The sequence below is a fragment of the Triturus cristatus genome, chromosome 5_1, assembly GCF_964204655.1.
Source record: "Triturus cristatus chromosome 5_1, aTriCri1.1, whole genome shotgun sequence".
NCBI lineage: Eukaryota > Metazoa > Chordata > Amphibia > Caudata > Salamandridae > Triturus > Triturus cristatus.
The window spans coordinates 893832638-894725331 of NC_140587.1; the positions used below are offsets into that span (position 1 = coordinate 893832638).

The 892694-nt window shown below is 44.0% G+C and overlaps 2 protein-coding genes and 1 pseudogene across 3 annotated transcripts; 1 reads left to right on the forward strand and 2 right to left on the reverse strand.

The window, feature by feature from the left end:
• Positions 1 to 125140: 125140 nt before the first annotated feature.
• Positions 125141 to 221910, forward strand: LOC146831576 (uncharacterized). The gene is made up of 7 exons (XM_085605924.1): positions 125141 to 125314; positions 138021 to 138165; positions 164770 to 164883; positions 178229 to 178373; positions 190307 to 190455; positions 205126 to 205265; positions 213188 to 221910. The coding sequence occupies exons 1-7, from the start codon at positions 125212 to 125214 to the stop codon at positions 213388 to 213390; spliced, it is 999 nt and encodes a 332-aa protein (XP_085462050.1). The 5' UTR covers positions 125141 to 125211; the 3' UTR covers positions 213391 to 221910.
• Positions 221911 to 263257: 41347 nt separating this feature from the next.
• LOC146831577 (cytidine monophosphate-N-acetylneuraminic acid hydroxylase-like) lies at positions 263258 to 830804 on the reverse strand. Of its 2 annotated transcripts, XM_085605925.1 has the most exons (15): positions 830721 to 830804; positions 707291 to 707494; positions 645096 to 645187; positions 631422 to 631531; positions 505490 to 505680; positions 501296 to 501443; positions 499217 to 499298; positions 488579 to 488716; positions 456541 to 456676; positions 418975 to 419118; positions 379577 to 379751; positions 363619 to 363735; positions 344120 to 344235; positions 303105 to 303218; positions 263258 to 263434 (listed from the first exon to the last, which is right to left on the reverse strand). In XM_085605925.1, exons 1-14 carry the CDS (start codon positions 830729 to 830731, stop codon positions 303131 to 303133), a joined length of 1752 nt encoding a protein of 583 aa, XP_085462051.1. In that variant the 5' UTR covers positions 830732 to 830804; the 3' UTR covers positions 263258 to 263434; positions 303105 to 303130. The 2 variants fall into 2 exon arrangements, with proteins under 2 accessions (XP_085462051.1, XP_085462052.1); XM_085605926.1 differs by lacking the exon at positions 707291 to 707494.
• LOC146831578 (small ribosomal subunit protein eS1 pseudogene) lies at positions 392425 to 393236 on the reverse strand (annotated as a pseudogene).
• Positions 830805 to 892694: the final 61890 nt, after the last annotated feature.

The following is an 892694-nucleotide window of genomic DNA, read 5'->3' on the forward strand; positions in this document are numbered from 1 at the left end:
CTTTTAGAAATGCAGGGCGTCCGCACCGAAGAGCCGACCTCGGTTCTGAAGGTCGGTGCAGGCGTCATTGGGCCCTTGGAGTCACACACATTGCAGATCAAACTCCTCGCGGTTGACGTCGTGAGCGCTGGCAGGCATCCGAGCTGCGGTGCGAAGTACACCGTGCGGTACCCTCAGGTCGCTGTGCTGGCACCGGCTCGATGACGGTCATCCAGCAGTGTTGGTGAGACCAGAGCTGTGGTGCAAAGTAATGCAGAGCTCATCGTGGTCCTGGCAGGTCACCGTGCAAGCAGCGGCGTTGTCATTGCTGAAGTGCTATTGTTGGCTTACAAATTGGGGTCGATGGTGCTGGCAGACCAAGGCTGCGGTGCGGGATGAGGGTGATGTGTCGTGTAACGTATGAGCAGTGCCCTCGAACCACGATGCAAGCAGTGGTGTCTATCTTGGCGTGGAGCGTCGTCGTTGGGTATACCAGGGCAGTGTCGTGAAGCGAGGTGGTGCGAAGTCTGGTGCCCACAGGTCGCTGTGCAAGTAGTGGCTCGGTGGCATCGGTGAGACTAGGCTTGTGGTGTGAAGTGCGGTGGTGCCCTCTGCGGTGCCTTCAGGACACTGAGTCAGCAGCGGCGTTGGTGATGGCATCAGGTTTCTTTTTCTTCTGTTGCAGCACAAAACACACAGTTCCCAGTGCTGGTAGCAGATGAACTTGAAGTCTCTGCTGTTCCTCAGACTTTTTGAACAGGGGGCAAACTCTACCTCAAGCCCTTGGAGAAACTCAAACAAAGAAGTTGCAGAAAGTTCAGTCCAGCCCAAGAGAGAAGCAGCCACTGCAGGCCAAGACATCAAAGCACACACTGAAGTGTTCCTCCTCACAGCTTATCCAGCTATTCTTCATGGCAGGTTTTTGAGTCCAAAAGAGTTCTAAAGTCCTGGGGTCTGGGCCCGAATATTTACTCCATGTTTCCCTTTGTTCTCCTGTGGCAGAGATTCTCTATGTTTAGTCCAAACCAGTTCTGTTCTCTCTGGACCAGCGTTCTGGCAGGAGGTAGAGACAGCATTGTATAACGCAGAACAGGCCTATTCAGGTGCAAGGAAATCTCCTCCCACTACTCTAAATGCAGCCCAGGTCTATTCAGTCCAGCCCTGACTCATCCAGGAAAGGCAGGACACACCTCAACTCCTCCCAGTGGCTGTCTACAGTGAATGCACAGCCCTGGCTCCTGTCACTCCAAAGCCTGACAGTCAATCCACAACCCAGCAGAGGCACACAGGATGGGTAAGCAAGAAAATGCCTACTTTCTAGAAGTCGAACCAGAACGTGGCAGGGCCACTTGCACAAACCTTTTAAGTCCCCCCCCCCCCACTATAAATATCTATGATCACTGCCTTCAGTGCTCCAAGGGAGAGAGCGACCACTAACGCCCCCACATAATCTGAGAAATCCCAGTCTTATACAGTTAACAGATTGTCCCGAGCAACCAACAAATATATGAATAAGAGTGTGTCCAAGTCTTCTTGTTTTCAGGACAATTTATTTCTCCAATCCACAGCTATCAACGGTCTTCAATTATCTACCATCAACAGTCTTCAATAGCCACAGCCAACACGTGTTTCCTCAGATTATGTGTAGGCATCACTGACTTCATCAGGGCTATAAATTAAATATATACCATAAATCCAAGTTTAAATAAAACCTCATTGCATTGTTCCCATCCCATAAGACACCCAGGTGTTCAGATACACTGGACATTTGCCCAGACTTTACAGTTCCTGATCTTTGTGTCTTCCAATCGGAAGGAGGGAAATACATTTATTTAAGCTCATTAACTGTTATTTTACATCAAATATCGTGTCATATAGTACAACAATCACATTCCCAAAAGGGTCTTTCACATATAATCTCTGATCTACTTAGATGTTTATTTATATAAGAAACCCATGTGTGTGTAATACAGGCATTGTGAGTAGTGATATACGTGTGCAGTGTCTAATACATACCCCTCTCTACATAACCCATGTGTGTAGTTTGGATATCATGTCCAAGAAATTCATAATTGGGCTCAACTCATTGTCCAGTTTCATCACATGTAATCCTTCAAATTGTCGTATCTAGTCAATGTGAAAAATGTATCCGTGTTCCATCTGACATACCACTATTTCTCATTAATCTAGCCCATATATGACCCAATGTAGACGTAAACATTATCTCACCTCAAAGTCCTCTTTTCCTCCTCATCAATATCCACTAGTACTCATGTTGGTTCAATTTCACCTGTAACCAACATGGATGTATTAGAAAAGTACGGACATCCCCGTAGTGTTTCCTAGACCATAAATTTCTATGCCAGTCTTATCAATTATTTTTTTAGCGGAATCTCTACATTCCATAGGTCAGTTGTACTCAGCCCCAACACCCGCACCTCAGCGCTTCCAGAAACAGGCATTAACATTCTCCTCAAAAGCCGGCGTAAAGGGCTAAACCCACTTACCTGTAGTATGGAGAGTAGTCCTCGGACTGGGAAGGCATCTGGGTTGATGCTCCGATTCCGGTCCCTTGGTATGACCACTATTTGGTCTCTTTTAGTTTTACGATCTTCAAGCCTCAGATGGTGATCTTATCAAATATTCCTCAGAGGAAATGGGCCAATTTCTCGGCCTCCAGGTTTAACCAGGCCCTACTGTCAGGAGGGCCCCCAGGAGGGAGTGATGTGGAAATGGCCTGTAGTGCCCTGACTCACCGCATCAATGAGGCGCTTGATAAGGTAGTCCCTTGGGCCTCTTGTGCCCCAAGGAGACAGAGTAAAACTGCCCCCTGGTTCAACGAAGAACTAAAGGTCGCTAGATCCGCATGTAAACGTTTGGAACGTAGTTGGAGAGTGGATTTTTCCAAGGATAGGAAACTATCCTATAAATCTGGTCTCAAGAAAAACCACTCTCTTATAAAAAAGACACAAGCTGCCTACTACAACACTAAGATTGAATCAGCTGAGAATTCCTCTAGGGAACTGTTCCGGATTTTTAAAGAACTGTTAACGCTTGACAGAATGTCACCCCCTAATAGGGACTCAGCTGAGGCTTGTGACAGGATTGCTGAGTTTTTCTCCGAGAAGGTGGAGAAAATGTATTCTACCTTTCCCGAGGCAGCTCGTAATGGGAAATCCACTTCTACAAGTGATGGAAGCTCGACTGTGGTCTCCTGTCTTCCGAGCTTTAGCCTTCCTTCAATGACTGACTTTCATGCTCTTGCTCTAAGCATTAGGTCAGGTTCCCCTAAAGATCCTATGAAACCTAAGAACATGAAGGATAGTATGGTCACGCTGACACCTTATTTTAGATACCTCATCCAACTCTCATTTAACACAGGAGTGGTCCCACGGAAATGGAAACAGGCTGCGGTTGTGCCTATCAAAAATAAACCCGGAATGAAGTCTAGTCAGCTGGAAAATTTGCGGCCAATCTCGCTGTTACCATTTATTGCTAAACTCGCAGAAAAAGTGGTCAACGAGCAATTGGTGAGTCATATTAATCAGAACAATCTGCAGAACCCCACGCAGTCAGGTTTCCGGGCTACCTATTCCCCTGAGTCGGCTCTGCTTTTCTCCACGGAAACCATCCGCAGTCTGGTCGATGCGGGTCAGTCGGTTGCCCTGATTCTACTACACCTCAGTGCTGCTTTCGACACTGTAGCCCACCCCATCTTGCTGCAGCGTCTTAAGGAAGGCGGAGTGGTTAATTTGGCTCTGGAATGGCTAAGCTCCTTCCTTCGAGACAGGAGTTTCCAAGTAGCCCAAGGACCGTTCTACTCTAAGAATGTTAGGCTAGAGCAGGGGGTCCCTCAGGGATCCATTCTGAGCCCTACGCTCTTCAATCTCTATCTTGCTCCCATGACTGAGAGTATCAAAAAGTTTGGTGTTAATATCGTGTCTTATGCAGATGACACACAGTTTGTTGTATCTCTTTCCCAATCCCGTGATGAGGACGCCTCCAACTTTTCACTGTGCCTTCAAGAACTGGCCGGTTGGATGGCAAACAACTGCCTCAAATTGAACGGTGATAAAACCGAGGTACTGATTGTAGGTAGAAACACCAACCTATGGTCTCCCAAGTGGTGGCCTCAGACCCTCGGCCCTACTCCTGTCCCGAGGGAGCAAGTGAAGAACCTGGGTGTTTGGTTGGACCCTAAACTGTCATTTGATCACCAATCCAGGACAGTTGCTGGTAAGTGCTTCGACATAATGAAGGGCCTCCAGAAAGTCTTAGATGTGCTCCCTGTAGCGGCCAGGAAAACTTTAGTCCACGCACTTGTCACCTCACGCTTGGACTATGGGAATGTCCTTTACTTGGCCGCTAACAATAAAAGCACGCAAAGGCTGCAATATATCCAGAACGCTGAGGCCCGACTGGTCCTAATGCTGCCTAGGAGGACCTCAACAAAGTATGCCCTTACCACTCTGCACTGGTTGCCAGTTAAGGAACGAGTTTCCTTTAAGGCCCTTTGCATATGCCATCGAATTCTGCATGGTAGAGCTCCTTCCTATCTCAGTGACTTGCTAACCCCCTACTCTCCCCCCAGGACCTTGCGGTCCTCGGGTACAGGGCGTGTTCTCATTCCTGTCATAAAAAGAGCAAGAATGGGGGGGTCGTTCCTTCCGATACCTTGCGGCTAAACAGTGGAATAATCTTCCTGTGGAACTGCGACTGGAGCAGTCCGAAAGCATATTCCGGAAGAACTTGAAGACTTGGTTTTTCAGGATAGAGTAGTTGGTCTCTTTTCTTTCATGTTAGACTGATAATGACTCCTATGATCGGTCCATTTGTATCGCAGCGCGGGGACATACTAGGTAGTATAACCATGCGCTTTATAAACTCCTTTATTATTATTATTATTATTATTATTATTTTATTATTATCCAACCCGGCGTGGTAAACAGGCGCCATATTGGTTCTCCCATCTTTATAGTATTCCAAGTTATGTCTCAACTCGCTTATTTCCGGCCTCTCCCATTTACAATCTTCGTGGCGCTCGCATAACCAATATTCATATGCTCATCACAGACTATCATAACTTTGCATCTTCGTTCGCCCATATTTCAATACGCCACCACGGTACTTATCAATACCTACTTTCCCAAGATGTACGCCCTCGTCTTCATTGTATGTATTTATCCGATATACTAAGATGGCGTGCGTTATACTGAAACAATAACATATCAATGCCTACTTCCCCAAGATGTCGGCCCCCACCTTCATTGTATGTATTTGTCCGATATACTAAGATGGCGTGCGTTACATTAAAACGTTAACAATAACGTTAACAATAAACAATAATTAACCTTTGGTGTAATTTTAAAACTCATATCCTCCATATTCAGTTAGTCTAGAAAATTAGAATATGTTATTAAATTTAAATCTCATATACCACCAGCCCCCCTTATATAGGAGGACATCCTTGTCGTGACGTGTGAGCCCAATTATCAATCTCCCTTCTGTATCAGAAAGTCCAATTTCAAGAACCCAATTAATTATATACCAAAGTGTTGAGATGTACTCAGAATTTTGCCAAGAGGTATCTCCATATTGTTCCAAATTGTGTTGGTACATACCCCATCATATATATCAAATTTATCTCCTACATATCGTTCAGCAACTGATAAAATCCTGCCTATATACATTCTACACATAGGAGTCCTACGATCATAGTTAGCATTTCAGGTATCACCAGCCTAAGTGCCCAAAAAGTATTGCATTTCTTGATAAATGTTGAGCCCCTTATCCACAGTTTTTAAAGTCATGATCCATCGGGCTTTGCATTTTCTCAATACAAGTTCCTGGTTGCCTCCTCTATGGTTACTTGGTACCATTTGTAATCCATGAAAATCTAAACTGTAGATGTTTACCTTGTGCCCGTTTCTGGAAGCACTGAGGTGCGGGTGTTGGGGCTGACTACAGCTGACCTATGGAATGTTGAGATTCCGCTAATAAAAAGAATTGATAAGACTGGCATGGAAATTTATGGTCTAGGAAACACTACGGGGTTGTCTGTATTTTTCTAATACATCCATGTTGGTTACAGGTGAACTTGAACCAACATGAGTACTAGTGGATATTGATGAGGAGGAAAAGAGGACTTTGAGGTCAGATGATGTTTACGCCTACATTTGGTCATATATGGACTAAATTAATGAGAAATAGTGGTACATCAGATGGAACACAGATACGTTTTTCACATTGACTAGATACGACAATTAGAAGGATGACATGTAACGAAACATGACAATGAGGTGAGCTTGATTATGAATTTCTTAGACATGATATACAAACTACACACATGGATTATGTAGAGAGGGGTGTGTATTAGACACTGCACACGTATATCATTACGCACAATGCCTGCATTACACATGTTTTTTTAAAATATAAATAAACGTCTAAGTATATCAGAGATTACATGCGAAAGACCCTTTTGGGAATGTGATTTTGGTACTAATATGACACGATAATTGATGTAACATAACAGTTAATGAGCTTAAATAGATGTATTTCCCTCCTTCCGATTGGAAGACACATAGATCAGGAATTGTAAAGTCTGGGCAAATATCCAGTGTATCAGAGCACCTGGGTGTCTTAGGTGATGGGAACAATGCAATGAGGTTTTATTGAAACTTGGATTTATGGAATATATTTATCTTATAGCGATGAAGTCAGTGATGCCTACACATCAATCTTACGAAACACCTGTTGGCTGTGGCTATTGAAGACTGTTGATGGTAGATAATTGAAGACTGTTGATGACTGTGGATTGGAGAAATAAATCGACCTGAAAACAAGAAGACTTGGACACAATCTTATTCATATATTTGTTGGTTGCTTAGGACAATCTGTTTACTTTCTAGAAGTGGCATTTTCAAACACATATTTAAAAAACAATCTTTACTAAAGTTATACTTGTAAGATTTTATTTATTTATTTATTTAAGGTTTTATGTGGCGCTGGCCGGACCCGGGGGTATCAAAGCGCTTTACAACAGTTTTTTGCAAGAGTTATATAATAGAGCAGTGTTATACATCATGGTTCGGAAGTCCAAGTGTGTTGTGCAGTACTGAGGTAGTAATGAGTCCTGAGGTAACCTTGTTGATTGCACATTGTCTTCGGTTGAACTTAGGTGGTCTTTATGATACAGAGTCAGAGAGCAACGGAGGCGGGGTTTGCATTAAGGCAGCGGCTATCCCTTTGGGAGGGAGCAGTTTAATTTTGTGAAGGACCAGATAGTTCTGATATCTGCTGGGATGGAGTTCCAGATTTTGGGCACGTTTCCGGCGAAGGACCTTGAAGCGGTTTTTTGTTTGCGTGTTTTCATAGGGATGAGAAGTAGGGTGTTGGAGCTCCAGAGGTTTCTTGTCTGACCAGACCTCTTGAGTTTGGCGGCCAGATACTCCGGTTTTCCTGTGTGTAGGGCTTTGTGCGTGAGGCAGGCATTTCTGAAATTAGCACGCTGTTCAACTGGGAGCCATTTTAGTTCTCTTAGTGCTTGTGAAATGTGATCGTGTTTCCTGATTCCAGTGACCATTCTGGCTGCTGCGTTGAGGGTTTTTTTTAGGGAAGCTAGGTGAGATTTTGTTGTACCAGTGAGGGCTGCGTTCTCATAGTCGAGTCTGGATAGCACCAGTGATTGGGTGGCTTGTTTGAGATCTTTGGTAGGGATGAATGGTTTAATTTTGTTGAGTGGCTTCAGATTGAGAAGGCACTCTGTGGAGTTTTTAATATGATTGGCCATGTCCAGTTTTGGGTCTAGGGTGATTCCTAGTAATTTCACAGAGTTTGCCAGAGTAAGATTACTGTTGAGAGCATCCATCGCTTTGAGCCATTCTGCAATTTGAGGTTCTCTTCTTTGTTGGAGATGAGGAGGATCTCAGTTTTGTCTTGGTTGAGTTTTAGGTGATTTAGATGTTACAAAGTATCTTCCGTTCTATCCTATGGGACAGATAGCCTTTCAAGAGTGAAAAACAAAATACACTGTATTAGGACATGTCACACACACCAATACATGTCCTACCTTTCACATACACTGCACCCTGCCCATGGGGGTAACTTGGTCCTGCCTGAGGGGTGCCTTACATGTACGAAAAGGGAAGATTTGGGGCCTGGCTAGTAGTTGCACTTGCCAGGTCGACATGGCAATAACAACTGCCCACAGACACTGCAGCGACAGGTTTGAGAACCCTTTGAAGGGCTGCTGGGGTGGGTGGCACAACCAGTGCTGCAGGCCCACTAGCAGCATTTGATTTACAGTCCGTGGTACACCTTATGCACTTTACTATATCAAATAAGCCAAACATGGAAACACCAATCTATAACCATAATTTACCACAGGAGAACTTGCACTTTAACACTGATCAGCAGTGAGAAAGTGCGCAGAGACACCAGCAAAAGCCAGGAGGACAGAAGGCAAAAAGACAGGGGAAACACGCCAAACGATTCCAGGTTTAACAGCCCCCCATTTAATATCCATCGCTGAGGTCCTCTATGCACTTTCTTCCTCTCTTCCCCTTAGATATTTTGCACATAACTAATATTAAAATCTCCACAAACTTAATTGAGTAACAGTTACCAATGTTGAAGTCCTTCCTTGATTGCTCAATTTCATTCTGGAGTGCAGCTGTCACCTCCATTTTGACTTTTCCTAGTTGTACTAGATATGCTACAGATCTCCATGACTGCTCTGCAAGCATCTAGCTCCACCAGTCTTACATGCTCATGGTTTTTATTTACAGCCAGATTGGACTTAATGCCGACATGCAAAGCAGTTGAAATCCAAGTTACTAACCTGGCCATTGGCCTATATTACTTATCCTTTAATGTCGTCTGAAATAGGCCACAAAACCTACTAAAAAATCTCATTAAGCTCTATGTCTCCTGAAAACATCCAATATCAAAATCCCTGATAGCCGATACCTGGCCAATCTTAATCATCTATTTTTTCACCTAGACCCACAATATTCCAAAGCCCAATTTTACACCAAGACTCCACCAGTGGACTACTGCTCTTTACCTCTAATGTCTTCTCTTCTTCCTGAGCAGTGTTCTAAGCTTTCTTTATGGTGACGTGCAAGTAATGCCTGCTAGGATCGTTGCTATCTACCACATGTCCCCCATCCCAAAGATCTATTTGGCTAGTAATGCTATGAACTAAGACCACTTTCTCTCCAGTTATAGCGTTCGATTTTACTTGAAAATTGTCAGGGTTGCTCTTAATGATGGCACTGGGTTTCAGCACATTCCTAAAGGCTACCTGCCACTGCAGGGTTATGATATTGATACGTTGTGGCCAAATAGCCCAATCACGTTCTTTCCATAGTGGAACAGTCTCTGCCACATTTACCCCCCCACCACACCCACACACACACACTCATATGGCGTGCCTGCACAGCTCGGAACTAAATTTGTTGTGAAAGGTGATACATAAGTTATCTGGGGAGGGCGCCCCTGATTGTCCATTATTTTATTTACAGATTTCACTGAAAGTATATCTACTGAAATTGAAGGTATGAGGACTGGAGTGGATATCATTGAGGATATCATGGTCCCATCCTGAGCTCTATAGAAGCTTAAAAATCAAAACTCTGTTCTGGTCTTGCTCAGGCTCCTGCTTGTTGTAGACTGTCCCTCCATTTGCAATGCCTCATTGAGTTTCTTCTACATAGGTTGGTGGCCACTGGCCTCAGGTTTTATGGTATACTGAAAATGTCTTATTTCATTATGCGCTGACTTTATCCATTTCAGTGCCTCCTCTACTCCAGTCTTTTTTGCCTGCTTACTCCAGTCTTTTGAGGGGGCTACTGACTAGGAGCACTCACTCTTGATTAAATAAAGGAAGCGGTTGATATTCTGTGGCTTCCGCCCTTAAAACAAAACATGTTCCAACACAGTCTTTGACCAATACATGGTCTTGGCAATTATTACAATGCTCTGTGACACTCTTTTCTTGGCTACTGTTCTATGATAGGGAGTTGTTTTAGTGCTTGCACTCTGCAGTCGATTAGGACTCTATTTATATGCTTATGCAGTTGAATATAGCATCACAGACTAAGCAGCCTCTGTCATTTATAACTTCCAACTGTGCCTGATTAGGGAAATTCACACTTCTCGATTTCATTGTTATTTGCAGAATCATTGTTCCACAAGTCAGTAAGCCACAGAAATCTGGTTTCGTTCACTTTTTCAGTCTTAGTGGTTTCATGCTCATCAGCCTCGTTTTGATAGCTTCAGCAGTTGTGGCTGTTGGCTTAGTGGGTCAGCTGTAGCATCAATATTCACCCTGCAGGTTTACTGCTAGAAGAAACAGGTTGTGAGTACTCCCCATTGGACACGGGGGCAATGGTGGACTGACGATGATCAAATTAAAATTCAGTAAACTTGTGTTGCTTTATGATCACTGAGTACATTACTTCCGGCACATTTGTAAATTTGGTGAAAATAGTAGATTTTTAGTTTTTTTTCTTCTTGGCAGAATTATTTTACCATAGACTCTACTACTACTTCACCCATTGCCTTTATCCTTCTATCAGTAAATGCAATGTAGGCTTGCTATTTTTTTAAATAGTATCTTGCAGATCTGGTTTGAAAAATTGCGAGTTTAGGGCCCCCACAGTAGCTACCAGTGTGCAACATATAGTCTTTATGATGGAGAGTATAAGCTGTACGGGTGGGGTCTCCTACAGCTCGTACCTCATTCTATCCTTGATCGAATTTCTCCCGCCACTTCTACCAGTGTCTTCCTCATCTTGTTCAGCTGGAACATGTGAAAGGCAAGGTTTCCACGAAATGTGTGTTGTTGGAGGTTTTATGTTTCATTAGCCACGATGTCCAAGCGTTTCTACTGGCTAAAAGACCCATTCTGAGTCTGCACATCCCGTGCCACCAACAATGTTCCCCAGGCAGTTTGGCTCTCTGATGAACTTCCTTAGTCTCTGCTTCTATTTTCATGCTTGGGTCTTGACTGGAATTTCCACCTTAATTGTGGATTGTTGACACCGTAGATCTCTCTGCGAGTACACCTTATTGTCTCTAACCGTAAGCGTTACGTTGACTCTTCAACAAAAATAAAATTAAGTAAAAATGAAATAAGATGCAGTGCTGGTGGGCAGACAGATGATGCCAGGGATGCCACAATGGCAGAAAAGAGCCTAGATTATGCAGTCGGGTATTGATTTACGAAAATAAAAAACAAAAACGATAGAGGTTGCCTGCTAATATTTTGTAAAAATTCTAAAACAATGCTTATGATTCCAATGTTATAACTGAATAAAGCATATGGATTGACATTAATTTCAAAACTGTTTTATTATTTACATTGTATGCAAGGGAGCGTGCTGTTAAAAATGTCCTATACCACATTCATTATCAATGAGTCGCAGCATATTAAGTGTAAAATGGGCACTTATTTAAGTGTCAAACAATTGAACAACATTTTGGAAGAAAAGTGAAATAGTGTCATCACCATGCGAGTGATCAACATGAGTAAAATGTTAATTATTCACAGATCATAACATCAATGATATATAGAAGTTTTTTCTTTAAATACACCAGCCCTATGCTTTTATGGACATGTGGGGAATAAGATATTCAAAGATTCATTTGTCCTTTCACCCCACTGTGAATGTCCATCAGTCAAGGGAAAAACCGGTGAGACCTTTTCTGGGGTCAACCTGGTTTAATGTGTTCCGTAGAGTAAACTAATAGCGTGGATAAGTCAAATGATAGCAGGTCTTGCTTGCTTCATTGTCACAAGTTGATTTGTTTTGACCGCTCCTGTCTTGGATCTCCTCAGTGCAAGGGCTGGTGGACTGGGTTTGCTGGATCAGTGGGCTTTGGCTGAAGTGAGATCAGTTTGTCAGTCAAAATTACTTTATTCGGTTCATAGCAAAAACCATAAAAGTATAAAAACTCCATGGACCATACATTTATAAATAACAGTTAAAATAAGCATATGTTAAAACAATATGCATAGCACCTGAGACAAATTCATGAATTAATCATTTTTTATACTATAACCACATGATTTTCTTCCTTAATCTCATTGAAACTGCCAGAAAATTGGCTAAGTTAAATATCTCCCAGGTAGAGCCCAGCAACTGGAGATACAATGGAGCAGGTTTGACTTGCCTAAATCCTTTGTTTTTAATAAGGGGGATGATGAACTTTTTGTGAATAGGGGCCAAATATTTACAGAAAAAGATAAAATGCACAGTATCTTTAATGGAGAAACCGTCACAAGGACAAATCTCCAAATCCCTCTCCTTCAACCACCCCGGGGAATCAGTAAACAGCAAATTAAATTTATTTAATCTGAACCTGGTCAATAAAAAGCGGTGATTCATGTTATTGACAATGACCAAGTATGGATCAATGCTGTTAGAGGTGGTTAATAGCTGATGCGCCCTTACTGTGGGTTTAAGCAGCTCTTTTTCTTCCCTTTCTGAAATTACCCGCTGCTTATAGTTATCCTTCACCCATTGCGCATCCCCCTTAGTTAATTTGTTTGGATGATCAAATAGTTCTGGGCGGCCAATTTCTCTGGTTAAGTTCTTAACATAATTCAACCAGGGAATAGCTTTACCATGCTCAAGCGATGTACAATCCTTAAAAATCTCACGATTCAGCTCCAGTTCGGGGTTCAACCAAATTGATATCCATTTTAATAATGGGGCTAAGGCTATGCGGTCCACTAAATAGTCCATCCCGCATTCCTGATGAACAATATAACCGGGGGTTGACTGAGGAAGAAATAAAATAGATTTTAAAAACTTATCCTCAACCACCTGTAGCTCCTTAACGTTTTTAACCCCCCATAAATCAGCACCATACGTTGCTATGGAGATGCATTTAGCGGCATAAATGTTCAACATGGCCTGCATGGGCTTCACCCCCAGTTTACGTGTAAAATCCAAAACAGCTAAAGTAGACCTAGCAAAGGCATTACGTTTAGCTGCTAATTGTGGGGCCCAGGTAGACTTATCATCAAAAATAACCCCCAGGTAAGGGAATCTGGTGACCCGAGATAGGACATGCCCTTCACAATGCATAGTCTTAACTCTTTTAGGTTTACTACCCATGATCATGACGTGCGATTTGGAGAAATTCACGCTTAAATCTAGTGCTTTCATAAAATTACCAAAATAATCTAAAAGGCATTGTAACCCCACTGCTGTGCGTGCTAACAAGGCAGCATCATCTGCATATAATAATGCCGGGATGGAATACTTGCCCGCCCTAGGGATGTCCTTGCACGCCCTGGTTAAAACAACGCCCAAATCATTAATATAAAGCGTAAAAAGCAGGGGGGCTAAAATACAGCCCTGCCTAACACCATTTACGATTCCGATCTTGCCCGTGCAGTTACCGAGCCGGTCGAATCTGACGGTTGCGCTAAGATCCCTATGGAGATTGGCTAGGAAATACACTATATTTTCATCGATGCCATACTTGAGGAGCAGTTCCCACAGTTTCGACCGATTCACTCGATCGAACGCCGAGGACAGGTCCATAAAAGCTAAATAAAGCGTCCCTTTTTTGGCAGAAGTGTATTTACCTATTAACAAAAGTAGGTTCAGACTTTGGTCAATGGTGCCACAGCCCTTTCTGAACCCATACTGTAAGCATGAGAGGGTGTCAGTATTCTCTAGCCAAGCTGTTAGTTTACCCAGAATTACTCGCCCCAAAACTTTTACTGCTGAGTCTATAAGGGAGATTGGGCGGTAACAGCTAGGATCCCCCCTACACCCCTTCTTAAAAATAGGTATGATTACAGATTCGGACCAAGTGTCCGGGATACCTGCAACACATATCCAGTTAAAAACATTCATTAAAACTATGGACCAGGTCTCAGGATCTGATTTAAAAAGGTCTGCTGGGACACCATCGCGGCCCGGAGCTTTATTGCTCGTCATCTTACCGATTGCCTCAGCCACCTCAACTTCAGTAACCGTTAAAGTATATGAATTTACAGAGAGAAGAGGCAAGAACAGTTCCCTGTTGTTAACCCCTTCATAGACTGACTTAACCCCTTGAGTGCCCCGCCCATTCCCCCTCCTGTGCCGGCCCTTTCATTAGCGGGCGGGGTCCATGACGAGATAGTCTCGTCATGGGCACAGCGCAACCGCGCTCCATGACGAGACTATCTCGTCATGGGCACAGAAGGGGTTAAAATGTGAACATCACAAATCTTCCCCGATACCACAATCTAATTGGTCATTTCAGGGGTCACAAAAGAAAGGTTTATTGACCACAGACCAAAATTTAGCGCTATTTCTGAGGACGTCCACGGAGGATAATTCTTCCCACGCATCCTCCCGGATCTTCTTCTTTCTAGTTTCTAAGGCTTTTTTATATTCTTTTCTTAGCAAGGCCACAGTGGCCCTGTTCACTGGTTTATTGTTCAGAGTGGCCTTAAGCTTTCTATTCGCTAATGAACAGTTCTTATCAAACCCTCCTAACTCAGTGTGATCCTTAGCCTTGACTGAACATCTAAGGTCAGGTGAGATCTGGGAACAAATTGCAGAATACGCCCTTAAAACCTCCTCATTCCCAGCTTCCATGTCCAGACACGTAATCATCTCAGGACCGACGTTACTTTTAAGATTCGTATGAAAGTCGCCTGGAATTACTTTATTCCATCTAATCCTGCGACCCTGGTCTGTGGGACGGATATCAGATTTATCAGTTCTATCCTGGACAGTAGCGGGCTTTATAAAGAGATCCGATATGCTAAGAACCACAGGGTTATGGTCACTATAGTGCGTCCAAATTGCTGTATAACCATGGATCATTTCTCCGAGTGTAGTACTGACAAAAATATAATCAATGACTGAATGTTTGCCATTCCCTTTGAAGGTGGGAACTTCCTCATCCTTCATGGGAGGAAGTATCAGCCCATGGTCTGCCAAAGTCAACTCAAGAAAATCTCCCTGTGCTGAGTGCTCAAAATGAGCCTCTCCCTGCTCTACCGGGCCTAAAGGGTCTATGGACAGGCATTTATCAATACAGCCATGAATATTGAAGTCACCCATGATTATTATAAAACAATGATGTCTATTGGCCTCCTTGTATTCGACCAGGAAACGGGTTAATGCAGCCAGGTGTTCGGTTGTGGTAACTCAATCAAATGAGTTATAAAAATTAACAATTAAAATATCATTTCCCCCTCTCTGGGAGATTCGTACTGCCAAACAGTTCTGAGATCCCGTGTCTAATTGGGCCTGTGTACCAGAAATACTAGCTGAGATTAAAGTTGCCAACCCACCCTTTGCCCTCCCCATGTTGGATGGTACAGCGGGCACAAAAAAGCTCGTATACCCATCAATAGTCAGGGAATTCTCTGTGTCCCAGGTTTCTTAGAGACCTATGATGTCTCCAAACCCAATGAATTCTCTCCATGCTGGGTCTTCTACTTTATTTTTCAGGCCAGCTATACTCCAGGTTACCAATTGTGTTAATAATGGTATTGGGCCCGGCGGCCCATGCCTGACCCCAGCAATATTGATCTCATTATTAGCCAGTGTTACTGTATCAGGAACAGCAACTTGGGTGTCTAGGATAATAATTTCTTCATATGTCCCTAGTCACTCATTTTCATCTAGGTTGGAAAAAACATCATATCTGTTGGAGACTGGGACAACATAATCACAAAGACCACTATTCATGGGACGAACATTAGACACTGACCTAGGGTGAAATGGGGGGTAAAAAAACCCCAAAGGGAGAACGTTAACGTACTCCTTCTGGATTCTAAATGAGCCAGCCTGCCTCAATATATCGTCGACCATCCTAGGTGATCTAAAGCTTATGACGATGCAATCACCCTCTAAACTTTTGTCTATTTTACCCACCCACGGAACCCTTCTGATCATCATAAAATGACTATCAAGGTGTTGTCCCAGTACAATTTTATTAGACAGATAGTGGAGAGCCTTGTTTTTAAGAGAAGTCCAATGTTCCTTTTTACCACTTTCTAATTTTGGAACGTTGGCTAAAATTATTGTATGGGGGCAAGCCTCTGCTGGTAACTGTAACACCTCTCTCTTATGGAATCGTGATAAAGAAGAACCAGACCTCCCCACTATATTCTGTGTACCCATTTCCCCTTGCTGGATTGTTCCTAGGGTTTGTGGCACTGAGGGTTGAGTACTTTGTCCAATCCCCTGATTAGTATTCGGAGGTGGAGGTTGTTGGAGTGGGGTTATTATGGAGTCCAATAGGTTATTAACAGAAGCTGTAACGGCACTTAGCGGATCAGCTGCCAGGGTGCTTAACCCCGTCTTTGGGGCTTTAAGATTGAGATGCAATTCAATTGTATTAATACGATCCTCTATCCTCTTCAGGGTAGCCATTAAGGGCAAAGTAAGCAATCTAAGACGCTCATCTAGAATCGTAATAAAGTTTGACATAGTTTTCTCACTAGTGTTCTCAATGTCTGTGTTAATATGGTCATTTACTCCCTCCCCCATATCCTCTCTAATAGGATGGGGGATACTAGCTTTCGCTTGGACCAACCCAGCTGCGAAATTGCTAGGTCTTGCTAATTTTGCCTGTTTGCGACTACCCTGAGGGTTATTCTTAGCCTTTCTTTTCCCCGGAACAATTTTACCCCCACAGGTCGTCAAGTCGGGTCTGGCCCTCAGCTGTCTAGTACGTACTGCCACAGGTGAAAGGGCAGGACCATCTAAAGGTAAAGAAGTGGGTAAAATCGTAAGGCTATCATCAATACATGAATCATTGGTAATCACACGGGGGAGCACACCATCCAAAAGAGTTACACTCGCGTTGGGATCCTCCCAGGTATCAAGGTGATTGTCTGCCTAAGGGGATCTAAGGATAGTCTTCGTTCAACTTGTGCGATCTCCTTAACTACAGCTGATTCAGCCTGTTTTAAATAGCTATCCAAGGTCCCCATACCTGCTGCCCTTATGCTAGCTTTGGAAGTCCCTTTCGACATATTACTACAGGGAATATGGGTATAGCAGCCCCCTTACAACAAGATCCAAAAATTCCCAACAGCGAATGCCACACCCCCAGTCGGCCCAGACAATAGCACAGCCAACAACAAGCTTACAGATGACAGAGAGTGGTCCCGGCCCAGCCTCAATCGGCCTCTGAGGGCCTAAGAGGGCCCGCCCTTTGCCCGGGCTTAGCCCGGCGCCGCCAGTGCGTGTCCCGTGACACAGAGGAAGCTTGTCCTCTTTTAGCGCCTCTGGACGCGGAAGTCAGTGTAATTGGGGGCGGGGCTGTTGTATTTCATGTATGGGGATCTCTGATGTATTCTTGTTGTCATACAATCCACTGTTTCCCAGCAACGGAGTCTCACTGGGGATTCTAGATTGTTGATTCCTCAGAGAGACTGGAGCTGTGGAGCTGGAAGGATACAGTTGGGGGTCTATACACTTTACCTGAATAAATCTACTTATCAGCTGCCTTGGATGTGTCTTGCAATCTTTAAAAATGGCGACGAGGATGGGATACAGATAATCATCTAACAAAGGAGACACTGCAGATCCAAGTGTGACAATAATAGCTGAAGAAGACCCCCAGTTTGTAGTGAAGCATTCAAACAACTTGGATTACATTTAAGACCTCAATAAGCCAGAATCCAAGGGTGATTATCCTGACTTCACGAAGAAAGAACTATTCTGTGAGTAAAGCCTTGTGATTTTAAGAGAAAGGACTCACGAGTCGATGTTTCGAAGTTAATTGGAGACTGTTGTGGTGAGTTTTTCTGCTCTACAAGACTGCAGGGAAGGAACAGATTCGTATGAGTGAGCAGAGACTTTAAAATGAATTTGAACTGCGCCTAGTACCGTGTGAGAAATGTAACTCTGAGTACTGTGAGACTTTAAACACACCGTCACGTTTTTTTTCTCTTGTGGCTCCGCGTGTGAGATGAAATCGGAGACTTAGGTCTGGACGAGGTGTGCAGAGGCATACATTTTGTCAAGGAAAAAGCCCCATAAGGAAACGTCAAGGATTGAACTGTTACCTGTGTATTTTCAAAGCGCGTGAAGGAACAGCCATGAACACGAGTGCGGGCGGTGCTGCTTTCATTTGAAAACATTCCGCGAGCAAGTGCAGCGCGTACATTCTTGGATTCCTGTCTTCGTTCATGTTGTTTCGTACGGAGACGACGTCCGACGTCAAGTGACAAGCGCAAGGATTGGCCAAAAACTAGCTCACGTCATTAGCGTAAAATGAACGCTACCATTGGTGAAGTCATTGTGTGCGTCTTGTTGCTAGGTGATTGAAATCGACTGAAAGCAACTTTTGTTGTAACAACGCACGATCGCAATGACCTACAGGAACATGAGAGAACTAGCGCAAAGCACGAGAGGGTTTGAATGAAGCTGGATTTCAATTCTTGATAATTTTAAATAAGTAACTGCTTTTTCTAAAAGGGGTGAATTTTGAAATACATACAACATTGATTAATGTTGTGGGGGTGATCATCGCAATATATAGAAGTGGGCTAAATAGGTGAAATCACATTGTGAAACTGTTACGTTTGTCTGTTACGTTTGTATATACCAAACAATGGCCACACAGAATATTCCTCCACCTCCTACCTTTTTGCAAGAGCCAGGGCCCACGTGCATGGAATGGGAGGACTGGAAGGAGGCTTTCGTGACGTATCTGGAAGCTCTAGGCAGTGATGTGTTTTTACCAAAGAGAAAATTTGCCATTCTAAAATTGAGTTTAGGCATTGAAGGCAGGAAAGTCTTAAGCACATTACCAAGTTTCTCTGAAGAGGTAGAGAACAATAATTCTGATTCTGAGGACGACCAATTCGACATATATGAATATGCAATGTCTACATTAGCTGAAAATTTTGGAAAAAAAATGAGTCTTGTTGTAGAGAGACATAAGTTTTTTTCACGGGTGCAAAAACAGGGTGAAAAAATCGAACAGTATGTTTCTGCTTTGCGTAGATTAGCTATCACCTGCAAATTCAAAGATTTAAGAGACGAAATAATTAGGGATCAATTAATTAACAGGACTTATAATTCCAAAATCCAAGAAAAACTTTTAGATTTAAAAGATCCCACTCTAGATAAGTCTTTAGAAATAGCTAAACGCATTGAGAACACTTCTCAATATGTTAAGGATTTAACAGACAACAAGTCAAAAGCCAACTCAGACGTATGCAAAGTATGTGCGGTACATGTTTCTAAAAATAAAAATTACAAAGCTAGCAGTGAGGTCAAAAAGGTACCAGTAGAGAAACACGTCAGTGACAACAAAGGAAAGGTATGCTATAGATGTGGCAGCGACAAGCACACTGCTGAAGCTAACCATTGTCCGGCTCTGAAAACTCGTTGTTATAAATGCAGAAGAATAGGCCATTTCTCTAGGGTTTGTAAAGGAGTGAACTTTCATAATGAAAAAGTCAGTGAACGTGATAAATGATGATACTTCAACTCTTTCGGTGGTTGATAACGCGAGTGACATAGATTCTGAAATTGAAGTGATGGTAGTTGGGGAGGATGCACCAAACTGTAAAACATTTGAAAAGGAAAAGTGTGATAAGTATATGCCTCCCAAGTGCATAATTAGCATAGACAATGTGGATGTGGCTATGTGGGCTGATTCCTGTTCACCGTTCTCTATAATAGATAAACAAAAGTGGAAAGACATGATGGGAAAAGAATTGATGGTGACTGATGTTGAACCGCAGGGTTATTGTGGGACAAAATTACCGGTCATCGGTTATTTTGATGCGTCTGTCTTTCAAGGAAAGGAAAACGGAAGCGAAAGTTTATGTGGTAGAAACTGGGAAGTGTCTGTTAGGATGGATAGAACAGAGAAATTTAGGAATTATCCTTGATCCAAATCATCCGTTACAAGTATTGTTGACAAGTGGGGAGGACAACAAGTGGATAAGAAATTTTCCAAATTTATTCAAAGAGAATTTGGGTTGTCTTAAGAAATTTGAACATCAGATAATTTTAAAAGAAGGGGCCACGCCCAAAGTGCACAAGGTCCGAACAGTACCTCTTGCTTTGAGGGATAAGTTGAAACAAGAGCTGGAAAGGTTGTGTAAGGATGGCATAATTGAAGAGATAGAAGCATCAGAATGGTTAAGTCCCATCGTAATCGCGCACAAACCCAACGGAAATATTCGTATGTGTGTAGACTTGAGAGATCTGAATGGGAGTATATGGGTGGACAGACATCCATTACCACATATTAATGAGATGCTGTCTACAGTCGCTGGGGGAAAATGTTTCACAACATTAGATTTATCCAGCGCTTATCATCAGGCGCGTTTGAAGAAAGAATCAAGACATCTCACTTCTTTCATAACTCCGGAAGGCGCTTATCAATTTCTAAGGATGCCTTTCGGGTTAGCGTCAGCGTCTGCAGTATTCCAAAGAATAATGCAAACTATACTGAAGGGCATTGATAGAGTTTTAGTATTCCAAGATGATGTACTCGTATGGGGAAGTGACAACAGTCAACATGATGCTACCCTGTTAGATGTGCTGTATAAATTGGAATCAGCTGGTTTAACCATTAGTCTACAGAAGTGTAAGTTTGCCCAACCCACTGTGGAATATCTAGGACACACATTATCATGCGAAGGCATTAAACCAAAATTGAGTTTGGTAGCAGATTTAGAAAAAGCTCCGTCTCCTTGTGATAAGGAACAATTGAGGTCATTTCTGGGATTGGCCGAATATTATTCCAAATTTGTGTATCATTTTTCAAATCTGGTACATCCGTTACGCTGTTTAATGAAGAAGGGGCACCTTTTACATGGTCTTTGGAATGCCAGTCTGCATTCGTGAGCATAAAAAAAGCTGTGGCTAAGGCTACTGCGTTAAGTCCTTTCAATCCAAGACATGATACAATGATTGTAACAGATGCCAGCGGGTATGGTTTAGGCGCTGTGTTGATGCAGAAGTACAAAGGGAAGGAGAGAGTGGTAGCATTTGCCTCACGGACTCTTTAAGGCGCTGAGCCATCTTATTCCACCATAGAGAAAGAGGCTCTTGCTTGTTGGTCGGGGGTCCAACATTTTAAAATATATGTATGGGTTACAAAGTTTGAGCTATACACGGATCATAAACCGTTGATGGATGTTTTTACTACGTCAGGTGCTGGAAGAGCCACACCACGAATAGCCAAATTGTTATATCGGCTACAGGAATTTTCTTTTGATATAAAGTACATGCCGGGAGGAAAGAATGTCAATGCAGACTGCTTATCCCGTTTGCCTGTGACCAGAAATTAAGTAGATTCGTATGTGGATGAAGAATGGATGGTAGCGAGTGTTGAAGAAGTGTGCAAAGCTATTACAAAGCAGGAATGGTTGGATGCGATTGTTTCTGATGCAGAAATGGTAGAGGTCGTAAAACAATTACCGATGTCTTTTGGATGGAAGTTAGCGGAATCGGTGAAAAGTTTTAAGGAGGTATGGGAGGAATTGTCTGTGGTTGATGGTATTGTGAGAAGGTGCGATAAATTAGTTGTTCCAGCTGCATTGAGAACACGATTGATTGAACTATTACATGAAGGTCATGGTGGCATGTCAGCGGTGAAAAGGAAGGCCAGGATGGATTTTTGGTGGCCAGGGATGGACAGAGATATTGAGATGTTTGTGAGAGAATGCATATCGTGCACTTGTAGTGATAAATCTCATGTTTTGAGAGAAACTCCTATAACTCCTATCAAGCTACCGGTAAGACCATGGGAGAGATTAGGAATTGATATATGTGGCCCTTTCGATTGTTTCCCACCATCAGATAGATATGCCATTGTCATGATGGATTATTTTTCAAAATGGCCGGAGGTAGCTTTTGTAAGAGAGATTAAAGCCAGTAATGTAATTGCATTCTGTGATGAGGTGTTTAGGAGAGAAGGTTGTCCGGCAGAGGTGTTATCAGACAATGGACCACAATTTACTTCTGAAGAGTTCGGGGGTTTTCTAAGCAGCATGGGCATAAAGCATTTGAAAACTCCGGTATATCATCCCAGGGGAAACGGGTTAGTGGAGCGTTTTAACCGAGTTCTGGGGGATAGTATTCAGATGTGTCTATCTTCTAATAAGAATTGGAAAATTGAGGTAAAAAATTTACTTTGGAATTACAGAACCACTCCCCATTCAGTGACGGGGGAGACCCCGTTCAGATTACTCAAGGGAAGAGTGCCGAGCACCATAGCTGTACCAGCATGGATGGGGAGAAGTGGTAAGAAAGGTGTAAGGATCACTGAGGTGCGTGCCAAAGTTGAGAGACATCAGATGGCTTACCAGAAAAGGCATAATGACAAATTAACCAGGGGTGCAGTGGTCATTAGAAAGGGGGATGTGGTGAGATCTTGTTCTGGAAACACGAGTAAAAAAGGAGGTTCAAGATTTTCTGATCCAAAAGAAGTGATTAATGTGAGAGGAAACTCAGTAGAGCTTTCTGATGGTAAGTGGTGGAATACACGGAGAATCACAAAGTGCAATGAAGCTGAGGTAAAATTGTGGTTGGATAAGACTTCTCATTGTGATCAATCACATGGTGTTCCCTTTAACTCAAATAGAGTTTTAAGTGAGCGTGTCAAACATAAACCCAAGAAATTAGATGACTATGTATGTGATTGAATTAGGCATTTTGACTGTTCTAGTTATTTCTGCCGTGCATAATAAGGTTAATGAAATGTATTGTGTTATATAGGTTTTTATAAATAACAAAAGTAAGATATAGTGTTTGGATTGTTTAAAAGGGGAGATGTGTTGTATTTCATGTATGGGGATCTCTGATGTATTCTTGTTGTCTTACAATCCACTGTTTCCCAGCAACGGAGTCTCACTGGGGATTCTAGATTGTTGAGTCCTCAGAGAGAGGGAGCTGTGGAGCTGGAAGGATACAGTTGGGGGTCTATACACTTTACCTGAATAAATCTACTTATCAGCTGCCTTGGATGTGTCTTGCAATCTTTAAAAGGGGCCACTGGCAGGAATTCTGGGGGCTGTAGTCCGTGAGCTCTGCTCACCGCGCGCTGCAAGCGCCACCACAGCAGCAACGGCGAAGTCCGCAGGCGAGGGCACAGACACTCAGCAACCCCGCTCACAGGTCAGGTATCCAGCGATTAAAGTTACAGACAAGGCTCCCGCTCCACCGAGGGAGCTTGTCCTCTTTTAGCGCATCCGGACGCGGAAGTCAGTGTAGTTGGGGGCGGGGCCACTGGCAGGAATTCTGGGGGCTGTAGTCCGTGAGCTCTGCTCACCGCGCGCGGCAAGCCCCACCACAGCAACAACGGCGAAGTCCGCAGGCGAGGGCACAAACACTCAGCAACCCCGCTCACAGGTCAGGTATCCAGCGATTAAAGTTACAGACAAGGCTCCCTTGATGGAAGGTGTGTATCACTTATTGTGCATTGGCTAACTTTGTCAAGCTTGGTGATGCTTTTCAATCCTGTAGAGTATCCTGCAAGAGTAAAGAGAGCTTGAACTTGTCTCTACAGCAATTCAATGTGTCTATTATTTTAAAGCATACAAGCCCCCTGCGGGAGGTGGGGAGGGGTTACCTCTTGACACATCCTATTCATGTCACATGCAGTCAGGGTTTGGAGATTCTTTTAGGTTCTGTAGGTACAAGAATGAAGCGAGCATAAACATGCTTTATATAAAAAATTTGGCCCGAGTTGAGTGGAAAGTCACCCGCTGGGAGTGACTACTGTTTTTGTTGTTGTTGTTGTTAGGGAAGATCATAATGCCATCCGGTACTATAATGTCTATTTAATCTTTGTAAGTTTTTTTCAGTAAATGTGTATGTTTATTTTTTTAACAGCCAGCCAACAACACCACTGTGCTTAGGCTTTGGCCAAGCCTCTGCTGGTGCCCAAACTACTGCAGTCAACAGAAAATCTGACCTAAAATTAGCTATCGATCAATAAATCAGTCTCCAGTGAAATACTTATCTTCGTAATATAAAGAAAATTTTTAGTTTTAACTCTACACATTCAAAGGCAGGTTACGACATTTATAGAGAGGAACACATCTTGAGGTCGGGGCTCTAGTATTTTTCTGGCAAATCCTGTCTCACCTGCTCCTTGCAATATGGTTGGACTTATTCTCCATTCACTGGTGGCCTCAACCAGTGCATGCTTACCAGTAGGCCTTAACTCAAGAGTCATCTTTGACTATTAGAAAGTAGCCAAATGTGCCTTGGTGCCGCAGCACTCTTATCAGTGAGTGCCCCGGAACCCAGTAGGCCTGTTACCAGTCTTCCGCATAGAGAAAGCATGCAGCAGCTCAGTGGGTGCTCTGTCTGCAGACATTCGCAAGACTCTGGTCCTGCTCAGTGAGTTGGCTGCACGTGAAAGGCACAGCAAAACTCAGCAAGTGCAGGCTGTCCTCTGAGCAGCAATCGGAGGGGTTCCTGTGCTCCTCTTGGATTGGTCCGCGCATTTCCATGGCTATTTTCACAGCAGACCTCTCCTTGCTAACAGGGGTCGCCGACTTGAATCTGCTCATGGGCAACCACCCCATTGGTGCAGCAGCTGTCTCCTCACACCATGCACTGAAAGTCCACTCGACAGGGCTCCCCACCGGATCTCGCTTGCTCCAACGCTCTCCACTTCCTCAGAGGGAACACTAGTCTTGGCAAGCAAGCTGGCACTGGTGCTCCAGATCAGGTGGTCTTGGTTCCCTCTCACCCAGTAGGGAGACATTTCAGGCCTTGGCTCCCAGCCTTGGTTACACAAAATGTCTGGCTGCTTGGCAAATGACAATTTCTGTGGTCTCAACCACCCCTTCTTATAATCCATTCCCAGACACCAAATGTGATCTAGGGTCTGGGTCTTTGAAGTTTTACGTTGGGGTTCTACTTCTTGTAAAGTACATACATCTCGTCTCCCTCTTGAAAGGCTCTCTGTCACAGCAGGAGAGACTCCAAAGCTGATAGTCTCACAACACAGTGCTTGGGAGTGGCTAGAATTCACACCTGGGTGTCACTCCCAGTGATATGTACATAAAAAGGTGAATAGCGGGCTTCCAGTCCTACTCCTTATGATTCCCTTAACAGCCCCATCTCTTTCCTGACATGTGTCCAGACCCCATCTGTGTGATCTCTCACTGAATCGAAGAGCACGCTTTGAAGTGTACAGGGGAGTCACTCTCTCACTCCTCCGGTGTGGCTGACCCAACTCACAGGAATGCAGCAATACACAAATCTGTCTTATTTGTTTTTGGGGTGGGGGGCTCTACCTTCTCATGTCTTTACCAGGCAGGCCTGGGCTTCCAAAAATAGAACCCAGTGCCCTCCATGTAATGTACCATTACAGGCACGCTTTCACTCAGTGTATGCAAAGATCACACACACTATCCAGTCCTTTTACCTCCATGTATTGTACCACCCCAGGCACACACACATTCAGCACATACATTCACTCAGCTCACACCCCTCAATACTGTAGCCTTTCTGCATTGTGCCACTTTCAAGCACACATATAGTCAGCACACGCATTCATCATGTGTGCACTGCGCAACACTACATCCTTCATCTATTGTACTCCTCTCAGGTACACATATCCCAGTACATGCACTCACCATGCTTGCACTTTTTAGCACTGCATTTCTCCGCTACTGTACTCACGCACGTGCACAGACTGCCATTACATGCGTCCACCATACACGTACTACACACTACTCCTAGGCCAAGAGTGAGTTAAGCACACAGCAGCGGAACTTTAAAAAATAAATGAGCTTGTAGGCCTCACCCCAGTGACCGGTTAAAAAGGACCTGTTCACTCCTACTGATCACTACACTGTATGCTGCCACCACCGCGATCGTGCTGCTTAACTCAGAGGTGAAGACTTAGCCTTCCACTACTATGACGGTAGCACTTTGGGTACCCCTCCTGGTCCAAGAAGGCCCCAATTCATGAGACAGGCCTATGTTATGGTTCATCTGTGTTTGCCATTGACAACAAAAGTCAGCATTTGGGATCCAGAAAACAGACCAGTTGAGCACTCAAGGCAGGGGTAAACGTCCTTTAACATGCAGCAGACCTATCAATAGTGTCTGTCTCTTAGTCAAAAAATAATAAAATTAAAGACTGTGAAAATATTTGGAACATTTTATCATGATTGTAAAAAATGAGACTATTGGCAGGCCGTACAGTTTCATGAAGGCAGAAACTACAGTGCAAGGCATGTAGTGTGACCTCCTGTCTAAGATTTCTGTTCATTGACTGATGAGAGGCAGTTCATCTTTAGTGGTTAGGGCATGTCGTAGGATCTTAAGCCTAAACCAGTGGTGGCTCCTCCGCTAAGGGGGAGGAGCGTCGACCCACTGCTTTATGCAGTGTAAAAAAATGAAAACTAACATGTTTTTAACCAGCGTTATTATCGTTTTAATTTTCCGTTTCCTGGTGCAGGGCGGGGCTGGGCTGGGCTGCCAGAGCAGGGGCCAAGAGGAGGAGTGGTTCCTCCACTCTAAAGTGCGCATAACTGTTTGGCCGGCCCTCTTGGCCGACCATAAGTCATGCGCACTTTGTATTTTCTGCACCCAGGCTGCATTACAGCCTAGGTGCAGAACATGCCCAGACCCCCATTCCCCATCTGAGCGCCAAACCATGGCGCTCAGACCAATCAAAACGGTGCTTTGCAGCTTTGTGATTGGCTAGGGTAGTCAGGAGCCTGGGTGCTTACTGGTTCCTGCTTCTGAGGAGCAAGTGTCGGCAGTGAGCGGACTGAGAGGCAGCGGCCGGCCTGAAGGTAAGTGTTTTCTTTTTTTTTGTTTTTTTACTATTTATTATTTTCATTTACAACCCCCTCCTCCCTTGCCCCGCCACCCCGGTCAATAGCATGTGGCACTGGCTTGAAACGCCAGTCCAGAATTCATTTAGGCGTCGTGCAGATTTTTTTAAATTAATTCAATGACGATATCCATTCAACAGTTGTAGGTAGGAGGAAAAACGGTAAACTGAAAAGAAACCAAACAGACTTTGGTTCAATTAATAAAACTATCACAAGCATTAAGGAAAAAAACTTAAATATTTCATCCATTAAAATATATGTAACTTGACAAAGTTCATATAATTTAAACATAATCCGCAAACCGCAGAAGGGTTACACAACAATCACATTTTAATTTATTCCATAGCTGCAATTGTCTATTATGCTTCAAGCTGGTCAATTCAATCTTTTTCTTATGTATATAACACACATACATTTTATTCCACTGTTCCCAAAACAAAAGAGGTCAGCTCTCCTCCTAGTTACCAGCCACTGCAATCCTTACAAGTGAACCGCATAGAACCCTAATTTTCGAAAAGGTTTACCTCCATGTCAGAATTTCACTTTTGCGTCGATCATGTTACGTTAATCAGACATTTAAAGAAAGGAAGTCCAACGTGGTCACAGTCTGACTGGAAAGCCAAACTCCAGGTCCGAGTGCCTCTCCTCCGACTTCGCTACTATACCAGGGTTTGATAAAAACTGTAAACTTCTATAATTTTGCAAGCTAATACGATCAGTTTACACTGTATGTCAGCAGCGGTGTGTAGCATTCCCCTTGCTATGCAGCTAATTTTAAGACCTTTGTTCTACCAGATGAAATTTAAATCCACTCTGCTACATAAATAAGACAGTGTTTAAGAAAATAAAGTGAAAAATTAAGTGGCCCGAAGCCATACAGGATTTTAGAAGGATATTATTTAAATCTATTTGCTGTATGTTAAGCTTGGCATCTCTGGTTTCCCCTGATTTTTTGCCTTCTGACCTCCTGTTTTTGCTTACTTTGTTTTTGCTGCCATAGGAATCTGAGCACTTTACCACTGCTACCAATGCTAAAGTGCAAATGCTCTTTACTTTAAACATGGTAACATTGGTTTTATCCACAACTAGTATATTTGATTTACTTACAAGTCCCTAGCAAAGTGCACTACATGTGCCTCGGGTCTTTAAATCAAATGATACTAGTGGGCTTGCAGCACTGATTGTGCCACCCGCTTAATTAGCCCTCTAAACAGGTTTCAAGTCTGCCACTGCAGAACCTCTGTGTGTGCAGTTTTAAACTGTCATTTCGACCTGGCCAGTTAACATACCTGCCAGGCCCAAACCTTCCTGTTTCTCACGTATAGGTCACCCCTAATATAAGCCCTGGACAGCCTATGGGCAGGGTGCAGTGAATTTAAAACGTGGGACATGTACTTTTAAGTTTTGCATGTCCTGATAGTGAAATACACTTACATTTGTTTTTCACTACTGAAAGGCCTATCTCTGCCATAGGTTAACATTGGGATCTCCTTATTTTATTTTATAAGTGTAATTTCCTATTGGGAAGAGATGAGAAACCCACATTTGGTGTCCCTGGACTCACAATTGAAAAACACAACTGATGGTGAAGTTGCTTTTTAAATTGCAGTTCTGAAAATGCCACTTTTACAAAGTTGCAAAAAGAACAAATGATGGACGGAAAGCTGAATCAATCAGCATTCACCTCCAGTCACAGATCTGGATCAAATCCATAGATTTTTTGCACGCCACACCATTCCAGTTTAGACTCAGCCAGATGCAAATCAGTCTTGACCCTGTTCCCCATGTGAACAGTCCAGCCCGAAGCCAGTTCCTCCCCGGACCAGAAACAAGCATCCAAGGACCGGTTTCAGGGTTTCATCCCTCATCAGCCAGGGTAGCTTGAGCCTGGTGGCCTGGCGAGCACAGGACCCACGGTGGAATACCCTTCCCACTTGGGCGACAAATGCAAAAACAACAGATGATGGACAGAATGCTGAATCTATCTGTCATTCAGAGATCGGATTTAAATCCATTGTTTTTTGCACGCCACACCATTCCAGTTTAGACCCAGACATATGCAAATCAGTCTTGACCCTGTTCCCCATGGGAACAGTCCAGCCTGACGCTAGGCCAGGTCCTCCCTGGACCAGACACAAGCATCCTAGGACTGGTTTTGGAGTTTCACCCCTCATCAGCCAGGATTGCTTATATCTGATAGCGTAGCAAACACGGGACTCCTGCCGGGCATACCCTTCCCACTTAGGGTGACAAACGCAAAAAGAACAGATGATGGATGGAATGCTGGATCAATCAGATATTCAACCCCTAGTCACAGATCTGGGTTAAATCCATCGTTTTTTGCATGCCACACGATTCCAGTTTAGACCTAGCCAGATGCAAATCAGTCTTCACCCTGTTCCCCATGGGAACAGTCCAGCCTGAACTGCCAGGCCAGGTACTGCCTGGACCAGAAACAATCATCCTAGGACTGGTTTTGGGATTTCACCCCTCATCAGCCAGAATAGCTTGAATCTGGTGACTTCCTGCATTCTCTCTTTACAACTACACACCAAGGAAGGGTAGGTGAGACTGAGTCCATCCGTGTTGATGGGTCATCCAGAGCAGGATGGAAGATGGAGGGAGGATCTGACACTCTACACCTGAAAGGGTTGTGTACTATCCCCACACAAAGGATTGAATCTCCTGGATTGAGTCTGGAGCCAGGGCAGAAATGCATCTCTTTGAAGTCTCACTACTTCAAAGCCCAACTGGGTACAAGTACTGGGCCTCTGACACCACCAAATCGGAACACTTCTGGAACTGAAGACATTCTACAAGAAAGGAGGGCTGCTGTGCTGCCAGGAAGGACTGCCACTTTGCTGAACTGCTTTGCTGTGCTGGCCTGCTGCTTCTTGCCTGGAAATGAGAAGGACTGGACCTGCATCTCTATATCCCAGAACCTAAGTGCTCTCCAAGGGCTTGTTGGCTTCCATCCTGATTCTGAAGTCTCAGGGATACCAAATACTTCACCTTCATCTTCAACTCAGCACCTGGACTTTACTTGCTGTAAGTTTTGTTCTGCCAAGTGGTGCCTATCCAGTCCAGGGCCCTTGGAAGTGAGTTTAAAGCGCTGCATCTTCCAGAATCTCAGCATCGTTGCCATTGTGCCAATCGAAACCGATGCATCGCCTGCTTTGAGATCGGGATGAATGCATCACCGCTGTTGCAAAGACCAGGCCGGCACATTGCACTCAGAACCGCCGCAATGCCTCCGGAGCCACTGCTTCAGGAACAACGCATCTCTGCCACTGCATGGAGAAGATAGACGCATTGTCACCTCCAGTGTTGATTGACTTGGCACTTTGCATTCAGAACCGCCGCACTCAGAACTGCCACTTTGGTCAACTGAACCGACGCATCATCACAGTTGCAGGGAGAAATGCGGTGCAACACCCCAACTGCATGGGGATTATCACTGCATCTCGTGCTGCGGCAAGGATTAAGGTACTTTTGCTCAGTGGGCTCTGCATGGGCCCTGTAGCCGACCTGATCTCTTGACTTTGTCCCAGTCCAGTGTGATCAATTTATTATTTGAGTGCTATTTGCTTCTTGCGTTTAAGCTTTAATTATTAATATCTCGACTTCTACTGCTTGGATTTTTGTCATTTCAGTCTTGTTTTTTTTAATAAATATATTCGCTGTTAATATCTATATAACCAGGTACGGTATATTATTGTGTGGTGTTCTCACTGTTTTACTGTTTGAAGGGTTGCACAAATACTTTACACATGGCCTCTTAAGTTAAACCTGACTTCTCTGTGGCAAACTACTGGGGGGGGGGGGGGGGGTGGGGTAAGCACTGGTTAATTTAGGGTATGTTTGTGACTTACCCTGACTAGGGTTGTAAGTCCTGCTTGGACAGGGTACATACGTCTGCCAACCGGAACCCCAATTTCTAACACTGTAGTTTCTCAACAAGCTTATTGCTCTTTATAGAAAGGCACAACCATTGAAAAATAGTTATTCTAAGACCCACATGAGCCAGCACAATCTTTACTTACTATTGTCCATTAACTTTAGTTTCATAGCTCATCATCATTGGTCTCAACTACCATCATAAAGCTTTTATACGTTATTGTTATTTAAATATCATTTTTCATCGCCCTTGCGAGCTCTAAAATACGTTCCATATTGCTGTTTTAAACAGCTACTCTATATGTATCAATTATGTGCTGCTTTATGGACCTTATGAGGTCACATTGTGCTCCAATGTTCAACAGTTACCTTGGCGCCCTCAGCGTGTATAGTTGAAAAGGTGTTGGTTGTAGATTAAGCTATGTAAGATGAAATTGTATGCAATGAGTGGGGTTGTAAGGCAGGGTAGTAGTGGTGAGTAGGGTTTACCAGGACTTGAGAATGGGTATTGTGGACAGTTTTTAAAGAATAGATACAATTGTGCATGCAGGTACTTATTGTTATAAATAGAGGCTGTAAATAATGAAATCTTTATAGTGTCTAGGATATAACAGTATATTTTGTTATGCACAGTTGTGGGAAAGAAAACCAAGGATCCTTCTTTTATGTCTTGACTTCCCGTTGGCCCTATGGGCTTAGTTCACTAAGACACTGAAAACCAATGAGTTGCATTTTAATATGCGAGTGCATGTATGTCGCATACAGGAATACGTGCAGAGAATATAAGAGGTGGATGGGGATTCTTAAACCAAAGAACGCACCACTGTAGATTTGGTATAATGGCAACCTTTTGGAGCCTCTTGAGCGGGCTACATCTATGACCCCCCCCTAATCTGATTTCTCCTTCGTCAGATTAGTGTTTCTCCATATGCAGTCCTGAAGAAGACCCTGATTGATGATCAAGTGTCACATTCCACAGTTGGGTTGAAACATAAATGAAAACATTTTCTGTACCAAATAAGTAAGATGGTATAAAAACTAATATACTTATGAACTGACCAATCCCAACTGATGTTAAAGTTATAGTGGACAGACAAAATAATCAATTGTGATTGATCAACATTGTACTTAATTTTCCACAGGAACTTTTTTGAACGGTGTAGGGAGCGCCTTGTTTTTTTTCAAAACTTTTATTTATTCAGTTTTAAGTTATCAATGACAACCATCCATTCACAGCCTAATGCAAAAGGGCCAAAGTCACTCTAACCATCTGTATAGGCGCTGTCCTCACTTGGAAATATTGGCCTCTATGTGCTGGATTGGAACAGGAATTCATACCAGAAGCTCCCTATGGAAGGGAGCCTTCCTAAGCACTATGTATATCAGCCTATGCCACACGCAAGCGGTCTTTCAAACGCCTGTCCGTAAGTCTCATGATATTCCAGCCCACCTCCTCAACAACGACGGTAGCTCGGCACCATCAATCAATCCCGTCAGTCATTTTTTCCAAATACTGTGGTCTACCATCCAGCTGGCTGCATGCTGCAAGTTGACCCGAGCCAGTTAAACTGCTACTCTTACCCGCTCAAAGGTGTGAGGTCAGTTAGGAATCCAACGGCATAAACACTCTAGAGGGCAAAGGGCACAGGGTGTTCTGAATGGTATACAGACAGCACTGTAGTAGCACCATCTTAGAGACAGCAATACTGCCCATAAGCGATAACGTGTTCCAGAAAGACACCGAAGAACACAGTGAGTTCAGTACCTTCCTGGTATTTTTCTGCAGTTGTTTCTCTTTGGTGTGCGCAACCATCATGCCCAACTAACTAAAATGGTCAAGTTCCCACCTCAGCCCAATTGCTGATGATATCTTAGAGTTCACACCAATGCCACCAGAGGGAACAGCAATGACTTCTTATGGTTAATGTGCAGGCTGGAAATGTCACCAAAACTATCCAGTAGTCATAGCAGCAACCTTAGGGACTCTCTGGATGCCCTGCATTACCCAACACGGGGACTCTCGCATTTAATTAAGTTTTCCCAGTAGAATTTTTTTGACTGGTCTCACTACTGGGTCTAATGTTTCTTTTCCCCGTGGGAAACCGCTTTTTAAATTGGTTACACTATGTGGATGGTAAAGGATGTCCTAGTAGCTTCTCTCTTTGTGAACTAAGACTGGTGATATAATGTTTAGCTAATTGTTGTTATATATCGCTCTTCATGTATTGTTTGTTACATCACATTACTTCATCACAAAATCTGTACATTTTTGTTTTATTTGTTGTATTAATATGTGTAATTGGTTCTTGACTAAAACGTATCTGCACTTACCTGACCTACGATTATATGTGGAGTAAAGTGCATACAATGTAGTAGCAAATAAATGCTTCAAGCCTATATCAATTGAATTGATGGCTTTTAGTCTGTTAAATTGGTTTAGCAGCATTTGAATGTGACGGCTAGGACACCTTTTCTCTTATGCTAAGATAAAACAGAGCATCATGCGCATAGAGCGATAAGATGTGCTGCTTTGCCCCCAGCTCTATGCCCCAGCCGTACAATTGCTGGTGAGCCCAAATCGCCACTGGCTCGATCACCAAGGCAAATAAGAGAGGAGACTGGGCAGCCCTTGCGGGTCCCCCTTTCCATTTCCCAACTGTCTGACCGATGCAACCCCATCTGGACCCTAGCGTTGGGGCCTGTATAAAGTAATCAGAACTACGCCTGAAAGTGCGGCCCGAACACCATGACTCACAAGGCCTTGAGCAGGTCACCCCAATTTAGTGTCCAAAGCCTTCTCCAAGTCAATTGAAACCAATGCCTTTTCCTCACCTCTATCTCATGAAGTACATGTGTCAGTCTCCTCCGATTCATCCCCATACTGTAGCCCGGGATATAACCTGCACTGATCCTCATGCACTAGGTCCCCAGCCACTGGGTTCAGGAGGTTGGTCGAGAGTTTACATAGAACTTTTATGTCTGTGTTAATCAAGCGGGAACGCTGTCTTACCAATGGTTCCTGACCAGACCAAGTAAGTGATTTGGGGCCATTGATTGTACTAAAGTAAAGCTGTCCGACTGCCCAGCATGATTCCCACAGTGCCCCCACTTACCTCATTGGAATGCCCGCTTCAGCTAGAGCAGCCTCCCCTCAGCATGTGAAAGCTGCACGACCCACAGTTTCAAGAAAGATGGCCATGGCTGGTGAAATACAGTGCTGCAGTGCCGCCTAGCTGCCCTTTGTGGTACGGCAACTTAAAGTAAGCAAGTGAGCAAAAGAAAGCCCCAACGATGCAGATGTTTGCACAAAGTACTGTGAACCTTGCGCTTACCTGAGAGCCTGCAGTGCATACCTCATTGCTGCATAGCAAAGAAACCCAACAAGCTCACAGCTGTGACCACCCATAAAAGCTGCCAAGATGACAGCTAAACCCCAGGCAGTGAAGCCATAAGTAGCTAAAAAAAAGTACAGCCATGGCAAGCATAAGCCACCCTTCAATTTAAGCGCTTGCAGTGCCCAGCATACCAAGGTACATATGTAGGAGTGGCCTTAGCAGTTTGACATCACAGAACTCTGCAAGAGGGGGAGGGACTGAAAACCCCCGCAAGGAGCCTCAAGAAACGCAGAGCTAAAAACAAGCAGCAACGCTAAAGACCGCCACCACCAGCAAGGAAAAAAGAGCAACGAGACAGCAAAGTCTCAAGGTAGCAATCCCCACCTTAACCACAAGAAAGGCAGGTGAAGAGCACGCAACCCCCAGTGGCTGTCTGATGCCACCACAAGCGAGAAAATTGCGCAAGAAGAGTGTACCGCATGTCCCCCGTGGTGAACGGACACCACTGTGAGCTAGAAGACGTACATGCAAAATGCCAGAATAGGGCACACACAAAGGAGACCGAGCGCACAAGGTCAGAGGTGTGCAGAAGGCCGCACCAACAAACCTTACAGCACAGGCAGACGCCCAGAAGAGAGAGACCTCTCCACAGATAAGAACCAATGCTGAAGGCAGCAGGAAGAGCCTCTACATCTCCACTGCAAAAGCAAAGCCCTGCACTGGGCCAAGGACAGCACAGAGTGTCCTTCCTCACACCGCCCCAAGACGGAGTCGCCAGTGGCAAGAGGAGAGTCCCACGTGGCAAGCTGCCACAGCAACATGAGCTCCAAAGACATGCACACGTGTCCAGACGCCACATCGCATTGAAAGAAGCACGTCACATGAAGTGTCCGACCCCACCAAGCATACCTGAACGGAGGCAGGAGCGGACGACCCTATGGCGCAGGCTCCAGGAGCAACCACGACGCTCTCGAGTGAAGGTGATCCGTCATCCCAGTAGAAGAGCACTGCGAAGACCCTGTGGATGGGATCAGACCGGCAAGAGGTCAGCTCAAAGAAGAGTGACTATCCCAATCCCGTCACCATAAAGAACTGGACGAACACAGGTGCGCTGAAAAGACCAACAAGAGGAGAAAAACAAGGATGCGTACAGCCACAAGATTAGAGCACACACAGAGACACCAGGCAGCCACCAAGGCGGACCGACGTCCCTGGAGAGAGCTCAATGGAAGACCCAAATATAAGCTGCAGCTAGAGCAAACCGCGTCTCTCTCCAACGCTTCCCAGTACAACCGTCCAGTCCCGAGCATCGGCAGTCTAAGTTGGACGGCATCCCTGCTCCTGACCACAGATGCCACAGGTGAAGAACAACCTCAGCAAGATGTAGATACTTGGCTGCAAATTTCCTCCGTAAATCCCCTCTCCTGGCAAATAGTCACCACCTGTCGTCCTGGTCCAATGGCAACCACATCATCATTGCCATGTGCATGCCACCGCACCCAGTAGGAGATATGGAAGTGTGACCAGCTGGTCCACACTAGGAACCTGACAACCGCACAAGTTCAGGAAGGAAAGTGTGGGAGGCCAGGCATGAAGCTGCAGAAAATTCGAGATGAGGAGGGAGCGCATCCAGACACACAAACAGCAAGCCAATAAGTGACACAACATGAGAATGACCGGGTGACCGCCCAGTGGGAGACTGAGAGTAAGCCACTGGCATGCATGAACAGAGTCTCTGCCTCACACTTCTCCGTGTGTCCCTCACACCACTTTCACTGATGGCTCAGTAGCTCAAGAAATCCAAGCGCAAGGAAGCAGATGGCCCCCCAAAGGAAATGGAAGCACCTGGCCACCCCACTCTCGGTGATCGACTCAAGAACGGAGGCCTGCATCCATCACAGCAAGTCATCACCAACTGTTGTCCAGATTCACCACACGGAGTACTGATGGACTGGAGTCCTACACCATTGACACACCTGCTGACAAGAGGAACCAGAAACTACCCGCTAACCTGGCTTGCATCCGAACTCTGGCAGCATGAGCACGTCTTGACCATCTACCCCTGAGGTTTGTGCAAGTGACTAGGCACTGGCTCCTCTGTGGTCTTGCAGCTGCTCCCATGTCGGCACACATGCAGCCCCAGCACAGCCCACCCTAGTCCCATGGCAACCCAGACAACAGGCCTCTCCAGGCGGGAGAGTTGGACTTGATCTTGCCCCACTGATGGACTACATGATGCAGAGAGGTCGTCTAACAGAGACTTCAGCCGATCAAACAACACCTTCATGAACCTTAACCATGGACTCCAACCATGCTCATGATGCACCTTGGTTTTATGAACTGTTAGAACCCACCATAGACCATCCTCAACGTCAGCGGAGTGGAGCAACTTCAGACCAAAGAACATGTTCCCACTGGTAGGTTGCCAGAGTGCAGCTGACGTCTCCAAGCTAGCATACACGTCCTGAACCACTCAGGTTAAGTTATGAGTGCCAGCGAAGATTTTCCTGCTGCCGTCCGAGTCACCAGCCCCATGTCTACTATCTCCCTGCTGCACGATTCGAGAGGCTGATGGACCCTGTGGTGTTTATTTGATTGTTGTTTATCCCACAAGTTGGACTGGTGTTTGTTTTGTTTTTAAATAAAGTTTAGGAGGAATGTAGTGTCCTGCTAGACACGTTCTAGTGTCTCAGCAGCTACATGTATTCCCAGCCACTCCCTTGAGGGCTGGACACACTTGCACCCCACATCCATCCACCACAGGTGTCACGAGTGATGTGACCCTGCCAACAAAAGGGCCTGGGTGCACGTGCTCGTGGCCAGGTACCCTACTCAATGTGTCTGTGCAGTCATTTATCCAGCATGTGGGCCTAGCACCCCTGACACTACAAGGCCCAGCCACATCCTCCCTCACGCCATAGCAGTGCGTCAGCCTCTGAGGGAGTGGCCGCCCTCACAGCACCATTGTGCAGCCTCCAGCCTCCTCGCAGCTGCCTCAGCACACCCTCAAAGTGCCACAAGCCGGCCAGGCCCCAAAAGACCTCAACAGACCTCAACAGCATGGTCGCCCCTGCATTGCTCTTTGTGCCAGCGGCACAAGTCTCCCTCTGCACAAATATGCCAATTTGCAGGCAGGAAAGCCCAAATTCACAACCTGTGAAAGTCCGCTGACTGTATGCCGCAGGATTATGCAGAATTTAGAAGGTCCGACCTAGAGCCAGTAAAAACGATGTCCTGTTTGACATCTTATCATGCCACACCCTCACAGAGCTCCCTATTGAGTTGTGTTGCATTCTTACTGAATTCAACTATCATAAAACAAAGTATCACTTTTAAATGAAACAATGTTTCCAATGACTGTGTGTCTAACTGTATTTGTTTGAAAATGTTAGTTGGATTTGCGGGAGGATCATGTAACTTGGAGATCCGGTAAGTATCTAAGCACAGAATTGCGTTTATGTACAGACAAGCTCTATTGGGTGGCCAAGCCCCTACTACACACAGCCAACAACTCTTTTCCAACACTCAAGCCTCATATTGAAGGCCTACTATGCTTAGTGTTAGCCTAACTACTTAAAGAAAACCACTCCCTCCAGATACACACGCCCAAAGATGTGGGCAAGCCCATACTACACACACTACTACTGATGCACAATTTTTCACAGGGAGGCCACTATATAAACATCCGTACCCTAATCATGGGCCAAGCCTCTACTAAGCACAGCCATCGTCCTGTGTACAACTCTTCACAGAAAGTGCACTCTCCGCAAACACCTGAGCCTCTTTAAGAGGCCATGCATGCTGCAAATATTTACATTGATTTGTAGGACAAAGCATTTCGAAATTTGATGATGTAGCTTTCAAAATAACTTACAGTGTGTTAGTTGTATAGGAAACTGTTGCACTCACTGGATGATGTAATCAGTGAGGGAAACAGTGTTTACAACGCTGTTGTTACCACGCAGGTAGGTAACAATGCGATCGTTACAACGACCGCATTGTTACCACGCGTGGCTTTACATTGCAAGTCGTTTCTACAACTTGCGCTAGGTGGCGTGCAACACCAGAGAATGTGTTGGATTATAAATCCAACACATTCCCTGCTGTTGCGCTAACTGGAGTAGGAATAGAAATTTATACTATTCCTAAGTCTAGCACGCCATCTAGTGCAAGTCGTAGAAAAAATTTGCGATGTAAAGCCACGCGTGGTAACAACGCGGTCGTTGTAACGACTGCGTTGTTACCTACCGCGTGGTAACACCTCACGTTGTATCGTCATACATTCAATCTGTGATATCCTCAATCAAGCATTTGAGATGCCATCAGTGATGTTATCAATGATGACATCTCCTGTAGGAGGACTTTTACATGTACATAATTAGGACACTGAATTACTCTCAGCTGCTTCCGGGCTTTGAATTAATGACTATAATGAGTCCATGGTCCTCGTCCACACTACCCCCGCAATAGGGCCACGGTGTATATGACTAATGTCCCGAAATTAGCTAACTCGGGGGGATTTGAAAGCAGGGACTCAATACACAATAAAGCTATCCATTGGTTGCGTTATGTAAGGGGGTGCAGATCCATTATTAGAGAAGATATGGTAAGAGTAAGAAGGATCTCCAGGGCAGATGCCCCGCTGGACTGTCTAGAGCTCGAATTTAAGGATCCCTCCCTAGCAGAAAATTTATTTTTGCTAGAGCTTAGGACATCCCCACCGGAGTATTCTTCGATTCAGATCCGTTCCTCTCCCTTTTGGCCACAATTGCAGGGGGGTGACGATTCAGGGCTTAGACAGGTCGACTGACTAGCGAATAATTGTCTAGACAACTCTTTATCTGTCCCTGAACGACAATACCCAGTGGAATATAGCGCACCAGGATATCCCTTGTCTCTGGATTGGGAGCGGGTCTGTGTTGACAATTCTGATCAGACTCAATCAGTTAGAGGAGTCACCCACTTAAATGGGGTGTTGGGTGTAAACAGCGATATCTCCCAAAATAACACAAGGCTAATTCACTTTTTATCATGGAACATTGCGGGTTTGGAACAGAATCTTGCTGACCCTCTTTGGAGTGACTTTATCAATAAATTTGACATTATTTTATTCCAGGAGACATGGAGCCTAGTTCCCCTTTATAGGTCAGGCTATTCCACCTTCCATATTCCAGCGATTAGCTCACCCAGAGGCAGGCCATCAGGGGGGCTCCTTGTCTGGGTTAATATCCACTTAAACTGGTTAGTTAAAAACCATGTAACCCCCTCTCAGGACATTCTCCATATCTCTATAGGTGGGTCAGATTTAAAAGGAGGCTTAGACATTTTTAACATCTATGCCAGAGGGACCCATTATATCGTCCCTGGACTGTGAGCTCACGGCCATCACTTCTGCAGCGGGCATCATTGTCGCAGGAGACTTTAATTGCACTTTTGAGCCCCTTTGTGATGAGGATGTCCAGGGCACTGGGGATTTAGATACTAAGTGGGAAATTCCCCACCTTAGCCTCCCTCCAATAAAGAAGTGGTCCCAAAGAGTCATCCAAATCAATGCTCTGATCTTAGAGCATAATTTGAGGGCAACTAATGGTAGAACAAAATCAGATCCCTTGGGAGCCCCCACTTTTACTAGAACCAGGGTGCCTTCGCGCATCGACTATATTTTGCTGGACGTCGGGTCATGGGTTGATCTCATCGACATGGAAGTTATCTCAAGATGTGAAAGTGATCACAATCCATGCAATTTTTACGCAATTCAGACCTTACACAAACTGAGCCTGTTAGCACCAGGAGGCCCTGTATGAGGGAAATCGTGCCCTCTAACTGTAATCGGCGCCTTAAATGGTCCAAGGTTGCCGAACGAGAATTGTCTCTGGACGGCATTAGGAAGATTATGGATGCCAGTATTGCAATTCTCAACGGTGTTCCCAATACACCCCCTGTACCTGCTCATTCTTCAAAGCTTAAAGAAATATATCTTTTAACTGTGGATAAGGTGGGTGAGTTTTTTCAGGCTAAAGATAAAGGGGGCCGTAAGCGATTTTCCCCAAAGGCCGAAAACCTATGGTACTCTGATGATTGCAGGAAAAGGAGGCAGGACCTATCGAGAGCTTTAAAATCTAAGGTCTAGATAAATATTGTCACCGCAAGGAAATCGTACTATAGGTCCATCGATATAGCAAAACGAGTTTGGGAAGAAACCCACTGGAAAAAACTTAAATCCGCCGCCCAGTTGAAAGATGCAACTCTATTTTGGGACCTCATCAATGTCAGCACGAGGAGGGGGGCTGACCCAATGTCGAATCATTTAGCAGGGCGAGAATGGTAGGACCATTTCCAGAAACTGTACATGGGTGGCGAAGGGCTCGCACCATTAGAGAAAGGGAGTGATCCAGAGCCAATTGTACCCCCACTTGAGGGAGAGCAGTTTGGGCTCAATCAGGTACAAGCAGCCATTTCTCTGATTGTGCCCGGTAAAGCAGCCGGATCTGATGGTCTCCCAGGAGACCTTATGCTCCATGAAAAAGATCTCTGGGCCCAATTTATTTGTAGATCTTTAAATCTTATAGCGAATGGCCACCCTGTACCAGATTCCTGGAAAGGGGCGGAGGTGGTGACTATCTTTAAGAAGGGGGATAGAGAGGACCCTGCCAACTACAGACCGATTAGCTTAATTGATGTCGCCCAAAAAGTGGTTGGCAGGGTCCTCCTAATGAGGATGAAAGAATGGATTGATGAGGAGGGTGTGTTGTCCCATTTCCAAGCAGGGTTTAGATGTGGCGTTGGCACAATGGACCAGGTATTTAGACTTTGCCTGATTTACTGGAAAACTGTAACCATCGAGAAGGGTAGCCTGTACTTGGCATTTATTGATTTAAAACAGCTTTTGACCTGGTCCCCCGCTCCAAGTTATGGCAGTTTTGCTGGACCTTGGAATCCCTCCCCTGATCTTGAATCTTGTTAAACGCCTCCATGAAGATAATTTTGCAAGAGTGAGGTGGGGTGGCCAGGGACAGCTGACTGAGAAAATAGCAGTCCAGAGAGGGGTCCGCCAGGGTTGTGTATTGGCGCCGACCCTCTTTTCTCTATATATAAATGGGGTGGCGGACCATTTGAGAGAGGACATGGCCGATGCCCCAACCCTGTGTGGGTAAAAAACACCGACTTTACTTTTTGCGGATGATACCCTCCTGATCTCAAAAAGCCCCGTGGGCTTGCAGAAACTCCTTGATCGATTCACCAAGTTCTGTGAAGCCAGAGGCCTGGTAATTAATACATCCAAAACCAAGTTAATGGCTCTGGCACCTTCAAAAAGCTTCAGGAACAACATCAAGCTGAATGACTGCTCTTTGGAGCTTGTGGAGGCATTTGACTATCTAGGGGTAAGGGTGAATAACAAAATGAAGTGGTCTCCCCATCTGACAAAAATGCTTTTAAGTCATAAACGGATTTCAGGAGCCATAGCCAGGCATCAGAGACTTTCCTATAGCCGGCCCGTAGCTCCAGCTATTAAAGTATATGAGGGCAAGGCCTTGCCTGCGTGTCTTTATGGGGCGGAACTATGGGGTTTCGAAAACCTTTCTGAGCTAGTAAGATCTGAGAATAAATTCTATAGAGATTTAGTTTCGCTCCCTCTGTCGACCCCCCTAGTTCCGCTCCGCTACGACCTTGGGAGACACCCTATAAATGAAGTGACAAGGCTGCGCCCCCTGCTATACTGGACCCGGCTTAGGAGGTCTTCTGATTTAAGCCATTATGCCTCTGGCCTAACCGAATTGTTACATCTGGGTGCAGGCTATAAAATTGGTTGGGTGTCCAATTTTTAAAAACTGGTGGGTGCAATCGGTTTGGACTCGGCATGGGAGAGCCAGATGCCTCCGCCTAAACATCTAGTAAAAAAGCTGTACTGGGACTGGGTTTCTGCTACTGCTAGTAAGAATCAGAACGGTATTTTGTCTGAGAGATTCCTAGATGTTAAACCTGTCCCCAGATTGGAACCTTTCTTGGACCTCATTGAGTTCCCGGGAGACAGGGTGCTTTACCTAAAATGTAGGTACGGCACACTTCCTCTCCGCGATTTACAAAGAGGCTGGAGTGACCAGAAGGAAAACGATATGGGCTGCCCGGGCTGTGCTTCCCCCACGGAATCCATTGCACACTTTATGTTTGCTTGTAGGGCATATAGTCAAGTGAGGTCAAGGTGGTTAAAACCAGTCTGTATTAATCTGGGTTGTTCATCCTACAGGGTGGCTCTACGTATTTTAACATCCGAGACATTAATCTCCAGCGTAATCTGTGGTACAGCAAAGTTTCTTGGAAACGCATGGAGAATAAGACAAAAGCTTATCAAAATGAAATAATCGATAAAAAAAGTCTGTTGTGAGCTAACCTCATTTTATTTCAGCTGATGTGCCTGGGTTTTAATGTATTGTAATCTGTCCATTGTATTACTTTTATCATGTATGTCATATCTCTCATCAAATGTATAGTATGGCTACATTGGGGAAAGTGGCCACTAGTTCATTATACTGTACAAAGTGTGTAAATATTGAAGAGCCTTTTTAACTTGTTTTATACTTTTATGATGTTTTTCTACATCGAATACAGTTATTCGTATTCGACTATAATGAGTGCAAATTGTTTGACAGGCGACCAATATATTGCTGACTACATCTGTATTTTGAGGAAGTACAATTTGGTTTATGCAAACCACTTAACACGTCTCTAAAGAATATTCCGCTATCCATGCTTTTGGCAATATTACTGCTATTGTCATTGGCAATGGTTCCAATGCTGAGACCTCTGGGTAAAAGCCATTCGTAGATTTTAAAAAAATATTCTTCCAAGATGTTGGCAGCTGAATTCTATTTCTCCATTGCAAACTCTGTAATTGTTCATGCCGCAGAAAGCGCCGAAAAGTAGCATCAGAGGTAGGACCAGCAGTTCACTCCCTTGAAGGAGATCTAATGTGCAGTAATGCACATGTAATCTGTTGCTTGACACTTGGCCCACATGTCAGTTGTGATGTAGACAGACTGATCAGTGCTCTCCTTCATGAACTTCCATTTTGGGTAGAGTGTTTCTACAAATCCAAGAAATCCTAAGGGTGGTGGGGGGTGCAGGCAAACATTTTGAAAATAAATTAAATAATTGATGGTGTTTCACTAGGGCTTATGAGGGCCCAATACGAGGCAGGGACAGGCAAAAATAAAATAAATTACTAAGATGAGTGTTGGCACCCCTTAAGAGCCCAGAAGGACATTGTGAGAGGCAGTGGGCAGCAACAAATTGAATAGATAAATAATTGATGGTGCCCCTCCAGGCTCCATGGTTTCCCTGTGGGAGGTCGGGATGGAGGGCAGGCAATCTTCAAATAAATCAATACAGGTATTGCTGTTGCCCCTGCAGGACCTACAATGACTCTATGGAGTACAGGACAGGCAATAATCAAGTACATTTATCAAAAACAACAACCCTGTAATACAATCCGCCACAAGCACAAATAAATATATGTGAGAGAACAGAAAAATAATATGAATGTCATGAGCTTCTTATATCACTTTTACTAAAAAATTGCTTTTGCAAGTGGTATAAAAGGATTGAAACATACACTTGTTTCACAAAATTGTAGTAGCTAGCTCATTCACCACTTGGCATGTCAAAAGAGAAGACATGGAAAACAAAGACAACATGACCACACCTCTCTCTCTTTACCCCTCCCCTAATAAAATGGTGGTCGCAAAGAAGGAGCCATGGAGAACAATTACAAAATGGCCACCATATACACACACTCTCTACAGAAGAGGGCCACCTCTACATGGCTAACAAAGACGGAGACCTGGAGAATATTGATCTATACTGCCTGGAGCACCACCACTAAAAAAAAGTATTTTAGCACTACAAAGAAAGGATCACACAGGCATCCCCAAAACGTTCCAGGGTACACATATGGGACCAATCTGTACCCACCATCAGTAAAGTCAGAAACGAAAATTAAATCAAGTTTTAAAAATTACCCAAACACAAACACCCCAAGGCAACACTAATTACCCCTCTCTATAATTCTTAATGTTACAGAAAATAGAAAAACACAATATCAATCATGTTGCGCATAAACTTACAAAAAAATGGTGAGTAAGCACAGAGGGAAGAAAGTAGCTAAGAACAAATGAACATACCTTAACTGCATGGACCTGAACTCCAGAGCCATGCCAACCCTAGTCACCAACAGGCACATGCAGACAAAAAATAACCTGCACTTTGCATTCAATACCAGGCCACCCACAATCCTTTAAAATGATTTTAAAAAGCATATAATAAGTAAGAATGTGAAAAAGCATTAAAAATATACCCAAGGCCTACTGCAGCACAGAAAAGACCTTCAAACCGTAAAACAAAAACACAAAAAAAGTATTAACATTTGTACAAAATACAAAAAAACATAAGGAAATGTATAAAATGTATTCATAAGAATAGGCCTCCACCATCCCAAAAATGTGCAAACATTATCCCCTTAAAACAACAACTTACTCCTAACTTCAGGACAACAAGAACACAAAATGTGAAAAAACTCTAAAAAGGCCTAGAAATAGTGTTGCCTATCCTCCCTCAAACAAACTATTTGCAAGACTACTACATTGAACTTACTTGATTTTCTTAAAAAGTAAGAATTCTGTGCTTGGAGATGCATCAGAGATTGCAGACGAACAGGGTATGATGCTTTCTCTCCAAAATCCAAAGCCACATTGACCAAGGGCTGGGCAAGGGAGAGGAAGAGGAAGTTGCTACTATATTTACAGTATCCTTCCAGTCTCTGTGGGACATTCTACCAGTTTAAAAAAAAAATTGAAAAATGTGTTTTGTGCTAATAAAATAACCCGAACGGTCCGTTCGGGTAAAAATGCAACTGGAAAATGTAATTTCGTGTTGATATTCTGGTCGCATTGAAAGAACTGATGTTCACATTCGGTTTTGTAGATTCATGCTTAAAAATTTCCAGAATGGTCTGCTGCTGAGAAAATCTACCTGAAATGTTTGTTGACCCCCCCTGTGTTAAAGGAACTACCACTTGCACTGGGATGATGCTACTCTTGCTAGGTTGGATGCCTACCTCACATCATTTCAAAAGGCATTTTACCTATGCTGGTATTCACTGCTGGTGCGATGCACTTACAACAGGTCCTTCACACCAGTCTGAACACTCAACCCTGCCCTACTAGCCAACTCCATGGTTCCCTTAATCAACTGGTTTATTCTCTAAAGCTGACCATTCGCTAGGGGATTGTAAAGGAAAGTACAAACAATCTTAAATTCAATCTCGCTCAGAAACCTTTATATCTCATTTTAGTTAAGATGCAAACCATTACACTCAACCCTGCCCTACTAGCCAACTCCATGGTTCCCTTAATCAACTGGTTTATTCTCTAAAGCTGACCATTCGCTAGGGGATTGTAAAGGAAAGTACAAACAATCTTAAATTCAATCTCGCTCAGAAACCTTTATATCTCATTTTAGTTAAGATGCAAACCATTATCAGTTAACAGCTTTGCAGGTATGTCTTCCCTCCTGACAATTTCTCCTAACACAGCATTGGTACTTTTTGTGTTTATACATCTCATGAAAGCCACCTCGTACCACTTATATTTGGCATCAACAAGGACTGCTGCATACCTCTCATGCTCTGGTAAGAAAACAAATGGCTCTATGAAATCTAACCATACCTTTTTCCATTTTGCTTCAGACATATGTTGAACACCTTCCAATGCACTCAGACCCACTCAATCTTTTCCCCAAATTCATGTTCACCTCTCACTCCTCAACCCATTTCTTCACCTGAGCGTCCATCACAGGCCTCCAAAAATATTTTTCCTTAAGTATGTTCAGTGTGAGTATCTGACCCAAATAACCTTCATTTGCCACAAATAAGAGTTTATCCCTTGCCGCAATAGGTGGCACAAATCTTTCACACCTCATGATTAGCCAGTTCCCAATCAAAGATAATTCTTCTGCCACTTTGTGAAGAGGTTTTACTGCATTCTGAAAAGTACTCTCCCTTCTTGCACCTCATTTGATCATATCCAGCACTGCTCTGAGGACTAAATCATCTTCCATAGAACACATCCTATCTTCCATGGACACACACCCATGCAAACCTTCTGTGGTGTCCTCCACTCCTAATGCCACTTCCTCTGCATCAAACTCACACTCGTCTGCCATCTTATCCGGCAACCTAGACAATCAATCTGCCATCTTGCTCTGCCATCCCGGTACATATTCCACACAACAATCGTAATACTGAAGTTTAACTTTTAAATTTTGCCGACCGCCCTGAACAATTTCTCGAGTTGATTGGCCCGACACTTTGAGTAAGGGTTTATGATCCGTTCTGAGAATTACCCTGGTGTCTCAGATTAAGGCACAAAAATAATGTGTTGCCCATGCAGCAGCCAAAGCCTCCCACTCAATGACAGAATATTCTGCATTTGTCAACGGATGAGATGCAAAGGCTTGTCTCTGCTTTCCCCATGCATTTGTGAAAGCACTGCTCAAATTCCAATTGCGCTGGCAGCTACAGAGAGAATTCACTTCAAATCCAATTAAAATGGAACCAAAATGCCCACATTGGGAATGTTGTCCTGAATTTGCTTAAAGGCAGTCCATTGAACGTCACCCCACATAAATTTCTTACCCTTTCTCAACAACTCTCTCAGAGGATCGGATTTAAAAGCAAATTCCTTTATTAACTTAGAATAATATTGTAGCAGTTACATAAAGGAACACAGATTGGGGCAGATTTACAAGCCCCTTCTGAAACTTTTACACCGCTCTTGAGTCACTTTTGTGACGCAGTGGCGTCGTAAACAATGTGCCACATTGCAACATATTTACAACTTGATGCATCTAGGGAGATGCGTCCCGTTGTAAAGCCCTGCGCTACATTATACCTGCGTCAGGTATATAATGTATGCAGGGTGGGCGTTCCCACGTAAGAAAGCCTCGTAAAAGTGACACAGTGAAATCTACAAGATTTCACTGAGTCACTTTTACGACGCCACTGCATCAAAACCTTGCGCCTGCTTGAAGCAGGCGTAAGGAGTGACGCAGCACAAGAAGTTTAAGACACCCCTGAGCATTGCTGGAGTTGCGTGGTACTTGCGACACGACTACAGCAATGCATTGCCTTTACACCAATAGATGTGTCACGCATCTATCAATCCTTGCGCCACGGTGCGCCGCATTGTAAATGCGATGCATCCATGGTGGCGCAAGTGGTTTTTTCCGTGATGCAAATTAGCTGGCACATCTCTGCTGATATGCAGAGATGCGCCAGTTCTTTTAAACCTGCCCCTTTGTCATTCAGCACTTCTGCATTGACTATGGCACTGACCAAGCTCAATTTAGGCCTGACTCCCTCTCCCGTGAAGTATTCAACTTCCTGCACCAAGAATTTACATTTCTCTTTACCCAAATTTAACCTAACCTTAGAAATGCGAGTCAGGACTTTTTGTAAGGTGTCATTATGAGCAACAATGCTTCCTCCAAAAACCAATATGTCATCTTGAAAAAATACAACATTTGTGATCCAAGATAACACATTAGAAATTAGTATTTGGAAAACGCTTGCAACAGATGACAAGCCTAATGGCAACCTGGTAAATTGAAAACACCCTCAGTTGTGATAAAGGCAGTTAAATACTTGTAATCTGGATGCAATGTCACTTGCTGATAGGCACTTTTGAGGTCTAGCTTGGAACAGTACTCCTCCCCCCCTCCCCAGGCAACAAACAAATCATTTCAATAATGTTTGGTAGTGGGAAACAATCCATAACCACATTCTGATTAAGGCTGCCAAGTAAACACAGAATCTCAATGAGCCATCTGATTTCTTAGTTATTATTAGGGGAGACAGCCACTGTGTGACCTCAACAGGCTCTATGAGCTTGTCCTGGATCATCTAATCAAGTATACTTTTCACCACTGCCTGTATCACCACAGGCATCTTCTTTGCAACATGCCTCACCGGCACAGCATTCTTCCTCACAACTATTTTATGTTGATAATCCTTGGCTTCTACCAATTTGTTCAAGGATAATTCCTAGCTCCCCATCGTCTACAACCATTACTAGGTTGACAACTTGTGGATTGGCTACTGTATGCCAATCGTATTAGTGTGACCAACTCAAAATTGGTGGACCCTTTTCATCCACATACACTTTCCCATGAGTCTCTCGGTCCATGACCTCAATCTTTGCTTAAATGTAACCCATCACATCAATGTCAGCTCCCTTGTGTCCTTTCAATATCAACTCGGCAGTCCTTAGGTTTCCTTCAGGCCAGGTGACATTGAACAATTGCTTTGGTACGGTAGTGTACAGTGAGCCTAAATCTACCACCAATGCAATAACCTCCCCATCCACCTTGAAATCTGCTTTGGGGGGTGGTGTATTTACCTCTTTACAATATCGCCCCATTAGTTTTAAATACACTATTGTTGACCATAAGTAATTTGTGCTTCGCTGCTCGCTTTGCTTTATTCACTGATGTGACACGTTTGTTCGATGCTTTGCACACTTGTGCAAAATGTTCTCTCTTACCACAGATACAACATTCTCTGCCTATGGCAAAACTGTTCTTTAAATCACCCAAATGGAAATTGCTGCCACACCCGTAGCATGAACAAGTGGAAAGCCTGCTTGAGAATCTGGCCCCTCCCTCAACCTTTGCATTTAACCCCTTTGCCATGGGTACTATTTGTCACAAACAGTTTTTTATTAACGCCATTTATCAGGTCTTAATCATTGTCCACCTGTGCTATGTCAGAGATGTTTCACTTTCGATTTTTTGCATTTTCCTCATGAATTTCTCAGACTCCTCAACCACCTTGGTGATTTGTACAACATTTTTTAGAATAGTTTTGCTGACAGCCCAGAGTCTCCTACCTTTTTACTATTACATTAGACTATTAACTGGTTCCTAATTAATTATTCTGTCATCAGTCCAAATTTGCATTTTGCTGCCATCTCGTTCAGTCTCGCCATGAAGTCGTCAACAGACTCAAATGGTTTTTGCGGTTAGGTGTAACATTTGTGACACTGCATCACAATATTTATAGTCTTGGCAATAAGGTTTTGCAATCACAATTTGGCTTCTTTATACACATCTCCGATCTCATCTCCGTCATCATCATAATCTTGGGGTAGATACACATGTTGACTTTCTGAACCCAAACAACCTATCAAAATTGCTTTCTTTCTAAGTGGAGAAAAATGTGTGCCTTTAAGTGCCACTAGATAGTTTTCAAAAGTTTCCACCCAATTCTCCCGCTCGATTGGTGGGTCACCATGCTGCATGAGAAAATAGGGAGGTGCCACAAAAGACTGATTAATGCTCATTATTTAACATTATTTAATAGGTATGGTGTACACTCCACAAAAGACACAATCCATTAAAGTTAACCTAGTTGGCGCTGAGGTAACCACAATGAGCAAAGGCCATAGAGTTGAAAATGTGTTGATTTATCTTTCCAGACCTCAAGGTGGTGTTGTAGATACCAGTTTGACAGTAAGTGCCAGAGAGCAAGACGAGCTCCACTGCATGAACTGGTGACGAGCTGACCAAAGGTGAGAGCCACTCGTTTAATACATTTTGTTATTTTCTTTTTCCATCTTCCTCTTTAAAAGCTTTTTGCTTCATATCCACTATGTGAGGCGGAGTGGACTGAAGTGCAAGGCTGCACTCACTCTGGATAGTGGATTCTGTGGCAGCACGGGCCCTTTCGTGAGGCCACACTGCGCTACTGGTGCGCGGGCTGTGCGAGTCTGCACGGGTGTTCTGACAATAGTCCTGTGGGAGCGGGGACTGTCTCGCAAGGCTGCGCTCACAATCTAATAAATGTTTTTTTAAGGCCGGGAGTCCCCTGGTCCCACCGAGGGCGGGATCTCTTACTTTAGTGATGGCTGGCACCGCTGGTGGAAAGGACAGCTCAAGACACGGGCACCCAAAAACTTCAGCTGACAATTGGGTAGTGTTGGGGAATGTTGATACAGGATTTTGCTGCTGGTTACGATAGTGTTGACAGGTGTCTGGCCAACCCAGACTTGTCGACAAGATATGTAGTTTTCCCGATGCTGCAGAAATGTGTAGACGCTGTAGAGTTTAATTGCATTAAGTTTATTGGCTGACAAAATCCTGTGCCTGACAAGCCAGACTCCAACAACTTCAGTCCCTCACAAACCGCCCTAGAGTCCCATGAAGTCACAAGGGCTCACATGTGTCACATTCTATGAGACATCACAGGGCTGGGGTAAATAAGAGAGAGTGGTGAGCATAGTGGAGAGGTGTGGCTCACTAGTTAGAGGCGGCAGACCCGTAAGCAGAGAATCGGCCAGGGACCAGGGTTCAATTCCCGACGCGGCAGGGTCGTGGACCAGGGTCAAAACGGACTCGATAATTCTCACCTCGGTACCTACTCTAACCAGGAACACACTCGGCAACTCTGGGCATTAAGCTTGCCTCATCTCTACAACGGCCCCCCACAGACGCCCGGGATGCCTGGTTTCACCTTGGAGATGCCCAGAAAGGGACCATCTCACAGGGATAGCCGGGACGGGTTCCCCAGCGGTCTACAGCGCCGGGACTTTACAAGTCTACAACATTTACATAACATAAGCCCACAATAAGAGTTCCACAGCCAAGTTTCGAAGAAGTACTCCAGGTTACCTCTTTTTACTCCCGCCGGGAGTCAAAAAGCCATAGATTATTCCACTTTCCCCTATCTTCCTTGTGCTGTGCACAGTAGTCAAAGATTTGCATTGTTGTTGCCAATCTGATCACTGTGGTCTATAATTGTGGACCCTGTCTCTAAGGTTGGACATGCAGCTTACTGCCTCCATAACTCTGTCAACAACATTCATGAGGTTGTGTTGGACCAGGGCAATATCAATGCGAACTTCCCTTTTCTACTTTCCAACGCATAAGGGAAGTCTGTATCACCTGCAAGATTGTTGCCTTAGAGGAGGAGGCCCTACTTGCCCATTATCTGGGTCATTTGGCCTAGTCAAAGGTCCCCTGGGTGTGACACCCACTGCATCCTGCTTCTTGTACTTTTCAATACTTTGTCAATACTCTCCTGATGGGAGAATTAGGTTGTCTTGTTCGTAGCCATGGTGGTGTTTGAGGCTTCCACCCAGGTGCCACCGCCCTCTTCTGGCCAGGTAGGATGTCAATCTTATTATACCCCAAAGGAGGCAGAATTGGGCATTCAGTGGGCCAGTCCATGCCAACAGTCTAGAAAGCTGGACCACTCCAAGTGTGAGCCACAAAAAGCGCCACAGCAAGTTTGATGCCTCCTCCATCTCCTACCAACCCAATGAAGTATGTAAGTGCAATCCTCCAACTCTTTCTCTAGCTCAGCATACCCACCACTAGCCCACTATCTTCAGCGTTGTTGCCATATGCCCAGAGGATGGGCTCCATCTCACTACACCCACTCCATTTTGCACCAAGAGACCTACCCGGTGATTGTGCGCTCTATAAATAACCAATAACATAACATCTCTGCTGCAGTCAGGTGGTTTCAGTCTCTTTCTCTACCTCATTGATGAGAGAGTTGGGGGATGAGAGAGAATCAGGGAATGTTCCAATTCCTTTTCCAAGTCTACCTCCCCTCAACCCTCCCCCCCCCCAAGAAGCAGCTCCTTGAGCTTCCTTACATCTGTGGACATACCTATTGGGTACCTGGGCTGAGGTTTGTCTTCCCATCACCTTCAGGTTGTGTAGCTATTGAGGTTCAAGTCTTTATTGTTGGCATTAACACACGCCTTGCCCCAAGCAGCCCGCAGTCCCTCCAGTGGAGAGAACCACGAAACAGTCTGCATGGCGCAGAGTCACTAACATGGCTAAGGGTGAGTTTAAATAAAAAGCTTAGTACTTGATTTCAGAAACTGTCATTGGAGCATAACATCTGTGTTCACTTTTTTTGCGTTCCTGAGGCAGTTTTATATCACTAAAGGGGCTGCAGATTTTTGGCCTGCCCTACTTCTAATAAGCATTACACAGGAAAAAAATGATCACCTGCACAATGAAAAGTGGGAATTTGATCATTTGTTTCCAGGAGTAGCAACATGCAAAAGAGGGAATGCCTTTGGTGGTGAACATGTGCTATATTGTAGATCCACTCGTACAGGCCTGAAAACCCCGGCAAGACAAGCAAAATGTGCCCAACATGTTCCTATGGATGTTCGTTGCCACAGGACTAATGCTGTACCTCACTGATAAGCCGAAGTAGGTCTAAACTCGTCTAGTGTTGCTTGTATTTCCTTCTGGAGGAGACCTGGCTGAGCATTTCAGGATGAACCGTTCCTATTGGAACAAAACCAGGCTGATTTGCACATGGCAGATCTCTCTCTGGTGGGCAAGAAACAGTATTTTGGAATGTGCCCCCGAGCAATCTCCAATGGCTAAGATTAATTCAAGCATTCCTTCCGTCACCTTTTTGTATGTATTATTGATACGGGCATCTAGGCTCAAATATCCCACATGTCAAGTGTGCACACCATGCTCCTATTCGGAGCAATGGTTCTAGAGACCTTCCAGGAACTAACCCCTTTTCCTCATTTCAAGCAGTGGAGGCTGGTGACATTTGAAAGAGGTGAGGCGCAAAAGTCACGGGCAGCCCAATGTGGCGAGCCAGTGTAGCGAGCTAGCTCGACCCAATAAAGGGGGGTGGGGAAGGGTTCTCCCCCCCCCGAGAACATTTTGAAAAAAGAGCGGGCAAATGGTGCATTTACAAGCACATTTCAGAAAGCAAGAATGTTAATAAACCATTCTATATATTCACACATTTCATCTTCTCCCTCATTATCTTTTATTCTTCCCGTAATGACTCTTACTCCTACCCATAACCCTGCACTTAATCCTACTTATGCCAGGGGCGGCTCCTCTATTAGGGCGGGGAAATACCTCCCCACTGCTTTCTCGCAGTGCAAGAAGCAGAAATAAAATGGTATTTTAAATACCATTTTATTTTCTGCTTCTCGCGCTGTGAGAAAGCAGAAGGCAGAGTTATGCCTGGTTGTGGGCGGGTGGGAGGATATGCCTGGTTGGGGGCGGGCAGGTGGGTGAGTCGGGTAGGAGTGGCTTGCACCACTCTTAGTGCCCTGACTGCTTGGTCGGCCCTGGGGCCGACCAAAGCAGTCATGCACACTCTACATTTTCTCCATGTAGGCTGCATGCCTCCCAACAGATGCCTGGCTGGGCGATGTCCGGGACTCCACACCACTCACAACGCTGCCATTGCATTGGCGAGAATTGCGAGTCGCGACTGTTGTTTAGTGTACTTGAAGACAAATGAAATGTGTGCTGAGCTTGGCACTTCAGTCATGCTGTGACAGTGAAAACACATAAACTAACATGCCAATGTTAAGGTTCTACGATTCTGAGTACTCTTTCGGCTTTGGGCTTCATTTGTGTGTTGGGCGAGCTAGTTTCCATGGAAGCTTATGTGGCAACAACATAAAGCCAAAACGTGTGTCTGGGGCAGCCTGTAGAGCTGCCTGTAATCCATGTGCTTATAGGACACCAGGCGTCCTTCCGCCCGGTTGCTGCCGCCACACCATGCTTCCTTTCAGCATGTGCCTGCTACCTTGGAGCGGTGTACACGCCCCAGTTATTGCCATGGATGTGTGCGGTGCCCACCACACCTTCCTTCCTCAGATGTATACTTAGGACCAGCCCTTGATAAGAGGAGCGCTTGCTTTCCGCTCATCCAGTGTCTGAACGTATTTAAAACACACGCATGATGGCCTGCGCCTGCCCGGTTTGCCGTCTCGTGACACGACGCCTTTCCTCCCACCGCAGTGTAGTGATTGCCCTGCTCTCCTGCGGGTCAAACAGTCGCTGTACTGCGCCGCCCCAATGCAAAATATCCATTTCGCCAGTCCACGGCTTAAAATAACTGCTACGCATCTCCACCCCTCCCAATACTCGACCCCCCCTGGGCCTGGCCATGATTAATAAACTCTTTTAAAAGAAGCACAATCACTCTTGCTTCCAAAACGGGATGTAATTTACATCCCGTTTTGGAACCGTTTATTATGCTCACCAAATGTGTTTTTCTAGTAATATGATGCGCAGTGGCAGTGCCTGCCTGCCTTCCTCGCGCATTAAAGTTGGCTTCTGCCTCAGTCGGGTTATTACATCCAGTCCGTACCTATCTAGTGGGACTGTTTACATTTGGTATCATTGCCAGCCATCACCGCCAATACATAATGTAATAATACATAATAATAATACATAATGTAATAGCCTTCAAAAACATATTCACGGCCATATGCAACACGTGCCTATGGCCCATCTTGCCAACACCCAAATGCTTATAAAGGATCAGCAATGGAAACAAAATAACGCAAATAATCCTTACCTTAATCGATGTGACTTTGAACCTACGCAACCCTAGCCATAAACTTTACTAGTCAAGTGCAATACGATGTGCGCTGTACAGGTAAATTCCTCTTGTGACATGTAAGCAGTGCTCTGGGGTGTGTATTTTGCTGTTATCTGCCTTTCTGTCGTTCCTGAAGCTGCTGTTCCAGGAATAGAACCATAAATAGTTTCAAGCACCAGTTTTCTTACACACATAAATTATGCAAGTTATGCAAGTTAATTGTATAATTTTCAGTATTTCGAAGTATAGTTGTTTCATAAGCAGTGGCCTAGTTTGTTTTGGAGGACAAAGTCTCGCGATAAGAACCCGCGGAGCAAAATGTCAAAGATCAGCCCCTAACATTGTGATTCTTACGGACTGTGGAGACCTTAGAAGGAGTATAAAGTGAGAAAAACAGAGATCAATCGAATTTTCAGATTAGTTTGTCACCACAATTTGTTCCCGTGTAGATTATGAGTGGGGTCACGGCTCTACATGTGCTTGAGCTTCTAGCAAGATACCTTTTCACCGGAAGTTCTCAGAATTATAGCAGACACTGGTAAGTTAGATGTAAGGGAAACCCCAGCGCCGTCACTCAAGGCTGCTACAACAGTATTTGCAAGTACTGTTTTCTAACCAACCGCAGCACCTCAGTTAAGTTTGTGAAATGCGACTGCCCGCGGACCTCGCAGGGGGCCACCCTAAGAGGGTGGCCCCTTTAGTAGCATTTGGGCACTTCCCCAACCTCCCCCTACTACTGCGGGACTCTAGGAGGAGTCCCCTTACATGTCGCTCCAAGCGAGTCATTTCCGGCGCGCCATGGGGTGCGGAGGGTATTTAGGCCTTCCCCCTCCATTTTGGGTCCACTTTGGTGCCTGGTGTGGTCGCCGTAGTTTTCACGTCGTCTGTGGTGTTTCCCGTGTGTGAACATAGTTCGAAGCTGGTCGGGTTTCGGGTCGGGGCTTCGGCACTGGGGGTCCGTGCGACTGGGGGGAGGCGGGGCGAGCGCTGCGGGGGTCTTCATTGCAGCAACAATAATGCACATAAGTGCCCCCCCACTGCTCCTGAATGGCACGTGGCACGCTCTAGTGCTCCCGTATGGGGGGCTACATGGGCTCTGCGTCAGGAGGGGCAGCACACTGTTCCACGGTATGGTGCGGGAGTGGCCGGCCGTTGGCAGCGCTGGCCCCCCTAGGCGAGTCCTGGGTATTGCTGCTGGCCCCAGCAGGGAAGGTCGATCGGTGATCTCGCCCCCCCTCTCCCTCTCACAGGGTCATATGCCGGGTGGTGAGCCACCTGATTTGGGGGGGGGGCAACAAAGTAACAGGGCCCTCCCTGGCACGGCGCGCACAGGCAGCCTCTGTCCCAGCTTTGTCACGCTGGGGTGGCACCGTGATGTGCGGGGTTGCATGAAGCTGCAACCCCCGGTCAGCGAGCATGCGGGGGGGTGCCACAAGCACACTTGGGCCCCCCGCAGAGCGACAGAGCCAGGCTGCCTCCACCTCAGCTTTTAGATGCAGGGGCGGTGCCAGGAGGCGTGGGGGGCACCACGACGGCGCCTCCCCATCCACGAACGGCAGGCTGGTCAGGTCGGGGGACAAAGGTGGGGGGACACCCATCCATGCAGGAGCTGTACCACACCCCTCAGTGGGCTAAGCAGGTTTGTAGATATGAGTTGGCTCCGTTTGGGGCTACGTGCGAATTGAGGACTTGAGGAAAGAACATGCGGGGGCCAAGGTGCGATACCTCCGGTGTATGCTGACTGGCATTAAGTAGGTTGTACCCCTCCCCCCCCCCCCCTCCCAATAAGGTGCTTGCCCATGGAGGCCCAGTAGTTGAGGTCGCTTGCTCTCACCTCCCCAAAAGGTTATGTTTCAAACATATTGCTGTGGTGTCACCTTGTTGTAAGTCACTCGGGAGGGAGTCCATGATGCTGCAATGCCTAACAATATATGCTGTCTTTGCCAGCCCCAAAGATTATCGTCATTTGCGCTGACTGGAGGCTCCAGGTGCAGGCTATCAGCCAGAGGCAAAGCAGAAAGCAGGACAGGGCGGCAGACGCACAAAGGTATTTGGGGGGGGCAAGCAAAATGGGGGGGCCGCAGTGGGGGGCACTGAGGTTTGAGGGGATACACGGCGCAGAAGTTCATGCAAGGGTGCGCCATAAAGGGTAGGGGAGCCTTGAGGTGTCAACTCTAAGGGGACATAACCATTGTCAATTTTATCACCAAGGTTCACGGGCAATTCGCCCAAACCCCGATCAGGAGGACGGATGGAGACCGCCGGGCCACGCAAACGTCGGAATCAGTGAGTTGTCGAGGCGGGGCCCAGCTGAGCCTGGGGGAGCAGGGCTGAGGGTTTGGGGTGGTACCAAGCCGCTATGAATGTCCGTGCTAATCGTTGTTCTTTCCAGGAAAGGGGAACTGACGCTAGTTAGACGGTCGCTTCAGGCAGGAGCAAGTCACGGTGGAATTGGTTGAGGTAAACAAGAACACGATACCACCCCCGCCTACCCCCACCGGTCATCACGCCCCTCTCCAATCCCGTTACCTCTGGTAGGGGACCCCGCAAGGCGGCCAAGTGCTTAACCCTGATTTTTTATTTACAGCAAGGAGTGCCCCCCCCCTTCCCTTGCCTGCAAACACGGACACCCGCACCTCCCCACAAGGTCAACCTTTAACAGACGTCCAAAATCAATGTAAACACTTCAGCAGGCTAGGGTGAGCCAGGAAGCAAAGACAGAAGTAAGTACTGGCGAATGCAGGGGGGATAGACTCTGGCCAAGCAGAACGGGCGAGGAGAGCCCGCGGATCAGCGGTAAGGCCCAGCGGGTCAGATATTCATGATCCTTTATCTCTGCAGGACCTGCGCAGAGGTTTCTGCACTACAACCCAGAGGCATGGATAGCCAAGGATCCCCATATTGTAAATAATCTAGGGCAACTTCAGAACAATAAAAATATATCAGAACATGTCAAATGAAAGTAGTGACACTAGTATTTAGAAAAATACAAAAACGATTTATTCAAAATTCATAATTATGTTTAAAATATAAGACATGATGGATATAATCCTACCGAGACCATCATTTATGCAACATCCTAACTACATACATCCATCACACATTCACACGATAATCTAGTACTAATATTGATACATGATCTATTTGATAATAATACAAATCATAGAAAAGTTAAAGAGAATATAATAAATAATCTGATTGAACACATGATTATGAGGGTGGTTTCAAAGTTGTCTCTACGCGCGTTTCGGCAAAACACTGCCTTCCTCAGGAGTTCCACCACTGAATGTTGTGCTCAATGTGGTAAGTGTTTCCACAGATGCAAATATAAAATGGGTAATAGAAAAGGTTCCAGATTCAAACACTGCCGGAAGTTTTATGGCCAAGGTGCACCAATTTTGCAAAAAATGATAGACGCATCAAATGAAGATAAAGCCAGCAGATCATAAGCGATGTATATACTTCTTTCAAACAAACGAAGATATATTTTGTAGGTTTATTATGTTAACAGTGAAGAACTGCAAATTCTTCTCTGTACCAATTAAACCTTCAGACTCTAAAATGATGAATCTGGAAGAGTGGACGAGCTGCTGATCCACCTGGTCTCTCAATGTGTGCGGGGTACGTTCAGTCAAAGGATAGTGCAGACAGCTCAGTCATTGATGCAGGTCACGTAGACTCGGATGCCTAAATAGCCAAGGATCCCCTCCCCTCCGCTCCTTTCCTCCCAAATCACCACAGTGGAAGAGTCCCAGCCCGGCACGTCGCAGGAGGCAATCTGGGCAGACTTTTGGGAAATGGTGAAAGCTAGAGGACTCTCCTGGGCCAAAGGGATGCTTGATGCCCGTGAACAATGCAAACAAAACAGTTGATGGACAGAATGCAGAACAATGTCATACATTCACCCCAGTACAGAGATCTGGGCCTAAATCCATCCTTTTTTTGCTCACCATGCCGTTCCAGTTTGAACCCAGCCATTTGCAAATCAGTCTTGACCCTGTGCCTCATGGGAACAGTCCAGCCCGAACTGCCAAGCCAGGTCCTCCCTGGACAGGAAACAAGCATCCTAGGACCGGTTTCGGGGTTTCACCCCTCTTCAGCCTGGCTAGCTTGATTCCAGTGGCATGGAGAGCAAGGAACCCACGTCTGGGCATACCCTTCCCACTCGGGGTGACAAATGCAAACAAAACAGTTGATGGACAGAATGCAGAACAATGTCATACATTCACCCCAGTACAGAGATCTGGGCCTAAATCCATCGTTTTTTTGCTCACCATGCCGTTCCAGTTTGAACCCAGCCATATGCAAATCAGTCTTGACCCTGTGCCTCATGGGAACAGTCCAGCCCGAACTCCCAAGCCAGGTCCTCCCTGGACAGGAAACAAGCATCCTAGGACCGGTTTCGGGGTTTCACCCCTCTTCAGCCAGGATAGCTTGATTCCAGTGGCATGGAGAGCAAGGGACCCACGTCTGGGCATACCCTTCCCACTCGGGGTGACAAATGCAAACAAAACAGTTGATGGACAGAATGCAGAACAATGTCATACATTCACCCCAGTACAGAGATCTGGGCCTAAATCCATCGATTATTTGCTCACCATGCCGTTCCAGTATGAACCCAGCCATTTGCAAATCAGTCTTGACCCTGTGCCTCATGGGAACAGTCCAGCCCGAACTGCCAAGCCAGGTCCTCCCTGGACAGGAAACAAGCATCCTAGGACCGGTTTCGGGGTTTCACCCCTCTTCAGCCTGGCTAGCTTGATTCCAGTGGCATGGAGAGCAAGGAACCCACGTCTGGGCATACCCTTCCCACTCGGGGTGACAAATGCAAACAAAACAGTTGATGGACAGAATGCAGAACAATGTCATACATTCACCCCAGTACAGAGATCTGGGCCTAAATCCATCGTTTTTTTGCTCACCATGCCGTTCCAGTTTGAACCCAGCCATATGCAAATCAGTCTTGACCCTGTGCCTCATGGGAACAGTCCAGCCCGAACTCCCAAGCCAGGTCCTCCCTGGACAGGAAACAAGCATCCTAGGACCGGTTTCGGGGTTTCACCCCTCTTCAGCCAGGATAGCTTGATTCCAGTGGCATGGAGAGCAAGGGACCCACGTCTGGGCATACCCTTCCCACTCGGGGTGACAAATGCAAACAAAACAGTTGATGGACAGAATGCAGAACAATGTCATACATTCACCCCAGTACAGAGATCTGGGCCTAAATCCATCGATTATTTGCTCACCATGCCGTTCCAGTATGAACCCAGCCATATGCAAATCAGTCTTGACCCTGTGCCTCATGGGAACAGTCCAGCCCGAACTGCCAAGCCATGTCCTCCCTGGACAGGAAACAAGCATCCTAGGACCGGTTTTGGGGTTTCACCCCTCTTCAGCCAGGATAGCTTGATTCCAGTGGCATGGAGAGCAAGGGACCCACGTCTGGGCATACCCTTCCCACTCGGGGTGACAAATGCAAACAAAACAGTTGATGGACAGAATGCAGAACAATGTCATACATTCACCCCAGTACAGAGATCTGGGCCTAAATCCATCGTTTTTTTGCTCACCATGCCGTTCCAGTTTGAACCCAGCCATATGCAAATCAGTCTTGACCCTGTGCCTCATGGGAACAGTCCAGCCCGAACTGCCAAGCCAGGTCCTCCCTGGACAGGAAACAAGCATCCTAGGACCGGTTTCGGGGTTTCACCTCTCTTCAGCCAGGATAGCTTGATTCCAGTGGCATGGAGAGCAAGGGACCCACGTCTGGGCATACCCTTCCCACTCGGGATGACAAATGCAAACAAAACAGTTGATGGACAGAATGCAAAACAATGTCATACATTCACCCCAGTACACAGATCTGGGCCTAAATCCATCGTTTTTTTGCTCACCATGCCGTTCCAGTTTGAACCCAGCCATATGCAAATCAGTCTTGACCCTGTGTCTTATGGGAACAGTCCAGCCCGAACCTAGTTCGGGCTGGACTGTTCCCATGAGGCACAGGGTCAAGACTGATTTGCATATGGCCATGTCTGAACTGGGGTGGTGTAGTGGGCAAAAGAACGATGGATTTAACCCAGATCTCTTGACTGGGGGAGAATGTATGCATTGTCAGCATTCCGTCCATCATTTGTTTGTTGTAACGCTTTTCGCCCTAAGTGGGATGGGTATTCCCATACGTGGGACCCGTGCTCACTACGCCACTGGAGTCAAGCTATCCTGGCTGATGACGGCTGATAGCCAGAAACCGGTCCTAGGATGCTTGATTCCGGTCCAGGGAAGACATGGCTTGGCAGTTCAGGCTGGACTGTTCCCATGAGGCACAGGGTCAAGACTGATTTGCATATGGCCATGTCTGAACTGGGGTGGTGTAGTGGGCAAAAGAACGATGGATTTAACCCAGATCTCTTGACTGGAGGAGAATGTATGCATTGTCAGCATTCCGTCCATCATTTGTTTGTTGTAATGCTTTTCGCCCTAAGTGGGATGGGTATTCCCAGACGTGGGACCCGTGCTCACTACGCCACTGGAGTCAAGCTATCCTGGCTGATGACGGCTGATAGCCAGAAACCGGTCCTAGGATGCTTGATTCCGGTCCAGGGAAGACATGGCTTGGCAGTTCGGGCTGGACTGTTCCCATGAGGCACAGGGTCAAGACTGATTTGCATATGGCCATGTCTGAACTGGGGTGGTGTAGTGGGCAAAAGAACGATGGATTTAACCCAGATCTCTTGACTGGGGGAGAATGTATGCATTGTCAGCATTCCGTCCATCATTTGTTTGTTGTAACGCTTTTCGCCCTAAGTGGGATGGGTATTCCCAGACGTGGGACCCGTGCTCACTACGCCACTGGAGTCAAGCTATCCTGGCTGATGACGGCTGATAGCCAGAAACCGGTCCTAGGATGCTTGATTCCGGTCCAGGGAAGACATGGCTTGGCAGTTCGGGCTGGACTGTTCCCATGAGGCACAGGGTCAAGACTGATTTGCATATGGCCATGTCTGAACTGGGGTGGTGTAGTGGGCAAAAGAACGATGGATTTAACCCAGATCTCTTGACTGGGGGAGAATGTATGCATTGTCAGCATTCCGTCCATCATTTGTTTGTTGTAACGCTTTTCGCCCTAAGTGGGATGGGTGTTCCCAGACGTGGGACCCGTGCTCACTACGCCACTGGAGTCAAGCTATCCTGGCTGATGACGGCTGATAGCCAGAAACCGGTCCTAGGATGCTTGATTCCGGTCCAGGGAAGACATGGCTAGGCAGTTCGGGCTGGACTGTTCCCATGAGGCACAGGGTCAAGACTGATTTGCATATGGCCATGTCTGAACTGGGGTGGTGTAGTGGGCAAAAGAACGATGGATTTAACCCAGATCTCTTGACTGGGGGAGAATGTATGCATTGTCAGCATTCCGTCCATCAGTTGTTTGTTGTAACGCTTTTCGCCCTAAGTGGGATGGGTATTCCCAGACGTGGGACCCGTGCTCACTACGCCACTGGAGTCAAGCTATCCTGGCTGATGACGGCTGATAGCCAGAAACCGGTCCTAGGATGCTTGATTCCGGTCCAGGGAAGACATGGCTTGGCAGTTCGGGCTGGACTGTTCCCATGAGGCACAGGGTCAAGACTGATTTGCATATGGCCATGTCTGAACTGGGGTGGTGTAGTGGGCAAAAGAACGATGGATTTAACCCAGATCTCTTGACTGGGGGAGAATGTATGCATTGTCAGCATTCCGTCCATCATTTGTTTGTTGTAACGCTTTTCGCCCTAAGTGGGATGGGTATTCCCAGACGTGGGACCCATGCTCACTACGCCACTGGAGTCAAGCTATCCTGGCTGATGACGGCTGATAGCCAGAAACCGGTCCTAGGATGCTTGTTTCCGGTCCAGGGAAGACATGGCTTGGCAGTTCGGGCTGGACTGTTCCCATGAGGCACAGGGTCAAGACTGATTTGCATATGGCCATGTCTGAACTGGGGTGGTGTAGTGGGCAAAAGAACGATGGATTTAACCCAGATCTCTTGACTGGGGGAGAATGTATGCATTGTCAGCATTCCGTCCATCATTTGTTTGTTGTAACGCTTGATGCCCGTGAACAAGCAGACTCTGGTGTAGTTGAGGCTGAGCCTGCTGCGGCTACAGCAGTGCCAGTTGAGGCAGCACTCGGAAGGTCGAAACGTGCTCGCTGGCCGATGAACAACGAGTTGCCAGCAGAGCCTCCAGTGCAGAAGGTCAGGGTGACTTCCCCTCCACAAGCAGCGATGCCTGCAGTCATCCCGGCTGGCCCGGTACCCCCATCACAGTTAGTGACACAAACTCTGATAAAATGGATAATATGATAGACTCTATGTTGAGCATCTTGGATGACTTTAAATCACATTTTTGTAATACTTTACAAACACACACGCCTGTGGCCGCTGCAGCTAGGGGGAGGGTCCACCATCCATTATGCAAGTTTGGGGGGAACTGGCTGGCAGCGCGAGTGCACAGATACCCCTGGGCTCAGCAGCCACCGGGGCTATGGCAGGGGCACAGCAGGGACTCCCAGCAAAATCTGCAATAGAACTTAACACTAGGGGTGCCCCGGCCAGAAGAGGCCATACAACTGCCAGCGGGCAATCGCTGGCTGCACCCATCACACAGGTAATTGCAGCAGCCCCCATACCCCAGTCCCAGTACAGCAGACAAGGGTGCCCCCCCTTCCTGCAGCACCCCAGATGCCCACAAACCCGCCACACCAGCAGAGGCAGCCAAGTCGGGCACAGAGGCAGCAACACCGCCGCCGCTCGTCACAGTAGTGCCGCTAGCGTCAGGTCGCTGCTCTCTGGCTTGAGAAGTACCATTGACGGCTAAGGAAGGGATCTGGAGACTGGAACTTGTGGACATCTCTACCTTGCTAATGTATGGGGCTGACGGGCAGGACACTAGAAAGATGGGGGGGAAGGACGATGAGAAAAAGGTAAAATTCCAGACCTGGCCAGAAAAGACTATTAAGAACTGGGGTGATGCTTTTGCTATATTAGCAGCGGTGTGGATGGAGAAATTCCCAGAACAGGGTCCCGCAATCTGGCAGTATTCTCGTCTAATCCATAATGAGGCTGAAAAGACACGGGGCATAGGATGGTATAACTAAGACTGTGACTTCCACAAGAAAATGGCAATGTGTCCAGACCTGGTTTGGGACCAAAAAGAAATCCAGCTCTGGGTAGAGCACATGGGGAAGTTTACTGCAGACACCATAGGGTCCACAAACAGTCAGAAGGGGCAGGGCATTTCCAAAGGACAGAAGCAATCAGGAAAGCGTCCTTTCAATCAGTCCTTTCGGGGAGGCCAGGGAGGCGGCAATCAGGGTAGAGGGGGCAAGCGATTTAACTCTGGCTCTTGCAGATTGTACAACGCAGGGTCCTGCTCATGTAGGGTGACTAGATTCTCAAAACAAAAAACGGGGACAGGTCATAGACATAGAAGTAGGACTACGGTTTGCAGTAACCATCGACATAAAAGTAGGACTATTTGACAGCTGTCATAGACATAGAAAAGGGACTACAATGACAGCTCCCTCCACAGACCGAGTGGGCACTGGCTATGCAGAACCTGTAGGTTGCGAAGGAAACTCACACTGTCACAGGCTGCTTGAGCAGGACCCTGGGTGTACATACATCTGTGAAGGAAGCTTACAGTGCCACTGTTTGTACTGAGCCTGTACTGTATAAGAGAAACGCGCACTGCCACTGCACATGCTGCCAGGCAAGTGTGCGTGTGTGTGACGCTTGCATTGGTGCGGCGTGCATTATACCTGCTCTCTACAAGACAGGTGTTTGCCCTATCACTGCCTGTGCTTTCGCTGGTGTGTGAATGTGGTGTGTTGCAGCCTGAGTGGAATAAATTTAGCGGTGGGGGTATCGGCGCAGTTCTCACGAATGCACCTGAGGTGATGGGGTTTAGTGGATACGTCACCTGTAGGATTAGGAAGACGTGTTGTTATCCTGGCTGTCCTCACTTGACCGGATTGTGAGATCCTACGCATGACTTGCTCTTATGTACTTTTCAAGGAAAGGGCAGGATGTAAGCAGGCACAACGTTTGAATATAAGCATGATGGAAATTATACAAGAAGCAATCTAATTCCTCGCCGCATACTTTGGAAGCAGAAGACTGGCGCTGACAAATGTAACTTAATTTCCTGTTCTGTGCCTAAGTTCACAATGTGGGCTACTCGAGAACATTAATTAATTCAAGAGGTTTACACTGCATGTCACATAGGGAATTCATGGGTGTTCCATATACAGGATATGTAAGAAAGAAAGCCATTTTTTTCTCGGTGTCACAGAATGTGCACTCATCAACTTGCAGGGTGTTCTCCATACAGGTGTATGCCTCGGCTAAAGAGTGTCCCCACCGGTGAATCCCTCATGCATTATTTTAATGTGCAGAAAAATTCCTCAGGTGGTAACCATGTTTAGGTTGAATTCTTAAAGTACGATTTTGGTAAATGTCCAAAGGAAGATGCACAAAACTTTATAAGGAGCATCAGTTTGCAACACTTTTTTTAAAGCGCTTCAAATCATCACTTTATTCAGTTCGACCAGATGAAAGTCATTTGTGGGGCTGCAGAAAACCTCAGCGAACATCCCTGACAAAATGGTCAATTAAGCTGAGCAAGTACACGTTTTAAAGGAGAATATTAGTGTACTCAGTAGCGGCCTGCTGTTTAAAAGACTGTATTCCAAAAAATGCAACACCCACTCGTTCCAGTAAATTAAATCTTACTTTTTTTCCTCCTAAAAACGGACAATGGCTGAGCAGTGTATTTACAGGTTTGACTAGACATTTGTCGATTTCCCCCTTCATCCCCCCCCCCCCAGCTTTCCCTGATCAAACTGATGGACTAAGGTTGCCGTCAGCAGGGTAGCTTCTCCCTTTCATTGACAGAGACTTTTAGATCCCATAACTGCAGAGACTTGTGTTTACACCAGGTACTGAGCCAGTATTAGTAGCCGGTCACAGCAGTTAAAAGGCCCGTGAGGTTCCGCAAGCAGAGCGTGAGGATTTGTTCTAATGTGCACATGAGGCCTGATTAACATCTTTGCAACACGCCTGTGCGGGCATCTCTTGGAAGTCAGCAAAAATACTAGGTGGCGCTGCGTGGATAAAGAGAAGGGAAATCCCGAGAGAAAATGTCTCTCTTCACAGGATTTCCCTTCCTGCTACAGCCCTCAACTCAGTGACGTCACATGCAGTGCAAACAGAGCATGCGCGCAACCGGACCAATGGAAAACCGGGACATTTGTGTGTTTAACGCGGACACTGTTCGAAAACGGGGACATTTCGCTCATTTGGAGAAAAGTGTCGGGACACGGGGACACTTCCCCAAAAACGGGGACTGTCCGGGGAAAACCGGGACGTCTGGTCACCCTATGCTCATGGGGAAAGGCTTGCAAGTTTGGGCACATTTGCAGCAAGTGTGGTCCGGTCACCCGGCAGAGTCATGCAGCACCAAGCGGGAGGGCCCTTCCACAGTTGCCAGCAGGCAAGACAGCTAACATGAGTAAGAGAACGGAACCCCTCCCTCCCACCTGCCCGCCACCAGCCTCCCCACGCTCCAGTGGCCCAGTTCCCCTCCCCTCATCGGCCACTACTCAAGTCAAGGTTTGCTCAGTAAAGGGACCCTCACCGATCATTATTGATAACCTCCTCCCCCTGCTCAGGGTGTACCCCAACACAAAGGACAGCAAGATTTTGGCAGAGGGTTTCATGGAGGGTTTCAAGATCCCATACCAAGGCCCACTAGTTTGCAAGCATGCAGACAACCTGAAGTCAGCTAGAGAGCTCCTGATCATGGTGCAGGAAAGCTAAAGAAGGAGACTGTTCTGTGAAGGGTAGCAGGGCCATTTGACCACCCCCCTGGAAAGTTTTCTGGTATCTCCCCTGGGTGTAGTCCCCCAAAAAGAACCTGGGTCCTTCCGCTTGATACACAACATGTCTTACCCAGAGGGCAATTCAGTCAACCACTGGCTGGAGGACCGAACGTGTTCTGTCTCGTACTGTTAATTCGATATGGCGGTGGATATGGTCAGAAGAGCAGGGAGAGGGGCATGGCTGGCCAAGGCGGACATCGAGTCAGCCTTCCGCCTGCTTCCAGTCCACTCAGAGAGTCACCACCTGTTAGGTTTTAAGTAGCAGAGCAAATTTTTCTTTGATAAATGCATGCTGATGGGTTGCGCAGTGTCCTGCGCTTACTTTGGGGCGTTCAGCAGCTTTTTGCAGTGGGTACTCACCTGGTCATACAACACAGGGGAAGTAACACATCACCTGGACGATTTCCTCTTCATAGGGGAAGCAGGGACATAGGACTGTAGCAGAGCACTGAGTCACTTCCAGGAACTGGAAGGACACTTGGGGGTTCCTTTGGCACCGGGGAAGACCGAGGGTCCAGCGCAGGTCCTCACTTTTCTAGGCATCGAGATGGACACCGTCAATGGGGTGTCCAGGCTCCCGGCTGAGAAGGTGCAGGCATTGCGGATGGATATCCAGGCCGTCCTGGGCAAGGACAAGGTCCCCCTGGGTGTCATTCAGAGCCTCTTGGGGAAGCTGAATTTTGCTGCCAGGGTAATATCAGCGGGCAGAGTCTTCGCAAGAAGACTAGCGAGGCCACAGCCAATGTGCACAAAAAATGTCACATGGTCAGAATAGGGAAGGGTTTGAAGGAGGACCTCCTGATGTGGCATGAGTTTATGCTGAGTTTTAATGGAACGGTCATTTGGAGATCCCCCTGGGCTGGTAGCCCAGAAATCTGTCTATTCACAGATGTGTCAGGCAGGGAGGGTTTTGGCGCTATAATGGACTGCGAATGGTGTGCCCAAAGTGGCCGAATGCTTGGCATGAAAAGATCATAACAGCAAAAATAACGGTACTAGAGCTGTTCCCCATAGTGGTTGCCCTACATTTGTGGCATGAGGTGCTGTCAGCCAGAAGGGTAGTATTCTGGTCTGACAATATGGCGGTGGTACAAGCCATCAAGGGGCAGACAGCCAAATGCCCCCTGGTGCTGTGTCTGTTGAGGGAGCTAATCAGAGCGTGCATGCGCTGCAAGGACAAGTTTAAGGCGAGACACATTGAGGGGGTCAAGAATGTAGCTGCTGACACTCTCTCTCAATTTCAGTGGCTCAGTTTCCGGGAGGCCTGGCCACGATTGAGTGCGGTGATTACCCTCTTCCCAGCGCATCTATTGGAACTTCTGCAATGAAACAGCAACTGTGAGCGATGGGTGAACGTTCTCTTGCACTGGGGACCAGAAAAAGATACAAAACTCAGCTCACCACCTTTCAGAACATTTCAAGGACGCTGGGCCAAGCATCACATCCCTTAGAACAGAGGGTGCAAGGCTTCGTGCTATGGGCAAAAGAGCAGGAGAAGAGTCATTTCTGGGTGCGTGGTCATTTGGCATCAGTAAGCCACAACGCTAAGCTGAGAGAAGAGCAAGATCCGACCAAGGCTTTCTTGATCAGGGCGGTGCTGAAAGGGTGGGCCAGGGAGGAAGTCAGAGTTCCAGATAACAGGGCGCCCATTGAGTTCCGCACACTCCAGGGCATGCTGGAAGAAGTAGACCAGGTCACCCATTCACATTTTGAGGCCCGACTCTTTGCGGCTGAATTCTGCCTCGCGTTGTTTGGGGCACTCAAGATTAGCGAACTGGTGGCTAGGGCCAAAACCGACCAGTCAGGGAACGCCTTAGGCAGCCAAGATATAAGAGTGACGGATAGGTTGGTGATCCATCTCAGGAGGTCCAAAACGGACCAAGCAGGGCAAGGGACTTGCATAGTACTGATGCTGCTGGGGGATCAGAGGTACTGCCCAGTTTCTAGAGTCAAAGAGTACTTGGAGGTTCACCCCAATGTCCCTGGGTACTTTCTTATACACGCAGACCAGGTGCCACTCTCGAAATTCCAAATAGATAAGTAATGTGTGCTTGCCTCGAGCGGGCTGGCCTTGCCCGTCGTGGCAGGAAGTATTCTAGTCACTCATTTCGGATCGGGGCAGCCACTGCAGCGTTTAAGGCAAGCATGGGTCAGGAAAGCATAAAGAAAGTGGGACACTGGGAGTCCCGTTGCTTTGAACGCTACATTCATCCTTGAGAGGGACAGGTAAATGTAAGCTGAGCCCATATCCCCCTGTCAAGTGAAAATGGGCAATTGTATTTGTGTGCAGTGAATTTCAGTGGCATAACGTGTAGTGCATTGTGTGAACACCAAGAATGTTAAAAATAAGTGTGTGAAAATTGCATCCGTTTATTTAGCCAGGATTCCAAGTGTGGGTGATCGGCCACTCGTTTGTCTCCAGACTGGCTCAGTGGGCCGCACGCAGGAAGTGGATGCAAGGGTTCTCACAAACTAAGTTTGTCTGGTGGGGTTTCCCTGGCATGACATGGAACAGCCTGCTGAACAGGCTGGAGCAGGGCCTGGCTGGGCAAAAAGGTTTCCCTAACATCTTAATAATCCACTTGGGGGGTAACGATCTCACTGCCATGGGCAATGAAGACTGACTTGGGGGAAATCAGCAAGTACATGGGGCAATGCGAGCTCTTCTGGTCTGAAATAGTGCTGCGCCTGGCTTGGCAAGGGACCAAGTCACATGAAGCGTTGGAACATTCCCGCAAAAGGATGAATAGTGCAATGCGCACGTTTACAGACCAAAGAGGCTTTGGGTTTATCAGACATGAGCTGATCCAAATGAAGGTGAAGGGCTATTTTGATGCTGATGGGGTTCATTTGTCACAGGTTGGTATGAACCTGTTCCTCTTGGACATGCAAGGGGCCCTGGAGAAAGCAGGTTGCAAGTCAGAAATTGCTGTTTGATGGGGGGCTCTTTAGGCGACGGGGGCCGCCTCCAGAGCTGTGGCGGAGTTGCAGGGTGATCTGGAAGCATTATCGGTACAGAAGAGTACCTCTGCAAGAGCGCAATAGGGGTGCCAGAGCCAAATCCCAGGAGCCTCGTCGGAGGGTCCTGGAACAATTACGTCGGTGCCCCTTTAGTCCTTCGGGCGGTGGTGGGCCTGAACAACCGGGGGCGTGCCTTGCTGTGCTCTGCCCTGAAAGGGGCGTGAGTAATAAGGGACCAATGTGTCATGTGATCCAGTAAGGGGATCACCCCCCATAAGGGTAGTGCTGATTGGGTTCTCCACAGTGCTTGGTTCATCAGGCGGGCATGGAAGCATAGGTTGGTACAGCTGCCTGCCCTTGGATTGTCCGTAAGATAACTCACCATATTTGCATACTTTTGTATGGAATGAACCTGCAGCAATATTTTCACCAAACAAAAGTTGTGTTGTGTATTTATTTATGCATGCCTACTCTGTTGTGGTGTGGGTGGGGTGTGTTGCCAATAATGGGACTATGCGGCTGCCCATGGCCCCCACAGGGGGCCACCCTAAGAGGGCTGCCCCTTTAGTAGCATTTGGGCACTTCCCCAACCTTCCCCTTCTACTGCAGGACTCCAGGAGGAGTCCCCTTACATGTCGCTCCAAGCGCGTCATTTTCGGTGCGCCATGGAGTGGGGAGGGTATTTAGGCCTCCCCCCTCCATTTTAAGGTACTTTTTGGTGCCTGGCACGCCGTCTCGCACCCTACCGCTTACCCGGCGTGGGGTTGGCAGGTGAAGTTCAGGTGAGATTAAATGTATTTAATCGTTTTTTTGTTGTTTTATTAATTATTGTAATATTATAAGATGAGTATATAATTAGTTCAGCCTAATTAATTCAGCGATCACCAGTGACATCTTTGTGTCAGCTTGAAGTTTATAAGTTTGACTCCCAGTATGACTAAATAATTATTTCCGTGGTCAATTTAGAAAATGCCATTAAATTAGTAAATAGTGATACTTAGATGCAGCAAACCTACAACATTAACGGCTATTTAAAAAGAAATTATCATTGGAGACTATTGGCCCTTACTAGAATTTGACGGATTTGGTACTCCACCACAAAAAAACGCCAAACGGATTGTCCACCTGCTCTGTTTAGAGTATGGTGGACTGTCATCTTTCTGCCGGCAATGTACCCACTGGCTATGCCTGCTGGAACCTTATACCAATGGCCCAACAGACTTAAAGCCATTACTATAAGTACGTTAGACCGTTCATCCTCTTTGCAGTCCTGAATAGATTAAAAAAAAAAAGCTTCCAGGGAATTAGGGTCTTTAGTTTTTGTTTTACAGAAAGAAACTCCCTCTTTGGGAATTGGTTTTTGTAAAACGAAAAAGTTTGCTTTTTGTTCGTAAAACAAAAAGGGAACTCCATTATGTCTGTAGATCAGAAAGATGCAGTTAGAGCAGTGTATAACTAGAACTGACAAATAAAGGTCTTACACCAGAATGCAATTGTTGGAAATGGGTTTTCTGGCTGGCTAGGGTATGCACCTAAGCCAGGCAGAATCCAACACTCTAGTCAGGATAAGGGGATTACACGTTTAAAATAACCACTGCTCACCTCCTTGGTAGCTTGGCACGAGCAGTAAGGCTTATCTCAGGGGCAGTGTGTAAAGCATTTGCACATAACAAACAGTAATACAGTGAAAACACTACAAAAGGACACTATTAAAATGCTGGAAATCAATGAAGTCTTAAATACGTTTATTTAACACAGCACAGCAGTATGTCCTTCCAGATGAAAGCTTCCAGTACAACTGAGCTCTCACTGGTACCAACACACCACGTTCCATTACAGAACATAGAATACATAGTGAAACAAAACACAGCGCATGCCACTATAACAAATGGTCAGGTGCATGCACTTAAAGAGACATAGTTCAGATGTAACACATCTCCCTCATCCAAATAAAATAACAGTGAATAAAATACCCCCAAAAAATAAACAAAAGTAAACTGCATCAAAATGAGAAAAAGAAAACTCACCTAAACATAATCATTTAATTTCCTAGGAAAATACTTTACACGGTTAGAAGTTCTAACACCAGGACAACTGGACATATTTATATTCCCTTTACTAGACTCACTAGAAATATCAACATAATCTTCATCAACAAGATCAGTCTCATTAGAAAAATCTGCAGGGACAAAACTTCGTAAATTGGATGGACACTTTGCCACTCTTCTAACATTCCAAACCCTCCCATCTTGGGTGGCAACAGAATTCCTAAAAACTCTCTTAATTTGAATCGGCTTACCAAATTTGTTAGAACCCTTACTGATGATGCCAGGTTTTAAAATCCTGACCCAATCCCCAACCCGAAAAGATGGTACACGAGTTTTCCACTTTTTATCAAACCAAGAACAAGTTTTCTGTTGTTTGATCCCCACTTTAACAGCAATGTCATCAACACATTTTCTACTCATATGTTGCTTGACACACTTCTGACGAAACCACCAAGGGCAAATCTTAGTAGCTGGTTCTCTTCCTTTCAATAATTTGTAAGGACTAACTTCAGTTGTTGAATGAGGAGTAATTCTATAAAGCCATAACCTCTCCCTCACTCTACTAACCAATCTCCCCCGAGCTTCACAGACTCCACTATGTAATCCTTCAAAACTCTGTTGAACCTCTCAACCTGGCCATTCTCATGTGGACCATAAAGAGACGTAAAAACATGTTTTATACCACACTCCTTCACAAAATCTTTCCTATCTGAAGAAGTAAATTGTACTCCATTGTCAGTGACAAGATACGACGGGCAACCTTCACGTGCAAAAATTTCCCTCAAGAAATTTAACACAACCTCTGTTGTAATCTTATTTACAAATTTTACTTCAGGCCACTTTGAATGATAATCTACCAAAACTAATGCAAACTTACATTTTTCTGGAAGCATACTGAAAGGACCTGAAATATCAAACTCTAATTTTTGCCTTGGTTCCTTTGGCCATTCAACCATTCTTAGAGGAGGAGTTTTAGTACCAAGCATTCTTTCACTAGAAACACACAAATCACATTCTCTGACTACTCTGTCAATAAATTTATCAATGCCAGGCCACCCAAAAACATTTCTGATAAGACGTTTCATGGATGAAATCCCGGGATGCGTCTTATGAGCTATTTTAAGAATCACCTCTTGCATTTCTTTAGGAGGAATACATTTATAGTTCTTAAAAAGAAAATCTCCTTCACATCCTAGTTCACCTGCGACCTTGAAAAAAGGTAACAACTCTGGTCTAATTTGATCCTTCTTCGGCCAACCTTCCATAAAGTACTTTTTTATTTCTGACCAATCCTTGTCTTTATCCACGCACTCTTCCCAAAGTGTTTCACTAATCTCTTGAAATTGTGCAGGGATAATATCGCTAATATCAAGAACAAAATCAGTTTCTTTAACAACATTCACTCCACTTTGAACACACGGTAACCTTGAAAGTAAATCAGCTGTTACATTCTTTCTCCCTGGAACGTATACCGTATTAAAATTATACTCTTGAAGTCTAGAAGAAAGTCTAGCAATTCTAGCAGTCGAATTCCACCCTCCACCAGATGAGAGAATATTTACTAAAGGCTTGTGATCTGTTCTTAAAGTGAACTTGCTACCCCATACATATAACTTGAAATGCTCAATGGCCCATACACAAGCGAGTAACTCCCTTTCGATTACAGCATATTTCCTCTCTGTATCATTTAGCGTTCTTGACGCAAAGGCTACATTCCACTCTTCTCTACCATATTTCTGTGATAGTACACCACCAATACCATATAAGCTTGCATCAACTGTGATGATGCAATCTTTTCTAACACAAAACGGTTTCAGAGTGGGAGCACGCACAATCTCTTTTTTTATGTTTTCAAAAGCTTTCTGTTGATTACTGCTCCAAATGTAAATTGTATTTTTTCCAAGTAACTCTCTCAATGGCTCCATCTTGCAAGCAAAATTACTGACAAATTTACTGTAGTGTTCACACATCCCCGCAAAACTTATTAATTGATCCTTGTTTGTGGGAGCTGGGGCATTAATGATGGCATCTACATTAGATTTTTTTGGAACAACACCATCACCCGACAAAGTGTGACCTAAATACTCCACAGATTTCCTGTACAACTTGCATTTATTTTCTTTAAGAGTAAGACCATTCTTTTCTAACCTTCCACAAACTTCCCTGAGATGTACATTGTGTTCTCCCTCATTTTTTGAAAAAATTAAGATGTCGTCTTGAAAGCACTTTACAAAATGATCAACATCTCTAAAAATTCTAAACATAATCCTTTGAAAAACAGCTGCGGCCGATGCCAACCCAAACGGCATCCTTGTATAGCGATAAAGGCCTTGAGGAGTTATAAATGCCGTGAGATTTTTTGACTCTTCAGACAAACTCATCTGGTGGTACGCAGACCTTAAGTCTAAAGTAGAAAATATTTTTGCTCCTTCCAACATAGATAAAACTTCGTTAATATTTGGAAGAGGATGACAATCAATCACAATGTTTGAGTTTAACGCTCCGAGGTCCACACACACTCTCAAATTCTTATCAGACTTCCGTACTAAAACTATAGGTGAAACCAATTCCGACGACTCAATTTCCTCAATAACACCTTCATCAGTGAGTTCTTTCAACTTATCCCTAAGTTCCTCTCTAACATTAATAGGAACACCTCTCAATCTTTGTACAACAGGACGTGCATCATTTTTCAAAACGATTCTATGCTCAAAATCCTTTAATTTACCCAACTTGTCACTGAATACATTACTATATTTACTGACTAAATTCTTCACTCTGTCAGTATGATCTAAAACAGCCACATTTCCTTTAGTAAAATCACCTCCTAAAAAGACTGGTTCTGTAGCACGTGGATTTAAAATAATTCCTAATTTCCAATGGTCACGCCATCCAAGGACATTTACTCCTTTTACTGCAATATACAATTTTATTTCTGCACACCTTCCTTTAAAACACAAAGAAACACAGAAATATCCTTCCATTTCAATTCTTGTACCATCAAAACTCTCTGCAATGGCATCACTAGCATGTAGCTTTTCTTTTTTACAGACTTCTTCCAATTTCTCTTTGAAATACTCTTTTGTAATTATCGTCCATGGTGATCCTGAATCAGCCATAAGTCATAGTTCCACACCTAAAACAACAACCGTACACTTAGGAGACACTAACAAATTCTCCTTGTACTCACTTACAGTCCTACCAACAATAGACACAACAAATCCTCTCTCACAGTCGGAATTTACAACATTCCCTTCCCTTTGAAAATCATCAATGACATTTTCTGTTCCATTCACTGTCGAGATTTGCCTTGCAGAGGCAAAGAACGAATTGCCCCTTCTGTTATCCCTGCAAACATTACTAAAATGGCCAAACCTACCACACTTCCTGCATTGTCTATTAATTGCAGGGCACCCTGTGAATGTCGCTAAATGTGTTTTATTCCCACATCTGAAACACGCACTTTGACCTCCAACATTCACATTACTTCTAAATGCATTTCCACTGCTGTATCTGTTGCTTATAGTCTTCTTTCGACTAACCTCTGGCTTTTTGCTTTGTGCCTGTGTACTATTTCCTAAATTATTCTTTAAAACACACACCTCTTCCACACACTCATTCTTCTTCTTACTTTGTCTAACTGTTTGCATCCAGCTCTCAGATTGTTCTACTGCTTTTGCATTAGCTATTGCTTCCGCCAAACTAGGATTACCCATCACCCATAAATTCTCTTGTACCTTTTTGTTACTCACATGCACAATAATCTGGTCCCTTATCATTTCATCTGCCATCATACCGAATTAACAATGCACACATAATGATCTTAAAGCTGTTAAAAAATCATCAAAAGATTCCTCCTCTTTTTGTGCCCTCGTGTAGAATTTGAATCTGTTCAAAGCAATCCTGGTAGTTGGTTTGAATTGCTTCTCAAGTCTTTGCAAAGCTTCATTATACACGTTCAAATTTTCTTCTCCTAATTCTGTTGTGAATTGCGGTAGAGCTCTGAAAATGTCTTGGCCTTCTGACCCTAAACAATGGAGTAATATGCTCTTTTTCCTTTCTGCTCCCATTCTTTCTCCATCAATAGCCTTCATGTACGTTAAAAATTCTTCCTTACACCTCGTCCATGGCAAAGGTGGATCCCCCTTATTCTGTAAAAAAATTCCTGGTGGGTCAAACTGCATGCTTCTTTAAAATGTTATTTTCCACTTCCAAACCACAAAACAAAACTACACTGTACTTGAAATTCTATTCCAAACTCTGAATATGTTAATCAAACTCAAAGCAAAAAAAAAAAAAATCAACTGCTTCTCTTTTAAATGAAATGTCTCGAAACCAAAACTTATTTTGAATGTATGTCTCACACTATGTTTCCCATTTTGTTCCTCCAAAAATTGATGTATTCCACATTTTTTTATATATATATATTTAAACAGATCCTTCCTTCCAATGCCTTTTCCAAACCGATGTTAGTGATGTCTCCTCTTATATACGAAAGCAAATCCTACTAAATAAATTGCTAGTAAGTCTGACTGTCTTGGTAACCCACCAAAAAATATTTTTTCCCAAACTTTTCAAAGAATTCCTACCAGATTGTGTATATTTATCCTTTTGCTTGACGAACGGTCGCGCAGTGCCGTCCTCCGCACTCGTTTCAAATGACGGTGACTTTAGCAACTCGAAAATGCTTCTCTAAATACACTGCGCGTCACTATGCGTGCTGCGCGCTGACGTTCCTCTCCTAGACACAATTGGTTGCTAAGAAACGGTGATGACGCCTACAGCGTTCCTTTGCGCAGAATACGTCTCTGCGTGACTGGAAATTTAATGACGCTGTCTTCGTTAGATTCGAGAAGACGCACCTTCCTTAACAACGCTCTCCGCAGAGGTGCTAGGATACGGCACACGCTCCCTCTATGCTTCCGATGACTCCGGTACTGGTAGGATTTGTTTACTTCCGAACTTGACCTGGTCTCTTCAGTTTCTCTTGCGTTGCTCCTGCAATTACTCTCGACCACGGTCAGGTCAGGTAAAAAAAAACGTTTCTTCTTTCCTGGCGAAGTGCTACAAAAATAGAATAATCCTTCTTTTCTTCTTCTTTTACAAGTAAAACACGCACACAAAAAAACAAATATATCCTTTTGGGTTTCTTCTCTCTCCGTACCCGTGCTGCAACCGACAGGAGATAATCCCAACTCATCGCCAATATTAAAATGCTGGAAATCAATGAAGTCTTAAATACGTTTATTTAACACAGCACGGCAGTATGTCCTTCCAGATGAAAGCTTCCAGTACAACTGAGCTCTCATTGGTATCAACACACCACGTTCCATTACAGAACATAGAATACATAGTGAAACAAAACACAGCGCATGCCACTATGGTCAGGTGCATGCACTTAAAGAGACATAGTTCAGATGTAACAGACACCCCACCAGTTTTAGAAAATCTTTCAATATTTATCTGTGTAAAACAAGACCTAAACGATAGCAATCCAACATACAGTGATCAAAATGCGAACAATGTAACAATAGACTTTGTAAACAGTTCCCTTAAGTTTATAGCTCCGTCCAGGGTTATCACTGTGTTGTGAACTCCCAAGTCCAGCGGTTCCAGCTGACCGCGGAGCTGTGGGCCAGCTGCTGTGTCAGAAGATCCTCAAAACAGTACCTTTTTATTCCGGCCAACTGCAGCAGTGCGGGCTGGCCCTAGCGGGAGTCGAGGCTGCGGTGTGAAGCGGAGCGGTGCGGTGTGCGGTGTCCCTAGGTTGTGGTGCAGGCAGCGACGCAGTAGCGGTCATATCAGCGACGTCGGTGAGACCACAGCTGTGGTGCAAAGTGGGGCGGTGCTCGCCCTGGTGCTGACTGGTCACGGTGCAAACCACAGTGACACTTGTAATCTAGAGTCGCTGGGGTTGGCGTCGGTGGGCCAAAACTGTGGTGTGGGATGGGGCGGTGTGTCGTGTAACCTACGAGCAGTGCTCCCAAACCACATTGTAGGCAGTGGCGGTGATGCCAGCTTGCAGCGGCTTTGTCGGTCAGACCAGGGCAGCAGAGTAAAGCGAGGTGGTGCAGAGTGTAGTGCCCACCGGGCGCGGTGGAAGCAGCTGCTTTGCGGTGACGGCAGACGTCGTCACTAGTAAGACCAGGTTTGTGGTACGGTGGTGCCTATGCTGTGCCTTCAGGTCACGGGACTGCCGGCGGTCTCTATGATGGCATCGGACTGCAGTTTCACTTTGTGGCCACTGAAACACATGGTCCCATAGGCAGTACCCAGAAGATGTTGACGTCTTTGATTTCCCTGAGACTTCTAAAAGGAGGCAAGCTCTACATCCATCCCTTAGAAATACTTAGGTTGCAGAAAGAACAGTCCAGTTCTTTCCCTGCCCAAGACAGAAGCAGCAATTGCAGGCCAACCCAACAAAGCACGCAGCAAAGTGGTAGTCTGTCCTCACAACTCTTTCAGCAGTTTTTCCTGGCAGGTTCCTTAGTCCAGCAGTAATCTAAAGTTCTGGGGTCAGGGCCCCAATATTTATACCACATTTACTTTTGAAGTTGGTACAAAGTTCCACTGGCATACATAATCCAGTTCTGCCTGGCTCAGGCCAGGCTCACTCCATGGGGTGGAGACAGCATTGTGGAAGACAGACACAGTCCATTCAGGTGCAAGCAACAACTCCTCCCACTTCTCTAAATGCAGCCGGGTCTATTCAGCCTGGGTATGAATCACCCAGGAAAGGCAGTGCACACCTCAACCCCGTCTGGTGTCTTTCTAGTGTGAATGCACAAACCAGCCCGTCAGTCTAAAACCAAGACAGCGAATACACAATACAGGCAGAGGCACATGGATGGTTAGACAAGGAAATACCCACTTTCTAAAAGTGGTATTTCCAAACACACAACATAAAAATCATCTTCACTTAAAGATGTATTTTTAAATTCTGATTTCAGTCATACTAAACTCAATTTCTCTATCTTATCCCTTGTAAAATGTTACAAGGCAGTTCCCATGTTAAGCCTATGGGACAGACAGCTTTTCAATAGTGAAAAACGAAATACACAGTATTTCACTATCAGAACATGCCACGCACACCACTACATGTCCTACCTTTCACATACACTGCACCCTGTCCACGGGGGTACCTTGGGCCTACCTTATGGGTGCCTTATGTGTAAGAGAAGGTAAGGTTAGGGCCTGGCAAGTAGGGGCACTTGCCAGGTCGACATATCACAAAAAACTGTGCTCATACACTGCAGTGGCAGGTCTGAGAACCCTTTGAAAGTCTACTTGGATGGGTGGCAAAACCAGTGCTGCAGGCCCACTAGCAGCATTTGATTTACAGGCCATGGGCACACATGTGTGCATTACAAACAACTTAGTAGTAAATCACATAAGCCAATCATGGAAACACTAATCCATACACACAATTTACATGGATAGTACATGCACTATAGCACTGAATAGCAGTGGTAAAATGCCCAGAGTCCTAAAAACAACCAACACAAGGTCAAAAACAGGAGGCCAAAAAGCACAATGCCTGGCAGAGAGTCTGCTGAAAAAGACAAGTCTAACAGCAATGCACCCTAATTTTTGCTTCTAGGGAACCATGATCTGGTTCTAGTAACTGGCGCATTTTAGGGACTGAACCTGAAGACTGTGGGGGTGATAAACATAACTAAAAGTACATTTTTTACCCAAAGGAATCCTTCTTCCTGAGTTTTGTGAAATCTTTGTCTAGAAGAATGGCCCTGTGTCTAAGAGACATTAGTTGTTTTAGAACACAATTAACAGCTTGCTACACTCCTCAAAACATTAATCAGCATTTTCTTTCATTTAAAATCTCAAGATTTGCATCAGCCCAGGCACCATTGGATCAGCTTACCGAGGCCCAGGGGCTTTGGGTGCAGGTGTACCTTTCCACTTCTGAGTCTTCTAAACAGAGACGGTTGTGGCCAGGCATTTTCGTGGAATCCAGGAGGGGTCAGCCAATGCTGGACTTGAGGTCAGGATCGCTGGGGAACCTGTTCTGGGTCGGTGGTCAACCTGGACACAGGCCAGAGACATCGGGTGGAGAGTTGGCAGAACTTGCGGATCTGCAGGGCACCAGTGTCCTTTGGGTTGGTTTCTTGGTGACAGAACCGCTGTCCTCTAGAGTTCTGATGTTTTTCAAGGTTCAAGCCGTCTTCCTGGGGTTTCTGGAAGTCGCTGCCTGCAGGACAGGCATCGTCTTATTGCAGGGTGTTGGAAGCTGGAGACAGGCCAGTAGGGCTGAGGCAAAGTCAGTTGTCAAGTTCAGGCTTCGCTGCATGGCGTCTTCTTCGTCCTTCTTTTATGGTTCCAGGTAACTAGTTTCCAGGTCTGGGGAGTCCTCTAAATACTAAATTTAGGGGGCATTTTAGGTGAGTAGTAGGTAGTGCCAATGGGCACCTTCCCTGTGGTGACTGCACCCTCTATTATGCCATCCTCCTGTAGGAGGGGTCATAGACCTAGCCCTAATTGGAGGAGTCCCCTCATCTTCAAGGTGGAGGGAACTGAAAAGTGTGCTTAACTTCACCTCCTTCACCTGAGGGATTGGAGTTGGTAAAGGTGGGAAGGTGAACACACCTCCTAGCCTTTCTAAGTTTTCCCACCAGTGTAAACCAGGGGCTGCCATCTGCTGCTAGCAGCAGAGGCTGGGGGGTCACATTAAAAAAGCAGCAACACTTTGAAGCTTCCCCTTTGAGCACTGGGCCCATCCTGGGGGAGGGGGTGTGACACTTCTGTCCAGGATGTGCATTGTTTCTGGTCCCAGAGAGCAGAGGCTCTCCACCCAGGGGTCCAGACACATGTCAGTGTGAGGAACGCTGCCTTAAGCCAGTCAGTGGCCACACCAGGGTGAGTCGGATTTCAGGGGGCACCTCTGAGTACATGTTACAATAAATCCCACACTGGCATCAGTGTGGGCTTATTGTGTGGAGTAGTTTGGTACCAAACACTCCTGTGTTCAGTGAAGCCATCATGGTGCTGTGGAATTTGAGTTGTCGAGTTTCCAGCCCATGTACTTTCTATGGCTTCCCTGGCACTTAGAACATTAAGGAATAGACTCCAATATTGTAGGGGCATATCTGCTAATGCAGATATGGCCACACCTGGGATGTAGTACACCCTTCCTTATGCTGGTAAATGAACTGGGGTGGCGAAGTGAGCTAAAGAACAATGATGGAGTCAACCAAGATCTGTGACAGGGTCTGAAAAGTTTCAGCGCTCCGTCCATCATCTCCTTGTGTTTCCTTAGGGCTGGTAAGGCCTGCTAGAGAGGTGATTTACCTATATCTTAGGCAGTGCTAGCTGGCTTGGCACAGAGGGAGTGTGCCATGTCGACTTTGTCATTTTGTCTGCACCACGCCATGCATGCTGCAGTGGCAGTCTGCATGGCCTAAGTGAGGGGACCCTCTTCCTAGGGACTTACAAGGGGCCTGAAGGTCCAATTGGGGAATAGTTTTAGGGAAGAAGCACTGGCACAGGGGTCCTGATTGGCAGGGACCCTGTGCACTACAATCAAAACCACATCAGTGTCCAGGCAAAAGGTGGGGGCTAACCATGTCAAAAGAGGCACTTTTTCACAATGTGTTCATGACAGACATGTTGCCGGCTGATATTCAGGAGGTAGTGCTTTTCAGTATGTATAAGGAAAAGCAGCTCTTTGTCTCCCTTCATTTACCAAATGTTCTTGCAGATCTTGCATTGGAAATGCCTTCTATCATGATTGTAGAAGCAGTAGGTGACTGAGGATCAGTCAGATTATCAAGTTATGGTCATTGAAGACCTTCCAAATTCATCACCTTTGAACGTTTTAGTGAAGTGTTGTGGGTCAATACTTCTACTTAGCTAAGTTCCTCACATTTGCATTTCCTTTGAAAACTAAGGGCCTTATATTTGAAAAACAAATTTACTGATTCCTAAATTGTGAGTGATACGAATAACAATTTAGAAAATGCTAAAGTTTATTTACATATGTTTTCTCAATGTATTTTTTAAATACCGCATCATGTATTAGCTCCCGCCCTGAGCTAATTAGGACCACACCCAGATCAGAAAGTGTCTTCATGTTGTGCAGAAGAGCCCAGAAAGATTTTGCCTAGCAGTTCTCCTGTGAAGGTGCCAAGCCAGAAGCTACAGGAGGAGATGGGGGAGGAAATGCAAAAGAAAGTTTGGTAATGGTAAGCTGGAAATTCTGTTGGAAGAGTGTGTGGGTCAGCATGACCGTCTATTTGGAAAGGCTCCCATGTCTATTCCTGAGTCTACCAAAAAGCCGATATGGACCAGGATACAGCAAAAAATAAAAAAGTTGTAAGAGTGACCAAATGATTGGTGGATGAAATTTGCAAGAGGTGGTATGGCCTCTGCTTCTGTACGAAGGAGAGGTTTGAAAACATAAAGAAGGCAGCATCAGCTACTGAAGGGCGCAATAGTAAAGTGTCACTACCGACTCCTATGTACAGGATGATTGAATCCATCTTGCAGACAGAAGCCATCTCTGGAGTATCTACTACTGATACTTCTGTCCCTGCATCAGATCATGAAGGTGAGTTGTTTACTGATTTAATTTATAAATATATTGCCCTTTTTTAGGTTATGTCTAAACATTACAAAATATGTATACAAATTATTTAGTTTATTATAATTCTGTTAAATAAATGAACAATATTGGATGTTTTAAATTAATTGTAAACAACATTGTTAGAAAAAGAAATTTCAGATTTTTATAGGGTTGTATATAATGAATATAATGAATTGTGGGTAATGCAGTCCAAAGGGGAAAATGAAAAAGATTCACAAAGCAAATACTCATTTATATTTGTTGGTTTTTGGCATTACAAAAATATTGCTGATTGAAGAAGTAGTTATATATTATTTCTGTAAATTGAAAACAAAAAGCAATTCGTATCAATGCGGAAGCTACTGAAGCTATGTCCATGTATAGATGGTTCTTCTCAAAATCAATAAACAGCAATCTTAATTTCAGTGTTGTGAAAATCCAGCCAACCTTAGAAACAAGCAATGACAGGAATAGTTATTATGAATTCCATTACCATAGGGTGATTTAACACTCTTCTTATAGCCATCCAGTCTCATTCATTGGTGTCCAGATTTAAATAACCGACACATTAAGAATTTTGGTACAAAATCATTGCATCTCTGTACATGAAAAATCCAAGTCCACAATAAGTGAAATGTTAATTTCCTCCAGGCTTTTCAGTTGTACATTATCAGTTTAGAAACAATAGTAATCAGCAGATCCAAAAGAAACTCCTAAATTTCAGAAAGTCTAAGATGTGAAAAATCAGAAAAAACAGCAAGACAAGATCAGTTGCATAGTTTTCATTGAGGTACACTTATCCCAGTGTTTTTACATTGTATAACCTGTTACATCGAGATTCTTGACATCAGTAATTGTTACACCATATGCTGTTACTTCAAATTTTTATGAATATATGCATTAATATATTATGTAACGTGAAGTAATTAAAATAGCAAAAAATAATTAAAAATAACACTGGTAATTAATAATTAACAATATGACAATAAATAACATTACAACTGTTTTGACTATGCAAAATGATTGTTTCTTGAGATAAATGGCATTGGTATTAAAGAAATAATTTTTGAACTTTGCAAGACTTTTGTAAAGAAAGATATATTACTGGTATGTTTTTAAATATTAAAAAGTGATATAACTTTGTTAGCATACACTAACATTTTTAAAATAAAGGCACGCTAGGCATTTTGTAAAATATTTTACAACATAATTTGTATTTTTCTAAGCTGCACTACATTTTTGTTAAAAATAGGCATTTGTTATGAATTTTCATATTTAAAATTGTATTCATTTAACTAACAAAATTAATTTGTACCTTTTTAAAAAGTTATAGAACCCCTGTTAGATAAGTTAAACTATTCCTTACATTTATCAAAAAATATTTACATTCATTTGAATTTTTTTCTAATTTTGAAGATCTTTGTTCAAAAATTAGTATTATTAAATGTAGTTTCTAATCGTTTTTCTTTTCTTTTCTCAGGTTTACTTGAATTCAATGTGAAAAATAGCCTTTTTTTGTTTTTAGCTGCCTTTTTTTTTATTTCTTACATAGACTGTTTTAACTTTTTTCTTCAGTCAATGGATCGGCACGCTCAGGAGAGGATTGGTGCTGCTTTAGAGGTAAGGTGAGACGCATCATTTTTTACATTTTAAACATATTTGTGTTATGTCCATTGCAGAGTAAAGAGGTTTGGGGTTAGTGTAAGGGTTAACATTTAGTGAGGCAGTTGTTCTTTTTTTTGTGATTTTTTTTCAGATTACATGATTTAGGGCAGGATTACGACTTTCGCGGTCTTTGGACCATTGTTGCATTGGTGTAGGATTCACCACTGCCGACTAGGCAGTCTCCCCGTCATATTACAATGTTGACGGTTTGTTGAACGAAAGACCACTGTAGCACCGCTGACATTGCCAGCCATTCACCAACCACCTCAACGGCGATCGGGGAAAAGCAGCTGTCATAGAGCAGTAAAGGAAAGTTCACCACTGTCAGAATTACGAATTGGCTTTCTGACAAGCTGACCATGGTGGGAAGACTACCTGCTTCAAGTCTGCGGTATCGAAGGATCTGGGGTGCATACTCACCCATTTCCTTTTCTTCCTCCAGGTCCCCCCTTCAGAGCAGCAACTTGACCCAGAAGAAAGCGGTGATGTAAGCATCGAAATCCTGGTAAGTAATTTTTGTACTATTGACACATTGACTGGACTTGGCACATATGGTCCAGACTCCAGCACTGGGAAAGTACTGGTAGTAGGTATGTTTTCACATATGTCAGGCATTTGTGTACATTCACACTTGTGCAGTTAAAATATACACACCTGTATTGACCAGGGGCGGCTCCCTCCATTTGAGCGGAGGAACATTACCCCACAAGCCCCAGAGCTGAAAAATTAAATGGCAATAAAGATTATTTATTACAGTTTTCTTTTTCAGCAACCCGTCCCGAACGAAGGAGCTGATTATGATGGCGGGCAGAAAAGCACTCCGACCTCCGTGGTTGCGGGTAAAAACTGTCAGCATGTCCCGCGGCAAAACCAGCAGTCAGATTAGGATGCACTGATCGAAAAATCCGACCGCGGCGGTTGGATTCCACAAAACTCCACCGGGAACGTCCGGAAAATCTGTAAATTCAACCACGGCAGATGGAAATGCCGCGGAAATAACCAATAAGGTCGATCGACCAGCGGAATAACCGTAAGTGAAACTATGATACGATGGCGGAGCCAGCGGACCGATCAGTTGTTCCCCACTGCTGCGGTCGCGTGAAATGATGAATGGTAGAGCCGGTGGAAGAACCATTGCATTCAGAGGAATGGCGGTCGAAAGCAACCACACGGCAAGGCTGCCAAGTGTGGCTGTTTTTTTTACGCAGCATCCAAAAACATCTGACACACCCCAATGACATATCCCCATGGCAAGAAAAAAATACAAATGCCAGGTCAACCCAGATAACACACCTGACATCAATACTTCATTTGGACCCGCCCACATAGCCGAGTATAAAACCAACTCCTTCCCTGCTCAGCATCCTTTGCACAACTCCAGAAGTGAAGGTCCAAACACCACATCACAAAGGAGAGGCAAATCTGCACACATCGCACCATCATAACCACCCACACAACACACACCTCACACATCTCCATCACCACCTTCCCACCTGCACTTTTCACCCATTTGCACATCACACAACATGGCACAGAAAAAAATTCCAAAATTCACAGACAATGAGTTGTTATTCATGATAGCTGAGATAATCCAACAGACACCAGTAGCCAGAAAAAATCAAATGTGGGAAAGGATAGTAAACAAAGACAATGCAGTAGGGACCACCCTGGGCAACCTGCGTGACATCAAGAGGAGGTGGCTTGACCTCAAGAGCAGGGTGAAAGAGCGTGCCAGCAAGAACCATGAGCTGTCTCAGAGGACTGGTGGTGGCCCTCCCATTCCACCACTAACATTCACCGAATGGGAGGAGAAGGTACAACACACTCTTCCCAACACATGTCCCACATATCTAACATTTTCTTCCTCTGAATCACCTCAAAGGTAGCTAGCAATATTTCCAGGGGGGCATGTGTACAGGCAGCCAGCACTAAAACTCCCACCAGGACCCCCTGTACCACAACAGAGCAAGATGGAGCACTCCCCCCCACCCAGAACCATGTGGCAGCTATTTCATTGCTCACTTCAAACTTACTGATAGGTGGCCTTCTCATGCTCTCTTGTCTCACCCCTGAGCAGGATTGTACACTCCCCCACCCAGAACCCTATGGCAGCCATGTCATTGCTCTCCTCAAACTTACAGGTAGGTAGCCTTCTCATGCTCTCTTGATTCACCCCTGAGCAGGATGGAACACTCCCCCTACCCAAGACCCACGTGTAACCTATTCTCTTCCTCTGCTCCACTTCACAGGGAGGTAGCCATCTTAACAGGGAGGGGAGTTTGTGTATAGTCAGCCGGCACTACAACTCTCAACAGGCACCCTTGTCTCACAGCTGAGCAAGATGGAACACTCCCCACACCCAGAACCATGTGGGAGACATTTCGTAGCTCTCATCAAACTTACAGGTAGGTAGACATCTTAACAGGGAGGGGGGTTTCTGGATAGGCAGCCAGCATTACAACTCCCACCAGGCACCCTTGTCTCACAGCTGAGCAGGATGGAGCACTCCCCCCACCCAGAACCATGTGGCAGCCATTTCATTGCTCACCTCAAACGCACTGGTAGGTAGCCTTCTCATGCTCTCTTGTATTACCCCTGAGCAGGATGGAACACTCCCCCCACCCAGAATCATGTGGCAGCAATTTCATTGCTCACCTCAAACTCACTGGTAGGTAGCCTTCTCATGCTCTCTTGTCCCACCCCGGAGCAGGCTGGAGCACTCCCCACACCCAGAACCATGTGGCAGCCATTTCATTGTTCTCATCAAATTTACAGGTAGGTAGCCATCTTAACAGGGAGGGGGTTTGTGGATAGACAACTAGCACTAGAACTCCCACCAGGCAACCTTGTACCACAGCTGAGCAGGATGGAACACTCCCCCTACCCAGAACCACGTGGCAGCCATTTCATGGCTCACCTCAAACTCAGTGGTAGGTAGCCTTCCCATGCCCTCTTGTCTCACCCCTGAGCAGGATGGAACACTCCCCCCACCCAGAACCCTGTGATAGCCATTTCATTACTCACCTCAAACCCACTGGTAGTTAGCCTTTTCGTGCTCTCTTGTCTCAGCCCTGAGCAGGATGGAACACTCCCCACACCCAGAACCCTGTGGCAGCCATTTCATTGCTCTCCTCAAACTTACAGGTAGGTAGCCATCTTAACAGGGAGGGGGGTTTATGGGTAGGAAGCACTACAACTCTCACCAGGCCCCCTTGTCCCACAACAGGGCCAGATGGAGCACTCCCCCCATCCAGAAGCATGTGGCAGCCATTTCCCTCCACTGTGTCACCTAACAGGTAGGTAGTCAGTGCATGCACCCAGCCATCCTTCTCAAAATGCATGAAGCCCTATGACCACACCAGCCCTCACATGTCAGCCAACTTTGCATAGATCCAAAAGTTACATCCAGTATGCAGACAGCTAAGTGCATGTAACTGTCACAGAAATCACACTTTGACTCACCAAGTCACATGTGAAAGAATTTCAGGGCCCAATCATTCTCAGCACAGAATGCAATGTGTAAGTGCCATAGTGTCAGAGCATGAAGGCCCATATGAACACAAAACATGCATGGTAAATGTGACAAACAAGCAAAAGTACATGATATGAAAGAACATTTATAACATTCCAATGGCTAGTTCTTGCTTGGCTGAAACTGATTCCATGAAGAGTAAACAAAATTGACGCATTATCAAAAGTTGATGTGCTGCAAGTTGGTAGATGAAGACATGTCCTTGTAATCACACAATCTGTACGTGGTACATGGTTTCAATTTACATGTCACACTATGGACAAGTAATATATGTACCTCAACATCATGTCATGATGCTCATTATCTTTCAGCCATACCAGGTGATTGCAATGTAAAATGTTTGGTGTATCAAATGTAAGATCCAAAAGTCTAACACCAAGCTTGTGGAGTGCACTTAACTGACAATTTAGCCTCTGTTCAACAGGAGACCCGCAAGCAACTGCAGCTGAAAACACCACCAACCAGCAGAGCCTGTCTCTCCCCCCCCGGAATGTGAACTCTCTGATGCAGATTCCCTATGTTTCTCGGATGAGTAATAACAACCTGTCCCTTCAGGACTTCCAGGGTACACTGCGTCTCAGGGACTCATTGTCCCCACTACCACCACCAACACAGCAACAACAACAGTGCTGACCCCTGCTATAACGACCTGTGCGGCAGCCACCTCCACCCTCACCACTGCTGCCTGCAACACTCTCCCTGCCTCAGTGGTTACCAACACCACCACACAATCTGAGGATGCCAGAGAGCGTATGCGAGTGTGTCGAGTCCAACGCCACAGGTCCGTGTCAGCAGGGCAGGTGGGAGGGCAACAGGGGGACAATCACAGGAGGACACTGAGACAGAAGCACTGGCCACCCTTGCAAGAGTCCTTGGTGCACATGAACAGAACCAGGGACAGATGGGCTAGGTTGTCGAAGAAGTGCATGAGCGCCTCCTGCTGCTGTGGTCCATGGTCACAGGTATGGACCAACTTGTGGATCTCATGGGCCAGCTTGTGGGTGTTCTGAGGGACAGACATGCAGCTCAAATGACGGCTCAACCCCCCTCCAGTGGCCAGCCTGCTGATACTCCCACCACCTCAGCTGCAGCCACAGAGAGGGGTGAGCTGCAAGACTATGACTCCTCAGACACCGCTGAACCGGCAGCAGAGGCCCTCCCTACCAAACTCAATAGGGGATGTCAAAAAAACACCACAGTAGTATCACATGGCAAAGCACCAACCAAAGGCAAGTCGCTGAGCCAGCCATGATGGCACTTGTGTTGCCCTTGACATTGACTTTGTTAATTATCTTAACCCACATTGCCATGTTGATGGCAGGAGTTTGTTGGACTGTGTGATTACATCAATGTGGTGACTACTCTATTTGTCTCATTAACCATCACTGACAACTCATAAAATCACTTTGCACAGTTTTAAAAACAATCACTTATCTTTCACCTGACATTTACTTGTCAGGTGATGCCATTACAGCTAAAACCCACCACTAGTCAACAACGTACAAAACACATAACAATGACCAACACCATCAACATAGACTTCTTTAACAAGCTCCAAGCTCTCAATAATATAAACACTGTTATTGAGTTCAGTCATATTGTCCAATGTCTTTTTATTCAGACATATTTCCCATTCTTATCCAGTTCATAATTTTCATCTGTACATACATTTCTTCATTTCTTCATTTATGAATAAAGAAATGTATGTACAGATGAAAATTATGAACTGGATAAGAATGGGAAATATGTCTGAATAAAAAGACATTGGACAATAACGACTGAACTCAATAACAGTGTTTATATTATTGAGTGCTTGGAGCTTGTTAAAGATTTTGTACAAGGAGAAGACTTTGTTCTACTGTTTTGTTGGAGATCGGGTGGCTCTCCCTCCTCCTGAATCACCAAGATTGTGTGAAATATATGGACAACTATTGACCCAACAGGAGTGTGCGCCGTTGTCCAGCCACTGTGTCTCAATTATCTCTACCATCAACATAGACATGAGGTACGTGGAAAACAATACACTGTGCCACACACATCAGCCGATAGCAGTGAGCCAACAACAGGCAGCAGTAAAAAAGCTCATCTATGCCTTGCCACTACCATCAAAGCCAACAGACAATGTCACTGTTGTACAATGTCACTTACACTCAAGGGAAGTAGTTGTCGAAGAGCTATTGACGCAGGTCAACATCTTCCTCTTCTCCACTATCATTGTCACTGGGCATGTGTGGATTTGCAGCGGGGGCATCTGCTGCTCATCAGTGTCCAGGAGCAGGGGGATCTCCTTGCGCAAGGCCAGATTGTGGAGCATGCAGCATGCAACTATGGTCTGACACACCTTTTGAGGAGAAGTAGAGTAGTGCACCACCGTTCTTGAACAGACACCGGAATCTAGACCTCAGAAGCCCAAAAGTACGCTTCACTGCACAAAGTTTCCTCCCCTGTGCATCAGTGTAGCGGACTTCACCTGGGGTCTTTGGATTCCTCAGTGGGCTCAGCAACCAAGGCCAGTTGGGATACGCAGAGTCACCTTGGTGTGAGATACACAGACCAATGTTGTAATATAAACAGTAGCCAAGAACAGCATGTTACACATACAGCGCACTACGCGCACTCACAGACAAGCCACGCACACTCCAGATACAGATTTGCCATCAATTGTGGGATGATGCTGTTACACAGTATGCAGGAGTCATGTGCTGAACCGGGAAATTTGGCACACACATGGAAGATAATCATATCCGCTTGGCATACCACTTGCACATTAATGGAATGGAAATGCTTCCTGTTCCGGTAGATGTCCTGACATGCTTGTGGTAGAACTAGGCCAACATGTGTGCAGTCAATGACTTCAGCCACATTAGGTATATGTCCAAGATCATAACAATCACCCTTCATATCTGCCAATTCATGCCTCCTTGGAAAATGGATGTAGCGGTCCTTGTAGGTCAACATTGCGGACAGGACATCACGTAGCACCATGCTGAACATAGCTTGAGACATCCCACCGGCGATGGCCACCATGTACTGAAACGAACCAGTGGCAAAGAAATGCAGGGCTGCCATCACCTTAACTGATGGCGTCAAAGCAGTCAAATAGGTTCTGTGAGGCCTCAGATGGGGCTCCAACTGAGGATATAGCTCTTCAAGGGTAGGGTGATTTAAACGGAATGTCCTAATGATGTCCTCATCCTCCATGTTCGCCAGCACTGGGAAAGGCCGATGCACATATGGTTGTTTCCTACATAATATAAAAGAGGGCACATGTAAATTAAATTCACCAAGGAGATGTGTCAAACATCTTACATATTGACTAACACAGCGCCAACATTGACAGGACTGTACCACCAGCTTAATGCACAAGTCACATGCAGAGACACCTTGATCTCATGTAGTTGTACATGTGGTCAGTATGTACATACTGACTACTTCCAAATCAGATTCAGACTATGTGAATGGCAAATGGTGCACTCCTACATCTGGTGTCACCAGCCCTGGGTGTAGGTGACACAGCACATGTGGCAAACAGCAACCCTGCTGACTTCTACGTAGCTGCTGTACCTGAAACACCTACTTGCTTTAGTCTCATAGAGAACAACTTTTTTACACAATGAGCACAGTGTGTGTAAGCTGATCAACTATCAAAATAAATACAGCAATGTACACAGTGAAATAGGCGCATTATGTGGTCAGTCCATCATTACTGTGGGTTGATTAGCCATCTTACACATTGACATGTTCACAAATATGAGACTCCATTACACACCAAATCTGTGTACATGCACACAAATATCATATGTGCCATGTGAGGAAGTACATGCCAATGCATGTAATCATGTGCACTGACATCGCATGTGTGGGCATCAGTGAGTTAAATGACACACTCGCATTTAACTATACACCAGGTGCAAAAAATACATTGTAAAGGTATAGTGTTCAAGGATGAAAATTGGCAAGTGCCAATGCAATAGCACAATGTGTCCATAGGTGCAGTAGGCGTGCACTGCCACTGCGGTCACGGTCATTGGCCACAAGTGAAAGATGCTGGATTGCGGAAGACACCAACTGCCCCCCACGGTGTGACAAGCTTTATGCCAATGCCATTGCATCCAATGGGAACCGCCATCGTGGTAGTGCAATGCAATTTTGAAACTTGGGGTACGCGTGCTCCACTTCTGCGGTCACAGTCATTGGATACCATTGAAAGATGCCGGATTGCGGAAGACACCACCTGGCCCTCGCGGTGTGACACCGCCAATGCCATTGCAGCCAATGGGAACCGCCATCACGGTAGTGCAATCCAATTTTGAAACTCATAGTACGCGTGCTCTGCTACTGCGGTCACGGTCTTTGGATACAATTGAAAGATGCCATATTGCGGAAGACACCACCTGCCCCCAGCGGTGTGACACCCCCTATGCCAATGCCATTGCAGCCAATGGGAACCGCCATTGCGGTAGTGCAATGCAATTTTGAAACTCGTGGTACGCGTGCTCCGCTACTGCGGCCCGGTCATTGGATACAATTGAAAGATGCCGGATTACAAAAGACACCACCTGGCCCCCACGGTGTGACACCGCCTATGCCAATGTCATTGCAGCCAATGGGAACCACCATCGCAATGCAATTTTGAAGCTTGCGATAGGCGTGCACCGCAGGCCCGGTCATTGGATACAATTGAAAGATGCCGGATTGCGGAAGACACCACCTGGCACCCGCGGTGTGACACCGCCTTTGCCAATGTCATTGCAGTCAATGGAACCGCCATCGCGGTAGTGCAATGCAATTTTGAAACTCGTGGTAGGTGTGTATCGCCATGGCGGGCCCGGTCATTGGATACAATTGAAGGATGCAAACCAGGCAGACCAAGTGCAACAGCAGAGTATCACTGAACCAACAGTAGGGGCCTATAAATGTCTGTGAGAGAGCCACACATGTCACTTGCATTCAGACACTGCTGCCTGCTATTACTCACCACCAACTGCTGCTGTATCTGTACTCTGGACCCAGTGATGGTGCGAACACAGAACATCAGGGCCCATCCCTTCACCGCAGAGGAGCTGGAGGTCCTGGTGGACGAGGTCCTTGTACAGTATGGGAGGCTATATGGTGCTCCAGATGTACTGGTAAGTGTCTGTGTAAAAGTTTGAGAGTGCTCAGAATGCTCACATGATGTCACTGTTAGGGGTGGGCGGAATTTGCAAAATTAACTTTCGCAAATTATCGCGAAAATGTTTAAAATTATCGCAAACAAGCGGAAATATCGCGAAGATGCGGAAGTTTTTTTCCGGCATGTTCGTGAGATTTTCTGCATGGTTGCGGGTCGCCAACTTACCCAAGTGGTTGCTTGCGGGCGCGGCCATCTTGTTTTGAGTTGTCTCGCGGTGCATGATCGCGAGAAGAAAGACGTGATCGCGCGACGCATGACGTCACTGCGGGCGCGAACTGTCGCGAGACAACGTAAATGGCTAAAAACAATACAACATCTCATGGAGAACGCGACCGGATCAAGAAAACTTGTCGGCGAACGCAGGGATTCAGGTAAGGCGATCGCGCGCGCGTGAGAATGTATTATTTTACAGCGCGAGCAAGAAACAAATTATCGCCAAGCTGCGGAAACCGGAATTTTTGACATTTTCGCGCTCTCCGCGGAACGTGAAAATGTCAAATTATCGCAATTTCCGCGAACGGAACGACATTTTCACCCAGGCCTAGTCACTGTACAGTAGTATGTGCCTGTGAGTGCAAGCCAATGTACATGCATCAATATTTTGCCAACAGCATGCTCCATACATGACCTAGTACTAATTGCACTTGAGTATGTGGGAAGGATGGCAATATGACACTTGTCCAGCTCTTCTTGAGCCAACATGAACATATGTTGTTCTGAGACTGTGTAATGTAAATGTGTGCGACACTGCCTAGCATGCTGACTTCATGTCAATTGGGTCTGTAGCCTTATTTCCACAGATCCCTGACTACATTTAAGGATGGGAATGACATACTGTGGTCTGGCAGTTACCCAGTTACCCTGCTGGTTTGAGAGACTTGAAGTCTGAACACACATTCCCTGTGCTATGTAATGTCCTAGTCCATTTAGTGTTCAATGCTCATTTGAGACATTACAAATGTATCTTGGCCAGAGGGTACTGAATAATGTATGTACCTTTTTAAAAATGACCCTATGGAGATGTGTCTATTCTGCACAGGAGTACAATGCCTGAGTCTATCACTCTTGGAGGTAATTCACCAATGACACATCAGCTAAATGTGAGTTGGACATGTCATCCTACTTTCATTCCATAATGTGTAGAGTCTTGCATGTGTATGCACTGTTTCTCAATTCATATTGTACATGCATGTGATTTTTCTGATGGGCCACGTTTATGCTCAGTGTGAGGCCATCTGGCCTGCACAGAAACTCCCAAATGTTACAAGGACCCATCACCAAAAGGACTAAGTGAAACATATGTGTTGTCCACAACCCTATTTCTCAATAAGCCATCATAGGCCTGAGGATTGCACAGGATAGGACTCCACCTTGTGAGAAGAGTGTGAGATTGTAAGATCAGGGCCCTAAATGTGACCACCATGACACATGTAGCTAGGTCAGAGACATTAAGGGGCATGTAGTGTAGGACACAGTGAGTCTGACCTCTACACATTATTTCCAGTGTATTGTATGTCATGCTCACTCACATAGTGCATCACAGCTGAGGGAAATTTTTACATTTGTTTCTGTGCTGGCATTCTGCATGTGTATGGGATGGGCATGTAGTGTGTCCATCATCATATATGTAACCAATGCAATGATATGGTTTGCTCTAAGTGTACTATGGGACATGATGTGTGGGCTCTCCATTGATGTGTTAGTGTGCTATGTATTTTCATGCTCCTTTACTGTCACACAGTGGTACACAACATAGTGTTACAGAAACCTCCTCTTCTTGTCTCCCATGCCTGCAGCTTACGGTCCATCAGCGTAAGGCAATATGGAAGGCCATTGCACGCAAGGTGCAGTCTCTGGGTGTCTCCAACCGACATCATACGCACTGCCATAAGAGGTGGGATAACATCTGCCGCCTGAGCAAAAACGTTGCTGAGATGACGCTGGGGGTGCTCCCTAGAAGTGGCAGGTTGGCACGCCGGAGCAGGACACCACTAATGGCCCGCATCTTGGCAGTGACAAAGCCAGAGCTGGATGGACGTTAAGGGCCCATCAGCAGCAAGTTGGGGGTGAGTATTGTGCAAAGTGTGACTTTGCGTATGAGTGACTGCATGAATCCCAGCCTTGAGCCTGTGCGTACCTCTGTGATGTCTCTAATGTGATGCAATGGATTCTAAGTGGCCTCAGTGTTGAGTGCAGCTGTTCTGCATTCGTACGACATTTTGTTTCTCATGTGTTAAAACCCATGACCCTTGTCACATAAAATCAGCTTGGCATTTTTTCATCTCACATTGTATAAATGCTGTCTGAACTGAGACCTTCCTACACAGGATAATCAATTGCGTGAAGTGGGTAGCCCAGTACACTTGTCAGGCTTGTGTGCGCTGTGTGGCTAGCTCAATAGTGTGCTGCTGTGATGATGTGTCAGTGGCTACAGGCATGCACAGATGTGGACTCAGGGAGCAGTGAGTTGTTAAGGGTCACACCTGTCCCATGGGTCCCTGTTTTAACAATTATATAGAGGAGAGCACCATTGTGAAGTATACTAGCCCAATATCAGCAGCATGGCATAACGTGATGTAATTACCTGCCATAGTGACAGCAAGTGCACACAGGTGCTGATAGGATATGGTGATAATTGCAGTGATGCATTGGCTAAATTACCTTTGCCATTTGTGCACATGGCAACATGAATGGGATGGTTAGAAACTGTGACTTAACTGCAATGTAGCTGAACCTGGCTATTGCGATATTGTTTTGGCACTATGGCTTAACATGGTTGGATGTGTTCAGTGGGTATGTCAAATTGTGAAGTGACTGAGGTGTTGTACAGTAATTTTAAGGAATATAATGAGCAAAGGTTACTCAGATTGTCAGTCCTCAGTATGTGTGCATTGTGGAGGGGTGTCCTTCTGCATCAGTGCATGGTGAAGTTGTGGCTAATGCTTGTAATCAGTGTGTGAAGTTTTAGCACATTGATGTGTCCTTAATGTCATCAGTCAGCACAACGTAGGGATGTCATATGCCAGACCCTGGGGATTGTCACACATTAGCTGTCCTAATGGAGTCCACCAACTTCATCATCAACAGAAGACACAATCCTGCCTTGGATCAATGAGGGCCTGTCAGGGACCTGTGGACATGTTGGTATGTGACATGTGACAACCTATGGAGGCCTTGCATTAATTTCCCCTTCTCATGCTATTGTGCATTGTGTTTATGACTGCATTGTTAACTGGTGCACATTGTCACTTCTTTAACAAATAAGATGTGGCCTTGTGACATATGCTGCAGTGTGAGTGTCAGAGACATCAACTGGCAGTTAACAGCAGTGAGCATCATGTTAGTGTGCATTCCTAGATGTGTGCTGTGCACAACAAATAACTTGTAACATCTACACAGCTGCCACCAATGTACAACTGTAGTTGTACTTCAAATCCCTACATGGTGGATATCAGGAGCTGGTTGCCATTGCAAAAGGACATATTAGACTTTGTTTTTGTGGTGTTCCATGGAAAAAACTCCCTATGTGACTGAGACAACATGTTTTGATGTATAGTTATCTTACCTACAGGCACGTCGGTGGCTGTGTCAACGCAACATGGAGCATGACTATCAACTATGCATGTTTTCATGCATCATCTGATGATTGCATAAATGTGGCATAAGCAGAAAGTACATGGACTAGTTAAACATGGTAGACTCATTTTCCTGGTTGTAGTTTTGATTGCATATGATGTTTGTGAGTATGGCACTATACTTTACTCATGTCTCTGTCTCTTGCAACATCTACCAAGGGCACGGAAGGACGGGGGCCCAACAGCGTTGGGGAAACTACTGGCATGACTGGGACAGAGTAGTTCAGTGACACTGAGAGGACCAGCGCCTCTGAGGGGGACAGGAGTGCCCAGGAGGATTCACGGCCGGAAACACCAACCTCCACATTCTCCCAGTCCAGTAGTGACTCCTCGATGTTGGGAGGCACCGGAAGTTCCAGATCTGCCTCTTCTTCCGCCACACCACATCCAGTGCCCACACTCCCGGATGATCCTCCAAGTGCTGTCTGTGCCCGCAGCTCTAAGAAGGGTAGATTCTCCTCAGTCCCTGTCTCCCCTGCTGCCCTCAGTGTGGAGGACGTAGAAATTTTGCGCCAGCTGTGTGTAGGTCAGACTGCTTTCCTGAATGCCCTCCAGGATCATGGCAACAAGTTGTAACAGGTTGTTGCGGTCATGGAAGGCATTCATTCGGACGTGTGTGGCCTACACCGAACTGTCCAGTCTTTGTTGCCCTCCATAGTGAAGGCAGCCATTCAGCAGTCCCAAGCTCCCAGGCCAGCTCCTGTCCCTTCAGCGACCACCCTGCCAATGGCCCCCCCGACAAGCATACACACACGCCACAGCCGTACATACATAACATTAGAAAACGTTTTAGAAGTACCACAAGCTGTAGCCTGGCAGGTAAACCCAATGTCAAATGTATTGTACTTTTGGCATGAAATCAACGTATAAAGTGACTGACCAGGCGGTCTGCAGACTATCACTCACACACACACACACACACACACACACACTCTTTCGGCACCACTACACAAGGCATCAGGTATCAGCCCAGTATGTACAGAACACTCTTCTACACATATGCACTCAGCACCTTAATGCGGTGCTACTGGTACCCAGCAGGTCAATGGATAACACCCTACAGACTCAGTGGCCCCAGCATCCATCCACCCTCTAGTTCACCCCGACTGTCTTTTACCCCCAGATGGAAGATATCCAGCCCCTACACCCGCTTACTAGGCTGCATGCGGGGAAGTCACACTTAGTCTGGGTCCTTGGGAAGCAGGTGTGGATATGTAGCAAGTTTTAATGAAGAGGTAGACTTAAACAAGGGGAGTTTAGCAACCACTTTGGAAGTTCACCCACAGGTCTCAAAACACAATGGAATCACGCTGTTTCTTGACCAACTTCTGAACTGTCTCTGAAGCATTCCTTCAACCCAGTCAATCTCTCTCGCTGCTACCTGGCACCAAGATGTCTTCAGGAGGGGCCTGATGTGGATTGGGGCGTTGGTCCACCACAATGAGGGTCAAAGGGGAACAACCGATGAATGCGGAGTAATGCAGGGGAGCCTCTCGGTAGGAGGAGGTGCCCCATACGATACACATTGATCAGGTTCGTGCCCAGCCTATTCAGTCACGGCATTTGGCGCTCATTGGTATGGGTCACCCCAGACACTTCTGGTCTCAAACACGAAGAGTTGCAGATTCCTTACCTCCTTGGAAATGAAGCACAATGACCAGTGCAGGTTGAGATGGGTTGCACCAGGCAATTCCGGAAACATACTGCGAAGAGTTGCAAATCCCATACCTCCCTGGAAATGAGGCACAAGGTCCGGTGCATGATGATGCAGTCCAGTCACACACACACCACTGGAAAGTTCAGCAGAGCCACATGAGGCAGAATGAGGCACTACAATGGGTACACCCCCACCTCCGAGTGTTGCACCCTGTGAATTGGACACAGCCCACAATGAGCATGCATTCGGCATGTCGCACGAGAGAGATGCGGCAAAATGGACAAAAAGGGCCATGCGGGATCCGGCAACTGGTGAAACTGTTCTCCACCCACTAAACGCTTATGAGTGTTAGGGCCCATGCAGTACATGAACCACACGTCTTAGGTGCTGGCAAGATGTCTGGGGCTCCGCACTAGACAATCTGGTCTCCAGGCGCAAATCTTAGTTCCACACTCACACCACGCTACCAGTTGGGATTCAGTAGCCAATGTGGGCACTTGAGAGGGCAGTGCTCTCCAGATGTCAGGTAGATGGTGTAGGTCCCTTGCTTGAGATCTTTGATGTCCCTGATATCTCCAGGAGAACAGGAGGCCAGCAGACGGGCCCTTCAATAACACACGTCAAGGTACTACACTTCAGCAGGTCTTTGACCCAGGCCAGCCACTATTCAGAAAGGGCATTGGGTCCCCTTCAATGGAAGTAATCCTCCTTGTGCACAACAGAGTCCTCTGGCAGTGTGTACTACGCAGTCCGGGTTCTTCGGTCCCACCTCCCCACAACTGTATCTCACCCTTTGTTAAAGGATGGCACCAGTAGTTATACTGTTGTGTGTCTTTGAAGTTAGGGTTGGTTTAAGGGTTTTCCCTTTGAACCACAGATGTCACCCCTAAATTGTAGGCCTGTCTGGCATGGAGCCATGGAATGTAGATCTTAATTTTTAGTGGGGCTGTGATCCAGCCCCTAGAGGCTAAGGGCCTCATGTAGGAAGCCAAATACCGGTCGGTAACGGACGAAATTCGGTAAATATCCCGTTACCGACCGGTATTTAGGCATTTGCAATGTAGGTGGCTGATTTTCTGGATTCGGTATTTACCGAATCGGAATTTAAGAAATCGGTAAAATACCGATTCGGTAAATACCGAATCCAGAAATGCTATGTAGGGGGCACTCAAGTGAGTGCATCATTGGTGTCAGGATTCGTTATTTACCACCAACTACAAGTTGATGGTAAATGACGAATACCTTTCAAAAAGCATTTTTGTGCCATTTGAAAAGTGCAATGTGGCAGACATACATGCCCTTAGGGCATGTATGTGCGCCACATGTGCACACATGCACGAATCAGGGGTGCAACAGGGTGTCAATGTGACACCCTGCCACCCATGATAATGCCTCCCCTATTACCGATTCGGTATTTACCGAATCGGTAATGGTAACTGGCTTCCCATTCATTCCTATGGGCCTCCAAGCCCATAGGAATGAATGGGAAGAGATGCATTATTACCGATTCGGTAAATACCGATTCTTAAATACCGATATTTACCGATTCGGTAATTGTTTACCTACATTACATTTACCGATTCATAAATACCGAATCGGTAAAATTCGGTATTTAAGAATCGGTAAATATAATTTACCTACATATGGCCCTAAGTGTCAAAACCTCTCTCCAATCTATCCCATTTGGCACTCAAATGGCAGAGGTCTATCGTTTTAGTGGTATGCCCATGGTTTATGGCTCTCACTGGGGAATACACAGATGTGCTTCCATGACCCCTGGTGTCCACTGAAGCCAGGCACCACGGCACACAAGACTCTTAGGGCCTCATGTAGGTAGCCAAATACCGGTCGGTAACGGCCGATTTTCGGTAAATATGCCGTTACCGACCGGTATTCAGACAAGTGAGATGTAGGAGTCCAAAAACCACTTTTCGGTAAATATGAGGCGGTAAATACCGAATCATATTTACCGAATTCCAAAATACCGAATCAGAGTTACCGAATACATAATTAACGAATCGGTAAATATGAAGTGGTAAATATGAAGTGGTAAAAATGAAAATGACATGTAGGAGCACTCGGTAATTAAGAAATCCAAGAAAATCGGTAAATAAGAGTCGGTAATTAACACGGATTGAAAGCAGGTGGTAACCATCAACAGTGCAGATAAGCAATCCCAAAATGCAACAGCGTGGACAACATGCCCGCTATGTACGTCATTGCAAGGCGCCCACATCCACAGGCAGCAGGACTGAGGGTTTGGCGACGGGAGGAACGCATCTACAGACAGCGCATCACACTATTCCAGCTGACTGATGCAGAGATACATGAGAGGTACAGGCTACACCCCGAAAACATCATGGCCTTAATCAGGGACCTGCACCCACTCCTGGACCAGCCAATAAGAAGGGCGCACGCCATACCCCCACATGTGCAGGTGCTCTGCAGCCCACATCTGTTGGCATCCGGCAGTTATCAGGTGGTGACAGCTGCGGTGGGTGGTGTATCCCAGAGTTGCCTGTCCCGTTCCGTCAGGAATTTCCTGGATGCCATGATGCAGAGAATGCACCACTACATCAGCTTCCACAACACACAGGCTGCACTGCAGTAAACAAAAACAGACATTTCTCACATGGCACAGTTCCCCCATTTCATTGGCTGCATTGATGGTACACACATCCCAATCTGTCCACCAGCTGACACAGAGCACATCTACAGGATCAGGAAGTCCACCCACTCCATCAATGTGCATACCGAATTGAATGATTTTGTGAATGGTCCTGTGGGTGGCACAACCAAAAGGTGGGCGTATGCTATTTACAACGAAGTCTGCAAGTTGTCGCACAGTGAGGCGGCTTCCAGCTTGAGAGCTATTGACCAAGCAAACATGGAGAAGGCTTTAGCCGTTATAGATAATAGCTTCAGCACTCTTTCTACTAGGATTCATACATGAGACAATAGGCACATGCAAGTACACGGCGCATGCAATGTACAAGCCCCGAATTTGGCGTGCGTCCCACGAGGTATCCCAGTGCCTGTGATTACACCTCCTTTCACTCTGCTTGCAAACGGTATTTATTTAATGTTGAATAATGAAGCTTGCTGCGGGATGTGAGTGGGAATCCCGTACATAACTGTCTCGCATAAAGTTGTCTGCTGCAATACTGTTCTTCTTCCACCCCCGCATGTGCTGCTGGATGTTTCCATCTGGCCTTCGATTCCAACCTTGAAAGCAGAGTTCAACAAGTTGAGCAGAATAGAGCGCTATTGTCCCACAAAGAGGTGCCTTTGACTTCCTCTCGTGAAACATTTGTCCTTCACGTTGCTAATACGCGCACTGAGGTACAGGCGCCTCTGAATACTGACCTCCCCCTGCATTTCGGCTCTTTGATCCAAACTATTTTCAATGCCTCGTCCACGACCGGCCTGGCTCATTTTTTTACACATGTGGGCTCGGGTCTCGTGACCTCTTTCCAACCTATTTTTGGTGTAATTCCGGCATTTGTTCATTCACTGTTCTCGAGCATCTGTGGAGGTGTCCCGCTGCTCCTGGCGCTAGTGGCAGGTGTGCTGCTTTTCCTCTTCATACTCCGGAATGGCTGCTCCTTCTGTGCCACACGAGCACCTGTCCCGTCTGCATCTTCTTCGTGATAGGATGCTTGACTTTTATGGTACTCTGCCATTGGCGACTTTGAGCCTGGCTTATGGATTATCCTTCAGGTATTCCTACTTCACCTGCGTACAACCTGTATTACACTGCCTGGATTGTCCCTTTGAATGGCCTCTGGATTTGTGCTTGACCAACATGGTGTCTCCGGTGCCGGATTTCGATCGACTGATGAGGCCCTTAGTGTCTCACGAGTTGTCCTGTTCTGGTGTCCGGATCATGGCGTGTGGTGCGGCGCATGGTATCCTGGGTAATTGGGACATCTCAGCGGCAGCCTACGACTTCTTGTCCATGAGCTATTTGGAGGAACATTCCGGGTGCCCTCTGATTGTGCTAGAGGCTCCGTTGGTTGGAGAACACGTATGTTCCTTTTCTTTACTAAATTGGATGGCTGAGACTTTTAGTGGCCCTGCAAACGATTTTTTGTTGGAAGCCGTGGCCACATATGCTGCCTATACATTCATGGATTAACTGGATTGTCGTCCATTGCGCCTGTGCTACTGGACAGCACCCTGGCGCAACATTTATTTCTTTTATTTCTCTTTTTTCTCTTCCTGATGGTCGGCTTGAGTTTTTTACTATACTTGCATAGTGTTATTTGGAATTTTATGCTGCAATTAATTGGACTTTAGGACTTTGGCGCTGCATTGGTTACGCCTTGTTCTGCTCTGACGATCCTGAACTCTGCGTTCTCTCTTTTCTTGCCTATCAAATATTGCTTCGCTCAAGGGGGCGTGTAGTGAGTTCTCCCTGAATACGTACATACATTGTTCAGTTAGCATGACCACGTTGAATGTTATGTAGCCATCTTTTTGTCTTTGCACACGACACTGCGTTTACATGTTCTTTCTTGAATAAACTGCTGACTCGAGACTTCCTTCAGACGAGTGCATTCTGTTGTTCCCATCCCAAGCTCTGCGCAGCGACCTTGGTCTGTACATGCTGTGACACACAGTCTGGAATTTTACACAATGCATGTTTTCCACTCTAGGTTGTTCGACCCACTATTTAGCCATGACACACGCGCAGCTGCAAATACCTGACAGTTGGTGCTTTTCATATCACAGACATCATGTTTATTATTCAGACCGAAGACGAGCCTTCCTGCGAGACGGCTCCTGATGCTCCTGTGATGTGATTTCACTGAGCTGATTTTTGAGGTATGGGGTCCCCTATTCAAGCCTAAGAGACCTTCTATTATGACATAATTATGATATTAGCTACTTAGTTAAGGGGAGGTGGTAGTATCCTCGGTATTTTCCGAATCGCTAAATACCACCTCGGTATTTTCCGAATCGGTAAATACCACCTCGGTATTTACCGATTCGGTGTATTCCGATTCGTGATTACCGAATGTTACCGAATCGGTAACTGTTACCGAATTTTTACCTACATATAACTTACCGATTCTAATTTACCGATTCGGTACGGCTCGGTATTTAAGAACCGGTAAAATTTATTTACCTACATGAGGCCCTTAGTGCATAGAAATGTCCATATTCTATAAGTAGCATTCTAAGCAGGTTATGCCAAAACCCCCTTTACCACTGGAAAGGGTTTGGCCTGGCAAATCCATTGATACGAAATATTATGAGGCTGCTCCTCTACAATCCACTATTGCAGCCAGAAGTGATGTCAACCACTTCCCTATGTTAACCTATGGGAACAGCAAGCCTCATAGGTAGTGACAACACACACAGTTATTCCTCACTACCTGGGTGCACATCCGCACACAGACTTGTGATGGGAGGTTGTAGGTGCGCACATATAGCATCCTGCAATGGTAGGCTGCTCATGAGTTTAATCACAATAGATGCCAGTTTGCACACACCAGTCTGCAATGGCAAACCGTCCCATGTTTCAGAACATCGAGTCCGTGCCTCATCCAAAACATGGATAGGGAGGTGTCAGGATCCATCAGACTACCCACCGCCTTCCACACTCCAGCATTAGTGGGGGAACTATTCATGGTGAACCTCAGGGCGCTAGGTGCATTTCACTCACTTACATCCTACCTAGGAAGAATGCCTGTCGAGTGGGGGCTCCTAGCAGGTTCTCAACACATGCCTCTCGCCCTCGGCTCGTCCCCTCTTTTACTCCCCGTGTTCCCTGAGGAAGAAAAGCTGACATATTTCTTTAATTCTCTGTTCCGGTATGTGGTGGTGTTTTCCTTATCATTGTTTCCCAGACCATGCCAGAGCATGACTCAGCAGAGTCCGTTACTCAACAAGCCTCCATGACTCAGCAGCCTCCATGACTCAGCAGCCTCCATGACTCAGCAACCTCCATGGCTCAACAGCCTACATGACTCATCAGTCTGGCAAAAGGTATTTAACTCTCACCCAAGCTCATCTTCAGTGCTTCGCATTGAGTTTCCTGTTGAAGATCCTGCGGTGTGACGGCTCTTCTCTGCAGGTGCTAGTCGGACGAGTTCTGTTCCATCCTTGCTGCTGCTACTCGCAGATAAGTCTAAATCCTTTTTGGGCTACATTTAACTCTTGTGCTCAGTGGAATTCCATTGTTTTGACCCCCGGCTCATTTCTGGTTATCGGGGAGATCTTGGGTAACTGCACACTAAACTCTTCGCAGTCAGAGACTTCCTGACTTCGTTTCCTATTTCACAGTTCCCTCTTGTTACGGCTCAGCTTACTTTATGCTACTTGCCTGGATTTTGGTCATTTCCTCCTCGTATCATTTATTTAATTTGTGCATAGTTCTTGCTGATAGCAGTGTATATTATTATGCAGTGTTTATTGTTATCCTGTTACGTCTCTGTTTTTTCTCGCTGAAAGAAGGTCTTGGTAACGCTCTCTAGCCTTGGACATACTTCAGCTGAAGGATACAAATTATGTCTTATCTCATTGAAATAAGAAAGTATGGTGTGCTAATGTGTAGTCTTTGTTCGTGTATTTATCTTTGGCGCAATATTGTGTGAGTGTGTATTTATCTTTTGCGCCATATGGTGTGAGTGCAGTTCTGCTTTATCCTAATCATTCTAAAATACCTCTTTTATCGTGACCCCACGCAGAAGTTTATGCATGATTTATGTCATTGATTATTTGTGCTCTTATTGATGTCTTTTACTACTGCTGCAGGAGCTGGTCTCCATACTCATTCCTAGCTTTAGGACAGATGTCCCAGATTGGTCTGTGACCCGGAGTTTGCTTCTCCTCCGGCACGAACGCGCACCAGTTGTTTCTTTCTTAATTTTTGCTTTTTATTTTAACTATTTATTTTAGTTTGTTTGTTCCCAAACCCTCTTCCCTTAAGATTATCGGATGAGCACTGGTGTCTCTGGTTCAGTGTTTGTCGGCTGCTTTCTGGGGATTGTTGGGGTCCAGCTGCCTCTGCGTGTCCAGCAGAGAGAAGAACGCGTTCCAACGTTCCTCTTCCCAGATTGGTTCCTGATAGGAGGGAACGTACAATTTCACACTGTACTGACAGTGGGAAAGTGCCCAGAGTCTGGAAGCCACACAAGAGAATCAGCAAAATCCAGGCAGAAAAAACATAGGGCCCGATTCACAGAATTAACTTAAGACTAAATCCTAAACTTACTACTTTGTGGTATTCACAAAATGCACTTACTACTTTTGGTATTCACAGAATGGATTTACGACTACTAACTTTATGTCCGCACTCGGGCCGGAAATTCCGGCCCGGAGGCGGAGCTTCCGGCCCAGAGGCGGGGCTTCCGGCCCGGAGGCGGGGCTTCCGGCCCGGAGGTGGAGATTTCGGCCATGGCTAAATCTCCGCCACCGGCCGAAATCCCCACCTCTGGCCTGGAAGCTCCGCCTCCGGCCCGGAAGCTCCGCCTCCGGCCCGGAAGCTCCGCCTCCGGCCCGGAAGCTCCGCCTCCGGCCCGGAAGCTCCGCCTCCGGCCCGGAAGCTCCGCCTCCGGGCCAGAAGCCCCACCTCCGGGCCGGAAGCTCCGCCTCAGGGCCGGAATTTCCGGCCCGAGTGCGGACGTAAAGTTAGTAGTCGTAAATCCATTCTGTGAATACCAAAAGTAGTAAGTGCAGTCTGTGAATACCAAAAGTAGTAAGTGCATTCTGTGAATACCACAAAGTAGTAAGTGTAGGATTTAGTCTTAAGTTAATTCTGTGAATCGGGCCCCTAAAGTTTGGGGAAACGCTACCTGACGAGTATCAGGTCCAACATGCGTCCCCCCAGCCAAAAGTGGGGAGGTTCTACCCAGCTTCCTTGTTGTCCTCCTCACTAAGGCGGAAAATTCTAGATAGGCCAACAGTGTTGGAGTGGTCAACCCTGGGTCGGTGCTCCACTCTAAAGTCCATCCCCTATAAGGAAATGGACCAACTCAGCAGTTTGGAATTTTGCCCCTCATCTGCATTAGGCCCCGTTTGGACCAAGAATTGCATGCCAAACAAATGCAGCAGCAACTTCTTCAAGGCCTAAACCATGGTAAAAGCCTCACTCTTTATCGCTCTCCACCTTTGCTTCCGGGAGAGTTACCTCCAGGAGGTGGTCTAGGCCCTCCTCATTCAACTAAGACAATACCGCCCAAATCCATGTTCGGAAGCATCTGTCTGAACAATGAACTCCCAAGAGAAGTCAGGTGCCCGGAGCACAGGAGCTGTGCACATGGCCTGTTTGAGGAATTCAAATGCTGTTTGGCAGGCCTCAGTCCAGATTACATTTTTGGGATGCTTCTTTGAAGTCATTTTCATCAAGGAAGTCACTCACAATGGTGCCATATACCTTGATGAACCTCCGGTAGTACCCGGCAAGGCCCATGAAAGCTTTGACACCCATTTGGGGTTTGGGGGGCCCCAGGCCAGGATGGCTTCCACCTTGGCCTCGAGGGTATGCAGTTTGTTCAGGAAACATCGTTTACAATTAGGGCTCCCGGTTTTCCGTTTAAACGGATTTGTACATATAAATACAGACGGAAAACAATTTTTCATTTGTCTGTATTTATATGTAAAAACGGCAAAAGACGCAAATTTTGCCGCGCCGCCGTGTTCGAATCCTGAGTTATCTTGCCATGCCTCCTTCCTGCTGCTGGAAATTCCTTCTAATCCTTCCAACCAGGGTCTTTTAGTGACAAACAAAGACGAGGCGGGGAGGCGCGGCCCATAATCCCTCGTCGATTTCCCAATACCTGCTTCGTGTGCTTTAGGACTGTATGTGGGACTCCGAGGAAGCTGAGGGCACAACATACCGTAAACATGCTTTGTATGAATCACTCCCTGCTGGTGTAACAGTCATCTCTCCTGTCCCCAAAGAAGCAGACAATAAACAACAAAGTGTACACACGCCCTGTCAAATGGTACACCACGTTTTAAGAGCACAGAAACCCATCTGCCACTGATATTCGAAGTCTTTGGTTACTATGTGCCAACAGCCATATAACCTGTTTGCACGTTATACGGTGACTAGGTAGCAGGCACGCAACGCCCATAGGGCTCAAAGGGCTTTTGCATCCCCCCCCATCGTGTGTGACAGCCCGGGATGAGACAGCTGCCGGGGCACACACAACACAGCTGCACCCGAGTACTTCACAGGTCTTTAAAAGACCATTTTTCTTGCTAACGAGGCTTTGTTGTGTTTTCACCCTTTCTTGGAGCGCCTGCATCTCTCCACTCTGCATATTGCTGGAATAATCAGCCCTCCCACGAAACTTTTAGTAGCCCCCCCCACCCCCGAAATTTGGCTGCAGTTGCGCCTGATACCATCATTCTTATGCGAGGACATTCTGCAACGGGGGTGGCTTCGTAATTCCCCATTGTCCACAAAGGTTCTAACCCGCAATATGAAGGTAACTGTGTTAAAAGGCTATCTGTCTGCTGAAGGGTATTTATTAGCATTCTGTATCTCCCCGGGAAGGTAATAGATCACATTTCGTGCCTAGGAGGATATTTAAGTGAGAGAATGAAAAGCAGGCACCTTTCCTATTTCAGGCATTTTGAGATCAGTAATATGGTTTTGCCCACTTGTCCCTAAAGTTTGAGAATGGAAATGCTCCAGAGACCCGTGCACGAAAGGAGATTTCTGATAAGCAGTTCTTATTAATTTAGCCACTCAAGCATTACAAACTCTAAAATTCCTATTATAAAACAGTGAGCTATTAATTCTCGTCGTAGAACTGCCTATCCACTGCAAAGTATACATTAGAGCATAGCTTAAAGTTGCAAAAGGGGTAATTTGGGTAGAAATCGATTCTTATTATCCAAGAGAACTCCCAACTATGCTGTTTCTTATACAGTTCTGAGTTTTGCTGCTCCACACCCAGCACTCCTACAATGTACTGCCTACGAGTATGGACAACGTGCGACTCCCATGGTCTGGCGTCCGTCTTATGGCACCAACACCCGAGTACTTTGCAGGTCTTTAAAAGACCATTTACTCTTTAACGAGGCTTTATTGTTCTTTCACCCCTTCTTAGAGCCCCTGTATGTTCACTCTGCAGATTGCTGGAAGAATTAGCCCCCCTAGGCGCCCTGGATTCCACGCATCGCAACCAACCTCCACCCCAGGGCTTTAGATGGAAATACAGAAGCGCTGGCACGTTTGCTCCTGATAAGTGCTTGTACTCTATCCTGAAGTGTTTTATAGCAGAACTGAGAAGCACAGGTACTCTCCTTTTCCAATTCTCAGTACCGGACCATTTAAAGCACGGCTAAAGCCACATCAAATCGCTAGTTTAAGTGAGTGCATGTGTGCATTGTCAATTTAAATAAATGTGGAAAAATACTAGCTGTAGCGTCTTCTTCTGCTTGTGGTAAAAATAAATATGGATAAATACAGAAAAAATGCCCAAAAAATAAATATGGATAAATACAGACGGAAATGGCAAAAAAATAAATACCATAAAACCAGGAGCCCTATTTACAATGCATGCGATACATCGCATGCCATTACAATGCAAGTTGTTCCATGATACATTGTTACATCGCATGCCATTACAATGCAAGTCGTTACAACGACTTGCTGTAGGGGGCAGAAGGTGTTAGATTTGTTGGATTTTCAATCCAACACCTTTCCTACTGGTGCACACACTGGAGTTGGAATAGTAAAGTATACTATTCCAAACTTCAGCACCCCCCCTACAGCAAGTTGTTACGTTGTAATGCCATGCATTGTAACAACGCGTCATTGTAACAACTTGCGTTGTAATGCCATGCATAGAAAACTCATGCATTGTAAGGAGTGCTATTCACCTTGTTCCAGTCCACCCAGTGTCCCAAGTACACCATCGATCCTTTCCCCATCTGGCACTGACTGGCCTTGATAGTCAGGCCTGCTTGCTGCACGGCTTGAAGTACTCCCTGGAGGTGAAAGAGATGACCCTCCCAATTGTTACTAAAGATGGCAATGTCATCTTAATATGCAACCGAGAAGGCCTCCGTCCCAGCAAGGACCTCTGGAAGGTGGCGTGGGCATTCTTGAGCCTGAAGGGCATGACCCGGAATTGGTATTGCCCTTTCAGAGTGGAGAAGGCAGTTTTCTCCTTGGCTACGCCATGCCCAATCTATCGATCAACTCATCGGCCCGCGGAATTGGATGGGCATCCATCCAGGTTACCGAGTTCAGCCCCCTATAGTCCACACAGAACCTTAGTTATAGTTTGGTGCCCGTCTGAGTAGCTTTTAGGACCAGCACCACCGGACTGTCCGAAGGGTTGGTTGAGGGCTCTTGTCAGAACCCCACAGTTACTGAGTGAAAAAGAAAGAAAACTTAGGCATAAGAGCTATTTTAGGAGTTTTAGAAAAAACGGTCTGAAACTCAAAGATGGCTGCTGGAAGACCACAGTCCGCTCTACATTCTAGTGTTGACACTCTGAAGACTGGATTGGAATGTTTTGCACGCACTGTCTCAGAGCAGCGCACTTCACGAAAGAATCCTGCTAAGTCTTTTGAAATTCTCATTGCTCCGCAAAGTCTAGTCAACGTAGGGGCGTCGCAGTGAGTAACAACGTTTAGTTTGTCGAGTTGTTGTTAACCATGCTATACCCATTGAATGAGAACCGTAAGCCGAGTGGGGTCGCTTACCTCGACAATTATTATTGCGTTTCTCAATGAGTATGAACGCATTCTCCAAAGTTCAGTCAGACATTTAATAACCTCACTGTTTTCTAATTGTTTTCGCTGGTAGAGTTGAAATTATATTCTGCGGAAAGTCTGAGAAGCCTTTCCAAAACAGCACGAAGGCTAGGCTTTCAGGTTTCCCAATTCCAAAGCTGAACTAAACATTAGAACTCAAAGAAAGAAAAGAAAAAAAAAGCAAGACTCTTTCCTTAAGGATTATGAGAAATTCCAAATCACTTCTTTGATCTACGAGTCTATAAGACACGCAAGCACCCAAGAGAAAAAATACAAAGCTTACAATTATATAGACATTAAAAACTAACAGTCTAAAGTTAAAAGGTCTTCATGTGTTTAGAAGAAAGTACAAGCATATGAACAGAGAAAGTTTAAGACAAGACCAAAAAGAATTGAAAAAGACAGAAAGTTAAGTCAAAAGAAGAGGGGCAACAGTCACAGAAATATTAGGTAATTAACAAGTCAGGATTAAGAATTAGTTAGCAGATAGAATAGTAGTAGAAGATAACATTGTATTGTGTCTGTTTGTATCTCTTAAAAGCAGATTCCTCTCCAGAGAAGAACAGCAGAATAGTACAGGGGACACAGAAGGAAGAAGGCAGAGGTGTTATACTGGAAAGGAATTCAACCAGACTTGACTGTCTATTCTCTCTCCGATTGCCCTTTCCCCCTTTGGGCTGGTCTATCAGTTGGGAGTTTATTTGACTGGCAGTGAAGTTCTGACAGGGGCATTGGGACTAACGTCGTACTGCTCCTGTGCGGATTTGGGTGAGAGCTCTCTGACAGCTCTATGACCCCCAAGAGTAGCATCTTAGACACCTCTGCCTTGATGCTAGCCCTCACTTTATCCAACAATCTGTAAGATTTGCTCTTGTCAGGGAGATTGTCGCCTGTGTCCACGTCATGGGTGCACAGATGGGTTGTCCCTGGGATAAGGGAGAACAGAGAGGGAAACTGTCACAACACTCTGTGACAGTCCCTCTGCTGGTCAGGAGGTAGTGTGAGGAATAGGATTACTACTTCCACTGACCTGTCCATCTCCTTGGAGTCCAGGAGGTCATAGAGATGCTCACTCTCTTCTTCCTCCTCCCTATCGGTCACTATTAGAATGGTAACCTTAAGTGTGGCTTAGGACGATTGATGTGCAGTACCCGGAGGGGCTGCCTTGGGAGTCCTGAGATCCACCAGATAGGTGGTCTCCCCCTTCCTCTTAATCCCCTCATAGGGCCTGGCCCATTAGTCCTGAAGGGCTCCCGGCTCTACAGCGTCCATCACCCACACATTCTGTCCAAGTTTCAATTCCCTTGAACAAACTCAGAGGTCCCCTGACCAGGTGTCCAAACAAGAGTTCCATGGGGCTAAACCCCACTCCCTTCTAAGACACCTCCCGGTAGGCAAACTACAGGCATGGCAGGAGGATATCCCACTTTTTTTCTCAGAGCCACTGGTAGGTCTCGGATCATGCCTTTTAGGGTCTTGTTGAATCTTTCCACAAATCCATTAGTTTATGGGAGACACGGGGTAGAGAACTTATATGCCACTCCACACTCTGTATGCAGACATGAAGTTAATGCCCCTGTCAGACACCACTTCCTTGGGGAAACACACTTGGATAAAAATCTCCATCAGATCCTTTGCCACCACCGGTGCGGCCATGGCCCTCAGAGCGATTGCTTCTGGGTACCGTGTGGCATGATCCACCAACACCAGGATGTATCTATGCCCTGCAGCCATTGGTGGGTCCATAGGCCCTACTATGCCGATGTCCACCTGCTCAAATAGGGTGTCATAGACTGATAAGGGTTTCAGGGGAGCTTTATGCTTCTGCCCTGTTTTGGTACTAGCCTGGCAATTCACACAGGTCCTGTAGAATGCATCCAAGGATATCCTAAGTCTGAGCCAATAAAAGTGAGGAGCAAGTCAAGCAAAAATCTTGTTCTGTCCCAAATGTTATGGCAAGGGGTTGTCATGGGCCAAATCCAATAGGAAGGGCCAATAACACTGAGGGACCACCAGGGCCCTCCAAGTCCCCTGGCCAGGAGCCTTAGGCTCACTGTACAGAAGGTTGTGCTCCCAGTATAGGTGATGCGTCTCGGATTCATCACCGGCTGCTTGGGCATTAGCTTGTCGCCTCAGACACTTGAGGGTGGGGCACTCTCTCTGTGCCCTACAGAACTCTCCCTTAGTAGAGTCTCCTTCCACTTGCCAACCGGCAAGCTCATGTAGGATACCAGGGAAAGTAATGCCCTCTTCGGTGGACTCCAGGGTGGCCTCAGCCAGTTCCACATCCATGTGACCAGAGCTACATTCCGAGGCGGGCTGCCCTGTGCATGTCCTCTCCCCTTCTTAGCAGCGGGGGCTGGGCCATTGTTCCAGACACCAGCCCTTTCTGGCTTCCATCTTGAGTAGCCATTGACCGTGTGGTAGTACAGATACAGTTGGGTAACCCCAACATCTCCACAGGAGCCTGGAGATCCACTTGCTTCCGGATAGTGTGCTCCAGATCATTACCCAACAGACAAGCCAGTGGCATGGCGGAGCATACTGTGACCTTCAACAGGCCTGACACCCCCTCATTCAAATGGCACCTGGGCCATCGGGAAACGATCCTCTCTTTCGTCAGCCACAACTACTTGGTGGGAGGCTTGGGGGATTATCTGCTCATGGAAGGCCAGTTGACTCCTTACCATAGTCATACTGGCCCCTGCATCCCTCAGAGCCTCTACCTCTGCCTATTGATGGTGCCCAGTTGTCTATACGTTGCTGTATTCTCAGGTACTTTCGGGGAACCATCTCATTGTCAACCAGGGACACTAGGGTAACACCACTAACCGTCCCTCCGTTACTCAGTGCCACCTCCTCTCCCAAGGCTACGAGAGCCACCCCTGGAGCCTTTCCTCCAAAGGGTGGGGGCATCCTTTTTGGATACTTGGAATTGCTTTTGTAGTGTCCATACCCATTAACACTCATAGCACCTAGAGGTGTTTGGCGGCGAACTGTGGTCTGGAGAAGTTTTCTTTGGGGGACGGGACTGGGAAATCTGGCCTAACACTTTTTCCGGGAAGTGTTTCTGAGAACGAGCAGAAGGCTCCTCCTTTTCGTCACCCTCCGCCTTCTTTTGGTGGGGACCCCAGCCCCCCCTTTTGGGCATCCCCTCTAGCTATCCTCTTAGATACGCTGGTCCTGGCCCACAGGTCCGCTTCCTCAGCAAACTTCTGACAATCAACCAGCTTGCTGACAACCAGGTGTTGGTGCAGGTCAGTATAAAAGGTCTTGAGGAAGTTCTCCTTCAGTACTAAGTTGTACAATCCCTCATAGTTCTTGACCTTGCTGCCCAGCACACAACCCTTTAGTGCCTTATTCTCATTGTCTAAGAAATCTACCCACTTTGTGTGTTCAGTTTCCGGCTGGCCCTAAACCGTTGGCGGTATTTTGCCAGGGTCAGTAAGAACTTGTTGACTAACACCGTCTTCATGGTAGGGTAGCTAGTCTGGTCACCCACATCCAGTGTTAGGAGGGTGTCCCTCCCCACTGGGGCATGTACCTCCATAAACTACCTTCCCCAACTTTCTTCCGGGACCTGGTGCACCTTCACAGCCACCTCATAGGCTGCCATCCACTTATCAATGTCATCCCCCACCTGGTAATCTTGTACCATATCCTTTGGGATTCAACCTCTATTCTCACTGTTTGACACTGCAGGAACACTGCCACCATTGCTGCATTTGGACCCTAGTTGCAGGGCTCTAAGTTCCAACTCTCTGAGGCTAAGCTCATGGTCCATCTTTTTCTCCTCCAAGGCTAGCCTCTTCTCAGCCAGAGCTTGCTCTTTGTCTAATTTGGCAAAGGCTAGGGCCTGCTCCTTGTACTGCCTCGCAAGTTTTACCTTCAATTTAATTTCTTCCCTCCTATCCTTCAGTTCTTCGGATGACAAACTCCTTGAGGACATACTGCTGCCAGTTCTAGAGTGGTCCCCAGGATTTGGGTGAAGAGGGTCCTCCTCCTCTATAAGTTGTACATTAGTGATCAGCTCTAACTCTTCCTCACACTCAGATTCTCCTCCACTGGTCACCTCCCCCTTAGACTGGGCTTCTACTCAGGCACTCAAGGCTTCCTGCAACTCCACCTTCTTGGATTTACCCTTGCAAGTTACCCTCTTCGCCCGGCAGACCTACTTGAGCTTTGCCATCGTATAGGTTTCCAACTCAGCCAGCTCAAATTCTTCCTCAGATATGCCCTCAGGCTCAGACATGTTGACGAACTAGTAGATGCAGAAAGAGAGATTAATGAAGACACATGTACTCATGCTTCAACCTCACAACCCCCTCCCCCCAGGCTACTCCCTGTCCCTTTTAGGGACACTCTAGGAAACAAAAGGACACTTTTGCCTTCGTGAAGTCGTGGTGCAATTATTCACCGTGCCCTACTGTGCAAATGCAAGTCCTATCCTACCGCTTGACCGCCAAAGGTTGGAACCGGCACTCTCTCGTTGGCTTAAGGGATGCCTGCAGCCAGGCATAACTAGTTAGGACATGAGGGCCTGGTGCATTCCCTTATGAAAGTTGTTAATAGCTTTTAAAAGAACTGTTAATCGGTGCATCCATGTTTTCCTTATTAAGATCATCAAGACAAGTCTAAACATTGCTTAATTTCACAATAGATAGGCCTGAGGATTTATTTTATTTCTGCATCTTCAGTAATTATTCTGTTGTTTTCTTTGTTACTAAATATCTAATCTAGTGATCTTAGCTTTTCTGTAGTTGATCAGGCTTCTGCCCACTTTGTAAGCACTGCAAAGAGCCTCACTTTTTCACCCTCAACAAAGTAGCCAGCACTATGTAGAGTCCTTTTCTATACATATTTACAAGTCCGTTGCTTCTAATAAACAATGGGGTCACAAGATCATATATGTTGTAGCCGAATGTCCTTGTTTTCTATTTGTAGTTTAATAATTATCTTATTATGTTACCTATTTATGTAGGCTGCTGAGCCAATACAAGTACCCCTCACATTACCTTTCAGTGCTTCCCACAGAATCTCTTGATAATGGACACTACCCAAATTCTCGGAAGAATGAAAATGAATTACACCCTGAATTTTGCTAACATGACTTTGGAGCTGATTTTGAATTTGAAGGGTGGAGGTTACTCTGTTGGGATGACAGAGGACATTGCTCCTGCAATCTTGACAAAACCCTGCCAATGAAATCTAGAGCTTTCTACCAGCCAAACAGCTCTAAACATTGACAGAAACCAGTGTGATGGCAGTTCTTGTCAATGTTTTAAAAGTCTGATAGACTCCTCTGTCAAACATGACGGCCCCCATCAATAGTTTACAAAAAATGTTTCACAGCAATCACAAAGAGTAGTGGTGAGAGTGGTAACCTTGGCAGATTCTGCGGCTAATGGTAAACAGTATAACCAACATTTCATTCATGTTTAATTCGGCAATATATTGATTTCACCAATAAGATAAACCTGTGGCCCAGATTCATTTGATTTAATATTGCCAACAGGCATTCCCATTTGATGTAATCAATAGTTTTCTAAAAATCGACCACTAGAGGGAAAGGGTATTGTGAAGTTGTGGGCCATGGCTAGGGCATTAACAATCCTTCGAACATTTAGGCGGATCCCTCTGTGTAGCTGGGTAAAAATGTACTTGTCGCTGTGGCTCAACTCCGACGGGGAGGCTAATCTCACCACTGCTACAGTAACCTGGAGGAGGAATGTTAAGGAAAGCATGAGGTCAAGAAGAAAGACTAAAACAACAAGGCATCAACATAGGAATAGGACAGGAAGAAGAATGTGGGAGAGTAAGGAAGGGCACAGGAGTTCTGAAGGTGCAGGGTTTTCAAAAACAGGTTCCACAAATCAGATATTGTGTTCGAGGAACAAAGGGGAGAGCTGAAGAAATGAGATGACAGGAGGGAGAGGACACCACCAAAGATGTCAGTTTGAGAGGTGGGCCAAAACTGAAGCTGTAAATAGAAACCGGAGTATCCAGGCACAATGTACTCATCTGAGATGAGAAGGCAGGAAAGACGGGCCCACCTCTTTATGTACTGGACCCACCACAACCCAGGGGAGGTCCAAAGCTTCCCAGGTGGGTGTCAGGGGGGTGACGCCTTCACTTTCTGTTTTCCTGCTGCCCTCTTTCCCACCAAGGGCTTCTCTGGGGAGGAGAGAGGGATACAGAATAGACAAGGTAGGGGGATGTGGACCGAAAGTTGACAGGATTGCCAGAAACAAACCCTTACAGGCCACTGATGAGTGTATTTTTTTTAAATGTCTGAATTTAAACACACACACTCCAATTTTTATAGTAATATTTCCCCTTCCATGCCATTTACTTCAGTGTACCAGGTTCTACATTCTCTATTAAGAGAATGGTAACAAAAGGAACACTATAGCAGAGAAAAATGAATACAAGGAAAAGGAAAATCACAACATGGGGTAGATAAGATGAGGATGCTTAAGTATGATATCCAGACCCCTATACTGAAAAGAAGTAAATATAGGGAAAGAAGGGACACACAAACAAGAAACGAGAATCTAAAGAGAAAGACTACAGTAAAGAATCAAAAGTGAAGAAGAACAAGGATGTTTTTTTTTCTTTTGGATTTTTTCTCCTTTCTGCTCATCCCCTCATTATCACTCATGCCTACCGTTTGTTCTCTCATAGCTCTGAGAAGAGGTGGTCTAGTGGAAGTCCAGATACTGAACAACTGGTAAAGAACATATCAAGAGCCAGATTTATGGGCAAGAGGAGACCTATTAGCAAACAAAATCCTATGTGTTAAAGACTTACAACAATTATTGCCCTGGCAACTAAAAATCTTGACTTAACAGAGGAGAAGCATAACAAAAAATAAAAAAATAGATGCAAACCCTTTGTCTGACTATCAGTTCTAAGGCAGCGCTTCACACTCACGTCTCACTGTGCCCAGTTTGAAAGGAAAAGTGCTTGGTGTCTCCTTTCCATGACAAAGCATGTCAACAGGGTTTCTGCTGGAACAATGCTCCTCACCCAAGTTTCCTAGAAGTGTTCTGGCTTCCCTCCTTCCACTCCTGTCACTCCTGTCAGGAAAACCCACAAACCATGGGTTGTTTTTGGCTTACCCAACCTTCTGCATCTCCTGCATGGTATCCCAGGATTGTTATGTCCAAGCTGGACACTTAGGGGCACATGCATCAACATAGACAATAGCGATTCTTTAATTGCGATTATTAAGGAATCGCAATTAAAGAATCGCTATTGCCTATGCATGTAGGAATCGCATAACATTTTGAAATTCCTACAAATTCCTTAATTGCGACTCACAAATTGCGAGTCGGAATTGATTCCCATTCATTCCTATGGGCCCAGGGGCCCATAGGAATGAATAGGAATTGCATGCACACTTTGCGAGTACCCAATAGATACTCGCAAATTGTGCATCCAATTTCAAGGGTGCAAGGGTTCCAAAAGGATACCCAGTTGCGCCCCTGAAATAACAATTTAAACACATGTTGTGCACACACATGCCCCAAGGGCATGTGTGTGTGTAACATGTGACTTTGAAAAATGCACTTTAGTGCATTTTTCAAAGAAATAGAAAATTACCATCACCTTTAGATTGATGGTAATTTGCGATTCATATTAGCGAAATCGAGATTTTTTTTTTAATGCATTGCATTTAAGGATTCACGATTTGCGATTCCTTAAATGCAATCGCAATTTAAGTAATCGCAAATTTAGCGATTCCTTAAATAGCGATTTTTGCATTTGGGATGATGCATCCCAAATGCAAAAATACCAGTCGCAAAGGGGCAGATTCTGTGAATCTGCCCGTTTGCGACCGGTTTTTAGGTTGATGCATGTGGCCCTTAGTTCTGTATTTGTTGACTGTCTTCTAGTTTGGAAATGTGGCTTACTGCCTCTGTAACTCTGTCTACCATATTCTTGAGGTCTTGTTGGAAAAGGGCAATATTGAATACTACCTTCTCTTTTTACTTAGCAGTGCTTCGTAGGAGGTCTGTATTGCCTGCAAGATTGTTGTCATAGAGGAGGATGGCTCCATTTGCCAATCATCATTTGGCCTAGTTGATGTTCCCCTGGGAATGAACCCTGCCAAATCCTGCTTCATGTACTTATCAATACTTTGTCAAATCCCACCAAATGGGGATTTGGCTCGGCTTGTCCTTAGCTATGGTGGCTTTTTAGACTTCCAACTGAGTGTCACTCCACTTTTTTGGCCAAGTATTATGTCCTAAACTGTATCAAATACCTCTGTTTATCTCAATCTTCTTATACTCCAAAGGAGATGGCTACATGTACTCAGGTGGCGCTCTGTGCCAACAATCCAAAAGGCTAATCCACTTAGAGAACAACACACAAGAAGGGTAAAGTCGAGTTTCAGGCATCCTCCACCTCCCACCATACCTATGTGGTATCCCTGTGCAATCCTCCAGTTCTTTCTCTATCATAGCATACTAACTGCTGTGGGCCCCAGTAGGGATCTCACTGGTTCACTATCTCCAACATCTTTGTACTGGTTTGGGTGGCAGCATTCAGTCCCAAAGATTAAACTTTATTCCACCGATCACCCACTGCATTTTCACTGCTCTCAGGTTGGTTTCAGTGCCTTTCTCTGCCACACTGATCAGGGAGCTGCGGAACCAGAGTCAGAACAATTAAATATTTCTGCCAGAGCGTTGCCTCCCCCAACCGGTGTACCCTCGAGCTGCCTCACACCGATCGGCTACCTCTTCGATACCAGTCATGAGGTTGTCTTTCCATACCTTTTGTTCTGTGGCACCAGCCCTTCTCTCCTCAACAGTAAAGAGATGGGGGCAGTCTGGACGGACAGAGCCACCACTATAGCTACAGGTGAGTTTAAATAAACTAACATGCCTAGCACATGATGACAGAAACTGCTGTTTTTGGAGCATAGCATCTGTTTACTCTACTTTTTCATTCCAGGCAGGGCCAGACTGGGAACCCAAAGCAGCCCTCGCAATTTTCTCAGACCAGCCCTTGGGGAAGCACTGCATGGCCCGAGAGGCTGGAAATGCCTGCTTGCTTTTTTATTATTGGGGGCCGATATTGCAGCAATGCTGCAAAACCGGCCCCCATTAACAAACCAGGCCCCCACTGCAGCAAAACCTGCCCCCACACTTCCAGCCTCCCAGCGAAATGCCCAACAATAAGTACAGCCAGTCTGCCTTAATACCAGGCACGGTTTTATATCATAAAAGGGGGGGATGGTTTTTGCCAAGGCCCCCACTCCAATGAACATTACCTGGGAACAAACAGTAGCACTCGCACAATGAAAAGCTGGCCTTTGATTACTTGCTTTCAGGCGTAACCACATGGAAATGAGAGGAAGTCCATGTGTAACTGTGCTATATTATCAATCCAGGTATACAGGCCCAGAAGCCCGAGAGGGATTGGCCAGATGTGCCCTCCATGTTCTCATGGGTGTCTGTTGACTCCGGACTTAAGATATACCTTCCTGAGGAGAACTACCGTGCCATGTTTTGTTTTCAGTTGCCCCAGTTACCAGTGGGCAACTGCAATGATGTGGGGCCAGTGTTATTTAGAGAGCCCCAGCACGGCACAGAGGGCACAGTGGTGCCAGGGCCCTTTCCCTACTCACAGCTGCACCGCACCAGCGCGGGCAGCTGCAACGTTGGCAAATTATTCCAGAAGGCATAGTAGTGTCAGGCCTCATCTTGAGATACCCAGCAAGTAGTGGGCAGCTGCACCGTTTAGGCGCACAGTTTTTTGGGGGCATGTTTTGAGTTAGGAGTGAGCTGCACTCCTTTGCCCCATACTTTCACAGCTGCCCAGCAAGTAGTGGGCAGCTGCAACGTTTAGGTCTGCGCAAAGTGCGCACTTGGATTCCGCTACTACGCAGCTCGCCCTGACTTTCGGGATATAGGGCATCTAGGCCCCTAAGAGATGGCAAGTTGGCCAGGGGAACTGTTAGGATTGTAGGGCGCCAGGCCCTAATGTGATTTTGGGTGCTAGGAAATGTGATTCATGTGGAATGATTTACGCACCCTATGTTGATACCTCTAAATGTGTTCTATGATTATGAGGTTGTTTTGCATATCATGGTTTATGCTAGTGAGATTATGTTCCACTGTGTGATTTATGCCCCTAATGTGAGTTGCACTTAGGAGGTTAGGGTCTAATGTGTTTAGACTTGTGAGAGGATTGCATAATGTGTTTATGCTGGTGAGGTTGGCGCAGAATATAATTCGCGCCTGATGTGATGCTGTGCATAATGTAGTTTATGTTACAGGCTGATGCTAAGTACAGTGATTACTAGTCTTTACTGGTTGTACGTTTATGATCTGTTTTACTTTTACTAAGTTCGCTGTGTGATGGTTCTGACAGTGGTCCATGTGGCCCTGTCATGTGTACATAATCCCTTGTAAATATTGCCCAGTGCCAGTTGGCACAGTGTACATTGTGTGATTACTATTCTAATGTGTTATGAGAATACAAAGGCTATTTTTGATATAACCTTGTGTGAAGTTCCTTTTGTAGTGTGCCTGGGATGTTGTTGCTGTGTGCGTGCGCAAATGCTTTACACATTGCCACTGGGATAAGCCTGACTGCTCGTGCCAAGCTACCAAGGGGGTGAGCAGGGGTTATCTTTGGCATGTAACTCCCTTGCCCTGACTAGAGTGGTGGTTTCTGCCTGGCTTTGGCGCAAGCCTTAGCCAACCAGAAATCCCATTTCTAACAATTGGCCTTTGGGGTGGAGATTCTGAGGGTTATTTCCAGAGACCCTCCAGCAACTAACTACCTTTCCTCCTTATTTTAAGCCTTCAAAAAATATTAGTTGCTGCGTGCAACCAGTGCCCAAGTGCTTTGGGCTCAGCAATAAAAAAAAAAAAGATATATGCATAAATTCTTACCAAATTCTATGTGACTTTGAACCCATGAAACCCTAACCATAGAGTTAACTGGTCAAGTGCAATATGTTTTGTGTTGCACAGATGAAACTCCTCTTATGTTATTTATGTAAACAGTACTCCTCAGTGTTTACAGTGGTGTCTCTAGGAGAGATTTTTAGGATGGGCACAGATTGGACTACAGGTGACTATGCATATACGTGTGTGTTGCTATAAGCATGCTGCTATAGATACACACATTCACAAATATGTAGGCTCATGCAGTGCCACTTGTAGCACTTCAAAGAATAACTGCTTTACCGTGAAAGATAGTTGGACATATTATTGTCTGTTGCAACTGCAAGGCTTAGTGTTTGTGATCCTCTCTGTGTTGCTTCCTTCATGGAGTACCGGACAACAGCTGTGGACATGTGGCACAAAGAGGGCTAGAACAATTGGAACTGTGGCACAGGCCCTATTTAACCCCCTTCTATAGGTTCAAGTGGCATGTGTATGTTGCTCATATCTGTCCTTCCCGAGGCTGTTCTTCCAAGAACTGAACCATATGTGGTTTTAAGCATGGGCTTCAATTCATCATTATGCCAGGGGTAGCGGAAGTAACATCACATACTCTTTGACCCTAATGATATCACAGGAAGTGACATCTATGACCCTTGCCCCAGTATTTTCCAGGAAGGTATTTGACATGACCCTAACATCACAACAATTGACATCGCTGAAGTTCCATAATTACTGCATGATTTGTGTAACAGCATAACACAGACAAATGTCTAATTTAGATACCACGTATATTATGATGCTGACTTGATCTTTGAAAATTCTGGGGCCTACTCCTTGCCCTGAATTGTAGTGAGCAAGCAAGCGACTAATCAGACCTCTTCTAGGGGCATTCTGCCCCCCAAGAAAATTTTGAAAATAATAGGGCCTATTGTAAAGCACACTTGTCACATAGATTTGCTAAAAAGACAAAGGTGCTGAAAGGACATTCATGATATATTTAAATCTTTTGATGGTGTGCCAATCAATGAGGCCCCAAGATTTGATCCCATTTTTTTCAAATGTGATATGGGTGGCCCCATATGTCAAAAATACCTCCATTGTGCCATGGCCTGCCTTTTGTCATGGGTGCCTCTACATTTCATATCGAACATGACATAAGATATGCCAGTGATTATGCAAAAATACAACATATAAAAAATGTTACGTTTCATTCCAATATTTATTGGATGGGAAATTGGTTGTATGATATGTCACATCGAAACAAACAAAAACTTAAACAGTTGGTTGTAACAACATCCAATATTGTTTCAAATGATTATATACAACGTTTCATGAGTTGATCTTCAAAATTACAAAGTTCTTCAACATTCTGTTGTTGGTGATGTTCAATGCATTTCAGGATGGTAAATCACTTCTTCAGGGGCCTCTGGGAATACAAAAGGATAAAACTCTATCGGTAAATGATGCTGTGTAGTATACAGGGATAAGAACATCAACACTGAAACATGTAAATGAAGAAGAAAATGGCTAGGAATGAGATACAAGTTCACTGGAAAATAGTGAGAATTGTAGGGTGACCAGAATGAGTAACGTGAGAATGACAAAGAGCCAACATGGTAACCAAGATCCAGTGAAAAACGTGTGAAAGATACTGAACTACAAAGTGAAAACACCTATCAACCACAAACACCTATCAACCACAAACGCCTAGGGCCACCACGCCACTCAAACATATAGCAAACTGGAAACGCTTACTAAGCACGAACCGCAATTTCCTGTTAACAAGCGTGAGTAATGGTCATGAAGGTCAATGCGCCCAGAGTGTACTTGGGATCTAAACAGTGAAAGGGAAATGCACATACGTTAAGAAATCAATATGAAACCCTGATGATACGGAAACACACATACAAAAAGATGCGAGTACCTGAATTCTCAATATAACAACGGAGCAGTTTATTCCACCACAGCCCAAAGCTTAAACGTGTGAATTGGCAACATTGTGCTAAACACACGGGAAAAAGTGTCAACAAACAATACAACAATGTGGGTCTATTCTATTTCCCCCCAGGATAGGCACCTACCAGTATATCTGGGTGTGTCTACAGCCGCAAAACTTGCACCGTGCTTCTAGTGAAACCACGCAATGTGGACGCTATTATTTAAAACAGCGGCAGAAAATAGAAAATGGACTGGAGAGTGTGGACCTGAGCGTGGTCACCATGTTGGAATGGTCCCTGAAGGAATCACAGTGATAACAACAACAAATCGAATCCTGTATGCTGAAAACCAGGGTCCCAAGGACATTGCAAAAGAAATAACCACTGAACAAAAATACTATGCTGCGACTTAAGAAATTCATAACAAAAAAAACAACAACGGGTGGCGACGCCATGATAGAGACGGGCGAAACTGGTACTGGTAATGCAACTAGACGTAAATGGTCCACCTAAATGAAAGTAACCCTGATATGAAGGAGAATACGATCAGGGGCGACAAATGCAGTATTGAATCTCGGTCTACGGAAAACTAGAAGTTTATATGCTTGTGCCAAAAAACGAATCATGATAGGTGCACCACGTGATGAATATCAAACGTGCTGTGCTGAAGGACAGAAGTATATAAGAAAGGGAACCCCATTCCCAGAATAGAATACGTGAAGTAATGTCTCATGCTACCATTCTATACAATATCAACTTGAAATCACAAGGCTGACATTAAGTGACATCAGATACTAGACAAATTTGTCATATATGTTCACTGTACCTGCACAAATGACACACTTATGCATGATCTCTGTAACACATAACTAAGTTGAAAAACAAGAACAAACTTGCTAACACAATGATCACATTGATTAAAGAAAGTAAATCATATGCATTTTATCATTCAACCCATTTGGGGTCATGGTATTAAACTGTTTTATCCACCAAATTTCACGCTGAGATAACAATTTTGAATTGTCTCTGCCTACGCTAATTTGTAAAGTTTCCAGAATTGAGAATCTCAGTTGTGCTCCATCAATGCAGTGGGTGTTGTGGTGGGCAACTTGCATGTAGCAGCACACATGAAAGTTACAAAATGGCATTTTAGGATTGTTTATGTACAGGAAGGGACACCTTCCTACACATAACAAATCCTCCCCTGCACACAGACACCCTTGCACTGTAGTGCAAGGGTGCCTGCGTTGGCGCTAAGTTGTTCAACTTAGCGCCATCACAGGGGGAAACGCAAGGCTGCACCACATTCTTGTAAATATGGTTCAGCCTTGCGTTTCAGAAGTGGCGGAGCGTGTCGTTAAGCCAAGGAGGCTAACGACACGCTCCGCCACTTCCTAGTACATATTCCCCCAAGTGTCATGCAAAGAACAAGTGTATAAAATGAACTATGCCCATTCAACACTAGAATGGTTATGGTGTAGTTTGTAGCCAGTGCAGCATTTTGGAGCACACTGTCACAAATATATTGCTCAAGCCTGGTGTGGTAGCACACTGTCATTTATGGACAGCCCATTTTCCGTTGAAATGACCCCTACATTTGCACAGACATGCATGTTGAAATTGGGTTTCAGTGAATGTTCATCATCCGAGCATCATAAAGTAAAGTAGATTGATTTGTTTTGATACTAACAAAATCTAATTGTCCATCACACTTCAGACTTACTGAAATGTACTTTACTTGTGATTTCTAATTTATGATATATTTTGAAATATTTGTGCTGTTTATTAATAGAAGTTTCAATGTTATTGTGTATTAAAAATGATACTCTACTGCATATCCTTCCACACTCCCAAGCAAGATTGCCACATAGTTCAGTTTAGAAAAGCCTCCGAATTTACAACCAAAGAAAAGTAAACACCAATCTCCATATCGAAGGAATAGGCAGTGAGTGTTTGTTTTGTCAGAAACCACTGCCTGGTATTCGACCTCTACCTTGAACGCGCAGGAAATGAGCCAAGATAAAAACGCGTCTTTATTGCCCTGTCACCTTTTGAACCTCAGCACGGTTATTTTACTGGTGGTGCAGCACGCCCCCCCCCCTCCCCCACCGCACTGCTACTTCCAGCGCCTACGCCCTTTCCAGTACAAAACCTAGCTTCAGAGAGCGCACGCACCATTGGGTGTGTGCATTGTCTCATCGGTGCCAAAAGTGCACCGGTGCCCAGGGAGAGAAAAAATTTACCATATCTCAGTAGATATGGTGCATTTTTTTGTCTCCCTCTGTTGCAAGGAAGCTCAGCAATTTTGGCGCAGCATTGCCTTGTGCCAAAGAATTGCAAATCTGGGCCTTAATTTTACTCAGTTCTTGTCACTGACTCTCCCTCGCTTTTACCTCTCACACACACACATGCTTACCCAAATAGACACATGCCCACACAAACACACGCCCTCTCTTACCCAAACACGCTCTCACCTCCAAGCATACTTCAAAGCATTTTTACTTACCACAGCTCCCACCAGGGGTCCTGTTCCAGGTAAGAGCGCTCCATTTTTATAACACTAATGATTGCATGTTATTTACTATTAGTATAATGCATAGCGGGCAAAAAAGGGAATGCACCTCGTACCCTTTGTTCTTTGCTCTGATTTTGCCATCTCTGAGGCCAGTGGCCTCAAAATGAAGTGTCAGTGGTCGAAGGGGCGAGCCAAGGGTTGCAGCTACGACCACTAAATTATGGCCATGACAGTTTTCTTTCAAACGTGAATTATGCAACTTGCTTGTATAATCTTCAGTGTTTCGACGTGTGTACCGCTGTGATGCAGTTTCATAAGCAGTCGCCTAGTTCATTGCGGAGGACAAAGTCTCGAGATAAGAACCCACGGGGCTGCCCGACTGCTTAAAAGCGAGCTGCACTAACGCCCTGGGTTAATGCCCTTTTCAGAAGCTCTTGGAGCCTAAAAGATTGCGCTGTTTTTTTTATGCTCAAGGTTACACAATATGGCTGCTGGTAACGTCTTCCTCGTGGCGCTCATTGTTCTCTCGTTCCTCTCCTTCGTTTGCATGGTGTTCTTCAACGCCCTGTCAGCAACCTCTTTCGAAGGTGAGTACAAGGTTTGTTAAATGTGATACAGAGGGTGGGTCCGTTGTGTTGATGTTGAGATGCCTAGACTCACTTGTACGATGAGATAATAGTGCAAAGTTTGCGTCAACATTTGAACATGTTTCATGACATGACAAAGTGATGCAAACGTCATTATTGATCATTTTTAACAAAAAAAATCTAATTTAATCTGGCATTTAACTTCCCTTTTTTGTTGTTAAGCACTTTGGTTATCTTTGGTTATTCTTCTATGCAGGGGCGTAGGAGACACTAAAATTCTGGGGGGGACAGGGACAACCTTGTGCACTTTCCAGTGACCCTATACAAATCACCGCCCGTTAAACAAATACAATTGCATACTTTCGAAGTGAAATATTGAGAAAAGCAGGCATGTAGTCACAGTTTGCATGTATGCTTTATTGTTATTTACATTCATATAGTAATGAGACCAAATGTTTAAAAAAAACATATATATGAATCTTGCATCTTAATGCACAAAGCAAACAAAGGCCGCTGACTTAGGGTGGGGGCGTCGTGTTTGCAAGTGCATTATGGTTTGAAAAGTACCTGCTGCTGCATTCCTGGTCTCCAGCAATTTTCAGGCAACAATAAAAATGTAAAGATAACTTTGGTGATTAATGTTCTTTTTTTGAGAGAGATTGAAGGCTTGCCTAGTGAAAGTTTTAATTCAAAAGGTCAGTGAGTTACTGCTTTTGTCTGAGATATTCTTTTGGTATTTGAAGTTTATAAGTTAAAATCCTAACATTGAACAGTGAGCTATTAACCGTCATCAAAGAGCTGCATTACAACTTCAATGTATAGATTAGAACGTTATGATTTTTCCCCAGTCTTTCCCTATCCTAATGTTGGAAAATGGGTTCATTAGGATAAAAATCAATTCTGATTATTGAAGAGAACCCCGCAACCATGGTGTTATGTTTTACATTCTGAGTTTGTGTTTCTCTAGTGTTGCAAAGCCGCCCTGGGCACTCCCCAACTTTTTGCTGACTGGTACTGGTGGTACCTGACTGACTGACCCTGGCCTCTGCCTAAACAGCCAGTGCTATTCTGAAAGAGGCACTTAAAAATACAGTGAAAACACCTACATACACTAGGGTGCACTATGGGTTAGGGTACCCCTATGATTGGCATGACCTCTCCTATAAGGCCCTAGTACATAATAGGGCAGGGCGGTCTCAAAGAGAACAAAAGAAAATTGGGCCCCACCCCCAGAATAAATCTCCCAATGAGTCAAGAACAATAGTTTTTTGTTTTACAGAAATAAACTTCTACTTTGGGATTTTTTATTTGTTTTGTCTGGAAAGCGAAGGGAACTCCACTATGTCTGTAGATCAGAAAGATTTACTTTAGAGCAGTGTATCGGGGTCAGCACAAAGAGGTGCTTGCACTAGAATGGAATGCACCCTATTTTTAACTTCTAGGGAACCATAACCTGATTCTTGTATCTGGCACATCTTAGTAACAGTGACCAATGAGGGCGTTGGTAAGAAATATAACTAAAAGTCCATTCATTTTTTACCACTTGAAATCCTTTTTCCAGACTGTTGAGAAGTCTTTGACTATAGGAAAGACCCTGTGTCTAAGATACATGAGGTATCACAGAACCTAATGAAGATCTTGCCGCACTCCTCAAACAAGTTTATGATAATTTATTTCATTGAAAAGCTCAAGGATTCCAGTAGTCTGTAAAATATGTGCTAGTTTCAAGAAAAGTGTCATTTTTGTGCTTCAGACCAAGAAACAACTTTTCTCACCAGTATTTAATTGGGAATAGCCTAGTATGTGAATTGGGAAATGTAGGCTAGCATTACAAACTGTGTGCACAATGATGCACTGGGATAGAATTAATCCAGCTGGCAGGCTAAGTGTGAGAGAAGCCAAAGACTTGATTTGTACTTTGGCTAAACGCCCACACATGTGGATGAGAGAACATTATAGAAGCAAAGCCCTTCTTCCCTAAAAGTATCTTGTCAAGGATTCATAAACATTGAAAATAAGCCAAAAAATAAGAGCCAAAATTCATGAAAATTATTCAAGCATTCAGAAAAATACTCGCAATGGTCAACTGTTTGCTAGAAAGTCATTGTTGAAGATGAGAATCTTATAAAAATAATGAAGGATCTGATTTAAATGTTGGCGGAGAGGGAACTTTGTTGCAATGGCATAGGTTTGACAGCAGTGGAAACTAATCTATATTCACCATGGTCACACCCGTCTGACAGAGTAAGGGCTTTTGGAGGTTTGGCTATATGTCCAACCACCTAATATAGATAGGTGGACATACAGCTGATTTTTAATGTTCATCGCCACCAAGAAAAACATGGCGGTAAGCGGCATTGAAAAGTGCTCAATGCCCTATTGGTGCATTATTTTTTTATTTTGAAAAAGAAAATCCCACTTTTGGAATTTCTTTTTGAAAATAATTTTTCTTTGTATGTTTGACATACAGCTCCGCCATGTTGACAGAGCCGTCCATCAAACATACAATATATTTCTAGTAACTACTGTGATGATAATTGCTGAAAATGCAAGATATGAGTGCAGGAGCAGTGGACATCTCTAAATATGGCAGGGAGGGTACCATTGCCATGGCGGGAGTAAAGTACTCCTTCAAGGCAACGGTAATTACTTCTGTCCGCTAATATATAAATCAGCCCCTAGGGTCCCTAGTCATAAATTGTGGAGCCACAAGAAAATGAGGTAATTGCAGATTTTACCTTTGAATTTAGGCTTCAGTAAAGAGAGAAAATCGGCACCATGAGATTAGGCTGCATCTGACAAAACTTCCATGGCTCTTGATGCACGGAGCAGGAGTCCGAGTGATGAGAGAAACATTGAAATCAAAGGTTTACGTTAGCAAAAGATATTTTTGAGGGCCAGCGCAGGGTGCAAGATTGTTGGATCATGCTGATACCTTTCCTAGGATCGTCTCTCTCATTTTAAATTCTTCCTGAAATGGTGAATCTGAGCATAATTCCACAAGGTGGTATTGTGCTAACAGAAGCTCATACTGGGCTTTCAGACTTGAATTACAATTTCCACTCCAATCTACATAACAGTAGGGAAAGTGCTGGATTCTAAAGGGGTTCGATTTACTAATCCTACTCCAACACAGAAAGGAAAGTGTTTGAGGGGTTAGATTTACTATTCCTCTTCCAATCTCAAGAACAGCAGGGAAAGGTTTGGACTTTGAATGGGTTAGATTTGCTATTCCCACTCCAACGTAATCAAAATCAATTGAAGTGTTGGACAAAGGAAGGGTATCAGATACCATTCCAGTCCTTATTCATTTGTAAAAGCAGGCATTTAAATACCCAACCACACAAAATATTAAACCATATTTAAAATATAAAATATATGCATTATAAATAATGAAAATTAAATGTCATTAAAAAAAATATTTGATGCAAAAATAATTTGACAAATATAAAATAAAAAATATAAAACAAATGTACTTGTTTCCATATTACCCCAAATCCTTAATAGTAAAATATAAGTAAAACCTATATTTCATTAAAATGGTAATTAAATAAAACAAATAAATGTAATACAAATATTGATATAACAGTAATTCTAAAAATGTCATTAAGTACACTTATATAAATGAGCTAATTAAAATACAACAACTTACACTAAGAAATAATCAATTTATTAATTTACATAATTAATTACCAAATTCTATGTTTTTTTTGTTTAATCTGAATTATGAGATTACTAACATATCTAACTGTACGTACTAAGATGTTGGCTATGTACAAAGCTTGAGTATGTGGAGGGAGTAGGCTCTCCATGAAAAGCTGCACAGAAAGTGCTGACTGTGTGCCGTAGGGGCTTTCCACCTAATGGGGCTTATGTGTCTGGAGGGAGTGAGTTGTACACACACTGCGTACACAGAGTGAAGACTGTGTGGTAGGGTTTAGTTAGGGAGTGACCTCTTTATATGATGAAGGCTGTGCGTAGTAGGGTTTGGTAAGGGAATGGCCCATCCACAAGACCTCTGTGCAGGGCAAAGGCTATGGTTAGCAGGGTTTGATGTGAGAATGATCTGTCTGCCATACCCTCCCGACAGGGTGAAGGGAGCACTTACTTTTTTCCACCTGCCATGGGCAGGAGTGCTGTTGTGCCCCTAACCTTGACAAGCATAGGCAGGGAATATTTTAAAAATATTTATTGTGCTGTCCTGGCGAGGAGATGTTCTCCATAGGGATATGAAATTTGCATTGGGCCCTGTAGACAGGATCTTCACAGACAACATTTGATTCAGGGGGGAAGCCACGTAGCCCCCCCCCCCCAGTAAAAAAACGTTTGGGCAGTCCTTTGGGACTCCCAATGGACACCGAAATTGATTTTATTTCTAATTTTACCTGTAGGGGGTTTTCTAGGACCCCCTCCACAAGGACTAGGGGTTCACTGTATCCCTATCCTGTCCATTGTAGTGATGTCATGAATAAGAATTATGGTCATGTAGCCATGACCACGTAGAATCTACAGGGATTCTACTTTAGTCAGTTGCTGGAGACTGGGATGCTGGAAGCAAGTGGACTGCTCTGTGTCCATGTAATAAATGTCTCAAAACAAGATTAAGGCTCTGCATCATTACAGATTGGCGCCGCGCGCCGATGCGACCCCACGCCTGTCTCAGCTCTTATAATTGCCGTAAGAGCGCTTGCTGTAAACTGTCATTAATAAATTGAGAAAACGGCGTGATAATCGGAAATCGGAAATATAAAAGAAACTGCCTGCATATGTCTGCCTGTGTAACGTGCGCTGAGTAGAAATCACGCTATAACCTTTTTAAAATAACTTTAAATAAGGAGAACTGCTTACCGGTGCAGTGCGAGGAGCATAATCAATTGCCATGAATGTGAGCATGCGCAAAGCAAATCTCGCATGACTTCGCCTGATATGTTACAATTGGCGGCCATCTTAGATTCAGGCAAAAGAAAATAACATAAGAGTGCAAAAACTCGGCGGCCATCTGGAAGTCAGGCACGTTTTGGGACATTGCACTGAAATACCATATGACTCCATCTTAAGATCAGGCAAAATAATTTTCACTCAGTTTTAAGTAAATAAAACATAATTAAACAACTAAACAACTTAATTACAAACAAATGTAAAAGTATTAAACAACTAAATAACATAATATGGATACTATATTAGTAGAAGAAGGTGAAAATTCAAACAGTGTGTCAACACACAGACACATAGATGAACAAGAAGAGGAAAGTGTGTCCAGCGCAATTTATAGAAGACCATTACCATTTGATGTTACAGATAAGCAAACAATTGCTCAAAGATGGGAAAAGTGGACAAGACGATTTGAACATTTTCTTAAGGCAACATGCAAAAAGTATACCGATGAGCAAGCAAAAGATCTACTACTCAATTTAGTGGGCGATGAAGTGGAAGATGTTATTGTTACATTCCCAGATGCATATAAAAACACGTACGAAGGCATCATGAAACGTTTGAATGAAAGGTTTGACATGTCAACAAGACAACGAAGCAATTGATGAGTTTGTAACCAAATTAAAAAAAAATGTCATGTTCTGTGAATTTGATAAAGTTCAATAACGAAGAAGCTGTCAGGTTAAGAGTCATTCAAGGATGTAATTCACTAGAATTCCGTAAAAAACTTCTTAAAAAAACCTATGATTTGAAAACAATTTTACGTATGGCACGTACTGAGGCTCAACAAAACAAGCATTGGCATAGCCAATAGGTCTTGTCTTTGGGACCTTATAAGTGTTTAGCCATGCAACACTTGATGTTGTTGCACCAAGGATATTGTGCTGGATAATTAAACACTTATAAGGACCCAAAGGCGAGACCTTTGGCTATGCCAATGCTTGTTAAGAAAGGCAACTATAGCGTGGTCAGAGGACGAACTGCATTGTTATGCAGTGGACAAAAGCAGACGGCCAAATTGGAGACGTGGAGTGTAATCCCGGCTCCGGGACGGGACTACAAATTGTGTGACTCTGACCAAATTCCTACTCACTTCTTTGGGTCTTTTTGATACATAAACGCCAGCCATGGCTTCTAAGGCTGCCCAAATTCACCCCCTCTCAGCACATCATTCCTTCTGTTATTGTTACTGAACCCCACTTTACATATATTGATCTACAAGACGTTCGTGCACCAGATAAGGAGTATGTGTTTTATATAGCGCTGCAGCTATTTCTAAGCGCTGTAAATAACAGCAATGTCCGCTGTAATGCTCCCGCTGCTACAAACATATTTTTGCAAAACTATCCGCTGCTCGTTTCCGATAAATAGCACCGTTTGAGGTAACTGAAATAATGCAATGACAAAAAAATGTTAAGCGTGAGATAGTGTAAATCTTAATACTCGTATGGTAGTTAAAGGACCGCAGTTGTACCTTCAAATGCATTGGGCCAACCACCTTTCACCCCCAAAAGCGTTAAGCTTTCATTGAGAAGTGTAGGGCAACTTATTTAGGCCCATCACAGAACTCACAGCGCAGGAGTCGCGGTCCTACACGCTTTTCCTCCAACTAAACATTGTGACCTTGTGCACATCACTCTATTCCTCTATGGCTCATTTACTTAATATACCAAAAAACACAAGCGCCTCGAAACACGTGTTTTGAAGCTGTGCCCTATACAAGACAATCCATCATCTTTTTTATCAAGTCGACATTTACGGGTGACACAAAATATCGTCCTGTTTGTACATATAACTACAACAGGATAAATAATTTTAATTTTAAGATATATGATAAATTACCTATAAACGTTCAGACATTGGAGCTTCATGGCCTATCGGAGATTAAAAGATAGCCTATACTGAAATTCTAACGGGTAACTGTTTCTATATAAAAAAAAAACACGTTTCAACATCTGCTTGGAATGCGTTGTGCACACCAGTGTCCGCCGGTTGAATTTCCTGCACTTCCTTAAAAATATGTTAATTAAGCAGGTCTGTACATTGACAGGCCGGCCCAAGAGTTCTTAATAAAAACAAGGTACTCCAAACCAACTGCCCCCGTTATGTAATACATTTTAAATGCAAAGACTTACAAAGAAGTCATTGCTCGAACGCCGTGCAAACATCCAAATGTCAAAATCTGGGACCAGTCTCACCATGAGACACTCACCCTCCTTGCCGTCCAATGTTTAAAGCTCCGGCAACATTCTGGATCATCGATGACGCGAGTGTGTGCCTCGAAATCAAAAGAGGACTATACTGAAATCCTGTGTTGCAGTTATACGAAAAGGGGTGCAATCTTAGACTCTGTAGGGAAGCCGCCCCTACGGTCACAGTACACCACTGAAACCTCCTCCTTGTACCCAGATCGCGTTGAATAAACAAACGGAAGTAAAAACAAAGTGCCCGAGGAAGGGTGATACGACTAAGATCTCCCCAATATTGACAGCGATTCCAAAATCAAGAACCATGCCGGCGATTATCTAATAAAGAAGTGCACAGTTTTATTCAGACACACGAAAAGCAAATGTGAAAACAAGCAACAAAAAGACACGCGGCCCCGAGATGCGCTCTATGGTGGGGGAGGGGGAGGAGAGTTGAAGCGCAAGACGGAGAGACGGAGCAAGGTGCGCGCGCTTGTGCGTGTAACCGCACGCTCTATGACTCTCAAAAAGCTGTGGTCGTGCTTTTTGAAGCCTACAAACTAAAAGTCTTGCCAGCGCAGCGCATCCGCTGGCACAGGCGAGACCTAAAAACATGCGCATAACATGGAACAAGGAAGAGTTAAAAATTAGAACAAATTCACCATATGACAAAAAAGGACAACAAAAGTGAAGAAAAAGATAAAAAGAAAGATGAAAAAGCTAGTACCAGAGTGGAAAAGTCAACAAACTTTAAAAAAGAAATGGAAAAGCCAACACTTTTTAGAAAAGAAAAAAGGATTTGTTACAGATGTGGACAACCATTTCCACATATGAATAAATGTCCAGCCTTTGGAAAACAGTGCAAAGAGGGTGGAAGGATGAATCACTTTGCTACTGTATGTAGATTCAAAAGAAAGGATGGTGGGAAAATGTGGAAACGTCAAGGAAGTACAAGATATGTCAGAAAAATGGAAAGTGTTAAAGATTCTTCCGCTGATGAATTTGAACAAGAGTGTTTATATCTAATGTCAGAAGGAAGTGAGGGTGAGAAAATCCATTTGTTAAAAAAAGAAGATATTGAAAAAACAGCTTTTGTTGACATATTAGTAGGATCCCAAAAAGTTCTGTTGGTGCTAGATAGCGGAGCAACGTGTAATATCATGTGTACGAATGGAAAATAAACCTCCTCTTGTTTCATCAAATGTAAACATTTTCCAATGGGGTGCACAAGAACCTGTAGCCTGTTTAGGGGAATTTGAAGAAAATCTATCATATGGAAAGAGATCTCTGAAAGAGGAAGTACATGTGTTGAAAGGAGAAACTGCTGGGCCATGTTTGTTAAGCAATGTCACAGCTCAGTTAATGGGACTATTGGCTATGACGTTTCGTATGAAAACAGAACACCATATTTTAAAAGACTTTCTTGTTCTGACGAAAGGTCTCGGAAAGTTGAAAGGGAAGGCTATTTCGTTGCACATAAATGAAAAAGTGAAACCAGTAGCACAAATGCACAGGAGAATTCCAATTCACATGCACAGTAAAGTTGAAGAAGAAATCAATTCTCTACTCAAACAAGACATAATTGAGCCTGCTACAGGTCCAGCACCTTGGGTGTTTCCGATTGTCGTAGTGTCAAAAAAAAAGACACGGACCAAATTAGGATTTGTGTTTATATGAGAATACCGAATACTGCAATAGAGAGAGAGAGAGATATCCTGGGCCCCATTTGAATGACATGATTAGTATTCTGAATGGGGCAACAACTTTCTCCAAATTGGATCTCTGTAAAGGATATCATCAATTGGAAATTGATGAAAAATCAAGATATATTATGACTTTCTCAACACATTTGGGTTTATTTCGTTACAAAAGACTCAATTTTGGTATATGCTCAGCTGCAGAGATTTTTCAAGAAATTATAAAAAATGTTCTCAGACCAGTAAAAAATTCAATGAACTACAGTGATGATATTCTTGTGTTTGGAAAAACAAAAAGTGAACATGATCAAGCACTAAGAGAAGTTTGTCAAGAGCTTATGAAAGCTGGGCTACGACTGAACTCTGAAAAGTGCGAAATTGGTAAATCAGAATTGACGTTCTATGGTCATATATTCTCAAGTAAAGGAATGAGACCAGACCCAAAGAAAGTGTCATCTCTAGTGGCAATGTCTTGTCCAAAAGACATTACAGAATTACGTTCTTTTCTAGGAATGGCCAGTTACTGTTCTCATTATATTAAAGATTATGCTACTACCAGTTCTTCTCTCAAAGAATTAACGAAAAAGAATAAAACATTCCTTTGGAGTAAGGAATGCAACGATGCTTTCAAAATAATAAAGAGTGACATAGCAGCAGCAGCAAATTTGAAATACTTTGATCCAAACTTATGGACAGAAATTGTGGTAGATGCAAGTCCAGTGGGGCAGGGTGCTATTTTGTTTCAACATAAACAAGGAAAAGATGTCCCAAGATTTTTGGTCTCACATGCTAACAGAAGCCTGACGGATATAGAAAAAAAATACTCTCAACCGGAGAAAGAAAGTTTGGCGGTAGTCTGGGCATGTGAGCATTATCATGATTTTTTGTATGGAAAAACATTTGTGATAGTAACAGATCATCAAGCCCTCACAACTATTTTGGGAAATCCGAAAGCGGAGAGACCCCTCAGGATTGAAAGATGGGGCTTGAGGTTAATGGACTATGATTTTAAAATAAATCATAAGCCAGGAAAAGAGTATAATCCTGTTGATTACTTGTCTAGGCATCCAACAGATGAGAATACAATTTAAATGAATGATACAGAAAACCACATACATTTCATTATTAAGTCAACAGTTCCTGAAGTGATATCTGAACAAGAACAAATTCATGAATCTAACAAAGACAATACTTTAGTGGAAGTAAAAAGAATGATAAACCTAAATAGATGGAAGCATGTCAATGTTTCAACGAAGTTATAACCGGGAGTATGCAGAAGAGACATGTTTGCCTTCAAAAATATTCAAGCAGAATTGACAATAGCCAGTTCTGGTATTCTTATAAGAGGAAACAGGATAGTTATTCCAAGCAGTTTGCAGAGACGTGTCATTAACCTTGCACATGAAGGTCATAGAGGAATATCAGCAACAAAAAGTCTTTTGTTAAAAAAAGTGTAGTTTCCGAGACTTGACAGTCAAGTAGAAGAGATTGTTCAGTCTTGTCATTTTTGTCAATGCACCACAAGGGAAAGAACTGTTGAAGAATTACAAATGTCTAAATTGCCAGATGCTGTCTGGTCCAATCTGGCATGTGATTTTTATGGACCTCTGGATTCTGGATGTTATCTTTTTGGTCTGATTGATGAATATTCTAGATTTCCAATCGTAAAAACAATGACCTCTACCTCTGCGATTTTACCTATTCTTGATGACATTTTTTCAGCTTGGGGTATACCTAATGTTTTGAAGACAGACAATGGTCCACCTTTTAATGGGAAAGAATTTACAACATTTCTTGAATATATGGGTGTAAGACATAGGAAGATTACCCCACTCTGGCCACAAGTAAATGCTATAGTGGAAGGACTGATGGCCACATTAAAAATATGTGTGCAGAGGGCAAAGTTAACAGACATTACCGTAAATCAACCTGTGTGTCAAGTATTATGTGACTATAGGAATACACCTCATGGGTCAACTGGAAAGACTCCTGCAGAGTTAACGTTTGGCCAGTCTAGACAAACACACTTGCCACAAATGCCTTTAAGACCTTCTAAAGAACATACACAAATTACAAAGAGAGATGAGAAAATGAAAGAAAAAATGAAGAAGAATGCAGAACAAAGAAAGTATGTTCGCAGAGGAAATTATGAAATAGGGGATCTGGTGTTGGTAAGGCAAAATCAAACAAGAAAGTCTATGAGTAGATTTCACCCATCTCCTTTGGAAGTGACTAAGATGAAAGGTTCAGCTGTCACTGCTCAGAATGAAAATAAAGTGATAGTAAGAAATAAGGCACATTTTAAAAAGTTTGTAAGCCCCTCAAATGAAACCTATAAAGAAGAGGATGGTATCAGTGATTGAGCTCCTCTTAGAAGAACAGAAAGGATACAAAAGAAACCTCAAAGACTGATTGAACAATGTTAATAGTTATTTCTCTTTTTCTATTTTTATAATTTGTCATCTGTTATCTGTAGTTTCTTTTTGTTTGTTCAGTAGGGGGAAGATGTAGTGATGTAATGAATAAGAAATATGGTCGTGTAGCTATGACCACGTAGATTCTACAGGGATTCTACTTTAGTCAGTTGCTGGAGACTGGGATACTGGAAGCAAGTGGACTGCTCTGTGTCCATGTAATAAATGTCTCAAAACAAGATTAAGGCTCCGCATCATTACACCCATGTATGTCCTTTTTAAAAATCTTTTCAGGCCAGGGGTCGAAGTCCCCAAGTTCTGTAATGTCAGCCACTACATTTCTCTTCAGCCAAGCAGAGCACTCTTTCTGAAGAAGCTCACTCAGTTAATCAGAGAGCTTATATTTTTACATTTCTGCCCAACAGTCCATATCTTTAGAAATCTTTTACCTTAAATCCTCAAAAACGACTGAAAGGAATTACACTAAATCACATAAATCACGCTTTATGTGTAAAGATCTAGCTTTCTGCCAAATTTTGTGTAATTCTTTTTAGCTGCTCTCTTTGTAGCACCGTGTAGCATGGTTCCAAAATCCCTATCAATCAGGGATTTGTGAAGTGCCCTGCTCACCCGTGAGGGTCTCAAGGTGCTATGATCAATTGCAATGCAATGCAATGGAAATTGCAAATGGAAATTTTATTTTGGGACCACCCATTTTTCTTGCCACTTCCCCACACACACTTACCAACCCCCCCCCAACCCTTCCAGGAAGGAGCTCAGGTGAGTGATTTTTTTGGGGGGAATTTTTCTCAAAGATTCGGCAAGCTAGGCCAAGTTATTAGCGAAACAAAAAACGCTCTTCCTATGAAAATTCTGACCTAACTATAATGTGGTATTTCGAAGAGACAACCACACGGAAACGTTGAGGTACTGCAGAATTTATTTCATGAATATTTGTAATCCAGAGATGCCCATAACAATACACAGCCTCCGCGTACAACAGCAACCCCCAACTGCCAAACGTCCCCTGTCATAGAACAACCAGCAACACTCTACACTCCTTACTGTCATTCTGGTTCCGCAAAGGAGCTAGCACAGCCAGAATGACAGGAAGGAATATTACATATAACTACACTATGGTGACCGCTATTTTCATCCAACAAGATTGCCCTTCCTTTGCAACATCGTACAAATCATGGGGTCATTGTTAAGAACATTATTTACTTTAGTGGCACATTATTTTCTCCATGATTGAAACCGATATATAATTTTGTCACCTTTGACAGGCAAATATCTGATTTCATGCACATAGCTAAAGCATTTAGTCATTATACCTCCTTAGATTTATGATTTTTTCAGCACGGTAAGTAACGTGGGGGCTGACGTAGCAAACAGCAGGGAAATGTCAGTTTCAATTTCTCATTGCTACATTAAAGTTCACTCTAAAATGGTGACCCCTTTGAATTTATATTTGCAGGTTTGTATCTATCAAGTGCAGCTAATGTGTCGAGCAGATATTATCTAGAGATCACTCCCGCAGGCTGGACTTTTTCAATTTGGTCCGTCATCTACATTTGGAATGGACTCTGGCTCGTTTATGCTCTCACTACACTCTGCAGAAGGTAAGAAAGATTGAGAAGGCAGGTATGAAACACTGAAGCTGCACGTGACCTCATGATTCATGTGGTAATCTGATACATTTTTGTCCAAACAATAATTCTTAGTAAATTATGGTGTCTCTATAAGTGATTTAAAAAAAAGTTTTAGGTGGGCATATAATGGGCTCCAGATGAAACCTGTGCGGTCCATATACAATGGACAATTGTGAAGCATATTTGAGCGCACATGCTTATATCACTTATAAACACACATACATTGAAAGCCATTCTTAAATGTTCTAAGCAAACATGTATGCTTACATATTGACTCAAAGAATTGTTGCTTTGCAGTGAAATGTACTTGGATATATTATTGTGCGTGGTAAGGTGTAGCGCTTGTCTTTTTTTTTAAAGCTCTCATTCAACACAGAGCTTCATTCAACAGCTATGGTGCTGGGGCCTAAGTGGGGGACAAGACAAATGGAGCTGGGGCTCAGGCCCCAACTGGGCCGACACACCAGTGCAGTGGATTGTTAAATGCAATTCATGTGTGTGTGTGTGTGTGTGTGTGTGTGTGCGTGTGGATTTGGTGTTTCAGAGAGAACAATGTTGGTGTATGTTTATGTATATGGTGCATTGAGCCATACATGGTTTGCCCTCTCATCAGTCCGTGAAAAAATGTACAACTGTGTTCCTTCCCACAGTTTGTGTTCATTAAATTCTCAACACGTTGTCTCACCTTTTTTCGCAATGTATTTAGCACGTCAAAGCCCTCTTGAGGTGCCGAAGCCCATTACTGGAGAGATAGCATGCTCCACCATGGGCTTGGTTGTAATAGGGAATTCATGGCTGGAACACATTTTAGTGTCATGAGTAAAGGACTAGAGTTGTGCTCTTGTGATAGCAGAAAAAAGGGGAGGAAGAGGGGATTGGGCTTCATTCGAGACCATTGTTTTCTCACCCACTGTGCCACTCTAGAGAAACACAAGCTATTTGCTAATCAAACGTGGTCCTATTCTTATAGAGACAGTCCAGCAGGAAATCTCAGCCCTGGTCCTATCAAGATAGGAACACATGCAACCTTAAACTTTATCTTAGTTTCCTTTGTCTAGGCCTGTGATGGCAGAAAAATGAGTTGAAGACAGAACCTATGTAACTTACATTACTTTGTTTCTGTTCCTATTTGGCCTGGTCCCTATTGAACACACTCACCAGAAACAATGGAGGACCAGCCCATAACATTCACTAGCCAGAGGCAGTCATGCCCTGAAATAGGCCTTAATAGAGCAATGGTCCTTACATTATTGATGGCAGGTCCTCAAAAAGAAATAGTTTCTTCTAAAACATGAGAACTACAGACTACGTTTTTCAGTGGTAAGAGTTTTAAATTGTGTCTTTACACTTACATTAGGATTAATAGATCCAATGGAAAGTTATTCAGACTACCTCCAACAGTTTTAAGGCTGATTGGTGTGCTTTACAAGCATGAAATGGAAAAATAGAAATATGAGCATAGGGATGTATGTCAGATAAACTCCCACAAACCTATCCACTTACGAAATGTTCAAAAAAAGAATTATTGATATAAACCACCACTCAACAAAGCATAAGAAAGGGGATTTTATCCTTTTCCATATATCAATATAAATGTTAAATAAAATCAAAAAACATTCAAGATACAATAGGAAATCCGCTTTGTGTTTTCACAGTGCAGGCGGCAACCCACCTGCACTTTGAAGGGTTTTAGAGATCCCCTTGCAGGCAGGTGCGGGTGGTGACAGCACCCGCCTGCAAGGGGATGTCAGGGGGGTCCAAAAGAACCCTTTTCTCCCCTCCAGGAGGGTGCTCTCAGGGGGCGCATTGACAGCGCGCCTCATGAGAGCTTCTTTGCCCCTGCACCCGCATCTGTAATACGGCGCGGGCGCAGAAGCAAAGGAATTCCCTTGTTTGCTTGGGACATGCCCCTCATGCAAATGAGAAAATGCCCACTAAATATAGCGCTGCCACTTTATGTGCGCCAGCATTATCCGTATTATGGATGGGGCCATGCAAACGTCTGCAGCCCCTTCTGTAATACCAAAGTAGAATTTGCCTCTCAAAAATTGCAGGATTAATATAGATATTGCCTCGTAAAATATACCTTTGAAGTAGTTTTATGAAAGAGTTCTGTTGAGGTCATTGATGAAAAAAAAGCATAAAAATTAAGTCCATAAGAAAAAAGAGATTAAATAATTACTCAATTAAGCGGAAAAAACAAATTGGCGGCCGCATGCATGAGAGGAACAATGAGCTCAATTTTCAGCTTGAAAACACCATAGAGAGGTATCAAATACCTAAAATGCATGTAAATAGATGGGTAACTGCTTTCTGCCGACGAGTGTCATAAGAAAAGCATCACAAACATTGCTGTGAAAGAATTGGTTGTTCCGACGTGATGTGGAGCTCCTGAGCTCCTGAGCTACGCAGCCATCTTAGGTGGCTTCCAAGCCACGCACCTTCCTCAGCAGACATTTTAAAAACTTGCAAATCTCGTTGATGCTTTTTAGCCTTTAGCCTGTTACCAGTTTGATCCATTTTGAACACCATATTTTGTATAAATGGTTCAAAAACCAAGTTCAAATCACTATTAGCGAAAGTAGACAAGACATTAAAAGAAACAATTTTAAACGGATTCCAATGTAAATGAGTCCTAGACTTTTGTATGTCACCCTGGCCCTGACGCAGATTCCAGATCGAGGTTAGAGGAAGATATAATTTGACTTGCAAAACAGAATGGTCACTGTGAATGTAGACACTTCTGGGTATCCATGCGCTCTATAAATGCCTTTTCATTCATTCATTCATACCTGAGCCTCAGAAATTAAAACGTTTCAAAAGTATAGTTTATGTAATCCATTATGGTAGCACCATTGATTCCTTTGTTGGTGGGCCCAAGTGGGGCCAGGCCCTGCACCCAGCACACTGCGGGTGGCCAGCCCCCACTGTTTATGACCTTCTGCCATTCACAGCAGGGCTGATAGGAAGGCCTGGCCTCCAGGCCTTGTGACCTACCCTCCCGGGTGGTCAACATCAGTTGCATAAGCCGAAAGCCATGCAGTGTGGTGGGTTAGCCTTGAGCCCTGCTCTGTGGGCCCATTTGTGGGCCCTGCTCCCACCCCACCATGTGTAGATAGCTAGGACACTTACTACTTTTTTCACTTTTATATGATCTGTGAATCCTATGCTTTATATTTGAATTCCAAGGCCCAGGAGGGTCCAGATTCACAAATCCCACAATTAAAATAATTTTTCCTACAATAATTTTATTCCAGGGGATGGCTCCCTTTTGGACCATCCCACCTGGTGCTAGGGGTAAGGGGAGGTTCACCCTGCCCCTGATGCCCTCTTTTATTTTATTTGTCCCACAACTGTGCTTGGAACACAGTGTGAGTTAAAGGTAGATGCAACAGAATGTTTTCTGTTACAGCCAGACAATCAGAATAAAGCAGATTCCCAAATCTGTTGCCATATTCACAAATCTGTAGTGGATCATACGAAAAAAAGCTTCCTAGTTCAGTGATTAACCTTTATTTTTTTAATGGAATTTACAAATCCTTCATTTAAGAAAATGTCTCATTTTTCGTGATCACCTCTAAAGTTTTGGATTTATGTTGCTTTCCTGATTTTGAGAGTGCCTGAGGTCTTCTAATCAGACCTCAATGCCATGCTCAGATCCCTAAAAGTATACATTGATTGGCTTATACCAAATTGGTATAATTTGCTAAGTACCTAGTATATAGTAGTTAAAGTGTCCCAGTAGGCTGCAGCACTAATTCTGCCACCATGAAAAGCTATATCCCAGCCTGGCAGTGTAGACTGGCAGAACAGTTTTAAATTGCTAACTCGACTTTGCCATGTAAACTAATGGCAAAGCCCAGGCCTCCCTTTCAAAATATATTTCACTCCTCCAGCAATCCTAACGAGTTCTGAGCAAGGTGCTGTATATTAAAATGTAGGGCATGTATTTTTATATCGTTACAACAAACAATTGATGGACGGAATGCTGACAATGCAGACATTCTCCCCCAGTCAAGAGATCTGGGTTAAATCCATCGTTCTTTTGCCCACTACACCACCCCAGTTTAGACATGGCCATATGCAAATCAGTCTTGACCCTGTGCCTCATGGGAACAGTCCAGCCCGAACTGCCAAGCCATGTCTTCCCTGGACCGGAATCAAGCATCCTAGGACCGGTTTCTGGCTATCAGCCATCATCAGCCAGGATAGCTTGACTCCAGTGGCGTAGTGAGCACGGGTCCCACGTCTGGGAATACCCATCCCACTTAGGGCGAAAAGCGTTACAACAAACAATTGATGGACAGAATGCTGACAATGCAGACATTCTCCCCCAGTCAAGAGATCTGGGTTAAATCCATCGTTCTTTTGCCCACTACACCACCCCAGTTTAGACATGGCCATATGCAAATCAGTCTTGACCCTGTGCCTCATGGGAACAGTCCAGCCTGAACTGCCAAGCCATGTCTTCCCTGGACCGGAATCAAGCATCCTAGGACCGGTTTCTGGCTATCAGCCGTCATCAGCCAGGATAGCTTGACTCCAGTGGTGTGGTGAGAACGGGTCCCACGTCTGGGAATACCCATCCCACTTAGGGCGAAAAGCGTTACAACAAACAATTGATGGACGGAATGCTGACAATGCAGACAATGCAGACATTCTCCCCCAGTCAAGAGATCTGGGTTAAATCCATCGTTCTTTTGCCCACTACACCACCCCAGTTTAGACATGGCCATATGCAAATCAGTCTTGACCCTGTGCCTCATGGGAACAGTCCAGCCCGAACTGCCAAGCCATGTCTTCCCTGGACCGGAATCAAGCATCCTAGGACCGGTTTCTGGCTATCAGCCGTCATCAGCCAGGATAGCTTGACTCCAGTGGCGTAGTGAGCACAGGTCCCACGTCTGGGAATACCCATCCCACTTAGGGCGAAAAGCGTTACAACAAACAATTGATGGACGGAATGCTGACAATGCAGACATTCTCCCCCAGTCAAGAGATCTGGGTTAAATCCATCGTTCTTTTGCCCACTACACCACCCCAGTTTAGACATGGCCATATGCAAATCAGTCTTGACCCTGTGCCTCATGGGAACAGTCCAGCCCGAACTGCCAAGCCATGTCTTCCCTGGACCGGAATCAAGCATCCTAGGACCGGTTTCTGGCTATCAGCCGTCATCAGCCAGGATAGCTTGACTCCAGTGGCGTAGTGAGCACGGGTCCCACGTCTGGGAATACCCATCCCACTTAGGGCGAAAAGCGTTACAACAAACAATTGATGGACGGAATGCTGACAATGCAGACATTCTCCCCCAGTCAAGAGATCTGGGTTAAATCCATCGTTCTTTTGCCCACTACACCACCCCAGTTTAGACATGGCCATATGCAAATCAGTCTTGACCCTGTGCCTCATGGGAACAGTCCAGCCCGAACTGCCAAGCCATGTCTTCCCTGGACCGGAATCAAGCATCCTAGGACCGGTTTCTGGCTATCAGCCGTCATCAGCCAGGATAGCTTGACTCCAGTGGCGTAATGAGCACGGGTCCCACGTCTGGGAATACCCATCCCACTTAGGGCGAAAAGCGTTACAACAAACAATTAATGGACGGAATGCTGACAATGCAGACATTCTCCCCCAGTCAAGAGATCTGGGTTAAATCCATCGTTCTTTTGCCCACTACACCACCCCAGTTTAGACATGGCCATATGCAAATCAGTCTTGACCCTGTGCCTCATGGGAACAGTCCAGCCCGAACTGCCAAGCCATGTCTTCTCTGGACCGGAATCAAGCATCCTAGGACCGGTTTCTGGCTATCAGCCGTCATCAGCCAGGATAGCTTGACTCCAGTGGCGTAGTGAGCAAGGGTCCCACGTCTGGGAATACCCATCCCACTTAGGGCGAAAAGCGTTACAACAAACAATTGATGGACGGAATGCTGACAATGCAGACATTCTCCCCCAGTCAAGAGATATGGGTTAAATCCATCGTTCTTTTGCCCACTACACCACCCCAGTTTAGACATGGCCATATGCAAATCAGTCTTGACCCTGTGCCTCATGGGAACAGTCCAGCCCGAACTGCCAAGCCATGTCTTCCCTGGACCGGAATCAAGCATCCTAGGACCGGTTTCTGGCTATCAGCCTTCATCAGCCAGGATAGCTTGACTCCAGTGGCGTAGTGAGCACGGGTCCCACGTCTGGGAATACCCATCCCACTTAGGGCGAAAAGCGTTACAACAAACAATTGATGGACGGAATGCTGACAATGCAGACATTCTCCCCCAGTCAAGAGATCTGGGTTAAATCCATTGTTCTTTTGCCCACTACACCACCCCAGTTTAGACATGGCCATATGCAAATCAGTCTTGACCCTGTGCCTCATGGGAACAGTCCAGCCCGAACTGCCAAGCCATGTCTTCCCTGGACCGGAATCAAGCATCCTAGGACCGGTTTCTGGCTATCAGCCGTCATCAGCCAGGATAGCTTGACTCCAGTGGCGTAGTGAGCACGGGTCCCACGTCTGGGAATACCCATCCCATTTAGGGCGAAAAGCGTTACAACAACCAATTGATGGACGGAATGCTGACAATGCAGACATTCTCCCCCAGTCAAGAGATCTGGGTTAAATCCATCGTTCTTTTTCCCACTACACCACCCCAGTTTAGACATGGCCATATGCAAATCAGTCTTGACCCTGTGCATCATGGGAACAGTCCAGCCCAAACTGCCAAGCCATGTCTTCCCTGGACCGGAATCAAGCATCCTAGGACCGGTTTCTGGCTATCAGCCAGGATAGCTTGACTCCAGTGGCGTAGTGAGCACGGGTCCCACGTCTGGGAATACCCATCCCACTTAGGGCGAAAAGCGTTACAACAAACAATTGATGGACGGACAGATTTGCATATGGCCATGTCTAAACTGGGGTGGTGTAGTGGGCAAAAGAACGATGGATTTAACCCAGATCTCTTGACTGGGGGAGAATGTCTGCATTGTCAGCATTCCGTCCATCAATTGTTTGTTGTAACGCATGTATTTTTATATGTCCTAACAGTCAAAACCTCAAATTGTAGTTTTTACTGCAGAAAGGCTAGTAGCTCTATCGGCAAATACATAGTTACACACTGACAACTCAGTTGTGCTAACTTCTAAATAGGACTACGAAAATTGGGACATCAAGGTGTCAAAATAATTGAGGTATTAAACCAGACTTAATGTTTGAGTCGAATTTAAAGTAACTTTTGAGTAAATGCAACTTTTAGAAAGTTGCCCAAGTTTTCCAGTGGCCATTCACAGATGCTAGCCACAAGAAAGCCTTCTGCTCTCCTGGATAGAGGTGTGAACAATTCCCAGGAGAGAGATCAACACAGGCCTGCCATTGGAAAGGGTGTTACCTCTTCCTGGCAGAAAGCCATACACGGTCTGAGCCCAAAATGTGAGCTTCACAGGGGAAGCCACCTATCAGGACAAATGGTGGACACACACAAGAGGGGCTGCTCTTTTGTTTAGGTTGGTGAGTTGGCATTGGGGACAGAGAGGGAAGACCAGTTTCAAAACCTGTTTTCCCTTGAGTGTGTAGCCCTCGGGTAGCCACACCTCTAGGGCGGGTTACCAAGCTCCAGATGCCAATGGAGGTGTTCTGCCATCTTGGGTTTGGATACAATAGTGCGCTCTGGGATAGCTAGATGCAGGCCACACATTGCAGGAAGATGTCATCTGGCTGGGAAGAACCTAGTAGCCCAGTGGCTAGTAACCACTAAACTGCCCAAATAGCACTTTGTGAGCATATGTATGGCACCCCTGAAACCCATATCTCATATCACTTCTGGAGTGGAGAGAGGAACAAAGAAGGACTGCCCTGCTGTTCCCTGGACCTAGCAGGAGAGGCTGCACCAACCGCTGGACTGCACCTTCTGATCTTTGACCAAGCAAAGAGAAGACTGTGCCTGTGGTGCCTAGCATGTGGAAAAGTTGCTTCTGGGCCCCTGACAGACGAGGTCAACTCCAAAGGCCACATGTACGAAGCATTTTTGCTGTCGCAAATGGGCTATTAGGCCGTTTCCGACTGCAAAATGCTTTTACATATGTACAGAACACAAATTGCAATTCAGTAACACGTTACCAAAGCACAATTTGTGTTTATGATTCAGTATTTGGAATGGACGTGGTTAGGGTGTCCCTTCCAAATGCAACCTAATTATGGTAGCAAAACTTTATTATTTTACCGACTCCTTGAAGGAAGTGGTAACCCATTCGCAAATGGGAAGTGATCCACAAAGGACCCATCTCCATTTGAGAATGGAAGACAAATACTTTTTAAGAACAGGCAGTGGTGTCAAGGACTACTGCCTACTCTTAAAAACTTAATCTGCAAAGTTTCATTTTTTCTTTTTAAACACATTTGCATTTGAAAAAGGCTGCTTGATTTAAAAGCATTCACAGACATGGTGAACTGCTGACCTGACCTTCATACATTAGGAATGCCGATTTCCGAATTGCGATTGGAGAGAATCGCATTAGGAATGTGGTATTCCTAATATTAGTACATCTGGCCCCAAGAGTTAGTTGGCTGAATTCTTGTTTTATAGCATCCCATGGACCACTGCCTACTCTTAAAGAAAGAAACTGCAAAAATGTATATTTTATTTGTAAACATATCCCGGTTTCCTTTAAGGAAAATGGGTTGCATTTTTTTTAAAAAAAACTTTTTTTATTTAAAAGCAATCACAGACATGTTGGTCTCCGGAACTCTGCAGGCCACCATCCCTGTGATATCATTGATTCCTAATAGGTTGGAAATTGCGACCTACTTCATTATTATGCATGAGGTAGGTCTATTTGCGGCCCACTAGGAATTGCTATTGAAACTCAAAAGAGTTTCAGAAATAAGTGACAAACTCCCTCACGACCTCTATTTCTTTAACTTGTTAGCATAACATCTGGTATGGGCTACACCTTATTATTTGCACAATTCAACACTTTGACAATATAGTTTATTTATCATAATTTTATTGTTCAAAAATGATTCTCAAAATTCATATAATTTCTTTAAACATGTTTTTATTATAAGACCGTAAAAGCATATATTTTCATTTATATGTAGTATTTTTAGGCATGGTTACAAACTCACAACCCATGGTAGACTAAGGATACCATGTGGCTACAGAGCCCTGAAAAAGTAATAAAGGACTATTTTCTTTATATCAATTCACAATCTCACTCAATCACAACCAAACACATTCATACATCATCCAAAAACAACAACCAATATTTGTATCTGGATCATGGGGAGACTTAGAACTAATTGGTCTCCACAGCTCTGTCGTATAAACTAGTACAACAGGGTTTGGCCAGAAAGGTTTCATACATTACGAATACTAATTTCCTAATTGCGATTCAGAGAGAATTACAATTAGGAAATTGGTATTCCTAATGTTAGTACATATGGCCCCAAAAGTCAGTTAGCTGACTTCCTGTTACCGCATCAGGGCCACAGAAGCTGAAGATGCCCATCCTAGTTAGTCAGTAGCAAGAATCACCTGATCACCACTGACCTCCAACTTTCAGCCAGGGAGACCAAGGGTCGGATGTATGATGCTTTTTTTGGGTTGCAAACAGCCCAATTTGCAGAATTGGGCCATTTGAGACTGAAAAAAATACATTTTCCTATGTACCAAACCCTATTTTATGATTTGGTAACCTATTACCGAATCGCAAAATTTGCTCAGCGATCCAGAATTAGGAAGGGGCGTGTTTAGGGCATACCTTCCTAATGGCGACTCGCAGTGGTAAATGTGAATGTTTTGGGACCAAAATGCACTTGCAAAACATTCTCATTTTACCGCCTACTTCAATTAGGTGGTAAACCATTGACAAATGGAAAGGGATCCCCAAGAGAATGGTCATAAAAATGTTTTTAAAGAGCAGGCAGCGGTCTCACGGTCCACTGCCTACTCTTAAAAAAGAAAAAGAAAACCTTTCATTTTTCTTCTTAAAATGCATCCCGTTTTTGTTAAAGGAAAGCGGGCTGCATTTAAAAAAAAACCTTTGCTTTATTTAAAAGCAATCACAGACTTGGTGATCTGCTGGCCCCAGCAGACCACCATCCCAGTGATTTTAGCGATTTCCAATTATTTGCAAATTGCGACCTACCTCATGAATATTAATAAGGTAGGTCAATTTGCGACCCACTGGGAATTGCAGACTGTAAAACACACTATAGTACATAGCTGTTTTCGGATTACCTAATAGGGAATCATTAATTTGCTATTTGGTAACTGCAAGCACAAACCTATGTACATCTGGCCCCAAGTCCCAACACTCAAAAGATGTACCCAAGTCTGCTAGACATGGGAGACTTGTTGGAGTGCAGTTTGCACACCAAGATGGACTCTAGCCTTTACCAAAGGGGACTGCTGGTTTTGCTGTGACCGGATCCCAGCAATCAAGTGTCAACTAGACTTTTGCTGGACCAAAGAGGTCTTTGAGGGACACCGATTCCTGTCACCTCGCAATGAACCAAAGAGTAGCCCCAGAAAGCCCATCGTTAATCCACAGCATTCTCACTGCATTTTACAATATCTTCAGCATCTTTTATCTCTTGCCTCAGAACCACCCCATTAGAGTCCTAAAGACATGCATCACACCATTCAAATATGCAGAACATATTAGGTATAAGTCAGATGACAGACTAGCATAGAGTCTGCACAGTTAGTAAGGTGAAGAAAGTCCTACAAGTCAGAGTCGGACACGTCCCAAAAACATAATATTTTATAGGGTTTTAGACCGAAAAGCCACAGACATTCACTGGTGAGATGTGACATAATAGGGTTAATATTAATGAAGTTGGTGTGCATAGAAAATGAAGAAAATTACATGGGGCCTGAGTTAGATGCAACGACAATGAAGTACCGTTTCTGCCAAACTGAAGGTCCGCCCATCTCATTTAGAGTTGGGCGGACCTTCTGTATTATGCTGTTGAAGACTGTTCTGTCTCTGCTGTCAACATACACCTCCAACAGCCCAAGAGAGTAGTGGCTGCCTCAGGTTATGCCATGTATCTTCCTTTCCTATTTAGAGTGGGTGGACAAATGGCAAGTTTTCATTGTCCATCACCGTCGGGCAAGGGGGTTATTGCTTTTTTATTTTTAAAAACAAATATGTTAAAAGTTTGATGAATGGCTCCATCATGTTGACAGAGCTGTCTGTTAAGCTTTCAATGCATTTCCTGGAACCGCAGTGATGGTGGGTCCTGGAAATATAAGCGATGTCCACTGGGCCAGAGGATATCCTTTAAATTTGACAGGAAATTATATACATCTTCATCTCCTGTTTCAGAATTGTGATTTGATAGCAATGTACCAGGTATAATAGCATAGCATTTTGCAACTTTGATGGAAAATTGTTGTCTAATGGAACCATATCATGTTCACTTTTATGTGCAGCACATTATACATCAGCAGTTTTCTATGGTATTTTTTTCTGAGTTCTATGACAATTCTAATGCATTGACTGCATCCTAAATTCCTAAGCCATTAATTAGTGGGGGGCCAGAGGTTGGGATAACAATTGCCCAGAGTCGTGAACCGTCCCAAAACCATATGGACTATATCAGTGTGGTCTGTAACACTCAATTAATTGACCACACAGCATGCTCTTGTTATGTCAATCAATTCTGCTAATTGTTCTGAAGATACATTACACAAGTATAATTCCTCCATAATGTATGCCAATGTGCAAACTGCATATGATGTTTGAAATATTCCATGATGGTCCCTCAGGCAAGAACCATTCACAAATAAACATCTTGGGAATCTGGTCTTGGTTTGGTACATAGTTCTGCTACATCAATACAATAATTGTCACAATTGTCAATTCCATCATCAGTTTCCTTCTTTCTTTGACATAGGTAGAAGTGTTTTAAAGAATCAAGGTATAACAACATTTTTTTAAAAATGCTCTCAGCCTCCAAAACAATTTCCTCATACTTTGTTAAGCGGCCATATGTGAGGTGCAGAGTGTATGTAAGAGTCAATAATATTTCAACTGAACATGGAACTAACAAAATAGGTGTGCACCCAATCACTTTTGCCTTCCTCAGAGCAGTTGCCGAAGCAGTAGCAGCAATGTTTTTCATGCAACCCATAAAACTGCAGCTATTGGAAGGGTTGCAGAAAAGTATGCAATTGGTCTCTTCGCAGACTCATGCTCAAGGAGTGAGTACACACTCTTCTTTTTTCATGGTAAAATGAATAACAATGTTTCTCATAATTAAGCATTCCTAAAATGGGCTTGGTACACAATAAATGTAGGAGCACCATGAAGGTTTCAATGCATTCATCACTCCAGGGTATCGGATCACTTACCTTTTAGTGCTTTAGCCTCTGTAGAGGCCTAGCAGTCAAGGAAAAGTTTAGAATCCACTGACAATAGGAGCGATATATTCCTGCTAACATCCTCATATCTCTCTGTGTAGTTGGTAGGTTCATTCTCAGAATTTGTGAAATGGGTTATTTGGACACCTTTCTCACTCCCATCTCAATTTCTGTCTCAAATAAGTTATATCTTTTTGGCAGTACTGTATTGTATTAGGGGGCACTTTCTGCCCATTTTCAGCCAAATTATATAATAAAACAATTGTTTCTAACTTACAGACATGTTTTGTTTTAGATGCAATCCTCAAATCATCAATTTACTGCACAAGTACTTAATCACAAGGCAAATTTAAAATTTACAAATCTTTCTTGAGTATTTGTGGAAATATTGAGTGACTCTCTGTTTACCCTTGTGGTATCCTACAAAAAACAAGAATTTTATTTTGTAATCTGAATGCAAAAGGGTACTGACTAACCTCATGAATAGGAACAGAAAAAAATGTTGAATCCAAATCAATCACTGTAAACCATTCTGCCTCTACTAGAATTTGAAATAAAATCACTGCTGGATTCAATATCACGGGGAAAACATGGAATCACTATATCATTTATTTTACGCAGGTCACCATTTGACACTTATCTTCTTCAAGCTACTACAGTTGAATTTCATGAACATCATAAGACTTCCCTCGAAATGCCCTGCTCAATAATTTTTATCAATGACAGGTGCATTCCCCACTTCTTCTTCACAAGTAAGCCTGTATTGAGAAATGTGGGGATACACTGCATTTGGTTTTACAGTAATCTCTACTGTTTCTGCACTTTTAATCAACACAATTTTCTTTCCTGAAAAATCCCACAACTTCTTTTTCACAGTGTGCCTTAAGTCCTCAGTTGTTAGAACTAGGAATAGTCTCACTTTTGTTTCTCATGATTTTAGTTTGACATCCTAATCAGCATCCTTTGTCTGAATGCAAATACCATCCAGTATACAGTAAATTACACACATTAACTTGCAGAAAAGATTGCAACCCAAATAATTCACTCGACTTGTCTCACTAATTATGTACTCATGATTATTAATATTTTAACCAATTCTAACCGGGATATTTGCTGACAACGTATTAGTAACTTGTTTATTCAAAATGCCTCTAACCTAGACTTCTTTTCCTGAGAGGGGTAGGTTTAGAATTTTCACCGGTCTGTCATTGATCGGGCAGCCCACAAATCAATCACAAATGGAACTGGGTGGCAATTAACTTCTACTTCTTCGAAAGAGCCATTTTGGCCCACCTGTAGGCCAGCACCAAACATGCAATCCTCCTCCCCTCTCAGGCACGGTCATTGTGTCTGACTCTGTCCCATAGTAACTCCGAGTCTAGCTGCAAATTGTGAAAAATTATAATTAATTACTGAATGCTTTTTCTGAAATTTAAAATTTGGTTGAAATCCTGGCATAGTCTATATAGTTGGTTGTATGACTGGGGCTGAAAGTATATTCTCATTAAATGGCTTGACATTCTGCATATACTGCACAAAGGCCGCTAGGGCTGGGACCTTTAACTGCGTCATCTCATTTTGCGCCATCTGATTCATATTATGCTGCATTTGAGGTACGATGTGTGGCTCATTTTGAAATAGATTCACATTAACTCTACAATTTCATTTCTAATTGCCTTTATTTACCACAAATGTGACAGTCTCCAGTATTCATTCATTGGTACATTATTATTTGTTGTGAAAAGCATTGTTAGTAAAACTTTGATTTGTACCTGAGGACCCCCATTTTCAATGAGCACAAGTTGCACTCCATCGCCAGGTGTTTGAAAGCTCAGTAGATCACCTTTTTTGAAAGAACTTCTTCTGAGCCTGCATCAACTTCTCCATTGTCATTTTTTTTTCTGTGTATCATAATAATCACTACAATACTTTGCATAGACAAGGATATCGTCTAAAGATTTTGCTTGCCTCCCTCTGCTGAACCATCGACTACACTATGCAGTCTGTAAATCTGGATCAATCTCTGATAATATGCATGTACTAACTCTTCTGATTTTTGCATACCTCCCATAATTGTTGACTACTAACTTGTCTCTGTGATGCCATTCCTTTCAAATGCTCAATTATGTGAGTATACCTCTACATGACAATCGGAGACGGCGTTAAAATTGGTGAATTTCTGTACTATTGTCTTACACTTACCCTACAAGTCTTTAGGTACCACAATCCAAAGCAACACTTCTAGATCTTCCCAAAGTACCTTTGAAATATTCACAGTCCTTTTTTTCTTCAGTTAATCACTTTTCTGAGGTTTGTAAAAGTCTTTGTAAAGGTCTGCAAGTCTGCTGTATCCAGAGTACATGCACACATGCTCCTCCAGGCACTTCTTTCAAATGAAACAACTTTTCAACAATCATTTAAAATTCTGAATCACATGCCTTTTTGATATACTCTTTTTCGACTTGTCAGAAACCTCTGTTCATTCATCTCTGTGCCTTGCTGCCATATTTTCCCAGTATCTGATCACATTAAGTAATTCTTTTAGATTGTCCAGGTATGTTTTCTAGGTAAGTGAGTGTTTTCCTTATTTTTATGGCTAAAGATATAAATGACAAAACTGCAAAACACAAATCCACTGAATGTAATTTAGATACATAGTTAAAAGCATCTTTTTAAAAAAAAAAAACTTTTTATTTTATTAAACTTTCTCGACATTACAGGTACAAAGATTACTGAATCAATTCAGGGTTACAGTGAATTCAAAGTCATTACAGTACAGTCATTCAATTACGTTGGAAGTTACAGGGATGGGGAGTCATCCTCCTCGGCCATTAAGGGGGGGGTACATATCTCGCCCCGGTATAAGTTCCAAGGGGACCAGGTTTTCAACCATTTCCGCGGACATCCACGGGCAATGTATATTCTTTTCCTGCAGCATGCACCAGTCTAAATCTCTCTCCCACGCTGTGACCGGTGGTGGATGAGTGGCACCCCAAAGTTGGGCAATATTTCTCTTGGCAATCATACACTCGAGCGTTACCCAGTTTTTAATATAGGTGGTGTGGTCTGTAGGCTCCCAAATATTTAGGAGGCACCTTGGCGCCTCCGGCTTGATCTCTACCCCTAACACCTCACTCATAATCTTGTGAATCTTGCGCCAGTAGTTTTGTATCTGGTCACAGTGCCAGATTATGTGTATGAACGTGCCTACTTGCGTGCATTCCCTCCTACATGTGTCATCTGTCAGGCTACCCTTGCCGACCATCTGCGGGCCCGTTACATAGATTCTGTGGAGGATCTTTAGTTGTACTAAACAGAGTCGGGCTGAGATAGCTACTGTTTTAGAAGAGGGGATCGCTTCTTGCCAGGTTTCATCGTCAAGCTCTATCCCATCCGCAGTCCACGTGTCTCTCAGTTTTAATAATGGGTCCTCTACATTATTAATGAGTTTACGGTACGTCAGAGAGATGGCTCTGTCGGGAATATGGCCGTCTAGCAACCTATCCTCGAGCGGGGAGGTATCCGATGGGGTCGTACCTTCTGGGATTAATGCTAGCAGTGAATGTCTAATTTGAAGGTATCGATAGTGTTCAGTGTCTGCTAGGGCATATTGCGTTCGGAGAGTGGCAAACGTTTTAACCCTCCCACCACTCCAGAGGTCTTTAACCTGAGAGATACCTATTAAGTCCCATTTATCGAATCCTTTTGTGTTTCCCATATAACCCAACCGTTGCGAGTCCCACAGTGGTGTGGCCAGCGTAATCTTATTTTGCCAGCCTAGTGATTTATTAGCCGAGTGTCAAATGCGGACCTTGTGGTCAGTGGGCCTGGTGAGTGGATACTTAGTGGGCTCGGAATACAGAGTCCTCGAGAAGGCCCCGGAGGGCAGAAGCCAGCGATCCATGAGGTACCCTGGGTTATCCAAGCGGCCATATGTGCAAGGGTTAATGGCAATAAGATGGGCTGCCCAGTAGTATCTTTTTATGTCTGGCAACCCTATCCCTCCATCATACCAGCCGAGTGTCAACTTTTTAAGTGCGATACGAGGTCTACCTCCCCAGAGGAGGGCCCTGAGGAGTCCTTCTACCTCTTTAAAGTAGGAGTTTGGGACTAGGTCGGCAGAATTCTGTAGTGCGTATAAGAACCGGGGCAGTGACATCATTTTAAATAATGCCGCCTTGCCCAAGAGCGATAGTGGGAGTGACTTCCAGTGTGTAATGTCACTCCTGAGCCGTTGCAGTGGGGGGAGCAAATTATGTGAATATCGGGCATGTGGATCAAGAGAAATGAATATCCCCAAGTATCTGAAGCCCTCGGAGACTATGGCAATTGGGCAGCTACTGGGTAGCGCGGGGGACGGCCCCCCAAAGGACGTATATTAGTGATTTCTGCCAGTTGATGCGAAACCCAGAATATCTTCCAAACACATCTAGGATGTCAAAAGCTGCTATTAAGGATCTTCTCGGGGACGTGAGATAGAGGAGAATATCGTCCGCATACAAGGATATGCGGTCCTCCCACTCAGCCGACCACCGGATGCCCGAAATCATCACGTCTTTGCAGATCCATTGCGCGAGTGGTTCAAGGGCCAGGGCAAAGAAAAGGGGAGAGAGGGGGCATCCTTGACGGGTACCCCTGCTCAGTGTAAATGGCTCCAACTTCTTGTTATTTACCACTATCTGCGCCATCGGCGCGCTGTATAACAGTCGCTCCCAGCGGCAAAAGTTCGGCCCAAATCCTAGCTTGGCAAGGACCGCAAAGAGATAGGGCCATTCTAGGGTATCAAAGGCAATGGTGGCGTCCAAGGAGACCACAATGGCATCCTCGCGAATAGTCGGCACTCGTTCCAGGACTCCGTGTAGGCGTCGCAGATTGAGGGCAGTGTTTCGTTTGGGCATAAATCCCGACTGATCTGGATGCACAAGATTACTTATTACTTTTGTCAGTCTAGTGGCTAATACTTTAGCAAGAATCTTGGGTTCCGCATTTAAGAGCGAAATAGATCGGTAAGAGGCGCACTCAGCTTTTGGCTTTCCTGCCTTATGTATAGTGACTATGGTGGCTATTCTCTGGTCGGATGGCAGCATGCCCCGCTCATGACTATCATCGTACATTGCTTTAAGATAGGGGGCCAGTTTATCCGGCCGGAGTTTGTAGAGGCCAATTGGAATACCATTCGGGTCCATTGCTTTCCCGGAGTGCAGCGTCCGTGTGGATGTGGCTATTTGGTCAGCCGTAAGTGCACTATCGAGGAATGTCCGACAGTGTCGGGAGAGGGATGTCCTTTATAAGATCAATGAAGTCTGTCTCAGGGTAGGGTGCCACCAAACTGTATATTTGTTGGAAGTGTGTTGCGAATTGGTTGGCTATATCCTGCGGGTCCGTGACCAAGGATCCCTCGGGTCCCTTAGGCTCCGGCACCAGCCTACTTGCTTGTTCCTTTTTGTCCAACCAGGCGAGCAGCTTACCTGCCTTATCGCCCCAGTCATATATCCGTCCCAGCTTATCTCGAGCTATCTCTTTAGCCCGGTCAGTGACCAAGGCCCTGTACTCATCTTGGCGCAAACAGAGAGAGTACTTCAGGTGCAGGGTCCGAGGTAACTTCCTGCTCTAATCGGTATATTTCCTGTTCTATGTCAGAGATTTCCTTCATCTTCTCCTTCCTAGAACCCGCCACCAGCGAAAGGGCCTGACCTCTGATAACAGCTTTAAAGGCTTCCCATAGTATTTGGGGGGATTCGATTGTGCGGTCGTTCTCAAGGAAATAGTCGTCAATGCCTTTAATGAGGCCTTTACGAATTTTGGCATTTTTAAAATACCAGGGATTCACCGGGGCTATCCGTCCCACCTGAGTTCGGTCAGTCACTATGTGAGCCCAGAGCGGGGAGTGATCAGAGATGCCTCTGGCCAGGTGTCGAACCTCTCGAAGGTCATTGATTTGTGACGCTGGGACTAGTATGTAGTCTAGACGGGACAGGCTATTATGTGCTCCCGAGTGGAATGTATGCTGAATCTTATCTGGGTGGTGTATCTGCCAGCCATCCGTTAGTCCCATTGCTTCTAGGAAGCAGGGAAAGGCTTGCGCCACCTGGTGAGTTATGCGTGGGGGATGTCGGTCTAAAGCATTTGACACTATTGAGTTAAAGTTTCCCCTAGCAGTAGTTGTCCATCAGGGAGTTTGAGGAGTTCCGTACTGAGGTCTGTAAATGTTGTAGCCTGCATCCCCGGCGAAACATATATGGAAAGAAAAGTAAGTGGCCGTCCCTCCCAGGAGCCAGAGATTCCAGCGTATCTGCCCCGGTCATCTATGAGGGAGGAGTCGAGTGAGAAAGGATTTTTTTTTTTTTTTGCATGATACCAACTCCCCTTGAACTAGTTGTAAAGCCTGCATGGGCCACCATCGTGTATCCCCCTCTATGCATCGCTTTGCAAGTATTTCCGATGAGGTGTGTTTTTTGCAGCAACACAATGTCAGGTGACATCTTCCTAATATATTGCATTACTACACTTCGTTTGATCTTATCCCCCAATCCGTTGACGTTCCAACTCAAAATTGTTATTTCTTTCTTACACTGCACCCCCATTGGTGGCAACTCCAGTCCCTTCTATTGGGCCACCCCTGTATATAGTACTGTCGAGATAAAACAAATTCACAACTAAACTAACACAAAACATTCCCACCCAACACCCCCCCCCCCCCCAACCCTGCTCCCCTGCACTCTGGGCACAGAACTGTCCATGTTACTTAAATGCAGAGTGCCTGTCGCCCAACTATTCTACTATACGAAAAACAATCCGGGGGGGGGGTCACAGGGATCCGGTGCCCCCCCGCCTACCAGAGCACTTTATTGTCTGCCTGCAGCACCCATTGTTCAAGTCTATAATAAGGAAAATCGCAGACATGCGGCCTGCTGTGTCGACATCTCAGAACGGCAAACTCCGGCGGCCCCGGAGCCGATCCCAGCAGCAATCGTGCAAGAGCAACAATCCTGGGACAATCCAAACTGTGGAACCCCTCAGCTCAGCCCTCAGCCGAATTCTATCCCGGCAAGGATCCGAGGCCATCTAGCCAGTCTGAGGCCGTCTCCGGGAGATCGAAAAATCGCGTTTTCCCCTCAAGTTCTACTCTAAGGCGCGCTGGAAAGAGCATGGCATATTTAAGTCCCTTGTCCCTCAGTCTGAGCTTAACATCCAGGAAGGATCGCCTCCGCCTCTGTACAGCCTGAGTGAAGTCGGGAAAGAAGGTCATGTTCGAATTTTCGTAGCGGAGCTGAGGCGCCACCCTCGCCACCTGCAAAATGGCGTCTCTATCTCGATAGTTGAGTAGCCGGGCCAGTATCGGACGTGGGGGGGCCCCCGGCCTCGGACGACCCCCTGGCACTCTATGGGCCCTTTCAATAACAAACAGATTAGAAAGGCCTTTTGGTCGCAAGTTTTTAGTGATCAGTTCCTCAACGAACAGGTCAGCAGAGGGACCCTCTGAGTTTTCCGGCATGCCAAGAATGCGCACATTATTGCGGTGTAGGCGTCCTTCGTAATCGTCTAGCTTGGCCTCTGCATATTGGCGGAATGAGTGGAGTTCTCCGATATCCTCCCGGAATTTCGCAGCATCCTCTCCTAGACTGGTGGTAGTAATTTCCAGCTGTTTGACTTTTTCTCTATGTTTCGTTAGATCTGCTCTTATTAGCGTAACCTCTGAGGAGAGAGAGTCAATTGAAGTGCGAATCCCATTAATAGCTGCCATTAAGTCTTTCATTGTTGGTTCAGGAGAGTCTTGCTCTGGGCCACCCTGTAGTTTCTCACTGGCCCCTTTGCGCTCGGTCAGATCAGGCTTAGGGCAGGTATATCGGTCTAATTTGGCCTGTTGAGACCCTTGGGCACCCTTATTCGTGGCCATGTCAGGTTTCTCCCCCTGGTCACCGGCGGTTATCCCAGACCGGCCGAAGGATGGCGTCCCCATGTCCACAGCCACTCAGAAGCTCCGGCCCTCCCCACCAAGCCAGACAGCGACCAAAAAAACGTGCAGCGCCTTGTCACCCCAAAGGCAGCCCTCCAAGGCAAGTAGTAGCGTCTTCGGATCGTCGTCTAGGAGGCGGTCCAGTAAGTGGGCTCCACTCTAGGGTCTCGTCGCTCCCCCAGCACCGGGGAGGCACCAGCCATCACTGCTCAAGGCTAACTGCAAGGTCAGTCATACATAGTCATAGTTCTTGACTGTCTGTTCGAGTGTGGCCACACCATCTTTTATTTCCCTGGTCTCTGCTAGTAGTTTCTTTTCTATATTATCGAGTTTACTGTGGATCCTTTTAAAAAGTAATTCCAGGCCTTTAGGTGGCAGTGATTCTTGGTCTTTAGTCAGACCTGAGGGCAGGGGCCATTTTTTTTAGGGCAGAGGGCCTGTCTGCTTTTATTGGACGGGGGAGGAATGAACACTTTACTAAGTGACAACTCTGTTATCTCAAGGGACTCTGTTAACTCACATAGTATTTGGTGTGTTTCCGAGTATTGCAGTGATTTCTAATATGGAATTCGAACCACTGATTACATTTAGGGACTCATCAATTGCTTCTGTGATTGCATTTCGTAAAGCTCTTTTGGTGGCCACCAGTCTTTCTTTAGCATTAACTATTTCATCGTTAAGATATTTCTCATATTCTTTATGCTTTTACCCGCAGGGTCTTCAGGAATTTCCGCTTACCCATGCTGATAACGGAAACTCATCTATTTAGTCATCAAGGTTAAGCATTAAAAAGATGGTCTTACCAAGTGCCTCAGAAAAACATTAGCCAAAGAGGGTGCCCCGGCCTCGTTCAGCAGTAGATGGGCCTGTCCTTGGCCTGGACTTTGCCTTGGTGCAGCCCGCTTGTGACCTGTGGTGCAGACTTGCTGAAGTGCTTTTCAGTGTGCATCAGAACCGGCCCTGCTCCCTCAAGGACAACACTCTGTCTTAAGTCTGTCCTAAGTTTGTCTTAAGTCTGTCTTAAGTCTGTCCTACTACTTTTGGTATTCACAGAAGGCATTTAGTAGTAGTAAAATTAGGAATTTGTCTTAAGTTTGACTTAAGACAGGCTTAAGACAGACTTAAGACAAACTTAAGACAGACTTAAGACAAACTTAGGACAGACTTAAGACAGACTTAAGACAAAATCCTAACTTTACTACTACTAAATGCCTTTTGTGAATACCAAAAGTAGTAAGTTTAGGATTTTGTCTTAAGTTAGTTCTGTGAATCGGTCCCATCCTACACAAGGTTTCTTCAAAAGGCACACACAATTAGAACAATTTATTAATACAGACACCTTCTATTTTGTTAATTTTCTGAAATGGAAAAGTACACAGAGAAACACATACCTGTGGAAAAGGATGTTCGAATAAAATCTAAATGCACATTTCTCTCGGTAAATATAGATAGATGTCAGTGTATCTAGCTATGGCCTACTAATGCTCACTTAAACTGAAATGAAAGCAGGCATTATTTATAGGTAGGCTTTCCTGTTTTCAGTTTCTATTTTTGAAAAATTCTGGTGTTTTTTTTCCAGTGTTTTCAAGTGATTTTAATACCTTAAAAGAACAGTGGTTATCAGTGGTTACACATTTTCACGCCATTAAAAACTACAGAAACAGTGTTTTTCCGGTGTTTATGGAACATTTCGCTTTTATTATTGCTTGCTTTCCGCACTGATACTGCATGGTATATAGACAGTGTAAGTATAGTGTTTATGAGGTCCAAATAGATTTTTGCAAATTAAACTTATTGTAGTACACCATACAATACTTCTTCAGTGAGTCTTTGGTCATGTAAGCTCGCTCTTTCCGTCCCATGTAAACTTCTGTGAAAAGGCCCTCACATTGGCACTTGAGATGTGCAACGCCAAAACAGCCAGTAGACAATTTGTTAACTCCAGCCATTGACATAGCTTTCATGCCAATACTGGTTCACTTGACGATTGCCATTCTCAGGGCAGGTTCTTCAGCATTTGTGCTGATCTGGGCGCTTATGCCCTCAGAGTTATTGAAGTGGTCAAAAATGAAGCAGCACTTTGGAAACTACTGAGGAAATTCCCTTTTATGGAAGGGATCTAGAACAGAGTACCACAGTGAGGTTTCATTGACTTCAAATGCCATTGATGGTGAAGGGACATTTCTATGCATCATTGCAAGCCATTTCTCATACATTGTAAAATAAAAGTTCTTGAATTGCTCTTCATCATTGCTTTGCTTACGGAGTGCCAAGCACTCTATTATGGAACATGTTGCAGTGCCAAAGTCACTAAAGGTGTCACCCAGCCTATTCTCAAGGAGATGTTTCACATCTACACCAATTATGCTGAACACTTGGCAGACATGGGTGTTTTCAGACTCTAGTTTTTTATTATGTCCACTACGGCAGTTAGGTTTTCCTGTAGAAATCTAAGAATGCAGTAGAGTGAACTTTATTTCACATCACTTTCAATATGTGACCAAAGATCCTCACATTTCTTGCCTTTGGCAACATCACTCGGCAAAAATGCTGTAAACGGTTGCCACATGGATAATATAGCATTCATAGCCCCTTGGACTGAGAACCATCAGCTAAGGGGCACAGTTGGGATGCATCTTTCTTTGATTCCACACAAAGCAGAAAGTAATAAATATTTGCGTTTTAGTTCCTGTGCATAAGAAAACACTGCACCAGAATGGACTAAAAAGTAAATAGCATTAACTCTGAAGATTGTAAAGATGCTTTCAGCTTACCATCTAACAAGTGGCAAGGATCTCTTCCAGGGGAGCACTTCAGCTCAGATATCAATTTTGATAGGTCATCACACAACATTTTCATATACGCAGCTGAATCACTGCAAATACAAACAATATCACTCCAATCTTTGTTGAACTATTAAAGAAAGTTTTAACCACTATCCCAGATGCTTGGTGATAGTGCTCTTTTCCTATATACCTGTCACTATACCTTGCGTTGAATGTTTAAAGCCTGAGGTGTTGGCAATTCGCCTACTATCAATACTGACTCACTAGAAACTGGGGGCTGATGTATTAAGGGTTTTTACCTTTTCTCCGTGGGTAAATATGATGACACATATTAGGAAAGATTCTTATGAAACCAGCCATTTTACCTATCAGTGAAAGAATCAAATATGATTTTGATATTTCCTGATTCTCTACAGTTTATAAAATAATTAAACAAGACCTAAAACATGCTTCTAAACTCTGAATATTTAGACCAAAGACCACAGAACTGAAAAAAACAAAAGGAAGAAGAAACAATATTTTAGTGGCATCCGTAAACAACAAAAGTCAAGCAGAATAATGTTAGCCCATATGTTCTTACTGCTAGCTTGTATAACAAAGGTACATTGTATTGGCCTCTTTAGGAAGAAAAGAATGACTGTTTCTCTCCCTTTTTCCTTTCTTTTAATGGAATTTAGTTTGTGGTTGTGCAGGTGTTTTTTCAGTGTTTATATGTTTTCACTGGTGAAGGCTATTTCTCTTCCAGTGAGGTTTTATCAGTTATTATAGGTTTAAACCTAAAACCTAAAACCGGACAGCCTATTTATAGGCATTATGTTTCTAATTAATGAAACATGCTAATAGCAGCCATGCAACTTCCCTCATGGATCCGCCCAAAAGTATGTTGAGCATCATTCTTTTTTTCGTATCTACATGCAACAATTAAACCATTTATTGCAGCTAAGAGTTTCACTGACAGGGTCATTTGAATGATAAGTGCTCTATTTCAGTGGTTCTTAACATTTTGACTTCTGTGGACCCCCGCTTAATCAGTACTGGTATGTGGCGATCCCCACTGAATCATTATTGGAATTCTGGGACCACCACTGAGACATTCCTGGAAGCCAGGGACCCTGTCTTAAGGTATTGCGATGCTTTAAAACTCAAAACAATACACAAAACTATAGAAACATGCATTCATCAAACAAAAGCACACACAAGTAACTGTTTTATTTAATTCACAAACAAAAATGAAAATCTAAATTTTCATTTTAATGCGAAGTATGGATTTTCTTTTTTATTCTACTGAAGCAACCAATCGTCTTGTTCATGTTGTATTCTGTTGATGCATTTGGTCTTCTTCCACAAATCAATCTGAGGGCACCAACTTAGTTTTTAACCTCTGTGAGACAGACAAGGTCCCGCTCCCTGAACCCAACCCGTTATCTCTAGGAAGCCCTAACCCTACACCCCGAATCAATCCTTACCTACCTCTGTCACTCCAGCACGACGAACAACGCCAGCAACTGCTTTCCTGTGGAAAAAAAGAAGAAAGGGTTAACGTCTTCAGCGAGAAGCTGCTGACGAAAGAAGAGGGCAGGGCTTCGGACACCGAGGACCAATGGCAGAGAAGGGCGGGGAGCCTGTGGAGGACAAATGGATTGGCAGAGGAGAAAAGGGGTAAGCACCCGGAAGACACCAAGAAGAGCAGCATGGAGTCGAATGGTGTTGAGAGAGAGAGAAACCGGACCAGATTGGCAGAGGACAACAAAGGTGCTGAGCGAAGAAAGAAGACCAACCCCCGAAGATGACAACATGCCAGAAGCCTGGAGTAAAGAGTGGTGGTCACCCTGGGAAGCGTGACTCCACGCGGCAACTCAGGAGAGTTGTGGCTTTCCTGGTATGTGCAGGTACAGGGAGGGAAAGACCTAGGGAGCAGTTTGAGGAAAGGAGAAAGAGGATGGGTGGAAAGCGAGGGGCCAGAGTACAGACCTGTTCGCATTGCAAGAATGGGTGGTATCAGGGAAAAGCAAGCGCGCCCAGTAATTATTTTTTTGGCCCACATGTTTGCTTTCCTTGGTTTTTTTCTCTCTCTCTTATTTTACGGGTTCGGCTGAATTTCTTTTTGTTAGTTTGTGTTTGAAAAGGGACTTCAGAATAAAAGAGATGGCCTATAGATAAAGAAACCCAAGATTGAGATAGAAGGTAAGACTATCCTATGAAAAGATAATAAAAGCATTTAAAAGACCATGACAAAGAGGAGTGTAGTTGATTTCAGAACATAAAAAGTTGACTGCAGGGTAAAGCACAAATTCACACGATATTCTTGTGCACTTCCCCTACCTCGCAATCCAGTAGATAATGCGAGAGAACCAGACTAGGACTCTCAAAGGGGGGTGGGGATTTAACAATTCATACTAGAAGGGAGTTTGTTTCCCAACGCCCACAGGTGTAGTGATGGTCTCTATCCCTCACAAATGAAATCTGCCAGACCTTCACTTACCTTGCTCTCCCTATCTTTTTCCTGGACCAACCAGGGACGACGTACAACGAAAGCCTGCACCTAGAGGAAAAAGAAAGAAAAATAGAGAAGAAGTTTACCATGGGAAGAGGAAGAATCCGTAGACCATAACGGCAACCACAAGACTATCTTGCTTTCCTTCTAAGACGTACTTCACTGAATTTTTTTGTTCTGCTAAATAGAAATAAACACCAAAATAGAGAGGCGCCTCAGGCCTCCTAGAGTTGTGTTTTGTCCATTCCTCCCACACCCTCCAATTCAAATTCCTTCATGCTTACGGAACATTTTAAAAAATTTCAATTTAAATTTTGCTTATTTTTTATACTTTTTATTTATCTGTTACCCTTATTTAATTTTCTAAGCAGTCACAGACCCCCCCTGAGTAGGTGTTGTGGCCCTCTAGGGGTACCAAGACCACAGGTTAAGAACTGCTGCTCGAGTTCATGAACAAGTTCTCCTATTAATTAATAACTACGCTGCATTGCAACTTTGTTTCCCAGGGTAACTCCAATGAACCTCTTCCTGCTACAAGCTAGAAAATCATTGTCCATACAGTCTATAAAGTCACACAATGTATGTTGATAATGCAGCTCAGAGTTCACATAGGACATTTTCTACCATGTCTCCTGTGAGTTAAAATCAAACACTCAGCATAAAGAAAACATAAATATATATATGATACATAGAGCTCAATAATTTAGGTGTATGCAATATTATTCTTGCAAAAAAGTGCTGGGCTACTCCAAAGCACGTCTTCCAAAGCCCCAGCTCCCATCATTCTTTAATACTATTACACATTGACCCACAATGCATTTGCTTGCCTGAAGATGTTTGTGACCTGTCTCTATTATGTAAGAAAAATGATTAACTGGGTCACAAAATAATATTAAATCAATAAATCCAAGCTGCCTCAATCGATTTTCCATGTAGTAAATCCCAATATATCTTGTTTTATTTTTAGAAATCAGCTGGATTATGTGTATTTTGCACCAAGAGTTCATCCCCCATCGTTCTTCCTTATTTGGATCTTCAACAACCTGTGCAACATTGGTTGGCTGTTTCTCTGGGACCGAGAGTAAGTACTGTCCATTTTGAGAAACTTTATTCTGTTATGTTCTATAATTTGCCATAACAATTTCACTAAAAACCCTAGATATCCAAACAAATGTTGTAACTACTGTATGAAATAACTGGGTTAATCAGCTGTTTTTTTTTTTAATATTGATCAAATCAAATTCAAACATATGTATGTACAAATCCACCCGCCAGAGTATCAAGAACTAACTAATACGATCAATTAATGCAACAGCACCACTAGATAAGGTTAAGACAACTACAAGCCAATGTCAACCTATGGTTCATTGCAAGAAGACAATGTTATGACAGTACCCAAAATAAGGGGAAGAAAGACACAAGCGAGTGCCCGCAAAGATAGGAGAGAAGATAAACAAAGCAACTAATAACTAAGACACAGAGTATTAATCGGCTAATCATAAACTTCCATAAGGGTCAGCAAGTGTAACTGAATAGTTCCTCTAGGTTCTTTATACAAATTGAAATCCTGTCCAAGAGAACCAGAAGTGACAAGTTATTGATCCAGTTGTCTATAGAGACAGAATCAGAAGATTTCCACTTCTTAAGTAATATGTTTTGCAGCTGTAGTTGACCATTGTTTCTGCATAAATCTTTAGGACCTGGGTGAAGAAAACCTCTCTGTCGAGACATCATAATTAATATTCATAAATAGTGAACAGTCCCGCCCATGTGCAGGACCCCAGTGCACTTTTAAAAGCAGACAGAAAAAAGTAAAATGAAAACACGCCAGTGTACAGGAAATATTTGTATTACATTTTTCATCATTTTAAAAACCAAAAATAGAAAACACATTATAAAACAAACAAGATTTGGCAAAGCCAATAGGGCTGACATCAAATTGCTAATGTATGCAATACAAGTATTTGTGCGCGTCTGTGGTGCATTGGCACATTTAAAGAGAGACCTTTGCTTTGCCATAAAACCAAAGCCATACAAATTTTGTAAGGCCACAGCAAAGAAAATCCATTACTTATTATCCAATATTTATTTCTGTACTGTCTTTTCCTCATTCAGCCGAGCCAGGGAAACCCAGGAGCTGAGCAGAATCTCTCCTTCCTCTTTGCAGTGACGCTGTGAGCTACAGGTGGAGGGAGGGTGGATGGTCCCTATGTGCACTGCTGCACAGACTCTACATTTCGCTTTCCCCTGCCCAATCCATATACTTTATGTTGGTCACTAATGCTCCATTGTCTTTGATGGAGCTCTCAATATTCCAGTGTTCTAATATAACTTATATTACGTAAAACACACTACATGCTACTCACAATTAACATTAATATGCAAACTTTCTCCAGCTATGAAAGCTTACAACTGGTGTAAGTAACACATTAATTTCATTTTGGGCCTGATTCACAAACTGCGCTTTTGTAGTAACTTACACTTTTTAGTAAGGCCAGTACTATACATGGTCAACCATTTGTACTGCAAGCCCTCCTACAGAAAATAATGGAGGTAAGAAATTAACAACCCCTGGGAAACAATGTTAATTTAAATTATTTAGAATATTTACACATATAAATACATTTATATTTGTTTTTTAAAAATATATGAAAATTTTACATGTTTATTATTTAATTATAAAATATTTAGTAACCTAAGTTGAATTTAAAAACGTAATGTCATAATAAATGCTCTTAAAATAAAAACATTTATTGTTACATTATTTTTTAAATACTCATCTCATGTCTCAGCTCCTCCATCTTGTGTTTTTTCCTACCCTGGAGCATGGCCTCATTAGAATGTCATTGATTGGCTGACTTGTATCCTTCCAGTGCAAATCTTTAGAGAACTTTGTTTTATTGTTGGTTACGTACCTCATGAGAGGGCATGTGTTTTCATGCTCTCTTCCTTGTGTGCTTCCCCGTGCTACCCTCCCATGTATGCTGCTCTCTCATGTACTTTTCTCCACCTTCTGCACTCGGTGTTGCTCACTCTCTGTTGGACTTCTCCACCTTTGTTGGCCTCTTATTTGTTTACTTCTCTACATTCTGCTGTGCACTCACTATCTCTTTCTTGTGCTTCCCCAACTCCTGCATTCTTCTCTTAATTAGCGTTGCAGTTTTATAAAGCTCGAACCTGACTCAAAGGTATTGGAGTGCTCACATGAACACCAGTTACATTACACCATTGTGTGCGTCTCACATCCGGTGCTGCTGTCTCCCTCATACACTGCTTTTCCCCTCCTTCCTCTAACCTGTTTTCCCCATAGCTTCTCAATTAATCGCAATCAATCAAGTGCTGCTCACCAGTTTGGATCTGTAAATATGAAACTAAAGGAAATGGCACTAATGTGCATATGCTGTGACAATTGTGCATACATACATTATTAGACCGTGCTGCCCCAGTGGAAAAACGTGGCCACCAGCAGTGCTGAATCTGCACAGCATCAAGAATAAACATTTTTCTTTTACCCTAATGCCGTGCAGTATCGCCAAAAGGCACTGACAAAGCCAATTCTTTCTAAAGGCGAGACCTATTGGCTTTGCCAAGGATTGTTTCCACCTCCCTGCCCTTTTACTACAGACAAAAAGGGGTTTTCTCCACAGATGTGAGATTTTGAAGGAAAAATGTAAAAAAACACATTGCTGGGTTGAGGTCTGTGCCCGTCCAGCAATAGAGTCAGTGTTGTGAGGCAGTCGTTGAGGTGATAAACCCTCATGTAAGCCTTTCTCACCCTTCTTATGATATCTCAGTAAAGGTTCCTTAGAAGGTTATTCCAATGCTTCTCTGAGTGACCTTAGTACCTTAACATTATGGAGAAGCCCTCAATGCTATAGAAGAGGACCTCAATGCCCTGGGGAGATGTCCTCAACACCATAGCTGAAGTCCTCAGAATCATGGAGGATCCCTTGAAGTCATGTACGGTCTCTTGATGTCATGAAAGCATCTCCTGAAGTCCTGGAGAGAGTCTCAATGTCAGAGATGAGCTCTTGACATCAGGAATAGCTCTAACCCACCTGAAGGGCTTTCAAAGGCACTGAGAGCACCTCAAAAGCTTAGAGAGGCCCTCAAACCCATAAAGAGGCATGTAACAATACCAAGTTCCCATCAATGCCATATGGAGGACCTCAGCATCCAAGAGGGTCCAGCAACATTGGTATTTCTGTCCAGGTCTAGGATTCGTTTGCCTTTTAAGGTTTCATAGGATGTAGCTGTATAGGCCAGATGACAACAGTAAAAAAAAACAAATGTGCATGGGCCTTCCTTCCCTTTTTTCCATGTTCTCATGTCATGCATGCAACATGCGGTAGTACAGTGTTCTTTGCTGCTCTCCGCATATTTTTGTTTGTGCATCTTGCCAGCAGTTACCTCAAACATGGGTAAGACTTGCAAGCACTTTTGAACTCTATGACTCATATTTGAAGCTGCTGCAGAAGTATATTCATGGTTGCTGTAAGAAATGTGGGTATTACTATTATTATCACCATTTCTAGAGCGCACAAGCCCAAACTCCATACTGAATGTTGCAAAATGGGTTCTGCCCATTAACATGCCCAGATTTTTTACCTTTTGGATCACCTAGTTTTGGAATTTTTACTGAGGGTAAGTCTCACTACATGCACTCACGCACAGTAATCACATGACAATTGGACTGGACATATTTACCGCCAGGGTCTGGCTTTTATGATAAGGCTGCTGCAACGCAGCAAGGGTGAGGGGCACTTGGCTGGATACACGTGAACACATATGCACATGCATGTGCACATGTGTAAGGGGTGTACGTGTAAGACTACTGTTGTGTGCGGCCCAGTAACTGGGCACAGAAAGCCTGGATTAAGGGGATTCTGCAGGATTAGATATTGACCTGGGGTAGGCCTTATAATGTTAGTGTACTCTCATAGGAAATGTCAGTGTGATTTACTGTCTTGTCTGCAGTGATACTTTATTATACACATAGGGAAAAACTGCCTTAATGTGCAGTTTCGCTTCCCATTGGCCTACAAAGTTCAGTGTCATATAGAAATTAGGTGGAACATGTGCGCCAAAATCAAATTTGCAAGTTCCAAGAAGGTATCTGTACACCTTATGGGTCTTCCAGCATTGTCATATTTCTCTGGCTCAGCTCAGGAAGGTAATTGCATTTCTCCCCAGCAGAGGGAACAAAGGCCACCCCAAACAAAAGGAGTAATTAACAGTGCTTCCCTTGACTCATGGGGAGGAAAGAGTGGGGAAAAAAATCAGCATCTGTTATTTACCTGTCTCACTGTTCCAGGGCTGGGGACAGCCCATGCTCACTGCACCACGGCAGAAGCCCAGACAACTGGAGCTAACACACGAGTGAGGTCTTCCTTGATGTTTTGGTGGACAATGCCCTGGTAGTGATGTCAGCAAGGGGAGGAACTCAGACCTCAAGAGCAGATGTGGTCAGTGACTCATGGATGACACCATCTTGAATTGTCACAGCATGTTGAGCAGGGGTGGAGAGGTGATATGGCACCCTAGGATTGGCCAGAGGTACCAGGCTTCAAGTATCTTTCACCCTCATTTAAAAACTCTTGTACAAGTGAGAGAAATTGCTGTTGTGCTTTTCTGCTGTTTGCTGCTGGACCCTGGGATTATGACAGACATGGGCAACAGGAAGGAGAAACCCCATGATGCTCAAGAGGACCAAGGACTTTACCCCAGTTAACCCCAGGACCAATGGGTCTCTCCAAGACGCAGTGAGGCTGGCCCCTATGCATCCCCTGAGGAACAGTAGGGGAAAGCCCTCGACGACTATGGACTCTGTGTCCAGAGACAAACAGCAGGAGGAGGGCTCAAGCAGGTGGTCTGTGGAACTAACTCCTGTGAGTTTACACCACCTTGGAAGTGAGAAGGTCTGCTCAAACTGTTCCTGGTTGTGAGAGCTCAATATCTAAATTAGCACAATTTCGTCCAAATTGGCCCAACAAGGCCCATGTTATGGCGTTTTCAAGGTTTCCCACCTTTGACCCCTTTTCAAGAAATGGAGTTCATGGTTCTCTGTTGCATCTTCAACAAATATCCCCGGGGTGGACCAGAGCCTCGGGTCAGTGAAAGCTCCTTGAATTATTTATTTGGTAAGAGAGATTGCATGTGGGGCCCTCACCCTCTGGTTGGACTCCTCCCTGGGGACCCCATCTTCCTGGGGCAACACAAACAAGGGACCCGGTATCCCAGCTCTGGGCCCCAGTACACCAAAAGACAACGAGAGAGCACTTTCGATCCACCCAATGGCGGCGGCCTTGCCCTGCTTTCGGTGCCCATGTCTGGTGGAAACAAGCGGCCACCACAGATCAAACTCCATACCTGGGGAGAGCGGGCAGTGGAAAACACAGCTGCTGGCTCCTTTGCCAGTAACAAGGAGTGCCATCTGGGTGGGAAGCTGGCAGGAGCAGCCAGGTGTGGGCTCCTAGAGCTGTCCCCAACATATGGAGGCATGTGGGGTACCCAGATGGGACACCCATCTCCCCAAATAAAGAAAATACAAAAATAAAAGCTGTGTGGCATTCACCACCACAATGGGTGAGCTGCTCATAAAATATTCACTGCTCCAGGCTGGAGCACCTCATACTGCCTTGCGAGGCTGGTTATTGTGCATATTTGTCTTGCCTTGTGCTGGCCCTATCAAACCTTGAAAGCATTGGTAGGGTTATAGGAGTTACAGCAACCCTCCCAAAAGATTTGTTTGTAAAAGTCACCCTAGGTTTTTAAGACCAAGAAATCCATGGCCTTCCATGATTTTCACATAATCATTCTAAACACTCCAAGACTGGAGTTTCTACTGTACAGCTGGGAGTGCAGCACACTTAACAGGCTTGTTCAGTGGCTGTGCTTTATGTGGCTTGAAGGTTGATTAAAAAATAGATGGAGTGTAGTGCTCTCTAGGGGCTGGATCTATGGCTGCATTTTATGTGGCCTGAAAGTGGTGCTCTTTAGGTTCTGTTTTTATAATTGTATTTTATATGGTCTGAAAGTATATAAGAATCACCCAAACATGTTATTATCTTTCTAAAATGTTTTATTTAATATAATAATGTTGACAATGACTACTGATGAAAGTTGATATGCATTCTTGACATTAACAATTGCATTTACATATGGGTATTATTGAATATTGTGCTTATCCACAAAATGATGGTGTTTTTAATATGTGGCCTGTTGGTCTTGAACCCTTGATAGAGCAATGGGCTTCTTTTATCTAAAGTGATACCCCTCTACATTGTGATGTGTTGTCTGGTATAGGCGGGGGCTCTGTGATTTTGAGGATTTTGAGCAGAGTAGTCAGAGGCCTGCTTAGAGAAGGTGATGTGGTCTAGTAATCATAATTCACTGGCATGCAATGATAACACTCAATAAATGATTGTCCAGCAAGTGCAGTATTTAGTAGTGTGTGTATTTAGTAGTGTGTGTGTAATAAAGGTACTGGCTGGACAATTATTATTGTGTGACAGAGAATGGTGATTGCTAGCCCACACCATCCTCCCTGAGTAGGTCTTGGACAACTCTGCTTCGCTACCCTGAGAGTCAAGTGCTACAATGAGGTGCTTGATTCCCTCTAAAGGGACATTGTGGACCTATTACTTGCACAGGTCCCAAAGACTACAGAACGAACAACCCAATTTCTTACACTGCATTACAAGGAATACAGCAGGTCTTAAGCAACTTCATAAAATGACTTACATACAATATCAAACAGAGAGATGTAAGGATGCTATTCCGGATGCAGGAGACCTGTACCATAAACTGTCTGCCTCCTCTGTTTGCTTGAATTTTTACTGCATTAGAATATTAGCTTCTGAAGAGCACAGACATAGAACAGGAAGAGAACGCCGAAACCTATTCTGAAGATAGACAGGGCTGACTTGCTGGACAGCCCTATGGACAATGCACAGAGACTTGAAAAGGATCTTTTTCTATGAAGGAAGCCAATGCAGTTTATTAAGAGTGGCGGGGGCCAAGGAGGATCAAGGAAGGGAGAGAGCCAGACTTTCAGCCTCAGTCTGGATATGATACAAGCACTTGAGAATATAGTCGGGAGCACCAAGAAATAAAGAGCTCACATAGTCTTGTAGTGGCTTGAACAATCAGCGGTCGGTATGTTATGGGAAGTTAAGGTAATATCTTCCAAAGCATTTTTAGAAGTGGGAAGCAGGTGGAGGCTAACATGTTCATTTGGACAGTCAAAGATAAATTGCTATCAAAATGGAACCCTAGGTTTCTGACAGTTAAAGATGCTGAGGATGGAAATTCGGGCTGAGAGGGCCAAACATGAACAGCAAGTGTGTGAGTATTCTGGGTGCAACAGATAACCTCAGTTCTTTCCCTGTTAAACTTGAGAGCGTTTGAAGACAGCCAGGTGGTAATGTTAGGCATACATTGATGGCAATTCTCATATAGAGCAGGCATAGCTGAATCCACTAAAATAATAAGCTGGTTGTTGTGTGCATGATTCATGAGCTGGCTTTGTGGCCTAATCTAGTTGTAGCAAGAGTAGGGCTTAGTGCTGAGCTGTGTGGGACTCCCTGATTGATGGATCTAAACTCCGAGTGGAAGGGCAGAAGATGAATCGCTCGGGCACTGTCACTGAGATAAGAACTGCACCATTTCAATGCTGTGTCCCTGATGCCTTTTTTGGCCAATCTGGATAACAGGATCTCTTGGGAGATGGTGTCAAAGGCGTTCAACAGATTTAATAATAATAGGGCAAAAACTTTGCCCTTGTCAGCTGCCATCATGAGATCATCTCGAACAGAAACCAAAGCAGTTTCGGTTCCATGAGTATGTTGAAAGCCTGAGCTAGGTGCAGCAGATTGTTCCTCTCAAGATAAGTGGAGAGAGTCAAATTCACATGCATTTCCATTATATTTACTGGTAAAAGAGGCAGTGAAATCTGATGAAAATTGCTAAGAATGGTAGTATTGACCGTAGGTTTTTTTCATAGTGGCCCGGCCCCTGAATTTCTTCCACTCAGAGGGTACTGTGTCAAGAAGACAATACAAATAAATCTAACAGATCACAGGCAAGAGGCTGCCATATTCTCAGAGGGATAGGAGCAATGCAAGATCCCAGAGAAATGGAACCTGTGAGTTCCTGAAAACTTTCAGTAGTTATCTAGCCAAAATCCATTAAATTAGGTGAAGGAGGTACCTTCACACTCAATAAATAATTACAATCCTTGTCAGGGTGAACCACTAAAGTCACTAAGCAAACCTGAAATCAACTCTATGGTAGCTACAGCACAGACCAGACAAGATTATCTTGCAGACAATGTGTAAAGTATTTATGCAGGATTAAACAGTAATAAAGTCAAAGCACAACACTTGAAAAAATTCCAAAGCCAATTAAAAAAAAATAGAGTCAGTTTTTAAATATAAAATGACACCAAAGTGACAAGAATCCTACAAAGAGGACTTTAAATATGAATTTTTATAATTTCCAATAAAAATATTGCCAAAAAGTATTAAGCACCAGCATCTGTAGTCAACTGGTTGCTATAGACTGAGACCTCGGCACGGTTGAGTTTGACTGTGTGGGACGCAGGTGGGCTACAGAAATCCAATTCAATCTGGTAGGAAGTTTTACGTTCAAACTTAGCATCTTCAACGGAAGTCCAAAATCTTTAATGGGGCAAGGCAGCAGGCTGTGTCCAAGAAGGGCTCCACAAGATCAGAGAGCCATCAGAAGAGGCACCAGTGAACCTGTTGACTTTGGGCTGGGAAGCTCCAAGCAGGAGAGATTCTAATTTTGCATCCAGGAGAGCTCCCTCACCAGCAGGTTACTTTTGGGGCCACCGCCAGTTGAAGATTTCTATATTCGCACTTAGGCGCTTTTTTAGAGCTCAGATTTCTCCAGTGGGGCAATGGTGCAGGCTGTAACTGAAGAGGGCTCACCAAAGTCAGGTACTTTCTCCACAAAGCCATGCTGAATCAGATTTGCTCTTTGCAGAAAAGGTAACGGCAGGGAAAATTTGAATCTTCAGCCCAGTGAAATGCATGTTCGTCGGACACGCTTGGCCAGTTTTCCCTGGTCTTCTGGAGGTCTTTGGAGCCAAAATGTTTCCAAGTCCCAGGTTCCCAAGATGTAATGATGAGTACACTTTGAAATAACCCTGGATTCTGCAACCTCAAGTAAAAGCACTTGGGGATCAAGACTCACTCCAGCAGATGCCACCAGCAAGGTCTAGGGCAGTCTAGTTGGAACTGGTCATCTGGGTATTTGTTGGAAAGGCCACTTGCAGCTTGTTGTGTCCCTGTAACTTGAATAGGGGGTCAGCCTTAGGACCCTTGCAGTCCACATCTTTGTACTGTGTAAAGAGAGAGAGCAAGTCCATTTCTTCAGGGCTCTTTTCAGATCTCAGGCAGCAGGGTAAGTCCTCTTTGATCTTCCACAGGTCCAGTAGTGTCTTGAGGAGAATTCTGTGGTGCCACATTTATATCTGGCACCAACTTGTGGCTGTGGGTGACTCCTGTCCATTCCTAAACAAAAACATAATAGTTCCCAGGGGGTAGCCCTAACCACTTTTGTAACATTTTCTGCCTGCCTTATTGGAAACAATCCTAACAATGCCCATCTCTGCCTAAATCTGAGATGGAGACTAGCATCATTAAATGTAATATTACATCCCAGTGTTATCCTATAATACACACAGCCTAGGTATAGTTAAAACCGTGTCTTGGTGCTTTTTCACAGTAAGGACATGTTTAACATTACATTTTTACTTGTCCTAATTTTAAACACCATGCACCCTGCAAGGGCCTACTTAGGGGTGACTTTTTTAATATTTAAAAATGAAAGTTTAGTTCTGCTTAAGAGTTTATTTTGACTGGTCAAAGTACGGTTTAAAAGTTGCTTTAGTCAGAATACAATGGTAGACCTGAAGCCATATTTTGCACTGTCATTCTGATGGGTGGCACAAGTGGTGCTGCAGTTCACTAGTGATATTTAACGTACAAGCCCTGGGTACACTTTGTACCATATACTACAGACTTATAGGTAAGTTAAATATGCCACTTAGGGGTACACCAATGTCATCATGTTGAAAAGAGGAGCACAGGCTCTTTACCCCTTTTAAACAAGGACAATGTGTAAAATGTTGTACAGCCAGCAAACAGAGTTAGGGCAAACATCTGGAGCTATGCTACGTAAAAGTTGGCCATTTGCTACAGGTGCCTTCCCAGGTGAACTAGTCATACTCCAGGACTCAATTCTAATGGTTTATTTCAGATCACAGGTACCCACATCAAGCACACCTTGACTGTGTAAAGGGGAGTGAATATAAGTTATGAGAAGATAATACCATCTACCTACAAATCTTCCGGGAGTGCCCTCATTAAACTGGAAGGGCTGATTATTTCTTGAGGATACCCAGAAATAGTGTCTCTGAAAGTGCCACAGTTCCTGTCTGCTCAGCCTTTAATGGACGCTTGAGGCCTAGCTATCAGGTACTTCAAAGAGTGAAACCTGCACTTCTAAATTTCCTTTTAAAGTACAACATCACTCCTTCTAATGGACAATATTCATTATCGAGGAATAATTGTACATCATTATCGTGAAGAATAGCTCATTCGTCATTCTCCAGATTGAACAGTTCAGGATTTCGGATACTCTGCTAAACGTTGTGCAGTATAGAGCTGGCACTTCACAAGGAAAAGTAAAGCCAAAGTTTACAAATCGCCCAGTAGGTGGCGCCATATCACACCAACTGGCAAGAAAAAGGACTTTTTAGCTATGGATGAGGAGTGTCCAGTAGAAGATGTGGTTTTACCGAGCATGCTTGCAGCATAAACGAAGGGTAGGAACTCTTCCTTCGTAAACAGTTTAACTGTGGCTCAAATCTTCCTTTGTGGAGGCATCTGCATATATCCCTAGGAATATTTGTCCCTTGTTATAGTTTGAGTTCTCTTAGTGATATACTGCTATGTTCTTTCTTTGTTCATAAGGTCAAAACCAAGGGTCAAATGTACGACCGATCATTTTCGCAAGTTGCAAATTGCGTCAAATTGCGACTCGCAAAAATGAATGTACAACAGTGTCTCGGACACTGTTTGCAATTCCCAATGGGATCGCAAATTGCATGCCTCTTTAATATTCATGAGGCTGTCACAATATGCAACCCCATTGGGAATCGCTCACACTCACAGGGATGGTGGCCTGCTGGGGTCAGCAGACTACCATGTCTGTGACTGCTTTTTCAATAAAGCATTTTTTTAAATGCAGCCCGTTTTCTTTAAAGGAAAACAGGAAGCATTAAAAAAAAATGAAACTTTTCAGTTTCAGTTTTTAAGGGCAGGCAGTGGTCCCTGGGACCACTGCCTGCTCTTAAAAATATTTTCGCACCCATTCACAAAGGGGAAGGGATCTCCAGGAGACCCCTTCCCGTTTGCGAATGGTTGACCACCCTTTCGAAAAGGGTGGTAATCTGCGAGTGTTTTGTGGCCGCAAATGCGGTCGCAAAACAATGGTACATGCCATTCGCACTCGCTATTAGGAAGAGATGCGCTTGGCAGGCCCCTTCCTAATAGCAAATCGCTAACCATAGTTTGCAAGTCCCTAATAGGTTAGCAACTTGCAAAATAGGGTTAGTACATTGACAGACCTTTTTTTGCTGTCGCATCGGGCAGAATTCCCCTTTCCGACCGCAAAAAACGATCATACATCTGGTCCCAAGTATCTTCTGCTTTCTGTAACCTCAATTAGTAAGAAGGAAGAGGAAGGAGTGGTAAAAATAGTTTCTTAATCAAGCCTTATTGCTCTTGCCATAAATGTATACTGACCCTTCATATGGAATACATGGATAATTCTTACACATTTAATGGGAGTAGTTCACCTTTGCAGTCTCAATACCATGATCTTCCAAACTGAACATAATATCAGATTTAATTCATTTATTCAGTGTTCGAATAGCGCGAACTTGACCCTGTAGGGTATCAGAGCGCTTCACAGTTTAGGACGTGGTAACTTTTCCAGTACAGAGTTCTGCATGACATTTAAAATATTCTAGTCCAGTTCGAAGTTGTCACAGCTACATCTTTTGATAACTTTTGTACATTTGTAGGCTGTAAGACTAGAGGAACCATGTCCTCAAGGGAAGCAAAACCCTGTAAGGACAAATGACAATTAGCTCTTGGTAAAAAGCGCTTATGACCTTGGGCGAGAGTATTTGGGCGAGCCATGTGTGGATGCTCTGTAATGTTTACAGTAGGAATTTACTCATTAAGAAGATCTTAGTTTCTTTCTTGAATCTTGCGTGGTTGGGTAGCCTTCTGATGTCTGGAGGTAGCGAGTTCCATATTCTCGGTGCCAGGTATCTTGGTGACTTGAAGTGTAGAGCTTTGTGTGTTATGCACGCCAGTTTGAGCTGAATTCTGGCTTCATAAGGTAGCCAGTTCAGTGCTTTCAGGTGAGGAGAGATGTGGTCGAATTTTTTTGACCCTGTTGTGAGCCTTGTTGCTGCATTGAGGTAGGCTTTTAGAGGTGCTGTTGCAATTTTGGAAAGCCCAGAAAGTGTTGTGCATCCATATTTGATCCTCGAGATTACTAATGCTTGAACTGCCATTTTGAGGTCCGCCGTTTCGATGAAAGGTTTCAATTTCTTAATGTAGCTCAGGTGAAATCTTGCATTTTAACCAGCGTGTTAATGTGTGACTGCATGTTCAGGCTTTGGTCTAGCGTTAGTCCTAGAGATTTGGTTGAATCTAAGATGATCGGGGTGCAATTGAGTGCAGTGATCAAATTGGTCCATTCTTTTATGTGGTGGGCGGGCTTTTAGTGGGGGAAATTAGGAGGAATTCAGTTTTGTGTTTAGTTTAAGCTGATTGCTTGTTAGCCATTGCATCATTTCCCGTAGAGCCTTGTTCATTGTACTGATCTCCTCTAAGGAGGAGATTTTAATGTAAATCTGTGTCATCGGCGTACTTGTGGAAAAGGATGGTGGCACGGTGGAGTATTTCCGTTAGTGGTTCCACATATAAGTTGAATAGTGATGGGGAGAGGGTTGATCCTTGAGGAACCCCTATATATATATACCCCAGATATACCCACAAATGTTCACACACTGTTGGGTGTCGAATTTTCTTCCTGAATGGGTTATTGGTGGCAAGGCAGATCATTGTGATACCTATACATTATGTATGCTGTGTTGATGATGGACCATCCTAGGGGAGGTAGGTTTATTTCTTTCACAAAACGGAAGAAATCCACTTATAACCTCATTTCATACTTCAGTCAATAGATGCTCTTGCAGCTGATAAAACGCTGTCACAAATGTCTGAACATGTATCTCCAACAGTGGCAAACATAGCATATTTAGAATTATATTCTGAAATTCACAAACATGGTTGTCTCTTTATTTCTGCCCTTTACAGATTCCTTATACCAGCGCTGGTTTTTATAGCGCTAATTCCAATCACTTGTTTCGCAATGATGGGCATATCCTACAACAACTGTTTCAAACATGGCGCCTGGTTGAGCGTGAACTCTCCAGTAGATCTATGGTGCACCAGGATTATGGTGAGTCTAGTATGCGTTTTAAAAGTTGATCAAACAGTGGAGCGCGAGTATGTTTATTATGTTTTGACATCTGATGAGTTGCACTGGTGTACGAAGGGGAGTGTGTGAGGGTGCGGAAATTTCGATCCAAACTTTCTTCTTTATCACGTCCTTCCCCTCTGCAAAATAGTGCTGTCATTGCATCATATCTCAGTGCCTGTTGATGTATAAAAGGCACAGTGATTCTAGTTATGCAAAGTGATGTATAGATCAACATTGAAGTAGTACACAGCGCTATTTACCAAGTTAGCCCAGTGATGCATTTGCTCTGCCCCTTCATGCCTACCACCGGCCAATCAGCCAGTCCTGTTTTTTTAGACAACAGCTCTAAGCATGTTGGGGTCTACAGGCCAATTCTTATGTAGCAAGAGTTGGATGCTTAAATGAAAGCAAGTAAGTGAACAGGAGTTCCTCTTCACTGGCTTCACTGCGAGTGATTGATCCGTCAAGTAGAGGGTGATGTAGGTTGTGAACAGTGGTGTAGCGGGGGGGCAGCCCACTCCGGGTGGCACGAGTTTGGGGCTGTGGCTGTTGCAGGAATCCCCAGCACCCTCCCGCTCTTACATCTGGTGCTGTCGTGGGAATCACCAGCACCACCCCCAATCTTACATGCGGCTGCTGGGCAGCAGATGCCGGGACCGCCACAGGTGGCACCACGCCTAGCTACACCACTGGTTGTGAAGTGGATATGAATAGGGATCAATATAAGTAGCTTTGGGGGAGTTTGCATAGGGTTCCCCGCCCTGATGTTGAACGTACATGACAATTTGCATCATAGAAGAACCACCATGAACCAATGGAGTATTAAAATATGGTGCTTTATTGCCAGTATATCATGGAAGAAAGTTCATGGTAGGTAAACAGATTTAGTCCGATCCTTGAATGCACTTTTGCTTAAATCTCTAAGGCTTGTGCCACACCATTTTGGCCCTTTGTACAGATAGTGGCATTCTCAAAGGCATGACCGGAGTGTTTTTCGCTAGTCATTGATCCATTTGAATGCCACGTTATGCACTGCATCAACTTCCTTATACAGTAACCTCTCACACTATTTTTGGGTCCAATTTGTGTATATTAAATAATCACTAATCACATTTGTTGTTATTCTAAATTATTTGTGCGACATCTTGAATGTTAACCTAGAAGAGAGATCGACCGGAGACTTCACAGCAGTACATGAATGGGCTTATTTGTGAGAGCCCTGCGTCACTTTTGCCCCATGTAAAGTGGCTCATGCGTGACACAGGGCTTTCAATCTGATTTATGATGCCACGCAAAGCCACCCTCCGTGACTTTCAGGGGCCTCATAAATCTTGAGTATGGCAACGTAGCACAAATTGTTGTGTCGCCTTATTCTGTGCCTGGGAGGTGCACCATGGGCTTCGCAGTGGGTTTTCCCACGCAACACCCATGGATTTTGATGCTGCCCCAGATTTACAAAATCATGTAAACCTGGGGAAGTGCCAAATCCATATGCATCCTGAGGTGAGGTGTAACAAGGAGAAATGTGTTGATTTAGCCTTGTTTTTCCTTTTTAATGGTTGCTGCATTCTGCAGCACACATAGAAAGAGGAAAACACCTCTTAGGATTGTTTTTGTTCAGGAAGGTGCCCCTTCCTGCACAAAATCAATCCTGCATGCAACGGAGGCACCCTTGCACCATGGTGCAAGGGTGCCTAGGTTGGCGCTTGTCTGCTGAAACGGTGACAGGGAGAAAGGACAGGAATGCACTGTATTGCATAAATACGGTGCATTCCTACCCTTTCACTTTGGCATAGGGCAGCTTAGCAGGTGCCTTGCTGCACTACTGTGAGAAGTTGGCCTGGTATATGCGGTCCAATAATTAAAGTGAACACCTTGCACCAGTCCAAACCACTTTTATTGTGATTAGGTTAAAGATAACCTTTATAGAAAGCTATCCTAGTGGTAGCTATGGAGAGCAGCCTTCAGGCTAAGTCTTGAAGCAATGTTAAGCAGCTTGTTTTACCAGAATGTAACCTTATAGTATTGGTTAAATGAAAGGGAAAGCACACAGTAGTTATAAAAATATGTATTTATTTTATATAACACTCCCTAGTATCCTCTACATGAGGATAGAACACAAATCAAATAATACAGTTGCAAAGAATCAATCGTAAGTAGCACAATACACAGTGGGTTCCCGGGGGAGACCAAACCATATACTAAATAAGTGGTATAAGAACCATGACTCGAGACTAGACCTAGCCTAGAAGGTGTAGAATCACAGGGACCCCAAGGAACCACCCAAGGTGAGTAAGTAGGGTCCCCACGGAGGACAGGTGCAGAGTGAGAACACGACCCCGTGCTCCGTGCGATTCAATGGGATATTAGTGATTAAGGACCCTTCCCAGCAGATTACGAAGACAACCCTTGGAACGTAAGAGTTTGGAGACCCACCCTACCCGTGGATACCTTTGTACCAGACTTAGCTATTCCAGAGGAGCCGGGTGCATAGGCACGAAGTGACGTCGGAAACCCTTGTCGTTCTCTATGGATGTCGACAAAGAAATGCTGCTGCTGGAAGTAAGAAAAGTGTCCGGTGGAATCCAAACATGGATTCTAGATGAGACGTACCTGAAAGCAGAGGGGACAGAGTCTGGGTCACTTTGGAGTGACCAGGGGCTCGGTAGACGAATGCCCACCAATGTTGGGTGCTTCAGGTGTGATGACGGTGATCTTGACTCTTTAGCTGCGAGGATTAGGAGATGTCTAGGATGCCTAGGAGCCGGAGGTGAGCTGTCCCACAATGGATGTCGAGTGCTGAGTGGTCGGTGTTCGGCGGGAACACCAACAAGTCTTGGCAGCGGCAAGCAATGCAGATGGTCAAATTCGGTGTCGATCTGGCCCAGCAAGGACCAGGAGACTCACCACAGCAAGGGGATTTGGGGCAGGCTTACAGCAACCAGGGGAGTCCAAATAAAGCAAAGTTGACCCTCAAGTGGACCCACAGGCCGAAGTCACAGGAGTCACAAGGAGACCTCAGGCGGTTTCACAGGATACCAGCAAGCAGGGCACAGAGTGCAAGGATGCTGAAGTCCTACTCAGAAAAGATGCGCTGGGGTCAGGGCTACAAATGGCCCAATGCACAGAATTGTTGCAAGACAACAAGCATGTGCAGCTGCAAATGAACGTGGTGCACAGGGGTATGGGTTATGTGGTCCCCACGAGAGATATCTGCCTCAAACTCAGTAAGATGGCAGCTCAACCTGGAAGACCTCCAGAAACTCACCTCTTGTGTTGCTGGATCCTTCAGAGTCTGCAGGAGCGCAGGATCAATGAACTGGTCAGATGCATTACGGTGCCTGCATTTGCAGGGGAGTGACTCCTTCACTCCAAGGGAGATTCTTCTGTTGTGTTGGAGGTCCACAGGGTCCTGCACGGTGCCTGTATGGATCACAGACACTGGCGAGACTGGGGACGGGAAGGGAATACAAAGTCAAGCCCAAGTGAGGTCCAGCAAAGTCCAGCATGTCCAGACGGTTGAAGTGTAGTGGTATCTTCTTGCAGAATCTTGTCCATGTAAAATCTAATGTCCTGTAGCCAGGTGACCTATTTTATACCAACTGGAGAGGGTTGGACAAATTCTAGAGACCCTCCTCTGGGAGGGACAGGACAGGGGGAGGCTGCTTCCATGTCCTTTGTCCAGTTTTGCGCCAGAGCAGGAGCAAATGGCTCCCAGAACTGGTTTGAGCTGGACTATGCACAGTGACACCAAATGTGTCCCTGAGCCAGACTTTCTGGCACTGAGACAGTGCACCCACCCAGCCTCAATACACTAAATCCGGTCTGGGAGGTGGTCACACCACCCTGTGACAAGATGCCTATTGTGCTGCCTTCCCCTGCTCGAGCTTGGCTCAGCAGCAGGAGGGCAGACTCGTGTCTGTGGCTGGCAGCATCCATTTTGTGCTGTAAGGCTCGAGAAAGCTGGTAGCGGTAGACTTAGGTACCCACAGAACCTCAGTTCTGAGAGGAGGAATCCTACCTCCCACACCAGTTACTGGTGTGGAGGTATGATTCCAAGGTGTTTGACACCAAACACGACATACTTCGTTGCAGTCGTTTTCGAGATAGCATTTACTGCGAGGTTATAATGCACCTCTACCTATATGTCTGGTAGTATCACACACTGCCTGGGAGAATGGTGTCCGAAGACTGCAGAGGGGCTCTGCTCATGCAGGAGCACCCTCTCACGTAAAACCAAGCACCCTGCCTTCAGGATTGTTAAGGCCTGCTATAGGGGTGACTTACAAAGTTTTAAGTATAGTGATATATATAGATATAGTGAACCTATATCTAAGGTAAGGGGTGCGAGCACCATCTTACACAGGCTGCAGTAGCAGACCTAGGGTTCCATTTTGCTTGGCCTCTCAGGGGTGGCATAATTCATGCTTCAGCCCATGGGAGGCCTCTGGGGTACCTGTGCCCTGGGTACAGATGTACCATTAACTAGGGACTGATAACGGTACCCCAGGATTCAATCTGGAGTTGTACCAAAGTACATACATATCAATTTAAGGGAGAAAGCCAATAGGCTGGGGTCCTGAATAGCAGGATCTCAGCCAGACTAGTCAAAACAGTGGGTGCAAAAAGCAAAAAGTGGGGGTAACCATAGGAAGCAGATCCTACTTTCCTACAACTACACTACGCCAAAGTTCCAAAAATGAGGGCATAATTTAATATCACAAAGCCCATAGGATTGCAATAGCTTTGAAACCGAAACTATGCAAAAAAAACCAAAAAAAAGCACTCTTTAGAATTTGTACAACATTTCAACAAAGTATTTCCTAGATGTAATTTTCCTAATTGTGGATGACGTTTCAAGGGCCATCACATAAGGAAACTAAAATTGAAGAAATTAAATATAAATGATGTTAAAAAAAAATGGCTAAATCAAGAGAAATTAATAAACCGACTGCGGATATACTAAAGAAATGCAAAATCAAAACATGTTTAAATACAAAAGATATACCATTTTCTACAAATATGGCGAAGTATAAACACGGGCCGAAACTTAAGCTTCAAATTTCCAAGCAAACCATCTAAAGAAACCCTAAGCATTGAAATATATTCATCTGATGAAGGTAGGGGTAAACATTCCTATAGACAGATAGGACCAGTTCGTAAGCACATTGTATGTAAGAGGCACGTTGCAAGGGCAAATAAAAAACACAGCTGAGCCAGAGAAGAGGCTCTTCACAAATATTTTCAAAAAAGACTAGAAAAGAGGGTTTTTACAAATGGGAATTTGGATTGAGCGAACTTACACAACCACACAACTTGAGACAGAAATTGCCTGGGCACTGGAACTCATAAATAAATAGAGAAACAGAAACAGAAAAAAATATAGTTTATGAAATACATTTCAAATTTCATAGCATCTGTAAGTCATGCAATTCTGGATGCATCTGAATCATTACTAATTAATGGAGAGAAACATATGCTCCATGTGACGAGCAGCGATCTACTACAAAATAGCCAATTATTCTAATGCCTGTATGAAAGTTAATGCCATTGAATTTTACAAAGAAGGAGTGAATAATCATTTACCAAATTCAAGGCCACATGTATGACCATTTACTTTCCTTTCGAGTCACAAAAGGAATTATTCTAATGTGTCTTAGACACATTTCGCTATTTCCAAGGGGGTCGCAAATGACCTGCTTCCTCATGAGGCAAGTTGTACTTTGCAACCCGTTGGGAATGGGCCATAACACAGGGATGGTGGCCTTCTGGGGACAGGAGACCCCCATGTCTGTGTATGCTTTTTAAAAAAAGCTACTTTTTTTTTAATGCAGACCATTTTCCTTAAAAGAAAACAGAATGTGTTTCAAAAACAAAAATGAAACGTTTCAGTTTCATTTTTTAAGAGTAGTCAGTGGTCCGTTAAGAGTAGTCAGTCGTCCGTGGGACCACTGCCTGCTCTTATTAAAAAAATTTGCGGCCGATAACAAAGGGGAAGGGGTCCCCTAGGAACTGCTTCCCACTTGCAACTGGCTTACCACCTACTTGAAGTAGGCGGTAAACTGCGATTATTTTACGACCGCAATCTGGTCGCAAAACAATCGTACATTCTTCTGCGACTTTCCATTAGAAAGAGATGCCCTTTGCATGCCACTTTCTAATAGTGACTCACAAACCCAATTTTGCGAGTCAGTAACAGTTTACCAATTCGCAAAATAGGTTTGATACATGCTACAACCCTTTTTAGCAATCGCAAACGGGCCGAATCGTACATGTGGCCTAAAAGCTTTTATTTGCAACTGAGCAGAGGACATTTCCTGGAATTCTATGCAACTTTGAATGAAATGAACATAAAGGTGCTTGATAATGAATGAATTACAGAGAAACTTGAAGATGCCTTAGTCTGGACACTCCCTGTCTGAAAGTCTATATGTTACCTAAAGTTCAAAAGAATCTACATAAGGAGCAATTACGGATTTTCTGAATTGGATTCAATGCACCAAACAGTAGGTAATAATGTAGACCACTTTGAAAATGTTTGAATTAATAACACTATCATATATCAAGAATACAACTGCCTTCTTGCAAAAATTGTAAATTGCGAATATCTCTAAAGAAACACAAATAATCCTTTGTATATGGAATCTAAAACTCATAGATAATTTGAGATTCACTGATTTTTATGTTGAAAACAACAGTAAAGTTATTTATGTCTAAGATTAAAGAGCAAGGCTATTAGCATGAAAGAATAAAGCTTACTCACAACATTGACATTAGAGGAATACATTTTTGGGATGTGAAGATCAGCATATAAATTAACTTAACTTAAGTCACATGGGCCCCTCTCAAAGGCATTTTAGAGAATGCAACTCATACTCCGATTGTACTCTTTTACATACTGGCACATGCCTTCTTGAATTAGCCCCATATAATATACAATGGGAATATTCAAGTAGTAATCATGTACAATTAGTGCAAATAGAATAGACCATTCCCTCTTTGCACTTTTATTAATAAGGAGTTGGAAGTTTCCAGGACAAATCACAAATGCATCTATTTGTACTTAAAAGAGTACTACAGCAATAGATTTTGACATACTCCAAAATGCCTTGGTGCACAGGCCCCAATTTATGCAGAGAAAATAGTGATGGGCGCAATATGTTGCATTACGAAAGTTCCACAAACCACCACCTGCGGCCACCTGCCTTACTCACAGCTTGCATGAATTGTGAACATTATATAGAAGCCCACCAAATATAAACTCCAAGATAAAAGAATGCACACTAAATACAGAAGTTATCGGGGCGAGAATAGTAAAGCAAGACAGAACTATGCTGAAAAATCAAGAAGGCAACTACGAGAGATGGAAAAAGAGAAAGACAATAAAGGAAGCGTGTTTGTTTCTAAGGGCAAGATTATGATGTTTGTCGGATTTGCCTCCGACCAAAATCTGTGCGGTTTCAGAACTGACCGACCTCGGGTCGACAGTCCGAAATCGCATTTACAATGCAAAACTCCCATTTCCCTATGGGAGCTTGTGCGGCGGTCAAAAACCCGCCGTAGCACAAGCTCCCATAGAAAAATGGGAGTTAGTGTATATCTGTTTAAAGGGGGCACCATAGGTGCTCCACAGGCCAACAACGAGAGGCCGCACAGGGAAGGGGGCCCTGCTAGGGGTCCCCAAAGTCACTTTCTGGCTGGCTTTCCATGTTGGACAGCCCGACATGGAAAGCCTGTTGGAAACCGACATCAGAATTCCAACGGCGGAATCGCCGTCTGTAAGGGATAATGTGGTGGTTCCAACTGGCTGACGGGCTCCTTGAGCCCGTTGGAAGCCAGTTGGATTGACCCGCTGGTTTGGACTCCGACTGCCATCATTGTAATACTGACCCATAAAAAGGTTGCGATAAGAGGTAGGAAACCTGGCAGACCTCACAGTGCCACATAATTGTTGGCTATGAAGTCCAGAGCGAAGTGCCTACCTCTTTAATTGTCAAACAAAATATTATCAATACAGCTTCCAGAAGATGCATGTTTTCCATGACCCATTTGCTTGGTGCTGAGGCACAGTCAACTGGTGTCCAAAGTCCAATAGCCACAGAACTTCTAATTGGGATCAGTGGTAGCAAGGGTATCAGTCTACCCCTGATGTCCCTTAAAATGATGGTCAAGTTGAGGGACCTATGTCAGTATCAATAGGTCACTGTCAAGATTCTCTGGTGGTGGGACACCAACAGGTATGGGGACACTCATAACAGGCACAGCAGAAAGGTAGTACCTAGTTGACAATTCTCGTCAGTATGAAGAGGGATGGTTATATAGATAGAGGCTCTAATCCTGGATCTTCCATTTCCTTCTCTCCTACACTGGTTAGCATCCTTGGATGTTGAGTGGAACAATTAAAGCCTGTACTGGGTGCTGCACTCAGTACTTATGATTCCCTGATGGCCAGACCTGGCCAGTCAGGTGATCTTCAATTTTCAGTCTTGAGGGTCCCCTTCAATTCTGGGCAGTCATGGGCTTGACATTAGCTTGCGCACAGGCCCTTCAGCGTGGCTGTCCATCCTGAGTCTGATTTGGTTCTGATAGTTATGTGGAAAATCTCTAGAAGAATGATCACCTGTTGCAGAAATGTTGATCTCAATCAGCAAATGAGGGATATGACCTCTTCACCTTTGCAGGGGAGCAGCAGATACTTCAAAGGGCATGTAGGTTTCCAACCACCACCCACTACGGCAGTTGTTTCGGGTACAGGTTCAAGAGATTGTCTATGGACAGGCTCTGTCGTCCTTCGTGGACCCTGGGCAGCCTTACATTAGCAGTCCACCATCTTGTGGCACACCAGGGATAAAGTTATACACGACACTCACATCCACATGAATATATATGTATTCAAACTCTACTCATATCTCAGAATTGATAAAGGCAAGATACCCTAGTTATGGGGAGCTAGTAGGCCTTCTCTACATAGAGGTAGAGGTGAAAAGTCCTTTCCCCAATTATTGATTATGCTTTTGCCAATACCAGTCCATAAATAGTCTGGGACGAGGTGACGCTAGTCACCCACATCAATATGGATGTACTTAGGATGCTCAGATGTCCAAAAATATTCAATTGCATTAGAGCATCCAGTCACAAGGACCAGCAGGTGTCTATCATCCTAACAAAGCCTTCCACTTGGCTGTCACCCACAATTGCAAGGCAGATGCTGTGCGACCTTTGGTGAAAGGAAACACTATGGCAAGGCAATTCTGTGAATCTTTTGTCAATAGAGAGCTTACCCCTGATAACATATTTATGAGATGGTTGTGCGAAGTTGCAAAGGCTTTCTTCCAAAAAGTTCATAAAGCGATTTTGAAAGCTTCGTAAGGGTCATGAAGGTCAGGAAAAGTTGTGAACATTCAAAACATAAAATAGTGAGAGAGAAAGTCCCAGAACAGCAGTTTTTTTCAGTTGAAAACTCCTGATAGAAATAAATTGAATTTTAACAGTATAATTTTCTGTCAATAATAAAGCTTGTAGGAAAATATATCCAAAAAGTTTTTGTGATTTTTTTCTCAAATGTTGTTTCTCCATTATCAAAAACATCACCACCCTTCGAAACTGCAAAGGTAAACTACATGACCAAACTTTATTCCTAATTATAATTTAATTAAAAGTATAATTGCCCTCTTCTCTAAATCGTGGCACCTTTCAAAGTTTCGTTCTGTGGCCCTAATTGCACCATGGTATGCAGTGCAATATTTATCATACCCGATAAGATTTGACACAGTAAATTTCTGAATTCATTGAGTATGCTAAATAACAGTTATTCAGAATTTTGCCCTGAAAATGGGAAATAGCATCCAGAGATTGGTGCTTTCTGGGTGAAATCTGCTGCATAAGCAAATGATGGACGGAATGCTGAACAAATCAAACATTCACCCCCAGTCACAGATCTGGGTTGAATCCATCATCGTTCTTTAGCTCACTTCGCCACCCCAGTTCAGACCCAGCCATATACAATCAGTCTTGACCATGTGCCTCATCGAAACAGTCCGGCCCAAACTTCCAAGCCAGGTCTTCCCTGGACTGGAAACAAGCATCCTGGGACTGGTTTCAGGGTATCACCGCTCTCATCAGTCAGGCTAGCTTGAATCCAGTGGCACAGCGAGCAAGGGACCCACGTCTGGGCATACCTAGCCCACTAAGGGGATAAATCCTGTGCGAACGAATCGTGGATGGAGGTAAACTTGCAGACAGGGAGTCCACCATACCTGCTTTGATTTCCCCAGGCCTGCACGTTGAGATAACCAATTGTTGATGCTTTACTTAGTGTGTTTTCCATTCTTGTGAATCACTGCTATCTGGAAACTGAGACTCAAGCAGAGAATAGCTTTGTCTATCCTTTGCAGGCCATTTAGAGTTTGCCAGAGCACTGTTCTTAATCGGTGGTACTTTTGACCCGCCAAACTCACAGTTCCCAAGCATAGCTCAGAGTCCAAGGAAGCACAGGGTTTCCAACAGCAGAGCATCTCGTGGCTCTGCTGTCTGAAACCTCTGACCTGATGGCCCATCTGCCACAGGCCTATCAGGCCACAGCGATGGCCATGCAGTTCAAATTAAGGTACGGTGGCTATCACTGGAGTTTCTAGGCAAGGACCACCACACATTACATGGTGGTACTGGGTATTGAATATCATGCAATGGCCCCCAGTTGCACGGAGAAAGCTTCCCGCACAGGCCTCTCATTGTTCGTTTCATTGAAGAAAAAACTTTGCTGAGAGGGCACAATAAACATGGCGCCAGCTCTGTGAAGCTCAGCTAGCCTGGCAGTGATCTCTAAATTTGTCAGGTGGTCCTTCTCCAGGGGTGGAAGGCCATGATCCAAGCTGATTTGGCAGGCGGACCATCCACCGGGGTCTGAATGAATATTTCATATCTTTAGCTTTCTTGTTATTGCATATCCATTCTCCCTGTTTATTTTCTTTGTCCTTCCCTTGGGGGTTCCTGTCCTACATTTGTACACTCCCTCCTGTGCCCTGTTTCCATTTCTTCTGCTTCCTTGATATTTTAGAATGTAGATGTGTGTGACGAGGCTTAACTTCAGAAAGAGCCAGGAGAGCTGAATAAAGACTCACTTTCACCTACCAGTGTACTGTCACCACTTCCTCAGCATACTCTAAATGTAATGTGCCTATGTCTGACAGGTGGAAAAGATGATAATATTGGAAAATCTTCATGACAACAAGAGCAGAAGGAAACATTTGGAATGTAGCGTCTTGTGAAACAGTTGATTGACTGACACTCGCAGGGATGAAATTATGTGCCCACTTACTACTCCGTATGGCAATGGGTAGCTGCCAGGGGAGTTATGACTTCCAAATTCAGCCAAGTTCTTCTACTTCTACGTGACTGTCTATGTGAACTGTGCACATTGAACCAGAATATTTAGTCTTGTTTCTGGCTGCTTTCTGATTCTGAGGCACTATGGGTGATATTGTATAGATATCAATAGATGGGTTGCCAGGGGTAGCACCACCTATGCCTGGTTTGCCCTTAAGTGTCCCTGGCACTTCCCTTGGTAGATTTGGTGTCAGGGGTCATGAAGGCTGAAGCAGGAAGGAAAATAAATGGCTGTTAAAAGCCATGTTTGCTTCCTCAAGTTTCTATCCGTTTCAGGTGCCCTAACGCCCAAACATCATATATGAGGCTGCTGGGAGGGTTTGATTGGGACAGTAGGTGAACCCCGTTGCTCAGAAGGTAAGTGATGGCCCTCCCACTAAGCTGGCATATACGTGAATTCACAACTAAAGGTATTCATTCCTCTGCTGGCTCTCGATAAAAGGCACTTGGATAGAATAACACCAGTTCGGTTGAAGTTTAGTAAACTGGCTGAAATATGATGATCACATGCATATTTTTCTCCTCAGGTGCATAATGGACTGGCAACTTATGCAACGTGGACCTTCATTGCCAGCTTCATTAACTTCGGCCTAGTGCTAAAATATGAAGGCAAAGTGGATGACTTTATTGCAAGCATAATAGTGCTGTGCTCTGTGCTCTTTGGGTTCCTGACATGGTATGGTGTTTTTTCTTTCATAAACCAATGCTTTGCTACTGTACACATTTTGAAAAACTGACAGTTCTGCAGCACTTGTACCAGGACAGTTTATTTATTTACAAATAATTTTCAATAGCTTAACTCAGTAAGAACTTGTGTAAACGTCATTGCTCCGGAAATGATTCTTTCAAAAAGTGTGACTGTTCTAAAATAAAAGGACAGCATCGTATGGACACTAGGCAAAGATTGTTTATCTATACATTCATCTTGCAGGCCATTTGAGATCCTCGCATCAAGCCTATAAGGGAAGTATGCGGTAATAGCAGATTTATTTGTAAGGGGAAATATTTAATTCTTTTAAGCCGTATAAGGACCATCACATTTGTGTATGCATGGCAACTTACTCTGTATTGCAGCTGTTACAGGACGCCAAGACACGACCCTCACCAAACTGTTGATTTTTAGGTTATTTGTTAATAAATGTTTAACAAATACAAATCGGCAAGCTGCAAATGCCCAATCCTCCGCCTGAGCCTTCTTCTGCAGGTAGAGATTTCTTGAGGTCTTCTTCTTGGTCTTTCCTTTGTGATTGATGGCACTCTGGAGTAAACAGAAGGCGAGACTATGAGTATCTGACCTCAGACACTGTAAAACCCTTCACCAAGTTCAAGACAAAGCGTTTGTCACTGCTACCGCTTCACCTGTTGAAGGTGGCTCTGATACGTCTCAAAACTCGCCTCGGTATCACTGGTGGGGAAAGGGGTTTCTCACACCCGCTCCATTCAGAAGTGACTCACATACATCCGGCCTGTGATGCTCATAGCAGTTCCCCTCACTGGTGAGGGTCTTTAAACAACTTTGTGCCCAAAAGCAGGAATGGATTGGGAGTGGAAATCGGCCCGGGCACGGTAAAAAAAAGTGGCCTACATTTGCATATTGCTTTTCTGCAAAACACTGCTTCGGCATTAGCATAGCCAATAAGTCTCGCCTTTGAGACCTTATAAGTATTTAGTCATCCAGCACAATATACTTGGTGCAACAACATAAACTGTTGCATAACTAAGCAAAGATAAGGTCCCAAAGGCGAGACCTATTGGGTATGCCAATGCTTGTTCTTTTTTAGAAGGGGGTGGGGCTTAGTTGGGGAATGATGCAGTTTGCCTCTTAGGTAGCTGGTGTACCAGGCCCACCCCTCCAAGGCCTCACTTCGTTCTCACACTGTGGTTTTGTGTTTGTTAATTGTCAGTTCTAAAGTGAGACATCTGTTTTCTGAAAGCACAACAGTCTAGGGTGAGTGTCTAGCCTGTTGTCCACTACAAAAATAGCACTTTTCAAAATGGCAAATGAAACTGCAACTTATGAGAATGTCCAACTATAAAAAAAAATATTGGCAATGCCAATCAATCTCTATTACCTTTAAATACAAGAGAACCCCACTCTTTTTAGGTGTTGTTTGTGAGATTGGAATAGGAATGACAATGAATCTACTGATGGTAAAATCAAGAAGTTCTTGTTGGTGGGTCAAACACAGAAAAGGGGGAAACAACAAACAGAGATTGACAATAAAGTTATACAATTTTGAGCAAAGGTTGGCTCTGTGGATTATGTTCTATTGGAAATGCAGCCAGTGGCTAAATACGAAACGCTGAGCAATCTACAAATGGAGAGGCGGGATTCCATTGACAGGTTGCAGTTTTCTAGACTGTCACGAGGGGGCAATGTTGATAAGAAAATTCAACTGGAGTTTTCCCATCGCGATTTCTCTCAGAAGCAGCCAGCTAGCACTAATGTTAAAGCATGCCAGCGTTACGCGGCTATTTAACCAGTAACAATAAATATGTCGTTGAAATTTCGTAGAAACGCTCGGCGATACCGGACACGAAAGTAGGGTTCATGTTTAGGAGTGACCGCCCTTACGAAAAGTATCATGAGCCCGAGCTTAAATATGCGTTTATGGAGAAATAGATTAAGTGTCAATTTCCAAAATATTTAATCAGCAGTAAAACACGCATACAGATTATTAATGGAAAAAGATCTTGTGACCTCCCTTCTTACCAATTGCAGTGAGATTTCTAGCCCCGCCCCCTAACCCCGGCTCCCTAAACAAGCACTGAAACACAAGCGCGGCCCCGCGGCCGAGAAAGTTAATTGTTGTGAGAGAGAGGGGGAGCAGGAGGTGAGCCCGCGAGTGGTGCACGCGTGTGCGCGCAGTCTGCTCATTTTCAAGCACTGCACTCTAATTGTGGCGCGCCCCTGCTCGCTCCTGCAAGGTGGATGCCGCCACAAGCACGAGTGTGTGCTTGAAAATGAGCAGAGCGATGGCTAATGGCCCACCTATGCAGCGCATGCACGCTGCGTACGCAAGACCTAAAAAGGGGGGTGGGTGGTGTTAAGCAAAATGCACGGATTAGTTTACGCTGGTGAAACAAACCTGAAAACAAGTGAGGCCACTTCTGCTCAGGCCCCTGCCCCCACTCAGTATGCACACATTAATGGGCCTGCCCAGAGAGAGAAAGAGAGTGACACCTCTGCCGCTGGCGGCTTCGAACAACGCAGAAGCCACCCAAATCGGCCCCCCAGGCTGCTCAAAAAGCAGCCCACAGCTGGAATTAGGATACCGGCCCCTCCGGCATTGCCCGAGTGCCTGTGGTACCAATCCGACCCTGCCCAAAAGACTAAGACTAACAGCGTCAGTTAAAAACACAGAAAATAATATGATCCTGACAGATCTCTCAAACTCGCCTGTAGTGTATGCCAAGAGATTGTTGTACCCACACCAAGTACTACTGTGTATTAAACCACCATGAAAAAGTGCTTTCCCCCTCACGGGTCACTTGCCTGAAGCCGCGAGTCTTTTGCAGAGTCGCAGCTTCCTCGTCCTTCTCCCCTTTCTGGGTCCTTGAAGATATCGTCAGTTCACAAGAATCACTTCTCCCAGCTTCCAACTGATGCAGTGGACCCTTGGGTCCCTGCGAAGCTGGCCACGGTCTCCGACTCTGCTCCCTCTGGTCGCTCTCCTCCTAGGGTGACCAACCGTCCGTAAATTTCATGGATCTTCCGTAATTTGGACCTCACATCTGTTGTCCATGGAGGATCCTTTTTACAGACGCCCTTTGTGCGTAATTTTGGGCCTTGCAGGGAGCAGAGCTGTTCCCCTACGAGAGGCCTCACTCCCTGATGGGGCCACCTCACACACATCCTCGGAGCACAAGAGCAGCCATACCCCGCCCGTTGTCATTCTGTATGTCAACTGATTGCCACATACAGAATGACAATGGAACTGTTTGAACTGTTACAGCATGTAGTGGCCACCTCCTGCCGCGGTCTAGGTCAGGGCATTTTGTTAAGGTTAGATGGAAGAAATGTACACAACAAATGTACAAAAACGCCCATGCTGCTGCTATGTGCCAGTTCATAAAAAGAAGATGGGGAAAGAAGTGGAAAAGAAGAAGTTATAGTTCTTACACAGTCTCATCGTTTCAGAGCTGAAGCATTTTTAATATTATATACAAGGAAGCCATAGTTGCTACTGTTTTATTTATTTTATGCAACAAAACAGCCATTGACAAAGCCAATAGTCATGGTTTGTTGTTGGTCTAATGTTACTGGATGCAATGATAGAAACAGCAAAATATCAGTCGGGAGCCACTTTATGCTCAGCACATATTTTTAGCTTAGGTGTTTTAAGTCACGCCCTTAATTACATAAGACACGCCCCTTGGAGAGACCCCCATTTTTTTCATCCCACTTAAAGCCCTGGAAACAACATCATGTCACAGTCACCGCACGTTCCGGCACTGTGCATCATGCAGGACTCATGACTTCCAAGTTTTCAAATTGCCTAGGTCCACAGGGAGAGTGAACCCTCCCCCACCTCACCCCACCCCTTGTTTAGGAATTACAGCAAGGGTGACGTTATTTATGGTTCTTTTCTGTCTGCAACTCAGTAGACAAAGGCTCAGCTCATAATTATTGTGAAAAGGTGGGTGAGTGAGTAAGTGAAGGAATGGGTAAATGGCTGGATGGATTAGCGAAAGGATGAATGGACGAGTGAAAGGATGAATGGATGGATAATGAGAGAAAGAATGGATGGATGTGTGAGTGGAAGGATGAATGAGGGTACATAGATGGATGTACGGGTAGAAGGGTAGATGGATGGGTAAAAGTGTGGATGGATCGGTAAAAGGATGCTTGGATGTTTGAAAGGGTGGATGATGGGCTAGTGAATGGGAGGATGGATGAGAGTAATGTTGGAAGGATTAATAAATTGATAAGTGAAAGGGGGAATGAATGGATGGATGGATGAGTGAAAGGGTGGATGTCAGGATGGATGAGTGAGTGAAAGGGAGAGTAGATGACAAAAGGATGGATAGATGAGTGAAAGTGTGGATGGATGAGAGAAAGTATGGATGGATGAGTGAAAGGATGGGTGAGTGATAGGGTCAATGGACGGATTCATGAGTGGATGAGTAAATGGATGAGTGGGTGGATGGGTAAAGGGTAGATGGAAGGATGGGTGGCTAAGTGAAAGGAGAATGGAAAGAGAAAGGGAGGATGGATGGATGAGTGAAAGCATGGATGTATAATTGGCAGAATGGATGGGCTAATGGGTGCCTGGATAAGTGAAAAGAAGAATATAAAGAGGGATGAGCGAAAGAATGCATACATGAGTGAAAGGGAGGGTGGAGAGCTATAAGAAAGGATGGATGGACGAGTGAAATGTTGAATGGGTGGACGGATGAGTGACTGGGTGGATGGATGAGTAAGTGAAAGGATGGCTGGATGGTTGAAAGGGTAAAGGGTTAAGTGGATAAGTGAATGGATGGATAGGTGGAAGAGTGGATGGATGAGAGAAAGGATGGATTGGGTGAAAGGGTGGATGGATGAGTGAAAGGGTGGATGGAGATATGGATGAGTGAAATGATGGATGAATGGATAGATGATGGATAGGTTTTCAAATGGTTGAAAAGGGTTGGATATGGATGGGCACACAGATGGAAGGAGAGAATGAATGGTGAAAGACTGAATGATGGCCGGCCACACCCAACCTTTCACAGCAGGCTAGAAAAGAAGCAATATCTGTGGGCACATGAGAGTTGGGACGTGCTGCCTTCAAAATGAAGACATAGTTACCAGCATTGAATTAGCCACTGCACCTGGGCCGACAGTTTCTGATTGGGTTGCAAACTCTCTACCATAGAGAAGGGATAAACTGCCACTGAAAGATGGTGCCTACTAATGCTCTCAGTCTGGGCAGACCCTATCAGAAGATGCTGGCATTAGTGCCCCATTCCGTGGAGCTACATCATACACTACTGAAGTGGTGGTGACAAGCTCGAAGTGGGACAGCACTAATGCGAGTGAGGCTGCACACCCCACTCAGACTACTCTTGCTGCTAGCCAGGTGCATACAGTGCTGAAGTGAGCAATCCTTTCATTGAGACCAGAGCAGGCTGCTCTTTGTGACTGTTTGCAGCAAGGTGAATGTTAGGAAACAAAACACTTTGCAAGCCTCCTTAGTCAAGGAGAGGTAGCTCATGGGAGAACATAGGCATGATCCTCAACTTTCACTTATGCCAGCTCCTTCCGGCCTGTGCAGCTGCTCTTCCTATTGCAACTCAGTGCTTTCCACCACCAGCCATCTTCTCCAGACCTACTCAATAGATAACTAGATAAACAGAAACACCTATCTTGCTATTCCCTGCCCCAGCACCCATCCTGCACTGTGGCAGCTCAAGTAAGAGGCAGTTTCTTGGGGCTGCTCAGAATGCTCCCACTCCACTTCTCTCCTTACCTCTGCATGGCTTCTCTTACCACTAGGGAAGAACTATGACCACTCTTGGACAAGAATCAAGAGTTGAAACACCACATCCAACTCTAAATGTGAGCACGGGCCAATGGATAACGGGGAAGTCAACGCCACCATCCTCTGGTGGCTCCTCACCCACCATGTTTACTGTGTTTTAAAGATGACCTGCCTGTTTTAAAATGCAAGGATGCTTCACTGTCAATGCCTAAAATGTAAGGCAGCATGCTAAAAGATAGAAGAACCACCCCTAGTCACAATTATGCAACCACTGCCAATCAAATGCAAATGGCGAGCCTTCACAAGGAGGCAATACTCCATACATCATTTATTGACACTTCCAACTGGCTGTAGTGTGTGGACTGTTCCAAAATTTGACTGAAAGTTCAAACAAGAACTGGTTGGCCCATTACCCCTCCACCTTCACATTTTTTGTGTGCTGATGACATTATCTCTGTGACTGTGAAAACTCTCTCTAGCCCAACCTAAATATATTCACTGAGCTGTTGTGCCACTCTCTATAGGGCTCCCTATGGAGGGGGTGGTGACATTGTAACAGCACCATCCTGAACAGTTTCATCTTTGGAAAATTCGTGCCAATTCTCTAAAACATTTTCATCACGTTTGTGTTATTTCTGCAGTAAACATGACATCCATAGCGTACAACTCAGTGTGGAGCTTCAACCTGCAATTAAAATGTGTATAAAGCTAAATAAATAATAATAATAAACATTGATATTACAGTAGATTTTTCGAATAGCTGTAATAAAAGCTTACTATTTAGTATGATCAAATCTGATCTAAGGATAAAACATTAGGAAATGATTGAAACTAATGGACACTATTTCTAATTCCCATTGGATTGTAAGGTATTGCTTTGGCTGCCCTCCAGAGCTAAAGTAACCTTTAATAGTCATTGGGGTGGGTGACATTTCAATTGTACCAATTGGTAGCTTCGGTTGCCCTTCAGAGTTAAAGTAACATTTAATGTAAATTTGGGGTGGGTGACGTTGCAAGTTTTCCCCTTCTTAACACTGGTAATTTTTCCTGAAAATTCGACATATTGCTCTAAATACGCTTAGGTGGTGTTCTGGGTGAAAATTGTATGTAAAATATGCCCTGGCCTGCGAAAATCACGTAAAATAACTTCTCAGTGTATTTCCCTTAGGTTTCTACAGTTACATGGTGAACGTGGTTAGATCAGAGCATGTGGCCATAGCACACATCCAATTTCACGGTTCCTGTGACGTATTTTCTGCTCTGACCAGATTCCCATGAATGAAAGTTAAGTGAAAAAGTGTGAATTGGAAGACACAGAAAAAATACATGCAACAGGTAAAATTCAATAAGCAGGATTTATGCGATCGTACATTCCTTTATCATCACACAAACGTTATCTGCAACCAAGGAACGTTTCCTAGCATGTTCCATTTAAATGCCACAGGGAGGCAGCATTGGAGAAGTAATCAAATATGTTCCACCCCAAATATAATGGTTGGTTGTTTGCGAGAAATACAGGAAAAGTTGGCTCACCCTGTGGTATCCTTAGTTAGAGAATTGGACTGGGTCAGAATGGAATATCGTAATGGGACTGAAAGTGCATCCCGCCAACATTATTTAACAACACTCAACGTCGGCTGTATGTCAGCATCAAGCAGGGACATCCAAGAACAATTTTGAGTTTATAATTCAATTTCAGCTCTTTCATACCTCTTTAGCCAGACCACTAACGGTGCACAGGCACTCTGGTCCAATTTCCAAATGTCTTTACATCTAATATTCAGGGTTGTAACACAGCATCAGCTCTCTAATTTTACTCCAAATAATTTCTGTGACATCCTCCCATTTCTCATATGTGAGGTCCTGTTTTTATCTAAAATAAACTTTTTATGGATGTTGCATGAAACATGAACACAAAAATTCTCTGCAAAATGTCTGTGATTGACTCACACATCACCCACAAACTTTATTTAAAACAATACTGTTTAAGAATGATTCAAGGTCACCAGGGCAACGCTCTCTGCCGAAAAGAGCTGGCTCTGTCAGGGGCCCCTGAAAGGCTGGGGCCCTGGGCCAGAGCCCGCTTTGCCCATGTCTTAAAATGTCTCTGGCATCAAGGCTGGTCGGCTGCTTGATTTGTTTAGCCGGAGAGATGAAGACACTAGGTGAGTGGGTGAGCTGATCAAGGACGCAGAGAAAAGATTATACAGGCCGGAGAAAAGATTATTAAGGCGACGGATTGTGCACAACAGTTCCAAGCCTACTCCCACACGTCGGGGTTGCACCAGTCTTATGACGTCTGTGGCCCCACGTAGAGGACCGAAATGCCGGGGTGTCTTGTGAAGGCTCAGTTCAATCTTGACCCACAAGGGAAGTTTGCTGTGTGGTAGAAGGTGATACGCCATCTGAGATAGATGTTGGGCCATATGATAGAACTGAAAGCGGGGAAGTCAGAGTCCTCCAGAGGACGTGGTGACCTCGAGTTTTGTAGGAGCAAGTCTCGGGGGGCAGACAGCCCCAAGCGTATTGTGGACCAGTGAGCCAATCTGCACGAGAAGTCCTGCTGGTACTTGGAAAGGAAGCATGCCAAACAGATAATTGTATCTTGGGCCGTCACCATTTTACCTGCCTGGACTCTGCCCCAGAGAGACAGGTGGAGGGCGGACCACTTGGCAAAGTCCAGTTTCTTCTAGTCCAGTAGCAGGCGAAAATTATTCTGCACAACTGTACGAAAGTCCTTTGTAGGAAGATGCCTAGGTATCGGAGTCCATTGTGGAGCCAGGTCTCTGGCAGTTGAACCAGAGAGTGTTCTGAGGTCTGCAGGGGTCAATGGCATCGCCTTCGTCTTGGCCCAGTGGATTTTATAGCCAGAAAAGTGGGCAAAGGAGTCTACAAAACCTTTAAGAGCTGGAATTGACTTTCCCAGATTGGCCAATGTCAAGAGTATATCATCCTCATACAGCAGGAGTTTTAATTCCCCTGCTCTTGTCTGAATCACCGAAATGCACGCTGAAGATCTGATGGCCACTGCCAAGGGCTCCAGAGCCAGGAGGAAGAGGAACAGTGACAGTGGGCATCTATGTCTGGTGCCTCGTGATGGAGACCCGGTCAGAAAGGATGCTGTTACAATTTATCATTGCCACAGGGGATTGATACAGGCACACACCATTATGATAAACGTGGGCCAATTCTCAATTGAGCCATAGTTCGACCCGGTCAAAGGCCTTTTCTGCATCAAGGGAGAGCAGCAGATTGTCATCCGGGACCGACTTGGATGACCATATTATATGCTCCATCATACGCAGATGATTTCTGGATGATGGTTATGGGACAAAACCCACCTAATTGTCATTTATCAGTAATGTGATCACCCATCCCAATCTGGTAGCCAAGACTTTGGGCAGTATTTTCTCATCACAATTCAGAAGTGAAATGAGGCTGTAATTGACGCAGTGGAGGCGGTCTTTCCCGGTTTTGTAATGAGGACGATATGGGCTCTATTGAATTCAGAATGAAGCCAGCCCATAAATGTAGCTTCCTAAAACATGGCCGTAAGGAGGGAGACGGTCCGGTCACAAGTAGCCCTGTAGATTTCCAGGGGGAAACCCTCCTCCTTGGTTGCTTTGCCTGTGTTCAAGTATATTGTGGACAGCCTACTCAGCTTCCTTCTCTGATATGGGCGAGTCCAGGACCTCCCAGTCGCTCCCAGGGAGGGCGAGAAGTCGGGGAGTCTACATGAAAGCCTGTCACCATGTGGTATCAGCTGAACAGTCTGTTGTATGAAGTGCCTTGTAAAAGGTAGAAAATTCTTGCATGATGTCCAGCAGATGGGTAGGGAGAGTCCCAACATCCGACCAGAGGATTGAGACCTCCCGCTGCCCTTCCGGCTGTCTTAATAGCATCGCCATTGGCACCCTGCTTTCTCACCATGTTTGTACGTGGTCTGTCATATGCGAGACAGTGGGCCCGATTCACAGAACAAACTTAAGACTAAATCCTAAACTTAGTACCATTCTGGTATTCACAGAATGCACCTAGTACTTCTGGTATTCACAGAATGAACTTACTACTTTTGCTATTCACAGAATGAACTTAGTACTTTTGCTATTCACAGAATGGATTTACGACTCCTAAACTTACGTCCGCACTCGGGCCGGAAATTCCGGCCCGGAGGTGGAGCTTCCGGCCCGGAGGCGGAGCTTCCGGGCCGGAGGAGGAGCTTCCGGCCCGGAGGTGGAGATTTCAGCCATAGCTAAATCGACCGAAATCCCCACCTCCGGGCCGGAAGCTCCGCCTCCGGCCCGGAAGCCCCGCCTCCGGCCCGGAAGCTCCGCCTCCGGGCCGGAAGCTCCGCCTCCGGGCCGGAATTTCCGGCCCGGGTGCGGACGTAAGTTTAGGAGTCGTAAATCCATTCTGTGAATAGCAAAAGTACTAAGTTCATTCTGTGAATAGCAAAAGTAGTAAGTTCATTCTGTGAATACCAGAAGTACTAAGTGCATTCTGTGAATACCAGAATGGTACTAAGTTTAGGATTTAGTCTTAAGTTTGTTCTGTGAATCGGGCCCAGTGTATTTTCCGCTGTCAGAGTGTACATGCTATTGAGTTCAAGCTTGTTTGTCATGAGGGTTTGCAGACCCGAGGGAGTGGGGCAGGCTCAGTGCTTCTCCAGAAGGGTTTGAATGTCCTTTTCCAATGTAGTCCTCTTAGCAGAAGCTTTGGTGCGTGCAATACCAGCCTCCTTCATTAACATGCCATGCAGGAACGCCTTCTCCGCCACCCAGAGGAGCTGTTTAGAAATCCCTATCAGCACATTAAGCTTGAGTTAGTCCTGGAGTAAAGTCTGTAAACGTCAATACTCCTCTGACGATATGAGCTGCAGGATATTTAGGCACCAGGTGCGGAACAGAGGCAGCATCAACTGTAGATTCAAATTGAGGACAACGGGGCGTGATCTGAAACAGCTCTAACATCGATATGGCACATGGGGTTAGTGATAAGGCTGCAGGTGTCATCAAGAAAAAGTCTAGCCCCAATTCTGAACCGGGGGCTGGAGAAAGGTAAATATAGGTCCAGATTTAGATATTGGCGGATGGGTTACTGCATCAGAATGGTGACTGATATCCCGTCTGCCGATATATAAATCCCATTATAATCTATGGGATTTATATATCGGAAAATCCGTCATGTTGTGAATGAGTAACCTGTCGGCCAAGATCTAAATCAGGTCCACAGTCTCTGTCTGTGGGATGGAGGAGGCGCCACACGTCATGCAAGGAGTGGTCATCCATTAGGTCATGGAGCACGGCCTGGTCGTTGTCATGTCACGGGTCAAGCATCCCTGACTTATCCAGGAGAGGATCCAGAATCAAATTTTGGTTACCGGCAATGATACATTTGTGGGAGTGAAGTTTCACAAGACTCTTATGAAGATTAGAGAGCCAAGGGTGCTTCACCTCCCATAGGGGCGTATACGGAGCTGACAATCAGGATTTGGTTCCACAATTTTGATTCTTGCAAAAATGTAGCAACTGTGGTCATCTGACCATGATTTCAGGACCTGGACTGGGAGCCGTTCGTGGAACTGGAGAGCAACTCCATTTTTCCTGGTGGGAGACCTGTCGGTGCAAGTTGCAGACTGGTCTTCATTGGATGCTGTGGAGAATAGGTCTGTGCCCACCCAGTGACATTTAAGTTTCGCCCATTCATCTGCCGTACGATGCATTTCCAGCATAAAGACAATATCCAGACGTTTGGAACCTAAGAAGAACAGAGTCTTTTTACGTTTGGTAAAATAGCTCATGCCATTCACATATACCGACCAAAGAGATAGGGGAGCAACATGGTGATGAGGCATGGGGAAACAAACAGTAGAAGGCGAAGAACGAGGACAAAAAGAAAGGTCAACCTGACTTTCGGTGGAGGTGATAGGTCACCACAAGTGGGAAAGAAGGGAAAGAAGGGAAAAGTGTGGGGCGAAGGCCAGATAGATAACCTTCAGTGTTGAGGCAGATACAGGTAAGTGTCATAGCTTGTGAGGGGACCTGGATTTATGGCTATCATGCAACGATCCACCCAGGGATCTATGTCCAAGTCTCTGGCCCTGGTAGCTTCCTCCTTCTCCGACACCTATGATGAAAGAGAAGGAAATGAAGCGGGTGTCGTCGGGTTTCCATATCCTCCATCCAAAGATCCAGTTCCTGGAATTCCTTGAGCTTACAACTAACTATTACCAATGTGAAGGCTGGCTCCAGCAGACAAAATCATAGTTCTAGTTCTGGAGCATCGGCCACAGGGCCAAAAGTTCTTCAGTAAGATGTGAGTCTCGTAGGAGAAGCCCGCTGATCCGTTTGCCATTGCAAAAATATGAGCCATGTGTGCGGGCTTCTGAAAGGACCATCCACACCTGTTGGTGGCAGAGAAAGCAGGCTATAATCAGGTGTGCTCCAGGTGGGAAGAGGTGGAAGAAGAAGCAGTGCGATGAGCCTGTTGAAACTCTAGCTGGAAGTCCATTAGCTGCAGGAGGAAAGACTTGAGGAACAGGGGACATCCTGTGAATCAGCCAAATGAGGGACTCCAAAAATACAAACATTATTTCTACAACTGCTATCCTCCAGGTCAGTCAGCTTATTTTGGGTGTTCAGAGGCCGTTGCTCCAGGTCATGGACTCCGCCACCTGTAAGTCAAAGTCATCAACCATGTGTTCTGTAGTATCCAAGCGGTGTCACAATTGTGTCAAATCACCTTTCAAGAGTTTGAGTTTCACATTTGTTTCCGTAATGGTGGATTCAACCGTGGCAATGGAGACCTGTATAGCCTTCAAGGTGCTCAAGATAGACTCCAGGATGATGTCCAATAAGATCAGGGAAGATGGCTTGGGGGCCGGAGTAGCGTCCGTGAAGGTCAATTGACATGCTGCTTTTCCCGAAGCCATGGGTGCCATGAGATGGCGGCAGGCGAGAGAAGTGCTAGGACGCCAAAGTCCACCGGTATCCTCACCAAGAATCTTCACAGCTGGACATCCATTTGGTGGAAGTGCAGGAAAACCCCAGGAGGCAGCCTTCAGACAACAGGAAAAAATACTGAGAAAAGAGGCTAGGTAAGTCCAGAGAAGAGGGGACCTGAAAGAGACACCCAAGGGTCGGCTTGCCGTTGGTGAACACACTGGCAGCACCAGCACCGAAAATGGACTTCCAATCTGGATTTTCGCTGGTCGCATCCTGAAGGCTGTTGGACACAGCAGGAGAAGGGGCCCCAAGAAACATTAGGGGCTTCAATAATGGCAGTGGCTCAAAGCAGTTGAGGCTCCAAAGATGCGAGGCAGCGGCATACTGGACATCACACCCTGCAGCACCTGCACCGCAGGGGTCTATAAGAGGCCTACATTGGCAGCGCGCCAGGCTCGACCCTCTGGCAGGAGCAGCATCACTGCATTAGAGGAGGCCAGGAGTGGTGATAATGGAAGAGAAGTACCTTGGGCCATGCAGCCTATACAAAAGTCACCAAATGGGCTGCCCCATGGTCGTGAGCACACAGATACAGGCCAAGGTCCTTATCGCCTCTAGAGGTCTCACCCCATCGCTGCAGAAGGAGGCAGAAAGCCGGTGGAAGACACTTAGTGGAGGTGGTTTGTCAGATAGAAAAAACAGCAGCACCAGCATTGCTCCACCGAGGGCTAGGAGGTGATGGGCTATTGCGCCTGATTTGGCGGCTTGCCAGGAGGAGTCATTTGGCAGCACCACTGGGGCCACCAGACAGTGAAAGGCATGGGTAGGAGGTCTGTCACACTGTAGGAGCGCGATGTGGCTTAGGCCCTGTAGGCCACATAGATCCCTCCACATCATGGAGGAGACATCAAGTGGCTTCTGAGATTAGAAGGGCGGGCGAACACACCAGAATTGGGAGGTAGGCAGTGAGACTGTCCCCTGGGCCAAGGTAGGTCACTGTATGGATTGGGAGTCTCTTGAGCATCACATGGGAGCTGCCATCTTTGCTCGCGGTATAGCTCCGCCCCCCAAATGTCCCTTTTTGTTGCATATTAAGCATACTTGTGCCTATTCCTCGACGCTTGGAGTAGATGACTTTTAACCCAACCTTGTTGCCACTAAAAAGAGGTGGAGTCTATTCTGGTGCAAACTATTTATTGCACTGCACCAGAATCTGTACAGTACAGTAAATACTGTATACATTTCCCCTGTTAAATTCCGGCAGGTTTGATCGTCCGAAATTGAATGAAAGGTGAGGTATTCACAAGTAGTGTAATTTGAACCCAATTTAAAATTCCGACCCCTGCACAAGTAAGGGTTTCTGCAGGAATCAGAAAACACCGACCCCCTCGCAATCAGAGACGTGATGTTTGAGAAAGGGATACAGACCATCGCATTGGACCTACAACACATCATGTATAAGAGGCATTTTACACATATTCCTAATGCACTCCTTATCTCAATTTCTATTCTACCCAACAGTATGAGTCTCCTGCTATGTTTCCTTCCTTGCTTACTGCCCCCCCCCCCTTTCCCCATCAAGCTAAAATATTTATGGTCATACTATCAACCATTTTTTAATTGTAAACATTTTTAAATTAGTTTTGTAGAAACGAAAACACAGATGGTGCTGAAAAGTTAACGCTTGATATAAAAGCCACGGAATGTTCATTCAAAACAAGAACAAATGACATCGGTTAAAGAATTATCGTCCCTATAAAGAATGCACGTTTTAAATTGTACTTAGACCTAGTTATGGAAGACATATTGTTTGTGGTGTTTTTATGTAGTATGTGGCTAGAGCCACCCCTTTACTCAATGCAACTTTTCAATTCCTTTGTTTAAGTAACAACGTTATCCCATGAAACAACTGCCTTTTGTCTTTTGTCCTCATCTTAGGTTTATTCTGGAAACATTCATCTTTGAGAAATATGTACGCTACACATTCACTATCTACCCAGTAGGAATTGTTGCTTTATTTGGAGTTTTGACCAGCAAAGACATCTCTCAGGGGCTAAGTACAACTGGAATACTAACAGGTAAGGCCTGTTGATAGCTTTATGCAAGTATTTTACAGTGGTAAGAATTCGCATCCAAAATATTCTTGCATTAGCTGCATTTCTGCCGCTGAACACTTCCTAATACTGTTTGGAAACTCGATGAAACCACAAACATTGCATTGTTCCAGAAAATGTGCCATGCCAGAAGTGGTGTTGTTGCAGTCTTTCACCAGCACAAGGTTAATAATTGTTGCCATCTGTTTATTTGCTTTGTGGATGTCTGCTGACCAAGGACACCCCGGTTTTCTACCTTGTCTGCACATATGCATCAAATTGCTGAGACAGCCAGAAGCATAGCCATTTCCCCACCAACCATCGGCAGGACTGACCCTGCAAAAGAGTGTGTTGTTAACATTCATACATTGTGGGTGGGGCTGTGAGGGACACATCCAAAAGTCTGTGTGATTGCAGGTGTATGCATTAACAAAGGAAGTACACCCAGACTTGATGTGAACCTGACTCCGAATTTGTGCCTGTAAAAGGCAATGATGGTAATCTTGGACAATATCAAACTATTAAGAGCCACCTTCTTGGAACATTCTTTCTGGCACCGTATTACATAGAGTGCCTCTGGGGATGCAACGGGCATTTTCGCCCGCTTTGCCCGCATCTGGCGCACTTTGGTGTTACAGAAGGGGGCGCAGCAGCTTGTGCGGGCCCTTCTGTAATACCAATGGGGCACGAATTCAAGGGGGCATCCCCTCATTTGCATGGGGGCATGCCCCATGCAAATGAGGAAATCCCTTTACCTCTGCGCCCGTGACGTATTACCGACGCAGGTGCAGAGGCAACGAACCCTTCAGGAGGCACACTGTGCACTTCCTGAGAGCAGCCCTCTGCAGGGGGTAAAGGAGGTCCCATGGACGCCCCAGACATCCCCTTGCAGGCGGCTGCAGCCAGTGACTGCACCCACCTACAAGGGGATCTCTATTCCCCTTTAAAAGTGCTGCTCCGTATTTCATGTGAATACACTTCCCCAAGGGCAACACAAGTTCGCGGCTGCCCAGGGGGCAGCGCATTCCCCATAATGTGGCACACTTTCCTTAATTGTGCTGGGCGCACCTTTTTTAAATATGGCGTGCGCGCAGATGCAAAAGGATTCCCTCATTTGCATGGGACACACCCCCATGCAAATGGGGGAATGCCCCCTTGAAGTTAGCGTTGGCGCCATATGAGCAGCAGCGCTATTGGTTATACAGAAGGGGATGCACAAGAGTCTGCAGCATCTTCTGTAATACCAAAGTGCCCTGGCGGCGTGTAAAGCGGGCTGAGGTCCGAGAACACCCTCGGAAGGCCAAAGTTCTTTTCAGGACTGCCTTTCTGTACCTTTCTTTTGTGTTATTCACAAGAGAAAAAACCTGAGGCCCTATTATGTAAAGGGTGCACTTTCCCTGTTTGCACCTGGCGCACCTTAAAACAGGTGCGCCAGGCGCAAACAGGTATAGAGGGCCTTCTTACATAGAATGCGCTGCCCCCAGGGCAGCCATGAACTCATGCTGCCCAGGGGCAGCCCATTCAAGTGAAATACGGAGCAGCTTTAAGGCAGCTCCTCTGTGTTTCACAGTGCAGGCGTCAACCCGCCTGCACTTTTAAAGGAGATTAGAGATGCCCTTGCAAGCGGGTGCAGTCAGTGACTGAACCTGCCTGCAAAGGGATGCCTGGGGGGTTTATGCGATCCCCTTTCCCCCCTCCAGAGGGCTGCTCTCAAGGGGTGCACTGACAGTGCACTATCTTCTAACCTGAGAGCTACTTTGCCTCTGTGCCCGCGTCTGTAATACGGCGTGGGGGAGAGGCAAAGGGATTCCCTCATTTGCATAGGGCCACACCCCAGTGCAAATTAGGGAATGCCCTTTTCAGAAAGCACTGGCACTGTATGTGCGCCAGTGCTTTCAGTATTGCAGAAGGGCAGCAGAAGTGTCTGTGGCCCCTTTTGTAATATCAAGGTGCACTGGAAGCGTGCAGAGTGGGCACAAATGCTTGCGGCCCTGGGGTACCATGGGTATTACGTCCCCTGGAGCAGCTTTTGGAAGAATTTGGGGCATTCTAGATCTAGTGTTTGAGTTGGATAGATTCTCATTGTGGCAGCACAGAAAACACTTGATTCGGCTCCTTCCGTCACTTGGCATGGCATTTAGATTCACATAGCAAACCTAGCTGTGATCGCCAACATGCTGTACATTATGAATAAGAAGACGTTACACCCCCCTGAGTTAGCAAATCCCAGGACAGCACCGACTTTAAGAATCTCCACTAAAGCTGGAAGATTTTACTCTGCAGTTGATGAGCAACAGCAGCCTCCTGGACATAGAGGTCCTCCGCAATGAGCAGTGGGATGAGCTTGAAGCCTTCTTCAATCGTCTCAGCAAAGGAAGGACACTGACACTCATCCTGCACACTCAACTATCTGTGAAAGTTCACATAATCTTTGAAAACTGTATAACTCACCTGTCCCAGAACTCAGTCAATTGATTTTTTCTCTAAAGCAGTTATTTCAAGAAGACAAAGACGTTGATCACAAATTTGACAACTATGAAGGTTTAACGTGCCTGATCAAGGTCGTAGCAGAAGCAGATCAGAACTATCAGAATTACGTTTTGAGAGCTTTGTTTCCCTCAATACACTGTTAACTGCTGTTTGATCACACTCATTGTTTAAGATTGATAAGTGATGGGAAGCTTCAGTGTTTGGCCAAATCGGGGGACCGGAATACCAGCCCCAGATCTGCTTGATGTTTTGAGGTGTAGACAAAATTTCATGCGCCAAGCGTGCACATTAAAATTGCCACAGATTACCGTGGCGTGGTGCATCAGTGTATGGCCCCATCTGGGGTTCAGGCTATCTGCCCCAGATCTCATTGCTGTTTGGAAGTGAAGACACCATTTCCTACACCCATTGGGTGCATTTAAATCACTGAAAATTTCCTTGGCCCAAGATGCGCACAGCCATGTGCCTGGGCACAGACTGGGTCAAGAGCAGACCCATCTGTGCCCATCCGAGCCCGAAGAAGGCAGGGCTGGACCACCCCTCTTAGTTCTGGCATCTTTGTGGCAAGCTATATACAACTGGCTTTCAAACAATGAGTAAGAGGAGCTAAGTTGTACACTCGAATAGTCCAAGAGGTAATTTGTCAAATTCAACTACCACTTTCCTTACAAGTGGCATGGGTGTTATAGATAGGTAGATAAGTAACACAGAGACGATACTGGTAAATACCCATCAAACGATTAAGAGCCTCCCCACTCTCTCTTACACAGAATGTACCACTGAAACATGCTTGGTGGGAGGGGAAATCCTAATACTGCTAAACCAAATCCTTGTGTGTGCAATGATTCCTTAATAATTGGAAGTTTTATTAACAGCTTTTCGGAGTCTAGTCCACTGCCAAAAAGAAATAAGGAAAAAGCAGCCAAAATCACAGATAAAGGTCCAAAGATAATCAGAGTCGGGAGTCCTTAATGTCTTACAAGAACTTTGCAACATGTGCAGTCAGAAGGGATCTTATCTCAGTCGTAAATAGGCATGATCCAGACGCAGGTAGATTGACGGATAATTTAAAGGGAATAGAGGAATTACTTAAAAATGTACTATTTCCTATGTTAATCAGACTACAGGCAGTCAAAGTTATTGCGACCACCTGTCTTGAATTAATGAAGGATGTAAAAAAAACAGCTGGCCATCGGGTGGAAGAGGCTTATATTTCAAAAGATAAGATTAATCTAGGAACTTAGTGTTACCCTCTGTGGACATCCTTACGGATGTGATGAGAAATCCTCTCACAGTTGATGGTCCTAATACAGAACTCTATAGGCATCGTGAAGTAAGAAGAATCACTAATTATAAGTGTAATCTCTCTATCGTTCTACTCCAGGATAAGCAGCAACACACAAGACCTACAGGTCCTCAGCACAATTTAGCTCATCATCTTCAGGCCAAATCTTATGTATTTGTATTAAAGAATGTTCCCCCTTAGTAGCAGGCCGGACAGAAACATGGGAGACTCTTAAAACAAATCTGTTCATTGGACAGGGCAAAAAACAGGTAGAGCACGTTGGGTGGGCAAGAGCCTCAAGAATGATCCTGGAGATTGTATTGTTGTAAATTTTAGGATGCTTAAACTGATAAGGAAAATTGTGAATTGCACACATGTGGTTAATCCTTTGGCCTCCAGGATTGCTGTTGGGCCACTGGGCTATTTCTTTAAGCCTGAAGGAAGTAAAGGAGCAATCCACTTGGTTTTTCAGGGAGGGTGGGAAAGGTTGAATAATGAGTATAACATTCCTGCTATGAATTGTTTCGCCTACTGCAAACAATTGATGAGAATGGTTGACAGCTGGCTTAGGATATTGATGGAAGACCAGTAGTATCATTGCCTATGGGGGAATGTTTTGGGTAATTTGTGTCTTCCTTATATTAATCATTTCACTGCTTTAACAGGTCATTCCTCATTGAATGAGGGAAAAGTATTATTAAATGTATTAAATGGCCAATCTTTTAACTTGAGGCCTTCCGATTTTAGCAATCCTGGAGATGGTCCTTGTAGATGTTTATAAGTATGATATATTTTTTGCGAATGTTGCAGGTATAAAAAGGAAGATTCAGACCCACAGTGATTATCCTTCATGAATAAATTCCAGATTCTGTGTTTTCAGAAAACATGGGTAGCTTATTGTCCTCCTATTAATGCCTATATTACATTTCATACACCGGATATTGCATCTACTGTGGGGTAGCTGCTAAAGGGAGCTTAGCTATGTATGTTTCTACCCTGATTTGAGGGTAAGTGAGTAGGGAGAAGCTGGACTCCCTTATTTACAGGCAGCCCGCCACTATATCAAGGAATGTATGTTTTCATATATTTAATCTTTCTATCAATGCTCCCAGTACAGAGAAAGCTAATCTGAGTGAGTTCGTAGGAAGAGAACTAGATGCCATTGGTCAGGTTGGAGGCATAGAAAAGTATGTGATAGGGGCAGGTCACTTTCATATACACCTCTGCCCATTTCCAGCAAGAGAAGTTTGTGGGTTTGTTGATAATATAGATCAAGATATAACACATTTCAGCCATGATGGGTTTGGAGGAATGATGAACAATGTATTGTTTAAAAATAATCTGGTTACTGCACCAAATGGCCCCTTTGAGCATATGTTTGTATGCAGAGAGACTAGTATGGCGAATGATTTCATATTAGTGAAACCTGGGCCAGCGAATTGGACATTTTACAATCCTAGAGTATTGAAATAAGTTGTTAAAATACTGAGGTAAAAATCACAGGGGTAAAGTATATGTACATTTTAAAGATTGCCTGCATGAAGGGCTTGAGTTTAAAACGGAGCACAATCAACCAAAAGGTTTTTCTTACCAATTGTATTCTCATTAACCTTACCTCAGTAAATATTTTCCTTGATGAGAATGCTGGGGATTCGGAGATTAAGTATACATACACGAGTATTGCCAGCAGAGTTGAAAAGTTGTTGACGAGAAGTTTATTACAATTCAGTTCAAAATGCAGGGGTTGGTTTGACTCCAATTGCAATAAGCCTCTTAAATCTTTGAAGAAGGCTTTAAATAGAACCACAAGAGATAGTAATGAAGTGATTGTCTGTAGGCGCGCACATCAAGTAGCTCTCGCCACCAGGCAGCAGGAAATAAAAGATGAGGCAGGGTCAGCTTTGATTGCCGCCAATTGTTAATAACCCGTATTTTAGGCAATTAATTGATTTCTCATTGGAGATGGCCATTTTACCAGATGATTGGGTCATGCATTTCTCTAAAATGTACTTCTCTCAGAATTCCACTCACAGGAGTGAGGGGATTTTAAACAATGTGCTCTCGTAGAGAATGACCAAGGTAAAGCACATCTTGTCTTTTTCTTAAAAGAGGTAATCACTGCCATTAATAATAGCCTCAGTGGGAAGGACCTGGAACCTGATGGGGCGCTATTAGTTCTTTATAAAAACTAGTACGGATTTATGGAGTCCATTATTGACTAATGTTTTGAGAGGAGTTTCTAGGTCTGGAATGCTTAAGACTTGGTGTATGTCCATAATTGTATCCATATATAAAAAAGGATATCATAAAGATCATAAATGCTACCACCTAATCTTACTTTTGGACTCTCTACTTAAGGTAGCAGATGGAATACTACTAACCAGATTGGATAATTGGGCCGAGGAGAATGAAGTGCTTTTGGAGTTTCAGTTCGGCTTTAAAAAGAGGGTAGGAACAGTTTAACACTCCAGTGCCTCATCTTAAGTCTTTTTTGTATTGGTAAATACACTCTGGCTAAGAAAGGTCCTATTGCATGGCTACAACCAGAACATGTAACTCAATACTAAAATTGCTGCGATTAACATCTTCACAGCAAAATTGGGGAAGAGCCCGCTGAAAGGGAGATACACAGTATATAGAGCGAAGTGTGTTTCTCTTGTCACATACGGAGCAGGCGTCTGGAGCCTCACAAAAAATTCCTACTTGAGGAAATTTATTTCAGTATCACAGTCTGTTTCTACATATGTTGGTCATAAGGAATTGGCTCGCTCCTTTTTAGAAGAACTAATTTGAATTTGCACTTTTTTGCTTTGGCATGGAATATGGCCACAATTGGAGACTGGCTTAAACAGGAAGATTATTTTAGACTGCTTAGTATGCTGACTTTTTGTATTTGATTGGGACTACTTGATTTACTTGATTGGGACAACCTGATCTACCGTGGATATTCTGCAAGGAGTATTCAAAGTTTAACTATAGGAGATCCATGTCATAAAAATGGCTGCAATGTCCTCGGGCACATTGTGTATTACGAAAGGTCTATGGAAGATGAAGAAAGTGAATTCAAAGGTTTCCATGGCACATTTGTAGATATAAAGAAGATGTTATGCATAAAATAATGTAGGTTTCAGTTAAAAAAACTTCTAGACATTTGGTCTATTTTTTTATTGACGATATATCTTTGATCTCTGAAATGTGAAAATGAAATCAACCCATGGATACAGGGCTCTACACAGGGATTTTCAGTTATGATATCAAGAGGATGTCTTAGTAGATTTTGTGTGAGTTGCTAGATTTGATTTAAATGTAATACAATGTATTATACTGATTGCTGCAGACTCAAAGGGATACATGAGAGCTAAGTACATCTATAAATCCTATACATTTGTCAGGTTATTTGGAAGAATGAACATTACAAAATTGAGAATTGAAATTATCCCACATTATCCCTCAAGATGATACTCATTACTTTAACAGTAGTTTGAGAACCAGCTAACTCTTGGCTATGTTAGTCATAGCACTGTTTCTCGCTATAGTTAATGACAGGGTGGGGAGATCAATGTCAGATGCACTTGTTAGGATTAAGTGGAGCCTTTTTTAGCATGTGTTATATTGACTCTGTTGGTCTAAAACTGAAATTATCCTAGACGATATAGGATGAGTCAGGCAAAGGCCAGGCTTTTGGCAACAATTACGCCGTACAGAATTTATGTAATTGTTCTTGTACATCATGGTACTGTGTTTAAAAAGAGCCTACTGAATAGCATGGCATGAACACATACCACAGCCGACTTCCTTGTTTCCGTAGAACACACCTTAGTAAGTTTTATTAAAATAAGCAAAACCCAATAGAGATCAACAAAACACTTACTGACTAAACACAAATTCTACCATTACTAGTTTGTTTCTTATCTACTTTGTATTGATGAAAGATAAATAGACCTACTAGATGAATACAGTAGGAATTCAGTTTAACAAAAGCATTAATTTGATTCTGGGCTGTGTAGACAATATGAAATACAGCACGCCTAGAAGGCCACAAAAGTGATTTTAACATGATTTTGAGAAAAGAGAAAGGAGTACATGTCTTGAACATTAACTAACTACTAGCTTTATGTTGTGTCTCCTGTAGCCTTCCTTTTGAGTTTGACAATTGCCTTCTGCCTGGTTCGTCTGATCCTGATATTCATCTGCCACAAAAGAAGACCTGTGTTTCCCAAGGACAGCTTGATGAGTTTAGACAGTACATTAACCATTTCAGACCAATCTGCTCCAGGATCAAAAGGCCAAATGACAATGATGACAAATGGAAATGACAAACACACACACCTTTGAGGCAAAGTGACTTCTGTATTGAAACTGAGATGGGAACTCCACAGGCTCTCCACTCCCAGTGACCTGTGAGACTATGCCTACAACTGTATCCTGAGCATTTGAGTGGGGGACACCCCTTGTGGCTAATATCAATTTATACCCCCATCACAATTATTGAGTATTGGTGTCATGACATTGTATTGCTCTGTACCTGATGCTTTATGAACAATCTGCATCCCAGTGCCCTTTAATACTACATTGTTCTGGACACTCGTGTGTGAAGTCTCTAACATCTGCCATCATGCTTTCCCCTAACTACTGTGCATGTCATCTGCATATCCTTCCTTAGGATCACTGAACTCTTGATGTTCTCCAGTTGCCCAAATCCAATATGGACACTCTTATGGTAACAGGCTGCTCACTTAGTATTCAAAACCACTCTGTGGTAGTCTCAATTTCCGGGTGCTGTCCTGAGTGCGACACTGTATGTATGCTATTAAACATGCACAGTATGTTCAGAAAGTACCTTTTGACCTGGATTGGGAAAACAATCATTTTTTCCGGAGCATTTACTTCCCTTATATATTCATCTACTACTCCCCCATTCAAAAATAATCATATTTATTAGCAGTTTTAAGAGATACTGACTGTAGGTAAGTTTTCATTCCTTTTTTATTCATGTAATAAAGCACATTACAAGGCAAAGTTGCACTGTTAGATGTCTACACATTTTGTAAATGCACTCTATAGGCAGTTAAGGTCTTAGTGAAAGACAAAAACAAAGTAAAATTAGGAACAATAAAGCACAATAATTGTCAAAATGAGGTGGTTCAGGTCATCTTCTATGGCTACGTTTTTGAGATTGGTCATAATATATTGCAGCTAAAACAAATATTTTGGGCCCCTGCATAAGGTGTTCATTGTCTGGCATGAAGCCCTTCCTCGTCATAGAAAATATTTTAAAACTTGGCTGTGGGGTGGTGGTCAGGCTGCGAATGGAGTGAGACGTGAATCGCTGGGTCTCCGCACCGTAGCAGCCTGCTAAAGCTAACTAGCCAGCTGTCGGGCTTGCCTGCTATCACAGAGCAGTCAGTCTGCTGTCGGGGCACCGGGGGATGCCTCCTACCTGCTGGAGAGGTACTCGGAGATTCTCTGTGCTGGCTAGCTGCTGAGGGGTAGAGCCGTCACAGAGCCTGTCGCCGCCATCTTGGGCCTAGAGCGGTGACTGAAGATCTGCCCCTTTGTCCCGCACCTGGCCCCATCTGACGTCGCCTCTGCCTGGCTGTGCTCATGGGGGCTATTGATCCTCCTGCCTTGCCCCGGGACTACTGCAACCAGATCGGGGGCCCTACTCGCTTGCAGCTGAGTCGGACATGGGACTCGGCTGGTTTCCCGGCGTTGCTGCTCCCTGCGCCTGAGGGGCTATGGCTTGGAAGCCTGGCCTTCCGGGCTGCGGCTGACTGGGGCGACCTTGACGTAATCCCCCTGTGCTTGGGAGAGCCCTCGACATCACCTGTGTGTCTTCAATCCCCTGTCGGGTCATCCGGCTGTGAGATCACCTCGCGACCCGGGTGGACAGAAGGGGGCCTGTGTTGAAAGAGGAGCCTGCCGCGAGTCCAGCTTGCTCTGCGCCACCTGAGGCTGACATTGGGGGCCTATGAGGGAGTTGGGGCCACCCACCATCAAGCTGCGACAAGGGGCAGTGGCCGAGACCAGAGAGACACCTTGAGGAAGACGCGGTACCCTTGCAAAGCCTTCAGCCTTACCAGGGGCTCACACCCCCTGAAGAGGACAAAGATCTGCCTGCCTGGGTAAGAGGTAATGCGCATGCAGCGAGTGGTGGGGGTGCCCCATCCCTCTGAGGTACTGCTGTGGGCTCCCCCCTGACCCTGCCTGGCACCTGGGATGCTACCCACCTCAAACTACTTCAGGCACAGAAATATTTGGACAGGCTCTGGGCCTGAGCCTGCTCTGGCGGATTTTCTAGTGTGGGGGGCCAATAACCCCATCAGCGTGCTTAGCAGACAGTAGATACCTGTGGCGAGGACCACGCAGCAGCTGGGCCACCCCGATACTATCCACCTATTGACTGCCTAACCACTACAGGACATATATAAGTGAGCCCTTAAGACTTTTGGGCCCACCCTGATTGATACACCTGAGGTTGTTCACACGCTGGTCCCACTAGGGTGCACCTGAAGCAAAACTGCAGCCCTTATACTCAGCTGAGGCCCTGGGCTCCCGCTGGACCCTTGGCGTGGAGGCGCATCAAGAACCTGGGATAGGGACCCAGGAGATCTGATAGCCCCCCTGGAATAACCTGTGAATGAGACCTACCTGGAATCCTCTTGCTTTATTAGAGCTCAACCTGAGCCAACTACAATACCTGGGTCTCCCCCTCTCCATGGGTTATATAGGGGAGGCACACTAACCTGCTCTCGGACCCTGGGCACACTCTCAGTCTTCATCCCGCAGCCTACAGCCCTCTCATAGCATGAAACTGAGTGGATTTGGGCACAATTAAACAAGATATATAAATTGCAGCACAGCTCTGTACCGGCACTGCACTCACCCCAGGGTTGTCAGAGCGCTGCCAAAAACATTCGCTAGCCATGCCTAGATCTAAAGCAAACAAAGACCCAGATCCCAATCCGTCTAGAGACAACCCTGTAACCTCTCTATGGATAAAATCCAATCCCCAGACACAGCCTGCATCCCACCCTTCGGGACCTGAGACAGATGAAAGCCTGCCTGGGATCCCGATCACGCAAGCCTTTATGAGTTACTTTCTCCAGGAAACAAGGCAGAAATCGGATCGCTTAAACAAGATTTCAAGACTGGCCTGCAGGACATTCGGAGGGATGTCACAGAAATCGGAGGTCGGGTTGATGATCTTGAGCGCAGGATGGGTGCAAGGATGGAAGATCACGACAGTCTCTGGCGTAGAATGGTGGAGTTTGAAGATCAGCATATTAACCAACAACTCAAACAGGAAGATCTTGCAAATCGAAGTTGGCGGAACAATTTACGCATTAGGGGGTCACTCGCTGGGCAGAAGGCGAATACATCAAGACCTTCATGGCGGAACTCCTCCAGGCGATCCGGGAGGATGACGATGCATTCCTGCCTGCCCTAGACAGAGCCCACCGAGTCCCCTGCCCCAGAGGACACCCAGACTTCATCCCAGACATACTCACACATGTCCATTTCTTTGTTGAAAAGGAAGCCATTTAGAGGAAGACCCAGGGAGCTACAGCCCTGTCCTACAATGGATACTCAATTCAAATCTTTCAAGATATAGCCCCTGTTACCCTCCGCAGATGCAAAGAATGCAAACCAGTTACAGACAAGCTCCGTGAACTTAAAATTAAGTATCAAGCATTACGTTTTTCTCCTGGGAGGGCAAGCGCCAAGTCCTTTGCTCGCTAAGAGAAGCAAAGCAGCTCCTTCATCTTCCGCTGGACTCTGGGGAGGGGAGCCCCCCTTCCCCACACAGTCTTCCTGGAGTGCCTTCCCACTTGGAATGGTCTACTGTTCCACCGCCTAGACCCAAGAGACATCCCAAGGACAAGACATCATTAATCGCATCCGGACCCTGAATGACTCTCCCCCACAGCCTCGCTCTCCTGTACAAAGGGAATGACCTAAAAGGGAATACACATATTCCTAAACTCTAGCGGTTCAACCCGTTCTATTTTTAAATCTGTCAAAAGGGGTCTAAATATACGCAACATAATCAGATACCCTGATGCACTGTCTGGTTATGCCTTTACTACTGTGGAAGCATGGATAAATATATTTGTGAAATGGGACTCCCAGCCTCACCCTCGACTACTTCAACACCTGCCTCTATGTTCTGCCGAGATGTACTGGTGGCTGGCGGCTCCTACTGCATTCTGAGGGGCGGGCTGCGGAAGCAGAGACTTGGATAAATGCTTTCACCTGCCACTTACCCCCACAACTACAGTGTCTTGTAGAAGAGTGACTTCTTCAGAATGGCCCGTTCTGTGAACTATGGGTTATTCCTCGTAGACATTGAACTTTGGTGGCCCTGTTGGCCGTTTGCTGTTGATAATATTATCATTACCCCTCCCTTTCTTCCCCCTCACTATTCTCTAGATGCTTCTTTAGAGTGTGGGACACGGCTGGATTTCTCTAACATAGTATGTATCTTGAGGACCCCCTCTTATTTAAGCTGCATAAGATATACTCTTACACATTTCCCCACAAATCAGGCAGACCCCAAATTTGCACTAGTGCTTGCATATGAGACCTCGCCAAACTTGCCTCGTAGATACCCCAACCAGGATGACAACAATATCTCCCTTTAAGTTTCTTTCACTTAATGTTAAAGGGCTTAACTCCCTTAACAAGAGACGCCAGATTTGGCACTACCAACTCCTACAGGACCCTGACTTATATTCCTCCAGGAAACTCACCTTATCTCTGCAGACACTCACCTTATGAGACACCCTAAATATCCAATGCAATATTGGACCTGTTCCTCTTCTAAAACCGCTGGAGTGGCTACATTACTGAGGCCTGGACTGGGTGGGAAAACCCCCAGGGTGGTACGGAACACTGAGGGTCGCTATCTTAAACTCCAAATACAATGAGGCGCACGGCCTTTGACTCTCCTAAATCTTTACACACCCAATCAAGCCTAGGACATGTTCCTGCGATCCCACGTAAAAGATCTACTAAACCCTTCAGAAGAAGCAACTATTCTAGGGGCGACTTTAATCTGGTTTGAGACCCAGAATGGGACCATAGCATGCAAGCATATCAGGGCACTGGCGCCATGTCGGTGCCCCTCAAGAATGTCATCACTGACTTAGGTCTATTGGATGCATGCAGATACCTACACCCTGACATCAAGGACTACTCCTTCTTCTCCCATATCCATCATTCAAAATTTACAAATTGATTACTGCTTTCCCTCCCTCCCCCGATCCACCTTTTAACAGCTGCTGAGATGTCTGACATCTCAATCTCTGATCATGCCCATGTATCGATTTCTCTTCAGCCTCCCAAACTACAGCGTAGTGCCCACCCTCGATGGTGACTCCGTCCCCATGTCCTGCATGACCCAGTCGATATGGCAGATATGCGTAGGGAGATTGAGGCCTTCCTCATCGCAAATGATACCTCCGAAACCTCCGAATTTATCAGATGGGATGCCTTCAAGGCGACTATCGGGAAAGGTATCTCCTCCATTGCTATAGCCCCCTCCCGGGAGGCTCACCTCCTTGAATCAACTCTTTCTGCTGAAATTAAAGCACTGGAACATAAAGATCATTAACAACCCTCACTACAAAACAAAAAGCATCTTGCTGCGCTGTGGGGCCAGTTGCGCCTACACAGCACCAACAAAGCAGAATGCTCCCTGCTAGCTTTTGAACAAAAATGTTATACGGGAGGGGATCAGAACCACCTCCTACACCTTTTTAATAATTTTACTGACATTACAGGCCTCACCCCCACCATGTCAGAAGCAGAAGTAGTGCTTGTCCCAAAGCCAGGGAAAGACCCCTCTTTCTGCACATCCTTTCGGGCCTACACAGCACCAACAAAGCAGAATGCTCCCTGCTAGCTTTTGAACAAAAATGTTATACGGGAGGGGATCAGAACCACCTCCTACACCTTTTTAATAATTTTACTGACATTACAGGCCTCACCCCCACCATGTCAGAAGCAGAAGTAGTGCTTGTCCCAAAGCCAGGGAAAGACCCCTCTTTCTGCACATCCTTTCGGGCCATTGCCCTCTTAAACACCGAAGCAAAGATTTATACAAAGATCCTTGCGAACCGTCTGGAGCCTTATTTACCTGGTATTATCGACCCGGACCAAGTCGGATTTATTTGCCACCGTCAGGGCACAGACAATATACGCCGCATAGCCCATCTTATAGAAAAAGTACAGCATAGAGATATACCTGTCTGCCTGGTGTCACTAGACGCAGAGAAGGCGTTTGATCGGGTGGCTTGGCGTTTTCTCCGAAAGGTCCTACATCGAATAGGCTTAGGCACTACTATGATCTCCAGATTGATGGCCCCTTACACGTGACTGACTACGCGTATCTGTGTCTATGGCCGTCTCACCCCCCCAAACCTATAATCGGGGGCACTAGGCAAGGGTGTCCGCTATTCCAGCTCCTATTCACCTTGGTGGTGGAACCTTTAGCGATTGCAGTACACCGATTACCCACCATCTCGGGTATCCCTTTTGGGGGGTGCGAGCATAAGATCTCCTTATTTGCGGACAGCCTTCTTCTTTCTCTCCCCACTCTGACCTCATCTCTTCCAGCACTAGCTTCACTTATGCACTCTTTCGAAGAGGCCTCTGGTTTTAAAATCAACTTAGCCAAATCCCATGCCCTGAATCTTAACCTCCCGCCCTCAGAGACTCAAGAATTACAGAATCTGATCCCTTTGAGATGGTCAGAGAGTTCGATAAGATATTTAGGACTTGACCTCCCTATCTTCCTGGACCCACACCAACTGCCCGAATTACAGATGCGTCATACGGGAGGATATTCGTAGATGGAGAAATCTCCCTCTCTACTGGCTTGGGCGAACACAGTTAAGATGTCTCTCCTCCCAGAAGTGCTATATTTATTTCAAACCTTTCCTACCCCAATTCCTCAAGCAGATATTCAATCTCTCCAACGAGATTTAACCACCTTCATATGGGGTAATGGCCGCCCCGCTTTTCCAATAAAGTCCTGATGCTGCCTTGCGGGATTAGTGTGCCCTAATCTTCTTGAATACTATTGGTCCTGTCATCTCTGTTACATCTTGGAATGGGTGGGCTGTGAAAGTGAAAAACACTGGTTCCAAATTGACCGTGCGGTCTCATGTAGGCCCTTATTGGACTTAGCTTGCCTAACCCGAGTAGCCCGCCCCCGTAGTGCATACATAGCCACCCCCACAGAAACGGTCCTGTACATATGGGACAAACTTGAGATATCTCAGAGCCTGACCTCATTCCCATCCCCCAATACACCTATAGCACGCAATCCCATTTTTTCACCTGCATTGTAGCCTCACGCCTTCACGCCCTGGACAGGGGTTGACTGTTGCACAATCCAAGACTTATTTCTTGGGGACACATTCATCACTTTTGAAGAGTGCAAAAAGTAATTTCACGTCACAGACACTTCAAGGATGCAATACTATCAACTTCGGCACTGACTGGTCTCCCCGCATACATGCAGGGAGCGACTAGGTCGCTTACCCCTTTTGAGTCCCTGGTCCGGGCTTTGGAGGGTTCGAGAGGTTTGATCTCTCACACATATAAAGTGCTACAACACTCATAGCAGCTCCAACCTCACACATACCAAAAACAATGGACTATAGATACTGGTGGGGAGGTTCCCCCGGAGAGCTGAGACCGGCTTTGACGAGATATCTATCAAAGCATTCCCCATCGCGAGTCGGCCTACAGACTCATGACGCAGTGGTACTTCACTCCCGCTCGTATCCAGACAATGGTACCGGGCTTCCCTTCAACATGTTGGAGATGTCAGGGAGGATTGGGTGACTTCATTCATATCTGGTGGTCCTGCCTCAACCTGACGCTCTTCTGGAAGGAGGTCCTTAGCCATATTAAAGATAAAGTGGGCTTCCCCATACCCCTCTCTCCAATAGTGACCCTGTTAGGCATTAGACCCTCACAATTAGCAGCCATGACTCACTCAGATTGGCTTCTAATTGCACAGATTCTAGGGGCAGCACAACAGTCCATAGCTCTCAATTGGAAAAAACCTGTGCCTCCACCTATTGCGACATGGTTTTTTCACCAATGGCATGTCCTGGCCCTGGAGTTACTCTCCGCCCACCTCAATCATACAGACACTAAATTTACACCTGGCAGCCACTTATTCAACACCTATCTCAGAAAGAGAACTCTCTCTTTGCTGCCCCGCGCCTTCGAGCTCTGCAGCTCTTTAAGGACTCCCTCTTACCATATTCAAGAGGAACACGCCAACACTGTCCTTCACCACAAGATTCTGATGGGATCTCCTCCCCCTCCTAATATGTTTCTACAATCCCCCCCCATTGACACTCTGAGCGCATCTTCTTCTCCCTGACACCCCTACCTGGGTTTTTATCCCCCCCCTGATATCTGGTTGGGTTGAGCGTTTCTTAACCTCAACTCCCATTAGCGTCATCTTACAATTCCTAACAAATATTTAACTTGCCACACTGGCATGCACAATTTTTTTTACATAACACATGCTCCAGGTCTGCATATATAAGATCCCCATACATTTGGTCCCTCACCTGGGATGAGCTTCTTCTAATAAAGATGTTTAATAGACCTTCACATTTATTTGTACCCTTGTCCCTTCCTGGCTTTTGGTGCAAAGTATAATATTAGCAAGTCCCTACCAGTGTATTAAGTTAATTGTGAAGTATATCGCTATATTTTTGTCATACCCCCATCCTTCCCTGGTTTTTGTTGTAAAGTATAATTTTCGCAAGTCCCCATCAGTGTAATGTGTTACTTGTGATGTATATTGCTTTATTTTCTCTCTGTTAAATTTTATATTCAATAAACAGATTTGAACAACGAAAAACGTGGCTGTGAGGGGCTGTAAATGACAGATCAGAAGAGACTTAGGGCCATTTTAACTGTGTGGGTCTCAGGATACCAGCATGTGGAGTTGCATGCGTATTTAAATTCAGGGTGGTCCGATGTCCTCACCGGCCTGATCTTTCAAAGACTGCACCAGCTCTTCACATTGGTGCTTCATGGGGAGCTTTCCAAGGCCTTTTGCTTCCTCCCTGTGTTCTTCTGTACTCTCTGCCTCAGTCCATTGAAGAGCTGATGACCTGCAGGTCAACAGTATCAGACATGCAGCAGCCCTCCACTTCATAATGATCGTTCTTTTTGCAACAATCGGAGTTAAGTCTAGAAACTTGATTTTTTCCCGATAAGCCCTGGGACTACTGCCAAGACTCTGTATGCAACTCTCCTTGGCGTGTAGCTCAGCCCTTCCCATGATGGCCACCAAGCTATCCATAACCCCTGGCCAGTAGTCAGACAAACAAGCACAATCCCATAGCATATGTTTAATCTTCGGAATTACCATATAGTCACTGGGGCTTTCATGACCACCACTGGGAAATATTTTATTGCATTTACTGTGCATGAGATAGGCTGTGTGAAAGATGGTAAATTGTATATACTTGAACCTAGCATTGTGCGGCACTCTGGGCCTGATTCATAAAGGTAAGATTTGTGGTCGAGACTTTGCACACAGCCTGTCCTATCTTTTTACAGAGTCTCTGCCACGAGCGTGGTTACTTCACAGTCATAAAGATTCTACTTGTACACGCAATTATACACCACCCTCAACCCCTAAGTCTATTGCAGCTTTTTCAAGACTCTGCACCTCCCTTTACACTCTCATTGTGCACAGTGTCTTCAACATCAGCTTAAAGATAGACCCCAATTCGCTCTATTTAAACAGCTGCTAGATGACCATTCAATCAACCACCAGCTCCCTAGAAACTCATTCATTTCACTAGATCTCATCCCTTGTCTCTATCTCTGTAGTCTTGGACCCTTACAATAAAATCCTCTTCCTCAAACCACTCACAAATTCACATATCAGTTCTCATGCACACATATACACACAGACACGTACATATAGTGACTCTTAGACACACTTACAAAAACTCATGTTATAGGTCGTAACAAGTGTGCCCTCATTTATTTACTTACCTACATCCACAATCCACATACCATGCTGCCAATGTCAGACCCATATATATATAGCAGGAGAAAAACTTGACCATTTCCCTCCATATCTTGATACCAACTCAGAGTGTCAAATTCAGACTGTGACTTGACGGGGATTGGGTTCATTGTGAAGACACAGGAAACAAGAGAAGATTAAATAATTGCTCTTCTCAAGCAGCCTTCCCGTAGACCTCCTGGAGAGCATGGGCAGTTCTTCCACCAATATGCAGCACCAATCTGGCCCAGAAGTGCTGAGATTCTATGCTTCTGGCTGATAGAAGGGGAGCACATTACCTGACTCAACTCTCACCCTGACATCTACCTCTGAAGGTATTCCAATAGTCTACACCACAAACCAACATTGCACTCACTTTGACCCTGTCTGCATCATAACATCCGTCCAAATACCGCACATACTGGGGTGAGGGAAAGAGATAAGTATGTTCTCCCTGGTCCTATCTTTACCACGGTAAATAGATATGAAGCATTGAGTGGATTGGATGGGAACGATTGACTGGGGATAGATTTGTCTGAGTCAACTATTGTGGCTAATATTACTGGAGACAAGGGAGAGACTGAAGCAACGAGGGTCCCAGACCCAGTGAATGTCAGTGGGACTGTTATTGCCGTTGGAAATTTTGCTCACCGTGAAGACGAGAACTGTGTCCCTCTGTTGAATGACCAGCCCTGCAGTCACATCCCTTCTGACCCCACGAGCCATCCTTCCCGCCCTAGATCTTGGAGCCAGAGTGCCTGTCTGATCGCTAGCTGGAACATTGCTGGACATTCCTCCAAGACCACTTGCCCAGGATGGGTTGAATTTATTAACAGTTTTAACATTTTATGTTTCCAGGAAACCTGGTGTGTTGATCCAATCAATTACAATGGTTTTGTCTCTTATAACCTACCAGCTGAGGCCTCAACATCGGGTAGAGCCAAGGGTGGCCTATTGGTTATGGTTGCTGTTGATATACCTGTCAAAGTAAAAAAACATGTGTTGGTTGGAACACATTCTCAGATCTTATGGCTTCAACAGGAGCATGACAGGAATATGCTTTTAATTAATTTTTATAATAATGTCTTTGACAATTCAAGGTACCAGGTTGTACTTGCTTTAGAATCCGCTATGGAAAATATAGTGACTAAGTCTGATATTGTTTTTGATATCATTTGGGTGGGAGACTTCAATACAATGGTGTGTCCTTTTGCCACCCAAAAGGTATGTGGTTTTACTGATTGTTGGGGGGATGGGGTTTCCCATTTCCCTCACAACGCATATGGTAACTCTCTGAACAAAATTTTAATGACATATGATATGGAAATACTGGCTAACCAGACTAATAACTTAGGGGAAATTGTCCCCACTTATACGGGAAGGAACGCCAATACAGTGATTGATTTTTTCTGTCTATCATCTGGAATTGCCCCAAGGTGTTCTACCCCTGTGGTTGTAGACAACCTGATTAGCGATCATAATTGTATCACGGCAGAGTTAACACTATGGAAGGAACGACCTGTGTTTGCCCCATGTACTATTACTAATATTGAGCCCCACCGCCCCAATGGCACTCGTATTAGATGGAAAGGCAATAAAGCGGACATTCAGTCTAACGCCATTGTGTCGAGGTGTCTCACAGAAATAGTCACTATTTTAGAACAGGAGGAGGGAAATGCCGAAACCCTGCATACTTTTATTAATCTTAACCGAATTATAAACAGCAACTTCACTGTACCGCATAAGGGTACGAAACACCAGCCCAAGGGATGGTTTGATCACGCCTGTACTATTGCACTAAAAAAACTTAAAACAGCATTGTCAGATAAGAAGAGAGATATGGGAACCATTAGGGAATTACGAGGGATTTATCAGATGGCTACCAAGTCCAGGAAAAATGAACTCAGACTAGAAGCCTGGGAAAAACTAGATTTGGCAGCCTCTACAGCGGATTCCTCTTTATTTTGGGCAACAGTAAACAGCCCTTTTTTAAAGGATGAAAAGCTCCCAGAATTAACAGCCAATGTTAGTTCAGAGAGCTGGGTTACCCATTTCTCACAGATCTTTGACTCGATTAGAACCGGAAATTCCTATGAGGACAGTTGGCCTGTTATACCCTTGAACATCACTATCGCCGAAGTGTGGGATAGTATTAAATCCAGCAAGGGTGGGAAGGCCCAGGGACCTGATGGGGTCCCTATTGACGTATACAAAACTGTACCTGAATTATGGGGCCCACTGCTGACAAAAGTTTTTAATACTGCTGTATGTTATGGGGTCCCACACACCTGGGAAGAATCCATTATCGTACCGATTTTCAAGAAAGGTGACAGGGGGGATGCAAAGAATTACCGCCCAATATCCCTCCTGGACTCCTCGGTGAAAGTCATGAGCCGGGTTCTCATGGTCAGGTTGGAAGAATGGGCCGAGTCCAATAATATCCTTGCGGACTCTCAATACGGTTTCAGGCCAGGCAGAGGAACATTGGAACAATGCCTTAACTTAGATTTAATCATAGGCAAATATACAAAGGCAAAAAAAGGATCGCTCTATCTCTGCTTTGCAGACTTGAGTAGTGCCTTTGACATGGTGGATCATAGTATCCTATGGTCCACGCTATTGGAATTGGGGGCCCCAGAGGCAATTGTCTACTTTTTAGCGAGACTTTATGCCAAACTAAACTCTAGTGTTCGCTACGGCCAGACCGGAGAGTGTACCCCCAAGTTTAGGGTTAGACGGGGAATCAGGCAAGGATGTGTGCTTGCCCCTTTGCTATTTATTCTTTTTATTAATAAGGTGGACTCAGTCTTAAAGGAAATTGTGGCTGACGCTCCAAAAATAAAAGATTTCAGCGTCCCCGTACTTCTTTATGCGGACGACGCTGTTATTTTGTCTAGGACCCCTATTGGCCTACAGCGTTTGATGGATAGGTTCCTGCTGTTTATCAATGACAGGAAACTGTTGATTAACAAAACTAAAACTTTTATAATGGAGTGCGGGGCGGTGTGTAAGAAACCACATGCTTATTTTTTAGAAGGCCATAAGGTGTCTACGGTGGAAACATTTAATTATCTTGGCATTACCTTTTCTAAATCAGGCAGCTGGACTAGTGAGATCAATAATGTCCAGGCTAGGATGGCGAAAAGTTCACATGGAGTGTTCAAATTCGCTACAAACATTGGAGATAAACGGATCAAAGATATGTTGACGATCTTTCAAATGAGATGTCTGTCCGTGGCCCTTTATGGAGCCGGAGTGTGGGGGCATACCAAGGCAGGGAACCTGCAAGTAGAGGAAAACCTCTTCTTAAAAAGGCTGTTGTGTTTACCTAAATCTGCCACAAATGATCTGGTTCATAGAGAACTAGGTATCTCCCACCTCTCAGATTTGTTAGCACTAAGGCCCTTAATGTTGTGGCGTTCTGTATGGTTAAAAGAAGAAACCTCCTTAAGTAGAGCAATTATCGGAGATTGTCTCTCCATTGACAGCCATATGAAAATTCCTTGGATTAAATATGTCATTAATTGCTACTCTGAGATTTATGGTATTAGCCTTATAAATGACTATAACGCCTCCTCCAGTCTGTCTAAAAATGTGATGAAACCAATTTTTATGAATTTTGTCCAAAAACAAAGGGAAAGAACTAGCAGAAATTTAAGTACATGTGTTTTTTATAACAGTTTTTGTGAAGATGAGGGTTTTCAGATATATCTGAGTTTAGTCACCCGGCCCTCCCATAGATATGTTATCACCAGATTAAGGTTTGGGACAGTTCATCATTTGGTGGCTTACCCATATATAAAAAAACAGCCGGTAGGCCCTTGCCCTTGCGATAACGTATCAGATCAAAGCACTATGCACTTTCTTTTATCATGTAACCTTTATGATAATTACCGTCGAGCCTACCTTAAACCCATCTTTTTAAAATATGGAGTGAGGAATAGGAAAGATGCTATGAAATTGCTTTTTAAACCCTATCCTGATGTATGCTTTTTTACCGCAACCTACCTCCTGTTAGCTATTAAAGTAAGGCCTGGTATGCTTTTTTAACTATTTATATTCTTAATTCATGTAACCTGTCTACATTTTAACCATGTAATGTTTGATGTATTTGATATGTATTTTGTTTTGCTTTTATGGACTTGTTTTAAGCTCCGAATAAAGCCTTATGAAACTGAAACTGACCCTGTCTGTTTAAACCATTAAACAGTTAGCCAACTCTTTTTCCCTACCTTACTATGTTCTTTATTCACTCCTTCTCTTGAATGTACCAGGAGTGTTTTAAATATCCTGTTCTCTTTCACATACTGAAAATCCTGCCTTTTTAGTATTTTACTTCTGGAAAACTATTGAAAAGCTAGTGTTAAATCTGCTCACTCATTATCTGTTCTTTTCAAAATACTTAGTCTTCAGCAATTGGATTTCTGTAAGTTCCACTTCTTTATGCGCAACTACTGTGCTGCTATTGACAGGGGGGCCGATTCACAGAACTAATCTGAGATAAAATCCTAAACTTACTACTTTTGGTATTCATAGAAGGCATTTAGTAGTAGTAAAGTTAGGATCCTAACTTTACTACTACTAAACTGAGATAAAATCCTAAACTTACTACGTAAAGTTAGGACTCCTAACTTTACTACTACTAAACTGAGATAAAATCCTAAACTTACTACTTTTGGTATTCACAGAAGGCATTTAGTAGTAGTAAAGTTAAGACTCCTAACTTTACTACTACTAAATACCTTTTGTGAATACCGAAAGTCGTAAAGTTAGGATTTTGTCTCAGTTTAGTAGTAGTAAAGTTAGGAGTCCTAACTTTATTACTATTAAATGCCTTCTGTGACTACCAAAAGTAGTAAGTTTAGGATTTTATCTCAGATTAGTTCTGTGAATCCGCCCCATTGTTATCCACTATATGATGTCTCTTACCCACGCCTCCCTTGCACTTATGTAGAATACCCATGATTGATTCTCCCCTACCTCTTCAACTGCTTATTTTCAGTCTCTTAGTAACCTTCACTATCACCCCCCGCATTCCAACCAGTTGACATCCCCAAGGATCAGTCCTTGATCCTTTTCTCAACTCTCTAAACTACTTTCGGTAATTATATACTTTCCTCCTTGGTTTCACTTATCAATGTGTGAATGATAAACATATTTTCCCTGTTTCATATGCTTCTACAAAGAAAAATGTAGCTGCTTGGTCATTGGCTACTTCTCCATTTGGTTATGTTTAACTTCACTAGGACAAAGATCACCAAATTCCCAAACTCTTACCACTGTATTCACATATCCTATGATTATGGATCGAGTGCAGAATGGACTACAGCATGTGTAAAGATAATTGGTCAAGGTGGGGTAAAAAGAAGCTAGCTAGCACTCCCCTTTATGTTTGCATGTATACTCTGAATATCAACTTCTGTAACAGCAAATTCACATAATGTACCTCTCCCCAAGCACAAGATCAAGCAAATGTATTGTTGGTTTTTCAGATACTTCAGTGGTCACCAGGTCAATGGGTATTTGGGGAGTTGGAAGATTGCTCGATATACGTTAGTTATTATCTTGTCAAGGACTGTTGCATCTTTTCCTTTCAGCGATTCACTCCTGTATGTTATTGTGGGCTGTAGTTTAGCTTGTAGGACCCTCAACAGGTGGTCAAGCATTAGATCCGGCAACAACTTCTTCAGGGGTTTTATGGCTAGGTAAGTCATAACCCCCTTTCTCCGCAGAGATTCCATCTGCAGTTTAAAGGAGTTATTTTGGTCTTGATTTAATCCCAGGGGATGGTTGACTCATCGGGGAGGAACATGGCAGCCGCTGACTAAACAGCCGCGGTCCCGCTCTCCCCCTAGTGTGATATGAGTTCTTGCCGATGGTAATTGGGTGCTCCCCCCTTCCTTTTTCCCCCGATCATAAATATACATACATTTGCGATATGCCTCCGGATGGTCTTTTTTTGGTGGCGGCGGAGCCTTGGGAGCATTGGAGGAAGGCGGGCTGAGGAGAGATCTGGGCAGAGTGCGCGGAGTTGGTGGTGTTGACCGCGGCAGGCTCTGCCGCTGGAAGGAGGCCGCCTGGGGTCACAGGAGACGTGACGCAGCCCTGCTCCTGTTCCGGGTCGCAGGTGGAAGAGCCGGCGGTGGTGTTGTTGACTCGCAACGGAGGAGACAAGGGACCAGCAGTAGAGTGTACGGTTTGGACGCTGGATCTAAGGTAGGGAGTAGGCGTTTCCAGCTTTGTCCTCCTCGGTTGTTTTTTTTTTCTCCGAGGAGGAATGTGAGAGGCGAGAGAGACCAGAGGCAGGTTTCTCACCCCGTATATTTTTTTGATGCTGGTGAATTCAGAGATATAGCTTTACGGGACAGATTTGAGATAGTAAATAACTGTATGGATGTCGGAAAGTGATTAAACCTTGGCAGCCCTGGTCATCTGGTAGGCTCAGAAGTTCCTGGCAGTTTTAAGAATATAACAGCAGATGTAGTGACAAAAGATATCCAGGAGACTAAAATCAATAGATATACTCTAATAAGCAGGGCTCTGAACGATATACCGGCGTATCCCCCTCGTATCTCCCCACCAGTCTCCGAAGTAAAGGCCATCAGCAGACGTGGTAAATTTAAGGATAATAATACGGACGAGGTCAAAGGCAAAAATGGGGACTTTCTTAAGAAGAGGGGCAGGGGAAAGAAGGGGTCTCCCTCCAAAATAAAAATTACTCCATTGGTTAAAACTTTCTATAAAGTAATGTCTACTACTACCACTACTACCACTACTCCCATACCTTCCCCCCAGGCAGCCGCCACTGATGATACTGGGTAATATCGTCGAGCCTCTCAGTGCCTTGACTCGACTGAAAGAGAAAGCTGAGGATATACAGGTGAATACAGTTTCTGCTACTATGCATTCGGCAGTTAGCTTGTCAAATAGATATTTGGTGCTGGCAACTGAGGAATTTGCGATTTTCTCTGAAGATCAATTTAAAGTACCTAGCATAGAACAATCTGACATCATAGCTGGAAATACAATTGCAGCTGCCAAAAGCATGGACACAATCGATACATCAAGCAAAGTAAATATGGCATCGCATACATTGGCGGATATACTTCTTGCAATGAAGGATGAAATCGCAAACAGATTTACGGTGTCCGAAACCAATCAGGCGGAAATGACTAATAGATTTCTAACTTCCGAGGCAAATCAGGCAGCAATTCAAGCCTCCTGTGAATTATAAACCAAAAGATTAGATGAGGTTACAACAAGAACAGAAGCTATCGAGCTGGAAATCCCCCAAATTAAGGATTCCGTACGCTCTACTGAAGTCGAGTTAGCCAAATTATCTGCTCAAAATAAAGATATGAAAAAGGACCTTGAACGTTTAGAGAATCACGCTTGGCGCAACAATCTGAGGCTTTTAAATTTCCCAGAAGCCTTGGAAGGGTCCGACCTCAAGGGATTTGTGATATTTATACTAAAGGGTTCAGTTTTAAAAGATGCACCAGAAGTTGATCTTATACATGAAATACAAAGGGTGCATCGAGACCCTTTTAGAAGAAACCCCGCCAAACAAAAACCAAGAAAGATATTGGTCAATTTCTTAATGTATGCAGTCAAGGAACGGATTTTGTCTTTTGCTTTAAAAGAAGGCTCTATAGCTCATAATTGCCCTAATCCCTTCTCCTTTCAAATAAGATCAGATATTTCCCACACGACTGCGACCAGACAGTGGGAATTGGGGAGAAGGATGGAAGAGTTTAATAACATTGGGGCTAAGGCACAATTGAAGTTCCCTGCATTACTTTGTGTAATGTGGAACAATCATATGTATCAGATAAAATCTGGAGAGCAAGCGGATGCTCTTAATGGGAAGATCAGGGATGAGCGGCAGGGAAGTGAGGGAAGGGGGGTTAGCTATTAATGAGGGAAGTTGCTTTTTTTTGGCAAGAACTCAGGTTAAGTTAGGTTTGTTTTTTTTCCTTGAGGGGGAGAGGGGGGGCCGAATAGCCTCACGCCTTTTGGAAGCGAGGGTTCCTCATGGGAAAAGGGAACACAAGGGGGGTTTGGGGGAGGCGAGGGGGGGGACACGGGTGGGTTGCAATGGGTAAAAAAGGAAAAAAATTAACCTCATCTCATCTAGCTATTTTCAGAATACTTGATCCAGTGGGGGTGGCAGCTTTACAGTTAAATGATAGGTGACTTAGGTCAAGGGAATAGAAAAACCATCTTTGTTCATGGAACGTGAATGGGTTGTGGTATCCAAGGAGGTGTAGGTTGATTTTTAAACATTTGGAACTTTCTTCCGCTAAAGTTTGCTTATTGCAGGAGACACATTTAAGCCTCACTGAAAGCTGTTTAACTTTCTCTAAAACTCCTTGGATACAATGCTATAGTGTGTCACTTCAGACGTCACACAGTAGAGGTGTGGCAATTTTAGTTAAACATGGTGCTCATTGTTCTATAAAAAAATCACAATCAGTTTCCTCCGGAAGGTGGTTAGTAGCTCAATTACTGTTAGAAAGCACAGATTTAGTTTGTGTTTCTTTTTATGGCCCAAATGTAGATGACCCGACTTATATGTGTAAATTACAATCAGTATTGACTCTGGAATCTCCCCCATATGTTATTGGTGGAGATTTTAATGTCTTGTTAGATCCATCTAAAGACAGGTCTAACTTGAGTCACTATATAGGCGCCCCAAAGATACGCCGCGCTTTATTAAACATTATACAAGATCTGGATTTGGTAGATGCATGGAGGGCTAGAAAGGGAGACCAGCAGGGGTTTACATTTTATAGTAAAAAATATAGTCACTCCTCAAGGCTTGACTATATATTTATAGATAGATCATCCCTGAATAGGTTAGATGGGATCTCTGTTATGCCAAGGCATCTCTCAGACCATGCCCCAGTGCAATTTATACCAGGTTAAAGGGGTGCAGCTCCAGCCAAGATGGACTTTAAATAGGGCTCAGTTTTTAGGACCTGCAGTCATAGAGTTTGCGAAGTCTTCCTCTTTTCTCTGAATATGGGTTCCACATCAATAGATTACATCTGGGACGCATATAAGGTCAATTTAAGGGGGAAGCTTCATGGTATTATTAGTTTTAAAAACAGAGCGGAGGCGGGGCTACTTAAAGATATTGAAGGTAAAATAAGTCAGCTAGAGAAAGAGAGAAATGGATTAAGCAATGGAAATAAAGAGCGCTTATTGCAAGTCCAGAGGGATCTAGAAGAAGCATGACAGGAATACAGGGCGAAATTGGATACAAAGTGTAGAGCTCAATGGCACTCCAGAAATATGGAAAACTTTGAATATGGGGAGAAAGCGGGTGCCTTGTTGGTTTGGAAGGCCAGAACCGATCAAGCAAGGAACAATATTAAAGAATTAATAATCAATACCGAAGGGGGAATATCAGGTAGATTTGAGGATATGCAAATCTGTCTCCTCTCTCTTTTTTCAGATCTCTATAAAGAGGATTCGGTACCCTCTTTGAGTTCTATACAATTATGACTGAGCGATAAAATTTTGCCCTCTTTGTCAGAGGAGAGTAGGAATAGGCTAGATGCCCCATTTACTTTGGAGGAAATAACTGAGCAAATTAAAAAATCTAAAAATAAAAAAGCAGCCGGTCCAGATTCACTTCCGAGTGAAGTGTATAAACATCTAGCAGAGGAGCTGATCCCTGTACTGGGCACTAATTTTTAACTCAGTTCATTGCCCTATGGGCCGGGTCCCCGAGTCTTGGAAACAGGCAACAATCATTCTGATCCTGAAACCAGGCAAGGACCCTTTAAAAGCAGACTCATATCGTCCAATCTCCCTGCTGAATGCCGATTATAAGATCTTTATGTGCATATTAGCGGGGAGATTGGCGAAGTTGGTCCCAAACTTGGTCCATACAGATCAGAAGGGCTTTGTTGCAGGAAGGTACATCCAGGAGCAGACGCAGCTGTTAATAGGTAACATCGACTTGGCCATTCAGAGAAGGGATCCTTTGGCTGTAATTGCCTTGGACGCGGCTAAGGCATTTGACAGAGTCTGCTGGGTGTACCTTTGGGAAGTATTGGGGATGATGGGATTTGGACCCGTTTTATCCAAACATTACAGAACTGCTACCAGGGAGCCTCGGCCCAGATTCTTTTAAATGGAATTTTGACTTCAAGTTTTTTTATCCAAAGAGGAACCAGGCAGGGATGCCCGATGTCGTCTCTTTTGTTTAACATTTATATAGAACCACTGGCACAAGCCTTTAGGCTGGATGATTTAATTTACCCCTTTAGGTCTGAACAATACAGTTGCAAGATAGCTTTGTATGCAGACGACCTAATCCTATATACAAGTGATCCCGAGGGGGCTATCCCCCGGGTGGAGGTGCTCTTGACCAGCTTTGGGGCCCTGTCTGGTTACCTAGTCAATAGATCAAAGACAGAAGTAATGTGCTGGAATCTGGACCAATGGTCCGGTACAGTCAGTACGGAGTTTAGATATTTAGGGATCTATATAGTTAAAGCCTTGGAAATGATTCCCCAGGTGAATTTGAATAGAGTTACTAAAGAAATAGATTGCCTTTTTAGTCGATGGAGGAATCTGCCTTTATCCTTTTACGGAAAAATTAATTTAGTAAAGATGGTTATTCTCCCACAGCTCTCCGATTTATTTTCTACTTTACCTCTTACCTTTTCAAACAAGAGTATCAGTAAGGTGCAGAGTAAGATAGGGAGTTTTGTGGTGGGAGATAAGGGGGTTCGGTTAACATGGAAGAAGTTAAGACGTAGACTCATTAAAGGGGGGCTGGCCCTTCCGGATATCAGACTGTATGCGGTATCTTTCCAGTTTAAAAGCATTCGGATACTACTCGTGAAACCAGAGAAGTCAGTCTGGGGTAGGTTACTGGGAGAGATGGTGAGAGTTGACGGAGGTGGAGGGGGCCAGGCCTTTTTATACAAGTTTGGCGCTCCTAAATTCTTTAAGCGAGTTTGCCTGAAGGTATTGTGGGCAGCCTTGGAGCTCTGGTATAAGGTCAGGCTCAAGTGGGGCATAGGATACTACTCTGACTTTGCCCCCATTTGGGATACGCCTGGAACTCCGGACTGCCTTAGAGACAGTCTGGCGCTACCTATTAAGAAGGCTGGTATTAACACCTGGTCTGAGCTGGTATATTCCGAGGGGATTCACCCCTGGGAATATTTGCGAACTAGGATAGGCGCTGGATTTTCCAGATTTAAATATCTGCAGTTAGAGTCTTGGGTTAATGCGGAAAAAGGGGAAGTTGGAGGAAACCCGGAAGTTGAAAGGCTGTGTCAAACTATCCACCCATTGAGGAGGGAGATCTCAGTATGGTATAATTACTTATTGGATGTTGAAGATCAGGAGACTTCTTCCTCAGAGATGGTATGGACTCAAACCCCTCTTGGTCCCTCAATAGTTTCCCTCTTTGAGCCGTCCTTGAAGGTGTTATATAAGCAAGTTAAACCTGCTTGCTTAAAAAAGAACCACTTCTTTGTTATAAATAGACTGTATTATACTCCAGCGAACATCGCCAAATTTGTTTCAGCCCCCCCCCCCCCAAAGTGCCCGAGATGCTTGCTACCTTCGGCTAATGATCTACATGTTTTTTGGTGGGTCCGGAATTGGAAATTATCTTGAAGGAGGTTGGTGATTCACTCTGAGACATTTTTAAGCTTAAAATCGATGTTAATATGTAATTTTTTTTCTTTGGTGACAACGGTATAATATGCCAAACAGTTTCACAGCCACTGAGAGGCCTATTGTTATATATGGTCCTTTTAGCCCAGAGAGAGAGCTGCAAGAGATGGAAAGACCCCCAATCACCAAAAAGAGAAGACTGGCTTAAAGCCTCATTTGCTATGGCCCGTTTGGATTACGAAAGTGCAGAGGATAAGACATCTAACATCTGGTATGCTCTTATGAGTTGGGGCCGTAGTTTGCGATTAATATAACTGGTCCAATGATTACATCAAGCTCCCTTATGAAACAGGGATTGGACGGGGGACCAATGTGAATGCGGAAAGCCTGGAGGCCCACAGATCATTACAATGGCTTTATAAGATCCGCTGAGGTTTGATTGGTGAGATGAGGACAAAAAAAAAAATAGTATTTATCCCAGGTGTTTATAGCTTGCTGCTTGGTCTAAGCGATGACCATCCAGAAACCAATTAAGATCTTTCTTCTTATGGTAATTTACTGCCATAATTTTTCGTGTTAAAATTTATTTTTAAGGCATTCCGTTGTGAAAAGCTGTGAGTCACATCCAGGAGGTGTTGGAGTTGGGCTTATTAAAACTAAATCATTGGCATATAACTAATTTGACAATGACTTATTTCCTAGCTTCGGGGCATGGGCTGTACATCTATCCAGTTCCCCCGGAAGAACCGCTAGGAAAAGGTTAAAAAGCAATGGGGCTAGGACTCACCCTTGTTTCAGCCCTTTTGAGGTTGATATCTTTTTCGATATGTGTGTCCCAGCTCCTAGCTTTATCCTGATCCAGGTGGTAGTATGCAGGTTCCTGAGTTGGTCCAAGAGAGGAGATGGTATCCCCCAACCGTTCAGTTTTTGCCAGAGTTTTATTCGGTCTACGTGGTCGAAGGCACCTGTAAAGTCTATAAAACAGAGGAATAGGGGATATTTTCCCTGCTTCGCTGTGTCCATAAGCAAGGTTAAAGCCATAATGTTTGTTGTTGTACCTTGTCCTTTCTGGAACCCTGTTTGCTTTGTTGGGATTATATGATTCTCGGAAGCCCAAGTGGCTAGATCGTTTGAGATGAGCCCCGCATAATATTTGGCCTCGGTGCATATGAGCACTATCAGGAGGTAGATTCTTGAAGAGGACCTCTTGTCTTGTTTGTAAATTGTGCTTATGATTGAGCCATGGCTCTGTGATTGTGGACGTTCTAAGTGCATGTTTAAAAACTGGTACTAATGCATTGCTCCAAAATTCCGGATCATATTTGTACAGCATTGGCGGAATTCCGTTAGGGCCAGGAGCCAGTCTACCCCTTGCTATTTGTTTTCTTATCTGTGGTGCTACTGGGCTGTGAGCAGCTTTGGCCTAATCTCGGTTCTGTCTCCCATTGCTTTTCAATTGGCACTAGGTAGCCACTTTCCTCTGTAGGGGCAGGGTTTCGATATGTTGCTTCCTTTGCGGGCCTGATGGTGCTTTCATTTCCCAAGTGAGCGGGAGAAGCTGCTTTTTGCTCTGCATCGTTAAAGTGGGTAAAAAGACAATCAACCCATGCCGCTTCGGTAATATTGGAGTTTATGCCAGGATGGTTAGGCCACTGTAGTCTATTAACAGTTTGCCAAAACTTGGCGCTATTATTCTGATTAGCGTCGTGGAGAAGTTTAGCCCATAATTCATTGTTCTTGGTTCTTTTGTTGTCCCATCTCCTTCGCTTTAAAAATGCCTTCAATTTGCCGAGGGAGTGCTGCAAACTCTGGTTTTGCGGTAATTTGTGGAGTTGCCTTAGGGTATGATTTATGGTTTGTTTCAGTTTTTTAGCGACTGGGCTCCTTGCCGTCGTTATTGGGATGACTGCTCTGTTACTCTGTTTCGGACCTGTCTTAGTTGTAAATTTATCACCGAGGGACGGAACAAATTCATCCCGGCAGGATTAAGTTGTCCTTTACTTGATTAAATAAACCTTTTGCAGTAATTGATACTACTTCTATGTTTGTTGAATTACATCTTATTCGTTTGAGGTTTATTGTTTCAGCAGAAACGATGGTTTTGTTGGCCTCCGGTGATAAGATTGGATTTGCTTTAAGTTTCAGTTCTTGTGGCATATGGTCACTAAATTTATTATTACCTTTTTAAAAATGACTATTTAAATAAACATAGATATTTTGGCTGAATGATATGTGGGTGCTGGTGGGTTGTCCCCTTTGAAACGACCATTTACTGCTCTCAGGTTTAGGTGCTAAAGTTCCAGGAGGAGGTACTTCGAGCATCTCAGTGGTTTGGCTTTTTTTGAGGGACCTTGTGCTGGAATTCCCCATGCACCTGTAAAATCGTGTGTAGAGTCATCGCCCTGGTCACGTCCTAGGAGGTGCATATTGAAATTGCCAGCCAAGATAATGTGGTCTGTGTCCTCTTCTTGCATTACTCTTTTGAGTTCCATAATCAGCTCCTTAGCTGCTTATAAAGAACTCATCACCCTCGTTATGCTGAACATGCAGGGCCCGTGCTCAGTTACACAGTGTGGAGGCATACAATATATGACCAGTTATCACATGGCTTAGTGAAAGCTGTGTGGTGATTAGACATGCGATGCAGGCCGCACACTGTTTTTCACAGTTACATCTCTAAACAATGGACAGGCCAGAGAGGAGATGCAAGGATGCTGCCATTCTGTTGCTGGCTGTTGCTGACGGTCCAGGAGTGTACTGAAGAGTTGGTCTGTGAGTCCAATATTTGTATCTGGTGTTGGCCTTGAAGTTGGAGAAACCTCTAGACTTCCGCCTGCATCTGGTTCTAAAATTTCCCTCCTTCCCCTGCCCAGGCGCCAAGGGGTCTGGGATGACAATAGACTGGTGTCAAGTTCTTTGTGAGTGTGCTGGAGACAGCTTTTGAAATGTATGTGGGGCAGGAAACAGCTCTGTCCCTCCCATCCAGCTAGGATGGCCCTCCCTCAGCTAAATCCATGTTCTATCACTGTCTGAGCCAAATATGTATTCTCAATGTGGGGATCAGGCCCAGACAGATGGAAACTTCCAGAAAGCATCAGAACGTTTAGGGTAAGAAAAAGGCCAACTTTCTAAAAGTGGCATGATCAAAATTCTAATCTAAAATCCAACTTTACCATTAAAGAGGATTTTATACTATTCATTTGAGTCCAAATGTGATATTTCCACCTGCTCCCATTCCAAATGCCTTTTATTAAATGTAATGAGGTAACCCAATGTTATCCTTTTGGAGAGGTAGCCCTTACAGTAGTGAAACACAAATGTTCACTACTAGGACATGTTAATATGAAAACCACATCTCCTACTTCTTAAATACAATGTACTCTGTCCTGTGAGCTGTTTAGGGCCTAACTTAGGGGCAACTTATCTGTATTGGAAAGGAATGTTTAGGCCTGGCAAAAAGTTTATTTTGCCAGGTCGAATTGCCAGTTTAAAAGTTTACTTCCGGCTGCAATGGAAGGCTTGGGGAATGTTTTAAAAGGTACTTTTAGTGGGTGACACAATGAGTACTGCGCCCACTAGTAGCATTACATTTATGGACTCTGGGTACTCCTGGTACTAAATATGAGGGACTTAACAGTAAATTAAATATACAAATTAGATGTATGCCAAATGTTCCATGTTTTAGGAGGAGAGTACAAGCATTTTAGCACTGATTAGCAGTGGTAAAGTGCACAGAGGCCTGAAAGCTTACAAAAACACAGGTTTACCCTAGTTCGAGATCTCATACATTATGCATGAGGATTCTTGAAATCACAGCAGGACAACCATCTCCTGTATAATATCTATGTATAAAGTTCATGCCGGAAGCCATCCTTAGGCCGACACAGTAATACAGTGAGGTAGGACCCCTGGGGAGACCTATGGGTATGTATACATCACATTTTGCTAAGATAGACTCTAGGAGACCGAGACTTCCTGGCCGACACACTGACCAGAGACACTGAGGTTCCTGCATGCAACACACACCAGCTCACAGTGGTTTAACATCCCTTGCGGGGTGTCCAACTTGAGACCAGGATGGGGTCCCACAGTCAACCACTTCAGGTAATGGGGTTGACTAAATCCAAGAGGGATTCTTGGCTTAATACCTACACACATGCTAGGTACATTTAGGTACATCTAGATAGGGTAGCATCATAGGAGTACGCAACTTTTATCATGTGTATTGTATACTCTTATATATATATTCATGACTATTGTAAGATGGTTGAGCTATACCATCCGTTTACTTTTATAATAATGCTAATCATTTATATCTCATGCTGCCTATTGGTTGTTGCAGCTCATCTTTTCTACACCAGAATAAAAACTGTTCAATAAATACTTATTGAGAACGCCCAGCCTGTTTATTCTGTGTATCTCTCTGAGAAAAACTAAGTAAGCACGAGTGACTGAGCAAAAGGTGGTATATTGTTTCCACAGTCCTGAGGGATCAGGGTTGTCATGTTCGATGGTTGCCAAGAACTATTCTCTCCTTGGTAAGAGGAGATTCTAGTGGCACTGTGAGCTAGTTGGTACAAAAAAGCCAACATACCCAGTGGGGGTGTCCAGGGTCAGTCAGACACCAATCCTACAGTGTATGTTGCCTAAACGTGCAGATGCTGTATACGTTTTATAGGAGCTACATGACAATACCCCTGTTCAGGTGCTTGACACCAGTAGTAGGTTGAAATATGTGACCCCATTTTACAGACATTGGATGCCCCAGGAGACATATCCCACCCTTTGTGATGATCTTGGGATCATCATTATCACCAACAATCACCTACAGTTTCTGGGGTGTTGCAATGATTCCCTTCAGTTGGTTTTGCATGTTATGGCCTTCTTTGTTGTTGTCATCCCTTCCCCACTCAGAGGTTTCCGTCTTAACTATCACCTAAGGGTGCTTTTTTGTTTCTTGGTCCTCTTCTGTATTGTTCCTTTCCTTCATTAGCATTAGCCATAGCGGGCAACTACCAGCTATCCTCATAGAGTATCCCTAACTCACTCCACAAGGGACCACCCGGCTGGCTGGCGGTGTGTTAAACTCCTCAAGGCTACCTCTCGGAATTGCACTGGGGAGCAGCCATCTTGTATTACTGCTCTGGCTGTGACCCTTGGTTAGTGCGTTCTCTCCCTCCAGGGGGGACATGAGGGCGGGCTGCTCCCCTTGGGTTCCTGCCATACCACAACCACAGGTCTGCAGTTGCAGGCACCAGTATCGGAATGTGCATGCGTCCCCGCCTCCTTTTTTCTCCACTGCTGATGGGTCCAGCTCAATCAGGCTGCATGCTGTAGCCAATCACAATGCCCCAGGCCAAATTCAGGATGCTGGGAATTGTGGTGGTGGGCTTCTGAAGCAGTACCTCCCCATTTTTGGCATATCTGGAGGGTGTCTTGCAAATTTGATGAGTGCTGGCTCAGGATTTCTGTAGGATAAGTAAGGATATTTAGAGCCAGATCTGGAGCTCTGTTATTTTGTGCAGTCCTGGTCTGCTCCCAGCCACAATCACCCTCCATTTTTGGCAATTTAAAAGCTTCTCTTGTGTGAGGGCAACCACAACTTTTCCATGTACATCAGTAGCTTGATTGTTCGCAACCAAAGGAACACATCTTTCCCTTCTGGAATACTCTGTTAAAAACATTCAAGAGAGAAAAACTGCTGAAAAGTTGAGCTTCTGTGAACCTCGGTAAACACCATGAAATGCACATGGCGTTAATGCTTAAATTCAAATTGTATTGATTTTAAGTTGAGTAAAAATAACATAAAGCTACACTGCAGGGCAATGTCTAAATGCAATGAATACCATTTCCTCAACCTATGCTATATGAGCTTGTTTCTGTGGTGATTATATGTGACATCATTTTATCAAACCTTGAGGTCCTGCATTTACCTCATTGTGCCCTCTGAAACTGCCTCTTACAGTTCTTAATCCATTTACACATTTCCCAGTTCTTTATTGAGCAGTGCACTGTTTTATTTGCTAGCCATATAAAATTCTACCTCTACAAAATACAGAAAATGTTCTTTATTTGGAGATTTATGTCTCCTTAGTTTTCAGTGTGGTCTTCTCTTATCTGCTGCTCCTGAACTTGCACTTATGCTCTTTAAATGTATACACATTTCTCTGCAAAATTTCAAGCAGATTCTACAGTTTTTAGCTGTTCTTTTACGTCTCTTCTAAGTACCAGAATATCTTGACAGATCTGTACTCCAGTGACATCAATAACTCAAAAGGCAAACTCTGACCTCTGAAAGACAGTGTACTTCAGGCTAAAAGATAAAGATAAAAGATAACTTAAACATTGTAAGGCTCTACTAGGAAGGATTAATGTTTACCCAAACGGCCTTTCTCAATTTAATGAGGTCAATAATTTCTGACATTAATAGCAAGTGGCATAAAACCTGTTCATAAGAGCCTCCTCCTCCTCACTTCTTGAATTCTGTAAGAAACTAAAGACCAGGCTTTTCGAGTAGTCCCACTAGGCCCTAGGATGGCTAGACTCACACCTGCTCATCGCCAGGATATCCTCATGGGTGACAGCGTGATCTACAAATCTGTACTATCTGACATAACAATCCCATGAACTTTAGGCAACCAAGAGTCCTCTTGAATACCTCATAAAATAAACATTTCTCTGACCTGCCTTCATCTTTTGCACTACAACTCATAACCTTATAACCATTTAGGTCATTATTTTTAATTTAAATATTCATCTCATGTGGTGGCACAATAAATTCCCCTTTCACTGACACACAAACGTCCCTGATCTATATCTTCCTTCTGTGTACTAGCATCAAACATCCTCTTCTATTCAAAAGCCATTCTTTTAATAGCATCATGGTGGATCTGTAAGCAATCAACATTTCTCAACAATGAACACACTATTATTGGTGATCACTGTCACTATCTGCAACATTAGTACAACAAATTGCTCTTCAGTATTAACACAGCCGCAACATAGATCTGGTTCAGAGATGGCCACAATTTCCATGCATGCCCTAGGCCCGCCCACCCTGACTTCTAGAAATGTGCATCGTTTGTCCACTCTTCAGTTTTGTTATGTCCAGAAATAAATTTAGTAACACAAGAGTATCAGTGTATGTCCCCTCTGTGCTAAATGTGCTTCTTCATGGTTCCCACTCTATTTCTGTTTACAAACACACTCCCTCCACAGGACAGCCTAGTATCTGGAGGATGTAACTGTAACATCACACTCCAATCTGCTAGATTTTCTCCCAATTTTTCATCGATTCTCGCTGATTTCATCTGTCCTTCCTCGACTATTGCCCATTCAGTCATATCTCTTATCAAAGCCTGTGTCTGCAGCCCCTAAGGTCATAACCAACAAATCACTACAGATCATCTACCCGAGTCACTTCCTTTGCTACATATTTATGATTTCATGTTTCTCCTCTTGGGTTATGGCACCATCCAGAGCAAATACTGTGAGCATAGTTATGATATCCATTGTAGGCTGGAATCTAGCATTCACCCACATCCAGAAACCTTAAGCTGTTGACAAGAACAGACCATATGGGGAAAGCCTGTCTCCACAGCCCCATATCCTAGGCATAATTAAAGTCTCCTTGTAAAAATGTTGCTAATATTTATAGGGTTAGATAGGTCCTATGCAATTAATCAATTGATTAATTAATTTAAAAAAATAAACTGCAACAATTTGAACCTAATACTGCATGAGATTTTAAGGTCTGGCATACAGAAAGCTTTAGCTATTTCCCTAGTGTTTTCTAAATAATTGATAATGAAAAATATAAATTTACATATACATACAGGGGCATTCAGTAAGTTCTCTTTATCCATTGGTGTGTTCAAACACATTTACATTTAGCTTCCACCTACCACAGATGACTGAATTAGGATAAGGACTTGATGCACTGTAAGTGGCTGCATTTGGCTTGTGTGCATGTGCACATCTACCTAAAATGTAGCCCCTTCTGTGTCTAGAATGTTGGATAAAGATGAACAGGAGCTCGCAAAAAGAGCACATGCCTGAACGGTTATTTATAGTTATTCGCAGTTAAAAAAAGCAAAGTACCTGTGATGGAGCCTAGATTTCACCTAGGTTGAAGTATTGCTCTGTTTTGTGTTTTAGACAAACTTATTTTTTTTTAAAAAAAGGTACGCAGAATTTGGGTGCAAAGTGAAAACACATGACACATGAATGAGGCCTGGTCAAATGCTTTCAGTCTAAAGTGCTTTCATGTAAAACCATGCTCAATTAATTAATCATGGTTGTTCAATTGTGATTATTCTAGATTTAACCTCACTATAGAATGTACATTTAATTTAGAAATGTGTTTTGAACTTTCAAAGTAGCATATATTTGTGCTGAATTAACACGCATTTTGCAGTTTAGAGAAGCTCGTGACTTCAGTTTGCTTTGGGAGGCTTCGGCCTTGAAGATAAGAATGGAATGCTTTCCTCCCTGCTCACTGTTTCCTCCCGTCTCCCATCTTCATGAAAGACAATTGTTATAATTTAAGCCTCCTCTCTTCTCATGAAAGACCTTCGCTTCAAGCATACTTTTTTCAGTTTACAGTTTGTTTAAACAAAGCTTACTTCACTTTATAAAGTGGAGTGAAAAGTGCAAAGCACACATTTTTCTTATAATATGTTTCCACATATTTAATACTTTTTTTTTGCAGAAAATGTAATTGTTTTCAGGATGTGAAGTCAACTAGTGCAAGACTCAAGCACTCGCCTGATTGATGACGTGTCCAGTCACCCCATAGGGAGTCGATGTGTTCTGAAGCACTTATTGGACAAGCTACGAAACCCATCACGTGTATTCTTTTTTTTTTAAACAGATTTTATTTGCCAAATAACAAAGATATTGCAGAGCACTGCCACCCAGCAACTCATGCACAGAAAATGTACATAGAAATTACTTTGACACTCTCTGGAGCAAAATAGGACAAATTGAGAGCAATACATTTGCAATATTAAACAAAGAAATAGAAAGAAACAAACCCCCTAACCCCCCCATCACACTCACGCCTACCCAAAAGCAGCAACAGAGGAAACATTCACAACTGTCTAGACACAGTACCCCTACAGCCACAGGGCAATGTTACATATCCCCTATAACGGGAGGGACGCCAAGTCCGTGGACCTGGCTACTGAAACGGGTTCCAGCTCCAGGCCTCGATACTCTGTCCATCGCCGCCAAATTTTATAATGCTTAAGTGTGCACCCCTGGCCACAAAGATAGGGATTTCTAGCCCCATACAGAAATCCATGCCATTTTTCCAAACGGATACCGAGGGCGCCCTCAGAGCCTTCCACACTTTAGCAATGTCCCGCTTAGCCAAGGTGACCCCCAGCAGCATAAGATGGCGCTTGTATATGTTCCCTCCTACATTGTTCACCACATGCAGCAGGACCAGCTTTGGGGAGCTGGGGAAGTCCCATCCCAGCAACTCAGAGAGGCACGACAAAACTCCCCGCCAAAATCGTGCTAGGGCAGTGCAGCGCCAGATAGTATGCAGCAAAGTGCCCTCCTCATGCTGGCATCGGAGACACACCGAGGAGGCCACCAATCCCACCCTCCAGAGCCTGACCCTCATGAAATAGACCCGATGGAGATACTTAAACTGAATAAGGTGAAGACTCACGGCTATGGATGCCCCAGGGCCTCCACCCAGTCCTCTTCCTCCAGCGGGCCTATGTCCTCCTCCCAGACCTCCCTGAGACGCTGTAATGTGGGGGAGCAATGCGTGACCAAGGACTGGTAGATCTTTGAGATTTTGCGGTCATGAAGGTCCCCCATAAATATCTTAGCCTCTATGGGACTAAACTCAGCCAAGGACCCCAACCCCTTGATATATGGGGTGATAGCATGTCGGAACTGTAGGTATCTGAAAAATTGGGTTTTAGGCATTTGAAAGTCCTTTTGGAAATCCTGAAAGGACTTCAGAACCAAGCCCCGCATGACATCCCCAAGAGTAGAAATGCCAATATGGTCCCAGCCTCGAAAACATGACAATGTAGCCAGTTGCGGCAGTCGCCCATTGTGCCAAAGGGGAGTCTCCCGAGTTAGCCTGTTCCACCACCCGGTCCTCCGCAGTGCCTGTTGCCAGATTTGAAAGACAAGTTTCGTAGCCGGGGGCAAGGAGCTGCGTAACGACGCCGAGCAAAGTATAGCATGTAGGGTGTGGTCCCCCATACAACATCACTCGACATCGTAGGCTGGATCCACCCTATCCCCATACCACCACTCATTGAGGACTAATAGGTGGGAGGCCATATAATAGGACAAGATATCAGAGGTTGCCAAACCCCCACAATACGTGGACCGAAAGCACGTCCTCAGGGCCACTCTTGCCATTCCACCCGCCCACAAAAACTGACCCAGGGCCACATTAACCCGTCAGAACCATCCGGGAGAGATCGGATATGGATGGTTTTGCAATTGGTAAAGGAGGCGGGGAAGTGACACCATCTTAAAGATGGCCGACCGGCCATATATTGATAGGGGCATGTGGGACCAGACTTTAAGATCCTCACGCATGCAATCTCATACAGGGGCTAGATTCCTTTCCCATGAGACTAGTGGTGAGTCCGATATGAACACTCCTAAGTACTGCAATCCCCCAGAGGCCACCTGAACGAAGGAGGCCCAGGAACCAGGGCCCGCTCCTCCCCCAATGACCCGTAGAGTAGATTTGCGAGGGTTCCGATATAGGCCCGAGGTCTCCCCAAAGATTTGCAGAAGGCGCTGTCCCGTCCTAGCGATATCCGTAAGAAAGAAGAGGACGTCGTCTGCATATAAAGCAATGCAATCCGACAGGACCGTCGCCCACTCCAGACCTTTCACTTGGGCATCAATCCGTACCCAGGACGCTAAGGGTTCCATCGGCTAGAGCGAACAAATAGGGGGACAGCGGACAACCCTGCCTAGTGCCCCGTCTGATAGAGAATGTGAAGGAGACAGAACCCGCCACCCATACAGACGCAAGCAGGTCTGTATATAGGAGAGTTATATAGGACAGGAAGCGTGGTCCAAAATTTAACCTACGGATGAGAGCGAATAAATACACCCAGCTGAGGGAATCAAAGGACCTATCCAATAGCAAGCAATAGCACGGCCTGCTACCCCAACCCCTGGGCGGTTGCCACCACCACGTGGGCGCGGCGAATATTGTGACGGTTCGCCTGCTGAGGCATAAACCCGGCCTGATCGGGATGAACCAAAGATGTAATATGCTCACAAAGGCGATTGGCCAGAGCCTTGGCCAGCACCTTGGCCTCCACATTGAGAAGAGATATGGGGCGATACGACCATGTTGATCCGGAGGTCTTCCGGGCTTATGAAACACTACGATCTCTGCGTGTCTCCAATCACGAGGCAGGCATCCCCACTCCCTGGCCTCCTCCACCACTCCACAGAAATGTGGTCCCAATTGTAGAAAGTAGCGTTTAAAGAATTCACATGGGAAGCCATTGTGCCCGGGAGCCTTCCCGGGCTGCATTTCGCCCAATGCCGCACCCAGCTCCTCTTCCGTGAGTGGGAGATCCAGCTCCTCGCGCACATCGTCGGAGATGGTCCTGGGCGGCAAATCATCACGAAAGCGACCGACTACTGCTGCCGGGAGGCATTCCCTAAGTGCATAAAGATCTGCATAATACGCAGCAAAGCTGTCTGCTATCACGGAGGGGTCCGATAGGGTGGACCCATCTGGGCCCAGAATGCCCAGGAGCGACTGAGAATATAGCAACCGCTGACATAACCTATGCAATAATTTTCTGGGCTTATCGCCCGACTGGTAGATCCTACTGCGGGTCGCCAGCCACGCCTGTCGGGCCTCATCTAGCAGAGTGTGGGAATATTCTTGCTGTGTCAACAGAAGTTGGCAGCGAGCTTGTCGATCGGAGCTATCTCTGCTGCTAGATTCCAATTCCAATAGCTATGCCTCCACCTGAATGAGGGACTCCCTACGCAATCTCAGGGCCGCTGCACAATATGAGATATCCACACCCCAAAGCGTGGGCTTCATCGCCTCCCAGAGGCAGTCCGCCCCCTCTACTGTCCCAACATTAGATGACAAGAATTGGTTGATGGCTCCCGATATATATTCTCTATAATCGTCTCTCTGAAGGTTCCACGCCGGTAGACGCCACCGAAATGGCTGCGGCGCTCTACCCACGCGCAGTGTAAGAGTGATTGGTGAGTGGTCTGACAGACCACGTGGAAGACTATCTGCAGCGACCACCCTGCAATCCATGGCACGGGGAACGAAGATAAATCAAGGCAGGAGAAGGAGCCATGCACAGCCGACAAGTATGTATAGCCTTGCTCTGTAGTCCCACCTGCGTCCGGCGGGCCCCCAGGCTGCCAGCGGTCCCCAGCCATGTCTAACACATCATTCCAGTCTCCACCCACAGCAGTTAGCCCATCAGGCATGTCTGTCCAAAGGGTCATAAGCTTTTCCACCAAGCTCCAAGAAAGGGGGGAGGGGCGTACACATATCCTAAAACTATAGACTCTGTCCCTATCTGCCCCTGTAGGAAGAGATATCTACCCTGCGTATCCCTCCAGGTCTTTATGTGCGTGTATGGGACCTGTCTATGGATCAGTATCGCAACCCCCCGGGAACCCCTCACAAACCCGGAGTGAAATACATGCATGAACCCAAATCGTTGAAAACATAACGCCTTAGACCCCATGAGATGTGTCTCCTGCAGCAGGAGAACATCTGCCTGCGCTCGCTTCGCCTGCTTCAAAATTGCGCCCCGCTTAATTTTATCCAACGCCCTCCTGACATTCCAACTCATTAGTTTAAAGGTCCCACAGGAGCCCACGCATCGCTAAGGGGCCCAGCCATAAAAAAAGTTGAGGAATGGATGCGTACCGGGCACAAATACGTGGTCCGAATTCAATGCCTCTGGTGCAGCGTAGGCCAGTGCGATTAAACAACAGAGCCCCCCTCCCCCCAAACAGCCCAACAACACACTCCCCCCCACCCTATACCTAAAAAACGATGAAGTATCAGTCGCGGCGAGTGGGAGACCCCAACAGGAGGTCCCTCCCCCCGCCCGCCAATGGATCCCCAACATACAGCCCATTGTCAGCTGGCCCTTTTCCTGCCAACTAACGTGTTGCAGGGATATCGGCTCTCAATTGTGCTACCCCGGTCACGGAAAACAGATCAAGGAACTATGGAAGTACAAGAACCTCCCCCCCCAAGTTAGTCTGATGTAGTAGGCAGACGCTGGGCCGATGCAGCTCGGGATGAAGTACTACATGACTGGGACCTGCACCCGGATCTGGATCGTCGCTGTCCCTTCACCTTTGGTATCGGTTGTTTCCGGACCATCTCACTCGCGGAGGAGTCAGAGTCTTTCCGGGGAGGCGTGTGTGGGCGAAGGCGCACCGTCTCGTCTGTCCAGTGGAAGACCTCTCCGGAGAATCAAACAAATAGGTGCGAGAGCGATAGACTACCCGCAGTCGGGCCGGGTATAATAGGGCATATGAGAGTTGGAGCTCTCGGAGTCGAGCCTTTGCTGCCATAAAAGACTGCCTGCATTGTTGGACCATCTTAGTATAGTCTGGGAATATGAGGATGCGGGCATTGTCAAATAGCAGTGGTTCCTTGGCCCTAGCTTGTTTCAGGATAATGTCACGGTCGTGGTACTTTAGTATTTTCGCAATGACAGGTCTCGGGCGAGCACCGGCGGGGGCTTCTGAGTCAGCGCCCTGTGAGCGCGCTCTACCACAAAACACTTGGACAATGACCCTGGGGGGAGCCAACTCACTGGGTGAGGAACCGCTCCATACCATCCTTCTCGCATCCCTCTAGAAATCCAACAAACCAAAGATTATTGCGGCGGTTCCTCCCCTCCGCATCATCCACTCGGGACACCAGCCCATGTTGAATTGTTTCCAGGGAGGCCACTCGCTTCTGCAGAGTCTCTACTACATCTTTCACCCCAGAGACCCGCGTCTCAGTCTCTGTGATCCGTGCTACTGCATTGCATAGATCTTGACGCAGCAGCATGACGTCTGAGCCCACTGCCCCAATCTTGGCATCTTGGGCGTCTCGCAACTGGGTGATGGCTGCAAGGAGGGCGGCATTATCGGGCACATCACCGGGTGTCCCCCCAGACGCCACGGCAGAGGCCCTGGGGCCCGTGAATTTGTCCATTGTTCTGTGCTTGGAGGACCCACCACCTGGCCGATCCCTCGTCATGTTCAGTCCAAGGCCTCCCTGTAGGTTGGGGGTGTTGTGCCTGTCCCCGGTATGGCAAACTCCAGATAGTATGGGGCCCCAAGAAGCCCTCGGATGGAGGTAGTATGCCACAGCCACAAGTTCAGCGCCTATCAAGGGGCCCCCTCCTGCTGGCCCGGCTTGGCTGCCGATCCCAGGATAGGCTTGAAAACAAGATGAAGGGGGGGGAGCCCCGAAACTCCAAACACCAAGGGCCCCAAAGGAGCCGCTCACCACTCCCAAGCACTGTGTACAGTCAAATAAACTGCCCTAGGCACCACGTCCAGCCAAGAGCACCGAGGAGGGGCACACCCAGTCGCGCCCCGGCTCCTCAGGGACCCACAGACAGCGTAGAAATGGCGGCTCTGTAGTCTTCAACTGGACCCTGGTGGCTAGCCCACGTGGCTCGATCGACCGCCGGGGTGAGCCCACCCATCCACCAGTGGGAGGAGAGATCTGCCGCTTTCACTCACCCACCAGGAAGCTCAAAACTGCTCCCGACTCCAGATTCACCAGTAGATCAGCAAGGGCGACTTCGCAATGGAGGTGGCACCAAGCGTCTGGCCTCCCAAATAACAATGCACAGGCAGGACACCTAGGTCCCCCACCAGGCACCTGCAGATCCCAGGAGTTGCGCTCCAAGCAGAGGAGACCGAGCACGCCCACCCCCCACACGGCCCGACACAGCCAGTGGTCCGGTACAGACAGTTCACCGGGGGGGCAGTTGCGGCCACCAGGGGCGCTGTACCGACCCTCTAGGAGAGCCCACACGGCCCGGTATGACAGCTGATGCGGGCCCCTCCCGCCACGGGGAGAATACACAGTAAGCAGGGCATCAAGTTCAGGGGAGCCTTCCGAGCTGGTTCGATGCAGATAAGGATGGCAGCGGAAGGTCCCCGGTATGGCTGCGCACACCCACAACACCCCCTCGGCTCTCTCCCACGCAGCCCGATGTGGCCGCCGCACCGTGGCACTCACCGCACTTCCACCGGCGGGGGGCGCAGTCCGTACTCAGCAGGCCTCCGATGTCCGTCACTGCGCAAGCAGCTCCGGGGCTCCGAGGCACCGGAAGGGCCAGCGACACACAGGCATGTCGTCTGCTATCGGCTGCGGCAGGGCCAGTGCCCGCTGACTTTGCGGCCTCCGTCTTCGGATGCCCGTTCCTCCCTGATTGCGGCCCCCACCGACAACAGCCGCCCGGGCCTCCAAACTCAGCAAAGTCGATAGTCCTTGGTCTGCAGCGCCTGCCAGGTACGATTTAGGTGTAGCTCTCCTAGCACACATCCGCCATGATGGCTCGCTTGGCCACCCATCACGTGTATTTTTGATAGAACTATTGGTTAGTTAGCTGAGAGGTAGGTAGGCTGCTCATTTTTTATTTAGCAGGACGCGTGGCAGGTGGCACAGTTTTTTTTAAGGCTTTGCGAAGCACAGAGAGGAAGGGGGTGGGCATGCCCAGCTCCTGACACAGACAGGCAGAGATGCACAGCACGGAGCCAGAGAGCGACCAGCAAAGAACAGGACAGGTTTTAGATTCTTAAACTTTAAGTTTCATGCTTTGACTAACTGGCCTTGCAAAGACTTATTTGTCATATTTATTTATTTCTCTTTATGGGAGATTTTTTGCTTATTATTAATTGTTGATTAGCCTTGCAAAACTCACTCTTGAAATATATTTTCTTAAAACTCTTCAAGCTTTTCTGACTGACATAAAAATAAGTTTTTCCCCCTTCCTTTATGGAGTGCCTTGTATGCAATCTATAATATGTGCTGTATTAATTCTATGTTTTCCTATTTTTCAATTCTGTAACCTGATTGATATTTGACTAATAAATAAAGAGTCAAGGAACCTTAACTTTTGACTAGAAAATAAAACCTTTTAAAAACTACTAACAACTCTCCTTATTGCCTTAAATATTTAATTACATTTGATTTTCATGTTTATGTAAAGTCTCCGGATGGTGATAAACGGTGGCAAAGGTCCATCACCTTTAAGCGGTAAACAAGAAGAAAAAATGATGTTTTGAAATGAGAAATTACCGTGAAATTACCACTGGATCACCTGGCTTGTACTTACCCTCTCCACTTGAAACTAAAACTGCTGCAGCGTGTTTTGGGCCGTCCACCCTCACTAGCAAAAAATCCAGCATGGCTGCATACTGGTGACACAGGTTGTCGCTTATGTGGCTCAAGTACATAAAATCTTTTGTGTCTTACCTGTATTTGTCCTGAAATGGCTACAGACCAGAGGTGCCTTCTCAAGCCCTATTAAAAAGCAAAGGGATCCACACATGCCGGCAGGCTGCCATATCCTGTCTGGAGTCCGACGACCCTATACTGAACTGTTGCTTTGTAACATTTCGAAATAAATTTGAACAAAAAATAAATAAACAAGTAAATGAGTGCTGTGAGGTACAGTGACAACCAGGTAAAAAGAAAAAAACTATCCTAGTCCTCTATACCGGGCTGCTAGCTGGGAAATGGACACTTACATCAAAGCTCTGGGCTGTCGTGGTACCCTGGGACTCTCTGCTTTTGTTTATGCCATGTTCTATTTTGTATGCCTGCTATTTAAATCAGCCCTGAGAATTCATGATTTTACGAGATTGTATGATAAATTTGTCGGCTATGTTTATGCTGTAGCTAATCCGTATATCTGCACTTTAAAATACGTTTTTAATCTACCTGGGGTGACTCTATGACCGTATGAGCCCATGTGACAAAGTCATGTGCATATGCTGATGCTGCTTGAATCTTGTACACCTGCACATTTAAACAACCTTGTGACTTTGAGTTTGCCTAATAAAGTTGTGCTCCATGTTTACACTGCTTTTAACCTGAATATCTTTAAAACTTTAAAACACCTATTAATTTACCCTGGGTCTATACCCATTCAATGGTACAATTGCTTGGTGTTTCTCTTTCCTTGGTTTGTTTTAGAAACTACAATTATTATTTTCTCTTTCTTGCAAGAATTTTAAGTAATTGATGGAAATGTACTTACTTACTTGCCTGATTAATCTAGCCACCCTAGTTATCTTCCTCTTTCTAAAATATTGCCTACGGCTGAAAATCTCAGCTGTAGGGCTTCTAAAACTGTAATATAGAGGGAGGTAAGTGAACACTCAAATACCTACCTCCTCAACAGTATCTGCTATGTGCACAGTAGTCTCAACTCAACAAGTTGTTGGACACATGCAAAGCAATCGGTAGTACAGTGCACATACGATCCTGGGCAGAAAAGTTGCAAAAAGGACATTGTTTGCCTAAAACTTAAAGGATTTCAGTTACTTGTCACAAGCCAACTTTTATATTCGACCTGCTTTTTACCCACTTCTTAGCTGTACATGCGAATGAATTTGAAGCATTCAATAAGATCCAAGTTTATAAGAGTCCGGTTTCTCCCAGATCCACTTGCAACAGTCAGATATGGACTGAGTATGATAAGCAACAAAACGGGTAAATGTTGATGAAGTCGAACATACTATTACGGATCACTGGTGCAAGCATATGCCAACCTCCTTAGGCAACGCTTGAGATCATGTTTTATCAGACTAGGTATATGTACAGTTGAAAATGCAATAACCTCAACTTTACAAGGTCCTGCTTGATAACCTATCTACAATCTGGTAAAATACATGGACCCAGAATTTAAGGAATTTGATAAAAGTGACAGTAAATTGCACTCTGATGACAAATCCCCTGGTTCAGATTATCACCTATTATAAACCTACTCCATACCTACCACACCTCATAATTAAAAATGGGTATAAGGCACCTAAACTCCCTTCTTCCTATCTAGGGTCCATTCTGCAGAAGCCACAGTCTCGTGTATGCCCTTAGCGTGGTGCAAAGTTACTAAAGACTTGGATAAACCACTGATTTATACTCCACTCATGCCCTTGTCTTACCACCCATCCTTCCCAGTTACACACGAAACAGCGTGCAGACAGACGTTACAGAAATACAGGATCAGCACATGAGGTGGCCTCTGTCGAGAAGGTACTTTTGTTACCCAGGAGTGGTTTTTTGAAGGGAAAGCCCATACTCCTTTAGAAACGTTTCTATGCACACACAAGACATAATGTAAAGCCGCCATGCCAGACTTTCCACTAGAACCCCCTCTATAGATACACTTCATATGTTATTGAAAGCTCCGAGTCCCAAACACTTCGTATCTATATTATATCACACTGTGCATCAAGAGGCTCCAACTGTGAAGGAGCGAGCCAATTCCCACAGGGAGCTAGGACTGGAAACCTCCATTACGGATGAACAGTGGCCCTATTGTTGTATACAGGCAGGATGGATTACCCCTAGTAGCAGACTGCCTATAATGCATTATACATTTTTACACTGGCTCTTCTATACACCTGCAAGATTACACCATTTTCATTTATGAGCTGATGATTGTTGTGTGAGATGCGGTGTGTTGGGGCTGACTTCCTAAATCTTTCTTGGTCCTGTGCACCAATCCAAGCCTATTGAAAGGAAATGGAAAAGAACCTCTCTGTTATGATAGGGCAGACCACTACCCTGACCCTGCTCATAGCTCTCCTGGGTCATGTTGCAGGGGTAGGACAAGGCAACTGAAAATATGTGGCACTGAGCCTATTATTAGCTAAACAAAATTTAACTTGTAGATGGGGATGAGGCAGGGTACCTAAATTGAAAGACTGGATGAATGATCTAGTTTATTGTCAGGACCAAATGACCACATATGCTGAACTGTTACCCCCGATATCATGCCCCAGAGACATATAAGACCCCCTACAGACCTACCTACTAGCTCAAATATGAGATACTACAGATGAGGATGAGAATACACGATCACAACATACTACGCTGCCCAGTTAATCACCATTATCACCGATCCTGGCCTTGCGCACATTAACGCTTGACTCCCTGGGAAACTCTGAGACTGTGAGCTGAGGATTATAGATGAATGTACGCATCTCCATTCATATAAAGCTATAGAGTGATGTGGGATAGGACATTTGTACCTGCATATCCCTCCACTTATATGAGTTTAATTATATATGATTTTATATTACAACCAACTGCCAATAGATGGAAAGGGATGCTGGCATGATATGCCGCATATTGCTACCAACCAGATAGTGCACAGTTGAGTATATTTGCTTTGTTTCTTATTGTTACATGTATGTCTTTATATATGAAGATCTCTCTAAAGTAATGTAACAAAAAAAGGTCATTACCTATTACCCTCTGATATGGAGTGCCCACCTTTAAGAGGGATGCAAATCAGGGGTATGCTACCTCTGCATAATGTGAACATTTTTAACTTAGCAATCATTTCTTTTAATTTTTTCAATAAATGAACAATGTGCTTTAATAAGTATATAATGAGTATTATAGGGTGTATATTTCTTTTTGTTTTTAATGACACAGACATGCAGCAGCGCAGAATGAAATGTTGTAATGATTTTTATTAATCAAAGAAAATAGAGACAAGTCTATTAGCACATTTTTTAATGCCTTTTTTTTGCCAACATGTGCATGTCACCTTTAGCTGGTGTGTTATAAATAGTTATTACTTTTAAACTTGTTATGCCATATTCCATATTGGATTAAAACAGTTTTAAAGCTGCTCTTTCTGAAGATCAATTTATTGCTGTACTATTGAAACAGTTACAAGTAACGTTCGATGAATCATCAATTATCAGTGTAGTAAACAAACCAGTAGCATACAAAAGACTAGTGATTATAAGCTAGCTAAGAGTTGCGCTGAGATCCATCTTAAGTGGCCCGACGCTCTTGTCAATCTGGTAAATTTAGCCCATATCAGATTATCATGGGCTTATCCATACTACTCACTTCTAACCTTCCTTTCTCTGCTGATGATCTTATGAGTGGTATTTGAATGATCAAATAGTTCTGCAATACTACATACAACTTTTTCGCTGACTATACAGTTTCCTTTGCCATGTCCGAGCAGTCCTGCTTGACTAAAACCTGCTCACCACAAACACCCTTGTGAAGTGTTGTAGGATTCCTGCCTGAATCAATTCCTCACACTGTAAATCAAAAACTGATCCTCCAAACTCTAGCTTCTCCGCATCTACTATGCACACTGTTGCTGCCCTTTTCCACTCTTCTGCCTGCTCTACTGAATCAACACGAACAAGAAGGGCTGAAGCTGCGGTGCCTCCACAAACTCATCCATTACAGGATGCTTCCCCTCCATCTTGCTGTTTCCAGCTCATTCGGTGATAGTTGGCAGACCTCCCCCTATTGGATCCCTCACTGGTGTTCTGCTGCATTGAGGTCAAATGTACTTTGGGTGCCCTAACATTATTCACACTGAGCAGACTACAAACCAACGAAGACAAATGTTTGTTTACAAGGAGAATGCTTTCTTGCACTTGGTGGAGTTATTCTGCCAACATACTAACCTTTTGTTTTGCAGGATTTGCAATGATCTACTCGCTGACATCCAAAGGAGTGTGCCTTTGATTGTTGTGCCATTTGACAAAGAGGAGTAATCTGAGATATTCACAAAGATTGCTTACAATTGTGAGTAATTTACACATGTAATTTACTCTAACACTTTTAAGTAACTTTACTACTTTTGGTTATTCACAACATCCGAGTGTAAAGTTACTCAAAAGTATAGACTTACACATCTTGTGGATGGAAAAAAGGGGTTGGAATCCAATTTATGAGTGTCAGTTACAACTGACACAGAGGAAACAGTAGTAAGTCCAGCACCACACACGACCAACCACTAATACTGCACCACCCTCCATGGAAAATAATGGAGGTAGGGACTTAAAATAAAATGCTATACAAAATAATGTTAATTTAAACTAAATTATTTACGATAGTTACAAATGTAAACAAATATAATGTAATTTAAAAAATATCTAAAAAAGGAACACATTTATTATTTAATTCTAAAATATTTTAATAATCTTTTTTAATTTGACTAAAAGTAACATTATTTTGTTTTAAAATATAATGCAACTACTTGTAATCATTGTGACAGATTACTTTAAATAATTATTTATGCATAAGAAAAATATGTTTTAATAAAGGTGGGACTTTTTTATTTAAACTGCAGAAAAATAATTTTTATATATTTAAAGTTATAGAATGAATTCAATATTTAATTAAAATGAAAAATAATAGTACTGTAACCTTCTTATTGTGTTCTGCGTTTAAAATAAATATTCATATGAATATTTAACATACAATATTTTTACTGTCTTTTTCCAAGTTGGATATTTTACTTTACCCCATATTACACCACCATACAGAGATCTCCCTTGAGTCTCTCCTTGGTAAAGTAAAGAGAAAAGTTTATTTAACTAACAAAAATGGTACACATATTGTGGGTGGGGGTGATTGGTAGCTCTGAGGCCCATTGCTCGGAGTGTTAAAGGCCCTTTAAAAGAATTCAATAAAATATTTGTTTCACAATTATTTGAATTCATTGCAAAAATATATCAATACAATCACTACATAACTAAGCTATATGTCAAGAATTACTTAATCTTGTTGAAAACAGCTATTAGCTGTTCAATGAGACTCAGATAAATTAATCATACTTAAAACAATGTCCAAAAATTAAAAAACAACCAGTAAGTTGAGTAGCAGCTCCACTTAGGCATGACTTTTACTGCTTCAGTACTATTCCTGAGGTTTAATTTAAAAAAGGACAAACTGATTTTTTTGTGCCTCAGAACAACCAATTTATTTCAGATACAAATATTGTGGATTATTAGAAGAGGTCCTCCTTTTATTTTAGATTCTCATCACTATCAGTGTGTCTGATAATAGCCAGATGCAAAATGCTCACACCTCTTTGTGCATCTGTTGTTGTGAGTGCTCCCACGCTATCTGACCCTGTGAAGAGCATCACTCAAGAAAGGTTGACAGCCTGAGAAGGATATATAAAAAGGGATCAAACCCTACTCGGTCCTCAACGTGCAAAGAGAGAATACACATCTCCAGTCTGCTCTACCTGGATGCCAGTGAAATATGCTGACACACATGTTCCATTTCCAAGTTCTCTCTGGCCAAGGAGAGGGTACTCCACAGAGTACCAAGAAGATTACTGCGCTACCACGGCTAGTGTCTGCCTGACAGCCAGCTTCGCAGAGGTGAGGTGACATCACATAGAGTCTGATCTGGTGGAAGAACTGCGTCCCTGTCCTGGAATGCCTTGAAATACCCTCTCTGGAGGAAGAAGGAAGAAGTCAACCAACCCTGTAGTAAGAGTGACGATCAGTGTGGGTAAGGCCAGATTACCAAAAAAGGTGTCCCTCCTGATTGAGAAGAAAGATAGACGTAAACTCTTTGTAGGACTGGGAATTTTCTTCTTTTAAATAAGCCTCACCCACCAGGGTTGCCCCATGGTGGCATGCTTCATCATAGGGTTCATCCCTGCCCTTCTACAGACAGGGACGTGCTGCTACCTGCGAAGACACGGAGCACTTTGTAAATGGATGCTCCTATACACCTATGCAGGTTCGAATTATGGAGTGGGTTTCGTATATGAAAAGGATTAAAAATATCAAACTAGTGGGGAAAAAATAACTTTATTCACTAATCGATATGCAAAAACCTGATCAACTAGTTTCAAGCCCTACCCCTAAGCTTTTCTTCAGGACCGAAAAAGAGAAAATGCTCCCACTCCTAAAGTTATATTAACTCATAATTAACAATAATGAACAAAAAGTGTGAAAAATAAAAGTTTTTACAGCACCTGATTGGTCTGCTTACATTTCAAAAATCTTAAAGAGGTTTGGAGAGAAATAAATAAAATAGTTTAAAAATGCACGGCCCTCGGGCCTTCTCAATGTTAAAAATCATTATTGATTGCAACTTTGTGGGAATAGTGTTAAAAATAGTCAAAATATGTGAGCACACTGCGATTAGTATTGTGATGTATAAAACATAAAGCAAACAAACATGAAGTGACAGACAAACACAAAATAATATAAAACCAGCACTATGTTGTTACATACATATTAGAGACAAAGGGCCCGATTCACAGAACTAACTTAAGACAAAATCCTAAACTTACTACCATTTTGGTATTCACAGAAGGCACTTACTCATTTTGGTATTCTTAGAAGGCACTTACTCATTTCGGTATTCACAGAAGTTAGGAGTCCTAACTTTAGGACTCCTAAATGCCTTCTGTGAATACCGAAAGTCTCAAAGTTATGATTTTTCTCAGTTTAGGAGTAGTAAAGTTAGGACTCCTAACTTTAGGACTCCTAAACTGAGAAAAATCCTAACTTTAAGACTTTCGGTATTCACAGAAGACATTTAGGAGTCCTAAAGTTAGGAGTCCTAACTTTACTACTCCTAAACTGAGAAAAACCCTAACTTTAAGACTTTTGGTATTCACAGAAGGCATTTAGGAGTCCTAAAGTTAGGAGTCCTAACTTTACTACTCCTAACCTGAGAAAAATCCTAACTTTAAGTCTTTTGGTATTCACAGATGGCATTTAGGAGTCCTAAAGATAGGACTCCTAACTTCTGTGAATACCAAAATGAGTAAGTGCCTTCTGTGAATACCAATATGGTAGTAAGTTTAGGAGTTTGTCTTTAGTTAGTTCTGTGAATCGGGCCCCATGAATGGGCCTCTTGAGTCAAGCGGGTAAGGAGGGACTTCTGTAGTTAAACCTTGTGGGTTGTGAGAAGAGAAACCCCAGGGAAGTTAAATGCAGCTCCAAAAGGCAGAATACGCTCCCATGTGTTGTGCGAGTGCGAGAGTGCATTCACTTACTTCTTCAAGCCTACTCCCACGAAGTAAACCTGACTCGTTTGGTTTAGTTTGATTTGGTTTTAAGATATTAGTGTGTAGTCGGTGGCGGTCTCATTTCTCCAAGAATACTCACTAATAGTTATGACATGCCCTGCACCTGATAGTAAGATCTCCAATATTTGCCAGCTTGCTTACAACTAATCCCACACCCATACACTGCATTGGCCAATTTCAAGGCTATGCTAGGAGGTAATTTGCAGTATTACCGTGCTGCAAGGCTTACAAAAGGCACTCCAGTCCCATCAAGCAGGATCCAAAAGAATTGTATCATACACATTTTGCAGAAGGCTCAGCAGCTGACCATTTATGTTATTGTGAATGCTTGTTTTTCAGTCCTCCTGTCTGCAGTGTATAGGCTGAAAAGCTGGGGTGCCAAACCTATTTCAAGACGCTGTTAGAATAAAACTTCATGGTGACATGGGAATTGTGATAATACCTTGATTCTAACTCATGCATTAGTATGCAGTACAATACATTTCAAGAGATAGTCAGGGATTCGCCAATTCTTGATCTTAGATCAAAGAAGAGACCTGTTTTCTCTGACAAAGGCCTTCCAAACTTCTATGAAGCAAGCATAAACCTTGTGCTTCTTAACGCAAATTGCAGGAATAATCATTAACTCTAAGGCCAAGCCATTGCTCATTGTGTCACAGTTAGGTCTGAAACATGTCTGTTGTAAAATAATTCGATTTTAGTCAATAGTCCAATTTTCGTGATGTGCAATAGAAGCCTGGCAAAAAGTGTGATTATGAGGTGGTTTGCTGTAGCCTCAGCCTCAACCTTTTTAAATGCCGGCAGCAGTATAGAGCCCTGCGAGAGGTTGGCAAGGTTTGCCATGCAAAGTTTTGAATAAGGACTATAGTGGAGCAACCTTAAATGTGGGGTCATCTTTAGAAAGGCCATTAAATATGCCATTTGGAAAAGTGGATCCATCTGCATGTATTATTTTATTCAAGCCAGCCAAATCCTCCCCATGAAAAGTGCATGTCCTTGTGCCTTAACTGAGTGGAGCAACATTTGATCCCTGAGATGCTTAATCTAATCTGTCAACTGTGTGGAATTGCCAATGTGTGCCACTTTTAGGTTATCCCAAAAATGTTTAACATTCCAACATTTCCTGACGTTACCAGTTTTACATAAAGTAAATGTCGGCCCATGGATTTTCAACATAACCCCTTTCTGGGCTCAAAGGGACATTTTGTGATATTGCTTGAGTGCGTTAAGCATTGACCCTCCAGTAGCAAAGTTTTCCTTAATTCTCTACTTGCTAATTTAATTATTTATTTGATTTCTAGCTTTACGCTGTAATGAAGATTGTATATTATTAAATGAGAGACCTTTTAATTGTCCTTTTTCCCAAAAGAACAATCGTTTTTTAAGGAAACATAACCTCATTAATGATATTTGCCTCCATGTATTTTTGTGCCACATGCATCAAAGTAAGGAATTGCGATTCCTAAATTGCGATTTTTAAGGAATCACAATTTAGGAATCGCAATTCCTTATGCATGTAGGAACCGCAAAAAAATTGTGATTCCTACACATTTCTTAATTGCGACTTCCAAATTGCGAATCGCAATTAAGGAATAGCTTCTAATTCATTCTAATGGGCCTATAGGCCCATAGGAATGAATGGGAATTGCATGCGCAATTTGCACGTACCAAATAGGTACTCCCAAATTGCGCATGCAATTTCAAGGGTGCACCCCTGAAATTGCTATGTGACTACATGTTGTGCACACACATGCCCCAAGGGCATGTGTGTGTGCAACATGGAACTTTGAAAAATGCACTTTAGTGTATTTTTCAAAGTTTTTCAAAGTTTTCAAAGTTTTTCAAAGTTTCTAAAGCAATTTGCGATTCCCTAAATGCATTTGCAATATAAGTAATCGCATATTTTGCGATTACTGAAATTGCGAATTTACAATTGGGTTGATGCATTCCAAATGCAAAATTACTGATCGCAAAGTGTCAGATTCTGCAAATCTGCCACTTTGTGACCGGTATTTAGAATGATGCATGTGCCCCTAAGTTCTTTAGTAAATGTCATTTTCACAGCACAATTCACTCTTTTTGTTTTGCCAGTTTTTAGTTTCTTGGGCAGTGTGATCATGCAGTAGATTTTCTGTAACCCCTGCATCACCCTGTTTGAATTCAAGCTTATAGAGCCAGTAGCAGCTCGTGGAGGGAGTGCCGCGGGGCGGTGGGGCGGGGGAGCAGCAGGGTGGGGGGTGATAAACTCCGGGTCACGGCCTACCAGAGTAATGTAAATAAATAAATAAAACAAATTTCATTGCGTGCGCTGGAACTCATTTGGTGTTTCAGCTTGCGCAATGAAATTTGTTTTATTTATTTACTTACATTACTCTGGTCGGCCGTGAGCCGGAGTTTACTACCCCCCACCCTGCCCCTCCCCCGCGGCACTGCCTTCACGAGATGCTACTGTATAGAGCCCTGAGAGGGGCTGGCAAGGTTTGAGTAGCCCAAAATGTGAAATCCTCTTTAAAAGGCCATTGAACACGGCAATTGGGCCAGCGACTCCATCTGCACAAGCTATATTAATCAAGCCAGCCACATCCTCCCCATGAAAAGTACATGTCCCTGCGCCTTGAATGATGTGATATTTTAACAAGAGTCCTTTGGCAACATATCTCTTTAATATGCTCAATTCAGTTTATGTAAGAATCTGTCTGTTCTTTAGAGATCAATGCTATGTTACTTATTCATTGTAGGTTTTAGTTGCTTTGGGATGATTGATGTTTTATGTTTTTTTAAGTATTCCTTGATTTTATTTACGTTTTCACTGTGCTCCTGCCCCAGCCACTCCAGAGCATTTGGCCGAGACTGAATTTTTTTTCTTTTTTTATTTGCACTCTAGAGAGGTATTTTTATGATTTAGATGGGACATGTATTTTAGTACATTTATAATACTTCAGTATAATATTTTGATATTAGTTCTTACATAGTCATATATGAATACTCATTCATAACAGCATCAGCTTTCCCAGTGAGCATCTTTAGGTGCACGAACTTCCAGAAAAAACATTGAATTCCTGTAAGACAGGATTTCAATCGTTCTACAGGTTGCAAGATTGTAGCAAAAAAACTACATAATACACTAAAATTATAGTCTAATTTAAGCCAAACCTGATTAATTTGCAAATTCCCGTTTCTTGTTTGTACTGCTTAGCTTTTTTAATATCTAAAGATGTGAGCTGCAGCCAACTTTAATTATGAAACGTAACTTAAATATAATATACAGTCCATAAATATTTTCTTATTTTGTGCCAGGCCATTCTACATTTTATCGTGTGATTGTTAATCACGCCTCCCCTTTTATGCCCTTCGTACTTTTAATGTGCTTCATTTTTTCGTTTTCTTTTAAAGATGTCTGAAAATTTTTGGAATCGATTTTTAAAAGTTTAATGATACCAAGGAACAGTCACTAAATTAATCTTCCTAAATTTCTAAATGCAGTAGAACATTTCCCTCCCAATCGCAGATGTAGTTTCCACAGGTAGCTAAATATCTACTTATAATTTATCACCTTAAATATCTATTTTTATTATCAATTAATCCTTTATATGTACACCTTCCCAGTAGTACCTATGCCATTTATTACATTCAAATACGTAGTGCTAAAAGTGACATATTAAAAAATTCCCACGCACAAGTGGACCCATCAACTTACCAATACATTAAATTACCAATATGCTTAATATTAATTAGCCCTTCACGTGTACACCTTCCCAAAAATACCTACGTTCTTCTATTACATCAAATTCTTAGTTTAAAAGTGAAATATAGATAACAAAAACTTCCCTGCACAAGGAGATCCGTTATGTAAATTGCTCAAGGACTAATTTGTGCACACGCATGCACCTATACATTAACTGTGCACTGAAACTCAAAATAAAAGCAATCCTTCGCTATGCAATAACAAATATTTATGTATATCTGCGTGACAGAGCCTGCAGCACTTTGTAATGGCAGCATAGGAAAGTGGCATTTGCTAATTTCCAACGGGAATGCCACCATAAAAATGATGGTGCACCCCTTCTGAATGTATGGACGCTGTAACAATGCCTTTGCACTGAGTGTTACAGGAATGGCCTTTCAGACCATCCTGTAATATCAATGTGTGCCCTGTACAGTGTAATTCATTGATGTTCATTATGCAAACCAGCTCTAAACATACAAATAATGTCACAGTTGTTGATGTGTAATCCCATTTTCACAGTCATCACTAGAAGTTCTTAGTGTGGCTGCTTAAGAGAAAGAATGTAAACCACCACTGGTGAGGAGCGATGAGTAGTGTAATAGCAGTGGAGTTTTACATAATTTATATCAAGGGAAAAGGAATATAATACGGTGAGGCATAGCGACATGGTAAAATTCATCAGCGAAAGTGCTTGTTCAAGAATTTGGTCTGCTAATTACATTTTTACTTTAAAGCTAATGCATGGTATTGCTTCAGTAATTGGCTATCACATTCGTTATTGTAGATGTCCTTTGGAACTTCTGAAGCTGTTGTCGAAAGCAGTGTTGCAGCAACATAATTCTTTCATTGTCTTTCTTCCCATGTTGCTGTCAGACATTCCTGTAAAAAATGCATTAAATAGAAAGTTGTGTGAATATCTTTGGAAGATCAGTTTTATGGAGAATCAATACATTGATAATTTCAAAACATTAGATTCATAGTTACTAGTTTTTGGACTGTAAAAACTACAATTAATTAGGAATTACTCCGATACCTTTACACTATGCCACAAATTCTGGGCGCTATAGATCAGTATACCTGGTTAACACATTCACCAGTGTTCCATTCTAACAGCCGGATTCACAGAGGGTTTGTACGAAAAGTTGAACATTTGCTTTCCGATTTCCAGGAGTTCAGACAAGCATATCATTTGCGCTTGCAGAATTTCCAACAGATAGAAATTCTGCATTTGTAAATTTAACTCAAATGTATATTCAAACATTTGGGGGCAGATTTACAAGTCACTTGCGTCACTTTTGGCCGCCGTTGTGTCACTTTTTGTGACACAGCGGGCGGCGTAAACAATGTGCCACATTGGGCCACATTTACAACATGACGCATCTAAGGGGATGCATCATGTTGTCAAGCCCTGCGTCATATTATACGACGCATCTAAGGAGATGCTTCATGTTGTAAAGCCCTGCGTCATATTATACGTGCATCAGGTATAATGCATGCAGAGTGGGCGTTCCCACGCAGGAAAGCCTCATAAAAGTGACACAGTAAAATCTACAAGATTTCACGGTGCCACTTCGAGGACGCCAGTGCAACAAAACCTTACGCCTGCTTGAAGAAGGCGTAAGGAGTGACGCAGTACAATAAGTATAGGCCTCAACATGCATTGCTAGAGCTGCGTTGTACTTGCGACACGACTTCAGCAATGCGTTGCTTTTGAGCCAACAGATGCGTCAGAATTTCTGACGCATCTGTCAATCCGTGCACCATGGTGTGCCGTATTGTAAATACGGCGCATCCATGGGGGTGCAAGGGTATCACAGGCTGGTGCAGGGTAACTGACGCATCTCTACAGATGAGTCAGTTTCTTGTAAATCTGCCCTTGATTTTTTCTCCTCTCTTGGGATTTTTCATTTCTAATGGAGGAGCTACTTTATCTTCATTGCCTTCCCCCATTGAATATGGGGGTATTTTCTTTCCTATTCGTGCTGGAAATCACATTTACTGGAGTACATTTATAAGCATTTCAAGAAGGAATACATCCTACAAGTTGACCTTGAATTGCAGATTGATCCACCCTAGAAAATCCATAATCCGCCTTTAACCTTAAATTTTGAATTGAGGAAATTCTATGACTCTTATGGAATTTCTATATTTGCAAATGTTATTTTGTAAGGTTCAGACACATACAGGCTAAAGAATGATCATGTGACCAATCTTAGTAATTCTATTTGCTATGTGTTACAGTTATGCCTTGACCAAGCATATATACGGTAAACAAACCCCACTAAGAGCTCTGGTGGCACCCGCTCTCCCAGGTACAACAAACAAACTAAGAGCCCAGAATCCAGCACACATGTATGAAACATCCAAAGCATCGTACATCAGGGGGCCCCTGCAGACTCACAGAAAGACAGAAAAATGGCACATAGGCAAAGCACATGCCTATATGCAACACATTAGAAAAAGTTCTGTTCCACCAATTCTGGTTCTCTGTGTCAGGATTGGAGATTCACACCCTCAAAATATTTTTGTGTACGTTTAAGGCGAACATAGGGACGCAACAAGCTTTCCGAATATAAATGTCTTACCGTCCTTTAGCTCCATCTGGCAGGCAACCCGAATAAAAGAGGTAGAGGGCGATGCTGGAAATGTTACTCAAATAACTACCTAAATAAGTAGGAATGCTAATAGGTATCAGACTTTTCAAAAGGTCTGAGGCCGGTTCAGAGGATATACAAGTCAAAAAGCTTGCATTAAGTAGATATTTTGCAGCATTTTGCATCAAGGTTCTGTTACTGGGCTGGATCAACGCAAGCATCCTTAGGTTTTGATTCAAAACCTGATCTACTAAGATAGCTAGAATGGACTTTACATCAAAAGGTAATACCTACTTGACGTAGGTGCAAACCTGTGTTAATTTCTCAAGAAACAATACTCTGCATGTGTGCTGCAGTTCACACCACACATCCAATGTGTGGGAACATTCTCAGTTTGTCTCTGCAAAGGCATTTGTACTGGAAGGGTATGCCTCCTGTACAAGTCCTATACAAGCAGCGCACACTGAACGCTGCGCCACCGAGTGAGGCTGTGCGTCATGCAGCGCAGTATGCTTGTGTACCAGTGCAACTAATGACACAAGCAGCAGACTGCACTTTGTTGTGTTTTCTCAGCTGAACAACACAGTGCAGCAAATTTGAATGCTCTCCTGGGGTAAATAAAAAATGTAGTAATTCTTGGCCCCAGTGTTTTCCTCCTGAAGATTTCACCTGCTCCAAGTGTGGAATGGGAGAAAATGAGGGATTATTGTAGGAATAAGATGTGCAATCGATGTTTTTGAGTAATTCCTTTTTTCTGGGGGATCTTCCAAGTTCCACTTGTAACATCTGGTAGCTCCACCCACCTGAGCTGCCAATAGCCTTGATCTTGATAACTACGGGGATCAAATGTATCGGGCATTTCTCCAGGGCACTCTTAATGTGCCTTTTGATGATCAGATGTGATTATCTGCTTTGAAGATAACAAAGTAAATGCTCATTATGTTTCCAGCTACAGACATGATACTTGCAGAAGAGTCATATATAGTGGCAACAGCATTGTGAACAACCTCAAAGGTCTACAACTCTCACTTCAGTTGACGCTCTGGCAATCTGGTATGTGTACATGATTAATTAACATAACTTGCATTTCGTATTATTGCATTGACTGAACTGTCATGTTTTTACACAAATAACAAACGTCACTATTGCTATGGTCAGAGAGGTTGTTCTGTTGGCGACCAAGCTTGTTGGCTTTGCTTGGGTAGATAACAGCTCCATGTGAGTTGTCTTGTCTGTCAGCCGTAAGATTTACAAGGACCAGGCGATAACACCTGTGCCTCTGTGGTTCTTTGCTTAAGTGATTTAAGGCGTAACTGTTCCTCTATAACCACAAGCGACTCAATAAGAACTATATATGTGCACTGCTGAGACATTTTTAATCACAGACTAGCATCACATGTGTGTGTGGACTATAGGATTGGAATAGCAGTTTTTGTTTTTACATAGCGTATGCTACAATGCCTTCAGTGGTTTCTCGTTTTATCCACTTTAGAATCACAAATGGCTGCGTCCATCCTCCTAGGATTCAAACCGTGGCTCTGCAGGTTACATGCACAGATCTCAGCAGTCTCTTTTTAATTCACTGTGATATCATACCCAGATGAGTGTGGAAAAAGAAAGGAAAGAACATGAGACGGAGGAGGGGAACCAAGTTTGTATGAAAAGGCCGGAACCAGCAACAGAAGAACAAGAGCCCAAGCTTACCACAGGAGTGAACCTAGGCATGAATTTGAGGGCTCTCGCCAAAGGAATTCTTTAAAATGTTTGTCACAAATGGAATAGTTTAAATCACTTGGGGCCAAGAGCATCACTCAAAACATGAAGAGGTATAAAAGCAATTTTGCAAAGGTTTGTGGGGGATGTCCCCAAAGGATTTATTGACAATATGAATGCCAAACGAGGACACCCTGAACTACGCAGATGGCTACAAATTAATAGAACTTAATTACAATGTTATAAGGTGCAAAGGGTGTACTACTCAAACATTAAAAAACTTTTGGGGGAAGGACTAATTTCCCCAAATCACTGTGTGGGTAACATCGCTCAAGTCTGGAAAGTGTTTAAAATGTGTGTTTGGGATTTGACCTAAGGAGCTTGGGGAAGAATTACAGGTCACTAGTTCCTTTAAATTGGATTGAATTGATAATTGTATATGATTCCAAGATAATTTTTCACTAGAAATTGAAAACTAAGATCATATAAAATAGTATAACGCAGGACTCTCCAACCTTTTCTGTAGTGAGAACTACTTCTGATCAGTGAAAATCATTGTGAGCTACTGAAGGCCAAGCCATTCGTGCAATGTTACCAGACACTCCCATACCCACTTGAATTGAATTTAAGCCTGATGTCCACAGAGCCCGATAGTATGGTTTGAAGAACATACTTTGACTAGGGGCACTATGACAGGGCTGCCATGTGTGTCAGTGAGAGCATGGGCTTTGGGGATGTATGAACATGTGTGCGTATGGATGGGATATATGTGTATTGGTGAACAAGAGCCTGTGTTGTATGTACTTGTTTTGTTTTTTTAAACGTTTTATTTGCATTTTCTGTATTTACGTACATTACAGCAGTAATGATGGAATTGTTATACACAAAAAAAAAATCTCGCATACTCTACATCTTGGCATGAGATCAGATAAAATCATGGTCTACAATCTCTCGCGTAGCCTCAGTGTCGATGATGGGTTTAAGGGACAAGTGGTGGGGTAGTGTCAGCACCCATACAAGGCAGTCTTTGTTGTATGCTGAGATGTAAGGTGTGCTCTCCCTGCTAGCACGATGTCATAGGGATGGTGGTATGCCTGCAATAATAAAAACTTATACACGCCTGGGGTATAGAACTGAGGTGCACTGTGTCTTTCTATTGCTACAGTTTGGGGGTGGTCGACTGATTAATGCTTTGTGACAGGGTGGCTAGTTATGCATGCGCAGGTGGGAGGAGGGGGGAGGGAAAGTGCCGGAGATCACCCCTATGAAGATGTAGTTATGGTCCGCTCACGGTTGTCAGTTGCGACCTGCCGGGTGACCCGGCCCTCTGCATGTCATCCTGGGCAGCCGCAGATGCCACAAGTGCCCCCGGGGAACCGGTAGGTTGGGACTCCGGCATCGTCAGTGTTTCTTGTGTGAAGGAGTGGAGTAACATGGCCCATGGCATAGAAATGAGATGTTTACGAAGTCTCTTAACCTCTTCTGTGCGGAGTATTCCCTCTTCAGCTGCGCTCCACTTTTTAACGGCACCCACCCATGCCACTAGAGGAGGGCCCCCGGTGTTTTCCAATGCATAGTGATGCATCGCTTAGCAAGGAGGAGCAACAAGGACGCAAAGCGCATTTCCACCTTCATGTTTTTGCGGCGTTTGCAGATTCCAAGGGCGCTAGCTTCCAATGTGTATAGGTCTGGGAGTCCCGTGACCGTCCTAAGTGTGGTGTGGACTGTGTCCCAGTAGCTGTGGAGCATTGGGCAATCCCATAGCATGTGCTGGAATGAGGCATTAGGCTCCGGGCATCTGGGACAGGGGACGGAACCTCTGGGAAAGTACTTTTGTAACTTTTCGGGGGTAAGATATGCCCGGTGTAATATATGCAGCTGTATGTTTTTAAAACGATAGTTCCGGGACACATTTTTAGTGAATTCTAATGCTCGAGTCCATTCCATATCGTAAAGCGGCCTACGGAAGTCTGTTTCCCATTTCTCCCGGAGGGGTGCAAGGGTGGGTTGCTTAAGGGACCGTATGGCTTTATATATCCATGTAACTAAGTGTCGCCCGGGACCCATCTGTAATACTGCATTAATTACTGGGTGAGTAGGGGGTTTTGTTTCTACTTGTTGCCACTGTTTGCGGCAGTCTTCCATGAGCTGCCTATATAGGAGAAACTGTCCCCTAGGGAGGTCAAAGTCTTCTATGAGCGCCTCAAAGGTTTGAAGTTGTTCGTTCAGGTATAGTGAGCCTACGTCCATCAATGAGTGTACCGACCATGTGCGCAGCATCCGCTCCGTGTAGTGTACTCGACCCTTAGGAAACCCCACCAGCGGCAGAAGGGGGGAGTATGGGGGCACCGCACGGTAATTCTATGGATGCGTGACAAACAGGCATGTGCTCTCATCACCTGGAGTGGCTTGGTCGGAGGCGGCGCATCCCCTGGTAGTAGCATTCGGTTGATGGTTGGGATCTGGACTGGAGGGAAAAACTAGGGTGGTGAAAAAACAGCCCCAATACAGGGGACCTATCGTCAACGGCGATACGTCCAAACTAGCTCTTGATTGGTGTGAGAGCATGAACCTTTTGCGGGGGTGGCAGTACGTGCCCACGAGATATCTCAGCGCTTGGGCTATATATGCTATTTATGGTCGCCTGTTGACCTGTGTGAGTCTGTGAGGGCAAATGTAGTGCCAGGATTACGCATGGGCCCTAGTGTAAAGTGAAAGACGCGTTCCACTGAGGAGGAGAAACAACCCCCCGTTACCTCCAGAATACATCATAATTTCAGTTAGATAAGATCATCAGCAGAACGCGGGGTGACCACTGGGAGGGCCACCGAACCCACACCGGATTGTCACTGTCCTCTTCCTCCTCCAAAGAAAAAAGGTGTGGAGCTCGTTCTATGTCCGTTGCATGGGAGGTGGGCCGGAGGCTTGCCGCTGTCTTCAGAGCTCTGTGTCACCCCAGAATAATTTGCTCAAGGTTGGGTGATTCCAGAGTGCATGTGAGTGATTTGGTACCTCCCTGCCAGCTGCGACTCTGTGATCGGCGCACTCTGGGACCTGATGCCTTCGTATGTTGGTCCTGGGCGTTCCCAGCATCGCGACCTGTGGTACAGTTCTGGTCTGTCCAGTTGTGCGCCTCCTCCGCAGACAAAAAATGTGAGTGGTGCCATTGTGGATGACTTTAAGGCGGGCAGGGGACAACAGAGAGTATTGAAAACTGTTTGTTCGCAGACGTCGCTTCACCGCCAGCAAGGATGATCTTTGTCTTTGGACGGCCCGAGAGTAGTCTGGGAAAAGCATAATGACTTTGTTTTCAATGTGAAGTGGTCCAGCCTGACGGGCCGCTCTCAGAACTGCATCCTGGTCTCGGAAGTGAAGAAATGTTGCCAGCACTGGACGCCGCGGAGCACCTGTCAAGGGCCGTCGCGCAGGAACACGGTGGGCCTTTTCTATGGAGAAAAACTCTGTCCGTTCTGCATTAGGGGTAAAGGATTTGGTCCAAGCCTCCATGTATCCCACTGCATCGGTCCCTTCGATTTCTTCGGGTAGGCCAAGAACGCGTATGTTACAGCGTCTCGACTGTCCCTTCAGGTCGTCAATGCGCTCTTCCATGGTGGATACGCGGCCAATCAGAGTTCGTAGCGAGTCCTGGTGCGCCTGCACTTCGGGTTGCATGGCGGAGACCATTTTCTTATTGTCAGACACCTTTTCAGCTAGTTTACGGTGGTCATCGCGAAGGAGGCTGATATCCGTCGTCAGAGTGCTCAACTGTTGCTCCATGGACACCCTAGAGGGTTCTATGGCCGCCAGCACTCTGTCCAGCTTGTCTGAGAGGGATTGGTCCGTCGCCGCTTTGGTGTCTTTGGAGGTGGTGGTGTAATTACTAGTGGGGGCGTCTGAGGTGGCCCCCTGGGACACTGCCGGTGCCCTGGGTTTCCCCATGTCAGCTGTGGTGCCCTGGTGGCACTGGGCAAGCGCTATTGTCTCTGTGGGCGTCGTGCCTCCACATGGTGTGGTCGGGCGTTATCTTGTGCCCCCTAAAAGAGAGAGTGGATGGGGCAAGGAGGCTGAGTCCCAGGCAGGAGAAGTCTTCAGGCGTTGCTGGGGGATCCCATTGGGCAGACCATGTGTAGCCTCGCTGGGGGACCGCTGCACCTATTCTGGGTAGTCCTGCCCAGTATCTTCCACGGTCCCCGCACCTACTACGCTGCCGTATTGTTACTGCCCCCTGTTGTAGGCACGTTCCCTTTGTCAGTGCAGGGGGGGCCTTCTCCACCCCGGTAGCAGACCAGGCCCTTGAGGGTCCCCTTCGCGTTCAAGGCAACCTCTGCTGCAGGGCGCCACCCAGTGTGTACCTTGGTCGTCTTTTAGAAGCATGTGCTGCGGGCGCCATGTTGAGGTCAGGCAGGCCTCATGAGCAGTCCTGGCGGGCTCCGGGTGATGTTGCGGGCTCCTTCAGTGCTGTGCTGCAGAGATGGGGCCAAATCTAGCGGTCGGCGAGCAGGTAGGGGGAGTCCTGGCCACGAGTACTGGGGATCAGTCACTCGTCGTATCACTGGGGCTCAGGAGCAGCACATAGGTGCCATCTTGGGGTCAGGCCAGCTGTTCTTGTCTTCCCCCCTCTTCTCGAGGACTCAGGCACAGGCAAGGTCCTTCCTGCACTGATGAGTGCAGCGGGGGAAGTCCGCTAGGCCTCACCTGTCAATGCGTGTCGTTGGTGGTATCTTCTTGCCGCAACTGCAGATGTTGCGCCGTCTGGTTCCGGCCCCCAGGGAGACTCGCGAGGCCAGTTGCGTGGTCGCCGACTCGTCCTGGTGACTCCCGCCTACTGGACCATCACCTGTGCCTTTGGGTGTGATTGCGGCAATAGCGGGGGCTCCATTGGGGGTCTGGTAGGTATTCACGGTTTGTCGTCAGGGCCTCTGCGCTGGGGGCGGGGTGGGGGGGAGGGGCCAGTCCCCTCGATGCGTGTCCCCAGGCCCCGGAGCCACAGCACTTTCAAACTGGGGCTGCGTTCCTCCGACCTGTCAGGTTCTGGGATAACAGAGAGTGCCACTAACCTGGAAGCTGGGTACAGCAGGAACGATGCTAGCTTATCCCTACCCCTAAGAGGTATCCTCTGAGCGTAATATATATCACACGTCACAGGTGGCACCTCTACCGGCGAAAGAGAAAAAAGGGACAAAGGAAACAAAGGAAACAAAAACAGTATTGTCTCCAGCCGAAGGAAATGAAAGAAGCTGGTGGTGGTGATACGTCTCTCCTGCTCTCTACTCTCATATACCCTGTCAAGGGGATACAATAAACAAAATTAACATAGTAATGAATGCACCTTCCCACCCCCTCACTATTCTGCTGTACAGGTACACTCACATGTATTGGAGCGAATCACTAGTGTCGCTAATAGGCAGTTCATACACAGAGATGCGAGGCAGAAATAACCCGCCGGTACAAGCAGTCTAGAAGATAATCAGGAAATGATACTTATCAAGTTTGTCGTATCTTCTTCTAGCCCCGATGGTTCTGGAGACACTTGAAAAGAAAAGACATTCTGGAAACGCTCGCCCTGTTCTTTCTCTCACGTCTTATTTGCTGCGTGGGTAGCGTATTTCGAGAAACAGTTTAAGGTTGGTGTTTTGATGGACAAGCAGATCTTTTGTCCTTCAGGTGTTGAAAACACTATAGAATTCTCCCCTGGTGAAGTCAAGTTAGTGTTAAGATCGATTAAGAGTGGTAAAGCCCCGGGACCAGACTGCATCCCTGCCGATTTATTTATTCAGGAGCAAGATGTATGGATCCCATACCTGACTTTGCTGGCTAACGCCCTTGCGGGTGGTGCTGCTGTCCCTGATTCGTGGCTCGGGGCAGAGATATTGCCGATCTACAAGAAAGGCGATCGCTCTGCCCCGGGCAACTATAGACCTATTAGTTTAATTGACGCAGTACAAAAAATTATAGCCCGCCTCGTTCTGGGTCGTATCCAAATTTGGATGTCCGACTTTGATGTGTTGTCCCCTCTTCAGGCAGGGTTTCGATCACATTCTGGGACCCTGGACCAAGTATTTAGGGTAGTACTTCTTTATTGGAAGGTTGTTTTTCTGGGGGGCGGTAAGTTGTATGCGGCATTCGTGGACCTAAGGTCTGCGTTTGACCTTGTGCCGAGGGACAAGTTATGGAAAGTACTCTTGGATATGGGCATGCCAAAAGATCTGGTTTCCTTTTTGGTCACCTTTCATGAAAATACATATGCCCGTGTCCGCTGGGGTAAACCCGGGGAGCTGACGGATAGATTTAAAGTGTCCAAAGGTGTTCGACAAGGGTGTGTGCTCGCTCCCACCTTGTTTTCATTATTCATCAATGGGGTTGTAAATTATTTCTCAAACAGCCCTACTGATGCACCTACCTTGGCCGGAATGAAGATTCCCCTACTCATGTTCGCGGATGACACCCTCCTGATCTCGAAGACGAGACAGGGTTTGCAGTCGGCCCTGTCTCACTTCGAGATCTTCTGCCGCGAGCATGAGTTGGAGATAAATGTTGGGAAGACCAAGTTTATGGTTTTTCGTGGCCCCCGGCGCATTAAGGCGGAGGTGTGTCTGGGTGGTGTCAACTTATCCCAAACGGCAGTGTTTACTTATCTTGGAGTCACCTTTAGCGAGACATGCAGCTGGTCCCATCAGCTGGATCTCCTCGCTCTCAAGCATGCCCAATTGGGAGGAGCCTTGCTGAAAGAGCACAAACACTCTTTAACAAAACCAATAGCTCCACTCATGAAGATCTATGGCTCCAAGATTTTACCTGCCATCTTATATGGAGCCGAGATCTGGGGTTTTAATAACTTGTCTAAGTTGATGACCGCCCAGAATAAATTCCTCCGGTCAGCTATCGGGCTCCCCCAATCCACTCCACGCATCCCCCTATTGTACGATCTGGGAATCCAGCCTATAGAGGACTGGGCAGGGTACAGACCCCTGGCGTTTTGGCGTCGTTTGTGGACTACACCAGAACTAACTATCTATGCAAAAGCCCTTTTGGAGATGAAAGGGTTGGAGGGGTCGCACAGGATTCCTTGGCTGTCCAGCATTAAAACCCTGTTGATCGATCTCGGGATGCGTGACCTATGGGCTAACCCTGATACAGAGGTCTTCCCGGCAAAAAAGGTCCTCAAGGATGCGTACTGGAGTTATATTAAGAACAGGAGATGTGCTTCCCTTACAGGTTCCACGATGACTGTCACTTTCCTAGTTTTTAAGGACGAGTCTGTTTATGAAAGCTACTGGGATGCCATCTTGAAGACTTTTGATCGTAAACTATATCACCAGTTTAGAGTGGGCGCCCTAACACTGCGAGGACTCACCAAAAGTTGGAGTCCTCTTGGTAGTGACAAATGCCCCTTTTGTGCAGACAAGATTGAAACCATGGATCATTTCCTTTTTTGTTGCCCAATCTACCAACTCCCTAGACGTGTTTGGCTTCGACCGGTCTGCAGACTAATGAGTACTCATTCTGCACAGGTTGCTAGTAGAATTTTGAAAACAGATACATCAAAACCTGTAGTAATCGGTGTTGCCAAATTTATTAGCTGGGCCTGGATCCTTAGGGCTAGGAAACTTAAGTCGTGATCTGTGTTGTTAGCTGTCATTAACTAGCATCTTATTTTGGTCCCTGGGTTAAATGACGTGTCCCTATTTGCACTTTATTGTATTTTTATCATGTTGCGACCATTTTTAATCTACCATTTTATATAATATTTTAAAGGTTTTATAAGTCTGATTTTGTACTGTAAAATGAATTGCATTGTAGTTGAATTGTTTTAATATGTGTAGTATGTCTTTTATGATGCGAATTGAATAAAGACTTTTTGACTGACCGACTATTTGCTGCGTAGAGATGAGGACCAGCGTATGGCAAAACCCCAAGACGTAAATGAAGTTTCCAAGCGCTTTCAATAGCGCGTAATCCAAGAACGGACTCACATAACCAAGGTAAATTCCAAGTGCTTCCAATAGCACGTAATTCTGGAGCATTTCAGGGTAAAGGCTCTATTCACACAAGAAAATTCCAAGCGTTGTCTGCTCGGAAAACCCCGGAACTAATCCAGTCCAGAGGGGCTCAGGAAACGCCTTGGTGTCATCACTGAGGCTCTAGAAACGAGGTCTGGCTTCTGTCGGTAATTCAACGTGAAATACAGGGTATTGAAACAAGGGTGACGGCTTCTCCGGTCCATAAGCTGGCAGTTGGCGTTGTGCCGTGTGGTTCCACCAAGGCAGCTCAATAGCAGTGAAGCGCTCGGGAACCTTGGGGGTGTCCTTTCTCCCTTCAACATTTGTGTGCTTCGTGTACGCAGCTGCGTAACCCGGGCAAGACCCGCGCTTCTTGTGGAAGAGAAAGCGAGCCCTCGAAGCAGCTCACGATAGGAGACGTAAGATTAAGGCAGTCTTCAGCAGTGTTCTAGGGCGGTACTCGTAACAGGTGTTCAATATCCGTGGACGAGTTCGGGAACGGCTCGTAACCTCTGGAAACTTTGATGAAAAACTCAAGTGACAAGCACAGTGCAATCTGGGGGCAGGGCTTATATGCCGCGTGTGCTTCTTCCGCTGCCTTATGGGATTTGTAGTATCTAAGCCTTCAGTCGTTCTCCTCCTCTATCGTATTGCTCTCTTGCGCCCTCTCTGGTGGGTCATGACAGAACCCCCTTTCAATGTCCGCTGGCTTGGCGGACCCCCAGGTTTACAGGGGTGTAGTGAATGAAATTGTCTTAATAAGTCTGGACAGTGCAGATTTCTTTTTGGTTCCCATGACCTATCTTCCGGCCCATACCCCTTCCAATCTATAAGATAGTATATACTGCCTCTTTGTACCTTTGAATCTAGGATAGCCTGTACCTCATATTCTTCGTCCCCTTCCACATCTATTGCTGGGGGCCTACTAGGGAGGCGTGTGCTGGGCCTACAGGGCTTCAGAAGCGACACATGAAATATTGGGTGAATATGCCAGTTGACTGGCAGCAAGAGTTTCATGGCCACAGGGTTGATAATTTTGTTTATCTGATAAGGGCCTAGGTATTTAGGTTGTAGCCTAGTGTTGCCTTTGAGTTTCAGGTTTTTTGTACTCAACCAAACCTTATCCCCAACACAATATGCAGGCTCGGGGGAGCGTTTTTTGTCTACCTGTTTCTTATCTCTTGCTCTTGTTTCTTCTAGGTGCTTTTTTACTGTGTCTAAGACAGAGCGGATATGTGAATGGTGTTCTTGTATTGTAGGAAGTTTGGAGGTAATAGGGTGCTCAAACGGCAGCATATTTGGATGGAACCCATGGAGACAAAAAAAAGGAGAGCACCCCAATGAGGAATGGTCAGCATTGTTGTAAGCGAACTCAGCAGTCCACAGGAGTGTACTCCATTCATTGGTGTGCATTAGCATGAAGCACCTGAGATGCTGTTCAAAAGATTGGTTAAGTCTTTCAGTTTTGCCGTCCGTTTGAGGATGATAACTGGTGGATAATCTCGCATCCACCTTCATGATCTCACAAAGTTCTTTCCAGAATCTGGAGGTAAATTGGGTCCCTCGATCAGTGATAATGACAGCTGGTACTCCATGTAGCCGTATGACTTGCTGCAAAAATATCAGTGCGACTTCCGAAGAGCTGGGTAATTTAGGGAGAGCAATGAAGTGGCCCATTTTGGTTAGATGGTCTATGATGACCAGAATAGTGTTGTTCCCTTGGCTAGGCGGCATTTCTACTATAAAATCCATAGAAATGGTGTGCCAGGGAGCCGGGGGTGTAGGAATCGGCCTTAAGAGTCCACTGGGAGGTTGATGTATTGTCTTTGCCTGAGTAAAGATAGCGCAATCAGAGACATAAGTGGCGGTGTCCTGTCGAAGGCTTTCCCACCAGAAATAACGAGACAGCGCTTGTTCGGTTTTCCGATTCCCTAAATGACCAGCCAAGGGGGAGTCATGGATCCAGTGTAATGCCTGTTGTTGCAAAGGTTCGCTAGGTAGGTAGAGTTTGTTGGCATGGAACAACAGTCCTTCTTCCAGCTTTCTCTGCTGCGGTTCTTTCTGAATCCAGGAGTTTGTTTCTATGTTGTTTGTCTGTTGTTTCACTTCGGAAAGGAAGAGTTGAGACGATACCGATGCCGTTGTTTTTGTAGGAAAGACCGCATTTTTCAAGATGATGGGTGGTTTTTCTTCCTTCTCGGAGTCTGAGGGGCGCGATGGTACAGGTCGGGATAGAGCATCTGCCTTTCCATTTTGCGGTCCTGGACGGAATTTAATGATAAAATCGTAATCCGCAAAGAACAGAGACCATCGCAACTGTCGAGGCGTTAGAGCTCGAGCGCTCTTTAAGAACAAAAGGTTACGATGGTCAGTGTAGATCTCCACGGTGTGTCTCGCCCCGAGTAGATGATGCCTCCACTCCTCACAAGCTCGCTTAATGGCCAGCAATTCTTTGTCCGTAGTGCTATAGTTGATCTCACAGTTGGTTAGTTTCTTCGAGAAGAAGGCAACAGGGTGGAGTTGCCCTGTATCTGGGTGTCGCTGCGATACAATTCCTCCCAGTGCATAATAGGAAGCGTCTGTTTCAAGCAGGAATGGCAGGGAAGCATCCGGGTGTCTCAGAATTGGAGCTCTGGTAAAGCACTTCTTTAGGGCGCAAAAGGCGTCCTTGGCTTCCGCTGACCATTTAAATGTTGCACCTTTCTTTAAGAGATAGGTTAATGGTTGGATTAGAGAGGAGAAGTTTTTTTATAAATCTTCTAAAAAAGTTGGCAAAGCCTAAGAAACTCTGCAAGGCCTTAATGCTTGTAGGTGTCTTCCACTCTTGGATGGCCTGTGTTTTCTTGGTGTCCATGCACACCCCTTCAGGGCCAATGACATATCCGAGGAATTCCACTTCGTTCGTGTGAAAAAAGCATTTTTCCAGTTTGGCATAGAGGGAGTTTCTCTGTAGCCGATCTAATACTGCCGCCACATGTTGAATGTGTTCTCCCACGGATGATGAGTACACCAGGATGTCATCGATGTATACGATGCAGGAGACGTCCAGAAGGCCCCTTAATACCTCATCCATGAAGTATTGGAAGGCGGCGGGGGCATTACAAAGACCAAAAGGCATTACTTGGTATTCATATAAGCCAAACTTGGTTCTAAAAGCCGTCTTCCATTCATCCCCCCGCCGCACCCTAACCAGGTGATAAGCTCCCCGGAGATCCAATTTCGTGAAGACCTTGGCTCCCTTCAGCTGATCTAGTAGTACTGGTATGAGAGGGAGGGGATACCGATTCTTTTTGGTAATACGGTTCAATGCGCGGTAGTCAATGCACGCCTTCAAGCCGCCCTCACGTTTCGGTATGAAAAATAGAGGAGAAGACGCAGGAGAAGATGAATGCCGAATAAAACCATTGGCCAAGAGCGAGCTGAGGTATTGCTGTAAGTAGGTCGTCTCTGCTTCGGTAAGGGCATAGATGCGGCTGCAGGGAATACTGGCTCCGGGTTCTATGTCTATAACGCAATCATATGCCCTATGAGGCGGTAGTTTATTTGCTTCTTGCTCATTAAATACGTCTCTATATTTCTGATATTCCAGGGGCAACGTGGAAGTACAGCCAACGGTTGTGAGACCACCTCCTCTAGCCAGGAATCCAGCCAAACTTTCTGTTTTCGCACGTCCAGCCATCCGTTCCAGAGTACAATGTTCAGAACAATAAGGGGAATTTAAAGTGACTGTTCTGGCGGCCCACTGTATATGAGGGTCATGGAGGGTCAGCCAGGGCATTCCCAATATCAAGGTGAATTGAGGAGCGTCTATTAGATCAAACTGGATGGATTCCCAGTATTTTTCCCCCACCATCATCTGTAATAGTTGGGTGTGATATTCCACGGGTCCTGACGTTAAGTCCATGCCCTCTACAGCCTTCACCATCTCAGGAACTTCCTTCTTTACACACTGTATGCCTACTTCCCTGGCATATGTACGATCCATGAAGTTGCCGGTCGCACCGGAGTCCAGCAAGGCGTGGACGGACACTAACCCAATGTCAAATACGGTTAACTTAACGCATACGTTCATATGTGCTACCGCGCTTTGTAGGGTATTGATGATGGCTGGACAGACCTCTTCCTCCTGAAGCCGCAAACAAGTGGTCTGTTTCTTGCTTGGGCGTTCTAGTTTTCCGACGCCTCTGACAAATATTCCGTGGCGTTCACCTTCTGAGGTTCTTTCGTATCTCGGTAGGGGGCCTTGGTCCTAGCCTTCCATTCTTTTATGAAGTGCCCTGATTTCCCGCAATACATGCACAAACGTTGTTTTCTTCTTCTTTCTCTTTCTTCGGGATTCAAAGGGCCTCGGATTCCACTGATTTGCATAGGTTCGACCCCTTCTACCACAGGGGATGGAATGGTACTGACAGGGCGTGCCCACGGTGTTGCATAGCGAGTTTCCATCCGCGTTCTGTCCCCACGTCTTTCTTGTAGACGGTGATCCAATTGGACAGTGAGGTCAATGAGTTCATCACAAGTGGTTGGGAGATGCACCACCTGGGCCAGGACGTCCTTCAACTCACTCCGTAATCCTTGGTAGTATAATGAAGTACGTTTTTCTATGAGCCAATCTGTTTCTGACACCAGTCTGTTAAATGTGGTAATGTATGTTAGTAGTTCTTGGTTACCTTGTTTCAAGGTGATGAGCTCCCGATCTAAAGAGAGCAAATGAGCCTTCCTGTCAAATAACTTGCGCATTTCCTCTCAGAAAGTATCGAAATAGGACATTACGAATGCAGTTTTGGTTTGGTCATCAGGAAACACAGCTGGTTTGCACAGGAAATGCAATTTGCACTGTCCCAGAAAGATACCAAACTTCTTCGGATCCCCATAAAACCACTCAGGTGGGGCTAAAGGCAAGTTTGCTGGTTGAAGAACTTGTATCGTAGATGGCCCTATACTGCCTCCGCCCCCCTGGGTAGTCTGTCCTGTACTCACACTACTAGTGTTTGGAGGGGGTAGTGTCCATTGTCGAATATATTGCGCGCCTCTCTGCTCGCTGGTACTAGGGCGAGATAGTCCCACTACCTCACGTCTCATAGTGCTCATTGCGTTACGTAACTCTAGATTATCTCCTCTAACTGCTTCTACTTCCATGCGTAATGCTGTCAGGGTTTCTAACACTGAGGTCAGGACGGTGTGTGTATCCATCATTCAGGCTGTATATAACCGTGGGCTTGTCACTCTGTCAGGTTCTGGGATAACAGAGAGTGCCACTAACCTGGAAGCCGGGTACAGCAGGAACGATGCTAGCTTATCCCTACCCCTAAGAGGTATCCCCTGAGCGTAATATATATCACACGTCACAGGTGGCACCTCTACCGGGGAAAGGGAAAAAAGGGACAAAGGAAACAAAAACAGTATTGTCTCCAGCCGAAGGAAATGAAAGAAGCTGGTGGTGGTGACACGTCTCTCCTGCTCTCTACTCTCATATACCCTGTAAAGGAGATACAATAAACAAAATCAACATAGTAATGAATGCACCTTCCCACCCCCTCACTATTCTGCTGTACAGGTACACTCACATGTATTGGAGCGAATCACTAGTGTCGCTAATAGGCAGTTCATACACAGAGATGCGAGGCAGAAATAACCAGCCGGTACAAGCAGTCTAGAAGATAATCAGGAAATGATACTTATCAAGTTTGTCGTATCTTCTTCTAGCCCCGATGGTTCTGGAGACACTTGAAAAGAAAAGACATTCTGGAAACGCTCGCCCTGTTCTTTCTCTCACGTCTTATTTGCTGCATAGAGATGAGGACCAGCGTATGGCAAAACCCCAAGACGTAAATGAAGTTTCCAAGCGCTTTCAATAGCGCGTAATCCAAGAACGGACTCACATAACCAAGGTAAATTCCAAGTGCTTCCAATAGCACGTAATTCTGGAGCATTTCAGGGTAAAGGCTCTATTCACACAAGAAGATTCCAAGCGTTGTCTGCTCGGAAAACCCCGGAACTAATCCAGTCCAGAGGGGCTCAGGAAACGCCTTGGTGTCATCACCGAGGCTCTAGAAACGAGGTCTGGGATTCCGTCGGTAATTCAATGTGAAATGCAGGGTATTAAAACAAGCGTGACGGCTTCTCCGGTCTCCGGTTCATAAGCTGGCAGCTGGCGTTGTGCCGTGTGGTTCCACCGAGGCAGCTCGATAGCAGTGGAGCGCTCGGGAACCTTGGGGGTGTCGCTTCTCCCTTCAACGTTTGTGTGCTTCGTGTACGCAGCTGCTTAACCCGGGCAAGACCCGCGCTTCTCGTGGAAGAGAAAGCGAGCCCTCGAAGCAGCTCACGATAGGAGACGTAAGATTAAGGCAGTCTTCAGCAGTGTTCTAGGGCGGTACTCGTAACAGGTGTTCAATATCCGTGGACGAGTTCGGGAACGGCTCGTAACCTCTGGAAACTTTGATGAAAAACTCAAGTGACAAGCACAGTGCAATCTGGGGGCAGAGCTTATATGCCGCGTGTGCTTCTCCCGCTGCCTTATGGGATTTGTAGTATCTAAGCCTTCAGTCGTTCTCCTCCTCTATCGTATTGCTCTCTTGCGCCCTCTCTGGTGGGTCATGACACGACCTCATGTTCGGGGGAACTGCTGGGCGCCTAGAGTTCGCCAGCAAGGGTTTCAGGGCTACGACAAAATCAAGCGGTGAGGCGGGAGCCCGCAGGGGGACTGAGCACCATCTTGCCTTTTGTGCCGCTTCACTGCTCTGCAAGACTGCTTTCTGACTCTGCGGGTCCATGATTCCAATGTCGGGGCCCGCACCGAATGCCCCTCACATTCCGGTGTCGATTGGTGCGTGCAAGTGCCAACTGGGCGACGCATAAATGGGCGAGGTGACAGCCCGTACACGGAGCCTCAGCAGAGCGCGTCCGCCATGGTAGCCATCTTGGCCACGCCCCCTCATGTTGTATGTACTTGTTGCAGAGGACATACCATTCACCATATGTGGCACCGTTACATGTATAACACTAACATACTACCATTTATTTTAATAGGCGAAATTTAAAGTGCAGAAAAATTTTCTGAAAAAAAGGGTCATAATATGGGACATATTTCTCCACTTTAAATTTCTGCCACTTTAAAAAATGCTTAATTTTTGTGTTATAAATATGGTGCAGAGTCTACAGACCAGTGGGTGCAAGATGCCTCCTGTGTGTAAATGGTCTAACTTTATATACATTCCATAAAACTCATCATTTAATTTTTCTCCCATTTCAATGTGTTGCATTTACAAGCAGCAGCCATCTTGCACCTGTAGACACTGTGCTATATTTATAACTGAAAATACAGCCATGTGTTTAAATAGGAGGAATTTAAAGTTAAGAATCATGCTTTATAAAATATTAAGACACAATTGGCTTAATTGAAATTGGAGAAAAATATTGACACAATATTTCATAGACATATTTTTATCCACTTTATATTTCTTCCATTTGAAAGAAATGACAGTATTTTTCCTTTATAAGTATGGCACAGTGTGTACTGGCCTGCAGTTTGTAAATTGAAAACTTTGAAATCGCAACAAATTAAAAGGAAGAGTTAGCCTAATTATTAAGTTAACTCAATCATCATCATCAAAGATAGCTTTATTCGGTATTTGACAAACACCATATAAGCAAATATTACAAAAATACGATTAAAACAACGTTATTTAAACATTTACATACTAAAAGGTGATTACTAAGAAGAAATACATATTCATTACCCTAGTCATTCAATTAATCTAATATTAAAAACCCTTTAAAAAATTTTTTTTTTTCTTTCTAGAAAGCGATTGATATATGTATCGTTACATTTGCATGATAGAAGGGTCGAGGTAAATATGACATATTTATGTATATATGGCGTTATTAGGCACAGAATAATACTTCTACAAACCCTCAACCTACTAATCGCTTCTCATAGACCCTCTACATTTTATAATAAACGACAGGAATTTTATCATCACTCCAATAGTACATTCGTCTTGAAGCAGATACAATCTGTGGAGGGCTGCTTTACAGCTTCTCAGGCCCCACAGTTTTAACAGAGGCAATAGATGTTTTTTCCTACCCCATTGATAGTACTTGCAGAACAGTATGCAATGTATGTTAGACTGAGTGGCTATTCCGTCACACGGGCAATTAATCATTTTCACTGACCAATCATTCGGTGTAGGGAACGTTATTAACCTGAAGAAACAGTCTGTCCTCAGACGAGCCAACAGCATTCTATGGTAAGGGGAGATATTTGGCGCCAGATAAGGATGTAAACCATGTTCATGCAAAATCTGGCGGTGGGCTATAATGGTGGACTTATTCCCATCTAAATAATATCTCCTCTCCTCCAATAGGCCAAGACACGTCTCTTTTAGTGCTTTTTTGGGGATATGGGCGCATGATATTGGGTCTGAAAAGAATTCTGGATTGCCGATGGAGTTCAGGAATTTTTTAACGTAGGCTAGCCAAGGTTGTTTAGCGCCATTTCCTTGCTGCAGGCAATCCTGAATTACCTCCCTATTGAAGGTTGTGTCCTCGCATGTCCAGATCTTATGCCACAACATAACTGGCGCTATCTTTATAATGTCACTAATGTGCGATCTATCCAGTTCGTTGTGGCAGATAGTAGTAGATGTGGAACGCGGGACTCCTAAGAGGTACCTCAGGAAAGCATTCTCCACCCTTTGAATTTCGGAACTATCTGCAAGTCCCCAAATCCCCGCCCCATAAACAGCTGTGGACACACATTTAGCTGCATAGATCTTAAGTAGTGTGTCTACCGGTTCCCCGCCCAGTTTTTTAGCAAATTGCTTAACCGCCCCTATTGCGCGGGCAAAAGCCAGGTTTCGAGAGGTAACCGCTGCAGACCATGTCCCCCTATTATTAAAAATGATACCCAAGTAGGAAAAAGTTTTCGACATCGCTATCTTTGAATTATTAACAAAGGTTTTGCAGTCTGGTACTTTTTTTCTCGTTGTGCATGACATCGTGAAAGTTTTCCCCACATTTATTAAAAGGCCTCTAGAGCTCATGAAGGTTGCAAAGCCTGTTAGTGCCTTTTGGAGTCCCCGCTGAGTGCGGGCCATAATCACCGCATCATCAGCGTATAACAATAACGGGACTGCAAGTCCGTTTATCTTGGGGTAATCCACCTCCAGGTCATTCATCGAGTCTGCTACCTCGTTTATATACAAATTAAATAAAAACGGTGCAAGGATGCAACCCTGGCGAACGCCCTTTGCAATTGGGAATTTTCTGGTTTGCTCGCCGTTTTTGCCATATCTCACCGTAGCTCCTGCATCTCTGTAAAGTTCCTGGATAAAAGTTAGGATGTTTTTATCTTTCCCCATATTAGTCAGGGTTTTCCACAGGGTTCCATGATCCAGACAATCGAAAGCCGAAGTTAAATCGACAAATGTCAGGAACAAGTTCCCTTTTTTTGATCCAATATATTTGTTTATTATAAGGGACAGGTTTAAACCCTGCTCTATGGTTCCCACCCCCGACTTAAAACCACATTGAAATTTTGAGAGTATCCCATTAGTCTTGGACCAGGTTTGTAGTTTGGTTAGTAGCACCCTGCCAGCAACCTTCATTAAATTATCTAACAGAGAAATGGGGCGATAACATTTTGGGTCTTGTCTATCTCCTTTTTTAAATATTGGAATGACTATCGCTTCCTTCCATGTGTTGGGGAAACCTAATTTGGTGTAAGCATTTAGGACATTTGCCAGTAAGGGTGCCCAGAGATCTACATTCCCTTTAAATAGATCAATGGGTACACCGTCAGGCCCTGGAGCTTTTAGGCTTGCACTCTGAGAAATCGCTTGTTCCAGGTCTGCAGGGGTGAACATTACTTTTAATGGGAAATTTCCCTGTGGTTGTAAAAGGATCTCACTCCCCTCAGCCAACTCCTCTTGTGAGGTCAACATAAGTGAGTCTTTCTTGTAAAGCGCAGTAAAATGCTTGACCCAGACATCTTCAGCTATGCCAATTTCCATGGAGTCTACCTTCCTATCTAGAAAAAAGGGGGCATTTACCTCTTTCCAGAAGGACGTATTATCCCTTAGTGCGCTTGCCTTTATCAAGGCTTCCCAAGCTGCATTTTTGAGTTCTTTCTTCCTTGTCAGGAGAGTCAGCTTGTAAGCTTGTCTAGCCTCCTTGACTTGTCTGCTATCCCTGGGTATAGTCTTTAGGCCTGTAAAAGTGCTTTATGGGCACTTGTGCAGGCTCGGTTAAACCAACCATATATTCTCGTTTCCTCCCTTGCCTTTAATTTTTTGGTTAGCTTAGCGTTTATTTCTGTTTTAATCTCATCGAATGCCTGTATTATTTGTTCTGGGTTAATGCTTAGTTCCAGGCAGGTGTTAAATTGACTAGTTTCTTTCTGTAATAGATCTTTCAGAAAGTTCATGGGTTCAATTTCTGCCCATTTAATGGCATAGCAATTTTTCCTGGCCAGTGCCACTGAACGGCCATGCAATATATCCATGGTGCTTATTTTTTGCGTGCCCCGTTTCCCTAATTTAAGGGAAGTACTAATGGGAAAGTGGTCACTTATTGCTAGGCCCTCCGTTTCAAACCCGCCCACCCAACCTTGGTTCCTATTTGAAACCAGGATGAAGTCTATTACAGTACCTGCCCCATGACCAAAAAAGGTTGTTTGAAACACTACGGGTGGCTGGCAAAGTTCATTTGCAAAAGCCAAATCCCATTCATGCATGAATTGATTTAACAGATTTCCCGCTAGGGAATGTTCAAAATGTGTGGTGGGATCCCCTTGTGAGTCAAAAATGCCACAGTTTTTTGTTTGGCTATAGGGACATAGGTGACAATTAAAATCCCCTGCTATAAGTAAGCAGTCTGCCGCCTGGCCGCCTTTGTTTAGCAGTGAATCCAGTTTCGCTATTAGAATTTTTACCTCTACTTTTGGCATATTATTATAAAGGTTTATCAGAAAAAAGGAGCGCCCATTTAATTTAAAAGACAATCCTTGTAGTGAACTCCCTACACCTGCTTTTGGCCCATTTAAGTTAACTCTTCATTTTTAGTTTCTCCCATTAGAAGCATTCAGGAACATCATTTTGTTCTCCTGCTCCAATATTGAGTCCAAAGCCACTTTTATTTAAGTTTTAAATACCTCAGTGCTTCATGTCTTCACCTCTGTGCCATTGGTCATAAATCTGTTTCCAGCACTGCTCATTATCAGGCCCTGCTATCTGCAGCCTGAAGACAATAACATAAAGTAAACACAGCCTCCCCTTAACTTTAAAAGGAAACTATGGCCCTGTTGTTCTTTAAAAATTAACAAAAGGCTATGAGCTACTCTGAATGTGTCTGGGAGCTACTTAGATCGCAATCAACCCACCTGGTGGAACTTTACATAAGTTTGAAAGTACTTTTGAATTTGTCTGGCTCACTGCCAATTTCCCAATTAATGTTCTCCAAAATGCTTGATTTCCCTGCTCTAAAATCCAACAATATTCTTAGAAAATATTTTAGGAAATCATATGGTAAAGCACTGGGAGTCTATAATCTTTTAGAAGCATTATTGAGATGAAAATCAAACCCAAAGATAACATTGTTAAAAAAACTTAACCTCAATAGATTGAGAAATGCCTATCAAGATAAGACAAAGCCATAACCACAGTTAAAATGTTGATTCTATGGCTTAGTAAATGATGCCACACCATTAGCAAATAGTCACAAATCAACATCTATTATCACTCACATGCAGTGCTGGAATTGGAAACAATTTACTCCAGGAACCCATATATTGGGGGTCAAGGTGTGGCACAAGAAAGGGAGTGGAGACACGAGGGTGAAGTTTGAAAGGTGTTTGGACAAAATTTTGACTTAAAAATATCAGGAGACAGAAATATCAGAAATTCAATATCGTTACATACAAATAACGTGATGCACAAATATTGTTGACAAGAAAATAATTTTTATCATCAAATAATAGTGTTTTAAATAATATTGGTGTTATTAACATTGTTTTCAATAATATAGTGCTTAAAATATTATTTTTTAATTATCTGAATGTGTTTTAGTTAATATAATAGTTTTATATGTTACTATTGTTTGTATAAATCTTATTCATCGTTTTAAAATATAGTTTGCAATTTTAAGTGATTTGGAACTTTGTATTTATTTTTTAATAGTAATTTATGAAATAATGGGTTCTTCGGCTTATAAGGAGATAGGTTGGAAAGTTAATTAGGTTGCAATTAAATATGAATTATTAAATACATTTTATTTACTTATATGATTGAAATATTACTTACTGGCAGTTGCCAGTAGGTAGTTATAGTTAGGACCTATTTTCCATAGGAAATCCGCAACATTCTATTTGGAATAACGTTGGCGCTGATTGACGAATCTTCGCGAAATTTTCCATACCTTTGGCCAGCTCCATTCCGCTCCTATCCTGAAAATGTCATGGTGATTCATCAAGCGGGGGCCGAGAAAAAAGGGGGGTCCCAAAACGCGTTTTCCCCATGCATTTTCCCATAGGACCTGTTGACGCAGCTACAGCCCGAACTGCTGAACGGAATTACACCAAATTTGGCAAAGAGGTAGTCCTCAGTTCAGACGCATGCCTTTTGCTTAAATGGTGTAAATCCGTTCAGTAATTCCTGAGAAAATTAGAGTTAAAAAGATAGATATATCTGGGCGGAGCCTAACCACACATCTCATCGCGACGGCTGATTGGCTGTCAGTACTTCATCCAAGAAGTGTTGGCAGCCATCTTGGGACCAATATACATGATAGCACCTCATTAAAAAGCATTGCAGTTAATAGAAGGTTTTAAGACTTTAGTTACATTATAAATCATTTGTTGATGGTACCATACTCATTTTAGGAATTGTGGTGTGTTCTAAGGTGATTTTACCATGTGAAAAAGCCTTCTGCTGTGATATCATGAATCATGTTTGAGAGAAAACTATTTTCTCATGCTTTTCCCACAGAGGTTTGGAAGGTGATCTATAAGCTAAACTGATAGCATATTTTCTGTAAATTCACATTATCTTTCTCAGTCATGTGAGAAACATGTACATCCAACAAGGGCAGAGACTGTCAGTTGATTCCTTTGTGTTCTACTTATGACAAACGTATTGCACACCTGAAGCCATCTTGATTGGAATAAAGTGGTAACTCTTAAAACATTTAATTTAAAAAGGAACAAAATGAGGGGGTTCATTTTGCCATAGAAAGTATGATTAGGGCTGCAGAAAGAACAATGAGGGCACATTTTGAGTGACTTCTCAAATCCTCTTCTATTTCATGAAAAAATTCTGACATGCAGACTGAAACATGCACTTTCACTACCAGCAGCAGACTTCCCTGGTGAGCAGTAGCTTTACTACAGATATCTAATAAGCAACTAGAGTGTTAACATTCTGAATTTGTGGCAAATGTGTGATTGGAATAAAGTGGTAACACTTAAAACATTTAATTTACAAAGGAACAAAATGAGAGGGTTCATTTTGCCATAGAAATTATGATTAGTGCTGCAGAAAGAAAAATTAGGGCACATTTTGACTTCTCAAATCCTCTTCTATTTCATTAACAAATTCTGACATACAGACTGAAACATGCAGTTTGAACAGCAGCAACAGACTTCCGTGGTGAGCAGTGGCTTTACTACAGTTATCTAATGAGCAACTAGAGTGCTAACATTCAGAATTTATGGCAAATGTGTGACATATCTGAATACCTTCTTGATGAAATCAAAGTAAAAAACTGAAAGCATTTCCTACTGAGGAGACTGCAGTAAATGAGGAAATTAGGAAACTTCATAACAAATAAATCTCCCAAGATGGCCACCAGAGACAAAAGAACCCAAATGCAGCACAAATATCACCCAGATGTAGCCCACATGTAGCCCAATGACAGAAGTGTGCAAAACACTTATTTTTTGTGTATTTGCAGTTTTATATAGTGCAGACTTGTCAGGTATTGGAGTGCTTTACATGAGCATTGGTTACATCACACAAGATCAAATTCATTTTGGTTGTAGACATGGGGAGATTAAGTGATTTGACCAGAATCACAGAATGTTGAGCTGAAGCAGAAACTCCAACCTTGTTCCCCAGTTGCAAAGTCTGCAGCTCTGGAAGTAACACCACATCCTCTCCCCTAGGTGCAACATTTAATCAAGTGGTCAACAGGATAAAAAAACATAAAGATTATAAATAATTTAAATTTCTTTGCTCGCTATTTGAAAACTCAGAAAATATGTCCTCATTTTAGTTTTTTAGAGCACTAACCATAATTTTGATGCAAATAAGACCCTCTCATATATGTAATTTCTAAAGGAAATGCTCTAGGTATTACAGTTTTGATTATATCAAGATGACGTCATGCGTTCCACACTTTTGTAATAAATATAGAATGGCAGCAATCTAGTTGTTCATTGGGATACTGTTGAGAGACAGAGGCCAGGGGCACAGACTCTGAAAATTGAAGGCAGGTAGGAGAGTGCAGAGGCAACAATTTGACCACACTGGGCAGGCAGGAAGGGCAGTGGCAGCGCAACAGACTATGGAGGGCAGTGGAAAGGGGGGCAGGGGCAATAAACCAACAATACAGGACTGGCAAGAGAGGCTGTGGCAATATAATAGACCATTGTGGGCAGAAGGAAGAGGCAGTGGTAGTACAACCATACATGCCAACAGACCCGTTTCAGCCAGGAAACGTCCAATGTTTTTAAGCTCAAATGGGCCTTATTTAATCTGTCTCCTGTCTACAATCTCCTCTTTTTCAATGTAACTCAAAGGGGAAAATCAATACCCCAGTTTTTTTTCTAAATCTCCCTCTTACCAAGTTCAAAATGTTCGCAAGTATTGTACATTGGATCATGGAAGGCAGGAGGAATTGGGGTGGGGACATGGACTTGGATAACAGAGGACAGGAGGGACATGGAGAGGTGCACCGAACTGACCCTACAGAGCAGGCATCAGGGTTTGCAGCAGCACAATACACCACACAGGGCATGCGGGACGGAAGTGCAGCACAACAATCCATAGAAAGCAATAGGGAGGGGACAGGACCATGCACATGGACAACAGAGGACAGAGGGGAAAGAGGCAATGGTAGCTAGCTGACCATAATGGACAGACAGGAGAGAAAGCTGCAGCATAACAGACCATAAAGGGCAGGAGGGACGGATCAGGGGCATTACAATGGAACAGACAAGCCAGGAGGGAGGGAATAGGGGTCTGCACATGGAAACAGAGGGCTGCGGGCAAGGGGGCATGGCAGGAGCACAAAGATGACCATGGAGGTCAGGCAGGATGGGCACTAGAAACAAGACACACCATGGAGAGCAACAGTGAGACTATGATGGCATACACACAGACCATGGAGGGAAGGTGGGAGGGGGTCAGGAGCAGCTAGCTGACCACACAGGGAAGGTGGGAGGGACCATGGCAGCACAGAAGACCATGCATGGCAAGAAGGAGGGTTAGTGGCAGCACAATGGCTATGATGGGCAAGAAGGAGGGTGCAGGGGAATGCACAAAGGACCATGGAGGATAGAAGGGAGGGTCAGGACCTGGGCACAGACAAGAGTGTTCAGGGGAAGGGGCCTCACAACAGACCGCGTGGGGCAGGCAGGAGGAGCAGTTGCAGCACATCAGACCAGGGAGGGCAGAAGGGTGTGGCAGTAAAATGGACCATGGAGGACAGGAGGAAGGGGATAGGGGCATGGCATGTGGTCAGGCAGGGTGGAGGTGGCAGTGACAGGTTACACTCATCTGACAATGCTAGGCAGGTGGGAGGGGAGTGGCAGCTGAACAGAACACTCAGAGTTGATAGAAGTGGCAGGTCCATGGAACATGGTGGGCAAAAAGGATGGAGCAGGGGCATGCACAAAGACATCGGAGGGCAGGGGGAAGGAGAATAGGGGCAGCAAGCTAAGCACAGAGGCTAAGCAGGAGGTCAATGATGGGCCATAGAATTGGGCAATGGAGGGCAGGAGGAGTGGACTGGTACATCATGCTAAATGGAGGGCAGTGGCAGCACATCAGACCATGCATGGCAGGAGGGAGGAGGCTAGTCCATGGATTCAGACAACAGAGGATAGGGAGAAGGTGGATGGGGCAGCAAGCTAACTGTTCAGAGAAGGTGGGTATTAGGAACTTTATTGTTTTTAAATGTGTGTCTGTGCGAACTACTTAAAATATGAACAAGTATGCAGCATAATTTCACTTTTATTCAGAAAGAAGAGGACGTTTGTGACTGTGACTCCGGGCTCACTTGGTAGAAACACCCCCTGACCCTCCAACCCCCATCGCAAAATGTAATGCCCGTGAAAAGGGTAGGTGGACGCAGTGTTATATAGAACATAGTCGTGAGAGCACGATTGAAAATAAAAACTAGATATAGTATATGGTATAAACTATGCACCAAAAATTGTAATATAAGATGAACCGGGCGTGAAATATAATATGCAATATATTGTGTGCAATGACAGATTCATTGGAGAGCGCGAGATAGCACAGGCACTAGCGCGTGCTATGCGATATGCGCCTTGGAGTGTAATATGCACAGGGCAGTGTTGTGTAACCTAACTAGTCTCTAAAGTTGTAATATAAAATATATGTTGTTGGGGAGTGTAATGTTGCATATACACTGTGACAAAGATAAGGATCCCAGATTGTAATATGTATGGCATGGCGCTGTGCGTTATAACATAGACATCGAGGAAGGCACGTTAGTTGGGGCAATATAACCCGTGCGAAGGTAAGTGTGGCATGACATATTCACGGGGTGGTGTTACAGTGCACATGGGCTAGAGAGTGTCATGGCATACGCACTAGCTGGTGGAATACAACAAAGAGGTGTGTGGCACTCGGCGGGCACTGGTGGGTGTAGCACAGCATTGGGCTCAGCCTGGAGCATGCTTTGACTCTCAAGTGAGTTTCGTCTCCTTTCCAGAATGTAAACTAAAAAGTATTACACATCCGGTGGTGGATGTGTGTTTTATTAACTGTGAGGGGGGTTTCTTGCATAGTTTGGTCGAATTTTTGTCGAATCCCCTTTGAATGGCTTGGTGTGCGTGTCTATTAAATGTGCCTGTCAATAGCTACCCATGTTTGTGTAAATAAACGACAAGGGTGTCTACTTGGAGAGTACCCACCGGCGGGGGCGCCGGGATTAGGCACGGTAGGGTGTCAGACACGCCAGAGCTTCACTAGTGGTGTAAATACATTCCAAGTGGATTCATTGTATGCATAGTCGCCTTTTAATGAATATCACGCAAATCGTCATGGTGATAGGTACATACGGTTTGTCCAGCATGTCCTAGGTGTTTCTATAAATATATGTTTTTTTTAAATAATAAAAAACAAAGGCTGGCCTCGGGGGATGGGGTCCCCGGGGCCATAAGTGGCCTCAGGAGGGGGGCAACGCAGCCCCCCTCCTAAAGAATAAAAAAAAAAAGGCCATGACCCGGGGGTTGGGGTCCCCGGGGCCCATTAAGGCCTTAGGAGGGCCACATTTATTTTTTTCAACAAAAAAAATTAGGGTGCAGGCCCTGGGGGATGGGGTCCCTAGGGCCAATACATTAGAAAAAGAAGGGGGGCCACACAGCCCTCCTTCTTAGAAAAATAAAATAAATAAAAGACCGGCATCGCGCCGGAGGCCACGCCCCCTCCTTGCAGCACTCTGCAAACGTGCCCCTTGGCCAGTTCTAAGTTGGGGAATTAATTCCCCTTCAATACTGAGGGTCCCTGAGGGCCAACTAGCCCAACAGGTATCTCCAGTATGCGCCAGGGAGCTGCGTTGCAGACAGGTGTTCTGAGGCCACGCCCCTTTTTACACCTCTATGCAACGCAGCTCTGTGGCACTTACTGGAGGTACCTAGTGGGCTAGTTTGACCCTAGGTACCCTTGGGATTCAAGGGGACTTAATCTCTCAACTTAGAACGGCCACAGGACGCATTTACACAGTGGTGAAGCGAGTGGATGGGGCCTGAGGTGACGTGTGCAAACACGCCCTGTGGCGCGTTTTAAGTTGGGGAAATAATTCCCTTTCAATCCTGAGGGACCCTGGGGGCCAACTAGCCCACCAGGTGCTTCCATTAAGCGCCACTGCTCTGCGTTGCAGAGAGGTGGTGCAGGCCGTGCCCCTTTTTACACCTCTCTGCAATGGCGCTTACTGGACGTACCTAGTGGGCTATTTTGCCCCTAGGGACCCTCATGATTCAAGGGGACTTAATCTCCCAACTTAATAAACGGCCACAGGGCGTGTTTACACAGTGGTGAAGGGAGGGGACGGGCCTGAGTTAACGTGTGCAAACACGCCCTGTGGCGCGTTTTAAGTTGGGGAAATAATTCCCCTTCAATCCTGAGGGACCCTGGGGGCCAACTAGCCCACCAGTTGCTTCCAGTAAGCGCCACTGCGCTGCGTTGCAGAGAGGTGGACTAGGCCGTGCCCCTTTTTTCATCTCTCTACAACGCAGCTCTGTGGCACTTACTGGAGGTACCTAATGGTATAGTTGGACCCTAGGGACCCTCAGGATTCAAGGGGACTTAATCTCCCAACTTAAAACGGCCACAGGGCGTGTTTACACAGTGGGGAAGGGAGGGGACGGGGCCTGAGGTGACGTGTGCAAAAACGCCCTTTGGTGCGTTTTAAGAGGTGGTTTTAATCCCCTGCCCTATTATATACTAGGGGCTTACAGAGGAGGTCATGCTAATCACAGGGGGACCCCAACGCATAGTGTTCCCTAGTGTATGTAGGTGTTTTCACTGTATTCTGAGTGTCTCTTAACATAGCACTGGCTCTAGGACTGGTTAGTCAGACTCAGTTACCACCAGTATCCATCTAAAAAAGTTGAGGGTACAGGATGATTTTGCAACAAGGCTTCTTTCTGCTCTTCTGTTTGTTCTTTCTGCACGTTTTCCTTCTTCATGCACTTTTTTTCGTCTTTGAGGACTTCTGTTGCTTCTTTCTGCATTTCTTTTTTTTTTTCTGTGCGTTTTTTCTACTTTCTTCGCATGTCCTATCTCTGTAGGCATAGTTAGAAATTAGCATTGAAAAAACCTTTGAAATTCACAGAAAAAACCATAGGTTTTAGGCACGTTATAGTTAGGAATTAGCATTTAAAAAACCTTTGAAATTCACTGAAAAAACCATAGGTTTCAGGGGCGTTATAGTTAGCTGGACTTTTCACTCGTACAAAACCATTGAAATTTCCCCGTTATAGTTAGTTCGGCTAAACTCTATCACAAGGATGATGTCATCAGTGATGTCATCAGTGATGTCATTTGAGATGTCATCAGTGATGTCATGAATGATGTCACTGACCATGTCATGAGTGATGTAATATGTGACATCATCAGCAGTGCATTGCGTGCGCGCGAGTTATAGTTAGCATTAGAGTGAAAAGTCCAGCTAACTATAACACCCCTGAAACCTATGGTTTTTTCATTGAATTTCTAAGGTTTTTTAAATGCTAATTCCTAACTATAACGTGCCTGAAACCAATGGTTTTTTCAGTGAATATTATATAAATTAGGTACTAATGATTACTTTTGTTATATCTTATTTGTGGCCTTTTAGGTATGTATGGGTTTAGGGTGAGAAGTTAATTCTATAATAATTAACTGATACATTTATGATTAATTTTTAATTGTTTAATAGATTTTAAATTTTGGAAAATATAGAATGCTGATTTATTTTACTTATATTTTAGTTACGAGATGCTAGGTGAGTATGGGTAAAAGGTGGGAAGTTGATTACAATATTAATCAACTATTAATTATTACTTGTAAATTAATGACTCAATAGAATTTTAAATATGTAAATCATGGAATCATTATTTATTTTAATTATATTTAAGTTGTGGGCTGCTAGGTTTGTAAGGGTCAAGGCTGGGAAGTTAATTAAGTAATAATTAATTACAAATTTATTATTAATTGTAAATTAATTGTTTAATAGATTTTAAATATGTAAATTATGGAACACTTATTTATTTTTTTAGTTATATTTTAGGTGCAGGCTGCTAGGTTTGTAAGGGTATAGGGTTGGAAGTTAATTAATAATTGAATAACAATTATTTATTAATTGATAATTAATTATTTTATTGAATAATAATCATGTAAATTGGTTCATTGTTTTTAGTTTTTTTATTACATATATTTTACTTACATGTTAAATGATATTTTGTATACTAAGAGTTTAATATTTTTGCTACATACGTGGTGTTATTTATATATGTAATGGTTTGAAGTGAAGTACTTTCCCTATCCTTGTTTAGACTGCAGTAGAAGTAGTAAAATAACCTCTGTGCAGTTCAACACTTTCCCTACTGTTGGGCTAGTTGGAGTTGGAATAGTATATCTTACCCCTGCAAAGTCCAACACTTTCCCCACTTTGTGTTTCATGGAGTGGGAATAGTAAATGTAACCCCTCGGAAATTCAACACTTTCCCTACTGTTGCACAGACTGGAGCCAAAACCTCTCTGAAATCCAACACTTTCCCTACTGTTGTTTGGACTGAAGTGGGAATAATAAATGTCACCCCTTCGAAGCCCTTTGCTTTCTCTACTGTTGCTTGGATTGGAGTGGGTATAGCTTATTATTTATTTTAAAGTTTATAATATTTTTAGTAAATGTCCTGTTTGGGGTTTTAAATTTGTAGTATTTAATTTATTGTAGACATTAATTAATATATTTTTTCTTGAATTGTTTATATTTTAGTGTGACACTTATTGTAAAGATATTTATTTTATATTTATATATTTTATATTTAGCAAATGTGTATATATATATATATATATATATTTACATAAACACAAACACATATTATATAGATGTGTTTGTGTGTATATACGTTTATATTTATTATATTGTATTAAATATCAATGGGATTTATTTTAAAATTTGCATTACATTACATTTATACATTAAAATATTTAATATTTACTACTTTAAACAATATTTATATTAAACATGTTTGAATATTTTTAGACAATAATAGTGTCAACAATGTATTTTTTGGATATTTTTGTACTTTTCATTATAAGTACAGGAACAGGATTTCGTAGTGAACAATATTTTTGACACTTTTGTTTTCAACGATACTGTTTACCATAATAGTGTATCAGAGATGTTTGAAAAGCAGAGTCTGACTGTCAATTTATACATTTATTTGAAAAAAATATGCTCCAAGAAATTAACAACAAGGACAAATGTGACAGTAAATTTGTTCTAGTTTACTTAACTGGTCGCAAAGAGGCTGCATTTTAAAATATCTTACAGGGTTAAGATACCTGCTGCCGAGAATTTTATCTGCCCAGCAAATCTGAGGGGATTATAATGTCTACAAGTATGGATGATTTGTGATTCCTACAACCTAGAACCCCCATTGACATAAGTAGCTTTTACTGTATATTTATTTTGAGACTTGTAGGAATGATTTTGTGTCATATTTATCAAACTTTCACCCAGCACAATGCAGCAAGCCACCTTGCTCTGCTCATGAAAGAGAAAGGGCAGGAATGTGCTGTATTTAACATTATATAGTGCATTCCTGTCCTTTCCTTGCACTTGCGCCAACGCAGGCACCCTTGAGTCATGGTGCAAGGGTGCCTTAGTTGCAGGCAAGATTGTTTTTGTGCAGGAAGGTACACCTTCCTGCACAAAAACGATCTTCAGAGGCATTTCCTCTTTCTATGTGTGGTGCAGAATGCAGCACATGTAAAAAGTGGGAAAAACATGGCAAAATAAACATATTTCTCCTTGTTTCGCTTCCCCTCGGAAATTGTAGCATTTTGATGCATTCCCAGGTCTACCACTTATAGTAAATCTGGGAATGCCCCAACATCCATGGCTGGATCAGTGGGAACACCCATGCTCCACCCATGGTACGCCTCCCTGGGGCAGAGTAATGCAAGGCAGCGATTTACATTGCCTTGCGTAACTCCATATATAGCAAGTCATGCAGGGCCATGCAAGGTGCCTTGCGTGGCTTGATAAATCTGACTTCAGTGTTGCGTCACCCTTGTACCCCCTTGTGTGGTGCAAGGGTGACACAACTCTATGACAATTATAACCCTATGGCTTGTAAGTCTCTCAAAGAGTCTGCACCCGAGTCTACTGAGGTCAGGTTCCCGTGAAGTTGTGTTCCTTATTGATTGTCAACTCCTCTTGTGTAGTCTGTTGCTTCAGGTACCAGAGGCTGATTGGGGTAAATCCTCTCACAAACCCCTGACACAACACAAATCTCGCCCCATACTGATGAATGGTCTGTTATCCCTCTTGCCAGGTGTCGAACCTCAGAGTAGTGTTGGGCGTGTTGGTGTCATGTAATGAGGTAATATATTCGGGAAAGGCTTCAATGCCTGACCAAGTGGAAGGTGTACTGCTGGGCCCTGGGACTGTGTGCTCGCCAGACATCTAGTGTTCCCCGGGTGGATACGAAGTCTGAGAGGGGACTGTGGGTTGACCCTGTGGGTATGGACGGCCAGCGGTTTCACTCCTTATTAATTGTTGAATTGAACTCGCCCCCCATGAGTACTATTCCCTCGGGAAAGTGAAACAATCAGGCACTCAGGTTGGGGAGTGTGAAGGCATATAAGCGTGGTGGAACATGAATTGAGCAGACATTACGTTTGGGACCCTCCCATCTCCAACACAGTGCCACGTATCTCCCCTGCAGGTCTATCCAAGTGCGTTGGGTCGTAGGTGGAGGTCGCTTCACTAAGATTCCCACCCCTCTCGAGCCCGACATATAGCCTGCCTGGACTGCCAGTTTGAACCCCCATCTATCTAGTGCATGGTAATTGTTGCCCAGCATGTGCGTTTTTTTTACTAGAACCACATCGGGTGTATGGTGCTTGAGATATTGCAGCACCATCCTCTTCTTAATTTTATCCCCGAGCCCATTAACATTTCAGGACAAGATTTTCACAGAGGTGTCTTCTGCCATTTCTCCCATGTCACATCTGGAGTCTGCACCTGTGACAGACCACTTGGTCTCTTCATTAGTCTCCGGGCCTGGATAGGGCAGTGTGGGTGGGTGTGCTTGTTAGTGCGAATTTACAGTGTGTGCAGACAAACCAAGACCTGTAACAACCCGCAGTTCACTTATTTGTTCTTTCAGAGTCTTGTTCTCTGCCGCCAGTGCTGTAATGGAGTCTTCTGCCTCTTTCTCTTTCATTTTGTAGAGATCTGCCCTGATTAACGTGACTGAGTTAATCTTTGTCTCTAAGGGGCTGCAGACCCCTTGTATTGCCCCCATGATGTCTTTAAGGGTGAGTGCCTCATCCTCTCAGGGTGTTTCTCTGAATCCATTATTTACCCCATGGCCAGACCCATCACCCTGTCTTTTGGGAGGGTGTAGTTGTCCAAATAGTTTTGCTGGGAGGTTAGGGCCCCCTTCCTTTCTGTCATCTTGGGTTATGCTGCTCTGCGAGGCCTCACTCATTTTCGTGGGGGTACTCACCGCTGCTTGCCCAGGCTACTCCTATATGCAGAGCCGTCCTTGTGGTCTCTCGGGTATCCCCCCATTTGCCACTGGGCTCCGTTCCACTGTTGTCGGGTCAGTTATTATGGATGCTTCCCTGGATCCGCTATTTATGGGATGAAACAAAGTTCTGACATCTCACTAACATACCAAGCAGGCAATGTGTCCCGCACGCCAGTGCTAGCCTCTTCTTCTCTCTGGTATGCCCTCAGTTCATCAGGCGCCCATCCTTTGCCTTAATTAAGGTGATCACAGGCCCATGCTTGCTGGACCAATGCTTGCTGGAGGTTCCGCTGGACTTATGTGAGCCTCCTCTTGCCTCTATCACCTCCGCAGTCTCAGGACTCTGGCTTCCCGCACAGTGTCCGGAGTCTCTCAGGCCTCTAAAAGGATGGGGTCCTCTCTCCACCTCCCCTCCACTTAATCTGTTGGCAGCAGCTCTACACTACTCTCAGAGCTGTGTCACCTTTACCGTGCTTCCCCCAGGAGTGGGGCCATAGCATTGTCGCTGGTCACTGGATATTGGTAGAGGTGCCGTGGCCCCACTGCTTCTGAGGGGCTGGTTAAGTCATCGCGTCCATCGAACCAAATCTGCTTCTTTCCTGGACCTCCGCTACTCTAGACCATGACCTCCCATACGACCATAGGCCTCACATGGTGTTGCTCCTGCCAGCAGATTCGCTGGGCCTCTGGCTCCGACAACTATCTCCCCCAACGGCAATGGCAGCTCCTCTGCTATGGCAGAGGAGCGTTGCTCCACTGCTTTTAAGCAGTGAGAAGAAGAAACATAAAATGATAATAAATTAGAGTAATTGTTATTTTATGCTTCGTCCTGCTTTGCGGCTGGGTAGGTGTGCGGGCTGCTCTGCTGTCGGAGCAGGGCAAGGGGAGGAGTGGTTTGCCCACTCCTAAGTGCACAATGAATAACCAGTCATGCACACTTCCCAGTTCTCCATGAAGGCTGCATTACAGCCTACGTGGAGAACAAGCCCAGGCCTCCATACCCTGGTTGAGCTTCGAACCATGACGCAGAAAACTAATCACAACGCTACACTGCAGCATTGTGATTGGTCAGGGGAACCTGGGTGCTTACCAATCACATCCCAACCTTGCAGCCTTGTGATTGGTCAGTGGGGCCTGCTTCCTGTTCCTCGAGTTCCACAAGGAGAGCAGGAGCAGAGACGCGGGACCCGGCGGCAAGGTAAGTTTATTTATTTTTATTTTTTTATTATGCGCAACTCCCCCGGCGCAATCCGCCCAGCCACCCACCACCCGCCACTGCCCTAGGGTCCGGCATTACCTAATATCACCAGGTGTGCAGATCTCTGGGTGTATGATGAGGAATTTATTGTCTCAGGCCACGGAGTTACTTCAACAATCGATCATCTTAGTCAGTGGTTTGTCATGCCCACAACAGCTTATAGTTTTAATAAATTATGTTATGTTATCATTGGTACAGATATCAGCTCGCAAATTTCTAAAAATACATTTTGTCCCTCATGTACCACATCTCAATTTAAAAAAAAATGGCATTATTACACACAACAGCAGCTTACATTATCTCCATATGCTCCACACATCATCAAATACCTATTGTTCTTTTAAAATAAATAAATATGTTTCCAAAATATCGCCAATCATTTTCCATAAATACATTCATTTTGCTTACAAATTCAAATATTTTCAGTGAAAGAACATCTGTCAATACACACCCCCAAGTGCCTAAATATTATCCAAAAGACAACAAGAGACAAGTGTCAAGGAACACAAATGTATGGCATTTAATGCAGCCATATGTCCGTTCACCCAGCGCATGCCGGTGAATGACATGATGTGCTCGCATTTCCACCACATGCCATTTCATCTCTTTATGTATTGAGATTGATCTTCGATAATTCATCCGGAAGTCATTACTTTCAGAACCGTAATTTTTGTAATATTTCTTTAAATTTTCTGCATTTTATTTAAGAATTCTGAATTTAATCTCACAAAGCCCCTTTCCATTGTTTGGTCTGCAGATGGCAGTGCTGCACCATTGTTGGACATTGTTGTTAATGGATCTATTGAAAACGAAATTACTGTTATATTCTTCATTTTTATCGTATTAGGAGTACTCTGAGCCACTTCTCCCTTCAAAATACACCATTAATTATTGAATTCATATAACCTTTTTATTTTTCAATCAATTATAACCTTACCTTTTTCACAATGTATCTTTATTAATTTACTGAAAGGAGGAAGTACTCGAGTACTTCCATTTTTAAACATTTCTTTGTTTTAATTTATACTGAATTACTTATCTCCAAACACTTAATACTACTTAGGCCTTGCTCCGGCCAATTTTTGCTTGCTTTGTTTTATAGTCCCTGTAATTGCCTCGATATTTTAATATCCACCATAGGCCAGTCAATGTTGCCATATGACAAGAAACCCTCCTCTCCTACGCATGCATTCACACACACAGATAGACATATGTCATACTTCTATAGGGCGCCCAGCCACTTGACAGTATTAGAGTGCGCATTTACTATTCCAACACCATGCCTTCATACCGGTGAAGATTCAACAGCAGACCAAAGCAAATATAACTGTGCTTTTAGGTTTTTTAATGACGTGCTCAAAAGTACTCAGCCACACTACGGGGAGTGATGCCCCATAGCGTAAAGGTCCGAGGAGAGATTCTGGGGCATATTATCAAGAAACGGCGTTAAAAGTATCGCCGCTTTAGCGGCAGAAATCAGCCGCTAAAGCGGCGATAATGGGCTTGATAATATGCCCTTGAGAATTCCGATAGAAGTCCATGTTCTGGTGTCAACATGGGCTTCTATTGGAATTCTCTGCGGCATATTATCAAGCCCATTATCGCCGCTTTAGCGGCGATAATTTTAATGCTGTGCTTGATAATATGCCCCGAGCGTTGTCTTGTTTTCTCATGCAGGGTTTACGAACCACGTGAGGACCACTCCGGTCCTCGCAGGGTGGGTTAAAAAACACACACACGCGCACGGACAGGCATTGGTCAGTGCAGGGTCAATCTATCGAAATAACCTTTTGCTTGTAACTGTAATGTACAGGGAGTTGCTGGTAAAAGCCATGGGAATGTACAATTTTGCACCCGTCCTCCATCAACAGAATATTAATCTACCTGGAATGGTACTACTGTTCACTGGCACCTTTAATCTGCACATTGGTAGGTGCAGTTAATAAACCCTCTTTGTCAGGCAGTTTAAAGGTGAATTTCACAAGTGGCTGGCTCTGAGAATTATGTCCTTACATACATTTATTACATAAGGCATGATAAAAAATACACTTAGATATGGATTCCGGACCCAGGTAAACGTATGAATGTGCACAACTCTGAACCTTGTAGTGCCACTGCCAACGCAAAATTACAATTTTAATACTATTTAAATATGGAGTGCACACATCAAAAAGAACTACATATTATACATTTACCCAAAAGTTTTGGGGGCATATTATCAAAGTAATGCGATAAATATCGCAAATCGCGCTTATCGTGTTTACCATTATCGCCGTCTATCCCTGATTCACATCGCCGTGTTAGCGGCGTTTTAGCAACGCTTTCCTGAATGGCGATGTGAAAACCAGCGATAGATGGCGATAATCGGCAATAGCGCTTGAAATCAAGCGATGATTTCACAGCGCTAAGGGAATGCTTGATAATATGGGAGTGTGGACTTAACCTGTAAATCCACCTCCCATATTACAGATAGCTTAGTCAGGATTTTACCAAGCGTTAGATTCCGGCAAAAACCGCGGTTAGCGCTGCTTTTTTCATCGCTTCGCGGATCTGCTCCATGCTGGTAAATATCGCAATGCCTTGTTAGCGATTATTTACATGGAGTAATGGTCAGGAACGCCTTCTTTGCATCTCATTAGCGATGTATATCGCTAAGATGCGTGGCGTTACAAAAACTGAAGCTAACATGTGCTAATTTCCAATGTTTCCTTAAAGTTTCACTTATAACACACAGGGATAGATATAAAATGCCATTAATTCAAACTTATCACCCTTGTACATATTCCCTTCTGAGCCTTTTAAGCTCATCACCGATGCAAAATCAGGGAGCTTGGCAACACACAATTTGCAGATGTTTTCACCTGGGATTTGTGGCAGAAAGATCCTTGTGCAAATTGCAGGTGCAAATCACACAAATTGGCATTTCGTGCATCCTATAGTGGGTGGAGTCATGCACAAATTGCTTGTGAGTTCTAATTCCAGGGTGCTCAAACCATACTTAAGCACAAATTGTGTACTTTCTTGTTAACGCAAATTAAAAGCATACAATTTACATCTGCAAAATACGGTCACATCATGATAGGTTCCTTCTTGTCATTTTAGCTCATGTACACAATGAGAATCATGACTATGCCTGTGTTTTTATAATTATTTAAAATAAAAACTCCTAATATATTTTCATCTCAAAGAAAAGCTAGAAATAAAAGCTGCCAGACTTCCTTTCTTACATCTTAGACTGGACTTTTGAACAAACTGTCTTCATCTCTCATAGATGATGACCATTAGTGACTCATTAAGAAGAAGCTAAAGGCACGCCTTTTTAGATTCTAACTCAAACCTCTTCTCACACTATCATCCTAAGATGCATCATTTTTCTCTCATTTAAATCAAGTGACCCTACAATTCCTGAGCTATATCAATATACTATATAATTATATAATAGTGGTGTTTACAAAGTGATAGAAATACCAAAACAGGTTGCCCAACTTACAACAAGACACGCAGTGAAAAAGTCGCCTACTCTTCGTTGTCTGCTTTGTTCTCCAGGAATGATTTCCAGTCAGGAGGCGTCAAAGGAAGCATGATTTGAAAGTGATTCCAGAACCTGCAGAAACAAAGCACTCTTTACTTTGTGAATGAGAAGAAGGAAAGATGAAACAATAAAGATGTTGACTAATACTTTCATCAAACTATAAAGCACCTCATTTGCAAGTCCATGATCCACTATGGGGCTTATATAAAGGAGAGTGGTAACTATGCATTAGTCATGTAATGGGAGATATACCACTGCACCCTGCAAGCAGGATTACCATCACTTTGAGGTCAGCATATGCATTGTTGAATATTCATCTGGTGATATTTGCTCCTCCTCTTGATGGAGCAAGGTTTCGTAGAAAAGAGACTTGCTTGGATGCAATCCACTCGTTTAACTTACTAACAAAGTTATTAATCATGTTTCATGAATAACTAATACACACCAATGAAGATGGACTGATACTGCTTTAAATGGGGAACTGTTGTGCGCATGCGTCAACTTCATCTACGTAGTATGACGATTTAATGAATGGAGGGAAATTCTGGTGCATGATCAGAAGATACTAAAATGGATTCTTGAAGACTCACGTGCATGGCATCTGCTTGCTTGAAACGAAAACAAGCTATTTTATTAATGCTAAAGATTTACAAAAGAGGTGTAGGATTTAATTACAGCACTTATCCCTATCGCGGGAATGTTAGTAATTGTATGGTGCAAGGATCAGAGAAGCAAGACCCTTTCGCTTCCCAAAATAGTGGAAGAAAACTTTCACTAAGTGCAGTTTACTTAAAGAATTTTGATCCGCACTCAAATGCATAACACAAGTCCATCCAATTTGTATGTTTTTATATTGTCCTTTATTTTCATATTCTTTCTTCCTAGTAGCCTTCCTAGTAGCCACCATGTTTCGTCCTTCTTGAGGACTTTTTCAGGGCTCAGCAGGTGATTCTCATGTGAATATTTGATCGTTTCCTATTCTCGTGGTTTCTACCTCGTTTTTCTTTCTTTATCATTGTTCAGTAGTTTCTGGTCATATGAATTCAGGTAGGTGCATGTCTTATGTGTAGAAAAACGTATCTTTTGATAGCTTTAGGTCATCGCTATTTCAGGCATCGTGAATGCGGTCTTGAGAGAGCTGTCACTCTGTCGTCATGTTGCACAAGCAAAAAAATGCTAATGCATGGAAAGCATTAATAAGCAAGGGGAAATATAGTAGAGGTGGGTGGTATACAGTGCGACCACTTTATTTGTGAAATTAATATTTGTATTTCTGACGTTATTACTAGTGCGCATTTGGGCCTCTCTCGTATAACTGAATTAGGCTGAGTCACGTGAAGTTTGCGCATGTCCACTGAAAGGAAGCCTGGAACGATGACTGAAACTTTGAATGCGAGCCAAAGTAAAAGTGATACTCCTGGGAATGGATGGTGAAGAGTTCAACGAAGAAGAGTCTTATTCAAATGTTATAATATTGTTTCATGCAAAACGTGAAGGCTTGTGAGAACCCAATTTATGAATAAAATTAAGGGGATGGGTTTGCGAACAATAGTTGAACTGATGTTAATGACAAGTAAGCATGGTGTGATGGAGCTTCCCCCCTTGCCTGACCAATCATAGTTTGTATTTTTACGATATTGAAACTTTAGTGGGTGGAACATGAAGAACGAAAGATATAATTAAGATAGCTTTAATTAGTTAGTGAAGGGTGATGCTATGCTATGCTGATGCTAGGAGAGATGCTGTGAGATGCTGATGAAGAGCCGAATGCCGAACCTGAAGCAGAACTTTCTATCCTAATTTAATTGGGTTAGATCAGAAGATCGCAGAAGAATCTTGAGGAGGAAGAGAGTGTTAGAGAGGGTGCGGCGAAATCGTCGGTATTCTAGAGAGGTCAACTTTCCTGTCCTGAATCCTGTCCTGAAGTCTTTGTCTCCTGACCTATCCTGGGGGGAGCCTCACAAGCCCTTTGGCTAGGGGGTTGGTCTTTCACACCATCCTTGGTAATTATAATTTCTCGCTATTTGCTAATGTTCATTCCTCTCTGTCCTCTCCCTTTCCTGAACATTGATCATTGTATGAGTCCGAAGTACACGCTTGGTGTTTAATGAATTGAATTTTATCTCCTATGAATGATGGTGACTGCACTGTATTTTGAAATGGTTCACATGCATCTAATTTAAAGATTTAAAACTTTCCTGAGTCTGTAGGTATTTACTCCAAAGTATAGAAAAGTTAGAATTATGTTAATTATCACCATCAACTAGTTCAACTAATGGTCCTTTGACCAGAGGAAAGAACTTTTTGATCAGTGAAAGGTTAGTTAGGAGTTTTGAATACTAATCTCAAACATTGTGAAAATTATAAACTCGACAACCAGCGGTTTTACGCATTGTATGTTTATGGGCCCAGGTGAGTATATGGTAGTGGAGTATCTGTTGTTGTTGAACCACTGGATCAGTTTTCTGGTAGCAGAGCTATGGTTATTATTGACTAGTTTGGTGATAAATTGTATTATTGATTATTGATTTATGTTTAACAAAAGAGTTAGTGTCTTGTTTTATGTTGTCTAGAAGCACATGTACAGAGGTTACCTGGGCATCCCGGGAATGGAATAGCGGGTGGTGATAGAAGCCATACTACAGGAGGTTACTCGTCTGTTCTCATAACACTGAGAAGCTACGGAGGGTTGGCAGTGTTGTACTAGGGACTATATTGTGTAAAAGTAGAGTGAGAATGATAGCAAAAGGGGTTCGCTGGTGAAACTTTGGTCTTATGTCCCAATACAGGTGACACTGTAGGAGAGGAAGGTTCTCCTGAGCTCGAATGAGGGGTAAACAGGGGTTTTTCCTAGCAGTGGAGGAGGAGTAATTCTGAAACTCCAGAATAAGTCGAAGTCTATTCTTTGTTTAGTGGAACAGACAGAGTAGCAAATGTCTTCATGTTGTTACTAACAAAGTTTTAGTTTTATTTTAAGATAAGTTAAAGAAATACGTTTTTGTATTACCTTGTGAAGGGAGGGTCAGTTGCTGGAGTTGTACTGACGTCACAAAGAGCCACGCTGGGCTTGGTTGGAGCAAATGGCGTGGGAAAGGAACAGTTTGTAAAGGGAGGGTCAGTAGTGAGGAGCAATACTGATGTCACAAAAGGCCGTGCTGGCTTTGGTCAGATCACGAGCGCGAGTCTAAGTCTGATTGGTTGATAGGTAGAAGCCGAGCTAGGATTGGTAGGAAAAGAATTGTATGTTGAGTCCTGATTTGACTGCGGGAGTGAGTCGTGCTGATATAGGATGCGACATAGGTAATAGAGCTAGAAGATATACGGAAGACTATTTTCTGTATCGTCAGTCTGAAATGTTTGGAAGACAAAAGGAAATGACGTTGATGACGAAAATGTTAAATTTCTTTAAGAAAGACAAACCTATAATAACTAGAGAGGGAATTCCTATTCCGCCACCTAAAACGCCTGCTTCAATTATGATGATGGAGAAAGGATATTGCTGGAGCAGGGTTTTCTATTGAAAATTTATTGAAATTTAAACTCCAGTTTATGTTTATATGTCATAATTAAAATTACTGATAATTAATTATTAAATATTAATTTTGTTGAAGTTTCTGATTAATCAACTTTACTAATGAAAGAATTACATGTGGGAATGCATTTATGTTGCTTTATTAATAGGTGAACTAAGTCGGTGAGCAGATTAATTAAATATGTGTGGCTAAAGTGCTATTTGTAATGTGTTTGCGCTTTAAAAAAACGTGCTCTAATGCTTCCTTGTGTTGCAGATGGCTAGATAATTACATACACATAAGGGTATTAGTGGGAATTAACACTGTATAATCATTATGATGTGGTAACGCTGTTTTGTGTTTCTTTTAATTAAGATGGTCCGTTTTGGCCTAATCAAAGATGGCCGATATTTACAGCCTGCATTTGAGTAGATGAAATACGAAGAGAGACCTCGCTGAATATGGTTGAAAACCACCTGACCTCGGCCTCTGACTGTATTAAAAGTTTCCGTGAGGACAGCAGCTCTGGGCTTGCTGCCAGTTGCCCTTGGAGAAGAATAAAGCCACAATGAACTCTGATAAACTTGCGGTGGCTTCACTATGATTCCGAGGAAGAGCATTCATGGATGTAACATTTTTTAGTTTGTGCTTCCTTCTTCCGTGTTTTTATTTTTGAGATTTTCGAGAGCGGAGGTTTACTAAATGTTGCAAGTCAACATCCTTTCCTGATAGCTCTGCTCAATGGCTCAACGGACGTTTAGAGTTTGTTTGTAACTTTCAATATGTAAGTTTAAGTATAAATACTGTTAGACTAGGGAGGGTCTAAGGCCACTTCTTCCCGAACCTATGCTCGAGAGGATCGACGCTGATTGAGAGGACGGCGACTCGGGAGACTTTACTGAGAGACCTGTCCTGACCCAAATACGACATTTAGCTAGAATAGGTAACTATGAGAATAATGATTTTGCTATTTATTGACTTTCATTTGAACTAATTTAGATAAAATAACCTTTTGTTTGAATCACAGTGTCGGGTGGTTATTTCTTTGTCATTTATTGAGTTACAAATGTATTCCTAATGTTTAAAATCATGACTCAAGACTGATCTATTAGGTCGCATTGACCTCAGTTTAGATGCAGATTGTTTAGGATTTCTCTTGTATATTCAGTGTGGATAGAGTAATAGAATGAATGTTAGTGTGATGGGCCCTAGCGTGTGATGAGTGTATGTGTGTATGACTGTGGAATTACTCTGTCTGAAGGTATGGGGCTAATGATTATGAGGATGAGGTCTTGGATGACATGATTTACAAGAGACCACCTCCATATAGACCAGAACCAGAAGAGAGAACACCAGTTACTACTCCCGTAAGAGATACTTTGCGAATTGTTAAAACTGAAATTGTGACACCTGATCTGAAAAGTGGTAGCTCTTTCACGGAAAGGGAGAGAGAGAGAGAGCGGGAGAAAGAGAATCAAATTGGGGACGAGAAAACAAGAGAATTAGCAAGAACGACATCTGAGTTGACTGAGAAAATTAGAGAGCTAACGAAAAATCTAGAAGCTGTTACAGTGCCTGTAACCATAGGTCCGGTTATGCCTATTTTTGATAAACAAAGAATGGGTGAAAATGGTTTGACAGTTCCCTATGTAGGAAATGGTTTGGTTGGTTCTTGTTCTTTTGAGGAATCAGGAATGAGGACGGGAGAAAATAATTTGAGACAGTTGATATATGACACATGTAGTGGAGGATCAGATGTACAGCCTAATTCAGGATTGAATACTGGTTGTTTGGGAGTATCGATTTTGGAACCACAGAGGATGGCAGAACAAGTGGGTGCAGTGAAAAGGTCTACAGAAATAACAGCTGAGGATTTGAATGATTGGTTGAAAGTTCTTCAAAAGAAGGATAAAGATTCACAGGCAATTGATGTAGCCAGGTTGCGCATAGAATTGGAGGAGCTTATTGCGGGAACAATTCCTACAGAAATGTTGAAAAATCATCATGATGGAGAGTTGTTATTCATGTGCAAGAGTATCACCTGGAGGGCTAAGAGTACACATGACAGGTTAAAAGGAATAGCGAGTGAACTAGGAGTTGACATGGATAAGGTGAAAGCTTTGCAGAAGCCTTACAGGGTGGATTTCTCTGACAAAGACATTGAGAATCTAAATGATGTTGGCAGAACAGGGCAGATTAAGGAAATGATTGCCTTATTGCGAAAATGGGGTGATGTGGAAAAGTGGAAGGATAGGTGGTACAAGAAAAGGGAAGATTCAGTGGACAGGACTTACTCAGCTTTTCCTATGAGAGAAAAAGAAAAAACAGTGGAGGCTTATCCTATGAGAGAGATTCCTGGAGGAGGATATGTACATGTTCCATGCACTAGACAGGATATTTTGTCATTTACGAATGATTTCCCTCGACTGAGAGAAAAGCCCGTCGAGTGGTATAGGCAGGTAGACAGGTTTGTGAAATTGTCAAAAGTGCTGTGGATTGACCTGAATAGTCTGTTTGATATAATTGTTCCAGCAGACTTGTGGGCAGAGTGTAAAATAGTTGTAGATTGACCTGCTAAGGAGTACCCAAGAGATCAGAAAACGGGAGCTCCAGACCCGGAGGTCATGAAGAAGTACGAGCAGGTTATTGTGTTCCTGAAAAATAAGGTACCCCCGAAAGAGACAGACTGGGTTAAGATAGATCGAACACATCAGGAAGCAAAAGAATCAGTTCATGCTTTTTATGAAAGGCTGATACTGGCTTTTAAACAGTTTAGTGGAGATGAACACCTGGGTGATAAAGATTTGAGTCATTTTGTGTACAGGTTTGTATATGGCTTGAGACCTGAAATCAGTGAAAGGATTCGTGAGCACACAGTTGATTGGCAGAGTAAAAAGATTGATGAAATCTTGAGACATGCAAAGTACTTCAGTGATGAGATTGAGGCAACACAGAGAAAGCTGAAAGAAAAAGCAATGTGGGCACAGGTGAAAGTTGCAGAAAGACAAGAAGCACAGTTGGTGGAACAAGCAAATAATCCAGGAAATAGGCCCAGATATGGCACAGGAAAAGGAAAGGGGAATCTAGAAGAGGCCAAGAAGAAGTTCCCATGTTACAACTGTGGACAATTGGGGCATTGGAGATCCGAGTGTACGAATCCACCATTAGTGAGTAATGAGAATAAATCATTGAATCAACAGGTGCAGAACGAGGGGTGTAATCATCAGCAGCAACAGCAGAAGGTTGTCAGATAGCAGAGTCAAGAGCCAAAACCGCCCTTGCCGCAGAATAGAGGGTCCCAGAAGTATAACCAGGACTCAGGATTCTACAATGATGAACAGGTAAACAAACCGAGACGTTCGAACCCGGTACAACAGTACTGGCTAAAGAATGAGGGGAGTGAGTCTGAAGGGGACTATTGACGGTGCCGAAGAGAGGAGGAAGAGTGCATACTTGGTGCAACTCTAGAAATAGACCAGGCAGGACCATTTGTAGATGGGAAAATAAATGGGGAGAGTGTTACTTTTTTGGTAGACACAGGAGCGACGAGATCAACTGTCAGGTCAGCAGATATAAGAAATCTTCCTCTCTCGGACGAAGCAATCCAAGTGGTTGGTGTAGCTAATACACAGATTAAAACTCGTCTTACCGAACCAGTGAGGGTAAGAATAGGGAAATTTTCAGACATGCACAGATTTGTAGTCTGTGACACCAGTCCAGTGAACTTGTTAGGTAGGGACTTATTGTGTAAGATGAATTGCACAATTTTCTGTACTCCGGATGGAATAGCTTTTGAGACACCAGATGAGGATGTTCTGTACAGGATGACTCTAGATAATAGAGAAAGTGAGATTGTTGGAACATATGCTGTGTTTAATCCAGATGATTTGCCTCAAGAGTTGAGACACACAGTAAAAGCAGCGGTTTGGGATTTTACTGGAGAAGATGTGGGATTGATGAATAATGTAGATCCAGTGAAGATTTCAGTGAAAGAAGGAATCGTTTATCCTAATATCCCACAGTACAGATTGACACCAGAGATAATTGAGGGAATAACCCCTATAATTGACAAGATGATTCAACAGGGTGTTTTGAGAGAGTTACTGAGTAGCCCATGTAATTCACCGATAATGGGGCTGAAGAAACCTAATGGGAAGTTCAGGATTGTACAAGATTTGAGAAAGGTTAACAAAATTGTGGTAGCATGTTGTCCCATTGTGCCAAATCCGTCAGTGATTTTGTATCAGATTCCTCATGATGCTGAATGGTACACAGTAATTGATTTGTGTAGGAGAGTAGGGTCTGCTATCCTATGGTCACCCCAAATTTTTGCTTTTTGCTTCACTGGTTTTTGACATATTGAGGCTGTGGGCCTGCCAATCAGACCCCCAGCCTGCTGTTCTCTCTACTAAAGTAAAACTATGCACCCTAGGTGCATAACCAATTGGAAGTGGATCACCCTGTCAGCCCCTGTACCAGTGTACACTAGGTACCCAGGGCATTGGTGTACCCAAGGCCTGCCAAGGGCTGCAGCATGTATTATGCCACCCCAGGCTTGGCCTAACAATTTGACACAACTGGCTGATCACTCAGCTGGGGTAAGTTGGTGTAATCACCTCTTACTTAGGTGTAGTATACCTATACCTAACCTTAAATGGGACACCTGGTAACCTATAAGTCACTCCTATGGCAGGCCTTAACAATCCTGAAGGCAGAGTGCTTGGTTCCATGTGAGATGGTGCTCTGGCATGAGCTGAGCCTGTCTGCAGTGGTCGGAACAACTTCCTTCTACTGTTTCCAGATATCGTCATACCATATACTCTTAAGTGCATTATGAACCTCGCGGTTAAATGCTATCTTTGGTTTGGCTTTATCAAAACATGTCGAGTAAGGTGTCATACGAATTGGAATACTAACCCCTCGCCAATTCTGGCGACGGGGTTAGCATTCCACCCTTCTAGAGGGACACGACATGTACAGTACCTGAAACCCGGGTAAAATCAGACATAGCCTCAGCTCCACAAAATGGATGCTGCCACCACAGACACAAGTCTGCCCTCCTGCTGCTGGGAGTCCTTCCAGCTTGGGAGGTGTGGACAAAGGGTTTCCTGCCAGGGGAGGTGCGTGCACCACCCCAGACAGGATTTTGTGTATTGGTCAGGTAGGGCTTGAAAGAAACCAGACATGCCTGAGGCTCACAAGGAGCCTCGGTGCATATGCCAGTTCAAACCGGTCCTGGGGCACACCAGTCCCGGGCCTGGGGCGAGCTGGACAAAGGATTGGGGGTGTAACCACCCCCCTTCCTGGCCCCACCCTTAGGGAGGGACCTAGCAGGTAGTCCGGCCCCTAGAATCCGCTTAAAGGTAGGAGCTGTGTCCTAAGACTTCAGACATCCTGGAATCAACTTAACACTAAGAAGAAGACGGGAACTTCGACGCTCTGCTGCACAGAGGACTGAAGCCAATCTCCCCTGTGGTCAGGGAGTGACCACCTTGCTAACGCAAGCACCATCCAGCGAATCAACGTCTGCTTTGCCGCCGCCTCCTGCCGGAGCCCGAGCCCAGAGACTGACAAGACCTGGACCTCCAGACCTCTCACCGCCCGATCCACAGTCCCTGAAAAGAGGAGACCCGTGGAGGCACCGAGACACGTGGAGCCAGCCATCTTGGAATGACTACGACAAGCTGACCAGTGCAACAACCGAGGCTCCCTCCAAGTTGTGCTTTGGGTCCTGAGAAGCCCAACCCTCGAGCAGCATCTGCACCAAAGGTGAGCCCTCCAGCATCTCCACGATCTGCGTGGGGCCCTTCTGCATTTTGCCACTCGACGCGCCTAACCGGTTGCTGGCCCGCTGGCTAGTGGCCATCTTGGCGACGAAATCTACAACAAACACCGCTGGTCTGGTTGCTCCAGACTGGCCCTTGCTCCCCTCCAAAGGAGCAGTTCCTCTGACCTTGCTGGTCAGAACCATCAGCTTAAGCTCCTTGCCCACAACAATTGCTTTTGCCAAGGCTTGTTTGCTTCGATCAAGTCGCCGACACCGCCGACAGCGAGAGCCGGTGTGGGACAGCTCGTGACTCGACTCCTGGACGTCGTCGACCTTCAGGGACCACGTGGCTGCAGAGTCAAGCTATACCTTCCTTCCTGTTTGCACCCGACATCGCCTGGTACCCACCTGGTGCCACGCTGGTCACTGGCTAGTGACTGTGAACACTGTCCCCTCTGCTTACAGGTCTTCAACATCTCCGATCCACTCTTGGATCCACTGCATCTCTTCCCGACCGACCGCCTGCAGCACTTTTGTCTACAGGCCCCACGGAACCGATAGAAGAAACCCGACGCACTTCGAGGCCTATGCACCCGCTTCCTGTGGGTGAGGTAAAGCTGGCACTCCTGTGCCCAAGTGTAGTATTACATCTCTAGTGCCTGTGTTCCAAATCTTAAGTTCCTAGGTCATCCGGAAGATTCCTTTTGCAGTAACTTTGTACTTTTTACGCACCCATTGAAACCTATGGGAGCACGCGTGTGACTATTTGCTCTGCACACGCCACCCGTGGACCTCCTGGTCACTAACTGACGTTAGCTCCTTGTAGGCCCAGCGATTCTAGAGGCCCTAGGCCTTTTCCCTTTTCTGTTCGTGGTACTTATACCACTATTTTAGTATATGGTTCGAGTGGCCACCAGGGCCTATCCATATAAAGTGCAACTTCTGTGTATTCTGTGATAATCTTGTTTGACGATTTGTGCTCCTGTGCTCATAAAGAGACTAGGGGTTACTTTGAGAAATAAATACATATATATTTTGAATATATATCTGTGTGGTGTCCTTTCATTGGTATAAAAGGGGGTTACTATTGGTAAAACAGCTTGCTTAACACGCTTCACGAGTTTAGCCTCAAAGACTGCTTAGCCTACGCTACCACTAGGGCAGCTAGTCCAAAAAGGTTGACTTACAACCACACCATAAGGGTTGCTTGGCATGGTACAAGGTGGTCACTAGAACTAGTGAACAGCATATACCAAGCCAACTTCTCACATTGGTGAGCAGCGGTTGGATTTGAGCTTGCTGTGTTTTACCATTGTAATCTCTTGGTTACCAATTGAAAGATCACATAGGTACCTGTAGGTACATATAAAACAAGATTAGATATACTTAAGTTCTACTGAACTTAGTTGTTGTAGAGCAAAGGGAGTAGCACACCCTGACTACAACTACTAGATAGGTTTAGTAGGTAAACCCAAGTGTAGGTAGATTGCAACACATCCACCCACACTTAAGAGCAATGGCTGGGGCAGAGGGGTCCACTGTACCCATCTCTGTTGAGAGTGACCCCCCGAGGGCACCATCCATCTTTGCTACCCTTAATCAGAATGAGCTCAGGCAGTTGGCAACTCTTAGAGGCCTTAAACAGCCCAAGAACCCTACCTCTGCTGTGCTCAGAGCACTCTTGCAAGATGATGAGAATCAAAGAGAGCTCAAGAGAGCTTCCCAGTTAGCCCCCTTAGGGACAGGAACAGGAGGCCCCCCTTCTGAAGATGCCACTGAGGTACCCCGTTCCAATAGCCATCCCTTAGATGAAAACCATACTACAGAGGAGGAAAGTGAGGGGGATACAGACAGTGGTGAGGATGAAGGGAGAACTAGCCCAGTGCCAAGTGTTATACTTGGCCCAGCTAAACCAAGGCTATTGGGGACTGACAGTGGGTTCACCCCACTGGATCTCCCCAGTGGACTTAACACCGGGCTTGGAAGGCAAAGGAATCGCTCAGGTGACTCCAATGCTTCCCATGGCTCTAGAGGCTCTCAAGGTCACTCCAGGAGAAGGATGACCACCCCTCAGAGGAGGGAACATGAGGCCAAGATGCAAGAAGCCCAGCTGAGGATCAGGAAGCAGGAGCTAGAAGTAGCCCTGATGGAAGAGAAACTGAGCAAGGCTAGACAGCATAAAGAGAGTGGGTCTATACCCACTGGTGGCAGCATTGTCCCTAAGGACAAAGATAGGGTTTTCGATAATAGAAACCTGTCTAAGGTTGTGCCCCCCTACAAAAGTGGGGATGACATCCACAAGTGGATAACTGCTCTTGAGAGAGCCTGCAAAGTACAGCAGGTTCCTGAAGACCAGTGGGCAGCAATCCTCTGGCTCTCCTTTGAGGGAAGAGGCAGAGACAGACTCCTCACTGTTAGAGAAGAGGATGTCAGAAACTACAGAGTCCTGAAGAGTGTTCTAGTTGATGGGTTAGGCTTAACCACTGAGCAGTACAGGTTAATGTTCAGAGACACCCAAAAGACACAGACTCAGGACTGGTCTGAATACATTGAATGTGCCACTAAGGCTTTGGAGGGTTGGTTGCTGGGAAGTAAGGTATCTGATTTTACAGGATTGTATAATTTGATGATGAGAGAACAGATTTTAAATAACTGTCAAAACCAGCAACTGCATCAACACTTGGTTGACTCTGATCTGACCTCTCCCCAAGAATTGGGAAAGAAGGCAGACAAATGGGTCAGAACCAGGGTTAAGCAAAAGAACCAGAACCAGGGCCAAGGGGGTGATCAGAAGAAAACAGACCAAAAGGGTGGAGATCAGAAATCTAAAGACCAGAAGTCTTCAACAGGGCCCCAAACTACTGCTAAGGAGGGTGGGTCCCAACAACAGTCCAAAAAGAAGAAAGAAGGTCAAAAGAAACCCTGGTGCAATCATTGCAAAAATACAACTCACTGGACTAGTGATTGCAAAAAGGGTGGAGCCCCCAACACTGTTGCCCCTAAGGCACCTGCTCCCAGTACTACTGTTAGCAGTGTTGGTCCCCAGACAAAGGGTGTAGTGGGAATCACTATGGGAACTGAAGGAGATTCTGACTTAGACAGAACCCTGACACAGGCAGTCTTGATCTGTGATGGGGACATTGATTTGTCCCTGACTGTGAGCCCCAGTAACCTGGGCAAGTACAGACAGACTCCTTTAATTAATGACAAAGTGGCTCAAGCCTACAGGGACACATGTGCCAGTGTCACTATGGTGACACCAGGCTTTGTGGACCCTGGACAGTACATACCAGGTGAGAACTACCTGGTGACCAATGCCAGCAATGCCACTACTTCACATAGTGTGGCAGTTGTTAACTTCTCATGGGGAGGGGTAACTGGCCTCAAAAGGGTTGTGGTTAGTGCAGACCTCCCAGTAGAATGTTTGTTGGGCAATGACCTAGAGAGTTCTCTATGGTCAGAAGTGGAGTACAGGACTCATGCAGAGATGTTAGGTATATCATCACATGTCCTTGCTGTGACCAGGTCACAGGCCAAAAAGTGCCTCACTGAACCTCAGGTCTTGGATCCTGGAACAATGGACCAAGCACCTACCAAGAAGAAGAACAGGAGGGTCAAGGCTGTGCCTTCCCCCCTGCCTCAGAGTGATGATCAGCCTTCCCAGGAAGCTGATCTAGAGGACCCTGAAGGAACTGTCCCTGAAGAGCTTGAACCTGATCAGGTTGAGTTTCTGGGGACAGGGGGACCTTCAAGGGCTGACTTGAGGCAGGCTCAGTTATCCTGTCCCTCTCTTGAACCCCTCAGACAGCTGGCTGCTGCTGAGGCTGCTGGGAATGCTCAAGGTACCCATAAAGTGTATTGGGATGAAGGGCTCCTTTATTCAGAGGCTAGAGACCCCAAGCCTGGTGCTACCAGGAGGTTGGTTATACCTCTGCAATTTAGGGGCTTCCTTCTTACCTTGGCCCATGACATTCCTTTAGCAGGACACTTAGGCCAGAACAAGACTTGGGACAGACTTGTCCCTCACTTTCACTGGCCTCATATGAATGAAGATACAAAGGAGTTTTGTCGCTCCTGTGTTACCTGCCAAGCCAGTGGCAAATCAGGTGGCACAACAAAGGCCCCCCTGATACCACTACCTGTGGTGGGGGTTCCCTTTGAAAGAGTGGGAATAGATATAGTGGGTCCCATGGATCCTCCCACTGCATCTGGGCACAGATTTATACTGGTGGTAGTGGATCATGCCACCAGGTATCCAGAGGCAATTCCCCTTAGGACCACTACAGCTCCTGTTGTGGCCAGGGCCCTGCTGGGAGTATTCTCCAGAGTGGGGTTTCCTAAGGAGGTAGTATCTGACAGAGGTACCAACTTTATGTCAGGATACTTAACAGCTATGTGGAAGGAATGTGGTGTCAACTACAAGTTCACCACCCCTTATCACCCACAATGCAATGGGCTTGTTGAGAGATTCAACAAGACCCTAAAGGGTATGATCAAAGGATTACCTGAAAAGCTCAGGCGAAGATGGGACATCCTTCTACCCTGCCTTCTGTTTGCTTACAGAGAGGTCCCACAAAAAGGAGTTGGCTACAGCCCCTTTGAATTGTTGTTTGGGCACCCTGTGAGAGGCCCACTGTGTTTGGTGAAGGAAGGCTGGGAGTTACCTCTCAAAAAGCCTAAGCTAGACATAGTGGACTATGTACTTGGTCTCCGCTCCAGGATGGCTGAGTATATGGAGAAGGCATCCAAAAACCTTGAGGCAAGCCAGGCCTTACAGAAAGCTTGGCATGACCAAAAGGCTGTCTTGGTTGAGTTTCAGCCAGGACAGAAGGTATGGGTGTTGGAGCCAGTGGCCCCAGCAGCACTCCAAGACAAATGGTCTGGACCCCATACAATCCTGGAAAAGAAGGGAGAGGTCACCTACTTGGTCGACCTAGGAACTCCCAGGAGTCCCCACAGGGTACTCCATGTTAACAGGCTTAAAGCATATGTTGACAGGGCAGACATGGGCTTGCTCATGGCTACAGATGAGGGACAGGAGGAAGAGAGTGACCCTCTCCCAGACCTGTTGTCTCAGAACCCTGAAGATGGCTCAGTTGAAGGAGTGACCCTTGGAGGCAACCTCACTGCCCATCAGCAGACTGAATGTAGACAGGTTCTACATTCATTTTCACATATGTTTTCCTTGATACCTAGTCAAACTGACTGGTGTACCCATGTGGTGGACACTGGTGACAGTCTGCCTGTAAAGAACAAACTTTACAGACAACCTGACCACGTCAGGGACTGTATAAAGGCTGAGGTACATAAAATGCTGGAATTAGGTGTCATTGAACCCTCAGAGAGCCCCTGGGCTAGCCCAGTGGTTCTGGTCCCCAAACCTCACACCAAAGATGGCAAGAGAGAGATGAGGTTCTGTGTGGATTACAGAGGACTCAATGCTGTCACCAGGACAGATACACACCCTATTCCAAGGGCAGATGAGCTCATAGACAAACTAGCTTCTGCAAAGTTTTTGAGCACATTTGACTTAACAGCTGGCTATTGGCAAATCAGATTAGCTGAGGAGTCTAAGGCCAAAACAGCATTCTCAACCCCAGGTGGGCACTACCAGTTTGTGGTGATGCCCTTTGGTCTGAAGAATGCACCTGCCACCTTCCAAAGGCTGGTGAACCAAGTCCTTACTGGGTTGGATGACTTTTGCGCAGCATATCTTGATGACATTGCTGTCTTTAGCTCCACCTGGGAGGATCACCTGATCCACCTGAAGAAGGCTCTTGAGGCTCTGCAAAGGGCAGGCCTCACTATCAAGGCTACAAAGTGCCAGATAGGGCAGAGTAAGGTTGTATATTTGGGCCACCTTGTAGGTGGAGGCCAAGTTCAACCACTGGAGAGTAAGATACAATCCATCAAGGACTGGTCCCCTCCAACCACCCAGACTCAAGTTCGAGCTTTCTTGGGCTTGACTGGGTACTACAGGAAGTTTGTTAAGAACTATGGGTCCATTGTGACTCCTCTTAATGATCTGACATCCAAGAAGATGCCCAAAAAGGTTCAGTGGACAGTAAGCTGTCAAAAGGCATTTGATGACCTGAAGGAGGCCATGTGCTCTGCACCTATCCTGAAAAGTCCTGACTACTCCAAAGAGTTTATTGTCCAAACAGATGCTTCTGAGTTGGGTGTGGGAGCTGTGCTGTCACAACTTAATGTAGATGGTCAAGACCAACCCATTGCTTTTATTAGCAGAAGGTTGACCCCCAGAGAGAAGAATTGGTCAGCTATTGAGAGGGAGGCCTTTGCTGTGGTGTGGGCCCTGAAGAAGCTGAGGCCATACTTGTTTGGCACTCACTTCAAGATTCAGACCGACCATAAGCCCCTCTTGTGGCTAAATCAGATGAAGGGTGAAAACCCCAAACTGCTTAGGTGGTCCATTTCCCTACAGGGGATGGACTTTACAGTGGAGCACCGGCCAGGTACTGACCATGGGAATGCAGATGGTCTCTCCAGGTACTTCCACTTAGGACATGAAGACGAGACTGGTCAAGGCTAGTTTAATGTCCCAGCGTTTGGGGGGGGGTTGTGTAGGAGAGTAGGGTCTGCTATCCTATGGTCACCCCAAATTTTTGCTTTTTGCTTCACTGGTTTTTGACATATTGAGGCTGTGGGCCTGCCAATCAGACCCCCAGCCTGCTGTTCTCTCTACTAAAGTAAAACTATGCACCCTAGGTGCATAACCAATTGGAAGTGGATCACCCTGTCAGCCCCTGTACCAGTGTACACTAGGTACCCAGGGCATTGGTGTACCCAAGGCCTGCCAAGGGCTGCAGCATGTATTATGCCACCCCAGGCTTGGCCTAACAATTTGACACAACTGGCTGATCACTCAGCTGGGGTAAGTTGGTGTAATCACCTCTTACTTAGGTGTAGTATACCTATACCTAACCTTAAATGGGACACCTGGTAACCTATAAGTCACTCCTATGGCAGGCCTTAACAATCCTGAAGGCAGAGTGCTTGGTTCCATGTGAGATGGTGCTCTGGCATGAGCTGAGCCTGTCTGCAGTGGTCGGAACAACTTCCTTCTACTGTTTCCAGATATCGTCATACCATATACTCTTAAGTGCATTATGAACCTCGCGGTTAAATGCTATCTTTGGTTTGGCTTTATCAAAACATGTCGAGTAAGGTGTCATACGAATTGGAATACTAACCCCTCGCCAATTCTGGCGACGGGGTTAGCATTCCACCCTTCTAGAGGGACACGACATGTACAGTACCTGAAACCCGGGTAAAATCAGACATAGCCTCAGCTCCACAAAATGGATGCTGCCACCACAGACACAAGTCTGCCCTCCTGCTGCTGGGAGTCCTTCCAGCTTGGGAGGTGTGGACAAAGGGTTTCCTGCCAGGGGAGGTGCGTGCACCACCCCAGACAGGATTTTGTGTATTGGTCAGGTAGGGCTTGAAAGAAACCAGACATGCCTGAGGCTCACAAGGAGCCTCGGTGCATATGCCAGTTCAAACCGGTCCTGGGGCACACCAGTCCCGGGCCTGGGGCGAGCTGGACAAAGGATTGGGGGTGTAACCACCCCCCTTCCTGGCCCCACCCTTAGGGAGGGACCTAGCAGGTAGTCCGGCCCCTAGAATCCGCTTAAAGGTAGGAGCTGTGTCCTAAGACTTCAGACATCCTGGAATCAACTTAACACTAAGAAGAAGACGGGAACTTCGACGCTCTGCTGCACAGAGGACTGAAGCCAATCTCCCCTGTGGTCAGGGAGTGACCACCTTGCTAACGCAAGCACCATCCAGCGAATCAACGTCTGCTTTGCCGCCGCCTCCCGCCGGAGCCCGAGCCCAGAGACTGACAAGACCTGGACCTCCAGACCTCTCACCGCCCGATCCACAGTCCCTGAAAAGAGGAGACCCGTGGAGGCACCGAGACACGTGGAGCCAGCCATCTTGGAACGACTACGACAAGCTGACCAGTGCAACAACCGAGGCTCCCTCCAAGTTGTGCTTTGGGTCCTGAGAAGCCCAACCCTCGAGCAGCATCTGCACCAAAGGTGAGCCCTCCAGCATCTCCACGATCTGCGTGGGGCCCTTCTGCATTTTGCCACTCGACGCGCCTAACCGGTTGCTGGCCCGCTGGCTAGTGGCCATCTTGGCGACGAAATCTACAACAAACACCGCTGGTCTGGTTGCTCCAGACTGGCCCTTGCTCCCCTCCAAAGGAGCAGTTCCTCTGACCTTGCTGGTCAGAACCATCAGCTTAAGCTCCTTGCCCACAACAATTGCTTTTGCCAAGGCTTGTTTGCTTCGATCAAGTCGCCGACACCGCCGACAGCGAGAGCCGGCGTGGGACAGCTCGTGACTCGACTCCTGGACGTCGTCGACCTTCAGGGACCACGTGGCTGCAGAGTCAAGCTACACCTTCCTTCCTGTTTGCACCCGACATCGCCTGGTACCCACCTGGTGCCACGCTGGTCACTGGCTAGTGACTGTGAACACTGTCCCCTCTGCTTACAGGTCTTCAACATCTCCGATCCACTCTTGGATCCACTGCATCTCTTCCCGACCGACCGCCTGCAGCACTTTTGTCTACAGGCCCCACGGAACCGATAGAAGAAACCCGACGCACTTCGAGGCCTATGCACCCGCTTCCTGTGGGTGAGGTAAAGCTGGCACTCCTGTGCCCAAGTGTAGTATTACATCTCTAGTGCCTGTGTTCCAAATCTTAAGTTCCTAGGTCATCCGGAAGATTCCTTTTGCAGTAACTTTGTACTTTTTACGCACCCATTGAAACCTATGGGAGCACGCGTGTGACTATTTGCTCTGCACACGCCACCCGTGGACCTCCTGGTCACTAACTGACGTTAGCTCCTTGTAGGCCCAGCGATTCTAGAGGCCCTAGGCCTTTTCCCTTTTCTGTTCGTGGTACTTATACCACTATTTTAGTATATGGTTCGAGTGGCCACCAGGGCCTATCCATATAAAGTGCAACTTCTGTGTATTCTGTGATAATCTTGTTTGACGATTTGTGCTCCTGTGCTCATAAAGAGACTAGGGGTTACTTTGAGAAATAAATACATATATATTTTGAATATATATCTGTGTGGTGTCCTTTCATTGGTATAAAAGGGGGTTACTATTGGTAAAACAGCTTGCTTAACACGCTTCACGAGTTTAGCCTCAAAGACTGCTTAGCCTACGCTACCACTAGGGCAGCTAGTCCAAAAAGGTTGACTTACAACCACACCATAAGGGTTGCTTGGCATGGTACAAGGTGGTCACTAGAACTAGTGAACAGCATATACCAAGCCAACTTCTCACAATTTGTGTCATGCTTTCTTTTCAATTCCATTGCATCATGACAGCCAGCCGATTTTTGCATTTCGGTTTGGGCAGCGTATTTTGGCATTGGTGCCGTATCCCACAGGGGTATACAGAGAGTCCTTTGATATTCAATCAGTTGTTGAAGAAATCATTGGAGAGTTTGATCATGCCTGAAAGCTCAGTACTAGTGCAGTATATCGATGACCTACTTGTGGCATCGAAGACATGTGAAGCTTGTGAAGTAGATACCATAGCTTTACTGAATCATCTGGCAGATGGAGGGTTAAAGGTATCTCCGGCCAAATTGCAATTTTGCAAGAAAGAAGTGCATTATCTTGGACACAATATTGAGAAAGGTCTGAGAAAAGTGACCGATGACAGGATCAAAATTATCAGAGGAATGAGAGCCCCAATGACCCAGAGAGAAGTGAGGATGTTTCTAGGGATGGTGGGTTATTGTCGTCAGTGGATAAGTAATTTCTCCCTGATAGCAAAGCCACTGATTAAATTGACTAAAAGTGAGGTGAGAGACCCATTGGAACTGAATGCAGAACAAATGGCAGCATTTGAAGAATTGAAGAGCAGAATGTGTGAAGCTCCTGCTTTGGGAATGCCAGACTATGAAAAGGAGTTTGAGTTGTACTGTAGTGAGAGAAATGGATGTGCACTTTCTGTGTTAATCCAGAAACATGGACGACTGAGAAGGCCAATTGCGTACTTCTCATCAACACTTGACCCCGTAGCTGTGGGTTTGCCAGGTTGCCTGAAAGCAGTAGCTGCTACATGCAGAAGCTTGGAACAGAGTGAGGGTATAATAATGGGATATCCTGTAAGGGTGTTCGTACCTCATGATGTGGCAATTCTTTTGACAAGAAGCAGAACTCAATATATGTCACATAGTCGGCTGACTAAATATGAGAAAATCATTCTGGGAGCATCAAATGTGACCCTTGAGAGATGTGTAAATGTGAATCCAGCAACTCTGTTGCCAGATGCTGAAAATGTGAATGTGGGAGATGATGTTGATCATGATTGTTTGGATGTGCTTGATTACTGCACAAAACCCAGACCAGACATAAGAGATCTGCCACTACCATGTGTTGTTTGTGGATGGATCATGTCTGAGAACTGATGATGGTGTGCTGAGTGCAGCATATGCGGTGTGCAAGGTTTCAGAAGTTATGGAAGCTTCGCCTTTGAAGGGAGTTAGATCTGCTCAAGTAGCTGAATTGGTGGCATTGACGAAAGCTTGCAAAATTGGGAAGAATTTGAGAGTGACTGTGATGACTGATAGTCAGTATGGATTTGGAGTGGTTCATGATTTTGGCCAACTTTGGCTACAGAGAGGTTTCTTGACGTTGAGTGGAACTCCCATAAAGAATGCTGAAGTGATTGGGAAGTTGCTTGAGGCGATACAGCTGCCTAAAGAACTAGCAGTTGTAAAATGTGCTGCTCATGGACAAAGAGATGATTTTGTTACTCTTGGTAATCGTTTTGCAAATGACATAGCACAGTATTGTGCAAAGAACAATCATTCGATTAACCGGGGAAGAGAAAGGGAAATGTCTTTTTGTTCTGTGATGTTTACTAATGTCCTGGAAACATGGGATGAGTTGAAACAGTTGCAGGATGAAGCAGGAGATGAGGAAATGAGAGATTGGATCAAGGCAGGTTGTGCCCCAAGAGAGAAAGATCATGTTTGGATCTATAGAGATGGAAGACCAGTCATGCCTAACTCGATGCTATCAACAATGGCAAGAATGTATCATGGCCAGGGACATCTGGGGAGGGACGCTATGATTAGGTCCTTTAAACAAACCTGGTACAATGCAAAGTTCAGGCTGATTGCAGAGAGCATCTGTCAAAGATGTTTGATTTGTCAGCAGTTCAATACTGGAAAGAAGACAGTGGTGAGCCTAGGAACAATAGGCAGAGAAGGAGGTCCTTTTACCAGAATGCAAATAGATTTCATTAAAATGCCCCAAGTGAACAGATTGAGGTATGTTTTAGTGGTAGTCTGTTTGTTTTCAAGATGGGTGGAGGCCTATCTGACTAGGAGAAATGATGGAATAACAGTGGCAAAGTTACTGTTAAGAGAGTTGATTCCTAGGTACGGGTTCCCAGTGACAATTGAGTCAGACAGAGGTGGACACTTCTACAATGAGCTCATGGGTTTAATTTGTGAAGCATTGAGCATACAGCAGAAGCTACATTGTGCATACAGACCAGTGGCTTCTGGTGTTGTTGAACAGATGAATGGCACAATCAAAAACAGAATTGGTAAGATCTGTTTAGCCACTGTAATGAAATGGCCTGATGTCTTGCCTCTAGTGCTAATGACTATTAGGTCTACTCCAGATAGAACCACAGGGTTGAGTCCACATGAAATATTGATGGGACGAGCGATGAGACATGCTTTCGTGCCTGTCAACAAGTTGATGACAATAACTGATGACATGATTTTGGATTACTGTAAAGGCCTGGCTGACGCAGTTCATTCTGTGTTTCACCAGGTTGGAGAAGACACCACCACACTTGAAAAGAAGCAAGCCCATGATCTGAGTCCAGGGGATTGGGTGAGGATAAAGGTGCACAGAAGAAGAAATTGCTTGGTTCCAAGGTGGGGAAGGCCAAGACAAGTTATTCTGACTACGACAACGGCAGTAAAGTGTGCTGGTGTGAAAAACTGGGTTCATGCAAGTCATACTCTGAGAGTTCCGAATCCAAAGGATGGGACTGGTAAAGAGTATTTTGAAGAGTCAGATTCCAGTGATGATGCAGAGACTGAACCAGTGAGAAGAAAAAAGAATCCTGAAAGGGGGGAAGGAGAAAGAGAGTCAGGTGATTCTTTTTTCTTCCCGAGAGAGACTTCAAGAGAAACATTGAGAGCCTCAGAGGAGAGATCGGATTCTGTAAGAGTGCCTGAAGTTCCAACAAGCAGTGGAGAAGAAAGAGGAGAAAAGAGCAAGAGCAATTCCACAGAGACTACACCTGAGTCAGATGAGGAGATTGAAAATCCACTTGAGATTACTGCTGAAGAAGTAGGGTCAGAAGAAGATAGAGAGGGACAGATTGCGGAAGACCCCCGAGGAGGTGTAGGGAACATTCCTGATAAGCTAGGTGAAGGGACAAGTAGACAGAAAGAAGATTGCGTGTTGGAGACCCGAGGAGGGACAGAAATAGGGAAATCTCAATCGGTGGAGAAAAAGTCTGTGGAGCAAAAGAAAATTGTTCATGGACCAGAGGCAAATGAAACAGAATCGGATGAAAGTGAGAATGAGAAATCAGAGGGTCGAGTTCTGAGAAAGAGAACTTGGATCGGACAAAGAAATAATAAAGAAGTGAGACCAAAAAGGAGTGTAAGAGGATATCTTTGGCCTAACAAGATAAAGAGGCTGAGGTACAGACTGACACGAGCGAATTCATCGAAAGCTGAACAGGTGAACGAGGTGTCCAGTCAGAATCAAGCAAAGGGTGATAAACAAAAGGTCTCAAAAGAACCAGAGGAGATCAAGAGAATAAGAAAGCCTAACCAGAAGTATAGGTCACCGGAATGGACGTACGTGGCACTGTCTGAAGAAGAAGAGGCAGAAAGTCAAGGAAATCCAGAGGGGACCTTACGAGAAGTGGTTGAGGAGGAGAAAACTGTTGGAATCCTGAAAGTTATCTTGACTGACATTGGAGAATAGTCAGATGCTCAGGATATTGAAGATCTGATACAATTTGATGTTCCTGAAGAAGAAGTGAAAAGTGATGAATATCCAAATTGAGTGAACCGAAGGAGTCACTTGGAGAAGAGAAAAAAAAAAAAAATCTAAAATTAGCTGTTTGAAATAATCTAGAATTCAAGAAATTCAGTAGTGGAGTAGTAGAGGCTAAGTCAAAAGACACTGCCAGAGTAATAAGATGGCTAACACAGAAAATAATCAAAGTAGATGTACCTTCTTGAAAAGATGGTGTAGAATGTGCTGCTGCTGTACAGGATTATTAATGCTACTATGGGGTGTACTTGCTTTACTAGTTACTTTTAGAGTTACAATAGACACTTTTGGAATACATACTGAGAATGTGACTAACATAGTGAAGAGTTCACAGAAAGTAGTTCCAACTAGAATTAGTAACATTTACATACATAAAGATAGGTCAATTAATGATTTTTCTAGCAATGTTTTTTCAAAGTTGTTGTACGAATACGTAAAGACAATGGAAGTAAGGGGTTGCTACGTTTGTATGCAATTGCCTGCATCCGTTTCAGAAGGAGTTACTTATCACCATCTTCCAGCTACGTATGGGATTTCATGTAGTGTGTTAAGTAGTGTTTTTTATTTGTTAGGGAAAATAGATTATGAGATGTCTAACAAGGATAACATTTTTGGGCAATTGCCTATGAATAAGAAACTGAACCCTGCTAAAGAAGCTAACATTTTTGGTGAGATTTTTATTGAAACAGAAGAATTAACATTAGATTACATTTTTAGAAATAATTTAACTTGTAGTTTGAAAGAAGAAGAAAAGGCTTTCCTAGACATGGTAGAGAAAAGAAGAGTGAGCATGCATGAAAAGGCAGGGGAATATAAAATGAGTGAGACAATATGGGATATTGAGATGGGAAAGGAGTTGAAGAATGGGGCCAGTCCAACTTTGGCTTTAGATGCACCACAGAAGGGTAAACTATGCATTACCAGAAGGAAATCCCAATATGATAATTATTTCGTTGGGACTAGTGAGTGTCATGATACATACTTTATTGCAACAGGATGGGGATTCAAGGGAGGAGAAGATCCAGTTTTCCCGGGAGTGTATTATATTTGTGGGAATAAGGCTTATTACAGGTTGCCTGACCATTGGTATGGCACGTGTTATGTTGGCCTGGTCTTTCCAAAGATTTTCCATATAGATAAGATAGAAGATGCAGAACAAATTAATCTACTAACACGTTTTAAGAGAGAAACTTGGTCAGAAATTGTAGGAGATATTTTTGGAGCTTTAATTCCAGCAGTGGGAATTTCTTTAAATGCATATGGAATTCGGAAACTGTCAACAGTGGTGGATCGCTTATCGACAAGCACCGCTGGAGGGTTTCTTTTGGTAAATACGGAGATGATTGCCGTACGGGCCATGTCTATGCAAAATCGACTTGCCCTTGATATTCTATTGTCCAAAGAGGGTGGAGTCTGTGGAATGCTGAAAGTTCAACATTGTTGCACTTACATTCCTGACGAAAGCAGAGATCTAAAGGTCTATATCAAAAATATTACTGATTTGCATGAAGAATTAGTACCACTGGAAGCGGAAAGTATCTGGACTAAATTGGCTAATAAGATAGTTGCCGTTAAGAACTTTATTGCTAAGATAGGTAGTACCATAATTGGTAAGATATTATTTCCTTTGACATGTGTGATTGTTGCTTTATTGATACTAAGATTAGGGTGTTTGTGTTGTAAAAACAGGGGAGGGAAAAAGAAAATAATAAGACAGAATACTGAAAAGAAACAAAAGAGGTCAAAGAGAGACCCACAAGAAATTGAATTAGAGAAAATTAGGGAGAGTGTGTACCTAGAATCGAGAGAAGAGGATGAAAGAGAGACTGGTGTGTAGCGTGTTGTTCAAAAAGACATTTGAATTTCTCCTAAGAAATGGGGACTACATTTTTTTGGAGGGTTGGTTTTTGTGGTGATAATATATCACCAAAGGGGGGATTGCTGGAGCAGGGTTTTCTATTGAAAATGTATTGAAATTTAAACTCCAGTTTATGTTTATATGTCATAATTAAAATTACTGATAATTAATTATTAAATATTAATTTTGTTGAAGTTTCTAATTAATCAACTTTACTAATGAAAGAATTACACGTGGGAATGCATTTATGTTGCTTTATTAATACGTGAACTAAGTCGGTGAGCAGATTAATTAAATATGTGTGGCTAAAGTGCTATTTGTAATGTGTTTGCGCTTTAAAATAACGTGCTCTAATGCTCCCTTGTGTTGCAGATGGCTAGATAATTACATACACATAAGGGTATTAGTGGGAATTAACGCTGTATAATCATTATGATGTGGTAACGCTGTTTTGTGTTTCTTTTAATTAAGATGGTCCGTTTTGGCCTAATCAAAGATGGCTGATATTTACAGCCTGCATTTGAGTAGATGAAATACGAAGAGAGGCCTCGCTGAATATGGTTGAAAACCACCTGACCTCGGCCTCTGACTGTATTAAAAGTTTCCGTGAGGACAGCAGCTCTGGGCTTGCTGCCAGTTGCCCTTGGAGAAGAATAAAGCCACAATGAACTCTGATAAACTTGCGGTGGCTTCACTATGATTCCGAGGAAGAGCATTCATGGATGTAACATTTTTTAGATTGTGCTTCCTTCTTCCGTGTTTTTATTTTTGAGATTTTCGAGAGCGGAGGTTTACTAAATGTTGCAAGTCAACATCCTTTCCTGCTAGCTCTGCTCAATGGCTCAACGGACGTTTAGAGTTTGTTTGTAACTTGCAATATGTAAGTTTAAGTATAAATACTGTTAGACTAGGGAGGGTCTAAGGCCACTTCTTCCCGAACCTATGCTCGAGAGGATCGACGCTGATTGAGAGGACGGTGACTCGGGAGACTTTACTGAGAGACCTGTCCTGACCCAAATACGACATTTAGCTAGAATAGGTAACTATGAGAATAATGATTTTGCTATTGATTGACTTTCATTTGAACTAATTTAGATAAAATAACCTTTTGTTTGAATCACAGTGTCGGGTGGTTATTTCTTTGTCATTTATTGAGTTACAAATGTATTCCTAATGTTTAAAATCATGACTCAAGACTGATCTATTAGGTCGCATTGACCTCAGTTTAGATGCAGATTGTTTAGGATTTCTCTCGTATATTCAGTGTGGATAGAGTAATAGAATGAATGTTAGTGTGATGGGCCCTAGCGTATGATGAGTGTATGTGTGTATGACTGTGGAATTACTCTGTCCGTGGAAGTAGGGAGAATTTATATGCTCCGATCTGCAGCAATATCACACATGTGTATGGTTGGAGAATTGGGTGGAGTACACGAAAGGTGATGGTGCTTTGGCTGTTCCGGATCATGGTACTTTTAACCTAAAGATACTGCAGAATTTGAGAGATAGAATGAACATGTTAGAACAGAATCCTAGAATGACAAAGTATGAAGCTTTGGAAGAATGGGAGATTGAGGCATTTGATGATGAAACATTTTAAAGTGGTCGGAGATTTAGAGAAAGGAGACAGGATTTAATAAAGAAGGCTGCTGAGCAGAAATCCCATGTACGTCTGTGGGCTGAGAATAAGGGAATTTATGCAAAGGGCAAGGCTCATACTGCGATGTCCCTAGACTTTGTAAAAAAGGAAAAATTCTGCCTCCATAGGTTAAAGACAGACTACAATAACATTTTCATTGGTTCCAGTGAATGTGAACACAACTTTCTGATTTTAGGTGGATGGGGACTAAAAGGAGGAACCGATCCTGTATTTCCAGGAGTTTATTATGTATGCGGGAATAATGCCAATTACAGGTTACCTGCAAGATGGTATGGGAGCTGTTATTTTGGAATAGTTTTTCCAAAGATCTATCAAGTGGACAGAATCAATGGAATCAATGGAATATCTAATGGACTAACACGGATAAGAAGAGCTAGTTTTTCTGAAATTGTAGGTGATATAATTAGTGCATTGATACCCTCAGTTGGAGTCATTCCAAATTCACGCAAAATTTGCAAATTGTCAACAATAGTTGATCGTCTTTTTACTGATACTGCAGGAGGATTCTTGATGATTAATACAGAAATGGTTGCGATAAGGTCTATGGTTTTACAAAATCGTCTTGCTCTTGATATTTTATTGCCAAAAGAGGGTGGAGTCTGTGGTATGTTGAAAATCCAGCATGGCTGCACTTACATTTCTGACAAAAGGAAATTGAAGGGTATATTGAAAATATTACAAAAATGCATGAAGATTTGACCCAACTGGAGGTTGACAATGTATGGGGAAAATTAACAAAGAGTATAACATCAATAGGGTATGGTTTGCTAATTTTGGGAAGAGTTTCCTAGGTCAACTAATATTACCAGTAGTTGTGATAATGACAATAGTATTGACAATAATAATTACATGTAAGTGTTGCAGGAGTAAAGGAAAAGGAGGAATACATTTAGAAAGAGAAGGGAAAGGAAAGAAATGAAAGAGACAATATGAAGAAATTCAGCTGGAAGAGATAAAGGAAAGCTATATAAAAAGATGAAAAATTTAGAAGGAAAAGGAAAAACTGACAAAAATAAGGAGAAAGAAAAAGAAGCTGAGATATGCTAAAGTTGGCATCTGGGAAGGGATGGGTAATTTTATGATGGCTCAAAAATGCCATCAGAGAGGGGATTGATGGAGCAAGTTTTCATAGAAAAGAGACTTGCTCGGATGCAATCCACTTGTTTAACTTACTAATGAAGTTATTAATCATGTTTCGTGAATAACTAATATGCACCACATGAACATGCGGATTAGTGAAGCTTGCGTTTGTGTATACTAATGCGGATAACAATGTCGGACTGATACCGCTTTAAACGGGGAACTGTTGTGCGCATGCGTCAACTGCATCTGTGAAGTATGACGATTTAATGCTTGGAGGGAAATTCTGGCACATGAGCAGAATATACTAAAATGGAGTCTTGAAGACTCGAGTGCCTTACATCTGCTTGCTTGAAACGAAAACAAGGTATATTACTAATGCTAATGCGGGGAAAGTATTAATAAGTAAAGGGAAATAGAGTAGAGGTGGGTGGTATACAGTGCGATCACTTTATTTGTGAAATTAATATCTGTCTTTCTGACTTTATTACTAGTGCACATTTGGGCCTCTCTCCCAATTTATGAATACAAATTAGGGGATGGGTTTGCGAACAATAGTTGAACTGATGTTAATGACATGTACGCATGGTGTGATGAAGCTTCCCCCCTTTCCTGACCAATCAAGTGAGGCCTGCCCCTGCACTATCAAGTGTTGGTGTGAGGCCTTCCTCCACCTGCAGGTTTCCCTGCGCCTCATCCCTGGTGGTCCAGTGGACCTCTGTCTCCATTCTCTTGCTCTGCTTTTTCTCTCCTCTTTCACTCGTTTTTTCCCTCGCTTCTATCTCCCCCCTTCACTCTCCTTCTGGGTCTTTCCTCCATTTTCTGTTGTTTTCCCATCATTTCAAGCTCCCCCTTCACTCTCCTTCTGTGCCTTTCCTCCGTTTTCAATCGCTTTTTACCCTCATCTCAATCACCCCCTTTCACTCTCCTGTGTCCTCTGTGTCTATCCTCCACTCTTTCTTGCACTTTTGCTGCCTTATTTGCACTTTTTTCTCTCTTTTTGCCTTTTTCCTTTTGCCTTTTTCAGTCCATTTTTCCCCGCCGCTGCTGCCCCCGCGACCCCTCCCCCCAGCACGACCAATGCGACCGTCCATATCCAGCTCCCCTCCCCGCTCCCACCTCCCAGCTGTCCAGCCCTCCCCAACCACTACTTAATGGCGGCCGCTGCGGGGACAGGCGAGCAAGACCACTGACTCATTGTCAGTGAAATTGCTCTCCCTCCCTCGCAGTTCCACCATTAAGTGAGGCCTGCCCCTGCACTAACAAGTGTTGGTTTGAGGCCCTCCTCCACCCGCAGGTTTCCCTGCGCCTCATCCCTGGCGGTCCAGTGGACCTCTGTCTCCATTCTCTTGCTCTGCTTTTTCTCTCCTCTTTCACTCGTTTTTTCCCTCACTTCTATCTCCCCCCTTCACTCTCCTTCTGGGTCTTTCCTCCATTTTCTGTCGTTTTCCCCTCATTTCAAGCTCCCCTTCACTCTCCTTCTGTGTCTTCCTTCCATTTTTCACTCGTCCTTTACGCTCATCTCAATCTCCCCCTTTTACTCTCCGGTGTCCTCTGTGTCTTTCCTCCACTCTTTCTTGCACTTTTTCTGTCTTTTTCCCCCCATTTCAAGCTCCTCCCTTCACTCTCCTTCTGTGTCTTTCCTCCGTTTTCACTTGTTTTTTACCCTCATCTCAATCTCCCCCTTTCACTCTTCTGTGTCGTCTGTGTCTTTCCTCCACTCTTTCTTGCACTTTTGCTGCCTTATTTGCACTTTTCTCTCTCTTTGTGCCTTTTTCCTTTTGCCTTTTTCAGCCCGTTTTTCCCCACCGCTGCTGCCCCCACGGCCCCTCCCCCCCAGCACGACCAGTGCGACTGGCCAAATCCAGCTCCCCTCCCCGCTCCCGCCTCCCAACTATCCAGCCCTCCCCGACCCCTACTTAATGGCGGCCCCTGCCGGGGCGACAAAGGCAAGCCTGTCTGCGCCCATCTGTGACCCGACTGCGACCAGCGCCAGGAACCCTGGATCTCTGCACCACCAACGCTACGACCCAGCGGCACTCCACACTCTCAACCCAGGCCGCAACAACAACTGCAAGCTAGCATCACCAGCCGACACTCACGGACCCTTCAGCTGTCACCGCTGCAGGCACACCGACAGCACTGCCAAGACCACTGACCCAGCGCAATCCGCCCGCAAGAACACAACCAAACCGAAGACCCTGCAAAGCATCCTCCTCAATGTCCGATCCCTCCACAAACACGCCACCGAAATCTGGGACCTCCTCGACAGCACTACCCTGGACATAGCATTCTTTACCGAAACCTGGACTAACACCACCTTGGGACCGGACATCGCCCTCGCCATTCCCCAAGGATACAAGATCTCCAGGAAGGACCCCCCCACCCGTCCAGGAGGAGGAATCGCCATCGTCCACAAATCCACCCTCCGCCTGAGCACACTCCCCGACGAGCCCACAGACCTGATGGAACACCTTCACTTCAAGATACTGGCCAGCCCTACCTCCGCCCTCCGAGGAACCCTCATCTACCGACCCCCTGGACCCCGCGGACTTTTCGCCAACTCCATCACGGACATCAACTCCCTGCATGCCATCGTGTCCACCAACTACACCCTACTGGAAGACCTCAACTTCCACCTCGACAACCAACTGGACCCCAGCACCACATCCTTCCTGGACAACCTCCACAACATTGAACTCTGCCAGATCGTGACCGAACCCACGCACTCAGCAGGACACACCCTTGACCCCCTCCTCACAACAGGAAACTCCATCACCTTCAGCCACACCACCAAACTCCCATGGACTGACCATCGATGTGTCCACTTCACCTTCAGAACACCCACCATCCACAGACACCAGCACCTGCTCCCACGAAGAAACTGGACCAGAATCACCGACGACCAGCTAACCTCATCACTCAGCAACTCCACTCCAACCATCGCGGAAAACGACAAAGCCAACACCGCAGCCCGAACCCTGCACAGATGGCTCTCCGACAGTGCCAACACCATAGCCCCCTCAAGAAAACCAACAACACCCACGCCAAGCAAGCTAGATGGTTCACCACCAAACTTCGAGAGTTCAGACGCACTTGACGCCGCCTCGAAAAGGCCTGGAGGAACACCAAATCCACAGAAGCCCACAACAACTTCAGAGCCGCCACCAACGCCCACCACCAACTCATCAGAAAAACGAGGAAAAAAGCGATTGAAGACAGAATCTCCACTCATACACACAACAGCAAAGAACTCTTCAACATCATCAAGGAGTTCGCCCAACCCACTAGCGAGTCCACCGACATCCCTCCCTCACAAGACCTCTGTGACAAACTCAGCACCTTTTTCCACCACAAAATCAAGAGCATCTATGACAACTTCGACGAAGATAACCAACACACTGAACCCTCACCAACCACCCCGGACACCCTGAAACCAGCGATCGACAACTGGACAGCCCTCACCACCGAAGACACACTGAAGATGATGAAGTCAATCCACTCCGGGGCACCCATGGACCCCTGCCCCACCACATTTTGAACAGAGCCGCCAACACCATCGCACCCATGCTCTGCCACACCATCAACCGCTCCCTGGCAACTGCCTCGTTCCCTGACACCTGGAAACATGCTGAGATCAACCCCCTCCTGAAGAAACCCTCGGCGGACCCCACCGACCTCAAATACTACAGACCCATCTCCCTGCTCCCGTTCCCAGCGAAAGTCATCAAGAAAGCCATCAACAGCCAACTCACCACATTCATCGAAGAGCACAACATCCTCGACTCCTCCCAATCCGGCTTCAGAAAAAACCACAGTACGGAAACCGCCCTCCTCGCCGCAACAGACAACATCCGTACCTTACTGGACAAAGGAGAAACAGCAGCCCTCATCCTCCTCGACCTCTCAGCGGCGTTCGACACAGTCTCTCACCACACCCTAATACACAGACTCCACGACGCAGGGATCCAAGACAAGCCCCTCGACTGGATCCGCTTCTTCCTCTCCGGCAGAACGCAGCGGGTCAGACTCTCCCCTTTCCTCTCAGACCCTACACCTACCACCTGCGGAGTCCCCCAGGGGTCCTCCCTCAGCCCTATGCTCTTCAACATCTACATGGCTCCACTCGCCCCCAGCGTCAGAACCTACGGACTCAACATTGTGTCATACGCAGACGACACCCAACTCATCCTCTCCCTATCCAACAAACCCAACACCGCCAGACACAACATTCGAGAAGGCATGGAAGCCATCGCCAAATGGATGAAAAACAGCTGCCTACAACTAAACACCAACAAAACGGAAGTACTCATCATGGGCCCAAACCCAGACGCCTGGAATGACACCTGGTGGCCCCCCGCCCTTGGAAGCCCGCCTACCCCCACGGCCCACACACGCAACCTGGGATTCATCCTGGACTCAGAGCTCAAAATGGACCGCCAGATCAACTCCATCTCGTCCTCCTGCTTGCACACCCTTCACCTCCTATGTAAGACCTTCAAATGGATCCCCCTCGAATACAGAAAGACCGTCACTCACGCCCTGGTCACCAGCAGGCTCGACTACGGCAATTCACTCTATGCCGGAATAAACAAAAACCTCACCCACAAGCTACAGAACATCCAAAACGCCGCTGCAAGACTGGTCCTCAACCTGCCAAGACACTGCCACATCTTCCAGCACCTGCGAACACTCCACTGGCTCCCCATCGAAGCAAGAGTGTCCTTCAAGATGCTAACCCATGCTCACAAGGCTCTCCACGACACTGGACCAGCATACCTGAACAGCCGGCTCAAATTCCACATACCCCGAAGGACTCTACGATCAGCCCAGCTCTCCTACGCAGTGGTCCCCGCACCAGAAAGACCAGATCGGGAGGCCGCTCATTCTCCTTCCTCGCGGCCAGAGCCTGGAACGACCTTCCGCACCACCTCAGACAGATAACATTGCTCCCCATCTTCGCAAGAAACCTCAAAACCTGGCTCTTTCACAGACCCCCTCCTTGATGGACTGGAACCTGCGAACCACCCCCACACCTCCAGTGTCTTGAGACCCTTACGGGTGAGTAGTCGCACTTAACAAACACCTGATTTGATTTGATTTGAATCATAGTTTGTATTTTTACGATATTGAAACTTTAGTGGGTGGAACATGAAGAACGAAAAATATAATTAAGATAGCTTTAGTTAGTTAGTGAAGGGTGATGCTATGCTATGCTGATGCTGGGAGAGATGCTGGGAGATGCTGATGAAGAGCTGAATGCAGAACCTGAAGCATAACTTTCTATCCTAATTTAATTGGGTTAGATCAGAAGATCGCTGAAGAATCTCGAGGAGGAAGAGAGTGTTAGACAGGGGTGCAGCGAAATCATCGGTATTCTAGAGAGGTCAACTATCCTGTCCTGAATCCTGTCCTGAAGTCTTTGTCTCCTGACCTATCCCGGGGGGACCCTCACCAGCCCTTTGGCCAGGGGTTTGGTCTTTCACACCATCCTTGGTAATTATAATTTTTCTTTATTTGCTAATGTTCTTTTCTCTCTGTCCTCTCCCTTTCCTGAACATTGATCATTGTATGAGTCCGAAGTATATGCTCCTATGAATGATGGTGACTGCACTGTATTTTGAAATGGTTCACATGCATCTAATTTAGATAAAGATTTAAAACTTTCCTGAGTCTGTTGTTATTTACTCTAAAGTGTAGAAAAGTTAGAATTATGTTAATAATCACCATCAACTAGTTCAACTAATGGTCCATTGACCAGAGGAAAGAACTTTTTGATCAGTGAAAGGTTAGTTAGGAGTTTTGAATAACTAATCTCAAACATTGTGAAAATTATAAACTCGACTACCAGCGGTTTTACCCATTGTGTGTTTATGGGCCCAGGTGAGTATATGGTAGTGGAGTATCTGTTGTTGTTGAACCGCTGGATCACTCGGTCATTGGCTCCACCCCATGACTCCTTGAAAATATAAATCCACCAACAATGGTCTGCCAGTTCAAACATAACTGGTCTTCCAAGTTCTTTTGAAATTACCGTGTGAAAGCTCAACACAGCAAGGGTGAAAGACTGTCACAGAGAGATAGTTGTGGTGTCCTACACATGCTGAGACTCACCACCGAGCATATTAACATTGGCGGCTCCTCCGCTAAAGTGGAGGAGTGTCGCCCCACTGCTCTCCGCGCATTGAAAAAAGGGGGAAAAAAATAGAATAACGTAAGGTTATTATCATTTTCTTTTTCTTACTGCGGTGGCTCTGTTGTTTCCTGGGGGCGGGGCTTGGCCCAGTGACACCAGAGCACTGCTGGGGGAGGAGTGGTGGCACTCCAAGTGTGCATGACATTTTGACTGGCCCTCTGAGGCCGCTCAAAACAGTCATGTGCACTTGGCATGTTCTCCATCCAGGCTGCATTGCAGCCTGGGTGGAGAACATGCCCCAGGCTTCCAAGCTTGCTCTGAGCGCCGAACTATGGCACTCAGACCAATCACATTGTTGCATTGCAGCATTGTGATTGGTCAGGGGAGCTTGGGAGCCCAGGTGCTTACCACTGCCAGACTCCAGACAGGAAGAAGACAAAAAGATGAAGAGGATCGGAGGAGAGTCGGCAGCAATATGGGCCGTAGCCAGGTAAATGTTTTTTTTTAATTTTATCTTTTTTATTCCCCCCCTTCCCCCTCACCACCCAAGTCCGGTAGCAGCTTCTACTGCATATTAAGGATGCTGCAACAACAGGTACTGGAAATGTAACCCCTCTTTAGAAGTACATTTACAATTGTTACACATACTGACAGAAATTCCACTATCAAAGAAAGACATTGGTGGATTTTATTTTGATATTTCTTAGCCACTGGCTTAAAAACAACAACAATAATAATAATCATCGTCACTGTCAAGGGGGTCATCCCTGCTTCTGCTGTTTAAGCATTGGTAATGCTCAATTACATGGACTGGTGCTTGACAGCAGATAAAGTGTATGTGAGACAGGATTGTCCCCATAAATGTTACAAGTTGTGCGACCCATGCAAAAGCTACAGAGGATATTCCTAACTCTTAACTCCTTAAAATGTAAGACTTGCCTCTTGGCCCAATGAATTAAAAATGATTTATACTGAAAACAATAAACTATTTTGAGATATTGGTTTGTCTACCCTGTACTGTGCGCTTTAAAATTGTAGGACGATAACAGAAATGTTTGGTGGTTCAATGCTTCATGGCGTGTTTTATATGTGTTCATTCTGAAAATAATACAAAGTTTTAAAAAATAATCATAATTTTATCATGATCATAAATTTATTCATAATTTCGATTAATGTAAACTGCAACAACATGTAATATCAATAATAATAACAACCATGCATGCTATTAATTATGAAGAATAAAAAACATAATATTGATGGCACCATTTCTTCTTCTTCTTCTTTTTCTTCTTCTTCATCTTCTTCTTCTTCTTCTTCTTATTATTATTATACTTACATCTATTATCATTATTATTTGATTATTTTTATCATTGGTATTGTTGCTGTTATCAATATTATTAAATTATGATACATGCATAGGTTTAACACTATTTAATATCTAGTCTCTTTTCTGGGTATACTTATTTATGCACACAACTTTACTTGAGAACAAAACGTGGAGAAACATAGACTGGTTTAACTGTGTATCATATGTTAGAGTTTTTGTAGGTCACATAAGTGCAGTACAGCAAACATCTTTGTTGATGCATTGTTGCAGGGTAGAGGAGCAAGACATTTATGAATATGTGTCAGATTAGAGCACGGGAATGCACAAGAGTGAAATCAAATTGAGAGACATATGATAAAGGTAGACCTGCATAGTTTGTCTACAGTAAATCACATTTTAGATAGATATCATTTGCTATGAAGGCACAGAGCGATGGTCAATCAGTAAAATAACTTGGGACTGAATTACAAATTAGCTTCAACATGGAAGAGACCAACTTATACAAAAGTATAGATAGAGTTACGTTTTAAATTTGAAGGCCAGTGAGACACTTGGTGAACACTAGATCGCGCCCAGCAGTCATGGTTGTCTGAAAACTCGGTAATAAGAAGGGACATTAATTAAATGTTGAATGAACAATAGAAAGTGAAAAGAGTTTGGGAAGTTCAAGAGGAGTGGTATGAGATACTCTGACAGGTGAACAACAGCGAAGTGAACAATCTGATGTAAATGGTAGCAATTGATGAGTAACATAAAATAAACAAGATGTTCCATTGATGTTTCAAATTAACCATTATTCCTAGTGAAACATTTGAAAAGTTGCTAAATGGGAAAGTTAGCCAGAAATATTGGATTTTAGACGTGAGGGCCATTTTGGGAATTCAATTAAAATGAAATAAAAATGCTTGCATGGTTTTAAGTTTAAAAAAAGATACATCGTTAGAAAGGTGTATATTTCTCTCAAAGGTCACTGCATCTTATGTTGGCCTCATCAAAAAGTGTTTTGGGTGAAACTTGCTCCATATACTGATAACACCTACAGGCCAATAAAATAGAAATTGGGGGTTTATTTTGAAATTGAATGATGGATGGTTGCCCTTGTTATGGTTGCAAGGAAACCAAGTAGTGATATACATCTTTGCATGGATATGAGATAAATTATTAAAGATGTGTGATGGTATAACGCATGCCTGAACAACTCATGCCTGTACCACGCGGTCTCTACCACAACTGCGTCTTTACCACTCATGCCTTTACCACGCAATTTTGTGGAAAAGACATGATGGGTGAAGGGACATGCGTGCAAAGAATCATACCCCTGCCCTGTAAACTCTCCCTTTCACCTCTGCCCTAAGCCCTAAAAATTAAACCCACGCCCCCAAAATGACCCGAACCCAGGTCCCCCCACCATGAGCCCTAAAAGCTGTCCCCTACATCCCTAAACTACCCCAACCCTGCCACCCCACCCTGAGGTCTAAAACTGCCACCTGCCCTGTAAAGTGTCCCTTTTCCCCCTGCCCTGAGCCCTAAAATTAACCCATGCCCCGAAAACAACCGACACCAGCCCCCCGCCCTGAGCCCTAAAAACCAGCCCCTACTTCCCTGAAGTACCCTAACCTAGTCCCTCCTGCCCTGAGACCTAAAACTGCCCCCTGTCCTTTAAACTGTCCCTTTTCTCGCAACTCACCCTTAGCCTTAAAAACTGCCCCCACCCTAAAAACGACCTCGATCCCAGCACCCCACCATGAGCCCGAAAAACTTTCCCCTACAGCTGCTAACTACGCCGACACCAGCCCCCCTGCCCTGAACCCTAAAACTGCTCCCTGCCCTACAAACAACTCCGACCCCCTCCTGAGTCCTAGGACCTACCCCACCCCGAAAAACGACCCCCAAGACCCAGCCCCACATACCTCATCACGTTCTCTCCTGATTCCCGATCATCCTTCCTCTTCCTTTCTTCCTCTTCTGCCCATCTGCTATGTAACTAGACAGCGCATTGACTTAACCACGCATCTGTGTTGTTAAGGCATATGCGTAGTTAAGGCAAGCGTGGTTATGCTTGCGTTGGTCAGACATGCGTGGCTGAGCCCGACTGTTTCCCATTATTAATTGTCTGATTGAGGATAGATTTCCTTTACTTCACATAAGTGAGAAGAAGGCATTGTTAAGGTAGAGTAAGGATATATTTTGTACTTGATATTGCTTCTGCTTATCATCAAATCACAATGCATGAAGATTTCTAGGATTGCACTTCATGTATAACACCAATGGGATATATATCATTCTGTTCATGACTTCTTCCACAATACCAGTTCCCTCTGTTATTCCGAGGTCTATGACCAGAATGTCAGGAGACCTAGGTCTCAATTACAACTTCTGCGTAATTGGTTTGGTATTTAAGAGACCCGATAAATAATGAAGACCCAATAAATAATGATCTTGTGGGGATAGTTATTTATTGGGTGCGATAAAATGACACCAATAACTGTTTTTTTTTACTGTTGGGCATAACATTCATATATTCATGGCTAATTCACTAAAATCCACATGTTCCTATATTCTCCAGACTATTTTACTCTGAAAAAACCAGCAGATTTAACCTGCCAAAATGTATTGGGAAAAAATCTGTCTTTCTGTACAACTACAAACTCATAATTTCAATTCCTGTGCAAGCAGTGGTTTCAACTGGTGTGGTCATTTTGCCATACTTTTACCACATATTATCACCACTTGCTCTGAGCAGGCGGCCGATGTATGTGGGGTTGGTGCATGGGGCGTTAAGTGGCAGGAGTCAAGTAGGGAAGAGGAAGGATTTTTTTGGCAGTAATTTTTTCTCTTTCTTTCATCCGGGACACTTCTGCAGGCTTCATGAATGAGCTCCTTTGTTGTCAACATTTTCTTTTATTTTAGGTTGGTGTAAATTATTGTTTTTGGTTTTAGTTTCATTTCCCAGGTATCGCTCAGTAAACTGCATTCATTCTATTTAACTGTAATCGATAGAGGACCCCTTCTAATCCACACCACCAGCCCTGCCTCAGGCCTGTCTCAGGTGAGGCACGCTCGCCTACATTGATCTACAACCCCAAACATTCCTTGAAACACAGTCTAATATTTCTGAAATATTACTGTAGAGCTCAGGTCACCTAATAATCTCTGGCTCCAACTTATCCAGAGAAGGAGGAGATGGGAGCGTCTGTTTACCATCAACATTACCACTGGGAGTCGTCTGAACACTAAGATCTAGACTTCCTACTTCCTTCTGGTCTCTTTTCTGGTGGTTTATAGAATTGGGCTCGCCCTCTAATTCCAGCCACAAAAGTAAGAAATTTAGGAGTTATCGTGGACCACAGACTTAACTTTAGAGACCAGGTTAACTCGGTTACCTCCTTAACATTCTTTATTCTAGGAATTTTTAAGGAATATCTTGCTTTTCATACCGTTAGATGCCTGAAAAACTGTAGTGTCCTCACTTATTCTGTCCAGACTGGACTACTGTAACAGTCTGTACATGAACAGGCAGCAGCAACATCTTCATAGGCTTCAGGTTCTTCAAAATACGGCTGCCAGACTTCTTTCTGGAACTCCTAAATTCTGGTCCTCTGCTTTCCTCAGACAAAAGCTGGCCTGGTATCTTCCCAACAGATTTCTTCGATTCTCCTACGCAAAACTCATGACAGTCCCCAGATTCAAAAAAGCTAACTGGGGAGGCTGAAGTTTCATCCTGGGCGCTGTTATGACCTGGAAGAATTTATTTTTATTTATTTCATTTAAAAAGCGCACAAATCCCCCCATAAGGGTATCTCAGCGCTGGAGCCACACAAGTGAACGAGGAGACTGAAGTTAGAAAAGAGATGTTTTCAGCATTTTCCTGAAAGCCAGGTAATCTGTGCATTGTCGCAGGTGGAGAGGAAGATCATTCCATAGGTGCGGGGCTAGATGGTAGAAGGCCTTCCCGCCTTGTCGAGCCTTTTTAACGCGAGGGACCGAGATAAGGGCTTTGTCTCCTGAGCGTAGGGGTCTAAGAGGAACATAGTTGACAAATTTGACATTGAGATAGCTAGGGCCTAATCTGTTTATGGCTTTGTATGCCAAGCAGCATATTTTGAAATGGATCCTTTTTCGAATGGGTAACCAATGCAATTTCTGCAGCAAGGGGAGGGAGGCTGTTCTAGAGGGGGCATTGTCAACCAAACGGGCCGCTGTGTTTTGGATAACCTGTAGTCTGTGTATGTCCTTTTCGTTGGCTGAGATCATCAGCGCATTACAGTAGTCTAGGTGGCTTAAAATAAGTGCCTGTACCAGAGTTTTCCTCGAGGACATAGGTAGAAAAGGGAAGACTCTTCTGAGCATACTAAGGTTATGCAAACAGGTTCCAATAGTGGAGAAGACATAGTCTCTCAGAGTAAGTTTATAGTCAAGTCTAACTCCAAGGTTTTTTTACCACTAGTTTATGGCAAGGGGTGGGACCTAGTTCCTCTGGCCATCAACTGGGCGACCACAACACGGTACCATCTCCAAATAGCATTATTTTGGATTTAGTAGCGTTAAGTTGGAGAAAATTCAATTTCATCCAATCAGCTATAGATTTCATACTTGCGCTAAAGATGGCTTGAAGGTTCGGGCAGGATTTATCAAATGAAAGGAGTAACTGGGTGTCATCGGCGTATGATATAGGAATGAACCCCAGTTTTCTCAACAATCTAGCTAGGGGTGCAACATAAACGTTAAATAAGGTAGGGCTCAAGCATGAGCCCTGGGGTACTCCCTTGGTAACCTTGGTAGTCTTAGAGTGAAAGGGGCCTAGGTTGACTGTCTGTGTTCTATCAGATAGGAAGTTGGTAAGCCATTTCAGGGCATTCCCTGTGATACCTATGTCTTCCAGGCGATTGAGTAAAATATGATGGGATATGGTGTCAAATGCTGCGGAAAAACCCAATAACATTAACTTTAGACTTCAATTACAGTTGGGACCTAAGGGCAAATATACAAAGACCCATTTGCTAACCTGAATATGCAATTTACGCACCGACTGGCATGCAAATGGGTAGGACATTTTCAACTTCACCTGTGTACTAACAGATAGCATTGCAAATTGTACATTTTGCCATGTCGCAAAATAACCTGCCTATTATTAATAATTAGGAAATTTGCAGTTTGCTGCCCCTGTGAACAGATACAAATGCTGGGATTGAAGGCCTGCCAGGATCAGCTTACCACCATCCTTTCATTTGATTTTCTAACTGGAAAAGTTTTTTAAAAGCATCTTTGGTTCATTAAAGGGAAAGGTGCTTCTTTAAAAATGATTTTTATTTGATAATACATTTGGGGAAAGAGGCAATGGTCTTTTGGATCACTGCCAGATCCCTCTGAAGCTGCTGTACACGATTCACAAAGGGTAAGGTTCAGTTTTCCCTTTGCAAATCAGATGCCGCCCCATCTGATCAATGGTTTGCGGCTGCAAAGGATTGATACCTTCTATTAAGGCTCCCAGTTAGGAGCATTTGCCCTCTTTCACAATTCAGAGAGACTCTTCCAACTTGTAAAATGGACTTTGTATGCTTCTTGCAAATCTCAGAGTTTGTTAGATCCAAAATTGTTTTGTGCATGGGCCCTAAATACCCTGACATTTATGTTTCTGGTATGTGCATTGGAGGTACACTCAGGGGCAGATTTACTAGGATGTCACTGTTTGTGTCACAAATGTGATGCAAATTGGTGCAAAATCTTTTTGTCCGATTTCCTTTCCAGCGCTAAACATGTTTAGTGCTGGAAATAATGTGCAAGCAATGCTAAGCAGCACATAGCACTGCTTTGCATTACTTAGCGCCAAGGAGGCGTACCATGGATGGTGCATGGGTATTCCCATGTGACCACCTGAGGTTTCTGACACTAAACCCAATTTACTAAATAAAGTAGGGTTTAGCTTCAGAAAATAGCACACCCTTCAATCAGGTGCTATGAAGGAGAAATGCTTTTTTTCTCCTTTATTTTCCGACTTCGCCTGTGTTCTTCACTGTACAGCACATATACAAAGTGGGAACATGTTTAAAATCAGTTTAGGCATTATGTTTTGTACTGGAAGGGTATCCTTCCTGTACAAAACCAATGCTTGACTCATGGAGACACCCTTGCACTATGGTGCAAACGTATCTCCGTGGCGAGCGGCAGTTAATTTCAGTGCTGACACTAGGGAGAATGGAGGAGAGTGCCATATTTCAGTGAATTTGGCGCTCACTCTGCTCTCCTTCTCACGCAGCACAGCATTTGAGGCTGCTGCACTGCATGAGAAATTGGTAAATCTAGCCCAGAGGATCTTAAAGCTGTTCATTTATAACATTGTTTGGCATTTTATGAATTTCCTCCAGATTTATTTCATACCATTATCTTCATACATGAAACTCTAGTTTTAAATTTTACTGCAAAAGTTACATTCTAAAAATAATGCAAAATGAATGTAAAAGAACCGACGGATACAGGAAGCCTCCTGTGATGTCTATCAGGAAAATGGAAACACGATATCAGTATATGAAAATACTTACTGATGATGGTAGATATCAGGTTCTCGCTGTAGTCGTGCCTGAAATCCCAAGTATAAGCCATCCCAAAGTAGACCATGTTTTACCACATGCCTCATGACACTAGCTCGTGTCCTTATCTATTTGGGAACAAAACATTTTGAAACATTTTCATATAAATTTCTTCATAACTTCCAAATGTCACTTTACCACAACTGCTATACATTTAACTGCCTGGTTCTATTTATCCTAAATGGACCACCTGCCACTGCTTTTGGATATACGTTATGGTGACCATCACCTCATTTTTAAAGAATATATTTGAGATAATGAAGTGTGCATGATATTTTCTAAATGTTGTGTGGTATGCTCGCAAAATGTTTTATTTATATCATAGAAACAAATCTATAAAATCATTTATAAACTACAATAAAAGCAGTAAGAAGCAGCAAAATGAACAAAATGTTTTTATTTAATTTTGCATTGTTATATAGCACAGACATGGCTCAGAGGCATCACAATAAAGCCAGAACATGTCAGTAACAACTGGAAATATATATGTATATTAGAGGAGGAGTAATTGCCAGGTATCCTCTTCTGGAAAGTACAGCACCTCAAACATACTCATAGCAAAATGAAGCAATGAAAGGTGGGTGGTATAATAACATTTGAGGATCATCAATCGATTGTGCAGATTGAGGTTGGTATATGATTGGATGGAGTGTGAGGGGTAGGAGCAGTTTAGGCAAGATGTGGTTTAAAGAGAAGAGCTATGTCATTTTTTTTAATGTGACATGACATGTGGTCAGGCGGAGGCTCGGCAGGAGGGAGTTCCAGAATCTTGTGGTGCTTCTGGAGAAGGATTGGTTCATGTACCACTTGTACACGAAGGTGGGGGTTTGAGGAGGAGCAATTGAGCATTTCTTGAATCTTGATCTGACCCTCAGAGACATAAAAGGCTCTCCAACAGCTCAGCGTGTTCCTTACCACCAAGAGGTTCCTTTCAGCTACTGGACCTTTGGTGTGGATCTGAAGCTCTTAAATTCAAGCTTTTGAACTCTTTGAGGCTACGAACGGGCCCAGTCACACCGTAACCATACTACTTGCACCAAAAATCAGCTCGATCCACCCAGGCCTGTCTCTTTGTCCAGCAGCACCGTCAGCGTTGGGAAACCACCAATGCGAAGCTCTAGCCTGCCCGACCTGAATTTTGCACCAAGCAGACTGCCACCCATGATGCTATCCTTGCTCCAGCGACCTTCTTCCAATTGATCAGGACTCTTGGCAAAAACTTGAGAAGGTGAACATTCATTGGGGCTAACCTGGGACTCTATCTGAGCTGTCTGAGGTCACCATGCTGTTGCTGTCAGATGATTGTGAGGAGGAGAAGGGGAGTGGACCTCTCCCTGACCTCCTGTCTTCAAAAGAGAAAGATGGGTCAGTGGAGGGTGTCAACCTCTCTCAAAACCCGACCCCAGAATATCAGAGGGACTGTCGCCAGTTGTTAGGGATGTTTGCCTTTCTGTTTCCCCTCACTCCTGGGCTTAAATATCTGTGTACCCATGACATTGATACAGGGGTCAGCCCCTGTCAAAAGCAAAATATACAGGCTGTCTGAAAAAAGTGAGGGCCAGCATCAAAGAGGAGGTCTATAAGATGTTAGAGCTAGGGGCGATTTTGAACTTCAGGATCCCATGTCCAGCCCAGTGGTGCTGGTACCAAAAGCTGCTCCACTAGGTGCCGCCCCAGGACTCCGGTTCTGTGTGGACTACACGGTGCTCAACTCAGCTACTAAATTGATGCTCACCCCATCTTGCGCTCTTTGATAGATTATGGACTGCTCCATAATTACATTTGACTTCACTTCATGGTACGGGCATATCTCCCTAGCTGAAGGGGCTAATTAGAGGTCAGCCTTTTCCTCTCCAGAGGGCCAGTTTCAGTTACATGATGCACTTTGGATTGAAGAATGCCCCTGCCACTTTCCAGAGGATGGTGAACCCTTCTTTGGCTTCTATGGAGGCTTTCAGTGCTGCTTAGTTGGATGAAATAGCTGTCTTCAGGAAGTGCTTTAGGCCCTGCAGAACTCAGGCCTGACTATCAAGGCCAGTAAGTGCCAGATAGGGCAAGGGCCTGCAGTGTACTTTGGACACCTTGTGGGCAGGGGCAATGTGCATCCCCTCCAGGCCAAAACCGAGACCATTCTGGCCTGGGAGCCTCAAAAGCTCAAACTGAAGTGAGGATATTATAGGAGGTTTGTCTAGGAGCATGGAACCATTGTTGCCCCCTTGACTAAGCTGACTACCATAAAGCAGCCAAGTAAAGTGATCTGGACAGAGGCTTGCCAAAAGCTTTTGACTCTTTGAAATTGACAATTTGCACAGTCCCTATGCTCATGGCCCTCGACTTTTCCATGGAATTCATAGTTCAAACAGATGCCTCAGTTTTATCATTGTGCCAAAGTTTCACCACAACTAAATGATGAGGGCCTAGACCAACCTGTAGCTTTTATCTTTAGGAGGCTACTCCCCTGGGAACAGAGGTGGAGTACTTTTGAAAGAGAAGCCTTTGCTGTGGTCTGAAAACTGAAGAAGTTGAAACCATATTTGTTTGGGACTCAATTCCGGGTTCAGACAAACCACAGGCCCCTCAGGTGGCTAATGCAAATCAGGGTTGAGAATCTAAAATTGTTGAGATGGTCCATCTCTCTACAGGGAATGGACTTTATGGTGGAACACAGACCTGGGTCAGACCACACCAGTGGTCTGGTTTGACTGGCATATACCTAATTGGCATAGTTAGTTTACTTATAAGCCCCTTGTAGAGTGGTATCCACTACACCCAGGAACTATAGATTAAATGCTACCAGTGAGCTTGCAGCACTTATTGTGCCACCCACTTAAGAAGCCCTCCAAAGCATGTTCCAGGCCTGCCATTGGAGCCTGAATGCAGTGTCACACTACCATGTCAATTTGAAACATTAAAACCCCTCTGGCCAAGCCTTAAACTCCCCTTTTATTACATATAAGTCACCCCTAAGGTAGGCCCTATGTAGCCCATGGGTCAGGATGCTGTGTAATTAAAAGGTTAGACATGTACTCTAAAGTTTTACTTGTCCTGGTAGTGAAAAACACCCAATTTGGTTTTTCACTAATTTGAGGCCTACCCCTCCCATAGGATAACTTTGGTGATTCCTTATTTTATTTAATAAGCTGTAATTCCTAGTTGAGAGGCGGTAGATATGTCATGCTTGGTACCTATGAAATTATAATGATAAAGCCGCTTTGATGGTAAAGTCAGATTTTTCATGACATTGTTGCTGCTTTTAGAAAATTGCATTTTCCTGCTCTTAGTCCTTTGTGCCTGTAGCCTGCCTTGGGTCACATGACTGGGTGTAGCTGACAGTTGGGCTTTGTGAATTTCTCCCAGACAGTCAAAGAATAGAGGTATTAGATGTGTCTGAATGGACCAATCTGCAGGCAGAATTTAGGCGGCGCTGAACACAGCCCTGCTAAGACCTGAATAGCCTGTGCTCTGGCTTCACACAAAGGGCCTAACTACCCAGTATTATCACTGCAGCCAGCTAGGAGCCAGAACAAGGGGGTCAGGAAATGTTATGCACTTCAAAGAACCCTTGCTGAAGCTTCTCCAACCTTCCAGGTCAAGGGCACCTGGGCATAAAAATAAGACATTCATGCCCCCTCTTCAGTACACTTCTGGACCTGTGAATCCTCTTTCAGGAAGAAGGACTGCTGTGCTGCTACAAGGACTGTCATTCTGCTGGATTGCTGCTCTGGAAGAACGTCTGCCCTGCTGTGCTTACCTGCTGACTGCTGCCTTCTTGCCTGGGGAAAAAGACCTGGACCGGCAACTTCATCTTGTACCCAGGACCCCAGAGTGCCTCAAATGGCTAGTCTGCTGGCCTCCTTATCTGACCCTCAGAGGCAGAAAAGGCTCTCCAACAGCTCCTGGACCTGTTTATAGCACTTTCATGCCCCACAAGTCCTGGACTCTGAAGTGGCTCTTGAGCTCTTAAATTCAAGCTTTTTTGGTTCTTTATGACCACAAATGGGCCTGTTCACACTGGAACCATGCCGGTCACACCAAAAAATCAGCATGAGCTGCCACAAGCCCATCTCTTTGTCCAGCATCAGCCCGCAGGTAACCGCCAATGTGTACCTCCAGCCCACCCGTGATGACGCCCTGCCTGCTCTTCACACCACACCAACTTCTGCCCATGACACTCGCCCTGCTCCTGGCTAACTTCTTCCAAGCAAATGGGAGTCTTGGCACAAAACTTGACACTATACCTTCAGCGGGACAAATCTGGGACTGTATCCGACCCATGCTCCATCATGGTTGGCCTGAGCTTTTGACTTTGACCCAGTTCAGCTCAACCAGATAGCCATGCTTCCTGCTTTTAGGTGCAGTATTGCAGTTTATTTATTTTTGTATTCATAACTCTGGTTCTACTGATTGGATGTTAGTCTCTTCGGGTCAAACGTTTTGTTAAAATATACTCTATTTTTCTATAGTGGTTTGGGGTTTTTCTTGTGTTGTGCTTTCGGATAATTAATGTTTGTGTGCTGCATAAAGACACAGGGCCCGATTCATAGAACTAACTTAGGACAAAATCCTAAACTTACTACCAATTTGGTATTCACAGAAGGACACTTACTCATTTTGGTATTCACAGAAGGCACTTACTCATTTCGGTATTCACAGAAGTTAGGAGTCCTAACTTTAGGACTCCTAAATGCCTTCTGTGAATACCGAAAGTCTTAAAATTAGGATTTTTCTCAATTTAGTAGTCCTAAAGTTAGGACTCCTAACTTTAGGACTCCTAAATGCCTTCTGTGACTCACGAAAGCCTTAAAATTAGGATTTTTCTCAGTTTAGTAGTAGTATAGTTAGGACTCCTAACTTTAGGACTCCTAAATGCCTTCTGTGAATACCGAAAGTCTTAAAATAAGGATTTTTCACAATTTAGTAGTCCTAAAGTTAGGACTCCTAACTTTAGGACTCCTAAATGCCTTCTGTGACTCCCGAAAGCCTTAAAATTAGTATTTTTCTCAGTTTAGTAGTAGTATAGTTAGTACTCCTAACTTTAGGACTCCTAAATGCCTTCTGTGAATACCGAAAGTCTTAAAATAAGGATTTTTCTCAATTTAGTAGTCCTAAAGTTGGCCATATGCAAATCAGTCTTGACCCTGTGCCTCATGGGAACAGTGCTCTCCATGCCACTGGAATCAAGCTATCCTGGCTGAAGAGGGGTGAAACCCCGAAACCGGTCCTAGGATGCTTGTTTCCAGTCCAGGGAGGACCTGGCTAGGCAGTTCGGGCTGGACTGTTCCCATGAGGCACAGGGTCAAGACTGATTTGCATATGGCCATGTCTAAACTGGGGTGGTGTAGTGGGCAAAAGAACAATGGATTTAACCCAGATCTCTTGACTGGGGGAGAATGTTTGCATTGTCAGCATTCCGTCCATCAATTGTTTGTTGTAACGCTTTTCGCCCTAAGTGGGATGGGTATTCCCAGACGTGGGACCCGTGCTCACTACGCCACTGGAGTCAAGCTATCCTGGCTGATGACGGCTGATAGCCAGAAACCGGTCCTAAGATGCTTGATTCCGGTCCAGGGAAGACATGGCTTGGCAGTTCGGGCTGGACTGTTCCCATGAGGCACAGGGTCAAGACTGATTTGCATATGGCCATGTCTAAACTGGGGTGGTGTAGTGGGCAAAAGAACGATGGATTTAACCCAGATCTCTTGACTGGGGGAGAATGTTTGCATTGTCAGCATTCCGTCCATCAATTGTTTGTTGTAACGCTTTTCGCCCTAAGTGGGATGGGTATTCCCAGACGTGGGACCCGTGCTTACTACGCCACTGGAGTCAAGCTATCCTGGCTGATGACGGCTGATAGCCAGAAACCGGTCCTAAGATGCTTGATTCTGGTCCAGGGAAGTCATGGCTTGGCAGTTCGGGCTGGACTGTTCCCATGAGGCACAGGGTCAAGACTGATTTGCATATGGCCATGTCTAAACTGGGGTGGTGTAGTGGGCAAAAGAACGATGGATTTAACCCAGATCTCCTGACTGGGGGAGAATGTTTGCATTGTCAGCATTCCGTTCATCAATTGTTTGTTGTAACTCTACTATGCCACGGCAGAGATATTTAGGAATGACACTTTTTATTGAGTGGGCATGCCTAGGGGCTATACTGATTGTGGTTATAATTTGTGAGTCAACTTTACATTTTGTCAGTCTGTGCTTGCCAGTCTGAGGACCTGAGGACCTGATTGACAAAGGAAAACCTAAACGGTTGTGTAATTTAATGTTTGTTTTGGAATTCACAACTCCCCATTTAATAGTAGGTTTATGACTGTGGAGCCTCAACAGTGAAAATAACAGTCCATACACTGATCTGTCACACCAGCCCTTTGGGCACTGTCAGATTTCCCTTTAAGCTATCCCAACCCAGGCTAGTGGAAACATCTATCTTCTTCATCACATCTGTAGTCAATTAAATCATTACTTACTGGTAATCTTCATAACCACACCAATCCAATCTTCCTGATTTGAGGTGAGCCACCCTCAGACAGGCCCGTACCACTCTATTCTACATTGTCTATGATTTTATAGACATAGCACTCCTTCCTCCTTCCTCAACTCCTGTGAGTACCAAGATAGTTTAATGGAGGTGCAAAACTCGAAGAGATGGAAGTGAGGGTCTTTGACTGGGATGAGGGGGACCCAATTCATGGTAATGACGTTTAATAGTAAGTAATGATTTCATTATCCCTCATAGACCCACCTTCAACCATTCATTAAGATTTTAGGACCTCACAAGTCAAAATAAAGCAGATGTTTTGCACTGACTCTCTAGTGCTAAGAAGCTTTATTACAAACAAAAAATACTTCATTGCTGCCTTAACAACAACTGATCCGAGAGTGTGAGACACTTAATCCATTATATCCAACGTATAGTGATTGTCAAATCTATTATAGGATTCCCACGTGGCTGCTCCACATATCTCTTGAACAGAGATTCCAGCAGCATCTGTCCAATATGTTGAAACAGACCTAATGGGCCAGCCTTGATTCTGATATCAAGGAGTTTCTTCAATGGACTTATATGCTTGAGAAATCTCTTGTCGGATCCATCTACTTAAAGTAGGGGATGATAACTTCTCCCGCTTATTAATAATGCATACAATACCCTGAATTCATTAGAACACTGCAGATTGATGAGCAAGGTCCTAACATCTAATGAAGAAGGTTTTTGTTGTTGTTCCTCTGTCGTTAGGACTGGTAGAATTATTTCATGCTATAAAGGCAACTTTGGCTTTAGTTTTGGAACACATTTAGAATCAGGTTTAAGGACCCCATTATCTGGTAAGATTTTGAAACATGGATATGAAACCACTAGTGACTCTAACTCTCCCAATATCCTGCTAAAGGCTCAAATGGCTCTTTTTATAACCATCTAAAAACTGTGGGTAAATCCCAGGATGGAACTAACATTGGAGAGACCGGTTTCCTTAAACAAAAAAATCATTAGTATTCTGAACACTAAGGGAGTTAACTTTGCCAGGTCACAAGCAAAACCATAAAAGCCTTTCTCACCACCCACTGTAATGCCAGGGTGGAAGAAGCAAGATCCGCAGCAAAACCTTCCCTTAAAAATTCAAGAACCTTCATATTATTCTACTAGTGCTAGGTTCCATCCTTTGCCTATAAACCACTTAGAAAGGGGATTCAATGCTTCCTATAAATGGAAAGACTGGACCTCTTTTGTGAGCACTGAATACCTTCCATGACATGCTTTGAAAATCTTATGTTTTCTAAGGTCCGTCTCTCAAGCTCCAAGCCATTAGATTGAGATGTTGTGACTGACTTAAACGTAGCTAGGAACTATAGAGGAAAGGGGGCCATCTGAACCTTTCGAAATTTGCCCTTGGAAAGAGTCATGAACAGGGTGAACCAAGGACATCTCAGCCAAAATGGTGGCATCTGATCATCGACACTCACCTCCTGAATCTTCTGCAGCACACTCAGGGGAAGGAAATCAGGGGTAAAGTGTAAAAAAAAATCATGCCATGGTACTGGCCATGGTACTGATAAGGCATCTCTAGCCCATGCCCGAGGACAAATGATGTCTGGGCAGAAGATTGGAACCAATTTGTTATGTGACAATGTAACCATGTCTGCACACAGAGAAATCTGTACCCTGCCCGAGGTGAGGCATAACAAAGAGAAATATGTTCATTCTACTAATTTTTTCCTCTTTCCATGTGTGCTGCATTCTGCAGCAGACATAGAAAGAGGAAAATGCCTCTTAGTCGGTGCCCCTTCCGGCACAAAAACAATCCTGCCTGCTACGGACGCACCTTGACACCATGGTGCTAAGCTGCCTTCGTTGGCATAGGGCAGAACAACAAGATGCCTTCCGGCGCTGCCTTCTGCCCAAATGCCATAAATTAGGTCCTTGATCTGCAGGACATGCTGTGTAAGAGAATATGAAATAACAGCAATAGTGTATTTTAGACATCTTCTCTACAGCAGGGGAATGGACTAATAGACATGTTACTGGTTTTAGAGCCTGGGGGTCTTAGAATACGACCAGAACAATATTGTAGTACCAGGAAAATCATTCAAAGCATATTCACAAAGCAAAATGTATACCTCAAGATTTACTCCTATGTCAACATGTTACCTCACCTACTAGAAACTTTACACTTTTTTGTTATTCACCATTTCAAAGAGTAAATTTACTACTATGTGAAGACAAGCATGTCTCTACTTCGTCTAAACCAGGGATTGCGCCTGCTTGAACAGGATTTATAAATGTAAATTTAAACTAGCAACCTTTCACACATTGGCGATCTCCCTATAGTAAAATATAGAGACAAATATTAACGTTCAATAAATATTTACAAGGAATATAATTTTTTTTTATTGTAAAATAAAATCAAAAATACATTTAAATAATTTTTCTCATTTAACATTGCAAACAATTCCCTTCTTGAGTGGTCTCCCCTTACTTTTTTCTTGATTTTCCTGATAGTGCAGGGACTCTGAACATAGGGGTACTGCTGTCCAGTGCCCAGTGTATGTGCTCTTACCCCTAAACACATGTAGCATTGGCTAACCCCTGATTGGAATGTTAAACCTACCTATAGGTCCCTAGTATATGATGCCTAGTGAACCCAGGGCCTGTCTACTAAAGTGGGAGTACAAAGCATGTCCTCAGGCCTGCCCCTGCAGGCTGAGTGTGCAGTTTTAAAACTTCAAATCCAACCTGGTAAGGTAAACCCTATGCCAGGCCTAAATGTTCCTTTTTAATACAGATAAGTCACTCCTAAGTAGACCCTCTATGCCCATATGGCAGGGTGCAATGAATTTAAAAACTAGGACGTGTGTATTTTTAAGATGCCACTTTTGGAAGCCCTTTCATAGTGGCAGCTAGTGACATTTCAAGGTGGTGTGGTATAAATGTTTGGGGGAAGTTCTATTTGAGGTGGATAGGCACCTTAACATTTCTGAGCCGTAATGCTGCTACATCGGTTGCACTAGTGGTTGCAATACCCAGGAGGTATTTTTGTCTGAAAGGAATTACCCCGTGGTAGAAATATCCTATCCCAAAATATGTCTGCCTCATTGAATTTAGGTAGTTGGGGTTTTGTATGACAGGGCGGAATTGAGAATTCTGGAACTGAGTGCAAGTCAGTGGGTCGTAAAGGTGCTCACGATACAGGCATATTTAATCCCTGGCCTCTCTGCAGAGCACCCTTATAAGGTAAAATCATCCAATTGTGAGAAATTACATAAAGAAGGTCACACACTTGTCAAAATATGTACAGCAGCCATGTAAGAGAAAATGCAGTGCTCATAGGTGAGAGGAGTGAGGATGTTGCGTGCACAGGGGAAATAGAGACGCTGAACAGCTGAAGGTATGAAAGAAATACAAATATGCAGAAAAAGGAGGAAGTGAAAACTGTGTTGAAGAGAACAATTAGTAAATGAGAGATGAGCAGAGGCAGGATTCCAGAAGCAGTGGCGGCTCCTCGTGGGAGTGCTGCGGGGGGGGAGGGACAGAGTGTGGGGCAGTAAACTCCGGCTGACGGCCGAACTTAGTTAAGTCAATAATTAAATAAAGAAAACGAATGACATTGCGTGCGCTGCATCGCCGATTGGCGTTGCAGCGCGCTCAATGTAATTCGTTTATTAGCCCCGACTCTGCCCCTCCTCTGCCCCGCCTACCACCCCGCAGCACTCCCACGAGGAGCTGCCACTGTCCAGAAGATGTGGGGAAAACAATTGGTGCACGTTCCCAGCAGAAAGAGATTGCAGAGGAAAGTGGAGTGAAAGGGAGAATGGGAGTGGCTGTGGCACTCTAAAGACCACTCTGAAGACCATTACCCCTAACAAAGACCTCAGAAATATTTAATCTGCTATGCTCTGCTCCTTTTAAAGCATACTCACCTTTCATCCCAATTAACGGGCCAAGTCATTTTTACTTTCACCTGCTTTTTACTCATACATTCTCTACTCTCATGAGTTGAAGAGTTTATGAACAAAAGGGGCATATCAGCAAGGGCCAGCGATAAAATTATCGCTGCTTTAGCGTCCGTTTTCGGGCGAAAAGCGACGATAATTTTATCGCACTATCAGCAAGGACACGATATCGCATGAATCCTTGCCTTAGCGCCCTTTCCCTTAACGACCAGCTTTGCATCTCTAATGAGATGCAAAGTGGGCGTTCCTCCCCAAAATGACGTGAGAAATGTCGGTAACCGACATTTCTCCTATCATCAATCTGAACGCCAACCTGCAGAGCGATAAGAAAAGTAGCGCTAACCGCGGTTATCGCTACTTTCCTTACGCCTGCTTTCAGGCTGACTTAGCCATTATATCCAATGGAAGATGGATATAATGGCTAAGTCTGCCCTGCCCTATCATCAAGCTTTCGCCAAACGTTGTGCGATTAATGCTGGATTTCCAGCGATAATCGATCATTTGGCAGCTAACTCTGGAATTTTTGTCGCCTCTGCGATGCGCGTTTTTGATAACGCGCTAACCGGGTGATAAATTCCAGAGATAGCCGGCGATAAATATGCAAGCGCTAAGCGCGCTTTGCGAGATTTATCGCCGGCCCTTGATAATATGCTCCTTAGTAACCCTGAACAGCAAACTGCTTTACGTTAAGGTTTGGAACATATGCTAGTAAACAGCATGAGAGCTGTGCAAGGATTGGTAGGGGCATCCAAACCCATCGCTCCTTAGGTGACTGGAGGGCTGTGGTTGTGATCCTTCTGCTCTCCAACACTGCACTGGTATGAGAGGCCTCATGTGTGCATTTTGGGCTGGACAAGGAAGTACAGCAGTTCAACTCGACATGTGCACTTCAATGTTGCTACTCTGGAGTCCAGCTGTCAATGAAGCCCCACCCCTGCCCTGACTCTATTACAAAAAAGTGCACAACCCGGCTGTGAATAAAATAAAAGAGCACTTTGGTTGCAAAAAATTACATCTATATATATTTTATAATTTTATTTAAGAGTACAGGGGGGAATAACAGGGGGACGATGCTCTTACAATCCAAAAGAAGAACCACTCCTGCTTTTATAGTCAATTCCGAACAGCAACCTGCAAGCCTGCAGGAAGGTGAAATTAGCTTTCAGGAAAGGCAACAAAACAGACTTGGCAGGGAAGAGAATCCTGCTAGGATTGCCTGGGTGATGTCCCCACTAACTGCACAAGCTTCAAAGGGGCAGCCTCTGCACAGTCAGATTTAACTCATAACTAGGCCTGCCTCTACCACTGTCCAAGTAGCCAGAGTCCCTTAACTGGTTTTGCAAGGGGAGTTCTTCCTTTCCCTAGACTGTCGACAGGGCTGTGCCTAGAGCTCTGATCAAGAGAAGAAAGATTCTACCATGTTAGATTTTGGCAGAACAGTGCACTGGGGGATTGTTTATGTTGCTCCAAGGCTGGGCTGTATACACCTGTTGATTGTTTAGGGTCACTGTTGAGTGCAGTAACTTTAAAAGTGTTGTTTGTGAATAGCAAATGGGCTACTATTTAGTGGGTGGGTGTTTCGATATACATGTCTGCCCCTAATACCCATTGCCCCTCCCAATCCCTTCCCCTTTTGTAGTAGTTATTCCCCGTTTTTCCAGCTACTCCTCAGGTTCCTTGCACATTTAATATTAAAATGTATATAGGTGTACAAAGACCTTTGCACACATCTCAGAAATCTTTGCATAGAAAAGATAGGAGAGGTGGAGGCGGTGATGGAGGTCTCCGCACATAGGTGTACAAATAGCATTGTGTAGTACGTGAGTAGTCATACTGTAGCACTACTAAATGTACTGCAAAGTGCAATTTGTGAATAGCTCACTTCATCTCATTGTGCCACAAACTGGAAATATGTGAGATCTAAATAACACAACTATATAATACTCTGTCTAGGACTGTCTCATTTATATGAACCCCTGCCTTGGCATCCCTATTAAATTCCGTTATGTGCACCCCAGTTTCAGCTGGACTCCACTTTTAAAAATCTTCTATATGCAGCAACTCATGATTGAGAGGGTCCTGTCATATCATAAACGTTCATGGTAAAGTGTTCCACTGCTTCCTGGGAATAGGTCTGTGTTGTATTAAGGACCTTAAAAATATCATGGCTTTTAATTGTGGAACAGACTTATTTAGGTGCATAGGCAACTACAATGTAATATCCCAATCAAATTTTACTTTAAATGGATCTGCAGTATCCAGTGACAATCAAGACATCCCTTAGCAACTGAAAACAACTTGACATTAATGGGCCACTTGGAATGAGGGCCGCTAAATCTCTCCTCCTTCCTGAGTTAGGACCATCAGTGTTAGCTCTGTCCCCCAGTCTTCGATTTCTACCAGACCCTTTTACCAAATAAGCAAGTGGATGACTCTGCTCCACCAGAATACCCTTACATAGCACATTCTGTTAATTGAATTGATGCAATTTTGATGGCGGCCTGACCTTATCCATCTCGAGTTTTATCAAGTACAAGAGCAGTGGTTTTTATGTTAGTTTGTTGACAAAACTGCCAGTTTTGGAGGTCTCTTTTTTCTTGAAATTCAATTGCTTCACTTACAATGTTTGTATGTCTATATGTGTCTGAAAAGTTGTTAAATTCTAGAGTATTGCATAGTAAATATATAGAGAATATTAGTTGAAAATGCATGAAGCCAGAGATTTTGTATGTGAATGAGTAAAAATACCACCTATCACACAAAACAGGAGTGTTATGCTTCTTTTTTTGTTGGTGTCGGTCTGTCACTTCGAATACTGTTATGGAAAATGACCTCATCATTTCTGTTTAATCCTGAAAGTTTCAGTAAAAAAGTCCTTTCTAAAGTACTCCCAGCCATATGTACAAATCTGTTTAGTGGTTGCAAATCCAGCAATGGCTTTTTGGGATGTACTCCACCCTCATTTTGCGTTGTAGTTACATGTTACTGAATTGCAAAAGGGGGTAGAAGGGTCAAATAAATTGCAACTTCTAAGGGGCATGCTCAGGGCATCCCTTTCCAAAAGCAATTTATTGTGGTATGTTTAAATGTTTTACAATTGTAATCTGGTCACAAAACATTGAAATGTTGCCACTTCCTACTTGGAGTGGCAAGCAAGCCCCCTTGGACCTCCTTCCCCTTTTCGACTGTAAAATTTTATTTACTGGCGAGCAGGAATTGTCTACTATGAAACAAACTTTTAAAAATTCTAAAACTTTTTCTTTTAAATGCAGCCCCATTTCCTTCAAGGAAAATGGTCACCGCTAAAAAAAGAATTTAAGAGCAATCAAATCAAATTTCAAAGCTTTATTCGACGGCATGTCATAAAAGCAAGTACATCCTAACACAACACTATAAATACTACAAAATGGAATTCATTTTTCTTTTTTTGTGTTTAAAAACTCATTAAACCATGGTGCTGTCGATTACAAAAATTAAAAAATTTAAACAACAGTGGATTAAAACAATTAAAAAAAACAACATATTTTTAAAAGTTAATCATACATTATTCGATGTCATAAAGTTCATTGGCTAGTTTCTGGAGGCTATAAAGTGCGGGTGCGTATAATCCAAGCCCACCCTAAAAATGTTGCGACAGCAATTGCCATACAAGGTGTGCAGTCTGATTTAAGTATTCTTAAAGCTTCTGTGTACCTACATGTCCCCAGATTTATACACACTGGTTTTAGCCACTTGCGACGAGGGCTAGTGTACAGGGGACATACAAACAGCAGATGGCCTATATCCTCAGTCAGATCTTTACAACAATGACACTTGATGTCCCGAGTAGATGACCATTTATGGGTGAACGCTTTTACAGGAAGAGTCCCAATTCTGAACTGCAGTTTTCTATCATGGGGCCTTTCTATGATATCCCAATAAGCCTCACAAGATGGTAGGGGTTTAATGTCAAGAAAGCGATCCGTTAGCTTAGCATTTGAACCAAAACTGTGGGCAGACATCAAGATCATATCCCAATACATTTTTTTCAAAGTTAACTTTGATGGGAAGCTTGAACCATTTGGGTCAACCCATAGGTGGTCTAGTTCCAACTTTGATAACAAACCCCTGATTTCCTTAAGCCATGGAATGGAATGGAAACAATCTACCCTGATGATATCCTTCAGGGCAGTAGCATAGTGGGCTAGTTCGTGAGTTGTCATAATCCGTCTCCAGTAAAGTAGTGGACGTAGCCGTGCTGAAACCTCTATTTTTTTCCTGTCAAGATCGTATGCAAGCGGAACGGTGGGGGTACTTTGGGGAACCCCAACTAAACAGCGTATAAACTTGTTCTCTGCCAATGTTAATTGTTTCAAGTTAGTGAAACCCCACAGTTCCGAACCGTACAAAGAGGCACTTATGACCTTCATGTTGTAAATTTCTAGGGCAGGAGTAATAGGCTTGGTTAAAGAAGATTTATGCTTAGAAGCAATTACACCCGCCAACTGATGAAATTTTAAAACAGCCATATCAATGTGACTTTTCCAGCTCATGTTACTCTGGAGAGGTATTCCTAAGTACGTGAATGCATCAACCTGTTCCAATGGGGTACCATTAAAATTAATTACACCTTTGAATGTTTTCCGCTGATTCAGGCACATGAACTTGGTTTTGGAGGTGTTTATCTCAAGTCCACGCATTTGACAGAAATCTCCAAACGCGTTTATTGCCTTCTGGAGCCCACTCGGAGTACAGGATACTATCAGCGTGTCGTCCGCAAACATGAGGACTGGCACGCGAGCCCCTGCTAATACCGGGGCATCCATGGGGGAACAACTAAGGTGATCTACTATGCCGTTGATGTATAAAGAAAACAACGTGGGTGCCAAAACACACCCCTGTCGGACACCACGCTCAACAGGAAATGAGTCGGTCACCTCACCCTGTGCCCCCCACCTCTTGCGAAGTTGTTCTCATGCAAGCGGACAAGGAGCGTTAACAGTTCTGGCGCCATCCCTGCTTCAGCGAGAACCCTCCAAAGTTTGGAACGGGGGACTAAATCAAAGGCTGATTTCAGGTCTACAATGACCGCATAAAGTGTCCCATTGGTCAAGGTCACGTTCCTCCAATAAAGTGCTAAAAAAATAAAAAACCTGATCAACAGAACTAGTACAGGGTCGAAAACCAGCTTGATATGGGGACAAAATATAATTTTCTTCTACCCAAGATTGCAGTTTATTTTACACTAGTCGACCTATGAGTTTTTGGGCTGAGTCTATAAGACTGATAGGTCTATAATTACTGGGTAGTGATTTGTCACCCTTTTTAAAAACCGGAATTATTTCCACACCTTTCCATGAGGTGGGGATAGGCGCACCCTTAGCCACAGAATTAGCTAACCATTCAAAATACTGACACCAAGATGATCTATCACTTAAAAACACATCGGCTGGAATGCCATCCATTCCTGGGGCTCTACCCCCAGTCACGCAGTCTAGTGCTAGGTTGACATCTTTGGTCGTAAATAGCTGACTTTGATAGAAGATAGTGGGGGGAAGTAAACACTCTCCTTCAGATGGATTACAGGTGTATTGTGGTCTAAAAAAATCAACCCACTGGTGTTTGGCAACATTATTTTGGGGTGGTTGGGCTATCCCTCCTCTGTCCCACTTGACTATGGCCCAAAATTGCTTTTGATCTTTAGCTACACAAGCAGATTTCAGATTACGCCACTGTTCCTCATCCCACTGTTTCTTTGCCACTTTCTGTGTGTGCCTGTATATCTCTCTAGCCTTTCTCACACCTGGAATATTTCTAGTTCTAAGTTCAGCACTAAGGTTCTGGCGGGCAACTTTGCAAGCTTTATTGTACCATCCCGCCTCAGATATTTTTATTTTATTGGCCTTAACTGCTTTTATAGTCTTCTTAAAGAACCCTTGAAGTTTAATAAAGAAGTGGGTGTGAGCCTCAAGCATAGCTTGGGGGAAATTTTGATTGGCAGATTGAATGTTTATGTTAGCCACTTCATCTATCACCACTTTTTTAAGAACCACCAACTTCTCTGGGTTCTCAATAAATCTGCCCCATTTAACGTGGCGCATATTATTCGAGGCTACAATATCCAAGGTGATTTCCCCCCCCCCCCTAATTCAGGTTCTCTAAACCCCTTAAGTGCTTGGAATTCCATGCAGAGAGGGTTATGGTCACTTTCCACCCTAAATTTTATGGTCATATCAATCAACCTATGCCATTCTCTAATATCCACCAGGAAATAATCTATGCGACTGGAGGATCTACCATTATCGAATGTTTTTTCTCCCTGGCGATCAGACGGGGTACGCCCATTGGCTGCTCTGAGCCCTCTCTCTAAACATAAAGCTTTAAGTTGAATAGCTACTGCTGACCATCTTTTAACTACGGGAAGTTCCAACTGAGGGACGCCCCATTTACTATCCTCCTCAGCTGCAAGAAATTGGTCCTCATATCCAAGTGGCTCAAATGTGGTATTAACATCACCTCCCACAATAATAGACAGCTGGGTTGGAAGTGCTTCAAGCTGGAGGTCAAGAGCAGTGATTTGTCCCCCAACCATCCCTCTAGCATAAATGTTAAAAATTGCCACTCCATGGCCAGAGGCCCATGTGATATTCACTGACAAAATGTAATTTAGTAGAGAGCTATGTTGCTTAATTTTGCAGCATAGTGATTGGCGGATCCAAATTATCAAGCGCCCTAATGGCCGACCTTTGGTTTTTTTGGTAGCAGGTACCTGAAAATTAAGGAACCCCAAACGATGTACTGGAATCAATGACCAGGATTCCTGAAAAAGGATGATGTCGAACTGGTCAACAAAACTACCCCATTCAGGAGACGTTACCTTATTGCCGATTCCAGCAAGGTTCCAGGAAAGAAAAGTCAACCCCGCCTCGTCTGCTGAGAAGCAAGAGGGGTCTTGTATTGTTAACAAACTTTCAATCTCACTCTCCGTCTCAGGCTCATGCTCAACATTAGTAAATGAGCTGCCGAGTGGCTCTATTGTTAATACCTCAGATCCTAGACTATCACATTTATCCAAGGGGTCAGAGCAAATCGGTTGGGCTAGGTCAGTTTTCTCAGGCTGTCTCTCTAGGTAGTTGGACACTCCCTTCATTTCTGGTTGGGGGATAAGATCATCATTAAATGAGATCAATCTCTGCACTATGGGAGCACACAGTCTATCAAACTTGGCTTGGTTCTTTTTCTCCAGTCTACCTTCCCTTTCAAGTCAATCACAGTCATTCAGATCAGACAAGACCCCAAACCTATTTTCCAAGCTGATTCCCCAATCCCTATTTAAGTCACTCCTACCCCATTTGTTAGAGACAGGAATCCGCTTTGATCTTGATCTCATCGGATTCACTTCACTTCCTCCCTTACGATAGAAATATTCTAGCGTTAGTGGGATTATAGCGGTACCCCTTCGTTGTGGGGGGAATATATTTGCCAGGACGTTAGGGTCTACTCCTGAACTTGAGAAATTGAGAACTATGCAGTCTCCCGCAAATTTTTTCAGGTTATTCCCTAACCATGCTACTCTTCTTGCCATGATAATTTCCCCTGCTAATTGTTGTTTGCCCCAAGGAGACATCTTCATCTTATTTAACATCCAATGCAACGATTTACTAATCAAAGAGGATGTAGATTCCACTTTGCCGGGCGACAGGGTGGGTGCGTTAGCAAGGACTAATACGAGGGGGGAAGCCTCGACGATACATTGGAATGGGTCTCTCTCTTGGTGCGATGCAGTAGATCTTAATGGAGGATCTTCTTTAACTACATTCTGACCATCCTTACCTACTATGGGTTGAATGAGAGTAGGGTACAATGTCACATTATCTTCATCCCCTGCCCCACACCTAGGATGCTCCACATTTAGTGCGGCTCTACTTAACACCGGGGTTGATATACTACCCACCTCCTCCACTGTCTTATTTAGAAGAACACTCAGTCTTGTTACCTCTGCCATGAGCTGATCAATTTTGGCCACCAACGGTTTAATAATACACTTAACCTTTAAAGTAATCATGCTAGCTATTTTTTTGATTTGCTCATCCTCGTTCTCCTTGTCACCAGGTAACCCATTTGCCTCAACCTTTTCCAAGCTTTTGGGTACAGAGGTTGTCTTTTTTCTACCCGAACGCGACCCACCACTTTTGCTCTGGACTTTTCTACACGCTCTGACTGCTCTAGTTACAGGCACGGGGATGGGAGGCGGGGATTTCTCTACTTCAATGTCTACTTCAATGTCTGGATCTACATCTACTTCGAGATCAATTTGCAGGTTGACGACAGAGGCCGCACTTTGTTCGGAGATGTCACTAGCTAGAACCTCGACGTCAGGAACGACACTACTATTAACCTGCAATGAAGATTCTAGCGAGGGTTCTGACAAAGATCTCATCGTAGGGGAAATAGAAGGACAACTCAACCCCAATGACGCCCTTCTCTCATTATTAATTTTGCTTACAACCTGCACCAGATAATTGTCCATGGTGTTAGACACAGAGGAAACCTTTTGTTTAAACATACCCCACGAAATTAACTAGCTAATGCCACACTATTACTCTGTGCTGTTTGTACCAACCAGTATGTGACAAATTTGGTTAAAAGAAGAGAAAAAAAATGAAAAATTTAAGAGCAATCACAGATATAGTGGTCTGCTGACACCAGCACCCATTTTAGTGAGTTCCAATTTGTGACCCACCGCATACATTTTGAATAGGAAGGTGGGCATATGATATGCTGCGATTCAGAATTTTGTGAACTGACCTATTAATACGTAGGTTGGTTCACAAAGTTTCACACTGTTTTCAAAACTTCTTGTCACAATTTGAGACCAATATTTTATGACCATTGTTTTGTACATCTGACCCATATCTCTTCAAGATTAGGAGTGCATATCATTCCTAATTAACCTTATCATTATAAAAAAATACGTACATTTTTTGTAACATTTAACTGTAGAAATTAAAATATAAATCTTACTTCTTCATATGGGTGATCACGACATGGCCTTTCTTCTGGAAAGGAGAGATCAAGAAAGTCAACCAAATAGTTATACCCTCCAGGCAATGGATGGAATTCTTCATCCGTCTCAATCATCTGTACAAAAAAACAAAATACTCACTGATTAAGGTGTCTTCATATAAGTACTTTGCAAAAAACGCATGGTGTAGAATTAAGCAGGCGCAGGTAGGAGCGGTGAGGCGAGCAGGGTCGGGGGGTAAGACGACAGACGACAGATTAGGGAAACAACATTTAAAAAAATTAAAAAATTTACCTGCGCTCTCTGCATCACTGACTTGGCGATGCAGCGAGCTCAAGGTAAGTGTTTTTATATATTTATTTATATAATTTTCCCTATTCAGTCATCTGTTAAATTACCCCCCTCTGCCCCACCAGCTCCCCACTCTTACCTGCACCAGCTGCACCTGGTATTATGTATCCTACAATGTGCTTAATGCTTTGTTCCAAAATACCCCAGACTTTTTTCTGTCTTCTTGGTGGTTTGTGGTTCTTGTTATTAGTGCTAACAAAACTATGTGTGTTGGATGGCTTACTGCTGCATAGTGGCAAAGTATCAGGCTTTATGATTCCTGATTCTGAAGAGAGCAAACACATAGTGAGATTCCTAACTACCTTCTTACTGAAGATTGTGAATTTAGATTTTCTGCCCCCTATTGAATTTCAGTGTGATCATAAACTCCGCTACATGAGGTTTGCATTGTGTCCGAAAAATATTGGGTACGAAGGTTTAGCTGCTTTTCTGAATCACAAATCACTGCACTCCCTCTTGGATATTTCTACAAGCCAGCCTTATTACACCCCTGTATAGATACCCCTGTAGATTAGGTGGCCCTGCTTGTTTGTGCTAATAGGTTTGCACCTCTGAGTGGCATTGAGGATATGGAATGACTGTCAGGGGGACAAGGGAGTAAAAAACTCACCAGTATTTATCATTAATTAACGCAGTGCTTCCATTCCCCTCCCTCGGTGTTCCCTCTCCTACTAATCCCCCAATGTCTCACATGATAATTTGTTGAGAATATTAAATTGGAACATTGCAGGGCTTTGGTCGAAGATTAGCTTGCCTGATTGGTTATCCTTTGCAAAGGGATATGACATTGTCATGTTCCTAGAGACCTGGGACGTATCGCCCTCTGTGGTCGACAATTCCCAGAGTCTCAGTGTCCCTGATTCACCTTCCTGCCTTGGTTGTACATTGGGGGGCTTAGGCGTGTGGATAGGTATAACTACAGGAGACTGTGTTTGCTCTCTTGAACAGCGACTATCATGTTGTATTTTTAAAGACCCACATAAGCTTGTATTTAGTAGACTTCTACAATAATGATTTCACTAACATCCCAAAAACTGAATTCCCTGTGTTGTATCATCACAATAACACACTGATAGATGGAACTATTTCCTCAGGGCTGTCAGCTCACTTATGTCTGGAAGGAGTCTTCAATGTGAAATTACTGTTCAAGCACAGCACATCCTGTACTGACATGTATCCTTCAGGCAATACTGACTCTAGAAGCCAGGATCTGGTATCTCACCTAGCTTTGTGTGATTTAATTAATGTAATGGAAGTAGCAGGCACTAAAGACTCTGCCCTACATACCTTTAGGGGCAAAGGTAATTCCTCTGTGATAGATTATATTTTCATTTCATACAACCTCGAATACTCACTCCTATATGGGTCAGTATCTTCACCAAACTATGGTGATCACAATCCCATAGAAGCAGCCTTCTCTATAACCTCCAAGGAGACATTCAGGGTGGATAAAGGAGCGGGCATCCTTCAGCCTTCAAATGATAACCGCAGGCCAGTGTGGCGATTGAGGGAACCAACCCAGTTTTTGTAACCTAATAATCAGAGAAATATTTGATTTGGTGGAATCATGTCTTGCAGGGGAGGATGCCGCCCACCAGGTAGTTAAAGCATTTAAAAGCTTATGTGCAAACTTTGGGAAAGCACTACTGAAGCCCTTTCGATCCCATAGCCAGCTCCCTTAGAGGGTTCAATCACGATTGTTCCATGGGTAATCGCATGCTGTTCTAGGCCCTTGAAACTAAGCCTAGAGATCATGCAGCAGTGACTACTGTGCAGAAGCATTAAAAAGAGGATACCTCAAAACATTGAAGGGAAGTTCTAATACAGAAGTGGGATTTGATGGCACATGCAGCCTCTCTGAAAGACAGTAAATCCTTCTGGTCCACTGTGTCAGACTTGAGGCGCAAAAACCAGCCAGTAACTAATCACCTGTCATATTTCTCTTTTCACCAACATTTATGCAGCTTCTTTGTCAGATGCTGAATTTGTATCCATCAGTGTGAGAGACTTTCAAAGCAAGCTTATGTGAAGTAGAGGGTGCAATCAAGCAAATTGTTAGTGGCAAGGCACAGGTCCCCAACAGTGTCCCAAACGATCTAATAAAATGTAATACTGACTTTCGGGTCTCTAAGAATAAAAATAGAATCTCTAGTGCAAAACACATAAAAAAAAGCTGTTCGATATGGAGTATCTGGTAAAATCCATGCTTATAGCCAAATGAATATACTGAAGTCCACTCTGGGGATGTTCTTCTTAAAGACGGGCAAGCTCTGAGGCCTCTTCTTGATTATCACAGTCACTCTGAGCATCGGCATGATAGATGCAGCCTGTGCCTTGTAGTATTACTGGAGGAGTGTTGGGGGAGGGGTTGATGGTAAGGTGAGTGTAGCAGAAGCGATGCATACATTTCTAGTGTCTTACTTGCACAATGTGAAACAAAAAACTTGGGATTAATCTCAGCTTCTCCATTTAACCGAATTGTGTGATCCCATGCAATCGTTTTATTTTGTTTTTCCTCCCTTTTCTTCATTATCATATAGAAGGACCTTGAAATATATCACTTCAGAATGTTTTCTGTAGAAAACCTTCTGTGTTTGATTTAATAAACTATAATGCTGCTTATGTATATTAGAAACCCAGGACACCCAATGAGTTCACATAACAACTGACTCACCTCTTAGTTCACCATTGGCATTGTTATTAAGACGTAGTAGAAGAATGTTTATAAATTCATGTTTGAAATCTATCACTTAAAAAAAATACTTCTTAATGCACTGATATAATATGTTGTACTAAGGTGAACTGGTTCTGCATGTTAATGAAATACAGGTGTTAAATTCTGAACACACTTGGTGATACTTTTACACTTTTGCTGCAAGATGTCTTTTAAAAGGAAGATATTTTTTAATGTTAACCAGTGTAGGGCACCCTAGTTACTTCATTTCTTTAACTTCAATTAACCTTTACATAAATAATTGTCTGTTTTGTAAATTGTATTTTATTGTGAGTGCTCAGTCGAGCAAGCAGCAGCCAAGTATTGCTGTTGACCAGGGGCAGCATGTACAGGTCAAGAGGGCCGCATGCGGTCCCCAGGCCGTACGTTGAGCATCACTGACCTAGACACACACTATTTTATGAGCTTGATAGGATCATTACTTCCACATTCAGCCACCCATTGCCTTTTAATCATAACATGAGAAACCACCTATTAAATGTAATTGGGTATCTCTTTGCTATTTTTAAACCACAAATTCACATTACACCAATTTACACCTAGGGCACCTCCACCGTACACCTCAAATCAACATCTCTTGCTCAAAAGACCTCGGGCAAAAAGCCCCCATGAGGGGCCAGTTGGGCATTGCAGTGCCGGCCCAATGACAAGCTACCCTGATGATGAAGTATGACACCCACATGGATGTGTGAGGGCTCTTGCTTCTGAGCAATCAGATCCCTTGATCTGTTGTCTCATGTACCCTGACCTAGATCCTTCCATACTTCCCTCTCCTCAGGAACTGCATACCTTTGTTATTGCATAGTCTCCAATGGACCCTAAATGCTGGACCTTAAAGCGCTCCTGGTCCCCCTGTATGTTTAGTTGCCAGTGTGAAACCAGCATAGACTCAGAAATAAAAGCTTTTCTTACTCACATAAAATACAGTCTCCGAACGGTGGATCCTAACATTGACATACTGACAAGCCACCTGAACCCGATTTGCGACAAAATCAATAGGCATGATGAGCTGGTGGATCAACTTGCACACAGGATATTAGATACTGAGGATGGAGACATAACACGCAACAATCAGATCTTGAGGATAAAAAAGGTCCTGAGGTCATTACAGAATGACGGTCTGGAGGCATGCTCCAGGATAAATAACATTAGAATTGTGGGCATACCAGTATCAACAGCCATAGACAGGATTGAGACTTCCATTGAAACTTTGCTCAACCTCTATTTGGTGGCCAGCTGACAAATATGTTCTCTGATGAATGCATGCACGGTTCCCTGGGCCCTCCTCCCCCTCCCCTGGGAACTCTGGCATGCCCCATCTATACCCACTTGCTTTACCTCAGAGTTTGAGATACAATTGTGTGACTTACATGGGGAAAGGTTGAATGCAACAGCAAAGTAACAGGATCTCAATCAACCTGGATTTCACCTTGGCTGTACAGGCTGCTTGCGGGGAATTTCCTCCTGCCAAGCTGTGAATCACCATCAATGGTGATGTGCAGTTCTTTACTGATCCCTAATAGGCTAGTACATTTTTCCATAAACATGCTCAAAAAAACCTTGGAAAATGGAGCCGTGGTTGCTGATGAATCTGGAAGCCACTTTGGTGATTATGACTAGGTGCATGCTGCTGTTTTACTGGCTCTTTCAGAGCAGTCACATCAAGCTGAGACTCATTGATAGTTGTCTGACTGTGCAATGCTTTGTACACTGAACTATATGTGTTGTACTAATGTGGGAGTGTATTACCCCTATAAAATATGCTTGTTGGCTCCCTTTTGTTAAGCCTCCTGGCCAGTCGTCCCTTGAAGAGGATGGGGTGTGCACCCATTTCACTGAACTACCTCCTGGATGGTTCCCAATTGGTCTACATTTGGTTTCTTCTCTTATGGGCATCAAGTTGCTGTTGGGGATATATGAAATGGGGACGTTCTTCAACTAGTTGGGGGTTTTGAAGTGGGAGGGGGTGGAACCTTTTGGTTGTTTGTGTGACTATTTTTTCATGACAAAATAACAATATCCATAATGTACATGCCAGCATAATAATTCTTGTTGCAGAACTGGGCATGGTGATGCCACTTACTGTCATCTACAGCATCTGTGACTTACTGCTAAAGGTCAGGAGATGATTGGGGCCACCATGATATCTTAAGAGGCCTGTATACACCACGCAACGTGAAAGAGGTTTTCGCATATTTTAGGAGACACAATGTGGATATTGGCTAGCTTCAAGAATTGCACCTTCCAGAGTACACAAAAGGGAGGCCGTGGGCTAGCTGGATTTGGTAGGTGCATGTGTCTACATACACTGCGTAAGCAAGAGGAGTCGCTACTGTAATCAGAGGGGAGGAGTGGCATACCCTTAGCTCCGTGAGTGACAATTATGGGAGATATATTTATTCTCCTTGGAATTCTCATGGGCAAGGAGGTCATTATAGCAATTATGTGTGGACCGAACACTGACTCCCATTATGTTTTCTTGGCCATATGACATAAAGTTCTGAATATGGGACACTCAAGAGCTATATTGGGGGGAGACTTTAAAGTTGTAATAAACCAGATCTAGATAAGTCTTAACCCGCTTTGAGGCCTCACCTATATGCGGACTTACAATGACAATTCATCATGTCAGAATGCTGTGATTGATATTTGGTGCCATGGACATCACTGGACTGTGAAGGATACTTGCGCTACTACTTTGTACATTGATTACTGTCTTGTCACTTGAAGTATAGGACCAGATGTGTAGAACATCTGCCCCAGACGGTCTATGATCACGTGCTGATAGTCTTGACACTGCGGCTAGCTGATGTGAAAGAATGCACATTTACTTGGAGACTGCCATTCTTTATGAATTCTTTGCCTTGAATGCAGACTTGGTGGGGTCCCCTGGTACACTTTAGGAGGCCTTCATGCCCTACATATGAGAAACATGCATGTCAAATCAGCATGGGTTTGTTTTGGGACCTTCACGCTCATCTAAGCAGAGTGGAACAAGAGTTTTTGAGCTTGTGGTCCGACACTTTGCTACTGGCAGTACTCGAGGTTGGGCCCAGTTTTGTATCAAACTATTGGAGTACAACGAGGCTGCTGATAGGGAAACCCACTACCTACACAAAGAAGTCACGACTAGAAAATATGGAGAGGGAGATAGAGTTAATAAGTTCTTATCTGTGCTGCTTAGGAAAGATTGGAGTAGCTCATATATATCTAAACTTCTAGGTGATAAGTGCAGACAGTGCCATTCCACTGAGAACATCGCAAATATTATGCCCCACTTCTAATTCTGTTATCTCATTTATGGTCATATTTGTGGTGGACCAGTCCACCACAAATGTCGCCCTATATATAATCCCAGAATAGTTTAATTCTATCCAGGTACCGCGGCTGGAGGATACCCTTAGGTAATATCTGCGTGTCCCATTTGAAGAGGAGAGCCTTTTTCATACAATCCGGAGCATGTCAGCAAATAAGGCCCCTGGATTGGACAGATTAACTGATCAGTTATATAATGAATTAACTAAATTGCTTGCCCCAAAACTGCATTCAATGTACGAGGAATTCAGGAGCAATGGATGTTTTCTTCCATCTGTTAGAGAGGCACTGATAATACATATTTTTAAGTCTATTGAACCACCTAACTTATGGGATTTGTACAGACAACTATCTATAATTACCATAGATAATAAAATACGGAACAAACTTTTTGCAAACAGGCTACTCCTTTTTCTCCCACACATTGTTCACCCTGACCAGCTGGGGGTTGCCCTATTATCCATAATTTGAGCACCCTTTTCACTCTGCTTCACTCAGTAAATCCACAGATTCAAGTGGCAGCGGTGTTCTTGAATGCCACAAAGGCCTATGATTCACTGGAATGACCGTACCTCTTTTCACTGCTTTTCCTGATAGGGCTGAGTCCTTCCTGTATCCTGTGGCTCAAACTGCTTTATGAGCTACCCACTGCTAGATTGTGCGTGAATGGTGCTGTTTCCTCCTTTCTTGATTAGCAGGGGCAGCTGGCACAGAAGCCCACTGTCCTTGATCTTCTAAGCCCTCGGGGAAGAGGTGTGGCGCCGCGGCTAGGGCGCCTGACTCCAGAATCTGGCGATCACGGTTCGATCCGCGGCGGCAGATTATCCCTGCACCATGTGACTCTGGGCAATAGCTTGCTTAATCTTCCCGATGGCCCCCAGCGGCTAGGGGCCCTTACGGGTGATTGTTCGTGCTTTACAAATGTGGATTTATGGAACAACTTGCTGCATCTCTGCAACAACATCATGCTGCACACGGACTAAATTATTTTGGCCTGGAGTTTAGTGGTGGTGATGCACGCAGATGATGTGACTACGTATGTGAAAGTACATGAGTAACCTCGCACCCATGCTGCTGGAGGTCTTCCTATTAGGTTGTCTCACTGGAATTATCCTTAATTGGTCTAAATCAGTTATTTTTCCAACGACTGCGACTACGCTGTTTTGTAACTAAGGGGCTGATTATGATGGCGGTCAGACTTACGTCTGACCGCCATCGTATCGGGGATGATCCCGTTGGATCCTCAGCGGTCAGTCTCTCTGACTACCACCCCTCTGCCCACCATCCTAATATGGTGGGTGGAAAAATGCTTCCAATGGCAGTGAGACTGCCACCAACAGGCTGCCGGTGGCGGTTTTACCGCCATCGTAATGGGGCTCTAAGTTCCCGTTCACTAAAATCAAGTGCCTCTGCATTCAAATATTTGGGGATCTGGGTCAGCAGGGGTGATATGGCAGGAGAATTATGGCAGTGCTGATTGTGTTGCTTGAGAAGCATGTGCTGGTCTACTACAGGATGCCCCTGTCTATAGCGAGGGGAATTGCCATTATAAAGATGGTCGTATTTCCTAAATTCCTTTACCTTTTTGTTAATAGCCATGTCTAATTGACAAGAGGGATGTATGATGATACAACGCCTACCATCACAACGCGGTATATTACATCGCGGTTTTGACAACACAAGTCGTTACATCGACTTGCGTTGGAGGGCGCTGGATTTAGGAATAGTGTGAATTACTATTCCAACTCCAGTGTACGTACAGTAGGGAAGGTGTTGGAATAGTAATTCACACTATTCCTTAGTCTAGAGCGCCCTCCAGTGCAAGTCGGTGTAACAACTTTCGTTGTAAAAACCACGATGTAACCATACCGTGTTGTAATGGTTGCGTGGTAAAGGATGTTTCCCTGTAGGAAGGGCTGACCCTATTGTTTGAGCAAGGTGGACTGTGTACACCTCACTTTGAATTATACTGTAACTGTGCACAGGTCAAATATATCCATCAATGGGTTTATCCAAAGTTGTACCAGCCACATGTTGCAGTGAAGCTGACAGTGCTGATCTCTGCCCATTAGGCACAGCAATTTGCACTCCTCTATCCCGCTTTAGTGGTGAGATCTGTTCCGTAAAATGCGTGGTGTGGCCATGGTAAAGAATGTTATGTTATGTTACAAAAACTTGATATAGCGCAATAAATTACCCCCAAAGGGGTATCTTGGCACTGCAGGAATCAACTAGACTGCTTGTTTGTAGCTGATGCAGAATCCGATATTGCCTCTTACAACAGACAAGGGATCCCTACAACAACTGAGGCATATGAGGTTGGAAGTGATGAGGGACATGTACTCTTCTGGTACATTACTTATACTGTATGATATCCAAAACACAATGGACTGCACGCGACTTGACTTGCTCCTTTAGTGTCAACTGCACAGCATATGAAAAAAACGACATAGCACATTTCCCCAAGATCCTCCAAGTTTACCAGCAATAGACTGCATTGTAAGCTTTGCATCCCCCAGATGACTAGTCACAGAGTTGCAAAATAAAGTCCTTGAGACCAAGGCTAGATCAAAACTTGAGTGGCAGACTGATCTAGATTCTGCAGTAACGGACGAGGACTGGCACTACTTCTGTGATCAGACAGGCATACTCTCACCTAATTATAGATTGTGTTTGATATATATCAAATGTTTACACAGAATATACCTCACACCCATTAAACTGCACAAAATGGGACTTTTGACCGATGTATGCTGTCTGCGTTGTGACACAAAACTGACATACTTCTTGCACTCACTTTGCTTGGCAATGCTCTGAAGTGGCTAGGTTTTGGACTTCAGTTCATGACTGCATTGATGAAGTAATCAGTGACACGGTGCTAAGAACACCCATAGAGGCTCTTTTGGGCTATGTCAAAGAGGTCTCAGCTAGTAGGCGTAAGATCACGGTGATGATGTTACTACTTGCAAAAGATAGGAGTAGCAATACACTGTCGAAGACATGCCTATCCATGAGTGAACTTCTTGCTAAAAGACATGGGGCCCGATTCACAAAGGTAAACTTAAACTTTTGTGTAAGTTTACTACTTTTCGGTATTTACAAAGGTAAACTTAAACCAAAAGTCTAACTTTGCTACTTGTAGCCTATGTTTTCCTTTGTAAATATCGAAAAATATAAACTTATACAAAAGTGTAAGTTTACCTTTATGAATCGGCACCTACGTGTACTGCCAGTTACAATTTGAGGAATATTGGTCACTGATGGCAGCTAGAACATTGGGGGCCGGCTCACTTTATTGCCAGATGAGGGAAATGAATTAGGTGGTTGGGCATTGTAGGACAGTAGGATCTGCACTTTTGTTGCCCCCACATTTTTTCTGATGTATACACTGGTTTCTGGCTATAGTCTGGCTGGGTCCCTGCTAATCAGGACCCCAGACTCTCTGTTCTCTCTAAAAGACTTGGTGTGCATATTACATGCACTAGCGATTGGATACTGTGGTACCATATGAGCCCCTAGTATATGGTACCTTAGGTACCTAGGGCATAGGCAATTCACATGCCTACCAGGGCTGAAGCATGTGTTATGCCACCCCTGGGAAGCAGACTCAATCTGACACCACAGGCCTGCTACTGCAGCCTGGGTGAGGTAGTGTTAGCAATCCTCACAGAGGTATAGGTTCCTATACCTCACCATACACACACATATAAACCTATCAGCCAGCCCTATGGCAGGCCCTATCAATCTTGAGGGCAGGTTGCTTGGTGTACAATGTGAGGGGGTGCCTCTGCATGAGCAGGACCCCTCTGCAGTTGGCAGGGTCTATTCCCTGTGGCTGTTTGGGGATGCGGTTAAACCATATACTCTTAAGTGCATTATAACCTACCGGTAAATGCTAACTTTGGAATGACTGCATCAAAACATGTTGTGTTTGGTATCAAACAACTTGGAATCATACCCCCACACCAGTAACTGGTGTGGGAGTATGATCCCACCCTTCCAGAGGGGACGACATGTACCTACTGTGGTAACACGGTATAAATCTGAAAGAGCCCTGGCATCACAAAATGGATGCCACCAGCACAGACACTAGGCTGCCCTCCTGCTGCTGACTGAAACTCGCAGTGGAGGAGGCCCAACAATAGGCATCCTGTCACAGGGAGGTGTCACCACCTTCCAGACAGGATTTAGTGTATTGGGGCTGGGTGGGTGCACTTCTAGAGTGCTTTGAAGTCCTGCACTGGGGGAGCAGTAGGCTCCTCTGTGCATATGCCAGCTCAAACCGGTTCAGGGGCTACCTGTCCCTGCTGTGGCACAAAACTGGACAAAGGGAAGTGGGTGTAACCACCCCTTAACCTGACCCTCCCAGAGGAGTGGTCATAGAGCTAGTCCCTCCCCTATCTTCAGTATAAGATAGGAAACCTTGCCATTGCAAAGTAGATAATCCTGGACGACTCTCTGCAAAGAAGAATCCTGGCCCTTCGGCATTCCACTACCTTTGGAAGACAGAAGAATCTCCCTTGGAGTCAAGAAGTGACTCCCCTGCTTGGCAGGCACCAAAAACTCTAATCAACAGTCGCAAACTTTCCCGCTCCCGCTGGAGTCCGAAGTCCCTGCAGCCCTGGAAGTAGATTTCCTGATTTCTCAACAGCCATTGTGAGTCCCGAGCAGTGCTGAGGCGAGTGGACCCCACGAGTGACGAGGAACAGCAATACCCACGTACCGTGCACTATTGTCAAGTGCAACCCCTTCACGATGTTCTACGATCTTGTGCATCGGACCATTTATGGCCCAAGCCCCCAGCAGGTTTTGCAGCGAAAATCAGAGGCCTACCCTGTCCCGAGTGACCGTGGGCTTCTGTGAAGCATTTCCTCAAGAGGCGTCTTTGCTATCCCTTGCCTGTTGGCTTGTGGGTCCCCCGAAGACTTTCTTATCAACTCAAAGAGCTCCCCTGGTTGCTCCTGGCCTGCCCTCACTCAACCTCGCTGGGTGAGTCCCTCAGATCTTGCTGGTCTGCACCATTGGCTAAATTTACTTTCCACAAGACTTGCTGTTGCCAAGGCTTGTTGGCTCCAATCCGGTTGCTGATACTGCAGTCAGCTGCAGACATTGTGGGACACTCCGAATACAGCCGCTGGTTATCGTCGATCTCTCCTGGACCTCGTGAACGAAGAGTCAAAACACCCTTGATCACCTGAAATCTCCGGACTTCCGTGGGCATCCATCTTCCTGGCCCCAGGTCACTGGCAAGTGACTGTGAACACTGTCCCTTCAATTTTCATGCCATCTGCATCTTGAATCCAGGCTTGGATTCCACCGGACACTTCTTCAGTCTTTGCAAGCAGCAAATCTTCTTTGGTCTCCATAGAAAACAGCAACGCGACCCGACACCAAAAGTCACCTATGCACCCGGCTTCCCTGGGTGAGGTAACTCGTGCACTCCGGTGCCCTAGTTTGTTGGCCCTCGAATTACTTACCTTGTAGGTGGCTTGCTTGTAGACTTCCTCGAAGTATCCTAAAACTTTAAAAATCAAACCGCGACTTGCTCTATTGTAATCAATAGGGAACCCGCGGCTGTGTTCTCACCCTGCATGCGTCTCCCGCGGGTCTTTTACTTACCTGCTTTTACTGTATTAGTGAAGCCCCAGCGATTCTACAGGTCCTAGGCCTTGTCATTCTGCAAGTCGACTTTCCTAAACCTCTTTTTTAGTATATGGTCTGGTACGCCCCTAGGGCCCCAACCATATTTGTGCTTAACTTATTGTGAAACGTTGATATTTGAATGTGTTCCTGGCTTCTAATCTCATAAAGAGATTAATAGAGTGTGTCTAGAAATAAATACATATATATTTGATATATATACCTGTGTGGTGTCCTTTCATCTGGTAATTCAAGATATTATAAGGTAAAACAAGCTGCTTTCCCTTCCTCAGAGACTTAGCCTGAAGGCTGCTCTCAACAGCTACCACCAGGATAGCTTTCTTTAAAAGGTTGTCTTAAACCTATCTACCATAAGAGTCGAATTGGACTGGTGCAAGGTGGCCACTATAACTAGTGACCAGCATATGCCAGGCCAACTTCTCACTGGCACTCACAGGGAGATGGATGCATCCAAGGAACTGACTGCTGATACCATGCACCCTGGAAAGGATTGCAATGCCCCTATTTACATGTGTAACTAAGGAGCGGCCAGCACGGATCGAAGTGGTGAGGCAGGAGGTGTGGGGCGCGGTGGGTGTGTGAAGACAAGCGGTGTAAAAAAAAAACCTTACCCCCTCACCGCGCCCTCCTCCGTCATCCTGCCATCTTCTCTCCTGGCTGGTGTTCCAGGAAGCACCCAGACTGAGGCTCCCCTGAGCCAATCACAACGCTGCAATGCAGTGCTGTGATTGGTCTGAGCGCCGTGGTTCGGTGCACAGCCAGGGAATGGGAGCCTGGCCATGTTCTCCACCTAGGCTGTAATGCAGCCTGGGTGGAGAACATGCAAAGTGCGCATGACTGTTCAGACAAATATTCATGTACACTTAAGGAGTTCAAACCACTCCTCCCCTGCTCTGCCAGCAGAGCAGCCCTTCCCACAAAGCTGCAGCAGAAGGGAAAAAATGATAAAAACCTCAAGTTATTATCATTTTGTTTTTTCTTTATTTTACTGTTGCGAAGCTGTGGAGCGACGCTCCTCCACCTTAGCTGAGGAGCCGCCACTGGTATAGCTTCGAATTGGCGGTAGAGGAACTCCTGAACTCCACCTGGTAATAGATATAACAATGGTGCAGGAGAAGGGTCCTCCCAAGTGCCGAACTTCATGTAAATAGCTAGATTGTACAAACCTTTAGCTGCAGGTACTGTAATAGTACAGCTTTGGCATGTAACCTCAACTAGTCACGGGGATAACGTTGAATGTAACTGGGTAAATGTACCATTAGAATGTTGTTATCAAAGCCCAATAAAAGGAGAATATTAAAAAACGTACGGTTCTTAAAAAACGAAATACAGTAAGCCAGCAAGAGAGTGGTTACACCTGTTCTACGGTAACTACTGTGAATATATGTAGACCAAGGAAATAAAGCACATTCTTCCTGCAGACAGAGGTTACATATTTTATGTATGTCAGTGTCTGTTAAAGAGGAGTGCTGTGCATATAGTTTTTCTGTGCTCCTGCTGACTGTTCACTGGCCACGGTTTTGAGGCACAGGCATTTAGGCAGCAGTATAATAAAGGTATTTCAATGGCACATATTTATCTACAGCAACAATATATTTCTGATGAACCAATGCTGTAACCTGTGTGAGAATACGTTCATGGTTTTATTTCTGCATAAAAAGCTGTATAGAGGCATTTCAGTGTAATAAAATAAGCATTTCACCAAATCACTTCCTGCAAAAATATTTTGTGATACATTTTTTGACCTAGATCTTAGTGCACTGAACGAAATGAGCACATCTGATTAATTTTGAACATTTAAGCTTAAGTAGATATTATCTTAATTCAATGCAAAGGACTTTATTTAAAACACGTTGGTACCATAGCTAAGGAACTCAACCTATGAATTCAAACTGCTCAAAATACAACTTAGGGCCTAATTAGGATGGCAGGCATAGAAGAAAACAAAGGAGGGAGTGGAGAGTTGGTGTTCTACATGAACACCTGGGGTGGATACGCCTTCCTTTATAATTGCTAGTAAACAGAAAGACCCACCCCGGGGAGATTGCAATTAAATGAAGGTTGATCAAAGGACAAGTGTGTTCCTACAGTGGCAGGGAGCACAGTGTGTTTCTTAAATACCCCTCACACACCAAAAGGGCCCTTGGTGTCATGCTTCATCATTGGGGTCTTCGCACCCCTCTACGCGATGCGGCGTGCTACTACCGACAGATACGTGGGAGCACTGATATAATCACTATGTGTGGTGTGTTTGAGTGGTAGTGAGAGGTAGGGTCAGGAGTGAGTGGTGAGTGAATATCTGGCACTATAGGAGTAACAAATTTTAAAGCCTTGGTGCTGATATTATTAAAAAGTGTGGAGTGGAGGTGTGTTGTATTAATGTACAAAACCTCCTGTGTGTGTCAAAATTTTTCGAAGCGTGCTGCTTCTTCTTCAGGACAGGTACACAGATCCCTACCCTACTCAAATGTGTGGTCTGACAATGTCAAATATCAGTTTTATGTGTAGACTGAGGCTACAAAAGGGGGGGACGCAATGGTCTCAGTATTCAAAAGTATAGGAAATTCCTTAATTAACAATTTGTAGTCATAGAAGCCAATTGCCTCATGAGCCTGTGGACGAGAGGGACCCTGTGCACATAGCACTAATCACCCAGATGCTGCCTCGTCTGAAAGTCCACTCGCGGCTCCGTCGGTGCCTTTACTTTTGAATACTGAGGCCATTGCGTCCCCTCCTTTTGTAGCCTCGGTCTACACATAAAACTGATATTTGACATTGTCAGACCACACATGTGAGGTTTTGTACATTAATACAACACACCTCCACTCCACACTTTTTAATAATATCAGCACCAAGGCTTATTACATTTTTTTACTCCTATGGTGCCAGATATTTTTTAAGTATTCACTCACCACTCACTCCTGACCCTATCTCTCACTACCTCTCAAACACACCACACATAGTGATTATTTCAGTGCTCCCACGTACTCGTCGGTAGTAGCACGCTGCATCCCATAGATGTGTGCGAAGACCCCTATGATGAAGCATGACACCAAGGGTTCTTTTGGCGTGTGAGGGGTATTTAAGAAACACGATGTGCTCCCTGCCACTGTAGGAACACACTTGTCCTTTGATCAACCTTCATTTAATTGCAATCTCCCCCGGGTGGATCTTTCTGTTTACTAGGATGGCAGGCAGACTCGTGTCCGCCCCCCACCCTAACAGAGAAGGGGACCGCCCGACATAGTGTCAGGGGTCCCACAGGCCAAATTGCAATGCGACCGCCATGGTGTCGGTCGCATTGTATAGATTTTCCGTTGTGGCAGGTGCTGCTGGCTGCAGCACCCGCCGCAATGGAAAAAGGAATGTATAACACATCCCTGTACTATGTGACAGGCACCATGCAGTGCCTGTCACTTGGTAAAGGGATCTGTTGGGGGGCACCGTAGGTGCCCCTCCACACCCAAAGAAAAGGGCCCGGGTGAAGAGGCGCCAGCTACGGGTCCCCAATGTCCACCCCCGCCAGCCTTTCCATGGCGGGTGAACCGCCATGGAAAGGTTGGCGGGGAGGTACCATCCTCATCCCTATGACTGTGCCTGGTGGGCGGGCGGGCGGGAAAGCTGCTTAGAATGGTGGGGAGACCGCCACCGACAAACTTTATTGGTGGCGGTTTCCCCGACATCCTAATCAGCCCCTTAATTTGGAAAAAGCCATGCTTTCAGTTTTTCCTTACTCTAAGAAGGGGCGGTTGAGAGTGGAGGCTTGAAAAACTGAAATTCATTCTCACCATCAACATGACTTCCTTTGCGACCGACTAAATGAGATACGTCTGAATATATGTACATTCATCTTTATGAAAATACAATTAACAGAACAGTGTTGTGAAATAACATACTCTGACCACAAGGTTGTAATTGGTAAATCCAGCCCACGTGAAGTACTCTTCCTTCCATAAAGGGTTCTGAAATATCACATCGTCAAGCGAAGCACGGAAGGCATTTATGTAAATGTCAAAATCCCACGAGTCCTTGAAAACCTTCGTTCCCTTCGGAGGCTCGGTAATACTTTTGCTGAAATACATGTTTAAGAAAGAGAGTTAAATAAAAATCTAGTTTAGCAAATGGGAAGAACAAATAAGAATAAAGGAATTTTCACAGTCAAACAAACTCAGAGCTTCACTACCAGTGGCAAAGCAGCAGGGGCACTATACCACACCTGATAAGAGTGCTTTGTCCATAGAGTGAAGCCTAAGAATTTTATTTTTCACAATGTGTTTGACAGGACCTTAATTTTGAATAGAAAATACACCTATCCTTCAGTATAGATCGGAATTTTTTTTTTAAATACCTTGCATAGATAATCGCATACGTCAGTGATGGATATGATGGTGTCGGATTGTCCATGTTGGTGGCTGGGATCTCTTAATTCAGGATTGAAAAAAAATCATGTCTCATATGATGGAGATAAGGAAAAAACAGAAAGATGCGTTTCCTCCATTTTATCAACAAGAACTTCTTCCTTAAATATTGATGAATTCTGAACTTTTGTTGCTCTGTGCATTATTTGGTGGCAACAATTTTTTTGTGCCTACCTTGCAGAGGCGGCTCCTCCGCTAAGTTGGTGGGGCGTCTCGCTTACTGCTTTATGAGCAGTGCAGAGGAAAACAAAAATGATAATAACGAAGCGCTACTATCATTTTATTTTTCCTTCCTAGGGGCGGGGCTGGACAAAGCCAGGGGAGGAGTGGTGAGTACACTCAAAGTGTGCATGAATGTTTGACCAGCCGTCTAGGGTTGGCCAAACATTCATGCGCACTTTGCATGTTCCCCACCAGGCTGCATTACAAAAGACTGGTGGGGAACATGCACAGGCTCCCCGTCCCTGTCTGAGGGCCGAACCATGGTGCTCAGACCATGCACAGCACTGCAAAGCTGTGATTGGCTTAGGGGAACTTAGGGGAACCAATCATAATGCTGAATTTCAGTGTTGTCATTGGTTTAGGGAGCCTGGGAGCCCGGGTGTTTTCTTGCAAGGAGGAGAGGCGGTGGAGAGGCTGCGGCTGGGACACGGCCGGCGGGTAGGTTTGCTTTATCCTTTCTACATTTTTTTTATTTTCTCATCCCCCCCATGCTCCGCACGCCCCCGCCATGGTTTCCTAGCAGCTGCCATTGCTACCTTGTTTACTAGTTTACAGAAAAATAGTGCAATTTGCTTGGGGGTGGACATTTTTGGAGGCAGAAAAAAATTTAAAGTTAAATTGAATGTCCCCTTTTTTTTGCAATGAGGTTTTTTTGCATTGTCTGCCTGCATTTTCTGCCTTCGTTATAATAGAATGCTAATTCTATTTTCCTCTTTGTACGTTGTCTAAGACATATGTGGTCATATTATTTAAGGGGTTGCGTCGCTTTTGCACCATGCAATGGGTGCAAAAGTGGTGCAACCCTCGGGATGAAATTTATCAACCCCCTTGTGTGGCCCTGGTTGGCTTTATAAATTCAGCAACACAACGCAGGGCAAATCACCGCATTGCATTACTCTGCCCTAGGGAGCCATTCCATGGGTGGTGCTAAGATTAACCCACAAAAAACCCATGTATTTTGATGCAATCACAGATTTACCATTACTGGTACACCTGGGAATGTGCAAAGATGCTACGCCTTTCCAGGGGAGGCGTAACAAAGAGAATCATCTTTATTTATCCTAATTTTTTCCTCTTTGTATGTGCCCAAAAACAATCCAGCCTGCAACACAGGCACCCTTGCACCATGGTGCAAGAGTACCTACATTGGCGCTAGGCAGCATATTGTGCACCAGTGCTGTGAAAAGGCAGAAATCCACCGTATTCAGTGGCGACTCCTCAGCTAAGGCAAAGGGGCGTCACCCGATGCACACGGAGCAGTGTAAACGAAAACATAAAATGATAATAATCAAAGGTTGTTAGAATTCCCAGGATCCCTGGTTGGCTGAGGTAGGTACCGTAGGCCAAACAGGGACCCACGAGCCCCAACGTTAGGGGAAAGACAGGTCGCCTCTAGAGATAGTCCCCGCTCTACCCACTTTGTAGCTTGGCACGAGCAGCCAGGCTTATCTTCAATGCCAATGTGTAAAGTATTTGCAAATACGCTCACAGCAATCCAATGATGACACCACAAATAGACTCCACACGAGTTTCGTAGAAAAACAAGTATATGTTTATAAACAGATATACGATGCGACCACAAAATACTAAACCAACATATGCGTCGGGATAATACTCCCGCTGGCCTATTATTATTGAGCTAAACTAAACAATCCTACGTAATCCTAATGTCGTAATATGCAGTTTGTTATGCAAGAATCAGGTACTTCACAACATAGGAATAATGCAGATCATAATATGGCTATCTGGCGATTTGTACTGTCACTGCAATGCAATGCGTAAAGCAACAACGTGGTAAACTGCTAGGCCCCCGTAATGCAATGCGTACGGTCCCCTTTCAGGTACTCTGTGAGGAAAAAGCGATGCAACGTGTAATACAGTTATCAAGCAGTTTGTTATGCAAAACTAATGCAATGCGGAACACATATATCTGGCAGTTTGGTATGCAACACTAATGCAATGTGTAATACGATAATCCGGCAGATCGTGATGCCGGACCAAGACAAGGCGTAACATATCTATCAGGCAGTTCGTTATGCAAACCTAGTGCAATGTGTAACACTCCTATCAGGCAGTTCGTTAGGCAAACTAATGCAATGGGCAATACGACAAAACAGGCAGTCCGTTGTACAGAAATAAAGCAATGCGTTATACAATCATCAGATACTCCGTTATGCAGAAGTAATGCAATACATAAGTTACTCCGGCACTGTTCACGGTGCCTCCGGCAGTCTCTCCACCACTCGTGCTGGCTTGCGATTAGTCTCCAGCCACAGTTGCCTCCCCACACGGGTAATATAGAACACAGTAAATGCAGCTTTGCACTCAGGCCCCGGTGCTGCCACTCCTTTGGCACACGGGCCTCAAACCGAGCTAAATCAGAGGCTCCCGCTGCAGGACAGAGAGAAAGGCCGAGAGCTGCTCCCTCCGAGCCCGCGCCCCGGCCCAGGAGTCGACACACGTAACCTGGGGGGCACAAACCCACTCTCCTCTCCTCGTCCAGTGACTTAGGCCTCCGATGCAATTTCTCTGAATTTCAGCGAAATGGAAAGATCCCAGGCTGCACATAACACCTGCACTCAGAGTCAATAAGACTCACAGGAACTCCGGGTGCATGACAACTAGACAAATCCTCACGAGGGTCTCGAGCTGCACACGGCACACGCACGCAGCATTGCTGAGACACACTTGATCTTCTGGTGCCCACGATCACAGGGCACAACTTGCACAGGTCTCAGCCGATAGAAAGTACACGCACATAGCGTCGCTGAAACACACTTTATCTTCCAGTGCCCCCGATCACAGGGCACCTCTTGTGCAGGTCTCAGGCAGTAGAAAGTACACACACACAGTGTCGCTGAGACACACTTTATTTTCCGGTGCCCCCGATCACAGGGCACCTCCAGCGAGGGTCTCGGGCTGCAAACAGCACACGCACACAGTGTCGCTGAGACACACTTGTTCTTCTGGTGTACACGATCATGGGCCAATCCACATGAAAGTCTCAGGCTGCCCCCAAGCACATGCACACTGCGTCGCCAAGAATTACTTAGTCCTCAGTACACACGTTTACAGGACGATCCTCTCAAAGGACCCAGGCTACACAGAGCACACGCACACCATGTCTCTGAGTCTCGTTTGGAACTCCAGGTGCCCAAGATCACAGGGCACAGACTAGACAGAGCACAAGCACCCACAGCGTATCTATGAGTCTTCTCTGGAGACTTTTGTGTTCCTGTGTTTCCAAACAGGGAGCCAGCACACCTCTGGACTTTGGGGAGAGTTACTTCAGGACACAGCACAAAGAAAAGTCCTTCAAGCAGGGGGACACAGCACACAGCAAAGTCCCTTCAGCCTCTCCTTAGTTGAAACAGCAAACTGCAGGCCAGCCCCAGATCACACAGCAAGAGCAGCACTATCCATCAGTCTCTTCAGTTGCTTCTTCCTTGGCAAATGTTCCTCTTGATCCACGAAGTAGCTCCAGTCTTGTGCACACTTGATCAAGCCATTCTCCAAAGTTCAAGGGCTTCAGCTCGCATAGTTATACCCCTAAATGGCTTTGAAGTCTTTGTGTTACAGGGGGCACTGACCCCTGCACAAACCAGTTCTGGGTGACTCCCTACCACTGACACCTTCTTTGTTTGATTAGTGGGGGTCTGGATTCTCAATCACTCAGCAGGAGATGGTCGAATTGTTTTATAGCATCAGCCTCTTCACCTCTAGGCCTACTCCTCCCCCTACACACTCCAGATGCAGGTCAGCCTGTGCTGTTTCACCTCCTCCCCTGGGTCAAGACATTTCCTAGATCCTATCGATTTCAAATCCAGCCAGTCAATCCACAACCAGGCAGAGACACACAGAAATGTTTAAAGCACAAAAACCCAGCCACTTCTGAAAGAGTGGCTTACAAACACATAATGCAAAAACCATCTTTATAAAAATATGTGTTTTTGCAAGGTGAGTTCAGGCTTACTAAACTTCACCTTTCCATCTTCAGCCTTTGGGAAGATAGGCTGGAAAACACATTACAATGCCTTTCCATTCTATTCTAATGGGCAATATGGCCTTTCAGCAGTGAAAAAGAAATGAAGATTATTCCACTGCCAGGACATGGTATACACCTTGGGACATGTTTCAGTTTTCACATGCACTGCACCCTGTCCAGGGAGTACCCTAGACCTACCATAGGGGTGCCTGATGTGTACGCAAAGGGAAGGGCAGGGTCTGGTAAGTGCGTGCACTTACCAGTACAACATGGCAGTTGAAGAAACTGTGCGCAGGCCCTGCAATGGCAGGCCTGAGTTCCATTCTCTAGGCTACTTGAGTGGGTGGCACAATAAGTGCTGCAGGCCCAACAGTAGCATTTGCATTACTAGCCTTGGCACACATAGTGCACTTTACTAGGGACTTTACTAGTAAAGCAAACATACCAAATAATGGACAGCCAATCTCCATTACACTCTACACAGGGAGCACTTGCACTTTGACACTGTTTAGCAGTGGCAAAGTGTCCAAGGCATCTAAGTTGGCAACACATGTCAGAAAAAAGATCTAGGGGAAAAGCAAAATGTTTGGGAACTTCAGCCAAAAAGGGACAAGTCCCACAAAGGTATTAATATTTTATTTTTTGTATGGTCAGGCGAGGGTAGGGCGGGGCTTGGTTCCCCTGACAGCGGGGAGGAGGAGTGGTAGTGCACGCTGTAAAGTGCGCTTGAATGTTTACCCTGCCCTCTCAGGCCGACAAAACATTCATGCACACTTCTCTTGCTCTGCATGGAGAACATGCCCAGGTCCCCATTCCCTGGCTGAGCCCCAAACCACGGCTCTCATACCAATCACAATGCTTCATTGCAGAGTTGTGATTGGCTCAGGGGAGCCTGGTTGCTCCTAGGTTCCCAGAAGAGACTCACTCGATGTGGGCGAGAAGCGGTGATGGAGAGATGGCTGCGAGTTCAGGTACGTCACCCCCTTGGCAGGATTACTGAGGAATCTAGGTTTCACTCCAATCTCCTATGCTGATGACACTCCGCTCCTTCTCTCTTTTGACAAAAAATACCCCAATACTCAGACCACCTTTTCGGAGTGCATAATATCAGTTGCGGATTGGATGGGTGAAAACTTTCTCCAGCTTAACGCTGGAAAATCGGAGATTATGCTGTTCGGGGAAGCAATGTTAAGATGGACCCCTAGCTGGTGGCCTGAGGAATTGGGCCCAGCTCCTACTCCAAAAAAGGTGGTCGAAAACCTCGGCGTCCGCATAGACCAGAAATTAACATTGGGAGAGCATGTTACCTCCATTGCATGGTCATGCTTTCACACTCCTAGTGTACTACGTTAGAGCTTTCCCCTTTTTTCCCTATTCTACAAGGAAAGTCCAGATTCAGGCATTAGTGCTAAGCCGCCTGGGCTACTGCAACGCCTTGCTGATTTCAGCCAATGAAGCTTCCTTAAATAAACTGCAGGTAGTCCAGAACACTGCGGCCCGCCTAGTTGCCAACGCCCATCCCAGAACGGCCTCTATACTCTTTTACAACAGCTGCATTGGCGTCCGGTGCGAAAAAAGATTAAATTCAAGATCTGCTGTATGGTTCACAAATCTCTACTTGACATGGGTCCTAGCTATCTCTCAAATAAACTCTCAAGGTACCTGCCCTCTAGGTCCCTTCGGTCAGGGTCAAAATCACTTCTTTGTACTCCGCGATTTAACAAAGCGCGTTTGGGTTGCAGAGTCTTTTCCTACCTTCCACCCTATATTGGAACCAACTCCCCACTCACTTACGCCAATACCCCGAATACCTGAAATTTAGAAAATTGGCAAAAACCACTCTGTTCTGAGTCTTCTTGGTTGACGACAGCAGTCCCAGCGTGGAGATATCCCTGACGGGGTGATTTGGGCACTTTACAAGCTAATAAATATCAAATAAGTGATTTACTTATTTTTTATTCAAAACTGTACCTTACCGGCCACCACTGGCCGTATTGTGTTAAATCGGCACATTCCTGCCCTTTTCTTGTTAGGGAGCTCACCACAGCAAAGTGACTTTCTGCGCTGCATGACTTCTACATTAATATGCCCCATGGTTCTTTATAGATTCCTATAGAATAAAGTAAAACATTGTGAATTTAAAAAATCCATGTTACCACTCACTTCAAGGCTGGTCTATATAGTTGGAGGTATGTAAAAAACTTACATTTAAATTAATGAAAGATCAAATACTGAACTGAACTGGGATTTGGCGTAGGGCAGCGCAGCAACTCACCTTGCTGCGCTGCCCTACGCCAAAGTGAAAGGGCAGAAATGCTCCTTATTTATCCAATAGGATACATTCCTGTCATTTTCCCTGTGCTGGCGCCATTTTGGCAGCTTAGCGCCAATGCAGGCACCCATGCACCATGGTGCAAGGGTGCCTGTGTTGCTGGCAGGATGTAGTTGGAGGTATGTAAAAAACTTCCATTTAAATTAATGAAAGATCAAATACTGAACTGAACTGGGATTTGGCGTAGGGCAGCGCAGCAACTCACCTTGCTGCGCTGCCCTACGCCAAAGTGAAAGGGCAGAAATGCTCCTTATTTATCCAATAGGATACATTCCTGTCCTTTTCCCTGTGCTGGCGCCATTTTGGCAGCTTAGCGCTAATGCAGGCACCCTTGCACCATGGTGCAAGGGTGCCTGTGTTGCTGGCAGGATTGTTTATGTGCAGGAGGAATTCAGGCAGAATATCGAGTTGGAAATGTCGACTTACACAAATATTGAGTTGGAAATATTGTGACACAGAAATATTGACAGCAAGAATATCGTGGTAAAGAATAATGAATTTAGGGTAAGAAATATCCTTTAAAAAAATATAGAAGTCATTAATATCGTTTGCAAAAATATAGTTGTTTAAAATATCGATTTTTTAAAATTAGTGTTATGTATTTTAGTTTATATTTTGAATGTATGTGATGTATTTTTTTGTATAAGTATTGTTTATGTTTTTTAATATATGTGTTACATTTTTAGTACTTACAATTTTATTTTAATTACATTTTATGATATTGTAGTTCTTTAGCAGGTTACAGGTTTATAGGGGAATAGGGTGGGAAGAAATGTTATTATAATAAATTAATGATTATTTTTTATTTAATTATATTTATTAAATTGAGATTTTATCGTGTTAATTGTAGGAAGTAATTTATCTGTAATTTATTATTCATTATTAATTGGCTGTTAAGTAATATTAAATAATTAATTGGTAATTAATTATGGTAATTGTGTAAAAAATATTAGGTGGGGTTGTGAGGCTTATATGGGTAAAGAGTGGGAAGTAATTTATTTTTGATTAGTTAATAATTAGTTGTTAATTAATATTAATTAATTAATTGAATATTAAATATGGAAATTGTGTAATTCATTTTAGATGTGGGTTTTGGGGTTTATAGGGGTTAAGGGTTCGAAGTAATTTATGTTCAAATAATTAATAATTAGTTGAGCCTTATTATTAATTAACTAATTGATATTTAATTAGGGTAATTGTTCACTTGTGTGGGTTTTACTTTTATAGGGGTAAAGGGTGGGGAATGAATTAATTTTACTTACTTTATAATTAGTTGTTAAATACTATTAGGGGTATATTCACAAGAACGTGTGATAACTACCGCAAGAGTTGCGTAACACGAATTCCAATATCGCAGCCCATCGTGGGAAAATAACCCAGTCTCAACGTGGAATTCACAACAAGGCGGTACCATGCGATAGTCTGCCGACACCTCGGACAATGTCCACGATACAACCACCACGACGGAGATAAAACGACAAACCACAACACCACAAACACGCGATGGGCCAAAGCGCGATGGGGAAACCAGCGATAAGCTGCGCCAGGCCTGCAAAACACACCTGGCATGCCGAAAAAATCACCATAAAAGTAGAAGAAACACCCACACCCAAACTGACCAACACCCAAGCACCATGGAGGCAGCGCAGAGAATGAGCGCAACCCCACAAGCACCCCGGACGACCAGCCCGGGACATCTGGGACAGGGAAGGGCAAGGACAAGAAGACGAGGAAGACAAAGTTCAGTCCGCAGGCGAACAGGATCATAGTCACGGAGGTGATGGAACACCATCAACAACTCTTCGTCAACTCCAACGTATCATTGGGCACCAAAACTGGAATATGGCAGGACATTGTCGACAAGGTGAATGCCGTCGAAGAGCACAAGCGGACAATGGACTAGGTCAAGTGGCGATGGAATGATATCAAGCGGAAGACCAAGGAGAAACTCGCAGCCAACCAGAAGGAAGCAATGCAGACTGGAGGTGGGGTCCCAGCACCACAGCTCGTGCTGGATGACATGGAGGAGCTGGTGTCGACAGTCATCAGCGTGGATGCTGTGGCCGGAGTTGGGGGACCTGACACTGCTCGACAGGACACAACACAACCGCAACAGGGTGAGTGACCACCAGGTACTGGGGGGATGGGTGGAGATGGCCACAATGGCACACATGCACAATCAAGCAGGGCACAATACACACCCACAATTACCCAGGCACCTCGCCCAGACCCACAGACTGTCACAATGTACAATGCCATGCTGTCAGAATGTCAACTTGTACCATGCGGCTACATACATGGGGACACATAGTTATGCACCATCTCCAATTCACATTGCAGGGGCATCGTCAACACCTCCTGCAGAGCAGTCCCAGCCACTCTTCAACGATGACGAGGAGGACAACACCAGCATCAACGCACAAGCCCTCCTAGACATCATTGACCTCATCCGCGACTCACCTCCAGGATCAGGGCAGCCCAGCTACATCGAGGAGACCCCACCCACCACCTAAACCACCCAGCAGGAGGCACCCACAGCCCTGGCACCCTCCCAAGTCCTCCAGGAACAGCAAATGGCCTTCCAACGCCGTGTGCTGGAGGGCCAGAGGGAGATGGCTGAGCTGGTGCGGGTGGGGTTCGAACTCATGGCTGCCAAACTGGACACCATCCTTGGGTGTCGATGTCCGCCCCATGGTATCCAACGTGCCCTGGCTGACATCGCTGGAGTCATGACGCGGAGAGTAGAACAGCTGTCCACTCAGAGTGGCTCCAGCAATACCAGCCGTGAGCTGGCACACATGCAGAGGCTCATGGAGGACATGGTGAGTATGGAGGCGGAAAGGATGGCAGCCACAGCTGCACATCATTGGAATGTAGCTGAGATCTATCATGCCCTACAGACCTCCATCATGGCATTTCCTCCACAAGGCGTGGTGCTGATGAATGCTGCTGCCTCCACACCATTCACATCCCCGCCCCCTGGTGTGTCAGTGCCTCACAGTGTGGTAGACGTATCCACCCAGGCCCCTGATGTGTCAGTGGCACACAGTGCCGCAGCTGGGACTGCAACACGCACAGGGGGTGCAGGTCACACATCAGGGAACGAGGACATGGATGGGTTTGTGATCAGGAGGCACTAGCATTCATTTCCGCCACCTGGCCTGTTTCTGCTTGGTGCCGCACATGGCCTCATGACCTTCCACTGACCCTCGATACACCCCGATGCACTCACCTTGGACAGCGACATGGACTGCCACATCCTGTTCGATGACCAATGACATTGCGGACAGAATGCGGACTGTACCCTTCCTCTCCCGCAGTACATGTCATCCCCAGATGGACTCTGGCTGGCCCTCCACGGGCCCATATTGTGTAGTGTGCTCGGCATTGCCCTGTACCACCCCAGCTGCATAACTGCACTGGATGTGCAAATAAACTTCCAGTGATGCACTACTGTGTCATGTCTTACATCATTCAGGTATGGATGTGTGGATGAATGTGGGGACAGTGCCTTCCCTCGCGTCAGTGATGTTCATCCTGTGGGATGCAACTCAGAGGGTGCGACATTGCATTTTGTGTACCTGGTCCCATGAACACAACAACAGGGACACAGGCATCAGTCACTTCCTTGTCCGGACATGGACTGGACCACGCCCTGAGCCCACGAGTCATTGTGGCAAGCCCTGCGCTGGTCCGGCGTACGGCAGGCCAGACCACTCCGATGACGCACCGAGGGGGGGCCATCATTGCTACCCATCGCAGGCGTACTCGCTGGTGGTGTTCAGGTCTCTGGCCTAGTCATCAGCATGTCACAGCCACTCCCTGAGGGCAGGTTTGCACACACACCACAACAATCCGGCACAGGCGTCACTGGTCATGTGTCTCCACCAACATAAGGGGCCGACGACGTCACATTCCCCTCTTCCGGTGGTGACTGGATGACAGCCGCTCCACACTTCTCATTCATAAAGGGCCCATGAGTTGTTGCGCACAAAGTTGGTGGCACCCGAGGCTTGGCGCACAACACGTGCCTGCCACCACGTGGCGCTGACTGGGCTTACACAGGGTTAGTGGCACCCGAGGCCTTGCGGCCGGCACGGGCCTGCCACCACGTGGCGCGGACAGGGGCTGCACAAGGTTAGTGGCACTCAGAGCATTGCGGCCGGCACAGGCACCCCGCCATGGGACGGTGACTTTGGGTGCACTGAGTCAGTGGCACCTTAAGCTGCTGAGTGGGTGTGCAGCCTGCAATGATGCCCCGTCCCTGCGGTCCAGACAGCTCAGGTTTTGTGTGCCCTGCTGGACCGCAGTGTAGGCCAGAGCCAGCGGGCAGAGTGGGCCTACTGCCACGTGGTGTCACTTCCGGGATCCCAGAGTTAGTGGCATCCATTGGGCTGAGCGGGTGTGCAACCTGCGATGGGGCCGGGTGCACTGGTATGTCCTCTGCCATGGAGTTATCAATACCCAGCACCAAACGTGAGACCTGTTGGCCTGCAGAGCGTGGCTACATGGTGTGGAGGGTGCCATGTCCGCGGGCCCTGGGCTTGTGGCTTGCAGCGGCACGTGGTGGGACCTCCCGTCTACGCGCCAGTGGTGGAAGGTGAGCAGTGAGGCCTGCATGTGCATGGGTGGGCATGCTCCGATGGGCGGCGGAGGGGTTGAGTTGCCTCTGCCTGGGTGTGCATGGGCGGGAAGGCGATGTTGTCTTGTGCAGGTGTGTGTACTATGCCAGTCATGTATCTGGACTCTGTTTCAGCTGGTGGCTCTGACCCAGATGTGTGACCTGGTGAACTGCGATACATACCTGCACATGGTTGGAGACACACCGGTGGCAGCAGGTGAGCAGTGTGGCCTAGGTGCGCAGGGGTGGCACTATCTCTCACTCCCCCTCTCTTCTTCTCTCTCCCCCTCTCTTCTTCTTTCCCTCATCTCTCTTCTTCTCTCTCTCTCTCTCTCTCTCTCTCTCTCTACCCCTCTATTCTTCTCTCTCTCCCCCTCTCTTCTTCTGTCTCTCTATCTCTCTCTCTCTCTCTTCTTCTCTCTCTCTCTACCCCCTCTTCTTCTCTCTCTCTCTTTCTCCCCCTCTCTTCTTCTCTCTCTCTCTCACCCCCCCTCTCTTCCTCTCACTCCCCTTCGCTCTCTCTCTCTGTCTTCTGATGTGCGGAGGACACACCTTCTCAGCATGTTTTTTGTCTTGCAGACTGGGACCTATGGATTGTCCCAAGGGGAGTGGCCATGTGTCTTCATTTCATTTCAGTGTTAATTTTAATAAAGTTTCATGTGTTGCTTCGAATGTGAATGTGTGCTGCTCTTTTCTATGTCGACACATGCATGTCACCAGTTGTAATTGTGCGACATCAGGAGGATTATTTTGTGCATGTTTAGGTGTAGCTGATGGGGCATGTCTTTAGTCGGGGGGTGCCAGGGAGGGGTGGTCCTGTGGGTGGTGTCGGTGGGTGTTGTGGCCCTCTTGGATGTGCGGGCCGCATGATGGGTGGCTCCATGTCATCTGTTGCCCTTCCGATGTGGCCCTGGGCTGTGCTCCCTTTTGTGGTACAGGCTGCCGTCCGACTTTACACCAGGTCAGAGCAGGTGTAGATTTCCTGGTGCTAACGTGCCTTATCACCTGTTTTGTGGTTTTATCGCAGTTCTGTCTGGTCGTTGAGAATGTTGAGGTGTGATGTTGTCGCAGCTTTGGGCACGGGAACGCCCACTCTGCATCTCATTAGCGATAGTTTGGTTTTTTTAACATATATTTTGTATTTATTTTACAGATATTTGAAATCTTTAGACTGATTATTGCACTGGCGGCTCATAGCCATAAGCCAGTTCCACTTTTGCACCAGTTTCATCACCAGCAGGTTTCCCGTGGCACCTCCTTCACCATGCAGCTTCTTCAATTTTCCCAATTCGAACTTTGGCTTTTTCAGCATCTTGACCATGTGTACATACACATCATGGAGAGGGTAGATTGACTCACAAGCCTTCTCAATGTCTTTGCCAACACTGTCTGGGATCAGCTTGTTAACCACTTGTTTCAGGTCATTTGTTTGCACCTCATGGGTCATAATTTCCATAATTTTCTTGCGAATCTGACGGGCCTGCTGATGCTGGGCATAAGATGTCTTGCGGATCTGATTATTGCGCTATTTGGTGAAACCAACACAGAAGAGCCGGAGAAGGTAGCCATCAGTGGTCTTCACATCAGTATGAGCCTCAATCCTAGTCTGCCATTTTTTAACCATGGAGCACATTTTGTCTCGGGTGAGGTCCATTACGTGGAAGTTGGTGAGGCCATTCTTGCCTTGGACATCTTCTGTAATAAGTTTCAATTTCTGGAAGGCCACTTCATTGTTCTGGAGATCAGCGAGACTCACCTCAAAAACATGACCTTTAAGACCATCTGATGCAATTTTGGTTCCCTGGGTTCGGGTGACTGGAGTCTTCCCAATGTTGCGGATATTGAACATTGCTGGTGCTTTGACATCATACCAGTCTTTTTCGGAGAAGGGGTCAACAATCTTCTTTTTAGTGCCTTTCTTGCCTCCTTTAGTCAGACGCTTGTTCTTGCCGACTGACATGGTGGAGCTTAGGGACCGAAAGAGCTCTCATTAGCGATAGTTGCAGGGGGCCTCTGTGGCGATGTTTTTTTGCGGCTGCTATGGCGGGTAAACTGGTGCTGTGGGCTGTTAACACCAGCTTGTGAATGGGGCATTAGATTTATCGTAACTTTGGCTGCCATAAAGTGCCGTTGGCTCTGCGATAGTTTCTTGTGAATATGCCCCTTAGTTTTTTATTTGAAAATAAGTTTTCATTGTGTAATTAGTTTTAGCTGTGGGTTGTGGGGATTATAGGGGTAAAGTGTGGAAAGTTAATTCATTTTTATGAGGCTTAAATAGTTTTTTGATTAATAACTTTTCCTTAATTGGTAATTGATTATGTTAATTATGGAAGTACATCTTTTTAAATGTAGATGTGGGTTGTGAATTGTGTGGTGTTATAGGTCAGGAAATAAAAAAAAAGTAAATGTATGTACTGATTAATGTTTTTGTTTCTAAATAATTTCTAATTGATAATATTTATTAGTTTGAAAATTATTTTTTATTATATTTAATATACAATTTGTAGGTATTTGTCATATGTATTTAACACTATAATATGTTTTTTGATTTTTAATATTAAATACATTTGTATTTAAATTTTTAACATATTTATATATATTTGTTAATTATTTTGTTTTTAAATATTGTTGTTGTTAATATTTTGTTTGTTTTTAATTTTTTACTGGCTAGAGTGAGAATATTATTTGTTACACTTTGCAATCCAACACTTTCCCTACTGTTGCACTGATTGGAGTGGGAATAGTAAATTTGATCCCGCCACTATCCAACACTTTCCCTACTGTTGCACTCACTGGAGAGGGAATAGTCATTTTTACCCCTCGGCTATCCAACACTTTCTCTACTGTTGCACTCATTAGAGTGGGAATAGTAAATTGTACCCCTCCGCTATCCAACACCTTCCCTACTATTACAATTATTGGAGTGGGAATAGTAATTGTTACCCCTCCGCAATCCAACACTTTCCCTACTGTTGCACTCATTGGAGTGGGAATAGTAATTTTTACCCCTCCTCTATCCAACACTTTCCCCACTGTTGCACTGGCTGGATTGGAAATAGTAATTTTTACCCATCCGCTATCCAACAGTTTTCCTATTAATGCACTCGCTGGAGTAGGACATTTAAATTTAAAGATTTTTAAATAGTTTAGAGCCATATGTAACAAGCAATTTTTACATTCGCAAATAGGGGGATTCTTAAATTCGGCACGTTTGCAAACACAAAAAATGCTTTTTAAATGTATCAAACCCTATTTTGCGATTCAGTGACCTGTTAACAAATCGCAAAAATGGGTTTGCGATTCAGTATTTGTCAGGGATTTTTTAGGGCATCCCTTCCAAATACCGAATCTCTGCAATATGTATGAATGTTTTGTGACATAGAATGCGGTCGCAAAACCTTCGCATTTTACCACCTATTTCAAGTAGGTGGTAACACATTGGCAAATGGGAATGGGTTCCCAATGGACCCATTCCCCTTTGTGAATGTTTGTGAAAGCATTTTTCAGATCAGACAGTTGTCTCACGGACCACTGACCGGCCTTAAAAAATTAAAAGAAAACTTTTTATAAAGCATCTCGTTTTCCTTTTAGGAAAACTGTCTGCTTTACAAAAAAAAGATTGCTCTATTTAAAAGCAATCACAGACATGGTGGCCTGTGAATTTAGTGATTCCTAAGGGGTCGCAAATTGCAACCAACCTCGGAAATATTCATAAGGTAGGTCCTTGAGACCCATTAGGAATCGCAGAAAGTGTTCAACACACTTTCATACATTCCGTTTTGCGATTTCCTAATTGCGAATCGCAAGGATTCGCAATTAGGGAATCGCAAAATGGTTTAGTGATACATCTGGCTCTAAATGTTTTAATTTATAATAGAATTATTTTTTTCATTAAATTTTATGTTATTGGTATAGATATATATATAAATATATATATATGTAAAAGTGTATACAATTATAAAATACATTAAAATGAATAGTTTATTAATTGTTTTAACGTAAATATATATATATAGATATTAATTATTATGTATGTTTAACTTTTTTTAATTACGTTTATTTGTTATATTTGTTAAAATATGTATTAAATCTACTTTAATTTTTAAATGTTATTTTATTATTCGATATAAATGAAAATCGATATTTTGTACAACTTTGTTTTTGACATCGATATTGTTTTTTTCCGATATTTTTGTACTTACCTGTTAAAGTATAGGCAGTCCATATTTTTGAATTCTATACTTTTACATCTATATTTTTTACATCAATATTCTGTCAATGAACCGTGCAGGAAGGAGTACCTTCCTGCACAAAAATAATCCTGAGAGGCGTTTTCCTCTTTCTATGTGTGCTGCATTCTGCAGCACACATAGAAAGAGGAAAAACGAGGAGAAATAGAGATACTTTTGCTTGTTACACCTCACCTTGGGAGGTGTAAGATTTTGATGTATTCAAAGGATCACATACTCCTTGTAAATCTAGGAATGTGCCAATAAACCATGGGAGTTGTGTGGGAACACCCACTGTAATGCCCATGGAACGCCTCCCTTACGCTGAATAAGGTGATGTTGCTGTTTGCCTGCATTGCATTGCACTACGTTGCCTTACTCAAGATTTATGAGGCCACTCAAAGTCACGCAAGGTGGCTTTGCATGGCTTTTTAAATTTGATTCAGAGCCTTGCACCATGCATGTTCCACTTTGCATGGTTCAAGCGTAATGCAGCATTCAAATTGATCCTTCCTTCCTGCCTTCCCATTGTCACTGCATTCTAGAGTAAGACTATATTGCAACAAATCATGCTGAGGAAAAGTAGCTGTTAGCCAATAGCCTATTTTAGAGGTTCTGCTTTATACCTAAATTTGCCATCAGCCTCCTTCATGGCCTTTATTTAATTTCCCTACCCTACTCCCAGACACTGATCACTCTCTGACGTTTTCTACTAATATTCCAATGATCTAGGAATCAATAAAAGTCCATACAATGTAATGATTAATTTCCATTAAATCAATAGTGCATGTCAATGTTCATTAGGTCAAATACATATAACCTAAGTAGTTAGAAAGTGTCACAACCTATACAGTTCTTTAGATCTTTATGATGTGACACCCAAAAAAGTGTTCTCAATAACATTTACCTTCACAATAAACTCTCCATGCCAGTCCTTCTAGTCATGTCTCAGGCGTACAGGGGTGGAGCAGTAGGGGACGATCTTCATTACTTTTAGTTCTACTTTGGAGGTTAATTTCACCTCTGTGGGCTTCATAACTGAGCTGACAATCCAAGCCACCACCAAAGGCAGGACCAGTAAAAGGTGGGCATGCAGTCATAATGACTGGGATTACCAAGTGTGATGTGGATTGGTGCTATGTTTACAGGGCATAAACTCTATCTCCCTCTTCCTTGTTCCAGTCATTACTTTGTAGAAATGCAAAAGCCACACAATTTCACTTTGCAGATCTGTACAAAGACCACACATAAAGCCACTACTGCTGAAAACATTCTGCAGGATGAGACAGAAAGAAGGCATGCATGACCAACACCTGAGACATATGCAGACAGGTAGGCACTTAAGGCAAGAGACCAGAGTCAGTCTACAGAAGAACACTATATTTTAGCTCAGTTGTTACCATCACTGACAATGTCACCTTCACCATTAAAAATGTGAAGTCCTCTATGGTTAATGCCTCAAAGGGGTGAGCTTAAAAGGCCTGGTGAACAACAATAGCAATTCCCAAGGAGAATATATAATACTGCCTCAGGTTCCATGAAAGGCCCAATTAGTAGTCTAGTGAATGCAAAGAAGAAACACAGATATGTAAGCCAAATATTACAGAGGAATTAGAGGACCAATGAAAACCCACACTCTGCAGGGACAAGGAATGACTCAAAACTATTTCTGGAAAGCACCTCAATTCCTGGCATATAACTCCCAGATGGAAGGGCATTAAGTATACTAAGAAGCTACAGTTAAGTTGAAGAGTAGCCCTTACGTTGCAATTCCAACATCTCAATTTCCAAACTAAGAGGTAAAGCACTCCAGCAGCAGAATAAACTAGGGGAGCTGTAAGGATGGAATTACAGCCAGACAGAGCCTGCCGGAGTAGAAACCACAACCAATGTAGTTAAAAGGGAAACTATTATTATCACTTACACACTCATCTTCTGAATCTGAGCCAGCAACCTGACAAGCAATGGAATAGAAAACAAGAGTATATAAATATATAAGGTGCGAAGTCAACATAACTGACATACATCTGCGGCGGCTCGTCCACTATGGTGGAGGAGCGTTGCCCCCTCCCTGCCAGCAGACGCAAAACTCCAAAAATAAAACAGCAGAAGAGCACCGAGTCGGCGATGAGGTGAGTGGAAAGTGACATGTAAGTGGTTTTATTTTCATGAATTTTTTTCTCAAATCAGTCCTCGCCCCGCCACTCTTCCCAGCTACCACTGCAAAACATCCACTTGTCTCACCTTAAGAATGAGTGACTAGGATGCCAGAGCAAACATACAGCAAGTCAATAATGCAGGGTAGGCAGCCAAATCCATGTACAGAACCCTGAAATTCCTTTAGCCTCCTAGATCTACCAAGCCCAGACATCTATAGTAAGCTGTCCAGCATCTTGATATAAGGAATGGTGGAGAGGAGTTGATTTCTTGAAGTTACCTGTATGGCAGTACTTCAGGGGCAGATTGGGTTGGGCTACATGCCACCAGGCAAAGCAGAGGGACTGACAACATCAATGGAGGTACACAAGAGGAATTCTACCTGTCATGCCATGACCCCCTCCCTCCTCAGCATGGAAGAGCACTCAAACACCTTCTCCAGAATCTAGAACAACTCCTTGGAATCCAAAAGTGGTCACTGAGCTACAAAGCTGTATAGATCCCTTTACTATGAGTCAATTAGGGCCCAGATTTCTCCTTTTTAAGATAGACATCCACCTTTTAGCCAGTGGTATCTTTGAGAATGACATCCTCAATGATCAAGGTCCAACAGACAGGCTTCCCACCAAAGAATTAATTGAAACATTGCCTGACTTAGGTAGCATGCTGGAATTGTTTGAGAACCACACCAAAAGGCCCAAGAGCCTCAAACAGAGAGAAATCCATATTTTCACAAATCTGTCTGGGACCCCAAAGAGCAACTCCTTCCTCAATATATTTGTATTTCCAAGTGGAAATTAAAGTCTGCACACAACCCCTTGTTTGTCCTACAAGAGTAGGATGTGCATGTCCAGGAATTTTATGTTACACAGCACACAGAAAGCAGCAAATCACGAAAAACACACCTATCATTGACATTAACTCACCTGCCACTGGAAGGGGGCAAGAAGTTGCCTTCATAGCAGAAGAGGGAGGTTACACTAAAATCTGGCATGTCCCTCATGGACATGAAATGTTGCAACCCTCCGTATGCACCAGAAACTCCACCATACTGATCCAGTGTTGAGGTACCATAAAGTTTGACCTCTGTACCCACCACAGTTAGACATCCATCAAATGCTTCCACCCCTATTGACCCACACACTGCAACGTCATCAACCTCAAGCCCATCAGTGAGATCAACACCCATGATGATTCTGATGGAATCTCTCAGCAGTCTGAAGCAGGAAAAAATGAATGAATGAATGAATGAAATTATACTTATATAGCGCGTAGCTACCCGGAGGCCTCCTAGCGCTTGCAGACACGGAGAGCAAAGAGGGAGGAATGTCATTAAAAAGCTGAGAGGAACAGGTGGGTCTTGAGGTGTTTACGAAAGACCGATATGTTAGGTTCACTACGAAGCGTGAATGGGAGGGTGTTCCAGAGGTTGGAGGCGTTCAGGGTGAAGGAGCGGCCACCCCATCTAGATCTACGAACTTTCAGAGGCATGGCAAAGAAAGCGGCACTAGAGCGGAGAGTTCTGGATGGCTGGTAGGGAACAACTAGAGATTGAATAATGTCAGACCCGGATTTCCAGAAAGCTTTGTGGGTCAGACACAAAGCTTTAAACTGGATCCTGGCTCGAATGGGAAGCCAGTGTAGATTTTTTAAAGCAGGCTTGGCTGACTGTCTGCGGGGGATCTGTAATAAGTGACGAGCTGCACAGTTTTGGATAACCTGTAGCCTATTTAGGGTTGACTGAGGGGCGCCCAGGTAAAGTGCATTCCCGTAGTCCAGGCGGGACAGAATCAGGGCCTGAACTGTGATTCTTCTAGCCTGAAAGGGGAGTAAGGGGAGGATTTTCCTAAGCATACGTAGAAGACCAAAACATGTGGCTGAGAGCTTGGTAGTGTGATGGTTAAAAGTGAGAGAGCTGTCAAGCCATATGCCGAGGCTTTTGATCTGTTGTTTTGGCGAAGGCATAGGTCCAAGACAGGATGGCCAAACAAACGAGGAGAAGGGCGAGGGGGTTTTCCCTAGGAACATGAGTTCGGTCTTCTCCCCGTTTAGTTTGAGGTGGGAACTGCTCATCCATTGGGCGACTGCCTCCAGGCAAAGTTCTAAAGCGCCAGCCGAGCCCTCAGGGTGGTTCAGTGACACCACCAACTGGGTATCGTCTGCGTAGGTGATTATTTTGATACCGAAGGGATGTACGATCTCGGCTAGTGGGGCCATGTATGAATTAAAGAGGGTGGGGCTCAGAGAGGACCCCTGCGGGACCCCACAGTTAAGAGGCCATTGCTTGGACGTGGCTGTCCCCTCAAAAACTTGATAGAAACGATCCTTAAGGAATGATCGAATCCAGGTGAGCGCCATATTACCTATCCCCATGTTAATCAACCGTTCAAGTAAGATGTTGTGGTTGACAGTGTCGAAGGCGGCACTGAGGTCAAGTAAGATGATCGCTACAGCAGGGTGATGCTGGGAATGCCAGCCTAGGTATGCCACCAAGCATGGCAGGTGTTGTTTTCTGTTTCTAGATAGAAGTTGCCTCCAAAGTACTGACTGCGACAAGGAATATGATCATAGAGGCAATGCAATCCAACTTCACATGATAGCATCAATCAATACTTTCAGGGTTAATAACCTCTTTGTTTTCATCATGTAACCACTTAGCATTACTTTGTGAAGTCAAATATGCATCATTTCAATGGCATATTTTGGGGATAATTTTCATTGAGGGAGAAGGGCACAGCTCTAGATAGGTAACTAATCATGATAAAACTGTTGCCTTATATCAAGTAAAGAACAATGATGGCAAGAAAAGAATTTCACTTACCAGAGCCAGAGCATGCTAGAGGATGAAAAATTCACACAATGATAACATTGAAAGGATGATTTATTTTTTAACATCCCATCGCCATTTAAGCCTAAAGTTAAATGTGGTTATGATGACAGACTTCCCTTCCGAGATGAAATAGATGTTACAGTTCTTTACCCTCCTGAAAAGTGCATTGGGAAGAGTGGTAAAAAGAGTAATGTTGCTCTCTGAACAATGTCAGAACTAGGCTAGTGCGCAGCAGGGGGTTGGCCACCTATGGGGGTTGGGTGCAGGTTCTGGCTGCCCCTGAGCAGTTGGGTGCAGAGCCTGCCTTCGGGGGGGAGGGTGGAGTTGTCATCCATGGACAGTTGGGCACAAGGCCTGACTGCGGGGCTAGCCCCATTGGCCGAACCCTCTTTTTTCATGCTTTGCAGAGTTTGGCCTACTCTGGGGTGTTGGGTGCCCACATGTGGTTGAGCGCATGGCATGACATCAATCCATGTCCTTCGCCACCCCTCTGTTGTGCACAGCTAAAGGCCGTGAGTGGTGAGGGATCGGCTTCCCGCAGGGGGTTGGCTCTAGGCCCTGCAGCCAAGCCCATGCTGGGTACGGTTGAAGGCAGTGCACAGCAAGGGGTTGGGCACCCGCTGCCATTCCTCTGTGGGCAACCAACTGTTGTGCACAGCCAAAAACGTTTGTCAATGGGGCAGTTGGATGAATACAATAAAAAGCAAAACAGAAATTGCTTGAAAAAAAACAAAGGCTAACGTGACGTTATAGCTAGGTATGGTAATAAGATCTTACCTTATGTTAAAAACAAAACTAAGAAATTCACTGAAAAAAAGGTTACATTGTCATTATAGTTAGGCAAAGTAGAACAATTTCACTTATGGTAAGAAACCTAGAAATTCTATGAAATAACCAAAGATTAAAGTGATGTTCTAGTTATGTGTTGAAAGAACACAAAAAACTAATGTTAAAAAGCTAAACACTGGATTTCACTAGCTATAGCTTACTGAGCTGACTATAACATATGCCTTCACAATGCACTGCTTACGAACTCACATATTACATCACTCGACATGTCAAATGACAAGAAGAGTTGTGTGTATGTTCTGCATTTTGCTAGATTTCTATGTTGCTATCAGTGAGTTGAGCCCCAGCAGGCTTCATGTATGTACAGGTTCAAGATGACAGGGAACAGTATGAAACCCTGGGAAAATCTGCAGGTGATAGGAATCATTTGGAATCTGGAGGTGCTCATGTGAACAAACTGTTGAAAGGTAGGAGGACAACAAGACAAGTCATTACCTGTGGATGCCATTCAGTGAGAATGAATGTTGGATGATCGACTGTTGAAGCAGCTGAGAGGAGCAGCAATAAAAGCAGGCAGGAGTCATCTTCATCTGGGCACTGGAGGGGTCATCTAGAATTTGCAGGCAGAGTAACTGTCTCCATGCTGCAGCATGATCTTAAGCCTCATTGTTCAGGAGATGGTTAGCTCCGATGTGATCTTGGAGTTGATCATAGACTGCTTTTTCGATGATCTTGCTGATGAATGATAAGTTAGTGATGGATCAGTAGTTGGCAAAGTCATGAGAGTACAGTGTAGATTGCTTTCGTAGTGGGAAGATCTGACCTGTCTTGAGATCTTCTGGGAAAATGCCTTGAGTGACGGAGACATTGACAATGGTGAGTAGGGGGCGAGAGCTTCCGGAGAGAGAGCTTTGATGAAGGGCAAAGTTGCGACATCATCATGATGGAAAGTGGCTTTGAGGAGTTAAGTATGTTGGTGAGATCTGTGTGAGACAGGGCTTTGAGGGATCACCTTTGCATAATTCTAAGAGAAGAGAGGAGAAACACGCTTGGTGTTGTACATGTGCTGTTGGGTATTCTGCATTTTTTCAATAAAGGAGAGGTTGATGGCTCTGCACTTGAATGTGGAGTGTAGGAAATGTGGGTCACACAAGGGGCTGGTGGGGTGCTTAATTGCTTAACAGAAACTTCTTCTGTTGGTGGCTTCCGTGATGGGGTTCATAAAGTACTTTGTTTTGGCTGATATGATGAACTTTCTGCATGTTGCTCGGGGGGACTTAGAAATAGGGGTGGGCGAAATTTGCGAAATTAACTTTTGCAAATTATCGCGAAAATGTTAAAAATTTTCGCAAACAAGCGGAAATATCGCGAAAATGCGGAAGTTTTTTTCCCGCATGTTCGCGAGATTTTCTGCATGGTTGCGGGTCGCCAACTTACCCATGTGGTTGCTTGCGGGCGCGGCCATCTTGTTTTGAGTTGTCTCGCGGTGCATGATCGCAAGAAGAAAGACATGATCGCGCGACGCATGACGTCACTGCGGGCGCGAACTGTCGCGAGACAGCGCAAATGGCTAAAAACAATACATCTCATGGAGAACGCGACCGGATCAAGAAAACTTGTCGGCGAATGCAGGGATTCAGGTAAGGCGCTCGCGCGCGAGAATGTATTATTTTACAGCGCGAGCAAGAAGCAAATTATCGCCAAGCTGCGGAAACCGGAAATTTTGACATTTTCGCGCTCTCCGCGGAACGCGAAAATGTCAAATTATCGCAATTTCCGCGAACGGAACGAAATTTTCGCCCAGGCCTACTTAGAAACACAAGGTCATCTGGGGATATATTTTTCCACTTTTTTCTTTCCTGGTCCATGTGAAGCGCTTATTTTCACTGAGGTCTTTAGAGTGCTGAAGAGTTGAATATTCTGACTTACACTTGTGTGTTTTGGCTAAAGTGTGGATGTTCACATAGCTTTCCAAAAAAGTGTTGAAGTAATTTAAAAGAGTGCTGATGTCAGGTGTTGAGTTGGCAGGGCAGAAGATGAGATTTTGAACTAGGTTGCAATTGAAGAAGTGTGTGAAGGATCTGAAGGTTTGGTACTTTCTTTTTGGTTGACCTTGGTTTGTTGGTTAGACTCTGAACAGGGTTGTTGAAACAACATTTGTACATGCAGATGCTTATTTGTTAAAACCAATATATATATATTTTAAGGACTCTGAGCAGGGAGATAAGAATGGTGAGATGGTCAGTCTAGTACAGGGATACGGGTTGTTTGCATTCTATTGTTGGTGATGCTAAGAAAACGAGGTTGAGGATGTGACCATTGGTGTGTGATGGTTGGGTGACGTGTGGTACCACATTAAGTGTGCTAATAAGGTTAATAAGGGTGTCTCCAGTTTGTTTGAGCTTGAGTTATCTGTGAGGTTGCAGTCACCCAAGAGGGTGGTGTGTTGTATGGATGAGGTGACAAGGGGATCTGACAATTCAACAATAAAGTTGTTGTTTTGCCCAGAAGGCAATAAGTGAATGTGAAGGTTGCAATATGAGTTACTGAGAGTGGGAAGTGTCATGTCAGGAGCTTCATGAACTTGAATGTCATTTGCTTGCCTAGGGCACAAGACCAGGAGGACTTTTGGACGACAATGAGTCCTCCTCCCTTCTTATGTGCATAGTCCACACATTAGCTTCCGTAGCCTGAGGGATGAAGGACATCAAGGGTATGAGAGGATGTTGGTGAGAACCATGTTTCTGTGGTGAATAGGGCATCAAATATTGTGAAATGGAGTACTGCAGAGAAAGCATTAATAAGAATGACTTGGAGTGTGTTCTGTAGTTTGTGTGTGAGAATGCTATGCAAGTGTTTGTGTCCTCAAGGTCTTGGTGTGATTGTGGGGACTGGCGCAATGAGGGGCTGGGTGAGGCGCATGACCATATCTTACAATTGTAGTTTGTAGGTTTCAGTGGAACAGGGTTCTGGCCCAGGGCCATTCTTGGTACTAGCTGGTCCAAACTAGCAATGACCTCCTCCATGCCTGCCCTTTGCTGGGGATGCCCGGGTGGTGGTATTCTCTGAGGAGTTGCGTGAAGTAGGGATAAGGCATGAAGTGAAGTAACATCCTGTACAGAAGGATGCTGGGTAATTCAGTGAGGCTACAAAGTCCGCTTGCCTTCATTCTTGTCTTAAAAATTGCTTTTGAGGGACACCACTGATGTCACTTCCTGTAGAGATAATGAGGAGAAAGAAGTTCACTTGCCTGGCTTCTTCTTTCAAATACGATTTTGGCAAGAAACCAGTGATGTCACTCCATTTGGACATGGATGATGGGGAATGAAGTTTGCTTTTCTGGCTTCTTTGAAAGATTATTTTAGCCTGAAATCAGTGATGCCAATTCCTGTGCAGATGGTTGATGGAGTGTTGTTTACTCAAATCATTCACGGCCACTTTGGGTCATATTCCACGTGATGACATGAAATAAGTCCGCTGGTTATCGTAGACACTATTTTTTGGATTTGTGCTAGTTTCAAGAACAAAGTACCTTTGCATCGCTCTACAACCTTACCACGTTTCAAGTCAATGTCATCAAGATCTCTAACAAAGAATCTTATTCATGCCAAAGCTGAATCAGTAGTAAAGATTTTAGTTGAGTAGAGAGATATTTAATTCACGAAAACGACTGGCAAAAGCAATTTACACCATGGAATCCTATATTTGGATCTTGTATGATTCTTGACTTAGATGTGGAATGCCACTCAGTTGAAGTTCTGCAACCCTAACTCAAAAATGCTTTTTACATAGCATTAGTCAGGAGGACACTGCACCAAACATCTCAAATGATTTTCTAGATGTTATTGCTTATATATCATAAATGTCTTCTCAAAAACATAATCATGTGATAATATCTCCTCTGTGGCACAACCAATGACACATCATATTGGCAAGACTCAAAACTGACTTATTGGGAAGTAGTGTCAATGAACGGAGATAGGGACCAGCAAGGGATATCCTATAACTCTGCATTCTTATTCACGAAGTGTCACTATTACAACCCCTACTCAACTGACAGGAGTGGGGTGCCAAAATAAAGTCATGATGTGAAAAGGACATCAGGGGAGCATGTGGTGGTCTCTGGAGCTGGTTTCTGCTTCCTGTGATGTCCCTTCCTTTCTCTTCTCAAAGTGGAAACTCTCCCTCATTGACAGGTTCCAGTATGTGAATGGATGAAGATTCTTTCAGCAGGCAGTACTATTTATTTCTTGCAATCACAAAAGCGGTGACAAATCATTGATACACTCCTCGGGGCTTATTTACAAGCCCCTTGCGCCACTTTTGCGTCACTTTTAACATGGGAAAAGTGACGCATAAGTGGCGCAAGGGGCTTGTAAATCTGCCCCCTTGTGTGTCACAAGAAGAGGGGTGCCGCTTACCACCCCATTTGCCTTGCAAATCCCAGGACTCATGAAGAAGACATTACAAATTACAATTCGGTTTGTAATTGGCAAGTTACTTTTGTACACTTCAATGTCCTTTCGTTTCACTTTTACATGTCTCAAATAGGCATAATGCAGAGTTTGCATATGAGACCCCTGATTCCTTAATGATTGCTCAATCTTTTTCTCTAAAAGGTTCTTTGTGCATTTTTCAAGTTGATACCTAGGGCACATTTAGCCACGGGTGTGGCAGTGCAGTGGCGCTAGGGCCCAGGTGTGTTCACAACCCAAAGCAGCTAAATTATGGCTGCATTTTACAGTCCATCGAGTGGGCATGGAGACCATTTACTCTGCTGGCACCAGGACCCATCGCACCATTGCTACGCCTCTGGCCCCCTCACTTGGGCCTCTGAAAGCTGGACCAGAGCTGCAAGGCCCGGAGCGAGGGCATCTCTCAGGTGTGCAGCTATGAATAGTGCAGTAGGTGCAGCGGCACCAGGGCCCAGGGATGTTAGGTTGCCAATGCACCCAGATTGCACCCGTACTTTACTGTCTTCTTAATGCACGGAGGACCATTTACCTTGCTTTCACCAGAGCCTGTGGCACTATTGCTACAACACTGGCCTCCCACCCTTGGGCCCGCGGCCACGATTTAGCACTGTGAGACCCAGGCAAATCGGCCCTCCACTAGACCTCGCAAGCATAATCCACTGCTTTGTGGTCCAGGGAAGAAGGGATAAAAATCTTAAAAAATAAAAATATTCATTTTTTTGATCTGTCTTACAGCACTGGAAGATACGAAAAAGTCAGTTGCTGTATTAGAGAGTGTGTAGCGTCCTTCTTGTGCCGATGATGTCAAATTATTTGTAAATAAACTGCGAGACAGCAGTGTGCACATTTACATGAAACAAAATGCGGCTTCTTTAACTGTACTTGTTCCAATGCAGCCCATACTGGACTGATAACAAATATACAGATGAGTTTTATTCAAAGGAGGAACGTATTGTTATAACAAAGCATCCGTCTAACATTATTTTCTAAAAGCATCCATGCATCGTCACAATATATTATTCCCATCTACAGTTATGCTTCGCACACCGGGGGTCACTATATTTTATGACTTACGGTTTAGACAAATATGCATTTTTATTTTTGTGACTGTGCTTTTTTTTCCCTTCTTTTTATTGGTATCGATTAGTTTTTGTCTCTCCTTCCCCTCGTTTTGTTTGGGTCAATGTTTCAGCCTTTATCCTTTTTTTTGCATCTTGTTGTACATTATTTTTATTTGTTTTGTATTAAATTAAGTAGTTTGTCTTGGAGATTCGATTATTCTTCCATTAGTCACGCCACAAACTGCAAATTATATCCTTTGAACTGAATTGACTTGCTTCAGTTAACTACTGGCTTATGGCACTTAGTTATGTTCTGGAAAATTAAGGGACTCGCCCGCCAGAATAATTTTGATATTGAAAGCTCCTAGTGTTATTAAATGTAGGTGCGTGAGGCTGCCTGGGGACCGTCAAACAATACACGTGCAGCGGTATCAGCCTGGAGAGCCCCCTGAAATACTAAATCACCCCGCCGTGCCCTTGGCTTCGAGCCGCGCCCCATAGCAGGCGGAGTGGGGGCATGCTGCTTTCAAGACCAAAATGGCAATGGCTACCCACCAGAGCTCCTCAGGCAAGAGCACCCACTTACAACTAATCACTTTGAATGGGCAGAAGTGCAGGACTTACAAACTAATACATATCATGGGTTTACTAGCCCCCATACACGAGTTCTACTATAATAGTAATATTGCTTCCATCTTTACTCTGATCCTGTTGAGATTTAAGGTTCAGACTTTGTGTTATTATAGTTGGGTTACAGTTACACGCCTGACCACGAGTTGGAGAGAGGGACAACACACTCCTGGAGTAGTGTGCTACGGTAGATCAAGCCATACCCCACAGGCAGGATTACAAAATAGCTGTGTGTGGCAGAAAGTCAGATTGCAAAATGCAATTCAATTAGAGGGACACAGGATTGGTGAGTCGTCATCACTACCCGGAATGTTAGAGGCATGGGTACAATAAGTAAGCATTACAAAATGCATGCACCGTTGCGGAAGCGTGGTACTCATTTTGTTTCTCCAGGAGACCCATTTGACAGGCACTGTGGGTAGTAGGCCTAAGAGGAAATGGTGAGGTCAACTATATGCAATGGGAATGGTGATCTGTGTAGGCGCATGGGGGCCATTTGACCTGTAGGGCATTAAACTAGACGAGGATGGGCGGTATGTGTTGATTAGGGGCAGGTGGGATGGACACCCAGTAGTGTTCCTAGAAATGTTATCGCAGAAACTGGCATCATGGCAGGTATTTCATGGGTGATAGGCGGAGATTTCAATAGTGCCCTGGAAGTGCTGATGGATCACTCCCATCCCCCCTCATGAGTGCATTGGTGGTCCGCAATGCCAGGTCCCTGCAGAAATGGCCTACAGATTAAGAACTGGTCGATATATTGAGGGTCACATATGAGGGGCTCCAAGAGTACTCCTTTCATTCAATTCAGCATAAACTGCATACAAGACTGGATCGAGTGATGTGCACTAGGGCTCTTCACACAGCTATCCACCACATAACATACCTGTGTAAAACCTTCTCAAATCACAACCCAATAGGAATGGAATTGAATTGGGGTAAAATACCCACACACATTTACACATCAATTTCCACCTGGAGACTACAGAAAATTCAGATGAAGGATGTGGTGCTAAAAGATGACCTGCAATTGGCGTTTCAAAACTGTTTCCATAACAATGAGCGTACAGCCTCCTCCCCACACATAGAATGAGAATCTTGTAAGGTCACAAAATGAGGCGCATGTCTACGAGTGATTGGGGTAGTGCACAGGTCATTGGAGACAAGTCTGGAACAATCAGAGCAGAAATTGAGTAGCTGAGTGAAACCAGATGACCCCTCAGTAGGTGAGGAGCTTGCTTGAGAAAGGAATAACCCCTCTGATCTTTCAGAGCATATACAGCAGTTGACCCACCTAGACCATGCTGAATTAACTCATGTGAAAGAAAATAGGGTGAGTCAACTGTTAGAGTGGATAATTAAGCCCCGGCTTTCGCCCACTCTGATCCCCTCCCTTTGCAACAGCAGGGGAGAACTGGTCCACACACATAAGGGAAAAAGTTAGCACTCAAGGAAAACTACATTAGCTTATACACAGACATGGGGATTCAAGAGGACTATGCAGTAGCATATTTTTTAGCAGGAATACAATTCCACCAACTAACCAGTGAACAGCACAAAATGTTAGGGTCCCCATCACAGGACAAGAATATAGACAAGCAAATAGATTGCTTGCTAGGGCTTAAAACACCAGTTACACACAGGCTCCCTGTAGAATAATATGCAATGTATCAATCCACACTTGTGCCCAAACTACTCAAGATGTATAATGCAGCTAAACATTGGCACTGCTTAGGAGATTCATCTAGGGGGTCATTGGTGACATCTATACTCAAACCGGGTAAGTACCCAACAGACATGCCATGTCATTGGCCTCTGTCTTTACTGAACACAGACTACAAAATTCTAAGTAAGATTCTAATGGACAGACTTCTCCCCCACATACAAGAGCTTATTAACATAGACCAAAATGGATTTGTTCCCCACAGGAGTAATTACCTTAATCTGCAATGATTTTAAATTCAAGAAGTGGATGCTTCTGCCTGGCCTAACGCAGCATGCCAGGTGATTGACCTTGAACAGGTGTTTGACACTATATGATGTAGTATATATATGAGATACTTCAGGGATTCGCACTTGGTGCGCCATTCATTTTTTGGGTTAAACTCCTTCATACTGACCCTGCAGCTAGAGTATACACAGGGTGACACGTATCAGGCTCCTTCGGGACAGCAAGAAGGACCAGACAGGGCTGTTCACTCCTGGCCATTCTTTTGCATTATCGATAGAGCCCCTGGCACATAAAATGAGGCAGATGGGCATAGACTGTGGAATCCCACTGGGAGAGGTGCTACATGTAATATCACTACACGCAGATGACATACTGCTGTATGTGAAAAATGTAGGGGTACACCTAACTCCATTACCCTACATTATGGAGGAATATGGCAGAATCTCAGGGGCGGCGAGAGTGAATTAAAAAGTCTTGTGTGTATCCTTTGGTCTCATCTCAATTACAATGCACAGCCGTGTAGGCAGCGTGGGTCTTACCATGGGAGCCTCATACCTTTTGGTATTTGGGTATACGTATGTACCATGCAAAAAAAGACCTCAGAGAAGTGAACATCGATATGGCTGTTAGATCCTTGACGGCACAGTTGGTATTCTGGTCAGGCCTCCCATAGTGTGTGGCAGGCCGCATAGCGGTGGCCAAAATGTCTATGCTGCCATGGTTGTTGTGTTATTTTTCTAATATCCCATATGCCCTGCCGAGAGCGCTATTCATGGATATGGATGCACTGTTGAGGACACTGGTCTAGGGCCTTGCAGGTGGCAGGTGGCATTAGCAAAGCTTAAGCTGCTGACTGACAGAGAAGGTGTTGTGATGTGTAATCTAGTCCTTTCCTCCATCTTCAACGTGTTGCGTGGGGTTCCTGTGGTATCCGTGGAATGCTATCAGCATTCCAGGGAGGCCGGGCATTCTCCGTGAGGCGGTTAACGAATGAAGCAGGCTCGGATTCCCGTTCATGCTAAAGAGTGACAATAAACTTACCTTTTGGACTTCGTGGTGTCCATCGTTCTTCTCCAGTACTTCAACATTTTGGTGATGATTGCCTGCAGCGTCGCTTCAGCAGCGGGAAGCAAATCCACGGTGTTCTTCCCTTCGGCTCACCGATCTGCTTGTACTTCTCCCGGTGTTGATGCTTCAACTCTTCCTTTTGGTTGTGTGTGAGCCCAGAACCAAATCCTCGAAAAAAACATACTTTTCGTTTTTCTTTACTTTAATCGAGCCGTTGTATGCTCACTCGCCAGTGAGCCCTTTGCTCGCGCTCCGTGTTAGTGCGTTCCCTGGTAACCGCAGATCTTCAACGTGGCAAAGGCTTTCTGCTACACTTTGGTTATCAACGTAATCATGCACACGGTGACATAACGCCATCTTGGATGTACTTTCTTGTTGCCTTATTAGGCTGTTTAGCACAGCTGACTTTACCGATACCCTCTGTGTTGTTCTACTCAGCTGACAATCTTTGTTAACGTGTTGACTTCTCACGTTGATTGGGTCACACGTTTTCTTCCTCAACAATTCTGCAGATCAGTACGGTGATCTGCACACCAATTTTACAGTTTATTAAACCACAACATTGTGGCAACACAGTAATTTGCACACTTGGTCTTACAAGTCTTGCAGATCGACACAGTGATCCGGACACCTGCCCTGAGCTGCATTATCCTCATCAACACACCTTGTGTAGATCTATACTGTGATTTGCACACCACCTTTTGTTCTTGCCGATTTTATATAATGCAAATTTCTACCATGATTTGCCCACCCTGCTCACACTTACCTGCTGAATTAGTGGTTTACCACCATCACTTTATATCTCATTCTATACACCAATTATCTTTCCTCTGTCATTTCTTTCTTGTTTCACCTGTATTTGTGTTCTACAACGTCATGGCAGCAAATTAAATGGTTTCACCGCCCCCCATTTTTTTTATCAGAAGGCGGAGCACCATCCATAGAATGGGAACAGTGGATTGGCATTTTTGAAAACTATATTAAAGCAATTGATGGTCTCAGATTTCAAGCTACAAGGAAAAAAACCTTATTATTAAACTCATTAGGAAAAGATGGTCAACATGTGTTTAAGATTCTACCAGAGGTTATGGGAGCTGATGGTGAACCTATTGATAACCCGTATGTAGAGGCAAAGAACAGACTTGGAAAGTGTTTTGGCAAACAAGTCAACATTGTAATGCAACGTCACAAGTTTTATTCTTCACCTCTAAAGGAAAGGGAAACAGTAGATCAAATGGTCACAAGGTTACGAGAATTGGCACTTAAATGTGACTTTGGTGCCATGACTTATCAGATGATTAGAGACCAATTAATTGTGCAATGTAAAAATAAGAGAATGCAGGAGAAACTTTGGGCTGCTAGAAATCCTACATTGCTAAAGTTGTAGAAGAATCTGATAAATTTATGCGAGAAATACATAGTCTATACTAAAAAAAAAGACACTATAAACGTAGTTGCTAAGAAGGATGATCAAATAGACAGTGAGCTCAAAGTAAAACATAAGAGTGATGGCAGATCTAGTTCAACCAAATTCAAACCAAAGCCTGTAGGCGATAACAGAAGTAAACGTAATGGCTGTTATAGATGTGGTAGTATGGGTCATGCTGCGGATTATGTGGGATGTTACACTAGAGACTAAATCTGCAGAACATGTGGGAAAAAGGGCCATTTAAGCAGAGTTTGTAAAGATCTTTCAAGAAACCGAGCCGTTTTTGTTGGTGAAGGTTATGTTGCACCTTACATATTATTGTGTGTGGAAGACGAATCTGTCAACAGATTACAAAGACCTAAAGCAACCCTCTTAGTGAATGGGGTTGCTGTCGAATTGATGGTGGATCCATGTTCGCTATTATACCTTTTTGACTCTTGGCCAAATGTATCACTCACCATTATTGACATATCCCCCAAGGGTACAGTGGTGAAGCTATTTCCATCAAAGGCTTTATGGAAACTAAGTTTGAATTCTAGGGAAGAGGTGCAATGGGAAGGGTATATATCTCAAATGATGGTCCTGCTATATTAGGCTGGGTACAACAGCATGATTTGCATATAGTCATAGATCCCAGATCCACCGAACAAGTAATGCTGGTGGAGGATCGTGCTACACTTGATACCATTTTACCAAGGTACAATGACGTTTTTCGTGTAGACTTACGAAAATTGGTGGGGTATGTGCACAAGATCAAACTTAAGGATGATGTTCAGCCAGTCAGGCATGCTTTAAGGAAGATTCCCATTTCCATTTAGGATGAGGTTAAGGAGATGTCGCGTATCATGCAGAAACAAAACGTTATAGAACCCGTTTAAGTCTCAGAGTGGCTTTCTCCTGTGGTTGTCACCAAGAAAAAGGATGGTAAACTTTGTTTTTGTGTTGACCTCAGATCCCTTAATCAAAACATAATTGTCAATAGTTTTCCTTTACCTAACATATCTGAGATGGTACTTTTGATGGATAAATCCAAGTTTTTCACTAAATTAGATTTGAGGTCAGCGTACCATCAAGTTATGTTGCATCCTGATTCGAGAAAGTTAACTGCCTTTCTAACTATGGAGGGGGCTTTCCAATTTATGAGGCTTCCTATTGGCCATGCATCGACCGCTAGCGTATTCCAGCACATGATGCACAGTCTACTTAAAGGGGTAAAGAACACTCACTATTTTCAAGATGATATCCTTATAACTGGCAAAGACGAAGCAGAACATATCAAAACATTGGCGAAGGTCCTGGAGATTTTACATAGGGCGGGTCTAACTCTAAGGAAGGATAAATGCAAGTTTTTATTGAAAGAGGTGGATTACTTGGAGTACACCATTTCGGAGGGTGGTGTTCAACCAAAGAAGACTTGTTGAAAGCTATCAAGCTGGCTGCCACTACTAAAATTCAGCTTGAAACCTTTATGGGATTAATTGAGTATTATTCAAAGTTTGTTCTTAACTTTGCACACAAAACTGAGGCTTCAAGAGAATTGTTGAGGAAGGGGGCATCACTTGTTTGGAGTATAGCACAAGAAAAGGCATTTCAAAGTATTAGGGTCAAAATAATGAGTGCTGGTATTCTAACTCCATTTGAACCGGGTAAATATTCCTTTATCACTGTTGACGCCAGTGCTCACGGTATTGGTGCTGTTCTATCGCAAAACAAATGTGGTGTAGAGGAAACAGTGGCATTTGCGTCACGCACACTCAATAAATTTGAACGTAATTATGCGGTCTTTGAAAGAGAGGCTTTAGCTTCGGCATGGGGTGTTCAATATTTTCATACCTATTTGTGGGGTGCACACTTCAACTTAAGAACGGACCACAAGCCCCTCATTAGAATGTTGAGTCCTGGGGGCAAGTAAAGGCTCTTCACGATTAATGAGTTTTGCGGCCAGGCTGCAAGAGTTCATGTACAAACTCGAGTATATATCAGGATGGAAAAACGTTGAGGCGGACTGTCTATCTAGACTACCGCTTAGTGTGGCGGAGAGTGGAGAGAGTGAGGAGGAAACAATATGTCTAGTAGCCAATGTTGTGGATGTGTTTGTAAATGAATCCAAATCCGTCTCTAGGGACGAGTGGCATGAAGCAGCCAAGCATGATGATGATTATAGAGAGCTAGTTAGTTCCATCAGGTCTCTGGATGGTGGCGTGAAGGTGATCTCAAGCCAGTCTTAAAGAATTTTGTCAAACTGCAGGAGGAGCTCAGTATTGGTGTGACGGACGATTTAGTTTTAAGGGGCGAAAGATTTGTACCCCCTAGTGTTCTCAGAAAGAAAGTGTTTCTTCTGGCACATTTAGTTCCTCTGGGACAAACCATTATGAAAAAACGTCTCAAGGACAGTTTTTGGTGGCCAGGTCTAGAGGAAGACGTCAGATTGTGGGTAAAGCTTTAGTTTGTGCAGTGAAAGTGAGAAAAAGCTCAAAGTTGGTTCACAAGGTATGGGTTACATTTCGGGAGATCAATGTGGAGTGACATGGGAGAAAGTGTGTATGGATTTCGTTGGCCCTATGGATTTTTTACCAGGAGACAAGCGATTTGCTAACGGTCTTGGTGGATGTCTATTCATGGTGGGTCATTGTAGAATTCTTGAGAAACATCACTACTAGTACGGTGATCAAGAAGTTAGACACGATTTTCAAGAGAGAAGGTTTTCCTTGCATCATGGTGACTGATAATGGCACTCAACACGTTTCCCATGCTATGTAGAGATTCTTAAAGGGAAATGGCATAAAACATGTGTGCACGTCATTATACAATCCACAGGGAAATGGCATGGTGGAACACATGAATAGAGTCATCAAAGGCACTATCCAAATGGCTATTCAAGGGAATCAGGATGTTCAGAGAAGCGTGGAGAACATGGTTTGGTCTTGCAACACTACCATACATGGTGTCACTAATAAAATGCTGTTTTAAAGAATGAGGGGTAGAATGCCAAAGACTGCCAAAATGCCAAAATCACTCCTCAGTGGATGCTTGAGAGTGATGTTCGTGTCAAAGGAGAGTACACTGTGAAGGGAGGTAACATTGAGAGTGGTGATTTAGTCATTGTCAAATTGGGCAGAAGAGAGCAGGGTGTCAACAGATTCTCTGCAAATGTGGAATTGAAGGAAGTGCATAAGTGGCATGTAGTTTTAGTGAACGGACAAAAGTGGAACAGGAGGAGAGTAACCCTGTATTGCAAGAAATGTGATGTCTGTGTGGATATGCATATCAATGAAATTTCAGGAGACACCAGCACTAAGTCAGTGCGAGGTGTTGTATCTAAAGAATAAAGGCAACCTCTTTCACGTTCTGTTCCTGTAAAATTTTATGATTTTGTATTGGGGTAGGGTTGAAGTTTTCTGGGTTTCTTTGGGATTGTCATACATTGGGTGTTTCGTTCTCTCTGTTTGTTGTGCTTAACTTTTGATTCTTTTTTTTGCTTATTGCTTTGTAAAGTAAGGGATATGTTGTGATGTGTAATCTAGTATTTTCACGCATCAACGTATCTCGTGGGGTTGCTGTGGTATTCCTGGAATGCTATCGGCTTTCCAGGGAGGCCGGGCATTCTCCGTGAGGCCTTTGAAAGATGAAGCAGGCTGGAATCCCCATTCCTGCTGAAGAGTGACAATAAACTTACCTTTTGGACTTCGTGGTGTCAGTCGTTCTTCTCCAGTACTTCAACAGAAGGCATAGCGGTCCGGATTTTAGAGGATACTACTTGGCAACACAGATTAAATGGGTTAGTGGATTGGCATTTACAGGAAGCAGAGTTTAAACCACTCACATATATAAAGGGGAGGTACAAGCATAAGTGTTGGGCCTGTGAAGGCAACCAGGAGCTGTCTATTGTTGGTTCAGATGGATAGGAGACACCTGCAGTGGGGCACAGATTACACAAAGCACATGCAACCTTATGCTCAGCATTCCCCTTGAAAGGTCTTACAGTAGCATAGGGGTGTAACACACAACATGACTTAAGGCCCTGGGATGCAGTAGGGCTATGCTCCATCGGACACCTTTTCAATAATAGTACCCTAAAATAATTCCAAACACCGGAGCGTGCCTAAGACTACTTGGTGGCAAGTTCTTACTTTACAATAAAATGTTCAATGCCCTTCGACAACTGTGGGGCATTGATACTGCTGGGCCCCCGAAACATGCAATTATTCAGGCGATTTATATGTCGGAAGATGCCTGCCAGATGGTCTCCTGGTTCTATAAGGCAGAATTATAATGCACTGGGGTGTCTCTGCAACCAGTGAGGGATAAATGGGAAGGCATAGTTGGCCAGTCATTCAGTGATAAAGAATGTCAGAAGGTCCTCGAATATTCGAGGAAAGCATCCTGCAACACCCATTTCAAATATATTCAGTCACGGTCGACACCGAAAAATACCGGTGGGGCATGTGGAGGAGGTGTGGGGGGAGAAAGGGGGCCAGTGGGAAGCAAGCGGGGCAGCACGCTGCAGGGGGGGTTAATGCTAAAAAAATTAAAACCACTTACCTGGTGCTGCCTCGCGCTCCTCTGCTGCAGTTCCTTTTCAGCATTACGACTCCCATCCAATCCCCGTGCTGCTCTCAAGCATGAGAGCAGCGCAGGGATCGGCCTTAGTGGGCTGAAAAGATGCTCGCTCAGGCACGGGGAGTCTGTGCTGTTTCTCCAACCCGTCTGTGCAATACAGCTGGGTTGGAGAAACCTAAGTGTGCATGTCAGTTTGGCCGGTCTGAGACGGCTGGCCAAACTGACATGTGCACTTACACATACCACTTCTCCTCCCCCTACCATGGCCCTGCCCCTCCCTGCACACGCTGGCTCAAAGCCAGCAGCTAAAAAATAAAGTGACAGAAAGTTATAATTTTCTTTTTCAGCTACAGGCTCTGAGCTAGTAAGGCAATGCTCCTCCGCCATTGTGGAGGAGCCGCCACTGGTCATATATTCAGTTTAATATTTTACACAGGGCTTATCTTACTTCCCATAAACTGAGTCAGATTTACCCTAATGCTCTTGCAGTATGCTCCAGAAGTAAGAATGCAGGTGCTCACCTCCTACACATGCTCTGGCATTGCCCACTCTATAAAGGTTATTGACAGGCAGACGTGGAAGAATCAGTGGGGAGAAACGACTGAGGGCACATCGAGATCAGTCTGCTGGGTATGCATAGATGTTCTGTGGTTAATAAAGTGGCCACTAAATGTATGGATTTAGTGCTACTAGCAAAGAGGGCCATTGCTATGGAATGAAAGACATCTGCGCCTCCCTCAGTAGGCGCCTGGAGAAAAGAAGTGATATACTGGGCGTACATAAAAAATAAGGTGCTCCAGAGAGAAGAGCAGAAGGGCCCCTGGAAAAAGAAGATTTTGGATTGCTTGGAGAAAGTGGTCCACAGGTTTAAGACTGACAGGAGTAAGGATGACAGACCTCCTTAAACCGTTGCAGTGGCAACTCCCTTGAGCAGTACTCACTCACCTGTGGAAAATGGGCAGGGAAAAACGATGCCGCTAGTAAAGTCACACCTAAACATTATTTAATAATCAGAAAACAACTGCTTACACAGATCAAGGGTATCTCAGCATGAGAATAACAGCTGGGTGGAAACCTGCTGATGCAAACTACAGCAAGCTCTTGAGGTAGCAGCTCTATGGCTAGTTGGTCTGAGATATGCCCGCAACTCTATATGACCGCTAGAAGAAAAATGGAACTGCTCTCCAATGGGTGGGGAGGGACGGAGAGAAAAGAAAGAGGGCTCTGGTTTATTTTGATAGTTAATAAGTCGCTCCTTTTCATGAATTTCTAAATGCTGTAACCAAAGAACAAAATGAAAAAATGAAAAAATGAAAATGCCAATATAAATATGTTAAAAAGTTAAGGGGCATATTTACAAGCCCCTATCACTGCAGGAACGTCACTTTTCACAACGTTCCTGTGACTTTAGGGGCTTCGCCTTATTTACAAAGCGGTGTTAAGCCTATTAACGTGGCTTAAAGCCGCCTTGTAAATAAGGCTGCCTTTCACGCTACACTTAGGTGGGCAATGGGTGTTGTAGTTCGCGTCCCGTTGTAACACCTATTGATTTTGATGTTGCTCCCTATTTATAAGGGTGGTGTAAATAGGAGGCAGCACCCAAATGAAGACCAGGAAAAACCTGGTCTTAACATGGCAAAATGAGGAGAAATGCTTTATTTCTCCTTTTTTTGGTGGGCCTATGTGTGCTGCATTGTGCAGCACACATAGAAACAGCAAAACGCCATGAATGAGTGTTTATGTGCAGGAAGGGACACCTTCCTGCACATAAACAATCATTTAACAAATTACGATTCACAACTTCTATGTGTGCTGCACAATGCAGCACACATTGGAGCTACAAATCGCCAATTGTGATTGTTCATGTGCAGGAAGGGACACATTCTTGCACATAAACAATCATTCCCTCAATGCAGGCTCTCTTGCATGGTGCAAGGGAGCCTGAGTTGGCACCAGGCAGTTTAATTTAGCGCCAGCACTAAGGAAAACGCAGGGATGTGCTGTATCTTTGTAAATACAGCTCATCCCTGCATCTTCAGAATGGCGGAGCGTGGTGTTTGCATTTTGTGCTTAACGCCACGCTCCCCCAGCCCCTTGTAAATATGACCCTCAGTAGCTTGTCTTTAAATTAAATGTATGTGGTGTATATGTTACTGTACTATTAGTTTAGTGTGGTGCGCTTTATTGTTATTATTAGTAGTAGTTATAGTAGTAGTATTAACAATATACTTATCATCATCATCAGTAATAGTAGGGGTTATAGTGACAGTATTGTTGTTAGGCGGCATCTTCACTTGCAAACAACCTCACTGGCTTTATTGAAGCCATGTCCTTACATATAAAAATACAATTGTCTTGTAAGTGATCATTTCATCACTGTGCTCATAAAAGCTGCCAAAATCTATTCTGGTTGGAAACGAAGCACTGTTTCAAACCTTCTATATATAAACATAAGATCTAGGTGTGGTCGTTTACAGACTGCATTAAAATAAGCATTAACTACATCTAACCTTTCAATCCCACTACGCACACATTACCTGTCTGTGGGATCCTTCAGTATTCTTGCAAGATCCAAGGTAGCACCAGGTTTTGGAGTCCATGTGAATACGTCACTTGTTTTTTTTCTAATCAATTTGTTGAGCTCATGAGGATCATTTTTAAGATTAGTGTCCTTAATATACCTAGAAATGTAGAGAAAAAAAACACATTATACGAGCAGACTCAAAGATGTAAGATGTCTATGATTACAAATAAACTAATTGTTGCTGAGACACATTTGTCCCAACAGATTCTATGAAAGAATGAGCACACAATGCACTTTTTCCCAGCATTTTTGCAACAGATTAGATAAGTCCCACAACACGGTTCAGTCCCCGCAGAGGCTAGCACCAATTGTGGCCACAATTTACTTCTGTACCTGTAGGTGTTCAGACAAATTAGGTCCACAACATGCTTCTGTACCCACAGAGGCTAGCACAAATTGTGTCCACAAATTACTTCTGTACCTGTAGATGTTAAAACAAACTGAGCCCATCACTCACTTCTGCCCCCGCAGAGGCTAGCACAAATTGTGTCCACAAATTACTTCTGTACCTGTAGATGTAAAAACAAACTGGGCCCATCACTCACTTCTGTCCCCGCAGAGGCTAGCACAAATTGTGTCCACAAATTACTTCTGTACCTGTAGATGTTAAAACAAATTGGGCCCATCACTCACTTCAGCCCTCGCAGAGGCTAGCACAATTTGTGTCCACAAATTACTTCTGTACCAGTGGATAATAAAACAAACTGGGCCCATGACTCACTTCTACCCCCGCAGAGGCTAGCACAAATTGTGTCCACAAATTACTTCTGTACCTGTAGATGTTAAAACAAACTGGGCCCATCACTCACTTCTGCCCCCGCAGAGCCTAGCACAAATTGTGTCCACAAATTACTTCTGCACCTGTAGATGTTAAAACAAATTGGACTCATCACTAAATTCAGCCTCCGCAGAGGCTAGCACAAATTGTGTCCACAAATTACTTCTGTACCTGTAGATGGTAAAACAAACTGGGCCCATCACTCACTTCTGCCCCCGCAGAGGCTAGCACAAATTGTGTCCATAGCACAAATTGTGTCCATAAATTACTTCTGTACCTATGGATGTTAAAACAAACTGAGCCCATCACTCACTTCTGCCCCAGAGGCTAGCACAAATTGTGTCCACAAATTACTTCTGTACCTGTAGATGTAAAAACAAACTGGGCCCATCACTCACTTCTGTCCCCGCAGAGGCTAGCACAAATTGTGTCCACAAATTACTTCTGCACCTGAAGATGTTAAAACAAATTTGACCCATCACTCACTTCAGCCTCCGCAGAGGCTAGCACAAATTGTGTCCACAAATTACTTCTGTACTAGTAGATGTTAAAACAAACTGGGCCCATCACTCACTTCTGCCCCCGCAGAGGCTAGCACAAATTGTGTCCATAGCACAAATTGTGTCCACAAATTACTTCTGTACCTGTAGATGTTAAAACAAACTGAGCCCATCACTCACTTCTGCCCCCACAGAGGCTAGCACAAATTGTGTCCACAAATTACTTCTGTACCTGTAGATGTTAAAACAAACTGGGCCCATCACTCACTTCTGCCCTCGCAGAGGCTACCACAAATTGTGTCCACAAATTACTTCTGTACCTGTAGATGTTAAAACAAATTGGGCCCATCACTCACTTCTGTCCCCGCAGAGGCTAGCACAAATTGTGTCCACAAATTACTTCTGTACCTGTAGATGTTAAAACAAATTGGGCCCATCACTCACTTCTGCCCCCGCAGAGGCTAGCCCAAATTGTGTCCACAAATTACTTCTGCACCTGTAGATGTTAAAACAAACTGGGCCCATCGCTCACTTCTGCCCCCGCAGAGGCTAGCACAAATTGTGTCCACAAATTACTTCTGTACCTGTCTAGATGTTAAATTAAACTGGGCCCATCACTCACTTCTGCCCAAGCAGATATTGAGATAGATCAGATGCAATGCACTTGTGTCCCAACAGATTCTCTGGGAAAGTGAGCTCAAGTGTGCTTCTTCTTCAAAGCTGTTTTGACAGAATGGGCCCACAGAACACTTCAGTTCCAATAGACACTGGGACAGATTGCCGTCTGGCCACAACACACTTCTGTCCCCGCAGCTGTTGAGACAAATTGTTCCCACAATGCATTTCTGGTCCCTGCTGAAGCTGAGACACATTACGTCCAAAAGGCCCTTCTTCCCCTACACAAGCTGGGACAGATTGTACTTAAAAGTCATTCCTGTCCCTGGAAATACTTAGACAGAATGGGCTCACGACGTACCTCTGTCTCTGCAGATACTGAGACGGACAGCACATGCCACATACTTCTGCCCTCAATAGAAGCTGAGCCGCATTGGGGCAACACTGCCCTTCTGTCTCTGCAGATGGTGGGACAGAGTGTGTTTAAAAACTCTTCTGTCCTGACAGGTGCTGAGACAGCAGGGAACTACAATGTCTCTCAGTGCCTGATGATGCTGGAAGGGTTTGTGGTCACAACACATTTCTGTCCAGATGCTGAGACATACTGTAGACACAGAGCATTATCCCTGGGGTAGATTGTGACTTCAAAACACTTATGTCCCTGCAGATGCTGGGTCAGACTGCGGCACTTAGACGCAGAGAAAGACAAGGACATAGAGAGACAGCGAAAATAGAAAGGAAGAAAAAGAGGGTCTATGAAACAGAGAAGTACGGTATAACAGGGAGACAGGAAGAAAGGGAGACATAGAACAATATTATGAGACAGTCAGGGAAACCAAGAAAGACAGAGGTAGAGAAAGCCTGAACATTAGAGGGGACAGTGTACCTAAAGAAAAATAGAGACAAAGAGAAAGGCAGAGGAGACAGGAAAAGACAGGAACACTGAAAAAGGTAAATAGAAACAGGGACATAGAATTTAAAAGAAAGGGAATGGGGAGAGAGGAGCATGCAGAGAGAAGCAAGACAAAGAGTAATACAACGAGGCAGGGAAAGATGTAGAGATGGGAGGGTTGCATGGGTAGAAAGAGAAACTCACAAAATGGGGGAAGGAGAAACTTACAGAAAGAGAAATTTACAAAAAGATGGAGAGATAAGGTGAGGAAGTTAGACAAAAGACACAAGGGATAGAGCAAGAAAGAAATACGGGAATGGAACCAGAGGCAAGGTGACAAATGCAAGCTACCACGAGATACTAAGTTATGCACTTTTGCTCACATACCTGGTTTGTGGAATATGTGCATTTCCACTTGTATCTCAGGATGTGTAGCAGATGTCACTTACTTGGTCGATTCACTTCCATGGGGCCCTTGTTTTGGCGTGATTTCTTGACAGGACTTTTTCTTCCATGAGTGAGAGTGACTCACTCCTGGAATTTCAGGCATTTCGTCCAAAGCATAGTGGCTCTGCTCGCTGTGGCCCTCCCGTCATCTTTGTGCATAGGGATGGTCCTGCCACGACTCTTTATCCTATCCTGTGTGTCCACGAAGATGAGAACTGTGATGTGCAGTACTGCCCCTGCCCATCCCCAGGTACTGCTCCTCGTGATTTTTGTGTGCCTTGGAGGACAACCCCTCCACATCCAACGAGCAGAGGGAGGATGGCGTAGCTGTGGCCATGTACAGCACTACTTGTAAGGCCGGGTCCTCTGTTTTACACCTTGGACTTTGCCTCCCCCCTCATTTGTACAGGGTTGTTGGGCAAATGGCACTGGTGAAGGCAATCACCTGCTTATTCCAATGACCAGGAAGGTCAGCTTTGCCTGTTTGTGGGCTTTCAGGCGACTATTTCCTCAGAAGGTTCCAACCTTCAATTGGTATCCTGGAGTAAATGGTTGCCAATGGTGTACAACTATTGTGTGTAAAGAGAAACGTGTACTTTTAAAGTCCTGCTGTGCCTGGGGGTGGGATGAGAGTGTGCGTCTTAGAAAAGCTTGTACTGCTGGTATCTATGGCCACAAACAGGGAGGTGAGCGTGAACTATATGACTGCTCCCATGCTCTTTATCTACCTCTTCAGGTCTTGCCTTCTGCAATGCAGAGAGGAAAGCAGAGGTGGTGAGGAAAAGTAGAGAGTGGAAAAGTATTAAGGAGAGTAGGAAGCAAAAGAAAGGTTGGAAGAAAACATAGAGATTGAAAAAAGGTAGTTAATGAATAAGAGACGAAAGGAGAATAGATTTGAATGATTGGAGATCATAAAGACAGAAGGGGTTTAGAGGTAGAAAGGAAGAGTAAAGAGGACAGAACAGTAGAAAAGGGAGTATAGAAGTAGGAGGGAAGAGTGCAGAGGAGAGGAAAATATGAAACGGCAGAGTGAACAGGAAGAAAAAGAATGGTGGAGGGAAGAGAGGTGAGAGTAGAGAAGAAGGGAGGGGCTGAGAGAGGTGAAGGAGAATATAGGAAGGTCAGAGTGCAAGATATAAGAGTAGAGAGGAAAGGAGAAAATTAGAGACGAGAGAATAAGAAGGGTGACAGTAAAATAGCAAGAAGTGAGAGGATAACGAACACATGAAAGAAGAAAGCAAAAGAGGATAGATTTGAGGTGGGAGATAAGGGAGCGGAGGAGCAATGAGAGCCGGAGGTGCTGTGAAGATTGCTGGGTCAGAGGGCAATGTGTACTAGAGAAATAGATCCTACATGCAGTTGTAGTTGTGAGTCAAACCTGAGGACTGCAGGGCAGGCAAATTTCTGGTTTAATAATTAAGATGTAGGCGGTGCATCTCCCATTCCTGAATGGCCTAACTGTCAAACTTTGCCCCCTTTGATCAGAGTAGGCGATTCTCTTAATGAGAAGGCTTAGACGCTGGTAATTATGATTAGCCAACGCTGGTTTCGTTTAGGAGGTGACTATTTCTTTAACTAGCACTTAGAAGATTGGCATTGGACGGGTGAGCACTGTTTCAATAGTTTCAGGGGGTGTGAGAAGGGAGAACTCTGATGAAATGCCTTTCTGTTCTATAGGAAGTGATCGGTCTTCCTGGCCTGAAAACATAGGTAGGTTCAAGATGTAGGGAAATATTTACGAGGAAGTGGCGGAGCGCTGTGTTAGCCTCCTTGGCTTAACGCCACACTCCGCCACTTCTGAAATGCAGGACTGAACCGTATTGACAAGGATATGGTGCAGCCCTGCGTTTCCCGCTAGGCTGGCGCTAATTTAGCTGCCTAGCGCCAACGCAGGCACCCTTGCACCATAGTGCAAGTGTGCATGCGTTGTAGGAATGATTGTTCATGTGCATGAAGGTGTCCCTTCATGCACATGAACAATCTGTAATGGCTTTTTGTAATTTCCATGTGTGCTGCTTAATGTAGCTAGCACACATAGAAGTTGCAAAACTTCATTTTTTAAATGATTGTTTATGTGCAGGAAGGTGTCCCTTTCTGTCCCTAAACAATCTGAAATGGTGTTTTTTGTAATTTTTATGTGTGCTGCTTATTGCAGCACACATAGAAGTTGCAAAACTTCCTTTTTTTAATGATTGTTTATGTGCAGGAAGGGACACCTTCCTGCACATTAGCAATCATTGGCCTTTTGCTGTTTCTATGTGTGCTGCACATAACTGCACACATGGAAACAGCAACAACGAGCAGAAATTACACATTTCTCCTCGTTGTGCCAGGGTAAGACCAGGTTTTCCCTGGTCTTTATTTTAGTGCTGCCCTATATTTACGCCACCCTTGTAAATATGTGGCAGCATCAAAACCAATGGGTGTTGTGGTGGAACGCCTACCACAATACCCATTAACCACCCCTTTCAATCTAAGTATCGCATGAAAGGGTGCCTTATTTACAAGGCAGCGTTAAGCCACGTTAAGTGGTTTAACGCTGTTTTGTAAATATTAACGCAAATCCCCTATCGCCACCACACTGTCTTAAAAAGTGACGCTGTGGTGGCGATAGGGGCTTGTAAATATGCCCCTTAGTTTGTATTACTTACAGCTGCTCTACCTGCTGGTCCACCGGCATTGGGTGTGTTTGCACAACGGGTGATGGTGCTTGCATAAGAAATGTGTCTAGGACAAATGGTCACCTCAGACTAGGCCTAACTTGAAAAGAAAGTGATGCGGTTCGAGGGATCATGTTTCCACTCCTTGTGCATCACTCTGAAAAATTTAACCTCTTTACCAAGAAAGGGGTGCGTGATACAGAGAATGATATATTTTTTTCAGTCTGTCCAGTCTTTCAATTATGTGTCCACTGGGAGTCTGAACATGGTTATTAGCTTATCACTACTATTTTGGACATAATCCCCACCCTTTCCCCGAGAACCTACAATGATATTACCCAAGGCACCAGAAAACACCCCATATCATAGTCTCATCTGGAACCCTTTTAATCGAAGATTGCAGCATAGAAGGCTCCAGTCAGAACAGTGGAGCCAGGAGAGAGTGTACCACGCTCCATCCTGCACTGACAAGCCAATGAAAAGAGTTATGGCCTGATTTACAGCGGATGGAATACTCTGCCTCACACTTGACCGACATCCTGTCAGCCGCATTACAAGTACATTATATCCAATGGCACTAGTGATTCAGTGGACACAATATCAGGTGTGTTTGTGACGGAGTAACAATTCGGTTGAACTCTAAATCAGACCTTAAGATCTTCAATCTCAAAAGAACCATGACTGACACATACGTCAGTGATATAATACATTCTGACCGACCAGTCCTTCAGTGTGAACTGTGTAATGGGAAGCCAGTGAAATTGTGTCCATCCGAGCCACATAGGAACACCTCTCCCACGAGAAAACTAGTGAGGCTTCCTACACGGTGTCACAGTTCTATGGTGAATTCTTTAAGGATTTTAAAGTAGGAGGCACGGCACTAATCACCCTGAAAGCCCAGTCTCCTCTAGGTTCCATCCCGGACAAGTCGAGGAATTAAAAGAGACATGAAAGTAGGATGGGGTGTCATCAACACCCTCGTTCCCTCAATCCCACCTGAAATATATTGCACCCCAATTCAGCTTGCCAGTGCAGCTCCAAGTAATTTGCACTGATGTTTTGGTAAGTTGCAGAAGGTTCTCTCACATTTCGAGAGCACTAAATAAAGGTGAAAGAGGACTCAACCAGACAGCAAGGTCAAGGGTGCAAGGGAATACAAACCTAGTGGAAGCTCAGAAGATGGGCTGAGGGTAGAACCAACTCTCAGAAACCTTCTCCAAATTAGATATCTTGAACACCCATTTTTTAACCACCACTCCCTGGCAGGGGCGGCTGGTGACTTTTCAAAGTGGTAGGGCGTACAAGTTGTGGTAACGGAGCCATCCGGCCCGTTCGGATACGCAACTTACGCATCCACGCACCCGGAGGGCGGGCACGCCCGAAGGGATAAATAAACGGGCTCAAGACCGCTCGTGGTCTTTGGCCCACACATATACACCTGTCTCCCGTGTCCATCTGTGCATGCCCCTGTCAGCCCCAGGCCTAGCGACACTCCACATTGGCGACGAGGCGGTGTAAACTCACGCCTCGCCCCTCCCGTGCACCTGCCCTGAGGAGTAGCGGCACGTCGACGCTTCCCTGAGGTCCGCGAAGGCGGGACAGACCGCGGGACCACACGCGCGCCCTCGCGCGGACCAGCCAAGCTGAGGAGACGCTCCGGAGCCCTGGAGAGGGATCGCAGGCCCGCCCACTGCCGGTAAGCTCGCCCCGGAGGGGAGAATCGGCCCTCGCGAGCCCACGCTGGGTCTGGTTGGGGCGGGAGTGCCCCATCGTCGTCTGCCTGGCCAGGCCCCTGCCTCATTGTTGTGTGCGCGAGGGAAGGGAACTGCAAGGGTGACCTCATCAGTGCCTGCCTGGGAGGCTCAGCCCACAAGCAGATCAAAGGGAGCAGCCAGTGGTCTCGCCCGCGCGCAGCGCCAGCCAGGTGACTGCAGTCGTCTCAGACAAGGGAGGAAGTCTCGCCCGGGGCCCAGAGTGCTAAGACAGGGAAGCAGACCTGCAGACACGACACCAGAAGAGCGTGTCTTGACGGAGAGGCGTAGCAGGCATGACCACCCCCAGCACCAGTGGAGGAGGCACCCAGCAACCGCCACCGCAGCGGGCCGCGCCGCCAGCGCCCGCCCCACCTGGGTATGGCACGGCAGCCCCGCTCCCTCCGTTTAGTGAGCTTTCGGACCCCTCCACGGCGGCGGTGCGATGGCACTCATGGATCGGACGGTTGGAACACTACTTTGTTGGGGTGCGAGAAACAGATGGAACAGTCAAGAGATCTCTCCTCATGTGCTACGGAGGCGAAGAGCTGTACGACCTCTTCGAGACCCTACCAGACAGAGGGAACGACGACGACTATGCAGGCGCTGTAAGGGCCCTAAATCGTCCCTTTGATCCACAGACTAACCCCGACTTTGAGTGGTTTAAGCTCCGCCAGGCGCGACAAGAAGAAATGGAAACCATCGACAACTTCTATGCCCGCCTCCGCAAACTCTCACTATCGTGCACGCTACCGGACCAGAGAGCAGAAATTCGGGCGCAGCTCATCCAGGGATGCCAGTCGGTCCCACTGCGGCGCCTCATCCTACAGCAGCCGGGCATCACCCTCGATGAGATCTTGATTCTAGGCCGGTCCCACGAGCTATCCAATGCGCGTGCGGACGCGATGGAAGCGGCCCTCAACCGTCCGGCAGCGGCCCAAAAAGTGCCTGCGGTCAAAGAAGAGAGGGTGGATGTACTCCAGAGGCGACCGACTCAGCCGCGTGGAGCCACGAGGGCTCCCCAGAGGAACGCCTGTGGCAACTGCGGCCTGGACCACCCCCCGGGGGAAGGTGCATCGCGAGAGGACAGACGTGTTTGAAGTGTGGACGAGCGAACCATTTCGCAAAGGTCTGTAGAAGCGGAAGAGGGCGAAGCAATGCCAGGGGCACACGAGGTGCCGCGGCGAGTGTGCGTCAACTGACGCTGGAGGATTCCCCCGCCCAGGGCGACAACACCCAGCTGGAGTTTGAGGGCGGGACAGAAGACGACGAGGTGTTCTTCGTCTCGTTGGTCGGCAGAGAAGGCACGAGGCGCAGGCCTCCGCCCATGTGCGACATCACGGTGGCCGGGTCTCCGGTGAGCGCTCTCATCGATACTGGGGCGTCAGTGAACGTGATGGATAGCTGCCAGTACGAGAGACTGTCGCCGCGACCACCCCTGCGACCCTCTAAGGCCCAAATATTCACGTATGACAGCGACAAGCCGCTGTCCCTGCGAGGAGTGATTGAAGTTGAAGTCGTTAGCGACGGGAGGGAACTGGCCACGACGTTCCACGTGGCGGAAGGAAAACGGGGCACCCTGCTTAGCTGCCACACCGCCGAGGACCTGGCGCTGGTATTCTTCGCGAACCAGGTGCACGACCTGCACGCCAGGGAGATATTGAAAGACTTCCCCATGCTGTTCCGCAGTCTCGGATGCCTGCGCGGGAAACAGTTCAAGCTGCACGTGGACCCCACGGTCCGGCCCATGGCGCTCCGGCATCGGAGGATACCATTCCTCCTGTGACCACAAGTGGAGGAGGAGTTGAAAAAGTTGGAGTACCTGGGGGTGATCGAAAAGGTGTCGGGCCCCACCCCGTGGGTGTCCCCCCTTGTCGTGGCACCCAAACCCAAACAGCCAGGCGCCATCCGCTTGTGCGTCGACATGCGCCTCCCGAACAAGGCCGTAAAGCGCGAAAGACACCTCACGCCCACCATGGACGACATTGTGGCCGACCTCAACGGCGCCCAGTGGTTCACAAAACTGGATCTCAATGCAGGATACCATCAGCTAGAGCTCCACCCGGACAGCCGCAATATCACCACGTTCTCCACCCACGTTGGCTTACGGCGGTACAAGAGGCTGAGTTTCAGGATCTCGTCAGCCGCGGAGGTGTTCCAGAATGCCATACGCGAAACCCTCTCTGGTCTCCAAGGAGTCATAAACCTGAGTGACGATATCCTCGTGTTCTCGAAGACATTGGAAGAGCATCACAGGCATCTTCGAGACACACTACAGCGGCTGGCGGACAATGGCCTTACCCTGCACGAATCCAAGTGCTCTTTCTACCAGGAGTCGGTCGAGTTCTTCGGCTACGTCTTCTCGAGGGAAGGGTTGAGAGTCGATCCAAAGAAGGCTGAAGCAATCCGAGCAGCCCCGAGGCCCACATCTGCCACCGAGGTCAGGAGTTTTCTAGGGAGGGCAACCTATTGCGGGCGGTTTATTCCCAATCTCGTGTCCCTGTCGGAGCCACTCCGCCTCCTCACAAAAAGCGGCCAACCCTGGACCTGGGCAGCGAAGGAAGATCTAGCGTTTCAGGCGGTCAAGGACGCGCTCATCGACGACAAGGTCATGTCGTACTTCAGACCACATCGACAAACAGAGGTGGTAGTGGATGCCAGCCCCATCGGGCTGGGTGCAGTCCTGATGCAAGAGACGGAAGCGCGATAGTGGGTCCCCACCGCGTATGCCAGCAGGGCCCTGACCGCCACCGAAATGCGGTATGCGCAGATAGAGCGAGAGGCGCTGGCCATCAAGTGGGCCTGCCAGCATTTTCACCTCTACCTGTATGGCCACGACTTCCGGGTGGTCACCGACCACAAGCCTCTTGTCCCGCTCTTCGCTGGCACCGCACGACTGGGCCCGCCAAGGATCGAGAGGTGGGCAGTCCAGCTGCAAGCCTACTGGTTCGAAGTAGTATTCCGCCCTGGGGCCAATAACCCTGCTGACTTCCTGTCAAGACACCCGGGCCCATCCCGGTCGGGTCCAGACCCGTCTGATGTGGACTGCACTGAAGAATTCGTCCGGATGGTGTCACAAGCGGCATGCCCGGTGGCACTCACGCTGGAGGACATTGGCAAGGCCACGGAGATGGACGAATGCCTCATCAAAGTTAAGCAGACGCTAATGAACCGGAACTGGCGGAACTTCCTGGACGGGGTGCAAGCCCTCACCGAAGAAGAACGGACATTCCGGCAGCAGGTGTGGAAAGTGCAGAGTGAGCTCAGCGAGGGGCCACAGGGAGTGGTCATGAGAGGCACCTCGCTCGTAATCCCGAGGAGTCTCCAAGGAGAGGTGGTTCGCCTAGCTCACCAAGGGCATCAAGGCGTCTCCAAGACCAAGGCCAGGTTACGGAGTAAGGTGTGGTTTCCAAGGATGGATGCCATGGTAGAGGAAGTCGTCCGCAACTGCCACTCGTGTAACATCACTGGGGGCGAGCCGGCACCGCATCCGGTGATCACGGAAGACCCGTGTCAAGAGCCCTGGTCCAAGCTGTGCGTGGATTTCGGATCCTTCCCAGATGGGCGACACACACTGGTGTTAATGGACTCACACTCAAAGTTCCCGGTGGTGGAGGTGGTGCCCTCCACAGCGTTTAGCCAGGTGAAAGCAGCGTTGGACCGCACGTTCGCCATGATGGGTCTGCCCGAGGAAGTCCGGTCTGACAATGGGCCGCCCTTTCAGGGCAGAGAGTTCCAAGAATACCTGGCAGCCCGAGGAGTCCGGCACCGGAAGATCACCCCGCAGTGGCCCCAGGCCAACGGAGAGGTGGAACGGTTCATGCGCACGATGAACCGGGCACTGAAGATCGGAGTGGACCAAGGGGAGGATGCGGAGCAGTGCCTTCCACAGTTCCTCAGCGCGTACCGCCGGACACCTCACTGTACCACTCGGTGCGCACCTGCTCACCTCCTATTCCGGAAGGCCCCCAGAGACAATGTTCCGGCGAGTCAGTCGTGGCAGCCTCGGCCACTGGACCAAGGTGCAGCTCAGACCAGGAGGCGGACCTCCAATGAGAACGCCAGTCGGGCTCGGAGGGCCCTGGTGAGGAATCTCCAGGTGGGAGATAAGGTCATCATGAAGGATCGCTATCCAAACTGGAAGTATCGCACCCCGTTTGAATCGGAAGTGTGGGAGGTAGTCAAGGTGCAGGGCACCATGGTGTCGGTCCAGAGAGGAACATGAGTAGTTACCAGAAACACATCCTGGTTCAAGCAAGTCACCACGGCCCCACGAGAGGCTGACCCACCGGAGGAGGAACTGGATGCAGGAGAAGGGTGTAGCTCGTCCGGAGGGCAGGGGAGCCCACAGCGGGGTGCGCCCCAACAACCAGGCGCTGAAGTGCGAGGTGACGGGACGAACGGGTCCCCCGAAAGTGCAGGGGCACCCAATGAGAGAGGAGCCTGCGGGACCGGACGAGGTGAAGTCCCCCGGAGCCAGAAGTATGGCCTCCGGCCGAATCCGGCCCCTAACCAGAGACTGAGGGACTTTGCATGGTGTGCGCAAGAGAGCCGAACAGTTCCATAGCGGATGGTCTCTCTATCTGAAAGATTGGAGGGATGTGGTAACGGAGCCATCCGGCCCGTTCGGATACGCAACTTACGCATCCACGCACCCGGAGGGCGGGCACGCCCGGAGGGATAAATAAACGGGAGCAAGACCGCTCGTGGTCTTTGGCCCACACATATACACCTGTCTCCCGTGTCCATCTGTGCATGCCCCTGTCAGCCCCAGGCCTAGCGACACTCCACACAAGTTAGGGGCGAGTTTGAATTATCAAGTGAGCCCAACTGATTTAATGGCGGTTCGGGGGCTTATTGCAATTTTCTATTCTTTGACGAACCTGACCCAGGTTTGTAAGCAGTCGTTTCTAAATATTTTATGTTTACATGGTGATGACTACTACAGTATTGCAGCTCGATGGATTAGTGTCGCTATAAATCACACTTATTGCTAATCACCTACCTCTGTGATAGTCTCAGTCAGCTCACCTGAACTCTGTGTGGCCAGTAGGTGGCAAGGAGCTCTCTGCAGCAGATTCATGAACCCCCCAAGCTAACTGCCGTGCCACATTAAGTGCTAATATCGAGAGATGGCATTAGAGTTTGACGAAATTAATAGATATTAGATTGGAAGTTTGGGCTCTCATTTTATTCACGTTGTTTAAAACTTACACCTTTTCTTTTGTATAGCTCCTAATATATAGAACAGAAAAGTTGGCTTCTATCATTTAGTGTTGCCATAATACTGATTGTCATTCATCCTGGACTTTTAGGTTTCAAACCATTACTATCTGGTACGTCAGGCAGTTTAATTCAATCAAAGGACTACAACTCCCAGAATTCTTTAGGTTGTCAAGTGAAAGCCCGAGAATGGAAACATGGTGTCCTCAGGACACGATGCTTTGTGGCAACCTCACCCATTCTATTTTCTACAATATCGGCATTCAACATTTTTGTGAAACCCAAATTATTGTTGTTAAAATTAACAGATAAACTTAAATTGAGACCGTGTTTGATCTTACAGCATAACCTTGCCATGCAGGGTCAAACTGCTTTAAGCTCTTTCTGAAAATATTTTCAGAAATAAGCAAATTGCACTCAGAAGAACCAGCTTCAAAGCACTAAAGAGGGCTTTGCAATAGCTAACGCCAGTGTCTTTGGAGAACATATCACCAATATATGTTGTAATGTCTGCGAGGCAATGTTTTTTAGACCTGCAGGACGACCTGTATATTAAGCCCCTCACACGGTGCAGCCCATTCACAAAGCCATTTACAGACGGAAAACCGTGCGGACAAAAGTGGCTCCAGTTAAACATGTCATCTTCTCACAAAAGGAAACTTGTCAGACGCTAATGGTTTTAGTGCTGTGTAATTGGACAGCACAACTGCATTCAATGACATGGGACAAACCGTGCTTCATGCCTGCGCTCGGTGCGCCTAAACCTATTGTTTGTGTTAACTTTCCCATCAAAGGTGTTATGTGTGAAAGCATTGTCCCTGATAACTTGTGTAAGTAAACATATCTACCAGGAGATCAATTAGCATTCGGCTGGCAGTCAGTACCCTCTTGAGAGAATTGCGCTGCCAATGATTGCTCTCATGCCAGGTCTCATTTCAGTGGGTTTATGCTAGTATTTAGTACCGCCACTAGAGGGTATCTTGTGCTCTTATAATCAACTTTACCATTTAACTGTGACTCCATTAGGTTTTGTTTTGGTTATAGGGTGTCTCCGACCTGAATTGTATGTCCGTAATCAGGGAAACTAATAATTCGTGAACAGGAAAATTGCCTGTGAGAGACAAGACGCTGAAAGTCATATGTTAGCATTTTTCAGTGGCTTCATTCATTCTGCTCAAACAAAGCTACTTTCGTTTTCTTTCCCAAACCATGTAAAATTCAAACACGTCCTTTTGTAATGCTGACGCAAATAAATCAAAAACGCTAGTACATGAGTCAGCTAACACATTTTAATAGCTTCTTGCATGTAGATAAGAACGGGTCGCAGTTGTTGCTTTTGATGTGCCAATTGCACTTGCATGCCCCCAGTGTCGCGGCTCACGGGGGGGGAATGGCGGGGGGGATGTCGTGCGGGGGGGGGGGATGTCGCGTTAAAATACATTTAAAAAAATCCTTATCCTACCTGAGGTCCTAAGCACGTCCGCGCCGCCTCGGGTCCGTCCGTTGGCGCCTACAGCCCCTCTCAGGCTCTCAGCCAATCCTGGCGCTGCCAGCAGCGCAAGGATTGGCTTAGGGCACGGTTACTGCTCGCCCACCTGCCCATTAGGAGACCGAGGTTTGAGCCTTTGCTCAACCCTCGGTCTCCTAATGGGCATGCGCCAGCCTGTGCAGCCACAAGTGCGCATGACTGGGCACGGAGCGAAAATTCGCTCACCTTCCCCAATCATGCGCACTTGTGCTGCTGCCGGTTGCCCCTGCCTGGTCTGTCTGACAATCATGTCAGTCAGCATGACGACGGACGGCCCACCCCCTTCAGACTCTGAAGGGGGTGGGCGGTCCGACGTCATGCTGACTGACATTGTCAGATCTCCCTCTGCTTCTTTGAACTTAAGTGAACTGATTCAGTTTACTTAAGTTCAAAGACGCCGACGCTGCGGGCGACGCTGCGGGGGGGGCTACGCCCCAACGCCCTAATGGACGCACCGCTACTGCTCCCTGGCTATCCCTATTATGTGAGCCAAATCAAATACCTACCAATAGAAAAAAAGCAAAGCAAGTGGTGGGGGCATGACTGTGCTGTCACGAAGAAGGCAAAATGTGCAAGAGTGCCTCGTAGAGAGGAAAGGAGATAAAGGTGGACAGGGAGCTGCTCAGACAGGTGATTGAAATCAGCGGTGGCCGGCACAAGTAAGCACGGTGGGGTGGGGCAGGACGCAGCGGGGGGGAAGCCGACAGACAATGGAATAGGTATTATATATTTATCTAACTATACCTATTCCAACGTCTGTCGACTTACCACCCTCCCACCCCACCCAACCCCCACACTGCCCTGCCCCACTGCCCCACTTCCCCAGCACGCTTACCTGTGTCGGCCGCTGATGATTGAACTCCACTAATGTAGCCAGAGACAAAAGACGTGTAATGGTAACTGCCCTCTTCACAAATAGTTTCTTCAGGTGTTGCAAAGATCAGGTGCCAACCACCACCCAACACAGTACCACCAAATTCACAGACCCCTAAAAAAGGAGGGCTGAGTTTTATTTTATTAGACTTGTAGAGCGCAGCATTAATCCCAAGGGACATCACAGGGCTAAGAAAGCATGAGCCTGTTTGAGAGGTGTTTAGTTAGTTACATGAGACATCATCAATTGGGTCTTAAACAGCCAGACACAAGATGTCAGCAATTGAGTCCTAAAAATAGCCACATTTTCAGCTTTTTCCTGAACCTCATATGCTCATCAGTAAGGCAAAGCTCTAACAGAAGTTTATTTCAGTGTGCTGCCGCCAGATAAGAGAAGGTGCGACCCCCTGCTCTGAGCTTCTTTATGCATCTAGTTTTAGACAGAGCACGATTGCATAACCTCACATCTCGCGAGGGGACATAGAATTCAACTTTGTCCTGCAGGATTCTGGGGCCAAGTTTATATAGGGCTCTATGGGCATGGCACAGTAGTTTAAACTTGACCCTTTGTCTAATAGCAAGCCAGTGCAGCTCCTTCAAGCAATCTGAAGCAGAGCTGTACTTGTTCTTATTACGAACCGATTTGGCTGCTGCATTCTGGATTACTTACAGACGAGAGAATAAGTAGTTGGCCATGCCAACATAAAGCACATTCCCATTGTCCAGTTTGCTGGTCAATAAGGCCTGAGTAATGGTTTTTCTCCAGTTCAAAGGGGTTCCATATAAAACGTCTCCTTAGTAATTTTATCAGGGCAAAACATTTACCACACAATACTCAAACTTGATCTTGCATGGTTAGGGCATTATCTATGAGGAATCCCACATTTTTTTAAGACCTGTTCGGGCTCAGGAGCGGTACCTAATGACTGAGGCCACCAGGATGCGCCCCAGACTAGGTGTGCTCCTCCAAAGAGCAGTATTTCAGATTTCTCTGCGTTTAGCTTCAAGCAATGATCTGACATCCAATTTGCAGTTTCTGAGAGACAGTTGCTCAAATTGCTCTTAGTATCCTTGTATTTTTCCTCTATAGCTATCAGCAGCTGCGTATCATCCGCGTAAGACCAGCTATGAAATCCCCATTTCTGACTGATCATGGCCAAAGGAGAAACATAGGCATTAAAAAGAGTTGGGCTCAGAGAGGCTCCTTGTGGAACACCACACTTAATTGTTTATGGGTTGGAAGAAAAGGAGCCCATTTGTACTCTTAGAGTTCTGTTGAGTAAAAACGAACTAACCCACCAAAGAGTTTTGGAGTGTAGTCCTTTTTCATGTAGGATGTTCAACAGGAGGCCATGAGATATGATATCGAAAGCCGCCAACAAGTTCATAAGGATCAGGGCGGCAGCTTTACCCTGGCCCATCAGTAATCTGATGTTATATAATACTGCTAGTAAAGTGGCCTCAGTACTATTCAAAGCCTTAAAACCTGTCTGTGAGGGATCCAGGAGATCATTAGTCTCTAGATAGTCCACTAATTGCTTATTGATCAACCTCTCCTAAACTTTTGACAAATAAGGAAGTTGGAAAATTGATCAATAATTTGCCTGCTTTTTTTGCCAGTGGGAATACAATAGCTTGTTTTCATGACTTTGGGAACACAGCAGTATCTAGCGAGTGATTAAGAATGTATGTTAACAAAGGGGCATAAGACTGGTATTAGCCGACAAAAGATGAAATGGGGCACGGGTCAAGCAAGGATCCCAATTTGACCTCTGACATTTCCTTTGCTACTTGTTCTTCTGAAAAAAGGACACAGTTTCCTAAATGAGAATGTGCTTCGGGGTGAGGTTCCAAAGCTTCCCAATCGGTGTCTTGTAATGTTGGTTGGTTTTTGAATACATAGTAGATTTGGGCTATTTTTTTCAAAGAAGAAGTTGCTAACTTTCTCACAGTTATCTGCCGAGGGGGTCAATGCTTGTGAAATACCAGCTGACCTACACAGTTCCTTCACTATTTTAAATAGCTCTTTGTTTGATTTACTGTTTGCTTCAATTCACTTTAGAAATTATGACTTCTTAGCGTTTTTATGGGCTTTGTGATATTTTTTTAGCTCTTCTTTATATATTAGCCTATCACCATTTTCTTTGGTCATTCTCCATTTATGTTCCAATGATTTACATTTTCTGTTTTGCAGTCTAAGGTTTGGAGAGTACCATTTTTCAGATGGTGATTTCCTATTTGATTTGTTCTCTATCTTGGGGGCACATTGATCAGATGTGTTGGTTATTGCTGAATTTAGAGTGTCTACCTCTATCTGAACGTGGAATGCCCTTAAGGAAGTTTGATCTCTTAAAGAGAAGTGGGAAGCAAACAGATCTGGAGGTATACGATTCCATGGCCTTTTTATCCCTATAGAGGGTGTGATCGGGCTGATTTTCTTGGCCGGCAGAGAAAACGAAAAAACAAGTAAAGAGTGATCAGTCCAGGTAAGGGGCTCAATCCTGTGACATTTATGGACTTTATATTAGAAAATAGGAGATCAAGTGTATTCACAGCAATATGGGTGGGCCCTTTGGCCCATTGTTTGAGCTGTAGGATCTGCATTTCACTTTCACGATGTTTAGCCACAGGATTATCCCTATCTTCAAAATGAATGTTGAAATCACCATGACCAGGAAATTAATATGTTTCTGTTGAGATAGCAGTTTGGTGCTGATATCAGGCATACAGCCTGGGGGCTTGTAAATTACTGCTCCGCCAAGCGTTTTGTAATCTCCGCTGGAAACTTGGAATGCTAAGATCTCATGGCCTCCTACTGGTGCCACAAGTTCGGGGAGACAGGCAAAGCAATCTTTAAAAAGAATGGCTATTCCTCCTCTCTTTCACCCCATCTGTCGTACTTTAGCAATTTGTAGCCAGCAGGAAGGACTGAGGCAACATCCGGGGAATTATTGTCGTCTAGCCAAGTTTCTGTAATGAAAGCTAAGTCTGGGTTTTTTTCGGATAAAATATCCCAGATCTCCAGACAGGTTTGGGCAATGATCTGGAGCTCAGATAGATACAGTTCAATAAAAGCCCAGTCAAATGACCTACTTCTCGGGAGTGCTATTCAGCCGCTACCCAGCTTCCCCACTTGCAATTGAGGCATGAGAATTAGCCCTCAGTGCAACCTGGGGCCCTTTTAACACAGTGTGCCTCATTGTGTATTAGGGCCTTACCTAGATCAAGGAGCGCCTCACTGGAGTAGCAGTTGTAGCTACTGGAATCTGGCAGAAGATGGGCAGGGTTCCTGTCCCCAGGTCCCGTTCAGGTGCGGAGAGCCGCAGATTGGCTCAGACAGGCTTGCCTTTGGTACACCAGTGGCGCGGCCGTGCTCCCTTTTTTGAATCCCCCCGTCCTTGGCATCTAGAATGCTGACCCTCCCTCAGTGCTACTTCTGGTAGCGCTGCACTCTGGTCACAGTCTCTCGCACTCCCACCCACCAGAAAACAAAAGCGGGTAGGCAACTTCAATTGAAGGTGGCAAAGTCAAATTCAATTGGCACGTTTTGTTTCTTCTAAAAGTAGTCAAGAATCAAATTCAGAATAAAACTTATGCTATGCCAATGCCTGAATATGGCTACACAGAATACATTCAACCCATCAAGCCATCCTGTCTTTTTATTTTCCCTGGCTTTCTTTTTAAAAGCCTTCAATACTAATATATTACAGCCTCCTACCACTTCCTTTTTCTACCCTCCTGGCTCAAAAATGTGTCCTTATTTAAACCAGTCCAGCTAGAACCACAATTAAGATAACCCATATCTCCCACCAGCCACCACCTCCAGTTAATCAAGGGCCAAAATTGCTCCCATTAATCCCTGCCACAAGGAGAGAAATGTTTAGGGAAAGAGAAGAGAGAGTGGGTGGGTAGGGAGAGAGAGGGAGACAGAAAGTGAAGAGACAGAAGATTAGAGGGAGTAAAGAGAGTGGGTCAGAAAGAGAAAATGAAGCACTGAATGAGAGGGAGAAGAGAGTGAAATGGAGGGTGAAGAAAAGCAGAATGCAGGGAAAGCATAACAAGAGGGAGACAGGTAGAAGAATTGGAGGGGCAAAGCAGACTCTGAGAGATAGGACTTCCTCTGTTTATCTTGGTCCTCACATTTGTGCTAAATGGGATGTCCGAACTGATCCTACAAACCTCATATCCTAGCAACCAGGGCAGGCAGAATTTAAAGGTGAATCATTATAGGGCATGCAGAGCTACCATCAGCGACTCTGCAGAAACCATGGCTAGGCAATCTCTCCACCTGCCAAGAATAGCAATTCCTTATCTCCTAAGACAGGAGCATTCCAAAGCCGTGGGTCATCCATGTGCAGATTTTAGTCAGCTGCAAGCAGGAAAACTGGGCTGAGATCACCCGGTTCAGTCTGGACACCCTCGTCCTTGCTGACCATCTGGTCGGACAGTTTATTCTTCATAACTCCACTACATGTACGCAATACACTGTTTCTCACCTGCTCACAGCACTGGGGGACTCCTGCTACTACATGGTGTAAACAGGGCAGAACAGCAGAGAATTAGGACTGAAACCACTTTCCACAACAACCCCACTTCCAAGAGCACTCATGGGGTGGGGTTTTGAGGGGAGAAAGGGAGGTGCGTGTAGCGGGGCAGGTAGGTGATGAGTCTTAGCCTCGCATTCATTCAGCCACTGACAGTCTCTGACTCTTACAGTCTGAGTCACTATCTCAGTCACTGTCTTTGTTACTCAAAGTTGCAAGGTCTCTCTCACTTGTCTCTGTTTGAGTGAGTCTGTCTCACTCTCGGTCTCTTTGTCATTGAAGCTTTGTGATTCTCAGTCACTCAGGGCCTGATTCACAAAGGCACACTTACAGTTTTGTTTGAGTTAACAACTGTTTGGTACTCAAAAAAGGATTTATGAGTAATATCTTTACTAGTACAAAGTCTCTGCATGTAAAAAGATAGAACTGTCCTGTCTTTTTTTATGTGCGGAGACTCTGCACTCACAAATATACTATGCGCAAATCCTTTTGTGAATACCAAACAACAGTAAACTTGCACAAAAGTGTAAGTTTGCATTTGTGAATCAGGCCGTAAATCTCCATCACAGTTTGTCAGACACTCAGTCTGCCTTAGTCACACTCAGTCTATCTCCACTAAACTCACTCTGTCACAGTCATGCTCAGTTTGACTCAGTCGTGCTCAATTTTGTTTTCCAGTCACGTTTCGCCTCTTGCCTAACATGTGCACCTGCGGTCTGTTGCATCACACCTGCACCTGCAGTCCCTTGCCTTACGCCTGTTCATGGAGTGTCCCATCACATTTAACTGCTCTCCTCTCCACTTTACCCTGTTTGTTAACAGTGTGCACTCCTCTCTCTCTCTCTCTCTCTCTCCCTCTCTCCCTCTTCCTCTCTGTCTGACCCTTGTCCCACTCTCCTCACCATTGTCCCTCTGTCCACCTCACCACCCTCTCTCCTTCTCCACCTCAGAGTTGTCTCTCCATTTTAACATCCTCACTCCACTTCCAGGCCCTCTCTGTGCCTCCACTTCATAACCCTGCCTCAACCTCTTCTCCATGTAGTTCCTATCTCCATCTCCTCTCCCTGCATCTCTGCACTCCACCTCAACTTTCTCTCTCTCATCTCAATCTCTTCTTCCTATACATTTACCACCTCTTTAACTTTCAACCACATGTTCCTCTCCTTTTCTGCCTGAACCTCCACCTCCTCTTCAAGTCATTCTCCTCTCCCCTCGTTTCAACCTCCCCTCTCTTCCCTTCTATTTCAGTCATTCCTCTCTGCCTCAATCTCCTCCCTCTCCGATTCAACCTCTCTCCTCTGTATCTTGCACACCTTTCTTCTGCCACCTCATACTCCTCTTTCCTTCTGACTCACCCTCCTCTCTCTCCAATTTTATTTATTTACTTATTTAGAGAATTTTATCAATTGTGGACATACAAAGAAAAGGCTGAAATACCCATTAAAACATATTCAAAATAAAAATCAAATATCATCAGCGCTGTACACAGAAAACATTGTTATGTGTAACATCAATGAAATATAAAGATGTCGTACTCGTGACATCAGTGAAATATATAAATAAAAGTCCATCAATAAAATAGAAAACAATAAGTCATTAGTTGTATCAAGCAATGCTATTCATCCCTGAAGTTTTCAGATGGCTTGTCAGCAAAGTCATTGCTGACTGCTGTGTGGTGAGAGGGTCCCAGGCCAGGTTTGGGTATTCCTAGTGGCAGCCCTGGAGCTGCTCATCATGGGAAGAATCTGTTGAATAAAATTATTTTATTTTCCTTTGAGAAATCGATAGTCTATGGGTTCTGCTGAATTTCTGGAGTGAGAAAGTTACATATTCTGTTGGCGAAACTGGAGAAAGTGCAGGTATAGGTCTTTGATTTCCTGAAGCTCAATGGTTCCAGCAAGAGGGAACTTGTGCTACTTATGGAGCAACAGCCACTTGAAATTGTGACAATGTGGGATTGCTACTAAAGTGTGTCAAAGTGCAGGACTCTGCGAGTCAGGCATGCTAACTTAAGAAGGATCCTTGCTTCAAAAGGCAGCCATTGGAGAGATTTGAGAGGGGGTGTAATGCTATAAAAGCTTCTCTTTCCCGTTATCAGCCTTGCTGATGCTTTGAGGGCTCCCTTTAAGGGTGCCTGTTGTGATTTTTGTAGTCCCGCTAAGGTCACACTTTCATAGTCTTGTCTGGACATGACTAGCAATTGCACTGTTATTTTGAAGTCTGTTGCAGATATGAATGGCTTCACTTTCTTTAGGAGGTTGAGGTGGACAAAATGCACTGCATGTGGATGAACTGATAGGGGTATGCTTGTTGAGGATTTTTGTAAAGTGTTATCCCCAGGGATATTGTTGATTCGATGATGATGGGTCTGCATTTGAATGCATGAAGGTGATTGTGCCATTCTTGCAGAAAAGGGAAGCTGTGGGGTAGAGATGAATAGGAATTCAGTTTTCAGGGAGTTCAGTTTGAGGTGGTTTTGTGACAGCCAGGTTTGGGATTTCACTATAGTATTGTTGAGACAGATAGTATCCTCCAGGGAGGATATCTTTAAGGACAGTGTCATTCACCTCCTTGTGGTAGGCAAGGTCAGCTTGTTTTAGAATTTCCATCAGTGGTTCCATATGGAGGTTGAAGGAAGAGAGTGAGGGAGACATTTGATTCTTGAGGGACTCCTAGCCTAACCAGGGAGGTGGAAAGTGTCCTACCCAACTGGATTCGTTCTGAGTGTTTTGAAGATATGATATGAAACATTTTAGTATGTTTCCTGACAGCCCCACTCTGCATTCAAAAACATCTAGAAGACTGCTGTGGTTGACTGTAGTGTAGAATGCAGAGGAAAGATTGGATAGACTGAGAAGGAGGAGTTGTTTTTGTAAGAATTTGAGTGCATTGTCTATGGTGTGTAGAATGGCTGTCTCTGTGCTGTATCCTGGTCTAAAGTTAGACAGGTACATGTCAAGCAAGGTGAAGTCTCTAATGTGCTGACAGAGTTGGTTGTGTACTCTTTCTCCAATAGTTTTGCGAGGAAAAAAATGTTTGACACTCGATTGAAAATTATTTAAATCTGTTGGGTCTGTGCCTGTTTATTTCAGTTAGATGCCACTAGACCAGTCTTCAAGCAGTCTGGGATTATGCCTTGGGTTAATGATGAGTTTACGATCTTGGTCCAGGGAGGCGGAGGTGGAAGACAAAATGATGACTGAGGTCTTTTGTAATTGTCAATGTGATTGGGTCATTGAAGTGCAAGATTGGTTTCATATGCACTATAACTATTAGGACGTGATATTCGTTGGCGTTTTTGGATTCACACCATGTTCCCTTATTTTCGGACAGCTTGGTGTAGCTGATAGTTTCAACTCTCTCAGTGATTGCTGGTTCACATTGAGGAGAAGTAGAAGTCCAACCATATCTCCTGTGATGTCACTCTGCTAACCGAGCTAATTTTTGATGTTTCTTATTTTCTGTTTGAAAACATTTGCGAATGCTTCACAGTTCTCTTTATAGTAGTTTCTGATCATTGTGGAATTGTTTGTAACAGTCTGTTTGACGATTTCAAAGAGTTTCCCTGGTTGGTTTCTGGCTTTATCCAGCTGAGATTGGAAGAATGAGGCTTTTGCCTGCCATATAATCTTCTTGTAGTAGTTTCTTTGCTGTCTTAGTTGTCTTTGATGCAATGAGCACAATTCTTGTCTCCACAACCTCTCTGGTAATCTGAACCTCCTCCTTTCTTCATTTAAGTTTTGGTTGTACCAGGGGTGGAGCATTTTGTTTTTGTGTTTTTTTAAGGCAGAATGTAACTAATTCCTTCATTATACCTATCATTGTCCAGTTGTAGTGATCAGTTAGTTTGTGTACGTCTTACAGTACTCATCTGTATTCAAGTTTCTGGTGTCTCATATCCTGTGGTTGTGTTTGACTCCAAGGTCTTTAGCTGTCAGTGCAGGTGCTGTGAGGAGGAATATGATAAGGTGGTGGTCTGAGCATTCAATGAGGTTAATGGATTAGATATTCACAGCTTCTTGATTGGATATGATAAGATCCAGCATGGCCACTTTGGTGTGTGTCAGGCCTGTGCAAGCTTTAACCAGGTTTGGTCTGGGAGGAAGTTTTTTTTTTATTGTAGACACCTGTAAGTTTTCTTTGTTTTTCCAGTGGAGGTTTAAGTCCCTTAGGAAGATGGTGTTTGGATGTAACAAGGAGCATCTGTTTCTCCCCTGGTGGGTGGTATATAGAGTATAATGTTGCTAGTGATCTTGTAGTGATAATTTTGACTCCCATGTACTCACAGGAGAATCGATAATCTACAGGGAAGGGGTTAATATGCAGGAAATTAAGGTGATCCAGATGTTTTATGGTGCAGTTCTTGGTACTAGAAGATCCATAAATGGGAAGGAAGAGTGATTTAACTACATTCCAGTCAGGAGTATCATATCTAGTCAGTGTGACAGATTTGCTTCTGCTATATCCTCCTTTTCTCCCTCTACCTTACCTTTCTCTATGCTTCACACTTCTCTCTTTCTCTCCTCCTTACCTTCCTCACTCCCTTTACCTAACATTCCTCTTCCCTCCTGCTTTGCCCTCCTCTGTCTCTTCAACTCACTCTTCTCCCTCTCTCCACATTGCCCTCTTCTACCATTCATTTAAGGTTCCTCACATTTTCCTCCCTCTCAGGCTCAATTTCCTCACACTCTGACTACCTTTCCTCCCTCTCCACCTGCTCCCTTTCTGCCTTACACTTTTCTCTCTCCACCTCACTCTCCTCTCTCCAACTCACTGCTTCACTCTGTGCTTTATTCTCCTTTCTCTCTGCCTCACTCTCCTTTATCTCAGCCTCACCCTCCTGTTGCTCCACATTACCTTAGTGTCTTCCCCTGCCTCATTCTCCTTTCTCCATCCATCCATCCATCCCTCCTGTCTCTCTCCATCCCACCCTCCTCTCTTAATTACAACCTCACCATACTTTCTCCCTCTCCACCTTGCTCTCCTCTCTCCCACTCCATACTGCTCTCCTCTCTCAAATTCAATCTCACCATTGTCCCTTTCTTGACCTCTGCTCTTCCTCTTCCTTCTCTCTGCCGCTGCTTCACCCTCATCTCTCTCCCTCTCACTGTCTATCTCTTCTTCCCACCCTCCCCTTTTTGTGCCTCATCCTATCCTCCCTCACCCTCCTTTTGCACACTTCACCTCACCCTCCTCTTTACATATCACCTTCTTCTCACTCTTTCCCTCTCCTCCTCTGCTTGCTCTCTCCACCTCACTCTCTGCTAGCATCACCCGTCTGTAACGTTGTCCTTCTCACAGTCCTCTCATTCTCACTACCTCACCCACTAACTTTCTCCATCTCACCTGCCTCATCCTTCTCTCACCCTCTCTCCTCCTCCCCATTGTCCCTCTGTCCGCATCACCATCCTCTCTCCTCTGTCTCACGATCCTCTCTCCTTTTCTGCCTCACCATCTTCTCTCTCTGCCTCACTCTCAACCTCACCTATCCCTCCACATCACACTCCTCTCTCTCCATCCCCACCTTGCCCTACTCATTCCCTTGCTTTCCTTCCCACCTCACCTTTCTGCCTCTCTTCACCCTTTCCCCTGTAGTGTTTTGAGAGTTAGCAAGGATGGAACCTATTTGGCTCCTGATGGACGCTGTAGAGCTGTGACGTAAGTGTTATAGTGGAATGCAGTGAAGGTTGGTTTCGAATGTTGAGTTTGCAGTTACATGTACACGGATAAAGACATCTAATACTAAGCTCTCTGTGTGGCGTAGTCATTCGCGGGCACCCAGGCTGGAGAGAACACTACAATTGGTGACAAGATAAGGGGTAAGTAACCCAAAGATTGACAGTGCTCTCCCAGAGAGTTTGCCGTGGTCCAAGCAAACTGCTTGTGCATGCCACGTGTGCCATCGTCGAAGTATGGAATCGATGCTTAATGTATGTGGAGTCAAAGTACAGCGCAGCCTCTGTGAAGCAGGTAAAGATAACTAAGGCATTGCAGAGAATCTACATGCCATTGGTCGAGAACCTGCTGGTCAGGCCAGACCTAAAGGTACCATGCTGCCTAGCAAGATAAAGTCATTCGTTATACAGAGTATCAATGCTGAAGATGGAGATTAAAATAGGTGTCAGAAAATGCAAAGTTACTTTGAGAAAAGAAGAAATAATTTGCTAACCTAACCCATTAAAGAGAGACCTCAAACTGCTGCACTTGGTAAAGTGGCTCAAGGAGACATGCCCAAGGTTGTGTTTAAGGAGTCGTCCATATCCAAAGTGGCTAACCACCAAAACAGCTGAGTGGGGCTCAGAACAGCTTAACACATCTTTGAATAATAAAGAGCAGAGAGCGACTCTTGAAACAGTGCCATTTTTCAGATGGCAGCTAAAATGAAGCCACATTTTAAGTGAATGTCAAAGACAACCCCGAGGCAAGCACGCGACAAGGCCTCAGGGATAGTTTGTACAAAGAAGCTCACAGTGACAGTCAAGCTGCGTCAGAAAGAATGCTAATTTGCACCTCAGTAAGTTCCACACTGATCTAAAACACTTCTGCATTTCTGAAACTACCACCACCTTTTGATACCGACAAAATATTGGCAATAGATGGATTGTTTGAATAAAGACATTTAAAGATTTAATTGATGTACTTGAAGAGACTGATAACAAAAAGATCATCAAATACACTAAAATTCTTACTGGTGGTAAGAGAAGACATAAAGAAAATGCCACAAATTGAAGAACAAGTCACATGCAATCAGATTAAAGAAGCTTTGACTCTTACGTTTAATCCAATGCCCAATCTTGATTACGAAAGATACATTTTCAGTCAAGAATGATAGAAAGGTGATGAAACCTGTTGTGCTTAGATATGCTTGTTAAGGTTCTTTAAAGAACTCCATGGTTTGTCATGGTGCTGGTAGTTCTAAGAAGAGTCAGTTGGTGCCTCTCTGCTGTCGTGAGAGGAGCGGTGGCTCGTAATTCCCATGAAATAAATCTACAAGCTAGCCTCTGTGTCCTGTGGTGATATATTACATGTACAGACACAACATAATATTTGGCGACAAGCGGGCGAGCCACCGCAGCATTATAGAGTTTGGAACTGAATTGGCAGTGAATTTTAGAAGTCTGAAGATTTCCCAAAAGAAGAAAAGACAGCTTTGTCTGTGAAACGGATGTAATCTGTCAGCTATACTTCAGGAAAATCTTAATTATATGCCTACCCTCTTCAACGGCTGTTCCTGAAGAGAAGTTTGCCTACTTCTCCAGCGAATGTTGGTACCTTTGTTTATCCTCTTGGATACTCTGGTGAGGAGGTCAGCGGGAGGGGATTGTGGCTGCTTGCTGATTTTTAGCTGTGACATCGTAAGGATATGCCACTCTGTGAGACTGTTTACTGGGTATCAGTTGTGCGCATATAACGCTGGGTGAAAGTTTGTTGGGATCGGAGGTCTTCACACTTGATCTGCCTGCTGAGACTGATGATGCACTGGAATCCTGCATGGGGATTCGGTGATCGATCTGCGTCACCAGTCTTCTGTGTAACTCTGGAATTTAATTGAGCGCTTGGCAACGTGGCATATGTACATGCATAAAGCTTGTGGAAAGACTTGACACACCCATCAAACACTGTAGGTTCAATGAATTTAATGATGAAGAAGCTATACGTCTTAGAATTACTGATGGATGCTTATTAGATTCATTCAGACGACAAATGCTGAGAGAAACTCCTAGTCTGGAGTGAGTGTTAATGGCTGCTAGAGCTGAAGAGCATGATAGGCAAGCCATTTACATGGAGGCCAGATGTGCCCAGAATGAATCAATCCTGAGTGTGAAAAGTAAACCAAAGCAAAAGACTGAGGGACACAAATTGATGTCTGTATGTAAAAAGAAGTTGTGTTTTAGAAGTGGATTTTTATTTCACACAAAGATAAATGTCCCACCTTTGGGCGGATATGTAAAGGGTGTGGGAAGCAGAACCATTTTGTGATGGTCTGTTAAGCGAAGGAAAAAGAAGTGCGTCATGATGCATAGACAAAATGGCCACCGGAACGTTCCAGAAGCAATGTTTAATGTGCACCCACAAGGCCAAACGGGGACATCAGTTAAGACAAATCAACATTGAACTAAATGTATTGTCATCTAAGTCATTGTCAAACAGTTATTCTGAATCACTATCAAGTGAAAGTGAGAAGATGCTTGTGCCATGTCTATGTTTATCAGTCAAAGAAAAGTTGACATACCAAAGGACCAAAGTCATTCAAATATTGTCCAATGATTACGCTGAAAAGGTTGTTCTATACCTTTCATTATCGACAGTGGTGCACCGATAAACATTATGTCTGAGTAGAAATATAATGAATTGTCTCCATTAACTCAACATACGCCATTGAAAACCAAAGTGTATACATAGGCTGCACTGATGCCCTTAGAAAGTCAAGGTTCATTTGTAGTGACAATGAAACACATGAAAACTAAGGTGCAAGCACCCACAAATGTGCTTTAAGGCACAGCATCAAGTGCAATTCCTGTCTACTCAGCTTCAGCATAGCGTCTCTTATGGTACTGATTTCCGTGAACTACAACCTGAATGCTCACTACGAAATAGTAAGTCAGTTCCCTTCGTTGTTTCAAGGTTTGGTAAAGCTTAAAACTATGAAAGTAAAGTTAGTTGCATATTAATGAGAACGTCTGTGCTGTTGCTCAAAGACATAAACAAATTGCTTTTCATTCACAAGACACTGTTGAAACGGAACTTGAATTGTTATTTAAGCATGATATCACTGAGCGTTCTACAGGTCCAATGCAATGGGTTTCTCCCATAGTGATATTGCCCAAAAAGGACAGTGAGGAGCTGTACGCATATGTGTTAACATTTGCCAGGGAAACAATGCAACTGAATGAGAATGACATCCAGGTCCACATATGACTGACATGATAACACCATTAAATGGCGCAAAGTTCTTCTCTCCCCTTGATTAGAATAAAGGTTATCATCAGCTGGAACTCGAAGAAAATTGCAGGTATATTACAATCTTTTCTACACATGTTGGTTTGTTTTGATAAAAAAGAATACGTTTTGGTGTGCCATCGGCTGCAGAGCTTTTTCAAGAGGTCATTTGACATATCATACAGCCTGTCATGAATGCGTTTAATTATAGCAATGACATACTGGTTATCAGAGCTACATAAAAAGAGCACGATAAAGCTCTCACACAAGTTTGTCGTTTACAGGTTGATGCTGGTTTGACTTTGAATGCAGACAAGTGTGAGTTTCATAAGACAAAGCTAAAATTATTTTGCCATATGTTTTCTGATGGGGATATGACACTTACTCCTACTAAAGTACAAGCAATGTCAAATTTTGATCCCTTACAAGATGTTTCTATGTTGCGTTCATTTCTTGGTGTGGTCAGTTCCAGTTCCAGATATATACGACACTTTGCCACTGTAAGTGCTAAATTGAATGACTTGATGAAAAAGATAGTTTAATTTCATTGGTCACATGAATGTGAGAATAGTTTTAAGAAAATCAGAAAATCAAACAACTCACTTAGAATGCTACTGAAATGGCATATTTAATTCCGAAGCTTCATATAGACGTTATTGTCAACACTAGCCCAGTCAGGTTAGACGCAATCTTTTCACAGCACAGCAGACACCCGAATGCTCGAAAGGCATATTGTGGCAACTGCAAGTAGGAGTTTGTCCCAAACAGAATGTGCTTATTCACAACCTGAAAAAGAAAGTTTAGCTGTGGTATGGGCTTGTGAACATATCCATGTATTCCTGTACAGAAAGCCTTTTACGCTGGTAACTGATCATCAAGCATTACTGACTATATTTGGACATCCGAAGGCCAAGATGCCTCCTTGCATTGAACAATGGGGACTACGATAGCAAGAGTGCAATTATAAAAGTGTGCATCATTCAGGGATTGATCAGCAACCAGCTGACTACTTTCCCGGAGTGTGTGTCCAGGGTCACGGTACTCCATCCAAGATGGTTGAAGCCTGTATCAATTTAATTGTAAAATGAAACACATCAGCTGTCATTTTGTTAGCCCACATTATCACTGCCATGAGCTATGATAGTGACATGCTAAAGTTGAAAGATATAATTAGACATCAGTCATGGAACCAAAACCCTCAACCTCTCACCAGTGATGGTGAATATCAAAAAATACAAAATTGTCAAAGATGAACTGTCCATAACTCAGGAAGGAGGTATACTCCAAGGGATGAGAATCCTGAATCTGGAGCGTCTGCAACAGAACACAATTGAAGTGGCCCACGACTGACATCGTGGAATCTTTGCCACAAAACGAGCTCTCCGAGATCGGGTCTAGTTTCTGTATCTCGATGAGCGAGTTGAAAAGAAATTAAATGTCTGTCATCTATGCAACTGCCTTTCTACAAAAAATACTCAACAAACCTTGAACATGTCAGAACTCCTGAAGCACGCATGGTAGAGAGTAGCCATTGACTTTTTCGGTCCACTTGACAATAGACATCATCTGATGGTGACTGTAGATGAATATTCATGAATTCCATTAATTGAAGATCTCTCATCTGCCACTCAAGACTGAGTCATTGAGAGGCTAGATGGCATCTTTGTGACATGGGATGTTCCTGCCATATTGACATCTAACTGCCTATAATAGTCAAGAGTTCAAAGATTTCTTAGCGCAACTGAATATGAAGCTTCAGAAGAGCACACCTCTGTAGCCGCAGGCCGACAGACTTGTTGATCGCTTTATTAGTACCCTAAAGAAAGCAGTGCAATGTTCTACTCTTGAGAAGCTTGATTTAAAACTGTGTTAAACTCTACCCTGGGAGCTTATTGTACAACACCTCACCTGACCACAGGTCAAAGTCCTGCAACATTGATGTTCGGAAGACCAGTGACAACCAAGATACCTCAGTGGACTAACCAGAGAGAGAAAAACAAGAAAGCAACTCGTTGGAAGGACTTGGTTCACAAGCAAACGATGAAAACGTATGCTAACAAAAGACAGCATGCAAAGAACAACATCATTTAGAAAGGAGATCGAGTGCTTACCCGCCAGATACGGAAAAGAAAATCTGATGCTCCATTTGATGCAGACCTCTTTCACGTGGTGTCTACCAAGGGAGAGATGCTGACTGTCCAGCTCCCTAGGAAGTCTATTACAGGCCTCTCTTCTAATTTTTGGCATTTAACTCATTGTTCATCAGATCTACATGTTGAAAGAGACACTGGTTCTGAAGCATTAGTGACTGCGGTTGCCTCTCCACAGTAACACAGATCTAGAAATTGATGGTGACAGTTCCTAGTTTCCAATGACAGGATCAGGTTGAACAAATAAAGTACCAAAAGATTGATTGAAGAGATCTAACTGTGCAAGTGTATATATTTTGTTTAAACAAAGTATATTTTATTGAACAGAGGAGATGTAGTGTCTTGCAAGTTAGCAATGATGGAACCCTTTTGGTACCTGATGGACTCCGTAGAGATGTGACATAAGCTAATACAATGAAGCATGGTTTAGAATGTGGAGTTCGCAGTTATAACCACATGAATAAAGACGTGTAATACTTAACTTTGTGTGTGGTGTAGTCATTGGTTGGAACCCAGGCTGCAGAGGACCCTACACCCTCCTCCCTCACTCTGCTTAACCAGCATCTTTCTGGCTCACCCTCACAACTCTGCCTATCCTCTGTCACTGCTTTGCCCTCATCCCTCTCTTCATCACATACTCAACCCTCTCGATCTCTCCCCATCTACCGCTACACCTTGCCCTCTTCTATGCCCTTCCCTTTTCTCGACCATGCCTCTTTCTCTCTTTCTCTTCCTCACACTCCTCTCTCTCTTCACCCCATTCCCATATCTCCATTCACCTCACTCTATCCTTTCTCTCTGCTTCACCCTCCTGTCTGTGCCTCATCATCCCCTTTCAGCCTCACCTTCCCTCCCTCTTAGCCTTACAATCCTGTCCATTTCTTTCAAACTCCTCCCTCATAACTTCCTCCCTCTCCTCCTTGCTCTGCATCTCACCCTCCCTCTCTCCACATTATCATCTCCCCTCGGTCTGCTTCACCCCCCTTGTTGTCGCACCCTCCCTCCTCTCTCTCTGCCTAACCTGTGCCCCTACAATTCATACTCCTCCTCTACCTGCCTCACCTCTACTTGACCTCTGTACCTCACCTTTCTCTTGCTCACTTTTCCTCCGCCTTACACCCTTCTCCCCAACTCACACTCCTCTTCCACTTGCACTCCTCTGTCTCTCCACCTCACCCTCCTTCCTATATCTGTGTCATCCTACTTATTGCCTTGCCATCCTCTTCTCCATCTCCCCATCTTCTCTCCCTCTTCACCTCTCCATCCTTTCTCTCACTCTCCTTCTCTTCATCCTCTCCCTCTGCTTCTCCACACTCTGTCTCAGCTTATCCATCTCTTTCTTTGCTTTCTCATCATCTTTCTGCTTCTCTATCCTCTCTCTACCTCGAATGTGGCATGTCACACCTCTTACTTACACCCTCTACTCCCTACCCCTATATGCCTCTCTCACTCCCTTTATGCCACCCAGGTTGTCTGCCTCTCTCACCCCATTGATGTCTCTTTTATCCCTGGTAGATGCACACTCACCCAACTGCCCTACTACATGCTTTAAAACCCTCTCACATTCTTTATGCCACATTCACCATCCTGCACACCTCATTAACTTCCTTTATGCAATACTCACCACTGCTGCATGTCACACTCACCGCACAGCAAACTCCACCCATACCGCAATAACACCCTTTACACTACATTTGTCAATGCTGCATTTACCTTTCATGCACTTTAGGCCACATTTGCCCCTACTGCACATCTCACTCACTGTATACGCCCCATTCACCTCTGCTGCACACAGCATTCCCTCCCACCACATTCACACTGATGCATGCTGCACTCACTCTTTTCCTACTATGTTCCTCTCTGATACATGCATCACTCATTCAATTTAAGCCACAGTAATCACTGCTCAAATTCAGCACTCTTTCCACTGCTGGCTCTTCTCACCCTCTGAAAGGGCAACTCATAACTCACTCAATCATGCCACATTTATTCTTACCTCTGCACTCACTCAGTGCCCACTCACTCCCTGAATTCAAGCTTTATTCACTCACCGCATGGGGGTGATAAGAACAGGCAGTCCTGATGCAGCAGAATCAGGGATTCGGGTGGAAGCCCTTATGGTGCATCTGCATATGTGGGGGTGGGAGATTCCTGTAGTGCACTGTGAGATGTGGAGGGGTGGCTGTTGACAGGACCCCAAAGTGATCACCAAACTCTTTGCCTCCCTCCAGCATGCACCTCATCATCTTAACTAGAGCCAGAGGGACAGTTTGGTCAGTAAAATATGGAGGGGGACAGACTGAAATCTCTCAAACCCTCACCATAGCAACTAAGGCCCTTATTTATTATTATTTAGCGTGGGACGAAAAGTTCATTTTGCATTAGAAACCTGACTCATAAATGAAAATGGCTTTTCGGAGCAGTACCCCATGTTATCTATGCAAATGGCTGGTAAGGGCTGTGAATAGCGCAAACACCTGTAGGAAAGACTATCAAAAAATAAAATTCAACAAGCATAATAAATTAAAATGACAATCTGCCTTGGACTCTTAAAAATGACACAGAGACATTTGGTAAAGCTATGAAAACATGAGGTTTCAAAGGCCTTTTGTCAGATGCTTTTCCCTGTAATAAATCATGGTAAAAACATGGGCAAGTAAAGGTCATAGTTAATGGAACTAGTTTAGATTTTGTTTTAATTATATAATGTGTTTTCTTCACTTACAATAATGATTAAACACGTGTGCAATTGTAGTGTATAGTTTCTATTAACTTAACTGGACATTTTGTTGAAATGTGCTGTGAAATAGAGACGCTCAGAATGACCTCATTACTGATATCATGTTAGTTGCTGGTAGAATGTTATTTTAAACAAGAGCTCTATTCACAAACTGACTTAAAGCTTCATTTATTTACTACAGAAATATAATGACACGCATTTCAAAATGCATTGCCACAATATGTTCTAATTTTTCCCGTTTAAATAATAATTTTCTCTTGCAGCTAATTTAATGTGTCTAGTCACAATTACACGGTTAGGAAATGAAGTCATTTTAAATAAGTTTCAAATGTGCTGTGAGGACAAAGCGATAGCCAGCGCCTGATAAATGGCGTGTGAACAGGAGGAAGGAGGAGATGTGCCTTTTGGAGAATGCTAGATTTCCATTGGAGGAGATGAAGAAACATGCCATATTTTGTTCAACATTTGCATATTTATAAACGCGTTCCTAGATAAGGCGCTTCAGAACCAGAACTAGAGGGGAGACTGACTTGCAGACCTAAGATGGAAAGGGACGGAAAGGTGATGCTGTGCAGACTTTGATTCAGAAGAGAACAGGGGAGAAGAGTGATTCCTCTAGAACAAGAAAAGATTCATCTGGACAAGGGATGCAGAGCTGCAGTGAAGAACGATTGGCTGTGTGTCCTTTTGACTTTTATTAACACCCCAAGCTTTATGTTTTGACTAATTGGCTTTACCAAGGTTTATTTGTTCTATGCTTCATTTTCTCTTTATGGGAAACTCTGTAATTATCAATGATTGATTAATTAGCTTCATGCTGATCTCACTCTTGCCTTTATTTCTGAACTCTTCATGGGTTCTGAGTGACATTATGTGTGCCCCAACTCTTAGAATACAGATTTTTTGCTTAATGGAACACACTGTATGTTTATTATATTATGATCTGCACTAACAATTTTTTTCTACTATCAGTTCTGTAACCTGATTCATATTTAACTAATGAATAAAAACTCAGGGAAACCTCTATCTTTAATTATAAAATAAAACCCTTTAAACTACTCACAAACTCTCATCATTGACTCCATCTAAAGTACTTTATAGTTGATGATGCATAACTTGTGTGTTCTATTTTAGTTATTGCTTCTTCAGAAAATGGTGGCAAATGTCCATTCGCCTAAAGTGAAGCAATTAGGATTTCAAAAGGACAAAATATGTAAGCTGGGGTGTTTATTCTTAAATACTCATTTGGTCAAATCCTCATAGACCTTTCCCACACACCCATAGAAATTCACACAAAGCCAGATCTACAAAAACAGCAGTATCTGTATCCGTGTGAAATCCTAGTACCAAATGAAACCGGTTTCAAAACAGATGCATATGAAATATGTCATGATATTATTATGCGTAACGTGTAATTTCTGCAAAATTACACACTTTGTGCAACTGACCCTCTAACAGTTGACCAATGTTTAGGATTTCGGACTGGAGTCTGTACAAATTTTATGCACAAAATTAATGCCTCAGTGGTTAGTATTGCTCAAAACCATTTTTTATCACGGCGCTGCAATCTTCTTTTCCATTCTCAGTGTTTTGTTTCAGATTTCACCTGTGTTATTTGCTTGACGTTTAGTAAATATGGGTCCAAGAGACGATTCAATGAGAAGGAGGTGGGCAGCTGAAGGAGTTGGGAAGCGAGAAGGTTGTGGAGTCTTAAAGAGGAAAGTATCACATCACTCTAGAAGTAGCTAAAGTATTGAGGATTGAGGTATGTGCATTGCATATTATACAAAAAATAGATTAATCACCACCAACTGCAATGCAGAGACATGTATAGCCACAATCAGATGGCACCATTCTTGCCTCCACCACTGCCAGCGAGTTTGCGTTACTGGGCAAATAAGCCCAGTCAGTTTCTAAATAGTCACAAACATGCATGTTTGATGATGTTCATCAGGCTCCATCCTACCTTCGAGGGGCAGTGGTAAATACCTTTCTGGGGTTGGAGTTGCAATAGAACACACAAACAATTGGTGGAAATGTATGCAAAGGGGTTCTTTGGAGAGGAAAATAATTTTCATGTGAAAAAGAAAGAAAATATTTAGTAAGTTTATTTGGGCTTCCTCTTCTTTTTTGCATTTGAAAATATGTGTTTGTACATTTGTGTGTGCACAAATAGAATTCACAAGTGTTTTCGAGGAGTGCACCTTAAAACCTGGGAATTGGGAAGGTTTCCAGGCATAACCTGGTGACTTTTAAAAAAATATTTAATTTAGTAATTTCAACAACAACTTAATTTATGGCTACATATAAGCTCCCTCATTCTCTCCCCCCCCCCAATAAGGAGCACGCCATAGCAGTTACATTTGTCATTTGTTTTGAAATGCAACCAGACAGTATGAGCAACATCTATAAACCTGGTACACTTTTGTAAATTGCAAAAATGAGTGAATCTAGATCCACGTGAGGGTGCAAATCAGAGACTGCAGATTTGCCCATTTTTTGTGAGTCACAACCAATATGAGAAGCAGGTGATAGTTAGCTATTCCTTTGGAACATTAGAGCTATCAGGTCCTAATTTGTGTTGTTGCCTTTGTGTTCCCTGTCCTGCTATGTGCTGGTATGGGTGTAGGAGGGGTATGATAGTTTGGTCTAAATTTAAATGCTGCTAATGACAGTTGAAATTTAAAACTCCCTTGCCAATTGGGATTCCCTGGACTCAATTACCAAGCACGTAATGGGAGCTGGAACACCACAAACGCCCCTCCTGAAGTTACACATTGTGCACAGCACTGCAGCTTCACAATATAGCTGTGATTATAGGATTATAGATTGTTATTTAGAACAGCTACTGTGAAAATGTGGTTCAGCACCACTATCCAACAGACATGTAAATGAGTTTAATTGCCTGTCTACTGTACAGAAAAACCTTTAACAATTGCCTTGGAGGGCGGAGTAGTTCGACTGGTGTGTAAAATTGCATTAATAAAGAAATAAACACAAAATATATCCCTGTTGCCTCCTTCGTCATGGCCTCCATTTAGTGATTGTTGAACCAAAATCCCACTGCCCACATTCAGGCCCACAATTGCACAGCAGATTAAAGAAGGAGATACTGCCAGTCAGTTGGTGGCATTTTTGCTTCCAGTTCCACCAGTAGCCCAACAATCATTCAGCCATGTCCAAATGGGGTGCTGTTATTCATAATCCATTTGTTACATGCCTACGAGGAGTGAGGGAATGACATTTGGGAGGTGATAGTGTAAGCCAGGAATGGGCTGGAAGTAGCTTGTTCCTGTCTTCAAGGCTGACAGAACCTGGGGCATTAACCCCTGGCTAGTCCCAAACTGTTACTGCACACATTCAAGCTGGAATCCTCTTTTAATAGTGGGTATTTGTGCTCCCAGAGGAGATTATTCTAAGGATTACAGTAGTTGATCACCGTGAGGAATCTATGGGATGTGCCTGCATTGACATACATACTTGGCAGCATGGGGGAATCTTGTGGTTTCCGCGGGTCGTATCACGGCATGTTTATGTTTATGTTTATAAGATTTTATAAAGCGCTCAACTACCCATGGGCATGCAGCTACAATGTGGTGTCTGCATAGTTGGGTTTCACCACACAGCTATTCAGGACACCAATGCATAAAAGGGCACCAATGTGGTCAGTATACCATCATTCTGATGTCCACCACCCCATCATTCACCCTCTATATTCTGCCAACTCCCTTATTTGAGTCAAAAAATCAATGACAGCCATGGAGGAGAATGGTACGCTGTGGCAGTTTTTACAACAGGGTGGAGCTTATGTCACCAACAAGGTCTAAATGGTGGTCTGTGTGTGAAATGTGTAATACTTTGACAGAAAGAGTCAGTACTTGTCTGAAGGGTGGGCCTCAACAAAGTAGCCAGCGAAGGGGCAGTAGATGCGGGGGCTCAGGTCCTTTACAAGTTGTGCCTTTGAATTCAGTGTTTTCTTCCTTTCAGCTTTCACAAATTGGGCCTTCCAGGTCTCTGAAAATCAAAAGCACACCAATCACACATTTTGCAGTTATGTTATTGAGCTATTTTGTGTTAAAGTTGTAACCCTCTTTACAATAGGTCCAATATAGATTTAATGGGAAACAAAATTATAAGAAAGTTAAAAGTTAGAAATAAATAAATAAGTGCATCAATTCCACGGCAGCTGTGCAAAATCTACAAATACCCAACTACAACTGATAATTAATGACCCAGGGTTACAAACATAATTGGTATTTGAATAGTGTAAGGGAGCGACTAACCATTTCAAGTGATTATTTACATTAAGCATAAGCAACAGATGCTGGGATTAGGTCTTAGTGGTAATAAAGATGTTGTGAAACTCAAGAATAAACTGCAGATACGGCTGACTGAGAGGTATGAATTCAGCTTTATTAGAGAACATCTCACCCATCAACTGCCCTGAAGCAATTGACAAAGAACTACCCCTGCTAACATTCCATACAATCACATTCAAATATCATGTTTCATAATGAAACTTACATTATAGAGACATCACACTCCTTTCTTCCTACAACATCAATATAACATCTCAGTAATTTATATCTTAAGTATAATAGCTCTATAAAATTTAACCCAGAAGAATTTACGTGGATCAGTCCTACATCTTAACATAAAGATAAAAGTACACATGCTCTGTTTAGTTTGTAACATAGTCATGGCGATATACCAAATAGTAACACTTCTTTTGACTCACTCTAGTGATCATGCCTTTGCTCATGGGCAAGTTATTTCTTTCCTTCTGGTTGCACTTCACATCTGCATTTTGACTATTGTATTTCTGGGAGTCAAGAAGGACAACTCTACTTTTGTTCCAGATCCTTCCTTTTGCTGTTGTAAACAGCATTATGTAATAACTTGATGACTCTTTGGGCTTTTGTAAACTTTGAATACATTGTAGAACCAACAGGTGCTCCTATTTTAACCCAGACACCAATTTTGACATCCTTTACATTTTTCCTCACATCCAAATTTTTCTTGCGTTGAACTGAATCATCTTCCCCCGATCTCTCCAACCTCCAGTTCCATTAAATTTCACTACTTTGTCCCAACCCATCCATCCAGGACATTAAATGGTATTAGGAAATCTTTCTTTAAATAGTTCAAAAGGAGAATCAAGAGATAGGAGATATGCCTTAATTCTTCATTGTAGTTCTAACATCCAATGAAGAGAATTTATCTTCGCCAACTGAATACTTTCTTGCAAGGTTTTGTTAAATCTTTCAATGGTGCAGTTGGTTTCGGGATGATAAACTGAACTCTTTTTATGACAAATGCTACAAGACTCAAAATAAGCACTTATTCCCTTAGAGAGCAAGCATTGACATAGCCAATAGGTCTCGCCTTTGGGACCTTATAAGTGTTTAGTTATCCAGCACAATATCCTTGGTGCAACAACATCAAGTGTTGCATGGCTAAACACTTACAAGGTCCAAAAGGCAAGACCTATTGGCTATGCCAATGCATGTTTTGAGTGAGTGGCTTGTGCAGGTATGCCACTGTGAGGTAGAGATGCTGCGAGTGCTTTTACAGGAGCCCCTGTGACATTGCACCTCTTCAAAATGTATCTTGGGTCAGGTGTAATACTTCTAGCCCCTATTACCATCTTCTCACACACAATGCATCCTTAAATGTCCCATGTACAGCCGGGGTTGACATTCCTATTACCACTGCCCTCCAGTGCCACTTTACCTGTGATGGGTGGTGGTGGTGGTGGACGTGGTAGTGGTGGTAGATCTAGTGGTGGAGGTGGTGGTGGATGTGGTGGTGGTGGACATGGTTGTGGTGATGGAAGTGGTGGTGGTGGACATGGTGGACATGGTGGTGGACGTGGTGGTGGATGTGGTAGATGTAGTGGTGGTGGATGTGGTGCTGGTTGTGGGGGTGGACGTGGTGGACGTGGTGGTGGTGGAAATGATGGTGGTGGAGGTCATAGTGGTGGTGGACGTGGTGGTGGTGGATGTGGTGGTGGTGGTGGATGCAGTGGTGGTGGACGTGGTGGTGGTGGATGTGGTGCTGGATGTGGTGGTGGACGTGGTGGACGTGTTGGTGGTGGACATGGTGGTGGTGGAGGACGTAGTGGTGGTGGACGTAATGGTGGTGGACATGGTAGAGGTTGTCGATGTGGTGGTGGACATGGTGGTGGACGTGGTGGTGGTGGATGTGGTGGTGGACATGGTGGTGGATGTGGTGGTAGACTTGCTGGTGGACATGGTGGTAGTGGTGGTGGTGGACGTGGTGTTGGTGGAAGGGGTGGTGGACATAGTGCTGGATGTGGTGGTGGTAGACATGGTGGTGGTGGACACAGTGGTGGACGTGGTGGTGGTGGACATGGTGTTGGTGGTGGATGTGGTGGTGGACATGGTGGTGGTGGATGTGGTGGTGGGTTGGTGGTGGTGGAAGTGGTGGTGGACATGGTGGCGGTGGATGTGGTGGTGGTGGACATGGTGGTGGACATAGTGGTGGACATGGTGGTGGATGTGGTGATGGACATGGTGGTGGTGGATGTGGTGGTGGTAGATGTGGTGGTGGATGTGGTGGTGGATGTGGTGGTGGTGGGCATGGTGGTAGACATGGTGGTGGATGTGGTGGTGGTAGATTTGGTGGTGGACATGGTGGTGCTGGACATGGTGGTGGACATGGTGGTGATGGTGGTGGATGTTCTGGTGGTAATGGATGTGGTGGTGGTGGACATGGTGGTGGTGGTCGTATTGGACCTGGTGGTGGTGGACCTGGTGGAGGTGGACGTGGTGGTGGACGTGGTGGTGGTGGACATGGTGGTGGTGGATGGGGTGGTGGTGGATGTGGTGGTGTATGTGGTGGTGGTGATGGTGGTGGTGGAAGTGTTGGTGGAGGTGGTGGTAGACTTGGTGGTGGTGGACATGGTGGTGGTGGACGTGGTGGTGGATGTGGTGGTGGTGGATGTGGTGCTGGATGTGGTGGTGGACATGGTGGACATGTTGGTGGTGGACATGGTGGTGGTGGAGGACATAGTGGTGGTGGACGTAGTGGTGGTGGACATGGTGGTGGTTGTCGATGTGGTGGTGGACATGGTGGTGGATGTGGTGGTGGTGGACGTGATGGTGGACATGGTGGTGGATGTGGTGGTGGACGTGGTGGTGGACGTGGTGGTGGACTTGCTGGTGGACATGGTGGTAGCGGTGGTGGTGGACGTGGTGTTGGTGGAAGTGGTGGTGGACATAGTGCTGGATGTGGTGGTGGTGGACATGGTGGTGGTGGACACAGTGGTGGACGTGGTGGACATGGTGTTGGTGGTGGATGTGGTGGTGGACGTGGTGGTGGTGGATGTGGTGCTGGATGTGATGGTGGACGTGGTGGACGTGTTGGTGGTGGACATGGTGGTGGTGGAGGACGTAGTGGTGGTGGACGTAGTGGTGGTGGACATGGTGGTGGTTGTCGATGTGGTGGTGGACATGGTGGTGGACGTGGTGGTAGTGGATGTGGTGGTGGACATGGTGGTGGATGTGGTGGTGGATGTGGTGGTGGACGTGGTGGTGGACTTGCTGGTGGTGTAATGGTGGTATTGGTGGTGGTGGATGTGGTGTTGGTGGAAGTGGTGGTAGACATAGTGCTGGATGTGGTGGACATGGTGGTGGTGAACACAGTGGTGGACGTGGTGGTGGTGGACAGGGTTTTGGTGGTGGATGTGGTGGTGGACGTGGTGGTGGTGGATGTGGTGGTGGGTTGGTGATAGTGGAAGTGGTGGTGGACATGGTGGTGGTGGATGTGGTGGTGGTGGACATGGTGGTGGACATGGTGGTGGACATGGTGGTGGATGTGGTGATGGACATGGTGGTGGTGGATGTGGTTGTGGTGGATGTGGTGGTGGATGTGGTGGTGGATGTGGTGGTGGTGGGCATGGTGGTAGACATGGTGGTGGATGTGTTGGTGGTAGATTTGGTGGTGGACATGGTGGTGCTGGACATGGTGGTGGACATGGTGGTGATGGTGGTGGATGTTCTGGTGGAAATGGATGTGGTGGTGGTGGACGTGGTGGTGGTGGACGTGGTGGTGGTGGTGTACCTGGTGGTAGTGGACCTGGTGGTGGTGGACGTGGTGGTGGATGTGGTGGTGGTCGACATGGTGGTGGTGGATGGGGTGGTGGTGGGTGAGGTGGTGGATGTGGTGGTGGTGATGGTGGTGGTGGAAGTGTTGGTGGATGTGGTGGTAGACTTGGTGGTGGTGGACATGGTGGTGCTGGACATGGTGGTGGATGTGGTGGTGGTGGACGTGGTGGTGGTGGATGTGGTGGATGTGGTGATGGTGGTTGTGGAAGTGGTGATGGTGGACATGGTGGTGGTGCTGGTGGTGGACGTGGTGGTGGACATGGTGTTGGTGGATGTGGTAGACGTGGTGGTGGACATGGTGGTGGTGGATGTGGTGGTGGTAGACGTGGTGGTGGACATAATGGTGGTGGTGGAAATGGTGGTGGTGGTGGACGTGGTGGTGGTGGACATGGTGGTGGTGGACATGGTGATGGTGGATGTGGTGGTGGTGGTGGACATGGCGGTGCTGGTGGATGTGTGGTGGTGGACATGGTGGCGGTGGGCATTGTGGTGGATGTGGTGCTGGTGGTGGACGTGGTGGTTGTGGTGGATGTGGTGATGGTGCTGGTAGGGGTGGTAGTGGATGTGGTGGTGGTGGACGTGGTGGTGGTGGACATGGTGGTGGTGGATGTGGTGGTGGTGGACATGGTGGTGATGGTGGAGGTGATGGTGGTGGAGGTGGTGGAGGACGTGGGGGTGGTGGTGGATGTGGTGGTGGTGGATGTGGTGGAGGTGGACGTGGTGGTGGTGGACGTGGTGGTGGTGGACGTGGTGGTGGTACTGGTGGTGGTGGTGGGTGTGGTGGTGGACATGGTGGTAGTGGTGGTGGATGTGGTGGTGGACATGGTGATGCTGGATGTGGTGGTGATGGATGTGGTGGTGGACATGGTGGTGGTGGTGGACATGGTGGGGTGGACGTGGTGGTGGACGTGGTGGTGGATGTGGTGGTGGTGGATATAGTGGTGGTGGACATAGTGGTGGACGTGGTGGTGGTGGACATGGTGGTGGATGTGGTGGTGGTGGACGTGGTGGTGGTGGTCATGGTGGTGGTGGATGTGGTGGTGGACGTGGTGGTGGTGGACGTGGTGGTGGACTTGTTGGTGGTAGATGTGATGGTGGTGGACATGGTGGTGGATGTGGTGGTGGACATGGTGGTGGTGGATGTGGTGGCGGTGGATGTGCTAGTGATGGTGGACATGGTGGTGGTGAATGTGGTGGTGTATGTGGTGGACGTGGTGGTGGTGGACATGGTGGATGTGGTGGTGCTGCTTATGGTGGTGGTGGACATGGTGGTGGATGTGGTGGTGGTGTATGTGGTGGTGGTGGATGTGTTGGTGGTGGACGTGGTGGGGGTGGACATGGTGGGGGTGGTGGATGTGGTGCTGGACATGGTGGTGGTGGTGGAGGTGGGGGTGGTGGTGGAGGTGGTGGTGAACGTGGTGGTGGTGGACACTGTGGTGGTGGACATGGTGGTGGTGGACGTGGTTGTGGTGCTAGTGGTAGATGTGGTAGTGGTGGACGTGGTTGTAGTGGACTTGGTGGTGGTGGACGTGATGGTGGTGGTGGATGTGGTGGTGGTAGACATGGTGGTGATGGATGTGGTGGTAGACGTGTTGGTGGTGGACTTGGTGGTGGTGGACGTGGTGGTGGTGGATGTGGTGGTGGATGTAGTGGTGGTGGACGTGGTGGTGGAAGTGGTGTGGTGGACTTGCTGGTTGTGGTGGTGGACGTGGTGGTGGACGTGGTGGTGGTGTTGGCGGTGGACGTGGTGGTGGTGGATGTGGTGGTGGACATGGTGGGGGTGGTGGACATGGTGGTGGACGTGGTCGTAGTAGTGGACTTTGTGGTGATGGACGTGGTGGTGGTGATGGTGGTGGACGTGGTGGTGCTGGACATGGTGGTGGATGTGGTGGTGTGGATGTGGTGGTGGTGGTGGACATGGTGGTGGTGGATGGGGTGGTGGACATGGTGGTGGATGTGGTGGTGGTGGACGTGGTGGTGGATGTCGTGGTGGTGGATGTTGTGGTGGTGGACGTGGTGGTGGTGGACGTGGTGGTGGACATGGTGGTGGATGGGGTGGACATGGTGGTGGTCGACGTGGTGGTGGGCATGGTGGTGGTGGTGGTGAACGTGGTGATGGTTGTGGTGGACGTGGTGGTGGTGGTGACGTGGTGGACGTGGTGGTGGTGGTGGACATGGTGTTGGTGGAAGTGGTGGTGGTGTGAAGGATAAAAAAGTAGATTTTCTGTATATAAGGAGTATTGCACCTATATTATATTAGCATGATTCATCTATATATACACTCCCTGTTTGATATATATACTTTTGCTTGAAGGAAACTCGTTTATTTCCTCCCTGTATATCTATTGCTAAAAGAGTAGGCCGAGAACCATACAGACGCCATCTTCTGATCATAGGCTCGAGCACGGGCCGTGATCACGCGTTGATCACGTGCAGTTGTCAGGCCCCAGTTCATCTGAGTTACTGGTAGCAGCTGAAGGTAGGCTGTTACTTGACTGTTCTAAGACTCAAGGTCGCATCTGGCTTTGGGGTCGATAAGCGCATTCCTGGAGGCGCCGTGTCTGCACTCCCAGGCACCAAGACGAAAGGGAGTCACCCCTCCTGACCCCATCAGTAATAGATAGTCAAGTCTTTGTGCTGGTCTGATGTGTGCCATATATGGTCTTTTCCTGGAGCTCGAGGGCCAACTGCTGTTTTTCCATTTACAGTGATTGTATGTGTTGAACCGAAAGGTATATAACCTCATATTTGAATACGAGCCAACAGTCTTCGCGGCGCACCTGATGGGTGAGGTTCAGAGAGGCTCCTCTATAGAGTATTTTGTTTAATAAACGATTGAACCTTCTTCACTGCCAACTGACTGATTATTGGGTAATGGTATTGGGACTATTGGTAGGTATAGTCCTTTAGTTTATTTTTATGGTACATCAGTTGGCGACTCCACCCGGACTCTGTGACTGGGTCGTCCTCCCCGTAAACGGGTGGTAAGGACAAGGGGTAATTCTGGTCGAGCGGGTGGACGTAAAAAGGATCCTTTGAAATGTAGCCATCTTTGGTATGAACTTACTCCGCTCTCATGATCAGAGTATCCCCAGCTGCTAGTGACCCTTCACCGGAGTCCTACGGGCGTAACCCAGGAGCTGACCGTGTTTGTCGTCAGGAGTTGGCAGTGGAGAACACGCAATTGTACCTGTGTGCACCAGGTGAGTGGAATTGTTTTTATGTTTTTGGCATGCACTGTTGAGCAGTGCTTTTGAAGCAGTTAACTGCGTAAGTATTTGGTGGTCAGTGTACCACGGAGAATCTTGGGGGTCTGACGGGGCAGCATTGTGGTGGCTGCACGTATAGATGCTCCACTGACCTTTTTGTGAATATTAGAGATGCCGATCGGAAGCCCGGTGTGGCACGTGTGGTGCGCGCCCAGCCGGACTGCTCTCAGAAAAGCCTGTGGCTGTTCCTGGGTAGCCTTGGGAACATATCTGGAGCAGTGCTAATGAAGCGGGCTTAGTCAGAATAGTCCCAAGAGTGAACCAGGAAGGCTGCGGGATGGTCTGTAGGTCAGTCTGTGGTTATACCTGTCTGACGGTCTCTTGGTAGTCTTCGGACTGCTTGATTTGGTATCTGTTGGTCTTGGAATTTGAATTTGATTGATTCTCCACGAACAGGAGTCGACGGGCTCTGTTCTTTGTTTGAAAAGACGTCATTTTGAATATCTTTATATGTATTTGTATATTATTGTGTATGTTTGAAGGAGCATGAGGTTGCATGTTTTGTGAATGTTTGAACATGGCCATGTTTGGAAGTTTATTGTTATGATCGAATCAGGAACGCGTGATGACAATAACCATGCCGTGTTTTAGCAAATTGAGTTGTTTTGGATGTTGTTGCCGCTCTAATGATACGCGTTTGGCTGAAAGTCAACCTGCCCCGCCTGAGGGCAGCCCAAGTTATGATATGTATGTAAAACATGGTATTACACCTCTTTTGTTTAATACACTATGGCATAAATGTACTAAAGATAATGTGGAATTACAATGGCCCTTAACCGGGTCTTTTGATGAGAAAAAGATACATTTTGTGCAAGATCGATTATTTTCTAAACGTAGTCGACAGTCAATGTTTGACTCCCTAAGCATGTGGCAGAAGGAAGCGAAACGTAGGCGTATGAGGGAGGAGAAAGTATGTAGGATGAAAGGAAATCCGACGATTACGCAGAATGCTATAGCCTATGATAAAGCACAAGCTGAACAAAGGATTGATTGTGCAGACAGACAATTTAGATTGCAAGTGGATAAGACTTATGTGGCTTTGACTGACGCGGAGGATGAGATGGAGGATTAATTGGATACTCGTCCACCTCCACCTTATGCTCCGCAGCATATATATCCTGTTGTTCTCCCGACTCTAGAGCAGGCTCCTTCAGCTTCTGCCCCTGTCGTTTCCTCTTCCCTTGCCTCTCTGGGAACGTCCTCTGTGTTGTCACCCTCAGTGTCTGAGACGGCTACTATATGGCCTGTTGCCCTGCCATCTTCCGTTATGTCCACAGCTGTTTTGTCTCCCACCGCCCCTGTGTGGGCTTCCCTTTCCGCGGGCACGACCCCATCTCCTGCTGTTTCGACTCCATTTCGTGCTCCGGGGGATTTTGACGCACGGAAGTTGTTTACTCGTTCGGCTGTAGGACCGAATGAGAAACAGATGATTGAGGATCAGTCATCCCAGTGGATGCGACAGCCTATTTACACTGTAACTGATATATGGACCACGCTTCGTGACTATGAGCCTGTTATGCAGCAACATGTCTTGAAACACATGGCTGTCCGTATTATTACTCTCTAGGAACAGTGTTTTCCCAGAGGGATAGCCCCCCAAGTGATGTATGGCATCCGTGACAGGGCCCATAAGTCTGAACTTAGCCCAGATGAAGTGTATAAAAATGTGGAGATTTTATTAAATTATCGAGAACAGATGCATACAAAGTGTCCCTCGTGGGACACTCAACATCCTATGCGAGAAGTTCATCCTATTTTCCATCCTGAGATACCGAACTAAAGGATGACCATGGCGTGGTGACTAGACCTCATGTAGAGGCCCGAGTGCCAGAGCAATGGGTTTATACCCCCTGGAAGAGGAGTGAAGGCCTCTCGCTAAAATCGCAATTACCCGACCCCCGTAAGAATCCCACGGCCTATTATAAAGAACTCACAGAAGTGGCCTCTTCGGCCGTCATGACCTTAGCTGACATAGAGCTATTCTTTGCATTGTTAGTTCCCGTTGATGTATGGCATCAGGTGCATGATCAGGACCATGCTCAAGAATTAGGTGGAACATGAGAGCAGATAAAAGATTGGGACAAGGATCGTAAGCCTGGAAATAAGCCGAATCCTGAATTATTGGCTTTACCTGGCCGCATTATCACTTACATGCATTCCTTAATTCCGCCTCGTAAGGTGGATTGGGACAAATTGACTGCATGTAAACAGAAGAAAGATGAAAGTGTCTCCGACTTTTTCACTAGATTTGAGGGCGTATTCATTGATTTTAGTGGACAGGATTTATCGGTAGAAGGCGGTATACGATTATTTGTTAATCGCTTTGTGACCAATTTGTTACCAGAAGTCTTTGCACGGCTACAAGCCGCTGAAAGTACCTGGACCACTTCCACACCCTCGGTAATATTGAGTATGGCCCAATATTCTGAACATAGAGAAAATGAGAGTAAGGACAAGACGGAAAAGAAAACGAAGGATCTTAAAACACGGGTGTTGTTGCAACAAGTTGCTCAAGGACGAGGCAGAGAGAGAGGCGGTAGAGGGTTCGTCCCGAGGGGGGCGGGAACTGGACAAGGCAGAGGGCCGGCTGTCGTTTTGGGAACAAATCAGTGTGCGTATTGTAAGGAGGAAGGGCATTGGCGATCTCAGTGTCCGTTGTTGCAGGCCCAGAACGGGGCTATGAGAAGTAGAGGAAGAGGTCAGGGAAGTGTGGATCGCAGTGATATGCGGCGAGAAGAGGCGACGCAAGTTGGACAAGAAAATAATTATTTCGATAATCCAAGAGGTAGGCAGTATTATAATGAGGAATGTGCAATGGACGTGACTGAAGGGTATGCTTATACATAGGATAGCCATGGACAGAGTAAGGGCCAGGTGTCAGTACCCATTGATCAGCAAGGACCTTATGTAGAGGTGCATTTCATGGGGACATCTGAAAAGTTTTTAGTTGATACCGGTGCAATGAATAGTTCTATTTCTCGTTCCCTGGTCCCAGGGGCTGCTCTGTCCGGGCACAATAATGTTTCGGTAGGATTCTCCGGAATTCCGGTGGTGAGCCTCATCTCCAAACCTATTCCTTTTACAATTGGTCCTGTTACGATGGACTCCCCGTTTCTTTTGACTTCCCATTGTGGTGAGAATTTGTTGGGCTTGGAGTTGTTGAAGAAATTACATGCTAAGATTCATTGTTCACCTGATGGTGTTTACTTAACTATTAATTCCCCTGAGAAGCATACTTTGCAGTGTTTCACTAAAAATGAACCCCTCCCTCCTGAGTTTGCTGCCATTACAGCAACATTGTGGGCCACTGGTGACACAGATGTAAGATTATTAAAGATTCCGCCCGTTTCTATTACTTTGAAGCAAAATGCTCGGCTTCCTCGTATACCTCAGTAAAAAATTTCTCCGGCAGGCGAGAAGGCTTTGCTCTCCATCATACAAGACTTGGTGAAAAGGGGTGTGGTGGAAGAGACAGCTGCTAATGTGTACAACAGCCCCATTTTGCCTATTTTAAAAAAGGCCCCTGTTGGAAGCGACCCTGACTATGCTGATACCTATTGTTTTGTGATTGATTTGCACGAAATTTATAAAATAGTCGTGCCCCAATACCCTGTGGTTTCAGACATCACTACTATTCTTACTATGATTCCTCCTACTGATAAATATTTCTCTGTGATTGATTTGAAAAATGCTTTCTTTAGCATTCCGATTCATCCTGATAGCCGCCATATTTTTGGCTTCTCATTGGCTGGGCGCAGCTTCCGGTTCTGCCGCGCTCCCCAGGGGTACACAGAGAGTCCTAGTATTTATAGTCAAGCTTTGAAAACATTGTTGGATGATTTGGTCTTGCCCGCTCATAATGTGCTTTTGCAATACGTGGATGATGTGTTAGTGGCCTCTGATACCGAGGAAGGTTGTAAGAAGGCCACTGTACAATTATTGTCTCATTTGGCTGCTAATGGCAATAAAGTATCCCTTTCTAAATTTCAATATTGTCGACAGGAGGTGACCTATCTCGGTCATCTACTGTCAAAGGAGGGGAGGAGACTAACCCCTGAGCGTGTGACTACCATTTTTAATATGTCTGTACCTCATACTCATCGTGATGTTCGTGCATTTCTCGGCATGACTTCTTACTGTCGCCAATGGATCCCTAATTTTTCCCTCCTTACTAAACCTCTTCTGTATTTAACCACTAAAGATGTGCATGAACCTTTACCCTGGACTGATGCTTGTCAAGATGCTTTTGACTCTTTGAAATCTGCGCTTTGTTCTGCACCTATTCTTGGTACTCCTGACTACCGAAAACCTTTTGTGCTTTACGTACACGAGGTGGACGGTTGCTTGCTTTCTGTGTTAACGCAAGGATTTGGTGGTAAGCAGAGTCCTTGTGCCTATTTCTCGGCGGTGTTGGATAACGTCACCAGAGCACTTCCTAGCTGTTAGAGGCCCACTGCTGCAGTTGCGGTGGCTATTCGACAGTCGGAAGGGCTCGTTCTGAACACTGACCTCACAGTGATGGTACCACACGCTGTGGATACATTATTGAACAAAACAAAGACCCAACACCCTACGAGTGCGAGTCTTACCGGATACGAATTGACTTTGTTTGCTCCACATATTACGATTAAACGATGTGCCACTCTGCACCCTGCTACGTTACTACCCCTCCCTTCGAATGAAAAGAACAATGATGTTCATGATTGTATATTTCGGACTGAAGAAGAAACGAAGGGACGAGTAGACCTGACTGACACTCCTCTATCTGACCCTCAAGGGGAGTTGTACGTCGATGGCTCTTGTTTCAAGTTACTATATGGTACGACAACTGCTGCATATGCGATAACTACTCTTCATACTATAGTTGAGGCTTCTCGAGTACCCTATCAGTCAGCACAGGCGGCTGAATTAGTGGCATTGCTTCGTACCTGTGAGTTAAGTGAAGGACTGAGTAAATATTTACACCGACAGTCAGTACGCCTTTGGTGTGGCTCAGTGTTTTGGTCGACTGTCGGCAGAAAGAGGTTTTCTTACTTCTCATGGTCAGCGAATACAGCATGGCCCCTTGATTTTCGCGATTACTGACAGCATTGACATTACTAGAAATAGTGGCTGTAGTCAAATGTAGTGCACACAAGGCAGTGGTTGATACAGTGGGGGAGGGTAATGCTTTTGCCGATCAAGTAGCTAAGGAAACTGCGAAATCCAAATTGAGCTCAATGTTTGTGACTAGCTCTGCTAGGTGGGTGGCTGAAACGGAGATGTTTGATAATACCATGGAGAGTGTCCGAGAAATACAGAAAGAAGCTACCCCTATTGAACTGGCTCACTGGAAAGAAAGAATAGGGAGATTAGATGCAGATGGTTGTTGGATTGATCTGACAGAAAAGCAGCGGTGGCTGTTGCCTAAATCGTTAGTGAATGCGGTGGTGACAATGGCGCATGGTTCAGCTCATATTGGGGAAAAAAGGTATTTGTGCATTATTATATCCTGTATGGTACAATCCCAATATTTCTAGGACCGCTGCTCATTTGGTACAATATTGTATGGTTTGCTTACGACATAATCCAGGGGGCAGGGAGCCTGTTTTGAGTGGAAACTTTGCACCACCATCTTTGCCTTTTGAGGTGCTTCAAATGGATTATATCCAGTTGGAGCGCTTTAACAATTTGAAGTATGTCCTGGTCGTGGTATGCGCTTTCAGAAAATGGGTGGAAGCCTATCCGACAAAAGAAAACACTGCTTTGGCAACGGTAAAAGCGTTGGTAAAGGAGTATTTCCCTCACTACGGATTGCCTTGTGTGATCTGGAGTGATAACGGAAGACATTTTAATGCAGAAATTATCACTCATATATGTAATGGATTATAGATTAAACAGAAATTCCATGCGGCTCAACACCCTCAGTCTGCCGTTAAATGGTTAAATGATTGGATATTAAAGCTCAAATTAGAAAAAATTCAAGAAAGTACTGGATTGAGGTGGCCGGACGCTCTGCCGCTGGCATTAATATCAATACGAGTTACTTCACATTCTCGTTCTAGCTTATCTCCGTATAAGGTTATTTTTAAGGGCACTCTGCTAATGTTTGGGGTGTCCCGAGACCCAGAACATTTCGTGATATAGCGTATCCTATGCTGACAGACTATTTGTATGCTTTGACTAAAGATCTTCGTTCCATTCATCAACAGGTCTCAACAGTTTTGCAGCCCCTGCCGGAGGGTCCTGGACATCGTTTGGAACCAGGACAGTGGGTTCTGGTCCGTAACTATCAGCGAAAATCCAGCTTGGATCCTCGTTGGTCTGAACCGTTTCAAGTCCTGTTGGCTACGCGGACGGCGGTAAAAGTGAATGGCAAGCGACACTGGATTCATGTGTCACATCTGAAGAAACTACCCCTCCTGCTTCCATATGATCAGCGAATCCAGGACGGGGTTCTGACTCAGGAAAGTGAGTGAGTTCCTCGATTCATCCCTTTTTCTGATGCCCAGGTAATTGGAGAAAGGCAAGGAGAAGGGACACCGGGTTCGGAAGGGGCTCTGTCATCAGCACAATTGATCGCCCCAGATTCTTTTGTTCCCACAGCTAACCCAGAGGCTCGCAGTACCCCTGTTTCACCAGATTCGTCATCCTTTGTTTTGATCCCTAATGTCATTACACAAGAGGTCAGCTCCAATTTCGGTGAAACAGATTTTCTGAAGGTGTACCTATCACCGCGTGAAGGCCCAGACAACTTCTTGTACTCCGTTGTAGGCTGTTGGAGGGTGCACCTGTATAAATCATCAATCACTGTAAACTGGATTGTAATTCCTTAGACTCGCAATGGTGAACTCCCCAACGACACAAAATGTAAGCCGAAATGTCTTCGCCGTCAAATTTCTAACACCAATAAGCTTAGTCATACTGGGGCATATTAAAAAGGCGGCGCTATATAATTATCGCTGCTTTTGCCTCCGTTTTCGGCGGAAAGGCGGCGATAATTTTATCGCCTTATCAGCAAAGACACGCTATCGCGTGTTTTGCTGACTTAGCGCCCGTTTCCAGCACGCCTAACATTGCATCGCTAATGAGATGCAAAGTAGGCGTGGCTGTGAAACCAACCAGGGAAAATATCGCGAAGGCAGCTTCGCGATATTAACAAAGAAGGGTAGCGATTATTTAAATCGCGTTAAGTATGCCTTATCGCAGCAATTTAACGTCTGTTAAATTCCTGACTAAGGCATACTTAACATGGGGGTGGATTCTGTGGCTAAGACCACAGGCCCTATCATCTAGGATATCGCCGTTTTCCACCATGGAAAAAGGAGATATCCACACTATCTCTGGAATTTTCATCACCTCGGCGATGCGCGTTGTTGTTAACGTGCTAACCGCGCGATAAATTCCAGAGATAGCGGGCTATAAATATACAAGCACTAAGCGCACTTTGCGATATTTATCGCTGGCCCTTCTTAATATGCCCCACTGACACCATGTGCCCATTCTTCCTACAAGCAATGGATTTCGTTACTTCCACATACTTCACGTTTGTTTCCTCAGGCCGCTGGACTTGTTTTTCTTTCTCTTTGGAATGCAGATGCATTCCACCACTTTGCCAGGGCCTCTACTCCTGCGCGGGCTCCCGCAACATTTTCATAGCAGCGCCGACAAATCTCACCTGCACGGCCCCACCAATGGCTTAAGGGCACAGCGCGTGCCAATTCACCGCACCGCTTGGCTCTGCTGTCTTAACTAAACCTTGAACTACTTTGTGACTCCACCATGACTTCTAAAACCTCCATGTTGAGGTGTTCTCTTTCTGATAACAAGTGGGCTCCTCGTTGCCAGTGTGAGAAACTGACACAGCACTACCACCACTAATATTCTATAGAGTCACATTCCAAACATTATGTTCCATAATGGAACTTACTTGTCATCACAGATGTTTTTCTAAAATGAAATGCATTGCACTAATGAAACTTAAACTCTGGCTGACCTGGAAGTTTTAGGCCTCATACTCCATCTTGTCTGTGACATTTACTGCTAATTTCCTGCCCCACGTTGATAAACTTGTGCCTTCATTTCTCAGTAAAATAATGTTTGAATGTACTTTTCACTGGCAAGAAAAGACCTTCACGAGAATATAAAAATGAAGGTTTCAGTGTTACTGCTCCTGTTCAAGTTTGCACCCAGAAGTCTTAGCAGAATATTCATTTGAGGTAACAATATTTGTTCTAGTATAGGTGGTATTCTTGTAGAATTGTGAGATATTTTATAAATGTAATTTCTTGCAACTGTTTAATTCTGTTTAGTTCTAATTGAGAACCATGTATAAACATAGTAAATCTGTGAAATCCTTTGTTCGGAACCCTATAAAAGTATGCTCTTTTTGGATGTGGGCGAAGCCTTTATTACTGACCCTTGGAGACAAATCCACGCCGGATTGCTCTCCTATTTTAGACTTGTATTTGACTGAACAGACCCTTAGCTAAGTTATTGACAGATTTCTGAATTTTAACTGAGCTTTGCGCTTCGATTTATTGATCAATTAATTCCAAATATTTTGATTGATTCCTGCAAGACTTGATTTGAAAATAAACATTTAAGGTTTCAGACTTCTCCCTCTGTCATTTTTGTAGGAACAAATAGTTTCCATGTGCTCAGTTAAAATTGGCATATATCGAGTTCTGAATATCGAAGTGGCATAAAATCATCTACAAGAATATCGTTGACCAGAATATCGACTTTAAGGTAAGAAATATCGTTTTCTGTAATATCGAAGTCAGTCATATCATTTGTAAAAATATCATTGTTAATAATATTGCTATTTATATTAGTGTTCTATATTTTAGTATGTATGTTAGAAGTATGTGTTCTAATTTTTTTGTATAAGTATAGCTGTTTTTTTAATGTATGTGTGAAATGTTTAGAAGTGATTCATTTTATGTTAATTAAATTTTGCGTATTCTAGTTCTGTAGCGGGTAGTGGGTGTATAGGGGCATACAGTGGGAAGTAATTTAATTATAGTAAAGTAATTCATAATTTTTATTTGTTAGTATTTATAGTAAAACATTTGATTAATTAATTATTAAATGCTGATTATTTTTTGTTAATTAATTAATTGATAAATATGATAATTAATTAAATAAATTAGGAGTGGGTTGAGGGTTTATAGGGGAATAGGGTGAGAAAAAATGTAATTATAACTAAGTAATTAATAATTGCATTCATTAGTATTTATAATTAATATTTTATTAAATTAATTATTAATAGGTTTTCAAATTTAATTAATTAATTACTTGATAATTATGTTAATTGTGTTTTTTTTAGGAGCGGCTTGGGGATTTATAGGGGAATAGGGTGGGAAGTAATTTAATAATTAAAAAAGTAATTGCTTTATTTATTAGTATTTATAAATATCTTTTTATAAATTAATTATTTGGTGATCAACTTTAATTAAATAATTAACTGATAATTATGTTAATTGTGGTTTTTTTTTAGAAGTGGGTTGTAGGTTTATAGGGGAATAGGGTGGGAAGAAATTTAATGTGAATAAAGCAATTAATAATTTTTGTTTATTAGTATTTATTTTATATTTCGATTTTATAGTGTTATTTGTGGTAATTCATTTATTATTAATTATTAATTGTTTGTTAATTATAATTAATTCATTGGTAAATATGTTAATTGTGTCAATTATGTAGGAGTTGTGCGTTTATAGTGGAATATGGTGTGAAGATATTTATTTAAAAATCTTTAATAATTATTTTTTGTTTATAATTCATTTATATTAAATATAGTTATTTATTTGTAAAATGTATTTTTAAACTTTTATCAATCAATGTTTGTAGTCAATGTTTAGTAGTTATTAACATAAAAATATTTTTCTATCTTTTGTAATTTCTTATATTTTTATATGATTTTTATTTTTGTGTTATTAACAATTTTTGTATTCTAGCTGGTATTTTGTTTCTTCTTCATTGTAATTTACATTTTTGGGAAATATTAATTTTAACCCTCTGCTATCCAACACTTTCCCTACTGTTGCAATCTTTGGAGTGGGAATGGTAATTTTTACCCCTCCGCTATCCAACACTTTCCCTACTGTTGCACTCACTGGAGTGGGAATAGTAATTTTTACCCCTTGGCTATCCAACACTTTCCCTACTGTTGCACTCTCTAGAGAGGTAATAGTAATGTTTACCCTTTCTAGTCAACACTTTCCCTACTGTTGCACTCACTGGAGTGGGAATAGTAATTTTTTCCCCTTCGCTATCCAACACTTTCCCCACTGTTGCACTCAGTGGAGGGGGAATAGTAATTGTTACCCCTAAGCTATCCAACACTTTCCCTACTGTTGCACTCACTGGAGTGGGAATAGCAATTTCTACCCATCCACTATCCAACACTTTCCCTACTGTTGCACTCTATGGAGTGGGAATAGTAATTTTCACACCTATGCTATCCAACACTTTCTCTGCTGTTGCACTCTCTGGAGTGGGAATAATAATTTTTACCCCCACGCTATCCAACACTTTCCCTACTGTTGCACTCAGTGGAGAGGGAATAGTAACTGTTACCCCTATGCTACCCAACACTTTCCCTACTGTTGCACTCACTGGAGTGGGAATAGTCATTTCTACCCCTGCAGTGTCCAACACTTTCCCTCCTGTTGCACTCTCTGTAGTGGGAATAGTAATTTTCACACCTATGCTATCCAACACTTTCTCTACTGTTGCACTCTCTGGAGTTGGAATAGCAATTATAACCCCTAAGCTATCCAACACTTTCCCTACTGTTGCTCTCTCTGGAGCTGGAATAGTAATTTTTACACCTACGCTATCCAACACTTTCTCTACTGTTGCACTCACTGGAGTGGGAATAGTAATGGTTTCCCCTCCGCTATCCAACACTTTCCTTACAGTTGCACACTTTGGAATGGGAAAAGTAATTTTCGCACCTATGCTATCCAACACTTTCTCTACTGTTGCACACTCTGGAGTGGGAATAGTAATTTTAACCCCTACGCTATCCAACACTTTCCCTACTGTAGCCCTCTCTGGGGTTGGAATAACAATTATACCCCCACGCTACCCAACACTTTCCCTACTGTTGCTCCCTCTGGAGTGGGAATAGTAATTTTTACACCTACGCTATCCAAAACTTTCTCTACTGTTGCATTCTCTGGAGTGAGAAAAGTAATTTTTTCCCCTCTGCTATCCAACAGTTTCCCTAATGTTGCACTCTCTGGAGTGGGAATAGTCATTTTTACACCTACGCTATTCAATACTCTACCTACTGTTGCACTCACTGGAGTGGAAATAGTCATTTTTACACCTACGCCATCCAACACTTTCCCTACTGTAGCACTCACTGGAATGGTAAGAGTAATTTTTACCCCTTGGCTATTCAAAAAACACTTTCCCTACTGTTGCACTCTCTGGAGTGGAAATAGTAGTAATTTTTACCCCTCCGCTATACAACACTTTCCCTACTGTTGCACTCACTGGAGTTGGAATATCTATTATAACCCCTACGCTACCCAACACTTTCCCTACTGTTGATCCCTCTGGAGTGGGAATAGTAATTTTTACACCTACGCTACCCAACACTTTCTCTACTGTTGCATTCTCTGGAGTGGAATAGTATTTTTTCCCCCTCCGATATCCAACACTTTCCCTAATGTTGCACTCTCTGGAGTGGGAATAGTAATTTTTACACCTACGCTATTCACTACTCTCCCTACTGTTGCACTCACTGGAGTGGAAATAGTAATTTTTACACCTACGCTATCCAACATTTTCCCTACTGTTGCACTCTCTGGAGTGATAATAGTAATTTTTACCCCTTCTATTCAACACTTTCCCTACTGTTGCACTCACTGGAGTGGGAAAAGTAATTTTTTTCTCTTCGCTATCTAACACTTTCCCTACTGTTGCAATCAGTGGAGAGGGAATAGTAATTGTTTCCCCTACGCTATCCAACACTTTCCCTACTGCTACACTCACTCGAGTGGGAATAGTAATTTCCACCCCTCCACTATTCAACACTTTCCCTACTGTTGTACTCTCTGGAGTGGGAATAGTAATTTCCACCCCTCCACTATTCAACACTTTCCCTACTGTTGTACTCTCTGGAGTGGTAGTAGTAATTTTCACACCTATGCTATCCATCACTTTCTGTACTGTTGCACTCACTGGAGTGGGAATAGTAATTTCTACCACGCCACTATTCAACACTTTCCGTACTTTTGCACTCTCTGGAGTGGGAAAAGTAATTTTTACCCCTAAGCTATCCAACACTTTCCCTACTGTTGCCCTCTCTGGAGTTGGAATAGCAATTATAACCCCAACGCTATACAACACTTTCACTACTCTTGCTCTCCCTGGAGTGGGAATAGTAATTTTTACACCTACGCTATCCAACATTTTCTCTAGTGTTGCACTCCCTGGAGTGGAGAATAGTATTTTTTTTCCCTCCGCTATCCAACACTTTCCCTACTGTTGCACTCACTGGAGTGGGAATAGTAATATTTTCCCGTCTGCTATCCAACACTTTCCCTACTGTTGCACTCCCTAGAGGGGGAATAGTAATTTGCATACCTATGCTATCCAACACTTTCTCTACTGTTGCACTCTCTGGAGTGGTAATAGTAATTTCTATCCCTACGCTATCCAACACTTTCCCTACTGTTGCCCTCTCTGGAGTTGGGATAGCAATTATAACCCCTACTCTATCCAACACTTTCCCTAGTGTTGCACTCACTGGAGTGGGAACAGTAATGTTTTCCCCTCCGCTATCCAACACTTTCCCTACTGTAACTCTCTCTGGAGTTGGAATATCAATTATAACCCCTACGCTACCCAACACTTTCCCTACTGTTGCTCCCTCTGGAGTGGGAATAGAAATTTTTACACCTACGCTACCCAACACTTTCTCTACTGTTGCATTCTCTGGAGTGGAATAGTAATTTTTCCCCCTCCGATATCCAATACTTTCCCTAATGTTGCACTCTCTGTAGTGGGAATAGTAATTTTTACTCCTACGCTATTCAATACTCTCCCTACTGTTGCACTCACTGGAGTGGGAATAGTAATTTTTACACCTACGCTATCCAACATTTTCTCTAGTGTTGCACTCTCTGGAGTGGAAATAGTAATTTTCACACCTATGCTATCCAACACTTTCTCTATTGTTGCACTCTCTGGAGTGGGAATATTAATGTTTACCCCTACGCTATCCAACACTTTCCCTACTGTTGCCCTCTCTGGAGTTGGAATTGCAATTATAACCCCTACGCTATCCAACACTTTCCCTACTGTTGCTCTCTCTGGAGCTGGAATAGTAATTTTTACACCTACGCTATACAACACTTCCTCTACTGTTGCACTCACTGGAGGGGGAATAGTAATATTTACCCCTCCTCTATCCAACACTTTCCCTACTGTTGCACTCACTGGAGTGGGAATAGTAATGTTTACACCTACACTATCCAACATTTGTCTAGTGTTGCACTCTCTGGAGTGGGAATAGTTATGTTTTCCCCTCCGCTTTCCAACACTTTCTCTACTGTTGCACTCACTGGAGTGGGAATAGTAATGTTTTCCCCTCTGCTATCCAACACTTTCCTTACTGTTGCACTCTTTGGAGTGGGAAAAGTAATTTTCACACCTATTCTATCCAACACGTTCTCTACTGTTGCACTCTCTGGAGTAGGAATAGTAATTTTAACCCCTACGCTATCCAACACTTTCCCTACTGTAGCCCTCTCTGGAGTTGGAATAGCAATTATAACCCCTAAGCTATCCAACACTTCCCTACAGTTGCTCTCCCTGGAGTGGGAATAGTCATTTTTACACCTACGCTATCCAACATTTTCTCTAGTGTTGCCCTCCATGGAGTGGGAATAGTATTTTTTTTCCCTCCGCTAGCCAACACTTTCCGTACTGTTGCACTCACTGGAGTGGGAATAGTAATATTTTCCCCTCTGCTATCCAACACTTTCCCTACTGTTGCACTACCTAGAGTGGGAATAGTAATTTTCATACCTATGCTATCCAACACTTTCTCTACTGTTGCACTCTCTGGAGTGGGAATAGTAATTTCTATCCCTACGCTATCCAACACTTTCCCTACTGTTGCCCTCTCTGGAGTTGGAATAGCAATTATAATGGAGTGGAAATAGTAATTTTTACACCTACGCTATTCAATACTCTCCCTACTGTTGCACTCACTGGAGTTGGAATAGTAAATTTTTACACCTACGCTATCCAACATTTTTTCTAGTTTTGCACTCTCTGGAGTGGGAATAGTACCTTTCACACCTATGCTATCCAACACTTTCTCTACTGTTGCACTCTCTGGAGTGGGAATATTAATTTTTACCCCTACGCTATCCAACACTTTCCCTACTGTTGCCCTCTCTGGAGTTGGAATAGCAATTATAATAACCCCTACCCTATCCAACACTTTCCCTACTGTTGCTCTCTCTGGAGCTGGAATAGTACACCTAAGCTATCCAACACTTTCTCTGCTGTTGCACTCACTGGAGTGGGAATCGTAATATTTACCCCTCCTCTATCCAACATTTCCCTACTGTTGCACTCACTGGAGTGGGATTAGTAATGTTTACACCTACGCTATCCAACATTTTCTCCAGTGTTGCACTCTCTGGAGTGGGAATAGTAATGTTTTTCCCTCCGCTTTCCAAAGATTTCTCTACTGTTGCACTCACTGGAGTGGGAATAGTAATGTTTTCCCTCCGCTATCCAACATTTTCCTTACTGTTGCACTCTTTGGAGTGGGAATAGTAATTTTCACACCTATGCTATCCAACACTTTCTCTACTGTTGCACTCTCTGGAGTGGGAATAGTAATTTTTACACCTACACTATTCAATACTCTCCCTACTGTTGAGCTCACTGGAGTGGGAATAGTAATGTTTACACCTACGCTATCCAACATTTTCTCTAGTGTTGCACTCTCTGGAGTGTGAATAGTAATATTTTCCCCTCCACTATCCAACACTGCCCCTACTGTTGCACTCACTGGAGTGGTAATAGTAATTTTTACCCTTTGGCTATCCAAAAAACACTTTCCCTACTGTTGCAGTCTCTGGAGTGGGAATAGTAATTTTTACCCCTCCTCCATACAACACTTTCCCTACTGTTGCACTCACTGGAGTGGGAATAGTAATTTTTCCCCTTGGCTCTCCAACACTTTCCCTACTGTTGCACTCTCTGGAGTGATAATAGTCATTTTTACCCTTTCTATTCAAAATTTCCCTACTGTTGCACTCACTGGAGTGGGAAAAGTATTTTTTTTACCTTCGCTATCTAACACTTTCCCTACTGTTGCACTGATTGGAGAGGGAATAGTAATTGTTACCACTACGCTATCCAACACTTTCCCTACTGTTACACTCACTGGAGTGGGAATAGTAATTTCTACCCCTCCACTATTCAACACTTTCCCTACTGTTGCACTCTCTGGAGTGGTAATAGTAATTTTCACACCTATGCTATCCATCTCTTTATGTACTGTTGCACTCACTGGAGTGGGAATAGTAATTTCTACCCCGCCACTATTCAACACTTTCCCTACTTTTGCACTCTTTGGAGAGGAAATTGTAATTTTTACCCCTACGCTATCCATCACTTTCCCTACTGTTGCACTCTCTGGAGTGGGAATAGTAATTTTAACCCCTACGCTATCCAACACTTTCCCTACTGTAGCCCTCTCTGGAGTTGGAATATCAATTATAACCCCTACGCTACCCAACACTTTCCCTACTGTTGCTCCCTCTGGAGTGGGAATAGTAATTTTTACACCTACACTATCCAACACTTTCTCTACTGTTGCATTCTCTGGAGTGGAATAGTAATTTTTTCCCCTCCGATATCCAACACTTTCCCTTATGTTGCACTCTCTGGAGTGGGAATAGTAATTTTTACACCTACGCTATTCAATACTCTCCCTACTGTTGCACTCACTGGAGTGGGAATAGTAATTTTACACCTACGCTATCCAACATTTTCTCTAGTGTTGCACTCTCTGGAGTCGGAATAGTAATTTTCACACCTATGCTATCCAACTCTTTCTCTACTGTTGCACTCTCTGGAGTGGGAATATTAATTTTTACCCCTACACTATCCAACACTTTCCCTACTGTTGCTCTCTCTGGAGTTGGAATAGCAATTATAACCCCTACGCTGTCAAACACTTTCAATACTGTTGCTCTCTCTGGAGCTGGAATAGTAATTTTTACACCTACGCTATCCAACACTTTCCCTACTGTTGCACTCACTGGAGTGGTAATAGTAATATTTACCCCTCCTCTATCCAACACTTTCCCTACTGTTGCACTCACTGGAGTGGGATTAGTAATGTTTACACCTACGCTATCCAACATTTTCTCTAGTGTTGCACTCTCTGGAGTGGGAATAGTAATGTTTTCCCCTCCGCTTTCCAAAACTTTCTCTACTGTTGCACTCACTGGAGTGGGAATAGTAATGTTTTCCCCTCTGCTATCCAACACTTTCCTTACTGTTGCACTCTTTGGAGTGGGAATAGTAATTTTCACACCTATGCTATCCAACACTTTCTCTAGTGTTGCACTCTCTGGAATGGGAACAGTAATTTTAACCCCTACGCTATCCAACACTTTCCCTACTGTAGCCCTCTCTGGAGTTGGAATAGCAATTATAACCCCTGCGCTATCCAACACTTTCCCTACTGTTGCTCCCTCTGGAGAGGGAATAGTAATTTTTACACCTACGCTATCCAACACTTTCTCTACTGTTGCATTTTCTGGAGTGAGAATAGGTTTTTTCCCCCTCCACTATCCAACACTTTTCCTAATGTTGCACTCTCTGGAGTGGGAATAGTAATTTTTACACCTTCACTATTCAATACTCTCCCTACTGTTGCACTCACTGGAGTGGGAATAGTAATGTTTACACCTACGCTATCCAACTTTTTCTCTAGTGTTGCACTCTCTGGAGTGTGAATAGTAATATTTTCCCCTCCACTATCCAACACTTTCCCTACTGTTGAACTCACTGGAGTGGTAATAGTAATTTTTACCCCTTGACTATCCAAAAAACACTTTCCCTACTGTTGCACTCTCTGGAGTGGGAATAGTAATTTTTACCCCTCCTCCATACAACACTTTCCCTACTGTTGCACTCACTGGAGTGGGAATAGAATTTTTTCCCCCTTGGCTCTCTAACACTTTCCCTACTGTTGCACTCTATGGAGTGATAATAGTAATTTTTACCCTTTCTATTCAACACTTTCCCTACTGTTGCACTCACTGGAGTGGGAAAAGTATTTTTTTTACCTTCGCTATCTAACACTTTCCCTACTGTTGCACTCAGTGGAGAGGGAATAGTAATTGTTACCCCTACGCTATCCAACACTTTCCCTACTGTTACACTCACTGGAGTGGGAATAGTAATTTCTACCCCTCCACTATTCAACACTTTCCCTACTTTTGCACTCTTTGGAGAGGAAATAGTAATTTTTACCCCTACGCTATCCAACACTTTTCCTACTGTTGCCCTCTCTGAGATTTAATAGCAATTATAAACCCTCCGCGATCCAACACTTTCCCTACTGTTGCACTCACTGGAGTGGGAATAGTAATATTTTCCCCTCTGCTATCCAACACTTTCCCTACTGTTGCACTCTCTAGAGTGGGAATAGTAATTTTCATACCTATGCTATCCAACACTTTCTCTACTGTCGCACTCTCTGGAGTGGGAACAGTAATTTCTATCCCTACACTATCCAACACTTTCCCTACTGTTTCCCTCTCTGGAATTGGAATAGCAATTATAACCCCTACTCTATCCAACACTTTCCCTACTGTTGCACTCACTGGAGTGGGAATAGTAATGTTTTCCCCTCCGCTATCCAACACTTTCCTTACTGTTGCACTCTTTGTAGTGGGAATAGTAATTTTCACTCCTATGCTATCCAACACTTTCCTTACTGTTGCACTCTTTGTAGTGGGAATAGTAGTTTTCACTCCTATGCTATCCAACACTTTCTCTACTGTTGCACTCTCTGGAGTGGGAATAGTAATTTTAACCCCTACGCTCTCCAACACTTTCACTACTGTAGCCCTCGCTGGAGTTGGAATTGCAATTATAACCCATACGCCACCCAACACTTTACCTACTGTTGCTCCCTCTGGAGTGGGAATAATAGTTTTTACACCTACGCTATCCAAACCTCTCTCTACTGTTGCACTCTCTGGAGTGGGAATAGTAATTTTTACCACTCCTCTATACAACACTTTCCCTACTGTTGCACTCACTGGAGTGGGAATAGTAATTTTTACCCCTTGGCTATCCAACACTTTCCCTACTGTTGCACTCTCTGGAGTGATAATAGTAATGTGTACCCTTTCTATTCAACACTTTCCCTACTGTTGCACTCACTGGAGTGGGAAAAGTATTTTTTCCCCTTCGCTATCTAACACTTTCCCTACTTTTTCACTCAGTGGAGAGGGAATAGTAATTGTGAGCCCTACGCTATCCAACACTTTCCCTACTGTTACACTCACTGGAGTGGAAATAGTAATTTCTACCCCTCCACTATTCAACACTTTCCCTACTGTTGTACTCTCTGGAGAGGGAACAGTAATTTTTACCCCTACACTGTCCAACACTTTCCCTACTGTTGCCCTCTCTGGAGTTTAAATAGCAATTATAACCCCTACGCTATCCAACACTTTCCCTACTGTTGCTCTCCCTGGAGTGGGAATAGTAATTTTTACACCAACGCTATCCAACCTTTTCTCTAGTGTTGCACTCCCTGGAGTGGGAATAGTAATTTTTTCCCCTCCGCTATCCAGCACTTTTTCTACTGTTGCTCTCACTGGAGTGGGAATACTAATATTTTCCCCTCTGCTATCCAACACTTTCCCTACTGTTGCACTCTCTAGAGTGGGAATAGTAATTTGTATCCCTACGCTATCCAACACTTTCCCTACTGTTGCCCTCTCTGGAGTTGGAATAGCAATTATAACCCCTACTCTATTCAACACTTTCCCTACTGTTACTCTCTCTGGAGTGTGAATAGTAATTTTTACACCTACGCTAGCCAACACTTTCCCTACTGTTGCACTCACTGGAGTGGGAAGAGTAATTTTTCCCCCTTTGCTATCCAACACTTTCCGTACTGCTGCAGTAATTGCAGTGGGAAAATTAATTTTTTACCCCTATGCTATTCAACAATTTTCCTACTGTTGCACTCAATGGAGTGCAAAATGTAAGTTTAAAAATGTATGAATATTTTAGTGTTTTATTTTATAATAAAATGTTTTTATTATGATATTTTATTTTATAGGTGTATGTATACATATATATATATATGCGAAAACGTCGATCAGAAGAAAGACCAGAGGACACAGCGGGGTACTCAGTGGCAGACCTTTATTCACCGTGGCTTGCTGGCATAATGCATTTCGGCTACATGCCTTCCTCAGATGCCTTTTTCCACAGGGAATCACTTAGTCCCACCTTTATAATTCATGCTGTGTTCCTATTGTTCCTATTGGCTGGAACGACGCAGCTGTTGTCCGATTTTGAGGACTTCGAATCCCAGCATGCACTTGTCAGGTAAGTGTCCTGGGAGGAGCTGCGTTGAAGATATACCAATTAAGGGAGGGAAGGGGCAAATGCGTGCCAAGTTGATCCCCCAATTCACTCCTGAAGGCTGCCTCGGGTCCCCAACGCCACCACCACCAGAGCGAAAATCAAACCGGGTCGTAACATGCAGGTGCAATAATCCTGCGTCTCCATCAATGACGGACAGCGGCTTGCAGCGGCCCCTGGCTCGGTCAAGTTCTGGGGCGGGCCCTTGAAAATCCAATACCTTGGAGCATCTGCAAGTTTTGCCAATATTATCATGGGCCACTTGTATGGCGGGTCCTCTGTGAATGCGCTACTGGCCAGCCCGTGAAGAAGTGCGAAAACGTCGATCAGAAGAAAGACCAGAGGACACAGCGGGGTACTCAGTGGCAGACCTTTATTCACACCGGCTTGCTGGCATAATGCATTTCGGCTACATGCCTTCCTCAGATGCCTTTTTCCACAGGGAATCACTTAGTCCCACCTTTATAATTCATGCTGCGTTCCTATTGGCTGGAACGACGCAGGCTCCGCTTCGCAGCTGTTGTCCGATTTTGAGGACTTCGAATCCCAGCATGCACTTGTCAGGTAAGTGTCCTGGGCGGAGCTGCGTTGAAGATATGCCAATTAAGGGAGGGAAGGGGCAAAAGCTCAATTTTTATATATTTATACGATTTCAAAATAAATTAAAGTTATTAGTTTATTAATAATATAAAGTAAATATACATTTATATATTACATTTTGCATGTGTATGTTTAAAAAAAATGAAATTTGTTTATATATTTTTTCATGTATATTATATCTAAGTAATTTTTTTTGTCAATTTCATATTATAATTATTTTAACATTATTTTTTATATATAACAAGGATATGTTGGACATCAATATTTTTTACATCTATATTTTTTCCGATATTTTTGTCATTTACATTTTAAAGATAGGATGTCAATATTTTGCCTATCGATATTTTTACATCAATATTTTTGTCTTATATATTTTTGTCTTGGATATTATGTCAGTGATTCATGTTATGCTATGTTATGTTATGCAGGTTTGTGGAGCTCACTTTCACCTGGAAGGGTATCCTGCTGCTGAGCAGGTGAGAGTCTAGGCACAACTATGGCCTAGTGGTACTACTCGGAAAGCTAAGACGTCAGCTTCTTGCTGAGTTCGAGAAGTGAGGAGAAGACTCTTATGCGTAGCTGCAGGTCATTTTATGCTTTAGGAGTGATGTATGAGAAGGCTAAACTGCAGGATCTGGTTTTTCGTATATGTGGGATTTGTGCAAGTCAGAGTTTGGACAAACGCAGGTGTCAGAAGGTTTATGTCAGCTGATGCGATTATTGAGCCTAGGCCAGTGTTATGTAGTGTCTTGAAAGTGTGGGTGAGGGGTTTGAATTGTGCTTGCTTGTGAATAGGGCACCAGTGGAATACTAACAAAATCTTTGTGAGATCCATACAGTATCCTTTGACGATGGCTGTAAGAAATGGGCTCATGTAAAGGGTTGAACAAAACAAATGTCTTAGAGCTCATTAAACCTAATACATGTTATTTCAAATATCCTAGTCTTAACTGCCGCATTACACTTGAAAACCTTCCCTACCTTACAACTCAGAACTTTCTCCCCTTTATCATTCCAGGTGACATCACAGTGTCACCACAACCATCATCACATTATCACAGTGGCTCTTCGCTTTCCCATATGCATGTGTTCAAAGTTTGAGCTGACATTTTGTGAACCTGGAGACCAAATCTCATATCAATGGTTTGCTTTGCAGGGACATGTTACAAGCAGCACAAATTGTATTTTCAGCTCAGGGAAAGGCCATTCAAACTTCTATGTCCCTACATCAGCACCTTGGGCTGCACCTTTGTGACTCAATAGTAGTTTCTCCCATGCTATGTTTTTTGCTGCAATAGGAATTCAGCTCAGAGTCATGTATGAACACACAAGAATGACCAAAACAGACTATGGTGATTGCCAACTCTGTCTGCCAGTTTGGCTGGAGCTAAGCTGATCACAACTCAACGAGTCAGAATAGTAAAAGCCCGAGAAGAAAACCTGTGCAGATGCAATCACTTTTTTTTCCTGGTTTCATGGTCTTTGAACACTAAGTCAATATCCTTGGATTTTAGCCAGTGTCTCCTTGACCTTTTAAGTTGTACTTGTCTGGCCGTCTGATGTACCCTCATTGAGGGACATTTGACAAATACCAGAAATCTGGAAAGTGATGTGTTCACCAATGCTGAAGACAAGCCCGGCTCTCCAGAGGAAGTTCTGTTGCTGTGAGCAGTCATGGAAGAAGAGAAAGCTGTGCTATCTGGTGTGAGGAGAGCACCTGACTCCTGTCTTGAGGGTAAGCAGCAAAGCCCAGATGATGGAAGCAAGCAAGGATATCATCTCAAGGATGTGAGCCATCCAAAACCCACCAAAACTTTGTTGCTTATAAGAAAGCTAAAGACATCAACATTGAAAGAAGGTCAAGGACCTGTAAGAACCATTCCAAGACAGCGAGTGTGGTGGAGCCTGCATCCCCCTGATCCACTGAGTATCATTCCATGATCAAGTGGGAGCTTGTATCATCCTTGTTCCAGGACAAGAGCGACACACATTTTTTCTCTTTCACCATAGGTCTTTTAGCAGTGATCAAGCTAATTTCACTATCTTTTCAATCAGCTTGCTTAGAGCCATATTTAGAGTTGGGCAGAGAGGGTACTGCACCACAAACATGATGGAGTACGCTGTCCACCAACCCTTTGGTCTTCCAGTTCAATTATGAGTAGGGTGGACCACCAGTTTGATGACGATGGTTCTATCCGGTTGCTCCACCATCGGGAGACATAATCCAGTGGCCTGATGTAGTAGGATCTGCCGGAGTAAGGGCTTGAGACCACCCACCCTATTTAGAGCAGGCGGACTGATGCTCTTTTTCTCTGTCTGTCACTGCTAGGTTGCCACGACAGAAAAAAACAATATTGGCCCCACAACCAGTGAGAAAACTGCTATTGTGTGTGGCTTTTAGTTTTTTGTTTGTCAGAAACAACCTCCCGCTTTGTGTGTTTGTTTCTGGAAAACAAAAAAGGTTTTTTGCGCTGCTGTCAGAATCATGGTGGCCGTGCACCAAACATTTTGTGGCTTCAGAGGAGCTACCCTGAGAGCAGCTCCTGTGACAGCACAGAGGTTGCCGTAGATCTGACAGTGAGCTGTAGATCACCACAATATCTTAAAACAGACCCTTAATTGATAAGTTCTTAAGATCCCAGTACAAGTAGTGTCCCTGTTTATGACTTTGAATTTGTACATCAAAAGTAGCAGTAAGTATTCTCCAATTGAAGGTGTTAACCCTTTTCAACCTATATCATAAAGAGGAACTCCTTTTAGAAAAAGGGACAGGGAATTACATTTTTGCAAATGAAAAACTAAAACTAACTTCACATTGTTACTAACTGTTCTAATAATCACCACTTATTGAGTGATCACAGTTTAATGTTCTATTAATAAAATTAAGTAGTATTAGATGCTGAATAAAACACAAATAGGTGTCTCCAACATGAGTGGTGGTTGACAGCACGCTTACGAGTAGCATGGAGATACTTTATTTGTGTCCTCTGCTCCCATTCGCACTAGCTGCTGGTGCCAACTAGTCCTGTTAACTGGACACTTGAACTTTGACTTTTGACTAGTTGTCTCCATAAACGATGATGTTTACCAGAGAGTGAAATCCAAGCCATATTATATACTGAGACCTGCGTGTTTCTGAGAACATCTGCAACAACTGCACCCAATCCTCCACTGTCCTATAGAATCGTAGACCTATGTTATTTAGATTATAGCACCCTACCAAATTATTTCTAAAAAAATGCCTTGAAATTTTCCTTAACCCAGAAAGTGCTACGATGCTCTGGTTTATTTTCTTCTTTATTATTGTAACTTCAATTGTGTAGATAAAAACCTAGGGGCAGATTTACAATAACTGACGCATCCCTGCATATCAGCAGGGATGCACCAGTTATTGTGCGTCACGGCTCCGCCACCATGGATGCGCGGCATTTACAATGCGGCGCACCATGGGGCAAAAAATGGACAGATGCGTGACGCATCTGTGCCGTAAAGGCAGTGCATTGCTGGAGTTGCGTCGCAAGCGCGACGCAGCTCCAGCAAGGCTCTGGGGTGCCCTATCTCCACAATGCTGCGTCAATCCTTACGCCTGCTTCAAGCAGGCGCAGGGTTTTGACGCAGCATGGGCTCAAAAGTGACTGAGTGAAATCTTGTAGATTTCACTCAGCCACTTTTAAGAGGCGTTCCTGTGACGGAACGCCCCCCCCCTGCACAGGAACGCCTACTTCTGGTGCAGGGCTTTACAACATGACGCATCTCCCAGATGCGTCACGTTGTAAATACCCCGCAGCATGGCGCTGGATTTGCGCTGCCGCTGCTTCACAAAAGTGACGCAACGGAGGCGTAAAAGAGGCGCAAGGGGCTTGTAAATCTGCCCCCTATTCTTTTGTGTGTGGTTACAGTATCCAAGTTACAACCCTTCTACTCATGGAGTGAACCTTACCTGCTCAACCTAGGTACTCATGAAGAGTCAAGTGCACAAATGAAGTAACTTGGTTAACCAATTAGAGTGTATGCAAATATTAGACGCCAAGATGTCAATTGTAACCAAGAGCACCCCCAAGGATATTGTCAAGTAACCATGGATGTTTCCACAGAAACCACAGAAAATGACTAGCAGCAAGCACTCTTATATTGTTTAGTACATAGTTTTCTGAGTCTTACGCTGTGAATTAGGTTTGACCTGTTGCTCCTGCAGTTGGAGGTATGTATTTTATAACAACAGCAAGTATGCATGCTCAGTACTTGACCCTGTAAGGTAAAATGTGAACAAGTACCTGTAAACTTTCCACCGTTGAATATTATTGGAAATCCAGTTGCTCCACCAGCAAAATCACTCATCATCAAGTCAACATTCTTTGGCAGTTTCCCATCATTGGGCCTCGAACAGTCGACTGTATTAAGTATTTTATGGCCTGTGGTGAATGTGAGTTGAACATGTTAGTGTAATCAGATCAAATACGAAATATTTAATAACTGCTTGAGATGATGAAATTTAAGGAAACTTGTTTCAATTTGGTAAGCATTATAAACTGCAATGCAAGAAGTACTTGTATTTCCAAAGATTAGCAAAATGCATTATCGTCAATAGTTGCTTTATTAAAGGAAATAAGCCACAAAAATGAAAATCACACAAGTGCACCAACATTTTAAAACACAATGGACTTTTGTTTAAAAAATATACCATGTTAAACCTCCAGCTGTATGTACTCTGGATCTTACTAGATACAGTCAAGCGTTCACTTATCATAAATAGTCTTGAAACAGACACTCCTCGCTTCCAGAAGGTGCTTTGTGGGGACCGTTGTTCCTTGAAGGTACATTTCTTTGCTTTTAAATGCCCAATGGCAATAAACAAATGGAAAACAAAAGTTATTATGTGGGTAATTTACACTTACGTATGGTAAAGTTAGGGGCTATTCACAAAGTCAAAAATCTAATCTAATGTTGACACAAGAACATGGGCCTCTATGGGAATTCTCTGCAGCATATTATCAAGCCCATTATCGCCGCTTTGGCTGCAGTTTTCTGCCGCTAAAGCGGCGATAATTTTAACGCCGTTTCTTGATAATATGCCCCTAAATTTCATACGCGAATTTGCCCTCTACGAATTTTATGCATACTTTGTATGGAAAATGGTTGAAGATGGTACTTTTAGGAATGTAGGCATAGAGATGGTTGCTTCCAGCTGTGAGCTTCATAAGAGCTTCAGGGACATTACAGATAAGTGCTGGGCTAAGGTCTCCCCCTCCCAAATTACTTAAAGATAGATCATCTGCAGACTCACAGTGCTAGAGAAAGTGCTACAGAAGCCGAGTTGGTGGCTCATTCAACTAGTGCCTCCCTCCAGGAATCTGTGTTTGACATCAGTCACATAGGCTTGTATGCTGGAGTATCCACTCAGCCTTTCATCTTGATAAAATAAGTGCCATTGAGTTGGGTTGGTGCAAACATCTCTTATTTCAGCTCCAAGAGACAGCTGGGTGAATCTGCACCTCACAAACACACCTGTGAATAACGGGAGATGAACCCCTCCGTAGATTCAACTGATATTGTTTAGTTGCTGAATTGTCGAACGTCTGACATGGTCAGGACTTTAGTTTATTGTGAACTAATGGTTACGTAGTGAGGTGCTGCGGGGTATTAGTGATGAATGAATGAAATAACTACATTACATTACGAAAACGATCACACCTACTGCCTTTTACTAAAGTTTTGTGGCTGCAGGGCCAGATTAGTAGCTGTTAGAACTGGAGTCTCTAGTTGGCAGTGGTTTGCACCCTGTCCAAGTAGGGACTCTTGCTCTAATTAGGGTAAGTAAGGTACACACTAAGAATAACCCATGCTCACCCCCTTTGAAGCTTGGCCAGAGCAGTTATTCCCAGAGGCATTAGCAGCTCATGGAGAGAGTTCTGCGGGGCGGCGTGGGGGTTAGTAAACTCCGGCTCATGGCCGACCGGTGTAATGTAAATTAATTAAATAAACAAATGAATTTCAATGCGCGCTCTGCATCGCCATTTGGCGTTTTAGCGCGCGCAATGAAATTAATTTTATTTATTTATTTATTTGCATTACTCCTGAGCTGGAGTTTACTACCCCCCACCCTGCCGCCCCCCGCCCAGCCCCACCGTCCCACAGCACTCTCTCCACGAGCCACTACTGTCGAGAGGCAATGTGTAAAGTATTCGTACATGCACACACCGTAACACAGTGAAAACACCACAAAAGTAATCAACACTGTTTAAAATAAAACTAGCCCATTCTTATTTGAGTAAAACAAGACCAAAATGACAAAAATACAACATGCAAAAATCATGTTATGGAGTTTTCAATATTAAGTAAAGTTCTCATTCTTAATCAACAATTGCTCCGACATGGGTGTGAGAAGGTGGGTTGATATATGCTGTCCACTAGTTAAAGTGGGCACCTTGTACCAGGCCACACGACCCTTATGATGTGTGAGGTCAAAGATAACTTTTAGAAAGCTATCCTAGTGGTAGCTGTGGAGAGCAGCCTTCAGTTTTAATCTTGAAGGAATGTAAAGCAGCCTGTTTTACCAGAATATCACCTCCTGAATGACTAAATGAAAGGAGAGCCACTCAGCAGTTATATAAAAATATGTATTTATTAATATAACTATCTTTACTAACCTCTACACGAGATCAGAGCAAACAATACAACATTCGTAAGTAGCAAAATACACAGCAGGCACCAGGGGGAGACCGAACCATATACTAAAAAAATGGTATAACAATCACAACTTCGATAGACACAGTGCCTAGAGCACGTAGAATTGCTGGGACCTCAAGGAACCATCCAGAGGAGTGACACAGGGAGCTCACGGGGGACGGGTGCAGTGAGAAAACATGACCGCGTACTCCGTACAACTCTATGGGAAAGTCGCGGTTAGAAAGTTAGAGTTTAAGGACACTTCTACGAGGACTTCAAGCAAACCCTTTGGAACATAGGAGGTTCTAAGGCCAACCCACCAGTGAGTACCAAAGTACCCGTGTTACCTATCCCAGAGGAGCCGGGTGCATAGGAGTCAAGTGGTTTCGGAAACCTTCGTTGTTTTCAATGGAGAGCTGCAAGGAAATACTGCTGCCAGGAAGGCAAAGAGTGTCTGGTTGAATCCAAGCCTGGATTCGAGGTGAGAGGAACCTGAAAGCAGGGGGGACAGAGTCTGAGTCACAGCAAGTGACCAAGGGCTCGATAGTCAAATGCCCACCGATGTCGTGTGCTTCAGTTGGGAAGAAGGGATGCTTGACTCTGCAGCGACAGGGACCAGGAGATGTCGAGGGTGACCAGGATCCATAGGAGAGCAGTCCCAGGAAGGATGTCGAGTGCTGAGGGGTCGGTGTCCGGCTGGAGCACCAACAAGCCTTAGCAAATGCAACCCACGCGGTCAGAGAAAACAGGTTAAGGTGTGAACCAGCAAGGTCCAGGGGACTCTCCAAGAAATGGAGAGTCAGGGCACGTCTGGAGCAACCAGGAAAGCCCAAGAACAAACAAGTTGATCCTCACCAGGACCCACAGGCCAACGGACCAGAGATTGCGAGGAGACCGCAAGCAAGTGTGCAAAATACCAGACCACAGAGCACTCGGTGAGTGGAGGCTGGATATCTTCAGTGCAAATACTGCTCGGGGTAAGGACTACAAGGAGTCCAATGCACAGGCTCATGAATCATCAAAAAGCATATGCACTTGCAAATATAAGCAGTGCGCAGGAGTTCGAGTTGCACGGCCCCCACGAAGGATACTGGTCTCAGAATCATTGAGAGGTCAGATCTACCTCAGGGACCTTCGGGAACCCACCTCCTGTGTTGCTGAAATCTTCGGAGTCCGCAGGAGCTTGGGAAAAGCAAAGTGGTCAGATGCGTTTAGGCGCCTGCTGCTGCAGGGGAGTAACTCCTTTACTCCAAGAGAGATTCTTCAGTCGTGCAATCGTTGTGCAGGCAGTCGAAGTACTTGGTTTCTTCTTAGCAGAATCTTGTCCAGGTCAAATCTACAGTCCTGTAGTCAGGTAACCCACTTTATAACCATGGGAAGGGGTTGGACGGATTCTGTGAACCCTCCTAGGGAAGGGACAGGACATAGGGGTGGCTACACCCATGTACTTTGTCCAGTTTCGCACCAGAGCAGGAGCCAATGGCTCCCTGAACTGGTTTGAGCTGGACTATGCACAGGGACACCAAATGTGTCCTCAGTGCAGACTTTCTGGCACTCTCAGAGTGCACCCACCCAGCCCCAATACACTAAATCCTGTCTGGGAGGTGGTCACACTTCCTTGTGACAGGATGCCTATTGTCATGCCTTCCTCTGCTCGAGCTTGGCTCAGCAGCAGGAGAGCAGAATCGTGTTTGTGGCTGGGAGCATCCATTTTGTGCTGCCCAGGTCATGAAAGCTGGTACCGGGTAGACCAGTGGCCCACAGTAGTTGTTCTAGAAGGGTGGAATCATACCTCCCACACCAGCTACTGGTGTGGAGGTATGATTCCAAGGTGTTTGACACTAAACACGACATGTTTCTAAGCAGCCGTTTTAAAGTTAGCATTTACCGCGAGGTTATAATGCACTTAAACATATGTGTCTGGCTGCATCACAGACAACCCCGGAGAATGGTCTCCGAAGGCTGCAGAGGGGCTCTGCTCATGCAGGGGCACCCTCCCACGTAAAACTGAGCACCCTACCCTCAGGATTGATAAGGCCTGCCATAGGGGTGACTGATAGGTTTTTAAGTGTAGTGATTTAGATAGATATAGTGAACCTATATCTCAGTAAGTGGTGCAAGCACCATCTTACACAGTCTACTCTAGCAGGCCTGTCGTTTCATTTTGAATGGCCTCTCCTGGGTGGCATAATACATGCTGAAGCCAATGGGAGGCCTCTGGGGTGCCTATGCCCTGGGTACATGGTGTACCGTATACTAGGCACTGAAAAGGGTACCTCAGTATTCAATTTTTAGTGTACCTAAAGTACACATATAACAATTTAAGGGAGAAAACAGATAGACTGTGGTCCTGATTAGCAGGATCCCAGTTAGACTAGTCAAAAACAGTGATACATCAGCAAACAAATGGGGGTAACCATAAGAAGCAGATCCTACTTTCCTACAAAGGGGTGATCGGGTTGTGCTTGACCAGGACAAATTCACAAGTTTAGTACGGCTACGAAAAATGCAGGCTGAATACAAGAATCAGGCAGACCCCCACACAGTACCTTGAATATGTCAAAAATCAACAATGATGCAAGGCGCAGGGGAGGTGAGACATAGCGAAATCAGGTGATGTGTTGGTTCCTTACTGCTGTGCATGGCCGTTGGCACATTGGTGCTCTTAGGGATGGTGCATTGTGCAAAGGAGGTAAGGCATCACTGCAGCAAGTGAAAGTGAGACATTGGTTTCTGGAGGTAGTGCAGGGTTCTGGAGCTGCTAATGCGCTAGAATGATTCGAGACCCTGGGTAGTTGATGCGTTGGTTGCAGGTGCAATACCTCCTTTCTTTACTGATGTGTGGTGTCCATGATGAAGTTGGTGGTCAAGCTGTGAGGCCTCGGTGTCATAGCATCGAGGTCGAACGACTGGGACATAGCTGCAGAGCAGTGCCTCATGGATGTCGGTGGTGTGGTGCTGGGGTCTCCCGCCTTGGGGGTTCTTTGGAGGCACTGCAGCATTGTCAGAGCCTGTGTTGTACGTCATGGTCATTGCGTTGAGTGGGGATCACGACCTCGGTGCAGGCAGCGGCACTGCATCAGAATTGCAGACAGGCTCTGGTTTAGAAGTTGCTCAGTGTCGGTTTCTTCTTGTAGCACAAAAACTCACTTCCAAGGGCCCCGGAACTGGAATTGTCACCACTTGGCAAGTAGAGCTCTTAGCGGATGAGGCCAGGTACTACAGGTGAAGTCTTTGATGGCCCTGAGACTTCCAACAAGAGGCAAGCTCAACTCGAGCCCTTGGAGAAACTTTAGAAAGCAAGATGTAGAGAGCAAAGTCCAGTCCTCTTACTTCCAGCACAGAAGCAGCGGGCAACAGGCCAACCCAGCAAAGCTAACAGCAAAGTGGCAGTCCAGTAGCTCTTCTGTCTGGCAGAATGTCCACAGTCCAGAAGCGCTCCAAGTTTATTGTATCAGACGCCGAGTACTTATACCCATTCTAACCTTTGAAGTAGAGGGACTTCAAAGAAAGCTCTTTGAAGTACACAAGACCTTGCCATTCCTGGCCCTGGCCCTGGCTCCAGATACAGTACAGGGAGTGGAGTCTTTATTGTTTGGGTACAGGCCCAGCCCTATTCACGTACAAGTGTCAGCTCCTCCCACTACTTTAGCTCCAGAAGGGTCATCAGCCTGGTGATGTGCCATCAATATGCAGGGCACAACTCAGCTCCCCTTGTGTGTCTAGAATGAATTCACAAACCCTAACTGTCATCCAACCCAAATGTGTATTCTATGGACAGGTAGAGGCACAGATTGATTGAGTAAGAAAATGGCAACTTTATAAAAGTGAAGAAAACCCAGCTGATATGCACTCAGTTTTAACAAATCTAAAAAACAAATTCAAACAGTGAAAAAGACACTTGTAAACTTTGGTGTGCACCTGAAGAGGAGGTACAGCCCACGCCCTACTGAAAAAGTGGAGAAGCTAGGATGAACGGCATAGCCTTCAAGTGCACTACTCAGAGAAACTCCGGTGGAGTATATTACATGTTACTTCTAAAAGTAATCACAGTACAATTTCAGAAACACAGTGAGAAAACCAGAGTGTTAAGAGTGAACAACAAAATAATACAATCTGAGCGATTGATGGCTCAAAAAATCTTCTTCTTATATTGAGCAGACTCTATCAGAACATCAATCAGTTGTGAAGAACGAAAGTTGACAGTATCTCACAGGTTATAATTGAAACCCAATGCATTTATTTCAGGTGGAAGGACAAATATTTTCTACAGACAAATGGAACCTCAATGGGTTTTCCTGGCGCCCCCAGCTATGCAAATACTTTCATGATGCAATTCGAATTGATCCACATTCTCTCAGACCCTAATTTGTGAGACCAGCTGATCCTTTACAGAAGGTACATTGATAATATTTTAATCATCTGGCAAGGCGCCAAGCAGCAGTTGGTTGAGAATCTGCAGCAGTTGAACAGGAGGTACTCCATTATCAAGTTTACCTACACCATGGATCAACACCACATTTCCTATTTGGATGTAAACATTGACCTGGAAGGTACAAACATCACAACATCTATATTCAAGAAACCCACTGATTGCAATAACTCATTATTATTCTACAGCTTACACCCACCATCCTTAAAACGACATCTACCATACTCGCAGTTTCTCCGCGTTAAGCGCATCACATCAGACACATCTAAGATCGCTGATCTTATGCAAGAAGCCCAAAAAAAAATTGACACGAGGATATCCAGCCGAGATCGTCGACGAAGCCGAAAACCGTGAGCACAATATACAGAGGGAGTCATTGTTAAGGAAACAACATAAGCAACCTACCAAAAGAGAAGTCTTTATATCCACTTATTCTACATGTTCTGCTGTGATTAAACAAGCGATCCTCAAATGATGGGAACACCTACAATCTGAGCGGGATTTTCGGGGTTTATTTGCCAACCCCCTATTTTTGCATATAAGCGGTCGCAGAACCTTAAGGAACTTCTTAATCTAGCCGGACCTGTTACTATACCTAAGCACAAGGGCATATGCAGATGTTTTAACTCGTTATACTGCAACAAAGTGCATACATGTGATCATATATCCCATCTGTGGTCAGGGAAAAAGATTAAATTGAATTTTACTGCACATTGCAACAGTTGTTTTGTCATCTACATGATACGGTGTTCATGTGGGCTAAACTATGTGGGAAAGACAGAGAGCCTTATGCACACGTATCACAGAACACAAGAGCCGCATAAGGACAAAAACCACCACCTCACCATTAACCGTACACTGGCATGATCACCACCATACAATAGCTCAGCTTCGTTTTACCATTCTAGAAACTGTGACGATACATACTGTTAGGGACATGTGTAAATATTTGTCACAACGGGAGACTTATTGGTTACGTCGCTTGGACACTTTGATGCCCAAAGGTCTCAACGATAAATTCAAATTTTCCTGTTTTTTCTGACTCACTTTTAGTCATATACCCTTATATTTTATTAGGTCTTGTACACAGTATATTTTTCATTTGCTTTTTGCTTCTTGCTTATGTGCTCAACAGTCTTGAGATGTCTCACCATGACGATCATGTATCACGTATGTCAGGTTCTCCCACAAGTATTCATTGTGTGATGTTTTCTGTGTGCTTTTCTAATTGAACTACTTGAGGTTGGTCGTGCTTGTCCTGTTTTCAATTGTTTAGACTGTTGAGCTTGCACTGCTCTGTATGTACTCTTTACGTGCTTTACATATATATTTTTAATCAATTATTTATGACTGATTGTAGCACGTGCAGCCACTTTACTGTATATGTTTATCTCTGTTATTTGCAGAATGTGATACCACTCATGTACTCACATCGATTCTTCTATACACTGTTTATGTACATTTAGCATGCATTCTTCAGGGTTATTTCATCATACCTCCACATGCAGACCGAGTAGGTCTCTTAGAGTAAAAAAGTTAATCTCCCTTACTTCAAACACACACTACCTCTACCGCTTATCGCCTGTTTGCTTCTTAACCACTTTTTCGGTTTTTGTATATAACTTTATTTGACTAACCAACTTCACTCGCCTTTTCACAAAAAAGCACTGTGCCTTTAAGATTGCTCTTTTGCATTTATTTGTCCGGGTCACGACCTCACGCGTTCAATTACTTTCCGCATTAACACGAGCACGGACGTTTCCAACAGGAGTGTTGCAGTTCGTCTCTTCCTGGTTTTATCATCGGCAGGATCTAGTACCTGCTCTCGGTGAGCATGATAATTTTGTTTTTGCTTACTCCATTCTAAGTTGCGGCTAAGGTTGGCTCGACATTTTAATTGCGGTGGTGATTAGTCGCATTCACCCGTGTTTTTAGTATTTTCCTGGTATGCAGGTTGCGTGGACATAGTGATTTTTCCAACAGCCAGCTTTGGTTATTTCTGAGACATCTGCTCTCGCAGATCTCTCGTGGTGAGTCATTTTATGCTTTTCATGTACACATATGTTTTTTCATGCCTTTTCCGGCAAGTCACTTATTTGACCCCATGGGTCTTGTTTTTCTTAGCGCGACACGAATATCTCCCTCAGTGCGACACGAGTACTGTCACATTGCCAATCTGGCAGTTCAACTACTGTATCTTCAGGTACTCACTAGTCGTGTTTATTTCATACTGCATGTTCACTTAATTACACGTTCAAGTAGTGAGTCACTTAGATGTCTAGTGCGCTTTTTTCCTTCCCGTGCAACATTAGAATATGTTGTTCATTAGGGGATCCACTCTTCAATTTCTTTAAGGTTCGCACTCATTCTCATCGTCATGCATGTGAATATAAGACCTTGGAATCTTTCCTTTCTGGTTACAACTGGCAACACCTACTAGTCCTCTGGAGCTCTTGTTATGTTACAACTGGCAACACCTACTACTCCTCTGGAGCTCTTGTTATGTTCGTACTGACTTTTGATTCTTTAAGACATATATTCATTCATAGATTCTCCTGAAGAAGGGCAGTTGTTTATGCCCGAAATGCATTGGGTTTCAAGTATAACCTGTGAGGTACTGTCAACTTTCATTCTTCACAACTGATTGAAGTTCTGATGAAGTCTGCTCAATAAAAGAAGATTTTTTTGAGCCATCAAGCTCTCAGACTGTATTATTTTGTTCTTCACTGTTAACACTCTGGTTTTCTTACTGTGTTTCTAAAATTGTACTGTGATCACTTTTAGAAGTAACATGTAATATACTCCACCGGTGTTTCTCTGAGTTGTGCACTTGAAGGCTATGACATTTATCCTAGCTTCTCAACTTTATAAAAGTGGCATTTTCAGACCTGCAATCTAAAAACCACCTTCACTAGAAGATGGGTTTTAAAGTGTACATCCAGAGATTCCAAACTCCAATTTTCCATTTACTCCCATTTGGAAGATACACTGGCACAATGTACCAGGCAGTTCCATTGCTCACCTATGGGAGAGATAGGCCTTGCTGTAGTGAAAACCAAACCTAGCAGTTTTTCACTACCAGGACATGTAAAACTCTTAAAGACAGTTCCTCTCAAATATACTGCCCCCTGCCCGTGGAGCTAGCGAGGGGCTACCTTAGGGGTGCCTTACATGTCCTAAAACGGAAAGTTTGGGCTTGGCAAATGGGTGCACTTGCCAATGAGAAATGACTGTTTAAAATGTCACGCACGGGTGCTGCAGTGCCTTGCCTGAGACCGGTTGGCGACGCTTATCATGGGTGGCATTCAAGTTCCAGGGCCTGGGCACATATGGTGCACTGTATTAGGGACTAGTAAATCAAATACGGCATCATGGAGAAACCAATTACCATGAGGTTATAGACACAGAGCACTTGCCCTTCAGCAGTGGTCTGCAGGGGTAAAGTGTCCAGAGTCCTAAAGCCAGCAAAAACAAAAATCAACACACTGTCAACACCAGGAAGTAAGAAGCAAAAAGACAGGGGAAACCATGCCAAAAGATGGTACGTCTAACATTAACCCAGAAACTTCACTTTGTGTTCTGATGATGCAATTTTAGTTTCATTATCCAAAGGAGAAATAGGTTTGCTCAGTGTTTAGTTTTACTGTCACAGAACTCCCAAGCTGAGGCAGAATATGAAAAATTTCACTCCCAGATAAAAGTGAGGGGTAAACATTAATTGGATTTAAATCTCAAAAGGAGGTATAGTGTTATATGTCAAAATTATATTTGATAATCCAGTAATATATAATGAAATGAGAGGCTGCATCCTCACCTTTGTATTCTACAATAATGCATGTGTCCATTTCGTGATGAATCCCGTCCATCAGAATCATGAACCTTAGATTCTTATCCACCTACAATGAAATGGAATATCGGGTGTTTTTACATTGGTGCGCAGAAATATGACGTATCAATATTGTTATTGTCAATGTAATTAATTTACACACGAAAAAGAGTTGAAACACACCTACCTATCATGTTGCTCAGCTTGAAACGAAGAAGCAGACACTGGGCGTCTTATGGACTTAGAGAGGTAGATCCCCATGCATTATAATAGTAATGAACCCCAATCTCAAACATAACCAGGAAATGGCAAGTGACCTTGCAGTCTGTGTGCTTTCCCTTATGCCTCTATATGCTGGGTCAGGGTGAACAGCGATTACCAATATATTTGTACAGTTGATGTTATTGGATCAATCATAGTTTGTAGCTGAACAATCAACTATATCATTATTGTGGAGTTCAAGGGTCATTGCTCTAGTATAAATCATTGAGGCATGTTACTTTACACCGAGGCAGATGATGGTAGTAAGTAGGACAGGTAAAGCACTTCTGGACAATAACATTCAAATGCTGTTGCTGGAAGATTATAAGATACAAAAAAACAATAGAGATTACTTAGGTTTTATTAACACCACAACAATAAGGTTCAAATTTATTAAAAAGTCATGTAGTGCAATGCAGCAAGCCACCTTTTTGAACTTCACTGCGTGACAGGGAGAGGGTAGCAATGCACCATATTTAACATTATACTGTACATTCCTGTCTTTTCCCAGCACTAACAAACAATTTGCTGCCTACCACCAACGCAGGCACCCTCACACCATGGTACAAGGGTCCCTGCATTGTAGGCAGGTCTGTTTTTACACAAACATGGGCACCTTCCTTCACAAAAACAACACCCTGAGGTATTTTCCTCTTTCTTAGTATGCTGCACATGCAGCACGTACAGATAGAAAGAGGAAATAAAAAGGAGAAATAAAGATTTTTCTCCTCGTTGCGCCCCTCCCGCCCCCAGGATGCGTAGCAGCTATGAGGCATTCTCAGGTCTACCAATGTTGGCAAATCTGGGGCCGTCCGAAAATTCATAGGTGTAGCGTGGAAACACCCATGCACCACCCATGGAATGCCTCCCTGGGGCAGAGTAACGCAAGGCAGAGATTTGCGATGTGTTGCGGTACTCCAGATTCATCAAGCCTTGCGTAGCTTGATACATCACATAAAAGGGTTGGGCATTCCAACATACGGACCTGGAGCTCCTTTAGTGATGGGCTGCCAGATCAGAAGTCTCTGATGGCAAAGCCAGGTGATGCGCCACCGTCGGAAATCTAGTGGTTTCTTTACCTATAGATACGTCTTTATTGCATCTCTAATCCATGGATAACTCATGCCCAAATTAAAAGTGGTTACAAATAATAGTCCTTCTATAAACCTGCTCAAACGTAAAAGTCAGCCAGAAGCCCAATATGAGCCGCTTTACATGCAGAAAAAACTGATGAAAAATATGGAATGTAAAACACATCAAGAAATCACGAAATAAGCCAACATATGGTGTAGAACTAGCCAAAGGTTTCTGCACGTGCCCTCCAATTCTGTCATACACTTTTTCAAAATGGGAGCAAAAAATACTCCAACAAATTAACAAAACATTCCTGCCGCGCATGGCCTGATGAAAATGAATTCTAAAAAAATATGAGAAGATGACATGATAGGTAAGTGACACGTGTCTTGACAGGTGAGTGACAAGCGTGCTGTACTTGATACTGTGCTAAACACACACAGGATGATCGTATTCACCAGTCACAATCTAAGCGAAGGGCCTGCTTCAGAAAGATGGTGTGGCTTTTTGTGGTAGTACTCCTGGCTCACTTCTGCCTACCAGAGGTAAGTCAGGAGTAGTGCAAGAGTAAGTCACACTCACTCATAGGAAAATCTTTGCGTATTGGGTGCACACGGACAACCAACCAGGCATACCTAACTGGGTAACGTGCTGACCCACTCCCATGACACCAACGTGGGGCTACAAAACTGGTATACAGTGCTATACAAATGTTTAATTATGGTACAATACCTCTTGCCAAACTCCAAAAGGTACAACGCGTATATTTGTTAGTTTTACTCCACTTCGCTCAAGATACCAGAAGACAGGCCTTTCAGTATCTCCAACATAAATTGGTACATCAGGTCTTATTTCAGCAAGCCTCTTTAGTGTTGGATAACTGCAAAACAAAGATGAAATGAACAAATCGATGTGATCAAACTAGCAAGTATTAGTGAAGACTCTCTTAACTTTATACTCTTTCAAAATGTCATATTCTCATATTTACATGTGGTACAATGCCCATATTAATTTACAGTAATCTTCATTATACTGATTCCTAATCTTCCTTGTCAGTCTTTCACCAAGGTTTGCCAATGTCCTGTAAACAAGCAACAGAATAGGTCCCTTAAATGTAAGCTTAATTGGAGATCATAATACATCATCTATGCAATACCAAATTAATGTACTGCTCCATGCCACAAGTCAAGAAGAGAAAGGAGAAAATGGATATAACCACAATAAATCAACTCAAAACAAGGTATTATCCATATTGCTTGTGAGTGCAGCACACATAGGGGCTTATTTACAAGCCCCTTGCGCCACATGGTGTATCACTTTTTATGAGAGAAAAAGTGACGCACTGGTGGCGCAAGGGGCTTGTAATTAAGCCTCATAGTTTTAAAAGAAACAAGTGAAATGAGTGCTCAGTGTATTGTAAACATGCAGTGATCAAAGGTTTGTGTAAAGGATGCAAAGAGGAAGGGGATCACAACAAAATCCGATTTATTTTTTCTTTTCTTGTGATCACTTTCATCTTTGCGTTGTTCGCACAAACCTTTGAGGTGCAAAAGCCCTCTTACATGTAGGAAAGATTTCTCCAAATAGTAAAAGGGCTTTTGTACCTAAAGAAAAGCCATTTTGGGGTTACAAATCCTGTGATTTTGTGAACCAAAGGGTTTGTTGTCCTAAAAGGGCTTTTTACATGAGTCCCAAAATTGTTTACTGGGGCTAGTGTCATTGCTACTGTGTTTGTTATATAAAATGGATTAATGCTACTTTGTTGCATGAGCTCAGTCAGAAGAAAAGCCTTGGACCACAGGGTGAAGGTAACAGAATTGGAAAAATCCTGTATAGCCTTGTAAGAGGCATGAATAGTCGCAGAAGAAGAAAAGCCAACATGGCTCCAATGAGGACAATGAAAGCGAAGAACATTAGGGTGGAAAGAACAGGCTCCTGATTTTGGGATGTTTCTGGGTTACCAGGGTTCCCTTGTCTCCTCTGGAGCCATCGGTGTGTCACTTGGATAGTGCCTTTTTCCCACAAACTAGACTTTAAGAGGTTACAGATGGAGGAGTGGATATTTTCCATGGAAAAGAAAATCACAAGCAAGTAGGCCTCCATTTGACAAAGAGTTGAAATGAATGATGGCTCTAAAAGAAAAATATTTTACATAGGCAGAGAGACTGAAACAATTTAAAATGGTGGCCCTGAGGATCATCCAACTCTCCAGGCAGAAGGCACTGTGACTGCTCGGTTAGTGGAGCTTTAAGAATAATCAATTTCAGCTCAATTCACTTTAGTCTGACACATGAGAAGCACCTTTGAACATTTAACAACAGTTCTGAGTAACCATGACAGACTCGATAAGAGTGGGTGGACAGTGCACTGACATAACCTAGATGCTGGATAACAGTGTTGAGGCAGTGGAAGGGATTATAATCTGGTGGCAATAGGGTATAAAGATAAACCGTTTGGTCACTACCAAGGTCGATCACCATAGAAAGATTCTGAGGGCAGTCAATCACTGTCTGAGTACCAAGCTGTTCAGGGAAGCCCCTGGAGTTGGTTACATGAAGGATGGAATAGGCACCTAGCATTTGAATCCTTAATGGTTGTAACCAAGGGAAGTTTGCTAAAGTCCCTCAAAACCTACCAGAGCACATCCTGGAAGGAAGATTAAGGTGCTTCCAGGAAACATCAAAATTATTTTCCTGTGCTTTCAGGTCTCTGCTGTGATTGCTGTAGTCTTCACTATAAGTAAGGGCAAAAAGCAAAAAGAAGCCCCGTGGAGGGCTTCCCAGTAGTGTAGTGACCAACCAGGCAGATTTACATTAGTGAGATCTCTCAACAGGCTGCCGGAGAGTGAGGAGTATGTCCTATTTGTCACACATAGAGGAGACCCCAAGGCCCAACAGCAGGTGTAAGCTAATTCTTTGAGGTATCATCCAAACATCTCAATGAAAGTGGACCCAGTCTACACCCTTAGCGCAACTAGTCCGACCCTGATGAGGGAGTAGCTTGAGGGTTCTGAATGATAATTCCTGAGAGTTTTTGGTTAAAGGGATTGGGAGAAGGCCAAGTTTTGACAGTGGAGTACATATTAACCCTGAGAAATGCACTCAGAGTACTGACCTTTAGTGTTCGTTCAGGGTTTCATAGGAGAAGACTAACTGTGTACAGTATGGTTGCCACTTCTGGTTTGTAGGTACCATTTGTGAAGCCTGAGACCCCAAGCTGACTTTTGCATGGAGGAGAGGAATGTGCCATCTTGGAGGCCTTGTGCACATTGACAGTCCTGAAAGTCCTGCATGAGATGGACACTTGATAACTTAGGCCTGGAGCCCCTGGGTTTCAAGAGGTGAATTGAAATGAGAAAGGTGGCTTTATTATGAGACTGAGAAGTAAAACCAAGTCATGTAAGGTCTCTGAATGTCCCATGGCTGACAGTCTTCGCAAAAGATGGTATACCGAAGGCTAGGACTATCAATAGCAACAGATACTGATCATGACAAATCCAGAGGAAAAGTAGAAAGGCAATACAGTGAAGAAGAGCCTCTTCAATAATGAAAATGATCCAAAGAATGAATTTCAAAGTACATTGGGTTTCTGGCACTTCATGGAGATGAAAAATTAGAAACCACAAAATTGTTATCCATAATGGATCATAAGACTCTCAGTGAGACCAGATGTGAGCATGCACCCATGTTAGCTGCCATTGTACACAGGAAATAAACCTAGGTGGCAGCAGAACTCATGATATTTATTTGTGTTAGGTAAATAGTGGGGGAGAGCGATTGTCACCTACCCTCTTCACGTAACTCATGTAGGTCATTGTAGCATAATCACTCAGAACTACTTAAGAATTCCACAAGATTTTGCTTGAATACGCAAGAAGAGTAATTCTGCATTTAGCACTATTTCTTAGTACAAAAATGCCCTCTCATGTCTCAAATGGATGTGAGGATGCATTTTGCACAAAGAAACAGTGCTAAATGCAGGAGAACACAAATAGTGAGCATGAGTAGACGCTCGTGCTCTCTAAATGTACTCTTGCGGTAAGATTTTTTCTCTCCAAATTATTGATAATGACGCAACGAGGAGTAATCATGTAATTTTGTGTCAAAGAGCAATGCAGAATTACCGAAATTGCTCTGATTACTCCAGCTTAAGCACAATTCTGCCAGCCTATCAAAAAGGAATATTTTCACAACTTCTATAATTTTATCAGGTTAGACTTCAGTGCCAATCATGAAGGGAGGCAACTGCAGTTTTTTCTCCTATAGCAGTCATTAATCTTCCTCCTTGTTTTCTAAAGCATTCTGAATTAACATTGTCTTCTGGGGAACACGTATTTTAAAAATAAAAGGCAAGTGAGAGCCCAAGCTTTGTGGACTAGAGAAATTGGCTCAGATAAGAAACGTATCTGTTCCTGAGTTGCGACCTAGTAACCAGTGGCAGGAGGGAGATTTAACTGCTGCCATAGTCTAGTAGTGCACACATGCCCTACTATGGACTACTGCTGCCACATTAAGAATGGCTCATTCCAAAACCTTACAGACAGTAACGATTGTTTGCAGCTTCTTAATATGTGGCAATTTTAGTTTTCTTCTTTGCCACTACAATAATTTGTGCCAGGAATTTCTGATGTACAAAGAGCCAACAGCTAATTTAAACCTGCAAAACAAAATATAGAAAATAGCACATTTAATGGCATTTGGCCACTATGTAGTTTAGCCCCAGCTAGACAACAGAGATTTTTGTTAGCCCAGACACATGGGCATGCCATTAAGGGCATCAATTTTCCTCTGTTGAAGGCAGAATGTTGACCACCCTTTGGGTGCTTTAGAAGCTCTGATTTCACACACATTATTTTTTATGAAACACACATACCGATTGTACTCATTTATAAGATATGTTTTATACATTGTTACTGAGTTAAGATACCTGAGGTGATCAGGATGCATGTGACTTATGTAAATCAGATCAGCACGGCACAGTCGTTCCAGCCAGTCACCAGGAGGCTCATGAAGCAACCACCATCCTCTAGCAAAGGCTGGCCCAATGACCCAGGGATCAAACACCATGTGTGTGTCACCAAATTTCAGATCCATGCATGCATGGGTGATGTACGTAACCTGTTAAAATGTTGAAAAGAAAACAAAAATCAAATATAATCATGTTACCGAATTTTGGCTAGCCTGGCAGTACATTGAAAAGCCCCAATGGTGAAGTAAATATTAAAAGTGAGTCGAGACAACTGTTAGTTATCCTCAAATGACATTATAGAAAAGGTTTTATCAAGCTCCTTCCTATCTTAGCCCTACCCCATTGCATTTGTCTAGCCTCCCATGTTCCCAGGCCCTCTGGTCCATGACTCCTGATTGGATCACCACACCATCGGTCCACCCACCTTGTAGAATATAACTGACCCCATTCTTGCCACCTATTTGGTGAGTCCATGTGGTCTCCTCAGTACACCATTTTCTGGAGCATTTGCACCCTGTTGCATTATTCCTTTTTCTATTGAATGTCCCTTATCTTATGTGGTGTTTCTGCATTGTACATCTGTGTGCTTTAAGGGTAAATATGCCGTATCCTAATTTTTGTGGGGGTTCAATTCATGTTTTGTATTTTTGGGTAAGCCTCTACTTCTCACTTTTAATTCTGGAATTTCAAGCAATGGTGGTTACTGCAGGATAACAGACTAAAAAGTGCCTGTCAGTTACCTCTAATCATGCAATGCTCATGGGAAAGAACCTGTCGGGCTCTCAGCCTTTCTCAAAAGTCTAGTAGTGTAGGTTGCACCTCTGATGAGCAGGGAGTTAATGCTTCTGTTCCACAAAGAGTGCGATAGCTGAGGAATGCCCCCCCCCCTTTTCATTTGCGCAAATCCTAACCTTTGCACCAAGAAGACTCATAGGATTTAGGCATGCCTAATGTTAACTCTGCCAAAATGAAATAAACCTCTTCCTGAATATAAAGCATGAAGCATATACACAATCTGGCCTGTGATATATGGGGTTGACTTCAACCTCTTTCATTCATGCTAGCCTTGAATAATTAGGTCTTCCCGTTAATGCAGCTAGCTTTCATGACAGGCTATGAGACATGAACAGACATTTTGTTCACTAACTAGGGACCGGATTTCAGATTGTGACAGTACAACATATAAGTAATTATTCAGTCCCACAAATGAGATCTCCAGATTTCCCACTAACTGAGGAAACTGCTATCACCCTAGCAGAAACGACAACCGCCATAAAATCCCTCCAGAATGGGAAAGCCCCGGGTTTAGATAAGCTCCCGGGAGATATGTATAAAGCTGAGCCGATAATATGGGGACCTCTGCTCCAAGTGGTTTTTAATGAACCCTGGGCGTAGTTCGTGTAGTAGCGCTATGCGTAGCTGCGCGAAGTGCACTTTGCACCACGTGAGATACGCGTAGCACTACGCGAGCTGCGTACTGCGCTGTTCGCGATGATTGCACAGTGCCGGATGCTTGTCCGCACTGTGCAATCATTGAAAACGGCATCTTTCACAGTGCGAGCTGTCGTTTTCTGCCACTCGAGTAGATTTTTACTCGAGCGGCAGCTTTCTCAACGCATACTGGTAGTTTCTCATCGCGAGCGGCAACTTGATGTTGCTCATTGCGAACGAGGAAAAAGTCTCGCCGGGATGTAATTTTGCTCGCTCGTGGTCGCCAACTTGACGTTGAGGACCGCGAGCGAGCAAAAAATACCAACTACGCTACGCTATGCGATTTTGCACTGTGCTACGTGTAATTCGCGTAGCGCGAAGTAGCACAAACTACGCAAACTTCGCGAGCGTAGCGTAGTTGTCCGCCCAGGGTTATTTTTTATGCTATTTTGTGTGGTGGTGAAATTCCGGCGACCTGGAGTGGCGTCGAAATCATCCCTATCTACAAAAAGGGAGTCAAAGGGTCTCCCGCAAACTACAGGCCTATCAGCCTTATAGATGTCTCCCCAAAAATCTTCTGTAAAATCATTTTAACCAGGATCCAAAATTGGATTGAGGAAAATAATGTTCTATCAAATCTGCAGGCAGGATTTAGGGCCTCCACAAGCACTCCAGACCAAGTTTTTAGATTTCTTCTGTTAGTATGGAAGGAAGTGACCATTAGAGGAGGTCACTTGTATATTGTGTTTGTGGATTTAAAAACGGCCTTCGATTCTATAGAACGTACCCAACTCTGGCTAGCTCTAAGAGAACTAGGACTCCCATCATATCTACTTAAAATTTTGATCCGCCTGCATCATGACACTTACGCAAAGGTCAGGTGGAATTCTGATGGTAGCCTTTCAAATGATATTCCTGTTCACAAAGGTGTATGCCAAGGCTGTGTCCTTGCCCCAACATTATTCACCCTCTACATAAATGGGTTAATAGGAGAGCTGTATAATTGTGGTGGCGACCCCCAAAACTAGCAGGCAGTTCAGTGCCCTGTCTGCTTTTCGCAGATGATACGCTACTTATTGCCAGGACACCTAAGGGGATTCAGAACATTTTAAATACATTTGATAAAGCCTGTAAGGATAGGGGATTAGAAATAAATTGTTCTAAGACAAAATAGATGACATTTAACCCCTATAAATCCCATAAGGGTAAACTAATGCTGGGCCTGCAAACTTTGGAGCAGGTCAAGGCATTTGATTACCTGGAAGTAATAATAATAATAATAATGATCTTTGTTCGGCATATAAAAAATATGACCATAAAAGATACACATTCATCAGCACAACAATACAGTACATTGATCATCATATAATAAGAAAAGAAGACAGGGCAGTCAGGGCACCGCCTGAACATAAGGAGCAATGCTCAGAAACATCTTGAAACGTTAAAAACAATAAAAAGGTGCACCTCACACTATCCCCGCTAATGCGCCAGTACTTAAAAGTCTATCCTTTTATGTTCCTCTAGTGTTCATTAGCTTTAAAGCGGCTCTTAAAAAATTTGTGACACATGATAATGTAAAAGCATCGGGGGACAATTAAAAAAAAAGTAAAACCACCCGGGCCTGCTTAAAATGATGTTTCATTAAAAGCCCCTTAAGATACACTCTTCTCGGGAATGAGTAATAGGGACACAAAAGAACAAAATGAAGGGTGTCCTGTGGAGACCTATTGTCGCAGCCACAGGGCCCTTTTTGTTCTGAGGGTGCCATATACCCCTCAGGTACAGCCAGTAAGTGATGTAACAAGTTCAGTCTAAACCGTGTGACTAAAAATCTGTCATGAGCACTGGCTATAATAATTAAGTATGGTTCTATACTTTCTGTTGACGTGACTAAAATGTAGTTTCTGACCAAGGGCTTTTTCAATTCATTTTCCTCCCTTTGGGCCCCAATTAATTTAGAGAACTGATCTTTAATAAGATCTTTATCCCGTGTGCTCACCGTATCCGGGTGAGAGAACAGCTCTGCCCTGCCCAACATAGTAAGGGAATCCTTTACATATTTTAACCACAGGATTTTTAACGCATGATCCGCGAAGAGACAATCTTGAATTACTGACCTATTAAAACCTGTCTCCTCATTGGACCACACGTTCACCCAGCACAGGAGGGGTTTCACCGCCATCAGGTCAGAAATATACTTAGACCCCAGCTCCTCATGAACAATGAACGAGGGCGTACTTTGGGGGACTCTCAGCAGCCGCCTAAAATACCTGTTTTCTTCACTCTGTGTTTCACTTGTCCCAGTAAAACCCCACAACTCACTTCCATATCAAATTTTGACCTACGGAATGAGTTATACAGTTTTAGGATTGCCCCCGGTGACCACTTGCCTAACCTGTGATCAAAGTATGTAATTGCTCCCGTAGACTTTACCAAACCTAGACACTTACTCACCACTAGCTGTTTGAAACTCAATTTTTCATCGAACAAGATGACTAGGTATGAGAAGGCCGGTACTTTTCCCAGAGTATGTGTGCCGACTACGTAAGTATTCACCTTACTGCTCCTTTTCCCTAGTTCCATAATGTACGATTTTGTTAGTTTAGGTGTCAAATCCAAATCATTCATGAATCCCACAAACCCATCTAATAGTATCTGCAAGGCCTTAGGTGTACGAGCAAGGAGGACCGCATCGTACGCATAAAGTAGAACGGGGACTGGTCTTGAGACTACTTTAGGGGAGTCAACTTGTAATGCAGTTAATGCCAAGTCAAGACCGTTAATATATATTGTGAATAAAAAAGGAGCTAAAATGCACCCCTGTCTAACCCCGCTTGAACAGTTAAAATAATCTCTGGTCTTCCCCTCTTGTTTATATCTTACTGCGGCAGAGGTGTTGGAGTGTAGAGCCGTTAGTACATTAATTAGGGCCGAGTCCACCCCCAGTGATCCCATAACCTTCCACAGTTTGGTTCGGTTTACACAGTCAAAAGCTGTGAGTACGAATTAGTGACAGGCTGGTCTAGACACCACAAATTGAAAAGAGTACTCTGACCCTCCAGCATGCAAGTTGTGCAATAGTCCGGAGGGCTAGGGCGTCCCCATATCGACCGCTCTCGCCTATTCTGGAACTCCATAGGGCCAAAGGTTTAGGAGCAGCCCTATATGTGGCTGAGGTATGGGGGCTGGAAAACCTCCAGGATCTAGCTCTTGTTGAAAATAAATTAATTAGGGCGATCCTGAACCTACCCATAAACACTCCCCTTCTGCCGCTTAGACTTGATCTTGGTCTTAAACCTATTAACCACTTTGCCATTCTTAGGGCTCTCCTGTTTTGGATAAGGATATGGACTAGCAACACACAGGTCCCGGTGAAGGAGGCTCTGGTAGAGTTAATGGCTCTGCAAAAACAAACAGGCCATATTAAGTTGTTTAAAAAGATCAAGGATTGGCTATTAAAACTAGGGCTGGGGTGTATCTGGGAGGAGCCGGGGTCCATAACAAAAACAATGGTTCCCCTCTTCACAAACGGTTTTGGGAATATATGGATTTACAAAAGTACTGGCACTTTAACCTCTAGTTTTATAAATATAAAAGGATGGTTTGGTTTCGAAATGTTTATGGATGACATCGAACCCCCCCAGGCAAGAGCTCTGTATTTTCAATTTATATACGGAGCTCTCCCTTTAAATTCCAGAAGAAGTACCTGGAAAAATGTATCTGTGACATCAGTGTGCCCCACTTGTCATTCCTCTCCCGAGACCCTTGATCACTTTCTTTTCTTTAGCCCCTATTATGTTGACCTCCGGAAAACCTGGAAAATTCCTGCCTGCCGCTTATTATCTTTTACACGCCCTAGTGAAGCTTTACGTATTTTTAAGTCAGATACCACAAGGTGGCTAGTGTTTCTGCTCTTTGCCTGGTGGAAGAGGTCAAAAATGATTAAAAATGTTTCTGAGAATTTGATATGAAAATGCATACAATTTGATGTCAGGGTATAGAACCATGAATTTTATTAACATAGCTGCTCATGAACATGGAAACAAGTTCTCATCAAATTACCATGCAAAAGCTGGATTCAATGCAAAATTTTAATATTGCTAGATGCTGTGATAGCTTGTTTTTAAAACATAGGGGCCGATTCCAATCCTGGAAAAAGGCTTTACAAATCGTTGTATGGAGCGTTTTTCCCATACGACTCGTACCCGGTAAACTTTTCTTACAACCTAGGAAGTACGATTTGTACAGAAAGCCTCTTTCCATACAAATCGTACAAAAGACCATACGGCTAAAATAAACCAACGATTCTGATCCGGAACAGCTTGTACGCGACTTCTGTACGTATTTAAGCAGTGGTTTCCGGCCCAGCAAGTACGATTTGTCCCTATGGCACTCCGTACGACTCTTTTCTTACGTGAGCCAAAAACAGCCGTAAAAGCAGAGTCCCCAGGGGTACGAGTCGTACAGGCATACACCCCCGTGCGTTGTGCATGTACGGTGCATACCCCCAGTGCGCATGTAGTGTGCATACGCCCAGTGCGCATGTACTGTGCGTACCCCCAACATTGCGTACCCCAACATCGCGTACCCCAACATCGCATACCCCAACATCGCGTATGTACGCACCGTTGGGGTACGCGATGTTGGGGGTACGCACAGTACATACATGATGTTGGGGTATGCGATGTTGGGGTACGCGATGTTGGGGTACGCGATGTTGGGGGTACGCACAGTACATACGCGATGTTGGGGTATGCGATGTTGGGGTATGCGATGTTGGGGTACGCGATGGGGGTACGCACAGAACATACGCAATGTTGGGGTATGCGATATTTGGGTATGCGATGTTGGGGTACACGCGCACTGGGGCTACGCACAGTACATGTGCACTGGGGGTACGCACAGTACATGCGCACTGGGGGTACACACAGTATATGCGCACTGGGGGTACGCACAGTACATGCGCACTGGGGGTACGCACCATACATACACAACGCACCGGGGTGTGTGCATGTACGACTTGTACCCTTGTACGACTCGCACCCCGGGAACAACTTTTCCCGGGATACGTGTCGTACAAAGTTCGCTTCGTAGCGGGTAATGGCAATCCCCGTGTACGGAACGTTTTCCATACAAATCGTAAGTTGGAAAGCCGGTCCGGATCTTACTAGTACGGTCGGACTGCATTTTTACAATTTGTACGGAAAAGTGTCCGGGTCCGTCTCGTACAACTTTTCCCGATCCAATTTGTACGGATCGGGCCGATCCGTACAAATCGGATCGGGAAAAATTTTATTTTTCCCGTCCAAATCGTACTTCATGGGTCATACGGGACTTGTATGATTTGTATGGAAAAATTTACCGATACGAGTCATACGGGGAAAAAAATACAGGATCGGCATCGGCCCCATAATCTTTAATGATGTAATGCAATGAAATATTTTAACTGTTTTTATGCTTACGATTTTCTTTCACAATGTAAATGATCTAATCAAATATATGTATATATAATTATTCGGAGCCTACAATCCTGATATGAAAGCCAGCATTGCTTAATGGCTGTGATGGAGCATACCATCTGTAGCTACTGTACACCTTTGTATGGTGGTCAAGTGGGATGGTGCTATGAGAGGAGCCACTAGTCAGTGCATCACCACCGCCTCCTCAGAACACATCGAACTGGAGAAAAATAGCAGAGTAGCAATCTGCTACTGTGACTGCCTAAAGAAGCCTGAGGTCTGGACCTGCTCAACTGAAGTCCAATATCCTAGAGGAGAAAAAAGGAAGATGCAGGACATCTTGCAAGAATAATTAGCGTGAAATGCACTGTAGCCTTGCAGGAGTGAATAATTGAAATTGAGTCCTTCTGAACTGTGGCCTTGAACATATAAGACTACAATAGCTAGCTTATTTAGGAGGGAGAGAAGTGGGTTATCCAGCATTTAAAGAAATGGGACAATTTTCTGTAACAAGAAGCACGTGTAGAGTGATCGGTCTCTTACCTTGGAGCTGTGTCTGGAGTTCCCCAGAGGTGCACCAAGAAAATTGGGAGCATTTGAGTGTTCTAGTCAATCCCTGCTCTCCAGGCCTCTGTGAGGCAGAACTATTTGCTGGCAACTATTTTGTATTTTCATTTTGGTGCCTAAGTGGTTTCAGGTAGCCATTTTTGGCAATTCACATAGAACAGTATTGACTTCTGTAACTCATTAGCTATTTGAGATTATTTTTACTTTTTGTCTCCAGAAAATCATATTTCATGAGCCACATATTCAATTTACGTTGTTTTGATACTGATTTAATCATTTTATTTATCTCGTTCAATACTTTGGCTTGGGAATTTCTCTGATACATATTTTATGACTTTAGTGTTGGTTTGATGCTGCCTAAATATTTCAGTGTTAATGACTGGACAAAGTAAATCTCGCACGTGCTTCTTTTGTGATTGACTGAAAAAAGGGTGGATCCTTCTAGTTGTCATGGTGCCACCCTACACTTAACATGCACATCAAAGTTGTCTCAAGTCTCCTTAAGAGGGCCCCAAGTGGGAGGAAGAAGCAACAATTGGCAGAAAAAACTCATTAGCTATTAGGATAATTCTTAATTGAAAATTAAGAGCTTTACAAGAGTTGGAAAGCAAGACACCAAAATGAAACTGAGGCACAGTAGAGAAACAGTGATGCTAAGTCATGTCATGTCATGCTATGTCATGTCCTGCTATGTCATGTTATGTCATCTTATGCTCTGTCATATCATGTTATGCTATGTTATGTTATGTGTATTTATACAGCTCACTATTACCTCCAAGGGTATGCTTGTGTTGGACAGGTGTGTGTGTCTAGCCCTGCATATGGTCAGTCAGTTAGTTGAAAAGCTAGGTCTTCAGCTTCTTGTGGAATTCAAGAAGAGAGGAGGAGGCTCTGATGAGGAGTGAGAGGTCATTCCATGCATTAGGAGCAATGTAAGAGAACGCCCACTCTCCTGATCTGGCTCAGTGTATGCCTGGGAAAGAGACTAGCATAACCTTCCAGTCTGAAAAATTCAACTTGGAAAAACAGATACAAACAAAAAGGAGCAAAGATCAAAGACTAAAAGTACCTTAAGTGGACTATGAATGCAACTGTGACTATGATCACAATTAAATCTAGGGGAATTGAAAGTACTGGGATGCTTTCGTCTCAGATCCAAGCTCCCTTATATGGGAGCAGAACAGAAATAACTTCAAAGGAAAATTGGCAAACCCCATCTTCCACAGAAAAGCTCTTGCAGCACAAATTGGGAAGACGTCCATCCAGGTTACGTATAAATATAACTCTACGTACACCCTCTGTCACATGAAGTAGAGCACTCCACCACTAACGAGGTCACAAGCACTCTAACTGGGCCACTGTTAGTTGTGTGTCACTCCATACCTGGACCTACTCTCAGTTATTAATTCAGAATCTTATGCATCAATAAACTGCCATATTTGCTTGCAAAGATATGCAAATCTGAAATTACCATGAGATTCTAAATTAAGCACAAAGATAAACTGATGTATTTTTATCAGATTAATGCTGCCCAGGTGTCTGAATATCAGTTCCTTTCAGAAACCAATGCTAGCAAACAAAGTGGAAAATAAGATCACAGTTCACAATGATAAGCAGAAAAGCAAATGAACATAGTCGTGACATTCTTTGATATGCCCATTAATTCAGGTCGTGACTTTAATAACAAGCCTAGCAATATAACAAACTCCACTCGACTAGAAGAGCTCAAATTTCATGTAATATGCTTTCGCATAGTTTGTGGAATTTTTTGAAAGTTACATGTTTATGCGTAAATATGTGAAATGCAAATCTGTAAATTAGTGCGATATGTTATCGCAAAATGCATTTGTGTGTCAATTTTTGATGCAAAGGAATGGTGCAAACTCTATTGCACCTCTTAATCACCAGGTGCAGCTACCTTGCTCCACAAATAAATGCAATCCCCCCACTGACGTGTGTTTGAATAGAGATCACAATTAGCAGGTCCCCTGTAATCAACCAAGCCCTAGTGATAGATTTCCCGGGTTAACTATTTGCTAGTCATTCCTCAGTTTCAGAAAGAAGCCACTGCATAGATCCATTCTGCATCTGCTATCGCTCAGAGAATTTCTGCACAACCTTCAAAGATCATGGCTTTTTTAAGGTAATCTGATGTTTTCAACTGTACACTTCTGTCTCTATTTCTTTTTCTATTCTGCTTTCAGATGGTTCACATTGGAATAGTTCTGTCCCACACTTTGAATTAGTAACTGGGTCAACAATTGTGTAAAATGTTATGTCTGACATTTTATTTATTTATTTAAGGCATTTATAGTTCACACAGCTACTCCAAAGCAGAAGAAGTGGAGAGATCAGAAAGGTAATCTAAGTAGGGAGTTAGATCAACCAGGTCTTTAAACCCTGTGAAAAGCAAGAAAGGATGACGAGTCCCTCAAAGACGCTGGAAGGGTGTAACAAAGTTGAGGGTCCAAATAGGCAAAAGAACGACCTTTCATACGGGACATGGCATGATGTTGTCATTTCAGGTGCAGTTACAGTTATTTAAGCAGAAAGTCAAAACAAACATTTTACTCCAACAAAATTGACTCTGCCGTAAACCCTTGTCATTAATTATTTCAAACAATTTACTTCCTTAACAACCCATAGTAAAAGTAACCCACCGTCGAGAACTGATAGACAGATTAGCCATCTTTTTCCACAATAAAATAGGCATATTTAAAGAAGGAATTAGAACCAGTTTAGAACCTAATCTCTTTAGTGGACCTTCTAACTCAAGGACTAAGTCTCCCCAAGATTTAAGTATTAGCATAACAATAAGGAACAACAAAATAGTCATGGTTAATATTTAGCCCATATTGGTTTAAGACTGCTGAAAACGAATTGCGGATAGTTTAGATTCAGCCTCTCCTTCTAAGTACTGTCCTGTTTTTTAAATTAAGTCAGGTGGCCACATCATTATGGAGATTTTAGTAATGATTCCCTTAAAACAGAGGCCGATCCTATCTTTAGGTTGCTGGGATATGACTAAAGGTGAGGTTGTTGTCTTTGAGATAAGGTGTAGGCAATTTGCAGAAATAGAAAAAACAGGGATTATGGTGAACTTGCATGTGATTTAAAATAGGCTATGCTCAGAGAAAGGAGGTACATAGATTATGGAATGTAGGGGGAGTTTGATTTCAAATATCAAAGGAGAGGCAACACAGTTTTAATGATTTATGAATGACGGTCAATGGCAGATGTCATTTTATGAAACCTCTCGATACCTTGATAACACTGACCATCTGATCCTGGAAAATAATGCACTGGAGAGATTAAATAATTTCATTGTGACAGTGAAGTTAGGTTCTTCTTTATTTCACAGTCAAGTCCCTTATAGAGTAGTATACCATATACCCAGGGCTTGTAAATTAAATGCTACTAGTGGGCATGCAGCACTTATTCTGCCATTGCAGCCTGAATGTAGTTGTAAACTGCCAATTTGACTTGGCTATATAACCCTGCAACCAAGTCTTAAACTCCCATTTTAGTGTATAAGTCACCCCTAAGGAAGGAAGGACCAAGGTAGCACATAGCACAGGGTGCATTGTAATTAAAAGGTTGGACACATACTTTTGAGTTTTACATGTCCTGGTAGTGAAAAAATCCTAAATTAATTTTTCACTACCGTGATGCCACCATACCCCATAAGATAATAATGGGTTGCCTTATTACATGTAAGAGGTGCTAACTTTTGATTGGGAGCAGACATCCAGGTCATGTTTTGATATCTATGAAACTGCAATGAAAAATCCTGTTTAATGGTAAAGTTGCATTTTTAATTATAATTTTGAAAATTTCACTTTTAGAACGTTAGCATTTTTCTGCCCTCAGTCCTCTTGTGCCTGCAGCTTGTCTTGGGTTACATGACTGGGTATGCCTGACAATTAGACGTTGAGAATTCCTCTCAGGCAGTCACACAATAGAGGGTTTAGGTGTGTCTGAATGGGCCATCTGCTGGCAGGATGTAGGGGGGGTGAACTGAGCACAGTCCCACTTGCAACTGAATAGGGTGTGCTCTGCCTTCACTTAAAGGACCTATCACGTCCTCATTGTCACTGCAGCCAGATTGGAGCCAGGGCAGGCGAGGCAAGAAATTCCACACACTTTAAAGAGCCTTTCTAGAAGCTCCTCCTACCTTCTAGAGGAGGGGCACCACAGTATAAAAACAGGAACTTCAGACCCACTATTCAGTTTACTCCTGGACCTGGAGAAGGATTCTCAGATGGATGCCTGCTGCTCTGTACTCTGCAAGACTGCTTTGTTGTACCTGGAAGGACTGCTTTGCTGCTGAAGCCTACCTTGAACCCTCAGAGGCTAGCCCTGATGTGCAGCCCTACACCTTCACCTGAACCCAGGACTACAGAGTGAATTCAAGGGGCAGTTGGATAGCCTCCTGTTCAGAGCCACAGGGGCACAAAGACTCCCATCATCTTGCACCCGCACCTGAACCCAGCCTGAGTGAGTCCTGAACCCCCAAGTGGTGTCCCACCAGTCTTGGACCCTTGATTGTAGTGCTAAACGGGCCCAGATTACCAAATCCCAAAACTGAGGACTTAGAAAATGTTGGGTCAAAAACTGCTCTGAGAACCAGAAGTAGACTGAGACCAAAAGGCTTACTTATCCACCCGAGGTGCATCGCCGGTCAAATTGACTTCACAGCTTCTACCGCTATTTTCTTCTCCACAGTAGCAAGTTTTTTTAAGTGGTCCTTTCCCAAAGGGTGTCCGAGCTGCTGTTCCATTAAAACAACTAAGTCCAAACATCAAAATCTTCAACGCGTCTTCGGCTCAAGGCTACCCAAAGACAATAATCACTTCTCAGAAACCTCCTGCAGCCTTGCCTCGCTGAACTATACCTTCTCAGAAATTTTTCTGTCAAAATTTCTTCTACATCAGAAGGTAAGTGCTGACTGGGACCAATCCAGCGACTAGCTGTTCGCGGTTTGCGCTTTGATCTTTTGTGGTGCTAATTTTACATTAAAACCTAACATAATTCATAACTCCAGTTCTGCTAACTGGAATATTGTCATTTTAGTGTCAAATCATTTATTAAAATGTCCTCTATTTTTATAGAGTGGCATGGGATTTTATTTTCTGTTGCATTTTCACTTTATTGCTGCTTGTGTGCGGCATAAATACTTTACACATTGCCTTGAAGTTAAGCCTGACTACTTTTTGTGCTATCCTACCTAGGGTCAAGCATATGTCAATTTATTGACTTTTTATGGTTCACTCTGCAAGATATTGTGGCTGTTGCTTGACCGGGGCTCACTCCTGTGTCAGCCAACAACCCAATTTCTCACAGAGCCTTACTTGCATACATCTTTGGGTGGGACCACATGTGTGCAGATTTGTGTGTCTGTCTGTGTGTGTGTTTGGCATCTCCCTGATAAACAGTCTTGCTCACTGAAATCTATACCTGGTGTCAAGGACCACTAAAATGATATACTTTGCTTCCCCTCCCACTGGGTTAATCTCTGTCACATTTGTGTGTATTGCTAGCATAATAGTGGCCCTCACAAACTGCTTGTGATTGTTGAATTATTTTTGGTGTTTGTGGTGTACTTGTGCATTCTGCCAGAAATCACTGACATTGTAAACATGACTGGCTTAAGTGTTGCCAACTTGGACATAATGGCAGCCTCCTCTAGCATAATAACAAGCATGACTGGCATTTTGTGAGCATCCTAGCCATTATAGTACCCAGCCTTGGCACAGTGGTGTCTCTGATATAATGGTTAGCTTTATTGATATATTATAGAACGCCTTGGCATTATAGTGAGCATCCATGGCATTTGATTGCAAAGACTGGACATAAGTAGCATATTCAGTCTATGTGAAGCATTTGCACATGTAAGAATTTGATGAGAATGACAAGCTGATATTTGGGGACCATATATGTACTATAAATGATAACTGGCATTTTGAAGGCAAAAATTATGTTTCTTTCGGAAGAAGAGATTTGGAAAATTGAGTTTGTTTGCTCAAAATAAAAGCATTTTTTGTACCAGATAAACATGTATTTTCACAAATTTATATGTGTATAAAGCGAAATGATTTCATTTCCAAAATATTTTAATTGATTTTTGAATGGTAATTTAAACTGAGTTGTGGAGACTTATTCTTGTGGCTATGTCCTTTGTGCCCGAAGGTGTGTGTTGCTTCAGGTGGTATTTCATTAGTCATGTGGAGGCATTGATAACACTTTTTCTGGCATTTCTGCTGGCAACTCGACCATAAATGTTTGGGTAGTTACTAGTATATGTTAACATATTGAATAGAACACAAACTCAGTTGTTGGGAATCTTTTTCCGGTCCCAGTTCTTCTGGAGATTGTCCTAAGTTTGTGTTAACAGTTTGAAGCCTGGGTCACTGAATAGACCACAATTTAAGTATTGACTGTCAGATATCTATGATAGCTAAATCCTGCATGTGTCAATTTTGCTTACTGAGCAGTATTTTCCCTTTCCTAACTCTTTGTCAAAATTTGATATTAAGGCAACCTCTTCTACACTTCTTTAAGGCAGTATACATTTGTATGATGAAAAATAATACCTAGATTATCGAAAATCAAATAAATAGCTCCACGAACTATCATCAATTAAAATAATTTTAGTCTGTTTCTAACCACTGGCTACCAATTCCGTTAACATCATTTAGTGGTCACTAGGGTTTGCAGCAGTGACCCCAAACGTGCCCTTGCTACCCATGACACTGCTTTTGTGGCCCCTAGCCTCAGAGGTTGCAAAATCAGTGTGAAGAACACGGGCAGCTCACTCTTTTGTCACGCCCAAGCCTAATTTTCAACTAATTTCTAATTATGCTAATAGTTAATATTAGTGTTTAAATCACTAACAAGTATCATAAAATACAATGCCGTAGGAGCTGGGATCGGACCTTTTCTGGCAGCTGTGGTAAATAATGTAAACTGCTTTTACATATGTGTTGTGTGCGAATGTATGACGTTACAACGCATACATTTACAACGCATGCCTTTACAATGCAGTTTTTGCATCGCAACATCCTTTACAACGCATATATTTACATCGCATGCCACTACAACAAATTTTTTAAAACTACATTTACAACGCATTCCATTGCATCGCATTATACCTTTACAACGCATACCATTACAACGCATGCCATTACATTGCATTTAAGATAAGTGTTGGATAGTGTAGGGGTAAAAATTACTATTCTAACTTCAGGGGGTGCAACAGTAGGGTAAGTGTTAGATAGTGATAGGGGTAAAAATTACTATTCTAACTTCAGGGGGTGCAACAGTAGGGTAAGTGTTGGATAGTGTAAGGGTACTATGCGTTGTAATGGTATGCGTTGTAATGACATGCGATGTAATGGCTGCGTTGTAGTGACATGCGTTGTACAGGATTTTGCAATCTAATGACTGCGTTGTAAATGTAGTGCTATTAAATGACCGTTGTGTGAATGTAGATGAGAGTGTGTTTCTGTGAGAGAGCATGTGTATCTGTGAGCGTTTCTATATTTGTATTTTTATTGATAATGAGTGAGAGTGAGTAACAGGTAGTGAGAATGAGTGAGAATGACTGGTGTAAAGTCACACAAAATGATGAAAACTGAAACAAAGTCTTGATAAACTACTTGCTTTCCAGTACAAAACTTTTTTATCATGGAAATTTGCCTTAAAGCAGTGCAAATAATGCTTTGTGCTACTTTGCACTACTTTGCATCACCGAGCATTCCATGGTTGTACTATGGAGATACCCTTACTAAAACCTAGAGCATTTGACGCAAAGCCCTATCTACTAAAGATGTAAGACATGGCTTTGCACCAACAAAATAACATATACTGGAGCAGGCGCTAAGTTGGAGAAAGGGTTTAATTTGTTCTAACTTTCTACACATTGCAGTTTGCTGCACTATACAGCACACATTCAGTGTATTAAAAGATTTAAAGTTTGCCTAGGCATATTATTTTGTACTAGAAGGTTAGCGTTCAAATACATAACCTATGCTAAACATCACATGCAATGGAATAAATGTAAGGTGCAATGCAACTTGTTTGTATATGAGAGTTTTTTTTTTTAGTAAATGTGCCCTTAAGTGTCAGTGAGTGTGAGGGAGTGATAATAAGTGAGTAACAGAAGGAATGACTATATAGATGTGAAAATTTGTTGGTGAGATTGAAGGAGCATGAGTGTTAGGCAGCGTTAGAGAGTCTGAGGGAGTGTGATCAAGAATGAGTGGGAGTGATTAACAGTGAATGAGTGTAACTGAAGGAGAATTAATTACTTAGTGCAAGTGAGTGACAATGAAAGAGAGAGAGTGTGAGTGTGGTGGGAATGAGTGAATATAAGTAAGTATGAACTAAAATGTAGTGATATGCTTGCGAGTATGCCCCTACCCACAGCATATAGAACATACTTCTTGACTTAAAAAGGCACCCATGGCACAATTCTGGCACTGGTATGCTAGAGATGGTTCTTTGCTTGACAGGCATCTGTGACATAATTCTAGAAAACAAGGGAAGGATATTCATGGCATATTAGGACACACATGTCAAAATTCTGGCACTGGCATATTTGATGCATTTTATGCATTTCGTAGCTTATGGGCACCCGCGGCAAAACGCTTGTGCTGGCCTATTGAAGGTAATTTTTGTCCTAAGAGAGGACAACCATGGTAATTAGGAGGGAGCAATCATAACAAAATACTAGCTCTGACATACAACAGATAATTTTTGACATAAGGGTCACCCAATGTTTATGGACAGCACTAATGGCAAAATTTTGGTAGTGCTATTTTATTTGTATGTGGATGCACGTTGTTTTGCATGGAACAGCGGGGGCATGTTTGGCACGGATTTGGTGTAATGGTTCTTAGTGAGTTAGGGGTGAAAAGTGCTTGTGAATGAAAAGTTTCTAAAATGAATGGATTGGAGTCTGCGCAATGGGTTTAGTTATGTACAGTTTACGTTTCATTTCCAATGTCGCAAATATTAAATGGTGGTTTTAACTTTGTAGTTACCCCTGATGAAGGGCAGTTCAGCCTGAAATGCATTGGCTCTATGAGAATAAGGTTGCCCAGGATGTACTGTGTATTCCCACGTGCCATAGAAAAAGGCCTGGACAAACATTACTCTAGCATTTGAAGCAATTGGGATGCACGCAGCCTTGTATATGAATGGAGAAAGCAATAAAAAAACTTAAGAAAGAGAAAGTTGAGTAAAACCAACTAAAATGGATTACTTAATTAATAATGGAGTCTTTTGAATATTTCTGGATTTTGCTGTATGACTGGTAGATGGACTGTGACGATGTGCCACATCTCATGATAATTCTGACCGTGGCATAATGTATGTAGTTTTTGGAATAAAGGGGCACCCGTGACATATGGGGAGCACCCACGACAATATGCTGGACCTGGTAAAATTGAGGTAGTATTTTGACAAACAGGGGTACCCCTAGCACATGTCTGAAGAAATGTGGGTAACTCCTGGAAAGTCTCAGGTTAAATTAGCCTGGCACACCATGAAATACTTCAGTATTGAATGAGTGCTTTTGCAGCAAATGTATGTAAAAACTCACTATGTTGTTCCTTATCTCAAAACTTTCTTGATAGATGACCCCCCGAACCCTCCCTAGAATATGTCAGACTTACTCACTTTGCTCTCTGCAATTTAGGGCAAGAATTACAGGTCATCAGTTTAAAAAATCACCAGGCACCTCTTCAAGAACAGAAGGTAAATAATGTATTGCTAAGCACTGTTTAATTTCTGCAGCTTCTACTGGGATGGGGCCTGGGATATTAGATGTTACATGTTGTCAAATTAATGAATCCCGCAGTGCATTGTGCACTCACCTGGCTAGCTAAAAAATCAAAATCCAAAAACATTTGTAAACAAGTTGTTGCCATGTTTCAGTATTGCGAATATGTAGGAATTTTCGTATTTGGTTCAGGGTGGTGAGAACCCTTCCCAAGCAGAAACCACAATCCCTGTCGCTGCAAACCAAAAACTCTCCAAATTATGCTGTGCTTAACCCTCTGGTAGCTTGGCACAAAAGCAGTCAGACTTAACATAGAGGCCATGTGTTATGTATTTATGCAACACAAGAAAAACTCCTCACTAAATTAGAAAAATAGAGTAAAAAGTAATAAATATTTTTACGCAAGAATGACAAAAATCCAATCAGTAGAACTGGCTTAATTGATTTTTAAAGTTTTTAGAGAAAAAGATCAAAGAGCCAACTGTGGGCATCTTGTCGCGCAAGACCAGTAAAAAGTTGAGTTATTGCCGACCGTGATGGAGCGCGATTCAGATACACAAGGTAGATTGGGCCCGATTTCTGCTTACCCTCAGACTTAAAAGACATTTTGAAGAAAAATGTCTAAGAAAGTAAAGTTCAGTGGGGCAAGGCAGCCAGCGGTGTCTGAGAAGGAGGCGTCATCATCGGGGAGCATCTGGACGAAGTTGTGGTGAAGATTTATATGTTCAGAGTTAGTCTCTTTTTTGGACATCAAAAATCTCCAGCAGGAGAAAGCTGCAGGCTGCATCTGACGAGGGCTCCAGGAGGCCGGATACCCTTCTGAAGAGGAGCTGCTGAACAAGATTTACTGCTGCGAAGAAGAACGTATCAGCAGCTACCGCAATGTCAGACTGACAAGCGATGCACCTTGGGCCCATCAGCAAGACAGATAGGTCCCGGTCTTCTGTAGGTTCTCAAATAACCTTTTGATGGCAACTATTTTAAGTCCTTAGTTTTGTTTTTTGACTGTTTGCCTACCTTTTTGCACCACATCCAAGGATTCACGACTGAGTAGGCCCCAGTTGAAGGGTAGGACTCACTGCAGGCAGGGTCCAAGTGCAGGTTTAAGGTTTTGTTTTTGGAGCCTTTTATGTCCCTGTTGCTGAAGGTCTTACAGGCAGGCCTCTATCTACATAACATTCTTGGGCTGCTTCTTTGAAGTCAGCTCACTAATTGGGGCTACAATGGTGCCATACCACTTGATAAACCTCCTATAATATCCAGTGAGGCCCAGGAAGGACCACACTTCTGTCTGAGATTTGGGTGTTCCCATGGTAGGATTGTCTTGGCTTGGAGGGACTGCACCTTGCAACCGCCCAATGTTTGTCTCAGATATACCACAGAACCCTGCACTATCTGGCTCTTGCTGTCCTTTCTAGTCAGGCCTGCCTGTTGCAGAACCTGAAACACTTATTGGAGGCGAAACAGGTGGTCCTCCCAGCTGGAGCTGAAGAAAGCTATGTCATCATGGTAGGCCACACTACAGGCCTTCATCCCAACCAGGACTCTGTTTACCTGTGTGTGGATGGTGACAGGGGCATCCTTCAACCTAAGGGGCATCACCCGAAACTGGAAGTGGCCCTCTGGGTTATAGAATGCTGAAATCTCTTTAGCCCCCTCTGTCAGAGCAATCTGCCAGTATTGTGATGTCAAAATAGTACTCAGTAACTTGGCAGCTCCCAGACTGTCTAAAAGCTCAGCAGCTCAGGGGATTGGGTGAGCATCAGTCTTGGTGACAGAGTGGAGCCCACTGTAATCCACACAGAACCAGAGTTCTGGGTTGGTGCCCAGTAGGCTGGTTGTCGCTACCAGCAGTACAGGGTTGGCTTAGGGACTATGAGAGTGCTCAAACTCACCTGATTCAAGCATCTTGGACACCTACTCCTTGATGCTAGCCTTGTTACATAGCTTGTAAATGTCATTACCACAAGCATAGTGTCTCCTGTATCAATATCATGGGTACACAAATGTGTACGCCGAGAGGTGAGGGGGAACAAAGAGACAAACTGCCCCAACAACTGGTGAACTCGTGACAATCCCTCTGCTTCTCTGCGGTCAGGGCAGGAGAAAGGTTGACATCTTCCATTGACCCCTCCTGCTCCTTGGAAGATAGGAGGTCGGTGGAGAGGATTGGTCTCCACTTTCACCTCATCATCTGTCACCAGAAGCATGGGGAATTCAGACCTATCATAATGGGATTTGAGGTGAGTTACATGGAGTACCCTTAAGGGGCTCCTGGGGGTCTCGAGGTCCAACAAGTAGGTGATCACCCCATTTCTCGCCTTCACCTCATAGGACCCTGACCAGTACTATTGGAGGGCCCTGGACCCCAATGACTCCATCCCCCAACTTTTTCAACCAGTGTGGCCTTTTGGTCATGCCAGGGCTCTATCAAATCCTGGCTGGCTTCCAGATTGGCATAGGCCTTCTTCCAGAAGTGGTGAATCTAGGTCTTCATGGACAGTATGTAGCTGACTACATCTTCAGGGAGCCTACTGGGAGCTTTCTCCGACCCCTCCTTAATGAAACTCAGAGGCCCGCTATCAGGGTGGCTATAGAGGACTTCAAAGGGGCTAAACTCAACTCCCTTCTGTGGCACCTGCCTAAAGGCAAAAAGTAGGCATGTTTAGAGGATGTCCCACTTCTTCCTCGTCGGCTCTGGCTGGCCTTTAATCATGCATTTCAGGGTTTTGATGAACCTTTCAATATGCCCATTTGTCTGAGCGTGATAAGATGGGGAGAACATATAGGTTACCCCCCCCCATCCCACAACATGGAGCCACCCATCACATTTGTGCCTCTGTTAGACACAACGTCTTTGGGGAACCACACTCAGGTAAAAAAAACTGTTAGAAATTGGGTTACTGTTTGAGGGGGTAAAACCCTACTCAAGCAGGAACCACAATCTGTCAGGGTGAAACACAAGCAAACCCCAAATTAACCTGAGCTTAACCCTCTGGTAGATTGGCACAACAGCAGTCAGGCTTAACTTAGAAAGACGATGTGTAAATTATTTATGCACTACTTCAAGCAGTAATAAATTGAAAACACAACACAAGAACAATCCCACACTAATTTAGAAAAATAGAGTAACATTGAATCAATTATTTGACACCTAAACAACAAAAATCCATTTAGTAGAACTGGAGATATGCAATTTTAAAGATTTCAAGTAAGCAAAGCACCTAAAAGCTCAAAGCACCACTCTAGGTTATCTGGTTGTGCGAGACTGGGTCAAAGTAACAATTTGAGGCTGACCACGATGGAATACCGGCAAAATACACGTTAACGTGGCTTTATGCCGCCTTATAAATAAGGACCCCTTTTATGCTACACTTAGCCTGAAAGGGGTGGGCAATGGTTGTTATGGTGGGCATTCCGCCGCAACACCCATTGATTTTGATGCTGCCCCCTATGTACAGGGGTGGCATAAATAGGAGTCAGCGTCAAAATTAAGACAAGGGAAAACCTGGTCTTAACATGGTGAAACGGGGAGAAATGTCATGAATGATGGTGTATGTGCATGAAGGTGTCCCTCCCTGCACAAAAACAATCATTAAACAAATGGCAATTTGCATCTTATATATGTGTTGCACAATGCAGCACACATAGGAGTTTTAAATCAGCATTCTGGATTGCTTATGGGCAGGAAGAGACACCTTCCTGCACATAAACAATAATTCCCCCCAACGCAGGCAACTTGCACTATGGTGCAAAGGTGCCTGCATTGGCACGAGGCGGTAAGATTTGGCGCTAGGGGAAACGCAGGGGTGTATAAATTTAAAACAACCACACCCAAAATGTAAAGGGACTCCACCCCCCTTGCTGGTGGAGCTATTTGTATCTAAGATAGGACCTTTCAAACAAATTCAATATTTTAGTTAGGGTACGTGGGATGAAAAGCAGACTGTGCTCTTTAACAAAGCGGAAACAGCAAATTGCATCTGTGTCTTGGAAGAGGATATGGTTAGGAAACACAAGCATAACAGGCAAGTGGACTCATGTCCTGTACGACCCTTCCAGTTAGTTCTGACATTTTCGACAATAGCACTTTGTAAGCCAGGATTTCTAATAACATGTTTGTAAAATTAAAATCAGCCTGCAAGTTCAAGAGGGCAAACTGAGGATTGCTCAAACTCCAGTAGTAGACACACATGAGGCATATTTACAAGCCCCTATCGCCACAGTAATATCCTTTTTTGGGACATTCCTGTAACGATAATCCCTTTGCCTTATTTACAAGGTGGCGTTAAGCCATTTAACATGTCTGAATGTTGCCTTGTAAATAAGGCCCCCTTTTATGCTACACTTATCCTGAAAGGGGTGGGCAATGGTTGTTGCTGTGGGCATTCCGCTGCAACACCCATTGATTTTGACGCTGCCACCTATTTACAGGGGTGGCATAAATAGGAGTCAGCGCCAAAATTAAGACCTGAAAAGACCTGGTCTTAGCATGGCAAAACGGGGAGAAATGGTTAATTTCTCCTCGTTGTTGCTGATTCCATGTGTGCTGCATTGTGCAGCACACATAGAAACAGCAAATAGCAATTGATTGTGTATGTGCAGGAAGGTGTCCTTTCCTGCACATAAACAATCATTCTCCCCAACGCAGGCACACTTGCACTATGGTGCAAGGGTGCCTGCATTGGCGCTAGGCAGCTACAATAGAGCTCTAGGGGAAACGCATGGGTGCACCGCATTCTTGTGAATACGGGGCATCCCTGCATTTTCAGAATGGCGAAGCGTTGTGTTAGCAATTTTTGCTTAACCCCACGCTTTGCCATTATGTTGTAAAAATGCCACACAATTTTGCAGGTTTCTCTCTTTCTTTTATGAAGCAATGTTGTGGCCCTCATCCCAATCAAATCTAACTGACTGTACACAAGACTAGGACCCTACGAGTCTATGTAAATACATCTGTTAAGGGAACTATATGTACTTGCTACACATAGAAAGAAAAGGAAAACATTCTGGATCACAGCTTCCTAGGACATGATTTCCACCATACACAAACCTGTCTCTGTGATACCTCATCATTAAAAAATAACTTATGAATGCACAAAGCTAACCAAGGACCCAAGGTGCAAGAGTGGCCTGGCCACTGTAGGCCTCTATCCTCTCTAAGTTTTGCATGGCACCTGAGCTGGACAGCCAGGAGTGGCAATGGCAGGGGACAATTTGGTCCTCATCAATCATGGTAGGTCAACCAAAGCTTCCAGAGACACATACTGATCAAGATAAACATAGACACAACTGCACAGTGATCCAATGGCACACAGACCTCTATGCACAGTCAGGCATCCGTGTAAACATATTAAGGTACTGGTGCACATAGATGCTCGTAATCACACAGACACCTGTGTACATGTATACACATCATACATTTATGATCATGTGCTGAGGCAAAGGAAAACACCAACGTGCGCATCCACACAAAGACACACACAAACAGCCACACACCATTATACAAACAGGCGCTAACGTACACAGTCCTGCATGATTTTCCATATGTAAGCACAAAAGGCCAGGTTCACATTGCTACACAGCCATACTAATTGTGAGCAGAATGCAAAATAGTGATGTGTGGGAATAATTCGAAGCACCACAGATCCAAGTTCCAATAAGGACTGGATGCGAGTAGGTTGATGTGGTGAGGGGTTCAAGCCACTCTTGCTCTCTCATGTCTATCCAGGCTTCCTTACATGTTAGAACACCAGATGCATGGCTATGCCTTATTACAGAATGCAACTACAGCCACACGGTTTGCTTAAATGAAACCTACCGACGCCACCATCCACTTAACCCATGTCACCCAAGTGAGAGACATTGAAGTTAACGTGCATTAAATGCCCTAAATCTGTCAATGCATTAAATGAAATTTCTACACCTACGTTAATAATTAAATGAATTAATTTCAGTACGCCATTGTTCATTGCCTACATTAGCAGTGGAGTACCTGAGACCAATTCCTCTACTTGAGAATAGTTCTGCCATCTCTACACCAAGTAAGTATTTGGCAGGAAATTGGTCAGTAGAATGCACATATTTTGCTTCACACTTTGTGAAATTCGGGTGCGAGCAAGAAAAGTGCCTTCTACACCCAAGGAGGGACATGTTTTGCCAGAAGCTTTCACCTGTTCAAAATAAAAGGTGCATACCAGTGGCGAAGCATAAAATGATGGGAACCCCTCCAGAATTCGATGAGGGGCACTTGAGTATCCCTTTTCTCACAGATTTTCATTGGCCCTGGGCTTAATGAGGGGCAACAGGGGCTATTTTACGTCCTCGGTGCATATCTACAGGACATTCTGCCAGGGCTGGACTGTGAACCCAAAGCAGCCCTGCTAATTGTGTTGGACCAACCCATGGAGATGGCGGGGTAGGGCATTGTGCAAGTGTGAAGCACTGTTGGTTTTGTTTCTGTTGGCCGATATTGCAAAACCAGCCCCCCAGAAACAAAACCAGGTTCCACCGCTGCATAACCGGCCCCACCCTTCCAGCCTCCTGGGGTAACACCTGAGCCCCACAATCAGCGCTAGTGCGATGATGAAAATGTTTTTCCACAATCTGACTCTTAACAGCCTTGATATACAGAATCTGTATAGCAGTGACCAAATACTATTTGTGTGACTGCTGGTGGAAAGGCGTGGAAAAGGAGAATTTGATTTTCACAGTGAACGTTAGACTGCAATCAGAATTTAATTTGTATATGAATTTACTGCAAGGGCCAAAAGCTTTTCTCTGGGGCCCATTGCCCAGCACTACTGATGACATAGCTGCCAAATACCAAGGTTGCCTGGTTTTGATTCCACCTCATGCTGCTTCCTCCCAACACTGTACACTTCTTTATCGCATTTCTGCAGGTTCTTTGCCAATCTTGCTTTCTCCCTTTATCACTGATTTCCTCCCTTTCTCTCCCTTCTCCTTTGTCCCCTCTCTTTCTTGCTCTCGTTCAAATCCTCATGATGAAAAATAAGTCCTGGTTCCCAAAAATGAATGCTGTTGCCAATTGAGGCATAAATTAAGCACTGACTGTAATTATATCAGCGTGTGATTATACCTCCAAGTTCCATTGAAATGCTAGAGACGGGGAGCAGAGGAGCATTAAATACAATATTCCTGAAACCTTAATTTGTGGTGCCAAGGCAGCACAGGTGTTTCTTGAAGCTACAGATTCTGTGATGCGTGCCCTTAACAAGGATTGAACAAACACAGCAGATTCACAATTAACAAAAACAAACTAGCCCAGTCATAGAGATGCAAGGTCATATGCTATAAAGAAAATTATCACAGGCATTCCTGGTGAGATCAATCGTACATGTCTATTGTTGGGCAAGTCAACATTGGTGTTTCTCGCCTCATTCTTTGATTGTGCAGAGATCACAACACCTGTTGGAATTGCCAAATCTTGTTTGTTAAAAAATGAAGGCAAAATAAAGCTTAAGCAAAGAATTGATGGAGTCGGATGTAGGAAAATGCCCACTTTTCTGTGGGCACCCTTACTTTTTGCTGGATTTTTCTGCTAGTTTTTGGACTCTGCTTCAAGTGCCAAGTGTATGTGCTCTGACACCTAAAAATATGATGAATTTGTATACACCCAATTGCCATATTTAGCATACCTGTAAGTCCCTAGTACATGGTACAAAGTTACTCGAGGCCAGTAGGTTAAATGTCACTAGTGGATTGCAGCACTCATTCTACCACCACAAAAGTGGCAATGACTACAGGCTGGCCACAAGTAACTTTGCTGCACGAGTTTAAACTGCAATTGCGACTTGTCAATGTAACTCCTTTTGACAGGTCTAAAATCTTCATTTTAAATATTAATAAGTACCGCCTAAGCATGTCTGAAATGTGCATAGGTGCCTGATGTTTAAACGGGCATATTAAAGCTGTGTTAAACATGTCGGTACAAAGTCAGTGCCCTAAAAGTTATTTTCACAGTTGCAGGGTTTGCTGTTCCATAGGAAAGCATCAGGATACTTTATTAAAGTTAATGATGTTATCTCAGCAAAGGAAACAGGTAAAGGTTACTTATTGGACTTTTTAAACTATTTGTTGCAAATTCAGTCCATTGGTAAACTCGGATTTGTAAAACGTTTTTTCACAAAAGTTAAAAAGTTACCTTTAGCCTGCCTAATGCCTTTAAAAGTCCATGCGCATGAGCTCACCCAGTAGCTGAATGGTTCCTTGATTAGGTGTGAAGTGACTCCCAGAACTGAGACAAAAGGCTTGTGGCTGGCGAGGTGTCCTGTTCCTCTGACAGATGACCATCTGAGCAGTGGCCAGGATCTTAGTTATCTTCAAAGAGACCTGCCCTGTCACAGACTGATGAAGCACACACCTGGGCTTGTCCCCTCTATTGTTCTGCTAGCCAGCAAGCACTAGTCCCAGTGGGAGAGTATCTGTCCCCAGAACTGTTTAGAGTGACCACAAGGGAAGGTTTGCCTATTATCATAGCCACATAGCCACACATCTGGCTGGGTACAAGGAGCACTGCACAGGGAAAAAAGGTGCTGCCACCTTGGTTTTAGATAGAGAGGGGTACTATGGGATTGTTTACAATAAAACACACACAAAGTGTTGCAGAAGCAAGAAGGTTCACCCCTGGGGATGTGTAACCCATTTGTTAGGCAGTGAGCAGGAGATACCCACACCCTGAGGCTTGCATTGGACATAAAGGTGGCATTGCTGTACCCCCTTCAGAACACACGTGGACCTGTAAAAGACAGAGTAAGGACTACACCTGCTGCTGTGGCATGTGAGGATAGCCCAGAGGCTTGGAATTTCTCCCACTTGTCCTCAGGACTGAAAAAATGGACTCCGAGGCTCAGTTGGATGATCTGTTAAGCTAAAGGGACACAAACGCTGCCTGAAGCTCACTTTCCTGAAGAACCCAGCTGACAAGTTCCAGCTAGACCTATGCTGGACCCTTCTGGTGGTTTCTGCAGGGTTAGCCCTGACCCAGAAGTGCAGTTCCTGAGGCCTGAAACCCTTGGCTTGTGTCAGAGTGCACACATCCACCCCCACTGCAAAAGCTGAGACTTAGAAACGTCTTGGTATCTTTTCCTCAGAAAAACCGGTGGGAGACTGGGACAGTGGTTGAGCTGAAGCCGCCAACAATGAATTGCCAGGTGGATCCAACTAGCTGGTCTGGCCCGCTGAAGGAGATCTGACCTCTAGAAAAGTTTCTAAGTTCAAATGTAGAGGGCTTCACTGAGAGAGACGTTGACCTGATGCCGACTGATGTTGAGACCTTTCTGGGAACGAATGCCAGAATTTGCCCGCTCTGAATTTTCATGCCTTCATCATGGATCACGCTGAAATCCTGCTCTTCAGCAACCCAATGTCGGTGTACTCAGATTCGGATCCAGATTGCAGCCTGCCTTGCTGATGATTTGTCGACAACCACCTTTTCTTCAGAAAACTTATGAAGGTAATTCTTTAGCCATAGCCTATCTGGATCTTATATAGGACAGTCGCTCCATCATGGTCCCTTTCAAACCATAATCTTGTCCTGTTCCAGTGTGACCAGTTGCCTGCAACTGGCACTTTGTGCTTTTTAGAGATAAAATGAAATTCAAACTTTAAAAATGCATATTTCTGGTTTCCGTTATTGGGTTTTTGTTGTTTTGTTGTCTTTTATTCATTAGAATATCCTCTATTTTTATGTGTTGGAGGGGGATTTTCATTTTGTTGTGTCTTCAACTTTTTATATGTTTCCTTAAATCAAAATGATCTACTCATTTTCTTAAGTTAAGCCTGTTTGCTCTGTGTGATAGCTACCAGGGATTGAGCTCAGGTTTAAGTTATTGAAACCTCTACTGGACCTAAAACGGATAGTGACATTATTGCTTGTGGTCGACTACCATCGCCCCCAACTAATAATGTCACTTTTTCACACCAGACATGCTAACATGTCTGTGAAAGGGATATTCAAAATGTAAACTATTTTCTGTGTTTAAAATTGAGGTTAAAGTGAGGTTTAATAATACTGCTTAACCACCTCAAGAGTTCTCAATCCCACCCCTTTCCATGCCACTGTTACTATCTACAGCACTGCTCTTATTATTGCTGACCCAACATCCAAGTGTTTTATACCTAGAACCATTCCACTCTTTATCTGATCATCCTTGCCCTTGCTGCTGTATTTCTGCACACACCCGCCTCACTCTGCTCTTTTTTCTCCTAGTCTATTAGTGTTGGACTGGCCTGTCAGGTATTCATGTACTGCTAGACTGGCCAGTTTTTGGCCATACTAATGCCCAATGGAACAATAATAAAATGGTCTACACACAGGCTCTTTCAACTGGACCATCTGGCTGTGGTAGACTGCTAGACTGCACAGCAGGCTGGGCCAACACTGCCCACTGTAAACCTCCTTTCTGTGTAAAGCGTTCCATTGCTTTGAAGTAGGGGTTGAGCTAGAGAGGTCACATAAATACATCAGAAGCCAATATAACATAAAAGCAGGCCCATCTGTAACATGATAATTTATTTACTGTAAAAAAAAATAGGCATCCCATACTGGGCTAAGAATCCTTTACTAATAAGAGAAATCTCAGATTTCTGGGCAATCAGTCGAAAGAGAGAGAAAAATTAAAGAACACCATTTAGGTGGAATACGTATGTATTTTTCACAGTGTGGCATGGTGTGCAAATAGCATGTTTTCTTTGATTAAACATACAGGAGTGGTACAAGGGAACTAAGTTCCTATGGTCCTGAAGAAGAGCCATAGGGGCACGGGTCGAAACATGTTGACCTATAGGATCGCAGGTACAATGTAAACCTTGCCTTCTAACTAATCATTACGACTAGAGGCAGGAATAACCTACTATATATATATATATATATATATATATATATATATATATATATATATATATATCGAAAAGTTCCAACTCCCACTACTTCCAACCTCCACACAGCGGCGGCGGCGAAGAAGGAGACTCAGACCCCGCTGAACTTCAGGTAAAGTATTTATTACGATTTACAACCCACGCACAACGTGTTTCGGGCTTCAAGAGCCCTTGATCACATACGAATTCTAAATCGCCATTACAATTTTTATGTGTTTGCTTAGTGTCCGCCTACTTCCACCCTTCTGCGTCACATGGTAATAGTCATGAAAAAAAGACTTGCGATATACAATGAATTATGCGAGGTCCATTGCATCGTGTTCAACATAAATATTGTTAAAATACAGATACCTTAATGTTTTACTCTTATGTGTCTGTACACGTATTTTACATTTGTCCTATGTAATAAATGTATTCTCAGGATAAATCCATCAAAGCATAAAGTATAGCAGCAAATCTTAATAAAAAGAGGCTCATTTACTGGATACGTCCAGTACGACGACAGAATAAAGTGCCTATGTACAATAGCAGCAAGGAGAAATTTGATTAATGTTAGTGTGCAAAATGGTGCAAGATGTGCAAAATATATCAATATACAGTTCAATAGAAAATATACAAAGGAAAACCAATTTCAGTATAATAAATATGTAAAGAATCATAAATATCATTAACAGTAACATTCCGCTCATGAAAAATACTATTAAAAAGACACATAATATGAGATTGCACAAAAAAAGAAAACAAGTTTTTTCTTATACTTTAAAAGGGTTTAGATTTAGGGAAAAAAATTGTAGTTTTTTTATATATGCATGGCGACAGGTGTTATATTTTCAAACGCACATTTTATATCTCATCTATGTAATCTACATTGGTATTGCCAATGGTTATTGAGTTAAAACATGGATCATGACAAGACTCTGTTTTTTCACTCTCTCTCTTATCTTGTGGAATGGCTCTATACTGCAAGTACAAAATATCATCTTATCTTATTTCTGATCTTTTTTTCCCGATGTACCCATTCATAAAAAATTGTGCATATCCTCAGTGTTATTCAACCCATTAGGTCACTTGCTGTCGAACTCAAGAATGATCTTAGTTTCTAACTGTCTTAACTGGCGCTCCCTGTTACCACCCCTCCTTGACTTCGGGATAGCGTTGATCACATAATATGTAAGACAGTTAATATCATTAGCATGGGTTCGCTTAAAATGACGTGCCACTGGGTAAGCCGGATCGCTATGTAGAATGGCCCTAATATGCTGCAATATTCTGACGTGCACCTGCAGCTTCGTACACCCAATGTAGTTAAGGTCACAGGTGCACGTCAGGACATATACAGCATACTCAGTTTTGCAGTAATAGTGGCCATAAATTGGAATTGGAGACTCACTGAATGGAGTTGAATAACGGGTCTTATTGCAGCCAAATTTGCAGGCTCTACATGTGGCACATTTTCTAAAGCCGTTACCTGGTTGTAACCAGCCAATGGTTTTCCTGGTCTCTGGGGAACTTTTGTCAAGAATAGATCCCATTGTTTTGCCTTTTCTAAATGTGATCACTGGAGTTTCTGTTAGCCTATTGCAGAGCACATTGTCTGTCATCACTATGGGCCAATGCTTTTTGACAATGGCTCTAATTTTACGTTCTTCATTGCAATAGGTTGTGATTAATCTTGGGGTGTCCACCTTGAATGATCTAGTATCTGGTTCACATTGTGTCTCGATATTAACATTTTTGAAAAGGCTATGTCTAGGTCGTGTGCTAGCTTTACTGATAGCTTCGCCTATGATTTTGTCACTATACCCTCTAGCTTTCAACCTTCCCACCATTTCGTTAGTGCATGAGTTAAAATCTGACTCATTATTACAGATACGCTTGAGTCTTAGAAATTCTCCATACGGGATGCTTGCAATTAGATGCCTGGGATGCGAACTTTTTGCATGTAGCATAATGTTCCCTGATGTTGGCTTTCTGTACAATGTAGTAGCAAGTTTGCCTTCCTTAATATGCACTAACACATCCAAAAATTCGATTTGTGTCTTATGGATATGGGATATGAAAACTAGGTTCATAGTGTTTTTATTGATGTCTTCAATAAATTGATGGGCTTCTGTCTCATTCCCTTTCCACAATATAAAGACATCGTCTATGTATCTCAAGTATGTAACTACATGCGTCTCAAATGCTGCCTTGTGTGCCTTGTTGAGGACCTGTTCCTCCCACCAGCCAACATGCAAGCATGCGTAGCTGGGGGAGAAACAGGCCCCCATCGCTACGCCTCGTTGTTGTCTGAAAATATCTTTATTAAAAAGAAAAAAATTATTGTTGAGGCACCATGAGATGAGCTCTAGAATAGCATTGTTATATATATATATATATATATATATTATCTACTGGCGGTCGCCAGTAGATAGTGATAGTTAGGACCGTGTTTCCATAGGAAATCTGAAAATTCTATTTTGAATAACTTTGGCACCGGTTGACGAATCCTCGCGAAATTTTCAAAACTAATGGGGCGCTACGCTCCGCTCCAACCCTGAAAGTCTCGGGGTGATTCGTCAAGCGGGGGCTGAGAAAAAAGGGGGGTCCCAAAACGCGTTTTCCCCATGCAGTTTTCCATAGGACCTTTAGACACAGCTACAGCCCGAACGGCTGAACAGAATTACTTGTAATTTGGCAGAGAGGTAGCCCTAAGGTCAAGGAAGTGCCTTTTGCAGGTCTGGTGTAAATCTGTTCAGTAGTTCCTGAGAAAATAGCATTTAAATCAATATATATATCTGTAAGCGCGCTCCGTGCGCTTACGCGCGTACGGTGCCGTGCGCGAGCGCGATTCTGATTGGTTGTTAGATCAAAGTAAACATTCGAATCGGTCGAAACAAGGAAGCATCGGCCGCCATTTTCTGTCTCTCGCACTGAAAAAAAAAGTTTGATAACATGAAAAGGGGGCAACGAAGAGAGTTGCAGACCCCCTAGCGTTCGTCAGGGGGTTCACGAAGGACCAAAAAGTATGAAAAATAAATTTAATAATTTGTAAAAAAAATTGCGGGGTGCGCGTACGGTAAGCTTACCGTACGCGTACGGTAAAAAAAAAATAAAAAAAAAAAAAAGAATTAACAATCACATTTAATATATAAATCTAAGGACCCCCAAGAGAGAAAAAAACAATTGATATTTTGTAAAAAATGGCGAGGCGTGCACGGTACGAAATGCGCAACGTGGGCGCTCGGTGCGCGAAGGGCACCGTGCGTGCAAAAATTAAAAATAAATACATAACTTAGCAATTAAAAAACCGTACAAATTCACTGAAAAAACCATAGGTTTCACACACGTTATAGTTAGGAATTAGCATTTAAAAAACCTTGCAAATTCACTGAAAAAACCATAGGTTTCACACATGTTATAGTTAGCTGTACATTTCACTCGTAAAAAACCAATGAAATTCCCCGTTATAGTTAGATCAGGTAACTATAACTTGCGCGACCGCAATCCACAATGTGTCATTTGAGATGTCATCATTGATGTGATGAGTGATGTCACTGACCATGTCATGAGTGATGTAATATGTGACGTCATCAGCAGTGGATTGCGGGTTATAGTTACCTGATCTAACTATAACGTGGAATTTCATTGGTTTTTTACGAGTGAAATGTACAGCTAACTATAACATGTGTGAAACCTATGGTTTTTTCAGTGAATATATATATATATATATATTACCTACTGGCGGTCGCCAGTAGGTAGTTATAGTTAGGACCACGTTTCCATAGGAAAACCTCAACATTCTATTTTGAATAACTTTGGCGCCGGTCGACGAATCCTCGCGAATTTCTCAAAATAGGTGGGGCGCTACGCTCCGCTCCTACCCTGAAAGTCTCGGGGGGATCCGTCAAGCGGGGGCTGAGATAAAAGGGGGTCCCAAAACGCGTTTTTCCCATGCATTTTTCCATAGGACCTTTAGAACGAGCTACAGCCCGAACGGCTGAACAGAATTACTCAAAATTTGGCAGAGAGGTAGTCCCTAGGTCAAGGAAGTGCCTTTTGTAGGTTTGGTGTAAATCTGTTCAGTAGATTCTGAGAAAATAGCCTTTAAATCAATATATATATCTGAGCCCGCTTACGGTACGCTTACCGTACGCTTACGGTAAGCGTACGGTGGCGTGCGCGAGCGCGATTCTGATTGGCTCTTAGATCTTAGTAAACATTCGAATCGGCCGAAACCAGGAAGCGGCGGCCGCCATTTTGTGTATTTCACTCTGAAAAAAAAGAGTGAAAACAAGGAAAGGGGGCAATGAGGAGAGTTACAGACCCCCTAACATTTGTAAGGGGGTCAAAGAAGGACAGAAAAGTACAAAGAAAACATTTATTGATTTTAAAAAAAATCACGGGGTACGCGTACGGTAAGCTTACGGTAAGCGTACGGTAGAAAAAAAATAAATAAAAAAAATGAAAATCAGATTTAAGTGTTTAGATATTAGGGGGCTCTAAAAAGAGCCTTCATCATTGAAGTGCACACCATCTCCTCTATAAATGTCTTGCATGTCATAACGCAAGTTGTTGTGGTAAATGGCACCCATACCATAGTCACGGAGGAAAGCAGAAACAGATTTGTTGACGTGCTTTCTTGCTTTGTCATCGTACCGAGTGCCCACCGTGCGTGCACGGCACTAACTGCGTAAAGTGGGCGCGCACGCCACGAATGGCGTAAAGTAACTTAGCATTTAAAAAACCGTACAAATTCACTGAAAAAACCATAGGTTTCACACACGTTATAGTTAGGAATTAGCATTTAAAAAACCTTGCAAATTCACTGAAAAAACCATAGGTTTCACACATGTTATAGTTAGCGGAAATTTTACTGATAAAAAACCAATGAAATTCCCCCGTTATAGTTAGTGCAGGCAACTATAACTCACGCGACCGCAATCTTCTGCTGATGACATATGTGTCTTTATGAAAAAAAAATATTTGTAATATATGTATAGCTAAAAATGTATGGAAGAAGACATGGGCAAATAAGTGTCTAAATACAGTATTAGCATCAGCAGAGGATTGCGGTCGCGTGAGTTATAGTTCCCTGCACTAACTATAACTGGGAATTTCATTGGTTTTTTATCAGTAAAATTTCCGCTAACTATAACATGTGTGAAACCTATGGTTTTTTCAGTGAATTTGCAAGGTTTTTTAAATGCTAATTCCTAACTATAACGTGTGTGAAACCTATGGTTTTTTCAGTGAATATATATATATATATATATATATATATATATATATATATATATATATATATATATATATATATATATATTCACAGAAAAAACCATAGGTTTCAGGCACGTTATAGTTAGGAATTAGCATTTAAAAATCCTCAGAAATTCACTGAAAAAACCATAGGTTTCAGGGGTGTTATAGTTAGCTGGACTTTTCACTTGTACAAAACCATTGAAATTCCCCCGTTATAGTTAGTTCAGCTAACTATAACTCGCGCGCCCGCAATGCACTGCTGATGACGTCACATATTACATCACTCATGACATGGTCAGTGACATCACTCATGACATCACTGATGACATCTCAAATGACATCACTGATGACATCATCCAGTGAATGTGTGTTTTTCTGAAAATTAAATATGTTTTATATATGTATATCTCAAGGTCGATGGAAGAATAAATGGGTATATAAGTGTCTAAATGGATGATTTGTTTTTGAAAAATTGATTGTGTAACTGACTGATTAAGTGTATCATAGTGAATACATGGCTTAGTGAGTAATGTTTAAATATGTAAATATCTGTATCAGTCTCTCACTTTGTGTATAAGTGGCTGCATGGGTTGGTGAGTAGCTACATGGGTGTCTATATAGGTTATTAGTTGGTTTTTTGAGTATCAGTCTGAGTGTCTGCATGGTTCGGTGGGGGGTATTACGTAGTGCATAGGTGCATGAATGAGTGACTCACTCTTTGTATGTGTTGTAGACAGCATGTGTGCAGGACTGTATGGGTGGATGAGTGTGTGTATGGGTGTGTTAGTGAGTGAATGACTGTCTCAATAGTGTCTTTATGAGTAACTACATATGTTTTAAACTAGTATATGTGACTATTGGTGTATATAAGTGAGTATATGTGAGAGTGAGAGATTGAAAGAGTTCCTGTATGAATAAGTATGGGTTTCTATAAGTGATTGTTTAAAAGACTAAGTATGTGTAAGTTTCCGTAGAAGTAAGTGTGGTGGTGTGTGTATAACTGTATATGCAAATAAATGTATGTTTGATTCTTTATTAGCATGAGTGACTATGTGTGTGAGTAACTCTATGGATGAGTGGCATTGTGTAACAGGATGTATAGGTGTATGAGTACATATGATGAGTGAATACATGTATGAGTGACTGTATAGGACTGTTGGTGAATGAGTGGATTTGTATGTGGATCTTAGAATTACTGAAGAGGTTGTTGTAACTGGTATTGGTATGTCCATTGTTTTGAAAAGTTTAGTCTCTATTTTTGAATGTGTGTATCAAAGGTTATATTAGGGTGAGAGGAGGTCTGCCACTCTATCACAAGGATGATGTCATCAGTGATGTCATTTGAGATGTCATCAGTGATGTCATGAGTGATGTCACTGACCATGTCATGAGTGATGTAATATGTGAAGTCATCAGCAGTGCATTGCGGGCGCGCGAGTTATAGTTAGCTGAACTAACTATAACTTTCAATGGTTTTGTACAAGTGAAAAGTCCAGCTAACTATAACACCCCTGAAACCTATGGTTTTTTCAGTGAATTTCTGAGGTTTTTTAAATGCTAATTCCTAACTATAACGTGCCTGAAACCTATGGTTTTTTTTGTGAATTTCAAAGGTTTTTTAAATGCTAATTTCTAACTATGCCTACAGAGATAGGACATGTGAAGAAAGAAGAAAAAATGCACAGAAAGAAAAAAAAGAAGTGCAGAAAGAAGCAACAGAAGTCCTCAAAGACGAAGAAAAGTGCAGGAAGAAGGATAACGTGCAGAAAGAACAAAAAGAAGAGCAGAAAGAAGCCTTGTTGCAAAATCATCCTGTACCCTCAACTTTTTCAGACGGATACTGGTGGTAACAGAGTCTGACTAACCAGTCCTAGAGCCAGTGCTATGTTAAAAGACACTTAGAATACAGTGAAAACACCTACATACACTAGGGAACATTATGCGTTGGGGTCCCCCTGTGATTAGCATGATCTCCTCTGTAAGCCACTTGTATATAATAGGGCAGGGGGATTAAAACTACCTCTTAAAACAGGCTACAGGGCATTTTTGCACACGTTAACTCAGGCCCGTCTCCTCCCTTCACCACTGTGTAAACACGCCCTGTGTCCGTGTTTAGTTGGGAGATTAAGTTCATTTGAATCCTGAGGGTCCCTAGGGTCCAACTAGCCCACTAGGTACCTCCAGTAAGTGCCAAAGAGCTGCGTTGCAGAGAGGTGTAAAAAGTGGCACGGCCCAGACCACCTCTCTGCAATGCAGCTCAGTGGCGCTTACTGGAAGCACTTGGTGGGCTAGTTAGCCCCCAGGGGCCCTCAGTATTGAAGGAAAATTATATCCCCAATTTAAAACGTGCCATAGTGCGTGTTTGCACACGTCAACTCAGGTCCCGTCCCCTCCCTTCACCACTGTGTAAACGCGCCCTGTGGCTGTTCTAAGTTGAGAGATTAAGTCCCCTTGAATCCTAAGGGTCCCTAGGGTCAAACTAGACCACTAGGTACCTCCAGTAAGCGCCACAGAGCTGCGTTGCAGAGAGGTGTAAAAAGGGGCTTGGCCTCAGAACACCTGTCTGCAGCGCAGCTCCCTGGTGCATACTGGAGATGCCTGTTGGGGTGGTTGGCCCTCAGGGACCCTCAGTATTGAAGAGGAATTAATTCCCCAACTTACAACTCGCCAGGGGTCGCGTTTGCAGAGTGCTGCAAGGAGGGGGCGTGGCCTCCGGCACGATGCCAGTCTTTTATTTATTTTAATTTTTTAAGAAGGGGGGCAGTGTGGTTCCCCTTCTTATTCTAATTTATTGGCCCTGATGACCCCATCCCCCAGGGCCTGTCTCCTAATTATATTTTTTTGACTCCAATCCCCAGGGCCGGCCCCTGTTTTTTATTATTTTAAAAAATAAATACTTATAGACACACCTAGGGCATGCTGGACAAACCGTACGTACCTATCACCATGACGATTTGCGTGATATTCATTAAAAGGCGACTATGCATACAATGAATCCACGTGGAATGTATTTACACCACTAGTGAAGCTCTGACATGTCTGATGCCCTACCGTGCCTAATTCCGGTAGACACCCTTGTCGTTTATTTATACATACATGGGTAGCTATTGACGGGCACATTTAATACACATGCACACCAAGCCATTCAAAGGGGGATTCGACAAAAATTCGACCAAAACTATGCAAGAAACCCCCCTCACGGTTAATAAAACACACATCCACTGCCGGATGTGTAATACTTTTTATTTTACTCTCTGGAAAGGGGACGAACATCACTTGAGAGTCACAGCGCACTCCTGGCAGAGCCCAATGCTGTGTTACACCCACCATTGCCTGCTGAGTGCCACACACCTCTGTGTTTTATTCCACTAGCTAGTGCATATGGTATGACACTCTCTAGCCCATGTGCACTGTAACACCACCCCGTGAATATGTCATGCCACACTTGTCTTCGCACGGGTTATATTGCCCCATCTAATGTGCCTTCCTCGATGCCTATGTTATAACGCACAGTGCTATGCCATACATATTACAATCTGGGATCCATATCTTTGTCACAGTGCATATGCAACGTTACACTCCCCAGCACATATTTTATATTACACCTTTAGAGACTAGTTAGGTTACACAACACTGCCCTGTGCATATTACACTCCAAGGCGCATATCGCATAGCACGCGCTAGTGCCTGTGCTATCTCGTGCTCTCCAATGAATCTGTCATTGCGCACAATGTATTGCATATTATATTTCACGCCCGGTTCATCTTATATCACACTTTTTGGTGCATAGTTTATACCATACACTATATCTAGTTTTCATTTTCGTGCTCTCAGGACTATGTTCTATATAACACTGTGTTCACCTACCCTTTTCACGGGCATTACATTTTGCGATAGGGGGTGGAGGGTCAGGGGGTGTTTCTGCCAAGTGAGCCCGGAGTCACAGTCACAAACGTCCTCTTCTTCCTGAATAAAAGTGAGATTATGCTGCATACTTGTTCATATTTTAAGTAGTTCGCACAGACACACGTTTTAAAAACAATAAAGTTCCTTATACCCGCCTTCTCTGAACAGTTAGCTTGCTGCCCCATCCCCCTCCTCCCTATCCTCTGTTGTGTGAATCCATGGACTAGCCTCCTCCCTCCTGCCATGCATGGTCTGATGTGCTGCCACTGCCCTCAATTTAGTATGATGTACCAGTCCACTCCTCCTGCCCTCCATTGCCCAATTCTATGCCCCATCATTGACCTCCTGCTTAAACTCTGTGCTTAGCTTGCTGCCCCTATTCTCCTTCCCCCTGCCCTCCGATGTCTTTGTGCATGCCCCTGCTCCATCCATTTTGCCGACCATGTTCCATGGACCTGCCACTCCTATCTACTCTGAGTGTTCTGTTGAGCTGGCACTCCCCTCCCACCTGCCTAGCATTGTCAGATGACTGTAACCTGTCCCTGACACCTCCACCCTGCCTGTCCACATGCCATGCCCCTATCCACTTCCTCCTGTCCTACATGGTCCATTGTACTGCCACACCCTTCTGCCCTCCCTGGTCTGTTGTGCAGCAACTGCTCCTCCTGCCTGCCCCGTGCGGTCTGTTGTGAGGCCCCTTCCCCTTAACTTTCTTGTCTGTGCACAGGTCCTGACCCTCCCTTCTATCCTCCATCGTCCTTTGTGCATGCCCCTGCACCCTCCTTCTTGTCCATCAAGCCATTGTGCTACCACTAACCCTCCCACTTGCCATGCATGGTCTTCTATGCTGCCATGGCCCCTCCCACCTTCCCTGTGTGGTCAGTTAGCTGCCCCTGAACCCCTCCCACCTTCTCTCCATGGTCTGTGTGTATGCCATCACAGTCTCACTGTTGCTCTTCATGGTGTGTCTTGCTTCTAGTGCCCATCCTGCCTGACCTCCATGGCTATCTTGCTGCTCCTGCCCTGCCCGCTTGCCCCCAGCCCTCTGTTTACATGTGCAGACCCCTACTCCCTCCCTCCTGGCTTGTCTGTTCCATTGTAATGCCCCTGATCCATCCCTCCTGCCCTTTATGGTCTGTTATGCTGCAGCTTTCTCTCCTGTCTGTCCATTATGGTCCTGCCTCTTGCCCCTCTGTTCTCTGTTGTCCATGTGCATGGTCCTGTCCCCTCCCTCTTGCTTTCTATGGATTGTTGTGCTGCACTCCCGTCCCTCATGCCCTGTGTGGTGTATTGTGCTGCTGCAAACCCTGATGCCTGCCCTGCAGGGTCAGTTTGGTGCACCTCTCCATGTCCCTCCTGTCCTCTGTTATCCAAGTCCATGTCCCTACCCCATTTCCTTCCATGATCCAATGTACCATACTTGCGAACATTTTGAACTTGGTAAGAGGGAGATTTTGGAAAAAAACTGGGGTATTGATTTTCCCCTTTGAGTTACATTGAAAAAGAGGAGATTGTAGACAGGAGACAGATAAAATAAAGCCCATTTGAGCTTAAAAACTTTGGACGTTTCCTGGCTGAATCGGGTCTGTTGGCATGTATGGTTGTACTACCATTGCCTCTTCCTTCTGCCCACAATGGTCTATTACATTGCCACAGCCTCTCTTGCAAGTCCTGTATTGTTGGTTTGTTGCCCCTGCCCCCCTTTCCACTGCCCTCCATAGTCTGTTGTGCTGCCACGGCCCTTCCTGCCTGCTCAGTGTGGTTAAATTGTTGCCTTTGCACCCTCCTACCTGCCTTCAATTTTCAGAGTCCGTGCCCCTGGCCTCTGCCTCTCAACAGTATCCTAATGAACAACTAGATTGCTAACATTCTATATTTATTACAAAAGTGTGGAACGCCTGACGTCATCTTGATGTAATCAAAACTTTAATACCTAGAGCATTTCCTTTAGAAATTACATATATGAGAGGGTCTTATTGGCATCAAAATTATGGTTAGTGCTCTAAAAGACTGAAATAAGGACATATTTTCTGAGTTTTCAAACAGCGAGAGAGCACTTTTAAATATTTGTTACCTTTATGTTTTTTTATCCAGTTGACCACTTGATTAAATGTTGCACTTAGGGGAGAGGATGTGGTGTTACTTCCAGAACTGCAGACTTTGCAACTGGGGAACCAGGTTGGAGTTTCTGCTTCAGCTCGTCATTCTGTGATTCTGGTCAAATCACTTAATCTCCCCATGTCTACAACCAAAATGAATTTGTTCTTGTGTGATGTAACCAATGCTCACGTAAAGCACTCCAATACCTGACAAGTCTGCACTATATAACACTGCAAAAACACAAAATAATAAGTGTTTTGCACACTTCTGTCATTGGGCTATATTTGGGCTACATCTGGGTGATTTTGGGCTACATTCGGGCTCTTTTGTCTCCGGTGGCCATCTTGGGAGATTTATTTGTTATGAAGTTTCCTAATTTCCTCATGTACTGCAGTCTCCTCAGTAGGAAATGCTTTCAGTTTTTTACTTTGATTCCATCATGAAGGTATTCAGATATGTCACACATTTGCCATAAATTCTTAATATTAGCACTCTAGTTGCTCATTAGATCACTGTAGTAAAACTACTGTTCACCATGGAAGCCTGCTCCTGGTATTAAAAGTGCATGTTTCAGTCTGCATGTCAGAATTTTTTTTAATGAAATAGAAGAGGATTTGAGAAGTCACTCAAAATGTGCCCTCATTTTCTTTCTTCAGCATTAATCATAATTTCTATGGCAACATGAACCCCCTCATTGTGTTCCTTTTTAAATTAAATGTTTTAAGAGTTACCACTTTAATCCAAGCAAGATGGCTTCAGGTGTGCCATACGTTTTTCATAAGTAGGACTGTTAGCGCTCTAGCTGTTCTTTGGAACACTCTGGGAAGCTGCAGTAGAACACAAAGGAATCAACTGACAGTCTCTGCCCTTGTTGGATGTACATGTTTTACTGAGAATGTCAGACTTCATTCTCACATGACTGAGAAAGATAATGTGAATTTACAGAAAATAAGCTCTCAGTTTAGCTTATAGATCACCTTCCAAACCTCTGTGGGAAAAGCATGGGAAAATATTTTTCTCTCAATCATGATATCCCAGCAGAAGGCTTTTTCACATGGTGAAATCACCTTAGAACATACCACAATTCCTAAAATGAGTATGGTGCCATCAACAAATTATTTATAATGTAACTAAAGTCTTAAAACCTTCTATTAACTGCAATGCTTTTTAATGAGGTGCTATCATGTATATTGGTCCCAAGATGGCAGCCAACACTTCTTGGATGAAGTGCTGACAGACAATCAGATCTCAGTATGAGATGTGTGGTTAGGCTCCGCCCACATATATATATGATTTTACTTTTGATTTTCTCAGGAACTACTGAACAGATTGACACCAGACCTGCAAAAGGCACATCCCTGACCTGAGGACTACCTCTCTGCTAAATTTCAAGTAATTCTGTTCAGCCGTTCGGGCTGTACCTTGGACTAAAGTTCCTATGGAAAATTGCATGGGGAAAACGCGTTTTGGGACCCCCCTTTTTCTCAGCCCCCGCTTGACAAATCCCCCCGAGACTTTCAGGGTAGGAGCAGAGTGGAGCGCCCCACCTATTTTGAAAATTTCGCGAGGATTCGTCAACCGGCGCTAAAGTTATTCCAAATAGAATGTTGCGGATTTCCTATGGAAACACGGTCCTAACTATAACTATCTACTGGCGACCGCCAGTAGATAATATATATAGATATATATATATCAAACAAGTCCTGAACTCCCAATCCAAGCTGGGGAGTCTAGAAAACAGGTACGGACCTCAAACCATACACGTTGCTGTTTGTCCAAAGAAAATGTACCAAGCCGTTTAAAGTTTCACTCCGACTTTATTCCATATAGTCAGACAAGTGTCCGCCTATAGATATATATATATATGTTTTATTCTGTGACTTTGTACCAGTCTGAGTGGTGAATAAAGCCTACCTGGAGAGGTCCCGAGCATGTGTCAGACCCGTTTCTATGGCTGAGGCGGGAATAGTCTTGGATATATATATATATATATACATATATATATATATTCAAGAATTCCAACAAGTAATGGACGCACTCTCGGGGGTCAAGTTGCTACACCAAGTTTATTTTCTTGTTAACCGCTATGCGTTTCGACACCAACAATGTGTCTTGATCACACGATACTTCAGTTTCAAAGAAAGTGCATAAATAAACATTGAACATAGAGGAAGGACCAACAAATACACAGATGTGCAAAGTAAAGGTAGCAGCCATATTGTAAAAGGTTTGATTACATGGATTTATGAATATAATGACTCAATGTGTCACTTTAAGTCGTATTGTCAAATGCATCATAAGCTTCATTTCAAAAATTATAAAGCACACGTATTGTAAACGCGTGACGAAAATAATTTGAAGCAGTTTAAAGCAAAACTCACATTTCAATTCTCCAAGTGGATATACTGTCAAACAATGTCAAACAATGTTATACAATGTTTGACAGTATATCCACTTGGAGAATTGAAATGTGAGTTTTGCTTTAAACTGCTTCAAATTATTTTCGTCACGCGTTTACAATACGTGTGCTTTATAATTTTTGAAATGAAGCTTATGATGCATTTGACAATACGACTTAAAGTGACACATTGAGTCATTATATTCATAAATCCATGTAATCAAACCTTTTACAATATGGCCGCTACCTTTACTTTGCACATCTGTGTATTTGTTGGTCCTTCCTCTATGTTCAATGTTTATTTATGCACTTTCTTTGAAACTGAAGTATCGTGTGATCAAGACACATTGTTGGTGTCGAAACGCGTAGCGGTTAACAAGAAAATAAACTTGGTGTAGCAACTTGACCCCCGAGAGTGCGTCCATTACTTGTTGGAATTCTTGGATTATTCATTTCCGGCTTAGGGCTTTTGCCGGTTGACGCTCCACCTGACGCGGGACTGGTCCCAGGAAAACCCGTTTTACTTCACATATATATATATATATATATATATATATATATATATATATATATATATATATATATATATATATATATATATACATTTATATATATATATATATTATCTACTGGCGGTCGCCAGTAGATAGTTATAGTTAGGACCATGTTTCCATAGGAAATCTCAAAATTCTATTTTGAATAACTTTGGCGCCGGTTGACGAATCCTCGCGAAATTTTCAAAACTAATGGGGTGCTCCGTTCAGCTCCTACCCTGAAAGTCTCGGGGTGAATCGTCAAGCGGGGGATGAGAAAAAAGGGGGGTCCCAAAACGCGTTTTCCCCATGCATTTTCCCATAGGACCTTTAGACACAGCTACAGCCCAAACGGCTGAACAGAATTACTACAGCGAAAACAGCGGCAGTCTTGGAAGGGATTTGATGAAACTGACTGTCTCATTAATCATTCTGGGAAATGGAGCCTATTGATTCAAGGTGACTTACAAAAAACATCACTATTGATTTTATTTTCCGTGACTGTTATTTCCATTTGGATGCCATAAAAATCAAAAGCATCGTGGGTTGTAAGAACTTTTTTGAACTTTTCCAAATAATCTCACGAAATGTAGCACTTACCTGATTAACATGGTGCTTTATGGGAGAAGCAGTTCCATACAGTCACATGACTAAAAGTATTTAAATTTGCCAGCACGTACGCATTCAACAACTGCCCTCTGTCCGTGACCAAGGCTGAGTATGCTGAAACATGTTGGATTATGGAGGGCTTGAATATGGCAATTCCTGAAAATAAATACGTTCCTCTCCAGAAGTGGGCCTCACTCGTGTGTCTTTAGTGAAATTACCGGGCTGCTCCGAGCCCGTATGAGGCCGCCCTGAAGGGTTAGGGGCTCCCTAATCGGAGGTTTCTCGCTGGTGATATATATATATATATATATATATATATATATATATATATTCACTGAAAAAACCATAGGTTTCACACAAGTTATAGTTAGCTGTACATTTCACTCGTAAAAAACCAATGAAATTCCCCCGTTATAGTTAGTGCAGGCAACTATAACTCACGCGACCGCAATCCTCTGCTGATGCTAATACTGTATTTAGACACTTATTTGCCCATGTCTTCTTCCATTAAATTTTAGCTATACATATATTACAAATATTTTTTTTTCATAAAGACACATATGTCATCAGCAGAGGATTGCGGTCGCGTGAGTTATAGTTGCCTGCACTATATATAACGGGGGAATTTCATTGGTTTTTTACGAGTGAAATGTACAGCTAACTATAACTTGTGTGAAACCTATGGTTTTTTCAGTGAATTTGCAAGGTTTTTTAAATGCTAATTCCTAACTATAACGTGTGTGAAACCTATGGTTTTTTCAGTGAATTTGTACGTTTTTTAAAATGCTAAGTTACTTTACGCCGTTCGTGCCGTGCGCGCCCACTTCACGCAGTTCGTTCCGTGCGCGGACGGTGCGCTTCGCGCACCGCGCGCCCACTTTACGCAGTTAGTGCCGTGCACGCACGGTGGGCACGCGGTGCGCTACGGGGGGGGGGAAAGTGTGGATTTTGTTTTTTTTTTGGTTCATCTTTTGCCGTACGCGTACGGTAAGGGCTTTAGCCGTTTTTTCAAAATAAAAAAAAAATTAATTTTTGCACGGGGGGGGGGGCCTTCAGGGACACTAAGACCAAGGCTAGGGGGTCAGGAGCTGTCTAGCCTGCCCCTTTTCATGTTATCCGAACTTTGTTTTTCCAACCCCCCTCAGAGTGCGAGATAGAAAATGGCGGCCGACACTTCCTGGTTTCGACCGATTCGAATGTTTATTGAGATCTAACAGCCAATCAGAATCGCGCACGCGCACGGCACCGTACGTGTACGGTAAGCTTACGGTGCGCGCTCGGAGCGCGTTTACAGATATATATATTGATTTAAATGCTATTTTCTTAGGAACTACTGAACAGATTTACACCAAACCTACAAAAGGCACATCCTTGACCTGTAGACTACCTCTCTGCCAAATTTCAAGTAACTCTGTTCAGCCATTCGGGCTGTAGCTGTGTCTAAAGGTTCTATGGAAAAATGCATGGGGAAAACGCGTTTTGGGACCCCCCTTTTTTCTCAGCCCCCGCTTGACGAATCACCCCGAGACTTTCAGGGTAGGAGCGGAGCGTAGCGCCCCATTAGTTTTGAAAATTTTGCGAGGATTCGTCAACCGGTGCCAAAGTTATTCCAAATAGAATGTTGCGGATTTCCTATGGAAACATGGTCCTAACTATAACTATCTACTGGCGACCGCCAGTAGATAATATATATATACATATATATATATATATATTCACTGAAAAAACCATAGGTTTCACACATGTTATAGTTAGCGGAAATTTTACTGATAAAAAACCAATGAAATTGCCCCGTTATAGTTAGTGCTGGCAACTATAACTCACGCGACCGCAATCCTCTGCTGATGCTAATACTGTATTTAGACACTTATTTGCCCATGTCTTCTTCCATACATTTTTAGCTATACATATATTACAAATATTTTTTTTTATAAAGACACATATGTCATCAGCAGAAGATTGCGGTCGCGTGAGTTATAGTTGCCAGCACTAACTATAACGGGGCAATTTCATTGGTTTTTTATCAGTAAAATTTCCGCTAACTATAACATGTGTGAAACCTATGGTTTTTTCAGTGAATTTGCAAGGTTTTTTAAATGCTAATTCCTAACTATAACGTGTGTGAAACCTATGGTTTTTTCAGTGAATTTGTACGGTTTTTTTAAATGCTAAGTTACTTTACGCCATTCGAGGCGTGCGCGCCCACTTAACGCAGTGCGTTCCGTGCACGGTTTTTATCAACTTTAATAAGCCCTGTACATTTGGTGGCCTTCGGCCACCAAAAGCACAGGGGGTGGGGTCAATGTGGATAGTGTTTTTTTTATTTCGATTTTATAATTTCATGTTGCCAAAATATAGTTTTTTTACTGATGTAATAAGTAGGCCTGGGCAAAAATTTCGTTCCGTTCGCGGAAATTGCGATAATTTGACATTTTTGAGTTCCGCGGAGAGCGCGAAAATGTCAAAAATTCCGGTTTCCGCAGCTTGGCGATAATTTGTTTCTTGCTCGCGCTGTAAAATGATACATTCTCGCGCGCGCGCGATCGCCTTACCTGAATCCCTGCGTTCGCCGACAAGTTTTCTTGATCCGGTCGCGTTCTCCATGAGATGTTGTATTGTTTTTAGCCATTTGCGCTGTCTCGCGACAGTTCGCGCCCGCAGTGACGTCATGCGTCGCGCGATCACGTCTTTCTTCTCGCGATCATGCACCGCGAGAACAACTCAAAACAAGATGGCCGCGCCCGCAAGCAACCACATGGGTAAGTTGGCGACCCGCAACCATGCAGAAAATCTCGCGAACATGCCGGAAAAAAACTTCCGCATCTTTGCGATATTTCTGCTTGTTTGCGATAATTTTAAACATTCTCGCGATAATTTGCGAAGGTTAATTCCGCAAATTCCGCCCACCCCTAGTAATAAGCCCTGTACATTTGGTGGCCTACGGCCACCAAAAGCACAGGGGGTGGGGTAAGTGTGGATAGTGTTTTTTTTATTTCTATTTTTTACCGTACGCTTACGGTAAGCGTACGGTAAGCGTACTCGGCGAAATTGCCGAAAAAAAAATAAAACCGTTTTTGCTCTTGGGGGATGTTTGGGGACTCCCTCAACATGACTATGTGGGAGGGAGTTGTCAAAACAGCCCCGTAACATGTTTTTGGGCATCATGTTTGATAAATAACACTCAGTGCGAGAGACAAAATGGCGGACGGCGCTTCCTGGTTTCGGCCGATTCGAATGTTTACTAAGATCTAAGAGCCAATCAGAATCGCGCTCGCGCACGCCGCCGTACGCGTACGGTAAGCGTACGGTAAGCGTACCGTAAGCGGGCTCAGATATATATATTGATTTAAAGGCTATTTTCTCAGAATCCACTGAACAGATTTACACCAAACCTACAAAAGGCACTTCCTTGACATAGGGACTACCTCTCTGCCAAATTTCTAGTAATTCTGTTCAGCCGTTCGGGCTGTAGCTCTGTCTAAAGGTCCTATGGAAAAATGCATGGGAGAAACGCGTTTTGGGACCCCCCTTTTATCTCAGCCCCCGCTTGACGAATCCCCCCGAGACTTTCAGGGTAGGAGCGGAGCGTAGCGCCCCACCTATTTTGAGAAATTCGCGAGGATTCATCGACCGGCGCCAAAGTTATTCAAAATAGAATGTTGCGGATTTCCTATGGAAAAGGGGTCCTAACTATAACTACCTACTGGCGACCGCCAGTAGGTAATATATATATATATATATATATATATATAATATCTACTGGCGGACGCCAGTAGATAGTTATAGTTAGGACCATGTTTCCATAGGAAATCTCAAAATTCTATTTTGAATAACTTTGGCGCCGGTTGACGAATCCTCGCGAAATTTTCAAAACTAATGGGGTGCTCCGTTCAGCTCCTATCCTGAAAGTCTCGGGGTGAATCGTCAAGCGGGGGATGAGAAAAAAGGGGGGTCCCAAAACGCGTTGTCCCCATGCATTTTCCCATAGGACTTTTAGACACAGCTACAGCCCGAACGGCTGAACAGAATTACTTGAAATTTGGCAGAGAGGTAGCCATAAGGTCAAGGAAGTGCCTTTTGGAGGTCTGGTGTAAATCTGTTCAGTATTTCCTGAGAGAAAATAGCATTTAAAAGCATATCAATATCTATACGCGCGTACCGTGCGCGCACTGAGCAAGCCCTGTGTGCGCACCTTGCCGTGCGCGAGCGTCATTCTGATTGGTTGTTAGATGTCAGTAAACATTCGAATCGGTCGAAATCAGGAAGTGTCGGACGCCTTTTTGTCTGTCGCACTAAAAAGGAAAGGTGGAGACCGTGAAGAGGGGGCAGGGTAGGGAGTTGTAGACCCCCTAGTCATTGTCAGGGGGGCACAGTAGGACCACGAAGGGCAAAAAAAAGATTTTTTAAAGAACATCGCGAGGTGCGCGCACTCTACGCGTACCCGAAAAAACCTAAAAAACATCACGAGGTGCGCGCACCCAGCGCGCACCTGATAAAAAACATTATAAAAAAAAAGTAAGAAAAATCACTTTTAAGTGTTTCGATATTAGGTGGCACTAAAAAGAGCCCTTGTGTTCATTGAGTGTTTTTCGGTACCTACAAGTAAGTACCGATGCAGAGTCTAAAGTTCAAGAGGAAGACTCCGTTCCCTTCATCATTGAAATGTACACCATCTCCTCTATAAATGTCTTGCATGTTGTAACGCAAGTTGTTGTGGTATATAGAACCCATACCATAGTCTCTGAGGAAAGCAGAAACAGACTTATTGACGTGCTTTCTTGCTTTGTCAATCTGTGGACAAAATTGGTTGGACCAGTTCCACTTTTGCCTTTGGCATATGTTAGAATATACAAAGGCAGATTGAGGAAAAAGCAACATCAATTGCACAAAGGTGTCCTTAATAAGCATTTCCAGACCTACCCCAGTTAAAGTGCCTAGGTCATTTCCACCACAGTGCACAATAATAAGGTTAGGCTGTGGGAGATGTAGAAAGGTTTTCACCAAAGGCATTAATTGGTGCCACTTTAACCCTCTCTGACCAATCCATTTAATGTCTACATTTGGCAAAGAAAGGTCTCTCACCATACCTCTTTTTTCTGCAAATTTTTCACTCCAGAAGACATAGCTATGACCTACAATCCACACTGTGAACATGTTTCAAGGAGATCTGGATGCACTCAGAAGGTGTCTTTCAGTAGAATGGCAATATGAAAAGAAACACAGTTGGAAAATGGAGGCATACATACTTTATTTTGATAAAAAGAACTCATTGGCTGATTTAAACCATTTTACAGTTAAAACTAGGCTGTATGTTTAAATTTTTAAAAGCATGTTTTGGATTGGTACAGAAAAATGTGTTCCCACTGAACATTACTTTGGATTTGCTGTTAGGTTTGAAAAGTCAAGCACTCTTGCTGTTTTGATTTGAAACAATGTCTGCTGAACTTCTGACCTCTGTGCTCACACCAGTGTTCCATGAGCTGTTGCTATGGTAGCAGGCAGAAGTCATGTTGGGGGAAGGGATGATTTGCAAAGGGGTTGAAAGTTGCAACCAATAGAAATGTGTGATTCCATTTGAAAAAATGTGGGAAGGACTGTGATTTTACATTAACATGTATATGTGGGAAAAAAGAGAGGGAAAAATTGCCATTTACTGGTTCTGCAGAGAGGAGAGAGGTGTAGAGCTCTGAGATTCTGGCTCTGATAATCTGCTGTTTGAGTCCCACATTTCTTTCTCAGCTAATTAATTTTAAAGGTGAGTTATGAGTTTGAGAGGGGAAGTATGTGGTGTATTTTGATATAAATAATAGAATTCTCATTCTTGTTTTTAAGTTGTGTTTTACATTTTGTGATTTAGGAGAAATTTAACTGTCTAGAACTAGTAAGATATCATGGAGTATGTCTTCACTGTAAGTTAAGGTGTAGTGGTATTAGTGAGGAATATTGTTTTGTGACTAGAATTACATCATGAGTCTGTCTGCACACAGGATTTTTTTACAGAGATTTAATTTGTGTTGCTTTTGTTCTGTTAGCCTTGCACTCGCAGAAAAGGGGTAGTTTGTTATGTTAAAGTGTGATGGTTAGCATTCAGCAGAAATCATTTACTGATCAGTGAGAGGCGAATGCAAACACATTTGAAAATAGTATGGTACATTTTCCTACCACTTTAAAAGTTGTGTTTAACATTTTATGTAAAAGAAGATATTTAAGTGGCTTGAACATGTTATATATTATGGAGTATGACTTCATTATAAGTTAATGTGTACTGGTATCACTCAGGAATACTGTTTTCTACCTAGAATCATACCATGAGACAGTGAGCACATAGGAAATGTAAAGAGAGTTTTCATTCCGGTTGGTCTTGCTCTATTACCCTTGCAGTCGCAGGAAAGGGGCAGCTTGTTTTTTTGTTACACTCTAGTCTAATCAGTCACCCTGTAACACATGGTCATGGTCTCAAGGAGCTGGTAGGACATGTGCTCCTTTCTGCCTGTCTAAACTAGAAGGAACATGTGTCAGTCTGTTACAGTAATTATCACTTGCTCTACCCCTGTAGTAAATGTGCTTTCAAATTGCCAAAGGAAATATTGCTTTCTGCCTAGAATGAGAGCATGAGTCTGTGTGCATACAGGAATTGTTGTTAGCGTTTTAATTTGTGTTGCTGTTGTTCTGTAAAACTTGCACTTTTAATTAATTAGAATTGGTTGATATTCCTCCAGAACTTTCTGATTTAAATGCGTATGAGTCTATACTCATTCAATGTGTCCATCCATTTCAGACCATAGTGCGTATGGAGCCAAAAACAGGTAAATTACCTCCTTCAGATTTACAGAGAGGTTTAAAAGGAAGAGTTGTCTATTTGCCGTTAGATTTGAAAAAAAATATTGAAACAATTGATGCAGATACTTTGGAAACTGAACCATTAGTTATTCTGGTTAATGGTGTACCTACAAAGAATAAGAACATTTGTCAGGAGCTGGTGGACGTACGAAAAGTACAAAGAGCAAATTTGTATTTGAAAAAAAATAATAAATGGTATGAAGCCATTTATATGGATGAAGAAGAAATACTAGAAGACACAGGAATACCAACTGGGCAACTTGAAAAAGTGGATAAGTCAAAAGAAGAAGAAATTTATGAACATTTCAGCACACATCCTCTACATTCTAAAGAAGTTATGGGAAACGCTATTGATCTGTTTCAGATGACGAAAGCACAAGGAACTCCCGTGAGTGTATGGGAAGAGAGCTTGGAAGCTCGTTGTTTTCCCCAGCTGTTTCCTACAGGAGAAGGAGGACGATATGATGAACGTCCAGTACAGATTCCTGCTTCTGAGTATCGGACTACAAGACTATATGCTGAAGATCCGAGATTTCGTCAAAGTATTCCTTATTTGTTCCATCTTTTATTTGAAAGTGACTTGTCAGCACAATCTTATGCAGTAAATCACATTTTGAAAACTGGAGCACATCTATGTAATGTGACTGCAAAGGATTTTATGAACAAAGTGCAACAGCGAGATGATCATTTGGAATCTCAATTGATCAATTTGATGACTTGTCAGCGTGGGACGAATGAATATTGGTACCGACGCCATGGAGAATTGAAATGTATGTTACGGAATTTAGGAACTCCTACATGGTTCCTTACCCTAAGCTGTGCTGAGTACGCTTGGGATGATCTTCTGGATTTTCTTCGAGAGGCAAATTCAAATATTGAAAACATCCAATACAAGACAGCAGGAGAATTGTGCTCATTGGATCCGGTTAATGTTTGCAGATATTTCAATCATAGATTTGAGGCTATGATGTCCTTCATCTGCAATAAAAAAAATCCACCTCTTGGAGAAGTTGTGTATTTCTTTTGGAGAAAAGAGTACCAAGCCAGAGGTGCTCCTCATATTCATATGCTGTTGTGGATCAAGGATGCTCCAAAATTTGGAACAGATTCTGATGATGCAGTTTTAAGTTTCATCGAAGGATATGCAACATGTGCTATACCTAAAAGCACAGAAGAGAAAAATTTAAAAGAGCAAGTTTTACGATTCCAAAGTCATCGGTGTGGAAAATACTGTCGACGGAAGTACAAGAGTAAAGATAAATTCTACGCAAAATGTCGATTTGGATTTCCACGACTTGTTCTTTTAAAAGCTAGAGTAAACAGTTTTATGTCAGCTGTGCGACATACCATTACAAGAAAATCGCCTAAGAATACCTACAACCTAAGAAGAAAAGAAGAGTCAAAATATATAAATGACTACAACCCAGTCATTTTATCCATGTGGAATGCTAATACAGTATGTGGCTGACAATTCTATTGCTGTTGCTCGCTATGTCACATCTTACATCACTAAATCTGAGAAAACGGAATTGAAGGAAATGTGGGAAGAGATTTCTCACAAGAATACTGTCAGTAAGAAGCTATACAGTTTCAGTTTAAGAATGTTATCGCATCGAGAAATTGGATCCTACAAATTCTCAGATAGGTTATCATCTGCAAGTCTGTACTCGAAATCCAGAAGAATAATTTGGGCAAGTTTAGGCCTTGCAGGAATGCGAAATCGAGTTCTGAAATCTATTCGAGAAATTGAATATTTAGCAGAGTTTGAACCAGAAAGTACAGACATTTTAAGAACAAACATGTTGGACACATATTACCCACAAAGAAGTCATCACCTTGAGAACATGTGTCTCTATGAAGTGCTGCAGAACTTTATTTTTAAACGGAATGTCACAGAAGATATCAACAATGGAAAAAATAAAGTCATTGGTGAGGAAGGATGTTTGGTGAAGCAAACAAAAGGAAGTTTGATAAATCACCGGAAGCTGAGTTGCGACACTCCTGGCAAAAAGGAATTTTACTACTTGGCACTTTTGCAGCTGTTTAAACCATGGCGTACAGAGGAGGAACTACTTGGAGAATTTCAGAGCTATGAAGATTCCTTCAATGCTAACAAAGACAACGTTGAATGCAGTACTTTCACAACTTATGTTCAAATGTTAAATGAAGAAATTGAACAAGAAGCAACAATTGCAGCTGAAGTAGCTAGAGACAGTTCTCAAGACAGTCAAAGTTCTGGGACATTCAGTCAAGATCCTCTAGGACAACCGATCATCGAAAATGAAGCAGCAATAGCCATGAACGAAGTGGAAACAGCTATGAATCAAGCTCAGGAAGATTTTGTAGACTTAACATATTTGGAGGAGCAACTGAATGAAGAACAAAAACAAATTTATGAAGAAGTCAGACAAAAAATTGATCACGGATTACTACATGAAAATAAAGAGTGCTCATGCACATCTTTTGAACCAATGAGAATGTATGTAAGTGGACAAGCAGGAACTGGAAAAAGTTTCTTAATTAATGTAATTAGAAGCTACCTACAGAAGAAAATGGATTCCATTTTGTCTTGTGTTGTTACTGCTCCAACTGGGTTAGCAGCGTATAACATCAAAGGAGTTACCTTACATTGTTTGCTAATGTTACCAGTAGAGCACGAGAACAAAATACAGTACCACAAACTAGCAGGAGAAGCATGCTTGGAAGTTTCAAGAGTATTGAAGAAAATGAAAGTACTCATTATTGATGAGGTAAGCATGGTATCAAACTTAATGCTTGCCTTTGTGCATTTAAGAATGCAGCAAATTCTGAAGACAGACTTTGACGTCCTATTTGGAGGAAAACATGTCATAGTTTTTGGAGATCTTTTGCAACTTACTCCAGTTAAAGGACAACCGGTATTCCAGACACTTACACATGAAGACACAAAAAAGTCATTAGGAAGTATAGGCAATGTAAATATTTGGACATATTTTGAGTATAAGGAACTCATTACCAATATGAGGCAAGCCAATGATGAGGACTATGCAAGTATTCTGAAAGATATAAGAATTGGACTACTCACAGAACATGGCAGAAAAGCATTACAGAGTCGATTGCTGAGTAATTTGTTTCCAACAGAACAAATAGTTCCAGAGAAATTATACAAGAAAATTGCAGAAAAAAATACTGTAATCTGCTTAATGCAAACACTACATGAATGTTCTGTATTCAATCAAGAACTTTTGAAATTGGAAAATTAAGAGATTATAAAACTGGAAGCTGTGGATAAAATAGAACATGAACGAATAACTGTTATATTGACAGGCAAATTGGGTACTAAATTGGATTCTCTGGAGAAAAACATTTCTAAAACAGCAGGTTTGGAAAAGAATCTTTATGTGTGTATGAACTGTAGAGTAATTTTAAGACAGAATTTGGATGTAGAGAAAGGTTTAGTGAATGGAGCTATGGGAAGAGTTGTGGGTTTTATTAATTACCAGAAAAAAGTTGGAATTGAATGTTTAAAAATAAAATTTGATCAGATACAAGAGGTTAAAGACATTTGTCGTTGTTCAGTTCGTTTCTTGCTTGTGAAAGACTTATATGTGCGTAGGAAGCAGTTTCCGTTTTCTCTAGCATATGCTGTAACTATTCACAAGTCTCAAGGATTAACTGTTGATAGTGCTTTTGTAAACATTGGATCTAGTGTGTTTAAAGAAGGTATGACATATGTTGCTTTATCACGCGTGAAAAAATTATCTGGTTTATTCATGATAGACTTTGATGACTCAAAAGTAAGTGCTGATGCAAACTGTGTAAAGGAGTATATTAGATTAAGAAGAAGCTATGCTCCTCATTTAGGTCAGTATCCTGTGTTTGAAAAACGTGTTGTTTGTCGGAAAAAGAGATTTGAGGATATCTGTAATGAGGGTGTACAGAAGAGAAAACAAAAAGATAGTGATGTGACTGCAAGCAAAAAGAAAAAGGAGAATGCTGAAGAGGTTGTTGGTTGTCATTTTGAAAATAGCTCTGGTGTCAACTGCTACGCAAATGTAGTGCTGAATGTTGTATTTTATCTTGAAAGTTTGCAAGAGCAGATAATACTAAATCAAGAAAAAAGATTCTGTTCTTTGCTGAGTCTCCTCTATGAGAAGCTGAGTAATGATAAAACTAAAATAGAAAGTGCTTCTGATGTTAGAAATCTTTTAGATGTATGTTCTGGACGTACACAGTTTACACAAAATGTCCAGCAAGATGCACAGGAATTCTTGATGTATATCCTGATGGTACTGGAAGATGAAGGGGTAGAAGTAGAAAATGTATTTGGTGTCTCTTATAAATGGGAACATTGTTGTGATAACTGTATGAACACAAGCAGTAGTAATGTTGATTCTGAAAGGTTCATATATTTACCATTACCAGAGAGTAAAACAGTGACTTTTAGTAAATTAGTTAAAGATGCTAATCACAACATGGAATGTTCTCAATGTAAATCAGACATGTTATCAACGTTATTTTTAAAGAAATATGGACAGTATGTAATTTTAATGATGCAACGTTGTAGAGCTGATGGAACAAAACTGGACACTTTAATAAAGAAGTTTACAGGACAACAATTATCAATATCTGGAAAAACTTTTGTTGCAGTTGCAATAATTTTTCATGATGGACCTTCTATAACTTCTGGTCATTACACAGTTTATCTTAAATGTGAAAAAGGATGGACACTGTGTAATGATTCTCAATTGATTTTCAAGTAACGTTTGCCTTATGATTTACCCAATTGTTTACCTAATTTTTCTGAAACCCAAATTTTAAATACTTACATCATCATTGGAAGAAAGCATTATTAAAATTTCAAAGGATTAAATTTGGATATTTCTCTCAAAAGGGATTTTAAACTTATCATTTGGCCGTAAGGAAAGGTAAAACAAACAATTGTTGACTTCTTTGACAGATATTATTTTGGAAAATGTTCTTTTGCAACAAGGTTTACAGACGTTATTTTTTAGAAATTGTTATTCTTCTTAAAAGGTATTTTTAACATTTCTATTAAGGTATGTTTTAGTGAGGATACATTTGGGGCTTTTTTAAACAATCTTTCAGATTGTTTTTTTTTTTGCCCGCTGTTAAATGATGAATACAATTGATTTCACTATTTTCAGTGAAAATCAAAACATTCTGAAAACAGCAAAAAAAGGGCAAAAAATTGCTTTGCTAAATATGAAAAAACATGTACTGTTTAATAAAGTGTATTGTTGAATATTAATACTTTTTTTCTTTTTTACAGAACTAGAAAGACAATTTAGAAGATGTTATTCAGTTATCTTTGCAATTACATAAAAACATTTAATTCTAAATTATTTATTTTGATGGTCAGGTAAGTTTAACATATCTGCATGTGTCACTGGTTTCGTTTCATGCTTCCTTTTCTTCACCTGTCCTTACTCTACTTTTCTCATTTCTCTTCTCACTCTCTCTTCCTGCTTTAGTACTCTTTTGTAACTTCCTCACTCCTTCTATACTACTCCCCTACCTTTACTACCTCCATCACTAATTTGTCATCCATGTTTCTTTTTCTGTATCCACATGTCTTAGTCTTTTTAACTGCCTTACTCCTTCTCAGTTGTTTGCTCTCTGTGTCTGTATCTGTCACTCTTGATTTGTCTGTTTCACCCTTAATTTCCTTAACATCTCTGGGGCACATTTACAAGCCACCTGCGCCACCACTACGTCAATTTTCTTGACGTACTAGTGGCGCAGGGTGCTACTCCATATTTACAAGGAGAGGATAAGCCTCTCTGTGTGTCTTTTCCTCTCCTTGTAAATACAGCCAATTCAAATGCAACACTAAAATGAGCTATTATGTTTTTTGGGTACCTATACATAAATACTGATGCAGAGCTTAAAGTTTAATAGGAAAACTGTCTTACGTTCATCTGTGAAATGTACACCATCTCTTTTTTAATTACTTTGCCACTCCCCTCTCTTTCTCAAGGAGTTCCTGATGGTTTAGTAAAGGTGAAAAAAAATGTTTGTTTTTTTTAAAACCCATTGGGTGCGCGCTGGGTGCGCGCACTCTAAAAAAAAAAAAGAAATAGATTGTAAAAAACTAGTTGTGGTGTTTTGATTTTAGGTGGCTCTAAAAAGAGCCCTTGAGTTAATGTAGGGACAGAGGAAGAGAAAAACGGAAAAAAAAAAAATAAGAAAATTATGGCCTCTCGCAAGGATGCTCCTCAAATTTTCTTTGAATGAGATCATTACTGCTCTCACCCAAAGTAATAAGACGACCACAATCCATGCAGTGAGTACTCATCCTCAAAAAACAAGGACGAATATCCAGTGGTGTGGTAGAAGGTGAAGGCACCACTGCAGAAGAAGTGCTTGCCTGAGCTGCCGAAGATGTGCTCGGCTGAGCTGCTGCAGATGTCGTCAGTTGAGCAGGTGGAGGGTTTGCTCCAGAAGCTCGACGAAAAGTCACTGGATGCATTTTCTCAACGTGTCTTGTCATAGTATGAATACTAAAAGAATACTTCTTGTTAGGATTCCCACGTGACAAGACGCACTGACACAGTTTGCAGGTGACCTTTGGTGCATTCACCTTCTTTTGTCCCTCAGGAAAAGTGAAAAACTGCCATATAAAGGAGCTTTTCTGCTTCCTCTGCCTCTGTCTCTCAAGAGTGTCCTGCTCTCTCTCAGAAGGAGGCCGCTGCTCTGCCATTGTATCTCAACACACAGATTAGCTCCTTCTCCTAGGGAATCAGAACTAACAATGAGGGGGGTGGGTGTGATTTTGGAAGAATCTGGAACTGAAAGTACTTTGAACCAATGAAAAGTGGTGTTTCTGGATCACATGACTTGCCATGAGGGGATTGGGTGTGGTGTTGAAACAATCTGAAACTGAAAGTAATGAAAACCAATTAGAAGTGTTGTTTTATTCATCACATATCCCGACGTGCGCGCACCGAGCAAGCTCCCTGCGCGCACGGTACAATTACGCATGCGCGAATGCGTATGCGTGCATGCGCTTACGTACTATGAGCATACGTAACACGCATATGCAGCACGCGCGTATGCGTAACGCGCATGCGCAGCACGCGCGTATGCGTAAACGTCATCGCGCGTACTCGGAAGTATACCGCGTGGAGTACGTACGACGTACGTACGCATGCGTACTAGGTGCGCGCTCCGAGCGCGCAGTAATACGTATGTATGCGTACGTAAATAACATACACCGGAATTCATGAAAAATGTACGCAAACGTACTAGGTGCGCGCTCTGAGCGCGCACCCCAAGAATTTATATATATAAAAAAAAAAGTGGACATAACTTAATAGAAGATATTAACTATGCTGTTCAACTTTTAAAAAAAAAGCCACACCAAATTAAAGGATACAGATAATATATAAATGTATACATAGGGAAGTTTTTTAAAAAGAAATATTTCAAAAATATAAATTTTTTTAAAAAAAATTAGCATTTAAAAAACCATTGAAATTCACTGAAAAAACCATAGGTTTCACACACGTTATAGTTAGGAATTAGCATTTAAAAAACCTTGCAAATTCACTGAAAAAACCAGAGGTTTCACACACGTTATAGTTAGCTGGACATTTTACTCGCAAAAAACCAATGAAATTCCCCCGTTATAGTTAGTTCAGCTAACTATAACTCGCGCGCCCGCAATCCACTGCTGATGACGTCACATATTACATCACTCATGACATGGTCAGTGACATCACTGATGACATCACTGATGACATCTCAAATGACATCACTGATGACATCATCCGTGTGATAGAGTAGCACATCTTCTCACACAATAATATAACCTTTGAAACACCGACAAAAAATTTAAGAGTTCCATTCTCAAAACCATACATACTGCAATACCAATAACTACATACCCAATTATTAACTCTTAGGTCAACATACACCTCCACACTCACCTGTACAGTCACTCATACTTACAGTCACTTCATACAAAAGTGTCATATGAATTTATACACACACATAAATAGACACTCACACAGTACAAATCATCCATAGAGATGCTCTCACACTTACTCAATCATGCAAATAATCACACTCCCATTTACTCACCTAGGCAGTGAAACACACTCAAGTTCACTTACTCATAAAAATAGTATCACATTCTTACGCTCTTATACAATCATTTATGCAAGCACACACTCATCCATACAGCCACTCTCACAATCACACACTCTCACATATACCCACTTATATACTCTTACACGCATATATACTGCCTTTCACATATGTAGTTAGTCACACATGTACCATTGAGATATACATGCAATCCCTAACACACCCATACATACACTCACCCAACCATACAGTTCAACACAGATGCACTCTTAAAACCATGCACCCATAGAATCACCCACTCACACATCTATATCCAGAGTCACACACACCCTACCCACACAAACACTTATGAACCCATACAGATACTCACACAAGCAATCAATAACTCATATAGACACTCATATAGCTGTTCTCAAAACCATGCAGCCACTTATACACCAACATACAGACACATACACACATTTACACAGTTTAGTCACTAGTCTGCAGTGAGATACATTTAATGACTAACTTAAAGAATCATGTTATGCACCACAGAAAATCATCCATTTACACACTTGTACACCCACTCATTCTTAAACAGGCCTTTCCCTATATATATTAAACATATTCAAATTTTTCTAAAACACATACTCACTAGATGATGTCATCAGTGATGTCATTTGAGATGACATTAACCTGGTTCCGTGTCTGCAACACCTTAGAAGCAATTTTTATAATTTTTCATAACATTATTTTATAGTTTTTGATTCAATTTATGCGGTTAACAGTCACTGGTATAGTAAACGCCCTGCCACACAACTTAATCGAAAACTAACTCTTTTTTACAGGGACTTATCATAGTCCATCCGAAGCCGATTGAACTTGTTTACGGCTTTCAACTTTTTGGGTTTTCGACTCCTTACAAGAGATATTGACGTAAGTTTACCTATGATGTAACTTTGTCACTAACCAGTCCTCAACTGGACCACAGGCCTGTTCTAAGCCATCAGTCTTAAATTTCAGCTGTGACTGTGCGCCAATGTAACACAGTGTTTCTCTGTTTTTCTTCAATTGCAGCCAACAACTCGCCACTACATTTCTGCTACTTTATTGCTATTAGACCGATCACCAATACCACATGAGAAGTATTTAATACTGGACTTTGCTGAAGCACACCTAAAGCTGCGGATTATCATAACCATAATTATTGATATACATCTTTTGCTCTCTTGTCATCACTATAATCATCCTTAATACTGTTAATTTTATTATATATCTTTCTAACCATGATGATCTGACATCTACAGAATCACCTTAAATGGCTGATTACCACAATTACTAAGCTGTTTCGGTTTTCTTGGGACTCTCCCATGGCCAAGGTCAGATCTTTAAGACATTAATGAGACCTTACTGTAACTTATACCTCCGTCGTCACTAAAACATTCTCCCTCTGCCTCTTCCACACTCCTGATTACTTTTCATTTTTCATTAACTCCTTCTGGGTTACTTGATCTACAATGTGCATGCAGTTTATTTTAATCTTCACTTATTTTCCAGATTTTCTTTACATTAGATTTCTCCAATTTTCTTCACTACTGAATTTGGAATAGGACTATTACTATATTGTTCTACACCTTCATAATCACTTTGGACATTGTCTTTTTTACTATTGCACAGCTTTGGACCTTCTTCTGTGCACATCGTCTATACATTGTTTGCTTAAGGCATGGTTTGAAAATAACCATACAGCTTCAGGATAAACTAAGCTAATACATATGTCTTCATTATTGTTCTTACACCTTTGAAAAAGTCACGTATGTGATGAAACACGTGTCAGCTGTTGTGTGTTCCCTTCATCAAGGATTGGACTGTTGTTACTTCATTGTAAACAGAGATACGGTTCTAAACTTTAGAAACACCACCGTTGATAAAATGTTCAGTCCTTGTATAATCCTGTTTAATATTTGTAAATATTGAAACTGACTAAGGAAAACTAAGAAGAGAAATAAGTCGGTGAATGCTCTAAAAAACCAAATACCTGTGTTTCCTGTGTTTAGAGTATCTTAAAATTGTTTCAGTATTCTTGATTATACTATATCAATAATGAAGCAAGGAAATGCTGTGAGTGCCGGGGTACAGTAGTTTGAAATGCCCAGGTTAATTAACTTTGTATTATCTTCCTTTTGCATAGCAAAACGATTTTGAAAATCTTCTTGCAATCTGTTCATATCCAGAATTGTATTATCTCTCCAGATACCAAGTGAGTCCATCCATCCTGACCCATTACTTCTCTAACTGTCTGCACCATTGTAGATACAGGGAGAGATAGCAAACCTTTTAGACATCATCCTTCTTCAAGGTCCCAGCTTTTTTTGCCTTCGAAGCCGACCACCTCAGTGCTGTATTGGAACTGCAGCCTCATCATACCCTGATAGACTGCCAGCACCGGCCGCAGGTAGGGACCCCCATAGCGATGATCAAATTTCTTCAGGCCCCCCCACTGATGAGAGTGCCTTGGCTTCTATGGAAGCTAGGTGATCCTTCCACCCAGCTGTGGTCCATGCAGGTAACAGCGGTGGGGTTGTGGGGCGAGTAAGGGAGGATTTCGACAGACGACGCAGAAGGACAATCAATTATTTATTTAATTTTCCTTCAGCATCGTCCCTTGAAATCCCCCCTTACTCGGCCCAACCGCCCCACCACTGTTGCCTGCACGGACCACGGCTGCTTCCACCGTAGGTCATTCGAGGCCCCAAACATTTACATGATGTTTAAAGAGCAAATACGGGACAGGCTTTCTACTCTTAAATATTTATGTTTCATTTTTATTCTAAACTAAAGTTGAAATATCAATTATCTATTATGAAATCAATTGTTTTATCCACAGTTCATGACCTTTTTCATTTTTTATGACCATTATGAGGGATATTCACCAACTCATTTATTGAATGCTTTCAAGGGAAAAGTCGCTCCCAAAGCATTAGATGAGTAGAATGAATGACAATGAACCCATGGATAAACTGAAGATTACATGATGAAGTTTGTCTAAAAGAAACTCTTGCACTTTGCTTCTACCTCAAAAGTTACTTCTCTCTGTTTGGTTTTGGGGTGTCTTTCCTGTTGAACTGCTTGCCACGATCCCTTAAGTTAATTTTTTTTAGCTGTGCGTCTTAAATTCAGTCTAATTCTCTTACTGTTGTAATGCTCCTATATAATGTAAATGGTTTTTATGTTATATGGGCCGAAATTAGCCTCGATAGTAAGAGTGGATTTGAATCTATGTATGAGCTGAAAACGCTGCTTTGCTCATTGGCAAAAAGGGCTAGTGGGGAAACGGATTGGGAACACCTAAGTAGCAAGTCGTTGGTTTGTATCTTGAAAGAAAGACTAGGAAAAGCAGAAATATTTACTTATGTGCCATGTAAGTCTGAGAGGAGTTTGTGGTTAGAGATATTGCATATAAGGATAGGCATGAACCCAGTTTAGTAAATACACATTTTAGTATATACGGGATTTAAAAATGTTAAATAAGGAAAATATTGGGCTGCGTCCTTTTGGGTTATATGTAAAAGCATAAATCTGTCATGCACTTTTGAATTGTCTACTTTTTACTTTTTGTCCTGATGTCTCCTCTCTCCCCGTCTGGCATTCCAACTCAGGTGAGTTATATAATATATATATATTATCTACTGGCGGTCGCCAGTAGATAGTTATAGTTAGGACCGAGTTCCCATAGGAAATCTGAAAATTCTATTTTGAATAACTTTGGCGCCGGTTGACTTATCTCAGTGAAATTTTCAAAACTAATGGGGCGCTCCCCTCAGCTCCTACCCTGAAAGTCTCGGGGTGATTCGTCGTGCGGGGGCTGAGAAAAAAGGGGGGTCCCAAAACGCGTTTTCCCCATGCATTTTCCCATAGGACCTTTAGTCGAAGGTACAGCCCGAACGCCTGAACAGAATTACTTGAAATTTGTCAAAGAGGTAGTCCTCAGGTCAGGCATGTGCCTTTTGCATATATGATGTCAATCTGTTCAGTAGTTCCTGAGAAAATCAAAAGTAAAATCACATATATATCTGGGCGGAGCCTAACCACACATCTCATCGTGAGATCTGATTGGCTGTCAGCACTTCATCCAAGAAGTGTTGGCAGCCATCTTGGGACCAATATACATGATAGCACCTCATTAAAAAGCATTGCAGTTAATAGAAGGTTTTAAGACTTTAGTTACATTATAAAACGTTTGTTGATGGTACCATACTCATTTTAGGAACTGTGGTGTGTTCTAAGGTGATTTTACCATGTGAAAAAGCCTTCTGCTGTGATATCATGAATCATGTTTGAGAGAAAACTATTTTCTCATGCTTTTCCCACAGAGGTTTGGAAGGTGATCTATAAGCTAAACTGAGAGCATATTTTCTGTAAATTCACATTATCTTTCTCAGTCATGTGAGAATGAAGTCTGACATTCTCAGTAAAACATGTACATCCAACAAGGGCAGAGACTGTCAGTTGATTCCATTGTGTTCTACTGCAGATTCCCAGAGTGTTCTAAAGAACAACTAGAGCGCTAAAAGTCCTACTTATGACAAACGTATGGCACACCTGAAGCCATCTTGGTTGGAATAAAGTGGTAACTCTTAATACATTTAATTTAAAAAGGAACAAAATGAGGGGGTTCATTTTGCCATAGAAAGTATGATTAGTGCTGCAGAAAGAAAAATTAGGGCACATTTTGAGTGACTACTCAAATCCTCTTCTATTTCATTAAAAAATTCTGACATGCACTTTCAATACCAGCAGCAGACTTCCCTGGTGAGCAGTAGCTTTACTACAGTGATCTAATGAGCAACTAAAGTGCTAACATTCAGAATTTATGGCAAATGTGTGACACATCTGAATGCCTTCTTGATGGAACCAAAGTAAAAAACTGAAAGTATTTCCTACTGAGGAGACTGCAGTAAATGAGGAAATTAGGAAACTTCATAAAAAAGAAATCTCCCAAGATGGCCACCAGAGACAAAAGAGCCCAAATGTAGCCCAAATATCACCCAGATGTAGCCCAAGTATAGCCCAATGACAGAATGTCCCAGAGAGTTCTAACGAACAACTAGAGCACTAACAGTCTTACTTATGACAAAAGTATGGCACACCTGAAGCCATCTTGATTGGAATAAAGTGGTAACACTTAAAACATTTAATTTACAAAGGAACAACATGAGGGGGTTCATTTTGCCATAAAAACTATGATTAGTTCTGCAGAAAGAAAAATTAGGGCACATTTTGACTTTTCAAATCCTCTTCTATTTCATAAACAAATTCTGACATGCAGACTGAAACATGCACTTTGAATACCAGCAGAAGACTTCCCTGGTGAGCAGCAGTTTTACTACAGTGATCTAATGAGCAACTAGAGTGCTAACATTCAGAATTTATGGCAAATGTGTGACACATCTGAATGTCTTCTTGATGGAACCAAAATAAAAAACTGAAAGTATTCCCACTGAGGAGACTGCAGTAAATGAGGAAATTAGGAAACTTCATAACAAATACATCTCCCAAGATGGCCACCAGAGACAAAAGAGCCCAAATGTAGCCCAAATATCACCCAGATGTAGCTCAAGTATAGCCCAATGACAGAGGGCCAAATGTATTTTTTTCAACAACAAAAAAATTAGGGTGCAGTGCAGGCCCTGGGGGATGGGGTCCCCAGGGCCAGTAAATTAGAAAAAGTAGAGGGCCACACAGCCCTCTGTCTTAAAAAAATAAAATAAATAAAAGACCGGCGTCGCGCCCGAGGCCACGCCCCCTCCTTGCAGCACTCTGCAAACGCGCCCCGTGGCAAGTTGTAAGTTGGGGAATTAATTCCTCTTCAATACTGAGGGTCCCTGAGGGCCAACTAGCCCAACAGGTATCTCCAGTATGTGCCAGGGAGCTGCGTTGCAGACAGGTGTTCTGAGGCCACGCCACTTTTTACAAATCTATGCAATGCAGCTCTGTGGCGCTTACTGGAGGTACCTAGTGGGCTAGTTTGACCCTAGGGACCCTTAGGATTCAAGGGGACTTAATCTCTCAACTTAGAACGGCCAAAGGGCGCGTTTACACAGTGGTGAAGTGAGGGGATGGGGCCGGAGGTGACGTGGGCAAACATACCCTGTGGCGCGTTTTAAGTTGGGAAATAATTCCCTTTCAATCCTGAGGGACCCTGGGGGCCAACTAGCCCACCAGGTGCTTCCAGTAAGCGCCACTGCTCTGCGTTGCAGAGAGGTCGTGCAGTCCGTGCCCCTTTTTACACCTCTCTGCAATGGCGCTTACTGGACGTACCTAGTGGGCTATTTTGCCTCTAGGGATCCTCAGGATTCAAGGGGACTTAATCTCCCAACTTAAAAAACGGCCACAGGGCGTGTTTACACAGTGGGGAAGGGAGGGGACGGGGCCTGAGGTGACGTGTGCAAACACGCCCTATGGCGCGTTTTAAGTTGGGGAAATAATTCCCCTTCAATCCTGAGGGCCCCTGGGGGCTAACTAGCCCACCAGGTGCTTCCAGTAAGCGCCCCTGAGCTGCATTGCAGAGAGGTGGTCCAGGCCGTGCCACTTTTTACACCTCTCTGCAACACAGCTCTGTGGCGCTTACTGGAGGTATCTAGTGGGCTAGTTGGACCCTAGGGACCCTCAGGATTCAAATGAACTTAATCTCCCAACTAAAAACGGCCACGTTGTGTGTGTTTACACAGTGGTGAAGGGAGGGGACGGGGCCTGAGTTAACATGTGCAAACAAGCCCTGTGGCGCGATTTAAGTTGGGGAAATAATTCCCCTTCAATCCTGAGGGACCCTGGGGGCCAACCATCCCACCAGATGCTTCCAGTAAGCGCCACTGCGCTGCGTTGCAGAGAGGTGGTCTAGGCCGTGCCCCTTTTTACATCACTCTGCAACGCAGCTCTGTGGCACTTACTGGAGGTACCTAGTGGTCTAGTTGGACCCTAGGGACCCTCAGGATTCAAGGGGACTTAATCTCCGAACGTAAAATGGCCACAGGGCGTGCTTACACAGTGGGGAAGTGAGGGGACGGGGCCTGAGGTGATGTGTGCAAACACGCCCTGTAGCGCGTTTTAAGAAGTAGTTTTAATACCCTGCCCTATTATATACTATGGGCTTACAGAGGAGGTCATGCTGATCACAGGGGGACCCCAACGCATAGTGTCCCCTAGTGTATGTAGGTGTTTTCACTGTATTCTGAGTGTCTTTTAACACAGCACTGGCTCTAGGACTGGTTAGTCAGACTCAGTTACCACCAGTATCCATCTGAAAAAGTTGAGGGTACAGGATAATTTTGCAACAAGGCTTCTTTCTGCTCTTCTGTTTGTTCTTTCTGCACGTTATCCTTCTTCCTGCACTTTTCTTCGTCTTTGAGGACTTCTGTTGCTTCTTTCTGCATTTCTTCTTTTTCTTTCTGTGCGTTTTTTTTTCTTTCTTCACATGTCCTATCTCTGTAGGCATAGTTCGAAATTAGCATTTAAAAAACCTTTGAAATTCACAGAAAAAACCATAGTTTTCAGGCACGTTACAGTTAGGAATTAGCATTTAAAAAACCTTAGAAATTCACTGAAAAAACCACAGGTTTCAGGGGCGTTATAGTTAGCTTGACTTTTCACTCGTACAAAACCATTGAAATTCCCCCGTTATAGTTAGTTCAGCTAACTATAACTCGCGCGCCCGCAATGCACTGCTGATGACGTCACATATTACATCACTCATGACATGGTCAGTGACATCACTCATGACATTACTGATGACATCTCAAATGACATCACTGATGACATCATCCAGTGAATGTGTTTTTCTGAAAATTACATATGTTTTATATATGTATATCTCAAGGTCGATGGAAGTATAAATGGGTATATAAGTGTCTAAATGGATGATTTGTTTTTGAAAAATTGATTGTATAACTGACTGATTAAGTGTATCTTAGTGAATACATGGCTTGGTGAGTAATGTTTAAATATGTAAATATCTGTATCAGTCTCTCACTTTGTGTGTAAGTGGCTGCATGGGTTGGTGAGTAGCTACATGAGTGTCTATAGTTCAGCTAACTATAACTCGCGCCCCCGCAATGCACTGCTGATGACGTCACATATTACATCACTAATGACATGGTCAGTGACATCACTGATGACATCTCAAATGACATCACTCATGACATAACTGATGACATCCTCCAGTAGGTATGTGTTTCTGTACAGTTGTAATATGTTTAATATATATAGGGAAAAGTCTGTTGAAGAATGAGTGGGTGTACAAGTGTGTGAATGGATTATTTTTTAGGTGCTTAACTGACTCTTTAAGTGAGTCATTAAATGTATCTTACTGCAGACTAGTGAGTAAACTGTGAATGTCTGTATGTGTCTCTGTGTAGGTGTATACGTGGCTGCATGGTTTTGTGAATAGCTATATGAGTGTCTACATGGGTTATTGATTGGTTGTCTGAGTATCTGTATGGGTGCCTGAGTGTTTGTGTGGGTAGGGTGTGTGTGACTCTATGCATAGATGTGTGAGTGGGTGATTCTACGGGTGCATGGTTTTAAGAGTGCATCTGTGATGGACTGTATGGTTGGGTGAGTGTATGTATGGGTGTGTTAGGGATTGAATGTATATCTCAGTGGTACATGTGTGACTAACTACATATGTGAAAGGCAGTATATATGTGTGTAAGAGTATATAAGTGGGTATATGTGAGAGTGTGTGATTGTGAGAGTGGCTGTATGGATGAGTGTGTGCTTGTATCAATGATTCTATTAGAGCATAAGAATGTGGTACTATTTTTATGAGTAAGTGAACTTGAGTGTGTTTAACTGCATAGGTGAGCAAATTAGACTGTGTTTAATTACTTGCACGACTGACTAGGTGTGTCAGTACCTCAATGGATGATTGGCGGTGTGTGAGTGTCTATCTAGGTGTATAAATGCATATGATAGTCTTGTACGGAGTGACTGTAAGTATGAGTGACTGTACAGGTGAGTGAGTGGAGGTGTATGTAGACCTAAGAGTTAATGAGTGGGTATGTAGTTATTGGTATTGGAGTATCTATGATTTTCAAAATGGCCGTCTGAAATTTTGAGTCAGTGTATCAAAGGTTATATTAGGGTGTGAGAAGATGCACTAATTTATCACATGGATGATGTCATCAGTGATGTCATGAGTGATGTCACTGACCATGTCATGAGTGATGTAATATGTGACATCATCAGCAGTGCATTGTGGGGGCGCGAGTTATAGTTAGCTGAACTAACTATAACAGGGGAATTTCTAGGGTTTTGTACGAGGGAAATGTCCAGCTAACTATAACGCCCCTGAAACCTTTGGTTTTTTCAGTGAATTTCTAAGGTTTTTTAAATGTCAATTCCTAACTATAACGCCCCTGAAACCTATGGTTTTTTCAGTGAATTTCAAAGGTTTTTTAAATGCTAATTCCTATCTATAACTTATCTCTGAAGATATCATGAAAAGCATTCTTTTTTAAAAGTAGGGTGCACATTAGTTTTGTGGAAAAGCATCTTTGTGATTGGTTAAGAAAAAGCAGTTTCAACACGGAGTACATATCAAAGGATAAAATTTGCTCAGATCAACCACACCTGCTACTTGCATTTGAAAGACACTGTTCGAACTTAAAACAATCGTCAACTTTTAACCTGCACATGTCGTTAAATATTCAAGAAAATGTTACAAAAAAATATCGTTAAGTTTTAAAAAATTGATGAACTTTTAACCTGCACGTGTTGTAGAATGTTCTAGAAAGTGTGTTGATAGAATACGTTGCACATCTGACTTCTATGTCTTGCTCAATTTTTAAAAAATGTTCATATGGAAAATTAAAAAGAAACCAATAGAGAATTTTTGAAGCTTAAAAGAATCAAGGAACTATTCTAATTTATTCTTTACATGTATTTATGTGTGCAGCAACAAAATTATAGACACAACAGCAGTAGGAAGAGGAAGAAGCAGGGAGTGGGGGGAAAGGGGGGTATGGGCAGAATGGCACACATGCACAATTAAGTACAACACACATATAGACTAACAATGGCCAAAATGAAACACACCAACAAGCAGCACAAGTCACACAACCCGCCAACATCACACCACTGAACGAGCATAGAAGTGAAATCCACGCTGCATTCATACAGGATGTGTACAAAGGCCAGTCGCTGGTGTTGTGGGATGTCTGCAACCGTGGTCATCATGGATGAGATGCCCAGCATGTGGCACATGGTCGAGTTCCCTGTGTGTTATGTTGCCAAACGGCTGCACCTCCCTCCCACGAGCCCCCACACTTTTGTACGGTGCGCTGTTTTATCTCGTGCACTCGTACAGCACACCATTGTAATGCCTATTTGCGCATGTCCTGCTACATTCCAACAACAACATCACAGTGCCGTTTGGAGGTGTTGCATGCCAGTTTACAACATCAACTGCTGCGGCTCTTGTAGCAGGCCACACCAGAACACAGAGACACACTTACCGCACTTCCTGTACATGGACATGTCCGAGACACCCTGTTCCCCTTGCCGGATAGGCACACCCCTGCACTGACCTGTGAACCCCAGACCAGCACACGCCAGTTGTGCATGCAGGAGGATGCGTGCGTAGCTACACATCCAGGCTCACTGCCAACGCTGAGGTGACAGGACACTGTGATGTTGCAGGGCTTGTGCCTATCATGCTAAGACAATGACCACAGGGACACACTTACTAAGATGTGGGTTTGGGGGGCATTGGCGGCCCTGGAGTTGTTGAGATGAGTCTTCTGTCCCTCATGGGTATCCCTGTATCATGCTCATTGACTCTATGGTACCTGTGGGTGTTCTGGTGTGGCTCTTGACTGTGTTCCCTTTCATGGTGCAGGCAGTTGTCCTGCTTAACACCAGCAGAAAACAGGTGTAAAATCCCTGGTGCTAACGTGTCTTATCGCCGGAATTTGTTTCGCATTGCAATTGGTGTGAAAGTTGTGATGGGATTTTTTTCATGTGCAGAACAATATACGAACTGAGCAGTGTATCTCATCAAGATCCAGCACCTGACACACTATTCCCAATCAATATAAATACAATGAGATTTCTTAATAGATTTTGTGTGTACACTGTAACTGCAGCCAATACCTCAGTGCAATTCAATACAGGATTTTAGTATTTAAAATAAATCGGAAAGGTGCACCTCGTGTCTTTTTGCACGGGAACGGCTACTCTCCTTTTTATTATCAGCACTTTAACGGAAGTAAAGTTGAGATAAATCTAACACACTGTTCAGAAGTTAGTGCAAACTGCAGATATCACCAGTATTCCAGCAATAAGTCCCCCAAAATTTAACACCATGGTGGACTCCATCAAATAACAGTAATAAGAACAAGAAAGAGTCACACAGCAGTTAAAAAACGTTATTAATTTTTTTTTCAAACTTTATTTTTTATAATAATAAATATATAAACGAAAAACTATTTTCAAACTTTATTTTTTTACTAACATATATATGAACAATAAACTAATAAACAAAATGTAACAACAATAATAAAAAACAACAAGGCGGAACACTACTGTGGGGACAATGGATGTCGACGACAGACCTGGAAAATAAGAAAGATTGTTAAAAAAAAACAACATGGTATTCTCAACAAAATACCACAAGAAACAAATCACAGATATATAAAATGCATACAGCTAACAAAATTTTATAAGTTTAACTTACAAAAACTGTAAATGTTGCCGCTTTAAAATATTTACCGAATCTGACGAAAATGTATTGCAGAAGGCACCACACAAACAACGTTTTTCTTCAGTGGTGAGGACATTTTTTACTTTTTCCAAGGAGCAAACAAAGACCAATGCCACCTTCGTCACTCGCAAGATTTGCCAACGAGTTCTGTTATGAGGAGATCCTAACAAAAAATATTCGTGCGGCACAGCAAGTATGATGAAACACCTAAGGACCCTTCATCCAAACAATTTTGCACGAGAAGAGTGCAAACAGATGAGAAACACTCCTGTATCTGTAAAAAAGAATCACAAATAAATGTATATTAATACCTTTCAAATTTATACTATTCCATTACTGTACAAACACATTTTATATAAAAACTGACTATGAAACTATAGCCCTGAACCACAAGTGTGACGATCATTAAAACACTACATGCATAGTGCATACTACTTTGAAGCAGTTCATGCCCTAAAGCCTACCTCACTAAAACACTACATGCTAACTGACTAAATGATTACAGTAGTATAAAGAGACACACTTGGTGACTCACAGGGTGTTTTCTAGAAAAGTATGAATACTATCTAGGGAATAGAAGGTGTGAAACACAACTGTGTAGGTGATTAGAGAACTGCATCCATACTGCATAGGCATTTAAAGCAGTCCATGTGCTAAGGCCTGGCTCACTGCATGACTACTTGGGTACTGACTGAATGATTATCTTACAGCAAGGAGAGTGCCTAGGTGAATTTATAAGTGCTACGCTTTCGCACAGAGAATAGATTAGTACTTGGTACTGAATGGGTCACTAGAGGAGTGCAAAGGCAGTGACAAGTGCTGGACTGTATGGATACTGACTAGGAAATTGAAAGTGTGAAAGACAAGTGTCTAGGTGGTTAGAAGACTGCATGCATAGTGCATAGGGGTTTGAAGCAGTCCATGTGCTAAGGCCTGGCTCAGTGTATGAATACTTAGGCACTGACTGAATGATTAGAGTACTGCAAAGATAGTATCTTGGTGAATATATAAGTGTTTGGGTTTTAGCACAGTGAATGGATTAGTACATGGTGCTGAATGGGTCACTAGAGGACTGCAAAGAGAGTCACAGGGTATTTCCTGGAAGTGTATGGATACTGACTAGGGAATTGAAGGTGTGAAAGACAATTGTGTAGGTGGTTAGAGGACTGCATACATAGAGGATAAGGGTTTGAAGCAGTCCATATACTAAGGCCTGGGTCACTGGATGAGTACTTGGGTACTGACTGAATGATTATAGTACTGCAAGGAGAGTGCCTGGGTGAATTTATTAGGATTTGGCGCTGTGAATGGATTAGTACATGATGCTGAATGGGTAACTAGAGGAGTGCAACAGCAGTGACAGGGTGTTTGCTGCAAGTGAACGGATACTGACTGGGGAATTGAAGGTGTGAAAGACAAGTGTGTAGGAGTTAGAGGACTGCATGCATAGTGGATATGGGTTTGACGTAGTCCGTGTGCTAAGAACTGGCTCAGTGCATGAATACTTAGGCAGTGACTGAATCATTAGAGTACTGGAAAGAGAGTGTCTAGGTGAATTTATAAGTGTTTGAGTTTTGGCACTGTCAATGGATTAGTACATGCTGTTGAATGGGCCTCTAGAGGACTGCAAAGGAAGTGACAGGATGTTTCCTTTAAGTGTATGGATACTGACTAGGGAATTGAAGGTGTAAAAGACAAGTGTATAGTATGTCAGAACACTTTTATTTGAAGCAATCTATTTGGTACTTAGAAACTGACTAAATAATCAGACTACTTCTAGGACAGTGCTTAGGTAAAACTTTTAAATTTTCAGTTCTGCCACAGTGAACAGAATAGTACATGGTACTGCACCTTAGTGTCAAATCCTGACTCATTTTATCAATGCATAAGCAAAGACTAGCTGCTAATGCTACTAAAACTTGACAACATGAGAGGTTTTAAATTAGTTATCTGTCAGCAAATACACAATGTTACCAAATGCTTCTCTCACAGTGGTTCCCAAATGCACACAGACTCACAGTGTAATTCTAGACATCAACCACTATACCTAGGAGTTTAACAAAAATCATTCACTACTGTGGAAATGGTAAGCGAACTGCATACAATCTTCATATTTCATGACTGCACTTTTGTGTCAATGCATGACTCATTTAATCAACACATAAACAAAGACTGGCTTCTAATGCTACTAAAACTTGACAACCTGACTGGTTTTAAAACACTTATCTGTCAGCAAATACACGATATTACCAAATGCTTCTCTCACAATCCTTACCCAAATGCACACAGACTCACAGTGTAATTTTAGACAAGCAACACTGTCCTAGGAGTTTACCAAAACTCATTCACTAGTCTGGAAGAGTTAATGGTACTGCACACAATCTACATATTTAAGTACAGCACATCAGTGTCAAAGCATGACTCATTTAATCAACATATAAGCAAAGACTGGATTCTAATGCTACTAAAACTTCTCAACATGACAGATTTTAAAACAGTTATCTGTCAGCAAATACATGATTTTACCAAATGATTCTCTCACAGTGATCCCAAATACACTAACTCACAGTATGATTCTAGACAAGCACCACTATCCCTATGAGCTTACCAGAACTCATTCACTACAGTGCAAGTGGTAAGGAAACTGCACACAATCTACATATTTCACAACTGCAATTTACTGTCAATGCCTGACTCATATAATGAAAGCATAAGCCATAACTGTCTTCTTATGCTACTAAAACTTGACAACATGACAAGTTTTACAACACTTATCTGTCAGCAAATACACAATGTTACCAAACACTTCTCTCACAGTGGTTCCAAATACACACAGATTCACAGTGTGATTCTAGACAAACAACACTATCCCTAGCAGCTTACCAAAACTCATTCACTACATTGGAAGTGGTAAGGGAACTGCACACAATCTACATATTTCACGACTGCACTTTAGTGTCAATGCCTGACTCATTTAATCAACGCTTAAGCAATGACTGGCTTCTAATGCTACTAAAACTTGACAACATGACAAGTTTTAAAACAGTTTTCTGTCACCAAATACACAATGTTACCAAACGCTTCTTTCACAGTGGTTCCCAAATGCACACAGACTCACGGTGTGATTCTAGACAAGCACCAGTATCCCTAGGAGTTTACCAAAACTCATTCACAAGACTGGAAGTGATAAGGGAACTGCACACAATCTACATATTTCACGACTGCTCTTTAGTGTCAATGCCTGAATCATTTAATCAACACATAAGCAAAGACTGGCTTCTAATGCTACTAAAACTTGACAACATGACAGGTTTTAAAACAGTTTTCTCTCAGCAAATACACAATGTTACCAAACGCTTCTCTCACAGTGGTTCCCAAATGCACAAAGACTCACAGTGTGATTCTAGACAAGCACCAGTATTCCTAGGAGTTTACCAAAACTCATTCACTACACTGGAAGTGATAAGGGAACTGCACACAATCTACATATTTCACGACTGCACTTTAGTGTCAATGCCTGACTCATTTAATCAACACATAATCAACGCATAAGCAATGACTGGCTTCTAATGCCACTAAAACTTGACAACATGACAGGTTTTAAAACAGTTTTCTCTCAGCAAATACACAATGTTACCAAACGCTTCTCTCACAGTGGTTCCCAAATGCACAAAGACTCACAGTGTGATTCTAGACAAGCACCAGTATCCCTAGGAGTTTACCAAAACTCATTCACAACACTGGAAGTGATAAGGGAACTGCACATAATCTACATATTTCCGACTGCTCTTTAGTGTCAATGCCTGACTCATTTAATCAACACATAAGCAAAGACTGGCTTCTAATGCTACTAAAACTTGACAACATGACAGGTTTTAAAACAGTTTTATCTCAGCAAATACACAATGTTACCAAACGCTTCTCTCACAGTGGTTCCCAAATGCACAAAGACTCACAGTGTGATTCTAGACAAGCACCAGTATTCCTAGGAGTTTACCAAAACTCATTCACTACACTGGAAGTGATAAGGGAACTGCACACAATCTACATATTTCACAACTGCACTTTAGTGTCAATGCCTGACTCATTTAATCAACACATAATCAACGCATAAGCAATGACTGGCTTCTAATGTTTCTAAAACTTGACAACATGACAGGTTTTAAAACAGTTTTCTCTTAGCAAATACACGATGTTACCAAACGCTTCTCTCACAGTGGTTCCCAAATGCACAAAGACTCACAGTGTGAATCTAGACAAGCACCAGTATCCCTAGGAGTTTACCAAAACTCATTCACAACACTGGAAGTGATAAGGGAACTGCACACAATCTACATATTTCACGACTGCACTTTAGTGTCAATGCCTGACTCATTTAATCAACACATAAGCAAAGACTGGCTTCTAATGCTACTACAACTTGACAACATGCCAGGTTTTAAAACAGTTTTCTCTTTGCAAATACACGATGTTACCAAACGCTTCTCTCACAGTGGTTCCCAAATGCACAAAGACTCACAGTGTGATTCTAGACAAACAACACTATCCCTTGCACTATATGAAAACACATTTCTTCATCTAGAATTATGTTTGCGGACGACACCCTGCTGCTGTCAAAATCCCCAATGGGAATACAACGCGTTCTGGATGGCTTCTCGCTATTCTGTGCAGATCGGGGTTGGAGATCAATGACCTGAAAACAAAATACATGATTCTTAACCCCCCGCCATCAACACGTCCCAACCCCACTATAGGCACAATGAGACTAGAGAGGGTTTTCACATTTGAGTATCTAGGGGTGACTATCAACCAAAATATGACCAGGATACACATCGGACAAAGGCCAATATTAAACTGGTACAGCTAACGGGTGGTATTTGCAGGTTACCAAACAGTTCGACCTACAAACCCATTGGCCCAGCCCTCCAAATTTACAGCATGCAGGCCAGGGGTGCAGTTACCTATGGGAGGGAAATGTGGGGAAATTTACCGGCCCAAAATCTCAACACCACTGAAAACAAATTCATCAGACAGCTGGTGGCTTTACCTCCAACTATCCCGCTTCTCCCTTTGAGACTAGACCTCGGTCTTAGATCTATTGAAGAAGAACTGGGTTTAAAGCCAATACATTTCTGGCGACGAATTTGGAGCACACCGGAGCTCTTGAGCTACAGGATGGAGTTACAGGAGATCTTACTCTTACCAAAGATAACAAACATTCCCTGGTTAAAATATATCAAACGAATGTGCGAGAGCTTAGGAAGGCCGGAATTATGGTTAGATCCTGTAAATTCTTGCAGAAATGTACCACGCAAAGTTTTATCAAAAGAATATTATGATTTTAAACTAACCTCCCTATTAGGAAGCACAAAGTTGGGTTCCTTAACCAATTCTTTTATCCAATTTAAAGATTCATATCACCTGGAACTTGTGCTGGACCGAATCAGCCCTGTTATGACTAGAAAACTATTCTTACTGTGGAGATATGGCACTCTCCCCCTCAGGTCATTCACCAGTAAGTGGTCCCAGCCCCTGTCTACCGAGCAATGCCCTGTATGTTTAGATGGCCTGGAAAGCGAAATGCATGTGATATTCTTTTGTACTGCTTATAGCAAATCTAGAAAATATTGGTTTGTTCCCCTGATTAAAAACCTAGGGTTCAGACAGTGTTACACAGCCTATAGAGTACTAAAGACCGATGCATCACCTTCAACTGTGTTTGCGGTAGCCACATTTTTAACAGCGATGTGGCACACTCGTACCCGTTACATGAACCAGGTCGCAGTTTTGCCTTAAAGTTTTACAATTTATCGTACTGATGATTTTTAACTGAATTGTACTTTTACTTGATTTTAATAGACAAACTGCCAATTTAATTCATTGCAATTCATGTTCTACGGCTTTTAATAATCTTACTGTTATGCATATATTTTAATAAAGATTTTTGAATGAATGATTCTAGACAAACAACACTATCCCTTGCACTATATGAAAACACATTTCTTCATCTAGAAGTAGAACTACATTTTAGTATAGAAACATAACATAACTCATTTCACAAATTCATAAACAATGACTGGTTTCTAATTCTACCAAAATATAAAAACTGCACAGTTATCTCTCTACAAACACATGAAAAACACAAATGCCAATCACATAATGGCTTCTACATGCACACACATTGTAGAGAAAAAAAGTACTCCCTAAACTTTAGCAGGAAAAATACATTAGTCTGATTAAAATCAAAATAGTCCACATACATCCCCTCACAATTAAATAACTCATCTTTCAAGTTCTTTTGTAGATTAAGGAGTATATCAATCACTCACCATATTTTCTTTTACATAATCTCTGCACTGTGCACCTCTCAGCAAAAGCAAAGAATGGAAAAGTTTCCCTTTCATTTTCCACACATATACATGTAAACATCAAATCACAATCCTTCGCACATAAACTCAAAAGCAAACACACATTTCTATTGGTTAAACATTTCAACCCTTTCCAACTGAAATATATTTCAACCCTTCCCCCAATCTGCCTTCTGTCTGTTACCATAGAAACAGGTCATGTAACACTGCACTGAGCTCACAGGTCACAAGTTCAGCACACAATGTTCCTACACAAGACAGGAAGTGTGCTTGACTTTTCAACATATCAGCTTATCATATATAATGTTCCTTACAATCTGTTTTTGCTAACCGATAACAATCATACCTTTAAAAAACAGAAATATACACCCTACCTTTCAGTGTAGAAAGTTGTTATTACAACCAATGATTTCTTATCGTTTTTCAAAAAACTTTGCCGTGGATCCGCGCACCCGCCGCGAGAGAATCCGTGCATCCAACGCAATAGGATGCGCGCATTTCGCCGCTTTTTTTTTTTAAAAGGGGGGCCCCAGCACCTCTAGAGGGTCAGAGTATTCGCACTCTGCCCCCTTTATATGTTTTACGCACTTATTCCCCTTGCTTCTTCAGCCTCGCTTCTACCGAGGCAGAAAATGGCCGCCAACAGTTCCTGGTTTCGAATGTAGAGAGACGCTCGACAGCCAATTAGCATTCAGCGTGCGATCGGGAGGGTGCGCGCTCCGTTCGGGGAGGGTTCGCTTACGGTGCAGGTACGGTCCGCGGATCCTCCGCGGCCTTAGATATCACTAACTTTTTTACCCTAATTTTCTCAGGAACTACTGAACAGATTCACACCAAATATGCAAATGGCACGTGTCCGAACTGAGGACTACCTCTTTGCCAAATTTGGTGTCATTCTGTTCAGCGGTTCGCGCTGTAGCTGCGACAACAGATCCTATGGTAAATTGCATGGGGAAAATGCGTTTTGGGACCCCCCTTTTTTCTCGGCCCCCGCTTGACGAATCACCACGAAACTTTCAGGGTAGGAGCGGAGCAGAGCTGGCCAAAAGTTTGGAGAATTTCGCGAAGATTCGTCAATCGGCGCCAAAGAAATTCCCAATAGAATGTTGTGGATTTCCTATGGAAAATAGGTCCTAACTATAACTATCTACTGGCGACCGCCAGTAGATAATATATATATATATTTATATAAATATATATATATATATATATATATTCACTGAAAAAACCATAGGTTTCACACACGTTATAGTTAGGAATTAGCATTTAAAAAAACCTTGCAAATTCACTTAAAAAACCATAGGTTTCACACATGTTATAGTTAGCTGTACATTTCACTCGTAAAAAACCAATGAAATTCCACGTTATAGTTAGATCAGGTAACTATAACTTGCGCGCCCACAATAAACTGCTGATGACGTCACATATTACATCACTCATGACATGGTCAGTGACATCACTCTTCACATCAATGATGACATCTGAAATGACACATTGTGGATTGCGGTCGCGCAAGTTATAGTTACCTGATCTAACTATAACGTGGAATTTCATTGGTTTTTTACGAGTGAAATGTACAGCTAACTATAACATGTGTGAAACCTATGGTTTTTTAAGTGAATTTGCAAGGTTTTTTAAATGCTAATTCCTAACTATAACGTGTGTGAAACCTATGTTTTTTTCAGTGAATTTGTACGTTTTTTTAAATGCTAAGTTATGTATTTATTTTTTATTTTTTTTTCTGGTTTTTCACCGTGCGCACACCCTGCGTGCAGGGTGCGCTTCGCGCACCGTGCGCTTCGCGCACCGTGCGCGCACTGTGGGCACTCGGTGCGCTTACCGTACGCGCACTCCGCGATTTTTTTAAAAAATTATTAAATGTATTTTTCGTACTTTTTGGTCCTTCGTGGACCCCCTGACAAACGCTAGGGGGTCTGCAACTCTCTTCGTTGCCCCCTTTTCACGTTATCCACCTTTGTTTTTCAGTGCGAGAGACAGAAAATGGCGTCTGACACTTTCTGATTTCGACCGATTCGAATGTTTACAGTCATGTAACCACCAATCAGAATTGAGCTCGCGCACGGCACCGTACGCGTACGGTAAGCTTACCGTAAGCGCACGGAGCGCGCTTACAGATATATATATTGATTTAAATGCTATTTTCTCAGGACCTACTGAACAGATTTACACCAGACCAGCAAAAGGCACATCTCTGACCTGAGGACTACCTGTCTGCCAAATTTCAAGTAATTCTGTTCAGCCGTTCGGGCTGTAGCTCGGACTAAAGGTCCTATGGGAAAATGCATGGGGAAAACGCGTTTTGGGACCCCCCTTTTTTCTCAGCCCCCGCTTGATGACTTCCCCCGAGACTTTCAGGGTAGGAGCGGACGGAGCGCCCCACCTATTTTGAAAATTTCGCGAAGATTCGTCAACCGGCGCCAAAGTTATTCCAAATAGAATGTTGCGGATTTCCTATGGAAACACGGTCCTAACTATAACTATCTACTGGCGACCGCCAGTAGATAATATATATCTATATATATATATATATATATATATATATATATATATATGTATAGCTACTAGCCAGGTATTTTTAAACTAGACCGCAGCCTAGCACTGTTCTCCACTCCCCCTTTTTATAAACACCTTCTTTATCATCATATGAAGACCAGTAAGCACTCCCACATAGATCGTAGGTCGCAGCACGCCCCGATCCACAGTGGATCGGGATGGACCCGATGATGAAGCATGCCACCAAGGGTTAACCCTGGTGGGTGGGGGTTTTACAGGAGAAACTTTCTTTTTATGACACAGGAGAGTTATCAGTTGTATAACTACTGGGTTTTCTGTTTTGAGTTAATACCTTTTCACAGGGCACTCACAGGTACAACACCAAAACCAAGCAAGTAAGCACACCTTCCTGGCATGTGTAGGAAGGGTGAGTGTGCTTTTCCACTGAAGTTCAGTGGGAACTTGGCCAGAGTCATAAAGCCATGAAAAGAGAGTCAGCAAAACCCAGGAGGAACAAAAGCAAAATGTTTCAGGGAACTCCCCTAAAAAGGGCCATGTCCATCATGACACCTCCCATTGTAGTTTAATCATCTCCTTGATAAACGTACCTGCTCAGGGCAATAGAGCCTGGAAGATGGCCCACCACTGTGGTGGTGCCCCTTCCAGCTTTTGGCCCCATGATCCCAGTAGGATCCCATTCGCCTCTCTCAGACCCATCCTAGGGTGTGGCCCCTTCCGCCCCATGGATGGTACTTTCATCCCTACCCCCAGGCCAGCTTGGTTCACTGGAACAGCACTGGACCAAGGGCGCCAACAGCTGTCAGCATCCATAACCAAGTACCTAGCCATCCAGGGACCACCGAGCTGGGTGGTCCCAGAAAAAGGGGGAGGGCAATGGTCCCGGATGTCTTGAACCTTTCTCCCACTTTCCATTTCATCAGATATGGGATGGCTTGCTGCACCTGGTCCTCCAGCCCAGGGTCTGTACCCTGAGACTGGGTAGGGGTCAGGGGTATTTTTTGTTTTCCTTGTTCCCCTTTTGGGGGGCCCATATCCCCCCTTTGGGAGGGGTACCCCCCGAATGCTGAACTGGTTGGCTGCTGGTCGCCCTCCCCCCTCATTCCCCTGCTCTTAGGGGACACTCCTCGATGGATTTTCTCTGTCACAGGCCAGCTTCCCCACCTGGAGCACCCTTCGGGAATACACCAGGCCCAGTTGGGTGTAGGGCATCCTGGGCTTTTTCCTGCTCCTGACTCACACTCACATTGAGATGACCATGGGACCCATTCCTCACTCAACTCCACAGGGAACTGCCTACATTAACACAAATCTTCACCACCCGTAGTAGGAGATAGCCAGCCCATCCGATTGAGGGCCATCCCCCAATTTTTTACCAGCGTAGAGTAAGAAATTCTCCCCCCTTCAGGACAAATGCTTTGGGTCCTCCCCCAAACGTATTGAGCAAAATGGCTTCCTTGACTGGGTAGCTCACCATGCACGTCCCTGCCGGTGTAAGTAGGGCATCTCTCCCTTCCTTGGATAATAACTACCATACGTTACCTTCCCAGATTTCTTCTTGGGCCATGTGTGCTGTTAAAGCTGCCTCGGGGACTGCCAGCCATTTCTTGATTCTCCCCCCAACAGGAATCTTGGTATTCTCTTTTTGGGGATGTAACCTCTACTCTCACTGCCAGACGTAGCAGGTGCGCCTTCTACCATTACTGCAATTGGACCCTATTTGTAGGGTTCCAACATCCAATTCTCTGAGGCTAAGTTCATTGGAACATCTTTTTCTCTTCCATGGCTAGCCTCGTCTCAGCCAGGGCTTGCTCTTATTCCAGTCTGGCATGGACCTACTATTTTTCTAATTTAGCGAAGGCTAGGCCCTGCTCCTTGTCCTGTGTTGCAAGCTCTGACTTCCGCGTCCTTTCTTCTCTTCTGTCCTCCAGCTCTTGGGAGGACATGCCTCTGGAGGGCACACTGCTGCCTGTTGCCCAGAAGGCTCCCTGTCCCGAAAGACAGAGGTTTACCTGTCCACAGGTAGTCCATCGGGAAAACCCTGTGCCAGCTCTGATCCCTCCCCACACTCAGGATCTCCCTGCCATTCACTGACACTTCTGGGTGGGCACCTCTCCATGCTCGCAGGGCTCTCTGAAGATCCACTTTTGTGGCACTACCCCTGTGAAGCATCCCCACTCCTGGCAGAACCCTTTGAGCTATGTTACCTTATACAATACCAGATCGGCCCACTGGAATAAGTCCCCCTTAGGTAGGACCCCAGGCATGGTGGAAATTAGTTACCGTGCGAGGCTGTGCAAATGCAACTCCTATTCCACCTCTTGACCTCCAAATGTTGGATCTGCCACTTTCTGGTTGGCTGAGGTAAGGCCTTAGCAAGGCAGAACTTACCACTCTCATCAGGAGTGGGTGATTACACTCACTGTATAATCTGGGCTAACCCATGGGTAGCTTGGCACTGAGCAGTTAGGCATATCAGAGAGGCAATGAGTAATGCATTGGCACGTCACTCACCCACATTAAATTCACTGAGCATCTCAAAAGAGACTTCACCCGTGGTGTATGTAAATAAATTTGTATTCAACACACACATTGATTAACATAACATGAACATCATGTATTTCTGGGCATAAATCACCCTTGGAGATATTACTAGCAGTACTATCCCAACCATGTTAAAATGACATTGGTAGAATGCACACTTGGAAAAGATCCTACTTTACCCCCCTGCACCGTCATGTAGTGCAAAGCATTGTCAAGAATAGGCCCACCCTGGCAACTATTATAATTCAATATCACACAGCTATAGGGTGCATCTTAGATCCCAACGATGTTAAAAATATGTACACACAAAGAAATTGAACAATTTTAAGCGACAGCATGGGCCGAGGCCGCACAGGTAAAACCAATGTCATACATAACATTCTTTTGGCAAGGAATCAATGTAAAAAAGCAACACCACCCTGTGGTTTAATTAATCACAGGCAGTCCGTAGGCAGTCACTCACACATACTCACTCAGCACTGTGTAATGGATATCAGGCAGGTCAGTATGGAAAGCATTCACACACACACGCCCACAACACCATAAAGTGGTGCAACTGATATCCGACAGGTCGACTGATAGCACAATGCACACCCAATGACTCAAGCTTCCCTCCACCCTTCAACTAACCCTGACTACCCCACCCCCATGGATTGGAGATAAATACCCTCCCCCTGATACTGGGCCAATCGCGGCTAATGCACACTCAGTCAGGGTCCCAGGGAAGAAGGTGGGGGTAGGTCGCAGGACTAATTAGGAGGCAGTCGACAAATGGGGGTTTGGCCACAACTCAGAAAGTTCACCCACAGGAAAAAGCAGGCTGAGGGCGATAGTCGGTCACGCAAAGGGTTTCACAATGTGCTTTCCGGCACTAGCCCAGTTCTGTGAAGAACACAGGGAGGGGTCATGCGGTCTCTCGACCCGCTTCCGATCGCTCTCAGAAGTGTTCCTTCAGCCCAGTCTACCACTCTCACTGCCCAGGCCCAGTCTGGGCAATACTACCTGCCAACACAGTGTCATTTGGGGCTGGGTGAGGGGCGGGCAGTTGGTCCACCGCACTGAGGGCCCAAAAGGAACAATCAATGAATGGGGAATGAAGCAGGGGAGCCTTTTGGAAGAAAGAGGCAAGCCATCAGGCACAAGTCGATCAGAGTAGCACCGAGGCAATCCGGGCACAATGTCTGGTGCGCGGTAATACGAGTCACATCAAACTATTCCGGTCTCATACAATGAAAAGTCGCACACTTAGTACCTCCCTGGAAATTAGACACAACGTCTGGTTCACATTGTTATAGGTTGCACCACACAATATAGATCAGACACAATGAAGAGTTGCAAATTCCATACTTCCCTGGAAAAAAGGCACAATGCCTGGTGCACATTGTTACGGGTTGCACCATACAATACCGGTCATAAGCACAGGTGCAAGTTTAGCAGTGCCACATAAGGCCAAATGAGGCATTACTACGGTTATGCCCTCAACTCCAAGGGTTGTAACCTGTCAATTGGACACTGCATGCAATGAGCATGGAGCCGGCGTGACGCACAAGAGAGATGCGCCACGATCGACAATGTGGGCCCCACTGGATCCCGCAACCAGCGAATCCACTCAGCACCAACAACAAACTTGTGCGTATTGAGGTCACACGCTACAAGTGCCCCACTCCGTAGATGCGGCTAATACATTTGGGGCTACGCACAAGGCAAGTCATTCTCCAGGCATAATTCTTAGTTCCACGCTCACGCCGTGTAACCAGTTTTGATCAAGAAGATGATGTGGGCACTTAAGAGGGCACCACTCTCCAGGTGTCACAAAAAGATGGTGTGGGTCCCTTGAGGGAGGTCTTTGATGTCTCTGAGATCTCCACCAGAGAACAGGGGGCAATCGAACAAGCCCTTGGAGAGCACACGTCAGGGTGCCACACAGCAGCAGGTAGTCAGCCCAGGCCAGCCACTATTCAGGAAGGGTGCACAGTCCCTTTCAATGGCAATAATCTTCATTGTTTGCAACAGAATCCTCTGGCATTGTGCACCGCGCAGTTCTAACTCCAGTCTCACATCCATACAAGTGTATCTCTACCCTGCTGAAGTATGGCATCAGTATACTGTAGTGTGCCTTTGAAGTTGGGGGTGGTTCAGAGGTTTTCCCTTTGAACCACAGATGTATTACCTAAATTTCAGTCCTGTCTGCCATGAGGCTATGGAATACAGATCTTAATCTTTAGTGGGGCAATGATCCAGCTCCAAGAGGCCATGTGTCAAAACCTCTCCCTCCAAAATTTCCAGCCAGGCCCTCAAATTGCAGAGTTCTGTCATTCCAGTTGCATGCCCAATGTTTGTAGCTGTAGCTGGGGAATACACAGATGTGCTCGCTAAGCCTCCAGTATGGGATGGAGTCAAACTAAAAGGCACACGAAGAAAAAAAAAGAGGAGAGAAACAGCCACTTTCTAGATGTGGCATTTCTAAGCTAGTAAAGACAAAACCACCTTTCCCACAGGAGAGGATTTGTCATTGTGAATCCAACGAAAGGAAACATTTTGAGGCTGCTCCACTACAAGCCACTAAAGCAGCTTAAAGTCATTTAAACCATTACCTCATGTTAACCTATATTGAGAGAAACCCTCATTGATAGTGAAAACACACATAGGTATTCTTCACTACCTGGGCAAATAACATGCATGTGTACCTGCCCTGCCTTTCACCTACCACTTGCTTCACCCCTCAAGACTTACCCTAGGGGTGCTCTAGTAGTAGTGAAAGGTCCTCTCAGGATTGGCTAGTGGCTTAGAAAGACCAACCAGAGCCTAAGTGCAATTGCGCACACACAGGACTGCTATGGCAGGCTGGACGCATGTTTAAAAACATCATAGGTGCAAGTGTGCACACACAGGCCTGCAATGGAAGGATTGACACATGTTTACAAAGATCAGGTAAGCACCACTTCCTAACATGTGTAGGAAGGGCTTGTGAACATTTACCGTGGGAAAGTGCCCAGAGCCCTAAGGCCACAAACAGAGAATCAGCAACACCCTGGTGGTGTCCCATAGCAAGAGCTGACCTCCTAGGTAAGGAAAACCTACATAGGGGTTTTTCACTACCTGGGCAGAAAATACGCATGCATACCTACACTGCCTTTCACCTACCATTGGCTTCACCCCTCAGCACTTACCAGAGGGGTGCTCTAGTGGTAGTGAAATGCCCACTCAGGTTTGACTAATGAGTGAGAAAGGCCAACCTGAGCATGATTTGTATGAGCGGCTGTTCTGGTGGGTGGCACAATCAGTGATACATCCCATTGCTAGCTAGTGCAGTACCCTCCTGGGTATGCAGTGTTTCTTTTTACAGGGCGCTCATACGTACAACACCTAAACCAATCAAGTAAGCACCCCTTCCTGGCATGTTTATTTCAGCGGGAAATTGCCCAGACTCCTAATGCCATAAAAAGAAGGTAAACAAAAACCAGGAGGAACAAAAGCAAAGGAGTATAGGGAAATACCCTAAGAAGAGCCATGTTCAACATTTCCCTAGATGCCAGCTGAGCTGGCGTCCAAAATCCACAGCTACACACATTGCAAAAAAACACATAGTTTTGCAGTGGAAAAATGTGATGTGTCTATGTTGAGTTTGGCGCTCTTTCGTATTGTAGGTATGTGGCCTACCCATACAAGTGAGGAACTGTTTTTCTTAGGAGACTTTGGGGTACACTGGGTGGTAGGAAATTTGTGACTGCCTGCAGATTCAAGGAGTTGTCTTCACAGAAATGCAAGGAAAATGTGTTTTATACAAAGTTTGAGCTTTGCAGTAGATTCTGGGATAATCACCCTGGAGAAAGCCACTCCAGTCACCCCACCCTGGACTCCCATGGGTGTCTAGTTTTAAAACATTTGCTGCTTTGGTAGGTTTCTCTGTGTGCCGACTGAGCTTGAGCCCACAATCCAAAGCTAGCCACCTTGTAAAAAAACATGCATTGTGCTCTGTGAAATATGATGTCTGCTAGGCCAAAGTTTCGGGTGTTTTGTGTTGCAGGAGAAAGGCCTAGCCACCCAAGAGGGGGAGCATTTTTATCAGGAGACATGTGGGAATACAGAATAGTAGAACATTTGTTATTACCAATTGACTATCTGTATGTTCGTGCCTTTCAAATGTAAGCATATGTGTAACACTGAAGACATTTTACAAAATGCTGTCTGAAACACATGCCAGTATGGGTGCCCATAAATTCAAAGATGTACAACCAACCACTGCTCCTACACTCAGTATCTGGTGTATATTTCAGAAATAGAGTTTTCCTTCATACCCATTTTCCATTCTGTATAATTTACCAAATGAATTGCTGTATAGTTCGTACACAATGGAAACCCATTGTAAGGTGCAGCTTGGTTGTTGTCTCTGGATACCTTGGGATCATGGAGAACCTACAAGCACCATATATCCCTGCAACCAGAAGGGTACAAGGGACGTAACGGTATATTGCTTTTGAAAATCTGTCATAGTAAGAAGAAGTTACAGATGAAAACGTAGATACAAATAGCTGTTTTTTTCAAATCAATTTCAATATATTTTTTAATTCAACTGTTACTTTCTATAGGAAAACCTTGAAGAATCTACAAGTGCTGATTTCAGAATTTTGTCTAGTTTTCCGAAATGCATAGCTTACCAGAAATCACAATGGGCTTCAGACCTGTTTCCACAACAAACTGAAAGGGGGTTGAAAGCACAACAAATAGGAAAAATGTGCTCTCCCCCAGTAAAATGCCAAAACTATGTTTCAAAAATTAGTTTACTGAATCAAATCTGCGTTTCCCTGAAAGCTGAGAAGATGGTGATTTTTGCACCACAAACACTTGGTTGATGCCATTTGCAGGAACAAAATCAGATGCTTTCTTTTGAAGCACTTTATTCCCCCAAAAAAACGAACATTTAGCTATAGTTCGGCAAATGTCTCAGTCCCCTCCGTGAGAATCCACAAACCCTGGGTACTTTTAGAATCTCCAGGATGTTGAAAAAAAGGAAGCAAATTGTACATGGATAACTTATGAGGACAAAATGTCATGGGGGCCTAAGTGCGAACTACCCCAAATAGCCAATAGCACTGGGGGCGGAAAGTCGTAGCATCTAAGGGGTTAAGCACTGTCTGTAATTATAACAGGGTGTGAACATACCTCCACTTCCACTTAAATGTTCAGAATGTGTTGATCTTTAGAAAATGAAGAAGGGTGTGGAGCGGTGAGGCATTCCTAGAACTGGTTTATTGCGTGTTGGCAAGACTGCACAGGCGTTTCAGGGAAACACAACATTTTTAATGAGCACCTTTAGTGATGATTTTGTGAACACAATACATCCTTGATTAACGAAACCAGAGGCACCTGGTTGTATTCTATAATCTGGTCAAAATGTATTTGACCTTCAAAGAAATTCCTAGGGGCATTATAAATTAAGAAACACCCAACATAGATTCTACTTAACTAGGCTAAGGCTTGGTACACTACACTATATATTAGCAGTCCCTAGATCAGAAAGTGGTGTTCTAAACTCCCGAACTGTCTGTGCGATGAAAAGTCTCCACAATCCATGCTGCATTTTATACTTTTTTGTAGTCTTTATAAGGAAATCCGGAAATCTGTTTTAAGACCCCTTTTCCTATCAAATATGCTCTTTCATTATAAACACGCTTTTAACTTTGTATGCAGTCTGGAAAATGTGAATATAATGAACGTTGTTATTCGATTTATACAACTTGCAATTAGGAAAAGAACGGACTATTCACATCTGGGTGCATTGGTATATGAAAAGCCAGATGATTATATATAGCTTTGTCCCCAACCTTTTACCTTTATATGTAGTGGCATTTTGCACTTTATGTATTTCATATGCACTAGTACATTGCATCCTACATCTGGATGCATTGGTATATGAAAGGCTTGAAGACTATATCTAGCTTTGTTCCCAACCTTTTTTTTTAATATATAGTGGCACATCGCACTTTATGTATTTTATATGCATTGGCACCTTGTATCCTGTGTATCTCTAGCATATAGATTATTTTGCACATATTTCATTGTACTGTACTGCGCCATGTATATGCATATTATATTTGGATGTGGAGAGAGAGACTATGAAATATTTTTCTTTTTAACCTGGTGGATTTTAAACTGTGTTTTAAATTATGATTGTGTTGTAATGTAAGAATGAGTAACTGATCTTCTTCGATTAGAATGCTTTTATGGTGGTATTTCTTGCACAGAATAAAGCTGATTTTGACTTTGACTTTGAAATTAACTCTCTTATCAGATCAATCGTATGTCTCTACTGTTGGGCAAGTCAAGGTGGGCATTTCTTCCCTTATTGTGTGAAAGAGCGGAGATGACACCACCTGTCGGATTCGTCAAAACTTGCTTTGTTAATTACTGAAAGCAAATTAACGCTTATGCACGACACTAGACGGAAGCAGACCCACCAATGTGTCTGGAAAGAGATATTTTAAGTGTAAATTATTCTCTGCGTTTGAAGCTGTATGAGATTTAAACGTGCTGCTCAACCAACTGATGGGCCTCCCCCCACTTTCCGTGTCACTGCCACCACCTGTGGCGCTCTTGTTCTTCTTGCTAAACCAACGTCCATGTATCTTACTCCTACAACCGCTCCAATCCTTATCTGATAATGCGTGCCCCTGCAGCTTTATTTCTGCACACCCCGTTCTCAACTCTACCCTTTCTCTTTTGCCCACTGTCGGTGTTGGACTGGCCTGTCAGGCATTAAGGTACTGCCAGATTGGTACCACGAATGTCCAGAGGAACGAAAAGAAAATGGCCTCCACACAGGCTGTTTCAACTGGCCCATCTGGACTGCTAGACTGCACTACATGCCCAGGGCCAGACTGGGAACCAAAACCGGCCCTGGCAAAGAGCTCGGCTGACCCCCCTGGGAGCGGCCGAGCTATTTGCCAGGGCCGGTTTCGGACGATTTTGTTACAGGAGCCGATTATGCAGCAACGCTGCAAAAATGGCTCCTGTAACAAAAACGACCCCCAATTGCCCAAAATCGGCCCCCACCCTAGCGGCCCACCGGGGAAACGTCCGGTGCCTGCTACGGCCAGTCCGGCCCTGTACATGCCAGTCCAACACTGGCCACTGTTAACCTCCTTTCTGTGTTCAGTGCTACGTTGCTTTTTGAGCTTTAAAGGTCACACAAATACATCCTAAGCTCATACAAGCACACACATTTGTGACATATTTTATTTACAGATTAAAATAATAAAAATAGGCATCAAATACTGGCCTAAGAGTCCAATTCTGAAAGGGGAAATGTCAGAATTCAGGCGATCACCCGAAATTAGGTAAGGTCAAAGTCTGGGAGATCAAATTCATACTGTGACATGGACACTGATTCCATGAAGGAAGTAACGGAAGGAGCACCTGTGACTTTAATGAGGGAGAAAGACAAGGCGAATGAGGGATGAACCGAAAGAACAACCACTGGAGAAAAAGATATGCAAAAAGTGTAACGTGTTCAGCAGAAACCTCAAAAACGACGGGGCGGCTGGGGGGCGTCACAATGGATGGGTGGATTCCATGTTCTAGATGAGAAAGTGGAGAAACTACAGAAAAACTGATAAATTGAAGCATAGATCCTAGGAATACGTAGAACAGTGACAAAAAGGTTAATCTTTATAGGTTTCGAGATGTGAACTTCTCAGAAAGGAACGAAAATATTGAAAACCTGAAAAAATCAAGTTTGCTACAGCATTCCAGGAGCTTGTGCGTCTAGAAAAAAAATATGTGAGGCTATAGAGTGGAATGAGGCTAATGTATAATCCCACATGGAATGATCCTATCAAGTTTCACAGTGAAATTCACGGAAAGCATTGAGGAGCCTATGGTATCTCTGAATTATGCAAAGAGGATGAATCACTTCACAAATACCTTTCATTAAAAGGTCAATGCCTCAATTTTCAACTTAGCTGTCCGTGCAATGTTAGGGTGAACACCTCACTCCAGGTCATTATGGACACTGTCTCTAGTCCTGAACTTTTCACCCACAAATCATAGTTTTGAAGGGTGTTGGTGTACGTATTTCAATTAAAAATTAAAACAAGACTACAGCACCCAGAATGCATTAGGCTAGCTCACAAAAGTCTAGACCTGGTTAAGAGGAGGAAGGTAGTCATTCTAATGGAAGTTTATAAAATGAGGACTCTCCATATCCGTTACATCTGAGTACTTGTAAAGGCACAGAATCCAAGAACTCAGTCACTGGAAAAAATGTGAGCCACTGAAGAGGAGAGAAGCAAAAAACAGAATTATCTTCCCTGCTAAACTAAAGGTGATGCACTAAAATCAAGTGGCGACTCCTCCGCTAAGGCGGAGGAGCGTAGCCCCACTAATTTGCAGCAGTGAAAGAAAGGAAAAATAAAATGATACTAACTCAAGGTTGTTATGATTTTATTTTTTCTTGATGTTGGCAGCTTTTCTCGGCGGTGGGGTTACTCCAATGACAGAGGAGCAGGGAAGGAGTGGCCGGACAAACCGTCATGCGCAATCTGCATGTTTCCCATGCAGGCTGCATTACAGACTGCGTTGAGAACATGCCCAGGCACCCAGCCCTGCCAGACCAATCACAATGTTGTATTGCAGTGTTGTGATTGGATCAGGGGAGCCTCAGACTGGGTGCTTCCTGTTTGGAAGACCGGCCAGGATAGAAGATGGTAGGGCGACGGCAGAGAGGCGCTCCCACTTCCCCCCTCCCCCCATACCCTCCACCCCTGATCGGGGCCGGCAGCTGCTACCAAAATCATGTATTTTTTAAACAGTAGCACTAGCTGAAACAACTTTGAGCATCATAGGAGTGAACAAAGCTTAACATGTTTAAAGTGATATTCCAAAGGTACAGCAACTTTACTGAGAAACTCATTAGGAAAGTATTCTGTGCTTAAAGAATCTGTATTAAAAAGGACTCCTCGCCGACTGTACAGTTTTAAAGCCTACCCAGTGTTTGAAGAATGTCTTTCTGGCTCATTGCCAGGGTCCCATGCCCACATCTTTCCTGCTCTTGGCATCATCTGGGAGAGGTGTGGTGCAGCGTCCAGGGTGGCTGACTCCGGAGCACAGGGCTCACTGTTCGATCCCCAGCGCCTCCCGCGGCAGATCGGCTCAGCATCATGTAACTCTGGGCAATAGTTCACTTAATCTCTCCGATGGCCTTGATACCCTTAGGGGTGACTAGTTTGCGCTTTCCAAATATCAACTTACTTACTTGCTATCTGGTCATCCAACTCTGGATTCAGAGATCTTATTCAATGTATTACTCGACTATCAACTTTGGGGTATCCCAAGGAGGGCTAGATGGATGAAAATAATTTAGAGGGGATTCTTTAATCCCTGTTTCATGTCATTTGCAGCAAAGAGAACACTGCATTCTTGAGGTGTGGGGTGATGTTTTTCCACTCTGTACAGCAGCAGCTCTGGCCTGTTGGTTTTGCTTGATGAAGTTTCATCTCTCTGCAGCTGTGATGCAACTGACCGTGGGATCCTTTTACTCTGGCTGGTAGGTAAGGGCACAACAGCGCTTCCACTTGCTTTCTGTTAGGTCCTTTCAGACTGCTGGTGGTCAGTGAGACTGTCTCAAGGCGGGTCTGTGACCACCCTCAAATGCCCCTAGAGGTCCACTCTAAGCCTTTCCCTTTCAATTTGTATGTTGAGGGGTTGAGATGTCTTTCAGCACCCTGAATATGTAACCAACCGATGTGCAAATTACAATTAGTTATACCTATGGGTCAGCAGCGGCACATGCAGGTAAGGACGGTGGAGCCAGGTGGGGGGGATTTCGACAGACGACGACAAGGGAAAATGAATTATTTATTTAATTTTCCCTCGTGGTCATCTGTCGAATCCCCCTCAACCCGGCCACACCACTCTTACCTGCAAAGGCCGCTCCTGCTAAGGTTTCACTAGGAGCCGGAGGTGCTTTCTCAGGCCATCATGGACAAGAAGGGGAGTTATTTCATCAGACCTGTTTCGCAGAACTGAGAGTCTCAAAGGTTTTCCTCCTCAGGATTTTCTATGTTGCTTTAATTGTTTCATTGTATAAATTCTCAGAAATGGTACAACATTATTATTCACAACTTTGCATGTTAAGAAAAATAGTAAAAACACAGATACGAAAAGACATCACTCTGTTACCTCTCATTATTTGTGCGCGTTAATCTGATTTGGTATTTCACTTTCATACAAGAGAATATTGAAAATAATACATTCCCAATTGATACGTTCTTAGCCTGTTAATACATTGGATAAAAAAATTATAATGAGCATGTTGCATTAAACCAATACAAATAGATTCACGCCCAAATATTAATGGGACTAAAACCCTTCTAAATATAATCTATGTGAAAAAGGACTGAGGTAGAATAAAGTTTATTTTACTGTTCGCAATGCTTGCTGCAAACATTTACAGTGACATTTGTTTTTAGATATCAGCAAGAGGCAGTTTTAAATGTTTGTTGAGAACGCATTTCAACATACAACACACCATATATATCAAGAGAGGAAGTGGAGAGAGAACGTGTCCACACAGACACAAGACGCGGATTCAATCTCCCCAGCTACAGTTAATAAACATAGAGAATCCACCCATGTAAGATAGGTGAAAGGCCTGAGATGAGATGTGTTTCCTACAATGGTGGGAAGCACATAGTGTTCTTTAAATACCCCTCACACACCAAAAGGGCCCTTGGTGTCATGCTTCATCCTAAGGTTCTTCGCGTCCCTCTAATGGAACGCGGCGTGCTACTAACCAGCGAATACACGGGAGCACTGATGTAATCGCTATGTGTGGTGTGTGAGGGTGGTGAGAGGTAGGGTCAGAAGTGAATGGTAAGTGAGTGTTAAAAAATACCTGGCATGTGAGGGCTAAAAGGATTTTAATATACCTCTGTGCTGGTATTGTTAAAGAAGGTGTGGTGGAGGTTTCGTGTAATTAATGTACATAACCTCCAGTGTGCGTCGACATGTTTCGAAGCATAAAGCTTCTTCTTCAGGACGGGTGCACATATCACTACCCTACTCACATGTGACAGTGTAATACTGCCCAAACACAAATACTAATATGTGCAGAATAAAGCCTAATGTGCCTATGATGGTACTTGGCCTGGAACAAGGTGATAACTTCAAATTCAATCTGTAAAAAGAACACACAAGTACAAAAGGAATCAGGAGTCTGAACGTGATTCTCTTGTTGACGGGGAGCCAGTGCAGGTCTCTCAGGTGTCCGGTGATGTGGCTTTGTCGGGGGATGTCCAGGATGAGTCGTGCGGAGGCGTTCTGGATGCGTTGGAGTCTTTTTTGAAGTTTGGCTGTGGTTCCGGCGTAGAGGGTGTTCCCGTAGTCCAGTCAGCTGGTGACGAGTGCCTGGGTAACGGTCTTCCTGGTTGCTGTGGAGATCCATCTGAAGATCTTGCAGAGCATGAGCATGATGAGGAGACGGCATTGACTTGTCTGGTCATCGAGAGGGAGGAGTCCAGGATGAAGCCCAGGTTGCGCGCGTGGTCCGTTGGTTTGGGAGTGGTGCCCAGGGCAGGGGGCCACCAGGAGTCGTCCCAGGCGGAGGGGGATGATCCCAGGATGAGGACTTCCGTCTTGTCTGAGTTCAGTTTCAGGCGGCTGTTCTTCATCCACTCGGCGACGTCTTTCATCCCTTCGTGTAGGCTGGCTCTGGCGGTGGCGGGGTCGTTGGTGAGGGAGAGGATCAGTTGGGTGTCGTTGGCGTAGGAGATGATGTTGAGGTTGTGTTGGCGTGCAATGGCTGCGAGGGGGCTCATGTAGACGTTGAAGAGGGTTGGGCTGAGTGATGATCCTTGTGGTACACCGCAGATGACTTTGGTGGCCTCGGATCTGAACGGGGGGAGGCGGACTCTCTGGGTTCTTCCGGCGAGGAACGAGATGATCCACTCCAGTGCCTTCTCTTGGATTCCGATGTTGCTGAGGCGCTGCACTAGGGTGCGGTGGCAGACAGTGTCGAACGCAGCAGAGAGGTCCAGGAGGATGAGGGCCGCTGTTTCCCCGTTGTCGATCAGGGATCTGATGTCGTCGGTGGCTGCGATCAGGGCGGTCTCGGTGCTGTGGTTGGCCCGAAACCCGGACTGCGAGGGGTCGAGGGATCCGTTCGTCTCGAGGAATGCGGCGAGCTGTCTGTTGACGGTCTTCTCGATGACTTTGGTAGGAAAAGGAAGGAGCGAGATGGGACGGTAGTTCTTGAGGTCGGTGGGGTCTGCCGTTGGTTTCTTCAGGAGGGCGCTAAGCTCGGCGTGCTTCCAGCTCTCCGGGAAGGTGGCGGTGTGGAAGGAGGTGTTGATGATGTCCCAGAGATGGGGTGCGATGATGGCGTCGGCCTTGTTGACGACGTGGTGGGGGAAGGGGTCAGTGGGGGATCCGGAGTGGATGGTGTTCATCGTGCGGGTGGTGTCTTCGGTGCTGATTGGGGTCCAGTTGCAAAGGGTGGTGGTGGCGGGCGTTGGTTCGGTGGTAGGGTGCGTGGTCTGTGCGTTGAAGCTGTTGTGTATGTCGGCGATCTTGCGGTGGAAGAACGAGGCGAGTGAGTTGCAGAGGTCTTGCGAGGGAGTGATGTTGTTGTTTCCGGCGCTGGGGTTGGAGAACTCTTTGACGATGCTGAAGAGTTCCTTGCTGTCGTGGGCATTGTTGTCCAGTCTTTCTTTGAGTGCTGTCTTCTTGGTGGCGCGGATCAGCTGATAGAGTTTGCGGGTGGCGTGCTTGAGGGCGGTCCTGTTGTCTGTGGTCTGGTCGAGCCGCCAGGCTTTCTCGAGGGTGCGGCAGTTCTTCTTGGAGTCCTATAAATTTTAACCAAGTTTAGCAGATATAAAATGTAATAAAAAATGTTAGTGAGGATGAGAACTTTCTATTCATTGTTTTAAAATTAACATAAAAAAATTAAATCAATATATTTAAATTATATTATATAAAACACATTCCACGGTTAATTTTAGGAATTAATGTACTGTGAAATTGTATTTAGTTCAAATTAATTTACATTATGAATTTCTACAATACAATAGAATATTTCTATATATCTGTTTTTTTTAAAGAGTAATAAACTTGATAATAAACTTGATATTTTCCCATAGGCAGATCTCCACCTAAATGGCAGAACTATCTACCAACAGTTAGAAAGTTACCAATAGAAACATTAAACTTGGGGAGGGTACTTATAAGCCTACACATAGGAGGATGACTTGTACGTCTACACCTAAGTGTAAATCTCCACTCAAAAATAGTGAATATCAGAAAGGTAGAGAGTTATGCCCAGCTGTAGAAGTATGTGAATATCTGAGTTAATATACGTATGTATATTTACCTTTATGAATCTGTCCGAATGTGTTCCAGTGCTCACAGTCTGAGTAACAGAATCTAAAGCCACATAAGTGGGTTGGCTTCAGCCCCTTTGAACTTCTGTATGGGCACCCTGTGAGAGGACCTCTCAGTTTGGTGAAGGAGGAATGGGAGCAAGCTCCCATGAAGCCACCCCAGGATGTATTTAGCTGCATGCTGCAAAATCAACAATTGATGGACAGAATGCAGAACAATGTCATACATTCACCCCAGTACAGAGATCTGGGCCTAAATCCATCGATTTTTTGCTCACCATGCCATTCCAGTTTGAACCCAGCCATATGCAAATCAGTCTTGACCCTGTGCCCCATGGGAACCGTCCAGCCCGAACTGCCAAGCCAGGTCCTCCCTGGACTGGAAACAAGCATCCTAGGACCGGTTTCGGGCTTTCAGCCCTCGTCAGCCAGGATAGCTTGATTCCAGTGGCATGGAGAGCAAGGGACTCACGTCTGAGCATACCCTTCCCACTCGGGGTGACAAATGCAAAATCAACAATTGATGGACAGAATGCAGAACAATGTCATACATTCACCCCAGTACAGAGATCTGGGCCTAAATCCATCGTTTTTTTGCTCACCATGCCATTCCAGTTTGAACCCAGCCATATGCAAATCAGTCTTGACCCTGTGCCCCATGGGAACAGTCCAGCCCGAACTGCCAAGCCAGGTCCTCCCTGGACTGGAAACAAGCATCCTAGGACCGGTTTCGGGCTTTCAGCCCTCGTCAGCCAGGATAGCTTGATTCCAGTGGCATGGAGAGCAAGGGACTCACGTCTGAGCATACCCTTCCCACTCGGGGTGACAAATGCAAAATCAACAATTGATGGACAGAATGCAGAACAATGTCATACATTCACCCCAGTACAGAGATCTGGGCCTAAATCCATCGTTTTTTTGCTCACCATGCCATTCCAGTTTGAACCCAGCCATATGCAAATCAGTCTTGACCCTGTGCCCCATGGGAACAGTCCAGCCCGAACTGCCAAGCCAGGTCCTCCCTGGACTGGAAACAAGCATCCTAGGACCGGTTTCGGGCTTTCAGCCCTCGTCAGCCAGGATAGCTTGATTCCAGTGGCATGGAGAGCAAGGGACTCACGTCTGAGCATACCCTTCCCACTCGGGGTGACAAATGCAAAATCAACAATTGATGGACAGAATGCAGAACAATGTCATACATTCACCCCAGTACAGAGATCTGGGCCTAAATCCATCGTTTTTTTGCTCACCATGCCATTCCAGTTTGAACCCAGCCATATGCAAATCAGTCTTGACCCTGTGCCCCATGGGAACAGTCCAGCCCGAACTGCCAAGCCAGGTCCTCCCTGGACTGGAAACAAGCATCCTAGGACCGGTTTCGGGCTTTCAGCCCTCGTCAGCCAGGATAGCTTGATTCCAGTGGCATGGAGAGCAAGGGACTCACGTCTGAGCATACCCTTCCCACTCGGGGTGACAAATGCAAAATCAACAATTGATGGACAGAATGCAGAACAATGTCATACATTCACCCCAGTACAGAGATCTGGGCCTAAATCCATCGTTTTTTTGCTCACCATGCCATTCCAGTTTGAACCCAGCCATATGCAAATCAGTCTTGACCCTGTGCCCCATGGGAACAGTCCAGCCCGAACTGCCAAGCCAGGTCCTCCCTGGACTGAAAACAAGCATCCTAGGACCGGTTTCGGGCTTTCAGCCATCGTCAGCCAGGATAGCTTGATTCCAGTGGCATGGAGAGCAAGGGACTCACGTCTGAGCATACCCTTCCCATTTGGGGTGACAAATGCAAAATCAACAATTGATGGACAGAATGCAGAACAATGTCATACATTCACCCCAGTACAGAGATCTGGGCCTAAATCCATCGTTTTTTTGCTCACCATGCCATTCCAGTTTGAACCCTGCCATATGCAAATCAGTCTTGACCCTGTGCCTCATGGGCCTCCTGGCCTTCAGCAACCAGACAGCCCGCTTCCGGAAATTCTCCCAGGAGAACCTGTAAGCTAGCCAGGAGGACATGACTAGAATACCACTCTGGTTAAGTTTCAGCCTGGCCAAAAAGTGTGGGTGATGAAGCCCATGGAGCCACGGGCCCTGGAAGATTGTTGGAATGGGCCTTATAAGGTGAAGTAGAGCAAGAGTAACGTCACCTACTTAGTGGGCCTCAAAACTCCCAGGAACCATTTAAGAGTCCTTCTTGTCAATCACCTCAAGTCCCACTTTGAGAGGTCTGAGCTTATCATGCTCTTCGTTAGTTTTGATGGATTGGAACAGCAGAGTGAACCTCTACCTGACCTCCTTTCTTCCAAGGAGCAAGATGGACCAGTGGAGGGTGTGAATCTCTCGCCTACCTTGACCCTAAATCAACAGATAGACTGCCACCAGTAGCTGGGGCAGTTTACCTCTATGTTCATACTTACCCAAGTGTCACTACATGGTGCACCCATGATATTGATACTGGGGACAGCATGCCGGTGAAGAACAACATTTACAGGTTATCTGACAAAATGAGAGCCAGCATCAAAGGGGAAGGGTCTATGATGCTGGCATTAGGGGTATTGAGCCCCCAAACAGGCCTTGGTCCAGCCCAGTAGTGTTGGTCCCCAAGGCTGCCCCACCAGGTGCACATTCGAACTCCGGTTCTGTGTGGACTACAGTGGGCTCAATGTGATCACCAAGACACACCTCAGCCCCAGAGCTGAATATAGATCAGCTTGAAGCTGCTATGTTCCTCAGTACATTTTTACTTAATGTCTGGGTACTGGCAGATTGCCTTGACAGAAAGGACCAAAGAGAGGTCAGTGTTCTCAACACCAGGAAGGCACTTCCCGTTCTGGTTCTTGAAACAAGTGGAACGGGGAGTTTTTGGGATAGGTTCAGCACATGTACTTCCTAATAATAATAGTTTAAATGTAAGGGTGTGCAGTTCCCTAGGGAAGTAGTGGTGGTCAGGTCTCTGGAATAACCTCCAAATGGAGGAAGTGCCCTCACACACCCAAGAGGTGTCATGCTTCATCATTTGGGCATGCTCCTCATCGGGCCAGCTCTGCAATATCCGACGGGCACCCACAAAGGGGCCATTGGAAGTGAGTTTAAAGTGCTGCATCTGCCAGAACCTGTGCATTGATGCTGTTGCACCAATAGAATCCAATGCATCTCCTCTCTGAGATCAGGATCAAGGCATCACTGCTGTTGCCAGGACCGGATCAGGGCATCGCACTCGGAACCGCCGCATTGCCTCCGCAACTACCGCATCGCCACCACTGCATAGAGAAGATCAACGCATAGCCTCTCCAACGTGGATCAACCAGGCGCATTAAACTCAGAACTGCTGCACTTTCGAACCGGTGCTCCGCTCACTGAAGGGACGCATCATTGCAGTTGCATTAAGACATCCAGCACTACCTCCCAACAGCGTAGGGATCACCGAAGTATTGCTCAGCTGCACCCTGCATCACGTGCTTGCGACAAGAATTAAGGTACTCTTACCCAGTGGGCCTTGTGTCGGTCCTGTAGTCCGCCTGTGCTCCGCCGTGGGTGACCTGAACTCTTGACTTTGTCCCAGTCCAGTGGTCTTTGAGCACTATTTGCTTCTAGGTACCATTTTCCAATGTAATCATTAAAAATGTGTATCATGATTTCTACCGATTGGTTTTTTGTCATTTTGGTCTTGTTTTATTTATAAAAATATTCTCTATTTGTCTAATCTGGTGTAGAGACCTTTTCTGGTGTTTTCACTGTGCTACTGTTTGTTGTTTAGTCAAATACTTTACACATTGTCTCAAGTTAAACCTGACTGCTCTTTGCCAAGCTACCAGAGGGTGTGTATAGGTTAATTTAAAGTGTGTTTCTGACTTCCTCTGACTAGGATTGTGTTTCCTGCTTTGACATGGTGCAGACGTCTGCCAACCAGAAACCCAATTTCTAGCATTGATGATCAGCTATGAGGAAAGGACTTGTGTTTGTGCAGTACATACAGTGACTGGTGTACACTACTATCCATATCTCAAAACTAATCCGAACCTTGTTAAATTCTCCCAGATTTGCACTTTTATTTTTTTGCCAACATCATGTCTCTGCCTGGAAAGCAGCATTTGCACCTCCAGAAATGTATTTTGAACTGTCCAAGCTGGACACCTACACTGGCCCAGCTCAAGTGTTTCTGCAAGGGGCTTGCGCTTTCTACTAAAGGCTTCACCAGGAAGGTGAAACTGCAAAAGGCACTGAGGACCTGTTTAAAAGCTTGTGACGCAGTACCTGTGCCCCCAGATGAGCGGGAGGAGGAGGAGGAGGAGAAGGAGAAGGAGGAACTGGATGATGAGGAGCAATACCAGGATTCACTGGAGAATCTGGGACTGCCTGTGTGGCAGAGGGTCAACATACTGCCAGGGACAGTGGTTCCTATCAGGGCTGGGAGCAGTATATCATCCAGAGGCCTGTCTCCAAAGGAGTTGGAGGACAGGAGAGAGGAGAGGAAATTTAAAATTAGAGCTGGTGTAGCTCAAAATGGAGGAGAAGATTTCTGTGGAGTGTTTGGCACATGAGAGGAGTCTGAGATAGCTGGACTAGAGCTGGAGGGCTGAGTCCAGCTAATGTGGTGGCAACACTTCATCATTGTCCTCTGACAAGAGATTACACATACCCAAGGGTCTGGTGCCTGATTATGGAGTAGGAGGTGACATAGGTAGATGGTTTGAGGCCAATGAGATTGCTTTGCAGATGCACAAGATCACTGAGGTGGATTGGGGGCTAGTCTTTGGGAGCATATTCCTACTGAGGGGAGGGACACCCTACTGGCCCTAGAAGGGAGTAACAAGATGAGCTATCCCTCCATGAAGGAAGCCCTAATCAAGAAATAGGCTTTGACCCCAGAGAGGTACAGGCAGAAGTTTACGGACAGTGTGAAACTACTCCCACAGATCTGGGAGGATTGTGTTGATTGTTTTCGCAAAGCACTGTATGGTTGGGTGAAGGGCAGTGCTGTTAAAGATCATCAGGGGCTGTGTGTAACTTGATTGCAAAAGAGCACACATTTAGTCTCTGTTTTACAGATCTGTGCCAACACTTGATTGATAGTAAGCCCTCTGACCCAAGAAGCTTACAAGAAGGAGGACCGCTGGGTCAGCACCAGGGTCCATAAGAAAGTATCTAAGACATCACCACAAGGGTGGCAGGGTACTCACCAGAAGAAGGAGAGAGAGACAACAACAAAGGCAAGGAGTTCTCTAAAGGGTCCCAAACTAGTTCCACAGGTCAGGATTCCCATCCCCCTGCTGAGGAGAAACAAATGTGGGTCCCTGACAGTAAATTTGCAGGGAAGGCACCCCACCTAAGTGTTATGAGTGTCAACAAGAAGGACGCTACAAGAGGAGGGCCAAGTATCCCAAATGGGCGCAGCCCCTGCTAGTGGGCAGTCACTGGAGCTGGTCAGTATCAATATTGGGGAGAAGTTAGTCCAGCTATTGGTGGGGTCTGAGTTGAGGTTATCCTAGTGTTCCTGGGTGACGGAGAGATGGTGCCGAGAAACCCCAGGAAGTACAGGCAGTGGGTCACCATTACTGGGCAAAGTGTGGAGGCTCTAAGTGACACAGGAGTCAGCATGACTACCATCCAATGTCATCTGGCGTCTTCAGAGCAGGTTGTCCCTAATGTGCTCCACCAAGTTGTTGCCGCTAGCAACCGTGGGAGCCACTAACCAGCAACTCTGGTTCCCTTTTGTGCCGGTGAAGTTTTTAGTTTCAGTTCCCACACATGCCCCCACAGAATTCACATGCAAATTCCAAGCGTCACCGCTACTGGACCCAGTTTTCCGAGAGGAGCTCAGTTCGGCTATTATTGAATAGTTTGAAGAAAATTGACTCTGTGTAAGGGGCAGACAGACTCTGGGAGGTATTTAAAGTCACAATCAGGGTTTGTTTGTATTGGCACACAGGCAGTCATCTTGAAGGCAATAAACAAGCAGTTGCAGAGTATAGAATACCTGCTGTAGTCCATCGAACATGATTATGATACCACTCCTTGCCCTAGTAACCTCACTGTCATTCAGGAGCAAATCACAAACTGTAATGATATGACAACATAGGAACAATGTCACTTGTCTAAACACCATGTCATGAGAGCGTATGGAGGGGAAGGGTGCCCGGGATGCAGTTTAGCTGCCAAGTTGAAGAAATCCTAGGCACATACATACATCGTAAATATAACTGCCCCTTGGACACAGAACACTATGACACACTTGTCATTCTGTCCGCCTTCATGGACGTCTACACACACCTAAATAATACCCAAATCTTTGCTTCAGAGGCATAGATAGCTGGATACCTGGATGCTGCAGCCCTAGCATGGCTCTCCCTTGGTCAGTATCTGGTACAGGCTATTGTGGTTGCCAAGGTTAAGGATGCCATGTGCTCACTCCCCTAAGGCAAAACTCTGGGTGTGGATGGCTTGACGGTGAATTTTACATGGAGTTTGTGGACATTTTGGCATCATATCTCCATGCGGTATACAAAGAGACGTATGCTAAACTGACTTTGCCCCCTTCCCTCACGGAGGCCTTAATTATTGCATTACTAAAACCTGATAAAGCGCCGGAGCATTGCAAGTCTTACCATCCGCTGTCTTTAATCAATAATGGTGTAAAGAGCCTAGCTAGGATATTAGCAACCAGGCTAATGTCACTGCTCCCTAATCTAGTCTTACCAGACCAATCAGGCTTCCTTCCCACTCGCTCAACCAGGCATAATCTGTGCATCCTCATCACGTTACTACATCAACTAAACCACTCTCTGAATGTATCACCAGTCAGTTTACAGTTTCAGTTTCATAAGGCTTTATTCGGAGCTTAAAACAAGTCCATAAAAGCAAAACAAAATACATATCAAATACATCAAACATTACATGGTTAAAATGTAGACAGGTTACATGAATTAAGAATATAAATAGTTAAAAAAGCATACCAGGCCTTACTTTAATAGCTAACAGGAGGTAGGTTGCGGTAAAAAAGCATACATCAGGATAGGGTTTAAAAAGCAATTTCATAGCATCTTTCCTATTCCTCACTCCATATTTTAAAAAGATGGGTTTAAGGTAGGCTCGACGGTAATAATCATAAAGGTTACATGATAAAAGAAAGTGCATAGTGCTTTGATCTGATACGTTATCGCAAGGGCAAGGGCCCACCGGCTGTTTTTTTATATATGGGTAAGCCACCAAATGATGAACTGTCCCAATCCTTAATCTGGTGATAACATATCTATGGGAGGGCCGGGTGACTAAACTCAGATATATCTGAAAACCCTCATCTTCACAAAAACTGTTATAAAAAACACATGTACTTAAATTTCTGCTAGTTCTTTCCCTTTGTTTTTGGACAAAATTCATAAAAATTGGTTTCATCACATTTTTAGACAGACTGGAGGAGGCGTTATAGTCATTTATAAGGCTAATACCATAAATCTCAGAGTAGCAATTAATGACATATTTAATCCAAGGAATTTTCATATGGCTGTCAATGGAGAGACAATCTCCGATAATTGCTCTACTTAGGGAGGTTTCTTCTTTTAACCATACAGAACGCCACAACATTAAGGGCCTTAATGCTAACAAATCTGAGAGGTGGGAGATACCTAGTTCTCTATGAACCAGATCATTAGTGGCAGATTTAGGTAAACACAACAGCCTTTTTAAGAAGAGGTTTTCCTCTACTTGCAGGTTCCCTGCCTTGGTATGCCCCCACACTCCGGCTCCATAAAGGGCCACGGACAGACATCTCATTTGAAAGATCGTCAACATATCTTTGATCCGTTTATCTCCAATGTTTGTAGCGAATTTGAACACTCCATGTGAACTTTTCGCCATCCTAGCCTGGACATTATTGATCTCACTAGTCCAGCTGCCTGATTTAGAAAAGGTAATGCCAAGATAATTAAATGTTTCCACCGTAGACACCTTATGGCCTTCTAAAAAATAAGCGTGTGGTTTCTTACACACCGCCCCGCACTCCATTATAAAAGTTTTAGTTTTGTTAATCGACAGTTTCCTGTCATTGATAAACAGCAGGAACCTATCCATCAAACGCTGTAGGCCAATAGGGGTCCTAGACAAAATAACAGCGTCGTCCGCATAAAGAAGTACGGGGACGCTGAAATCTTTTATTTTTGGTGCGTCAGCCACAATTTCCTTTAAGACTGAGTCCACCTTATTAATAAAAAGAATAAATAGCAAAGGGGCAAGCACACATCCTTGCCTGATTCCCCGTCTAACCCTAAACATGGGGGTACACTCTCCGGTCTGGCCGTAGCGAACACTAGAGTTTAGTTTGGCATAAAGTCTCACTAAAAAGTAGACAATTGCCTCTGGGGCCCCCAATTCCAATAGCGTGGGCCATAGGATACTATGATCCACCATGTCAAAGGCACTACTCAAGTCTGCAAAGCAGAGATAGAGCGATCCTTTTTTTGCCTTAGTATATTTGCCTATGATTAAATCTAAGTTAAGGCATTGTTCCAATGTTCCTCTGCCTGGCCTGAAACCGTATTGAGAGTCCGCAAGGATATTATTGGACTCGGCCCATTCTTCCAACCTGACCATGAGAACCCGGCTCATGACTTTCACCGAGGAGTCCAGGAGGGATATTGGGCGGTAATTCTTTGCATCCCCCCTGTCACCTTTCTTGAAAATCGGTACGATAATGGATTCTTCCCAGGTGTGTGGGACCCCATAACGTACGGCAGTATTAAAAACTTTTGTCAGCAGTGGGCCCCATAATTCAGGTACAGTTTTGTATACGTCAATAGGGACCCCATCAGGTCCCTGGGCCTTCCCACCCTTGCTGGATTTAATACTATCCCACACTTCGGCGATAGTGATGTTCAAGGGTATAACAGGCCAACTGTCCTCATAGGAATTTCCGGTTCTAGTCGAATCAAAGATCTGTGAGAAATGGGTAACCCAGCTCTCCGAACTAACATTGGCTGTTAATTCTGGGAGCTTTTCATCCTTTAAAAAAGGACTGTTTACTGTTGCCCAAAATAAAGAGGAATCCGCTGTAGAGGCTGCCAAATCTAGTTTTTCCCAGGCTTCTAGTCTGAGTTCATTTTTCCTGGACTTGGTAGCCATCTGATAAATCCCTCGTAATTCCCTAATGGTTCCCATATCTCTCTTCTTATCTGACAATGCTGTTTTAAGTTTTTTTAGTGCAATAGTACAGGCGTGATCAAACCATCCCTTGGGCTGGTGTTTCGTACCCTTATGCGGTACAGTGAAGTTGCTGTTTATAATTCGGTTAAGATTAATAAAAGTATGCAGGATTTCGGCGTTTCCCTCCTCCTGTTCTAAAATAGTGACTATTTCTGTGAGACACCTCGACACAATGGCGTTAGACTGAATGTCCGCTTTATTGCCTTTCCATCGAATACGAGTGCCATTGGGACGGTGGGGCTCAATATTAGTAATAGTACATGGGGCAAACACAGGTCGTTCCTTCCATAGTGTTAACTCTGCCGTGATACAATTATGATCGCTAATCAGGTTGTCTACAACCACAGGGGTAGAACACCTTGGGGCGATTCCAGATGATAGACAGAAAAAATCAATCACTGTATTGGCGTTCCTTCCCGTATAAGTGGGGACAATTTCACCTAAGTTATTAGTCTGGTTAGGCAATATTTCCATATCATATGTCATTAAAATTTTGTTCAGAGAGTTACCATATGCGTTGTGAGGGAAATGGGAAACCCCATCCCCCTAACAATCAGTAAAACCACATACCTTTTGGGTGGCAAAAGGACACACCATTGTATTGAAGTCTCCCACCCAAATGATATCAAAAACAATATCAGACTTAGTCACTATATTTTCCATAGCAGATTCTAAAGCAAGTACAACCTGGTACCTTGAATTGTCAAAGACATTATTATAAAAATTAATTAAAAGCATGTTCCTGTCATGCTCCTGTTGAAGCCATAAGATCTGAGAATGTGTTCCAACCAACACATGTTTTTTAACTTTAACAGGTATATCAACAGCAACCATAACCAATAGGCCACCCTTGGCTCTACCCGATGTTGAGGCCTCAGCTGGTAGGTTATAAGAGACAAAACCATTGTAATTGATTGGATCAACACACCAGGTTTCCTGGAAACATAAAATGTTAAAACTGTTAATAAATTCAACCCATCCTGGGCAAGTGGTCTTGGAGGAATGTCCAGCAATGTTCCAACTAGCGATCAGACAGGCACTCTGGCTCCAAGATCTAGGGCGGGAAGGATGGCTGATGGGGTCAGAAGGAATGTGACTGCAGGGCTGGTCATTCAACAGAGGGACACAGTTCTCGTCTTCACGATGAACAAAATTTCCAACGGCAATAACAGTCCCACTGACATTCACTGGGTCTGGGACCCTCGATGCTGCAGCCCTAGCATGGCTCTCCCTTGGTCAGTATCTGGTACAGGCTATTGTGGTTGCCAAGGTTAAGGATGCCATGTGCTCACTCCCCTAAGGCAAAACTCTGGGTGTGGATGGCTTGACGGTGAATTTTACATGGAGTTTGTGGACATTTTGGCATCATATCTCCATGCGGTATACAAAGAGACGTATGCTAAACTGACTTTGCCCCCTTCCCTCACGGAGGCCTTAATTATTGCATTACTAAAACCTGATAAAGCGCCGGAGCATTGCAAGTCTTACCATCCGCTGTCTTTAATCAATAATGGTGTAAAGAGCCTAGCTAGGATATTAGCAACCAGGCTAATGTCACTGCTCCCTAATCTAGTCTTACCAGACCAATCAGGCTTCCTTCCCACTCGCTCAACCAGGCATAATCTGTGCATCCTCATCACGTTACTACATCAACTAAACCACTCTCTGAATGTATCACCAGTCCTTTTGGATGCCGCTAAAGCCTTTGATTCCATTGAGTGGAAATACATGTTTGCAATTCTGAACTGCATCTGGATCCCCCAGACATTTTTATGGTGGATTAGTCTACTATCACAACAACAAAGAGAGGGAGAGAATCACTCTTGTACCCCCTAATATACTTGTATAAACAACGAAAGAGTGAATTAGGACTAAGAAAAGGCTAATGTAAAACAACAGCGTGGGAAAAACCAAAAAGATTTTATAGAAGAACCCTCACTCACCAACCTAGTTGGTGACATGCTTCATCATCGGGTTCCCACCAAGGAGGCCGAGTGCCTCCCTGGTGTGCTGCGACGCCTGAGTTACAGCGGAGCTGGTTTTTGATGGATAGGTGGTGATGGACGTGAATTTAAAAGGTAGATGGTTTTAACCGATAACAATTTTTATTCAAGGTAAACCAAAGACCGTTAAAAATCAAGTGAGACGGACAAGAGTTGGTTGGTTAGGATAACCACAGGTTGTCCGGTTAAGGTCAGTGCAAAGAAATGGTCGACATGTTTCTGCTTGTAATGCCAATTTAGCTAAGCATTCTTCAGGACCAGATGAAAATCCACAGCGGTATGCGCACGCTAAGGTGCACCCTAACCTATGGAATTTTGGTAGTGGTAAAACTTACGATTCTACCGCTTTGCCTCCTCGTTATTCCTGGGCTACTAAATTCTGTTGGAAGAAGAAAAACACAAACAAAACACACATAAACATATACATGTGACCTGTTGGTTACTTGCTCTATTTAGCGAAATAGCGTGAAAAATGAATTTGGTAATCCCGTGCTGTGGAGAGGGAGTGGGTGTCTTAGCAAATGGGCCACTACTGCCCAGAGGGCGAATATTTTACGTCCTAGATTTTTCATCCTCACTCGATGAATGTTCGAGGAAACTGAACACAGGTGCAATGCCTGTGTAAACAAACATCATTCTGTAATATAAGAAAGACTAAGCAGAGATTTGCTTAAGTAGTGGCTAAATAGCCGCTGTATTGAAGGTGATAGCTGACTCGTGAAAGTGTATGCATGCTGCTCAGACGCCCGTAAATGAAGACAAGCGCTGATGCACTAATGCATGCGTAACTAAAATTAAACAAATAAAACAGTAGCATGAAAAAATAATGGTCTGCTTACTCGTATGCATTGTACGACAAACATCATGGGTCCGAGAGGGGGGTAGTGAGCTATAGTATCTAAAAAGGTAACAAACAGATGGATGTATTACAGCTTGGAACTATGATTCAAAACCATTGGACAAGGAAACCTATGTCCCTGAAATGTCCCGCACTTACTTCCATGCTCGCACACTCCCGCGATGGACCTGTCTTAGTCCTGCTCGGCCCGAATGTCACTGAGTGCCGGATAAACACGGAAGTAAGTGTCTAATCAAGGAGCGTGAAAGACTAGAATGCTGTTGAAAGGGAGAAACTTTATTGGTATATTCCGAGAACAGACAAACATGTCACCTAACGTCTCGGTGAAATGTTTGTCTGTTCTCGGAATATACCAATAAAGTTTCTCCCTTTCAACAGCGTTCTAGTCTTTCACGCTCCTTGATTAGACACTACAGACATCACGCGCACACTGTGGCAGTCACGTGACAGACATCACCGACTACTTACTTCCGTGTTTATCCGGCACTCAGTAACATTCGGGCCGGGTAAAATGGGGGAATGCATCAACAACATGGCACCAGCCACAGACTCCCAGACAGAGAAACAATAAATGCTATGGAGATGTCTAAATGCACTGGAGAAACAGAACATCGAACTACAGCTTAAACAAGAGGACCTCGAATATCGTGGTCACCGGATCAATATACGCATAGGGGCATTCCCCAGGGGGCTAAGGGAAACAACATGAAGGGTTCTGTGGCCAAACACCTTAACAGCATCAGGGGCAACACCTCAATGCACCCTATAGCTGGATTAAGCCCACAGGGTAGTCACCAATGTGCACCATTCCATTTAAGCTCTGGATATCCGCACACACCGCTATTACTTTAAAGAAAAGGAATCAATCATGTCAGTGGTGTGAGGCAAGGCAGACCTAATTCACCTATCCCAAGATCTGGCACTAACTATGTTTCGTAAGCACAGAGAATTCCATTCCGTCATGCTTGCCCTGAAAGAACACAACATCAGGTATCAATGGGGCCACCCATTTAGCTTAATCTTCTAGTGAATTGGATGATGTAAAGTCCTGCGCTCTGTGACAGAGGCCATGGCCTTGTTGGAGTTACGGGATGGCCTGTTTGTAGATGCCAAGTAACAATCTTCACACCCAGCGAGGCCGGGGATAGGTCCTGAGTGATAAATGTCCACTCGAAATCACAGCCTTCAGCAAGGGGGCACAAAAATTCAGACACAGCCAAACCTGACATAATTTGCCATATTTTAAAGATGAAACAAGATACTTCACCATGCGAAGATTACCTACTGAGATCCTCCTTTCCCGGAGGATCCTAAATCATAAGCCTCATCAGTTACTCCACTTGGGATGCTGCAGAGGGCCAGGAGGAGATCTGAGGAATGAAGACTCTCTCATGCCCCTCTCTTGTAGGAACATCACCACAAGACATCCACATTCAAGTGAGACATTTGTCCCCCCCACCCACATCATAGGAATACTGTGAAGCCTCGTAAGTTGCCACAGAGGAATATCCTAAAGGGGAAGAAAACCCAAAATACAAAAATTAAGATAGCCCAGTACTTAAGGTCGTTATTCAAAGTGGGCGCTGAATCAAATAAGGACATTAGGGTGCTGCGCAGGGTGGAGGAAGACAAGAGAAGGGTGGAGATGGAAAAGGAAAGGGACACCAGGGTGGTTGAGCTGATGATGCAGAAAGTAGTAAGGACTGAGGTAGTTCCAATACAGCAGTCAAGTGAGAGCCTAAAGAGACAAGGTGACCCAGGTAGCTCCGGGTTTAACTGCACGGTCAGTTACAGGTTTACAATGCTTCAGGGGGAGGACAGGAGGGAATCGCAGGGGAGTAAGGATCAGTGGGGGGCTCGGGGACAGTGGGGAGAGTAGAAGTGAGGGGTATCCCAGGAAAGGGGAGTGAGAGAAGATGCTGGGTTCCGTACAATGATTCAGAATATTTCGTTAGAAATGAAGAGGGATTTGAGATTTCAGTGTCCAACCAAAAAGAGATACAAGGTAAGTGTGAGGCACTGGAGAAGAAGCTAGACTAAAGGTCAGTGAGAACTGAGGTATTGGAGAATAATGCTAGGAGGAACAACTTAAGGACATTGGGTTTGGCAGAAGGCGTGGGAGGGGGTACATCAAAGCCTTTTTGATTTATCTCTTGAAGAGCTTGGTGGTGTCAGAGGAGGCAGTTTTGGACCTCACACATGAAATTCAGAAGATGCACCGGGTCCCCTTTAAGTTGAATCAGGGATGGATAAAATCAAGGAAAAGTTTGGTGAATTTCCTGACATACAGTGTGAAGGAACAAATACCGGGGGCAGCTCTGAAAGCTAAATCACTCCAATTGAAAGGGGCGAATTTTAGCCTGATGTCTGTAGGCAGACTCAGGATAGGCAGTGGGAGTCGGGAAAAAGGATGGAGGTGCTTAAGGACATGGGTGTGAAACCACAGCTGAAGTTTCCCATGCTGCCTAAAGCCATGCATTTGAATGTTATGCTTCATTTTAGGGACCCAGAGGAGGTTGACGAGTTTATTCAGAAAAGAAAAATGGGGAAGGGAAAATAGCAGGCCAGCTATAAGAGAATTGTGTGGATAGAGAGTGCCCAACAGGCAGGACTCAAATCATGATATTAGGAACGTCAAGGGTACAGAGTGATGTGTGGGGAAAGAGGTCACAGGGTGGGGTGATAAGGGGGAAAAAAGAAAAAAGTCCTTATGTACACCTTGACAATAAAGGTAATGTCTTAAGTTGTACAGTGAGGTGAGACGGTCAGGAAAGGGCGGTGAGGATGGCTAGGGATAGGGCTGCTGACTGAACACTAGCATTAGTGTCATGGAAAGTGAATGGGTTAAAGGTGTGGAATAAACAAAAGTTAGTATTAGGTTTTCTGAGTGAGCATGGAGCAGATATCATGATACTGCAGGAGACACATCTTATGATATTAGAAAGCTTGGCGCTCTTAAAGAAAGAGGTATGGGTCGGGACGTGGTTGCAACGGACCAATTATGTTGTAGGAAAAGAGTGGTGATCTTGGTTATGCAACATGCAGGAATAGAGGTGATGGATAGTAAAGTAGATGAAAAAGGGAGATGAGCAATAGCAGGGGTTAGGGTGAGATCGAAGATCCTTGTATGTGTGGGGTTTTGTGGCCCGAATATACATGATTCAGTTCTGAGAGAAGTGTTTTTGTCTTTGCTGTACTATGAGTCCCCCATATATAAGTGGGGTTTTTAATGTTGTGATGGATAGTCAGTTAGATAGATCCTTGATGCAAATTCAAACTGCTTTTCTATCCTTTATGCTGGAGGAGCTGGGTTTAGTAGATGTATGGAGAGTGAGGGCGGGAAGGAGTAGGGGTTACATATATTACTCCAAAACATATTGGTATTCATCCCGGTTGGATTATTATTTCTATTAGATAGAAGGGAGATGGAGAATGTGAAAAGAGTGGAGCATAAGTCGATACATATTTCAGAGCAGGCTGTGGAGGACTTGAAACTTACAAATGCTGAAAGGAGGGAGGGGAAGAGATGGGCTATGGATAGTTATTTGTTTTGCAGGGTGAAGGGTGTCTAGGCTTTGAAATATGGTTCATGGGAATGTTTTGAGTTGAACATAGGCACGGCAAGCATTCATATTGTGTGAAGTGCATATAAGGTATTTTGGGGAGGCGGCATATGATAAGTCTGAACCACCATCAGAACAAAAAAGTAAAGGTAGAAGTAAACAACATGCCAGAACGGATGGGGAGACATCAGAAGCAACTAGAGGAGATAGATTTGGAGGTTGAAAGGAGGACGATGATAGAAGCTGAGGCTCATGGGGTCCTGGATGAATTAAAAGTGCTTTTTGAAAGGCAGTATACAGACAAGTGAGGAGTGAGGAAGCTCAGGCATCCTGAGTATGGAGAGAAGTGAGAAGAGTGTTAGCATGGAAGGCAAAGGCGGATTGGAAAATGGAATCACAGAAGAGAAATCAGGGGGGAAGGTACTAATAATGTCAGTAATACAGTAATACAGCAGAGGAGATTGGTAGAGTTTTATTGACTTGTTAGGGAATTTGTATCAGGAAAGAGGGTCACCAGACTAAGTGAAAATTAATTAGTGGCAAGCAAACAAGAATTTGAGGAAATTAAGCAGCATCAGTTTGTGTCTAAGGAGATTAGCGCAGGGGAGTTTATCAGAGATTTGAGATCCGGCAAGAAAATAAATGCAGTGGGTTCAGATGGGCTACCAACATAGATGTATGTAGCATTGGAAGAGGTTGTAGACCCAGTATGGAAAACTATTTTTAATTAAATGTTGAGGGGTATGGGACAGATTCCAGAAACGTGAAACAAGGCCACTATTATCCTGATTTTAAAGTCTGCAACAAGATGTTATATTAAACTGTGACTACACAGTCTTTACTGTAGTGATGGTGAAAAGGAGCTATTTTATGGAAGTGCTGAAGTATATGGGCCTGGGAAATGAGTTTTGCAGGGTCATTGAGTTAATCTATAGGATGCCCAAAGGAAGGATTTTGGTGAATGGCGAGCTAACAGGGCAGGACAACATGACTAGATGGACTAAGCGGGCTGTCCTTTATCTCCCCTTTTTTCAACATGTATATAGAGTAGTTCGCGCAGAGTTTGCGATTGAATAAAAACATTGTGCCTTTCTCCTTTGATGGTTTTGAAATAAAGGTAGCATTATCTGCTGATGACCTCATGGTGTGTACAGCTAACACAGGCGACACAATGGTGCAGATTAAGGAGGAAGTGGTCACCTTTGGCTCACTCTCAGTGTACCAAGTGACAGAGAGAAAACTGAAATAATGAATTGGAACTGTACCTGGGAGGGGCCAGAAAGGATAGAAACAATGAGGTACCTGACATTAAAGGAGACAAAGGATCTGTGTAAGCTGGTAGGGGCTAACATGACTAGAGTAATGAAAGAAAGCAGTGACCTGCTGGAAAAATGGAATAACCTCCCTTTGACAGTATATGGTCATTCAAATATAGTGAAAATGATGATCTTCCCAATGTTCACTTTCTTGTTTGATTGCATAAATCTGGAACAAGTTAATGAAAGGAGGTTTAGCACTGCCGAACTTGCAGCAATATTGCAAGGTGTTTCAGCTGAAAACTACAGAGCGTTGATATAAAAACCAGGGGAAGACAGTTGATGTGCATGGTAAAGAGCGAAGCAAAAATTGTTTTTTTTATACAAGTTTGGTTCTCCAAGATTGTGGTTTGAAGTCAGATTGATTTTGGGGATCCCCTACTACAGTAACTTCACACCAGTTCTGGACTCACCTGGGCGTCCCTGACAATTAGGAGGGATAGGACCAGATGCTGGGGCGATATGGTAGTGGAAATAAATATTATGTCATGGGAGCTGCTGGCAGAGAATTCAGAGGACACCCTATGCTGTTTCAAGTACATGCAACTCTTGTCATGGATGAGGAGTCAGGAGTGGGCAGAGTATAGTGTAACTCAGATGGAGACTGAACTACAATGCACCAGTTCAAAGAAGAAGGAGATGTCAATGCGGTATTGGTAGCTGGTTGCAGCCATGGAGTTGAATGTGAAACTACCACACAAGGTCTGGAAGAAGGAATTGTCATATGCAGCGTTGGTAGCTATATGGCAAATATCCTTGGGTTTGCTTTATGGCACTATCAGACCTGCTATATTAAGAAGGAACCATTTTTTCACTCTGCACAAATGCTACTGGAATCCAGCTAAGTATTGAAAACTGAAAGGTCAGATGGAGGTGGGATGCAAAAGATGCAGCTTGGCAGCAGCAGATAATTTTCATTTGTTTTCCGGCTGTCCAAAGTTTGCAAAGTACTGGGAGGATGTGGGTAAGACTATGAGTGAAAAATTGTGAAAGGAGATAAAGGTAAAACATATCCATGTCTTCTTTGGTATCACAACTAAGGAAGTTAAAGACAGCAGGAGGAAATTGGAGGTGGAAATATGTATCCTGTACCTGATTCTGTTGGCAAGGAGGGAGATATGTATAAGGAGATTCAGAGTGGAGCTGCAAATAATATTGGAGTGGGAAACCGCTTTCAGCAACACCTATGCATTGGCATGTTGCAATGTTAAAAAGCTGAAGTTGTGGCACCACAAAGATAGTACCGGGCATTTGGGATCAGATAGCGTTCAAGAAAAGTCTCATGATTTTCTCTTTTCCCAAAGCTCTTCTCCACAGAAATCCAGACTTTACACCTGCCCTCTCACTTACATACTTTCTGGATTGGGAAAGGGGCGACCACAGATTTATAACCAAACTCTTCAGAAATAACAATATTAGACATTTTGCTCAATGCAAACAGGACTTTTACATTATGGAGATGTCAGAACTCCAGTATTGCCAACCCCGACACTGGGTTATGCACCCAATCAACTACAAGGCAGCCACTAGACCGTTTACACACTTTGAAAAACTTGTGAGATTATTTGATGGTACTAAGGGACTGGTCTCTTAAGCATACTGCATCCTTTAAGATTCCGAACCAAATTCCCACATGCTTATCAGAGAAGGCAAGCCACTGAATTCAGAACAGACATCTCCCCAAGGAACTGTGCTTTATTATGGTTGACCAAACCCAGGCCTTACACAGCATTCCACAGAAGAAATCAGTGTACAAAGGAATGTGCCAATGGCACCTCACCCCAACCAGATTGCATCTCATGTATCCCATGGCTTCTAACTTCTCCTGGCATTGCAGCCAAGGTCTGGGTACTTTCAAGAAAGTTTGGTGGGACTGTGCACTCATCCAGGCATTCTGAAAAGAAGTCCTGGTCACATCAAGGCCACCTTAGGATTTCCACTCCCACTAGACCCAGAAGCTATTCTTGTGAGGAGATTGCAGACTCAGTTGCTGGGAATGATGGCACTGGACTGGTCGCCCACATTACACGTGACTGGTGTGGCCAAGCAAATGATTGCTCTTTTAGGGAGGAAAATGCCCCCCCCCCAGTGCTCCATGGTTCCATAAGATGTGGCAAGTCCTGGCTATGGAGCAGATCACACACAATCTGGCTAATATTCGATAAGAAATTCATCTAACGTTGACAACCTCTCAAAGTTCATATGTCAAGACTTGAATAAAGAAGTCACACACCAAAGAAGCTCAAGGCCCTACAACTTTTCCTTCTACCCTAGAACTCTGATGTTAGAGTCAAAATCCAAGAGAATGCATGGTCCATAGCCAGACCCCTACAACCTTGTCACCACCTCCCTGGTCGACTTCTCTCCTCGTTCCACCCCCATTGAATACCTCCTTCCACTGATTACCTCTTCTCTGATTCGTATGTGCATAACTATCCTTTTAACTGGACATTTTGCCTCATAATCTAGGTTCATTGCAGGATGAACCTAGATTACGAGGCAAAAGAAGACAAGAAGGGGGTGTAGGAGGAAGGCCACCTCACCAATAGCGCTATATAACATGAAAGGATTCCCCACTGCGCGGGGCGCCAAAGATTTGGGTCTCCAAGTCCCAGTATTCACATGGACTATGAGCAGGTGGAGGAGACTGAGGTGGGCCACCCCCCTTGGTCCCAACATCAGTCATCTATTCTTTGCCAGACTGCTACTCCCATGACAACAGGGCAACGGGGATTCATGCTTAGTTTTATTTTGCCTTGCTTAATTTCTGAACCCTTATTATCTTTGCCTCCTAGATAAATGTAGTCTCTTTTGATCTTCAACTGGTGGGAGACTGGCAACTTTCTTATCTTTTCAATAAGTGGTTATCTCTCAAGAAGAACGGGGAAGAAGAAAGAAGCCCCAAGCCCTCAGAAAAAGAAAAGCTATAAGAGGCCAGCGAAGCACGCTGTAGAAAACTGTACTATAGCTGATATTGACAATTTGGTAGAGGAAGTTGAAACCAAGTTGGGGGATAAGGGCTCGTCAACAGAAGGGGGGATTTCAGACCACAAAAGCTGGCAAAAAGCTTTGAAAAACAAAGAAAGGGCTTCCTAGATTCCCTACCCAATACACCCTTGTTAAGCCTGACCAACTGCAGGGAGCAACAGGGAACTCCTGGTACGACAGTGGGTGATCCTCCCATTTTGGCGATGCAAGACTGCTGTAGCAACAGATTCACACCACTCAAAGGCATGGAAGAACCTGTATGTCCTAACCACAGCAAAGCTTCTAAAGAGACCCAAACTGACTTTATAGTGCAGCTTTGTGCTTTCACCAATCTTGTGGAAGCCGGCGAGCAGTTTCTATCTTTGAAGGCTGAAATTCAGACCTTACACTAGTGGTAATGAAGCTAACGGGACTTTTAGGTCATCCTAGTGTCGGAAATCTCCTGCACTAAACTTGCAGAGGTTCACTGAAGCTAACCCTGTTCCTATCTCTCAACCAATAGATAGATCAATATACATCCAGAGCGTGTCAGTTCATGCTAGGGATCTTGTGACCTGCCATCAACCATCCCAGCCTGGCTCATCCATCAAGACCGCCAAATTCCAGGGAGAGCCAGATGGCAGGAGCGCTATACCAAGGAATACCCAGAGAGGAGAGCACCATATGGACGGTAGTAGTCTGGAACAATAAATCTCTTCTGCTCCCAATGTCCCCCTTCCCAAGCCTAATATTTCAACTCACATCCATGATTTAGTCATAGGCAAAGTAACAAATCGGTCCAGCACCACTGGGAGAGAAGTTCTTATGGTCAAAGTGCCTAAAATAAAGCAAGATGCCTACAAAGAATTAGAGTTCTAAGCAATCCATTGGATAAGTAGTGTGTGACAATACCAATCTTTCATCCTCAGCCATGTAGTAGGTGTAAAGCGATATCCTCAATCAAGTTTGGATGGGAGTATACCAATGTCATTCTATTTGATGCCACCTTAATTAGAGGACTTTTGTCACTTTGACTTAGATCTTTTCCTCCACCTGGCTCGGAAATACAATTTAAACCTGTGACTTTTGCAGACTCCATCAGGGAGGGTTCCACAGGTAATGGTACCTCTTAACCAGGTGGGTCGGCTAAAGCTACCACTACTGGTTCTGCAAAATCTCTATCCAGAATCCGATGACTTTTGGCAGAGGGGAGCTACATTCCTGATAATGCACAGACCATCTCAAACTACCACTTTCCACCAGCTGTTGTTCGCCTGATTAGGTCTCCAAATAACACTTTAAAAAAAAAGATTTTAGCTTGTCACTGTAGGGGCCAAACTGATCCTCCACTAACCTCCGTGACCAACACACGTGAGCTAGAAGTCCCAGTGCCACCAGAAGCCCCTAAATCCTGAAACTTCTTGTTAGCCTCCTGGAACATTGCAGGCCTTATAGCCAAACTCTCTGATAATGACTGGAACTCTTTTATCGACACCTTCAATGTGTGTTTGCTCCAAGAGTTTGGGATGACAACCTGTGTATTTAGACCAGGATTCAGAAGCTTTCGAATTATGTCAAGTAACTCTCCCTCTGGCAGAGCCACTGGTTGCCTATGTACTTGGGTAAAAGCTTTGCTTCAGTGCACAATTAACCCCTTTCATGTCAAGGACATAATAGTTAACTCCTCGGCTGCGGTGCTGCTTTGCCAAGGATTCAACCATTGCGTCCTGAGCACAGCAGTCCGAAATCCCTCTACTGTAAACAGCTGAGGGATTTATTTTTTTCTTTCAGCCTCGGGAGCTGGGGAAGAGCATCCCCAGATGACTGAGGCATTTTTTTTTCAGTGTAGTGACGATCTGGACCAAAAAGGCAGGCGCCCCCTGTCTATGAAAAAACAACCTGTTTTTGCAAGGGGGAGGCACCTGCGTTTTAGGTTCCGGCTAGGCGGCAATCTAGGGAAAGCTATCGAACCCAGACATTACTGAAAATTACACACCTGGGGGAGTTCAGAGAGGTGTAGCTTGCATGGCTCCCCCAATGTTTTCTTACCTCGAATCACCTGCAACACAAAAATGTAGCTAAAACAAAATCACGTTTTCCTCATATTTCTGTCTAGATCACCATGCCAGCACAAATTTCCTACCAACCAGCGTTCCTCTCAGTCTCCCAAGCAAAATGATACCTGACTTGTTTGGGTAGACCAAGGGCCTGCGACTGTGAAAGGTCAAGAACATAGAGAGTGAGGGGACAGCACAGTGAGCTCTAAGCGCTATCTTTTTTAATATACATTTTTAGGCGATTCTGCATTGGACACGCAAACAAGTGAGGTATCATTTTCATTGGGAGACCAATGGGAATGCTGGGTGGTAGGAAATGTGTGCTGGCACGGTGATCCCAGACAGAACTGTAAGGAAAATGTGATTTTTATAGCTACATTTGAGGTATGTAGGGAAACATTGGGGGATCCACTCAAGTCACACCTCCCTGTACTCCCCCGGCTGTCTAGTTTTGAGAAATGTCTGGGTTTGGTAGGTTTCACTAGATGGCCACCTAGCCCGGGACCAAAACAATAGGTGACTCCCTTGCAAAACCAGGTTGGTTTGTGAAAAATAATTTTGATGTTTCCACAATAAGTTTTGGGCCATTTCCATTTGCAGGCACTAGGCCTACCCACACAAGTGAGGTACCATTTTTATCGGGAGACTTGGGAAAATTCTGGGTGGGTGAAAGTTTGTGCCTCTCTGCAGATTCCAGAACTTTCCATCACAAAAATGTGAGGAAAATGTGCTTTTATCGGCAAAGTTTGAGGTTTGCAAGGGAATCTGGATAACAGTAACTGGTCAGAGCCACACAAGGCGCCCATACTGGACTGCCCTGAGTGTCTAGTGTCACAAAATGTATAGGTTTCTTAGGTTTCCCTAGGTGCTGGCCGAGCTAGGGCCCAAAATCCACAGCTAGGCACATTGCTAAAAAAGGTCAATTTTTTATGAAAAAACATGATGTGTCCCCGTTGCGTTTTGGGCCATTTCATGTTGCAGGCACTAGGCTTAGCCACACAGGTGAGGTATCATTTTTATCAAAAAACTTAGGGAAACACAGAATAGTAGAACAAGTGTTATTACAATTTGTCTTTCTATGCATTGCTGCCTTCCAAATGTAAGACAGTGTGTAAAAAAGAAGTCATTTTTTAAAAATACCCTCTAATTCACATGCTAATATGTACAAATTCAGGCATGTACAAATAACCAATGCTTCTAAACTCCATATCTTGTTCCCATTTCAGATATACATAGGTTTCCTTTATACCTATTTTTTTACTCATATATTATACCAAATTAATTACTGTATACCCGGTACACAATGAAAAACCATTGCAAGATGCAACTCAGTTAGTGGCTCTGGGTACCTTGAGTACTTGGTGAACCTACAAGCCTCATATATCTCTGCAACCAGAATGGGCCACCGACTATAACGGTATAAAGCTTTTAAAAATCTACCATAGTTAGAAGAAGTTAAAGGGGAAAATGAAGGCATAAATATCTATTTCTTTCAACTAAATTTCAATATTCTTTTATTTCAACTGTTACTTTTTATAGGAAAACCTAGAAGGGTCTACACAAATAACCCCTTGCTGAATTCAGAATTGTGTCTACTTATCAGAAATATATAGCCATCCGTGATCCATGTTTGGTTTCACACCTATTTTCACCACTAACTGGAATGAGGTTGAAAGCACGAAAAATGGTAAAAATAGGCTATATCCCAGCAAAATGCCAAAACTGTGTAGAAAATGTTGGTTTTCTGACAAATGTCTGCCTGTTCCTTAAAAGCTGGGAAGATGGTGATTTCAGTACCACAAACCCTTCCTCCCACCCTTCCGATCCGAAGCCACCGACATCATCTGCGGCGTCCCCCAGGGCTCCTCCCTCAGCCCAACGCTGTTCAACATCTACATGGCCCCCCTCGCACAAGTGGCCCGCCACCACAACCTCAACATCATCTCCTACGCTGACGACACTCAGCTCATCCTCTCCCTCACCAAGGACCCACGCACCACCAAAAACAACATCCACCACGGAATGAAGGCCATCGCCGACTGGATGAGGAGCAGCCGGCTGAAACTGAACTCGGACAAGACGGAGGTCCTCATCCTCGGACCCAACCTCTCGGCCTGGGATGACTCCTGGTGGCCGACCACTCTGGGAACAGCACCGACACCCACCGACCACGCACGCAATCTAGGATTCATCCTAGACTCCTCCCTCTCCATGTCCAAACAGGTCAACGCGTCTCCTCCTCCTGCTACAACACCCTCCGCACCCTTCGCAGGATCTACAAGTGGATCCCGACCGAAACAAGAAGAACAGTGACACAGGCCCTCGACAGAGGCAGGCTGGACTACGGCAACGCACTCTACGCCGGAATCCCAGCCAAACACCAACGACGACTACAGCGCATCCAAAATGCCTCCGCCCGACTGATCGTCAACGTCCCCCGCCGCAGCCACATCACCCCCCACCTGACAAACCTACACTGGCCCCCCGTCGACAAGAGGAGCACCTTCAAACTCCTCACCCACGCACACAAAGCACTCCAGCCTACCTGAACAGCAGACTCAGCTTCCACACCCCCACCCGCCAGCTCCGCTCCGCCAGCCTCGCCCTCGCCTCCGTCTCCCGCATCCAACGAACAACCTCCGGCGGCAGATCCTTCTCCTACCTCGCCGCCAAGGCCTGGAACACCCTACCTACCCACCTACGGCAGACCGAAGACCTACTCGCCTTCAGAAGACTCCTCAAGACCTGGCGCTTTACAAATACTGTGATTGATTGATTGATTGATTGATTGATACCATTCTCAGGAAAAAAACAGACGCTTTCTTCTGCAGCACATTTCTCCCATTTTGCCCCCAAAACGCTTTTCAATTTTGCGTAATTTCTCAATTCCCTGCCGTGGAATCTGCAAACCCTGGGTACCTTTAGAATGGGTTAAAGACATTTCCAGTTCATTTCAGGATATATTTGCTGCAAAGCTATTCCTACAAGATGCTAAACTTATACTTCTTTTTAATGTATATAATAAATCCAACAATAAGGTTGCTTAAACTGCTACTATGTTTTCCCTTGATAAATTTTTTAAATTACATAGCAGCAATTGTGCATTTATTGTAGGGGGGGATTTTAATGTCTGCTTTGAACGTTCAGCATTTGCCAGCAATTTCGCTAGTGACGAGAACGCGCTTTGGGGCATTCCAGCCATCGATGAAAGTCCAGTGAAACATCTGTTAAAGGCTGCCTTATAAATCATTGCTATTACCTTGTTGCATGGTCTATGTGCGTGTAATGGTCACTTTCGGAGAACAAGCCTGCCCCGGTTTTTAAAAGGAGATTTTATAGGAACAACCTGATAGATTATTTATTTGTTATTTTAGAGTTGTGGAGTGAGATGGCTGACTTTTACTTAGCCCCAAGGTACGAGAGTGTCCACAGGCCTCTGATTCTTTAACATGACCTACACTCACACTGGACCCGTAATTAATGTCCATGCTAAAAGAGCTCTGAAAATGGTATTATCCTACATTTGAATATTGCCCCTTTAAATGCACCCTGAAAGGTTTTCATGATACATTATTGTGTAGTAGGCTAATGACAATTCATCAGTTTGCTTCCAGCTTCAGTACTTTTTACAAGGGCCCATATAAATTCAATTCAATACAAAAATCTTTATTCGGATAGTAGTGTATCCATAAAAGCACAGTTCATATAACAGCAAAGGCAAGTATACAAGCCCATTAATCATAATATTAGAAGAGTAAAATCATACTTAAGCAAACATCATGTTATGAATAGGATAAAAACAGTTATCGATAAAAAAAAACCTTAATTTAAATCATTCTAGATTGTTGTGGGCTAATTGAAGAACTAATCTACAGACAATATCCATTGTGTTTAGATAAAACATGATCATAATATATATAAATTAATTCAATAAAAACGGGCATCCTAAAGTGCACATTGTGTTGCCGGTGTGTACTGCAACTTTTAGAAATGTACCTACGCAAACAGTTAATTCATCAATTTCCAATTTAAGAATTTCCATATAGTCTGCATCAAGACAAGGTAGGATTTTTTTTTTAAACGGTATCAAATATTGTTTTGTGTATTCCATATAAAACTTACAAAAAAGTAGAAAGTGGGATGTTGTTTGACTGCTCCTGCCATCGCAGGGGCATGGCAACTGATCTAGATTAGCATTGTACCCCAGAGGAAAACATAATTAGAATTTAACTGTGCCTGCCCTTAAACGGAAGAGAAGTCCTCTCTCCCAACGACCTATTGATTTTAAAAGATAACTAGATTGTGTATTTGATGTATCCTCAATAGACATATAGGTTGCTACAGACATTTTCTGGGCCTCCCTTTCGTGTCTTAGTGTTCTATAATGGGCATAAAGGTCCCCCCCGAAAGACTTTTTTGTACATAATATCAATTTCGGTAGGGTTTGAGAACATCAGTGCATAGTTAATAATTCTCAAGCTCTCCTTCAATGCTGCAAGCCATGATATTTCCCTTCCCTTGTCGCATTTGAGGCAGTCTCTTATTATCTCTCTAGTGAGGGACGCTGCTGGGCTTTTCCAGATAGCAAGCCAAAAAAAGGCAGGGTGGGCCATTATGTAAACTTCAATATAATGCAATTTTAATTCGGCATGACAAACATATTGTGATGTGAGGATCGGAGCTCCCAAAAGTGTTCGTCAGAATCTGTATTCTTCAAGCTGGGTACTATTACTCTTTATGTAGACCTCCGCTCCATACGTTGCTGCTGGGATACACTTTGTTTTATAGATTTTCAAAAGCGCTAAAATTACCCCTGTTCTTTTGGGCTGCAGAAGGCCCAGCATTGAATTAATAGCTTTAGAAAAAGTATTCCTACTATATGCCACATGGTCGGCCCAAGAACCGTTGGCAGCAAGGACCTGCCCCAGGTAAGGAAAAGTGCAAGTACAATGTCATTTTTGATTATCCACAACAATGGTGTTTAAAAGTGACTTTTTCGGCCCACAAGACATGATAAACGATTTAAAAAAATGAGTACACAAATCTAAGCCAGTCTTAAAATCCACAAAACCCCACACAAGGATGCATGATGCATTGGGTGTTCGCCCCATTAGGACCGCATCGTTGGCATACAATAGGGTGGGGAGTATCTTACCATTGATTCTGGAGACATCGTTAGTGAGTACGGTCAAGGATTTATGTAAATCATTAATATATAGAGTAAAAAGCAGGGGGGCCAGGAAACACCCCTGCCTTACCCCTCCGTCAACTCTGATGTCATTTGAGACCTCCCCACCCATATTGCTCCTCACCCGGGCTTTCAGATAAGCTAAAAAAATGAACTAAAACCCCGTCTAAACCATTTTCAAAAGGGTAGACCATAAACAAGACCGATTGATAAAATCAAAGGCCGAGGTGAGATCCATAAAAGCCAGATATATTGGGGATTGCTGGGCTATAGTATACTTCCAAATAATTAAATTAGGGTTTAGGCACTGTTCGATAGTGCCGATTTTATTTCTAAATCCTAATTGGCATGGTTGTAAAATACAATCCTCCTCTGCCCATTTTTCTATCTTGTTGTACAAAATCCTTCCTAAAACTTTCATTGTGTTGTCTATCAGGGAGATCGGCCTGTAGCATCTTGGCTGAGAATGGTCACACTTTTTGAAGATTGGTACGATGATGCTTGTTGACCAGGTGCTTGGGAGCTGGGCATTAGTTAAGTTATTGAAAACAGTTCGTAAAAGCGGCGGCCAGAACTCAGGTTTCTACTTAATGAAGTCGATGGGCAGCCCATCAAGTCCAGGGGCTTTATTTCCCAAGCTCTGATGGATGGCTTCTTCAACTTCCTGTATGGATATTGGAATCCCAGAGGGGACCTGATGCTCTACAGGGGCCTCATTGTATTTTGGAACTGAGTAAATCATATACAAATTGGGCTACCCAAGCCTCACTGGTTATGTTGCAGCTTATTGGAGTTAGTGGTTGTCCCATGGACCTCATGTCTTTGACCACAGCCCAGAAAGCGTTCCCATTATTTAATGTGGCAGCCTGTGCGAGTGCGTCCCAGCGCTCGTTCATACATTCTTCTTTCCTTTTCCGAGACGGCTACCTTATACTTTTTCCTTAACGATTTTACAAGGGAAGGACTTCTGGGGTTTGTTGAGAGTGCCCTGCTGAGCTGTCTTTTAATTAAAGAACAATCGCCATTAAACCATCTCGGTCCATGTTGTGCTCCTTGGATTGGCTTAGATAATATAGATTTAAGACCCTCACATAATTTTGAAAAGGTGCCAATTACCTCAGGGTTAAAATCTTGTAGTGACAGACATGAATCAATAAGTCTCGGGTAGTCCCTTACCATCTTAAAAAAGAGATCGGTGTAGTTGGTTCTTGGCCAGACCAATCTTTAATTGTCTGTAGAGGGGGTCCAATTCCTTGTTACATGTCCGCCTCGGGCCAATTCTCAGTTCTCTTATAATGGGAGTGTGAGTAGTCGGCACAACCTTAGCTTTCATTAAATAATCCTCAAGAATAGGAGAAATAGAAACGTAATCTATAGTAAAGGCACTACACCTACCTCTGAATGTTGGTTCAGGCGGGTCATTGTTATTAGCTACAGCAGCAATTTCCATCACATTGGTCAAATTATGTTTAAGCAAATGATCTCATGATTCAACGCCCCTGTTACATAGATGCCCCTTAGATCTAGGTCCTATGATTGAGGTAGTTTTCCTAGGAATTTTGGCATTAAAGTCACCCCCCAAACAGATGCCAGCTGTATTACCAAATCCATTGAGATGTTGTGATAAATTTGATGAAATTTACATTAGGTGCAGGATAAAAATCATTTTTATCAAAATTAATCAAACAAATCGATACACCCCTCCTAAACATTAGCGCTTGAAAAGTATCACTATTTGCATCTAAAACCTTGACGCTAACTCCCGCAGCAATGTTGACCCAAATTGAGAGACCACCAGATGGGCGACCATGGAGGCAAGAGTATTAAACATTCAAAGCCTTCAATGTATAAGTCTTGCGTAGCCCAGGTCTCCTGAAACAAAAGAACATCCTGCTCTTGAACTATTGCTAGTCAGTCTAGTAGGGATATTTTTAACTCCAAGCCAGCAACATGCCAATTTAGTACTTTTAAATTAGAGTAGTTAGTTGCTTTATGTAACGTATCATGTTCAGCTTGCTCTGAGGGTTGCACATGGGCATTCGGTAAAAAAGTGGACTCATTAGTTACCAAAGTTGGTGTTAGTCAATCCTGGCTAACCAAATCAGACAGTGCTAGGAACCTATTGTGCGTGATTGTGTAGGGGATATCATTTATCAGGAGCCCGGGGACCGGTTTATAAAGATAGCCCAGCGGTAATGTGTAAATATGCGTGGAGTTAGTAGTAGAGTCTTCCTACGCCCTCAAGAATGACCTGACCATGGACGGCCTACGAAAACTGATCACTATGCAGTCCCCCTCGATGTTCTTTGTTGACACCCCACCCATCCTACTCTTCGTACCATAATTATGTTATTCATATCTGACACCTTAAACTGCCTTTGTTTAGATAGCCAGTCCACAAATTTGTTGCGTGATTGATACCAGGTCTCCCCCTGTTCTTTCTTGAGAGTTGGTACCCCTGCCAGCACTAAAACATAGGGACATGCTGCTGGTGGCAGTCCTAAAACCTCCATGTTAGACTCAATGGGTCCCTTTCCCTTAGGATTTGGTGTACTACTACTCATACTGCCTAACTTTGGGTTCACACCAGGTAAGCTGATCACTGGTTCAGACCGGCTGGTAGAGGGCAAGTTTGGGGCAGACCTGGGTATATTTCGTACACTATTAAGGGAGGGAGGGTTTTCATGCTCACCATTGGTCTTGGGTAAAAGGAGCTCCTTAACCTTGCTACATGTTACACATGGGCAATCGAGCAGAGGGCCGTTAGACAGAGTTGGATTTAGGATCAATGGGCCAGAGCTCGACCCTGCATTAGTTAATAAAGACCGACCCACCCCTGCTGTAGCAACAGTCTGATCAGCCTCTTGGTGTCCGCTCATTTTATTCAACATAGTGACCAGATGATCTAAATTTTCACAAAGTTAGGTGAAGTTCTTGTCTATCAACTCTTTGACTCGTACGAGGACAGTATCAATAACGGTGTCAAAAAGCACATCCCTGGAAATACTGTGCTGTTGTTAAGGATACAACCTCGGTCTGTGTACTAATAGAATTAGTTGATGCCACCTCAGGGATACAAACGATCGATGGAGACTGTATCCACATGCTCAGGACAGTGCGTGATGAACGAGAGCTAGACCAAGTGGGTTTTTTCCTTTTAGAATTGGTGGGCTTCCCAGGCTTCCTTTTGCGCATAGCCACTAGGACTGGAGCAGGGGCTAGTGTGTTCGTGTTTAGTTGCAGCCTAGTCATGTCAGCACCCTTAGAACTCCCACTGGAGAAAGCTGTGTTATTAGCTATGCTATTAACACTGGTTCCAGAGAAGCATCGCAGTGCTAGGTGCAACTGTAGGTGTGTGGTTGACTGGCATGTAACTGACTGCAGGACTGGGAGCTAAATCCGCTGGGGACCCTCCTGCTGTTGAACCGTTCGGTAATGCCTCACTTCCCAAGGATAAGCATCGTTCAGTAAGTACAATTCCCATCAGATGATACTAACAACCCTCTCTAACATACTGTCGATGGTAGTGGTAGCAGGCCGCAGTGTCGTTCCTGTGCGTTTCCCCATGGTTAAAACTAGAGTCTGTTTCGATATGAAAGGACACTCACCTCAGTCACTTAGTCACTTAGCTATGAGTGGATGAAAGTGGGGTGGCCCAGCCCTGCCTCTTCCTGGTGCTGACGGGCACAGACGGGCCCACCCTTGGCCCGGGCTTCACCCTGGCATGGCCCGCGCATGCCTGTGTGCGTTCCGTGCTGCCGGAGCCTCGAGCAGTTAATTAGCGCCTCCAGGCACGGGTCAGTGGCGGCAATCCGGCCACAAAGAAGGCTGGGGCTAGTAGTCCCCTGGGCAGCAGCAGTGACCAGCTAGTGCGGTGTTGGGATCCCGTGCTGCGGGAGCCTTGAGCAGTTAATGAGCGCCTCCAGGTGCGGGTCGTTGGCGGCAGTTCTGGCCGCAAAGCAGACTGGGGCTGGTAGCCCCCTGGGTGGCAGCAGTAACCAGCTAGAGTGGTGTTTGGACCATATCATCACCATACCCTTACAGATGAATGCAAGCGAAGATGGATGGAATGTTTAACAGGCTACAACCCAGTGTGATATGTTGTGATAGTCACTTGAGTCCAGATTTCGGCAGCATCAAGTCTTAAGTGATATTCAGTATTCAATATGTATCTTAATGATATCTTCTTTGGAAATCCCGGTACACCTTCTCTGTGGCAATACATTGGATTTGTCATAAGCAAGCACTATGCCGGCCTCTGCAATGGAAAAAAGTTAATCTCATCCCCAGTTAACCTTACCTGCACCTCTTCAAATTCCAGAGTCTCTGGGACTTTTGGGTCAGAATCCCATGGATTTGGAGGATTCAGCTCAACCAGGGAAAGTCCTGTGTCTTCACCTCTTTCAATAACTACAGCAAAAAATATAAGACATAAAGAATTGGGATAACTATAATTTGCAGGCTCTACAATAGGAATCACTGTTATCTTACTGTATGTGTGAAAATGTCATTAGTGTTTGCTCTCTTTAACTGCATTTATAATTTCAAAAGAAAACACATTGATATCTATGTATGTGCAGACTTCCTGCTACTGTATATATATTAGGACCATATCCACAATGATTTTGCTATGAATAGGTATGCCTTGCTCTTGTAGTACTCCTGAAATCCAGAAGTATGCCAGCAGTATCCCTAATTTAAGAGTGGCTTACTGCAGGAACCCAGGAGCAAGCCAGAAGCACTTCCATAGTAAATGGCATCAGAATTTCTGTGGCTTGGGTTTTAGGTTTATAGGGTTCCAGAAACTGCAATGTTGTAAAATGCTCAGTACCAAAATAATATGATGCATGTAGCCTCTGACTGCTTAGCTTCTGCCTATTTAATTTGGAGGGGATGTTAGGGTCAGGTAGCACACCAAACCCTTGGCTAAATCTATTACTGACTCTGAAATGCCAGGCACTGCCATGTTATTATTGGCAGCATAGCCATCACTTAATTTCAACATTGGCAATGAGGTGGTGTGTGGGGAAATCCGCATGATTTAACCAAGTCTACCATGTTTCTATGTGGATGCTCACCCTTCGATTATATGTCTTCCTAGGGCATGAGTAATTTGTCATGTTCTTTCATTGCTGCACATGCCTGGTTGTACAGGAAGCAATCCCAAGGATTCACTGAGGTGGATAGGGGCCCTCTTTTTGGTTAATCATTAGCATTTAGCATTCCTCGGCCAAAAGGCCAGAAAAAGGAATGACCCGAAAACGTAAAAGTAACTTGGATTACTCCGAGTTCAGGTCTTCTTCCTTGTCACAGTCCTAATGAGACTGAGTCTCACCCTGGAAATAAGCAGCTTGTTTGATTTCCCCAATTTTTTGTTCTCAGCCCCAAATGCTAAATAAGGAAGCAGTGATACAGTGTCTCACCCTATAATGTTAGACTGCCTTGCTTCCATTGGAATGTAGGCCGTGGGTCTTAGTTGTCTGTCCTCTGTGCTAAAAGATACACAGGCCATAGTCAACCTGTTTTCAGCTGAGACTTCAAAAACACCATGTGAGAGTCTAAGTGCTCAGTGCTGAGTCCCATATTATATATTATTTATGCCTCTCCCTCTGTCGCTTTGATTCAGACCTTTGGGATGGATTTCTGTTGCCTTGTAAATGACACTCAACTTATACTGCATTTGTACAGCAACAGAAAATTAATGTGCCATACCTACGTGGATGAACCCTTACAAGCTAAAACTCACAACTTACTACATCTCTTGGTATGAGAGCTGGTGGCCTACTGAACTTGTCTTTCCACCTGCTCTTTTTTCTACAGTTCGAAATAAAGGGATTATTGTTGATGAGCGGTTTTAGACATTAGGGGGCATATGTATGAAACTCCCGTTTTGCAAATCTCAAATTGCGAGATTTTGCGATTTGCAGTTTGAGATTCGCAAATCAGGATGTATATAAAAAATCGCTAATGTTTAGCGATTTTTTAAAATTCGCTAAAAAGTCTCAGAAACATGCTTTGCGATTCCTAAATTGTGAAATTCGCAAATTAAGAAATCGCAAAAGTGTGAATCTGCCATACAGGTGCAGCCTGATGACATCACAACCAGGAAGTGGGAGTGATTTGCTGCACCTGCTTACCTGAGCCACACCCAGAGGCTGTTTGGAGAGTGTGAGGAGTCAGCCCAGGATAGAACAAACCCCAATGGAGTCCCAGAAGCAACATGAGGGTAAGGAGGGTGAAAAGTGGAAGAGAAAACATAAATTCTCTGACAAGGAGCAGGAGGTCCTCATAGAGGAGATGGTGTGAAGCCATGAGCTCCTCTTTGGCAAAAAGGCACTGAGAGTCCCAGAAGCAAGAAAAAGAAAGATCTGGCTGGACATACAAGAGAAAGTGAATGCTGTGGGTGTAACACATCGCACTGTCGAAGAATTGCACAAGCGATGGTACGACGTGCGGCAAAGGTCTAAGGAGAGGGTGGCAGCCAGACTCAAGGAGGCAAACAAGACTGGGGGAGGACCATCCACATCAGCAGAGCCAAAACCCCACGAGGAGTTTTTGGAGTCCACCCTCCTGCCTGAGAGCGTCGGTGGTGTGGCTGACATTGACAGCTCCGACCCTGCATCCAGCAGCCAAGGTAAGATGCATGCAAAATATATCTGCCCTGATCCCCATCCCATGCACACTTCCCCAGATGCGCTAAATATACACAACACATGTCATTCCAGTCCAAGTCTTACAGCACACCCAGCAATGCATCTTGGAAGTTGTAGTAATATGTATGACAGTGTGTCCATGACACATAGGAAATCAAATGCAACATATGGGTCGGTGATAAGGGAATAACACAGTGTCAGAAGTTAGCCAAGACAAACTGTAGAAACTTTATTGAGTGCAAATTGCAGACAATGACACAAACTCATGTATTCCCCTTTACATCCACAGCACAATCCAGGGCACTTGAAGACAGTGCAGAGGGAGGTGACAATGAAAATCCTGAGGACCAGCATGATGATGGGGACTCAAGTGACGATACAGAGCACACAACAATCATGCGCAGGAAGCGCACACATGTGCCCCCACTGCCTCCATTGGAGGATGACATACAGCCCACAGGGGAGGACAGTGACCGAAGAGAGGAAAGCCAGGGTGTGTCACACATGCGGAGTCAGGAAACACCACGGATTAGCATTCCAGCACTGGAAAGACGCAGGCCAAGGCCCAGGAGCAGCACTGCCACTGATGAGGACAACACAGTATTTTTAGGTCTGGAACACAGCATGCTGCAGGTACAGCGCTTGCAATGTAAATCATTGCGCTCCATCAATAGGCAGCTATGCACTCTGAACAAAAATCAGTGCAACATGGGGGAGGGCATCATGGCCATGGCAGGTGCCATCCATGAACTCTGTAACACCCTGAAGCACAACCAAGACGCCAGTGATAGGGCTGCCCGACGTGCCAATGCACGGCTGCACAACTACACTAAGGCCGTGAACCGCCTCTGCACCACCACCAGCAATCTGACATGTCGCAGCATTACCATGCAGTTGGAAATGTCACACTGCTGTCAGGACATTGCAAGAGGGCTGGAACAGGTCACCAGTGCAGTGGAGCAAATGCAGACGGCCAACTCAGGTGGCACCGCTCTCATGGTCTCTGGCGAGAGTGAGGAGACCTCAAGTAGGAGTAGCATCACACCTACATTGCCTGGAGCAAGAAGGCGCAGTTCCAGACAGGGTGCAGTGCCTAGGAACCCCACGGAGGGCACTCAGCCTGGATCCCAAACAGCACCAATCCGTCACCGAAGGAGGTGAACTGTACAGTGACAATTTAGCATCAATGGGTGATGCAACTCAGCAATGCATATTGAACACTTACTTGTGAAGTACCTGCACCGTGTGCATAACATGTGCTGGGTACAGCAACAGTGAATGCTTTTGAAGTGTGAATAAACACAGCACACATTACAATATTTTTTTGGCTCATGTCATCATTACTCACCTAGAAGTAGTTTTGTGTGATCTCAATCCGAATCTGACGTCCAGCAGTTGCACCGACTCCTGATGCTGTTCTGCCAGGGGGAGCAGGGCAATCGGCATCCGATGTGTCTGTATCGGTCACATCAATTGTGGTGCCTTTCCTCATAGCCATGTTATGTAGCATTGCACAGCTTGCCACGATTTTACAGCAGGTCTCAGGGCTGTATTACAGTGCACCTCCACTTTTATGCAGGCACCGGAACCGGCTCTTTAGGATTCCAAACGTACGCTCAATGACGCAGCGTGTAGATCTGTGTGCCCTGTTGTATCTCCTCTCACTTGCATTGGCTGGATCCAGGTACGGGGTCAGGATGAAGTCCCGCACTGCATAGGCACTGTCACCTGTAGGGATAGACACAATAGGTAAGCCAATGTCCCCCCCCCCGGAGATGTAGTGGATGTATGGATGTGTGCCATGTAAGCTGAGACATGGGGTTCCACAGGGCTCAAGTCTGAGCCCTACGCTGTTTAATCTTTATATGGAGCCCCTAGCCCATATTGTGGAAGCCTTCGGTGTGGATATCGTCACATATGCTGACGATACCCAACTAATAATTAAACTTACCCACAATCAGGCAGAGGATGCCACTAACTTTTCCAACTGCATGCGGTCTGTGGCAGGGTGGATGAACAACAACTGCCTACGCCTTAATGGCGATAAAACAAAATTGTTGGTGGTTGGAAAGTCCCCCTCTGCCTGGTCGCAGGCCTGGTGGCCAACAGAATTAGGTGCGATCCCCCTCCCGGCGGACTCCGTTAGAAATCTAGGAATCTGGCTGGATGCGGAGCTTTCTTTCAAGCAACAGATCAGCAAAATTACGGGAAAATGTTTTGGAATATTAAAAACACTCCGTAAAGTCCTCGACCTGCTCCCCATCAGTGCCAGGAAAACACTTATTCATGCCCTAGTCACCCCACATTTGGACTACGGCAACGCCCTACTCCTAGGCCTAAGCAGAAAAGGCATACACCAATTGCAGTGCGTCCAAAATGCTGCCGCCCGCCTGGTACTCAACCTTCCACGCAGGGCATCTGGAAAAACGGCATTACGAAAACTTCACTGGCTCCCTATTGAGGAGCGCATCAAGTTTAAAGCACTCTGTTTTGCCCATCGCATTGCCCAGGGAAAAGGTCCAGGTTACCTGCGAAACCTTCTCACTATCCATCGCCCCACCCGGAACCTCAGATCTGCTGGAGCGATGTTGTTTCAGCTTCCTCGCGTGAGCAAGACTAGGATAGGAGGTAGCTCCTTTCGCTTTCTAGTGAGTAAGCACTGGAACAATCTCCCTCTTGACTTGCGCATGGAGCCCTCCGAAATGAGATTCAGACTTAAATTAAAAACTTACCTTTTCCCAAGCTAATAATTGTCTCTTTGTAGCCTAGGATCCAGACCTGTTCCAGACCTCGGCCTCTTCAGGGAGCAGTAGCATTTCTAAGCGCGGGGACACACCGTCTTGAGTGTAACCAGGCACTCTAAAAGTGGTTTTATTATTATTATTATTATTATTTACCTAGCAGGTATCCCTCGCCAAACTCTCCAGCACTCAGACGTCTGTCTGTGTATTCCACTGTGTCTAAAGATGAAAGAGTCATGTGTACTGCCAGGGTATTTGGGTACAATGTCATTGATGATATACTTAGCATTGCACACAATCTGTATATTCAGGGAATTGTAGCATTTACGGTTTCTGTAGACATATTCAGTTGCTGATGGGGGTGTGATGGCCACATGGGTCCCATCGATGCAGCCAATGACGTGGGGGAAACGTCTAATCTGGTAGAAGTCAAGTTGTGTTTGCTGTAATGCCTGTTGGGTGGTGGGGAAGTATATGTGATGTGTTAGCCTCTGTAGCATTGCATCCAGAGAGGCATGGAAAAAGCGCGAAAGGGCAATCTGTGACACCCCGCCAACCTCCGCAATGACCCGTTGAAAACACTTCCTGAAGCCAGGAGGTGCAGGGATCACAGGACCTGCACATGTGTGGGAATTGTTTGTGTCCTGCGTGTAGGGTGTTCCAAATAGGGTTTAAGCTCCTCAATCAGGTCCAATATGGTCTGTGGGTGCAGCCTGTACTTGTCATGGATGTCCTCTTCAGTCTGCTGGAACAGAGTGATGCGCAGCCTGAAGATACGTTCCTGTCTCATTCTCCTCTGTGCAAGAGCCCGAATACGCAGCCTCCTGGCTATCACAAACAGTGCTGCCATTGTGGAAGGATCTGTTGCATTGTGGGGTGGTTTAAGTACCTTGCACCTGGTTACCACCTGCAAGCACTTGGTGTCAATTGCGATTTATTAATTTGCGAATTACTCAATTTCGCAATTTGCGACTTTATCATACATGTACTTGCGATTTCTTAGTTTGCGATATCCTGTTTGCGAATTTCGCAAACTGAGAATATCGCAATTTAGGAATTCGCAAGGATATTCGCAGATTTTGGGTTTCGCAGACTAAGAAATCGCAAATTTAGCGATTTCTTAATTTGCACTGGGAATGTGTGTCATACATATGAAATAGCGATTTTTTATTCGCAAACGCTGTTTTTTGCAATTTGCAGCGTTTGCGAATAAAAATTGGTTTCATACATATGCCCCCTGGTTACTGGTTGAGGGGGCGGTGAAACCCTACTCAAACAGCAACCACAATTTTTGTTAGGTGAGGCACAAGCAACCCCCCAAATTACCCTGTGCTCAACCCTCTGGTAGCTTGGCACAGAGAATTCAGGCTTTACCTAATATCAATGTGTATAGTATTTATGCAGCAGTTCAAACAGTAATAAAGTGAGAACACAACACAAGAAAAAAATCCCACACAATTTTGAAAACATAGAGCTAATTTGTTTTTAAATAATTCAAGATCAAAACGACAAAAATACACTCAGTAGAACCAGAGATATGCAAGTTTAAACATTTCAGTGAAAATAGCACCCAAAACCACAAGGTGCCAACTGTGGATATCTGGTATGCCGGACCTGGACAAAGTTGCAAGTTCAGGTCGAACGTGATGGAGTGAGGACCAGCTACAGGGACTAAGTTGGGCCCACTGAACAAGAGTACCTTTTATCCTGGTTGTGGAGCCTAGCGAGGTCCTGCCTCAAAGATGCGTTGCGCAGTTGAGGCGATGCGTCGGTTCCGAGAGGCTGTGGAGCAGTTATGCAAGGTTCTGTGTCATCATTGAGGATCCTGTTGATGAGGGCTTGCAATGCAAAATCTGGCATGGAGGATGCGTCGCACAGCAGAGGCGATGCATCAGTTCAGAGGAGCTGCGATACAAGAATCCTGCACTGTCGTTGAAGTTGCTGTCGGTGAGTGATTTGCGATGCAAGGGCATGCTGCATATGCGTTGTGCAACAACAGTTCTGATGCAGGTTGAGAGGTCGATGCAGAGTCCTTGCACTGGAGGAATGCTCACTGTAGAGGTGCTGTCTTGGGTCTGCTCAGGGATGTGCTGCACAGCAGAGGGGGTACACTGGTTCTACTGGATCCACAGACAAGCTGGCAGAGCACGTTCAGGCCCACTTCCAAGAATCCAGGACGGGAATGACACCACTTGGCAGGGCAAAACTCACTGATGACAGAGTCGAAGTGCTGGGTTCAAGATTGTTGAAGCCTTCTGTCCCTGAGGCTCCAGTAAGAAGGACAGTCAACTAACTTGGAGTCACTTTAGGGTCTTGGGTTCAACAGATGCAGGCCCAGTCCTTCTCACCCAGGTAAGAGGGCAGCAGGCAGCAGATCAGCACAGCAGGGCAGCAGTCCTTCAGCTCAGCAGTCCAGCAGTCCACAAGTCCCAAAGTGTACTAAAGAGTTGGTGTCTGAGGTCCAATATTTATATTAGGACCTTCCTTTGAAGTGAGAGAGGCTTCTACAGGTTTCCCTTCGAAGATCACAGGTTTTCTGCCTTCCCTGCCCTGGCTCCAGACTAATGGCAGGGGGTATGCAGTATTTTTGTGGAGACAGTACACAGCCTATGCAAGCGTAAGTAGGGCTATGTCCAGCTCTGCCCTATAATCCGGCCAGTGATGGCCTATCCAGACACACCTAAGCTCTCTATTATGTATGGCTGTCTAGGAGGAATATAACGAGAAAGGGTATGCAGTTCCTGATATAGGAGGGCTGAGGGGGAAAGAAGGGGGACTGAAAAGGTCCCTGACTACACACTGGTAGTATTAGTGAGAAAGGGGAGGGACTGGGAAGTCCTTCCTTTCGGAATGAGGGCCCTCACACACCTAGCCCGCTGGGTGTCATGCTTCATCATCGGGCATGCTCCTCGTTGGGTCGGCGCTGCAATATCCGACGGGCACCCTATGCAGGGGCTCTTTGGCAGATATCTTTTATTCCTTGCCGTATGGTGCAGTGAGTGTAAGGGGCCTTGGAAGTGTAGGAGTGCAAAAATTTAAATTAAAACAGGGAAATGAAAGAGTCAGGTAAATTAGACTTTAATAGTCCTGCCTTCCCATTGATTAAAAATGGAGTTGGTGACTCACTGCAATAATGCTGCAGGGTGTTGCGCTCAGTCTCGTGTGGTCGACATGTTTCTTGCCAGTTAAGTCAGGATGATCTAGTGGCAATTCCTCAGGACCTAGGAAAATAGTAACTCTACACTAAACATGTGATTGTATAGTGGTGTACTAGCCTATTTATGACAGTAAGTGACACCAAGAGGTAAAGTACCTGCTGGTGCAGCAGCCAATCTGAAATGAAAAACCAAAAAATGAAAGCGATTCAATATCAGCGAACAACCGTACTGGTAAAATCCTGCCCTCATAGCCCTCACGATTGACACCTGATATGTGCACATCAACAATTTCATACAAGTTACTAACAAAGGTCGCATATGTCAACCATATTAGCCCCGCATTGATCGTTACACTATTATGTGAAAATGTGAGGCCCAGCTGGTTCAAGTCATGCGGTAAGTGAATAAAAGAAGTAGCAGCTTGGTGAGGTAGAAACAACTCACCAAAAAATAAGTTTCAATCGGCCCCATCAAATCACGGCAGGGGAAGTACACGGTAAGGTATTGGTGTCCTGGGGAGGGGGACCGTACAGGAAAAAAGTTAAAAAATGCAAAGTTGCAGGAGTACGAAGCGTGTAGCGTGGGCATGCTCATGTCGGTAGCCCGGTTGTCAGCCTCCGGTAGTAGAAACAGAGTCAAGGAAGCAATAAAACAGGGCCAGGATCTAGGATGCCAACATCCCTCATTGAGCTCAAACCAGAGCCCATCCAGAACTTCAAAAATGCAGGGAAGAACAACGCATAAGCCCACTACAGCAGGGCCGCTGTCGGGGCAGAATACTCCCAGTAAACAAGAACTTTCCTGCACTGGCTAAGCCAAAACATTAGGCCACTCTGGACCCTTACAGTAAGGTGGAACAAGAATCATCTGAATGTTTACCTACCAACACTCATAAAAGGTAAGAAGCAACCTGGCTGGATGGTGACCTAACAATCTGCAAGTGCTAAATGTAGGAGGTTTCCAATATAGCCAATGGCGGAGGATCTCAAAACGAAATTGGTAGTAGCAAAGAAATTGCAGGGCTTATTTACAAGCGCATTTTGCTGCCTCATATTTACAAGGACACGAAAAGCCACCCTGCGTAGCTCTTCCTGTCCTTGTAAATACCGCCCCTTTACACGCCGCACTTTGCGTGAAAGGGGTGTTCCATGATTGTTGCTGTCGGTGTTCCCACGCAACACCCATGGAACCAGACACTTTCCCAGATTTACGAGAAACAGTAAACTTGGGAATGAGTCTGAATGCTACGCCTCCCCAGGGGAGGGGTAGGGAAGCAGGAGGAGAAATGTTTTGAGGAGAAATATTTTCATTTCTCCTCGATTTTTTCTCTTTCTATGCGTACTGCCTTCTGCAGCACACAAAGGAAGAGAAACTCACCTCTTATGATTGTTTTTGGGCAGGAAGATGTTCCTTCCTGCACAAAAGCAATTATCCCCTTGACACAGGAACCCTTACACCATGCTGCAAGGGTGCCTGTGAAGGCGCATGGCAGCTAAGTGTGCGCCAGCCCATGGGAGAGCATAAGGATCTGTCATATCGTTGTAGATATGACGCCTGCATTTGCTTCGGAATTAAGGCAGCGTGGCGCAGTCAAATGGCTTGCGGCAACGCACTGCGTTAATTGCTTGTAAGTAAGGCCCTGCCACTCAGCAGGCTGATACTGAGATAATAGTATGTCAGAAACCGTACTACTGATCTTCAGTGAAAATTATTAACGCTATTAATTAAGTAATGACCAATCAAGTCTGATCTATTATGAAAAAATAAGAAACATGGTAAATGTTCAAAGCATATTATCTTATGTTTTGGGGGGATAGGGACACATTAGCATGAATGAAACACATATTCTCTCCTAACGTTTTAAAAAAAACTTACTTCAGGTTTTTCTATGAAAATAAAAATACAAATGTGACAGAGATTGCGAGAAACCATGTGTGTGACGTAAATTGGTCTTTCATGGAAAATCATCTGAATTCTCGAAGAAGTGCAAAATCTGAAGGAGAATCCATCAGTTGAAATGCATCCACCATGATGGTGACGTCATTCAACAGGAGTGGTCACCTGCAGATTTTGCATTTCAGAAATTGTAGTATTTCCATTATCTCCAACTCTAAATCAGGCACTAGAATTTCTTGGCTCATTCAGAAAAACATTTTCAATTACGGGATGAAAGATGTCACTGATAGAAATAAGTTGGTTTTTGGTAACCTGGCGTGCAAGCACACTATTTTGCACACCTGCTGTCATGTATAGCTCCCATGTTCCCAAAATTCTGAATGTCCCTATTGCATTTGTATTTTGCAAAAAGAACTAGAAAAACATATGGCAGAAGACAGTCTACTTTACCTTGCACATGAACAAACTAATCTATAGGCGGAGTCAGAGGCTATAAATAGATTATTCATCGATTACACTCTAGGTTCGGTTGTGGTAATATCAATATCAAAGAAGGGAAAGAAAAGAGCAAACTGCATTATCCAGCATACTGCTATACAGCCACGTGACCGAATTCCCTAAAGGAAAAGAGAATTTGGCTTGGGAGTGATATACATAGATGCAGTTGAGGCACTGCCTGGACATGGGCTCCAGAAAGCAGAGTACATTCTTCTTCGGCAAAGCTTCACCATAGTGAGGTGGGTAAATAACAATCAGCCTGTACAGATAATATGGATATTGATATGTTATAAAACAACATTTTCTTGATTGACGTTTGTAGTTAGTAGAAAGAACAAATTAGAGACTTAGGGGCATATGTATCAAAATCTCCATTTGCGAATCTCAAATAGCGATTTTTTGAGAATCGCTATTTGAGAATTGCAAAACGGGATGTATTTAAAAATTCGCACATATTTTGCGAATTCTTAATATTCCTTAATTGCGATTAGCAAATTGCGAAATTGCAATTAAGGAATACCTTCCCATTCATTCCTATGGGCCAGGAGGCCCATAGCACTGAATGGGAAGTAATTCTCAAATTGCGAATCGCAATTTGCTAATCGCAAATTGAGAATAATTTCAAAGGTGCAAGGGTGTCATGATGACACCCTGATGCACCCCTGAAATTAGCATGTGTGCGCATAGGGTGCACATACATGCCCTAAGGGCATGTATGTGCGCCACATGGCACTTTGAAAAATGCTAAAAAGTGCATTTTTCAAAGAATTCGCAAATTACCACCAACTTGAAGTTGGTGGTAATTTGCGATTTCTTAAGGAGAAATCGCACAACTTTGGTGCGTGTTACATAGCATTTAAGGAATCGCAATTTGCGATTCCTTAAATGCTTACGCAAAATTAAGAAATCGCAAAATTAGCGAATCCTTAATAATGCGATGCTAAAATGGCTCATACATCTCATTTTGCGATTTTGTATTCGCAAACGCTGTTTTTTTGCAAATCGCAGCGTTTGCGAATACAAAATCGTTTGATACATATGCCCCTTAGCCTCAAGAGAGGACATGGGAGAAAAATTATATGAAATAAATAATATGAAATACAACAGAAAGGGCTTGTAGAAGCTACATTCGAAGTTGAATGGAATGATACAAGACTACTGCATGACAACACTGGTGCTCACTCAAATCTTAAAAGGCTTGACAAATGTAATTTGATTTGACAACAGGAATATTGAGGCATGAGTAAGAGAAAGTGCCAGTTTTTAGCGTCTGTTGAGACAATGAAATATAGGAGCTTATTGAAGAGTTTTTCACAGATGTTCATAACAACTAGGGATAATATTATGCATTGCACATTCCCCAATAGTTTTAACTCTCGGAGCATCTGAAGTACTAGTCAAATATGAACATTTCACTACCGGCAGGGATAACCCTTCACTTACAAACCACATCACCCGCACTTAATCAGGCCAGCAGTTATTCAAATGACCTACAGAGACTATCCATTAAAACAACTTATATATAACATGCTGCTCAAAGAACCAAGAACAACAAGAGGTGGAAGAACTGGTGTTGAGCTGGACCGTATACAAACCTTGTATGACAGCAGAATGGAACAGAACACCTATATATAACCTAAGAATATCATCCTCCCCCTATCCAACGAAGCCAACGCAGCCAAACAGATCTTCCAAGAAGGCATGGAAGCTGTCGCCAAATGGATAAAAAGCGGCTGCCTACAACTCAACATGGGCAAAACAGAAGTACTCATCATGGGCCCACACCCCGATGCCTGAAATGACACCTGGTGGCCCTCCGCCCTCGGTAGCCCACCCACCCCCACGGACCACGAACGCAACCTTGGAATCATCCTGGACTCCGAGCTCAAAATGGACCACCAGATCAACTCCGTCACATCCTCCTGCTTCCACATCCTCCACCTCCTACGTAAGACCTTCAAATGGATCCCCCTCGAGCACAGAAAAACCGTCACCTACGCCCCCATCACCAGCAGACTCGACTACAGCAATGCACTCTATGCTGCAATAAACAAAAACCTCACCGCAAGCTACAAAACATCCAGAACGCCGCCGAAAGACTGGTCCTCAACCTACCACGACACTGCTACATCTCCCAACACCTGTGCACACTCCACTGGCTCCCCATCGAGGCTAGAATCACCTTCAAGATCCTCACCCATGCACACAAAGCCCTCCACAACACCGGACCAGCATACCTTAACAGCCGAATCAACTTCCACACACCCCAAAGAACCCTACGATCAGCCCAGCTCTCCTACGCCGTAGTTCCCCTGCGCCAGAAAGACCAGATCAGGAGAATACTCCTTCTCCTTCCTTGCAGCCAGAGCATGGAACGCCCTAGCGCTCCACCTAAAGGCAGACAACATCGCTCCCCATCTTCACGAGAAACCTCAAAACCTGGCTCTTCGACAGACCCCCTCCTTGATGGACAGGACCCTGCACCTCCCCTCCTCCCCAGTGCCTTGAGACCCTTGCGTGATTGAAGAACCAAATAGGTTGGAATGTGTGTAATTGAGAAGTTTACTTAAAGCTTGCGTTAACCCCACTACCCACGATTTCAATAACATTGTTTACCTAAGAAACCCCTCCAAAAAATGATTTTCTGAGTATGCCTTCAATTTAAATGTTTTTCAAATCCCAAAATAGAAACAAATATAGTTCAATATAGTTGGTTTGATCTGTTTTAAATACGCCTGGGAAAATCTTCCGATAACTTGTTGCTGAATCTTTCAGATCATGTCTTTATGCCCTCAGAATAGATCAAGTTCCTTCTGAGAGTCTGTCCCTCTTTTCTTTTACTCTAGGAAGGGAGAGCAGGCCCTTACGTGGCAATCTGCCCCCTTTAAAATATGTGGTGGTATGGTGGAGCAAAATCCACCTGTGAATTCTCATTCTGGTTTAACTCTTTCTCTAAATGTCTGATCATTTTCCATCACCACCCAACTCTAAATCAGGCCACAAGTCTCATACGTGGAGGGTACAATACCTAGTTCATCGTGGCAGAAGCTATCTGGTGGATTGATGTATTTCATTGTGCTGACGTCCAGTTTCCAGTTATGCTTGGTACAGCGTAGTATCCTGTTAAACATTGAAGCCATGTGGTTATATTGTGTCCAACGACATATACAGTGACAGAAAAAGGTATTAATCAATTAAATTAACAGATTGCTTCTCAAGTAGTTCTATTACTACTTAAGTCAAAGGTTAATGCATGTTATATGTGTACAGATACAGAAATCTTCCTAGGTGTCTGCTCCCACGTGAGAAAGCAACTGATTAACTTCATTCCGAGGTCCCAACAACTTCCAGATGCATTTTAAATAAAAGGAACAATGTTTTATGAAGGAGCACACTCACAGCAAAAATGAATGATACATTGCATTCAGGTGCAACTTTTAAAGCACACTCAGTAGCCATCTTACTAAAAATATGTGAAAAAAGTAAGTACTGAGTTATGTTTGCTAGAGTGGCAGTGGCGTTTTATTAAACATGTGCATAGTTTGTATATTATTTCTACGGTAAGAAAGACTATGACCCGTGTTATTAGAAAACTGGAACTCCGAATGGGACAGTAACCCTGTTACCAGCCCCATGTGGAATTTCAAGGCGTGCTGAAACATTATGAACCTGTTTCCTCTTTAAATTACAGCTGATGAAAGCTTTGGTGGAAGCCAAGGCAGGGAATGAGGAATTACTGGGGAATCAGATCGAAATTACCAGTTCCTCTAGTAATACCTAGTTTCTGATTGGATTCTCAGGGTTTAACCATAATGTCAGTTAATTCAGCACATCTGGATTTAAGGACACCTCAGTATTGCAAATTTTGGGGCTGCAGTATTAAGACTGACTTTCCCCCCTACATCGGTCATAATGAGACCCTATTTACCTGTTCTGGTTTATGGGTGAGCAAACATGAATGTGGTTATTTTGCATTATTGGAATAATAGGTCGAGTAGCTTTACATTTTTCACATCACTAACTAGCTGATCTATGGAAGGGGGGACATCAAATATTTGCTGTTATATAGAAAAGGTGGAATCCAGGGGCCAGCGAGTTAATAGTATGTTTATGACTGCGGAGACACAGCAGTTGGGGAGGAGAACTCCACACATAACATCTGTCCTATCTTTTTTATGCGCGGAGTTCTCCGCAGTCATAAACTTACTATCAACTTGTAGTTCGACAAACCCCCAAAAAACATAAATCTGCTGAAAACTGTAATTTTACCTTTGTGAAACAGACCCTTATTGTTTAAACATTTCTCTGGTGGTATGGAATTTAAAGACTTTTCTCAACTGACTCTCTTACCTTTGGATTTTACCATCCTCCTGCCTTTATGGCTAAATCTACAGCATTTTCTTTCCCCTCTTACCTTCCTACGCCAGGAAGCTTGACAGTCATTACTTCTCCACTTGGACTCAATTTAGTTCTACAGTCTGAGCATTGCAGACAAAATCAACATGAACGATCACTTACTAATGCCATACTTTCTCTCCCAGGCCCCTTTGAGGGTCATAAAGGCATAGTTTGTCAGGCTCCCTGATTGCCAATGCTCCTCACCCTGAGGCACATGCAAAAGTATTTCCCCTCATCCAAAATTTTTACCATGGCCAGACAGGAATTTTATTCCACCAGGCATTTTCCCAGTGGGCAGGAGCCAATGGAAGTCGGTTTTCAAAGCACCAGGCCTTTCCTGGTGCCTCAGCCACTTTCTTCACCTCTCTAATGTTACTTGGCTTACTTGCAGCAGCCACAGGGAGGATTCAAGAGAGAGAAACAGAGGGAGGGAGGAAGAAGGTAGAGAGAAAGCGATCAGAGGTGGAGCAGGGAGAGTGGGTAGAAGGAGTGAGAGAATTAATGGATGCAAAAAGTAAGGTAGCACAATGACACAAAGGGAGCAGAGTTGGTTTGAGCATATTTGCCAGGGCCGCCTTTGGTATCCCAGTTGGCCCTGGTTTAGGCTCACTAACAAACGCTTTCCCCAAATATTTGTTGAGTGGAATTAGAACAGGAAACCATCCCCCCTTAATATTTAGGGACATTTCTAGGCCTCTCCTCCAAGTTTTAGGGAAATGATACAAACACAGACACGTCTAAGAAGTCTGCACAGACAGGAGAGCTTGAATGGTTCGAATACCAGCAACCCTATGTCTGCCAATCACCCAGCATTTTATCCCTCTGTTTATGCGTATTTGGATCCTGAAAATGGTGACTGTGCAAATCTACATCCGTGAGCAGCGAAAAACGAGAGAGGCCATGTATACTTGTGTAGGAGTGATATATTGGACTTATGTTTATAACAAACAGTTCGTTAAATACATTTGGCACAGAGTAAAAGTATGACTAGAAGCCTATGATAATCCCTCAGGGTTGAAAGCAGGTATATTAAGGCACCTTTGATAGATATTAGGATCCAGGAGGATTAGGTTGTTCATCCCTGAAGCACTGACTGATCATTCAATCAATCAGTATATGTAAGCCCTACTCATCACCCGTAAGGGTATCCAGGCGCTGCGCTGCAGAGTCAGCCAAAGAGCCAAGTCTTGAGTACCTTCCTGAAGTGCGTAAGCGAGGGTGAGGTGCAGAAGTGGAGTGGAAGGGTGCTTCAGTACTTGACCGTGAGGAGGGATGAGGAGAATCCTACGGGGCAGTAGCGGCGGAGCATGGTACCTGTGCGAGGGTGGGGTGAGTGGAGCAGAGAGTCCTGGGGGTAGGTGGAAATTCAGGCAGTGGTTGTGGAGGGCCTTGTAATCATGGGTAAGGAGCTTGAATTGCCATATTTTCTGTATGGGGAGCCAGAGGAGGTCTTTCAGGTGCTAAGTGATGTGGTTCCTCTATGGTAGGTTGAGGATCAGTCTGGCTGCTGCATTCTGGATTGTCTGGAGTCTCATCATGAGCTCGGTGGTGGTGCCTGCATAGAGTGCATTTCCATAGTTCAGTCGGCTGGTGATGAGGGCCTTCGCCACTGAGGGCCTTTGCCACCGTTTTCCTGTTGTTGATGGGGAGCCACTAGAATACTTTGTGGAGCATGCAAACAGAGTAGAAGCAGCGTTTACTTGACGTTTCATTGAGAGTTTGCTATCCAGGATGATGCTGAGGTTTTGGGTGTGGTCTTTTGGAATGGGGGTGAGTCAGAGTTCTAATGGCCACCAGGAGTCGTTCCAGAGGGAGGAGTGTCTGCCAAAGATCAGTACTTCAGATTTGTCCGTTTTGCGCTTCAGCCAGTTGTTCTTCATCCAAGCTGAGACATTCTTCATACAGTTATGGAAGCTGGTCTTCATGTTGGTGAGGTCCGCTGAGAGAGAGAAGATGAGCTGGGTGTCATTGGCTTAGGAGACGATGTTGATGTCTTGGCTCTGACAATGTCTGTGAGTGGTGTCAGGTAGATGTTGAAGAGGGTTGAACTTAGGAATAAGTCTTGAGGGATGCTGCAGATCATGCTGTTGGGTTGAGTGGTGAAGAGAGGGAGACAGATTCTCTGGGTTCGTCCCGTGAGGAAGGAAGCCATCCATTTGAGTGCATGGTTTGTGATTCTGATCTGGCATAGTTGCTCGAGGACTGTGCGGTGGGAGATGATATCGAAGGCTGTGCAGAGGTCGAGTAGGATGAGGGCGGCTGTTTATCCTCTATCTTGTAGGGTGCAGATGTTATCTTTTGCAGTGATCAGGGCTGGCTTGGTGCTGTGATTAGCTTTGAATCCTGATTAGGAAGGGTCCAGCTGGTGGTTTCTCTCCAGGTGTTCAGTGAGTTGGAGGTTGATGGCCTTCTCCAGGACTTTGGCAGGAAATGGGAGCAGTAAGATGGGATAGTAGTTCTGGAGTTCGCTGGGGTCTGCAGAGGGTTTCTTGCGGAGCGGACTGATCTCTGCGTGTTTCCAGGTTTCAGGAAAGGTGGCTGTAGAGATGGAGGTGTTGACGATGTAGGTGACCTGGCGGCTGATCTTGTACCTTTAGATTTGGAAAAGTTGATGTGGCCATGGGTCGGTGGGTGCTACCGAGTGGATGGAGTTCTTTCAAGTGTTTGTGTTAGGTGTACTGATGTTCCCATGTTGTGAGCTAATACATTTGATCCAATAGGAAGGGTTTTACAAACAAACAACTTTTGCTATTCCAAGGGGTCTTTTAGGTGTAATAAAAGTGGTCCACAGCAAAACTAACCTGACAATTCAGCTACCTCTGGACATGATGTCTGAAACTTTAACAGCAGAAAATGAACTACATCAGGGGGTTGGGTTGGCACCAGTCACCCTTGGTGATTTTTTTGGAGACTTTTCTGACTTTTCTTAACCAGGAGGAAACATTTGTCCCTAGTGTGTATTCTACAGAAGGTAGGATTGTTTTATATGCTGGTGAATTGTCTTTATTTGAATTGTATTGTGCAGACTTGCATTTACCACATAGGTGGTAACACAGGTATGCACTGAGTAATTGTCTTACAACTAGCATTTCCAAGACAAAAATCATGGTGTTTAAAAATTAATATTGATGAACAAATGAGAATATGGCTGTAATATGAAGAGGATCTTAAAACGATCAAACCCTTTAAATACTTGGTAATCATATAAGAGAAGTTGGATCTTCGGCTAAGTATTTAACCTCTTGAGTGCCCATGACGAGCTAGTCTCGTCATGGGCCGCGGTTGCGCTGTGCCTATGACGAGACCAGCTCGTCATAAACCCCGCCCGCTAATGAAACGCCCGGCACAGGGCGGGGAAAGGGGCGGGCACTCAAGGGGTTAAGGACCTTATCCTGCTGTGGCTTAACAACAATTAAGGCTATTATATAATTTGATTTGAGATTTGGTGATTATTTTGTGCTCACTACTATGAAAAACCTACTCATGCAAGGTTATTCCTCCAGCTACTTTTGGTATAGACAGGTGGGGAGTACAGCCATGCCCTTTCTTTAATTCCTGGAAGGGAAAATGTGCAAGTAATGATTCACCCCTGATCCTGGCAACTTCTGTGCTGGCTATAAATAGAGAGCTTTGCTTTTTGCCCCAAGATATGTTATAAAGTGTCCTATCTTGTTTGTCAGATCTTTATATTTAAACAGGAAACCTACTTTTAGGGCAGTGGTGGCTCCTCTACAATGGCATAAGAGCTCTGCCCCGCTGATTTTGAGCAGTGCAAAGGAAAGGAAATATAAAATGATAATAACTTATTATCATTTTATGTTTTCTTTGCAAGTGGGCGGGTGGGCCAGTCTTCTCTGCTCTCAGAGCAGGGCAGGAAAGGAGTGGTTTGGCCACTCCTAAGTGTGCAATGACTGTTTGGTCTGCCCTTTCGGGCAGCCCAAAGCAGTCATGCACACTTTGCCTGTTCTCCATGCAGGCTGCATTACAGCTTGCTTGAAAAACATGCCTTGGCCCCCATTCCCTGGTTGAGCGTCGAACCGGTACACTCAAAACCAATCACAACGTTGCATTGCAGTGTTGTGATTGGTCAGGGGAGCCTGGCTGTTCTTCTTGGCTTCCTGTTCCTCAAGTCCCATGGCCATGAGGAGAGCAGGAGCAGAGACGCTGGACCCGGCAGAAAGGTAAGTGTATATATTTATATTTTTATTTAATTGCGCAACCCCGCGCCCCGTGCCCACCCCTGCTGGCCACCCCCTAGTCATACTGGCCGCCACTGTGTGGGAGAAAACTGGTGTTTGACCGAGAAGACCTTATGGGAATTCGGCATTAAACAAGAAGTCAGTTTTTGATGGTGCTGTTAAAATGTGATATCCCAATTCAGTTTTTCCCATCAGACTTTTATCATTAATTGCTTAAAAGGAAATTAATGATGGAGTTAAATGCTAATGCTATGCAACAGTCTGCCTGGCATCTGGGTCCGTATCATGATGGGCTACGCTGGCGCAGAGCCAGGCACTTCTCCAAATGAGGGCATTATTGTAGACAGCACAACTCAAAATTAGAAAGAAGCAAACCCTGCTCACTGTTTCTGTCTAAACATAAGAGAAATACTAGGTTAAATGGATTCACTTATACACTGCATGTGCATAAATAGAGGTGCTCAGCTCTACACTTAGCCAGAGCAAACATTGTTATACACCCTCTGGCCTGAAAAAGATTCTACCCATTTATTTAGGGGTGGAGAGGTAGAAGAGAATGCAGCCATATCGAATTTATTCAGTTGACATGGATACTAGAGAAATGTATTTAAAACTTCAATTAAAGGTGTGTCCAGCCCTTTTATCATACCTTGTTTTTATAACAAAAAAGACTGCCATAATGCAAAAGGTTTTGAATATGTGGCAATGTCCCAGGGATCCATGTGCATGCTTATTTTGATTACCCATGATAGCAGGTTTTATAGGTCGGGCCGAAGGGCAAGATGCAGGCGCTGCTCGCTCTGCAAGGCATGCTGTATTAGGGTATGCACTGGAATCCCTGCCCACTCTCCGCCCATATTTGTCATTGGGTTGTTCATTGTCCTTCAAAAATGCTGCCTTCTGATTCGTAAGTAGGCTTGTTAGTCCCTCCTTGGTACCGCCTTGTCTGCATTTGTAACTGCCCATAATGACTGGACCTTTTACGTGGCTTGTTACATGGTCGGCGTTATATGTTCGTGAGCACTATTTTGTTTATTGACTATTGGGACACACAATGGCGGCTGCTTTTTTGTTTGTATTTTTTTTATTATTACTAATTTTTAGAAGAGCGCGGCATCCGCTTCCTGGACTCCAAGCGTTCTTTCACCTCTTGTTTTTTAAAAAAAAAATAGCATGCAGAGCGCGGCACCCACTTTAGGGACACCGTGCTCAGTTTAATAATTTTTTTCTCTAAACTGTAATGTTGAGCGTGGCACCTGCTTCAGGGACACACGTCACTCAGTTTCTTTTTTTCTTTTTTAAACTTTAATGGTGAGTGCGGCGCCCACTTCACGGGCACAGCGCTGTGTTTCTTTTTTTTTCTTAAACTATAATAATGAGCGCGGTGCCTGCTTCACGGACACCAAGCTCTGTTTCTTTTCTTTTTTTTTACTTTATTGGTGAGTGCGGCACCCGCTTCACGGACGCCACGCTCTACAATAAAATAGGTCTTGCTTTTTGCTAAAGTTTGACCTTTTGGTGTTTTAAATGACAATGCCTTTTAATATTAGAAAAGTCTTTGCCATTTACCATGCCAATAGGTCAAAATCTAGCTATTACGAGACCTATTGCATTGTAAATGCTTCTTTTAAATGTAAGTTTTTGTGGGTCAAATTAATAATTAGTAGTCTTGATAAGCTTGCTCTGTGGGCTTCACCTGAGATTTTTCATGGCTAGTAAAAACATTTTGTGATACGTGGTGTGACAGGGGTGAGTGGGAATGTAGAATGAGGACTGTGATGGAATGCAGGAAGTGTTAGGTAGATTGGTGGCAATAAAAGTAGCATGCCTGATGTCACAGAGTAGGTGTGTATCACTTGACTAACCCGCAAGTTAATCAGCATCCCCTATCTACTGGCATAGAGTAAGGCGTGATTTCTTGCCTACTAACAAACTTTGGTGTAGCTGGCGAATACAAAGGTTATGAACAATAGGACGAATTGTGCTGTTTATGTGTTTGCTAATGTCTCTTTCACTTAAGGTCAGTTGGGCTTCGTTTAATGATCCAACGAATGGTAAAGTCCAAATAATATTAATGCGATTTCTAATAAATCTGTAAAAAAATCAGTTAACACATGGAGATTATTTGCATGTTTGTAGGTGACTAGTCATTTTCAACCCAAACTGCATTTGGGATTCAGTGGCTAGATCTGCCACATCCTAGAAAAGTTCTAATATCACATATTTAAAGCAGAGGTTTTTTAAGGGTTAAATCCCGAGTTGGTCCTGCAGGCATTTTGCAAATTTACATATGTTTTTTCAAACTTCTGTCAGGAGCTGGTGAATTTTAGAAAAATGTTTTAAAAATGGGCCCTTTTTTTTAAGCTATATCGACTTTCAGGCTGGTGCTGAGGGCTGCCATATCACTACTTGGCTGCAGCAGCTCACTCTCTCCCCACAGCGGAAGTCACTCAGTGATAAGCGTTGCACTTCTAGTTCAAAGCTGCTGACATTCCCAATGCGGGATGAGGACTTCTGGCAGTAAGAGGGAATGAGATACGAGCTGCTTGTTGTGGACTCATTGTAGCTGTTTTGTTTATCTACTGCCACACAGTTGGCTAAGGGTAGCTCTCAGTGAAAGTGGGGAAACTAAGAGGCATATGTACAAGGAGTTAACGCCTCCGTAGCGTCAGTTTTCTGGCAAAATCGGCCATTTTTTTGTTAGCGATAGCCAACGAAAATGGGAAGCAAGGTAGGCGTTCCCTTGTAAAATCCGCCGCTAACCCCACTTTGCGATGTTTACAATGATCTCCGGGGCCGTCTAAATGTTAAAAAAACAGCCGCTAAGGTCTGTTAGTGGCTGGTTTCTAAGACCAGAAAAAAGGTGGTCTTAAAACTGGAGCTAACAAAATAGGATATAAGGGGGAGTAGCCCAGAACCACCTTTGACAACCTACTGATTACCTGGAGGTACTACTCATGCAGGTTGGAGCACCAAGAAGACCACATCAACCACGCCACTGACCCCAGGACCCCCACTGAGGCAGCGCCTAAGAAGACAGCTGGTTTATCGTCAACTCATCACCCTGATAGACCTAACGCCAGAGGATATGATAGTCCACAACACAAAGGTCCTCCATCCTCCGCATATTGACCCATATAGTCCCCAGGCTGCATGCACCAACACATCATTGCAACAACATCCCTCCGCAGACGAAGCTTCTAGCAGTGCTGCACAAGTTGGCCTCAGGTGCCTTCCAACCAACCACTACCAGAGTTGGGGGAGTCTCCCAGTCATCCTTTTCAAGGCTCTTCCACAATGTCTTGGATGCCATCATCAGCCTGACGCCACAGCACCTACGCTTCCCCAACACTGCTCAAGAACAGCTTGACACCAAACAAGGCTTCTATGCCATTGCTGGCTTTCCCCGCGGACACTGAACACATTTACTGGAACCGGAACTACACACACTCCGTGAATCTGCAGGCAATCGTAGACCACTGTGGCTTGTTCAACATTGTCGTAGCCAAATTTCCAGGGAGTGTGCATGACTCCTACATCTTCCGGGAGTCCATCATCAACCAGTTGTTTGAGAATGGCACATATGAAAATGGACTGCTTGTTGGAAAGTACAAACTGAACACACCACACACATCAAGTCCACAATCATGTAGCACACAAATGTGAGAAGGCATATGTAGCAAATGTCAAACAACATGCATTGAAATATGTCCACCCACCATACACAAGAACCCAAGAGACTACGGTCACTGGGGGTAGCATTGTAGACAAACTTCCATCCAAAGTCCTGCCCCTCCGTCACACAGCTGCAAATGCTGGGAGAGGTGGGAACCAAGTAGGTGTGATGGTGGGTCAGGAACTATAAGCAAAGTGTGAACACAAGCCCAAGTGTGGTGGCGGTGTCCTGCATAGTCAAGAGCTTGCGGAGCAGAGACTGTCCCATGTTGGCGCAGAGGGCGCATCTGTATCCCAGTCTGATATAAATGAGTGCATTGGTGACTGCGTTCATGTATTTGGGGGGATCAATTTGAAGCTCTTACAGAGGATGTGGAGGGTGTTGAAGTAGCTGGATGTGACGGCAGTAACCTGTTGGTACATGGAGAGGGAGGATTTGATGAGTACCATTCCCAGGTCTCTTGCATGGTCTGTGTGGGTTGTGGGACTGCCAAGGATGGTGTGGCACCAGGTGCAGTTATATGCTGCTGGGGTGTTTCAAAGAATGACAACTTATGTCCTCGTTGCATTGAGTCTCATGCAGATGTTGCTCTTACAGTTTGCAACTACCTGCATTCCTTCCTGGAAGTTGAGTCTGGTGGTGGTGGGCTCCTTGATGAGGGAGAGGATGAGCTGGGTGTCCTTGGCGTAGTGTACTATGCTGAGGCTGTGCTGTTGGACGATGGCAGCGAGGGGGGCCATGTGGATGTTGAAGAGTTTTGGACTGTGCAATTATCCCTGGGGCACTTCGCATGTGAATATTTGTAGGTTCAGAGAGGAAGAGTGGCAGTCTGGTCCCTTGGCTTCTGCCGGTGATGAATGATCGAATACAGTCAAGGGTGGTTCCTTATATGCCTGCATCATGTAGTCTGCCCACTAGTGTGCGGTGGGAGACAGGGTGGAATGCTGCTGGCATGTCAAGTAAAATCAGGGCTGTGGTGTGGTCTTGGTTGAGGATGGTGTGGATGTTGTCTGTGGCAGCGAGTAGGGTGGTCTCTGTGCTGTGGTTGCTTGGAAATCCAGATGGAGACATGTCCAGGATAACGTTGTCTGTGGCTTATCTGGTGGTCTTAGTAAATTCATGGATGACGTTGAAGAGGTCCTTGGAGTTGGTGGAGTATGCAACTATTATGTCATGGACGAAGCTCCTTTCAGTGCTACCGATGTGTTGGTGGTATTGTGACATGGTGTTTTTGGATGTCTAGAAGTTAACGTGTGTCTTGCAGTTTCTCCTGTTTTTCTCCAGGGATCTACAGGTGTGTCTAGAATATTTGAGTTAGGTGGTGAACGATGCTGCTTTGCTGCTGCGCTGTGTGTCGAAGTTGTGTGGCAGGGTGAGTTTGTCTGCACATTTGGAGATCCACGTGTGGGATTCCCTGGCAGCACTTTTGGCGTCTGCTGCAGTGTTGGGGGTGTTGCAGTTGAGGGTTGATTACATCTGCTCATCGGTGACTCAGCTCCAGTTCCTTTGCGTGGCGCAAGGTGCGGTTGTGGCTGGCATGGTTTGTTGCCAAGGAAGTGTGTGCAGTGATGGTCGTGCCAAGGGTGCCGTGCATGTGGCTTAAGTGTACGCTGTTTCCTCCTGCAAAGAAGGGGTCGAGGGTGTGTCCTGCCTTGTGGGTCGGTGTGGGTAAGAGTTGTGTCAGTCACATGTTGCGAGCTCTTCACCTGGAGGGTAGTGGAGTTGGTGTTGTTGGTGTTGTTGAGGTCGAAGTCCAGGTCTCCAATGAGTATGTAGTCCATGGAGGTGATGGCGTGGGGTTTGAAGAGGCCATTGATGGTGTTGGCAAAGCAGTCCATGTGTCCGGTGGGGCCGGAAGGCAAGTGATCCAGAGTGTGGAGTTGGGGCTGGACTGGACCTGGAAGTGCATGTCTTCCATGACGGCAAATCTGTTGCTGGAGGTGGAGAGGCAGAGGGACTTTTTCATTCATGATGGTGAGGACTCCTGCCGGGTGTTGGGGGCAGTCCTCCCTCTGGATCTTGTCTGCATCCGGTATTGTGAGGGCGATGTCAGGGGGAGAGGAGTTGGTGGACCAGCTGTCCATAAAGCAGGCGATGTTGGGTGATAGTGTGTCCCGGAGGTATCAGATGTCCACGGTGTGTTTGTGCAGAGAGCGCATGATGCTGTGGTGAAGGTCATGCGGCCGTGGAGGCAGGATAACTGGCCATTGGTGGTGTCCATTTTGGCCTGTTGTCAGTTTTACTTCCTTCTGGGGTTGAGGGCGATGATGGTGGATGAGTCATAGAGGTAGATGTAATGAGAGCCAGGGTCCATGGCGCCCGTTGTATTTGGTTCGCTGACGGACGCAGACGTGCTTGCATTTTGTGTGCCTTCATTGCACAAGTGGTGCTAATGTCCAGCTGCCGCTATAATATAGGGTAGGGGGGATGGCCGAGCAGCTAGGAGGCAGTGTAAGTTGCATTGATGCTGGACAATTGTCTGAATCTACACATGGCAAAGCGAAATTACCTAAGTAGCACAAATCACACATACAAAAATAGAAACTCTGCAAACACAGCATGCACAAATACTCATGGACACATCTCTCCATTTCATGTTACAGCTTATCAAGGATATGCACTATCTCCATGGCTGATGACACCCCTCAGAGCCACAAACACCCAGGCACAGAGACATTACAATGTCGCACTTGGACGCACCAGGTCCATTGTGGAGAGAACATTGGGTGTGCTCAAGTCACGGTTCAGGTGCCTCGACATCTCAGGTGGCAGTCTGCTGTACAGCCCTGAAATAGTCTGCAAGATCATCGTGACATGTTGCCCGCTGCACAACATATGTGTCCACACCAATACACCATGGATTGAAGTTCCGGATGAACCGGCCAATCCTGAGGATGACGAAGAAGAAGAGTCTGATGCTTCACACCCCCCAGTTATGGCCACAGGAACAGCACGAAGGGACAGAATCATCCACAATTTTTTCACATGACCACGTAAAAATGTGACAACCCTTTCTTTTTTCAGACTGTGCAAAATGCACATTAGCATAGTTCTTGCAATAAAACATCACAACACATAAATCTTGTGTGCATGTTCATATGCTGCAAGTGTACATACATCTGACAAGTGAAAGTTTAACAATGTGCGGTTATTAATGTTGAATGGTATGTTTGTGGGGGGGTCTGTGTTTTGGGGTCAGAGATGAATTTTAGGGTGTGTTTTGGGGTCAAAAATGAATTTTAGGGTGTGTTATGGGGTCAGAGATGAATTTTAGGGGTTGTTTTGGGGTCAGAGATGACGTTTAAGGTGTGTTATGGGTTCAGATTGAATTTTATTGTGTGTTTTGCGGTCAGAAATTAATTTTAGGGTGTGTTATGGGGTCAGAGCTGAAATTACAGCAAATACAGTTCATCTGAGGTAAAACTTGCAGTTAGCGTCCAGATTTTTGCCACAGTAACGCGATAATTTTTTCATAACTGCGTTAGAAAAATATAGCTAAATACATATGAAAACACGAAATATTACAGATCGCAAAGTCAAAAAATAGGCCGCAAACAAATGGGTAGTGATGTCAACATGCATCCTGTTGTCTGGAGGAGAACTGTGCACTTTAACTTTCACTTTTGAGCACACTTCTAGTGATTGTGGAGAGTGTTGGAGGTCTTTTGGTGTTGTGCACTGCTGAATTTGGTTTTGAGAGTGTGGTTGTGTCCTGTGAACTGTCGCTAGTGTCCCTGTGAAGTCTTGTGTAGTTGTCCTTCCTTGTTTTTTGATTCTAGTACTATTTGTTGTCAGGTGTTTGTTCCAGGTTTATTTCTAATTATTCATAGTTGTTGTGTAGGGAGGTCAGGATGTCGAAGGGGGCATTGGGGGCTTCCTCTGGCTAGTGAAGCACTACCTGTCATTGATGATCGAAAGTGGGGATCAGATCCTGCAGGGCTATGCGGTATGTGTGAGGAAGGTGAGGTGAGATAATGTGAAGAGCCAGATGCTGCCGGTCTTCGGTGTGGACAGGACTGTCCGCCAATAGAAGCATCAATGGCAGGATTGCATTGGCCAACAAGGTGGTAAGTACAATCTCAAAATCGTTGAATGAACACTGCTGTTACAAAAAAAAACATGCTGTCTGTAACATAATGGGGTATATGTACAAATATTTTGCAGAGTGGGGAGTTCTACATCATGCCTTTAGGCCTAACTTTTCCACTGCAGAAATCCAATGCTGCACCATGCTTACAAGCATATTGTGCAGGCTTGCGTTTCCACCAGCGCTGATGCAAACAAGTTGCAGTGTAGCGCCAACTCACGCACCCTTGCACCATATTGCAAGTGTGTCTGCGTGCCGGGAAAATAATGTTCATGTACATGAAGTGTGTCCTTACAGTCCATAAACAATACAATGCATTTTGATCATTCCATGTGCGCTGCACAAGGCAGCACACATGTAAAGATAAAAAAATATGAGGAATAATGCTTTTCTCAGAGTTTTGCTGAGATAGGATCAGCTATTCACAAACCTTCCAAATTGGTGCAGACTACTATGTAAGCTGCCCTTGTACTTCTGTCTAGAGTAACGTTGTATGAGATATGAAACTTAAAATATTTAGCATTTGAGCTCTCAAGAGTGACATACACCATCAATAGTTTTGACACACCCTTGAGCAATCTCCATTGATGCTATTGTCAAAAGAGCATGGAGAACATGATTATGTTTGGGCAAACAGGGCCTTTCGAATGTGTCACACAAGTCGTCTGTGCAAAATGTGTGAATGTGCAAGCATGATTGTCTTGTTTGGCCTCACTCTGCATTATCATGTCTTGTGGGAATAACAGGCAAACTCAACACAATAAGGTATGCAACATGAACTGCAAAAGTAAAGTAACAGAGCATTTCCATTGAAGGTGCTCAATTGGATGATGACTAGGACACGTGTGAATTATTTGTTTGGTTACCAACACATGGTTTATTTTATGTCTCACAGCTGGAACACCACTCATCACAAAGGGGGACATTGATGCCTTCAGGGACCCACATGCCACTGGTGAGTACACCCATTAAGTGTTGTCATTGTGAGATGTGATGAATATAAGGATCAAATCATGTCCTTAGTACTATGCAGTATGTGTGTGCATCACATGTACCTTGACTCCAGTCTGATGGGGTTTTGTGCAAGTGTGAAGGGTGGACTAGTAAGTGGAGATGGAGGAATGCATATGTCTTCCTGATGTATGTTTGCACATCCTCAGTCAGTGATACCCATGCAATAAATATCAATGTGTTCTGTCAATACAGAACATGCATGGTGATTCCACAGTGAACACACAGGAGAGTAGAAATGTGATTGCTGTTGGTGATGACTATGACCAGACATGGAATGCATATACATCCTTGGCTGAGATGACTGTACAAGTGTGCCAGATTATGCACAAGTAGGTAGTGTTTTCCTGGCTGTGTGGTGTCAGATACAGGTCTGCACAGTACTATCGTATGTATGCTGCATGACAGCTTTAAAAATGTTCCAGGGCATAGCTTTAAGCTAAGGCTTCCAATGGCATGTTCACCCACCAACTAGCAAAGATGGGCCTATGTATGTGATTGGCATGTTTTGTCACTGCAATGGTGTTGTAAAGATGTCTCCTTGGACTCATTCCCCTTATTTGACTCAAGGTCAAATGTACAAGCCACTCTCACAGAATATGTGACGTTACCTCACATGCATTTTCAACACGTGCTTTTAATCCACATGTTTTACCACACAATACCTTTTGCAACGCTGGGCTTTACAACGCAATACATTACAACACATTCACAATTAAATCTCAATTACCATTCGAACTACAGGGGGGCCTTACTTTTGGAAATGTCTTCTAACATTTTGCGATTTACAGTCTTGTGTTTTGAAATTTTTTGCAGAGTCAAAGATGTTGATTAAACCACGTTGGTCCGGATCACCACCACAATGACACCTATTGTGAAAGGCACAAGGCAGCACACATGGAAAAATCAACTACAATGAGAAATGCATTGGTTCTCCTCCTTTAGACTATTTTGGACCAGGATTATCAAGGTCTTATTTCTGGTGCTGCCTCATATGTAGGCCACCCATGTACATGGGGGCAGAATCAAATACAATGGGTATTGCGCTGGAATGACCAACACAACACCCACTGGATGCCCCTTTCACACTGACCATAGTGTGACAGGGCGCCTGATATACAAGGCCGTGTAAAGCCACATTTCGTGTCTTCACGCTGCCTTGTACATAAGATGCAGCCCCTTTCTCCACAATAATGTCACTAAAAGTGGCGTTATTGTGGCGATATGGGCTTGTACATATGCCCCTGACAGTCTCATGTGGTTGTGACACTACCAGTCACATGCCATGCAGTGTCATGTCAGTGTTGCCAGCATGTTGTAACTGATCATTGTTCATGTTATTTTCAAACTTCACTATCTTTTGTTAGAATGTAGGCTCCCAAGGTTCACTGACCTAGTGTTTTTGTGTTAAATGGAGAGAATTGACACAGTCTTCATGACTCACATTCGGTCATTGCTCTTATTTGACAGACAACATGTCGCCAGAGGAGGCCCATGCATTCACGGTCAGGAAGGACCGGTATCTCCACATCCGTAAGGTGGCGAAGGGATACATGTCAAGGAGGTATCAAGCTTATCAGGCAGCTGGTAGGTGAAAGTCGGTGCCCAATGTAGACCAAGGGCAAAGCCAGAGTGAGACACAGCCCAGACCGAGCACTTCTGGTGACAGGCGTGGGTCCCAACATGCGCAGGGATCTGCACATCCCCCTGGAAGAACACAGAGACAAGCTGCAACCTCAGTATCCGGAACACATCCTGGTGCCCCCTCACAGATCGAGAGATAAGCTACAATGGCAGCAGCAGGATCTGATCCGGTGGTCCCGTTTACCATGTGAGACCGTCGTGCTATAATGGATATGAATGTCAGGTTGGCACGTTTAAAACGTGAGATGTTTCAGCAGACCACCCACATGCAGGACATAAAGGCTACCCTGGGTCTCCCATTTTGAACTGGCCAATGGAGACCCATCCCCCTTTTCTACGTTCCCCCAATGAAATTTATACTTATTAGTTAGTGATAGGTTCGTTTTTTAATTGTTAAGTAGTGTAGTTGTAGTGTAGTAATAGGTAGTGTTAGATTTTAGCTTAGTTTTATATTTATTATCTTGTAGTATTTGTGGATAAGTTTCCTTTGCCATTGGGTGGAGGGTTGATGCCTTTGTTCTTCTAAAAATTAAAATATATTACCTACTGGCGGTCGCCAGTAGGTAGTTATAGTTAGGACCCTGTTTCCATAGGAAATCCGCAACATTCTATTTGGAATAACTTTGGCGCCGGTCGACGAATCCTCGCGAAATTTTCAAAATAGGTGGGGCGCTCCGCTCCGCTCCTACCCTGAAAGTCTCGGGGGGATTCGTCAAGCAGGGGCCGAGAAAAAAGGGGGGTCCCAAAACGCGTTTTCCCCATGCATTTTTCCATAGGACCTTTAGACACAGCTACAGCCCGAACGGCTGAACAGAATTACTTGAAATTTGGCAGAGAGGTAGCCATAAGGTCAATGAAGTGCCTTCTGCAGGTCTGGTGTAAATCTGTTCAGTATTTCCTGAGAAAATAGCATTTAAAAGCATATATATATGTGGGCGGAGCCTAACCACACATCTCATCCTGAGATCTGATTGGCTGTCAGCACTTCATCCAAGAAGTGTTGGCAGCCATCTTGGGACCAATATACATGATAGCACCTCATTAAAAAGCATTGCAGTTAATAGAAGGTTTTAAGACTTTAGTTACATTATAAATCATTTGTTGATGGTACCATACTCATTTTAGGAATTGTGGTATGTTCTAAGGTGATTTCACCATGTGAAAAAGCCTTCTGCTGGGATATCATGATTGAGAGAAAAATATTTTCTCATGCTTTTACCACAGAGGTTTGGAAGGTGATCTATAGGCTAAACTGAGAGCTTATTTTCTGTAAATTCACATTATCTTTCTCAGTCATGTGAGAATGAAGTCTGACATTCTCAGTAAAACATGTACATCCAACAAGGGCAGAGACTGTCAGTTGATTCCTTTGTGTTCTACTGCAGCTTCCCAGAGTGTTCCAAAGAACTACTAGAGCGCTAACAGTCCTACTTATGATAAACGTATGGCACACCTGAAGCCATCTTGCTTGGATTAAAGTGGTAACTCTTAAAACATTTAATTTAAAAAGGAACAAAATGAGGGGGTTCATTTTTCCATAAAAAGTATGATTAGTGCTGCAGAAAGAAAAATTAGGGCACATTTTGAGTGACTTCTCAAATCCTCTTCTATTTCTTTAAAAAATTCTGACATGCAGACTGAAACATGCACTTTCAATACCAGCAGCAGTTTTCCCAGGTGAGCAGTAGCTTTACTACAGTGATCTAATGAGCAAAAAGAGTGCTAACATTCTGAATTTATGGCAAATGTGTGACACATCTGAATGCCTTCTTGATGGAATCAAAGTAAAAAACTGAAAGTATTTCCTACTGAGGAGACTGCAGTAAATGAGGAAATTAGGAAACTTCATAACAAATAAGTCTCCCAAGATGGCCACCAGAGACAAAAGAGCCCAAATGTAGCCCAAATATCACCCAGATGTAGCCCAAGTATAGCCCAATGACAGAATGTCCCAGAATGTCCTTAAAAACAACTAGAGCGCTTACTGTCTTCATTATGACAAAAGTATGGCACACCTGAAGCCATCTTGATTGGAATAAACTGGTAACACTTAAAACATTTAATTTAAAAAGGAACACAATGAGGAGGTTCATTTTGCCATAGAAATTATGATTAATGCAGAAGAAAGAAAATGAGGGCACATTTTGAGTGACTTCTCAAATCCTCTTCTATTTCATTAACAAAATTCTGACATGCAGACTGAAACATGCACTTTTAATACCAGGAGCAGACTTCCATGGTGCAGTAGTTTTACTACAGTGATCTAATGAGCAACTAGAGTGCTAACATTCAGAATTTATGGCAAATGTGTGACATATCTGAATACCTTCATGATGGAATCAAAGTAAAAAACTGAAAGCATTTCCTACTTAGGAGACTGCAGTACATGAGGAAACTAGGAAACTTCATAACAAATAAATCTCCCAAGATGGCCACCGGAGACAAAAGAGCCCAAATGTAGCCCAAAATCACCCAGATGTAGCCCAAATATAGCCCAATGACAGAAGTGTGCAAAACACTTATTATTTTGTGTTTTTGCAGTGTTATATAGTGCAGACTTGTCAGGTATTGGAGTGCTTTACATGAGCATTGGTTACATCACACAAGAACAAATTCATTTTGGTTGTAGACATGGGGAGACTAAGTGATTTGACCAGAATCACAGAATGTCGAGCTGAAGCAGAAACTTCAACCTGGTTCCCCAGTTGCAAAGTCTGCAGTTCTGGAAGTAACACCACATCCTCTCCCCTAAGTGCAACATTTAATCAAGTGGTCAACTGGATAAAAAAACATAAAGATAACAAATAATTTAAAAGTGCTTTGTCGCTATTTGAAAACTCAGAAAATATGTCCTTATTTTAGTCTTTTAGAGCACTAACCATAATTTTGATGCCAATAAGACCCTCTCATATATGTAATTTCTAAAGGAAATGCTCTAGGTATTACAGTTTTGATTACATCAAGATGATGTCAGGCGTTCCACACTTTTGTAATAAATATAGAATGTTAGCAATCTAGTTGTTCATTAGGATACTGTTGAGAGGCAGAGGCCAGGGGCACGGACTCTGCAAATTGAAGGCAGGTAGGAGGGTGCAAAGGCAACAATTTAACCACACTGAGCAGGCAGGAAGGGCCGTGGAAGCTCAACAGACTATGGAGGCAGTGGAAAGGGGGGCAGGGGCAACAAACCAACAATACAGGACTTGCAAGAGAGGCTGTTGGAGGGAAGATCTATTACGGGTCAAGGAAGCTAGGGGCGGTCCCCAGATCCCCGGGAGCCACCACAGAACTGAGCAGGAGAGTGAGTCAGGGACAAAAGGGGCACCTTAATTTGAGCCGGGGTGCCTAGGAACGCTTGCTCCAAAAATGAAGAAAACAGACATATGAGACATGGAATTGGAGGCAGAATACAATGGCAGTTTAATGAGAAGATGCAACTTCAAAGAAACCGCAGAATAGAGACATAAAGTACAAAATACAGAATCCAGATAATCATACAGCTGTCATAATATTCTCTGTATCTCAATTAATGTACTGACAGAGAGAGAGAGAAAACACATCTATAAATGCATCATGAGAAACAAGTTACACCAAGGAAAATGTTACCTAGGAACACTCACGTTTACTCTTAGAGCAAGCATTCCTGCAATTACAATACAAAATCTTTTAAATGCAAAAGTAAAGAGAACAATGGTTAAACATAACATGACATTTCATATAGGTAAAATAGAATAAGATACTTCAAGCAAAGCAGAGCAAGACATTTTAAGCAAAGGAAGACAAGAGCTCCCAGCTCTTGGGGAAAACCTGCACTGCCTGTTAACCTACATACAGACGGCGAGGTAGTCCGTCGATATCTGTGGGTGCTCCCTTTTTATATCATTTTGTGGGCTCCTTTGCACGCTACATCTACCTACGTATGCTACCCAAAAGCTTCGTCTGCAGATTTTACCAGACATTTCGTCATTTACCCACTTAATGCTGACAATGGACTGGGTGAAAAGGTCAGTCTCTCAGGCCAATCGCTTATCGTAAGTTCCATAGAGCAAGCAGAAAATAATGGGTATTGTACGGGAATTCAATATATTCATGTATAAAATCTCCTCAGTTCTCCTAACTTGACGCTCTGCGGTTGCCACTTCCTTAAAAGCGGGAAACCTGCCCAGGAAGCAAGTACCAGTCCAGGATGCAGCCTACTGTATGTCGACAGCTTCAGGGGGATGTTGAACTTTGATACCGAGCACTCGGGTAGGGTGGGGGCTACTAGTTTGGATAAGAAGGCCTCGCAGACCTGCGTTCAGGCTGCTATACACTAAAATTGCAGAGCTATGGTCAATTTAACAAAGAGGCCTACATATTGAACAGAAGGGCCTACACAGGGGTTTTATGCTGGCTGAGTGGTAAGGATGTCTCAGGATAATTATATACCAACACAGGACCCGCTGGTCAATTTAATACGGCCTACAAATGCAGCTGGCAGGGCAAGGACAAGGGTCTCATACTTCAGGTGTGGACAGAACGGGCCAGGGGCCCCCTGTGATACAAAATCTACCCTCCTTCAAGGCTGTGGCAATGTAATAGACCATTGTGGGCAGAAGGAAGAGGCAATGGTAGTACAACCATACATGCCAACAGACCCGATTCAGCCAGGAAACGTCCAATGTTTTTAAGCTCAAATGGGCTTTATTTGATCTGTCTCCTGTCTACAATATCCTCTTTTTCAATGTAACTCAAAGGGAAAAATCAATACCCCAGTTTTTTTTCAAAATCTCCCTCTTACCAAGTTCAAAATGTTCGCAAGTATGGTACATTGGATCATGGAAGGAAATGGGATAGGGACATGGACTTGGATAACAGAGGACAGGAGGGACATGGTGAGGTGCACCAAACTGACCCTGCAGGGCAGGCATCAGGGTTTGCAGCAGCACAATACACCACACAGGGCATGCAGGACGGAAGTGCAGCACAACAATCCATAGAAAGCAAGAGGGAGGGGACAGAACCATGCACATGGACAACAGAGAACAGAGGGGCAAGAGGCAATGGTAGCTAGCTGACCATAATGGACAGACAGGAGAGAAAGCTGCAGCATAACAGACCATAAAGGGCAGGAGGGACGGATCAGGGGCATTACAATGGAACAGACAAGCCAGGAGGGAGGGAGTAGGGCTGGGGGCAAGGGGGCAGGGCAGGAGCAGCAAGATAGCCATGGAGGTCAGGCAGGATGGGCACTAGAAGCAAGACACACCATGAAGAGCAACAGTGAGACTGTGATGGCATACACACAGACCATGGAGGGAAGGTGGGAGGGGGTCAGGGGCAGCTAACTGACCACACAGGGAAGGTGGGAGGGGCCATGGCAGCACAGAAGACCATGCATGGCAAGTGGGAGGGTTAGTGGCAGCACAATGGCTATGATGGGCAAGAAGGAGGGTGGAGGGGCATGCACAAAGGACGATGGAGGATAGAAGGGAGGGTCAGGACCTGTGCACAGATAAGAAAGTTCAGGGGAAGGGACCTCACAACAGACCACACGGGGCAGGCAGGAGGAGCAGTTGCAGCACAACAGACCAGGGAGGGCAGAAGGGTGTGGCAGTACAATGGACCATGTAGGACAGGAGGAAGAGGATAGGGGCATGGCATGTGGACAGGCAGGGTGGAGGTGGCAGGGACAGGTTACAGTCATCTGACAATGCTAGGCAGGTGGGAGGGGAGTGGCAGCTCAACAGAACACTCAGAGTAGATAGGAGTAGCAGGTCCATGGGACATGGTGGGCAAAAAGGATGGAGCAGGGGCATGCACAAAGACATCGGAGGGCAGGGGGAAGGAGAATAGGGGCAGCAAGCTAAGCACAGAGTTTAAGCAGGAGGTCAATGATGGGGCATAGAATTGGGCAATGGAGGGCAGGAGGAGTGGACTGGTACATCATACTAAATTGAGGGCAGTGGCAGCACATCAGACCATGCATGGCAGGAGGGAGGAGGCTAGTCCATGGATTCACACAACAGAGGATAGGGAGGAAGGGGATGGGGCAGCAAGCTAACTGTTCAGAGAAGGCGGGTATTAGGAACTTTATTGTTTTTAAAACATTGTGTCTGTGCGAACTACTTAAAATATGAACAAGTATGCAGCATAATCTCACTTTTATTCAGGAAGAAGAGGACGTTTGTGACTGTGACTCCGGGCTCACTTGGCAGAAACACCCCCTGACCCTCCACCCCCTATCGCAAAATGTAATGCCCGTGAAAAGGGTAGGTGAACACAGTGTTATATAGAACATAGTCCTGAGAGCACGATTGAAAATGAAAACTAGATATAGTGTATGGTATAAACTATGCACCAAAAAGTGTGATATAAGATGAACCGGGCGTGAAATATAATATGCAATACATTGTGCGCAATGACAGATTCATTGGAGAGCGCGAGATAGCACAGGCACTAGCGCGTGCTATGCGATATGCGCCTTGGAGTGTAATATGCACAGGGCAGTGTTGTGTAACCTAACTAGTCTCTAAAGTTGTAATATAAAATATGTGCTGGGGAGTGTAACGTTGCATATGCACTGTGACAAAGATATGGATCCCAGATTGTAATATGTATGGCATAGCACTGTGCGTTATAACATAGGCATCGAGAAAGGCACGTTAGATGGGGCAATATAACCCGTGCGAAGACAAGTGTGGCATGACATATTCACGGGGTGGTGTTACAGTGCACATGGGCTAGAGAGTGTCATAGCATATGCACTAGCTAGTGGAATACAACACAGAGGTGTGTGGCACTCGGCAGGCAATGGTGGGTGTAACACAGCATTGGGCTCTGTCAGGAGCACGCTGTGACTCTCAAGTGATGTTCGTCCCCTTTCCAGAGAGTAAAATAAAAAGTATTACACATCCGGCAGTGGATGTGTGTTTTATTAACCGTGAGGGGGGTTTCTTGCATAGTTTTGGTCGAATTTTTGTCGAATCCCCTTTGAATGGCTTGGTGTGCATGTGTATTAAATGTGCCCGTCAATAGCTACCCATGTTTGTATAAATAAACGACAAGGGTGTCTACCAGGATTAGGCACGGTAGGGCATCAGACATGTCAGAGCTTCACTAGTGGTGTAAATACATTCCACGTGGATTCATTGCATGCATAGTCGCCTTTTAATGAATATCACGCAAATCGTCATGGTGATAGGTACGTACGGTTTGTCCAGCATGTCCTAGGTGTGTCTATAAATATATATTTTTTAAAAATAATAAAAAACAGTGGCCGGCCCTGGGGATTGGGGTCAAAAAAATATAATTAGGAGACTGGCCCTGGGGGATGGGGTCATCAGGGCCAATAAATTAGAATAAGAAGGGGAACCAAACAGCCCCCCTTCTTAAAAAACTAAAATAAATAAAAGACTGGCATCGTGCCGGAGGCCATGCCCCCTCTGTGCAGCACTCTGCAAACGCGCCCCCAACAGGCATCTCCAGTATGCGCCAGGGAGCTGCGCTGCAGCCAGGTGTTCTGAGGCCAAGCCCCTTTTTACACCTCTCTGCAACGCAGCTCTGTGGCCCTTACTGGAGGTACCTAGTGGTCTAGTTTGACCCTAGGGACCCTTAGGATTCAAGGGGACTTAATCTCTCAACTTAGAACAGCCACAGGGCGCGTTTACACAGTGGTGAAGGGAGGGGACGGGGCCTGAGGTGACGTGTGCAAACACGCACTATGGCACGTTTTAAATTGGGGATATAATTTCCCTTCAATACTGAGGGCCCCTGGGGGCTAACTAGCCCACCAAGTGCTTCCAGTAAGCGCCACTGAGCTGCATTGCAGAGAGGTGGTCCAGGCCGTGCCACTTTTTACACCTCTCTGCAACGCAGCTCTGTGGTACTTACTGGAGGTACCTAGTGGGCTAGTTGGACCCTAGGGACCCTCAGGATTCAAATGAACTTAATCTCCCAACTAAAAATGGACACAGGGCGTGTTTACACAGTGGTGAATGGAGGGGACGGGGCCTGAGTTAACGTGTGCAAAAACGCCCTGTGGCCTGTTTTAAGAGGTAGTTTTAATCCCCATGCCCTATTATATACTAGGGGCTCACAGAGGAGGTCATGCTAATCACAGGGGGACCCCAACGCATAATGTTCCCTAGTGTATGTAGGTGTTTTCACTGTATTCTAAGTGTCTTTTAACATAGCACTGGCTCTAGGACTGGTTAGTCAGACTCAGTTACCACCAGTATCCGTCTGAAAAAGTTGAGGGTACAGGATGATTTTTCAACAAGGCTTCTTTCTGCTCTTCTTTTTGTTCTTTCTGCACGTTATCCTTCTTCCTGCACTTATCTTCGTATTTGAGGACTTCTGTTGCTTCTTTCTACACGTCTTTTGTTTCTTTCTGTGCATTTTTTCTTCTTTCTTCACATGTCCTATCTCTGTAGGCATAGTTAGAAATTAGCATTTAAAAAACCTTTGAAATTCACAGAAAAAACCATAGGTTTCAGGCACGTTATAGTTAGGAATTAGCATTTAAAAAACCTCAGAAATTCACTGAAAAAACCATAGGTTTCAGGGGTGTTATAGTTAGCTGGACTTTTCACTTGTACAAAACCATTGAAATTCCCCCGTTATAGTTAGTTCAGCTAACTATAACTCGCGCGCCCGCAATGCACTGCTGATGACGTCACATATTACATCACTCATGACATGGTCAGTGACATCACTCATGACATCACTGATGACATCTCAAATGACATCACTGATGACATCACTGACGACATCATCCTTGTGATAGAGTGGCAGACCTCCTCTCACCCTAAAATAACCTTTGATACACACATTCAAAAATAGAGACTAAAATTTTCAAAACAATGGACATACCAATACCAGTTACAACAACCTCTTCAGTAATTCTAAGATCCACATACACATCCACTCATTCACCAACAGTCCTATACAGTCACTCATACATGTACTCACTCATCATATGTACTCATACACCTATACATCCTGTTACACAATGCCACTCATCCATAGAGTTACTCACACACATAGTCACTCATGCTAATAAAGAATCAAACATACATTTACTTGCATATACAGTTATACACACACCACCATACTTACTTCTACGGAAACTTACACATACTTAGTCTTTTAAACAATCACTTATAGAAACACATACTTATTCATACAGGAACTCTTTCAATCTCTCACTCTCACATATACTCACATATATACACCAATAGTCACATATACTAGTTTAAAACATATGTAGTTACTCATAAAGACACTATTGAGACAGTCATTCACTCACTAACACACCCATACACACTCATCCACCCATACAGTCCTGCACACATGCTGTGTTCAACACATACAAACAGTGAGTCACTCATTCATGCACCTATGCACTACGTAATACCCCCCACCGAACCATGCAGACACTCAGACTGATACTCAAAAAACCAACTAATAACCTATATAGACACCCATGTAGCTACTCACCAACCCATGCAGCCACTTATACACAAATTGAGAGACTGATACAGATATTTACATATTTAAACATTACTCACTAAGCCATGTATTCACTATGATACACTTAATCAGTCAGTTACACAATCAATTTTTCAAAAACAAATCATCCATTTAGACACTTATATACCCATTTATTCTTCCATCGACCTTGAGATATACATATATAAAACATATTTAATTTTCAGAAAAACACACATTCACTGGATGATGTCATCAGTGATGTCATCAGTGATGTCATTTGAGATGTCATCAGTGATGTCATGAGTGATGTCACTGACCATGTCATGAGTGATGTAATATGTGACGTCATCAGCAGTGCATTGCGGGCGCGCGAGTTATAGTTAGCTGAACTAACTATAACGGGGGAATTTCAATGGTTTTGTACAAGTGAAAAGTCCAGCTAACTATAACACCCCTGAAACCTATGGTTTTTTCAGTGAATTTCTGAGGTTTTTTAAATGCTAATTCCTAACTATAACGTGCCTGAAACCTATGGTTTTTTCTGTGAATATATATATATATATATATATGAAGTCCAATACCCTCTCAAAATAAAAAGGGTTAGACACAGCTAGGGTACGTCTCACAAAGGTTTTATTCTCTACCAAGTTCAAAACAGAGTCCAAAGGGAAAAAGAACCTCTAGGCAGATGCATTTCAGCTTCCATCAGCTTTCCTCAGTGCCGGTTCATCAATGAGTGGTTTTCACCTGGGGTCTATTTAGATGTTGCTGCCGCCACTCCCATCGAGTAGAAGACTCTCCCCCAGCTCACTTTTAAAGGTGCAATACCTCACTTTGAAGGCTCTGCCATACTCAAGACCGCTGCAGTGCGCTATGCCACATCCGACAGGATAGCCCGTTCAGTGACCGGCTATTCGAACACCCAGTGGAGTCCCAGCACATCGCTGGCTGACGCGCAGCACTGTCGCCACAGCAGACGGTCCCAGTAGTTCAAAAGTTACAAGGTGAGACCCTTTGCGAGTCCCTCCGCAGTAAATACTGCTGCCTCCCTCCCCTATGCCTTCGTAGACACACAATGGTTGTTGGCTGCAAGGGGGGGCGCTGCGATGTATTTTCGTACCAAAGTCCAAAAGCTGCTGTCGGTCGCGGTGCACCAGACCGGGAGGGCGTGTCGTTTAAACAGTGACAGCGTTACTGTTTGAAACATGAAGTCCAATACCCTCTCAAAATAAAAAGGGTTCGACACAGCTAGGGTACGTCTCACAAAGGTTTTATTCTCTACCAAGTTCAAAACAGAGTCCAAAGGGAAAAAGAACCTCTAGGCAGATGCATTTCAGCTTCCATCAGCTTTCCTCGGTGCCGGTTCATCAATGAGTGGTTTTCACCTGGGGTCTATTTAGATGTTGCTGCCGCCACTCCCATCGAGTAGAAGACTCTCCCCCCAGCTCACTTTTAAAGGTGCAATACCTCTCTTTGAAGGCTCCGCCATACTCAAGACCGCTGCAGTGCGCTATGCCACATCCGACAGGATAGCCCGTTCAGTGACCGGCTATTCGAACACCCAGTGGAGTCCCAGCACATCGCTGGCTGACGCGCAGCACTGTCGCCACAGCAGACGGTCCCAGTAGTTCAAAAGTTATAAGGTGAGACCCTTTGCGAGTCCCTCCGCAGTAAATACTGCTGCCTCCCTACCCTATGCCTTCGTAGACACACAATGGTTGTTGGCTGCAAGGGGGGGCGCCGCGATGTATTTTCGTACCAAAGTCCAAAAGCTGCTGTCGGTCGCGGTGCACCAGACCGGGAGGGCGTGTCGTTTAAACAGTGACAGCGTTACTGTTTGAAACATGAAGTCCAATACCCTCTCAAAATAAAAAGGATTCGACACAGCTAGGGTACGTCTCACAAAGGTTTTATTCTCTACCAAGTTCAAAACAGAGTCCAAAGGGAAAAAGAACCTCTAGGCAGATGCATTTCAGCTTCCATCAGCTTTCCTCAGTGCCGGTTCATCAATGAGTGGTTTTCACCTGGGGTCTATTTAGATGTTGCTGCCGCCACTCCCATCGAGTAGAAGACTCTCCCCCAGCTCACTTTTAAAGGTGCAATACCTCTCTTTGAAGGCTCCGCCATACTCAAGACCGCTGCAGTGCGCTATGCCACATCCGACAGGATAGCCCGTTCAGTGACCGGCTATTCGAACACCCAGTGGAGTCCCAGCACATCTCTGGCTGACGCGCAGCACTGTCGCCACAGCAGACGGACCCAGTAGTTCAAAAGTTACAATGTGAGACCCTTTGCGAGTCCCTATGCAGTAAATACTGCTGCCTCCCTCCCCTATGCCTTCGTAGACACACAATGGTTGTTGGCTGCAAGGGGGGGCGCAGCGATGTATTTTCGTACCAAAGTCCAAAAGCTGCTGTCGGTCGCGGTGCACCAGACCGGGAGGGCGTGTCGTTTAAACAGTGACAGCGTTACTGTTTGAAACATGAAGTCCAATACCCTCTCAAAATAAAAAGGGTTCGACACAGCTAGGGTACGTCTCACAAAGGTTTTATTCTCTACCAAGTTCAAAACAGAGTCCAAAGGGAAAAAGAACCTCTAGGCAGATACATTTCAGCTTCCATCAGCTTTCCTCAGTGCCGGTTTATCAATGAGTGGTTTTCACCTGGGGTCTATTTAGATGTTGCTGCCGCCACTCCCATCGAGTAGAAGACTCTCCCCCAGCTCACTTTTAAAGGTGCAATACCTCTCTTTGAAGGCTCCGCCATACTCAAGACCGCTGCAGTGCGCTATGCCACATCCGACAGGATAGCCCGTTCAGTGACCGGCTATTCGAACACCCAGTGGAGTCCCAGCACATCGCTGGCTGACGCGCAGCACTGTCGCCACAGCAGACGGTCACAGTAGTTCAAAAGTCACAAGGTGAGACCCTTTGCGAGTCCCTCCACAGTAAATACTGCTGCCTCCCTCCCCTATGCCTTCGTAGACACACAATGGTTGTTGGCTGCAAGGGGGGGCGCCGCGATGTATTTTCGTACCAAAGTCCAAAAGCTGCTGTCGATCGCGGTGCACCAGACCGGGAGGGCGTGTCGTTTAAACAGTGACAGCGTTACTGTTTGAAACATGAAGTCCAATATATATTTGTGTATGATATCTGTGTAGTTAGTTTATGTTTAGATAAGATGTATTTGTCATGTCTACTGATGTGATTTAAGGGTGGAGGGTAGATGTCTCAGATGTGTTTTTGCGTGTTTTGTATTGGTTACGTTAGATTGTTAAGGTTATTATTCACTTTGTCATAGTTAGTTAAGATTAGGTTAGTTGTAGTAGTGCTTAGTGTCAGTTAGGGTAGTTTATTTTGTTAAATGTTAATACATTTATATTGCTTTGGAATTCAGTTAGCACTTCTGTCTGGAGAGGTTTGGTGGAGTGTTGCTTTTTACCTTGTTTCCAACTTCTTCAATCTCAGGGCAATCATTTGAAGGTGTATGTGTGGTCATGACGTTATTTAGCTGGACGGATAGTGTCAGGATCCTTTTGAGTTGAGCAAAGTGAACTTGCATGCATTACAGTGTGGCAAGTTGGAGCTATGGCCTAGGCTAGGGACACTCTTTTGTAAAGTTGAACATTTTATGTGTGACTCATTACAAGTGCGTGTATCTGATTAGTGTTAAAAAATCCAGTGCATGGATTAGAAATCCTGTATTTGATGACATCATCCTTCTCAGCACAAAACCTGTCTGATTATTGTGAATCACTTTCTGGGCAGCTGAAGAAATTTGATTTGCCCAAATTGTAATTAATACTTTATAATCTGTATTTAATTGACTAATTAGTCTCTATGAGTTTATGTCACTAGGATTCTTTTCCTTCTTCACACAGCTGACGATGGTGGATTCCTTAAAAGCTGATGGAACCTCTCCTCCTTTCAGAATATTAAAAAGATCTACTAGGAAAGGTGTTAGCTCTTCTAAAAACGCTTTATAACATTTTGTTTTAAGGATGCCATTCCTACAAGCCTTCCCACAGGGCTACTAATCCCTCTGCCTGACTATTTGACAGCTGTGGTTGATTTCATGAAAATACTGAAGTTCTGCTTCTTTCGAAGCCATATATTTAGTTGCGTACAGCTCTTCTGGTGGTTTAAAAAAATGCCGCCTTTTCCTTTTCAGAGACCGGGACCCCCTTCCTCGGTTCCTGCAGCTCAGTAATTCATTCAGCTTCCTGCTTCACCCTGGATGACCAAGCCAGAAATTTGCCTACCATCTGGCTTCTTTGCATACCCACTGTGAGCTATTTATCGTGTCTCTTATAAAGAATTCCATTAACTCTTGTTATGTTATGTTATGTTATTTATATTCATTATAACGCACAAATCACCCGGGGGCATATCGGCGCTGTCACGGAAACAAGTATCAGTGGAGGGGGAAAGAATTCAGAATAGATAAGATTTGAGTAGTTTTCTGAATTTGCAATAGTTCAAACAAGAGCAACCGTGAAGTGGCAGCTCATTCCAGTAAAAGAGAGCGAGGTAAGAGAAAGCGTTTCCACTGCTCCGAGTCAAGCAAATGAGAAGAATGCACAATACGGCTTTATCACAAGATCTTAGGCTACGAACAGGTGTGTATGCTTTTATTTTTTTTTTGCAGATATTATGGGCCTTTCCCTTTTAGGGCATTATGGGTAAGGCAGCAGATCTTAAAACAAGATTGTTTCTTAATTGGCATCCAATGCAGTTCCTTCAGCAGAGGGGTCGAAGGAGTACCAGAAGGGCAATTGAGAATGAGGATAGCCAGTATTTTGAACAACATGGAGTTTGGCAACTTAAGTCTCATTAGCATCTGCCAATCTTGCTTGGCGCTTGCCAAGTGCAGTTGCGCTACAGCTCGCTCCCCCAAAGAACTTACCTTCATCTGTAAGGCAGTATCAACTGCCAATTGGAGTTGAACTATTTGTGCCCCTCGAGTTTCAGATTGTGAGGTCATAAAAGCCATTATCTGGCCATGCACTCTAGCCTTGAAAGCTCACCAGACTGAAAAAACTGTTGCAGTGCCCTTTTTCACCTGGAAAAACATTTAGATCCATGTTTTCATGTTTTCCAACCATTCCTGGTTAGAGAGAAGGAGACAATCCTTCTGCCACCTTGACCTTTCCCTTCAGATGTTTCTATTTCTATGTCGACACTGATCACTGAATGATCCAAAAATGTATTACCCCATATTTGTGAATCAAGACCATTAAGAGATAAGAAAATAGTCTGTACGGGTGGCAGATTAGAATTGACAAGAGTAGCAAGAGTATAGAAAAATTCCCGGATGGGCCCTACGCCATTGGTCAATCAATTGATAGTCTTGTTTCATTAGATCCAGCACTTTTTTAGTATTTGGCTTCAGCTGTTTTTTGCATTATTCGAGGTATACCTTGCCAAATCCTGCATATAATTAAAGTCCCCTACTTTAGAATTATAGGACACACCACTCCAATAGCCAGATCATTGATCTTAATGATAGATTTAGTATTGTGTGTAATCGGGGCAAAATAATTCACAAAGTTGAATAAAGTCCCATTCATCCCAGCTGTGATCCAAATCCATCTACCATGGAGATCCCTCTGGACCTGAGTAATCTCCCAGTCTATCCCACGCCCGGAATAGATTGCAGTGCTCCTTATAGCCATCCTGCAGAAGCAAAATACGCCTTTGAGTGGTATTTTAAGAATAAAAAGATTTTGGGCATTTGTCTTTAGGTGAGTTTTTTGAAGAAACAATACTTGCGAAGAAAAAGAAGTTAAATATCTGATGAGACTACCATACTTATGGTTATTAGCCACGCCCATTGACATTGTCCGATATTATACGTACTTTAAGACCCATCCCCAAAAAACCTTTCTTTGGATTAAAAGCATCTTGAACAATAAAGTACTCAGCATTACATTTCCCTCTATGGTTCTTTTCTTTTTTACTAGACGTGCCCCCAACACCAACATTCTCCCTCCCCCTACCCCAAGGAAAAGGTGAATTGCCCACAATACCACTCTCCAGCCTCTCCTGGCGGGCATCTGGGATAGCACCCTTTCTAGGTGTCATGATGTTGCACCCCAGTTGAAGGACCCACCCCCATCCCCCTTATTAATCGTAATACTAGATCTCCAATGCCAACTAGCTACTTCTTGTTAACTTTCTGCCCTCTATATTTTTTCCTTTTTTTTTATTTCTTTATTTTTTTATTTCCTCTTTTAGGTGGGAATTTTTTGCAGCAGCTCTTGAGCATTGTCCAAATTTGTAAATATGTGAAATTTACCTTTTACTAAAATCCTAAGCCCTAGACTGTTTTGCGGTTGATGCCCTGGGCCTAGTATAAGAGCTTTGCAAACTCCTTTCAGAGGCGTGCAACTTCCGCTGACATGTCAGAAAAGATTCAACAATAAGGTACTTTAACTGTAGAATTTGTGTTTCTCTGAATGGCTCTAGAAAGTATCTGTTCTTTATTACGATAGTCTGCAAAGTTTACCAGAATTGCACGTGACAATTTTGAATGAGGATATGGATGAGCCGGTTCCCTATGTGCTCTTTTGATTGTCAAATCTCCTGAGAATTCTGGCCGGCAATGGCACATGCGCTGCTGCTAAGTGAACGGCCCTTCCCCTCTTCTCACAACTCCACAATTTCTGCTTCCAGGTACACAGATCCTGGCGATGCTGCTGATACTGCTATGCTACCAGGAACACTGGAGACACGGTACAGCGGGATATGACGGATGGCGCCAGGCCACACCAGCATCGGCTTCCTGAACACTCTTTGACAGCGACTGCAGCCTGCTTTGTACCTAGGAGTTCCTCAGTCCCGGCGCCCTGCAGTGTTTGCGGCTACACCTCTGCAAGGACCCTGGTCGAGGCCTGCCTTGTCATGGACCCATCTGCTGCCAACTGAAGTTGCAGAGGTAGTTGTTGTAATCTCATTGTAATGTGTGTTCCCCTTGGAATTCAACGGTAGTGTCTGTGGCTTTTCACCATCCTTGCTGGATTCATAGAGGTGGAAAGACAGCGAAAGACGGCAGCTGTGGCTGAAAACATTTAGCTCTCTTGGGTATCGTGACAGATTAACGCGGTAAGACCTGCAGCATATTCAAGCATTCCCCGGGAGCACCGCACGGCTCCTGTTCACACGCTGTTCTTGCATGAACTGAAGTCCTTACTCTTGAACTGGGACCCACTCTGTTTTTCTTCTCCTGTGCTGCCAACACCCACTTCCCCTGTGTTCCCTGCGTCCAATTTGTCTGCTGGACACTTTGTAGCTGCTCATTCTGCATCATTCAGAAGATAAAAATAAGATACAGTGGGGCTACCTCGGATGAGTAAATTCTGCGCAAACAGTCTTATTAGCCCCCCAAGATCCATATAATATTAGGGCTGTGTAGGGGGGGTATCTCCAGGTTTCATACCAGGGGTAGTCACCCAAGGGAGTTTGCATCTGAAGGGTATCTCGGTAGTGGGCCATTGTGCTGATACCACCCCTCCCTAGGTCTACTCTGAGGTTGAAAGAGTAAACTCTCCAGCTCAATATAACAGGGAAGCATTTAAAAGCGTCCAACATAATGGTGTACACGGACACTGCAGCAGGCCTTAAAACCGAAAAATGAACCGCTCAAATGAAGATAACATCAGCAGCGGCAAAAGCTGAGCAGAGTTTAAAATCACAACGTGGGGCTGCAGCAGCAGTATCATACCCTCTAAGCTCAGGGGTAGATGTATTGGACCATGGCCTGGAGGCTGGAAGTATGGGGCTGGTATGGAAATTATGCCTAGAACCGGAGCAGGAAAGGCAAAAGAGTATCCAGTCTTTATCAAAGCAAGAATAACAACAATGGTGCTGCAGGGGTCTTCCACAGACACAGGATCTGGGTTGCTGCCAAGTGCGCAGTCTTCTGCTCCTTGTGCGAAGCATGTGATCCTTCTGAAAGAAAATGACACTCAGCAATCTCCTACGAAACAGAACACCCTGATGGGCCCTCAGCCACAGTCTCAGTGTCCTACTACAGAAGCAAGTTTGGATAGGGTGCAGCAAGACCAGGCTCAGACTGGATTAGATAGGCTCTTGGAGAAGCAGGCCCCAAAATAGGTACAAGGGGATGAGGCAGCTGTGCAATGGTATATAAAGACCATGCTAAATCTTATTTTGGATGAAATAAGAGAATTAAAAGCAACACAAGCAACCGAGATAGTATCTCTGCATTATCGTTTGTTGCCTAGAATGCAAGAGGCAGAGTCTAGGATTTCGCAGCTTGAGGATCAAATGAACACCTTGCAGCAGCAAGCTAACCTAGTAAGGAAAGATAAATCCTCATAGAACATGAATGATGAATTGGAAAACCACTTACAACACTCCAACTTATGCCGGGTCGGAGTTTCGGAAAGATGCAAAGGGGTACATGCCCTTTAATGGGTTGAGACATTCAGAAAAAAACATAATTTCAGGACTTGAGACTAAAAGTTCATTCACACAGAGCTGCACTTTCTACTGTTTATTTTTCACTCTGGATAAATTCCACAACTCTCTTTCTCTCTATCTCTCCTGAGTATGGGTCTTCCCGCACCCGTACTCAGCCTCTCCCAGTCTCCATACATGGTGATTTCATGCTCACCAGACACCGGTATTTATTTTCCCATCATTACGTTACACCCATGTCACACCACAATAGTCCAGGCCATCTACTGTGCTAGGGCGGGTTATAATCAGCAACAGTGCTTCAAATGGGCTGGTACTGTGCGGTACTGAGCACCAGCACTTTTTAATTTTGAGAGAGAGGGTACCTGCACATTTCAAGAGAAATGTCATAATTTTAATTGGCGAGTACCGGCACTTCTCAGAAACACGCAGCTACTCTATTACAGAGGATCTGCACTTCTATTTTTCCATTTCATTCACTGAGGCTTATCAATCTAGAGTAACAGTATATCAATCAATCCAACCCTTAACTTAGGTGTTCCCAATTTCAAAACAGCGCTTCTCTGCACCGAACATTCACGCTCTGCCTACTTGCATACATCATTCAGCCAATTTTAGAATCTACAGACGACTTCCAAGTAATGCTTACACGCTGCTTTGGCATTACACAAACCTACATTGATGTTTTAGTTGCTTGGGTCGAGACATTATGCCCAAAAGGCACACCTCTGTGGTACAGCCAATCATTTTACCAGGCTGTAACGTAACTACGCTAGCTATTTCAAAACAAAAAAAGGTGCTAAAATCAGGCAACCCCAAATTATGTGGTTAAAGCCAACATTACTCAGCATGCATCTTTAGTGCCAGTCCAGTGGGCCTTAGAAGATTTTACCAAGTTTCTTCAGGGATAATACATCAGGTGAAGAACATTTTCAACCCTAGCAATCTGTATAACACTCAACACGTAGGCATTAGCATAATCCAGACTGGAGTTGGCAATGGCATCTATGATATGCAGTGGTATTTTGTGGGTTTGAGGGGTAGGGTTTTTTGTAGTTGATGGAACTTTCCATGCATTACTAAACCCTTTTTGTCAGATTGGGAATGTGTTCTGAAGCTTTTTTAAAAGCATAGTAGACACGAAATTTAGAGTCAGATATAGTCGTCAGGAACGACCACACCTGCCAATTTGCTTGTGTTCATGGAGGGTCAAATATTGTCAAATAAGTAATACGCATTTGGTTTTGCTGTGTAAAAGTCAAAGAAGTTGAAGGAGGTCGAGAAATAGTAGAATCTGTTGCTCAACAGTAAGGTTGAAAAAAATAACTATCGGCCGGATGTGCAAAGATTACATTAAAAACAAATAGGTCGGAAATTGAGTACTGACCTTTTGCAAATGGAAACCAATTTTGTGAACCAAACTATATACAAATAGGTCGGTACACAAAATACTGATTCAGGAAAGGGGCTGCGGAATGGCCTGCCAAGTTATTAATAATGACTCAGGTCTCAATTTGCGAACTCCTGTTATTGGCTACAATCATCAGGATTGTGATAGGCTAAGGACAGCAGACCACCAGCTTTTTTTAAGTAGCCCAAATATGCATGTGTTTAGCGCAATCTGAATGTGAAAGCGTTAAGTTGTGGAGACACCATAGCCACACCGAGACTCAAGGGAATATAGCCCTGTTCTTGATGAAACAAAAATCGCAAAAAGCACCATCCCGCCAAGGGGTATACAAATAGGAAGGCAGCAGAGGGGCCGTGGTCAATTGGCTCATTAGAGGCCACAACAGGAAAGGTTTTAACAGCTCTTACAGGTTGCCTGACTCGTGAGTATAACCTTATTCCTTACAATGTGGAGAGCACCATTTTGTGCTGAGTTCTTTTTCAATTTGCTTACAAATTTTGATAAAATGTTTGCTCAAAATTGATGAATAATATTTCCAAACAAAGTTTCTTTTTTTCGATAAATAATAAAAACACGTTAACATGAATACATATTGCTATGGTCATGACAATTGAGGTGTGTGACCATGGTGTGTGAATGAAATGAGTAATTGATATCACTACTGGCATTTGTTGAACTTTGTAAAAGTGGCATCTTCAGAATTGTGACTTAAAATCTGAATTTGTTAATAAAGAGGATTTTAAATTACAATTTATTTGAGACCAAACATGAGATTTCTACCTGTTCTTAATCAAAAGTTAGCACTTCTTAAATGTAATAAGGTAAACCAATGTTATCCTATGGAAAGCTATGCCTTGTAGTACTGAAAAACATATTTAGAGGTTTTTACTACCATGACATATAAAACTTTAAAAAAACCAATTTCAAATACAATGCACCCTACCACATGGGCTTTTAGGGCCTACCTTAGGTGTGACTTACATGTATTAAAAAGGAAGTTTTAGGTCTGTCAGAAGGATTATTCTTTGTTCTCATGTTATTTTGTTTCATTTACCTGACAGGAGCTGGTCAGGGCAACAGGGTTGTGCCATTAGGATAACTATTGATTAAACAAGATAAAAGTTTAGACTTATGGAGTGCAGGTTATAACCCTTTTTAAGAAGGGTTATTTTGCCATGTCAAATCGGCAGTTTAAAACTGTGCACAGTCTCCAATAGCTGATGTGGTACATGCTTTAAAGGGTTTATTTAGTGAGTGGCATAATGAGTTCTTCCAGCCCAATAGTAGCTTTTAATTTGCATGTCCTGGGCACATATAGTACAATATACTAGGGACTTCTAAGTAAATTAAATTTGGCAATCAGGTGTAGGTCACTTTTAATATGTTTCAATGAGGGAGAACCAGCATTTTAGTGCTGGTTAGCACTGCTAAAGTGCACTGAGTCCAAGTACAAACAAAAAAAATAAATTCAGAAAACAGGAGGGGAGTAGTCAAAACATTTGAGGGAAAACCACACCAAGGATGTCAGGTCTAACATGTGGATACAAATAAATGGGTAGGCTTAAACTAAGATAGAAAATTGTTTGTGTGATGTGATAGAGCATCGATTGCATATAGTAACTGTGCTAATGAATAATTTACTATTACAAATGAGACTGAGGAGAACCACTGTCTCTTTAAAATAGACTAATACCCAGGTTTGCCCAGGTAGTTAGGTCACCCTTGTTAGCTATATAGATATGACAAGATTCATCAAAGTTTCACTCAAAGCAGCAAGACAACTTGCTGCACAGTGTTGCTTGACAGGGAGAGATCAGGAACGAGCCATAACTACTCTCAAGTATGGCACATTCCTGCTCTCTCCCTGCGCTGGGGCACCGAGTACCATGGTGCAAGGGTGACTCTATTACAGACAGGATTGTTTTTGTGCTGGTAGGGACACCTTCCTGCACAAAAACAATCCTTAGAGGTATTTTCTGCATTCTGCACTACACGTAGAAAGAGGTTATAGCGAGGAGAAATAAAGATATTTCTCCTCGTTACACCTCTGTTGGGAATGCTTATCATTTTGTTGAAATCCCAGGTTTACTATCTTTAGTAAATTTAGGATTGCATCAAAATACATGGATGGATGCATGGGAACACCCATGCTCCACTCGTGGAACGTCTTTCCAATGCAGAGTATCGCAAGGCAAAACTTTTCGCTACCTTGCGGTACTATGGATTTACTTAGCCACAAGGTGGCTTTGAGTGGCTTAGTAAATCCTACTTATGCCCTTGCATTGCCTTGCATTGCCTTGTGAGACTCAAGGACAATGCAAGGGCTTAGTAAATCTGACCCACAGTATTTCACATATACCTGAAGATACAGTCTCACCCTTGGATCACTGACATTGCTCCTTTATCCATTGTATTCGACATGCTACACCTACCATGGTTTGAAGGAGGTCCCATGTAACAGCATTTTTATTTATCGCACACCTAGCTCAGAACAAGACAACCTCACTAAATCTAGTGAAGTCTAGGTAGTGAACCACCTGGAGCACGTACAGCTGGGACTGTATTGTAGGAGAGCTGAAAAGAAGAAAAAAAAATTGCACCTAGGGCTTAAGTCTGTTTACGTACTCAGAGAAGCGTCTCTTTCTGGCTTGACTAATAAATAATCCTTTTTAGAGGTATTTTGTTTGTCTGAACTCAGTAGCGATTAGGACTTTTCCATCCAGATTTTCTATATATTCCCTTCACTTTTTTAGGTGTATGATTCTTTTTGGAACAGACTGTGGACTTCCTGATATTCACAAAACAGCGGGCCCGATTTACAAAAGTAATCTGAGACAAAATCCTAACTTTACAACTTTTGGTATTCACAGAAGGTATTTAGGAGTACTAAAGTTGGGATTGTATCTCATTCAATCTTAAATTTTGATCTTAAGTTAAACTTAAGGCAAACTTAAGTTTAACTGAGACACAATCCTAGTCGTAAAGTTAGGATTTTGTTTCAGTTAAACTTAAGTTTGTCTTAAGTTTAACTTAAAACCAAAACTTAAGATTGACTGAGACAAAATCCTACCTTTAGTACTCCCAAATGCCTTCTGTGAATACTGAAAGTCATAAAGTTAGGATTTTGTGAATCGGGCCCATCATTTTTGTATTAGATGTTTGCGAAGATAATTTTACCCCTTTTTTAGGGTTTTCCTGGTGTTAGACTTGTTTGGCGTGGTTTCCCCTCACTTTTTAGCCTCTACCTCCTGTATTTTTGATACTGTGCTGGATTTAGATTTTTCTGGCTGAGATGCTTTGGGCACTTTGCCACTGCTGATCAGTGTCAAGGTGCAAGTGCTCCCTGTATAAATTGTTGTTACAATTGGATCTCCCTGATTGCCATATTTGATTTACTGGTAAGTCCCTAGTAAAGTGCACTGAGTGTACCAAGGCCTGCAAATCAAATGCTACTAGTGGTCCTGCAGCACTGATTGAGCCACTTGCATGAGTAGCCCTGAAAAGTTGTCTCAGACCTGCCATTGCAGTGTCTGGGTGCAGTTTGTTAACTGCCATGGAGACTTGGCAAGTGCACCCACCTGTTAGGCCCTAACTTTCCCTTCTCGTACACATAAGGCATCGCTATGGTAGGCTCAAGTGACCCCCCTGGGCAGGATGCAGTGAATGTGAAAGTTAGGATATGTACTGGTGTGTGTTTGTGACATGTCCTGATAGTGAAACACTGTCAATTTTGTTTCACTATTGAAAGGCTATCTTGCCCCATAGGATAGAAATGGAAATGCTTTGTAACATCTAACAAGTGTAACTTCCCATTGAGACAAGATAGAAAAATATAGTTTAGCTCTCTGGAAATCAGAATTTAATCACTCTTATTTTAGTAAAGATGGTTTTTAAATTGTGCTCTTCAAACTTTTAGAAAGTAGGTATTTTCTTGTTTAACCTTTCTATGTGTCTCTGCCTGTTTGTATATTGACTGTTTGGTTTTGGAGTGACAGGGGCTGGGGAGGTGCATTCACTGTAGACAGCCACTGTGGGGGTGGAGGTGTGCCTGGCCCTTCCTGGATGACTCAGAGCTGGGCTGAATAGATCTTGGCTGAATTTAGAGTAGTGGGAGGAGATTTTCTTGCACTTGAATAGGGCCTGTCTTCTTTGCACAATGCTGTCTCCACACCCTGTGGTCATACTGCACCAGTGAGGACAGAACTGGACTGGTTTGAACTGGGCTCAGAAGAACTTGCACAAAGAGAACAAATACATTTTGGGTTATAAGTATTAGACCTAAAACCCCAGAACTTTAGATTACTTCTGGGATTCAAGAGGAACCCCTGCCAAGGAGTAGAGCTGAGAAAACTGAAGGAGAAGTACTGCCCCTTTGCTGTGTGCTGTCTGGGGTTGGCCTGCAGTGGCTGTTTCTGCCAAGGAGAAGATAAAGTCTTTGCTGTGTCTTCTACCTGAAGAATAACTCCAATGGCTTGAAGTAGAGCTTGCCTCCTGTTCTGAAGGCTCAAGGACAAAAATACTTCACCACCAGCTCCCCTGAATTCCCTTGCTGGGAGTTCTGACCTGCCAAGAGGTGCCTGTTGATAAGTTGGGCCTCTGGAGGTTGTTCCTGCTGTTGGGGGCTGGAAAAGAGATGCAACTATGAGAAGCGCAATACATCCGCACCTGTTTCCGAAGCATCGTTGAAGAAACTGACGCAGCACTTGCCTGCCTGCAGCTGGAGAAATTGCCGCACACCAAATCCTGTGCACTGATCCCCGAAGTCCGAAATCACCGCACTGATTCTGACGCAGGCCCTGCTGTGTGGCTGCAAGAACCAACGCATCGTGGGACCGTGGCAGGAGAAACCAATGCAGCGTCACCCCCGCATCGAGAAACAATGCATCTCCAATCCCAATGCATCGCACAGAGGCACCAAGTCTACAAGGACACCGGGGCCAGAGAAATAAACTGGTTCACCAACCCCAAACCGTGAGAAAGTGACACATCATGTACCCTTCAGTAAGGAACTGACTCATGACCTCCTTTGCATGGCAGTAAGGAACCAATGCATCACCTCCCCTGGAGTAAGCAACCGACTTATCACCTTCCCTGGGTGTAAGGAATCAACGCACTACCTTCCCTGCGGCTGTTTTCGTTTATGATTTTCACGCATCCAAAGTACTTTGTGTTGAAAGTGTTGCATCTATAGTTTGATATGGACAGAACTGTTTTTGCCTTCTAATAAATACATTTTTTGTTTTGTATAAAGATTACGTATTTTTCTAAACTGGTGTGGTGTCCTTTTGTAATGTTTTCACTGTATTACTGTATGTGTGCATACATGCTTTACATACTGCCTCTGAAATAAGCCTGTCTGCTTGTGCAAAGCTACCAAGGGGGTGAGCAGGGGTTATATTAGAAGTGTGTCCCCATTACCCTGACTAGGAATAAGGGTCCCTACTTGGACAAAGGTGCAAACCATTGGCAACTAGAGACCCCCATGGTATGTAGTGATCTCAGAAAAGGGATCAGATTGTTTGCAGTGACCGGAAGTGGATTCAAGCCAATTGTCTGAGTGATCTCAGCAAGACTAGAAACAGGTGCCCATGACTTCAACATTGTTTTTTACGTGATCTTTTTTCACATTCATTTACTAACAAAGGGAACTACTTAGTTAGGGATAATTTCAAATGCAAGCTTTGTAACATACATGCCTCGTAACATAAACACATCATACACCTGAGGCTGAAGTCTCGTCATAAAAGTCTATTATTTTCATTTTGCAGTTGAGTGTGACATCTTTAGTCACCTTTAATAAAGAAATGATGTCGCTTCTCAACTGTAATAGCTTATTACAGTTGAGTTGTGACATCATAATGCCTGCCGATAACCGGCGGCCAAGGTGAAAGGAAGGTCACAGAGCATAATCACTTCTGCATTTAAAACAGTCAAAATAAAAACGTACTTTTTTCTTCTCATCTGTTTTTTTCTAACATCATCAGCAGGGAAGAGAAATTTATGGCAACGTGTTTAGTTTTTGCATACCTCATTAGGGGAAAGCTCTCTCTCTGCACGTTTTTACAGCATTTTTTTAATATGGCTAACATTAAACTGTTACTAATGTTTTTTTGCAGCAGATTACTAAATGCTTTTTAGTGTCTTTAGTTTCAAGTTACAGATTCTGCTTTTATTCTTCATATTTGTAGCCATACTATCTCTTTCACATGAAACATACAGTTTCATTTTATTCTTAGCTCATGGGTCAATTCAAAGATAAAAAGTGCTGTGTTTTAAACCGGCTCAGACGAAGCTCGGGACGCGAGTGCTTTGCGAATGCCCAAAGTACAAGAGGGTTTGTGAAATACAGGATCACTGGAAAAATTTACAGTGCCTGTTTGACACGGTGTCGAGCTGGTATGAAAAACCTTGGCTGACAACGGTCACAAATAGTTCATTACAAGTGTGCTGATAAGGTGAATGAAGTCCTGTTGCCCTGAAGAAATTGCCATAAGAGTAAGGCAATGAAACATGTCGGCTAAATGGCTTTTTGTCTGTTAAAATACAGCAATTTTATCTTTGAATTGACCCATGAGCTAAGAATAAAATGATGGTGGCCATGGTTCTTTATCAATTTTAATTCGGGACTATGGTGTGTGATGTTCACATATTTTCACCTTTTTGATTATTATTTTTTTCTGGTATTTTTGCCCAGTTTTTTTTGCCCAAAGTAGTAACCTATGATGAGAAACGTGGCAGTACTGGTGATGATCTAACCAGTGTCAGCCCGCTGTGGTGTTGCGCACGTGAGGTTCTACCTTGTTTTGCACACATTTTTCACTGATATTCACGGTGTGGGTTTTGTATCCCTGTGATTATACTGGTTTTTCACATATTGATTGTTTGAACAGAGTGACTGCTACTTGGGTTTAGGGTTCTTGCAGATTTTATATCAGTAAAGACTCTGGTGAATTAGGAACCCACCTCACAAGTCTATATGGTGGGGAGTGGGTTAGAAGAAGTTAATCTGATACTTCCCAATTCCTTCTTTACACAGTGTGGAAAGTATTTCTGTACCAAGTAGATTGGGTCTTTTTGTTGGAAAACTGATTTGAGTGGGGGATGACCCAATCTTGTACTTTTCCCCTGTAGCTCCTTGTTGATATGTCAGTTTAGCTAAGAGGCCAAATCTGCACCTGTTTGTCTATGAGAAGCTATTATGGCGGCTGTTTCTGCAAAGATGCTAGGTTGGGCATAGTAGATGACATGAGCTCAGAAATACCAGTGTGGGCATAGTAGGACTCGGGGTCTAGATACTTGAGGTTACTATCTACTTCCCTACTGAGCAGAATATAGTTTGAAGAAGGCAAGGTTTGCTTACCTCACAGTGTAATAAGTCTTGTGAAAGCAGCATAAGTACTTCTAAGAAGACCCAAAATATTTAGGCCTCAAATGCAAAGAAGCAAACGAATCATTGAGAGGAATAACGCTTTTAGTCGGCAGAGTCCTCGTCCATGCGTACCAAAGTTTTTTTTTAAAAAGGGCAGATACCTGAAATGTTTCTTAGGAGACTGCCACCATTCACTCCTGATGCCAATCACCTACTTCGATGGCACCACTGGTGCTTAGTTTGCAAAATAATAAGCGCCTTACCCAAATCATTCACAAGAGAAAGTGACTTAAGCCGTCTTCAGCAGTGGTGAATACAGCCCACCCTAACTGAAGTTGCCATTGGGCCTCATTAGTCAAGGATGTGGTAAACGTTTGGAGGGAAGGTTTGTTTTTGCCCCTTCACCAGTAAACTCCCAGAGACAGTTTGGTGGCACATGGCGTTGCTGTGACCAGGGATCAGAAAGACTTCACCTACTTTTGGAGCCCGACTACACACTCTCTCTAAAGAGCCACAGATGTTGAAAGTTGACCAGAACCACAGTTGCATTAAAATGGTTGTATGACAGAGGCATGCCTGGCTGAACGATGCGTGCATGTACAACGTGGTCCCAACAAACGAATGCGTCTTAACCATGCATTCCTTTACCACACATTCCTTCGCAAAGCAATTTCATTGTAAAGGAATGAATGGTAAAGAAAAAGGTGTTGTAAAGATCACCATTACCCTGATCCTCCCGCCCCACCTTAAGCCCTAAAATCCTATCCCTCTATCTCACCGCCGGCCATGAGACCTAAAACCTACCCGATCTTCCTTTAAAACTACACCTTCCCCTTCCCCTCCCCCTGCCATGAGGCCTCAAACCTTGCCCCTACCAAAAACTACCCCGACCCCAACCCCCCGCCCTAAGGTCTAAAACTTACCCCTGCGCTGCCCCTAAAATTACCATTACACCGTCCCCTGCCCTGAGGCCTGGAACCCTGCCCACTTTTAAAAAAACTGCCCGGATCCCCCTCACCCTGAAACCTAAAACCGACCCTCACCCCTAAAAACTACTGCCCCAAGCCTGGCCCCAGCCCTTAAAACTACCCCAACCCCCCTGCCATAAGCTCTAAAACCCTGGCTGCTTCCAAAAACTACCCCGACCCCCCCTGCCCTATGCCCTAAAACCACCCCAACCCTAAAAACGTACTCCCCAAACCTAGCACCAGCCCCACTTACCTGTCCCTTTCCAGAGCTTCTTGTTCTGCTGCTTCCTCTCCCTGCCCATCCGGACACTAGACCGCTATGTGCAATAACAACACATATGCATGGTTAAGGCAGAAGCGTGGTTCAGGTAAAGGTTGTTACGCTTGCAGGGAAACAGCACGCGTGGCTCAACCCGCATTGTAAAGGCCATTTCCCCATTAAAATTGATGAGCCAGACACATGCATCAGACCAGTACCCCAATGTCATAATACTGAGGATCTTTAATTTGAGCCGGAGGTCACAACTTCATGTCCGTGGCACAACTTTAATTATGGTTCATGTAACATGGTACTGTTTGTGGTTTTGTTACATTGGAGTGTGTTGAAAAAATTAGGTCTAGAAAACAGTCCAGTAAGACCAGCAAATTTTCTCGGGCTCATGCTAACTGGTCAGAGAAGGGAATTCTCATTCTCGTTAAAACGGAGGGTCCCATCCAGTGACAGGGAACCCTGAGACAAAAATGTGCAATGCTCTGCATTACTTTTTGCCTGTCAACATGCTCCGATATTCATGTGTTGTTCCCTTTGTAAAATCTCATGTTCACTTGTGCAAACTCATTATTAACGGGTCTGCCAATATTTGTTAAAAAAATTAGAAGATTAGAATGAAGTTTCTTTTCTTCAAATCCTTATTTTTTTTAAATAAATTAAATCTAGATGTTGAGGACCAGGCTGGTCGTAGGTTTATTCTCCCTCATTTATATAATTAGCAGCATTTAATTCAATGGGTGTTATGGTGCTTTGCCTCCGTAACTATTTTGTTGACTTCTTTATAGAGCGCTTGGGTCTCTTCACATTAAAACGCTAATTGAAGCTAAATGAACCACATTACAAAATGACAAAGTTAAGCACTCACTTCCTACTGCTGTAATTTTAACTCTGAAAATTCCGCTTACAATTAAAAACCTATAATCAAACTGCATATATGATGCAAGATCGATATTAACAGAAAATGAAGATGGCAGTCTTGTTCATTCATGAGCATACAATCGTGAATGCAGCTTAATGAACATGAATCGACCCAGCACCTTACTTTAGTAAGGGGTATATTTACAAGAATTGCCGCTAACCAGTTTTTGCGTTAGCAGCAATTTTCTTAATGATGTCAATCGCTGAAAACTACCGCCCTGTTAGCGACGTATGTACAATATGTCGCTACATGACGATAGTATCAGCTAGCTGCGGCAAAAACTGCTGCTAACACGAGCGTCAAGGCGATAAAAAATTTGACGTTAGCGAGAGAAAAGTGACAAAAGGCCAATTAGCGGCAAAAAAAAATCACGTTAGTCAGCCCAACTTCACTCTTCAGACTCTCAAGGCAAAAATAGCCTATAAATCCACCTCTAATGAAAAAATAAAATAAAAACAATGGAATGCAGAATGGAGCAGCCAGGGCCAAGTTCAGCAGCCATCAACAACCCCCCTAAACCCCCAACAGCCAGCATGACCAGACAGAGCCCCAGGGGAAGCAGATTTAGGGCCTCATTCATGGAACAGAGGTGCATCTCTGAGGAAAACCAGTGATGCAGCACTTTCCATAGCGCCCTCCTTTCAACACCATGGCTGCTGAAGCCTGGACACATGGACAGTCTCAAGGGCCTGGAGGCCTCGCTATGCCTGCGTCTGAGACCTGGACTGGGAGGTGGAGGTGCTGTGGACTAGCTGCAGCCTGATGGTGGAGGCGGGCAGCGTTGGGCTGAAGCCTGTCGGCTGTGGTGGTAGAAATTGAGGCGTCGACAATCGCCCTTACCTAGTGGTAAAGTCTGGCAGTTCACATGGAGACACTTTGCTGACCTGTGTGAGAAGACGGCCTGGTGCCCCTTGGAGCTGCGATCAGTAGAGGTGCTCCTGCGCACCCATGTAGGGAGGGCTGCATTGCATAACATGTGCCACCACTACATCGGGGTAAACGGAGGAGATTGTTAATGGTGGGCCGCACCTCCTGCATCACAGGCCAGAGGATGTGGTGCTGCCCTAATGCTGTGGAGGGTGAGGCCCATGAGCAGAGCTAAACTTGGGTGGCGGGTGTAGGAAGGTGGAATCTGACTACATGGTTGCCCCCACTTTTTTTCTGGTGTTTTGATGGTTTTTGACTTAGTTTGGCTGGGAACCTGCTATTCAGTTCCCCAGCCTATCTGCTTTCTCTTATAAATTGATTCCATGTACTTTAAGTACACTCCAGATCGGATTCTGGGGTACCCTTGTGAGTTCCTAATATATGGTATACTATGTACCCAGGGCATAGGTACCCCAGAGGCCTACCAGGGGCTGAAGCATGTATTATGCCACCCCTGGAAAGCCCTCCAAAATGACACCACAGGGCTGCTACTGCAGCCTTGGTAAGGTGGTGCATGCACCCCTTACAGAGATATAGGTTCACTATATCTTACCTATCACGGCACATAGAAACCTATCAGTCACCCCTATGGCAGGCCTTGTCAATCCTGAAGGCAGGGTGCTTGGTTATATGTGAGAGGGTACCCAGGCATGAGCTGAGCCCCTCTGCAGCCTTTGAAATCTCTTCTCTGGGGTTGTCAGTAGTGGAGCCTGACCATATACTATTAAGTGCATTATAACCAAACGGTAAATGCTAACTTTGGACTGGCTGCACGGAAACATGTCATGTTTGCTGTCAAACACCTTGGAATCATACACCCACACTAGTAACTGATGTGGGAGTATGATCCCACCCTTCTAGAGGGAGAGACATGGCAGCACTGGTATACCCGGTAGAAACTGACATCACAAAATGGATGCTGCAGCCACAGACACAGGTCTGGCCTCCTGCTACTGACTGAAACTCCGGCAGGGGAGGCCTGGACAATAGGTTTCCTGTCACAGGGAGGTGTAACCACCTCCCAGACAGGATGTTGTGTATTGGGGCTGGATGGGAGCACTCTCAGAGTGCTTTGAAGTCCTGCACTGGGGGCACATTTGGTGTCCCTGTGCATAGTCCAGCTCAAACCAGTTCAGGGGCTACCAGCTCCTGCTCTGGCACGAAACTGGACAAAGGAAATGGGTGTAGCCACCCCTCTTTCCAAACCCTCCCATAGGTGGGTCCCCTGAGTTAGTCCAACCCCTTTCTTAGGTATAAGTAAGGAACACCTGGCAACAGGACTTTAGATATCCCTGGACGAAACTCTGCAACTGAATCCTGGAACTTCGATGCTCTACTCAAGATTAGAGGACTGAAGAAATCTCCCTAGGGGTCAAGGAGTGACTCCCCTGCATGGCAGGCACCAACAAAGCATTTTGCCAGTCTGCATCTCCGAACCTCCTGCCGGACTCTGAAGTATCTGCAGCCCAGGAAGAGGATTTCCAAACTTCTCAGAACTCGACCCGAGTCCCCAGCAAAGCTGAGACCCACAGCCCTTGTGAGTAATGTGAAACCGGAACTCCTGGCCACCATGCACATTTGCAAGTGCATTAACTTCCCGATGTCTCTCGAAGTCGTGCTTTGGGTTACTTGTAGCCCAAGCCCCAAGCACTATCTGCATTGAAGATTGTGGGCCTATACTCCACGAGTGTTCCGTGAACCTCCTTCTTGCATTTCAGCTCAAGGTTCTTTCGCGATCCCTGGTCCGTCGACTGGTGGGTCCCTGTGAAGGCAAATTTGATTGTCCTTGGTCTTCTCTGGTTGCGCCAGATGTTCCCTGGCTCCCCACCATGTGGTGAGTCCCTCAGACCTTGCTGGTCTGCACCGAAGCATCTTTCTCTTTTCTGCGTGGGTTGCTGTTGCCAAGGCTTGTTGTGTCCAATCCGGGCACCGACACTGCAGCACTCGACATCCTTTGGGGACAGCTTGAATCCAGCTCCTGGTCATCCTCGATGCCTCCTGGTCCTCGTAGCTGAAGAGTCAAGCTTCACCTTCTTCACCTGAAATCACCCGACATCGGTGGGCATTCGCCTATCGTACCCCTGATCACTGGCTAGTGACCCAGACTCTGTCCCCTCTGCTTTCAGGTTCTTCTCATCCTCAATCCAAGCTTGGATCTCTTCGGACAATTAGCATCTTCCCGGCAGCAGCACTTCTTCGCCAGCTCCCATTGAAAACGACGACGCGGCCCGACACCATTTGACACCTATGCCCCCGGCTTCCCTGGGTGAGGTAACTCGAGTACTCCGGTGCTCCCATGGGTGTTGACCCTAGAACTTCCTAAGTCCAAAAGGGTTTGGTCCTAGCTCAGCTCTAAGTGTCCCTAATCTTTAAAAATCTGACCGCGACTTTCTCCATAGAAGCTAAAGGGAGCTCGCGGCTGTGTTCTCACAGTGCACACGGCCCCCATGGGTCCCCTGTGTCACTACCTTGGGTGGTTCCTTGGGGTCCCATCAATTCTACAGGCTCTAGGCCTTGTGTCTTGTTAAGTCGTGGTTCTTATACCACTATTTTAGTATATGGTTTGGCTCGCCACTAGGGCCTAACGTGTATTTGTGCTATATTACTGTCATATTTGAAGTGTAACTTATGTGTTTTGACCTCTAGCCTCATAAAGAGCCTAGCAGGGTGTGTTTAGTAATAAATAAATATATTTTATATATATACCTGGTGTGGTTGCCTTTCATTTAGCCATTCAAGAGACTATAGACTGGTAAAACAAGCTGCTTTACATTCCTTCAAGACTTAGCCTGAAGGTTGCTCTCCATAGCTACCACTAGGATAGCGTTCAATAAAGCTTGTCTTTAACCTATCATCAATAAGGGGTTGTTTGAAATGGTGCAAGGTGCCCACTATAACTAGTGGACAGCATATACCAGGCCAACTTCTCACAGCGGGAGCACAGCAAGTTCATGCCCAAGGGGAACCGGTTGCATCACCTGCATCGGGTGGTTCTCCAGTGGACTTGGCAGTGACTGCTGTAACCAGCCTTCTGGAATCCCACCTGACTGTGGCTCCTGCTGGCTGAGTTATAGATTCAGAGAGAGTGCAGCAGATTGAACCACGGTGTGGATGTCCAGGTAAGGAGAAGGTGAGATGCAGAGCGAAGGAGGCCCAGGAGTCGAGTTGATGGAGGCGGGTGCCAGAGGCACGAGGTCGGTTCAGGCCCAGGCCCTTGGGCGTGCAGCTTGATCGGATGTCACTCACTGGGGCACTAGGGTACACGGAATCTGGTTGCCACTGTTAGATCAGAGTAGGCAACCGGGTGGTGCTGCTTTTTGTAACCCCCTGGTAGTGAGCTCTTGGGAGTGCAGGGGATTTCCATCTGTGCCGCCCGAATGAAGATTCCAGGGTTTGTGACATTGTCCTGAAAGAGGTACGCAAGCTGGGGGAGGTGAAAGTGGATAACGCCGCAGTTATTTTCTTCCTTGACTATGCCACGGAGGAGCTGCGGACAGGGAGTGAAGGGTCTGCGCAACAAGCTGACATTCTTGGAGCCAGTCATACTGGGAGGTTTAGGAGGAGCATGCGTCCCCACCACAATTACAACCCACCCCCAATCTGCAGCAGGTCATACAAGAGAGGCAAAGGAGCTGCATGTGGCGTCGACGATGTTCAATCGCACTATAAGACAGGATCCTGACACTTCCCCTGATTGCTCCCCCAGCGACGTGGGCTCCACTGCAACATGGTTATCTAGTGCGGAGTCCGTGCAGCCCCTGGATGTGACTCCTCAGATGGCAGTTAACCTATTTAAATGTTGACTGGTTGTGCGTCTCTCCTTCAATGGTTACAGACAGCTCCGGAGTGTCTCTGGCTTTCTGTGGTTCCTGGTCTCCTGTTGATTTGTTCATTGCTGTAAATATTGTATTAGTAATTGTCGGCGTGTATTGAAAATTTCAAAAACATGTTTGCCCCAAATTGATAAATAACTTATTCTAAAAAAAAAAAGTTTCTTTTTTGGTAAAAAGTAAATATTTACATTTGAATAAATAATTATATGGTCATGACAATCGAGGTGTGTGATCATGGTATGTGAATGAAAGGAAGAATTGACATCAATACTGTAAATTTGACCATAAAAAAGCCCCTGTAACATAAAGAAATTGGCGGTACGGTGGTGTTAAGTTTTATTAAATATGCCTTAAGTTCATACCTGCAATGAACATGGATCTTTAACACTCCTGCTGGCTCACCCTCTGCAAAGCAGTGAAACACGAGCCTGGAAATTAGGTGACCCGACTTATCTCAAGTCAGTACCATTCCATAGGGGCAGTGAAAAATCCAGGCTTGGGCACTTTTTAAATCCATGTCTTCTTGACCCCATTTTTTCCCAGAAGAGACACAGCAGGGGGACAACGAGTAGCAACAGAAGACTTAAACAGCTGTAACAACATTTTCCTTTAATGAATACAAAGCCCTGGGGATTTACCATGATGGACTAGTGCAGAGCAAAGCGGCATTTTTTTATGCACTTGTGGTACATAAAGTTGATTTGTTTAACTCAATATTTCTCAGTGTTAGAGCTTAATTTTCAGGTAATACAGCGCAGAACAGTAAGTGTTTCTGAGGCATGCTGTCTAAAATAAATCACTAATTCAGAGCAATATCTGGTTAAATGAACAGACTTTGTGCACTAGGGCCCAGTTTTACTAAGAGCGTACATCACTGTTGTATCACATAAGGCAACGCAAGACATTAAGTCAGACTTACTAAGGTTTACAAAGCCACCTTGCATGGTTCTGTGTGGCTTAATAAATCGCACAAGTCGCTGCCTTGCTTTAATCTGTGTTGGGAAGATGTTCCACGGATGCAGCATGGATGCAGCATTGGTGTTACCACACATCCACAAATGTTTTTGGACGTATTCCCAGATTTACTAAGACTAGTAAAGCAGGGAATGCATCAAAATGGTATGCCATCCAAACAAAGGAATAACAAGGAGAAACATTTTTATTTGTCCTCTTTATTTCCTCTTTCTACATGTGCAGCATTCTGCAGCACACATAGAAAGAAGAAAATGCCTTTGAGGATTGTTTTTGTGCTGGATGGTCTCCCTACCTGTACAAAAACAATCCTGCATGTAGCATAGGCACCCTTGCACCCTGGTGCAGGGGTTCTTGTGTTGGTGCTAGCAACATATAGTGCACCAGCACACAGAGCGAGAGCAGGAATGTATCCAAAAACAAAGTTATGCGGCACAGTGACAATACGGAACAATAATTTTTGTTCCATAGTGCCTACCCTAGGCTATGAAATCAGATCAAATTTTTCAGGTTAAAGAAGCCTCACCCACATAGTGTGGCATTCTTCATCATCCGCTTCCTACTCCACCCTTGTAAGATGATGCTACCAGTACGGACTCGACCTCCACATTGTGAAGGATTTCCTAGATAAAGTATGATAGCCTAAATAGAGGGGGATCCAGATATTAAAAATATTTTAGGATAAACCTGTTGGAATTCCCTTTATTAGTCCTCTCCCTAGGTATACATAAAATCTTGAAAACAAAAATGGGTATGTTTTATGGGTACAATGGCCAATGCATCCAATGTATTGCCAACGTGTTTCTGCCCCTAACTGATAGCCAGTGAAAGGTCCAGGGCATTCATCAGGGCGAATAAGATGTAAGATACCTATACAACTGTTGAGCACCTCTAAATGCTGATGAAAAAAAGACTGCTTACTTTCACCATGCAAATGTAGTAGCCGAGGAGTGGAGAATCATATCACATAATCATTATGATAGAGGCCAATCTCTGAAATAAAACGTAGTCATCACATATTTTCCTCAATGGTGGCACTGCAAATGACATGCTACTCATGTGAAATGGTGATTCTGTGAAAAGAAAGCAAAGCCATGCGTACATTCCTGGATAATGATTCCTTACAAACAATAGCATAGTACAGGATTTACAGGGGATCAGAATTAATAATTCTCTAAGTTTCTAACTGGCCCCCTCCCCCAATTTCGGGTCGAAACGTCGACAATTTCTACTTTTTACAGCCTGGATTGAATATATTATCCACAGAGAGGCAATATTGATTCAAGCAATTAGCTCTATATAATGGAAGAACATTTAGCTGCTTGATATGATGAACAGACAGGATTTACTTCAAATTGAATTCTTTATACTGTGATTTTCCTCCTGTTTCTTCTATAGCTTACGTACAAGCACTTACTCTGATCCCCTTGTTGCACCTAATGAAGCAATCATTGTGTATAAATAATCTATATAAATTGTTTATTTTCAATAGAATTTGAATGACTTGCATCTAATTATATTTCTTTGTGTGATATAATTTCTGTGTACTCCTCCTTTTCTGAAATAATAATTACCCCTTTCCTGTGGATTGGTGGTCTATGATTATCTTTGTTGAATCAGTATACGCTAATTAATTTAGTTTATCCTAGATGTCCGTTAGGACCATTTTTTTGTATATATCGCATTGTACCGAGGTCCTTCGGCTTTGTGGTTTACCCCATTATTATCTAATGGCAGATGCAGTTGTAGCAGGTCAGCTAGGCAGTTTCAGGGAGGCCTCTGAAGCTTGTTGTGTCCCTGTAACTCACAACAGGAGGTCAGCCATCTGACCATTGGAGTCACTCAGGTAGCCTGGGATGAAGGGAGCAGGTCCAGTCTTTCTTCTCAGGGATCTAGGCAGGCCTCAAGCAGCAGGGCACCTCTCTAGGAGGACAAGGCAGTCCTCAAGCAGCAGAGTCCTTAGGCCAACAAAAATGAATTCAGCAAAACAGGAGGAGTGCAGTAAAAGGTTTGAGGGAATACTACACCAAGGATTTCAGGTCTAGCACACTGACACAGTTAATATTTTATTTATTTATTGCTTATGTTGTTGAATAAGCATGACTGATATATACAATCTGTCTCAGAATAATTGAAGTGACATGCTATTATTCGCCCTTTGCTAAAGAAATCTACTTTGGACCCTGAGATAGTAGAAAATTACAGACCCATATCATTACACCCTGGAGTTAGTAAAATTCGAGAGAAGACGATAAACAGGTGCCTTAGAGAATACTTGGAAGTCAAGAACATTCTTCATCCCACTCGAACAGGCTTCTGTTCTGGTCACAGCACAGAAACAGCACTGCTAAGGGCCACAGAAGATCTTCAAATGGTCCTGGATCAATGTGGCTCAGTGGCACTGACCCTCCTTGATCTAAGTTCTGCTTTTGATATGGTCTTCTATCCCATCCTACTCCATCGGTTGAAAGAAGTGGGCACCACAGGGAATGCCTTAAAAAGGCTTGCCTTCTTACTGGAGAAGCCAAGCTTTCAAGTCAGTTAGGTACCTTTTTCCTGTCATTCAGGAATCAGCTGAAATGAGGGGTACCTCTCTGAGCCTCACACCTTTTAATGTGTACATCTGAACTTTATCTGATTAATCTCCTCATTTGGCTTTTCAATTGTATCGCATGCGGATGATACTAAAATGATTGTCTCACTATCTCCAGATATGGACAACACCTCTATGAGACTCAATATCTTCCTAGAAAAGGTGTCCGAATGGATGGCAGCTAGCTGATTAAAATGAAATGGGGAGAACAGAGAGGTTATGGGACTTTCGAATAACCCAACCACTCTGGGACCAAATCAGCTGGCGGCCCTCCCTAGGAGAATGTCCATCCCCCAAGCTGGAAATTAAGAACCTAGTAATAACCCTGGGTAAGCAGCTCGCAATGGCCTCCCAAGTGAAGAAGGTGGCATGTAGCTGTTTCAGCCTCTTAAGAGCTTTAAGGAAAACTCTGAAATGTCTCCTATTGGAGTCACAAAAGATAGTGATTCAAGGATTGCTCCTTTCCCACCTTGAGTATGGCCACTCACTGTATCTCGGCAGCTCAATTTCAGTCATCAGAAACTTCAGATCATTCAGAATACTGCAGCTCGTATACTGTTAGGCATCCCGAATACTCAGTCAGTATGTGCAGAGCTTAAAACTTTCCACTGGCTGCCCATAAGTTGTAGAACTCAATTCAAGGCAGTATGTATGATGCATCGGGCAAAACACATAGACGGCCCATATGTCCTCCATCAGTTAGTTTCCTCCCATTGGACCAAAAGAGCACTCAGGTCCAACAACCTTGATCTTTTGGTTGTCCCCAGAGTCAAGAGAGCTAGAAGTGTAGGTCGCTCCTTCACATATCTTGCACCTAAACTCTGGAACTCCTTACCTATTAGCCTGAAAATGACTGACAAATTCATGAGTTTCTGAAAAAAACTAAAAACGTATCTTTTCCCCTAACCTTACGTTTACTACCTTCACTTCATCTAAAACTGACAGCGCTGGTAAGCCCAGTGTCGGGTAGCCACGTGCTGTACAAAACGGTGACTAGAATAGAATAAGGACGTCATTGATTTGGTTGAGTTGCCAGGGTGCGGGAAACAGACTGAGGTCTCCCGGGCCCTTTGGACACGTCATTCATTACGTATTTGTACTTATTTGCAGTCTGACATAAAAGTTCTATATTTTGTTTTATGCAGCAAAGCATATTCAATTACTTTTCTGTATCTGTTTTTTATACACTGTGAACAGTTTTTTAGAAGGGTTGTAAGGATGTCTTGGCTTGGTCGCATTTAACGATACAAAATATTTAGTTTGTAATATTTAGTTGGCAAACGTATGCATAATTATCTGGCTTTCTCTGCTCTAAGCTACATTTTTTGTATCCCATCCGTAGGCATGTTAAGAGTCAGCTCGATACAAACTCTAACTTCATTTGTATGTCGGATTAATGTGTTAACATAAGTAGCAGGAAATATCGTTTGTGCAAGGCTCATTTATATTAAAGCAGGCACGGGGATCATGTATTATAACAGAAAAAACAGGCACAGTGTCAGTCAAACTGACCACTGAATCGCAGCGGCGGCTCCTCCACTATGGCGGAAGAGCGTCACTTCCTTACCAACTGCCCCATAATGGCAAGAAAGGAAATCAAATGTGTACAGTGGTCTGGTTTCCAAAGGATCATACAGCAGTGTTACCCTCCCATGTTCGCACATGAATAAATATTTGAGCAGCCGAGCAGAAGCATTGCCCTAGGCCAATGCTATCTTTGTTGTCCCCTGATGTTAACCAACCTGCCCTGACCTATTGCTTCCATGCTCTCAGCTAGTGCCTAATTTGAGAAAAATAAGTGCTGGGCCCTTGTCAGGAGGCCACTGCAGCTTGCACCACCACTGCCCCTCCCAGAGCTGGAAATGACAGTACTAGCACACTACTATTCATCACTGTAGTATTGACACTCTTGAAAGTGTGTCAATTCCAGGCCCCCAAAGCTATAAAAATGGCCTGAGTGGGATGAGAAGGAAGGATCAGAAGGGCGTAACAACATGACTACAGTATCAGTGCAAATAGAGGGCTGCATTAATGTTCTGCAAGCACTGGACAGCTGCAACCCACAGTCAAAAAACACAAAATAGGCCTTGGGCCCCTGCCAGGGGCGGCTCCTCCATAATGGTGGAGGAGTGTCACCCCACTGCTGGAACCAGCAGACGTATGTAAAATAAAATGATAATAAAGCTGAATAGAACTGCTTTATTATCATTTTATTTTACTCCAGAGCTAAGCCGCAGCTGTGTCTTGAGGGCAGGGCCAGCAGGAGGACCTTATTCGCCACTGGTTAGGGTGTACCTTAGAGTGTACATGCCGCCGTGGTCTCTGGTCCTGAAGAAAGCCTCGCTAAATCGCATCCATGAGGCTGAAACATGTAGACCATGTTTTTGTTACACCAGTGATGTGACTGGACAATTTATCCAGTTTATCGTCCTTTTCACGTTTTAAGCCTTGACTTACCTTGCCACTAATAAATAATTTTTGTGGTTTGGTAAATTCAATTTTAACTATCCATATTAGTTCACTTTTTTGCACTGTCACCATCACAATCAACCTGCTCCACTGTAATCAGGCGTTGTGGCACACCAGAGAGGCATTCAGTCCCTCTGGTGGGAACCCAACGATGAAGCGTGTCACCAACTAGGTTGGTGAGTGAGGGTTCTTTTTATACTCCAGAGTGACTCTCTCTGCCAGTGTTATTTCTTTTTGGCTCCACTCTTTTGTTTTTTTTTGTATAATTCCAGGGGGTTCAAGGGTGGCTCTGTTATTCTCCCCTCCCTCCCATTTTTGGTTATTAATATTGGGCAGCGCACAACTGCAGGAGTTTATTTACATTGTTTTGAACCTTTGACTTCTTGATCCTTGTTAGGATCTCTACTTAGGACTTTCTTATGGAGAACATTGGGCTTTCCTTTTCCAATGAAGAGGTGGATGCCATTTTGCAGTTCCCTCCCTTTTATAAGATCCCACTATTGCACAAACTATTTCACAAACATCTGATTGGGACAAACTTACCGATCAAAAACGTAACAGGATTAGAACCATTCTGTATGGGACAATATTGATGGAGTATTTACGTAATAATACTGCACATTAGGGTTTGTTAGTCACCAATGCCCCTAGAATTTTTCTGAAAGATGCGGTTTTCCGAAATGAGTGGGCCCAGATCGCGTGGCACTGTACCCGCGCCGCGACTGGTTGGTGCTAATGATAAAAACTTCTTTACGACTATCTGAGGCCTTATTGGTAGAAATTCAGCTGACTGAAAACCACTTCAAAACCACATTAACTGGCTATAAAAAGAAATTGGATGAACTTAATAAAGAGATCAGTGAGTATAAGGACAACTTGACTCAAAAGATCTTAAACGGTTTGCTTTTAACAAAGTCTATAACAACTCTGACCCCGAATACACTCCCCCCTCTAGGAGTACCACTTATTCAGAATCTTCTGATGATGCTTCCACGACGAGTGGCTCTAGTGGGGGTAGTTTTAAATCAAGACAGAGGGGTAGAGAGAGGTTTAAGGAGCAGTATCAGCCTCAACCTTGGCCTCCGTTGTCTATGCCAGGTGATCAATTTCAACAACCACCTTATCCTATGATGGGTTGGAATCCGGGTTTCATGCCTTTCCCCTATCCACAAAATAGCTACAGACCCCCTTTTTTAGAGAGGGGCAGGAGGGGAAGAGGAAGAAGAAGAGGTTCCAATCAGGTCCACTGGGAACAGGAGGATTCGGTGGGCAACAACACTCGCAGCAAGACGAGGGATCAAGCAGCAGGGACGAGCAACCAGAGACTCTGATCACTAACCTGTCAAAATTAAGTCTTACCCCATGAAAAGTAAAGTTCCTGAGAAAGGCCTGGGGGTTGTGCCTACAGCACGTTTAGACAAATTTCGTTTACATTGCGGACTATCAAACTTTTTCAGGAAATTGTGTTTGAAGGCATTTTTTGAGAAGACAACTTTATCAGGTGACTCAAGCTCTGCATGAGATACAGGCTTGAGGATTAAGTCCACTTTTACCCCTCCAACACACTCTGTCCCATCTGAGATTTTAACCTTCAAACAAGCAGTATTTAACGATATCGAGAAGTTTGAAGACAAGGGTGCTTACAAAAATCTGAGCGCTGCTGAGTTTCAAGCACTCCAATCGCTCCAGATGAACATTTCTGTTGTTATAAAGCTGGCGGACAAAGGAGGGGGTCTAGTCATACTGGACAAAGAAGACTATGATAAAGAATGCAGACGCCTCCTGGGTGATCGAAAAAACTATACTCCCCTGAGCAGTGACCCCTCATCATCTATCAAAACATTGATCGTCAACCTGGTGAACTACGCTGAATTAAGTGGACATATCTCAAAATTAGAGGCCAATTTCTTGACTACTGGTGATGGTGTTGTTCTATATTTCTACACCTTATTAAAAACTCACAAGAATAAGTTACCTCCACCAGGACGTCCTATAGTCGTCGGTATCGGTTCACATTTGGTACCGTTATCACGTTTCTGTGATTTTTATCTAAAACCTTTGGTTCAACAGATGTCGACTTATCTAAAAGACACCAAGAGTTTATTGGCCCTACTCAATAATCTGGAGGTAGACAATGATTCAACAATTTTGGTTTCATTAGACATCGAGAGTCTATATACCAACATTCCACAGGATGACACTATTAGAGTACTTGGCAAAGAGCTGGAAGAGGCTGTATGGGAACACAATACCCCAAAGCACTTTATTATCGAATGCACAACCTTAGCGCTGAAGCAGAACTTTTTCAAATATGAGGGGGAGTTGTTTCTTCAAACAACCGGAACTTCCATGGGAAGTACGTTTGCCCCAAGCGTGGCCGGACTTTATGTGTTTGATTTCGAAAAAAAGTTTATCCTGTCTGAGAACAATCCTTTTTCATCAGGGATTACTTTTGGAAAAGTTATATAGACGATTTACTGCTCATCTGGCAGGGACCTGAACAGACTTTGACAACCTTTTTGGACTGGATCAATACTTGTGATCCTAATTTGAAATTTACATCCATGATCGACAAGAAGGAAATGGTCTTTTTGGATGTGATTATTAACAGTTTTCAAGTTTCCATCCACGACCGCTTTGTGAACATCTCCCTTACGGTCAGTATCTCTGCATCCGGAGAAACTGCAGGAGGGTTGAGGATTTCAAAACACAGTCTACTGGTCTAACAACTAAACTACGCAATCATGGCTATCCAGATAAAATTCTGAACAAGAGTTATAAGAGTGCAAGGAACCAACACAGGGATGCTCTTTTGGAGGACAACACTAACCACTTGAATGAAGCCCCTATGACCTGCGTAGCTACCTACAGTGTAGTGTCTAATGCCCTTACAAGAGCCATCAATAAAAGTTGGAGAATCTTATCTAACATCAACAAAGAATGGAGTAAACCCCTTTTTTCTTTCCGGCGGGCAAGAAATCTGAGGGACACACTGGTACATATCCGTCCTAAAAGACCAATGGGTAATAACCCCCCTTCTGTTTTACAAGCCTGGGGTTTACCACCAGTTGTGGGCCATTTTACGTGCACTTACTGCAGTGTTTGCCACCTGACCATGGCTACGAAAGTACTGGAGCTGAAACCAAATAAAGTATGGACACAGAGGGTACACACAAATTTCAATTCCAGTAAGGTGATCCACCTTATCAATTGCCCATGTGGCCTACGCTACGTCGGCAAGACGACTAGGAGGATCAAGCAACGCATTTGTGAACACCGAAGCACAATGCGGTGCAAGAAAAGCATTACCAAATTGACAGAACACTTCCTCCAAATGAACGACACAACTAACGATTTGCACTGGACCGTTGTTGAGCAAATTAAACAAAGCAATAACATCCAAAAAGCTTTGTTTGAAAAGGAACGGTGGGTGTACCGCCTTGATACACATAGGCAAGGCTTAAATGACAATATTCCTTGGGGGTCCGTATTAAATCGATGACTGTTTTACATTGAAAATGTAGTCTAACATCCGGAATGGGCCCCTCCTCCTCTTAGTTACTAGGGTAGAATGCCTCGTATGTCCGATTTTTACAATGAATAAGTAAAATCTCCTTTCGGGGTTTTGTAGCAAACATCCCCTGCTGTATATCAGGCATTTTAGGGCATCTGATTGTTCATTATAGTGGTCCTGACATAATTACAAACTGTCCCTTCCCCTTTCTTTGACCTGCTTGTTTCACTACCAACCAGCTGTATTATATACTAGAGCGTTTTGAGTTGAAGTACCGATATAACTTCGTTTATACGTGGTTCACTTTAATTTTACGAACTACGTCGATTCCACTGATTTGTTTTGTCCCACTAACATCTAACCATAATCTATACTGTTAGGTGGCTGTAACTTTGAAAGTCCGGCTCTGGCTCTAAGTCAATATCATCTTCTGTGACTGTAACTGTTCGTGTCTGTCACTTTCTGGTGTATTGATAACGTTTTTGCTTGATAATGGCGGGCGCTTGAGACAACATTCTACTTGTTTTGTTTGATTGCGTCTATGCCGGGAATGTGGTGATGCCATCACGCAAACGTCAGGGTCCTTGTCGCACATGACGCTGAAACACCCTATTAAAATACCGGCATACGCAAGAATACTTCCCCATCAGGATCCTGCTGCCGGGTGAACTGAGGTGTTCTGCGAGAGTTGGACTTTGTAGAAGTAAGCACTTGTATCTTTCCGTGAGCAAAGCATGTGGCAATTTCTATGTATGCGTGCACGCATTCATGTGAATTTTTATGTTACAGAATGTGACTACAAGTCCTTGCTCCCCGCCTGGGTCCATGATGTGATATTTCACCACGTTGTTTGTAAGAATAACTTTCTTATTGCTATTTGCCTTCATTTTCTCCTTAGAGTCTTATTTCTTCTATTTCACGCTTTTCGATTTTTTAAGTCAGGTTCACACTGTTTATAAAATGTATTGCAACAATACGCCAATGCCCGGGGTAATTAAATATTTCTTTGCCTGCGCGCAATCATCACACTTAGATGATCATTAAGTTTTGCTCTCACACGCACTCAGTTGAGTGGTGACATGATCTTAATGCATTATAACTTAGGAGACTGACCACTTATTAAGCAATTATTAATCATTAACTATGGGACAGAGAGTAAACACTCATATTACGATTGGATGTATGTTTGTCTCTATATGTACTTTGCTTATTGTTATTGTGAATATGTTTTCTACTTTACAGATAATTAACGCTTCCAGTAATACTAACGTGTTCCTGAAAACCGTAAGTTATGCGGTCATATTTTTTCACCACTGGTTAGGGTGTACCTTAGAGTGTACATACCGCTGTGGCATCTGGTCCTGAAGAAAGCGTCGCGAAATCGCATCCATGAGGCTGAAACATGTAGACCACGTTTTTGTTACACCAGTGATGTGACTGGACAATTTATCCAGTTTATCATCCTTTTCATATTTTAAGCCTTGACTTACCTTGCCACTAATAAATAATTCTTGTGGTTTGGTAAATTCAATTTTAACTATCCACATTAGTTAACTTTTTTGCACTGTCACCATCGCAATCAACCTGCTCTGCTGTAATCAGGCGTTGTAGCACACAAGAGAGGAATTTGGCCTCTCTGGTGGGAACCCAATGATGAAGCATGTCACCAACTAGGTTGGTGAGTGAGGGTTCTTTTTATACTCCAGAGTGACTCTCTCTGCCAGTGCTATTTCTTTTTGGCTCCCCTCTTTTGTTGTGTTTTTGTATAATTCCAGGTGGTTTAAGAGTGGATCTGTTATTCTACCCTCCCTCCCTTTTTTGGTTATTAAAAAAGGGCTCAGGGCACTGCCAGTATGCATGTCGCTTTGGCCAGCTGTCCACGGCCGGCCAAACCGAAATGCCCAGTTTTGATATCTCCAGGTTTTTGCTTGGCGATATCGGCAGGCTCAGGAGCACACAGCTCCCAGTCCCTGGTGAAGTGTGGAACCAGCCTGCTCCGCTCAATCCTGCCGCTACTCTCATGAAAGGTAAAACCAGCATTAGAGAAGCATCTGGATTGGCGCAGGGAACTCTGGGAGCCTGTGCGAGAATCGGAGCTAATGTGGCGGCGAGGCAGTTAGGCGGTGGATATCAGGCTGAAGGTGAGTTTTGTTTGTTTTTATTTTTATTCCCCCCCGCCCTATCAATTTCCTCTGCCTGCGGCCACTACAGGTTCCTGCTAATTCCAAATAGCGAGACAAAACGCCAGACCTCGGTGAGATCGGCATACTCAGAGCACAGTGCCGTCATCCCAGGAATTTGCTTAAAGAAGTGTCGACCATCAACACCCACTGGCACAAGTTGATCACTGCCCATATGTCTTCCACCAGCGGGCTATAGGAAGAGCTAGTGGAACGTAACAATGGGCTTGGTATTTCAACAGTACAATCTTAGATGTAGAGCAGGTTCTGGGGAGTTTGGCTATTACTGAAGGAGGTTGCACAGAATGCATGCAGTAGCCCTATTTTCTCGTACTGCTCTCCTTCAATAAAACACAATCTCACATTTTCATGGTTGCTAACAGGATCAAATCATGCATATTTGCACGTCCTGTTTTAACATGCACAGGAGCGGTTGGCAAGTTGAGTCAAGGTTATTCCAGATAGAAAAATGTAATCTACCACAAGATACAGACTGATAATGTAATAAACAACGGTACAGCTTTCTTACTTTCATTTCTTATCATATTAGGTTTTGGCTGGCCATTTTTGCGATGATAACATTTTATTTAAAATGATGCCCTATGGCCAAGATCGACTATCGTAAGCAGTCATTTGGTAGCCTATCTTGGTCAGATTTTATCAATCCGTCTCCTTTACTCTATCGTAAATTAGCAGCCAAGCTTCCACTTGGGAAGTACTTTCAGCAGTGCCAATATTATTATTCTAAATGTGATTTTACATTTTTTTTAAATATCCATGTTCTGAAAGATCTTGAAATCTTCAAAATGATGATGACCAATTGTTTACAAACAGAAGATAATGACAGCATAAACTTTTACAGTACTACCTGTTTGACAGATCTTCAATATCCTTAATCAACAGACCTCCTTGGTGTTTGCACACATTTTTGCACGCACGCATTTTGTCACCATCTTTATATATGACATATTTTTTTCCATCTTCATTATTTATGAAGAAATTGATCCCATCTTTCAGATTGGAGACTTCCTCTGCATTGATTGACAGCAAAATTGGGGGCTTTTGCACACCTCTGTGAAAACAACAAGCATTAAAGATTATTTAAGCATATATGTGGCAGATAAGCAATATAAATTATTACATTGGACTATGGTAACTAAAACACCTTGAAAGGAACTTTCATAAAATGACCTAGTAATGGGGATCTTGTGCAAAAGGTCGGGTTGTAAAGGAGTTTGTGTTTTTGCACACTAACTGGTTTGAGGCTCATCTCTGCACTCTCTCTGAACTAATACTCAGTCACAGCTCAAAACTGTTGTTGCCAGGATAATTTCAGCTTTACAAAACTCTGTACAAATGTCATACTAGGCTGATTTTTTTTTTTCGTTTATTCAACTCTTGTGGCTTTGTCAGATGAAAGCACAAAACCAGATTTTTTTTGCGACTGAGCATGCAATATGAACAAGCTTTATCAAAGGTGAGAAGTCTAGCATGTATTTTTAGTTACAAGCCAGACCTATCATAATTATCGAACCTTAATTAAAAAAGTGCAACCTATTTACTTTGCCAATGATTTTTGTTTTTATTTCAGCCTTTGTCCCTTTTTAGGTCTCGCCTATGCAGCGTGCATGCGCTGCATAGGCAAAAAGACCTTTTCCGATCGCTTTGGCTTTTCAGCCAAAAACGTGCACGCGTTCCATTGCCTTCAACGGCAAAGCATGCACGTCTGGAGATTCACTTGCGGGAGCGCGCGGCGCCATATGGTAGCAATTATCTCTCCTGGCGCTGCACACTCCCGCAAGTGAAACGCTTTCACTCGCCCCCTCCTCTCGCCCCTCCCCCTATAACCTCCTTTTAGCGCGAGGAACGCGCTTGTTTCTTCTTACAATCTGTCTGCTCTGCCAGAAAATTAACGACTGTTTGCTCGCATATGGATGGGTTCCTTTTTTGCTGCCAGATATCAGCTTTGGATATCCTAAAGATCTGTCCCTCCTAACTTTTAACATTGCTAAGCCAGTATTTTTTCATAGGTACATTAGATTACTGCAAAACTCTGCACTCTGCTAATGCGACTTCCAAAGTACACAAACTCTTAATGAAAACTTTGCCAACGGTCTTCTTCCTCTCCTACCTCTCGCAGTGTACATGCTGGCTGATTGATCAACCAGTAGAGCCCAGTTGTATTGCGTTACGCTGTTTAAAGAGACTAAAGGTTTAATAACGTCCTTAAGGTTGAGACCGTGTCCAGATCCACCCTCTCCGGCCCACTTGTCTGCCCACCTACTCCTTTTGATGTTACCATAAACCGTTAGGTATCCTTCTTGCTTCCGTTCGTTCCATATATCTCAGTGAGGTAGTGTTTCTAAGCACTGTTCAAAGGGCTGTAAATATCCACTCTCAGCTTGGGTTGAAGTTGTCAGGGTGGGCGAGATCTCTAGTCTCTTCTGCCACTTAACCATCATTGATTATTTCAAATAGGAGAATGGCCTTGGTAGTCGCCATCAATCTCCTCAACCTTTGCCTAAGAATGTCCACCCACACTATCCATTTCGACCAGTAGCTTACTGATAAATCCTTATGTAAGATTGTTATTGAAAATCTGTATTGCTTTTCTTTGCCAAATTCGTAGACCTTCCCACCCCACGCGTTATGAATCTCTTTATTTTAACAGTTTTCTGCTTTAAACTGAGGAAATGTTTGCACCAGAGAGAGCGAGTGTGAGTATGTAGTCTGCAGATTAGGGGTGGGCGGAATTTGCGAAATTCACTTTTGCAAATTATCGCGAAAATGTTAAAAATCTCCGCAAACACGCGGAAATATCGTGAAGATGCGGAAGATTTTTCCCATCCGTTCGCGGTATTTTCTGCGTGGTCGTGGCTTGCCAACTTACCCATGCGGTTGCTCGCAGGCGTGGCCATCTTGTTTTCACTTGTCTCGCGGTGCATGATCGCGAGAAGAAAGACGTGATCGCGCGACGCATGACGTTACTGCGGGCGCGAACTGTCGCGAGACAGCGCAAATGCCTACCAACAATCCAACATCTTGTGGAGAACGCGACTGGATCGGGAAAACTTGTCGGCGAACGCGGGGATTCAGGTAAGGCGATCGCGCGCACGCGAGAATGTATTATTTTACACTGCGAGCAAGAAACAAATTATCGCTGAGCTGCGGAATGCGGGAATTTTGACATTTTCGCGCTTTCCGCAGAACGTGAAAATGCCAAATTATCGCAATTTCCGCGAACGGAACGGAATTTTGGCCCAGGCCTACTGCAGATCTCAGATTAAAACCCACATGTCCTTGACTCAGCTGCTCAGCCTCCAGAGGTGGACAGTAACGTTGAATAGGGTGAGTGCCTGTTATTTACAGTAGTACATAACTACGGTAAGTAAACCAGTAGCGGCCCGTGGAGGGAGTTCGGTGGGGCAGGGAGGTGGGGCAGGGGCAGGGTGGAAAAATGTAAACACCAGAATATGGATGAACGGAGGTAAGTACACATTTAAATAAATAAAACGAATTTCGTTGCGCGCGCTGCATCGCATGTTGCGGTTGTCATATGTGTAGAATGCGAGCTTACGTTTCGAGTGGACAGAGTAGTTTAGGGCTTGCCGTTTCAATGCTGGCTTAAAGCAGAGCATCTGGCGAGATTGGGAGTGTGGCGTTGCTGTGGCTACTGTAGCTGTTTGAAGAAGAATGTAGCCGAGAGAGCAACTTTCTAATGTGTGAGTGGAGGCTAGGAATTCGGTGTGATCACACAACAAGCCTCCTGATAACACGCTCGGCGTGCACTGTGGGCGGGGTGTGGAACCTGCAAGTCTGTGCACTCTGGCTTGTGTGGGTTAGCTATTTTGTTTTCAGAGCAGCCAGAGGGCTTATGGTTTACACTGTTTAAAGGCCACGTTTATTTACTTATGTGGGGGTTGGGCTGAGTCGCAGGAGAGGATGTGGTCCGTCGGCTAGACTGCCGACTTTGGTGCTGGAAACCAGGGTTCAAGACTCGAGGTCGCGTCCACATCCTGTGATCCTGGGCAAATCACTTAATCTCCCCGTGCCTGAATGTGTAATGTAAATACGGTGCTCATGTACAGCGCTCCAATACCTTCGGGTCGAGTTTGCGCTATATAAAAGATGCAAAAAAATAAAAAAGGCTGCGCCACTCTAACCCCCCTGTGGGGGAATGGAGAGTTTGGCGAGTTATTGTGAGTGCTTCCGCTCAGCAAAACTCCAATTGGGTCCCTCGTTCACCTCTGTGTTAGCTCCTGGTGTTTTGAAGCTGCCAACATATTGTTTATGGTGCTAAAGCAAGCGCCTAAAATGATCTGATAAACAGCAAATAATTGTTCTTTACAATATAACAGGCAGGAGGTAGTTTAGCCATATCTGGTTGAAGTTAGGGGAAGATAAACAAGGATGCAACCCACCCCTCCACCTTTATATAAAACAATAAACAATTTTGCATTCAGCATAACACATTTTTACATACATGCACTCACATCAGACTTTAAAAGCACCACATAAATCTCAACAACTCATGAATTACAAATTGTCACTTATTGCTACTAAGACCTCTTTTCTTTCAAATTCTATTTCTCAGGCCTCCAAACCTTCAAGGGCATGTTTCCAGGCAGTCTTCAATCTCACCAATCAGCTCTGTGTCAAAGTGACTGTTCCATCACCCAAGTTGTTTGGGATAATTTGGCCTCTTTTTAGGTCTCGCCTGACCCAGCGCATGTGCTGATCTGGCGAGACATTTAGTAGGTGGGTTTCGAAAGTGCTACCCACATTTTTGTGCTGGCTACAAGCATCAGTGCACGATCGCGTGCACGCCCACAGCTGATCCCCGCATTCCCCCCTCCCTTCTCACCCAGCCATCTGCCTTTCCTGCGCGCGCATCCCTAGCGTGCGTCATCGCGATCACTTTAGCTTTTGTGATCGTGATCGCGATGAGGGCACTGCCACCCAATCAATTGACGAAAACAAACCCTGTTACACTGCCCACGCGATTCACACTCTCTCTCGGATACGTCTTGTGTTATTCGTATCTGGGCTGCCGGGACACCAGAAAGGCTTCCTTTCACATGCAAACGAGCTACATGGGAAACACTAAATCCGGCGCTTGCTTTCATCCTGACACAGTTCACACTGAAGTCACGTGACCCGGCTGATCAATAGCCACCCGCATTTCAGCGGGATTCTAAACATGCTGCGGGGCTGATTGCATTAGGGTAACCCAAGTCTAAGTGTAGCTTTCTCTTCGATAATGCACAGAGGGTCCAGAAAATTCGCAGGTGAAGAATACCCGTAATTCATTTGTCACTGAGCAATTTACCCCCATTTCTGTTTCCCCTAAGTGCAACCGAGTACTTTAAGATGAATAACAGACCGTTGTTTGTTATCTGATCTGGGGAGTCAGATGGGATTGAATTTTTTTTTTATTACAGCTGATGAATCCTTTTAAAATTTCACCGGTATTGTCATTTCACATCTAACTAACCCTGCATGCTTGAAGACCCCTGCAAAACTGAAGAATGCAATTTATTTCGAAGTACTAATATGAAGCAAGCGCGCCACCTAATGTCGACCAACTTCAAGTTTATTATGATCGTAAGAATTCCATCTGTCTTTTTACTGCCTATACTGTTCTGCGTTATTTATTAGGTGTGGCCTCGAGGCCATTTTAGCTGTGTCGTCATTCTACTGTAATAAAAAAAATCATGCATACAAAAATAAATCTTTACTCTGGGCCAGTCCTCTTTACCATTTGGTGTGTTCGACTGTCATTCACATTTTGAGGCACGGGCAATTAATGTAAAAACCCAATCCAGCCTCTCCTGTAACATGAGCGATGGCAATTTCGTAATCACCTTTACATCTGGCTCAAAACAAGAACGCGTTATTCCTAGGGTTGGTGAGACAACATTGTACTTTGCCATTGCTTTTCGCGCTGCATTCTTTCATAGGGTAGTACGACGGTACAACTCAGGGAAATACATTGCATGCCTTTATAATGTCAACTCCTATGGACACGCTTCCGTGTAGAATAAAAGTTCATCAAATGTAGGTAAGTAGAGGGAGGCAAGTAATGTCTCTTAACGTCTTTTCTTTGTCTTTATTCAAGAAAACAACACAACGTCCAGCCAACACCTGTTTTGTCGTTAGGGAATTAACCCTCGACTTCTTCAAGGCTGTAACATTTTATATAAGGAATTTAACACCTAACTGCCTGTTATAATTCCAACCCGGCTGGTCATTAATCATTCCAGTATAACAAATCCAAATAATTCTGTGCCGTAAATCTAGAGGAGTAACAACTTTAAAGTAATAACATCCGACGTGTATTCTTTAACAACCACACACACAACCACACACACAACCATGCACACACACATAACCACACACACATACACAACCACACACACATAAACACCAACACACACACACAACATATACACACACTCACACACACACACAACAACACATACACACACAACCACACACACACAACCACACACACACACACACCACCCACACACAACCAACCACAACCAACCACACAACCACACACACACAACCACACACACACACAACCACACACAACCACACACACACACAACCACACACACATAAACACACACAACCACACACACACACAACCACACACACACTCAACCACACACAACTCTCACATACACACAACACATACACAACCACACACACAACCACACACAATCCCACACACAACCCCACACACAAACCCACACACAGCCCCACACACAACCACACACACAATCACACACACAAGCACACACAAAACCACACACACACAACCACAACCACACCCACAACCACACCCACAACCACACCCACAACCACACACACAACCACACACAACCACACACACAACCACACACACAACCACACACAACCACACACACACAACCACACACACAACCACAACCACACACACAACCACAACCACACACACAAAGGGAGGAGACAACTGCAGCAGGACCTTCGGCTCGATCAGGACAGCAGAACCACCGGAAAAGGAACCCCTCGGTACAACCTGGACAGCAAGAAGTTGTCACTGGAGACATCGTGATCCTATGAACAATAGTGTTATCAATGATCTAATCCAAACTGTAAACTGTGACAAATAACATCCCTATATATTGCAGTACCACAAAAACAGCAACAAGCATTGGCATAGCCAATAGGTCTCGCCTTTCAATGAATCAATCACTGCATTTGTAAAGCGCGCTACATACCCGAGGGGTCTCAAGGCGCTGGGGAGGGGGGGCCTCTACTGATCGAAGAGCCAGGTCTTGAGGAGTCTTCTGAAGGCCAGCAGGTCCTGGGTCTGTCGTAGGATGGTGGGGAGAGTGTTCCAGGTCTTGGCGGCGAGGTAGGAGAAGGATCTGCTGCCGGCGGTGGTTCTCCGGATGCGGGGGACTGTGGAGAGGGCGAGGTTGGCTGAGCGGAGGCTACGGGTGGGGGTGTGGAAGCTGAGTCGGTTGTTGAGGTAAGTAGGTCCGGTGTTGTGTAGTGCTTTGTGTGCGTGGATGAGGAGTTTGAAGGTGATCCTTTTGTTGACAGGGAGCCGGTGCAGGCCTCTCAGGTGGGGTGTGATGTGGCTGCGGCGGGGGACGTCGAGGATGAGTCAGGCCGAGGCGTTCTGGATTCATTGGAGTCGTCTCAGGAGCTTGTTTGTTGTTCCTGAGTAGAGGGCGTTCCCATAGTCGAGTCTGTTGGTGATGAGGGCCTGGGTGACGGTTTTTCTCGTTTCGAGGGGGATCCATTTGAAGATCCTGTGGAGCATACGGAGGGTGTTGAAGCAGGATGCGGAGACGGCGTTGACTTGCCTGTCCTTTGGGACCTTATGTTTTGCCATGCAACAGTTGTTGTTGCACCAAGGATATTGTGCTGCATAACTAAATACTTATAAGGTCTCAAAAGCGAGACCTATTGGCTATGCCAATGCTTTTTCAATGAGACAATCAAGGCCATTCGTGATTGTATTTCCCAGCTTCTGTTCCCATCTTCCTTTATACAGCATGATTGCAAGCCTTTGCCCTTTTTCGTTACTCCTCCGATGATTAAGTTAAAGGAGGGGTTCCCCTTGCTTACCTCCTTAAATATTAATATTTTGAGATTTTATAGAGCGCTCGCTTGCTTGGAGGTGTCTTGGCGCTAGCAATGCTACACATGAGACACAGAAAACAAGCATTGACATAGCCAATAGGTCTCGCCTTTGGGACCTTATAAGTGTTTAGCCATGCTGCAGTTGTTGTTGCACCAAGGATATTGTGCTGCATAACTAAATACTTATAAGGTCCCAAAAGCGAGACCTATTGGCTATGCCAATGCGTGTTAAGGATGGCGCTACAATCCAAAAATTGGATCAATAGCTGCAATCAAAAAATGGTAAATGTGTAATTGGCATTGAGGGGAGCGTGCAGCTCTCCTATGGATTGTTGTCTGCTCGCTCCAATATAGTCAACCCAGAGATAGCTTCCATTTTGCAAATGCATACCAGTCCCTTTAGAGTGCTGCCATCTAATCTATGGTTTGTCATCTGAAGTTGCAAACTATTGACACATGATACTGCAATTTGGGTGGGGGAGGAAGAAAGCCTATATCATGTCTTCTCCTGCCGAATCACAATAAGTTGCAACAAAGGTGCCAATGTGTGGCAGTTGGGGTCGAAGGGTGTATAGATTTGGTTTGTGGGGTTTTGTAGTGGTTGATGAGCCATTAAAATGTGAATAGGGTTTATTTTTGTAGTAAATGAGTAGAGTGCATTTCCTGAGACTGTATTATGTTTGAAGATTTGAATGGGTTAAGGTGGTGGTTGGTAAACGATAAAACGGACAAAAAGGGCAATATTTCTGGCCCTAGGCTTTCCCGAACAGGCAACTCCCCTTATCCTCTAAGCGCCTAGCCTCGACGCTTGGGCTGAGACGCCCTAATGTTAAATAGCCCTATGCTAGGGGGCCTTTGGCCAAGGGGAACCCTTATCAATCTGATCCCCAGCCCTAAGCCCTAGGGCCAATGGAACACCTGGCCTTTTCAACCAATAACAGCCCTAGCCCTTACAACCAATCAAAAACCAAACCCTAATCTCTAAGTTCAATAGAAACCCTAGCCCTAGGGGCACAGATACAGCAACCAGTAAGAAACTCATATAAGGTGCATGTGACCTGAAACACAAACTGGTGTGCAGGGGGGCATGGAGGTGCTCCTGAAGTCAGAATCCCCTTGGATACAGACAGGTTTTATCCACACTCTGTAGTTCCTGTTCAACCCTGCAGTAAGACCCAAATTTAAACCACCGAAAATACTGCTTTTCGTCCACTTAAGCAAATCACTTTTTCTAGCCAAAAATTAGTGCTACATACAATTTCCAAACACAATTTAAACTACAAAGCAATGTAGGCAGTCTCTTAAACACACTGTGGTTAGGCTCTGGGGTGTATGTTGCCTTTTTCGCTTGCCAAAAGGGGGGAAGATCGCCTCGTAGCGACTTTAGCACAGTATAGGGGAAACCAGTAGAGAAATTTAAACAGTCACAAGCAGAAGAAAGCAGCAGTTTTAAAAGTACAAATTGCACAGAAACCAAGAGAAACATTTAACAGTCACGTGTAGAGGAAAAAAGCAACTTATCTGGTTCATAAAAAGAGAAATCCATTAACAAACTACACAATCCTTATCCTAGTCTAGTGTATGTGATATTAATACAATAGAAAAGGTCCCTTACCTGGTGTAACAATCTTTCTGATGGATACGCCACTTTCAAATTCCTCACCTGCAGAACTTGGGAGTTTTTCACTACCAGAACATGTAAAGCTTTAAAGTTCTTATCCTAACTTTTAATTAAACAGCACTCTCCTCTATGGGCTACCTAGGGCCTACCTTAGGGGTGACTTATATGTAATAAAAACGGAGTTCAAGGCTTAGCAAGGGGTTTCAAATGCCAAGTAGACGTGGCAGTGTAACACTACATTCAGGCTACAGTGGCAGGCCAGGAACATGTTTTAAAGTGCTACCTCAGTGGGTGGCGCAATAAGTGTTGCAGGCCCACTTGTACCATTTAATTTACAGGCCCTGGGTATATGGGATGCCACACTATAAGGGACTTATAAGTAAATTAAATATGCCAATTAGGTGTATGCCAATCAAACCATGTTTAAGGGAGAAGCACGTGTACTTAAGCACTGTTTAAAGAGTCAGAATGCAAACAAAAACAAAATCAGCAAAAAGGTGAAGAGGAATACAAAAGGTATGGGGGTGACCATGCAGAAAGGCTAATTTCCAACATGACCACCCCCCCCCAAGCCCAAATCCATGGTAGACTAATCAATACCTGGATGGACTTCCTTGCTTGGGGGATAGAATGTGGACAATAGCCCTCTACTGGTGAATTCAGTTGGATCCCTCTGGCTACACTCTTTTGAGATACTGAACTGACCCATAGGGAACCCTTCTTCTCACCTGTAGATCACATCTGTGCATTACCTACCCCTAACTTGCTCACAGATGCATCCCTGTAGGCAGATAGTCCCACCATGGCCGACAAAGTGACATGGTCCATTCCAACCCTTGGGTTTGACTTCTGTCCCCAACCTAGGGAAAACTTTGTCCAAAAAGGACAACATCCAACAGAGGCCACTTACAGCTGTCAGTGTCCAGAGCCAGGGACCACGCCATCCAGGGGTCTCTGACCTCTTATGTTTCTCAGAGTGGGGGCAGCAGCCCTAGGCACCTTGTACCCTTTTTCCATTCCACCTCCCATCAGTTCAGGGGTGGTATCCTGAAACTGCCCCTTCAACCCAGGGCCTGTAACTGTAGGCTGGGTATGTGCCTGGCAAATCAGGGCTTCCAGTGGAGTACCCCTAACTCTCCCAAGGGAGACACACTTGTGTATGTCATGCAAGAGGCTGCCTGGTGCAGTCCTCAGCCCTCTGTCCATGTGACAGTGCATGAAGCCCACCCTGGCCAGAAGTGCACTCGCCAGGGACAGTCATGAGGGTACTCTGTTCTCAGAGCTGGCAACCCCTGACCCACTGGTCCACTCATTGTAGACTGCTTACACCTCCTGCCCCTCGATCTGCTACACTGTATCTACAGCCGTGGGGTTGTAGACCCAGAAACCAGAACTGGCAGGGCGCCTGTGGGTACCACCCAACCCAGCTCTCCTGACACTTTGGAGGTCCCATCAGTGGATGGTCTCTTGGTACAGACCAGACCCCCTGCTTGTGGCCCAACAGAGAGCAATCCAAGGACTGGGGCTGGAAATAAGGCACCCTGGGTCTCCGCCCATCATAACCTCCCCTCCTATTCTTAGAAGGGACATGGGACCACTTTCCCCCACACTATACTGGGACCTGTCTCGGTCACTGCATATTCCTCCTCACTCTGAGTGAGGGATCTGAGGCACTCTCCTTAGGTTCACTCCTCAATGCCTTCCCAGACACTTTGGAGCTTACTCAGAAGTCTGCCTCCTTTGCAAGCTACCTGGGGTCAGTAAACTCGCAATAAACCAGGCGATGGCATAGCTCTGGAAAGAAGTGACAGGACATGCGCTATCTAGCAATCAAATTGTGCAGCCTGTTACCATTCACCCAACCATCCAGTGCCTTGCAACACAAACCCACAAAAACCCTGCAGGACTGGAGAGACAGTTTATGACTGCCCCTGAATCTCGACCTGCACACTTCTGGGGTGAATCCATATCTCATGACAAAAGAGTCTCCTTCATGGTCAGATACCTCAGCCTATTTCCCTTCTCTAGGGACAGTAGAGCTTCCCTACCATCACTTGGCACATGCCTTCATATGCCAGCTGCTCAATCCTCCTCAGGGATCCTGTGCATCTCTAGAATAAGCTCATATGACTTGAACCAAATTTCTATGCCACCCCCTCTTTGAAGTCAGGCACCAAGTCCTTGGGTGTGTGGATCCTTACTCTATCAATGGATGCTAATTGTGCTGCCAGCAGTCCTGCTAGACTCTACCAGCTGCTTGGCTTTCAAGTCCAGCTCTTTCAGACTCAGTTCATGAGCGGGCAAGATATTTTTTCCTTCTTTTTGCCTCAGCTGCCTCCATGACAAGTTTTCTCCAGCTAAGGCCCTCCTCCTCTGCCAGGGCTTTGTCAGCCTCAGCATTTCTATCCTATGCATCCAGTAGGGCCAGCTGCAGCCTCAGGTCCCTTTCAGCCTGCCTGTCTTTAGACACCTCAGGAGACAGGTTTTGGGAGGAAACACTGCTTCCTGCTTTAGATCCAGTAGGGCAAAAAGAACAATTGATGGACAGATGCAGAACAATGCCATACATTGACCCCAGTACAGAGATCTGAGCCTAAAGCAATCATTTATTTGCTCACCGTGCCATTCCAATTTGGACACAGCCATATGAAAATCAGTCTTGACCCTGCACCCAATGGGAGCAGTCCAGCCCGGATTGCCAGGCCAGGTCCTCCCTGGACTGGAAACAAGCATCCTAGGATTGGTTACGGGCTTTCACCCCTCATCAGCCAGGATAGCTTGACTCCAGTGGCATGGAGAGCACCGGACCCACGTCTGGGCATACCTGTCCCACTCGGGGTAACAAATGCAAAAAGAACAATTGATGGACAGAATGCAGAACAATGTAAGACATTCACCCCAGTACAGAGATCTGGGCCTAAAGCCATGTTTTTTTTGCTCACCATGCCATTCCAGTTTGGACCCAGCCAAATGAAAATCAGTCTTGACCCTGCGCCCAATTGGAACTGTCCAACCCGAACTGCCAGGCCAGGTCCTCCCTGGACTGCAAACAAGCCTCCTAGGACCGGTTTCGGGCTTTCAGCCCTTATCAGCCAGGATAGCTTGACTCCAGTGGCATGGAGAGCACAGGACCCAAGTCTGGGCATACCCGTCCCACTCGGAGTGACAAATGCAAAAAGAACAATTGATGGACAGAATGCAGAACAATGTCATGCATTAACTCCAGTACAGAGATCTGTGCCTAAAGCCATCGTTTTTTTCTCACCATGCCATTCCAGTTTGGACCCAGCCATATGCATACCAGTCTTGACCCTGTGCCCAATGGGAACAGTCCAGCCCGAACTGCCAGGCCAGGTCCTCCCTGGACTGCAAACAAGCCTCCTAGGACCGGTTTCGGGCTTTCAGCCCTTATCAGCCAGGATAGCTTGACTCCAGTGGCATGGAGAGCACAGGACCCAAGTCTGGGCATACCCGTCCCACTCGGAGTGACAAATGCAAAAAGAACAATTGATGGACAGAATGCGGAACAATGTCATGCATTCACTTCAGTACAGAGATCTGTGTCTAAAGCCATCGGTTTTTTCTCACCATGCCATTCCAGTTTGGACCCAGCCATATGCATATCAGTCTTGACCCTGTGCCCAATGGGAACAGTCCAGCCCGAACTGCAAGGCCAGGTCCTCCGTGGACTGGAAACAAGCATCCTAGGACTGGTTTTGGGCTTTCAGCCCTCATCAGCCAGGATAGCTTGACTCCAGTGGCATGGAGAGCATGGGACCCACATATGGGCATACCAGTCCACTTGGGGTGACAAATGGAAAAAGAACAATTGATGGACAGAATCCAGAACAATATCATACATTCACCCCATTACAGAGATCTGGGCCTAAAGCTATCATTTTTTTGTTCACCATGCCGTTCCAGTTTGGACCCAGACATATGCAAATCAGTCTTGACCCTGCACCCAATGGGAATAGTTCGGCCTGAACTGCTAGTCCAGGTTCTCCCTGGACTGGAAACAAGCATCCTAGGACCGGTTTCGGGCTTTCAGCCCTCATCAGCCAGGATAGTTTGACTCCAGTGGCATGGAGAGCACAGGACCCACATCTGGGCAAACCCGTCCCACTCGGGGTGACAAATGCAAAAAGAACACTTGATTGACAGAATGCAGAACAATGTCATACATTCACCCCAGTACAGAGATCTGTGCCTAAAGCCTTTGTGTTTTTTTCTCACCATGCCAATCCAGTTTGGACCCAGCCATATGCAAATCAGTCTTGACCCTGTGCCCAATAGGAACAGCCCAGCCTGAACTGCCAGTCCAGGTCCTCCCTGCACTGGAAACAAGCATCCTAGGACCGGTTTCGGGCTTTCAGCCCTCATCAGCCAGGATAGCTTGACTCCAGAGGCATGGAGAGCACGGGACCCACGGCTGGGCATACCCATCCCACTCGGGGTGACAAATTCAAAAAGAACAATTGATGGACAGAATGCAGAACAATGTCATACATTCACCCCAGTACAGAGATCTGGGCCTAAAGCCATCGTTTTTTTCTCACCATGCCATTCCAGTTTGGACCCAGCCATATGCAAATCAGTCTTGACCCTGCGCCAAATGGGAGCCGTCCAGCCGGAACTTCCAGGCCACAACCTCCCTGGAAACTCCCTCACGTTGGGCTCCCCTCTCTCCGGTGGAGCATTTGCCATATCATTTTCAGTCTCCTCCTCATCCTTAAGGGCCACTGCCCTCTTAGGCCTCCGGTGGTAAGTCCAGGTATAACCAGTGCTCTGCATTCTCTAGTCTTAGAGCTGCGTAGGGGTCTCCTCGTCAGATTCTTCCCCAGAGTCATCTCCCCTCTGGTCCTCTCTTAAAGCCTTTCCCCAGAGTGCCTGCTAAAAAGGATACAGGGCTGTCTGATGATCCTGCTTTGTGGAGCTCCTTTTCACAGCCAGCTTCCTCTCTTTGCAGAAATCCTTCAACTCCTTCAAATTGTAGAATGATAGGTAGTTGATATCTAGGATTAGTCCCATTCTTTTAAGAAATCACTGGTGTAACAACAAATAGAGTCCCAAGTTGATGAAGCAGTAGCCAAATTTAGAAAAATGGCCAATTGAGAGAAAAAGGAAAATTAAAATTGTGCAATGGTCTTAGGTATCGGATGGTAGTGTACACCAATTACTGTATGGCACTGCACACACTCCAGTCCTATTCTCACCACTGATCACCAATGCTAGAAATGTGGCTTCTGGATGGTACAGGTATGCACACTGTCCAATCAGAAATCACAATCCTAGTCAGGGTACGTCACAAACACACCCTAAATTAACCTGTGCTCACCCCCTTGTATCTTGGCATAGAGCAGTCCGACTGAGCTTAAGAGGCAATTAGTAAAGAATTTGTTCAACGCTTCAAACAGTAAAACGGTGAAAATACCACACAAACAGATACCACAACTGGTTAGAAAATAGAGCTCAATTTAATTAACAAAATGAACCGATGTTAAGAATGTTTAAAGAATAAAGTGAAATGTAGTGCTTAAAAGCATAAAGTTCCAACCGGGGCTATCTGGTCATGCTAGATTGGGTTAGATGCAAATGTTCAGGCCGACCGTGATGGAGTGCGGGCTGGATACAGGGATCAGCCTTGGCCTGCTGCAAAGTACCTTGGTTGCAGCATCATCGCAGATGAGATGTGGGGTGCAGATGAGGTGATGGGTCAGCGTCAATCCACCAAGGAAGGCGATGTGTCGGTTCCGTGCTGCGCAACAGTACGGATGCATCAAGAACAGATTCAATGTACCATGCAGTCGGCGATGTAATGGAGTCGATCCTCGCAGCAGCAGTGATGTGTCCACAGTGGAGGTGATCCGCTGGTTCTGAGTCCTTTGACTTGACGTTCCTGCTTGGATTTTGCTAGAGCAACACTTCAAACCACTTCCAAGGATCCAGAACTGGGTTGGCACCACTTGGAAAGGCAGACTCACAGATGCCAGAGTCCCGGTGCTGTAGCAGGTGAGTTGGAAGCCTTTTATGTCCCTGAGAGTTTAATCAGGAGGCAAGCCAGTAATCACTTGGAGTCACTCTGGTTCTGGGTTCAAGTGATATAGGTCTAGTCCTTCTCACCAAGACAAAGAGGGCAGCAGGCAGCAGGTCAGCACATCAAGAAAACAGTTTTTCCACAGCAGCAGTCCAGCAGAGTGTCAATCCTTTATGAGCTCAGTAGTCCTTCTCCCTGGCAGAGTACCCACAGGTCCAGTGGTATAATGGAGTGGTAGGGTCTAATGTTCAGTTCTTATACCCAGTGTTGTCTTTAATGTGGGGAGAATTCAAAGAAGGGTCTATGAAGTGCACAGATGACCTCCCTTTCTACCCTGGCTCCAGACTCACTACAGGGTGGCATCTACATGCCCTTTGTTCGGGGGCAGGACACAGCCTATTCAGGTGTAAGAGTTAAACTGTTTCCAGCTCCTCCCTCCCACCCTGCCAGGATGGGCCATCAAAGCCCATCAAGTCACACCTAAGCTCCCATTATGTGTGGCTGTCTAGGAGGAATACAGAAAGCCTAGTTGTCACTCAACCTAGACATCCAATCAGAGACAGGCTGCAGGAACAAGGGCAGGAAAATGCCAACTTTCTAAAAGTGTCATTTTCAAAATGGTAACAATAAATTTGACTTTGCCATTAAAGAGGATCTATTATTACAATTCCATGGGTACTAAACATGACAGATCCACCTCCTCCCAATTGGGAATTACATCTTATTAGATGTAACAAGGAATCCCCAGTGTTAACCTATGGGAGGGGTAGGCCTCACAATAGTGAAAAACAAATGGTTTAGTTTTTCTATACCAGGACATGCAAAACTTAAAAGTACATGCTTCACATCCCACCCTTTAATTACACTGCACCCTGCCCTATGGGCTACCTAGGGCCTTCCTTAGGAGTTATTACCATGTAATAAAAGAAGAATTTAAGGCTTGGAAAGGGGTTTTAAAAGCCACGTCGTCATGACAGTGTCACACTGCATTTAGGCTGCCATGGCAGCGATGGGACATGATTTAATTTACTACCTAAGTGTGTGGCACAATAAGCATTAAATTCACTGTCCCTGGGTATATGGTATACCACTCTACAAGGAACTTACTTGCAAATTAAATATGCCAATTAGGTATATGCCAATCAAACCATGTTTTAGTGAGAGAGAAAATGCATTTTAGTACTCGTTAGCAGTGGAAAAGTGACCAGAGTTATAATGCCAACAAAAAGAAATTCAGCAAAAAAGGGGAGGAGGAAGGCAAATAGTTTGGAGTTGATCCAGCAGAAAGTCCATTTCCCAACAGCCCTCCACTTAGGTAGCTCTTTTAAAATGTCTCAGGTCTGCTATTGCACCCTGTGTGCAGTTTAAGCTGCAAATTCGGCTTGGCAAATTAAGCCTAATGCCAAGCCTGAAAATGCCTTTGTAATACATATAGGTCACCCCTAGGGTAGGCCCTAAACAACCCATAGGGAAGGGTGCATTGTATTTAAAATTTGAATATGTATTTTTCGGTTTTACATGTAATGGTAGTTAATTAGTGATCAATTTTGCTTTGGTGCAGGTGGAAAGGTCTAAGAAATTGCAATTTAAAATCCTCTTTAATTGTGAAGTCGAATTTTAAGTCGCAATTCTGAAAATGCAACTTTAAGAAAGTTGGAAATGTCTTGTCCTAACCACTTGGTGCCTGCCGCCTGTTTCCTGGGTCACATGACTATGTGCAGTGGGCAGTCGGCCTTTGTGTATTTCTCCTGACAGCTACACATAGAGAGATAGGTTGTTGGCAGGATGGGCCATCTAAGGCAGGATGGGTGGTAGAAGCTGTTCACAGCCCTACATGCACTTCAAATACACTGCCTCAGCGCAAAGAACTTCACACCAGCTGATTGTGCATTCAGACCGACTGGGACCAGTGCAGGGAGGCAGGAAATTCCAGACACTTTTGTGGGGTGAGAGGAGTCCAGACGTTTCTTCAAATTCAAAGTGGGCACCAGGTATGAAAATAGGCATTTCAGAGCCACTAAGTTCACTTCTGGACCTGCAGAAAGACGCTCAGAGGACTGCCCTGCTGCCTGTGACCAGCTGTGTACTTCAGTAGTCCACTTTGCTTCCTGAAACCTGCCTTTTACCCTCAGATGACTGCCTTGCTGCTTGAGGAATACTTTCCTGCTTGAACCCAAGACTTCCAGAGAGACTCAACAGGCTAAGTAGCAGACCTCTTGATCAGAGCCTTAGAGACAGAAAAGGCTCCAACCATCTGGAACCCACACCTGGACCCGACCTGAGTGAGTCCTAACCCTCCAGATCGTTCCCCCCAGTTCTGGACCCTTGAAAGTGGTGCAGAATATGCCCAGATAATCCAAATCCAAAACTTGGGACTTAATACATTTTCTACCAGAAAGCGCTCTGAGAACAGAGACGAGATCAGGCCCTACCTGCTTGCTGATCCACCCAAAGTGCATTGCCATTCAGACTGACTTCGCAGCAGCGCCCGCTACGTTCTTTGCAGCAGCTAATCCTGCCCAGCAGCTCCTCGCAGAAGGGATGTCCGGCCATGTAGAGCCATCATTGGCTATATCCTGCACCTTCGTTATGCCGGAGAGTTTTGACGTACAAAAAAAGAGACTAAGTCCAAATGTAGAAATCTTCACCGTGACTTCGCCCAGTGGCTAACCGATGATGCCTCTTCCTCGGACACTGCCTTCTGCATTGTCCTGCTGAACTCTACCGTCTCAGATATTTTTCTTTGAAATATCTTCTACGTCTGAAGGTAAAAGGACCTGCGTTGCTGGATCGGCAACGCAGGTCCTTTCAGCAGGTACCGTCCATCCCACCCCCCAGCCGCTAACTTATTGATACATCAAGGAAAAACATACCCGGGCTCAATGCGCCCCCTGGCTCCCCCCTGCAGCATGAACGTGGTTTATAACGCTCTGGCCATATTCAAACATGCATCCATCTTGGTGTAGAAACAAGGAGCTGGCTTATTTATACTTGCAGCCCCACGCTCAACAAAGATAGACTTTATTTCTCATTTTTCTGCGACCACACATAGGGATTAAGCCCTCACGTTTTGCCCAATTACTCAGTGGCGGCAGGGTGCATACACTAATCACCACAAGTCTTAACATGTTATGCCCGAACAGGCTAAATGCAAAACGGAAATCTTGTTGATCTAAACAAAATAAATGAAGGACTACCCACCTCACCCCTCCACATGGACAAAGACAGAGGACTAACAAACACAGCACAACCAGACTCAAAGGACCGAGCCAGATGCACCCTCCACAGATAAAAGAAAGAGGACTAGACGAAGTTGGAATGCATAGACATAGGAATTTGCCTAGTTAGTCTGGAGGCATGGAAAGAGTGATAGGACTAATCACTCCCTCACGAGACAAGCAAACGGGCATCTTGGAATGACTAATAGATCAGGCAAACACTCCAGAGCACAATCACTGATCAGTCAGTCCCCAGATCCTCTATTCCCGTAATACGGTGTTATAATAAATACCGTGACCACTACTCCCTTAATGCGATGACGTAATAAAAACGGAGGCCTTTTACCTCTTATACTCACCGAATAGATACCCTCCCCCTTGAACTCGCTATCTGTCCTTCTCACCCCCCCTTGCAATCCAAAACACACATTATGGAACCCAAGGGCCAACACACTTACTCCATCAAATACCCTCCTACCCTCTCAAAAAAAGGCGGCCAAAGGATTCAAACATAATCTCCTAAAAGCACACCCAGAAACTCCAATCTCTGACCCCTACTTCTCAAATAGCACAGGACACATAACGAATGACATTATATTATACACCAAGAGGAGAGCACAATGGTGGAAAGCCTTTCTTACCCTATTCTCAACAGCATCCACTAAGAAAACTGCACACGGCATCACACTATCTATCATTCCCTCTTCGTTCTACAACGCGACTGCCACAATCACCATTTACCATAACGAGATCATACTCTTGCAGGCATCAGACCATAACCTTAATATATTAGACAATATCTTCCCAATCATCAAAGCGAAGGTTACAAGACCCTATACCACCTCTCATACCCTATAAGCGTCCCCCCACCGATTCCCCCCTCTAGACATTCTCCCTCGGTATCCCATTGCACAAATACACCCACCACAGATCCAACTATCACCCCTCTGAATAACGGACATCTGCATTATACCGACTCCCCCCCAGCTCCACCACTATCTCCACTACACCCACCCTGCCTCACTCCCCTCTCACCTTATCCACAGCCTCTCCACACACACCCGCCCTTCTACATTCAGCCCACACCAATACACCATCACACCCCCGCCCCACTATACCCCTTCCCAGTGATTTCCACCCCACAACAATGCAACACATAGACTCGGACACCCTAATCTCCACCCCTCCCCTCCCCATGGGACCACCACCCCCCGAACCAACACATGTCATACCCTGGGACTCCACACAAGCCACTACATCTCCTCACTTATCCACAGTCCAAGCCTTCAAGACGACAAGCCCCACACCAGACCCCAGACTAGACGAGATTCTATTATCCCTACAACAAATAAAAGATGACATACAAACTCTTCGTGACCTGATCCGGCAACCACCCAAACCCCAAGCAAAACCCATTCAACAGGCTTGCGCTAGCCCGTCACCTCAGGGACCCCTCAAATGGAAAACAGTACCTTAGCCCAATTCATCATCCAGGCCAACCAGGGAAAAGAACACCTTATCACCAAGCGACATTACTTCCCTACTTAACTCATACGAACCTCCATCCCTACCATGTGGACCTGTACACTTAGAGAACACACATACATGGTCCTTAATCCAACCCATCAACCTCAATGCCTCAAGACTGACAAGACACACTCCCAGAGGCATTGTTGAAAGCAACCTCACAAGAGTACCCACCCCTCATGACCAGAACACCACCCCGACCAAGGCCTAGATAAAATGTATCCTTCTATACTGTAGATCGGCAGCACGTCATGCCACTGATATAGCCGACCTCATTATAAGCAATGAACCCGACCTTATCATTTTAACGGAAACTTGGCTAACTGAATAATCCACACACATTTTAGACATACTAGTTCCCCCAAACTACTACATTACAAGACTAGATAGACCAGATAGGACAGGTGGTGGTATTGCCTGCATTCATGGGAACAACCTTTCGGTGAGACGCGCAAACACCCCGGTGCTCTCATCATGTGAATACCTCTGCCTACACATTACGAGCAATAACAAGCCAATTTGCTCACTACACTCTTTCTACCATCCTCCTGGCAACAACCTCACCTTCATAGAACACCTGATGGATATTCTAGTGACAAATGCAGGACAACAGAATACACAGATCTTCCTGGGGGACTTCAACCTCCACTGGAACGATCCTGACGATCCAGAGGTCAATAGCCTCAAACTTTTCCTATCCGACCTCAACTTGTCCCAAATATGTGACTGCCCCACCCACGGAAAAGGCTCAATCCTTGATCTAGTAATTTCCAAAGCGAACTCTACCCAGCTAGAATCGATTCTCCCTTGCGACTGGTCTGACCACTACATTATCACCTTCCATATCAAGGAAGTAGTTAAACTACTCTCTGTCCAACCTACGAGAACGAAAATCTGGAAGAGGAACCTAGAAAACATCAATCCAGCCGATCTTGCATCCGCTAGTCACATCCTCACGCCAGCACCGGATGGATCAAAGGATGTACAGGATATGGCCAATCACTACTTCAACTCTATGAACGTGGTACTTGACACCTTAGTCCCATTACAATTAAAAAGAGTCACCAAAAAGATCTCAAACCGTTGGTATGATGGTAGACTAAATGAAGACAGAAGAGCACTGAGAGCGATTGAAAGACAATGGAGAGCCGCCTCATTCACTGCCCACTTCAAACTACTACGAAGCACCAGAAATGCCTACTACAGAAGGATTAGACGCTCAAAAGCTGACTTCATAGGTGTACAACTAGACCAAGCCAAGAATCGCCACAAAAAATTGTTCAAAATAATCAATACTCAGTCTAAGGGTGGCCCCCACTCCCCCCAAGCCAACCCAGATACAATCCCCACTGTGAGGATCTTGCCTCCTTTTTCACAACAAAGACTGATAAATTAAAGAGAGACTTACTTAATGATCTATTATCCATTACTGATACACACTCAATCCCCTCACGGTCAACACCAATGAACCCGCTTAACTGTCCCACAATACTCGACCTCAAGAACAATGCCTCCTGGACTACCTTCAACCTCTACAGCGAAGAAACTATTCTAAACACGCTCACCACTCTGAATCCTTCCAATCATTTCACAGACCCCCTTCCAGCATCCCACTTAAAGACCTTCATGCCACTGCTAGTGCCCCTATGGACTAGAATCATAAATTCCTCTCTCATGCAAGGAACCATCCCTGACATCCTCAAAGCTGGTCAGGTAACCTCCATCCTTAAGAAAGTATCAGCGGACCCATCAGACCTAAATAACTATCGCCCAATATCCAATATCTCAACCTTGGCCAAACTACTCGAAAAATGTGTCCACATGCAGCTTAGTAAGCACATAGACCACTTCAACCTGCTCAACCAATTCCAATCAGGCTTTCGATCAGGGCACAGTACCGAATCAGCCATGACCCACATAATTGATGACGCGTTACAAATACTGGATCAAAACAAAGCATGTTTGCTAATCCTACTTGACCTCTCTTCAGCGTTTGACACTGTCAAACATGACAATCTACTTGACCTCCTGAAGCATAGAATGAGGCTATCTGGAACAGTGTTAAACTGGTTCACTTCCTTCCTCCAAAACAGAACACAAAGATTCAAGATCAACCAATCTTTATCCAACCCCACCCCTGTCACCTTGGGAGTACCCCAGGGCTCTTCCCTCTCCCCGACACTCTTCAATCTGTTTATGGAACCACTCACAGGGCTTCTCAACTTCGAACATATCCAATATCACATGTACGCAGATGACACACAACTCTACATTAAGGTCCAATCTCTTGAAGACATCAAGTCCCTTAACTCAACACTCCAAAAGACTCAGACCTGGCTAGCTAAGAACCATTTAAAACTAAACACACTAAAAACAGAATTTCTCCTAATCGCTCCCCCTAACCAAACAACTATCATCCGTGAGTGGATGATGCACCTAACTGCACTCGACGGTCAACCTCTCATCATTGATTCCGCTAAATCTCTAGGAATAACCCTGGATAATAAGCTAAACATGCAGAAGCACATTAGCGCTGCAACAAAAGGAGCAAACTTTCAGATTAACACACTGAGAAAATTGAAACCCTTCATTCCAGCAAAGGACTTCAAACAGGCGGTTCAATCCCTAGTAAATCCCAGAGTTGACTATGGGAGCGTCGCTCTTTGTGGTCTTCCCAAGTCAACGACCGCTCCTCTCAGAGCATCAATCAATACAGCCGCCAGACTCGTTACAGGCACCAAAAGAAACTGCCACATTTCCCCTGACCTGCATGCCCTAAACTGGCTACCTTTTGAGGCCAGGATCCAGCTAAAAATCGCCTGTATGACTCATAAGGCACTACAACACAAAACCCCGAGGTACCTAGCCGAAAAACTGGTATTATCAGGTGGTAACAGGTCTACCAGGAGTTCTAACAACCTCTTACTGAAACCGCAATGTTTCTCCAAGAAAAAAACGTACAATCGTATCTTCTCAGGAATGGCCCCCAGGATATGGAATGCCTTACCCCCAGAAACGAGACTCAATCCATCTACGGCTTTTTAAAAAAAAAAAGTGAAATCGATCCTCATGTCCAAATTCACATGAACCTATAGCTATGTGCCTTTCTCTGTATTCTGTAAATTGTATACACATAATCCTGTATTTCTATGTACACGTCTTCCTGTTTTCCTATGTTTGCTATGTAAAGCGCTCTGATACCCGCAAGGGTCTTGTTCGCGCTATACAAAACCGTCAAAATAAATAAAAAATAAATAAAAGAAGGCCATGCCCAACCCACTGTGTGTATTCCAACCACACTCTATTGTAGTCTTCCATAACTTTTGACTTTGCCCTTGTCTCATGCAACTAGATGTCCGCAGTTGGCTCTTTGAACTTTAGGTGCTATTTTTCACTTTAAAATTTATAGCTTCATAACTACAGTTCTACTGATTGGATTTTTGTCATTTTTGATGTCAAATAATGTATTCAAAAGTAATATATTTTTCTAAAATGGTAAGGGATTTTTCTTGTGTTGTGTTTTAAGTTTATTGCTGTTTAAGTGCAGCAGAAATACTTTACACATTGCCTTTAATTTAAGCCTGACTGAGTTTGTGCCAAGCTACAAAAGGGTTAAGCAAAGGTTAATTGAGTGACTTTTTGTGGCTCACCCTGACAAGGATTGTGGCTGTTGCCTGAGTATGGTTCCATCCACTCAACCAACAACCCAATTTCTCACAGTCTTCTTTTGTACATTCATCCACCGGAGAATATTAAGACGTCTTCTTTCCTTTTAACACTAAAGTAATAGTTGACCTCTTTTTCTGTTTTTATTGAATCTATTACAGATGTAGTAAAGTCATTTTTAATTTACCTGGGTTACAAATATAGATTATGGGGAGTGACCAGGCTGTTAAATAAGGTTGACACACTGTGTGGTTTTACATTTTAGAGATCCAACTTGTGTTCGCTTCCTACTGGCACAGTTGAGTTTGTTACCTTCTCACCTCAGTAAAATAAGGGTATAACTATTAGGCCATTTCTAGCCCACTCCAACCCATTATTTTCCTTAGATTTAAAATTAACCAATCTAGATATCCCTGCAAAGATTGCAATCCTCAGCATCTTTTGTTCATCCTAATCGATATGAAGAACTATCAAGCCTAACTGAAAATGATTGATGTATACAACCAACCCCTGTAGTGTTAGAATCTGGTCAGTTGGAATCTCCTAGAAACATTTGTAACAGTGTTCATTCTCTAGGTAATCCAAAGATAATCAGGAATCAGGTTACGTATGATCAGGGTCTGCAGATTCTTTCTTGGAACATTCCAGCGATTCAAAACAAACTTGGAAATGAGGACTGGCTGATGTATAATTCAGAAGTTTGAGATTACATGCTGTCAGGAAACATGGGCTGTGGACATTATTGCTATTAGTGGTTTTAAATTGTATTGTAAGAAAGAATGCAACCCCATTTCCGTCAGGAAGAGGGAAGGGAGGTCTGGCAGGCGCAATTAGAAACATAGCGGTCAAAGTAGGAGCGATGAGATCATGTTACCAAATTTTAATTTTACAAATGCCAAGTTTATTGAATATAATTTTAATACATTTTTATTAGAATGTATTTTCTTTGCAGCCTAAAGACATAGTTCAAGACCTGGGGGAGTTAATTTTGGAAACTGTGCAAAGGCAAGGAACTAACACATCAATTATATGGGCGGGCAACTTTAATAAATGAATGTATTCACAGTGGGGATCGTTTTTTTATGTTCACAAATAGTCAAGAAGCTTATATTACCCATTTTATGCATTCATCTCATGGGGACGCATTAAATCAGATAATTTTCAACATATAATCAAAACTTTTCCAAAGACCTTAATGTTTGGCCGAGTCCCTTGTACATTATGAGGTGTGGCCCAAGCCCCATAGTGATCACAATCCAATTAATCTATTATTTTTCTATACAGGTTTGCCCTAATATAGCATGCATGATCATGCCTTGTCTTAGGCATTTGGCTAATAAAGGGGTATAAATTAGTTGGGGTAGTATTGACCCTAAAGAGTTTTTTTATTGATTAATGAGGCGAATGATAACATTCTATGTTGCCTTTCATTAGATAAGTCCCAAAATAATGTTTTGGTTCATTTAAAAAAAAAAAATAATCAGTAGATTTGTTTCTTGTGAGCTACATACAATTAAACATCAAAATAATCACCCGATCAAATCATTGCTCAACCAAAACTGGACAGCAACTCTTAAGGCATTAAAAATGGCTACAAATAAGATTCAACATAAGATTTCTGATATTAGGGAAGCCAGGATGAATTGCAAGAGAGCAGTAGAGGATAGGAAGCAATAGATAAGAAATAAGGTATGGGAGGATTTGGAGAGGGCTGCCCAGTGGAGAGATAATAGACTGCTCGGGGAAGTAGTAAATCATCCATTTTTTGGGGATAGACCAGCATTATGCATTGCGTGCCATATACCAGAGCAGGATTGGATTAATCATTTCTCCCATATCTTCATTCCAGCAAATGAAGGGGGGAGGACAGGAAAAGACTTCCAGTCTAGCTTCCTTACCCATAAATGAGGGATGGCTAGTCCATGTTTTAGATCTAGCATCTGTTGCAAAAGCCATTTTAAATCCAACTAATGGAAAGGCCCCAGGCCCTGATGGGGTCCCTGTGGATTTATGTAAAGATAAGGTTGATTTTTGGGCCCCATTAGTGAAGAATGTCCTAAGAGCAGAGGTTAAGGGTGACCTTATTGACTCCTGGAGTGAATCTATTATTATACCTATTTATAAAAAAGGCGATTGGAATCATTCGACTTGGTATCGCCCGATATCATTGGTAGATTCCATTGCAAAAATTCTTGGACGGGTCATCCTTGGCAAACTGGAGGATTTGGCAGAAAAACATCTTTTTTTCCCACCGTTCCAATATGGCTTCCAGCCCAGTTTAGGGATGGTGGAAAAAGTTATAATTTAATTCCTAATTTGGGGAAGAAAATCAAGGCCAGGAGATGTTCCTTACCTATGGCCTTTATGGACCTCTCCTGCGCCTTTGACCTAGTTGACTGGGGGAAGATTCGGGCCTTGATGGAACAGACTGGTGTAGATCATCTCATACTGAACCTTGTAAGACGTCTTCATCAGGATTCTGCAACTAAAGTACATTATACACAATATTGGGACTTCACCCGAGATATAAAAGTGGTGAGAGGCGTTAGGCAAGGAAGTATATTAGCACCTTTCCTATTTTTATTTTATATCAATTCCTTAGAAGCCTCTTTAGGGCCATGTAGTGAAGATGTACCCAGGATAGGCTCATATGCAGTCCCGGCACTCTTATAAGCGAATGATGCGGTCGTTTTTGCACTGACTGCCAATGGTCTCCAGAAACTTTTAAATAGTTTTAATGATTTTATGACAAAGCTGAATATGAAGGTAAACCATCAAAATTCTTTCATAATGACTCCTGGGCCAAAACGCGTCAAGTCCAAAAGCTTTTTTATTGGGGGGACAATTATAGAAAAAGTACCCTTCTTTTTTAAAACTATTTAGGCCTTTTGATAGACGCTAATGGACCCTGGGAGTGGTTAATTAGTCTCATATCACAAAAGATGCGAGCAGCCAGTGAAATGCCTTGTAGCTTTGTTAAAAGGTTATGGCATAAGCCAAAAAAGGAAATGACCCAGCTCTATAGAAGTAAGTGTCTTCCTGTGGGAGTCTATGGAGCAGGAGTTTGGGACTTGTTGAACAAAGGAAATTGAAGTCCGCTGAAAATAAATTCCTGTGCAGGCTCCTAGCATTACCACAAGCTACTTCAAGTATATTACACATATGGAAAACAAGCATGGGTTGTTTTTTAGAGGACTGCGTAAGAATGGCTCCCTTGTTATTATGGTCAAAGGTTGGGAGCACCACCCAGACTGGCATTTTGAGGCTGGGATTGAAAGACTGTTTAATCCTGTGGCTGGTATATGGTAAAAAATACCTTTTATGACATGGGTCTGAGCACTCTTTTTGATTGCCCAGAGGGTATTGGTCCAGAAACAAAAGAGATGGTAAGGAAAAAATCGGAATCACATAGGGAGGAGCTCAGAATCAAAAAGTCTCTTGATATGGGATCAGTCATTAGATTTAAGCAAATTAGTACCTCAGATATTGAACTCTACTTAACGTGACTCAATATTCAGGAGCATAGATTTTATTTGCCTAGGTTTAGATTAAATATGATGAATTTCCTAGTTGCGTTTCCCCAAGAAGGCACTTGGTTGCTACCCTGCCTTGTAGTCCTTGTGTACGCTAAGTCTTCTCAATCTACTGTGCACTTTATGCTTTTTTGCACTTTGTATAGTTCTTCAAGAGCTCGTTTCCTACCTCCAATCCTTTTGTACAAGCACTTTACCACTTATAAAGAAGGACTGGAAAATCTCCAAACTTTAGCCTCCCTAGAAATTTGTTTCTCTCTATTGAGTTTCATTTCTGCTGGAAAAAGAAAATCATAGTAGGTTATTTGGCTGTTTTTATCACAACTTTTAACTATGATGTTTGAATTTGTATTTTGAACCTTAGTCTTTAAAGTTATTGTTCTTTCTGTATTTTTGAAGGTTTATCAAAGCTGTTGTTAGTTGGTATTTAATGTATCTTATCTGTACTGTATTTATTAATTTGTGAAAATGGTGATTGTGTATATTTTGTGATTTTAAGGTCAGTTATTTGGTCGAATAAAGAAATATGATGATGATGACACCCTGCAATTCAGCTGCTGATGCAACTTATCCCATAAAGGCCTTTGTCACTGAAGCACATTAGTTAAAATCCTTAGGATGGTCCTTAAAAGTATCTCTCTGGGAATTTGTCCACCTTGGAAGAGTAGGAGTTAACATGACAAATATGCCCGGTCTCATTGGTTTTAAAATTGGTCTTTTTGTATCAGTGTAACCCACTTTCACTAACCTGGAGTAGTAGCAGCTGAATTACATATTTGGGGCTGTGCAATGGAGATTTATTTCTTCATAGCTATAGATGTGCAACCACTGCCCATACTGCACCAATATGTTAGACCTATTTTTCTACTAAAATTCCCTATTTTCGTCTGAATATATTTGCAACTGCAAGTATGTAAATGCAAACATCTTTCACAAATTAGTGTATTTCACGTGTTCACATCTACAAGTGGCCCTCAAGCAACCAAATAAAGGTGTAACACGTTTATGTTTTATAATGCATAGCTGCTGTTTTTCTCTGTACCCCATCTCTGGAGGGGCTCGCATTCGTACCTTCCACCACTCTGCCCTTTCTATACTCAGCATCCACCCACCCATCCAATCAACTGTTTACCATTTCATTATCCAACAACCACTCACCCTACCATCTAATCCGCATTGTACCAAATATTTTACCCTGCCACTGACTCATTTTCTACTTCCCAAGTGCTGCTTGTGTTCTGGTTCAGGGAGGACCTGGCTTGGTAGTTCGGGCTAGACTATTCTCATGAGGAGCAGGGTCAAGACTTATTTGCATATGGTTGGATCCAAACTGAGATGGCATGGTGAACAAAAGATCGATGTGCTGGAATGCTACCCCGAGCGATTCTAAATGGTTAGGAAAATTGCAAGCACCCCTCCCATCACCTTTTGGGTGTTTCATGTACCACCCTAACAGGCACATGCATCAAGCAAAATACCGGTCGCAAACGGGCAGATTCTCAGAATCTGACCCTTTGCTCCCGGTATTTTTGCATTTGGGATGCATCATCCCAAATGCAAAAATCGCTATTTAAGGAATCTCAAAATTGGGATTCCTTAAATAGCAATTGCATTTAAGGAATCCCTAATTGAGATTCCTTAAATGCAATGCATTACAGTGTAAAAAATAGCGATTTCGCTATTAGCGTGAGCAAATTACCATGAGGCTGGACCTCATGGTAATTTGCGAAAACTAAGAAAAATGCACTTATTTGCATTTTTCTAAGTTTCATGTTGCCCACACACATGCCCTTAGAGCATGTGTGTATGCAACATTTGTGCAGAGTGAACATACATGGGTGCAATAGGGTGTCATTTTGACACCCTTGCACCATCGAAATTGCGGGAGCAATTTGCGAGTACCTACTGGTACTCGCAAATTGCTCCCGCAATCTCCAATTCATTCCTATGGGCCCGGAGGCCCATAGGAATGAATGGGAAGACATTCCTTAATTGCGACTCGCAATTTGCTAGTCGCAATTAAGGAATTTGTGGGAATCGCTATTTCTTTAGCGATTCCTACATGCATAGGGTTGTGCTATTCCTTAATTGCGATTCCTTAATAATCACTATTAAGGAATCGCAAAACCCTATGATGATGCATGTGCCTGTTAGTGGCATAGACATGCCAATACATGGGTCCCATGCTCACTGTGTGACTGGAACCAGACTGTACCTGGCCGATGAGCCCAGAACTAGGGAGAAACTGGTCCTTAGTTGCTTGTGTTGTTGTTCAGGGAGGACCTGACTTGGCAGCTCAGGTTAGACTGTTCCCATGAGGAGCAGGGTCAAGACTGAGTGCCAGTGGTTAGACAAATTGCAAGCATTCCTCCCCTCACCATGTGTGTGTTTGGTGTGGCTTAAACAATGGAGTTGCCCTCAGACACGAATCAAGACACATGTCCTGAAAATAAATCGTTATGGAATATTTTAGGATCATCTTTCCAAAAATTAGGTTTTGTTAGAAAAAGTAATCATCTAAATTCATTGTTTTAGAAAAAAACCCTAGGGGCTCATTACGATGGCGTAGCGATTGCCCGTTACGCCATCGTATCGAGAAATACCCCACCGTATTATGATGGCAGTGGGTATCGCGGCGGACGCAAAGTCCATCCTCCGCTTTTCCGCCGGTCGGCAATCATTCCAATTGCCAGCTGGGCAGTGCTGGACCAGTAATATGGTGGCGGTGCCTAGCAGGCACTGCCAGCCATATTATGATGTGGGTGGTGTACAGGCCCTTCCATGGCGGCAATGCTGCCATGGAAGGGATGGTGGGGATTGGCTTTGGGGGCCTGTTGTGTGCCCCCGGGGGGGTGGGGGGATGTGGGGGTGCACTTGGGGGGTACCCATGGTACCCCCCTGCAGTTCCCTACACCAAGTGGCAGGCACCGCGTGGTGCCTGCCATGTGGTGCTGGGAAATGCAGTGCATGCCATTTTACCATTGCGGACGGTGCTGCAGCCAGCAGCACCATCTGTAATGGTAAAAGGCCAGGATGCGCCCGCCAGTATGGTGGGCGCATCCTAATTGGGCCGGTGGGACCGTTGCACGTCTGGCAGTCGGTCCCATCACCGTTATGGTGGTGGGCGGACATCAGTCGCCCGCCATCATAATGAGCCCCCTAGTTAGTAATCAGTGGCAGCTGCAATTCTGTTTATTGGATTGTTTAACAGATTTCTGAATTCTATGAGGAGCTGCTAGTTATTAATTCATTAGCTGAGGCCACTGGTTGGTCATACATGATTTTACGATTATTATCCAGTCCAAGGGCAAACAACGACCCAGGGCCATCCAATATTCTATCAGACAGGGTCCATGACTTGAGCTGCACAGAGTGGATGCACTGCGGCCGGCACAGGCACACTGCCACGGGACGGTGACATGCGGTGCACTGAGGTAGGTCCACGCGAGCTGAACGGACAGTGGAAAGTGTCCTTCCAGGGCATGATGCAGAGGGCAGAAGCCGGCAGAAACAGGCAAATGGAGGAGTGGAATGCTACAGCCTCACTTTTTACCACCAAGTCAGTATCACCTACATGATGATGAAGACAACCCCCGGGCCATAGACTCAGATGCCACCAAAGTTCAACCAGAGAGTGTCCATAAATGTTGGGGCACAGACTTAGTGGCACCGGAGTTGAAAGGGGATGCAGACTGCGATGAGGCCTGTACAATGGTATAGACTCTGCCATAAATAAATCAAGACTCAGTTCCAAATGTCTGACCTACTTGGCCACACTGTAGGACGGAGGCAGCACTCAGCAGGGGCCCACAGCCACGTGTTGTTGGCTTGCGAAACACAGAGTTAGTGGCACCAGAGCAGTTGTTGGTAATGTTCTATCACCTCCGTAACGATGTTCTTTTTCCCTCCGGACTGAACCGCGTCTTCCTCTTACTCCTCTCCTTGCATACAATGAAAAGTACTCTGCTATTGAGAAATCAAGATTCAGTTCCAAATGTCAGCAAGGGACCACAGACCGGTGTGGTTGGAATGCTATGCACAGAGTTGGTGGCACCACATCGAAGGGAGTATAGAGATATAAATGCGGTCATTGACATATGAACTCGGTAATAATGATATCAAGACTTAGTTCCAAATGTGTGACCTACTAGACCGCAGTGTAGGCCAGAGGCAGCAGTGGAGTATGTCAACAAGAAAGAAGTACTGCGGGCCTGTGTCACCGAGGCCGTGATGGCCGGAGGAGGCTTCCAAGGTCGCGGGCCTCGAGCTTGGAGCTTGCACCGGCACGTGGTGGGCCCTCTTTGACACACGCCAGTTTTGACAGGTGAGCCGTGAGGCCTGGGTGCGCAGAGGCAGGCAAGACGGGTCTGGGGACCAGTGGCCCGGGTGCAGCAGGTGCACAGGAGTGCAGGCAACACCTCTCACAGAGTCGGCCTCATGGCCGGGTGAGAGGCACCGCCCTGGCAGACACGTTGGCCATTCCGGAAGAGAACCACGCCCAGAGCTACGTGCTTTTTATTCACACCCCTACGCTAGCCTGGCATACGCCGGGCCAGTCCACTCTGCTCACGCTTACAGGGGGGACGTGATAAGCTACTTTTCCGCAATCTTCCCCACTGGCTGAGGTAGTATGGTTGCGTGCACTGTCCACTGCACTCCAAACACCAGCAGTATGTCGACATGGACATGTCTGTGGTCTGCATAATGTAGTCTGTCCAGCACATCCACGCCACACTTGTCATGGTGTTCATTCTCCTTCATGGGTCACTTGCCTCCTTCGTACATGCCTAGTTCCCACCTCTCCCCACAATCTGCTATTGTGTGGCTGAGGTGCCATGCCATTGATGGCTTATGTACATGGCTAGCCCAGGTTACCACAGTAAGTTGTGCTGTCGTGTCTGGTAGGTGGGCATGCTTTTGGCATGTTGTATGTGAGTTTGTAACGTGTGCATCCCTAGAGTTGTGAGTTGCATGATTGTGGAATTGAGGTGTGTGGTGTGTTCATTTGGTTCTTACTAACGAGCAGTGCATTTCCGTAGGTGCCATCCTGGAAGCGCTGGTTGATGATGGACTGTCTAAAGATGTAGGAATCATGCACACTGCCTGGGTAGTTGACGACGACGTTGGTGAAGAGTCCCCGGTGGTCCACTGTTGCCTGCACATTGATGGAATGCGTGTGCTTTCCGTTGCGGTAATTGTGTGCAGTATCGGCAGGGGGCACAAGTAGGACATGTGTGCAGTCAATTGCCCCTAACACATGCGGGAAGCCAGCTATGGCGTAGAAGCCTTGATTGGTCTCCAGCTGTTCCTGCGCAGTGTGGGGAAAGTGCTGGGGTACCAGGCTGATGATGGCATCCAGAACAGTTGGGATGGCCTTTGATTGGGCTGGCTGTGAGATTCCTCCGACTCTGGCGGTTGTTGGTTGTAAGGTACCAGTGACCAACAAGTGCAGCACGGCCAGCAGCTTTGTCTGAGGTGGGATGTTGGTTGTCCACTGTGTTGGTCCCGTCAGCCTGTGGGCAATGTGGGTCAGGATCCGGAGGATGGTTGTCCTTTTGAGCCTGTAGTGGGCAAAGTCATCCTCTGGTGTTAAGTCAGTGAGGATGGTGCGTTTCCTGAAGGTCCGCTGTCTTGGTCTGTGCTGCCTCTGTGGTAGTCTGGGGGGGCGGGGGGGATCCGGGGGGGGCAGTGTCGGGCCTGGGGTTGGTGGCCCTCTTGGGTGTCTGAGCTGCATGATCAGTGGCTCCATGGCATCTGTTGTTCTACTGGTGTGGCTCTGGGTTGGGCTCCCTTTTGTGGTGCAGGTTGCCGTCTGACTTTACACCAGGTAAGAGCAGGTGTTAAATTCCTGCTGCTAAGGTGCCTTATTGCCAGTTTTGTGATCTTATCGCCGATCTGGCTGGTCGTTGAGAATGTTGCGGAGTGTTGTTTTTGCAGCTTTTTGCACGGGAACGCCTACTCTGCATCTAATTAGCGTTAGTTGCTGGGGTCATCTGTCGAGATGTTTTTTACGGCTGCTATCGCAGGTAAACTGGTGGTATCGGCTGTTAGCACCAGCATGTGAATGGGGCGATACATTTATCGCCACTTTGGGTGCGATAAAGTACTGATAACTCGGTGATGAGTCCTTGAGAATATGTCCCATAGAGTAGTAGTGTGTGGTTCTTGGCTTGGAGAGGCCACATCACCATATTACGTTCACTGCTCTTTGGTTGTTAAGCAGTTTTCCCTCCCCTCTTGACTCTGTGACTTTGGGCTGACAGTTGCACTGACCTGCCAGCGAAATATATAACTTTCTGTTGGTGGCATATGTGACGTAAGCGCATAATTAGTGCGCGTAAAGCCACATCAGGCAGAGTGCTAATCAACAGCAGAGTTTAACTAACCCAGTGCCACCTGGGCTTCAGAGTTGAACTACATCAGTTGCACGAGTTTTGTGTGTCAAGTTATGAAAGCTTCGTTTCCAGGGTATTCTGGCACGGCGCCAAGTAGGTGCATGTCTGAAGAGTATGAAGAGAATTTTTATAACAAAGTTAACTTGCCCCAGGGTGAGAGCGTTCACAAAAGTGGGTTTCGTAGGTGACTGTTGTAATAGGAATATTTTCTCATCATTAGAACACGTTCAGACGAATGCAGGTGTTGAAGGGAACACCCAGAGTTATGGGCTGAAGGGAGGAACAATATAATGCTCTTTGACTTTGCTGGACGGGGTGCCACCTGCTTCTCTGTATAACTTAAATGCAATTTGCAGACTAGCAGATACATGTTTCTGATGGGGTTGGTCATCCTACCGCAGGGTGGGGAGTCTTTGAAAGAGATGAGTTTTGATTTCCATGTATACCTGGGAAGACATCTGGCAGTTACTTTTACGACACTCAGTGATGACGCTCACAGCTGAAAGCAACAAAAACATAAATTGGTGTTATTGTTGGGGAGCCATACATTGGCGGCTGAAATGTGATAGTGGAGTGATTTTTGGAGAGTGAAGGGCTCAAGGATGATCGATGACGCCACACGATGTTGAAGAAAGGAAAGATGATCTTCAATTTTAGATGGTGACGTACACGCTTTTTGAATCTAATTTTCCTTGCGTTTTTTTTTTTAATTCTCAATCATTCTTTGCAGGGTACATCTTCTCTCAATGGCAGCAGGGCACGCTTCCTCTCATGGCAGGTTTTGCCCCTCGGTGAACTGTCGACCTATTTTTTCATGGATGACAAGTTTTCAGATTGCTTACATGTGGCGTTTCCATTGTTTCAGTGAACATGACTGACATTTTACTGGCAAAAGTGACACTTCGAGTGTGTGCTGGCTAAGATAATTAAAAACCTTATTTGTCGCACTATCCAAACTGTACACTACAGTAATTGTTGCACCTATTTAATGCAGTAAGATGTGGGACAGCTTTAGTGCGCTTAAATATTTCAAGAGGAAATGTTTACAATTGCTTTAGAAACCACTTTGCTTTCTCAAATTCGATTTATTATGCCCGTCAGTCGGGCTCACTGCAGAGGTGTAGCTAGAGCTTGTGGTGCCTGGGGCTATCACTCAGATTGCCGCCCCTGGGGGTGGGGGGTTGCTGTGGAAAAAGTACGGCAAGCACTTGAAAGAGGACCGAGAGACACGTAGTATCGCCGCTAATAGTTACCTCGATCATGCAAGTTACATGCACATACATGACACGGTCCAAGGCTACACAGTAGAATACACCGGTGACTGGCAGTGACTGGCAGTACAAAAGAGGACACACAGACTGCATGATCTATCTGGGGACCCAGAAAAACCGCATGTGATATCCATCAGAGAGCTGTGTGAACAATTACCTGGTAATCCCCTCAGCACAATGCAAACATGCACATACATGACACTGTTCAGGAATCCATCATCTACAGCTGACATTAAATGGCCATTGATCATGGTCCCCCATTAAAGCAGTGCACTTTGTGATCTGCATGGTACATGTTCTTTGCAGCAGGCACATTAACCCTCTGTGCTACCTTTCCAGGAGTCAACCCTTCCACTAGACAAAACTGGGATCTCTCTCTAGGAAGAACATTAATCACCGAAGTTATCATGACATTTTTATTGTTTCTGAAAATTGCTGGAGGCCAGGAAGGAGGCAGCAAGTTTTTTTAAAAACCATAATATACCTGCAAACACTACTCACCCACCCGAAATAGGTACCCAGTGCGGTCACACCGTTTGCACCGCCCTAACCTGCTCAAGGTTCATGTGACCTCAGTGACAGAGTCTAAGTGACTGGATCACTGTTGCTCTAGGGTGTGCTGCTTCGTAGGCCTGCCCGCAAGACTGGAGATGAACTTCAGTATGGACTGTGGTGGACAGTCCTTCAAGGTTAACTCACAATTGACACCACTAGGGTACACCTGCTTGTGCTAAGACATCAAGCCTTCTAAGGTCTAGTGGGGCCTTGTAAGGTCTAGCATGGGAATATGCACCCTCAGTAGAGTGGTTTGGTGGACTGGTCATGAAGGCTGAACCCAGTTCCCCAGTTCCAAATTCGACAGCTCTCGCCATAGTGCCACATTATCTCTCCCCCACTGAACACCATACTGCCCCACTGGGAGAAACTCGCACTGCCTTCAGCTACAAGCTAATTGTGCCCACTATAAACACTTGGATGTGGCTCAATTCAAATTATGCACTTGATAAGAGTAATATGCTGCCTAAAAAAAAAAAGTAAAAGCAAACACTCAAAGGAAATGCAAGATTAAGTAAAGCATGTGAAATGTAAGCAGAAACAACATGGTTACCTTAACGAACTCTCACTCACTATTCAGAAATCAGCGAGTGGTTTTACCTGAAAAGTTAAGGACATGACTACAGGGCCCTGAAGGGAACCTTTTCAATGTCCATTGCTGATATCCTTAATAAACGTAAGCAGTATGGTTTAAAAAGACCACATCCATAAACAGAGCCATGGTACACATTTTGTTTTCCAATCCACCCATCAACCAGGTATTGCAGTACCTCCAGGAATGGTGCACTTCCCCACTTGGGGACAACAATGTTGTTCAAAGAAAGACGAGAAAGCAAATGTAGCGCTTCACTGCAAAGTCTGTACAGTGAGGCTGATGTGTTTGAATGTGAATAAAACCAATCTGGCCACTTTGCAACCACTCTGTCTTGCTTTAGTTAGTTATTTGTTTATTTTTCATATTTAAAACCTTCTATTTGTCTCCATCCCGCTGCACTTTGGAATAGAAAAATGGCAGAAAAAGGGCATTTCCTGCAAGAGTGTTTTTCTTTTTTTGATCCATTTCACAGGGAAGCAACTAAATGAAAGAAGGAAAGAGGTTGTGAACCATTTCTTCAAGTTACGGTTTTCAGTAAGTGAGGAGCAAGACAGAAAGAGAGGGAATAATAGGAAGCGGGGGGGACAGCTGCCAGCACAAAAAAGAAGAGGACATTGCCCGAGTCCTATTCATTCTCTTCCCGTCCCCGAACGTCCACGACAGCAAGCCGAGCCTTATCCGAATGCCTTTGTCCGCCCCAAAAATAGTGCTGCCTGGGGCAGACCGCCCCCCCCCCCCCTAGCTACGCCACTGGCTCACTGGCTTCTCTCATTGCGGGCGCGGGAGAGCTGTGCGGCCAGTTTAGTCCGTGAGATCGCGGCCGACATAGCAGTCTGGCGGGTCACATAGCAGCGTGGCCCCGTGCCCACCTGCGGCACGCGAAGTGAAGTGAAGAAGAGCTGGCCAGATCGACTCGGAGGGCGACGGGGCTTATGCTGGAGCTGCTGCGATGGTGGGGACCCACAGAGGTGAGGAGATTGCAGTGACGCCCTCAGGGGTGACCCGTGGATTGCCGGACCGTGCCTTCTCCCTTCCCCCCTAGCCCGACTGCTCTGGCCAGGCAGACTACGCCCGGCAGCGTGGAAGAGCTTGGGACTTGGTGGGCCTATTGCCGGCCTTACAGTTATTTACACCACTGTGGGCCCTGCGGCGGAGGAGCAGATACCAGGACTGGTGTGTTGGCCCCCCCGGAGACTTGGAGTGTGTGGTGGATATGTGGGACCGGCTGTTGGCCCGACCCCCCTCCCGGACATGTTTGATAACTGACGGGCCACAGCCTATCATGGGCAAGCCACGGGGCCAGCAGGCTGGTGCCTCACAGGACCCAGAGGACAGCACCCAGGAGCAGTCTCAGCCCACAACGTACGTCTCGCTACAACAACTGGTGAGCAAGTTACTGGAGACCATTGCAGATACATACAAAGGCCACCTTTCACCAGGATTTTACCACAGTGGTGGTAGGGCTGGGTCTCCTGCGAGAGGATCATAAGAAGCTGTTGGAGCGGGTGAAGGAGCCCAAGTCCACCATCGGAAGTATAGCCCCTGCCCAAAAAGCCTTGGAGCAGCAGATGGGAGCCCTCACTGATAGGGTGGGGGTGCTGGAACGGCGGGCCAAAGACGCGGAAGGCCGTAATAGGTGCAACAACATCTGATTCCTGGACCTGCCGGAAGGAGTCGAGGACAAAGACATGGTGTCTTACCTAGAGTGCTGGCTGTGGGAGGTGGTGGCACCGGAAGGCCTGTCCGCCTTCTACACCCTGGAGAGAACTCATTGAGTCTCGGCCAGACCTCCAGCGCCAGGGAGCCTGCCGCACCCAGTGGTGGCTCGCTTACTCCACTTCAGGGATAGGGACCTACTCCTGCGGAGAGTGCAGACGGATGGCCCCTACTCTGTTGACAACAGTAGGGTCTCCTTCTTTTCGGACTACACTCTGGAGGTCCAGCAGAAATGAGCCTCCTTCCTAGAGGCTAAGAAAGTGTTGAGGGCCTCAAGTACTCATTGATGTTTCCGGCCCGGTTGCAGATCGAGCTGGATGGCAGCACCCATTTCTGTAACAGCCCGGAGGAGGCCTGGGACTGGATTGAATCCTACAGGGCTGGATCCTCCCGGTCTGCGGGCCCTCGGCCTCAGGGGCAAGACAAAGCGGGGCTGGGGAGATGATCTCGGCGCCGCTCCTGTAGGGGGGCCCCCAAGAAACCGACTACATATCAAACTAAACGTGAGAGGGCAGATGCCCTGAAGGCTGTGGCAGCGCTTATACAGAGCAGGAACCCCTCCTTGGGGGCCGGGACCCACACGTCGAGAGTTACCGGGGGCAATGACTCAGACTCATCCAGCAGTGGAAGCATGAAGATGCCGGTGGTGACCCCCGGCACAGCAGAGGAAGTCATTTGATCTCGCTGGGACCTGAGCCTGTTACCTGAGTCATGGCTGGCCTGCTGTTGCAGAACCCGGGTCTTGGGCTGTTCAAATCCGAACGGGCTGGCGCGCCCAGAATAGTTTGTGTGTCCTCTTTGTGTTTCCTTCCTATATTAGCTCCTTTGCTCACCCCTCCCTGGGTACCTTACTGGTGTAGGGTCTCCCTATGAGAAATGTTCTGTACGCCGTTTGGGCGACTGACCGTTGTCAGGGTGCCCTGGGTTTGGGGGGTAGTTCACCGTTGGGGGTTCATTTGCTTTCTTTGTTTGTTTAATTGTGGGGGGGAGAGTGTGTGTGGGCGGAGAGTGGAGGTTCCACCCTATGGGAGCCACAGAGCGCATTTTTGCTGGAATGGGGGCACACCTAATGGTCTGAGGTTCCTCATGTGGAACATCCTGGGGGATGAGATCGATGTCCAAAAGGCACAATATATACTCCCACCTAAGGTGCAGGGACGTACACATTGCGTTTCTTCAGGAGACGCATTTGAACACAGAGGAGGCTACTCGGCCTTCGCCAGGGGGGTGCTGATCTGGGTGAGGCCTGGGGTCCCCTTCGCCCTTGACTGCTCATGGATCGATGCGGACGGGCAGTACATCCTACTCACGGGGCGACTGGCGGGGTGGGAGGTGACCCTGGCCACTGTTTACGTTCCTAATCAGGACCAAATTGGCTTCCTAGAGTCATTCTCTGCCTCCTTGGCTCACTGCCACACAGACTCCCTTATACTGGTGGGGTGACTTCAATTGCGTGGGAGACGTCACAACGGACCGCTCACACCCTCCTTTGCCGGGGATGCAACCACATTGCACAGCAGCTGGCTTCCAGTCCTGGATATATGACTGGGGTTTAAAAGACACCTGGCGACTGCAGCACAGGACAGATAGGGAGTATTAATTTTTCTCGCCGGTCCACCAGGTCCATACTAGATTGGACACATTCCTCTGCTCTCCAACCCTTAACAGCCTGATCTCGCACACTGAAGACCTAGGGCGGACACTATCAAATCACAGCCTACTGCTCCTAGTACTCCAAACACTTGGTTGTCGCCCACCGATTCCCACTTGGAAGCTAAATCCAGCACTGCTTGACGATGGCCCCTTCCGGGCTTCCCTGTCCTCGCTAACTGAGACGTATTACCCTACCAATGCCGGCACCGCCACTTCGGCACAGGTAGAGTGGCAGGCATTTAAGGTGGTGGTGAGAGGCCATTGCATGGCCCAGGCATGTTGGGCGCACAGGGAACTGAATAAAGGAATTCTTGGATTTAGAAGGGACTATTCATAGATTGAGTAACTTGCAAGGTACTGATGACTCAGCCCAGGCGTCCTTGCAAGAGGAGTGGACCCAATACAATGATGTTTTAGGTAGATCATGGTGCTACAGTTACAAAGACTACCTGGACAGGGTGCAGAGGTAAGAGGGAAGGGTGGGTCGATTGCTAGCACGACTTATACGACCTGAGTCGGGGTGAATGCCTATCACTTGCCTGGGCCTGGACATGGGCGAGGTGGTGCATGACCCTGGGGCCATTAATGACCTCTTTCTCCATTACTATGAACAGTTGTATAGCGCCCCAAAACAGCCCCCCTGTCAGATATATAGCACTTCTTAGCCCCCCCTGCGGCTCCGTACATTGGAGGAGGAGGACAGGGAGGCCCTGGGTGGCCCCATCTCCATACACTGCACTACCCAGCCCAGAGACCCACACTCACCCAACGGCATTGTCCCAAAAGATCTCTGCCAAAGAGCCCCTTCGCGGGTGCCCGGCAGACATTGCAGCGCCGGTCCGATGATGAGCAGGCCCAATGATGAAGCATGACATCCTTCAGGGTGTGTGAGGGCACACCTTAGAAAAGACCTTCCTTTCCCTTCCTTAGTAACTGCATTCCCACCGTGTTTCTCACTAGTTCCCTGGAGGCAGGTGCGCAGGACCTGCTTAAATATAGCTCCGATTCCTCTTGTTACAAACTAACATCTAGAAGACCATCTTACTCCCTTGAAATGGATCCTCGGTGTCATAGACAGTTTGATTAAAGGGCTAAATAAGTTTGTCAGGATTTCTCCCACAATGAAAGAACTCCACTGATTCACTCTACACATCCTCATTCTTCCTGGCTGGCCCGAGCACCTGTTGTAGCACCTTGAATGATGTATAATATATCCCTTCACCATGCTCCGCAAGCACAATTAAAGTATCATCAGGGCAGTGCAACACCCGCAGAAGCAACATTGCAGACTCAGAAAAGAGCGAGCAAGAATGCAAAAATACATCAAACTTTCCTTTCACTCTGATCTCCAAGTTCTGTCACTTTCACACGGGAGTGAACAACCATCATTTTAAGCAACTCATTTTCCTGTGATAACACTGACCAGGTGTTGGATGGGCCTAAGAGACAAACACACCGTGTGTGTATATATGTGAATATTTAGTACAAACATAAACCTAGCTAGGGAATAGTGGCCAAGTTCTGTCACTTTCACACGGGAGTGAATAACCATCATTTTAAGCAACTCATTTTCCTATGATAACACTGACCAGGTGTTGGATGGGCTTAAGAGACAAACACACCGTGTGTGTATATATGTGAATATTTAGTACAAACATAAACCTAGCTAGGGAATAGTGGAGCACTGTAGAATACTGGACGTTCGAGGATTGGAGATTTACATCCTTGAATTACAAAATTACACAACACATGTATACAATTACATTTGGCCGAATTAGGCAAAAGAGATGTGCCCATAAATCAGTTGACTGTCATTCAGGTACTGAGGCTGGAACACGAACATACGTCCCCACCTTCCAATGGTAGAAATTTAGAAGTAGACTAACCAGACTATATCTCACCTATAAATCAGTCCCTGTTCTCTAATTTATCTTTGTGACTGCTCCCCTTTCTCTCCCCTGCGTACCTAAAAGAACCCCCATCGTAAGTACCCTAAACATTGATATCAGCAAACAGCTGCAATTACTTTTTTCTTTCACATTATAAGGCCTTTGATGCGAATGCCCAAATCAATGGGCCATGTCAGGTGTCTAACGAGAAAGTGAACTTCAAACACGACGAACACTTCTCAGGTCAAATTTCACAATTCTGTTTGTAGGATAAGTCCATGACGTGGCATGCCCTCTTGTCAGACACATCTCTGTAGAAGAAAAAGGAAGCAAAACAATGTGCTGCCATGCTGTTTTCAGACATTATGGCTAAGGTATCTAGAACAGGAAGTGTGTGCAACATGATTTTATCAATGTAATTAAATCAAGTTCTTTTGTGTATCTCACCCCTTATCTTGTGGTGCAGAGGTTAAAGAAGGTGATGGAGAATGATTCCAAAAGCAATCCAATGGGGAAAGTTCATACCTTATTTCGGCCGAAATAGGTTCATTTTCATCTTTTTTGGTATCTCTCTAAGTCTGAGTTTAGGAAGCAGAGAGCAGTACCACATGGCTGGAGCTTGAGAGATCTTAGGAGTGAAATTTAAGCTATCCCAAACATAAAGATTTTAGGGGAGCTGAATTACTGATCTGCACACTTTCCCAGAGTGCACTGTGACACACCTTTAGTTTGGGTGCACCAGGAATAGACCAGGACAGTATACACTATTATACAGAAAAATATGGACTGCTGCAGTACAGTTGCAAACTCAGGCCTGCACTGGGAGACAGTAGCTTGAAAAGTGAATGGTAGCCTCAAACTGCCTGTCCACCATACAATGCAAAGGGACCAACAGTTCATAAAGTAGGGACCGAGACCTCCTGCCTGACTCGGAATGCTTTGGGGTATCCTAAATAACTCCTTATCTTCGCCCAGGGGAGCACTAACAGTGCACCACCTCTTATGTGGTGAATAATCAGTACCCCTCCCCCCCAATGGCTTGCTTGCCCTTGCACCCGCATCAGCAATTTGGCATTGGTTCAACAGCAAAAGCATAACCTCATTTGCATGCAGCCGCACCCCATGAAAATGGGGCATATTCCCTTAGAATCGCAGATATTATACAGGTGGACAACATAGTATGGAATGGGCCACACACGTGTCTGCCCCCCCTTCTATATCCCCGGCTCACTGCACATCCCCGGAAGGCTTGTGTGGTAGAAGTGGTTGAGTGAAGTGGTCAGGAACCACTTAATTGTAAGTTTTGTGTTCACAGTAAAGAGTTCAGATGTTAGTGTTGTACTAGCTCAACAGTCAGAATAACACCTTTAATGAAGGTATTAAGGACAGGACGTGGTTGGCAGAGAGAATTTGAACACATTGGCACTTGGCTGTCTTCTTCATCAGAAAACCAAAATGGCATTAGAGGAGTGGTTATGACAGAGAAAAACTGCAATGAAGTAAATTATACCACAGTCAGGAAAAGGTTTCTGTCCATTATGCCAATGTGACAAAAACATTGTAAAAATACTCTCTACTGAGAATTCACAAGAGCGGTCAGCATCAAGAGTTACTTGTTAGTCTATTATTAATGGGGAAATAGGAAGAACTAATGAATGATGTTAGATTGATAAGTAGTGCACCAGTAACTATAGAATCCAAGATTGAGACCAAAATCCCCAATGTTTTGAGGCAAAGACAGTTTTATTGCAAACAGTCTTAGACATGGTTGAAGCAATCCATTGCATACCAATCTCTAGTGGGCTCTTTGTTGAATCTGGATTGGATCTGTGCTCCATTAGAACATATGTGATGGCCAAGTTTCTAACTGCCCAAACGGCGCAGATATTATTAAGGTATTTGAGGAAAATAAGTGACAGCAGCAGCTCTCCATCTTGTAGAATCCTACCTCAGATTTCTTACGTGGTGGAGAAGAAGAAGATTGAAGGGATGAGCCACTGATTCTGCATACTGGTAAACCTGCTTATGGTTCATTATTGTACTTTGGTTGATTACGTTTTGATAGAGAAGACATCCGAGATTAGTAAATGGTATAGATACTGACAGTGCCAAACATATTTGTGACTGTTACATTAAATCATATTGTGAGAGCGACTTTCAATGGATTATGATCAATTTTGGAATTTTGGCATTTAATCTATTATGCTCAGGAGTGCACAATTTAATCATAGATTGGAGGAGGCACAGCTTGTGTTTGTGTTCTAATTTGGATTAAACACTTTAAAAAATGAATTGCAAGGTTGTATTTTGAGCAGGATTTATGGCAACTAGTATGTTCCCTGTATTTTCTAACACAACACAGTGTTTTGTGTTTACCTACCTCTTGCTTTATTAATCTTAAAGTCACTGTAACAAGTTTAGGGAAGTGGGATGTACCTCTCAGAAGGGGGCAGCACTTGTTCCTCTGCCAGCATGCTAGATGCTGCCCTTAAGCTTTATAGTATCCTTCTTTTCGTGTTTGGGTATAAAGAAGCTCAATTAATGCAAAGCCATTTCAGCCATCTGTACCCCATTCGGCCTTACCCCCCTGTCAGAGAAGGCCACTGGTAAGGCAGAGGGGTTGCAAAAATTAGAATTTGTTATTCTTCCAGCAAGGTAGGTGGATGGGAATATCCATCAATCATCTCTGCCATTCGAGAGATGGCCCAGTGAGGTAAGAGGGATTGGGCAGCTGAGATAGGTTTTGACACAAATGTTTCGATGTATTCATTGCAGACATGCCCATTGAATGATGTCTAAGATAATTCATGGCTGAATGAAATCATATACCCAGGTTTCAGTTCTGGTAAGGAGGGTAGCCATACCTGAGAGTGAATTGGACCCATGTATTGCTTCTCCAAACATGTCCTGAGGGGAGCACAAACTGTGTGACACTTTGTAGGTGATACTCAAAAGTGTGCCTTCCAACTACCTATTTGTTCCTGGCCCAGGCTAGGCAGTCATACCTCAGAGGCACATGGGAAAAAGCAGTACCTCATTTGCATTGTCGACATTACTGGATGCAAATGAGGAAATACCCCCATAAGATCCCACCAGTGTAAAATATGTGTCAGCACTGTTGGTAGTACAGAAGGGGTGGCAGAAGCGTCTGTGTCTCCTTCTCTAAGATGGAACTGTACTGCAGAACAAATTGCCAAAAATGCCTATTGCAGCTTCAGGAAGTACTGTAATATGGTCACTAGAGCTTAAAATGCCCTACCAGAAATACAAATTTAAGTCCAATGTCTACAATAACAACATATTCATTCACAGCCTGACCATGGAGTGTAAGAAGGCAGCTTGGATTCGTATTTGAATCTAGGCATAAAGGAGGCTGTTCTCAATCACAACAAAGTGGTTCTTTAGTGTTATGTGCATCTTCATACACCTTAAAATATACTTTATTAGAAAACAGCTTGAAACCTAGTCATTCTTTTGAAGGAGCGCAAAGTCATTTTGTGGTCACAATGCCTGAGATTTGCAAAATCACAGTTGTTATAAATCAGTAGACTTAGGGCCTGATTGCGAGTGGTGGTGGTCCGTCTGCCGTATTATGACTGCATGTAGTCATAGCGGCGGTGGGGAACCAGCTGCACCAGGGAACAGCCGTTCACTGGTGGTGGTGCAGCGGAGGCTCAATGCAGTATGCTAAGCGGGAATGGCATAGTCCAGCTCATCAAATGACGATTTCCACCACCACCAGCTATTTCATGCCAGGTGCCCCAATATGAAATAACTGGCGGTGGAGGAACAAAGAGAGCCCTACAGGGCCCCCATGCTCCCCCACCATGGGGATATACTCACTCCTGTCTGTAGCCTTCCCCCAGTTCCAGCATGGCATGGACGTCACTGTCCCTGCCCTTCTGGAACAATTTTACCGTTCCCATTGTAGTGCCCTTTTTCAGGGCACCATTGTGGGAACGGCAAAAGGGGCGTCTGCCTATGCAAGAAAAACTTGTAATCAGGCGGGCAGTCCTTGCGTGGCTTTGGCGGTGCTGTGACGGTGGAGAGCTGGCACAGTACCGCCAAAGTCGTAATTAGGCTCTTAGTCTCAGTCTGATTTCCTTCCAGCCAGATAATTAAGCAAGATACCGGCACATTTAGAAGAAAGAAATTGCCTCAAAATACTCCATAGAGCTTCACCAAAGTTTTCTTTTTAATCAGTGTTATCTTCATGATAGGTAGAAAAACGTGACCCTCTTATTTTTAGTTGACACCTTTCCGACAGCACCTTGAACAACGTCTCACTTTTACTGATAACATGTGCTTTTTAACAAACAAAAAGCCTCACCCTCTAAATGACATAAACATTTTTAACTATGGACAGCAAAACATTATCATTCCGTATTGTACTTACATTTTCCATTACACATTTCCCTGTTTGAAAGAAATCATATTTTCATGCTAACTTTACTAAAATAAACATTCACTATAAACAAAGTTTGACAAATCCAAGAGCGCTGGCCGCCAGCCTTTTCAGCTTGGCGATTCTCAATTTTGTCTGTCATGATCTTACCAAACTTTATTGCTCGAGAAGCTGCCGACCATTATAAATCTAAAAAGAAAACATTAGGTAAAGGCAAAAAAAAATTGGGCTCCCCAAGGCACACACTACCAAAGTGGTGTCATGTTTTGATAATCTTTGAAAAGATAGATAAATAGAGATGATTGCAAAGACAGATGGCTGTATAGATAGATAGTGTTGCATAGCTAGATCAATAGAGATACAGACAGATAGATAGACAGGATTGCAAAGATAAACAGATAGATAGATAGATAGATAGATAGATAGATAGATAGATAGATAGATAGATAGATAGATAGATAGATAGATAGATAGATAGATAGATAGATAGATAGATAGATAGATCGATAGATAGATAAATAGATAGATAGATTTGAATACATAGCAAAGGTTGCATGGTTAGAGGTATGGCTGAGTCAGAGATTCAGGAGTGTGATTCTCAAAATTCCCAATGAAAAAAGCAGTGGGCCACAGAAGGAATGTATGAGATGACCAAGATTAGGAATGGACTGTTCCCATGAGGGTCAGGGGCAGAACTGATTTGCATTAGGAGGGCCACCGGGTCTGATTTAGCGTTTGGTGGACTGGTACTCTGTTGCACCGGCTATGGAGTACACTGTCCATCAACTTTCCTGCAGAAAGTTGTGAGCAGAAAGGTGAGTCTGATGTAAATGTTACTACACTAAGCCCACACCCTAGGGAAAGGTCTTAGTGAACAGATACATTTATTATAATCTACTATAGTCATTCATCACAAAGGAGAGATGTCTAAGGAACCTGGTTAGTATGTCATAAAAAAAAAACTATACTCACCTATCACTGTGGAGTTAAGTCTCAATGAACAGCTTAGACTGACACAAAGCACTGCCATTTTCATTCATCAGCAGGGGACATGTATCAGTTTACAGGCTAGTTCACTGATAAATAGTACACCCACTTTAAAAACGGGATTATAGATCAGATGACATGTGTCACAAATAGTATCACTCATTAGTAGAACAGAAAGAATAGTAATTTAACTTATGCAGTAGCTTAATACATTATCTTTAAGTCTCAGAAACTTTTAAAAAACCATTACACTCACTGGATGATGTCAACATTGATGTCATTTGAGATGTCATGAGTGATGTCATAAGTGATGTCAACAGTGATGTCACTGACCATGTCATGAGTGATGTAATATGTGAGGTCATAAGCAGTGCATTGCAGATTCGTAAGTCTTAGTTTGCTCAGGTAACTATAACTGTTGAATTTTACTGGTTTTGTACGAGGGAAATCTAAGCATAACTACAATGTCCCTGTAACCTTTGGTTTTTTTTCAGAGAATCTCTAAGGTTTTTTTTAAATTCCATTTCCTAGCTATATCGTCCCTGTAACCTTTGATTTTTTCAGCAAATATCTATGGTTTTTAAAATTGTATTTACTAAATATAATGTCCCTGTTTCATACTGTTCTGTTCATGGGAGCAGCCTGAAAATTAAAATGCAGCCACTTTGATCCATACCTCAAATGTCATTGTGTGAGCTAAGAGAATAAACCCAACCTCCCCTACAAGAGGTGCCTTCATGCCCCCCAGTGGTGGCTGGCAACTCTCTAAAACGGTGTGGCATTCATCAGGTACTAGCTGCTGCTGCATTGCTCTTTGTTCATCTCTTTCCCTTTGCTCACATCTCCTTCATCCCACTCCATTGAAACAAAAAATGTGTTTAGGTTTACCATCATTACCTTTGCACTGTGCATTAATCTGTTACCAGGCTGGATCTTGTGGATCTGTCCAGGGCTCAACCTGTTTAGTATGAGATCCATTGTTGCTGCAGTTACACCTGTGTGGTGTCTAATGTCACAATGCAGGGAGCGCGTCGATCATGGAGCCAGCACACTTGATGCTTCCTGCAGTTCACACACAGACTGTCAAGCATATGGAGCTCTCGTATGGCAGTTCACACATTATTGTGAAAACAATCTGCCTTTGGTGAAATGAGGCTGCAATGTTGAGGATTTTCATGCACACAAGTCCCACCTTGCAAAACGGACAAGATCTACCACATAAGAGGCAGCAATGCACTTTACATATGCAAAATAAAGTGCAATGCAACACAGCGTAGAAACCTAATGCACTCTGAGAGTTGTAGTTTTGTTTTATTTCAATGGATCATTTTTTGGATGAATGTGGCCGATTGTAAAGTAAATGGCCATGGCTAGACAGTTGTGATTGCAGTGGCACCCACTTAAATGGAAGATTAACTCTAGTCTGGACTCAGGGGTCACAAGTATGATTGCCTCACGCAATCAAAAGTGATTGTTTCGTGGTATGCAAGGGTGTTGATAACGTCCTCGATTGAGGGGTTTCCTGGCTGTTGACTGCACCTCCCTCTGCACCACATCTCTCATTTACAGTAGATACAGACATGCCAACCCTCCCGATTCAGGCGGGAGACTACCGATTTCAAGGCTAGTCTCCCGCCTCCCGATTCCTGCAAGCAAAAACCCGATTCCTCGGGGGTTTCAGCTGACAGGGTTTAGTATTGTGCAACGTGCTAATTCTTCCAGCAATAGTCAGAGTGGCGATGCAAGGTCTCTAGAAGGGGTGAAAAACCAACAATGCCTCATTAACATGCAACTGGTCTTTGACCTGTAAAGTACTAGGGGGCGGCTGTGTGTATGCCCGGGAAGCTGTTTCAACCCGGGCTGCCCCACACACGGGGGAAAGGGGGTGTATGCACTGCCAGCAACCTGCCAGGCCAGTGCACAACACTTGCATCAACGTCTCTCTGCCTGCCATTGCGCTCCATTCTTCTGAAAGGTAAGAAAAAAACGTGCATTTGCGTTTCAAATGTCCGATCCTGCAGCAGCACACTTCCAAGGCCCATACATGACAGTAACCCGATTTAAAGCCCCATTCTCACGATTTTTTTTTTTTTAATTAAATCTCCCACTTTGCTTTTCTGAAATGTTGGCATGTATGACAGTAGATATATCTTCTTTCACCCCTCCCCTAGAAGAAGAAGAAATAATTAACGTAAAAAATGAAAGTGTGCCCTTAAATGTACAACACACCGTCTTGCAAGGCGATTTGCCAAAAAACATAGGGAGAATTTTGAGTAAAATAACCAAATAGTCATATTTGTTTAATAAAAATAGCAGGTTTGTCTATGCGTTTAGTTTCTGGAAGGTTAAGGCCGAGGCAGCTAGGCTGTTGTGGGATCTCCAGAGTTTCTGATACACTATTTCATCTGAGAAGTTGGTGGGGCTGGGCAGAGTCAGCCACATGTTTGGATTAAATGTGTTTGAGTGCATTCTGGATTTTGGAATTCTGCTGATATATCTGTTGTTCACTAGCACCAAGTCATGAAGTCACGATTGCACACAAACACACAGATACAATTCAAACCAAGCTATAACATAGTGTTTTTTTTTGCTGTTTTTACATTCTGCGAACAGACAGTATTGGAGCGCTTTAAATGAGTACCAGTTACGTTACTTTACACAATATAATTAATACTATAATTTTACCGTGGCGATCCTCTTTTTTGCTTCCTGTGGGCCGACTCCTCAAAATCCACCTGCAAAATGCTGCCTGCCTGTACTGAAGCACTAGGAATGCTTAACACGTGGAAATTAAGCATCACACATCTCAGCCAATTGAAAAGCATTGCACTCATGCTGTTAAAATAGCATAGGATCAGTGTGACTATTGGCTGGGACAGGTGAACACCGCTCCATTGGAGATAGATAGGGTGTGTCTCTTCTTCCCAGCTCCCATTACAGCAATAACTGGGTAATCCTGAACTAAACATGTTGGGCTGGCTGATAGCAAAATACCTGCCAACCTGACATGTGCAGTTTGGTTACACAGCCCCAGCTGGTGGTTCCGTGGTAACCCCGCCACTTTAAGGAGAACAGGAATCTGCTTGCGATGAATAAGGTATATGTGAGATGTAATTGCTTGCACGCAGGGGGTCAACGCCCCTCTGCCCCTATAGAGAAACCACCCCTGATCCCTCCTTCATCCATCTATCTCTCCAGGCTTGAAACCTTTTGTCCATCCATCCATTTATCCATCTCTTCATACTTCCATTCATTCATCCTTCCTTTACTATTCTATATATTCACCCGTTCATCATTAGTCATCATTCACCCTTTCACACTCATGCTTCCAACCATTCATCAATCCTTTTACCCATCCATGTATTCTTTTTGATCGTATGCGTATGCGTGACATTAGTGCTCGAGGCTATAAATCTGGCTCATATTACAGTAAAAACCAAGCGGACCACGCCGTCAACCCCTCAGGATTTCATCTACAGTTTATGAGTGTGCTTTGTACAATATTACACATTCTTTGCAGGTGAATTCTAATTGTTTCACTGGTAAAAGATTAATCTGTTTTTAGAGTTGACATTATTTTTATGGTCCTTCAAGTCAGTAAGACTCATATTTAATTTTTAATTTAACTTTTAACACTTCTAGCATTAGTGCAAATCCACTCTGCGGGTGGGTGTATCTCACTTGATTTTGAGTAGCGTAAGGAGCCTGCGCTTCGTTTAAAAAAAAACTGGCAGTGGGATTCGTGGATTCAAAGTGACACGCTATGGCGCCCCCCCAAGAGGACTAGGGGCTCAGGGTATTTTTACTATGCCCCTTTTCTTTTTTTGTTTATGTTTTTTCTGTGACTTGACACAAGCCAATTCCCAAGATGGCTGCCAAAACTTCCTGGTTCACAGTGTTGGCAGCTACTCAGATCATAGCACAAGATCGTGAGGAGTCACAGATCCTCTGCCATCCCTATATATATAGAATTGGAAATTTCTTTAAATAACTCTGCAACTACTCAACAGATTTTCATCTATTTACAAAAAGGCGGTTTTCTGGACCAATACCTACCTTTCTGGCAAATGTAATGTACTTCTGTTCCACATTTCGGGCTGTAGCTGTGTCTAAAGCTCCTATAGAAATTAATAGGGGGAAAATGAGTTTTGGGACCCCCCTTTTTCTCAGCCCCTATTTGACAGATGTCCACTAAAGTTTAAAGACAGCATCGAAGTGATTGGCAAACTAATTTGGAAATTTTGCGAGGATTCATCAAACGACACTAAAGTTATTGACAAATGAAATCAACATCCTAATTATAACTACCTACTGGTGACTACCAATAGGAAATATATATATATATATTTATATATTACCTATTGTGGTCGTCAGTAGGTAGTTATAGTTAAGACCACGTTTCCATAGGAAAGCATTTTTTGACTTGCCTATATCTTTTATGCTGTTTGAAGAATGTTAATTACATTTTTCGACAAAAGTGTGCTGGTGATTCTTGTTTTGCATGGAAATTTTAGAGGTGAGCTGTCAAATAGGGGCAAAAAACATATTTTCCAACGTTAATTTCCATAGAGAATTTTGAACACAATACAGCCTGAACTGCAGTATAGAATTACACAAACTTGGCAAAAAGCTAGGGGCCCGATTCACAGAACTAACTTAAGACAAAATCCTAAACTTACTACCATTTTGGTATTCACAGAAGGCACTTACTCATTTTGGTATTCACAGAAGGCACTTACTCATTTCGGTATTCACAGAAGTTAGGAGTCCTAATTTTAGGACTCCTAAATGCCTTCTGTGAATACCGAAAGTGTTAAAATTAGGATTTTTCTCAGTTTAGTAGTAGTATAGTTAGGACTCCTAACTTTAGGACTCCTAAATCCCTTCTGTGAATACCGAAAGGCTTAAAATTAGGATTTTTCTCAATTTAGTAGTAGTAAAGTTAGGACTCCTAACTTTAGGATTCCTAAATGCCTTCTGTGAATACCGAAAGCCTTAAAATTAGGATTTTTCTCAGTTTAGTAGTAGTATAGTTAGGACTCCTAACTTTAGGACTCCTAAATGCCTTCTGTGAATACCGATAGTCTTAAAATTAGGATTTTTCTCAATTTAGTAGTAGTAAAGTTAGGACTCCTAACTTTAGGACTCCTAGATGCTTTCTGTGAATACCAAAAGCCTTAAAATTAGGATTTTTCTCAGTTTAGTAGTGGTAAAGTTAGGAGTCCTAACTTTAGGACTCCTAAACTGAGAAAAATCCTAATTTTAAGACTTTCGGTATTCGCAGAAAGCATTTAGGAGTCCTAAAGTTAGGACTCCTAACTTCTGTGAATACCGAAGTGAGTAAGTGTCTTCTGTGAATACCAAAATGAGTAAGTGCCTTCTGTGAATACGAAAATGGTCGTAAGTTTAGGATTTTGTCTTAAGTTAGTTCGGTGAATCTGGCCCTAGCTCTTTATCCCGAAAGTGTAATTTTTGTTATTTGGCGTAATTCCGTTCAGTAGTTTTAGAAATATTAAGGGGAAATCAAATTTGTATGTATAGGGACACGGACCATACGAGGATCTGACAGTCCCAGTGCTCAAATGTGATTAGGTGCCAACACTTCAACCAGGAAGTATTGGTAGCCATCTTGGGACTGTGAGTGCTCCCCCTCCAAAAAAGAGAAGAGAAAAGGGCAGGGTAGGAATACTCAGCCCCCTACGCCTCTTGTGAGGTTCCGAAGATACCACACCTGGGGAAAAAAAGCATTATTTTGCTTTTTAGCAGAATTCACGCAGGATCCACAGCTTCCACCAAATATTTTTCAAGAAAGAAGAATGGGCTTCCGTGCTTCTGTGATCTTTGGCCCCTGGTTGGGCCAGGTCCAGGCGCAATGAGAAAGTATGAAAAGGAGGGGGGCACACTGGGGTACGTCCTAGGGCTTTTAAAAGCCCTGGGGACCACCATCTCCCTGGGGCACTGCTTTTAATGTATGCTGGGGTGCCCATGCAGCATCCCCTCCACCCTGGGGACTGCCACCTTCCCAGGACAAATCTCTATAAATAAATGTGGAGGGGGACCACCCCCCCACTGACCCTGGGACCACCACCTCCCTGAGCCAAATTACATTAAATATATGTGGGGGTCCACTGGGCACCCCTCATCCCCATGGTCCACCACCTCCTGGGACTAAACAAACAATGTATGCAGGGTCCTGAACAGTCCCTCACAGCCTTAGGGACCACCACCTCTCCGGGGCTAACTACTACAATGGAGGGGGGCCACCCAGCCTCCTTCATGGAGCAATGGATGGCCCTGGGGACTGTCACATCTGAGGGCTGGCTCCTGCTACCTCCCAAGTTACTCACCCCCGGGAGGTAAGTGTTTGCTTTTGATTGGTGGAGCTGACAACTTCCAACAAGGAAAAAAAGAGCTCTACTTACAGAAAGTGGCATTTTTGTCTGTTTCCCTGCACACAAATAGGAAAACATTGCTCCTGCACACAGGAAGTTGCATTTCCAGCACCCTATGTGCAAGAGCAACGCCAGCTCCCCCAGGAGGCGGTGAGCCAGCAAGGACCACAGGGGCCTTGAGGCTCCCCCCATGGTCCTGGGGCAAAAGAGGAGAAAGAGGGAAAATAAAGGGCAAATACGAGCACAAAGAGGTAGAATAAAGGGCATATACAAGCAGAAAGAGTCAGAATAAAGGTCAGCAATGAGTAGAAAGAGCCAGAATGAAAGTCAGAAACGAGCAGAATGAGGCAAATAAGGGTTAGAAGTGAGCAGAAGGAGGCACATTAAAGGTCAAGGTCAAAAACTAGCAGAAAGGAGCAAAATAGAGGCCAGAAATTAGCATAAAGAGGCAAAATAAAGGTCAGCAACAAGCAGAAAGAGGCAAAATAGAGGTCAGAAATGAGCAGAAGATGTGTTTGGAGAGTGGTTGAGAAAGGGCCGTGGCCTTCAATGAGGTGTCAGCAATCCCGCTTTTGGGGACTTAGTGGTGGAAACAATTGGAGTTCTTTGCCCCAAGGACCCTCAGCAGCCAAGGGGACTTTATCCCCCAACCAGTAGTGCCCTATGAGGTGTGTTTGCAGAGTGGTTGAGAAGTGGGTGGGGCCTCAGATGAGGTCTCAGCAATCCCACTGTGGGGGACTTACTTGTGGCAACAATAGAGGTTCTTGTCCCCCAATGACCCTCAGCAGCCAAGGAGAGTTCAACCCCCAACCAGTAGTGTACCCTGAGGTGTGTTTGAAGAGTGGTTGAAAAAGAAGGCGGTGTGTCCGATGAGGTCTCAGTAATCCCACTGTTGGGGACTTGCTTGTGCAATAACCGGGGTTCTTGGCCTGCAACAACCCTCAGTAGTCAAGGGGACTTAATCCCCCAACCAGTAATGCGCCAGGAGGCACATATGCAGAGTAATTGAGAAAGGGGGCAGGACCTTCAATGAGGTCTCAGAAATCCAACTGTGGAGGGCTTACTTGTGGCAACAATAGGGGTTCTTGGACCCCAATGACCCTCAGCAGCCAAGGGGACTTCATCCCCCAACCAGTAATGCACCGGGGTCATATGTACAGAGTGGTTGAGAAAGGGGACGGGACCTCCGATGAGCAATCTTGCTGTGGGGGACTTTCTTGTGGTAACAGTAGGGGCTCTTGGCCCACAACAACCGTCACCAGCCAAGGAGAGTTTGTCCCCCAACTAGTAGTTCACCAAGAGACGCATTTGCAGTTGGGAAATAAAATGCAAAAAAAAATACAAATTCACTGAAAAAAACAAAGGTTACAAGGGCATCTTAGTTAGAAATCCTATTTAAAAAACCTTAGAATTAACTGAAAAAAAGGTTACAAGTACGTTATAGTTAGGAAATATAGTTAAAAAAACTTAGAAAATTACTGAAAAAAACAAAGGTTATAGGGATGTTATAGTTAGGGTCAGATTTCACTTGTAGAAAGCTATAGAAAATCAGAAGTTACAGTTATCTCAGCTAACTACAAATAATGCCACTGCAATGAACTGCTTATGACCTCAGATATTACATCACTGATGACATGGTCAGTGACATCTCTGTTGAGGCCACTGTTGATATCTCAAATGGCATCACTGATGACATCATCCAGTGAGTGTGAGTGTTTTCTAAAACATTTCTTAGTGTTAAATATATATACCAAGGGACCGCAAAAGTTAAATTAGTTTAGTTTGTGTACTTCTAATGTGTGATTCTGTTAGTGTCTGTGTAACTGTGTATAGCCATGTTTTAATGGCTATGTGTATGGCTGTATTGCTGAGTAAGTGGGTGTATGAGTAGCTGTATGAGTAAGTAAATGGCTGTGTGAGTGCCTGTATGGGTGAGTGAGTGGGTGTATAAGAGATGTATGGATGAGTTAGTGGGTATTGGCAAGACTATCTAGATGAGTGAGTGGGTATATGAGTTTTTGTATTGGTGAGGAAGTGGCTGTGTCTAGGGCTGTATGAGTAAGTGAGTGGCTGTGTGAATAGCTCTATGGGGGAGTGGGTGTATAAGTGTCTGTTACTGGTGAATGACAGGGTGCATGAGTGACTGTATGGGTGAGTGAGTGGGTGTGTGAGTGACTGTTCGAGTGTGTGAATGGATGTGTAAGTTGGTTCATGGGTGAGCGAAAGGATGTGTGAGTGGTTGTATGGATGAGTGAGCAGGTGTGCAAATGGCTGTATAGGTGAGTAAGTGAGTGTGAGAGAGAATCTATGGGAGACTATGTGGTTGTCTCAGTAACTATTAAGGTAACTGAGCATCTGTATGAGTAAATGTGTGGGTGAATTGCTATCTGTATAGGAGAGTGAGTGGTTATATGAGTAGCTGTAGGAGTGAGTAAGTGGGTGTGTGAGTGGCTCTATGCATGTCAGTAGATGCATGAGTATTTGTATGGGTTTGTGAATGTTATGTTATGTTAATTACATTTGTAAAAGCGCACGATTACTCTAGGGTGTCCTGGCGCTGAGTTCAGTTTAGGTGATGGTCAGAGGGGATTCAATGAGAAAAGAGCCAGGTTTTCAGATCTTTTCTAAAAGAAAGAAGGTCTCCGGCATTTTTCAGAGAAGACGGAAGCTCATTCCAAGCTTTGGACGTGCAGGTAATAAAGCTCCTGCCTCCCCAGCTGGATTTCCTGACAATGGGGATCTGAGCATTTTTTGCTCCTTTAGACCTCAGGGTCCTGGTCGGGGCATACCATTTAAATTTTTGCCTCAAATGGTCAGGGACGGTACCGTTGAGAGCCTTAAATGCAGCGCATAAGGCCTTAAAACAAACCCTTTGCTTCACCGAGAGCCAGTGTAGCTGGGTTAACTCTTTTTTTACCGAAACAAATTTCGGTATGCCTGTCAAAAGCCTTGCGGCAGCATTCTGAGCTATCTGAAGCCTATTGAGATGTTGATTTTGGGCATTCAATAAATGCCGTTGCAGTAATCTAAGCGTGACATAACAAGAACTGTGACCACTGTCCTAAAATCCGTTTGGGAAAGAAAGGGTTTGATCTTCCTCAAGATTCGCAAGATCAAAAAGCAGGAGGAAACTACATAGCTAATGTGATCATTGAATGTCAGTCTATTGTCCACAATGACCCCGAGCTGGAATGGGCTGATTTTCCAACTCTGAGGGCCACCAATCCGGGGTCCAAATGTGAGGGTTATTACCAAATACCATCACCTCAGTCTTATTTGAGTTCAGCTTTAAACAATTTAAAGCCATCCAGCCTACTATGGCTTGCATACAATCATGGAAGTGAGCTCCAGCCTCCTTTTCATGTGTGTTTTTAATGGATAGGATGATCTGTGTATCGTCTGCATATGAGGTTAACTGAAAGCCAAAAGATCTGATCAGTGCAGCCAACGGTATCACATAAATACTAAAAACGGTGGGGCTGAGCGAGGACCCTTGAGGTACCCCGCACGGGAGGCTAAACGGCCTCGATTTGTAGTTTCCAGGTCGACCGTTTGAGTTCAATCGGCTAGGAAGGATTGAAGGAGTTTCCAAGCAACCCCACAAACCCCAATTCCAGACAACCGATCCATCAACACCCTAGGGTGGACCGTGTCGAAGGCTGCTGACAAATCCAACATTATCAAAACGCCTTCCCACCACATTCCAAAGTCTCCCTTATCTCTTCACATGATTTAATTAGAGCAAGTTCCGTACTGTGATTTGCCCTAAAGCCATATTGAGTCTTGTCCAAAACATTGTTGTTGTTACAATAAGAGGTAAGTTGAATGTTCATGGCTTTCTCAATAATTTTAGCGGGCAGCGGAAGCCGAGAAATAGGTCGATAGCTGGCAGGATCAAGTGGGTCTAAAGTGTTTTTTTTTAAAGAGGTAGAATAGATGCCTTTTTCCAGATGATCGGAAAGATCCCAGTAGAGAAAACGCTATTGATCAATGGGTTTAAAACTGAACAAACAATTTCCGGAAGCAATTTAAGTATTGAAACAGGGCAGGGTTCACTGGGGGCGCCTGATCGGACAGAGTTAAGGAGTTTAACAGTATCTTCCAGCTTAAGAGGTAAAAACTGGTCGACAATTAATACGGAATCGGGATCTTTTGGATAGAATTCCCTGGAAGTAAACCTACTTCGTACGATTCCGGGGAAAAGGTAGAAAAGATACCTTCAACCTTTTGAAGAAAAAAGGTCGCCAGAGTTTCACACAGCTCTGGACTACTGTCCTTTTTTATAACATTAGATGAAGTTAAATTTTTCACCGTTTTGAAAAGCTCCTTAGGGTTTGATCTGGCATGAAGAATTGTTTTTGAAAAAAAGCTCCTTTTTGTGGCCAGAAGCAACTCTTTATAAACTTTAGGACTATGTTTATAGCGCATTTTGTCATTGATATTGTAGCTGCTGCTCCAGATTCGGTCAAGTTTTTTACAAGCCAGCTTCTGCTGCTTGAGCTCATCAGAATACCATGGAGCCGAAGGATGAGCTCGCTTAGGAGTCCATATAGTGACAGGAGCCAACTTTTTACAAGCTAAGTCTATCTTCTCAGTCTAGGACTTAGTGGCTATATCCATCTCAGAAGAGGGAAGAGGTAGAGAGCTCAACAAAGCCTCCTCTAGTTGCAAACCCTCTAAGTTTTTCCACGCCCTTTTTTTGAGCGTCTTCAATTGGGCCCTATTCAGCGTAGAATCTAATGGCTCCCTCAACTCAAAAAATACAGCACTGTGGTCAGACCACGCCAGAGGAAATACCTCATGGAAAGATATGTAAGGATTGTTAGAAAATATCTCATCTAAGGTGCGTCCTGTAAGATGAGTGGGACCCACCACGACCTGCTTGAGTTCCCCAGTTTCCATTACCCTATTCAAACAAATAGTGTCAGAGTCATTAGGATCCTCAAGATAAAAATTGAAGTCACCAAGCACCGTAAAAGTGTTTAGGCTCATGCCATCTTCAAGTAGGGTGCCAATCGAATCTAAAAACCCCAATCTCGGGCCAGGTGGACGATAAAGGAGCACCCCCTTAAAGGTACTGAGACCATGAGCATTGATGTTAAAGAAAAGTGCTTCACAGAAGGTATTGGGTGCAGGATGGAAAACTGCATTTAAGGAGTTTCGATAGATGACAGCTAACCCCCCCCCCTCCTTTCCTCAGGGGTCTATCTAAGGAGTAACAAGAAAAACCTGGGGGCGTGGCTTTCACTAGATCAGGCCCTGAGGCCTGATCTGTCCAGGTTTCCGTGATAAATGCAACTTTGATATTGTGTTCTTCTAGGAGAAGAGCACATTCTATACTATGCTTCACTAAGGACCTGGAGTTAAAAAGAACGCATTTAATGTGTCTAGTGCCATTACAATGGTTTGAAGTAGGCATATTATGAGGACCACAGGCAGGCTGGTCAAGAAGAGTAGGCAGCTGTAAGCCACAATTAGCACAAACCCCGACTGATTGATTAACTCTTTGTTAGATCTGGGGGTCTCTAGTTGGCAGGGTAGGTACCACTGTCCAAGTAGGGACCCTTGCTTCTAGTCAAGGAAAGGGGGATACATGGTAAGATAACCCCTGCTCACCCTCTAGGTAGCTTGGCCTGAGCAGTCTAGGCTATCAAAGGCAATGTGTAAAGTATTTGTACCAACACTCACAGTAACACAGTGAAAACACCACAGATTTACTCCACACCAGTTTTAGAAAAATAAGGTATCTTTACTAAAAACTTCACAAGACCAAATACTACAGAAAAACCAACATACAATTAAAAAGGTTACTTTAAAGATAGTTCAAGAGTTTGCAAAAAGTACTCCAGGATGTAAAAATCAGTGTCCTGCACAATGCGACTCTCAATGCACAAAATGCGACACTCTCGTGCCCAACAGTACCTGTAGTTGCGCTAAGGTTCCCAAAAGCTATTACAATGAAGATGGCAAAGGCGATGCGATACTCCTGAGACCTTGGGGAGGCTTTGCAGCAGCCCTGCTTCACGCAGCAGAGGTGGATGCGCCGGCTCCGATCTGTAGGGGGAGGATGTGATGACTTTAGCTTTCGTTGCGTAGGTTTCTTAGGGGGAAGCTTCACGCACAGGTACGATGCGACGATCTTCGATGCGGCATGATGCGCGGCGCAGCGCTGACTTCTGGTGCCGCAACCCTCGATGCGTCACGGGACGGGACTCTGAGTCGACACACGCAGCGACTGGATACTTTCACGCACCGGCAGTGGTGCGGCCCGCAAACTGGTTCTGCGACGACCCTCGCAGTGTCAGGAATCTTCACGCACCGGGATGATGCTCAATGCACTCGGCGATGCAGGGACTCCGGGTGCTGTGATGACGCCGCAATGAAATTCTCCTCGCACTCTTGCTCTTGCGACTCGCAACCGGATGATGCGTCCCTCAAATGGATGATGCGATGGGTACCAGTTACTCTTGTTAACGCTTCTACTTTCCAGCTCCCAAACACAGCAAAACGACCTCCTGAGGCCCCAAGACTAGGCAAGCACTCCAAGGCAGGTCAGAACTCCCTCAGCAGAGTTCCAGGGGAGCTGGTGGTGAAGTCCTTTTGTTCCTGGGACTTCTTAACAGGGAGCCAGCTCTCTTCAGGCCCTTGGAGATCAGAATCAAAAGAAGGGGACACAGCAAAGTCCTTCCCCTCTCCTTGGCAGCAAAGCAAAACAGCAAGCAGGCAGTCTTCTCCTCTTCAGTTCCTTCCAGCTTTCTCCTTGGCAGAGGTTCCTTCTTAGTTCCACAGTGATCTAAAGTGTAGGTGTCTGGAGTCCTCTTCTTATACCCCTCCAAGTCTTTGTCTCTCTTTGTTTCAGTGGGGGGATTCCCCTGCTCAAACCAGTTCCTGGGTGTGCTCTGCCCTGGAGCACCTGGTTCCTTTCAGAGTGAGGGGCAGGGTCATTAGACGCTCAGCAGAAGGTAGTGCCTTCTTTGTGCTGGCAGAGGCAGAGTCCTCAGCCTGGCCAGCAGGGGGTGGAGCCGGCATTGTGCTGGCAGAGGCAGCCCTACTCAAACCCAGGGGCTACTCCTCCCACCCATTTAGAGCAGATCTCCCTATTCACCCTGCTGCTGACTCATCCAGACTCCTGGAGCCACCTATCCCCTTAACATGACACCAGTCAGCCAATCTGCACACAGGCACACAGGAAGGTTAAATAGGAGAATAGCGACTTTCTAAAAGGTGCTATTCTCACACAGTGAATTTAAAAGCCATCTTGCTAAAAAGATGTATAATTAAATTCTCAACACAAAGATACCAAACTTGGATTTTCTATCTTGCCTTTAGGGGAAGATAGGCATGTAAACAGCCTCCCACATTCTGTCCTATGGGCAAGATAGCCTCTCAGTAGTGAAAAACGAAAATGGCTGTAATTCACTACCAGGGCATGTTACACACCCCAGTACATGCCCTACCTTTCAGATACACTGCACCCAGCCCAGGGGGGTACCTAGGGCCACCATAGGGATGCCTGACATGTACAGAAAAGGAAGGATAAGGCCTGGTCAGTGGGTGCACTGGCCAGGTCGACATGGCAGTCCTGGACTGCACATAGGCACTGCAAGCAGGCCTAAGACATCATTTTAGCGCTACTCCTGTGGGTGGCACAATCAGTGCTGCAGCCCACTAGTAGCATTTGTACTACCAGCCCTGGCACTCTCAGTGCACTTTACTAGGGCCTTGCAGGTAGAACAAATATGCCAAACATGTATAGCCAAATACATCACAATTTCCCTAGGGAGCACTTGCACCTTGACACTGATCAGCAGTGGCAAAGTGCCCAAAGCATCTATACCAGTAAAAACGAAATCCAGCATAGCATCAAAAAAACAGGAGGTAGAGGCAAAAAAGTCAGGGGTAACCACGCCAAAAGATGCCAGGTCTAACACGTGTCGCCTCCAGCTGAAATGTGGGGAGAACTACCCACCCTCTTGGGAGTTCTCATCACTAAAGCGGAAGAACCTGGACAGACCGTCAGCATTGGCGTGGTCTGTACTGGGACGGTGTTCCACCGGAAAGTCCATCCCCTGTAGGGAAATGGACCACCTCAACAGCTTAGGATTCTCACCCCTCATTTGCATCAACCATCTAAGGGGCCTGTGGTCTGTCTGAACCCGGAAGTGAGTCCCAAACAAGTAGGGTCTCAGCTTCTTCAGAGCCCAGACCACAGCAAAAGCTTCCCTCTCAATAGCACTCCACCTCTGTTCCCTGAGAAGTAGCCTCCTGCTAAGGAAAGCTACATGTTGGTCCAAGTCCTCATCATTTAGTTGTGAGAGCACTGCTCCCACTCCATGCTCAGAAGTGTCTGTCTGCACTATGAATTCCTTGGAGAAGTCAGGCGCCTTGAGTACAGGTGCTGTACACATGGCCTCCTTCAGGGCATCAAAAGCTTCATGGCAGGCACTGGTCCAAATCACTCTCTTGGGTAACTTCTTGGAAGTTAGTTCTGTCAAGGGAGCAACAATGGTGCCATACCCCTTGACAAATCGGCGATAGTACCCGGTGAGTCCTAAGAAGGCTCTCACCTCTGTCTGGATCTTGGAGGGTTCCCGAGCCCGGATGGTATCTATCTTGGCTTGTAGGGGCGCCACCTGGCCGCTTTCTACCTGGTGTCGCAAATACACCACCGAACCCTGCCCTGTCTGGCACTTACTGGCCTTGATAGTGAGGCCTGCACTGGGCAGAGCCTTCAACACTGCGCAGAGGTGTTGCAAGTGTTCTTCCCAAGTGGAGCTGAACACAGCAATGTCATCCAGATATGCGGCGCTGAATTGCTCCAGCCCGGACAGTACCTGGTTGACCAGTCTCTGGAATGTGGCAGGGGCGTTTTTCAACCCAAAGGGCATGACACGGAACTGGAAGTGCCTCTCTGGCGTTGAAATCGCAGACCTCTCTTTGGCCCCATCAGTTAAGGCAATCTGCCAGTACCCAGAATTTAAATCAAACGTACTGAGGTAGTTGGCAGCTCCCAACCGATCCACAAGCTCATCAGCTCTGGGGATGGGGTGTGCGTCAGTCTTCGTGACCGCATTGAGCCCACGGTAGTCCACACAAAACCTAAGCTCTGGAGTGGCACCTGGCGCAGCAGCTTTTGGTACAAGTACCACTGGGCTAGCCCAGGGGCTGCTGGAGGGCTCAATTACCCCTAGTTCCAACATCTCAGAAACCTCCATCTTGATGCTGGCCCTGACCTTGTCAGCCACCCGGTAAAACTTTTGTTTCACAGGCATGCTATCTCCCGTGTCCACATCATGGACACACCAGTTGGTGATACCGGGGGTCAGGGAGACCAGAGACGCAAACAGACCCAACACATGGCGACAGTCCCTCTGCTGTTCTGGGGTCAGGGTGGGCGAGAGGACCACTCCATCCACTGACCCATCTTGCTCCTTAGCTTCCAGGAGGTCAGGAAGAGGATCGCTATCCTCCTCCATCCCTGCATCTGTAGCAAGTAGCATTGTTATTTCAGACCTCTCAAAATGGGGTTTGAGGCGGTTCACATGTAGGACCCTCATGGGGTTCCTGGGAGACCGCAAGTTGACCAGATAGGTCACTTCACTCTTGCGCTCCACCACCTCATATGGCCCAGTCCACTTGTCTTGGAGTGCGCAAGGCTCCACTGTTGCCATCACCCACATCATCTGGCCAGGTTGAAATTCCACCAGAGTGGTATGCTGGTCATACCACCTCTTCATCTCATCCTGGCCTGCTTCCAGGTTCGCCTGAGCGAGTGTCCTGAAGCGCTGTGTCTGATTGCGGATGGCCAGCACATAGCTGAACACATCCTGGGGGGTTTTCCCAGGGGATTTCTCCCAACCCTCCTTCACCAGACTGAGAGGTCCTCTAACAGGGTGCCCATACAAAAGCTCAAAGGGACTGAACCCTAGAGACTTTTGTGGTACCTCCCTGTAGGCAAATAATAAGCATGGCAAAAAGACGTCCCACTTCCGTCTCATGGGCTCTGTCAGCCCCATGATCATGCCCTTCAGGGTCCGGTTGAACCTTTCAACCAACCCATTTCCTTGAGGGTGGTAAGGAGTGGTGAACTTATAAGTTACCCCACACTCCTCCCACAGAGACTTCATATACCTGGAGATGAAGTTGGTACCCCGGTCAGATACCACCTCTCTGGGGAAACCCACACGGGAAAAGATCCCCATCAATGCACGGCCCACCACCGGGGCTGTGTTTGTCCTGAGAGGGATAGCCTCCGGGTACCGGGTGGCATGATCCACCAGGACCAGGATGAACCTGTTGCCCAAGGCTGTCCCGGGGTCCAGTGGCCCCACAATATCTATCCCCACCCGCTCGAAAGGGGTGCTCACCACAGGAATGGGCTGGAGTGGGCCTTTGCACTTCCCTCCAGCCTTGCCACTTGCCTGGCAAGTCTGGCATGATATACAAAAGGAACCGACGTCCGTCTTCATCCCGGGCTAGTAAAAGTGGGTGGCAAGCCTTTGTCGGGTCTTGTCCTGCCCGAGATGTCCTGCAAGAGGCAGGTCGTGAGCCAGACCCAGTAGGAAGTCTCTGAACCCTGCGGGTACCACCAGGGTACGTGATCCACTGGGCTCAGCAAACCTCGACTCACTGTACAACAAGTCATTCTCCCAGTAGAGAAAGAAGTTCTTTAGATCAGCACCTGCTGCCTGGTCTGCAGCCTGGTGCCGCAGACCTTCAAGAGTAGGGCATGTCTTCTGTGCTTGGCAGAACTCCTCTCTGGAGGGACCACCCTCTTGCTGCCAATGGGTCAGCTCAGGTATGTCTCCCTGCTCAGCTACCTGTTCCCCTGTAGGCTCCAGGGCATCCCCCTCAGGGTCTGCTCCTTCCTGGACCGTGGGAACAGCGGGGGTGGACGCACCACGCCTCTTGCCCTTCCTCTTTCTGGCAGGGACCTGGGCCACTGTTTCAGGCTCCAGGTCTGCTTCACAGCCCTGTCTGGCTGCCATGGACCGGGTGGTCACACAGACCCATTCAGGCAAACCCAACATCTCCAAATGAGCCCGGCGTTCCACCTCCTCCCACGGGGAACTCTCCAGGTCATTACCTAGCAGACAGTGTACTGGCATGGATTGACTCACAACGACTCTGCGAGGCCCTGAGACCCCCCCCCCACCACTCAAAAGGAACATGTGCTACCTTGCAAAGGCGCACAGAGTTGTCAGCTGACACTACAGGGTGAAGTACATCGGGAATGATCAGCTCCTCAGGGACCCACTGACACCTAACCGAAGTTACACTGTCTCCAGTGTCCCTGAGAGCCTCCGCCCTCTTCCCATTGATGGTCACCCACTGCCTGTACTTCTTAGTGTTATCAGGGACAGGGGTTTCCCGGACCATCTCCGTGTCTCCTAAAGAGACAAGGGACATAACTGCTAATCCCTCCAAATCACTAGAAATTAAATCCCCACCAAAGGTACACTAGCTATACCCGGTGTTGGAGCACCAGAGGGTGCCTGGGATTTCTTGGGACACACAGGGGATTTGTGACCCAATTCCAGACAGTGATAACACTTAATGGGACCCCTGTTATCCAACCTGCCCTTAGGGGGCCAGGTTGGTTTGGGTTTTGACTTGGGGGGCTGGGACTGGTTACCCTGGGAACTGTTTTGGGGCCCTTGTGAGAACTCCTTTTGGTTACCCTTGTCCCCCCCACTCTTCTGCTGGGGACCCTGTCCACCTTTGGCTGTGGTACCCACAAAACCCCTATGGACCCTGGTACTGACCCAGCGGTCCGCCTCCTGTGCAAGCTCAAGGGAATCAGTAAGCTTGCAGTCTAAAAGATGCATCTGGAACACATATACTACTCAAGTGCTCCGAAATGATCAAATTCATAACCCCTTATAATCATTCACCTTGCTGCCCTTTATCCAACCTTCCAGTGCACGTGAGAACAGATTTACCCATTCTACCCAAGTCTGGGACCCCTCCCTCCTGGAGTTCCTGAATTGTACCCTGTACTGTTCAGGGGTTAACCCAAACCTGAGGCATAAGGCCTCCTTCATAGGGGGATAGGTCAGGTTACCGGCTGCTTCCAAGGGCTCTCGAGCACTCCTCCCTGAGGCCTCAAAATGCTTCCACAGACCTGCACCCCAATCTTCTTCAGGCACTCTATGCATTTTACAAGAAATCTCATAGGCAGAAAACCACCCATAGATATCATCACTCACTCTGTAACTCTGAACCACATCCTTGGGGATATATACCATACCCCCTTTCACTAGCTGTTTGCTGCCACCATTTGAGCCAGTATCCACCTCTCTGGCTTTGATCTCCAGCTCCTTCATGCTCAACTCATGAGCCAAAAGCATTTTTCTTTCCTCAAAAGCAAGGGCATTTTTCTACTCCTCCTTTGCCATTTCCATGTTCATTTTCATTTTCATTACTTCCAGCTCATGTTATCTGATTCTTTGATTTTCTTGTAACTCCTCTGCTGGGGAGAGACCCCTGCTGGAATTGTGGCTCCCCGCTCCTCTGATGGGGTTGCCCACTGGCAAATCATTTGCCCCAAACCCATTCCCTTCATTATCATCATCTGCTCCCTCAGCCTCTTTAGCCTCCCACCAGGCTTTCAGAGCCTTCTGCAACTCCTCCTTTCTGAAGTTGCTTTTTATGGGACAGCCAAAATCCTTGCAGAACCGCTTGAGCTCCTCCGCTTTGTAGGAATACAAATCCTCAATGGTGAACTCTAGCTCTCCTTCTACACTGGCTGCTTTCTCACTTGGAGCCATAATAATTCAAGAGTTACCTCAAAAAGAGAACCAAAAATCAACAATCAGCAGTATGTGGCTGTGTAATGGTCTGCTCTCCTAGTGATGTACACCAATTACTGTGGGTCAAGTACAAATACAAGTTCAGTCCTCACCGCTGACCACCAATGTTAGATCTGGGGGTCTCTAGTTGTCAGGGTAGGTACCACTGTCCAAGTAGGGACCCTTGCTTCTAGTCAGGGAAAGGGGGATATACTGTTAAGATAACCCCTGCTCACCCTCTAGGTAGCTTGGCCTGAGCAGTCAAGGCTATCAAAGGCAATGTGTAAAGTATTTGTACCAACACTCACAGTAACACAGTGAAAACACCACAGATTTACTCCACACCAGTTTTAGAAAAATAAGGTATCTTTACTAAAAACGTCACAAGACCAAATACTACAGAAAAACCAACATACAATTAAAAAGGTTACTTTAAAGATAGTTCAAGAGTTTGCAGAAAGTACTCCAGGATGTAAAAATCAGTGTCCTGCACAATGCGACTCTCAATGCACAAAATGCGACACTCACGTGCCCAACAGTACCTGTAGTTGCGCTAAGGTTCCCAAAAGCTATAACAATGAAGATGGCAAAGGCGATGCAATACTCATGAGACCTTGGGGAGGCTTTGCAGCAACCCTGCTTCACGCAGCAGAGCTGGATGCGCCGGCTCCGATCTGTAGGGGGAGGATGTGATGACTTTGGCTTTCGTTGCGTAGGTTTCTTAGGGGGAAGCTTCACGCACAGGTACGATGCGACGATCTTCGATGCGGCGCGATGCATGGCGCAGCACTGACTTCTGGCGCCGCAACCCTCGATGCGTCACGGGACGGGACTCTGCGTTGACACACGCAGTGACTGGATACTTTCACGCACCGGCAGTGGTGCGGCCCGCAAACTGGTTCTGCGACGACCCTCGCAGTGTCAGGAATCTTCACGCACCGGGACGATGCTCGACGCACTCGGCGATGCGTGGACTCCGGGTGCTGCGATGACGCCGCGATGAAATTCTCTTCGCACTCTCGCTCTTGCGACTCGCAACCGGATGATGCGTCCCTCAAATGGATAATGTGATGGGTACCAGTTACTCTTGTTCACGCTTCTGCTTTCCAGCTCCCAAACACAGCAAAACGACCTCCTGAGGCCCCAAGACTAAGCCTGGGCAAAGCACTACGCTACGCTCGCGTAGTTTTCGAAGTTTGCGCTACTTCGGCACTACGCGAATTGCACGTAGCACAGTGCGAACACGCGTAGCGTAGTGCTGCGGTCATTTTTTGCTTGCTCGCGGTCCTCAACGTCAAGTTGGCGACCGCGAGCAAGAAAAATGACATCCCGGCGAGACTTTTTCCTTGTTCGCGATCAGCAACATCAAGTTGGCGATCGCGAGCATGGAAAATAAACCTCCCGGCGAGATTCCCAACGCGAGGATGGTCAGGTTCCTCATTGCGAGTGGTCACGTATGCTCACGACCGCTCGCGATGAGAAACTACCAGTTTGCGTTGAGAAAGCTGCCGATCGAGTAAAAATCTACTCGAGCAGCAGAAAACTACAGCTCGCACTGTGCGAGATGCCATTTTCAATGATTGCACAGTGCCGGTTGCGTGTCCGCACTGTGCAATCATTGAAAATTACATCTGGCACAGTGCAAACATTGTACTACGCAGTTCGCGAAGTGCTAGGCGTAGCTCGCGTAGTGCGAACTGCACTTTGCGTAGCTTCGCGAAGTGCTACTTCGCGAACTACGCCCAGGGTTACCCAAGACTAGGCAAGCACTCCAAGGCAGGTCAGAACTCCCTCAGCAGAGTTCCAGGGGAGCTGGTGGTGAAGTTATTTTGTTCCTGGGACTTCTTTACAGGGAGCCAGCTCTCTTCAGGCCCTTGGAGATCAGAATCAAAAGAAGGGGACACAGCAAAGTCCTTCCCCTCTCCTTGGCAGCAAAGCAAAACAGCAAGCAGGCAGTCTTCTCCTCTTCAGTTCCTTCCAGCTTTCTCCTTGGCAGAGGTTCCTTCTTAGTTCCACAGTGATCTAAAGTTTAGGTGTCTGGGGTCCTCTTCTTATACCCCTCCAAGTCTTTGTCTCTCTTTGTTTCAGTGGGGGGATTCCCCTGCTCAAACCGGTTCCTGGGCGTGCTCTGCCCTGGAGCACCTGGTTCCTTTCAGAGTGAGGCGCAGGGTCGTTAGACGCTCAGCAGGAGGTGGAGCCTTCTTTGTGCTGGCAAAGGCAGAGTCCTCAGCCTGGCCAGCAGGGGGTAGAGCCGGCATTGTGCTGGCAGAGGCAGCCCTACTCAAACCCAGGGGCTACTCCTCCCACCAATTTAGAGCGGATCTCCCTATTCACCCTGCTGCTGACTCATCCAGACTCCTGGAGCCACCTAGCCCATCACATGACACCAGTCAGCCAATCTGCACACAGGCACACAGGAAGGTTAAACAGGAGAATAGCGACTTTCTAAAAAGTGCTATTCTCACACAGTGAATTTAAAAACCATCTTGCTAAAAAGATGTATAATTAAATTCTGAACACAAAGATACCAAACTTGGATTTTCTATCTTGCCTTTAGGGGAAGATAGGCATTTAAACAGCCTTCCCCATTCTGTCCTATAGGCAAGATAGCCTCTCAGCAGTGAAAAACGAAAATGGCTGTAATTCACTACCAGGGCATGTTACACACCTCAGTACATGCCCTACCGTTCAGATACACTGCACCCAGCCCAGGGGGGTACCTAGGGCCACCATAGGGATGCCTGACATGTACAGAAAGGGAAGGATAAGGCCTGGTCAGTGGTTGCACTGGCCAGGTCGACATGGCAGTCCTGGACTGCACATAGGCACTGCAAGCAGGCCTAAGACATCATTTTAGCGCTACTCCTGTGGGTGGCACAATCAGTGCTGCAGCCCACTAGTAGCATTTGTACTACCAGCCCTGGCACTCTCAGTGCACTTTACTAGGGCCTTGCAGGTAGAACAAATATGCCAAACATGTATAGCCAATTACATCACAATTTCCCTAGGGAGCACTTGCACCATCTATACCAGTAAAAACGACATCCAGCATAGCATCAAAAATACAGGAGGTAGAGGCAAAAAGTCAGGGGTAACCACGCCAAAAGATGCCAGGTCTAACACTCCTTGATCCACCATAAACTTGAGCCATCTCCCTGTACTACCTCCTGGCATAAGCACCAACAGCTCCTATTTAGTATACCTCCTTATATCTGGGAGTATACGGACAGCGGGGCTCGCCCTGAGCCCGATACAGGCAAGGGCGGGCGCAGACGGGCTTGCCTTAGGAGTGCAGAGGTGCTCCAAGGCCACGCCCCTTTTTACACCTCTCTGCAACGCAGCTCTGTGGTGCTTACTGGAGGTACCTGGTGGGTTAGGTGGCCCCCCGGGACCCTCAGGATTCAAGGGGACTTAATCCCCAATTTACAACAAGCCAGGGGGCGCGTTTGCACACTTGCTTTATCAGGCCCTGCCCCCTCCCTGCACCACTGTGCAAATGCGCCCCCTGGTGTGTTGTAAGTTTGAGGATTAAGTCCCCTTGAATCCTGAGGTTCCCTGACAGCCAACTAGCCCACCAGGTACCTCCAGTAATGTCTACATTTGCACAAACTGCCTGCAAAAATATCTGTGGCAAACCTTTGAAAAAGGACTGAGGCACTTAGGTCTGAATGGAGGGCTCAATTATGTGACATCGCTCTAGTGAAATACTTTTCCTCAGTCTAGAGGCACGGAAACAAACTATACTAAAAGCGAAACCGTGAAACTGCAAACAGACATCTCTGTAAAGGAGGATACAAAATGAGGCACTGCATAAATTCCTCATCATGTAGGGGGTCGTGCTGGCGTAGAGTTTTAGGGTTTAGGGTAGTGCAGTGATATTTGTGTAATGTAGGGGGTTGTGCTGGGGGTAGTGTTTTAGGGTAGCACAGTGGTGTTTGGGTAGTGTAGGGGGTTGTGCTGGGGTAGTGTTTTAGGGTTTAGGGTAGCGCAGTAGTATTTGGGTTGTGTAGGGGTCAAGCTGGAGGTAGTGTTTTAGGGTTTACGGTAGTGCAGTGGTGTTTGTGTAGTGTAGGGGGTATTGTTTTAGGGATTAGGGTAGTGCAGTGGTGTTTGTGTGGTGTAGGGGGTCGTGCTGGGGGTAGATTTAAGGTTTAGGTTAGCGCAATGGTGTTTGTGTAGTGCAGGGGGTCGTGCTGGGGGTAGGGTTTTAGGGTTTATGGTAGTGAAGTGGTGTTTGTGTAGTGCAGGGGGTCGTGCTGGGGGTAGGGTTTAGTATAGTGAAGTGGTGTTTGCGTAGTGTAGGGGGTTGAGCTGGGGTAGATTTAGGGTTTAGGGTAGTGCAGTGGTGTTTGTGTAGAGTAGGGGTCGTGCTGGGGGTAGAGTTAGGGTTTAGGGTAGTGCAGTGGTGTTTGTGTAGTGTAGGGGGTTGAGCTGGGGTAGATTTAGGGTTTAGGGTAGTGCAGTGGTGTTTGTGTAGAGTAGGGGTCGTGCTGGGGGTAGAGTTAGGGTTTAGGGTAGTGCAGTGGTGTTTGTGTAGTGTAGGGGCCGTGCTGGGGTAGTGTTTTAGGAATAGGGTAGTTCAGTGGTGTTTGGGTAGCTTAGGGGATTGTGCTAGGGGTAGATTTAGGGTTTAGGGTAGTGCAGTGGTGTTTGTGTAGTGTAGGGGTCATGCTGGGGTAGTGTTTTAGGGTTTAGGGTAGTGGAGTGGTGTTTTTGTAGTGTAGGGGGTAGTGTTTTATGGTTTAGTGTAGTGCAGTGGTGTTTGGGTAGTATAGGGGGTCGTGGTGCGGGTAGATTTAGGGTTTAGGGTAGTGCAGTGGTGTTTAGGTAGTATAAGGGGTTGTGCTGGGGGTAGATTTAGGGCTTAGGGTAGTGCAGTGGTGTTTTGTAGTGTTTGCGGATTCGTGCTGGGGGTAGTGTTTTAGGGTTTAGGGTAGTACAGATGTGTTTGTGTAGTGTAGGGGGTCATGCAGGGGTAGTGTTTTAGGGTTTAGGGTAGTGCAGTGGTGTTTGTGTAGTGTAGGGGGTAGTGTTTTAGGGTTTAGGGTAGTGCAGTGGTATTTGTGTAATGTAGGGGGTCATGCTGGGGATAGTGTTTTAGGGTAAAGGGTAGTGCAGTGGTGTTTGTGTAGTGTAGGGGATGGTGTTTTAAGGTTTAGGGCAGTGCAGTAGTGTTTGGGTAGTGTAGGGGGTCGTGCTGGGAGTAAATTTAGGGTTTAGGGTAGTGCAGTGGTGTTTGGGTACTGTAGGGGGTCGGGCTGGGGTAGTGTTTTAGGGTTTAGGGTAGTTCAGAGGTGTTTGAGTAGTGTAGGGGGTCGTGCTGGGGTAGTGTTTAGGGTTTAGGGTAACGCAGTGGTGTTTGGGTAGTGTAGGGGGTCATGCTGGGGTAGTGTTCTAGGGTTTAGGGTAGTGCAGTGGTGTTTGGGTAGTGTAAGGGGTCATGCTGAGGTAGATTTAAGGTTTAGGGTAGTGCAATGGTGTTTGTGTAGTGCAGGGGGTAGTACTGGTGGTTGTGTTTTTGGGTTTAGGGCAGTTCAGTGGTGTTTGTGTAGTGTAGGGGATCGTGCTGGGTGTAGTGTTTTAGGGTTTAGGGTAGTGCAGTGGTGTTTATGTAGTGTAGGGGTCGTGCTGGGGGTAGTGTTTTATGGTTTAGGATTGTGCAGTGGTGTTTATGTAGTGTAGGGGGTCATGCTGGGGGTAGTGTTGTAGGGTGTAGGGTAGTGCAGTGGTGTTTGTGTAGTGTAGGCAGTCATGCTGGGGGTAGAATTAGAGTCTTCCGTGCAGCCCCTGACCCCCTCCCACCTTCCTATTCTCACTGTTGCTCTCCATGGTGTGTCTTGCTTCTAGTGCCCATAGTGCCTGACCTCCATGGTCATCTTGCTGCTCCTGCTCTGCCCCCTTGCCCCCAGCCCTCTGTTTCCATGTGCAGTCCCCTATTCCATCCCTCCTGGCTTGTCTGTTCCATTGTAATGCCCCTGATCCGTCCCTCCTGCCCTTTATGAGGTCCGCTAGCTACCATTGCCTCTTTCCCCTCTGTTCTCTGTTGTCCATGTGCATGGTTCTGTCCCCTCCCTATTGCTTTCTATGGATTGTTTTGCTGCACTCCTGTCCTGCATGCCCTGTGTGGTGTATTGTGCTGCTGCAAACCCTGATGCCTGCCCTGTAGGGTCAATTTGGTGCACCTCTCCATGTCCCTCCTGTCCTCGGTTATCCGAGTCCATGTCCCTACCCCAATTTCTCCTTCTTTCAATGATCCAATGTACCATACTTGCGAACAATTTGAACTTGGTAAGAGGGAGATTTTAAAAAAAACTGGGGTATTGATTTTCCCCTTTGAGTTACATTGAAAAAGAGGTGATTGTAGACAGGAGACAGATCAAATAAGACCCATTTGAGCTTAAAAACATTGGACGTTTCCTGGCTGAATCGGGTCTGTTGGCATGTATGGTTGTACTACCACTGCCTCTTCCTTCTGCCCACAATGGTCTATTATGTTGCCACAGCCTCTCTTGCCAATCCTGTATTGTTGGTTTGATGCCCCTGCCCCCCTTTCCACTGCCCTCCATAGTCTGTTGTGCTGCCACTGCCCTTCCTGCCTGCCCAGTGTGGTGAAATTGTTGCCTCTGCACCCTCCTACCTGCCTTCAATTTTCAGAGTCCGTGCCCCTGGCCTCTGCCTCTGCCTCTGCCTCTCAACAGTATCCTAATGAACAACTAGATTGCTAACATTCTATATTTATCACAAAAGTGTGGAATGCCTGACGTCATCTTGATGTAATCAAAACTGTAATACCTAGAGCATTTCCTTTAGAAATTACATATGTGAGAGGGTCTTATTTACCTCAAAATTATGGTTAGTGCTCTTAAAAATTAAAATGAGGACATATTTTCTGAGTTTTCAAATAGCGACAAAGCAGTTTTAAATTATTTGTTATCGTTATGTTTTTTTATCCAGTTGACCACTTGATTAAATGTTGCACTTAGGGGAGAGGATGTGGTGTTACTTCCAGAGCTGCAGACTTTGCAACTGGGGAACCAGGTTGGAGTTTCTGCTTCAGCTCGTCATCCTGTGATTCTGGTCAAATCACTTAATCTCCCCATGTCTACAACCAAAATGAAATTGTTCTTGTGTGATGTAACCAATGCTCATGTAAAGCACTCCAATACCTGACAAGTCTGCACTATATAAAACTGCAAATACACAAAAATAAGTGATTTGCACACTTATGCCATTGGGCTACATGTGGGCTACATCTGGGTGATATTTGTGCTGCATTTGGGCTCTTTTGTCACTCTGGGCCTTCTTGGGAGATTTATTTGTTATGAAGTTTCCTAATTTCCTCATTTACTGCAGTCTTCTCAGTAGGAAATGCTTTCAGTTTTTTATTTTGATTCAATCAAGAAGGTATTCAGATATGTCACACATTTGTCATAAATTCTGAATGATAGCACTCTAGTTGCTCATTAGATCACTGTAGTAAAGCTACTGCTCACCACAAATGTCTGCTGCTGGTACTAAAAGTGCATGTTTCAGTCTGCATGTCAGAATTTTTTAATGAAATAGAAGAGGATTTGAGAAGTCACTAAAAATGTGCCCTCATTTTTCTTTCTTCAGCACTAATCATAATTTCTATGGCAAAATGAACCCGCTCATTGTGTTCCTTTTTGAATTAAATGTTTTAAGTGTTACCAGTTTATTTCAATCAAGATGGCTTCAGGTGTGCCGTACTTTTGTCATAAGTAAGCGCTGTAGTTGTTCGTAAGAACACTCTGGGACATTCTGTCATTGGGCTATAGTTGGGCTACATCTGGGTGATATTTGTGCTATATTTGGGCTCTTTTGTCTCTGGTGGCCATCTTGGGAGACTTATTTGCTATGAAGTTTCCTAATTTCGTCATTTACTGCAGTCTCCTCAGTAGGAAATACTTTCAGTTTTTTACTTTGGTTCCAAAAGAAGGCATTCAGATGTGTCACACAGTTGGCATAAATTCTGAATGTTAGCACTCTAGTTGCTCAATAGATCACTGTAGTAAAGCTACTGCTCACCAGTTAAGTCTGCTGCTGGTATTGAAAGAGCATGTTTCAGTCTGCATGTCAGAATGTTTTAATGAAATAGAAGAGGATTTGAGAAGTCACTCAAAATGTGCCCTAATTTTTCTTTCTGCAGCACTAATCATACTTTCTATGGCAAAATGAACCCCCTCATGTTGTTCCTTTTTAAATTGAATGTTTTAAGAGTTACCACTTTATTCCAATCAAGATGGCTTCAGGTGTGCAATACGTTTGTCAGAAGTAGGACTGTTAGCCCTCTAGTTGTTCTTTAGAACACTCTGGGAAGCTGCAGTAGAACACAAAGAAATCAACTGACAGTCTCTGCCCTTGTTGGATGTACATGTTTTACTGAGAGTGTCAGACTTCATTCTCACATGACTGAGAAAGATAATGTGAATTTACAGAAAATATGATCTCAGTTTAGCTTATGGATCACCTTCCAAACCTCTGTGGGAAAAGCATGAGAAAAACGTTTTCTCTCAAACATGATTCTTGATATCACAGCAGAAGGCTTTTTCACATGGTAAAATCACCTTAGAACACACCAAAATTCCTAAAATTAGTATAGTACCATCAACACATGATTTATAATGTAACTAAAGTCTTAAAACCTTCTATTAACTGCAATGCTTTTTAATGAGGTGCTATCATGTATATTGGTCCCAAGATGGCTGCCAACACTTCTTGGATGAAGTACTGACAGCCAATCAGATATCCCGATGAGATGTGTGGTTAGGCTCCGCCCAGATATATCTATCTTTTTGACTCTACTTTTCTCAGGAACTACTGAACGGATTTACAGCATTTAACCCCTTCAGTGCCCATGACGAGATAGTCTCGTCATGGAGCGCGGTTGCGCTGTGCCCATGACGAGACTATCTCGTCATGAACCCCGCCCGCTAATGAAACGCCCGGCACAGGGTGTGGAAAGGGCGGGGCACTGAAGAGGTTAAGCAAAAGGCACGAGTCTGAACTGAGTCTACCTCTTTGCCAAATTTGGTGTAGTTACGTTCAGCAGTTCGGTCTGTAGCTGCGTCATTACGTCCTATGGGAAAATGCATGGGGAAAACGCGTTTTGGGACCCCCCTTTTTTCTCGGCCCCCGCTTGACGAATCACCGTGAAATTTTTAGGAAAGGAGCGGACAGGAGCTGGCGAAAAGTTTGGAAAATTTCGCGAAGATTCGTCAATCGGCGTCAACGTTATTCCAAATAGAATGTTGCGGATTCCCTATGCAAAATAGGTCCTAACTATAACTACCTACTGGCGACTGCCAGTAGGTAATATATTTGCTGAAAAAACCATAGGCTTCAGGGGCATTATAGTTAGTTGGACATTTTACTCGTACAAAACCAGTGAAATTCCCCCGTTATAGTTAGTTCAGCTAACTATAACTCGCATGCCCGCAATGCACTGCTGATGACGTCACATATTACATCACTAATGATATGGTCAGTGACATCACTCATGACATCACTCATGACATCTCAAATGACATCACTTATGACATCACTGATGACATCATACAGTGAAGGTGTGTTTTTCTGAAAATTACATATGTTTTATATATGTATATCTCAAGGTCGATGGAAGAATAAATGGGTATATAAGTGTCTAAATGGATGATTTGTTTTTGAAAAATTGATTGTATAACTGACTGATTAATTGTATCTTAGTGAATACATGGCTTAGTGAGTAATGTTTAAATATGTAAATATCTGTATCAGTCTCTCACTTTGTGTATAAGTGGCTGCATGGGTTGGTGAGTAGCTACATGAGGGCCTATGTAGGTTATTAGTTGGTTTTTTGAGTATCAGTATGAGTGTCTGAGTGTCTGTATGGTTCGGTGGGGGGTATTGTGTAGTGCATAGGTGCATGAATGAGTGACTCACTGTTTGTATGTGTTGAAGACAGCATGTGTGCAGGACTGTATGGGTGGATGAGTGCGTGCATGGGTGTGTTAGTGAGTGAATGACTGTCTCAATAGTGTCTTTATGAGTAACTACATATGTTTTAAACTAGTATATGTGACTATTGGTGTATATGAGTGAGTATATGTGAGAGTGAGAGATTGGAAGAGTTCCTGTATGAATACGTATGTGTTTCTATAAGTGATTGTTTAAAAGACTAAGTATGTGTAAGTTTCTGTAGAAGTTAGTGTGGTGGTGTGTGTATAACTGTATATGCAAGTAAATGGATGTTTGATTCTTTATTAGCATGAGTGACTGTGTGTGAGTAACTCTATGGATGAGTGGCGTTGTGTAACAGGATGTATAGGTGTATGAGTACATATGATGAGTGAGTACATGTATGAGTGACTGTATAGGACTGTTGGTGAATGAGTGGATGTGTATGTGGATCTTATAATTACTGAATAGGTTGTTGTAACTGGTATTGGTATGTCCATTGTTTTCAAAATTTTAGTTTCTATTTTTGAATGTGTGTATCAAAGGTTATATTAGGGGGAGAGGAGGTCTGCCACTCTATCACAAGGATGATGTCATCAGTGATGTCATCAGTGATGTCATTTGAGATGTCATCAGTGATGTCATGAGTGATGTCACTGACCATGTCATGAGTGATGTAATATGTGATGTCATCAGCAGTGCATTGCGGCCGCGCGAGTTATAGGTAGCTGAAATATCTATAACGGGGGAATTTCAATGGTTTTGTACGAGTGAAAAGTCCAGCTAACTATAACACCCCTGAAACCTATGGTTTCTTCAGTGAATTTCTAAGGTTTTTTAAATGCTAATTCCTAACTATAACACGCCTGAAACCTATGGTTTTTTCAGTGAATTTCAAAGGTTTTTTAAATGCTAATTTCTAACTATGCCTACAGAGATAGGACATGTGAAGAAAGAAGAAAAAAAAGAAATGCAGAAAGAAGCAACAGACCTCAAAGACGAAGAAAAGTGCAGGAAGAAGGATAACGTGCAGAACGAACAACCAGAAGAGCAGAAAGAAGCCTTGTTGCAAAATCATCCTGTACCCTCAACATTTTCTGACTAACCAGTACTAGAGCCAATGCTATGTTAAAAGACACTCAGAATACAGTGAAAACACCTACATACACTAAGGAACACTACACGTTGGGGTCCCCCCGTGATTAGCATGACCTCCTCTGTAAGCCCCTAGTATATAATAGGGCAGGGGATTAAAACTACCTCTTAAAACGCGCCACAGGGCGTGTTTGCACACGTCACCTCAGGCCCCGTCCCCTCCCTTCCCCACAGTGTAAACACGCCCTGTGGCCGTTTTAAGTTGGGAGATTAAGTCCCCTTGAATCCTGAGGGTCCCTAGGGTCCAACTCGACCACTGGGTACCTCCAGTAAGCGCCACTGAGCTGCGTTGCAGAATGATGTAAAAAGGAGCACGGCCTAGACCACCTCTCTGCAACGCAGCGCAGTGGCGCTTACTGGAAGCACCTGGTGGGCTAGTTGGCCCTCAGGGTCCCTCAGAATTGAAGGGGAATTATTTCCCCGACTTAAAACACGCCACAGGGCATGTTTGCACACTTTAACTCAGGCCCCGTCCCCTCCCTTCACCACTGTGTAAACGCGCCCTGTGGCCGTTCTAAGTTGAGAGATTAAGTCCCCTTGAACCCTAAGGGTCCCTAGGGGCAAAATAGCCCACTAGGTACGTCCAGTAAGCGCCATTGCAGAGAGGTGTAAAAAGGGTCACGGCCTGCACCACCTCTCTGCAACGCAGAGCAGTGGCACTTACTGGAAGCACCTGGTGAGCTAGTTGGCCCCCAGGGTCCCTCAGGATTGAAAGGGAATTATTTCCTCAACTTAAAACGCGCCACAGGGCGTGTTTGCACACGTCACCTCAGGCCCCGTCCCCTCCCTTCCTCACAGTGTAAACACGCCCTGTGGCCGTTTTAAGTTGGGAGATTAAGTCCCCTTGAATCCTGAGGGTCCCTAGCGTCCAACTCGACCACTAGGTACCTCCAGTAAGTGCCACAGAGCTGCGTTGCAGAGAGATGTAAAAAGGGGCACGGCCTAGACCACCTCTCTGCAACACAGTGCAGTGGCGCTTACTGGAAGCACCTGGTGGGCTCGTTGGCCCTCAGGGTCCCTCAGGATTGAAGGGGAATTATTTGCCCAACCTAAAACACGCCACAGGGTGTGTTTGCACACATTAACTCAGGCCCCGTCCCCTCCCTTCACCACTGTGTAAACGCGCCCTGTGGCCGTTCCAAGTTGAGAGATTAAGTCCCCTTGAACCCTAAGGGTCCCTAGGGGCAAAATAGCCCACTAGGTACGTCCAGTAAGCGACATTGCAGAGAGGTGTAAAAAGGGGCACGGTCTGCACCACCTCTCTGCAGCGCAGAGCAGTGGCACTTACTGGAAGCCCCTGGTGGGCTAGTTGGCCCCCAGGGTCCCTCAGGATTGAAAGGGAATTATTTCCTCAACTTAAAACGCGCCATAGGGCGTGTTTGCACACGTCACCTCAGGCCCCGTCCCCTCCCTTCTCCACTGTGTAAACGCGCCCTGTGGCCGTTCTAAGTTGAGAGATTAAGTCCCCTTGAACCCCAAGGGTCCCTAGGGTCAAACTAGCCCACTAGGTACCTCCAGTAAGCGCCACAGAGCTACGTTGCATAGAGGTGTAAAAAGGGGCATGGCCTCAGAACACCTGTCTGTAACGCAGCTCCCTGGCGCATACTGGAGATACCTGTTGGGCTAGTTGGCCCTCAGGGACCCTCAGTATTGAAGGGGAATTAATTCCCCAACTTACAACTGGCCAGGGGGCGTGTTTGCAGAGTGCTGCAAGGAGGGGGCGTGGCCTCCGGCGCGAGGCCAGTCTTTTTTTTATTTTATTTTTTTAAGAAGGAGGGCTGTGTGGCCCCCTTCTTTTTCTAATTTATTGGCCCTGGAGACCCCATCCCCCAGGGCCTGCACCTTAATTTTTGTTGTTGAAAAAATAAATTTGGAAGGGGGGCCACGTGGCCCCCCTCCCAAGGCCTTAATCGGCCCTGGGGACCCCAACCCCCGGGTCATGGCCTTTTTTTTTTATTCTTTAGGAGGGGGGCTGCGTTGCCCCCCTCCTCAGGCCACTTATGGCCCCGGGGACCCCATCCCCCGGGGCCGGCCTTTGTTTTTTTTGTTTTTTTTTAAATATATTTATAGAAACACCTAGGACATGCTGGACAAACCGTATGTACCTATCACCATGACGATTTGCGTGATATTCATTAAAAGCTGACTATGCATACACTGAATCCACGTGGAATGTATTTACACCGCTAGTGAAGCTCTGACGTGTCTGACGCCCTACCGTGCCTAATCACGGCGCCCCCGCCGGTGGGTACTCTCCAAGTAGACACCGTTGTCGTTTATTTATACAAACATGGGTAGCTATTGACGGACACATTTAATACACACGCACACCTAGCCATTCAAAGGAGATTTGACAAAAATTCGACCAAACTATGCAAAAAACCCCCCTCACGGTTAATAAAACACACATCCACCGCAGGATGTGTAATACTTTTTATTTTACTCTCTAGAAAGGAGACGAACCTCACTTGAGAGTCACAGTATGCGCCTCGCTGAGCCCAATGCTGTGTTACACCCACCAGTGCCCGCCGAGTGCCACACACCTCTGTGTTGTATTCCACCAGCTAGTGCGTATGCTATGACACTCTCTAGCCCATGTGCACTGTAACACCACCCCGTGAATATGTCATGCCACACTTGCCTTCGCACGGGTTATATTGCCCCATCTCACGTGCCTTCCTCGATGCCTATGTTATAACGCACAGCGCTATGCCATACATATAACAATCTGGGATCCATATCTTTGTCACAGGGCATATGCAACGTTACACTCCCCAGCACATATTTTATATTACAACTTTAGAGACTAGTTAGGTTACACAACACTGCCCTGTGCATATTACACTGCAAGGTGCATATCGCATAGCACGCGCTAGTGCCTGTGCTATCTCGTGCTCTCCAATGAATCTGTCAATTGTTCTCTCAGGACTATGTTCTATCTAACACTGCGTCCACCTACCCTTTTCACGGGCATTACATTTTGCGATGGGGGTGGAGGGTCAGGGGGTGTTTCTGCCAAGTGAGCCCGGAGTCACAGTCACAAACGTCCTCTTCTTCCTGAATAAAAGTGATATTATGCTGTATACTTGTTCATAATTTAAGTAGTTCGCAGAGACACACATTTTAAAAACAATAACGTTCCTAATACCCACCTTCTCTGAACAGTTAGCTTGCTGCCCCATCCACCTCCTCCCTATGCTCTGTTGTCTGAAGCCATGGACTAGCATCCTCCCTCCTGCCATGCATGGTCTGATGTGCTGCCACTGCCCTCCATTTAGCATGATGTACCAGTCCACTCCTCCTGCCCTCCATTGCTCAATTATATGGCCCATCATTGACCTCCTGCTTAGCCTCTGTGCTTAGCTTACTGCCCCTATTCTCCTTCCCCCTGCCCTCCGATGTCTTTGTGCATGCCCCTGCTCCATCCTTTTTGCCCACCATGTTCCATGGACCTGCCAGTCCTATCTACTCTGAGTGTTCTGTTGAGCTGCCACTCCCCTCCCACCTGCCTAGCATTGTCAGATGACTGTAACCTGTCCCTGCCACCTCCTCCCTGCCTGTCCACATGCCATGCCCCTATCCCCTTCCTCCTGTCCTCCATGGTCCATTTTACTGCCACACCCTTCTGCCCTCCCTGGTCTGTTGTGCTGCAACTGCTCCACCTGCCTGCCCACGCGGTCTGTTGTGAGGACCCTTCCCCTGAACTCTCTTGTCTGTGCCCAGGTCCTGACCCTCCCTTCTATCCTCCATGGTCCTTTGTGCTTGCCCCTGCACCCTCCTTCTTGCCCATCATAGCCATTTTGCTGCCACTAACCCTCCCGCTTGCCATGCATGGTCTTCTGTGCTGCCATGGCCCCTCCCACCTTCCCTGTGTGGTCAGCTAGCTGCCCCTGACCCCCTCCCACCTTCCCTCCATGGTCTGTGTTTATGACATCATAGTCTCACTGTTGCTCTCCATGGTGTGTCTTGTTTCTAGTGCCCATCCTGCCTAACCTCCATGGTCATCTTGCTGCTCCTGCCCTGCCCCCTTGCCCCCAGCCCTCTGTTTCCATGTGCAGACTCCTATTCCCTCCCTCCTGGCTTGTCTGTTCCATTTTAATGCCCCTGATCCGTCCCTCCTGCCCTTTATGGTCTGTTATGCTGCAGCTTTCTCTCCTGTCTGTCCATTATGGTCAGCTAGCTACCATTGCCTCTTTCCCCTCTGTTCTCTGTTGTCCATGTGCATGGTCCTGTCCTCTCCCTATTGCTTTCTATGGATTGTTGTGCTGCACTCCCATCCCGCATGCCCTGTGTGGTGTATTGTGCTGCTGCAAACCCTGATGCCTGCCCTGTAGGGTCAGTTTGGTGCACCTCTCCATGTCCCTCCTGTCCTCTGTTATCCGAGTCCATATCCCTATCCCAATTCCTCCTGCCTACTATGATCCAATGTACCATACTTGCGAACATTTTGAACTTGGTAAGAGGGAGATTTTGAAAAAGAACTGGGGTTTGATTTTCCCCTTTGAGTTACATTGAAAAAGAGGAGATTGTAGACAGGAGACAGATCAAATAAAGCCCATTTGAGCTAAAAAACATTCGACATTTCCTGGCTGAAACGGGTCTGTTGGCATGTATGGTTGAACTCCCACTGCCTCTTCCTTCTGCCCACAATGGTCTATTATATTGCCACAGCCTCTCTTGCCAATCCTGTATTGTTGGTTTGTTGCCCCTGCCCCCCTTTCCACTGCCCTCCATAGTCTGTTGTGCTGCCACTGCCCTTCCTGCCTGCCCAGTGTGGTCAAATTGTTGCCTCTGCACTCTCCTACCTGCCTTCAATTTTCAGAGTCCGTGCCCCTGGCCTCTGCCTCTCAACAGTATCCCAATGAACAACCAGATTGCTAACATTCTATATTTATTACAAAAGTGTGGAACGCCTGACGTCATCTTGATGTAATCAAAACTTTAATACCTAGAGCATTTCCTTTAGAAATTACATATATGAGAGAGTCTTATTTGCATCAAAATTATGGCTAGTGCTCTAAAAAACTAAAATGAGGACATATTTTCTGAGTTTTCAAATAGCGACAAAGAACTTTTAAATTATTTGTAATCTTTATTTTTTTTTATCCAGTTGACCACTTGATTAAATGTTGCACTTAGGGGAGAGGATGTGGTGTTGCTTCCAGAGCTGCAGACTTTGCAACTGGGGAACCAGGTTGGAGTTTGTGCTTCAGCTCAACATTCTGTGATTCTCGTCAAATCACTTAATCTCCCCATTTCTACAACCAAAATGAATTTGATCTTGTGTGATGTAACCAATGCTCATGTAAAAGACTCCAATACCTGACAAGTCTGCACTATATAAAACTGCAAACACACAAAAAATAAGTGTTTTGCACACTTCTGTCATTGGGCTAAATGTGGGCTACATCTGGGTGATATTTTTGCTGCATTTGGGCTCTTTTGTCTCTGGTGGCCATCTTGGGAGATTTATTTCTTATGAAGTTTCCTAATTTCCTCATTTACAGCAGTCTCCTCAGTAGGAAATGCTTTCAGTTTTTTACTTTGATTCCATGAAGAAGGTATTCAGATATGTCACACATTTGCCATACATTCTGAATGTTAGCACTCTAGTTGCTCATTAGATCACTGTAGTAAAGCTACTGCTCACCACGGAAGTCTGCTGCTGGTATTAAAAGTGCATGTTTCAGTCTGCATATCAGAATTTTTTAATGAAATAGAAGAGGATTTGAGAAGTCACTCAAAATGTGCCCTAATTTTTCTTTCTTCAGCACTAATCATAATTTCTATGGCAAAATGAACCCCCTCATTGTGTTTCTTTTTAAATTAAATGTTTTAAGTGTTACCAGTTTATTCCAATCAAGATGGCTTCAGGTGTGCCATACTTTTGTCATAAGTAAGACAGTAAGCGCTCTAGTTGTTCTTAAAAACGCTCTGGGACATTTTGCATTGGGATACACTTGTGCTACATCTGGGTGATATTTGTGCTACATTTGGGCTCTTTTGTCTCTGGTGGCCATCTTGGGAGATTTATTTGTTATGAAGTTTCCTAATTTCCTCATTTACTGCAGTCTCCTCAGTAGGAAATACTTTCAGTTTTTTACTTTGGTTCCATCAAGAATGCATTCAGATGTGTCACACATTTGCCATAAATTCTGAATGTTAGCACTCTAGTTGCTCATTAGATCACTGTAGTAAAGCTACTGCTCACCAGGGAAGTCTGCTGCTGGTATTCAAAGTGCATGTTTCAGTCTGCATGTCAGAATTTTTTGATGAAATAGAAGAGGATTTGAGAAGTCAAAATGTGCCCTAATGTTTCTTTCTGCAGCACTAATCATAACTTCTATGGCAAAATGAACCCCCTCATTTTGTTCCTTTGTAAATTAAATGTTTTAAATGTTACCACTTTATTCCAATCAAGATGGCTTCATGTGTGCTATACTTTTGTCATAAGTAAGAGTGTTAGCGCTCTAGTTGTTCGTTAGAACACTCTGGGACATTGTGTCATTGGGCTATATTTGGGCTACATCTGGGGGATATTTGTGCTACATTTGGGCTCTTTTGTCTCTGGTGGCAATTTTGGGAGACTTATTTGTTATGGAGTTTCCTAATTTCCTCATTTACTACAGTCTCCTCAGTAGGAAATACTTTCAGTTTTTTATTTTGATTCCATCAAGAAGGCATTCAGATGTGTCACACATTTGCCATAAATTCAGAATGTTAGCACTCTAGCTGCTCATTAGATCACTGTAGTAAAGCTACTTCTCACCAGGGAAGTCTGCTGCTGGTATTGAAAGTGCATGTTTCAGTCTGCATGTCAGAATTTTTTAATGAAATAGAAGAGGATTTGAGAAGTCACTCAAAATTTGCCCTAATTTTTCTTTCTTCAGCACTAATCATACTTTCTATGGCAAAATGAACCCCCTCATTTTGTTCCTTTTTAAATTAAATGTTTTAAGAGTTACCACTTTATTCCAATCAAGATGGCTTCAGGTGTGTAATACGGTTGTCATAAGTAGGACTGTTAGCGCTCTAGTTGTTCTTTAGAACACTCTGGGAAGCTGCAGTAGAACACAAAGGAATCAACTGACTGTCTCTGCCCTTGTTGGATGTACATGTTTTACTGAGAATGTCAGACTTCATTCTCACATGACTGAAAAAGATAATGTGAATTTACAGAAAATATGCTCTCAGTTTAGCTTATAGATCACCTTCCAAACCTCTGTGGGAAAAGCATGAGAAAATTGTTTTCTCTCAAACATGATTCATGATATCACAGCAGAAGGCTTTTTCACATGGTAAAATCACCTTAGAACACACCACAATTCCTAAAATGAGTATGGTACCATCAACAAATGATTTATAATGTAACTAAAATCTTAAAACCTTCTATTAACTGCAATGCTTTTTAATGAGGTGCTATCATGTATATTGGTCTCAAGATGGCTGCCAACACTTCTTGAATGAAGTACTGACAGCCAATCAGATATCACAATGAGATGTGTGGTTAGGCTCCGCCCAGATATATCTATATTTTTAACTCTAATTTTCTCAGGAACTACTGAACGGATTTACACCATTTAAGCAAAGAGCACAAGTCTAAACTGAGGACAACCTCTTTGCCAAATTTTGTGTAATTCCGTTCAGCAGTTCGGGCTGTAGCTGCATCAACAGGTCCTATGGGAAAATGCATGGGGAAAACACGTTTTGGGACCCCCTTTTTTCTCGGCCCCCGCTTGACGAATCACTGTGAAATTTTCAGGATTGGAGCGGACTGGAGCTGGTGAAAAGATTGGAAAATTTCGCAAAGATTCGTCAATCGGCGCCAACGTTATTCCAAATAGAATGTTGCGGATTTCCTATGGAAAATAGTTCCTAACTATAACTACCTACTGGCGACTGCCATTAGGTAATATATATATATATATATATATATATATTCTCTGAAAAAAACATAGGTTTAAGGGCGTTATAGTTAGTTGGACATTTTACTCGTACAAAAACAGTGAAATTCCCCCGTTATAGTTAGTTCAGCTAACTATAACTCGCATGCCCGCAATGCACTGCTGATGACGTCACATATTACATCACTCATGACATGGTCAGTGACATCACTCATGACATCACTGATGACATCCCAAATGACATCACTGATGGCATCACTGATCACATCATCCAGTGAATGTGTGTTTTTGTGAAAATTAAATATGTTTTATATATGTATATCTCAAGGTCGATGGAAGAAAAAATGGGTATATATGTGTCTAAATGGATGATTTTGTTTTGTAAAATTGATTATATAACTGACTGATTCAGTGTATCTTAGTGAATACATGGGTTAGTGAGTAATGGTTAAATATGTAAATATCTGTATCAGTCTCTCACTATGTGTATAAGTGGCTGCATGGGTTGGTGAGTAGCTACATGAGTGTCTATATGGGTTTTTAGTTGTTTTTTTGAGTATCAGTATGAGTGTCTGAGTGTCTGTATGGTTCGGTGGGGGGTATTACTTAGTGCATAGATGCATGAATGAGTGACTCACTGTTTATATGTGTTGAAGACAGCATGTGTGCAGGACTGTATGGGAAGATGAGTGTGTGTATGGGTGTGTTAGTGAGTGAATGACTATCTCAATAGTATCTTTATGAGTAACTACATATGTTTTAAACTAGTATATGTGAGTATTGGTGTATATATGTGAGTATATATGAGAGTGAGAGATTGGAAGAGTTCCTATATAAATAAGTATGTGTTTCTATAAGTGATGATTGTTTAAGAGAGTAAGTATCTGTAAGTTTCTCTAGAAGTAAGTGTGGTGGTTTGTGTATAACTGTACATGCACGTAAATGAATGTTGGATACTTTGTTTGCATGTGTGACTATGTGTGTGAGTAACTCTATAGATGAGTGGCGGTTTGTAACAGTATGTATAGGTGTATGAGTACATATGATGAGTGAGTACATATATGAGTGACTGTAAAGGACAGTTGGTGGTTGTGTGTGTAGATCTTGAAATTACTGAACAGGTATGTTATAACTGGTGTTGGTATGTTCATTGTTTTGAAATTTTTGAGTGTGTGTATCAAAGGTTATATTAGAGTGAGCGGAGGTCTGCCACTCTATCACAAGGATGATGTCATCAGTGATGTCATCAGTGATGTAATTTGAGATGTCATCAGTGATGTCATGAGTGATGTCACTGACCATGTCATGAGTGACGTAATATGTGACGTCATCAGCAGTGCATTGCAGGTGTGCTAGTTAAAGTTAGCTAAACTAACTATAACGGGGGAATTTCACTGGTTTTGTACCAATAAAATGTCCAACTAACTATAATGCCCCAGAAACCTATGTTTTTTTCTGTGAATTTCTAAGGTTTTTTAAATGCTAATTTCTAACTATATTGTCCCTGAAACCTATGGTTTTTTCAGTGAATTTCAAAGGTTTTTTAAATGCTAATTTCTAACTATTACATGCCTGAAACTTATATTTTTTTACGTGAATTTATAAGGTTTTTTAAATGCTAGTTTCTAACTATGCCTACAGAGGCAGGACATGTGAAGAAAGAAGAAAAAACACACAGAAAGAAGCAAAAGGAATGCAAAAAGAAGCAAAAGAAGTCCACAAAGGCGAAGAAAAGTGCAGGTAGAAGCAAGACATGTGCAGAAAGAACCAACAGAGGAGCAGAAAGAGGCCTTGTTGCAAAATCATGCTGTGCCCACAACTTTTTCAGACGGGTACTGGTGGTAACTGACTCTGACTAACCAGGCCTAGAGCCAGTGCTATGCTAAAAGATACTTAGAATACAGTGAAAACACCTACATACACTAGGGAACATTATGCGTTGGGGTACCCCTGTGATTAGCATGACCTCCTCTGTAAGGCCCTAGAACATAATAGAGCAGGGGATTAAAACTACCTCTAAGTCAGAGGTGCAGAAATATGCTACTTTAACTAGTAGTCACTTTTGCAGAGTGGTTGAGAAAGGGTGCTGGGCGTCCAACCAGGACTTACAGGAGGTACCAGGAGGGATTCTTGGTACCCAAACTCCCTCAGGACTAAATTGAACTTCATCCCCCATCCCGTAGTCTGCCACGACGCACATTTGCAGAGTGGTAGAGAAAGTGGGCTATGGCCTCCGAAGACGTCTTAGCAATCCCACTGTTTGGGACTTACTGGAGGTAACAAGAGGGGTAGTTGGCCCCCGAGGACATCTTTGGGGGCCATATATTACATACAGTCAGTCCCACACAGCAGCATTGGTAAGTACTCATACCAGGCCATGCCCACTTTGCCCAACACTCTACAAAGGCACTCCCTGGCATGCTCCAGTAAGCGCCACAGAGCTGCGTTGCACAGAGGTGTAAAAAGGGGCATGGCCTGGGCCACCTCTCTGCAACGCAGGCCTTTGGCGCTTACTGGAGGCACCTGGTGGGCTAGTTGGCCCCCAGGGTCCCTCAGGATTGAAGGGGAATTAATTCCCTAACTTAAACCGCACCACAGGGCATGTTTGCACACATGTCAACTCAGGCCCCGCCCCCTCCCTCCACCACTGTGCAAACGTGCTCTGTGGCGTGTTTTAAGTTGGGAGATTAAGTCCCCTTGAATCCTGAGGGTCCCTGGAGTCCAACTAGCCCACCAGGTACCTATAGTAGGCGCCACAGAGCTGCGCTGCAGAGAGGTGTAAAAGGGGCGTGGCCTGGACCACCTTGCTACAGCCCTGTGGCACTTACTGGAGGTACCTGGTGGGCTAGTTGGCCCCCAGGCACCCCCAGTATTGAAGGGGAATTAATTCCCCATTGTAAAACGCACCACAGGGTGCGTTTGCAGGGTGTTGCTGTGAGGGGGCGGGGCCTCCGGCACGATCGCTGGGTTTTGTATTATTTTTTTATTTTAGAAGGGGGGCTGTGTGGCTGTTACTAAGCAGCTGCAAGAAAATATAGAGTCCAAAGATTACCCGGATGACACGCAGCCAGGATTCTACAGACACAGGGGTGCTGCATAAATAATGACTGACATTCCATCCTCCATTCTAGATATTGTTAATTCTGGAAATCTAGCTCTTTTGATTTTGCTGGAATTTTCTGCTAGCTTTGACACCCTCAACCACTAAATTCTACTAAAGGGGAAGGACAAGGTAGCAAGGGTGTTAGGAATGGTGCCAAACTGGATGCAGTATTTACTAATGGGCCGGAAAATCAGAGTGGAAGTTAGACACAATTTAGCAAACACAGTCACTGCAAGCTCTTGAGTGACGTAAGGCTCATGTCTGTTCCACTTTCTATTCAATGTAGAAGTTCAACTTCTTTTTCAGTTGTTAAGAGATGTGAGAGTCAATTTCCAAAAATTGCACCAACAATACTCAATTAGTGTGCTCTCTTTCTACCTACCCACTGCTTGACTTTCAGAAAGTCTATAATACATTTTTTAGGTCTGGCTTAGCCCAGACCTTTTGATTTTAGTAATATTATATGTATAATGTATTTACTTGCATGGGGCTTTCTTCATCCATCCGTCTGTTGTTGCATCAATCACATATTCTCACTCCCACTGCGCCATACAGCATGGGGCAGTCTACTTCAACCATTGGCTAACTGCACTTTGATTGACTGCAATTTGGCCTTTCACGAGGAGCACATCCACACGCGAATTAGCCTCGACCTACTTTAGTGATACATATTTTCTGAGACCAAAAATCTTTTAGCTGCTGCTGGTGATGACCTCCTCCAGCCTCATTAGAGAGTGTAGAACTCCATTAATGGGGCCAACAGTTGTATATACTTCCAAAAATAGTTCACAATCGCAGCAAAATGCTTGTGAGCCACGTAAAGCACGTACGTCCATAAACTCTGGTCAATGCTGTAGGATACAATATTATCTTGGTATCTTTTCCTCTCAGATCGCTCGTGTCTGACAAGGGCGGAGATGTCACCTAACGTTCAAACAGCAGATCTGTAACTGTTTAATAGAATAGTGTTATCCCTGCAATGGCAAGGAAGATCAATGTGAGAAGTTGGCCTGGCATATGCTGGTCACTAGTGATAGTGGCCACCTTGCACCAGTCCAATTCGACTCTTATGGTAGATAGATTTAAGACAACCTTTTAAAGAAAGCTATCCTAGTGGTAGCTGTGGAGATCAGCCTTCAGGCTAAGTCTCAGAGGAATGTAAAGCAGCTTGTTTTACCTTATAATCTCTTGAATTACCAAATGAAAGGACACCACACAGGTATATATATCAAATATATATGTATTTATTACTAGACACACTCTACTAATCTCTTTATGAGATTAGAAGTCAGGAACATATGCAAATATCAACGTTTCACAATAAGTTAAGCACAAATATGGCTGGGGCCCTAGGGGCGTACCAGACCATATACTAAAAAAGAAGTTTAGGAATGTCGACTTGCAAGGGGACAAGGCCTAGGGCCGGTAGAATCGCTGGGGCGTCACTAATCCACCCAAGGCAGGTAAGTAAAAGACCCACGGGAGACGCGTGCAGTGTGAGAACACAGCCGCGGGTTCCCTATTGATTTCAATAGAGCAAGTAGCGGTTGGATTTTTAAAGTTTAAGGGTACTTCTAGGAAGTCTACAAGCAAGTCACTTACAAGGTAAGTGGTTTGAGGGCCAACACCCACAGGAGCACTGAAGTGCATGAGTTACCTCACCCAGGGAAGCCGGGTGCATAGGTGTCTTTTCGTGTCGGGTCGCGTCGCCATTTTCAATAGAAGCCGAACAAGTTTTGCTGCTTATGAAGACTGAAGAAGTGTCCGGTGGAATTCAAGGCTGGATTCCAGATGAAGAAGACCTGAAAGCAGAAGGGACAGTGTTCACAGTCACTTGCCAGTGACCCGGGGCCAGGAAGATGGATGCCCACGGAAATCGGGTGATTTCAGGTGATCACGGGTGTTTTGACTCTTCAGCCACGACGTCCAGGAGGCGTCGAGGACAACCAGGAGCTGGATTCGGCGTGTCCCACAAAGTCTGCAGCTTACTGAGGTGTTGGCAACCGGATTGAAGCCAACAAGTCTTGGCAACAGCAAGTCTTTTTTTTTGTCCTTATTCTGCAATAGTTTGTGTAAGGAGTTATCAGGGACCCCGCCTTTCTCTTTCCGACCCTTCACTACCCCATTTTTCCATTGCCCGGCTGGAGTGTTTCCCTTTGTTTGTTGGTAGGGGTCCCTTTATTTCCTTTCCAATTTCAATAAATATTTCCGGAAGGGAGTGAGCTAGCCTTCATGGCTACTCTGGCAGACCTTTTGCCTATTTATTTATTGCCATCGCGTAATCATAGGACTTTGAAAAGTACGGATCATGTTTTCAGGAAAAGTCCAGTTTTTTTTTTAGATTGATTGAAGTTTTTCCCAAATTTCCCAGAAGTTATATTTTTTACCCGGATTCCCTCTTCTATCCAGTTTGTATATTCTATGTATAGCGGTCAGCCATTCCCAATGTGTAGGTGATACAGGGCTTACCCATTTGATACATATTTCCCTTCTAGCCAATAAAATTAACACGAAAAGCAAGTTCTCTTGTTTCTTAGTTAGCTTAATTAGACATTCCGACTGATCAACCTCAAATATTACAAGATCATTACTTACATCAGTTGGTCTTTCTAGTAACGTGTCGAGAGTCTTACCCACATCTTGCCAGAATTTTTCGAGCTGGGGGCACTGACGGAACATATGTAGGTCGTCCGCTTTCTCCTTACCACCTTTTGGGCAATGCTTTGTTTTTGCCCCACTGAACTTTGACAACCTCTTCTGAGTCCAGTAGGCTCCATGAGTGGTAAACAAATGATTTCCACTTAATGTGGCAGATTTCACAATAGACCAACATTTTTCCATAGATACTCGCCAGATTGTTTTCGCGTCCAGCAACGGCAGGTCTCTCCCCCAGATCTCTTCCGAAATTAAGCATTCTTCCTCGCCAGCTGATATTAGGGCCCAGTACCATCGTGAAATCCCTTTTCTTAAGGGCGCAATTTCCTGCATCTCCGTCTCTATTACGATATTTCTTTTCTTGCTTTCTGTTAGAGTTTTTACCCAGTTAGTAAGTTGGTGGAATTTGAATTTCGATAGAGAGGAATTTGTTATTGTTTCCAGATGGTCCCATTCAATAATGTTATTTTCTGACATCAGTTGACCCCATTTTAGTACTCCGAATATTCTCAACAGGACAGCAAGCCGGGGTTCCTGGTGAATCCCATACGGGAGCAAATTCACTGTAGTACGGTATCTTCCGAGTATTTCTGATATGATACCATAATTTTGCGGCTGACTGAAGGACCTTCAATTTCACCTTTTTAAAAAAATTTGGATGTCCGAATTTATAGAGAAAGTGACCTTCTCTTCCAGTCATTACTTGGAGGTAAGCGGGGTAGTACTCATAATCTTTTAATAAGGCCTTCATATACTTAAATTGAAAGGCCCTATAATATTCTAATATGTCCGGGCTAGCTATTCCCCCTTGTTCTTTCTTCCTTCTGAGTTTTTTCCATGCTATTCTTGTTCCTTTTGATGACCAAATAAAGCTGTTTAGTTCCCCTTGTAACTTCTTTATTGATTCCCTCTGAAATGCTAATGGGATTGTACTAAAAATATAGGTAAATCTAGGTAAAATTGACATTTTTATTATATTCGATTTCCCCAGAAACGTCAATGGAAGACCCCCCCATACTTTAAGTAGTTTCTTGACCTCAGCACTAATTTTGTTAAAGTTTATCTGGGCTATCTTATCCAGGTCTTTGACCAACTCTATGCCTAAGTATCTTATCTTTTCCTTGACCAAGTGATTATTGCTACGAGTATTCCATTCCATAATTTCTGTTTTTTCCTGATTAATCAGGTATCCGGATAATTTCCCAAAATTATTCAAGGTTTCTCCTATGGTGTTAATCGACCCCTCCAAATAGTTCGTGAAGATCATCAAATCATCTGCGTAGAGGGCTACCTTTTTCTCCCACTCTTGATAAGAGAAAGGGGATATTCCCAGGTTGTTTCTAAGATTATATGAAAGGGGTTCGATATATAGATCAAAGAGTAGGGGAGACAGGGGACAACCCTGTCTCGTACCTCTCTTGATCTCTATATTTTCTGTAAGATTCCCATTGATTAGTATCTTGGCCCTTGGGTCTCTATATAGCCTCTTTACCATTCCTTGAAAATGTTCTCCCAATTTATATTTATCCAAGACACTATTTAAAAACAACCAATTCACTCTATCGAATGCCTTGGCTGTGTCGAAGGTGATTATGGAAAGGGGCATCTTTCCCTGTACGGCTCAATCTATTGTTCCAATCAGTTCATGGGTCTGATCTTGAATCTGTCTGCCTTTCACAAACCCCTTCTGATCGTTGTTAATTAGGTCTCCTGCTACCTTCCCTAATCTCTTTGCCAAGATCTGTGTAAAAATCTTATAATCACAATTCAGTAAAAATATAGGGCGATACGACTCACATTTTCCAGGGTTCTTCCCTGGTTTTAATAAAACGTTAATTACCGCATCATTCCACGAGTCTGGGAATTCTCCCTTCTCTTCAAAGATGTTATTTAACAGATCTGTAAGGGGGGGACCAAGGCTTCTCTTAGAACAATAAATAATTTATTAGGTAGAGCATCCAATCCTGATGCCTTTCCTCTCTTTAAACCCCTAATGACATCTTCAACTTCTTTATTTGTGATTTTAGCATTTAAATCTTCTTTTTCCTCCTGTGATAATATTGCAAGATCTAGACCGTCTATATACTCTCGGAGTTGTTCATTTGTTAGTTTAATATCTTTGGTGTATAGGTCTACAAAAAATTTAACAAATTCCTGCATAATCAAGGAGTCTTCAGAACTTGTTTCATCAGAATCCCCAAGTTGGATGTTTGCTATCTTATTTCTAGTCTGATCTGTTTTCGTCTTCCATACCAGCATCTTACTGCACCTTTCTCCATATTTATAATGGGACAGTTTGCTGGCCTCCCATTTCTCTCTCACAATATTCTCCAGTAGTTCTGCCAGAGCTTCCATTTTTGTTGATCTTTCAGACTCCTTTTTTTCCCTTTTAGATACTATCATTTCTGTTTCTAATTGTATATCTAGTGACTTTATGGTCCCTTCAAGTTGACCAATTTCTTGTTTTGTTATGTTTGATTTATGGGCCGCCAAACTTAACAACTTTCCTCTGATAACTGCCTTATAGGCGTCCCAGATAATTTGTATGGAGGTACTGTTTTTATTAGTTTGAAAGAAGAGTTCTGTTTCTCTTGTAAGTACTTCTATATTTTGCGGATCTGCTAGAATTGTACGGTCCACTGTCCATCTTGTTTGAGTGGTGTTGTTTCATTTGAAGTTTTAATAATACCGCTGAGTGGTCGGATAAATGAGCCGGCAAGTGCTGTACCTTCTGAGTGCTGTCTATTAGGTTTCTATCTACTAAAAAATAATCTATTCTGGACAACAAGTTTAATTTTTTATTTTGGAATGTAAAACCTTGCCTATTTTCTCCTTTCTCTTTCCAAATGTCTACCAAGCCCAGATCTTTTATACAGATCCCCAGCCATTCCCTCATTTTAATCAAATTTACTTCTCTTCTCTGTGGGAGACGATCCATCTTAGGATAAAAGATTATGTTAAAGTCTCCCCCTATGATTATCGGGGAGGTCTCCGTTAATAATTGAGTATACCATTTTTGTAAAGGGTCTGGGTTATCTGTATTAGGTCCATAGTAACCTGCAATAGTGTACTGTTTATTGGCTATTCTTACTCTGGTTCCCACCCATCGCCCTTTCCTGTCGACTTCTACCAACTCTATTCTTGCTTTAAGGGATTTCTTAAATAAAATAGCCACTCCTTTAATACAACAATTTTGATTTGTACAGGCGTAGTCCACCCACCTCAAAATTTTTATTATTTCTTCCCATTCATTTTTCAAGAGATGTGTTTCCTGTAGTATTATGATTTAGCTATCTATTGTTTTCAAATATTCAAATATTCTCCATCTCCTACTTTTAGTTCTGAGGCCATTAACATTCCAAGATAATATATTAACTACTGTCGGGTCTTTCTTCATTATTTATTTCCTTTTTTTTTGTATTCTGCTGAGCTGTGGGCCCCATTCTCCTTCATATTTCTTCATATTTCTTGAGGACTTTCTATTTTTTCCCCTATTTTGCTCCCCACCTTCGTGTTTACATTTTTTTATTTTCGTGTTTATTAAAACCCTCCACCCTGGGGAAGCCTCCCTTGTTTCCATTGGGCAGTATTAATAGCCCTCTTTGAGCTCCCTACTCGCCTCTTGATATTTTACTTTCTGTTACTTTCTACTTTTTTTTTTTCACCTTTGGTCTCATTTGTTTCACAAAAAGTTCAACCTCTTTTGGCTCCCTGATATTATGCATTTTATTTCTCCACATTATCCTTAAGGGTGCAGGGAACTTCATTTGAACTGTAGCGCCAAGAGATCTTAATTCCTGCATATGCTGTCCAAGTTCCCATTGTCTGTTTTGGGTTGCCTTAGAAATATCTGATCTTATTTTAAAAGACCATTCATCTTTGTTATAAGAGCCCTTTTTTAGGGCCTCACTCAAAATCTTTTCCTTAAGGGTAAGGGTCTTAAAATGTATTAAGATTTTCCTCTGAGTTTTTTTTCATCTTATTTTTGCCAACAGGGTCTCGATGTACCCTCTGTATGTCCTCCATTAGCGCTGCTTCCTCTATCCAGGGGAAGTTCTCTTCAAGGAGTGCTACTATATATTTTTTTATATAATTTCCGTCTTGTCCCTCTGGTACATTTAAAATTCTTAAATTATTCCTCCTTGCTTGATTTTCTAAGGACTCTAGTTTTTCTTTCATGCTTTCTTCATTTGATTTCAGGACTCTAATCTCTTTCTGGTTTGATTCAACTTTTTTGCTCAGAACCTCTACTTCTACCTCTACTGCTATTACTCTATCACCCAATACATTCAGCTTAGTGTCCAGCATATCACAAGCCTCTTGTATTTTAGTTTGATTTGCTTCAGAGACTGCAAACTTTGTCCTCATTTCTTCCAGCATTCTCTCCAGAATCTGATCAGTAGAGTTTCGGGTGGTCTCAGGGGGTTTTAAATGCTGTTCAGTCAGATTTGATTAAAATAACACACCCATAATTTCAGCTGCTCTAATGAGCCAGTCCTGAATCCCACATGATGCCTCTCCTCATCAGGGTAAGTATATCTTCTCCCCGCGGCCCCCCAGTGATTCAGGGGTGGTGCATCCCCCGACCGAGCAGCCGCATATACTTACCCTGATGCGGAAAGGCAGCATGTGGGATTCAGGACTGGCTCATTCGGCTGGGGGTCACTGAGGGCTTCATATTGGCAGTAAATAAGTGCAACTAATTAGCAGAGATTACAGGAACTCACAATCCCAGAATGCAACACAGTCTCATTAGGGCAGCTGAAATTATGGGCGTGTTATTTTAATCAAATCTGGGAAGGAGTTCCGCCACAGCACGCACCTTCCAGGAACCTTTGAAAAAGAGATTTTCGAAACGCGTCAGGCGAATGAAAGGCTGCTTCAATCTACTGGCTGAACGAACTACTCCATACCCTTTCAATAAAGGCTGGTAACCTTTTGCTGCTTGTCTCGAGTGCTTCCTACAGAGTTACCTTTGTTTGTCATTTAAAGAGCGGCCCAATACACAGAGCATAGAGCAGAGAAGACCGCGGCTAGTCTCGGGCGGTCGGTGGGTGATCTGCTGATTTGCCGCTTGTGCCCTGTGCCGATTGGGACCCGGCTTGTGACCCGCCACCCCCGCCGAGCTGAGCCGAGAGTTGCTGGCGCCCGCTCCTGCTCCCGTTCGCCCGTTGAGAGGAGGAGAGGATGAGAGAGTGAGCAGTGAAGCTTTTCAGCGCGAGCTTGCAGGCAAAGCGAGGTGCGGTGTGGAGCAACGACGAGGCGCCCCGTCTGGGGCTGATTTGAGCCAGTTTTTGGGCTGATTGATGGCTGACTTGGTGCTTGGAGCTTTGAGAGCAAGGGGCGGTGCTGGTGCCGGGCTCGGTGTTACCTGGTGCTACCTGCCAAACGCTCCCTGCTCATTGCCCATCGCTCTCTAAAACTCACTCCCCCTCCCTGCACTCACAGCCTTCACAGAAAAGGAACGGAGACCGGAGAACAGGGAAGAGACCAACAAACCTAACAACCCTAATCCAGCCGAGCAGTGGCTCTTTTTTCGCACTCTCTCAGCTCCTCTGCGTAAGGCAGCTGCATCCACGTTTCCATAGAGGCATTTTTATCAGGCTACAGAGGCGGATGCATAATATCTCTAGGCAACCAGCTAAAGGAAAGCAAAGAGGAGAGGAAAGTCGATCAAAAGGCCTAGAAGGAGTGGAGTGTCTGAGCGCCAGAGTCAGGACATTGGGCTGAAACGAGCAGGTAAAAAAAAAAAGAAAAAGAGCGAGTAATCACATTTTGAGAAGTCCCCCGCTCCCCTGCCTCCCGCCCCCTGTCTCCCTCACATTCACTGCATATATCAAGGCAAACAAAGAGTAAAATGTGTTAAATGTGTTAAATGGGACACTTGTTAGCCGATTGCAGAGGAAGGACCTGCGCCGCTGCTTATTTTGTCCCTGGGCTGCTTGCTGCTGTTTTGCCCCGTTGCCTGGTGCTCTGTGTCCTGCCCGCTGTCTCCCCCGCCGCCGCTGCCTACAAACACCTTAGGCGCGGCCGCTGTGCGGGGAGACTACCTGGCCCAGAAGCCCCTGCACAAACATCGTGGGACACACCCCCTTCGCGCCCGGTGGCGCTTAAAAATCAGACTGACCCCCGGCCGAGTGGGACACTTGTTAGCCGATTGCAGAGGAAGGACCCGCGCCGCTGCTTATTTTGTCCCTGGGCTGCTTGCTGCTGTTTTGCCCCATTGCCTGGTGCTCTGTGTCCTGCCCGCTGTCTCCCCCGCCGCCGTTGCCTACAAACACCTTAGGCACGGCCGCTGTGTGGGGAGACTACCTGGCCCAGAAGCCCCTGCACAAACATCGTGGGACACACCCCCTTCGTGCCTGGTGGCGCTTGAAAATCAGACTGACCGCCGGCCGAGTGGGACACTTGTTAGCCGATTGCAGAGGAAGGACCCGCGCCGCTGCTTATTTTGTCCCTGGGCTGCTTGCTGCTGTTTTGCCCTGTTGCCTGGTGCTCTGTATCCTGCCCGCTGTCTCCCCCGCCGCCGCTGCCTACAAACACCTTAGGCGCGGCCGGTGTGCGGGGAGACTACCTGGCCCAGAAGCCCCTGCACAAACATCGTGGGACACACCCCCTTCACAAACATCGTGGGACACACCCCCTTCGCGCCTGGTGGCGCTTAAAAACCAGACGGACCCCCCGCCTCGCGGGACGCGCACGGGCGGCGCCGGGAGAAGCCCGGGACAAGGGCGGGACCGTTTCTGGCCGTTAGTGGCCGTGTGAGGCCGGGCTGGGCCACCCCTCTTGGCTCTTTGTATTCGTACTTTGGTTATTTGCTATCTGCTATTTCAAATCAGGGTTTTTGCTTGTGTAATATCAGCAGTAACAGGCTATAAAAGTTACATATTTTCTGTTTATAGTGTTACATGCAATCTGATATCATATCATAAGGATAAGGAATGGGGAAGCGCAACCCTGTAATACCTGTCCCTGCTCCAGTCCCAAAGCATAAAGAAGTTATAAAACCCCAGCTTCCTAGTTTAACCGCTATAGATCGTATGCTCCAAAAAACTATAGGGGTGGTGGTCAATGCCTTTGAAAGCACTGAGCGTCGTCTCTCGCTTCCTGTTGGCTCTGTGCCCCCCTTACTCCCTGCAAATGTATCGTTGTTCTCTACCAATTCCCAGGACTCGCTACTGGCACCGGCCTTTGTTGCTCTTCCAGGTGGTGGTTATCCCCTGATGTTACAAAATGTAACCCCCACGGCGGTCAACTCATCCCCAGAGACTCCCCCTTCCTTTGTTAGACTATCGTTGACCCCTCCCATTTTACAAATCCAGGCTACTGTTGATTCCTCGTCTCAGGTTGGGGTTCCTATCGATAATGGGAGTTGTAATACGCCTGTTAACACTAGTTCAGCTTCTGATTCGCAGTCAAGCGTAAGCAGTGATAGTCCTAGTGTAAGAACTAGAGGGCAGATGGCTAGGCGTAAGTCTAAATACACTGCTAAAGATTGTCCAACTACAAGAAGCTGTAAGGGGCTAATGGAGGGAACCAAGAAAAAGAAAGGGCCTGTTAGAAATAGTGCTATAAGGGGCAAGATTACTGAGAATAATGCAGCTAGGGATGCTGCGGCTGTTACTGAGGCTCAAGGTCTATTTCCTGATGCATGCTTTCAGGAAAGAATAGAGACTCCCCTGGATAAATCCCTTGATATCCAGGAATGCAACGATCTTGTTAGTGGTAATACCATCTTGCCGTGCCCCCCCATTTCTGAGAGGGACATGCCCCCGATTGCTTGCATTGAGCATATTCTGAAGTCTTTTATATTGCCTTTGACTGAGAGGTTGAAAGAGCTAACAGCAAGACTTGACCGCTTTGAACAGGGAACCTTGGACAACTTTTTTTTCCATAAAGGCCTTAATCAAGCTACATTCTAAAAATAGCCCAGTACTAGATGCTCAGAAACAATCTTCACTGGTAGCCCCTTCTGAAGTGGCCAAATGCTTATCCTTAAAGCTGGATGGCACCTTAGAGACCCCGAGTGGAACTAATCCCCCGGAGAGAACGGCGCCAACGAGCAAAGCTCCAGCGATAGCCATAAAATCAAATAAGGCTAGTAATTCAACGCTCCAGTTACCATCCAAAGGGGATAAGGGGACACGTGATAGCTCACCTACCCAGGTGCAGAAGGACAACCAGAATTGTAGTAATATAGAGAGACAAGGCAATGATCAATCTTTAAATCTTGACCTAGCTCATAGTAGAGAAATTAACCCTCCATGCACTAATTTGCCTCCAGCTTGTATGCCCTATGTAGCTGTATTGGTAGGAGTCCCTTGTTTAAAGCAGGGAAAAACGGAATCATACACTGAACTTAAAAATAAAGTTACATTTTGGCTAAACAATAATAGGCCACTTCCGAGGGGCTTAGATGGCAGGATTATTCTTGTTAGACGAGTTAGCTGGGTGGGAAGAAGGACCAAGGACATCCAAGGGGATTGTATCCTAGTTAATTTTAAAGACAGTAGAATAGCAAGGACTATTTGTAGCCAGCAGAACATGCATGGTGAGGGTGGAATTAGCACCCGGGATTTGGGGTACTTTTACCCGCGGCCACTAAGCTGGTATCAGAGACAGAGCATTAGCAACCAACTGTGGGGAGGGCAAGCTGATAACTTTGGATTCTACCCAAACCCTGCTTTTGCTAGAGGAGATATTCACCTCGGAAACAATACCGGGTATTGACGCAGAGACTACTTGCCTTTGAATCTCTTGTCAGCCCCAGATGATAGCAGAAGGCCCAAAGGGTGCAGGTCCCCAATTACTTCTCCTGGGATTTCTCCTAAACACCTGTTTTCAGCCCAACCTGAGGTAACTTCTAGGGGGGATAGACTCGAGTTAGCACCTCGAGTGGCGGCAACCAGTAATTGCATAGCAATTGTGGGGGAGCGTGCTAATAATTCTCCCTCCGGATTTGGTTTATTGCATTGTAACAATATATCTGTTACCCCCCTGGGGACTTCCATCTTTCCAGCAGTTACTTCTGTCCGGAAGAGCAAGGCTTCTCCATCGCATGCTCTTCCGCCATTATTTATGGCAACTGATTCTGGAGGTGAATCACCAACACCACTTAGTGATCACTTTATCAGTCTGCAGAATAAGGTGGAGGCTGTTGGGCCCGATCTGAGGATTATGAGCTGGAACATAGCAGGAATTGCCAGGAAAACAGCTCTTCCAGACTGGAATACCCTGGTGGAGTCTTACACTATATGCATTTTTCAGGAAACATGGAGTCTAGAACCTAACTATAAGGTCGGCTATTTAACGTATTTTTTACCTGCAGTTTTGCCACCATGGGGGAGGGGTCGGCCTTCGTGTGGCCTCCTCATATGGGTGAGCATTTCCTTGGGTTGCAGCATCACCCAAAAACATAGTATCTCACCTGATATCCTTAGGATTTCACTGAGAGGATTAGGCAACGGGAGGTCTCTTGACATATTTAATGTATATGCCAGGGGCACCAAAGGTAGCTCTTTATCCCCCACAGTAGCACTGCTGGAAAAAGCTCTTGGTGATACCTGTGATGGTACACAAGTATTGATCGTGGGGGACTTTAACTGTACTTTTGAGCCCTTTGCGGCTGAAGACATCCTAGATGTCACTGAGGATGATTCCAAGAGGGGTATACCTATACTAGCGATCCAACCAATCAAAAGATGGACACAGAGGGCGATTCAGCTGAACGCTATGACCCTGGAGTATGGCTTACGAGCACTAAATGGCAGAACTACTTCAGATCCTTTGGGCGCCCACACATTCAATAGGGCGAATCATACGTCTAGGATTGATTACATTCTCCTTGACTTATCTCTTTGGCGATTTGTCCTAGATATAGTAGTATTACCCACTGTAGACAGCGATCACAACTTCCTGTCTTTAACCCTAAAGCATCTTTGGGTAAAACAAAAAGCTTAGCTTCACCATGCAACCTAACGTCCACATCTGTAATTATTCCATCTAATTGTGGAAGGCGCCTCAAATGGTGCAAAGTTGCCCTAGATGAGGCAAAAGTTTGGGTTATAGGACAACTTGTGGATGCCTCGCTAAGTGAGATGGAGATGTACTGTTTAGAACATTCTGATCCCTCTAGAGTTACGTCACTGTTCCAGGAGACCCTAAAATCGGTAGGTAATCAATTTGTGGTGCATATACATGGGGGTAGGGTAACAGGGCGCCAGAGGCCCAATGTGAAGCAGGGATGGTATACATTCAAATGTAGACCGAAGAAATCTGCCCTAATTGAGGCTGTCAAGGCGAAGTCACAACCCCTGATCCAGCAAGCCAGGAAAGAATATAATTGGGTGGTTGCAAAAGCCAAAAAAGAGTGGGAGGATGCATATTGGCATACACTTAGAGAGGCCAGTGCTGGGCGGGATGCTGGTCGCTTTTGGAGCGCTATAAGGGCAAGGAACAGGCCCGAAAGCGAGCTTATTACTTGTAATATTACTGGGCAGACCTGGTTTGATCATTTTTCAAGCCTGTATTCTTGTCAGCTAGGAATCACTATTACTTCGGCTCCTTGTAGCTCTCTAATACTACCTGGAGAAAACACCTTATTCCCATTTACAGTTAAGGAGGTTGAATACGCGATTAGCTGCATTGTGCCCCAAAAGGCAGCTGGCCCTGATGGCATTCCTGGGGATCTGCTTCGATCTAATCTGCCGGAATGAGGGAAGCTTATTCATACCCTACTCACTGCAATTGATAAAGGTGCCGCTATCCCCGAATCCTGGAAGGGGGCTGAGGTCGTCCCCATTTTTAAAAAGGGCCAGAGGGAGGACCCAGCCAATTATCGCCCTATAAGCTTCTTAGATTCGACCCAGAAGGTTGTGGGGAAGGTGCTACTTGAAAGAATCCTTCAATGGGCTAATGATAATGAGGTTCTCTCTGATTATCAAGCGGGTTTTAGGGCTGGCACCGGCACTATAGAGCAGGCTTTCAGGTTATTGTTGATTTATTGGAAAGTGGTTCTCATAGGCAAAGGCAGTCTTTATCTTGCATTCATCGACTTAAAGACTGCCTTTGACCTTGTGCCCAGAGGACAACTATAGAGTGTGCTGGCAGATATGGGGATTCCACCTAATATCTTGTCTATTCTAGTGAGGCTACATGAAGGTAACTTCGCGCAAGTGAGGTGGGGCACCGAGGGGCAGAAAACGAACAGGATACCGGTGGGGAGAGGGGTCCTCCAGGGATGTGTTCTTGCTCCAACCCTTTTCTCACTATATGTAAATGGGGTTGTTGAGCATCTACTCGAAAAACCATCAGATGCACCATCCCTGTCAGGGGAGCGAATCCCCACCCTCTTATTCGCCGATGACACGCTCCTAATATCAAAGACTCCGGTAGGCCTCCAAGCCCTCCTAGATAATTTTCAGGCCTTTTGTGACCAACGTGGCCTTGTTATAAATACTGACAAGACCAAGTTTCTAGTGCTAAATCCCCCGAAAAAACTTGGGCGATCCCCCGTACTTAACAATGTATCCCTGGAGAGGGTCACTGTATTCGACTATTTAGGTATCCGTATCTCAGATACCATGCAGTGGACCCCTCATCTCCATAAAATGCTGCTAAAACATAAGTGGGTTACAGGGGCGCTGTATAAGGAGCAGCGATCTGCCACGACCCAAACTATTGCACCTGTTATTGACATTTATAAGGCTAAGGGTGTTAGTTCTGCCCTCTACGGTGCAGAGCTTTGGGGCACATCTAACACAGATCTACTGACAAGGTCTGAGAATAAATTTTTGAGGGGCATTATGTCACTTCCGCAGAGTACCCCAATGATACCCCTGTTGCTTGACCTAGGTTGCCAACCCATCAATGATCTGGCAAAACTCTGGCCGTTGCTTCTATGGGCTAGACTGTGGCGAGTCCCAGAACTTGCCAAGTATGCGAAGGGCCTAGCGGAAGTAATGTCAATGGTGGGATGGCATAAAATAAAATGGCTTAAAGATGTTAAACATCTCCTTGGTAAGCTAGGTCTTAGTGAAACCTGGGATAGTCGGTCCTCTCCCCCGAAAGCAACTATAAAGACCCTCTATTGGAACTGGGTTACCAATAGAGTTAGTACTGACCCAACTCTTGGCAGGCTAACGGAAGAGTTCCTAAGACATAAGGATGTTCCATCTCGGGAACTCTACCTAGATCTGGCATGGAAATCTTATGATAGGGCCCTATATTTTAGATTTAGGGTAGGGTCTCTTCCAGTGCGCGCCTTAACTGCCCATTGGAAGCCCCCGTCCCAGACAAGTCCTTTTTGTCCCTTTTGTCAAATTAGTGTAGAGACTGTACCGCATATCCTGTTTGTCTGTCCGGCCTATGTGCGCCCAAGGCAAGCGGGGCTCAAACCTATATGTCGGTGTATGGGCACTAGACACTCAAGTGAGGCACTCCGTAGTCTAACATCGGACACCCGGACATTGTACGTTTGTGGGCTTTCAAAATTTTTATCGTGGACATGGTCCATTAGAGCCAAAAGGCTAGCATCTAATGTTTAATTTGCTTTTTAATTGAAGGACCAACTTCAAATCTTAAATTTTTAACTTTGTTTTTATTCTCTTTGATATGTTTTGGAAAAAATGTCTAGAAACTAACGGTTAATTTAAAAAAAAAAATTGTATAAATGTCTTTTTGTGTTAGTGTGATGCTTTTATGATTTGATTTATCGAAATAAAGCCTTTGACTTGAACAAACCAACAATACAGGACTGGCAAGAGAAGCTGTGGCAATATAATAGACCATTGTGGGCAGAAGGAAGAGGCAGTGGTAGTACAACCATACATGCCAACAGACCCGTTTCAGCCAGGAAACGTCCAATGTTTTTAAGCTCAAATGGGCTTTATTTGATCTGTCTCCTGTCTACAATCTCCTCTTTTTCAATGTAACTCAAAGGGGAAAATCAATACCCCAGTTTTTTTTCAAAATCTCCCTCTTGCCAAGTTCAAAATGTTCGCAAGTATGGTACATTGGCTCATGGTAGGCAGGAGGAATTGGGGTAGGGACATGGATTCGGATAACAGAGGACAGGAGGGACATGGAGAGGTGTACCAAACTGACCCTACAGAGCAGGCATCAGGGTTTGCAGCAGCACAATACACCACACAGGGCATGCGGGACGGGAGTGCAGCACAACAATCCATAGAAAGCAATAGGGAGGGGACAGGACAATGCACATGGACAACAGAGAACAGAGGGGAAAGAGGCAATGGTAGCTAGCTGACCATAATGGACAGGCAGGAGAGAAAGCTGCAGCATAACAGACCATAAAGGGCAGGAGGGACAGATCAGGGGCATTACAATGGAACAGACAAGCCAGGAGGGAGGGAATAGGGGTCTGCACATGGAAACTGAGGGCTGGGGGCAAGGGGGCAGGGCAGGAGCAGCATGATGACCATGGAGGTCAGGTAGGATGGGCACTAGAAACAAGACACACCATGGAGAGCAACAGTGAGACTATGATGGCATACACACATACCATGGAGGGAAGGTGGGAGGGGGTCAGGGGCAGCTAGCTGATCACACATGGAAGGTGGGAGGGGCCATGGCAGCACAGAAGACCATGCATGGCAAGCAGGAGGGTTAGTGGCAGCACAATGGCTATGATGGGCAAGAAGGAGGGTGCAGGGGCATGCACAAAGGACCATGGAGGATAGAAGGGAGGGTCAGGACCTGGGCACAGACAAGAGAGTTCAGGGGAAGGGGCCTCACAAAAGACCGCGTGGGGCAGTCAGGAGCTGCCGTTGCAGCACAACAGACTAGGGAGGGCAGAAGGGTGTGGCAGTAAAATGGACCATGGAGGACAGGAGGAAGGGGATAGGTGCATGGCATGTGGACAGACAGGGTGGAGGTGGCAGGGACAGGTTACAGTCATCTGACAATGCTAGGCAGGTGGGAGGGGAGTGGCAGCTCAACAGAACACTCAGAGTAGATAGGAGAGGCAGGTCCATGGAACATGGTGGGAAAAAAGGATGGAGCAGGGGCATGCACAAAGACATACGAGAGCAGGGGGAAGGAGAATAGGGGCAGCAAGCTAAGCACAGAGGCTAAGCAGGAGGTCAATGATGGGGCATGGAATTGGGCAATGGAGGGCAGGAGGAGTGGACTGGTACATCATGCTAAATGGAGGACAGTGGCAGCACATCAGAACATGCATGGCAGGAGGGAGGAGGCTAGTCCATGGATTCAGACAACAGAGGATAGGGAGGAGGTGGATGGGGCAGCAAGCTAACTGTTCAGAGAAGGTGGGTATTAGGAACTTTATTATTTTTAAAATGTGTGTCTGTGCGAACTACTTAAAATATGAACAAGTATGCAGTATAATCTCATTTTTATTCAGGAAGAAGAGGACGTTTGTGACTGTGACTCCGGGCTCACTTGGCAGAAACATTTTTTTTATCTGAACCTGGTGAGCCAACTATCAGATGGAAAAAGTGGAAGAAGGTTTTTGAAAGATATGCTAAAGTCTGTGGTGCGAATCTTGGTGCAGAGCGGAAAACCGCTCTTCTGTTACATTGTCTTGGGTCAGAGGGGCAAGACGTTTTTGATCATCTAGCTGATCTAACTGCAGCGGAAGCCAGGGGTTTGCATGAATATGAGGTGTGTATTAAGAAGCTAGATAATCATTATTTACCAAAGGTTAGTACGATACTTGAAAGGTATCAATTTACTAAAAGGTTACAGAACGATGGTGAGTCGGTAGAAGTGTATGTTAAACAATTAAGGAAGCTTGCATCTTCTTGTAAATTTGATCAATTATTAGAGGAAAGATTAAGGGATCAGTTTATGTTGGGGTGCAACTTGGAAAAAGTTCGTGAAGAACTCTGGTTAAGAGACGAACCCTCCTTAGATGAGGTGTTGCAGGTGGCTAAAAGAATTGAACATTCTGTAAAGTGTGTTGACACCTTGAAGAAGGATGTGAAAGTTTCTGTTCAAGCAGTTAAGGAGGGTGGTATAGGTAAAGATGTGTCGAGAGGGGATGATATTCTTAAAAGTAAATATAAAGCCTTTGTGCCGAAATGTTTTAGATGCGACAAGCTGGGACATTATGCTAATGACAAAAAATGTCCGGCTCTAAAGGCAATTTGTGCAAAGTGTAAGCGCAAGGGTCATTTATCTGTTGTTTGTAAAACAAAATTTGTGCCTAGCAATGTAAAAACTGTGGAGACAGAGTCTCGTGAAGAGGATTTTGTATGTGGTCAAATTGTGGTCCAGATCAAATCTGATGTACAGCAAAGTATGAATGAAGAGCAAAGATCTTGTCCTTTAGATGTCATACAAGTTGGGGGTGAATCAACTAAAGTACTTTTTGATTCAGGGGCAAAAATTACCATTGTGTCTAAAATGTTCTTTCAAACAAAATTTGCTGGGAAAGTCAAGTTAATGAAACCAGACATACGTCCTTTAGCATATGGGGGTGAACCCATACCCCTGTGTGGGTATTTTGTAGGTTTAATTGAATATTGTGGACGCTATGTTGCTGGGAAAGTATATGTTTCACAGAAAGGTGATAGCATCATCAGCTGGTTTCACTAAGTAGATTTGGGAGTCATGTTAGATCCAGGATGTCCCTCTCCAGTTATTCTTAAAGAGAACATTCAAACGATTCATTTGGATGCTGATAGAAATGTTTTGAGTGACATAAAAAGGAAATTTTCAAAGGTGTTTAGAGAGGAGTTAGGGTGTCTTAAGGACTTCAAATTGAATATACCGCTGCTTCCCAATGCTCAACCTTCTACTTGTAAAGTAAGGAGTGTACCCTTAGCAGTTAGGGAGGAGATGAAGAAAGAACTAGATAAGCTCAAAGATGGTGGAATAATTGAAGAGGTATCTAGCACAGAGTGGCTTTTCCCCGGATTGTAGCCGCGAGCAAGGCCAATGGATTTGAGACAGCTGAACAAATGGGTGATTGTGGATAGGTATCCTCTTCCTAACATCTCAGAGCTACTCACATTACTTGGTGGAGCAAAAGTGTTTAGCACGATTGATTTGGCCTCTGCGTACCACCAGATTGAGCTTGAGATGTCTTCAAGAGATTTAACTTCTTTTATCACGCCTTTTGGAACTTTTAGATTTGTTCGGATGCCGTTTGGCTTAGTGTCTGTGGCATCTGTGTTTCAGCGTGCAATGGAGAGAGTTCTTCAAGGGTGTGATGGGGTTTGTGTCTATCAAGATGACATTTTGGTCTTTGCAAAAGATCACAAGGAGCATAGGAGGATTCTTTATGATGTTTTGGGGAGACTTGAAGGTGCCAATTTAACCATAAAGCTGGAGAAGTGCCATTTTGAAACCTCCTCTATTCATTATTTGGGACACACGATCTCAGGAGCAGGGATCTCTCCAAAGCCTGAGTTGGTTAACACGATTTCTCACATGCCACCTCCATCTTCTAGAGAGGAGCTTATGAAGTTTTTGGGATGGCTGAATACTATAACAAATTTGTAAAAGGTTTTGCAGAACATTGTTCGAGTATGAGAGCACTGTTGAGGAAAGGTGTGGAATTCAAATGGCCTCGGGAGTGTGATGAAGAATTTGTTAGGCTTAAGGAAAAACTTCAGAATGCACCTAATCTTAAAGGTTTTAATCCTTCTAGACTTCTGTGGTAACCACGGATACAAGTGTTAAAGGGTTGGGTGCAGTGTTACAACAGGAGGGTGAGGAAGGTTTGGAAACTATTACTTTCATTTCTAGAGGTTTAAGAGATACAGAAACACGCTACTCGGTGATTGAGCGTGAGGCTCTTGCTGTGTTTTGGGCGATCCGGAAATTAAAGAAATTTTTGTGGGGTACGAAATTCTTGGTTAAATCTGATCACAAACCTTTATGTGAGATATTTTTGAGGAAGGGTATTGATCCGGTTTCTGGGAGAATAAGTAAGTGGGTCATAGCTCTTCAAGAGTATGATTTTGAGATGAAATACATCCCAGGCATTGAGAATACTGTAGCTGATACTCTTTCTAGGCTGGTTGAGGGGTCCAGTGATGAAGAAGACATGGAGGATTGGGTTGAGAGTGATTTGCATGTGTGTTTGGTTACTGGAGGTACCATTGATGAGGAACAGTGGCGGTTAAAGTTGTCTAAGGATCCGGTTTTGTCGGAAGTGATGTCTTTAATGAGGAATGGTTGGAACAAGAAAAATGCTGGGTCGCTTGAAGCTACAAAGTTTTGGAGTTCAACCCATGGTCATCAGGGAACTTCCAAGGGGACCTTGGAAGGAAGTAGCACTGGATATTGTGGGTCCAATTCATTACAATGGCCAACAGAATTTTATTTTAGTGCTTTTGGATTTATTTTCAAGGTGGCCTGAGATACAGTTTACATCTGGAATAGAAACTGTTCATGTTATTAGGTTTCTTGAAAATCTCATGGGTAGGGAAGGTTTTCCAGAGTCAATTCTGATGGATAATGGGGTGCAGTTAGTCTCGAAAGAAATGGAAACATTTCTAAAGGAAAGGGGCATAAAACATAAAAAATGTTCCCTGTATCACCCTGAAACCAATGGAATGGTTGAATGGTTGAAAGGTTCAACAGGATGATTAAGGAGACGATTTCTTTGGCAAAAAGCTCTGGGAAAAATTGGAAAGATCAAGTTTTGAGAAAAGTTGAAGACTACAGAATGACTCCACACAGCTCAACGGGTCAGTCTCCCTTTGTTCTTTTTAGGGGGAGAGCTCCCTGTACTCAGGTAGAACCCTCATGGGTTCGACGTCTGGGTGATAATCTTTCTACTTCATTTGAGAGTACTGTTGAAGAGTGGAGAAAAAAAGAAGAGAAAAAGTGTTTAGAAAGCAAGGAAAATTTTGATGCAAGGAAATCTGCTAAGCAGACGAAAGTTAAGGTTGGAGATAAAGTGGTTGTAAGACTTCCTGGTTCAAAAGTGAAATTTTCTGAGCCTATGCAAGTTGTTAAAGTGTTTAATAATGCGGCTAGGACTCATGATCACAAGATCTGGAATTTGGGAAGGATTTTTGTATGTTCTGATGTTAATGTGGATCGAGAAAATATGTCAAGGGATGAATCTGTTTTGTCTGTGCTTCCACGCAAAACCATTAGGGTACATAGGAGGCCAGATTATTTAAAAGATTATCTTATGTAATTTATTGTTATTTTCTTTTCTGTTTGGACTTTGGACCTTGTTCATCTCATGTGTTTTTTTTGTGATTAACGGGGGGAGGTGTGTGGTATCCTGGTGTCATTGTTATGTCTCTCTGACACCTGGTTATCTGTGCTCATGGTGAGTAGGAATGCTCAGTTTGTTGCCTAGGTTAGAGAATGCCATGTTTGAAGAAGGTTCTAACAACTGTGGCGGTTGGGAGAAAAAAACTGGGATTGTGTCAGAGCCGGATGTAGGATTGGATGGGTCCAATTGTATTTGGTAATAAACCTGCTTTCACCTTATGATTGTCCTTCTCCTAATGGTCTTACTTTGTGTAAAGGAGGATTTCACAATCACCTTCCAAACCTCTGTGGGAAAATCATGAGAAAATAGTTTTCTCTCAAATATGATTCATGATATCACAGCAGAAGGCTTTTTCACATGGTAAAATCACCTTAGAACACACCACAATTCCTAAAATGAGTATGGTACCATCAACAAATGAGTTATAATGTAACTAAAGTCTTAAAATCTTCTATTAACTGCAATGCTTTTTAAAGTAGATTTTCCACACCCTTGGTAGGCTGAAAATCTATCTGGATTTTATTAAGGACACGGAGGCTAATATTATGCAATAAATCCATTGCTACCACTCAGCAGCAACAAGAAATAAATAAATAAAACCATGTTCTTAGAATAAAGAATTCAGAATCTCTAAGAACATTCCAATAATAACAAAACTGCTCTACATCTACATATCTCCCTTCTTGTATTGCCTGCGAAAAGAGAGAAATACTTAAAATATTTCCATATCATCAGTCTTAAAACTCGAAAAAAATCCACCAAAAAGACATCTTCTTCTTTCTTTTCCCAATCGTAGAGATGAGGTTTGTCCGTGATCTTCCGAATTCAATCATCTTAATTCTGACCTGCACAAATACAAGACAAACCACATCAGGGATGGGATGAGGAGGGATAATATTAGCCTCCGTGTCCTTAATAAAATCCAGATTTTCAGCCCACCAAGGCTGTGGAAAATCTACATTTTATGGCGCGACACGGAGGCCAACATTATGCAAGTTTAAAGCTTATCAACAATACATTGAGCTGCACTCTCAATTGGTTTAAAATAAAATCTTCTAAACACACACTCAGATGACCAATCGCACATTTTAAAATATCTTGCAAACTACCACCTAAAATTCGTGCCTTTGCAGCAGCTGCACCTCTCACAGAGTGTGCACCAAACATACTTATATCCACACCTGCTCTTTCCATTATACATTTCACCCATCTCGCCAGAGTTGGTGATGAAACTGCTTTATAAGGATACCTGAAAGAAATAAGTAACTGATCCACTCCAACAGGCCTCAAATGCTTAGTTCTACATTCATACTCCTTCACACAACGTGCCACATAAAGTTTTTCTTTTCAAAACAGGTATGGATAAAAAACAGAAGTAGAATTAGTTTTTGTTCTTTGTTTAATATAAAAACAAATTCCCTCAGGAGTAAAACATCTGTTTGAAATCTCTAATGCACACACATCAGAAACTCTCCTAAAAGATAAAAGACACAACAACATTGTAAGTTTAAAGGACAAATGTTTTAGGTCCAAAAAATTATTATCATCCCAAGATTCAAATAAACGCAAAACCAAAGTCACATCCCAAAGTGAAGTATACCTTGTTCCAGGTGGGTTAGCTAACCTGATGCTCCTTAATAATCTTTTCACCATAACATCTTGTCCAACCGAAATTTTATTTACCAAAATATGACCTGCTGAGATTGCAGACCTATGCAAATTCACTGATCTATAAGCCAAACCTGTCTTATGTAAGTCTGTTAAATAATTCAAAACATGGACTACATCTGCTGATACGGGATCCAAGTTCCTTTCCACACACCAACCATTCCACCTATTCCAAGCCGACTTATAAACCTTCCTTGTTCCATGAGACCAGGATTCCTCAATGAGCTTTGAAGCCTCTGACGAAAGCCTTGGCTTAAACCAGACTCTCCTGAAAGTCTCCAAGCCAACAGATGAAGCTGACATAAGTTCTCCAGTGTGTGGACCTCCCCCAGCGGTCCCCTCAAAATCCCTTGAAACATAGGTAGAAGAATTGGAAGATCCACACTCAACTCCAACAACATCGGGTACCAAGCTTGTGAGTTCCAAAAAGGGGTGATTATCACTACCGTTTCCTTCCATTTCCGAATCATCCCTGTCACCCTGCTTATCATTGAAAACGGTGGAAAAGCATAAGGGCGTAGACCTCTCCAATCCTGTAGACAAGCATCTATTCCCATTTCTTCTGGATCCGGATGCCAACTGAAAAATCTCTGAAGTTGAGTGTTTATTCTGTTCGCAAAAAGATCCACCTGAAAAGGACCCCAAAATTCGTTCAATCTCATAAAAACCAACCTGTCTAACATCCAGTCGCTTGAGTCATAAAAGTTCCTTGAATACCAATCTGCCACAGAATTCGAAATCCCTGAAATATGTTCTGCTTGAACAAAAATATTCCTCTTCAAACAATAATTCCAAAATATTCTCGCTAAATCTGCCAAACCTTTTGATCTTGGACCTCCCATCCTGTTGACATATCTTACTGCAGAAACATTGTCCAGCCTCAAAATCACACAACATTTTGCAGTCTGATTCCCAAAACATTTTATTGCAAATGATCCAGCCAATAACTCTAAACAATTTATATGCATTCTTCTTTCCTGATTTGCCCAACGACCTCCAGTTTTTAACAATCCGCATCTTGCACCCAACCATCCAAGCTTGCATCTGACTCTATAATCAGATCCGCATTTTCTCCAAAAATAGCTCTTCCATTCCATGCTTCCATATTCCTTAGCCACCAAATCAACTCCTCCCTTGCTTCTGGAGAAGGACAAATACTCTTCGAGTATTTCAAACCATTCCTCAAATGCAAAGCTTCAGCCTCTGTAATGCCCTGTAATGTAACGGACCTGGAAAAATAGCCTGAATTGTAGAGGACAAAAGTCCAACTACTCGAGCCAACATTCTCAAAGATATGCTGTTCATTTTCAATACATTCTTCAACTCTTTTCGAATTCTCTTCAGTTTTTCTTTTGGAAGTTTCAGTACAGCTTCCTTTGTGTTCACCACAAAACCTAAAAATTGTGTTTCCTGACTGGGTACATACTGAGACTTTAATCTGTTTACAACAAAACCCAGAGACCCTAGCAAACCTATTGCTAACTTTGTATGATCTAGAAGCGTATTCCTGTCCTGATCCATTATCAATATATCGTCCAAATAAATTATCAAACGGATACCCCTCTCTCTCAGGAATGCCGCCACTGGACGAAGCACCTTCGTTAAACACCACGGTGCGGATGACAGGCCGAAAGGTAGACACACAAACTTCCAAATTCTCTCTCTCCACACAAACCTCAAATATCTCTGATGATCTTTCCAAATTGGAATTGTCAGATAAGCATCTTTCAAATCCAATCTTGTCATCCAATCTCCTTTCAACAACACATCTTTTAACAGATGTATTCCCTCCATTTTGAAATGATGATATACCACCCAGTCGTTCAACTGACGTAAATTTATTACTGGACGCATGCCCCCTTTGTCTTTCTTCTCTACCAGAAAAATATTGCTTACAAAACCTTCTACACTCTCTCTCTCTCTTTCTATTGCACCTTTCTTTAACAAATCTTGTACCTCTAAGTCTATCAACTGCATCTGATCTTTTTTGAAACCCATACGTCCTGGAAAAACACTTTGTTTTGGATCCTCTATAAATTCTATTCTGTAACCCTGAACCGTCTCCAAAACCCATAAGTCCTTTGTAATTGACCTCCAAACCTCTGAAAACTGGGCAAGTCTGCCACCCAATTTTATCTGGATAACAGTATGGTCTTGACTTACCACTTGAGCCTCTTCCTCGTCTCTCTCCTCTATTATATCTTCCTCTTGCACGTTGACGTTGCGGAAAAAATCTGCCACCTCTATAGAATTGTTGACCCTGGTAGCCTCTTGACCCAAATCCTCTTGAAAAGGAGCCTCTTGTGATTCCTTGTCCTTGGCCCGGGAACCGACTCCGTGTTCTCCCGGCCGAACCAAAAACACGCTCACCAAACACTTTCTTTATCTCTCTTTGAGACTTTTGTAGGCTGCAGAACGTCCCTACATATCTTGATAGATCTTTAATAAATTTGTCTCCAAAAAGAAGACCTCTAGCTAAAGGTCCTTCTTCCTTAGTCGCAAGGTCTACCAACTTTGGGTCTATTTTTAGTAATAAACTCTTCCTTCTCTCAATTGATAACGCTGTATTAGCGTTGCCCAATAAACATATCACTCTTTGTACCCATTCTCTAAGTTCTTGAACATCAATATTTTCTTTACTAACAAAGGCCTCTTCTGCCATATCAAATATTTTCGAGACTGGGCCAACCACATCTAGTATTCTATCCTGGCATGATTTTAATCCACGATCTATTCCTTTCCTTAGGTCACGTCCCCCTTTTGCAATAAAAGCTATCATTTTTTAATCAAGTTCTGGTGTCATCAGAACCTTGTTCTCCACAATAGGCCGAGGGCATTCTGATCTAAGACGAACACGTACTTCTTTCGGTATTTCCCTTCTGATCCAACATTCTAAATACTTAACAACATGATCAGACGGTGTCCATTCGGGTGAAAAAGGATGTTTTATCATTAATGGGTCAAACATATCATTACCCATTGGATCTTTAATATTTTTTAAATCCGATCCTGTTTTTCATCCTTTTTACCCTTTTTCACATTCATCTCTTCTTCAGATTCAAAATCCGAACTACAACTTATTTCTACCTCTGCACTCTCAGAGAAATCTTCACATATTACATATTTATGTTTTCGCATTCCCTTACTTACTCCTTCACTTGGTCCTCTTTCTTGCCCTTCATTTTTGCTCGCTTCATCTTCTATTTGCCTGTCAGAACAGCAAATATGTTCTACCACTGTAGATCTTGGCTTCTTACCATGTTTTTCACTTGTTGAAACATGTTTCCTTTTCCTTGAAGCCTTTTTACTTGAATGCGCTACTTCATTTTCATTAGCTGACCAATAACTTTCCTCCTCCTGTCCTATTGATTTTGAAGCAGCCATCAATTCCAATTTTTTCTCCATTCTTAATGAAACCTCAGTTGTTATTTTATCAATTGCTTTGTTAATTCTGTCTTCCAACGTGCCCTCACCTTGCTCCATTTCCCTCAAAATAAATCTTACTTCACCAACTAAGAAAAGTAAGTAAATCCCTCTTCTTATATATACCTCACACCTTTACTCCCTCTTCAATTTTATTATTTAATGCCTTTGGGTGAGGGGAAAAAGGTCATAATCCCTTACTAGTCATGTAATAAGCATAGATCCTTCTTGAACTGGTTCTGGCCCAGAAACAGGGGGAGGGGCCCCTATCCCCCTAATTTAACATAGAACTGTGAAGGTGTATCTGGGCAAGAGTTTAAGTCTTAGATTTCTAAGGAAGAAAATTCCAAATCAATGTAGATAGATCCGATGGTGTTTAGTCATATAATCATGCTTTATTCGTCAAGTATGAATAAAGAAAGGAGAAGGGCACAGCCAACACGTGTTTCGCCCCCTAACCGGCCATCAGGCCTGGGGCTTCCTCAGGGCTGTATATAGGCAATGTAACAACAAAAGTTTCAGGAGAATTCGGTCAGTGATGAGCACATATCACACAAAGTTGTGGAAGGTAAGTATAGAGGGGTTAGTAAGAGAGAGAAAAAAAAGGGAGGGGAGAAGGGAGGGACAGAGTTGAGGTGCGAGAAGTGGGCGAGGTAAATTTACAAGAGGTTAATGTAAGAGGGAACGGGAAGTATAAGGGTGAGGGATTTAAGGAAAAAAAATATTAGGGTGTGAGTGAGAAGGAGTATTGTGAGAACCGGAGTTAAAATATTTTTAAGTGACATGTAAGTGATGGAAGGAGTGCACCGGGTAACGATAGTTGATAGATGATAGTTTTCAAGAGAGTGACAAATTTAAAGAGAGGAATGGTATACCACAAATACATGTAAAACATTCCAATTTTATGCATACGAAATATCGAGGATGGTCATTTAAACATATTGACATCAGAAAGAGAGAAAAAGACACAGGTTTGTGTAAAAAGTCATTGAGCCCCAATATAAAAAGAGCGCGCATATGAGAGACAGGTTAAAATCAATTCAAAGTTTGCATGGTACATTGGTCAAATATCATAATCAGAGAGGAATAAAATTAGAACTCAAATTAAAGCATGCGGTCATTGAAGAGAAAGAGATAGTGTTGCATATAGTATCATAACAAGATTAATCAAAAAGTCGCGTGTATGCAGAACGGGTTGTAACGGATTAAAGAGGGTTTTCATAGTTATCGTGCAATCAACAAGGCGCAGGTTTTTTAGAGAGTACAATCGTCAATGAAGTAAAAGTTACCATATTAAATGTAAGCGTTATAATTAAGATTTGGAGAAAAAACAAGAGTAACATAAGAAAGTCAAGTAGATTAAAGCGAACGTATATTTACAGTATATTTGTAATTGGCGGCATCAGGGGCAGCAGGGTCAAGATGTATGATGGAAGAAAGGATATCAGAATTAGTATCACTGGCTACAATCGGTGGGGAGCGCGGAAGAAGGGGGCGTGGTGAAGTAAACGAGAAGAACAATGATACGGTGATTTTAAATAAAACGAGAGGTGGCACGTTACAATTGAAGCAAGTTCGGGCAATAGGGTTTAAGGATTGCAGTATCATGCACTAGGGGATAGAATGATAGTGAATGAGTATCAAGGGCTGTAAATTAGGTAGAGGCGGTCAAAACGGAACGAAGACCGTGTGGTTGTAGCAGTAGTGCTATAATGGGTTGTGAGAGGTGCTCATAGTTGCTCGACAAAACGGCCCCATGGAATCTAACTAAAACACGAATAGACCTGTTTAAATTCATCCGCAGATTGAAACTAAAAGTGTTCTTTGCAGACCAATATACGAGTCAAGAGCCTCCAGTAACAACGACCACATCAGAACTATCAATTCAAGAATTAGAACATGTAGACCTACTGACCCACCTCTGTGAGGTAAACAACGATCCGGACACACTTACCACAACAGCACTTGAACTCGGAATCAAAACTAATCTTTCCATTGATAGCAGACTAACCAAAAAATCTACATTCTTGCCATAATTACCTGCAGGCAACAGCATAGATGCCTTTCACCTGGCAGTCACACGCGATCTAGAACACGAATATACCAAATACCAAAGAAAATCCAAATATCTACCTCAAAACATCACACAAGAAGAGAGGAAGGCAATTAATAACCTCAAGGAAAGAAAAGACCTGATCGTCAAGGAGGCAGACAAAGGGGGTAACCCAGTGACATTACATATAGATGACTACATCCTAGAGGCAAACCGACAACTTGCTGACAACGCCTGCTATGAACTCCTAACGAACGACCCTACTAAAGACATACTAAAATCAATCACTAGTATGCTTGACAAATGGTATTCCTTAGGACTCATTTCCCAATCAGAAAAACTATTCCTGTACATTCCATACCCTACCATGCCCACCCTATACCTCCTCCCAAAGATCCATAAGGGCATCTTTCCTCCACCTGGTAGACCTATCATAGCAGGTATTAACTCACCATGCTCCAGGTTAGGAGAATATGTGGACAGAAAATTACAAGGACTCATGAAGGAGATACCATCCTTTATTCAAGACACGAAAGATATTCTTGACAAGCTTCAAGATATTACCTGGGAACCAGATTTCATACTGGTCTGCATAGACATAGTCAGCCTGTATACATCCATTCAACACCAGGATGGTCTTACTGCAGCACAACTTTCACTATGGACGCAATCTGCCAACCTACTGGAATGCAACAAAATGACCCTTGAAATGCTGAATTTCTGCTTAGAAAACAATGTCTTCAGCTTCAATGGAAAAATATACCGACAGGTACGCGGTACGGCCATGGGAGCCAAATTTGCGCCGCCGTACGCCTGCATCTTCATGAGCCATGTAGAAAAATTCTGGCTGTGGGATCCAGAATTTGCCGATTTCACCGCCCATATTATACTATGGCGGCGATATATTGATGATATCCTGTGCATCTGGCAAGGAGATGAGACATTACTAAAAAGATTCTTGGAACAACTAGATAAAAACCCATGGGGAATAAAAACAACCCATACCTTCTCCAAAAAAGAGATCAACTTCCTTGACGTAACACTCTATGTCAAAGACAACACGCTACAAAGTAAATTATATCGGAAAGAAACAGCAGCAAACTCCATCCTACACGCTGACAGCTTTCACCCACGACATAACATCAAGAACATCCCAAAAGGGGAATTGTTAAGGACACGCAGGAACTGCAGTGAAGACGAGGTTTTCAAAACAAAAGGAGAAGAAATTGTATCAAGACTGACACAACGAGGATATGAACAATCAACGCTGAAAAATACAATGACCACAGTAGCCAAAATGGAACGAAAGCAGATGTTCCAACAAAACAAAGAAGCAAAAAAGAATGAGTCAGTAATACGCTGTATTACCGACTATAACATTGGCCATCACCAAATTAGACAAAGCCTTAAAAAACACTGGCACTTACTACAACAAACACCTAACCTGACTCAAGATCTAAAAACATACCCAGAAATCACATTCAGACGCGCACCAAACCTGAAGGATATCCTATGTAAGTCAGAATTTGAAGACAAACGGAATACAGTCACCACATTCGTAGACAGGCCTCCAGGATACCGCACATGCAAAAACTGCAGCATCTGCAAACTGAGCTGTAATAAAATGACAAGAATACCTATAACGCAGGGGAGAGAATTTGTCATAAAAGAATGGATTGACTGCAATAGCAAATTCTGCATCTATGTAATAATTTGCCCCTGCAACCTTCCGTACATAGGTAGCACGATTCGACCACTACGAATCCGGATTCAGGAACACTATCGCAACATTCATAAACACACTTCTGGTCACCCACTAACTGAACACTTTGAGGAAAAACATCATCACAAAAAGGACTTCCGCTTCTTCGGTTTGGAAATTGTACACCAAACCAAGAGAGGGGGAAACCGTGAACTTAGACTACGGAGACGCGAAAGTGAACTGATCATGAATTACAATACAACTAATCTGGGACTTAACAAGGATGCGGAAATGCATGTATGGCTAGGAGATCACTAAAGGTCTAACGGTACTCTGCTCCTCCATACTGTACAATCCGTCTTCCCAGCCAGAATACACCATTACTTTACCCTCCTTCTGTATCATTTAATATCATACGCTTCTTAGCGTCTATTTGATCATTGGGAAGACTCAGACTATGACCATTGGACGGCCTATTTTGTGGCCATGGACCTTTCCGGTTTACTTATCATTCCTCTGGTATACTCTGATTTCCTTCAATGTACTCAAGTGGTTTTTCATGTTATCATTACTTAATGTTATTGTCAGTTCTACTTTAAATATGTCCTGTAATGCTACTCTTTCGCACTTTCTTAAATTTTGACTCTCATGAAATACTTGATTTTACTTCTATTCTTTCAATTCGACCAATATATCCATATCCTCTCGCCCGGTCTTCCCACTGATTTCTACCCGTCTTAACATGGCGCTACCTACCAAAAAACACCTCGTTTGTTTCCATTAAAAATCACCTCGTTCCAAAATGGCGCCTGCGCATGAACCTCGTCTTTTCCGGGTTACTACCCGGAAGTACTAACACGCGACCTTTTTAAGGATGTCTGTTTCTATTGGTCTCACTTATCGAATTCAGCCGAAGACATTCACCGAACCTGGCATTAGCCGAGACCTAAGGTAAGCAATAATACCACCACCACCGCAGTGTCCCAGCTTACGCTTAGCTCACATGTTACATCAGCCTTTCTTTGTTCTTCTTCCCTCTAGAATCCAGGGTTCAATAACCCTTTCTCTCTAATTGAAACCCCAGTACGAGATTAACCGGTAAGTGATCCTTGGATCACACCTTGAACCTCCGACGACACTGCTCACCTTTTTACCGGAGTGCACTACTAGCTTAACACACTCCAACTACGTCCGTCCTTTTGACTGCTTTGATTTTAACGTCTAGCTTCACTATTCTCCGTTTTGTCGAGCAACTATGAGCACCTCTCACAACCCATTATAGCACTACTGCTACAACCACACGGACTTTGTTCCGTTTTGACCGCCTCTACCTAATTTACAGCCCTTGATACTCATTCACTATCATTCTATCCCCTAGTGCATGATACTGCAATCCTTAAACCCTATTGCCCGAACTTGCTTCAATTGTAACGCGCCACCTCTCGTTTTATTTAAAATCACCGTATCATTGTTCTTCTCGTTTACTTCACCACGCCCCCTTCTTCCGCGCTCCCCACCGATTGAAGCCAGTGATACTAATTCTGATATCCTTTCTTCCATCATACATCTTGACCCCGCTGCCCCTGATGCCGCCAATTACAAATATTCTGTAAATATACGTTCGCTTTAATCTACTTGACTTTCTTATGTTACTCTTGTTTTTTCTACAAATCTTAATTATAACGCTTACATTTAATATGGTAACTTTTACTTCATTGACGATTGTACTCTCTAAAAAACCTGCGCCTTGTTGATTGCACGATTACTATGAAAACCCTCTTTAATCCGTTACAACCCGTTCTGCATACACGCGACTTTTTGATTGATCTTGTTATGATACTATATGCAACACTATCTCTTTCTCTTCAATGACCGCATGCTGTAATTTGACTTCTAATTTTGTTCCTCTCTGATTATGATATTTGACCAATGTACCATGCAAACTTTGAATTGATTTCAACCTGTCTCTCATATGCACGCTCTTTTTATATTGGGGCTCAATGACTTTTTACACAAACCTGTGTCTTTTTCTCTCTTTCTGATGTCAATATGTTTAAATGACCATCCTCGATATTTCGTATGTATAAAATTGGAATGTTTTCCATTCTTCTCTTTAAATTTGTCACTCTCTTGAAAACTATCATCTATCAACTATCGTTACCCAGTGCACTCCTTCCATCACTTACATGTCACTTAAAAATATTTTAACTCCGGTTCTCACAATACTCCTTCTCACTCACACCCTAATATTTTTTTTCCTTAAATCCCTCACCCTTATACTTCCCGTTCCCTCTTACATTAACCTCTTGTAAATTTACCTCGCCCACTTCTCGCACCTCAACTCTGTCCCTCCCTTCTCCCCTCCCTTTTTTTTCTCTCTCTTACTAACCCCTCTATACTTACCTTCCACAACTTTGTGTGATATGTGCTCATCACTGACCGAATTCTCCTGAAACTTTTGTTGTTACATTGCCTATATACAGCCCTGAGGAAGCCCCAGGCCTGATGGCCGGTTAGGGGGCGAAACACGTGTTGGCTGTGCCCTTCTCCTTTCTTTATTCATACTTGACGAATAAAGCACGATTATATGACTAAACACCATCGGATCTATCTACATTGATTTGGAATTTTCTTCCTTAGAAATCTAAGATTTAAACTCTTGCCCGGATACACCTTTACAGTTTTACTTATTATTTAATTCCACCTTTTCAAATTAAACTATTCTTATCCTTTTCAATTCTCTATTCCTTTCACAAACGCTACCTTCAGCTCCTCTCTCTACACTATAAAGGACTCTTTCTCTCTGATCCTGTCTAACAAACGTCGTTGCCTAGCAACCGACGTTCATACGGCGAGTCGAAAGGGACAAATAAACTCATTTCCCTCGCGCGCAAAGTCCCTCCTTCATTTCCACAATACAATCATACGCGGATCGCACAGGAACCCTTCCTTCTCTCCTCACACCAGAATTCTACACTACATCACCCGGTAAGCACGCGAGCACCGCTCGCTGTTATTTCAACTTCAATTCCTCGCGCACACTGCACATTTCAAATTTGAACGATGACATTTAAACTGATTTCCTCCTTGTACTTTTTACTTTTTTCGATGCCATTTCCTTATCACACTCGACAAAATTCAATAAAGAAAACTAAAAACTGCGCTATAATTTCATTTTCCTTCACCTCTCATTCACCAAGCCTCATTCAAAATATCAAGATACCATCCTTTTGCTCATAAACAAAACCCAATTATAATCTTCATTGAACCTTTTCCTTCCCTTATCATAAATTTATTTTCCTTAACTTAAATAATACTAAACCTTTTAAAAAAATATTTTTACAAGTTCCTTGTTTTACTTCTAAACCTTATCATTTCCCATAATCATTTAATCATTAAATATATTCACTTCATAAACATCACACAAAAACATTTCTCCTCATTTTAAATTTCCCAAATGTAAAGTGATACTTATCTCATTGAGCAGCAGCAATAAAAGAAGGGAGATATGTAGATGTAGAGCAGTTTTGTTATTATTGGAATGTTCTTAGAGATTCTGAATTCTTTATTCTAAGAACATGGTTTTATTTATTTATTTCTTGTTGCTGCTGAGTGGTAGCAATGGATTTATTGCATAATGTTGGCCTCCGTGTCGTGTCATAAAATGAGGTGCTATCATGTATATTGGTCCCAAGATGGCTGCCAACACTTCTTGGATGAAGTACTGACAGCCAATCAGATCTCACGATGAGATGTGTGGTTAGGCTCCGCCCAGATATATCTATCTTTTTAACTCTATTTTTCTCAGGAACTACTGAATGGATTTACACCATTTAAGCAAAACGCACGAGTCTGAACTGAGGACTACCTCTTTGCCAAATTTGGTGTAATTCCGTTCAGCAGTTCGGGCTGTAGCTGCGTCAACAGGTCCTAGGGGAAAATGCATGGGGAAATCGCATTTTGGGACTCCCCTTTTTCTCGGCCCCCGCTTGACGAATCACCGTGAAATTTTCAGGATAGGAGCGGACTGGAGCTCGCCAAAAGTTTCAAAAAGTTCGCGAAGATTCGTCAATCGGCGCCAATGTTATTCCAAATAGAATGTTGCAGATTTCCTATGGAAAATAGGTCCTAACTATAACTACCTACTGGCGCCTGCGCTGTTCACGGGGTGGTCAGAAAAGTGCATCGTAAAACCGTGCCAGGTGTTTCTGCCATCTTCACAGCTGTCTCGTTGTATTCAAAAGAAGAATACACATTCTTGCTTGCTAGATAAATAAATGTCGAATAATTATTTTTAGGTGCGGTTAGCTTAACGAGCCACATAGCCGCCTCCCCGAGTTCTCCAGTAAAGATGCGTGTTTGGCAAATGCAGATAAGGTGAAAATGCTAATGTCCAGGGGGCATATGTATCAAGCGAATTTTTAGTCGCAAACGCTGCGATTCGCAAAATACAGCGTTTGCGATTAAAAATTCGCAAAACGGGATGTATTAGGCTAATTCCCAACGCAAATTTAAAGAATCGCTATATTAGCGATTTCTTAAGTTTGCGTAAGCATTTAAGAAATCACAAATTGCGATTTCTTAAATGAAATGTAACACTCACCAAAGGATTGCGATTAATCCTTAAGAAATCGCAAATTACCACCAACTACTAGTTGGTGTTAATTTGCGATTTCTTTTAAAAATGCACGTTTTGTAATTTTACAAAGTGCCACGTGACGCACATACATGCCCTTAGGGCATGTATGTGCGCCATATGACCACACATGCTAATTTCAGGGGTGTATCAGGGTGTCATCTTGACACCCTTGCACCTTTGAAATTATTCTCAAATTGCGATTAGCAAATTGCGATTCGCAATTTGAGAATTACTTCCCATACATTCCTATGGGTCTCCTGGCCCATAGGAATGAATGGGCAGGTATTCCTTAATTGCGATTTCGCAATTTGCTAATCGCAATTAAGGAATTTTAAGAAATCGCAAAAAGTTTGCAATTTTTTAAATACAGAGACAATGGCGGACCACTGTGTGTAACAGATTACATTCTCAGCAGTGAGGAGGCAGCCGTTTGCTAACATTGTCCGGTCAATTAAACGCTCACAGCTGACATCTCCTTTGTTCTGCTTCTGTGGAGTTCGAATTCTGTAGTTCTTTAACTTTCAGCAGGGGTTGGCCTATAAGGCAGTCACGCAGTGCTGGACAGACTACTCTGATAGGTCAGTTTGAAAGTCAGTTTTTTTGGAAGCTTGTGGGCTCGTCTTAAGGTCTGCTGTGTCAGTTTCTGCCGATTACCTTGATATTAGGACAAACATTGCCTTCAGCAAGCTCAAATCCATGCAGTCAAGCATACATTGGAAAATGCTTATAGTACGTGTCTTTAGCAGTTCAGAACTGCCCCGATTTGCAAACATGGGCCATTTATTAATGTATCTAATTCATTAATGGCGGACATAAGCCTCCTCAGATAGAGTATGAGTGATACCTATAGTTTACAGTGCTGGCAAATAGCAAAGGTATGGGAATAGGGGTCGTTTTCTGAATCAACTTCAATGTTATTTAGCAAACGGCTAAACGTACCATAAAATCAATTAAAATGATCAACCAAAGTGTAAATTCTACACATGGAAAACTGTGAGTACTAATAATACATAATCTACAAAATCTACAAATTACCCCTATTTTCCACGTTCAATTATTTACATAAACTAAAAATTGAACTATTTGTAACAGCTTTCATTTGATTATCACAGTAAATAAAAACCTAAAAGTGTCCTGAGACAGTTAATAATATTTTCAAAAATCAGCGCCGCTTTCCCTCACGCAGGACAGTTAGACAGATAGTACATATCACTTTTGGAAACCACACCACAGAACCGGCGGTAATATGTCAAGGAAAAGAAACTTTTTCAAAATACAGGAAGACAGACACACAACTAAAGGTTTAATATAGTAGGTGTGAAAAAAACATACATCTCAATACACTGTACCTAGCATAACTGATCAACACCAATACAGTTCTTTTATTATTTCGAAAAAAAGACAAAGGACGGACAGTACATACCTTCCATCCATTATGCTAAGAGGACCCAGCTAATTAACAAGCAGCAGTTTAGTCAGTTGCTCCTGCGATGAAAAGGAGTGATCTGAGGCAGTGCAGGCTGAACAAGTTTATCTTGCTATGTTCATACGTCATGGTGCCAGGACACTCCTTAATAACTCATTAAGCACAGGCGTTTTCCCAGAAGTATTAAAAAAGTCACACATACACACATTATGAAAAAACACTAACCTCAACGCTCAATACCATGACAACTACAGACCTATATGAAACTGATTATTCCGGGCAAACTTACAGAAAGAGTAGCCGTTGACCAAATTTCGCAATTGATTGAAGACAGACCCCTACTCGCCACTATAACATGCACTGCTTATACCCTTTCATATCACATCACTTATACCTTCTGAAATATTAGCATTTATACCAACGCTTATGGCATCAGAAATCACATAATTTCTGAGAACAAAGTGCACTGCAGAGTGGCGAGTTAAGGTTATTGTAGTAGTAGTAGTAAAAACTATGGGGCATATGCATCAACAGTAGCATTTGCGATTCCTTATTAGCGAAAAATAAGGAATCGCTAATAAGGAATAGCAAAAGGCTATGCATGTAGGAATCGCTATTCAAATAGCGATTCCTTAACATTCCTTATTACCGAATCGGTAATACCGAATCGGTAATAAGGAATACCTACCCATTCATTCCTATGGGCTTGGAGGCCCATAGGAATGAATGTAAAGCCATTCTGTATTAGCGATTCGGTATTACCGAATCGCTAATAGCTGGAGCACTTTCAAGGGTGCCAGGGTGTCAAAAGGACACCCTGTTGCACCCCTGAAAATGATATGTGCACATATGCTGCACACACACATGCTCTAAGGGCATGTGTGTGCGCAACATGACACTTTGAAAAATGCACAAAAGAGCATTTTTCAAAGTTTTTGCAAATTACCATGCAGTTCATCTTCATGGTAATTTGCTCCCCTTATTAGCGAAATCGCTAATTTTTTAACTTTGATGCATTGCATTTAAGGAATCTCACTTTGGGATTCCTTAAATGCAAGAGCTATTTAAGGAATCGGTATTTAAGGAATCCCTATTTAAAGAATCGCTATTTAAGGATTCCTTAAATACCGATTTCTGCTTTTGGGTTGATGCATTGGGATTGGGTATTTTTTACTTAATACCGGGAGCTAATAAGGAATCGGTATTTTACCGACTGGATTTTGGCTTGATGCATAAGGGTGTATATTCGGTAGCCAAGTACCATCAAAGTATACATGGACAAAACAACGCAATAAATACATCAACATACAATCATAAAACATCATGCTACTCAAGCTCATTTAAAAAACAAATGCTATTAAAAAGTCCTTCTATGGGAACACTACTTATGTGCAAAACAAGAGCAATGTTCTGACAGGACTATGTCCGACCTTTGCAGTAAACAAGAGCAAAGGTCAGACAGCACTATGTGCAGATCAGGCAATAAACACATAAAATCACAAAAATGTTATCCTTTTGTGTCATAAAAATAGACATTGTTAAAATTAGATGGTACATACAAATTAGCCTAGACGCTGGAAGTAGCGGTCTGTAGTCTACCGCTTTTGTGCCAGACTGCCTTTAAAAATTTGCTCATAGCAATGACAATTGAAGGAGTAGTGTCACTCTTTAAAATTCTAAAAGCCACCAAGTGTTTGGTCATCTCTGGATTACGACATGTGGGATAATCCATTTCCGGTGTGGGCCAAGATAACTGGGACAGAATAATAATAGATGTATCTTGTCCTCATTTTACAAGCAACACGCTGGACAAATACTGGAAACTGGGTCTTTGTGCCATTTATTGGTAAAGGACCTTAGAGGTAAAGTGCAAAACTGAAAACGAATGTAAAGGCTTTTAGGTAAGGGAGAAAAACCAAACTCAAAAAATTCCTCAAAATGGGGGAGTGGTTTAAATATCTAAAAATCTGTTTGTCAGTGTGCCAGTTGACTGGTTAATTGTGTATCCATCTTGGATATGGATCAGTTTACAGTTATTGAAGTTATTGTTATGTTATGTTATATTAAATTTATAAAGCGCTCAGCTACTCAAAGGGTCCCGGCTCTTACTCCAGTACGAAGGCGAACTACAACTAAACCAGGACCTAAAAGAGCAATGTTTTAAGCTTTTTTCTAAACAACAATGGATCATGAATGACCCGAAGTACCAATGGTAGCCCATTCCAGGCCAGACCGGCTTTATGAACAAAAGAGTTCCCAACCAGCCTTTGGCGCTTAAACTTAGGAATTTGCATCAGCAGCTGATCAGAGGAACGAAGTTGTCTACTAGGTCTGTAGAAAACAAATCTTTTTTGAAGATAGGAGGGACCTGACCTGTATAGGGCCCGATGTACAATGGATAACATCTTGAATATCAATATTAATGGGCTCCTTTCGTACGCGCAGTGGGTGCGCAGATGGCGCGCTGAAGGCGCGCTTAAGGCAAGCCTGTCTGCGCCCGTCAGCGCTAAGTCAGGGCTCAGGTCGAGATATACTGCTTTTACAACAAACAAATGATGGACGGAATGCTGACAATGCAGACATTCTCCCCCAGTCAAGAGATCTGGGTTAAATCCATCGTTCTTTTGCCCACTGCGCCACCCCAGTTCAGACATGGCCATATGCAAATCAGTCTTGACCCTGTGCCTCATGGGAACAGTCCAGCCCGAACTGCCAAGCCACGTCTTCAGCCAGGATAGCTTGACTCCAGTGGCGTAGTGAGCACGTCATCAGCCAGGATAGCTTGACTCCAGTGGCGTAGTGAGCACGGGTCCCACCTCTGGGCTTGGCAGTTCGGGCTGGACTGTTCCCATGAGGCACAGGGTCAAGACTGATTTGCATATGGCCATGTCTGAACTGGGGTGGCGCAGTGGGCAAAAGAACGATGGATTTAACCCAGATCTCTTGACTGGGGGAGAATGTCTGCATTGTCAGCATTCCGTCCATCATTTGTTTGTTGTAACGCTTTTCGCCCTAAGTGGGATGGGTATTCCCAGACGTTGGACCCGTGCTCACTACGCCACTGGAGTCAAGCTATCCTGGCTGATGACGGCTGATAGCCAGAAACCGGTCCTAGGATGCTTGATTCCGGTCCAGGGAAGACATGGCTTGGCAGTTCGGGCTGGACTGTTCCCATGAGGCACAGGGTCAAGACTGATTTGCATATGGCCATGTCTGAACTGGGGTGGCGCAGTGGGCAAAAGAACGATGGATTTAACCCAGATCTCTTGACTGGGGGAGAATGTCTGCATTGTCAGCATTCCGTCCATCATTTGTTTGTTGTAAAAGCAGTATATCTCGACCTGAGCCCTGACTTAGCGCTGACGGGCGCAGACGGGCTTGCCTTAAGCGCGCCTTCAGCGCGCCATCGGCGCACCCGCTGCGCGTACGAAAGGAGCCCATTAAATAGACTGGTTAATGTCAGAGTACGACGTAAAAAAAGTGTACCGCTGACGGCGAGGAGCGCGCGTCACATCCCAAATGACGGGTAGCCGAAGATGGCTACGTCTACAGTTCTATTGTGTGGTGTGTATGCAGGAACGGTAGTTATAATGAGAAGGTGGTGTATAAATTAGAAATTTAAGGTATAACTGTCACTTTTAAATTTGTACAGCATTTGAGCATGAAACGTTTCGGGGTGATCCAACAAGCAGGGACTGAGAATAAGGGGGGTAAAAAGTGTTTTCCTATGGCAATTCCCATAGACTCTTTAGACATGCCTACCACCTGAACTGCTGGATGAAATTACACCAAATTTGTCACAAAGCTACCTTTTGGTGTGCAGATTGTGGTTTCTGTATTTGGCGTTATACCATTCAGTGGTTGTTCAGAAATGTATGGAAATCTAAATGTGTTTATCTGCAATTGCTGATAATTTGCAATGAATCGAGAATGCGTGCACCAACAGGAATGCTTTGATTGGCTGGCTGTAACCTGAGCAGAGTTTGGGCCGCCATTCTAGTTTATGGGGGCACTCCCCAGGGCTGAAATGGAATGAGGGAATTAGGCATAAGGAGTTTGGTTTGATGTCTCCAGACCCCATGAGAGGAATATAAGTATCTTTTTTCCATCAGTGATGTCATTTGAGATGTGATCAGTGATGTCATCAGTGATGTCACTGACCATGTCATGATTGAGGTAATCTGTGAGGTCATAAGCAGTGCATTGCTGGGACGTAAGTAATAGTCAGCTCAGATAACTATAACTACTGAATTTCTATGGTTTTCTACAAGTGAAATGTGATGTGCCTATCTATAATGCCCTTGTAACCTTTGTTATGGCAGTGAATTTCTAAGTTATTTTAATTATATTTCCTAACTATAACATCACTGTAACCTTTGATTTTTTTTACTGAGTTTTGAAGGTTTTTCTAATTTGATTTCCTAACTGTAACCTAACTGTAACCTGTAGTCTTTGTGAATGGGTGTGTAATTGGCTAAATGGGTGTGTGACTGGTTGTATGGGTCTGTGAATGGGTATGTGAGTTGCTGTATGGATCTTTTAAATAGTGTTTAAGTGGCTGTATGGGTTTGTCTGTAAGTGGGTGTTTGAGTGGTTATGTAGGTGTGTGAGTGGATGTGAGAGTGGCTCTGTGGGTCTGTGAGTGGGTGTGTTAATTGCTTCATGGGTGTGTAATTGGCTTTATGGGTCTGTGAGTGTATGTGAGAGGGGTGTAAAGGGTGTGTCAGTGGGTGTGTGAGTGTCAGTGTAGGTGTGCCAATAGCTCTTTAGTGACTGGGCCAGAGTGGAACTTGACATTCCCCTTTATTGAGCAAGTGTCACAGTTTTGCAGGAAAAGTCTACCCAAACAGGAGTACTTTTTACTGGTTAATAAGTAAGTGCTACCTTGTTGGGTAATAGCTAATGCATATTCTACACTACAACTGCGTAATGGACCAGGAGGAAATGTCTCCAGCAACCTTGTGTGTGTTTTGGCAAAGTGATTGTTGCTCATGCGTCTTCATCCACAAATCTGTGATAACATGAATATTCCTACAGAGAAGACAACAAAATTACAAAGAGATCGATCTCCACTAAAAAAGAATACTTCCTCTTAACTATACAAAGCATGTGCTTCTTTGTTTGGTGGAGACGTCATCATATTCCTCGGTATCAAGAACGCACCACCAAAATCGTCGGGAAACTTCCTAGGGGTCCTTTGGTTAAGCTCTCCGTCATCCTGGAAAAAAGGCGTGAAGACCATTGCATACTATTAAGGTGAACAGGACAGGGCCAAACAGACAGAGTTTCAGGTGATTTTGCACATTTCTAAACTCTTAGTAATTTAAATAGAGAACCATGGACTCTGCTCTCACCAGGTAAGGACAAGAAAAGACTGACTTTTCACGGTCACTACAGATTGCTCTCCAATATATCAATGATGCATTCACCTCCACAAAGCATTACCGATCATCTTTCAATGAGGAATTGGCAAGAAAACACACTAGCTTTGCCTTTTTCAAGCCCAGGAGGTCAAGATAATTTTTCCTTTACAGAAGCCGAGCTTCAATTGGGGCACCCGCTATGTTAATATATGTACGTGCCAGCTACCCCTGCAACAGTTCTCCTGTCCAGCTTGTGCGCAGTCTGCTACCCTCTGCTGCCTGTCTACCTGCTGCCCTCTGTTTGTGCCTCCTCAGCTCGTTTCTTGGCCTGTTTTGCCTTTTCTGCTAATTTTCCTGCCCTCTGATTTACCTCTTCTGCTCATGTTTCTGCCCTGCGTCTTGCCTTTTCTGCCCCCCTTTTGCATTCACTGCTTGTTTTTCTGCCCTCTGTTTTGCCCTCTTCTGCTCTGTTTTTCTTTTATGCTTGTTTTTCTGCTCTTGGTTTTGCCTTTCTTGCTTGTTTTTATGCCCTCTGTTTTGCCTTTTCTGCTATTTTTTCAGCCCTCTGTTTTACCTTTTTCTGTTCATTTTTCTACCCTCTGTTTTGCCCTCTTCTGCTCTGTCTTGCCTTTTCTGCTTATTTTTCTACCCTCTGTTTTACATTTTCTGCTCTGTTTTGCCCTTCCTGCTCATTTTTCTGCCCCCTGTTTTGCCTTTTCTCCTCATTTTTCTGTACTCTGTTTTGCCCTCTTCTGCTCTGGTTTGCCTGTTCTGCCCATTTTTCTGCCGTTTTTTTCCCTCTTCAGCTGTATTTTGCCTTTTTTGCTAATTCTTCTGCTCCCTGCTTTGCCCTTTGTGCAATGTAGAAGGGGGACCCTGCAACCCCCTACCTGGGCTGATTTTGGCCCGTGGACCCCATCCTCTGGGTGCTGGCCAAAATTCAATGGGTGAGGGGTTTGCTTGGCTTTCTCGGGCCAATTTTGGTCCCAGGGACCCCATCCACAGTGGCTCAGCCAATTATTGTAAGGGGTGGGGAGCTATGCGGGACCCACCTAGGGCCGATTTTGATTCCAGGGACCCCATCCGCGGGGTCCGGCCTCCTGTTCCTGGGAGCTCAGGAGCCCACTCAAGGCACCCAGTGTGCAGTGTAGGGACCACTGGGGGAGCCTCAATTGACCCCGCAGTCCCTGGCATTGCTACCACATGCAGGTAGATTCAAAAACATGCAGCTCCCTATGTGCGGTAGCGATCCTCTCATCTGTTTCTCTGCACACTGGATAGCAGGCAGGGAAACACATGAAAACTCCACTCCCAGCTGGCAGGAGCTGTTTTCCTGCTCCTGCCCAATGGGAACAGAGTTACAGTTTGCACTGACTTGGCGGGAGCTATCACAGCTCCCACCAAGTCAGAGCAAACAGCTATGTCCTGGGGGTGAGTACCCCAGGACATAGGGAGCCAGTCCTGAGGAGTGGCAATCCCCTGGGCCATTAACGGCTCCAGAAGAGGGGCCGCACAATCCCCTCCTTCTGTTTGCACAGACAGCCCCTGGGTGGTGGTGGTTACCAAGGCCGTATATGACCTGAAAGGCGGGCCTTGCAGCCCCCCTCCCTTTCTTTTTCTCTGTTATTCTGTGCTCTGGAGAGGTGGTGGTCCCCAGGGCAATTACAGAGGAAGAGGGTGGTCTGCACGGCCCCCCTCTTTTTAAGTCAAAGGCCCAGGGGAAGTGGTTGTCCTAGGGGCCTTTAAAGGCCTGAGTTCCCCTTCCTACTATAAATATTACCCCCGGAGAGGTGGTGGTCATCAGTGGAAAGCTCTCCAGGCAGAGGGAGGGCACAAGCGCCCCCCTCCAATTTTAAATTTAAAAGCTATGCGTCCTGGACCTGGCCCACTGGGAGGTTCATTAAAAAACAAGTGCAGTTTATTTTTCACAAGAGTCATGGATTCGCTAGTGATTCCCGTTCAAATATTAAAATGCTTTTTTACCCTGGAAGGGTCCCAGGGGGTCCCCTGGGCTAAGAGGTCAGTACTTTTCTACCCTACCCCCTTTTATTTTTTTAAGGGTTGTTTTGGAACTCAGCTGAAGCTGAGTTTGAAGAATGCTGCCAACACTTCCTGGTTGAAGTGTTGGCAGCCAATCAGATATCAGCATAGGGTTTATTGAATCCCCGAATGATCCACGTCGCTAGAAATGCAAATTTTGATTTCAGGTAAAATCTGAAAAGCTACTAAACGGATTCACTGAATCCAAAACCGGGCTCTTTCTAGACCAAGAGGGCTCTTTCTGGATTAAGAGCTAGCTTTTTTCCAAATTTGATGTGATGCCGCCCAGCAGTTCGGGCTTTAGTATTGTCTAAAATCCCAATTGGAATTAGCCTGGGAATGCACTTTTTTTACCCCCCCCCCCCATTTTTCTCAGCCACGGCTTGACTGATCACCTCAAAACTTTCAATGCACAACTAGAATTAGTGTTATGTAACAATGGAGTGACCTGAAATACCACTGGACCCGTGTAAAGTACAGAACAGCAAAAAATGATCACAGTGGAGGTAAGTTTAGCATGATAAGAAATTCAATCATTCAAGCATCATCATGACCAATAAAAAAAATGCAATTTATTCTCTAATCATTGCATGATTATAGAGGGCAGCATGAATGTCTGTAAATTTGGTTAAAACGGTGCTCGAAAAAGGGGGCTAGAGTTCTCAGGAGGGAATGTGTGCTAGTGAGAGCTGTAGAAGAGGAAAGGCAATGTGCAATATATACATCAATGATCTCTGAAACCTATCCAGCCTAGTGAAGGAAAATTAATGCAAAACAAGCATAGCATTATGCAAACACAGATAGTTAATCTCCGTCATCTCTGCTTGGAAAATTGTGAAGGACCGTCAACGTTTCGACCCCTGTATGTGATAAAGGTAATTGGTTCCTTAGCTTGGGGTCTTCATCAGGACAAAAGATTGGAGGGGGAGTGCACCGATTGACAGCAGCATGAAAACTTAGGCTGGTGATTTAGAGACGGTGGGCCCTTAGGCTCTCCATGGTGTAAGGTTCGATCATGGATAATCTTCAGAATTGGGTGGGCGTGGGAGCCTCGAAATCCATGAAGGTTGGCGGATCTTAATTTCCCCAAGCCAGAACTAGGTAGGTCACTAACCACCTTACGAGCAACTTATGCAATTAGAAACCATTTCCCAAGTAATGCGAATAAATCTGCTCCTGCGGTCTCAGTGGTATTTAGACCTGCTGGGATTTTGGTATCTAGATCTAAAATGTAGCTTGTTTCCAATCTCCTGAGTTTTTCTTCCCGGTTACCCCCTCTTTTGTGTGTTGGGACAGCGTCTATTAAAATATATTTCAAATGTTTTAGATCATTGTTATGCGTGTCCCTGAAATGCCGTGCCACAGGGTAGGCAGGGTCTTGATTAATTATGGCCCTGGTGTGCTGAAGGATTCTTTGGTGTGCTTGCAAATTTTTACTACCAACATAGTGGAGGCCGCCTGTGCATTCCTATATGTAGATGACATGGTCTGTTTTGCATTTGAAATGTTTACCAATTGTCTGCACTCTATCGCTAAAAGGTGTTCGATATGTGGTTTTATTAATACCATATCTACAGGCTTTGCAAGTCGCACATTAAAAAAAAGCTTTTCTTGTCTAGAGCCAAGTTTCTACTTCCATAACTTCTGGACTACTCTTGAACAGGGCATTACTCATAGATGCCATCTTTCTATACGTAATAGAGTGTGTTTTTGGCAGGAGGTGGCCTATGATGGGATCATACAGAACGATTGGTCAATTGCATTTTACAATGCCCCTCAACTGTTTCTCTTATTTGGTGTAAGTTACAACTAGTCTGGAAGGTTCCATTCCTTGATAGGTATTGATATCATTATCTGGGTTCTCAACTTCCCTTTACCTAGCTAACAGATCAGACCTATTCCGCAATTTAGATTTGGCAAAGGCTGCATCAATGGTTTTCATTTGATAACCCATTGTCAAAAATCTATTCTTGCTTTCATTTTGTTTCACCACTAGATCTGCCTAATCACTACACATTCTCCTTATCCTTAACATTTCCCATATGAAATACTCTGTGTTAAATTTATAGGTTGTGAGCTGGTGGCATGTAACACAGAGTTCCCTGCCATTTCTTTTTTTTTGTAAGGTTGCTGCAATTTTATTGTTCACAATGCTAACTTGAACATCTAAAAAAGTGACCATCTCAGGACTAATGGTAGCTGTAAAGTTCAAATTAATATTGTCTTAATTAATTTGCAAAACAAATTCCATTGTGCTCTGTTCTGTCCCTTGCCAAATTATAAATAGATCGTCAATGAATCTAAGCTAGGTAACCACATGGTTGTGAAATTGGTGGACAAATTGCTTTTTGAGGACTAGCTCCTCCCACCAGCCCATGTTTAGACAAGCATAGCTGGGAGAGAAGCTGGCCCCCATTGCCACCCCTTGAACCTGTTGATAATTCTGGTTCTGAAACATAAATAAATTATTCTCCAGACAGAACGAAAGCATATTGATTAACATCTTGCTGTGCAGTGTAAACTTCATTGGTCTATTATTGAGGAAATACTCCATTGCCCGGATACCATCTCTGTGCCTAATGCTCGTATACAACGTGGGATATCCAGAGTCATTAGGGTGTATCCATTGTGACATTCTATATCCTGTATGTTGCGTAGAAAATCCCCTGTGTCCTGAACATAGGATTAAAGCTTTTTAACATAATCGTACATGAAATAGTCTATATAGCGAGACATATTTTCAAAGGGACCTTCACATGCTGATATAATGGGCCTGCCTGGTGGTTTCTGCAAGATCTTATGGACGTTGGGAATAAAATACATAACTGGCATGATTGGATACTATAAAAAAAAAAGTATATTCCTCTAAGCTCGGCAGACCAGCACTTTTCCAGGCTAGGAGTTTGGCACAAAATTCATTGTGGGTATTTCTGACAGCTTGCATTGAGCTCTTTCTATAGCACTCAAGGTCATTGAGTTGGAATAGAGCCTCTTTCATGTACTCTTTGAGTGGCCAGAGACAATGTTGCCACCTTTATCTGAGTTTCTGACCACTACTTGCTTATCATTTCGGAGTTTCGCAATTAGTTGATGATATTTTCTCCCCTGGTTTGTATACCTAGGTTTGGTTTTTTGTAGGTTTGAATTCAGCTTCTTTATTTGAGCTACCAACTGTTCATTAAAAATATACAAAGAGTCACAGGCCATGATTTGGTTAAATTGATATTTTGTTTTGAACGGGGTGTATGGTCTTGCAAATGTCACTTGCAGTGGTGCATTCAGGGCACCTATTTGTGTGTTGTCCAGTTGTTGCGTATTTTATGCTTGTCTGCTGGTTGGATTGACATTTTAATTTGCAAGTCTGGAAGGTCTTAGACCATATATATAGAGAGAGGGGTCCATCAAATTGATTCATTATCACAGCGCGCTCACAGTTGGTGCTGGCATGTCGGGGGTATCACACGGCTGTCTTTTTTTCCATCAAAGAAAGATATGCTCCAGGAGTATTATTCACGTGATTTTTATTTCACCGCTAACATCAATGCATTTCGACTTGACAGTCTTGATCACTTTTGGGTGAGTTCTCTTTCAATTGTACTTTTATACCAAGGCCCATATTGCCTATTATGGGACATTATGGGACATGCAGGTCCTTAAATTGTTTTTTACTAAAAACTTTATATAGAGACAAATTGTCATGCAAACATTGATTTCAAGAGGTGTTTTTAAGCCATCAACAATTATAATGATCATGCTTTTCTTAGTCGTATCTTATTTCCTGTAGGGACTATATATGTATGTGGCTATTTTATATGTCATTTTGACAAAATCAGCATTAGTTGGTGTTGTGATGGTTCAGTGCCATCATTTATTGCTGACCTGTTGGTCATACACACATATGTCTTACATTTCTCTGGTATTGCATGTAGTAGTTTTCTCCATCCTACAGTTATAGTTAGGACCTTGTTTACATACGAAAAGCATTTTTTGCCTTGTCTATCACTTTGGCGTCATTTGACCAATCTGCATGAAATTTTCCCACAAAAATGTCAAAGTAGGTTCAGTGTGTCATGAAACGTTTGGGGGTGATCCGTGCTGTGGGGTCTGAGAAATAGGGTCGCGAAATAAGGGTGTGTTTGTAATGTTTATTCCCATAGGAACGGGTTGTCGAACCTACAACCCGAACCACTGGACAGAATTACACCAAATTTGGCAGAAAGGTAGATGATGTTACACAGAGTGGGCTTTTAGTTATTTGGTGCAATCTGTTCAGTAGTTTTTGAGAAACTAAAACTGAAAAATATAGTGATATCTCTGGTCGCAGATTTTTGCTGTGGTTTTGCGGTGATTGCTGTTAAATCTCGTTGAGTTTGAAGTAAATCACGAAAGCGCACACCAGATGCAATGCTGAGATTAGCTGGATGAAACCTGAACAGAAAGTTGCGGTTATTTTGCGGCGATTGCTGTGACATCATGATGAGTTTGAGGTTAATCGCGAAAGCGTGCCAGCAGAATGCTCTGATTGACTGGATGGAATCTAAACAGAAAGTTGCGGCCGCCATTTTATTGATCGGGAATGGTTCCTTGGCTGAAAATGTCTGTGAAAGCTAAGATAAGGGGTCAGGGCGGAGGTACTCTGACCCCATGCTTGAAAAATGGGGGTGTTAATGACACAAGCTTTGTGTCCAAAATTGTTTTTTTTCATCGCGTGTGTGATATTCGTGATGATGCCACAACCACTAGTGTGGACCCCCATGTACCATTGTGGGGCATCGAGAATATCAGGGTGACATCATGAATATCGATGACAACATAAAAAAATATAGATAAATATTTGTACACATTCACCAGTCACTGTCACAGACTCATGTACGCACTCCCCAACCCACTTAGACACTTATACGCCCATTCACATACCTACTCACACACTTATACATCCAGTCCCATAACCACTCAAATGCTCATGCACCCACTCACATACCCATTCAGGTACTCATGCACCCACTTACAGACTTCCTTGGAGAGTGACACACCCATGTACAGACCCACTCAGAGACCCATGCACCTACTTAGAGACCAACTTATAGACTTGTGCGCACAGTCTCATACCCACTTAGAGACTCTTACACCCACTCACAGACCCACCTGGGCAGTCATATACCCACTCACAGACCCATTCAGATACTCATGCTCCCACTTACAGACTCACTTAGAGAATCATGCACCCATGTACAGACTCACTCAGAGACTCACGTATCCACTTGCAAACCCACTCACACACATGTGTGTACTCACAGACCCACTGAGACACTCACACACCTACTGACAGCCCCACCGAGACACTTATACACCCACTCATAGATGCACTAAGACACTCATACACCTACTCACACACCCATACAGTCACTCACATACTCTGTCTCAGATCCTGTCAGAAAGTTATGCACTCAGATTCTCACTCATACACTCAGAGGCTCACACACTCACTCATAAATTCACTCAGATATACATGCACCCACTCACTCACACACTCAAATACTTATGCATCCACTCACCGAACCACCAAGACACTGACCCTCGCAGTCACATGCCCTCTCAGACATTCATGGATGTACCCGTTCACTCACCCACTCAAAGACTTAGGCTGTCACTCATGGACCTATTCACAGATTCACTCAGACACTCATGGACCCACTCACAGACCCACAGAGACATTCACACACCCATTCAATCACTCACACACCTACTCACAGACCCATGCAGAGACCTGTGCACCCAGTCACTCATACACTCAGAGACTTATTCACCCACTCACAGTTGTACCCAGAGACCCACACACCCATTCACAGAACCACTCAGACGCTCACACTCCCAGTCATAGACCCACTGAGAGATATATGCAATCAGTCACAGACCCACTGAGACACTCTTGCACCCACTTATTCACCCACTGAGACATGCACTTAGACATGTATGTGTCCACTCACAGATCCAGTCAGACAGTCATATACTTACTTTCAAATGCACAAAGGCACTCATGCACCTACTCACAGATCACCTGAGAGACCCAGTCATAGTTGCACTGAGACAGTCACACAGTTTGTTACAGAACCATTGATAGACTGATGCACCGTCTCACGGATCCACTGAAATACTTATACAGTGAATGACATACTTACTGATACAGTGATGCATGCAGTCACTGAATCCACTGAAAGAGTTATACACTATGCTATAGAGATATTAAGGGAGTTATGCATGGTAGTATAGAGTCTTTTAGATAGTAATGTGTTTAGTGTGTTGGTTATAATCTATTTTACAGATATAAGTTTTGTATGTGGTGGTAAATATTGATTGTCTGCTTTTGTTTTGTCACTTCACAATGTATTTGCAGTGATTGTGGCTACCGATATCATTGCGGTACCCGGCATCATCACAAAAATGGAAAATCGTTGTAATAGATGTTTTTTATACAAACTCCCAAGAAAAATATGATTTTAAACAGTGTACAAATAAACCCCTAGTGTCTAAAATACTGTAAAACTGTAAAACTGTCTGCATATTTGTGTCTTGCACCTTATAAGAAAAGGCACGATCGTCGCTGTTACCAAAGTCATTGCGTATCTCGAACTGATATCGAAAATAGAAAATCGGTTTAAAAGATTGTTTTTGTACAAACTCCTTATAAAAATTGACATTGTAATTGGTTTTATGTATCTATTAATATGTAGCTAAGATATAGCTTGTCTCAGGTGCACACTAGGTGTGTGTCAAGTTAGTTTAGAATGTGCTTCCATGGAGGTGTATTTTGCACTTGTATTCCCTTACACTATTCCGTAAGTGGTAGACGAAACGAGTGCATAGTGATGGTTAAACTTATATGTAATAATGTAGTGTATTCATTTGAATTCTGGGAGTTGTAGTCTTATTTGTTCCTTTATAAAAGAAGACTAGAACATTCATATTTAAAAGTGTAAAATATGCACTGTAGCTGGATTTGAATTATGAATCTCTCAAAGTTGATAGCTATGTGCTACATACTCTGAAGTGTAGATGTTGGATAACTGCAGGGTAGATTTGTATGTGCATACATGGGGAGATATGTTCTTTGATTGTATTTAAATTGAGATATGAAATATAAGACTGCTAGGCACTGTCATGACAAGTACTATATAAAGTATAGCACCTCAGGTGAATGTGCCATGCATGTTTGTAACTTATAGAGGCTCTCTCTCACCCACTCGTGGAGCATGAGAAGTACTTATATGTTCACTAAGATACTCACAAAGTAGATATATGTGTAGCAGTATCAAAGGCAGTTAAATATATGTTTCAAATTCATAATACAGGGCCTGAGGTATTTATTTAGCAATGTACATTGATATTTCTAGAGCTTTCAAAACAAATAGTTGGATACTGGTACATTTTCAAAAACATGTAATGGGACTGCTAGGTAGCCTATAGAGCAGGATGCTATGTGGCATTTTAATCTGACATACCTAAGTAGAAATATATACATTATGTGTTATATGTATTGTAATTGACTTGTGCATGCAGTTTTACTGTTAGCTATGTCTTTTTTATTTAACGTTCCTACACAAGGTGTAAACTGCTATTTTAGATAATATGAGTCGATACTAAGGAAGGGTGTAGCTATGCCATACTGTAGGGAGCTATATGCTTAAAACTTAAGACATCTTCTCTAAAGATTGACTGAAGTATATACACTCATAGAGAACTATGTGGCCAAATACACATCACGCCTACACCCAGACTTAAATCTGACATACCTAAGTAGAAATGCAGACAGACACTGAAACACCCAGTTAGGTAGTTAGAGAAGTACCTAAACATTCACTCACACATACAGGCACAACTGATATGTATCTTGTGCTAATGGAGGCTGTTTCACACATACTTAAATAACCCAATACTCACTAATGCAGCCAGGAGGCAATGTACGCAGGCCCCTACAGACATATTTAGAGAACCATATATCGGAAAAAGAGAGGAACTGATTTAGTAACAAATTTACATACACATGGAATCACAGCTCTAGACAGGAACTGAAGCACTAATTCAGATATCTACTAAACAACTCCTTCTTTCAAGTTTACCATGTCGTGAAGTAGCCCTTGGATAATATCCCAGGCCTTCTATACTTGAGCATGTGCATTCAGTGTTACAGCTAGGCCAAACTTGATATTTAAAAGTCCTAGTGAAGGCATACACTGTTCTTTTACCATGTATAACTCACCACTGAGATAGGCTGCAGCTTCATATTATTGTAGAGTGTTATATGCTTAAAATGTTACACATATACTCTGAAGTTTTAGTAAGCTATATGCAGTCCTAGAGACCCATGCACCCAATCATATATCTACCCTGCCACCAACACTTCTATCTGGTATACCTAAGTAGAAAAGTAGACAGAGATTAAAACAGCCATATGGGCTGTGACAGAAGCAAGTATATATTCACTTAAACAGACAGGCACAACTGTTATGTATGTAACGCTGATGGAGGTTGTTGCATACACACTTAAATAACCCAGAAGTAGCCCTTACATCTCGAGCTTGATACACTTGAGCCTGAGCATTCAGTTTTATGTCTAGGCCAACCATTACATGTAAAAGTCCTGGGGAAGGCATAAAGTGGTCTTTTACCATGTATAAGTCACCACTGAGGTAGGCTGCAGCAAGGTCATAGGGTAGGGTGATATATGCTTAAAATGTAGCACATGTACTGTGAAGTTTAGTGAGATATATGCACTTCTACATACTTCTGTGTCCAACTATATCTGAACCCTGCTACCCATACTTCAATCTGAGAAACCTAAGTAGAAAACCAGAGAGATACTAAAATACCCAGTGAGGTAGATAACCACCTAACTACTCAGTCACACAGACAGGCTAAACTGATATGTATTTAGTGGTAATTGAAGCAGCTGTACACATATTTAAAAAACTGAACACTCACTAACACACCCCGGAGACAATCCATGCAGCCCCTTACAGACACATGTACAGAATCATTCATGTCACAAAGAGAGGCAGTAATTTAGCAACAGGCTTATATACACATGCAATGAGAGCCTCAAACAGGAACTGACACACAGGTTCAAATACCTAGGAAAGAACTGACACTTTCAACTCTACCATGCAGAGAAGTAGGTCTTGTATCATGTCTTGGGCCATGTACATTTGACCAGGTAGATGCACTTTTCCTGCTAGGTCAAATTTCAAATTGAAAATTCCTACAAAATATATAAACTACTCTTTTACCACATATAATTCAACAGCGAGATAGGCTGCGTGTGGGTCTTAAGGCAGGTTGTTATGTGCTTAGAATGTATGAAATGTACTGCAAAGGTTAAGTAAGCTATATCTACTCCTAGAGGCTCATGTGCCCAATTCGTCCACCTTGTGTCCTAAACTTTAATTTGACATATGTAAGTAGAAAAGCAGACAGACACTAAACCACCCAGTGAGATAGTAATAGAAACACGTGAACATTCACTCACACAGACAGGCAGACGTGATATGAATGTAGTGGTAATGGAGGCAGTTGTGTACACATAGTTAAATAACACATCCAGGAGGCAATCCATGCAACCCCTTACAGATACATTTAGAGAAGCATACATGTCACCTAGAGAGGCAGATATTTACACAAACTTAGTTAGACATGCAATCACAGTTCCAGATAGGAATTGAGACACTCATTCAGATATCTTCTAAAGAGCTATCAGTTTGATGTCTACCCTGCAGAGAAGCAGCCCTTGTATTATGTCTCTGGCCTGGTAGTGTCATGCAAGCCACTTACCTGTTCTCCTTTGCTATTGATGATGACGACTGAACCCCAGTCTCCTCGAGAACTCCCCGAACACCAGAGGAAGGAAAATACTTCGATATTCTGAAAAGCCCCAAGGGGAAAGGGGGAATGTGAATAAGAGAAACAATAGAAGCTGATTCTTCCTGATGTATGTGGTGCCTCAACAGTTCTTGGATAGTATCCTCAGGTACTTGTACTGAATTGGGAGGATTGTTTCAGGGTTTAGGGAAACTTCCTGGATTTTCTATAACAACATAAACACAACAATATTAGTTGGCGGACTGCCTGTTTAAAAGTATAATTACAAGATATAATATTCAAATATCAATAACCATAACAGTATAAGCTGCCTTGCATACTCTCTTGAGCTTATAACATATATTAACTGTTTTCCTTTCAGTTGTCTTGCTTCTGTAAAACAGAATAAATAATAACCATCTTAATTTGACTGCATATTCAGTAATTCCACATAGTGTCCAATTATTAGTGTATTTGCCTCAAATTTAGGTTGTTACTATTTTTCGAAATGTCCGTATACAATAAAGGTGGCGATTCGGATCCTGGAAAAATTTTCCCCGTACGACTCGTATCCGGTCTTTTTACCGTACGAATCGTACAAGTGCCGTACAAACTGCCAAGTACGATTCGCATGGGAAAAACTCCATACGAATTGCATTGGGAATAATTCCCCACACGTCCTCGGGTCGGAAAATGTGTCCGACACGTCCCTGGACGATTTACCGTACAAATGTGAAAAGTGAAGTCCGACCGCGCAAGTACGATCCATCCCGTGCGTCCGATGTTACAACCGCATGGAAAGAAAACATCCGCACCGAACTCCCATAGCAACCATGGAGACATGTGCCCACATACGCGCCGAACACCCCCCCCAGCCCCCGTATGTACGCGCCAAACCACCCCCCAGCCCCCGTATGTACGCGCCGAACCCCCGTGTATGTACACACGTGTACGTTCGAGTCGTACCCCCACCCGTGTATGTACACCCGTGTACGTACAAGTCGAACCCCCACCCGTGTATGTACACCCGTGTACGTACGAGTCATACCCCCACCCGTGTATGTACACCCGTGTACGTACGAGTCGAACCCCCACCTGTGTATGTACACCCGTGTACGTACGAGTCGTACCCCCAGCCGTGTATGTACACCCGTGTACGTACGAGTCGTACCCCCACCCGTGTATGTACACTCGTGTACGTACGAGTCGAACCCCCACCCGTGTATGTACACCCGTGTACGTACGAGTCGAACCCCCACCCATGTATGTACACCCGTGTACGTACGAGTCGTACCCCCACCCGTGTATGTACACCCATGTACGTACGAGTCGTACCCCCACCCGTGTATGTACACTCGTGTACGTACGAGTCGTACCCCCACCCGTGTATGTACACCCGTGTACGTACAAGTCGTACCCCCACCCGTGTATGTACACCCGTGTACGTACGAGTCGAACCCCCACCCGTGTATGTACACCCGTGTATGTCCCACCCGTGTATGTACACCCGTGTACGTACGAGTCGAACCCCCACCCGTATATGTACACCCGTGTACGTACGAGTCGTACCCCCACCCGTGTATGTACGGTGCGTACCACCAGCGCTACGCGCTGGGGGTACGCACCGTACATACACGGGTGGGGGTACGACTCGTACGTACACGGGTGTACATACGCGGGTGGGGTTTCGACTCGTACGTACACGGGTGTACATACATGGGTGGGGGTTCGACTCGTACGTACACGGGTGTACATACACAGGTGGGGGTACGACTCGTACGTACATGGGTGGGGGTACGACTCGTACGTTCACGGGTGTACATACACGGGTGGGGGTTTGACTCGTACGTACACGGGTGTACATACACGGGTGGGGGTTCGACTCATACGTACACGGATGTGGGGGTTCGACTCGTACGTACACGGGTGTACATACACGGGTGGGGGTTCGACTCATACGTACACGGGTGTACATACACGGGTGGGGGTTTGACTCGTACGTACACGGGTGGGGGTACGACTCGTACGTACACGGGTGTACATACACGGGTGGGGGTTCGACTTGTACGTACACGGGTGTACATACATGGGTGGGGGTTCGACTCGTATGTACACAGGTGTACATACACGGGTGGAGGTTCGACTCGTACGTACACGGGTGTGGGGGTTCGACTCGTACGTACACGGGTGTACATACACGGGTGGGGGTTCGACTCGTATGTACACGGGTGTACTTACACGGGGGTTCGGTGCGTACTCACGGGGGCTGGGGGGGGGTACGGCGCGTACCGGGCCCCCTAATCTGGTCGTTTCGCGGCGTACTTCGCTTTTCCGGCACTTTTTGGGTGCCGTAAAAATATTGCCGTCTGGACTGCTGTCGGTTCGATTCGTACTTCCTGGGTCGTGAAACGCTGCCTGAAAGCGTCCCGACGTCACGTCGGAGCATTCCCAGATCACATTCGTATGTATATTTTCGTCGGTCGGTGTTTTGTACTACTCGTACGGAAATGGTGTTTTCGTGCGAATCGTACTTCTATGTTTGTAATGTTTTTGTCCCGGGTATGAGTCGGACGGAGAAAACGCTCCGACCGACGGTTCGTACCTGGTTTTTCCAGGATCGGAATCGGCACCAAAGTGTCTCTAAATAACCAGATAGTCTTTTCAAAAACGTTCCTTAGTCTCTTGTCGATAGTCCGACTGAATGCGTCCTTTATAAATGTATTTTTTCTTGAATTGAACTCCTTCAAGAATAACCAAGTTCAAGACACTCAGAATGAGGACTGTTCGTTGTAAAACAAAATAACTGAACAAAAGAATTCAAGAAATGACTCACCGATCTTTTCTGTCAATGTTCAAGGCCTTGTGAGTTTTAATTACTTATCTTTTTTTGTTTTTGCAGGTTCGTGACACCCGAAGTCAAGGAGGGATGCCGAAGAGGATCCGGGTTCATAAGCAGGAAGATGAAGCTGCCTCTGGGAATCAGGAAGAGTACGCAGCTGGCGAGAATAGGGAAAGCATCGCAGGAAGCAACCGGAGACTGAACCAGCCGGAAAATCAGGAGGGAAGCCAGAGGTTGCCGCCAAAGATCGCCGCGATCAGAGGTGTACGGAGTAACAGACGAGACCAAGTACTGCTCCAGGCATGCGGGCGTTTAAATACCCTTTCGCTGCTCGCGCTGCTCGTATCTAACTCGTGTTTCATGTGTGGCGGTAGGCACGTGAAATTTTAATTCCAAGCTGTTCTTGGTCTTTTCACGTGTAATGCTGAGTTTTGTCTAGCGGTTGACACATGAAATACTATACTCAGCAGTTCTTGGACCTTTCACGTGTAAAGCTGAGCTTTTACCAAATGTGAGCGTTTTAAATATGCTTTTCTTCTTGGACAAGAATGCTGCATACTTATGAACTGGAAATCAATTGTACAAACAAAAATTTGTTACGTATGCCAAATGATATTAAATATATGCAATAAAGTACCAAGCAAGGAGTTAAAGGAAAATGGTTAAAAAGTGATATTCAATACAAGAGGTTAGGAAGGTCTAGCATGAGTGAGAGCTTCAGTGCTCATGACAGTTCTCCCACTCAAAGGTCGTCCAATAGGCTTTGGTTTAGTAGGGTGAAGGGAATGAAAGATTCTAATTAACCTAGGAGCATTCACATGAGAAGCTGGTTCCCAGGATCTTTCACTTGCATCGTAGCCCTTCCAATCAATTAAATATAACAACTTCTGGATTATTCTTTTGGCATCAATAATTCGATTAACTTCGTATTCAAGGTGATCATTTACAATGATTGGAGGGGGGTTCTCTTTCCTAGTGCCTGGATAATGAGGTTTTAATATGGAAATATGAAACACTGGGTGAATACTATAGTCAGCTGGTAATAGTAATTGCATTGTAACTGGATTCAAGATTTTTTGAATGGGAAACAGGCCTATAAAGAGTGGTTGTAGCTTCCTTGGTCCATCTAATTGAATATTTCGAGTGTACAACCAGACTAGATCTCCTACTTTGTATGAAGGTTTGAGTGATCGATGTTTGTCGGCCTGCCGTTTTGTTACACTTTTATTTCTTGCCAAACAATTTCTAGCTTTGTCTTTTATTAGTTGTAGCTCTTATAATTTTTCAGATACAGATGGTACAAGAGTCTGATGGGTTGGTGTTTGTGTGGGAATGCAACGAGGATGGTAACCAGTTATGTAATAGAATGGGGAACATCCTAAAGCAGAATGTGTACTATTATTGTAGGAGAATTCTGCTAGGGGGAGTGTTTTATCCCATTGGGAAGTTAGGGTCGCTGTGAAACATCGTAAAGATTGTGCAAAATATTGATTGACTTTTTCTGTTTGTCCATCCGTCTGTGAATGGAAAGCAGATGATAGTGCTACTTCTATTTCTAATTGATTACAAATTGTCTTCCAAAACTTAGAAATGGATTGTGGGCCTCTGTCGGAAACAATCTTACTTGGCAACCCATGTCATTTAACAATTTGCTGAATGAAGATATCACAAAACACAGTTGCGGCAGGTATCTTTTTTAGTGGAATAAAGTGACCCATTTTGGATACTAAATCAACAACAACCAAAATAGTTGTAATAGAATTAGAGGCGGGCAGATCGGTAATAAAGTCAACACTGATAGTATGCCAGGGGAATATTGGAATTGGCAATGGCTGTAGGAACCCAGCAGGAGCTATATGTTGTGATTTATTACTAGCACAAATAAGGCACTTTTTAACAAAATCCTGAATATCTTTCCTTTTACTACCCCACCAGAAATTTATTCCACATAATTCTAAAGTTTTTTGTGTAGCAGGATGTCCTGCCAAACTGGAATCATGGTGTCATGCTATGATTTGTTGTCTTTGCTTTTCTGAAGGGATAAATACTTTGTGTTTATGAAATAGAAATCCATTGTTTATTGAACTGTGTGTCGTACATACCCAATCATCCTTATTGATCTTTTGGGATTCAATCTTCACATCTGTAGTGAATGAGCCACTTTTGTGGTCTGACACCCTATGATGACCCTCAACCACCACCATTTTGTACTGACTTAAGTGTGTTATGTTACCTTAGCCTTAATGTAGGATGGGTTTGCATATGCCTACTTTTCTTCTGTCTTTTAGTGGAATAGTCTTTCCAAGAATAGAAGGTATGGGATGTTGAGGTGCAGTGTTGTGGGTGGTGGTGCACACATGTACACAATGTTGGATACTGAGGGATTAAGTGTATAATTTTATTTGGGTTAGGTGAATTATGACTTTGACCTATTGGCTTTGACGTGGTCTAATGTCATTCTGTTTTCTGACTTTACCTTGCTTTATGGTAGTGCTGACTTTTGCCTTTGACATGTTCTCATGTCATTTTGCTTTCCTTTGGGCCTTTCTGTGTGCATGGCTTAACTAACTCCATTTTCATACTGAAGTCATTTTCTAAGAAGAGGGCATGTTCTGCTCTTTTTCCTGTTTTCGCATTTTTCTGACTAGAGAGAACTGGTTCTTATCAGAGGAGTGTACATGGTTTGACTCATAGCCATAGCAAAGGCCTGATCAACCGTTGCTGTGACCTTGGAGCAGGCTGGTACGGGCTCTCATGAGAACGAGGGGGCGGGGCTTGCTAGAAGCTTCGCTGTGTTTGAATGTGTATTAAAAAGGGGAGCCTACACTGGCCTGGTGGAAGTTCATCCATGGAGCAGACGTGTTGTCACGGAAAAAGTGGTGTCACCTCTGAGCTTTCGCCCGATTCAAGCAATGGACTCCCCTTGAGCAAAGTGGGGTGAAATGATGGAGCAGTAGGTGAGGTGTCTCTGCTACTAACTGTCTCTTGGTTCTTTACTGATTCTCTCCTTTCCTTCTTATTTTCTGATTCTTATATCCATACATATATATATTTCTACATATATATTTGCCTTGATTGTGTTTCAATCATACTATTGATATGTTAGAGTCTGCTAAGATAGGTGCATTTGGCTTACTGTGTGATGCTATTTACTAATAAATACATCCCAGATATACCAATTCGTCTTTTCCTTGTAGCAGGAGGTGTGGACTCTTCTTGGCCAAGTATTCTGTTGTAGAAGGATGGGTTAATTTCCTTCTAGCAGGTAATTGTGTTATAGGAAGTTGTTCTACTCCTGGCAAGTGATGTGTAAATTGTATATTGTTTTCTTGCCTTGCCTTTGGGGGAGTGTTGAAAGTTTGCCCACCTTAGGAAGTGCCGTGTATATGTTATATTACATAAGTTTGGAACTGATATTCTCTCCCTGGGAAAGTGACGGTACATACCTTGTTCCAGGGGAGATCTAAATTCGTCGTTACATTTTTGGCGTAGTCAGCAGGATATGAACGCTGATTTAAAAGGGGAAGAAATATGTTTTTTTTTTGCTTTTTTTTAAAATTGAAAGCAGACTCTTAGATATCAATTGATTTATTTGCATGGGGGTAGCCTATATGATGTGCTGGCTCGTGAAGTGAGCTAATTCTGCTTAGTTAGAATTGGTGTGTGTGTGTTTAGGTGTGTTTTGTAAAAAGTGCTTATAAATAGCTTGCTACGTTAGGCAGAAAGGGCTGGATCCCTTTCAAGTGTTTGTTAAGGAATGCATATAAAATGTTTTCAGTTGCAAAGTGAATGTAAGATGTCAGAGCATACCCCCGAAACGTGGGACTCCTTCGAGATTACAGACTCCGGAGTTGCGATAAAGGGTGTTAATCAGCAGGAGATTTATGACATTTTAGACAGAGACATGTGTTATTTTAAATGTGTTGGTTAATATGCATCAAACATGTGAGCATTTGCTAAAAAGAACGTAGTGAGTTGAAAACAGAGCTAGTTGATGCCCAGTTTGAAAATACATCCTTGAAGACAGAATTAAATGTGTACCAGGCTCTGAAGCTGTTTACTTTGACCAGCCAGAATGAATCAGATGTGATACATGTAACAGAAAATGCAGTTAGACTACAAGCTACACAGACGGTTTTAATTAATTCTTCTGATGTTTTTCAGCCAGAAAGGAATGTGCAGAAAGGTAAACAGGCCAACGGTGAGTTAATTCAAGAGCAACGTGCCCTTTTTAGTTACATGAAAGTGCAGGGAAATAAAAGGTCACTTTGAAATTCAGATACTGGACAGAACAGCGTTAGAGAAAATGTGATTTGCCTATGGGAGGAAGCAATGGTTATTAAGTGGCATTTATAGACAGAAAAACAGTGTGCACAGGATTTAATAGAAGGTCCAGAGGTGAAATTTGAAACAGAAGATTTCCAAGTGAAGGTGCCCCATGTTACAAAGGAAATTAATTTGAAACAGTACAGAATGCCAGATGGGCGTGAAGGGATCAGTGAGATCATGCAGGGCTTGACAGATGCAGAGGTGGTGACCCTAATTGTGTAGCCTGTGTGCAAATGTTATCATTCTTGGTGCATGACAGTTGATTATTATTAACTGAACAAATATATACCTTCTTTGACTGATGCTGTCCCAGTTATTGTTACAGAAGTAGCATGGGACTTGGTATGTGACTTCTGATATTGCCAATGCTTTTTTTTTTTGATATGTCAAGAGCAGTTTAGTTTTTTTTTCATGAGGTGTTAGACTAATGACAGTTAAGAATTTGCTTGAATTAGTTAGACAGAATGGGGGAGCATTTTCAGATTAAAGAATGTGAAGTCTTGCTGGAGGTCAGGAGAGGTTAAAGCTGTTTTTCCTCTCAGACATGTAAAGAGTTGTTCTGGGAGTGGGTGACACTTCATTTGAAAGCGTCTTTGAGATTGATGTTTGGGAGGCTTGAAATGAGATCATCCAGCAACGCTGAGAAGAGCTCAGGCTTTCTGTGAAGTCTGAGGAGGAATTCCTACGGGAGGGGTCATCCCAGCTCCTCTCCCCAGTAGACAGAGACAGCTTCTTGGAGATAGATGTCTGGGAGGCTTGCAAAGGTGCAGGTTTCCTTCTCCCCCCCATGAGGAGAGTTGCAGAGCAGATAGGAGCAGACGAAAGTTGGCAGGAGTGCAGAGCACTTTGACCTTGAAGGAGATAAGGTGGGAGCGAGAGGCAGCAGAGAAGTCTCTGCTTGTTATGTTGGGCAAGGGGCCATTTGGTGTCCACAGAGATTTCTGAAGGGGGACAGCACCTGTGAGGGGTGCAGAGAGAGAAGTGAGAGAAGGAGACTGCCCCAGCCCTTCTTGCGGTGTAAAGAAAAAGAGAGATTTTACCAAGAATTCAGAGGCTAAAGCGTTGGTAGAATTCTTTGATAATTCCCCAGAGCTAGAGGAGAGCTATGTAGACAGAAATAAAAATATTGTACTTTTAGAAATGCAAGACAGAAAAAGTGTGCTTTTGAAAAATGTTTTTTGCAAGAAGAGTGATGCTTGTTTCTTTTTCAGATTCGCCCAGTTCCCCCGTGTGAGTGGGACTCCCTTCTCCTGTGTGAGTGGGGCCCTCCCTCTCCCCTCCCCCCTCCCCTCCCCCTCCCCTCCCCCCGCTCCCCCCAAGCCTGGAGTGATCGCCAGACCAGACGGTGGCGGCTGATGCCTGTGGCTGCCCAGACTGGATGGGGTCCTCCCTTGTCAAGGAGATACAGATGCAGATAGATGCCGGCCTACACAGATGGACTGCTTCTTTCCAAGCAAAGAGGGATCAGCAGAATGTGGAACTGTTTCCTTCACGTGAGGCCGACTTTACATGCATGAAGGCTGTGTGTCTTTCACACAGGGAACTCCTTATGTAAAGTGAAGAAGAGGGAACTGCAGGATGTGCTTTGCCAGAACTGTTTATGAATGTCAAGTTCAGATGCGATGGGAGACGGCTGTGTGTTTTCTCACATAGAAGGACTGTTTTTGTTTTTAGGGATGGAGACCAATAGAGACACTTTGCTGCACTTAGAGTAGATATTTTCTGAGTTAGTGACTGAAGAGAAAAAACCTGTTGCTGTTGCTCCAATATATGAGTTTGGCTACTTTAACAGTAGAGGTCCCAGTTTATCCATTAGAGGTATTAGGTATTAGGAGCATTCAAAAGCTTGATTCATTTATTTTGTGTATTCATTTAAACATGTATCCAGATATCTATGAGCTATTTCTAGATGCACCTGAGTTATTGCGTCTACATGTATTTAGGGAATGCAGTCTTTATGTGCTCTAAAGTGATTATCATATACTTTTGATGAGTTTTTCAGATTTGCAATGTAGTATTTCGATCATAGTTGCTTTTTAGTCATGATTTGTTTTGAATTATATATGTTTGTTTAGCCACTGCAACACATGAGTTGCTGTTTCAACATGTGCTTTTTAGTAGTTGTGCCTTTCAATTTAGAAATGTGGTTTTAAATGGTTTTGCTTTCAATTGAGATATGCAGTGCTTTAATGATAGTTTTGTTTTTCAGTTATGATATGCAGTTGCTATTTGCTTTGCAATGATTCCATTTTTGCAGTTAAGAGACGCAGTGCTTCATTCATAGTTGTGCCGTCAGTTAAGAGATTTTGTTTTTGACATATGTGAATGGTGATGATCGAGGGTCATGGGGTGCAATGTAGTGAATGAGCCACTTTTGTGGTCTGACACCCTATGATGACCCTCAACCACCACCATTTTGTACTGACTTAAGTGCGTTATGTTACCTTAGCCTTAATGTAGGATGGGTTTGCATATGCCTGCTTTTCTTCTGTCTTTTAGTGGAATAGTCTTTCCAAAAATAGAAGGTATGGGATGTTGAGGTGCAGTGTTGTGGGTGGTGGTGCACACATGTGCTCAATGTTGGATACTGAGGGATTAAGTGTATAATGTTATTTGGATTAGGTGAATTATGACTTTGACCTATTGGCTTTGATGTGGTCTAATGTCATTCTGTTTTCTGACTTTACCTTGCTTTATGGTAGTGCTGACTTTTGCCTTTGACATGTTCTTATGTCGTCTTGCTTTGCTTTGGGCCTTTCTGTGTGCATGGCTTAACTAACGAAATTTTCATACTGAAGCCATTTTCTAAGAAGAGGGCATGTTCTGCTCTTTTTCCTGATTTTCGCATTTTTCTGACTAGAGAGAACTGGTTCTTATCAGAGGAGTGTACATGGTTTGAGTCGTAGCCATAGCAAAGGCCTGATCAACTGTTGCTATGACCTTGGAACAGGCTGGTACGGGCTCTCATGAGAATGAGGGGGCGGGGCTTGCTAGAAGCTTCGCTGTGTTTGAATGTGTATTAAAAAGGGGAGCCTACACTGGCCTGGTGGAAGTTCATCCGTGGAGCAGATGTGTGGTCACAGAAAAAGTGGTGTCACATCTGAGCTTTCGTCGGTTCAAGCAATGGACTCCCCTTGAGCAAAGTGGGGTGAAATGATGGAGCATTAGGTGAGGTGCCTCTGCTACTAACTGTCTCTTGATTCTTTACTGATTCTCTCCTTTCCTTCTTATTTTCTGATTCCTACATCCATACATATATATATTTCTACATATATATTTGCCTTGATTGTGTTTCAATCATACTATTGATATGTTAGAGTCTGCTATGATAGGTGCATTTGGCTTACTGTGTGATGCTATTTACTAATAAATACATCCCAGATATACCAATTCGTCTTTTCCTTGTAGCAGGAGGTGTGGAATCTTCTTGGCCAAGTATTCTGTTGTAGAAGGATGGGTGAATTCCCTTCTAGCAGGTAATTGTGTTATAGGAAGTTGTTCTACTCCTGGCAAGTGATGTGTCAATTGTATATTGTTTTCTTGCCTTGCCTTTGGGGGAGTGTTGAAAGTTTGCCCACATTAGGAAGTGCTGTGTATATTTTATATTCCATAAGTTTGGAACTGATATTCTCTCCCTGGGAAAGTGACGGTACATACCTTTGGTTCCAGTTACAACATCCGACAAGAAGGTAAGAGGTTGAGTCACTGCTACTATTCCATTAACTGGTATGATATTTTGAGATTGTACTCTAGGATCTTTTGAGTCGTTCTCATTTAGTCGGGATAAAGTATCTGGTAATAATTGTTTCAGTCCAGGCCGGTAAGTTATTATAAAATCAAATTCGCTAAAGAAATGTAGACACCTCATCTGTCTTGGTGTTAGAGCCTTAATAGATGTAAAAAATTGCAAGTTCTTGTGGTCTGAATAAATGGTTATTGTATGTTTTGCCCCCAGTAATTGATGTCTCCATTCGGAAAACACATCTTTTATAGCTAACAGTTCACGTTCAGCAATGGTGTAATTTTGCTCTGCTGGTAATAATCTATGTGAATAGTAGACTAATGGATGGAGATAACCTTTCTTTGGGTCTTTTTGCGTTAAAACCCCTACAACTGTTGTATGTGAAGCATCTGCTTCAATGAAGAACGGTTGGTCTGGGTTAGGATGAGAGAGTACTGGAGCGATAGTAAAGGTTTTTGGGAGTTCTAGGAACGCCTTGTTAACTTTATCATTCCAATGAAAAGTTTGTCCTTTTATTAATAGCTGCGTAATAGGGGTTACAATTCTGGAAATATTTGCAATAAAACGTCGGTAGAAGTTGGTGAAACCTAATACTTTTTTAACATCTTTAACTGAAGTTGGAAGAGGCCAGTTAAGTATAGCTTCGACCTTTTTGGGGTCCATAGTTATGCCATTAGGTGATAGAACATATCCTAAGAATTCTACAGAACGAGCATGAAATACACATTTTTCTATTTTAGCATACAGAGAGTGTTCTCTTAATCTCTGTAGTACAGTCCTTACATGCACTGTGTGTTCTTCTTCGTTTATAGAAAAGATAAGTATATCGTCTAGGTAGACAATGACACAGACGTCAAGAAGGTCATGAAAAACTTAATTTATGAAGTACTGAAATGCCTCCGGGGCATTGCATAATCTGAATGGCATGACAGTATATTCATATAAGCCAAATTTGGTGCGAAAAAGCAGTTTTTCATTCGTCACCCTCCGTGACGCATATTAAATAATACGCACCCCGAAAATCTAACTTTGTGTAGATTGTTGAACCCTTAATCTGATCTAATAGAACAGGAATAAGCAGAAGGGGTAACAGTTCTTAATGGTGGCTTTGTTAACAGCGCTATAATCAATACACACCCTAAGATCTCCTGATTTTTTTGCCAGGAAGAATAGTGGAGATGATACTGGGGAAGTTGAGTAATGAATGAACTCTTTCTCAGGTAATTCATCAAGATAACTTCGTAAATATTGGGTTTCAGGCGCAGTGAGGGCATAGATACGACTACAGGGCAGAGTAGCTCCAGGTATTAGGTCTATTCTGCAATCATACACCCTGTGGGGTGGGAGTTTAGTAGCCTGAACAGGATCAAAAACATCTGCGTAATCTCTATATTCATTAGGTAATGTATCCTGATCTACATGTGTGCTGGCACAGTGCAAGGGATAGATGGGATCTTGAGCTTCCTGATAACAATGGGTCCTGCAAAAGGTTGAATCTAAACTCACTGTTCTTTGTACCCAATCAGTTCTGGTATTATGCTTTTCTAGCCATGGTATCCCTAAAATAATTCCGAATGTAGGGGTGTCAATCAGATCAAAAACTATTTGCTCAGTGTGACCGTTCTCACTTACAATGGTCAAGGGTATGGTATGAAAATGGATTCATCCAGAGAATAGAGCTTGAACCGTCTACTCTGGCTCAGACTTAGCTACTTGCGAAATTCCTAGTTTTTGTGCTAGTTGTATATCAAAACAAATTCCCGTGGCGCCTGAATCTAACAAAATAGACAAAACTTGTCTTTGTTGAACAGTAATAAATTAAAATCATCATATGACTAGGTATGAAACTGCTAGTATTTGTTATCAGGTACATGCATCAAGGTAGACTTTTGTGATTCCTTATTTGCGATTATTAAGGAATCGCAATTAGGGAATCGCAAAAGCCTATGCATGTAGAAATCGCTAAAAAATAGCGATTTCTAAACATTCCTTAATTGCTAGTCGCAAATTGCGAGTCGCAATTAAGGAATGTCTTCCCATTCCCATGAATGGGAATTGCATTCGCAATTTGCGAGTACCCAATAGGTTCTCGCAAATTGCGCATGCAATTTCAAGGGTGCAAGGGTATCAAAAGGGCACCCTGTTGCACCTCTGAAATCTGCATATGAGTACATCTTCCACACACACATGCCCCAAGGGCATGTGTGTGTGTAAAATGGAACTTTGAAAAATGCACTTTAGTGCATTTTTCAAAGTTTTTGCAAATTACCATCAAGTACAAATTGATGGTAATTTGCAACTCCTAGTAGCGAAATCGCTAATTTTTTTACTATAGTCAGCTGGTAATAGTAATTGCATTGTAACTGGATTCAAGATTTTTTGAATGGGAAACAGGCCTATAAAGAGTGGTTGTAGTTTCCTTGCTCCGTCTAATTGAATATTTTGAGTGTACAAACAGACTAGATCTCCTACTTTCTATGAAGGTTTGAGTGATCGATGTTTGTCAGCCTGTCGTTTTGTTACACTTTTATTTCTTGCCAAACAATTTCTAGCCTTGTCTTTTCTTAGTTGTAGCTCTTATAATTTTTCGGATACAGATGGTAGAAGAGTCTGATGGGCTGGTGTTTGTGTGGGAATGCAACGAGGATGGTAACCAGTTATGAAATAGAATGGGGAACATCCTAAAGCAGAATGTGTACTATTATTGTAAGAGAATTCTGCTAGGGGGAGTGCTTTATCCCATTGGGAAGTTAGGGTCGCTGTGAAACATCGTAAAGTTTGTTCAAAATATTGATTGACTTTTTCGGTTTGTCCATCCGTCTGTGGATGGAAAGCAGATGATAGTGCTACTTCTATTCCCAATTGATTACAAAGTGTCATCCAAAACTTAGAAATGGATTGTGGGCCTCTCTCGGAAACAATCTTACTTGGCAACCCATGTCAAAAGATATCACAAAACACACTTGCGGTAGGTATCTTTTTTAGTGGAATAAAGTGACCCATTTTGGATACTAAATCAACAACAACCAAAATAGTTGTAATAGAATTAGAGGCGGGCAGATCGGTAATAAAGTAAACACTGATAGTATGCCAGGAGAATAGTGGAATTGGCAATGGCTGTAGGAACCCAGCAGGTGCTATATGTTGTGATTTATTACTAGCACAAATGGGACACTTTTTAACATAATCCTGAATATCTTTCCTTATACTACCCCACCAGAAATGTAGTCCACATAATTCTAAAGTTTTTTGCGTACCAGGATGTCCTGCCAAACTGGAATCATGTTGCCATGCTATGATTTGTTGTCTTTGCTTTTCTGAAGATTATTAAGGAATCGCAATTAGAGACTCGCAAAAGCCTATGCATGTAGAAATCACACAAAAAAAGCGATTTCTAAACATTCCTTAATAGCGAGTCGCAAATTGCGAGTCGCAATTAAGGAATGTCTTCCCATTCCCATGAATGGGAATTGCATTCGCAATTTGCGAGTACCCAATAGGTTCTCACAAATTGCGCATGCAATTTCAAGGGTGCTAGGGTATCAAAAGGACACCCTGTTGCACCCCTGAAATCTGCATATGAGTACATCTTCCACACACACATGCCCCAAGGGCATGTGTGTGTGTGTGTGTGTAAAATGGAACTTTGAAAAATGCACTTTAGTGCATTTTTCAAAGTTTTTGCAAATTACCATCAAGTACAAATTGATGGTAATTTGCAACTCCTATTAGCGAAATTGCTAATCATTTTACTTTCATGCATTGCGTTTAAGGAATCTCAATTTGCGATTCTTTAAATGCAATCGCAATTTAAGTAATCGCAATTTAGAGATTACTTTAAATTGTGATTTTTGCATTTGGAATGATGCAGCCCAAATGCAAAAATACCGGTCGCAAAGGGGCATATTCAAAGAATCTGCCAGTTTGCGACCAATTCTCCTTGTTGCATATGCCTGCATATCTTTTGAGATCTTTTTTGGGCTTTTTCCCAAAGAGACAGAATTGGACGTGATTCTGGATCTTTTGGTTGTCTCCATTGCATGAACCCTGTTCTGCTCTTGGTTAGTTCGTCTCTGAGAACATGGTTCTCATGTTTTAATTACTGCATCTCTACCTGGAGATCCCTAGTAATGTCTGTGAGTTGTGAGGGTTGTGACCTGTCTTCTGGCAAATCCATGTTCACTCATCGTCAAGAAGAGCTAATGACTGGCTTGGTCTTCTGTCATGCAAGCCACTCATCTGTTCTCCTTTGCTCTTGATGATGACGTCTGAACCCCAGTCTCCTTGAGAACTCCCCGAACACCAGAGGTAGGAAAATACTCCGATATTCTGAAAGGCCCCAAGGGGAAAGGGGTAATGGGAATGAGAGAAACAAGAGAAACAGATTCTTCCTGGTATATGTGGTGCCTCAATGGTTCTTGGATAGTATCCTCTGGTACTTGTACTGGATCGGGAGGATTGTTTCAGGGTGTAGGGAAACTTCCTGCATTTTCTTTAATATCATATGCAAAATGTCTGTATACAATAAAGTGTCTCTAAATAATCAGATAACCTTTTTAAAAATGTTCCTTAGTCTCTTGTCGATAGTCCGACTGAATGCGTCCTTTATAAATGTCTTTTTCCTTGAATTGAACTCCTTCAAGAATAACCACATTCAAAACACTCAGAATGAGGACTGTTCGTTGTAAAACAAAATAACTGTATAAAAGAATTCAAGAAATTACTCACCGATGTTTTTTGTCAATGTTCAAGGCCTTGTGAATTTTAATTACTTATCTAGTTTTGTTTTTGCAGGTTCGTGACACCGGAAGTCAAGGAGGGATGCCGAAGAGGATCCAGGTTTGTAGCAAGAAGAGGAAGCTGCTGCCAGGAATCAGGATGAGGATGCAGCTGGCGAGAATCGGGAAAGTGCCACAGGAAGCAACCGGAGACTGAAGCAGCCGGAAAATCAGGAGGGGAGCCAGAGGTTGCTGCCGAAGATCGCTGCAGTCAGAGGAGTCCAGAGAACAAGGTAGGTGCTGACTCAGACGAGACCAAGCACCGTTCCAGGCATGCGGGCGGTTTAAATACCCTTTCGCCGCTCGCGCTGCTCGTAGCTAACTTGTGTTCAACGTGTAGCGGTTGGCACGTGAAATGTGAATTCCAAGCTGTTCCTGGTCTTTTCATGTGTAATGCAGAGTTTTGTCTAGCGGTTGGCACGTGAAATACTATACCCAGCAGTTCTTGGACCTTTCACGTGTAAAGTTGAGCTTTTACCAAATGTCAGTGTTTTACATGTGCTTTTCTTCTTGGACAATAATGCTGCATACTTATGAACTGGAAATCACTTATACAAACAAAGATTTGTTACGTATGCCAAATGATATTATCTATATGTAATAATGTACCAAGCAAGGAGATACAGAAAATGCAAAATACAAGAGGTTAGGAAGGTCTAGCATGAGTGAGAGCTTCAGTGCTCATGACAGGTAGACTTCAGCCTCAGCATGTAGTTTTATTGCTAAGGCTGTCTTGTCACTTAAAACTTCTATTCAAGGAATGCACTGCTCTTGTAGCACATATACCTGAGCAGTAAGATAGACTGTAGAGCATAGTGCAGTGAGCTATGTGCTTAAAAGGTAAGACACGTTCTGTGAAGTTTCTGTCAGCTATATGGACTCCTAGAGATCTAAGTGACAAATTATACATCCAATGTGTCATTCAGACTTCCATTTGGGATAGCTATGTACTAGAGCAGACAGACACTAAAACACCGAGTCAGAGAGTAATAGAAGCACCTGAACATTCAGTCAAAGAGAGAGGCAGATCTCATATTTATCCAGTACTAATGGAGGCAGTTGCACACACAGTTAAATAACCCAATACTCACTAATACACGCAGGAGGCAATCCATTTAGCCTCCTATAGAAACAGAGAACCATTGATGTCAGAAAGGGAGGCAGCCATTTACCAACAAACTTAATTATACATGATATAGCAGTCCTATATAGGAACTGAGATATTCATTCAGATATCTAATCTAACACATAATCTGCTATTTTGCTAAGTATAACTCAGCACTGAGTAGGTTGCAGCTAGGCCATACGGCAGGGTGCTATGTGCTTAAAACTTAATATATGCACTTTGAAAAGTCAGTGAGTGTAGGCAAAATGAAGAGTTGGTAACATTAGAATTTGTGGAGCAGAACAGATGTATTAGTGCTGATTACTTTGAAAAAGAGATTAGAAACTTAGACGCAGTTTCTTCAGAGCAACCAAACTGTGTCTGTATATGTTGTTGATGTACTCACTACAAAAATCAAATGTGTAATGTTGATTTGTACATTAAAACTGAAAAAGAGAATAATAATAAGTTGCGAGAATGTGCTGTTTATTTATTTGTAGAGTGACGATTTGACTTGTCAACCCGACAATATGTGTGTAAGTATTGCTATATTAGGTTAAAGGAAAAGAAAGTGCCTGCTATAGCAGTACACAACATCTTAGAAATAGTAACTGTTCCAGAAGTACTTAAAGATTTGAATGTTCATGAATACATATTAATACAGCCTATACAACCCTTTCAAGCTATAGACCGCAGGGAGCCAAAGACATGGAAATTACCTGCAATTGAGCTCCAGAAAGGTCTCAAAGGCATAGTTGTATACTTGCCATTACAGTTTTAGAAAAATATTGAAACTATAGGGGTACAGAGAAATTTGTAACAGGGTGTTGTAATTCTATTAAATGGAGTCCTGGCAAAGAGTACAAATATATGGCAAGAGTTAGTAGAAGTTAGCAAAGTTAAAAATGCAGCTTCATACCTGATACAAAATTATAAAAATGCAGAAATTCTTCAAGATATCGCACATCTGGAGGACAATACGTTATCATCAATAGGTCAGATAGAAAAAGTGGATCGATGCAGAGTGGATGAAATTTTGAACATTACAGCATCCATCCCCTACATTAAAAAGACATTGTTGGTGATGCTATTGATCTATATCAAAAGAAAGAAGCAAAAGGAAGTCCCTTAAGTGTATGGGAAAAAAGTTTAGATGCTCGCTGTTTCCCTCATCTCTTTCCTACTGGAGTAGGTAGTAGGTATGATGATAGATCTGCACAAATACCTGCGGCCGAGTACAGATGTGCTAGACTTTATTCAGAGGATCCTAGATTTCGTCAATGTATCCCTTATATGTTTCATCTAGTATTTGAAAGTGATTTGTCTTCATTGTCTTGTGCTGTAAACCAAATTTGGAAACAGGAATACATCTGCAAAATCTATCTGCAAGAGAATTTGTTGAGAAAATTCACAGAAAGAATGAACAACTGGAATACAACTTGATTAATCTCATGGCATGTCAATGAGGGACCAATGAATATTGGTATCATAGTCACTGTGAACTAAAATGCATGTTGAGAACTTTAGGAGCACCTACATGGTTTCTGAGTTGTGCTGAGTATGCACGGGATGACCTGCTCCAATTCTTGTAAGAGGCATATTCAAATATAAAAGACACTTCACCTAAAACCCGGAGAACTCTGCTCATTGAACCCTGCAAATGTGTGTAGATATTTTACCACAGATTTCAAGCCATGATGGCTTTTATCTGCAAAAAGAGTAATCCACTTATCGGTGAGGTGACTGATTTCTTTTGGCACAAAGAATTCTAAGCCAGAGGTGCTGCACATATTCACATTCTACTATAGGTAAAAGATACCCCAAAGTTTGGAACAGACACTGATGAGTCTGTGTTGTCTTTCATAGAGCAGCATGTGAGTTGCATCATCCCAAATGAGAGTGTTCGTAAAATATTAAGACCACAAGTTCTACACTTCGAAAATTCTAGGTGTGGAAAACACTCTCGTAGAAAATATAAAGCGAAAGGAAAATTTTATACAAGATGTTTGCATTTCCACGACCTGTGGTCTTAGAAGGAAGAAGTAACAGCTTTTTGGCTGCAGTCAGACGCACTGTCACACAGAAATCACAAAAGAACACATACTACCTCAGAAGACCAGAAGACTCAAATACTTCAGTGACTACAATCCTGTCATTTTGAAGATGTGGAATGCGAACATGCATCTAAACTTTGTTGCAGACAGCTCAATTGTTGTTGCTCGGTACGTCACCTCTTATATAACAGAGTCAGGGAAACTGAGATGAAGATGTGGGAGGGAATTTCAGCAGAAAAATCTCTTACAAAGAAATTGTATAGTTCTAGTACGAAAATGCTTTCTCGCATTCTTATGAAGATGCAGAACGGTTAAGCTCAGCTACTTTGTTTTCTAAATCTAGAGGAGTTCTGTGGGTAAGTTTAGGACTTACTAATACTTGTAATAGAATACTGAAGCCTTTTCTTGAAATCCAAAATCTTGTGGAATTTGAGCCACCCAGTACAGATGTTCTGAAGACTGAAGGAAAATTTGCTGTTGATGGATGCGAAAGATGTTTGGTCAGACATAACAAAGGAAATTTAATAAACGATCAAAAGCTAAGTTGCCCAACTCTTGACAAAAGAGGGTTTTTCTATTTAACCCTGTTGCAGTTGTTCAAACCTTGTTGAACTGAAAGTGAGCTACTTGGAGAATTTGACACTTGTGAAGACTCTTTCAATACTTTGAAAAAACCTATTGAGTGCTCTGTATTTCCAGTGTATCTTCAACCTTTGAGAGATGAGATTGAACAAGAAGAAACAATTTCTGCTAAGATAGCAAGAGAGTCCTCAGAGTAGTCAAAGTTCAGAACCTGGAAATCAAGATCCTCTGGAGCAGTCAATCATTCAAAATGAAGCTGCATTTGCCATGCACGAGGTGGAAAATGCAGTGAGGTAAGCAAGACAGGAAATGGTGGATCTACAACAACTAATACAGCAATTGAATACAGATCAGAAAGACATTTTTGATGAAGTGAAAGATCAACTAGAACATGGATTTTTGCAGGAGAAAAAAGAGTGTACATGTTCTACATATAAACAGGTTTTATTGTACATAAGTGGTCAAGCTGGAACTGGAAAAAGCTTCTTCATTAAAGTGCTGACAAGTTATCTACAGAAGACAACAGATTCATGTGTAACTACTGCACTAACAGGCTTAGCTGCACATAATAATAAAAGAGTCACCCTTCATCGATTATTAATGCTGCCTGTTGAACATGACAACAAATTATCTGGTGAAATTTGTCATCAAGTGGCAAGAGTATTAAAGAAATAAAGCCACTAATTATTGATGAAGTCAGCATGGTGTCTGACATAATGTTAGCTTTTATGCATTTAAGAATGTACCTAATAAACACTTAATAGTCTTTGGAGACCTGCTACAACTACCTTCAGTCAAAGGACAGCCTGTATTCAAGACACTACTACATAATGAAACTAGGAATTCACTGGTAAGTATTGGGCATGTAAACATTTGGGAAAACTGTGAATACAAAAAGTTAATCAGAAATATGCGCCAAGCATCAGATATGCAATTTGGAGATATACTAAAGGGCATAAGAGTATGAGTCCTCACAAAAGAAGGAAAGAATGCATTACAAACTCGTCTGTTCAAAAATGTGTTTCCTATTAGTGTTTCAGCTGTAGAAGTAAGGTATAATTATGTTAAGGAAGAGAAGTCTATTGTTTGTTTGATGCCAACCCCATGAGGAGTGTAGTAAATTCAATGAACAATTACAGCAACTGGAGAAAAACAGAGATCCTCAAAATTAGACCAAATGATAGAATAGAACCTCAAGGAGTTACAGTGCTATTAACAGAAAAACTGCAATCAAAATTAAATAATTTAGAAAAGTCTGTGATGAAAACTGAAGGATTAGAAAAACAGTTAGGTATCTGTAAAAATTGTTGTGTAATCTTACTTCACAATTTGAATATTGGACAAGGGCCAGTCAATGGTGGAATGGGTAAAGGTATGAAATGTATTAATTATCCAAACAGAAATGATTTGGAATACTTAGCCATAAAATTTTATGATATTGGTGAAGTTAGGCAGATTGGTAGAGGAGTTGTACGTTTTCTGCTCGTAAAAGATTTGTATGTCCAGCGAAAGCAGATCCCAGTCTCTTTAGTGTATGCAGTAACTATCCACAAATCGCAAGGTTTAAGTGTAGATACAGCTCTTGTTAATATTGGTAGTGGTGTTTTCAAAGAAGGAATGTCATATGTAGTTTTGTCAGGAATTAGAACATTGGTTTATTTCTGATTGATTTTGATGAGAAGAAAGTAAGTGCTGAAGTGAGCTGTGTAATCGATTAAGAGGTCAATATGCTCCTCATTTAGGCCAGTATCCTGTGTTTGAAAAACCGATAATGTGTTCAAAGCGTAAAATATAAAAGCCATCTAGCAGGGCTGAAGAGAAAGAAGAAGACAATGAAAAACAACAAGATCCTAAGAAAAGAAAACTACAACACAATGAGGAAACGGAAGGCTATCACTTTGATAATAAATCTGGCGTGAGCTGTTATGCAAATGAAGTGTTACATGGACTGATCATTTGCCTTATTTTACAAATTCTGTTAAAGAAAAAGTAGATACAAGAATGTCTTCACAACTATGTATTTTACTTGAAGAATTAAGAAGTGACAGAACTATTGTATATTCTGTTTCTGGAATAAGAAAACTTGCAGATAAGTGTACTGGATCAGTAGTGTTTTCTCAAAATCTCCAGCATGATGCTCAATAAATTTTATTTGGTAATGCTAGGACTATTAGAGAAGGAAGATGTGAAAATCAATAGATTATTTGGTTTAACTTATAAATGGAACCATACATGTGAAGATTGTTAATTCATGTTTAATACTGAAATCAATTTGAAACAATTCCTCTTCTTGACATTGCCAGATTGTAAAGCTGTGGCCTTTGAAAATGTAACCAAAAACGCCGATCAAGATAAGATCAGTCTAAACTGCAGATCGGAATTTATGTCTATATTGTTACTACAAAGGATTGGAAAATATGTCATAGTCATGCTACAATGTTGCAGAGTGGATGGTACTAAATTAAAAATGACAAACTTTGTAGCTGGACAGATTTCCATTTCAAACAGAACCTTCACAACTATAGCAATCATATTTCATGAAGGATTTAATATAAGCTCTGGACACTACACAATATATTTACGATCTGAAAGAGGGTGGACAGAGTGCAATGGCATACAAATGACATTCAAATCAAGACTACCTGAAACATACCCAAACTCATATCTGCTATTTTTAGAACTGAAGTTCTAAGGACAATTTAGGATAAGAAAATGTAGTATTGTGTTGACATGTATATGGATTATGTGTTTTTGAGATATTATTTAGCCTTCTTGGGGTATTGTCTACAGTAAGCTGTTAGAAATGAAAGACTATTTTTAAATGCGGGAAAGGAATTTATAAAACATAACAGGACGACATTCTGTTAGTACAGATAAAAACTAAATGGAGGTACTATAATACCAGCAACCTTAAGTTGTTTGTAAAAAGTCTCTTTGCCACTAAAAAAATAGGTCTTTTGTTTCTGCTACACCAACTTCTACATACTACAGTGTGTTTTGTTTTTCGTACATGAATCAAGAACATTTTAGACATCATTTGGCCTAACAGGGATGATGTTTACAAAAGGATATACCAAAATGAAGACTGCTTCAAAATTGCTGCATATTTTCTACCAGATACAAACATATCAGAAAGCGTTTTAGCATATAGTTGTTTTCATTAAGGTAGTAACCAATCAGCAAGCCATAATTAACAAACTTGTGGTGAGTCAAATCCACAGTATCACATATTTGTAATTTTTTTACAATCCATTCATTGTTTTTCCCCACAGTCTGATGATGATGCTTCATACAGACCACTGTTAAAAGTGAAGAAGTATGAAAGCTGAAAACAGTAAAAAACAGTAAAACATGTTACTATGTTGTAATCAAGTTTTGGATAAAAGAATTGTATCTTGTTTTGGTTGCTTAATGTTGAAAATAAATTTTTCTTTGTTTATATATTTTCACAATGGTTGCAGATCTAGATATATTACATTTGTGAAATCTAGAGATGGAATCATTGAGTCACAACTCATATATTCATCCCATCATCCAGAAACTACACTTGCACTCATCCAATGACTCAGGTAGTGCCCATATACTAAACCAATCACCCACATACTACTTATGCACTCATCCAATTACCCAGGCACTATCTATGCACTCATCCAATCACCCAGGCAATACCTATGTACTCATTCAATCACCCAATCACTACCCATGCACTCATCCAATCACTCAAACACTGACCATCTGGAGAAAGTTTGACAGGTTCAGGGTCATCATTTTTCATCAGAAAACGGATTTTTTGGACTGTAGAAAAAATTATTCAAAAGGTAAATTGGATTGTGCCTCATGTTGAATAACCTCTCTTTTAAGCCTCGCAGTGACCACATTTTTACAGACTTTTCCTCCTACTCAGAAGCTTCTATTTTGACCAATTTCGAGCAGGAAAATGACTCTAACACACTTATTTTAGTTCCAAAAGAGATAATTCACATGCAATAGTCATTTACAGTCAAAACATTACACAATAACAAATGACTATTTCTGACCATCTGGAGAAAGATAGACAGGTCCGCGGTCATCGTTTGTCATCAGAAGATCGATTTTTTGGACTGTACAAAAATGATTCAAAATGTCAATTGGATTTTGCCTCATGTTGAATAACCACTTTTTAAAGCCTCAGAGTGACCAAAATTGACATTTTTACAGACTTTTCCTCCTACACAGAAGCTTCTATTTCGACGAATTTCGGGCAGGAAAATGATTCTAAACACACTTATTTTAGTTCCAAAAGTGATAATTCACATGCAATACTCACTTACAGTCAAAAGATTAAACATTAAAAAACAAACATTTCTGACCATCTGGAGAAGGTTCGACAGGTTGGGGGTAATTATTTTTTATCCGAAAATTGATTTTTTTCACTGTAGAAAAATGATTCAAAATGTCAATTGGATTGTGCCTCATTCTGAATAACCACTTTTTAAAGCCTCACTGTGACCAAAATTGCCATTTTTACAGACTTTTCCTCCTACTCAGAAGCTTCTATTTTGACTAATTTCGGGCAGAAACATGACTCTAAACACACTTATTTAAGTTCCAAAAGTGATAATTCACACTCAATAGTCATTTACAGTCACAAGATTAAACATTAAAAAAAGACCATTTCTGACCATCTGGAGAAAGTTTGACAGGTTCGGGGTCATCGTTTTTCATCAGAAAATTGATATTTTGGACTGTACAAAAAATGATTCAAAATGTCAATTGGATTGTGCCTCATGTTGAATAACCACTTTCTAAAGCCTCACTGTGACAAAAATTGCAATTTTTACAGACTTTTTCTCCTACACAGAAGCATCTATTTCGACCAATTTCGGGCTGAAAAATAACTCTAAACACACTTATTTTAGTTCCAAAAGTGATAATTCACATGCAATAGTCATTTACAGTCAGAAGATTAAACATTAAAAAATGACAATTTCTGGCCATCTGAAGAAAAATCGACAGGTTCGGGTTCATGGTTTATCGTCAGAAAATAGATTTTTTGGGCTGTAGAAAAAATCATTTAAAATTTCAATTAGATTGTGCCTCATGTTGAATAGCTACTTTTAAAAGCCTCATAGTGACCAAAATGACAATGTTTACAAAATTTTCCTCCTACCCAGAAGCTTCGATTTCGACCAATTTGGGGCCAGAAAATGACTCTAAACACACTTATTTTAGTTTCAAAAGTGATAATTCACATGCAATAGTCATTTACAGTCTAAATATAAAAAATAAAAAAATGACCATTTCCTGACCATCTGGAGAAAGTTCGACAGGTCCGGCCGGGGTCATCGTTTTTCATCAGAAAATTGATTTTTTGGACTGTAGAAAAAAAGATTCAAAATGTCAATTGGGTTGTGCCTCATGTTGAATAACCACTTTTTAAAGCATCACAGTGACCAAAATTGCAATTTTTACAGACTTTTCCTCCTACTCAGAAGCTTTTCTATTTTGACCTATGTTGGACAGGAAAATGACTCTAAACACACTTATTTTAGTTCCAAAAGTGATAATTCACATGCAATAGTCATTTAGATTAAACATTAAAAATATGACCATTTTTGACCATCTGGAGAAAGTTCGACAGGTCCTGGGTCATCATTTTTCATCAGAAAAATGATTTTTTATACTGTAGAAAAAATGATTCAAAATGTCAATTGGGTTGTGCCTCATGTTGAATAACCAATTTTTAAAGCCTAACAGTGACCAACATTGCCATTTTTACAGACTTTTCCTCCTACTCAGAAGCTTCTTTTTCGAACAATGTCGGGCAGGAAAATGACTCTAAACACACTTATTTTAGTTCCAAAAGTGATAATTCACATGCAATAGTCATTTACAGTCAAAAGATTAAACATTAACAAATGACAATTTGTGACCATCTGGAGAAAGTTCCACAGGTCTTGGGTCATCGTTTTTAATCAGACAATTGATTTTTTGGACAGTAGAAAATATGATTCAAAATGTCAATTGGATTGTGCCTCATATTGAATAACCACTTTTTAAAGCCTCACAGTGACCAAAAATTGCCATTTTAAAGGACTTTTCCTCCTACTCAGAAGCTTCTATCTCAACCAATTTCGGGCCGGAAAATGACTCTAAAAACATTTATTTTACTTCCAAATGTGGTAATTCACATGCAATAGTCATTTACAGTCAAAAGATTAAACATTACAAAATTATCATTTCTGACTATCTGGATAAAGTTCGACAGGTCCGGGGTCATCGTTTTCCATCAGAAAATTGATTTTTAGGACCATCGAAAAAATGAATTAAAATTTCAATTGGATTGTGCCTCATATCGAATAACGATTAATCAAATCCTCACAGTGACCAAAATTGCAATTTTTACTGACTTTTCCTCTTAATCAGAAGCTTCTATTTCAGCCAAGTTGGGGCAGGGAAATGACTTTAAACACATGCATTTTAGTTCCCAAAGTTATAATTTCCATGCAATAGTCATTTGCAGTTTAAATATTAAATATAAAAAAATCACCATTTCTGACCATCTGGAGAAAGTTCGACAGGTCCGGCCGGGGTCATCTCTTTTCATCAGAAAATAGACTTTTTGGACTGTAGAAAAAATTATTCAAAATGTCAATTGGGTTGTGTCTCATGTTGAATAACCAATTTTTAAAGCCTCACAGTGACCAAAAATTGCTATTTTAACGGACTTTCCTCCTACTCAGAAGCTTCTATTTCGACCAATTTCAGGCAGGAAAATGACTCAAAACACACTTATTCAGTTCCAAAAGTAATAATTCACATGCAATAGTCATTTACAGTCAAAAGATGAAATATTAAAAAATTACAATTTCTGGCCAGCTGGAGAAAAATCGACAGGTTCGGGGACATCGTTTTTCGTCAGAAAATTGATTTTTTGGACTGTAGAAAAAATCATTTAAAATTTCAATTAGATTGTGCCTCATGTTGAATAGCTACTTTTAAAAGCCTCATAGTGACCAAAATGACAATTTTTACAAAATTTTCCTCCTACCCAGAAGCTTCGATTTCGACCAATTTGGGGCCGGAAAATGACTCTAAACACACTTATTTTAGTTTCAAAAGTGATAATTCACATGCAATAGTCATTTACAGTCTAAATATACAAAAAAAAAATGACCATTTCCTGACCATCTGGAGAAAGTTCGACAGGTCTGGCCGGGGTCATCGTTTTTCATCAGAAAATTGATTTTTTGGACTGTAGAAAAAAAGATTCAAAATGTCAATTGGGTTGTGCCTCTTGTTGAATAATCACTTTTTAAAGCATCACAGTGACCAAAATTGCCATTTTTACAGACTTTTCCTCCTACTCAGAAGCTTTTCTATTTTGACCTATGTTGGACAGGAAAATGACTCTAAACACAATTATTTTAGTTCCAAAAGTGATAATTCACATGCAATAGTCTTTTAGATTAAACAGTAAAAAACTGACCATTTTTGACCATCTGGAGAAAGTTAGACAGGTCCTGGGTCATCATTTTTCATCAGAAAAATGATTTTTTATACTGTAGAAAAAATGATTCAAAATGTCAATTGGGTTGTGCCTCATGTTGAATAACCAATTTTTAAAGCCTAACAGTGACCAACATTGCCATTTTTACAGACTTTTCCTCCTACTCAGAAGCTTCTTTTTCGAACAATGTCGGGCAGGAAAATGAGTCTAAACACACTTATTTTAGTTCCAAAAGTGATAATTCACATGCAATAGTCATTTACAGTCAAAAGATTAAACATTAACAAATGACAATTTGTGACCATCTGGAGAAAGTTCCACAGGTCTTGGGTCATTGTTTTTAATCAGACAATTGATTTTTTGGACAGTAGAAAATATGATTCAAAATGTCAATTGGATTGTGCCTCATATTGAATAACCACTTTTTAAAGCCTCACAGTGACCAAAAATTGCCATTTTAAAGGACTTTTCCTCCTACTCAGAAGCTTCTATCTCAACCAATTTCGGGCCGGAAAATGACTCTAAAAACACTTATTTTACTTCCAAATGTGGTCATTCACATGCAATAGTCATTTACAGTCAAAAGATTAAACATTACAAAATTATCATTTCTGACTATCTGGATAAAGTTCGACAGGTCTGGGGTCATCGTTTTCCATCAGAAAATTGATTTTTAGGACCATAGAAAAAATGAATTAAAATTTCAATTGGATTGTGCCTCATATCGAATAACCATTTTTCAAATCCTCACAGTGACCAAAATTGCAATTTTTACTGACTTTTCCTCTTAATCAGAAGCTTCTATTTCGGGCAATTTGGGGCAGGGAAATGACTTTAAACACATGCATTTTAGTTCCCAAAGTTATAATTTCCATGCAATAGTCTTTTGCAGTTTAAATATTAAATATTAAAAAATCACCATTTCTGACCATCTGGAGAAAGTTCGATAGGTCCGGCCGGGGTCATCGTTTTTCATCAGAAAATAGATTTTTTGGACTGTAGAAAAAATCATTCAAAATGTCAATTGGGTTGTGTCTCATGTTTAATAACCAATTTTTAAAGCCTCACAGTGACCAAAAATTGCCATTTTAACGGACTTTCCTCCTACTCAAAAGCTTCTATTTCGACCAATTTCAGGCTGGAAAATGACTCAAAACACACTTATTTAGTTCCAAAAGTGATAATTCACATGCAATAGTCATTTACAGTCAAAAGATGAAATATTAAAAAATGACAATTTCTGGCCAGCTGGAGAAAAATCGACAGGTTCGGGGACATCGTTTTTCGTCAGAAAATTGATTTTATGGACTGTAGAAAAAATCATTTAAAATTTCAATTAGATTGTGCCTCATGTTGAATAGCTACTTTTAAAAGCCTCATAGTGACCAAAATGACAATTTTTACAAAATTTTCCTCCTACCCAGAAGCTTCGATTTCGACCAATTTGGGGCCGGAAAATGACTCTAAACACACTTATTTTAGTTTCAAAAGTGATAATTCACATGCAATAGTCATTTACAGTCTAAATATAAAAAATAAAAAAACTGACAATTTCCTGACCATCTGGAGAAAGTTCGACAGGTCATCGTTTTTCATCAGAAAATCGATTTTTTGGACTGTAGAAAAAAAGATTCAAAATGTCAATTGGGTTGTGCCTCATGTTGAATAACCACTTTTTAAAGCATCACAGTGACAAAAATTGCCATTTTTACAGACTTTTCCTCCTACTCAGAAGCTTTTCTATTTTGACCTATGTTGGACAGGAAAATGACTCTAAACACACTTATTTTAGTTCCAAAAGTGATAATTCACATTCAATAGCCATTTAGATTAAACATTAAAAACTGACCATTTTTGACCATTTGGAGAAAGTTCGACAGGTCCTGGGTCATCATTTTTCATCAGAAAAATGATTTTTTATACTGTAGAAAAAATGATTCAAAATGTCAATTGGGTTGTGCCTCATGTTGAATAACCAATTTTTAAAGCCTAACATGACCAACATTGCCATTTTTATAGATTTTCCTCCTACTCAGAAGCTTCTTTTTCGTACGTCGGGCAGGAAAATGACTCTAAACACACTTATTTTAGTTCTAAAAGTGATAATTCACATGCAATAGTCATTTACAGTAAAAAGATTAAACATTAACAAATGACAATTTGTGACCATCTGGAGAAAGTTCCACAGGTCTTGGGTCATCGTTTTAATCAGACAATTGATTTTTTGGACAGTAGAAAATATGATTCAAAATGTCAATTGGATTGTGCCTCATATTGAATAACCACTTTTTAAAGCCTCACAGTGACCAAAAATTGCCATTTTAAAGGACTTTTCCTCCTACTCAGAAGCTTCTATTTTGACGTATTTCGGGCAGGAAAATGACGCTAAACACACTTATTTTACTTCCAAAAGTGATAATTCACATGCAATAGTCATTTACAGTCAAAAGATTAAACATTAAAAAATGACAATTTCTGGCCATCTGGAGGAAAATCGACAGGTTCGGGGTCATGGTTTATCGTCAGAAAATAGACTTTTTGGGCTGTAGAAAAAATGATTCAAAATGTCAATTGGATTGTGCTTCACGTTTGAATAACCACTTTTTAAAGCCTCACAGTGACTAAAATTGCCATTTTTACAGACTTTTCCTCCTACTCAGAAGCTTCTATCTCAACCAATTTCGGGCCGGAAAATGACTCTAAAAACACTTATTTTATTTTCAAATGTGGTAATTCACATGCAATAGTCATTTACAGTCAAAAGATTAAACATTATAAAATGATCATTTCTGACTATCTGGATAAAGTTCGACAGGTCCGGGGTCATCGTTTACCATCAAAAAATGAATTAAAATTGAATGAAATGAATAGAAAAAATGAATTAAAATTTCAATTGGATTGTGCCTCATATTGAATAACCACTTTTCAAATCCTCACAGTGACCAAAATTGCAATTTTTACTGACTTTTCCTCTTAATCAGAAGCTTCTATTTCGGCCAATTTGGGGCAGGGAAATGACTTTAAACACATGCATTTTAGTTCCCAAAGTTATAATTTCCATGCAATAGTCATTTGCAGTTTAAATATTAAATATAAAAATATCACCATTTCTGACCATCTGGAGAAAGTTCGACAGGTCCGGCCGGGGTCATCGTTTTTCATCAGAAAATAGACTTTTTGGACTGTAGAAAAAATCATTCAAAATGTCAATTGGGTTGTGTCTCATGTTGAATAACCAATTTTTAAAGCCTCACAGTGACCAAAAATTGCCATTTTAAAGGACTTTCCTCCTACTCAGAAGCTTCTATTTCGACCAATTTCAGGCAGGAAAATGACTCAAAACACACTTATTCAGTTCCAAAAGTGATAATTCACATGCAATAGTCATTTACAGTCAAAAGATGAAATATTAAAAAATGACAATTTCTGGCCAGCTGGAGAAAAATCGACAGGTTCGGGGACATCGTTTTTCGTCAGAAAATTGATTTTTTGGTGTTAGAACCGGCGGTCTCTAGTTGGCAGAGGTATACACTTCTGACAAATAGGGACCAACCAACTCTAGTCAGGGAAAGGGGATTACACACTCAGATAACCCCTGCTACCCCCTTGGTAGCTTGGCAGAGCAGACAGGCTTATCTCAGAGGCAGTGTGTTAAGCATTTATGACCACATACAGTAATAAAGTGAATACACTACAGATGGACACGACACAGAAGTTATTATACAAATAGTATTTTTATATAAGGCTTAGCACAAGACCAAATAACGACAAAAATATACCACAGTCTTAATAAATACTCTATGGCAGGAAAAATAATAGTTCAAGTAAGGTTTCTTCTTGGCAAATAGTTCTTTAGCAAAGTATTCTTCTGAGCACAGTTCTTTGGCAACAATGTAACCCCCACAGGAGTCACACGACGTCGAGTCTACAAGATTCCCAAGGTTCGGCGTCGACCGCGAGGAGCGCTACGTCGAGCCTGGAGTCGCAACAGACCCCACAAGTACAGTACCTTGAGAAACGAAGAAAACGATGATCCACGGCGTCGAGATCGGCGTCGAGGTCGTGCCTCGGAGTCGGGTCAATCCGCAGCGGCGTCGAGGGATGTCGGGCCGGAGCAGCGCTCACGGCGTCGAGAAGGGCGTCGAGTCGATGCGATCAGCAGCGGCGTCGGGACGGGGTCGCTTGGAGGTAGAGCCGATACTCACTCCTCACTGGCGTCGATACCGGCGTCGAGACGGGGTCACTTGGAGCCGGGGCCGATACCCACTGCTCACTGGCGTTGCTGCTGGTGTCGATCGGGCCCGGCGGCCGGCGTCGAAGGCTCGGGACACTGGAGCCGTTACTCACGGTGTCGAGCTGGATTCGGCGGCGTCGGCGGCGTCGAGACTGCAGATTTCCCCTTGTGTACTGGAAACAACACTTTCCAGCAATTCAGCAAATGGTGAAGTCCTTTGGCCCTGTGACTTCAGCAGGAGACTGGCACTCTTCCAGTCCTTGGAGATTTCCTAGCAAGTGTTCAGAGAGTACACACCAAGTTCCTCTCTCCTTGTTCCTTGGCAAAAATAAAGAAGCAGCTTTCAGGTTCCTCCACAGCAAAACAGCACTCTGGCAGAAAGGGGAGGCAAGTCCTTAGATCAGCAGGCTTCTTGTCCTTGGTACAGGTTTCCTTGTCAGAAGTGATCTGAGTTCTTGGTTCAGGGGTCCTTCTCTTATACCCCTTTTTCCCTTTGTTCCCTTTGTCCAAGCAGGGCGATTCCCACCATCTCAGGTTTGTTGTGGGTGTTGCCAGGCAGAGGCACCTGGCCTATTCACTGAGCAGGGCAGAGTCCTCAGCCGCCCAGCAGGAGGCGGAGCCAGTATTGTCACTGGCAGGAGCAGGGCTATCAGTCGCCCAGCAGGAGGCGGAGCCAGTATTGTGTCAGGCAGGGCAGGCTACTCTTCCCTCACTCTACGTGTAAACGCCCCATTCACCCCACACTGACTCACTCAGACCTCTGGAGCCACCCAGCCCCTGACACACACACCAAACCAGCAGAGACCGGTAGATAGTTGGACAAGAAAATAGCCACTTTCTAAAAGTGCTATTTTCAAACATAGAATTTAAAAACCATCCATCCTAAAGGGTGTGTTATTAAATTCTGAGTTCAGGGATACTAAACTCGACTTGCTACCATGCTCCCTGAGTCAGATAGATTATAATGGAGTTAATAATCAGTCTGCCCAGTCTGGCCTATTGGAGGCAGGTAGCCCTTCAATAGTGAAAAACGAAAATGGCTGTAATTCACTATTAGGTCATGCCACACACATCAGGGCATGACCTACCTTTTACCAACAATGCACCCTGCCCTAGGGCCTACCATAGAGGTGTCTGAAATGCGGCAAAGTGAAGGTTTAGGGACTGGTAAGTAGGTTTCCTTACCAAGTCGACATGGCAGTCAGGGACTGCACGCAGGCGCTGCGGTGGCAGGCCTGAGACACATTTTACACGCTGCTTCTGTGGGTGGCACAACCAGTGCTGCAAGCCCACCAGCAGCAGTTAACTTACACGCCCTTGGCACACGCAGTGCACTAGACTAGGGTCTGAACAGTAAGTCAACCAAGCCAATCATGGTAACACCAATCAATGTAACAATTTAACATAGGGAGCACTTGCACTGTGGCACTGATCAGCAGTGGCACAGTGCCCAAAGCAATAATCCAGCAAAAACATCGTAAACAGAGGAGGCAAACAGAAAAAAATGGAGGAGAGACTCATGCCAATGATGCCAGGTCTAACACGTGTCCCCTCCAGCTGAAATGTGGGGAGAACTACCCTTCACCCAGGGAGTCCTCATCACTAAGGCGGAAAAATCTGGACAGACCATCAGCATTGGCGTGATCTGTACCAGGGCGGTGTTCCACCGTAAAGTCCATCCCCTGTAGGGAAATGGACCACCTCAACAGCTTTGGGTTCTCACCCCTCATCTGCATTAACCATCTGAGGGGCCTGTGGTCTGTCTGAACCCGGAAGTGAGTCCCAAACAGGTAGGGTCTTAGCTTCTTCAGCGCCCAGACCACAGCAAATGCCTCACGCTCTATCGCACTCCACCTTTGTTCCCTGGGAAGTAACCTCCGGCTGATGAAGGCTACAGGTAAGTTTCGGCCCTCCTCATTCATCTGTGCTAGAACAGCCCCCACACCATGCTCTGAAGCGTCCGTCTGGACAATGAATTCTTTTGAAAAGTCGGGTGCCTGGAGGACCGGTGCTGTACACATTGCAGTTTTCAGGGTGTCAAAGGCTTTCTGACAGGCGTCAGTCCAGATCACAAGTCTCGGCTGCTTCCGGGAAGTCAGCGAGGTCAAGGGGTGCACAATGTTGCCATACCCCTTGACAAACCTCCTGTAGTAACCCGTGAGACCCAAGAAGGCTCTCACCTGAGTCTGGGTTTTGGGCGGTTCCCAAGCCAGGATGGTATCTATCTTGGGTTGCAGGGGGGCCACCTTGCCGCTCCCTACTTGGTGCCCCAAGTACACCACGGAACCCTGCCCAATCTGGCACTTACTAGCCTTGATTGTGAGGCCTGCTCTGCGCAGGGCCAACAACACTTCCTGGAGGTGGCGCAAGTGTTCCTCCCAGCTGGCGCTGAACACTGCTATATCGTCCAGGTAGGCGGCGCTGAAATCTTCCAGCCCGGCCAATACCTGGTTAACCAACCTCTGGAATGTGGCAGGGGCATTCTTCATCCCAAAGGGCATCACACGGAACTGGTAGTGCCCATCTGGTGTGGAGAATGCAGACCTCTCTTTTGCCCCATCAGTCAAGGCGATCTGCCAGTACCCAGACGTTAGATCAAACGTACTAAGGTACCGGGCAGCCCCCAACCGATCGATGAGCTCATCAGCTCTGGGGATGGGGTGCGCGTCAGTCTTGGTGACCGAATTGAGTCCTCGGTAATCCACACAGAACCGAAGTTCTGGTGAAGCACCAGGTGCTGCAGCCTTTGGGACCAAGACCACTGGGCTGGCCCAAGGACTGCTAGAGGACTCAACCACCCCTAAGGCAAACATCTTGGAGACCTCCTCCTTGATATATGCTCTGACCTTTTCAGTCACCCTGTAGGCCTTGTGCCTCACAGGAGTGCTGTCCCCAGTGTCCACATCATGGACACACCACTGAGTGACACCAGGGATTAAGGAGAACAGATCAGGGAATTGTACCAACAGATGGCGACAATCTTGCTGCTGCTCAGGGGTCAGTGTGTCAGAGAGGACAACACCATCCACTGACCCATCTTTTTCTTTTGCACACAGGAGGTCAGGAAGAGGCTCACTCTCCTCCTCCATCCCAGCATCTGTGGCAAGGAGCATGCCCACTTCGGACCTTTCTAAGTGGGGCTTTAACCGGTTGACATGCAGGACCCTTAAGGGGTTCCTGGGAGACTTCAAGTCCACCAAGTAGGTGACATCGCTCTTTTTCTCCACAACCTCAAATGGTCCAGTCCACCTGTCCTTGAGCGCACAAGGTTCCACAGGGGCCATGACCCAAACTTTCTGACCAGGTTGAAGCTCAACCAGAGTGGCATTCTGATCGTACCACCGCTTCATCTCTTCCTGGCTGGCCTCCAGATTTGCCTGAGCAAGATCTCTGAAGCGCCGAGTCTGGTTCCTAAAGGCCAGCATGTAACTATATACATCCTGGGGAGGTTTCCTGGGAGATTGCTCCCAGCCTTCTTTGACCAGACTCAAAGGTCCTCTTACCGGGTGACCATACAAAAGCTCAAAGGGGCTGAACCCTAGAGACTTCTGTGGCACCTCACGGTAAGCAAACAGCAGGCATGGCAAGAGGACGTCCCATTTACGCCTCATTGGTTCTTCAAGACCCATGATCATGCCTTTTAGGGTCCGGTTGAATCTCTCAACCAGCCCATTACCTTGAGGGTGGTAAGGAGTGGTAAACTTGTAGGTTACCCCACACTCCTTCCACAGAGACTTCATATAATTCGAAATGAAGTTGGTGCCCCGGTCTGACACCACCTCTCTGGGGAACCCCATGCGGGAGAAAACACCCATCAGTGCCCGTCCCACCACGGGGGCCGTCACTGTTCGGAGAGGGATGGCTTCCGGGTACCGGGTGGCATGGTCCACCAAGACCAGGATAAACCTGTTGCCCATGGCTGTCTTGGGGTCCAGTGGCCCCACAATGTCAATTCCCACTCGCTCAAAGGGGGTACTGACGACGGGAAAAGGTTGGAGGGGAGCCTTCTGCTTCCGCCCACTTTTCCCACTTGCCTGGCAAGTCTGACAGGTCCTACACTGGATATCTGAATCCCTTCTCATCTGAGGCCAATAAAAATGGGTGACAAGCCTGTCATAGGTCTTGTCCTGCCCCAGATGTCCAGCTAACGGAACGTCATGAGCCAACCCCAGTAGGAAGGCTCTGAAGCGCTGGGGTACCACCAGCACACGGGCTGACCCAGGTTCAGCAGCCTTAGGCTCGCTATACAGGAGATCGTTCTCCCAGTAGACCCAATGTGATCCTGACTGATCACCTGTCGTTTGGGCTGAGGCCTGCTGCCTCATACCCATAAGAGAAGGGCACACTTTCTGTTCAGCACAAAATTCCTCCCTGGAGGGACCACCATCCTGCTGCCAATGGGTCAGCTCGGGCAGGTCTCCCAGTTCGGCCACTTGTTCTCCTGTCGGTTCCAGGGCATCCCCCTCAGGGTCTGCTCCCTCCTGGACCGCGGGAACGATGGGGGACGGTTTCCCACGCCCCCTGCCTCTTCTCTTCACGGTTGGGACCTGGGCCATACTTTCAGGCTCCGGGCCCCCATCAACACCCTTACTGACTGACATGGACCGGGTGGTCGCACACACCCACTCAGGCAGACCCAACATTTCCAGATGCGCTTTTCTCTCCACCTTAGCCCAAGGGGAGTCCTCCAAATCATTGCCCAAGAGACAATCAACAGGCATGGCGGGCCTCACAGCAACCTGAAGAGTACCTGAGACCCCCCCCACTCAAAGGGAACTTGAGCTACCTCACACTGACTCTGTGAGTTGTCGGCAGCTACAACGGGGTAGAATGCATGAGGGACCACCTGCTCTCTGGACACCAAGTGACACTTGACAGCTGTCACACTCGCTCCGGTGTCTCTGAGAGCTTCCACCCTATGGCCATTAATGGTCACCCACTGCCTATATTTCTTAGTGTTACTAGGCAGAGGGGTTGGAGGGACCATTTCCACGTCTCCTAAAGAGACCAGGGACATTTCTGCAGGACCCCACCCACCGGGGGCACCCATCTCCTCCCCTCCCAGGGCTACACTCGCTACCTGACGAGGGGGTGCACGCGGCGGTGCATTCGAATCCTTCATGGGACACTGGGGATCATAATAACGGTGTCCCACCTGCTTACAGGCATAGCAGGTCATGGGGCCCCTGTGAACAGGTTTACCTGTCGGGGCCTCTGGCTTCTTTACAGGGGGAGGCTGGGAACCCTTCCCTTGGTTCCCTTGGGGACTACTTTGGGGCCCTTTCTGAAACTCCCTCTGTTTACCCCTGTCCCCCCACTCTTCTGCTGGGGACCCTGCCCACCTTTGGCTGAGTCTCCCACTGGACCCTTGTGGACCCTGGTACTGACCCAGCGGTCCGCCTCCTCAGCAAGTTTTCTAGGGTTAGATAGCTTGCTATCAACAAGGTGCTGGCGTAGCTCTGGAAAACAGTTATTAGACAAGTGCTCCCAAGCAAACAAATCATAAAGAGCATCATAACTATCAACCTTGCTACCCTTTATCCAACCATCCATGGTTCTGCAGAAAAAAGACACATATTCAACCCACGTAGTACCAGGCAACTTCTTACTTTCTCTAAAGGTTTGTCTGTACTTTTCTGGAGTTAAGCCATATCTCAGCATTAAAGCATCTTTCATATGAGTATAAGACATCCTATCCTCAGCAGGAAGGCTCAACAAGGTATCTCTCCCCTCGTTTGTAAAGCGGCTCCACAACCCCGTTCCCCAATCCTTCTCAGGGACCCGGTGGGCCAACAATGCTAACTCATATGCTTTAAACCATTGGCTAATATCTTCATTCTTACTGTAATCCTTGATCACATCTTTAGGAAAATAAAACCTACTTTCTGCAGGCACAGATGGAGTGCTGCCACCAGAGGGATTCAACTCTAAACTCTTAGTTTTAAGCTCCATCTCCCTCACCATCTTCTCACGTTCAAACGCTAATTTCTCTCTCTCAAAATCTAATCTTTTGCTCTCCATTTCAGCTTCTCTCTTGCTTCTCGCATTCTCTAATTCCAACTGCCCTCCTAATTTAAGTTTTGCCATTTCTAACTTGTACCCCCTCTCCTTCTCCCTGTCTTCTAATTCTTCGGGGGAAAGGCTCCTAGAGGACGCACTACTGCCTGGAGATGACACTGGCCCATCTGCGGGCTCTTCCTCCTCTTCTTCCTCTTCCGGTACCACCACCGGATCAGAGGGATTTCTGGCCTCTAACCAGGCCTTCAGCGCTTTGAGGAAGTCGTCTTTCCTTGTGAGACCTGTGGTAGGAACTTTAAACTGCTTGCAAAATCCTTTTAGATCCTTTAGCACGTAGGAATCTATCTTCTCCTTATCAAATTCCCCCACAACAATCTCCACAGGTGTAGCAGCTCTGGCATTCTCCATGGTCAAAACTGGCAGTGTTTAAGAAAATAAGCTCCAGGAAAGCGGAGAACAAAAATAGAATATCCTACCAAAAACAGATTGTGGCTGCGTTATGGTCTGCTTTCACTATGTAGCGTACACTAATCACTGCACATGAGTCATAAATGCAAAGTTCAAATCCTCACCGCTGACCACCAATGTTAGAACCGGCGGTCTCTAGTTGGCAGAGGTATACACTTCTGACAAATAGGGACCAACCAACTCTAGTCAGGGAAAGGGGATTACACACTCAGATAACCCCTGCTACCCCCTTGGTAGCTTGGCAGAGCAGACAGGCTTATCTCAGAGGCAGTGTGTTAAGCATTTATGACCACATACAGTAATAAAGTGAATACACTACAGATGGACACGACACAGAAGTTATTATAAAAATAGTATTTTTATATAAGGCTTAGCACAAGACCAAATAACGACAAAAATATACCACAGTCTTAATAAATACTCTTTGGCAGGAAAAATAATAGTTCAAGTAAGGTTTCTTCTTGGCAAATAGTTCTTTAGCAAAGTATTCTTCTGAGCACAGTTCTTTGGCAACAATGTAACCCCCACAGGAGTCACACGACGTCGAGTCTACAAGATTCCCAAGGTTCGGCGTCGACCGCGAGGAGCGCTACGTCGAGCCTGGAGTCGCAACAGACCCCACAAGTACAGTACCTTGAGAAACGAAGAAAACGATGATCCACGGCGTCGAGATCGGCGTCGAGGTCGTGCCTCGGAGTCGGGTCAATCCGCAGCGGCGTCGAGGGATGTCGGGCCGGAGCAGCGCTCACGGCGTCGAGAAGGGCGTCGAGTCGATGCGATCAGCAGCGGAGTCGGGACGGGGTCGCTTGGAGGTAGAGCCGATACTCACTCCTCACTAGCGTCGATACTGGCGTCGAGACGGGGTCACTTGGAGCCGGGGCCGATACCCACTGCTCACTGGCGTTGCTGCTGGCGTCGATCGGGCCCGGCGGCCGGCGTCGAAGGCTCGGGACACTGGAGCCGTTACTCACGGTGTCGAGCTGGATTCGGCGGCGTCGGCGGCGTCGAGACTGCAGATTTCCCCTTGTGTACTGGAAACAACACTTTCCAGCAATTCAGCAAATGGTGAAGTCCTTTGGCCCTGTGACTTCAGCAGGAGACTGGCACTCTTCCAGTCCTTGGAGATTTCCTAGCAAGTGTTCAGAGAGTACACACCAAGTTCCTCTCTCCTTGTTCCTTGGCAAAAATAGAGAAGCAGCTTTCAGGTTCCTCCACAGCAAAACAGCACTCTGGCAGAAAGGGGAGGCAAGTCCTTAGATCAGCAGGCTTCTTGTCCTTGGTACAGGTTTCCTTGTCAGAAGTGATCTTAGTTCTTGGTTCAGGGGTCCTTCTCTTATACCCCTTTTTCCCTTTGTTCCCTTTGTCCAAGCAGGGCGATTCCCACCATCTCAGGTTTGTTGTGGGTGTTGCCAGGCAGAGGCACCTGGCCTATTCACTGAGCAGGGCAGAGTCCTCAGCCGCCCAGCAGGAGGCGGAGCCAGTATTGTCACTGGCAGGAGCAGGGCTATCAGTCGCCCAGCAGGAGGCGGAGCCAGTATTGTGTCAGGCAGGGCAGGCTACTCTTCCCTCACTCTACGTGTAAACGCCCCATTCACCCCACACTGACTCACTCAGACCTCTGGAGCCACCCAGCCCCTGACACACACACCAAACCAGCAGAGACCGGTAGATAGTTGGACAAGAAAATAGCCACTTTCTAAAAGTGCTATTTTCAAACATAGAATTTAAAAACCATCCATCCTAAAGGGTGTGTTATTAAATTCTGAGTTCAGGGATACTAAACTCGACTTGCTACCATGCTCCCTGAGTCAGATAGATTATAATGGAGTTAATAATCAGTCTGCCCAGTCTGGCCTATTGGAGGCAGGTAGCCCTTCAATAGTGAAAAACGAAAATGGCTGTAATTCACTATTAGGTCATGCCACACACATCAGGGCATGACCTACCTTTTACCAACAATGCACCCTGCCCTAGGGCCTACCATAGAGGTGTCTGAAATGCGGCAAAGTGAAGGTTTAGGGACTGGTAAGTAGGTTTCCTTACCAAGTCGACATGGCAGTCAGGGACTGCACGCAGGCGCTGCGGTGGCAGGCCTGAGACACATTTTACACGCTGCTTCTGTGGGTGGCACAACCAGTGCTGCAAGCCCACCAGCAGCAGTTAACTTACACGCCCTTGGCACACGCAGTGCACTAGACTAGGGTCTGAACAGTAAGTCAACCAAGCCAATCATGGTAACACCAATCAATGTAACAATTTAACATAGGGAGCACTTGCACTGTGGCACTGATCAGCAGTGGCACAGTGCCCAAAGCAATAATCCAGCAAAAACATCGTAAACAGAGGAGGCAAACAGAAAAAAATGGAGGAGAGACTCATGCCAATGATGCCAGGTCTAACATTTGGACTGTAGAAAAAATCATTTAAAATTTCAATTAGATTGTGCCTCATGTTGAATAGCTACTTTTAAAAGCCTCATAGTGACCAAAATGACAATTTTTACAAAATTTTCCTCCTACCCAGAAGCTTCGATTTCGACCAATTTGGGGCCGGAAAATGACTCTAAACACACTTATTTTAGTTTCAAAAGTGATAATTCACATGCAATAGTCATTTACAGTCTAAATATACAAAATAAAAAAATGACCATTTCCTGACCATCTGGAGAAAGTTCGACAGGTCCGGCCGGGGTCATCGTTTTTCATCAGAAAATTGATTTTTTGGACTGTAGAAAAAAAGATTCAAACTGTCAATTGGGTTGTGCCTCATGTTGAATAATCACTTTTTAAAGCATCACAGTGACCAAAATTGCCATTTTTACAGACTTTTCCTCCTACTCAGAAGCTTTTCTATTTTGACCTATGTTGGACAGGAAAATGACTCTAAACACAATTATTTTAGTTCCAAAAGTGATAATTCACATGCAATAGTCATTTAGATTAAACATTAAAAAACTGACCATTTTTGACCATCTGGAGAAAGTTCGACAGGTCCTGGGTCATCATTTTTCATCAGAAAAATGATTTTTTATACTGTAGAAAAAATGATTCGAAATATCAATTGGGTTGTGCCTCATGTTGAATAACCAATTTTTAAAGCCTAACAGTGACCAAAATTGCCATTTTAAAGGACTTTTCCTCCTACTCAGAAGCTTCTATTTTGACGTATTTCAGGCATTAAAATGACTCTAAACACACGTATTTTAGTTCCAAAAGTGATAATTCACATGCAATAGTCATTTACAGTCAAAAAATTAAACATTAAAAAATTCCCATTTCCGACCATCTGGAGAAAGTTCGTCAGGTCACGGGTCATCGTTTTTCATCAGACAATTGATTTTTTGGAGTGTAGAAAAATTGATTCAAAATGTCATTTGGATTGTGCCTCATGTTGAAAAACTACTTTTAACGCCTCAATGTGATCAAAATTGCCATTTTTAAATACTTTTTCTCCTACTCAGAAGCTTCTATTTCGACCAATTTCAGGCATTAAAATGACTCTAAACACACTTATTTTAGTTCCAAAAGTGATAATTCACATGCAATAGTCATTTACAGTCAAAAAATTAAACATTAAAAAATTAACATTTCTTACCATCTGGAGAAAGTTCGACAGGTCACGGGTCATCGTTTTTCATGAGAAATTTGATTTTTTTAAATGTAGAAAAATTGATTCAAAATGTCATTTGGATTGTGCCTCATGTTGAAAAACTACTTTTAAAGCCTCAATGTGATCAAAATTGCCATTTTTAAATACTTTTTCTCCTACTCAGAAGCTTCCATTTCAACCAATTTCAGGCATTAAAATGACTCTAAGCACACCTATTTTAGTTCCAAAAAGTCATAATTCACATGCAATAGTCATTTACAGTCAAAAAATTAAACATTAAAAAATTACCATTTCTTACCTTCTGGAGAAAGTTCGACAGGTCACGGGTCATCGTTTTTCATGAGAAATTTGATTTTTTGGACTGTAGAAAAATTGATTCAAAATGTCATTTGGATTGTGCCTCATGTTGAATAACTACCTTTTAAAGCCTCAATGTGATCAAAATTGCCATTTTTAAATACTTTTTCTCCTACTCAGAAGCTTCGATTTCGACCAATTTAAGGCATTAAAATGACTCTAAACACACCTATTTTAGTTCCAAAAGTGATAATTGACATGCAATTGTCATTTACAGTCAAAAAATTAAACATTAAAAAATTACCATTTCTGACCATCTGGAGAAAGTTCGACAGGTCACGGGTCATCGTTTTTCATGAGAAATTTGATTTTTTTGACTGTAGAAAAATTGATTCAAAATGTCATTTGGATTGTGCCTCATGTTGAAAAACTACTTTTTAAAGCCTCAATGTGACCAAAAGTGCAATTTTTACAGACTTTTTCTCCATCTCAGAAACTTCTATTTCGTCCAATTTCAGGCATTAAAATGACTCTAAACACACTTATTTTAGTTCCAAAAATGGTAATTCACATGCAACAGTCATTTACAGTCAAACAATCAAATATTAAAAAATTACCATTTCTCACCATCTGGAGAAAGTTCGACAGGTCACGGGTCATGGTTTTTCATGAGAAATTTGATTTTTTGGACCCTAGAAAATGTATCCAAAATCTCATTTGGATTGTGCCTCATGTTAAATAACTACTTTTTAAAGCCTCAATGTGATCAAAATTGCCATTTTTAAATACTTTTTCTCCTACTCAGAAGCTTCTATTTCGTCCAATTTCAGGCATTAAAATGACTCTAAACACACTTATTTTAGTTCCAAAAGTGATAATTGACATGCAATTGTCATTTACAGTCAAAAAATTAAACATTAAAAAATTACCATTTCTGACCATCTGGAGAAAGTTCGACAGGTCACGGGCCATCGTTTTTCATGAGAAATTAGATTTTTTGGACTGTAGAAAAATTGATTCAAAATGTCATTTGGATTTTGCCTCAAGTTGAATAACTACTTTTTAAAGCCTCAATGTGATCAAAATTACCATTTTAAATAATTTTTCTCCTACTCAGAAGCTTCTATTTCGACCAATTTCAGGCATTAAAATGACTCTAAACACACTTATTTTAGTTCCAAAAGTGATAATTCACATGCAATAGTTATTTGCAGTCACAAAATTAAACATAAAAAAATTACCATTTCTGACCATCCGGAGAAAGTTCAACAGGTCACGGGTCATCGTTTTTCATCAGAAATTAGATTTTTTGGACTGTAGAAAAATTGATTCAAAATGTCATTTGGATTGTGCCCCATGCTGAGTAACTTCTTTTTAAAGCCTAAATGTGACCAAAATAGCCATTTTTACAGACTTTTTCTCCTACTCAGAAGCTTCTATTTTGACCAATGTCAGGCATTAAAAGGACTCTAAACACACTTATTTTAGTTCCAAAAGTGATAATTCACATGCAATAGTCATTTACAGTCAAAAAATTAAACATTAAAAAATTACCATTTCTGACCATCTGGAGAAAGTTCGACAGGTCACGGGTCATCGTTTTTCATGAGAAATTTGATTTTTTTGACTGTAGAAAAATTGATTCAAAATGTCATTTGGATTGTGCCTCATGTTGAAAAACTACTTTTTAAAGCCTCAATGTGACCAAAAGTGCCATTTTTACAGACTTTTTCTCCATCTCAGAAACTTCTATTTCGTCCAATTTCAGGCATTAAAATGACTCTAAACACACTTATTTTAGTTCCAAAAGTGATAATTCACATGCAATAGTCATTTGCAGTCAAAAAACTTAAACATAAAAAAAATACCATTTCTGACCATCCGGAGAAAGTTCGACAGGTCACGGGTCATCGTTTTTCATGAGAAATTTGATTTTTTGGACTGTTGAAAAATTGATTCAAAATGTCATTTGGATTGTGCCTCATGTTGAAGAACTACTTTTTAAAGCCTCAATGTGATCAAAATTGCCATTTTTACAGACTTTTTCTCCTACTCAGAAGCTTCTATTTCGACCAATTTCAGGCATTAAAAGGACTCTAAACACACTTATTTTAGTTCCAAAAGTGATAATTCACATGCAATAGTCATTTACAGTCAAAAAATTAAACATTAAAAAATTACCATTTCTTACCATCTGGAGAAAGTTCGACAGGTCACGGGTCATCGTTTTTCATGAGAAATTTGATTTTTTGGACTGTAGAAAAATTGATTCAAAATGTCATTTGGATTGTGCCTCATGTTGAATATGATCAAAATTGCCATTTTTAAATACTTTTTCTCCTACTCAGAAGCTTCTATTTCGACCAATTTAAGGCATTAAAATGACTCTAAACACACTGATTTTAGTTCCAAAAATGATAATTCACATGCAATAGTCATTTACAGTCAAACAATCAAACATTAAAAAATTACCATTTCTGACCATCTGGAGAAAGTTCGACAGGTCACGGGTCATGGTTTTTCATGAGAAATTTGATTTTTTGGACCCTAGAAAAATGTATCCAAAATCTCATTTGGATTGTGCCTCATGTTAAATAACTACTTTTTAAAGCCTCAATGTGATCAAAATTGCCATTTTTAAATACTTTTTCTCCTACTCAGAAGCTTCTATTTCGACCAATTTCAGGCATTAAAATGACTCTAAACACACTTATATTAGTTCCAAAAGTGATAATTCCTATGCAATAGTCATTTGCAGTCAAAAAATTAAACATAAAAAAAAAATATTTCTGACCATCCAGAGAAAGTTCAACAGGTCACGGGTCATCGTTTTTCATCAGAAATTAGATTTTTTGGACTGTAGCAAAATTGATTCAAAATGTCATTTGGATTGTGCCTCATGCTGAGTAACTACCTTTTAAAGCCCAAATGTGACCAAAATTGCCATTTTTACAGACTTTTTCTCCTACTCAGAAGCTTCTATTTCGACCAATTTCAGGCATTAAAATTACTCTAAACACACTTATCTTAGTTCCAAAAGTGATAATTCACATGCAATAGTCATTTACAGTCAAAAAATTAAACATTAAAAAATTCCCATTTCTGACCATCTGGAGAAAGTTCGACAGGTCACGGGTCGTCGTTTTTCATCAGACAATTGATTTTTTGGAGT

Bases quoted from the DNA above. Each gene is read 5' to 3' on its own strand.
- LOC146831576 (XM_085605924.1), top strand. From the start codon at position 125,212: ATGGCTGCTGGTAACGTCTTCCTCGTGGCGCTCATTGTTCTCTCGTTC. The intron at 138,166-164,769 runs GTAAGAAAGATT...TTTTATTTTTAG, and splicing joins CTCACTACACTCTGCAGAAG to AAATCAGCTGGATTATGTGT. The intron at 164,884-178,228 runs GTAAGTACTGTC...TGCCCTTTACAG, and splicing joins CTGTTTCTCTGGGACCGAGA to ATTCCTTATACCAGCGCTGG.
- LOC146831577 (XM_085605925.1), bottom strand. The intron at 501,444-505,489 runs GTATCTTAACTC...TTTGTTTTGCAG, and splicing joins ATGCATCCTGATCACCTCAG to TTATCCAACACTAAAGAGGC. The intron at 379,752-418,974 runs GTAATGTGTGCG...CATGTATTTCAG, and splicing joins CTGAAGGATCCCACAGACAG to CAAAAGTATTACCGAGCCTC.